Below are 1,153,433 nucleotides of genomic sequence, written 5' to 3' on the forward strand. Positions count from 1 at the left end.
CAGACATAATTTAAGGTTTTCATTACATTCCAAAGCATCGTTAAGTATACATTATTGAATATTGTAATAATCCAAAGTGCTAGTTTTGCTTCTTAGAATTCTTGTTTCTCAGCCAGATGACATTATTATTTCACCTGCTGGTCCCTTCTAATTCACTGCTTCTGATCTACTCCACAGGCTTCCCAGGTGGCTCAGTGGTAGAGAATCCACCTGCCAGTGCAGGAGATATGGGTTTAATCCCTGGGTCAAGGAGATCCCCGGAGGAGGAATGGCAACCCACTCAGTATTCTTGCCCCAGAATCCCATGCACAGAGGAGCCTGGCAGGCTATAGTTCAGAGGGTCGCAAAAGAGTCAGACACAACTAAGTGACCAAATAAGCAATCTACTCCAGACCAGCACACCAGGAAATCAAACTTAGGAGTAAGAAACGTGTTTGTGCACTGCTGGTAGGAATGTAAACTGGTGCAGCTGCTATATAAACTAGTATGGTGGTGGTGGTTTAGTCGCTAAGTTGTGTCCGACTCTTGCAACCTCATGGGCTGTAGCCTGCCAGGCTCCTCTGTCCATGGGATTCTCCAAGCAAGGATACTGGAGTGGGTTGCCATTTTCTTCTCCAGAGGAATTCCCCCAACATAAAAATAAAATTATTGTGTGATTCAGCAATCCCACTTCTGAGTGTACTCCCCCCAAAAATTTGAAGGCAGGGTTTCAAAAAGATTTTTGTATATTCCTGTTCACAGCAGCAGCATCTACAGTAGCCAAAAGGTGGAAGCAACCTAAGGGTCCCTCGACAAATGAGTGGATCAACAAAATGTGGTGTGGAAAACGGAATATTTTCCAGCCTTACAAAGGCTGAATTTCCCCTTGAGAATCCCTATGTTGTCCTGGGCCTAGTGAGTTTACTTCCCTCTCAGGCTTTCCCCGCCAGGCCATGACCTCTGCATGTCATGACTGACAGCTCACCCTGGTCCCTCCCTCTCTCAGTTCCTAGGAGGGTCAAAAGAAGAGAAAGGAAATTGAGTAGGGGGAGATGGGGTACAGGGGAAAACCATCTTGAGGGGACTAGCAGGGGAGACCTAACAGCCCCTCATCCCCTCTTTTGTGCTAGGCAGTGGGCACATGAACAGGTATATATTATGACCCAATCTTACAAATGAGGGAAATTGAGGCCTATTTCCAAAAGGTGAAATTAAGAGAAATAAGGGCACTGCTGTGAGTTCATTATTCTCAGATTAAATCTTCGCTAATTTTTCTCAGGGAGCAGCAGGTGGAGGGGGGGGGGGGGGGCTGTTAAAAAAAGGAAGAAAGGAAATTCTGACATATGCTATATATGAACCAACCTGGACATTGTGCCAAGTGAAATAAGCCAGTCACAAAAAGACACATATTTTAAGATTCCACTTATATATGTGAGGCACCTGGGAAATCAAATCATAGATAAAGTGGAAGCACAGAGTCCTAACCTTAGGACCACCAGGGAATTCACATTATGATTAAAATTTTAATTTTTATCTCTCATCAACATCTGAGTGTATCTGCTTAGTTTTTTTTTTTTTTTTCTGTTACAGATTAAGGAATGGAATGGGAGAGACTGAATGTACAGAAACCCAATGGCCAGACCATCAGAGCAATAGGTTGACCCATGACCTGCAGCCACCTACCCCAGAGACCAACCGCTTATCCATAGTAACCAGCCCAAGAAGCCAGCCTCCTTGAAATCAAACTTAGAGGAAGCAAGATTGCTGTCTCTAGCAACAAGCCAGGAAGCTAAATAGTAACTTCTGTAACAATTGGCCTCAGATGGCTAGGGCTTGATGAATAACGGACACACCTTCCTAATTTTGCCCCTGCTTCCAACTTAAAGCCAGCCAGAGGGAGTCAAATCTGACCCCCAACCAATCACGTAAGATCCCTGGTTCTAGGTTATCCACCCTCAGCTGCCCCCTGCCACCAGCCTCTGGTCAGGCACACCTGAAACCTCCCTTTCTCCATCTTACAAAGTTTTCCCAACTCCTTGCCCACCTTTGAGTCTCCACCGAAACACCAGTGACGGTGGCTGGCCCCCTTACTATTGCAAACTCAGAATAATGGCATTTGCTTTTCTCATTTTGTTCGTTTCTCTTTCTGCAGATGTATAGTTTCTGCTGTGTAATGGCAAAACACTATTCAACTTTCTGCAACACTTAACTACCAAAACATAACTGTTACAACCCCAGTTTCCTAGCAAGTTCTTTATTACAGTGCTGAAATTTTTAACAGTGGGTAGTCATTTGGAAAAATTCTTTTAGAACAATTATTTTGCCACTTAGACTCTTCTATAATACTTCAGCCACTGAGAAACAGAGAACATCTGTTTGTTCTAGTGTTTGTGGATGGCTGGAGTGGCCCCAACAGATGACCTCCAAATAGCAGGGATATTTGTCCATCTCACTTGAAAATGTACATGTGTTAACTGAGTCCAAGCTTGTACTGCTCACTGCATGACAGACCAGTACGTCAAGAGATGAGTTGTTGGGGCGAGGAATAGCAACTTTAAGAGGAAAGCCAGAAGCCTGAAAAAAATAACGGATGTGTTCCAAATAAGCAGCTTGTCTGGAGTTGGCATTCAGGCTTCTTTTATACTAACAAGGGAGAGAGTAAAGTCAGACATTTCCTGTTTCCGGTCAGCCTTTGGAGGGGATGTGTTAATTTCTTTCTCCCTGAAGTCATTCACAGATGGGTCTGGTTAGGATGCTTCCTGGGAGCTAAACAAAGGTATTTTAGCATAATGCTCATTACCTGGGAGGCAGGGTTCCCAGAGATGGGCCATTATGTATGATTTAGGTTTATAGGCAATATCCCTTTAGTGATTAACTTGTAATAAAATTAAAGGTAGGATGTATTTCTGTTTGCTTGGATCTGAATAACTACTGGCTAAACATCAGGTGTTAGAAAGTACTTGATAAAGCTGGCTTCACTGTCATGCTGAAAAATCATAATGGATATTACTTTTTAATTAGGTGATGTCCTTCTCTCCCTGTACCTCCATGTACATGACCTCCCTATGCCCTGTTGGTAGCATCTATTTGTCTCAGGCAGAATTACGATTCTTCTAGAATACAAAGAAAAACATGTTTGTGCAGTCTAGCCTTTGCTATCGAGAATTTTTAAGATCACAAACTTGCAAATCAGGCTTTCAAAAGAGACAGGACTTTCTAAATTCCAAATGCTCTTTGTATTTCCAGGGGCAAACCCAGGCTGGCTGGTACATTATTACAAGAGCTTGATTTTTAACACTAATGATCTTGTGGGAAAATGCAAGGGTAAAACAGAAGTTTACTTTAAACCAGAGTGCCAGGGAGTCCCTTGAAACAGGAAAGGAAAATAGAAAAATCCCATCTCTTCCAGGTCTGGGGAGAGGAAGCAACAGCAAAATGAGTTGGTTCGCCCTCTAGTCAGAGGACTGCCGGGAAGGTAACGTCCCACTGGTGGAGAGAATGGAGCTTGGCGATTTCCTACACTGTTTTCCTGGTATTTGATTCTGATTTGCAGTTTTAGGTTCAGTGCATTACATCGTCAGTCTTAGGGCTTGTTACCTGGGTATTTCCTGTGACTTTGCACCTTCTCCCTTCTCCTCCCCATCTCCATTCAAGGCAAATGGGAAATGTTTAACGCAAAGCATACTCTTGTTGAAAAGCATATGTTGTCTGATACCTTTTTTAGACATTGGATACGTTAATTATGTTATTTTGAGGAAGTTAAAAACCCATCTCTTTCAGAACAGTGATTCTCAAATAGGGTTCATTTTGACATGCCATTGAGACTAAGCGGACCCGGGGATGGGCTGTTATTTCTGTTTAACAATTTGGCTCCATCTAGTGGACTGCAAGGAGATCCAACCAGTCCATTCTAAAGGAGAGCAGTCCTGGGTGTTCTTTGGAAGGACTGATGCTAAAGCTGAAACTCTAGTACTTTGGCCACCTCATGTGAAGAGTTGACTCATTGGAAAAGACTCTGATGCTGGGAGGGATTGGGGGCAGGAGGAGAAGGGGACGACAGAGGATGAGATGGCTGGATGGCATCACCAACTCGATGGACATGAGTTTGGGTGAACTCTGGGAGTTGGTGATGGACAGGGAGGCCTGGTGTGCTGCGATTCATGGGGTCGCAAAGAGTCGGACACGACTAAGCGACTGAACTAAACTGAACTGAGTGGTCAGTTTTGGAATTTTCATAGGCTCTCATCTGTTCTTTAATAATAATATGCAGTAGTGTGTGCTTTCCTGTCTTGACTCTGCAATCCCATGGACTGTAGCCCGCCGGATCCTCTGTCCATGGGATTTCCCAGGCAAGAATACTGGCGTGGGTTGCCATTTCCTCCTCCAGAGGATCATCCCGACCCAGGGATCAAACCCGTCTCTTGTGTCCCCTGCACTGGCAGGCTGATTCTTTACTACTCGTGCCACCTTTAAAACTCCTCTTCAAACATAGTCATTTTTCCTAGGAAGGTTTGGGGGGGTGGATAACTGACTAAGAGAATATATGCATTTTTAGCAAATACGACAGTCATGTTTTGAAGAATGACTAAGGTTTTTTTTCAAGTGGATAAGGAATCTTTTCCATTTTAAACCTTTTGTTTTATATTGAAGTACAGCCACTCAACAATGTTGTGGTGGTTTCGGGTGCACAGCAAAGGGCCTCGGCCACACACACACATGCTATCTATTCTCCCCCAGACTTCCCTTCTATCCAGACTGCCACATAACATTTTTTGAAGAATGACTAAGGTTTGTATATATGGTTGGCAGGTTTAGCAAATAAAAATACAGGGTACTCAATACAATTTAAATTTCAGATTAAAAATAATTTTAGTATAAAATTTAGTAAAATTTTTTTAGTATAAGTATGCTCCAAATACATTAATCTGGCAATTTATGTGTTTCTATCATATTTTGCATCTCATTTGACAAATGAGAATTCTAAGGATCAAAGGCTCAAAAAAATAGTAAGTATTTTTCCCATTTTACTATGGCCTGTCCTTTTTTCTTTAGAAATTTTCCTCTAAGTTTCCAGAAGAAATCAGATCAGAGTCTGATCAGATAACACTTCAGTTTAAGCTCCAAGTATCCTGAGACATCTTTGTTTTAACTTGACCAGGTGAAATGATCACTATGCAAGTTCCCAGGGGACCCTCAACCTCTCCCTGAAGCTTCCCTACCTGGCCCCTGGGGCTCACCTGTGGGTTCCAGTCATTTGTGAGGACACAGCTACTACATGAGGGCAATCTTTATAATGAAACTCAGCCCAACGATAGGCTGCCTCAGGTTCTCTCCTGCAACTCCAGACTGTCATCGTAAAATACATGGGGACTTCCCTGGTGGTCCAATGATTAAAACTCTGTGCTTCCACTTTCCACAGCAAGGGGCATGGGTTTGGTCCCTGGTCAGGGAACTAAGATCCAAGAAAGTGTGTGATGCAGCCAAAAAAAAAAAAAATTATCTCCTGGTTTTGATGAAATCCCAAATTACAAATGATATCTTCAGTTCAGTTCAGTCGCTCAGTCATGTCCAACTCTTTGCGACCCCATGAATCGCAGCACGCCAGGCCTCCCTGTCTATCACCAACTCCCGGAGTTCACCCAGACCCACGTCCATCGAGTCAGTGATGCTATCCAGCCATCTCATCCTCTGTTGTCCCCTTCTCCTCCTGCCCCCAATCCCTCCCAGCATCAGAGTCTTTTCCAATGAGTCAACTCTTCGCATGAGGTGGCCAAAGTACTGGAGTTTCAGCTTCAGGATCATTCCCTCCAAAGAAATCCCAGGGCTGATCTCCTTCAGAATGGACTGGTTAGATCTCCTTGCAGTCCAAGGGACTCTCAAGAGTCTTCTCCAACACCACAGTTCAAAAGCATCAATTCTTTGGTGCTCAGCTTTCTTCACAGTCCACCTCTCACATCCATACATGACCACTGGAAAAACCATAGCCTTGACTAGACAGACCTTTGTTGGCAAAGTAATGTCTCTGCTTTTGAATATGCTATCTAGGTTGGTCATAACTTTCCTTCCAAGGAGTAAGCGTCTTTTAATTTCATGACTGCAGTCACCATCTGCAGTGATTTTGGAGCCCCAAAAAATAAAGTCTGACACTGTTTCCCCATCTATTTCCCATGAAGTGATGGGACCAGATGCCATGATCTTCGTTTTCTGAATGTTGAGCTTTAAGCTGACTTTTTCACTCTCCACTTTCACTTTCATCAAGAGGCTTTTTAGTTCCTCTTCACTTTCTGCCATAAGGGTGGTGTCATCTGCATATCTGAGGTTATTGAGATTTCTCCCGGCAATCTTGATTCCAGTTTGTGCTTCTTCCAGCCCAGCATTTCTCATGATGTACTCTGCATAGAAGTTAAATAAGCAGGGTGACAATATCCAGCCTTGATATACTCCTTTTCCTATTTGGAACCAGTCTGTTGTTCCATGTCCAGTTCTAACTGTTGCTTCCTGACCTGCATATAGGTTTCTCAAGAGGAAGGTCAGATAGTCTGGTATTCCCATCTCTTTCAGAATTTTCCACAGTTTATTGTGATCCACACAGTCAAAGGCTTTGGCACAGTCAATAAAGCAGAAATAGATGTTTTTCTGGAACTCTCTTGCTTTTCGAAGATCCAGCAGATGTTGGCAATTTGATCTCTGGTTCCTCTGCCTTTTCTAAAACCAGCTTGAACATCTGGAATTTCACAGTTCACATATTGCTGAAGCATGGCTTGGAGAATTTTGAGCATTACTTTGCTAGCGTGTGAGATGAGTGCAATTGTGCGGTAGTTTGAGCATTCTTTGGCATTGCCTTTCTTTGGGATTGGAATGAAAATGGACCTTTTCCAGTCCTGTGGCCACTGCTGAGTTTTCCAAATTTGCTGGCATATTGAGTGCAGCACTTTCACAGCATCATCTTTCAGGATTTGAAATAGCTCAACTGGAATTCCATCACCTCCACTAGCTTTCTTCGTAGTGATGCTTTCTAAGGCCTACTTGACTTCACATTCCAGGATGTCTGGCTCTAGGTGAGTGATCACACCATCATGATTATCTGGGTCGTGAAGATCTTTTTTGTACAGTTCTTCTGTGTATTCTTGCCACCTCTTCTTAATATCTTCTGCTTCTGTTAGGTGCATACCATTTCTGTCCTTTATCGAGCCCATCTTTTCATGAAAAGTTTCCTTGGTATCTCTAATTTTCTTGAAGAGATCTCTAGTCTTCCCCATTCTGTTGTTTTCCTCTATTTCTTTGCACTGATCGCTGAGGAAGGCTTTCTTATCTCTTCTTGCTATTCTTTGGAACTCTGTATTCAGATGCTTATATCTTTCCTTTTCTCCTTTACTTTTCGCTTCTCTTCTTCTCACAGCTATTTTTAAGGCCTCCTCAGACAGCCATTTTGATTTTTGGATTTCTTACCATTCTTTATATCACAGGAAGCAAAATAAAAGCAAGTTAGTTCACTATAAATGGGCATGAACCATCTTAGTGGAGTGGTGGCAATGCTCTAACTTCTAGATTGTGGTGATGATTACACAGCTAAAAGTCACTGAACTGTACACTTGAACTAGATGAATTGCAGCATGTGAATTATATCTCAATAAAGTTACTCCCACACGCCAAATTCATTGCAGTACACTATATGACCACAGAGTGTCAGCCAAGACAAACATGAAGGATTTTCCCATAAACCTATCTCCAAAGATCTCCATCAAACCTATCTCCATCACCAACCACGCTGACTGTGGCTGCCTCTCACCACAGAAATTCCTGTGTCCTGGGCCTCAGGGGTTTGAAGTTACCAAGCACCAAAGTCAGGTAGCAGGAATAAGGAAATTTTTTCAAATATTTGCTTATGCACATCTACAGTGATCATAGCTATCAAATCATTTAACTGATGATATTTGCTGAAGCTGAAACTATACCTGATATGAAGAACTGACTCATTGGTAAATACCCTGATGCTGGGAAAGATTAAAGGCAGGAGGAGAAGGGAACAACAGAAGATGAGATGGTTGGATGGCATCACCGACTCAATGGACATGAGTTTGAGCAAGCTCCAGGGGTTGGTGAAGGACAGGGAAGCCTGGTGTGCTGAAATCCATGGGATTGCAAAAAGTCGGACATGACTGAGCAACTGAACTGAACTGATATGCAAGTAAAAAAAAAACAAAAAACCCTCACACCACAATAATCTTCAATAAGAAAACTAGAAATTTAGTCCTATTGGAAATATTCAGTTCAGTTCAGTCGCTCAGTCGTGTCCAACTCTTTGCGACCCCAGCACACCAGGCCTCCATGTCCATCACCAACTCCTGGAGTTCACTCAGACTCATGTCCATCAAGTCAGTGATGCCATCCAGCCATCTCATCCTCTGTCGTCCCCTTCCCCTCCTGCCCCCAATCCCTCCCAGCATCAGAGTCTTTTCCAATGAGTCAACTCTTCGCATGAGGTGGCCAAAGTACTGGAGTTTGAGCTTTAGCATCATTCCTTCCAAATATTAAAGTCCTTTAAAACTGGTTTTGGACTAGTTATATGTTCTGTTATATAAACTTTAATTTGTATAGTTATTATACATTAAAACTGTAAATTTAAAAGAATTTTTAAAATGTCCATCTAATTATATAAAAATAATAAAACTATTAAAATAACAAATTTGATTTAAAAAATCAGATAAAATAATCAATAAAACTTTTCAAATAACTAGTTAACATGGAGAGAAATCTTCTAAAAGGAGTATAGTCTCTCTTATTTATGACTAATTTAGTCCTTTGAAGAAGTAAAATCAATAAGTCGGGTTATGGGAAGGTAAATCTTCTAAGGCATTGAAAACCACAGTGGTTTCTGGGCTGGCAATACTTCCTTTTACTCAGTGCAGCCATGTTAAGATTGAGCAAGGCAGGGACTTGTGAGCTGGAAAATTTTCAGTCACATTTTGAGCATATTCATAAATAACTGTAAGTAAAGTAACATTTGTCTAAATAAAGTCTTCAGGTGTCAAAATCTTAACCTACATGATCCGGATCAAAGTAGACACCCCTTCCTTCATTAAGGCCAGTTTCAGTCTAAGGGCATTTTGCTCATGAATTCTGTACCACGTCAGAGATGGATGGATCCAGCAAGGTCCAGCAGCCTCCCACTGTTTCACGGGTCACAACGGCAAATGGTTTCTCAGAAAACTATGCTTTCACCAAAAGCTGGTAAAAAATCCAGTTTATAAAAAAAGAGAGGCATTGTGGTAATGGAGTTAAGAGTTCTGAGTATTTCTAATCTCACCATTCCCAGTAACTATCAACATTTAAATAAGTCAACCTGAAATCTGGTTTCCTTGTCTATAAAATGAAAGCAGTAAGTTACACCTTTATCACCTCTTTTTAGCTTGGGGATTCTATTCCAATGTGTAAGTCTGCAGCTTTGATATCCCAACATCTAATCCTCAATCTGTAGTACCATTTTCTCCTGACTGGCTTCATGGATTTTAAACACCAGAGAGAAATGGATGCATGCTCTCAGACGGATAACCAGCAAGGGCCTCCTGTCTAGCACAGGGAACTCGGCTCAGTGTTGTATGGCAGCCTGGATGGGAGGGGAGTTTGGGGGAGAGTGGATACATGTCCATGTATGGCTGAGTCCCTTTGCTGTGCACATGAAGCTATCACAACAATGTTAATTGGCTACATTCCAATATAAAAGAAAAGGTTTTAAAAAGAAATGGATGCATGTTCTTGTTCATTACAACAGGAAGGGTTCAGGCGTTCTTAAGTCTACCCAGTGGGGCCACAGAGTGTCTCCAGCCACCACCCACCTGGCCAGCACGCATGCCCTCCGGCCACCTTCTTGCTTTGGGTCCTGGCTCCCTTGCTCGCTGCCAGGTTTGCTCTCGGCCCTGAGCTCTAGCAGTTGTGTGACCTTGGGCAAGTCACTTACCCTCTCCAAGTCTACTTCCTCGTCTGCAAGATGGGGGTGATGGTAAAAGCACCAATACTGATGAGAATTAGGTGCGATAAGCCCGTGTGGCATGCAGTTTGGTGCTGGGCACAGGGACAGCACTCAGTGAATGGCAGCCATTGCTTTGGATAACAGCTGTGTGGTTGGAGCCTCCACAGGACTCGGGATGTAACAGAAGAGTCCATGAAGTGCCAGTGTTGCCACGGGCCCTGACCCTCTCTCCTTCCAGACCCTTTCTCACTTGTAGCGATGAACATCCTGCCTGACCCCGCAGGTCTCTTTCCAGAAACCTCTCATCACAGTCCTGAATACGGCACAGCGACCTAAGGAAACAGGAGGCATCATCCATGAATCTCTTTCCCAAAAAAGAAACTGGTGACGGGAGCCAGGGATGGGAAGCAGACTTTGCACTCTACACCTTTGTATCCTTTGAATTTTCAACCTCAAATATGTCTTACCTATATTAAAAACTAAAGTTGATTTCTGAAAAGTAAAAGGATACAATTTATTTTTTAAAGGTGACACCTTCCCTCCGGACAGTCGGGGAGCTGAAAGTCGAGCCTCACAGGCTTCCTCATCCCCCGCCCCAGACCTCAGGGTTGTGGGCAGAAGCCATGGGGGCACAGAGGGGAGGAGAAAGGGTGTTAAGTTCAGACTCTGACTCTTTCTGCACAAAGATCCAAGGAATTCATAGATTCGGAGCAAGGCTTTATCTCCAAATCTGATCAATGGCCCAGGAAAGGTAAAGATCTGGATTAAAAGCAAGAACATGGACTCCCTGGTGGTTCAGTGGTTAAGACTCCACATTCCCAAAGCAAGGGTCACTGGTTCAATCCCTGGTCGGGGAACTAAGATCCCTCGGCCAAACAATAAAAAAAAAAGTAAAAACAAATGGTAATGAAGTGTGTGCAGTGCAACCCACACTGAGCTTTGGTACTATTTACAAACAAGCAGACATTTTTTTTTTTAATAAGGAAATCTGAAAAAACAAAAACCTCTATCTTCCTGAAAACTAAGACTGGCTTAGAAATAAGAAGGGTTGCATTTTATTTAAGCACATACAACCTACTGTAACAGAATGCAAGGTTACTTTTGTTTTATTAGTTTTCCATCTTTGATGAGCTTCCCTCGTGGCTCAGATGGTGAAAGCATCTGCTTGCAATGCGGGAGACCTGGGTTCAATCCCTGGGTGAGGAAGATCTCCTGGAGAAGGAAATGGCAACCCACTCCAGTACTCTTGCCTGGAAAATTCCATGGATGGAGGAGCCTCATAGGCTACAGTCCATGGGGTCGCAAAGAGTTGGACTGAGCGATTTTACATCTTTGATGGAATTATGTGTGAAGAGACTTATCTTAAATCTCGTCATAAGTCATCACACAGTATCCTGTGGCAAAATAAATCTTTGAAGTACAAACACTGTGTTAACAATGGTTTGTGTTTTAAAAAAATACATTTGTAATTCTTGTAATTCTGAAATGTAGGAATATGAAATGTGCTTAGGAGAAAATGGATTTATAGAGAAGCTTACCCACAAAGCATAAAGATTAAACTGTGCCATGCTTGAGTAGCTGGCATGGGGTTGGGTGTCTCTAGGACCACCTCAGATGCGGCACCTCAGATCTGGCACCTCAGCTGCCGAGAAGCTTGTGAAGTGCTGATAACTCAGCAGGGCTGGCTGAGTCTCAGGGGCAGCCTGTGCCGCACATGTGCCCAAATCACGCCATGATTTTTGGTTGAGGACTAGAGAAGCAGTGTGTTGGTCTCAAGAGTCCTCATACTTTAAAAATGTACTTTAGGCACAAAGGCACAGCCTTACTGGACATAAGAAGAGCTGATGAAGGAAGCAGAGAGGCGAGGCTGCTGATACAAATGGTGCTACTTCGGGTAAGTGCAGAGCTCCTGGCCACACACCCAGCAATGTCCTCCCTCTATGCTTCCATTTTGAGCAATTTCAAGTCACAAGCCACCTAGTTAAATCTGACAAGGTGGTGTAATCCTCCAACCTAGGGTCAATAATTTCTATTTCAAATAGTCCAGGTGCAGAAACTCTTAGGATTAAAAGAATAAAGTCACAGACACAGTGACAGTTCTGGATTCCATGCAGCACTGCTGCATGAGACAAACGATGTTCACACAGCTTCCAACTTACCTCTGGCTCCATCTACCAGGAGGCTGCAGGCAGTATCTGCTAATGCTGGGTGGAGAGCTAGCACATTGTGCTAATCTAGCAGCAAAAGATGAGGTTCCAAGGTACAAATCAGATAAGCCAGAATCTGGGGAAGTCCTGTGCGACTCCAGCCTCAAGTCCCACCAAGGTCCCCAACCCCTGGCCAGCTGCAGCCTCACACATCACCAATACGGGAGACCCCATTAGCTGCCCACACCTGGCTCTTCTGGAATCCAGTTCTATTCAACACCAATTGGCCATATGCTTCACAGAAGCTGGCCGCCCTCCCAGCCCCAGAGGTTGCATCCTCACTAGGAATCCAAAGCTTTTAACTCCACTCTCCAGGCCAGTGAGCAGCTGCGGAAGGGGGTGACGAGCGTCTGGCAGGTGAGACTCAGCTGGTGAGACCTGCAGAAGGTCTTCTGTGCAGGTTTTCTTTGCTCTGAAGACAGGACAACCAGAAGAGGTGCTGCCGGCTGCCCTCTGGTGCTTGTATCCAGGCAACGATACCAGGATTGGGAGGCTAGCCTATACAGGGAGCTGATGAGCGTGAGGCCGTGTTGAGCCACTGAATCTCCCACTGAATCTCTGGGCCTGGTGTCTCATGAGATGATAACATTTCCTCATGTTTAAACTACTGGGGAAAAGGGGGGGGGGCATTGGCTATCTGGGGGTCCCAAGTAGTCAGATGCAATCTCCTTCCCCTGAAATGACAGAGTGGGGTACACATGTATACGCACAGCTGCTGTCGAACCAAATGGACTCCCCCTCCATGAGTCCTAATTTCACCTCCTCCATCTCCTTGACTCTTCTCCTAGGAGGGGGTCTGCTCCGTACCCCATCTAGATACACACATCCTCACCGCTGCATTTCCAGTCACTCCCAAGTCTGCCTCCTTCAGGAAGACCCCGTCTGGCTCCGCCCACATCTGCCTCCCCTTCTGACCTACTGCATCTCCTGCATCCACTTGTTTACGCCCTGTCTGCCAATCCCTGGGTCACCCCCTCAGTGTCCACACTTCTGAACATACATCTCATTTACACAGACTCTGAGCAACTGAATGAAAGGTTGAGTGATGGAGTGAATGGTAACTGCATGAGTACCAAGCACCCTTCTCCTTCACTTGAAACCTGGGGTTTTCCTTTTCTCTTTTCTTTCTTATCTTCCTTCCTCATCTTACTTCTCTGTAGAATGAAAGACAAACATTGAGATAAAAGAGATTCAGAGCTCAGGCTCTGCTGGGTGGATTAAGTATTTCTAGAGAAAGCCGAAAACGGTGCACCTGGCCTCCTGGGAGTTACAGATAAGGGATGATGACGTGGGGTGGCACTAAGATGCCACACAGCGGCCTCCTATCTTGCACCCCACACTGCACACAGAAGCCAGCTCCACTGCTGAAACTGGGGGAGGGGCAGCCTTCACAGGTCGGGAGTTACAGCAGAAACTAAGCTGAGTCCAGCCCACAGGAGGCCTTCAGCAGATGTCCCATGAGTGAGTGAGGTGACAGAGTATCTTGCGGTCAGGGCTTTGGGCTTACACATGTCTTCGAGGTTTTTTATTATAAAAGTAGGATGAGATGTGAATACCAGTAATAACCCATTCGACGTAATGAACTTCATCTGAAAGTGCTGACTCAAAAGTATTTGATCTAACAAGTAGCTATCTCAAAGTGAAAAATAAACTCTTGAGTTGTCTTAGATTTTCCTTTCAAATTCCTATGGTGGGACTTCCCTGGTGGTCCAGTGGTTAAGAATCTGCCTTGCAATGCAAGGGGCTTGGATGGGATCCCTGATTGGGGAACTGAGATCCCACAGTCTGTGGGGCAACTTAGCCCATTTGCTACAACTAGAGAGTCCATGAAGCAGCAAAACATCCGGTGTGTCGCAACTAAGCCCTGACGCAGCCAAACAAAGAAATATTTTAAAAAAACAACAAAAAACCAAACCCTCCCATGGTTGTTAGCCACAACTCACAATAGAGGGTCACCAGCAGGAGATTTCCAGACCATGTGCAGAGAGGCCTAGTCCATCACACCAGCTGAATCTCTCAGAGCTACTCCGCTGTATACAGCTAAGCCCTGGGGCTGGGTTTCTGAGACGATGGCAGAAAGAACACATGGCAGAAAACACGGCCCACTGTGGAAATGGGCAGTGGAGCCCGTGAAGGTCTGCAAATACAATTTGAACTTGTAACTCGGCACAGGTATTAAAATATGTGTCACCTTTCATCACCTTAAGAGCAAACCAACACTAAAAGCTTCTGCAAGATCTTTTATATTACACCGTAGAGTAAAAACTGTAGTCAATGTTCGGATAGTTGAAAGAGCACAAACACTACAAAGTGTAACCAACATGGTTCTATTAAAAACTGTTGTCAACTCTGGCATTCAAGGACAGCAATACAATATTTTCTTTACAAAGCAACCAATATAAAAATCTGCAAATGCCATAAATTCATTTATAGGCTATTATTTTCACATAAGCATGTCACTCGATTCTTTCCATTCCTTCTTTCTTTCCATTCTCTCCCGAGGTATTTTTTTGTGGTTTATTTTTATTGTACTGCTGGATGCATTTATCTTTGATCACCCTTTCCTAAAATGATTTTTAAAGATCTGCAAAAAGTTTTTATTGCATAGGACACTATTCATGACACCGAGATTGGGAACTGCAAATATGTGGCATTGGAACAAGTCTTAGAAATACTGCATTTTAAGAATCTGTTACAGACTTTTTTTTACAGTTTGTCTCTTTTAAAAAAAAATTGAAGTTACAGCTAAGAGTTAACTACGTACAGTGAAGCAGTTTGGGAATGTTAGAGATTAGAAAATACGCTGAATGATACAAAGGAGGAAAAAAAAGCCATAATTCTTGCTGGCTATATATTGTATTGCCTTCAAAAGCAACTGTACAGGTTGTAATCAGTTCATAGTTAAATATTTCTACTAATCTGTTTTGGGAGAGCAAATGTCTTTCAAGGTTTCCAGTTCCTCTATAAGCTTCTTGTTTTGAACTTCCAGCACCGCGACTCGACTCTCCAGACACTTGACATATTCTTTCTTTCGACGTCGACATTCTTTAGCAGCTTCCCTGAAAGAAAATAGAAAGCAAAAGGGCAAACAAAACATTTTTTCGCATGCACGCTACTGACAAGGAGGCTGAAGGAGGCTTGGGAAGTGTGATCATGGTTGCATTCCCCATCCTGGGACAAGAGGTCTCGTTCAATTTCAAACACTAAAGCCAAACTGGGTTCTCAAGGGTCACCGGGGTCCCTTCCACAAGTCATTCCACATGGCAATTAGTAGCATGGCTGCACCTCCTGCCTTGATTAGAGTTCAGAGCAAACAAGGTCCGAGTCAAAGACAGTTACTCTGCTTTATGGCAATAAAGATCTTTGAGGGCCTTGAGTTCCTCAATGAGGGTCTTGTTTTGGTTTTCAAGCACAGCCACGCGGTTTTCAAGACACTTGACATATTCTTTCTTCTTCCTGCGACACTCCCGGGCAGCTTCCCTGGAACCAACACAAGGCAAGTGACAAGGGGAACAATCTCTCAGCGCAGTCCAGAGCGGCCCCCCGGGCTCAACCACCAGGCGGTCCTCGGTCAGGTCTGGAGAGAGCCGCACGACAGCTGTGACCAAGCACGTGCCTGGGCGTGTGGTCACCCTCAGCCAGCAGGAGCGATGGCAGAGCGACAACAACTGGCCCGGCATCTGTGGTACCAGGTGTTTCCTTAGGGCACATGGCCCATGGTCACAGGGACCAGAGAGGTTTTCAGTAACCAAAATGATAGGAACACATCCCCACATGAATTTCTACCAAAAAAAAAAATTACAGATCTGTTCAATTCTCTTAACTATCTTTGTCCACCAAAAGCTACATGTTCCATCACGAGTTAACTTGGATCAAAAATGATTAAAAAAATTAATCCTCAGCAACCTTAAACCTCAGTATGGGAGGTTATTATTCTTCAAGACTAAATCTCAGTTAAGACAAGATCAACTGGGACGGCAAGCAATAATTTATTGGCTGGAAAAACAACACAGATAAGAATAACAGGTCATGCACATTCTCATAAACCAAAATTAAAGGGACTCAGCTTTTGAAAATTAAAGGAGAGAAGACAGGGTACAGAATACAACCCTCAGTAATTCAGACAACTTAAACCTGGACATGTGAGAATGCCATGACAGAAATCATGGAAAGGACATGAGACATACCTCTGCAAACCAGGACTGCAAGCAGTGCAGACACGCCCAGAGGAAGGCCAGACCAGCAGCCAAAGCAACACACACAGATGAACCCACGAGCCGAGTCAGCTACTTTCACGCGTAACCCCACCAAAAAACAATGGACACAGCCAGCATTTTCTCTCCTCCTCTTTTTTTTTCAAGGAGGGAGAAGGTGGCAACCACATCATTTAACTCCTCTGCAGAAGATACCCTTTGATCACAGCTTTATTTTGGAGCATTCCTTTGAGAAGAACTGCCTTTCGGGTACTCATTGTATCAAAAAGCCTACGTTGAAACAGATAATTCAAATATATAAACAAAAGTTGTGTCGAATGTCTAATTACCAACTACGGTAATGCCAGTTACCTCTGCTGCAATCCTGAACTAGGATTGACATATGCAACACACTTGGCCGATTCTGTTTTATGTTTGGGGATAGTTGATGCTCACTAACAACTGGTTATCTGTGTTTTCTCTGTGGGAATTAAGGGTCAGCAGAAGAGAGACCTTGAAATCCCAACGAACTGCAGGAAAAGATCAAGCCTTACTGCCTAGCTGGGAACAATGCCGTCACCCTGTGAATTTAAGATGTTCTCAGACTTCTCAACCAGTTAACAGAAAAATTAAGTGTAAAAGTGAGCCCAATCTGATAAACACAGATTAAGTTAATCTAAATGATTCACATGGCAAAGTCAAGAGTAACTCCAATCACACTTGGCAGTTTGGGAGCATAATTCAACTCTTTCACAAAGAAATGAAAATATATTTCTGAATACCAAGCTTTTCATGATTAAATCATCATATGGAATTCTAGATCTGGAAGGAAGATAGTCATTTTATAAAACAAGTTACCATGAAAGGAAATTTTAAATATTGAAGAGCAGTGTCGTGGGATGTCTAATTTTTCAAATTTTATTTACCAAGGTCAACTATTTCTAGTGAAATGTCCATACTTCGTGTTTCATGTGTCTGCCTGCATGTTACCAGAGTCAAAATGTTCTAGGCACAGGACTATTTCTAGTGAAATATTCATACTTCACGTTTTGTGCGTCTGCATGCATGTTACCAGAGTCAAATGTTCTAGGCACAAAGCTCTGGATGGTCATACCAGTAGGTGGTACATTCCTAAGTTGTCTCAGCTACGGAAAACACCTGTTTCTTCTATTAATAGTTAGCTCAGCTTTCAGGTCTTGCATTTGTCTGAAGATACCCTTGGCGTGGAGAAGAAATACACAGCAAAGAGGAAACGCTGACAAGCTTGTTAAAAAAATAAAAACCGTCGTGGGATTGGTAGAAATACAATTAAGTATCTATTATGAATGCCAGCCAAAGAATTTAGTCTTTTTAGAGAGAGAATGTGTAACAGGTCTTTTACATGAATAAGTCAGTCCTACGTGTCTCTACATGGTGGGGCTATGGGTAATTTTAATTCTTTCTGTAAGGCCATACAACTAAATGTGCAGCTGACACCAAGGTCTCTTGCAGGTGACCTCAGTGTTAGTGCTGTGTGGGCTCTGGGTAAAGACAACCTGAACGCACTTCCAGGTTCTGGGCAGTTTGGGCTGTGTGATTTTAGCCAGCTTGTTACCTGACCTCTCTGAATCTCAGCTGCTCATCTGTAAAGTAAGGAGAATGTGTATGTGTGTATGCTCAGTCATGTCTGACTCTTTGCAACCCCATGGACTGTAGCCCACTAGGCTCCTCTGTCCATGGGATCTCCCAGGCATGAATACTGGAGTGGGTAACCATTCTCTTCTCAGAGTATCTTCCCGACCCAGGGATCGAACCTAGGTCTCCTGCATTGCAGGCAGATTCTTTATGGTCTGAGCCACCAGGGAAGCCCATGAAAAGTAAGGAGAATAACTAGACCTATTCTCATGTGAAAGCTGTGTGCCTGCGAGTTAAAGAAATGGTAAAAACAAGCATTGAAAACTTGCTCAAAGCATTTGTCATCTGCTTTTCTCTTGTCCTGCTCTGAAACTGAAATCTCAAAGCTAAAATAGACCCTTCTCAGAATTCCTCGCACCTAGAGACTGTCTCAGTTATTTCAAGCCCAGAAAATATGCAAGAACATGTGAGAAAATGAGAGAGGGAACTAGAAGTATATGTACTACAGGAGGTATCTCTACGTGGTGGGGCTGTGGGTAATTTTAATTCTTCCTCTTGCTTTGTCCCTGCACTCAGCGAGAATTTTTCAGAATAGACTGTACTTTGGTATAATAGAGAAAAAACGAAGTTACAAAATGGATAGAAAACTACATGTAAAAGACTTAGAAAATTCTGAACTCATACTCAAATTTATTTTGCTCATAAAGAAGCTTTTTTTTTTTTTTTTTTTTTTACAGGATCTTTAACAAGTCAGAGGGGTGGGATGGGGTGGGATGGGGTGGGAGGTGGGAAGAAGGTTCAAGAGGAACGGGACATATGTATGCGTATGGCTGATTCATGCTGATGTATGGCAGAAACCAACACAATCTTGTAAAACAATTATTCTCCAATTAAAAAATAAATAAAAAACAAGTCAGGCAATCATTTTATTTCAGTCTTTTTGTATAAAGTATAGAAGTACTTCATTATCATCATCGAACCATTTTCTAAGGTTTTCATTGTATCTGAATGTCTTATTTCATAATAATGATAATTATATTGACCATACTAATTGACAAATTAAATAATGATAATTTTTTAAAATATTGATTATTTTAATTTTTATTGAGTATAGTTGCTAAGAAGCTTAAAATTACTTATCACCTATTTCACAAAGTAAATACCAAGTATAAAATGAATCTTTATTTGTAATAAAGTCCTTCTGTTGTCATTAAAAAAATTTAATGTTTCATTTAGATATTACCCTACAACACAGGGGGATGTACCTCGGCTGATGAAAGAGTTTCACGGCTGGAACTCTGATTAGAAAACTTACCTATGAGCACAAGCAGAGCAGGAGTCTACACAGAATGCCACAAAACACGTAACATGGGAGAAATAGCTGAGGACTGTAGGAAATGACAGGTCCCCTACATGGCCGCAGTCCCTGATGGGACGCCTTACCTGTTTTTCATTAGCCTCAGCTCCCGTTTGCGTGTCGCTTCCTCTGCTAGCTGCTGGGGACTGTGCAGGCTTCCAGGGGAGGCAGCCATCACCACTCCCTGTGGCAAAGCAGTAGTCGGAGCTCGGATCTGGTAAGTCGGCATGTCGCCAGTGGCAGCTGCAAGGAAACAAAATGGCACAAGTCATAAACAATTTCCCACTTGATATATTTTATATAAAGTTTACCTGGAAATAACCACCTTCTTTTTACAAGTTGTGAGAGGTGATCTTGCTAATGTTTAAGATGACTGTTCAGGGCATTATAGAAATCTTAGGTATGAAAGATCTCATGAGCATTTGGAACAATGATACTCAGGATGGTCTATACATTTAATAGAAAAATGCCCTAACACTTTTTAGAAAGTTTTTTTTTTTTTAAATCAAAGGCTAAAGTAGGGAGACTTTTGAATTAATAGTTCATTTAGCCTAAAATCAGTGGTGTGCTGATACATATTTAACCGCAAGCTCTCCAGGAGGGAAAAAAAGCCCTGGTCTGTAGTGTTTATCGAATCCCAGGATGTGAACACTTTCACCATGGCCAGTTTCAAGCTACCAGTGTGACTTCACTAGATGTAGAGGAGGAAAGACATACTACAGTAAGGGGCACACCATGGAGACAAAACAGATATAAATAACCTCAAGATCATGGATATAATTATTAGAAAGGATGAGTTTTAAGTGTTTATTAATGTAATTTATTTGTTAAGTTTATGTGTATTATCAATACATCTAATTTTTACTGATAACTGTTTTTGCAGTCAGTTCATAAAAATCCTGAAAATGTAATCATCAGTACCAGCAAACCAGTGGGAGCTGCTCCTTGCACATCACTGCAAGAATGTTATTTAAGCAGAACATCTGTATCCTCTGAATAGCCCAGTGAAGAGATTTTCCCATAGCCTACATCACACCTGAAACAGTTCCTGAAAATCTTTAAGTGCAAGTGTTATTAACAGATGATGACTAACTGGGCTGCTGGAAGGAAAATACTCGCTTACTGTATTTTCCGCTTAAAAACAAGAACAAAATAAGAAACAGGAAAGCTCTACTTAAAACTGGTTTCTCTGCAGAATAATAATTTTTGTCTTTCCTAGGTTCCTTGGAATAATAACACATTTCTAAGCAATCATTTTTTAAAAACACATTTTCTAATTATAATATAATCATAGCTAAGTGATAAATTTAAATATTTAGTATTCAGACTGAATACTAAAAGTCCTCAAAGTGTCCTGATTTCAAAGTTTGTCTATCCACTGCCATAAACACAGCTTCCTAGAAAGGACAGATGGATTTAAGTCATGAAACATTTTTTTACCACCAACTTTTCAACTTTGAGAATGAATGATCCATAGTTAATCTGACATTCATTTTGATGAGATATTGCAAAATGCATGCTCTCTCTAAGTTAAATGCAAGAAAGGTTTAAAAAGTTATCAAATTCTATAAAAATTGGTCTGAACCTAGTGCCAATCAAAATATGAAAGGCATCATCACTATGTGTCATTGAAATGTATTATACCCATTGAGTAAGAAACAAAACTTTACCCGAAAGGGAGACAAAGACTTTCTCACTAAAGTGGAATATTATTACTGAAAATAGCCAACCAGTTTAAAAGGTTCATCAAAAATGATCTATGTGCTTCTTTTGGATATATACCAGGGTTTTTTTTCCCTCTAGGGCTTGAGAATTAAGTGAAAGAATAAAAATATGGCTTTGAGTGAAGATAACAAGATCTTTGTAAAATTAACAAAACCACTTATAAATTTCTCCCTTCTGTATATAGTTTAATAAACAATCATGATAAACAGGAACTGTGATAGATATAACAATCAGTAGCAAAATTCAATATTAGTAAACTTGGGAAAAATCCTAAATTTATTTTTGTGACTATTTAAAACACTGTATACACAGATGTCTTATTATATGTCGCAGAAAATTTTGAAATATTTTGAAATTATTTAAGAAGATATTTTAAAAAATCAGTTGTAAACTGTTAACTTCCTTAAGATTTTTAAGAAAAACTTCAAATCATATTGCCAGGGGAACTAGAACGGTGCACAGAACACCACAGTGGTCTCCTTTCTCTGTACTCACATCAGGGGAAGGTGGTTGAGGGTTAATAAAGGTTAAACAATAGAACAGCTGGAGGCGACAGAGGCTTTCTAAAATTGGAACAATGGCCTGTGACGAATGAGAAGTTCTTGTGTCATCCCTGTGCTGACATTTGCAGGCGGCAAGGATGCAGACCTTGGTCTAGGGTTGCTCTGGCCAAACACTGCTCACAAAGAGTGCAATAAAAATTAGCAGCAAGGCCCAGAGGGGTTCAGGATGCTTGCTCTAGTTTTGTATATATCTGCTATTTTTGGTACTGTAAGTTAGAGCAGACTGGTTATGTGATATACAAAAGTTAAAGAGCATCCATTTTTTAAAAAAGGAAAAGGAGTAGGGGGAGGAATATTTTGCAGGTGAAAAAATAAAGTTCATTCACTGGTCTTAAAGCCAGAAATGTTTCTAAACTTGTGCCTGTTTCCAAAAGCTGAAACTACCCTCCAAGGGCCAAACTTGGCACCGTGAAGAAGAGCGGCACTTTTTAAAGAAGTATTCTTAAAACATTTTGAGCAACAGCTCCGGAAAAAATACAGCTATAAAATGATATCTTGGAAAGGAATGTTGTATTTGGATGTATCAGTTGTAGATTATTCGCTAACAAAACTAAGTTTTATTATACTTTTTCAGACCTAGAATATATTCATTCTATCTCCTTCAACAAAAAATCACCCTGCAGTGCATTAGTTCAAGCCACAGATAGGAATTAATGTAAATTAGTAAGAATTAGCATCAATTCCTATAATATCCCCAATAATTTATGTGATGGTGCTATTCTAATGTCTAATGGTTACTGAATAAGGATCAAAGATGAATTCCATATATTGAAAATATGATCTTATTAGTAAGCATGTTAGTAAGATATGGGCAAAGAGAATCTTTTGTTTTAAGGAAATTCAAATGTCAAAAAGTTTTGTTTTTGAAACAAGTTATCAAAAAGTTTTTGTCTTAGCTTTACTTTTCAGCGAAGTGATTCAGTGGTAATAAAGCAGGTCAGATGTTGAGGATCACAGTTCAAAGAAACCTATTAGATTCTTCGGTGTCACACTCTGATCCATGGATTCTTACAAAGGCCAATTCCTATTCCTTCTAACTACTAAAAGTGCCCAAATTATTTTTCATTCCAGAATTTCACTGTACACATTATTTCTGAAAATAAGTAGACCATGTGTGGGGGCTTTAACCTCATGATCAACGAAAAACAAGGAAAAGATATTGATACACTAATTTTATTCTAAGGCTGCAAACTTTAAAGACAAGTCAGGGACATCTTTTTTACCTTGGTATCCCCTAGAATCTAGCTCGGTCTTTGATACTGTAAGTGCCTAGTGAGTTTACATGTGTACCACACGGAGTAAAATGTAAACTTCCTGGGGTTTTGCAAAAGTCCACTGTCATTTAGAATGTCTAACATAAGCAATATTAATTATAAGACCATAATGAGCTATTGTTATTATAGCTAAGTCTTTAACACTAAGCCATGGAAAGCCCGATAAGGTGCCATGTGTTGATTCAGGCTTCTTGATAAAAGGCACTATTTCTTCAGTCTTCCCTTAGGTAGTGGTCATCTAACCTGGCATTTTAGAAGGAGAGAAGTTCTATTTATAGTGCGATTCCAACCATCTAACTCCTGACATGAAAAAAAGAAATGTTTAGGTTTAGTATCAATATTTCATGAGAAAGAAAATTCCTAGAACTCTCACTTCTGGTCAGTAACTTCATACCTCTCTTCGCAAGCTTTAAACACGGTACAGCAGAAAAAGCATGGGGCTTGGAGTTGGGGTTCTAGTCAGCTCTGCCACTTACCAGCCATGTGACTTGGGGCAAGTTCAGTTTCCTCATCTGTAAAATGGGGATACATGGTCTCATTTAATACTCACAATAAACCCTGTAATGTATGTCAAAGTGTCTAGCACAGTGCCTGGCACATGGTAGGTTTTCAGCAAATGTTAGTTCCCTTCCTCTTCCCTTCCTTAAGTTCTGAAAGACAATATTCCAGATTATGCTTATACTGTATATTAGTTCAAAGGCATATAACAACCATAAATATATTTCCCCCTGGAGTTTCCCTTCTAACAAACCTGGGTAATAGAAATGGTTGAAATGTGTGGCTCTTATTCCTTATTGTGCTTTTTAAAAAATATGCCTCTTAAAAAACTTATAAAATTTCTACTATAAAAATTTATACTATATATTCTATCCCCTTAGAGAATAAATTATTAAGCAATAATAGAAAACATCCTTCTTAAGGTGTATAGTCATTTAAAAGAGAACCTCAAAGGTGGAGAATCACAAATAAACAGATGGTACAATCTTATCAGCCTGGTGATGAGAAAACTGTCGAAGGTGCTTGTTTCTTTCTAACAAAGAAAAGAGGAAACCCAGCCAAATGCCTAGCTTGATAACTTCCAGAGTGAAACGATTTACCAACACCCCTATTGATGGTGATATCATTTGCTTATTTATTGAGTTCTCTGAGCACATTAACTGAATAAAGATCTCTTTTTCTACACACAGCTCCTACCTTCATGTGTCACGTTGCTCTATGTGCCCAATCCCAAACACACTGGAGAAATGCAAGCAATGGAGGTGACTTAGCAGTCATACTGGTTAGCACGGGTTGCTTGCCCTGGCTCCAGCAAAGCAACAGCATCCTCATTTTCCTTTTCTGGTCCTCTTCCTCCCTGCCACCACACCAGGACTCAAAATGTCCAGACCAGGCGTGTCCTCGCCTGCTGTCTCACACCACCCAAAACCTCCCCTCCTCCACTGCCCCCCACTTTTCCCAGGTAAATGAAGTCCTATGTAAATGTAACTAAATACTGAACACTTTCAAATTTGTTATAATTCCTGTAACACATAGACCCCATAGAATTGAGCCAGTACTATTTTTCATTAAGTTATCCATAAGGGACCTTCCTGAATTGTTTATTAAGTAAAATTCTTCAAGTGAAAAAAAAAGTCCATGTAAAAGATGAAATTATGAATATTAAAATTTAAAGTTCTATACAATAGCAAATATATACTCTATCATCCTAGGAGAGTAAGAATAAATATTCTAGAAAAAAACAACATGATATGGTGTGAACAGGACCCAACAAGGAGTCTGAAAATCCAAAAGAGTTCATCGCTTGCTAACTCTGTGAGCTAGAAGAGCTTCACCCACTCTCATCCCTGTTCAGTTAGATGCAAATAAGGGTAACATCATCCGCAGTCAGTACCTCAATGACAAAGCATGGAAAGTGCTTCTCCTCTCACCTATCTAAACATGGTTTCCTCAGTGGGGACTTTCCCATTCCCTTAACCCTGTTAGCTGCTTCTTGTGGTCTCTCATGCTCTGCCAGCTTTCTTATAGCACTCGCCACATTTGTATTTATTTGTAACAGTAACTTACAGATTGTTTTTAAGTTTACATAAATGCAAAGTATCATAATTATTTTATTAGGCAACATATTCATATAGGCATATAAAACTGGGCAAAGTGAAACAAGCATCCAAAATTGTATTTCATTAAAATGTTTTTTCAAAAATAGTGGGAAAATAACACAATGGCAATTTCTATATACTTTCCATGCAGTTACAGCCTGATCCAAAACATTTTTTCATGTGAAAATCTCCAAACAAAAACCTTTTCCAGCAGCCCCTTTTCACAAAGGTGAAATATATCCTTATTCTCATGCATCAAATATTAATTAAGATACTATTTTCCAAATTTGAATAAGTTGTAACTTTTTAACAATTCAGAAATCCAGGCTGAATACCATGACAAAAACTATTTCTGATAAAAATTTAAAGTATAACCAACAGAATCAATCATATAATTCTATAAACCATGGATATTCACTCTCACATTCAATTCCATGATCCTCCTAAAACCTTTTCCAGGCCAATCATTATTCTGGAGCCTGATTCTGGTCTAGATAAGCTTTTCAAACTGTAAGTTGTAGACCATAAGTAATTCATTAGTTTCATGGGTCAAGAATGGCATTAAAAAAAAGAATAGAATACACAAGTATATCACAGAGCGTAAGCACTATTTTTGAAACTGTTTTATATAAAGGTACTTGTTTTATATAAACACACACACACACAAAGTCTACTGCAGCATGATGTCAAATGTGCATCATGGTCAAACCGGGTGGGGATGATCCCCTGGAGAAAGGAACAGCAACCCACTCCAGTATTCTTGCCTGGAGAATCCCATGGACAGAGAAGCTTGGTGGGCCATAGTCCATAGGGTCACAAAGAGTCGGACAGGACTGAAGAGACTTAGCACACGTGGTCAAAAAGTTGGCAAGTCAAAGATCCAGTTCCATCCACTCCCTTCAAAATCCTAATGGAGAGGGGGTGAAACTGAGAGTCCAAAGGTGGGGCCCAGAGCTGCACTACTGCCTTCAAAAGGCCCCTTAAACCCTGGGTTTTGGGAGCTCCTCAAAAAAGCAAATAAAATACGCTTTTCATTCTCAAATAGCATTTTAAACAGAACTGATTCTGTGAGAACTGACCAGATTTCCAAAAATAATGATTTCTGAAGACACAATGAGGTCTTGTGAAAAACGTTTGAGATTTTTAAAATTTCAGCATTCTGAAAATTTTAAATTGGAATGGGTAAATCAGGTATAAGCATTGTGGGGAAAACTGTGAGAAAAAAATCTTTTCAAGGATAGTAGTATGTTCACTCTGTAAACATAAATGTTCTCTTATTTACAAGCAATGGTTAAAAATGTATGCACATTTTTACTTTAAAATTTAATGTTTAAATATACTCTAGTTATTCTCCAATCATTTAATTTTATTTTTTGCTATGATTTGTTTCCCATGTTTGGACATGAAAATTGGAATTAAAGGCTTAGTAAAGAAAAATACACACCAACTAATGATTTTTAGAAAATAAATGCATGCACAAAAATGCCTTTGGTCCTAAAATCATAATGACATGCAGTGTTTGAGGTTAAGTCCATCTATCTCTTACAATAAGTCTGTCATCTGAGGGCTTCTGTAATCTATAGCACTTCCAAAACCTCAACCTCACAAAAACTTCTTTGAGAAAAACAATTTAACACAGGCTTTACTTGCTCAAGACAATGGAATGTTCCCTTTGGGAAGAGAGCGAGATCCACCGAGAGAACAGCTAAAAGGTGTTTACAGTAACCCTGTCTTAAGAATTTCGGCTGCAAGTTTAGTATGGGTCTGGCACTCAACTGCAAGTCACTGAATCACAAGCATTACCTGTAACTGAGAGCATCAACCCCGGGAAGAAGTGAAGGCGGGGGTGGGGTAGGTGGGGGGCGGCCAATCAAAGACTTGCACTCCCCGGGCCAAGCACGAGCGGGCGCTCGGTCCCCAGGCACCTGCGCAGGCTGCTTGGCCCCGCCGGGCACACACTTACCTGCGGCGCAACGTGATGGCAAGGCTCACGGGACCTGCTGGGAGCTAAGGGCGCCGTCGGGGAGGGTGGCCGCCCCCACCTGCGCGCGGCCGAGCGGAAAGAACTGAGTCAATTACGGCGTGACACGGACTGACGTCAGCGTGCAGCTCGCCTGCAGTTTAACTTTCCACTCCCCGCTGCACCGATTCCAGGAAATGTAATGACGTAGGCCCTCTGAACCCGGTGAGCTGAGCAGCAGACCGTTTTCCACAGGACGGAAGGAACGGCAGGCTCACCAACACCCTTGACGCACTGGGTTCCTTATTCTGTTTTGCAGCTACATTTGAACACAGCGTGAAAAAAATCGGAAGCTGACTTTGACTTTTTTTTTTTTAACAACTTGAACAGAATGTGTGTTTCACTCGCAGCTGCATTGGATCTGCAACAGGTTGCAGATGAATCAACAGCTTATTTTAGTAGAGCAAATGGAGAGAGAGAGGGGGGCGTGGGGTGGGGGCTGGGGGGCGGCGGATTACCGCTTTGGCTAAGGAAGCAGCTCAGTACTGAGGAAAGAAGCAACTACACTCGGATGCCTTCACAGGGTGCCGAGCAGATACGGTTACAGATTAGAAGAAACATCTTACTTCTCAGCTACTAGAAAGTTGATACTTTGGGAAACACTGAAGAGGTCCCTAAATAATTTTTCTAAACTTTAAAAACAATTCTGCGGAATGTAAACCCCTCTTTAAAATTCTTACCTGTTTCATCCCCAGTTACAGCCATGATGGGCTTCTGCATACAGCACCGCCTGGCTTCCCCTACCGCGGGTCCACATAAAGTGTTCCAAACCAGCAAGCTCGTGCGGTGTGAGTAGGAGTACTGACATCACAATGACATCACTAGCCTATCACTGCCATCAATTTGCTTTGTCACACACGAGCTCACTGAAACCAAACCCTATTAAAACCCTTCCTGTAATAAATCATCTCAGTGTTCTAGTTCCTCATTTTACATAAAAATCGAGTTGGGCTCTGGCAAAAAAAAAAAAAAAAACAACCATTTTATTAGCATTAAAAGTTACCTGGTTGTTTTTTATGGGGCTACTTTTAATTATTGTTATGTCCAATGTTTCTAAGTAAGCAAAGTAGGCATAAACCTTAAATATTTTTCTTAACTCATAGATAAAAAGCACTTAACAGATTAAAAAAAAAATTGACAATCAGCCCAGAAAAATGCTGTGAAATACACAGAAGTGTATTTCATTGACGCTTCTAAACTCACCAGGTAAGGAATACCCAGCCACCTTAGTTGACTTAATAAATTTTTATTTGCTACAATACCATAAAATCCAGCTGTTCCTAGGATGACAGAGAATTTGCTAATTTCACTTGAAGGAAATGCATACTGAAATTTTAAAAATTCACTCTGCCAAAAGTATTATATAAATTCCTCCAGAAAAATTAGATTGAATCATATGAATTAGCTGATAATTAACCTTTTTGGCCCATAAAATAGCAATTTCATGTGGCTCAATCTAATATGCTATTTTGCTCAATTAAAATCCCTTGAAAAGAATTTTGTGGTTTATAAAGCTCATAAATAAATCACAATTACTATTCATACATTTAAAAAAATACATCCAGTTTTATTTGGATCACTTAGTAAAGGTTCAGCATATGAAGAGCTGGATCATTGCTGGAAATTTAACAATTACAAAGTTAGACAAAAGACTGGCACATGTTCAACAGAAAAACAGACTACAGCCCTGGGGAAGAAAATCATCTACATCACTCCTGCACAAAAATAAGTGATCTGTCACTGATCTTCTACCCTTATCAGTGGGCTTACAAAGTCCATTCCCTGTAGGACTAGGATTCAATTCAATGTTACCTCAGTGAAAGGGTATTCATTCCACTACCTCCTTCTTGCTTTATTCAATGAAGTACTTCTAGTAAGGCAGAGACTTCACATTCAGACACTTGGGAGGCAAAACATGATGAAGGATCCATGGTTCTAGTAATTTTCCGAAGCACATAAACTAAAGACATCCTGACGAAGTAAGAGTCTGGAGACCAATGGAGAGTCCATGAGGGACTCTTTTCCATCCCAGCCATGACTGAGGGCTTGGGTTCAGGACTGTTGATCAACTTTTATTTCAAATTTGAGAAAGTTCACATTGATTTTAATCTCAACATATCTTTAAATTGGCACTTGGTTGCTCAAACCTATCTGTGTAAAAAAAAAGTGTGTGTGGGGGGTACATCCCTGGTGGTCCAGTGGCTAAGACTCCCAATACAGGGGGCTTAGGTTTGATCCCTGGTCAGGGAACTAGATCCTGCATGCCGCAGCTAAGACTCAGAGGAGCCAAGTAAATAAATAGAAATATATTTTTTAAAAAGAGTAGAGGAAGGAAAGGAAGAAGAGGGGTTGGTTGCTTGGCTGACTACTGCTATTGGTACAGTTTTAATAAATCCCCTGGACTAGATAAACTTGGTTAATCAGCACATGGAACTAGTTAGTAACATTTTTACAGAGAGAGACTATTTCACTTTCGTTCAATAAATGGTTATCGAACATTACACGTCAGGGGTCCCAGCAGCCAAATGTAGAAGGTTGAGGAAGGCTGCCTAGGAAAGTGTTTCTCAGCATGAAGTGATGGGGGAAGTGCTCCTGCCAGGGTGAACGGCTTGAGGTGAGGCCCCTAGCGGGGAGAGGGCACATGGCACAGGACAGGAAAGGAAAGGAACTCTGCACAGAAGAGGGACAAGTGTAGGGAGAAGTCCAGTGAGGAAGGAAAGCCTGGATCAAGCAGAGGCTTGGGCTTTGTCAGGGACTCTGACTCTAACAAGTAACAGGGTTACTTGTAACACAAGGGTTTTGAGCAGAAGAGGTTGACGTGCTTACACACTTGAAAATTTTACAAACACTACTCTGAACTGCAGAAGGGAGAGCAGAATGGGAAAGAGGAAATGCTGGAGACACAGACTTTTGTTCCTAAGAAACATTAGTAGCTCCCAAAATCACTGGGAAGGATGAGTAAAGGGAGCCTAGCTAAACTTTCAGGAGCAATCCAAAACACCAGGTCAACAAGGGAGCTGCTGCTTCTGGCATGAGGAAGAAAATCAGGGTGCTGCTCCATAGCCGCCAGCTTCAGGGCAGCCACTGGGCAGTGGCCAGGGATCGCCAAGGTCCGGAAAGAGGACTGTGTCAGTGGATGTGGGGAGGAATGAAGAGATGGGCTCTTTAGCAAGGAGGAGGGATGAAGACGGGGCGAGAGAGTGACAGGTGACACCCAGGATTCCGCATGAAGTAACAGGATGGACAGTTACTGAATGAAATAGGGTAACAAGGGGAGGTGGGGTGGGAAAAATTAATGTGGGGTTTTGGACTTTAGGCACAAAGAGATGTGAGCCAGGAGCAGGGATGAGGTAATCCGGAGAGAGCACTCAAGCCAGGCGGAAGAGGGCCCAGGATGCAGCCTGAGCACCACCACAACCACCAGCACCTGGGAGCTGGGCGGAGGGGACCGGAAGAGGGGCAGGGCTACCCAGGAAGTGAAAGAAGCAGAGGTCAGCAGTGCTAAATACTGCAGAGGGAGGGGGTCATTGATATGACGCCAAAGACAATAAAACTAGTACTATTCCTATCTAACTCAAGCAAAGTAAAAAAGTACAGGTAATCAGCATAATTACAGGACCATAGGTGTAGCTTATTCAGATGATCCAGAATGCCTTTGTATTATTATTAAATTTTCATCTAAACGGTTTAGAAATAAAAGTATGAAACACTGCCAGACCCCTGGGATCTAGAAAGCTGTTTAAGAAGTAGTCATTTATAAACTTCTGTTGTATAGGAACACTTTGCATTCAAAAGCATTATGTGGCATACTGTGGGGAAAAAAAAAAAGATGAGGACAGAGACTCACAGGGAAACTGCTGTGACCTTTCAAGGGGCTGACAGGGTGGAAGGTGGACAGAGAGTAAGACAAGAACGCCCACAGACCCTGCTATGTTTAAGGAAGAAGTAGAACCCCTGGCCACCATTATTTTTCAGATGAAGAAGGAGAAGATAAAAGTAAAGGCAAGGAGAAAGAACAAGAGGAAAATTTATTTTTATCTTATTTGTGTTTGATATAAACATTCATGTAGGATCACAGGGAGATTCACCAAGAGTCAGAATATTATTAGCAGTAGAAGTAATTAGAGTTTTAGCAAGGTTCATAGATAAAAGATAAACTTAAAAAAAACACACACAATTATTTCTCTATACCAGCAACCAGAAAATGTAACAAAGAGCTACCACTCTTAATAACAAAAACAAAAACCCAACCCCACCAAGTATTTTAAGAATTGAACACTGTTCAGAGTATGAGAGGACCCCGCCCCCATGGAGAAAATTTTAAACTGTTACAAGAAGTTAAGATCTGAATAAGTTATGCTCTGTTTGGTGGGAATATAAATTGGTGCAGCCACTATGGAGAACACTATGGAGGGTCCTCAAAAAATGAAGAATCAAACTACCCTATGATCCAGCAATCCTACTTCTGGGTATTTATCTGAAGAAAATAAAAATACTATCTCAAAAAGATATCTACACCCTCATGTTCACTGCAGCAATAATTACAATAGCCAAAACATGGAAACAATCTAAGTGTCTATCGACAGATAAATAATTAAATAAGATGTGGTATATGTGTATATATATATTTTTTTTTTTTTCAGTCAACTGTAAAAAAGAAGGAAATTCTGCCATTTGTGATAGCACAGATGGACCCTGAGAAGAGCATTATGCTAAGTAAAATCAGTCAGACAGAGAAAGACAAATGCTGGATGATACCACTTATATGTGAAATTTAAACAAACAAAACTCAGACTCAAAGACAAAGAGAGCAGACTGGTGGATGCCAAAGGTGGGGCATGGGGGAGAGCAAAAAAGGGTGAAGGGGATGTCAAAAGGTACAAATTCTAGTTATAAAATAAGTCCCAGGAATGTAAAGTACAAATTGGTGACTAGAGTTACTAACATTGTGTTGTATGTTTGGAAGGTACTAAGAGTAAGTCTTAAAGGTCCTCAGCACACACACACAAAAAAGTCTGTAACTATACACGGTTAAGTATGTTATAATAAATAGCCTTAACACAGCGATCACTAGCTGTGACTGTACAAATGTAGGATCATTATGTTGTATACCTGAAATTAACAAAAATGTTATGTGTCAGGTATACCTCAATAAAAAAAAAGACTTCAGTTCTCCCTAAGTCAATTGATAAATTAAGTGTAATCTCATCATTGGTTTTCTTAATGTATTATACTATTAATATTTAGAAATTCAACCTTATTCCCAATGCATATGAGAGAACTATAGTTCACAAAAGCAAAAATAGCACTACAAACAGAAAGTTAAAAAGACAAAAAAGGGGTGCTTGTTCTGTGACAACAAAAGCAGTGTAGTGCTGGCATGCAGCAGCGAGAGTGCTGAGACATTTCACGACTGCACAAGGCCTACTTGCTGCACAGTTAAGATGGCGCGTAACTGGCTGCGTATGCGGAGAGAAAAAAATAAAAACAGGTTTTCACCCAACGCTACACACAGAGGTGGATCACAGGTAGATTAACAACGTAATGTGAAAGGTACCATAAAGCTGACAGAATCAATGCAGAAAAATATCCTTTGTGACTTATTGAAGAAAAAGACTTGTTAACACACCCCCCCCTAAATATAAGACTTATGTGTGTATTATTGATGCACAACACAAAACATTTTAAAAAAACTCTCCTTCTTAAAGTAGCAAGTTTTCAGTAGATTTTCCATATTAAAAAAAGATAAAAGGAAAAGAAATGAGAGCATTCTTTATGATTTTTCATTTAGGTATAAAGGATTTATGAGTATCAGATAAATAGAATGGGTGCTTTAATTTTATATTTAAAAGAAAACATTAAAGCACTGGGTAAATACTACTGATTTTTTTAACTCCATAAATATCACCAGTTTAGCTTTTCATACACTTTTATTATACTCCATACAGTGCCCCAAATACTTCAGAGTAAATCTAAATTATCAAAAGACTCATCGATTGTAATCTTCTGTTTTCTATACTTGCAAAACTTTCAAACTAAAAGAACTGATGTTACTCCCCACCCTTAAAATTAGTGCAAATAGACCAAGGGGAGTTTTTTGAAAGTTGCATTGAACACATTATAGTTATTTGAGCACAACTGAATGAAATAAAAAATACTGTATACTCAATTTTCATTGAAATCTTAGGTTACCCTAAAAACTTAAGGGTATATATCACATACCCTTAAGTGAATGAAGAGTGCATTAAGAATACCCTTAATGAAGAGTGCTTCATTTCACTCCTCTTAGCTTTAACGAGAGATAGAATAGGTACCTCAGAATTCAAATGTACTAAAAATGCTCGAAAGAAAGCACAAAATCAGCATTTGTTTTTGAAATAAGATGTCTAGAAAGTAGGCTTGAGTGTAACAACCGGGGAAAAACCCAAATTCAGTGCATTGTGGACTGAATACTTAAGTCTTCCTAAGACTAGGTACTAAAAACATATTCGGTACATTTCTAATACCCAGAGGAAGAATATTTACTTAAAAACTTCATGTTTCCAACTTCTTTTTTTCCACTGTTACTCTGAATTTAACTTTAGAGCCAATAAAATCTGCTAAAAATTGAAAACTGTATAGTTTATTTAACTTTTGGTTTAGTATGCTAAAATACTTCTCCAAGCCTTTTTAAGTCCTCTCTATCCCCACTCCCTCCCCAAATCTACATCCTGTATGTTTCAGAGAACTATGAAATCACCACCAAATGGCGTGCTCTAGTAACCCACAGGTATTCTAAATGTATTAGATGAATGACATATACCTTGAACCACCACCTGGCTGCCTGGGACAAAGAACTGCTGTGTGCCATCTGCTGACTGTGCTGCGTACTGCACAATTGTAGCACCTGGTGGAGGAGCTCCTGAATTTGTCATTGTTAATGCCTGCAGTCCCTGAACACCATCAGATCCTGGGTTAGAAATCTGGATTGTTCCACCTTGGGCTATAGCAACTTAACAGAAAAAGAAAAGAAGTATTAGAGAATTTCAAGATTTGTTCTTAACAACCCCATATTGGAAGAATATATACTCTGGACCTATATATGACCAAAGCTTCTCATTCTTAAGTTACCCTTAATTCTCTATGCTAGATTGATCAAGGGACCCTCCTTCATAGGACTACACACTGGAAAAGCTCAAAACACTTGAAAATGTCTTATATTCAGAATTGCCTGAAATACACAGAACTCAAGGAGTTCTTCCTCCTCCCTGGCACCCATATATATATATATATATATATAGTATTTAAGAGGAAGAATGGAGATGCTGGCAGGGATAAAGTCCAGGTTTTGACTTTCTCCTTTCTTTCTCATATATTATTAGTTATAAACAACATTCTTCTAAGATTTAAGAAATGGTCAGTTAAATTCCATCAAGCATCATAATTACAATAAAGTTGTACCTTCAGCTAACTACTTGTCTAATTTATCATCAAAAGTACCTTTTAATGGAATATATATTTAATATATAGCTTTAAAGCCTATATGTATTTATTAAAATATATGTGTAATTATATATTTAATAAAACATATGTGTGTGTATATACATTTAGACATGAGGTTTTAAAGTGCAAGTCTATAAAACTGTAACTTTTTACCATTTTGATTATGTCAGGAGAATCCTGAGATATAAAATGCTAAGTCGGAAAGAACCTCAAAAGGTAACTGTATGGAAAGAATTTGTGCTACAGTATTTACCTCTACAAAATATCTTAAATAACTGTAGCTATGGCAAAAGATATGAGGTAGACTTCCCTTAAATATAGAGGCTTACCAACCATGTTTAAAAGCTGACATATTAACAGAAAGTTTCAAAAGAATAACTGATCAAATGTTATGTTTTAAAATTTTACTCTAATAGACAAAGAAGTACTATTGAAAATATCTGAGAGCTCTATATACTTTAATATAAAGATGACTCCGTGTTTTAGTTTAGACACTAGAGGTTAAGTGGAACAAGGGCTAGTCTTTAAAAAAAAAAAAAAATCACATATAAACCAGCTAACTAGACTTTACAATGAAGATAGAAGTTAACACATAATCAGAGTAACATGACCCTTATAATTTAATGTAAGTGCCCTTCAGGAATGCTGTGGTAGTGTCTAAGGTAGATTCTGAATATTTCAGAGTCATTTTCTAACTCTGTTATGGCATCTAAGCAAAGGTGACAATCTGATCGGATAAACCTGTCAGAACTATTAGTAACAATAACCACCACCACCACCACCACATCTTCAGTTCTTTGACCTAAAGTTCTAGGGCCAACATAGAAAGATGAGTTAACATTTTTAAAAAAGATTTCAACACAGAGGCACTATCTGGTTTTAGCTCACTGGCAGGCTACCACAAGATTGATAGAAACTGAAGAATCAGTTACCAAAATGTCAATAGTTGAGAAACTCTGAAGCAATCTCACTTTATTTGTCTCGTTCATCTACAGCATTATATTTTGTACACATTTTCAAAACAACATTTCACCATGACTGTCCAAAGATTTCAAGGGTCTCAGGACTCACTCTTAATAATAAAAGGGTTTGAGAGAAATCTAAAAAAGAAGAGATATCGCCTCCTTGGATCTTCATGGCTGGACATGAATGAATGTCATATGTTGTTATATATTTGAGTGCATATTTTCAGTTGATAGTTGGATGTCAAAGAAACAGTGCTTTATAAAGAACAGGCATGGGCAGTGTACCCACCATGTTAAGAAGCACAGAGCCTAGCACACAGCACGCACTCAATAAATATGATTGATGAGTGAATGGCTATCATTTCCTCAAGACAGGACAGATTAAAAACTTAAGCCACATGTGAGTGTCGAAGAGTTAAAGTATGGTTTCAAATTGTAATTATAGAACTTAATTTTCCATATTGACAATATTATCAAGCTTTTCAACTAGTAACAGATCTGAGTTGTTACTTCCAAGGATAAGAACCATGAAATAGGTAGATAAAGATCCTTTCTTTCTTCTTTATACTTCCTTTTTTTTACTCTTTTAGTTTTCAATGTTTTCCCAATAGATCTAACCAAATTTCTTTGCTTTCACGCTGTGAAAAACTGAATCTGTTCTTATCATTTTATTTTTCTGATCATCATATAATTAGACATGAAAAACAAAAAGACAAGGAGGCACACAGAAGCTGGCTCTAGAGAGAAAATGTTTCTACTGATGAGTCTTGTCCTTTAGCCTTTTATTTTTTTATATCAAAGGCACTCTTGAGTTTGGCATAAGCAAATGACAGAGGGCTCTCCCATTTAAAAATATTATCTCTCAACTGACAATATCCCCAATGCTGAAAGATTTCTCAGTGCTTCAGGATACCAGAAATAGGCTTTGTGAGCATGTGTGTTTATATTCAAAAGATGTGAGGAGGAAACTTTTTAGGTTACAGAAATTTTCAAGGATAGCATAAGATGTTTTCAATAAACACATCAATATAAATTAAGTAGTAGGAAAAACAAAAATGAAATTAACTGAGTGAGTTTAGTCATATCTTAGCTAATTATTAACTTTATAAACTTATGGAAATTTTTTAGTGAACATAAAAGGTAAAAGAATTTTGTGTCAGTTATTTGCCCTACCCGCTTATTCCAAACTTTTTTTTGTGGGGGGGTGGGGAGGTCTGGAGTATTTTAAAACCAATCTCAGACATCAGGTCTGGCAAATCATTTTAAAATAAAATCACTGGCCCATATCAAGGCCATTAGGAACCAATGAAAATAAAATAGCTTTGTATTTCCTACTGATTCCTAGGTCCTTGGGGACCTCGGTTTTACTGATGCTCTTTTGGACTGAAAGGGCTGCCCTGGTGGCTCAGACAGTAAAGAATCCACTTGCAATGCAGGAGACTTAGGTTTGATCCCTGGGTCAGGAAGATCCCCTGGAGAAGGGAATGGCTACCCATTAAGTATTCTTGCCTGGAGAATTCCATGAACAGAGCAGCCTGGTGGGCATGCAACTGTGGCATAAAAACTTATACTTATGGCCACTTTATTGTTCGTAATGGAGAGCCTACACGGGCCTGTGTATAGTGGTTAGGATGCAAGCAGAGGTAAAGTAGTGTGTTATTTTAGGCCACTTAACACATGTACACTTATTTTCCTCTTCTAAGTAAGCCTTAATAACATTACGATTTGATGAAATAATCTCAACTGAAGGAAAACCGAATGGTAAGATTCCATGATCAGTTAAATTCTGCGTCACTGTCCTTTCTGAGCTGACTCAAGCCTGATGTATACTACCCACTTATAGTCGTGGCGGCAGAGGTTAAGCTCTGGTGTTCCAGTTGCTCTGGGATACGCCTAACTTTCTGTCCCCTAAAGTCTCAGGTGAACTTCACCCCATAATTAAGTAGGTCACTCTACTCTACACCCACAGACTGAATGTTGAACACACTGACCTTACATTAAAAAAAAAAAGTTTGTCTACAGAGAGTTTAATTCATTAGTTAAGAAGTGTTTTTCCACTAAGTCAGTTTTAGTGGTTACACTGATGTCTTCATATACATTCTGACATAGCCATGATATTTAGTTTCAAATCAGAATTAACAAGTATGGTCTCCCTAACTCCAACTTACCATATCCCATGGTAACCAGGATGATACCATACCAACTAGTCTAGGCAATGAATTCTTTAAAAATTCTTGGTATAAAAAACTGTTTAAAAAAATCTGCTACTTCTACTATTCACTGCCATGGCACACTTCTTTTCTTAGAGGAAGTAGTATCACTGAAGCAAGGAAAACACTACTTATAGGATGAAAATTCAAGAACTTTGGTAAAAAAAATTTAATTAAAAAATAAAATTTTAAAGGCGTATATAATCAATAAAGGAGGAAGAGAAAAATAAGGATGGAAACTGAAAAAAAAATTCATGACCAAATGAGGAAGAAGCAAAATTTAAGATTTCATCTGACCTCTTTTCACATGATACATCTTTTTAAATCTAAATCTGTATATATGAGCTAATTCAAACTACAGGATCTTCCTTATAGCTCAGACTGTAAAGAATCTGCCTGCAATGAAGAAGACCCAGGTTTGATCCCTGGGTCGGAAAGATCCTCTGGAGAAGGGAATGGCAACCCACTCCAGTATTCTTGCCTGGAGAATCCCATGGACAGAGGAGTCTGGCGAGCCAGTCCATGGGGTCGCAAAGAGTCGGACACAACCAAGCAACTAACACTACCACTACTACTATATATGAGCTAATTCAAACACATAAACATGTAAATGTTTAATTACTTACAATTTACAATTTAAAACCATCTTTATTCCAACTGCATTGAAAGGATTCATAAATAAAACCTCATTGAATGAACTTTAAAAAGGAATAGCCAAAAAAAAAGAAAGAACAGGCCTTATTCCAGTGAATTCTCAGAATGAAATTCAAAAAGTGAGCACAACACAGAAACTGTGAGTACCTGAAAGACTAAAACAGCTGGGTGCTACAAGAACAGCAACACCAAAGTTAAAGAACCAGATTTACACTAAGCAGATACCATCCAAAGTCTGCTTTGCAACGTACCTTGGGAGCACAGAAGCAAAGTCATTCCTAACAGTAATAAATGCAACTGCATTTACTTTGGAATGCACAAGCCGATCATGCCAATTCCTCTATGAAGAAATGGAATGGGTGTTTATTCATTCGAGCTTCCTGAGAATTCTGAATTCTTCAAGCAGGCCACAAAGGTCACAGAAACCTTTCTTCATAATGGTGGATTCAGGATGGACTTACTTACCGTTAGCATACAGATGAGTTAATAGAGACTCACTCTAACAAGATTCCTAGGAAAACAAAGTAGGAGCAAGAAAAGAGACAGAGATATTTAGGAAAAAATAATCTGAAGTCTTGGATGATAGCCCTTAACTGGTAAGGGAAGAAGTAGGGTTAGCTCGACAATGGATTAAAAAAAAAAATTGTCTTTAGAGAAAATTTAATGAAGAAACTTCAAACATTTAAATTTCTTTACCTGCAACAGCACAAATAGAATAACCACAACTTCTGTTCATGAATTCATTCCCACTCAATGCATGTCACGCAGCAAGTAACATTCTTTGCTAATTCTAAGACAGTCTGAACCACCATTGTTCAGAAATAGTCTCTTGAGACAAATCACAGTTTCTTTGACCAGAATGACTTAATTGGCATACAGCAAACCTGTGACTAACATCAGTACTTCCAGTAAAGTTTCGAAAGTGTAGCTCACTTTCTTGCTGTTGCAATAATGAATCCCTGCCTATTTTAAGTTATTTTCCCTACTCCTGGAAATAGCCTATTCTACCTTTCACTTCTTGCTTTTGTCATTTAAAAAATAAGGTGAAATAATAAGGCCAACTTCTATAAATATCTCACTTTCAACTACTAAAAATGCAACTGCTTGTATATGAGAAAACTTAAGCACACTTCATTTTTTTATTTTTTATTTTATTTCCTCAACTTTTACACTTCCTTTGTTTTTAACACCAACGAACTCACTGTATCAAATTAAAATAAATAATTAGTATAATAAACAATAATTATAATTTATATATAATAATTTTTGAAGTTTTTTTATCCATGGATAAAAGTTGAAGAAAGAATTAAACTCTTTTTATAATAAAAGTTTATAAAACAATCTCAAAACTAGGTACATATAAATACACAGAAAAATCTCCAGAAATTCTAGTAAAATAAACTCTAATCTAAAAACCAAAGGACACCAGTAACTCTATTTCTAGATATTTAAGAACATTTAATCATTAATTTCTGTTAAGCTACTGCTAGTAAGAAATGGTTGAGGAAAATGGATCTTGTATAAATATACATTTAAAGCAAGGTCTTCTAAAGAAAAACTTAAATATTAGTATTCACTTGTCAAATGAAAGAATTATCAACATAAACAAGTGTCACTAAGTATCTAAGAAATTCGTTTTTAACATAGGCAATATCCCTTTTTTGAGAACCGATAAAATGGCAGTTTTTAACCTGCAGACAACACATATTGGACAAACACAACTTTTTATTAAAATAACTGCCAGGATCATACTGTATGGGTCCAAATTAAGAAAACTAAGTAACAAACTGTCCATGACATCTTATGGAGAAACTATATGGTAAACAGTAAATAAATATGCCTGAACTTCTATGCTAAGGAAAAAAAAAATTGTCCATGACTTCTAATGTGGCAAATAAATATATACCCTAATTTCTAAACATTTGATTTTCTAGTTCTCAACCAGAGCCCTGACTCCACTCCCCCACACCCACATACTCCACACACAAGGTAGTGACAGCAATACTGAAGCCCAGCTCTGAGCGCACGCTAAGAGCTCAAGAAATGCTGCTGGAGAGGACAGTTTAATGACTGAGTGAGACACTGCCACAGCTGGCTTACCTTTCTCTGTTTCATGTCAAAAGCAGTATGTCTCTTCTGACATGCAGAGTCAAAAGATTTTACCCCCACAGGTAAAATCTGTTGTCTCCTTTTGTTCTCACATTAACCCTGAGCTTGGAAATTTAGTGTTAGTCACACTTCAAAGACTAAAAACCTGAGATGTGAAATTATACCAGGCAGTGACTGGCAGGACCATGTACCACCACCTTCCCCATATCATCGCCAGCCTCAACATCCTCTCAACCCAACATGTTCTCACAACTCCAAATTCTCAGCTAATAATCTAGGCAAATTCACCCACAGCACCCTTGCCATGTCACTTAGAAACAGATCAATTACTGAGCAGAGTCAAGATATGCCAGAGAGATTTGTAAGATGCCAGCATCTTAATCACCCTTCAAACTTTAAGATATCTTAGCATAATTTCAGCAGTAATTTCCAACATTTTCCCTGTCAAGACACAAAAGAGACATGATAAGATGGTAACAGCCCACTGCTCAAGGCCAGAGCTGACTAGCTAGGAGGTTTCAGCATCTCCAAGCCCCACCCAGTCACACTGGTTCTAAATTCCCACCATCTACTCCCATGGGTCAGACAGAAAAAGGCACATAAATCAGAGAAGTGATAAAAGAGAAATGAAGGGGAAAACCTCAAGGTCTAATTCTTACAGACCGTGGAGAGTTCTCTTTTCCTGACATTGACTTTGGACATGTCCAATCAGCGCTCTGTACAGGATGTGGACAAATTATATTATAGCCCAGTTCTGCCTAGATTCAGGGTAGGAGTTACCCAAAGAACCAGAATCACCAAAGCAGAATTTGCTTAATACTGCAGATCTACCACCACTAAAAGAAAAAAACTCATGACTGTGTAAGGCTTTCCCACAGATTACAGCAGCCAGGTCTTAAGTTAAGACTTGAGATTTTTTTGTAGGTATTATTACTTTTTAAAGGGAAAACAGAAAATATATCTAAAATATTAACACTGTACTTGGATCAACACAGTCATTAACATCACACATATTTCTGTACCTAACTAGCTTTTTTTAAAAAACTTTTTTCCTGCCCTTTTCTCCCTTTTCCTCCCCACTTTTCTTTCTTTTTTTACTAAAGTATTTTTTATATCAAATGTTCTTGATTTAGGGAAAGACTAGTGCTTTAACTGGAGCACAAAGCACAGAACTAACAGCCCATTAAAATGCACAAGACTAAATTTGAATGTATCTGTTTATTTACAGCTTTTGGTGCTTAAAATTTCAAATAAAATGATCTGTCCAATTGCATTAGTTTAAAAAATAAGTCATTTTTCCATTCTCTTCTAGAAAAAGCTGCAGCACAAATCAACACAGTAGAGAGTAGTGAAAACAGAATTACATTTAAAACATAGTTTAGAAAACATAAGCACCTCTTTTAGATTAGTAAGTATAAGATGTAATTGTTGGTGACAAAGGTCAAGAACGAAATACAGACATTTATATCTTATTGTGTTCACATGCATCATAGAGACAAAAACAGTAAGTTTTAAGTGTTTACTAGATGTGAATACAAACATATAAATTAGAAAAACCTTCCCTTTATTTTGACCCCAAAGTTTTCTTCATTTAGTAAACAAATTTTTTTTGTTATTTTTCAATAGTATACGACAACTGTCAGTACAAATCTCTCACTTCTTTAACATGTACTTTTCACACTGTGATACACAATTTAGGTATTATGATGCAGTTTTTAAATGGAACAGTTTAGTGCCAAAACCCAAGCTGCTTCAGGGAAACAAGAGCCTGAAAACTAGCACTACGTCATATGGAATCGCCGCATACATACTGTATTGCCCCGTGCTAGTCTGATATATGCTAGTCGGCACTGCCATAGCAGCGATGTTAGGTGGTGTTCCCTCTTCCTCTGATTTTTCTTCTTCAATCTTGGGTACACCAGGCACATCAGAGGAAAGTTCATTCAGTATTTTTCTAAAATATAATTCAACAATACAAAGAATTAAGATACATGAGTGAGATTTAAAACAGAAAAGCTATCACAGGAGAATCTGAGCTATCTTTATTTCTCCCTTTTTGGAAAAACTTTTCATGACTGTAGGAAACTTAACTTACCTGTAAGAGGGTCTTCGTGAAAGGATTTCTCTACGTTTATGAGAATCAATTACACCTTCTGATTCTGCAGACTCATCTGTTTCTGCAATGGTTGCTACCTATAACACAAGAATTCCTGAGATGCATCATAAAACCCATGGTATCTCCTTCATTCACAACCCGGTGTCTGAAGGGGCTCTGCGTGCAGCACAAAGCCGGCACTGCCAACAGAGCTCACTGAGCCAGGCTAGCCGTGCTCACAACCTGCCTCAGGACAGGAAGTGCAGACACTGACACTTGGCTGTAAACCAGCCTGTCTGCCAAGGATGACACAGACGACATGTGCTACAGAAACGCACAGTGCCAGACAGGCTTCAGGAAAACACTGAATGTAAGACACACAAGGCCTAAGCCCCAGCCCTGAAAATGTCTCACAAATCCAGCAGAGGGTGAGCTAGCAAGTGACAGAGGAGCAAACACCACTGCTGACTTAGGCTGGGTCTTCAAATTACACATTAGATAGACCCAGAGAAGAAAGAATATTAAGTAGGTAAACACTTGTGTTAACAAGCCTGGTTAAAGTTATGATTTATATTACAACAAGTAGGTTGGGCTTGATGTCAGTAGGTCTTGTCAAAATAAGGAATTACTCCTTAAAAGAAAGAGCAGTTTTAAATACAATTTCATTTTTTGAAGGAATAGTATAATAACATGAGTATTAAAGAAAGGAAACTAAAATAATAAATCTCTCCACAACATGACTGTTCTCAATATATTCAGCCATCTATCACAGGTTCTGAGTTTACAAAACTACCTATTAATATCATCTATCATCTAGTTCTGAGCTTACAAAACTCCTCCAATGAATATGATAAGGACATGGGATTTGATCTGGGTATAATCAAAAAATCATATTAAAATACCAACAATGTAAGCAGGAACATATACTTCCCAAGGTACATGGATGTGCATGTATGTTTGCCCACACGTATGATCATGCATCTTTGGTCACGGATGCCTTATACATAAGCACACTCAGGCATGAAGAGAATCTTTAGAGAAACTATTGTTGCAGTCAGACAACCACACATCATCACCAACTATTTATCACTTTCCATTGGGCTTTCACACATCTCTTGTATAATCATAACCACCCCTTTGTGTAAGGTAGGCTATTACTGTAGAAAGTGAAAACTGAAGTTCATCACTCACCAGGTTGAAATTCTAAGACAAGATCCACAGGCCCCCACCTCTATAAAGATAATTAAGTCACCCATTTAACAAAATCCAAAACAGCCTATTGAAAATGAGATAATACTCTCTCTTCCAGTGCCACCAAGGTTAAAGCTAAGTAGAAATATCTGCATCCTAATAAAAGTCACAAAAAGGAGAGTGGAAAGTCTTGTTTTATAATCAGAGTCAGAAAGAGTCAGAAGCTCCTAGAATTAAGGTCCTCACAAGAAAGGAAAAAAAAAAAAAGACACTACTGAGAATCACTCAAACTTTTGAACAACTCGGAAGAGACATCTGTGCCACAAAAATAAACAGACTTTTATTGCACATGGATTTATTACTTCAAGTATCATGGTGCAACCCTTATCCTTATTTTGCAACAAACTGGATTCAAATACACAGGAAAAGGACAAGACCAATTAAGTATAAGCAACTACATTTTCTTCACAGATCTTTTTGTCATCAGATAGGTTCAAATAATTTCAATATTTAAAGGATAAAGACAAACTGATCTTAAAAAGGAACAGAAATAAATTTAGTAAAAGAGAAAAGTATGCTTTAAAAATGCATACTTAATAATTTATATCTGTTGATGCAAAAAAGAATGTTTTTGCTTAAGAAATGTTAAGAATTTATGACCAACTTTGGTGACAATAAATAACAAAACACATCTCTGGATTACAACCGCAACACTAACCACATCTAAAAAAAACAAGGTTTAATCTGATGTATAAATGCAACAGCAATTAACAATGATATCATGGCACACATACTGAATGAACAATAAATCTAAATTTCTACACTTTACTGTGAGTATTGGTGAAAAGTGTTAGTACTAGAATATTTACATTACGATGTTTATCAGACATCTCCAAAGAAGCCTCAAAGTACTTTTAAGCATTTTTGGAGAGCTTTGCTAAATGAATCTCAGTTTGAGCAAAGAGAAACCTTATTTAAAGGAGACTGACTGGGCCTGCAAATTAGGAGCTGACAACGAAACTGCAGCCCGAGTCAATCTCTGTATCCAACAGGGCACCAAGCACTTCACAAAGAAAAAGGAATCTGCCTGCAATGTGGGAGACCTGGGTTCAAAGCCTGGGGTGGGAAGATCCCCTGGAGAAGGGAACAGCTACCCACTCCAGTATTCTGGCCTGAATTCATGGATAGAGGAGCCTGGTGTGCTACAGTCCATGGGGTAGCAAAGAGTCAGACATGACTGAGGGACTTTCAAAAAAAAAAACTTCTACAGGAATAAAAAGGAAATTCTTACAAATGTTTAATAACAAGAGTTGAGCATCACTCTTTTCCATGCCCACCAGTTCAACCACTTAGAATTTATCCTAAAGAAATTTTTAGGCAAATGCACAAATATAGCTTATGTACATATATTTAGATAAACACAGGATGTGTATAAATAACATTTCTCAAGGTATTAAAAACTTAAAAATACTTTAAAATATGGAAATTGTTACGTTATATTGAATTATATTAAAATAATTTATATTGGGTCATCTATGACTAAAAAAAGACACTACATATAATTGGTAACATTACTACATTATACTTTGGTAATAATATAGTACATATAAATAATAGAATATTAGCATGCCATTAAAATATGTTTATGTATGCACATAGAAAACATATATGGAAGACTTTCAACCAAATGTTAACAGTACTTATATCTGAGTGCTAAGATTATTTTTACTTTCTTCTTTTCTGTATTTTATAATTTTTCTCTCAATGAACATAGGCAAATGTGCAATTTCAAATTAAATAAAGAAGCCAGTGTTGACATAACAAAAAGAAATTACCACCATACTAATAGATTGCTCCTTATGTGGTTAAAAAAAAAAAGAGAGAGAGCATCAAATCTACAGGAAAAAAAAATGATAAATGAATTAGTAAAAAGCTCAAGAAAGTCAAAGAGAAGTCCTTGAGGAAGGAGGCTAACCTGAACAGTTTGTATTTGTGGTGACTGAATAACAGATGGCTGTGGTGTCTGAATTACTCCCTGGACATGGACGGTCTGGCCGGAAGGTAACTGTACTAGAGTTACAGCTGGGGAGCCTCTTCCGGTGCTGGATCCAGCTACAGAAACCTGCAAAAAACAGCATCATTGAGGATTAAGGCTGAACGTTTTTTTTTTCTCCCACTGTTACAATCTGCCTATTTTCCCTGCTTTTAAGAAATGACCAGCAAGCCAAGGTACTCACCATTAGGAGATGGTTACTGTGCTGGAATAGTCATTCTCTGATGTGACAGATATTAAAGAACCCATGCGTCTCACTTTCAGTTCCCATGCTTCAGTGGCTAAGAATGTTCCAAGCACAAAGTTCTAAAGCAGTTAAACTACCTCACTACGACCTCAAGACTAACAGTGAAGCCTTCTTTAGGCCAGAGTATAAACCACTCTCTCTAACTTAAGAGCAATCGGAGACAGAACTTAAATATGGTAAATTATTTTTTCAATAAGTGCAACTTCTGACATGTGATATTAGAGTATTACTCCAGATACAAGCTAATGCCTTGTCTCTATAATGATGAAAATTGCAGTTACTTTTATGCCCCAATAGTCATAAAAAAAGGCATAGGTCAAAGAAATCCCAGGACCTCTCAGGCCCTTAGCATCTCCAAACCAGAGAAAGTTCATTCCCTGGAGACTGTGTGGTCCTTGCACACTCCCCTCCCCACAGCTTGAGCATGCAGAACCATCACTTGGATTGCACAGAAAGGAGATACAGCTGTTTCCCACCACCTTGGGTGCTTGCAACAAAGAGCCCTGCCAGCAAAACACATTAAAACCTGTTTTGTTTTGTTCACTTCTCTGGACTCAAAACCTGCCAAGTTTCTAATTGGTAAACAACTCAGTCCTAAGAGCCAGCATAATCTTACAAACTCTGCCTCACTTTACTAAGTTTCACTATTGATTATGACTTCCTTGGAACAGACAGAGACTTTGGACGTGAAAGAACCTGCTAGTTTCTATCATGAGCGGTGGCAGACCACAGAATCTAAAAAAAATTTTGAAGAAAGCCTCTGTGGGCCCTCAATTGAAGGAAAACCAATCATTTCCAACCAACTTACACAAATACTTTTTAAGAATTACTAAGAACCAGGTTTATAACAAATAATCAGATGTGTTTACATCATTCCCTTGGAAGGCAAACTTCTTTGGCAACCTAGAAGTAAAGTCTTCTATCCATGCAAGAGAACCTACATGGAGAGCACTGAACTAGGTGCACCGGGGTGGAAAGCAGAATTGGTAAAACCAACACCTCAGAAACAACAGCACACACACAGTAGAGGACTAATTGCTCCATTGTCCAGGTCATGAAAACCACAGGAGTACAAAACAGACAGATCAGCAGGAGTCTGAACAAGCGGAGGTGTTGTGTAGAAGCTGCCCCTTGAGCCGGGCCTCATTATGGTCTGCATAACAGCTGGACAGAAAAGTGAGAAACCGGGGCAGAGACCACCGATATGGAGCCCCATGGGCAAATTCAGCCCATCTGCCCTTGGAGTGTTATTGCCAACTTTAGATTTCAGGGGAAAGAAAAAGGGCATCCCATAATGGAGCCCTCAGATTTAACATCCAGAAGTTTAAAAGCCACTAGATTTATTCTACAAATGTTCCCTGCATGAACTATATAAAGGGATCCTTCTCTTTGTGAACCAGTTGCCCTCCCCCCCAAAAAGGTATTCCTCTGCCAAATGACTAAGGCTCAGACTTTTTAGTCTCAGGACACCTTTACTGAAAATGACTGATGACCTCAGTTTTGTTTATGTTATATCCAGCAGGATCCTGTAAATGTACAGCCAGCTCCTGGGAAGGGAAAATGCTATGGGTAACTTTTGCAGATTTCTGTAATGAAAATACTCCTACTATGCAGATTTTAAGTTGCCAATGGGTGACACTGAAGACAAAGCTGGAAAAAGATGTGTGCGACTGGCTATGACAAGCCTCTCAGCTCTTATATATATAAGCTGTTATATGTTTTTATATATATAATATTGATATTTACTAAATAGAAATTAAAACAGAAAATTTTAAAAATACTTAGTAATTAATTTAAAAACAATAATTCTATCATATGCTAACATAAATAGCATTTTCTGAAGACTGTTTTCAAAGACATAATAATTAGTGACAAGAATGTCAATGTTTTACATTTTTACAAATTCTTTTAATGTCTGGTTTAACTTAAAACAAGCTGGATTTTCATACCTATTTCTGCACTGAATCTATTGTAATAAGTTATTTTAATTGGTATATGAATATGCCTTATACAGATATATGATTAGAAAAGGTGGAGTGTATCAATAGCTTTTTCATAAAAATGTGGGTATTCTTCTGGATACTACCCCAAAACTCAGCTAGTGGTTGTTTTTCTCAAAGGTTAGTGGCCATGTGGAATCTGAAAACTTAGTTACGTTAAAATCGATTGATCTGGGACTTCCCTGGGGGTCCAATGGCTAACACAACGCACTCCCAGTGCAGGGAATCCAGGTTCAATCCCTGGTCAGGGAACTGGACCCCACACACTGCAACTAAAGATCCTGCGTGCTACAACTAAGACCTGATGCAGCCGAATAAATAAATGCTAAAAAAAAAAAAAAAATCTATTGCTCTGTCTTATACTTCAGATGGTTCTTTAGCCAGGCATGATTTTGTAATGTCATGTAGTAGCTACTTGGAAAATACTGAGTTATTGAATTAAGTAGATCTCCCAAATGCTGATAAATTTCATGATACTCTATCAGAAAACTACATTCATTAAAATCAAGATCAACATCATCAGAAAACTATAAAATATTGGCATGTTATCAAGCTCAAAATGGCAGATGAAGAATTTCCACAATTTGAAACTTCTGCTAAAAGCCTGAATTTTATCATCAGCAATAAACACTGTTAACTGTTTTCCTTGATGTGACAAGCTTACTTCATTTGCTTTTGAGAAAAGTTTTCAAATACTCAAGTTTGAACAGACATAGATATAATTTAGTTACTTGCCACTGCTTTAAGAAAAATTATATCCTGTGGCAGGGGCGGGTGTGTGTGTGTGTGTGCATGCAGCTAGTTCATCTTGTCCCTCAGACAATAACTTGTGTTTTTTCTCAAAATCACCACTGCTCTTCAGTAAGTGGCAGAAATGCTTTCAATGAATGTTCCACTTCCAGAACACAGAATATTAAAACAACATGTACTTGAGGGTCAAGATTTAATATAATTGGTAATGTTTACTGCTTCATCAGGGACCATCTTAAGTGGAACAGACTTTTTTTAAAAAACTGCAAGTGAATGCAGTGAAGACTGTAATGACCACTAACAAAGTTTGGCACCACTTACGTGACTGGGATGAGGCACCAACACTTTTAAACCCCCACTGTTTTTGTGCCATCAGGGCAAATGCCAATCCAGAGGGAAAAAAAAATACATCTTAGTATTATTATGAAAATAGGTTTGTCCTCCAAAACCTCCAGGCATGATTGTGTAACATCATGTAGTAGTTATTTGGAAAATACTGGGTCCTTGGAGTCTCCTCCAGGGTTCCCTGAATCACACTTTGAAAACTGCTGCTCTGTCCTCATGCAGCCTCTGGGCCCTGCTCACAGCTCAAAGCGCAGAGTGCTGAAACAGGCTGCAATTTTAGCTCCACCACAGCAGGATGGTCAAAATCACCACCCACAGTAATTTTGATAGAACATTCATATGTCAGAGACTGAGCAAAACAGAAGGTACATTATACCCAAGAGCATCACCAGTATTCCTACAGATGAGACCTGTGGCTTGAGATGCAGTTAGTGCTACACACACTTTCATGGAAATGACCTGCTGGAGAAAAATTAGATATTCTGGAGAACAACTCAAGAAAGATTCATGGGGGTTTTGATAAGTATAAATCATGCTTAGAGTCACTCTAAATGTTTTTCAAGTGTAATTTTCAGGACTTTACATTATTAAACAATGCTCCATCAAAATGGCTTAGTGAGAAGAAACTCTGCTATAGAAAACAGAGCTATACCTACTAGAACAAAACTGAATTCCCAGAATTCTGGAGATGAGTTACATGAATCTGTATCTGCAGTGAAAACTCAATGTCCAAACTGTGGGCAGTGAAGGAGGTCATGTGTGCATGTGCTCAGTTGTATCCAACTCTTTGTGACCTCATGGACTGTAATCCACCAGACTCCTCTATCCACGGAATTCTCCAGGCAAGAATACTGGAGTCGGTTGCCATTTCCTCCTCCAGGGGATCTTCCCAAACCAGGGTTCGAACCCAAGTCTCCTGTGTCTCCTGCATTGCAGGTGGAGTCTTTGCCCATTGAGGCACCTGGGAAGCCCCATTTTTCTTATAAACATCATATATTCATTCCAAGAATTTTTAATAAGTCAATCTCACAGAAACAAGTCATACTTAAAAATTAACTCATTCTTTTGTTCCCTCAACAAATGTTGGAAGCCTGCCTTGTGGACCAGTCTAGACAGCAGAGATAAGGCAGTAAACAAGAAAAGTCTGCTCTCCTAAATCAGGAGATAGAAAACAGATGAAGAGACTAAAACATAATTTGGGAGAGGTACCAAATTCTTAAAAGAAAAATAAAGAAGGGGAACTAGTGAGGTGGGCTTCCCTGGTGTCTCAGGGATAAAGAATCCACCTGCCAATGCAGGAGACATGAGTTTGATTCCTGGGTCAGGAAGATCCCCGGGAGAAGGAAATGGCAACCTACTCGGGTATTCTTGCCTGGGAAAATCCCACAGACAGAGGAAACTGGTGGGCTACAGTCCATGGGGAATTGGACACAACTAAGAGACTAATCAACAACAGCTAATGAGGTAGAGGGAGGATGGAAGGAAGCTACGTTAAGGTATACCTTCTGTGGGAAGCTTCTCAGAGGAGGGAACTTCTGTGCAAAAAAAAAAGTCTAAAAGAAAAGTAGGAAAGAAGACCAAGGGAGGATCTATCAATACACTCATCACATTCCATCAATCAAGCAGGCAACTGCCCAAAAAACAAACACATAAAATGGGTGTGTTTTATATTTTATAATTTTACACCTCTATTTATGAGGCTCTAAAAAGTGTAAAAATGAACTCATGCCAGACAGTTTACCTTTTTTTCCAGATCCCCTGAAGAATAATCCTCTTCTATAGGATGCCTGAAACATAGATTATGCTGAGGCCACCACATCCACCAAAAACCCCACTAGAGACAGGAATTAACGTGATGAAATAAATGAAGATGATGCAGTTGACAGCCTAACTTGGCTTTGCAATTAAAAAAAAATCTAATAATGACACTTATAACTGGTAAAACCTCACAATGTTGTCACACAGCATTTGATTAGCACCTAGTGGACTGGCACCAATGCGTAGCTAGGTTCCCTTATGATGGGGTTTATGAGGTCACAGTGCAGCTGAACGTGTCACACAGTCACTGAGCCCACATTCCAGACAGTTAATAAAGGATGAGAAGAGGTGAATGCATGGTCTAGCAGACTTCACTATCAATTCTGCTGCCTGAAAAATCAAATCTATACATTATCTATTTTAATTCCAAGGACTCCAATGAAAACCCAGTAACACCCTATGGGAGAAGCTGGAAAAATATCTTGATTTCTGTGTATTAAGACAAGATTCTCAAAAAGAGTCTGTTGATTCTACAGCGAAAAAAGAAGTGTTTAAAGAATAAGGCTGAAAACAGGCAAATAATATTATAAATACTTTAAAATAGACATAAACTATTTCACTTCACTTTTTAAAAAGTTGTACTTAGGGACTCCCCTGGTGGTGCAGTGGCTAAGACTCCATGCTCCCAATGTAGGGGGCTCAGGTTTGATCTCTGGTCAGGGAACTAAATCTCACATGCCACTACTAAGACCTGGTGCAGCCAAATAAATAAATAAAAAAAAATGTTTTTAAAAGTTGTTTTTAATCACATTAAAGACAAACACAACATGAAAAATACAGAATTGGTATCACTGTAGTGTCTTTACTGTTTTTCTTTCCCATATTGAGGTTCTGGTTTTTTAAAACAATGTGACTAACAAATTGCAAAAATCAATGGAGTTAAATTTTACCTTGTAAATATCAACTGAAAGCACTGATAACAGAGTTGGACACATGAGACTGATATTTTTATATCTATGTTAAAATTATAAGGAGAACTACAACATGATCTTTGAATCCTTTCTGTGTATAGGGAATAAACAAAAACTATCTAAAATTTATAATCTGAATTTAAAAAGGAAGTAATTCGAAATGGACAAATATGTCTCTTTTAAAAAATTCCCCTTTTGAAAGCAAAGCAAATATCAGAATCAAGTCATTCTTAATTATATAGTCTATTCTGATAATACTTCCAATAAGCAGTGGTGATCACTGTGGCGACTGGTGATGACAAAATTAGGGTTTCTTTATGCTTTGAAAAACAACGCTCTAGTGGACTTTTTTCTCTAGCTGATCCTTATCATTTCCTATTAACAGTACTTGGAGCATCATTTTATATTCTAATATGATATGTGTTTTACTTATATAAAGACTGACTATGAACATGATCTTTAGGGAAGTCAAAATTCTTTTAGCTCTAGACTTTTAAAAATCAATCTTATATATTGATTTCAATAAGACTGAAACTAAAACTGATCATAATTTTCTAGCCAACTCCATTATAAAGTAATAAATGCACGTGGTGAAGTAGGTTGCTATGAGATCCTGAGCCCAAAATGACATTTACCCAACAGATGGCTTATATGGGCAAACAGTGGATACTAAAACTACTCTTAACAATGATATAGATTAGATTCATTTTAATACTGAGGAAGAAATGTACATGCCAAAAGCCTGAAGCTACAGAATGAATGCCTAAAACCACTTACCTTTATTTCTGACCAGTATCAACTTATTGGGATCTTCTCTCATAGCTCAGTGGGTAAAGAATCTGCCTGAAAGGCAGGAGACCTGGGTTCGATTCCTGGATCAGGAAGATCCCTTGGAGAAGGAAATGGCAATCCACTCCAGTATTCTTGCCTGGAGAATTCCATGGACAGAGGAGCCTGGCAGGCTATAGTCCATGAGGGTGCAAGAATTGGAAACAACTTAGCAACCAAACCACCACCACAGTCTCAACTCATAGGAACGCCTATGAAGGAAACTTCAATTCACTTGAACTATTCTACATTAATTTTTCTACCAATCATTTGGTATATAAGCCCTAAAGATTACTGACTTAACAAAAACAACTTTAAAAAACAGTAATAATAAACAAAATGTGGTGTGTACATACAGAGAGGAAGGAATTCCTATCACATACAATACAGATAAACCTTCAGGACATTATGTGAAGTGTAATAAGCCAATCACAAAAAGACAAGGAAAAGAAATGCAAAAAGTCAAAATGGTTGTCTGAGGAGGCCTTAGAAACAGCTGTGCAAGAAGAGAAGTGAAAGGTAAGGAGAAAAGGAAAGACAGGCCCATTTGAAGGCAGAGTTCCGAAGAACAGCAAGGAGATAAGAAAGCCTTCCTCAGTGATCAGTGCAAAGAAATAGAGGAAAACAATAGAATGGGAAAGTCTAGAGATCTCGTCAAGAAAATTAGAGATACCAAGGGAACATTTCATGCAAAGATGGGCTCGATAAAGGACAGAAATGGTATGGATCTAACAGAAGCAGAAGATACTAAGAGGTGGCAAGAATACATAGAAGAACTATACAAAAAAGATCTTCATGATCCAGATAATCACGATGGTGTGATCACCAACCTAGAGCCAGACATCCTGGAATGTGAAGTCAAGTGGGCCTTAGGAAGCATCACTATGAACAAAGCTAGTAAAGGTGATGGAATTCCAGTTGAGCTATTTCAAATCCTAAAAGATGATGCTATGAAAGTGCTGCACTCAATATGCCAGCAAATTTGGAAAACTCAGCAGTGGCCACAGGACTGGAAAAGGTCCGTTTTCATTCCAATCCCAAAGAAAGGCAATGCCAAAGAATGCTCAAACTACCTCACAATTGCACTCATCTCGCATGCTAGTAAAGTAATGCTCAAAATTCTCCAAGCCAGGCTTCAACAGAATGTGAATCACGAACTGTTCCAGACGTTCAAGCTGGATTTAGAAAAGGCAGAGGAACCAGAGATCAAATTGCCAACATCCGTTGGATCATCGAAAAAGCAAGAGAGTTCCAGAAAAACATCTATTTCTGCTTTATTGACTATGCCAAAGTGTCCGACTGTGTGGACCACAACAAACTCTGGAAAATTCTTAAAGAGATGGGAATACCAGACTATCTGACCTTCCTCTTGAGAAATCTGTATGCAGGTCAGGAAGCAACAGTTAGAACTGGACATGGAACAATACACCGGTTCCAAATAGGGGAAGGAGTACATCAAGGCTGTATATTGTCACCCTGCTTATTTAACTTATATGCAGAGTACATCATGAGAAATGCTGGGCTGGAGGAAGCACAAGATGGAATCAAGATTGCCAGGAGAAATGTCAATAACCTCAGATGTGCAGATGACACAACCCTTACGGCAGAAAGTGAAGAAGAAGTGAAAGAGGAGAGTGAAAAAGTTGGCGTAAATCTCAACATTCAGAAAACTAAGATTGTGGCATCCAGTCCCACCACTTCATGGCAAATAGATGGGGAAACAGTGGAAGCAGTGACAGACTTTATTTTTGGGGGGGCTCCAGAATCACTGCAGATGATGACTGCAGCCATGAAATTAAAAGATGCTTACTCCTTGGAAGGAAAGTTATGACCAACCTAGACAGCATATTAAAAAGCAGAGACATTACTTTACCAGCAAAGATCTGTCTAGTCAAAGCTATGGTTTTTCGAGTAGTCATGTATGGATGTGAGAGTTGGACTATCAAGAAAGCTGAGTGCTAAAGAATTGATGCTTTTGAACTGTGGTGTTGGAAAAGACTCTTGAGAGTCCCTTGGATTGCAAGGAGATCCAACCAGTCCATCCTAAAGGAGATCAGTCCTGAATATTCACTGGAAGGACTGATGCTGAAGCTGAAACTCCATTACTTTGGCCACCTGATATGAAGAGCTGACTTATTTGAAAATACCCTGATGCTGGGAAAGATTGAGGGCAGGGGGAGAAGGGAATGACAGAGGATGAGATGGTTGGATGGCATCACCAACTCAATGAACATGAGTTTGGTTGAACTCCGGGAGTTGGTGATAGACAGGGAGGCCTGGCGTGCTGCAGTCCACAAGGTTGCAAAGAGTCAGACGACTGAGTGAACTGAACTGAAAAGACAAATGTTGATGATTCCTCTTATATGAGGTATCCAAAAGTAAGCAAATTCATAGAAACCAAACATAGAATGGTAGTTACAGGAGGTTGGGGGGGGGTGTAAAAAGGAGTTGTTGTTTAATAGGTACACAGTGTTAGATCTGCAAGATGAAAAAGATCTGGAGATCTGTGTCACAACAATGCGAGTACATTACAGCAAACACTACTGAACTATAAACTTGAACTTAAGACTGAGGATTTTATGTCTTTTCTTTAACCATATACAAAAATAGCAATAACGAATTGCCCCACATTTGCTGTAGATGATAATTAGCTGGCTCATTGCCAAGAAGATAATCAATCTGTTGATTTTACCAAAGGCAATGAGACTGACTTCCTCATCATTTTATAAAACATAATTCTAAAGCTGTGGGCGCTCTCGTGCTCCTGACCCCAGAGTTACTGCTTAATAGTTAGATTGGTTATTGGTGCCAGGATTTATATGGACCAGTTACTAATACATCAAAATGGATAAAGTTTAAATCTTCTACGCTCTTCATTTACCCAAGATCAGAAGCTGAACTGGGACATAAACATGAAACTATCTTGAAAGTGAAAAGTGTTAGTTGCTCATTCTGTTGTCCAACTCTTCGACCCCATGGACTGTAGCCTGCTAGGCTCTTCTGTCAATAGAATTCTCCAGGAAAGAATACTGGAGTGGGTAGCCATTCCCTTCTCCAGGGGATCTTCTTGACTCAGAGACTGAACTTGGGTTTCCTGCACAGGAGGCAGATTCTTTACCATCTGAGCCACCAGGGAAGCCCCAAAATACTGGAGTGGGTAACCTATCCCTTCTCCAGTGGAACTTCCCAACCCAGGAATCAAACCAGGGTCTCCTGAATTGTAGGCAGGTTCTTTACCAGCTAAGCCACCAGGGAAGCCCCATAGTAACTATATGTAGCATACAATTATGATTACTCTTTGCTGATCATGCATGTTCCCAGGTAATGTCCTCTGAAATAATCTGGTTCAACACTGAGTACCTATGTATTATCACAGAAGTAATAGAAATATTTAATGCTATCTAAAGCCAGGTTTCCTGGGCTCTGCCTTTTACTAGCTATGTGACTTGTGACAAGTTACTCAGCCTCTCTGTACCAAATTTTCCTCAACTGCAAAAGATAATGAAAACAGTACCTTTCTACAGAGTTGTTGTGAGAACTGAGCTATGTGTAAAACACTTAATTCAAACTGAATATTGGTGTAAGTTAGGGCTATTTTTCCTTATACCAAGTACAACGCAGGAAACAAGCCCCTAGAAAAGGTAAAACTAGAAAGTTCTGAGGAACTGGGAGGCCAACTTATACTGGCAGTACCTATCATGGTATATTAACATATCTGATATCAAATAAATTACCATTAGTTTTCAAAAGGTATTTAAAAAGAGGTCTACTGCTGTATAGAACTTACCTACTTAAAGGCAAGTGCTTTTCCTGAACTATTTCTGCTTGCACTATTTTCACCTGATATTGTCTTTACTTAGCATTGGGTTTTGCCGTAAAACCTGAACAAACTTTTTTGGCCAACCCCATATTTTTGACCTCACAAGCAGGCTTTTCTCTCCTACGCCTTTTTGGAGAACCACACGTCGTACCTCTGGGGGTGGGGGAAGGCTCAGAAAGCTCACAATTCTGAAGATCATTACTAAGATGCTGTCATCACAATTAATCAATGAGTGAAAATTTCCCAAAGCCTCTGTGCTTCCCAGTGTAATTCCTTTAATAGTTTGGGGCTTACAGAGGTTGTAGCAGCAAAAATTGAAGTGAGGCAAAGTAAACAAACTGAATCTTACTTAAGGAAGAAACTATAAAAATTAACATTTCTAATATTAAAAAATTTCAGTGTCTAGTCTATTTTTGTTTTTGCTGTTCTTTTATTGTGGTAAAAAAATACATAATATAAAATTAATCATCTTAACCACTTTTAAGTGTACTGTTCGTCATATTCATACTTTTGTAAAAGATCTCCAGAACATTTTTATCCTTCAAATCGGAATCTATAGCCCTTTATCAACAGCACCTCCTGTATTCCCTCCCCACAACCTACTCGTTAACTAGGAAAAATCAGAGAAAGCGTAAAAAAAGTAACTGTTTATACTCAGTTATTTTTCCATTACTGTTAGTGACAAACTACCTGCTACTAAAACTAAGACTTGAGCATCAAAAAGTACCTAAAATCATTACCAATGACAGAATATCTCTAACAATCTCTTAAACACTAAAACAGATTTGTATTTTTTTCCTGATTATAAGAAGTGAAAAAACAAAATCTTATTCTGAAATTTGACTTTGCTTTATACCTGCTGAAATTATCTTTGAAACATCAATTTTCCTATTTTTTAAAAAATACTTATTTGGCTGCATCAGGTCTTAGTTGTGTGGCACATGAGCTAAGTTGCTCCTCAGTCTGTGGGATCTTAGTTCCCTGACCAGGGATCAAATCTGCGTCCCCTAAACTAGAAAGTGGATTCTTAATCACTGGGGCACCAGGGAAGTTCCTGAAACATCAATTTTCATTCAAAGCAAAGTATTATCACATGTAATACACTGGGATGAAAATACAGAGTGCGTTTTAAAGCCAAAAATTAACCTTTAAAGAAGCAGAAGGTGAAGAAGAACTAAAGAGCCTCTTGATGAAAGTGAAATAGGAAAGTGAAAAAGTTGGCTTAAAGCTCAACATTCAGAAAACTAAGATCATGGCATACTGTCCCATCAGTTCATGGCAAATAGATGGGGAAACAATGGAAACAGTGGCAGACTTTATTTTTTGGGGCTCCAAAATCACTGCAGATGATGATTGCAGCCATGAAATTAAAAGACATTTACTCCTTGGAAGGAAAGTTATGACCAACCTAGACAGCATATTAAAAAAGCAGAGACATTACTTTGTTGACAAAGGTCCATCTAGTCAAGGCTATGTTTTTTCCAGTGGTCATGTATGGATGTGAGAGTTGGACTATAAAGAAAGCTGAGTGCCAAAGAACTGATGCTTTTGAACTGTGGTGTTGGAGAAGACTCTTGAGAGTCCCTTGGACTGCAAGGAGCTCCAACCAGTCCATCCTAAAGGAGATCAGTCCTGACTGTTCATTGGAAGGAATGATGTTGAAGCTGAAAGTCCAATACTTTGGCCACCTGATGCAAAGAGCTGACTCATTTGAAAAGACCCTGATGCTGGGAAAGATTGAGGGCAGGAAGAGAAGGGGACAACAGAGGATGAGATGGTTGGTTGGCATCACCGACTCAGTTGACATGAGTTTGGTTGGACTCCAGGAGTTGGTGATGGACAAGGAAGCCTGGTGTGCTGCAGTTCATGGGGTTGCAAAGAGTCAGACATGAACTGAGCAACTGAACTTAACTGAAAGAAATATACTAGCAAAATATACTAGCTATTATTATTAGGAAAGAAGGGGGCGACAGAGGATGAGATGGTTGGATGGCATCACCAACTCAATGGACAAGAATTTGAGCAAACTCTGGGAGATACTGGAGGACAGGGAAGCCTGGCATGCCTCAGTCCCTGGGGTTGCAAAGAGTCAGACCTGACTTAGAGACTGAACAACAATACAACTAGCTATTATATACAAAGTTATCAAAATATGAGTACAGATTATATAAAAAATTATTCAAATCAAACAAAATGGTCACTAATATTAATAGTTCACAAATTATTTTTACTTATGTCCCTTAAACCCTAAATTACCTTCAAGAATGAGTTACATGTCAAAGTAGTATATTTTCTTGAATTAGTTAAGAAACAATGAAGATTTAGCATTTACTGAAAAAAAAAATCAGTGTACTATTTTCTCCTCCTAATTTATGTTAATTTTTAGAGCTAAATGAATACAAGTATTATGATCAAAAAAATTAAATTATGGCACTTAAAAATAACCAGGAGAAAGAATACATAAAATTAAAGAGCAATAGAAAGAAAGTCAACAATAAAATGAAACTTTTTATTTTACAATCTTAAGAGGAATATTTCCTCCAGTAAGAGCCTCTCAAGTCACGGAATCAGCTTCAGTTCAGTTCAGTCGCTCAGTCGTGTCCGACTCTGCGACCCCATGAATTGCAGCACGCCAGGCCTCCCTGTCCATTACCAACTCCTGGAGTTCACCCAGACTCACGTCCATCGAGTCGGTGATGCCATCCAGCTATCTCATCCTCTGTTGTCCCCTTCTCCTCCTGCCCCCAATCCCTCCCAGCATCAGAGTCTTTTCCAATGAGTCAACTCTTCGCATGAGGTGGCCAAAGTACTGGAGTTTCAGCTTTAGCATCATTCCTTCCAAAGAAATCCTAGGGCTGATCTCCTTCAGAATGCACTGGTTGGATCTCCTTGCAAGTCCAAGGGACTCTCAAGAGTCTTCTCCAACACCACAGTTCAAAAGCATCAATTCTTCGGCACTCAGCTTTCTTCACAGTCCAACTCTCACATCCATACATGATCACTGGAAAAACCATAGCCTTGACTAGACGGACCTTTGTTGGCAAAGTAATGTCTCTGCTTTTCAATATGCTATATAGGTTGGTCATAACTTTTCTTCCAAGGAGTAAGCATCTTTTAATTTCATCATACTGAGGTTTAAAAAATAAGATTCAATTAAACACTGAGCTTGAGCTAGATGTACTCAGCCAATAATAAATATAACAAATCAACCTAACATGATGCAAATCATCATATACAAATATGATGTTGCTGGCCAATTAGCAATAACAAACATTGCTTGTTTTGTTTTCTGACAGCTATTCATATTATTCCTGGTCCTACTTAGGACAGAGGAGATAGACTTTAGGCACAGCTGGCAAAACAATGAGAAATGCCATCCCAATTTTCCACCAGTTTGAAAAAGCAAACATGTAAGTCATACACTGAAACCTATCCCTTGTTAAATCAATCGTTCCTACTCCAATCCCTCACTGCAAGCCAGGCCTGCTTTTCTCTAAGGCGCTTCTTTAGCACGCCGTTGGCATCTACAGCAGACAAGATAAGGAAGGAATGAGCAGACTGCAATCCCTGAACACTCCCTAGTGGCTTCCTCTGCTCCACAGAGTCCTCTTGCTCCAAAACTACAGAGGGTGTCAGAAAGGTGGAATTTTATATTAGAACTAAGTCTCTCAAGGCACTATGCTGACCTTGATGCTCTCGAGTTTCCTTCCAGCTCTATGATCCCTGTGGTTCTGCTCCTTGCATCTTTCCTTCCTAATCTTTGCTGAAACTTTGAGAATTGGTCATTTACACAGCAGAGTTATTGAGCCTTCCGAGTCAGGCCTTGGGCTGCACCAGGAGCTGTAAGGCATGAAACCCCAGACAGCACACCCTCTCCCAGGGCTCCATCCGGGTTCCCTCACTCAGCCAAGAGCTTCGTGGCAGCATTATCAATTCCCAAGAGACATGGGATAAAGAAAGGGCAGGGGGCCATCACTGCTGCTTTCAGAGCATATTACACATTGTGAGATAAATGGGAAAACATGAGTATGGTGAGCATATTATGCCAAGGAATTATGCTCAATTTTATTAGGTATGATCATGACATGTGGTTATTTTAGACAATATGTATAAGTGTTGCATACCCAGAAGAAAGGAGGAATGAGATGACGTGATGTCTGAGATCTGTAGAGCTGCTTAAAATTCTTCCACAAAAAGGGAAAAAGAAAAATTTTTTTAATATAAATTTTGTAGCAAGTGCTACAAAATCTTAATTTTAGGTTTCTATAAATGTCAAAGTCTTATTCTACTCTTACATATGTCTAAAATCTTTCATCACAAAAGAAATGATAAGTTCCCATTACCCATTTAAGGATTATATTACTTCCAAAGGCTGTATGTTTAACTTTTAAGACTACCTGTATATACAGTAATTTTGCTTGTCACTATTTTGGCTTTGGGAAAGGGTTTTCTCCTGGCTTGGTGATATAAAATAGACTCTCTTAATTTATCACCAACAGTTTTTCCAGGGGGAGAGGAGAGTAGACTCTAGTCTTATATATGTATCAACATATACACTTAGACAAGACTCCAGCTTCAATTAAAAAAAAAAATCAACATAAAAAGTAATTCAAAGCAAGAAAACACACAAATCACAGTACTCAAACCTCAACGATCTTCCATGCCAGCCGCTAGCCCTTGGGTACTGTTACCACATGACCTCTATTTGCTTTTGGATACAGACAGAGGGGGCAGGCTCCACTGATACCTGGGAAGTTATAAAACAGAAAAACTGCAAATGAGAACTCCAGCCTCCCTCCATCAGTCAGCAGAGCAGAGGTGTGAGGGCCAAGAGCAAGCTCAAGTTTTCACATCTTTATAAATGGGATGATTTGCAGCGTTAACTTGATTAGCAGAAGCCCTGGATAGGCAGAACTACTATCGAATGACCAGAGGCAAAGGATCAGACCCACTGAAACTTTGGGTTATATCTTTTGTTCTCACACTATTTAATGATAAATAGACCATGTGAAAAGGAAAGTATGTGTCATAAATTCCATTTTATACAAGACTGAATTTAAGTCTAAAACGTCTTGGAATTCACAATCCTCTAGTTTAAAATAAGTGGCAAGAATGTACAAAATATCAGGAATTATTCAGAAGAGTCAGTCACATTTAGCATACATTATAGGCTTAATGAATGAAGATTTCAGCTTGATTTCCTAATCCTTCTATCATATAATATTGCATAATAATGAATACTCAAATGAACTGCTTCAGGCATCACAAGAATCTAAATTGATAATAATGTTTAGAAAATTTTGACTCTTAAGAACTGTGTCCTAATTCTACAAAACATCATGATCCATAAAAGATTATGGCCTCACATCCATGGAGGACAACTCTTATTTAATCAAAAGAATCAATGAATCAGCATACAGATTTCTTCTTAATCTCTTAACATTCCTAGTATGTGAAAGATAAACACGGTGATATATTTTTTGATCAAGTATTTTAAATATATGGAAAACAGAATAAGATAGCAGGTCTATGAACTTGCTAGCCAGATGTAATGACTATCAACATTTGATGTACTTGAGATTTTTAAGGAAGTAAACATTATGAATGTAAACCACAGCCTTTTCCTTGCTCTGTGGTTCCGTCTTCTCACAAGTCTCTATCTCTGAGCCCTTCTGTTCTATTTAACTCTTCAAACTTCCCCACACTCCTATTTAACACATCAAACTTACCCCAGCTCACACTCCTTTGTCTCCCAGACCCATCTTTCTCTTTCACAGGAAAATTTCTTGAAGAATCTATACTTCCAATTTCTACTTTCTCTCTTAATTATTCTGTAACCTACAAAAGCCTGGTTTCTGTTAACTGGACTCCTATGAGATTTCAAAACCCTCATTAATCCGAGGTTATTTTTCAGACTCTACATTACTTGACCTCTTCAGCAACTTTTGACCAAGGCTCACAGAGCTGGGTGTCACCCAGGCTGAAGACTGGAGGAAAAGGCACATGTAGAGGACAGGGAAGCAGTACCTACAGGGAGAGAAGCAGGCGCAGGAGGAAGAGTTGCTCTCAACTAGCATTTCAGCAAAAGGTGAACTACAGATCTGGAATCACAGTTATAAAAACTCTAGTTGCCATTTTTGTCTTTTCTGAAATTTTGTCACCAAGGAAGGCAGGACTGGACTTCCCTGGTAGCTCAAACAGTAAAGAATCTGCCTGCAATGCAGGAGACCCAGATTCAATCCCTAGATTGGGAAGATCCCCTGGAGAAGGAAATGGCAACCCACTCCAGTGTTCTCGCCCAGAGAATCCCATAGACAGAAGAGCCTGGCAGGCTACAGTCCATGGGGTCGCATAGTCAGACATGACTAGGTGACTAACAACACACTTGAGACTTTGAAATGGTAAATATTTGTGATGTGTGAAAAAGCATGATACATAACTGTATGACCTTAATTACATAAAAATGGACGCTTGGTTGTGTAAATACACAAATGAGACCTAAAAGGATGCATCAGATGGTAAAGTGCTTATGATTCTGGATGACTTTGGTTTTTGTTTTGGTTTCCTATTATGCACAAGTTAACTTTTAAGAAATAAATGTGATTTTAAAAACCTTAAAAGAAAACTCTAGAAGACCCCAGATTAATCAAAAGATATATGTATACTCTATTAATATTCTTTTTGCAGACAAAAAGACAATAGGATAAACATCAAGATGCTAACTAACAACAATTAAATTTCTGCATGTAAAGACTACAGGTGGCTTTAATTTTCTTCTTCATTTAATAATACACATTTTGCCAATTTTCTACAATGAACCTTTTTTTTTTTAATGAGAAAAAGGCTGCTTTCTTGAAAATAGCATGGTCTGCATGCCTGTTTTCCAGGGTAACAAAGAAGGGTGTTGCCAGGGAGATGCAGCTCCACAGAGCACTTGTTAGGAGGAAACCCCAGGGAGCAAGTGGGTGTTGAGAGCCTGAAAGAGGAAAGAAGGGCAGGCTGAGTGCAGGGCGTTTTGGAAAAGTCCAGACCATGCAGGAACCAGGCTGGCTGGAGACAACCCAGGAATTGCCTGGCACTGCCGAGGGCTTTCCAGGCAGCCATCAGTCCTTCCTAGTCTCTCTTCCAGATACTGCAAAGTCTCTCTACTGCTCAAACTCACGTCACTGTGATGCCACCCACTCCCGGCTTGCTCATGTCCCACCCAACACCACCTGGCCACAGGTATCCTGCTTTGGTTAACACTTAGAACATGGGATGGTCCACTCTCTCAGATGCATACCACCCTCCACTTAACCCTGACCAGCTCCACTTCCCAGCCCAGACACAGCGCCACTTGTCCTCAACATCAGCAGTTCCTGCCCCCATCCTCTGCCTTCTGTATACTTTTCCCTGGCCTAGAGAATAGGATTCTCTCTCCTTATATACCCAGTGACCTCTACTCACCCTTCATAATAAAACCCTCTACAGAGCACTCCGAATATTCAGGAAATCAACCCTGAATATTCACTGGAAGGACTGATGCTCAAGCCGAAGCTCCAATACTTTGGCCCTTGATAGCGAAGAACTGATTCACTGGAAAAGACCTTGATGCTGGGAAAGATAGAAGGCAGGAGGAGAAGGGGACAACAGAAGATGAGATGGTTGGATGGCATCACCGACTCAATGGACATGAGTCTGAACAAGCTCTGGGAGATGGTGAAGGACAGGGAAGCCTGGTGTGTTGCAGTCCATGGTGTCACAAAGAGTCGAACACGACTGAGCGACTGAACAACAGAGTGCTCCTGGTCACCAGGCTGCTTCCCCTCTGCACAGCTCTGTCATTTCTATGTAACATCTTACAGCACTTCTTACGTGGCGAGACTTATCCCTTAAACACCCCTCCCCACTAAACCGTGAGATGGCAAGTCCAGGAAATCCACAGCCTCATGCATCCAAAACACCACCCAGATATGGAAGGGGCTCAGTAAGTGGTTGATGAGCTAAACAAATATATCTGTTTTTACTATATATTTTTATAGATATTTCAGAAATGAGGTTTAAGAGCTGAAAAACAGCTAACTGATATTGGTACTCTCTAAACGAAACCAATTCAAAGTTTAAGGCCTAAGTAAAGATTAAACCAAGTATATACTGGGCAAATGGCAAGATTTCTGTCATCTTTAGAGCTGAGAATATAAAACTACATCAATCTGGAATTACCAACCGTACCAAATAGTAATCTGAGGACTACACACGATGCAGGGGGTTTTGTTTCTCCTTTACATAGTGTCTGTTACAAAAGTAATTCAAACACATATCTTCTCTTTGAAGGCAAATCAGTAAGAATGGCTGATACCCAGGCAACAGGGGAAACTTATGATCAATGGCAAGAAAACAGAATCTGCGTGTAATTCTCATACTGCGTGTAATTCTCACTTCCACACAGGCTGACTTTCATGGGTGCCTGCCTGATGCCTACGTTGAGTTTACCTGAGCTAAAGTGGGGATTGAATTTTGACCAGTCTGCGTCTGCATGTGAGCAGATTCGCTCTCTGCCACAGAATCTGGTAAACTTCCATCCTGCTGAGAGTCAATTGTTTCCATGGTCATTTGTCTGAAAAGACAATAAAAAGGAAGAAGAATTAAGGCCCTATCTGAAATACCTGTTTTCACCTGGCTTTCTGGTTGATATTCATTTCTATCATCCAATTATTCTACCTTGTTTTTCAAGAAATAGATTCAGTGGCAAAGCTCTAACTATCCAAATGTAAAGGCACCTTCTCTGCTCACTGGATATGAACACTATACCAAGGGAGCAATGTCCCATGGGAATTAGTTTATTTGAAAATTTTTAAATCTTACAATAAAGTCTCCTTGATAATTATTTTAAGCTCTCTATCATAAATTAGTGATAAAGTTAGGTTTTGTATTTTACATGAAGTTTAAATATCCTACGACTCTCATGGCCTAATAAACCTGCTTTATACTATGATTTAGTATGAAAGAATTTCCACATTACCTACATTAAATGTGTTAGGATATAAAGATGTGTCTGGCTTTGTCAGCACTAAATAGTTTCTGATTTAAAAAAACCTGTCAAATTGAATCACTGAGTGGACCACTTGTCCTGCAGCTCCTCCTTCACTTAAAGTGGAGAATCTAACTTTTCCAGGAAAAACTTGTAAATTTTTATCTTATAATTTCAACTTAAGTTAATGATTTCTATATAGGCTCTTCCTAGACAGAAGGTAAGCCACATTATAATGTTAGCCTACTACGAGAACATATAAAATGCAAACAAAATCAACAACAAAAAATTTTAAAAACTTATAGGAACTACTCCCTGCAATTGTGTATCTTTTCGATCGTTAATAATATAGTGTGCTTTTTTCACCTCAGTGGCCTAAATATATATATCCCGAAAGTCTGCAGGCAACTTAGAACTTTAAATTGAAATGTCCAGACGTTTTTTCCAGATTGAATTCTTCTGCATTTCAAGAGGCGTCACCTGAATCCAAGCCTTCTGTTCTCAAAGCTGTCTGCTGTAGCCTGCACTACACCTCGAATTACTTCTCTCCATTCAGACAGTTGAATACTTAGAACTGACCGTGACAGTTTAGGGCAATTATGAAAATCTAGAGTCTACTATGAAAAGACGTCTTTCCCTCAACGTTCTCCAATTCTTTTATCTCTTACCATTTCCCAGCATGGACTTTCTAATTCTAGGTAAGCAGAGGCCATCCCCCTGCAAAAACTGCCAATTCCTGAGGTTCCACTTTTGCTTGTAAGCAGTTTCCAAGGAGAATACCTAGAACATTTGATTCTGCAGGATATGAAAAGGTATTATCTGGGCAAAGAGTGTAAGAGGAAAAACGCTTGGTCAAAGTTTAAAATATCTGGGATTAAAAGGGTTTCTTGGCCGCAGAACTTTCTCTGAAGCTTGACTATTCCAGTTTGACTTGGGAAGGATGATGCAGATCCAGTCAATAGCATTTTCCAAAAGAACCATTCCAAACCCTTTTCCCACAAAGCGAGTCCTAGCAGAAATGGTTTGGAAAGAGTGTGAGAAATGTTGTCTTATGCTACTTATACCTTTATTAAAAGCTCTCTAGGTTTTGTCAAGAACTTGAGTTTCCACTCAAAACATTATCCTCTGAAAGGCCTTCCCCCTTTCAGAAACATTCCTTTAGCACCATCTACATGACAGACCCTGAGAATACAAAAGTCACAATCCTTGCTCTCAAGGACACTGTTCTCCACTTGGGCCTTAGTTTCTCCAAGAGTCCTCGGACAACCTGTCTTAGAATTGACACACACACTTGTAAAGGAAAAAAAAGCAGATTCCCAGGCTCGACCCTAAACCTACTGATTCAAACTTTCTAAGGGGTCTAATTTTTATAGCTAAGAGATTCTGATAGCTATTAAAATTTGAGAACAACTTAGCTTATTGGTAAATGCTATTGGTTAGACCCGTAATGAACACAAATTGTGGGAAGGGTGCTATGTATGAAATGCTAGGGGAAACACAGGAAAACTGAAATAGGCCTGAGGATGGGGCCATATGAGTTGTATGCTGAAGGAGAGGGTAGAAAAGATCAGGACAACCAAGAGAGGAAGGAAAATACAGAGCATGTTTGGAAGACAGAGTAGCTGACTGGAGCAGACAATCTGGTGAGGCATGCAGGAGCCTGCTAGTTTTCATCCTTAACAACTTCTAAAGGGCAATATAGTTAGTTCTTCTTATAGAGGTGAGGGAAAGGAGACATAAAGAGGTTTAGAATCTGATTTTCAACAAAGGGATTGAGTGGCAAAGCCAAGTTTTGAACCAAGGTCTTTTCCCAAAGCATATTCTCAATGACCACACCAAACCGCCATTCAATCTCTCTCACAACATGAGCTCACTTTATCTTCACAGCCTAATCTCCAGTCACTCCATTCCTTCCCACATTCTGCAATCCAGCCTCCTTACAAGCCATGTCTTTGGTCAAATACACATCTTAGTTCCCCAATTCTAATTTTCTATACCTGTACTTCTCTCTTCCTCGGATGCCCTTCAGTCTTTCTTTGTCCAAAGGGCACATTTCTACTCATTCTTCAAAGTCTGGATCAAGGACACCATCTTTAAAAAGTCTATTCTGATAGCCTTGGGCAGAATGATTCTGTCCTGAGTTCCCAAAGCATCTTGTGCAATCCCTCCATTTCAGCACTTGTCTAGCATATTCATCTGTCCACAAAGTTCTAGCAATAGTGTGAGGAACAGACACAACATCTTAGATTTCAATGTATTCCCAGTGCCTAGAATAGAATCTACCATAATCATTAAGTGAGGGAATTAATTAACCAACTATTCCAGAAGACTATAGGACTGTTAGGTGTTACTAAGATAATAAGAAGATGGTTCAGAGAGGTTTGGTGTCTTTCTCCAGGGCTCACAGAAGACTGCATGATGGGGGTGAACAGGAGGTCCGGTGTTTGTGACTCCAGGGTTCCTCCCACAGCTGGTACCCTGAGCAGTATTCCCGTCTAGACACGTCTTACAAAAACGGTGTGCTTCTCAGTATGCTGTCACAGTCTTCACTCAGATGGGATGTACAGACTCTAATTTTATCCCATGTTATTCTCCTGGAGTGCCTTGTACAGGGCCCGGTACATGTCATTCAGTCCAAGTTTGTTACTAAATCAATTTATTTGAAAGTAAAAATCTACAGAAGAGCAGGTCAGTACTACCAATTTACACAGCCTGTCATCTTCAAATAAGTTCATTCTGCTGATCTATATCCAACTCCTCTCCAGTACAACCTCCTAAACCCACTAAAAGCCAACCCCAGACCAAGACTCGGGGCAGAAGATTCAACTAACATTGGAGTGCTCAACGTGGATCAGGCACTGTACTGGGCATTTTCAGACACTAACCCAGCAGGAAATAAAGGGCCCAGACCTCAGATGGAAATGACACATATCAACACTAATATCTGTAAATCAGTCTCAGCTAGTTCCAAAGGAATTTGTTTACCAAGTGTAAGAGATAGACCCATTTAAATCTTGCACTGTTCACTTACCTACTTTACAGCAAAAATTAAAGAGGTGAATCATACAATATTTTCCCCCAAATCTCACTTTCTATACCAAATTTTAAACACAGTTGTACTAGTATTAATAATCTGTATATTAATTAATTATATAATATTTCAATCTTAAATACAAATGAGAAAAAGACCAATTAGGAAATAGAAATTACAGAATATTTAAAAATAAACACATACAAAATGATAAAAACAAAAAGTTAAAAGTCCATTAAGCATTATAATCTACAAGTAAGCAAAATACTGGCAAACATTTGGTTCTACGATTCTAAAGAACAGATAAGGATTTGCTAACACAGGCATATTTAAACTTATAAATGATTAATGGTAGTAGCAACATGCTTATGAAAGTTAAATATTTCTTCTGAAATCTTTATTTATTAGCAAACCATTCTCTTCTCCAGTAGAAAAGTAAATGTTATCCCAACATGTTTTGAAAAATTGGGACTCATTTTAATAAATGTTAACATAATCATTGTTTTAAAAGAACAGGATCCACCCAGTTGCACAATTTTCAAAGTCTTCTAGGGTGAACTGCCTTTAGTGGGGGTAGCATTGTATTTGTGGATTACTCTGTTATTTTCTAGGTTTTTAATAGAACATCTATGTCATATTTCAAAAACTCCCAAAAATACTAAACTACAGCAAACAGTACAGTACAGTTTATATATGTTTTATATAACACACTTTGAAGAAATGAATACAAAGCAGTATATTTGTAAAAATTATGTTTTTACAATTATAGAAATATTGAGATAATTAATGACCAAAGTTATCTTGGCACACCTATGTACCAAGCACACACAAGATATTTAAAAAGAAGGAAAAATGAGAAGAAAAAGGAAAAGAAGTTTTGAAAAATTCTATCCTAGGTACCCAAGAAGATATTCTTAAAAGAAAGGATGAAAAAAAAAAGAAACAAAGAAAAGACATACAAGCCAAAAATATCTACATGAAAAACAAAAGTAGTTTCCTAGTTATAATTAAAGTGTACAATTAATAACTTTGAAAATCTTAGTTGTATCCAATTTGCAAAGACAAATTATACAGTGGAGCAACTATATTTATCCATGCAAAAGTTTTTCACCTGCTTAAAAAACAGAATCCAGCAACAAAAGGAAAAATGATTAAAGTTGTTTTTATTATCTCTTTTTAAATAGTTCTATTGAAACTGTCATGAAAAATTCATTTTCTTTTTGCTGCTAGACCCCACTGATGAACCAGAATGTCTCTGAAAATCACTAAAAGAGAATCTGAAAAATAATATTTGGATTTCCAGAAAACATTGGTAGAGATGTGCTGTTTTATAACTTTAGGTACAGGTGTTGAAAATGAAAACTCTTCTCCACTTTCATATATATCATCTCCTTTCTAACTGAAAAGGCCAGCACTTAGAACAAGCTGACCATGAAAGACCACTCAACTCCTACGTTGCCTAGCACAACTCATGGGAGAAGACAAACTCCCTAATTGAACAGCTGAGCAATTTGGGTACATACTATTACAGTTTTATTTTAAAATGTATACATATATATACATACATATATACACACACACCCATATACATATACAAACACATATACATATATACACACACCATTAATTTATCCATTTTAACTTTAAGCTGAGTAGAACTTTCAAAAGAACAGAAAAATAACATATCCACCTACCTTAGATTTGTCTTCATATATTTTTTCCTGCCACATTTGCTCATTATTAAGACATTTATAATCAATGCTTTGCTCCTTCTTGTTTTCTTCTTTATTTATCCTGCAGTCAAATTATAATGTTGAATTGGGGGATCATAAGATTTTATTTAAAAAAAATTAAAATCTCTCACAACTACAGCAAAATACCCTAGTTTCATAAAACTAAAAAAAAAAAAAAAGCATAGAAAGCTGAAAATGATTGTTTTTTTTTTTCAAACTTATTCCTACCCAATTTTCTTATCTTTGGAGAGAAAAAAATTTTCAGAAAAATTAAATTGTATGCTATTTACCAGATGATTTTCTATTGAACAGAGCAGTGCTGATTGAAACATTTAATACACACTGCAACGTGCTTCTATCAGCTCTATTTTACAATGATAATAAACATTTAATAAACTGAATTATTGTTTTCTCAAATTTCATTTCACTGAAACAAATTTGTCAACTGTTTTTCATATACCTTAATTTCAAAACTGGGTTTTGTTAAAAACAATTTTAACTCCAAAAAGAATAGTAATTTTTCCTTTAAAATCTCCTCTGACAGCCTTCAATCTATTTTAAAAAGCTGTCTTAGACACTGTAGAAATTAAACTCCATTTATTTTTTTAACTAATATTTCTTTAAAATGTACATTTGACATGCTGCTGCTGCTGGGCTGTGTGTGCTCAGTTATGTGTCTGACTTTTTGCAACCCCATGGACTGTAGCCTGCCAGGCTCCTCTGTCCATGGAATGCTCCAGGCAAAAATACTAGAGTAGGTTGCCATTTCCTCCTCCAGGGGATCTTCCTCACTCACGGATCGAACCTGCATCTTTTGTGTCTCCTGCACTGGCAGGTGGATTCTCTACCACTGTGCCACCAGGGAAGCCCTCGACATGCTGAATAAAATAAAATCGACAAAGAAAAAGACCAAAGGAGAGCAGTGAGCTCTCAATTTATTTTAGATTTGAAAGGACAAACACTGGCATTCCAAAGTTTCTTCCGGGCGTCTATGCCAGCAATGGGTGCTCTGCCACAAACAGCCTATCTTCAGGGCTCCCTCATAATGGCCCCTTTATAATGATGTTACACCGTCTCACCCAATTTGGAAACTGAGTTGGCAGTCAGGTGTGCTACCCCTCACTAGGGGCACTAGGACGATGATTGTTGTTGCCACCTGCCCCCAATCTACAATAGGGATGAGAAAAGGTAGGGCATTTAAATCAAACCCCCCGCGCCCGCCTCCGCCCTGACCCCAACCAGGCTTCCCTGGTGGCTCAGTTGGTAAAAAATCCACCTGCAGTGCAGGAGATTGCCGGCAATACAGAAAACCAAGGTTCAATCCCTGGGTCAGGAAGATCCTCCTGGAGAAGGAAATGGCAACCCACTTCAGCACTTTTATTTTTTAATTTATTTTTTAATTGAAGGATAATTGCTTTACAGAATTCTGTCGTTTTCTGTCAAACCTCAACATGAATCAGCCATCAGTTCAGTTCAGTTGCTCAGTCATGTCCGACTCTTTGCAACCCCATGAATTGCAGCACACCAGGCCTCCCTGTCCATCACCAACTCCTGGAGTTCACCCAAACTCTTGTCCATCGAGTCGGTGATGCCATCCAGCTATCTCATCTTCTGTCATCCCCTTCTCCTCCTGCCCCCAATCCCTCCCAGCATCAGAGTCTTTTCCAATGAGTCAACTCTTCCCATGAGGTGGCCAAAGTATTGGAGTTTCAGCTTTAGCATCAGTCCTTCCAAAGAACACCCAGGACTGATGTCCTTTAGAATGGACTGGTTGGATCTCCTTGCAGTCCAAGGGACTCTCAAGAGTTCAAAAGCATCAATTCTTCGGTGCTCAGCTTTCTTCACAGTCCAACTCTCACATCCATACATGACCACTGGAAAAACCATAGCCTTGACTAGATGGACCTTTGTTGGCAAAGTAATGTCTCTGCTTTTCAATATGCTATCTAGGTTGGACATAACTTTCCTTCCAAGGAGTAAGCGTCTTTTAATTTCATGGCTGCAATCACCATCTGCAGTGATTTTGGAGCCCCCCCCAAAAAAAGTCTGACACTGTTTCCACTGTTTCCCCATCTATTTCCCATGAAGTGATGGGACCAGATGCCATGATCTTCGTTTTCTGAATGTTGAGCTTTAAGCCAACTTTTTCACTCTCCTCTTTCATCAAAAGGCTCTTTAGTTCTTCGCTTTCTGCCATAAGGGTGGTGTCATCTGCATATCTGAGGCTATTGATATCTTTCCCAGCAATCTTGATTCCAGCTTGTGCTTCTTCCAGCCCAGCGTTTCTCATGATGTCCTCTGCATAGAAGTTAAATAAGCAGGGTGACGATATCCAGCCTTGACGTACTCCTTTTCCTCTTTGCAACCAGTCTGTTGTTCCATGTCCAGTTCTAACTGTTGCTTCCTGACCTGCATATAGGTTTCTCAAGAGGCAGGTCAGGTGGTCTGGTATTCCCATCTCTTTCAGAATTTTCCACAGTTTATTGTGATCCATACAGTCAAAGGCTTTGGCATAGTCAATAAAGCAGAAATAGATTATATAAAACCCATTCTCCTTATTGATCAATTGAAGCAGTGTAGCAAGAAGCAAGCACTGTATGGACTCACCTTGTTTCCCAGGAGTTTGTAGAGGAGCTACCCCATGTCCGAGGTCAGGGGAGGGGGCCGAGAGGAGCTACCCCCTCTCCTCGTCCGACGTCAGGGGCGGCGGCCGAGAGGAGCTGCCCCACACCGGAGGTCAGGGGCGGTGGCCGGGAGGAGCTACCCCACGCCCGAGGTCAGGGGCGGAGGCCGAGAGGAGCAACTCCACGTGCAAGGAGCAGTGGCTGCGTGGGCGCAGGAGGGCTGAGAGGAGCTACTCCATGTTCAAGTTCAGGAGGGGCGGCTGCCAGAGGCGTCAGAGGGCAGACACACAAACCATAATCACAGAAAACTAGTCAGTCTAATCACACGGACCACAGCCTTGTCTAACTCAATGAAACTAAACCCACCCAAGTCGGGCGGGTCATGGTGGAGAGGTCTGACAGAATGTGGTCCACTGGAGAAGAGAATGGCAAACCACTTCAGTATTCTTGCCCTGATAACCCCATGAACAGTATGAATCAGCCATAGATACACATATATCCCCTCCCTTTTGAACCTCCCTCCCATCTCTGTCCCCATCCCACACCTCTAGGTTGATACAGAGCCCCTGTTTGAGTTTCCTGAGCCATAAAGCAAATTCCGGTTGGCTATCTATTTTACATATGGTAATATAAATTTCCATGTTACTCTTTCCCTACATCTCACCCTCTCCTCCCCTCTCCCCACTCCAGCATTCTTGCCTGGAAAATCCCATGGACAGAAAAGCCTGGTGGGCTACAGTCCATAGGGTTGCAAAGAGTCAGATATGACTGAAGTGGCTTAGCACAATAAGTAAATTGGCACCCAAGGTACACCAGCCCTTGTGCTAGGCACCCAGGCACAGATAATAAGATGTCTCTGATCTCCAGGAACTTGGATTCTAATGAGAAAGACAGACATTTAAACAAGGAATAATTATAATATTATCTGAATAATGATGATGGGCATGACACCATCCAGTAGTACTTGGGCCACCTGATGTGAAGAGCCGATTCATTGGAAAATACCCTGATGGTGGGAAAGATTGAGGACTGGAAAAGGGGATGATAGAGGATGAGATGGTTGGATGGCATCACCGACTCAATGGACATGAGTTTGAGCAAACTGTGGGAGATAGTGAAGTAGAGGGAAGCCTGGCGTGCTGCAGTCCATGACGTTGCAAAGAGTCAGACACGACTGAGTGACTGAACAATAACATGACACCATCTAAGAGGGGAGAAGTAACTCCCAATTTCTCTTGGAAATACCATTTTCTTGAGTTTAATTTCTGAGTAAGTAATACATTATCATTTGAATCTCAAGTACAAAAAGGCATTTGATCAAGTCCCAGGACCAGCCACCCATTTCCTCTTCCCAGCTTCCTGCCACCCCTGCCACCAGACATCAAGAGAGAAAATGATTAACCTCACAACAGAACAGTGACCATCAGTTAAACCTGATCCTGACTCAGGCTAATCAAAGAATTATTTCATTCCCAAATACTCTCTAAGAAGTCATCACTGATTGCCTGCTTGCAACATCTAAAGCAACATGGAGAAGGAAATGGCAACCCACTCCAGTGTTCTTGCCTGGAGAATCCCAGGGACGGGGAAGCCTGGTGGGCTGCCGTCTATGGGGTCGCACAGAGTTGGACACGACTGAAGTGACTTAGCAGCAGCAACATCTAAAGCAATGATTTTTAGTCTCTATCTTCCTTAATACACCTACAGCATTTCCTACTCCCTAAACTTTGTCCTCCTTGAACTCTTCAGGGCACCACATTCAAGCTTCCCTTCCAAGTTATCCAGTCCTTTGCCCCAGTCTCCTTTGGCCCACTCTTTAAGGGTTGGTGTTTCCATGCTCCCAGTCACAAAAACCACAACACTCTCCCTCAAGACTGCTTCATCCCTGTTAGATGAGTCTCAAATCTCACCTCCAGCCTGACCCCTCTCTGGTCGAATGCTCAGGAGTATCCGACTCTTTTGCAACACCATGTAAGTTCCTCTGTGCATGGGATTTCCCAGGCAAGAATCCTGGAGAGGGTAGCTATTTCCTCCTCCAGGGGAATCGTTCTGACCCAGGGATCAAACCTTTGTCTCTTGTATTGGCAGTACCACCAGCACCATCTGGGCCTATGTGTATCTGCCTATTTGACGTCTCTCAACAGTTTGTTCACAGATCCTCAAGCCTGAAATATTTAAAACTAACCTCAACTCCTTTGCTCTACATCTCCCTTCCTGCTATATTTTTTATCTCAGTCGGAGACTGACGTCACCATGGCCTCAGGCACCGTATCTGGGTATTCTCTGCCTTTACTCCCGCTTCCTTTGTCTGTCCCCAGTTCCTGAGGAGGCAGTGCGGTCTAATGGTCATACGTAGCAGCACAGTGTGCAATATACACAGCACAGCACTGCAGGCTGATCTGGGTGTCAACTTGAGTTCTAGCCCTTATTGGACTATGGTTTTTGCAAGAAAGACAAAACTGAAGTCCCACTACAATCAACATGGTCAAAATGAAAAGAATGTGGAATAAAGGGCAGTGCACCTCTAACGGAAATTTCTACAATGATTCATTCTAATGAATATATGAATGTATACATTAGAATGTATACACATTCTAATGAATGTGTATAGCCTAGGCTACTGTGCCACTGTCAATGCATGAATCATTATATCTATAAATGAAACAAAATTTCTTTTCATATTATCTTTTCATTTTTGACAGCTACAGTGTTTTATATCATCTAAGATGGTATTGATGTACTGACAAATGATTCATCTTGTCAATTTATAGTACTGATAAATACAGTACAGTCCTATAAATGTTTCTCTTCATTATGGTTTTCTTAATAACATTTTCTTTTCTCTAGCTTCTTTATTGTAAGAATATAGTAGATAATACATATAACATACAAAACACATTTCAATTGACTGTTTATGTTATTGATGAGGTTTCTGGTCAATAATAGGCTATTAGCAGTTAAGTTTTGGAGAAGGCTGTGGCACCCCACTCCAGTACTCTTGCCTGGCAAATCACATGGATGGAGGAGCTTGGCGGGCTGCAGTCCATGGGGTCGCTAAGAGTCGGACACGACTGAGCGACTTCACTTTTCACTTTCATGCATTGGAGAAGGAAATGGCAACCCACTCCAGTGTTCTTGCCTGGAGAATCCCAGGGACGGGGGAGCCTGGTGGGCTGCCATCTATGGGGTCGCACAGAGTCGGACACGACTGAAGCGACTTAGCAGCAGCAGCAGCAGCAGTTAAGTTTTAGGGGAGTCAAAAAGTATATTGGGATATATAGGTGTTGGTGCCTCTAACCCCCATGTTGTTCAAGTCAACTTCAATTACCAAAAGCCATATATGTGAAGTTGACAGGGATGAGCCTATGATTATTATGTATTTTTAGGTAAAGATGAGTATAGGAAAAACAAAACATACAGTAGTAACAGGAAGTCATGCCACTTTCAACTTTTTGTAGTCTTTGTGAAGCAAAACTAGAATAACTTTCAAATAATTTTTACACTTCTCTGTAAAAATACAAGTGGTCAGGAAAAGTTTTTGTAAATAACTATTTGAAACTTGCAAATACTGTCTTTACTATTTTGAACATGAATCACCCAGAAAATCAAGCAGCATTCTAATACAGATTCAAGACCACCCAGTTTAATTGCTTCAGATACCTATTAAGCGTGTATGCATGCTCAGTCACTCAGCTGTGTCAGACTCTGCGATCCCATGGGCTGCAGGCTGCCAGGCTCCCCTTCTCCATGGAATTTCCCAGGCAAGGATACTGGAGTAGGTTGCCATTTCCTCCTCCAGGGGATCTTCTCAACCCAGGGACTGAACCCATGTCTCCTGCATCTCCTGCATCGGCAGGCAGATTCTTTACCACTGAGCCACCTCAGATACCTATTATTATTTAAGAAATATTAACTCTTTACTAAAATCACCAAAGGATTAAAAATTATTCAAGCATCTCACTCTCATTCATTCCCCCCTGGTGCCTGCTTTTGTCTATTTCAGTCAATGAACAGCAGAATCTGCTGCTAAGGAGGAAATGAAAAATGAAATTCAAATAATCATGGCCTATCTCCTCGTCTCCAAGTCCCCCTTCCCTGCCCCAGCCCCAATTCATGAAAGGAAACAAAACTTTCAGTCTTTGGGGGTGTTATTGCTTGACTAACAATCACTGTAGGGTTTTTCAACAGCATGCTCCGTTGCTGCACTTTAGGTGTATTTCAGAAACCCTTACCTACATGTAAAGTACAACTGCACTGATCACTAATTAGTAAATCTGGGAAAGAGTAGGTAAGACACTGGAATTAGCTAAAGTTTATAGAAATGAATTTCAACATTGTGATACTCAGGTTGGTCCTATCTTGCGTATACAAACAAAATTAATGTCCAAGTGCAGACACATGTCTAAATACGTTAAACTTCACTCCTCCGATAATTTTAAGAAATGCAAAAGCATCCCAAGTGTGTATGTGTGATACATAGTTGTCCCAATGCCAGAGCTGGAAACTTTCATGATAATCAATGCTATGCTATAAATTACTAAATTATTAAATAATTTTTGTGCTACCAGTGGAAAAAAATTGAAGCTGTTTGAGACTGTGAACAAAACTCTATGACATTTGACATTCTGAATTAGGATGTTCTAATTTTAAGTCTGCTGAGTTTAAAAACAAAAACAAAAACATTCATTAAGATAACTTTGAAGAAACTGAGTTTACTTTCAGGAATCCTCAAAAGTAAAAATATTAGAATCACATGAACCCCACTGTTAAAATTTAGCAGGATTTCATTTTGACATTTGATTGGTCTGTTCACTGTTCAGAAAGTGTGCATGAAGCTGCTTCTCATTTGGGGAGAGAGACTTCAGGAGAGCCTCACAAAAAGTTGCTAGTAAGGTTTTCTTGGAGGCAAGCCTCCTTCCTCACCAGTGAGACAATTATTTGAAACAGTTCCAAATAACCTTACCAGCCCATGCTTCTTTTCAAAACTGTTTTGCATGCACCTTGCCAGTAATTTCCTGTAATACTCCTGGGATGGTCAGTCAAGAGATTTGCAAAGTAGGTATTTTTAAAATTTGCTATAATTGAATTATACCGTAAGAGACTCAACTTGTCTTCATGAGTAATATTAAGATAAATCCCCAGTAATGTCATCCTTAGGTTATTCTCCTCCTTCTCTCTTACTTTCTACTGGATATCCTATAGCATCATTAAAAGAAAACCCATGAAGGAAAGATTTAAAAACAGGGCACTGTTTATTGTGCAATTCTCATGGTAAAAAGTATTTTACATACTTCGTGTGCTTTAAAAGGGAATTAACAAAATGATTTAAAATGTATATCTCAGTTTCTTCAAAGTTATCTACATGTGTATAATGGATGAGAAACACTTTCCCTGAAATCTATATTTTTACAATGTATATACCTGTACTGATAATATTGAAACTAGATTCAATGTAGGATCCTAACTGTTCTCAAAGTTGACTTTTATATGGGTCAACAGCAATCCCATTAAGTAGAAAATTAACAGGATTCAATGACATTTCAGGTTTCTTTCCTTAATGACCAATACTGATTGCCTGTCAAAACATCAATGGTGCAGTTGTTAAGTGTTTGCATTGTTCAGTTTTATTTTTCAAAGTTTATCTAAATAGGCCAAGACATTTAAGTACATTCCCCAGTTGAACTGGCCCAATATTAACTTGTAGAGAACACAAGGGTGGAGAAAACAGGATCAGGAATATATGTCTGTACTGATAAAAGATTCAGTCAGGATTCCTTTTGTATGTTAACCTGAAACTCTTACCTACTATTCATGAAATGTCCATAATTCTAAACATGATTTCATATTTTAAACATACAATGATTTGCCTCAGTAGGAAACTAGTCTATGGAGTCTGGAATTTGTTAAATTCACCAGATTTCAGGAAAGCTTCTGGGGCAAAAGGGAAACAGAAAGACTAAAGCATTCTTCTTTGTTTACACATTCAATAGAAATTTATTCATACACTCTTACAAAATGTGTACACAAAACATCCATATAATTACAACTTCACACTCACCAAAGGAACTCCAGGTTGAAGAGCAAGTCATTGTGCAAGCATTAGCTTACTCTTAACTATTTCACAGATGCACCAAAAATGTCTGTGTCATTACCATCACTTAACATGACAGTTTTCATTCCAATCCCAAAGAAAGGCAATGCCAAAGAATGCTGAGACTACCGCACAATTGCACTCATCTCACACACTAGTAAAGTAATGCTCAAAATTCTCCAAGCCAGGCTTCAACAATACATGAACTGTTAACTTGAAGATGTTCAAGCTGGTTTTAGAAAAAGCAGAGGAACCAGAGGTCAAATTGCCAACATCCACTGGATCATGGAAAAAGCAAGAGAGTTCCAGAAAAACATCTATTTCTGCTTTATTGACTATGCCAAAGCCTTTGACTGTGTGGATCACAATAAACTATGCAAAATTCTGAAAGAGATGGGAATACCAGACCACCTGACCTGCCTCTTGAGAAACCTATATGCAGGTCAGGAAGCAACAGTTAGAACTGGACATGGAACAACAGACTGGTTGCAAAGAGGAAAAGGAGTACGTCAAGGCTGGATATTGTCACCCTGCTTATTTAACTTCTATGCAGAGGACATCATGAGAAACGCTGGGCTGGAAGAAGCACAAGCTGGAATCAGGATTGCCGGGAGAAATATCAGTAACCTCAGATATGCAGATGACACCACCCTTATGGCAGAAAGTGAAGAGGAACTAAAAAGCCTCTTGATAAAAGTGAAAGAGGAGAATGAAAAAGTTGGCTTAAAGCTCAACATTCAGAAAACGAAGATCATGGCATCTGGTCCCATCACTTCATGGGATATAGATGGGGAAACAGTGGATACAGTGTCAGACTTTTTTGGGGGGGCTCCAAAATCACTGCAGATGGTGATTACAGCCATGAAATTAAAAGACGCTTACTCCTTGGAAGGAAAGTTATGACCAACCTAGATAGCATATTCAAAAGCAGAGACGTTACTTTGCCAACAAAGGTCCGTCTAGTCAAGGCTATGGTTTTTCCTGTGGTCATGTATGGATGTGAGAGTTGGACTGTGAAGAAAGCTGAGCCCCGAAGAATTGATGCTTTTGAACTGTGGTGTTGGAGAAGATTCTTGAGAGTCCCTTGGACTGCAAGGAGATCCAACCAGTCCATCCTAAAGGAGATGAGTCCTGGGTGTTCTTTGGAAGGACTGATGCTAAAGCTGACACTCCAATACTTTGGCCACCTCATGCAAAGAGTTGACTCATTGGAGAAAACGCTGATGCTGGGAGGATTGGGGGCAGGAGGAGAAGGATGACAGAGGATGAGATGGCTGGATGGCATCACCGACTCGATGGATATGAGTTTGGGTGAACTCTGGGAGTTGGTGATGGACAGGGAGGCCTGGTGTGCTGCGATTCATGGGGTTGCAAAGAGTCCGACACGACTGAGCAACTGAACTGAACATGACAGTGGTCTCAATGTTTACTTATCCAGGATCAAACCCATTGAAATATGTTCTCAAAAACTATGTCTGGATCACCAAGTAGCTCTTTAGACATCAGTATTTTTACTGCTGCTGCTGCTAAGTCGCTTCAGTCGTGTCCGACTCTGTGTGACCCCATAGACAGCAGCCCATCAGGCTCCCCCATCCCTGAGATTTTCCAGGCAAGAGAATCCAACCACTGGAGTGGGTTGCCATTTCCTTGTCCAATGCATGAAAGTGAAAAGTGAAAGTGAAGTCGTTCAGTCATGTCGGACTCTTAGCGACCCCATGGACTGCAGCCCACCAGGCTCCTCCGTCCATGGGATTTTCCAGGCAAGAGTACTGGAGTGGGGTGCCATTGCCTTCTCCGAGTTTTTTTTTTTTTTTTTTAACTACTTCTTATAAAAAGGCCAAAACACATTGTTTGCAGATTGCCTTTCTTTAGTGGAAAGCTGAGCACTGAAGAACTGACGCTTTTGAAATGTGGTGTTGGAGAAGACTCTTCAGAGTCCCTTGGACTGCAAGGAGATCCAACCAGTCCATCCTAAAGAAAATCAACCCTGAATATTCATTGGAAGGACTGATGCTGAAACTGAAACTACAATACTTTGACCACCTGATGCGAAGAACTGACTCACTGGAAAAGACCCTAATGCTGGGGAAGATTGAAGGCGGGAGGACAAGGGGACGACAGAGGATGAGATGGTTGGATGGCATCACCGACTCAATGGACATGAGTTTGAGTAGGCTCCAGGAGTTGGTGATGGACAGGGAAGCTTGGCGTGCTGCAGTCCATGGGGTTGCAAAGAGTAGGACACGACTGAGCGACTGAACTGAAGTGAACTGAGTGGGGAAAAGTTCCTTTTAAGTTCAAAGATTCAAAGACTGTGACTTATGAGGGGAAAGCAGCTTGTTATTTAAAAGTAGCATGGCGACTAGGCCAAAGATGTGGTACCCACAGGGGAACAACCAGAGAACACGACCTTCCTGTCTTCTAACACAGTCTTCACCTTGGACCTCCAGCCTTGCGCATCTCGGTTTGTGTTTATTTCCAGGGAGGGTGGCTGCACTCCCAGGAGCCCGGCGAATGAGGCGGGGAAGCCAGAGGTGTTCGGAAGCCGCTTGGTGAGCCGCTCGGTTACGGGGCCTCCGTTGTGGGCCGGGCAGCATCGCTCATCCCGGGCCGGCCGGCCGCCGCTGCCCGAGCCGCGCAGGGAGGGAAGCGGCTTACACTAGGGATCCGGGTCCGGCGGAGGGAGCAGTGAAGACGTCCGAGGACGCTCGTCCCTCTGAGTCCGCGGTCTGGACCGCGGTCGCCTGGCTGGCTGGTCCCGGCGCCAGCGGGGCACGGGAAGGAAGGTGGCGCGCCTTCCAGAAGCACCGCTCGGTCTGTCTAGGGTTGCGAGGATCGGGGACGGCGGCTCCGGAGAGCGAGCGAAGCCGACCGACCCGCGTCGCCCGCCGGCCCTCGCCTCCCAGGAGCCGGAGCGGCGGCCCCTCAGAAAAAGCCCTCGAGGTGCGCTGGGCAAACGGCCCCCGGCTACCCGCTCCGCCCCGCCCCCAGCTCCGGCGCCGCCGCCTCAGGCCCCGCGGGTCCCGCCGGCCGGCGCGCCACTTACCCGCAGCGAAGCGATTTACGTAGCGGACCTCGTCACTGCTTACGGACGCGAGGAGGAGGGACGACGAGCCCCACCGGGACCGCCGCCGGCCCACGTTGCCCCACGTCAGTGCTGATGCGGCCGCGGCCTCCCAGCCGAGCGCGATCCAACGCGGCGTCGCAGCCGCCCGCCCGCTCGCGGCCTGGAGTCCGCGCGTCCACCCGCCCGCCCCGCTCCGCGCCTGTCCCTGCCCAGTGGACGCCGAGGAAATCCACGCTCGAACCCCGCCCCCTGCCGGCCGCCGGTGGGAGTGCGGCGCCGACAATCCAACAATTGAATGGAACGAGGCGGGGGGGGGGGAGGGGGATGAGGGGCGGGGCCTGAGGGCGGGCTGGAAGGAGGGGTCTGAGGTGGGGAGGAGGGGCCAGGGGCGGGGCCTGGAGAAGGAAGTAGGCTGGGCGGGGAAGAGGACCGCGTTGCAGACGGGTTCTGAAGCGGTGCGGAAGAAACCAGAAATGGCCTTGTGGCACCTGCTCTAGGAAGTCAATCCTTAGAAAACTGCTAACCCAGGCCGTCCCGTTGTGTGTGCCGAAGTGGCTTCCCTTTGGATTTCCCCCGCTGCCAGGCAAGGCCCGGGAGCGCATCCTACCGACACCACCCCGCCGCCGCCGGCCACGAGCCCCGGAGACCCCGCCTGCCGCCGATCCTCGGCGACCTTGCCAGGGTACCGGGGTCCCCATTTGGTGATTTCACGGAGGACAGGAAGGCTTTTTGGTAACAAGCAAAACCCTCGCCTGGAAGAGGGGAGAGTTTCGTTTTCGTCTAGCTGGAAACCCGGGGTTTTCTAGTAATAGGGGCGGTCCCGGCCGATAAAACGGTCACCTGGTGTGTACCAGGAACCCTGTTATAACGGTGACCCAACGTCCGACCTTAGGTTCTCAGTAATGGGTCACACCGAAAACTGCCGTCAGGGACACTATTTGAAAAGTTGCTGAGTAAAGAAAATAAGAGCATAAGTCACGTAGTGCAGGTGGAGAAGGGCAGCTTTGAGAAATAGTAGCATCCCAGTGCGGTTCTCCCAGAAGGGGAGAATCCTGAACTGTTAAGTGCTAGATTGTTGCCATTCCGACGTACTGTCAGCAGTAAATGCTTGCTAGCAGAGATGAGAGGGTAATAACCTGGTCGGTTCACGTCCTCCTTTCCACATTAGCAGAGCTTTGAAATTCTTCCGGGACAACAGTCGATGCCTGTTTCCTCCTCCTGTTAAAAATGAGGGACATTACAAAGCTAATAAAAAAGTTAACCAAATCCTTTTCCTGTGTGTTCTGAGGTAAGGCTGGCACAGGATATTTATTCATAAGTAATCAATGAAGCTTATTTTAGTTCAGAAAAAAAGAGAGAGCGAGAGAGCCATTAGAAGGAATGAGAAGGAAAGAAAGACCAGAATGCTAAACCTGAAAAGTCATAACCTTTGTTTTGGTCAAGGTTGACCATGTGCTGGAAGAGTAGATTTTTAGCTTCCAGTGATTTATGGGGAATTGTGATCACTCTCCTTCCCGAAACATTGTTCTCCACCTACTTGTTTATCACTAATTTTTTTTAAACAAAGTGTACATTCTTTGTAGATAGAATCCATCAGACAGAGGACTTCAAATGCAAATATGAGTCAGAGGGGGCCGAAAAGAATTTGCAGCCCGTGCCAGTGACAACTCAAGACAGAGAGCCTGTATCCCTGTTGTTGTTCATTTGCTTAGTCGTGACCAACTCTTTGGGATCTCGTGGACTCTGCAACTGTGGCACTTCAGGCTCTTCTGTCTTCCACTATCTCCCGGAATTTGCTCAAATTCATGTCCATTAAGTAGATAATGCTATCCAGCCATCTAATCCTCTGCTGCTCCTTTCTCCTTTTGCCTTCAGTCTTTCCCGGCATCAGGGTCTTTTCCAGTGAGTTGGCTCTTTGAATCAAGTGGCCAAAGTATAGGAGTTTCAGCTTCTTCAGCCTCAGTCCTTCCAGTGAATATTCAGCGTTGATTTCCTTTGGGATTTACTGGTTTGATCTCCTTCCAGTCCAGAGGACTCCAGCACCTCAGTCCGAAAGCATCTATTCTTGTATCCTTAGGAGCTTTCACAAGCACCACTTAACCATGCCCAAATAGATCCGAGTGACCCAATCCTGCCTTCTGGCTTTTTGTAATTGATCACTTTCCTGACTCTTCTCAGCCCCATTCAGCCCCTCCCTGTTCTTCCATTCTCCTTTAAAACACTCCATTGCCTTTCTAAAGTTGATGTTGAATTCAGTTCATGCTAGACTCTTTTTCTCTATTGCTATAGTAGATAGGGGGCTTCCCTGGTGGCTGAGTGGTAAAGAATCTGCCTGCCAATGTTGGAGACGTAAGAGACACAGTTTCGATCCCTGGATCAGGAAGATCCCCTGGAGGAGAACATGGCAACCCACTCCAGTATTCTTGCCTGGAGAATCCCACGAACACAGGAGCCTGGCAGGCTACAGTCGATAGAGTCACAATGCGTTGGGCACAACTGAAGCAACTTAGCACACAGGTGCATAGTACATAGGTGATTAAAACCACTTTCACTAGTGTTAGCTTTATCTGACAAGTCACAGGAAGCCATTAAATCATTAAATATCCAATATCCTTGCAGTCAAGGATATTTCCCACCCATGAAGGCAGAAAACGGTGATTGCCCTTCCTTTCCTTCTCTGACTTTCTTCAATAGAGAGATTTTTTTTATACCTGCACACTCCCTTTCCCAACAGTTAGGTCCACCGTGGGTACAGTGTTCTCCCTCTGTCATGCTGTGCTTTCCTCATAAATCCCACATGTATGCCTTTTTCTTCCACATCCACACCTGTGCCTTCCTCATACACCCCTACATCTCTGCCTTCCTCTTGCACCCCACACCTATGGCTTCCTGTTATTCCTCCTACCCCCACATCTTTGCCCATACTCTCTTTAGTTTCTCCTTTTTTCCTTTTTGACTACCATTTAGTTGCCACAGGAGAAAATCAAAAGCACCTTTTTTTCCTTACTTTCTCTGATTCTATTTCATTTAGAAAGCCAGAACACATAATCATGTTCATTATGGATTTTTGCATTAAATATTCTTTTTAAGTATTACATTCAAATGTCATTTATTTTGATTACTGAGTTCTTGTGCCATCATAAATTCTGTGCCCAAGATGGGTGGCTCTCTCCTATCATGGTAACCCAGGCTTGATCTGTGACTTATATTCAAATTTTATCAATTTTCCCAGTGTTATTCTCAGTAACTGTCTTCTCCCATCCATGATCCCATTGGAGTCATGCATTGCACTTACCTGTTTATATCTCTTTATTCTGGAACTATTCTTCAACCTTTTTTTTCCCCTTAACCTTGATATTTTAAATAGAATAGTCCAGTTATTTTGTAAAAGGGCAATTAAAAAAAAACTATTTATGGAGAACAGAGTTCAAGGAGAACAGTCAATAGAAATTACCTTATAGGTTAAGTAGGCTTCATGGTACTATTGTTTCTACTATTTTGGGCATGGGAAAGTATTTTTCCTTCTAAACAATTTCTCATCAAACTTTTAGAATATAATTCATCTATAAATTTGATGTTATGTTCAAATTCAGAAATTAATGAATTGGTGATAAAATGTCCCTAACTGACTCTTGACTGATGATAATCAAGATAGGATGGATTTTTTTTCATGCTCTTAATTCCTGGAACAGGCCACTACAGGCCCTTTGCACATGCCCATTCCCTCTGACTGTTAGCTTTTCCCTTTTCTCTTTTCCTGGTTAATGTCTATTCATCCTTCAGAGCTTAGCTCACTGTGTCTTGTTCAATGAAGCTTCCCTTTACTTGGCAGACTGAATTCAGCCCCTTTAACCATTTATGTATCCTCATTTTATTAGATTTTTCTTTTGTAGCACTTATCATAAGTTTAATTAAGTAATTATGTCATCATGTATTTAAAGCCCATCTCCCTTGCCAGAATGTAAACTCCATGATGACATCTGTCTTATCCAATGCAGTTTGCCTGATAACTTCTGAGTTATTCCTTAATTCAATAATAGAGAGAAACTATGACATTATGGGTAACATCAATACAGTTGCATCCTCATATTAGGCTCTTACATAGCTGTTCACCTGCTTTTGTTCTACTTATCCAGTTCAGGGCCATGTGCTAGAGATGATTAATAACTGTTTTCTAAAAAGATGAGGAATGAGATTATGTTATCAAATGAACCATGTGAAAAATGAACTTGAAAGATTAGCCAGTGCCTCTCTGTAAAACACAAGGGAAATGATACCCATATTATTTTGCATATAAAATGCCTTATTTTAAAAAATATATCTATTTAATTGACTGAGTTGGCTCTTAGTTGTGGCACGGGGAAATTTTGGTTTCCCTCAGGGCTCTCTGGCTCAGTAGTTATGGCATGCAGCTTTAGTTACTCTGAGGCATGTGGGATCTTAGTTCCCCAACCAGGGATGGTTGGAAGGCATATTCTTAACCACTGGACCACCAGGGAAGTCTCTAAAATGCCTTATATATATATATGCATTCTCCATCAATAATAAGTATTTTAACTAGAATTTAAAATTAAAAAATGTAAGGCCATGACAAACCTAGACAGTTTATTAAAATACAGAGACATTACTTTGCTGACAAATGTCTGTATAGATCGGAGAAGGCGATGGCACCCCACTCCAGTACTCTTGCCTTGAAAATCCCATAGACGGAGAAGCCTGGTAGGCTGCAGTCCATGGAGTCTCGAAGAGTCGGACATGACTGAGCAACTTCCCTTTCACTTTTCACTTTCATGCACTGGAGAAGGAAATGGCAACCCACTCCAGTATTCTTGCCTGGAGAATCCCAGGGACGGGGGAGCCTGGTGGGCTGCCGACTATGGGGTCGCACAGAGTCGGACACGACTGAAGCGACTTAGCAGCAGCAGCAGCAGCAGTCTGTATAGGCAAAGCTATGGTTTTTCTGGTATTCATGTATGGATGTGAAAGTTGGACGTAAAGAAGGCTGAGCACCAGAGAATTGATGTTTTTGAATTGTTATACTGGAGAAGACTCTTGAGGGTCCCTTGGACTGCAAGGAGATCAGACCACTCAATTTTAAAGGAAATCAATCCTGACTATTCATTGGAAGGACTGATGCTGAAGCTGAAGCTCTAATACTTTGGCCACCTGATGCAAAGAGCCAACTCATTAGAAAAGACCCTGATGTTGGGAAAGATTGAGGGCAGGAAGAGAAGAGGAGACAGAGAATGAGATGGTTGGGTGGCATCACTGATTCAGTGGACATAAATTTGAGCAAACTCCGGGAGATAGTGAGGGATAGGGAAGCCTGCTGTGCTGCAGTCCATGGGGTCACAGAGGTAGGACACGTCTTAGCAACTAAACAACAACAACTAGAATTTACCAGGTCCTCGCTGCTACTGACAAGTACTAAGTTGTGTCTGACACTTTTGCACCCCATGTACTACAACCTGCCAGGCTCCTCTGTCCATGGGATTTTTCCAGGCAAGCAAGCATACTGGAGTGGGTTGCCATTTCCTTCTCTAGGAGATCTTCCTGACCCAGGAATCAAACCCAGGTCTCTTGGTCTGCTGCATTGGCAGGCAGATTCTTTACGACTAATGCCACCTGGGAAGCCCTTAATCTTCATAAACTGACAGCCTCTTATTTTGTAGGTTATAGTGCCATCATGTGGATACTTGATTTTCCTAAGATAAAATGTAACATTTTTGTCATAGAGACTAGAACACTATGACTGAAAACCCGGCCATCCCACACCCAGGCACTACTTATAATCCATACTAGTTACCATGTCTGGCTGAGTGAAGGTTCATTTGGGGACTTCTGAATCTTCATTGTAAGCATGCAGAATTTGGAAACATTCATTTAAATGATAAAAGAAACCTTACAAAATACAATAGCTTGAAGATGCCCGCAATCCCTATGATCATCAGGTTATTTTGTGTGTCTAAGAATCCACCTGCCAATGTAGGAGACGTGGGTTTGATCTCTGATCCGGGAGGATCCCACATGCCTCAGAGCAGCTGGGCTCGGGAGCCACAACTACTGAACCTGTGATCTAGAGCCTGGGAGCTGCAAGTACAGAAGCCTACAAAGCCTAGACCCTGTGCTCCACAGCAAGTGAAGCCACCGTAGTGAGAAGCCGGCACACTACAACTAGCGATAGCCCCCACTCACCGCAACTAGAGGAGAGCCCTCACAGCAGTGAAGACATAGCACAGCCATAACTAAATAAACTTTAAAAATTAAAAAAAACAATAAAGCATACAGATGATTAGCTAGATGAAGAGCCACATAGGTCTGGAAGGGTTCCAGTGCACGAGCTTCTTCTGTCCCTTGGAGTTGGGGTATGCCAGAATGAAGCAGGGCAAAGGCTAATAGAGTTTTGCCAAGAGAACTCACTGGTCATAGCAAACACCCTCTTCCAACAACACAAGAGAAGGCTCTACACATGGACATCACCAGATAGCCAACACCGAAATCAGATTTATTATATTCTTTGCAGCCAAAGATGGAGAAGCTCTAGACAGGTCAGCAAAAACAAGACCGGGAGCTGGCTGTGGCTCAGATCATGAACTTCTTATTGCCAAATTCAGACTTAAATTGAAGAAAGTGGGGAAAACCACTAGACCATTCAGGTATAACTGAAATCAAATCCCTTATGATTATACAGTGGAAGTGAGAAATAGATTTAAGGGACTAGATCTGATAGAATGCCTGAAGAACTATGGATGGAGGTTCGTGACATTGTACAGGAAACAGGGATCAAGACCATCTGCAAGAAAAAAAAAATGCAAAAAGGCAAAACGCCTAAGGAGGCCTTACAAATAGCTGTGAAAAAAAGAGAAATGAAGAGCAAAAGAGAAAAGGAAAGATATACCCATTTGAATACAGAGTTCCAAAGAATAGCAAGGAAAGATAAAGCCTTCCTCAGTGATCAATGCAAAGAAATAGAGGAAAACAATAGAGTGGGAAAGACTAGTGATCTCTTCAAGAAAATTTAGAGATACCAAAGGAACATTTCATGCAAAGATGGGCTCGATAAAGGACAGAAATGGTATGGATCTAACAGAAGCAGAAGATATTAAGAAGAGGTGGCAAGAATACACAGAAGAACTGTACAAAAAAGATCTTCACAACCCAGATAATCACGATGGTTTGTGTGATCAATCACCTAGAGCCAGACACCCTGGAATGTGAAGTCAATTGGGCCTTAGGAAGCATTACTACGAAGAAAGCTAGTGGAGGTGATGGAATTCCAGTTGAGCTATTTCAAATCCTAAAAGAGGATGCTGTGAAAGTGCTACACTCAATATGCCAGCAAATTTGGAAAACTCAGCCGTGGCCACGAGACTGGAAAAGGTCAGTTTTCATTCCAATACCAAAGAAAGACAATTCCAAAGAATGCTCAAACTACTGCACAATTGCAGTCATCTCACACACTAGTAAAGTAATGCTCAAAATTCTCCAAGCCAGGCTTCAGTAATACGTGAACCGTGAACTTGAAGATGTTCAAGCTGGATTTAGAAAAAGCAGAGGAACCAGAGATCAAATTGCCAACATCCGCTGGATCATGGAAAAAGCAAGAGAGTTCCAGAAAAACATCTATTTCTGCTTTATTGACTATGCCAAACCTTTGACTGTGTGGATCACAATAAACTGAAAAATTCTGAAAGAGATGGGAATACCAGACCACCTGACCTGCCTCTTGAGAAACCTATATGCAGGTCAGGAAGCAACAGTTAGAACTGGACATGGAACAACAGACTGGTTGCAAAGAGGAAAAGGAGTACGTCAAGGCTGGATATCGTCACCCTGCTTATTTAACTTCTATGCAGAGGACATCATGAGGAACGCTGGGCTGGAAGAAGCACAAGCTGGAATCAAGATTGCTGGGAAAGATATCAATAGCCTCAGATATGCAGATGACACCACCCTTATGGCAGAAAGCGAAGAAGAAGTGAAAGAGGAGAGTGAAAAAGTTGGCTTAAAGCTCAACATTCAGAAAACGAAGATCATGGCATCTGGTCCCATCACTTCATGAGAAATATATGGGGAAACAGTGGACACAGTGTCAGACTTTATTTTGGGGGGCTCCAAAATCACTGCAGATGGTGATTACAGCCATGAAATTAAAAGTTGCCTACTCCTTGGAAGGAAAGTTATGACCAACCTAGATAGCATATTAGAAAGCAGAGAAATTACTTTGTCAACAAAGGTCCGTCTAGTCACAGCTATGGTTTTTCCAGTAGTCATGTATGGATGTGAGAGTTGGACTATAAAGAAAGCTGAGCGCTGAAGAATTGATGCTTTTTAGCTGTGGTGTTGGAGAAGACTCTTGAGAGTCCTTTGGACTGCAAGGAGATCCAACCAGTCCATTCTAAAGGAGATCAGTCCTGGGTGTTCATTGGAAGGACTGATATTGAAGCTGAAACTTCAGTATTTTGGCCACCTCATGCAAAGAGCTGACTCATTTGAAAAGACCCTGATACTGGGAAAGATTGAGGGCAGGAGAAGGGGACGACAGAGGATGAGATGGCTGGATGGCATCAGTGACTCAATGGACATGAGTTTGAGTACACTCCGGGAATTGGTGATGGACAGGGAAGCCTGGTGTGCTTTAGTTCATGGGGTTGCAAAGAGTCAGATACGACTGGACAACTGAACTGAACCACCCCACCAGGCCCAACCTGGTGTTTACCAACCTGGAAACTCTCAGAATCTCACAGTTTAAAGGTTTTTATGGAGACTGCATCATGCAGGTGAACACCAGCTCCCTTCCCTCACTGTAAGCTTAAAGTTCCAAGCTTCAAATCCTGGCTTGGTCTTCCTGGAGACCAGCCTCCATCCTGAAGCTATCCAGAGGCCACCAAAGATGCTTCTGTCACTCAGGAAATTCCAAGGGACCCATGAACTTTGTGTCAGGAACCAAGGGCAGTGACCAAATGTATATTTCTTCCATTTTTTTTTTTTTTCTTTTTTGACTGTGCCATGCAGCATGAAGTATCTTAGTTTCCCAACTAGGGATGGAACCTATGCCCCTTCCAGTGGAAGCATGGAGTCTTAACCACTGAATTGCCAAGGAAGTCCCTGAATACACATTTCTTATTATGTCACAATTAGCCATTCAGCAGTTGTGCAGAGGTATCTCATCATTTTAATTTGCAACTTCTCTAGTGACTAAGGATGTTAAGTTGAGTAACTTTTCATGTGCTCATTTTCCCTCTCTATATCATAGGTGAAGGGCCTTTGTTTATTTAAAAAAATTTTGTATAACATTGGTCTATGAGAATTACTTACACATTCCAATAAAAGTCCTTATTATGTACATGCTTTGCAAGTATTTCCTCCCTGTCTCAGCTTGTCTCTCTACATTCCTAATAATGGACTTTGAAGAGAAGTTTTAAACTTTGATGAAGAAATCCAGTCAATTAATTTGTTATTTTTTGAATCAAGCCTTCAGTGTCATACCTAGGAAATCTTTGCCTGGAGAACAAAGATTTTTCTCGTGGGTTTTTTTCCAGAAGAATAATAATTTCAGATTTTACCGACCCGGCTGTTAAAATTTTATTTATGGTTAGGAGACTGTGAAAAAGAAATCAAGGTCCAAAGTATTTTTTTGCCATGTTCTAGGTATTCTTGCCTCAAAAATCCCATGGACAGAGGAGCCTGGTCAGTTACTATCTACCCTTTTTAATGTAAATGGAATCACCTCAACCTGGCTCAGGAGAGCGATAGAGTCTAAGGAAAAGAATCTTCTTTATCTCAGCACACTCAGCCTTATTGCTCAGACCAAAAATCTGATAATAATCTCTGAATCTTTTCTTTCTCTCACTTAGAAATGGCAAACTTGGGAATTTCCTGGTATCCATGGATAAGACTCTGCACTTCCACTACGGGTGGGGGAGGGTGCCTGGGTTTGACCTTAGTCTGGGAACTGCAAGCTGTGGTCAAAAAAAAAAAAAAAAAAAAAGTGGCAAATCCATTCATGCTACCTCTAAAATAATTCCCTAATCCATCCACTTCTATCTTCTATACTCAAAACCCTAATCCAAAACACTAGTATCTTCTGCTGAAATGCTGCAGTAATATCCTAACTGGTCTCTATTTCCATTCTTCACCATGTTACAGAACGAACTGGGTCTCCCCACTCAAATTTCCTATGTCCTCATAACATCTGAATGTAATCCTATTTGGAGCTAAGGTCTTCAAAGAGGTGATTAAGTTAAAATGAGGCCATTAGCGTGGGGACCTAATCCCATATGACTGGTGTTCTCATAAGAAGAGAAAGAGATCTCAGCAGTGTGCGCACAGAGGGGTGGACATGTGGAGAGAAAGGAAGTCATCTGCAAGTCAAAGAGAGGGCCCTGGGACAGTTCCTCCTCTTATGGCCCTCAGAGGAAACCAACCCCCTGGCTCCTTGATCTTGGACTTCCGGCCTCTGAAACTGTGAGGAAACAAACTTCTGTTGTTTAAGGGAACCCAGCGCATTGTGTTTTTGTTGTGGCGGCCCTAGAAAACCAATACATCCTCCTATGCTGCTGCTAAGTCGCTTCAGTCATGTCCAACTCTGTGCGACCCCATAGACGGCAGCCCACCAGGCTCCCCCGCCCCTGGGATTCTCCAGGCAAGAACACTGGAGTGGGTCGCCATTTCTTTCTCCAGTGCATGAAAGTGAAAAGTGAAAGGGAAGTCGCTCAGTCGTGTCCGACTCTGTGCCACCCCATGGACTGTAGCCCACCAGGCTCCTCCATCCATGGGATTTTCAAGGCAAGAGTACTGGAGTGGGGTGCCATTGCCTTCTCCGATAGCCCACGAATTTTCATTTGCTTATTGTTACCTATGTGTGTGTGTGCTAAGTCGCTTCACTGTGTCTGTCTCTTTGTGACTCTATGTATCACATCCTCCTAGCTCCTCTGTCCATGGGATTTTCCAGGCAAGAATACTGGAGTTGGTTGCCATGTCCTCCTCCAGGGGATCTTCCTGACTCAGGGATCAAACCTGCATCTCTTAAGTATCCTGCATCGGCAAGCAGGTTCTTTTCCACTAGCGCCACCTGGGAAGCCCTTAGCTTAAAAACCTCCAAGGATTTCCCACATGGTTAGGATGAACTCTAAACTTCTCATCATGGTATACAGAGTCCTGCTGCTGCTGCTGCTGCTGCTAAGTCATTTCAGTCGTGTCCAACTCTTGGCGACCCCATGGACTGCAGCCTACCAGGCTCCTCCATCCATGGGATTTTCCAGGCAAGAGTACTGGAGTGGGGTGCCATTGCCTTCTCCAATACAGAGTCCTACCCACACATTTTTTGATTTAGCCTCCAGTCTTCTAACTATTAATTCTTTGTTTCAGTAATTGTTGAGGATATTTATTTTGTCTCATCTTTCATAACCCTCTTTATATTTTACAAACTAAAATTTTAATTTTTTATAACTTTATATTTCATAACTCTGTCTTTGTATTTTACATATAAAATAGATTGTCACATTTTCTTTGTGTGAAAATTTTTTCTTATAGTGTTTATTGATTTTTTTTTTTAATTTAAGGAGGCTGCTTCTTTCAGGAGCCAGATTCACTGCTTTTCATTAAATGTGTAACTGACATTAACTGTACTCCCTTTATTGTACATAATTATTTAATTTGGGGGGGAACCCAAATCCAGGCCACGACATTTAACCCTTGCTGAATGTCATGCTATTTGTTTCCTTTCTGGACCTTGAATATGTCTTTAAGTATCTTTATTCTGCATTGACCTATAAATTTTTTTCCCCAGAGATTTTGATTTATTTAATCTGAGTTGCGATCTGGGAAGGATCTTTTAAAAGGTTCCCTAAGTGATTCTAGCTAAAACTGAACCACTGCAAGATCAACAAAGTAGACAGGGTTGGTAGAAGAATCTAGGCTCTCAGGTGATACAATTCTGATTACTTTCTTCTGTCCGTTGTGAGTTCCTTTATTTTTTTTTTAATTTGTTTATTTTAATTGGAGGCTAATTACTTTCAATATTGTAGCTGTTTTTGCCTTGACCTATAAAATGAACTGTTGTTGTTTAACCGCTAAGTCATGTCCAGCTCTTCTGGGACCCCATGGACTATAGTCTGCCAGCCGCCTCTGTCCATGGGATTTCCCAGGCAAGGATATTGGAATGGGTTGCCATTTCCTTCTGCAGGGGATCTTCCTGACCCAGGGATCAAACCCATGTCTCTTGCATCAGCAGGCAGATTCTTTACCACTGAGCTACCTGGGAAAGCCCATAAATTGAATTAACTGGACATTAATTGAGCACCTAGTATTTGCACATTACTATGCTTTCCTAAAATTTTATCTATCTTTAACACAACTAAGAACCAGAACAGCGGGCCAGCAGTCCCTTCTTCCCACCACGCCAAGTTTCTAGGCAACCAAGAAAAATGAGAAGTCAAAAAGACTGAGAAGGCAGAGGGCAGGAGAGAAAAGAGAAAAGAGACCAAAAGACAAGATGCTAAGCTCAATGGGAAAAGTAAAGAAATGTCTTGCACCATCTTCTGTATATGTGTGTGTGTATGTTGTTAAGTGTGTATGTGTCTCATAGTAACGTTTTTGTACAGCTAATACACTGTATTTGAACTCTTACAGATGTCAGAGAGAGAAATGATTCACCATAAAGTTAATGCAGCTTTAATTTCCTCTCCAAGGCACTCTGTGGAGTCCTAATATATTTATTTGTTATTTTATATTTTTTTTCTTAAGGACAACCTCTCAAATCCTGGATCTGGTGAGGTTACATTTTATTGCAAAAATTTAGATTAAATATAGAGGGGGAGGGATGAATGGAGGATAGAATATGAGGTCAATATTAGATCCAAGAAGCTTGAATGAACACATTTTGAGTCAAGTAGATTTTGGGTGAGACTACCTAGAAGGCTCATTGGTCTTTGGTTTAGAGGATTTGCAAAAATCCAACTGATTAGACTTCGAATGAAAAAAAATATCAAATTATAGAGCTTTCCCTACTGATTTTATAACTAGCTCTTTCCCTTTAAAGGTAGCATTATTCAGTTTAGGTTTTATGGAATTTCAACAATTTGGAATGGAAATAACATTGAAGATCACCTAGTTCAAGTTTCTTATTTTATCAAGGAGTCACAGATTTTTTTTTTTAATTTTATTAGTTTGCTGCTGCTGCTAAGCCACTTCAGTCATGTCCGATTCTGTGCAACCCCATAGACGGCAGCTCACCAGTCTCCCCCGTCCCTGGGATTCTCCAGGCAAGAACACTGGAGTGGGTTGCCATTTTCTTCTCCAATGCATGAAAGTGAAAAGTGAAAGTGAAGTTGCTCAGTCATGTCCAACTCTTAGCGACCCCATGGACTGCAGCCTACCAGGCTCCTCTCCCCATGGGATTTTCCAGGCAAGAGTACTGGAGTGGGGTGCCATTGCCTTCTGCATTCTATTAGTTTATTTATTTATTTTTGGCTGTGCTGGGTCTTCACTGCTGTGCAGGCTTTTCTCTAGTTGCGGTGAGCAGGGGCTACTCTTCCTTGTGGTGCACTGGCTTCCCATTGCCATGGCTTCTCTTGTAGAGCACAGGCTCTAGGGTGCACAAGGTTCAGTAGTTGTGGCACACGGGCTTAGTTGCCCCACAGCATGTGGGATCGTAGTTCCCCAACCAGGGATTGAACCTGTGACCGCTGCATTGGCAAGCGGATGCTTAACCACTGGACTACCAGGGAAGTCCCGAGGCACAGACATTTAAATGACTTTAAATGTGAGGTTCGGAGAAGGCAATGGCACCCCACTCCAGTACTCTTCCCTGGAAAATCCCATGGATGGAGGAGCCTCGTAGGCTGCAGTCCATGGGGTCGCTAAGAGTTGGACATGACTGAGCAACTTCACTTTCCCTTTTCACTTTCATGCATTGGAGAAGGAAATAGCAACCCACTCCAGTGTTCTTGCTTGGAGAATCCCAGGGACGGGGGAGCCTGGTGGGCTGCCGTCTATGGGGTCCCACAGAGTCGGACACGACTGAAGCGACTTAGCAGCAGCAGCAGCAAATGTGAGGTTACAGCTGCAAAACGTATCTCCTGTTTCTTGTGCTCTATTGTGTCTACTCCCTCTAGTTAGAAACCATTCTGTTTGGTATGCTAGAATTAGAGCAATAAACTGAACACTAGGTCTGCTACTGCTGCTGCTGCTGCTAAGTCGCTTCAGTCGTGTCAGACTCTTCGAGACCCCATGGACTGCAGCCTACCAGGCTCCTCCGTCCATGGGATTTTCCAGGCAAGAGTACTGGAGTGGGGTGCCATCGCCTTCTCCGAGCTCTGCTACTACCAGTGTTAAAAGCAGCAGCTCTATTCAACATCCATTTATGATAGAAACTCTCCAGAGAGTGGGCACAGAGGGAACATATATCAACATAATAAAGGCCATATATGACAGACCCACAGCTAACATTATATTCAATGTTGAAAAGCTGAAAGCATTCCCGTAAGATCAGGAACAAGACAAGGATGCCCACTCTGACCACTTTTATTCAGCACAGCAAGTGTCTTTTAACTTCATGGCTGCAGTCACCATCCACAGTGATTACGGAGCCCAATAAAATAAAATAAAATCTGTCACTTTCCACTTTTTCCTTTTCTATTAGCCATGAAGTGGTGGGACTGGATGCCATAGTCCTAGTTTTTTGAATGTTGAGTTTTAAGCCAGCTTTTTCACTCTCCTCTTTCACCTTTATCAAGAGGCTCTTTAGTTCCTCTTTGCTTTCTGCTGTTAGAGTGGTATCATCTGCAATATCTGAGGCTGTTAGTATTTCTCCTGGCAGTCTTGATTCCAGCATGTGATTCATCCAGCCTGGCATTCCACCTGATGTACTCTGCACATAAAGCAGGGTGACGACATGTAGCCTTGTGCTACTCCTTTCCCAATTTTGATCCAGTCCATTGCTCCATGTCTGGTTCTAACTGTTGCTTCTAGACCTGCATACAGGTTTCTCAGGAGGCAGGTAAGGTGGTCTGGTATTCCCATCTTTTTAATGTATGTGTATATACATTTCAAACACATTTTAAACTGCTTGAAAAATGTCTTATTTTAAGATCAAGTGCTATAGTTTGTCTCTCTTTCCGACTATCAGTCATCACCTTTATAATTTATATATTCTTCCCTAGCACTGATAGGTAAAGCCTATACATAGAATTGTAAAATGTGGAACATGGAAGTAGACTTAGGATTCTGCTAGTCTAGTCTAGTCTTTTTGTGCTGGATTTAAGAATCTGCCTGCAATGAGGGAGACCTGGGTTCGATCCCTGGGTAGGGAAGATCCTCTGGAGAAGGGAAAGGCCACCCAGTCCAGTATTCTGGCCTGGAGAATTCCACGGACTGTATAGTCCATGGGGTCACAAACAGTCGGCCACGACTGAGCGACTTTCACTTCAGCACTAGCTCAGCGGTTAAAAATCCACCTGCAATGCAGGAGATGCAGGAGATGCAGGTTCAGTCCCTGAGTTGGGAAGATCCCCTGGAGAATGAAATAGCAACCCACTCCACTATTCTTGCCTGGAAATCCCATGGACAGAGAAGCCTGGTGGGCTATAGTCCCTGGGGTCACAAAGAGTTGGAACTGACTTAGTGACTGACACCACACACACACCACTAAAGGTGAAAAATAATTATCTTAATTAGTAAAAGGCATTAGGCTAGGGGACCTAGTATTTCAATTTTCTGTTTTTCTTCCCACAAATTTTTAAACAACTTGTGCTTTCAATTTTTAAAAATAGAATTGAGGAGGCAGTTCAACATGGTGGTGTAGGAAGATCCTGAACTCGCCTCCTCCCACAGACACACCAAACCCCCAGCTGCTTGTGGAACCATTCCCTCTGAAAAAGGTCTGGAAACTAGCTGAGCAGTTCCTGCACAACAAAGGATAAAAGGGCCACACTGAGATGGGGAGGAGAAAAGGTCTCGACAAATACTCCACCCACAGCATGGTGACCCACAGTCAGGGGGATCTCACAAATACAGAGCTTCTCCCTAAGAAGCAAGGGGTTCACACCCCACATCAGGCATCGCAGCCACTGGGACCAGTACCAAAGAGATGAGGCCCCAGAACATCTGGCTTTGAAAACCAATGGGGCTTCCCTCCAGGAGACCCAAAAGGCTGGAGGGAGCTGAAAGCCCCTCACTTAAACGGCTCAAGGGCAAACTTATTCACCTCAGGACCCAGTGCAAAAGTAGCAATGTGAAAAGTATCTAGACTCCATGAGAAGGAGATTCATTTGCTTATCATAAATCATCTGCCAGTGGGGCAAAGGCCTGTTGGGAGGTCTCTCGTGGTGGTCATGCTACCACCCCCAGGGCATGGTGCAGCAGCAGACTGAAAAGTGCCCACAGTCTTCTCATGAAAAAGGCCTATTTACTGGTCCTGTCTTTTATTATTTACTTCAGCCTGAGGGGCAGGCTTCAGGTTTACCGCATGTCTAGGGACTCCAGCGATGCTCTCAGGGGACAGAGGTCATCTGTGTGCGCTTCCTTGGCCTCCCTGCATCTCACCAATATCTTCCAGAAAGAAGTACATACATTCCTCTGGAGCCCCAAATTTTGCAACTTTACCATGGGGACACCTCAAGATCAGCTTGTCTGGAGGCCAGCAGGGTTTACATTGCAGTCCCACAAGACTGTATATATTTCTTTAAAAAATTTTTTTGACATGTGTACACAGCTATATTTACTTACCCACTCCAATATTCTTGCCTGGAGAATCCCATGGACAGAGCACCCTGGCAGGCTACAGTGCATAGGGTGGCAAAGCGTTGGACATGACTGAAGCGACTTAGCAAGGGTGTTTGCTCCATGGCATGTGGAATCTTCCTGGACCGGGGAACAAATAAGCATTGGTAGGTGGATTCCTATCCACTGTGCTAACAGGGAAGTCCACGTTGCTTTTGTGTTGGTTTTTGCTGTACATGAAGTGAATCAGCTATATGTGTACCTATGTCCCCTTCTTGAATATCTCTCCCATCCTTCGCCCATCTATCATGAGGTTGAATAGTGGGAAATATTTGTATTTCTTAAGTCAATTGCTTTGCTTCCCTGGTGGCTCAGTGGTGAAGAATTCTCCTGCCAATGCAGGAGATATGGGTTCAATCCCTGGGTTGGGAAGATCCCTCCAGTATTCTTGCCTGGGAAATCCCATGGATGAAGGAGCCTGGCAGGCTACAGTCCATTGGATCACAAAAGAGTCAGACAAGACTTTGAGACTAAGCAACAAAGTCAATAGTAGGTTCTTAGATGCAGTAACTGTAGGATTTTGTCTGGTATCTCAGATTCTAGAATAAGATCTAAGAAAAAATAGACTCTCTTGATACTTGTTTAGTTAAATTAATGAATAAATAACATATTTGTGAATAAAAAAGATGCTGCCTGTAGGTGACTTCCAATCAGCCCAAGGTGCTTCCACTGCAGGGGGTGTTGCTTCTATCCTGGTGGGGAACTAAGATCTCTCAAGCCCCACAGTTCAGTCAATAAAAAAGTGATTATACTTAGCAGTTAATCCATAAGTATTTATGAACTTCCATAATGGGGCTTCCCTGATAGCTCAGTTGGTAAAGAATCCACCTGCAATGCAGGAGACCTGAGTTCGATTCCTGGGTTGGGAAGATCCCCTGGAGAAGGGAAAGGCTACCCACTCCAGTATCCTGGTCTGGAGAATTCCATGCAGTGTATAGTCCATGGGGTCACAAAGAGTTGGACACAACTGAACGACTTTCACTTTCATAATGACCTTAGAATTGTCCTGGCACTATGGCGAGTCTGTGACGATTCACCATCATTCTCCCGAGGATGCTCATCATTCAGATTCAGAAAACTGACCAATACAAACATTTGTGTTGTGTCGTACATCACAATCACAAAAGCTATGAAAGCTCATAGGTGAGGAGCTTCAATAGACCTAGAAGGGGAGACGTCCAAGAGGAGATGAGAATATTGCCGAGTCTCTGAAACCAAGCAGGACCCTGTGGAGTTCCCAAGGATTGGGGCCTTTCTGTCCCCCATTTCTTGTAGGCAAGACTCCTCCCCTGACTTCCAAAGAATGGATTGAAACAGTTGCTAATCAAGGAGGAGCAGCCATGAAATCACCCGAGGCATGATTAAAGGGACCAGAGAAGCTTATCAGGATTAGGAGAGGAACCACCTGAGATGAGATGAAGGGAGTGCAAGGAGACACTTTGGAACTGTGGTGCTGAAAACTCTTGAGAGTCCCTTGGACTGCAAGGAGATCAAACTAGTCAATCCTAAAAGAAGTCAACCCTGAATATTCACTGGAATAGACAGATGCTGAAGCCGAAACTCCAATACTTTGACTACCTGATGTGAAGAGCCGACTCATTGGAAAAGACCCTGATGCTGGGAAAGATTGAAGGAAGGAAGAGAAGGGGATGACAGAGGATGAGACGGTTGGATGGCATCAATGACTCAACGGACATGAATTTGAGCAAACTCTGGGAGATGGTAAAGGACAGGGAAGCCTGGCATGCTACAGTCCATGGGGTTGCAAAAACTGACATCACTGAACAACCAACAATAACAGAGGTCTGCTCACATCCTGATCTTGTCAGACCCCGCCTTTGGCCCACTGTTTTAAAAACCCTCATCAAATTCTTTAGGGTGGATATGCAGTTTTTTGAGGCTGAAGACCAGTGTGTCTTCCTTTGCCTGGCAAAGCTATGAAGTTGTCCTTTTCTACTTCACCCAAAATTCTATCTCTGGAATTTGATTCAGCACCAGTGTACAGAGAGGCTGAGCTTTTGGTAACATTTCCATGAGAAAGAAGGAAATCCTGCCATTCATGACAACTTGGATGAAACAAGTAAAATAATAGAGAAAGAAATACTGTGTATTCTCACTTAACATGTGGAATCTAAAAAGTCTGATAGTCAAGTGGTAGTTCCCAGGGACTATGGGGTGGGGAAATGGGGAGCTGTTGGTCAGAGGGTCATACTTCCAGTTATAAGATGAATATGTTCTGGGGATTGAATGCACAGCATGGTGATTATAGTTAACACAACTGTCCTGTATATCAAAAGTTGCTAAGACAGTATATCTTAAACATTCTCACTACAAAAAGGAAATGGTAATTTTGTGAGTTGATGGAGGTGTTAGCCAAGCTAGGTGATAACCATTTCACAACACTTAAGTGTATCAAAGCGACAGGTTGTACACTTTAAACTCACATAAGGTTATATGTCATTTATCTTGACTTCCAGGTATTGTACCTCTCAAGTTTAACTTCTCCAACTCCTGGTTTTCGTGGATGAGAGACCTGAGACTTCCTTGAAGGTTATGAGAGCTGCTCAGATGGAAACCTGAACACTGTGTTGTAAATACATTCTCTGCTTCCCTACCACCCGGAAGACCTCTCCTCTCATTTTCTCCTCCTCTTCCTTCTGGGTCCTCCAGATACCCATTTACAAGACGGGCATTGTCCTGCTCCCCTGTTCTTTTATGGGATTGATTGGTCAGAAAAGACTAGGTAAATTGGAGGAAAACGTACATGAGAAAGAAACTTGGATGAGAACCCAGGATAACATGGAAAGAAGTAGGGTGATATAAATGAGTAGTGAGAGAGAGCTTGTCAGTGTGATGGAGCTCTTTTGAATCCCGTGGTGGTGGCGGTGCCACAGATCTAAACAGTGTTCAGGGACTTCCCTGGCCATTCAGTGGTTAAGACTTTGGCTTCCAGTGAAGGCTCAATCCCTGGTTGGGGAGCTAAGATCTCACGTGCCTTGGGAAAATCAAAACATAACAAAAAACAAAACATAAACAAAAGAAGCAGTATTGTAATAAATTCTACAAAGACTTTAAAAAATGTTCCACATCAAAAAAGTCTTTAAACAGTGTTCAAATTGGTAAAAAAAAAAAGTATATCTCTCCCCTAATCAATGTTACTGCATGATAATTTAAAATTAAATGAAATTTTAAAAAGAGAGGAAAAAAAAGAAAGAAAAAAAAATTAAATGAAATGAAAAAAAAAAAAAACAGAAGCAATATTGTAATAAATTCTACAAAGACTTTAAAAAATGTTCCACATCAAAAAAGTCTTTAAACAGTGTTCAAATTGGTAAAAAAAAAAAAAAAAAAAGTATATCTCTCCCCTAATCAATGTTACTGCATGATAATTTAAAATTAAATGAAAACAAAGTGTAAAACAGTGCAAAGAGTCAGGCTTCTCATCTTTCCTATCTTCCTAAATAGTCATAAGGGAAATGTGATGTGGATCCAGGTTACAAAGTGGCTCTTTGTTAGAAATACTATAGGCTGCTGCTGCTGCTGCTAAGTCGCTTCAGTAGTGTCCGACAGCCCACCAAGCTCCCCTGTCCCTGGGATTCTCCAGGCAAGAATACTGGAGTGGGTTGCCATTTCCTTCTCCAATGCATGAAAGTGAAAAGTGAAAGTGAAGTCACTCAGTTGTGTCCAACTCTTCGAGACCCCTATGCTAATTTCTAAGACTACTTACATATTGTATGATTATGTGAATGTCACTTTATCTCTCTCTCTTTTTTTTTTACTAGCATAATACATCTTTTGGGATGCAAGCAGTTGCTGACTTTTTTTTACAGGTTGTTGTGATACATGAATATTTTTATTAAACATTAAACCATCGTGCAGTTCTTAGTATATTGGTCTTATTTGCTCATGCATAGAGATCTAGACAAGCAAACTTGAAGTTTAAAAGGGTCAAATTCTTTTTTTTGTTTTCTTACTTGACTTGCATTCTATTTACTGGCTCTTATCCTTGCCATGGGGTTCCCTGGTGGCTCAGACTGTAAAGAATTTGCCTGCAATGTGGGAGACTGGAGTTCAAACCTGGGAGGATTGGGAGGATCCCCTAGAGAAGGGAATGGCTACCCACTCCAGTATTCTTGCCTGGAGAATTCCATAGTCAGAAGACCTGGTGGGCTAGAGTCCATGGAGTCACAAAGAGCTGGACACGACCTTGCCATACCTATCGATATATATGCTACTTTAGAAATCCAGTTGCATAATGGTGCACAGTTCTTATCCTCAACGTTGGTGTTGAGCAGATGAAGCACTTAGGACCCACTCTGCACAATTTGACTTTATTAATTGACCTCCTTCTTTTGCTCAGAGATTGTGTCTTTGCCATTTGTTGTGGTGGTTATTCAGTCGCTAAGTCATATCCGACTCTTTGCGACCCCATGGACTGCAGTGTGCCAGGCTCCTCTGTCCTCCACTATCTCCTGGAGTTTGCTCAAATTCATGTCCATTGAGTTGGTGATGCTTTGCCATTTACTCTTTTACAAAATTAGCTTCCTTCCTTCCTTCCAGTCTTGCCACATTTGATTTGCTCTGCTTCTTTAATCCCTTTCTCCTAGAATGGGATGGACATTTCTTATTTTCACTAAGTTACAAGTTTTCCCATCTTTTCTCATCACACTTCTCTGGGTGGATCATGATTCATTTCCACTCTAGTGACACACATATTTTTAATATGATATACCTGCTGAGAAAAATGTCATCTCTCTTTCTTTCATATATCACATATTATTTATTGTAATCCATTACTCAGAGTCACTCTTGACTCCCAATTCTGGGAAATCACCTTCTAAATGCATTATCTCAGACAGTGAACTTTATGGATATTTGATTTTTCTTTCTTGTTTAAAAATTTTTTATTGAATAGTTGATTTACAGTGCTATGGGTATATTTCTTTGAAATGAGCTCTCTTTTGACACAGCTTTGATTTTGTTAAATTACCTGTCTGAATGTGACTGCAAAGAAATATAAGGGATTCGGAGGTATTTTTTTTTTATTAAAGCAATTTTTTTTCTAATTTAAAAGAGGATACTTTTCCCTTTCTTTTTTAATAACTTTCAACCAGAATTATCTACATGTAAACTTGGTGTCTGGTTCCACTTCTCCATAGGGAAAAATCTTAGGTGCTCTTAGCTTTTCTGATTAGAGACCCTAGACTTTTTCTTTATTTAAGTGTACATTTAGATGAGGTTTTTATTTTTATTTTTAATTAACAGACTGTATTTTTTAGAATAGCTTTAGATTTACACAGAAACTGAGCACATAATAGTGCCCACCTCTTCTCTTCCCCCATCCCCGGTTTTCCCTATTAACATCTTACATTGAGATGGCACATTTGTTACAATTAGTGAATGTATTTTGATATATTATTATTAATATATGGTTGAAATTTTCCTTAGTTTTTACCTCATGTCTTTTTTGTGACCCAGGATCCTGTCCAGAAACCCCATTACATTCAGCAGTCATGTTTCCTCTTGGCTGTGACAGTTTCTCAGACTTATCTTGTTTCTGTTTTTGTTTTCTGTTCAGATTTATGGAGATACAACTTATCTTGTTTTTGATGACCTTGACAGTTTTGAGGTGTACTGGGCAGGTATTTTGTAGAATGTTCCTCCCTGTATTAGAATTTTTCTCGTGATTAGACTGAAATTTGGGGTTTGGGGTAGGATGATCACAGTAAAAGGGCCAGTCCCATCCCATCACATCAAGGAGACATAGGATGAGCAATGAGTTGTCATTATCAATGTTGACCATCATCTGGCTAATGTGACATTTATCATGTTTCTCCACTATAAAGTTTCTCTTTTAAATTCCCTTTTTGCACTGTATTCTTTGGAAGGAAATCACTTTTCCTAGCCTATACTTAAGAAGCAGAGACTTACGGTCCCTTTATTATACCTGCATAATTTATTTGGCATTCTCCTGCCTGAGATTGTTTTTTTCCCTCATATAAGGCTTATTCAGTCATTCCTTTATATTAGTATGGACCCATGGATACTTCAGGCTTCCCTTGTGGCTCAGCTGGTAAAGTATCTGCCTGCAATGCAGGAGACATGGGTTTTATCCCTGAGTTGGGCAGATCTCCTGGAGAAGGGAAAGGCTACCCACTCTAGTATTCTGGCCTTGAGAATTCCATGGACTATATAGTCCATGGGATCGCAAAGAGTAAGACATGACTAAGCAACTTTCACTCTCACTTCTCATGGATATTTACTTTCTACTTTGGGTTATCATCTTTGACTCATTATTTTCTTGCTTACATTGTTCTAGTTCTGACTCATGGGAGCTTTTTCAGTTGGCTTCTGTGTCCTTTGACCTACTCCTATCAACGTGGATGTTTTTATTTTTGAGCACTTCCTTACTTTTTCACACTACAAGATGTTCCAGACTCATGTTGTGTATTTCCTGCCCTGGCCCTGCAGTTAGATGTTTCTCCAAAGAGGAGCCTTGTACTTTTATAAACATAAAACCACTCCTTAATCAGCTACTCCAAACATGAAAACAGTTCTTCAATCTCTGTTTTTCTGTTTTAGTTTCAGATCAGATCAGATCAGTCCCTCAGTCGTGTCCGACTCTTTGCGACCCCATGAATTGCAGCATGCCAGGCCTCCCTGTCCATCAACAACTCCGGAGTTCACTCAGACTCATGTCCATCGAGTCAGTGATGCCATCCAGCCATCTCATCCTCTGTCGTCCCCGTCTCCTCCTGCCCCCATCCCTCCCAGCATCAGAGTCTTTTCCAATGACTCAACTCTTCCCATGAGGTGGCCAAAGTACTGGAGTTTCAGCTTTAGTATCATTCCTTCCAAAGAAATCCCAGGGCTGATCTCCTTTAGAATGGACTGGTTGGATCTCCTTGCAGTCCAAGGGACTCTCAAGAGTCTTCTCCAACACCACAGTTCAAAAGCATCAATTCTTCGGTGCTCAGCCTTCTTCACACTCCAACTCTCACATCCATAAAAGATGGAAAAATGTTTTAATAAATGATGTAACTATGAAATGCAAATTTACAGTAAAGGTTTAAGAAAAGATGATTCAATTTTAGTATATTATAAAAAGGATAAAATTATTTGAAATCATAAGTCTCAGAAAAATCAGGGCTCCTTGGGTTTCACGTCTATAAAGGATGCTTAGAAGCACAGAAAATGGTTCTGGTTGGGCTCCTTGAATGGTGAGTATTATATGTAGATTATGAAATGAAAAGAGAAAACTATGTACACTCTTAAGTGAAAAATGAATGGAAATAGATATACTTGGTTTACTGAGTTATGTAATGACATTTTAATATATTCTATTTAAAATGTTTTTCATTAATTTACTTTAAATATAAATTTATAAATTACTATGCCTGTCTGATAATTACTTAAATATTCTCATAAAGGCCAAAACCAGAAAGATTCAGAAGTAAAAATAGCTGGCTACAAAGTGGCAAATCTATAATATGTTCAGAGTTGTGTAAACGTATTTAATCATATTCATAGAAAAATCTTGAGGAATATTTATCAACCTAAACATGGTTATCTATTTCTGTAATATTGGTCTTTTTAAAAAATGTGTTTGCTTTTTTTTTAAAACAAAAAACATTTATCACTTTTGAAGTTGCAAAAAAATAAAGGAATTCAATAAACATCACACAAAGCCAAAACACATTTTTAAGTAATATATGTAGCTTTTGCTAAGAAGTAAAACAAGAAGTAAAACTTTGGCCACCTTATGCGAAGAGTTGACTCATTGGAAAAGACTCTGATGCTGGGAGGGATTGGGGGCAAGAGGAGAAGGGGACAACAGAGGATGAGATGGCTGGATGGCATCACTGACTCGATGGACATGAGTCTGAGTGAACTCCGGGAGTTGGTGATGGACAGGGAGGCCTGGCGTGCTGCGATTCATGGGGTCGCAAAGAGTCGGACACGACGGAGCGACTGATCTGATCTGATCTGATGTGAAAACAAGAAGAGGACTCAGAGATGAACTAGAGTTTAAGGTTTGGTTTGAAGGTAAAGACCAAATATTGCTTAAAGCAGTGGCTTGAAGGGTTGATTAGAAAGGATAACTTTGTTTTTCTAAAAACTCTATGATAGGGTGAATGATGACCTCTAAGAGGGCTCATGGTGTAGGACACTGCTACTGCCAGAGTCTGTGTCCCCACAGAGAGCTACTGTGGACCCAGGCCTCTGCAAGAGACCCTCCAACACTAGCAGGTAGGCCTGGTTCAGTCTCCTGTGGAGTCACTGCTCCTTTGCCCTGGGTCTTGGTATGTACAAGGTTTTGTCTGTGCCCTCCAAGAGTGGAGTCTCTGTTTGCTCCAGACCTGTGGAAGTCCTGCAGTCCAATCCCACTGGCCTTCAAAGTCAGATTCCCCAGGGATTTCCTGTCCCTTTGCCAGATCCCCAGGCTGGGAAGCCTGATGTGGGGCTCAGAATCTTCCCAACAGTGGGAGAATTTCTCTGATATTACTGTTGTCCAGATTGTGGGTTGTCCACCCCGTAGGTATGGGATTTGATTTTATCGTGATGGCCCCCTCCTACTGTCTTCTCGTGGCTTCTCCTTTGCTTTTGGATATGGAGTATCTTTTTTTGGTAGGTTCCATCTTCCTCCCGTTGATGGTTGTTCAACAGCTAGTTGTGATTTTGGTGCTCTCACAGGAGGAGATGAGTGTACCTCCTTCTACTCTGCCATCTTAAACCAACCTCTCATATTTCCAAAATAAAAAGGTTCTATGAGTTTTCATTTTTTTAGTGAGAAGTAAGGCATTGCTTTCTTTTTTTGTGTATCTCTTTAATATCTGGCTTAATAAAAGACAGCTAGATTCTCTGTGATTGAAGTATAGGAAGAAAATAGAAAGCCTTGGGTGGAGAATTCAATTGCCTTTTGGGGTGATTGTGGATATTCTTATCTGATACAGAAAATTTGACAGGTGGATGTTTCTTGAGGGTTAGTTGCAATGAAAATCTGCAACCATATCAGGTAATCTTTTGTACCCTGTGTTTTATGTGTATGTACACACACACACTCCGACACCTATCTATCCTCTGATCTTTCACTTTGAATTGATATTTTATCCATGGGTGATTTTAAAGTGGCCTGCATCAGTTATTTGGAAAATATTGGTTCACTGTGTCATGTAGATCTTCCATGTATTGAGATAGCTTATCATCCAATATCAAAAAATTACAATCATTAATAGCACTACAGTCTCATCAGAAAAGTCTTTAAGCTGTCAAGCTCATGGTGGTGATGGAAGACATTTTCACATCTGAAGTATGGTGAAGTCATTCTGGCTTGAACTTTAGGCTAACTGGAACAGTTTGTCTCATGGCTTATTGAAGGTACAGTATGTCTACTTTAACCCTTAAAAAAAGAATTATTTAAAAAATGAAAATGGAGAAATTGTGGTTCAGGCATTCAAAAGGGAGCCAGGTTGTCATTATGGATATAGTTTCACACTTGTTACTCCATCACTGAGAACTTGAATTTTCTGAATTCAAGGACAGCAGTTCTCAAACACAATTATCTGTTAGTAGCTGATGGCTGCAACCTTATGGTCTCAAGGTCTTCCCTTTTAACTATGCAACCATTTTGGATCCCAACCAATCCTTACCTAACAAGCATCCTTACTTTTTGCTATTTCTAATCCTAAGTCCTGACAACTTAGGTTAACTTTGTGGTTTTTGCCCATATAAGCCTCCCTCATTTTTGAGCCTGAATCTGTATCTCTCAGGCTATCATTCTCAGTTAGGCTGGAATAAAACTCTTTTCTATTCCTGTTATAGATTGTTCATTGATTATCTCAGTTGACAGTATTGACACAAATTTCCCACATTTTCAAATTTCACTTGCAAGCGAAATTTTATCATTGGCAACAAATACTGTCAGTTATTTTGCTTGAAGTGTTCGGCTCATGTTACTCATTTTGTAGAAATGTCCAAGACAGAGTAATGTTAACATTTCTATCAACTGTTCTTTCAAGGAAAAACGGCACTCCACGAAAAAATGGTTCAGCTGGCAACTCAGACACTCAAGTGTTTTTCTTCAAGACCAGTCCTACTGTGGTATTCAGCAAGAGTAGGCGTGTGCTTCCTGTTTCTTCCCTCACAATGTTAGAAGGCCTGTACTCAGGGTTGAAATTTATAAAATTAGTACTTCTTACTACTTCATCAAGGATATTCGTAATACAAAACAAGAACAAAGTACCAAACTGGGAGTGCATGGCATCAATGCAATGACCTACAGGACAGATTTGTGCCACTCTCTTTTTTTTTTGGCCTTGCCAGGCAGCTTGTGGCATCTTAGTTTCCCCACCAGGAATCAAACCCAGGCCCAGGCAGTAAAAGTGCAGAGGCCTAACCACTGGTTGGCTAGGGAATGTCTCTTGCCACCCTCTTGATTCTGCCTGAGGAGATGTCAGCCGGGTTTTGTGAACCCAGAAAAAATAACAAAGAACGTGCTATTTGCAAAGAAGATTTTTTTGGGGCGGGGGGGGGGGGGGCGTTGATAGAGGATGGTTTATTTTCTGGGTGGATTGGTGGCTCAGGCGCGTGGCCGTCTTCTGTGCTACACTGGGCGCCTGGAGGCCTTCTCAGGAGCGCTTCCGTGGGGGGTGGCTGCGCCCCCTCAGCCCACCTGGGCCCACGTGAGGAAGGCCGGGATGTCCCGCACAGGCACATTCCTGGTCAGCGCCTTCACACGCAGGTTCCTGTCGTCTGTCAACAGCACCACCTCCCTCAGCAGCCGGATGGGCTCCTCTTTGTTGGTGGGCATGAAGTCCTTGGCCTTGTCTTTACAGTAGTGGAGGCAGCAGGAGAGTTCCAGGTGTTGCTGCAGCACAGCCCCTCTCCTATTGGAAGTAAGAAGATTGTTTTTAACATAGGGACCCCTGAAAAGATTTCAGATTTCCAGAGGTCTGAGGGCCATACTTTGAAAATTGCTGGATTAAAAGAAAGAGACCATGTGAGAAAACAGGTCATATAGTGGGATTGATTTTAACATATGATAGCTTTCTTAAAATAAGTACTGCAGACTTCAAGTGCTGTGAGAGGCAGATTAGAAGAGGAGAAAGATCGGTGGGATTTACCAGGTCAGGAGATTTTACGTGGACCTTGAAGGAATGGAACCCACTCCAGTATTCTTGCCTGGAAAATCCCATGGACAGTAGAGCCTGGCGGGCTACAGTCCATGGGGTCCCCAAGAGTCGGACACGATTGAAGGGACTAAGCCTACAGGCGTGCACTGAAGGAATGGTACAGAGTTTTAAGAAAGGGTGTTGGATGGGAAAGGCTCAAAACGCACAGAGAAGACAAGACTGACTTCTGAGATCTTTGGATACCAAAGGCTGATAAGAGAATAAAGCCAGGCTTTTGTTCCCTGGGGCGCTGTGCGTACTAGGGAGGAGATGGGTACTGTATGAACTTTTGTCAACATCACCCTGAGCATTTGTAGGCGAAGGACACCCTTGGATTGACAGGTGCAGGGAGGCGGGGAGTTGGGGTCACAGGCTGTGAAGGGACAGGCCTCTACTGAAAATACATATTTATGTCTCAGAATGTCTACAGATAAAAACCCACTAGAAAAGGAGTATGTCCGAGGAAACTAATTTTGCTAATACCTATCAATCCTTTGAAACGCCCATAGAAGTAAGTAGGTGGAAGGGAGATGGTGGTGTATCAGAATGTTCACGTAGTTCTAAAAGAACTTTAGGGGGAAATCCTGTGTTGAAACCATTTTTCTAACACATTGTTATCAGCAGCCCCCAGACTTAGGGGTCCTCAGTCGCCAGCTCAGCGAACCGCGAGCGCTCGTGGGCAGCTGGGACCGCTCGCAGTGGCTTGGAGCAAGGTTCTCTCGGCCTTCCGCGACCGCACAAGAGTGGCCCTCGGCCCTCGCCGTACTCGGACTCTACCAACGCCGGCGCAGGAGGGGGGTGTTTTGTGGTCGCGGAAGAGGAATCCCGAGGCTGTGCCAGGAAAGCAGGGCCTCGGAGGACGGTTGTTTCATCGCTCGCGTGGCTCGCCCGCCCTTCTCCCCTGTCCGCTCCCCACTGCGCCGTTCCATCCGGGAGCTCTCCCGTGTTCCCGCGACGGCAGGTGAGCGCCCTGGCCCCCGCCCCGGGCCTGCCCCCCCCGCTCCTCGGCCGTGGTGGCGGCCAGCGGGGAGGCGCCTGCGCGCAGTAATGGCAGCGCGGTGAGCAGGGACGGAGCTGACAGCCGCCGCCGCCCACCCTCCTCGCCGGGCACCGTCCTGCGCGCCCTCGGACTGTCTCCCTCCCCTGCTCCCTGCCCCGCGTCCCGCCTCTGCAGCAGGTAACCCGCTGAAGGCCCGGAGCCAGCTGCGGGCTCCGGGAAACTTCCTCTCCCGGTTAGTGGGTGGCGGGGCTGGGGCGGGGAGAGGAGTTGGGGGCGCGGAGGGGGAGGGGAGGCATGGGGGGAGGCCGGGGACCGGGTGTCCCGAGGGTGACCCCGGCTCCAGGAGCGCCGGCCCCGGAGCCTGGCCGCCCCCGGACTGGATCCCGGGCCTCCAGCCGGCCTTGGCCGCCCCTCCCTCGGCCCCATTTTGCTCCTAGGGAGGGAAGGTGCGAGTGCATGTTCTCTTTTATTTACGCGCTCACGCGGTTACACAGCTCTGTGTGTTTGCGGTGTGAGGGGTGGGGGGCGGGGGGCATCAATCTCTTACATCCTTACCACGAGTGTCTTCACTTTTGTTTTCGCAGACAGCGAAGATTGATAGCTCTGGGGAGGAGTGCCCTGCGTGCATGCTAGACCTGTCTCAACCCTTGGGGTCTGGTGAAATAAGATCCTTAGACTCTTAAGAGCACTTAGTTACACACCAGGGAGTCTGGACCATTCCCTACCACCCTGCAAATACGTGCATGTACAGAAAACATTTGTGAGTTGCAGACTGTTTTGTCGTTAAATCCTCTCCTTTCCCCAGGGAGTACTAATACCTAGTTGTAAGGGAGAACCTTGGAAGTTTACATTCTGATAATAAGATTAAAGACTATTAACATTCAAGACAGACTTTGGCTTCACAGTGTAAGCATCTTTGAACTAGACCAGTCCCAGATCTATACAGAGTAAGACAGGGGAAATAATCACTTAGTTCTGACTTACCACCGACTACATAATAGGCATTTAAGAACACTCAAAAGACTGCTCCCTCCTCTTTACTATCTCACGTTTCTTTCCAAGGCAGACAATTGAACAGATTGTTTATATTTTGCCTCTTTTGCCCAAATACGGTGCTGGAAGACCCTTCCGAAAGAGTCGGAGATGAAATAGCAGATGTACACGGTGTTCTCAGTTACTCTTCCCTACCCCAGATACTGTTTATAAGTTGGAAGGACATCTGTACATAGTATGTGAAAAATACCCTTTCTATGTCTGAATGCTCACATGCATCTGAAATACTTTTACTTCACTCTCCAGCCTCTGGTGATTTTTAAGTGTTTTCTGTGGCAAGGTAGTTTATTCATGTTTTTTTATCTTCACCAGTGTGTCACTAAATGGAATGTTGTAGGCCTTCTTCAAAGTCCGTATTGCCTTGCCTTTGTCAGTTCACTATTTGTTAAGCACCTGGTTTGTATGACAAGCATTACCTGAGGCCTTCGGGATACAGCCATAAACAGGACATGTGAAATTTCTGCCCTCCTGGAGCTTCAGTTCTGGGAGGTAAGGGAAAGTCAGAAAGTAAGAAATAGAAAAAGTTTCAGCCAATCCTAAGTGCTATAAAAGAAGTAAAATAGGAAGTCGTGGTAGTGACGAGGAGAGACTGCTTCAGATGCTGTGGTCAGGAAAGACCTGTCTGAGGAGACTTTTGACCTGATATCTGAAAAGTGGGAAGGATATGGCCTCTGGAAGTCTGAGGAAACAGCAGATGGATATGTCCAAAGGTAGTTTCAAGCTTAGGGTCAGCAAACTGAAAGCAACCCACTGAAGTTGGGCTGAGACCCTCATGAGAAAGAAAAGTTTAGGTGGTAGCCATGGGTCAGGTCATGTGAGGTCTGTTATCAGAGGAGTTTGTTTGGCTTTTATTCTTAAGGAACATTGAAAAGCTGTTCCCTTTTTGTGAAGCTGGGAGTGAAGTGGGATATGGTCTGGTTTACAATCTGACTGTGAAGGAGATTGGATAAGAGGAAAGAAGCAGGGCTACTGGTGAGAAGGCTGGGGCAGATCTGAGTAGTGACCAGAGTCAAAGAAAAAAGATGCTGAGTTATATTTTGGAGTTGAAAGTAGTGATCTGGCCTGGTTCGGATGGGAACGCAGTTGGCTGGGTTGGGGGTGACTCCTGGGTTTGAGGCTTCACCTGGAACATGGTGACGCCATGAATTGAGATGGTGAAGATGGGTGTAGGGTTGGATAGGACATTTGAAGTAGGACCTATTCAGTATTCATGTAGAGATGAGAAGCAGGCGGTTGGATACACAAGTCTGGAATTCAGTGGAGAGATTCATTCATTCAACAAGTATTTTTTAAGCCCCAGCTACCCACTCCAGTGTTCTTGCCTGGAGAATCCCAGGGACGGGGGAGCCTGGTGGGCTGCCATCTCAGGGGTCGCACAGAGTCCCTGAGCAACTGAAGTGACTTAGCAGCAGCAGCATGGACTAGGCAGTGGGGATACATCATAGTGAAAAAATAGACAAAAATCTCTGCCTTCATAGGATTTAACTTTTAGTCAGAGAAAGATGTGGGGAGTCATCTGACTTTATATGTTGGTTATTATAATTATGTTAATTTTTATAAAGAATTAAAAAAAAAAAACTCCTGTTTTGCTTCTTGTTATAATTATCTTTAGATACAAACTATATTCATGTGATTCAGAATTTGAAATGTTTGATGGAATATAGAATGAGAGTCTCTATTTCTTGTCCCAACATATTTGAGGCCAAATATTTTGACGGTCTCTCAACACATCTTTCCAAAGATAAATTTTGTGGACATGGAGACAAATGTGTGTAGGTTTCTTCTCCCCACTTGGCAAAAATGGTAGCATACTTGCTTTGATTTGACACCTTGTATTTTTTAGAGTATTAAATAGTATTAAAAAGGTTATGAAGCAGTATGAGGGCATCTGAAATAAGAAAGTACAGAAGAAGATTAGATGGTCCTGGGGCACCGAAGCATTTTCTGATTTGGTCCCTATCTTCTGTGAGTTTAGGACCTGCAGATATGGAGTTTAGTTTAAAGAGCTGTTTTGGTGAGGCTTTTTTTTTTTTTTTTAACAAAAGTGTGCACTGTTTCTTGTGTGTTTCATCTTTCTTATCTGCCTGTTTTCTTTATGTGCTAGAAAAATGTTTGATTATGATCGAAAGCAGCATTTCCGTGAATGTACTGTCAGTTAAATTCAAGTAAGTTGATAAAAAGACCAGCATTGAATCTTAATGTTTTGAGGAAGTTTAGCTAATGTTAAAGCTTGGAAAAACAAGCAGAAATTTGGAATGTTTTCATGAGACAAAAGTTATTGCTACTTGAGATGTATGACTGAATTCTCTCTCAGTAATCAGTTAATAATCAGACTCTCTGTTCAGAGTTATCTGGCCCTTTGCCTGGGTTTGAATCTTAACAGTCAAGTTTCTGTTGCGTTGCAGATGTTAGCATAATTCTTATGTTACCATCTTTAGGAATACAGACCGTCCCCAATTTACAATGATTTGCCTTAACAATTTTTCAGCTTTATGGTGGTACAAAAGCAATATGCATTCAGTAGAACCCTATTTTGAATTTTGATCTTTTCTTGGTCTAGCAGTATGGAGTATGATAGTCTTGTGATGCTGGGCAGTGGCAGCGAGCCTCAGCTCCCAGAAAGCCAAGCGGTCATGAGAGGGAACAACCAGTATACTTAACAGTCATCCTGCACATGGACAACCGTTTTGTTTTTCATCAATGTAGTAGTCACAAAATTACATGAGGCAGTCAACATGTTATTCAAAGTAGGCTTTCTGTTAGATGATTTGCCCAACTATGGGCTCATGTAGGCATCCTGAGCACTTTGAAGGTAGGCTAGGCTAAGGTACGATGTTCGGTAGGTGAGGTGTATTAAATGCATCTTGACGATATTTGTAGCTTTTGATGGATTTGGGGAGACGTAACCTGATCTTAAGTTGAAGAAGATCTATATAAGATTCAGACTATGTTACTACTTTGTATTTGGGAAGGCCTGTTGAAGATACTGGAACAGTGAAGTTCCTTTAAGTCTTAATAAGTTTTGAGACAGTGACTAGAGTTAAGGTCATGATATTAGCATCTGGTACAACTTTTGGAGTGCGGTTAATGTTAGCTTCCCCTGTTGATTGACCCAGAGGAGGGGAGATGAAATATTTTCTGTAAGTTGCTTAAGCTTAATTTTTTTTGAAAAATTAAAAAACTCAGAATCATTGTGTTCCCTACTGAATTTAATACTATTTTTTATATTGGTTGACATTTTGATTTTCACTTAGCTGTCTTTAGCCAGACACTTTCTATGTAAATTGATCTACCTCTTTGGTTTCTTTTTTTTTTCTTGAGATTGTTCTGGATTTATGAACTGTTTTGTTCAGTTTGATTTTATTTATGTTATTGTTACCTCCCTTTTTTCTTTTTCGTCTGAGATAAGTAAGTAGTTTCTAGGTTGGAGAAATATCTTTAAAAATACTTAGTTTTTCTTTTTTGCAGCATTAGTAATAATACTATGAAATATGTATGCTTAGGCAATGGCACCCCACTCCAGTACTCTTGCCTGGAAAATCCCATGGGCGGAGGAGCCTGGTAGGCTGCAGTCCATGGGGTTGCTAAGAGTCGGACACGACTGAGCGACTTCACTTTTCACTTTCATGCATTGGAGAAGGAAATGGCAACCCACTCCAGTGTTCTTGCCTGGAGAATCCCAGGGACAGGCGAGCCTGGTGGGCTGCCGTCTATGGGGTTGCACAGAGTTGGACATGACTGAAGTGACTTAGCAGTAGCAGTGTATTAAGCTTACTTAAACTCTGTAAATGTAGATGTTAATGTTCTATTTGAAGATTTTAGTTATCCAGAGAATTTTCACTTATGTACTTTAACAGTGTAAATGTTACTGTTGTTATTTAATCATTGAATTATAGCCTGACTGATGAAAAATTCTGACACATATACAGTCAGGTTAGTAGTTTATCATCTTTATTTCTCTTATCAGCTGTAAGCTTCTTGAAGGCAACATCTTTAATACCTGGTAGAGGTCTGAGTATTGTGAATACTTAATAAATATCTATTAACTCAATGACTTAAGTCTTGTTCTAATGTAGGTTGCTTTTCAAATAATGAAATATTAGATTTACCGTGTGTAAATATTTCTTGAATTTCTCAGTTTTGCTTTACTTCAGTTGACGGAAAGTACAGGATACTTACATTTTTATTTTATTTTATTTTTGTTTCTTTTTTGTTGATTTGGCTGCACCACGTAGCAAGTGGGATTTTAGTTCCCCAACCAGGGATCAAACGCATGGCCCCTGCAGCGGAAGCGCTGAGTCTCAGGCAAGCACTGGACTGCCAGGGAAGTCCCCTAAATTTAAATGTTGAAATAATTTCAGACTCAACAGAGAAGTTGCACAAATGGTACAGAAAGCTCAGGTATACCTTTCCCTAGATTTCCTTAGTGCCAACAGCTATATAACCAGGGCACAATGATCAAAACGAGGAAAATTAACATTGGTACCATGCTGTTAATTAAACTACAGACCTTTATGTGAATCCCACTTGTTTTTCCTGTAATGTCCTTTACCTTTTCAAGATTCAGTTCAGGATCAGACACAGCATTTAGCATCTGTCTCCCTACTGCTGCTGCTGCTAAGTCACTTCAGTCGTGTCCGACTCTGTGTGACCCCATAGATGGCAGCCTACCAGGCTCCGCCGTCCCTGGGATTCTCCAGGCAAGAACACTGGAGTGGGTTGCCATTTCCTTCTCCAATGCATGAAAGTGAAAGGTGAAAGTGAAGTCGATCAGTCGTGTCCAACTCTTAGCGACCCCATGGACTGCAGCCTACCAGGCTCCTCCGCCCATGGGATTTTCAAGGCAAGAATACTGGAGTGGGGTGCCATTGCCTTCTCCGATCTGTCTCCCAAGTCTCTTCTAATCTGTGATGATCTTTTCTTGTCTTCCATCATCTTCATGCTTGCAATGAATGGTCAGTTTATTTTGTAGAATGACTCAATTTGGGTTTCTCTGATGGTTTCTCATAGTTAGATTGAGGTGGTACATTTTTGGCAGGCATACTAAAGAAGTGATGCTGAGTCTACAGCGTATCATATTGCAGGATACAGGATGTCAGTATATTGTATTAGAGGTGATGTTAGCTCTCATTAAGGTCATGTCTGTTAAATTTCTTTGCTTGTAGAAGTTACTATTTTTTCTCTTTGTAATTGCTGGATATATGGGGGGAGATTCTTTGAAACTATGCAGAAATCCTGTTCTCAAATTTTTGTCCTTTCATTTCAGCGTTCTTTGGTAGTTCTTGCTTATAACAATAATTACAGCAGTGTTCACCTGATGGCAATTTTGTATTTTTCTCATTTCCTTCTACACTTATTAATTGGAATCCTTCTATAAGGGAGAACTGTCTCGTCTCCATATTTGTATCCATGTTGAGTCAGAGATACTTGTTTTACTCTATGGTTTATAATTTAATTTTATCTTTATTTAATCACTCAGATTGTTCTTCTATGGCTTTCAAGTTTGCTCTTTGTCTTTTTAACATCCTCCAGCCTCTTTAAGAACGCACTTTCTGTTTTCTGACATCTTAACATGTCCAGACTCATTATATTGCCCCTGCTGCAGCCCTGGAACCAATCACTTCTCCAGTGAGCTCTGGTTCCTTCTCTTGGAGAATGGTTTTTAGAAACCAAGATCTAGATGTTATGTGTGCTAATTGCCATTGGGTGTCATTGCTCCTAGGCCCTCTCAGTGAACGGAGCTAGAAATACATGTATGAATACTAATCCATGCATACACAACATCTGTTTATTTCTATATCTTTCATCTCTCTCTCTGTGTTAAAAACCATGCTGATAACTCTCATTCCAGTCAAACACTATAGGATTTACACTTGCTGTCCCTTTTTATTTATAACTGCTGTTTTCTGATAGAAATAGAGCATACTTTTCCAATAGTCATAATAATGGTTTGAAGTTACCAAAGTGAGTCCAAGGTTTTTAGATAATGTGACTTAATTTAGCTCTCAGGATAACAAAAATTGCAAGTCATTGGGTTGTTAAAAAGGATAACTAGAGTATAATTCGAGTAATCCTTTTTAATATTTGGATAGATGGTCAGGACTAGAAAGAAAATTCAGTCTTAATGTTTATTTGTGGAAAGGCTTATTGGTCACAGCTTTGTCTTACCTGTGCGCCAGAGTGGGTGGGCTTGCCTACTCATGAGAAACTCAGATTAATTCAAGTTCTCTAACTAATCCTTGAAACATCTGTAAGAATTTTTTTAAGGCTAGTTGGAGTCTTAAATTCCTGCTTGGCTTATTAAAATTGGAAAAAAGTGAGCAAGTAAGTGAAAAAGACATAAAGCTTCATTGAGATAGGAGCCATGGAAAGAAATACTGTTTGTAGACATGTGGGAGAGTCTCAAGTCATGGAGGAGAAAGGTCTTTAATTCTGGTCAAGTTGACTTTAGTTTGGAAGCATATTCTTCTATAATTTTTTTGTTGTATTATAAATATATTCTGTACTTCCTACTGTCCCCCTTCCTAAGGTTTTCTTCCTGCACTATACATTTTGCCAATTGAAGTTACAGACCACTGTGTTTCTCTTGACTTTTTTCACCAGTGTCTGCCTTTTTAAAAAAACACACTACTAGAAATTCTTTTTATTTTTAATTAAAAAAATATTTATTTATTTGGCTGCATCAGATCTTAGTTGCGGCATGTATAATCTCTAGTTGTTGCCTGTGAACTGTTAGTTACAGCATATGGGATCTAGTTCCCTGACCAGGAATTGAGCCTGGATCCCCTGCACTGGGAGCATGGACTCTTAGCCACTGGACCACCAGGGAGGTCCCCTAGAAATTCTTAAGTAAGCAAGTCACATGATGGAAATGACATTTGTGGTGTGGAGCTGTGTGTCAAGCCTTATTGCAACAGTAAACATTTACCCTGAGCCTGCAGTTAACAAAGATACCTCTTGGCTGTAGCTCATGGGCCACACATTCAGTGCAGTAAGATGAAAGAGTTTAGATGCATGCTTGGAGCTTATCTTCATATGAAATCACGATAACTTTTGGTCAGTGTATACCAGAGATAGTCTTAGAAATGGAAAATATTGAAGAATTAATAACGCTCTTTGATTAGGTATTAAGTATTTTCCTTATTTTGTGTATTTAGGCTATAACCTGCTCAATAAGCCCCCTGGATGTCATTTTAAAAATTTACTAGGGTATATTGACTTACCTGAAATTTATTTAGGCCCCAGTGTTCTTTTGATCAATGCAAAGAAATAGAGGAAAACAACAGAATGGGAAAGACTAGAGATCTCAAGAAAATTAGAGATACCAAGGGAACATTTCATGCAAAGATGGGCTCGATAAAGGATAGAAATGGTATGGACCTAACAGAAGCAGAAGATACTAAGAAGAGGTGGCAAGAATATACAGAAGAACTATACAAAAAAGATCTTCATGACCCAGATAATCACGATGGTATGATCACTCATCTAGACCCAGACATCCTGGAATGTGAAGTCAAGTGGGCCTTAGAAAGCATTGCTACGAAAAAAGCTAGTGGAGGTGATGGAATTCCAGTTGAGCTATTTCAAATCCTGAAAGATGATGCTGTGAAAGTGCTACACTCAATATGCCAACAAATTTGGAAAACTCAGCAGTCCTGAGGGAAAACTCAGGACTGGAAAAGGTCCGTTTTCATTCCAATCCCAAAGAAAGGTAATGCCAAAGAATGCTCAAACTACTGCACAGTTGGACTCATCTCACATGCTAGTAAAGTAATGCTCAAAATTCTCCAAGCCGGGCTTCAGCAGTACATGAACCTGAACTTTCAGATGGTTATGCTGGTTTTAGAAAAGGTAGAGGAACCAGAGATCAAATTGCCAACATCCGCTGGATCATTGAAAAAGCAAGAGAGTTCCAGAAAAACATCTATTTCTGCATTATTGACTATGCCAAAGCCTTTGACTGTGTGGATCACAATAAACTGTGGAAAATTCTTCAAGAGATGGGAATACCAGACCACCTGACCTGCCTCTTGAGAAACCTATATGCAGGTCAGGAAACAACAGTTAGAACTGGACATAGAACAACAGATTTTCCAAATAGGAAAAGGAGTACGTCAAGGCTGTACATTGTCACCTTGCTTATTTAACTTCTATGCAGAGTACATCATGAGAAACACTGGGCTGGAAGAAGCACAAGCTGGAATCAAGATTGCCGGGAGAAATATCAATAACCTCAGATGTGCAGATGACACCACCCTTATGGCAGAAAGTGAAGAGGAACTAAAGAGCCTCTTGATGAAAGTGAAAGAGGAGAGTGAAAAAGTTGGCTTAAAGCTCAACATTCAGAAAACGAAGATCATGGCATCTGGTCCCATCACTTCATGGGAAATAGATGGGGAAACAGTGGACACCGTGTCAGACTTTATTTTTTGGGGCTCCAAAACCACTGCAGATGGTGATTGCAGCCATGAAATTAAAAGAAATTACTCCTTGGAAGGAAGGTTATGACCAACCTATGCTATACTAACTCACTTCAGTCGTGTCCAACTCTGTGCGACTCCATAGATGGCAGCCCACCAGGCTCCCCTGTCCCTGGGATTCTCCAAGCAAGAACATTGGAGTGGGTTGCCATTTCCTTCTCCAGTGCATGAAAGTGAAAAGTGAAAGTGAAGTTGCTCAGTAGTGTCCGACTCTTAGCGACCCCATGGACTGCAGCCTACCAGGCTCCTCCATCCATGGGATTTTCCAGGCAAGAGTACTGGAGTGGGTTGCCATTGCCTTCTCCGTGACCAACCTAAATAGCATATTAAAAAGCAGAGACATTACTTTGCCAACACAGGTCCATCTAGTCAAGGCTATGGTTTTTCCAGTGGTCATGTATGGATATGAGAGTCGGACTATGAAGAGAAGTGAAAGTGAAGTCGCTCAGTCATGTCTGACTCTTTCCGACCCCATGGACTGAGCCTACCAGGCTCCTCCCTCCATGGGATTCTCCAGGCAAGAGTACTAGAGTGGGTTGCCATTTCCTTCTCCAGGGGATCTTCCCGACTCAGGGATCGAACCCGGGTCTCCTGAATTCCAGGCAGATGTGTTAAGCTCTGAGCCACCAGGGAAGCCCCACTGTGAAGAAAGGTGAGTGCTAAAGAATTGATGCTTATGAAATGTGGTGTTGGAGAAGACTCTTGAGAGTCCCTTGGACTGCAAGGAGATCCATCCAGTCTATTCTAAAGGAGATCAGTCCTGGGTGTTCATTGGAAGGACTGATGCTAAAGCTGAAACTTCAATACTTTGGCCACCTCATGCAAAGAGTTGACTCGTTGGAAAAGACTCTGATGCTGGGAGGGATTGGGGGCAGGAGGAGAAGGGGACAACAGAGGATGAGATGGCTGGATGGCATCACCGACTTGATGAACATGAGTTTGAGTAAACTCCAGGAGTTGGTGATGGACAGGGAGGCCTGGCGTGCTGCGATTCATGGGGTTGCAGAGTCGGACATGACTGAGTGACTGAACTGAACTGATTCTTTTGATAATTTTTGGAATGCCAGAGTTTTATTGCTGGGAATGATCAGTACTGAAATAAAAAGTTAAATTTGATAGGTTTTTTGTTTTATTTATTTTTAATTTTTTTTTTTTTTACTAAAAAAGACATTAAGTGTTTAGCCATTTACATTGTTGATAATTATACTTTTGGAAGGCAACTGAAATGTTTATCAGTAATTAAGCTGAAGTCATACTGATCATTATGTTGAACATGGTTTTACATTTTGCTAAAATAGTTTGTGCTTCAAATAAAATATTTAATTATGTACCAGCATCAGTTCTGTTCTTAAAATGAATGTTTTGAGATGCTGTTACTGCTTTACCTGCTGAAGTGTAATTATCCAAATCACTTCTTTGTATGAAAAATGTCTGATTGAAAAACAGTATCACTCCATATTAAAATCCATCTGATGTTGGCAAAATTATATCTTTTGTATTTCTGCTATTGCTGGCAACTTTGTTTTCTTTAAAACATTGTTGGAGTGGGAGTTTTGTCAGGCTGTGTTAACATATCATAACACATTGTCAGGCTGTGTTAACACTTTGGGCTGGTACCATGTTGCTTCAGAGCTCTTTCAGCATCTGTACCTCAAAGTTAAGGTTCTCGGGAGAAAGGAAATGTTAGTGTGTTCGTGCATAATCAGTTGCTCAGTCATGTCCAACTCTTCTGTGAGTCCGTGGACCCACCAGGCTTCTCTGTCCATGGGATTCTCCAGGCAAGATTACTGGAGTGGGTTGCTATTCCTCCTCCAGGGGCTCTCTTTTAGTGTTCTGGGGAGTGAGGTAGGTGTGTGAAGAGAAAAACTGAAAAGGAAAAGAGATTTTAGAACATTGCTATCAGAAATCTAGATAATTTATCAATTTGATTTTTGTCTTTAGCTTGGGTTACCTAGCTATTCTCTTAGAACTAGTAACTGATTAGAAAATGTTGTCAGAAAACTAGTCAAGTATCTGTCCTGAGTCTCTGACAATCAGTGATTTGATGTATGTTTTTGTATTTTTGACTTTTTCAGCAACCATTACAATATGTAGCTTAATGAACATGTCTGCTTTCACTTGGCATAATGCTTTTGAGAATCATCTGTTGTTGTCCACATATCAGTGATTTGTCCAACTTTAATACTGAATAGTATACTGTTGTGTGAATTCACCACATTTTGTTTTCCATCCACTAGTTGATGGGATATTTGGTTTGTGCGCTTTGGTAGTTATTAATAAAGGTGCTCTAAAAATTTGTGTTTAGGTTTTCCTGTGAATGTATGTCTTCATTTCTCCTGTGTAAATACCCAGAAATGGAGTTGCTGGATCCCATGGAAAGTATATGCTTAACTTTAATAGAAACTGCCTAAGTGGTTATTAAGCAGCTTGTCACTGTTTAGTATGTTAGCTGTGGGCTTGTCTTATATGACCTTTATTATGTTGAGGTACATTCCCTCTATGCCCACTTTGTTGAGAGCTTTTGTCATAAATGAATGTTGAATTTTGACAGATGCTTTTTCTACATCTGTTGAGATCATCATGTGATTTTTCATTCTTCATTGTATTAATGTCATTGATTGATCTGTGGATGTTGAACCTTGTATCCCTGGAATATATCACAGTTGATCATGGTGTATCAGTCCTTTTAATGTGTTGTTGAATTTGGCTTGCTAAATTTTTTTTTTTTTTTGCAGATGTTTGCATCTGTGTTCATCAGGAATATTGGCCTTTAGCTTTCTTTTCTTTTGGTGTGTGTGTATTTTTTTTATTTTGACACCCATTTTGTTTATTTATTTTAAAAACTTTGTATTTTATATTGAGGTATAGCTGATAACAAATATAAAAGTTTTAGGTGAACAGTGAAGGGACTCAGCCATACATACATATGTATCTAGATTTTCTTTTCTTGTGGTGTCCTTTGGTAATCATGGTAATGCTGGCCTTGTAACATGAGTTTGGAAGTATCCTTCCGTCTTTTTTTTCTTGGAAAGAACCCTCCTGGAGCCCTTTGTTCTGTGTCTGTATAGACGGGTTGTTTTTAAAATCTGTCAAGCTTCTGTGCTGAAAAATTCCTGTTCCTCTCTTCTGTGTTAGATCCCTCTGTTTTGGGATCCCAAGTCTTTCTTAGTTTGTTAATTTCCTCCTTATAGAGGATATCTTCCAATAGATTCCTGAGTAAAATGATTTCATGTACATTATTTGATACCACTCTGGATAGAGAACTCTAGGTGATTAGTCATCTTCCCCTGAGCATTTTGAAAGCATTGCTTTATATTACCTCCAGCATCCAGTGTTGCAATTGTAAATCTATATATAATTTATAGTCTGTTGTGACTTTTTTCTTTTCTGAAAAATTATAAAGTCCTTTCTTTATCCTCAGTGGTTTAGTATGCCAAAAAGTGGTGCCTTGTTATTTTTAAAATCAAATATTCTGGGTATTCAACATGTCCTTCTAAGTTGGAAAACTAATGTTCATTAGTTCTGCAGTATTTTTTCTTTAATAATTACCTCTCATTCTGATTTTCTAGAATGCATATTAATTGAATGTTAGATCTTTTTGGATGAATAATCCTTTTAAAAATAACTTTCTGATTCTGATTTATGTGCTCCCCACTCTTCCTCATATTTATGGAACTGTTAATGATGATGGTAAAGATTTTTTTTAAACCCATTTACTTTGAAAAATTGCAAACATATACAGAGAATGAATAGTTTAATAATGCCTAATGTACTTGTCACTCATTCTCAACAATTATCAATCAGTGCATAAACAAGCTGTTTAATTTTGAGGTAGGTCTCAGACAGCATTTATTACATTCATAAGTATTTTGGGATGTGTCTTTGACAGATAAGAACTCTCATTTTTAAAGCTCTCCTAATTGTTATAAAAAATATTTTTAAGGTCATGAAATAGCTCCTCAAGTGTTTTCAGATTTCCAAGGTTATCATAAATATGAATTTTAAAAAAGAGCATAAATCTAGATCCAAATAGGAACAGTCATACTGTGATAGATTAAATGTGCCTTTTCAGTCTATTTTAGTTTAATTTCTATTCCATAAATGTCTCTCACTCTCATTTTCTTTTCTCTCTCTTACGTGTGTGCATAATTTATTGAAGAAATCTGATTATCCAGTAGTTTCCTGTAGTCTGGATTTTGCAGACTTGCAGGTTGATGGTTAGTAATGTTTGTATATATAATATGTATCACATAGGAGGAATTCAGAAGGTATTTAATGAACAGTAAGGATAATGATAAATTGTAGTTTTCTTATAAGTATTTGTAACAATTGTAACTTAAGTTGTGTTAACAGTATCTTTAGAAGAAAACTTTGTTGATGTCAATGTGAAAAGAACTTACTAATCCATTTAAAAAACTATTTTAACTCAAAAATACTGATATTAAACTAGGTACTTGAATTTTGGAGGACTCATCACATATCATATCAAACATAATAGAATGAATCCAAGTACAGCCAAGCAGTGAAATGCTATTTGCCTAGTCACTCGGTTGTGTCTGACTCTTTGCGACCCCATGGACTGTAGCCTGCGAGGCTCCTCAGTCCATGGGATTCTCCAGGCAAAGAATGCTGGAGTGGGTTGCCATTTCCTTCTCCAAGAAATGCTATTAGGATTAAAGAAATCCTTATGTGTTAATATGGAATGCTTTTCCAAATGTACTGTTAAGTGAATATATTGTTAAGTAAGTGGTGTGATGCCATTTATATAAAACAGGTGAAGAAAGACCATCTCTATATTCAACTATGTAAAAAGGGGAAATAATGACATATATGCATAAAGTACTCCCAGACACACATAATAGATCCCTCTAGTGATGGGACATGGTGACTGTAGCATAGGAGTGAGAAGGAGACTGAGATTTCAGAATTTGCAATCATGTAAATGTACCTGTTCTCCCCTACATTCCCCTCCACATTAAATTGCTCCAAAATTTTTGGTACGGTTATTTCACCTTAAGTGTCTTAACAGCTTTATTGAGTTATCCTTCGCATACCATTCAGTGTACTCATTTGAACTGTACAGTTCAGTGGTTTTTAGCACATGTGAGGGTTGTGCAAACATGATGACAATCAGTTTTAAAACATTTTCATCACCTAATTAGCAGTCACTAACCATTTTTCTCCAGGTCCTGTAACCCTGTGCAAACACTAAAATACTTGCTGTGTCTGCTGATCTGTCTTTTCTGGATATTTCATGTAAACGGAATAGGCAGTAATAGGCAGTCTTTTATGACCAACTTTATTCACAGAATATGTTTTTGAGGTTTATCTATATTGTAGCATCTATCAGTACTCCATTCCTTTGTATTACAGAATAATCATTGGATGTACTACATTTTATTTATCCATTTTTTACTTGATAGACATTTGAGTGATTTCCACTTTTTTGGCCTTTATAAATAAATGCTGCTATGAACATTTGTGTCCAAGTTTTTATGTTTTTTTATTTTATTTATTTTTGGCTGGGCTGGGTCTTTGTTGCTGTGTGGGCTTTTCCCTAGTTGTGGTGCTTGGGCTTCTCTCTGCAGTGGCTTCTTTGTGTTGCAGAGCAAGGCTGTAGGGCACTTGAGCTTCAGGAGTTGTGGCAAGTAAGGTCAGTAGTTGTGGCTCCTGGGCTTTAGTTGCTCTGTGGCATGTGGGATCTTCCTGGATCAGGGATCGAACCGGAGTCTCTTGCATTGCCAGGTGGATTCTTTACCACTGTGCCACAGGAAAGCCCCATGTCCAAGTTTTTGTGTGGACATGTTTTCTATTGCATAGGAGTGAATTACTGAATCACGTGGTAGCTCTGTGATACCATACGATACTTAGAAATGGTGCTCCTAGTGAGAAAATCTAATCTATGAATCATTTTCAAATGTAATGAAAATTTCATAAATGTTATTGCCATAAAATTTCTTTCTTTGCCCTCTCTCTTTTACATCCTTGTATAAATGCTCCATGAGTAAAGATCATTTAAACAATTTAAATAAGATGAAGGAACATACATTTTATTTAAGGAGCTTAAATAAAGGAGCTTTCTATTGGGCAGGCATAGAAGCTAACCAACTCTTTTAGCATACTTCCTGTTACTGGTTTGTTAGTTTTTAGTTTATTTCCCTGGGCTGATGCTTCTCTCACCTTGGTGTTCACATTTTCCATCCATCTAAGAGTGGATTATCACTGTACATAAACCCATTCTCTCTGTTCTCAACAGAGAAATCAATGCCAGTGTGATTCTGCTAAAACTTGAATAAAGCTAAAAGGTAATCGATGCAACCATTAAAATAATGTATAAGTAGGGTGTGTGGTATGATCCCATTCTTATAGGGGGAGGAATGGAATGTGAAGCAAACAGTGATAGCTTTTTGGTACACAGTTACACAGTAGTCTCCCTACCCTGAGGAAGCACTCAGATAATCGTGGCTCAGTTCAGTTCAGTTGCTTAATCGTGTCCGACTCTTTGTGACTCCATGGACTGCAACGTGCCAGGCTTCCCTGTCTATCACTAGCTCCTGGAGCTTGCTCAAATTCATGTCCATCGAGTTGGCTGAGGGTAGTTTAATCCTCTAATAGCAGTTAAAGAGAATTCTCAAGTTACACAGAAGAGGACACCTTACCTAGTTTAAGTGGGCCCAGAAAATTTCCTAAAAGCTAATATTCTGGGCCAAGGCTAAAAGATCAGTAGGAGTTAGGTGAATGGATTGAAAGGAGGAGGCATGGAGAAGAGAAGAATTTTAGGTACAGAAAGCAATCACGGTAACGCTCAGTGCTTGTGAATCAGCCTGTTGTGTTCAGTGACCTCTAAGCAAAGAAGTTTCCAGATTATGATGCCAAGGAAAGGAGTCCCATGAGAAGAGCAAGGTGAGGATGGGCTTTAGTTCAAGGTCACATCATGGAAGCTTGATGATCCTGTTGCCAATGAGCTTAAACCAGATGCTATCCGTAGTGGAAAATCTCAAGCTGCTTTAAGTACCAGAGTGACATGGTCAGCTCTGTGGTTTAGGTTATTTTTGTTGCTGAATGCCAGATCCAAGAGTCTAACTTCCTTGGAAGTCAAGAACTCTGTTGACCACTGTTATCCTCACCTAGTACAATGCCTGGCATGGATGTTCCTAAGTCTGCTGGAGTAGGACATGGCAACCCACTACTAGTATTCTTGCCTGGGAAGTCCCATGGACAGAGAAACCTGGTGGGCTACAGTTCATGGGGTCGCAAGGAGTCAGCCATCACTGAGCACACAGCACATAGTTGTATATGGTAGTTGAGGGCAGGGGTTCCAGCGCAGGTCTGAATCCTGATGCCATCAATAAATAGCTCTGCGACCTTAAGCAAGTTTGTTAATCACCATGTAATTAGTTTTCTTATCCAGAAAATGGAGGGAACAGTGGGCCCTACTTCAGATTGTTGGGAAGATTAAGTGACTTTATATAAAGCACTTAGATGTGTGTTTGGCTCATAGTAAGTATGGGCTTCCCTGATAGCTCAGTTGTTAAAGAATCTGCCTGCAATGCAGGAGACCCTGGTTCGATTCCTTGGTCAGGAAGATCTGCTGGAGAAGGGATAGGCTACCCACTCCAGTATTCTTGGGCTTCCCTTGTGGCTCAGCCGGTAAAGAATCTGTATGCCATGTGGGAGATCCGGGTTTGATCCTTGGGTTGGGAAGATGCCCTGGAGAAGGGAAAGGCTACCTACTCCAGTATTCTGGCCTGCAGAATTAATTCCATGAACTATATATATAGTCCATGGGGTCGAAAAGAGTCAGACACGACTGAGTGACTTTCACTTTCATAGTAAGTACTGTATAAGTATTAACAGTTATTAGTACTTCTTTGATAAATAAAAGATGAATGCAAACTGAAACTGTTGAGGGCCTGACCCCAGAGCTTTTATGGGGTTGCACGAGAATGGAAGGATTTAAGAAATCCCACACAGATAGGATGTGTGAAAAGCATGAGAAGTTAAGGTTAATTTTCTGTTTTAAAACTGGAGCTTTAGGTCCCCCTCTTCCCCCCAATACACACACACACAGGGATTACTGCTAGTTAGAGGAAATTTAAGGCCTGGTCTGTTGATGGAAGAGAGTTGATTCAGTGTGGCACACCCTCTTTGGGCTTTTGTTTAACCTCTCTGATTCCTTTTCTTCTCTTCTCTTGAAGTCTGTTCCCTGGACCCCTCTGCAGTTCTTTTCTTCACCACGTAAGAAGAGCCCAGGGCCTCCTCCAGTTCGTGGACCATGCAACTGGTCTCTTGTCTCGTTTCCTTTTTCTCTATGCATCCTGCCTTCTCCCTGCTGTCTCTTTACCTCCTTTTTTCCCCACAGTGGGACACAAAGAGGAAGAATGTTTCCTCCTTGTTTGGCCCTAGCTACAGGACTAACTTGGTGCTTCACAGTCCCGTAATGAGGGAAAACTTCGGGGAGGGTGTGAAGGCTTGCGCAGGAAAAATGCTCCCTTGTGCAATTAAATGTGGCTTTACAAGGTTTTTCTTTTAATTCTGTTCTTCTGCTGTGTTATGGAGAAGGATTTGGAATCCAGCTAAACTGATGCTTTAAGAAAAGAAACCCTTTAATGATTTTGTGTTTCCTCATATATGCGCTTAGTCTCCAGTTTAAGGAGTGCAAACCACGAGGATTTGGGGCTGAAGCCTTTTTGTCTTGACTGAGTATCTGCTGTGGATTTCTCGTGTTGGAGTTTAACTTTTTGGCTCATTGAGCCCCAGCTTCTTTCTGTCAGCACGTGAAGCTTCTCATTCTTTGGACCACCCTGAATTATAAATAATTTGTGTTAAAAGCTCTCTATTTCTTAGAGTTTGTAGTGAATACAAACATTCTGAAGAATTCCTTGTCTGGACAGGCATGAAAAGATGACAGCCAACGTTGATTGTTCTCACCACGCGCCAGGCTCTGTTCTCACGCCTTCCTGCATCCTGCTGCCTAATGATGTGATTGTTTTAGAGACAAATGACTGACCCCGTGTAATTCATGCTAATGTTAGCATTGTCTTTAATTAACAGATTTCAACACTAAACTTGCACAATGTCTTTGAAACCAAGAGTAGTGGATTTTGATGAAACCTGGAGCAAACTCCTCACGACAATCAAAGCTGTGGTCATGTTGGAGTACGTGGAGAGAGCAACGTGGAACGACCGCTTCTCGTATCCTTTGGTGGCACCTACGCCTGCACCCGTCAGCACTCTGGGTTCATAAGCTTGTTGAAAACAGGTTTAAGCTTTCCTAAGTGGAAGAACTTTCCAGTATAACTATTTTCAAATGTATTATTGTTGACATTTCCAAATTTATTGCCTGTATGTGGCAGTCAACAGTCTTCCATAACCTTTTGTTCAGCAAATACTTTCCTGAGATTTAGCATATGTCAGACACCACTTCAGGCTTTGGGAGTACAGCTGTGAACAAAACAAGCCACTTTCCTTTCATTCTACTGAAGGAGATAGGCATTAAACAGATGTAAAGCAAACCTCATGCCAGTGCTTCTATTAATCGTAACAGGTTAAGTATCGGGGCGGTCCGGTGGGGAGGAGTGAAGCAGGGCAAGTGTCTGAGTGTGGCTGGAGTGTGTGTGGGACTCTGCAGATGGTGGTCAGGGAAGGTCTCTCTGAGGATGGTGATAAAACTTGAGCAAAAAAAAAAAAAGCAAAAAAAAAACCAAAAAAACAAAACTTGAGCAAAGACTAGGACAGAGGGAGGGAGCAGGTCACACAGAGACCTAGGGGCAGCGTTGCAGGCAGAGAGCACATAGCACATTCAGCGCCTGTGAGGCGGGAACGGTTCTTACCTGGGTTGTCTGCATTTGCGAGTTAGTGGTTGTATATGAAAACATAAGTAGGTGGTTTCCCTGTGGCCTAAAACCTGCTGCCCTGCATTCCTACATGAAAGCAATCTTATTTTAAAAACTTTATATACATACACACAGATATACTATACCTAATATGGAGAAGCTCTATACAGTCAGCAAAAACGAGACCAGGAGCTGACTATGGCTCAGATCATAAACTCCTTATTGCCAAATTCAGATTTAAATTGAAGAAAGTAGAGAAAACCATTAGACGATTCCTGTATGACCTAAATCAGATCCCTTACATTATACAGTGGAAGTGACAAATAGATTCAAGGGATTGGGTTCAAGGAATTAGTTGTGATAGAGTGCCTGATGAACTATGTACGGAGGTTTGTGACATTGTACAGGAGGCAGTAATCAAGACCATCCCCAAGGGAAAAAATGCAAAAAGTCAAAATGGTTGTCTGGGGAGGCCTTACAGATGGCTGTAAAAAGAAGAAAAGCGAAAGGCAAAGGAGAAAAGGAAAGATAAACCTATTTGAATGCAAAATTCCAAAGAATAGCAGAATAGCAAGGAGAGATAAGAAAGCCTTCCTCAGTGATCAGTGCAAAGAAATAGAGGAAAACAATAGAACATGAAAAACTAGTGATCTCTTCAAGAAATTTAGAGATATCAAGGGAACATTTCATGCAAAGATGGGCTCAATAAAGGACAGAAATGGTATGGACCTAAAAGAAGCAGAAGATATTAAGAAGAGGTGGCAAGAATACACAGAAGAACTGTACAAAAAAGATCTTCATGGCCCAGATAACCATGATGGTGTGATCACTCACCTAGAACCAGACATCCTGGAATGTGAAGTCAAGTGGGCCTTAGGACGCATCACTATGACCAAAGGCTAGTGGAGGTGATGGAATTCCAGTTGAGCTATTTCAAATCCTAAAAGATGATGCTGTGAAAGTGCTACACTCAGTATGCCAGCAAATTTGAAAAACTCAGCAGTGGCCACAGGACTGGAAAAGGTCAGTTTTCATTCCAATCCCAAAGAAAAGCAATCCCAAAGAATGCTCAAACTACTGCACAATTGCACTCATCTCACATGCGTAATGCTCAAAACTCTCCAAGCCAGGCTTCAACAGTATGTGAACTGTGAACTTCCAGATGTTCAAGCTGGTTTTAGAAAAGGCACAGGAACCAGAGATCAAATTGCCAACATTTGCTGGATCATCTAAAAAGCAAGAGAGTCCCAGAAAAACATCTATTTCTGCTTTATTGACTATGCAAAAGCCTTTGACTGTATGGATGACAACAAACTTTGGAAAATTCTTAGAAATGGGAATACCAGACCACCTGACCTGCCTCTTGAGAAACCTGTATGCAGGTCAGGAGCAACAGTTAGAACTGGACATGGAACAACAGACTGGTTCCAAATTGGGAAAGGAGTACATCAAGGCTGTATATTGTCACTCTGCTTATTTTACTTATATGCAGAGTACATCTTGAGAAATGCTGGACTGGATGAAGCACAAACTGGAATCAAGATTTCTTGGAGAAATATCAATAACCTCAGATATGCAGATGACACCACGCATATGGCAGAGAGTGAGAAAGAACTAAAGAGGCTCTTGATGAAAGGGAAAGAAGAGAGTGAAAAAGTCAACTTAAAACTCAGCATTCAAAAAACTAAGATCATGACATCTGGTCCTGTCACTTCATGGCAAATAGATGGGGAAACAATGGAAACAGTGTCAGACTTTATTTTTTTGGGCTCCAAAATCACTGCAGATGGTGACTGCAGCCATGAAATTAAAATATACTTGCTCCTTGGAAGAAAAGCTATGATCAACCTAGATGGCATATTAAAAAGTGGAGACATTACTTTGCTGACAAAGGTCTGTCTAGTCAAAGCTATGGTTTTTCCAGTGGTCATGTATGGATGTGAGAGTTGAACTATAAAGAAAGCTGGGAGCTGAAGAATTGATACGTTGAACTGTGGTGTTGGAGAAGACTCTTGAGAGTCCCTTGGACTGGATCAAACCAGTCAGTCCTAAGGGAAATCAGTCCTAACTATTCATTGGAACGGAGAAGGCAGTGGCACCCCACTCCAGTACTCTTGCCTGGAAAATCTCATGGACGGAGGAGCCTGGTAGGCTGCAGTCCATGGGGTCTCAAAGAGTCAGACATGCCTGAGCGACTTCACTTTCACTTTTCACTTTCATGCATTGGAGAAGGAAATGGCAACCCACTCCAGTGTTCTTGCCTGGAGAATCCCAGGGATGGGGGAGCCTGGTGGGCTGCCGTCTATGGGGTCGCACAGAGTCAGACACGACTGAAGCGACTTAACAGCGTTCATTGGAAGGACTGATGCTGAAGCCTGAAACTCCAGTACTTGGGCCACCTGATGTGAAGAACTGACTCATTGGAAAAGACCCTGATGCTGGGAAAGATTGAAGGCCGGAGGAGAAGGGGACAACAGAGGATTAGGTGGTTGCATGGCATCACTGACTCGATGGACACGAATTTGAGTAAGCTCTGGGAGTTGGTGATGGACAGGGAGGCCTGGAGTGCTGCAGTCCATGGGATTGCAAAGTCGGACACAACTGAGTGACTGAACTGAACTGAATATAATGTATGTATATGAAAGTGAAAGTTGCTCAGTCATGTCCGACCCTTTGCAACCCCTTGATCTGTACAGTCCATGGAATTCTCCAGGCCAGAATACTGAAGTGGGTAACCTTTCCCTTCTCCAGGGGATCTTCCCAACCCAGGGATTGAACCTAGGTCTCCCACATTGGAAATGGAGTCTTTACCAGCTGAGCCACAAGGGAAGCCCAAGAATACTGGAATGGGTAGCCTATCCCTTCTCCAGCAGATCTTTCCAACCCAGGAATCGAACTGGGGTCTCCTGCGTTGCAGGTGGATTCTTTACCAACTGAGCTATCAGGGAAGCCCTAAAAGAGTGATCTGCCCTTTCTGAGGTTCAAACTCAGGACCTTCAGATTGAGACTGACATGCTGCCTCCTGTGTTAAGAGGGCAGACATGTATATTATATGTATATTATAGCATTAATAATATCATTATATAGGTAAAAACGCAGTGTGACCTCCAGCACCCAGGATATATACTCTGGAAAAAACCCACAGCATTCCAGTACTTTAGTTTCTTAGTATTTGGGAGGTTAAAGCGGTCTCTAGGAACCCTCAGCCACTGGTAGCTGGAGAGAGGGGTGGGTGGCTGTCTCACCAGCTCTGCCCAGTGTTTGCCAGGCACCGTGGCTGGGAGGGCCTGGGGGCAGCCCTGGCAGACTGCTGACCTGCCTTCACCTTCTACCACAGGGATATTCCACATGAAGGAAGGGAGTGGGGTTGAGGCCTGGTCTCTGGGTTGAAGGGCCCTATAAGGAGGCTTTATGGACAGAGTAGACCCTGCAGGAACCAGAGACTCTTTTCGTCTAAAGGGAAGATGAGACGTGAAGGTATTACGTGGGTGAAGGTTCCTGTCGTCTCCTGCTCACTGCCCCCTCCAGCAGTGCCCTGGGGCTGAAGGATGGCTGCCTCACTGAACAAGGTGTGTGTTCTCTAGAAAGGCTGGGATTTCATAAGAGTGATTCAACTTCTTGTCAGTGCCTAACCCAGTTGTTAATATTAAACCAAATGTTGGTGCAGGAACAGTGAAGTTCTTTGAATTCATTACTGTTGCAGCTGTCAGTAAGAAACATTCGATAAGCTATCTGTGTTCTAGTCACTACAGATACAGAAAATGATGGTAACTTTTCTAGAAGACTTCATAGTTTGCAGAGATCTTTTACATTTTTAGTGTTATTTGGTGCCCCAAACATGCCTATCAGACCGGTGGGGCAGATATAATAGATGTGGAAACTGGTATTCAGCGGTAAAGGGACCCACTGACGCTGTGCTGGTAATCATTGATGGAGCACAGACTTTATGCAAGATTTCTAACATCTGATTTCTTGTACTTTCCATTGTATCTAGATGATAATTGATAGTGGATTTTGCCTTTGAAGAGCTTATTATTGAATTAGTCTCTTTTAAGTTTTGTGTGTGTGCGTGTGGAACATCATGAACTGTTTCTGATTGGAATCTTAGTAAAAACTTTAAAAAGTGTTTAAAGTTACTTGTGCATGAATGAGGTTGGGCTAGGCAAGTACTTAGGTACTTTTAAGGCTATTTTAACTAAAATAATGAGTAAAAAGAGAAGAGAAGGAATTGGTCATAGAAGATGACAAAGAGAAAATGAGCATAAGTTAAAATGGAATAATTAAATGTGTTCTTATTCTACAGAATATATAGTTACTTGTTAGTTTGGAAATGGGTTTGAGATAGCTAGCTTCCTAGAAAAGTCCCTTCAGTTATTGATATTTCTAAAATGTTTATTGTTTGATCTAAGATGATCCAATTACTCTTCACCTGATCATGAGTTTTCTGCTCCTCCCCTGAAATAAAAAAAAGTCTGCGCAAACAGCAAACTTGAAATCTCAGTTTTAAAATTTTATTTTGAAAAATAAAGACCTGTGTCCCTAATTGTTCTACAGCCAGTTTCTCTCCTTTTCCTGTTATTTTGCCCAGGAATATAAGGTTGACTTCTGATACTCAGATATTAAGTAGAAATTTTAGCAGTGATAAATCTTTCATATTTTGAAACTGAAAAAAAAAGCCCACCACTCTCCTCTGAAGATTGTGCAGCACCATATGTTAGCACTTAATTTTTTACAAAGCATTTGTAGGGTGTGTGACTTACCTTATGTGGTCCTGTCCTGTCACATGTTGGGTCAGTGTCCTTCATTCTGTGTGTACTATAAGAGTGAAATAAAGGTTTTCCATTTTTTAACTTGAGTTCAAACTTGAGTTAAATCTCATTTGTTTTAAAGTAATGTGAATATGAAAACCTTAACAATTTAACTAGAGATATCTATGCTTTATGTGTGGCCTATCCTGAACCCCTTGGAGAAAGACTTTATACAGAAACTAAGATTTTTTTGGAAAATCATGTACGGCATTTGCACAAGGTAAGGACTGCTGTATACATGATGTAAGTGTATTTGTGGCTAGATAGTTATTTGACTAGTTCACTGTTTTCCAGTGCAGAACTTGTATCAAATTAAGGTTATTTGTTTTGTTTCCTAAATAGCATTTTTCTAAAATGTATTTAAGAGCTATGAGTCCAGCACTGTGTGGTTAGGTTCTCCAAGGGAAATCAGTTTAGTTATTCAAGGTCATGCTACTAGTAAGTGAGGAGAGTTTCAAATCAAGATTTGTTCAACTTGAAATCAAGTCCTCACATGTTCTTCGGATGGTGTTTGTAGAACCAGGTTTTTTTGTTTTTACTGTCTCTTCCCCACCTCTTGGTGAATCTCTGTAATCAACCTTTTAGCTGCCTCTTAAAATCCTATGTAAGGTCTTGAAAATCCTAGGATTAAAAAGGAGAATGGTAAATGAGAAAGTACGACAGGAACTCCCCGTGACCAGTTATTTCGGTCAGTGTGCCATGCACGTGAAGGAAACATTACAGACTTGATGAGCTGTGTATACGCATTGACAAATTTGCAGTATTTGGCTAATGGCAGCATTTCTAACTTATTTCGGATTAGTGACCTTATCAGGAACTGTATGAGATCATTTATTGTTTGAGCTAGAAACTTTTGACCACCTTTTATTAGCCCTGTGACTCTGGGCAACTCACTTAACCTACCTCACTTAACCTGGATTGAACTTTAAGTTCTTTTATCTATAAAATAGAGATAAAGTAACATAAACTGTGTAGTTGTCTAACCCTGCACATGACTAGGATGAGGCCTTTTTCAAAGAGTAATAAGTAGAGCACAATTGATCCTGTGATATTTCCCTTCTAACCTTTGAAGAAAAGCTAATTTTTCAAAGCCTGTTTTATCTGTTTATTATTATTTCTAAATAGGGTAAGTCCCTAGACTTAGAATGACTAGGTCTTAAGTCATGAACAATTTTTATTGTTTTGACTTAACGCGGTTGGTCTTCCATGTCTGTGTCTTCCATACTGGTGGATGTGGAGGCCTGACTGGAGGGGAGTTGAGCCTCTGTGGGTTTTGGTATCCATGGGGCATCCTACAAACAGTCCCTGCTGATACTCAGGAATGACTGTAGTAAGAAATTGTTTCTGGATTTATATTTTATCCCACCAGCCGCAGAAGTTCCTAAGGGGGCCCTATTTCCCTAGCATTGTTAACACTGTGCCATGTCAGTCTCTCAGTCGTGTCCGTCTGTGTGATGCCATGGACCATAGCCTGCCAGGCTGTCCATGGAATTTCCCAGACAAGCATACTGGAGTTGGTTGCCCTTTCCTAATCTTAGGGAGTCTTCCTGACCCAGGAATTGAACCTGTGTCTCCTGCATTGGCAGGTGGATTCTGTACCGCACTATGCCACCTGGGAAGTGTGGCATTATTAATAGTGGTTGGGATATTTAATTTATCTACCACATGGTAGGCAAAAAAAGTACTGTTTGTCGGCTGTTCCTATCATTGTGAGCTTTAATTGTTTAAATCCCAAGTTTAAAAGCATAGCATTTCATCAGAGTTACTAGATGAGCATTGAGGTCAGGACTTGCCCAAGGTCACACGGACAGTTGATGGAAGGATAGTTGAGGTACAAGAAGGGGTGACTTTGGGAATGTCCGTCCTAGCCAGTGAATTTTTGTTGTTATACTGAATTTCAATTAAAAAGTTCAGGCCTCAGATTTCAGCCTGATTTTCATTTTTCAAAAAATAGTAGGCTTTTATTTTTATTTTATTAAGTAAATATACAATACCTTATTTGGAGAATGTGGAAAAATGGTCAATTTTCATAGTCTTATTCAGAAAAGTGAATAATGTGAGGTAATGACGTACAACTAGCAGTCTGATCAAAATTGATGGACATGGGGAAAAAGAGAGATACATGGCAATAGAATTACATTCTGTTTTAATCTGACATAGTATTCTAGCCCAAGAAACAGCATCAAACCATTACATTTTGTTTTTTTTATCTTAGGAAATGAAGCATTTACTCTGTAATGTGGATATTTCATTTTCATCTCTAAGATTCATGTTTTTTTTTTCCTAGCTCTTTCATTGTTACTGAAGGTAGTTAAATTAATTTTTTTTTAATTTAAATTTATTTATTTTAATCGGAGACTAATTACTTTACAATATTGTATTGGTTCTGCCACACATCAACATGAATCCACCACGGGCGTACATGTGTTCCCCATCCTGAACCCCTCTCCCTCTTCCCTCCCCGTACCATCCCTCCAGGTCATCCCAGTGCACCAGCCCCAAGCATCCTGTATCGAACCTGGACTGGTGATCCATTTCTTATATGCTATTATACATGTTTCAATGCCATTCCCCCAAATCATTCCACCCTCTCCCTCTCCCACAGAGTCCAAAGACTGTTCTATACATCTGGGTCTCTTTTGCTGTCTCGCATACAGGGTTATCATTACCATCTTTCTAAATTCCATATATATGCGTTAGTATACTGTATAGGTATTTTTCTTTCTGGCTTCACTCTGTATAATCGGCTCCAGTTTCATCCACCTCATTAGAACTGATTCAAATGTATTCTTTTTAATGGCTGAGTAATACTCCATTGTGTATATGTACCACAGCTTTCTTATCCATTCATCTGTTGATGGACATCTAGGTTGCTTCCATGTCCTGGCTAGAAGGTAGTTAAATTAGAATGTAATCTGTAAATATGATATACAATGCTCAAATTATGTCACTTATGTAAGAACATTAGTTTTTGATACATTTCATCGCTTACAAATGAAAATGACCACTGCTTTGTGAGTAAAAAGCGTTTTTTTCTTTAGAGAGTTCTGGAGTCTGAAGAGCAAGTGCTTGTTATGTACCATAGGTATTGGGAGGAGTACAGCAAGGGTGCAGACTATATGGACTGCCTGTACAGGTAAGTGCGCTGCACTCTCACTCCCCTCACAGACGCTGCCTGTACAGGTAAGTGCGCTTCACTCTCACTCCCCTCACAGACGCCCATGTTTGGCAGTTGAAGGAGTTTTTGCTTTTATGACCTATTAAAATGCACAGAACTGAAGCATTTCATGATGTATGGGCTTTTCTCTGCTAAGGGGAAAGGTCTGTAGTGCGGGTCATGTGGATATCTGGGAGCCAGGCCATGTGTGGACACTTAGTCTGTGAAAACTGAAGCTGTATTTGATGGCATAGCTCTGTTTCTTCAGTTGTCTGGGACTGGGTAGCACGCATTAAATCTTGACAGATCTAAAGTGAAACTTGAGCTTGGATGAAACGTGTAGTGGGTCTAAGCCAGCACCCTCCTCCAGCGTGTTCCTCTTTGACTCCAGGATTCAGTATTTTGTGTCTCATGGAGGTACCCAGCCTCATCTCGTCCTGCCATTCCTCACGCCATTCTGTCCGTCTGTCTGGATTGCCTTTCTTCCTTTCCCTGAGTGACTAATCCCCATTCCCTGCCCTGAACTTCTTGCCTCAGTCTCCTGCTTAGATCTCCTGCCTTAACTGCCCCCTCCTGCATGTTTCCACGGCCCTCTGGCCTGGTGCTCTCTGACTCATTCACACCAACACTGGAAATAGGTACTGGGGTACACAGGCAGAATTGCATTTATTGAAGGATCGTGGATAAATAAAGGAATGATGCTGGCCCCAGAGGCCTGTGATGGCTGCAGTGAGAACTGCAGCCCCTTCTGTGTTGTGGCTTGGGCCACAGATGAACCGCTGCCTCAGTTTCTTACTGAGGAGAAACTGAGAAGCCGAGCTGACTTGCACATTTACATGGTGCTTTGCAGGAAGCCAAACCGGGGCCAAAGTATGGTCACCTCCTCGTGTTTGTCCTTCTTTGCTTTATGGGTTTTTTGGTTCCTTTTGTTTTTATATTACCGTTGGACTTTACTAGATGTAGGTTGCTTATGTTAGAAACTGGAGCTTAATTCTAAATAGCCAGTAGCTCTGTTTCTTCTTAGAAGAGTAAAATGTAATAAAACCAAACCAGAAACCAGCAATGGCTAACAAAGGCATGGCTTACTGTGGCTTTGGCTTTTATAAAATGGTGTCTGCCATCCATTAAACATCCTGACCATTTGATTTTTTTCCCGACCTCATCCACCAAACTTACCTAGTCATAAATAGAACTTTGAGAATCCCTTAGCTGAACTATGAGGGAGAACAGAGGGAGGTTTAAGGATCAGAGTGAGGGTGCATGAGTGCCTTTTCACCTGCTGAGAAGCTGGGGCTGCTTATGTACAGATGACAAAAGAAAGCACTTCACCCGTGTGTGGGCAGTGGGACCCCTCAGTAGCTGAGATGCTTCAGCAAAGATCCAAGTTATTTTTCTGTTCTTTCTTAGTTTTCTGAGACAGCATTCTCTTGGTTCTTCTGCATCTCTCTTGACCAAAATCAGTTTGGTGCTGTTGAAATTAGTACTATTAAAGAACTTTTATTAAGTTTTATAATATATATGATGCACACATATATATGTGTGCGTATGATAAAATCATATGAGGTGATTTTTTACAGTGGAGGAAAACTGTGGGTCATAGAGGTTAAATGTCTTTGCTCAGAGTCCCTGAGCTGGAAAAATGACAAGGGGAGAATTTAAACCAAGATCAGCCTGATCAACGGCTTTATTCTGCCTAGTCTCATTCTAGATAGAGACTGTCGTCATGTAGGTTCTATTTTCATTCCTTAGCCACACTCCTTATTCTTTCTAGGATGATCTCAGTTACTCCTGGTTTTAACTATAACCTGTATATCGATTACCACCAAAATAGACGTTTATTTCAGGTAGCCTCAGCTTCAGAGGAGTATTCTTAGCTGACAGCCTGTACCTCTAAGGTGTTCTGTGGGTACATAGTACTGCTGCACATGTTTATCTTTTATGCATGTTATCTTTTATGTTTATGATAAACGTGTTATCTTTTATGCATACACTGCCTCCAGTAATGCTTATCTCAGTTAATGGTAGTAATAGACACCCAGATGTATGTGCCAGAAGTCGCTTATCCTTCACCTGAGGTTATCTTCTCTGCCTGACGGCTCTTGGTCAAATCCTCCAAATGTCTCTTGAATTTATTATTTCCTTTGCATTGCTATTATAGTATGGTAGTTCGACCTTTTTATCATTTCTCACCTGTATGTTAATGATAATGTAACCAGTTTCCCAGCTTTTGATTTCTAATTTAGTAAATTTCTTAAGTGCAAATTTGATCATTTAGTACCTTTCCACTGTCTGTAGCAAAGGCTTAGAGTCAATGGCTCACAGGATTCACTTGGAGTGTTTTGTTTGACCTCCATGTGGTTGGCTTCATGTGATAATCATCATTGCTTAATTATACGGGTAGACTGAGTCATGAGATCTCACGAAGGTACATTTGGCAGTAATTAGATGAAAAGTGTTTGATACTTGTTGGATAGTAGGTTATCCAGGCTATTTTGTTAGCAATCTCAGTCTATAAGGAAATCTGTATAAAGAAATGTAAAGGAAAAAAAATCAGTTTTGTTTCAAAATTATTTTTCAATGTTACTTTGAAGTAATTTCTAGCCTCTTCTTTACTCTGGTTGATTTATAAGATGGATGTGCCTTAGCATAGGTGACTTAAGGATTCTGATCTTAAAGGAAAATAATAATGTTCCTGTCCCACTTTTCCTGCTACTCCATACCTGTTTAGGCCCTGCTGGCCCTTGATGGAACTGCTGGGACACAAGGTTACTTGTTTAGTCCTAAGTTGTGTCCGACTCTTTTCGACCTCATGGACTGGAGCAGTTAGCTTGAGACCTAACAACTCCTGAAATCTAGCAGGTATTAGCATGAGAACAGTTCTCGTAATGCAATTCTCTTAAGATAGGTTGAAATGCCTGATTTCTTAGAGGCTTCAAATTTACCTTTAGGCTCTTAGTTCTTGTTAGTTAATGCTGTTGGGTTACTGCTAGTACTCCAGAAAAGCAAAGGATAATAATTAACCACTTTGAGCCAGGATGAATTATAAAAATGTGTACTACTGCACAAGTTGCACCTGAGCAGTGAAGGTATTACCTGTGCAAAAGAGTAAAGACTATTTAAAGAATTTATTGGAAGCTATTTTACGATCTCATAGTATATATATGTTTGTTTAAAAACAAATGTGTGGTTAATAAATTCTACTGTAAAACGCTACAGTGACTTAGAAATTAAGAATCATGTCTGAATCAAAATGAACAACTACCCTACTGTTTTCAGTTATATCTATAAATTATTTTAAAAGCTTCTTTATCAAGCTTAAGCTGTCAAGAGTAGAATATCTGGAATGAGAAGGATCTAGATAATAAAAGTTAGTTTAAAATTTATCCCATGAGGGAAAGAGACTAGTGACTGGTCTTCTGAAATAACACAGCGTATGAAGCTCCCCTGACACAGGGTACTGGCTCTGAAATATACACACAGACCTTGGGAAGGGATCAGTGAATCCAGACTTCTGCAGATCTAGCAGCTTCTCTCCCAAGTCAGCAGTGCTAAGAAGTTTACATTTAATATAGGAATAAGGGGGCTGCTGTAGGCTTCTGGATAGGAAGTTGGTATCCTGAAAATAGTTTTCAGATGAATGAGAGATGCCAGAAATGGGAAACAGAGACCAGTCATGAGAATGTTGATGCGCTTGATCCAAACGAAGAGTCAACAAATGTATTGAAAGTGAAAAAAGAAAACAATGGGAGGAGGTGATGAATAGTTTAGAACAGGAGGACCAGCTGATGAAAAGGAGATAAAATGGAGCGTGAGGTGAGTGGTGCTCGCTCAATTCTAGGTAGGATTGCTGATGGCCATGGTATGCTGACCGGAAAAAGAGTGGTTTGGAGCAGAGGCTCTTTCAGAAAGGCACATGTAATGGTGCAGGTATGACAGTTAAGTTCCCCCTGCTCAGAAATGTTACATTTCTTCCTGTTGTTATGTCCTGCCAGATGGGTAAGCTCACCGGGCAGAAACTACATTTTTGTTTTCCTTTTTTCTGTCCCCATTGCCTTGTTGTACCTGGCGCGTAGTATGCATTTGGTCAGTACTCGCTGAATGAGAGAGGGAGCCCTTGTGAATTTTCTGAGTCAGCTCTGCCACTTAGTAGTGGATGGACCTCTGCCGAATTCTTTAAACTCTCTAAGCTGCAGTTTTCTTACACATAAAATGGGGATCCTAATGGTACCACAAATACCTGCCTCCTATTATTCAGCCAGCAGCAATGCTTAGGGCTGTCTCTGACGCGTAATAGGCACTCCATAAATATTAGTGACTGTTTTTATTTCCTGACATTCATGGCTTTTATGATCTGGCTCCAGGCTGCTTTTCCACACTTGTGTTCTACTGTTAGCTTTTGCCATCCATGCTTGCTGGAAAGTTACCCGTTTATTCATTTTGTTAATTCGAAGAAGTATTTTTCAAGGACTGCCTGTCTGCCTGCCACTGTTCTGGATACTGTCTGGCAGCCCTCACATTCTAGAGAGTATGTGTAGACAAAGAAAGAACAGGGTTATTTCACATGGTGGCAAGTACTGTGAAGAAAAGAAAACAGTTGTGTATCAGACACTAACTTCACAGGAGGGTGGGGAGTGAAGGCTGGTTTGGCTTGGGGGTCAGGTCAGGCCTGAGAGGTGTGTGAGCCAAGACCAGAGTGACCTAGGCCAGAGGTGCCTCCCTGCCCCAGAGTCTGGTTTCAGGTGAAGCAGGCATTTTCTCTTGAGCTGAGGCTTCCTCTCTCTCTCCTGGAGTTCCCCTTTGCTCAGCTGGAAGCATGGTTGGAAACCCAGCAGGAAATTACAGGGGTTATAGTGAGAATGGAAGGGAAGGTTCATTGGTACTTGGAAGGAAATGAGTTTGTAAGCAGTGGACAGAAGAGACTAAAATGTTGAATGAAGCTCCACAGTGTAAGCCCTGGAGGCCAGAGCTTGAAGTGAGTGAGCGTGGGAGGGAATGTGTGTAAACGATTGTGGCCTTGTGCTTTATTATTTCCCATCGTTTCCTAGAATTGGCAGAGGAGTTACGCCGTTGAGATTTTTGTTGTCTTTGCTTTCAGTTTCAGTTGTCTGTGAACACTGAGTAGACCTTTGATTTCGATGCAGCAAACGTGTGTGTTTTAATACAGAGATTTCGTGGTTGTTGCCTAAATACTTGTATCGTCAATAGCCGTTTTCACCTTGGCAGAACCTGTCCAACGAATAGTTTTAGGAGGTGAGCACGAAGGGCCTTGTGAAATCTGGGATGGTGGCAAATGGTACTTGAGTATTGCGCACCCTTTGCACACATTTCCTTTAATCTTAGAACTCTGTCATCTCAGAGATTCTAAGAGTTCATCACAGTCAGTCTTTTTTTATAAAGCTGTTTCCCTCTGGTTGACACGGTGGTCTTAATTCTGTCCATTTTTCCTTCTACCTGTCTGTAACAGTCTACTCCATTTTCTTACCTAGTGATTGTGATTTTGTTTTTGGTTCAAAAATGAAAAGTTACATATTTAATGGTGATAAAATATAAATTAGAGAACTTACTTGAATTTGATCTTTTTAAGCATTTTCTGTTTAATTCTTTGCAAAGTGAACTCAGCTTATTTAAGGAGAATCTGAGAATGAGCAAATTAACTTGTAGAGGGTCTGACCCTTGGATAGCAGGTCTAAGAGTATTAGAAATTTTGGGAGCAAAACCCTTGAGTTTTTTTAAGTGGGACTGTGGTAATAGGATTTTTTTTTCCCCTACCCTAGAGGTCTTATTTTTTGTCTTTTAGGGCCTTGCAAAGAGAGTTTGGCTGATAATTTTTATCTTTTTTAAAAATTATATTTCTAATTTCTTTGGGGTGTATTACTGAACTATTCTGTAGTTGATTATAACTCTAAAGTTATTGTTCTAAAATTCCAAGTTATTTCTTTTCCTACTGATTTTGACATAGCATCTTGATAGTACATTTGTTTTTCAGGTATCTCAACACACAGTTTATTAAAAAGAATAAACTGACAGAAGCTGACCTTCAGTATGGTTATGGTGGTGTAGATATGAATGAACCACTGATGGAAATAGGAGAGGTAGGACATTCTTTAAAGACTGGCAAACATAAACCTGTTTTTATATACCGAAGTAACGTGATCCACTGTCTTCCTAAGAACGCTGAGTTAACTGTCTTAAAATTGTCAAGATTTAAAACATCATAAATGTTAAATAAATACTGTTATGATTTACTAAGACTTTCACATAGATGAGAAGAACAGAAAAGATGTGGGAAAAGTATTATTTTAATAATTAAATTAATGGTGGATGAATGACAGAAGGTTAATAGTTTTACTGTATGAAGAAGCTCATAAAATATATTTAGAAAATGTTGAGACTCTTATAGTTTACAATTTAAAAAAAATGTGAAGGACATGGACTTCAAAGAGAACCCAGAAGAGATGAAATAGAAATCTGTGGATGCAGCAAACTTATTTTAACTAAGGTTTTATAAAAATCATTTATTTCTGTAAGATTTCCAGTTAATGATAAAACCTTAATTCTGTTCCTTATTCAGAATGTCCGACATGTGAGCCAGTGTCATTTTAAATTAAGCCATTTATTTTCCTTATGTATATTCAGTTTTTATTTGAGTTTTGAAATAAAGTTATAAATACTTCTTCTGATGGGTATTTACTTTTACAAATGTTTAAAGCAAACACTTTAATTCACTGAGTAATTCAGTGAGTCAAATACTGAGTAATTCAGCCTTAATGATTTTCATTTTTCCTGGCAGCTAGCATTGGACATGTGGAGGAAATTGATGGTTGAACCACTTCAGGCCATCCTTATCCGAATGTTGCTCCGAGAAATCAAAAAGTGAGTGTTGACATCGATCTTCTTAAGTTGGTTCTGATTTGCTGATTGAAATGGTTTAAAATAGTGAACACTGGCCTGGCTGTCCACTGCACATAGGCCCCATTTTACTGTAATGACCCTCTTTTTCCATTTTAATAAAGCCAGTATTTTAAAGTGGTTTTATAATCTTTTGGTTTTGGCGGGGGGCAAAACCACAAGATTTTACTATGACATATGCTTAGTAAATAAGTAAGTCCCCGAAGGAAGTGACTTCTTCTGTAGTCCCGAAACCTCTTGGATCCTGTAGGCAGTGCTGCTGAGTTCTTTGAACATATTCTCAGTTGAAACCCTGATGACGATAACCTGCTCAGGAAACGAGATGCTTCCAGTTAGTTGGTTACCGTTATAACCAGTTAACTCATGAGGCAAATTTATGAGAAAAAGGCTCTAGAATGGTTGATTGTGCTTGTGGCCCAGAGAGGATGGCTTGTCCAAGCTGCTGTGTGAATAGATTGTGGCACAGTGTAAGTTTTCCTGTGGAGTCCAGAGCGGGGCGTCCTTGGCTCAGGTGTGGCCTAGAAGATTCTTACTAGACCCTAGGTGACTGGAACTGCTGTGAAGGGAATTCCCTAGACCAGTGAATTGCCACATGATATTGGCCACTCCCTCTGAAACTGCTTTCTTTAAGAAGACCCAAATAGGGAGTTTTTTTATGTGAGGGAAAAAAGGAAAGCATTTTTCTTACTGTGGGGCTCCTAATAGGAAATAAGGGGTTATAAAAAAAAAGTTCACCAAAAAGGATAAGACACTATTTTAATAGTTAATGTTAATACCAAATAGGAAGTATGTGGTAGGAATTAATAACTTGGTTTTTAAAAATGGTCACTCACACTTTAATAATTCCGCTGTTTCCAAAGAGGATGAGAGAGAAAGAGGCAGTGGAGAGGTAGGGTGGAACTGTCTTCTTCCTTCCTCTTTTCTCTGCTGAACTATGAATGACTGAAAGGGCACTCTCAACAAGGGTTTTAGGCTCTAATATAATTTCCTTTGCTAAAAATACCAACTTTATTCTTGAAATTCAGCTATTTTACAAGTATAATGGAAATATTATAAATTTTCTAAATGCACTTTTAATGAGTGTCTCTTTTGTAACAATTTTGATCCAACCTCGTAAATTTTTAAGTGTGATTGTTAGCTTGTTAAAAGTGAATTTAATGAAAAATTAAGGAAAGCATCACTATGTAAGAAAAACAGTAACAACTGTAGGATACTAATTCTGGAAAAGACATGGAGACCATGGTCAGAGACATTAGGCCAACTCATTTTAGTTTTGTTGTTACAGTCAGTTTCCTTTACAGTATTATTTGACATGCTTTACTAATATCTCATTTATTTTTTTATGTCTGCTTTATTAAGTAGGTATTATCTTACATTTTCTAGTGAGGGGTACTAAGGCTTAGTAATAATAATAAAATATGGAAACTGTGTACCAAGCAGCGATTGAAGTTTTATATGCTAATCCCATTTAATCCTCGCCACCCTAGGATTCTGGTATGATTTACCATTTATAATGTGTTAATCTTCTTTGAAGATTTCAGAAAGTTGAGGGCCATCTCGGCCTTGAGGTAAAGTTATCTGTCAGGCTAATGGAGGATTTTTTCAAAAGCAGAATGTAGATTGCAGAATTTTTTTGTTTGCTTAAGAGAGTCAGTGAAACAATTCTTAGTTTAATTTTTGTTTTTTGTGGTATCATTAAATGTGTACACACAAAATTTAATTGATAATCCAAAAGTAAAGTTGCTCCTTCTATATAAGGAAGAAAGAAACAAGTGATGGAGTCATAGATGGTGCATCATATTTTCATAGTGTCTGCTTTACTAAGGAAAGATAGAAGTAATTCTATTCATACAATAACTTGTCTTTTATAGTAAAATAGTAGAATGCCAGCTGGGACTTTCAATGTAGTAACAGCCTAACATTGATAATTTTAATAAATAAAATGCTGTAATTTCATGGATCTAAATGTTACAGTGTAAGAATGTGAAACTGGAGAGAAGAAAGCAGATCAGTTTTTTAATGCAAGTAAAAGGAATTGTTTAGATACTTAAGGATACTACTGAAAACACAAACTCTTTAATGTTAAATGAATTCAAAATTGCTTTCCTTTTTCCCAGTAGCTCTGTGTTAGCTTTCTAGTGTCAGATAGTCTTTGAGCAAAAATAAAAACTTTAAATAAAATTCTTTGTTCACCTGTGAATTAGGAGCAATTTATAACATAGGCTGCTGTGACTGATTTGTATTTTCTCTGACATGTTCATAGGCTTTTTATTCTATTTCTAAACTGTTAAGATTTCATTGAGGAAAAATATAGATTTCATTGAAGAAAAAATATAATCGTGGATAAAAATAAAATTTAATGTGTGTGTTAGTTGCTCAGTTGTCTCTGACTCTTTGCAACTCCATGGACTATAGCCAGTCAGACTCCTCTGTCTATGGAATTCTCTAGGCAAGAATTCTGGAGTGTGTTGTCATTACTTTCTCCAGGGGATCTTCCTGACCCAGGGATTGAACCCAGGTCTCCTGCGTTACAGGCAGATTCTTTACCATGTAAGCCATTAGGGTCTCATAAAATTTAATGTAATAGGCTTAATTCTTTCATATGTCAGTTTCTAAGAGAGGTTTAAATTTCCCAGCTCATTTTAGATTTATTGATTTTCATCCTTGCAGTGGCTCTTTTTGCTTTATGAATTCTGGGCCTCTGTTGTTAGTTGTATAAATACGAGGATTATTCTCTTCATGTTTTTTACTGTTACGTAGTACCTTTATCTATCTTGTGCTCTTTTTCCATGTTCTGTCACATGTTAATATTATTATAACAGTTTCCTTGGATTTTGGGGGATTTTGTTGTGTGTGTGTGTGTATCATTTAACCTTCTTCGTGTAAAATTAAATATAGACAGAGGAGACCATACAACACAAATGTATAGCTGAATGAATTATTGAAAGGCAAATGCGCTTCTAACTGCCACCCAGGTTAAGAACTGGAGCCATGCCAGCCTCCCCTGAAACCCTGTGTGTCCCAGCCCCTGCCTTTCTCCCAGAGACACAACTGTCCTGACTTCTGCGCAGTCACTTTCCTGTTTCTTCATGGTTTTTTCACCCGTGTGTGCATTCCTAGATGCTATAGTTTAGTCTTGTTCATCCTAAAAAACATTTTAATCAACAGATTTCTCCTCCATCCTTCATTTTTTTTCCCACTTGTAATACATTTGTTCAGGAATCCTGGCCGTTTGATCTTTACACTTTCGCACTGTCTAGATTTCTCTAGTTGAGTGTATGAGGCCCACTTATATGTGTTCCTTTGTCCTCTGTGTTTCCTGTAAATTGGCAGTTAAGTGGCCTACTCAGACTCAGGTCAGTTCTCCCTGGCAAACCAAGATATTTTGTTCTTTCATAATGTATGATTTTTACTCTTTTTTTAAATTTAAGCAGCCACTGATGCTAAATGCTGGCATCTTTTAGTTTATTGAGATTTGTAAAATAGTGCCACTTTAATCCTGTTGTTTGATTTTCATTTTTTAACTTGAAAAATTTTATTGAAATATACTTACCCTTGTCTATTATTTGGTTATCATATACGAAAGATGAAATAACTGCTTTTTTTCCTTTTCTTTACCCATTTGTCAGGATAATGAATTGGTTTGCTGTCATCTTCAGAAAATGGCCAGTTAGCTTTTTCCACCCAATATATCATGATGAAATGTAAAGACTTAAATATATTTGATGTGTTTCTATTGTCTCGATTTTATTAAAGTTTGAATAGCCTCTCTTTGGTTAGTTGGTGCCAGAATCTTTTTGCTATGACCATTGTCATCCTTGATAACTTTCTTGCTATCTCGTGTCAGGATGTTCCAGGCTTATCTTGTACATTTTCTTCCTCAGACCTGGCACCAGCTACTCAGTGAAAAACTTAGTTCAAAATACACAAGTGATATGTAAATGCATTCTTGAAAAACATTGAATGCTCCAGATCTTTTCCTCTCCATGGAGGTAATCCCTGTTTATCATTTGGTTAACTGTCTTTTCAAACATTTTCCTATGAATTTTTATATCTGTGTACAGAAATAAATACGATACAGAATATTTTTTGTTTTTTCAAGTGTATAATTTTTTCATTTTTTTCTAACTTTTAAAAATCGTTTATGACATACTGATTTATCTATCTTGATAATTTTTCTGTGTTTGTACATAAGAGATCTTACCTTCCTCCTTCTTCCTAAACTCTATATCAAGTATGGTTCTACCTCATTTTATTAAACTCTTCTCCTACTGATGTATATTAGGTTGTTTCCAGTCTTTCCATTAGTACAACTCTGAGTTCTGTTACGCACATGTGCAGCTTTTTAGAGCCATAGAGTATATGCATTTAGAATTTTGCCCTCTGTAAAGTAACTGTTCTTCCAAAGGCAGAGTATGGAAACCCATTTCTCTACCACTCATCAAGTCTTGATGCTACCAAATCTTGCTAGTCCGTGATTTCCCAGTATCACCGGAGGTGCCCTCGAGTGGATACCAGAGTCTGGGTACAGACAGTTTACTTCCTCCTGGAACTACGCTCACTGCTCCTGCAGAGATGCACTGAGCAGCTAGTCTGCCAGTGAGCTCACTGGTTTTGTGCCAGCCCGCTTTCAGTAATGCCACTCCTCGCCCATCCTCCTTCACGTCTTCCACCCCCTTCTTGTAGCCGTCCTTTCTCTTGTGCATTTTTGTTTTTCTGTGCTATCTCGTCTTCGTTCCATCTTATTTTCAATTTCTACAGGTCCAAGGCCTACTGCCAACAATGGAATATTAAAAAGTATCCTTCCTATCACTTCTCAGGTTTGGATTGAGGCAGGAGACTGCATTTAATTTAATCTTCTCATCTTAATCTCAGGAGGCAAATGAAGGTTTCACCAAGAGATTAATTTGCCCATTGTCACATAGCAGAATCAGGACTTATGAGAGTTTCAGCCTTTTTTTTTTGCTGCACTGGGTCTTCGTTGCTGCATGAGGGCTTTCTCCAGTTGTGGCAAGCGGGGGCTACTCTCTAGTTGGGGTGCATGGGCTTCTCACTGCGGTGGCTTCTCTTGTTGCGGAGCACAGGCTCTAGAGCACAGGCTCAGTAGTTGTGACTGATGCACAGGCTTAGTTGCCACCTTGGGCATATGGGATCTTCCCAAACCAGGAATTACACCTGTGTCCCCTGCATTGGCAGGCAGACTCTTAACCACTGTTACACCAGGGAAGTCCCTCAGACTAACTTTTTATGACCATCACAAACCTAGTCTGCCCTCTAAATGCCTTGGTTTTAAAATCACACTCAGTGCATTTTTTTTTCTTTTTTTTTTTGGTCTCTTAGCTTTCTTCTCCTGCTTCCATTTTGCTCAGTCAGTACTTAAAATGCTAGCTTAATGATGCTTCACTCATTTACTAGGCACTGTGCTATATACTTTCTTGGATTATGCTTAATCTTTACCATATCCTCTGAGAGTAGGTGCATTTGTTATCCCCACTTTACAGAAGGAAAAATCTCTGAGTACTAAGGTTAAGCACCTGCACAGGGTGACATATTAATGCAACCAGAACTTGAACTTAGGCAGTCTGACTCCAAAATCCGGGTCTTAAGAACTACAATAAACAATTCCTATAAGCTCCCAGCCGAATGATTTCATTATGGTTGTTGTAGGCATTTTCCACTTAGTTCTGTCACGATCAAATAATGAACCACATAATAAAAATTCTTTATATTCTTTTCTCAGAGCTCATCTCTTGGGATCACTGTTCTTAGATAAATCCAGAGCTTATTCACATAACCAGCTTAGTCATTGCTTTTATATAGTACTACCTTATTAGCATCATTTCAGTTTATTTTCATTATCTGTCAACTTAATAGAAATAAACTATAATGATTTTGTTGTACATTTTGTGCAGTTATAAAAGTATGTGGTGATCTTAAAGATTGAATAATTATGCCTAAGGGTTTCTGAGTTCAGATGTTATTCTTACAGTAGAAGACAACTTAGTCATTAAGCACTGGGAATATTGATATACTTTCTAGGCAGTACCTTACCAGATTCCTGCTTCTCTGGGCCTTTTGGTGTCAGAAACAAAGGGCAGGAGTAGGAGTGGGTGTTTTCTGGGTGCTGAGCAGGGACAGTAGAATTTGGTCATGAAAATAACTTTAGGTAACCTGATTTAGATATTTCTCACTTTGTCCCAGAGTTAGAAGGCAAAGAGCTATGTGCTCCAAATTGATAAATCATATCATTTTTTCACCAGATTTAATTTGGGCTTAAGAGGGAAGGTGAGCAGAAGATATGAGCTCACCTAGTGTTACCTTGTATGTATTTATTGCTCTTATTAGTGATAACAAAATGTAGACTTTGTAACCAAGATTTTGTGACTGTCAGAAGACTGTAGCCATATTAATTCAATCACAAAAAACTTTTTCCACAATATCCAGATTATTAAAGGAAGAAGGAAAGAGGCTTAGAGGGAGGTGGAGACAGGGAAGAACACTAACTTAAAGCAAAGGTTATTGCCTCAGTAATTTTCCTAAATGTTCGAAAGTCTTTCTATCCCAGTGTAAAACCCAGATGATTCTACTAGAAATGATGATAGTATACTTTTCTGTTGCTTTTTTTGTAAAATAATTATTCATTCAAAGAAAGAAAATATTTAAAAGTAAGGTGGAAGGTTACCAATAGAAAGGTAAACCTTTGACTGGATAATGGTTTGATTTAGGCATTATTACTGGATTCAGAACCTTCCGGCATAGAGCCAGGCTGTGTTACTGTGGCTTTAGGCAAACCTCTTTTTTTTTTTTCCTATGTCTATAATTAGAAAAATAAAAAAATCACCTACATTTCTTATTGTGATTAAGACTTGCATCCCAGTAGTGCCCTTGACTGAGGAGGAGCTTATCAAAAGTCACATAATTGTGTCACTATCTCAATAACCGAGAAATATTGAGTCACATCTCAATAATTGAGATGATTTTAGATCCCTTTGTAGCTGTAAAAGAATATAGAAATATTAAAGCATATCTCAGTAAATTCTAAGTAGAGAATTACCTTTGTGGTTAGATGAAAGCAACTCAGTGGCTCTAGCAAATATCTTAGAGAACAATAGCTATTAGTCATTTCAATGAGCAAAATACTGTATTGAGTGTACTTTTGAGGAATGAGTCCCGTCAGATTACTGTAGGCATACTTGTGATGGTTTAAAAACTGGATTCTCAGACCAAATCCTCTAGTAACAGAGTTTGTGGTGAGTGAAATTCAAATATTCTTAACCACTGGTATTGCAAGTCTTAAATTGATGGGTTCATAGCTAAAAAACTATGGGTTCATTGGGTTCATTGAATGGGTTCACAATGGGTTCATTTACTCTATTAAAATTGAAGAATTATCTTAGTATCAACATAGTATCTTTTAATTTTACAATTAAGCTTTTCTGTTGTTTATTGAAATGGCATCTAATGGGTACATTAACTGTCATAAATATTAATTCAGCTGCAGTATTAAAAATTGCATTTTAAGTATCGTGCATGCATTGACCTTTAAAATACTTCATAAATAAAGTGATCAGACCAATAGAATAAGCAGCCATATTTTGGCATACTTTGGTATATTTCCATGGATACTTGTATTCTCAAGAATGTTTTTTGTTTTACCTTGTTTTAGTGATCGTGGTGGAGAAGACCCAAACCAGAAAGTAATCCACGGGGTTATTAACTCCTTTGTTCATGTTGAACAGTATAAGAAAAAATTCCCTTTAAAGGTAACAAAGCTTCCTTTAAAACATAAATTATTAGACCTTTAATTTCTTAGGTTGTTTGTTCTTATTTTTAAAATATGATTTAATTGATTTATTTAGTTTTATCAGGAAATCTTTGAGTCTCCCTTTCTGACTGAAACAGGAGAGTATTACAAACAAGAAGCTTCAAATTTATTACAAGAATCAAACTGCTCACAGTATATGGAAAAGGTAGGAAAGCATTATGTTAACTATTGTCATCTATTATATATCAGGTGTGGCTTATTTAATATTAGTTATCTTAGTTAATATTTTCTTTTGGTGGAAAAGGTTCCGTTTTTCTTGATCAGTCATTGTTCTTGCTTGACATTTTCCATGAGAAAAAGTGCTGTTCCAGTTTTCATTGTGGTCAGTGCTTTCTGATAATCCTGATTAATCTAAAATTAATATATATCATATTCTTGACAAAATAATAAGCTATATTTTATGCTTAGTAATAAGAGAATAGGCTAAGTACTCTTTCTTCCTGTAAAATACAAGGAAAAAAAATAGTAAAAATATAATAATTCTAGATACTTGGTCTTTTGGTCTGTTAAGTTTGTGGAGACTAAGAAAAACTTGCATGAGAAATTTTAATCATTAAACCAGCACATTGATAACCATATTTAAAATGGCTATATATATTTTCTTAGTCAAAGAATAATCAGATGATAAATTCAGTCATCAGATATATCAGACATTTTAACTAGTTTTTTTCTTCCACAGTGCTGGATCTCAGGCATTTTATTATCAGATGATTTTTGTTAGTTTGTTCACCTTTAAGAAAAGTTTGAAGTGGAAAAGCTGTAGTGAAGCCTCCATAGGACATAGATCAGGAAATATCAGTACTTACTGATATGATACACTGGTGTCTGTTCCACAAACCCAGGTCCAGGAGTTGAATAATTCTCTTTTGCTTTGTCAGTGATTAGCTCCAGGACCTTGAGTAAGTTATCTGGGACATTTTCCTCCATTAAGTGCAAGTTACACTAAGTCAGTGGGTCTTAGCTTTTAGCCCTTTTTACATCTTAGACTCTTACTCAAGGTTCTAGATCCAGTCTTGAAAGGTACACACAGAGTATCAGTGATGTATAAACTCTCATCATTATATCTGACTCTCAAAAACAGGCTGTTGGCAAACACTGAAAACAGCTCAAATGTCTTTCAAGAGTTGAAAAGACAGGCAAAATGTATGTACATACAATGAACTATTATTCAGACTTAGAAAGCAATAAAGTTCTGACACAAGCTGCAGCATGGATTAACTTTGAAGACATTATGCTGAATTGAAGAAGCCAGACACAAAAGAACAAATATCTTAGGGTTTAACTTATACAAAATGTCTAGAATAGACAAAGTCAGAGAGGCAGAAAGTAGATCAAAAGTTTTTGGGAGGGTAGAACAGGGAGGTATAGCAAAAGTTTTTGGGAGGGTAGAACAGGGAGGTATAGCGTAATGGTTTCTGAGCTTCTGTTGGGTGTAATGAAAAAGTTTTGGGAATAGACAGTTGTGCAACATTGTAAATGCAATTAATGTAAGGCAGTGCTGAAGTGTAGCTTAAATAAGATTTTGAAATGATTTATGGAATGGAACTTTGAATTGTGAATAGAATTATATAAATAATTCTATTTGTTAATTTGCCATGTAAGTTGCTGACTGATATTTCAGGTGTTTTCACATAGTAGTTCATGACTGTAAGAATATATTTCTAAAGGTTCTAGGTAGATTAAAAGATGAAGAAATTCGGTGTCGAAAATACTTACATCCAAGTTCATATACTAAAGTGATTCACGAATGTCAACAACGAATGGTAGCAGACCACTTACAGTTCTTACACGCAGAATGTCATAATATCATCCGACAAGAAAAAAAAAATGGTAAGTGATACCAAACATCAATAGGAATAGGAGTGAAATTATAAACCCACTTTTTATATCATCTTCCAAGCCTCCTTAGGCTTCAAACATATTTAAGTAGTATGTTGATACGTTTTTCAATATGCCTTTTTACAGATTATTATCTATTTTAAAAGACTGTTTGGAAAAATATATTTTCAAACTATTTTCTAAAGTCAAAAGAAAAACTGGGAAAGTGTGTTTGCACATTTTAAAAAACCACAGGGACTAATTTCTTTAATACATTAAGAATTTCTAGAAGGAGAAAAAACAAAGAACATGAAAGGGAAATAAAAGTAGATTTTAAATATTTGAAGATGCTCAGTCAAAATAGAAATACAAAGTAAAGATACGAGATGTTAACAATAAGCAGTGAAAAAATGGAATTTTTTTCGAAAAAAGCAATGAGAATTTTTCAATAATAGGGAATAAATCTAACAAGATGTGTGCCAGACTCACACAGAAAGCTGAACATCGTTGAAAGCAGCATTGATAGATCCAGGGCAAGCTTTGCAAAACCCAAGATTAATTTTAAACTCTGAAAGTTACACTGTTAGCCTGAACGGTCAAGACAGTTTTGAAGAGCACAGTGAGAAACCTTTGCAGGATAGCATGACTTCTAAAAATTACAGTAATTAAGAAAAGGAAGTGGCACAAGGGTAGTCAAAGTGACCAGTGGAATAAAATAAAAAGCCAGGAAATAACTCATGCATACAAAGATACTTACTTCATTTAAGACCAAGGCAGCCTGCAGAGCAGTGGGTGAAAGATAGTTTTTTGAACACACAGTACCAGGTCCATTGGATAACCAGTTGGGAAAGAAGTGAAATTTGATCACTACTTCAAACACTGTATACAGAGTCAGTCAATTCACCTTGGGCTTTTGATCTCAGTATAAAGCAGTAATGCTTCCAGAAGATAGCATAGAATAACTTCAGGACTTGGGGGTAGAGAAAGATAATTTAAATGAGACACAGAAAGCACTAACCACAGGGAAAGATGATCAAGTTTATTACTTTATCATTAAAAGCTTAAACTCAATACAAAACCATAAGACCATTGGATCATCAAAAGAGCATCACAATAACAATCATAGGACAAAGGAACCAAGAATACACAGTGTGGAAAGGACAGTGTCTTTAATAAATGTTTTTGAAAAAACTGGATGACTGACTTAATGCCATACACAAAAATTAACTCAAAATGAATTAAACACTGTAACTTAAGACCTGAAACTATAAAACTCCTAGAAGAAAGCAAAGGTGATAAGCTTCTTGATACTTGTCTTAGTGATGATATTTTGAATCTGACACTAAAGTGAAAGTGAAAGCCGCTCAGTTGTGTTCTACTCTTTGTGACCCCATGGACTATCCATGGATTCTCCAGGCCAGAATACTGGAATGGGGAGCATTTCCCTTCTCCAGGGGATTTTCCCAACCCAGGGATCAAACCCAGGTCTCCCACATTGCAGGCGGATTCTTTACCAGCTGAGCCACAAGGGAAGCAAAAATAAACATGGGGTTCTGCATCAAACTAAAAAGCTGCCCAGCAAAGGGAACCATTAACAAAATGGAAAAGCGACTTACTGAATGGAAAAAATCACATATCTGATAAAGGACTCATACAACTCAATAGCAAAAAAAATTGATTGAAAAATGAGCAGAAGACCTGAATAGGCATTTTTCTAAAGAAGAACTCCAAATGGCCAACAGGTACATGAAAAGGTGCTCACCATTGTTAATCATCAGGGAAATAAAAATCCAAGCACAGTGAGGTACTATCTGGCACCTGTTAGCATGGCCATTATCCAAAAGACTAGAAATAACAGATGTTGGCAAGGATATAAAGAAAAGGGAGCTCTCATGTACTGTTGGTGAGAATGAAAATTGGTGGAGCCACAATGAAGAACAGTACGGAGGTTTCTCAGAAATTAAAAAGTAAAACTTTCATGTGATTTAGCAATTCTGCCTCTGGGTATTTATCCAAAAAGAAAAAGAAAAAAAAAAAAAAAAAAAAAAACGCTAAAAAAGATAGAGGCATCCCAATGTTCATTGCAGCATTATTTACAAGAGCCAAAATAAGGAAACAAGTGTCTGTCAATAGGTGAGTGGATGAAAATAAACACACAAACACATAGATATCATTCAGCTATGTAAACAAAATGAAGTATTGCTAATTTGTAACAACATGGAAGGCTCTCCAGGGCATTGTGCTAAGTGAATTGTCAGACAAAGACAAATACTGGGAGATCTCACTTATATATGAAATCTAAAAAGCAAAACAAGTGAGCTCATTGATACAGAGAACAGATACGGTGGTTGCTGAAGTCAAGGTGGATGGGTGAAGGGAGTCAAGAAGTTTAGTAACTTCCAGTTACTAAAAAAAGAAAATAAGTCATGGGGATATAATAATATGTAGCATGGTGACTGGTTAATAATACTGTGTTACATATTTGAAAGTTGCTAAGAGAATAGATTTTAAAAGTTCTCATCACAGGAAAAAAAAGTTATAAATATGTATGGTGAAAGATGTTAACTCGACTGTAATGATCATTTTGCAGTATATAACAATATTGAAAATCATATTGTTATAATCCTTAAAACTAATATATGTCAGTTATACTTGAAAAAAAGACAGTCATAGGGTTATATATTTGCAATTGTTGAAAAAGGTTTATGTCCAAAATATAAAATAATTAGGACATTTGAACAAGCACTGCAGAATATATATATATATACACACATATATATATATATATATTCAGATGGCCAATAAACATATAAAAAAAAATCTCTCAATCTCACTAAAACAGAAATACAAATTAAAATCACACTAAGGTATCAGTAGTTAATCACATTTTGATATAAAATGAAAAAGACTGAAAACAATAAGTGTTTGGAAGTGTATAGAGTAATAGGAACTTGTTATACATCGGACGTAGAGTATAAATTGATGTAGCCACCTTGAAACTCTTGACAGTGAGTAGCCACTAACACTGAATAAACATATCTCTTAGGATCCAGCCATTGCTCTCCTAGGTGTTAAAGCCCCCACCCAAAATGCATGCATACGTGCACAGAAGAATATGTGCAAGCATGCTCACAACAGCATTGTTTGTAATAGCCCCAGTCTGGAAGCAGTGCAGACGTCCTATAGCTGTAGAATGAATAAAGTGCCACACAGATATACGATGGAATGTTAAAGAAGAGTGGAAAGGAACACCTGAGAGCTGCGTACAACTCAGATGAACCTTTTATATTGAACCAAAGAAACCAAACATGAAAGAATTGGATGATCTCGTTCTTCGTTTCAAACAGGCAGATCGAATCTGTGGTGTAGTTGAATAGTGTTGTCATGACCGTGATTACCGTTGTGGAAGAGCAGGAGGAGTAGGGAAGGCAAGGGGGCTTCCTGGAGGAGGTTGTGTCCATTTCCTACTGTGGGTGGTGAGAACCTGGCTGGGGAGGGGGGTCACTTGTGGTAATTCATTGAGCTATACACTTAGGGATTGTATACTCTTCCATATGTATGTTATACTTCAATAAAAAGTTTAAAATAAAATCCACTACACTGAGATGTAATTTTGCACCTCTCCGTGTGAAGATCAAAGCATTTGTTGACAGAGCTCCCGGCTGCTGGGGGCTCTGTCTACAAGGTCGTTCTGTAAGACAGCTTTTGCACAGCAGCCCCACTTCTGGAAATTTATACTATAGATACTCTTGTCCATATGCAGGATTGTTAATTGTAACAATGTAAATATCAAAAGATTGGAAACAACCAAATTCTCATTCGTTGTTAAATAATTATCGTATGGCTGTCAAATGGAGTGTTGCTGCTGCTAAGTCGCGTCAGTCGTGTCCGACTCTGTGTGACCCCATAGGCGGCAGCCCACCAAGACTCCTCTGTCCCTGGGATTCTCCAGGCAAGAATACTGGAGTGGGTTGCCATTTCCTTCTCCAGTGCATGAAAGTGAAAAGTGAAAGTGAAGTCGCTTAGTCATGTCTGACTCTTAGCGACCCCATGCACTATAGCCTACCAGGCTCCTCCATCCATGGGATTCTCCAGGCAGGAGTACTGGAGTGGGTTGCCATTGCCTTCTCCGGTGTGTTAAGCAGTTGTAAAATATGAGGAAAGGCTTTATGTACTCATACGAAAAGATCTTCAAGTTAAAATGTGTCTGCAGTCGCAAATAGTATATGAAATACGCTACATTGTTTATTGAACAAGGTGGACAGAGGGAAGAATATTGCTTGAATGGGTAGGAAACAGCTCTAAGAAGATATTAAACAGCCACAGCATTGCTTTCCCAAGGGAGGAGTACCGGGGGGATTAGGAGAAGGCGGGGGTGGGGGGCTTGTCTGCATATGCTTCTGTAATTCTGCATTTCGAACCATGTATTACCTATTGTATTAAAAATATTCTTTAAACTGTTTGTAAATTTCGTAATAAATTTCTTTCTCCCCTCAGACATGGCAAATATGTATGTCTTACTCCGTGCTGTGTCCACTGGTTTACCTCATATGATTCAGGAGCTGCAAAATCATATCCATGATGAGGGCCTTAGAGCAACCAGTAATCTTACTCAGGAAAATGTGAGTGACATAAGGAACGGGAAGATTTTTCTCTTAATCAGACTATCATGGAGTTTTTCTTTTGACTTTACTGTTTAAAAGCATGAAAGAAAAGTCCTACCATGCTAATAAACGAGACATCTTTATTAAAATGTTCAAACCTAGAATTTGTTGGACATGTTTTAGAATTATCAGTGATTAGGAAATCAGTTGAGTAAGACTTCTTACACTACTGTGTTCATTTACCAATTCTTCGTTAATTTCTCACAGAAAAGTATGTTTGCTATTTCAAAACAGTTGTGTTTCTATATAACTAGCATCTGTGTTTAGCTAATTGTAGTAGTAATGGTATTAATCAGTGATCATATAAACAACTTACAATTTGGTTTCCTTTTACATGTCCTGGGTATGATAGCCCAGGAAGCAAATTTGGATTAAAACTATCTTCCCTAAATACATGCTTACTACCCAAAATACTCAACAGTGATCCTCATGTCCCCAGTTCTTATCTGTCTTAAGAGTTCCCTGCCATTTAAATGAGTTTACAACAAGGTGTCTTTCCTATCAAAGTATGCTCCTGTTGTCAAGTTTTGTTGGATCACCTTCCTTGGTTTTACTAGTAATGGATGACAACTGAGGTAGAAATGACATCATATGTCACTTGTCTTCCCTAAGTAGAGCTATTTGCTCCCCTATGAGGAGTGATCTGTGTATAGACCTTATTTAAAGAAAAGAGATGTCATTCACTCGTGTCTGACCCTTTGCAACCCCATGGACTATACAGTCCATGGAATTCTCCAGGCCAGAATACTGAAGCGGGTAGCCTTTCCCTTCTCCAGGGGATCTTCCCAACCCAAGGCTTAAACCCAGGTCTCCAGCATTGCAGGTGGATTTTTTACCACCTGAGCCACAAGGGAAGTCCAGGAATACTGGAGTGGATAGCCTATCCCTTCTCCAGCAGATCTTCCCGACCCAGGAATCGAACCTGGGTCTCCTGCATTGCCGAGGAATTCTTTACCAACTGAGCTATCAGGGAAGCCCTATAGACCTTATTGACAGGACCTTAGCCGTAGATTTAGATGCATGTCCTGTCACACTAATGCATAAACTTTTCTGTTTTTGTCAAACTGTTGGTTTATATTGTTTAGATCTAATAGCCTGTATTATTTATTAGTTTTCTTAGTTTGTGTTAGTTTTACAGATTCAGAGTGTGGAGTGACATTGGTCATAGAGGCATAGAGTTTAGTGTCACGGCCTGGGAGATGCAAGTACAAGAGAAGGTGTTCATAGGAAACTCAGAAAATGTTAGCTGACTTAGAGGTCTTAGGTCTAACTCCATAGTCATCTCCATTAATAGTGAAAACTCACTTTTGCACTACTAGGTATCTCTTCTCTGTGAGATGTGGAGAACGCTGCTGCTAAACTCTTGAGAGTCTCAGTTTTCACAGATAATACCTTTTTAACCTCTCCCCTCTCTCAGCCGTTAGTGACTTTGAAGGCCGTTTTTGTTTACGTAATCCCCTATGAAATCGATAGGCCTGGTAGTTCTGGGATTGTATCTTGTTACCCTTATGATACAGAATCCTAGCACCAGAGAGAAGTGTGTTTTCCATGGGTTCTTCTGGAAGAGGAACCACAGTCCTCCATTTCTGGTGTTGAGTGACAGCTCATTTCAACACTGAAGTTTTGGATTTTGACTGTCTCAGCTGAAAACATTTTTTGAGGATGTGTGTTGTTTGTAACATTGTTTGCTGGGGGAAAAGTTTACTCTTAAGCAGTCTTTACTAAGCCTAATTGTTTTATCCCTGAACTTCTTAAAATATGGTTTTGTATTTCTTACTTTTAGATGCCAACACTATTTGTGGAGTCAGTTTTAGAAGTACATGGTAAATTTGTTCAACTTATCAACACTGTTTTGAATGGTGATCAGCACTTTATGAGTGCGTTGGATAAGGTAACTTTTCAATACATGTATCTTTATCTATATATAATTCTCCTAATTTAATCATTATTCTTTAAGTAGTTTCAGAAATAGGGCTACTAATTATGAGATTTCTAATCTGTACATGAAGCTTAACCTTAACCAACTTCATAGTGAAAGTCGGAAGTATGTAACTTATAATTTTTAAGTAAATAACTAAATTATTAAATTGAGTGCTTGGATTATATGGGAATTGAATTTCCCATGATTTTTCTGTAAAAGGAGACTTGTTAATATACTAGTACATTCTGAAAATTACATGTATAATTTTAGTATTATTTAGTGCTCTTTTTTCCTTTGAATATAATACTTAGGCTATATTGAAAAATACTTGAAAGAAAAATAAATATATTTTACAAACTTGAATTTAAATTTGCTTACATGTTGTAAAATTTTTTAAAATATAGTTTTATTTTGTCAGTGTTCAGATATTAGAAATAAGTTTTAAAGAGCATCTTTCAGTAGGAACAGGATACATATAATCATTATATAATTGTCACGAGGGATACAAGGATAGGAGTTTACTCTGTATTATATATGAAAAGAATATTAACAAACTACCACCAAAATGCCATGTGTTGTGTCAGGTAGTAATTTTTGGATGTACCGATTATAGCATATATTAAGCCAACTGTATTTTTACTCTATTCAGTTCAGTTCAGTCACTCAGCCGTGTCCAACTCTTTGTGACCCCATGAACCACAGCACGCCAGGCCTCCCTGTCCATCACCAACTCCCGGAGTTTACCCAAACTCATGTCCATTGAGTCAGTGATACCATCTAACCATCTCATCCTCTGTCGTCACCTTCTCCTCCTGTCCTCAATCTTTCGCAGCATCAGGGTCCTTTTCAATGAGTTAGCTCTTTGCATCAGGTGGCCAAAGTATTGGCGTTTCAGCTTCAACATCAGTCCTTATGATGAACACCCAGGACTTACCTCCTTTAGGATGGACTGGCTGGATCTCCTTGTAGTCCAAGGGACTCTCAAGAGTCTTCTCCAACACCACAGTTCAAAAGCATCAATTCTTCGGCGCTCAGCCTTCTTCACAGTCCAACTCTCACATCCATACATGACTATTGGAAGAACCATAGCCTTGACTAGACGGACCTTTGTTGACAAAATAATGTTTCTGCTTTTTAATATGCTATCTAGGTTGGTCATAACTTTCCTTCCAAGGAGTAAGCGTCTTTTAATTTCATGGCTGCAGTTACCATCTGCAGTGATTTTGGAGCCCAAAAAAGTAAAGTCAGCCACTGTTTCCACCGTTTCCACATTTATTTGTCATGAAGTGATGGGACCAGATGCCATGATCTTCGTTTTCTGAATGTTGAGCTTTAAGCCAACTTTTTCACTCTCCTCTTTCACTTTCATCAAGAGGCTTTTTCGTTCCTCTTCATTTTCTGCCATAAGGGTGGTGTCATCTGCATATCTGAGGTTATTGATATTTCTCCCGGCAATCTTGATTCCAGCTTGTGCTTCTTCCAGCCCAGTGTTTCTCATGATGTACTCTGCATAGAAGTTAAATAAGCAGGGTGACAGTATACAGCCTTGGCGTACTCCTTTTCCTATTTGGAACCAGTCTGTTGTTCCATCTCCAGTTCTAACTGTTGCTTCCTGACCTGCATACAGATTTCTCAGGAGGCAGGTCAGGTGGTTTGGTATTCCCATCTTTTTCAGAATTTTCCACAGTTTATTGTGATCCATAGAGTCAAAGGCTTTGGCATAATCAATAAAGCAGAAATAGATGTTTTTCTAGAGCTCTGTTGCTTTTTTGTTGATCTAGCGGATGTTGGCAATTTGATCTCTGGTTCCTCTGCCTTTTCTAAAACCAGCTTGAACATCTGAAAGTTAACGGTTCACATATTGCTGAAGCCTGGCTTGGAGAATTTTGAGCATTACTTTACTAGCGTGTGAGATGAGTGCAATTGTGCGGTAGTTTGAGCATTCTTTGGCATTATCTTTCTTTGGGATTGGAATGAAAACTGACCTTTTCCAGTCCTGTGGCCACTGCTGAGTTTTCCAAATTTGCTGACACATTGAGTGCAGCACTTTCACAGCATCATCTTTTAGGATTTGAAATAGTTCAACTGGAATTCCATCACCTCCACTAGCTTTGTTCATAGTGATGCTTTCTAAGGCCCACTTGACTTCACATTCCAGGATGTCTGGCTCCAGGTGAGTGATCACACCATCGTGATTATCTGGGTCGTGAAGATCTTTTTTGTACAGTTCTTCTGTGTATTCTTTCTACTTCTTCTTAATATCTTCTGCTTGTGTTAGGTCCATACCATTTCTGTCATTTATTGAGCCCATCTTTGCATGAAATGTTCCCTTGGTATCTCTGATTTTCTTGGATTGATCTATAGGCTTTCCCATTCTATTGTTTTCCTCTGTTTCTTTGCACTGATTTCTGAGGTCGGCTTTCTTATCTCCTTGCTATTCTTTGGAACTCTGCATTCAAATGGGTATACCTTTCCTTTTCTCCTTTTCTTTTCACTTCTCTTCTTCTCACAACTATTTGTAAGGCCTCCTCAGACAGCCATTTTGCTTTTTTTCATTTCTTTTTCTTGAAGATGGTCTTGATCCCTGTCTCCTATACAATGTCACGAACCTCCGTCCATAGTTCATCAGGCACTCTATCAGATCTAGTCCTTTAAATCTATTTCTCACTTCCACTGTATAATCATAAGGGATTTGATTTAGGTCATGCCTGAATTGTCTATTGGTTTTCCCCACTTTTCTTTAATTTTAGTCTGAATTTGGCAATAAGGAGTTCATGATCTGAGCCACAGTCAGCTTCTGGTCTTGTTTTTGCTGACTGTATAGAGCTTCTCCATCTTTGGCTGCAAAGAATATAATCAATCTGATTTCGGTATTGGCCATTTGGTGATATCCATGTGTAGAGTCTTCTCTTGTGTTGTTGGAAGAAGGTGTTTGCTATGACCAGTACGTTCTCTTGGCAAAACTGCATTAGCTTTTGCCCTGCTTCATTCTGTACTCCATGGCCAAATTTGCCTGTTCCCTAGGTGTTTTCTTGACTTCTTACTTTTGCATTCCTGTCCCCTATAATGAAAAGGACATCTTTTTTGGGTGTTAGTTCTAAAAGGTCTTTTACCCTATTGCTGGCGACTAATTCCTGTTCTGTCTTCCATTTAGGCCCTTACATCAGTTGTAAATTACAGAGAACCCAAGTCTGTTTGCAAAGCACCTGAATTGGTAAGTTTGATGGTTGCATAAATGTAATCTTATGAAAAATTGTCATTAGAGAATGCAAGCTGAGATGAATGTCAGATTTTTTTTCGTAGCAGTTTTTTAAAAAATTAATGAAATTATTAAAAATAGAAACTGATCAACATTGTATATAATTTGGCATTTGTATAAGGGATGCAGTAGGTCATCTCTGTAGCCTTTTCTTAAAAAATAATTGAAGGAGAAAATATTCCATCTTACAAACTTTGGGTTGGAAAGGATGACTGCTTTAAAATAATTTGTATCGCATTTCATAGAAGCTTAATTTTATCTTCAACTCTAAAGGGAGAATTTGATGACAAATGAAAGCCTTTAAAGGAAGCTTGCTTATAAGGTTGTTGTACGATTTTTAATAAGTATTTTTTAATGTCAATGACATTGCTGCTCAAAACTCACCTAAGTGTTGCATCAAAACCTAGTTACTTATATCAGTGCTCCATCGGATCATTCAGTGTTGATTAGATTTTACTTGTTTATAGTTTTTTTTAAAAAATTCACCCATTGACATGTATTTTAAGTTTTAGTGCATAATTTGAAAACATAAGCTTGAGGATGACAAAAACCCATGATCCTATTTTGCATTGTTACCATGGTGCCTCCTTTGAGAAGGACCCTTTGTAAGAGTTACTGTTGATTTCTATTTGAGCTCGCTAAGTACTGTGACAACTTGCTGAAGAAATCAGCAAAGGGGATGACAGAGAATGAAGTAGAGGACAAGCTCACGAGCTTTATCACTGTCTTCAAATATATCGATGATAAAGATGTTTTTCAAAAGGTAATTTTTGAGTCTGAAAGTTTTATGTGTCAGCTTTGATTAATCTTTGAACTTTAAATCAGAACGGAAATAATCTTTTAATCTTTTTTAATGTAGTTCTACGCAAGAATGTTGGCGAAGCGTTTAATTCATGGGTTATCTATGTCTATGGATTCCGAAGAAGCCATGATCAATAAATTAAAGGTACTGTAGGACTTTGATATGATGTCTTAGAAGTTATTTCACTAGCACACAGAGATGGTCATTTTCACAGTATGAGTAATAACAGGAAATAATTCATTAGCAGTTGACTGGTTAAATGTAAAGTGTAGTTTCATGTTCGCACATGCAAATGCTGTATTAAAGGACAGAGTCTCTATATGTTGATATAGAATCATCTACAAGGTATGATTTGTATTACTTAGAAACAAGCATACCTAAAATATTCCTTTAAGTACAGGTTTTGTGGAGGGCATTTGAATTTCAGTTCACTTTTATGTGATTTTAGTTTACACAATGATGAGATAAGCAGTTGCTGATTCATATTTATTCTGAGTTATTCAATAGTTGATAGTTTTCCTGTATAGCACACATTGAATATGCAGTCCTTTTCAAAGATACCAAAAATAACTTTTAATTTTTAAAGATAATGTTAACAAAGCTTTTTATATCCCAAGATTAGAGATCCAGATTTTTTGACCTGATGATCACAGAGTTTGGAATAATTTCAAAGAAATAGATTTCTTCATTATTCAGCTGATAGTATTAAAAATCTGCCTCAGTGTCCTCCTTATAACATTAACACTGGCTCAAATATTCCCAGTTACCTTTCATGTGTATTCAGTGCTAGTGTAAACCTTCTAAGGTATCTTACAGTAATGAAGCAGTTTTTAGTGTTGAAATGACATACAGATTTATAGAAAAGTTGCTGTTTTAAATGGAAATTTATTTCATGAATACTTGTTTTCATTCACTCATTTAATCGACGTTAAAAAAAAAAAGAAAGGAATTTTTGAAATATTTAGAATCTCTGTTTTGCGTGATGAATAACGTAGGCCTTCGGTGTGAGTGTACAGGCCAGATCTTTGACCAGACACATAGCAGTAGCACATTCTTAATAATCAGTATGGTTTATTATTTTTGTTTTTAAATCTTTAAAACTTTCTTCTACAGCAAGCCTGTGGTTATGAATTTACCAGCAAGCTACATCGGATGTATACAGATATGAGTGTCAGTGCAGATCTCAACAATAAGTTCAACAATTTTATCAAAAATCAGGACACAGTAATAGATTTGGGAATTAGTTTTCAAATATATGTTCTACAGGTAGGTGTTTTATTGTGGACATTTACTAATCATTTCTGATACAGAGGACTGATTAATAGATGGATGCCTGATTGCCTTTCTTTCAGTCAGAGGGTTATAGCTTCTGAAGTTACATGTTACGTTGATATGGAATGAACTGTGCCCTGATAGTCATGCTGATGGGTTTTATCAGCATTTGAAGGGAGGAGAAAAGGTTGTTGTAGTTGCTTGTGGTGGTGGTGTTAGTTGGTGTGTCGTGACCAGCTCTAAAGATCCCATGGACTGTAGTCTGCCAATGTCCAAGGGGTTTCCCAGGCAGGAATACTGGAGTGAGTTGGCATGTCTTCTCCCGGGGATCTTTCCGACCCAGGGATCAAACTCAAGTCTCTTGCATTGCAGGCAGATTCTTTACTGCTGAGTTACCAGGGATTCCCATTGTAGTTACTTGCATCATTTTATAAACATTCACTTTCAAGTGAGAGGTGTATCTATTTAACAGTTTTACTCTTCTCCTTTTAGGCTGGTGCATGGCCTCTTACTCAGGCTCCTTCATCTACATTTGCAATTCCCCAGGAATTGGAAAAAAGTGTACAGATGGTAAGTGGACAGAAGATATATTGGAAGACCAAAGGAATTTTAATAACTGTCTTCATGTTATATCACTTTAAATATTTCTTCAAAGTCTTAAGGGCTCATGTGATGTAAAAACATAGTCACAAGTTATGATTATTCTGCCTTGTAGGAAGAACGTAAATGATAATAGTTTCTAGTTAACGCTAAACTAAAACAACTTGGTGGTGTCGGTTCTTTGTCAGAACGTGTCTCTCACTCTTAGTAAATCGATTATCTGTCATGAGTAATTCTAAATTACAACAATGTTGATGTTAGAAGAAAGTTTTAGAATCCAGGACTGAAAGCAGTCCTCTTCTAATTTTTCGCTTGAATGTGGAGCCGTTTTTATAATTCATTTATCCTTTATAATGGTTATTTTTGTTTCTGGGCTATAATTTGTGTAAATATATAGCAAATGGGAAATATTCTAGGAAAAAAAATGTATTGAAGATGGAAAATATAAGTAAACATGGTCTTAAAATGTGACTGAATAGAAACCTGAGAATTCTAACCTAGAGCGTTTTCAGAGACTGTGGAGACTCCATTGTCGGCAGCTGTTGAGCTATAATTCATGTACCATATGGCTTAGTCATTCCATAAGGCTGCTGTAACAAAATACTGCAGCTTAGGTGGCTTATAGACAACAGATTGATTTCTCATGGTTCTCGAGGCTGGAAGTTCGAGGCCAGGATGACAGCATGGTGGGGCAAAGGCCCACGAAGGTGACAGACTGTGACCTCACGTGGGAGCAGGAGCTGGGGAGCTCTGTGGGATTTAATGCCTTAGATGAGGGGATCTAAGCACCTCCCAAAGGCCCTACCTTGAAGAACCATCACATTGGGCATCAGGATTTCAACATACAAATTTGGGGAGACACATTCAGGCCACAGCACTATACAATTCATGTAACATGGACACTTTCAGTGGTTTTCAGTATATTCACAGTATGTTCATCAGCACCATTAATTTTAGAACATTTTAATTGTTTAATTACCCTGAAAGAAACCCCCTACCCTTTAGCAGTCACTCTTCACCTTCACCAGCTCCCTGCCCGCTCCCCAGCCCTAGGCAGTCTGCTTTCTTTCTCTGTAGATTTACCCGTTCTGGACATCTGTTGTAGTGCTATGTCATACATGGTCTTTTGTGACTGCCTTCATTCATTTTGCAGAATGTCGCGGTTTATCCATGTTTTAGCCTATGCCAAATACTGCCAAATAATGTTCCATTGTATGGAGTCACCACATTTTATTTACTCATCCAACATCAGTTGATGGGCGTTTGAGCTGTTTTGATCTTTTGGGTGTATAAGTCATGCTACTCTGAACATTCATGTACAAATTTTTGAATGGATGGATGTGTTTCCATTTCTCTTCCAACTGACCCTTTTTGATTCTCTAACTCACCAAACAAGCCTTCTTATTTCTTGATTGGATGGAAGTTTAGGTAGCTTTTTTTTTTTCTAGCAAAATCTTTATTATCCTTTTCATTAACTTTTTATTTTATGTTGGAGTATAGCCAACTAACCAGAGCTTCCCTGGTAACTCAGCTCTTAAAGAATACACCTGCAATGCAGGAGACCCTGGTTCAATTCGTAGGTTGGGAAGATCCACTGGAGAAGGGATCGGCTACTCACTCCAGTATTCTTGGGCTTTCCTTGTGGCTCAGCTGGTAAAGAATCTGATTGCAATGCAGGAGACCTGCATTCGATTCCAGGAAAAGAAAAAGGCTACCCACTCCAGTCTTCCGGCCTGGAGAATAAGTGGACTATATAGACCATGGGGTCACAAAGAGTTGGACATGACCAAGCAACTTTCAGTTTCACTGCCAACTAGCAATCTTGTGATAATTTCACCTTCATAGCCGATTAACAATCTTGTGATAGTTTCAGGTAAACAGTGAAGGTGACTCAGTCATACGTATACATGTATCCAAGAGGCTTTCATTATCTTTCAGTAGTCTTTTATTTGGGGAATAACTTGAGCTTGTGAACCTCAAGGTATGCATATGTTATTTAAAATGAAAACGGAGAGAGTTGCCTGGAAACATACACACTACTATATGTAAAACAGGTAGCCAGTGGGAATTTGCTCTACGACTTAGGGAGCTCAGACCAGTGCCCTGGAGGAGTGGGATGGGTGAGAGGTGGGAGGGGGTTCCAGAGGGAGGGGACATATTTATACTTACAGCTGATTCATGTTGATATATGGCAGAAACCAACACAATATTGTAAAGCAATTATCCTTCAGTTAAAAATGAATAAATAAAAATAAATTGAAAATGATACTTCATTACACTGTTTCCTAGAGAAGTTCACAATGTGCCGTTTGAATCTTTGAATTACGTATGTTTTTGTTTCTTTCAAAATAAGGATTATAAATCAAATAACAGTGTAAGCTTTGGGATCATAAATCCTGGTTTTACATATTCTGTCATTTACTGTGCTCTGTGACTCAGGGCAAATAACTTTCTAATTTTCTGTTAACTGATGATACTAATACTCAGAGTGCTGATATGAAGATCAAGTGAGATGTGTAAAGTAAGTACTCAGTAAAAGATAGCTGATAGTAGTTAATGCTAACACTGATGATAGTGGTAACAGCAGGCTAGCATAATGTGAACAGTCAGGTATATTTTAAGATACCATGCATAAGGTAGACTTAGAAGACTGACCGGCCCCTCACCTTTAACAGTCTTAAAACTTATTTCTTCTTAAGAGCCTACTTTGCCAGTTGAAATTAAAGGAGAAGTTGGGAGCAGAAATAGTAATAGTTTTCTCGTAACTTTGTCATTCTTTTCTTTCTCCTTGAAATAATTATTTTCCAGTACTTATTGGAGTACTGGAATAAACCCCTTAAACTTTGTTTATTAACATATGACCACCCCTAGGTTCCAGTGTCCTTACTTACAAACAAAAAGCGAGTTTCTTTCTGACTGTAAAATCTTGCTTTCAAGAAAATTGTTTTCTCCATTTGAACTTTCTTTCAGTACCAGTAGAGGGAGTTTGTCCTTTTTTTTTTTTTCCTGCTGCTGCTGCTGCTAAGTCGCTTCAGTTGTGTCCGACTCTGTGCGACCTCATAGACTGCAGCCCACCAGGCTTCCCTGTCCCTGGGATTCTCCAGGCAAGAACACTGGAGTGGGTTGCCGTTTCCTTCTCCAATGCATGAAAGTGAAAAGTGAAAGTGAAGTCGCTCAGTCGTGTCCGACTCTAGCGACCCCATGGACTGCAGCCTACCAGGCTCCTCCGTCCATGGGATTTTCTAGGCAAAGTACTGGAGTGGGGTGCCATTGCCTTCTCTGGGCTAGTAAGTCCAATTTCAGTATCATTTTCTCACTGTAGATTATGTACTAGCTCTTTAAAAAGAACTGTCTACTTTTTGGACTGATGTTCCACATTCAGTCAGAGGGAGGAATTTTTTTAATATCAAAGCTATGTTACTAGAATGTTTAATTTTCCACAGTAGTATCAACAAAAGGATACAGAGTCAAGACTGATGCTTTGCTTGTATTAGTGTTTTACTGTATGTGGAAGTTAAATCATGGTGGTCACTTTTGGAGTAACTGTTGACACTAGTCAACCAGTCCCTTCAACAAGGGTATATGTTATAGGAGACTAGAGATGAAGGTATGATTTTATTATTTATATTTTCATATTGAAATGTGCACAGTAATGTTTTTCGCTTAGTGCTTTATTGGCTTCTCTGGTAGCTCAGCTGGTAAAGAATCCACCTGCAATGCAGGAGACCCTGGTTCTATTCCTAGGTCAGGAAGATCTGCTGGAGAAGGGATAGGTTACCCAGTCCAGTATTCTTGGGCTTCCCTTGTGGCTCAGTTGATAAAGAATCTACCTTCAATGTGGGAGACCTGGGTTCGATCCCTGGGTTGGGAAGATCCCCTGGTAAAGGGAGCAGCTACCCACTTCAGTATTCTGGCCTGGAGAACTCTGGACAGAGGGAGGAGCCCGCAGGCTACAGTCCATGGTATCACAAGGAGTCTGACATGACTGAGCAACTTTCACTTGTATTTATAAAGTTCAAATTGATATCATTCAAAACAGTAATTTCTGAATTTATGCAAAAAGTCAGATTTGCAGGACTGCGGTTTGGCCGTGAAAACCACAGACCGAGTTGTAAGTGAAAAGGGCTGGTCTGATATTTGCATAATCTTTATTAGGAGCTTTTATTTTGCGTTTTCTTATCTATAAAATGAGTAAATATACTCTGTGGGCTCTAATGTCTTTTTCTAACATGAATTTTCTTTTTGCTTTTTTATTGTAGTGATAGCCAAGTAAGTTAGGTTGTCGTAGCTGAAAATAATTTGATTCCTTTTTTCTTTTTTACAGTTTGAATTATTTTACAGCCAGCATTTCAGTGGAAGGAAACTTACATGGTTACACTATCTTTGTACAGGTAAAATGCATTTAATTATATCTAGTTTAATGAAATTTACCTGATAATGATTATGTTAAAATTTTGGACAGAGATTTCTTAGAGCCTAATTATAGTTGTCTTTTTTTTTCTTTTCTAATTATAGTTTTTAACCTTTTCTTCTTCATCTACCTTTCTGGTTACCCTTAAAGCAACAATAAAGAAGTCCACATGCAGCACTTTTAATAGTGTGCTGCTGATACAGAATTTCTGAATTTTATAATGGTTTCCTACATTTCTGTAACAAACCACTTTTTATAGATATTTGGAATTTTATTTAGAAACCCAGACTTGATGAGTCAGATACTCTTAAAAAACCTGTTCTTTCTAGATATGCCAGACATCCTCAGAAAGTTCATTAATTATTACAGCACCACAAGGAGACCTAACCATTTGATTTTTATTTGTGGTACTGTAGTGAACTACTGTAGAAAATGCTTTTTCCAGAATGTCCCAATTAACTTCCAGTACTTCCCAGTTTTAGAAAAGTTTAATCAAAATCTAATCATTTCCTTAGCTTCTTCCTGGAACAGTGGGGTCGACTTATTGGAAAGTAGAATTAATATTTTGGGTGGTGAGAGCTTGTATGTAATATTGCTCTGAGCTGCCTGAAGATGTGAGCCAAAGCAAACACTCAGAATTTTGTCTACTTTTGCTAAAGCTATGCTTTGAAAAGTGCATTGAATCAACTTTCAGTTTGTATAAGAAGGAAAGGATATCCATGTATGTTAATGTCTCTTAGAAATAATACAGGAAAATCTGATTAGTTGCCATACCTTTGTCAGGAAATTGACTAGAGAGATTTCTGGTGGCTCAGTGGTAAAAGAATCCACCTGCCAATGCAGAATATGCAGATTGATTCCTGGGTTGGAAAGAGAAACATAAGTACCATTTATTTGATTACTTTATATTTGAAATACGATGTCTCATTATGTTAGTAATGCATATTAGTACGTAATAAATAAGCATAATGCGGGAGACCCAGGTTCGATCCCTGGGTTGGGAAGATCCCCTTGGAGAAGGAAATGGCAACCCACTCCAGTACTCTTGCCTGGAGAATCCCATGGATGGAGGAGCCTGGGGGGCTATAGTCCATGGGGTTGCAGAGAGTCGGACACGACTGAGCAGCCTCACTTTCACCTTTGCTTTCAATACATATTTATACAAGTGTATCTTTAGTGAACAAGCTGAGCATTTTAATTTTTCAGTTGTTTGTGAAATAAAGAGATGTTTGCTGATATTCTTAGTATGTGGTCACTTAGTAGTTGGCTTTTAGTTTTATACCTGTTGTGAGTTTTTATATTCTCATTTAGTAAATTGGTTTTAAGGAACAATACATTGCTGGACCAGTGTTTTAATGTACTTGAATTAAAGTTACTTTTACTTTTCCTAAATATCTTGGGGAGTTTAAACTCTCTTTGCAGTTACCTCAGCAGTAATCAGTCCATCTCTTCAAGTAGTTTTAATGAGGAACTTAACTTTTTGATGTTTGGAAACTAGGTGTATTAAGATATTGGTGAGAATATCTCTTCGGGGGTCCTGATCACTCCTGGCTGGAGCATCCACTGGTGATCATGGCTTGAATCGGGTTCTTACTCCTGGTTGCAGATCGATGACACTCTGTCATGCACTCAGCAGTTTAGCAGCTGACATTGTTCTGTAAGGAAAAACTTTCCGCTAGAGACTAGGTTGCTGATAGGTAACAAGGGAGAAACTCAGATGAAAGTGTTTTGAGAGTTCTGCCTACTGTTTATTCTGGCAGCTGTTAATATCGCTTGAATTATGGTTGGCTAATTTTTCAAGTATGTGTGTATCAGAGTGTTTTATTCTAGTTTGGAGTCTCTCACAGTTTCTCAGCCTATTCTAAAGGTTAAATGACCTCTTTGTCATTCTCCTTTCCTGTTTACCCAGCAGTAATTAAGTGAATCATCCAGATTTCGGGTTTTCTTCCCTGTCCCACATGCTCCTCACCCTTTCCCCAGTCTTTTCAGCTCTGAGAGGAGTAACAAGAGAATGGTGCTGGAAAAAGTGAGAAGTCCATGTACCCCTGATACTAATAATGTGTGGAAAATAGCAAGAAAACTAACAAGTTTTCATTTTTTCTCTAAGAGTTGCAGATTTGATATCAGTGAATACTTTGAGCCCTTAATTGCGTTGTCTCCTGATGCTCTCTGCGTTCTTGTGCCAGAGACTCACTCTGTTTCCAGACCCTTGGCAGTACGTTGCAGCATCTTTGACAGCTGGGTGATGGTCCTAGCTTAATCATCTAGATGCTTGAGGCATTATTTTATACTTTGTTTCTGGGATATGATCGAGCAGTCATTGCACAAATGGTCTAATGCCATTTATGCGGTTTATATTTTTGCCTCTCACCACATTTCCTAAACTTTAATGTTGAGATGAAGCTCTTAAAATGCTCTTTATACTAATTGTTAGTAGGACAATCCTAATGGTAATATTCTTAAACTCTATGTGAATTGGATATTCCCATTAATTATTAAAACCTCCTTTTGTGGAAATTCAGAGATTAGAATTTTTTTTTTTCTCTAGATGTTCAAATAATTTTGAAAAACATTTCTGAGTGTTAGTTTTTTTTTTTTAAAGTTGAGGCAAAGTACAAGTTAGAATAAGCATATCTGTCTGGTGATAGATAGTAAGTTGGAGAATTGACTTATTGCCTGTAAATTCTTTAATTATATAATGAATGAAATATATATTATTAAATAATAAAAGAAGCACAAAATCTTGACCAGAGTTGCTAATTATCACCAACAGAGCCTTTGGGGTAAGTTCATGTAAAATTCAACTTTCTTGAGTTAAAATGTAGAACCCAAAAACCAGATCTCATACTGATTTAGTTTATAAGTCAGTAAAAGTCAAATAATGCAGGATGTGTATGTGGTGTAAGAGAAAGAGAAATGCAGTCACTAAACCCCAACTTTGTGCTCTGGGAAGAGATTCTTTGATTTGTAGTAACCGTTTCTTGTGTTACAAGTGCGTATCTGTTTGACAGCAGTGTTGGCTACAAGCTCTTCGGTGAGCTCACCCACCACCCCCGTGCCCCCAGATGGATAGAACTGTAGTTGACCGAAGCCTGATGTGTTTTTACAGCTCTCAGGGTAGTGTAGGGTCTAGAACATTTTTATTCCATCAACTGTTTCAACAAACTTGTTCAGTTGTGTCTGGCTCTTTGTAACCACATGGCCTGTGGTCCATGAAATTCTCCAGGCCAGAATACTGGAGTAAGTAGCCTTTCCCTTCTCCAGGGGGTCTTCCCAACCCAGGGATCGAACCCAGGTCTCCCACATTGCAGGCGGATTCTTTACCAGCTGAGCCACAAGGGAAGCCATATGGCAGAAAGCAAAGAAGAACTAAAGAGCCTCTTGTTGAAAGTGAAAGAGGAGAGTGAAAAAGTTGGCTTAAAACTCAACATTCAGAAAACTAAGATCATGGCATCTGGTCCCATCACTTCATAGCAAATAGATGGGGAAACAATGGAAATAGTAAGAGACTTTATTTTGGGGGGCTCCAAAATCACTGCAGATGCAGCCATGGAATTAAAAGACGCTTTCTCCTTGGAAGAAAAGCTATGACTAACCTAGACAGCATATTAAAAAGCAGAGACATTACTTTGCCAACAAAGTCCATCTAGTCAAAGCTATGGTTTTTCCAGTAGTCACGTTTGGATGTGAGAGTCAGACTATAAAGAAAGCTGCTTTTGAACTGTGGTGTTGGAGAAGACTCTTGAGAGTCTCTTGGACTGCAAGGAGATCCAACCAGTCCATCCTAAAGGAAATCAGTCCTGAATATTCATTGGAAGGACTGATGCTGAAGCTGAAACTCCAGTACTTTGGCCACCTGATGCGAAGAACTGACTTATTGGAAAAGATCCTGATGCTGGGAAAGATTGAGGGCAGGAGGAGAAGGGGATAACAGAGGATGAGATGGTTGGATGGCATCGCCGACTTAATGGACATGAGTTTGAGTAAGCCCCGGGAGTTGGTGATGGACAAAGAGGCCTGGCGTGCTGTAGTGCATGGGGTCGCAAAGAGTCAGACACCCAGTTCAGAGCAACTGAACGGAACTGATTTCAACAAAATAATGAATCTGCCTGTTTGTCTCTCCTCACATTTGTGTTTGTTTCTAGAAGATTACTGGGGAGAAAAACTTAATTTATGAGACAAAATAACATTGTTATAGTTAAGCAGAAATTATGCTTTAGCCAGAGCTGCAATAGAGGTGTCCTCATAGTCATGAACCTTCCCTGGGGTAGACCAGATAGACACACAGGAGGCAGTTGTGGTAGCAGACTGTCTTCTCTTTTTGTCTGTTTCTCTTCCACCTCCACTTTTTACTGTTTTTTCTGCCCAGGTCTTAGCTTTCCTATTAACTGTTTGATAGCTTAACTGTGATTATATTGGATACCCCAGACTAATATCCTTCCACTCAATTCTCCCTCGTCCCCCATCCCCTCAGCAAACAAATGCTACATTGCTAGCAGGAATAACTTTTCAATAATTAAGTTCTTGGTTCACTCTTTCAAGAGAAAATATTGGAAATAATTATTTATCAGGTAATTTTGGAATGCTTCTTTGAGTGATCAGCTTATTGTCACATTTTGTCTTAATTATAGGTGAAGTTAAAATGAACTATTTGGGCAAACCATACGTAGCTATGGTTACAACATACCAAATGGCAGTTCTTCTTGCCTTCAACAACAGTGAAACCGTCAGCTATAAAGAGCTTCAAGACAGCACTCAGATGAATGAAAAGGAACTGACGAAAACAATCAAATCATTACTCGATGTGAAAATGATTAACCATGATTCAGAAAAGGTATGGGGTAATACTTTAAGAAATTTAAGTATTATAAACATTAAAGCTTCATGGGACCTTTGCAGTCTTAAAAGTAAGGTTATAATCGTTAATGCCCTTTGTACTTTGTAGCGCTTGAAAGCCGCGTTACTTCAGGCTCTTTCAGTGTCTCAGAGAAGGCTCCGTCAGTTGGTACTCAAGTGCCCTTTGTTCAGTTTTATTTGAAAATTATTTAAGAGTTGGCATCAGAAGGATTCTGATTAATTGAGGCTTTAAAACTGTAGTCTGGGTTTCAGGAGCCTGCTCCCGGAAGTGCTGGTGTTTGTAGCGGGCGTGATGGCGTCAAGGTTACTCCGTGGATTTGGAGCTTTGGCCTCCCAATTTAAAAAAAAATAAAAATAAAATAAAACTGTAGTCTGTCATAAACTTTTCTGGGCTCTTCTGTGTGTTTAGTTAATGTTTGATTACATGGTTCTGTGATAGGAAATGACAGCTTATTGATATCTATTCTGTGCGTATTTACAACGTGTAACTCCCGTCTCCTGCTGTCACTCTCACATTTAATTTTAGAGTCCTAAACTCTAGGATTCAGCTCAGCCCCATATAGTTTTAGTGTCTGTCCTGGGACTAGCAAGCTGATAGTACATTTCTTTTTTTCTTTATAACTTTTTTCCCCTAGTAACATGTTTTTGTTTTTATAGTATCTCATAGATATTTGAATAGTTAAAAAAGCAACAGATGTGGGTTCAATCTCCTGTTTGAGATTATCGTGCCTGTAAGGAAAACTTCTTGCAAATGATGTTGTGTTTTTATTCTACTTCATGGCCTACACCAGTTCATCTTGCTAAAGATGACTTTTGTAGCCTCTGAATGGCATGCATGCTGTAATTCAAATCAAGCTTTTCTTAATTTTGAGAAATGATTAGTTTTTCTGACTTCAGAAACTCAGCAGAATATTGAATTAATAAAGTTTTAATTAAAAAGCTTTTAAGCTTAAAATTTAAGTTTAAATTTTTAAGCTTAATTAAAATGCTTAAAAAGGTAAGTATTTTTCTAAACATATTATATATTTTTGCTGCTCAGTAATGTACAAAATAAATATTGATAGATATTATGCACATTAAATGGGAAATACAAAGCTGTCATTTCTTTAATAGACTTTTTGTGGTTATTACTGAGGAAGTGCCATCTGCCAAGTGCTCCATGGTCCTGCTGGTGGAGAAATTCCAGTGTATGACAAAAGTGGCTTTCTTAAGCTCAATAGAGCTTAAGAGCTAAAGATTGGCTTAACAACTTCCACTTGAGAAAAGACCACTGGCTTCTGGCAGAGTGGATAAAATGTGCATTAGGGGGTAATGTCAGAATTACACTCGGTGGTAGGGAAGTGAGCTTGTGTGCCATTGAAACCAATTGGCTTCTATCATTAGGTTATTTTTAATTGGTATTTTGTTATTGTAATAGTATTCAAAAAATTTTGGTTAATTCGGTTTTTCAAAATGTAATGGAAAAATTATGAGCCTTGGTATTTAATAAAAATTAAAATGTTAAAATTCTGCTAAACATTGGGCCAGAAAAAGTTTTGCTGAATCTAAGCTGATTAAAATTCTATCAAGTATAAAATTAGGAAAGAATTGTTTTCTCTTTCATGATTTGACAAAAGACAATTATTTTCTCTTAAATAATATTTGTAATATAAGAAATTATGAGAGTTCAGTGTTTTTTGCTTGGTCATTATTTAACTTCATGGCGTGTTATTTGCAGCAGTTGTTATTTGATGATTTTATTTTTATAAGTGTAAATGAATTATTTTTAATTATAGGAAGACATCGATGTAGAATCTTCATTTTCATTAAATATGAACTTTAGCAGTAAAAGAACAAAATTTAAAATTACTACGTCAATGCAGAAAGACACACCACAGGTAAGTGCTTTCTGATGTCATTTCTTTTGTAAATATTTAAGCATTGGACTTTACAAGCAGTAACATTGAGACCATTGCAGAATTTTGCACATCAAAATTAGGATACATCTTTTCTGGTTTATTCTTTCCATTGACTGGCCTCACAAACAGTATTTAGATTTTAAAAACAGTAGTATAATCTTCGGAGAAGGCAATGGCACCCCACTCCAGTACTCTTGCCTGGAAAATCCCATGGACGGAGGAGCCTGGTAGGCTGCAGTCCTTGGTGTCACTAAGAGTCGGACACGACTGAGCGACTTCACTTTCACTTTTCGCTTTCATGCATTGGAGAAGGAAATGGCAACCCACTCCAGTATTCTTCTTGCCTGGAGAATCCCAGGGACAGAGGAACTTAGTGGGCTGCCGTCTATGGGGTCGCACAGAGTCGGACACGACTGAAGTGACTTAGCAGTATAATCTTAGGAAAAAGGTGTCATAGTTTAGTCATATTTGCCCTTTTGTTTTTTCTCCCAGTTTTATTGAGATATAATTGCCATACATCACAGTATAAGTTTAAGCTGTACAGCATAATGACTTGATTTACATACATCTTGAGATGATGATCACAGTCGGTTTAGTGAATATTGATCATCTCATATAGAGACAAAATTAAAGAAGTAGGAAAAAAACTTCCTTGTGATGAGAACTCAGGATTTACTGTCTTAACCACTTTCATGTATAACACACAGCAGCATTAATTATATTTTTCATGTTGTACATTACATCTCTAATACTCATTTTATAATTGGGAGTCTGTACCTTCTAACTGCCTTCATCCAATTTTCCTCCCCTCTCCCACCAACCCCTGCCTCTGCTAACACCAAATGTGATCTCTTTTTCAATGAGTGTGTTTGTTTTTGAAGTATAATTGATGCTACGTTAGTTCCTGTTACACAACATAGTGATTTAGATCACCATGAGAAGCCTAGTTACAATATATCACCATACAAACTTACAACATAAATTTCCCCACGCTGCACATTTCATTCCCAAGACTCATTTATTTTGCTGCTGGAAGTTTATACCTCTTCCTCTCCCTCACCGATTTTTCTCTTTCCCCCATCCCCCTTCCAACCACCTGTTGATTCTTTGTATCTGTAACTCTGTTTTGCTATGTTTGCTCTTTTTTTTTTTTAGATTTTACATATACATGAAACCATGGAGGCATGTCTTTCTCTAACCTGTTTCACTCAGCATAATACTCTCTAGGTCCATCTGTGTTGTCACAAATGGCAACATTTTATTTATTCCTTTTTTATGACTGAGTAATATACCATTGTGTGTCTATACACCACATCTTTTTATCCATTCTTCTATTGATGGGCACTTGGATTGCTTCCATATCTTTGCTGTTGTAAGTAATGCTGCAATGAACATAGTCATATTTGCTTTTAAGTTTTATTAAAATGTATGGATTCGTTTTGTATTCTTTTCTACCTTGAAGAAATTTCTACCTTGAAGAATAATGTAATCTCTCATATTTTTCATTCATAAAATAAGGGAAAGTTTTGCAACACATTTCTTTCAAAGAAAAACTGTTGAAAATGCCTTCAGACTTCCCTGTGCAAATAAACTGCATGGAGATCATGTTAATACTCAAACTGTGATGAGCTCGTAGGTCTGGAGTAGAGTCCGACCTGGGGTGAGCCAGTGTGCACCGTGAACTTCCGCTGTGGATGTGGTGGTTCTCGGGCAGCCTGTTCGTGTCACTGGGGGTTTCCTTATTGCTTCCCATGTGCCACCCTGACCTTGGGCTTGAGGCAGGTTGTGAAGGTCTCAGATATGTCAGACGCCTCTGGGAACTTAACTCCCCCCCGAGGTCAAATGTTAATCAGTTGCTATTCAGTTTGACACCTAAAATGGTCAAGATCGCATGCCTATAGGCAATGGTGATAACATGTGCTGTTGTATTTTATCTGCTGTGAGATCCCTGTTAATGTGGCACTGCCTGCTTCTGTGCCTTCCCACCATTGTCTTCCCTTGACCTCCACTGAGAGAGGCCCTTCTGGCCCAGCCTTCCTGGCTTCTCTGCTTGAGTCAAATGGAGCCCTTCCCAGCTCTTGCCCTTGAAGCCTGATCCAGTATCCACTTGGAGCCAGTTGCTAAAGTCTGCAAGCTTTGTGGTATAAGTGTTTACTCACTCATAGGTCCATGGTCTTGAGACTTATTACTCTCAGTAAGTAACTTATGAGTTCAGTGTCGTAAGGAAGAAATGCATTACTGAAGTAATGTGTCACTTAAGTTCTACTTTCTTGACTATTTACACTGAGTACAATGTACAGTAGTGTTCATTTTTTAAAAAATAGCCTCCCCACTTTAACTTGAGAAATTATATATAACTTATAGGTATTCTGTTGGTAATGGTTATGTTATATTGGGCACATAATTGTATAGTTTGATTCTCAGTATTGATTGGAGATTTATTTAAACTCACAAATAAAAGGAGTTAAAAACAAGTGCAATGACTGAGGGTCTCCTTTGCTTTTTATGGGCTTCATAAAACAGGAAATGGAGCAGACGAGAAGTGCTGTAGACGAAGACCGGAAAATGTACCTCCAGGCTGCTATAGTTCGTATCATGAAAGCGAGAAAAGTACTGCGGCATAATGCCCTTATTCAAGAGGTAAAAGGGGAACGTCCTGAAGACTTCTTGGCAGAGGGTATTAGAATTAGGCATGTTTCTTTGTGAAGATGATACAGAAACCTGTGACTCCTGTATAGCATAAAGAAATGCTTTTTGTTTCTGAAGGGGAACAGTGCTCATAAATCCAGTATTAAATTCACGTTTAGATTTAGAGGTCTGAGCCTCGTGTCCATTTATTGAAGGAGGTCGACCGTGTCCACCACTCACTCATTCCTTGAATTCGCGCGTCTCCCGTTTGGTGGAGCACTGTGCTAGTCGCCGTGGGGTGCACACCAGCTCAGGACATGGCTTCTGCCCTTTGGGAGTTCAGTGTCGTAAGGAAGAAATGCGTTACTGAAGTAATGTGTCAGTAAATATAAAATTACACTAATGTGCCACAAAGAAAAGGGATATGGTACAATGAGAGTGTACACAGGTCTTGACTCAGGGGGTGTTAGGGAAAGCTTTCTTGAGCAGGTGTTCTTTCAGCTAAGAGCCAGAAGTTGCGGAGGGATTAAATGGAAGCTTGAGGGCGTGTATGAATAAATTAATTAGTTTGTGGTTTGATTTAGTATGTTATTAGGTTTGGCTGTATCTGTACCCTTCACCGTTTAAATTCCTTCATAGCCTCAACGTTAAGACTATTCCCACAGTTTGCATGAAAAGGTATTTTTGTGCATTGCATCAGAGTTGAACGAAGTGCTCCTGGTGAGAAGAGCATTTTTATCATCCGCCTCTCTCCCACAGGTGATTAGCCAGTCAAGAGCTCGGTTTAACCCTAGTATCAGCATGATTAAGAAGTGTATTGAAGTCCTGATAGACAAACAGTACATCGAACGCAGCCAGGCGTCCGCAGATGAGTACAGCTACGTCGCCTGACGCGGCGTCCTCCAGCGTTGGTGTGAGAGGTCGTTGCCGTCAGCGTCCGGTGTGTCCCCGTGGGAGAAGGCAGGCCTGTGCCTCCATAATTTGGTCATTTGGCAGCCCCTGTTTCTCTGCTGTTTACAACATCACCAGTGCCACGTCATGAGCGTCAGAGAAGATGCCTAGAGATATTTCAAGCTCATGTCATTATGACATTTCTTAAAACTTTATTAAAAAAAAGGATGAGTGAAGTATTGCTGAAATGTGGAAATCCGGCTGGGTACCATGCTTTTTCTCCCCTTCACGTTTGCAGTTGATGTGTTTGTTTTTTTTTTTTTAATGTATCTTAAAGGACATAAGATTAAAAAAAAAAAAACCTAAATATTGTAATATGACAGATAACCTAATAATTGTATCTACATTAAAATGACAAACATGATATTGCTGCTTGTCAAATAAAAAAATAAAGAAATAGAATGCCTTTTTTATGTGGATGGAGTATCACAATGCTCAGAAATGTCCGTGAGTCCTCGTGTTCCTGTTTAAATCCTACATGAAAACGTCTCAGTTATTGTTTCTGAATGCCTTCAGCATAAAGGATGCGTTCAGCATAAGTGATGCTTTCTTTTTATGGATTAGAACTACATTGGATGTGAGCCTCGTGAGGAGTGAGGCTGTGATTCTGTTCGAGTTTCTGGTGGTGTCCTGCTGCAGCGCAGAACCGTGAGCGAGGGGACTGCGGGGACCCCGCGTCTGGCTTAGAAAGCGCCGTCATTCCCAGGCTGTGTTACTCCTGTCTCCGAGGTGCATCAGTTCTAATGAGGTCTGACGCCCCTCTGCTCCTTCCCTCCCGCTTCCTCGGGGTCGGAGGTCATCCTGCGGTACCGGTACCGGTGTCTGCCTGTGCGTTCCCCCCGTACCCCTGCCTGCCTGTTACTCTCCACCTCCTTCCACTTTAACACTAGATTCGCTCCTACATCACAGATACTCTTAGCAATGCATAACCTAAATACTTTTTTTTTCTGTATAGTGCAGTACACCAGGTGCCGCTTTTATAGACATGAAAGTGCATTATTTTATGTGTATCAACAGCAGTATTAGAATGCTCTGGTTGATTTCCATATTTATTATCTACCCTTCCTCCACCACTACACACACATTTTTTCTTAAAAGCTGATATTTTAAAGCATGTCCTTCGTGGATCATTTCACTTGCAATACTTCAGTCACAGAAAAGGCCTGTAGGAAAACACAACCATAGTTACTTTACTACACTTAATAAATAATAATTACTTAATATCATCTCATATATGACTCGTATTCCAGTTTCTCTTATTATTGCCAAAGTGGCTTTTTCAGTTTTTTTGTTTGATGGTACTTTTTCTAACTCATGTCTCTTAAGTGTTTTAAAAACAAAATCTGCTGAGCTTTTAATGACTCCTCTACTGCATTTCTCATTTTCCCTTTTATCCCCTAGAGAGGAAATAACGGCAAATCATACAATATTGTACATCCACTGTCAAAAAACAAACCTTTGTTTTGATAACTTGTTGATAAAGTTTTCCAAATTGATTCCTTTTTTCTTAAATACTTATAAATGTTAAGCCTTAACCTGCTATCTGTCAAGAAAATATATTGAAAAATGGAGAAAATACTTGTGCCGAGGTTGACAGAAATGACCGACAGTTTTTGTCCCATCTTTTTTCCGTTTGACCTGAAAGGAGATATACTGAAGTCACGGTTGTCCTCCGTGAGGAAGGAGCCAGGTGCCCTCAACAAAGGTGCCTTCCGAGAGGATGGATTTAGTGCTCCTTCCGTTGAGCAGCAAGGAGCTGGGGAAGAGTGAGGCTGCGGGGTCGGGTGGGATCAGGCGGGTGACGTCGTGGCACCAACCAAACCTTGGCACACGGCCCTGTGTTTGGTGCCCAGAGCCATGGGCAGGAAGGGTCAGAACGACAGAAGGGCAGAACGAGGGGCAACAGGAAAGGCTGTCAGTGCTTTGCCTCAGAAAACAGAAAGAATGTGACCAAAACTCTGAGAAGTTTAAAAATCACGCGTGCTGGGGTGGTTAATGTGAGTCAGAGATCGGGCTTAGAGCCGCACAGCGTATAGCTCTTGTCAGCACTGTCTTTTCCGTTGGAACCCAGATACTTTCATTGCTGCTGTAGGTGCAGGTTTATTCTCGAGTTTGGTCCAGTATGGTATGACAGTCGCTCTAATATGAACAATAGGATAGACATTCTGGAGTTTGTGTTTTACCTTATAACTTATGGTCTTAATAGGATTTTATAACCTGTATATGCCACAATGCTATAACATTTCCGTTGATTTTTTTTTTTTGACCTTTATGGAACGCAGACTGTGGCTGCTGCTTCTACTTGTTATTTGTTTGCAGTCTTCAAATAATCCTGAAAAATCAGCAGCATTCCTCTCTTTTCATAGATGAGGAAACTAGAGTGCTTTCCAGGAGTTGTTGCCAGAAACTGCATAACGTGAACTTAAAACCAAGGCAAAACTGTGCACCTAATGTAGTGTGTCCTGTGAATTAGATAGAAATAACTTCATTTTATATGTGAACAACGATCATCTTTCCTAACTTTTCATAATAAAAGTTTGTGTCCAGTTAATTTGTGAGTAATAAACACTTCCTATTTTAGTTTCTTAAGATACTTATTTAAGCTGTAAATATACATGGTTAAGTGAGTTGGCTCAAAACCTCCTCCATCTACAGGTGGACAGAGTCCTGAACAAAAGCAGTTTTTAACAGTCAGGCAGAGGGATGGGGTTCTCTAAGGCAGGCCATTGTGTATGATTATAATAACAAAAGCAACAGAAAATAAGTCAAAGAAACTGTTCCATCATGACATCAGGAGTCAGATTTGGCTCTTCACAGCAAAAAAAGGATATGGGCTTTTAAAACAGTAGTTGTAAGGGCAGCTCTATGTGGGCCATAGCTAAATGGGTGGGAATGAATATGGAAAGGCTCACTGGTTGAGGATTGGCGTGTTCATGGGGCATATCTAAGGCCGAATCAGTAAAATCCTCAGGTGAGACAGAAGCCCCATTGGTTGGAGTTCATTAAAGGCCGGCTTCCCTGGTGGCCAGGAATGATTTTCACATTTGGTGACTGTGCTGCCTGGGAAAACGTGAGGTTTACCTCCCTGGCCTCCCTCTAGGGCTCAGGCAAGCCCCCTCCTTTGTCGCCTAACAGCCATGCCTTGGGGCCAGGTCTTGTGTGGGTACCATGGCTCTGACCATCAGCAGCCAAGGTATGATCTGTGCCCAAGTGGGGCATTTAGACTTGTGTTGGTCAGACGTGAACACCGCATTCCAAGGGAAAGTGCTGACAAAGGGGCCTCCTGGGCTCTTGCAGGAGGTCGGGTAGGAGAAGTTAAAGGCAGAAAAATGAAGCTGGGAGAGCGCGGGGTAGGCAGCAGCGGCCAGAACACCTGAGCCTCAGCGGTGTTTACACAGTTTACTTGGCCGAGTTATAGTTGTATCGGAAAAAAAATGAATGACGATGTTTTTTAAAACATAGGTGGTGAGTGCATGAATATTTCCTTTGCTGATGCCGTATAGTGTACATATTTATATTTTTTCTTTGGTGTGTATGAACTGTTTCAGAGTATTTGCGATTTCAGTGGAAATGGAGACACTGTGTTTGTGTAGAACGGACTCTGGAGGGAGGGCAGGACACAGGCGGCCCAGGCGGGAGTGGGCCGTTAGGAGAGGGCCAGTGGCGCCCTCCAGTGGGGGCAGTGGGTAAAGCGACACCACTTGCCAGTGGACTGGGTGAGGGCGGAGGTGAGTCAAAGAGGACCCGAGACTCGGCTGTCACAGCAAATACCATCCAGCCAGATGGGGCACCTGGACAGAGACAAAGGTGGAGAAGGAGCGGGGTGAGCCTGGTTCCAGATACCTGTGGTGTGTGTGTGAGATGACCCAGTGGAGCTGGCAGTTGGTCCCAGGGGACTGATGCTCCTGATGTAGGTGCTCTGATCCTGAACCTCAGAAGCCAATTGTAGAGGCTTCTGAATCCATCCTCATTCCCCTGACTCTTCAACCCTTGAATGAATGTCCCAGATAACTGTGACTATGAGTAGTAGGTATTTACTCCCACACAAGTACAGTACATAACATCTTAGATAATAAAACTAAGAACCGACAAGAATGAGAATATTTGATCATTGGTACGTGTCTTGAGAGTCCCTTGGACTGCAAGGAGATCAAACCAGTCCATCCTAAAGGAAATCAACCCTGAATATTTACTGGAAGGACTGATGCTGAAGCTGAGGCTCCAATACTTTGGCTACCTGATGTGAAGAGAGCCGACTCATTGGAAAAGACCCTGATGCTGGTAAAGATTGAAGGCAGGAGGAGAAGGGGATGACAGAGGATGAGATGGTTGGATGGCATCATCGACTCAGTGGACATGAGTTTGAACCAACTCTGGAGATAGCAAAGGACAGGGAAGCCTGGTGTGCTGCAGTCCATGGGGTTGCAAAGAGTCAGATATGACTGAGCGACTGAACACATGTTCTAGGGTCTGTCTTCCTAGAACTCCAGAGAGTAGTCCTTGTCGCCCTACTTGGAGGCAAGGACATGTTTGTAGAAGTAGAGGAATTGAGCCGTAAGTAACTCCGTTGTATGATTATTTCTTCTGTTTACAATCTTTGTTAGTGTTAAGCAGTAACCTTGAGGAAGGAACGTATCAGTGTTTTACATTCTCCTGACAACATTTATGGTACAGTTTTTCAGCAAAAGGAAGAAACATTTGAGAACTAGCTTGTGGAAAAGAACTCAAGGCAGGCAGGGTTTGTTCAGTTTTCGATTCTTTATTGTTTTTTCTCTAGTGCTTCCTATTTATAGTTCCAGTAATTGAAGAATTGCAGCCTGTGTCAGAGGTTCACAGTCCAGGGGAGGGTGGGTAAAGTGGATGGGTTGCTAATTTTATCCCATGTGGTCAGTTCAGTATTTTCCTTGGAAGAACTTTGGGGTTATAGGAAAACGACGGAACTGTTCTGTGATTTTTGTAACCGCCCTGTTGAGGTATCACTTGGTTTGTGGGATTGCCCACCTCAGCACTGCGCTGACAGCCTGACCTCAGAATGGGTGGGCTTTATTAGTTTATTCCTTTGGGGAAGAAAGGACAAGCTTGAAAAGCAAAGATCTACTTTTAGCAGAAATAAGCTGGTTTAGCATCAACTGTTCCTAATTTTGGCCACCTGATGCGAAGAACTGACTTGTTGGAAAAGACCCTGATGCTGGGAAGGATTGAAGGCAGGAGGAGAAGGGGACGACAGAGGTTGGATGGCATCACTAACTCGATGAACATGAGTTTGAGCAAGCTCCGGGAGCTGGTGATGGACAGGGAGGCCTGGCGTGCTGCAGTTCATGGGGTCGCAAAGAATCAGACACAACTGAGCAACTGAACTGAACTGTACCTAACATGGTAAGGAGGTCACCCATGCAGCAAAAGTGCCCTGATAAAGAAAACGTTGAATAGGAAAAAAGAAAGGCTCTTTTAGCTGTTTATATACTGCTGAGGTGACTAAATTCAAATCTATGCTGTGCATCGGAGACACCTTTTTTAGACTGTACATCTTACAATACCCATCTTTAAATGTTGGCAGCCAAGAAAGATAGCAGCCGTCCAGCCCCTGGTGCAATGGTAAACTGGACGTGCAGTGCGGTAGGAAGGGGCCAGGCTGGGTGGGGTGGAGGGACGTGCCGTCCCCGATTGCACAGCACGTGCTTCACCCGGCTTGCCCCCCAACCCCGGCACTGCCCCATGAAGCAGGGTGAGAGGAAGAGGTGTCCGCAGCCTAACCCACTGCCTCTGCCCTCTTCTCTGCTGGCATCGGCTCAGGTCCAATCAGAGAGAGCCTGTTTGCATTCCCGAGGAGGTGGCACCTCCAGGAGGCCAGCCTTGCTCTGGACAAGTCGGTCAGGCTCACTGCTGACCCAGTCACTTAAATCCCAGCTGGCTCCGTCCAAAAGCTCTGACACCAATTGGAATTCCTTGTAGCTGCCGATCCCAGAAGCAGCACTCAAGGACCAAGCCGCTAGCTAATGCATCTATGTCCCTGTCAGATGGTCACTCCTTCCAGGGGTGACTCTCAAGAGGCAAGAATGGGGCCAACCAGGAAGCTCAGGGAACTCAGCGGAGCACTGTGCTGGCGTTTCTGAGTATACACTGGAGGGATGCCAGGTGTGATGTGAACTCAGAGGATTGGGGTCAGTCCTTTTCTGCCTGAAGGACTTACTTCATTAACTGCTTTGTTTTGCAGTGGGTGGGTGTGTATGCTCATTTTCATTAGACTCATCTAATACTGTCTTTGGTTGCATACTGATTGTTATTGAATCGCTCAGTCGTGTCTGACTCCTTTGTGACCTGGTAGACTGTAGCTCTCCAGGCTCCTCTGTCCATGGGATTCCCCAGGCAAGAATACGGGAGTGGGTTGCTATTTCCTTCTCCAGGGGATCTTCCCAACATAGGGATTGAACCTGCATCTCCTGCATTGGCAGGCAGATGCTTTATCACTGAGCCTCCAGGGAAGCCCACGCATTGTTCCTACTTACTGTGTTGGGTAGCATCCTCCCAAACTGCATGTCCACCCAGCACCTCTGAATGTGACCTTGTTTGGAAACAGGGTCTTTGCAGTTGTAATCAAGCCAAGTTGAGGTCATGCCGGGTTAGTGTGAGCCCTGATACAATGATGGAGGTCTTTACAGCGAAAGGGAAGTTTGGACACAGACACACAGGAGAGACAGCCACGTGAAGACAGAGGCGGAGATTGGAGTGATGCAGCCATGAGCATCAGAAACACCAGCAGAGACCTGGGAGAGCCAAGACCTTACACATGGGTAGTAAAATTTCCAGAAAGATACAAGAGCCAGGCAGAGGAGAAGCAATAATAATAAATTCCTCTGTGCTAAAAAAGAGTGCTCAAAGCAAGTACGTTTACCAAATCCCAGGCTGGATTAATAAAACAGCCACTTGAGGAATATCCTGGTAAAAATTCCTGAAATTTAAGGAAAAAAAAAAAATCTCTCATACTCTGGACTGAAAGGGAAAGAATCAGCTTGCACCAGATTTGTCTTCCAAAACATTGGATAACATTTAAATAACATTGGAATAACAGTGGAATAACATTTAAAACTGCTTCGAGGAAAGAAGCCAAGATTACTGTGTAACCATTAAGGTAAAAGGCGAATATTCTTTCTGCAAAGATTCAGAGAATAAATCGCACATCTATTTCCATTTGATAAAAATACTTGAGACCTCTAATCAGACTATAAATAAAGCAGAAAAAAGACCTCAAGGTTGGCGTGATGCGCAAGGAGCTTTGCAGAGTGCGTGTTGTGATACATGTAAAATGATACCATGGTCAGGAATGTGTACCGTGCATGCTAACTAAGGATCTTAGAATAGAAACAATTCTACCAGCAAAACGTAATAGTAGCCGGGAAATGAAAGCACTAAACTCCCTGGTGGAGCAGTGGCCCGCGTGCCCCATCTGGGCCTGGGAGCCTGCAGGGTAGCTGTGATGTCCTCAGGGTTTCTTACTGATGAAGGAGTGGAGTTTGGTGGTGGGAGAGACATCATTTTGCTCTGCGTTTCTGTCGTTACATATACTAGTAGAGAAATAGGTGTCCATTGTACCAGGTATAGAGTGGTATCCACTAGTGAAATGGAAAATTATGGTAAAATTTTCACGTCTGGATAAGAAAAACTAGTCTAAGTGATGCCCTAGACTGGAATGGTTATGGACCCTCTTCCGGCTGAAGTTGCCAGGTCAGAGCAGCAGAGGACACAGAGACCCGTAGTTTCCAGCTCCTCTCCCTTCCCTGTGCCTCCTGGAGAAACCAGGGCCCGAGTCCAACCCATTCCAGGCAAGTACAGGCTCTGGAGGCCCAGTTGCAGGGCTGTTTTTGTTACCATGTGCAAAAAAGAAAATTAAGAAAATCCATTCTTTGTTTAGGATTTGCCCTTTTGGTGGTGTGTGGGGGGGACGGTGTGAAGATTCTTTTTTTTATAATTTCAAGCATGCAGAAACGTTGGAAGCATAACACAAAGAACTCTGTGATCCCCCCTCTCAGATGCGCCAATTATTTACAATTTGCTCAGTTTGGTTTATTATTTATCTATGGAAACATTCTTCTTCCTGAACTGATTGAGAGTAAGGTGCTGATCCTGTACCCGTGTGCCCCTAAATAGCTGAGTGTGTTCTCTTGTATAACCACAGGGTGATCAGAAACAGGAGACAGTGTTTATACAACATCCCTAATGACAACCTCCATTCACGTTTCATATTTTTCTCATCTGGAATGGAAGCCCAGATCAGGCAGTATTGTTTCTCCTCAGTCTGTTTCAACGGGGAAACATTTTTCAGTATTTCTTTGTCCTTCGTGAGCTGATGAAAGGCAGGAGGCAGTTCTGCAGAATGTCCCTGAGAAGGAGAAGTGCCCTGGCACCTAGGCGCTGGCAGCTGCCGCCGGTTGGGCACCAGTGGTGCTCTTGGGAGGCCAGCACCCACAGGAAGGGCTCGGTGTCCTCTTGCTGAGCCCCAGCCATCTCGCAGAACCCCAGGGCCACTCTGTGACCACGCTGGATCATGGCAAAGACAAAACCACCCTATAATCATGTCTGAAGACAGACAAAACATGACCATTGCCAAAGCCACAGTGTACCAGATGCCCCCTCTGGCTAGTGAGTGATGGCTTCTCTAGTCTGCCCTCCCCATAGATAGGACAGAAACCTCCCGGTTTCCTCTCTCCATGGGATTCTCCAGGCAAGAATACTGGAGTGGGTGGCCACGCCTTCCTCCAGAGGATCTTCCCAACCAGGGATCAAACCCGCATCTCTTACATTTCCTGCATTGGCAGGCAGGTTCTTTACCACTAGCGCCACCTGGAAAGCCTGTACCAAGTCCCGTCCTCCGAACATGTTAGGTCCTTCTAAGATGCTGTGCTGTGATGAAGAATAAGGCCAGCTCTTCCAAACACAGGGATGCTCCTGGTCATCTTTTTTATGTTTTTTTTTAATTTATTTTTAATTGGAGGATAATTGCTTTACAATGTTGTGTTGGTTTCTGCTGTACAACAGCGCAAATCAGTCATGAGTATACATAAATCCCCTCCCTCTTGAACCTCTCTCCCACCCTCCCCCACCCCACCCCTCTACCTTGTCATAGGGCAGCAGGTGCTTCTGGTCATCTGTGATTGATCCTCTCAACTGAGGCCCCAAAATAACTTTGGACAGCGTTTTGAAATAAATAAATTCTCTGTGTGTGGACTTTAAAAAATCTGTTGTGTGATCCCAGGCTGACTACTTATTGACATCACATTCACGTCTCATCATGTGCCTCCCGACGTGCTGGAACAGGTTGACCTGAAAAGGAAGCAATCTGTGGAGCAGAGATTCACTCTGCATGAGAGAGGAGGACGGACAGGCATCCGGAGCGAGCCTGGGCACGTTCCTCAGGTCTCCTTTAAGACTCAGTCCTTGAAGAGCAGGTTGAACTCTTGCTCCCAAAGATAAGATCAACTTTGCAGAGGAAATGTCAAAAATTGAAGAAATCAGAACAAAGCTGTTATTAATCATACCTTCACCTCAGGTAGCTGTTTCAAATACCTCCTGCGTGCAACATACCATAGTCAATACTAAGGCTATGAGAAAACAGTTCTTGCCCTCAAGCAACTCACAGTCTAACTGTGTTAAGTTGATAATTAAATATGCCCAGAGTATTGTGGAATGTGAAAGTGCATGTTCAAAGATGACTTCCTGGGGAAATGATGCTACAGGGCAGGATAGGAACTAAGCCTCCAGATGGCCCACAGGACATAATAAAGACTGTTTTCAGTAAAGAATGAATGATGGGGGACTTCCCTGGTGGTCCAGGGAGTAACTCTCCACGCTCCCAATGCAGGGGGCTTGGGTTCAATCCCTGGGTGGAGAACTAGATGCCACTTGCCACAACAAAAGATCTCGCATGCCAAAACTAAGACCTAGCACAGCCAAATAAATAATATTAAAAAAAAAAAAAAAAGGAATAGTGGCTCCTCTCTACTACTAGGTCTGGGCTGAACTACTTAATACCCCAATCACCTGACTAAAGCCAGGAAAAAGTCAGACAATGTGTTTAAAAAACATAGTCTTCCTAAAAGCCTCAAAGAACCAGACAGGGAAGAGTCACGAGGGACAAGGTCTAGAATGCGGTAGGAATCAAGGGAATGAAGTTCCCAGGCAAAAGCAGTCCCGATACTGGACTTCATCCCCAGGCTCCTCCTCTCAGGCGCGCTGCTTACGGTTACCCTCCAGCTAGAGCGCACGCTCCATCAGGGCAGGTACCGGCTGCCTGCACCGCCCACGAGGCTGGGGCTCTGCCGGCCTGGGCCCTCGGAGGGGGGCTCTGTGACCACTGTCTGAGGCTGCACGCACCCACCTCCGCCTCGACTGGCAAGGTCACAGGGTCCTTCCTCCTTTCTAGGGTCCCATCTCTTTGCCTGTGAGTGACTCCTCCAGAGCTCCGTGGCCTCTCTGATCTCGGGACTGGGCCCTGGGCCCTGCGACCCAGAGTTGCTGTGAAGTGGATAGACAGCGGAGCAGCCTCCCTGCCCTCCTTCCTCCGCCACTTTCTCTGCAGAAGGCGGAAGGTGGGGGGCGGGGGGTGGATTGGCTCAATTATACTCTGAGCCAGGGTCTGCTTCCCGCATTTCTCTTTGTATTTAAAAAAATTTTTTATTGATTGATTTTTGGCCTCGCCAAGCAGCTTGTGGGATCTTAGTTCCCTAATCAGGGATCGCATCCGTGCCCCTGCAGTGGAAGCACCAGGGAAGTCCCCCTCTCCAGTATTTTAACAATAATTTAAATCTAGAGTCAACCCCCTGAGGTGGTAATCATGAGACTTTTATATGGGAGAGTGAGCCGAGGTTTAGAACAGGTGAGCTAGGTCTCCTCCCTCCACTCACTCACCTGGCTGCCCTCAAGGGAATACCTGCCAGGACCAGCATCCGCCTCTCTCCCCAGTTTGAAGTTGGCTTCTACTTCCTGAGGCTCAGGTCTTGAGCAGGTGATTGAGCTTCCCTGGAAGTTAGGGAACTGGGTGGGGCCCCACCTCTGTGCCGGCTGCTGTCAACAGGCCCTGGGGAGCCGAAGCTGAGGGCCGTGCTGGCTCAGGGCAGGGTTCAGGGCTGGGAGCTGGGGTGGGTGGCAGCCCCTGCCCTATCCCCTCACCAGGTTTGAGAGGACCCAGACCAGCGGGGGCGTCGGAGACAGGCTAGCTGGCTGAGGGCCCTCACCTACGCTGGGACCTCAGGGAGGATGGGAGTCTGAGACCTGCAGAGGGTTTCATAACCCGAGTCCCCAGTCACAGGATATGTGACTTAAGACCTTCCTAAAGGGTGCTGGACATGCCAGAGTCCCCCTCCTCTGACCCTCAGGCCCTTTTCTACGACCTTTTCTAGTTCTACCTCAGGCCATGCCTAGCTCTTGAGTGTTGCTTCAAGCCTCGGTTCAGAAGAGGCTGCACTCATCCCAAGGTCTCTCTCTTTCTCCTGCTTCTCCTCTCACGGCCTCTCAGCTGTCATCTCTTTACTGACTGTGGCTGTTGCCTCCTTACTGTGCCTCCCTTTTCATCTCTGGGCTGATTCAGATCAAAATCCTGCTCTTTCTTCAGAGCCGACAGGGCCTTAATAGGAACTATTCCTGCCCTCAGGGTCTTCTCACAGGTTTGACCCTATTTGACCCTTTTACCCCGTGAGAGTTAGACCATAAAGAAGGCTGAGTGCTGAAGAATTGCTTTTGAACTGTGTGTTGGAGAAGACTCTTGAGAGTCCCTTGGACTGCAAAGAGATCAAACCAGTCAATCCTAAAGGAAATCAATCCTGAATATACATTGGAAGGACTGATGATGAAGCTGAAGCTCCAATACTTTGGCCACCTGATGCGAAGAGCTGACTCATTGGAAAAGACCCTCATGCTGGGACAGATTGAAGGTAGAAGAAGGGAACAACAGAGAATGAGATGGTTGGATGGCATCACTGACTCGATAGACATGAGTTTAAGCAAGCTTTGGGAGTTGGTAATGGACAGGGAAGGCTGGCGTGTTGCAGTCCATGGGGTTGCAAAGAGTAGGACACAACTGAACAACTGAACTGACCCCACTGAGGGCTTCCCAAGTGGCGCTAGTGGTAAAGAACCCACCTGCCAATGCAGGAGACTTAAGAGATGAGGGTTTGATTCTGGGGTCAGGAAGATCCCCTGGAGGAGGGCATGGTGACCCACCCCAGTATTCTTGCCTGGAGAATTTCATGGACAGAGGAGCCTGGTGGATTACAGTCCATAGGGTCACAAAGAGATGGACACAACTGAAGTGCTTTAGCACGCACACACCCTACTGAACCCCCATGCCTACCTGATTTTCCTTTATTTCACAAACCTTCTTGGCTCTGGTTTCCCCAGCGAGTGCTCATTTCAACTCAACAAACATTCCTTGAGATTCCAGGAGAGTTTTAGTCTCTGCCTTCAAGAAACCTTTAAATTTGTAGTGAAAATAAGACACTTCCACAGGTGATCAAAATATGTGATGTAGTGAATATTTCAGCTGATGAAGAAACAAAGTGCTACTGGAGCCAAGAGGGAGAGATTAGTTCCACATGAGTAGAGGGAAAGGGGTGGGGCAGGTCTAGGAAGGCTTCTTGGAGGAGGTGGCACTGAGCTGGGCTTGAAAGCTTCAGAAAGTCCAGAAGGGTGAAAGAGGACATTGGACAGGAGAGTGTGCTTGGAGAGTCACTAGCTTTCCGCTATGGCTCAAGTACAAGTTGAGCGAGAAAGAGGGAGATAGAGATAGGATATTATCAAAGGAAGGTTGAAATTATGTCATTGATGGTCTTCAGGTCAAGTTCAGAAGCTTAAACTTTTATAGAAAAAGAGGAACCAGAGAAGAATTTTGAGTCAAGAAATGCCCAAGACTCAATCTGGAAGGCATTCTTTTCCCTAGTCACCAAGTCTACATCCTCAACTGCTTTAAGAACCGAGCAAGTCTCTCCATCCGTTAGGTCACCACACCTCCATTCAGCCGCCACTTTCTCTCATCTGGATGGACACGGCACTGCCCTAACTAGTCCTCCAGTCTCCAGATGCCCCTCTGGCATGTCCACTCCTAATGTACTCCTCCCCCAGGAGCCACACTGGGTCGTTGTCAAAGTGCAGATGCAATCGTGTCCATTTTCTGGCCTTGTGACTTGCAGAGGCTTCACATTATTCTCAGGATAAAGCCAACATTCCTTACATATTACACACCTGTCCTTTCCTGTCTCTTGCCATTCCTGCCACCTTACTAACCAGTTTGTAATTCTGCATTCCCTTTCTCCATGGGGATGCCCCCTCCACTCATCAACTGGCTTGATGGGGTCAAAGTTCCGCTCCGGTGTCATTCCCCCCCAGGGACCTGGCCCTGCCTCCCACCTCCCCAGGCTTCCTGTTGTTTTAACACTTATCACACAGTGTTGAAATGGGTGTTGATTTATTATTTTCCCCTGCTCTCTGATTTATGATCGGATCTGCATTCCCACAGAGCAGGTGCTTGGGGCTCAAAAAAAAAAAGTGTTCTCAAATGTGTGAAGAAGTGTTCACTTCCTCCCTAGACTGACTGACCTCTCCTGCCCACACACTCCATGCCCTCTGGACAAATTATTTGCTCCTGTTTCTTCATCTTTTCTGCTTTTCTTTGCCTCTCTGTCTACAGTGATGACTATGGCGCTGTAGGAAGAGAACACACAAAGTCATTTCCAGATAACATCTCTGTGAAAATTCTAGAGTGAAAAGCCAAATGGTTAACAGCGGTGGCCTCTGGGCAGTGGGGCAGGGGATGATAGTGTATTGGTTCCATTTTCTCTAATTTCTTAAATTGACTATATTTTGTAATGGGAAAATACTCTTTTTTTCTTTTCTCTTTTTTGTTAGAAAGACTGAAAAAGCTTAGTTTCAGGCAGAATAGTATGTATATTAAATGGTTATCTGTCTAGAAAAAGAAAATCAGAAAAAAACATATATTTATAAAATTTCTCTTGAAGGACACACATATGGGCAATGTCAATCACTTCCTTGGAGGGGAGCTAGGAGGCCAGGGCCTAGAGAGGCAGGCTTTTCACCAAGTCCCTAAGTATGTTTTGGAGCTTCCCAGATGGCTCAGTGGTAGGGAATCTGCCTGCTAATACAGGAAATGCAGGTTCAATCGCTAGGTTGGAAAGATCCCCTGGAGAAGGAAATGCCTTCAGGGCTTCCCTGATAGCTCAGTTGGTAAAGAATCTGCCTGCAACGCAGGAGACCCCAGTTTGATTACTGGGTCGGGAAGCTCCGCTGGGGGAGGGATAGGCTACCCACTCTGGTATTCTTGGGCTTTGCTTGTGGTTCAGCTGGTGAAGAATCCGCCTGCAATGCAGGAGACCTGGGTTCAATCCCTAGGTTGGGAAGATCTCCTGAAAAAAAAAAGGCTTCTCCAGTATTCTGGCCTGGAGAATTCCATGGACTATAGTTCATGGGGTCGCAAAGGGTCGGACATGACTTAGTGACAGAAACAACAATGAGAAACTACATTTTGGATTTTGAACCATGGGCAAAAGATAAAGTGTGATTGCAAAGAGCTGAGTTTGACTTTCCACCCTCAGATGACCGAGGGAACCTCCCATTGCCCGTCTGTGAAATGGAGGAAGCATATCCCGGGTCACAGAGTGATGGGGCGGCGGGCTCTGGGGCGCCCCCTGGAGGCAGGCCGGGGCCTCTGCTCCCCTAGTGCTCCCTCCCTCTCACTCTTCCTTGTCCTCCAAATGAAGCTGTCAAGGCCGAATTGTGTCTGCCAATACATCTCCCCCGGAGTTGCCCGCCTTGGCTCCCTGCCCGTTGGAACACAGCTAATAGCGTGGAGCAAAAGCCACCCTTGGAGGCGCTGGGCATCTCGGAGCGGCCAGACAGCTCTTTGTGTTTTCTCAGGCTCTCAGCTTGCCAGCTGGTTCCACACATTAGAAATATTTTGGGTCAGCACTGCAGTTTTCAACCACACAGATTCGTTTTGTTTCATGACTACTTCCTTATAATAGCTCTGGGAAAAACTGCACTGGGCCGCATCCCAAACCACGTCCCTGGCGTCGCCAGCTACATTCAAGATGGTGTCTTTGGGTAGAACCGTAAAAGAAGCCGAGATTTCCTGCAACTTACTAGGATTTGGTCTGGAAAAAAAGGAGTGTTTGGGTTGAGTTTCTCAAGGGCTGTCATCACCATGACCTTCAAGCTGTTTGAGGCAGGAAGAGGAGCTTAATTTGCCATGTTCCTGCCTGTTTAGATATTCCTGCTTTTCTCTGCAGCCCCGTGGATTTCTTTCTCCTGTACGTGGATATTTATTGAGTGTTGATGAGAAGTACTTTCTTTGTTGACTGGGATAGAGCTGCCAGATTTGGCAGATAAAAATACAGGGCACTGGTTAAATCATCATTTCAGATAAACAACCTATTTTTTTTTTAAGTATGTCCCGTGCAATAACTGGGGCACGTATACATTAAAGATTATTCATCACTTTAGTCTTAGGATGTCCCATGTAATATTCTCATACTTAAACTAAAAATTATTCATTGTTGATTTGAAATTCAGATTTAACCGAGTGTCCTGTATTCTCTCTGGCAACCTTGCCTATGAAGGGCACGGATGAATCCTCCGTAGCCCTCACGAGTGTAAATGAATTCATCATATTCTTTTCTGAGCATATACATGGGAAAGGTGAGGGGCACGGGCTCGGGGCACTTGAGGTCGGAGATAAGAGCGGACACCTCCTTCTGGGACAGGATGAAGGGAACTCAGCCCCTGGGCACCTGGTGGGTGTTCCTCATGAAGAGTGGACCTCAGACCCTCCCCGTGCTGCCCCAGCAGTGATGCTAACACTCAGAGCAATGCCCTCTCTGCACCACCCTGAGTCCAGCCTCGCAAGTCCCCCTCCTTCTATGGCAATTTCCTCGGGTACCAGAAAAGGATCTTCAAGGGATGCATTGGAGATTTCTATCATCTGTCCATGTTTTGGCTAAGAAAATGTTTGCTGTGACTGCTGGTTACACCTCTTTCCATCTAGTTTCTCGTGGTTTCCAGGACTGTCCTCTCTGCAAGGCCAATCAGAGCTTGGATTTTCAGGAATATTTCTCACCTGCTCGATTCTGCTCCCCTGAGAGCCTCTGCTGAGCAGAGTTCCACAGATAGTGTCCTCGTTTATTTTTCTGTTTATAGAGCAGAGCAAGGTCCACGTCCTTGTTCTAAGGCAACACCGTAGCTAAAATCCACCCCTTAGTTTACCCCCAGTTTTGATTTTCCTGGTTGAGAACCATTACTTTCTTAATTTTTTTTAACGTTGTTCAATTGCTAAGTCATGTCTGACTCTTTACGACCCTATGGACACCAGGCTCCTCTGTCCATGGGCTTCTCCAGGCAAGAATACTGGAGTAGGTTGCTATGTCCTCCTCCAGGGGACCTTCCTGCCCCAGGGATTGAATCTGAATTGCTTATGTCTCCCACATTGGCAGGTGGGGTTCTTTACCACTAGGGCCACCTGGGAAGCCAGTCAACTTTGATCCAGAGCCATTTATTACCTTGATAATTCTTAAGAAGCAATGCAATATTAAAATCAATCAATTAATCCATACAAATAAATATTTGAAGCCTAAGAGAAAATGAAAGAAATGAGGCTCGGCAAAACTGCATTATGCCACGTCATTGACTTTTATAATCTTTTGCGAATAGCTGTAAATCAATAGATGTGGAGAGTCTGTGGTGTTGCCCTGGCCACCATCATCTTGCTGAAATAGAACTCAGCTCTGGATTTCGTCTCCTGTGTATTACTGCTGACCTTATGGCTTTTCCGGGTGTCTTTCATAAATCTGGGTACCCGAGAATGGCAAGCCCCTTCAGAACACAAACTGTGTTCTCATTGCAACTTTTAGCCTTTGTTCTCTGGGGCATCTTGAGCAAGATGTGTAAATATTCTTATCCTGGATCTTTTAAAATATTTGGGAAAAAGAGCAATAGATCTTTTTATTTTGCTTCGAAAAGTTAAACTGGAAAACAGTTAAGACATAAAACTCTCATGAGAAGGGAAACCTACTGCTTAACTCAACAATAAATATTTACATAATTACTATAAAATGGATCGTTAACATATAAATATATTTGGAGCATGAAAGAGGGAAAATAGAAGTAGGTAGTTGTGTGAAAACATTGGAGCTGAAGTTAATATGTACCAGAAGCTAAAACGCTTTCTGTGTTCCCACTTGGAGTGGGGCTTAGGGTGGGGCTGCTGTTTTTCATTATAAACCCATAATCCTTGACTGTCAGTGTTCTTAGTTGAGATAACAATCTACTCTAGCTTTTTTCTTAAGAAGACAGGAGTTTAAGGACTAGCTGGAGCTCCAAGAATCTCAGGGAGATGTGAAGAGGCTGGGTTTGTATGGTGGGTCCCATGCTGGGCTGCAGAAATGGCCACTGCCTGGACACCCACTGCCCTGCTGTCAGCCACAGCCTCCTTGCTACAACCTGGGCCACAAAATGCAGGTCCCCCTGCCAGGCTCCAGGTCAAAGGTGTGGGAGGTCAAGGGATGGGCAGAACCCACCTCCCACAGTCCAGAGCCATGCTGAGAAGCATCAAGGCTTAAACACTGCTGGGAAGGCAGGTTTTCATGATGTGGAACTGTTCAAATGGATTTTATTTTTTGAAGCCAAGCGTACATGTTACTTTGATGAAAATAAAAGGAATAAAAAAAGAAAAGGGCTTTATGAGCTGGAAGTAGAGCCAGCTTCTAGGCTCATCAAGCACTCTTAATAGGATGAGTTGGCATTTTCACGTGGTCGGCGGAAAGTTATTTGAAGATGGGTTTTTAGCTCACTTCCTCTTGAAGGATGGGTGTAGCCCTCTTGCTGGCTGCATTCAAGAGCAACTGCATTCATGAGTCTAGTCCTTACGTAGGAAGGAAAAGCGTTTGCAAAGCCAATGCCTTCTGTTCGGTTTTATTCCAGGCTCCTGACCCTCCTCCTTCCCCAGGCCCCTCAAGATTGACATTTGAGAACTGATTATCCTAAAGCAGTCATCTTAAACCACACTGTGTCAGGGCAGATGGCTGATTGAGGCATGACAGGACAGGTGTCTGTGAAGGAGGGAGCAAGTGGATCCACCAAGGTGTATATTTATAGCAGCTGGAGTTAAAAATACAAGCAGCTTGGTCCCAAAGCCTGGGCCTGTTGAGATGGTGTGGGGACCTCAATCTGTGATGAGCGAGGCCTGAGGTGCTGAGGTCTGAGTGGGGTGAGGAGGAAGGCCTCTTGCCACAGAAAGCTGGAAGAGATGGGCAACGTGGAGGTTGGACCACCGGAGGTGACCAGCCACCTACAGCCTGAGGTCTCTGCCCACATCTCGCCAGGTGGAGCTCAGATCGTGGAACATAGAGGGGAGTTGCAGGACATGTTTATGAAATCTGCAGCACAGGGGAGGACTTTCCAAAGAGTTTCACATGTCATCATGGTGTTTACCCCTGAGCTTCACTGAGAGATAATGAACATATGACGCCATCTTAGTTTTAGGTGTACAGCATAAAGACTTGATATTTGTATAGATACGTATATGAGGAATGATCATGGTGATGTTTCCTTAACACCCATCACTACCCACACTTACTCTTTGTTTTTTTTTTTTTAATTGTGGACCATTTTTAAAGTCTTTATTGAGTTTGTTACAATACTGCTTCTGTTTTATGTTTTGAGTTTTTGGCTGTGAGGCACATGGGATCTTATCTCCCCGAACAGGGATTGAACCTGCACTCCCTGCATTTGAAGGCAAAATCGTAACCACTGGACTGCCATTGAAGTCCCCACTGTTACTCTTTATTCATAATAAGACTTATTGGCAAGTTTGTCACTGATGTACATTGTATTGTATCTATTGAAATGAACTTCCTGAGAGAGAGGGGACATTAGAGAAAACTGCTTTTGTGGTGAAGACACTGTTCTGAAGGAAGAAAAAAGCTGCCAGGAAGACAGGAGGAGGACCTTTGCCCACCTTAGGGGGACCCACTGCAGAACAAGTCCCCATGCAGGATGCAGATGCAGAACAGACCTTGGGAGCCCCGTTGCAGGCCTGGACTCGCTGGCACATATGATGCCAGCTCCAAGGCACCGCCCACCAGGATTAGTCATCCAGGGAATGAAGCCAGGGAGCCCCTGATATGCTGCCCTGGGGAGAGGACAAGGCCAACGAGAGGAAAACACACAGGGAGGAGGAGGCCTGATCAAGGAGTGCCTGGGGGGTACCCACACATGAACTCTAAAAAGAGGTGTGTTTTTCAAGAGAGAGAGAGCTGGGAAGAAGCATACTAATGGGAGACCTGGGAGTGGGCAGACATGAGCCTCGTTCCCTGCATCTCGCACATACCGTGGCAGGGCTGTGGGGTCAGGCTTTGCCCTGGGGAGCTGGGCAGCTACAGTTCTGAGCATTTAGAAAAATAATCATTGTGCCCATGGGTGCCTCTGAGTGCTCAAAGAAAGGAGTCAGCAGGGTCCTCCTTGGGAAGCTGCCCAGAGACCCTGACAAAAGCGGAGAGTTGTATGTATCAAACTCCCTGCATCCTCTCCTTGTTTCTTCCTACTCACCCCTACCCTCCCAGCCCCCAAAGCAGAAAACAACACAGGAGTGACAACAGTGGCCAGCTGACAGAGAGCAGTGGAAAAAACGCAAACTCGATTTTCAAGTCTGCCTGAGCACCCAACCCTGTTTATACGACTTTCCAAGTGGTTAAAGTCAATGAATACCAGCGCCGGGTTTTAGGACACCCCCAGGTGTCTTTATTCCAAGGGCGATTGCGAAATTCTAAAACTAAAACGATTTTAAGTCCCTGCACTTTCAAATAAGCTCACACCTTGCAGTCTTTACAAGCGCACACTTTCAGAGGGAAGGAGATTGTGAAATCCAACAGCAGCCAGATTCTAGCAGGCCGGCCGCGGCAATCAAAACACCACTTGGTATTTGAGTAACGCTCTGCGGCTTTGAGAGCACTTTCCTGGGTTAGTGACTAAACCTGTGAATTAAGACAAAAGATGACTGTTCTAGCCTCCACGTTGCGCTTGAGGTAGATACGGAGACGGGCCCTTCCTCTGGCATGAAGCTACGTAGCTCATCTCTGAAGTTCCAGTCTGTCAATAGCTGGTGGAGGTGCTGTTTGAAAAGAAGCTGGTGGCCCAGGCCTGGGCAGCAGTGACGTTGTTTGGGCCAGGCAGAAAGGGTGATCGATGCAGGGCTTCAGGTCATGGCCAGAGAAGGGGAAGAGAAGGCAGTTCCAGGTTGGCTCTCCCACCGTGCTGCACTTGGCTGGGAGTTCTGGGGAAGCACCCTGAGCAGCTGGCCAAGTTAGCAATGACCCTGTGAGCAGCAAGGCCCAGACTGAAATCTGGGACCATTTCTTCCGGAGCTCACACCCCTGCCAGCCTGGGGAGCTGCCTCTCAGTTGAATTCCTAGAACTGAGCTGTGTTTGAAAGACAAGGGTCTCCTTATGTGGGCCTGCCTGCATCCTAACAGGCTGATGTTTAATTTAAAGCAGCACCATGGAAATTGAAGAATGGAGAACAAACTTGGTTTTAAAGAAAATAAATATGGGAACTTTCCTGGCGGTCCAGTGGTTGAGATTTCACCTTCCAATCCAGAGGGTTTGGTTTTGATCCTGATCAGGGAGCTAAGATCCCACATGCCTCGGGGCCGAGAAACCAAAACATGCAACGGAAGCAATCGGGTAACAAATTCAATGAAGACTTTAAAAATGGCACACATTCAAAAAAAATCTAAGAAGAAAAGAAATACGAGACAAAAACATATGTCTCATGGAAACACAGTCTGAAGAGGTTCAGGAGGCCTTCTGCTGAATCAAGAAATCGTACCCTGCTCAGGGCTGGCCCATCCATCCACTCCACCCAGAAGGGCTCACATGCGGTCTGCTGGTGGTTTTGACGTCTTTTGGGCAGGATGGCTCAGGGTCCCTCACGGGAGAGGGACAGCTCATTGAGAAAATGGCAAAAGGCAGAGAAATGACTCAAAAGGCCAATGAGACCATCCAGAAAGAGTTAATGGGGGTGCAATTAGTGAGATTCGGGTATCTGTCTCCAGAAATCTCATCCAACAGGTACACTGGGTGTTTAAAGAATAAACTAACGTTAAGGACATAAAAATGCACGTCATACCAACAGTTGATTTGTGTCATGAATGATATTCACACACACAATGTACAGCTGAACTGAATACAGTTTTTCAATCTATATGTGAGACTGTGGCAAATCAATAATTTTGGCAATCGTATTAGCTGCAGATATCCAACACATAGACCCACACACTCCTGGAATTTGGCACAGCTTATCTGTATTTTAGGAAGTCATAACTAAAGCTGCAAAAATATGTTCGGGTTCACTTTATCAATCCAGGGACTGATGTATTATTTTATATTTCACTCTGAAAAAATAAAATTAAAAAAAAAACTTTAGGGTAGAAAAATACATTTCAGAAGAATCTTTACTTCATTTTTAAATTGCCCATATCTGGCTCTATGCTATTTAACTTATTTTAGGGTTTTTACCATGGATAGTTAGATCTAAGTGAAAAAAGAATTATACCATTCCCCAGGGTATAATATACATGATAGAAAATGACTGTCCTTCTGTATTCACATCGACACAGACAATTAGGAAAGGGATAATCTGGGATCTAATTTATTTTCTGCAGTTGCCATAAAAAGCAAATGTCTATTTTCACTTGGGAAATGAGATACATGATAAAAATCAGATTAAAAGATGCAGATAGTTAACACTGTTTATACGTACTTTAAACCCTCAGAGAATGTTCTTAATGTTTTATTTTCCATTCATTTGCTAGGTTCTATGATTAGATTTGGGTGCAAGGAAGTTTCTGGAAATTTACCTCACAGAAAAACCATGTACCACATGTCCTTAGTATACACTTTAAAGAGTCAGGTATGGTCTCCAGATTTCAACTTTTCTACTTAAGTTCTGGCAGTTTGCTACACGTCAGTGACATTGGATCATGCTTTACATTCTATTTCATGATGATTCAGGCAGATTCAGTGTCTAAGTGTCTTTTTAGGAGGATTGCATACTTTATTACAATATATAGACAATGCTGCATAAACAATTTCTAGCCTAAATGGATGGCAACTGCACATTTTTACTTGCTGAGGCCAAATCTTCAGAATCATTCTTTATTTTTTAAATATTTATTTATTTATGTATTTGGCTGTGCCAAGTCTTCATTTCGGCATGTGGTATCTAGTTCCCTGACTGGGAATCAAACCCAGGCCCCTGCATTTGAAGCGTGGGGTCCTAATCACAGGACAGCCAGGAAAGTTCCTGGATTCAACTTATTCGTGTACTAAGTCCACTGCTAGATTGATCTACTGTTGGGGTGCCAGATGGATCTTAGTTCTGTTGTCCAGGTTAGCCAAGGCTTGCACAAACAGTACCAAGGAGAGGAGCTGGCTGCCGGACGCAGAGCCAGGGCTTAGGTTAGAAACGGAGTTAACATTTATGACATGTTTATGTAATCTGGACACATGTAACTATAATTTGAAACACACGTTGCTACTCTAAAAAAAAACCTATTTATTATTTTTGGCTGTGCTGGGTCTTCGCTGGTGTTCGAGGTCTTTCTCTAGTTGTGGTGAATGGGGGCTATTCTCTAGTTGTGGTGTGTGGGCTTCTCGTTGCAGTGGCTACTCCTGTTGCAGAGCACAGGCTCTACGCACCCAGGCTTCAGTAACTGTGGTGCACGGGCTTAGTTGCCCTGAGGCACGTGGGATCTTAGTTCCTCAACTAGGGATCAAACCTTCAACATCTACATCGGAAGGAAAATTCTTTTTCTTTTTTAAGAAAGTTATTTATTTAAAAAAAAAAGTTATTTATTTTTAATTGAAGAATAATTGCTTTATAATATTGAGTTGGTTTCTGCCATACATCAAAGTGAATCAGCCACAAGTATACACTTGTCCCCTCCCTCTTGAACCTCTCTCCCACCTCCCACCCCATCCCACCCCTCTAGGTTGTCACAGAGCCCCGGTTTGAATTCCTTCAGTCATACAGCAAATTCCCACTGGCATCTATTTTACAGAAGGCAGATTCTTAACCACTGGACCATCTGGGAAGCCCCCACACTGTTCTTTTGATTTTAAAAGCTAAACGTAAATATGCCCCAACAGTGGGAAAGACCCTTTGCCTCTAGGAAGAGTCAACTGGGGATCAGAGGTCAGGAGGTCAGCGGGCAGGAGAGTTTTTTTGCACAAAATGTCCTTTTATACTGTTAATTTAATATGAGCACATGCTGTCATTAAAAATAAACCAAAAAACCAAAAACAATGGCTGCGCATGGTAAACAGTGGCTTCTACAGACCGAGGGAAATTGGAATTTTCATTGGCTCTGGGAGCCATCCAAGCAGGGTCCAAAGTCAGTGAGAGTTACTTGGTGCACTTACTGTAGATGAGTTTTTTATATATATAGTTTCATTTATTTACTTTTGGCTGTGCTGGGTCTTCACTGTGTGTGGACTTCTCTCTAGTTGTGGCAAGTGGAGACTGCTCTCTAGTCGCGGTGCTCGGGCCTCTCATTTTGGCAGCTTTTCTTGTTGCAGAGCATGGGCTTTCGGGCCCAAAGGCTTCAGTATTTGTGGCTCCTGGGCTCCAGAGCACAGGCATTGTGGCACTCAGGCTTAGTTGTTCCTTGGCAGGTGGAATCTTCCCAGATCAGGGATTGAACCTGTGTCTCCTGCATCAGCAGGTGTATTCTTTACCTCTGAGCCACCAGGAAAGCCCTGTAGATGAGATTTAAAGAGCTCACCATTTTCTGGAGACAATGCCTCCTAGCTATTGTCTGGAGAAGGGCAAAGAGGCTCCCCAGATCCCAGTAAGAAGCAGGCAACCTAAAACGTACCCAACGCCAAACAAGCCGTGAGTTGTGACATGTTTCAGCTGTAGCTGGGCAAGGGAGAGTGAATCACAGGTGAGAAAATGTGGTCACAAGGAGAAGTCGGGTTAAGGGTTTGCCAGGCGACTCCAAGAATGTGTCAGAAGCGGCTGCCCCAGCAGGCTGACCTCGACCTTCAGTTGCAGCAGGACAGCCATGGCCAAAAGGACCTGATAAGGGGATCATTTAAGGATATCGGTTCTCCTTTGATCTGTCTTTATATCCAGTAAGTAACTTTCTTGGCTTCCTTTGCATTTCAATGTGTGTTTTCTTTCTGGGGAGAGACAGGGCTGACGGCTGGTTAAAACACGTCCTGTCACAATGCACCTCTCCGTTGGGAGTGAGTGTGTTAACACTCGGCAGTGCCACGAGCCAGTCCAGAGTGAGTTTGGATTCAGGAGCCAGTGTCATATAGGGAGCCCACACAGACTTGGAATGAGAGGAACCAGCTCCCATTCTCAGCTTCTCCTCTCATTAATGTGGAATCTTGACCTCGTTAACCTAACCTCTGAGCTTCAGCTTCTCCTGTACAAGATGGAAATGAGCTTGGGTGAAAACCAAGAAAATACAGGCAAAACGCTTGAGATGATGTCATGTGATAGACATTTGAGATATGGTTCTCTCTCACTGTCCCATATATAAAGGACCATGTTTTTGTTGTTGAGTCACTAAGTTGTGTCTGACTCTTTGCCATCCCATGGACTGGAGCCCACCAAGTTCCTCTATCCATAGTGTTTTCTACGCAAGAATACTGGAGTGGGTTGCCATTTCCTTCTCCAGGGGATCTTTCCAACTTAGGGACTGAACCTACATCTCCTGCATTGGCAGATGGATTCTTTACCACGGAGCCACCAGGAAGCCCACAAATGACCATGCGTATCATTTCAGTCATGTTCGACTCTCTGCCAGCCTATGGACTGTAGCCTGCCAGGCTCCCCTGTCCATGAAGATTTCCCAGGCACAAATACTGGAATGAGTTGCCATGCCCTCCTCCAGGGGATCTTCCCAACCCAGGGATCGAACCTGTATCTCTTATGTCTCCTGCATTGGCAGGCGGGTTCTTTACCACAAATGCCATCTGGGAGCCCTATACATGACCATACTGAAGATTAAATTAGAGAGGAGCTATAGATCCCGGCCCTTAGGATTCATGAAGGTCAGCATCGTGCAGAAGCAAGCAGTAGAGAAACCAGGTGCAGGATGGGGTGAACCAGATGGCGCCTAAGAGGCCAAGTTCAGTTTTGAACAAGCCCAAACATGGTGGGTGAGGGTAAAACAGCGCCTATGGCTCCATCGGGAAGAGAAGGTTTGGTCAGCAATCACCTAGTGAGAGGAGAGAAACTGTAGTTTTTCCTCATTCCTCCCTTTTCTCAACATGCGAATGTGATGGAGATGACGTTGCCCAGAAAGGGATCCCTCTCTGGCCTGCACGCCCCTTCAGTTACTGCATCCTCTCTCCTCTGTCTGCTCCCAGCTCCCAGCAGGGCCCTCCCTTCCCTCCCACGTCCGCAGCAGGGCTCCAGGTGAGGGCGGCCTCTTGCACCATCCTCCTGTGCTTTGACTTGTTGCCTCTCCTGCCTGCTCCCTTAGCCTTTACTCTGAAGGCTGCCAATGACAGAGTCCCCAGTGACCTTCGTGGGGTTCCATCAACCCGCACATCTCAGTCTTCCTCTTTCTTGACCGGTTTGTGGCTCTGGCCACATTCGACCAATTCCTCCTCGTGACATGACTGTTTTCAGTTGGCTTGGGGAACACCACGCTCCCTTGGTTTTCTCCTGTCCCTCACTGCTGCTTTGGAGTCTCAAGTGCACCCCCAAATGCTGCCCACTGGGGTGCTCAGGCATAGTCAGGAGTCCTCTTCCTTCCAGGGATCTCATCAGTCTCCCAGCCAGCAGCAGTGTGATGTCTTCCACGTTCGTATCTCAGGCCCAGACCTGCCCCCTTATTTCCAAGTTCATGGGCAAAACCCTAGGTGAATAGACATCTCAAGCCTCCAACTCTTCTTCTTTTTTGACTTAGGAACACCAACTTGATTTTGTCCAGGAAGGATGTTAAAAGAAAAAAAAAAAAAGACCTGACTATTTAAAATCACCTTCATTTCACAAAAGGATGTGTTGACATTTTAAAAATAGAAAGGGCATAGTCCCAGAATCATGCCTCCAGGTTTTTCTCCTTCCCTCAAATCTTGCTGCTTCTCATTTTAGTAAATGACAATTTCGTGCTTTCAGCTGCTGCTTTGGACTGAATTGTGTCCCCCAAATCCTCATATTGAAGCCCTAAGCCCCCCGTGTGAGTGTTCTGGAGAGAAAACCTTATGGTAATTTAAATGAGGTCATAAAGGTAGCCTTGATCCCATAGAATTGGCATCCTTTTAAGAAGAGAAGGAGATACAGAGAGACCTGTCAACAAATTTGTCTTCAAACTACAGTCAGCCTTAACCTGCCACTAATCACTGACAGTGTTCAGGCTGTTGGGTGATTGCTATAACCTCTTAGCTCATCTTTCTATGTTGGATTTGTCACATCCGCACCCCAGTCTGTTCACCTATCAAAATAAACAAACAAAAATGAAACAAAATAGCCAGAGTAATGCTTTTATTTTATATACCTATGGATTTATTTTTTATTGAAGTATAGTTGATGTAGGTTTTCCTGATCGCTCAGTGGTAAAGAATTTGCCTGCCAGTTGAGGAGACTGGATTCAATCCCTGGCCTGGGAAGATTCCCTGGAGAAGGAAATTGCAACCCACTCCAATATTCCTTCCTGGAGAATCCCATAGACAGAAGAGCCTGGAGGGCTACAGTTCATGGGGTTGCAAAGAGTTATACATGATTTAGTGACTGGACACGGAGAAGGCAATGGCAACCCACTCCAGTACTCTTGCCTGGAAAATCCCATGGACAGAGGAGCCTGGTAGGCTGCAGTCCATGGGGTCGCTGAGGGTCGGACACGACTGAGCAACTTCACTTTCACTTTTCACTTTCATGCATTGGAGAAGGAAATGGCAACCCACTCCAGTGTTCTTGCCTGGAGAATCCCAGGGACGGGGGAGCCTGGTGGGCTGCCGTCTATGGGGTCGCACAGAGTCGGACAAGACTGAAGTGACTTAGCTTAGCAGCAGTGACTGGACAACAAACAGTTGACTTACAATGTGTTACTTCCTGGTGTACTGCGAAGTGAAACTATTTTTCGGATTCTTTCCTATTATCGATTATTATAAGATATTGGATATGGCTCAGCGTACTGTACGGTTTTGGTCCTTGTTGTTTATGTTTTACATGTAGTGGTGTGTGCCTGCATGCTCAGTCGTGTCCAACTCTTTACAACCCTGTGGACTGGAGTCTGCCATGCTCCTCTGTTCATGGGATTTTCCAGGGAAAATCCTGGAGTGGGTTGCCATTTCCTCCTACAGGGGATCTTCCTGACCCAGGGACTGAACTGGCGTCTCCTGCATTGGCAGGCGGATTCTTTACCACGGAGTCCCGGGAAGCCATGTATAGTATTGTATATGTATTAATTCCAAACTTTTAATTTATCCCCATCTCCCCTCCCCTTTGAGGGCTTCCCTGGTGGCTCAGAGGTTAAAGTGTCTGCCTGCAATACGGGAGACCTGGGTTCGATCCCTGGGTTGGGAAGATCTCCTGGAGAAGGAAATGGCAACCCACTCCAGTATTCTTGCCTGGAGAATCCCATGGACGGAGGAGCCTGGTGGGCTACAGTCCATGGGGTTGCAAAGAGTCAGACACGACTGAGTGACCTCACTTTCACTTTCACTTTCCCCTCCCGTTTAGTAACCATGTTTGCTTTCTATGTCTATGAGTCTGTTTCTGTTTTGTAAATAAGTTCATTTGTATCATGTTTTTAGATTCCACATCTGAATGGTATTATATGTCTTTGTCTTTCTGATTTACTTCACTTAGAATGATCATCTCTAGGTCCATCCATATTTCTGCAAATGGCATTATTGCCAGAGCAATGCTTTTATTGCTGAAACAGAGTGTATCACTTCTGGGCTTGAGCACCTTGCATAGGCTTCTCCTCTTGTTCAGACAAAAGCCTTCATCTTTAAGAATGGCCTCCAAGGGGACTTCCCTGGCAGTCCGGTGGTTAGAACTTCATCCTCTAATGTGAGGGGGGTGTGTTCAACCTCTGAGGGGTAGGGAGCTAGGATCCCACGTGCCTCGGAGCCATAAAACCATAACATAAACAACAGAAGCAATAGTGTAACAAATCCAAGAAAGACTTTAAAAATGGTTGACTTGACTGATTGATATTGATGTATGGCAGAAACCAACACAATATTGTAAAGCAATTATCATTCAGTTAAAAATAAATTTAAAAAACACATTTCGTAAGAAAAAAAACAAACAGAAGAATGGCCTCCAAGCCTTTACATCTATGTCCCCCTCGGCCATGTCCTATCTGAACTCAGCACCCTTCGATCTAGTCACCCTGCTTTCCAGCTGTTCCTCATGCACTGTGTCCTCCTCTCTTGCAGGAGGCCTTCCCTGACCACCCTACTGGGGTTGCACCCTTCCTTCCCCCCACACTCCCCCTCCATTCGCCGGCTCTGATTTATCCACAGCACTGTCAACATCTAACACTGCTACGGTTCACTTGGTTATTGCCCGTCCTCCGCCACTAGGCTGTGTCCCGGGAGAGTAGGAATTGTTTTCTCTGTTGTGCATCACTGTGGCCCCAGACTGAGACCAGGCCTGCTCTAGAGTGGCACCCACTCCATAAAGATTTGTTGAATAGCTGCACTGATGAATGAATATCTGTTTCTTTACCTTTTTTTCCAGAAAACTCAATCTTTTGAAATAAAGCAGTCTTTAACACTGGTTTACATAACCACCTTTAAGAAAGATTTTTGCCCTTTAGAGAGTAATTAACTGCACAGCTCATGAGCTAGGTGAACCCAGGCAGCCGGAGCCACAGGGCCACCTTGCAGCCACATACTCTTCATTGCAGGGAAATCCTGTAAAGAAAAAGAAATGTCTTGAAAGCGGTGTTTGTAAACCTGAAAGAAAAATAACATTCTAGCAGTATTCTTTAAAAAGTAAAGGTTGGGAATTTTTAAGGATGCTTTTAAAGGCAAATTACTCGGGGTGCTTGGTTCATTTAGAAGAGACTCATCCTTTCTACCATCCATCTGGCACCAGAAAAGCCATCATTCTTGGGGACATGGGGAGTTTCCATTCTTCCAGGGTTGGGATGATCCTTGGAGAAACAGTATGTGGACTCCTTGGGACTTACTGGCAGGAAAAAAGGAAAATTATCTGGAACAACAGTGGTTCCAGTGTCCTGCCAGGGTCCACGTGGATCTGCTAATAGCCCCTGCCCAGGATGCAAGTCACAGGCAGCCTGACCTGGGCCTTCATCCTCCACCAAGCCCTCTCTGGCCCCAAGAGGGAGCCTGCCACTTGTGATGCAGCCAAGAACTGCTACTGGCACCCCGTGTTCTGATGGCTTTTGCAGAGACTGCTGACATGTTTTTCAGAATGTCAGAATCTCCTCTTCCAGGGAAAGCCTTCTACAGAACAGATTTAAAATCATATCAAGTCATAAAAAATATTCTTTCTGACAAAGAGGCAGGAGGAGCCAGGGGCTGCCTGACCTTTGGCAAGGGGTCAGCCTGGCCTGCCTGCAACTACTTATGGTAATTAATCCTCAAAGACCAGAAAGCCCAGAGCACTCAGTGTGCTAAGCTCACTGCCTCCCACATTCCTGGTAGGGGTTGATTATGGGGAGGCCAAGGGTCTTGGAGTTAGGCTTCTGCCATCTTGGATTATGAGGGCTGATTGCCTTCTGAGCACTTCTCTGGTTGAATGTCTGTGCTCATTCCTTAAAACTTCCTGAAACTGGCAGTGAAGAACCGGTGACATCAATGTGAAATGAAACGGGGTAAGAGAAAAGCTTCACTGTTGTTACTGTTATTCAGTTGCTCAGTCGTGTCCAGCTCTTTGCGACCCCATGCACTGCAGCACACCAGGCTTCCCTGTCCATCACCAACTCCCAGAGTTTGTTCAAACTCATGTCCACTGAGTCAGTGATGTCATCCAATCATCTCATCCTCTGTTGCCCCTTCTCCTCCTGCCTTCAATCTTATCTCAGCATCTCATTTTCCAGTGAGTTAGTTCTTTGCATCAGATAGCTGAATGTCTGTGCCTATTCCTTAAAACTTCCTGAAACAAGCAGTAAAGAACCGGTGACTTCAACGTGAAATGGAAAGGAATACGAGAAAAGCATCATGGGTATTTGTATATAGCCTCCATCTTCAAGAAACACCAAGTACTTCACATCAGGGATGTCTTGAAATACGGTCCCCAGACTCCGAAGGCCCAGGTTGCCTTTTGTGCCTTGCCGTGGGCTGCTGGCTGGATATAAATGATTTGTTTCTCATCTTTAATAAGCTACTGAACATGGTCACAATGGTACATGCATCTGGTTTAGAAGTTCCAACAGTGCAAAGGCTTCATGAAGGACCCCCTCCCCCTCTCTCTGCTTTTGTCACAGGACTTTTCTTCTTTAAATCTTTTTTTATAATTTCACGTATTTTTGGCTGTCCTGGGTCTGTTGTTGGGGGGATTTTCTCTAGTTGTGACAAGTGGAGGCTGCTCTCTAGCTGCGGTGCTCGGGCCTCTCACTGTGGCGGCTTCTCTGGTTGTGGAGCACGGGCCTTAGGTCTTAGGCTTCAGTAATTGCGGCTCATGGGCTCTAGAGCACAGTCTCAATAGTTGCAGAGCACCGGCTTAGTTGCTCCGTGGCATGCGGAATCTTCCTGGATCAGGGATCGAACCTGTGTCTCTCCTGCATTTGGCAGGCAGATTCTTTACTACTGAGCCACCAGGGAAGCCCTGAACTAAGTCTTAGAGTCAACTCTTAGTAAATTTATTTGGGGAGGGGGAAGCACTTTTCTGATACAGTCGTATAATATAGCATCCTTTGCTGGTTTTACAGTCTGGCCATGAAAAGAACTGTTCTTACAGCACCAGGGAAGTCCTGTTAGGGGACTTTTAGTTTTACGCAATCTCAGTTCACATCCACATTTGCCATTAGAAACACAATGAAATCTGGTGCTCCATCTGTAGATTTATTCCAAATGTTTCAAACACTGGTGTTTGCTATGTAAATGTCAAGGATGTTTAAGATCTTCAGGGTCTAACTCTCTTAGGGCTGGGTCCCCTATGTATGATCACCAAAAAAAACTCTGGCATGGCCCAACCAGTTATCTCCTTATCATCCCCTTGGGGGTGGCAAGAGCCGTGCAGGCAGCAGCAGATCCCGTCATGCAGAGACTTCTCAGCCTGCACGTATCTACATGGCTCCCAACCAGCTTTGCAAGGCACCCGCAGACATTGTACAATCACCTGGGGGGGTAATTACTGCCTAGTCTTGCTGGCTGCCTCGCCATGAAGTCAGGGAGAAGGACTCCGCCACTCAGCCCCCAGGATCTTCTTCTGAGCCTGAGTTTAGAACAGGAGAACTGGTGAAGGTGGAAATACAGTCTTCCGTGCAGCTGTCAGGGCCTTTCGACCTCATCTTGCAAAAGCTGCAAAAATAAAATTAAAGTAAAATGGAAGTGAAAAGATTTCCCAAAGCCTTTGAAAGTCCTTTTTAATCAGATGCAGAAATGCTTCTCAGTAAATGGTGAAGTGCCAGTGAAGCAGGATCTGTTCTCAGTGAACCCAGGTGGACCTGGGTTTGGTTCTTGGCTTCTCAGTGGACCCAGGTGGACCTGGGTTTGGTTCTTGCCTTTGCTTCTTAAGAGCTGTTGGGTTCTGTTAACTTACTTTCTCTCTGCAAGCCTGTTTCCTAAGGTCTATGGGACCCGCCTTACCCTTCTCAGGGAATGGTGAACCTACACGCCCAGCAAGCAGGCTGTGCACTCTGAGGGATTAAGTAGGCAGCAGGGCACCACCCCCCTACCTGCTCCTAGGAGATGTTCATGTCTTCACTCTGGTCCATCCTGTTTTAGGCAAGATTGGGCCAACACCTGCAGACAGATCTTGTATTCAGGTGTGCTTTTAGAGTTTTTGGAAAGAATTCCAGCTCTCTCTCTACTCTATTAGTAATTTTACCAACTGGACTTTTTAACTTTCAAGATATTTTTGCCTTTCTCAGGTGGGCTATAAATAACAGCATACTTTAAAATTTCCTGATGGGCAATACTGTAAGCATTTAAAGTTATATGTCTTCATCTCAGCCAGTGTGAGCGTAAGTGAGTTGGAAAGAGATAGAGTTGATATGAACTCTGATACTTTATGATTGTCTAATAAGATGGAGATCCCAGAATTTGTGTATGGGTTCCACATGAGGAAGTGTAATACCTGCATGGACCTCATTTTAGTGTCGGCATTAATTTCTTGGCCAGGTTTTTAAAAGGTGTTCATAAATAAGAAAACTTTTATAAGATCCTTCTAGTTTCTGTTGAGTGTGTATGAACAGAAATGATACCAGAGAAAATACAGGTATCTCAGCTGCTAAAACCTGTGTGTAATGTGAAAGTAATGGTCGTATTTTGGTAGGAGCACAGTGGAAAAAGAGTTCTCAACATAAATATCGGACAAGCATGGGAGGTGTCCTGTGATTCATTAAGGTTACAATTATCATTATCATTTTCTCCCTGTGCTGCAAATAAGTTATCCTGTTTTAAAAAGAAACAATTCATTCTCTGCAGTAATCAATCAAGAACCTTCTGTGTTCTCCTATATTCAATGTATCTTCTGGCCAAGGACTGCCAAAAACGTACCATATTTCCTTTCTTATCTATGGTGTTGGTGATTGGATTACCTGGCGTGGTCCTGTACTCTCACTCTTTGAAGCCCAGTAGTTTCTGAGAGTGGAGCCAGGTCAGATCAAAGAAGCAACAGGAAGATGTTTGGGAAGTATCTCATGACTGCATCCTGTGTCCATACTGTGCAGTTGTGCTTGAAGCAGAAGGGATTTAGTACAGGATATTGACTGGCTGAAAGGAGCAGGGGGAGGGCAGAAGAAGCCGAGTTGGGCTGAGTGGCCAGCTTCCACATTCCAGCAGCAGGCACAGGAGAGCTGAGGGCCAGGGCACATGCGAAAGCTGCCTGCAGACCTGGGAGACCTCCCCTGCAGCGACTGGCCCCAGATCTACAGGATTCGGCTACAGTGCATACCAGCAAGCTGGGGGCTCTGTGCCCCGCCTCTCCCCATATAATTCCCTTCTAAATTCAAGTCTTGCATGAATGCCTCCAATTAGCAGCAGCTGAACCTCACGTAGAGCCCTAGCTGCTCAGGAGCTCCAGAAGTGCCCTTTCTTACCCTAGGTCCCAGGACAGGAGGCACATTAGAGTGAGGCTTGAGCACAAACAGTAAGCAGATCCCACACACCTCACAGGCCTGCCAGTATTGTTCCTCTGAGGGATAGGGCTGCATGGGCCCTATCCCACTGCAGAATAAGAATAAGACTTCCCAGGGCCAGTGGCAGGCGACACTGGTACATTTCTGAAGTCCAGCCCGGAAGACTCCCATTGAGAAATGGAAGGTCAGAGCTGGCAAATGGAGTGAGTGATGCTGCTGAGACCTCAGGTCCCATCCCAAAGAGTGAAGCGCTGGATGGAGGGCTGAGTGTTTGGGCCCCATGCGGTGAGAATCTAATTCAAGAGAAGGACAGATGATCTGTTTTTGTTCCCACGTTACCTGTGATTAATTCTTAATGGCTTCTTGGAGCACTAAATTAAGATTTTTCAGGTTCAGAGAAGAAAGCTGCGATGTATTAGGAATATCTGCTGTAGGCACAGTTAGGGGCGACTTGAGTGTAAAGAAGGATGTGTGGGAAACTCAAGCTTGTGCTTGTGTCCAAGAAGAGAGAGAGGGGAGGTTGGAGGGCCTGAGAAGTTAGAGGTGCTCTGCTTGGAGAGAGTGAGCAAGAGGGCAACACGAAGTCCCTCCTTGATGGAGGAGGACTGTACATTGAACTTTACATGGAACACCATGAATGCAATACAGAATAACACTCGACTATTCATCTTGAAGTTAGCCATGAAGCCTTTCTTTTTTTTTTTTTGGTCATAGGATAACCAAACAATTTAAGTGCACACAAAAAAGGCTGGTGGTAGTAACTGGATTATTTAAAAAAAAATTTTTTTTAATTGAAGTTGCTTTACAATATCGTGTTAGTTTCTGCTGTGAGCTAAGTGAATCAGCTGTGTGTATACATAGATCCTCTCTTTGTCACTGCAGAGCATTGAGTAGAACTTCCTGTGCTATACAGTAGGTTCTCATTAGTTATCTGTTTATTCATAATAGTGTATATATCAATCCCAATCTTCTTTTCCATCCTACCCTCCTTCCCGGGCTTGGTGTCCATATGTTTGTTCTCTACATCTGTGTCTTTATTTCTGCTTTGAAAATAGGTTCATCTATTTGTAGTAATTGACTTATATAATGGAAATATCCATCCTGAGTTGATTCCTAGTCTCAAGTGATGTCAGCAGATGACAAAGCCATGTGCTCACCATCCTTAAACCCTGAAGGCAGCAGGTGGCTCCACACTGCTCACTCCATACCTTCCTGAACAACCTTAGGCTATGGTGCAGTGAGGCTGGAATTCTGCACACCCCAGTTGGACTTTTCAGTTCCATTAAGAAAAGAACAATATGAATTATAAACTTTTTAGATATCTGTACAAAATGACTGAAACAAAAGTAGCCCAGAAGTGGCTCTGCAGAAATTAACTCTAAATCACTGCTGAGGGCAATTAGTAACCGAATATTTCCAAACTGTTTTAGAATGCTTGAAAGGTTATTCTCTAAAGTTGCTCAAACAAACTGCTATCAACCTTATTTTTACTTTAGATTTTCTTTTTCTCTCACTTGTCTTCACTTTTTCTGTCTTTCACTCCTACATTATGTGACCATGATTGAAAGGGAAATATACAATATTATTGTCAAAATATCATTTTCATTTCAAAATAGAAATGCCATTTTCAAATGCTTGGGACCAAAAAAATCAAACCATAGAAGTATATAAAAAACATAAAAAGAAAAGCATGGAACTTCCTCCCCATATTCATCCCCAAAGGCACCCTTTGTTAATAGAGGCATATTTGAAAAAATCTTATCTACCATGAATAGTTTTATGTTCTTTTCTGTGAATATACAATTTACATTTTCCTATCAAAATTTCCTTAATCCGTTTGTTATAAGCCAACAAACCAGTAAGTGAGAGAATATTTTTTTAAAAACCAGATTTACTTTTATCTCCAAAATCACTGCAGATGGTGACTGCAGCCATGAAATTAAAAGACACTTGCTCCTTGGAAGAAAAGCTATGACCAACCTAGACAGCATATTAAAAAGCAGAGACATTACTTTCCCAACAAAGGTCCATCTAGTCAAAGCTACAGTTTTTCCAGTAGTCATGTATGGATGTGAGAGTTGGACTATAAAGAAAGCTGAGTGCTGAAGAATTGATGCTTTTGAACTGTGGTGGTGGAGAAGACTCTTGAGAGTCCCTTGGACGGCAAGGAGATCAAACCAGTCAATCCTAAAGAATATCAGTCTTGAATATTCATTGGAAAGACTGATGCTGAAGCTGAAACACCAATACTTTGGCCACCTGATGCAAAGAACCGACTCATTGGAAAAGACCCTGATGCTGGGGAAGATTGAAGGTAGGAGGAAAAGGAGATGACAGAGGATGAGATGGTTGGATGGCATCACCAACTCTCTGGACATGAGTTTGCACAAGCTCCGGGAGTTGGTGAAGGACAGGGAGTCCTGGCATGCTGCAGTCCATGGGGTCGCGAAGAATTGGACACAACTGAGGGACTGAACTGACTGATTATGTATCTACTTATCTATCCATCTATCATCTCTCCACATACAATACACATACACACTTACATAGATATGTATTAAATATCATACAACCTTTAGAATGATCTTAATTAAACTTTTTGTGGAGAGAAGCAATGATTAAATCAAAGCATATTATTACAACTATTATTAGCTGTTATACCCAGAGTTCCTCCATCTCTCCCAGGATCCCCATGACTCATGGCCTGAGTAAGCACACATCAACTCAGGCTTCTGAGGAAGGTTGTCTGCATCTCTTGACATTGTTATTGATACCTGCTCTAATGCATGTGTGAATGCTCGGTCACTCAATCATGTCTGACTTTTTGAGACCACGTGGACTGCAGCCCACCAGTCTCCTTTGTCCATGGGATTTCCCAGGCAAGAATACTAGAGTGGCTTGCCATGCCCTTCTCCAGGGAAATCTTCCCAACCCAGAGAACATCTCTTGCATCTCCTGAACTGGCAGATGGATTCTTTACCCCTGACCACCTGGGAAGCCCACATGCTCTAATACCTATCTCTTAACAAAGTGTTTATTACTCAAACAAATATGATTTACATTCAATGGAAAATTACTCTTGACTACATTTTAGTGATGGCTCCAGGGTATGAGTGATGAGAAATGTCAGGCTTCATGTGTTGTCCAGGATGAGCCCTGAAGCTCTGGTGAGGCCATTAGGAGTGCACTCCGTGTGCAGTGTCTCTCATGGCCTGGAGTCTTGTTTGCTTTCTATAAAATTCTAAGGGCATTTCCAAAGCCCTGAAAAATAAATAACAGCACAAGGCAAAATCTTTAAAAGTGTCCCCGTAGATCACAAATCTAATTAGAGTCCAGGCAGCCTTGTGGAGTATTTCTCTCCCCACTGACAGAGGGCCTCAGCATTAAAGATGTTTCTCTGGGGTTTCTAAGTGACTTCTGAGCAGGTGCCATAAAAACACCAATGTGTGGCCAGAGGAGGGTCATAGTAAACACAATCTCTTTGTTAGTGTAAATTCTGGAGATGCAGAGGAGGGAGCAGAAACCGGGAAAGCTTAGGCATTTATGTTCCCACGTGAAGAGTGGCCAGAGGAGACAAATAAGGTGTTGGGGAGAAGACACACAGAAAGACCTCGTGATGGTGACGGGTCTTCCCAGAGATCACACTCTAGCTTCGCGTTGCCTAAGGTCTCTAAACTCTACACCAGGGGCTGGCAGACTCCCAAAAGTTGCTGTTCCTGCAATGCAGTTTACTGCTTAAAAGATCCAATTGAGTCTAGTTCTGTTGAAGTAGGACCCAGCCTCACACATCTACTCGCTGTTAATAGTGTCATCTCTGTCCTAATATTCTTCAGCTTGAAGGAAGTAAATTCTGGGTACTAAATATAGATAAACTGCAATGGTTCACGTACAGTTGTCTTGGCTCAAGTTCAAATGCATTGTGACTCTTGGCCTAATAAAACCCATGGTTTATTCTCAGCTTCTATAAGAAGATGATGGTGGTTTTCCATTTAGTCTCCTATAAGGAAATTAGAAATGAAACACCTTTATTTTCTCCAGAATTTTTATGTAAAGTTTAACTACAAGGTGTTCACCATATTTTCAAAGATGGGTCACCATCCTTTCTAGCTGTTGGATTCCTCCAAGTGTAGAAACAAGTAGTGTCAATGTCATTTGCCATTTGTACATTAGCAAGGTATATGCTCTGCTGCTTCTGCTAAGTCGCTTCAGTTGTGCCCGACTCTATGTGACCCCATAGATGGCAGCCCACCAGGCTCCCCTGTCCACGGGATTCTCCAGGCAAGAACACTGGAATGGATTGCTATTTCCTTCTCCAAGCTATATGCTCAGTGGGGTTAACAGCAAGGAAATAGACACAACTGTTCTTTTGGCCAATTTGACGATATTAATCTTGATCTGCTGATCTGAAACCACACATGTGAAAACAAATAGTCTTGGCTTTGATGCATGGTGCCCAAAGGACAGTGACTGATCAGAAAAATTCCAGCATCCTTTCTTCAAAAATACTTTTAAAAGGAATTTTGCAATGAAAGTTTCCATTTTCCTATGGAGGGTGATGCCCTGGGGCCCACTGAGCTCAGCACTGTCTCCAGTGGCCCTCATCTAGGCTTTCCGGGGCTGGACAGGCCCCTGAGGGCTGGCTCCTGTGGCCTGTTCTCTCTCATCAGCAGGTATGGACACAGGCCTTGTGCCCCAGTGGTGTGTGCCCATGGGCAGGAGCACTGAATTCCCGAGTGGAAGTTTCACTCATTCATGGGACAGTTATCATCCAGTGCCTGCGGGCTGTTGTTGAGGGCCGGGCACTCTCTAGGCACCACAGATAGAACAAGAGAGAATGTTCCTGCCTCTTGAAGCTTATATTTTAGTGAGAAGACAAACAATAAACGAGGGAAGTAAGCAGAAAGGTGTGAGTACTAAGAGGGAAAGAAGGTTTATTGAAGGGATGGGGAGCATGAGTATCATCGAGCACGGCAGCTAGTGGGGGTTATTTGCTTGAATGTAACCATTTGTCCATCCTGGCTTGTGACGAGCAGGTTAGCCCTTCCAGTCTTGGGTCCGCCACTTGACAGAGTGCTCCCAACTTTGAGTAGGAATTAGTGTCTGCGAGTTGCATGTCATTAACATGAAATGGGGTGCCAGCTGTCACTGGCCATAATTAAAATGGAGCGTTATGGCCTTATAATTTTGTTAACGCAAAACCATCTTGCTGGGAGTGGGAACAAATGAAGGATGAATTTTATTAAGTGCAAGTACTTGCTCAGACAATTCCTTAAAACTCCCTCAAATGCCGCACGCAGTGCGCCAGGAGATGTGGGTGGAGATGCACCTCCTTTGATGTGTGGTACAGAGTGGCAGCTGCACAGAGCGGGACAAAGCTTCCACACGTCCATCAGATGTCCAGTGCGGGTGAAACATGCAAGGGACGCATGGAAGACACAGCTGTGCTCCGAGTGGTGGGCATTTAGCGACATCTAAGGGGATGTCTTTGTTAAATTCATTAATCTCTTGATAAGACTGCAAGCTCTGACTTCTCAGGGAAAGGCAATGAGAACAAAGTGCTTGGGTGTGGGAGGTGGCTCTTTCCTGGGGCAGCTGTGAAGTCCTACCAGGGGGTGAACTACTGATTACACAAAAGGAGAGCAGCCGCAGGGGAGCCTCCTGGGTGGGGGTCCCTGTCCCACATAGCGCCACCAACCTGGCAGGCCGGGAAGGCAGGGATCTGGGATTGAGCTGCCAGGTGACAGCTGCGGCCACAGCCCCAGTGGACCCCACAGGGCCATCCTCCAGGCCGGAAGCTGGGGAAGTGAGGACAGCGACCCCGATTCAGCTGTTTGGGATTAATTCCGAACATTTGGCGTCACATCTGGTGTCAGTGATTTGGTTACTGTTTCACATATTTCATTTCACGTTGGTATTAAGGGATGAAGCCAGCCGTCCACAGAGGCAGGGAGAGTGGAAAAAGAGCCCACTTCTGAGCAAGTCCTCGGGTCACGAGGTTAATCCACTCCCGCGGCTCCTGTAAAAACTGCTAATTGAGGCATGGCTCAAGTCCTGGAGCGCAGGCAGCATCCTTGCCCTGATTATCACCACATCCTCATGGATGCTCCTTCAGCTCCTGGCCCAACTGCCTTTCCATGGATGCTATCTGGTACCCGGATCGACATCTCATTTTTTCAGAAACGGCTTTTGGAACATTAAGTTTTTAGTGTCATTTCCCCATAATTATTGGTTCTGTGAAAAGAGAAGAGAAAATCTATAATGCGACAATCGGGCGGCAGTAATAGACCTGTGATCAGAGCGAACAGCTGGGTGAAAAGTCACACATGTGAGGCGCTGTTGTTATTACTGGACCACAGGTTGGAAAGGGCCTGGCCAGGAATGACTTCCTCCTGTGAGCAGCAGGTCTCCGTGCAAAGAACACAGAGCATTTGGGGTTGAACCTGGGTTGTGTAGGTTCTGCCTCTTGCAAACTGTGTGGCCGTGGTCGTGTCCTGGGCTCAGTGTCCCCACCTGCGAATGGGGACAGGACAGGTCTCAGATGGTCATTTGGAGTCGAGTGAGGGGAGTGAGCGAAGTGGACGATCTGCCCACTATAGTGGGCAGTGCCAACTGTAAGGCAGCCCTTGTGCTGGGGACACGGGCCTTCCGGGAATCCCTGCTCCTGCCCAAGCTCTGACCCGCCCTGGCCCTCTCCCTGCCCCCATGTGCCTGCGTGCATGCCCGCACACACACACACACATCGCTCTCCCCAGTCATCTTCCTGCCGCCTCCACACCTTCCCGCTGTTATCTTGGTCTCCCATTTCCTTTTTTCTCCCATCACCGTTCAGATCCAACTCTCCCTGAGTTTTAGCTGTAATTGTCCCCCAGGTGGGGTGTCACTGATTTCCTCCGAATTTCACACTCAGGAGTGACAGTGTGCCTCTAACTGCCTGCCACATCTGTCGGTCTGCCTGAGTAGATTCCTAACCCCAAGGCCAGAAATGCGCCCTCTGTTTGTCTGGTGGAAGTAGCCAGTGGGGAGATCTAAGGAACCCCTGAGCACCTGCTTTTTTGGTCACAAGATAAAAAAGGTGGTGTTGACAGTATATAATAGTTTTGCAGAGTGTCCTGTTAGTCTAACCCAAGTTGGAATTAAAGTGACTGCCTTTGATAAGATGGTGGGACCATCATTCCCCGGACAGAAGTGGAGGAGAACCCCAGACGGAAGATGCAGGGACCAGGGACTGAGGGGAGATTGTCCTTCATGGGCTCAACCAGTCCAGCCCACCATCTGCATCTGGGCATCTCAGAGCCCCCTTGGGGTTGGGGAGGGGAGCTGGCAGAACCCAGAGAGCTTTTGTGTTTCCAGAAACAAAGGACTTACTATGACTTTTCTTCTAATTCTAAAATATCTATTAAGCTTTCAAATGAGCCAAATACTATTTATAGGGTATCTAATAAGATGGTTCTTGCTCTCAGAGTCAGTTTTGAAAGCACAGTAATCACAGTTTTTTAGATAGTAAAGAAAAAATTTCCCCTGATATTCTAATGGCTGAGCCCACCCATGCTGCTGTTTCTGGCTGGGTGGCCCCACAGAGGCTGCCCTTGGCCAAGTGGGAAAGTGGACAGTGCTGGTCTTTCCCACCCAGGTCCAGCTCTCAGGAACCTCCCTCCAGGACTGAGTGCCCACTGCTCCCAGGAACCCCCGAGGCTATCTGGAACAAGCATTTTCTTCCCTGGGGAGCTCGGCACAGCCATCTTTCTCCAGACCCCTCGTGGATCACGTTCTAAATAAAGTAGCTCTTCCCTACTAAGATGATCCATACAAAATTGAGGGCAGCAGTGGTCAAAAATCAGCAGTCTCACAGAGTTCACCTAATAGATGTCAGATTGAAAGAAACAGATAAATTATTTTAACTAATAGCCTAAGGGACCACAGAAGTGATTAGGCATTCAGTTTGAGGAATCAGAAGGGCCTGAGTTGAAACCCTGATGCTACCCCCTGGCTGTCTAATGTGGGTCACTGTCTCCCTCAGTTCTTAAACGGAGGTAATAATACCAAACTCAACCTTAAAATTCATGATCTGGAAGAATGCTCTTACTAATTGATGGGCGTTTACAGGTGAGCTTTGATGATAAGTCGGTAACAGAGCAGATCTTAGGTGGATGTCCTTTGTTTGGAAGGCCTGCTGAATGCCAAGTGCACCCCAAATGCCCAGGGCTGATTAAAGTGATTGACATGTATTAATGTGTGGAACTCTCATAACAACAACCCTCCAAGGTAGATACTATTATTATTATTCCCATTTTAGAGATAAGGAAATGGAGGCTCAGAGAGGTGAGGAACTTGCTCAAAGACACACAGCTAGAAAGGGCCAGATATGAGTTTCAAATCCATACAGTCTTCCTCCAGAGTCTGCGCTTGTAATCTCCCTGCACCTGGCTTCTCTCTGAGGCCTGTAGTCTTCTCTGATTTTATTGTTGTTGTTGTTTTAGTCGCTAAATTGCACCTGACTCTTTCACAGCCTCATAGACTTGTAGCCCTGCCAGGCTCCTCTGTCTGTGAGATTTCCCAGGCAAGAAGACTGGAGTGGGTTGCCATTTCCTCCTCTAGGGAATCTTCATGACCCAGGGATCGAACCCATGACTCCTGCATTAGCAGGCAAATTCTTTACCATTGAGCCACCTGGAAAGCCCAATCTACTCAGTTAAGAACTGGGTTTTCAAAAGACTGTCTTATTAAAAGTTGGGCAAAGGACCTGAATAGACATCTGACAGATACAGACAGATACAGATGGTATCTGTATATCTTCAATATTTGGGGAAAAAAAAAAAAATTCCCTAACATCAACTCAGAGTTCACCAGACCAAAACAGCATTTTGCCAAAGCTGTGCGTGTGTCTGTAAGGGAGAACCCATGTTAACACAGCTCCTCTGAACAAGGAGCTGAGAGGTGAGGGAGTTGTTAGACATTAGACTTACTGGAATAGTTTCCTGGTAGTTTAGGCCCGGGGTTTTCAGGACAAGGCTCTTAGTAAATGAGATCTTCGACATATTTGTGAGCAAATGGTGTGTGGGCTCATGTCAGGCACCACCTGTGCAGGAGTCAGAAGAAGTTTTTTAAAAATTCAAGCTGTTAGTGAAATCACGAAATCCAACACATGCAGAAACATCAACACTATGTCACTCAGAGGCCATTCTCAGACACATGTCACGTGGAACTAATAAATTCAGATGCTGAAATAGTCCTTCTGTCGTTGTTTTCTTTCTTGTGTAACACTATCGAAACTCAGAACATTGTAGGTCTGCGCAACAAATTGATTTTGACTCACTGTTTCAGGGCCTGAACGGAACTGAGCCAAGCCTAAAGGAACTCGGATTGAAAGAAAAATGGAAAATACCATTTTTTATGTAGATAGGGGGATTTCCAGGTGGCATCTCTGCTTGCCATCAGTGACAACTTCTACTTGGACTGCAGAAGGGAAGAAGTAGCTAGAAGGCTTATACGCTGAAGCTTCTAAGTTCCGTCTGTAAGAATCTGAGAGGGGTAAGTCTGCTGAGTTAAAGCTCTTTCGTGGTCTGTGTAGGAATCCTGGTCTTCAGTGAGAGTAGAGGAAACTCATTTTTTTATCCTGTGGACTTCAATTTTCTTTAAAGGGTACATCTTCTGGATCCTTCTTCCCTTGTGAGGCGGCCACACATTTGTAGAAATAAACTTACCATTCGGGACCCACCCTTACTTTTGGCTTAGAGTAGACAAGTGTGTCTGCTCAGTCATGTCCAACTCTGCAACCCTCTGGACAGTAGCCCACCAGTCCATGGGATTCTCCAGACAAGAATACTGGAATGGGTTGCCATTTCCTCCTCCAGGGGATCTTTCCCACCCAGGGATCGAACCTGAGTCTCCTGTGTTGCAGGTGGATTCTTTACTGCTGAGCCACCAGTGAAGCCTCAGACAAAAGAACAGTGCCCCGCCCCTCCCCCCAAATTCTGAGAGCTTTTTCTGGTTTTATAATTACTTGGCTGTAAATTACTTGGGGTTTAACTTTTGCTCCCATTATTATCCATATTATACTGGACGGTTTTCCATGCTGGCAGATTTAGTGCTTCCGAGAGGACCAGTGCAATCCTGTTTCCCTGAATAACTAGTTTTAGAATGGAAAAGAATGGGTAGAAATAACTCACCATCTTTTGACTTCTTCAAAAAGTGCATATTGTCAGTGGGATTGGCCTTCCGGCATAGATTTGCACCTCAAAGGGTTCACAGCAGGCAGGGTTTTAGTTCTAGAAAACGAAAGCAAGTTTTCAGTCTGCCATAAAGAAGCAAGTAAACATCATTAAGATGACTTTTCTGAAGATGAGTCGTATTTCTCTGTGACTACTTCAGAGATGCTCAAGGAAACAGTTACCATTAGAATTGCTTGATCATCTCCTCAAAAATGGGCTTCCCTGGTGGCTCAAATGGTAAAGAATTTGCCTGCAATGCAGGAGACCTGGGTTCAGTCCCTGGGTTGCAAAGATCTCCTGGAGAAGGAAATGGCCACCCACTCCAGTATTCTTGCCTGGAGAAGTCCATGGAGAGAGGAGCCTGGCAGGCTATAGTCCATGGGGTTGCAAAGAGTCAGACAGGACTAAGCGACTAGAACTTTCACTATTTTTCACTACTCAAAATGGTCAACAAAATCGATCATTTAAGGGGCCAGGTGATACTTTCCATGTGCATTTCTCTATTATGCTAGTGTAGTTGGACAGATGGAAGCTACTCTGAAAATACATTAAGATGAAGCTAAGGGATGATCATTTTTAATCAAAATGAGACATGCGCGGCCCTTTCTCTCCTCCCAAGCATCCCCACAAGCCCGTTCCTCACGTATGAGGCCAGGTGCTCAGCCCCTAGAGAGGAAAGGTCTAGATTTCAGCCTGTGATTCATCATGACAATGCCTGTCACTGTTCCTCCAAGTCCACTCGGAGGAGTTAATTAGTTCTCAGCCAAACTGCCTCAGTTGGTGGCTGGAGTGAAGTTGATCCACCTAGATGGTCGTCTCGGTGGTTGCCTTTTCTGAAAGCTCATACTTGTGGTGTCTGTTCACCAGGGTTCATGTATGGATATGACGTGGATCCTACTACTTGGGGACATAGGACAGCGTCCCTGAGTCCCTTCTGGCTGGGACCCGCCTGGAGTGAGGGGCTGGTGGCTGCCGAGCCTGGAGCTCTCGCCCCCCGCCCTGCTAACTCTGGGGAGCAGCTACTCCAGACACACCACACTCCCTCCCTGTCATTCTCCTCTGAACTTCCGCCTTCCCCAGAACATCTTCCTCACATTGCACTGTTTGGTGTTATTTCTGAATTAGGCTCTTGGCACTGAGTCTGCAAATACCGCTCTAGTTTCCTGGTGATGCAGCGGCCCCTCTTTTCCACTCACTCATCTTCACCTCCAGGCATGGTGTGCAGAGTGCAAAGAGCTGGGCAGTTGGCAGATGCTCAGTAAACAGAGCGAGCGATCAATTGATTGAGTGAGTGGGTGACTAATTGGTTGATTGATTGGAGCTCCCTGCTTTTTGCTTAAGTCACGGCAGTGCATCCCCCCAGGGACAGAGTGATGGACAATGTGCTTTTGAGGGATGGGCTGCACCCAGCTTAGCCTTAGAGGCCTCTTCCTCCAAGCCACCCAGCTCCAAGACTCACATTTGCATGATTAAATCCAGAGGGGCATCAAAGTGCTCAAAGCCTCAGGACTAACAAGCCTTGGTGGAGATGGGGTAGGAGGCAGGAGAAGAGATTGTACCTGTGGCAAACCCAGGCTTTGCTGTCTTCTCCGGCTCAGGGCTCTCTGCAGCCAAATAAAAATAAGTGCTAGAGGCCTGCTGGCTTCTGGCAGAATGAACTAATCAGAAATATGGTCAAAATGCCCCCCTCTGAACTTTCTAACTCCTGCTACAAGGGAGCTAGTGACTGTGTACATCCAAACAGCACAGGGAGAGTCTAATTCCCCTGGTAGTTTTGACGCTGCAATGCTTATCTTCGTCTTTAGGTTTAACCTGGAACGCTGAGGACCTGAATTTCGTTATAAGACAGTGACATTTTTAGCTGGCATCTCTTTGCTTGGAGCTGACTCTGTACGTGTATGGGTTTTGATTTTTGGAATAACGGTGCCTGGCAAAAATAATTATACAGAGGAATGTTCGTTATTGTAAACTCTTCTTAGATAGTAAAAGACAATTTGGTCAGATGAATTGCTAAATTGAGCTTGCCCTAATCAAGCTCAGCTGATTAATTTTAAAGATTTTTGACAATGGACATTTTAGGAGTGTTTAACCAGGCTAATGAGTGCTCTTAAAATAGCAATCGTATGATAACCACACTGTAAGCTGGATAAATAAAAATATGTAATGGACACCTCACCCATTAGCCACAAAGGGAAAAATTATAGCCTATGCATGTACATACATATATCTTCTTTTAGCTGAAATCCTGTAATTTATTGTATATGATTATAGAATAGGAACAAATACGGAAATGGTTTAGGCACTGATGAAATTTTATCAATAAAATATGTTGGAATGGTTTGTGGTAGCAGAGCATAAATAAAGTTTAAAAGAACCCCCCCATCCCAATATATAAGCAATGCAGACACACACACTCTATTTTACTCTGTTTTTGAATTAATACAATTTAGATACACAGGGCACCTCTAACAGCCAAGGCCTTCTTTAACTTTGAAAATATGGTCCTTTTCAGGAGATTTCAAAATTCACTCCACATATACCTGAAAAACACAAATGCTCAATTGGCTGGTTTTCTTTGTGTGATAATAAAATGATCTGTTCTCTAACCTCTCATTTTTATCGTTGGCAGAAATGTGACTGTACTGTAACCCAAAAGACATCTGTTAGCAATTTGCAGTCTCCAAGCGGCCCATGGTTTTATAGGAGCTTCATCTGAAACTCTGATTCATTTGGTAAGAAGTCAGCTAACAGCTAACCTAAGCAGAGTAGGGGCAGCCATCCCGCACTGGGATCTGGGGAGGGGCTGGTTAAGAGTCCAGGCTCTGTCTCACAGCATCTGCCTGATCAGTTCAGTTCAGTCGCTCAGTTGTGTCTGCCTTTTTGCGACCCCATGGACTGCTGCATACCAGACTTCCCCGTCCATCACCAACTCTACTTTCTCTCATGTTGCCTCTTCCGGGCAGCTTGGTCCAGTAAGGAGCCCCCCGTTGTACATTCCCTGGGGCAAACACTTTAGTTTCTTGTGGCTGTTTCTTCCAGTCTTTACCTTCATATTTCTCACTTTCTCTGCTGTTTTTCATTTCATCACATCCGGACATTTTCTGTGGACTTGTAACAGCTGAGCATTCTCTGTAACATAGCCTTTTTCCTCCATCCTCCATTCAGTTGTATCTTGAAAGAATTGCACTGATGCAAACTAGTACATACAGGATACGGATAAACAAGGTCCTTTTGCATTGCACAGGGAGCTATGTTCAATATCCTGTGTCAAACCATAATGACAAAGAATATGAAAAATAATATATATATGTGTATAACTGAGTCATTTTGCTGTACAGTCTAAATTAACACAACTGTGTAAGTCAACTATAGATCAATAAAATAAATTCTTAAAAAAGAGAAGGCTGTGTCAATAGTGTCGGCATTGTTAGGCACTTTTAACTACTGCTCACTGGAGAAGGCTATGGCACCCCACTCCAGTACTCTTGCCTGGAAAATCTCATGGACGGAGGAGCCTGGTGCGCTGCAGTCCTTGGGGTCACTAAGAGTTGGACACGACTGAGCAACTTCACTTTCACTTTTCCCTTTCATGCATTGGAGAAGGAAATGGCAACCCACTCCAGTGTTCTTGCTTGGAGAATCCCAGGGACGGGGAGCCTGGTGGGAGTTGGACATGACTGAAGCGACTTAGCAGCAGCAGCAGCAGCAGCAGCTTAGCCATGGAGTGTGCTGTTTCCTTTCTCATACAACATTTCCCTTCTTCCTGGAATAAATAATCAGTGTTTTGTTGTTACGGTTTTTTGTTTATTTGTTTGTTTTGCTTTTTTAATAAACTGTTCCCCTCTGTGCTGGCCTGGACAAAGCTGTCCTCATAGAAAAGACCTGTACTACTTACTGCTGTCTGTATTGAATCCCGCTTCCTGGGTTGCTTTTCTTCTTCATTAATGCTCTTGATTTGCAGGGGGAAACGCTTCATTCTCGTGGAAGAATGTACGGTAGGTAAATTTGAGTCTGTGCAAAACTTGTATTGGAGATTTTTCTCAGGTGCTCTTTGTTCTTTGCCTGTCCATTTGTACTTGAGAGGGAGGTCCTTGGGATGTTCTTTGGAAGCTCGCTATGCAGATGGAGCTTGTCAGCTCAGGAACTTGTGCACTGAATGATTGTGTGGCCTCCTTGTTGGCCCCTAAGTCAGCATTTTCAGGGTGTTAGGAGAAGATTCCTACAATCCCAACTGCTCCCAGCCTCCATTTTCCAAGGGGCCAGAGGGCACCCTCCTGGGATTCTGGAAGCAAATTAGGAATGAAGGGAATCAACTAGAAGAATTTCACTTAAAAACCGTGTGTTCAAGGCCCAGGCTCATCCTGCTTTCTCTATCTATTTTTGGTCTTGGCATTTGGGATGGTAAGGAGGGTGCATGGGTGGGGGTGGGTTGGGGTGGGCAGGCTCCTGATTTCTGGACAGGGGTGGGGGAATGAACTCCACTTCCCACCTCCCTGTCTTCAGTTCTGAGCCTTCCTGAATCCCATGGGAAAAAACTGATGCTTTTTTTAGCATCCCCTCTTCAAACTATATGGGCTTCTCGGTGGCTCAGATGGTGAAGAACCTGCTTCCAGTGTGGGAGACCTGGGTTCTATCCCCGGCTCAGCAAAATCCTGTGGAGAAGGGAATGGCAACCTACTCCAATATTCTTGCCTGGAAAATCCCATGGACAGAGGCGCCTGGAGGGCTACAGTCCATGGGGTTGCAAAAAGCCAGCCATGACTGAGCAACTAACACTTCACTGCAAAGTACTGACCCAGTACTGATCACTATTCCAGTGATCTATGTTCTTTCACTCTGCATGTTAACTGCCTGTAGCTTTCAGAAATGTGTTCAAATCTTTCATCCTCTGATGTCCCCTCTACCAAAATCTTTGTCCTTGTGGCTTTGTATATTTTTTATTTTAAAGGGAAAGGAGATGCATGTATGTGGCTAATTGATCTCATTTAACCAGGAGCCTTCAGTTCAGTTCAGAGTCGCTCAGTCATGTCTGACTCTTTGCGACCCCATGAATCACAGCACACCAGGCCTCCCTGTCCATCACCAACTCTCAGAGTTCACTCAGACTCACATCCATCAAGTCAGTGATGCCACCCAACCATCTCATACTCTGTCGTCCCCTTCTCCTCCTGTCCCCAATCCCTCCCAGCATAGAGTCTTTTCCAGTGAGTCAATTCTGCGCATGGGGTGGCCAAAGTACTGGAGTTTCAGCTTTAGCATCATTCCTTCCAAAGAAATCCCAGGGCTGATCTCCTTCAGAATGGACTGGTTGGATCTCCTTGCAGTCCAAGGGACTCTCAAGAGTCTTCTCCAACACCACAGTTCAAAAGCATCAATTCTTCGGCGCTCAGCCTTCTTCACAGTCCAACTCTCACATCCATACATGACCACTGGAAAAACCATAGCCTTGACTAGACGGACCTTTGTTGGCAAAGTAATGTCTCTGCTTTTCAATATGCTATCTAGGTTGGTCATAGATACCAAAGAACTTCCTTTGAAAGTTCTTCAAAGGAACAACTTTCCTTCCAAGGAGTAAGTGTCTTTTAATTTCACGGCTGCAGTCACCATCGGCAGTGATTTTGCAGCCCCAGAAAATAAAGTCTGACACTGTTTCCACTGTTTCCCCAGGAGGCTTAGACACATCAGTTTTGCTAACGTAATTTGACTGGCGTCGGTGACGAGGGAGAGAGCAGAGGGTTCCTACACTTCTGGGTGGTGACCTGTCCAGTGTCCACTCAGCACCCAGTGGAACTGGATGGGTTATTCTCCCAACCGAGGCAGGATGAAATTCTGTTTCTGGAAACTTCCTTTCATCTTTTAGACCTTCCCTAAATTGGTCAGCCACATTCATGACTTTGGGCAAAAATGATACATCAGAAAGGCAGAGAAAAATCTTTTGACTCACACTTTCTTAACTCGGGATCCATGGAATGGTGGTAGTTGGGGGAGTCTGTGGTTAAAATGTGCATGAAGTTGGATGGGAGAAATATCATATCTTTTTTTTTCATATCTGTATTTTCAATAACTTCTCGTTGAAATTCAATCATGAATGCTGCAACAAACCACAGAGGTAAGTAATGGAAATATTTGTAACTTCATTACCAACAGAAATCACTGATGTTTTCATATCACAAAACAGTGGTTCTGGATACCTCTAATTATGATTTGGAAATTATGATCACTGGAAATTATGGTACTCATCAGACCTGTCGGTCTTATGTTTTTAATAGAAGCATGAGGTAACAACTTAATTTTTTTTTTTTTTTTTGGTCATACCACTTGACTTGCAGGATCTCAGTTCCCTGATCAGGGATTGAACCTGGCCCACAACAATGAAAATGCTGCGTCCTAACCACTAAGTGACTAGAGAACTCCCCTTAAATATTTTAATACATATATTTCCATATATTTGGCTTATTTTGTAGTCCTATGTATCAATATCATGTTTTTGCGATCACAATACTTTTTGAGAACTTTGGGGCTGGTTCATTTAGTCACTGTCAGTGGGGCTCTCCATTCTTTTCTCCCTTGCAGCCTCAGCAAAAACTCTGACTATTCACCCCGTGTTCACAAGATCATGACGGTAGACCCAAGCCTCACATCCAGATATGGCCATGTGGGTGGAAGAAAAATCATCATTTCTTCACTTGTGACACTTTTCATAAACAAGAAAGTGTTTCTTAAAATTCCCTCCTCCTCCAGAAGACCTCCCCTTATGACACGTGCCCAGAAATGGGCACAGGGACATCCCTAGATAAATCACTGTCCAGGGGATGGAACTGGCTTATGCATGAGTCACAGAGAAGCCCAGACACTGTGGCGACAAAAGTAGGCTCTCTTGAGAGTTCCCCAGTGGTCCAGTGGCTAATACTCTGTGCTTCTACTGCAGGGAGCCTGGGTTTGATCCCTGGTCAGGCAACTGAGATCCTACAAGCCTTGTGATCAAGAAAAGAAAAGAAAAAAAAAGCGGGTAGGGTTCTATTTGCAAAGATGAAATGGGGAGTGGTGCTGGTAGCCAGGTAGCTGTGCGTTACACTTAGGGAGCATTTCCGTTCTGTTAGGATGATGTCAATGGGCTTGAATTGCTCCCCTTCCATAGAGAGACTGAACACCTCAGATTCTGTTACTTCCCAAGTCTCCAGAGGCACGTGCTGAGCCTCTGGTTCCATCTCAGGGGTGAGAGAGCTGCCTTGGTGTCCCTCTGGCCCGGGCTGTGCCATGTGGTCAGACATCAGCCTCCTCCTCTTTGCCACACTTTGTGTGCCCTGACCGGCTTGTGGGCTGGAACTCCACTTCACTCCAGTGTCCCGAATGGCTCATATGGTAAAGAATCCGCTTGCAATGCAGGAGATGTGGGTTCGATCCCTAGGTGGGGAAGATCCCCTGGAGGAGGAAATGGAAACCCACTCCAGTATTCTTGCCTGAAAAATCCCATGGACAGTGGAGCCTGGTGGGTTGCAGTCCATGGGGTCGCAAAGAGTTGAACACAACTGAGCGAATAGCATAGCACGCCTGCATCACAGGTCAGGCTCCCATGCCCATGAGAGGGTGGAGCCCCCCGCCCCGCCCCACCAAGATTCGTCATAGATGTGTCTTGTGGTGACCAGGTTTATTCTAAACCACACGGGCCCCCATGTTGGTGAATTGGACTTGGCATCTTCCAGTGGAATAAAACTGTTTTTAGTCCCATTTGTTCTTATGGCTTAAACTCAGGTTTATCTCAAGTCTGCTGATATGATGCAGAGGGCAGGGCTTATCCACCCATCCTAAGGTGTCTTTGGATTTCTTTGTGAAGGCAGTTGGAGCCATCAAAGTACTCAATCAAACAACTCCTGTGGTTTTAAAATGGAATTTCCCTCTTGTCCCACCCTAGGTGTCCTGATGGGATTGTGTCTCCAGCTTAGTATGCCCACAGCCCAGATTTTGAAAGCTGATCTTCTACCACAGTCTCTTGTTTTTCTAATTTGCATGTCTTCCCTCTTCTGCCCACAGTGGCAGAGACTGCTTCAGGGAAGCAGGAAAGCAGGAAAGGCCCTGGGTAGGCTGGTTTTCTCCCCGTGCCCAGCTGATGTGGCCAAAAGTCTGCCTCCTGTTCTAAACTCCTTGTAAAGCTGAGGTCCAAGAGGAGGTGATGGTCTGTTTGGAAGACCATAGAGCTGCAAATGTTGTGTCTATAAACCCGAAATCCATTTTTCCCTGAAAATCCCCTTGTGTCCTTCTTCCCCTCTGTGCTTCTAACACAAGTCACTCTGTGCCTGGGGCTGCACACACAGACCACGGCTCCAGGGCAGAGGAAGGGTGGGCTGAAGAAACCAAAAAGCAAATCAGCAAATATGGTGGTGGGTGCTGGGACAGGCACGGTTGTCCACAGGCAGACCTGGCAGAGGGCTGAAACTCTGGGGTGTCTGCGGGACTTCCCTGAAGCCGGATCCCACCTGGCCAAGCAAGTCCAGCCTGAAACAGAGAACAGCTTGAGGGGGCTTCTTCCAAAGGGTGGGGACCGCTGAGTCTGTCTGCCAGTCCCTTTCCAGCCTGCTGGATGCACTCTATCCAGGTGCAGGACAGGGAAAGGGCTCTGAGTCAACCTGCAAACTGGACCATTGATCCAGTTTGTCTTCCTTTACTCTGCAAATTGGCCAGCCTTCCACCTGTAGCTCTCAGAAATGTGTTCAAATCTTTCATCCTCCGGTATCTCCTCTACCAAAATCTTTGCCCCTGTGGCTTTGTATATTTTTTCTTTTGAAGGGAAAGGAGATGCGTGTATGTGGCTAATTGATTGCATTTAACCAGGAGCTGTAGACTTGTCAATTTTTTTAAAGTTAATTTATTTGTTTTAATTCGAGGATAGTTACTCAACAATGCTATGATGGTTTTTTGCCATACCTCAACATGAATTGGCCATAGGTGTGCACGTGTCCCCCCGCCACCAGGTACCTACAAGCCTCGGGTTCTTTTTCTTAACATGCCGCAGTGTTGCTAGAGCTAAAATCACTTATTCAACCAAAGAGTCAAGGAAATCCACCCATGGTTATCATCGAAACCCTGGTACATGTGTGTGTGCTCAGTCGCTCAGTGGTGTCTGACTCATTGTGATACTCAGGACTGAGCCCGCCAGGCTCTTCTGTCCATGTCCATGGAATTCTCCAGGCAAGAATACTGTTGTGGGTTGCCATTTCCTACTCCAGGGAATCTTCCCAACCCAGGGATCGAACATGTGTCTCCTGTGTCTCCTACATGGGCAGGTAGATTCTTTACCACTGAGTTGGACCGTAAAGATGGCTGAATGCTGAAGAATTGATGTTTTTGAGTTGTGTTGGAGAAGACTCTTGTGAGCCCCTGAACAGCAAGGAAATCAAACCAGTCAATCTGAAAGGAAATCAACCCTGAATATTCACAGGAAGGACTGATGCTGAAGCTCCAATTCTTTGGCCACCTGATGTGAAGAGCCGGCTCATTGAAAAAGATCCTGATGCTGGGAAAGACTGAAGCCAAAATCAGAAGGGGGGTGACAGAGGATGATATGGTTAGATAGTATCACTGACTCAATGGACATGAATTTGAGCAAACTCTGGGAGTTCGTGGAGGACATAGGAGCCTGGCATGCTGTAGTCCCTGGGGTTGCAAAGAGTAGAACATGACTTAGCAAGTGAACAACATCAACCTGATACTCAATAAAAATGCAATCATGCCCCCTCAATAGAAAGAAGATAAGAATACTCTATGTGTAGAGAAGAGAGTTTGATACATGCATTAATCAGAGCTACCATATTTACTATATGCTATACACAAGTTCTATATTATTGATTGCATTTTACTCACTTGACTTATAAACCATAGAGACAAGGGAGGAGGCCAGCATGTTTCTCTTTATTTCTCCTTTCCTCTCCTATAATTTCAAGTTTATGGATGCTATTGCTTGGTTACTTGGTGCTTTATAACTATTTTATCTATTTATATTTATACAGACTAATAGTTATAAATTTATAGCTATTTTATCTTCACTATGAATCATGCCCTTTAGTTTTATAAGGTGCTTTTATTGGTCTTGCTTAATCACTTTTTTGGTCTGAATTCCAAGTTGGCTGAAAAACCAGGACCCCTGCTTCCTTTGGGTGTGTGTGTATGCTTAGTCACTCAGTCATGTCCAAATCTTTGTGACCCCATGGACTGTAACCCACCAGGATCTTCTGTCCGTGGGGATTCTCCAGGCAAGAATACTAGAGTGGGTTGCCATGCCCTCCCCCAGGGGATCTTGCCAACCCAGGGATTGAACCCAGGTTTCCCACATTGCACGGGGAGTCTTTACCACCTGAGCCACTAGGGAAGACTTTGGGGATATTTTCCACTAAACTACCTTTACTTACCCTTTTACTTTCAATATTCTGATTTGCTTTAGTTGTGTCCCAGGTATATAGAATTTAGCTCTGCTTTATAATCAGATCTGGAAATATTCTTTCTCTTTGAGCATTAACCCTATTTGTATTTGTTTATTGATGAAACTAGCATATGTTTAGTCTTAGTTCTGTTATATTATTCTATATTATGATTTGTTTTTAGAGTTTCTTTATAAGTCAGCATAATTCCATTTTATTTGTTGGTCTGTTTGTTTGCCTTTGTTTTTTTTTTTTTTCTTTTCTTTTATTATTTTTTTTTCTAATTTTATTTTATTTTTAAACTTTACATAATTGTATTAGTTTTGCCAAATATCAAAATGAATCCACCACAGATATACATGTGTTCCCCATCCCGAACCCTCCTCCCTCCTCCCTCCCCATACCATCCCTCTGGGTCGTCCCAGTGCACTAGCCCCAAGCATCCAGTATCAGGCATTGAACCTGGACTGGCAACTCGTTTCCTACATGATATTTTACATGTTTCCTTGCCATTCTCCCAAATCTTCCCACCCTGTCCCTCTCCCACAGAGTCCATAAGACTGTTCTATACATCAGTGTCTCTTTTGCTGTCTCATACACCGGGTTATTGTTACCATCTTTCTAAATTCCATATATATGCGTTAGTATACTGTATTTATGTTTTTCCTTCTGGCTTACTTCACTCTGTATAATAGGCTCCAGTTTCATCCACCTCATTAGAACTGATTCAAATGAATTCTTTTTAATGGCTGAGTAATACTCCATTGTGTATATGTACCACAGCTTTCTTATCCATTCATCTGCTGATGGACATCTAGGTTGCTTCCATGTCTTGGCTATTATAAACAGTGCTGCGATGAACACTGGGGTACACGTGTCTCTTTCCCTTCTGGTTTCCTCGGTGTATATGCCCAGCAGTGGGGTTGCTGGATCATAAGGCAGTTCTATTTCCAGTTTTTTAAGGAATCTCCACACTGTTCTCCATAGTGGCTGTACTAGTTTGCATTCCCACCAGCAGTGTAAGAGGGTTCCCTTTTCTCCACACCCTCTCCAGCATTTATTATTTGTAGACTTTTGGATCGCAGCCATTCTGACTGGTGTGAAATGGTACCTCATAGTGGTTTTGATTTGCATTTCTCTGATAATGAGTGATGTTGAGCATCTTTTCATGTGTTTGTTAGCCATCTGTATGTCTTCTTTGGAGAAATGTCTATTTAGTTCTTTGGCCCATTTTTTGATTGGGTCGTTTATTTTTCTGGAGTTGAGCTGTAGGAGTTGCTTGTATATTTTTGAGATTAATTCTTTGTCAGTTGCTTCATTTGCTATTATTTTCTCCCATTCTGAAGGCTGTCTTTTCACCTTGCTAATAGTTTCCTTTGATGTGCAGAAGCTTTTAAGGTTAATTAGGTCCCATTTGTTTATTTTTGCTTTTATTTCCAATATTCTGGGAGGTGGGTCATAGAGGATCCTGCTGTGATGTATGTCGGAGAGTGTTTTGCCTATGTTCTCCTCTAGGAGTTTTATAGTTTCTGGTCTTACGTTTAGATCTTTAATCCATTTTGAGTTTATTTTTGTGTATGGTGTTAGAAAGTGGTCCAGTTTCATTCTTTTACAAGTGGTTTTTTTTAGTGTCATCTTTGTGATATTTAGGAAACTAATATATTTTCTAGTAGATATCTTTACAATAATAATATTAACATTCTACTGGGTTGGCCAAAAAGTTCTTTGGGTTTTTCCATCTGATGTGACAGAAAAACTTGAACAAACAAACCCAATATTTGTATAGAAAGTATCTATTAGTTCCCTAAGCAACTTATCACTGTTACTAATCTCTTCTAGACAGCATATTAAAAAGCGGAGACATCACTTTGGCAACAAAGGTCCATCTAGTCAAGGCTATGGTTTTTCCAATAGTCATGTATGGATGTGAGAGTTGGACTATAAAGAAAGCTGAGGGCTGAAGAATTGATGCTTTTGAACTGTGGTGCTGGAGAAGACTCTTGAGAGTCCCTTGGACTGCAAGGAGATCCAACCAGTCCATCCTAAAGCAAACTAGTCCTGAATATTCATTGGAAGAACTGATGCTGAAGCTGAAGCTTCAATACTTTGGCCACATGATGTGAAGAACTGACTTATTAGAAAAGACCCTGATGCTGAGAAAGATTGAAGGCAGGAGGAGAAGGAGACAATAGAGGATGAGATAGTTGGATGGCATCACTGACTCGATGGACATGAGTTTGTGCAATCTCTGGGAGTTGGTGATGGACAGGGAGTCCTGGCATGCTGCAGTCCATGGGATCACAAAAAGTCGGACACGACTGAGCAACTGAACTGAACTGGTTATTTCCCTACTACAAGCAATGGCAAAATTAGTATATTTCCTCTTTGTTGTCATTCTACTATCAGCTCATTTTCAACAATAATTTAATATTTGTTACAATCCATCTTTGTTCTTTAAACAAGTTTCTAGTTTTTTTACTTGAGTTGTCAGGTCTTATGTCAGTCAGGGCCTAGGAAAACAGAAACCATGATAAACCAAAGTGACTGGATCAGGAAGAACCCCTGAAAGAGGAAATGGCAGCCCACTTCAGTATTCTTGCCTGGAAAATCCTTGCCTGGACAGAGGAGCCTTGTGGGTTACAGTCCATAGAGTTGCAAAGAGTTGAACACAACTGAACAACTGAGCGTGCGTGACTGTAAACCAAGGAAGTGGGTACACAGATGGCAGAAATGCTAAGAAGTCCCAGTAAGACTCTGCAGATTAGTAGAAGTGGTAAGCTGGCACTTCCCCTCGGGGCTGGAGGAGGTGGTGTTACTGAGTCAGGGACCAGAGGTACCTTGAGGTGCTGTCCCTCAGCTGCTGTCGCCCAAGGCTTCCTGCCCCCACCCTCCAGCCTCCCACAGGCTCCTTCTAGCAACCTAGCCATAGACATCAGGCCCAGGATGCAACCATTACAACTTGCTGGGATCAGCCTTCTTGTGATATTAGCCAGAGGAGCCAAAGGGCAAGGATTGTACCTGAGAACAATCAGGCCAAAGACTGAAGGGCTTTAAATGGTGTCCTTTGTCTACTGGTTGCTGTGGATGAACTGAAATATCCAAATACTACTCTTTATTCTTGGTTTTTAACAGTTTGACTTGGATGTAACTCATAAGCTTCTTTATGTTTATCCTGTTTGGTGTTTGCTTATCATTTTGCATCTACAAAGTTCTATAACTTCATTCAATTTGGGGAAATTGTGGCCTTTATTCTTAAAAAAATTTTTTTCTGCCCATTCTCTCTTCTCTCCCTTTAGTGTTCCAATGACTCAAGTATTAGACCACTTGATATCATTTAACTGGTCCTTGAATTTCTGTTCAAACTTTTCAGAATTTTCTCTCCTCTGTATTCTTCATTTTGAATCATTTTAATTGACCTATCTTGCATTTCTTTCATTTATTACTCTAATGTGTCTATTCCAGCATAAGTCTATTCCTGTGAAATTTTTATTTCAGAAATTTGAGGGGTTTCGGTTCTAGAATTTCCATTTAGTATTTTTTAAAAATTGTGTCAGTATCTCTGATGAGATGTCTTGTTTTCCATTTATTTAAAACATATTTCCTTCACTTCACAGACAAGAGCTACAATATTCACTTCAAAGTCTTGCCTGTGGGTTCCATCTTGAATTCATATTGAGATACGGCTTCCTTGCTTCTCTTTCCTCTTGAGAACAAATTCCATTTTCTTGATTTTTCAGATGACAGGTCATTTTGGAGTGATCCTGGACATTATGAATGTTAGGTTGTAGAGATTCTGGATTCTGCTATTGTTCTTCAATGAGTGTGTTTCATATGTTCACAGGAGAGTTTTATGGCAAAATTCAGTTTTTCGATATGAATATGGGTCTCGGTCTAGATCTCGTTTCCTTAGCTGAGCTGACTTAGGCCTGTTTCACACACACATGGCTCAGGGTCTGTCAGAGACCAATGGAGGATCCCACCTCTGAGTTTCTCCCTCCTGGGACACCCCTGTCTCTCTCTTCACCATTCATGGTTTCTTGCCTTCATTTTTCCGGCTTCCTGTCTTTTTTTTTTTTGTTTCCCGGGATAGAAAACCTGTGGGGTTTTCCTTGTTTGCCATAGTGCTGCTGTGCATGCTGCACAGACCAGCCTTAGCCCCTGGCAAAACGCCAGAGTTGGGAACTTACTTGCATGGCCCACCTCACTTTCCCCAATAAATGTGTACCCCTCTTCACACCCCCCAGACTGTCAGCTTCTGTTCCATGTCCAGTGCTTGTTGTTTCATATTCAGATTTCCTACAGGGAGGGCGTTGAGGGCTTGTCTGATTGTGTTTTAGTCCGTTAAATCTAGAGATAGAGTCTTTTTTTTTTTTTTTTTAAGGAAAGAAGATTCTAAGGAGATTTTGCTACAGAAATAGCGACAGACGGCTGGGAGGACTGGAGAGAGCAGCTGCATTTCCTCCACACGGGTCACTGAGGAACTCACGGGAGCCTGGTAATGACCAGAGGGAGAGAGGACCCCTGAATGCCATATGGCTTGAGGGGTCTGATGTGAGACAGTGAGAAAGAAAGAATGAGAGAAAGAAAGGAGGGAAGGAAGGAGGGAGGGGAGGAAGGAAGGAAAGCAGAATTTTAATTGCAGTTTTGCTATCAGAACAGACATGATTAGACCTTTAATATCCAAAAAAGAGACTTCTGGTTATTAACTGAAAGTTACCTGGGAGATCTGTGTGAACTTATTGTCTTGGATAGTGAAAAATAATTCAGCTAGAGTGTATTTGAAAAAAGGGCAGTGGTTTGATAACAATAAAATTTCTCTGTGCTAATTCATTCAATACACTGGCTGCCAGTGGAAGAAAGGATTTATTTTCTACTCCACACACATTATCACTTCCTATTGACACCCTCACCTTATCTGTAGGGTTATATCACACTTTTTATTAAATTCAAATTCATTGTTTATATTTTATGATCATGTGTGATATTATTCACAACAGAGTCGCTGGTCCTACTAGGAATACATTTTCTTTCTTGTACTATTTTCCCCTAGTGACAGTAATTAACTTGGATTTTGTTCCTTGGTTCTTCTGAGTTTTTGTTCACTTTATTTTGCATTTACCTATTGCTGATTCACCTCCTAACTTCCACAATAAATCTCTGATACATTCAGATTCATTAAGTAATCTACTTTTTTTATGTTTGTTTTTTCCCCTTGAGAACATGTCTTCTGAAATCCTCCACCTCAGCCTTCACTCCCTTTCAGCTGTTCTCCCCACAGTTGTCGTCTTGTGATAGCCCTTCTAGAAATTACTTTCTTTCCCTCCCATTCTAGACTTCTTGTGTCCTGAGTCTCATGTCTTCTCTTTTGGTTTATTCCCTCATTTGATGAAGCATATCCCCTAGAATATTACTAAGAAAGTGCAGCCGTTCAGTTGCTCAGTCATGTCTGACTCTTTGCAACTCTATGGACTGCAGCACACCAGGCTTCCCTATCCATCACCAACTCCTGGAGCTTGCTCAAACTCGTGTCCATTGAATCTGTGATGCTATCCAACCATCTCATCCTCTGTCATCCCCTTCTCCTGTCTTCAATCTTTCCCAGCATCAGGGTCTTTTCCAATGAGTCAATTCTTCCCATCTGGTGGCCAAAGTATTGGAGTTTCAGCTTCAGCATCAGTCCTTCCAATGAATATTCAGGACTGATTTCCTTTAGGATTGACTGGTTTGATCTCCTTGCAGTCCAAGGGACTCTCAAGAGTCTTCTCCAACACCACAACAGCATCGAAAGCATCAATTCTTCGGTGCTCAGCTTTCTTTATGGCCCAACTCACATCCATTCATGACTACTGGAAAAACCATAGCTTTGACTAGATGGACCTTTGTCAGCAAAGTAATGTGCATAGAAGGCAAATTTTTTGGAGACTTCACATATCTTAAGTTGTCATGATTCCCCTTTACAAATGATTGACCATTTGTCTGGGTAACTCCCTATTGAGTCCCTGCTTTTGTTATGGAATGATACAATGAACAAGAACAAATATATTTATAAAGAAAGGGATAGAAAGAAGAAAGTTCTAGCAGACTTCTCTATCCATTCAAACAATGGACTTTGCTTTTGTTGAGACTGAGGTTGTGGGTGTGGGTCTGGATGGACCATGTGGTATTTGTTTGAAAGCACTTCTTAGGAGAATCACCTCCCTCTCATTTGTGGGGTTGGTCAGTCATGGTGTCCTTCATCTGACCACAAAGATAGTCATGGGAACTCAAGCAAGGCCAGTGTGGTTAATATTAATAACACATCTGAGGGGGAAAAACCCCACTGTGCTGCCTATCTTGTGTTGCCTGTCCAGACATGTTCTTGTCCTACGCTTGCCTGCTCACTGTGGAGAGGCTCCCTGATCTCACAGCCTCCCACTGGACTGAACCCGTGGGGCACTCCCTGGAAACCAGTGAGAGGACAAGCGAAGGCCAGATAGCCTGGGTTCACTGTGCTCCCCCAGAATGCCACAGCTCCTGCCAGTAAGCCTCTCCACACCTCTCCCCACTCCAGCTGCTCCAAACTGCTTCTTTCTACAGCGTCCTCAGGCCTGGGAATAATATTATATAAATGATAGGTTCTGTGGTTTATAGCACTAAGGACAGCACTCAGTTCAGTTCAGTTCGGTCTCTCAGTTGTGTCCGACTCTTTGTGACCCCATGAATCGCAGCACGCCAGGCTTCCCTGTCCATCACCAACTCCCAGAGTTTACCCAAACTCATGTCCGTCGAGTCAGTGATGCCTTCCAGCCATCTCATCCTCTGTCGTCCCCTTCTTCTCCTGCCCCCAATCCCTCCCAGCATCAGGGTCTTTTCCAATGAGTCAACTCTTTGCATTAGGTGGCCAAAGTACTGGAGTTTCAGCTTTAGCATCATTCCTTCCAAAGAACACCCAGGACTGATCTCCTTCAGAATGGACTGGTTTGATCTCCTTGCAGTCCAAGGGACTCTCAAGAGTCTTCTCCAACACCACAGTTCAAAGGCATCAATTCTTTGGTGCTCAGCTTTCTTCATAGTCCAACTCTCACATCCATACACGACCACTGGAAAAACCATAGTTTTGACTAGACAGACCTTTGTTGGCAAAGTAATATCTCTGCTTTTCAATATGCTATCTAGGTTGGTCATAACTTTCCTTCCAAGGAGTAAGCGTCTTTTAATTTCATGGCTACAATCACCATCTGCAGTGATTTTGGAGCCCCCCAAAATAAAGTCTGACACTGTTTCCACTGTTTCCCCATCTATTTCCCATGAAGTGATGAGACCAGATGCCGTGATCTTAGTTTTCTGAATGTTGAGCTTTAAGCCAACTTTTTCACTATCCTCTTTCATAAACTTGCACTCACCACCATGAATAGCCCCTTCATTAGATAACCCTCACATCACCTAACCATTTATTTCCTGCTAGGACTTCAGTGGAGCTATTCTTTCCCCTTAAAGGATTTAAGGCTGGATTTGTTAGTCACCACTTGCTGAGTGGGGCTTCCCTTGTAGCTCAGCTGTAGAGAATCAGCAGTGTGGGAGACCTGGGTTTGATCCCTGGGTTGGAAAGATCCCCTGGAGAAGGCAAAGACTACCCACCCCAGTATTCTGGCCTGGAGAATCCCATGGACTGTATAGTCCATGAAGTCGCAAAGAGTCGCACAAGACTGAGTGACTTTCACCTGCTGAGCAAGCAGAAACAGAGCCAAGAGGTAGAGATGAGCCTGATAACATCCTCTGAGCATCTGGACTCAGCTTGGTCTGCAGCTAGCTGTATCCCAGTCTTCCCAGAAGTATCAGCTAACAAACTTTCTTTTAAAAAAATTAATTTAATTGGTCCAGGATCCATGAAATTTAATGGGAGCCTGCTGGCTGTTCGTGATGCACAGGAATGTAGTTCTTAGTTTGACTTGGTGTTGCTTGGCCATGAAAAATCACGTCATTCTTGATTTCATTATCTTTATCACAGCTAAATGTTTACTTACCCCTACTGGCCTATCTCATGGTCTATTGAAATAAGATCTTCAGAGCCATATTAATTCATATTTCGTGCCCAAGATATTGGCAATACAGTTCAAGGTTTAAAAAAACATTTTTTGAAGAAATATGTATCATATTCCCTCAAGAGACCTAGAACATTACATAGAAATTGCATATATGCATCCCTATGCTGGTGATCCTGAAGCCTAGGGACAGTGGACTTATTTAAAAAGTAGGAAATGGGTGATATGGTTCATAATACCCTGCCACCTTCTTTTCAGCCTTGCAGAAGCAGTTTTCTCCTCACTTCCTCTTCTGGGGCCTCTTTTGTCAGGCACATCAAATGGCTTCCTGCCTCAGGACCTTTGCACAACCAGTGTTCTTTAACACAAGGCTCTCCCCCCACTGCTGGTTCTTCAGGCTGTGTTGAAACACCACATTTTTAGAGAGGCCCCTCTAAGCCCCTTATCCAATGGTATCTCCCTATTATCCTGTCTCTTTTTCACCTATCTTTTACAACCATGGCACTTATCACAATTTGACATTATTTTCCCTTCCTGTGCATAACTGGTATGACCTGCTTCACCAGCTTGGGGTGAAAATTAAGTCACAGTGCTTAAATCTTCAAGTCAGAACTGGCTCTGGTTCCATGAGCCAGATTTCCAGGAAGCTTACGCCCTTCCTGAGGTTAGGGGAGGTTCTTTTCCCATCAAGTTGTCCAATAACTTCAGGGGTTTACTTGCTTCAAAGGGGCCAGTCCCGACCCCAAACATCTTGTCAAGAGTACTGTGTATAAAGTAGATGACTAAGGAGAACGTGCTGAATAGCACAGGGAACTCTACTCAGTACTTGGTGGTGACCCAAATGGGAAGGAAATCCAAAAAAGAGTGGATATATATAAACATAGTGGATTCAATTTGCTGTACAGTAGAAACTAACACAACATTGTAAAGCAGCTATGCTCTGCTAAAAATTTAAAAAAAAAAAAGAAAAAGAGTCAGTTGGAGCCTCTGAAGAGTTCAGTAATTGGCTCCCTTATTTTACTTTTATAAAGTAGTTGACTTATTTAAAAAAATTTTAAACTATTTACTTATTTAAAAACAAATAATTATTTATTTAATATAAATTATTTCATTGTGGCACGCAGGTTCCAGCAGGTTCAGTAGTTGTGGTGTGCAGGCTTAATTGCTTCTCGGACAGCATGTGGAAAGTTAGTTCCCCAGTCAGGGATTGAACCCGTGTCCCCTGCATTGCAAGGCAGATTCTTAACCCCTGGACCACCAGGGAAGTCCCTGGTTGTTATTTTAAAGGGCTGCGCTCCTTGTTGAGAGCTGACCCCATGCACCTTGAGGGGTCAGTGTCCACTGCTGCTGGTCCACCTCCATTGGCTGAGCTCACACTTTGGGGCACACCGCATGAGGGGGTGTCTAGTGTGACTCCGGGGCTCAATCCTGGTGTCCCACCCCTGCCCAATGGCCATGGGTGTCCTGGTTCTATAACAGGCCCTACAGCCAGCATGGCTGCTTTGAGACATTGGAGAATGGGTTCAGGGGAGATCCCTGAGGACTCCAGCCCCCTGCAGTGTAGACAGCTTACACTCCAATGTCCCTTGTGGGATCCAGCTACTTTCCCTCCCTCTTTGCCTCTTTGTGGTCCTGCCTCCCACACACAAGCCACACCCTGGAAACATGTACTGATAATGCTTTCACCTCAGGGTCCGTGGCTGCAGGAGGGGACTTGAGACCCTCTTCCCCAAGATGAGTTCCCATCAGCACCCTTGTGATTTTCTCTGCTAGCTGATGGCTGAAACCATCTCATCCTCCAGCCGTACAATCTTCACCCACTATCAAGGGCTCCTTCCCCTTCATCCTAGGAAGGCCTGGCCCCTGTCTGAGTTGCCCTCGCCGGCTTGCCTGGAGGAGGTGGAGAGCAGCTGCAGTTAGGCACTCAGACATGGGCCTTCCATCCCCTTGCTCTAGAGTAAAGGTGTCGCTCACCTCCTGTGACCAAGAAGGGCCACTCAAGTGAGCCTTTCCAACACAAAGACAATTTATCCCTGAATAACTGAGGGTTTGTCTAGATAAAGACTGTGAGAAACTTTTAAATGGAAGCTCACTTTAGGTTTTTTAAAAAAAGACTCCATCGTACTGCATGGCTGTCTCCAGTTTAAGCCTCAGAACCTCAGCTTCATCATGGCACATGGTGGGCAGACAGTCAGTTCTTGCTGAATGATTGTATCACCAATTCCTGAAAAAATTCATGCCTATCAGTAAACCAGGGTTTGAGAACCAAAGGATGGGTACAGAATGATCTAATAATCCTGTTAATTGCTGCTGATTGGGGATTTCCCTGGTGACCCAGTGGTAATGACTCTGAGCTCCCAATGGAGGGGGCAGGGGTTTGATCCCCCTGCTCAGGGAACTAAGATACCACATGTGGCACAGCCTAAAGATAAATAAATGAATAAAAATAAAATAACAACAAAATGCCATCAAAAAATTAATAATAAAGAGAGCCAGAAATGCAAGTAGATACATAAGTAAACATTAAAAACGTTAAAAAAAAAAACTGATCATGGGTAGAAATGTCAGTGTCCATATACATGCAATTTTATTCACATTTTCTTCCTTTTAATTTCAAGAAGTGCAATTTTCTTTGGAAACTTTCAAGAAGGATTTCAGACATTCAAAATAGTGTGAAAAAGAATGTTTAACACCAGGGAACCCAACACAGAATTTAAGAAATAAACCCGAACTAAAGTAGTTGCAGACACTTGGGTACCTCTCCTCCCTTCTCCCACCAGAGGTACCACTGTCCTAATTTAAAGAAACTTTCACAGCCCTAGAAGCCACAGACCAACACAGGTATGATCTTGCCCCTCCTCCTCCGGCCACAAGTGATTAAATCAGGTGGACGCCCCACACACCTGGCCCAATCAGCTGCTGCGTCTCAAGAGTTCAGACTTGAAGGCCTGAGCTAGTGTGCTGTGATGAGCTACACGGACAGGTCTTGCTAGTTGCAGGACTTGGACTTACTTTGGGTGTGGCCACAGGAGTCTTGTGAGAGAAGGTAAGTGAATAGTGAACAGTGTGAAGGGATAAAAAGAGCGGATGTAGCGGGAAAGGAGCAGAAGGCTGAGGGGGAAGGGGAGACACAGGGAGGTAAAGAGAGTAAGTGGGGAGAGGGTGTGTCCAAGTAGAAACACTGCTAATTATCTTGTCTGCCGCTGTGCTCTGTCGTGTCTGACTCTCCGCAACCCTATGGACTGTAGCCTGCCAGGCTCCTCTGCCTATGGAATTTTCCAGGCAAGAATACCGGAGTGGGTTGCCATTTTCTTCTTCAGTGGTCTTCCCTACCCAGGGATCGAACATGAGTTTCTTGCATCTCCTGCACTGACAAGCAGATTCTTTAACACTGAGGCGCCTGGGAAGCCCTTTCTGCATCTATCTCTGCTCAAAAGACTCAGTTTACACCTGAATTTATTTTAAACTATTTTAACTTGGGTTTTTAGCAGACCAAATGTACTTTTCTATAATGTTATTCTATATTATATTAAGATATTATAATTCCTTTAGGGAATGATATCTGCTGTGAAAAAAATACCTAGTTTTTCATTATCCTCATTTTTATTGGTGTCATTTCTTTGTCCAGTTTGCTCTGATTATATATATATATATATTGCTTTGGCTCATTTTTACCCCTGTAATCCTCTCCCTATCCCTGCAGCATAATCATGGTATAAGTCTTAGGGATGTTTTCCTCTTACTCACCATTATTTGTTCATTCAGTCAATCATTTATTTATTCCACAAATAAAGTGTCCGCTATGGTAAGAATAACACAGTAATACAGACAGATTTAAAATAGTGAGCTGTGGAAGAAACTAAAGCAGGGAGGAGGATAAAGGATTGAACTGTCTAGGGTTTCAATTTAGCACTGGGGTGGCTGGGCTAGGATTCCTGAGGAGGTGACATTCTGCATAGATTTGAAGGATCCAGGGGACTGGTCTAGTATCGTGCAGAGCCCCAGTCCAGGAAGCAGGGGTGGTAGGTGCAAAGGCCCTGGGGTAGAGAATGAACTGGGGAGCAGGATGAAGGAGAATAAGCAATAAGACGTGGGGCCACAGTCAGTGCAGGGCCTCAGGGCCATTGTCAAGACTCACTGGCAGACATGGAGGCTTCTGGTGAGAGGAACGGCCCAGCCAGACGTCTGCTATAACAGGGTTACCCCAGCTGCTCTGTTGGCAGCTGTCTGAAGCAGAGCTGTTCTTCAGCCAGGAGGCACTGGGGCCTAGCTTGTGTTCTTGGGTATTTTCATAACGCCTTAGTGTGACGGAGGCAAGCATGCATGCAAGGTAACCTGGCAGGGGGCTATGATGACCATTCAGGTGAGAAGAGCAGGTGGCTTGGACCTGGGAGGGGACAGCAGAGGAGGTGAGAAAGGGTCAAATTCTGGAAACAAGTGAAGCATAGCCCTTTGCCAATGTTAAAAAATTGTCAGTGATCTACACGGGAAGTGTCATACGACATTGGTAGTTTAAACAATTCCTTTTATGAGAAGGAGGACCCAGGAAGCTGGCGTAGATCCTTTCCTCTGATGCTTCATCCCAAATTCCACCCCCATATTTCAACCAAGTCATTCTGTCCTCCATGCATCCCATTGGCTCGCCTTCGTAAGTCCATGGACCCATTGCCAGTGAGATGTGTTCTCGTTTTTGAGGCCTGCTTCCAAATGGTCCTCCTTCCTGTGTTCCAGCCTCTGGGATTCAGTTTCGGTTTTCAATACAAACCTATAGAATTTCCAGTATTACTTGGTAATTACCGCATGCTAATTACTGTTGAATTTTTTCTTTTCAGCAAACACCAAATGAACATGCCTTTCTGCTATCATGATCGCATTGCAAATCTAATTTAACAGCCTGTGGAATAAACAAACATGGAGATAAATAGTACATTGTCAAGTGTTTTCAGCAAGTTAGAAATTGGATCAAATCCTTGTAGGTGGCAATATTTAGTTTGGATTTGCTCTGTCTTCATGGCGCTTTAGTTACTATGATCCTGGGGAACTTTCTAGACAAAAAAAAAAGAATGCTCCCTGTTTTCAAATTCGTCGATCCATGTCTTATTAAAGGCTGTATTTATACATTTATCGTTGCTGTTGTTCAGTCACCCAGTTGTGTCCGACTCTGGGACTCCATGGGCTGCAGCACACCAGGCCTCCCTGTCCCTCACCATCTCTGGAGTTTGCCCAAGTTCATGTTCATTGCACCAGTGATGCCATCCAGCCATCTCATCCTCTGATATCCTCTTCTTCTGCCCTCAATTTTTCCCAGCATCAGGGTCTTTTCCAATGAGTCGTCTGTTTGCATCAGATGACCAAAATACTGGAGCTTTAACTTCAGTATTCAGCAACATTTACATGTTTAATTGTCTGTAAATAAAGAATATGGTAAGGGAGAGCATTTGGGACAAGACGTGCTTCTATAAAAAAAGAATCAGCTTGAAGCATTCAACTTAAATGAGGGTTAAGCACACAGATAATTGTGTTAAATGGTAATGAAATGTTTCGTTTTATTTTTAAATGTCATTTTGTTACTGCAAACTCAAAGTCCTCCTGTGAAGTACCTCATTAAGCAGAAAACAAGACCAGACGTGAATTAATGTTTTCCTCTGAGCATCTACACTTTCTCTATTCTGAGCTCTTCAAAATTCAAGGTGCTTCCTTTTTTGTTTTATTGATGTATAGTGGGTTTACAATGTTGTGTTAATTTAGGTGCACAGCCAAGTGATTCAGTCATTTACGTATGCATTCTTTTTCATACGCATATATTCTTTTTCAGATTCTCTTCCATTATAGGTCATTACCAAATATTAAGTATATTTCCCTGTGCTCTACCATAGGTTCCTATTGATTATCTATTATGTTTATATAGTAGTGTATATAAGTTGATTCAAGGTGCTTCTGAAGCATATAACATTTAGATCTTTTTTTTAATGTCCACAAAATCAGTGAATTCTTTGCTATTTAGAATTTAACCTTTTGAAAGCAAGTGCTTCTGCTAGGTTTTACTTAACTGCATGAGACTTTTCTTGTACCATTTTTGACACATTTTCGATTGACTGTCATATATGAACGCACTCATGTTCTCTAGATTTTACCCAGCACCTTTTACCGAAGGTGAACTTTTCATGGTGAAGGACTCGACATAGAATGAGACTCCTGCAAGATACTGTCTGTACATACGGCTTTTGGACTAACAGTTTCTGCTGTTTTATGGATAGTTCCTGACAAGGATTGGATTGACTTCCAGATACAGAGAAGAGAGATGCAGATATACACTCATTAACATTCACGGGTACTTTTTTCAGAGGAGTTATTCATTTAGATGATAATACAAAGACACTTTCTCTTTAATGGCCAAACTACACAGTAAAAGCAAGTGTTTAGAGAAAAGACACCCTAATGAACCATTTCCTGTAGTATCTTGTCGCTCACATGCTCACACGTATTCAGAAGCTCTTTCTTCTACCTACAGACTATCCAGGCTATTTTTATGGTTTCTGAACCCATCTGTTCCAACCTGTACTCGCTGCTATTTAGAATACAGATGTTAATTAACTCCTTAACATCTCCCTGCTCCTTGCTAGAAGCCTCGAATGCCCCCAAGCAGCTATGAGGTTCTCAACACCCAAACCTTGCTTCTGGTTTCTCAGAGCAGCCCAACTCGGACTCCTCTCCCCACCAGCCCCGGTTAGAGGGACATGGATATGCCCTCCAGGCAGAAGTACAGACCTGATACTTCCTCTGTCTTCACTGAAGTCCCGACTAAGGCAGACCTTAGTCTGAGTTGAATAAAATAATCCTAATTCTAAACATCTTAAACATCTCGTTAACAGGATGTGTCCAAACATGTCAGAGGCTCCTTCTCATCCCAGGTCTGTCCAGCTTGTTTGAAAACTAGAGTTTCTCTCCATGCTGTGTAACCCTGGCTGGGCTTGTTCCCACTACTGGGCCATCCATAGGTGAAGGCTGGTGCTTTATTATGGTTTGCTTTCATTCTTGGGCTCTATTATCTTTTCCCTCTGATTTTAAATTCCCTAAGGGGCCTAACGGGAGAAGACAATGGCACCCCACTCCAGTACTCTTGCCTGGAAAATCCCATGGACGGAGGAGCCTGGTAGGCTGCAGTCCATGGAGTCACTGGGAGTCGGACACGACTGAGCGACTTCACTTTCACTTTTCCCTTTCATGCATTGGAGGAGGAAATGGCAACCCACCCCAGTGTTCTTGCCTGGAGAATCCCAGGGACGGCGGGGCCTGGTGGGCTGCTGTCTATGGGGTCGCACAGAGTCGGACACGACTGAAGCGACTTAGCAGCAAGGGGCCTAACATTGATTCTGTGATTCCTATTGGTTTGTCAACTGATTTCCCCCCCTTTGTTTCTGTTGTAAGCTTCAGAAATGAATGAAAAGACTGAAATGCATGCTATAATGAATGAAATGCAGCTTCCAATGGGCCTCTGAGAACACATAGAAACCCCACTTAGAATGAAAACATCCCTTTATTTTTTTATTTTTGGTTACATGTCACAGCATGTGGGACCTTAGTCCCACCAGGGGTTGAACCCATGCCTCCTGTGTTGAAAGGTAGTCTTAACCACTGGACCACTGGGCAAGTCCCCCAAACAACACTTTAAATGGATCATGAAGAATGACTCAGTTTTACCCTTTGAAAGTAACACATTTTAGTAGAAATTAAGTATTTGTCATTTGATGAGTCTTCTAGAACTTTGTGCTAAATATAATGCCTCATTTTATTACCAAAAGCTGTAGAAAGAAGAGTGCCTTACAGTTGCTAAGAGTGGAATTTTTTCACGTGAGTTCTTTAAATTTACGACTCTACTCATTCCTTGGAGTTGATAATTGAACGGGAAAGGAAATAAGTCAGAAAACAGAGGAAAAAGAAGAGAGCACAGTGCCAGGCAAGAATAGATTCTCAACAAATATTTGCTGAATAAATGAATGAAAAGGAGCCCTGAAAATTTAAAAACAGTCATGATGTAAGATCTCAGCTCCTGGGATGAAATTCAATTAAAAACATTCAGACTGTTGTGAGCATGAGTATGATTTTTGTCATGGGGAAAGCATGTGTTTCTTTTTTTTGAATAAAATTTTAGAGAAAGAAAAGGGGTGAAAAAAAGATTAATGCCAGGAGAAGTTGAATGAGGTGAACAGAAAATAAAGGCGAAGAAGAAAAACAGATGAGTTTGGTAAAAGGAAAACAAACAGAAATGTGAGCACATTTCTGTTTTTCTTTTCTTTTTTTCAGAGATAAATCTCCCACCTTTATTCTTCAAACTTGAGATCAGACATCTGATCTCAAGATGTCTGATCAAACAGATACTATTTAGTAGTGATAAATACGGGCTTCCCTCAGATGGTAAAGAATCCACCTGCAATGCAGGAGACCTGGGTTCAGTCTCTGGGTTGGGAAGATCCCCTGGAGGAGGGCAGGGCAACCCACTCCAGTATTCTTGCCTGGATATTTTTAATATTACAATGAGCAAATAATTATGGAGGAGTTACTATAGCTGGGTCACTTTATTTTTTTTATCTGTTTCTTTTTTTTAATTAAACAATTTTTTTACTGGAGTATATTTGCTTGTGTTGTGTTAGTTTCTGCTGTACTACTGTTTTTCTTTCTTCTTACTCCCTTTCCTTCCTTCTAGTATTTATACTCAGAATTCCAAAAGGAGATTTAAGAATAATTTGGAAATACGTTAAGACAACACCAGGTGGCAAGTAGCAATTTAATTCTCCTTGCCAACAGAGCTAAAGACTTAGCGTGCTTTTTATTATTAATAGCAGAGCCAGGTGGGAGGGAAAGGGGAGGGAGGAAGGAAAAAGCCATTTAGTGTGCGGTGATGAAGGCGGCATGGAGTTGATAGGACCCAGATAAGAAATCTCTCAATGCATGCATGAATTCTCCTTTTCATTCTGCCGCCTGCTAGAAAATTGGGTGAACAGGCATTTAAGACTTTTTTTTTTCCTGCAGCAAATATTTGCATGGGAGCCTTGCATTGACACTGTGTGCTTTGGATTTCAGGGAGCAGGCTGATGCCTCTTGGGGCATGTAAGTACAGAAGGCAGGGCCACACCCCTGAGAAGGTAGCTGGTTTCAGAGGCAGTTCCAAGAGTCCTATTTGCCCAAACTGAGTCAAGTGTGGTACTCGTCACTTTGAAAAATAGGATAGGGGTCTCCTTTGAAGTCTTCCACGTGATTATGTCCTATTTGGTTTTTATCTGATAGAACACTGGATTTTCTGGGCCCCTAAACATATACTATTTCAGTTCAGTTCAGTCACTCAGTCATGTCCAACTCTTTGCGACCCCATGAACTGCAGCATGCCAGGCCTCCCTGTCCATCACCAACTCCTCGAGCCCACCCAAACTCATGTCCATTGAGTCGGTGATGCCATCCAACCATCTCATCCTCCGTCGTCCCCTTCTCCTCCTGCCCTCAATCTTTCCCAGCATCAGGATCTTTTCAAATGAGTCAGCTCTTCACATCAGGTGGCCAAAGTATTGGAGTTTCAGCTTCAGCATCAGTCCTTCCAATGAACACCCAGGACTGATCTCCTTTAGGATGGACTGGTTGGATCTCCTTGTACTCCAAGGGACTTTCAAGAGTCTTCTCCAACATCACAGTTCAAAAGCATCAGTTCTTCAGGACTCGGCTTTCTTTATAGTCCGACTCCCACATCCATACATGACTACTGGAAAAATCATAGCCTTGACTAGATGGACCTTTGTTGGCAGAGTAATGTCTCTGCTTTTTACTATGCTGTCTAGGTTGGTCATAACTTTCCTTCCAAGGAGTAAGTGTCTTTTAATTTCATGGCTGAAATCACCATCTGCAGTGATTTTGGAGCCCCCCAAAATAAAGTCAGCCACTGTTTCCACTGTTTCCCCATTTATTTCCCATGAAGTGATGGGGCCAGATGCCATGATCTTAGTTTTCTGAATGTACTATACTACTATATACTATTTAGTAGTGATAAATATGGGCTTCCCTGGTGGCTCAAATGGTAAAGAATCCACCTGCAATGTGGGAGACCTGGGTTCGACCCCTGGGTTGGGAAGATCCCCTGGAGAAGGGCATGGCAACCCACTCCAGTATTCTTGCCTGGAAAATCCCCATGGACAGAGGAGCCTGGCGGGCTACAGTCCATGGAGGTCGCAAAGAGTTGGACACGACTGAGCAACTAAGCACAGCACACAGTGATAAATATATGCCATTTAACATAAATTAGTAGATCCGGCCATTGTTATTGCTGTTATTTCATCTTCTGTACCTGGCAGCATTTTCAGCTCCTCTCGCTGCAGAGGTCGCTGAAGTTCTGTCTTCATTCTGGCTGGGAGAGTGGGAGAAACCCAAATCCAGTCTACTGACCTGAATCAGAAGGAAAGAAGGTTTTCTTTCTCTTTCTCTCATTTTTTTTTCATTTTTGAGTCCCATGCTTCTTCTTTGTGAGGTTCAGTAGGTACGAATGGAAGAAGCAGGTAGTGAGCTCTGTTCTCCAAGGGAGCTGAACAGAAAGAAAACCTCGTGCGGATGCATCGAGGTCCATGTCAAGAGCTTTTTGGATAGCGGGCCCTTGGTGCCCTGTCTGACCAGACTCTCATCATGGAGCAGGAAGTGGTGCTCCAGGGCAGCTGGACACACCCAGAGAGGCTGGCTGTGCTTTCCCTCTGCCCCATGGACAAAAGGGCTGTATGGATATGGTGGTGGGAGGGCACTCTCGAGTGGGGGACTGCCTGTCTTGCCATGGGTTTGTGGGCAGCAGCCTTGTCAGGCTTTAGAATTTGAGTGCAGATCTCACACTATTCGGAGTTTCCTTTTTAAAAAAGCAATGCTGTGAGAGACAACATTAAGACTGTAAATGTAGCTCTCAATAGAGAATTTTTGAGTTCTTTCCCTTTTTGGGGAGTGGGGGAGGTACAGGGTTAAGTTCCAGGGCCCTAACTGGGGGATCAGACTGGGGGTTTGTTCAGTTTACTTGTCTGTAAATGGGGTTGTCATGATGATTGCAAGAGCTGAGTTAATGCATTTTTAAAGCACTTAAAATGCTTCTCTCACAGTCAGCCTCAGATGCACTTTAATGTTAATCTATTATTACCACTTTTGTTCACTTGCCATGAGGTTTAAACCCTCTTTCAACTGCAGGTCTTGCAACACTCTGTGGAGGACAGCCCACAGCTAGAAAGCGCTCCACATTTCCCTAGAGATTTGTTTTCAAGACCCCATATTTATTTCTCTAAAACTCTAAAATAGCAGGAACTTTTGCATTTTATTGAGTTAGCCCAGAGGTCTAGATTCACACTGTAGGACAACCTTCCAAGGTTCTATGTAGCTAGCCCTTCTTGTCAGATGCCCAAGGACCTGCTCCTCCCACACAAAGCCAAGCAGAGAACGAAGGTAGCTTCAGATAGGTCAAGTTAGTGAGATTTATCTGGGAACTTGTTTCAAAGCCCTGGGAACCTGCCTTTTATAAAGAACTATTTTCTACTTTCCCAGAATACAAAGTCTTGGAACTGTGAATTATCCACAAAGAAAAGAAAAGCAAAAACTCCAGCTTCCAGGTTAGATGGCATCACTGACTCAATGGACATGAATTTGAGCAAACTCCCGGAGACAGTAAAGAACAGGGAAGCCTGGTGTGCTGCAGTCCATGGGGTCGCAAAGAGTCAGACATGCCTTAGAGACTGAACAGCAACATGTATTTGTTGAGAAATTATTATGTTCTTTGCTAGGGGTTGTATATCCAAAGATGAACAAGTTCCTTAACTTTGAGGAGCTTAAAGTTAGGGATAGAAGCATGCTCAGTGGCTCAATCGTGTCCAACTCTTTGAGACCCCTGGGACTGTAGCCCACCAGGCTCCTCTGTCCATGGAATTTTCCAGGTAAGAACACTCAAATGGGTTGCCATTTCCTACTCAAGGGGGTCTTCCTGACCCAGAGATCAAATCTTAGTCTTCTGCACTGCAGACACATTTTTTACCACTCTGCCACCTGGGAAACCCCAGGTATGTATGTAAGAACAAGGTGATATGAGCGGGTGATATTATTACTTGGAGGAGAAGTAGGGGTTTGTCAAGATGAAAATGGGAGAAAAGGCCATTCTAGAGAGATGCTGTATAGCATGTGCAAAAGGTTAACAGTCAGCCAAGACCACAGATTACTGATCAGATGAGTGAGAAGGCTGGAGTGACCAGGGCACAGTACCCTTCTCTCTCTGCTGAGCAGGTACCCACACCAGCCACACTGCTCAGAGCTCAGCAAAAGATGAGAGCAGCGATCACCCATAACTCTGATGCTCAGACGGGGAGCAGGGCACTAATTCATTTCCAAGAGGGACCACCAAGCTTATGAGGCTCCAGAAACTTGTGAAATGATTCACCTGAGCAGAGGTCATGGTATAACCCCTGACAGCTGTGGGGGGAGGGTGAGCTTGAGGGGACTGGTTTGCAGAAGCCAGGGCAGCACAGGCACTCCAGCGGCTGAGAGGTGCAAGCTCAGGGCTCATGAAGCGCCTTTGATGACTTTTCTGAGGTGTTGCATTCTGCCTTTCCCTGCAGGTGCGGGTGAGCTGGTAGACTGTCTGCACACCTTTGCAGTGTGGAGAACATTCCGGAAGGAAAGGAGCCAAGACAGGAGTTGATGTTTAGTTAGGAGGCTGGAGCGGTGCTTCTGGGGACCCTAAGGTCTGAAGGAAGATGGTGCTGGTGGTGACAGGAGGGGTCAGTAGAACCTGGAGCTGTCTCTGGACTAGAAATGGCAGGATGTTGAGATGCTGGATGAAGCAAGGAAGGAGGATGATGCTCAGGTTGGAGTCGTCCTGTGGTCGCAGGGGTCTGGGTGTGGAGCAGTGAGCGCTCTCTCAGCAGGGCTGAGCTGACCCTTCACTGGGTTTGTGCCACTGACACTTACAGCAGCCCCTGGAGGGGAGGATCCCCGGGTGAGAGGAGGGCCGGGATGCAGAAGGGTGGGGTGGCTGCCCACATTTACACAGGAGGCTGAGCTGCATATGACACCCACGTCTGCCCATCTCCTCCCTTCGCCACCGTGTATGTTTGCTGCCTTTCCAGAAGTAGGAGGTGTGGCCTCAGTGTGAAAGTCTGAAGTGTTCCAGCATTTTGGAGAACAGGGTGGGCCGATCCCCCCATCTGGGGGACAGAAACGGGCCAGGAAAGGAGGGGATGTGAGCATCCAGCCCACACTGTCCTAGGGGCTGGTACAGGAACACTGAATCAAGCAGATAGTAAAAATGAAAGGTCTATTTCCAGGAGGGCTGCTTAGGGGGCTGTGCAGCAGGGGTTGGGGGGCAGAACGCACTGGCCACCTTGGGAGGACTGGAGGCCCGAGGCTCGGGGAGGATATGTGGGTTGCGCAGCCCTTGTCAGGGTGTTTGGAGATGCAGGATTCATCGGGGATGGCTTCAGGGACCAGGCAGAGGAAAATGAGGTCTCCTTTGTAGCAGCCAAGAGGGTTCAGTTCTCAAACAGACCAATGACACTCCTAGGGCTTCTGTGAACCACTGGGACTTCTGTCCACCAGAGCTGGTTCTTAAATTCTGCCAGTGGACAAGGTCACGGACATACACTTTGTTACCGTGACCCTATTTCCCCCTCGGGCAAGTACACGCAACTCAGTCCATGCAATAAATAATAACAATGACAGCAACACCTGCGCATTTGCCTGCCCCAGGCGTGGCACTAAGCGTTTACATGCACAGTCTTACTTAACCCCAAAATAATACACAGAAGTTAGTGCCAGTGCTTCCCACCTTACACATGACGGAATGGGACAAGAGCTATTCCTGTGTCTGTCCTAAGTTAAAAGCTTAGGAACCAAGGATCCTTCAAGCTTACTGTGAACATCACCCTTTTCTTACTCAATTAAAAAGCCCAGTCTCAGGACTTCCCTGGCAGTCCAGTGGTTAGGACTCTGAGCTTCCAGTGCAGAGAGTGTGGGTTTGATCCCTGGCTGGGGACCTAAGAGCCCACATGCCTTGGGGCCAAAAAACCCCCTAAAACATACAACAGAAGCAATATTGTAATGAATTCAATACAGACTTTTAAAAACGGTCCACATCAAAAGTCCTAAAATGATGAAAATAAAAAACCAAAAAAGTCCAGTCTGTATGCCTCTTACACAAATCCTCAAGCCCAAGTGTTCTCTTTTTCTTCTTCAAGTTTGTTTTCTCAGCTGACTAGATTGTGGGCGAAGTGACATCACCATCTGATCAGCATCTAAAAACATTTCAGCTACGTTAAAAAAAATAGAGATCTCGAACGTGCTCCCTTAATTACATTTGACCATTTGAGCAGCTGCGTGGAAACCCCGGGTAGCCGGCCTGTTCTGCAATTTGTTTTGAAAACAAGCTTTTCAGTCTCTCGGCTGCGAGGATCCTGTGTAAAGGGTGTACACTGTGAATCACAGTTTCAAAGGAAGACGACAAACACAGATCTCAGCCAAGTAATTTGTAAAACTGGACTGCTGACAGAAATTCAGGAAGCAGCAGAAAACAACCAAGCACAAAGACACAGTCAAGAGGCTGGATGTGACCTGAAGGAATCACGGGAAGAAGCTCGGGGTGAAGGAAAGACGAGGAGCAGAGACCCCGAGGGGCTGAGAACACGTGGTCTGAATGCAGGATGCCCTGAATGTTTGGGACCTGAGCTGCCTTCAGCTGTTCCTAACGTGCGTTTAGTTCCCCGAGGGAACAGGGAACGGACTGTTTCTTCAGTTAGATTCACAGCTTTCATTGTCATCATGAACTCAATCAGTCCAAATCTCTTTAATGATTACTTCATGGATTCTGTGGTCTTTTTCTCTAATAATAACAATAACAAAATAAAAATAAGTAACACTTATGGAGCTTTCTACCTTCAACAAGTATCAGAGAGACTTTCCTGGTGGTCCAGTGGTTAGGACTCTGAACTTCCAATGCAGGGGACTCAGGTTCAATCCCTGGTCAGGGAACTGAGATCCCACATGCCATGTGACATGGACAAAAATAAAAAAAATAAAAGGTCATTTGGATTCAGCCAAAAAATAAACAAACAAGAAAACCACAACAAGTGTCAGAGTCCACTGGGGACTGAGTGGGTGGATAAACAAACCCCCGTGCAGGTCGGCAGGTAGTACTCTCGGGACTTCACTGGTTCATTTAAACTTCGTCACTATTCTATTCAGAAGCTATTCGTGAGGCTTTCTATTTTACAGATGAGCTAACTGAGTTCCAGAGAGGTGACTTGAGATTGTCCAAGGTTACACGGCTATAGGGGCAGAGGCAGAATCGGACTCAGGCAATCCCACCCCAGAGTCCCCTTCTCCATACTACTGGTCTTCAAGCTTCATTCACTCACTCTTAGTTTAAACCTCTCCATTTGACTAGACTTCTGAGATAATACAAACATGAAGCCTGAGTCATATGAAATGTGCAGAAAAATGCACCATGAAATTGTCAGATCCCAAAGCCCATTGCTCCCCTACACAGTAAACTAGAAGAATCTCTTCCATGAGAAAGCAATTCATCTCCTACTTTTATTTTTCAAACAAATATCAGTTAACTTGGTTGAATATTTATGTCTCACATTATGACTCTTCAGCAGTTTTTTCTTTTTGTAATTGTAGGAAATTCTTTCTTTGTAAATGTAGACACTTTGGAAAAACACAAACCTTTTTCTTACCAGATAATTTTCATAAGACTAGTTTTCTCAAGTTTCCTTGTTAAAAACATTAGATTTTTATCTTTGATTTATTTTATACTCCTTTGATTGGGTCTGAAAATATTTAAGTGGATATAGACCTCAAAGTTTCTAATCCAGATCTCTATATTTTTAGTTTTTATTGGGAAAACCATGTTCCTTTTCTGCATTTCCCCATTTAATTTAACAGATCATGCCCTCCTCCAAAGACCATTTCCAAATATCTGCTGAGATCTCTTCTCCTCCACATCCTCAGGGTCCTCCCAAGGGCCACCCCACCACTTCCCAAAAGCATATATTTACTGACCTGATTCATTTCCTTCCCTCACCTTTCAGCTTTTCTTAGGGAGCTTTTTGATCATTGAAAAGAAATACCTTCAAAGATGTATTACCTCAATAGAGTTTATATGATAAAACCATAATGTACAAAATTTATATTGAAGTGATACAGTTAAGTTTTAAAAGGAGACCATGGTAATGAGGTGACAAAAATATTGTTCATTTATTTTCCAAAATTCCTTGGAAAAATGAATCTACATGGTTACACTTGAAGGATGTTGTACTTTGTAATCACATAATAAAGCCCTGACTACATCGACATCATTCCGAAAAACTGGTGATGATAAAAGCTAAGGATATGGTTCCACTATATAGGATAAAGCAAGTTTCATTTACCTGTCTGTGTATATTGCTTGTTTTTAATTAATTTAAGGTGTTTTTTTCCTTTGTAGCCTTCAGATAGAGACACCATCTGCCACCATATAGACTCTAAAGAATCTGGATAGGGTAATATTCTCATTCTTCCCTTTTTTCTAACCCTTTAATCCAACAAATCTCAGGGCTTTCTGATTATAACTACGAAGTATTTTTCGTCTTTGTCTGCCACATGAAGAGTAGAAAGGAAGAAATAAACCTCTTATTATTTATTGATGATATGCTTGTCTGCATAGAAAACCCAAAAGAATATATAGAAAAATTATGAAAACCAATAAGAGTTTGGCTAGGCTGTTGAATACAAAATCAACACACTAATGCCAATTGCCTTTTTATGTACCACCGAAAGTAAAAAGTATAATTTTGAAAAAACAAAAACAATGACAGTAGTAGCAAAAGTATGAAGGAGCAAGGGAGAAATCTTGCAAAATGAGTAAGCTTTTTAGGAAAACATTTTAGACCGTTGTGGACTGACAGTAAAGAAGGGCAAAGTAAGTGGAAAGATGTATTATATTCATAGATGGAAAGAGTCAATATCAAGTATTCCTATAATGGTCATTTTAAATCAAGGTCCCAAAGGTTCTGCCCCATCCCTCCCTACTGGAAACTCGACAAAATGATTCAAAAATGAATAAAGAAGAGAAAAGCATGAAGAATGGTTAAGAGACTCCTGAAAATGTGTCTTGACTAGTTACATAAGACCCATCATATGGCAGCAATGACTGTTGGTATTGGCACAAAGCTAGACAGACAAATGGACTGCTGTTGCTGCTGCTAAGTCGCTTCAGTCGTGTCCGACTCTGTGCGACCCCATAGACGGCAGCCCACCAGGCTCCCCCGTCCCTGGGATTCTCCAGGCGAGAACACTGGAGTGGGTTGCCATTTCCTTCTCCAGACAAATGGACAGACTAATGCAAATATGGAAGCTCTATTTATGACTGGAGAGGCATCAAAGATTCGTGAAAAAAAGAGTGGACAATTCAGCAAATGCTATTGATCCAAACAATGGCTATCCATATAGAAAAACATGAAGTTGGATTGCTTCCTCTCACATTAAAAATCCATTCTATGTGAATTTAAAGACAAAATCAAAAGGCAAAACTATGACAAAATTTAAAAGACAATTAGGAGAATATATAAGCTTGAAGTAGGTACAGATTTTTAAAATGAGATGCAAAAAACAAACTATGAAGGAAAATAAAGATAAGTTGAACTATGTTAAAAATAAAAATGTTTGCTCATTATAAGACAACTTATGAGAGTTAAAAAGAAAGTAACAACCTGGGGTAGGACATTTGCAATACATACCACTGACAAAGGATCAATACACAAATTAATAAAACAAGTAGGTACAAAAATAAGACAGACCACCCGATAGGGAAACAGACAGAGGCATGAAAATGTACCTCATAGAAAAGGCAACACGAATGGTCCACAAATAGATGAAAAGGCGCACAGTCTCATATAGCAATCAAGGTAAGGAAAATTAAGGGCACCAATTAGATACAATTTCACACTCACCCCCAAGTTAAAAAGTCTAACAATCCTACATACTGGAGAAGATGTAGAGACATGGAAATTTCCACTTGGGAAACAAATTTGGCCGTGACTAGTGAAGCCAACATGTGCGGGACCTACAGCCAAGACACCCAACTCCTGAGAAATATATCCTAGATAGTGCTCACAAAGAATCTGGACCAAACTGGGCAAATCCAGGGCAGCTGTGCCTGTGGAGGGGAAGGCAGGGGAGGGAGAACTCTGGGTGATTTTCAGGTTTAGGGCTGGAGCTGATGGCAGTACCACTTACTGAGATTTGGAAGCCTAGAAGAGTGGGGTGGGTATCCAGGGTCCTTTTTAGATTGCAGATGCCTTTTCTGCATCCAGGATGTAGTATCTTATGAGCAGATGGAAAAAGGAGTCTGGGAATCAGAGGAGAGCTGGGGGCTGGGTTCCTATGCCCATCCTTCTGTCCTCCCATCTGTTTGTCTCTCCATCAGAATCAAGATCATGAATGCTATTTAAGCCCATGGACTGGATGGGATATCTAGGCAGCCAAGAGAAATGGAGAAGATATTGGGACTGAACCTTGCTGTGCTCCACCATTTAATGATTCTTCAGACTTGAGATATCCAGCCAAGGAGTGGCCAGAACGGCAGGAAAAAAGATCAAAGTGTGTGATATCCTGGAAGCTCCTGAAAGAAGCGCTTCCAGAGGAAGGGACAGTGCCAAGTACAAGGGTCAAGTAAGAAAAGACCGTTGGACGCAGAAACAAGGAAGGTGTGTGCGACCTTGAGGGATCTCAGTGGAATTGTGGAGACAGGAACATGATTCAAGTGGATTTAAGAGAAAATGGGAATGAGAGTGTGGGTGGCTGAACCAAGTCAGTCCTTTACAAACTCATGCTCTGAAGAGCAGCAGAGAAATGGAAGTCCTTTCTGGGAGATGTGGGGACAAAGGAAGGTGTTGGGGTTTTTGTTTTTTGTTCAGGATATGAGTTTCTGGAACTTGTTTGTATGCTAATGGGAATGATTTAACAACAGAGGGAAATTCTGATAAAAAATTTGGGGAACCAACGTTCTCAAGGCAAGAGGATTACATAAGGAACATAGAATTCAGATTATTGTCAACATGCGTGTTACTAAAAATGTATTTTGAAAAAAATCATTCTCCCTAACTCTATACAATAGACTATAAAATACATATTAATGATAACAATAATGACAGTGTAAGGTAAGAACCGTGTTTATCAAGTACCTTCTGTAAGTCAGAGACTCTGCTGCTTTAGTCACTGTATTACTCTGACAACACACAGATGAAAAATTTATTAAGATTTTTTTTCTTGATGTGGACCATTTTTTAAAAGTCTTTATTGAATTTGTTATGATATTGCTTCTGGGTTTCTTTTTTTTTTTTTTGCTTTTGTTTTATGTTTTGGTCGTGAGGCATGTGGGATCTTAGCTTTCCAATCAGGGGTCAAACCCACACCCCCTACATTGGAAGATGAAGTCTTAACCACTGGGCCACCAGGGAAGTCCCCAAATTTATATATTTATTTTTTGAAATGTTTACAAATGAAGAAGTTGAGACTCAGAGCATTTCATGGGCTGGCAGTGAATAAGTGACAGATAGGTGATGAATAGATGGCCGGTCTAGGATCCAAATCCAGACTCTTGGTTAATGCCTAGGTGCTCTGACTGCCCAGTGATGTTCAGATCTGGGTCTGGCAAGCCCCTCCACCTCCCTCCACCCTGTGCTTCTGCAAACCCCATAGGCCCTGGGCTGTTGCTCCCATAGAGCAAGATGTATCACAATTGGGAACCTGTCTCACTGTTTTGTTTAGGACATTTTTTCCCATTTGAAATGGTGACGTTATCTCTCCCATGACTGAAATGGTTACCACCGTTAATGCAAGAGCTATTTTCACATACAAGCTATTGCCTGAAAACAAAAAGTCCCATGAGAATAAATACGACCTGTTCAGGACAAGTTCTAGGAAGTTGTGTTTAAGGTTATTTGTACTTTCCAAAGTCTCCTTATTTCCAGTTCATAGATAAATGTGCATCTTTGTATGGCAATCTTCTGGAGATCAGGACATGTGTTTTTCACTGTTTTTATGTTTCCTTTATCGTTCTCTAAGAGCTTGGTATTCTGGAGAGGTGTTCAATAGTGGAGATGCTGTCTGGTTGATGGCAAGTGTGTGTGGAAATCTCAGACTTAATGAGTTTCCTCCTATCTAGGTCATGAAGAACTCCAGGGAATGAGAACCTTATTGGATTGGATCCATGACTGAACAAGTTTTTAACATCAACCTGGGGAATGATCGATCGATTGCTAAACTTGGAAAAAAAATTTTTTTTTTTGGTGCATGTATGCCATAGAAGAAGCCCTCATTATCTTAGCATAAAAAACCAATACAATGGAATCCACTTCTAACGTGGAACAAAATTTTCATATTAGTTAAATTAAAAAAAATTATTGGGGTTAGTAAATTTACAGTGTAGTATTAGTTTCAGGTGTACAGCAAAATTAATGTGTTATATCTACTCTTATTTATATTCTTTTCACACATAAGCCTCATATTAATTAAATTTTTTAGATTTTTTTTTGATTGGGATTTATCTAGAAAATGAAACTAGATAGCAAAAAACCTAAATTTTAAAAAACGTGTATTAAGAAGGTTTAGATTAGGTCACATTATAATATGAACTATGTCTTTTTAAAAAAATAATGCTATTTATCTATGTATTTTTGCCTGTGTTGGGTTTTCGTTGCTGCTTGCGCTTCCTCTAGTTTTGGTGAGCCAGGGCTACTCTTCGGTTGCAGAGTCTGGGCTTCTCATGGCAGTGGCTTCTCTTGTGGAGCATGGGCTTAGCCTGTAAGGGCTTCAGTAGTTGCGGCTCATGGGCTCTAGAGCACAGGCTCAACAGTCGTGGGGCACGGGCTTAGTTGCTCCGTGGCATGTGGAATCTTCCTGGATCAGGGATCGAACCTGTGTCGCTCCTGCATTGGCAGGCAGATTCTTTACCACTGAGCCACCAGGGAAGCCCTGAACTAAGTCTCAGAATAGACTCAAAGGAAATTAATCTGAGAGAGAGAACCTTTCTGACATAATCGTATAATCCTCTGCTGATTTTACACTCTGACCATGGAAAGAACTGTTTCTACAAAAATGTGCCCCAGTTTCATCAGTTTTCCTAAGGGCCTTTCTTAATCCTTTGATATTCAAATCATTCTTTTTCTGAAGCCTCATCTTCATTACCCTCGTGGACCCTCTTCCGTCTTCAACAGTCCAACCCGGGTGGAACTTCCCTGGTCCACAGCGCTGCCTGTGATGAGGACGGTTGTCCATATTGTTTCCATGAAAACCCAGCTATTTTATGAGATTACAGTTTTGCTCTGTGCCCATCTAAACCAGATGTTTATAACCTCAGACCATCAGATCCTAATGACTTATGACTTGGTGACCTAGATGGCAATGGAGATATGGTCATGGAGCAGAAAGAGACATCATCATGGTTGTGCATGGAGCTCCATTAGTGGCTCATTTTGGTTGTTGTTTCTCTATGTTATGTGAGTTTGGAGTTAAGAGAAAAATATTTGCCCATCCCAACTTGAAGTGGTGGGATGGAGGGAGAGGGGGGAAGACAGAAAAAGACGCTTCCCAGGTGGCACAAGTGGTAAAGAATTCACTTGCCAATGCAGGAGATATAAGAGATGTAGGTTCAATCCCTGGGTTGGGAAGATCCCCTGGAGAAGGAAAAAATGCAGCCCACTCCAGTATTCTTGCTTGGGAAATCCCATGGGCAGAGGAGCCTGGTGGGCTACAATCCATGGGGTCGCAAAGAGCCGGACATGACTGATCGCTCACACATACAGAAGAGAATTCGCTTTTAACTGCCTTTCTCACTTCATCCCATTCAGCTCTCTCAATGTTCTATATTTCTCTGGAATCACATCCTTCCTCCTGTTTCAACCCCAAGTCTGTTAGCCACAGTTACTAATGTTTCCTACCACCCACTCTTTTCCCCAACCCCAAGCACTGAGGGAGAGAGCCTAGAAGGGCCTGGAAGATAAAAGTGCTTCTCCAAGAGACAGGGCCCCTTAAACAATGAGGACATGGATTTAGGCCCTGAGAAAAGGTAGGAGGATTGCACCTTTAGTCCCCATCCCATAATTTAAATTCTCAGCACACCCCAGGGACCAAGGCGTAGCTCCCTGCAGCAGCTGCTCTAATTACAGCCCTTCGGGGAATGTCGTCATGCTCCGTCCAACCTCCCTCTCTACCACCCCACCCTCCGAATCACTGCTGCCCAGCCCAGGCCCAGAGCCACCACTTCCAATGCTCTGCTAAGGTCTAAACCAATGTTAGATGACCATCCTTTCAAGAAGCACTGTCTTAAACCACTGTCTTATGTCTGTAGGTTACATGCTATCCAGAGTACAGCAATCTCCGTTAATGAGATGAATCTACTTGTACTAATGTGAAAAGCTGCCCGAGATATATTAAGTCAACAAAAATGTGCAAAACTGTATCTATAATAAAACATTTTGCTAAATTATTGGTATTGACATATATATTAGTTCATGGAACTGGACATTAAAATGGAAGATTCAATGACATCAACACTGTAGGTAGGATAGATGTCAGATACCATGCAGAGCATGACACAGGTCACCCTGGAGGAATCTTCAAAGTAAATACAGAGAACTAGTTCTGGGCCCATTGAATCCTGGTGCCTATTTTGAGAATATAAGCGAGTGGAGATGGGGGGGCTTTGGGAGAAAGTGAATTTGAAGAGTTCTGCTACCGAGGCCAGGAACAGGGAAGTGCTGGAGCCCCTTGAGGATGGGCTCCTCCAGACCCTTGCAGAGCTGGGTTTGCGTCCCTCAGAGTTGGGGGACCTCACGGATTGGTGCCTGATTCATGCCCGACAAAGCAAAAGCGGCTTGTGGCAGGGCGAAGAGCAGAGGGGTGTTTGTGCAAAGTGACCACGCTCCCATAGATCTGTGTGTATGGAGATGTAACGCATGGCTGTTTCTTGCAGATCCTGGTGAGAGAGCCAGTCTGCTGTCACTTAAAGTCCATTAAAGTCCAAAAGGAGGGGTGGGAAGGGCCAGGGCCTCCATCACAGAGAGTCTGAGCCAGGAGTGGATACTGAGACCTGAACTGGGCAGGATCCAGTCGAAGCAGAGGCATCCTCTAGGCCTGAGGGCCTAGCAGGGGACCCACAAGGTGACCCTGAAACACCCCGGAAAGGAGGTGTTGACTCAAAGCATTTTTTCCGCCCAGTGTAGTAGCCAGCAGCCGAGTGGGGAGGTCCGCGTCTCTCATCACTTGTGTTCCCCACCCTCGACTTGGCCAAGCCAGCAAGTGGGAATGAAAGAAAGAAAGTGAAATTGCTCAGTCGTGTCCGACTCTTTGCAACCCCATGGACTGTAGCCTACCAGCCTCTTCCATCCATGGAATTTTCCAGGCAAGAGTTCTGGAGTGGGTTGCCATTTCCTTCTCCAGGGGATCTTCCTGAACTAGGGATCGACCCCAGGTCTCCTGCATTGCTGGCAGACACTTTACCATCTGAGCCACCATGAGGAGAAAAAAAAAAAAGAGAGAGAGAACCAGATGCACCATTTGCAGGAAAGGAAGTATCTTCTTTGAACGAAGGCTGAATTCATGAACCAAAGCTTGGATATCTAGTTTCTAGATATCTAGTTTCTGATTTGCTACTGTGTTTTGAGATTGCATGACAGTCTAGTTCCTAAAAACTGAGCAAGAAAATTGAGGAGACTGCCCAGTGATTAGCCAGTGGCAGGGGAAAATTTCCCTGCTGGATCAATTTTAAGGGGCCTTGGAAACAAAAATACAGCAGCGTTATTCTCACACCTCTTCGTTGTGCTTCATGGAAAGACTGGTTTCATAAACAAGGTAAGAGGTCCCAGAAGAGAACCACCAGCTCCGGTTATCTCCAGCAGGGTGGGGACAGGAAGTTGTCCTTTTTTTCTCTTATCTGTTTCCACTGTGTTTGAATTATGGAAGCAGAGCATGGGGACTTTTGTAATCAGAAAAGCTGTGATGACAAATATGCCCATCTAAAATAGTAGGGCAAAAAGTCATCTCCGTGAGTGAAAAAAAAATATGGTAGAAAGAGAGCAAGTTGAAAAACAACATAGCAATCATTGTAGCTAACATTTGTAGAGGCCATTCCATTTTCCAGAAGATTTTCATCTTAATGATCTCATTTGATTGTTTCAGCAACCCTGGAGATGTGCATTTGAATTATTCACATTGTGCAGATGTAGAAACAGAAACAGTCATAATTGTTGGTTACTTTGCTTGGCCAACAACACTGCTAGTAATGAGAAGGCTCAGATTTAAGTCTCTGCCTGTGAGTCCCATATTCCTCCTATTGCATAACATCAAGTGCTGCCCTGAAAGAACATTGAGTTGTCAGGAAGCATTCGCCCAGCCCACTCCCTGTGGAGGGTACGTGGTCCCCTGCTGACATGACACAATAAAGCCATGTTGGCATGGCCTGCATTGACAGTATTTTTCTGAATTATATTCCACTTTCCTCTTTAAAGAGGATCTCTATGTGTTCCCTCCCACCTTCAAACTGATATTCTTGCTGGATGCCTTGCCTGTCAATGACTCCATCATTTTTCTAGTATCACAGTCTCAAACTTCAGTTTTCTTTGATTTCTCCACCTCATTTTATTCCAAAGTTGGTCATTTTTAAGTCTTTTAGCTTCTCTTCTAGAGGAACTTAGATCTGTTCATAATCCATTTCCCTGGATTGGACATCCCCCCTTGGTTCAGATGTTTAATTTCCTATGTGGCTCACTGCCAATTGTCCATTTTCAAATTTGCCCTTTTCTGGAAGCTTTGTCTGACCACCAAGGCTTCAGCCTCTGTGTTTCCAGTTATACACTCTGTGTTTTAACAGTCTGTTCACATTGCTCTCTGGCTGTCTCCATACCAAGAGGAAGGCCATCCTTGAGGACATGATTGCATCTTACCTTTTATCACTGTTTAGCACAGTGCTTGACAAAATGCTAATTTCCCAATGAAAGCTGAATGAGTGAATGAGTAAATTTTTTACAAAGGGACATATCTGAAGCACATGAACTCTGGGTGTCACAAGCGGGAAGAAGAGTGCTGGGTGTCAGAGGGAGAGAGACGGCCAAGCTGTACCACCGCATGTAGGGTCTTTCCAGTCCAGGGATTGAACCCGTGTCTCCTGCATTGGCAGGCAGCCTCTTAACCACTGGACTACCAGGGAAGTCCTAAAAGAGAGACTTTGGTATAAAAGGCCCCTAACACACATTTTCACCCTTTACTTCCAGCCACTCACTTCCAAGAGTCTTCCACTTCCTTAAGGCCTGTCTGCTCATCACTGCTTTGCCCAAAGCCTGGATCATCCTGCTTCTTGCTCAGTGGGCCTCCCTTCCTGAAGTTCCTGGGAGTCACCCTCAGGATGCTGGCAGGAATGTCTCCATGCTATCTCTGAGCTGAGCAGAGACCCAGGGCCACAAAGGGCAGCTTGCCTCAGAGAACTTCCCTACCTGGAACAAGCTGGTAGCCTCTGCTGAGATGCTGAGCAGATGACATTCCAAAGCACAGAGAGAGCGAGCTTTTGAAACTGAACTCCTAGCTTAGCAGCGTAGTAAGAGGAGGGAGGGTGACTCAGCCATCTCATGTCAGGGGCAGAGGAGCAGCCGGGCTGGGTGTGTGCTGCTCAGCACACTTGCATTACTGCTTAGAACACCAGCACCCGGGTGCTGGATTTTATCACAGAGCAGCCTCGCTGCCACATGGCTCCTTCTGACATGAGCAGTCTGGCTTTGTGGAAGGAAGACTTCCTGTGGTCAGCTGGGTGAGGTTGGGGGGTGGAGGTGGAGAACTTTGGGTGGAGGTGGAGGTGGGGACTCTGGGTGGGGGTGGAGATGGGGGACTTTGGGTGTGTCTCAGGACAGGTAACCCAGGTTGGCCCACTGCCCAGAAGGTCCTGCATGTAGATTAATTTGTTGTTTTTAAATGTAGATTAATTTGGCCGCATTGGGTCTTAGTTGTGGCATGTGGGCTTAGTTGCCCCCGGACAGGTGGGATCTTAGTTCCCTAACCAGAGATTGAACCCACGTCCCCTGCATTGCAAGGTGGATTCTTAACCACTGGACCACTGGGGAAGTCCTGCCGCATGGTTAATTCCATCACGGTGACTGCAATTAAAGCTTCCCTGTCACCCAGCCTCATTGTTTCAAGATTTGAGAATTTCAGACATTTAATCTTGACAAGCTCAGGAAAAAGTATATTGTTCTAATGATCAACCACAATGCATTTTTCCCCTTCTTTACTGAATGAAGCTGCTCAGCCACATTTGCTAAAAAAACAGTCTTTAAAAGCTGATTCATATCCCCTAACCTGAAGTCCTTTAGAGCTGAGATTTATCCAAGCATTGGTGCGAGGCTTTATGTGAACTCATTTCATCCTTTTCCTTTTAATCATCAAAGGTTAAGTATCCTCTGGGCGAGGAGAATTTCTCTTCTTAAGAAATGATTACAATCATTTCCCTGATCTGTTCCCCTTCCTACCTCATTTTCTCGAAGTCTTGGAGTAAAAATAAAAAACAAACAACGACTTCAGTACTTCGTGCTTCTAGGAGAGCCACGCCCACCTTGGAGAGACGGCAGAGTGGTCCTCCCAGCTGGGAATCCCAACTTAGACTAGGAGTCTCACTTTCTATGCCTCTTGACTCCTCCAGCTTAGAAGGTCAGCACTCTAGGCCTTGCTGGAGAACTTGACCCAGGACTTTGCTCTCAAAGATTCAGCTGAAAGAACCTCAGGTGGAGACACCTCTCCATACTACTGGCTGCTCCCATCTGCCTCAGGTCAAGTGGCCACTGGCAAGTAGGCAGCTCAGACTGCTTTGCTTGACTCTCCTATAGATCTGTCTCCAATAGCTCAGTTGGTAAAGAATCCACCTTCAATGCAGGAGACCTGGTTCGATTCCTGAGTTGGGAAGATCTGCTGGAGAAGGGACAGGCTGTCCACTCCAGTATTCTTGCACTTCCCTTGTGGCTCAGCTGGTAAAGAATCTGCCTGCAATGCAGGAGACTTGGGTTCGATCCCTGGGTTGGGAAGATCCCCTGGAGAAGGGAAAGGCTACCCACTTTAGTATTCTAGCCTGGAGAATTCCATGGACTGTGTAGTCCACGGGGCCACAAAGAGTTGGACATGACTGAGCCACTTTCACTTTCTTACAGATCTGTCTCCAATAGCTGGGTTTTAATATCACCATTGGTGCTACCTTAACTCTGCTCCATGTGTTTCTGGGCTGGCCTTTGAGGACTTGATTGACAAGCTCCCTCATTCTTAGGCTTTAGAGCATGGAAAGCAGAGAGGCATTTGATGAAGGAACCATGGATCTTGAGTGGTGGATCACGATGCTGGATGGATGGATAAAAGGATGCAGGGGATGGCTTTCTGTAAGGAACTTGGGGATCTCTTCCTGCACACTGAGATTGGGTGACATGGGGGCATCTAGAAGTGTTTTCCAAGCAAGGCAGTGGGGCTGACACAGCTTCCAGGCATTTCTGGGGACTGGCATAGGGCAGCAAGAATACAGTAGACACTCTGGTGACTACCGATGGACTGGTTGAGGGCAACCTGGACTATTTTGAACGGAGGACTTGGATGCCCATGGTTGGGTATGAAAGTCAACACCACCCCATTGGAAATCACAAGCTGGTGAGTCAGGTGCCTTTTGGATTACACCAGCCTCTAGAGTAAAGACAGTGTTGGATGCAAGGGAAAAGGAGATGGGCCAACCTCATCCTGTGAGATTTTCTTCTGATCAGAACCAGGTCAATCTGTGTACTTTTCATGTCTGATGATGGGGGATCATTAAGGCTCCTCCTGTCTCTTGTTCTTTTCCTTTTCTTTCATTGACTTATTACTATCACCCAAGCAATTCATATGAGCTCAAGCTTCATTAGAAAAAGCACTGTTTTTAGACTTCTGTTTAATGTTGCACAATAGGAAGATCTGTGGAGTCTAAATGCCATTCTTTTTTTTTTTTTTTCCGGCTGCGACTCAGCCTTGGATCTTAGTTTGCCGACCAGAGATTGAACCCAGGTTACCTGCAGTGGAAGTGTGGAGTCTTAATCAAAGGACCACCAGGGAAGTCCCTTACATGCCATTCTAATTTTCCTCAATCTTTGCATTCTATCCTAAACAGCTGTACTTTTACAATATTTGTACATATGTTAAGAAGCCATCTTTCTCCCATCCCTCTGTATTCATTCACTCTTTCATCACACTTAAAAGCTAGTGTGCAGATAGCCTTGGGAGAACAATTCTGGGAAAGTGCTGTCAGAGAGGGCACTTGTAAATTCCTCAACAGTGCATGTGGCTTCCAGCCATTAGCAGTGCCATCCTGTAGAGCTCTGCTGTCCAATATGGTGGCCACCAGCCACATGCAGCCACTGAGCTCTCACAAGGTCAGACACGTGCTGGTTACTCCGTCTTTGACGGAAGAGTGAATGCATAAGTGAATGAATATGGAGGACTGGTTCAAAGGAAGATGTGCTGCATGTTTAAACTATGCACAGGGTCGTGAAGAATTAGTAGGCCAAAAAATGTATGAAAAATAGTGGTTAGTAGACATTTGGTTCTGTCCAAAACTTTCACAGGACATTTGGTCTACACCAAAAGGTTCTCAATATTTGGTCACTTTTGGCCCTGTCCAAAACATCCATGGCGACATTTGGTCCATGTCAAAAGGTCCTTGATATTTGGTCCTGTCCCAAACCATCTGACATGGAACAAATATGCCCATGATGTTTTGTGTGCGTGCGTGCTACGTCGATTCAGTCCTGTCTGACTCTTTGCAACCCTATCGACTGCAGCCCACCAGGCTCCTGTGTCCATGGGATTCTCCAAGCAAGAATACTGGAGTGGGTTGCCGTGCCCTCCTCCAGGGGATCTTCTTGACCCAGGGATTGAACTTGAGTCTCTTATGTCTCCTGCATTGGCAGGCAGGTTCTTTACCACTAGTGCCACCTGGGAAGCCCTCATGATGTTTCGGACAGGACCAAGTGTCCTGCAAAGAAAATGTTCATTAGTATTTTTTAAAAGTTGATTATATGTTGAAATGATAATAGGATATACTAGGTTGAATAAAATATATCATTGAAATTAATTTCATCTGTGGCTACTAGAAGATTTTTAAGTTAGGAATATAGTTCGCTTGGTGTTTCTCTTGGACAGTTTCACTCTAGATGGCCTGCTTCCACCCCCTTCACTTTCCTCTCTCCCAGGAAGGAGCATTTCCTCTGGGTACCATCATTATCTCCATATGTAGCACCTCTCATACCCTAGTGGCTGCCTATTCACGTCTGAAAACCGTTTCCAGCGTCAGAACCTCTTGAAGGAGGAACTTTCATACCCAGCCCACAGTGCTGTGCTTGTTATAAAATAGACAGACAATAATTAATTGGTGAATACTGATCAATTGCTCCTATTAGACTAAACTTGTATGAGGCAAGGCATTTACAATTGTTAATGTGGTCTTAAGTATAATACTGCATAGGCATTCAGTATGTGTGGGAAACATTTCAGAGATAATTTCTAAAATACATATGAATTTTAAAAATTCCTGGAAATATTTTTTTCCTAATTATTAAAACTTTTAAGGGTATGGTGCTAGGTAATTCAGTACTGTTCCTATACACATGGGGGTGTGTATTTATTTCACAGTGTACATGAATGCTGCTGGATAGAGTTGAATTTATGGTCCATGTGGTCACACCTGCCCATTGACAAAATAGACACAAAACCCAGCTAGATTCTAATCAATTTTCAAAATTCTCTGATGTTTTCAAAACCAATTGAAATCAATCAATTATAAAAGAGAAGTATAAGTTAGGTAAGAGTCATAATTTTTTTTAACCAAAATAAGCAGAATTTAAGACAGTAAACACACTAGAAAATATTTACTTAACGTTTAACCCTTAACTTTGATGAGTTTGCTTCTCAGGGGTCTGGGTTTGCTTTTATGCTCATCTCAGGTCAGAATCAATATGGTCAAACTGAACATTTTGTAGACGTGAACGCAGCCTGGCCCTAATGCATCTTTATGGTTAGACATTAGATAAGTATATTAGTGAAAACAGATTTATTATTTGTAAGAAAATTTTATGAGTTTGACTCAAGACACCAAAGTGTCTGGTATCTAAAATTAACACAGCATTAGTTTTTCATCAGTTATTAATATAGAGGGAATCACTGTATCTAGATAAACTTGGTAGATTTAAATAAAGACTTAAGGTTTTATCTGGTTAGCTAAATCACATTGTAATTATTAATCTTACGATCATATTTTTGAAAAGCTGTCTAAACTTATTAATGATTTAATAGTGGAAGGAATTGATGTACACAAAATGGTACAGGAGTACTTGGATGCTGTCTCTTTTCTGAATTCAGGCCTCCCTCCCAAGTTCGGCTGTAAACACTTTGCTGGCTTGAATCTGTAATGTCTTGAATTACAGTTATTGGAGTAGCTATCTTATTTTAAAATCTAAATTTTTCTTACTCACTTAAAAAAAAATTCTGCTTGTGGGATCAAATTAAGGGAAGTGAGTACAGGTTTGATTGAAGGTCATGAGTCCTGGTCCAGACACTAAACAGCTGTCTGGCCAATTCAGCAATTTCTCTAAGCCTTGGACTCCTCCCCCAGGCTATCCCTCTCCCTCAGCATCCTCCTTTGCTATCTGGTCCTGACTTTGTTACCCTTCACCCACATCATGATATGTGTGTGTGTGCTCAGTCCCTTAGTCATGTCTGACTCTTTGTGATCCCATGAACTGTAGCCTGCCAGGCTCTTCTGTTCATGGAATTTTCTAGGCAAGAATACTGAAGCCAGTTGCCATTCCCTTCTCCAGGGGCTCTTCCAGACACAGGGATCAAACCTGTCTCCAGCACTGGCAGGTGGATTCTTTACCACTGCGCCACCTGGGAAGCCCTACATTAGAGTAACTGGACTCTACTAAACTACACACTCCCACGTGGCAGCATGCACTAAGTATCTTAACACATTATTTTAATCTTAATAATTTATCTCATAATTTATGGAGATCATCAGCCCCACTTTTCAGCGAATAAAACTGAGGCTGGAGAGAGACTGAGTGGCATGTCTAAAGCACAAGTAAATGGTACAATTACTATTTCTACCTACATCCCAGCATTGTCTGATGTCCTCTGGCTATTCCTGAACTTGCCTTTCAACCAGAACTATTTTGAGAAAGCCCCACTCTGAACTAGTATACTCCTCTCTTCCCAAAGCATTAAAACAGAGACAACATCTATAATTATCAGTAATTGTTGTTGTGGATCCAAGTATTAATACAGAAGCAAGGAGACCTCTGCAAGATTTGTTGTCGTCGCTGTTACGAACTTAATTATTGGGTAGAAATGTTGAAGGTTGCCTCTAAACAGAAGAGGAGTAAGAGAGCCTTTCCCATGAATCCATGGCAGGAAACTTGGGCTCTCTTTCTGGGTCATCCTCTAGCTTTCTCTGGGTGGCCTTGGGCTAGTGATTTCAACACTCCTTAGCATCCTGGGGTAAGATGGGATGATGACACATGGTGCCTATTTATTGCACTGCTTTGCCAGGATAATTGATTGTACTGGTCAAGGGCTGCAGAGGAATGGAATTACCTTGTGTATGACAAACCATACTATACCTGGGGCAGTGGAAAGTGCAGGGATCCAAAAAGCAGATTAACCTGTCTTGTTTCCTTAGTTTAAAAAGGGAGGTGGACGGTCACCAACTGTACCTGCTGAAGTTCTCCTCGAGCCGATAGAGCTGTTGATCACTTTCACAAGCCCTCGAGACGCTGGCAAAAATGAATCCACTATCGTTTGGGACAGACCTGGGCCAGCGATGACTCTTTGTTGACACTTGCATTCTTTGAACAGAGAGACACACAGTTGCCAGGAACACTCAGATTCCTGCCATTACAGAGGAGCCTCAGTTACTTTTTTGACGTGGTGTCGGTTCCTCTATTAACTGTCGCGGGTCCCCACGCAGGTGACTCCATGCGGCGCTGCTTTCTTCCCCAGGGCTGCGGTGGCCTTCCTAGTGCATTGTTCCTAACTTTGCGTTCAGATTGCTTGGGTTGCAGAATTCTAAGAAATAAAACGATGCCAATTGCTGATGTCGGAGTTGCATACGACAAAGCGGGTGGGTCGCCATGGGGTCACAGGAACTTCAAGGTAAGTGGTGGCCTGGGGAGAAAGGCCTCCCCGCAGAGCAGCCCCTCATTCTGGGGACGAGGTTGGGGGGGGTTGGGAGTTGGGGGGATCGGGCGGGAGCCGCCCCCTCCCCCGGACCTTTGGGGCAGTGTGGAGTCAGCCGCGATTCCTCTTGGGCCCCTCCAGCGCCAGGAGGGGGATTCACAGCGACAAAGGAAGGGGGTTGCGGGAGGCGGGGGCCGGGGGCTGCGGCGCCCAGGCTTGCTGGGCGGCGGAGGAGGGAGGCCGCCCAGCACCCCGCGCCAGGTCTCCGCGTGTGCAGTGTGTTGTGGGCCGGCCGCGCCCCTCCCCTCCCCTCCCCTCCCCTCCCTCCCGTCTGGTCCCTTCCCCTCCCTCCTCGTCCCTCCCCTCCTCTCCCCTCCCCTCGCCTCCTCCCCGTCCCTCCCCTCGCCGCGTCCCCTCCCCCGCGGCCCGGAGCGAGCGCCGCGCCAGCGCCACACGGCCCGGCCGCCGAGCGCGACGACACACACCGAACAGGTGGCCGGAGGCTGCGGCGCCGCGCGGGCACAGGCGGGCGAGCCCGGGGCCAGGCCGGGCTAGGCGCGGCGAGGGCTGCAGGCCGGGCATGCGAGCCGATCGGGCTCCCGGCCGCGGCCCCTAGCCTCGCGCCGCGCGCCCCGCGCCGCGCGCCCCGCGTGCAGTCGCCTCGGCCCAGGGCGCTCCGGCCCCTCCGGCCGCGGTCACCGAGGGGCGCGGGCCGGCCCGCGGCGGCGGCGGCGGCGGCGGCATGAAAGTGACCGTGTGCTTCGGGAGGACCCGGGTGGTCGTGCCGTGCGGGGACGGCCACATGAAAGTTTTCAGCCTCATCCAGCAAGCGGTGACCCGCTACCGGAAGGCCATCGCCAAGGTGAGGGGCCGGGGGCGCGGGCGGGGGCGGGCGGGCGGCCGAGGGGGCGGAGGAGGGGCGGAGGAGCGGGAGGAGGGAAGGCGCCGGGATCAATATGGCGCTTCCTGGAAGGGGAGGCGGCGGCGGAGGCGGGGAGAGGGAGCGCGCGGCGGCCGGCCCGGCCTGCGCCCCCCGGCCGGGCTGCGGGCCGCAAACTTCCCCGCGCCCGGCCCCCACGCCCCAGCCCCCGCTGTTCCTTCGAGGTCCGGCCGCCGGCGCCCCGAGCCTCCGGGGAGCCGAGCCGGAGCCGCGGCAGGGCGTGCGGAGCCTGCTCCCGGCCGCGGGCTGCGGCCCCGGCTCCCCGCCCTGGGCCGCGGGCGGAGGCCGGGCGAGGGAACTTTTCCTGCTGGAGCGGAGTTCGCCCCGCGCGCGGGGAGAGTGGCTCGCTGGTGCCTCTGCGCCCCCCGCCGGGCGGTGGGGGGAGCCCCTCCTGCGTGCCCTGCCGGGCGGGGGTCCCGGGGCGGGTGGGGGCGCGGCGCCGGGAGCGACCAGCTCCAGCTGGCTCGCGATCGTTGCTGGAACCCTGCACTTCGGAGACCGAGAGGCCCGGGAGCACAGCTGGCTCCTGGGAGGAGCACAGCCTGGAGATGGGTCACCGAATTCCGAGTGTTCCTGCCGGCACCTCGCCGTGGACCCGTCTGCACCGAGCTCCCTGCGGAGCCCGGGCCGCGCCCCGGCCTGGAGTGGAGTGGATTTCCCTTTTCCCCGTGGAGTGATAACATTGTCTCCACTTCCCTGCATTCCTCTACAATGTGTCAGAAGTGAAAAGGCTTTTTGTTAAATTGTTTTATCGTCTGTGTCTGTTTGACAACAGCCCACGCTTCCCAAGTTTCTCTCAAGCACCTGAGGATATTTCCTTTGCGCCAGAGGAACGTTGGTTGGAAAGCACAGTCACTTTCAGAATTCCCGTTTTGTCTCCGATCTTGGAGTGGTTTGAGCCCTGTGGGTCTGGGGGCCACAGAGGAAAAAATTTTTTTACACTCCTGTTTTGAGGAGAGAGGAAAATTAGCCCGCGTTTGGCCTTTTAAAGATAACCTTGGGGACGGTTAAGAACCTGACACAGTGATGGAATATGTTGACTTTATTTCAGGGCTCTAAAATGTTCCTTACAGTTGGTTGAACTTTTATTGAAAATCAAATAAAATTAGTGGAAATTGGGCACCTGCTTATCTTGAACCACTGTCAACCTCTGAACCTACCTTAAATATTTTAAAGGGTTGTTTATGGATGACAGTTTGTGATCTAAATGTTCGGTACCAATAATCAGATTGCACATGTACTCAGGAAACCAACAGAATAAACTGTGAGAGGAAAGAAAATAATATATACTTTGCAGTGTGCCCAGGTTCCGAGTACAGAGGAGTGATGGACGTTTCTTGGCTTACATGCTTAAAATGGACCTGCTTAACATTAGTCATTTACATGCTTAAACATTAACATGCTTAACATTAGTCATATTTCATTATGCACATGATGCATGTGGGTGGAACAGCTTGTTTGGGAGATACAAATGTAGTTGTTTGGGTCATTTGTATGCTCCACAGAAATTCTTAAGCATTTACTGTGACTGAGGCATTGTTCTGGGTGCTGGACATCTGTGAGATCCACTGGCTGCTTGTGGAAATTGGACTGTGAGACTCAAGGAGATATAGGCCACACGGTCCTGCAAGTGAGGGTAACCAGCCTTTGGATTGGCGAGTTACAGTGCAGTGGGGAGAAGACAGGCCTCTGGGGTTTTGAGTAGATGGAGTTGAGAAGCCTTTGTGAGAGAGCTGGACTTTGTCTTTAGGTATCGGTGGTGGTTTTGCAATGACTGGGGAGCATGAAGAAGGAAACATAGGTTTCTGCAGGGCACCTGGGAAAGCGCCCAAGAGAAGCAGCATCAGAGCTGAGTTTTGAAGGGTAGGCGTGAGACTGATTACTGTTCCTGGTGGAGATGGAAGGAAGGAAGGGTCATGCTCAGAAAGTGACGGTGTTGTTGGAGTTGGAAATAAATGACTCAGAGGCTTCCAAAATTGTTTAAGTTCTCTTTAAGTACAATTCACAGTTCAGCAGGTAAATTTTAAAATGGGCTTTGTGGTCTACAAAGTTCAGTCATCAGATCACAAGACTGTTGACTCTCCAGTGTTGTATGAGCTGGAGTTTCTTCCAGGTCCATTTGTATTTTTTTCCTCTTTAATGATTAGGTAATGGCTAAGATGAAACTTTAGTGGTTCTTTCCATTTTGTCCACCTCCTTTAAAATGGTTATGCAGCAAACACTTATTAACACTTGTTTTAACTTTTATCCTCTTATCTCTTCCTTACCCCTTACTGTTGAATAGAACAAGATAAATTTTGTATGAAGAACTGGGTAGCTGTAGAGTGGTGTTTGGTTGCTAGGTGACATGTGCCATGCCGAACTCCCATCTGGTGGGGGAAAATGGGGGAAGATCATGTTTATGGCTTTGTATAAAAACCAGCTAAGCTGGAAAAAGAAAGAAAGAAATTAAAGGAAAAAGGAAAGAGAAAGAATGATCCCAAGCCACTAAGACTTTCTCTGCAGTGAGCATTTTGTGGTGTGGTGGGGCTAATTTTTGGCATTATATTTAAGCTGTTTTCAGGTTAAACAAATACGTTTTTCTGGGCAGTGGAGTGGTGTGACTGAATACCAGAAATGTCCTCAATAAGCAGATATTTGAAGGCTTACAGTTATTCATAGCACTTTTTTCCCCCTCCAGTTAAAAACTTTTTCTGTTTATGATCCCTGATGGGTGAAAATGGGTTGGCTGTTCTTCCCCATCCACCCATGCTCATCCAGACCATCTCTGAGGAGGGTGCCCTGCTAGACGTGGAGGACCGTGTCATGTGGACTGTTCTGCTCCTACCTGTGGCCTGACTCATCCATGGCCCCCGATGGACATACGGTGCAGAGCACCAACTGCCCGGACTCTATAATGTGGTGACTTGGCTTCTCAGGGCTTTGCCTGCTCTTTCTTTATTCTCAGTGGATCAGGGCTGGCCTGACTTCCCATTTTTTCCTGCTGTGCACCTTAACTCTGGTTAGCAGGAAAAAAAAATCTCCATTCTTTTTTAAAAAAAATTGTTTATTTGTTGAAGGGCTACTGTATGCAAAATGTCATGCTCTATGAAGAAATGTAAGGCTGAATTCTTGCTTTCAAGAAGAATGTAATCTGGGAAACAGGGTGAATATATTAAACTAGAAATAACAGTAGGCAATAACATTAATTAGCAATAGAGTGGTACATACAGAGAGTAGCTGCTTCTGGATTTCAGAGATGGAAGTGGTCATTATAGCCTGGGGGTGGCAATCTCCTGGAATCACTGGGGTTTGCGTATACTAGGCTTAGTCAGTGGGAAGGCTGGCCTGGATTTAGGATGGCACTTCCTAACTGGGTAGTGGAGTAACCCCCAAATCCATCTGCCTGGCTTAGGTGTCCTGGTTTGACAGGTGAATCTGGAATGTGTTGGCTGCCATGCTGAGGGGTGAAAGGGAGGGCATTGTCGGTGAGCATCAGGGCTGGTTTGGCTCCTGTGCTGCTGTCCTGTCAGATGGTGGGGCAGGACCAAGCTGAGGAGGGCCGGGAATGCCAGGATGAGACCCTGAGGCTTCGTATAGTCTGATGGTCCGGGGGGACTGAGGTGTTTGGGCAGGACTAGTTCTCTTCCGGGCAGAGGACCAGGATCACCTTCAGTCCACAGAAATACTGCTGGTCCCTGAGGAGTAATGAAGGGAAGAAAAAAGTGAGGGAGGGCTGTGACTGGAACCTCTTAGCTCCCTTCCGTCTCACCCCCAGACCTCTTTTAGGTCTCAACCCCTCTTTTAGGGGTTGAGGGGGAGCTTTGGATTGAATTTGGAGACCTGGGTTTTCTCACCGTTTAACCTTGGGCAGACCAGCCCTACGGAGCCTCATTTCCTCATCTCTTGAACAGGTTCCTCCCCAGCAGGGTTCCTGTGAGTACTGAGGGGTGATGAATGGGCAGCTCCTCAGCTCTGCATCTGGATCCCTAATTGGTTTTACTCACCAAATGGTTTTACTGCCTGTGAGACTTTCCTGAGTAGTCTGCTAGTTCTGTTTGGGTTTTTCCTCTTTGCTCGGGAAGACAGTGTGTAATTTAATTAAAGAATAGGTAGGAATGTTAATATTTGCCTAAGCAACACCACAATGAAGAGCACATTGTGTGTGTGTGTGTGTGTGTGTGTGTGTGTGTGTGTGTGTGTGTGTGTGTAGAGAATGTAAAAATCGCGGATGTTACAGCTTTACTCTGGGTTGACTTCTGGGCCTCCATTTTTATTTGGGGGGAGGGGCACTGCTTCTGTTCTTTGAGCATGGAAACCTTGAGTTATTTAATAGCAATTTATTTGTGGCTCAGCTGGTAAAGAATCCACCTGCAATGTGGGAGACCTGGGTTCCATCCCTGGGTTGGAAAGATCCACTGGAGAAGGGAAAGGCTACCCACTCCAGTATTCTGGCCTGGAGAAAAGAGTTGGACACGACTGAGCAACTTTCACTTTCAGTTTGTTGGTATATAAAAAAAAAAACACAAACATAAATTTATGGGCAGTAACTTTTGAAAATACACTTTCCTTTTTTTGGGGCGGGGAGGACTGTTGATTACCAAAACCATGTAAGTCATGGTTTGTATGAAGAATCTTGTGTTTGGTGTGTGATTTCTTGTGGACAGATGGCTGACTGCATGTTGTTACACATTCGCAAGTTTATTGAAACTTTTAGGAAAATAGGAAACTTCTGGGAAATTGTTGCAGAGTTTGAATGACCCTATTTTTGAATAGTGAAATGAAATACATTTTATTATTTTGTTAACATTTTCTCATCTTCCTCTTCAAAAAGAAAAAAAAGAAGAAACATGTCTGAATGGTTGATCTTTCTAAAATGCACATTTCCATGTACTCTTCTGCTTAAGGACCCCAATATCAGCTTTCCCCAGAGGCCAGGTCCTACCACCTCAGCAGGGCCTGTCCCTTGTAGGACCCCTCCTGCCTCTTCCACCTCAAACCCTCCCACTTCATCCCTACCCATTTGGCCTTGCTTGCACTTTCCTGCCTTTGCTCTGGCATTTTCTGTTTCCCCCACCTAGATCACTTGCTTGCTTCACATCTGCTCCTCTCTTGAGCCTCAGCTCAGCTCCGGCTGGCCCCGCACCCAAGGCTGTTTGAGGTTCTCCCCGCTTCCCACAGCTCCCGTACTGACCTGGAGGAATGTGCCTTGTTGTGGGTGCTTCGGGGTATTTGTTTTGGAACAGAACTATGCCCCTTCTCCTCCAGATGAGGTGCTTGAAGGTGATGGTCCTGCCTCAGTCTTACCGGTATCTGCCATGTAGTCCATCTTACAAGCTGAGTAGGTGCAAAATTGAGGATAAATACGTGGCACGTATTCTCAGACAAAAAATGCACTTTTGCTTGGAAGACTGTATGATTTTGAAGACTTTAAAGTTTTGTATGTTTGGCGTATTGGGACAGAGATTGATTTAGTGTGGTTTCAGGGTACCTGGAAGTTATTCTCTGGTGTCATTTGTTTTCAAGGAGTTTGGTCTGTTTTTCAGCCAGAGCAGAGGAATCATCCTGGGGTTTGCTTTGGGCCTGTTTCAAGGCTGGTGGCCAGGGCAATGCAGGAATCTGGCCCCAAGACACACCTGTGCTGGGTCTGGCGCTTCTAATTCTGTCAGTTGGGATCCGTGGGTAAGTGCCAGGAGTAAACAGAAATGTTTAGGATCTGAGATTCACAGGGAGAATCTGGCGATGCATGGTGCTTCCTGGCTTGTGACGAATGTTGTGAATTGGGCACGGGAGGTAACCTGTGCACGTCAAAGGGCCACGTGCACAGAATCTCCATCTGTGCTGGAAGGTTTGTTCAGGCCTAGAGTTGGATGCAGGTGGGTGGTGGTGAACACTTGAAAGATGACCCGAGCCCTCTGCCCTTTTTCAAGGATGGAAAGAAACACATACGATTGGTCTAGGAAAGTGCTTTCCCCAAGTGGAGGTGCTCTTCCATGGCATAGAGGTGGGCAGCCCACACAGGCGACTTTTCTCCCACTTGGCCACTCACGTAGCAGTCCAAGGTGCCACCAAGGTCAATGGCAGTGGAACAGGGCTCAGAAAATTTATGCCAATTTTTTTTTTTTTTTTTACCAGTTTTTGGCATCTTTTCTGTGGTATCTTTTGTATCTTTTACATGGAAAAGAGAAAAATCTTAATAAAAAGAAATGTAAAGTTCTGTCATCATAGTAGGAAGGTGATTGTTTTTTGTCTTACAGTCATTATTTTATCCAATTGAAAATTTTTTTCCATTTGGAAGGATTATGTAAAAATGCTTTTCCTTCATGGCTCTGTCTTCCTGCATCTGACCTTCCATCTTTAGGTGTTCCTGCCATTAAATATTACTTTTGTTTATTCATTTCTCCTCCTTCAACTAATATTGGAACTTAGAAATACAATTTCCAGCTTCTTTCCAAATGACTTGAAATGTGAATTATTTAGTTTTTTCACTCTCGATACTAGCTTATACACACACATGAGAAATTGAAAACACATCTATAGAAAAAATATATACATGAATGTCTATGACATGATTCATAACAGCCAAAAAATAGAACAAGTCAAATGTTCATCAACTGAAGAAAATGTGGTATATCTATAACATTAGAATATTATTAAGCTGTAAAGATGAATGAAGCTGTGATGCATGCCTCACTAGAGATGCACCTTGCAAACCGTATGCTACATAAAGGAAGCCAGTCATAAAGGCCCACATACTATGAGTCCAAATTTACAAAAGGACCAGAATAGGCAAATCTGTAGACGCAGAAAGTAGAGTAGAGTTGCTGGGGCCGGGGGGTTGAAGAATGGTAGGTGGCTGTTTATGGGGATGGGGTTGATCTTTGGGATGATGAAAGTGTTCTCAATTTAGATAGTGATGATGGTTGTATGCCTCTGTAAGTATACTATAAACATCACTGAATTGTACACTTTAAATGGGTGAATTGTGTAATATATTGTTATGTCTCAATAAAGATGCTTAAAAAAATAGACTGCATAAGCCACTATGGACAGAGCTCCATTTTTTAGGTATTTAATAGTTCTGAGAGTCCCATAAAACATGTTTTTCTGTGTTAGAGATGTTGAAATGAAGACTGGCTATTTTTAGGAGTTTTCCATACAATGTGTGAACCTGCTTTCTCGAGGTTGCCCGCTCTCTCCTGGTGCTGTCTGCTCAGCCCTTGACTGGTGAGAATCCGCGTTCCCTAGTACCCCCTGGAAGGGCTTCACCAACTGACCGTTCACCTGTTCTGCCTTCTTCTCCCTCAGCCCAGTCCACCAGCTGCCCCGGTGGTTGATTCAGATGATCTAAGATGTCCATCATGGAAGAACTTTTCCAGTTTTTGGGTTTGAGCTTTGGCAGATCTCACAAGCTCTGTGCACATCAGTTTTCCCATCTTCATCTCCCTATACTCAGAAGTTCTGGGCTGGCTTCTGCTTTCTGGCCCCCTGGGCAACAGCCACCCTGAGTCTGCGTGGTTGGTGGTTGTGCCTGTGGGACCATCAGGCATGAGAGGCTTTTCAGAGGTGCGAACAGAGTAGATCTCAACTCCTCCGACCCTCCCTGTGAGAATGTTTTGCTTCCTTTACTTTGAAATGATGGGCTTGACCTGCAGGTCAGACATATGCTGTTTGAAAGTTAGGATGTATTTTGCTTGGACTGTCCCTCAGAATTCCTTACTGTCCCAAGATAAATATCTCTTAAAATAAATTACATGCTCAGAAGTAACTTAATAAGACTGTGTCCTTTATGAAGTGTTACTAAAGGTATGATTCTGCATGGTTCTAAATGTATGGCATGTGTATACACATACATGCACAAATGTATTCATGAATTTGGTATTTTTATGGTGATATCAATTTAAGGGGTTTTAGAGATGACTGGTCCCTACTTTTAATGTTCTTTAATATTCAGAAATGATAAGGCAAGTTTTTGGAACTCAGGTTTATTTTTTCCTGGTGTGTAGTTTTTCTTGTTTTTGTACTGCATCCCTGTATGATAGGATTTATGTATCTGAAAAGACCTCTTTGAGATATTCTATTATACAAAGCAATCTTTCCTTCTCTGTTTATTTTAGAAAACAACTCACTATATATAAAAAAAACCTAGGGTTCCTAAATACTAAAACAATGTGGTATTAACAGATGAAAAACACAGAAAGGCTGTTTCTGTGTAAGTGGTTGAGATGAGAATGGGCTATTTTGTTCTAGTTCTTTGCAGTATACAATAAAAACTGGGAAATATTTTTTCATGTTCGTGATTTAATTTTTTCCAAATCTAATATTGAATCCAGAATTAAAAAATAATCCATTTCCCAGGGAACACAGGAAGGCTTTTAAAATACACCATTTGTAATTCTGAAACCTGTTGTGCAAAGTCATATGTGAATACTACTTAGCCAGATTCCTGCCCAACAGGGGTATAGTCTAACCTGAGATTCTCTCATTCCAGCCAGCAGCACCTGCAGAAGAAGGAGGGGAGATGTGCATGTTATTGGTTCCTGGTGAGCCACCATACAGGATATGACTAATCTCTAAATCCATGAAAGCTGAATGTAGGATTTGGTATTTTTATTGTTTTGTTAGAGATCTGGGAAAAAACCTTTCAGATAAATCAAGGGGATTGCTACATGAAAGTGCCTCATTTGGATTGATAACTACTTAAACAACTGCATCTGGAAGGTGGTGGCATTTCTGCATTGGTACTGCCTGAGGAATATGAAATGAGTCATATTTTAAATTATGAAGGCATATACTATTGGGAATTTTTTTTTCAAGGAAACCTGGAAAGCTAATAAAACCCTGAATTTTTTATAGTGGAGTCAGTTTTATCTTTTGTATTTCATGACCCACTTTTTAAAAACACAGATGTTTGGTAAAACACAATTAGCTGGAGGTGGAAAGTTTGGTGGTGGATGTTTTTTTGTTTTTCTCCTTCTAGGAGGCAAGCACATCAGTATGACACAGTCTGGGCCAGGATTCAGAAGAACAGATTACGTCATTTGTGTATCAGAAAGCAAGAACGGTAACCTCTGTCAGCCTAGGATCCATGTCCTTCATGGGATTGTTGTGAACGTTTAAAGAGAGAATGTTATAGAAAGGCCTTGCAGGAAGGAAAACAGAGATTTTGAGAGCTATACTGTTCTTTCGCTCTTGCTAAGAATGGTCACAAGTGATTAAGGCTCACTTGAATAAATGCTTCTAAATTGTTTCTTCTCATCTTCCTTAGAACTGCTCTAGATGTGGAATATTGAATATTTCGGGGGAAAAAAGAGTTCTCCCTTTAAAAGTCTTGAAAGTATTTTGTTGTTTGAGAAATAAAATCCCAGTGACATTGTTATAGATGCTCCAAAGATGTCCATAGAGGAATATCTTTCGTCGTTTTTGGTTTTGGCCATGGCAGTTTTGAACTTCGATAAGTCTCACCAGCTGTCTGAGCCGCAGTTTTCTCATCTGCAATTTGGGAGTATTTTCTTTAGTTAGCAGTCATAGAGATCAAGGGATTTATTATAGATAATTCCCCTGCCATGTTATAGACTCTTAGTCAATTTTATATCTTTTCCTTTCCTTCAAGTTTCACACAGAAATTAGACACACTTTTAATGGCTAATTCATAAAATCAACTTGATTTTTATTTGATTTATAATTCTAGTTGTCATTTTTCAAGATGGTTTGTCAAAGAGTTAGCACTTTCTTCTTAAAAGTACTATAGAAATTCCAGTATTTAGTATTCCAGTTTTGGTACTTTTACTAAATCAGTTGGAAATAGGGGGAAAAAAATGTTCTAATAATCCAGTAGCTGATTCTTTTACAGATCAAGAAGTGTGTTTATCCTAACTGTAGCTTTTTCTGTTATTAGCCTTTTCTTTTCTTTTTTTTTTAACTTTATCTATTTTTGGCTGTGCTGGGTCTTCATTGCTCCCCATGGACTTGCTCAAGTTGAGGCAAGCTGGGGCTACTTGTTGTGGTGCTTGGGCTTCTCATTTCGGTGACTTGTTGCAGAGCTCAGGCTCTAGGGTGAGTGGGTTTCGGCAGCTGCACTCGAGCTTAGTTGCTCTGTGGCATATGGGATCCACCTGGACCAGGATTGAACTCCTGTCCCCTGAAGTGGCATGCAGATTCTTAACCACTGGACCACCAGGGAAGTCCTATTAGCCCTTCTTATTTTCTAAAATAATTGCAGCTGCCATACTGCTAGATGAATGGAGATTATGGGACTTTACTTTGCTATATTTACAATATTTTAAAAGGCACTGGTTACACATTATTCCATTAAAGAAATCTTTTGAAAGTTGGAAAGAGTAAAACTAGAAATTGTAAATACTATTGATACTTAAAAAATCCTAAAGATCTTTAAGACAGCTGTTTTAAAGACCTTTAGCATTTATTAACTAGTAGTTCTGAGAGTACACTGGAGCACAAAGAGATAATCTGAGTTATAAAAAAAAATGGGAAGGTTGACAGTTTTGTGACCCCTCTAATCCTTTATTCAATAGGCCTCTATAATTCACATGCCCGTAACACTTCTTCACTCTTTTCTGTATCTTTAAGATGGTGATTTGGGGCAGCTAAATCAGCAGTAAATGCACACCGAACATCTTTTGCTTGGGTAGATAGTTGTAAGGGTTGACAGATTGATACAACTTTTAATACTTTAGTTCAGCTAAAGGCACCCAATGCCAATCACCTGAAGACTTCGCCCAAGAGTTGACCTATTTATCATTCTGAACCAGGAGTGGTGCCTGAGAGGCTTCCTCAGGGTTCTGGGTGGGGCTGTGCTAAAATGCCAGACTTGCCAACTCATCAAAACTCAACTGAGTTCATGCCCAAGAGGACCACTTCTTACTTACCTTTTCCCTTTCACAGTATTGAGAGTTGTCTTCCTCTCTTTGAGGACTTTAAACACCTTATTAATTCAAGCTTCCTCCCTCTCTGCATATGTCTTTAGGGAAGTTGCTAGGTAGTGATTAAAATAATAAAGCTTATCTAGTTGTGCAGCATTCATATTTTGACTTTGATTGCTTCCATATTTGTTTATACACATTGTGTCAGGTGAGTGCATTTGAAATCCAAAGCTTTTGATTCACACAAGGCCTAAAAAGAGATACAGCAACACTGTTGATTGGAATTTATATATATCATTTCCATTCACAATTTCCTGTGTTTTTGTGCTTTGTAATGAAAGTGATAAATAGTGCTTTCAGAACCTTTCCAGAATACCCCAGCATTTTATAACAAAACTGTAGAGAAATAGCTCTGGGGGAGTTTTTTTCCCCCCAGCTTTATTGAGGTGTAATTGACAAATAAAATTGTAAGATATTTAAAAGTGTGCACCGTTATTTGATACACCTGTACATTGTGCAGACTTCCTCCCATTGAGTTAATTAACGCATTCATCTCATCTTGAGTATTTCTTTATGTTCTCTGGGAACATTTAAATTGTACTCTTTGACTTGGGAGCATTTTAGACAGATCTGTTCTGATGGGTGATTGGAGTGGAGTTTTAGTCTAAAGCAGAAGAGTTTTTGGTCCTGGGCTGTTTTTCCACCTATGAGGAGGGAAGCCGCCTCCTTTATAGATTCAGGGGAGTGGTATTTTCAGGTCAGTCTTTTGGTGTCAGTAACCTTTCTAGGTCAGAATGGATGATAGAAAGCTCTTGCACAAGAGGTGCTGTATCAAGGGCATTATGTATCTGCTTGTCACATTGGGGAGCTGTTGAGAAAGTACTTTTAACAGTGATACCCATCACATCTCAGTCCCAATTTGTTGAGGAGTTTCCGACAGGTAGGAGGGTAAGCAGGACACAGTGGTATCAGGTAAAGAGTAGCAGTGATAACGCCTATTATCAACAGGCATGGTTAGCACTCTGGGGGCATTTTGTAACATCAGGCCCTAAGTCTGGGCTCATGCTCAGTAAACCCATGGAGTGGTAGTGAGGCAACTCTGAGTTTATGGGTGAGGACGCTTGGGCTAAAGAAGATTAAGAAGGTGGCAAACAGTTGTACATCTGATGTGACCCCTCTGGCTGGAGAGCCTGTACTGTTCTACAGGAAAGAATGAACAGCACCCATTGGAGAAGACAAGTTCTTTTCTGATCTAGGTTTCATCTAGTGGCTCATGAGTGAAGGGAAGAAGTGCACATTTGGGATGATGGAGCTGGCTGGTTCAGGGAGGCTAGACGTCGAAGCCCCTTGCTGCTCAGGTGTGGTCTATGGGTCAGCAGTGCTGGCTTTGCTTGGAAGATTGTTAGGAATGGAGAATCATGGACCCCATCCCTGAGAGATGCTCTCAAAATCTGCGTTTTAGTCAGATCCTCAGATGATTCTAAGCTTCCCTGATAGCTCAGCTGGTAAAGAATCCAAATGGGTACCCTCTCCAGTATTGTGACCTGGAAAATTCCATGGACAGGGAGCCTGGCAGGCTACAGTCCATGGGGTCACAGAGTCGGACACGACTGAGAGACTTTCACTCACTCAGGTGATTCCAGGGGCTTCCCTGGTGGTTCAGTGATAAAGAACCTGTCTACCAATGAAGGAGACTCGAGTTTGATCCCTGGGTCAGGTAGATCCCCTGGAGGAGGAAATGGCAACCCACTCTGCTGTTCTTGCCTAGAGAATCCCATGGAAAGAGGAGCCTGGCTGTCTATAATCCACGGGATTGCAAAGAGTTGGCCACAACTTATTGACTAAAACAACAACAGATGATTCAGAGCAGTTGCTCTCAACTCTGGCTGCAGGTAGGAACATCTGAAAGGGTTTTAAGAACTGGATGCTCAGGCTCCCCACGAACCAAGGGAATCAGGTCTCCGGGTGGGAGTGGATACTGGTATTGCTCCTCCAGGATTTCTCTGTGCTTCCAGGGTGAAGAACCACTGGTTTAGAGCAGCTTCCAGGCCCTTAGGGGTTGTTGTGTTATGTGACCTGGGACCTGCCGCCTTGTAGCTATACATGGAAATTTCCAGAACATAAGTTGAGAGGATGAGCCAGGGTGCTCACAGGCTGGTCACTTAAGTGACAATGGCTCCATCTGTACATTTTCATTTCTGACTTTTGAGATCGGTCACTCCCCCCCTTAAAATTTTTCTATTTTATATTGGAGTATAGTTGATTGACCTGATGTGAAGAACTGACTCATTGGAAAAGACCCTGATGCTGGGAAAGGATTGAAGGCAGGAGGAGAAGGGGTTGACAGAGGATGAGATGGTTGGATGGCATCACTGGCTCGATGGGCATGAGTTTGCGCAAGCTCCAGGAGTTGGTGATGGACAGGGAAGCCTGATGTGCTGCAGTCCATGGGGTTGCAAAGAGTCGGACAAGGCTGAGCGACTGAACTCACAGTTGACTGACAGTTTTGTGTTAGTTTCTAGTGTACAGCAAAAGTGATTCAAGGTATAAATATACAAGAATCTTTTCTTTTTCAAAATGAAATCACTCTCTTCTCCTGCCTGTTAATTAATTTTGAGTTGTATTTGTGGATGCAGTTGACAGCATCGGTACTAGGTATTCCTGAGGTTTCAGCTGTTAACTCTTAATGACATCTAGTCTGAGTTTAATGACAGAAATGGCTTAAAAGGTTCAGAGGAGCAGTAAAACTGACAGCCCAAGAGATAGAAATAAGGGGGGAAAGGAAAGGTCATACTGAGTCAAACACATGAGATTTGGTGCAAGTCATGTGCTGTCCTCTTGGTGTTTGTGATGTGTAGTGACAGGACAGCTAAGACTTTTGGTTCTGGGTAAAGCAGGCTTGTGAGCAGTGGACTGAGCACTCCTTTTGCTAGAGCTTCTCTTCAGGCTTGTTTGTGGCTGTGCCTGCCTATGTAGGAGAAGGCACACCCTCACCAGGCCAAAGGGCATTCCTATCACACACATCCACTCTCAGCTTGTTGGAATGTTCCAGTCAGACAGTCCCCACCCCCACACCAGGGAGCAAGGGCAACAGGTGCCTCTGGCCTGAGGCCTCGGGGACCTGAAGCCTGCCACCTGGGTCCATTTTATTAACTTGGGCATGAAATGAAAAGACGTTTGCTCCTTGGAAGGAAAGCTATGACAAATCTAGACAGTGTATTTAAAAAGCAAAGACATCACTTTGCCAACAAAGGTGCGTATAGTCAAAGCTATGGTTTTTCCAGTAGTCATGTATGAATGTGAGAGTTGGACCATTAAGAAGGCTGAGCAATGAAGAATTGATGCCTTCAAATTGTGGTGTTGGAGTAGACTCTTGAGAGTCCCTTGGACTGCAGGGAGATCAAAACAGTTGATCCCATAGAAAGTCAACCCTGAATATTCATTGGAAGGACGGATGCTGAAGCTGAAACTCCAACACTTTGGCCACCCGACGCGAAGAGCCAACTCATTAGAAAAGACCCTGATGTTGGGAAAGATTGAAGGCAAAAGGAGAAGAGAGTGACAGAGAATGAGATAGTTAGATATTCATCACCAACTCAGTGGACATGAATCTTAGCAAACTCCAGGAGATAGTAAAGGGCAGAGGAACATGACATGCTACAGTCCATGGGGTCGCAAAGAGTCGGACATGACTTAGTGGTGCACACAACAAAGACGACAACAACAAATGGCATTGTAGTCTTTGCTTTTCCTGGCATTGTAGCTCCTTATACTATCCGTACATTTTTATACATTTCCTTTGTTACTTGAAGTAGGAAAAAGGACAGATGACCAGCTGTCTTTCTTCACATGGATTTGCCAACCGACCTTCATTTGGAAAGTTTGCACATGGGATGGGGCTTCCTGCCACTCCCTGCCCACCCCCCAACTCCAGTCATAGTGCCAGGAAGACCCAGTACAGGGCTCACCAGCCAGAGATGATAAAGACAGGACATGCTTTCCTCAAGGGAGATTTCAGAGATGCAAAGTGCAATATTTAAAACAGTGTCTTCAAAGGTACTGTAGCTGTAAGAACTTACTTACAGACCTGTTAGAAATTACTTTAGTTAAAGGTGTAACGTGTTTGGGAGCACTCCCCTTGTGAGAATTTTTTCTTATTTGGCAGTTTCAAATAGCACTTAACCATGAGTTGATTAGTGAAAATGTTGTTTGAAAATTTATGTATGTTTAGGTATTGCTGCTTAACAAACTACTCAGAACTTAATGGCTTAAATCAATAACTATATCTTATGATGTAGTGGGTCAGAATTTGTTCAGGGCTCAGCTGGGTGATTCTTCTGCTTCATTTGGAGTTACTTGGGGATATTCAGCTGGCAGGTGACCTGGTCTGGAAGGTCCTAGATGGCTGCATTCATTCACATGTTTGGTGCTGGTGGGGTTGGTAGAAGCTTGGGCTTCACTGGGACTGTTGACCACGGTACCTAGTTTTTGCATCTCCAGCATGGAGGTCTCAGGGCTCCTAGAGAGGGTGTCCTATGAGTCAGAAGAGGAAGCTGTCACTTTATAAAGACCCTAATATGGAAGCCAGCACAGAATCACTAACCTTATATTCTCTGTGCCAAACCAGTCACTAAACAGCAGAGATTCCAAGGCAGGGGATGCTGGCTGCACTTCTCAAAGCCATGAGAGTCCAGGAACTTGTGAGCATCTTTATTTTGCTGTCACTATAGAGGGGTGTGTGTGTGTATATGTGTGTGTGTGTATTGCAGATAATATAAAACATTCAGTCTTTTAATTGTTCTGTGTCATGTTGTAAAGTTCTCCTTTTCTTGGTCTGGGCACAGTAATAAAGTGTATATCCTGAACTGTCAATGCTGACAAATCTAAGAAGTCATTGGAGTTCCTAATTCATGAGTCCAGAGATCTATCAGCTTTCCCAGGCTGTACAGCAGAAAGAGATAAAAATAATAACACTTTGGGTTTACATGGCATCTCCTCTGAGAGGTTCAAAGTGGCTGCGCCGCTCAGGATTCCTTTATTGGAATGTCTCCTGAGGTAAATTAGTCATGTATCTTCATGTACCGATGAGGAAATGAAGTAATTCCATCAGTCTACTAAGCAACAGTGTTCAGAATGCAGCTCTTCCAATGTTCCATGTACTAATTAGAACTGGAGTATGGGTTTACCTTTTTTAGAGGGGATTCTGGAAGATGCTGGAGATGGACTTTTGAACATCTGGTAGTATTTTGAATTATATGTTTCCTGCCAAAACCAGTGTCAAGTTTAAAGAAGAGTCAATTATTTTTCTAATGTGGATTTTTTTGAGGGGGGCGGTAGAAGCTTATGGATATTGCATCACTGGGGTGTTTCACTATAATGAGTTAAATTCTTTGGGTTCAGCAGAGATAGGCAGAAGGCCTGGTGAAGGCAGCTGCTCTCTCATGAGTGTGTGCTGTGGATGGAGGGTGGCTTTGGAAGTGGGAGAACCTTGTCCCCTGTGTGGTGTCCATTCCCAAGCCCTCTCATTGTGGGAGCATCCCCTGGTGCTTATGGGTAATTCAATGGAGTTTTCTGGGAGTAGTTTAACCATATGTTAAGTTCACCATGCTATTTAGTGCCTTACTTTTGGGTAATATCCTGCTCCACTGTAATGCTCTAAATGTGGTGCTGGTTGCATTCATTCAGTTTTACTTAAAATGAAACGCTTTACATGTAATTGATAGGTATCAGGCTTTGGGAATAAAATTCTCTAGTCACTACTTGTTAAGGGCATCTCCTGGTTCATGACCCCCTCACCACCACCACCCCTCCCCCGCCAAGTGTGCAGTAACCCACCCTGCATATTCCCAGCAGGGAAAGTCCCCAAGGACAGCTTCCGTCACAACACTCTCCAGCTCAGAAAAGTCCATGAAGCTTGGCAGGGCTTCCAGGCAAAAACAACCTGTATCAGCCTTTCCCCTTGACTCCCACCACCTCTCTTCACCTGCCCATCTTAATAGAATGGACTCTTATATTTCCCCAAAGCTGTGCTGTTTCCTGGTTCCCTAGCCTGGAATCCTGTTGCCCTCATTTCTCTTCTCACTTGGGTTCTCCCATTCTTTCCTCTGTGTTGTTGACAGAGCTGTGCCTTTATGTTCAGATAGATTCAGGGCTTTCCTGTTGCCCCCAGGACAGTCTTCTTCCCACCCTCCCAGGGAGGATTCAAGGCTCTGCCCCAGTCTCTGTTTCTCCTTGCCTGGCACCATGTGCCATTGCCTAAACCACTCAGGGTCATCTATGCCACAGACCCAGGTGTGGCCCAAAAGGTACCCTCTGCTCCTCCCCACCCACAAACTAGCGAGATCCAAAAATAGACACATCCGGTTATAGGGATATAAAGCATCGCTAACACAAACATTTTATTTTTGAAAGGAAGTTACCCCAATAATTTCGACTGTGTTATCATGTGTTTTATTAGTTGTAAATAATTAGAAGAGGATGAACTTTTAAGGGGCTTCCCAGGTGGCTCAGTGATAAGAATCTGCCTGCCAATGCAGGAGACACAGGAGACGTGGGTTCAATCTCTGGGTTGGGATGATCCCCTGGAAAAGGAAATGGCAACCCACTCCAGTATCCTTACCTGGGAACAGAGGAACCTAGTGGGCTACAGTCCATGAGTTGCAAAGAGACATGGCTAAGTGACTGAGCATGCATGAAGGAATTTTTAGGAGACAGTGTGCTGATATCATCAAGAAGGACCTTTTGAATGTTCCTTCTGCAGCATGGTGCTGGTTCTCCACTGGGAATCCTTGGTACTGTCCAGCTTCCCCTGCTGACAACTGTGGCTTGACATGTTGGATTTACTGCACTCAGATGTCGCTGTAAAGATTGTGGGTGGATACGCACGTTCCAGGGGGTGGATAACTTTTCCATAAAGTGGCTAAAAGAGGGGGAGGTATGTCCTTAGTGGAAAAACAGTGTCCTTGGAAACTGCACCGCAGCTATGACTAATGCTTGGAATTGATTAAGAAATACTCCTCTGGAAGTGAGGAGCCACTTTTTTACGTGTCTGTGTCTTTTATCGGGGCTTCCCTGGTAGCTCAGCTGGTAAAGAATCTGCCTGCAATGCAGGAGACCCCGGTTTGATTCCAGGAAAGATTCCCCTGGAGAAGGGATAGGTTACCTACTCCAGTATTCTTGCCTGGAGAACCTCATGGACAGAGGAGCTTGGCGGGCTACAGTCCATGGGATCGCAAAGAGTGGGACTTGACTGAGCGACTAAGCACAGCACAGCTTTAAACCTGAATGAACATTAAGGGTTTTTTTTGCATTTGCTGTGCTGAGGAGTGGAGTCTGTGAAGCGTCAAGAGACAGGGAACAGGTGCTGCTTGATTAATGACCATTTTTGAATCGAGGGAGGAAAGTGAACTGGTAGCCTTAGCCGGGTATTTGAAATGTTCATCTCTTCTTACCTCAGAGGATTGGCAAGACCCTTTGGACTCTGTTCTATTATCACCCATCTCCTTAGCCCCAGGGTTGGGCAGAGCAGGAAGTCCATGCAGAGTGAGTGGTGCAAACGCACCTTCCAGAATGCTGTGGCTGCATCCCGATGGATCGGAGCAGTTAGACAGTAGGGCAGTTAGATGATGGATCAGGGGCCGTTAGATGATGGTGTAATAGAGCATGGCTGGGCACAGACCTTAGCACTGGCCATTGCTGTGCTGCCATTAACCTGTACCCCATTACTGCATGACTGTTAGTGGTCCTGCTCAGCCATTGATTGGCACAGCTGTGGGCCCCTCCCCCAAGCAACCAACTGTCAATGAGTGACTGGTAGAGGTCCCGCTCAGCCATTGGTTGGTGCTAGACCCCACCCACAAGCAACCAGTTGTCAGTGAGGGACCGTTAGTAGTCTTGCTCAGCCATTGGTTGGTGTTAGGCCCCACCCACAAGCAACCAACGGTCAGTGAGGGCCCATTAGTGAGGCGTTCAGTCAACTTCCTGTAGAGTGGTGGTCATCAGGCAGAGAGAGAAGTAAGAGGCAGATCCTGGCCTTCTCCCCCGGGCTCTCCAGCTTACCAGGCCTCAAACCAACAGGTGAGCTGGGGCCCAGGGAACAGGCTGGGGCCATGTCCTGCAGGCTCCAGAGCCCTCACTAAGGCCACCCACTAGCTGTGCCTAGGCCTTGAGGTGGTGATGACCCTCTCCCCCATCCCCACCTCTGCAACCTCATGGTATGGGTCACCATCTGTGGGACCTGCTCTTCCTCCCACCGTTGTGTGAGTGGCCTGAAGAGCCTGAGGACTGGTTGGATCCTGTGCCCTTGCTCTGTCAGTGATGATGGCTGGAGAGGGTCTGGGGACCTGGCCCTGAGGGAGCCGCCAGCTGAGATCTGCTCATCTCAGCCAGGACTGGACCTCGGAGGTGATGGTTGTGCCTAGGGACCGTGTCCTTTCTTGTTAGAACAGAGAATAACATTCAGTTGGTGGAGGTTTAGAGGAGCATCGTTCCCTTACTTTGTGTGACCTGACCTCAGGAACACAGGCTCTGCCACCAAGACGTTTGCAACAACTCGCTCGCCCTTCCCTTTCCTTCTCTAGGAAAGGGCTTTGCTGAGAGTTCTTGGGGGAGTTTGGGGTTTTTGAAGGCATGAGCCACTCATCTCCTTGCGTGACCCTGAAGTAAACCTTTCTTTGCTCCAAACTCTGACCATTTGGTGGTGTTTGGCCTCGCTGTGCATTGGGCCCATGGACTGGTGTTTTGGTAACAATGGGTCAGGGACAGTGAAATGATGGGTTGGAGCAGTTAGATGATGGAACGTTGTATAGGAGAGTTCAGTTCAGTCGCTCAGTTGTGTCCGACTCTTTGTGACCCCATGGACTGCAGCCCACCAGGCTTCCCTGTCCTTCACCAACTCCCGGAGCTTGCTCAGACTCATGTCTATCGAGTCAGCGATGCCATCCAACCATCTCATCCTCTGTCATCCCCTTCTCTTCCAGCCTTCAATCTTTCTAGGCCTTCAGTTTGGTTTCTTTTTCTCCCAGTGGGGTGATTGTCTATTCTGTGATGCTCTTAAACTATCAACCAGAGTGTGGGTGCATCATGTATGTGTGTCTGTGTGAGAGGCTGGGGTGGAAGGTGGTTACTGCACTGTGTGAGTTCTTTGGCCAGAGACTTGGGATTTATTTCACGGTCATAGACGGGCTTTTTTTTTTTTTTGTCTTCCCGGGAATAAATACCTCTCATGTAATTCCATGGATTAAAGAAATGCAGTCAGTTTTTGTATGGCTCATTAAATCTTTTTAAAATCCATTTATACTGGGGTACATTGCCGAAATATTTAGAAAACAATTCACAAAAAGCTTCATACCCCACCCCTCCCCTCAGTTTGTATTAGCTCAGTTGTAACTTGATTTTCCCTGCTTCATTTGCAAACTTCTCATTTACTTACAAGTGCTGTGTTGCGTGAATGCCAGTTCCACACAGGGCAGAGCCTCCGAGGCCCCCTCTGCCTCTCTGCTCATCTGCGTGGGTGCTCGGTGCACCCGTAAAGTCATTTCAGCATCTTCCCCACCTCGTTTATGCATCAGCATCATTGTTGTGCCTGCCTCTTTGGGGATCTGACTGATTGGTAAATTAGAGCTGGCAGAGGAAGTGGAAGACAATGCACAAGTGTTTTACTTAAACAAACACACTCTACAATTTATTTTATTGGATTTTGTCCTTTGAATGAGAATGCCACGAGTAATCCTATTACAGACTAGAAACTGCTTGCTCACACCAGATTACAAGCCTCAAAATGTGTTGCTTTGCCTTTGGAAGCACATAAGTGTTTAATAAATGAGGCAATTTCCACATTCATCAATAATTAACCAGGAATTTGAGAAGTTTTATCCCAATCCAAAGCTGCAGAGAGTTTGAGACAGTCTGCCTGTGCAGATGAAATCTCTCTGAAGCATCTGTGAACACTGAATCTTCTTCAGAGTTGCTGGTTTGAGAGGTGTGATGAATGCTTTCTTGAAAAATGTTTGTTTGCATTAATTACAAGAACATAAATACTTATTATAGGGAGTTTGCAATGTACAGATGTTTTTGTAGAGCAAATTACCTCACCTACAGTCTTACCACCCAGAATAATCTAAAATTCGAGTATTTTCAGTCTGAATTTCTGTATGTTTGTGTGTATATAAATACAGATGCTTTTTAAAAATAAGTTGAAATCACGATGTATGATTGTTCCGACTTTGTTTACTTGATATGTTTACATCTTCCCATGTCTTTTTCTTTTTTTGTTTTTGGCCTTGTTGTGTGGCATGCAGGATCTTAGTTCCCTGACTAGGGACTGAACATGGTCCCCTCCAGTCCTTCTCATGTCTTTTAAAAATTGTCATAACAAAATTTAAAGGCTATATAGTGTTTCACTGTGTGAATATATACATATTTGCCTATTGTTGGAAATTTGTTGCCCCATTTTTCACCATTTAAAAATATTGTAACAATCCTGGTGCATAAAATTTGGTCAGTGGTTTGGATTATTTATTTAAATTGGGTGTATAATTTTTTTTGGGGTGAGGAAGTCATGAACTTTTTTTAAGGCTCTCAGTTTATACATTTTGCCAGTTTGCTTTCCAGAAGTTGCACCAGTGTTTGCTTGGCTGGCCTGGGAGGTTCTTCCTGCCTCCTCTGGGGAGACCTCGGGCTTAGTAGGTGGTACATCACACTCACAGCTGTGAGCCCCTGGGCCCAGGAATGAAGTCCGCAGCCTCATTTTGATCATCTGTTAGCTGGGTTGTAATACGTCTGTACCTTCTCTTTGAAGATTAAAGAGAGACACTTATGTAAAGGGTGTGACCTTGAGCTTGTCCAGTGCAGGCATCTGGTGCTTGGTTGTTGTGGAGAAGATGGCTGATCTAATGTGCAGCATTTAGATTCTTCCTTGTTACTAGAGCAAGACAGTGACTTCGGAGATGAATGGTAACTGTATCAGCTTGTCTTTCAGGAAGAGGCACAAGTGCTTTTCTGAACTGGGATTCTGTGTAAAACAGTTTGACAACCAAAGTTTAATATTAACAAACAGAAAAAAATAGCTTTTTTTTTTTTCCTGAGGATGCTCTGGGCATAAAATGCAAAGGTGTCCCCGTGTCTAGAGCATCTCCCACCTGTCCACATGGATCCCCTGCATTTTAGGGATGCCGCGGTGCTTCATCAGTGCACTACGGTGCCCCTCTGCCCTGTGCTTTGGGTGTGGAATGACATTTTCCACTACTTTCCTGCTAGTCTGACAGGGTTATGACTGTACAGTGTCTGTTTTCCACTTTAAGACTTAAAACATTTCCTTTGCCATTATGGTTTTCTAGGATTTCTTCCATCTTGCCTGAGATACAGAAACATTCCATATCTTCACCATAGTTTGTCCAGCTTACATGCTCCCAGACCTTAGTGAATTGTAAAGCACATCTGGTCTTAGCATTTCCATGACAGCTCTAAGCCCGCTCACCTCACTGAGGTGTTATGTGATCAACATTCCATCTTTTGTTCAGATTCTGCTGTTGGAATCATACTTGTTTCATTCTTTTAAGTGTGTCCCAGCTCCCCTGATATGGAAAGGGTGTGTCCTTGTTATCTACTGGGTTTGGATCTGTACTACCTTAGTAGTGTTCACATGAACTGGGCTTTATCTTTGTATTCGTGAGGTGCATCATAGATCTATGAGGATTTTTGTTAAATTTCCTAGGACTGAGAAAAGTTGGCAAACACCCGGTAGTTTTTCAGCTACTTGACTCTGAACTGGATGTGGTGCTAGTTTTTAGATTAATTGCTTTGGAGAACTCTTTACAAGCCTTGAAGCTGTGTGTTCCACTTCCGGGTGTTTGATTCTCCTGATATAATGATGCACAGCAGTCACATTTTCACTGAAGTCTGCATGACATCTTTGGACTTCTGAAAGCAAATCTATATGTACATATTGGAAAAAGAAATAGACATAAAATCCTAAAGCCCATTTTTAAGTTTCTAACAAGGCAGTGAGTGTCAGAAATGGGTAGATTTTAAGTGGATCTTTTGGGCTTGTTACTTGAATGGGATAAGAATCTGTGTGTGGCTCTCCTATACCATTAGACACTGGCAGGCACCTCTGTTCCTTTCTAATCCCCAGATATAACAGGATGCCTCTGACTCTAGTTACTTCCAGCTGCCATTCATAAAACTGGTGGCCAGTCCTCCCAGGGGGTGGTGGTTCTAGTGCCTTTCAGACCGTCAGAGCCCACTTGCCCTTCCCTCGTGAGACTCACATCACTCAGACCGTTGGAGTGTTGTGTGTTGACTTGGGCTCTTCCAGCATACAATCAATGCTCTAGCATCACTTGGCTACATTCAGTTCAGTGATTATGGGTCAAAACTTTGGCCAGAATTAAAAAATGGTTGCCAGAAAAAGTCGGTTGGGTTACCCCAAGCTGCTGCGTGCATGCGTGCTAAGTCGCTTTAGTCGTGTCTGACTCTTTGCAACCCTAAGGACTGTAGGCCACTGGGTTCCTCTGTCCATGGGGATTCTCCAGGCAAGAACACTGGAGTGGGTTGCCATTTCCTTCTCCAATGCATGAAAGTGAAAAGTGAAAGTGAAGTTGCTCAGTCGTGTCCGACTCTTAGCGACCCCATGGACTGCAGCCTACCAGGCTCCTCCACCCATGGGATTTTCCAGGCAAGAGTACCGGAGTGGGGTGCCATTGCCTTCTCCGCTGTAATAACCTAAAACCTAGTAAAACCTAGTAAAAAAAAAATTGAAATGTGTATGTATAATTGAGGGCTTCCCTGGTGGCTCAGTGGTAAAGAATCCACCTGTAATGCAGGAGTTGGGGGTTCAGTCCCTGTGTTGGGAAGAACCCCTGGAGGAGGGCATAGCTACCTTCTCTAGTATTCTTGCCTGGAGACTCCAGTGGACAGAGGAGCATGGTGGGCTATAGTCCATAGGGTTGCAAAGAGCACAACTGAAGTGACTGAGCATGCACACATATGTATAACAGAATCACTTTGCTGTACACCTGAAACTAACACATTGTTAGTCATCTATACTCCAATATAAAAAGTTTAAAAAAATACTTACTGTAAGTCCTTCTTGGAATATAGTTGGCATGTAGGAGGAAACCTTTGTGTGTAAGTCATTGGGTAAAAGTGGCAGGACTGAAGTGTTTGGGGCACAATTGCTAGTACTGAAGATCTGAGTATCTGGAAGTGGAGTGGCCAGCTCTTAGGTATGTGGACATCATTGTGAGAATTGCAGTTAGTTATAAAGAACAGATGTAGAGCTCATCTCAACTCTGGAGATTATGGAAGATGGAGCTCCTCAAAGAAGACCTTTCTCTGTGCCGCAGTGTTGGCTGAGTACCTCAGGGGTACTGGGGATTCCAGACTCCATCGCAGCCTTTCTAAATATCTCCAGCACCCAGTGAAGGAGCTGGGTGTTGCCTCTCCTCCCCTAGGCCCTCTCAGGATCTTCAGATGGGCGGGTCTTCTCAAGCTGCTTGATCAGAGTGGGCTTGGGTTACACCCTGACCTTAAATCGGGCCTCTGCAATTTGTAGGAGACTTCTGCTAGGATGCAGTTGGGTCCAGAAGCAAGTTAGGATGATATTTGAAGGACAATTATGTGGTAAATAGTGGAGTTAAAGTGTATTCCCTTACTCTGCGTTTTACAAGTTAAAAATATCTAAAAAGTGTGGCAAGCATTTCACAATTTCTCATAGGTGCCAGATTTAGGTATCACCTTTTAGAGTGCTTAAGCACTGTGAAGAGAGAATTCCATTAATCATAAAGTTCTGTTTTTCTAATAAGTTAAAAATCATCCTTACTGCTGTCTTGCTGGGACCGTGTAGTTCGGTCCTAGGTGTTCAGAGCAGCTCGTGTGCTCCCCTGGGTTCAGGAGCCCTCTTTCCTCCACAGAACCGTGAGCTCCAGGCCAGGGGTGATTCTTTGTGTGTTTTATACACGGAGTATGGACTGTGCTGAGAAATCATTAATTTCTGTCCTACTTTTACTCCCAGAAAGCCTTGTTTATTCAAAGAACTAAAGTTAAATGTCTTATAGGAAAAGGCATGATCAATTTAGAGAATCAGATCTAACTTTGTTTAAACATTCTGTTGTAGGCTCTTGGTTTTAGGGGTCTTCACCTACCAGTTTTCCTTTTGCATCAAGTACTAGCTGTGAAAGAAAGCCAAAATCTGGTGGGCCTCTTTATTTCCCTCCCCCCACTACCCCTCCCCCCCCCCCGCCTCACCCCCGCCCAATGTGGAAACCACCAGAAACCAATAAAAAAGAATGGGAAGTGACTGGAGAGCAGACAGGAAATACCAGTCTCCCCAGCGAAGCACCGCAGCTCATCCTGAGCCCGAGGTCAGAGGGGGAGTGAGTAGCACAGCCGCCCCTGCAGGGGGCGCTCTGCCCCGACCCACAGCGTCTGTAGCTGGGCAGCCTTGCGGTGCCACCCAGATTCCTAGGTTGATGCTCCTGTGGGCCTCTGCAGATGCAGGCACTCAGGGAGCTGGGCGGGGGGTGCCCCCGGTCCCCGAAGGGGCAGAGCTTCACTTGGATGCTGTGCTGGGACTGGGAAGCCTGGGATGGGAGAGGCATCTGCCCCACCAAGTTCAAGAAAAGTACAGAGTAAATGGAAGTACTTCCCTTCAAATACAGGAAATCCCCAGTCGCTTTTATGTTTCCCCTCACAGCTGTGTGAAATATCTTGCAATTTAGCCGTAACATTGAACTTCAGCTCCTTTTACTGTGTGGCATCCTAGGGGTTGATTTTCAGTATTTCCTTATTACAGTGTATTGTATTTCTCACCTGCACGGATGATTGTTCTTTGTTAGTTTAGAAGTCCTGTTTTACCCAGAGAAGGAGAACAGAAAAATAACAGCATTTTGAATTGCAGCTCTCTCCTTTTTCATTTTTAAAAGAAGGATACCACTTCTGTAAAATCTACGGCAGGAGAAAAGAAGGGGTGTTCTGTTTCTGGGGATAAACTAGGCAGGGGACCAAAGGCAACTCCATTTCCACTTAGCAATGGTTTTCTTAATGAATCCCAGGAGAGTTTTAACAGCAGAGCAGGATTTCCTCCTATTATGATTCTTGATGACCTCCAAGATAACAATTCTTTAGGAAAGTACTCATATGACCTCTTTCTGATTATAGGCTTGTAATAATTAGATGTTTATCTCCAGAAAAAAAAATGCCATAAAATTTTCTTAGTAGTGCAAGGGAAATGCTTGTGTACCTTATCATGTAAATTGTTATCTTACAGTCTTCATCATTTCAAAAAATGTACTGAGAAGGCTGTTGACCAAGAGTTCTCCCATAGAGCAGTACTTGGACTTATAGACAGTATCCATCATGTCCACCAAGCACCTAACAAGTTGTACCCACACTCCCATTGTTGAATAGCATCCAACTTTTTGGGAAGAAATGGGAAACCAGGGACTTATTTGGTGATTGGTTTTTGAGTTTAGGTTAGGTCAAGGGCAAAATAAATATGTGTCAGCAACTTTAAAACCATTCATGTAAAAGATGTAGATTCAAAACAAACTTCACAGTGTTTCCAATAGGTATAAGGCATCTCCCGTTCAAAGAGATTGATGGAGAGAAGACACAGAGTGTGACGGCTAGTGTTGATTACATGTGTCACTCGGTGGCATCAGTGTCATCATTCATTCATTTCTAAGCATCTGGATCCTCAGTTACAAGGCATCCAAGAAGACAGGGACCCAGGAAAACCACGGAGGAATTTGCCCCATATAGGGATTTCTCTGAAATAAGCACATCTTCTTGAAAATGCCAAGTGAGAGAGCTGTGTTGGGTTTTTTCAGGTGTGATCTCATCTGGATAGTATTTGCAGTTTTGCATGATGTGATTGAAATGTTACAATGAGCATTTCCTCTTGCTTTCATTGTCTACATGTCACTTCATAGAAGTGAATTCCATGGGTTTTTATAGCAAATTCAGAAGAGAATGATTTACACATAGTTGCTTTATGTTGTATGGGTGGTGACTGTAACTGTATCCATATATTTTTTAATGTTTTGATATTTCAATTTTTATTATTTTTCAAGGACAGAATATCTTATATGTATATTTTATATTGTACTGTTATGTGAATGTGTTGTGTCAAAACAGCTCAATGAGTAGGCTTGGGTAGTGTTAAACCATTAAATTTAATAATGACAGAGACTCAGAAAAGGCAAAAGCCTTGTCCAAAAGTCACAGAGCTATAGTATTCTGGTAAAAAGAACTCTGGACTGGGAAGCAAAAAATTTAAATTTTCAGTCTAGCTCCATATCTTACTTTTATGTTTGTTGTTGTTCAGTCGCTCAGTTGTGTCTGAGTCTTTGCAACCCCATGGACTGTAGCTCACCAGGTTCCTCTGTCCATGGGATTCTCCGGGCAAGAATACTGGAGTGGGTTGCCGTTTCCTTTTCCAAACTTTATCCATATTAATCTTGATTGATTACATATATTGCATATGCTGTAGGACGCGAGGGTATTCTGAGTCAGAGTCTGTCAGTTGTGATCATTAACTATTATTGACGATTAACCATCCCTCGTGAGCAAAAATCCTGGTTTATCTGCCTCATTTTAAGAGAATGGAGATGCATTTTAAGGGATAGGAGATGCATTTTTAAACAGAATGCACTAAGAGGGAAAAAACCACACTAGGTTGTTTAAACAGCAAGTTCTTCATTGAAAATATGATTTGTCATTTACATCAGTTCAGCATACATGCGATTACCTGTGTAACTGATAGAATGTGGGGTAACTGTGGGTCCTAAGAGATGGCTTCTAAGTATGTAGGCCTTCTGAGCACTGCAGAGAGACTTTGTTCACCAGATGTTTGCCCAGGGATCACATCTGTGGTGACACATTCAGCACTGCTCACAGCAGCCAGTTCAAAGGGTTAAAGACTTACTGGAAAAGTTCTGTTGGCCTGATACCTGCTTCATTTTCATCCTTGGCAATTCATGTTGCTTATCATTCAGCAAGACAGACAAGTCTCTTCACCTCCATCCGTGACATCAAGATCTGGAAGCTAAGAACCCAACATGAGAATCAGGCAGCACAGAGAGATTGCTGTTTGCCAGACAAGTGACTCCGAACCAGCTGCTGTCTTACATTTGTCCTTGGCCAAGGGGTGTACAATCAAACAGACTGCGAGTCAGACCTGGAGGTTACCTGGTGCTCCCTCCCTTCCTCTATCCCTCCCTGCCCACTTATGGGGGACACCAGGAGACCCACAAGCTTACATGTACTGTCCAAAGCCACACATGTTGGCTGTGAGCCCGGTGAATTTTGTTTCAGGTTTGGGTTCAATAGTGAAAACGTACTTTGATCTCCATGTTGGAAGTTGCTACCTCTTGTTTCTGAGTGTGGTTTTGATGAGGTTCGACACTCAAGGACATTTACTATTTGTTCACGGTTTCACTGTTTAATGTAATAATAGTAATTTGGGAAATTTTTAAAGTACCTTGTTGACTTTTGATGGCTGTAGTAGGAAAAAACGACGCTAGTTTCATGTACCTGGCCTGAGTGGTCCCAGGGTAGGTCACAGCGTCCCTGCCCCTTTCAGGTGTCCAGAGTTCACTGGAATCTAAGGGAGATGGGAGAAGCTTTAGAGACATGTGGACATGGGGTTTGGAACCATTTCTTAGCTCAGACAAGTCAGCCACTGAGTTGCAGATTTTTCTTTTTTTGAAGGGCAGGGCACTCCCTCCCTTGGAAGATGTTGGAGAATAAAGCTTTAACTCAGAGCCTAACTGGTCTCCATGTCCCTGGGGAGGCAGCACTGCTTATCTTCATTTTCTGATCTTTTTCCTGGTCTCATGACCATTCTTCAGGGATTCAGTCATCAGTTGATTGATTAAGAAATGAACATCTCTTACTGAGTTTATGGTGTTAGTGATATGAAATGTCCACTTAGACCCTCAGTCTGGTGGGAAACAGCATCAGCAAGAGTGGGAAATGGGGTAGAGACCCAGGTCCCATGTGTCATGGGACCCAGGGAAGGTCACCTTTGTTCTTCTTGGTCTGATGGCAAGTAAGAGCCCATCCAGAGAAGATGACGTTGGAGATGGATTTGGGTGAATCCTCTAGGGGAAGAGGGACTGACCTTGGAGGGAAGGGGCTTATTGTCCAGCAGAGGAATTTGTACCTGCCTCCAAGCAGATGAAGGTTCTAATGTGGGGGAAATAGCACAAAATTACTGAAAATGCTTTGGAAATGTTCTTAGTTTATTATTTTTATTATTTTGGAGTGAAAGAGAGGCTACTGATTTTCTTGTTCCTTTTTTAGCTTGAAATTCTTCTGTTATAAAAGACCAATAAGAAATACAATTGGTTAGTAGTAGCCTACACTCTCCACACTGTAGCCTGCCTCTTTCAAGCTCCAAATATAGCTTAGAATCTTACTTTCCTCCTTTAGTTTCTTAAAAAAAAATTGTTCCTGCACTTCAGCTAATTCTGGGGTTTATCTTTCTGACAGAGTTCTTTGTGGTTCATACCACATTTTTGTTTCCTTCTTGGCCATGGGCCTGCCCCTCCAGTTTTTAGATAAACTGTTTTAAAAATGGAACTACCCAGTTAGTCAGATTAATTGCTTTGGATAATGCTGATTCATCTTTCTCCGATTGTCATGCTTTAGTGTCTTGAGTGCTGCAAAAGCGGTGATCTCTTTCAGGTGTGTAATGTGTGTTTTCTTGGACTTTTCAAATTTAAGTCTAGAGATGGTATCTGCTTAGTCCCTTGTGTTGTTATTACTAGTTCCACAACTGCATTCTCACTTCTTCCAGGAGTCTTAAGGGTCTGACTGATGAACTCCTGTTTGGTCCAAATTATGGGTGAATTTGATTTTCTTCATACTTTTCCAACATTTCTTCAATGAGCTACATTAATTTTGTTAAAGAACAAAGTGTTATTAATTACAAAGAGTGAAACTGAGAATGATAACTTTTCTTACTGCTTCTTCAGAGGCAAGTCGAGAGTTCTTATGACATGCTTTTAGAATTCTAGAGTCATACCAGGAGGTTTCCCTTATGTCTTGATTCTGCACAAATTTGTGGTTAAAAATAAGAGAGGTTGATATATGTGTATATATTACTCGAACTCATGTCCATTGAGTCAGTGATGCCATCCAACCATCTCATCCTCTGTTGTCCCCTTCTCCTCCTGCCTTCAATCTTTCCTAGCATCAGGGTCATTTCAAATGAGTCAGCTCTTCGCATCAGGTGGCCAAAGTATTGGAGTTTCAGCTTCAACATCAGTCCTTCCAATGAATATTCAGGACTGATTTCCTTTAGGATGGACTGGTTGGATCTCCTTGCAGTCCAAGGGACTCTCAAGAGTCTTCTCCAACACCATAGTTCAAAAGCATCAATTCTTTGGTGCTCAGCTTTCTTTATAGCCCAACTCTCAAATCCATACATGACTACTGGAAAAACCATAGCTTTGACTAGATGGACATTTGTTGGTAAAGTAATGTCTCTGCTTTTTAATATGCTGTCTAGGTTGGTCATAGCTTTTCTTTCAAGGAGGAAGAGTCTTTAATTTTATTTATTTATTTATTTTTAGCAAGCATCTTTTAATTTCATGGCTGTAGTCACCATCTGCAGTGATTTTGGAGCCCCCCAAAATACAGTCTGTCACTGTTTCCACTGTTTTCCTATCTATTTGCCATAAAGTGAGGGGACCAGATGCCATGATCTTAGTTTTCTGAATGTTGAGTTTTAAGCCAGCTTAAAGTTTTAAGCCAACTTTCACTCTCCTCTTTCATCAAGAGGCTCTTTAGTTCTTCTTTACTTTCTGCCATAAGGGTGGTGTTATCTGCATATGTGAGGTAATTGATGCTTCTCCAGGCAATCTTGATTTCAGCTTGTGCTTCATTTAGCCCAGCATTTGTACTCTGCATACAAGTTAAATAAGCAGGGTGACAATATACAGCCTTGACGTACTCCTTTCCCAATTTGGAACCAGTCTGTTGTTCCATGTCCAGTTCTAACTGTTGCTTCTTGACCTGCATACAGATTTCTCAGGAGGCAGGTAAGGTGGACTGGTATTTCCCATCTCTTGAACAATTTTCCACACAATCAAAGGCTTTGGTATAGTCAATAAAGCAGAAGTAGATGTTTTTCTGGAACTCTCTTGGTTTTTTGATGATCCAACGGATTTTGGCAATTTGATCTCTGGTTCCTCTGCCTTTTATAAATCCAGCTTGAACATCTGGAAGTTCATGGTTCATATACTATTGAAGCCTGGCTTGGAGAATTTTGAGCATTACTTTGCTAGCATGTGAGATAAGTGCAATTGTGTAGTAGTTTGAGCATTCTTTGGCATAGCCTTTCTTTGGGATTGGAATGAAAACTGACCTTTTCCAGTCCTGTGGCCACTGCTGAGTTTTCCAGATTTGCTGGTATATTGAGTGCAACACTTTTCACAGCATCATCTTTTAGGATTTGAAATAGCTCAACTGGAATTCCATCACCTCCACTAGCTTTGTTCATAGTGATGCTTCCTAAGGCCCACTTGACTTCACATTCCAGGATATCTGGCTCTAGGTGAGTAATCACACCATCGTGATTATCTGGGTCATGAAGATCTTTTTTGTATATTTATCTATCTATCTTTGTTTTCTGTGGACAGTAAGTGGCAAATGCTCTTAGCAGGGCTTTGTCTATTTTGTTTCCTTCTTATTTGCACCCAAATTTCTTCATGCTCCCACAAGTACATCCAATATTTCCCCTTATGATACATTTTCTGAACAAAGGGTTACCTTTAACTGGCAACCTTGTGTTCCATTGTCTGTCCAGTCTTGATCCTATGAAGAATTTGTTCTTTTTTTTGCTGATCAGTCTTTATCTAACGGCACATAAAGGTTAGAGTATTGCCGTATTTTGAGCAAGTTCTCTGTCGCATAACCTTGAACATCTGGGTACTATGGTACTTCTTTCTGTGTTGTACCCGTCTCCAGAGGAAAGGGATTTTGGAGTTAAAATTGCTCCACTTTTTCCTCAAAGTATGTTTCCTTTATCTGGTTGGTACTTATCTTCAAAGCATAACTTCTGACAAGCCTGAAATGCTGATACAGAGTATCTCTTGGGTTTTTCCATTTCATATACTTTTATTTTTTTTTTAAACTAAGTAAACATTTGAATTACTGAAATTTGGTATCTTACAGATACATTTCATTTACAATGAAAAATTAGTGCGTGATTTGAGTTCAGTATTTTAATGTCTGGATGTCAGTATTACATTTGGCAGGATTGCAAAACAGTGACAGGTACGTACATGCAGTTGATTTTAATTCAGGTAAAACTGTTTTACCATCATAAGTCAGTGTGGTCTTTGAGTTGGTTGTGGTTTTCAATGGCTGCTTTTAAATGACAAATTAGTTCATTTGACGTCATCATTATCCATTTACAGTGTCATTGGGTCATGTGTATTTAACTTATGCTAACTTAACTGTAAATGTTTGCTTAAAAATAATTAATAGTATATATATATTTTCCATGCAGCATTCTCTTGAACAAGTCAGACTTGTATTTACCACACTTCTTGTATTCAACCAAAGAAAGTGCAGTCTCTGCCAACACCACAGGAAAACCTGGCAGCACTGGCACCACAGGCGAACTGGCCTTTGTGAGAGAGAACGCAGTACTCAAAACACCACGCACGCTGTATTGTGTGGTCTATTCAAGTAATTTTTGGGGATAATTTTGTCTTAAACCTTAGCCTTGGTCTTAGGAGCTCTGCATCAAAGGTTTGCTGTGAATTCTTTGGCCAGATCTACAGGGTGTAGTGGTGTACTTTATTATCAACAGCATTGAAGGATTATAATTTTTTAATATTGAGAATTTAAGCTAGGTATGCTTTACTGTTCAAGTGTGAACCACCCATGACCCTATTTAAATAGCTACATATTTTCACGCTCAATTTGTTCACACAGTGACAGTGCATTTTTGTCATCGAGCTTGTTTTCTGTTGAGAAGTAGTAATGGCTGAGAAATGTGGGCTGTGTTAAGTAAACTGGAGAGCCACTGGTTTAAAGCAAAGAGGGGGGAGTCCTCCCTGGGAGCAGCGATGTGTTGTTTACTTCTGAACATTCATCCAACTGCAGTGGTAGAATTAAGTCCCTATTATTCTTTGTCTAACACGAAAGCTTCTCATTGAAAATGCAAGGCGCTTACGGGGCACTTTGAAGCCATCAAACTAAAGACAAGAATATTAAGAGCCCAGTGGATGGTTGGCCAAAGGACTCAAATGAGCAGTTTAAAAGGAGAGAATCAACTAGTAAAAAACCATGGAAAAACATTGAATAAACCTGCTATTCACAGACTCACAAATTAAATTACCATTTATCTTATTAAATTGGTAAAACAAAACTGCATAACATACTCAATGCTCCAAAGTCACGGTGACCCTGTGTGTTTGGATCATCATGTTATTGCTGGTGCTTTTGTGCAACTGTATATTTCCTTCGAAAAGCAATTTGGCAAGATTATGAAGATCTGCAAAAATGTTCCTACTCTTTCATTCAGTTCCTGGAATATTGTCCTCTGAGATATTGTTTATCCCTAGGAAATTAAAATCATGGGTGAGGATATTCAGCCAGCATTATTTAAATTCTGAAATCCTCAGCATGACTTCAAAGGTCTAACATCAGGAAAATCATTATGTAAGCCACAGTTTATTCATTAGAAGAAATAGTATGTAGCCTTTAAATGAATATAAAGGCTTTATAGTAAAGTGAAAAAAGGTTATACTAGGTTAAGTGAAAAAAGGTACAAAATTAAAGTGTACCCTACAGTTAGAAAAACATTAAACATGCTAAGGTAAAACCCAAATGTTATTTGTTGAGGGTGGAGAGTTAATGGATTTTTTTGTTTGTTTATAATTAAGAGCTTCATCAAAGTAAAGAGAAAATCAAAGAATTAGATAAGGCTATGGTAGGATGAAAATGAGATGCTGGGATGACTATATTTTGAATCCAAGGGAATGTGTTGGCTTCTTTGGTGTGCCGCCTGGTTCTGCCAGCAGTTCATTTGCTGTCTAAGTGGATTTCACTTTCCTATCACCTGGGTATGAAAGAGAAGTAATTTTGGTAGCTAAATGAACATGTCGAGGCCATATTTTAAAGTTCGAATTCCATCTGCTGAATGTTTGTTTTTGCTAAAGGTATTTATTGCATCTTCCTTTGCTCTAATGAGAATACAGACCAGAGAACCATATAGGAATAGATGGTTTTTTTCTTAAGTGTTTTAGAGTAAATCTTTGAATCATCAAACATTTTGACTCTCTTTTACTCCTCATTTTGGATCATTTCTATTATCCTGTTTACAGAAGTTCTGTCCTACCTTTGAGATGTAATTGATATATTAATGATATGCTTTTTAGTGAAGTAATTACTACATTTTTCTTTATACAAATCTCTCAAAGATACTCAATCTTTACTAAGTAATTAAGATCACACATTTTTGGATGAAGGTTGAAATTTGCACAAATGCTTATTCATACAGTGTAAGTGGGTCTTAGCCAAAGTGGCTCATTGGTTAAAAAAAAATCCACTTACCAACTGGAGATGTAATGGCAACCCATTCCATTATTCTTGCCTGGAAAATCTCATGGACAGAAGAGTCCCGGAGGCTACAGTCCAAGAAGTGGGGCATGGCTGAGCATGCATGCACACTGTGTATTGGTGACCTCCCAGTTGTGTTTTTTATTTGTACGTATTTTCCTTACTGTAGTGGATTTATAGAGAAAATGTTACAGGTCAGGAGACAAGTCTGAGCAATGAGGAATCTGCAGGGTATTGTGATCTACATATGACAGGTGGCCCAGTGCACAGAATGGGCAGTTGGTGTCCTGGAAGTTGAGGTGGGAGAGACCTACCTGTGTGGCAGGCTGCATGTGTAGCTTGGCCTTTTCTCCCTTATTCCCTAAGAAATGGGATCTTGTGAAGTTTGGGGCAGATGGGATTCCTGATGCTATCTGAGCAAGACTGTGGGCAGGGCCCTGTAGGGGATCTCAGTTGCAGGGATTAGCCAGAGGACCCAGGGGAAGTATGTTGTTTTAGACAGTGAGTGATGAGCATCTAACTAAGATATCAGTGGGAATAGAAAGGGCTAATGCAAGAGACATGGATGCTTCTTTTGATACAACGTGAGAGGAGGGAGGCAAAGATGCCACTGGAATTTGGACTGAGAGGGATAGAGAATTATTCAATCATAACTCAATTCCAGGTCAGCAATCATTTTTTGTAACCCTGCATATCAATTTTCTTACTTAGAGACTACAAAATTAACCCGAAGGTTCCCTTAAACTTGGAAGTGCAATGATTATCCACTTTTATGTAATCACACTTCCTGTTTTCTGAGGACAGTCCTAGGTTGTGATTGAGGATAATTTCTGACCCCTGATTTTTGGTGTACACATTTTGTCGGTGGGATGTTATAGGAAGACTGTTGGGATTTCATCACTGCCACATGTGGGAGTGATCCTGTTTGATGAGTTATACTGTTTTGCTGCTGGTATTTTATTACATTTTTCCACCGGTGGGTTTAATTTTTTTTTCTTTTAAAGAAAAAGTTTTATTTATTATTGGCTGTGCTGGGTCTTTATTGTCTCTCATGGGCTTTCTTTAGCTGCAGTATGAGGCATTGTCTTTGTGGTGGCTTCTCTTGTTTCGGAGTTTACTGTGTTTTCAAAATGCCATGCTCCTCTAGAGCAGCGCTTCTTCAGCTCACCTGCACACTGGGGATCTTGTGAAAGTGCAGGTTCTGATTCAGCGGGTCCAAGGTGGGCCAAGAGTCTCCACTTCGGACAGGACCCCAGGTGGCGCGGTTGATGCTGGACCTTTGATGGTCAGGCACAGCAAGGCTCTGCAGGGCGCTTCTACTTAAACTGCATGCTTTGAAATTACTTTTTGATGATGGGAAAGAACTCTACTGCTTCAGGCTTTTAGTGTTATTTGAACATTGCTGTGAAGGCGGATTTCATTTGCAACCTGATTTCCATATTACTGAAATATCAAAAAGAATTCCCCCCATCTCCCTTCTAGAACTTACATTATAGAAATGTTAATATTTAGAAGAAGTTTTACCTATTAAAATAAACCTGAGGTTTGAATAGTGATACTTTCTACCATTGAAGTAACCTAAGATGCTTAATAGTAGCTTCGGTATATGTATAGTAGTTTCCAAATGACTTTCTGCAACCTGCAGTTCAGAGTAGACACAAGAAAAATGAGCAGGGTTTATTTTAATAGTTTAAGCAAAATGGCTTCCTTTTATTTTGAATCATGACTTCACAGTGGAATAAAATGATGTCCCATGAAAAATTTTGGAATTAGGTTAGTGAAATTTTCAACATCACTGTACATCTGTCATATTTTGGTAGAAAATGATTTGAAACAAAAGTGATTTTAGCTGTTTAAGAAGGTACTCATGATACAGAATGAAATTTTTCTTTCTTTGGGAGTTTAGCTCTTGATTTTATTATCCTTTTTTAAGAAAAATATCTATAAATAGACATTTTAAATAAAAGGAAATACAGAGAAATCAATTTTAAAAAACAAGTTGGGGGTTCAGGAGGGAGGTGACATATGTATACCTGTGTCTGATTCATGTTGATGTATGGCAGAGGCCAAGAAAAGAAACAGGTTAAGAAAGTATTAAACTTGTCCAATTTATAGCATCCATTTATTAATTACCTGGTATTTTGGAAAATTTTAATCTGTTTATTGTTTAATTGCTAACATTTAGGTACTTAAGACATTTTATATCTATATTTTTTAAGAAATTTTATTTTACTTTTTTGGTCACGCTACTTGTCTTGGGGAATTCTCCAACTGGGAATTGAACGAATTCCCCTTGCAGTGGATGCACAAAGTGCTAACCGTGGGACCGCCAGGGAATTACACACACACCTAAACATATGTATTTTATGTGTTGGTGCTGCTGCTGCTGCTGCGTTGCATCAGTCGTGTCCAACTCTGTGCGACCCCATAGACGGCAGCCCACCAGGCTCCCCCGTCCCTGGGATTCTCCAGGCAAGAACACTGGAGTGGGTTGCCATTTCCTTCTCCAATGCATGAAAGTGAAAAGTGAAAGTGAAGTTGCTCAGTCGGGTCTGACTCTTGGCGATCCCATGGACTGCAGCCTACCAGGCTCCTCCATCCATGGGATTTTCCAGGCAAGAGTACCAGAATAGGGTGCCATGCCTTCTCCATCATGTATAGGTAATCAACCTTAAAAGGGGTCACTTTATTAAACTGATACCTACTTTTTATTGTATTAAGAATTCTTAAGGATGTGTGTATAAAAACTTGAACAACATCCTTGATGTATTGTGTTGTTGATACACTTCTAGATAGGAAATACAACATTATGACAGTCTGGTAATAAAGTCACTTGGATGATTTCCCATTCACATTTTTAATATAATTGAATCTTTCAGGGAACAACTTGATTTTTTGCCAACTTTAGTGTAATTCTGTTTGTTCAAATTCTAGTCTGGTTATATTTGCCCTAGCTATGCCGAAGAGTTACTGGCTCAAGTTCTACGTGTCAGCCACCTATAGTGGCAACTAGGAAACAATGTGTACACACACGTATAATGCAGGGCAGACAGTGCTCCTGCCCCAGTTCTGTTAGCACTGGCTGCTGCCGATGGACCGGCCTGCCTGCCAACTGCTTTAGCCGCTGCTTCCATAGCAAATGTGGGAAATTTTGCTCCAACACAGAGGATTGTTAGAGAGGTTAGCTGCCTTGAGAGGGTGGGCTTCAAACCTGATAATGTGTACTGTGCAAAATCTGTTTTTTATCTTTGAATCCTGTTTATATCCAACTCTGTTCATTTGGTTTATTCATTCAGTTCACATGGGACTGAGTGTCTATTTTAAGCAGGTATTGTAATCCGATGGGTATATTTCTGCTGTAGAGTGGACTGGGGCATTACAGAGTTGTTGGAAAAAGCAGAACCCTTTGCTAGTTGGGATGAGCATAGGCAGTTCTGCCTTCCAGGTTGAAAAACTTCCTTGGTATTTGGATTCATGACTTCTTCCCACTGTCAAGGGCTGACCTGAGCTTGTTTCCAGGCATGACCTGTCCTTGTTGGCTTATCCTGTGAGCTGTTGGGAAATACTGTCATTTTAATTTGCTCTATTTCTGTGAAGCTCCATTAAACAAGGTCTGAGCTCACCCCATGGAAAAACTCCTTTGTTTCTGCCTAAAAGGACAGGGCGTTCATTTCTATCAGATCAGTTCCTTTAAATAAACCAGCCTGGGCATGTGTGTGTCTTTGCTTAAACACCTATTGCTTCATAAGTATACCACAGAATTGGAAGAGGCAGGGAAAACTGTTCCTCAGCTGGCATTAAAAGCAGACACCAAAAAAAAAAAGGTAGCAAGTTGTTGTAAGGCTTACATGGGTGGGACTGGCCGACGTTCCTTTTCTTTCTTAGTTCTGTGCTAAGTATTTTTGGCTTTAGAAAATTGTTTTGCGCTAATAACATGCGGGTTGGTGTGCCCTGCTAATTGCACGGCAGTCATCTTGGCAGTGGTGGGAACAGGAGCAGCAACGTCCATTGCTTATGCCCGTGTGCCAGGCACGGTGCTTCACACAGGGAGACTCCTTCAGCGTCTCCCATCTGGCGGGTGCGATGATTACTGCTGTTCTCAGAAAATGAACCTGGGAGGCTGAGGGATGCTGAGTCTCACAGCTGGGATGGGCAGAGCTGCACCCCTGCCTTTTCAGGGTACCCGTCCTGGTGAATGGCTTCATTACTGCTGTGCTTTCTCCACATTTGCTTTCAGAGGCCAGAACACTTAAAATCAAAGGAGTACAAACTTAAAAACTGCTATGAATTTTGTGTAGTTTCTTGAAGAAAATCGTGAATGCTTGCATATTTTAAAATGACAGATTGTATTTTTTTTTAAGTTTTTTTTTTTGATGTGGACCATTAAAAAAATTTATTGAATTTGTTAAAATATTGCTTGTTTTATGTTTTTTTTTTTTTGCCATGAGGCCTCTGGGATCTTAACTCCCCAACCAGGATCGAACCCATACTCCCTGCAGTGGAAGATGGGAGTCTTAATCACTGGGCCTCCAGGGAAGTTCCTAAAATGACCGATTTTAATACCAGGTCTTCCTCCCTCGCCCCTCCTCCTCATCAGCCGGAAGAGCATTTGCTTGTTGTTTGGTTGTTCATTCCAGAGCAACCTCATACACTTTTAGGGTTTGAGTTCCCAGAGGAACATCGCAAAACCTCCCCAAATCCAGTGATTTTTTAGACCTTGAAGGTCATGGAGTCTGAGGATGGCAAATCCATGGCCTCTTGTTGCTGCCCAACTTTCGAATCTGGTGGTTTTTGAGAACTGGTCTCATGCTCTTTGTCTGGAGTCCCCACGTAACCTCAGTCATCGCAGACGCCACCACTGGGACATTGAAACTGGAACTTGACATGCAGTTTATTCGTCCCCTCTAATTTACTCTCAGAGCAGACATTCTGGGTCAGGTTCCTGTGGTCTGCGGGGTGAGTCATCTGTCCACAGTTACATACCTGGTAAGTGGCAGGCAAGTTTGGACTCCTGGTCTTATGCTTGCCTCTCTAGTAGGCCACCCTGCTGCTCTGCGAGTGAGCTCCAATCCCATGACACACCTGCTCAAAAATGGCTACCCAACATGAAAAGTTGGGTGAAGGATACTTTATCAAATCCAGGTAAGCCATTCTGTTTGGGGTTTTTAGCAGAAGTGATGGGATGATCACAGCTCAAAGCTCTGTCTTCAGGGAGTTTACAGGCAAGCTCAGGGCTAGAGGTATAAGCTGAGTTCAGGAATATTGAGAATACCAGGCAAAAGGAATGATTTTAAACAGAGGGAGGAAATGCTTTTGCAGCTGGAGAGATGATCATTGGCTGAATAACGAGGAAAGATGTTGGAGGGGAGATAGCACTTAGTAGATCTTAATAGAACAGATAAGTGGGCATGTTGGCTGAGACAGTGTTGGTGAGCCACAGAGGTAGCAGAATGGCTCATATCTGAGGTGCAGGGAATATTTGACTGGATAATGTAGCTGCATGTGGCAGACAAGATGGGAAAAGAGCATCTGTAATAGACGGTCTTGCATGTAGGGCCATCAGCTGAAATCTAATTTAGGAAGTTATTGGGAGCCACTGAAGATTTTTGAGCAGGGGAGTTAAGTAATCGGGGCTATATTTTAGTAACACAAAGCTGGCTTTGGTGGAAAGGGCAGATCAGAACAGAGGACCCCTCCCCCTCATTCTGAGTTAATGTCATTTAGGGAAAGAGCCACAGAGACTCAGCAGCTGAGGGTTTAGGCCTTAGAGGCACTTAGGCCTCACACCCAATTTCAGACACAAGTGGATGTTGTCAGTCTAGAAGGAGGATATGCTGCAGCGAGCTTTTTGAATGTAAATGGCAGCAATTGTGTTGCTGAGGCGGGTGTTAATTAGAAGGCACGATGTGGGGAGTTGTCATTCTCGGGAGTGTGGCATGGTTGTGGCGTGTTGTGTGTGATGTGGATGGATGTATAATTGAAGAACACTGGGTATGGTTTTAAACAAAGGAAAAATGGACAGATTTTTGTCTAATGTCATTCTTTAAAAGTCTCAGTAATCAGTCTGTCAGGGTTAATGACTGTGCTGATGTATAACCTAGTTTTTTTTTAAAGACCTTTGAATTATTTGGAGTGTTTTGGTTGTTTTTTCATGGTATGTAAAGTGCTAAAAGTATTGTTTTATTCTTTGAATGAAAGAACCTGAGAAATCTTGAGGCCTTTTCATTTGTATAATCCTTTCCCAGCTGAAGTAGTTTGATGGAGAAGAGGGTGGTTCTATGTTCTGTTGTGATTTTCCTCAGTGACTCTCCATCAGTGTTTGGTTAAGAAGTCTTTTTTGACCAAACCCATCTTCCCTAAATGTACCCCTTCCCGCTACCTCCTTAAACACACTAGTCAGTCCTTTGCTCACCCTGCCTCACCCACGCCTGTTGTTCTCAGTGATCCCTTAGAGCTTCTGGTGTGCTTTCACTGTATGTAATGTGTTTATACGTGCTCTCACCCACTTGTGTTCCTGTCAGACCATGGTCTCCATGAGAGCACAGATCCTGTTCATCTTCCACCCCTCTGTGTACGTGCTGGGTGGATGTCAAATAAACTGAGGAACCAATATGCACTTACAGTGAAACTCGAGTGGGCTTTTGGGAGTAAAATGAGAGCTCTTGTAATTGCTGGAATATATGCAAACGCTTCCGGAGAAGGTAATGGCACCCCACTCCAGTACTCTTGCCTGGAAAATCCCATGGATGGAGGAGCCTGGTGGGCTACAGTCCATGGGGTTGCTAAGAGTTGGACACAACTGAAGCAACTTAGCAGCAGCAGCAGCAGCAGCAGCATGCAAACGCTTCAGTATATGAGGGAGGTAGATACTGTTGAGCATTCCTTCCCTTACTTTATAGATCAGAAGAGTGAGGCTTATAGGTCACCCAGAGAATGTCAGAGGATGCAGAAAAGGCATTGATGGATCTCTTCATTTTCGTATCTTAATGCCTGTGAAAAGCCTTCAGATTGATTATTTTAGGGTACTCATAGGGTTTGCAGTGCACGAAAAAGATTAGTCATGCCTTGATCCTGGAAGGGCTGTCACTGAAATGGTAGTGTAATATACAGATGTAGAACCCATGACATTTATGAGAGTGTGTCTGTGGTCCAGGGACAGTCTAATTGAAGAGTCACTGAAGACATTTTGGACAGTGGGCAAAAGTTGGGCTAGCTCTTGTTCACCAGTTGAAGACTGGCACCTTTTGAATGGGGGTTTAAATGTGAGTATGGTAGAAAGGGGGCTCAGGATGAATTCAGGGCTGGCTGCGTTCTTTGGTGATGCTGAATTTTGTGTTCAGAGACTTTCAATGAAATCCGTTGAAGGCAGTCTTTTAAGGGAGAAAGAACTTGGCTGTAGAGGTGGGTCAGTAGGCAGTGACAGAGTTGGTCAGGGTGGGAGTCTCAGCACTGTGGTTGAGGCTGCAGTGCCGTGTCACCGGCAGAGCCAGTCCTGAGGTTCAGCCACGTCCTCACCCCTGTTGGACAGCTGCAGAGCCTGCCTCAGAGCAGAATGTGGGGCAGTGTGGTTCTCTGGAGAGCCTGGCTTTGTTGACAGCGACATCAGTGTGAGGTTGAGATTGGATGGGATGATGGACATCATTCGGCTTTGACAGGAGGCTGACATCAAAGGAGTTTATTGAATTTACTGATGGAAGCCTAGGGAGGGGAGGTGACATGCATGCCTCTTCTTTGGTTGATGAGCTGTGAGGGCTGAGCACAGAGTTTGACAGTGAACTTGGGCTCAGTGCTAAGAACTGGGTATCTACCTGTTTAGACCTAAGGCAGTGACACCTATTAGAGCTCTGTCTCTGTGCTGGGCTGGAGCCACACCCCGACTGTGCTCACAGGTGGTGGCATGTGTGCAGAGCTGCAGCCAGGGCTGGGAGCCAGCGACCAAGCTGTTTGAGGATAAAGGTGGACAAGGGCCAAGTAAGGGCTCTTTTCCCTTGTCCCTCTGTGGTGACACTCTGAGCGATACTTTCAGGGCTGTATATGGTAAACTTGGACGTCGGAAGATCCTTTGAGCACTGAAGTCCAGTGAAGTAATGGAACAGACAACATAAGGAGACAAAACAGCTGTACGTGTCCTTTTAAAAAACAAACTCATGCTTCTTTCAGATAGAGTGGAATCTTATCACCTAACATTTTGTATTTTGATCTTTTATTTCTCTCAAATTCTTAGAAATTTGGAGGTCACACAAAGATGATTATTTACTACTTTAAAAACATAATTTTTCTTCTATTAATATTATTTTAAACATTCTCAAAGGCTTATATGTTTCTTTGTATGGATATACTATTTACTTTTCTTCTGGGATATTTAAATTGTTTTTATAAATAACCTTGCATTGAGCTTGTTTGTATGTAAATACTTATCTAAATGTCTAATATAGTTTTTAGATTCTAAAAGAGGAATTATTCTAAAGAAACAAACTGCATATATTGCCGTATTCTTTTTAGAAGGGCTGTAACTGTATAGCCTCATCAGCATACCAACATTTATGAAGGTAATGCATTTCACCTTTCTCTACTAGATTGTATTATTTAAAATTTTTTGCTAGATTTATTCAGAAATCATAATTAAAAAGTCTGCTGTCCTGGTGGTCCAGTGGTTAAGACTGGGCTCCCCGTGCAGGGGGCACAGGTTTGTCCCTGGTTGGGAAACTAGACCCACATGCCGCAACTGTAAGATCCGCACGCTCCAACTAAACTTTCCGCACGTGGCAACCAAGGCCGGCCCAGCCTAATAGATATATAAATAAATATTTTTTAGTCTGCTGTTGTCCTAGGTTTCCTGTAACTACCGAGGCAAAGTGTCCCCTACTACACTTGTGTCCAGCAGTGTTTGGATTGCAGCAGTAGCAGGAGTGGACACGTTGGTTAACTAGAACCCCAGAGAGAACGGGAGGCCACTTTTCAAAATGCTTCTGTTTGTAATAGCAATAAGCCATTATTGGTCACCTCGAATTAGTTCAGTTAATTGAGGTTGAATTAAAAAGACATGGAGCCGGTTGACTTTCTTGGGATGCTCAGAGTGCAGGAGCACTTCGCGGGGGCCTGTCCGTCCCTCAGGGCCCCAGAGCTGCATTTGTTTCTTGCTTCCCTGCGCCCAGAGGAGCGAGGTGCCGCATTGATCAGCTGCTGGGCTCCTCCTGCCCCTCTGTCTCCTTTTCCCGTCTAATTTTTAAGTGCCCGTCTTCCAACTAAAATCATTTACGTCTTTGAGTCAGTCTTGTCTCCCTAGAATCCAGGCTCTATTATAACAAGCACTTGGTTTTTCTGGCTTGTGCTATCTCCCCAGAATCTGGCCTGTAAGCGGTGCTGAAGGAGGCTCCCTGTTGCCCGTGGAGACAAGTGTAGACTGCCACCCCATCTTCAGTTTGCCCCAGCGGCTTTCCCAGAGCATGTTCCTGAATGACATTGCCCTGCATCCACATGTGCGCCCTGCCTGTGGTGCCCGGCTGCCCGGGGGCTTCCTGTCTCTGACGCCCCGTTTCACATGGGGCCTGGCAGAGGACTTGTTGAGTGTTTAGCGTTCAACTCAGTGTTTTGCTGATATCCCTGACAAAACCTTCCCTCACATCCTAACTGGCTCTAGTCTTGCTTCTCTGCATCCCGGAAAGTCATCCTGTGTCTTAAGAGTGACTTCTAGCTGTGTGTAGTTATGTCTTTGTGCCTCTAGAGTGGGGACTCTCTGCTCACCCAAGTTCTTGGCCCAGCAGTGCTTGGGGCTCAGGCAGCTAAAGGCTTACTGGACTTTTCATTCAAAAGTCTTTGTTTCTCAAACTGTCTGTCCACGCCCCCCGCCTCCCCGCCCCTTTTCTCAATTTGTTTCTCATTTTACCTCTTCAGTTGTATTTTTTGGTCCGTGAAATAGTTAAAACATTACAGCCGGTGGGGATCTTGGCCTATATCTAGCCTCATTGGAATATGTACCTGTACTGGGGTTTTTCCATTAAGCTTTGCCCCAGGAGTTTCGGATTAGCTTTGGGGCTGGTAGCAAATGTAGATAATTGTTTCCTGATTAGGAGTCAGATTTGACACTTCCTATTGAAATGTTTTGCTGTCTGGGATATGAAGCAGATGGTCGCTTATGACAGAACAGATGTCTGTGTTGAATCAGAGCCTTTTAATCTACTCTGTACCTTGAGGTGTTTCCCTTGGCAAATACTCACTTCTGACCTACTTGTTTCAGTTTTGGGTGTTTTTCCCTGCTGAGGGGCTATATAGATCCTTACAAAGAAGTCTGATAAAGTATGACTAGAACATAAGTAAGTTAGTATTGGTTAATCCACATGCTTATCTGAGTGCAAGTCCAATGTCTTGATTGACTGGGTAAGTGGTAATTTGTTGATTAACACTCTGTTAACATGAACTGCTGATCATAACTCTGAAAAAGTCATTTCACTTAAATATAGTTTGACTCTTCAGATTATCTGTTGAACTCAGGCTGTTGGTGGATTGCATGGTGGAAAGTTAGCTGTGTCATAAGACCAATGTAGATTTAGGCATGACCTTGCAACGCTGTGCTTCAGTTTCCTCATCTGTAAAATGGGAGTGAGCAAGGGTGGTTATAATAGTATTACTTTTCGGACTGAGTAGGGGTTACATGAGTTTATGAATGGAAAGTGCCAAGAATGCTTACTGGCTCGTAGTCACTGCAGAAATATTAGCTCTGTCACTAATATCATCAATGTATCATCATTGCCATCCTCATCTGAGAAGCTGGAGCTCTTGCTGCCCATGTGCACAGTACAAGAGACTGGAATAAGGGCCAGATCTGAATAAGGAGTCTCCAGCTGAGACCTCTGTGTGGTCTGCCCAGCTTGGCGTTGTTTCACTTTCTAAGGTGCTGATTGTGCCAGCTGTTCCCTGGGATGTGTAATGTCTGTGGACAGTTTCTGTTTGAAAGTACAGGTTTTTGAGAGTCACAGACATAGAGAACAGACTTGTGGTCAAGATGAACTTGTTTGTGCCGTTAAAATTATGAGTGTAAACTAGTGCATCAAAATAGCACTGTTAAGTGAAATTGAATTCTCTTTTGTGGGTGTTGTTCATATACATGTATGTGTTATATTGATACATCTCATGGGTTCTCAAGCAGTGTGTATAAAGCTGCCTATGCATGTGGAAGCAGTTTTTCAAGCTCCATCCTTGAGCCCTCTTCCTTCCTAGTTCCTTTATCATGACATCCATCATTTCCTTTGTCATAGCACTTTGTTCCTTTGAGATATCCTATTCTTAAATAGAAAGTAATAGACCTTTTTAGGGAGAGAAGAGAGTAAAGTACTACAAAGATACTAGAGAAGGAAGGCATATGTCTTTGCTTAACGTTGATTCTCCAGGGAAATCTACTCATTTAAGTGTCATGGGAGGAATGCCAGTATCATTTATGTGACTTGGTAGAAGAAATGTGCCATCATTTGCCTCTGAAAATCTAGGAATGCTATAATTTGGCTATACTTCTAAAATATTTCGCTGATCATTTTCTTAGAGTTAAAGAATAAATCCTAATTGCTTAGTTTTAAACTACCTTAGCTAATATAGTATGTGTGTAACCTTTTTTTTAATGTTTGAAGAATAATAAATCCAAATTAGGATTCTTTTTGTTTTCAATAAGGCCAGATACTTGAATGTATTTGTGCCTTTAAACAAACAAAAAGATTGGCTGAACGTTATGGCCAAACAATGTTTTGTCTTCTATGATGGGCTCTATATAAAAAAATCTATTAATTATCTAATTTATATAATTTATCTATTGTCGGATAAAAATTACCCCAAAATATAATGGCTTAAAACCCCAGGTGCTTATTAACTTGTTTCTGGGGGGCAGGACTTGAAGCGTGGCTGGGCTGGGGGCTTTGGCTCATCTCTCAGGGGACTGAAGGTGGGAGTGGGACTGGGGAATCTGCTGAGCTCCACTCATATTGCTGTCAGCTGGAGGCCCTGGTTCCTCACTACAATCAGTGAACACCTAAAACAGAGGCCACCTGCTTTTTATTACCAATTTGGAAGCGACAGTCTGTTCCTTCTTCTATATTCTGTTCATTAGAAGTAGACCAAGGAGAAGGGATCACACAGGGGCATAAACAAGAGATGAAGATCATGGGGGTGTTTTAGAGGCTGTCTCCCTAATTACATTTACTTATATAATGTACAGTTTTCTAGATCTTGGAATTATACTGAACTTGTTGAAAATTGAATACCTCATGGCAACGTGAAAGATTTTGATGGGTAACATTATGTTTCTGAAAATTAATAAAGAAATCTCCAAGGAAAATGAAGGATTTTTAAAATTCATAGTATTCAGAGCTGATCTTGAAAGTAAAGGGGAAACAGAAAATGTAGTGGAAACAGAAAATATATGCAGAGCTTCTCACTATATTAAAACATTACACTGTAAAAGTTGTATTTCATATGTGAACTGACTTATGAATCACCACTGGGGGTGAGCTTTCATTCAGTCATCTTCTTTAATATTAGTTTTTACCTCAGCATTATTATGTGGGCTGAAATCTAAGCGCTTAACATGTTGTTTGCTTCAAAGAATTTTACCTTGATTTTGGGTACAGAGTGATGAATTGGCTGCCCTGAATCAGTTCTCTCAATTCTTTTTTAGATTGATACTTTTTCTTTACCCTCTTTTCACTTGCTTTAATTTGGAATATTTGATTGCTAAGTATGTCATCCTTAAATGAAATGTTTGAGGCAGAAAGTTCTAGAAGCTTATTTTCTCTTTTCGCTGGGGTGCTGAATAGACTACAAATCTCCTGGGAGATAATCTGGAGGATTCTAACCAAGGATGAGATGTTTTCCTTAAGCAGGGCCCCTTGTGAAACAGGTCTCAAGAGTACATTGTATCTACTATGAGGTCTGTTAAGTGCAGATACAGTATTTATGGGTTACATTTACACTTAGTTTTTCTTTGAAGGTGATAGGTCTTAAGTTTAGAAATTTGACATTGTGGCTAAAATCCTCTGTCAGATCTCTTTGTATTCTCTTCTGTGCAGTGTATTTCTGTGATTTCCTATTTCTGCTTAGTACTGAGTGTTGACTACTGGAAGCAGTAGTATTTTCTCCTTGTTTATTTCCGTCCTCACTTACCTTCAGCGCCTGCGCTTCCATAGCTTTTCTTTTCTCTTTCCCCTTTCTGCTCTTCTTGGGCAGCAATATCTAAAAGCATCCCCTGTGAATCCTCTGTTTGCATAACCTATTTTGTCTGACACAGCCTTCTGTCATGACTTGGTTTAGCTGTTTCGGTCACACCCTTTATACAATGGGGGATTTCCAGTGTTGTTAAGCCCTCCCTTGTCCCTGGGGTCCAAGGTGTGCCTTTCAGAGGGCAGGGCCAGAACTCTCCAGGTCTTACATTTTAGGTGGGAGCTCATTTTAGGGGTTGTTTTTTCTGTGAATGAGTAACAGTGAAATTAATCCAAGCTCAGTGCTGAAATGAAAGCACATTTGCATATTACAGTGTTAAGTCGAAGGTCCATAGTACTTACCTGCCCCAGTGAGAAAATAATTCATCATCAGGTGTAGTTATGTAGAGAGCATGATGTGGTAGAGCAAAAAGGAAACTGCCAGTGAAACAGTGACTCTGAAATTCACTTGGCTTCTCTAAAGTCCTTCGTTTTGAAACGTCTCTCCTTCACTTGAATGTCAGATGGACCTCAGTGTGGTGGGGAGGTTTTGGAATTACCTACTACTTTGCAGCCACAGTGCTTGGGAAAATTACTTAATCTCTCTGGACCTGGGTTTCCTCATCTGTAAAACGGGGAGATTGCCAGTTTCCTTGAGAGATTGGCTGGAGGTTCTATAAGAATGTGTGAAATAACATCTAGCACAGTGGATGGTAATTGGTGGGTATTCTACACTCTCTCTGGAGAAGGAAATGGCAACCCATTCCAGTATTCTTGCCTGGAGGATCCTGTGGACGGAGGAGCCTGGTGGGCTGCTGTCCGTGGGATTGCACAGAGTCGGTCACGACTGAAGCAACTTAGCATGCATGCATGCATTGGAGAAGGAAATGGCAACCCACTCCAGTATTCTTGCCTGGAGAATCCCAGGGACAGAGGAGCCTGGTGGGCTGCCATCTATGGGGTCGCACAGAGTCAGATACAACTGAAGCGACTTAGCAGCAGCAGCAGCAGCCACACTCTCTCTTTATTCAGTTGATTCCTTCTGTGTCAATGCTACGACCTGAGTTGTGTGAGGTTTTGTTAAAGTGGCACCTTTCAATGATGGTGGTAGCATGTCCAGCATGGTCTAGGCAGCTAGTGAATAACAGAGAAACACCTAGCAGGTATAGCACGTCAGAAACAGATGTGATTTAGAAGTTAAGAGCAAGGTGGGCTCATAACTGAGTTGACAGTAAGGAGTTAGTTTAGAAGAGTGATTTCATGCCCCCATAGTTTATGTGTAAAAAGGCAGCTTTGCCTTAAAAGAGAGATTTTTAGAACATCTCTGTGAAGCACCAACAGTGAATCCATGCAGGTGTAAGGGCAAAATGAGGCATCACATGTTGGGTATTTTACAACAGTTGTGAGAAAAAATGTGTCCCTTAAAAGGGCAAGAGGGGACCAGAAGCTTGGGCATGGTTTTAGATTGTCCAGGGGAATTTGCAGTGGTTTTCAGGATGCACTCTAAGACAACAGATTGTTTCAGAGTCTCAGTGAGTGGATAAGGAGACAGGAGGTGAGGGGCAGGTAGGTCCCTGAGCTCACAGCTTCTGTGAATTTCCTTCACCAGATACTGTTGTCTAAGAAGGCAAACTTTATTTATTTATTTATTTTTAGTTCATACTGATGTTCAGTTATGAAGTCTCAGAATCCAGGCTGAGAAACTAGCCCTGGAAAGCACATGGGGGCACAGAGGAAGGAGGGTTAAATCATCTTGTTTTTGGTGAATCTTCTACTAAAAGATTCAGCCCAGATCAGTTGAGGATTGTTTAGGTTAGAAACAAAATGCCCACATGCTTTAAATGAAGGCTTTAACCGTATACAGTAGAGCTTGCATTTTGTGGTGTGAAGTCACTGGTGTGTATACTTCATTTGGTGGGTTAGGATTGAAGGGAGGGGGGAGGAGAAGAAAGCATTGCTAAATCAATGACAATTAAAATATTTCTTTTTACCCTTTCAGTCTTAGTAAAAACTTTGCTTCCAGTCCTCTGCTAGAATTTGTGCAGGCTCTAACTGGTGTCCTGTTACAACTGTTGTAAGTAGCTGAATACTTACCTGTATCCCAACTGGCATTTTGATAGATAAGCAGCAACAGACTAATTAAACAGAGCGTCAGTTCCTTTCTGTGTTACTTTCCATGCCACATGGTAAGGTCTCGGGAATATTTGTGCCTTTGGCATTTTGAATGACTGCATTCAGGACTTTACTTACAGTGGTCTGGTCTCATGTGGTGGGAGGACGTGCAGGTAAAATCAGTGGTGTGTCAGGCAGAAGTGGCAGCCCTGGCTCATGATTGGCAGCAGCGCACCTGTTCTTCAGGGTTTGCCTGGAGCGTGACTGCCGGCCTCTCCAAAGGTGCCTGGTGCTCTTGGTTTGTTTTTCTTTTGGTCAGTCCAGGTGCCCTTGGGTTGTGGCTAATGCGACTGCTTCTCAGCATTGTGGGTAGAGAGGAGAGGCTTCCTGGGTGTACACATGTAGCCGGGTTGGATTCTGAGGCCCGTCCTGGGTCCAGGACCACAAGGCCGAGGCCACCGAGTGCATCAGAAGGGGTTCACCTGCTGCTTTGGTTCCTTTCTTCCATTATGACATCTCATGATGGGACATTTGGAAAAATTGGTTGTGGTAGAAGAAGCGTTTCCACTCTAAATTGGAGACCAGTCCCTGTCAGTATTCTGATTAGTAAGTATAGGCTTCCCTGGAATGAAAACTTTTGGCTGAGGTATTCTCAGACAGCCCTTGGCTGTGCACTTGGGGAGAATGACCACCCATCAAAACCCTGTCTTTCGGGGTTGCCAAATACTAGTCTTTTCAGGTTCAGTGGTGTGACAGGTGACAGCATCCTCCTGTTGGTTAGGAACAGGTATCATGAGTTGGATCTGCCTATTGAATTTTGTTTGGATACTTTGTAAAGAGATTCCATTGAATTGAGAGAAGTATTTGAGGTCAGTGACTACACTTGACCCCATAAGATACTCTAAAATGGTCTTCCCATCCATCAGCTCCAACAACCTCAGTGTAAGTACCTATGTATATATTCTCCACCCCCCCACCCCCCCGCCCCCGCCCCCCGCAATACTTTCTTAGCTTTTGCCCTGGTTTCAGGGCATTTAAATGACTTCGTAAAAACTTTATCTCCTTAAATAATACAAAAAGCTGCCTTAAGTTGGTGAAGCTGCCAGGTCGGAAAGGCATAATAATAGGCTGCTGTGAATACGTTATTTTCAGGTTGTCTCACTGAGTTTGAACTGGGGACAAGCAGGAGACGGCCTTTCTTGTACACGTCTGTGATTAGCAGATGGGTTGCTGTCTCCTGGTTAAGCTTGTCCCCACTAGTACTTCTAGTTCACGGTCACCTGAGAAACTGGGTTTTTGTTGTCCCACAGAAAAATATCCCACAAAAATAAATTATTCTCTAAGAAGATAAAACTAAATTTTAGTTTACTGGGATAAACACTAGATTAACAAATTAAGAGAACTACGTATTTCAGATATGTAACCAATTTGACCTCCCTGTCTTACAAGTGTGCTTACTTGTACTTACTTACAAGTACTTACTATGCAGGATTGAGGTGCTCTTGTGGGTTTTTTTTTTAATAAAAATGATTATTATTGTTTTTTTGATGTGCCAGGTCTTAGTCGCAGCATGTAGGATCTTCGATCTTCACTGCAGCATGCGGGATCTTTAGTTGTGGTGTGTGGGATCTGGTTCCCTGACCAGGGATCAAGGCCCGGCCCTGTGCATTGGGGGCTCAGAGTCTTAGTCACTGGACCACCAGGGAAGTTCCCCCGCTCCTGCTGTTTTAACCATAGTCCTCATCAGCACAGCGGCTGTTTCCTTCTATTGGGTAATTATGTGCCAAGGTACTAGGCTGAGTATTTTTGTGTTTAATACTTAGAGCAACTCATGAGGGCTTTGTCTTGTCTTGCCAATGAAGTTGCTTCAGCAACTGCCCCAGGCTCATGTCAGCAGTGCCTGGAAGGGAGGGATTTTGAGCCTGGTTTTGTCTGATGTCAATGCCTGTGCTTCTTTATGTGCCTTCCACTCCGAATTTACAGTACGAAAGAGTTATAAATAAGAAAAGAAAAATGTTTCTTATGTCACCTCCAAGAATAATCCAAATGGACTTAGTGTATAAACATTTAGACAGCTTAATCAGTATAAACAAGAAATAAAGGCTCCTGCTCTAGCTCCTCGCCTCCAAATGTAAACGCATTAATTGTGCCTTCTGCATAGCCTTGCAGCCTTCTAGGCTTTTAGGTAGGGGTGTGTGTGTGAATGTGTGTCAGACAGAGGAGACGGGGAGGATATAATCCCAATTTTGGTAATACTACAAGTGGGTCTGCTGCTTTCTAGAAGTGGAATTGCTGGGCTCTCTTTCTTTTCATAGTCTCTCATTTTTGCCTTTGCTTGAAATGTATCTTCCACAAATTAAGATATGTTTGATTCTTTTTCTGTATTCTGTATCTATTCTGTTTATTTTTTCTCCTTTCCACCCCTCAGTCCCAAACTATTTTTAATTCTGACAAAGCACCTCATGTTACTTTTTGTTTTCATAATTTTTCTCAATTTCTCAATTTTTCATTTTTTCTTTTTAAGACTGTAACTTTAGACTCATTTTGCCAAAGGTGACCCATTGCACAGAAGCAAGACAAATGGAAATCTATTAATATTGTAATTGAGAATGCATTGCAATGATCAGTTACTTCAGGGAAGGAGTTGAGATCTTTATTTTATTTATTTATCTGATCAAACCTCCAAGTTTGCGAGATCTTAGTTCCCCAACCAGTGTTGGAACCTGCTTCTGCTGTAGTGGAATCTTGGAGTCTTAACCATTGCACTGCTAGCGAAGTCCTGACATCTTTAAAATAGTTAACTCTAACCAAAAAAAAAAAAAAGAAAAGAAACAAAAGAAAATTCCAAGAATATGTATAATTTCCCTTTTACTTGTCTTTTTTGGTCACTTAGAATTCTAAATATTGTGTAAATCTAATACATTTATTATTTCCTAGGTACTTAAACCCTTTTGATTGCTATTGTCAACTTTTCTCATAATGTTTTTACTTTTTCCCATCATCATATTTTCATAGTGGCTATAATTTATATATAGGGAAGATGTTATTATATTTAATTTTTATAAAATTTATCATTTAAATGTTATAATAATTCAAGTTATTCTTTTGGGTTTTCCAGGTATGTAATTTTATCATATGCAAATAATGATAATTTTGTTTCCTTTTCTGTATTCTTAGCAAATATTTACTTCTCTGTTTATTGCCTGGCTAGCACTTTCAGGGTAATGTTAAGTGAGAGTGGTGTTAATGAGCATCCAGTCGACTATATGCCAGACACATAATAATGGTTTTGGTATAAAGGATATCAAGGTCTACCATAAAAATACGTAACTGTTAAATTTATAACTGTGAAAATGGATAAAGAGAAAGTAAGTTGAAACCCAAGTACAGGGGGCAGGTAATAGACTAGGACTAGAATTCGAAGAATAAATAATGAGAAAATCTAATGGAAGAAAAGTAAGGTCAATCCAGGCAGAAAGGTTGCACCGGAGGCTGTGTGTCCACCTGCTGAGTCAGTCCGGATTCTGAAACCAGCTGTGCATCAGGCTTCATTTCGGTTGGATGCTCTGAAGATGGCATCCTTTTATGAAGTGCCTGTGACAGAGTGGGGCTCGGTAAATGAAGGGAAAGGAAGGTGGGAGTAGAGGGAGGGGCTGCTGCCCAGAGGTGGAGAGCTGGATGCAGGTGAACTGTTCCAGATGGGGTCTGGACGGGGGTCCTGTTTGCCATGTGGGGCTTTGCAGGGGCAGGTGGGTTGGGGGCAGCTAGAGGGCTCCTGGTGGCTGAGATCGGGTTGGAGCCCTCAGGGGGAGCGTGGAGGGGCTGGCTGTCTTTGGCTCCTGCACCCACATTTTCTCTGTGTTTCATGCTGTGAAGACAGGAAAGCGGATGGTCCAAGGAGCTGCCCAAACCCCGCGCCTATACGCCATCTTCAGACAGCTGCTGTTGGGGCTCCTGGGTCAGAGAGCAGTGGGCACAAGGCTTGAGCTTCTCTGTCCACCTCAGGGAAGCCTGCAAGGGCACAGGGTGTCAGAGTGGACAGAGAGCAAGGCATTTGCAGGTCTACCCACAGAGCCAGGATGTAAGAGCAGATGTGAGCCATCCTCTGACTGTTGGGAACATGTCTCAGCATCTTTCTTTCATGAATGACTTTCAGTCACTGTTAGTCATGAGTCCTTTGATTAAATGAACTGTGAGGAGAGAGAGCCCAGTTGGAAGAACATATGATGAAAAGACTGCTTTGAGTTTGGGGAAGAGGGAAGGGAAGAGATGAGACCATCTGTCTGGGGAGTTTGAGGGTGTTGGGCCAGGTCTTGAGGATGCTGCCGGAAGCTCAGGAAGAATATCAGCAAACTTCTGTAGAGTTGTAACGTGGTAATACTCAATTTTGGATGAGCAGCGGTGAGGGTGCCAGAGAAGTTAGTGCTATATAAAGTCCTCTCCTAGTGTTTGCTTTTATGTTGTTTAAGGATGAAACGTTTGACTTGCATGATTTAAAAATAATGTTTTCAATATTCTAACAACAGTATTAAGAACTGTTTTTTTTTTTTTTTTTAATTTTTTGGCTGTGCTGCAAGGCACTTGCGATTCCAGTGTTCTGGGGGTGACACTGGTGTTCATGGCCGGGATATATCACAGTCTAGTGGTTTTGTGTATGTTATTTGATTAAGTCCTCACACCGATCCTATGATGTGGGTGATATTATCCCCATTTTGATAGGAGACGAAATTGAAGCTTGGTGTGGTTAAGTAATTGGCACCGTCTCTCAGAGCCTGTGGGTGAGACAGGCAGGATTGGAACCTAGGAATGTCTGAGTGGAGTTCCTAGCTGGGGTGGAGGAGGTCAGGTCTCGGGCTGTGAGGTAATGTGACCATTTAACTACAAAGCACACACTGCAGTGGTGGGGGCTCAGCTAGAGAGGGAGAGGGCCCCGGGATTTCTCCCTGACCTGAGAACTCAAGGTTCTGTTGCCTGTTCCCCTAGATAAGATGCTGTACACTCAAACTGACAGCTATGGGAGCTTCTCAGAGGGATTGTGGACCACACATGATCACTCGGCATGCACTATAAAAAGCAACTTCAGGAGACTTTTGTGCTGCAACTTGCAGATCTTTGTAAAATGGGAATATCTGCTAACTGCAAAGTGATTTTAAAAAATAAAACCTAACGATGCATTTCCCATTATTTCTTATGATGGGAAACAAAAGGGAGAAACTTTGGCACTTGAAGAAAAGCGTATTGGTCACCTGACGGTTATATTGGGACAGAGAAAATACCTGTTTCTGTTGATGATAAATATCTGACAGTTGCAAACTGTTGGACGTCTTGCTGGCACTATTACAAAACTGTGATCTGCCTTTTTCAAAGCTGCAAAGCATCAGTTCTTTAGTTTTTTAGCCAAAAGGGTCATATGAAATGGCCATGAAACAGGACTACCTGTTAAAATATTGTTATTTTATTGTTATTGTTATGTTATAAAATATTGTTGTTAAAATATTAGAAATGTTTGAAAGAAGTTAAAAGTTTAAAAGTTGCACGTATGCATTTCCAAGGCTGTTCCTGCTGGAACGAGGCAAATATTCTTTAGAAGTTCTAGTATATTAGAGAGTATTATTTAGTTACTGCTCTAGTTTTGATTTTTGAAGAGTTGTAATTGAAGAGGACAAATGAGGAGAGCTTTTTTGCATAGAAAAATTTCAAGGTTAATTACTGTCATGCAATTACATACAGTAAGTCCCTATGTGCAAATGAGTTTTGTTCTGAGAGCACGTTTCTTAAGCCAACCAAGTTAGCCTAAGTACTCAATTAACGCAATAGGCTATATAGGACTGTATTGTAATAGATGTATAATACTTTTCTTATAAATAATATATTAAAAAACAAAAATTAAAAAATTTTTTAATCTCACAGTACAGTACCTTGAAAAGTATAGTGGTACCAGCTGACCCTCTTCTGATCCCTGGGGGTGGGGGGTCAATGTGGCCTGTGATTATAATGAACATTTGGAGGGAAGTTTTCTAAACTCTCCTCAAATGGTCCTGTTTTTATTTGAGATTTTGACGTTTTATTCATCATGGATTTTGACATTAATTTTGACTCCCCCCCCCCCCCAAATTTTCATTAAAAGTGCTTATCACAACTACTGAGATTCTGCCCCCCACCTCACTTAAGTTTTGTCTCCTAGACAGGTCCCCCTTGTCTCACCCCAGTCCTGGCCCTGCTCCAGTCACAGGCTTGTAAAGACTATAATTCTTTGTTGTTTGTCATAAAGAGTGGTTATCAAAGCCAAGTAATTTGGAGGTGTAGACAAGAGATTTCACTGATATGCTGGTAAACAGATGCCTGTTTATGCTGACTTAGTGGCCAGGCAATAGCAGTTGCAAAACCCTGAAGTGAAGACAGAGCAGTGAGGTGGGCAGTGGGCAGGGCGGCAGTCTCTCCCATTAGTGTGAAAGGGAACCTTTCAGTCTTTCAATCCTGGAAGGTAAACAGCCAAATATTGGACTAACTTAAAAATGTTATTACTTTTGAGATGGGAAATATAATGATCTTGCTACTGAATTCCTCTTCACAGTGAACATTTTTTTTTTTAAACTGGAATTTCTTACAGCAAATATTTCAAGATTTACATGGATAATGCAAATCTTCCTCCAACATGAGTGATGTTAAGAGAAGCATAGCCAACTGGTTTGTTGCCTTTAACTGTAAAATTGAGCTGTTGTGCTATTTATGATCATTTCTGAATGATACCGTGGAGGGTCCGTGGAGCAGAAGGAGATACAGGAGTGGGGCTGTGGTGGCTGTCTGGGCCCTGGGATTGCTGTGCTCCGTCTGTCACCAGGAGGGCCCGGACTGGCTGTTTGCTGCTACTTGCATGGGCTCAATTGTGTCTAGGAATCTCTTCGCCGGGCAGAGGCAGGCTTCTCCTTGGAGCAGTCTTGCAGGCGGTCCTGAGTGCCGATGGTGTCTGTGCCAGGTACCCAGCGCTGCTGTATAAGGCAGGGACGGGCCGCAGTGGGAGGGCCCATCAGGGATGCAGAGCCATGCAGGGGCAGTCATGTGGCTTACCAGTCCTCAGGCCAGCTCTGTTTTCCTCTTCCCTCCTCTGACTGTGGCACTGACTTTTTTTTTTTTTTTTTAAACATGGACCATTTTTAAAGTCTTTACTGAATTGATTACAACACTGCTTCTGGTTTATGCTTTGGTTCTTTTGGCCAGGAGGCGTATGGGATCTCAGCTCCCTGACCAGGAACTGAACCCGAACCCCTTGCATTGGAAGGCAAAGTTGAACCCTGGACTGCCAGGGAAGTCCCCTGATGTGGCATTGACTTTGGGCAGCTGATATGCAGGATCAGTCTTCATGTTACCTGCAGCCATCACTTCAGCTTCCAATAGCCATTGCTAGTCAGTGCTGCATGTAGAAATCCATCGCGGCTGGTGAGGATGGTCTGGTGTTCAGAGGACGCAGGTTTTAGGTCGAGGAGAACTTGGCTGCTTGCCTTCGGCTCTGTGTGCTGCATTAATTGGCAGGAGTTTTAAGGGTCTGAAATTCAGAGTTGATTTCAATTCATTTTGAAAGATGAGTGTGAGGGACAGTTCTCAGTATGTCAGGTACTGATCAAATGGGGTCTTACCGGGGTTGATTTATCCTAAATCCAGCTATTTATCAGATCTATCGCAGAAGCTGGTCTCAGGCTTCTCTCCTGAGCTGAGGAAGCTCTGTTGGGTCTTTGACTCTGAGCTGCGCAGATGAGAGGACTGAAGTTACTGACCAGACCTGTGGCTCTGGTTCCTTTGGAAACTGCTTTGATGGCTCAGTGGGTAAAGAATCTGCCTGCAATGCAGGAGACACAGGAAACTCGGGTTTGATCCCTGGGTTAGGAAGATCCCCTGCGGGAGGAAATGGCAACCCACTCCAGTATTCTTGCCTGGAAAATCCCATGGACAGAGAAGCCTGGTTGGCTACAGTCCAAAGGGTCACAAAGAGTTGGACAGGACTGACTACACACACACACACACACACACACAGGCAGACAAGCGCCGAGGCCTGGGTGTGGGGTTTTGCTTGGCTTCTGGTACACACACACACACACACACACACACACACACACAGGCAGACAAGCGCCGAGGCCTGGGTGTGGGGTTTTGCTTGGCTTCTGGTACACACACACACACACACACACACACACACACACACACACACACACACACACACACAGGCAGACAAGCGCCGAGGCCTGGGTGTGGGGTTTTGCTTGGCTTCTGGTACACACACACACACACACACACACACACACACACACACACACACACACACACACACACACACACACACAGGCAGACAAGCGCCGAGGCCTGGGTGTGGGGTTTTGCTTGGCTTCTGGTACACACACACACACACACACACACACACACACACACACACACACACACACAGGCAGACAAGCGCCGAGGCCTGGGTGTGGGGTTTTGCTTGGCTTCTGGTCCTTTTTGTGTACATGCCCTGGAACCAAGACGTTCCAAGAAGTTTCCTGTTTGGGAGAAGGATGTAGTGGAGAATAATGAGAAGATGATAATACACTTTAATTGAATGTCATCTAAGTCCAGGGCACTCTCCTAGACCTTTGTAACTCAGATTTGTAACCCATGAACTAGGTGCTATCTTCACATCATACAAGGAGGACCCTTGGCAGTAAATGGAGCCTGAGAGTGTTCAAAGTTGAACTCAAGAGTCAGAGATTTGAGGAACTTCCTTGGCGGTCAGTGGTTAAGACTCTGTGCTCCCAATCCATGGGATGCAGGTTGGATCCCTAGTTCAGGAGCTAAGATCTCACAAGTTGGGTGGTGCAGCAAAAAAAAAAAAAAAAAAAGCCAGCGATTTGGGACCCCTCCAGTGTTGTGTGCCCAGTAGATTATTGATGTATTCTTCATATATAGACTTGTAGAGTTGTTTCACATTTTAAACGTTTAAGATTACTGTTGAAGTAAAAAAAAGATACATGCCAATTAATTTTTTTTTTTGGCTCAGAATAAAAATTCGTCACTGAGCCCTCAGGAGGAGAGGGAAGGAAAGAGAGTTTGTTGTTCATAAAATACAGAAGAGGCTGGTAGGGGAGATGTTGTGAAGCTTCGGAATAGATTGACATGAATGAGGAGGACACCCGGGGGTGACAGGTGGGAGGAGTGGGAGTGTGAGATGGGGTGGAGCCAAAAGAGCATTCTTCCTAACGTCCTGCCAAGAACTCATGGTAAACCTCTGTTCTGTTGTAACTGCAAAGGCGATTGACAGAGAATGTTGTCTAGAGCCACTGCCACCGATTCAAAAAACTGGTGACTTTGAGGTCATGAAAGAGGCTGAACCCTAATAGCACATGTATTTCCCAGGAGACAGATCTGCTGATACGCTTTTTCATCATTTTGCATTCAGAGCATCTGTTTCTGCTTGAATTAACTACTGTCTCCGCATCTAGGAGAGCTGTTAGGGACATCTCCTGCCAATCAGCTTGGAGCCTTTTCCATTTTGATGTGTCTGTTTCTCAGCTCTTGCTGCACTGGTGGTCGTCTGGAAAGGACCCCTGCCCACCGCCCTCCCCCGCCCCCAACCGCCGCTTGCACTGGTTTCATATTTCCTTCCCTCCCCCTCTGGGGGTGGCTGGGGGGCCTGGCTCCCACCAGCTGCTCTCTTTGTGTTTCCTCTCTTGAGCTGAAGTCTCTGACATCCTCCCCACTCCGCTTTGCCTCCTGTGAGCCCGTGGGAGGTGAACCCTAGTGGTTGGTTGTCTGTGCCCCGACTTCCACCACTGCTTACCATGGCTTGTGTTACTTAACTCCAGATTTTATTTGGTTTTCACTAGTTTTTCCATTAATGTCCCCTTTCTGTTCCATTTTAGTTAGTTGTTGACTGTATATTAATAAAAACTTATGTTTCAGTGCTTAGTTATTTTATTTAAGGGGATGGTGATACAGAGAGTTAGTTACCTTCTCCTGGGTGTCATCTTTCTCACTTCCTCTGGTCGGTATTTTGTTCAGATACATCATCCATAGCCTTTCACTGAACACCCTCATTTGTGTTTGCTCTGGTTTATGTTTTGTAGTAGTGTGTTCTTTAAACACTTTATATTTACAAGTAAAATTAGCAGTATTTTGTATGAAGCAGCAACATACTTCCCTGCATTTTAATGAGGTTTGAATACACAGTAGTTTTGTGTGCCATGGAGCTGATTAAAAATGGTGTTTTATCAACATTTTGTAATAATTTATAAGGAAGAAAAATCTGAAAAAGAATATATATATATATATATAATAGCTGAATCACTGTGCTATACATCTGAAACTAACACAACATTGTAAATCAACTATACTTAAAAAAAATCTAGGATTCTATTTGTATGATGGATGAGTCTAGTACCAGCTTTTCCAGGACCAGTGGTACTTGTAAAAGTGTGATTGTTCTGTCCAGCTAGCTAATAAAGGTATTTTCCTTAAAATTGTGGATGCAGGATAGTTCATCTGGGAGAGGGAGGGGAGTTTGTTTCTTAGTAGGTTAAAACTGGCACTTAAAAAAAACAAATGAAAAGAAAATAGTTGAGGACATTCGTGTAGTAAGACCCATAGCCTTTAGGGAAAATGCAGTCTTCACTTGTCCAGTGAGAGCCCCACAGCTGGTCTTGCCTCCCTCCTTGCTCTTAGCCCGGGTGTGTCCTCTGGCCCAGGCTTCTGCGCGTGCACCTGGCACGCTCGTGTCCCTGTTTTCTTAAGTGGGCAGCAGACTGCCTTGCTGTGATTTTGCCTCCACAGTGATATAAGCGTGTTGAGGGAGGGGATCTGCCTTTCGTCTCTCCGGCCTTGGGGTAAGTGCTGCTCTGGGCTGTTTGTGGCAGACCTCTTTTCCGTTCCTTGTTTGGGCCAAGATTAAGGGCATGACTTCACCTGTCCTTGAAGGTGAATACAGCCAAGTACCTAGAAGGGCTTTCTGCTTTTGCCTATTGTGACTGCCAAAATAGGAAATCCTCCTTGCCTGACCGCATAATCACAGAATAAACTTTGGCTTCTGTTAAAAAATGAAAGGCAAATTGTACGAATGAGATACCTTTGACCTCACAACTGTTAGCTCAGCCACCTAAATACACAGCGAGTCCCTGGGACCAGATCCGCGCTGCACACTCCCGCTTCTCCCTCTGTCCCTCTGGCTCTGGTCGTTCATGTTTCTGAACTTGGGTTTGGATACTGCAGTTCTCAGTTGAGATCGTGGAGAGTCTCAGCTATAAAAGGGGATGGAGACATGAGACTGGTTGCTTCCCATGTAATGGGATGTCTAAAGCAACCTGTTTCCAACATTTCGAGATCATTCTTCAGGTTTATTCTCTGTAGTTCTCACTTTTTATTGAACATAAACAATAGTGTCTATGTCTGTCAATGTAGGAGTTATAGGAGACTCAGGTTTAACCCCTGGGTCAGGAAGATTCCCTTGGAGGAAGAAATGGCAACCGCCTCCAGTATTCTTGCCTTGAAAATTCCATGGACAGAGGAGCCTGGTGGGATACAGTCCATGGGATCACAAAGAGTCAAACACGCCTGAGCCTGCAATCCAATTATTTAAGCAATCTGCTTCTGTCTAATTTCTTTTATAACACAGTTTGTTAATGAGAAATATCAACTCTAAATTCAGTCTAACCAAACATGGATTATCAATGCATGGGGTACATTGACTGTTCCCTTAGTTTTACATTTTCATTAGGTTGCACATCCTGGTGGTGTTTCCTTTAATAGCTCTTTCATTGACTCTTTTAGGTTAGAGAGAAGGGGGCTTCCCTGCTGTCTGTTTTTCAAAGAATAGTTAATAGCTTTGATTCAGTTCAGTTCAGTTGCTCAGTCGTGTCCGACTCTTTTCGATCCCATGAATTGCAGCACGCCAGGCCTCGCTGTCCATCACCAACTCCCGGAGTCGACCCAAACCCAGGTCCATTGAGTCGGTGATGCCATCCAGCCATCTCATCCTCTGTCGTCCCCTTCTCCTGCCCTTAATCTTTCCCAGCATCAGGGTCTTTTCAAATGAGTCAGCTGTTTGCATCAGGTGGTCAGAGTATTGAAGTTTCAGCTTCAACATCAGTCCTTCCAATGAACACCCAGGACTGATCTCCTTTTGGATGGACTGGTTGGATCTCCTTGCAGTCCAAGGGACTCTCAAGAGTCTTCTCCAACACCACAGTTCAAAAGTATCAATTCTGTAGTAGCCGCCGCTCCTGCGCCAATAGCTGTGATTAATCTTGCAAAAACTATTCTTTTCAACATTTCGCCTTACAAGATTATTCCTTTTCCTTTTGTTTTTACCCTGTCAATTCTGAGAAGCAGGGACCCCTGAACCTGGGGCTTATTTCGTATTATGTCTGTCTCCTTAAATTTAGTTGACTTAATTCTTTGCTCTCCTTTTGTAAATATTTGCAAATTCATTACAGTATTTACTTTCCCTGTGGTTTAAGTTTTGTTTTTTTTTTAAAGATTTTGGCAAAATGTGTAGCATGCTGAAGAATTATTGGAATAGTATTTGGGAGTTGGAGGTTTTTAGATCTTGCTCTCCAGTTAACATTTAATTTTGAGCCTTGACTTTCTCAGTTGTTATTCATGATCTACAAATTCTTTGTGTTTGCTTAAATCTTAGTGGTTTTAATGGCAAATAAAATTTGTTTTATATTGTTTTATGGCCTAAAAAGTGTTATTTTAGGAAGAACCCTAATTTATAGGACATAAAGGGTTTATTTGTGCTGCTTCTGAAAAATCTTGGTACAATAGTTCAGGCAGCAAAGTCAGCAGTTAGTGTAAAGGACTTGTGTAAAAGAACCCCTCATCAAATAAGAGTTGAGTGGAATTTATAGGGGAACTGAAGATCTCATGCTAGAATACATTTTCTTTGCATACAGCCTCAAACTCGGACCTGCTCTATACGAGAGTTCTTGAAAGAAGATGATCAGTTATCATTTCGTATTCTGACAGTTTTCTGAATCAGAGAAAAATGATAGGCACAGAGAAAATAGTTTAAAGAAATAGCTCAAAGCATATTTTACAGATGTTTATAAATGTATGCATTCACACAGATACAAATACCTTTATGATACAGAAACCTTGCCAATGGCAATTTGTAGCTGTAAAATTCTTAACTTTGGGGTACAAAGTTGGGTAACTTACAGTGATAGAGATGTGTAACCAGATCAAATTTCGGACTCCTGTCCCTCCCCCATTACAATAGGTCATTTCCTTTTAATTGGGAGACTGTAAAATAAACACACATGAAACTCATTGTTAGGTTTATTAAAGAATGGTTTTGAGGACATGAGTTTACTGTGTCTCACACCACATTCATCTTGGGAATCTGCAAGGGAAACTTCTTCCTGGTGACACACACCATGGTGGTTTGCCTCTTACATGAATGTACTCGTGAGAGGGATTCATTCCCTCCTGGGCCAGGCTGCTGGCTTTCCTCCTAAGCCAGTCTGGAGACTTCATGGAAGTCATTTTGAATACCTTTGGCTTCATTGTAGTTTTCCAAATTTAATTTCTCTACTCTTGATTTTAGATTATTAAAAACATCCCACTGCATTATGCAACTTTGTAGCTTATAGTACAGTCTACAATGCAGGCTCATTGATTTCCACACATAGTTAATTTGTCCTTTAGAAAACAAAAAAGGTTTGGATTTTGGAGAGGGAAAGAGTTGTGGTTGTGGATGAAATCACTTTGTATCTGACTGCTTTTATATGTTGCTGGCTTTACTTTGCTAATATTTTGTTAAGGATTTTTGTGCCTGTGTTCATGAGGGAGATAACATATATTTTAATGTCTTTGTCTGATGTTGGTATCAGGTTATGCTGACCTTTCAACATGCGTTGAAAAGTTTTCCCTCATATTCACATAGAAAGTTTATGTAAAATTGACATTAATTCTCCCTTAAATGTTAATGAGAGAATTCAGCAGTGAAACCATTCGAATTTGGAGTTTTCTTTGCGGGAAGGTTTAAAATAATGAAGTGATGTTTAACAGGGTTATTCAAATTTTCTATATCTTTTGGTATAAATTTTGGTAATTTGTGTCTTTCAAGGAATTGGTCATTTCTTCCAAGTTGTCAAATTTATCAGCATAAAGTTGCTCATAATATTCTGTTATTAACTGTTTAATATCTAGGATTTGTAGTGATGTCCTTTTTGCATTCACAGATATAATCTGTGATTTCACTTTTTATTTGATTAGTATAGCTAGGGGTTTATCACTTTTATTAATTTTCAAGGACCCAGCCTTTAGTTTATATTCTGTGTTTGTCTACTTTCCATTTTATTGGTTTCTCACTTAACTTTAGTATTTCCTTTCTGCTTACTTTGGTTTAATTTGCTTGTCTGTTTTTCCAGCTTCTTAAGCTAGAACCATAGATAATTGTTTTCAGGCCCTTTTCCTTCCTTTTTAATTGGAGGATGATTGCTTTACAATATTGTGTTGGCCTCTGCCACATATCAACATGAATCAGCCACAGGTGTGTATATATAGCCCCTCTGTCCTGAATCCCCCTCCCATCTCTCACCCCATCCCATCCCTCCAGGTTGTCACAGATCACTGGACTGAGCTCCTGTGTCACACAGCAAATTCCCACTTGCTCTCTATCTTGCCATCTACCTTTTTTTTCTTTTTAAAATAAGCACATAGACCTATAAATTCACCATCAAGCTTTAGCTCCAGTCCACAAATTGTGATATGTTGAATTTTTATTATTATTTGGTTCAAAATCTTTTTAATTTCCCTTAGCCGTGGGTTATTTAGAAGTATGTCCCTTAACCTTCAAATATCCAAACCTTTGGAGATTTTCCAAATATTTTTATCATTGATTTATAATTTAACTCTGAGAGCATATGCAGTATTATTTCAGTCCTTTGAAATTTACTGAGGCTTGTTTTATAATTCAGCCTGTGGTTGAATCTGGGTGAATGTTCCATGTGCACTTGAAGCTGTTTTCGCTTCTTATTTTAGCCAGAAAAGGAAAGACAAGTTGGACTGAGAACAAAACAGCATCTTTGTCCAGGCTGAGGTGTGGGAGTGATGCAGGCAGCTCTGTTCACAATGACTTGGTGTATTTTATGTGGGAGGGGATATGGGGTCCCCTCGCTGTATGACTGACCGCAAAGCTGTAATAACGAAACAGGAGGCAATTCTAGACTATAGAAGGAAGATTGCTTAATTGGTTCCTTCCTCAAATTGCAAATTTGCTCATTTTGTGGGCAACTCAAGAAATGGTAGGAATAATTCATCTTACTGAAATTCCATTTTTTAGCAGGAGGGCTTTCATGTAATAGTATACATACAACAGTCCCTCAGTATCCATCGGGGCTTAGTTCCAGGAGCCCCTTGGACACCAAGATCTGTGGATCCTCAGGTCCCTTATATAAAATGGTGTGGTATTTGTGTGTAACCTAAGCACATCCTCCTGTATACTTTAAATCATCTCTAGATTATTTATTAGGTTATACAATGTAAATGCTATGCAAATATACTGAAACATGACAAATTGAAGTTTTGCTTGTAGACCTTTCTGGAAAAAATTTTTTCCTGAATATTTTTGATCCACATAGTTGCTTGAATCCTTGGATGCAAAACCTGGGGGTACAGACAGCTTAATATTCCTGTGCTAAGGGTGATAATTTCACATAGGTGGATGGCTCAGGCTGTTTTGTTGTGAAATAACAATTTATCCACTATGCATTTCCTATTAAAATAAATACTAAAATTTGATGCCTTGAGCCTTTTCTGTCTTAGAATTTTGTAGCTAGAGTGAGGCAGCTAGAATAAGTTCTCTGGGATAGTCAGGACAGAAATGATCATCACCTCCTCTCATAGAACTTAGATGAACAACGGACTCTGTCAGGTAAATAAAGCTACTTGGCAACGTACATTTTGTTTTCTAGGGATATTGACCTAAGTGAATTTCACTAATCCCTAAACAGTGAATGTTTAAAAAAGCATTTTGCTCATACTGAATTGTGATAATTTTAAATTCATGGCAAATCACAACTGCAACCAAAGTTTCTACCTCAGTACTAATAATGCTAATGTATTGTTCAGCTCCCATTAGGGTGAATACAGGGCAAAGGAGGCACTGGTGTAAAAGTCTGATTTCATCCACTTGTAGATTTATTACCTAATTGAAAGTTTTGAAATATTAACTATATTTTTTGAAAACCTTGGTGACATTAAATTTTCATTGCCTCTTGATGAGTTTTCCAGGCCCAGAGTCTCACTCTCAGTAGTCTGGCATTCCCACATCTGTATGTTAGTCCAGAAGGGCATAATTTCTAAAAGATGAGCCTGGAGATTAGATCGGATACAGGCATCAGAAGTATCTCACATTTCAAAAGCCAAAGCTTGGTATTTCTCTGTGCTATGAGATGCTCCGGGACTGATAACACCTATCTTTGGTCAGGATATAGCCCTGAGAAATTATTTTCTTGAACATTTTAAGAAACACACAAAAATTCTTTATGAAATGCTCTTTAGTTCTGATTTAGATGATAAGACCTATTAAAATTCTGTAATACATATTGGAAAGCCCATGGTTTTGCAAAAGCGAGGCAAAGGGGATGTTGGAAGTGTTTTTTCTAAGAAGGATCCTCCCTTCTTTTCCCATCCTTTTAAATTGAGTCTCTCCCTGGGGATAGATCACAGATGAGTGCACAGCCGCCAGAGTGAGCACCGTGAGCTGTAGGGCTGCTGTCAGATTACTTTCTGGCTCCTGTAGAGGGTTGTTCATTGCATAATGAGTTAATTTGTTGTAACTTCCTTAGTGTACTTTTAATTAAGTGGAGTTTTTGTGAACATGTTCTGGTCAGATTGGTGGTGATTTAGTTGCTAAGTCATGTCCGACTCTTGTGACTCAATGGACAGTAGCCTGCCAGCGTCCTCTGTTGGGTGGAATTCTCTAGGCAAGAGTACTGGAGTGGGTTGCCATTTCCTTCTCCAGTGGATCTTCCCAACCCAAGAAAAGAACCCGGGTCTCCTGCATTGCAGGCAGATTCTTTACCAACTGAGCTACTGGTCAGATTGGCTTATAGTAAACTTTCTATATTAAGTCAAGCCACACTATTTGAAGATGTTTAGCGTATATTTCCGGAGAAGGCAATGGCACCCCACTCCAGTACTTTTGCCTGGAAAATCCCATGGACGGAGGAGCCTGGTAGGCTGCAGTCCATGGGGTCGCTAGAGTCGGACACGACTGAGCGACTTCACTTTCACTTTTCACTTTCATGCGTTGGAGAAGGAAATGGCAACCCACTCCAGTGTTCTTTCCTGGAGAATCCCAGGGATGGGGGAGCCTGGTAGGCTGCTGTCTATGGGGTCGCACAGAGTTGGACACGACTGAAGCGACTTAGCAGCAGCAGCAGCAGTAGTAGCAGCGTATATTTCACATGCAGAATATTTCAAATTCTTACAGGAGATTTTTATTCAGAGCGTTATCTTTTTTAAAAAGGTAGACTACGTTCAGCATTTGAAGGGTTTTACATTTGAGGATAGTTCAATAATTTTGTCTAATGTGAGGATTCGGAATATTGTGCTACATATGGTGGCGCTAGTGGTAAAAAACCTGCCTGCTGATGCAGGAGACAGAGATGTAAGAGATACCGTTTTGATCCCTGGGTTGGGAAGATCCCCTGGAGGAGGGCATGAAAACCCACTCCAATCTTCTTGCCCGGAGAATCCCATGGACAGAGGAGCCTGGTGGGCTACAGCCCATAGGGTCGCATAGAGTCAGACGCGACCAAAGTGATGTAGCACACACACACACGACAAACTATTTTAAACATTATTGGGCTTCCTAAAATGTGGAATCTTTGTTTGCTGCTTCTAGGTAATGAGAAAGAAATAGTTAAGTATCGAATTGGTTGTGTTCTATTGGAAAACAGAAACATTTTACTGCAGCCTGTGATGACATCAGATGATTGGGGAGCATTTAAAAACAAGCAACAATGTGACACATTTACTGTAAACTGGGTAGTGCTTGTGCGTGCTAAGTTGCTCAGTTGTGTCCGACTCTTTGCAGCCCTATGGACTGTCGCCTGCCAGGCTTCTCTGTCCATGGGATTCTCCAGGCAGGAGTACTGGAGTGGGTTGCCATTTCCTTCTCCAAAACTGGGTAGTAGCTTATTGGAAATGAGTCTTTTTAAAGTGAAAAGGCACTTTTAGGTGCGTATGTTCCATTCTCTTATATTCATCTTTTAGGAGAGGTTTCAGGATTGAAGAGAATTTTGCTGCTTCAGTTTCTAAAATGCCCTATTTTGTTGCAGTCAGTGGAAATATTTAAGATTGGGACTCTCTGGCTACTAACCGGGCTTTTTCTAATCTGTGAAGATGTTCACTAATAACACTCAGTATCGGAATCTGTTATACGTTTTATTTGTTGTGTTTCAATCTACAGGTTTCCCAAAGGCTATCTGTATGTATTTGAAGCACTGTATACCTTTATTAAGCATTTGACAGCCAAAATGTGGAAGCGTTTTCTAAAAGCTGTGCTGTATTAATGAGAAATTGAGGAAGACAATGAAGAGGTTTTCCTCTGCATGGTTCTTGCCTATGACCTATCATACACAACACACTGCTGCTGCTCCTAAGTCGCTTCAGTTGTGTCTGACTCTGTGCAACCCCATAGACGGCAGCCTACCAGGCTCCTCCATCCATGGGATTCTCCAGGCAAGAACACTGGAGTGGGTTGCCAATACACTACTGAGCCTCAAATTGGTGAAATCTAATCAAATAGATTGAATAAATGTGGTCTTTAAACCAGAATGCATGCAGGTGTCTGGTGTTAAGGTCCAATGTCAGATGTGCCCAGTACACAGTGGTGATGGAGGGGCATGTGGTGGTGGGGTGGGATTAATATTTCCATCATTTCCAATAGGAAACTCACTTACAGTTGTCAAAGACAGTGTTTAACAAGAAGGCCAGAAGAGTTTTATTCTGGCACCGTTAAAGGATCTGGGATGGAGAAAGAAGTGACCAGAGACAGAAAGAAAATCGAAAAGGCTTTGAGCTGCTCATAAATCATTGATGCAGAGAAAAACTCAATTCTCTCTCTAGTGGCTGTGCTCAGACTTGTTCCAGGGAAATGAATTTTGACCTCTTTCCAAAATACCAGGTGGGAATTCTTTGAGTTTTAAGGCTTAAGCCTCGGAGGACAGGCCTGCTTAGGGTCCAGTGGGACTTGACCTGCCTGCAAGTGAAGCTGGTCTGGACAGCAGGGCTTTGATGGCGTCTGTCACGGCCACTTGAGCAGTTGAGAAGATCCCCCATGGCCCTCACAATGCACAGCTTCTCCTGAGACCCGGGGCATCGAAGCAGGAGCAAGCCCACCCCACACGCCTGATTTTCCTCTCCAGGCTGCTGGAACCCCCATCCCGCCCCCATCATTTGCTTTCTCGGTTCTTGTAGTCATGTGCGCTTGGGATTCTTGTGCCAGAGTGTTTAAGCTTGACTTCTCCCAGTGAGGGACTGGCCCAGCCCACTGTGAAGGGGAATGGGTGGTCCAGCTTTTGTGGCTTACAGGAAGATATATGTTAAGGGTAGTGGGGCCCTTAGATCTTGTACTTCTCCTCTGTGATTACAGATGGGGAAATGCCCAGAGCTTTTAATTGCCTGAGCGCACACAGCTAGTTATTGGCAAAGCAGGGAGTAGAGCTGACTCCAGTCCACAGAATCTCATGGAAAGCTGCCAGCTGTTGGGGCTCAGGGATACTGTGGCTGTAAGAGAGCCCGTTCCAGGGCTGGACTCACGGAAGATGCTGGACAGATGGAATGTTGGCCAGTCCCCTACGTCTAAGAGAAATCAGCTTTTGTTTTAGGAAACCGCCAACTTCTAAGGATAAACGTAGTTATCACTAAGAGCTTTAGGAATGTTATATTACATCTGGCTCAGAGACGGTTGGCTGTTGATGGTTAAATTTAGGCCGAAATCCACGAGGAGCTAATTGATGATCTGTACTGACCCTTAAGCTTGGATCAAATCTCAGTCTAGAGAAATTTATGCTTAGATAGTGCATCTAGCTGTTGCAGGGCTGAGAATAGGAGAATAGGGGATTTCTTTATAAACCAGGAGTGCACTTACCCAGGACAGCAGAGTCAGTCTACACCAAGGAAATCATATTCGGGGTTGCAAAGAACCTTTTTATTCGGTTATCACCCTTATGGGGTGGGGGGAGTTCCCTGTGCTCATTCCTAGACTAGATGGTCTGGATTGGGATGTTGGGTAGCTAATTAATAAAGCTCTGTGGGTGTTTTGGATAGTCAGGAATGAGAACTCCTGTGTACAACCTGCTCCCTTTTGAAGTAGATTGGCCCTAGGTATTTGCACCCCCAAAAGGGTAGGGTTTGCAATGTACAATACCCATCCACAGTTGAGGAAGGAACCTTGGCTATAATAATAGCAACTAAACTTAGCAATGACTCAATCCCATGAGCTATTTTAACTGCTTTAAAGGTTTAGACTCCTGTAATTGTTTTAACCACTGTGTTTGTTGGGGACTCTCTGTTACTCTCATTTCTCAGCCGAGGAGAGTGCTGTGAGAAGAGGTTCAGTAGTTTGCTTAGTGAGGCCCAGAGCCTGGACGCTGACTCCTGGCTCTGTTGCTTGTTTGGAAGCAGCTAACCCTCCCTTCTAGTCTAGTCAAGTCAAGGCTATGGTTTTTCCAGTGGTCATGTATGGATGTGAGAGTTGGACTGTGAAGAAGGCTGAGCGCCGAAGAATTGATGCTTTTGAACTGTGATGTTGGAGAAGACTCTTGAGAGTCCCTTGGACTGCAAGGGGATCCAACCAGTCCATTCTGAAGGAGATCAGTCCTGGGTGTTCTTTGGAAGGAATGATGCTAAAGCTGAAACTCCAGTACTTTGGCCACCTCATGCGAAGAGTTGACTCATTGGAAAAGACTCTGATGCTGGGAGGGGTTGGTGGCAGGAGGAGAAGGGGACGACAGAGGATGAGATGGCGGGATGGCATCACCAACTCAATGGACGTGAGTCTCAGTGAACTCCGGGACTTGGTGATGGACAGGGAGGCCTGGTGTGCTGCGATTCATGGGGTCGCAAAGAGTCGGACACGACTGAGAAACTGAACTGAACTGAACCCTCCCTTCATATTGATGATCCACAGAAGCCCCTTAGCTCATGAGGCTGATTCAAAGTCTTGGCATTTCTACTGCTGTGCGCTTGCTCCACAGCGTGTCTTAGACCATGGAGGCCAAAACTCTCTGTGATGTGCAAGAGTTCTGGAAACACCTGCTGCAGGGCGGGCTTATCCCGGAGTTCTGCACCGTGTGTGTATGTGTACGTATATATGAATATGTATATATTCACCGTAGCGTTTCCTCTGGCTTTCTGTGCTATGTTTACTGTACTTAGAATTGTTATTTTTTAAACAAATGTTTATTGATTTGGCTGTACCCGGTCTTAGTTGTGGCACACGAGGTCTTTTTTTAGTTGCAGCATGTGGGATCTAGTTCCCTGGACAGAAATCAAACCTGGGCCCCCTGCATTGGGAACCTGGAGTCTTAGCCACTGGACCACCAGGGATGTCCCAGTAATCAAGTTATTTAAATAGTTTATTGAGATTAGGAACAGAGAGGTTTATTACATATAATTTAATTTTTTACAAGCAACTTTAGAAAAGTACTAATAAATTTAGGAACATTTTACTAACAAATATAGAAATGTATGAGCTTTTTTTTTTTTTTTTTTTAAATGTAGGGAACTGAAGGGAAATAAAGAGATTTTTCTCTACCATCGTGAGACAGTAGATGATCGTACAAGTCTTTCAACCTGGACATGATTTGGAAGGACATTTTAATTGCATGGAGAAAGCCATAGACCACAATGCAGCTTCCGGATGCACTGCTCTGGGTTTCCCCCACCCTTAAAAAGTGTTTTATATAGAAAAATGTTTTAAACAATATAGGATTTATTTCGTAGCATCCTCAAATTGCGTGTTTATTTTCTCATGAACACGAATTTATTCTAATTTCTTATTAAATTGCTCCCATGCTAAATATGAAGTATCAGTTAAGAATGCATTTTGCCTTGATTGGGGTGAAGAACTGTTTCCCTCCACAGAGGAAAGGAACCTCTGCTCTCAGAGTGCACTCTGCTGGTGGCTTTGTGTTTTAGTAGTAGTCACAAAGCCAGCATCCTCTAAGTAGTAGAAGGAATGTGGACTTGAGAGTCAAAGGCACTTTAGCACCCACTCCCAGCAGCAGCATCCCTCTGCCCTGGGGCCTACAGTGTAAGGCAGCCCCTGAGGAGGGACGAAGCAGCCCCTTCCTGATCCTGCCTCCCCATACCCGTCCTGCCTCCACATCCCGGTCCTTCTTCCCCATCCCCGTCCTGCCTCCCCATCCCAGTCCTGTATCCTCATCCCAGTCTTGCCTCCCCATCCCCGTCCTGCCTCCCCATCCCCGTCCTGCCTCCCCATCCTGGTCCTGCTTTCCCATCCCCATCCTGTATCCCTGTGGAGTTGCCAAGCCCAGGGCAGCGGGTGCTTTCAGTGCCTCTGCTGCATCATTGTGGTCAATACTTGAGTGTATTTTAAAACACAATGTACCAGGATAATGCAAAATTTATGAGGTAATTGGGTTTTCCCTGTCACCTGCAAAGCATTGAACTAGCGAAAGTGAGAAGTTTCAAAGTTTTCTTGACATAATAAAGCCAAGATTAATTACTCTGATCTGATTGATACTTCATACATTTTGTTTTTCAAGAGATTGCTAGAATTACTCAGTGATCTGAGCTGAAAGAAGTTGAAAGAGGATCTCTGACAGAGAAAATCTGGGGAGTTAGTAAGGCACTGTGTTTGTTTAAGGGGGAAAAAACTCCAGAAAGTCACAATAGGCATGATGACTTTGCTGCTGCTGCTGTGTGTGTGTTTCAGCTGTCACTGACTACTTTTGCTCTTATGGTTTTATTGAGAACATGTGAATCAAGGGCAGCCTCTACCCTTCAAGTCAATATATGTATTTGGTAAACAAGACCAGTGAACTAAGAACACCCTGCTCTTGGCTGTGCTTTGTAAAGATGATTCTATTTTGGAAGGGGGTTTTGAACAAGCTCTGCGATATGCCAGATGCAGAAGCAAACAATTTGAAGTTAAAAGTTTTTGAGATGGAGGCCTTGAGCATGTGTCCTGACATGAGGAGGAAGTGTGAGTGGCCCTGCCCACACTGGAGATGGAGCAGCCAGGTCTTTCCCTCTGTCCCTGCCAGTCAAGATGCCTCCATGGATGCTTCTTGTGATTGTGGTTGGCAGGGCCCCCTTGCACTGAACCAATTTATTCTTACAACATGCAGTTGATAAACTATAACTTGTTTTCTCTGGAGGTGACTTCCCCTGGAAGTGCAAGGGTGAAAGAAAGGGTGGCGGTGGGTGAAATCTTACTTATTACTCTTTAGAAAATAACAAAGCCAGTGTTATAGCTTCAGATCAGATCAGATCAGTCACTCAGTCATGTCTGAGTCTTTGCGACCCCATGAATTGCAGCACGCCAGGCCTCCCTGTCCATCACCAACTCCCGGAGTTCACTCAAACTTACTATATGATTGCAGTTTAATATATGCTTCATTAAAGGTATTGGTATAAACCCCAGTACACATTTTTTTTTTTCATCTAATGTAGATTGAAAGTTATACTTAATGCTTTGTTTGTATCTTCCATCAGTTACTGAATCTACCTACTAGTTAGATCTCTCACATTCTTCTTCAGTCTTGTCCTGATGGTGAAAGCGTGGCTTTTCACAGCTCTAGGAGATGATGTTCCAGCAGCCTCTGTGGTTAGAGCAGTGGAACCTCAGTGCCTTGCTGGCCTGTTGACCTTGTGGGGATTGAGTTCCCTGGTCACTTGCTCATCCCTTGTGCACACTGGACACTCCCAGGGAGAGGGATCCTCCTCCCCCCACCTCTCAGCCCCAATCCTGCCCCACCTCATCCAACTCAGCATGCTCACCCTGTCTTTGGAGGAAAGGGGTCAGTTCTTCTGTGTCCTCCTGCTTGCTGTCTTGCTAAATCCAGGGGCCAGTCAAACATCCTTGCAGCATTAGCCTCCATCACTTTCCTTCTTTTCACATGGTTTAATTTACACTGTATTCTTTCCACAGTTGTTTGACTGTTTTCAAAGACAGCATGGAGATACAGGATAGAAAGAATCCTAATTTGAAGGTTAGATTGTTATTTTTAGAATGCAGTCTCCTCAGCCCTGAAATTGATTTCACTTGGTTGTCACTGGTCTTTGTGAAGAGTGGACCTTGCTTAGGATTTATATGTAACCTAGTCAAGTTTGCTTCAATATTGTATTACTTTGAGTAAGCTTTGTCAAGGGGGCTTGAATATTTGCTGTAGATTCAGAATTAATGCATCGCCCTTCTCAAGATACTTCCATTGCCCTTCTGCTGTGATGGGGCTCAAAACTGTGTCAAGTGCCCTCAAATCAGTCTGAAAAATTCTTTCTTCGTTCATAACATTGTGACTTCTCATTAAATGACAGTGACAGTCCTTAAAGGCAAATTATCTTATTTAAATTACGATGGATTTTGCTTTCCTAAATAACGGCACATTTTTAGGACTCTAGTGGCATTTATATGTGTATATATAGGTATTATTTTAGGTGCGTTGAGAAGAATTCTTGACAAGGTACAAAATGGCATCAATTCAAAGGCACTTTTTTCTCCCAAAAAGTAAGGGGAAAAAAAGAAAAACGAGTGTCAGTAGTCTACGCTTGGTTTATCTTTACCCGTGGGAGCAATTGTTTCCCACATATCTTGCATCATAAACTGAAATTGTGGTGCCAGTACCCTGGTGTGGGGTTCCATCCAGAATGGAGGCAGGTTTTTGCAGGAATGTCATGTGACTGTGAGCTGGGCCCCAGAGAGGCTTTGTGTCAAAACAAACACTCACCTGGTCCAAATGGACTTTGCCTGTTGTTTGTCGGAGATTTTTAGTTAAGAATGGGCTCTGGTGTTCAGATGCTTGGATATGTTGATGTTATGCTGCTTGAGTCTCCTGTGTGCTAGTCCAGGCTCTGCTGTGATGTGAACAGAGCCCTGTCATGGTGGTGGGAGGTGGTCAGAGGGCTGGGCTGGACACGCCTGATGCCGCTGGTATGTGGGGCTGGTGACTGAAAGGTGGGGGTGCTTCTCTGGCTCACACAGCACATGTCAGACGGGTTTTCTGTTTTCCTTGTGGAGTTTTGTTGACCTGCTTTTCACGTTAGTCTTTTGATAAACAGGAAGTGCTGCTGCAGGGCTGAGAGGGGGTGTCTGAAGGACTTTTACTGTTAAGCCCATATAGGATTTCATTTTAAAAAGAGGAGAGATGAGGGGTTGGAGAATGTAAGATTACCCAAGATAATCCCACAATCCTTACAGTTTTGGAATTTTAACCAGTGTGATTTGGGGTCTTTCAAAATGCTTGTTGGATCTCGAACTGGGTTCACACGTGCAGCTTCTGTGGATGACAGCTTGCTTAAATAGTTGTTTAGAGCAAACACGAAGCTGGAGATGATGTTTGGGTTGGGGGCTTGAGTGTCAGTGATTCCCACTCAGGTTTAGAGAGCCTCTTCTGCAGCCTGGCCCCCAGAGTTCCTGTGTGTGTGGCTCAGCTCCCCGCATCCCGGGCCTGTGAAGAGAGGAGTCCAATACAAGGTGCTGAGGGGGTGTGTGTGTGTCGTGTCTGGGCTTTACTCCCCACTGTCCAATCATGCCATGCACATCTTGGCCTCCTCGCCTTTGTCTGAAGATGTCCCCCACTTGAGGGGACATAATTCCTTTGTGAAGTGTTCTTTGTTTCTGCTATTTGTTTTTGTAATTCCTGTACCACTTGATTGGCAGTTAATTTTGATACCTAGGAATTGTTAGTGAACTTTCCACAAACCTGTGGTTTGCCTCCCAAAGTTGATTTGACGTCTTGGAGGGCAGGGGCCTCCATAGACCTGGCTGGACCCCTTTATCCTAAAACACAAGCTCGACTTTGAGACTGAGCGTTAAGGTTTTCATTGGCTGGTGGCGTGTCACATGCCATCCTGTCACCTGCAGCTGTTAAACTGGGTAATAAGAGCACAGTGTTTTCAGTCATTAGGAGCCGCTGAATGGATGTTCTTCCATATCCTTGACTGTTCCTGCTGGCAGGAGTCTTCTAGAAACTTGGATGGGCCCGTGGCCTTGCTTCCTGCTTCCTACTCTGGATGGTGCCGAGCGTGGTTCTGCTGCCATCAGGAGGCTCCCTGTGTTTGGAAGGGTGGATGGATCGGCAGCTCAGAAGTCTGCTACTGCCCAGACATATGTCTGTAAACATGTGCTCAGCAGAGGATGTTGTAGGTAGGGGAGGTTAGGTAGTTTTAATTTTGTATGACGAGTTGCTTTCAAGATCAGATTATGGTGGTTGTGAAAATGCTTATCTTCCTTCCACTTTGAAAAGGAGAGCTATTTGGAGTGTGTTCAATTTTTGTGTCTGCTTGAGCAATGTGTGACCCTCAGTGACAACTTACCTCCTTCATTGCTACACACACGGCCTCGAGTGTCTGCAGACAGGAAATGACTGTGCAACATTGGGCCACTGAGTCCATGGGGTCTTTTCACTGCCTTTTCGTTGTTGCTCTTGGTAGACAGGCTATGTGCCCACTGGCTGCCTATGTCATTAAAGCTCTGCCTTTGTGCCTGGTCCACTGTATCTGTGCATCTTCAGTGCTTCACAAACCAGCTTTGCTTCTGTTTTGCTGTCTTCCCGCCCTGTCTGATAAGTTTATAGTGACACATTGTATTGTTGTTTGAGGTAGTCCATTTCATGCTTTAATTACTAGTTGTATAATTAGGTTTTGCCTGAGTTCCCAAACAGCTAATTTGTTTCTTTGCTTCCATGCAGGATTTTTATCGGAGACTTTAGGTATGATGCAGAATATATTGGGTCTGTGCCTGCTATATTTCCTGTTTTAGTGCTTCAATTGCACTGGTTAGCATTTTGTTTTGTTTCTTTGGGAACACTGTGTACCATATTTTCTTAGAAGTAATACATTGAAGGCACAGTTAACTAAATTTCAAATACCTCATAAAGGAAAACTTTACAAGGACAGCAAACTAACCGTGTATCTAAGGGATTAAGAAATGATACGGCGTTAACCTCTATAATCTGCTCACATACTTCATAAGGTATCTTGAAGCCCTTTCAAATTCCCCCATTTCAAATGACTTTGAAATTGACCAGATGAAGCCAGATAAGTTTGTGAGTCACACTAGGGATTTTTAAGGAAAAATTTTAAGTGCCAACACACTTGGAAACAGATGAGTTAGTAAAGGAATACAAATTGACCTTTGGTATGGAATCACCAGTAACACCAATGAGTTCTGGGGTGTGGGGCTGTGTTTACGCGACTTGGGACTAGGGACCATTTGCTGCTGTAGCCCTGTGTCTGTTCAGTGCCTGCCATTGAATAGATGCTCCGTGAGTGTGTGGATCAGGTCCTGAGGCTTGATTAGGGTGATATTGTGAAACATGCACATCTTCAAGACGTTGTCGTGAGTGCCGTGGAGAGACAGGGCGGGAGACAAAATGAGATCGGAGACTGATGCTGTGCTGAGGCAGATGTTAGCAGGAATTGACATTTGGGTGAGCTTTCCATGGAGTTTCCAGGAGGGTACCAACGAGCTACAGCAAGTCTGAGTGACAAGGAGATCCCGTGCATTCACTGGCCTGGGTCTCGGTGTTCGTGGTGACTGTGTGCTTTGTCTGTCTGTCACTCTCTTCTCTGCTGAAAATCATCCTAAAAGCTGATGCGTGTTCCTCGCCTGCAAATATGTCCATGGTAATGAGACTCTGAGGGGACTCTGGTCTCTGGCACATCTTTTGAAGATACCATCATAGCTCCCGCCCTGGACCCATGCTGGGAGTGTCCTGGGAGGAGGAGGGTGCTCCACCTCTGGCCTCAGCGGCCCCAGGAAACACTGGGGCAGGCCCCTCCAGCTCCCGAGTGCCTGCAGTTGGAGCTGCGTTCTGAGCACCAGCACCTGCTGTCCCTTACCTTGGGGCCACCCCTGCGATGTGGTGGTGCTGTAGCCTTCCTCGCCGGACCCTGCGCAGCGAGGGCTATGCCGCATTTGAGTGTAGGGGCCACAGAGTGCGGCTGGATGGCTGCGTGCCCAGGCTTCTAAAAAGGAGACCCCAGGTAGGTGCAAGTTATCTATCAAAACCCACCATTTCCTCAGTCTCCTCTATTAGTTCACGAGTCATTCTTCTGATTCAGTCCGGTTGGGTACTGCCAGATGTAAGGAATTAATTGTGGATTTTTAAGCAACTTGAGATAACATCTTTAAAGAAAAACTGGGAGGTGGTTTTTGGATTAAATCATAGGATGGGGGAGTGGAGAACTGCTTTGGGGTCAAATTTGGTTGGTTTGTTTTAGAATTCTGCACTATTAGAGTTTATCATGTTTCAGAGAGGCTTTCTTTCCGTCGGAGAAATTCCTTTTGGTCTGAGTCAGCCTCTCTTGTTGGCTGGTTGGAGAGTAAATAGGAGAGGGGACATTTTTCTTTTGTGAAGCTGTGTGAGAACCTTGAGGGATCTCTTAGGTTGGTTATTTCTTTATAAACAATAGAAAAACATTCAGCATCTTAGTTCACTTTAGAAGATCTCAGTTGTTGCCTGATCTGCACAGGTGCTGTGGGCTGCTGATGCCCCAGGGTGGGTCTCTGCCCTGAGGGGTCTGAGGCCTGGTTTTAATGGTTGTATGTGTGTGCTAAGTCGCTTCAGTTTGTGTCCGACTCTTTGCAACCTTATGGACTGTAGCCTGTCAGGTTCCTCTGTCCATAGGATTCTCCAGGCAAGAATACTGGAGTGGGTTGCCCTGTCCTCCTCCAGGGGATCTTCCCAACCCAGGGGTCTCTTATGTCTCTTGCATTGGCAGGCTGCGATTCATGGGGTCACATAGAGTTGGACATGACTGAGCGACTGAACTGAACTGAAGCAGGTGTGACCAGCATAAACTCAACTTCTGCCCGGTCTTCCAGGCTAGCGGTGCTGGGGACGCAGCTCTGCGCATTAGCGTGAAGGCGTTTCTGCAGGAAATTGGGTTCCTTTACATTGGAAGGGTAGAGTACCTGGAAGGCTTCTTCCCCCACAGCTCAGGCCATCTGGAGGCACTTTATCACTAGTTCCACCTGGGAAGCCCTTTAATGGTTATGGGTTTTTTGCTTTTTTTCCTGCAGCTTGGAATCCAGCACTTCCAGGTGCATGGCTGGAATGACATACTTCTTAAATCTGTATGTCTTTATAGGTAACACTGGGGGTAAAACATTACTTCCTTAAACTGAAGCTAGTCAAGTCTATATACATGTAGACTTGGGTTATATATTTTTCATTATTATTATTTTTTTCCATTCTAAGTGAAAAAGAAAAGGAAAGAAAGAAAAGAAAGGACTCTATCCTGATCAGATTTTCCCTTCCTCATGTGTCCTCCTGACAAATCCGTTTGGTCCTCGTGCAAGAAGCGGTGCGTCCAAAAGTGCACAGCAGTCACTGAGAAGCCAGAGTGACATCTGAGCTGAAAGGCCCTTTCCTCTTCCATGATCTCAGACAGGTTGGGTTTCCTGCTCCCCTGGCCTCACACCTGCTCATGGAGCCGGAAGCATTTACCACGAATGAATATCCTGAAAACCATTGCTGTGCATGAGCGGCCCCATGGCTGGCCCCTCGTGGAGTCAGGGGAGGGTTAGGGAGGCCCAGGGAGGCCCAGGGAGGCCCAGTGCAGGTGCCCACCTTCAGCTCTCTGGTGGTCCCCAGGCCTGGAAGGAGAGGCTTGGAGTTGGGGAGAACACTCCTGTAGGTCCATGTTGGTTTTTGGGTCTCAGCCTCATTTACTGTCTCACACCCTTTCCCGGTGCCTCTGGCCCATCAGGTGACAGACAGTACTGCACACCCTCTGCCCTGGGCATCCTTACCCTCCCTGGGACGTAATCGTGGAGAACGTGGCTGGCCCCGGTAAGCTGTTGTCTGGCTCTCCTTTTCCTAGGTTGTAAGCAGGTGTGTTGACTCATTGGAAAAGACTCTGATGCTTGGAGGGATTGGGGGCAGGAGGAAAAGGGATGATGGAGGATGAGATGGCTGGATGGCATCACTGACTCGATGGACATGGGTTTGAGTGAATTCCGGGAGATGGTGATGGACAGGGAGGCCTGGCGTACTGCGATTCATGGGGTCGCATAGAGTCAGACGTGACTGAGCGACTGAACTGAACTGAACTGAAGCAGGTGTGACCAGCGTAAACTCAACTTCTGCCCGGTCTTCCAGGCTAGCGGTGCTGGGGACGCAGCTCTGCGCATTAGCGTGAAGGCGTTTCTGCAGGAAATTGGGTTCCTTTACATTGGAAGGGTAGAGTACCTGGAAGGCTTCTTCCCCCACAGCTCAGGCCATCTGGAGTGTCAGCCAGGGTAGTCACACTGAGGTACTTGAGCGAGCTCTGAAGTCAGAGGATACAGGATGAAGGGAGCGTTGATCCCAACAAGGTACCCGTGTCCATGGGGTTTCTTTTGGTGGTTAGGGGAGCATAAACCTCTTTGTGGATTCTAGTTTTCTGAGAAAGTCTTGTTGAAATTTCTTTTTTGTCCAATTGGGTTATTTATTATACATATTTTATACATTATTTGTGCAACAGCGTGGTGTTTTGTTCATTGTTTTGTGCTAAAGAGAAGAAGATGATCCCTGCATTTGGGAACTTATCTAGAGATAAAAAATATCACCATGCATCTGCAAGGAAATAGGTGATTATGTGACACATCTGTGGTCTAGATGAACACCTTGGGGTTGGAGGGCATTTCACAGGGGAGGTGGTTACGATCTTGGTCGGGAGAGGTACGGACAGCCTGGGTCACTGGAATCGTGGGGTGAATGCTCTCAGCTGTGTGGAGGGGAAGGAACCAGTGTTTCCTGAGCACCTGCTCTGTCTCGGGCTTGGCTCTGGGTGCCTGGGGTAGGATCCACAGAGAGCCCGGAAAAGCAGGCTTGGAGAGTGTTGAGGGCTTGGCCGAGGATGTTGGGTTTTAGTGTTTAGGATATAGTGAGTCAGTGGAAGTGACTCATCACAGGGCAGGGACATGATGAAATAGGTGTTTTGTGAAGATGAATGTAGTCTCAGGATGTGGAGAGAATTAAGAGAGGAGCCTGGAAGTAGTGAGATGAGTTAGCAGGTGATTCCACTACTGAGAACAAGAGAGGAAGGAAGGGGAAAGGAAGGGATGTGTTCACTTGTTACTTAAGGTGATAAAATTATAAAATTATACATATATGTTTCTTATGGAAAATCAGAAGGGTGGCCAGTTGTGTTTAGCAGTTCTTTCCCGTTGCCTATGGCTGCTGACTCTACTTCAGACTAAAGATGAGATGCTACCTTTCATGGTGTTCTGTGCACAGCATTTAAATTGCTGTACAGTGTTTCATGGGTTATATGTCATCAATTTCTAATTGTTGGGTGTGTAGCTGGTTTCCTATTTTGTACTACTGTTTATTAAAACATCTGATTTTCTATATACGTCTTGACCTTGTAGACAAACATTTTAAATTCCTGGGTCATGTACTGATCACTTCCAGGAAATTTTCCATTTATCAATTTTGTCACGATATGACAGATTTTTCAATTGTCCCAGCTTTTTATTTAAATAAAATTTCTCTCCAGATGCAGGATCTACTCCAGTATCATACATTGCATCTAGATACTAGATAATGTGCATTTCAAAAAAAGAAGTCAGTGCAGTTGTGTTCTTAAGGTCTCATATTCTGGACTTGTCTGGTGTCATTTGACTTGATTTTCTGTCCCTGTATTTTCTGTGGGGAGGTGAGGTTTATGGCTTGATTAGGTTAAGTCAGAGGAGCATGGTACTGCCAGTAGGAATGAAGACAAAATGTTGATTTTAGGGGCAAGATAAGGGATAAAAGCTTCATAAATTAGAATTAAAATAGGACTTGATAAAAATATTGTTTAGTTATCAGTTATTCCCAAATGGACATCCTTTTATTCATTGCATTAAAATTTCCTGGCAAGCAATTAAAACAAGCTCCTTGGGGAACTCAGACAGCTCCCAAAGTCACGTGCAGTGAGAGGTTGATGTTTGAATGTCGGGAGAGCTTTGAGATGAAATGATTCTGAGAAAGAGTTTGTATCTGACACTGGCTGTGAATACATACATAACCATCTATGTGATCTGTATGTATGTATTCATGATGATGTTTTTTTAAGATGTAGTAACAAACATCTGTTTAAGAAATGTTCATGGGACTTCCCTGGCGGTCCAGTGGTTAGGACAGCGTGCTTCCACTGCAGGGGGCACGGGTTTGACACCTGGTCAGGGGACTAAGATCCTGCATGCCACATGGCGTGGGAAAGAAAAGAGGTGTTCATGGGGGCATTAGCCCATGAATTTATGAGCTAAAACATAATAACAATAGTACCTAGAAGAAATACAAAGCATTTCAGCCTTGAGAAGTTGTGATTCAGTAGAGCTGAAATTTGGAACTTCTGACTAGTAGTCAGGTGATGCTGATCTGGGATGGAATCCTACTTAGAGAACCACTGCTTCAACTAGGACAAGGTTCAGACTGTAATATAATACTTAGGTGAGTGGTTTTGCAACCTTGGTTTTTTTAAGCAATCGAAACTTTTCTATTAAATATTTTACAGACCTACTCACTATGTGAAACATTAAAAAATGATGCTATTGGGAAGAGATTGGGAGGACGGGCTGTAGGAAGACAATAAACTGTGAAGCTGCTGTTGGAAACCGCCCGTCTGGGTCTTAGAAAGGGCCAGGAACCATCGGCAGACCTGTGGCCGTCTTGGCTGACAGCGTTTATTAGTTGTGACTTCTTGGCAGGAGTTTATGCTCTCTGAGTCTTAAGTTTTCTCATCTGAAAATAGGGGTTATAAACCCTCCCATCACGTTAGATAGTGCACACGAATGTAATGCAAATCTCACTCGGGGTTACCACATTCTCATTCTTGCCTTGGCTCTGTCCCAAGCCAACTCTGTGATCTCTGTTAGGTGATTTCCATGGGGTGGAGCAGGAATTGGGGAGCATCCGTGACTCGGGTGATGTCTTTGCTGTTATGAAAGTAATGTCACAGGTACAGACGTTGATCATGGGCTGATTTCCCATATTACTGGGCTAATGTGCGACTGTAGAGTGATTACGTGCTGATTCTAATAAAGCAGAATGCCAGGCAGTTATTTCCTTGAGGTTGGAGTTCACCTTTGGTTTCAGGCTGCCTTTTTCTTTTTTTGATCGACATATTAAATGAAGCCATCCACCCTTCAAGGGAGGCAGCAGGTTTGTGGTTTGCTCTGCTGTGTTGTGGTGGTGAGGTGGTGTCATGAGTGCTGGGTGTGGTTTGGGGTGGAAAAAGGGGGGCAGCAGAGATCGATTAATTGATCTATAGATTTCTATTGAAAATATCTTTAAAAATCTCAGAAAATTCCAAAAGCATAACTTGAATTTGCCATCCACACAGATGACTACACAGTTCTTGCATTGTTTTAGGTATTATACATCATCTAAAGTATACAGGAGGAGGTGGTAGGTTATATACAAATACTACATCATTTTGTACCAGGGATTGAACATCTGTGGATTTTGATGTCCCCATAAGTCTTGGAACCCCATACTGAGGGGGAACTATATCATGTCTATCTTGAACTACCAATGTTCATTTAAAAAAAAAAAAAAAACTTTACAACATACTTAAAGTTTCTTGCTTTTGCTTTAAGTAGATTGGAAGGATACTTAGCAAGATAATCTAGCAAGAGGCATCAATCCTACTGACTTTATATTGCTGTTCTACTGACTTTAAAGAGAATATGCTATTTGTGATGTCATTACCAGTGACTTCATTTGTCTCTGCAACATAACTTTCCTTGGCTCATAGGATGGACACATGCTAACCTTGAAGCCTTGTGTCACCATGCCCATTATTTTAAGGATGTGTTCCAACAATGTCTTTTGGTTTCTGAACATTATAGATGTGCAGAGTCAAGTGGTTCTACCAGGATTCTTATGAAAAAGAGCGGCATCTCCTAGAGAGGTTGTCTTTTCCAACTTTGAGCCTGGTCTGTTCCACATTCTCCTCCATATTTCTGTGTGAACAGTTATGTTACTTCCTCTTTTTGTCTGTCTTTTGACTCAGTGTGGAAGATTTAACCCTGTTTCACTACCCTGTGTGTGCTTTGCCTCCCTCTCTTGCAACCACTTCTTGGATTTCTGTCTCTTTCTCTCTCTCTCTCTCTCACACACACACATACAAATGAGATTGATGTCACATTATTTTCTTTTAAAACTGCTCAGAGCTGAACCATGTAAGATATCTTTATTACTTATTCTTTGACAACTTGTGTGTTTTCTCTGGAATGAACAATTCTGCCCCCCACCCCTCTTTGGTTGGTCTTCTGTGAACTTGCAGCTAATTCCATCCCAGCTTGGCCAGCTGTTAAGTAGCGTCTCATTGCGTTGAGTTGCATGGGGTCCTCTCCCGGCCTCGTCTGACGACAGCTTCCACCATGACCTGCCCTTCCCACCCCTGGTAAGCACCCTGTGCGTTCTCTCATGGGTCTGTCCCCAGCTTCACGTGCCATGATGTCCTCATTCATGGTTAGGTCTCTGTCGGCACACATCTTCTAGGACTCACCTGAGACAGAGAGAGGGTAACTTTTTGGCGACACTTCATCTCTGAAAATGTTGTTTTCTCCCGGCGCTCATGCTTTTCTGATAGTTGGTCGGTGAGGTCTAGAATTCTATGTTGTAGAACATCTCTCTTACGAGTTTTGAAGTCCCTGTGCTGTTATACAGATTTGGGTGTTGCTCTTAAAAAGGTCCAACCCGTTCTGATTTCGGGTTGCTTTTGCCTTTGTTGTGGTGACTTGTATTTTACTTTGTGGAAGTTCCTTCCTTTCTTCATTCCTTCCTTCTATGCCTCCCTCTTCTGGGATCTGATTCTTCTAAAACCTCACCACCAACCTTTCCCAAATCTTCTCACTGAATGTAATCTTTTTCTCTTCAGAACTCACAAAGCATTTTTTAAACTTACTTATTTTTAAGTGGAGGAAAATTGCTTCACAGTATTGTGAAGCCTCTGCCGTACATCAACATGAGTCACCTGGAGGTATACATGTTTCCTTTCCTTCTTTAACCTTCACAAATCATTTATATGTCTCATTTTCTTATGACCCATGGTCTGTCTGTTTCTAACGGTTTGCTTTTTTTTTCTTAGCTGATAAATTTTAATTTCTCACAGTAGGTCATGATTGTCAGTGTGTATACTCAATTTTTTTTGGATCAATGTGAATTTTCTAGTCATACGTTTACAAATCTATTCTCCTTTGAAGATTTCACAGGATATAGACCATTACTATACACCGTGATTGAGGCAAGAGTAGGATACCGTTTCTATTTGCAGATGCTTTTCTTGAAGCTCACGTGGGCGTAAAACATGTAGCACTTGTGTGTCACCACTTGAAAAAGCTCATTACCTTGTTGTATGGTGTGGTGTCTTCAGAGTCCCTTGGACTACAAGGAGATCCAACCAGTCAATCCTAAAGGAAATCAGTCCTGAATATTCATTGGAAGGACTGATGCTGAAGCTGAAACTCCAGTACTTTGGCCACCTGATGCAAAGAACTGACTCATTTGAAAAGACCCTGATGCTGGGAAAGATTGAAGACAGGAGGAGAAGAGGACAACAGAGGATGAGATGGTTGGGTGGCATCAGCGACTCGATGGACATGAGTTTGAGTGGGCTCCAGGAGTTGGTGATGGACAGGGAGGCCTGATGTACTGTAGTCCATGGGGTCGCAAAGAGTTGGACAGGACTGAGCAACTGAACTGAACTGAACAGTGTGGTGATGCTCTTTGTGGAGTGGTGAGAGATTTCTTGAAGTTTGGGTAGGGATCATTCTTTCATTATGATTTTCCCTCCTCTGTTTCTCTTCCTGTGTCCTGGGATAGAGTGACATCAGCATTCTTTGCAGTTTGCACCTTATCAAATCTCTGTTTTCTTTCTAGCCAATCATAGAACTATCCCCTCCATCTTTTCCCCAGTCATCTTGGGCAAGAAGCAGTGATTCTGTGTGCTGGTTTGTCTCCTGGTTTCTTCTCTGGGCTCTGATCCATCTTGGGGAGTGTTGCCTGGTGGAGACATTTGCTTCTTGCTAGTCCTCTATCCCGGAGAAGGCAATGACACCCCACTCCAACACTCTTGCCTGGAAAATCCCATGGACGGAGAGGCCCGGTGGGCTGCGGTCCATGGGGTTGTGAAGAGTTGGACACGACTGAGCGACCTCCCTTTCACTTTTCACTTTCCTGCATTGGAGAAGGAAATGGCAATCCACTCCAGTGTTCTTGCCTGGAGAATCCCAGGGACAGGGGAGCCTGGTGGGCTGCCATCTATGGGGTCGCACAGAGTCAGACACGACTGAAGCGACTTAGCAGCAGGAGCAGCAGTGGTCCTCTATCTAGCCACTTGTTGTGAACCTTGTCTCTCATTTCTGGATTTTTTTCATAATGTAAACTTATTGTTACTGTTCAGATCTTTGGTTATTTTTATGCATATACTGTAAGTGAAACCTTTTAAAAAAATTGAGTATGTGTCACATTTGTTTTTTAATCTAATGACAAGTCTACTGATTGTAGAATTAATGTTTTTGGCATTTTTAAAAGTGGCTTATCACTGCTTTCTGTTCAGTTGTATGTATAAGTTGCTATAGCCAGGACAGCAATGATTTCTGCTATTAATTATTTCAAACTTCTTAGTGAAAACTACTGTGAAGTGGAATCAACGAGTATGTGCCAGCTTGTTTAGAAAACAAGTTTTTCTCCTGGGTACTTGACCATTCCTTGAAAATACAGCCAGTCCTCTGGGTATTTAGAGAGAATTGTGTGGACGAAGGCTGTCAGTTAACATCTCCTGAGAGAGAGCTCTTCCGAGGAGATGTGTTTCTCAGTGGCGAAAAGCATCCTGGTTTTATACTCTTGTGGGAGGAGGTAATTTTCATGTGTGCTGCTCAGATCTGACTTTTTTAGTGTCCTTTGCTCTGTTAGGATTACTGATGATTCCACTCTGTGTCTTCTCTCCAAGTGGTTGTTTCCATTCAGCACATGGTTCAGAGTGACATTTAGTAAGTACCAGCCTGATGAAAGCCTTGACACGTTGTCGTGGCTACTTGGCATAGCTGACCTCTGAATCAGGACTTCTCTGGAGGCAGGAATCAACAACTGAATCTCAGAAGTGGACACACCCTGATCAGACAGTTGAAGGATGATCAGCCAAGTCTGGAGAATATTTCAAGGAGGAGGGAGTGACCAGCAGTGTCAGATTCTGCTGACAGACCAAGGAAGATGGGTCTTGAGAACTCGCTAGCAGCACGGAGGCTGTTGGTGACCTCGATGGGCAGTCTTGGCACTTGTGGTGGGGCTAGAGGAGAAGAAGAATCGGAGGTGACGGACCTTTAAAAAATGTTGCTGTCAAGAGGATCAAAGTGTGGTAGCTCAAGGACAAAAGTAGGGTCCATAGAAGATTTCATACAATTATTTTCGCATCTGCAAAAATACAATATTAACAACTTTTGAAGACTCTGAGTTGACATCTGAGTGCTATTTTCCATGCTGTTATGGTTTTAAAAAATTAGTTTTATTGAAGTATAGTTGATTTACACTGTTGTGTTAATTTCTACTGTATGACTGATTTAGTCATACACATATATACATTCTTTTTTAAAAATACTTTTTTCCATTATGGTTTATCACAGGTACATTGAATATAGTTCAGTGTGCTATATAAGGGGACCTTGTTGTTTATCCATCCGATATATGCTAGTTTGCATCATACTGTTAACAGTTTTCAGGAACTTTAACAGTAAGGCTAGACATAGACTTTTAACCTTTCTTGGGATGTTCCAGTCAGGAGAAGCTCTTGGGGAAGAGGATGGCTGAGGAGTCTTGAGGGATGGAAGTGATCAGCCTGGGGGGTAAGTGGGGCTCCAAACATTGGGCACAGTGGGGAGGGGTGCATTTATACAGGACACAGTGCAGGCTGCGAGAGGCGAAGTGGTGTGAAGAAGGCGGGACTGTGGTAGGTTCTCCAGTATCAGTTTAAGAGATTGGGAAATCTTTAGGAGGGAATTTATTTCCAGGGAGTACCTCCAAATGTTATAGAAAAGCAGTAGATTATGATCTCATGTGCAAAGAGTGAGGAAGGTCAAGAAGCTTTAAGAACGTGTTTTATAAGCTACATTTTAGAGGTCAGTCTGCTTCTGTGTTGGAGTAGGAAATGGCAACCCACTCCAGTATTCTTGCCTGGGAAATTCCATGGACAGGGGAGCCTGGTGGGCTCCATGGGGTTGCAGACGATTAGACTCAACTGAGCATGCACCCATGCTGCTTTTGTGTGCATAAAAGTGTTTCAGAAATGAAAGCGGATATTCAAGCTGGTTAGGTCATCCTGCTTGGGGGAAGTGGAGGACAGGGTGGACCAGTGATAAATGGCTGGATTTGATGATGAAGGACCACCTTCTCTTTATTCAGCCCCCGGGTTATTCATTCTTCCCCATTTCTCTTGCAGAGTGAATGCCACTTGGGAAGGAAGAGTAGAAGTATAGTTTGTTTCAGGACTTTGTTCTTTAACAGCTCAACAAATCTAGAAATGAAAAATTCTGGAGCCTGGCTGGACTAACAGCAGCGGGTTTCCTAAGAACTCTCTAGGTGACGTGATTAATATAACCAGGGAATTAGCCGAATAAGGCCCATGTATGAAGGGGATGCCAAGAGAGGGGGGTGTGTGTGTGTGTGTGTGTGCGCGCGCGCACATGCGCTTGTGTGTTCTACAAGCTTACTGTCTGTGTTCTGGATGAACAGTTGATTTCAGTACTGAATCTCTCTTTTTAAATTTTTTGGCCGTGTGGCATCTTAGTTCCCCGGCTGAAAGTGCTGAGTCTTAACCTCTGCACCTCCAGGGAATTCCCTGAATTTCCTTTTAAAGAAGTCCAGATAAAAGAGGGTGCGTGCAGAGCAACTGTGGAGTGTTGGCATAGTGGTCATGTTTAATAACTTTGAGAACTGGAACCTGAACGGTTTTCTGTGCTGATTAAAAAGTGACAGGGATTGATAATACATGTTCCATTTTAATGATTGCCTTGGAGGGCTTTGGAGTCCCTGGCTTCACCCTTGGAAGGTCTGAGTCAGTAGATATGGGGTAGGGTCCACAGTCTGTGTTTTTATTAATAACTGTCATTAATCTTGTGCCTCCTCCACCCCAGCCTTTCCTCTCAGAAAGAGCTGTACCTGACATCACTGTTTAAGTTGGTAAAATAGAGTGTTAATGTGAATTGAACTTTTTATTAGTAATTCTGTGCTATGGATGATTCAGTAGCTAATGGCAAAGGTTATAGTTTAGTGTATTTTCATTTTTGAATATACAAATGAGAATGATTGTAGAAGTTGAAAAACAGCTATGTTTTTTCCTCATGTCGTTTTAGAACTTGGTTTGATGTTATATTCTGGGGTATATATTTTGTGTGTGTATGTGTGGGTGTGCATGAATATATGTGTACATGTATAAGTGTGCACACACACCCAGGTAGAAGTGTGTAACACTTAAAATGAAGTCCTTTGTCTTCTTTCTTCCCCAGCCCCACCCTTCAGGGATAAATATTAAACTGTTGGTGTGTATATCTGGGGACATTTTTCTATGCACACATACGAGCGTATGTAATTTTGTCTTTATAAAACAGACTCAAGCACACACGCTGTTCTGAGCTTGCTTTGTTCATTTGTGGTCTTAACATTCTTCTGCATCAGTATATTTTAGACCTGTTTGTAGTGATTACTTAGAGCCACCAAGGCAGACAGCCTCCTTTTCTTCAGATAGGCTGCAACAAGAGTTTTTCAGACACACAGTATGTGTTGCTTGCTTATTAGAATATCTCAATAGATTGGATTGGGGAGATTATTAAGTATTTCATATTGGGCCATGGGAAACTCAGCATACTTCAGAGGAATTACTATTTTGTGTGCCGTGAGTTGTGCTGGTTTCTGCAGCTCCTATCACAATAGTATATCAGTGTCTGAGCCAAAGGGGTGTACATGCATGAGTGACTCCATCATAAAAAAAAGCAAAATGGACTCAAACATAGGGAGCCACCTGAATTTTCAATCAAGTGCCGTATTGTTGATGAGGTCAATTCCTTTTCATGGCAGGAGTTTATCCCAGTTTAAATTGTTGCGTTCCCTTTTGGTGGTGCTAACTTGCCGTATACTCTCATACAGGATCCAAGCTACTGGATACAAGTGCATCGACTGGAACACGGAGATGGAGGAATTCTGGATCTCGATGACATCCTCTGTGATGTGGCAGATGACAAAGACAGAGTGAGTTCAAGTCCAGGGAAGCAGCTCTGGTGCATTTTGTGAAGACTGGGGAGGGTGTGGGTGGAGGGGAGCACTTTCCTTTCTGTTTCAGACACTATTTTAAAGAGCATTTGGGCCACTCATACTGGTTTGTTTGTTTTATCGTTAGTGTCATGAATCTTTGCTTTCCTGAACCCTGGGGACTCAATACTAGGTTTTGGAAATTTTAAAATTGCAGCCTTTTAAATGGAAACATGTTAAGACGTTTCCATGCCATTTCCCCCTTATTTTCACCAAACGTAACATCTTTCTTGACAACTCAGGCCTGTCATTATGATCATCGTTTCTGTTTTGATCCTAGTGGCTGGCATTCCCTGGCTACATTCCAGCGTCCTCCCAGTGGGCTTGGCTTCCAGGAAGCCACCCTTTCCTCTGTAGCTCCTCTTTGGGTACTGTCATACTGCAACACCATCTTCACTGTCAGCGCTGAAGCCATGGCCTGGATCCACCTCCTGTCTGTCCTCACTGAGGGAGGGGGCAGAGGAATGACTCAGGGTGTGCTAGGAGTGTGATGGGATGCTGGGCTCTGGCACAGGAATTCACAGATTCCACCCCTCTTAATCCTCCCCTGCCGCCTCCCGCTTTTTTTTTAGGCAGCTGGTTAATATGATTTTATTTCAGTATTTACTGAAGTTTTAAATATAATCACATAAAAACCAAACATTTCAAAAAGTGTGAAGTATTAGAAAGTCAATGAGTGCCATTGATCTTTCCATGCAAACAATCTCTTTTGCTGAGATAAGCAATACCAATTCTGCAGCTGGCAACATGTATAATATGATACTCTACCAGAGTTTAAAAATAGGCTTGATCAAGAGATTGCATGTGATACAACCAAAGTAGTGCAAATTCTTGGTTGGATGAGGTGCTGACTTGAGCAGGCTGTGGCCACGCCCCTCATGTCTGGCAGTGAGATGATGGGGAGGACTGGCCGCCGCATCCTCACCTGGTCATCACGGCCTGTGATAGCTCAGGGTGGGCTCCGCAGTGATGTTACGTCATGGGATCAAGGAAGGTGACTCTCCCAGCGATCACTCCTGTTCCTCCCAGGTGATCATTCCAGCCACCGGCCCCTTGCCTCCTGGGCTGTGGGCTGCTGCGTCTTCTTTACACCTGCATTCCCGACAGTTAGCATGGTACCTGGTTCAGAACCGCTTGATGTCTTATGTGTTTTCTTGAAGTCTTAAGGAAAAGGAAAATTTCCAGGTTCCAGATATTGTGTAACGTCAAGGATATTTGATTCACTAGCACCTGCCATAGTGGGGTTTGTACCCTGCAGCTCCTGTGGGCTGGGAGCACCTTGTGTTGAAAATACAGAACTTTCCTGCCCATATGTGATTTGCTGCTGTTTCTCCAGGTGTCCGTTCTTCTCATGAGGCTCCAGGAGCTAGAGGCTCTCAAATCCTTTTGCTGCAATCCACATGAAGAAGCCCCTCTCGAGACTCCAATTTATAATCATTTTATTGTGCAGCTCAGCTCCAGAGCCTAGACAACTACAGAGATTTATGAAGGATTTAAACAGGTGTCCTTTCCCAGTCATAATGCTGCAAAGAGATGAGCTAATGTTGTATTGATCTTTTAATATTTTTTCTTCTCCCTTCCTCTTCTTTCTTTTCTTTTCTTGGTTGTTTTTCTTCTGTAAGATAATATGGCTTCTTGTGCAGAAAGAGAAAAATACCGGCAAGGACATAGCTACCCATGAGCCCAATGCTGCCTGAACCTCATTACTGATGCTGTTTGAGTGGGCTTTGCTTTTCCTGACACTCTTTTCCTTCAGACACACACACACTTTTTCTCTTAAATAGGAGGGAATGAGTAGTAGCCTGCCTTTTTGGAGTTGCTTATAAACATATTTCCATGTCCACTGATGGTGGCTTTGCTGACAGAACTGCACAGTGTTCTGTTTTAGGGAGTTTTGTGCTGGTTCATTCTTCCTGGTTTGGATTCTTGGATTTCTGTGGAGGAGGCCCTGTGGTCCAGGGTGTGTCCCTGCCCCCAGCAGCAGTGATGAGCATGCCTGTTTCTTCACCTGTTTCCTTTCAATTGAAGCATAGTTAATTTACAATTTTGTGTTAGTTTCAGGTGTACAGCAGAGTGATTCAGTTACACTTGTGCATATATTCTTTTCCATTATCAGTTATTACAGGAAATTGCATACTGTTTCTTTTCTGTGTTGAGCACAGATGTAGGTTTCCCCCAAGTTGGTGCCTTTTCACTCTACATTTTGACTTTATGTCCAAGTAAAGAGAGGGAGTAAGAATTGGCTCTGAGATTGCCTCCGTGCTGTGTCTCGCCCTGGTGTGTTGTTGGAACCGCAGTTGCCATAGGAGCAGGATGGTATAGCACCTGGCAGGTTCACGAAGCACCCCCATCAGCATTCACACTCCAGACACAGTTCACATTCTGAGTCGGTATTGAGACGTAGGTGTTCGGCTATTGGGTTATTGAGACTTATTTTATGGCCCAGTATATGGTCTTTTTGGTGGGTGTTTGGAGAGAGAGGAAGAGAGAGGGAGAGATAAGGAGAGAAAGAGAAGGTGGGGGCAGGGGGAGAGAAAGAAAAAAGAGAGAGGGAGAAAGAGAATAAGGCCAACTGTGATCTAAAACAGTTGCATATTAAAATCATAGGGTACTTAATAAACTGTTTTAGATTTTATATTCTTATGTAAATTTGATGCTGAATCTGGATTTTCTGGAATCTTTTTTTATATATCCTTTATAGGTCAAAAAAAATATTTTTAACCGAGAAAGAAATACTTAAAATATAGTAAGAGAAATAAGTTTTCAGACAACTTTATATCATATAGATTAAATTTAGTTTTCAAAAAGAAAAATACCACTGACTAAAATAATTTTTAAATCATTGTTTTATTTGTTCCAAAATATTTAAATGTGTGTGTGTGTGCATGTGTGTTAGTCACTCAGTTGTGTCCAAATCTTTGTGACCCAATGGACTGTAGCCCACCAGTCTCCTCTGTCCATGGGATTCTCCAGACAAGAATACTGGAGCAGGTAGCTATTGCCTTCTGCAGGGGATCTTCCCAACCCAGGGATTGAACTCAGGTCTTGTGCATTGCAGGAAGATTCTCTACCATCTAAGCCATAAGAGAAGTCCAAATATGTGTATGTGTATAATTAATTTCAGTTTTTGAAGGATCATCTTCATGGACCCACTTTTAAGTTGTAACTAAAAAAATATAACTAATCCAGAATCTCAGCACCACATGAGTGTTGTTGGGTGATTGTTGTATTATTTTGTGTATTATTTTGAGTTCAAAGAAAAGTATTATTTGAAGTGATAAAGTTATTCAAAGTGAGGGATTGTGTGTAGTCAGCTGCATGGCTGTTTTCCATGGTTCTGAAATTTGATTCTGTATAATCACCTTGGAGTGTTTTCAACTTTTTTTGGCAGGTTCTCTGACTAAGAATCTTGCCACTTATTTTGCTTTTAGGTTAGAAAAGCAATCTTCTAAATAATATAATCCTTCTTTAAAAAAAAAAAACAGTCCTGCTTTTTGGAACTCCTCTGGGCTCCTGCCTTTTATACCCTCCACCCCTCAAGTGAGCCAACTCATTGGAAAGACCCTGATGCTGGGAAAGTTTGAGAGCAGGAGGAGAAGAGGGTGACAGAGGATGAGATGGCTGGATGACATCACTGAATCAATGCGCATGAGTTAGAGCGAACTCCGGGAGATAGCAAAGGACAGGGAAGCCTGGTGTGCTGTAGTCCATGGGGTTGCAAAGAGATGGACCCAACTCAGTGACTGAGCAACAACTCCTCAAGTGCCCCAGGTGCTGTTTTTGCTCCCAAACTGTGAAGACAAGACTTCATTGGCTTGTCCTCCTGGCAGTCTCCGTAAAAGGGCAAACTCAGAGATACAGATTTTATACCTGGTCATTGAATTTGTAAAATTATGAAAAAATATTTTGAACAGGGAAATTAGGATTAACAGGAAATAATTCAAATGATCACATAAGAAAATGGAAGTATCTATTTAGCTGTAATTTTGGTCACTATCCTTTAGTTATTAAAGTTCAATGCATAGCACCGAGAAGTTTTCATTCAGTGCCTATACGATTCCAATACCAGGGCTTATCCAGATGTATTCAAAATGGTGTGAGTGTGGGTTGTCTTGGGTTCCTGGAGTAGGTTTGATTTCCAAAGACACAGAATATTCTAGAGTTAGGTTGAGCATGAGGATGTGCTGTGTGTGTTCCTCTCTTCTGGACATTGGTTCTTCCAGACAGGGTACAGAGTCAGCCTGCACGTGCTGTTATGCCGGTCTGTTTACTCTCAGAATCTGATTCTCAGTCTTCTCATTGACATCCTCCCAGATTGTGAAAAACCAAAGTGGCTTTCACGCATTCTCTAGCACGGTTGACAGCAGCGGTAACTCGAGCCTTCCTGAACGGTACACTATGTTTTGTCTGAATTTCTTCCTGATTTGCTCTCCATTATTTATTATTTACTATCTCTGAGCTTCTCCTAGTTCTCTGTCCCTCCTGTCATTCCCTCTGTAAACTCTAGTAAACTGGGTACATAGATGTCTGGGTAGGAATACTGGCATTTACTTCTCCCTGCAAGCTGGCACCTTACACTGACTGAAGGGTGGAAATGGACGTTTCAGGCAGACGTGATCAGCACTTAGAGTTGGGGAAGGATGCTTTGTGGGGGAGCAGTCAGCAGGAAGAGAGTCTTTCTCACTCACAGTATTGTCTTCTCCTAAGTCTTCGGTGTTGAAGGTGATTCAAGATGCGGTATGAAGCATTTCCTCTGTCACACTGGGATGTAGTTTTGTTTTGACCAAGGATGATGTCATGTGGTTCTATCTTGGTGATGACCTTGGGAAATATCTTTCATTTATCCATGTCTAGCTCTTTGTAGGAACGTTGGATGGGATAGCAATTTCAACTCTTTGCAGAGTTTGTTTGTTTAGAATGGGGTCCGGGTTGTCGAAGGGCTGGTTGCTGTGGAGCCAGCTGTCTGCTGCTTGTTGGAAAGAAGCCAGGATTCTCTGGGGGACAGTCTGGCTGGCCAGTGTCCTAACGTAGAAGAATATTGAGAAAAAGAAACTTTTAAAATGTATTGGCATTGTGGACAAGCAACCATTTCCACTTGTCAGTGGAAGCTAGCACCGAGACATTTGTGGAATAGACAAGTTAAAACTGCAGTTTTGAACCAAAGCCAAGTGCCCCTCCTGCTGTTGAAGAAAGCTTAAGTGGAGAAGTTTTCAAACCAGGGTGCTGAATAATAATAGTAATAATATAATAGTAATAATGAAAAGACAACACATGTAATAATCTCCCTTGAAGGATAAGACTTTTGATATATATTTTTAAAAATTATTCTTAGTTAATTTAACCTATTTATTGACTGAGCACCTGTTGTGTGTCAGACATTGTGCTTAGTGCCATGGTACATTGTTGAACACACAAGTAGATGTAGTTTCTGCTTTCTTGGGGCTTAGGGTCTATTATGAGAGTCAGACTTACTGATAGATAATGATTTTGAAGAAAAGGAACGGTCCTGTGAAATACGTGATTAAAGTCCCCTGACCATGCTCAGGGGGAAACAATACTTAAAAAAAATGTGAGTGAGCTGGAATTTGAAGGATAGCCAGGTGAGAACAAGGAAGTGTTAGGTGTTCAGATTTACATTTGAGAAATATCCCCAGTTGAATGTGTCAAGAATGAATGGGCGAATTTCCCTGATAGTCCACTGGTTAAAATTTTGCGCTTACAAAGCAGTGAGTTATAGGTTCCATCCCTGGGTGGGGAGCTAAGATCCTAGAAACTGGGTGGTTTGGCAAAAAGGTAAAAAAGGAATGAATGAACAGGAGTCATAGTGGAAAGGAATGAATGAACAGGAGGCATAGTGGTCCCAGGGGCCAGTTGGTGGGCTTTGTGGGGGATGGGAGATGGATGGAGGCTGGATCTGGTGGTGAAGTGGGAAGTAGGTACATAGGCAGATCTGAGGTAGCTTAATAGGTAAATTTAATGGTGGGATTATTCCCCAAGGTCAGGAGTGTTGGAGGGGACCCAGGTGGGGGATCAGGATTTAGTCCTGACGTTAGCTGGTTGAGGTGCCCTGGAGGATCAGTTTGTCAGGTGAATATTTGGAACCAAAGCACAGATAAATGTGTGAATCTGATATAAAACTGTTAAAAAATCAGAGTAAAACAGCATTGAAAATATAGTCTAATTTTAATGAAAATAATTATACATCTTTGGAAAGGTTTTAAGGGACCAATTGAAATAGTTATCTCTGAGGGTGGAATAGGTGAATAACTGGAGATTTTGTTACTTTCTTTTTTTCACTTTCTCTGTAGTTCTCCTTCTGCCTAATTCCAATATGAAGAGAGCATTAGTCAGTTCTAAATTTAGGTTATAATAGGAACATCCTTTTTTTTTTTCTTAAAAAAAAACAAAAAAAAACCCCAAAAACAAAACTTGTGTGTGAATTGGCATAGCGATGATTTAAAGACTTTGCTAACTTGAAATTGAAATAATTTGTATAAATAGACTTCATTTAACTAGATGACTTGATTAATTTCCTCCTAAATGGATTTATTTGAGTTAGGTTCTAAATAAGAAAATATTTAAATTAAATGCCAACAGAGCACCAAATGTCTAATTAATTAATTCGAAGGGATTATTTCCTAACATTTAATTATTTCGTGAGTACTGGTTCACCCACTGCTCATTAGTTTGTGTGTGGGTGGGTCGGGGAGCACAGGGCCAGGTGTATCCGAGGTGGTGGTGGGTGAGGGGAGTTAGCTGAGGGGGACGGAAGCAGTAGGACCTTTGCTGGTGGGGGCTGCCTGTGGAATCATGGCTGGGCAGCCTTCCTGGGGGAGGCTTTGAGGACTTAGCTTGGCTGGGGCCACTGGTGAGTCAGGGGGAGTGGGGGTAAGTTATCATTGTTAACGGTAGGCTGGGGCTGGCTTCCCTGGTCTGCTGCGTGTTGCTTTTCTATTGCTTCATCAGCAAGGGGCATCTTGGGGGTGGCTGCTGGGGGGTGGCTAAGAGGCTACAGTGCTCCTGTCTGAATCCTGGCCTGACTTCTTAATGACCTGTGGTAAATCTTGACTTCTTTATGACCTTTGGCAAAGTATTTAATCTCTGTAATCTCAGTTTTCCCATCTCTAAATGGTGAATAGTAATTGTATTACCTTGTAAGTTTGTATTAAGTTTAAACCTGAGAATTTGTGTTAAGGTTTCAGCATTGTGCTTGGCAAAAATAAGACCACAGGAAACGGTAATTTGATCATCCTTGATCACTGTTGCTGCTACCATCTTTGGATTAGGGTAACTATTCATTCTTAAATACCACCTTCTAATGATTCAAAAACAAACATATAAGCTGGGCTATCTTAGGTATTTGTTTTATAAAAATAATTTCTATAGATATTCATTTTTATTTACTTACTTTAGTATTTCTATCAATTTGAAGAGAACTTGGTACGAAATAGATGCTCAGGGATAGCTGAGGGGGGAAATAGGTTATTTTCTTACAAACAAACCAAAAGTTTTGACATCAAAAGCAAAGGCAACAAAAAGCAAAATAAATGAGTAGGAATATATCAAATTAAAAAGTTTCTGCTCAGCAAAGGAAACTACCAATATTAGGAAAATGCAACCTACAGAATGGGAAAAAATATTTGGAAACCATTTATCTAATAACTCAAATAACTAAAAAAAGAACACCAAAAACAAAACCCAACTGGGTCAAGTAATGGACTGAGGAAATGAATAGATATTTTCCCAAAGAAGACATGCAGAATTACCATCAGGTATCGAACATGTACTCAACATGACTGATCATTAGGGAAACACAACTCAAAACCACAGCATCAGCTCATGCCTGTCAGAGTGGCTGGTATCAGAAAACAGGAGACAGCAGGTTTTGGTGGGAATGTGGGGTAAAGGGAGACCGAGGCCTTGTTTACTGTTGGTGGGAATGTAAACCGGTGTAGCTGCAGGGAAAAACTGCATGTAAAACTCTCAAAAAATCAAAACTAAAATTACCAAAGTATCCAGCAATCCTTCCTCTGGGTGTTTGTGTAAATCAAATGAAAACACTGTCTTGAAATGATATCCGCCCTCCCATGTTCATTGTACTATATTATTCACAGTTGCCAAGATATAGAAACAACCCCAGTGTCATCCATGGATGAATGGACAAAAGAGCGTTTACACGCACACAAACACTCACAGGAGTACTATTCAGCCGTAAGGAAGAAGAAAATCCCATCGTCTGTGACAACATGGGTGGACCGTAGGGAATTTGTGCTAAGTGAAGTAAGTCAGAGAAAGACAAATATGTATTGTACGATCTCATTTGTATATGGAAACCAAAAAAAGCCAAACCTGCAGAAGCAGAGATTAAAAGAATGGTGGTTACTAGGGGCTGGAAAGTGGGAGAAAAAAAAAGGGGTGATGTTGATTAAAGGGTACACAGTTAAGATGAATAAGAACAACATAATGATTAGAGCTAGTAATATTGTATTACATGCCTGAATGTTGCTACTGACAGTAGATTTTAAATGTTCTCACCCAAGAAAGGTATGGTAATTATGTGCTGTGATACAAATGTTACTAATACTCCAGTGGTAATTGTTTTGCAGTATAATCAGTGCATCAAATCAACACTTTGTACACCTTAAACTTACATAATGTCATATGTCAGTTACATCTCAAGCTGGGGAAGGACAGGAAGGAAGGCCTTGTTTATGGTTTTAAGATATTACTTGGCCAACACTGACAGTTCTCCAGAAAAAACAGCACATCTCAAAACAAGTACTCCTGAATAAATGCTGTGAAAAGGTATTTTATAACAACTTTCATCTTTTAAAATGTTTTGTGTAGGTTTTCCTTTCTCTCATATCTCAAGTGCAATGTATAAAATTCAACTTTTCACATGTACAATAAACTGTTATCATCACAAAAAGGAAAAAAAGGAGGAAGGTTGGTGACTGTTGGCTTCTTCCTCATTGATATTTTCTGAATGATTTTGGAGAAGTAATTATAAATGATAAACATGATCATCCTATTCATTCATGCAACTATTAATAAAGGATAGAAATCATGTAGAAAGTAGCATTTTTTTCCCTTCCTGGATTGTGTAGTAAAAAAGGAGGAAAATAGGAAAAGTGTGGATCATTTGACCCTCTTATAATTCCAAAATAAGTCAACTAATAAAACTGAACCCTCATATGCTACATATCATAGCAGGATAGAGATGTAACTTTGTATCAGCCCTGGGAGTTGGGTATGGTAGTGTCCTTGGTTTGAGCAGTGGGAAAACCAAATATACTTTCTAAACCTGCAGATCTCTTTCACTTCCTTGGGATCCTGCCTGGCCTCAGATAACAAACATTTTAATTGCTGGTTGGGGTTGGAGAAAGAGGCTAGTTTAGCTAGTAAAAATATTGATTTTAACTACTATATTTAATTTTGTCAGACTACTTGTATGTAATCTTATATGAGTATTCAAATGCCAAAAGTTTTGTCATGTGTAATTGTATCACAATGATTATCAAAATGATTGATTATTATCACAATTATTGATGCCCCATGTTCTTATGTAAGACTAAGATTACAGCATCTGTTTGAACAAAGGTTAAGCAGATCTTACAGATTCACTCATTTCTTCATTCATTTCATCCTTCTGATGCCCATTCAACAAATGCTTTTCAGTCTCTAATATACTGGAGAAACAGATGGAGGTACTGAGGGCATATTTGTGGTATGATGTCCTCTTATCTCACAAAGCTCTCCTTGCAGTGAGAAAAAGAGACCCTGAAGACAGTGAGTCTTGGCTGTAGTGGAGCATGGGTGGGAAGGACAGCTCTCAGGACACAGGTGTGCTGATTTCAGTGAATGAGAAGGAGCAGATCTGGGAATAGCCAGAGGCAGAGGGAGCAGCAACCTGAAATGGAAAAAAGGATGTGGGATCTGAAGGGGATGAGTGTGGCTGGGTTGCAGTGAGCGGCTGGGAGAGGGTTGGAGAGGAAGGCGGGTATTGAGGACTACATTAAGCTACTAAATTCAATAGAAAGCCATTAAACTGTGAAACTGAGAGGTGACACAGAGAGATAATTTTAGAAGGTGGATTTGGGAAGAATGCATTCTAGGTGTGAGGAGTGAGGGCAAAGAAGATATATTGAGAATGATTTAAGAGTCTTAACTGGAGCAAGATGGGTATACAGAGGTTCCATTTCATATACATGGAAGATGTCACAAGTGGAATAAGGATTCAGGGTTGGGGACAGTCAAGTCTTCTTCCTGTTGAGACACTGAACTGATTTTGCAATGCCTGTGAGACATCCAAACAGACATTGACATTGACCTACTTGACATCAGTAGGTCATTGGACATATAATTCTGAAGCTCAAGGGGAAGATCGTAGTTGGAGATATGAATTTGGAAATAGCTACTACATAGAATAGATGGTATCTAAAGGCGTGTGACAAATAGTATTTCCATGTGGCAAAGTTTGCAGTCATTCTGGTCACCTTTATTGGTTCCTCCAAGATTGCACACTCTCATCTCATTGCTTGCCTTCACTGTGATGGAAAATACTAGTAACATTTTAATTAGAAATTAGTATTAAAATGTGGAAAAGAAACTCCTTAAATTCTTCTGAGTCAAAACGTTTGAATTAGAATAACTTTAGGTTTAGATATTGAGGAAAACAACTGAGTGTAAAAGGCTATAAAGAGACAGCTCAGGGAGATGACGCCTCAGACACAAGACTGGTAGTATTATTTCTAAGACATGCACAGAAATGTGTGAATGCTGTAACCATTTGATCTTAGATGGTCTGGACATGATTGTCTCCTAGGAAAGAGCTTATTTAATACAATAAAAGCATGTAGTTAAAATCAGAAGCTCACTTGGAATAGCGGGATCCTATAATCTGTATCCTGTATTTCAGAATTTTGATAGTCCCTCCATTGAAATGCCCAATAGATTGCTTAATTTCTTATAAAATATGAAGCAACACTTCTTTTTAAGGGGATAGTCCAATGCTGACTGCTCTCAGGCATTTTGTTATTAGCAGCAGTGTGTAGTGTTGGCAGAGATTTCTCAGTTCTAGGAACTTGAGACTGAAACCTAGCTGTGCTTACATTTTCTTTTTTTAATAACAGCATCATTTTCTTTAATTTAGCTCAGATGTGTTTTTTGAGCACCCCTTCCATTCCAGGCAGAACTTGAGATATAGAAGGGAATAGACAAATGCTTACTTTTCACCATCCATTGTAAAACAAGAAGATGAAAGGTTCTAATCCTGTGTGCCATTTCTGACTTTCCCTCTTACAGAGCGGCAGCCTTAAGTAAAGATAATTCTACCTTCATTTGACATAGCAGATGATTGCTTTGTTTAGTATTGTCCCCATTAAAGTTCTTGTACTTGTATGATTTATCAGCTATATATTCTGGTATAATCTAATGTTTGGTTATGTAGTTTTTACAGTTATGTAGTTTCTTTAATGATTGGTATATGTGTGTTTTTAAAAACAATAATGTTACACCACTTGTTACAAAAATGAACTCTTAGGATTATGAGCTAAGTTTAAAAATATTGCCTTGACTGCACTTCCTTTCAGTCCTTGGGTTAGGCTGTGTGTGTCCCACAGCACTGAGTTTTGTGGGAGACTCTAGTATTAACCATGCCAGGAACATTCATTGTGTTGTGAATATTTGTGATTGAGTCCTCTGAGTTTTCATCGTTCATTTTCCTGACCCCTCCTCCCACTCAAGCTTCATTCAGCTGGACTTGAGACAAGCTGAAGGTATGATGCTGCCTTTGGAAAGGATGTAAAACACCCTCCTCTCCTTTCTGGGACAGAGGACAGGTATTCCAGACTCCTGTTCATTTCTCCTGTGACTCTTTTGTCCTATACTTTTCTGGGTAAAAGTATTTGAGCATTGGATCGCTTCAGTTCTCATTCATTGGAAGAAGAGAATGTTTGAGGAGTTTAGAAAACAGTGTTTGCTAATTAAGAGGGCTCTGCCTTTGAAGTAGGGGTTGGGGCTCCGTCCTGTCCTGGCACCAGCTGTCTGTTTTGGCAAGGAATGAGTTAAAGAGACTTCTCTGAACCTGCTGTGTTTACTCACACCTTGCTGACTCCTAGGTGTGTTGTTACACCCTGTGTCACTCCTGACAAGTACTTCTGGACTGTTTAACTGGTGGAGGGTGTTTTCGTCTGGTGCAGAGGAAGCCGTGTGCTTGGTCTCCCTGCCCTATGCAAAGCTCTCGTCTTCCTGGGGGCTTATGGAAAGGGTTCTTTCCTGTGTTTCCCACCTGTCTCTCATTTGTTGCCCTTTCTAGAGGACTGAGCGAAACACAGGGCTTATATCTGGGTTTGGGGGATCATTTTTGTTTTTTCCTGTAGTTAGTTTTGGAACCTGAGTCACTGTGGATTTTTGCCTTCTGATGGACTGAGATGGCAGACAGATTGACAAGGAAACCTGCAAAGAGATATTACTCCTTTTCTGGAACCTCTCGGAAAGATTCAGTGAAGGCCCTGAGATTTTCAAGGTCATTGAACCTTAAAAGAGCCACTTCAGAAATCAGCAAAAGGCAGGTTGGTACAGAAATTTCTGATCTCTTCAAGTTTCCTTTGGAGTCGAAAGTAGTTGAAACTTTTGAGAAAAGCTTTGAAAATTTGATTTGAAAATTTAATTTGAAAATTCTTTCAAGGTTTCAAAAACATTGCTATTTTCTGCGCCATCCATCAGTTAATGGATGTGTATTATTTGTGTGTGTTCATTTATTACATGGGTTTAAATTATTCACTGTTACAACACAAAGTTGTCATGGTATCAGAAGATTCTGATTCCTAATATGAATTCTTCTCCTAAAAGTTTGTTTCAATGAAGACTCTCATAGTACCAAAACATCTCACTGAAAGGATTAGTTGACTTTTGTGCATAAACAAAATATTACACTGAATGCAAATTAGTGTTTATATACTTTCATAGGAATATTGTTCTATAGGACTATATGGAATTAAACTTAAATTAAAAGAATATTTTTTATATTAAAAAAATAATTGGAGGCTACTCCTTGGGAATATAAAAAATGATAGGAAGCGATTCTGGCTGTGTGCTTTCTTGTTTAGTTTTACTATCTATGTGTTATACTGTAACTTAACAGCTGTTAAAAGAATACATGTGTGCTGTGTGCTGTGCTGTGCTTAGTCGCTCAGTCATGTCCACCTCTTTGTGACCCCATGAACTGTAGTCAGCCAAGCTCCTCTGTCCATGGGGATTCTCCAGGCAAGAATACCGGAGTGGGTTGCCATGACCTCCTATAGGGGATCTTCCCAATCCAGGGATCAAACCCAGGTCTCTTGCATTGTAGGCGGATTCCAGGGAAGCCCAAAATAGTACATAGAATAGTACATAGAATTTTTAAAATAGTATTGTCTATTAGGATTGAAAAGATTCCTCCTCTTAATGTTAATATTTTTGGAGCTCCCTTTCAGTTACCAAAGAACAGTAATAATTGAATAAAAAGTCAACTAACATCTCACATAGAATGTGATTTTCTTTTTACTTCATCATTTATTTTTGGACAAGGGCCCTGGGTTATGTGTGCCCTCCAGTGGTCTTTTGTAGAATGGTTATTTTTGAGCTCCATTAAGAAGCAGTGGTAATATCCACACCACTACTAGGGGAAGAATTGTGCTTCTAACATTACAGAGAAGTTCTTCAGAACAACTTCCTTCATACAGTTCAGACCCAGCTCAAATATGTGATATTTATTTGGATGCTTTCTGAAGGATGTGTGTTTCGGAACATCTCTCAGTGGTTTGTAGGACCGGACAGTGAAAACTCATGTTAGTATGTACCATCACTTTGATCTTTATTTTGCACCTGACTGCTAATATTGAGTAATTTTAATTTCTTCTTTTTTCCCTTCTTTTCCTTTTTACCATGAAGAACGTTGACATTTCAGATACGAATCAAGTCCAAGACATTCCAAATCACTAACCTATTTTCTCCTGCAGAAATCACAGCCATAGTAGATGTTTGTTGATTAGGGATTCTCAACAATCCTGATTTTTTTTTCCTAGTTATTTATGCACAGATCAGTGTAATTTGAATTGCGGACACAGATTAAAACCTGTTTTTAAGAAATTAAACTTTCTACGTAGAGTGTACATAAAAGAAGATGAGAAATTAATGAGGAAATCAAGGGCGCTGATTCAGATGTCAGAATCTTTTCTCTACATCCTCGAGGAAGTACAGAGTTGAAAACTCTGCTTGAACTTGAGGGTGGGACCTGTGTGACAGCATTCTGTGCTTGAGAATTTCAACAGGAGCACCCTGTCTTGTCATTAACGATTCCACGCATTGTTTACAGAAGTAGGGTGTTCACCTCCAGTTCTCCGCCAAAATCCAATTTGTCTAATTAAATTCTGCTGAGCATTTCTAACTTCCTGCCTGAAACGCATTCTAATTGCTTGTGGTTCCAGTGGTGGTAATAATAGTGATGGTGTTCTGCTCTGGTAAACATGTGTTTAAGTGATTACATTCCAACCTGTCGGGGAAGATGAGGTTACTTTTTCACGTTAAAGATGAAAAAGACTTGGTTTTTTGGAGGACGCACGGGGATGTCGGCTGTATTGGTGATGAGTTCAGATTCCTATGCAGAGTTCCTGGGTCATCTTGTATGTACAGTTGGTGACACTCTTGACCAAGAAAGGCACCTACCCTCCCCCCAAGGAAGACACATCGCCTCCTCACAACCTTGTTTCTCTCCTTGAAGCCAGTGTGTGAAATGTCAGCAGCCATATAATTTCAGATTCCTGCATTGTTTTGCTTTAGGAAAGGTTTCCATAGGTTTCAAAATCAGGGTTTTGTATACTTTTGGTTGTGGGTGGGGGGAGGGGGTAGTAATGGTTAGGACAAGAGTGTAAACCTTTGAGACTTGTCAAGGGAATTAAGATCTCATATTAAGTGCAAAAAAACTAAGCAGAAATGTTGTGTAGTGGACAGTTTACTGGGCTCACAAGGCAAAGCAGTTTAGTGTGTGTGGTTGAAAATCTGTCTCAGCAAAAACACAACCAAGGTTTTTGGAGTCAGTGGTCAGAATTTGTGCCTCCAGGATCTGTGTGTGGCCCAGTGTGTGGATGTCCGTCATTTGCTATGACACCATCATTGCTGTCAGTCATCTGTGTGTCTCTGTCTCTATGCTGACTTACTTCTACATCCTGAGTATATAGAAAATCAGCATGTAGACTCAAAAGTCAGCAGAATGACACATTCTGCTTAATGATTAATGATGGAAGAACAAGGAAGCTAACTCAGAAAGTTAGATGGTTTTTTAATTCAACAAAAAGGAACTTTAAGAGCCTTAGGTTATATAGACATGTATTTTATCTGCTAAAGAGCCTTCATTTTTAAGTAGAAGGCAAAGACCTTAGAATAAAGTTGCCTTGGTCTTTTAGGGCCTGAAGGTAGTTATTTTGGATCCGTTTATTGGTTATCTTCAAGTACAAAGCAAAGGAAATTGCGTGGATTTTGTATTCAAACAGAGTAGAAAATTGTTTTATCTATAGTGTGTGTGTGAAGATAACATGCTAAGTCTTTTTCCATGTTCTATTAAGAGTGACTTGTAGAAAGATCACAGTTGGTCAAAGTGTAGCTCTGGTTGAATGAAGTTGTCTTCTTATACCAACCATTCCTTAACAATAGACAGTGCCAGTGCTCATCAGTGAGAGACTGCAGTTATGTCCAGAGTAATTTGACGTATAGCACTGTATTGTAAAACACTAAAACATATGTCCTTGTTCAGTGCTTTTGAGAAAACTACTTGGAAAATATTTAACAAGTTAGGAATATGTAGCGGTTCTCTTATTTCATAAAATGTAGCCACTTTTTTTTTTAAAGAGGGAATGATTTAGAAATAGAATGTATATGTGTGGATAACTTGGAAGAATTTTTTGTTTTTGTTTTTTTGTTACCAGAATAGTTTTTCTAATCATAGCAGAAAAGATAGTGCTGCTGATGTCACCCAGGTGGGAAGAAGTGTGTTCTTGAAGAGTTTTGTGACATAGCTTTGCTGTGTACATAATAAAATGTCATCAAGTTCTATTCTCTTTCACTTTTGGGTTGCAAAAGTTGTATATTCTTGCTTTTCTCACAACCTCAATTAATGAGAAGCTCCTAAACTTAAATGCAATTCATGTTTTCAAGAATAGCTTATATATTTTTTAATATTAGGTTTAGCTTTACCCTGTGTAATTAGATGAACTGTGCAGATGGTATTACACAAAGTATCAGTTTAAAAAATACAAACCTTTAGTATTTAATACCCTCGCATTATTCTAGGGCGAATACATTTTCTTGTGAAAACACGTTGTCCCCAGATTGAGAGAGTTTTGATTTGGATTGAAGTAAGGTGACAACCCGCTCCAGTGTTCTTGCCTGGAGAATCCCAGGGACGGGGGAGCCTGGTGGGCTGCCGTCTATAGGGTTGCACAGAGTTGGACATGACTCAAGCGACTTGCAGCAGCAGCAGCAAGTTCTCTTTAGTTATTTTTCGAGGGATTTGTTCCAGCATTAATTGTACTCCTTAGTTATCCTTTGACATTTCTTGATTAGGTAGTTTGATCTAAAATAGCAGCCAAGTTAAAGTAGGCTGAGATAATTTTGAATTTAGGAATAGATTAATCCAGAGCTTTTAATACATAAAGGGAAGTGAAATAAATGCATGTAGGTGTTAATGATGAATTGTATCATCCTTGAGGTGAGCAAAGGAAGACTGCTGAACAGTGAACTGCTAAAAGAATCAAACAGGCCAGGGTCTTTCAGATCAGATCAGATCAGATCAGTCGCTCAGTCGTGTCCGACTCTTTGCGACCCCATGAATCGCAGCACGCTAGGCCTTCCTGTCCAACACCAACTCCCGGAGTTCACTGAGACTCATGTCCATCGAGTCAGTGATGCCATCCAGCCATCTCATGCTCTGTCGTCCCTTTCTCCTCTTGCCCCCAGTCCCTCCCAGCATCACAGTCTTTTCCAATGAGTCAACTCTTCGCATGAGGTGGCCGAAGTACTGGAGTTTCAGCTTTAGCATCATTCCTTCCAAAGACATCCCAGGGCTGATCTCCTTCAGAATGGACTGGTTGGATCTCCTTGCAGTCCAAGGGACTCTCAAGAGTCTTCTCCAACACCACAATTCATAAGCATCAATTCTTCGGCGCTCAGCCTTCTTCACAGTCCAACTGTCACATCCATACATGACCACAGGAAAAACCATAGCCTTGACTAGACAGACCTTTGTTGGCAAAGTAATGTCTCTGCTTTTGAATATGCTATCTAGGTTGGTCATAACTTTCCTTCCAAGGAGTAAGCATCTTTTAATTTCATGGCTGCATTCACCATCTGCAGTGATTTTGGAGCCCAGAAAAATAAAGTCTGACACAGTTTCCACTGTTTCCCCATCTATTTCCCATGAAGTGATGGGACCAGATGCCATGATCTTCGTTTTCTGAATGTTGAGCTTTAAGCCAACCTTTTCACTCTCCACTTTCACTTTCATCAAGAGGCTTTTGAGTTCCTCTTCACTTTCTGCCATAAGGGTGGTGTCATCTGCATATCTGAGGTTATTGATATTTCTCCTGGCAATCTTGATTCCAGCTTGTGTTTCTTCCAGCCCAGCGTTTCTCATGATGTACTCTGCATAGAAGTTAAATAAGTAGAGTGACAATATACAGCCTTGACGTACTCCTTTTCCTATTTGGAACCAGTCTGTTGTTCCATGTCCAGTTCTAACTGTTGCTTCTTGACCTGCATACAAATTTCTCAAGAGGCAGGTCAGGTGGCCAGGGTCTTTAGCTTCTCTTATTCTACACCCCTTTCTGTAGTTAGCATCTCACCAGGTCACACGTGTTAGTCACTCAGTCCTGTCCCATTCTCTGTGACCCCGTGGACTGTAGCCTGCTAGGCTCCTCTGTCCATGGAATTCTCTAGGCAAGAATCCTGTAGTGGCTTGCCATTCCCTTCTCCAGGGGATTTTCCTGACCCAGGGATCGTACCCAAATCTTCTGCATTACAGGTAGAGTCCTTACCACCTGAGCCCCCAGGGAAGTCCTCACCACATCATAATACCAGCCCTAGCAGGCCTTGGTGACCAAGAAAGAAGGACCAGCATGAAATGTGGCTCATTTTGAGTAAAAAATTAAGGCCATGTAGTTGGAGGTTGTATTTCTTTCGAAAGGCAGCAACTCTTACGTAAGGAGTGTCTTCAAACAGGGTGGAAGCAATGCAGCCCATCCATGTGGTGGATATGATTTATATTTTGTGCTGTTGGTTATACATGTTCCCAAGGAGAAGTCCTCTCTGTCGAATTAAAATGAATGGTTGTTCCTGCCACGTGGGACCTGTGGTTGCCTGGTGAGAGTGACTGGGTGCTTGGCTGGTGGTAAATTCCTTGTTTACCTTTTTGGGCTGTGAACTAAATGTACTGTAATTTATGTTAATTTGTGCTTTTAAAAGTCTTCAATTTTGTACTTGATCATAAGGGCGGGTAACAAAGATGAAGTGCGTATGAATAACAGTGTTCCTGGGGAAAGGGAGAGTGGTTAACCTTTTGAATCAGAGTCATAGGTAAATAAACTCAGCTTTTTTTAAAGTGATATATCGATTTTCAAGCTGTGTCTTTAAAACCACAAAACGAGTTGATTTTGAAATTTGCGACCTGTTTCTCTGTCCCTTAGGGACTCTGCTCCTGAGTTCTTAAGCCTAACAGCTTGTGTGGCTCTTTGTAACAGCTGGAACGACTGACATTCATTTTCAAACAATCAGTTCTCTCTGATTTGGAAACACATATAATCATATTTTGGCAAGCATTTTTCCATTCCAGTTTCTCCTAACCCTGATGTTTTAGTGTCTCTTGCAGCCATGTTAACATTGGCTCTTGGTTTTAAAATTTTTTTGAATTTAATTTTCACATGAAGCTTGAAATACATATTACTATGATGCAAAGAGTAAAACAATTTTTAAATGTTTTTTAGGACTGTGTTCTAACTATCAAGAGCCAAACAAACTTTCAAGGTGTTTTTTTTTTTTTTTTTAAGTTTTTTGAAGTTTATGGAGGAGTTCAGTTCAGTCGCTCAGTCATGTCCAACTTTTTGCAACTCCATGAACCTCAGCACGCCAGGCCTCCCTGTCCATCACCAACTCCCGGAGTCCACCCAAACCCATGTCTATTGAATCGGTGATTCCATCCAACCATCTCATCCTCTGTTGTCCCCTTCTCCTCCTGCCCTCAATCTTTCCCAGCATCAGGGTCTTTTCAAATGAGTCAGCTCTTGGCATCAGGTGGCCAAAGTATTAGAGTTTTGGCTTCAACATCAGTCCTTCCAATGAACACCCAGGACTGATCTCCTTTAGGAAGGACTGGTTGGATCTCCTTGCAGTCCAAGGGACTCTCAAGAGTCTTCTCCAACACCACAGTTCAAAAGCATCAATTCTTTGGCGCTCAGCTTTCTTTATAGTCCAACTCTCACATCCGTACATGACTACTGGAAAAACCATAGCCTTGACTAGACAGACCTTTGTTGGCAAAGTAGTGTCTCTGCTTTTTAATATGCTGTCTAGGTTGGTCATAGCTTTCCTTCCAAGGAGTAAGCGTCTTTTAATTTCATGGCTGTAATCACCATATGCAGTGATTTTGGAGCCCAGAAAAATAAAGTCAGCCACTGTTTCTCCATCTATTTCCCATGAAGTGATGGGACCAGAATGCATGATCTTAGTTTTCTGAATGTTGAGCTTTAAGCCAACTTTTTCACTCTCCTCTTTCACTTTCATCAAGAGGCTCTTTAGTTCTTCTTCACTTTCTGCCATAAGGGTAGTGTCATCTGCATATCTGAGGTTATTGATATTTCTCCCGGCAATCTTGATTCCAGCTTGTGCTTCCTCCAGCCCAGCATTTCTCATGATGTACTCTGCATATAAGTTAAATAAGTAGGGTGGCAATATACAGCCTTGACGTACTCCTTTTCCTATTTGGACCCAGTCTGTTGTTCCATGTCCAGTTCTAACTGTTGCTTCCTGACCTGCATACAGATTTCTCAGGAGGCAGGCCAGGTGGTCTGGTATTCCCATCTCTTTCAGAATTGTCCACAGTTTATTGTGATCCACACAGTCAAAGGCTTTGGCATAGTCAATAAAGCAGAAATAGATGTTTTTCTGAAACTCTTTTGCTTTTTTAATGATCCAACAGATGTTGGCAATTTGATCTCTGGTTCCTCTTCCTTTTCTAAAACCAGCTTGAACATCTGGAAGCTCAAGGTTCACGTATTGCTGAAGCCTGGCTTGGAGAATTTTGAGCATTACTTTACTAGCGTGTGAGATGAGTGCAATTGTGTGGTAGTTTGGGCATTCTTTGGCACTGCCTTCCTTTGGGATTGGACTGAAAACTGACCTTTTCCAGTCCTGTGGCCACTGCTGAGTTTTCCAAATTTGCTGGCATATTGAGTGCAACACTTTCACAGCATCATCTTTGAGGATTTGAAATAGCTCAACTGGAATTCCATCACCTCCACTAGCTTTGTTCATAGTGATGCTTCCTAAGGCCCACTTGACTTCACATTCCAGGATGTCTGGCTCTAGGTCAGTGATCACACCATCATGGTTATCTGGGTCATGAAGATCTTTTTTGTATCTTCCATGTATTCTTTCCACCTCTTCTTAATATCTTCTGCTTCTCTTAGGTCCATATCATTTCTGTTCTTTATTGAGCCCATCTTTGCATAAAATGTTCCCTTGGTATCTCTAATTTTCTTGAAGAGATCTCTAGTCTTTCCTATTCTATTGTTTTCCTCTATTTCTTTATATTGATTGCTGAAGAAGGCTTTCTTATCTCTCCTTGCTATTCTTTGGAACTCTGCATTCAAATGGGTGTATCCTTCCTTTTCTCCTTTGCTTTTCACTTACCTTCTTTTCACAGCTATTTGTAAGGCCTCCTCAGACAGCTATTTTGCTTTTTGCATTTCTTTTTCTCGGGGATGGTCTTGATTCCTGTCTTCTGTACAATGTCACGAACCTCCGTCCATAGTTCATCAGGCATTCTATCAGATCTAGTCCCTTAAGTCTATTTCTCACTTCCACTGTATAATCATAAGGGACTTGATTTAGGTCATATCTGAGTGGTCTAGTGGTTTTCTCCACTTTCTTCAATTTCAGTCTGAATTTGGCAATAAGGAGTTCAGGATCTGAGCCACAGTCAGCTCCCGGTCTTGTTTTTGCTGACTGTATAGAGCTTCTCCATCTTTGGCTGCAAAGAATATAATCAATCTGATTTCGGTGTGCATGGGATTAATGCATTATTTGAGGAAATGGTTTGAAATTCGAATTCACGCTCTTTTAAAGTTTGATTTGTGGGATATCACTTTATTTTTCCTTATTGAAATTGGCATTTCTATACAATTTGAATATCTGCTGATACATTTGGATTTTCCTTGATTCAAAACTATTTCTTAAATGCAAAAGTATTTGTCTGGCCTTATCATGTAACTTACCCTTTCATTGAAGCCATGATTTTAACAGAAATAAAACTCTTAGCTCCTTTAAATTGAAGACCATCTGAGGAGTCTAGACACCTTAGGTAAAATGTGTGTATTATTTTTTTTAATAACATGATGCTGATCTTGCTGCTGCTGCTGCTGCTGCTGCTGCTAAGTCGCTTCAGTCCTGTCCAACTCTGTGCGACCCCATAGACGGCAGCCCACCAGGCTCCCCCGTCCCTGGGATTCTCCAGGCAAGAACACTGGAGTGGGTTGCCATTTCCTTCTCCAATGCATGAAAGTTAAAAGTGAAAGTGAAGTCGCTTAGTCTTGTCCGACTCTTAGCGACCCCATGGACTGCAGCCTACCAGGCCGCTCCATCCATGGGATTTGCCAGGCAAGAGTACTGGAGTACCGGAGACTTCTCCGGATGCTGATCTTGGGAACACTCAAATCACCAAGATGTGGGAAAACTGGTATTTTTGTCAAAGGAGCCTGTTTCTTTTCATTCATTCTAGACTAGCACCTCCTTTTCTTACAATGATAGTTACATCAGTAAATATATTATTTCATAAATAAAACAAATCCTTTAACTTTTCAAGTGTTTAAAAAAAGCAGTTTTATACTTAAGCCATCCTTGAGGAAAAGCACAAGGTTTACTAGCTTACATTTTTTTACTACCAACACCTCAAGCACCTGTTCTGTGCACAAGACTATTCTGGTTGCAGTGAAAGTGATTCTTAACCTTATACACCTGGCTGAACTTTCTGGAATTGTGTTATCTCTCTTTGCAGAGAGTAAAAATAAGTAAAATCACTATTGTTTACTACTGTATATGCGTGCTAAGTCGCTTTAGTTGTGTTTGACTCTTGGCGACCCTATGGACTATAGCCTGCTAGGCTCATCTATTTATGGGATTCTCCAGGCAAGAATACTGGTGTGAGTTGCCATGCCCTCCTCCAGGGAATCTTCCTGACCCAGGGATTGAACCCATATTTCCTGCAGCTCCTGCATTGCAGGTGAATTCTTTACCACTGAGTCATGGGGGATGCCCTTGTTTACTACTTACCTGCCCCAAATCTACTCTGGCTCATGGATATGTGGTTCTGTCACATTTAAGGTATTTCAGTGAACTCAACTCCTAATAATTATCCCAGTATTACGGGAATTCCCCTCCCCCCTTCCCTGTCTCCCATATTTTCATCTCTGTATTCTCAACCTAGAACAATGCCTGACACATAGGAAGTGCTCAAATATTTGTTGAATGAATCAGAATAGAGATATTGCCCAAAGTATCTTTGCTTTGAGAAGGCCTGATTGTGTGAATACATTTTTTTTCTTTTTCTTTTGCTTATCTAATTAAATATTTGCCATTGGCTTCAAATAAAACTACAAAGAAGGCTCTGGAGACATTTATGTTGTGTGCGTTTACAGTAAAGTCAAGTTTTTATGCCGGTGGAAATGGACTTTTTTTTATTACGACCGAGAAACTGACCCGAGTTGTGGTTTGTCTGGGCCTGTCCTGGTCTTTGTTGTTTTCACTTGTCTTTGTAGCTTAGGCTGAGAACAGGTAGTGGTTACTCTTCCACCCACATGTGGAAACTTGTGGTGAAAACCCATGTCCGTCATCAGCTCATCCAGGAAGGTGAAGGACCAAGGAGAGATGTGCCACATGGCTGTGCGGTACCTCCTTCCTCCCTGGGTTTTTGCAAACTCCATCCATTGGATTTTTCTGTTATGACCTTAGAACAGTGAAGCAGCAGGCAGTTTCTCCTTCAGGCCTTAAAAATAAGGATGGAACTTACGATAGTAAAACTTATTATTATTACTTTAAAAAAAGTCATCACAGTATAATAAACATTTCCTGTGGGATTTAAGAATAAACATTAGCTACGGTGGGTACTATTTACATTTGGCTTAATTTACCAAGACCAAGTCTACCTCGGCTGGGCATTCAGCTGTCAGTCATTGGGTGCCTGCATCTGGACTGGGCTCGAAAGGGGAGCACTCTGGCTTTGTCCCACGACACCCACGTGTGAGCACTTTGATGCTTAGAATTCTCTACTGCAAACATTTCTCAAATATGCTAGATACAAAACCATTTAAAATCAGTGTGCATTTTTCAGTGCTAAAGGCTGGCCGATAAAAACATCTCTTTGCATAATGTTCTTTTGACTCTGGTGAATAAGGTGACTGCACTGTGGCCCAGACTGTCGTGCTGCTGCTGTGCAGCCACAGAGAATGCTGTTGTAGGGGCCGGTGGTCTCAGCACCACTGCTTGCTCTGGATGTCTATCAGTATGTCTTGAGGAACTATGGAATGACGCTTGGAATACAATCCATTCTTTCCTTAGACATCAAATTCTAATTTCTGGCATTGTGTAAACAGAAAGTTTGCATCTTCCAGCTGATTGGCCCTTGTTGAGTGGTTCATTTTAGTGTTTTGGATTTTTTTCTTGAATTTCCAAACCAGTTTCTCAACTTGTGTGTCAATAATTATGTTATAATTTACCTTAGCATGTTTCTGAAAGACCTGGAGCAGATATTTTGGTTGTTGGATATGCATATCAAGGTCAGTTATCAAATTAGGTCCAAACAAGGTCTTGTTCAACACATCCGTCTTTAGTTTCTGGAACTCCTAATCCTATATGATGTGTACATGTGCTACTCCCATTCTTCCTGCCTTTAACGATGAGGAGGAGGTAATCAAGCCCAGGGGCAGAACAAGAAATGAGGAGCCCTCACTGGACAGATGGTAGGAGGTGAATAGGACAAACCTGAGTATTTGAAGTTTAGAGTCTTGTTGAGTGATTCCTGTAGCACCATCTAGAGTCTGCTAGTGATACTGTATTAGCTCCTGTCGCCAGCACCAGGCTTTCCCCTGGCTTTGAAAAAACGAGAGGTTGAGATTCTTAGATCCTTTGTGTTGTGTTGTGAACCAAAAGCAGCAAGTCAGCAGCAATTTCTTGCTCCTTGATTAGCCACATAATTAGTCAGTATACATTGCATGAATACACAGGCTATGGTATAAAAAATAATTTATGCCTCAGTAATATATTTCCTATATTTAAACTGGGGTTTTTTGAGGATTGACTTTTATTTAGAAGTAAACTAGGTAATTCATAAGAATCTCTACTAAAGTGTCATTATCCTCTAGCTTATTTGAATTGCTATACCTGTTTTGATAAAGACAATCTAGCAATCTTTATTATTAATAACTTGTACAGATTGTATTAAAACAGAGAACTTCTCCAGACAAGTTTTCTTCTTACTTAAAAGATATGATTTTCCTGGTAGTTGTGGTTTTACTTATGTTGTGTCCCTGTTTAATGGGATGCCTTTGTAGAAAGGTGCTTATTCTATCTTATGGGCTATCTACCCCTCTATCTAAGACACACATGTAAACACGTATGTCCTTTATTAAGCATTTCTGAACTGCCTGCAGATTCTGTGTAAGCTGTTACAGAGAGTGGGACAGAGTGTGCTTGAGAACCCAGAAGTCTTTAGAAAGAGGTATTTAATATTTTGCACAGAAAGACGTGCTTAGGATGAGCCTCTTAATAGCCTTGTCTAGGATGATGGACGGAGAAGGCGATGGCACACCACTCCAGTACTCTTGCCTAGAAAATCCCATGGACGGAGGGGCTTGGTGGGCTGCAATCCATGGGGTCACTAGGAGTCGGACACGACTGAGTGACTTCACTTTCACTTTTCACTTTCATGCATTGGAGAAGGAAATGGCAACCCACTCCAGTGTTCTTGCCTGGAGAATCCCAGGGATGGGGATTCTAGTGGGCTGCCGTCTATGGGGTCGCACAGAGTCGGACACGACTGAAGCAACTTAGCAGCAGCAGCGGCATGATGATGGAAGCAGTGGCCACTAATTTGACTAACAAACAGGTTCTGATTGCATTTGCTGTTGATACTGACATTGACATAAATATATTAAAAGCACTCTTTTTGGAAAAAAAAGTAGAATGTGTAGTGTTCTGTGGATGAATAGGACGACACAGTGTCTTTAAAACATTTGCCATGTGTGGCGCCTCCCAGGCCAGGTGGGTCACACACAGCAGCCCACCTCGTGTTAAGTGTGGCTGCTTGTCACATCAGTATTTGCCTATAACCAAGTGTCTGGAAGTAGAGAGGAGGGGTGTTTTGAGACTGAGGAAAGCTGATCATACTGTTCTTGGGGTTCTCAAGGCAAGAATGCTTAAGTGATTTACCATTCTCTTCTCCAGTGGACCAAGTTTTGACAAAGGTATGACCAACCTATACAGTGTGTTAAAAAGCAGAGACATCACTTTGCTGACAAAGGTCTGAATAGTCAAAGCTATGGTTTTTCCAGTAGTCATGTATGGATGTGAGAGTTGGACCGTAAAGAAGGCTGAGCACTAAAGAATTGATGCTTTTGAACTGTGGTGTTGGAGAAGACTCTTGAGAGTCCCTTGGACTGAAAGGAGATCAAACTAGGCAATCCAAAAGGAAATCAACCTCAAAATATGCATTGGAAGGACTGATCCTGAAGCTCCAACCCTTTGGCCACCTGATGCAAAGAGCTGACTCACTGGAAAAGACCCTGATGCTGGCAAATACTGAGGGCGGGAAGAGAAGGGGGCGACAGGATGAGATGGTTGGATGGCATCACTGACTCAATGAACATGAATTTGAGCAAACTCCGGGAGATAGTGAAGGACAGAAAAGCCTGGTGTGCTGCAGTCCATGGGGTCACAAAGAGTCCGACACGACTGAGTGACCGAACAATAACAAAAGCTGATCTTGGAGAGAGAAAGGGCCACCCTTTCAGCCAACCTCAGATGTCAGCTTAGCCTGCTTTAGAGAAATTGATCACTGGTCCCATGACATGTGTACCTCCAGGAAGGTGGAGAGTGTGGCTCTCTGCCTACAAATTTTAGGGACTGAGATCCGAGGAGCAAGATCTGTCCCTCTTCCTAAGGGTGTGTGATATTTTCAGGAGGTGCACCCCTTTCTGTGCAGCACTCCCTCGGTGAGGGGGAACCTTAGTGCACCACTGACTGTGCCAACCCCTCCCTCCCCTAAAGGGCTTACCTGAAGGTCAAGGGCTCTTGTCCGTGTCTCTCTTTCCACTGCAGCAAAGTTCACTGACCCTGAGCTCTGCAAAGTCATGGTGATAACAACTCTCCTTCTGTGGTTCTTTCCTCTGTGTCACTGAACTTGGATGAAGGCCTGTGGACCACAACCCAGGCCCAGTTTGGGCTACAGATGAATAAATAGATCCCGTCCATTGTTTTTTCTTTCCCCTTTATTTTATGCAAAAATGATGCTTAATTGTTGTCACCTACTTTCCTGACCTCCATAGAAAGGGGTTTGTCTCAGTTTCTCTGCCATGACCCTCAAGCCCTCCTTTGACTAGATGTGAGCAGTTTGGGAAAAACCACAGGTCCTTCATCAGGCCACTTCAGGGAAAAAAGAGTTTGCATGTTTGCTGAACGGATGTCCCAGGTTCCTTTATTCGTTCGTTTTAGGATGTTTGCAAGTAAGTTTTATTTCCTAAGAAGCTGTTGCTTTATTAGTTACAGAAGAACTAGCTTTGTCAGCTTGTTGGGTAAAGGAGATGCATCTTTTCTGTCTCTTGTTTCTCAGGGAGAATAACTGCAGCTTCAATAAATAAGTACTTTTTGACTTGAGGTGTCCAGTGTGACCCGAAGGGCTGTATTATGTGTAAAAATGAAAGCATATTTGTTTGACCAAATTATTTCTGTCAGTCCATTTAGTTATAATCCTAGCCCTTCTACCACACGTAAGAAGGGGCTTTTGGTAGATAATTTAATGTGTGAAAGAACGTCTATTAGTTCCTTGTTGACGGGGTCAGCAGGGTCCGCTCTTATACACCAGCACAGAATACGAGGGCAGATTGGGTTATAGCATCTACCACTGCAAAAGTGGCTTAAAACATTCAGCTAGAGCACCATGCTTCCGTGCCGTGTTTTAAAGTAACTTTCCCATCTGGACAGAACTGAGGCTGGCTGTGTTGCTCGGTTCAGTTCCTAAGTTCTTGCTGCCGGCGGCACTACCCTGGGTGCTAACTGGGGCTCTCGGGAGTCTGGTCAGGCTGGTTCAGCCACAGAAAGCCTGCTGCACCCGCATGTGGAAACATGAGGCTGTCTATCCGTGTGTGCACTGCTGCGTCCTGGGGCCAGTGGGAGAATGGCAGTCTTCATCCCCACATGTGTCTTCACTGTGCCCTTTTCAGCTGTGGCTTTCAGTGGCTCTGCGCTCGGGGCCCGCCCTGCACAGCTCCCCCTCTGCAGGGCTGGGGGGAGCACGCTGTGCACCCCGTGTGCGTGGCAGCCTTGTGCACAGTCATGGACTCCTCAGCGGATGCTCCTCCGAAAACACTGCCACATTTAAAATATCCTTTATGTTCTACAGTTTTAATCTAAGTTTTAAATGGTCTGTCTTTTCAGAAAAAGAAACGTGCAGTGCAGGCATTTATGTGGGTACTGTATGTGATTCAACCAAACTTCTGTTCTATGAGATGCCTTCATTAAAACAAAAGACTTTTAGAAAATTAGTTTCAAATTTGAAATGAAAGAGGATTTTTATAATTATAAAAATTTCAAACACTGGAAGGAAGTTTAGAAATAAATGTTTATTAGGCTTCCTCCTTTGGGGAAAGAACCACAGGCCCAGGTGGTATGTTGGAGGCAGGACTTGCCTCAGGCCAGGGTCTCCTGGGTCCTCACTCCTTAAAACCCACCTCCTTTTTAGAGTTTGCTTCCTAAGGGTGTAGTCCACACCCAGGCTATGTGTGCTTTTGCTTTGCACGAGAGTTTTCTATTAAAGTGGATTTTGTGTGTGAATTTTAACCAATAAAGTCATACACATTAAATAACAAATACTTTGAAAATAAAATAATGTCATGTATAAATTTAACACTTATCCTGTGCCAGGCATAACTATAAGAACTTTTTAACAAACATGATGCACACCATCTGTGAGCAGGTTCTGGTATCTTCTCCATTTCTTCTCCATGGGTGAGGACACCACGGCACGATAGACGTTCTCTCACACAGTAAATTATTGATCAGCCCCGACCAGGGCACTAAGTGCTGCACTGCATGTCTTGCTTGTCTGCTGCTCCCTGCCGTTGGTGCTGGAGGAAGTCTAGAAGGGAGGATGGAGAGGAGGTGCCTGGCTTTTCCTGTTAGCTCTTCCTGTCAGCATTGCCCAGCCAGGGCAATTCAGTGGCAACTGATTCTAGTTTTCAGCTCTTTTTCTGGAAGCCCCAGAAGCATCCCAGGAGGCAGCAGCCAGGTTTCCCTCTCAGATGCCCCAGCACGCGCTCTGCTTTGAGCTTCCTCTGAGCTCCCAGGGGCCAGCCCACCCTGCTGTGTCCTTGTTCCACAAAAGCCCTCCACTAAGTGCCCTACATCCCAGCCCCAGCAGGCAGCACCCTCTGCTGTGGCCTCGGTACCTGCTGCCCAGGACCTTCCTCCAAGGCTCTTGGTTCTGCGAACCCCTGTCTCCCTCCTCCTCTGGTATTCCCAGCTCCAAGCTCACCTGTTTACCCTTCCTTATACTCTCTGTTGTGACTTCTGTTTTCCTTACTGGACCCTGATTGCTCTTTTGGCATATATTAAATAATATTCAGGATTAAGCATATTAGCTCATAAAATAATTTTGGTGAACTTATCCTAAGAAATATTGTAATTTAAACCAGTATCTAATTATGAATTAGTACTAGTATTTATTTTCAAATATTTGCCAAAGGATATAAAACCCAAACCATCTTTTTTTAAAAATGGAATGATTCCTTTACTGAGCTCCAAAAAAGTTAAAATGAGGCTGGAAGAAAGTAGGAGATAGTTCTCAATTATTAATTAGTGAAAATCTGTGGCTTTTGGGAAAGCTGCTGATCCAGTTAGAATAAACAAATATCAGTTGATTTTAATGAACTCCAGTTGGACTTAAAGAAAATTATTTCATCAAATGAATTTCAAATTTCATGATCTTTGATCACAAACCTCTGTGTTTATTCCTTTCTCATCATCCTCAATTTAAGGAAGCATGAAGCGGTGCTTGAAAGTGTGTGTGTGCTTGTTCTGGCTTTTCTTATTTGTGCCTTTGCCAAGACTCTAAAAGACCCAGTCACTGTAGCAAAAGTTTAGGGTCCAAGTTTGCATCTGAACATAATTCCTTGTGGAGTAAAAAGTAGAGCTGTGACAGCTTGGTTCTTCCCCCTCAGGCATAGTTTGGAATGTTTAATAAAAGGATGTTTCTTCACACCGAGTTTCCATCAAGCTTGCATGCATGCCTTAGCTTGGTGCTTTTGCAATTTTTATGTAGCATCTGTTCCCCAATCCGAGGGCGCTAACAAGACCTTAATACAGATAGCAGTCAAGACAGCAGGGAGCTGCCCCTGTCGGCTTCTGACTCCTCCTGTGTCTTGAGTTATTATTCATAATGTAAACTCTCTCCCGGTTCCCAGCATGTACATAATTAATGAAGAGACTATCCCAGGAAGTTTAGCAGCCACAAGTAGGTCACCATTACCAGATGTTTAATTATTGTCATTAGAAAGCATTTGGAAATACCTGGTGAGCTTTCTAAAAGCATAACAATAAGCAAATCCCTTTGGATTTTGACGGATTGGTTCTTCTGTGTTGAACGATGATTAAAGTGATTACAGGCACAATGCTGGAGCCTTCCTCTGAATATCTTCATCAAAAAGAGGTAATAATTATGCTACACTGAATGTGAGATGCACGCCATCTTCCTTTTCATTTGTTTCCTGATTTTCTTCAGCTGTGCCAACTTTTAATTAATGTGCTTCAATAGTATGAAAACGTGAACATCCATAATTATGTATTTAGTAGCAATATTTAAATCTTTACTGACAATATATTTATTAGATAATATTTTCTAGAATTAAGGTCAGTTGTCTGGAAACTCAAGAAAATATTGGAGTGGAATGTGTTCCAGATTCTTTTTTTAATTTTGAAGGTTAAAAATAAAATGAGAGATAGGAGAGGTCGAGAGAAATCTGTTAGAATGAACCATTCTGATAACATTATAATTTTAAAAATTTATGGTGGCATGTGAGGTGGTCCTAGTAATGAAACTTGTCAAAGGAAGGAAATTTTGAAGAAAATGCTCGTTTGACTTTCTTCAATCTCAAGTTTGTATGTCATAAAAATTTTTTATTTTTAACTACTGTGTGAAAGGGCTGTTGTCAAGCCATCCATCTGAAATGTTTGTTTCAGAAACGCTCACACTGAAGATTACTGTAAAAAGTCCTTTTCTTTTTTGAATTCAGTTCTGAGGAGCATAAGGAATTCCTGTATGTTATTCTTTACTGATTTCTTTCACTGCTCCTCTTGTTACTCTTAGTATTTTTTCATTCCCTCTCATGGTTTGTCTTAGTGGAATTTAAAGTTTAGTGTTTAGGTACAGTTTTGGTTTTTAAAGCAAATTTCCTAGTGTGTTACTTTGAAGATGGACCCACTGGCTCCCCCTTGTGGGAAACCTCTGTATTGTCACTCCCAAGGCTCTTGGTAAAAGGCCCAAGTGCAAATAACCATATCCTTCGGAGTTCTCATTTCCTTATTGACTCTTCCCAGCATTCTGCCCTATTTCACACACTTTATAGTAATATCACGCACATGACACCCCTTACCACACCCTGTGATCGGGAGAAACTCAGATTAGGGCCATTCCTGTTGTCTTTTACAGAGAAAACACACAGATAAATCACTGAGAACTAATATGCTGGAAAGATTTATAGACAAACACTGTGCAGTGTGCAAATGCTAACCAGGTGACTCTAGGAGAGACCTTCTCTTTTGAATAGTGTCACACAGGTAAGCACAGAAGAATCACTTGATATCACGTAAGGGGAATGGCTGTTTTCGTAACAGGGGTTTGAAGGGCAAATATTGTCCCAAGCTGTGCTTCGTGGATCTTGGGCAGAGTTTTGGGCTCCGAAAAGCATTTCTATTTTCTATTCTGCTCTTCTATTTTCATCATAGGAAAGACTAGCGATTTTTATCACAAATTTTATGGTTCTGTTATTAGACAGTTGGCAGGTGGAAGGGGATGAGCAATCAGGAATGGACTGTGATTTTAGAAAGGAGAGGCACAGGGTTCACAAGTGTTGTGGGCACCAGCATTCGGGGAGTACAGCTATGGAAATGCTTGTTGTGTGGGCTGTGTTTATAGGAAGCAGCTGAAGAAGAGCCCAAATGGAAGATCTTGAAAGGCAGACGTCAGAGCTGAGTTTAGGAAAAAGTGCCAGGTGCTCATGAGGAAAAGGACGGAGAGACAGAAGGAAACACATTTTGCGATTGGATTTGGTGCTCGGCTTGATCGGATTTAGCAGCGCAGCCAGCATGGTGCTCTGGTTTTGTTTGTCCTCAGCCTTTCTGCTGAGAGTCACAGATATTTTTCCATAGAAAAGCTGGGAGTGCATCTTGGATTCTAGAGCAGAGTCTGGATTTGGATGGCTCGGGTTCACGTTCAGCCCAGGTATCTGGCTTTGTGACTCTGGGCAAGTTACCAAAACTTTCTGCCCATCTGCAAAAAAGGCAGTGATTATAATAGTTCTATTTGCAGGGGGTGGTTGTGAGGGTGGAAACAGTATGTGGTCTGTAGTGTGGCCTTACACACGTTGGTGGTGATTTAGTCGCTCAGTCGTGTCCGACTCTTGTGACCCTGTGGACTGTAGCCCGCCAGGCTCGCTCCTCTGTCCATGGGGTTTTACCAACAAGAATACCGGAGTGGCTTGCCATTTCTTCCTCCAGTAGTCTTTCCGACTCTGGGTTCCAACCTGTATCTGCTGCGTTGCAGTTGGAATCTTTACTGCTGAGCTATTAGGGAAGCCCCTTTATATATGTTAGCTGTTATTATTTCATTCTTTTTGTATTTGCATAGACTTCCCCAGAAACCAACAGTGGCATCGTCTTTGTGACACTTCTGAACTGTTTTTCACAATTTTACTGGCACCAAATATGTTTATTTTCATCCAGTCCCTATTAGAACCATGTAATCATATTCATATTTTTATAAAGGTTTTCAGTTTACTATTAGAGCAATTAATAAAGACAAGGTGTGAATTCTGTTCGCTCATGCCTCTGTGTTTCACAGATTTAAAGATTCTACCATCATTGAATGAGTGTGTGTACAAGGCTAAAAACATGTCTCTTCCAGATTTCTTTCTGCCCTGTAATCGCATCTCTGGGTAACAGGTCACAGAGGACAGACTCATCCTTCACAGCTGGGTGCCCCGTGGCCACCCCAAGAGCTGCGCCAGGGTCCTCTGGGCTTGCCCGGGCCATGGGTTTGATCTCTGTGAGCATCTTGGTAGAGGTGTTCTGTGCATCTGAGTCCTTCATCTCTCCCTTCCAAATGCCCCTCCACACCATGCTACTGTTATGTTTGCTGTGGGAGCATTTTCTTTTCAGAGGAGGCAAAGTTTGTCAAAACAGGGAAAAAGATGAGTAGGTATGATTTTTCAGCCCTTAAACACAGTGAGCAGATCTCTGTGGGGACTGACAATGACATGTATTAGGGGACGTGCGAGGGGCAGGCTGACCGCAGATCACAAGGAAAGACGTCTGACCCCCAGGTTCTGCTTCTCGGGTGGTTCTGCTCCCAAATATCGTCTCCTTTTTAAAGGGTGAGAATAATTTGTTCCCTCCTGAGCAGCGTAGTCCTTGTACTGGCCCCAAATATTATTTTTCTGATTATTATTCATTATGTAAGACCCTCCAGATCTTTCTTTTCCTTAAAAGGGAGGATCTAAGCTACCACATTTCCCCCTCTCAAGCATGTGATTTGTCTTTTTTAATTTATTTATGGCCCCTTAGCAGCCTCAGAGCTCTAGGGCTGGTCATGTACATGAGCACTTTTGGTTTAACAAGCTGTAGCTCCATTCCCTTTGCCTTGGTGACCAGCTTTTTATTTGAAATGCAAATCTCTAAGTAACAAGCCGAAGTCTGACCTACTTACACACTTTGTTGCTTTCCGTATAGACTCCTCGTTACAGCTGAGGAGTTTGCGTATTTGTTGTATATGGTTGCAGCGAGCCTGGATATGAGTGCGCTTCATTATCTAGAATCTGAGTCTGTATTTCCCCTCCGGATCTTCTGGTGACTCTGCAAGCTCAGAGCTGCCCTGCCAGCTGAGACAGGACCCTTCCCACAAACAGCACACACCCCAGTCAGCCCCCAGGTTCCCGCCGCACTGTGCTCGTGTCTTTTACTTGGCGGATGTTGGCCGTTTTGGAGTCTCAGCATTTCTGAGCTGTCCTCAGCATCCATGTGGTTGGTTATTTGTAGAACATCTCAAACCAGGTACCTTCCCTATTGTCTGGGATCTACTGTTCAGATTTGGCAGAAAGTGAAAGGAAATCTCTGTCTCAAATCCCCTAAGGAAACAGGATTAGAAAAAAAAGGCTTATCATCCAAACTGATAATCGATGGAAGGGTGAGCAAGGGGGTTCCAGGCTGCTTGCCTGTTTCCTCAGAGATCATTTCAGGTTGTGAATCATCTTGGTTGAGCTGGTGACTCACTCACAGCCAGATTATCAAAATAATCTGTAGGTCTTTGCATAAAGAGAGGAGTTGTTTTTTTTTTTTTTTTTTTAACTTTCTTTTCTAGAAATTTAGGGAAAATGATGTATTTACTTCTGAAACTCTTCAGGAGTAAAATGTAGATTTTTAACAAAAAAAAAAAAAAAAAAAGGAAAAGGAAAAAAAGGCATGAAAGCTTCTGAGGCCATCACCTTGTTCTTGTCTTCAGCCCAGACCACCCGCGTACACTGACCTGTGTCTCCGCGGCCAACAGTGGACTGTGAAGTGGCCCTGTGTCTTGAAGTTGTGCACAGACTGGGCATGTCTGCATAATCAGAGCCAGCTGGCTGGTGGCTGTGGGAGAATTGGGAGGGAGATGCCGGAGGTGAGGGGCTGTTTGTCCAGCACGAATAAGTGCTGTGTCTTTTCCCTGGGACTTGCTTCTCTTTGGGGGCCAGCTACCAACCACAGGACTGTGTGCTGAGTGTGACATTTGTGAGGAGGGTTGGTAGTGTGTGCTGTGGTCTACAATGTGAGTAGGAGATAGGGGACCGATTGGCTCATTTTGTTCTGAAAAAAAACCCTGAACTCTTGTTATCCAAAACAAAAGAGACCCTAAAGTAATTCATGTGATGAACATTTCCTAAAGCTGTCCATGTCTCTCACACTAGTAAAATTGCTCAGCCTCCTGGGTGGTGTGCCTTTGTGACTCAGCAGCTGAGTTTGTGGTCTTATTCACTGAAGGCAGCTTGGTTCCAGAGGATGCAGTTAGTGGCTCCATCACTTGGCACCTCTGGCCAGAGGGTGGTCTCAGTGCTGTGCGGTCCCAGAGCCTGGGAGGCCTTCCTGAGGCAGCTCTGCGGACCAGCTCCCAGGCTCCCAGGGTCTGAAGGTGCTGCCGCTGGGTCTGGCCACAGAGTGAACGTCAGGCCCGTGGGGACTTCTCTGCAGGGACCCTCTTGGTGAGGGGGAGCCTTCTCTGTATGGGGGCGGGAAGGGGGGGCACTATCCCTCCCTGTGCAGCTGCCTGGGGAGGCTGGTGGGCTGTTCTGTGGGAGGAATTCCTGAGAGAAGTAGGGTGTCACATGCCCCCATAGAAGGCATGTGAGGGCAAGAGTCTTCTGTTCAGAGAGTGTGTCGTTCTCTGCTCAGACCAGTGGAAAAGCACATGGGAAGTCTTTGGCTATGTTGATTTTTGCCTTTTGGAGCAAAAAAAAAAAAAATCTCCTTTTTGTGTTAGTGATGGCGGGAGCAAGTGATCTATGCTTGTGGGTCCCTGAGTTCGGCTGGGGTGTTGGCGATGCCCTTCCTCCCTGTCAGAGCAGGGGCACTGTGGTCAGACCCCTAGAGTGTGATCATGGTCCTGGGTCCAGGCTTCTCAGCTCTCCCTCCCTGTTCCTGTGTTTTCTGACCCCAGTGCTGGTAGCAGCTGCATTGCTGAATGAGCGGATGGTGAAGATAGTTTCTAGGCTAACCGTAAAGGCGCTCAGTTTTCCTAGGCCTTCTACAGTATGTAAGCACCTTAAAAACCACGCCCTTCCATCATCGGGGTTGCGCCACTGCCCAGCCAGCAGCTCCACTGTGCTTGAGTTCATCATTCGAGACACATTTGGTCTCTGGGTGTCATGGTCACTCACAGGAGTGCAAGTACCCGGTGGTGCACTTCTCTGGCCACAATCGTGTGGGGCAAAGGAGGTTACTGGGGGTTCCAGAAGTTCAGGAATCTTCTGACTCAGCCTCTTTAACTTGGAGGATGCATGGCTTCACTGCCATGTATAAAACTGAGGAAACGGCTTCCCATTTCGGAGGTGTCATTGGACAGTGACCGTAATAAGTTCATCCCAGCCGCTCCCCAAGGACAGTGCCCCCGAAAGTGTGAGCTGATGTCCCAGCCCCTATAAAGTGTCATGTGCTGGAGGAAGGTGCTTGCAGTTGGCGTGGGGCTCCTCAGATCTCCATGTGTCATGGGGTCTTATCATGGGCTCCTCAGAGCGTGGCCGACATGAAAAGAGGAGCTTTCCCGCAGCTCTTGGCATTTGTTTTCAGATGAAATGCATCAATATGAAAAATAAAGCATAAAACAGTCATGAAAGTTTTTGGAGTCCTTTTAAGAATTGCTTTGAAGCTGACTTAACATTGTAGCATTTATTACAGTCACTCTGCAGTTCAACTCTGCTTTATAGGTTTTTAATCTTGGGTTCCCATATGCGTTTTAAGATGATATAGCATTATATGCAGTTTCAGTCTGTTTATAAAAACCAAATGCAGTCTTCAAACCCATGTGCGTGCCACATGGCAGTATCGGGCTGAAGAATATGTTTCTATTTATAAACAAATATGCTGGTGAGGATTTTAGGTGTGATTTGCAGATTGCATGTCTATCTAGGAGCAATCTCTACAGAGAATAGTAATAGTAATGATGCCTATCCCCCCCACCCCCTGCCACACACATATACCTTGGACCCTATTCTTGAAGGTTTTAGTAGAAACAATGCTTAAATGCTCTCACTTCCACCTGCAGTTTAAACAGTACAAAACTCAGTTTCCAAATATGTTTATCATTTCTTGATTGAATATTTTCAAAAGCTGACACGTCCTAGAGTTTCTCTCACATAGGTCTTAGCAGCTGGTCATACTGATTAGAAGACAAAGAGTGAAGCTGTGTTATGCTTGCTGGCTTTTTAGCTCAAGCATCACGAGGAAATTAAGGGTGCGTGTCGCCTGGTTCCAACACTAAAAGAGGGCTTTTCAGATTTTTTCTGGATTTTTATGTCTGGTGTAGATCGCCTCCTGGGGGCTTGAAGGGAAGGCTTTAAAGATTCCATTGTCAGCCCCTGGGTACTGGTTATATCTTAGAATACAGAACAGCTATAAGTTGGTGGAGTTGTATTGGTAGGGCTGCTGGTTTTGTGGAAGCTTCACCCAGCAGACATTCTGAAATTGCCTGCTTTATTTAATTCAGCCAGACCGCCATTTGTGAATCTTGTAATGTGCTCTGCAGATGAGGGGCATGGCAGCCAGGGGACAGAGCCCTGCCCTGAGAGCCCACACGCCAGCTGTGTACATGATGATGGAGGGTTTGGGGAGGGAGGTGTTGTGGGTGCAGTTCACAATGAGGTTCCACTCCGTGTAGACAGAACGAATTTTCGCGTGTGAGCAGCTCTCTGGTTATATTTAAAGCAACTTACCCTCCTCTCTTTCCTCTTAATGTGTGTAGTAGCAATCAAGGTGGAAGAGTAATTAGTAAAGCTCTCTTAAATAAGAGCAGATACTCCCACATTTCCCAAAAAAGCAGTCCTAAGTGGAAGGCGTATGGCTGTGATGCTAGAGAGGACCATGAGAGGTGAATGGAAATTTGGAGAGGGAACCAATAATCTCATAAAAGATCCTGCAGTTACTACATTAGCAACATGATGGGGACATGTTCCCATCTAAGTAATGACCAGAATGTGCTTTATGTGAAGAATATTCTGTGAGAGACATAAAGTCCTAGCAGGGCCCCCTCTCAGGTTATTAGTGGATGATGCTCACACTTCGTTTTATTGCCAAATGACTATTATGCTCTCTGAGGTATGAAGTGATATTAATGACCATTTACAATGAGAAATAACACTTTATAGCATTGCTGTCATTTACACATATTAAAATATGTTGTAATGTGGAAGAACACCCTAGGGGGGAGAGATGAAAACTTAGGAATTTAATTTGAAATGCAGTTTGGAAATTATTTGGACAGGAGAGAAAGCTTCAGGGCAAAATTTCAATAAAAGTGTGTTATTTTCTAAACTATTCATGAAAGTCTGTTTTTTTCATGTACCTGGACTTAATTATGGCTACTCACCGTCCCCACCCCCACAAAAAAAAAGTTTGGTTAATTTTAGTCACTCATCTGTACTAATCCAAAAACAAAAAAGAAAAGTTATTAATGTAGTTATTTAGAGAAAACACAATTAATCATTTGACTGTAAGCAGTTAGATATTATAATCATGTCCTTAGTATTTTATCTTGCTTCTTTTCTGAAAAGTCATATTTCTGTACTCTTCTGTGTTGGGGGAGATTATGTCCTACTTACTATCATATATACTTTTATCAAGCTTCAGTCTTGTCCTAGTGATTCTCCAGAGACCTAATCAGTTAAAGAGATTTTCTTTTCCATTTCAGATTTTAGCCTCAAGTTTTACTCTTAGTTGTCAAATATTCTTTAACTATGTAACAGGGAAGAATTAGAACATGTCAAATATAGTAACACACTTTAATAGTTTGCTCTAAAAATCTGTTAATAGGTAATCTCTGCTTACCTGAATTTGGTCTTTTCCCCCCTCATTTCTTAGGCGGGCTTTTATTTGCTCATTGATCTAATATCTAAAGGAGCCAAGAGGGTCTGGCTGTGCTCGCATTGAGGCAGCTGCCCCCCTGCCGGCCTTCTCCTCCCCCCTCACTGGGTCCCCTTCCAACCATGAGGCAGGGGCCAAGCTGGACCCACCCTGGCATCAGGCCCGCTGGGATAATGGGGGGTCGCACTGGCTCCCTCTCTGAGTGCCTTGCAGAGGCCCGGGAAGCTGCGTGGTGCCCCGTCTCTGCTCTCCCCAAGAGGAGGGGGATGGTAACCCTGAGGGTCTGGGCAGAGTCTCCTTGAACCCCCTGGCTCTAGGGACTGAGACCAGGAGCCCCAGGCCGGCTCATTGCCAGATTGCTATTTCTAATTTGAAAAACTTGGTTTCTTTCTTTTTTTAAATTGTTGGTTAACAATGTTGTGCTAATTTCTGCTGTACAGCAAAGTGACTTGGTTATATACATGCACATTCTTTTTTCATATTCTTTTCCATTATGGTTTATCATAGGAGGCTGAGTGTAGTTCCCTGTGCTGTATGATAGTTAGGCCCTTTTATCCATGATAGTTTACATCCGCTAGCCCCTAACTCCAGTCTATTCCCCTCTCCCTGCCATCTCTACCCTTCGCATCTATAAGTCTGTTCTGAATGTCTGTACATATGAAAAACTTGGTTTCTTAGTGTGCTGGTGGAAACACATGTCTGCAAAAAATTCTTGACTGCTTTTAGTGGCAGTGTTGAGTCTGGAACCCCATTATCTTGGTTGGGATTTATCATTATATTTATATCATTATATTTATATTATAAATATTTATATTTATCAGTATATTTATCAGTATCTTTATTGTCATTTTCTTTAAACTGTCTGCTGCTCTGATCATGACAGACATCCCCTCTTCCCTTGGAAAATTTGGTGAGCATCCCAGCACCATGAAGAAACTTTGTGAAATACACAGGTTTTCTTTTACTTGTATAAAATATGTCTTTTTACCCTCACTTATTAAGCAAATACATTTCTTAAAATTCATAAATGGCTTAAGACACTGAATGCCAGTTTCCTTATCACTGAGAATGCTATGGCACCCGCAGAGACCCTCAGGCCAAATGGATGCCCAGTCCTGTTGGTCAGGGGGTATTTAGTGTAAAGACTGCATAGCTGTTGTGTACCCTGTAAACGGCATCCTGGAAATGGGGTGCATGCTTTATCCTTATTCCGTAGAGGGGTGCCTGGAATGGGCTGCCAGGAAGAATCCCAGGGCCTTAGCCGCACAGTGATGCATGCAGCGCCAAGGTGTCTGGGCCCTGGGAACCGGCTCCCCGCTGCAGCCACCCTTGGCCGCGTCCGTCGGCACCAGTTACCCTTGCATCTCAGTGGTCAGATGGTTGTCAGGGCGCTGAGCTGGGCCCTGGGGACCCAGCTACTGCCTCTGTGAAGCAGTTTTAATATATTAAGCTTGGAAAGCTCCTGCTGAGCTGGATAAAGACTTGGTGTCCTTTGGGTCTCGCCTGTTTTATTGGTTTCCAGCTGCAGGGCAGACATTCCCCCTGCCTGCTGACCCCTCCCCTCACCGTGGCCGAGGTTCAGACCCTGGGATGTGGAACTGGCAGGTTTGACTCTGGAAGCCCCCAAAGGCACAGGGAGATGGTTCTAAATTTGGCATGTTTGTCTCAGAGTTCAGTACCCAGCCACTGTGGACAGCTTTGCCAGGTTTTGCAGCCTAAAAATGTCATGCAGGCGGTAAATAAAAAAAAGTCTGACACACAGACACAACATACATATCTCACCACTAAGGGGTCTTTTGTACAGGTTATACTTCTCTTTAGTTTCATTTTATTTTTTTTTTAAATTATCTGTTAGAGTTACATGAGAAAATATATTACAATGTGGAGAAGGAAGTTCAGTGTTGTTGTATTTGTAAGTGTGAAAGCAGAAAGTAACAGAATTAGAAAAGGTCTTTGTGCTCCTTTGACTTATTTATTTTATATTTCTGTCAGTAAAGGACACTTTAATATATTTAGTCAATGTAGAACTAAAATGTACACAGAATCTCCTGTTTACTCACTGCATGGATGTTCCCTGAGCTGTTTCTTTTTCTCCACCTATATTGAGATGTAATTGACATATAACACTGTAAGTTTAAGGTGTGCAGTGTACTTATATGCTGTATAATGATATCATACTAAGGTTGGTTAACACACCTATCACTTCACAGAGTTACTGTGTGTGTGTGTATGTGTGTGTCTGTGAGATGAGATCAAGATTTCCTGTCTGTGCAACCTCCATGTATACAAGATAGTACACTACACCCCCAGAATTGATTTATTCATCCTAAAGCTGGAAGTTTTTGCCTTTTGGCTAACATCTCTTCTCTTCCCCCTCGCCGCTAGTCTCTGGTAACTACCAGTCAACCCTGTGTTTTGATTAGTTCAGTTTTTTTAGTTTCCACTTATGAGTGAGATTATACAGTATTGATCTTTCTCTCTCTGACTTATTTTTCACTTAGCACAACACCCTTAAGTTTCATCCACATTGTCACAAATGGCAGGACTTTCTTCTTTCTCATGGCTGAATAATATTCCATTGCACATACATAGCATATTTTCTTTATCCCTTTATCCATTGACAGGCACGTTGTTTATCCATCTCAGCTACTGTGAATAAAGATGGAATGAACATAGGGATGCAGTCTCTTCAAGATAGTGATTTCATTTCCTCTGGATATATAACCAGCAGTGGGATTGCTGGATCATATAGTAGTTTTATTTTAATTTTTTTGTTTAGGAACCTCCATACTATTTTCCATCTATAGATAGCTTTAGGTAGCATAGGCATTTCAATAACATTAATGCTTCCAATGTATGTGTCTCCTTTTAATTTTTTCACTATTATCTTTCACCTCCTTGGTTAAGTTTATTCCTGAGTGTTCTATTGAAATGCAATGGATATTTGTATATTGGTTTGTATGCTGTAATCTTACTGAATTTGTTTACTAGCTCTCACATTTTTTTTTTTTCTTTTGGTGGAATCTTTAGGGTTTTCTGTGTATAATATCATGTCATCTGCAAATAGAGACAGTTTTCCTTTTCAATTTGGATGCCTTTTAATCTCTTTTTCGTGCTTAATTGCCTTGAACCCTTTCTGTGTATGAGCTGTTAGGGGGCACCAGGCCAACTCCAGGCAAAGGACACCCAGGCCCAGCTGTGTGCAGCCCACGAAGTGCCCCTTGCATAGTAGACACTCACTGTTCAGGAGCTGAGGTTGTGCTGTTAGGGCACTCACATGTTCCCATGACTTCATCCTGGGGGCTTGTCAGGAAAGTGGCCCCTGAGATGCCTACTTTTAAAACAAAGGCTTGGGAAGGAGTCAGCAGGTGACGGAGGGGGAAGGGAAGCTCGGAGGGGGAGGACAGGTCTTTCCTTCTGGTGGGAAGCCAGCAGTGTTGGAGGGCTCCCCAGCAGAGTGGGAGGGCTCAGGCAGACGGTTACGGCAGCAAGGCCACCCTGTCCCTCAGCAGACATCTGAGTGACTGCAGGGGCCAGTGCGATCGGAGGTTCAGGGAAACTGTGATCTTCATGTTTGGGGGGCAGGCACGGGCAGTTACAGAAATGACATGGAGGGTGTCAGGAGGCCTGAGTACTGACAACACCCGTAAACAAGGGAGGCAGAATGACCAGAGGTGGATGCTGGTCTGATAGGCTGCCTGAGTCCATTTTCTCTGATGGGGCCACATGTCAGCGAGGCCCTTGAAGGCGTATTAGAGTTTCTGGATCAGTAATAAGAGCATCGGAAGTGTGGAGCGGGCTCTGGGGAGTGACAAGATGTGTCTTTATAAAGGTGGTCTGGCTCCTCTGCGGACCATAAAGCAGTTAGGAGGCTCTTGCAGAATCTAGGAGGTGGGCGGAGGGCAGCTCTGGCCAAGGAAAGAGGGAAGAGTGGGTGGATCAGAAAGGCTAGTTAGGAGGTGGAGTGACAGGCCACAGTTTCTGGCCAGTACAGCAGAAACCGGGTCAAAGTTAGGGGGTGCTGGTGATCATGAGGGACATTTTGGCATGTGCTGTGTAGTATTGAGGAGAGGTCTAGGCTGGGGTGGTGAACTTGGGTGTGGCTGAGGATTGGCAAGGCGGTCTAGGGAGAGCCTAGGTCAGTGAAAGCGATGAGGTCCCAGGCTGAGCCTTGGGGCCTGCAGCGAGGGTGAGCCCCACACTTCAGTGGGGACCCTGGGGACCGGGGAGGGTGGGTGGAGAGGGATGCCAGCTGAGTAGGCCTGGGTCCACAGGCTGGGGGAACCATAGTGGGGAGGGGATTGAGGGAAGCAGCTGGGCTGTGGCTGAGGGGGCACGGTGAGGAGGCTGGGAGGGAGTGGAAAGCGAAGGGTTCGTGACAACAGCACGTTCACAGGCAGCTGGAGGGACTGGTGGGGGAGCAGAGGAGGCGGGGGCAGAGGGGCAGGGCTAGTGGGTAGTCCAGGGCGCTGAGGAGGCGGGATGGCTGTGCCACGAGACGCAGGAGACCTGGCGTGCGTTTGCAGGGACCCAGGCAGGCATTTGCAGGGACCTGGTGCCCACATGCCACCGAGTCCTCCCAGTCCCATGGGAATTTGCTGGGGAGATGCCTGCCGCCTGGTAGGGAGACCTCGATGCATCTTCTGGTCCCTTGAAGCACATCACCAGTGCCTCTTGCCCACCTTTTGCTCTCAGCGCATCGCATCCTGCACTTAATGACACACAACATGGGATTAAAGATCAGTCAGCAGTTAACTGCCGAGTGCTGCCCTACGACAGCTCCCTCCCAGCCTCCCCACTTTACAGACCAGGGGACCAACTTAGAGATGAGGAGCTGCATCCTGGTGGGCCCAGCACTTCCAGTGGCCCTGGAGCTCTGGGATGTGGCCTTGGGGTGAGTTGTGCTCAAGGCCTCCTGCTCAGTTTTCTCCACACCCCCCTGTCTCTGGGGTGTGTGCTCTGAGGATGGATCACCCTAGGGCCCCGAAACTCTCAGCTGGTGCGAGTTAGAATCGCACAATCTGCCAGCCAAGGCCACTGTCTGGGAGGAGATTGGATGGGAAGGTAGAGCTTGGATGCTCTCAGCTTCTACCTGTGCAGGAGTTGGCCAAGGGAGGATCGAGATTTTGCGCAGAAGGAGCAGAGATGGGCCCGTCCTCCCCCACAGACGGGCTGCTCCAGGTGCCTGCAGGAAGGCAGCTCCATTTAATTGCTTTGCAGTTTTGGCCTCTGTGGTTTCCTTGCCGGCCTTGGATGTGTTTTAGCCCAAGCAAGAATTCAAGATGGGAGTTGTTTTAATTATATAACACAGTGTGCTCATGATAAGAAAGTCATCCATCACAGGAGAGCGTAAGGAAGCAGCTCAAAGCTGCATCATTTCTGCCTCGTGCAGCAGAAGCCCTTCTGCTCGTTAGACCATCTCAGGGAAGGACCTTTGCCTGGGTGGACCTTTGCCCTGAACACGTCGTGGGGAGAGTAGGGGAGCTCTGTCTTCTGTGTGTGTGTGTGTGTGTGCCTGCACAAAAGTCTCCTGTTAAGTGTGGATGTGTGCTGGCGAGGTGCGTGGTTGGATTCTCACAAAAGCTCTGCTCTGTGGCTCATGGTTCCTGGGTTTTAGGGGAGGAAGCGGGGCTCTGGCCACTCACCTGTGAGGTGGTCCCTAACGCTGTGCCCTCCCCCATGCAGATGGGGAGAGCTGCCCCAGTCCTGTTGGTTTAAAAGCATGTGTTGTATTTCTCCCTATGTTTTCCTATGCATTTTATTTATTTTTACTTTTTAAAATTATTTCTATTTTTCTTTTGTTTTGTCCCACTGCAAGGACTTGTGGGATCTTAATTCCACACCCCCCCACACCCCCGGGATCAAACCTGTGTCCCTTGCAGTATAAGTGTGGTGTCTTAAACATTGGACCACTAGGGAAGCCCCTCCTGTGCATTTAAAAAAAAAGTAGTGGTCATAATATATGTTGTGTTTTCCTATGCACACTTTTTCAAAAAGAGGTTTTTTGTCATCTTTATGTATCCACCTTCACGTCTCATCAGATCTTATTTTGTAGATTAGAATAACTCTGAAGCCAGAGAAAATCTTAGATATTATGCCAATGGCACGAGGACCTTAGGCCTAAAAAGAAATATTCTTTGAAATGAACTCTCACAAGTGTATTTCGTATTTTATATATTCTCTTCTAAGAATTGGAAAGGAATTTAATTTTATTTTTCCTGGAAGGAGAACTATAAATCACATAAATACTAACAGAGATGTTTGTGGATGACAGAGCTCAATTCATAACTGATTTTCAAATCAAAGCAAACCCACTTAAAAGCTAGGCTTTTCAAGTGCTTTGTAACACCCGGTTGAAGGGGCTATTATAAGACTAAGTAGTTGTGCTGTTTGGTGATATTTTTATTTCAGAATACCCACAAATGAAAGTCAATAGTCTCTCGGTTTTCAGGGTGTGATTTCTGGACCTTCCAGCAGAGGGCACTGCCAGTTTGTGGTTGAGTTTTACTGCTGGCAGTTCAGTGAGCCTGTCTGTGTATGTGGTGCTTTCCAGAGGAAATGGATCTGAGTGTGATGTGCAAATAGTTAGATTTTATTTTAGGATGTTATCATGAAAATTATTGTAGGTGTCATAATAGCATTTGTAAGGTATCTCAGAAGATGGGACTGTTTCTTATTACCTGAATGTAATGAACATTTTGCAATTAGCTACCTAGTGAGGTTTGACATAAAATTGGTCGGATGGCATCACCGACACAATGGACATGAGTTTGAGCAAACTCCAGGAGATAGTGAAGGACAGGGAAGCCTGGTGTGCTGCAATTCATGGGGTCACAAAGAGTTGGACACGACTTAGCAGCTGAACAACAAAAGGGGTTGTTACTGACTATGGCTTGAATCTCTACTTAGCCCACTCCCTTCCCCACCCCTGCCCCCCAGCTTGATTTGGGTTTTATAAAGGAAATCTTACTAATTTGAATTCAGGGGACGCATACAATTTTGGGGGTAATTTTTATTATGTAGCAAAGAAGAACGCATGACAATTCCTTATTGGTGGCTCTGTGATTTCCTGTTGATTTTTAATTGTTTTTAAATTTCAAGTATTTCTTTACCAGCTCTGGGTCCTGGCGACTGCATCTTCAATGGAGACTGACATGGCTTTGTGACGCCCACTTCTCCGCTCTCTACAGTGTCCACGTTCTCTCTCCTGTACTTTGTCTGCCAGACCCATACAACCCTTATATTCTGTGGACTTGACTTGTCAGTGTTTTCTCAGCACAAGAACGGTGGGCGCAGTAGATGTCTGTGTATATATGTGTGTTTTGTCTATACATACGCATGTGGATGCAGATACATTTTGGCTTAAGTTCTTTAGTGTGAAAATTTTTAAGTGATGTGTTGGCATGTCCATACATGTCTGAGGTTTGAGTATCTTTCATGCCTGTAAGACTTGATTATTTGATGTCCATCAAATGTCGAAGTTTTAGGAGAGACCTCTTTATATTTTCTGGGGTTAGCTTGTGTTTCCGTTTGTTTTTTTTTTTCCCCCTCCTTGATCCAGTTCACAGGCTTTCCCTGCCTGTCTGCCCTTCTCCTTTATAGGCGCTGGGCCGGCATGGTCCGCTGGAGGGCAGCACGACTGCACACTGCCCGGCAAAGTCTCGGGGCTTTCTTTTCAGTTGGCAGGTGCGAGGGGCACTTGTGAGAACAAAGCACATTATTACCGAACACAGAAACCCCCAGCGACAGAGCATTGTCGTGAATTCAAATACATGATCCGGGAAAATTCTCAGGGTCCCCGGGACTGGTCTCTAGGGCGAGCCTGAGACACTGATCACTTGTAATTAAAGCTCACACTTGTGGATGGGGTGAGCGCCGACGTTACCGGGCGGCTCATTGTGGGGCTTTGGAAAGCTGTGGCAAGCCCGCGGAGCCAGTGCCTCTTATCCCTTGAATACTTATGAGGTACAGAAATAAGAGCTAGTTGGGAGGAGGCTTGTTATCTGGATTCATCCGTTTGTGAAAGGAATGGCAGGAAACTACACTCACAGCACCTGATGGAGTCCTTGCTGATGGACTTATTTTACTTGTTGATTTCTGGAAACTGGACCATTTAACTAGTAAATCTTTGCAAAGGGGTATAATTACAGTATCAGATGTGTTTCTCTGTTACTTGTGTAACTCGTGTCTTGGACTATCATCTTGATTTTAAGTTCCTTCTTTAGGTTTCATGTTTTTCTTTTTTTCCCCAACGATCCTGGTGCTTCACATAGAGTTTTGAATGCAAGTTATAGCCAACATTTGTTTGATAGGCTTTTATGTGAACAACTGCACCGTCCCCACCCCCGGCTCAGTTTGCCTGTTAACATACTTTTCCCTCTCTCTGCCCGGATGCGTGCACCTGCATCCGGGTCTTCCTGCCTGTCCATCACGGCCGCGTGCCACGCCCACTGGTTCTTTCCTTGCTGGTCCCACAGGCAAATTAACATGGGGACATAGAGCATCGTGAAGTTAATCAGTTTATCCTACTAACTGGTTGACAACAGGCTGCCGGGAACTGCGGGTTATCTTCAGCATCACTGTTGCTTTGACTCTGGGTGAGATGACTTGAGGTTCAGTGTGGCTTTGTCTGTCTTCCTCCAGCCCTGCAGAAGCGCTTTTGCAGTCACCGGCTCATTTGCGGCTCAGCTGTTTGTCCAAGGTTTTCAAAACCTCCCACCTACCGGTGTGAGATTGTCGACATGCCAGTGGTGAACTGGTGTCAGAGGCCGGTACCGCCCGTAGCCCGACAAGGTGCTTGCCTCGGGCCTGGTGGAGAAGGTGGGCTCCTGCGGCCACATGGATGGCCTGGGTGGCTGAGACCTGGCTGAGAGCGGAGCAGCTGGGCTCGACTTGGGGATGGCAGCTCTTGAATTTGGGTGTCCAGGGACCTGCGGCTGCCTGTTGGTTTGGCTAAAACAAAGCTTGCATATAACCTTTGGGCAGAGTAAGAAAGACGAGTATAGAGTTTTTGGGTTTTGCTTTTTTAAAGAACAATGCATTGAGACAGCATCCTCATCCTCATTAGACCAGACCCCATGGTGCTGTGGTGCTGTTCTGGGGGTGTGTGGGCTTGAGGGTTCGGTTTGCTCTTCACCATCAGCTTGTGGCCAGATCCTTCCCCGATTTTGTCCACTGGTGTGTGTGCTCTGTGCCCACACTGCTTGTGGGACGATGTCACATCGTGTTTGTAAAAACCCAGCACGCTGCCTGGTGCATTCAGGCAGGCGCTCACATGTTCTCTCTCTCCATCATCCTTTGCAACTGAATTAATGGAAAAAACAAGCATCAAAACAAATACATTACTTCCTATGTGCTAGTTGTCTGATCTCAAGGAAGGAACAGTTCAGGAGATTTGAGTGATGTGTGACCTGGTACCAGGTTCTGAGTGCTTTCTTATGTCACTGAGTCCTTTTAGCCACCCCCATCAAGTTATTACCCTCCATTCACCCCTGAGGTCCCTCGGGACAATCAGGAAGCCCAGGAAACTTTTCTTGAGAAGAAAGGGGTGGGGACTCAGATGTCCCCTGTGTGGCCCCAGGGCCAAGCCCCCCACCCACAGAGGTAGCCTGGAGCTGACCTCGCGAAAGCAGGCTGAACTCTAAACCCATCACTCTAAACCTGCACCCGTGGGCCCTTTCCTGAAATATGGTCAGAGCACAGGCCACGTGACCACTTGCAGCTGCCATGCGGGAGGAACCTGTGTGGAGGCCAGAAGGGGACCCTGGGTCCTCCCCCGCTTAGAGCCGTGTGTTTGGTGAAGATTTAGGGTAGAGAACTGGGCAGGTACCCGTGCTGGCCCTTGCCTGCCTCCACCTCCTTCACATCGGGCTGTCTCCCCTGTGTTTCATGATCTTTTTGTTCCAAGCACCACAGCTTCAATCTTAACTAGAAATCACCCAACCAATTGAAAAGACTCCGAATTGTGGGAATGGCATTTTGTGGCTTTCACTCAATACGGGAGTATTCGAAGCACCACCTGTAGGATTTCTGCAAAAAAAACAAAGCCATCCCCCTGTTTCACTGGAGGTGTTTTTGTTGTCTGTTACTCCTGGTGCCTGTGAGGGGACTGTGAGCCATGGTGTTCTTTCTTTTCTTCTTATTCAACAGAACATCTCTTAAAAACCCTACTCTGAGAATCTCTCTGTTCCTTTAAAGTCTGAGGGTTTTTTTTTTTTTTTTCCTTCCCTCTAAATTGTAATACTGATGGAAAAAAAAGTGTATAAAATGGAAAATAAAAAATGCACTGAATACCACACCCCTACCCTCCCTTGGAGAGAAAACACAATCATCTTTTTTTGGCAGCATTCTTCCAGAAATTTCTGCACATATATGAGCATTTTAAACACACCCCCACACACAAATGGTTTCCTGCTCTACATACTGTTCTGCCAGTATATCTTGGATGTGTTTCCACATCAGCAAATATAGATTGACTTCATCTGTTAGCAGCTCCTTAGTAATTAGGGGATAATTTCTTACAACTCTCCTATTTTTTGGTTCCAAAGCAAGATGCTCTGGATCGGTTCCCATGTTCTCCCTGTACCACTTCCTGTGTTCAGTGCTCGTCCAGCCCTGCTTCCTTTAAGGAGAGTTTCATCTGCTAATGTCACCCACTCAACTTTTTGTGGCTTTCAATTACTTAGGTGTGTTACCAATTACATTTCTAATAAGAAAGGTATGGGTCTCAGAACTTAAGTTGGCCACCAGAGGCAAATGCAGTTGGACAGGGAATTGGGGATCAAGATGGAGCAATGACCTGTTATGCACAATGTTAAAAGCTGGAGCCTCCAACTCAGGAGAACTTCTGGAGATGAAAGCTCTCCCGGTTATTTGACCAGCGACCTGGGTCCCCCTTTAGGTCTCACCCTCTTTGTTCTTTCCTGAGTTGTCTTTGGCCACAGGGCTCCATTCACCATTTGAATTCAGTGAGACATAAAAAGGCAGTCAAAGAGTGCATTAGAAAAAAAAATATCACAATTAAAAATATAATTGACTCCTTTTATTTGAACCAGTGTAAATATTATCAATGTTTCTATGGCAGTATAGCTTACTAGGTTCATTTTCTAGAACTGTATGTGACCGAGAATTTGTATTTGTATATAATCAGTATAATTAGCATTCACCTGCTTAAGATTCTTGCTTTCAAAATATGCACTTTTAGTTAATCCATTTTCTAATTTCTCTTTAAAAGCAACATTTCTGAGTGTTAGCTACCTGGTATAAATGCCATAGAACTAGTGTGAGTACCTTTATCTACGATCATCTGTGTCAAACTATTCAGACCTTCTTATTGACTTTTCTTTTCTGTATGTTTTGCGTCAGGCTCTTAAAATCAGCATTAACTCCTTTATTCCAAGTCTGTCTGAAGTGCTTGGGGGAAAGGCAGCCTTTTTTGACTAGGAAGTGACATGGAGGTTGTGGCATCCCCTTGGCATGGGTTTTGAGTTGGGTTCTGGGTTTGGGTGATGGGGCCAGGAGGAGACCCACAAAGTGGAACAGGTAAAGCCTGCGAAGAGCCAGTCACTGTGGTTGTAATAGCTGAGGTTTTTCTTTCTTTCTTTATAACTGACAGCACTGTGAATTTCTAGGTCTCGCCTAGTGATGTTTGAGTGTAGGTGCCCAGTCATTCGGGGGCTTCTCAGGTGATAAAGATACTGCCTCCAGTGCAGGAGATGTAAGAGACACAGATTCGATCCCTGGGTCAGGAAGATCCCCTAGAGGAGGGTGTGGCAACCCACTCCAGTATTCTTGCCTGGAGAATCCCACGGACAGAGGAGCCTGGCAGGCTATGGTTCATAGGGTCATGAAGAGTCGGACACGACTGAAGTGACTCGGCACATGCAAGCACACCCAGTTATTCCGAGCCCACTCCCAGCCCTGTACGTGTTATGTCAGAGTAGCAGGATTTGTTTGCAGTTCCTGTTATGCTGTGGATGCCAGTTACTGGGGCAGCAGCTGGTGGGAAAGCGGAGTCAGGTCCTCACTGGAACAGAAATAGAAAAACGAGGCTCTGGGTTCTCCTGTAGACCCTGACCCTGCTGAGGTGTGTGGGCTGACTGCTTGGCCTGGAGAATATTCTCTCTCCACAGCCCCCTGCTTCTCACATTATCCTCACCGGTCCACTTGCCTTCCTATCTCTACCTTCCTGGGCCACACATGACTGTGGTTTCATACCATAATCAGAAGGAAACAGCTGGCCAGTGCATGGAGGGCAGCAGGGGGACGCCAAGCAGGTGCTTTTGGCAAGTTGACTACATGGGTGCTTTGCCTCTGCGGTCACTCAGCCAGGATGGGAATGTTGGAAAGCAAAGATCTTTGTTCACAGAAGTCACCCTGTGCGTTTGCTCCTTCCAGTGGGTCCTGAAAAGAGAGAGGCTGAGTAAGGGGCCAGCCTGGGATCCTGGTAGTGTCTTTGGAGGTTGGAAACCTGGGCAGGTGGGAGGTGGCTTCTCTGTGTGCCTGCCAGATCTGGGTAGGGGCTGTGGCCATGGATTAAACCTCTGTCAAACCAAATGTGGCCTGGCAGCGGATGCAGAGGGAATCTGTTTTTCCAGTTTTGGTGACCTGGGGACCAGCTCCACGCCCATAGGAAGTTGAAACGTTAATCCCAAAGCCCTGGGTTCCTGTGTCTCCTGGTAGATCTCCTGTCCCACCACTGGCTCGAGTCCTCTTCTCGACTGATGGTCTGTATGGTCAGGTGACTTCTGCAGGGGCTGCTCATTATGGAGGGGATACAGGCCACGTTCACCTAGCACAGTGGGGACAGCTACGTGTATTCCCAGGCGTATTTTATCCCAGGCATTAGATATTTATGTAAACATCTATATCCTGCATGTATTCAGTATCTAAAGATCTGTAATGTTGCTTAGTGAATAACTAAATGCTATGTACTGTTGACCTCAGGAAAATGACAAATTATTAAAAAAATAGTCTTAAAAACTAATGAAAGCTGAGGGTCTTGAGTATTTTGGTGCTTGTTATTTTAATCAGGTCACTAAACAGAAGTTATGACAACTGGATGAGTGTTTTATCTGAAGCATTTGAGCAAACTGGGTGGTCTCTTTTCCTTGGCTTCCAGATAATGTAATGCGATATTAATTTTGATGAATGAAATATGCTTAGCTGAGGCCCTCTCTGAGAGGCTCTCTGCTAGCAGACTGGAGGTTGTTTTCTTTCTGGGGTTGCAGTCAGTAGATGTTCTGAGCAGGAGACCATAGCACCACACTGTCCTTGCTTGGGGGTGTGTGTGTGTGTGTGTGTGTAAGTTAAGAGAATCCCCCACTCCTGTGCTTTGGGATTACTGCTTTCGTGATGGAGACTGGAAGACTTCCTCTTTTTTTGGCAAGGGCTATAAAGAGAGATCATATTAGTGTAACCTTTGCCCCTTAAGGTGTGGATGAGTGCGTTGTGGTTAGAATTTAATTTTAACAGGTTTTATCAAACTGCTGAAAGATATTGAAAATGTTTAATATGGAGTTGAGGCAGTAAGTCACCTGTGGGCTTGTTAAATCAGCATCCTCGGGGGTGGGCGCTCAGGTCCCTCCCGGGACTCTCGCTGCTGCCCCGACCAGCACGCTGCAGTCACCTTGTAACTCTGCGAAATTGAATGGCTGCTGGAGACCGCGGGGATGGGGAATTTAACACCTTGTCTCCCCCTCCTGAGGGAGGGTTTATGGACCTATTCTTAGATCATTTGGCTTTTCACCGGGATTTTAAAAATCATATCTGAAGTATGTAGACACATCATATTACTGTCGCCTGTGACACTGAATGGTGTCTTGTGACCCCCTCCCAGCTGCAGTGCATTTTGCTTCATCTTTTTTTTTTTCCTATCCTTTCTATACTTTTCTTCCCTCTTTTTGTTGACTTCCAATTTTGTTGCCCATATCACACACTTAGAGCACAGGTATGGCCACACTTGTTGGGGACACGTTGCTAGTCTCCATCATCAAGGTCGGGGTGACAGACTACAGCCCACGTGCCAAACCGGCCCCGGGGGTTGGACCCAGCTGCTGTTCCCATGCACTGTCCGTGGCCGCTTTCACTGGGCGGTGCTGGGCGTTGCTGAGAAGCGGCCTCAGAGCCTGCCACACCTGCTGTCAGGTCCTTCTCAAGAACAGGTTGCTGACCCCTGACCTAAATCGTAGTAGGTATTTACTAGCTGCTGAATGAATTGGTGTATGAAGGACTTCCCAGTCAGGTTTTACTTAGTATAGAAACAGACCCGCTGGTCCCGGGTGCTTGGACTCCTGGTGCCCCTGTGGGGAAGATCTGTCAGAGCATGTGCTTGAGTCCACACAGGTGTGTATCATCCTGTCACGCCACTGTTGAGTGTGAATGTTGTGTAAGCTTCTGTGCGGCACCTCTCAGAAGAAAAGGGAAGACTTGGGGAAGGAAGTTTCTGGACTGCAAAATATTCCCAGGTAGCATGGACGGGCATCCCACATGCATTGAGAATTAGTCCCTTAGTCTTGGTGGTGCAGGTCCCTGGAGAGTCAGGCAGGTGAGGTCGGAACCAGGGAGATGCTTGCCGTCTGTCTGCCTTCAGATGGGATGACAGGCCACGCCCACAGAGTGAGCTGGTGAACTTGTGTACCAACAGCTTCAGACATTTAAAAAAATGGACAGGGCAACTTCTGTGTGTACTTCACGTCCTGCTAAAAGCAAACTGTTTTAATCAGAGTGCTTATGGATACTCTGTTGGTTTCGGAGGGATGCTGTAATGGAGGACCCACAGATGGGTGGGTTAAACAGCAGAAATGTGTTGTCTCTCAGTTCCCGAGACGAGATAGCTGGTCAAGGTGTCAGCAGGGCAGCCTTTCCTCTGAAGCCTCGGGAGAAGGAGTGCTGCCTGGCTTGTGGTGCCGCACGTGCTCCTTGGCTTGAGGACACATCATTCCAGTCCTGTGTGTGTTCACACTGTCTTACCTCAATGTGTGTCCGTCTCTGTTCAAATTTCCCTGATTTATAAGGATACCAGTCGTGTTTCCCTAGGGCCTGCTGTAGTGAACTCATTTCAACTTAATTGCCTCTTTGAAGACCCTGTCTCCAAGTAAGGTCACCTTCTGAGGTCCTGGGGCTCAGGACTTTCGCAGATCATTTCAAGGGGACACAATTCAATGCATAATAGATAGATATCTCAGATCAGTATAATTCAAAAGGATGTTTGGCTTCAAAAGTGAAGTCGTACAGAAACATGGCCAAGAAAAGGTAACATGTCATTCTCTGAGCTAAAACAGTGTTGGATATGACTGCTTAGGCTTCATAAATGGGCTCATATGTTGATTGTGTTGGTCTCCACGTCTCTTTCTGGATACGCACATTCATATGTTTGGATATGGTTAGAAAGAAGGGAACTGTTTTTGAAAGTTTGCCCTGAAATCACAGTGTACACAAGTGTTAGATGTCAGGATTGTAACCACGTTCTTCTCATATGTTTTGTCATGTTCTTGGCCAATTTTCAGATAGTTGTATCCAAATGTGAGTTTCACCCCTCAAACCAGTCAGAATTTTCTTCTTGATTTTACACCTTAGCCATAACACATATTCTGAGAGTGCTTTCAGAGACTCTGTACTGCCAAGTGTAGAACTATGAGTTAACCACATAATCATGTCCAACGATATTGTTCTTTTTGCTCGATTTCCTTCCCCTGTCCTCTCTAGAAAGAAAGAGATTAGAAAAGACAAGTTTTATTCTTGGAGAGAGAGAGGATGAGAGTCAGAGAGTGAGAAAGACACAGAATACATTTCCCCACACAGACAGGAGGAGAGAGCAAGGAAGCACACACAGAGGGAGAGTGATTCCAGAAGGATTGCCTGTGGACCTGCCCTTCCAGTTCAGTGGATGGATGGAGAATGGGCATCCAGTGAAGCCTGCTCTTCCCTCCATCCCAGCTCCTCCTGGCCGCCCAGTGCCCACATCTTGTTGCATTGAATGAATTCCACTGTTTACACGGACACCCCCCTCACCAACGCCCCCTCCCCACACTGCGCGCCTTTAGACACTTTTGTTCAGATGATAAAACACTGTTGTCCTAGAGGTTTTCATTTCAAATGCCTTGTTCACGATTAAAGTCGAAGATTGAAGTTATTTAAAACTGAACATAATTATATAGGAGAAGAAAGTTTGATAGCCTATTAAAAGATGCCTAGAAAATCCCCATTTTGGTTTAGTTGCACTGTTAAATAATGCATATTTAGTGTGCGTAAATAATCGTGTGTCTGGAGTCGGCAGGTCTGCTATAAATAGATGCCGTCAGACGGGGTGCGAAGCTGTTCCTTCACATGTGGGAACAGCCTTGGGGGCTGTCCCGTGGCTCCCTGCCCCACATGCTGCAGACACAGCCCTGTGAAGTGTCAGTTTTCACTTCTGGGCTGCTTAAGCCCAACGTATATTCCCATATGCTTTTGTGTGTCTTTGTAGAGCACTTTGGGGTGGAGTTTTGCTATTTCATCACTTTTCTCACTCTGCCTTCAGGAGCCAGAAACACTGACGTTTCACACGTGACCTACAAACTCTCAAGCTTCTGACATGGCACTGAAGGGCCAGGAGAAAGAAAACAGTCTGTTTGTCAGGAAAAAAAGAAATAAGTGAAAAAGCTCCCCGCAAAGCTTCATTCCCACTCTTCTCTAGTGATTTTCTCAGGAGGATTATGAGAAATGCTATTAATATGGACTGTGCATGTCCTGGGCACTAAAAACCAAACGCATCCCAGGCAGTATTGTCCTGTCATGAATTTGGTCTTTGCAGAATCTTCCCCCGGAGCGTCTTGTTTTTATAAAAGACACTAAAAGCAGCTGACTAAAGTTTATCCAATATATTCTCTCAACCCTAATTTATTCAGTGTTTGTATGTAGCCCACTGGGACTAATTGTAATTGTTATCTTGCTTACAGATACAAACTCATCTTTATCTCTGCAGTGGCTCCTCCCTGTCCCCGTAGAAAGGGAAAAAAAACCTCTTCTGACAAATATTATCTGTCATCCTTTTGTAAGAATTGAAATGGCTGACATTTTAGGTGAAAGTTATAATATAGAATTATTTTCAGAAGCTTCAATAAAGGAAACATACTTTTCTTTCTCACATATAACTTTCTTATTTGATATCTCTTTTCTATGTTAATTTAATTAATATCTTGAGACTTTGGGTTTTAATTTAAAGCAGCATTGGCCTGCAAATCCAAAGTTGATATTTCTATGAAATTTATGCAAAATGGGTAAGTCAGAAAAAAATGAAGTTCTTCAGAATAAATGATGATCTTGGATTTCTGTCACTATTTTCCAAATTAAGTTCTGTAAATGTATCTTTCTTTCTATATGTTTCTAATAGATTGGTAATGTTGCCCTGTCTAGAGGAATTCTGTTCTTTGTTTTTAGCAAGCAATGTGGTCCGACATGAGTGTGACTTGGATTAATAAATAAAAATCTCTAATTGAAAACAAATGAATGGCCACCTGTAGAAGTGCCTAGTTCTTCTACTGAATTTTAGGAAAGGTGTAAAAATTGAATAATGATTAAATAAATGATTGGGATTCATGTGTTGCTTGAGAACTCTTTCTCCCTCAGCTGTACAGAATGTTATATAAACATGAGCACCAGGGTTTTGATACTTATTTCATCTACATATATTTAGGTATACAAATTATATTTAGATATACAATCTTTTTTTTTTTTTTTTCAGTTTAGGTACTGCAAAGTAGATTTAAAAAGACAAAAGTCTGACACTGGAAAAAAAAAATCTGTGCATCATATGACTGTATTTGTCCTTATTGGTATAGCCTGCCATGGAAACTTCTAGAGCATAGAAACGTACTATACATGCTTCTTTAAAGGGCTTATATTTACATGAAAAAATTAATGTGATCATTTTAAGGAGGTGAGAAGGCAGAGTTGCTGTTTATTTCAGGTCATGGTGTGAGTCTGGCATCTGGATTCTGTCTTAACAGTTTTCAAGGGTGTTCTTGAGCAGCTAGGAATGTGCAGGTAAGTCATATTCTGTTGTTCAATGTTGGAACTATGAATTCTTTAATGGGCCCTGCCTGATTTGATATTTTTGTGTGTGTGTGCAAACCTAGAATAGAGTGGGATTCTCCTTCCATCTCTATTCAGAGGTTTCTCTTCATTGGATCATGACAAAGGAAGAGGTCATGCCAGCCTGACATGGGTGAAAGGGGACCATCTGTGGGCTTGAGGGCACTTGCAGGCCCTCAGTGAGGTGCCTGGGCATGCATGTGGCCCTGCTATCCTCGTCTAAGATTGAAGTGCTTCTCATCTCCTGTTGCTTTCATAAAGAATGAGAGCTGGTTCATCATTAATGATTTAACTTGGAATCAGAAAATTTCCACTTCTCTTTCAAGCTTTGGAATTAGTTTAATTAAAAAGTGCCCTGAAATTGCAGGGTGAGCTTCTGTCTGTTTATTCGTGAGACTTTTAAGCTGCTGTCTTGGAAGCAGAACAGAAATGCAGAAACAGGATTCTGAGGTAGATGAATGCTCAACCCGTTTTGACTTTTCTGCTGTGTTCATCAAACTGCAGCATTGTTTTCTTCCATTGTCTTTTTAATAAGAAATGATATACATTCCAAATGAAAAGATAAATTTATGTAAGTCTAAATTTTAGCTTGTCTGTGTATGAGGACCCTGTGAAAGGTTTTATTGTACAGTGATTCAGAAAGAGAGGAGTCCGTCCATACCCCCAGACCTCTTGCTCTCCAGTGACAGAGAGTTTGGAGCAAGTGCGTCTGGAAACAAGGCAGGAAAAAGGTGTGGATGAAGTCTGGAGAGCACAGACTTGGTGTGGGTTCAAGTGCTCTGAGCTGTTGATGGTGTGAGTCACCTCTTGGTTGTTAGGGATGCAGGATGCATTTTGTTGCTTTTTTTCTCTTTTTGGTAATAAGTTGGCGGCATTTGAGAAGGAGAAGCCAAAGGGAGGCAAGATGACATCATGCACGAGTGACTGATGACCTGGGGACACCTCTTGTGTGTGGTTGTCTGAACAATGCCTGTTTTTCCACCTGTTTTCACTTCACAAGCGCAGGGCCCATGGGTCTTGCTGCAGAGCTGGTGGGAGTGTTCATTACATCCCCGGTGCCTGGCATAGGGGTAGGAGCTCATAGTAGGTCCTCAGGAAGCTTTTGATGAATAAATAAATGAAGGCATACACCTAGAAGCAGGTTCTGCTATCAGGCAGACGCAGACCCAGGCTTGCTCAGCTCAGTGCCGAGGGGAAGTGCATGGTCCTGTGTTAGGAGAATCTTCTGAGTCAGAGCTCCCCGAGATTGCTGTGAGCTGCCTGGGGAGGGAGGGCCTCTAGGCGGAGGACGTGTGGTAGAAACGGAGCAGAGGGCACTCAAAGAGTTTTAATGGCCAGTTAAGCCAGATGATTCTAAAGTGCTATTTATATTCTGAGACTCCATTAAATATTTGAGCATCTCCTGTTTCCATAACAATGTGTGAGTCACCAGGGAGAGATCCCACAGTGTGTGCAACAAGATGCCTACCTAGGCTTGGGCATTCCCAACTGCATCTTGATAGTAAGATAAAAATTTAAAAGTAAAACTTAGTGAATAACAAATTATAATAGATACGATGAAATTCAAGATATTTAAACCATTCACTCAATAAAAATTTGAATGCCCATAGGCATTGTAGATACAGTGGTTGTGTTTGTAGTTGGAGAGAACAGCAAAATCTTCTGAGAGGGGATGGGGTCAGGCTGACTGTGAAGAAATTACAGAAGAGCATCAGTGGTGGGCAGTGGGAAGTGTGGAAAGCTGGTGCGGGGATGAGGAGGTGCCTCCAACAGTGAGGAAACCTTGCTTAAGAAATAATGCAGGGACACCAGGCAGGGAGCTGGAGTCACTTCATGGTTGACCTTGGGTGTCACCTAGGCACTGAGTTGATCCTGTGATCCAGTGTGGAGGGAGAGGTGTGTGTGGTTCAAGTGCATTTAGAAAAGTTTTTGCCTCCTCCAGAGAGGAAGGAGGACTAGGCGAAAATGACATGGAGATCCAACTGTACAGAGTCCATCAGGGACATATCATAGCTAAAAAGACTTCTTACGTTTTGTTGGTGGCTCATCTGTTTGCCAGTTTAAATGTACATTTAGTGCATTTGGGGCCTATTCTTTTTTTGGGTTCATTTTCCTTTCATGTGGATTCATTGGCATTTATCACTTTCTCATTTCTGCACTAATTGTAACTGACTGTCACCGTTATGGAAGTGTTCTCACATGCTGGCTTCACTGGTGTAAGATGTCACTTCATGTCACCAGGAGCTGAGAAAAGCTATTTTAAGTGGGGTGGCAAAGGAAATGTATTTCAGGTTTTAAAGGAGCCCCTGAGTTTTTGAACAAAGCTGAGTATTTTTAAGGAGCTTGGGCACTTGTGCGTTCTTGGGAGGTCTTGTTAAAAGGCTTTCGATTTTATTCTGGTCCTTTGTTTCTAGGGCATTATTGGTGGGACATCACTGGACGTTTATATAAACAAATAGAATCGAGCGTGAAAGCCCTAATGTTTTAAAGTAAAGATGAGGAAGCCTGAATTTTAGAGAAAGTGATGGAGGAATTGTGCCTTTCCTCCCTTCTTCTCCTTCCTCCTCCTTCCCTCTGCCCATCTAATGCTATGGCTTAAAAAGGCCATGGTTTGGAGGATCCTCTGTTGTTAAACTATAATTTGTACCAGACAATACAGTTGAGTATCAGTATTTTTAGAGAAGCCATAGCTGGTACTTACAGACCTTTTCCTTTAAAAATTTTTTTCAAGCTGAATTGCACTTGGGTTTTACTTCTCACAATTTTTACCAAAACTAAGAAGTTAAAGTGTTTAAAAATAAAAATGTAAAGCTCTAAGTTTGATCTCTTTAAGCTCCGAGTCCTGGAGACTAGCCCCGTACTCTCTGAGGGTGGCTGTCCCTTTGTGAATCTAAGCGTCCAAGACCAGTCCTGTGAAAAAACTGTCCCTACCACGTGAACTCTGCTTCCGTTTGTGTGACAGTAAGCTGATCCAGTTCTGTGGGCCAGATTACCCATTGTAGTGCACTTAAAAATAACTTTATTTTTTGAAAAAGTTAGGTAAAAATGTTAATTAGTATTAACAGTGCTTTAAAAATACATGCTAGACATTTAGAATATGAGTTAAAGAAGTGATCTGGGTACCTTTAGATTATTTGTTAATAAATGTCATTATTCATTAGTTTTTTTATCCTTGAACAGCATACTTTTTTTGGTCTCACTCTAATACTTCTTGAACTTTATATTCCTTTTCTCTCAATTTTCTGTTAGAGAACTTCCTGATATATTCAAATTTGTCGTCTCCAGAGCTTCAGCTCTTATTAACTCTTCTTCATAGGCAGCTCTGAAATAATTTCCCAGAGGATTCTGTCTCTTCCTCGGAGACCTGTGGTCCTTCTGCCGCCCCACGCAGAGGAGCAGAAGGAGGGGGTTTGTGCACTTGAATGACGGATGTTGGCTGACTTCAAATGTCACGAACACTTTTCCCCAGAAGAAACAAAACTTTAAAGGAGAAAAAACGTTTTTTTCCCCTCTCTCCAAATTTAGCTCTTTGCCTTTGAAAGCTGGATCCAGCAAAGCAAACACATCCATAAGAACAAATATGTGTATATGAGTATATCTGTTAACCCATTTCAGTGTTTATAAACTTGGCCTATTAGTATGGCCTTGGAGTATATTCTTAGTGATTGCCTTAATTTTAGTTATTTCTATAAGTTGATTCACGGAAGGGAGGGTCTGCTGATCGATAGAGCATTATACATTTGTAGCTTGTGATGCATCATAATATCAAAAAGCAAATTAAAATAAGAAGTGACAATGGTTTTAGAAAAAGATGGAAAGTGTGTGTGTGTGTGTTTTATTTTAGAACTACATGGGACTTATTTAAAACCTTTTTTCTAATTAAAATTTTTTATATTTATTTATTTTCGTTTGCAAAATATTTTTGGCACTTTGACCCTAAAGGGTTTCCTCCATAAATTTAGAAACTTGGAAGCTGGTCCCTAGAGAATATTGGGCAGAAAACCATTTTTTTAAGCCTTTTTTTATTCTACAGGAAATGAATGTGTTTGCTCTTTTCCTGTGGTGCCATATTGTCTGAATTTCTATTCTGTACTCATAATGGGCAGAAAGAGTAAGAAGGCCACACATTTGCTAATCCTCTTGATGCTGTGCGGTGCTATGCTGTGGGGTTGAATAATTATGATTAATTGTGAGCTAGACCATGTGCATTTCTGAGAGTGGGTTGTAATTAAATAAAACTTAATGATTTTAACATTGGGCTACTGGTACGTATTTATGATGCATAGCTCTCTTGTTCGTATAAGATATACTTTGTAATCGCACAGATGTCGTTGAGCTCAAATTTCAAGCCATAAAAATATTCTGGGACTGCTTTCTAATGAAAATAAGGTTTCATGTATCTTTGTGTTTCACAGGTTAGACCTCAGAAAGGTGAAAACTGAGAGGTGACTGGAAAAGAAAGCAGGTGGCCAGTAGCACACATGTGATGCACTTTAATCAGGATGCGTGTTGGCTTGATTTGTGTGTTGTTTACATATTTTTATAAATGTGCAAAAGTAAGTTTTTGTGAGTGACTAATTTTTTAAGTCATTTTTTACATATCTTTGTATGTTTTTACATATTTTTATAAGAGTGCAAGAGTAAGTTTTTGTGAATGACTTAAAATACTTGGAAGAATTCAGCCATTGTGGATTTGTTCTGAGCTGGGTTTTGAATTCAGAAACAAAGTTATTTTGTGTGATAGACTTTTAAAATATTTATTGGTATTTGTACTACAAGTAGCTTTGGTAGAATTATGGTCACCTATATGGGTTTAGGTTTTATAGCTGCTTGGAAAATTATGTACATTAACTTGAAAGATAAATTACATTTAATTTTCATTTAAGATTAATTATTATTGTTGGCTTGATTGGCTGGCAGAGTACTTTATCATCTCCCCTTCAGCTCGTTTCCAGCCCAAGGATGCCCAGTCTTTTTGCAACTAGCTTATGTCCTGGGTTGTCATTTCTCCCATAAAGAGAATAAGGAGACTCACCTTGCTGTGTTCCTGTAGTGAGTGGCAATATTAGATTCCACTCACCGGGTCCAGTACTGTGCATCAGAATTAAGAGGCTTTCTGCATCTATTCTGTCATTAAACCTTGCTACTGCACTTTTGCGTAGAAACTGTTGCCCTAGTTTTCCCACTAGGGAAGTGAATCATGCGGGTTTCCCACGCTCGCCCAGGGCTGCACACAGTTCCTAAGACGCTGTGTTGGGACAGTGCACGTAGAGCACCCAGCACCATCCTCTCACATTGCTGTGGTTGTTATAGATCCACAGTAACCACTGGAGAAACGTGTGTAAAGAGGTGAAAACTAATTTTTTAAATATGACATTGTCTTGGACTTTTTTTTTTGCCTTTTCAAAAATCATGGTTTTCCTCTTCCTAAGGGATAATTTTTCACTGATAGGGCAAAAGTCTGTATGTTTAAGGATTTGGGGGTATATGGATTTTATATGTTTTTAAATTTTATATTTTTAATGCATTTTAAACATAGCCTTAGAACACTTAGGTGTATGCATACGATTATTTATACGTATTTCTTACTTCTGTCTATGTTTATATCTTACACACTGTGTTTATAGTTGTGTACTATATCTGAAGACTTCCAGGTGGCGCAGTGGTAAAGAATCTGCCTGCCAGTGCAGGACATTCAAGAGATGTGGGTTCGATTCCTGGGCCAGGAAGATCCCCTGGAATAGGAAATGACAACCCACTCCAGTATTCTTACCTGGAGAATTCCAGGGACAGAGGAGCCTGGCGGCTACAGTCTATGGGGTTGCAAAAAGTCGGACACAACTGAGCGACTGAACACACACTATATTTGAACTGCTTTATTCTAAATGTCAGACATTAATTTTATTTCCCACTTTTGTGTACATGGATTAAGATAAATTTAACAGTTTTTAGCTGCCTCCCCCTGATTTCATTATGCACAATTCGGGCCTCGAGGGTGGAATTCTTGTGGTTGGTTGAAGATCTAAATTTTTGCCTGGACCTCTTATACTTTTACTTTAATTTGTCCTATTAGAAGTTTCATAGGAAAAAATGATATTTTTTAATTTGCCAAGTTAATTTTTCTGGCCATATATGAAATTTGTAAAGGCATTAGAAAAATCTAAAATAACTCCCTTATGCTTCTTTTCCTTGCCTTCCTCAATATATGAGTCCTCCTATTTGGTTTTTAATCTCTTCTGTCTTCCAGTTTTGTCCAGATATTGCTTGGTTAGATAATGCATCTCTAAGGGTCTTATTGTCTTGAATTTCTAGAAAAAGTTAAAATTTCACATTTTGGTTAGCTTACCTTCTCTTTATTTTTAGGTTGAGGACCACAGTTGTATAACAGTAAACTGACTTAGTTGTTAGGCAAGGTTATGTTCCTAAAATGGTACAGAATTGGGATGGAAAAACATTCATGTTTGTATGACCCTGTGTTTTGCAAGTAACTAGTAAACACAGAATACCTCTGAAAACTATAATTAAATTTCTTAGCCATCACTGATTTTTACTTTTATGTAAGCACTGAACAATGAATGTAAAAATAAATTGGTCCTTATTCTGCCTAATCGTAGATTCATGGGTTTCTTCCATTTTTAGTGCGGAATTTGGCAGGCATTGTGGCAATAGGCTGATTTATCTCCTAAATTGTTTAGGGACTAGGATGTTTTCTCCAACACTTTACACAGAAAAGAAAACCATCCATTTCCCCCTTCTCCCCCTTTTGTATGAATGTATTTCCCTTGGTGCTGCTTACTTTTTAAAGTCATGGAAGAGTTGAAAATTTTCAAGTTTGCTGTCAGCACACACACACAGCCTTGTCAACTGGATCTGCAAATATAAATAATCTTTGTGTTAAATTTTAAAGAATCAAAATCTATGGCTATTTTCTAGTTGTTCCACTTAGTACCACACTCTATAAAACCTAGAGTTAATCATATACACCATTCAGCAATTTCATTTTATAGTCAATGACGATCATGAAATAAAACAAAACAAAACTCCTCCCTATCATTAAAAAAATCTCCTAACAGCATACTGTAGGAACTCCATAAATGTTCTTTGGAACATGAATCTAGTTCAACCCTGATCCTATTGGTTCCTTTGAATTTTCCTCTTATGACATCTCTGCACAGACCTGCCTCTTTTCCTGTGATTGACACAAGTCTACAGGTAACATTTTGGGGTGTACTTGCTAACCCTCTGAGCTGTCCTGGAAGGCTGATTTCTGCTGAGACTGTCTGCATCAAGATTTCTTGCTTTGGAAAAGAGCATGGATGGCAGAAGGGCCAGTGGTAAAGAACAAGCATGCCTCGACTAAGATGAAAGTGAACTCCATCAGGCAAAAGTTAAAATCATAGATTGGCTAAAAGAACTGATCCATACTCATTTGAAGAAATTTCTCCTCTTTGGGGGCCCTTTGTTATCAGTAATACCTCTAGTAGTTTATACTTCAAGGAGTCTGATTCTTATGTTATGTTACCCGTAGAACACTCTAATTCTTATGGGAACTCCTGCCTTCCCAGAGCTAAATAGTTTAGCTGCTTCAACTGCTACAGACTATTGAAGTATGCAGATCAGCACAAAGTATGACATTCTGACCTTCCAAGTACCCTAGCTAAGATTTACATTGCACTATGACATAAGCCTGAAAAAAATACATATACCTAATATGGAAGTGTGAATTTCTACTTAATAAGTTCCCCCCAAAAAGGATTCCATGCCTACTTCATTAAAAGCTGCTAGGATTACCTGTAGGACAGTTACCACAGAAACAGAAATTGACTTCTATTCTAATATATTTATTAATTTATAAAAGGACAAGTTGAAATACATTCAATGTCCATTGGATAACTGAATATTAAACAGTCCCATTAAAGAATCAAATCTTAGTTACTATAGTATGCTATAATTTCAAATTTTGTGGTAACCCTACAGTTTACACTTGCCGTATCAACGCCATGAGAGTTTTTATTGGTTATTCTAAGCTAGTTACAATCCTATCTTCACCTCTGATGATTGTACCATATATTATTAGTGGCTTTCCAAAGTTTCAGGAATTACTTTTTATGTCGCTGTTGCGTGGGAGGCTTCATCCTATGGCTTTGCTATGGAAATCTTGATATTTTAGCTTTTCATACTAATTTGAAGGTCGTAAGAGGTTCTTTCCCAAAATATATCATAGACTCAAGGTGTTACAGTTTTTGCTGCTGCTTTAACACGATTTCAGAGGGGTTGGTGCACCAGTTATCTGATATTAAAAAAAAAAAAAAAAAGATTTCTTGCTTTGAAGAGTGTCCTGGTTGCCCAGTGCCCACTGGGTTTTGATGAGTGTTACTCTTTTCTGTCATTTTGAGCAGGGACACAGCCTAGCATGTTTCACATGTTCACATGTAGAAGACTCTGAGGAGCAGCCAGAGACTAGTGAGCCCCAGACCCTAACTCGGGACCAGCTGAGTAACTCGCTGGGATGCCCCATGCAGAGTGATTCAAAGTGCCCGGTACTTGATTCAAAAAGTCGCCATTCAAGACATCAGCAACAGTGGAAACACTGTGTGGGGCTCTGTGCTGAGGCCTGGGTGGGTGCACCCCTGAAGCCCGCCCTGCTCTTCCTCTCAAACAAATGAAGCACACCTAAATGTTTCTCACAAAGCTTTCTCAATCCTAATGCTTGAGGCCTGAGCAGAGTTAAGTGTTAGTCGCTCAGTCGTGTCCAACTCTTTGCATCCCCATGGATGCCAGGCTCCTCTGTCCGTGGGATTCTCCAGGCAAGAATACTGGAGAGGGTAGTCATTCCCTCTTCGAGGGCATCTTCCTGACTCAGGGATCGAAACCATATCTCCTGCATTATAGAGAAATTCCTTCCCATCTGAGACATCAGGGAAGCCCTATTCCAGATCTTGGAATCGAGTTTTCCCTGCTGATTCACCCCCAGTCTTCCTCCAGCTACAGAATGAGCTCTGAGAGGTGCCAGGCACACAAGCAGAAATGTCTGAGAGGTGCCAGAAGAGGAATTTACCTTTCCTTCCTTTTCTCAACATGCTTGGAACAGAAAAAGGATCATAAAAACAGACATCACCTCGGATAACTGCCATTCAGAATTTGTATAATTAGTAGAGTTTGTATAAAACATGGAGGATCCCTTTCTTTTAATCTATTCATTTTCTATTCATACTGTTTTCCCTCCCAAGAATCCTAGGAAGTTAATTATTTAACTGTGCTTCTAGCTGTTACACATTAAGAATTCCTATTGTTGGCACAAAACCCATCACTTAAGCCTCCTCTTGGGAATGCACTCATCCTTATTATTTCTGATATGACCATGAAATGTGGATTTTAGCACATTTGTATGTACCCTGGAGGGTTGTTTGCAAACACAGATCACATGTGTTGTGAATTTATCTGTAAAATGATGGAATATTTTTATGGTTTTAATGTACCTGGAGTAATGACTTTGTGGGTGGGATGAGGTGAAGCTCTGACAGTTTTGAAATGTGTAAAATGCAGAAAGCTTGGTCTTGCCTTTTGAGGCACTTAGATTGGCCTCCAAAGATGAAAATTTACGCCAAAGCACATTTCTCAAGTTCTCCTTGCACCACAAAAACAACACATCTATCTGTGGATCTGGGCCACTCCTTCCATGTCCCAGCTGTGTTAGGGCTGTCTCCTGGATACTGTTAACTTCTCTGCCCTGCTAGACCCATGAAGAGCCAAAGAACCACCAAAAACGAGAATCCTGGAAATGCATGCTGCACAGCGTGTGGACTTGATGGAGGGGATTGGGTCAGCTGTGCTTTCCCGCTTCCCGCCCATCTGTCTCCACCTCCCCTTTCTCTTGGCTGCTCTCTTGGTTTGAGGGACCCAGGCTCCCACACGTGTCCCCCTCTCCCCTGTACCTGTGCACATGAACAGATATAATTTCTCCTATGAAAACCAGCAAGACTAACAAGAAATCACTTGCATTTGCTGCTTGGCTGGGCACAGTTTTATATCACTGAGTATATTTGGGTGTGTGTCCTTTGCTTTGGGGGCCCTTTTGTGAAATGAGGGAATCAACTTGTTAAAATTTCAGGGTAGCCATCTTTGGTGGTGGCTGGGGGAAGTGAGGTTTTTTGAATTTCTTGTTCTTGAAAGTATCTGGGACTGAAGGCATCTTCAGTCACCTTATTCCTCCAGGATTTGGCTTTAAAGGGGTTGGTGGCATGTCAGATGAATTTCTACGTGTAATTGTCTTTCTCTGAACCCGGAGCAGTGGTCTACACCAGCTTAGCATCTTCACACCTTTTTCTTTTCCCCATGACTGCTACACGTACGTTTTCTGATATGTTTTTCCTATTTCCATTCCTTCCTCACTTTCTCTTCCCTACTCCTCTACTCCCTGTCTGGTGTGCTGGGTGGATATGATAACCTCCGATCCTGTTACATGTTTCTGGTTATGAAGTCTTTGGCCAAGAAGTGAGTTGTCCAAGTCCACCCTGCTAATGGACGGCTTAGATAACTGAGATTCCTTCTGAGTTTTGAACTCTGATTGACTTAGGAGCCCCATCCTGGACTGCATATCCACTTTTCAGTATGTTGCCTTTCCCTTGCCTTCCTTTTCTGCTTGATTTTGGAGGGAACTAGGCAGAAGGGACAGTCTTTGCAGATTAAACCCAGGCAAGTTAATGTTGTCGTTGGGCAAAGAGTATTAACCCCTGGGGTTCTTGGAATATGTCAGGTCTTTTCTGCCAAGGGAAGGATGCCATCGAGGACAAAGATGAACTTTTCAGGGAAACAAGGATGTAACTTTATTAGCACTGGAACTGCAAAGCACCAGGCAGGGGGTCCCTTCTAATTTAAAAACTTGCAGCCCACCCAGGCGCCATTGCTTCACTCTGGGACACCTTGACAAGCTGCCAGCAAAGCGTAATTTTCAAAGCACAACAAAATTTTTCGGATACACTCTCTCAGGTCCTACATACAGTGCTTAATTTTGACAGCCATTTCCTGCTCTAGTATTCAATGGCACTTTCTTCTTTCCACTCATCTCTTTCTACCAAACAACCACATGAAAAGAAACATTTTGAATTTTAAAACTACAGCATTACTATTTGTCAACTATTTTAAACTATAGGAATTTTAAGTCTTAGTGATGTTGGATACATATTTTACACTGTTCTGTACCTCAGTTTCTCTTTCTGTTCATTGTGGGCATTATAGGGACAGTAGAAAAGGCCTTTAAACATTGAAGTATGTATATATCTTAGTTTCCTGACCAGGGATCAAACTCTAGTTCTGGGAGTGAAAGGGCTGAGTCCTAACCACTGGGCCATCAGGGAATTCCTGATAAGTGTTTTTCTAAACAAATTGTGTGTCCCAGTAAAACAAGCAAGAAATATATACATATATAACATATATTGCATTATAGAATATATAATAATATTATATAAGCAAAACCAACAAATCAGTGACAAATTATAAATATAAGCAAGGAGGTGCAGTCATCCGTCCAGCTTCTCTTAGCAGCCTCTGCAGCCCCTGTTTCTGCCGGACCACAGTGAAGTTGAGAACACCTCAGTCTTCCCAGCTCTCATTCCAGTGTGACCTTGCAAGCCTATCATAAGCTACTAACTCATGCCTTGTTCCAGTTTAGCCCTCCAGGACCATTTCCTTGACCATTCTGTTAGGAACCTAGAGACTTTGGGACTTGTTGGTGTTTCTTTGATTAAGCAGATTCTTGAAATGTCTTTGGCACTGGGAGTGCAAAATCTACCCTCTTCCCATTTAAACTCTACAGCTGGGAGCGATTTCTTATTTACGTGCCTAAAGCTAGTCACATCCCTTCTCTGTTTCGCAGTCTCTCTCTAGATTTATTTAAGGTGGAGATAATGCATTGAAATACTGCTGGGGCACACCTCTGCTGCTCTTTGCGGGACGCCCTCCACGCCACCCTTACCTCCCACCACTTTCTCATCTTCTCCACTCTAGAACTGGGTTAGGCACCTTTGGTGTGTGTTCACATTTCCTACAGAGCTTTGAACAACGTGTGTGTGTGTGTAATAGAAGGAAAGTCTGATGCAGTTATGTTTAAACAAGCACATATTCCAAAAAGAGGTAAAAATTAGAGTTGGATGAATATCGCTTGCAAACTTGAATGCTCCCAAGGTTATCTGCACAGACATGCCAAATCTCACTGAATCTATCTTGACTGTACAGGGTTTAACTGGAATTAGGGCTCAGGAACAAAAGCAGTGACTGGAACACTCACTTTTTTTTCTTTTTCATGGAAAAAAAATTAAGGATAAAATTAAGTTTCTATCCTCATCTATTTGATATTTCAGCAAGAAGAGGAAGAAGAAAACTGCAGTAATTCTAATGCAAAAACCAAGGCAGAATATTTTTTGACCTAAATAATGAGCTCTAGTTGAGGTAACAAAGTGAAAAATAAAATTTTACTTTGTCTTGAATGTTTCAATGGAAGAATTTGAATGTTTCAATGGAAAAACTTATTACACCACACTGCTAAGTCGCTTTAGTTGTGTCCAACTCTGTGCGACCCCATAGATGGCAGCCAACCAGGCTCCCCCGTCCCTGGGACTCTCCAGGCAAGAACACCGGAGTGGGTTGCCATTTCCTTCTCCAATGCATGAAAGTGAAAAGTGACAGTGAAGTTGCTCAGTTGTATCCAACACCTGGCGACCCCATGGACTGCAGCCCACCAGGCTCTTCCGTCCATGGCATTCTCCAGGCAAGAGCACTGGAGTGGGGTGCCATTGCCTTCTTCATGCTATAATACTTAAAACTTATTACACTACACTATAATAAACTTTACTTTTTATTTTAAAAAGTGACTTAGTTATGGTGACACACTCTCCTTCCTTGAAATATTTTAGATGGGTAATTCTGACCACCATCACCACCAACACCATAATTGGTATTTGAAATGCCATTGGGTATGCATGAGGATAAAGGAGAAAATGTCATGAAATCAACTTGAAATTTAACCAACTTGGAGACATCATACCTTGTAGGGTGCTTTATGGAGTATAGCCATGTTTTGTACTACTTTTTAGTAGATTTCAGAAGTTATAGTTGGAAGCGAAAAAATCTTTTATTTCTAAATTTCTGAAGGGTTTCTTTAAGACTCTGAATATTCTGTGAATACTTAAGCCAATATTTCGCAGCAGAAATTTCTATTGTATTATATTTCGTATGTTCAGTTGATTAATCTTTGCTATGCTGAGAGAAAAATCTCTTTCCCTTTCCCCCATTTGACAAGAATGACTTTAAAAAATTTAATCAAGGCTGATTTGACTTTAAAACTAGAATGAGGAGTGGAGAATTTCACCAGTGATAGTCTGAGTCATTTTTAGGGGATATTTTGATTTTGAAGTCTTCAGTAGTTTTCATATATTCCTGGGCCACAGGACTTGGATAAAGAACTGAATAATAATGATGGTGATGACAGTGTCCTTTACTGTTGTCCTTCACTCTGGTCTGCTATTCGCTTGGTTCTGTCCTAGGTGTTTTAAATGTTGCTGTTTATTCAACAGGCAAATAACTCCATGGTGCTGATCTGAAGAAACTAAACTTTCAAGCGCTGCTGGGCCAAGATGCCCTGCATTCAAAAGGCCAGTGTTAAGATAAAAGCCCAAATCTGACTTATTTTAGGGCCATGTCTTTTCACTGTCCCCATCTGCCTTCAGAGGAACTTCATGGCCCTGTCTCTAACTGTTGGCATCACTTACTGCTCGTTCTCGGGTTTTTCTGTTTTCTAGCAAAGTTGTATAAGAGGAGAGTTGAGGAGCTTTTTACCCAGGCTTCAGTGATGTATTTGTGTAAATGAGCCTCAGAATCCACCCAAGTACACTTCCTTATGACAGAGCTGCCTGTGTACTATTCTATTGAAGCTTTCCAGTACAAGTTGGAAATAGGAGTTGAAATGTAGTAGCCATTAAGTATGAATTGTGGGTCATTTCAAAGACATTGTTTTTACAAATTGATGACAACAAGCTAGGTCTTTCATGTAGCCGTCTTGGACGGGACAGTCTTTACCAGCCGCACACGTTCCCAGTGCTTGGCATTGTTCTCAGGACATGCGATCGACTGTTGAAGTAATAAACCTCTTTGCTGTCTGAGAGCTGAAAGGGAGGCTGTAGTCTGTTTGGGCACGACTGAAGTGACTTAGCAGCAGCAGCAGCAGTCTGTTTGGGAAAAGGCGTAAGTCATAATTGTAGGCTGTAATAAATATAAATCCATGAGAAATGGTTCAGCTTCAAACAGCTAGGTAGCAGAAGCTTGTAAAACCATGCCCTAGTCCTCCTTTCTGGGGCCCAGATCACAGAAGAATTATTCATCTTTTTTTTAAGCCATGAAATTTTGAAGGATTCTTACAATCTCCAGTCTCTTGGCTTCCTGCAAGAAAACAAATATCGAGTCTTAAATGACAGAAATGATTCCTAAATAAGTTAAACTTTTTCAAAATTTTTACTAAATTTGAATAATAATAATGCTCCTTACAGATGATAGCTCAGGCCAGCACTTCCTCAGTGGCGCTGAGCTAACATTCTAAATTCGAGATGGCATTCTCTCTGTTCTGCTGTCGGGATAATCACTGATGAAACATTAATCATCTCAAGGTTCTATTCAAGTCCATTGATGGAAATGCTGAAATGTAATTTAGCTCGAGGAATTGAATTAATGTTTTCTAATAGCTCTGAGGTATTCAGTGATTTATAGGTTTCGATGCTGGAAGGTGTGTGTGTTGTGTGCAGTAGTTAATCTAAATAGATGGTTAAAAATGATACACATTCTATACTATAAAAATATGTATTAACTCTATGGTGAATGTTAGTATGGTTTATTTGTGCCTGTCAGTGTAACATTGATTATGTTATACACCTAATACAAAGTAGTGCTCCATTAAGAACTATTTGTTGAATTTTTATAAAACCTTTACCTATGGATGTTCATATGCAGATGTGGACATGAATATCTGTCTGTATCTATATATTTGTCAACATTGATATCTGTGTTTAATGATTTATTTTCAAGAAAGTTCAAGATTTATTCTTATTTGATTATACTATAAACTGCTATTATGCAAACATTAGTTTTCCATAATCCATCATTTCCCTCATTTATAGCTTTTATTTTCCTCCCATGCCTCATACTCTCTAATCTATAACATTTTTGCCTAAAACCACGTTAATAAATACTTGTGTCTTTCTCACTACTTGCTTCTTTCAAAAGGTTACAGTGTGATGCAGTTTCATTTTGTTCACGTTGGCACCTGTAGGATCTGAGCAGTTTCTGGCCCAGTGTAGGTATTCACCGTTGAATGAAGGTATTCAGTGCTGAATGAAGGCGGAATGTGAAGAAACCAGGGCAATGTCCAGGGTCCTGGGGAGGGTTCATTCTATGATTCTGCCCCTTTTGCATCACTTTGGACCAGTTGTTTCCTCTGTTTAGTTCTTTATTTGAAAAATATGCATTATTATATCCATGTCACGGGATTGAGGGTTAATAAGGTTATTTAAGTGAAATTCCTTCTGTGCTGCCTAGAATGTAGGAGGCGTTCATAGTTGGTTCTCTTTGAATGTTCTGTCCTAGGTGTTCCTATGTGTGTGTCCTCCTCCTATAAGGACAGCAGTCATACTGCTTTAGGACCTACCCATAGGACCTATTTTAATTACCTCTTTAAAGACTCTTCAAATACAGTCACATTCTGAGGTACTAGAAGTTAGGGTTTTGACATATGATTTTGGGCAGTGTGGGGTGGGGAATATGGGTAAGTCTTCTAACAGTGCAACACTTTAAAAATGTGATCTGAAGCTCTTGTTAAATGAATTGGCTTTTCTTGGGGCAAAGGGAAGGATAGACCAGCTCTGCTTAATCAAACTTCTTCTATTGGTTTCTGCAAAACAGAATACTTGATTAATCACATTAAGCTCAGAGGAACTGACCCATTTGTCACGTATCCTCTAAAGCACAGGATTTTGAAGGAACTTTGTATGTTCATGTAGAATTACTTCTGCCAGAGCAATACGCCTCAGACTTTAACGTGCACATTACTCCTGGAGGGATCTTGTTCACATGCAGTCAATTCGCCAGGTCTTCCTCGGAGGCTGAGATGCTGCATCTCACCTGTACTGCGGATGGCACTGATGCTGCTGAGACCACACCTTGAGAAGCAGGCAGGACTGGCTCCACAGGTGACAGGTTGCAATGCAGAATCAGAGTGTGGCCCCTCGTTTTCAAAACGGATTAATAAATTTGAAACTGTACCAGCAGAGTGTTGTGACACCATTAAAATGCCCACGAGCCAGCCCTGAGCTGCTTTTGAAGCGCTAGTTGGAAATGATCTCAGGCCACTTACTCACACTGATCTGTGCAGTGATTACCCTTATTGACCCATATAAAATCTTTGTACTGCTAACCACTCATGGTTTTACATAATGTTTGCACAAAACTCTGAAGATGTAGGGAAGCATGAGCACGTGGGAAGCATGAATAGAGTTGCCCTGACACTCTGCATATCCCTGTGTATAAAACAGAACTTTGTCCCCGCCAGCACAGTGACTGTGATACACAACTCATCCTTCATTTGGAAAGGTGCAAAGGCATCTAGGCCATGACATGTGAATTCCTTGGAAAAAATGATGATTCTTCTTTTTTGTCCTTGAGATAGCACTAAGCCTTCTTTTTATAGCTGAGTTTAGGAGCAAAATCCATTGTATTTTTTTTTTTTTGAGATGAAGATCATTATAATAATAAAACATTTTAAGAACTTGGGTGACTCATATACATGGATTTGGCAATTTTCTGTGCAGGGAACAAACAACCACCCATGTACTGAGTTGTACATCTTAGAGTTGTCTCCCCATTTTCCTGCTTCCTTCTCCCCTCCTCTCCTCTTCATTAAGAGAACTGTATAGGTAGATAATTCCAGAAGCTGAGGAAATGGTTTTCATTTAGGATTAGCCCAAGGAGAAACCCGAGGTTTGATGAGAATGGTCTGAGGTCTCTTCCTACTCTTTCATCCTACTAGATTTCTTGGTACTTTTCCAAGTCCTTGGCACTGAGTTCCTGTAATCAAGTAATTATTGCAAAGACAACGGTCAGGTTTCTATGGAGTGATTACTTCTTTTATAGTTGTGTTTTTAAATACTTCTTTTCTATATCTTTATCTTCATGTATTTATTATTTCTATATGAATTATGGAATTTTTGTAAATTAATTTTTTTGGTCATACTGCGTAGCATGTGGGATCTTCCTTGTGACCAAGTACTCCCTGCAGTGGAAGCATGGAGCCTTAACCACTGGACCACCAGTCCCTGAATTATGCAATTTAAGGGAAAATAGTTTCTTAAAAAAATTCTGATAAACATCTTGTGGAGGATTGTGATTGTCTTGGTCTGGAATGGTAACCTGAATTTTTTGAATAAGTGCTATTTCCATTTGTTGTTGTTATTCAGTCACCGAGTCGTGTCTTACTCTTTGCGACCCCATGGGCTGCAGCACCTAGGCTCCCCTGTCCTCCAGTATCTCCTGGAGTTTGCTCAAATTCATGTGTATTGAGTCGGCAACTCTATCCAACCATCTCCTTCTCTGCCATCCTGTTCTCCTTTTGCCTTCAATCTTTCCCAGCATCAGGGTCTTTTGCAGTGAGTCGGCTGTTCGCATCAGGTGGCCAAAGTATTGGAGTTTCAACTTTAGTATCAGTCCTTCCAATGAGCATTCAGGGTTGATTTCCCTTGGAATTGACTGGTTTGATCGCCGTTCTGTCCAAGGACTCTCAGGAGTCTTCTCTAGCACCATAGTTCGAAAGCATCAGTTCTTCAGTGCTCAGCCTTCTTTATGGTCCAACTCTCACATCTGTACATGACTACTGCAAACACTATAGTTTTGACTGTATGGACTTTTGTTGGCAAAGTGATGTCTCTGCTTTTTAATATGCTGTCTGTGTTTGTCCATACAGCTCAAAATTAAAAAGGTATGATTGCCACCACCAGCCTCAAGCCCTTCAGTGCCTTCCTGGAAGGCTCCCCGCTGTGTGTGTGTCCTCTAAAGTTAGTTTAGGCTTACATGAGCAAATGCGCCCACCCTCCCCTCTAGGAAACTATTTTCATGGTTTTGCACATTTTAAAAATTATCTAAACTATAATACAGGATTTTGTGAAAGGTAATAACCTTTAGGACTGTAAGCAATGCAGGTGGGAGATTTGAGGGGTGAGAAGTGTGTGTGCTCAGTAGCCAGAGATCCCACCTGCTGCCACAGTCACCTTTTCTTACTGCTCTTAGAGTTGGTGCTGTTCCTAGGCTTTCAGAGTTTTGCCCCGAAAAAGGAATATTAGAAAAAGTGGTGGGCTTTTGTATTAGAAATAATAAAGAATTACCAGGGGAAATATAGTAGATTGTTTTTAAAAAGAAAAATTATCATCCAGTTAGTTTAATTTCAGTTCCTAATAGACTGATGAAATAACATTAACAAGAATGTGTAAACATCTATAAGATAATGGAAACAGAACCAAAGACTTTAAAGCAGCAATCATCACACAAAAACCTGATTGCTTTCCTTGATAGCTTTATACAATTACTTGATTAAAAAGGCTATATATGTTAAATATCATGATTTTAAGAAAACAGTGTTTTTTGAAATCTTATGTACCGAATTAACTGAATTGGATAAGAAATGGTAAATGTATAATGAATTATCCAAAGAGATAATGATTATTGAAAACATATCAAATTGAAGAGACCCACAGGGTAATGTGTATGTATTTTTTAATGATCTGGAAGAATTAGCTAAGCAGTGTATTAATGACATCTACAGATAATGGTGAATGGGAGGGTGCCTCTTTTTTCTTTTTTTTTGTATTAGTGAGAATGAAGCATAGGAGTCAAAATGCACGTTGAGTGTAACAGCAAAAGGTGAAGCAGACTTATTTTCAAAAACCTATTGTATTTGCGAGAAATCATCAAATCAATGGGAAAAACACAGTGACCAGATGACCATTTCAGGAGCTGGCAGTATAATAGCAGTTCATTATTATGTGAATTTGATAAGATCTTGATGTACAATTAACCTAAAGATTTTTAGTTCATATGATGAACAAATATCAAGTGCTAATCTAGGTATAATATTATACATATTTGTCAGTTTCATTACGATACTGTCATTAGATGGCATCTTGACTGCAAAAGCAAGAGGTTGTACTGCAATAAAGGAAAATTTTCTAAAAAGAAGTGTCTTTCAACAAAGTGCACATACATTGTAGAGACACGTGAAAACTTGTTGAGTCAGATGACATTTGTTTTATTGTGAATTATTGGCATGAGTTGGGTACCATGTTGCTGTCTTCCTGAAGGAGCTGCACACGATCACTTGAGAAAGTATAGTGGGAGCAAGGAGCTGGCCTCTGAATGCCCTTCATCGTAGATGCTGTCCCTTGTTTTACACGGTTGGGCTTTAGCTTAGAGAAGTTGCAGCGTCTTGTGAAGTGTGTTATAGACAGTGGGTGTTTAGGCATATAGTTGTCTCCGGCTTACTAGACTAGAGTCTTTGCACTGGGTTTCCTGAGGTAACATCAGTAGTCATTCTTCATGTTAGCAAGCAGTAGGGGTATTATGTCTGCATGGACAAGGAGGAGGATAAGATTTCAGTCTCTAAGGCAGTCATGATGGGTTGCCCTTTTGACTTACAGTGTCTCACAGCAACAAATTCATGTCTGCTTTGGACCAGGAAGAAATAGTAGTTTGAAATCTCATAGCTTGAAGAGCCAGGAGGACATGCCAGTCAGTTTTGTGTCATCAAATTTGTGGATCAAGCATAGATTTTCTAACCTGAGTGATCCTAAGAATTTATCATAGTGCATGACTCATGTATACCAGAGGCTGTAATAATTAAATACCCCAGAATAGTAGCATTATTGATGTATGTTAAACTGGTGGAGATGCTAGAATTAAAATTAGTTCCTAATTTGCATTGATTTTTTTTAAAGAAGACATCAATTTTATGGAAACTTTTGAAGAATTAAAGTGATAGAAAACTGTAAAGCACACTCTCCTTCTGGTAGAAAATGTCCTTTTTCCCCTCTCCTGATGAGTTTAGCATAGAATCGATGCTAATACTATTTGTATTGTACTTTAGTGTTCACCAAGTGGATTCGCATATATTCTCATATTTCATCTGTGTAATGACCTCTGGAAGACAAGATTTCCTAATTATGTTTTTTACTGTCTATTTCTTAACTCTGTCTAAAAGCAGATTGATTGAACTCCATTTCCTCAATTTCGAAGGCTGGTCGGATTAACTGTATGATGGGATATTCAAGGAGGCAGAGGAAAGGAAGAGCTAGAGATTCTACATGATAGAAACCACCCCTGAAGTGATTTCGCCAACAATCTCACTTCTTTATCCAAAGGCTGAAAACAAAATACAACCCAAAGGAAAGCAGGGAGCACGTGTGTCTTTGAACTTGGCAGTGGAGCAGGGCCTTCCTGCTGTGCCTTGAGGAGGAATTTGCTTTGGCTGTCTGTTCTGCAAAGTCAACTTTGTTTTTTCTCCTCAGTGTCTTGTTTTACTGGCATATGCTTATACTGGGATTTATATTTCATCTCATTAAAACAAAAATTGAGACCTCTGTATCATTCTTTTCATAATTATGACTTCCCTAGTGCTCAGACAGTAAAATGTCTGTCTACAACGCAGGAGACCCGGGTCTGATCCCTGGGTCGGGAAGATCCCCTGGAGAAGGAAATGGAAATCCACTCCAGTACTATTGCCTGGAAAATCCCATGGACAGAGGAGCCTGGTAGGGTCATGGGGTCCATGGGGTCACAAAGAGTTGGACATGACTGAGCGACTTCACTTTCACTTTCTGACTTTGTTAGTTAGGATTAAGCGTGGCACTGTACAACCCCTGATTCCCCAAATAACAGCAGGGTCTTAAACATGCTAAAAGTTTATTTCCCTCTTAGGTAAAGCAGTCAAGCAGTCTGCATCCCAGAACTGATTGTGTGATAGCTCCAGAGGCAGAGAACCAGGTGCCTGACTCACTTCAGTGTTATCTTCAGACTGTCAACCTCGTGGTCCAGAGGGGTTGCTTGAGTGTCAACCATTAGGTCCACATTCTAGGCATCAGGAGGAAAGAAGGGCGCCTGATTTCCCTTTTAGGATGTTTTTTTTTTTGATATACCAAATAGCTTTCCTGTTTTTATTTCTGCTCTAGTTAGAGGGCCGACGAGGAACAACTTGCTGCCAGGTAAGCTCAGCTCAAGACCAGAGTTCCTTACTGAGGGGGAGAGGAGAGTGAGTGCTGGCGCAAGGACCTCTCGTCTTGCACATGTGATGTAGGGCACCATCGGTGAGCAGTGAGGGTGCCTCTGCCGTCTGTCCATTGTCTGGCTGCACTGATTGGTTTATAATGATAGGGTGCTGTGACTTACTGCTCTTCATGTAGAGATGCACATATATTAGAATAGTCACCTGATTCGTTTAAACTCCTGCCTGTAAAAGGAGAGGGTATTTGTTCTCAGAAGTCACTGAGTAAGGTTAGATTTCTGTACTGTTTCTGATTTTTACATTATTTCCTAAGGCTTCAGGGGGAAATGTGAGCAGCTTGATGCTAGAACAGTTTTCTATGTGATTTCCTCTCCTTTTTCTTTAAAGGAACAATAAAGTGCATAGAGAACAATGGGCAAAATGCCAGCCACTGTGTCTTTAAGGTCTGAGATTTGGCTGTGGAGCATAGAAGAAAATTCCAGAAACACTCTTAAGAAAGTTATTATTTTCTCTTAAATGTGATTTGGAGCAGCAAAGGACAATATGTTTTATAGCACAACTTTTAGGACAACTGAATTGGCAATAAATTCACATAATGAAACTTCTAGCAAGTCTTTATATTTCTACTGGGGAATTCCTTGGTGCTTGGTGTAAATTTTTTAATAGTTAATATCAGCTTTCTATTCTTTCGTTTCTGTTTTTGTAGAGCTAGTGGGAAAAAACCTTGCTGTGTTACAAAGAATGCCTTTTAGTAAGACTATGAATCAACTCACGTGTGTTTCTGTGTCAAACATATTAAGTAGTAGTTTTTAGGCACTTGAAGGATTGCCCATAATGTCATAATTGTGTGATTCTCTTTCTCATCCATAACCAAGTGAAATCCTTCCTGTCCACCACTGCTCAGCCAGGCTCCCAGCCTTCTGGTTCTTTCTCACAATCTATTTTCATCAGGTTCAGCTCTAACCCAGCAGAGCAAGTCCTAGCTTCTCAGAGACCTGGATCTTAGTTCTAGATTTGCTGTTGAAGGACAGGGTATAAATTAAGGCAAATTGATGTGTGTTTTGAGGCCTCAGTATTCCCACATTTAAAACAATAACTTGAATTACAGTATTATTCTCTTCCACTTACGAAAATCTGAAACTCAGTGCAATGGTTTCTTTAAAAATTAGCAAAAAAATTTTCTAGAACATGTTTTTCCAATAATCCCAAACATGTTAATTTATTTTAAAGATGCTACATTTAAGTTATTTAAATTACCAGCTTTTTAAAAGGAATTGAAGTAAAAAAAGTTTGAATATTTGTGATTATGAGCTCAAGTAGCTAAGCTTAATTTTTACGATACCTATATTTTGTGGGGAAAAAAAGTTGCAGCGAAAACATTACTTTCAAACCCTAATCATATTCTACATTTTCTGTTAGAAATTTAATGATAAATGTGTTGAATTACTGAAGTCAGATAAGGAGGAACCATCTCCAAAGCTGAATAGTCTGTCAGCCTCCTTGATGACATTCAATTTTATTTGTATTCAAACAGCAAGTCTCCTTGGATTAGCAGCTGCCATTGTTCTGAAGCTTGGTCCCTGTCCTCAGTACAATGTGTCTATTGTCTTTGTAAATCTTTATGTGCTTTATGTATGTGATTACGATTTCAGACTTAAAGAATTTAAATATGGGAGAGTTCAGGTTTTTAGAATATATTTTAAGGATAACAGCCAGAATCAGTAAAAACTATAGGGGAATAGATACAGCCTTTAAAAAAGAAATTTCATTTTGCAATTTTTAGCAAATGGGTTAAATTGCTTTTTGAGATTCTATCTGGAATGTTTAATTGGGAGATTTAAAATTAGTTTTAGTGAAAGTGGTAGGTATTATTTACTTAGTATCTACTGTCTGGCAATGAACTAGCCTCTTCACATTTATTTTTTGCATTTAATATCTCCACAGGGTTCACACCTATTTCACAGGTGGGGAAACTGAGGTCATCCAGAATGAGTGACAGGAAGGCAGAGTTGAGGGGGGCTCACCCTTACCTGAGAGTACTTAGACACTAGTATTTATTGAGAAGGATGTTGCTAAAGTGGTTTATTTAATATTTTGCTTTCCTGATTAAGCAAATCTCTTGAAATTTTATATAACTGGTATATCTTCCTCTTCCCCTACCTTAGAACTTGTAAGTAATAGGAATTCAGCCTGAACTGATTCAGAAAAAAAATAAAAAAAAATTTTTTTGCCCACATAAAATCTGATTAATACATTGACTTGTGCTGTACTGTGCTAAGTCTCTTTAGTTGTGTACGACTCTCTGCGACCCTGTAGCCCTTTGTGGCTGTAGCCCATCAAGCTCCCCGTCCATGGGATTTTCCAGGCAAGAAGACTGGAGTGGGTTGCCTTGCCCTCCTTCAGGGGGTCTTCCTATCCGGGGATTGAACCCTTGTCTCTTATGTCTCCCGCATCAGCAGGCAGGTTCTTTATTACTAGTGCCACTCGGAAAGCCCAGTACATGTACTTGTGTGCATCCTAATACTCTTAGACATGTAAACCATGTACGTTACCTCAGGGACTTAGTGCCTTTGGAGAGTTGCAAATATCAGTGTGAATTAAAGGCACAGGCTGTGTAGACAGAGACCCCGGGTTTGAATCCTAGCTCCACCAAGTATTGACATATGACCTCTTAAGAGCTTCAGTTTCCACATAAGTTAAACTTACTTCAGGGCTGTCAGGTTAAAGTGAAATGATGTTTGAATCATAAGCATAGTGCTTGGCAATATTTGAGTTGCTCTTGCTCTTTTGGGGTAAGTTTATTGTTCATTGGCATGGGAATGCCTTCTCATTTGAGTCAAGAAAAATAACGTGTTAAGAATTTTAAAAATAAAAAATGAAGACTTACTAATTAATATTGGGTGTATTTTTTATGTTAGTTATTTTAAAGACTCTATAGAAAGTCCTCTAAATAGATCCCCCCGACACCTTCAGTGAGCCTCGAATGTGATTCAGTTAAAAATTAGTTTCCTTTAAAATTTTCAAACATTTTCAAAAATTTTTCTATGATATTTTTATTCAGTAGTAGTTGAAGTATTGAGGAAGTGTTACAGTTTTTACTTTATTCTAGTATCAACTGACACATTAAATGAATGATTCATATCCCTGAGCAGTATAAAACTGTTTCATATATATGTATACACACACACACACATACATATATATATATAGTTTTAAACACATATATTTAAAAAAAGTAAAATGTTCTGGGGGTTCTTTTTACTGGAAAAAGTTATCTGTCCTTCACATTTCACAGGCAGGGAAGATGAGTCGTAAAATGGTACTCACAAGAGCAGTGAGAGTGATGGATTTGCAGCGAAGGAGAGGGTGTGAGGAGGCAGGCATCCTTGATTCCCTTTCAAATTGGATTCGTTTCTGCTGTGCTGCGTGGCGTTTCCAGCATGGCCAGCTTTTTGAAATGTTTTAAATTTTGCTTCTGTGTTGTCATATAGTTCAGTGCTTGTGACTGGAATGGTCTCTTGGGCAAAGATACTAATCTAAGAATGTTACCAGTCTAAATTTTCCTAAGAGGATTAAACAAATTCCACAGTAAATAAATGGACATGTTTAGAAGGTTTTCCCCCAAGTTAGTTTCTAGAAAACACACAGGAATCATTTGCTAAGCTAAACATCAGGTACATGAACGAGTCCCACTTATGTGGATGGACAGTCACAGGGAACCTCATCGTTAGGCTTGGGTTCAGTAGTAGGAGCTGCACAATTCACAACTGGAAGCTGCTCCTATGTGTCTCTCCCCAAAGTCGGTGAGGCAGCTCCCCTCTTTGCCTGGTCATTAGTATTCATCAGCCCACAGCTCAGACTCTTTTCCCTTGTTTTTGTCAGGGAAGATGATGGAGCAAGGTTGCCTAGAAACAGTTAGCCACACTCTCCACGGGAATTATCAATCTGTCCTGTGCGTTCACCTCTGCACACAGGGGAGAAAATTGAGTTTTGCTGCTGACAACGTTAATTGATTGCAAGTTGTTTTAGATGTTGTGTGATGTTGAAAACCGCAGTCCCTTTCCTTTTTATGTGTTGGATGTGGAGAAACTACGGTGACTCGTTGCACTGAAACTAAAACGATCGTAGAGGCGTCTGAATTTGGATTTGTACGTGTTAGTATTCAGATCTTGACTCTGGTTAGCTTACAGAATCCTCTTTGGTTTTGGAGACTGTTTCTGTAGTGATTTCTTTGGTTTCCAATAAATTCACACAGCCGTCTCCTTCAATAGAGTTCTGATTAGCACAGTCAGGGAGTGACACGTGAAATTGGGGTAGGGGAGAGGGCTGAGATGAAAACCAGCCACCAGCTGATCACCTCTAATTTTTATGGTCCAAAAATTCTTTTGTCATTTTTTTTCTTTTCTCCACTCCTTCTGGTAAGATTGTCATCTTCAAAAATGTCTTGCCCTAAAAGGTAAAGGCATGAATACAATGTGTTTCTGTGGTTGGTTTTATTGGACTTGAATTCCTCTTTAAAGATTTTTCTGATTTGGCTATTAAGAGCTCTTAAAAGCTGAAAGAGGAACAGAGCAGATGAGAGAAAGTTAGATAAGCTGCCACCTCTCTGAGGTTAGAATGGGTTGACCTGGGATAGGAAGAGGGGCTAGAGGCAAGCCAAGGGGACAACTTTGTTTTGGGTCTGTAGCCCTCTCCTGTGCAGTGCCTAAGCCAGCTTGTGTGCTGAAAGCATAGTGCCTTTGGTCATAAATGTGTTCTACCAAGGACTCCCATTGAAATGAATACATTGAACTTTGGGGAGGCCCTAATATCATATATATATATATGATTATAAAGATGTTTAACACACTGTGTGGCCTCTGGGATCTCAGTTCCCTGACCAGGGATTGAATACAGGCCTAGGCAGCAAAAGCCTGGAATCCTAACCACTAGGCTACCAGGGACCTTCCAAGCACATTTAAAACCAATTCTTCTTTCTTCAAGACAACACATAAGAATCACCTTTGGAGCTTGAAAAATCGGTGCTTATTCCTTGTCTTGCTCTTAACAGATTCTGATTTAGTAGAAAAGCAAATTGTCTAAATTCTTATAGGATATATTATATTAGTCTATAATGTTAACGTATATACGATGGATTATATTATATGATAATTAGTGACTTATCATAATAAGATTGCAAATACAAAGGAAGTTACTTATAATAAAAATATTAATCCCAAATGGAAATATTCAAGTCTTATCTAACCAGAAAACAAATGGCTTCACAGTATCAAAAGACCTCTTGAGGAGCTCCCTGTTAAGGTTACACTTCTTGATAGTGTTTCATGAAAAGGGGATGCACGAAGCAATTCAATCCAGAAACTGCATTGAAGCTGACACTTTGATTTCCTTCTAAACCACAGCTATAATGGATCCTTGAAATTTCTGGTGTACATCAGAGAGACTATTTTATCCAAAAATTGTAATACCAGTATATAATATAATGAGCCCCACAAAATATGTTACATAAGGCAGAAAACATTAGATACTTCCTTTAGTATAGAAATAAATCATCGTTAAAAATTTCTACTACCAAAATGAATTTTATATCACATTGCATCATTAGATTTGACAGCTTCACTATCATTTACTTTTACTGTGACATCTAGTATTTTATTTTTTTTTTCAGAAAAAAATCATTTTATCAGATCTTGTGTTAGAGATGATGAGCAGAACAGAAAAACTATGAACATGATGTTGGATATTCTAAGATTAACTCGGTCACAGCTCAGTTTTACGACCTCATACTGAAGAGGAAGTCTTGTAATCGTGTTACTTATTTATTTATTCATTTTTATGCATTTATTTATTTATTTATTTTGCAAAACGGCATGAGGGATCTTAGTTCCCTGCCCACAGAATGGAACCCCATGCCCCCTGCAATGGAAGCATGGATTCTTAACCACTGGACCACCAGGGAAGTCCCTGTTTATGTTTTATAGTAAGGTGTACAGTGCTTGGTGCTACCTCACAGGGTTATAAAGACCAAATGAATTATATGCATAAAAGGCTGGGAGCAATGCTTAGCCCATATTAAGTGTGTACATTAATGTTAGCTGTTGACATTATCACAGCATCATCATAATTACACTGTTATTATGATTAATCTGTTAATATTAATCCATATTATTCCTTTAACTTCTCCAGAGGAGAAAATTTAGTCTTCTAAGTATGTCTTTGCCAAGCTTATAATCAATTAAACACTTTTAAAAACTTTCCTATTCATAGGACTATAAATGCCTGATGTATTTACTTTTGCTCCTGTGCTGTCTTCTTGGCCGAGGGTGATTTTTCTATGGTTGATGAATCCACAAGACACTTGATTTAGTTCTGTGGGTTCTCAGTGTGATCAGACAATATCTAAATGTTAATTTCTGAAATGGGTAATGTCGATAGGTATATCCCGTGAAGGGCTCCCCCAGTGGCTCAATGGTAAAGAACCTGCCTACAATGCAGGAGATGTGGGTTCAGTCCTTGGGTCGGGAAGATCCCCTGGAGAAGGAAATGGCAACCCACTGCAGTATTCTTGCCTGGAGAATCCCATGGAGAAAGGAACTTGGCAAGCTACATTCCATGGGCTCTCAAAAGAGTTGGACATGACTTAGTGACTAAACGGCATACCCCATAGAAACAAAATCTCTGTGGAGTTTCCACTAACTTCTTAGAGCAGAAATATTCCTGAAGCATCTAACTTTGATCAAAACAGGTGAGGTGTAAGCCAGCAATTCCTCGGTCCCAGGTTGCGGCCAAGCTTTGTAGCTCCATTTACTCCCTGATGCCTGAGGATAAAAAATTAAAAAGTTACACTTCTGTGTAACTTTTCATAGAATCCCAGGATTTAAATTTTTACTATGTGAAGAGGGGTGCTGATTCTATTCACATTCATCTAGCTTTAAGAATAAACGACTGGAACTTCATAACCTTTTGTAGTTTTAAGTGGAGACAAAAACAGTCCATTGCTTCTTAATTTTTCCTGAATAGTCCTTTGTAGCCCACCTTTACCACTGAGAAGGAAAACATTGCTCAGCTGTGTTGTAAACTAACATCAGTTCAGTTCAGTCTCTCAGTTGTGTCCGACTTCATTGCGACCCCATGAATTGCAGCACGCCAGGCCTCCCTGTCCATTACCAACTCCCAGAGTTCACCCAAACTCATGTCCATCGAGTCGGTGATGCCATCCAGCCATCTAATCCTCTGTCGTCCCCTTCTCTACCTGCCCGCAATCCCTCCCAGCATCAGGGTCTTTTCCAATGAGTCGACTCTTCGCATGGGGTAGCCAAATAATTGGAGTTTCAGCTTCAGCATTAGTCCTTCCAATGAACATCCAGGACTGATCTCCTTTAGGATGGACTGGTTGGATCTCCTTGCAGTCCAACAGACTCTCAAGAGTCTTCTCCAACACCACAGTTTCAAAAGCATCAATTCTTTAGTGCTCAGCTTTCTTCACAGTCCAACTCTCACATCCATACATGACCACTGGAAAAACCATAACCTTGTCTAGACGGACCTTTGTTGGCAAAGTAATATCTCTGCTTTTGAACATGCTATCTAGGTTGGTCACAACTTTCCTTCTAAGGAGTAGGTGTCTTTTAATTTCATGGCTGAAAACACCATCTGCAGTGATTTTGAAGCCCCCCAAAATAAAGTCTGACACTGTTTCCACTATTTCCCCATCTATTTCCCATGAAGTGATGGGACCGGATGCCATGATCTTCGTTTCCTGAATGTTGAGCTTTAAGCCAGCTTTTTCACTCTCCTCTTTCACTTTCATCAAGAGGCTTTTTAGTTCCTCTTCACTTTCTGCCATAAGGGTGGTGTCATCTGCACATCTGAGGTTATTGATATTTCTCCCCGCAATCTTGATTCCAACTTCAGCCCAGCGTTTCTCTTGAAGTACTCTGCATATAAGTTAAATAAGCAGGGTGACAATATACAGCCTTGATGTACTCCTTTTCCTATTTGGAACCAGTCTGTTGTTCCATGTCCAGTTCTAACTGTTGCTTCCTGACCTGTAATAGGTTTCTCAAGAGGCAGGTCAGGTGGTCTGGTATTCCCATCTCTTTCAGAATTTCCCACAGTTTATTGTGATCCACACAGTCAAAGGCTTTGGCATAGTCAATAAAGCAGAAATAGATGTTTTTCTGGAACTCTCTTGCTTTTTCAATGATCTAGCGGATGTTGGCAATTTGATCTCTGGTTCCTCTGCCTTTTCTAAAACCAGCTTGAACATCTGGAAGTTCATGGTTCACGTATTGCTGAAGCCTGGCTTGGAGAATTTTGAGCATTACTTTACTAGCGCGTGAGATGAGTGCAATTGTGTGGTAGTTTATGAAACTAACATAGCTTACTGTATTTTCTTTTATGAAGGAACTCAAACAACAGGTAAAACTTTGAAAATATTTTCAAGTGTTTTGGCTAAAACTAAGTGAGGAAGCAGCTTTGGGAGTTTAAGACTGAAAATTTTTATATGATTAGATACATGTGTGTTGTTTAGTTTGTCTACTTTTAGAAAACTTCATCTGAGCCTATTATTTGTCCCTGTTTGAGGAAAGTAAGAATATGTATTGGTGGCATTAGAATCACTTATTCCTGCTTTTATTTTAGCAAGATTTCCATAGGAAATCTTTAGTAGTGGTATGGAAAATATTTACACGTAGTCTATTGTTTCTAGTTGTCTGAGTAGTAAGGAAAGGCTTGGTTAACCAAGGGCCAGCTAATCCTCACTCATTTAGGTGGGGAAGAACTTAGCTTCATCATTTTTTCTGATACCACAACTTTTCTTCATGTTCTGGTAACATTTAGTGATGGTGACTTGTATTAACTTTTTAAAAAATTACTGTCACTTATAATACAGGATTACATAGCATTGCATATTTATTTTGAATCATATTCTACCTCATAATTTAAAAATCAAAACCTTGTCTATCTAAGTTTTCTTGTGGTAGTAAGATCAGCCTGTCCCCTGCCCTCATTCTTCTGTAGGATTATTTTTCCATTTCTCTATAGTTTCCATATGCTGATGTTTAAATATTAATGCAGTAAAACTTTTCTTATTTTGCACTTGGCTAATGTTGTGTTACTGTCTTGTCTTGTTCTGAAGGGCTCTGGCTGTTTATCTGGCATTTTAAAAGTTTTCATACATTTTTAGATGGTATGAAAAGTAGTATGGTGAGTTTAGCTTTGAATATTAATACCTGTTAATTATTAAACATTCTAAGGAATGATTTTTTGTTTTTGGAAGGCTTTATTAACATTTTTATCTGGAGATAATAATACACACTGTAATTGTAATTGCTTGTGTCAGTTGAAGTATTTCATACTCAATACTATTAGAAATAAAAGTTAGGAAGGGCATTGGGCAATTGACATTTGAGTGCATCCTTCCTACAGCTCAGGGAATTGAAGTTCAGAGAGGTTAATTGCCCGAAGTCAAATAGCAAGCAAGTTCTGGAACAGAACTTCAGAGTTTGACTCCAGTGTCTCTCTGTTCTTTAACTTGCAAATTGCTGCATCTGAGAAGAACAGAGTGGGTCATCCCCGCTCTGCCACCTCTTAGCTGCGTGACTCTGTTAGTATATTATTAATTGTCACGTTGTTATTCTTATCCTTAGACCTCAGAGTTGTATCATTTATGAAAATAATCTCCAAGGTTTTTTAAAAATAAAATATTCCCCCTTTTATTATTTCTTTAAAAATTTAAAGATACGATTTATGTTTCCTGGTGTAATTGGCAGGGATATACATTTTCTTTTTCATTGTATACTACTACTACTACTACTACTACTACTACTACTACTAAGTCGCTTCAGTCGTGTCCGACTCTGTGTGACCCCATAGACAGTAGCCCACCAGGCTCCCCTATCCCTGGGATTCTCCAGGCAAGAACACTGGAGTGGGTTGCCATTTCCTTCTCCAATTCATGAAAGTGAAAAGTGAAAGGGAAGTCACTCAGTCGTGTCCGACCCTTAGCGACCCCATGGACTGTAGCCCACCAGACTTCTCAATCCATGGGATTTTCCAGGCAAGAGTACTGGAGTGGGGTGCCATTGCCTTCTCCGTTTTTATTGTGTAGACACTTTCAAATTGAGCAAGGTTTTAGTTCATAACAAAAGTATTTAAAATCATAATGAATTCAAGCTTCTTCATAGGGTGTCTCTTTTGCCAATAATGGCATGATTCCTACAGCACTGGTTGATTGTCAAAGTGTGATTATTGTAGTGGAGGTCATTCACATCTGTAATACTAACTTCAGTTAGTATTTTCAGTTAGGTGAATTTTGATTTCACTCTTCTGTCCAATGATAGTCCCAGCCCAGATAAAATGCAGTTTTTTGGGAAGACTGTTCCTGAAACTCCTCCTCTATTCAGTAGGAAGTGTAGCTAGCAGGATGGAAGGTTGGTCCTGATGGTGACTGGTAGACTCTGGAAGGGAGGGAGAGGTACAATGTCTATTTGATGGCCCCACAGGAAGAGAAATGCATAGTAAATGGAAGATAGTTGGTTTCCTTCTCTTTTAGCCCACCTATCAGTTCTTTGTCAGGCAGAACCTACTATACTTGGGAGTCAACTACTCGTCCTTACTGGCTAGCTCCTCCAACAATGAGACACATCTTAGGATCTGAGGACAGATGGCTGGAGCATAAATCTGTAAATGTCAAGTTAAGTCTGTTGTGCAAGGCTTCTTGCTAAAATATTGATAGCTTAGTGTCCAGCTGTAACTGCTGGTTCTGCTCTTCCCATGTTTATCTTATTATTTAAATGAATAATGCTCTTACTACTTTAAAAGCCATTAGAAATTTTAAAATTAGATTAAATTGTCAAAGCACATAACTGATGTTTGCTTCTCTCTGTATTTGTGTTAATGAATGATTCGAGGTAGTACTCTAAGGGTGAGTTTAGCCTCTGACTGTTTGAAATTCTATCTAGGCCAGTTGTTTAATGTGAAGTCAAATCAGTGTAAAAAGAAAATGTTACCAAAGGACTCAGACTTCTTAAGGTTTAAAACTGTTTTGGAAATGTCTTGGGGATTTAAATTTTTATAATAGATGCTACACCCAAGCAAACACTCATATGTATGGCCACACACATATTTAGTTACTATTTTAATTAAAAATGGTCCCAGTTCTTATCACTATTTTTGACATGAGTGCTTGTCTATATTGACATAGTTTTTTAATTTTTTTTTAGTAGGTTCAGAGTTTGTTTTCAGAACATATACTAAACCAGTTCGTGGTATAATAGGACTATGCTCCAAAGGTTGATATTGACATTCTGTTGAATATCTTTTTTCTCTGTCGCACATTAACTAGCAACCCTGTTTTCAGGGAAGGTTGGCGCGACAAGCTCTCATTAACCTCTTGTTTTCTTTGCGTGGGGCACTGTGCTAGCAGCTATAAATTGCATTTCCTGTTATTAGTTTCCTGTGTAGCGATCTTTCTTAACTAGTCTATAGTGCTCTTTATTTCCAAGTCTTTATAGAGGAAGTAACTATAAATAGAGAAGTTAAATTTTACCCTAAAATACATTAAAAAAAAAAAAAGCATCCGGAAAGTATCTGAACAGTTACAGAATTTTATTTTTAAAAAAGTTTACCCCTTAATATAGTACATTCAGAAAACATTTAAAGACATGTTATTGTCTTAAAGCAATATTGGCTTTATAGCCATCTGATCAGCATCATGTGTGTTGTTTGGCCTGATGTGGGGTGGATATGCCAATTGCAAAAGCTCTTGGATTAATTTGTTTAATTAGATTCCAGATAGAGTACCATAAATGAGCTACCATGGGACTTCTACGTGATATTTTGCATTGGAAAAGCAAAAGCAGTATATGAAGAAGAAAACACACAACTCATGTTCCAAACCCGCTTCTCTTCTTCGTTTTGACATTACACAGGTAAATTTTGCACTGTGATCCATTCTGCACCACTTTACCGCTTTCGGTCAGACGTTCTCACTGAATTTCCTGAATAATGTATTTACCATACATTTTACTCCTCAACCCCTAACTCTCCACCTGGTTTCCCCCAGGATGTTTTTGCACTTGCCTGTCAAAGGGTCAAGTCATGACCTGACTTGGTTTTTAAGGATTTTTAATCTGTATTTGGAATTAGTCACTATCTGTGCTTTTCTGTAAGGTTAAACCTCTTTGCATATGCTTATAATGACCATTAGAGAAATGTCCCTCAAGGGGTGCTTCGTGTTGTTTTCACATCATTTTCAAGAATGCACAGCTCTATCTGTCAATCTCTGGAAAAAAAAAATAGTTCAAAACTTTCTGCAAAGTAGAAATTTTCATACTGTGCCATGGTGTTGACAGGGCTGGCCATTGTGGAACCCTCATGGGTGGAACCCTCACCCACGCTGCAGGGGGCTGTTGACTGAACTTTGGAATCCCCCCACACTATGAAGAGCCCCCTTCCTGCTTTTTCCTTGGGGTGACCCTAGGATCAATGGAATGTGTTCAGTTGGACTTTAAAGGGATTTTGTTTAATCTTTGACTGGTATTTTCCTTTTGATAGAGTGGAACAATAGCTGAATCCTGACTTTCATTTTTGTTTTTTTGCCATCTAGAAAATGGGCCAAATTAGGAAAAGCCAATAATCACGATTATTTGAATTCTACATTTTTTTGAAGGTTGTCTTCCTTGCACCAACTCTGGTGCTCTAATTAGTGTTGTGCACTTACACACACTCTTAAAGGAAAGTACCACTGTCCTTTCCCATTTGAAAAGTGAAGGTCATCATCCATAAAACCCCAAGGCAGAGCTTCCCAGGTGTACTATGCATCAAAATCACTTTGTGAAAATTCAGACTTTAGGAATAAATAATTTGCAGCACAGAGTTGCTGCAAATAACTCTGTGTTTTCTTGAGTTTATTGAGACAGGAAAAATGGTATTAAATCTTTCGACATTATATCTTCTGTCTGGCCATATGGTTTTCAATAGTGACCAGATGAAGAACTCTTTATATAATTAAACTAGCTCTCATAATTGAGTATAATTGGACAATAAGTTATCTTGGGTTTCTGGTCAGCAATTAATATCACTGATGGTCTGAATTTGTTTTAATGCTGTTCCTTCCACAGACAGTATTGGTTAACAATAATGAGTGGACTTGAGAGCCAGTTTCCTGAACTTAATCTTGATTCATCAAGTTAATACTTCTGTGCATCTGGACAAGTTACTTGGCTTTTTTGGGCCTCGGTTGACCTGTCTCTAAAGTGGGGATAAGAGATATACTTACCGCATAACTTTGTAGTAAGAAATACATGAATTACAGTGAACATTTGAGAAGTGTTAGTTGTTTTTATTCTATCAGTAAATGAAAAATTATATATTAATGACATAACTATAGACTGAGATTATTTCATTAATCATGGAATTCAATAATGTTCAATAAGAGGGACCCAATTCTTTCTTTTCTGTCATCCTCAGCATCGAGGCTGGTTCTTCCCAGAATCACAAAAGAACTGTAGTCGCTCCGTCTCGCACATTCCAGCAATATGAGTGTGAAGCCCATCTCCAAAGCCCTAGGAAGGCTTCACCTGCTGACCTGTGGGCTAGAACTGAGTCCCTTATTCTTCTCTGAGCAGACCTTGAAAATGAAAAGAAATTATAAGAAGTCATAGAGCCAATCAGAGACAAATAGATACTGAAAAATTGGGGTTCAGTTAGTGACACAAGAGTTTGGAAAGGATACTGAGTAACGTTGTAGCATTTATTTTTATATTTTACTGATACGTAAATGTGTGTGTCTGCTAAGTTGCTTCAGTCTGTCCAACTCTTTGCAACCCTATAGACTGTAGGCTGCCGGACTCCTCTGTCCATGGGACTCTTCAGCCAAGAATACAGAAGTGGATTGCCATGCCCTCCTCCGGGGAATCAGTCCCAACCAAGGGATCGAGCCTGCATCTCCTATGGGGCCTGCAGTGGCAGTGGGTTCTTTACCACCAGTGCCACCTGGGAAGCCCAGAGAGCACTTGTCCCACGGAACCAGCCAGGAGGCGAGCCTGGGATCTTTTGATCCACAGTCGGGTGCATTATAAAGACATAGATAAGTAGTATTTATTTATATGTGAACAAAAGCTAATATTTGGGTATCTAGAGCCTACCAACCAGAGGATGAATTAATTACTATATAATTTCTCCTCATAAAATCCCCATGAGGTAGAAACTATTAACTCCATTTCATGGATAGACAGGGTTAAGCAGTCCAAGGTGGTGGGGCCAGGATCTGCTGAAAGAAACGTGGTTCTCTGAAGTTGAAGCTCTTTCTATTATAAAATGCGGTTTCTTATTCCTTTTGGACATCAGAATATTAACTGATGCTCTTAATTTTACTTTATGGTAAACTGATTTACCTTAGTTCTTTTTGAAGACAGGTATGAATTTCATGTATGAACAGATTCTATCTCCAAGACATAGTGTTCCATATTCTCATATTAGCAAAAATTTTCTTAATGAATAAACTGTTTTAGTAAATGGAAATTGGATATAGAACTTGTAAAATGCTTCATAATAATCTTACAGAGAATATGTAAGTACGTCTGTTTAGCACTGCCACTCCAGCAACTCATTCTAAAGCACATATTTTAACTTCTAATTTTCAAGATATTAAAACAAAATCCCCTCAAACAGTCAGTTTTGTCTGTCCTCAACATATTAAGTTTATAACCTGGGTAACTAAAAGAATGGCAATACAAAATGTGGTTGCCTTTAGAAGGTTGAATGATTGCAGTGTCATGGTTCAGTTCACTTCAGTCGCGCAGTCATGTCCAACTCTTTGCGACCCCATGAATCGCAGCACGCCAGGCCTCCCTGTCCATCACCAACTCCAGGAGTGTACTCAAACTCATGTCCATTGAGTCAGTGATGCCATCCAACCGTCTCATCCTCTGTCATCCTCTTCTCCTCTTCTCCTCCCCGCTTCAATCTTTCCCAGCATCAGGGTCTTTTCAAGTGAGTCAGCTCTTCGCATCAGGTAGCCAAAGTATTAGAGTTTCAGCTTCAACATCAGTCCTTCCAATGAATATTCAGGACTGATTTCCTTTAGGATGGATTGGTTTGATCTCCTTGCAGTCCAAGGGACTCTCAAGAGTCTTCTCCAACACCACAGTTCAAAAGCATCAATTCTTCGGTGCTCAGCTTTCTTCATAGTCCAACTCTCACATCCATGCACGGCCACTGGAAAAAACCGTAGCCTTGACTAGACGGACCTTTGTTGGCAAAGTAACGTCTCTGCTTTTTAATATGCTATCTAGGTTGGTCATAACGTTCCTTCCAAGGAGTAAGCGTCTTTTAATTTTTTTTTTTTTTTTTTAACCCGCATATTATACTTCTTGGCGGCGGCAGCCCGTTCTTCTGGGGTCTTGGGATAGGGTCCCGGGAGCATGTCCTTGGTAATGTGGGAGGCTGTCCGTGCACCCAGCGGCACCACGTTTCGGGCTGTCTTTTGCAGCCATCGGACTCCCAGGACCCCCGCCCTGGCCGCCGCCATCTTCACCTTCTTTCCGCGTCTTTTAATTTGATGGCTGCAATCACCATCTACAGTGATTTTGGAGCCTAAAAAAATAAAATCAGCCACTGTTTCCACCACTGTTTCCCCATTATTTCCCATGAAGTGATGGGACCATATACCATGATCTTAGTTTTCTGAATGTTGAGCTTTAAGCCAACTTTTTCACTCTCCCCTTTTGCTTTCATCAAGAGGCTCTTTAGTTCTTCTTCACTTTCTGCCATAAGGGTGGTGTCATCTGCATATCTGAGGTTATTGATACTTCTCCAGGCAATCTTGTATTACTTTATTTAAGTTAAACAAATCTCATTACTTTTAGTGAGTTAAAAAGACCATATTTTTCTTTATGCCTCTCATTTTCTTACCAGAAGATGATGATTCATTTGGTTGAAACTATGTTCTGATTGGTTTAAAAAATGGTTTTAATAGTTATATAAATGATAGACTTAAAAAAACTTTAAATGGTGATCCCTCCTGTGAAATTTCCTGTAAGAAACTTGGGAGATGGAAAACTGAAATGGACGAGTAGAGTAACAAGAGCTCTGTGTGCCTGTCCTTGGAGGAGGGTGTGGCGGCTCCACTGATGGTCCTAAGTGTGTGTCCAGTTACTTGGAGGAAGATATTTCAACGTGGCTTCTACCCTGTACTTGGTTTTACTGAATATGATTTTGGACAAGGATAAATGGAAATTGGAAGTGACAAATCAGATACTGGTTTGAAATTAGAGGAAAAAGGCAAAGCAATTGGTCAACTTTTAGCAAGATAAGATTCCCATCATTTCATCTTTGCTGTTGCCATGATGAACACTGGAGGTTGGAATAATTTAATTCCTGTAACACGAAATGTTTGGTAGTGGTAAAGGGGATTTCTTGTATCAATCCTCTTCTTACCTCACTGCTGCCAAGATTAGAGACAGGGTGTAATCTGCATCAGTAATTGGAGTAATCAAGAGTATTTCTGTTCCCTGTACCCTTCTCAGGATCAGAAACTCAGCTGTTGGTGTTCTTAATATTGACTAGCTGAGTCACCTGTTTTACCAATAGTATTGTTTAATTTGTTTGAACAATACTATTTGTTTAATTAATTAATTTTTAATCTTTTTGTTTGTTTTTGCTCTAAAACCTTACCCTAAACAGTGGTTTGAGAGAGCCCTCATCTGAGTACATTCCCAGAAGGAAAGGATAGAGACTAATTTGACCTTAGATCCTGTCATTTTTGCGTAAAAATGCTGAGTTAGTTCCAAATGCTTCAGATCAAAAGGAGAGCTGACACTTTGTTCCCCTTGCTATCCTTTGGAACTCATGAAAATGTGATCAAAATTTAATACTATTGTCTTAAAAAGGCATAAAAGAGCTCCTTGGACCTGCGTGCCTTCTGCTGTTCCCAGTCACTCCCCCAATCCCAAACTAGATGACAAGGTACTGGCCCCATTCTTGCAAGGCTTTGTCTCCCTGGAGTTTTAAGCATAAAGTTCTTGCATCTGTTGACATTAACTTTCAAACATAGGAAATTTTTTTAATACTATAACCGTGTATCAAAAATTAAAAAAAAAAGTCCTTTATCTATGACCAGATATCTAGTGTATTCTGGAAGTTTTTGGTATACCCTTTAGAGAATTGCTTATTGATTTTTTTGCACCTTAACAAACCACGTGGCTATGTTGAGACTGACAGTATAATTTACACACATACAGTGACAAACATTTATATTTGACAGAATAAATTTAAATTTTCATTGATTTTGTTACTTTAAAGCATTTTCTAATTGAAATATATCTTTAGTTAATTCTACTTTGATATACTTCCTGCTGCTGCCGCCGCTAAGTTGCTTCAGTCGTGTCCGACTCTGTGCGACCCCGTAGACAGCAGCCCACCAGGCGCCCCTGTCCCTGGGATTCTCCAGGCAAGAACACTGGAGTGGGTTGCCATTTCCTCCTCCAATGCGTGAAAGTGAAAAGTGAAAGTGAAGTTGCTCAGTCATGTCCGACTCTTTGCAACCCCATGGACTGCAGCCCACCAGGCTCCTCCGTCCATGGGACTTTCCACTCAAGAGTACTGGAGTGGGGTGCCATTGCCTTCTGCGTGATACACTGCCTAGGGCTGCCTTCTCTGGGGTCGCACAGAGTCGGACACGACTGAAGCAACTTAGCAGCAGCAGCAGCAAAGTGCATTTACTGTAGTTAATGATGTTACAGACTTAAGTATACCCTGGTGTACCTCGGAGAGTGTTGCTTTGTACTCATAAATAGTAAAATATTGTCCTCACTGATTCATGGATTAAAAAGATAAATTTAAAAAATGCATTACATGGAGGAAACCAAAAATGAATGTATTTCCATTTAGCAGATTGTTTTAGTTTTCTGTGACATTGTCTGTACTAGGCTTGTATCCTTTTTTCATCCTCAAGCCCTACACATGTAAGAACCTCTTAAACTCTTTCTGCATTAGAGATTAAGAATTAGAATTAACATATATAAAAGTTTTTGCTTTTGATATTTGGTATCATTAACTTTTTCTGCATGGCCTAGTTTTGAAGAACAATTGTTCTGGGTTTGAAAAGTAGTGATATTACATGCCAATGTGCCAGTACAAAACATACTAGAAAAAATACTCAGGGTATGGTAAAGTCAGCCTTCAAAAGGTTAGGAAAAGTACCCTAAAAAATGCTGCTTTGGACTCTGATTCCTTCTTTAGGAATCATGGTTAGTTGCGGTTCCTCATATATAATTCTTATAAATTAAGCACTTTTTTTTTTCTGGAAAGCCAAACATTTACCACTATTTTGAGTTACTCAGTAGAATATACTGGTGTTTATGATACACATGATTAAAGCATATGACCTATGTCAGCTTCTAATTCAAGCTTAAATTTTTTTTACTTTGTAAACAATATTTTGTTAAAAAAGAAAACTGTCTTCACAGACTCATTTTAAATGCCCATTTCTATACAACGTGAAAGATCTTCATTCATCTTCCAGGGTAATATTAAAATAAGTACATCCATTTCTTCTTAAATGCACCCAATCTTCTTCACTTTGACACGTGGTAGAAGCCTCTCAAGTGTGTTTTTGTTGTTATGATCATTTCTGTTCTTACTGAGTAAGTAAGGTCAGATTATATTGCTGTCCTGGGAGTCATCCTTTTCACCAGTTATTGTGTGTCTTTCTTTTCGATGAGTAACTCTTTATTAAACTATGAAATAATGATTTATGGAGGACATTCTGGCATTGACATGTGGGCATTCACTTAAGGAACCTTGACTTGCTGAGATGTTAAAAAGGCAGTAATACTGTTTTTTTCTTTCATTGGTGTGTGTCTATTCTGACTGGTAACTATTGAGACTCAGGTAGAATTTATAGCTCAATGTTTTATTTTTCTTTTAGAAAGTGTTATAAAAGCTCTAGATGCTGGCAGTTCACAATAAAATTGGGCTTAAAAACCATTTCTGTCTAATTCTCTAGATCTCATGAGTGAGTGAATGTTAACATCTTACGTAACTATAGTGCATACAGTGTTACCGCCTGCATTCTGACATTCTTCCATGGAACTTGTCTAGATGTCCTGTGTTTTCTGTGCCTTTGAGTCTATGTGTGTGAATAGTTCTATGCAATATTATCACAGGTGAGTATGCTTATTAAAGTGTGAGTTGCCCAGTCATGTCCGACTCTTTGTGACCCGATGGACTGTTGCCTGCCAGGCTCCCCTATCCATGGAATTCTCCAGGCAAGAATACTGGAGTGGGTTGCCATTTCCTTCTCCACTAGATTTTGTGACCCTTGCCTAAAAATGCACAGGTACTTAGTAGTTACAAATAGGAGAGCAAGACACCTCAACCACGGTTTATAGAAAATCATAACAAATTTGCACCAATTAGCCTACAAGCCTTTTTATCTTAGATCCATGAAAAATACTACTTTGCCAATAAAATCAATTCAGGCAGATCGATCTCTTGTAAGATGTGCACAATGAGCTGGAGTAGAAGGCAGAGCGTGGGGCCAGGATTAACAGGGTGTGTGGACCAAGGACAGAAGAATGACAAGAGGGAGTGTTTGGGGATAGAGGCTCCAGAAAACTTAAGACTTTGGGAAAAAAATCTTTTAATTCTAGATGAGTTGTTTATTTCAGGGAGAAGAAATAGCAAATGTGTGGGTTTGGAAGTGAGCATCTAATTGATCTCTGGTTCCCTGTAATTGGAATAAAAGCTCAGTGTGCACACTTAGCGGGAGGGGACATCATGGAAGCTGAGGCACAGACACTGTGTTTGCAGTAGGCATCTTCACACTCTTGCATATTAGAGAGTCAGGGGGACCGTCAGAAAGGAAATAGGACTTGTTCTCAGGTTACTTAGGACTTAACATGTGGAGAAAAGGAATTAGTAGGAATGGTAAGAATTTTCTCTCTCCTAAAGGTGAAGGCAATGAGATAGTTTACAACGTGCATCTTTTCTATAATTCCATACCCATAGCTGATAAAACGAAGCAGTATTTCTGTTAAGAACTACAACTTTGTAACGGCATCCACTCCAAGTGTTTTTGGAATACTCCAGTCACAAATGCACCTCTGGTGTGGCTGTGCTAGATCATTTGGGCTGTAACAGGGAAGGGTATAATGACTCATTCAATACTTCAGAGCAGAGGCATGTGCAGCCACATGCACGAGTAAGTCAGGGCTGAGAAATATTTGGCATCTTCTACAGAGAAGTGTGTTTTGGAAGATCTTTACCCATAGCTGTTATATATGGACAAGTGGTCCAGCGGTTAAGACTCTGTGTCTTCACTGTAGGTGGTACAGGTTCTATCCATGGTTGGGGAACTATAATCTAGCATGCTGTGTGCCACAGTCACAAAAATTTGGGCTTCCCAGGTGGCTCAGTGGTAAAGAATTTGCCTGCAATGCAGGAGATCTGGGTTCAGTCCCTGGATTGCGAAGATCCCCTGGAGAAGGAAATCGCAACCCACTCCTGTATTCTTGCCTGGGAAATCCCATGGACAGCGGAACCTGGCGGGCTGCAGTCCATGGGGTTGCAAAGAGTCGGACATGACTGAGCTACTAAACAACAGCAACAACAGGAACACCACAGTTGTCTGCATCTTTGATTGAGAAACAATCCTGGCATCATCATGCTTTTTATATTTTCTAGTTATTCTGATTGGTAATTATTTTCTGTGCATGTACTATATTCTACAAGATGTTTTGGGTGCCAAGGATACAAAATTGAATAAAGCAATTTTGAATACATTTGAACTTTCTTAAATAAAGTTGAATTTATTTTTTTGAACAAATATTCAGTAGAGTTCCTACTTTTCAAGTAGCTTAGTAATCCTCATCTATTTTCATGCCCAAACCACTCAGAATAAAAGCACCTTATAGTGGTTACAGTGACTTCCTTTGGTATGGATGTTGTTTGGACACTCCTCTGTCCTGTGTGAACCTCTGGGTCCTTTAAGCATTGCTGTGCTACAGGCTGTGAGAAAAAGCTAAATGGACTATTGTACCTGTTTCTATCACCCGCCCCTGCTGGTGGGTTGGGTCAGATATGTGTATGTGTTCAGAAAGATTTTGAATGAAATATAGACTATCTGTGAATCAGAAATATCCTTGTATAGGTACTTTGGGTGGAACTTAGAAAGGTGAAGGACAGTGGGCTGGGTGGGGAGGGGAACGAGTTGCTGGGGAGGGATAGTTATCACCCTTGAGATTCATGATCGAAACAGACCTGGACATAAAAAACCCAATCGTAATAATGTTGTCCATCTAAAAGATCTTAAGCCGTGGGATTGAAGAGTGGTAGCATGTTGCATATATTAAATCTTTGTTCCACATAGGATGTTAGGGCCTATTCAGTTGAGTTTCTTGATATTCCACATAACAATAGCCAAGTCAGATTAGCATAAGAAAAATGGAACAGTACCAGAGGGGTTCTTCATGACCTCAATAGTGCAAGAAGTTAATGGGAACAGAGACTGTAAAGTCCTTAGGAAAACCAAAAGGTCTCTCTTTATGCTGTGCTTTCTTGCTTGCTTCTGGAATTCTTTTTTATTTTTCCTCCCCAAGAGCAGCTTGCTTCGCTCCTGTTTCCACGTTATTATTTGTCTGTCTCAACATCCACACCTGTGCCTTATATTAGTCTCCGCCCCTTTCAGTCTGTCAGTCGCACATGTAAGTTTCCTTGTAGGTTTTCAGTCGGTCTAATTTAGATCAAAGGTCCACCTCTGATGTCATCAGTGTCACGGGAAGGGGAGGGTGTGGACGCAGTGATGACGACAGTGTGTGTGGAGATGAAGTGGACCCACACACCCCTTTGGCTGGTGGGTGTGCAGTTAAGTGGAGGCGTTTCTCAGAAAATGAGAGATGGCACTGAACTTGGGCAAAGTGGTCCTATGATTATAAAAAGAACCTGAAACATCTTGAGGACATTAGAAAATAATAAGGATAATAAAATAATAATGAAAGGTATGTATTCAGTTGTGAAGGTTTCATGATCCACCTCTTTGGAAAAAAACTTTGTAGTAGTTGAAGCAAAACTTGAAGTATTCATTCTTCTTTGATCTTATAACTTTGTTTTGTTCCTTAGTTATTTTGATTAAAATTTTTTCTAGATCATTTTGCCATACATGCATTAGACAAGATTTTGTTTTCTAATGGAATTTTAAAAATGGAAGTATAACTTCCCAACATGTTCTTCAAGAAGAATAGTGGCAGCATTGTCCTGTTTGAATGGACTGGGACCACAGTCCATGTCTTGAAAGCTAACAGTATAGTTACTCTTTTTAAAAGGCAAAACTATGTGTCCATTTTCAATCAGTTCATCTTCAAATATTTTATTCACTACCCTCAAAATATCTTACTCTTTTCCCCTTGAGTGAATGATTTTGTGATTCATTTTTATTTTTCTCATTGTGAAAGTGTTCAGTTCAGTTCAGTTCAGTTCCATCACTCAGTCGTGTCCGACTCTTTGCCACCCCATGAATCGCAGCACACCAGGCCTCCCTGTCCATCACCAACTCCCGGAGTTCACTGAGACTCACGTTCATCGAGTCAGTGATGCCATCCAGCCATCTCATCCTCTGTCGTCCCCTTCTCCTCCTGCCCCCAATCTCTCCCAGCATCAGAGTCTTTTCCAATGAGTCAACTCTTCACATGAGGTGGCCAAAGTACTGGAGTTTCAGCTTTAGCATCATTCCTTCCAAAGAACACCCAGGGCTGATCTCCTTCAGAATGGACTGGTTGGATCTCCTTGCAGTCCAAGGGACTCTCAAGAGTCTTCTCCAACACCACAGTTCAAAAGCATCAATTCTTCAGCGCTCAGCCTTCTTCACAGTCCAACTCTCACATCCATACATGACCATAGGAAAAATCATAGCCTTGACTAGACGGACCTTTGTTGGCAAAGTAATGTCTCTGCTTTTCAATATGCTATCTAGGTTGGACATAACTTTCCTTCCAAGGAGTAAGCATCTTTTGATTTCATGGCTGCAGTCACCATCTGCAGTGATTTTGGAGCCCCAAAAAATAAAGTCTGACACTGTTTCCACTGTTTCCCCATCTATTTCCCATGAAGTGATGGGACCGGATGCCATGATCTTCGTTTTCTGAATGTTGAGCTTTAAGCCAACTTTTTCACTCTCCTCTTTCACTTTCATCAAGAGGCTTTTGAGTTCCTCTTCACTTTGTGCCATAAGGGTGGTGTCATCTGCACATCTGAGGTTATTGATATTTCTCCTGTCAATCTTGATTCCAGCTTGTGTTTCTTCCAGTCCAGCATTTCTCATGATGTACTCTGCATGTAAGTTAAATAATCAGGGTGACAATATACAGCCTTGATGTACTCCTTTTCCTATTTGGAACCAGTCTGTTGTTCCATGTCCAGTTCTAACTGTTGCTTCCTGACCTGCATATAGGTTTCTCAAGAGGCAGGTCAGGTGGTCTGGTATTCCTATCTCTTTCAGAATTTCCCACAGTTTATTGTGATCCACACAGTCAAAGGCTTAGGCATAGTCAATAAAGCAGAAAAGTGTGGTTTAATAAAACTATATCAGTTCCTACTATTAAAAGTTTTTTTGTCCCAGTCTTAAAGCTCAACACTTAAAAAATGGCCCCCATTCTGTGGTATCCTGATTCCTGATGAAAGGCTATTGAGTTGTCATTGGCCTCGTTCGTAAGTTGGTTAACTTGGCATTTTAAGTTTCTTTCGATTTATATTACATTTCTTTTTTTTTTTTTTTACATAAAATCTACCATGTAACCATTTTTTTTTTTGCACCTCCAAAGGGTTCATTTTATTGTACAAAATTTATATGACATTTATATTTTATATTATTTATAAATTTATATTATTTATATACATTTATATTACATTTCTTTTTTTAACACATGGGAATTACTCTTCTTAGAAAATAAACTCTTTAAATGATGAAGAATTTATCTTCTTTTTAGATTGTATAAGAAGGAAGCTTGACAGTAAGCCATGGGCCAGGCACTCTAGCTTTTTCTATTATTTAAAAAAGGCAAGCATTAAAAGGTTAGTACAAAGAAAGAACCTAAGCTACCTTTCTTCAAAATTTTTCACCTTCTTAGTTCACTGAAAGCATTTGTTAACACTTCATCACTAACATGGAGTATAAGTTAATGATGCACTAAGTTTAAAACCTCTTGTATTCAATTAGAGGACCTGTTAGCTTTGAAAGCAGTAAATAATAATTGGCATTTACTGAATTTTAAATAGGATCTACGCATTGTATTTTTAGTTTAGAGCACATATAGCATTTTGGGTTATGCCATGAAGCTTGATGTTCTGAGAATATAGTTACCTTTTAGCATTTAACCTAAAGTCTCTTCCTGATTTTAATGTGGAATATTTCCTCTCTTTAATTGCTAACATGTTTTTCAAATATTTACACATGATTTTAAAGGTGCTAATTGGCACTAGAATAGCTGATGGATAGTAAACATTAACTTAAGCACATCCATAATAAGTTTTTGTATCCTGCCCTGGAATTGCTGGCATTTGTGCATTAAATGCATCCTGGCCTAGCCGTAAAATGCATGAAACGGCAGTGTGCAGTTTCAGCTTTTACCTTTCCTGGGCCTTGGATGCCAGCTCCAGGGTCTGCCTCGGCAGAATTTGATGGATTATTTTGTAGAATTGTATATGTTATGGTGAAACTCTGTTTTTTTTTTTCTTTCTTAACAGAACATTGCCTGTTTATATGTTACAGCTTATTTGGCCCAATGGACTTTATAAAAACAAAAACCCACCTTTCTTCTAAAACCCAAATATGTGATTAATGTCATCTTTTGTTTCTCACTCTTGCTTTTTGTTTCATGCTTGTTATTCTTCCCACATTTTCTCCCAGTGTCATTCGTATGTTTCATAAAAACATGCATCCTTCAGATGGGTCATGTTCCACTGAGCCAGGCATCTTGTCCGCCTCATCTGTTCATCCCCCTTTACCTCTCTGTAGTTGCCCTGAGAATTTGCAGTTTATCCAATACATCATTTTTGCAATTATTTTGCTATTGTTCAGAGATGTACAAAGGCCTTTTCTCCTCTGAATGTAGAACCTGACTAGGAACCCCCAGCTCCAGGCTGTTTTCTTGTATGTCTCCTGGGGCCTGCCCTGGGGACTCAGGTTCCGGGGACCAGAGAGGAGGCCTGGGGTTCCTCTGTCAACTGTGTCTGCACTGGTTTTGACCTGAGCCCTGTCTGGTGACCACTGTGACTCACAGTGAGTCATTTCCCAGCTCTGAATCTGGCTGCTGATCAATTCCTAGAGCCAAGTTCAACAACAGCAACAAAACTCATCCCATCACGTACTGCATGCATGCATGTGTGCATGCTCAGTCATGTCTGAGTCTTTGTGGCCCCATGGACTGTAGCCTGCCACGATCCTCTGTCCATGGAATTTTCCAGGCAAGAATACTGGAGTGAGTTTGCCATTTCCTTCTCTAGGGGATCTTCCTGACCCAGGGATAGAACTTGGTCTCTTGAGTCTTCTGCATTGGCAGGCAGGTTCTTTACCACTGAGCCAATAAGGAAGCCCATCGTATTTTGGTCTTACTATTGTGGATTCAATACAGACAGGAGATTCTCACCTTTGTAAAGTGAAGGTGTGGGGCTACATTGCATTTTCAACTTTAGATAAAAGGTGCATCATAAAATCTAAGACCTTCAGAGGAGGAAGGTGGTCAAGTGCTCCAAATCCAAGGGAACCATCCAAGTTCTGTTGAGATAAACCCATAGCGTATCCCAGCAGGGCTTGTAATCCAAAGTTTCTCATGGGAGAATCAGCATTATTTGTGAGCAGTTTCCAAGATACTGGATTTTAAAAGATATTACAGTTAATATATGGAAAGACATAGTGGCTTGAAATTTCCATTGTTGAAAGATACCAGCTAAAACCTTTGAAAAGTGTGACTGTTGAGATGAGAGTATCTGATTGTTGCAGTTTGGTTTTCCAGCTCCTGCTCATCTTCTGTATAGATGTTAGGGTAGTTTGGTTGGTCTGATTCAGCAGAAAGAAGATCCAGTGGTGGATATTCCCTGAATCATTTTGCTCCTGGTCAGTTGAAAGCTGACCACTACAGATGACCTAACTTCTGAGAGTGATGAACAGGCAAGAGGATTTGGGATGTGATAGAGGCTGAACAAGAACTTGTAGGGGGCAATCCTGTTCAAAGTGTTTACAAAGTGAAGTCAAGCAAAGGAGACTCTATTACCACTTTTCTTTAGTTCTTCACGTTGGTCTTCAAATAAAAGAGAAGAACAGCACTTCTTGTTCGGAAGGCTGGTGTGTTGAGGAGGATTGTTCATAAACCACTATGCTTAAGGTCAGATTTAATGCTGTTCGGGGAGTGAGCTTCATCCTCTTTTAAACAGTGGAGAAACTTCTGTGGGAAATGATATTTAAAAATGAAAGGAAGAGAGAAAGAGATCATTTTGAATTATAGAAAACTGGGTTTCCAGGGTAAATCAGTGTTACTCCTTTCAAATAAAATTTTAAAGAACAGCCTGGCTAACTGATAAAATCCAAAACATCAAATGGGGAGTTGGTGAGCTTGATCATAGAGACTGAGGCCCCCATTGTATAACTTGTCACCATCTTGTTAGCTTTTAGAGCCCAGAGAACCACAACCACATACATATATGAAGTCATGGGGGATTGTTTATGTTTATGTCAGCTAATTTTTCAGTAGTTACTAGAAGTGATGGTCAGAGTTTGCTGGTTAATTAGCCATTTTAAACATAGTCATTGCCTGAAATATGTTTTTCTGTTACACAGCATATTTTTTCTCTCATCATTAAGCAGTATTTTAATTTGAGTTGCTACTTGAGCAATAGATGTCAGGTTATTTGAGGAGAAGAAGAAAACTCTCAGTAGTAATCCATCCGATTGCAAACTTAGCATTGCCTCGCCAATCTTTTTTCTTTTTTAAAAAAATTTTATTGGAGTATAGTTGATTTACATGTTGTGTTAGTTTCTGCTATACAGCGCAGTGACTTACTTAGACATGTACATATATCCTCTCTTTTTTAGATTTTTTTTCCATTTAGGCCATTACAGAGTATTGAGTAGAGTTCCCTGTGCTAGACAGCAAGTCATCTGTTTTATATAATGTAGTGTGTATCTGTCAATCCCAATCTCCCTGCTACTTTCCCCCCTGGTAGTCTTCCTCAGTCTTGATGAGCACTTCTAGGTATTATTAAGAGCTAAACGTGCAATTTCCTAACAGAGCTTAGAAGCTGTATGTCTCAGTATCATAAATCTCTAGCTGAATTCTGGGCAGTGATGCATATGTTTTATGTGTACTGTGATTATCTCCAGCCATAATTATTTAATACACATGGTATATGTAACATTTATCTTCCCAAGGGGAAAAATGATGTGTAATTCTGGCAGATTATTTATATTATTTATCCTTCAAATGTTTGGTAAAAAATTCTACGTATCTGTCTTGGAAACACCCCCACTGTTCTATTTTTAAACAGTTGTATGAAAATAAACTAAGCAGAGTAATCTTGTTTTTACCTATTTCCTCTTGTCAATTACTATAAATGGTGAACATTCATTGAATTGACTGGCTGGTGGGAATTGGCTGACAGTGGGAGTGTCCCCCTAACTTTTTTATGGATAGTTCAATAATGTCACCCCTTGCATAAATTTGCATGAAGATTTGAAAGTTTCATTTGCCACTGGATACTAGGAAAATTTCTGCAATCTTATCAAATATTGAATAAGTAAATTTTATAAAAATAACTCTTGTAGTAAGTTAAACAATTTAAAAATATTTCTTGCTTTGTGTGTTTGAAAACTAGACAGCAGGCTAATAATTTTTTGCCTTTTCAGATAATTTCATTTGTGTTCTGGCAATAATCAGTTCAGTTCAGTTCAGTTCAATCTCTCAGTTGTGCCCGACTCTTTGCGACCCCATGAATTGCAGCATGTCAGGCCTCCGTGTCCATCACCAACTCCCGGAGTTCACTCAAACTCATGTCCATAGAGTCGGTGATGCTATCCAGCCATCTCATCCTCTGTCGTCCCCTTCTCCTCCTGCCCCCAATCCCTCCCAGCATCCGAGTCTTTTCCAATGAGTCAACTCTTCACATGAGGTGGCCAAAGTACTGGAGTTTCAGCTTTAGCATCAGTCCTTCCAATGAACACCCAGGACTGATCTCCTTCAGGATGGACTGGTTGGATCTCCTTGCAGTCCAAGGGACTCTCAAGAGTCTTCTCCAACACCACAGTTCAAAAGCATCAATTCTTCAGCACTCAGCCTTCTTCACAGTCCAACTCTCACATCCATACATGACCACTGGAAAAACCATAGCCTTGACTAGGCAGACCTAAGTGGCCTTAAATTCTAATGTGCTCATTCATTGTATTGAACCAGGAGAATACATTAAATATTTAAAACAGTATAAAAGGAGAGAAATGCTACTTAGTTAATACAGTGAAAACAAAAGCTATATATTTGTTTTCAGTGGAACCCTGAATCTTGTTAATAAAATGAGTATTGCTAATTGCTGTGATCTGCAAAGTACTATTTTTCTTCTTTGTACAAAAATGTCTTCATCTAGTATATTCAGTGTTTTAGTGAATAATATAAAGTATTAACTTCAGAATTTTAAACAATTTTTTATTATTACATTGACATTCAAATATATGTTGAATATTTACTAGGTTCTAGAACTATAGAACATATAATTTACATATGGTATTTTTTTTCTAATTTTATTTTATTGTAAATATACATTGTACATTAAAACAAACTTGTAAGATTGGCTTTGGTTGTGGCTCAGATCATAAAGAATCCACCTGCAATGCAGGAGTATAAGATGTTGAAAAACAAAGGAGTAAAAGCTGGAAAATAAGTCTCCTGTAATTCTACAACATCAGATGTTGACTACAATATGTTAGTATTTGAGGGACTTCCGTAGCAGTCTAGTGGTTAAGACTGCACTTCCACTGCAGGGGACTCGGGTTCCATCCCTCTTTGGGAATGATGATCCCTCATGCAGCAGGGAGGCAGCCAAAAAATAATAAAAATTATTTTAAAAGCTGTTAATGTTTTGGAGTATATCATTTGTTCTCCTTTCAATGTCTGTGGACATATATTGTAATAGCTATATTGGTTTAAAATACTATGGATGTTCAGTGATTTATTTAAAACATCTCCTCCTGTGTATAGTGAAGGGTGTGGTTATATATTCGTGATAGAATTCTTCTCAGTGTTTTCCCTCTCAACATCCATGTGTCTAGATTCTCACGGACATGTCTTCCACATATCTCTCTCTCTTGACAAGTGCTTTCCAGCAATGTGATATTTGGTGCCTCACATCTCTCATTTCCTAGATCTTTAGGGGCCTCAGGCTACTTTGAAAGCTCTACTCCCAGAGAGTCTGTCCCAGAGGGTCTGTTACTTCTGTCTCTCTCAACTCGCCCCTTAAATTGAAGCAGTTAGGATTTTGGTTAGAGATGAGCAAGTTGTGGAAACCTGGCCTTGATTTAGGAATGGGTGATCACATTGTAAAGATGGCAAGATGGGCTGCACATAAGTTACTCTTTCAAGCAATTAAATAAAAAATTGAATTAATGGAAGAGGACTCCAATGGCTATCTGAAATCCACACCCTGCCTATTTTTTGATGAGGGAGTAGCATCAATGAGTGTGGGACTTTCTGTGTGTTATAGAAACTGGAATTACATCCTCAGGAAAGCTATCCATTTGCACAAAGCGTGTGCAAGTTACCGAGTGGATGAGCCTGGTTCTGTGAAAGCAGGAAGGGAGGGACACTCCCCGTGTGTGGTGGGCAATAGTGGTTAGCAGCAGACTTTGGTTTCATACTACTTCTTAGAGCCTCAGCTTAGTGTTTAATATGACTGAGCCAGAGCTGCTCCAGAGTCATGAGAATACAAGTTCCTACATCATCAAACTATCATGAGGGTGAAATGGGCTGAGTTGTGGATGTTGCTTAGCACAGGAAGTCTTAGCACTTTCTTGCAGGTTAGGATAGTGCTTCTCCAACTTGACTTTGGATTAGAGTTGCTGGAGGGTTCAGAAAAACAGACTTCCAGCCCCCAAGTTTCTTACTCAGTAGGTCTGGCTTGAGGCCTAATCATTTACATTTCTAATGAGTTGCCACATGGTGCTGATGCTCTTGGCCAGAGACCACACTTTGAGAACCTGTAGGGCATTATAAAGGCAGGTATTATCTTGAACCAGTATATGATTGAACTCTTTCTTTTTGGCCACCTGCATAGATAACATTTAAATCACTTCCAACTTACCTTCTAGTCCCATTTTTTGTAAGTGATCAGATCTGAATTGTTTTGGATTACTGTAGAAATTTAAAGCTAGAATTACATAGTTACTTTAAATTTTAGAATTTAAAGTCTAGAATTTTGAGGATTTTGATAGCCTTTAAGTATACACATAATATATGAGTATGTAATATTCTATGAGTATATAATGTGCTCAGTCAGTTGTGTCCGTCTCTTTGTGACCCCATGGATTGTATTCTGCCAGGCTCCTTTGTTCATGGAATTCTCTAGCAAGAATACTGTAATGGTTGGTTGTTCCCTTCTCCAGGGGCTCTTCCCAACCTAGGGATCGAACCCAGGTCTCCCACATTGCAGGTGGATTCTTTACTGTCTGAGCCACCAATATTGGCTTGATTTTTAAAGAAAATGGTTTAATAAAAGTCATTTTCCTTTGATATGGACTCTGTATATATTTCTGTTGGATATAGAACACTTGAACATGAGATATTTTCCAGAATTTTAAAATAGATGCAGAATTTAAAATGATGTTAGACTGTGAGCCTTGACTGTTTTTTTCTTTGCTTCCTTGTGAAAGATCTGCAGGGACTAGGTTCCTCTCATGGCATTGTTTCTGCCAGATGTTTAAAGCAACTGGAATCATCTAGAGTATTGTCATGAGTTGCCAGTGATTGGCTATCATTGTGAGAACAAAGCTTCACTTGTAATTTTCTTGATGAGTGCAAGACAAGGGCAGGCATGAATGTATGGTGTTGACACACTTAATTTAGTACTCCTTCCACAAAGCTATTACATTGACTATTAATTGGCCTTCTGATAAAATTTCTGCTTAATGCAAATGATGAAAAAAATGCACCCTTGGATACTAGCTGCTGCTTCTGAAAAATTCGCATGCCCTGAGATCTCATTACTGACAGAAAACATATCTTCTTTTGAATGTGGTTAGGTTTCTTTTAAATATAATGATTAAAATGTATTAGACCAGACTGTGGTTAAAAAAAGGCTTAACTTGCAACTGTATAGTTTGTGGTTCTGTTGCCTTGTCTCTTTCTCAACAGTTTGAAAAGCAAAGAGGAGCTTGTCTGTGTTCAGTCCTTCATCAGGCTGTGCTTTTCCAAGGTAAAGCCTGTGTCTGCAGGTGTGAAGTTTAGCAGTTTCAAACCAGAAAACCTCCAGCTCACACTGTATTTTGAAAAGTGTGAGTGGTGAATAGGAAGTTGGTTTCTGCTTGTGTTTTCCTGGCTTTTTTTTTTTTTTGTTTTTTTCTGCTTTATTTCTCTCTTTCTGGTCCTCTCTTTCTTATTTACTACCTTCGGTTTTAGGATTTTTTAGTCAACTCTAGTAACTTACTCTGGTGATTTTGATGATGGAAGGACCGTCAAGTCAAAAGATCTGAAACTGTTGGCTTCTTCACAATGTGTAGAGATTTTGTACTTTCTGAGTAAGGATTTACAAATTATGAAACTGTCCTGCCTTGCTCTATCTTTTTGTTAGTTTGTGACAACATCCTTTATTCTCTTTTAGTTTCACACCTCTCTGAAGTGAGCATCGTAATTTTTATTTTTAGGAAAAAAATTGGAACTAAGTTTTAACTGTGTCCATTGAGAAGCTATTGTTACATTCATTTCTTAAGTATTAGCAGACTCTGCTTACAGTGGTGCACATATGTGTCCTATAGGAATGTCCCCCAGATGGTGTGAAATACAACTCAGTTAGTGGCCTTGAAACTTGTGACTGTCTCCAGGGTTGGCAGTGGTGACATTTGCGACTAGATTGTTCTTGGCTGTGTGGTCTGTCCTGTATGTTGTAGGAGGTTTTGTGGTTTTCCCTGACCTGTACCACCTAGATGTCGATAGCACCCTCCTGGAGTTATGACAACCGAAAGTGTCTCCTGTCAATGTCCCCTAAACAAGTCCCCTATAGTAAAAGGTACTCTTGGCTTGGCAGCCAGATGAAGAAAAATGTAAACTTGTAAACAGCCTCCCTGCATAAGATGTATGTTGATATTTTCTATTCTTTCCTATTCCATTTCATTAGTCCCATACCATTTTATTTAAAAATTCTTGTAAGCATATTTTTCTAGTAGGTCCCTAAGGCACTTAGTTTGCACTTAAAACTGTATGTGGGATAATGATTTACTAAGGGTTTTCTTAAAGTGAGGCACCAGGCTGAAGAACATGCTTTTCCGGGGCTATCAGTAGCTGCTACGTGCAGAGATGGTTCTGAAAAGTAGCACCAGGTGAGGCAGCAGAACTGCCCAGGGCCCCTCCAGCCTGTGATCCAATGCATACCACCCAAGATGAATGTTTCTGGTCTAGAATTGTGGCTGCCATGGTGTAGGAGACATAGTTTATGCTGTCAGCAGGAGAAGGTGTGTTGTTTTGGGCTTCAGGGATTTTGCACACAGTTCACAATGGAAGATGCCTGTGAGGCTCGAATTCATCTGTTGTTGTTCAGTCATTCAGTCATGTCTCTTTAAGACTCCATGGACTGCAGCACGCCAGGCTTCCCTGTCCTGCACTCGATTCCATCCAACCATCTCATCCTCTCTCACCTCCTTCTCCTCCTGCCCTCAGTCTTTCCCAGCATCAGGGTTGTTTCCAGTGAGTCAGCTCTTCATCTGTAGAGCATCCATAGAACAAGAGAATGTTGTTATTCCTTTAGGGACATAGATTAGATCTTGGGGTAGAGGGTTTTTTGAGTCTCATCCCACAACATTTAGTTGCATTTCTCTAAAGGAAGCATTTATGTTATGTGTGTGTGCGTTGGAAGCTCTTCCCTTCTCTTTGCATTTGTTTTTCTTATGCAGATACTGTGTGTGAAATATCAGTTATGCACAGTTATGTCCGAGATGATGATCCTTCTAGGCCACAAGTAAGAAACCTTCTGACTGCCTTAAAAATAATGTGTTAAGATTCAAAAAGAAGCATTAACTTTATCTCCTGAAAAATCAGCTCCTGCATTTTCAACATTCTTTTGAATGTATCTTTATGGAACATTTTAGTTATTTAATTTTTTTGGATAATTTTTTTTCCTTTAAAATTTTACCTGTATCTCAGATTAAAGCTATGAGAGCTTGCGAAAAAGTTGCTATGGTGACTATATATTTAGGCTTTCTTCTCTAATTTAGGAATGGATTTGCGGTCTAAAACCTTATTTTAAAATCAGTTATTCGGAACTGTTACTTTTTCCCACAGAAACAGTATTGAAAGTAATAGTTAGGTTTTAGACTCAAGCAGAAAACTTACTTAAACCAGAAAGTAAAGGAAATTTCATATACTCAGTTTTTTCCCTCATGAATTCTCCAATAAGAAGAAGTTTAGCAGATGGTTTGTTTGTTTTGTGCTTTTTCTTACCTTATTGTTATTTAGTCAGTCAGCCATGTCTGACTCTTTATAACTGCATGGACTGTAGCCTGCCAGGCTCTTCTGTCCCTGGGATTTCCCAGGCAAGAATACTGGAGTGGGTTGCCATTTCCTTCTCCAGGTGATCTTCCTGACCCTGGGATTGAACCTGCATCTCCTGCATTGGCAGGAGGATTCTTTGCCTCTGAGCCACCAGGGAAACTCCTTTTCTTACTTTATAGGATTTGAAATATAGGGTGTATTGAACCACAAGGGGCTTTGGAGGATTTATTCATTCCTGTAGTAAATATTTACTGTGTCCCTACTATTTGCAAGGCACTGGTTGAGACCCTAGCATCAAATAAAACGATCTAGTCGCTCCCCCAGTGCCTACTGGCAGTGGGGAGCTGACCTCTAATTTCATGCCCTGGGAATGAGGTAGGAGGCCAGGAAGGAGGCTGCCTTGAGGCCTTGTCCTCCAATGGCTAATAGAACCTTGGAAAAGGGGCTCTGGGGTTCCTGAAGCCTCTGCTCCATCAACCTGGCTCCCAAATTTCCCTTCTAGCTGTCTGTTATGCACGGGAGCCATTCCTGAGCTCTGCCATCCTGACGTCGTCCTCGTTCTTCTTTGTCTTCACAGTGTCAAGAGAGCCTAAAGCACTGATGTGCTTGTTGATGTCTAACATCCAACGTATTTGTAATGTTCATTGGTTTCTGTGGTGTGAATGCTTTAGTGCAGCCAATTTCAAGAACCAGTGTGATGTCAGTGAGTGTGAACTTGGAAACACACCGTACATACCATTTTGTAGTATTTCTGCTCTTTCCCAGGTGGCTCAGTGGTAAAGCATCCACCTGCCAATATAGGAGCCAGAGGAGACACGTGTTCAATTTCTGGGTCAGGAAGATTCCCTGGAGGAGAGGATGGCAACCCACTCCAGTGTTCTTGCCTGGAGACTCCCATGGACAGAGGAGCCTGATGGGCTACAAAGAGTTAGACTCAACTGAGCACAGATGCATGGATGAGGTAGATATATACATATCCTCAGATGACACATAGCAGTGAAATGCAATCATGTAAATAGAAAGGGATATCTTCCATGAAACTGGTCCCTGGTGCCAAAAAGTCTGGGCACCAGTGATCTGCACAGCCTGCTGCTGCTGTTCTGCTCACCCAGTGTTTGCAGTATCCAGCTGAGCACTGACGGTGCAGAAGCCACAGCATCTGGGGTCCAGCCCCCGAGCTCATCCTCCAGGAAGTGGATTGGAGTGGAGAGCTTCCTCTGAAGATCTGATTCCCAGGGGCACTTCATTCCAATTGCTCAGAGTTGTGTCTTAACAAAGCTTCTTTCCTTTCAACTCCTGAGACAGCTTCAGTGAGATTCTCATCAATCAGGCCTGTTTCCTTGCACGCTTGTTTACAAGGAGCATATATCTGAGGGACATTATCTGTGGTGGCACCCACGAAGGCGACCGCATTAGGGAAGAGCAGCCAGTCTTCTGGAGCGCCCGTGCATGGTGGCATTCAGCTGTCTTAACTCTCTTGTGGTTTTTAAGGTTCTGCTGGGAATGTTTGAGAATAGGAACTCTCAATCACTAATTTCAGAGGCTTTCCATTAGTATTTATTTTATTTACTATTTATGGATTGGTAGCACTGCATGGCAGGCATGTGGGTCTTAGTTACCCAACCAGGGACTGAACCCACACCCCTTGCCTTAGAAGCAGAGCCTTAACCACTGGACTGCCAGTGAGTTCCCTTCGTTCATATTATTTTCTTCGGGCAAACTAATAATTGAGTTGAACTTATGTTTTAATCACTTTATGTGGAAGTTTAATTCAACCTTTCTTGGTGAGAATATTATATATCAAGATTTCACAATCTTGCATAATAGTCTATTTTATTCATTTATTACACTTAGCAATGCCACAATTTATGAAGTGACTTTTCTCCCTCGTAATTTACCACTTACCTAAGTGTGTTTCACTGTCTGACAGGATTGAATCAGGCAAGTTTTAAGGTGGCAGCGATTTATAAATAATGTGCTTCTTCCAAAGAAAAAGCAGCAGCCTATTAATGGTTTGTTTACATGAAATTTGTGTTTATTTCTGGCAATTTTGATGCTAATTGTCTCATCAGATTTGTATTTTAGAATAAACACTGATCTGGCCAGTTGAGGAGTTTGTGTTTTCCTATCTTTTAGGCTATTTTGCAAGCATAGACTGTGTTTACACATCCGAGCCGTGGCCTTTTCTGCTTTTGCTCTCACACCTGTGTAGGCAGACCCTGTGCTGTAGAGTCTCTTGTATGGGAGGCGATTTTATTGTCTGAGCAGTTTCCAGCTTCTGGGTCATTAAGATATTTCCAGTATTTTCCATGGCTTCAGAGATAAAACTGTTGATGAGGCACGTGGGCTCCACAGCATCCACTGGTTGGTCTGCTACTGGATCCAAAACACCAAATGCAGATGGTCTCCCATTGTTACTTTCTTTTCCGTTGTCTCTCTCACCTTACCTTTCAGTCCTTGGGTCATTGGGATTGCTGTTTTTAAATTCCTTACATCCGATGTATTGAGTATGTTCACTTCCTCAGAGGAGAGCAGGGTGATGTGCTGGGATGATGTGCCCTTCCAGTTGGGGTGAAGTGTCACCACAAAGGTTCCACCCAGGACCGTCAAATCCAGGGTTCAGGACCCCACGTGGTGGTTGGTTTTCTGGGGTGGGTGCTGTCTTCTAAAAAAATTGTGAGATCCTTCTGAAAGGAACCTTGGGGAGATAATGGTTCTGAGCTATGTCTCCTTGTAATGCCTTGGTATAGGATTCGTATCTTTAGAAAACTGAATGGTTGAAGCTATAAAGAGCTTAGTTCTGGTTCTGATTGTCTCCTTGACATCTTTATGTCATTGGAGACATATTGGTTTTGGGAAGGACCGCAGCCCATTTCTCCTTTTGTAGATGATGGGGGTGATTGTTAATATTGCCTTAGCTCTTCCCTAGGTTTTCTTATGTTTGGTAAATTTATGTCACTTTTTGATTTGAAAGCATAATAACACTCAGTGATTTAAATGTCTTTAATAGACATGCTTATGTTTGAGGCGGGGATAAACAGTTAGAATATTTAAAATGTTATTACACTATACTGAAACCCTACACATGGGTTGTGCTTTGTGGAAACACAGGTAGTAACTGGAGGCTGAGGTGACTGGTATACTAGATCCCAAAGTGGATCAGCGCTAAGCACTTGGGCTGGATTGTGTTTGGAATATTTCTTCATGCTTCTGACAACAGGATACTCTACACTTTTATGCTCACATTTAAAGGAAAAACACTAACAACACTAACTTAATTCCTTTACAAAAACTGGTTTGGGTAATTGTCCTGTAGATTTAGTACCAATACCAACAAAAATGTAAGCATTTTGAGTTCGTTGTACTCAGATTGACTTTTTACAGCCTAAGTGTATTTTCAAAATTATTGCAAATCAGATGCTGGTTTTTTAAAACTGTTTTGCTTTAACATTGTTCTTCTTGAGTATCTGTTGCTGCCCTTAGCAAGGCCCCTCTGCTGTTGGCCATGATGGAGGGTGTGTCCTGGGCAGTATCCTGCAGGGTTTGAGGCCAAACCATTGGTCTGAAATGCGCGTGGGCAGTTCTGCTACATATAAGCAGTGCTGGATCAAAGCCAGTTAATGCAACCCGATCGGTTTCCCTTCCACTGTTTGTTTGTTTTTCTAATGTGGACCATTTTTAAAGTCTTTATTGAATTTGTTACAATATGGCTTCTGTTTTATGTTTTGGTCTTTTGGCTGTAAGATATGTGGGATTTTAATTCCCTGACCAGGGATCAAACCTGCACCCCTTGTGTTGGAAAGTGAAGTCTTAACCACTGGACCACCAGGGATGTCCCTGCCAGTATTGAGTGGATGCTCTTTGTATTTCCAGGCTAAGAAGGGTCAGCTCCTGTCATTTAGTATAACTTGGTTGTTATTGCTGTTACTGTAATCACATTTTTTAAATAGTTAGGAATTTTGTTTATGATTCTCTTGCTGCTGCTGCTGCTGCTAAGTCACTTCAATCATGTCCGACTCTGTGTGAGCCCATAGATGGCAGCCCACCAGGCTCCCCTGTCCCTGGGATTCTCCAGGCAAGAACACGGGAGTGGGTTGCCGATTCTCTTATTCTAATCTGTGTAAAGTAAAACCTTATTTCTAGGTTTTAACATTTAATATCTAGGTTTATAAATAAATTTAATTTAAATTAAATTTATAAATAAATTTAAATTAAAACCTATTTATACTAGGTTTTAACATTTAACATTAAAATATTTATAGAGTAAAATGAGAAGATGAAGCAGAAAAAGTAGCAGGGGTGTGCTTCAAGGAAATAAAAAGAATTTGAGGATATTGAGAAGAGATGTACACTCTGATACTATATAACTGTGGTTATCAGAGTGATGTGATGGAACTTAAGAAATATGAATTGGTATTTAATTGAATGTTAGAAAATGTGTTTTAAATTCTGTCTTCATTGTCTTAGAGGGGAGATCTGTGAACCTACTGAAATTACATCCAGAATGCAATGTGTCTGTGCAGTTTTGTTCTGTGGAGAAGGTTCATTCATTCATTGCTTGCCACATAGTAGGTGTGTGGTGTGAGTACAAGAATAAAGCTAGCTTATGATCTTTAGCCTTATGATCTGGTGTAGCACTGTATAATCAGCAACGCGTTGTGATCCTTCTTAGAGGAAAGGCAGAAATCACAGCTGGAGGGTTAGGGGCTCTAGGAATATGCAAGACCCCTTGTTTTGCATCAGTCTGCTGTTTCCTGGGATTCTAGACTCAGCTAGTTGAAACGTACTTCTGGCTTCTGAGAATAATGAGACCTGGATGTTAGGGTGTTGAGAAGCAGGAAGACGGTAACGGGGGCAGTTGGTCTGATGCCTTGGACTGAGGTGCATGCTGCGCTGCTCACTTCTCTCCTCTCGCAGGCTGTGTTTTTCTGGGTGTGTGAGCAGAGGGGTGAGGTTAGGACATGGGGCCCAGAGGACTTGCAGTGACTCAGCTGCTGGTATTAGCTTGCCTACACTTCTCAAAGGGGTTGCAAAATCATGCAACGTGACATTAATTCATCATGTATTTATTGCAGCATCTTTCAGACAGGAGCAGGGTGGAACACAGAGGTTAAAGAAATAGACCCTTTCACAAAAAAGCCAAGAGCTGTTTACAGAATCCTCATTTGTTGAGACAAGCATATTATGAAGATGAATTACCTACTTAGTGTTATTTGAACAAATATCTGAGTATCTATATTTTGTATATCAGTGGACTAAAAATTTAGCTTTTTCCTATTCTTTTATTATTCATCCCCTATCAGTAAAATTATTTTAGCACGAGTGTTACGGTAACTTTAGGTCCCACTTGTTGAAAATGTATATCGATGTCACCTTCCTTGAGAAAGTGCTAATGTGCCTCCTCGTGGTAGTTCAGTACTACTTATCATGACTCCGTGACACTCTCCTCTTCCTGGCTTCTGCGAAACCATGTTTCCTTGAGTTTACTTCTATTCGCTAGTCAATTCTTAAATTTCTTCCAAAGTGAAATTGGAGGAAGAGAAGAGAAGCCTGCCATCTCAGCTTTGTGCCTGTTTGGTTTGGAGTTCCCTACATGTTCCACATCCAGACTGGGACCTTAACTAAACTCCTGGTTTCACCCACCACCCACTGATGACATCGCCAGTTCCGTATCTTTAACCTTGAACTCCCCTTCCCATCCTGGAACCCCATCTCCAGGTGTCTCCTGGGAGCTTAATCCAGTGGGTACCTCGACTGAAGGCATCATCTTTTGTCTCAAACTTCTTTGTCCTTGTCCTTGCCCCCTGACCAGCCACCCAAGGCAGACAAACCTAGAGATCTCAGGTTCAATCCTCTCCTCCACAGTGGCCCCATCTACCAAGTACCAAAGCCTTTGAACTAAGTCTCAATTCTGTATTTTCATAATTATTTAATTGTCTTTTTACTCCACTGCTTTCCCATGAGTCTAACCTCTCCTGACTTCATTATTGGGCTAACGAGTTGTGTTTACCCTTCCAGTCCTTTCTCCAAACTCCTCCAAACCTTCTGCAGAATAAATGCAGATCACACTGCTGTGCATTCATGGTTTCCTTGTGGCAGCCCTTCATCTCCCTCCCTTGATAGCCTCAATCTCTTGATGCTCTCTCTCTCAAATCATCAGGGTAGCTGACATTTATTAAATACTTGTAACCTGCAGGAACTTCCAAACACGTGGTCAGAATTAAATACACATGAAACAGTCCTGTGCAGAGCAGAGACAAGAGTGAGGCGGAGCTGTCCAGGCCCTCCAGCTGGGGGTCATCTCTATGAGCCTCACCCATCCCGGGAAACCCATCCGGGACAGGCAGTCTCGCCCTATTGAAATGAGTGGAGGACACTGCACATGATGGGTGACCTTGACTCGAACCCCTATTCCAGGTCCACGGTGGGGAAGTTTTCTGTGAGACGTAAATGGAAGTAGAGAGCTTGGCTATCTTTAGAATACATTCTCCTAGAAGTTAAGCTTTCCAAACTCTTTGTGCTTGTCTAAATCCATTAGGTGGCACTGGATTTCAAAAGATTTTTGTGCAGTTTTAGTATTAAAGCAATCTGTGGATTGGGGGATATGTTTAACTTCTAAGGTATTTCTTTTCATCTGTCAAATACAGGGGAGAAAGGATTGACACACAATTAGTATTTATTCTGTGTTCTTTTTTTTTTTTTAAACAGTACTAAGCAAGTTATACTAATGAAGAGTTGTTATAAAGAATTTTATTATTTAGTTACTTTTTGAATAAACCTGCCAGCTGATTAAAATGAACCTAATTTAATCAGCATTGTGTTGCATACTGAAGATAATTTGGGATAATGTCAAGGACACGTTCTCTCTTCTTTGTGGAAGGTGGTGAGATAATGAGTGTAGCAAAAAGGAGTCAGAACATGTTTGAAGTTTTTCATCTCTGCCTCTGGCTGGATATTTAAAAATCACACTTTGTCTTTTTGCATGCAAATTAATCTGAAAGGCATTTTGTAATGTAACATTAGAGTTATATTTTACAAAACAAATTTGTTGAACTCTGATCTTTTGCTAATATTGGCTTGTGGTTGTCAGAATGAAGACTGACTCTGTTACGAATCAGCATAAAGCCAACTTTCATTCCGAGCTTGGAGGGAGCAGAAGTGATGGGTTTGATGCGTTTTCAGTGGGAAAGAAATCACCGAGAAGCGGTGACTCCCAGTTCTTTCACTGTCACCTTTTCTGACTCACCTTTTTTCTCCTGTGTCCCCTGCTGCTCCTCAAAGTCAGTGCTGTAGAATCTTCTGAATTTCTGTCTGTTAAAGCAGTTAAACTTTCTTTTTTTCCGATGATGCCTTTTAGTTGGAAGCTAAGCTATCAGTGGGAGTCTGGTTCAAATTGTGAAGTCAGCAGTTAAGGGATTACTAACCCTGAGTAAGTCCCCTATACAAATGGCAAGTTGCCTTGGAAACAGGCTGGTTCCTTTAGTTGGAAGTGTGATATTGTCTGTAAATGCCGGGGATGATGGTTTTTACCTTTATTGCACCACCTCTAGGACTAGCGTACTGAGAGGCTTTCTGCTTGACTCCTCAGTACTGATGCCTTGATGGAGCCAGAGCCAAGTTTTCATTTCTTGTGCTTTTAATTTTAAACACAACCTGCAAAATTTAGAACTAAGGAAGCAATCCTTTAAATTTCTATTTTAGGATAGGAAATTCTCCTTTGCTGATTGCCAAAAAAAATGAAAGTACTATGGCTCCCTGGATTTGACTGGCAAGGAATTTTAGTGATGAGTCATATATTCAACAGTGGGATCAGCAATGGGTGATTAGGGAGAGGATCCCTGTGAATGCATTGTTCTGTTAGGTGGTTATTTTGATGAATCGGGTGGGTTTCTCCTGGGAGCCTGGAATCACCTGATCTGCAGTCCATCGAGCACAGAGTCAGGGCGTAGGTTGGTGGGAGGCTGTGCTTGTGACTTGAAGCTTAAATGCATCCCTGCTTCCCTCTTATGTAGATGTTTCTCTCATGCTAGATGCAGGGGTGGTGAGGGCATATGGAGACAAGGCTTTCAGGCCAGTGGAAGAGGCACTGGCTGAATTTAACCTGGCTAGCTGAGGAGGTAAAAAGACTAGAGGGTCTTCCTGGTGGAGGTCTCAACTTGGTTTCTGCAGGCTCTCCAAATGGAGGCAGAAGTTCTGAAGTACAGGATGGTAGGATGAGCTCTTACGTCTCATGACCCAGTGGTCCTGCGTGGGTAATTGTGGTGCTGTGTTTCTGGGCTGAGCAGTCACATTGCAGCTGTCATCCCTTAGGTGTGTGTGTTGGGGTTTGGGGAGAGTTGAATCTGGTGCCCCAGAAATGACACATCTTTGTGGGACAAAGAAGGGAGGGTCACTCAGGCATACTTACTCCTCAAAGCTCAGGTGGCATGGTTGGGGCTGTGGGTTTTGGTAGTGAACCTTTAAATCACAGGTATTGACAGAAAGGCTCTCTCTGTGTGTCTTTTCTATGTGTGCGTATGATTTTGGCTTGCCATTGTGTCTGTCTGTTTCCTGTGTGATGTTGGGCTTTTGGTTAATAAAATATACATTTTTAAATTTAGATCCCTAATCCCCAGACCACGGCATTCATGAAGGAGTCACTCTTGGTGGGATCTCTAATTTGTGATTTGTTGATGCAGCTGTTCCTGAGTCAATATGTAACACTTATTGATTGTCAAGCTAAATTGTGTACAGAATAAAACAACTTGTGGTTGAATCCTGTCTCCATACCTTGCTGATTTTTGGAGAGATGTATGTGAGAAGGTTGGAAGAGTGGCAAGGTGGCAGGGGGCTACCCATGGATGAGGACCTGCTGCCTCTCAAATCTTAAGCTCCGGAGCTGGAGGTGAAGACAGATTGAGGTCAAGGCTCCTGGTACTGTACAGGGAAAGGACTCCCACTCTTTGCTGTTCCTAGCTTAGCCAGGAGGAAAAATAGCTAAGCCTTCAGTGTGCTTATGGCATTTAGAGTTCTTTTCTAAGCTTTGGGCTCTTTTGTTTTGATCATTCGTTTTTTGTTGTTGGTGTCTTTTTTTTTTTTTTTTTTTGCATCAGACAAGATACACTTAGTTCTTGAAATGCTGATGAAGCAGAGAATTAATCTTGCATACATAACATTTAAAGTTTTTCTGTGGCAAACTTGAGATTCTCTGTCTGCCATGAGTTAGCTGTTATCAGCATTACTACTATTATAAACCACCATTGGTGCAAATATATTCTTTTACTAACGTTTTGCTTACTCGACCAGTAAAAACAGTAGCTTTGTTTAAATGAGTTTTTAATGAACCAGGAGAGCAAGTAAGGCTCAGAGAATAGCTAAGGATTTAGTGTTGCCCCGTCTTTAAAATGAATTCAGTCATTAGAAAGCTTATGAATTGATTTAATGGGTGTTTTTGTTTTTTTGTCATGTCTACATAATAATTTGTTATTACATCATTACATTTGATTCTGAGGTTCATATGATTCTTTCCCAATTTTACCATCATCTCTTCAAGGGAAACCTGCATGTGTTGTAAAGTTACAACAAATGCCACCTCCTCCAATTTGGAGTCAACCTATATATGTTTGATTAGCCAGTTTCAAGATTACTTTGTTCTGTCTTACTCTGCAGTCTTGCTTTTTATTAACACTTCAACAATAGTTGTAACCTCATGGATGGGTACAAACAGAACAGTGGCTCTTGGGGATGGGCTTGGGATGGGGAGAAGTTTGCATTGTCTGACAAGTGGGTCAGCCAGCTCATGGCTACAGCATTTGCATATGTTCATTGTGGTTTGCGGTTGACACACTCAAGGCTATTAGTTGAGCATAACTCAAATTGAGAATCTAATTAGTCTGAAGGCTCATTGGGTGACAGAGTGTGTCACCCTGAGGGACAGCAGAATTAAATCCCAGGTCTAAAATGTAAGCTGGGGAGTGTCGTAGGTGAATATATATTTCACTGTGACTTCCGATGAAGCATGATATATTTATTAGGCATCCTGGCACCCCACTCCAGTACCCTTGCCTGGAAAATCCCATGGACGGAGGAGCCTGGAAGGCTGCAGTCCATGGGGTTGCTGAGGGTTGGACACGACTGAGTGACTTCACTTTCACTTTTCACTTTCATGCATTGGAGAAGGAAATGGCAACCCACTCCAGCGTTCTTGCCTGGAGAATCCCAGGGACGGGGGAGCCTGGTGGGCTGCCGTCTATGGGGTCCCACAGAGTCGGACACGACTGAAGCGACTTAGCAGTAGCAGCAGCAGTGACCAAGAGATGGTACCTTCTTAAGGGATGCTGTTGGCTCTTGTGGGACAGTGACTTCGATCATAGACAGGTGGGAGCTTCTGATTGTGATGGTCTCCTTGGTTGCTCAGGTAGCAAGGGAATATCTTATCCCCCTATGTGGTATATTGTTTGAAATGGCACTGTTAAATATTTTTCTCGTTAGTTTCCCTTTTTGTGAGTAGATAACATAATCTGCTAGTGTCTCTTAGCTTTCATTTTTTTTTTTTTTGGCCGTGCTACATGGCTTACAGGTTTTAGTTGTTGGATCAGGGATTGAACCTGGGCCCATGCAGTGAGAGCACTGAGTCCTAACCACTGGATCACCAGGGACTTCCGTAGTTTTTCTTTACTTTTATTTGTGTGCCACAGGTTATCAAGTGTGCTTTATGGGAAACAACTGTATGTGGATTTTTTTTTTAAAGGAATGGATAAAGCAAAATCCAGGAACCTAAATACTTGATCTATTTTACCTTGTTTTTAAAAGTGCTGCCTTGAGTCAAAAGACAAAAAAAAAAACAAGTAAAGGTCTTGATGCGTGTGGACCTAGGAGAAGGAAAAGCCGTTTCTGGAATAGTGATAGTTTAGAACAGTGTGTCACAGAACAGCCTCACTTTTGTCGTGAGGTGCACGCATCTCCAACTACTTGGTTTTTATTGTGATTTTTTGGGAATGCTGCACTGTGCTACAGCTCCCACCTTTGTAATGCATTTTCTCTCTGTTGCGTTTTTTCTTTATAGGCACATCTGCCTATGAAACCTCCCTGCCATTGTTCAGAGGTGTTATTTTACATGATGTCATCATTACTTTGGGGTTCAAAAGCATCATCACCATAGTCTCTTGTTAGGAAGAATATTGAAAAATGTGGCAAGCAAAGTTCCCCACCAGAAGCACAGTCACTCTTTTTTGGTGATTGGTGATTTTGTTTTGATACTGTAGACCAAGTGATTCAGTGAAGTCTGGCTTACTCATATTTCTTAGGTGAAGAAAGGGTCTTGAAGGCATCTTCAAGTTCCTTGTCATTTTTAGTATTTTTCCATATGCGTTGGACCTTCTCCAGGGCCAGAAATATGATGCCTTTCTAAAGAGTTATAGGTCTTTATTTCAAAGTCAAACAATTCAATACATTAATGTTGAACATGCTAAAGACATTCATGAGACCCATAATAATTAACTTTTTCTGGATATATGCAGACTGTACATGAAGAAATCAACAGAGACAGTTGGGTTACTTTAAGGCTAGGGCAGTAAAACAGCTTTAGAGGGTGTGTGGAGCCCAGGCCCAGAGTCTTGGTGACTTCACTTGGACAGCTACTTAAGTCCCCTGCCATTTCCTGTATAAAGATAGAATCCACAAGATCTTTTGATTCTTTAAAAAAAAAAAAAAAAAAATCTGGGACTTCCCTGGGACTCCAGTGATTAAGACTCTGTGCTTCCAATGCAGGGGGCATGGGTTTGATCCCTGGGTCAGGGAGCTAGGATCCCACATGCCATCCCCAACTCCCAAATAAATAAAAGGCTTGTCTGATTAAAACTGAGTGACAATATCTTTAGCGCAATTACCTCAAGTATGTTCAGAAACTTTTATGTAGTGGTATCAAAATAATGTGAACTTGGTAAGGTGGGGTATTACCTGTGGTTTATCCTGAATGAACAGAATTCAATTCCAAGACTTGCAGGTGCTCATAGCCTGGAGATTCCGCGCAGGCCGTGCTGTTGATTTTTTAGATGCTCCAGGGCAGCGAGGTGGGAAGTTAGATTTGAACTTCCAATTTCAGATTCATTGTATACTTCCAGCTAAACTCTAGTCATATGAATCTTTTTGAGTCTCAGTTTTCTTTTCCCTGAAACAAAATGTAAAAAGCTGCTCCATGTTTCTGTGAGGGGTTGAGGCAGGTTGCAGGGCATCTGCAGAAGAACTTCACTCTGTGGTTATTACGATGCTGAATTTTTCCAACAAGCCTTCTCCTTTCGTTTTCCTGTTGTTTTTCCCTCTTATTACTGGTGTCAAAGAACTTTGCCTCAGCTTCCAGTTACTCTTGGAACTGATCCTCAAAATCCCAGAAGTCTGTGTTCATCAACCACCACGATATCGCTTTAATTTTAGGTAACAGTGAGGGTGTGCTTATGTTCTGGAAGCTGATGTGCCTTCTTTCTTATGTGTCCCAAGTCCAGGAGGAGAGGCCAGGGCTTCGAGTAGTTTCCTGTTGTTGCCACAGCTAATTCCCACAGACCAGTGGTTTGAAATACCACACATTTATTAATATCTGTCATCATTTTTGAATAGTATTTATTGGGCTGCATTGAGTCTTGGTTGTGGCATGTGGAATCTTCACTGTGGCGCTCAGACTCTCTGGTTGTGGCACACAGGCTCTCCAGCTGCATTGCACATTTTTAAACTTATAATTTTGTAGGGTAGGGGTCTGACATAGGTAAAATCCATTCTTTCCTGGAGGCCCGAGGGGACAATTCATCCCCTTGCCTTCCGGAGACCCCCACCTTCCGTAAAGGCAGCAGTGTACCATGTGTCTAACCATTGTCACGTTTCTTCTCTGACCACAGCTGGGAAACAGTCTCCATTTATCCAGACTTGTGTGATTAGATGGGGCCCACTGGACAGTCTCCCTGTTTGAAGGTCCTTAATCTGAATCACATCTTCAAGTCCCTTTCGCTGTGGAAGGGCAGTACCCACAGATTCTGAGGACGTGGGTGGGCAGTCATGAGCATTATTCTGCCAACCTCACCACCATCCTCTTTTGAGATGAGGAGACGTAAGGCTTAGGGATGGCAGAGAGGCCAGTGGATTGGGCCAACACCCATCCACGAAGTAAGGTTAGAGCTGGTTTTGATTGTAGTTCTCTCTGATTGTGGGTTCTATGTCCTTATCCACTTTGCTCCATGCAGTTTTTTATTCATAAAAGAGGCCACCCTCGATCCTCAAGTGGTTTACATATGCATTTGCATGCAATGTTTATGACATGGGTTTTCTGCTGTAAGGTTCTGGTGTCTCAGGCAGCTGAAATGACTTGTTCCAAGGGAGGTGGAAATATGTGGCCAAGTTCGGAGTTTTATTTATAGGTGGGTCATCTTAGGTGTTTCCAGGGACAGAGAAGCCCGTTGGGCTACAGTCCACAGGGTCGCAGAGTCGGACATGACTGAGCATCCGTCACTTTCACTTTCGTCATGGCTGTTATCCTAAATTCTCTCTTTTCTTGTGGATACTTTTTGGGTGAATGGATCACAAGAGTGATGAAATAATAACTGTCAAAATTAAAAATGAACTTTCAAAAACAGTCTACTTCATGGGCAGCAGTGAAGGTTCCATCTGTTAAAATATGGGTTTGAGTCATGTTTCACAAATTGAAGAGCAAGACGTTTCCTTTATTTTTTGAAGGGCACGATAGAGTTTTTTAATATGTGATGTTTCTGTGAAGGTCTTGTTTTCTTTTGCTGTGCTACTGTGTATTCTTGTAGAGTAGATTTTCTAAAATTATATATCCTTCCCAATTTAACACAAAATTACTTTATATCTGCACCTGGCATTTAAATTTCGGTTTAAAAGAGAGCTGTAGAATTGTATGTTTTTGGCATATTGCAAATCACCAACTGTGATTCTGCCACTGAAATTCAAACAGCATTTGTTCATGACACAGTCCAGATTTTATAATACTTGTGTTTTCTAAAAATGCTGGAGATAATTATTGAAACTAATATACGTGTGTAAGTTCTTCCATCATGTGTGGCATTTAAGGACTTGTTCTCTGTAATTTTCAATCTCCATTTTCCGTTTGCAGAAAGGACTTTATTCTTAGGAGAACACATCATTGTGAAAAGTTAATAACAAAACTTGAATTTCATTTGCTTCCAATTAAGCGCCAAAATGTCAAAACTTAATATCTTCAAAATGCATATGAAGCCACACACCTTGTAAGAAGTCTGATGAAATTAAAATCAAGTACAGAAATTCAAAATCCCGATGAAGAGCTTGAAATGAATATTCGTAGCTTAGCAGGGTTACCAAGGAACCTTGACTTTTAGTTTTATTTCCCACACGGAAATTTTTAAATTGGATGTTATGAGAGGGATGAGCAATCTAGTGCAGAATCATCAAACTATGGCCCATGGGTTAAGTTTGGTTCATTATCTGCTTTGTAAATAAAATTTTATTTAAACACAGTCACTGTCATTTATTTATGTTTTGTGAATGGCTATTTTCATGATAGAATGCAAAGTAGAATGTTGTGACAGAGACTATATGACTTGCACAGCTCCAAAAATATTTAGTCTCTGTACATTTTTAGAAAAATGTTTGCTGACCCTGATCTGTAGAATGTCTATTTTTAATCAGAGGAGATGCTTGTGAGATAAACAGGTTGATAATGTATACATATATATACCGTTTGTGAAAACTAGTGTATACATACAAATACTTTTCCATTTTTTACAATTGCTAAGGATTTCTTTTCCCACTGATGTTGCTTATTATAAGGTTGAGTGGCCCAACTCCTCATCCGACTTTAATTTCTTCTTACACTTAGCCTTCCTTCAGATTGTTTAATCAGCTAATTATATAAGATGCCACAGCAGGATTCTGAGCTTCCTGTTTGTCTACATATCTCGATGACCTTATGGTGGTTTTCTTCTTTGTCTTATCAATTGATGGATGTAAATAGAATTAATTAAAACTGTAATTATAAATACTTTTCACCATCTGTGAATTCTTTCAGTCTGTTAGCTAAAAGGAGTTGAAAAGGCTTGGGTTGGAAGCTGAAGGCTTGGTTCTTTTGGGGTGTGGTCCTGTGTCTTCTTTCCTTGGAACGCTAAGCTGAGTTTTCTAGGCATGAGGTTGGAGGGTGAACGGCCAGGTGTTCTGTGCCATGGAACTTTTGTCTTCTTTGAGATTTTGAAGAAGCGCTGCCACTCTCTAGTTGTAAGAAGAAATAGAGTGAGTTGAATAGAATTTATACAGTACTTGGTAATACTGTATTATGAAATTTTTCAATTTTCAGAAAAGTTACAAAAATAGTACAGAGTGTTTTCATGTACTCTTCACCTATCCCTAACGTTAACATCTGACATAACCACAGTATCGTTATCAAAGTAAGGAAACGAACAGTACTGTACATACCACTGTTAGCTAGTACATACCACTAATCTATAGCTCTCATCTGATTGCCTCTTTTCTACTAATGCCCGTTTTCTAGTCCAGGATCCAGGCAAAGACCTCATACTGCATGCAGTTTGTATTTCTCCCCAGTCTCCTCCAAGGTGCATGATTTGGTCAGCCCTTTACTTTCCTAGTCTTGATATTTTTAAAGAACAGGAGTTATTTTATGGAATGTTCCTTAGTTTGGATTTGTCTGTTGTTTCCTCATGATTAGAGCAAAGTTATGTGTTTTGGGCAGGAGTACCATGGAAGTAACGTCATATACTTCTTGGTGTATTTTTCACAGAGTACATGCTGTCAATATGTCTTATTACTTAGCTAAATGCTGTCTGCCAAGTTTCTGTCCTGCAAGATACTATTTTCTCTTTTTAATTAAAAAGCATCTTATGGGGAGATACTCTGAGATATGCCCACCTCTGATCATATTCTTACAATTAATGTTAGCATCCACTGGTACATCTTGCCTGCAACAGTTCTGACTGTGGAGATTGCCTAGTGATGAGTTCTCTCTATTTTTTCCATGTTTACTAATTTGGATGCTCCAGTAAGGAAGAGCTGTCCATTCTCCATCATTTATTTCTTTGATTATTTGATTATGTCATTATGGACTCAAGGAGGTTTAGTTTTCTCTTGAGTTATAATCTAATGCTATCATTATCTGTTTACAAGTGTCCCAGATGGCTTTGGTGATTCAGAGCTCCTTCAGGTTGGCCCCTGATTCCCTTAAATGTTCTCTCTAGCATCATAAGGTGTTTCAGGCTCATCATGTATTTTTCTTACCCTGCCCCTGGAGTTAACTGTTTTTCTTCGGACTTCTAGTTCCTTTACTGGAAAATGGTATTAGAAACCAAGATTTGGTCACTTGTATCCATTGGTTCTTGAGTCAGTAACTTGACATTGAAGCAATGTCATTGCTTTAAGGATCTCTCAGTGGACAGAACTAGGACATACATGTGTGGTCTGCACACCACACATGGATTCACACCCATCTTGCCTGCCTCCCTACCTACTTATGAAAACCTTGAGTTCATTTCGATGCCTCCAATTCAAATCGAATACTACAGTTAATTTCCTTTTTTTGTCACTTCTGTTTCTGAACTTTGTAAGAACTTTGGCTCTCATTATCCAAAATATTTTTCTTTTTCATTCATTCTTGAGGTGTGTGTGTAGTAGGGGGAGGAGGAGAAGGAATAGTAATAGTAGTAGTAATGGTAGGAGTAACATGAATTTCTAAACCATATGCTTATGGGAAACAAGCTTACTAATTGAATACAATGTTTCTGTTCCTGTCCTTTTTCCTTTAGATGTACTTTAAACAGTGAAAATAATTTTACAGAGTTACTTAGTTCTTTTCTTCCCCACCCTTTTCTGTGTGGTTGTGTTTTTCATTTGTATCAGGTTTATTTGATTGTGTTCCATTTTAGATTATCCGGCCTCCAGACCCTCACCTTGCCTCTTGGTTGATTTCAATTATTTATTTGTTTTAAATATTTTAATTACTATGATGGCTCTAAGAGTCAGAGTTACAGAAAAATATGTTCAGGAAAGTGTCACCACCCCATTATCTTCATTACCTGCTCCCATTCTCTTTCTTTCAGCCTTGTTCCCTCATTAGGCTACCAGCCTCATTAGTTTCTTTTATCCTTCCCGTGTTTCTTATGCACCATGAGCAGATGCTTTATGACAGTTCATATCCCCTTTTCCCACATGAAGGGCCCCTTATTACCCTATGCTGTGTATACTACATGTCGTATATATGTATGTGTATTTATATATAGGTATTTGCACTTTCTTTTCCGCTTGATATACTATCTACGAAAAGATTTAAATCCACTCTATCCCCTTTAGCATTCTGTGACACAAAACCGTTGTATTATTTTCCACCTGTAGAATTTTGGATATGAAATGTACAACTTAGAAACGTAAAAGTTTCAAAACCCAGGGCAAGCCTATTTCTCTAAAGTTCCTCTTCCTAAAATGTAACATTCCCGGGTGTGTAAATCTCACTATTTACACCAAAGATGGTGTAAGTTTGGGGTTGTCCTTTTAAATGCCTTTGTATATAACTGCAAATTCACCTGTCATTTCTAGCTGGTAGCTGTGTTTGATGAGCAAGACCCACATCATGGAGGTGATGGCACCAGTGCCAGCTCCACGGGCACCCAGAGCCCAGAGATGTTCGGCAGTGAGCTTGGCACCAGCAATGTCTCAGCCTTCCAGCCTTACCAAGCAACAAGTGAGATCGAGGTCACCCCTTCAGTCCTCCGTGCGAGTAAGTGCATATTTCATCTTCATTTACAGGGATGCCAACTTTTGTTATTCAGGCATGCTCCTGTGAATGGAATTCATTATCTGTTTAAAATTGATTAAGTTTAGAATCTGGGCAAATGTCTTTTGCAAGAGAGATAAGTAAGATTCTTTACATTTTTGGATTGAGCTTAGATTACTTTGGACTGGTAAACTTTTAATAGCTCACTAAAGATCAATAAGGATAATATAAAGTTATATTACTTGAATTTTTCTTCCTATGTATTTTGTCTGAATGCTAGAACAAATGGAAGTAATCAAAAGCCTTCCATTGAAACAAAGCAGAGCATGTTTGATTGACAGTCAACTTGGTTATAATCGTTTCTTGATCTTTATCTGGAGGGGGTCTGCGTTATCTTCAGGGATCTGGAAGAGCTGCTATGAGATACCATCTCAAAGAAAGAAAATATCGGACTTAGTGAGTTTAGAGTAGAAATCCTAGGATGCAGAGTGCCCAGGTTCCAGGACACTAGCTTGAAGAATTCTGTAGCCACTCCTGCCATTCCTTCACTTCTTTTACTCACAAATGTGAAGAATGTCTGCTGAATATACTATTTAGTGTTTGTAATTGTATAATCTTATCATTGAGCAGTTGGTAAGAGAAAGAAGGCCTATTTCAAGAAATTTATGTTAGAAATCACTTATCTTTTAGGCACATCTAATTTAGAAACATTTAAGTTTTCAAGTAGAAAATTTAATCTTGTGTGATATTATTGGTAGTCTTCAGTGGATCTTCACATAGAGATTTGGAATGATATATAAAAGTAATATATAGAATATAGTTAGATAATTTTGAAAATATGCAGTTTTTTCTTGCAAAATGTATCTTTGTCCCCACTTTCTGTATTGGTAGCAGTCCACAGCATCTTGGTAATTTGCTTCTAGATATTTATAAACTATTTCTGCTCCCACTGTCCCTTGAAGATATATACATACACACACACATATATTAATATGTATACATATGTATTATTATATTACTATATAATATCTCCATATTTCTGTCTATCTATGGAGAATAAGGAAAGAACATCAATTTAATAGTTAACACATCTGATGATCCAAAATGTGACATGATGTGTACCATGTGTACACATGTGAAGTAATATGTAGGGTGTGCATAGGTCATTTTCTTTTATTATATACTGACTTAAAAGTCCATGCTTCAATGATTTTCTGCTTGGAGCAAATGTGTTTAAAAAATGGATTGCCTAGTTTCAATTTAAAGAAAATTTTAATTAAATAATAGTGAAAATATTCATAGGTGCCTGATGTTTGGAAAGCAGTGTCTTTATGTGAGTAATTACACCAATATATATAATGAAGTACAGAGTTTTTTGTTGTGTTATTGTAGTTTTTTTATTCATGTGTTTTATATAGTAGGATACACCTTAAATTTAGATATGTGCTGGAAGAAAGGCCAGTCCTATCTTTAAGTTAGGAAGAATTGGAATGGCTTGCTGCCCATCCGTTTGTATCTTTTGACTTCACTGATTCAACAAAATTTCTATACCACCACTACCCACATTTGGCTGGCTCTGTGTGTTAAAATTTTAATGCTGTTTTCAACCCCAAACATCTCTTTTACCTTGTTTTTATTGAGAAAAGGAAGCTATATTTGAAGCATATATGTTGTCTTGTAGCCACCAGTGGGAAAATACACAAATTTTAAGAACAAAAAGCCCTGACTTTTATTTGCTAAGGTTATTTAGATTTTATGTCCTTGGCAGGCATTGGGTAAATGCATGTTAAACATATACTAAATACAAGGTTTGGTGACTATGTACAAGTTACTCAATACATATGAGTCATTTTCTATAGTATTAATACTATTCATTCAGAAATAAAACAAGGGTCAGTCAGTGCTGGCCAGGCTTTGTGCTAGGCGATCAGAGTCTAGGGTTGAGTTAGTAAGTCTTTGCTATCAAGGAGTTTATGTTCAGTGATCTTCCTCATTTTCAGGTATGAAAGGAAAGAAACTAACAATATGTAGAGATCTGTTCAGTCATGCAATAATCAGCTGGACTTAGAGGCATAGTTAATACAGGATTTCAGATAAATAAGCCTCAATACTTATCTTGAAGAAATAAAGTGATGGTTTTTCTACAAATTAATTCACTCATCTCTTTTTTTCTATAAAGAACTGATGGAAGCTAAGAAAACTCTACAAGTATCATTGTCTTGTGATGTGAGGAAAAAAATGAAAATGTTTTATTTTTCTCCCAAAGTTTACTTTTCCTCTTCTGATTAAAAAATATCAAGACATTTGGGCCTCCAGAAGTGCTGTGAGCCCTGGGCAGTGGATCTCCTCTGCCACAGTGAAGAAATCCGGAGGTTTTCAGGCCAATAGAGCCATTTTAAGGAGTGGTAAATGAGGAAGGTAATGATTTGACAGCAGACACTTCAAACTGTTGTTCTGGCATCTCTTGGCAGGTTTCTGCATCCTTCAGTCATAGATAGGTATACTTTGATTTAATGATAACCAGATGCTGGTAACCTGTTCTTTTTTTTTTTTTAAAAAAAAACAGACTTTTGATAAGTTTGAGAGTCTACTGTACTTTACACTTTTGACATGAGCTTACTCTGCAGACACTCCTTTCTAGAACATGGTTTAGAGTATTCATGGTTCAGAAAAAGTAAGGCAAAACCACATCAAGCGAGTGGCCTCGCTCGGCTTCAGTTCCTTCATCTCGGGATAACTCTCCTGGGACCGTGAAGAGTAAATGAGATGCTTGAACTCTTGATAGTGTCTGACACATGATGAACACTAGAGTAATGGGAAATTGTAGAAAGGGGATGGTGATAATGACATGTCTTGAGTGCAGACCCAGTTCTGGATGTTTTAAAGGTTTGAGGAGTTACAGAGCCCAAGTATAGAGCATGTGTCTTCCTGGATAGAACATATTGCCTTTCTTGGGTGGGGTAGGGTGGAGTACTCTCATATAGAGTGAAATTGGAACTGTGTTCTCCTAGCCTCACAGTTCTGTCATAGATACTTAGCTTCTTCTGTTTTTAATGTTCACAAATCCAGATTTAGAGAGACTTACTGTGCTCAGGGGCACAATTTCTGGAGCAGATCATTGAGACCAATTCTTATTTTTCTCACTCTATGATGTTTTTTTCCTTTAAAAAAAAAAAAAATTTTTTTTTTCTAAAGGCTGTTTATAGGGCCAGGCATTCTGAGGGTAGTCTAGCTTTAGAATGCTGGCACGATTCCTTTTCACCCCAGAATGCTGATTTAGTATTTCCTTTGGAAGAGCCAGACTAAAGATTCAAGATACCTTGGCAGTGGCATTTGCCCTAGTGATGGAAAAAGTCCTAGAAATAAAATTGCTGTAGAAGTTCTGAGAAAGAAAGTATGTGATTAGATTGTCTTTTAACATTTTAACTTTTCTGAGCTATTTTAATTTTATAGTGAATTTTTACCATTTCTGGCAAAATGTTGCTGACATGGTGCTCTGTAACTAGTTGGTAAGATTTTACTAGCTCCCTGGCTTTTAGAACTTATAGAGACATCAACAATTGCTATACAAGCTCGTGTTATGAAGTTAGCGCCCCTGCGTCTTTCTTGAGCTCTAAATTTTTTTCTTACTCAAGAATATACAGATTGGTTTTCTCTTGCTAGGAGATCTAAGATCTTTGGTTTAGAGATATATCCTCTTAACTGGTATTAGAATACTATTTTCCAGATTTAATTTAAATATATATTGAAAATAGAAATAATATTCCTATTGTATTTCCTTTTAACTTGTGAAGTGGAGCATGGCATACAAACGGCATTCTCAGTATTTCAAATAATTACCTTCTTACTGTGCAAGTTCTGTTCAGCCTACAAAACTCATCCAGTTTTGTTGTAGATGCAATCTGATTATTACATGTTGACAAGGTCATATATCTATTAATTGGATTGGAGATGGGATACAAAATTGCTGTAATTATTGTAATTTTCTAGCTAATTGCAGGGTTGGTGGTGAATATTTTACTTCTGCAAAATGGAAAACAGTATTCCATCAGAAGTTGTTCTATGGGGTTTCAGACATTTTGTTTCATATCTTTGGTGCTTTTTGCCCACAAAGTACCTCTTTTGTATCTATTTTTTGTGTATCAGTCCGCCTTTGGATGTCAGAGTGCTCACTGGCAGGCATCAGTGGAAGCAGCAAAGGCGGAGAGCCTGGAGTACGCTCTCTGCCTCTTTGTTCTGGTTGCCACGGTACCTCTATTGTTTATTTGTAAATTCGAGCACTCTCCTTTCAGACTTAAAACCAAGGTGAATGGGTCATGTCCAATTGGAAGAGGGCTCCTCCGCCTGCTCTGCTGTCACCTGTGCACTCAGAAATACTCCCCAAAACGAACGTTCTTCACTCCATTCACATTGTTTATGTTCTTTTTTGGCATGAATAATTAAATTATTGGTCAGCCCATTTCACATTGTAATATATGGCTTATTTTGCATATCATCTCTTTTTTGTGTGTTTTTTGCTTCATTTAAACTAAGCCAGCTTCTAAGAGCTGGAAGCCGAATTGACATTTTAAAAATAATGGTGTGTACCTAAGGTGAGTATGTTTGGAGAGTTCCTGGTTGGTGGGGGCCGCGTTACTGAGGGGGTGTTGGAAACTCACTACCTAGGATGGTGCAGGCAGACTGATGTTTATTCCCTGCTGGAGTATAAACTGGAGGCGCAGGTGAAAATTGCCAGGCCTAATGAGCAATTTGGCAGATAAGACGGGCTGTCAGGCGACAGCAGTTCAGCAGCAGGCGTACTGTCTGCAGACCAAGATGCTTGTTCCAGAGACAGCATTTCAATACCATAAAGAAAGCTTTTTCGGTTGGTATCTGGTGTGGCAAATATGTTTATTTCATCCGTCGATTTTCCAGTGAAGTAACCAGACATCAACATATGGTGATTTTGGTTGCAAAATTATTTTTAAACTTGCCTTTTCATACGGTTCATCCATTTAAAAAAGAAAAAAAGGCCAATATATGTTTCCCCCACACCAGAACACAAGAAATGTTAGGTTTTAAAATGCTGATAAAATGTAAGCCATCCTTGCCTCCTTGGGCTGAAGCATTTTGTCTGTGGTCTTTAAGTTGGAGCTTAACACTTGACAAAGAAACAATGTAGTCTTTTCAGCAAACTGTGTCATTTATATCTGCTTCTTTAACCCAAGAATCCTTTCCTTCCATGCAGCACATGACAGTCTAGGCATATGGATGGCTTCTCCCCACAGAGGCTGTCAGTGTACTGTAAAAAGGACTCTGGGACAGGTTTCCATATCCTTGTAGTGGGGGGCAGTCCCTTGGGAAACCACCAGGTCCTCTCCCCTACTTTACCGTCAGGCATCTGAGGAGTGAACTAACACAGGCTGTGCTGACAGGGCAACCATAGTGCACGTCTTCACGTTCAACACAAGTGGAGTTATTGCTGAAAATGCATGGATACTTACTGTACACCAAGGTCCCTGTGTGACATTTCGAGATACCAGACTTGCAGTCAGAGCACTGTTGCACTTCCTGTCTGACTCCAGTATTTCCCAATTATCTTTCAGCAGAATAACCACTTGTTTACTACATTGCTTAACTGCATTTCTGTGAAGTACTTAATTAAAAAAAAACCCTCCACACATCACATGTGTACAATATTTCACTCTTAATAATGATGACTGTGGACCATGGGGAGGAGGAGTACGTTTTAGAAACTCTTTGCCTCGGGTGGTCAGATGGACTTTGGACTGTAGTTAGCAGGCGATCCTTGGTCAGTGAAAAGGTTTCCTGCAGGGTTCACAGCACCACCTGTGTGTGGTCTCCAAACCCTAAACCTTAGAGAACTGGACACCTGTGCATGGAGTCTCTGTGTCTGTCACACCAGCTGAAATCTAGGGAAGAACAGTTTTACAGATTTCCCACCTCCCCCTAACCCCAAGCCCCAGATTTCCCCATGGTCAGTCACCTCTGTATTCTTCACTTCTTTCCGTCCTTGGCTAGTCTATTTTATTTGACCCTAAAGTCTTGCCTTGTACTCTTGTCTTTGTATGGGAATATACCCTATGTGCCCAGTGTTTATCAGGTACAGAAACAGTTACTGACACTTGAAAATTGGTCAAAGTGATATAGCTATGAATACGTTAAGAAAGTACAATTTAAATCGAAGCAAGAAAGCCCATTTTCACATCGCAATAAGAAGTGCATTACAGAGAGAAAATAATTGTATGAAAATGTTTGAGCAGACACAATTGGATTGTAAACAAGCTTTCTTTTTCATTTTCATCCTCCATTCTAACCAGGTATCTAGATTCTTTTTTCTATTAGCGGATGTCACAGAGAGACCCATATGTGGATTATTTTGTCAGCATGAAAGCCTGGCAGATAACATCTTTTCTTCTCTTCTTGTTGCACTTGATATAGATCTCTTGTATAGCTCTTCTTGAAACTGTGTTTGCTTATTTATCCTTTCATTGCTTTTAATGTCAGAAACGGCCTTGTGTTCCTCATCCTGTTTGCTCTTGTCTGCAGCTAGAGACCGACTTCATCTCTCAGAATCCTTGTGTGAGTCCCAAATGGGGAGGGACCCAGAGGCAGGGTGATTTTTAAAGGCACCCCTGAGGTTGTCATCCCTTCTGTCTTTTCCCTGGAATGGAAAGCTAGTGATCTCTGTGGTGGCCATGTTTTGAAGAAAAACTAACATGTCTAAATCACTGTATGAATTAATTAAATTATTTTGCATTTACAAATTTATTTATATTGACATTTAAGTTAATGTAATAATTATTTACTGCTTCATTGCCTACATTTCAGGAAATGATCCTTCTCCTTAACAAAGAGCCTGGGCGCTGTATTGTGTGGGCATAGTGGCGTGAGTGCTTATGGTCCCAGACACACATAGAGAGGACAGCCCCTTCTCACAACGAGATCATATCTATCCAGCACTCTCTGTGGCTTAAAGTTGATGCTTCTGTTACGTAGTTCCCTCCTGTTGGCATTTGACAGGACTTAAATGAATCCAGAATTTTCATAACAGCAAAAGGGGGACTGTGCATCCATTTACCAAACCCTCCTGTTTCCCTCTCTTCCTCTCAAAAATGATCCAGACCATGGACCTGGCTTATTCTCAGATACTGTCACCCTGCTTGTTCCTTTGTGGAATGCCTTTCCATTTGTGTTCTCTCTAAAATTTGTAGAAAGCTTTCTATCTCTACATTTTTCTACATCACCTATGTTTTCTACCTGTTCTGAAGATTAAGCAATCTCGGTATTTTCTTTTTCAGCTCTCTCTCTTTTTTTTTTTTTTGCTTTGTCTATTTATTTTTGGTGGGGGAGGGAAAAGAAGAGGAGGTTAAAAAAATGCTTGGTGTCTGCTTCAAAGCACTTTCCCGAAGAATGGTGATTCATTCACTATACATCATTATGGGTGCACAGTGTTCTTCTGGCTTTCATGATGGCCTGAATTCAAGGTGATATGTGTTTTTCTGAAATCCAGTGTATTTTTTTGGACATATGTGGGTTGTCCCCTGAGTTCCTGTTCTCATATGAAAGGTATTGGCACTTTGGCTTCACAAATGAATAAAAAATAACATAAAAACAACTTTTGTTTAATTTGGGTCTGGGCTAATTTATTTAAGGAACTATTTAACAATAATGGGCTCACATATTTAAATGCCCTATGATGCTGCCATTAATTAAGGAACTGCTGATCCTAAAACTATACAACCAACAGGGAATGAGGGAAGGATTACAAGTCTGAATGCCAAATTCAAAGCCATATATCAATAACTTCCTTCTTACTTTTGCGCTATCTATAATGTAGAGGGAAAAAGAATAAAAATTATATGAGTAATGATAAATTAAAAAGTGCATACAGAACCAGGAAAATATTTTTGTTAGATTTGTTACTTACTCCAGTTACATAAGATGTTTGTAAAGAAAAGCTTGAGGCAGAAAACTAGTTTCATTGCTCTGAACTTCTTGACAGCAAAAGAAAGAATACCAGTCTGCTTCCCTGGTTTACTTAAGACATGTTATCTTGTAACTTGAACATCTAAGTTATGCCTTGAAAATTCAAAGCAAAAAGTAAAATCATACAGAAAACCAGAAATTTCAATACATCTAAACAGACGTTTGCTTGTAGTTTTTGGTATCCAAAACCTTTTTCCCACACATAGCGCAGATGCCCTTTTTGTAGGCACAGCCCTGGCAATAATGAGAACCCGGCTGGTGTACAGAACTTTTACAAATTGTGCAAGTGGAGAACTTATTCTTTCCATATGGATCAAACCTTGCTTTTTTTGAGGTCAAAGCCTTATTTTCGTTCAGCTTTCTTCCACCACTTTCTGTGGTATTCCTTGCACTTCAGCTCTTTCTTACAGAGTCAAGGGTAAATACAGCAATGACAGCTTGTTGCCTGGGCTGCAGTTCTGTTTTGACAGTGTTATATAAGCGTCGTTTTCTTGTCTTTGTAGTGGTACCTTAGTAATAAGTGTTTGTATGGTTAAGGTTGGCCAAAATGTTCGTTGGGTTTTTCCATACAATCTTTGGAAAAACTCTAATGAACTTTTTGGGCCCATCCAATACATACACACACATATACAGCTGATACTTTGTGAGGTTATATGAGGAAGGAGTATAGGAGTAGCATGTACCTTCAGGAAAATAATCATTTATAGAGATAATTCATGTGTTCAAAGATGGAAGATTGCAGCTGGATCCATCTAGGGCTAATCGTAATATGGAAAGAGCAGGAGCCAAAGGGCATTTCAGACTACTGCTAGATTAGTCAACCCATCATCACATTTGACTAAAATGTCAATTTGTGCCATAGCTGATCTACTGGTTAATTTGTTATTTAGATCAGCTTGAGAAGTATTTATTTCAAATACAGAATTTGTGTTAATGCATTGGAAAAGAATATTCTCTTGCTTGGCAGAGATGTTACAGCCTAAAGATTTATGATTTAGAACAACAAAAACCAGCTGATGATCAGTTTGCATAAGTAGTGTAGGGTTATCTACTAATGCTGGATAATAACTGTTCTTTTTGTAACCAGAGTCAGGAAGTTGGGAATGGGAGGCAGAAGCAAGGTCAGTGATGAGTCACAGGGACGTCCCTGGTGGTCCAGTGGTTAGGAGTCCATGCTTCCACTGCTGAAGGCACAGGTTCAATTCCTGGTTAAGGAACTAAGATCTGCATGGCTGTTAGGATGATTACATAAATTGATGGAACTTGTGAGTATTAGATGTAATTTTCATTCTTGAACCTCCATATCACCTCACCTCCATTCTTGAACCTCCATATCACCTCACCTCCTGAACCTCCAGTTCACATTCTTGAGCTCTCCTGCTACTGCTAAGTCACTTCAGTCGTGTCCGACTCTGTGCGACCCCATAGACGGCAGCCCACCAGGCTCCCCCGTCCCTGGGACTCTCCAGGCAAGAACACTGGAGTGGGTTGCCATTTCCTTCTCCAATGCATGAAAGTGAAAAGTGAAAGGGAAGTCGCTCAGTCATGTCCGACCCTCAGCGACCCCAATGACTGCAGCCTTCCAGGGTCCTCCATCCATGGGATTTTCCAGGCAAGAGTACTGGAGTGGGGTGCCATTGCCTTCTTCGTGGGCTCTCCTAGGAGTTTCTAATAATTCTGCTTTGAACAGAGGTGTTGAAGTGACTGAAGACCACTTCTAATAAGCCTTCATGGGCTCATTCATCTAAAGACCTTTTATTTTGTGTTACCGCATCTTCATTTGTTTGCTTGTAAAGAAGCCGATTGTTAGGCATTTACTAAATTTTTTTAAAAGAAAGAAATGTTTTCTAAAACACAGCGCTCTTTCCTGTTTCTGGGTTTCCTGATATGCTGCTTTATTTTGTAACTGCTTATGTACCTCTCTGGCAGTTCAGTTGCTACATAATGAAATGTGATAAAAGACTCTTCATAACTTTGAACATAAAATTTCAACTGATCCAAGTTCAAATGTGTATTTGATCTCTTAATTTTATTTACAAGGGTGCTAACATTCCTTTAATAGGATTATTTTTTTTTACACTGAAGAAATGTTTGATAACATTTGCAACTGAACACTATTTTATATATATTTCAATATTCCTACATTCTCAAAGACTGTAAATTTATATGAAAACTTTGCAAACAGTCACCAGGGGCTTCACTGGTGGCTCAGTTGGTAAAGAATCTGCCTGCAATGCATGAGACTCGGGTTTGATTCCTGAGTGGGGGAGATCCTCCGGAGAAGGGAATGGCAACTCACTTCAGTATTCTTGCCTGGAGAATTCCATGGACAAGGGAGCCTGGCAGGCTACAGCCCAGGGGTTGCAAAGAGTCAGACGTGACTGAGTGACTAACACTTTCAGTTTTCTGCATTTATATCCTCAATTGGATATGCTTGACGCAATCCTCTGTTAGTGTAGAAAATTGAGACCCTTAATTAGAAAAAAATTCTACTGAAAACGCATCTAAAATGACCCCTCTCTGTTTGGTGGTTACATCATCCATCTTCGTTCGCTTCCTTTGTTATCAAGACATACTGAATCACTGCATTTGTGATACATCTTACTATAAGACTTAATTGTTTAGAGGAGAAGTTTGGTTTAGCTATAGATGGTTTCGTAGTTGTGGTTATTGTACCTTACCAATTTTAAAGACAGAGTATATACTTAGGGGGAAAAACACTTTGAGCTACAAATAGAGTAACTGCTAGTGGCACAGTTTTATTCTCTGGAGCTTGGCTATTGTAGACCTTGGTTCCTATTTACTTATTTACAGCAAATGATGCTTCACTATCATGGGTAACACAAATGTTGGTTGTGGAATCTACTTTCATATGCAAGAGTCAGTACTGTCATGTCCGTGGTGTACTAAACATGTCTGGAGAAGGTGTGTGTGTATGTGTGATTTGCAGTGATTCTTTGTCTTTGTTTTTGTATTTTCACAAGTATTGCCCTTTTTGACGGACAGAAAACTGAATTTTAATATGGGCTTTTTAACTTCAAATGTCCATAGCAATATTAAAGAATATTACATAACGTGAAGATATTTGTCATAAGACTAATGGGACAGTTTTTTTTTTCTGTATGATGAATATGTTACAGTTCTAAATAAATGAAATGTCTGTCTAGATTTTTTTCTTCATTTACTCTCATAAACTCTGCCCTTGAAATAAGTACACATCAGACTTTTGAGGAAGTTATTAATCAGATGAAGATAATAAACAGTGAAGACTCTCTATCTACTTGTGACTGGTTTTTATAATTTGCTTTCAATTTCTATGGGTTCCAAGCTTTAAGTTTTTATGCTACTCATATTTGAAAATTTTGATTTTTTTTTTCCTGTCTACTCATCTGCTAACTATATTGGTAACTATTACATTTTTGAGCATTTTCTCATAATAAACTTTAAGACATCAAAATAATGTAAGAATATTTTTCACTTCTCTACCATTACTTACTGTCACTCCATTGCTGCTTGAAAAGATCTACTAGGTGTGTGATGGGAAAATGCAACTGCTTTATATCTGTACCTTGATTTTGATCAAATGTGCTTCATCTTTCTGAAAAATGGGAGAAATCAGACGACAGTAGCACTTGTTCCTTACCTTTCCAAAACCAAGGCACAGCTGAGCCATGGGGCTCAGGGGCCACACCTGCACCCACTCATCATGTTGTTAGACTTCTTGCTGCTGCTCAGCCCTGTAATTTGTGAGAAGCAGCATTTTAAGAGGCTTGACTTAGCAAATCTTTTTGGGGAAACCGAGCCTCTTCTGAATAAATGCATTAAGTCTGCACAGTCTGTTCGGAGGAGATTCATTCAGTTGTAGTACACAAAATATTAAAGAAAGTGTCATGATGAATAGGCAACTTTGCATAGTTTTTTAAAAATTTTAATCCTAATTAAGAAAAAAAGACTATTACTCAGTATCATTACATTGCTTATTTTCACTTATCTTTATAATTTTCAATATTGCAAGGTCACTTGTCTTCTGTTCAATTTTTCATCATAGAAAATTTCAAGCACATACATGATTAAAGAGAATACTATAAGGAAATGCCATGCTCCACTCTCAGTTCTAACAATTATCAGTTGGTGGCCAGTCTTGTTTCATCTGTACTCCCCCAAATAGCGTTATTTCAAAGTAAGTTCTAGATCTTATATCATTTCTTCTGAAAATATTTCAGTACTGTGTTTATTTCTAAAAAGTAAAACTTTAAATATATAACCTTATATAATACTTTCTTAATGTATGTAATGTAATATTAGTATTAAAATTACTCTATTTTGTAAATTTAGTTTTTCTATTTGGCTTGTTTAAATCGGCATCTTGGGAAAATCCAGACACAACATCTGATTGATATGTTTCTTTTGGTCTGTGAGTTCCTTTTTCTGTTTGGGTGTCTGCATGTATCTATACATGGGTATGAGTATTTGTGTATACACACACACACACACACACACACTGCAATTTATTCCTTGGACTGTTTTTTCCTGTGGTTTTCTTCTGCCAAACCCATCATTAGAAAAGACCCTGGTGCTGGGAAAGATTGAAGGCGGGAGGAGAAGGGGACGACAGAGGATGAGATGGTTGGATGCCATCATGGACTCAATGCACATGAGTTTGACCATGCTCTGGAAGATGGTGATGGACAGGGAAGCCTGCTGTCCTTCAGTCCATGGGGTTGAAAAGATTCGGACCCAACTGCGTGACTGAACAACAATGAACAGCAACATCCCTGTGGCATCTGCTGTATCCTCATGTACCCTGTACTTCTTGTAACCTGGTAGTTATTAGATGCAGTGTCTTGATGTGTTTCTGATTTGATTCTCTGACAACAGTGTCTCTGGGTGCTATTGTATGGTTTACTCTGGAGACACATACAGCCTGGTTCTTGGTTCTCATTTTGTGATATTAGCAGCATTGGTAATTTTTGCCTAGATCCATTACTATTTTTTAATGTTTGCAGCATGTTGACATTCCAATTCTTTCACTTATTGGCCACAGTATTTCTATAAAGTTAATCTTTTTGTCAACTGGTTTGTTACTCTGAGATACCCTATATCTAAGAAGAACAGACCAGATACCTAATTCTGTCTCTGTATTAGTTTTCACAATAACATGGTTTTTTTTTGGCTGGCATTCTTCTGGTTTCATTTTTTCCTCTTTCCCTCTTTAAAAAAGTTGCAGGAACTCATAAGCTCTAGTATAGTTCTTGTTTCTGTCTGTTCTGTTATTGTTCAGATCATCCATGTTTGTAGTGATGTGACCTCTCTAAACTGGGTCCTGAGAGCCCTTCATGGCAGCATCCTCACTTTCTGCCATGAAATGTGTTCCATGTTCATCTTATATATTTTCTGCCCCACATCTGCAATCAGTCACTTCCTGAAGCAGCCTTGTCCTTTTAATAGGGAAAGGTATTCAGAGACTGCTGTGTGGGTACATTGGTTTTATTTCACTAAGCCTAAAAGTGAGTTAAAATTAAGAGCATCCTGGTCTAATTTCAGTTTTCAAAGTGGTGCCTCAAAGTCTGATGATTTGATTATTTGAGAGTGAGTCTTTCTAGTGGTACTAGTCAGCAGAGGTTGTTCATGCCAATTCCAGGTTTCCTTGATTTGGGTGGTGAAGTTTTATGGTAACTGAAAGACTGGTGGTATGAGTTTCCTGGTGGTCCAGTGGTTAGGACTACGTGCTTTCACTGCCAGGACCCAGGTTCAGTCCCTGATTGGGGAACTGAGATCCTGCAAGCTGTGAGGCACAGCTGGGAAAAAAAAGAAAGGACTCTGTCATGTTTCCCTGGGCACTGTGACCATGAGTGTGATGAGGTCATCCTTGGCCGGTGTCAGAAGCATTGGTGGATGTTCTCCTTGGCTGTCAGTAGATGCCAGAACACAGAGCTGCCAGCATGCTGGTGTTTGCAGGGAGTCCCTCAAAAGGAATCCAGGGTGTTTGTATCATGATCGGCAACCAGTGTTTTCGTGGTTTTTTTTTGTTGTTGTTGTTGTTATTGTTCAAGTTGTGAAGAAGAAATGGCCTCTCAGTTAGTGAATTTGGTGCTATCTGTGCCCCTGGTGAAAGCGAGTGCCCAGAGGATGGCTCTAGATCCCTGTGCCGTCTCTGGAGGGCACTCTAGGAGACTGTGGCCTTGGCCAGGGATGCTGGAGTCTGGAGAGGCCTGTTGTAACTGTCACCAAGGGTGGTGCTATCCCCAGCTCTCACAGCCTCACCAGGTCCTGTGACTTCACGACCTGCCTTTGAGTTCCCAAGGATGGTGTTGCTGGTGGTCTCTGCAGTGGGGTCATGACTGGGGACATAGGGAAACAGAATGCTAGAACTTAACGTTAGTTTATTGTTTACTTTATTGTATTCAAGAATTTTCCATTTCTTGCATGTGGTTAATAGTGCCTCTGTTAGTTGAGCATGCATTTAAATAATAAATAAACAAAAACCTGCATGCTCAAGATTTTGCTGTTAGTGCTCTGTTGTCAGGAAAGCAGAGCTCCTGGGCCCGTCTTGGCTGTTCTCTCCTCGTCCTCTGTAGGGCAGCCCTGCAGTCTGTTCTGCAATAGCAGGAGTGATTGTTGTAACCCCCACATCTCATCCTTTCACCCCAGTGCCTGAAAACGTTCCATGGCTTCCCAATGTTTTTAAATACATCAGTAATATCACTTCATGGCAAATAGATGGGGAACAGTGGCTGACTTTATTTTTCTGGGCTCCAAAATCACTGCAGATGGTGACTGTAGCCACGAAATTAAAAGACGGTTACTCCTTGGAAGGAAAGTTATGACCAACGTAGACTGCATATTAAAAAGCAGAGACATCACTTTGTCAACAAAGGTCCCCCTAGTCAAGGCTATGGTTTTTCCAGTGGTCATGTATGGATGTGAGAGTTGGACTATAAAGAAAGCTGAGCACTGAAGAATTTTGAACTGTGGTGTTGGAGAAGACTCTTGAGAGTCCCTTGGACTGCGAGGAGGTGCAACCAGTCCATCCTGAAGGAGATCAGTCCTGGGTGTTCATTGGAAGGACTGATGCTGAAGCTGAAACTCCAGTACTTTGGCCACCTGATGCGAAGAGCTGACTCATTGGAAAAGACCCTGATGCTAGAAAGATTGAGGGCAGGAGGAGAAGGGGACAACAGAGAATGAGATGGCTGGATGGCATCACCAACTCGATGGACATGAGTTTGAGTGAAATCTCGGAGTTGGTGATGGACAGGGAGGCCTGGCGTGCTGCGGTTCATGGGGTCGCAAAGAGTCGGACGCAACTGAACTGAACTGAACTGAACTTAACATCAGTAAGTTTTGGTAAAGTTTGCAAGAACTGTCTGGTGTCTGTCTTTTTTACCCTGTAACAAGTTCCCTTGCTTGAGTTTCTTGGATGGGTCTCAGACCTTCAGGGCCCTAAGCTCCCTGCTTCCCCACAAGTGTGGTGAAGCTTTCTCTGTCCTCGCTGCTCACCTGCCTCACCTCGACTTATCTCTCAGGACTCTGCTCGAAGTCACAGTTTTTCCCATGGTCTTTCCTGATCGCACAGACTCGCAGTGCAGTCCTGTGGTGTCTTGTGCTTTTCTTGACTCCAGGAGAAGAGGATTTGTCTGTTTCATTGGCACTCCACTCCAGTACTCTTGCCTGGAAAATCCCATGGATGGAGGAGCCTGGTGGGTTGCAGTCCATGGGGTTGCGAAAAGTCAGACACGACTGAGCGAATTCACTTTCACTTTTCACTTTCATGCATTGGAGAAGGAAATGGCAACCCACTCCAGTGTTCTTGCCTGGAGAGTCCCAGCAATGGAGGAGCCTGGTGGGCTGCCATCTATGGGGTCGCACAGAGTTGGACACGACTGAAGCGACTTAGCAGCAGATCCACTGGTGCGCTGGTAACCTTTTAACGGCTGTGCCTCTGAAAACCAAAGAAGACCTGGCTTGTGGCATTTGCCCATTTCCGTGGTGTAAACATTCTCACTGGCCAGTTTTATGTTCCCAGGGCCATGTCCCTGAGCACAGAACTGGTGAGAGATGCACTAATATACGCTGTTTCCACCACACAGATGCATTGATGTGCCACGAGCATACATGATAACAACTTGTTGTGAAGGACTTGGAAAGTGATGTGTTTCGAAGTGAAAATGAAAGTCACACGGTCATGTTCCACTCTTTGCGACCCCATGGACTATACAGTCCATGGATTTCTCCAGGCCAGAATACTGGAGTGGGTAGCCCTTCACTTCCCCAGGGGATCTTACCAACCCAGGGATCCAACCCAGGTCTCCCACATTGCAGATGGAATCTTTACCAGTTGAGCCACCAGGAAAGCCCAAGAATACTGGAGTGTTTTAATATAATCTATTTAATTATGCATGCATGTGTGTGTGCTAAGTCACTTTAGTCATGTCCGACTCTTTGTGACCCTCTGGATCAACAACAATTACTGCAAAGGTTTAAAAGAAGAAGGATGCTATCAATTGGAGTATCTTTCTGCTGCTGCTGCTGCTAAGTTGCTTCAGTCGTGTCTGACTCTGTGCGACCCCAGAGACGGCAGCCTACCAGGCTCCTCCATCCTTGGGATTTTCCAGGCAAGAGTACTGGAGTGGGGTGCCATTGCCTTCTCCGGGAGTATCTTTCTACTGGAAAACAAATACAGGGTACTGCAAATTGTTCTCTGTTGGGAAATACAGATAGGCAATTGGAAGTTTGGTGTCTTCAACTTTAATTTACACAGGATTCTAAATCCTAGTCTCTTATGGGCATTTTTTTTTGGTCTCTAAATATTAGGATTATGAAAGAAAATGCAAGCTTTGGACAAGCCAAAAATAAATTCATAAAAATTTTAACATGATTATGATACAGAATAGGTGCTAACCATCAGATAAGTCAGAGCATCAGGACTAGGTGAGGATTCCTCTGTGATCGTATATGCATGCATGCTTAGTCGTTCAACTGTGTCCAGCTCTTTGCAATGCTATGGACTGTAGCCCACCAGGCTCCTCTGTCCATGGGATTCTCCAGGCAAGAATACTGGAGTGGGTTGCCATGTCCTTCCCCCAGGGGATCATTCCCAACTGAGGGATCAAACCCACGTCTCTTAGGTCTCCTGCATTGGCAGGTGGGTTCTTTACCAGTAGCCCCACCTGGGACGCCCCTATTTAATTATAAATTTATATAATTTGAATTTGAATAATAGTTCTGTTCAATGACCAACTCTCAAAAATTTCTTAAATCTTCATTTTTTCTCATAAGATGATTTGCACCAACTTGAGACATCTCCTGTGGAAACACAGACAAGTCATAACATTTTGATTTTGATTAAAAATAGTGGGATAAGGCAAGTATGATAGGTATTTACTGCAGACAGTTCCAGTTGTGAGGGGCCTGGAGCAATTTTGGGACAAGTCTGTGGAGGAGGAAGAGAGAGTGTTTCAGGTAGATCGCTATATAGATTAGCAACATTTGGACACTGCACTGGATCCGGAGAAAGAAGGGAAAGAGAATGTTCAGATTTTTGGCCATGTTTGTACTAAAAATGTGCATAATCTCCTTCCCCCGTGAATGTTTATTTTCCTGTTATCCTTGGCATTTATTTTCATACTGTATTTTTGAACCCTGTGTGATGATTACCCATTCTTGGATATGCACAGCATAGCTGACATGCACTCCTAGTGGTACACGTCAGCCTGCTCCAGTTTATCCTGATGAGAAGCAAAGGTAGGGTTCTCTTTCCTGCTTGCTCTTTTCCAGCGACTTAGCTATCCCAGAAACGTAGTTGATTTTTATTTTTGATATTGTAATTCGGTAGGATTTTGACATGGAATCAGCTCTCTAATAGCCAGTTCATTCTGAATGAATCTTATGATTAATTTGGAATGATACTGAATACTATTTTTTTTTTTTTAATAGGAATTTCTCTTTTTAGAAATGCAAGCACAAAAAGTTTGTGGCCTGTCAAGTCACTGTTTAATCCCTTGTAAAGATCTTACACTTAGGTCATGATCATTTTTTCCCCATAATTTGCTTTAGAGCATATGATGAGTTTTTCAAATTTGAGGATTCAAAGATTTGCTGTTACCTTTTTTTTTTTTCCATAAAGGAAGACCTGTATTCAGTCCCAGGTCTCTTATGAAATGTGTGATGCTTAATTGGAATATTGTTGCTTGGAATAAATGCCAATTAACTAATTTCTTCAACATATACTTTTTAAGCATATTAAGTTCTAGATATGTTAGAATAAATTGGTTGTATATATCCTGTTACTTTTGATACGTTAAAGCTTATCTCCCTTTGTATAATTATAATGTTGATACTATACAGAGTCAATAATGTTAGATATGTTCTCTGATTATCTAGCACAGGTGGATTTATGTTGAATTTCTAAAAATAACACTAAAAACAATAATTAGAAAATAAAAATAGAGAATTGTGAAAAAGGAAAATGTAAGTTGAAAACCAAGACAAAGAAAATTTTATCTGTATATAATCTATATATCTATACCACCTATCACATAGTAGTTAAATCTACAGATCTTTGGGTTGCTTCCTGGCAGCTCACATGAAAAGGAAAAGAAATCTTTTAACATTTCCTTCCTAATCAAGTTCAGGCTTTGTCAGACTCCTCACAGACATACATAGAATTTCAGTCTGTCTACTCATGAGATTCTTCTAGGATTTACTCTTCTCATTTTTCTTTTTAATGGCCAAATTGCTTACATTTTCTTTCAGCTGATCTTATATGTATCCTGTTTTAAAGAGCTTATGTCTACGGACGCTTAATGATGTTCAGTGTTCTGAAGAGTAGACAGTTGAAGAATCTAGATAGTAAGATTAAAAGCAAAAAGTAAGGCAATTATAAGTGAACTGAAATTAATTTATAAGGATGTATTTACCAACATGCTGTGCTGTGCTGTGTTCAGTCACTCAGTCGTGTCCGACTCTTTGTGACACCATGAACTGTAGTCTGCTAGGCTTCTCTGTTCATGGGGATTCTCCAGGGAAGAATACTGGAGTGGGTTGCCATGCCCTCCCCTAGGGGATCTTCCCCACCCAGGAATCGAACCGAGGTCTCCCGCATTGCCGGAGGATTCTTTACCATCTGAGTCACCAGGGAAGCCGAAGAATACTGGAATGGGTAGCCTATCTCTTCTCCCAGGGATCTTCCCAACCCAGGAATTGAACCAGGATCTCCTGCATTGCAGGGAGGTCCTTTACCAGCTGAGCTACCGGGGGCCCCCACTTACCAACATATGTGCTGATATTTCATGGAATGCTTATGTCTCAGCTTTTGAATTATTAACTTTTTCTGTTGTAACTTACATTTCTTTCACTGTAATAACTTTTATATGAGAACAAGTGTGTATATATAAAAAAAGAGGGAGGCATGTCAGTGCACCCAGATACCCAAGTTGATTTCAGGAAAGCACCTGATTCCTGAAGAAATTAAAGGGATCTAATGAAGTTCAATGGTAGGTGATTGGCTTTGGAGAATTAATTATAATGTATTAATCTGACTTTGTTGGGTAGACAAGAGAGAAAAAGAAAAACTGTGAACATATTCTTGTTTAGAAGCACCATTTTGCTATTCATTCCCTTAATTCATCAATCATTGAAAGGTGAATTATCAGAAAAACATTTCAGTGACATTTGCCTGCAGCTACTAAATTGGTAGTGTTGTCTGAATTAGTTGATCAATTCAACCTAAGTTCCTAAATTGACTAAACATTTGGCTGAAAAGACTCTTGGTAAAAATATAGACTATTTCATAAGTTTGTAGTGACACATTGTGTGAAAATATAGATTATGAGCATCCAACATATTTTAGTTAATCCAAGTAAATGTTCCTGACCTAAATATAAGAGCAAATGCCATCACAAAAGCTGATATAAGACGTAGACATTTAAATAGCTGTGTAGTAGAACATTTCCAATAATATTTTCTAAAGGTTAGCTGTCAAAGTTTACATCCTGTGAAGAAAAAGTTTTAAAATGGCTTAGAATCTAGTCTTTGTTTGTTCTCAGTGTTTTTAGACAAAACAGCCCTTCTATACTTTATTTCTAAAAATCAGAAGCTGTTAGAGTCAGGAAGGGTTTTGCAATGGAATCCAAGCCCTTCTTGTTACAGATGAAGAAACAGAAGCCAGGTGAGAATATGGACAGCCTAGTGCTTTTTAATCTGTGCTGTGAAGTGTGTGGTTTACTGTTTGAGTTACGACCTAAGCAGGTATGATGAGCATGTCTTTGTGAAGAAGATGCTCAGACGCATCCTGTATCCTGTGCTACCTCATCTTTCTGGGTGACTCTCTTCTTTTGTCCGTTGAATTAATGTACGGTCCCATTTGTCGAGAAAACTAAGGAGGCATATTAAAAATCTGTACTAATGTAGATAAATTTTGTAGAATCAACCAAGATTGATCACCGTCCCTACTTAATTCAGAGCAAAGGAAGGGAACCTAATTTTTCTATTTTTCCACACCTCGTTTGCTGTAATGAAAATGGCTTTCCGCTTTGAATCATTTTCAGTGAAATGATTTTCAATATTGTTGTCTTTGTGGCATTTTGACAATTAAAATGTATTTCTCAAGCTCACTGGAAATGCTGCAATGCTTTTTCTCCTTTTCATATTTTCCATTGGTCGTATCTGTGCTTGTTGCCTAGGAAACTACTCTTGGGTTGAATTCTGTTTGCTTGCTTGTCAGGCTGTCAGAGTTATGGATAAAGTTCGTGACTTTATAGTTGGAAAAGTGCTTCCTAAATATTAGAAATGTTTTATCTATATTAAAGTGCTTTATCACCTCAATTAAAAAGCAGCCAAGCAGTTGTTTGGTTTTCTTAAAATAATAGAGGATTCCTCCCCACCTCCCATTACTATTGGAATTTTCTATGTTGTGTACAGATTTGCAGTAGGATTTGAATTGTCACATAGGTTCATTCCAAATATATCAATTTAATAAAAAAAATTCTTCTGTAAATATTTGTTTCTTTGGGGAGTCATGGTCATGTATTATGATTCTCCAAATATGCAAATATAAACATGAAAATATTACATAAAAAAGTCCAATGAGATTTTAGAAAATGCACGTTATTTGCCCTATACCTAACAAGTTGAAAGATTGTTTTCTCTTTATAACATTTTCAAATTAAAAAGATGCAGGAGGACTGTTTCACATTTTATCCTTTCTTAGTGATTAGTACTTAATAAAATGGAGAGTATAAAATTACTGATTATTTAATTATATTTTTGTTTAGCTAAATTCAATATCTGACAGAATTGTTTACTATATAAAAACTTGAGATGACATGTTTTCCACACTGTGGCTAGTGGCTACCTACCTCGCAGCACAGATAGGGGTCTTCCCAGTCCAAGGCACCATTTGCAGTCTCTCAGCCCTGCCCAGAACCTACTGAATCAGCACCTGTATTTTTAAAAAGATCTCCCAGGCTAGATGTGCAGTGCTCTCTAGTCGAGAGTAGTGATTCCCCATCTTGGTTGCAAATAGAATTTCCTGGAGAGCTTGTAAAAGTAATGTCTGGACTTTGTCCTAGACCCTAGATCCAAGTTTCCGGATTTCTTTGTGGGGGCCCAGGAACCCACATTTTACAGGATACTCCCAGATCATTTTTAATGACTAGTGATTATTTGCACCCATGGGTGTAACTCAAAGAGTTACCAACAAGAGCACGGTGGGGATGGGAAGGCCTTAGTACTGATGTGCATTTCTGACCTTTTATTAAGGTCAGGTATAGCAAGGCTGCAGATGAGAGAACTGGCCCTTGTTGAGTACTTAGTATATTTCAGGCATTATTGTCCTAAACAGACTACATATTTGACTGAAAAGAGTCTTTTCAGCAAATATATAACCTACATCACAAGGTTATAGAGACATACTGTGTGAACATATAGATTGAACCTATTAATCCCGATCAGTGTTCCCTATATGGATATGAAGCATTTAGTTTTACACACACACACACACACACACACACACACTCACACACTCTCTCTCTCTCTCTCTCTCTCTCTCTCTCTCTCTCTCCATGATGTCACTCCACTTCAGTGTGTGCCACTGCCCATTTCTCCCCACAAATCCCCTAAGAATAAAATAAATTGTGATGAAGTTAAAAGTCTCATTTGTCTGCCAGTCTTAGCGGAAGGGAAATGTCTCATTCTGAAGTTCTTTCATGACCTTTCTTTTTACCCGTGGAAAGGATTGCAAAGATCCCAGCATCAGGGGAGCTGCTAGCTTAGTGGTGTTCTTGCATCCCTGAGCAAACGCATATGCGTTTACTGCTCTTCTTCCAGGTTGGTGGGGAAGTCAGAGCCCTGATCTTTCAGTTCTTGGTGTTGCAGGACTCCATGCTTCCTGGAAAAGGGTATGCTCTCCATGGCTTGACTATCATGGCTTGGATTTGTCTCCACCAGTTAGTGGTAGGTTAGCTTCACCAGTTTCCCTACTTATTAAGTGGGAGTAATAATGTAACCTGTATTTAGCCTTGTTCTGAGGAGATTATCAATTAATGCAGTAAGATTCATAGCACACACATGACCCCATAGTAAATGTTCACTGAGTATTAGTGATTACAGACTTAATTGGCTCGTTACAAATGATCAGGATGTATTTACTTTTACATGATTCTTTCCTCAACAAAAAGGAGGACTGGATTAGATTAGCTCTGAAAGATCTCTGCACTTTGAAGGTAACACAGACAGACATAAGGCCATATGTTTCAGAAATATCCAGTCTTATTGCCGCCTTGCAGCAACTAGGGCCAAATGGCTTTATGAATAGCCAGGATGTATAAGGCTCGTGGCAAGGAATTAATTCGAAACTGGAACACTCAGGACAGGAAAGTGGATAATGAGCTGTTTGAATGCTTTCTTGGTGCTGCTGTCAGACTCCCCCAGATAAACTAGCATTTCTCGACCTTCCCCAGCCCCTGATTCCTTCCTCAGCTTCACTTTACAGCACTGATCACCTCGTGACATTATTTGTTCTTATTTGTTTATCCATGTCCTTCTCATCACTAGTAAGGGAAATGGACAAGGAATCTCCCTGGTGATTTGTATCACCAGAGTGTATAGTCCTCGAGGGATCACTTACTGGCAGCAACTAGAAGTGTGCCTAGCACACAGTAGGTGCTTACCAGATATTTGTATTGAATGAATGACTATCAGATATTTGTATTGAATGAATGACTTTTGATACCTTCTTGTATAGCTTTTAGTACCATGAAGATTCAAATTCAAGATGAAGAATCTATATATGAGCATAATGATGTGTAGCGACTCTGGTGGAGGTTTACCACCTGAGCGCTAAGAAGGGCTTTGCTTCTTAGCTGGCCCTTCCAGCTAAGAAATTCCCTCATGGTCCAGTGGTTAAGACTTTGCCTTCCAATGTAGGGGGTATGGGTTTGATCCCTTGTTGGGCAGCTAAGATCCCATGTGCCTTGTGGCCAAGAAACAAAAACATAAAACAGAAGCAAAATTATAACAAATTCAATAAAGATTTTAAAAATAATCCACATTAAAAAAAAAAAACACTTAAGGAGTTCCTTGTCATTGTGAAGTAGCTGATGATGGTTAATGTGCTCGTGAAATAATTATAAAGTCTACTTACATAGAGGACCTTCCTTATATAACAGAAAGTTGTACTTTCCTTAAATAATAGAAAAGATTACATTCTTAAAGAAGAGAAAGTTGGCTCATGAAATAGGTGAAACGCTGGTCCCTGGTTAGGAGAAAAATATTACACTTTTGTAGAGTATTATGAAATAAAGGTTAAAATAATAAAGGAATGGGAGAATAATTCTAATCAAAAGTTAACTTGACAGTTACTGAGTTACTTGAATCCTTAATAAAATAATAGAAGACAAATGTCAAAGGAGAAAGGGCAGTGCGCATTTAGAGAGTATCTCCGAAACCATCAATAGGTAACATCAATTTTGAAAGACAAATAACTTGTCAGGTGAAGCTGATAATTTCAAAATTTAATTTACATGGTGGTTGAACTAAATTGGTACAGTGGAAGTCATATAAGGGATTTGATAGATATACATATAAAATTATATATGAAGAATTTAGATTTACTCGGGCTCAAATATTCTCAGAGGAGAGCAAACACTGAGTGAAGAACAATAGTACAAAGTTAATAATAAATAGTTAGTAGAATGTTGATGAGATTCTGGACGAGAGAGTTTATCACTAATATATCAGTTCATAATTCTTTGAGCTTCTCCTAGTAGAAACCACCCCCCCCACCCCCCACCTTTTTTTTTTTTTGTCTTCTCTGGCCATCTAATATCTGTAATTGTTTTTTCTTTGCTAAAAAGGTTGCCCTTATAATACTTGAGACAGTCAATGTGAAAGGATGGAGATAGATGGGTAGTCACATTTATTCATACAACAACATTTTAGCAAACATTTGCTGGGCTGGGATCTAAGGGTGGAACCTCTGAGATTAACAAGGGAGAGGGGTAAGAGAGCACTGGTTCTAATCAGTGAAATTAACACAAGGCATGGATTCACTATGCTTTCAGAACCTAGGGACTTCTTAGAGAAGGAGGTGCCCTCCAGGCTCTTAGAGTGGTCAAGACAATGGACAAGAAGGGATGGAGGGGTCTGTGGCCTCTGGTCACTTCAGAGCACTCCAACTGGATCTCAGCATTGGGTGGAGAGGTGCCAGGGCTTAATCTGATGTCTTGTGACCCCACCGGATCAACCTCTCCGAGTTGTGACGTCTGACATGTACTTTAGTAAAGGTGTTGTGAGTGATATGCAGAGGATGCATTCATGCATTCAGAGGTCTGGGCTGGAGGCAAGGAACACATGAGCTGATGAGAGCCTATCAAAATGTTGTAGCACAGCTACAGAAAGTTTTAACATGTGGTATAGTGGTAAAGAATCTGCCTTGCCAATGCAGGAGATGTGAGAGACGAGGGTTGAATCCCTGGGTTGGGAAGATCCCCTGGAGAAGGAAATGGCAACCCACTCTGGTATTCTTGCCTGGAAAATCCCATCAACCCAGAAGCCTGGGTATAGCCAATGGGATTGCAAAGAGTTGGACCTGACTGAGCGACTGAGCACACACACAGCCCTGCGGAGTCTTCAAGTGCAATGGCGGGAGCAGCAGCCTGGATGTCACGGTTACACCAGAAATGCAGAATTTCATCTTCCATGACCCAAGGTCTGTGGAATCATCTTAACAAGATCCCTTGGTGTGTTGTATGCACATTAAGGTTGGAGAATTTCTGACTTAAATCACCCTGGTTGGCTCATCCAGGGCTCCCTCCCTGGTGTTCACTTTCTCCATCACTTCTTTAACGCTACATTTTAGCCGCACAGATGTCTCGCAATCCTTTTAATTGTGTAGAATTAAGCATCTGCCCTCTGTCCCTGCAGTTTTCTCTAGCTATGTGTTTTCTTCCTCTCTCACCATCCCACTGGCCAAACACCACCATCTGCACGATGGAACAAAACCCCAGACAAACCCAAACTTTCAGTTCTGATGACTTATTCACTTCTTTGCTGGTTCAGCAAATGCTTATTCAGGGTGACCCTCTGGGGAGTTGTGACAATAACAAGTGTAGTGTTATTTCCTAGGAGCTGTGTGCTTAGGGGAGGCAGACCCCCAAACTGAGGGTGACAGCATGGCAGATACTCTGGTGGGGTCAGGCCGTTAAAGGAGCACCTTGCTGCTGAAGATGTGGTTAGTGGCTTCGTAAGAGAGGAGACATCAAGAGTGAGAAAGGATAGCAAGGAAAGATTGAGCTGTCCCTTCTGTCTGAAGGCTTCGAGGATGCTCTTAGAAAGTGCCCCACCCCCACCCTCCCGGAGGCTCTCAGTATTTCTCCTTTAGCACTGTGTTACCCTGCACAGGGCTGGGTGATTCATCTGCCCTCTCCATGGCACCACAGCCTGCACAAGGGCAGAGCCATATCTGTGCCACACACTGAGCTCCCCGGGGACTGGTGGTCAAAAGCATCCATTGAGGAAGAGAGGGCGGTTTATGGTTCTGTATTGTGGGCTGGTGGGGAGAAGGCTTTAACCCACACTAGGGTGGGTTAAAGGAAAAGTGAGGATAAAGCAGCCTTCTTTCTCAAAAGTTGCTTATCAAGGAAAGAACACAAGAGAGCAGCATCTGGAGAGGAACTTAGAGGAAGTGGGGTCGGTTCTTAAGATTTCTGAGTTGATTATTCAATCGACAAATATTAGTGGAAGAAGGTACAGTTGGACCTCACTCTTTATGGAGGTTCCCGCAAGTATTGAATCCCAACACATGTATCTCCAGCTGATAGTGAGCAAGGACCCTGCCTCTTTTTCAGCGCTTATACTGTAAACAGGGTCCCTTTCATGGTCTATTGGGTGTCATGTTTTTCACATTTTTGTGCTTTTGGTTGGTGATCTTGCTGTTCAAAATGACCCCCTGAATGTAAAATGCAGTTTTGTGCTCCTAAACCCAGCAAGTCAGATGTACCTCATGGAGAAAATACATGTTATTTCAGCTTCAGCCAGGCATGAGATTCAGTCCTGTTGGCTGTGAGTTTAACATTCACGAATCAACCAAATCAATGTGATGAAGAGTCTTTAAACAGAAACTCGCCGAAAACATGGCTCCGACCTCACTTGTGGCTCCTCCTGGACGAAGGCCTCGGTGTTCTGAGTTCAGGAAGGGTGGGCAGCGGCCTCACAGCGTGGCTGCCACGAGTGGCAGGAATTGGGGACTTTCTCTTCTAGGGGCCGCTCCGGGTCCTGGGATCAGGCAGCGAGGACAGACAGAGCTGGACTTGACCCTCAAGCTCTCCCCACCAGCTGGGCGACTGTCCCTGGAAATAGAGGGCGTGTGCAGGGCCCAGCACTCATCTGTGGGGGGAAGCATTACCACTCACAGTAACACAAGATCCTCCTGGCCGCAGCATACACCTTTTCCTGTCCTTTCCCGTATTGTGTTCATTTTCTCAGGAGAGTAGCTCAGGAGTAGCTCCTGCCTGCTCCTGGCTCCCCATGCATGCTCTCAACTCCTCTCTCTCGGGTACTTTATTCCCCCCACTTCCCCCACACTGCTTTTCCTCAATCCTGCTGTATATTTGTCCTTCCTTTAAATTTCCCTTTAGTTGTCTCTTTCTGAATCTGCTGCTGGATCAGACGGGTTTGAGGAGTTGGTGCTCTTTGAGGAGCAGCGGCGGGGGGCCACTGGGCATTGAGGACTGGGGTGGGTGGACGCCAAAAGCCGCCCAGGAGGGGAGACATGGAGGCATCTGAGCTGGGAGCACATTTCAGGGAGCCATCGGTGTGGACAGTCAGCAAGGCACTTGGCTGTGTGCAGAGGTGAGGAGACTGTTCTAGAAGATGAGGTAAGAAAAATGTCTTCAGTCCTGGTGGCTACAGGCCTAGACCTCAAGACAGCTTACCTGTGGCTTTCTGCTTTTTTTGAGGGGGCTTTTATTTAATATTTAAAATTGAGAGAACTGAGAATCACATGCAGCTGTAAGAAATAATATCTACAGGTCCTTTGTCTATTTCCCTCACTGGTAAGATTTTGAAACACTGAAGTTTTAGATCCTAACAACATTGAGACAACCCATTGATCTTATTCACTTCTCTCCGTTTACTTGTACTCATATGAATATTTGGGAGGTTCCTGATGAGGGTGGATGTATTATTTGTTTTCCAGAATTGGAATCCTAATGATTCCAATTTCATATGCGTCAGAGAAATTCTTAGGTTTTTCTTTGTAAATATTCACATGACATTAGAACACTGAATATTTATTTCCCTCTTGAGTCTCTCTCCCTTCCTCATATGTATCTAAGATTCAGTGGGACCTTTGAACTCATCCTCTTATCTATAGAAATGGGTTTTAAACTCAGTCTTCCCAAGAAATCTCCTGTTATTTCTAGTGAAGGGTAAGCATACTGTGGTGGCTTTGACACGTCTTAATTCCTCCTGGATAGCAGTGTAGTCATATCCAAATGACATGGGATGGGGAGTCCATTGACAAGCACTCCAGGGACAGCTAGGCTCAGAGGGGCAGTGTAACCTTTGACCCAGCCCTACATCTCTTTCTGGACTCAGTGCACTCATCTGTAAATGTGATCTTCCAATTTATCTCTCAGACACCTCCCAACTACAGTATTCTTTATTTATAGCTTGTAAATTCTGTGTGTGTGTGTGTGTGTTTATATATGATAACAGGGTAATAAAATTCATTTTATGTCATTCTCTCTGAGTCATCTGCTGTTTTTTCAAGCTTATTTCCTATCTTGCCTTTCCTCAGATTTCTTCCAAGGATTTTATCTCAGTAAGTGAAATACAGATAAATATCTTTATAAAAAGGGGGACTCTTATATTGGAAAGTGGCAATTCTGAGGTCATGTTTTTCTCCACATGGCTTGTGTTAATAACTTCTCTCCTCACTGTGATATGTGTCTTTAAGAAATGTATAATTGCCAAAGATGGCAGAGATGGTCTTCATTTTGCATGAAGCGTAATTTTGCTGCTTGCATCATAAGTTCTAATGTGTGTGTCAACTGCATATTAGTTTTAGATTTGATTAAATACCTTGATGGCTGGTGTCTGTCTTCTTGGAAAAGGTTTCTTCGTTGCCTTGAGTGGTTAAATGATTTAAAAATCACTGGAAGAATAAAAGAAGAGAAACATTGGAAAAACTGATTAGGAGTAGGGGGTATGATGTATAACTGTTAAAAATGTATATATCTGACCTTTAAGTATTTGCTCTAATTCATTATTAGATGTTCCATTTTTTTCACTTATTTGAAAGGCCCCTTGTCTAGAGAGGCAAATCAATATTTACAGTGCATTGGTGCCACAGAGAATTTGAAGGTTTATCCCCTCTTCAAAGGAAGGCACACATCAAACAGCCTCCACCTCCACCTGGGACCTGGTGACATCGTCCCTGTCTCTGGGTGCTTCATCCAGGAGCTTAATTATTGAAGATCCTCATCTTTGAATTTTCCTGTTAATATTTCAGAGGCCATACTTTGAAAATCTATATATTAAATAAATCAGAAGATTACCAGGAGAGAAAGTTTTATTATTGTGTTTTGAAAAGTATTGATTTTCCTAAAATGGACGGTAAGGAATCATAATAATAATGAGCAAATTACCTTAAATGAGAAGCTCCCATTATTTCTAATTGCTTGCAAGAATGCAAATTGCATTGGATTATTAGTAATGCTGAAAAATTGTGAGCCCTAGAAACATGAAGCAAATTATAGGCAAAAAGGCTGTTTTTGTATTTTATTTCTCTGAGGCCAAGACAAAATTGAGTTCTTTTATGCAGCATTTCAGGACAGTGAGAGGTGGGGAGCTTGTCAAATGAATCAAGCAGTTGTGTTTCATGCTTCATTTTGTTGATAAGGCCAGACATCTGGAGTAGTCTCTTTCCTTAGAATCATGTTCAGGTCATTCAGAGACCTCAAGGCAGTTGTGGCTACTTCTGCATTGTAACCCACAACTCTTGTGCATTTTTCATTCTTCTCAGAGGCAACTGGTAATGATACTACTTTGAGATGCTTTTATATTTTTTTCTAGCACCTCTTCATAAATGGTTTTAAGTTCTGTTTAGGATGAGGTTTGGTGGATGATTATCAGTGTAGGAGTATATGATCCTATATGGAATCATATAGTTTTTAGTTTTAATGGTAAATCTCTGATTTTATAGATGGGGACACTGAGGTCCAGTGAGGTGGACTGACATGTTGGGATTACACATCTAGGCAAGTGGTGGTTCTTCTTCTTTTTTTTTTTTTGGTAGACTAAACAATTTTATTTGTGCCTTATGGTTCTAAAATCTGCTTACTTGATAAACTGTTGTTGGTCAGTCAATAAGTTGGGTCTGACTCTTACGGCCTAGTGGACTGCATCAAGCCAGGCTTCCCTGTCCTTCACCTAGTAGTCCCTAGACTACTAGGGGGGAAAAGGTACAAACCAACACGCACAGTATGAGCCCGTTTTAGTGAAATAAAGCAGAAACACACTAGGAATACAAAAACTAAAGGCAAAGGCTGAAGTGAATGTTAACCAAAATCATAAAAATTACAGCTTTTTATAATTCTTCATCCAAGTACGTGGTCAGGTCAGTTCAGTTCAGTTGCTCAGTTGTGTCTGACTCTTTGCGACCCTGTGGACTATAGCATGCCAGGCTCCCCTGTCCATCACCAACTCCTGGAGCTTATTCAAACTCATGTCCATGGAGTCGGTGATGCCATCCAACCATCTCATTCTCTGTCATCCCTTCTCCTCCTGCCTTCAGTCTCCCAGCATTAGGGTCTTTTCCAATGAATCAGTTCTTTGCATCAGGTGGCCAAAGTATTGGAGTTTCAGCTTCAGCATCAGTCCTTTCAATGAATATTCAGGACTGATTTCCTTTAGGATGGACTGGTTGGATCTTCTTGCAGTCCTAGGAACTCTCAAGAGTCTTCTCCACATCACAGTTCAAAAGCATCAATTCTTCGGCACTCAGCTTTCTTTATATAGTCCAACTCTCACATCCATACATGACCACTGGAAAAACCATAGCTTTGACTAGACGGACCTTTGTTGGAAAAGTAATGTCTCTGCTTTTTAATAAGCTGTCTAGGTTGGTCATAACTTTTCTTCCAAAGAGCAAGTGTCTTTTAATTTCATGGCTGCAGTCACAATCCGCAGTGATTTTGGAACCCCCCAAAATAAAGTCTGCCACTGTTTCCATTGCTTCCCCATCTATTTGCTATGAAGTGATGGGACTGGATGCTGTGATCTTAGTTTTCTGAATGTTGAGCTTTAAGCCAACTTTTTCACTCTCCTCTTTCACTTTCATCAAGAGGCTCTTCAGTTCTTCTTCACTTTCTGCCATAAGGGTGATATCATCTGCGTATCTGAGGTTATTGATATTTCTCCCGGCAATCTTGATTCTGGCTTGTGCTTCCTCTAGCCCAGCATTTCTTATGATGTACTCTGCATATAAGTTAAATAAGCAGGGTGACAATATACAGTCTTTACATACTCCTTTCCTGAATTGGAACCAGTCTGTTGTTCTATGTCCAGTTCTAACTGTTGCTTCCTTACTTGCATACATATATCTCAGGTGGTCTGGTATTCCCATCTCTTGAAGAATTTTCCACAGTTTGTTTTGATACACACAGTAAAAGGCTTTGGCATAGTCAATAAAGTAGAAGTTGATGTTTTTCTGGAACGCTCTTGCTTTTTCAGTGATCCAACGGATGTTGGCAATTTGATCTCTGGTTCCTTTGCCTTTTCTAAATCCAGTTTGAACATATGAAAGTTCGTGTTCAAGTACATGGTCAGTACTATAATACTCCAAGTCATAGCTTCTCCTAATCTGTATTCAATTTTTTATCTTTCTAATGGTATCATTTAATGAACATCTATTAATTTTAATGGAGATTTGGGTCCTTTGCATCACTAAGAACATCTCAGGGAGACTGTTAGGCAAAACTGTATTCATAGTGATCCAGAAACTTATTTTGTGTTGTTCACTGAGTTGATACTGAACCAAAGGTGTCCAGACACTAATGGGTAAGATAGTCCCCTTGGCACAAAATAAGATGGTAGCCCCAAATGTATTCCTCACTCAGCACAGCTGCAGTTTAAGGAAAAAAGCCATTTTATCTGGTATTCTTGATGAGGCAGCAAAATGATAACTTTTAAAAAATCCTGACCGTTGAACATCAATTTAACATTTTGCGTAACAATGTGGGAGGCAGGCATAAAGTGCCTGTACATATTGAAAGTAGTGAAAGTGTCGCTCTCCCAGTCATGTCCAGCTTTTTGTTACCCCATGGACTCTAGCCCTCCAGACACAGCTCATCTATCCAAATGATTTCCCAGGCAAGAGTACTGCAGTGGGTTGCCCTTTTCTTCTCCAAGGGATCTTCCTGGCCCAGGGATCCAACCCTAGTCTCGTGCGTTGCAGGTGAACTCTCTCATCTGAGCCACCAGGGAAACCACGTATTGAGAAAAACTTGCATGTGATGATTTGAGTTGTAAGCTAAGATAACCATTTTTAATGGAGCAGCGCTTTTATTTGAAAGAAGAATGGAAAAGCTGTGTCTATTCAGACTTTGGTTATCTGGCAGGGTTTCTAGAAAATGGATGAACTGAGCCTTGTCATTACATGGAAAACAACTTATAGTGTTCATTGCCAAAGATAACATTCAAGCTTTAAATTCTAGTAGAATTAGATTCTGGAAAACTTATATCCCATTGTGAGCATGATAATGTCCCAATACTTAATGATTTTTCTGATGGAATTGGTAGTGATATTCACATATGTGATTTTCTGCTATATTTGGCAAAACTAATACAATTATGTAAAGTTTAAAAATAAAATAAAATAAAATAAAATCAACTCAAAGTAAAAAAAAAAAAAAAAAGAAAGAAAACAGCAGATAGTAGAATAAATACAAAAAAGGGTTTTTGAATTAAAAAAAAAAAGAAATATATCAACATTTGGAGGGTTGGTTTAACCTAATTACTAATATATTCCAAGTAATTGTTGCAAAATTTTTCATGGGTAGAAGATCCATTTGAAGAGTAAGATGTAACAAGAGAACAAGAAGTTTGCATTCTATATTGCAGCTAACCTTCGAGTCAAGTTTTGGTGTGGTATCAAAGATATATCATTATCTGAGGAGATTAATTTTTATTTTATTTATTTGTCTGCACTGAGTCTTAGTTCTCTAGGCCAGAATCCTGGAGCGGGTAGCCTTTCCCTTCTCTGGGGGATCTTCCCGACCGAGTGATTGAACCCAAGTCTCCCACATTGCAGGCAGAGTCTTTACCAGCTGAGCCACTTAGTTATGGCACATGGGCTTTTAGTTGCTGTGTGTGGTATCTAGTTCCCTGAACAGGGATCAAACCTGGGCCCCTTGCATTGGGAGTGTGGCGTCTTAGCCACTGGACCACCAGGGAAGTCCATCTGAGAAGATTATTAAAATCCTACTTCCTGTCGCAGCTAAGTGTTTGTGGAGTTCTTTTTTTCTTTGTATGCTTGGTCATATTGCAGCAGGTTAATGAAGAAGCAGAAATGAGAATCCAGATGTCTGCTGCTAAGCAACATGTGAGACAATGCCCCTCTCCAGCTTCATATGCTTTGTTTTGTAAAATCATTTTCATAAAATTCTGTTGTTTATGTTAACATGTAATAGGTTTATTATTGTTAACTTAAAAATGAATGAATAAATATTAAAAACCTTTTTTTTTCATTTTCATTTCTAGCGTGGTATATGCCTAGCTATAACCCACATAAACAAAAGTTTTTTGGGTTCTCCAGTAACTTTTAGAGTGAGAAAGGGTCCTGAGGTCAAAGTTGAGAAATACCAGTATAGGTGTCTATCCCCTGGGGCATGCTTCGTCATCTTAGGCATCATACTTCCTTTATTGGACTAGTAGAGATTTTTTATTTTTTTCCTTCATTTTTTTTTTCCTTCTCCTTTTAACATTTTTGAAATTGGGATTGCTCTTGTTTCAGTTTATATGTATAGCTAATGTAATAGTTCTTCAACTCTCCCAAATCTAATGATGCTATTAAAATCCATGTTTGATTTCTCAGTGTATGTAATTTTACTTTGGAAACACTGCAAAATTCTTCCCCTTTACAAAATTGAGACTGACATTTATATCTGCAACTAGCTAGAAGTGGAGTTTATTTTTCAATGAATGGTCGAATAATAGAATTAATTTCATGATTTGGGTGGTGATGAAGTGCTGACCAAGGAGCCTGAAGTTCTGGCCAGAAAACTCTCCCCATGCTCTTCCTGTCACCTCTCAGGCTCCACTTACTGGTCTGTGGAGTGAGTCACATGTTTCTCCACTGGTCCTGCACGTGTGCTAAGTCACTTCAGTTGTGTCCAACTCTGCAACCCTCTGGACTGAAGCCCACCAGGATCCTCTGTCGATGGGATTCTCCAGGCAAGAATACTGACTGGAGTGGGTTGCCATTCCCTCCTCCAGGGGATCTTCCTGTCCCAGGGATCGAACCTGCATCTCCTGCAGCTCCTGCATTGCAGGTGGATTCTTTACCACTAAGCCACCAGGGAAGCCCCCTTCTCCACTAGGATTAATGCTTAATATAAAGATTCAGATCCTTTCAAGTCATTGACTTCTTAATGTTATTTAATATGTGCATGCATGAGTGTAAACTGGATGAAAATGACATAATTTTCATACAGCCATAAAATGAAGAAATTATAAACCAATAAAAATGTAAATTGTCACTATCAGTGTGAGACACTGTCTAAATCGCAGCCAGCGTGAGCTGGACATGTGATGTGTTCTGGTGTCCTCACATTTGCTGCCCGTGTGCTCTTTGCTGACTCTGTTCTCACAGTTCATCAACTGCAAGAAAACCTGACTTCGAGATCATCATGCTGTCACTTGGCATTCCTTTGCTGAGAACATATTGTTTACTTTTCAAAATGAGTTTGATCTCCTGCGGCATCCTTCACCCTGTGGTTTGTGTCTGTGCCCTGGCGTCTCGCCAGAAGGGCCAACTGAAAGGTCTGCAGTCCCGCTGTAACCCCACCTCTCCTTGAATCCACTTTCTTCCCCTGCATCTCGAATGTTGAGGGTTACAGATGCAAAGAGGTGCAAAGTGCTAATTATTTGTGTCTGTTTCAGACTAACAGATTAACACAGTGATTATGACTTTTCAGAAGACGATGATCCCAATTATTTATCTAATCTGAATCAGGTCTGCAGTGTATTTCTCTTGGGCAGAATTTCAGAAACAAGTTGAGTAAGCTGTTTTATTGTGTCCAATCGAATTCATTGAAATTTATTGTCCCTGAATTTATTTGGGGTTGAAACGTACTTTCAGGTACGTTTCTGGACCATTTTTAAGGCCTTTTGTGAACTAATAGTGCTTCTTTTAGACTTAACACACACACACACACACACACACACACACGTACACACACACACACACACACACACACACACACGTATACACAGTTCCTTAACAACCAAGCAATCAGCAACCCTATAACTGGAGGCAACAGAACCCATATCTAAGGAGCAGTATTGTAATTTCCCAGAAGTATTTTATTCTCCCTCCTCCCCATTTTGTTGCTTTTCTGCTTACATTTTTGATTTTTGAATCTGAGAACAATTTTGTTAATTGGGAGAGGACTTTTTTTATGGTAAGAGCATAGTACTATTAACACACTTCGATCCTTAGAGGTATATTTTTGTGAACTTGTTTTTGAGAGTGACTGTAGAGTTCTTTGTTTTGTTTTGTTTCTTTTTTTTTTTTTTTTGGTATAAATTGTAAGCAATAAGGACTGTCACACTTTTTTTACATACACTTAAAAATTGGAAATTATTCTTTCCTGTAATTTTCCTGTATGTGTTTCTCTTAGCAAATTAAGATAAACACCAATAGTATTAAATTAAATGTTCAACATATTTTTTTCTCTGGTTATGTTACTCAGACTCTTTATTGGTTATCAAATCCTCATAATGTGGAAGCAAATGTTAAATGCAACATTTTAGTATGATTCATATGCTTCTCTGATCATTCATATGTTTTCTCTGATCGTTTCTAATTTGCTTTAACATATTTAAGACTATTGAATTGACAGTGGTTTAAATGTAACCGTTAACATATATAAATCATCTTTCCTTAGTTTCACATCCTCAAGGATCTCTATAGCCATACATTGACCAGATGCATCAGTATTCCAAAATTGTTTCTCATAGAATAAATGATGAGTTTATTCCTTCTCCACTAAAGCTGTTTTATTCGAGGCTTTTAATAAATATTTACCCTGCATCCTAGGTTTTGTAAACAAATTGCTCTAAGCATTAATTTAATCTAAAATTTTGCCATATGTTTATTATGCTCTCCACTCAGTTGATGTGTGGGGCTTTTGGTTCTCATTCTCAGAGTTACAAATGCCTGTGCCTGTGTTCTTCTGCCTGGTTTTGTAGTGTTTCTTTTCCGTTGTCACAGTGATCACATCTGCTAGCATGTACCCAGTGCTAACCTGAGTTTGTTACTGATTTTTGTTAGAGTAATTGCAAACAGAGTACAGCTGATAAAACACCACCTTTTATGTAATCGTGTACATGAGTATGTGGCAGGTACTACCTGAGTTTACTGCCAGGTGGCGCAGGGGTCAAGAACCCGCCTGCCAATGCAGGAAATACAAGAGACAAGAGTTCGCTCCTTGGGTTGGGGAGATCCCCTGGAGAAGGCATGGCAACCCACTTCAGTATTCTTGCCTGGAAAATTCCATGCACAGAGGAGCCTGGTGGGCTATAGTCCATGGGATTGCAAAGAGTCTTGGACGTGACTGATTGACTGAGCATGCACACTTGCGTATTGGTGTTCTACTTTTAAGATTTCATTATCTGAAGGATAAGAAATATGTTTGTGCTTTGTACTTTTTGATAATACTTTGTTGAGCAAAAGAAATATTTTATTCAACAGATTTCTTTACTAGAAAAGCCAAACCAATGTCGGGATGATAATAGCAGCAATGGTTATTTTTGTCACTCTCTGTTGAGTGCACACCATGTATCAGGAACTGTTTTAAGCAGTCTATTTCATTTAGTCCTTGCAGTGCCCTTAGGTGAGAAGTGATGTTTTATTGCTATTTGTGTAGGAAGGGACCGGGGAGAGGACAGTGAAGCCACTTGCCTAGAGCCACACAGGTAACAGGTGTGAAATGCAGATACATCTGGCCGTCTTACTCCAGAGCAGGTCATCCTATAGATAAGTATTCTTTCATCCTGTAGACATCCTGTTTCTTTCACAGTGAAGTCTTTTAAAGAAACGACTGGAATTTCTACTTAGGATGCTACCCACTGTCACCTTAAAGTGTTACTCTACTCTAATCTTTGGGATTTAACTACCTTTATTCTCACACACAGTTTTCAGGTGTTAGGTTATCTTTTAAAAACACAATGCTCTTTTGTGTTACAGATATGCCTCTTCACGTCCGACGAAGCAGTGACCCAGCGTTAATTGGCCTTTCCACGTCTGTCAGTGATAATAACTTCTCCGAAGAGCCTTCAAGGAAAAACCCCACACGCTGGTCGACAACCGCTGGCTTCCTCAAGCAGAACACTGCGGGCAGTCCTGCAGCCTGTGACAGGAAGGTGAGTGCCTCCCATTCGTGTCTCCTTCACACCAGTGAGGGCTGGCACCCAAGGGCCACAACTCTGTGTCCACAGCATCCCCACTGTGTCCTCCGTGACCTTCACACCAAAGTTCCAAGCACTTCCTGTATTGTATTGCCCTCGAATTTTCTGATAAAAATCTGTATTATTTTTCCATTTTTTTGAATTGATAACATGTTCATATGATTAAACATGAAAACGTACAACGTGAAGTATATACTTAAAGTCCCTCTCCAAACTTGTCTCCTGGTTACCCTTGTCTCTGTCCTCTTCAGCAACCCTCTTGGGAGCCTTTTCCGTGTCCTTAAAGCAGTACTTTGTCAATGTGTAAGCGTATATTGGCCCCTGAGGTATACTAAGGAAATCACAGCATATGGACTGTTGAGGATGAAAGTGGACGTTATCCGTGGTCATTTGCTCTCACTATTCAATTGATAATTTTATCTTCATACGAAATGAAAGCTCACTGTCTAGTCTTAATAATATTCTCTTCTTTGACCTGATTTAATTTTGTCCATGACCTAATTTATTTAGTCTAAATAAACAAATGTTATTTTAGTCTATGTAGCCTACTTTTTTCTACTTTGTATTAATGGTCTTTGTCATATATTCCTTATCATCCTGTTCTGTTAGGCCTCTAACCTTTTACCCAATGAGCTTTAAGCTATGCTTGTCATTTTCACTGCTGAATTTATAAAATAGATTCTCAGTGAACATCCACTGAATAAATTAATGACCATTTTTCAGTGCAGACTGTAACTGAGCACTGTATGTATTGAGAAGTAAGGAAACATATTCAGTTCAGTTCAGTCACGCAGTCATGTCTGACTCTTCATGACCCCATGAATCGCAACACGCCAGGCCTCCCTGTCCATCACCAACTCCTGGAGTTCACTCAAACTCACGTCCATTGAGTCCATGATGCCTTCCAGCCATTTCATCCTCTGTTGTCCCCTTCTCCTCCTGCCCCCAATCCCTCTCAGCATCAGGGTCTTTTCCAATGAGTCAACTCTTCGCATGAGGTGGCCAAAGTACTGGAGTTTCAGCTTTAGCATCATTCCTTCCAAAGAACACCCAGGGCTGATCTCCTTTAGAATGGACTGGTTGGATCTCCTTGCAGTCCAAGGGACTCTCAAGAGTCTTCTCCAACACCACAGTTCAAAAGCATCAATTCTTCGGTGCTCAGCTTTCTTCACAGTCCAACTCTCTCATCCATACATGACCACTGGAAAAACCATAGCCTTGACTAGATGGACCTTTGTTGGCAAAGTAATGTCTCTGCTTTTCAATATGCTATCTAAATTGGTCATAACTTTCCTTTCAAGGAGTAAGCATCTTTTACTTTCATGGCTGCAGTCACCGTCTGCAGTGATTTTGGAGCCCCCAAAAATAAAGTCTGACACTGTTTCCACTGTTTCCCCATCTATTTGCCATGAAGTGATGGGACCAGATGCTATGATCTTCGTTTTCTGAATGTTGAGCTTTAAGCCAACTTTTTCCCTCTCCACTTTCACTTTCATCAAGAGGCTTTTTAGTTTGTCTTCACTTTCTGCCATAAGGGTGGTGGCATCTGCATATCTGAGGTTATTGATATTTCTCCTGGCAATCTTGATTCCAGCTTGTGTTTCTTCCAGCCCAGCATTTCTTCCAGCCCATCGTTTCTCATGAAGTAGTCTGCATATAAGTTAAATAAGCAGGGTGACAATATACAGCCTTGACGTACTCCTTTTCCTATTTGGAACCTGTCTGTTGTTCCATGTCCAGTTCTAACTGTTGCTTCCTGACCTGCATATAGGTTTCTCAAGAGGCAGGTCAGGTGGTCTGGTATTCCCATGTCTTTCAGAATTTTCCACAGTTTATTGTGATCCACACAGTCAAAGGCTTTGGCATAGTCAATAAAGCATAAGTAGATGTTTTTCTGGAACTCTTGATATTAATCACATATTAATAGTAAAATAAATGTAGTTTGATATTTGCTTGGTTTAGCCTTTGCATCTATGTTAAAATACCTTTTTAATATCTTTTAACACAGTTTCACATTTCAACAAACTCTTTTTTGTACTAGTTTGTGTAAAGAAAAAAGAAGGAATATAAAAGTTTAAACTGAGAAGATTCTTTTAAGAAAAAGCAATGTACTGTAGTCTCTGCTTATTTTGGATGAGAGGTTTAACTGTTAGGCTCATTCTTCTGACCTATTTTATTAGATATGTGATGAGTATCTTATTGAGATTAGCCTGAAAATTTAGAATTTTTTATCACACAACAAACTATTCAAAGAATCTGGTTTCTGAATAGGCCTCACAACCTTTCATTTATGTTTGGAATAGACCTGATTTACTTGGATATTCACAAATATATGGCTTCCCTGGTGACTCAGACGGTAAAGCATCTGCCTGCAATGTGGGAGACCTTGATTTGATCCCTGGGTTGGGCAGATCCTCTGGAGAAGGAGATGGCAACCCACTCCAGTATTCCTGCCTGGAGAATCCCACGGATGGAGGATCCTGGTAGGCTACAGTCCAAGGGGTTGCAAAGAATCGGACACAACTGAGCCACTTCATTTCACAAATATATAACAAGTCAAGTTGGTAGTTTAAAAAATTTTATCCTTTTAAAAAGGTTTTTGCTTAGTTGTAGGATAGTGGGTCAGAACTCATTGAAGAAATGAAGGTTTTCTTTTTAACTCATTCAACATCTTGTCTGTATGAGTCAGCTTCACTTGTAGTGAAGAGAACCACAGGAGCTATTTTAAACATAAAAGGACCTAATATTGAGAATTTGTGTTTCAGAAATTTCACTGGAAGGGCTGGCAGAGCAGGCCATAGTCTGGGCCCCCAGGGCTTTCTGGACGGTGTCTAGCTGGTCTCAGGAGCGGGTACAAGACCTCATGTCCCTGTGCCTCATCTGCTCAGCAGACGTCAGCACCGTCTTCTCATGTGCTCCCCTTGCCCCCTGCCACCTGTGTACCTGACCCGAACCCAGGAATACCCCAGAGAACACTGCCATCTCCACTGCTTGCCACTAATAATAGCCCAAGAAAAACCTCTGTTTCACAGTTATCATTAACATCACAGGCTCTTGAATCCAAATGAGTAGAATGAAGTTTACTCCAGATACTTGTCTACAGGGGGATTTTTTTCCTGGGAAATGAACTTTAGTGTTCCAGCCTCCAGAGCCCACAGAGGCTACCCGGAGCAGATGGGGATCCTTCTGGCCAGTTCTTTTTAAAATAACATGTATCTGTCATTGTAAAAATGTGGGCAACTAGTAGCATGGAACAAAACTATAATAGCCTATTTCGAAACTCATTTTAATACAGATGTTAATGATCACACACACAAAGTTGAAGTCATTCTCTGTCTACATAGTTGCATCCTGATGATTTCTACATTTCTTTCCATTTCCTGGGGATTTCCCCTGGTGTGAATTTTGTTAGAAAATATTTTTGATGAATGCAAGATATTCCAATGTAGAGTATACTTCATCATTCTCTAATTGTTGGACATTTATACTATTTTTTCACATTATAAACATCATTGCTATGAGATAAACTTGAATATAATTTTATTGGTTTTAAAAACGGTTACTTTACCCAACAAACTTTTTTCCTATGGGGAGTGGTATTTAATGTAGCCAGATAGCCACACTATTCCTTAGCAATGTCCTTGATTCATACACATATCTCTAGATGACATCGTATTCACGTATGGCACATGTAAAAGGTAGTGTGCAGGGAATTTGTCTTTTGAATTATCTTTGGCTTTACTTTTCAATACCTATTTACTAAGTTTCCTGGTCTAGATTTTAAGCTGTTTGTAGTTTAATCTGAGGAGTGTTTTTTGTTTTTTTAGCATGTATATGTCTGATAAATGCTGTCTTATTTTCTGTAAATGACTTGCGATGTTTACAGTATTAAGGAAGAATGCTTGAAGGAAAGCATACTTGCTTATTGGTATTAAATTTTATTTGTGTTGCATCCACGAGCACTCACTCATGCTGGGCAATTTCAAGATGTTATAAATTCTTATCAGTGTGTAGAGATTTAGGTTTTCTGTATAAAAACATGGAAATAAATTAGTTAAGGGTTCATGGTTCTGTTCTTGTATAACTCATCTGCCTATGTAAGTAGTTTTTTATTTTTCCAAGTTAGACAAAATGGTTTTGGAGTAACTAATCAGCTAGAGCCTTTTCTTTCTGAACAAGGCAGCCACAGTGAGTTCTGCCTTGTGGCTCAAAACCACAGACGAGAGGTGGAGTCTAACCAGGTTAAGCAGTGATGCTGTGCTTTTGAGTTTAGAGGGCACAACGCACAGACTTACATGCTACTAAGCCAGATGAGAACTTGGAAACCGGGAGTGCTACAAACTTCTGAATTCCTTCAATTATGTCAGTTTTACCTGGCAGTGAGGCATAGAAGGGAAGAGAATCTTGGCTTTTTTTTTTTTTTTTCAGAGTTCTCTGGAACATTGGCTCATTCCTGTTTCTCAACATTCTGTGGCTGACTGCCCTTTCCACCTCTTTGAGACCAATTTGCTCACACTGTGTGTGGAAAGTATCTTGCTAGAAGATGTATTGTCCTTTGAGATTTTGTGTGTGCAAATTAATATTTCATCTTGGGAAAGAGTCAAGGTATTTCAGTCAGCGTGAATATTTAAGTTGTCTTGCCACCTGTTCAGCCATCCTTGTTAGGTCCATGCCCCTATGAATGAAGTGGCAACCTAGGATGTGGACACGGTTTCACTCAATTCAGTGTAATGAGGCGCTTATCACAACCAGCCTCCCATGGGATTTCAGGGACAAGGTCTCTGTTCTGTTCATTGGGCAGTGGTTATAAGCTGTAGTTTCTTTCTGATGAATAGTAAGAGGTGTTGCTTTTTTAAGGTAGAAGTAGATGTTCTTCTGGAATGCTCTTGCTTTTTTGATGATCCAGCAGATGTTGAAAATTTGATCTCTGGTTCCTTTGCCCTTTCTAAAACCAGCTTGAACATCTGGAAGTTCTCGGTTCATGTACTGTTGAAGCCTGGGCTTGGAGAATTTTGAGCATTAGTTTGCTAGCATTTGAGATGAGTGCAATTGTGTGGTAGTTTGAACATTCTTTGGCATTGCCTTTCTTTGGGATTGGAATGAAAACTGACCTTTTCTATTCTTGTGGCCACTGCTGAATTTTCCACATTTGCTGACATATGGAGTGCAGCACTTTAATAGCATCATCTTTTAGGATTTGAAATAGCTCATCTGGAATTTCATCACCTCCACTAACTTTGTTGGTAGTGATGCTTCCTAAGGCCCACTTGACTTTAGGTGAGTGATCACACCATTGTTATCTGGATCATGAAGATCTTTTTTGTATAGTCCTTCTGTGTATTCTGCCACCTCTTCTGAATATCTTCTGCTTCTGTTAGGTCTATGCCATTTCTGTCCTTTATTGTGCTCATCTTTGCATGAAGTGTTCCCTTGGTATCTCTATTCAATAAGTATAGTTTAATTTTCTGCCTTTTTTTTTGCTAATTTGTGTTATATTGAGAGCATTTTTCTGTGTCTTGTAAATATTGATAGCTCGCACAATGTTCTGTTATGTAACAATTTTTCAGACTTGTTTATTAACTTTGGTGTTCGTTGTTGTTATTTAACATATTTATATGTTTGCCTTTTTTTGCTCTTATAAATAATCTTTAGAAGTACCTTTCAGAGGATATCCTAATATACCAGTCAGATGTTGACATCTCTGATTATTTTCTTAGAATAGATTCCTTAAGCAGACTTATTTGACCAAGGAAACAAACGTTTTTAAGGCTATTGATAGTTATTTCCCATAAATTCATAAATGATAAAGTGAAAAGTACTTACGTTATATAAAAAGGTTTGTGATAAGTCCTAGAGGGGTGGGCTGGGAAGTGAAGCAACTGATACTACTTCTGAATTCCAGTACTTACTCTCCTACTGAATAGCTTAATGGTTCCATTTGACTGTGCATCAGAATTACCTATGGACTTCTAAAGATAAAACACATTGATACCAATAGAGTCATGTATCTGTTTCAGGACATTTGTGTGTGTTTATTTAAAGCTCTTCTGTTGATTCCAGGAGAGTCTTTTTTTTAAAGAACTTGGGTCCAGTTCAAAAGGGATGATGTTTTTGCCTGTTAAGAGAAGGCAAATAATAGTATAATTCTGTTTTTGAGATGTTTTCTTTTTAGGCTAGGTTTTCTCTCTTAGAATAGAATCTGGAGCATTTAGCATATTTGATTTTGTGACATTTCACTTCATTTCACACTCAGCTCATAATTATCATTTTTAAATGAAAATCTATTATTGAGTCTTTTTAAAAAGTATAACAACATCCCATTGAGATATTAGATCCTATCTTATTGATACAAAGCTAGAATAGGAGATATTTTTCTAGATAGAAGCTATGATAAAAGCAGTATTTTTGTTTATTGTTAATTTGTGCATCCATCCTGCCCCCTAATCTTAGTTGAAAGTGCATTTGAATACATAAGGTCATTTTCTGGGACATCAGATTCCTAGCATTAGAGTCACCAATGCTGATCAGACACAAGAAACCTCCAGAAAACTCCGACTACCTGTTTTATTGAGAGTGGGAGTAAGAAAACTTTTACAGTTGATATGCAGACAATAAAATAGCAATAATCTTTGAACCCTATTTCATGTGATTGTAAAGTAGCTGCCTTGCCGGCTCAGTCATTCATTCATTTGTTCATTCATTGTAAAACTGTACTCCATATTTAGCTCTTTTTTGCTTCCTTCTGCTCTTCTTGAACCTTTGGCTTCTTAGTCTGCTTCTTCTCATTTTTCTTTCTAGTGTAGAAGACCAGACATATTGGTAAATTTGAAAATACTAGTCCATTTTAGCAGGAGGCTATTAAAAAAAGTTGTTCATGCCATCTAGTTACAATAACCATCTAAAACCGCAAAGGATGGGCTAAGAAGTTTTTTAAAACCATGTTTTCTCTGTGTATAGCTGTCCTTAATTTTCTGCTAGATTGTTGTTAAGTTGCTAAGTTGTGTGAGACTCTTTGTGACTCCATGAACTGCAGCACACCAGGCTTCCCTGTCCTTCACTATCTCCTGGAATTTGCTCAAACTCATGTCCATTGAGTCAGTGATGCCATCTAACCATCTCATCCTCTGTCATCTCCTTCTCCTCTTGCCCTCAATCTTTTCCATCTTCAGGGTCTTTTCCAATGAGTCTGCTCTTTGCATCAGGTGGCCACAATATTGGAGCTTCAGCATCAGTCCTTCTAATGAATATTCAGGGTTGATTTCCTTTAGGATTCACTGGCTTTATCTTCTTGCTATCCAAGGGACTCTTAAGAGACTTATTCAGCACCACAGTTCAAAAGCATCAATTCTTCATTGCTTAGCTTTCTTTATGATATAGCTCTCACATCCATACACGACTAGTGGAAAAACCATAGCTTTGACTATGTGGACCTTTTCTGGCAAAGTGATCTTTCTCTTTTTTAATATACTGTCTCAGTTTGTCATAGCTTTTCTTCCAAGGAGCAAACGTTTTTTATTATTATTTTATTATTATTATTATTTTTTATAGTACTTTTTCCTTTACATTACTTTATTTTTAATTTTTTTAAAATTTAAATTTATTTATTTTAATTGGAGGCTAATTACTTTACAATATTGTATTGGTTTTGCCATACATCATCATGAATCTGCCACGGGTGTACACGGGCTCCCCATCCTGAACCCCCCCTCCCACCTCCCTCCCTGTACCATCCCTCTGGGTCATCCCAGTGCACCAGCCCCAAGCATCCTGTATCCTGCATCGAACCTGGACTGGCGATTCGTTTCTTATATGATATTATACATGTTTCAATGCCATTCTCCCAAATCATTCCACCCTCTCCCTCTCCCACAGAGTCCAAAAGACTGTTCTATACATCAGTGTCTCTTTTGCTGTCTCGCATACAGGGTTATCGTTACCATCGTTCTAAATTCCATATATATGCGTGAGTATACTGTATTGGTGTTTTTCTTTCTGGCTTACTTCACTCTGTATAATAGGCTCCAGTTTCATCCACCTCATTAGAACTGATTCAAATGTATTCTTTTTAATGGCTGACTAATACTCCATTGTGTATATGTACCACAGCTTTCTTATCCATTCACCTGCTGATGGACATTTAGGTTGCTTCCATGTACTGGCTACTATAAACAGTGCTGCAATGAACATTGGGGTACACGTGTCTGTTTCAATTCTGGTTTCCTCGATGTGTATGCCCAGCAGTGGGATTGCTGGGTCATAAGGCAGTTCTATTTCCAGTTTTTTAAGGAATCTCCACACTGTTCTCCATAGTGGCTGTACTAGTTTGCATTCCCACCAACAGTGTAAGAGGGTTCCCTTTTCTCCACACCCTCTCTAGCATGTATTGCTTGTAGACTTTTGGATCGCAGCCATTCTGACTGGTGTGAAATGGTACCTCATAGTGGTTTTGATTTGCATTTCTCTGATAATGAGTGATGTTGAGCATCTTTTCATGTGTTTGTTAGCCATCTGTATGTCTTCTTTGGAGAAATGTCTATTTAGTTCTTTGGTCCATTTTTTGATTGGGTCTTTTATTTTTCTGGAATTGAGCTGCAGTAGTTGCTTGTATATTTTTGAGATTAGTTGTCCGTCCGTTGCTTCATTTGCTATTATTTTCTCCCATTCTGAAGGCTGTCTTTTCACCTTGCTTATAGTTTCCTTTGTTGTGCAGAAGCTATTTTTCACAGAGCTAGAACAAATAATTTCACAATTTGTATGGAAATACAAAAAACCTCGAATAGCCAAAGCGATCTTGAGAAAGAAGAACGGAACTGGAGGAATCAACCTGCCTGACTTCAGGCTCTGCTACAAAGCCACAGTCATCAAGACAGTATGGTACTGGCACAAAGACAGAAATATAGATCAATGGAACAAAATAGAAAGCCCAGAGATAAATCCACGCACCTATAGACACCTTATCTTTGACAAAGGAGGCAAGAATATACAACGGAGAAAAGACAATCTCTTTAACAAGTGGTGCTGGGAAAACTGGTCAACCACTTGTAAAAGAATGAAACTAGAACACTTTCTAACACCATACACAAAAATAAACTCAAAATAGATTAAAGATCTAAACGTAAGACCAGAAACAATAAAACTCCTAGAGGAGAACATAGGCAAAACACTCTCCGACATAAATCACAAGCAGGATCCTCTATGACCCACCTCCCAGAATATTGGAAATAAAAGCAAAAATAAACAAATGGGACCTAATTAAAATTAAAAGTGTTTTTTAATTTTATGGCTATAGTCACTGTCTGCAGTGATTTTGGAGCCCAAGAAAATAAAATATGTCACTGTTTCCACTTTTCCCCTATCTGATTAGCTTTGAGGGAAATCCAGCAGAGACCCAGGTCTATCACTAACCTGGTACAACATTTGTACTTTCTGCAAAAGGCCACTAAAACTATAAATATCACCTTTTTATTTTGCATATTAAAAGATCTTAATTTGAATGCACTGCATTTTTGTGCTTTCAGTACCTAATGAACCTACTCATTTCTGCAATAGGCTAACCTCAAGTGCCAAGCTCTACTAGTCTGAGTTTTTAATAACTCAGATTCATCTTCTACTTCTGTGCCATGTTTAGGAATGTAATCTTCCTTCAGATGCTTTAAATAGTATAATTTGTGTTCATAGTTATGAAATCCTAAGGTGCTACTGAGAAAATGGTTAAGCCTGGATGTGATATTTTTAGAGCTCACAAAGCATTCCAAGAATATAAATCCAAAGCAATGTCAGGATTCTTGTTTAGCACCCTCAAAGTTACACATCCTACAGATGGAAATGAAGATCATAAACCCGTTTTCTTGAGGGAGGAGACCAGGAACTCATTAACTTACATTGAAGAAAAATTCAGGTATTCTTTGGACATATAAAAGTATTTTGGCCTCATTCCGTCTCTCTAAGTGGTTTCTATTTTTAATATTTAATACTTTAGTTCTAAACCTACCAATTCGGGTCATGAAGTCATGGCCTGTCACTAAAGAGCAGAGCCTTGGTGGGCTGCTGGGACTGGTTCCCTGGCGTTTGCCCTCCTGCTCTATTTTACTAATGACTTGCATGTGCTCTAGGGGCCATCATGTGGGCTCCTGTGGGAAGATGTATTCCAGTCAGCATTTCTTACAGAGTGGGGGTAGAAGTGGTTTCCATCTGTGCCATCTCCAAGTGTACTGTTTTTGAAGTTTTGGTGTTTTTGTGTAGTGATAAGCCAAGTTGATCTGAGTACTTGCAGGGTGTATTATGTGCTGTATCTCATCTGTTCACTCTCTGAAGTCTAAGTATTGTTGCAATTCATTGACCAAGAGGTAGAGTCTGAACTCACCTTAGAGTTAAACCAACTGCTAAACAATAAAGTTATTAACTTGGATTATCCAGTTTCCTATTCTGTGCTTTTGATTTTCCTGCCCACTTTCCTACACGCTTACAGACTTTACATATTGCCCCAATGTTCATTTAGTTGTATATTTTAAACTGTAAAATATTTCATAACAACCTCACTTCTGTTGCCTCTAAAATTTTCTGGTAGGCAATTAAAATAGAAATATAAGAATAATCAGCATTTGTTATTAAAAAACTGGCATAATTTTTAAAACCTTACCAAGTCTATATTATATCTTAGCATCTTAGTCTTGAGTAAAAATACACTAGCTTCATTAGTGTCACTAATCCTCTTGGTGAGTACCACTGAGCTGTACAGTTAAATATAGTTAAAATAGTATGTTTTATATTATGTGACTTTTATCACAGTGGTGGTGGTGGTTTAGTTGCTATGTCATGTCGGACTCTTGTGACCCCATGGACTGTAGCCTGCCAGGCTCCTCTGTCCATGGGATTCTCCAGGTAAGAATACCAGAGTGGGTTGCCATTTCCTTCTCCAGGGGATCTTCTCGACCCAGGAATCAAACCCAGGTCTCCTGAACTGCAGACAGATTCTTTACCAACTGAGCTACGAGGGAAGCCCTTTATAATTAATAAACTTTATTACTTATTGTTGATTAGTGCTGACAGTTCTTATATTCCTATTAATTGCTTAAGAGAAAGTTTTAGAGGAGATAAAAATGATGTTCTATATTTTTCAAAAATATATCTGTGGAGATGCTTTACCCAAGGAAACAATTTCACAATTAAGGGGAAAGCTTTACCAGAACTAAATTGTATTAATAGATGGTCCCTGAGAACTTTTCACAAAAATGACTCAGTTGTTCTGCTAATCCACTCAGCCCATTGAACTTATATAAACAGAAAAATGTAAGAAGGAGCTGCAGATATTTACATTGTCACATCAATTGTATATGGTGTATATTTTAGTAAGTTCTTTGGATATACATTGCTTTAAAATTAAGGTAAAATATTTTCAGATTTTAGCACCCTCTTTTACTATCATATATGCTTTAAAATCAAGGTGAAATATTTAGATAGGTAAACCTAAGAGATTCACATTGCACATTTAGGTGATATTAACACAGCAGATATTTTGGATTCAGAGGGCCACTCTAAGTGTTTTTCTCTCTCTCCCTCACCTCCTTGCATCTGTTCCCTTTCTCCCTCGAAGTTTGCTCCTGATGCAAAATGCGATTGTTACTTGCAATTTTAGTTTGAGATATGAACATTTGGAGTTATGTGTTTTTGAAAGAAAATGAAATGTAGATGGGTATTTTGTACCTTCAAAATAAGAAACAAATAGCACTTTCTAAAATGTTTGAAAATTGTTTCAGATTCAAATTTGTTTTGCAGAGTCAAACAAGTGTTGCTTGTCATCTTTATTGTATTAATTGTTTGGAAAATGAGCTAGGCTCCGCAGTGTGCTCTGACTCACAGCATTTGCATCCTGTTTTTTTCTTATACACTTGCTCTTGGTGGAGGGAAGACTGTCAGAAGTGGTCAGCCCGACCTTACTGACTGTGGGCTGCACGTGGCTGTTGGCCAGCTAGGTGACCGTGTTGATTTTATATGAAATACAGTGAAAGAAACGAAATGGGAGCCGCTGCAACTGCTGCTTCCCTGTGAGCTCTTTTCCTTTGTTGCTCAGAATCCAGATGGAGACAGCATCTTTGAAACTTGAGAAAATATGACATTTTCCTCTGCCTCTACCTTCTCCTCACTCCTGATACATATTGTCATAGGATAAAGGAGCTAATCCTAGCTGTATCAGACAAGAGGTCATTGTATTTAAAACAGTTGTAAAGCAAGCATTTTATTGCTCATGATTATTCCCAAGACTATGTAGTATTTATGAATGAACCAACCGTCTCTAAGATAAATATATTTTGTGATTCAAGAACTTGGGTGGTACTTTCCCATGGGAGAGGGTCATTGTGTAAGAATGGCTGGATGTCAGAATTATGTCATTACTCAGGTAAACCACAATTCCTGCGTAGATTGAGAGGGAGAGCCTGGAAATGTCATCATGTAGAACCGGGCACTGAAGTGGGGAGGTAGAACCTTGGGAGCTGGTTAAGCATCTTAATCTTCGTACAGTATTTGGCAGAATTTCCCCGAATCCCTGTTTCTTCTTTTAGACAGTGAGAGGTTCAGTTGGATATTCCCTACCCTTTACCTTCCAGCGTTTAAAACTCTGTTTCTGAAGTTTTTCATGGCATTCAAACTGCTGAGGTGGGTTAGGAACAGCTGGGGACATTGGTTCGAAGAAGGAGCCTGACTGAGACTGAGTTTCACTGATTTTGCTTTTCTTGGATTTCCTGATCTGCTCCACAAGCAAATCCGGCCGCTTCAGAGAACCCTGTGCTCCGATGCTCACCTCTGGAAGCGTTATGGCGAACATAAGTAGATGTACCTCCATGAGAGGTTTGAACACCCCCTTTAAGGTCAGATCCTTTATGTGCATAGCCTGATGCACGTCTGTGTTCCAGGGGTTGTTTTTCTTACCTGATATCAAGACTATTACCAAGCCCAGTTGTAAGTTATGAGATAAAACTACAGCATCAAGCTTCTGGTTTTGCAAATATACCACCCTGAAAGATTTGCTGTGTGATGGGAAACTTAATTGCAAAATTACTTTTAATTCTCACATGTGTTCTTCCATATTGAAGAGTTCCAATGTGATTTTTTTTTTTTTTTTTTGGGCGTATTTAACATTCCTCAGTGTCCCACTGATATAAATATAATTTTACAACCTATAAACTATTGTGCATATATCATAAAGGCTAGAAAAGATATGAGTTATACTTCAGAATTTAAGGCCAGAATGAGTTTTGAGAACTGTTTATAGTACTTTTAACATTTCAAGGAAAAAAAAAGAAAAACTGATGAAATTTGATGTGCCTGCTAGGAGATATTACTTTATACCTTAATTTAAAAATTGGCTTGAATCAATTAATATCTTCAATTTTTTTTTATAACTCCTGTTCAATACTTAAACTTCAGTTTATCAGGAAAATTAAAATAGTTAACAATAAAATAGTTGTGAAATTTGAGCTGAAGACATGCTAATACAGTTTTGGCATTCAAAATCTTTGGATTTTGACTCTTTAAGTTTAAAATTTTAAACAAGTTACAGTGTAAAGTGCAATTAGTGTCTCTTGTTGCAAATTCTACCACATATTAGTAGACTATATCATTTATAAATAGATATATAGTCTACTACTAGACAATTTTGTTTTGACAAAAATAGCATGAATTTTGAATTTCCTTTTTGTCTTGTCATAGTTCTGCTCAGAAGTAGGAACAGATTTTAAACACATATCCTTTTCTTTGTCTCCTCTACCCCTCTTATTAATAATGGTTAAGACTGTGAAAGATGGCAATTATCAAAATGGAAAGGAAGAAAAAAAAAATGGAAAGGAAGATGTATACGTATATGTACCAGTATTTATGCTCATTTAGAGATGGGAATTACTGCTAATATGGAAATGATTGCTTGACCTACCAAAGTTTCAAACAATGCTTTTCAGTTCATTCCACTTGAAAATAGATGTGTCCCTAATACGTGTGTGTGCTAAAAGTCACTTCAGTCATGTCCAGTTCTTTGCAACTCTATGGACTGTAGCCTGCCAGGCTCCTCTGTCCATGGGATTCTCCAAGCAAGAATACTGGAATGGTTTGCCATTCCCTTCTCCAGGGGATCTTCCTGAACCACGGTTTGAACTTGTATCTCCTGTGTCTCCTGCATTGGCAGACAGATTCTTTACCGTTGAGCCACCTGGGAAGCCCTCAAAAAGTGCCTTAATAGGCATGCAGATGGTTTAAACTGATAGGGGCTGCCACACTGTCTGACTGCAGTTACAAGTTGGTTGTTGAACCTATGTTTGTGTGTGTGTGTGCGTCACTTTATTTATCCTCACCCTCTCTCTCCTCCTGACCAACCCCCTCTACTCTTCTTTATATCTGTGAAGTGGTATGAAGGTCAGAACAGTACATTGACAGCAATCCTATTTACAGACCATTTTATGGTTATCTTTGAACTTTAGCTTTGGCGTTGCTTCCAAGGTCATGCTCTGGTGCAGCCATCAAGAGGCACAAAAGATAAACTCTGACCCAGAGGGGACTGGGTCTGCCACATTGACTTGACAATATGACTATTGAAGATTTTAGCAAGCTTGATGCAGTTAAAAAAATGGTCTAAGCTATAACTACTCATTTCACTTCAGCCTCATAATCTGAGGTTAGACATCCTGAAAAGAATTTCCTTTGTTTTCCGTCTGTTTTTTCTTGGAGAGACGATAAAGTGGAAAATTGAATTCTCTTGGACCACAATTGCAGAGTTGAAAAATATTGTAAATTTAAAATCTTAAAACCACACAGGAATATTCAAACCCATAGGATTCATAGAGGGTGTAAAAATGAAATCTATATGCGTTGGGTGTTTAGTGTTTCAAAACATGGCAGAATTCCTAATGATTTTTTAAAAGACGTTTGGAATTTTTGTTTTGAGATAAAGTGGAAATAGAATTGAGTTTCCTGTGCTAACTTAGAAATATCCATGACTTCTATAATGCTCATGAAATTTTCCTTTATTTCTGCAGTAGGGATGTATGTCTGCCAGGAAATCTGACCATCAGCTAAATAGCTGTTTCTGAGAGATAAAGCCTCGAAGCTGCAGCTTATTATGCCAGGAATAAGCCTCAGTCCCAAGGCATTGGGTGGGTTCTGTGTGATTTCTTTTTATTGAATTGTAATTGGCTCAGGAAGAGGGGAGAGAGAACAGCTACTTAGCTTACCCTGGAAGAGATTTACTCCATACCCAGGGTACTGCTACCAGGGAGCAGCAAATTAATATGCATTTCTCAGCCTGGGTGGCTTTTTGACACCTGATGATGTGGCAGTACATTTAGATGATAAGGAAAATCCCTGATCACAGCAGGAACATCTGGGTTTTTCTGGCAAGAGCGCAAGTTTCCTACCTTGTGTAGAAGCTTAAATGGCTGTTTGGTCCAGTGTCTTCTAATTTAAAAGAAGAGTAATTCCTTATGGTATTTTTCTTATATAATCTTTTAGATATAAAGTTGTGGCTTTAATAATTTTTTGCTGTTTGCAAATTTAGTACTTATTAGGGCTTTCTATTGGTCTGTTGGTCTATTTCTACTAATATATTGGTCATACTGCTAGATTTTTATAAGTCTCAAGAAAAAGATTTCATGTTTTGCTTTAAGTTTACCAATATGCAGAATTGAGACATTAACTTGATCATAGAATAAAATAGATTTAAAAGCCCATTCTTCAATTTATTATAAATTCAGTGTGAAACTATCACTGACTAACATTTTGGTTGGTTTATTTTTTTCTTTAGGTTATGGTATATAAGTTTTGCAAATACGTTCAAAAAATATTTTTGACTTTTATGTAGTTAGCTATAGTTTGGTCCATGGAAAATGTGGTCTTGCAAAGACGTAGTTAAGAGTACCGTAATTTTAAAATCATTTACACTGGAAAAAATATTTTCAAATTGAAAATAGAGCACACGGTATACATTTCATTTGAAAATGGTGACTGTCCACGCACATATTGTAGAAAATACAAGTAGAAACACATAGTGTGCTATTAGGTTTAAGCATGTGCTTACATCACTGAATACGAATCACAGCTTAATAGAATTGTAAAGTGTTTGTACTTGATCCAGACTTCAGGCAGGATTTTGAGGAAGAACATTGCTGAAATGCTAGTAGCATGAGATGGTGCAGTCAACAAAATAACAGATACTGTGGGGTAACAACTGGTAACATATTTTAGAAATTCTTCACTTACCTGGTGATGACTAAGGTGACTGACTGTAACTGGACTTTTCGTAAACACATTAATATATGAGTTTATTACTGGCTTTACCATATCAATATTGAATTAGGAAAACTTTTTTTATGAGGGATATAATATTTTATTTTTCTTACCATTTAAATGCTCAAAGTTGATTCTACTGATAGATCTTTTGATTTTTTTTTAAGCCCTTATCTGCCTTAATATGATTACTTTATGGTAGCCTGCTGCATGAATTACGTGTCATAATTGACATAAATGGAGAAATGCCACACTACTTTTTAGTAGCAATTGGAAATAATCATATTTTCCACAGACATTGTATACTGTAGTACTGTAGGTGTGACATAAAATTGAAATAGGCATCTAACAGTAGCATGCTGCAGTCCATGGGGTCGCAAAGTGTCGAACACGACTTAGTGGCTGATGACAGCAATACGTCTTTTAGTATAAATTTAAAAGTACAGTCTTTGTATTTCAGTGAAAGTGCATTTCCACTAAATTTTGTCATGATACCTTTATTAAAGTATCCCATTTCAATTTGATTTTTATTTAAAACATTTTTTCATTTTTATTTCTTGAGTTTCTGTTTTTCAAGATTATTTTATTAGTTTCTTATTATGATTATTTGCCGAGCTGTGGCATGTGGGATCCTAGTTCCCCTACCAGAGATAGAACCTGCGCCTCCTGCCATGGAAGCATGGAGCCCTAACCACTGGGCTTCCAGGGAAGTCCCTCAATTTGATTTTTAAAACAACTGATAGAAATGTTCCTTTAAAATTATGGGATTCTGAAACCTCGTGAAAATAGAGAACATAATAAGTATTCCAGAAAAAGCCATCCACGTAGGTGTAGGCCACTGAGCTAAGTGCTAGGGTTTAAAGGTGACTGGTGATCTTCTGCCCAGGTGTCACTGTGATCATGAAAATAGCCATTTTAAAAATTAACTGAATTATAAGTTAGAATTATAATTAGAACTAAAATTGGAATATAGTGATAACAAGATGCATGACATTATTAGTTCTGGTGAGAATCAGGGAATGCCTCTTACAGAAAGTAGCTTGGGGACTGGGTGTTGAAGAGTGGTGAGTGTTTTTACAGAAGCAGCATTACTGGGAGTCTAGACTCAGGAAGATCCTGATGGAGATGGGAGGCCTGTGGCACTGAAGGTCCCCAGCTCGGCCTCGTGTTTGTTCTAGGTGTGACGTGACCTAGAGGGCATTGTAGAAGAATCCTCTGTGGCAGGTTGTTGGAGAGGATGAGGATTGACCAAGCCTCCAATTTGAGGGCTGCTGATTGTTCAGATGAGAGGCACATTGATTCTGTACGAGGGTGATTGCCCAAATCTAAGATCTTGGCCATGAACTCTGGATTCACAAGACCTAGCAACTGTGGGGATTAGGCAGGATGGAAAGATGTGAAACAGGTGATTCTGTTTTTCAGAAGGGTGCCAGAATTGATATAGGAGTTGGGTTTCATTTTGATCTACTGATTTTAAGATATCTTTGGGACATCCTGTTGGTAATTTAGATCATGAATTCAGAAAAAATATTTAGTGTTGGTGACCTGTGTGTAGATATTTTCATGGGTTAGGTTTTAAATGGCTTCCCAGGTGGCGCCAGTGGTAAAGAACATACCTGCCAATACAGGAGACTTAAGGACCATCCCTGGGTGGAGAAGATCCCCTGGAGGAGGGCGTGGTAACCCACTCCAATCATCTTGCCTGGAGAATCCCATGTACAGGGGAGCCTGGCGGGCTGAGGTCCATGGGTTTGCAAAGAATCAAGATACAACTGAAGTGACTTAGCATGTGTGCAGATTTTGAAACTGTACACTTTTGGGCTTGTTCAGAGAGACGGTGGTGAGTGGTCCATAGTAAGAGCCCACAGGGGCCATTTAAAAGATGAGGAATCTCCATCATTATGGAGATTCAAAAGGAATCAAAAGCACCAGCAGCTTCTTGGATTCTAGACATCAACAAGAGTGTTTTGTAGCATCTTGTCTCATCATTTTAAAGATAGATTTTCCCCTTTGCAAGTGGTATTTCATCATGTCACATACACCGTGTTCATTGTCAACTTTTCACCTAACGGTTTTAGCATCCATTAATTATCTTTGCCTGAATGAATGATTTCATTAGGAGTTGAAAATGGTGATTTTTCTAATTCTATTAATTATTCGATTATTACGTGCATTCAATTCAGGTCAGTTCAGTTCATTCGCTCAGTTGTGTCTGGTTCTTTGTGACCCCATGAATTGCAGCACTCCAGGCCTCCCTGTCCATCACCAACCCCTGGAGTTCACTCAGACTCACATCCATCGAGTTGGTGATACCATCCAGCCATCTCATCCTCTGTCGTCCCCTTTTCCTCCTGCCCCCAATCCCTCCCAGCATCACAGTCTTCCAATGAGTCAACTCTTCGCATGAGGTGGCCAAAGTACTGGAGTTTCAGCTTTAGCATCATTCCTTCCAAAGAACACCCAGGGCTGATCTCCTTTAGAATGGACTGGTTTGATCTCCTTGCAGTCCAAGGGACTCTCAAGAGTCTTCTCCAACACCACAGTTCAAAAGCATCAATTCTTCGGTGCTCAGCTTTCTTCACAGTTCAACTCTCACATCCATACATGACCACTGGAAAAACCATAGCCTTGACTAAATGGACCTTTGTTGGCAAAGTAATGTCTCTGCTTTTCAATATGCTATCTAGGTTGGTCATAACTTTTCTTCCAAGAAGTAAGCATCTTTTAATTTCATGGCTGCAGTCACCATCTGCAGTGATTTTGGAGCCCAAAAAGATAAAGTCTGCCACTGTTTCCACTGTTTCCCCATCTATTTCCCATGAAGTGATGGGACCGGATGCCATAATCTTCATTTTCTGAATGTTGAGCTTTAAGCCAACTTTTTCACTCTCCTCTTTCACTTTCATCAAGAGGTTTTTTAGTTCCTCTTCACTTTCTGCCATAAGGGTGGTGTCATCTGCATATCTGAGGTTATCGATATTTCTCCTGGCAATCTTGATTCCAGCTTGTGCTTCTTCCAACCCAGCATTTCTCATCATGTACTCTGCATATAAGTTACTATGTTTTCTGAAAGGACAAGTTTTCCTCCTTGACTATTGGTTACTTTGAAATACCATTCCTACAGAAAAAGTAGGATGTATTTTTTTAATGCTCTCTGTTTGATTGTTCATTTTCAAAGTAGAGAGTTGGTATAATAATACTTTCTAATGGTGGGAAATGAATAGCAAAACCAGGTCCCTAGTCAATGTTAGGAGCACAAGATCCTTGATGTAAAACTTGTGCTTCTGTTTCTCCACCCTTCCATCTTTCCTGTCTTCATGGATCTTTTAGTTTCTGTCGTTAATAAGTTTATCTGCCTTTTATGACTTATTTGAATGTCTGGTCAGTAAGTTTAGGGACTACCATGTGAAGCATAGATTTGCTTTGTTCTGAAGTTATTATGGTCAAGGAAGGGCTCTTAATATTTTGAGACACAGTGAACTTTAGTTGCTTCATTTGCTTGATTCCTTTCTTTAGACTTTGTCTGTGTCTTCTGCTTTACCCTTTCCACGTTCTTATAAGCAAGGTCCGCACTTCATCGTGGGTGTGGAGCAGCAGCCTAATCTCACCAGCATTTTCCTTGTACTTGTGGTTGTGCCTCATCACAACTTTGACCCACAGTAACCAGAAGGATACAGAGTTTTTCTAGTAAAAAGTAGTTGCCGCTAATGGTAAATTCTACTATTGTGTTTTTAATGTTTACTTTCTGTAGTTTGGTTTTAAAAAGTTAAAAAGTTTCACGCTACAGTTTATACTGTAGCTATTTCACGCTACAGTTTATACTGTAATTATAATTATAGATTAAATTGTTTTTCAAAAGTCACAATATTGGCCTAGGTTCAGGATGACCAGTTCATTTTTAAGTTTTATCCTCTGATGGAACAGAAAACAGTATCCTGGTTTATTCCAAGGTCTATACAATCAATCCTATTATGTTACACTTTTTGTTTCTATGTGTGTGTTTGTTGCTAATGTGGTTTAAGTAATGAAGAATAAGAATCAATCATGTGTATGAAGATTTTTACAGCCAGACTACCCTCAACAAAGTTTTTAAGGAAAATATTTGGGTATTTAATGTGGGGCACTGATGTAAGTTAGCTGAAGTGAGGCTAACATTTTAAATTTGTTCTTTTAGAAGATACTTAGATTTAGCTATTGAACTGAAATGCTCAATTTTCCTACCTTATCCTAGCCTTCTCATATCTTTTCAGAACATTGAGATTAAGCCAAAGCTCTAAAGCCAAAGCAAGTTGTTATAAATTATTATTTGAAAGAAATACCTTGGCTGCTCTGGGGTATATTAAATAAATATTTATCAATCAAAGACATCTCATCTCAAGTATGTTGGGGTGAACAAATAATGTGTCTGCGATTCATGGGGTCGCAAAGAGTCGGACACGACTGAGCGACTGATCTGATCTGATCTGATTATGTACCATGTGTTGGGATAGGCTAATTTTTTTCTTCTCTCACTATTTGAATTAATGTTTACAACTAGCTTGTGAAGGAGGTAACTGAAGAGCCCAGAGTCTTCAATCTCTTACCCAAATTCCTGAAACTATGAGGATCTAAATAAAGAGCAAATTCATTCATCTTCTGTTCTAAATGTTTTTGGTAAATTATAGAAAACATCTTACAACATTATTCTAAGATTGGAAAGAAGAAGAAAAGAGAAATGCCATGATTGAGTGATGATGAAAGTCTAGTATAGAAGTATTTCCCTGCAGAGGTTGACCCCAGAGGAGGGTAGAGTGTGTTGTTCTGTCTACTGTGCTCCTACCTGTGTGGCCACAGCCATCAGACTCCCTTTCCCAGGCAGGTGACTGCATTTCTGAGGTCTAACCTGGAGGAAGTGACCTCAATCAGCTCTTTGATATCGACTAGGGGAAAACATTTTAAATATGTAGAATCATTTTTTTTTTCTGCTACTTTAGAAAAACCAGGTGCATCATTAATTTGCAAAGTCTGGTTTTTTACAAGACACCTTTTTGTTTCTTTTTGAATAGAAAGATGAAAACTACAGAAGCCTCCCACGGGACACTAGTAATTGGTCTAACCAATTTCAGAGAGACAATGCTCGCTCATCTCTAAGTGCCAGTCACCCAATGGTGGACAAGTGGCTGGAGAAGCAAGAACAGGTAACATAAACGCATCCTTCTACATGTGTCGGTGATATAACTTCCTGGCCCACCCCCTAGGCATTTCCCTCCATCACAGTGATGCTTGGAGATAAGTGGTTCTGCCCAACTGTAGTTAAATACCAGGCTCTGTATCTGAGTGTGTCTAACGTAAATGTAGACTGTTTTGATGGTGGTCCCTGATCAAAGATTTCTCCTAAGCAGTTGCTGTAGATTCTCAAAAATTACCACCATAGAGCTTTTTAGGTTGTGAGGCACAGATATTTGGTATGAATAATGCAGTTTATAAGTAGACTTTCAAGGCCACCCATGGGGGACTTCCCTGGCAGTCCAGGGGTTAAGACTTCACCTTCCAATGCAGGGGCTGCAGGTTTGACCCCTGGTTGGGGAGCTGAGATCCCACATGCCTCACAGCCGAAAAACCAAAACATAGAAAAACAGAAGTAATATTGTAACAAATTTAATAAAAACTTTAAAAATGGTCTATATAAAAAAGGGGGACTTAAAAAAAATCACCCATGGGTTCCCCTCTCTCTTGAGAGGCAATAAAGTCGAAAGATCTGAAGGGATGAAATAAAAATTTCTGTTACCCCTGACTTCACTTAATGGGAGAAATAGACATTCTATTATTGTTTCAGCAATTGTCAGGTTAAGACCAGGACCTGTTGTAGGCATCTGTGTTTTCGCAGTTGCTTAGTTCACTCTGCAGGGTAGCCACCTCCAATTCACAAAATCAAAAATTGGTCACCACTCAGCATACATAATGGCTTCCTATCTTAGGAAGGGGACTGTTTGCCGTTTGTATGAAAACTAAGAGGTTTTCTGCTAAGTTTTGATGTATAAAAAAATTCTTGCAGTGTCATTTAAAAAAAAGTGTTAATTGCTTATTGTTAGTCACAGTGTTTTCTCTGTAGTTTTAATAGTATTGATATTAAAAATCTGTGTATTTGGTTCCCGCATCACTTATTTTCTTTAAAAAGTTCATATGGATCACAAACTAGGTGAGTACTCAGTGACAGAATGCTTTGTTGTGTATTTGTTTCAGTAATTTCTAAAATTATTGATAATGTGGTTGCCTAGATACTGGAATAAGCTGTTTTTCAATTTAGATTAATGATATCAGTGGAAGGAAACCCTATTCTACTGAATTCATCTCAGTCTATTTTTTCAGTATAATCTCCTAAAAGAGTTCTATGTATGTGGGATATTTGAACAATAAAAAATGACAGTTTGCCTTTGATACCTGCAATGGTATGATTTTTATCCTATAGTAAGGAGCATAAAACTTTGTGTGATGGAAAATTTTTTAAATAATTAAAAAGCCATTGAAGTTCTAGTAGGAAGAACAAGTGATAAAAACAAGTGAAAAACCAGTGGTAATGAAATAGTAATACCGATTAAAGTCCATGAGATTATCACTTTGAAGTAAAGTTTTTTTATTGTTTACTTTTTATTTGAAAAAAAAAAGTAGTACAATAAATTATAAAGACAGCACGGAGTTCTGATGCACACTTCACTTGGCTTAGTGATAACAGCTAACATAAATAACCACATTATCAAAAAGTTGAAACAACACTATTAACTAAACTATTATTTGGTTTCTACCAGTTTTTACTTGCATTCTTTTGATGTATGTGTGTTAGTCGCTCAGTCATGTCCGACTCTTTGTGATTCCATGGATTATAGCCCACCAGTCTCCTCTGTTGCCGTTTCCTTCTGCAGGGGTTTTGATGTATAAATTTATGAAAAATTTCTTTTTGGAGTGTAGTTGCTTTACAGTGTAAGTTTCTGCAGGATGGCAAAGTGAATCAGCTATACATATACATACATCCCCCTCTTTTGTGGATTTCCTTCCCATTTAGGTCACCGCACTGTGTTGAGTAGAGTTCCCTGTGCTACTTCAGCTCTCACTGAAGTAACTTTTTAAAATGAAGATGGTTTAGCTGGGCCTGGGATCAGACTGGAAGCTACCCTCTGTTCACCTTGTATGGTGTTTGGGCACTTGGTCACCTTGTCTGCCCCTCAGTTTATTCATATAGCAGATGAGTTTATCATTGAACCTGCCTCATCAGTGATGTAATACCTGCTGAGGGTTTACAGTCAGGCCTGGTACCCAGAAAGACTCACTGTGTCTTAGTGTATTTGTTGGAAAAACATTGGGTGTGAATACAGAACATCTGGATTGCGTGATAAGGAAGCACTCCTTGCTCCTGTAACAAGAAGTCTGGGGGAAGGGCAGAGGGGGCTTCATTTTTGGCCCGGTGGCCTCCCTCAAGGCCTGGGGTCCCCAGCTTTTCTGGGAGTCTCCCGAGGTCTCCACTAGTCTTTTCCTGCCTGATTCAGACCATCAAGTCCTTGCAGAGGAAGGAGGCCATGCCCTTCTCTTCACTGTGGCTCACTTGAAAGCAGATAAGCTTTTCCTGCCAGCTTGCCTCTTTCCTTACCCACCAGATGCCTTCCGTATTTTGTTGTTCAGAATCACGTGACTTGCCTGCCCATTTCTAAATCAAAGGCGGTAAAGTACCTGCCTTGGTTTAGACTAATCAAACTTGACCTCCTGGAACTGGGGGTGGAAATGGGGGTTTACCTTTCCTGAAACACAGTTGCTCGTCACTAAACAAAACCACGCGCGCGCGTGCACACACACACATACACACACACACACACACACAATCAGGGCTCTGTTCCAGCAAAAGTTGCTGAATCTGATCTTTTTTTCTGTTTGCAAGATTCAGAAGAAAAAAATATTGGCAGCCCAGAGTTTCTAAAATATGATACATTTAATTATTTCCGAAAATATAACTTTGTCTTACTGTTGCGATTGTAGGCCTGTAAAGAAAGTAAAATAGCTTTTCTTTGTAATTTTGGAATTTCTTTTTAAGCAAAAGGGACTCATTGAGAAGCCACACAAATACCTACCCCAACCCCAAATAAGCCTTGTTTGCTTCTGTCGAAGTTATCTAAAGTATTTGTTCTATGATAAAAAAGTTTTTTTTAAAAAAGTATTTTTTTAGTCTATGTAGCCCACTGTAGATGACATTAGCTAATTGCTAATTGATTCCTGAGCCCACAGCATCTTTTTCCTTAGCTTAAGAAATGATGATTCATTCATTAAATTTAGTGGTTTACCAGGAGCTGGATAATTAACCAACCTGAAAACTACTTAACTGGACAGGAAGAGCAAAAACAAAATTCATATTAAAACTTTGGCTTAAAGTAAACACAGTTGTTTGGATAGAAGAGGACAAATAAGTTATGCTGGATACACTGGAAATCTAGTCCAGCCATTCTCATTTAATTGTGGATTTATTCATTTAATTGTTGCCACGAGTCATCTGACTTTAATGGCCTGATGCCTCCTCTGTGGCTTTTTTTTTTCCCTGCCTTAATTTTTGCCATTAAAAATAAAGTAAAGGAGTGGCATCAGGTAGATAAAAGAATGTTTCATATGTTTTAAAAAAAAAGTCAGCCCTTGCCTTTAGGATTTGAGATCACAAGGGTGGAACTGATATCTTCTCTTAGTTATGCCATCTGTCCTGAAGAGGTCAAGAGAGTTCCAGATTTTATATGCCTGCAGTGGTTTTGTTTTTGCTCTATTTCCTACTAGAGTGCTTCTCATTATCTGTTTTTTGAAGGCAATTATGCCCACATCAGCCGTGCCAATGGGAATAAACAGTAGGGATGAAAAGGACAAAGGAGGGTGTGAATGCTGAGTTAGCAGGCACATCTGGAAGCTGAGGTGCTTTCCCTTTTGTGGATGGACCCTACATAAGAGGGCTACTGAATCTTCCTTCCCTCTGAGTGTTGCTAAGTTACACCTCTGTGACCAGAGGTAGGCAGTATACTGAACTCTGACCCAGGAAGCACTTGGAGTCAAACTTAACATGATTATGGAATCATGACTGACTCACTGCTCAGAATAGCCTGTAGCTGCATCCTACATCAAGATCATCTCAGAAGGTAGGACTGCTGCTGCTGCTGCTGCTGCTAAGTCGCTTCAGTCGTGTCTGACCCTGTGCAACTCCATAGACGGTAGCCCACTAGGCTCCTCTGTCCCTGGGATTCTCCAGGCAAGAACACTGGAGTGGGTTGCCATTTCCTTCTCCAATGCATGAGAGTGAAAAGTGAAAGTGAAGTCACTCAGTCGTGCCCGACTCTTAGTGACCCCATGGACTGCAGCCTACCAGGCTCCTCTGTCCATGGGATTTTCCAGGCAAGAGTACTGGAGTAGGGTGCCATTGCCTTCTCCGGAAGGTAGGACTGAGCATCCTTCAAAAGCAACCTTTTCTTACCTCAGTCAGTTGACTTCCTTCTTCTGAGAGCACTCAGAGGAAGCACAGAGGATGTGAAGACTAAATCAGTGTTTGTTGTGTTGCCTTTAAAAAGTTCTCCTGGGACTTCCCTGGTGGTCCAATAGCTAGGACTCTGAGCTTTCCCTGCAGGGGGCATTAGTTGGAACCCTGGTGGGGGCACTAAAATCCCACATGCCATGCAGCCAACAAGTTTTATAAAAATAATAAAATTAGGTCTTAAATAAATAAAACGTAAAAAAAGAAAAATTCTCCTGCTTTAAAAATTTTGATTCTAAGATCTAAGTAACAAAAAATGCAATGAAGTCCTTAGTTTCGATGTGTGGCTGTGTTTTAAGAAATCTGAATTTCTTTTTATGATTACCACTTCCCTGACTCTGCATGGACTATAATATCGGCAGATAATAGATCATAAGCTGCCTTTGTTCTTATATCCCCACGGTTTATTGCAGCTAATAAATTCCACAAAAGAGGAGGCAGGATCTTTACAATATGTGATTGGGAGAATTTGGGACCAGAACTGTAGAGGGACCTTAAGGGAAATTTAAGCTAATTGGGAGCCTGCCATTTCCACTACCTTGTCTGGGTGAACAGGCCTGAAGCCAATTAACAGAAAGAGTGGTCAGGTGGAAGGCACATTCCAGCCCCCACTTACGCTGTGTTACAGGGGACGACTGCCCTGACCTTTAGAGGAAAGTCCATGCTTTAAGGTTTTTTCCATCAAGCAAAAACTTCATCTAATTGGCAGGTTATACTGAGGGAGGCAGACTCGGGGAAAGCCTTAAATGTGTGGTGATGGCGAGATTCAGGCTTGACATTGAATGTGCTGCCCCCGCCCCGCTGGAGCCTGTGAGGCTGTGAGTTTTAGAAGCGCTGACCTGCCTTTTTCCTTCTGATTTTGTGTACTTCTGTCACTGTCTCCAGACGGGATGCTCTTGCCCCATACTTTTTCATGTTGACAGGACATTTCTGACTTATGAGCACTTCTTCCTTCGAAATGAAGGTGGCTAATCCAGGGAGGGATAGGTTTGTTTTTATGTCAGCTGTGTTTGTTGAGTCCTAGAGATTATAATGAAAAAATAATTGACTGTTAAATAGAAAACAGATGTAATAAAATAATGCCAGAGAATGAATGTTTATCGTTGGTTTTATTTGCAAAAAAAAGAGAGTCCAACATTGTCTGCTTATCCTGATGCTTTTTAAAGTTTTGAAAATATTTACACATTATGACTACTACTCACGTGCTACACAGTGAGTATACTCACAAATCATAGAAAAGGTTTTTATTTTTCGTTATAATTTGTTTAAGGCCAAATTTTTGAAGATCTGGGGCAGGAGTAAATTTTAAAAATTAGAGCCTGGGGACTTCCCTGGTGGTCAGGTGTCTGAAGCCTCCACACTCCCAATGCAGGGGGCCTGGCTTCCATTCTTGATCAGGGAACTAGATCTTACATATTGCATCTAAGAGTTCTAATGCTGCAACTAAGACCCAGTGCAGCCAAATAAATAAATAAGTAAAAATAAGTGTTAAAACATAAAAGTTAGAGTCTGTTTTGGATGTGAATAAGCAGTGTGTGAAGAAACATTTTTAGAATGGATACGTGTATAGGTATGGCTGGGCCCCTTCACTGTTCACCAGAAACTGCCACAACATTGTTAATTGGCTACAAATACAAAATAAAAAGCTTTATTTAGGGGAAAAAAAGAGAAACTTTTAAGCTTATCCAGATTTTTATACAGGGATAATTTAAACAATGAGTAAGTCGGTCAGTAATTCCTCACGGTCCTAGGTCTTGCCTGTTTCGCCCTGGTGTGATGAATGACAGGGGCCAAGAGTCACGCCATGGGCCCTGTCTGCACACCTCTCTTTGAGGCTGAGTTTTCTTTCATCTACATGCACAGGGGCAGATCCTCATTCTTTCCCAAGTGCTTAAAATCCTTTTCTAAACGGGGAAGAAAAAAAATCTCCTTTCAATGACACTTAGAACCATCCAGATGACATAAATAAGTTGTTTTCCAGAATATGAACTGATCATACTTTCTTAATGACAAAATTAGGAGGTGGCTTCCTCAGAAACCTGATAACAACAGCTGCAAACCCGTCACTGAAATGACTGCAGGGTCATCCAGTTAGAACCGGGAATCACGATGGAAATTCTGACCGGGGAACTGGCCGGGCTTTGTGGTCTCTGCCGACATTAACGGAACAGGAGGTTAGGGTCTGGTGCTGCCAGATAGTAATTAGAATGTGTTTTGTTTGTTGTTCCTTTAGCACATAGACACTGAGGAACCAAAAGACTGGATTATCTGGTTAAAAATAATCAAAGGTCCTTGCCTCCCAATTCTCAAATTCTACAGTTTTCTATTAAAAGGTAGGAGATCTATTAATATTATTTCCTAGTTGGCAAAGTTTGGCAGAACTTGTGCAGAAGCAAGTATAATTGCGTTCCCCTCTAGCAGCAGCAAATGTAGAAACAAGAAACATTGATCGTTTTAAAATTAAATTTAGTTTTCATTATAAAATGCCAGAGAGTTTCTTCATAGCAGAAACCTGTCATGTTCACAATAACACCAAAAATAAAACCCAAACAGCCTCTGAAGTGAGGTGTCATGTCTCTTGGATATGCCAAGAGCAGATTGTCTTGGACTTTGATAACGGGGTGCCTACCATAATAAGACATGTCTTTACATTAGTTAAGGTTTAAAACATGATTAAAGTGACTTCTGTGTACATGACACATATTATTTCTCATAAACCCTACACATTTTCTACTTGTATTATCAAAGAACTGTGGACTCATAGCATCAAATACAAAATCAGGACTGGAAGGCAAGGGGCTGGTGGACATTTAAGAAGGGCACACTAGTTTGCCGGGGAGCCTTGCCAAAGCACATGCAGGGCCACTTTCATGAGAGCGATAAGCTGCATTTTACTCTTATCTAAACTCATAATTCACTGGCGGGGCCTTGACTGGGTTGTGTAAACTCTGCAAACTTCATTTTCAGTGCAGACAAAATGGGAAAATAATGCCCACTGTTGGAGTGTGTGCAGATGAAGTGAGCGAACACATACCCAAACTCAGATCCAGCTTTTGGTGCATCATGGGCACTTGCTCAGTGCTGCTTTCCTGTCTCAATTTTAGGGGAGAATGGGCTTAATGGTTACACCTCACTTAACGCTCTCTAGTTTTGAGTCACTGAAATGTTATTTTCTCCGAGCATATTAGGTGTCCCACTTGGTGTGCTGGGCTGGTTCGTTTTCATCCCTGGTGTATTCTAATGCCATCATCATCCTTCCAGAATTGGATTCTTGCTTCCATGGCATCTTATCAGAATTAGAATACAAGTTAATCATTTTAAATCATCTCTGGTTCTTCTCTGAAGAACCTAGTCTGACATAAGAATGACATTAGTGTTAATTTCTGTGTCTGTGTCCGTGTTTTATATTCCCTTCTGTTTTTGGCAAACAAGTGTGGTTTTGATACAATTAGACCAATGGCAGCCCACTCCCGTACTCTTGCCTGGAAAATCCCATGGACGGAGGAGCCTGGTGGGCTGCAGTCCATGGGTTGCGAAGAGTCAGACATGACTGAGCAACTTTACTTTCACTTTTCACTTTCATGCATTGGAGAAGGAAATGGCAACCCACTCCAGTGTTCTTGCCTGGAGAATCCCAGGGACGGGGGAGCCTCATGGGCTGCCGTCTATGGGGTCGCACAGAGTCGGACACGACTGAAGCAACTTAGCAGCAGTAGCAGCAGCAGCAGACCTAAGGATACCGCTTAAGAATGCTAAGTGTCTTAGGAGGGCTTCTGTTCTGCCACTTTCTAAGCATCTGGGTCCCTTTGTGAATGGAGGACGCTCCGGAGGCGTAGTGCTGCTCTTTGGTTTTTAGAGTGTTGGGTTGGGGGTAGTGCGGTTTAATGGGAACTAGTCAATTCTCCTGTTCCTTTATGACTGGCCCTTTTTATTGCTTCTTTGGCCTATGGAGCTAAAAGCCTGGGAGCAGCAGGGAAGTGCGTCTGAAATTCTACTGAGTGAAAAATCTTTGGTGGTGTGTGGATTAACCTTCACGGGGTGTCTGTTAGTAGCTGATGATTTCCTTGCCTGTGAATATAGCTGCTATAACTCGATGTTTAGAGCTTGTGCTGTGGATAAAGGCCCATTTTCTTTTTTAGCTACGACCCTCAGGTGCCTTTTCATATATTCATTGCAGGCAGTCTTCAAGATTTTTGTTGTGAGCTGCACGATTAAATATGACTATGAAAAGAATACAGGTTTTCTCCTCTCTCTTCTACATTCACTGAGCAGTGAACTGCTCTCTTTTAAAGAAATTTGGTGAAGAAGTTGCATTAAAATCTTTAGCTTACAGTATGTTGTCTTCCCTGCCCGTGTCCTGCAGCCTGCCTATAGCAAGTGAATCCCTCATAGGCCATTTTAAATTTGGGGGTTTTGTGATCTAGGTAGGTGTAGTTTTTTCAAAGTCAGTCTCATACAGGCTTTTTCCAGCTACCTTCAACAGGATTCTGGAATGGTCCTGAAAAAAATGGCTATTTTTAAACACTAAAGCGTTTTGCTCAATGGTTGTGTGTTCTTTTCTCCCACTGAGGCCTGGGTATATGTGCCCTGTAGTATTTTCATTGGGTCTGTGTATCTGTGAGCTATTTTTTCCTTCAGTTTTTCCCTCCTTTCTTTCTCTTTCTGCTCTTATGGCTGAAGGAGGTTGTTGATCAGCTTTCTTCAATATCTGAAAAGATTTTAAAGAAGAAAGTACTGAAAATAAACATGTAGTTTCCATAATATAAAGGACTTCCCTGTAGCTCAAATGATAAAGAATCAGCCTGCAATGCAAGAGACCAGGATTCGATCCCTAGGTTGGGAAGATCCTCTGGAGAAGGGAGTGGCAAGTTACTCCAATATTCTTGCCTGGAGAATCCCATGGACAGAGGAGCCTGTGGGCTACAGTCTGTGGGGTTGCAAATTGTCGGACATGACTGAGAGACTAACACACCCATTTCCATAATATAACCTCAATAGCATTGCAAGGGAGATGGGTTTGGAGTGGGCTTTTTGGGTTTTACTTCATGTTTTTATAGAAATACATACTCCTTTGCAATAAGAACGTATTACTTGTAATATTTTTATTTTTAGCAAATCAAGCTTTATAAGATTGAAAGATGGAGTAATGTTTTCTCTCTTTCTCTTTATTAAGCAAATACTGTAATCACCAAGTTATAAGATAAAATGGCAATGTGGATATTTATCAGAATCAAGTTAAAACTTTTGAGAAGCAGAGTGTTTCTTCCTGCCTGCTGTATTCCTTCACTTCTCTGAAGTCATTCTTGTGTTCTCTGGTTCCTCCTGTTCCCAGCAGTGTGTTTACACACCTACCTTGGCGCGTGCTGCCGCCCTCCTCATACCTGGAGGAAATTTCCCTAAGGTCAGCAGCCCTCACCTCTGCTTTGTCCGCTGTGCCTTCTCAGTCAGAGGACTTTGCCTTTGTGTTTATTTCTTCCCTACGCAGCCCTGAGTATGTGTATGTGTGTGTCTCTGCACTCGGTCGTCTAGTCAGCAGCTATAGGCTACCCACTGCCGCATTCTTGGGCTTCCCTGGTGGCTCAGACAGGAAAGAATCCGCCTGCAATGCAAGAGACCTGGGTTTGATTGCTGGGTTGGGAAGATCCCCTGGAGGAAAGCATGGCAACCCACTCTAATGTTCTTGCTTGGAGAATCCCACGAACAGAGGAGCCTGGTGGGCTACAGTCCATGGGGTCACAAACAGTGGGCCACGACTGAGCAACTAAACCCAGCACACTCATTAACACTGGCCCTGTCCCACAAGCTCTTATCTCCTGGCTGCCCTGCCAATTCAGACTCAGTTCCTTCCTTCCTTTTTTTTAAATGTCTTTTTTTTTAAATTGTGGTAAAAATCACAAAATATAAAACATACTATTTTAGCCATATTTAATTGTGCAGTTCAGTGGCACTAAGCCCATTCACGTTGTTGTGCATCTCTGACCATCATCCATCTCCTGAAGTTTTCACCTGAAACTGAAGCTCTGTCCTCATTAAGCAGTAAGTCCCCCTCCCCACAGCCCACCCCCACCACCTGGCCCCTGGCATCTCCTGATGTACTTTCTGACCATGATTTGACTATTCTAGGTACCTTGTATAAGTGGAATCAAACCGTATTCATCTGCCCCTTCTGTATGTTGGAATGCATTTTTAAGGTTAACTTAACATACATCCTACAAACAGATTGCACCATCTGCCCCCTGCACGCCCCACCTCCCGCCCCCGCTCCGGCCATGTTATACAGCGGGCCCTCACCAGCCGTCTGTCTCATATGTAATAGTGTACATGCATCAATCCCAATCTCCCAACCCATCCCACACCACCCTCCTTGGTGTCCACAGGTTTGTTCTTTATGTTCTTTATCTTTCATGTCTCCCCCCGCCCCCCCACCCCTCCCTAATCCTCATGCTTGAAGGAGGGGCACATTCCTGCAGCCTCAGGCTATTGTCTCTTCTTTCCTTAGCCTTTTCTTTATTACACTTATGAATTTGAATTTATCTTTGTTTATGTCTGTTTCCATGCACCAAAATGGCACAGGCATCATCCTGGTTACTATTTGTTTGTAGCTCTGACTCATCCCCCGTGTGTTTTTGAGTGAATAAGTGTTTTGAGAAATTTGAAGGAGAAAGTCCATAATGATTTTACTTTTCCTGATACCATGTATTGCAGGTTGATTCTTTGTTGGGTGGACTAGATTGGCTATTTTTATGCCATATGATATGATCCTGTGATTTTTATTAGTTACCAGCTAAAAACTGCAGGTTATAGGTAAAGCAAAGAAAAACTGTTAAATATTAAGACATGTACATAAGTCAACCTTATGCATGTGGTTATACTTCTGAGTCATCAATGTTTGGCCACATCCTTGCTTGTTTTGCAAGGGGTGCAAGTTTTACACCAAAAACCAGGTCTGATGGAGAGCTTGGTCTTCGTCATTTATAGACTTATTTAATCACTTCTTACCTTTCCCTGAGAGTGTCTTGTAACTGAACATGGTGTTTAAAAGGTGAGCCTGAGCAGTCTGTTACCAGCAGTGTCTCTGCATCCTTATAATTTTTGCTGTATCACAGGTCACAGTTGCCCTGGGAAAGACACCTGAGGCTTTTCAGGCTTTTAAAGCTTTCTAGAGAACATCATGATCGTAGAAGGTGCAAGCTGCTGGGACTTACTTAAGGGAGGCATTAGTGGGACATTAAAAAAAGCCCCCTAAAATGTTGCTCACGTTCCAACATAGTCACCGATTCTATTAGCTCTAAAGTTTTTAATTACTTGAATATTTAAAATATTTAATTATCAGAAAATGTGAAATTACTCTGTGGTTGTAGCTAAAGCGACAGATTAATTTTCCATTTAATTGGAAAACAATATTTGAACAAGTTGTTTGATTATATTTAATATTTTATAAGCAAGTAAGTTGAATGTAATATATTCTCTCCTGAATATATCATATATTTTGTTTGTTTCAGAGCTGTTTTCTTGCTGTTTAAAAATTGTTTTTCAGAGAGTTCTGAGGTTTGTATTGTCATTAGAATGAGTATGAATTATAGTTATTACTCTTGTACCCCAGGCTAGCAAAAATTTTATTTTCTTTTAGGGACAAATTTTCTTATTCTGGGAACATTGGAGTTTCATATTTACATGTTCAGTGTATAACATGTGGATATTATAAATTCTGAGCTACCATTAGCATTTTAGATCTAGTATATAGATTTTTGATATTATTTTCTTCTTCCAATTCTGAGTAACATCTCTTCTTATACACGGATATTTCATATAAAATTGAATTTTAGAAATTATTTTCCAAAAGAGATGTGATGTCCTTTATTTCTTATGGAACTGAACAAAAGGTTTTTTAGTAAAATGAACTGATTCTTATAGAAAGATAACCCACACAGTCTGTAGAGAATTTTTAAAAAGAAATTAATACTAATAGGTGTCCCTGTTTATTTCTATAATCTGGGCTCATTGGATATCTAGTGAGATGAGTGATGAGAATTATGGGGTCTTCTCTGTTATCCTGAAAAATAGTATACTCGTTGGACTATATGGAGATTAATTTGATGATATGATTTCTTTTTTTAAATAAAAATGTTAAGATATGTTATTTAAGTTTGGTAAAGGTGATATATTCATAGTCCACAAATCACACATTACACATGGATATTACAAAATACTGCCTTCCAGTGTCCGGCTCTCCTCCCTTTATGCAATCACTGTTCCTGGATTCTTAGGGATCCTTTCACATAGTACCATTCTTTTCTAAGCTAACGTGAAAATATATTCTTTTTTCACATTTTTGCATGAATACTATCCATCATCTTCTGAGCTTTGACTTCTCTGCTGAGAATGATTGGGCAGTCTTTTTATATTGAAACATAAATAGTGTCTGTTTATGAAACAGTTTAGTAATTTTCCTTTGTACAGATGGGACATTGTCTGCTGATAAGCACTCTGCTGTTCACTGGGCTTTGCACCCTAATGAATAACGTTTGTCCTTAAGCTACTTGGCATTGACTGTCTCGTGGATAGATACCTAAAATTGAAATTGTACATTTGTGGGTTTGTATGAGAGTATATACACATGTAACTTTGATGGATGTTTCCAGACTGACCTCAGTAGATATTGGACTAGCTTATACTCCCATCAACCGGAAAAGGCAATGGCACCCCACTCCAGTACACTTGCCTGGAAAATCCCATGGATGGCAGAGCCTGGTAGGCTGCAGTCCATGGGGTCGCTAAGAGTCAGACATGACTGAGCGACTTTACTTTCACTTTTCACTTTCATGCATTGGAGAAGGAAATGGCAACCCACTCCAGTGTTCTTGCCTGGAGAATCCCAGGTACGGGGGAGCCTGGTGGGCTGCTGTCTCTGGGGTCACACAGAGTCGGACATGACTGGAGTGACTTAGCAGCAGCAGCATACACCCATCAACAATGCCCAGGAGACCCCCTGCACTCTGTCATGTTACCTTACAATATGAGGTTCTGTGAAATCTGTTCAGCTGACAAGATGTGCCTTTAAAATTCCTCCCTTTCCATGCTCTCTAGAACAGAAGCGGTGTTGACTCAGTTGGCAGCATGTGAGCTGAGAATGGGCTTCCTTTCCTCTTCAGGAGAGCGTGTCACTCAATCCCTGTCTTCCTGGAAGGAAAAGGAAGCCTTAGGGGTAGGGGTGGAGGTTCTTGTTATTCCTTCACAGACAAAAGACACAGTAGTAGTAGTTTTTTTCTGTTTTTAATTCTTTCCATTCTATTTGTTTTTTGGCCATGCCGTGTGGCATGTGGGATCTTAGTTCTCCGAGCAGGGATCAAACCAACACCACCTGCTTTGGAAGCATGGGATCTTAACTGCTGGACTGCCAGGGAAGTCAGTGTTTCTGCTGTGGGTGGGTCTTCCTGCTGCTCTTTCACCGACATCCCAGTGCTTTTCCCCTTACTCTGGCACTGCCACCTGCCTGCACCTTCTTTGGTCTCCAGATTCATGTTGCTCTTCCATCGCTGGCTTTTTGAACATGCTGGTTGACTCTCCCTTCCTCTCTTCCTAACTCCTCTCCTTTGATCAGAACTAGGAGAGCTCCACCTCTGGAGAGGTCCTGACACCTGCCTCCCGTGACCCATTATCCTCTCCTCTTCCTTCTGGCCAAACCAAAAGAAGGTGCACACAGCAACTGCTGATTCCCTTTCTTTCCAACATAGCAATTATGTTTAGCATAGCCTAGCATCAGGCTTCATTTTAAATGTGTCTTTTTCTTTTAATGAGAGCATGCCTGTATTTGTTGCTCTGGGTTCTGTTTTTGAGGGAGGCATGCGTTAACTTCTGGTGGCATGAGATCTCTTTCACAACCTTTGCATCTAAACACAACTTTACTTTCATTGAATGCACTTGTAGTTGTAAAGGGCTACCTATTTTTAATTTTTGTATCTAAACAGTTCTTCTCGTGAAACATTTTTGTAGCAAACATTTCGATAAAAAATATACTATTCCTTAGTATATCTTTCCTTACATTGAATGTTTAAGTTTTCAAGAATCTCTTCTAGATTAAGTTGGGGAAAATTTGAAGGGAGGGCAAGGAAAGTTAGATTATATCAGCAGAAATCTAGGCTTTTGGACTTACTCCTATTTTAAGTCCCTGGAGGAACTAATTTTCCTGAGAACTTTGTATTTTAATCATAAACAGACCTGATTCAGTAATACTTTCATAAACCTTTGGCTGAGAGTTTGGCATTAATGTCCTGAACTCATAGAAAGAGAAACATATTTTTGTGGATTGGCCAAGAAAAATAGGTCTCAATTCAAATAAAAATAATGTTTGTTATTTTAAAAAGATTTTTTCCACTGAGTTATGTGTTAAACTTTTGCTAATTTAGTTGTCTAATATTGGACATGACTTAGCCAGCAATTTGATATACTTTCTGTGGCTCAATATAATGACTATTTGAGTTTTTACAATTTTGCTCTTGAGTAGGAGTTAAGTTGAATTAGGGTATACATAATTATTTAATTAACTTTTATTATTTATTTTGTAGATTTATATAAAAAGATACATCCCACGTCTTATTTCCTTCAATATATTGGAAACCGTAAAATATGCGGGGGATTTTATTGATGGTGAACATGTCTTCTTTAAGGTGTGTTGTGCATTTTTCTTTCTGTAAGTGGCTGGACTAGCATTTTGTATCTACTGGATCCCTAGGAAGTCTTTCTCTTGGCTTCTCTGCCATTCTGTCCGTAAGCTCACTCACTGCTTTATTTGCAGAAATCCCTTTCTTTTGCTCTGCCTGAGTGTGTGCAGGTCATTTTTCTAAATGGAATTTTATGTGCTCTTCTTTGGCATGACCTTTTAGTTTCTCTTCCCATCCCTCCAGCCTTATGTTACCCACAAATACTAGCCAACTACTTCTTTCTAGATATCTTTTAGCCATTTTTTACACTTTCTTCCAAGCAGAGGGGAAGTGGTCCCTAGTCTGAAGGGCAGTGTGAGGTAAAGCCCCTAGTTCCGGACCTGACCTGCCGTCCACATCCAGTTGTGTGATCCGTCGCAGCCTCTGGATGCCAGGATGACCTCACCCCCTGTGAAATGGTCTGCAGTTCATTTCCGAATGTTTCCTAGAGCTAGAAAATTCTATGATTGTCGGTGACTTTCTTATTTTTTGTCATTTTGCCATGAGTCTCCCAGGTTTCAAACTAATTTTGCTTTTTCTCTTCCTTCTACTGCTTCTTGTTTTATCTGTTGCCAGGTGCTACATATTATACCTTTAGTCTGGCGTGTATCTGTGCCTTTCTACTTTCTTTGCACCTGTTCGCACTTCAGCCTCACTCCCTTCGACTGGACTCGTGTAGCATTTGTCTCCCTCCACCATCTGTCCCTTCCTTAGTCAATGCTGCATCTTCCTGTTTGCTTCATCTTTCAAACCACCATTTGTATTGCATCACCTCCAAGTGTAAAGGCATTAAAAATCTCTCTCCTGCACTGATTTAAAATTAACCACATTAGCTGGGTGTTCTGAGAATTCTGCAATCCAGAATCCTAGTTAACTTTTTTTAGGCTTTATCTCCTACTGTGGCCTCATGCAGCTCCTATGTCAGACTTCTGTGCCTTCCTTTTTAATGAACATTCTCTTTCTTCTGCCTCCAGTGTCCCCCCACCTTTAGAGTCAGTGTTGTGTCATTATTAGCTTAGTCCAGTCTCTGGTGTGTTTTGTTTTTGGCTGTGCTGCACCATTTGAGAGATCTTAGTTCCCTGGCCAGGGATTGAACCCGGACCCTCAACAGTGAAAGTGCTGAGTCCTAACCCCTGGACTGCCAGGGAAGTCACATATGTTTTGAGTGCTCACTCTGAGACATCAACCTGCTTGAGAACAGAGTGGTTAGAACAAGAAGAGGTCCAGATTAGGTCCTAGTTCATGCTTCTTAACTGGGATCCTAAATAAGCTGCTTAATCTCTAACTTCCTAGAGGGGTGGGCATAACCTGGATGGAAATTGTCACTTACGGAAAAGCAGTATTCCAAAAGCCTCTCTGGAGAACAAGGAGGCTGGTAAAATTTTTAGGAACTCCAAATCATTGATTTCAGTTAATGATCTTTCCACAAAGCACCAGTTTTTGTCTCATGCATCAGGTGCACTCAATATGCCAGCAAATTTGGAAAACTCAGCAGTGGCCACAGAACTGGAAAAGGTCAGTTTTCAGTCCAATCCCAAAGAAAGGCAATGCCAAAGAATGCTCAAGGGAAAGGGAAGTCACTCAGTCGTGTCCGACTCTTTGCGACCCCATGGACTGCAGCCTACTAGGCTCCCCTGTCCATGGGATTTCCCAGGCAAGAGTACTGGAGTGGGGTGCCATTGCATTCTCCAAAGAATGCTCAAACTACTGTACAATTGCACTCATCTCACACGCTAGCAAAGTAACGCTCAAAATTCTCCAACCCAGGCTTTGCAATATGTGAACCGTGAACTTCCAGATGTTCAAGCTGATTTTAGAAAAGGCAGAGGAACCAGAAATCAAATTGCCAACATCCACTGGATCACTGAAAAAGCAAGAGAGTTCCAGAAAAACATCTATTTCTGCCTTATTGACTATGCCAAAGCCTTTGACTGTGTGGATCACAATAAACTGTGGAAAATTCTTCAAGAGATGGGAATACCAGACCACCTGACCTGCCTCTTGAGAAACCTATATGCAGGTCAGGAAGCAACAGTTAGAACTGGACATGGAACAACAGACTGGTTCCAAATAGGAAAAGGAGTACGTCAAGGCTGTATATTGTCACCCTGCTTATTTAACTTATATGCAGAGTGCATCATGAAAAACACTGGGCTGGAAGAAGCACAAGCTGGAATCAAGATTGCCAAGAGAAATCTCAGTAACCTCAGATATGCAGATGACACCACCCTTATGGCAGAAAGTGAAGAGGAACTAAAAAGCCTCTTGATGAAAGTGAAAGAGGAGAGTAGAAAAGCTGACTTAAAGCTCAACATTCAGAAAACTAAGATCATGGCATCTGGTCCCATTACTTCATGGCAAATAGATGGGGAAACAGTGGAAACAGTGGCAGACTTTATATTTCTGGGATCCAAAATCACTGCAGATGGTGATTGCAGCCATGAAATTAAAATACATTTACTCCTTGGAAGGAAAGTTATGACCAATTTAGATAGCGTATTCAAAAGCAAAGACATTACTTTGCCAGCGAAGGTCCATCTAGTCAAGGCTATGGTTTTTCCAGTGGTCATGTATGGATGAGAGAGTTGGACTGTGAAGAAAGCTGAGTGCCGAAGAATTGATGCTTTTGAACTGTGGTGTTGGTGAAGACTCTTGAGAGTCCCTTGGACTGCAAGGAGATTCAACCAGTCCATTCTAAAGGAGATGAGTCCTGGGTGTTCATTGGAAGGACTGATGCTAAAGCTGAAACTCCAATACTTTGGCCACCTCATGTGAAGAGTTGACTCACTGGAAAAAACTCTGATGCTGGGAGGGATTGGGGGCAGGAGGAGAAGGGGACAACAGAGGATGAGATGGCTGGATGGCATCACGGACTCAATGGACATGAGTTTGAGTGAACTCTGGGAGTTTATGATGGACAGGAAGGCCTGGCATGCTGCGGTTCATGAGGTCGCAAAGAGTTGGACACGACTGAGCGACTGAACTGAACTGAACTGAATTGATCAGGTGTTATTTTCATTGCTTTTGAGTCAGAGATGTTCTGGTGTGAGGAGGTGATGTCCTGTGCTCATAACCACATGCTCAGACTTGACTTCCGCTTTGAGGGACTTCCTAGTCTGACCGCTATGAGATGCTCTTTCCTTCTCTGGGCAATTAGGGAAATTATTGATACCCTTTTTTTTCTTTTTTCTTTTTTTACTAACAGTTTTTCAGAAGCTTTAATGACCTCCTCATAGTGGTTAACAGCTTATGCTCCTAAACCCTGAAAAACTATGGTCACTTTGATTTGACTCTTTGGCTCTTAAAAATTTTGTTATCTTAAAAATTATGTTATTTGTAAAATAGTGGATGGTATTCACTTTGGGTCTTGAAAGATGACAGCGGTACCCCTGGTAAAGCCAGGTTATAGAAACATGAAGATAGGGGAAGTTTTGTTGGTAAACGTCTGATATGCTGGGTTTTAGTGACATGTGTGGATAAGATGGATATTAGAAGTTCAGTTGGGTTCAGATTTGCACAGATATTCAAATATATATTATGCAAAGGCAACACTGGTGATGGAGAAAGGGGGTCAAATCTGTCACATTGGTTCAAACAACAAATTTCTTTAACCATTAAAGTCCACCAAAAATGGATTTGAGATGAGAAAGCTCTATTAAGAAGATAAGAAATGTCTTAAATCCATGCTGTTGCAGCAGAGATAAAAAAGAATAAATTTGACAGGTACCAGGAGGAAGAATCTGTTGGTCTTGGTAATAATGTGATTATTCAAGGTGTGATTTTCTCTGGTTGAGATATTAAAAATTGCTGACAATAATTTCAGTAGAACCAAAGGGCCAGGCACCAGATTTCTAGGGGTTGAGGAATAGTGGGTCTCCCCAGGTGGTGCCAGTGGTAAAGAGCCCGCCTGCCAGTGCAGGAGACATAAGAGATACAAGTTTGATCCCTGGGTCGGGAAGATCCCATGGAAGTGAGCACGGCAACCCATTCCAATATTTTTGCTTGGAGAATCCCCATGCACAGAGGAGCCTGGTGGGCGACAGTCCAGAGGGTTGCAAACAGTCAGACACAGCTGAAGTGACGTAGCATGCCTGCACCAGGATTAGTAGGGGGTATAAAATGTGAAAAACTAAGAGAAAAAGAGGAAGGCTTTTTGTCTTTTTTTCAATGATGGGGGGAGTGGTTCCCTAATTGCCTGTTGGTATGAAGAAGTCATTGCTCATTGGGATAGAGCTGTTCACTCAAAATTTAAAAAGAACCTTGATTACCTTGCATTAATAAGCCAGCTTTCATCAGGCTTCATATCTGATTAGTTCCTCCTGGAGTCTTCCAACGGCCCTCTGGTTTCTCCTAACCTGAATGGTTTTGTGTTACTGGAATTTATCTTGTTGTCTATTTCTTCCAACAGATTGCTATGGAAATATTAAATAACACTGGGCTTGACTCTTATCTCAAGGGATTCTGACTATTAAAATTTCTGCTCATGCTAAAGAACTTTTTGTTTGGTAGAAAATGTGATATGGCTGGTGATTTTGTTTTTTCTTTTTTACCCTCTGCATGCTTTGCTCTACGTAATGAGATGATGGAACTGTTTATCATCAAACTTTATAGCTTCTTTCTTCTATTGTTTTTCTACTATTAGGTAAGAAGCTAATGTGTACAAATTAAAATATTGAATTTTTTTTTTTTACTGTAGTTTAGCAAAAATTTTTTAGTAATCAAGTCGTAATAAGGCAGTGGCCCTAAAGGCAAACTTGTGTACTATAGATTGGAATGTAATTGATGAGTGAATCTGGCAGTGCCTGTCTTTGATTTCAGTATTTTACTAATGTGAGTACTGTTTACAGAGAAATGTTTGCTGTTGGATAAGTATGTTAATTGTTACAGTAGTAAAAAGTGCTAGAAACAACCTACTGTTGTCCATTTATGGAGGAGTATCTATGTCAATTATTTTATATTTGTATTGAGGGATACTCTTAGTGCAGCCTTTAAAAGAATTGAGGTAAAATTATTGAAAGATTTCCAAGATGTGTCATTAAATGAAAAGAACAAGTTTCACAGGGTATATATTATATGTTTCACTTCACATAAAAATTATACCTGAGTATATGGGCATCTCATGCATATGTTAAGTATAGAGAGGAAATTGGAGGGATATTTTCCAAATTGCAGGTATGATTCTAAATTGCACTTGTGAATCATTCTAAAGAGGAAACTTGGACTAGGAGCATAGTGATGACATGGGACTTCCATGCTTTATTCTGTATGCTTTAGCACCAGTTAATCTTGTATGAGATGATTTGATGATGGGGAAATACTCCCTATAACATTAAAAGGAATTACTAAGGAGACACACTTCCAACACTGAGGTGGGTTGGTTTCCCCTGCTTCTGATAATGTTTCTTTGTATTACTTCTATTCTATTCTCTCAACATCCAACATCTTCTTTAACATTTACTTTATGATCTGTTTTAAATTAATTTTTATTTTATTAATTTTTATTAATTTTTAAATAAATTATCCTACTGTTTTTTATATTCAATTTTATGAATGCATAGTGTCTTTCATTAAAAAGTTTAATGCAAGATTGGAGTTGCTTGCCCTGTGAAAGGTGGCACATGAACAGACACATGTCCTCATGTTTTGTGCCCTGATGTGAAGGTGGTCACTCAGTAAACACTTAGTTCAGTTCAGTTCAGTTCAGTTGCTCAGCCATGTCCGACTCTTTGCGACCCCATATACTGCAGCACACCAGGCCTCCCTGTCCATCACCAACTCCTGGAGTTTACTCAAATTTGTGTCCACTGAGTTGGTGATGCCGTTCCAGCATCTCATCCTCTGTCGTCCCCTTCTCCTCCCGCCTTCAGTCTTTCCCAGCATCAGGGTCTTTTCCAATGAGTCAGTTCTTGGCATCAGGTGGACAAAGTATTGGAGTTTCAGCTTCAGCATCAGTCCTTCCAATGAATGTTCAGGACTGATCTCCTTTAGAATGGACTGGTTGAATCTCCTTGCAGTCCAAGAGACTGTCAAGAGTCTTCTCCAACACCACAGTTCAAAAGCATCAATTCTTCAGCATTCAGCTTTCTTTATAGTCTGACTCTCACATCCATACATGACCACTGGAAAAACCATAGCTTTGACTAGATGAACCTTTGTTGGCAAAGTAATGTCTCTGTTTTTTAATAAGCTGTCTAGGTTGGTCATAACTTTTATTCCAAGGAGCAAATGTCTTTTAATTTCGTGGCTGCAGTCACCATCTGCAGTGCTTTTGGAGCCCCCCAAAATAAAGTGTGCCACTGTTTCCACTGTTTCCCCATCTATTTGCCATGAAGTGATGGAACTGGATGCCATGGTCTTCGTTTTCTGAATGTTGAGCTTTAAGCCAACTTTTTCACTCTCCACTTTCACTTTCATCAAGAGGCTCTTTTAGTTCCTCTTCACTTTCTGCCATAAGGGTGGTGTCATCTGCATATCTGAGGTTATTGGGATTTCTCCTGGAAATCTTGATTCCAGCTTGTGCTTCTTCTAGCCCAGTGTTTTTCATGATGCACTCTGCATATAAGTTAAATAAGCAGGGTGACAATGTACAGCTTTGACATACTCCTTTTCCTATTTGGAACCAGTTTGTTGTTCCATGTCCAGTTCTAACTGTTGCTTCCTGACCTGCATACAGATTTTTCAAGAGGCAGGTCAGGTGGTCTGGTATTCCCATGTCTTTCACAATTTTCCACAGTTTATTGTGATTCACACAGTCAAAGGCTTTGGCATAGTCAATAAAACAGAAATAGATATTTTTCTGGAACTCTCTTGCTTTTTCAATGATCCAGCAGATGTTGGCAATTTGATCTCTGGTTCCTCTGCCTTTTCTAAAACCAGCTTGAATATCTGGAAGTTCACAGTTCACGTATTGCTGAAACCTGGGTTGGAGAATTTTGAGCATTACTTTGCTAGCGAGTGAGATGAATGCAATTTTTCAGTAGTTTGAGCATTCTTTGGCATTGCCTTTCTTAGGGATTGTAGTGAAAATTGAGCGAAAACTGACCTTTTCCAGTCCTGTGGCCACTGGTGAGTTTTCCACATTTACTGGCATATTGAGTGCAGCACTTTCATAGCATCATCTTTCAGGATTTGAAATAGCTCAGCTGGAATTCCATCACCTCCACTAGCTTTCTTTGTAGTAATGATTCCTAAGGCCCACTTGACTTCACATTCCACAATGTCTGGCTCTAGGTGAGTGATCACACCATCGTGATTATCTGGGTTGTGAAGATCTTTTTGTATAGTTCTTTTTTGTACAGTAAACACTAGTAAATTAAAGATTTCTAATCAGATTAATTTTCTGAAGAACTGTAATCATGGATATTTAAATGGACCATGAATTTATTTGCTCTCATTTTATGAAACACTAGATTAAGTCTGATGGAATAACAGTCACTTCCTATTTCCATCAGGAATGTGGACAGTGTCCAAAATAAAGAATAGATAATCACCAACCATGATTACTTTACTGTCTTGAAGAGTTTCATTATAAACTGCTAAAAATTTACGTTTTAAATATCAAAAATTATCACCCACCATCTAGCATGTAGAATTGTGGTTTTTTGGGAATTAGTACATTTAAATCTTTGAAAGTATACAATTATGAAATGAATTTATTTTATAGGCTTAAGAACAGCCTTTATAAATATACTTTTAGTAAACAGAAATTGGATTTATTCTTTAAAATTTTATTTTAGACTTGCCTAACTACTTTCCAACCACATTCTCTGAAGCCAAACCTTATCCTTCTAGTTTGGTCATTGGTCATTTCCCTCTATGAAAACTTTTATAAAATCACATTATAATCTTTTAAAACAAGGGTATTTTTAGTTGTAATGTATGGGAAAGCACCTGTGAAATCTTTGACTAAATGTCTAATTTTTTGTAACTTAAGGTTAACTTTTCTCTCTTCTACTTTCATTTTTTTTTTTTTTGAGGGAGATAGTTTAAAATATCAGCAAAGGCGAACAGAAGTACATGCATTTGGTACTTGAAAACCATTATGATGTATACTCTTGCCATTTTCTTAGAAAATTTTCTCCAAATTAAAACTAAACCTAGCCAATTGCACTCCATTTTCTATTTTCAAAAACAATTTATTATCCTCAAGTCACCTTCTGGTTTTGAAAATAAAACATATATGAGATAGATAACAAATGTTTGCAATTAGTGAATTTAGGTGAAGAGTCTGTTGAGTGTATTTATTCAATTTTCTGTAGGTTGGACATCCCCCCACCCCGCCACGCCCACGCCCCCACCCTCCCAAATCTGGGGGGAAATCAAGTTGCCTGTAATCCAAATTTTTTGCATTTTCTTTAAAACAACAGTTAACTCATTCCTATCTGAATGTGGTCACTGTGGCTCAGGAAGTAAAAAGTATTTCAGCCTTAGCTTAAGACCTTGATTTAAGAAATATTGGGCCACAGAACTCAGGTTCCATTTCATCTGCAGCCTCCTCTGTTTATAAGTTCCCTGTCCTCACCGTCCTCAACAATGGATGAGGATGTGGATGTTGGCAGACTGGGTCAGGCCGTGTTTTCATTTTCATGGTGCACTTAGTTTTTTACTTTTTTTTTTTTTTTTTTTGAGGACTTTATTGGATTTGTTACAATATGCTGTTTTCTTTCTTTCTTTTTAAAAATGTTTTGTGTTTTTGGCTGCAAGGCATGTGGGATCTTAGCTCCTCAATAAGGGATCAGACCCACACTCCCTGAACTGGAAGGGAAGTCTTAACCACTGGACCAGGGAAGTCCGTAGGTTGTCACTTTATCAATCCAGAGTGGTCCAGGCCTGGCCTCACAAGTAGGACCCTGGAGTCAGGAGCTGAGTTGGATGGTGTGAGTTTGTAAAGATGCCCCTGAGGTCCTCTGACCTGGCTCAGTAGGGGTGATTGTGGGTGTTCCTTCCTTCCCTGCCTGTAGGGTCTCTTTGCAGTTCACCTTGTGGCACTGGGAACGTGTGTTTGGGCCCTGTACAGGTCACCTGCCCTGCTCTGTAGGAGCTTGCCTTTGAGTCTGGTAGATTACCATGTGGACTGACGGCTGTATAACAAAGGACGGGTTACTTAATTACTCTGAGCTGCAATTCTCTGTTTGTAGAACAGAAACAACATATGTATAGGGTCTGGCACATTTGTAGAGATGTTTAATATTATCACAACTCTCAATAAAGTGTTTTCTCTCTTCCTACCCATCTTTATCCTCTGAAGGAAGTACTCTATATATAAAGTTCTTTTCAATGTTTCTCTAAAATATCTATAAAATAAAATAAAAATATCTATAAGAAAACATAAGTGTTTTGTTCAAAATGTGTGCACTTAAGAGGTATAATTATTAAGCACTGAAAGCTGATGCTGGGAAGGATTGGTGGAAGGAGGAGAAGGGGACAACAGAGGATGAGATGGCTGGATGGCATCACCGACTCGATGGACATGAGTTTTGGTGAACTCCCGGAGTTGGTGATGGAAAGGGAGGCCTGGCGTGCTGCGATTCATGGGGTCACAAAGAGTCGGACACGACTGAGCAACTGAACTGAACTGAAATCAATGTTATGCTCAAGGCCACGACCTTTTAGTTGCTTTGCTGAAGGGAAGAATTGGGGGGAATTATAACGTGTTTTACACCCCAAGTCAGACCCTCCAAGGCGATACCTTTCTCTAGGCTCACTTAGGTGCCACAGAGGTACCAGATGTACTTCGGTGTCTAATCTCTAACTGATTTTTAGGACATTAAATTACCATTTCAGATAAGAATTACACTTTGCTGTCAGAGTGGTGGTGGTAGTTGTTAGAAATTCATTGGCTTATCGTCCACATGGTTCCCTACTTAAGAATGTTCAGTTTGCATTCATCAGAAACTTATTTCGAATTTTGAATTTGGATCTAGTCACGTACCGTCGCATTCTCTCTTGTGATGCTGGGTGGTGGCAGTGATTCACAACTCCCAGTCAGTGTGTGATCAGGAGGGTAAACAATCAGTGCACCAACAAACATCTGTTCTTCCCTTTCAATACAGTGTTCAATAAATTACATGAGATAGCCAACACTTTATTATAAAATAGGCTTTGTGTTAGATAATTTTGCCTAACTCTCTGCTAATGTGTTTGGAGCACATGTAAATCAGGCTTGGCTGATGTTGAAGCTGAAACTCCAATACTTTGGCCACCTGATGTGAAGAGCTGACTAATTTGAAAAGACCCTGATGCTGGGAAAGATTGAGGGCAGAAGGAGAAGGGTACAACAGAGGATGAGATGGTTCAATGGCATCACCGACTCGATGGACATGGGTTTGGGTGGACTCCGGGAGTTGATGATGGACAGGGAGGCCTGGCGTGCAAAGTGTTGGACACAACTGAGTGACTGAACTGAACAGAACTGAAGCTGTGATAGTCAGTAGGTTAGGAGTATTAGATGCATTTTGGACTTAACAATATTTTTAACTTCCTGTGGGTTTGTTGGGACCTAACTCCGTCATAGGAGGTCTATAATTCATCCGTTAGTTGGTTCAAATGATAAACATCTGATAGATGAATAGCCCTGTTAGGATATAAAACTAAGCAGTATTCTGGCCACGTATGATTAACTGTCAAAAATGATACTGGTATTTTTATATTATTAATATCTGTTATTAATCTGCTAAGAGCTCTTTTTTTTTCACTCATCCCAGTCCCACCTGGGTAATCATAGATGGCTCCTACCCAAAGGTCATATGTCTTCCACACTGTTCAGTGACGTGATATTGGTGGTTTGCAGTCTGCCATGGGGGGAGTATTTGTATTGGCAGACATTACAAATAAGGTCTTTTTCCTGTTTAACAATTTTTTTCTTTTCTTTTTTTTTTGGAGAGCCAAGTCTAGCACACTCCTAGTTATGTCACACCTTCACGGCATTTTCTAATTTTTTGGTTATCCCTCCAGGTCTCTGCTTTGAGAGCCCGTCATTGTATTGAATTTTTCTCTAACCTGAGTGATCAGACTTCTATTTAGCCCAAATGAGCTTCTGTGTTTCAGTGTCTGCCCGCACCTTCTCCGCTGGAGCCCCCCAAAGAGCTGTGCTTAGGATGGTTCAGGTCCATCTCCTTGTGCTTTCTCAGTGACCTTGCTGTGAGTCTTCTCAGGATCTGACCTGAGGAGAGTGAAAGTCGCTCAGTCACATCCGATTCTTTGCAACCCCGTGGCCTATACAGTCCATGGAATTCTCCAGGCCACAATACTGGAGTGGGTAGCCTTTCCCTCCTCCAGGGGATCTTCGCAACCCAGGTCTCCTGTATTGAGGGTGGATTCTTCACCAGCTGAGCCACAAGGGAAGCCCAAGGATACTGGAGTGCATAGCCTACCCCTTCTCTGGTGGATCTTTCTGACCCAGGAATGAACTGGGGTCTCCTGCATTGTTGGTGGATTCTTTACCAACTGAGCTATCAGGGAAGCACATGAGGATATGATGTGAAACTAACCCTTTCAAACTTGCAGTCCTATCAGAAAAGCCAGGCAGGATGCAAGTATTCTTTGGGGTGTCATGGATTAAGTGCCTTGAGAAGACACCTGCTCCTTAGACGTGTGCAGGACAGTATATGTGTTGCTATTTTTAACATACATTTGTACCTTGATGGTATCTCTTTAGACTGTTAGAAGTAAGTTCTGTGATTGCAGGTCTCTGACTTCCTCAAGCATGTTTGACTCAACTATATAACTTTCATAGCTTCACTAGTAATAGTGTCTTTTTAATGATTCTTTTAAGAAGTTGGAATTTTATTAGTATCTGATTGCTATCCTCAAGAATATGTGCAGGCACAAAAACCACCTGCAGTTCTATTTTGACCAAGAATTCTCATGTGGAGATGATTTTCAAAATGATGGAGAATAGAGACAAAGGCCAGTGTGCCCTAAGGAGGCTGGGTTTCACATTTAATGCCCAAGGGAGAGAGGAAAGGCACTTCAGGAAGAAGGGATCTGGCCACTAGGGCTCACAGAGAGGCAAGAATCAGGATGAAAGGACTGTGAGACTTATTTTAGAAATTGTGGAATGACATTCAGGGTTTTGAATAGGAAATAGTATTTGGTATTCTAGATTTAAAGCTAATCTGGGCTGACTCTACAGGGAAAGTGTGAAAGGTTTCTGAAGGTTTCCCTTGTATTGTCTCCATCTGAAGATACTGCAGGTTGTTCACAAGGGTGAAATAAGTCCGTGCTCTGGGTTGTGATGCTGAAGATAGCTGCTGAGCTTTTTAAAAATACATGGATTGTCTAATACCTTAAATTTTATTTCAGTTTGTTATCAGTTACGAAGTCTGTTTTCTACTGAATCACAGTTCAGTTCAGTTCAGTCACTCAGTTGTGTCTGACTCTTTGTGACCCTGTGAATCACAGCACACCAGGCCCCCCTGTCCATCACCAACTCCAGGAGTTCACCCAAACTCACGTGCATCGAGTCGGTGATGCCATCCAGCCATCTCATCCTCTGTCGTCCCCTTCTCCCCCTGCCCCCAATCCCTCCCAGCATCAGAGTCTTTTCCAATGAGTCAACTTTTCACATGAGGTGGCCAAAGTATTGGAGTTTCAGCCTCAGCATCAGTCCTTTCAATGAACACTCAGGACTGGTCTCCTTTAAGATGGACTGGTTGGATCTCCTTGCAGTCCAAGGGACTCTCAAGAGTCTTCTCCAACACCACAGTTCAAAAGCATCAATTCTTTGGCTCTCAGCTTTCTTCACAGTCCAACTCTCACATCCGTACATGACCAAGCAGCAGACAACTTGATCTTTTATCTCAACATTCAGGAGTAAATATTTCAAGAGTCAAACAGTTTCTATCCCCGTGAATGACCTAAAATCTTAAGTATTTCAAGACTTTTATTTTTGTAACTGAAAGTCACCAGGTATCTGTTACATTTTCTGTTAATATTTTAATTTGTGCTATCACTGCTGCAATCATTTTATACTGAAAATTGTATAAAATGAGCCTCTTGCTCTGAAGACCTCTCTTTCTAGTAAATATTGATAAGACAGTCTTTGATACAAAATGAGCTCAAGTTTTTTAGGCCATGTGCAAATCACAAATTCTGGTTTTAATTATATCTCAAGGGAACAACCTGAGGAAACCAAAAGAACTGACATAATTGGATCAAATTGTGTAATCAAAAGCAAATGATGTGGTTATTAATCCTAATGAAATGATTTCCCAGCATTTAATTCATTTCTCTGATTCCAGAAATTTTAGTGATAAGTGTGTTGAAAGGGATATTCTGAGCAGGTACTCTTCCTAAATAGTCCTTTTCTCCAGACTGTTTTTGGTTGAAATATTTCTGAAGTTTAAACCTTAGAACAGAGAGTCTATTCTATATATGAAGTCACATGCTATACATGAAGTTTTAGTCCTATTTTATTTATGTAGAAGGCAGTATTCCAAGCATTTTATGTTAACTTATCCTCATAGATTAAAAGTGAAAGTGAAGTCATGTCCTACTCTTTGCAACCCCATGCTGCTGCTGCTAAATCGCTTCAGTCGTGTCCATCTCTGTGCGACCCCGTAGACGGCAGCCTACCAGGCTCCTTCATCCTTGAGATTCTCCAGGCAAGAACGCTAGAGTGGGTTGCCAATGCTTTCTCCATTGCGACCCCATAGACTGTAGCTTACCAGGCTCCTCTGTCCATGGGATTTTCCAGGCAATAGTACTGGAGTGGATTGCCATTTCCTTCTCCAGGGGATCTTCCCAACCCAGGGCTCGAACCCGGGTCTCCCGCATTGTAGAGAGATGCTTTACTGTCTGAGCCACCAGATTATCAGTATATAGTATTATATTATTCTTGTCAGTTTATAAAATGAATCAACTAAATCAGAGAAGTGACATCATTTGTCAAAACCATTTTGCATGGAGATTCTGTTTTTAACCACAAGGCCAATGTGCTCAGCTGGTAGCTCAGCTGGTAAAGAATCCGCCTGCAATGCAGGAGACCCTAGTTTGATTCCTGGGTCAAGAAGATCCCCTGGAGAAGGGAAGGCTCCCCACCCTAGTATTCTGGCCTAGAGAATTCCATGGACTGTATAGTCCATGGGGTTGCAAAAAATTGGACACGACTGAGTGACTTTTACTTTCACTAAGGTTCTAAAACAACTGTAACATGTTTATTAGTTTAAATTAACGTATTTGTTTAACATCTTAATTTTTGTTTGGTATTTGCGTCACATTTCAGCATTAGGGCAATGCAACAATGCACCGCTAATTAGCTTTATCAATGTTAACCTCTGCATTTATTATAAACTTTTGATCCATGATCTAAAATTGAGCATTCAGACTAGTCATCATGGCCATGTGCCTTGTTTTAAACACATAATAGGTTTTGTTTTGTTTGAGAATACAATCTCTTGATCCCCAGGAAAGCTACCAACTAGCTTTTGCGTCACTGACTTTAACTAGGAAATTGAGGAATTTTTGGTTTTGGAAAGCTACTTTCTCTAAGCCATTTCAAGTAAGTTAATGACTGTGTTTCTTATGTGAATTAAAAGACTTCATTGGAAAGTAATAAAGTACAAGCTCTAATAGATGTTTACACGAGTGGATTTTGTTATGGGACCCATGTGTTGTTCTTTACTTGTTTCTTAACAATTTAAAATAATGAGGTGTAGAACTTTGAGGACTACAAACATTTTTTAATAAGCCCTTCAAAATTAATAATTGTGAAATATATATTTATCATCAAGGAAAAAGGGTTAAATAAACATATGTTAGTCCCCGTTGGAAGCAACGTGAGGTTTTTATGGACCACAAAGCTCAGTGATGAACTTGCCTTGTAGGGACTCTTCTTCACTCTGTACTCTTTTTTCAATTTTTTTTAATTGAAATTTCTTCTAATTTATTTGTATGGCATCTTACCAATCTTCCTTTTTTAAACTTTTCTACCATTCAGATTCTACACCAAAATGATTAAGAAAAAAACAACAACTCTCTGCTGGAACTGATTCAGTACGATATACATTCAGCATCAATGCCCAGTTCCATCTTATTACTTACCTATAATGTTCTAATTTTCGTTCTAGATCCTTAATTTTTTGTAGAGTCACTTTTCAAAGGAGTTATAAAGTAGCGATATCACATAATAAAAGCAATTTATGAAGGTTTTGTAACATTTTTAAAAAATAAAAATACCCTTTATTCCTAAAAGATTTATGCTCATTGTAAAAGTACTTAATGTTATAAAGACACAGTAAAAATCACTGCCATCCAGATGTGATAACTGGTAAGATTTCCTGATGTTCATTGTTTGTATGTATGTGTGTGTGCTGTTTGCTCAGTCGGGTCTGACTTTTTGTGACCCCATGGACTATATAAGCCCACCAGGCTCATCTGTCCATGGAATTTTCCAGGCAAGAATATTGGAGTGGGTTGCCATTTCCTTCTCCAGGGGATCTTCCCGACCCAGGGATTAAACCTAGGTCTCCTTAATCAGCAGGTAGATTCTTTAATGCTGCACCACCTAGGAGACCATTATTTACATGTTTCTCCTAAAATGATGAGATGGTTGGATGGCATCATTGACTCAATGGACATGAGTTTGAACAAACTCCAGGAGATAGTGAAGAACAGGGAAGCCTGGCATGCTGTAGTTGATGGGGTCAGAGGGAGTCGGGCATAACTGAGCTACTGAACAACAGCCTAAAATGAAAATTCATAGACAAAAATATTTTAACAGTAATTCTCACTCTATATGAAAGTACATTTATTATATGTTCGGAGTTTAATATTTGTTACAACATGATTATTATCATATTTTCTCACAGTCCCTGGCCCTGACTTACTAGTTGGCGAGGGTCACATCCAGTACTGAATTGTGTTTGGTTCCTCTTCTCTGGGTCATAAAGAGCGAAACCAAAGAACAACAGGCCATAAGACCATTCTCAAAATCACAGGGCTGCTGCTGCAGAGAAATCTGCAATCTTTTCTAGGCCTAATTTCTTCATAATAAGAATTCCTGCCTTGTTGTGAGGATTAAATGAGAGATTGTATAGGCAGTTTGTTGTGTGTTATAGATGTTTCATAAAACTAGTTCTTTCTCTTTTTCCTAAAAATTTTGCTTTAATAGGTAGGATGTTTTGCATGTAGGGATAGCCATGAATCTATTCCAGTAAGCTCATGAGATGGAGAATGTTGTATTTCTTTAATTTGGATTAATGTATTGGATGGATCCATTGCATGTCTAGTTAAAATTTCAAGTAGAGCATTCAGTAAACTTTATTAAAGAATACTTTGCATGTCAGCAACACAGCTCTGTTATCCAAGTTACGCTGTGCTCAAAGATTTGTGAACTTACCACATGGTTAGCTCAGTTATCATTGAAAAAAGACTAGCAGAAACTTAATTCACAAAAAAGATCCCATCTGTTTTGTTTACTGAAATATATTTAAGGGTTGTATTGTTGATTAAATTGAGATTGTATTGAGGACTAGAGAAGTGTGTTCTTTAGTAATTGGCACATCAGAAGTCCTCCGTATATACTAGCAATTATCACTTTTTGTTAATTAAAATTTATAAAATTTAAAATTCATAAGTGCCTTGCCTTTCGAAGAAGTGATTTGTCCTTATTGTAGCAAGAAATATTTGTTTAGACTTTTTCTTTCTTACTGATTTAAGTAAAAGTTTATTTAAACTGAAGAGCCTTTTAGTGAATGGAAAGATTGATGATGAATGGAAAAGCCCTGATGCTGGAAAGATTGATGGCAGGAGGAGAAGAGATGGTTGGATGGCATCATCAACTCAATGGACATGAGTTGGAGCAAACTCGAGGAGTTATTGAAGGACAGGAAAGCCTGGTGTGCTACAGTCCATGGGGTCGCAAAGAGTCTGACACGACTGAGCAACTGAACAACAACAAGTTTCTACTTTAACAAATTGATGATTAATTTTGAAATCATTTTTAAGCCAAGGAGAAATTGATTTTTTGAAAGAAAATAGTTATAAATTGTTTTTTAAATATAAATCTAGATATTTACTTACTCATATATTACACTTATTTCACCCTGAAGATAAAGCATTTTAAAATGTCACCTCTGTAAGGATTAAATGTTAGTTAGAACAGCAAAATTGGTCAGATCAGAAAATCAGTACGTTTCTACAATCCGTAAATTAGAGTATTTTTTTGGGGAATGTTCAAAAGAATCCAGTGGGTATTAGTCTGATAAGGAAGCCACACTTGAACCAGATTGATTACGCCGGTTAAAGTCACCTATTGGATACACTTAGCCCTTGGTGTGTGGTAGGGAATCTGAGCAGTGAGAGCTACTTCCTGCAAAAGAAATGACTTCCATATTGTTGAAGTGGTGATAATGGTCAAGTCTTGGGATAAATATGTTAGGAGTCAGGCAGGTGGGATGCTGGAGTTAGTTACTGAACCCAGTGATACTTAGTAAGGCTTCCTGTGTGTGTCTTGGAGCACAGGAATCGTGGAGGAAGATTCCTGCATATGACTGGATGTCAGACTAAGTATGCCCGATAGGATTCCTCCACCCCCAGAAACTCTAATAATCTATAAGAAGCAAGCTTAGATTTTGAAACTTAATTTCAGGATTCCACTGTGCATGTAACAGGTGCAAAGATACATACTATTTGTTGTTCTCTGTGGTTAGATAGCTTCATAAATCAGCACCATCTGTTCTTCTTCTAAAAGACTCTTCTCTTGCCTTGGGTTGTGTGGAGTCATGTTGTGTATGTTTCAAGACAGGAAATGTTTCATTTCTGTGGGAAATGGAAATTTCATGGACTGTGTTCAGGACTGTGTTTGCCATTCCATTTGATCAGTATTAATTTGAGATGAGGGTGTTAGGCATCCTGTTGAGGGTGGGCAACTCACGTATAATATTCAACATCACAGGTACTGAATTATTCTTCATTTAATCCAAAGTTATTTGACATTGAACTCTGGAGTTCTGTGGAGCAAGTTTATATTAAGGTGAACTGTACTGTCTTTAAAGGTATAAGAGCTATTATTTTCCCTCTATAATATAAGAAGACAGTTTTATTTTTAAAAGTCTTGCTTAGTATCTAGTACTGTCTTTTCTAATTCTTTTTTTAATAGTGCTTTTACTCTAGTAGAATACAATGATCTTCAAATAAAATTATATTACACATTTCCTGATTTTATTTCTTTGGAAGTTTGCTTATAGGTTTATCATTTTCAACAGTGAAATCCCCTCCCCCACCAAATGTTTTCAATTGTTTTCCACATATGATGGAAAATTATTTTTCCCTGGGGATTAGGCTAATTAATCAAATAGTGGCAACCTTAACACAAAAGCCTTCTGGAATCCAATTTGTGATACTCAGGGGACTTGGAAACAGATTCCCCTCAGAATTTATTTTCCACCAAATGTGATCCCCCAAAGTGGTTTAATTCATACTGTCAACATTTAAGTAAATACTTTCTCTGGAAGCTACTATGGTTCACTAAGAGTTAATGTATCTCTCATTAAATTTGGAAACTTTTGGAATTCCAAAACTCCAAAAAGGTGAAAAAGATCATTTAGTTGAGCATTTGTGTAGCAGTGTAATTGAACTGGTTAAATTATTTTACATGAAAAATAATAATAACAACATTTGAGGAAGAATATTATAAATTTGTTGAGCAGGATATCATCAGAACTTTCTTTTCCTTTCTTGCTTCCTAAACATAAAAATCAGATTGGTATGATGGAAATTTAAGTAAGCAAGTATAACTTAAGTTTTTAAAAAACATTTAGACAGTAAGTAAATTATTTCTTGAAATTGTAGGCTTTTCTTTAAAGTAATAGCTATTCAAAATATTTATATCCTCAGAACTCAAGAGTATGAATGCAGAGATGCAGGTGATTGCTTTCTGGGTAAATTTTTATTGTGTTCCATAAAACAGACAATTTTCCTTGTTTTGTAAACAAACCGATTACAAAGTTTATCCTCTTGTATGAATGATGGAAGCAGGATTCAGATTTTAAGTGTTCTAACTACCAATTCTGTACTATTTTGCAATAGTATCCACTTTTGTTAATGATATCATTAACAAAAATCTGTGAATATAGAGAAAATATTTAGTGCCCAAGAAGGAAAAAATACAACTAGATAATTTTTGAAATTAAAAAGATAATTAAGGATTTAGCCTAATTTCATTTTTTTCCCTCTCCTCTTACTACTTGACTCTTCGATCTTAAAAACATTGCTTAGATCAGTATTATATTACAGATAAAGGGTTAACAAAAATTATTTCCCCCTCTGCACGAGAGTATAAACTTTGGTGAGGGTTTTGGTTTGGTTTTGTTCCCTGTTCCTGGAAACCTGATAAAGGTTTCTGTGAACAGTCTTTGTATGGTAATTAAATTATTCTGATTGGTAAATTGTATGTGGACTGGAAAAACTGTAAGTATCTGACAAGCAGCTGTCCCTTTGGTGATGTCATGGGACATACTGGCTTCTCTGAGGCAGAAGTCTCCTGAGCCAGGGTAGCACTTTGCATCCAGCCCCTGTAAGTGTCTTCCTGTGCAACTGAACAGTCATCTGGGGGACCCACAGGAGAAGGTCGTGGGCATCTTCCAGGAAGGCACCTGCCAGGGACACGAGCATGATACTGCCTTCCTGGCACCTTGGGTTTCCTATCTTTTATTGTTTGAAGTAAACCTGGTGCCAGATTTAAATGAAAATTAAATACAGCGTACTGGAAGGCATTTAATGAAAAAACTAGCACTCTGTGTTCCCCCAGCCCCTCTCACTAGAGGCAGCAACGCCCAATCTATGCAGATGTTGGTTGGTTCTGGTATTTACTTCCATGTTTCTGAATGAAGTATTTATGTTGTTGCTTTGTGGTTACTAGCTATTGACATCTTTTGATTTGTCATTATGGAAGATGGGGTTTCCCTTTAATGCCACTTTTACCTTCCCAGCTCCCCTCCTCTAAGTCTTGTTACATGAAAACCCCAAGTGGAATCAATACCCAGTGTCACGTTATATGGCGGTGTGAGGGCTGCTCGCGGCTTAGCCGAGTGGGTTCTCTGATTACGTTTCCTTTCCTACACATTTCCCTTCGCTGTTCTTGGAGCTAATTGCTCTGGCATTTTGACAATTTGGTTTGTTTTCTCTGTCTATATCTTTAATCTGTGTCCTGCCCCGTCATTCTCTATCAGGTCTCTGGAAATATCTCCCAAATATTAAAAAATATCAGAGTAATTATTATTATGATTTTTCTCATGGAGATGGACTTCCCAGACCTCTGTGTCCTGCTGCTCTAATCTTCTCTGGACTGTCACCATATTCTGGGTTTACCTTGGGTTCTGTCCATTGTCTCATTGAGTTTTCTGGGTTTTACTGGAAGGCATCCAAAAATAATTTTATAGGAAGGGGACCAGGGGAAGTAAAGACTTTACTTGTCTAATTGTTTGTTTGTTTGTTTTACTTTTCACACTTGATTTTTGTTTTTGTTTGGTTGAGTATATTGTTCTATGTTGAAAAATATGTTTTTCCCTTGATATAGAGGGTTTAACTCTTTCATGTAGTCGAATTTAATGTTTACTATTCAAAAGACGTTCTTATCATAGAGCATGTTCCCAGTATACTTTGCTAGTGATCATACAAATGCTGTGTGTGTGTGTGTGCTCAGTCGCTTCAGTCGTGTCCGACTCTTTGCAACCCCATGGACCGTAGCCCGCCAGGCTCCTCTGTCCATAGAATTCTCCAGGCAAGAATACTGGAGTGGGTTGCCATGCCCTCCCCCAGGGGCCTACAGATGCTACCACTTGGCAATGCTCAGATTAAATTCTGTTATTGGGAGATAATTTTCCATGGTTCTTTTGTATTTCTGTACATCTTGAGAATGAAGACCTTTGTGCTGCACTCTGCTTTCAACGATATGTGTACAGCAAACAACCTTGGAAGACAGACATGGTGTCTCCCTCCAAAGCAGTGAGCAGGCATGCAGACTGTTTGTGTAAAGGGCTCCAGTTCCCTGGGCTCAGTTTCTCCTGAGTAGACCAGTGTCCCCTGGCCCTCTTCATATCACCTTTGAGAATTTTAGCTTAGGAGTCAGTACACAAATGGATGATAGTCTGGCTAATGCCACTGCTGTAATGAACTGTCCTTTGTCTGTGAACCAAGGTGTCCTCTGTGACACGCATGAAGCTATGTGGCAGGCTAACTTAGAGCTTTCAAGCAGGATGAAGTCATAGCCCCATCACAGGTCTTCAAATCTGTTTCCTCTGAAAATTTCCTCAACTAGCAACCCATGGGGTTTTCTTTTTCCTGCCATTTATTGGATTGTAGAATATTCATTGGAAGGACTGTTGTTGAAGCTGAAGCTCTAATACTTTGGCCACCTGATGTGAAGAGCCAAGTCATTAGAAAAGACCCCGATGCTGGGAAAGATTGAAGGCAACAGGAGAATGGGGTAGCAGAGGATGAGATGGTTAGAGAGCATCACTGACTCAATGGGCAAAAATTTGAGCAAACTCCAGGAGATAGTAGAGGACAGAGGAGCCTGGCTTGCTAATGGTCCACGGGGTGACAAAGAGTCGAACACGACTTAGTGGATGAACAACTACAACAATGCAGCATTTAGTCGTTTATACTTTTTGATATGTTTTCTCATTCTGAAACCCTTTTATGATGAAAGTACTTTGTATACAGCAAAGTGCAAGAAATTATGGGTTTTATGCAACTTTCTAAAATGCATATGATACATTCTGTATTTAATTGAGTGGGTAATATGTTTAATATTAAATTTTACTGCAAGGCATAAAGTATGAAAGGGTGAATATATACTCTTAAAATATCTTATAGTTGTGTAACATTACCCTAAAAGAATTACTGAGGTATGTTTTATATGTCATGTATTCATTGTTTCTCTTTTCAATAACAGCTAACATTTATTGTCCATTACCATGTGTCAGGTACTATGTTATGATTTGTGACGTGGGTTATCTTACTTATTCCTCTCAGTAATCTTAAGAAGAATTAGATGGTTTTGTTGTTCCTAGTTTACAGAAAAAGCAATAGAAATACAGAAGGGATATATAACTTGTTTAAGGATGTAAAATTGGCAGATGGCACACTCACTTTTCACATCCAGGTCTGTTTAATTTTTGAAACTGAGCTCTCAATCCCTATTCTCTACTGTAAAATAGACGGGATAGGACAAAAAGTACATTGACTCGCCTGAACATTTTTCTTCACACTGTGTAGTTTAAATTAATACTCTAGGCCTTCCATCTTGATTTGACATAGTTCATAACTGAGCTTCATTTACTATGGTTACAGTGGAATTCAGTGTATAACTCCTGTTAAAAGTGACTGTGTTCAGCCCCTCTTAAAAGTACAAAACAACAAAATACAGCAGTATAGGAGTTGATGGGTACACATTCAGAAACTGTAGTTCCCACAGCAATTGCAGCCCAGCCTCAGGGTAGTGAATTTTGCAAAATAACTGAACACCATATGCAGTGACATGAAATAATATTCTCCATACTCTTGGGGCCCTGATAATGGCCACTGTGGGAACAGTGAATGTGTCAGTTATCAGTTGCTATTTCATCACTGTAGTTTGGGGCATTTCATTTATGTGGCTGTCTCCCAGTGCCGCATAGGTGTTTCTGCCAGTTGTATATTGTGGTGGTGTTTTAGCAGGGCTTAAATTATTAATGAATCCTGAAACTAAATGTCTTTAACCCATAAACTATTTGTATGTTTTCCACCTGATTTAGATACTGCTGTGTTTCTCTTCTGTCTATCCCAACCCCCAATGGAAAAGCTTAATTTTGGGAGTTTGTTGTTTACATTGTAAGTGTGACTCTTAGGCAGGTTCAAGATGCTGGTTCACCTTTAAAATGTATTATGCAATGGTGCTTAAAAGAGATAAATGACTAAGAAGGACATAGCAGGGCCCCTCAAAGCACAGGACCATCAGTCTTCAAGTAGCTTGGCTTCACGCAGTGCTCCGCCATTGAGGATGCATGGGGTCTATGTAAATTCATAGAAGAACTCGGCACATCCAGCTTATTTTGCTGGATTCTCAGAGGAAATGTCAATTGGGCATTACCAGCTACCTTGCCTTCATATTGCCTTAGTGACTTGAAATAAATTTGATGCTCTATCTTGAACTTAGAGCCATTGCTTATCATTTTGTTGATTGATGTCTCTGTTAATGGCTTTTACATTTATACTATGAGTTAAAAATATACAATTTTTCTGTAATGGTAGACTCTCATTAGGTGGTTTAATAAGTTCATATATAAGCTCACTGTTATCAAGTATATATAGTAGAAAAAGATAAACCTAACAAATTATGGGTATGTAAATTATACACGTAAACTTCCAAGATGTAAATTAAATAAATTTTATTGAGTTGTATTTGGAAGCATGTTACCCCAGAGATTCCTGAGGATGATTTTGTTTTCATTAGCAAATACTTGCATACTACCTGCTGGGTATAAGAGCCAAAGTAAAGCCCACGTGAGCCACTGTGTTTGGAGATTCTGAGTCTTTTCTAAGTATTCTAATTTGGATAATAAAACCATTGATGTCATCAGACATGTTTATCCTTATTCAGATGATCCTGCAAAGCCAGCATCACTGTTAGTGAAGTGCTTAGTGAAAAGACAGTGGACAAGATGACAAAGAGAGGTGTATTCTTGGGTGACATTTCATTTACTTTTATGAACCATCACATTTATTCCACATGTACTTTTTGAAGCACTGGCATATTTACTCAATTTCTACAATATATGTTGGAATATAATTTTTTTTTTTTTTTACAAACTAAAATACTCTGCCTTTCTGAAAGGAAGAGTGCAACGCTGGGAGTTGATTAGCTTACTCTTTGTTCCTTTTCGTGCACCTGGTCGTTTGTAACAGAAGTAAACAGAAGTCCTTCTTCATGGCTAAGATCTTACTGCCTTTACCTCTAAATGATCAGTCAGTGGGCTTAGGATAACCTTATGTGACATTTCACAGGATGAAGTGTTTAAGTCTAGGGTTGTACTAACTTCATGTTCATTTTGACAACCTATGTTAATAGGAACTAGGGAACTGACAATTGGACTGAAGATTTTGCTAATCTTTAAGATTTATAATGGTCTCAACTGTTTGGATTACTAAAATGTTAAATATCTGTCCCCAGTGTAATGTACATTTATTTGTATATTATAACATTGTAGTATATTCAGAGCAGTAGTATGCATGCATGCATGTATGCTTAGTCGCTCAGTCATGTCCAACTCTTTGGCAACCCTTTGGACTGTAGCCTGCCAGGCTTCTCTGTCCATGGAATTTTTCAGGCAAGAATACTGGAATGGATTGCCATTTCCTCCTCCAGAGGATCTTCCTGACCCAGAGATCGAATCTGTGTCTCCTGCATTGCAAGCAGATTCCTTACCCACTGAGCCATCAGGGACACCCGGTATATAATATCAATAACCTCAGATATGTAGACAGAGAAGGCAATGGCACCCCACTTCAGTACTCTTGCCTGGAAAATCCCCTGGACGGAGGAGCCTGGTAGGCTGCAGTCCATGGGGTCACTAAGAGTCGGGCACGACTGAGTGACTTCACTTTCACTTTTCACTTTCATGCATTGGAGAAGGAAATGGCAACCCACTCCAGTGCTCTTGCCTGGAGAATCCCAGGGACGGGGAAGCCTAGTAGGCTGCTGTCTATGGGGTCACACAGAGTTGGACACGACTGAAGCGACTTAGCAGCAGCAGCAGCAGCAGCAACAGATTTGCACATGATACCACGTGAATGGCAGAAAGTGAAGAGGAATTAAAGAGCCTCTTGATGAAGGTGAAAGAGGAGAGAGGAAAAGCTGGCTTAAAACTCAACATTCAAAAAACAAAGATCATGGGATCTGGTCCCATCACTTCATGACAAATAGATGAGGGAAAAATGGAAACAGTGATAGACTTTATTTTCTTGGGCTCCAAAAATCACTGGGGACAATGACTGCAGCCATAAAATTAAAAGACGCTTGCTCCTTGGGAAAAAAAGCTATGACAAACCTAGACAGTGTATTAAAAAGCAGGGACATCACTTTGCCGACAAAGGTCCATATAGTCAAAGGTGCGGTTTTTCCAGTAGTCATATACAGGTGTCAGAGAAGTCTGTTGTGAGGTTTCAAACTTTCCCAGCAGTATGAGAATTTCTTTGGTATAGCTGTTCTCCAGTTTGTGACTCACCCGCCTGGCGGCTCTATTGTGTAGCTAATGATCACCTCCTTCAAGAGGACTTAATGCCACACGCTGCGACTCCCAGGACTGCTGTTGTTAGAGCCTCTGTCTCTGCAGCAGGCCACTGCTGACTCAGGCCTCTGCAGGAGACCCTCCAACACTCAAAGGCAGGTCTCCGCAGTCTCTTGTGGGAGTCACTGCTCCTTCCCTTGGTCTTGGTGCACACAGGCTCTGTTTGTGCCCTCCAGCTGTCTCTGGCAGGTATGAGGTTGAGTTTAAATGTGATTGGGTCCCTCTTACCATCTTATTGCAGCTTCTCCTTTGCCCTTGCTTGTGGGGTATCTTTTTTCGGTGGGTTCCGACATTCTCCTGTCGGTAGTTGTTCAGTAGCTAGTTACAATTTTGGTATTCTCACAGGAGAAGATGAGCGTGTGTCCTTCTGCTCCGCCATCTTGGGTTTGATTTTTACATATTAAATATACCAAAAGGTGAAGTAAAAATGATAAGAAGTTAACATAGGTATAAGTCCTAATGTTTTTTTCCTTATTGCAGAGGCATCTTGTTCACCCCCTGAGATATACTAACTCGGGAGACTTACGGCTTTAAAATGCAACTTTTCACATGTTCAAACCCATGTTATCGTTAAAGGTCATCCTCACTAGACGAGAGACGTAGTTAATGTGATCATAGTGCCTGTTAGATTCCAGTTTTATCCAGTTTCTTTTCATGCACTTTCTAAGAGTAAACCTGACCCAGGGTGTGCTTCTCTTTGTTTAGGATGAGGATGTCGCAGAGGAAGACAGCAGTCGTGTGGAACCCGTGGGCCACGCCGACACTGGTGTGGAGAACATCCCCAACTTCTCTCTGGAGTAAGTTACTGACAGTCTCAGCTAAGTTTGTAACATCCGTGTAGCTTCACTGATGGCAGCGAATATTCCGAAAGCGTATGGCATGCGGAATGTCTGTGCTTATTTAAAACATGCTTTGCACTGGTTTGTTTTCCAAGGAGCATCTTTCATCTACTGAGTTAATGGTATAATGTAAGAACGATAGCATGGAAATTCACACGTACCTGCTCTGAGTCTCATGCCTTGGCAAGTACTATTAAATGATAGTCTAAAGCAGTGTTTGATTGAAGACTTTTGGCACGTTCATGGTGCTGTCAACTGTGTTCAGGTTGCTTTTGTATGTCAGCGTTTTGTTTGTTCTTCAACTTTGCCAAGTTAAAAAAGATATTGTAGACATACTTTACTTGAAAAACTAGTTGGATCAGGTAAGCATTAGTCATTTTAGTATATGTTTTGTATTGATTTGAAGAAATAGTATCTCTCAAGATATTTGATGGGGACCTTGTAAGAGGTTAGGGACCTTGAACATGTTTTAAGTATAAAAGGTCAAAGAAAAGCTTTCATATATTGTCACAACTTTGCAATTATCTTAAATAACGTCAGGTTTGAATGGAAGATGTTTTTAAGACTTCGTCTGAGTTACCTTAGAGCAGTCATTCTAAATTTTTTCTTTGACTTTGGGTAAAAGTTGGAGTGGAGATATTAATAATTAGACTCTTAATTTTGTCTTTTCTTGGTTTTCCAAGAAAGGGTTATAAGAATTTTCTCAGTGAAATTGAACAGGCTCCCGAATCAGATTATGTTTGTATATTCAGCACCCAGTGCTCTCTAAATAATTACATTTAAGAAATACTTGTACTGTTGTAGTTCTTTTGAGAAAGACTATGAAATAAATAAATGTATTAAAAATACCATACTATCCTTAGTTGACAAACAGACATTAAATAGATGTTCAAATGCTATTAATGATATCTGAAATAGGATTTTAGGACATTCTATGAAAACATCAAAAAATTAAATATCCATGTAAATAGTATTACTTTAGTAAATATTTTGCAATATGACAAAATTTTAATTTAGCTAATTAGAATATTAACTAATGTCCTAAGTAGTGTATATGATTAAATCTGTATACATATTTTCAATTTTGATTTGTTTGATATTCCTATCTTTAATTTTCTTGAGTCTTTGTATTACATAACCAGGGCACTTACAGTACATAGGATTACCTCAGGTTTTTATTTAAGGCATACAGTTGAAGTATTGGCATTTTCCAGTGCATAAGAACTGTCCTGGGATCCTGATCAAGTCCATTGGTAGTTACTGATGTTTGTCCAGGTTTCCTTAAACTAGATACCTAATATCTAGTTGAAATAGTATTTCCAAATATTGATCATTGGATCAGTACTGTTTAGATTTCTGTGCCATGCTCATACCCACAGAAATATCTACAAAGAAAGTGAAATCTCACTGAAATGGTTTAGAAAATTTACATTCTCCTGATTACACCAATTTGCAGTAAATTTGGGCTTATGATATTAATATTGAAGTACTGTACTTACGTAGTAGAAATCTACAAATGAAGTCGTGTAACTTCATATAAATAGTGTAAAGACTTTAGAGTTCAATCACAAACGCTCTTAAGGTAATTGTTTGATTTTTCATGGGTGTCCAGTGGGGTTGTGTCACCTGCACGTGGACTGAGCTTACAGCAGGTAGGATATTAGGAGTAAGGGTGGTGGCATCCTATGTGGACGGCTACCTGCAGCGGCAGAGCTGTGCCCTTACTGGACTATTGGAAGGATCAATGAGGTGACCTGTGCAGGAGCGCTTTGTAAATTATAAAGTGCTGTGCAATGGAAACCTCTTTAGCCCATTAGTCTTCGTAATCCTTGATTAGATATTAGGATGGGAAACTTTCAGTGCAAGTCTAGAGATCTGATTACAAAATGTGGACTTGGACTATACAGAAGAGCAATGTCCTGGGTGATTTTTAATGTAGTTATTTCTGATGATTGCTCCCCTCCCATGCCATCAGACTAGCGTGCAGGTATGTAGTGTTGAATGTGCTTTCATCACCATGCTTCTCTCCAGAATGTGAATGTATACGTGTGTGTGCCCCTTGGAATTTTCGTTTTGTCCTCTTTTGTTGTTTACTGTGTGTCTGTGCCGTTGCAGTTTTGTGTTTGGTTTGATTTGGTTTGTGACAGTACATGTTCATGCTCCCTCATTCATCATTGTCTCACAGTGATATGGTAAAGCTCGTACAAGTCCCCAACGATGGAGGGCCTCTGGGAATCCATGTAGTGCCTTTCAGTGCTCGAGGCGGCAGGTAACGTATCTTGCAGGTTTTTAATTGAATCATAATGTACAGTGTTTTATCTTCATTTATGCTCAGATGTAGAGTAGTGTTGAGTTAGTGTATGCTTAAAAGAAGCCTTTTCATTTGGGGGCCACTGTGCCTTCCTTCACACGTATGCATCATAATCACAAAAGCACTTAGGCTGATGAAGAAATGGGCATTTAAATTATTCTAATAATTTTATTGTTCATCACATCCATGCAAACATTTTACTACGCTGCAAATTGATGATAGGCTTTATTGCCAGAACTCCAGCTGAATGTGCAAAGGTAAGGAAGTTCTTCAGGCATTTTTCTGGAAAACATGTATCCAGTATAAGTTATCTGGATAACATAGAAAATGATTCATTGAAAATTTGTTTATATGTTTGTTTAGTTCTTTAATTATATATGATTTTTATAATTGTGTTCCTAAAATTTTTAAGTTAGAGAAGCTATAGATTTATTTCCTCCCATGTGATCTGTCTCCTGTTCTATCTGCCCACACAAATGGCACAGTTTTGCACTGTTTGTTAGTATGACTTCATTACTTCATAAAACATGTATCCTTAAAATTGTCAAATGTTACATGAGTTTCTTTTACCCTACAGCTTGTTTTCAATGACAGAATTATTGTTTGTTTTATATATATTCAAATACTAAGAACTGATTTTGCAGCTAATCACATCAACTAATCAAATGTTTGATGAGTCTTTCATCATCCGTGAAATACTGCCTCCTCCTAGGGCTTGGGGAGAGGCATTAACCTTTGAGGTTTAATCTCATCCTCTCTTATTTATCCATCTAGTTATTACCAGCTGAAACATATTTATGATCTATTTGGCTTTTTAGTTTGAACTTCTTTCTTTTATTGTTATCCCTTTATCTATTTATTTATTTATTTTTTATCTATTTATTTTTAAACTTCCTTTATGCTGGGAGAAGAAAACAGGGAGCTGGAAAGTCACCTTAGGCCAGTGAGTGAGAACATAGAACATTCTTTCAACTCTTGCCAAGGAATTATAAGCATCTAGTATGTTGTAAGAGACATTGGAATGTCAATTACAGGCATGTGACTGAATTATCTGTTTAATTTTTTAAAAAAGTGTTTGAACAATTGTACCACCTTCCTAGTATATGTTCCTGACCGTGCTGTGTCCAGACTTCATGTTTCTGATAAAGCACATGCTTTATGGAAGGTCTGGAAGCTGATGCATTGATTTACCTTAGGCTTCCCTGGTGGCTCAGATCGTAAAGCGTCTGCCTACAGTGCGGGAGACCCGGGTTCGATCCCTGGGTCGGGAAGATCCTCTGGAGAAGGAAATGGCAACCCACTCCAGTATTCCTGCCTGGAAAATCCCATGGATGGAGGAGCCTGGTAGGCTACAGTCTATGGGGTCGAAAAGAATCGGACACGACCGAGTGACTTCACTTTCACTTTCACTGTTGGAGTAGGAGGCTTGAAAGTGAGCATTATTTAGCAAGATGTGAAATTCTCCTGGAATTGACAGCGGGGTGTTAAATTCACAGACTTATGACCACTTTTACTTTTTTCCCTTCTCTTCTTTTTTTAAAACTCTAGAGAAACATTAAACTTTCGTCAAAGAACTTTCATTTAAATGAGCTCAGTTGTTTTCAAAATGGCCCTTGCCTTTATCTCCTTTAAAAACTATAATTTTAAGTGATCTCAAAAGTTAAATCCCTTTTCCATTTATTTCATGAGTAGAAAAATAAGCTAAGAGGGTAAAATGCATGAATGATAGCTTCCCAATACTAGTGTGCCTTTAACTGCTTGTGGGATATAACTCATCACAACTGAGACTTAATTGTGTACGGACCAGCTTTGAACCAGTATTTCAAACATATTATTTTCTGTCATTTATTACACATTTTCTACTGCATCGTGAAAGGATATTGGGATAAAATAGGTAGGTAAAAAGCCTAAAGCAAAAAAACTGTAAGATAGAAAAATTAATCTACTGCAGATTAATTCAGTGGAAGGTATTTTTACTGGTTACCATGGCATTTCATTTTGATATACAGAACTCATTCAACTAGACAAGGATCCCTTTGCAGAACTAGAAGGTGTCATTTTTACTCCCTGTTGATTTGGCAATGTAATGAAGAAAATCCTGTACAGCATTCTTGTACAAGGGACAAAGAGATTAAGACAATGAGATTCTTTATAAACCCTTTCTAGGCATCAGCAGTTTTCATACTGGGAAACAGAGCAGAATTCTTTCCCTCTAACACCTGTAATGCGTCTTTGAGCTTCCTCCTTGTCTTGACATTCCTGGTTCTCTGGAGAGAGGCGGAAAATGCAGAGAACAATGGGAGGGCTCCTCCAGAATCCTAGACGCCAATCTTCAGGAGCCAGACACACCCATCTCCCTTGTTCTCAGAAATGCTGACAAGTAAATTCTTGCCAGTCTGTCAGAAACCTTCCCAGGCATTTACTGAGTGACGGTTCCTGTGTTAGGTGTTGGGAAACAAGGATGAATGGGACATGGTCTCTCTCCAGGGATTTGCAGTCAAGATGGAGTGATAGCCAGGAACTCACACTATTATAATTATGTGATAAATGCCGACATTGTGAGTTGATAGAGGAGGGGTTGTCTGAATTAGGTAACTGAAGCTGGCTTGTTGTAGAAGGTGATTTTAATTGAGATGACACCTTATGAAGGAAGCTACCTCAGCTCCATGGTGACTGTGAGGGCAAATTAAGCAATGCAATATAGCATAAAGGGGGAAATTAAGTGGAACTCGTGAAGAAATTGCATATATTATCCAGTGGGAATATAAGAATACATATTTGTGGGATGTAAGTTGAAATTTCTGAGAATAAGTTCCTTTGTGCAAAATTCCAGTCATACTTGGGCCCCTCTCAGTTTTGGAAATGTAATTAATTGAATAACAACTTACTGAATACTTATTTTTCTAAAAGTGACATATACATGTCAGTATTGCTTTCTGATTTCAATTTCAAAGTCAAAAAGTTTTAAGGAACAGTACAGAATGGGAATCACACATCCTAAAGAGAAGAAACTCCATGCAAAACATCTCAAATATCAAACATAATTCAGGGAAATTGGAAAAAAAGTGAAGTCAATGTTAGAGAAATTTTTAAAGCTACTTATGTATTCAGTATTATTTTGGCCTGCAGTTAAAGAAGTTTTTTGAATAAAGATTCTGCTGGATCAATTTTAAAAAGGCCATTTTCTGGAGTGGGTTGAATGTTCTTGTGACAACTGGCTTGTGGCTGCCCTTCCCCTAGCCACTGCTTTGGGCATTAAAAACGGAGACAAATGGCTGCACAGGAGAGACTGTGTTAATATCCCTTGATGCTCTGTTTTTCTATAGTTATCATCCTGTATTTTACTCAAAAATATAAAATTAGCTGATCCCCACCCAGAATTCTTTATTCACAGTTTCGCTACCTTGAAATCAATTTTCACTTCACACGTATAATTTCATTTCCTCTTGATTTAAATGTCAAACATAACCTCCTTATTTAAATCACAAGTGCTACTACTTTCAGGAAGGCTCTGCCAAGTAATTGTCATTTCCTTTGGCAGAAAAACCATGTTTCATGTTAAAGTTTTTTATATTTCTAGGACCTAGCCCAACAGTATTGCTCAGCGAAGCTTACTGTGACTATCCCTACTAACTCTGCATTGCTATTGAAATAAAATACATGTAAAAATAAATATCTGATGTACATTAGAAATAAAACAATAAGGATGTATCCTGGTTTGATGTTAACGAGGTTTGCCGAGCCTTTCCAATTACTTAGGAATATGATTGTGTTGTAATATTAAATATTTAGAAAGCAAGATAAAATGTATATTCTGAAATAGGGGCTGGGCTTTTGAAATAATAAGATTTTGTAGTTTTAAGGGACTTAAAGTCTAACTGAGAAATATGTACTATATAAAGAGGTCTATACTGTGTGTCCAGAGAACGTGATGCATGTGTGTGGGAGGATTTAGAGGAAGTGGAGCCGTGAAGCAGCGGATCTTGATCTGTTCTTTAAAGAAAATATACGACTTAATGCTAGTGATGTCTGAAAAGATCTTCTTTCCAGGAAGAAGATACACGAAAGGAAGATGTTCCATACAAATCTGTGTGATTTGCTGAGAAATAATGATTCGAAACAGAGTGTATTGGAAATGGCTCTTAGAAAGCACTTTATGAACGGCCTGTGAGACTTCATTCTGTAAATAGTAGAGAAATTGTTGAAGGTTTTCGAGAAATATCATTGTATTATTTTTTAGATTAGCTATTATTCTTCTATTCGGTTCCAGTCTAACTTATAGAAGACATTCTTAATCTTTTCCCCTATGGAAACACATATGGCTAAAGCATATTATTCTTTTTTAAATTAAATTTTATTCTTTATTTTATTTTTTAAAGCATATTATTCTTAATAAAGTGCCGCCTGCTTCTCTGTTTCTTTTCTGTAATGGACATAATTGAATAATTTTTGTCTCAAATAAAACTCAAGTGTTTATTAAGTTTTAACTAGTCTGTATAAAAGTTAGTAGACATATTTGGAAGGTCTTAAGAAAAATACTCATCTACTTAATAATTCAGTGAAATTCTATGAACTTGACTCCTCTAATACTTACATGAGTTATAAATAGTGTTAGTTTTAACTCTTAGGTCACTGAACCTTTATTATATTACTTTTTGCTGTAAAAGACATGAAAATCAGAAAGCTCATCTTCTTTCCAGAATTCCCAGTTACCTGTGCCGTCTTCCCACTTTGTGGCAGACAGTGATGGCCTCAACCACACGCTGAGTCTTCATGTTATTGGCCAAGGGCTTGTTAGGAATAGTCCAGGATAAGAGACACATTTTGATGCACCTTTTTTGAGACCACAGATAGTTGGGACAGTTCCTGGCTCTGTCTTTCGAGTAAGTGCGGCCTGAGCAGGTTTCCTTCACTTAGCCTCAGTCTTCATATCTGAAGGCTAGGACACTCCTGTGACTTTATATGGTTTAAATAAGAAAATACAGAAACTTACAAAATGCGTGTAAAATTCCTTTAGTGAGGTATTTGGCAGTGGCAGCTAATATAATAAGAATGGTGTTGACATTTCACCTTCCACTTATCTACCTGTGATGCGCTTTAAGATTACCTTTAAATGCTGTGTGTTCTGGTTGTCTCAGTTCAGTTCAGTCGCTGAGTCATGTCTGACTCTTTGTGACCCCATCAACTGCAGCACGCTAGGCCTCCCTGTCCATCACCAACTCCTGGAGTTTACCCAAACTCATGTGCATCAAGTCAGTGATGCCATCCAACCATATCTCTGTCGTTTCCTTCTCCTCCTGCCCTCAATCCCTCCCAGCATCAGAGTCTTTTCCAGTGAGTCAACTCTTCGCATGAGGTGGCCAAAGTATTGGAGTTTCAGCTTCAGCATCAGTCCTTCCAATGAACACCCAGGACTGATCTCTTTTAGGATAGACTGGTTGGATCTCCTTGCAGTCCAAGGGACTCTCAAGAGACTTCCCCAACACCACAGGTCAAAAGCATCAATTCTTTGGCTCTTGTTGTCTAGGCAAGTGCTAATGAGACTATATAATAGTGGAATATGATCTCAAAATGATCTCTTCTATTATGAATATGAGATGAAAATTTACTGTTACATAATAAATTTGAGAATTTCAGTACACACTTATTTAGGTAGTTGGGTGTATTTTTTAAGAAGAATTACAGCCAATTTGAATTTCATGGAAACAGCTCAGGTGTTAAGAAGAGCTTTATTTGAGGCTTGTATATTTCAGTTCACCTTAGAGTTTTTAAGCTGAATATTCACTTTTAAAAGAATAAATATCCTCTTGCACTTTGAGTACTCTATTTCAATTCATTTCCCAAAAAACACAATTTATTTACTGAATCTGTATCCTTTTGTCTGGAAGATTTCAGTTGTTCATTCTCAGCTGCAGATTCATTTTGTTCAAATCAAGGGGACACACTAAATGCATTTGTTTTAGAGAGAAGAGTTGTATTTTACATTTAGATAAAACTTGCTTTTTTAAAGGTAGTAGTATGATGCCTATAATTTCTGCCCTAATTTTAAGGAATTCTCTATTTTCACTTTGCCATGTTTTGGTCCACTTTATCTCATCCACTAAAGGTTAAAAAAATTTATATTAACTTGGAGTTCTTACTGTGGTTCTGAGGGATTGAATGTAGGTCATTGCCAGCCCAGTGTCCCAGGCTCAGTGAGGGGAGAGAGTCCTGCTGCTGGGAGCTCGTTCTGCTCATGCCTTCTCTGCTTTTGCTGTAGTTGTGGTGTTTACACTGTGTCAGCTTTTATTAAGATGAATTATGATCATTTCCATACAGCTGGGTGGCAGTTGTGGGAGTTTACGTTATCAAAGCAAAACTCAGACTTGCTCAGCCAATTTAGATGTCAATAAAACATTTGTTACTTATTTTCAGTTTTATCATTGGCTGTAATTTATACTTAGGATTGAAAATGTTAACATGTGTGACTGAGTTTGTTTTAATTAAGTGTATAATTAGGCTAATGAACCTTGTAAAACTGTAGTGGTGCAATCCTTAATATAATCTAAGCAGTTAAATTTCTAATTATGCATCCAAAATCATGTACAGAGATGCTGCCTTTCCACGGCTGGCTCTCTGGGGCTGTATTCTCCTTCTTTGCCCCCTTTTGGGGATAAGAAACATTGTACAAAAGCCATGGTGAAAGACTTCAAAGAAATATGTGTGTATTTACATATTTTTTAATGTAGGAAATTCATTCAGAAGTGGGATTTGTACATAGCGGATGTAGTGTGTTTTCCCCTAAATTTTTGATAAGATAGAGGGACCAGGGAAGAGAGGTAGTTTGGGGGATGTTTTCGGTTTACCAGGAGAAATCCACTTGCCCAGAAAGCATCTTGCCAAGTCGGGTTCACATTAAATTCATGCAGGAGGTGAGGAGGTGCTGCCCCATGTAACCGGGAGCCCTGGTGCTGTGGCTTCCCGGAGCTGACCTCCCTCTGTGTGATAATGCCCCGTTCTGTCCTCCTGCACCCTCCAGCACCGCTCTGTCCTCCTGCACCTTCCAGCACAGTCACCGGAGCTGAGCTCCCTCTGTGTGATAATGCCCCGCTCTGTCCTCCTGCACCCTCCAGCACAGTCACCGGAGCTGAGCTCCCTCTGTGTGATAATGCCCCACTCTGTCCTCCTGCACCCTCCAGCACCGCTCTGTCCTCCTGCACCTTCCAGCACCGCTCTGTCCTCCTGCACCCTCCAGCCCAGTCAGGCTGGTGCTTCGCCCCTGGTCCTTTCCCCAGGCGACCCCCCTCCCCACTGCCTGACTCCTCTTCTCCGTCTCCTCGCTCTTGTATCTTTCGCAAAGTGGTTTCTTCTGATGAAAAGTGGTTGCCCTAATAAGGAATTCTGGTACTGACTGCCAAGAAGGAAAACCACTCTACTCTGGCATAGAGTCATGCCAAAACGCTCTGACCTTCACGACCTTTAATTATTCTCTCTAATAAGAGTGTTAAGGGAATCACAACAGCGTCGGCACTCGCTTCTTTATTCCTTTAGAGGGAATTCTTAGTTGCTGGTTGAATTTGCAAAACAGACTCCTAAAATTTGTTTCTAATTATAAATACTGTCTGAACTGCCTTTTCGTGGGCAGTGGGGGCAGGAGGGGTGGAGACGTCTCTGCTGGCAAACACAACTTTCCAGGAAGATGAAAATCTCTGTTATTACTTCCCATTGATTTCCCTTCAGAGGGTCCTCTTCATTCTGTTTGGCTGTCATGTTATCAGTTCAATTTTCTTGTGAAGTTTTTTGATCGTTCGGTTCATTCCCATTCCTTTTGTAATCATTTTCACCTAGTGAAGCAAATAGGATAATTTTGCAGATTGTACCATTTTCCTTTTCAATTAATCCATTCTTTTGAAGAGAATGATTCTAATAGTGTGGTCAAGTACTTGGAAATCAGCAGGCTACTGACATCTCCTTAATTCAGTCTGTTCTGTTGTTTCCCTGATCACTTGCTGTGTCACTCAGGGTGAAATTTTTCCCTTTCTGCTCCTCTACCCCCCCACCCTCAACCACCCCATCAGCTCTCTAGTCTCTAGTGCTGTGAAAGAGGATTCTGAGGTTTCTGCGACTACTTTAATAATATTGGATTCTAAAAACTCATTTAATAAACCTTGGCAATGTTTCATGTAAATATGATAGCATACTTGTTTTTGACTTGTAGCGTTTTTACTGTTTGTGAGGATTACTCAAGCATTTGGTTGTATAAGAGGGCTTGTATAGAAAGACAAGCCATTCCATGAATGAAGCATGTCAGGAATGAAGCATGTCAGGCCTTTTTACTGTATATTATTATCCTGGAATGATTCCCATGGGGGGAAAAGTAGATTTAAGAAAAGAAAAATGATTATCCAGATGAATATAAATCCATGGACCTATTCATCTGAAGAATATTAATGCCACTTGTAGAATTAAATTACAGATTTCCAAGTTAGATTATTTAAACTGTTATAGATACTGAAAGGTTTTATTGGAGATACATTTATAAATTTAAACAAATGACTCATACTAGCTACCTGCTAAGTAATTTCCATTAAACTTGGTCTGACTTTATCCATTTCCCTAAAAATATTCTATTTCAGAATACACAAAGTACTTCAGAATATATAAAAACATAATAATTTTTAGACACTTGAGATCACAGCAATGTTGTAACTGTATTGAGAAATTGCTCGTGATCTCAGTGATTAAAAACTAATTAACTGGAGTGACTCTTGGTAGGGCATGCTTTTACTCAGGGGCTGAACACATGAACTTGAAAGAACTGTTGCTGGTCCTTTGAGGCAGCTTTTAGCAGCAGAAGTGATACCAAGTCGTGGTTCTGTTAGGATTGCCTGTGGGTGGCTGAGTCATCTTTTCTTTCTGCTGTGCTCTCATGTGGATGCTTGGATGGCAAAGTGGCCTCATGTCTTCTTCTGGTTCCACTATTACCAATAACTGTGATTCAATTTGATTTCTCTTGTTATTTTGTCCCACTCAACAGAGACTTGGGTATAACTTAATGATGTGATAGAACACTTTGTTCAGTTGCCCATGTGTGTGTGCGCGCTCAGTCACTCTTTCCCATCTGACTCTGCGGCCTCATGGACTGTATCCTGCCAGTCTCCTCTGTCCATGGGATTTCCCAGGCAAGAATATTGGAGTGGGTTGCCATTTCCTTCTCCAGGGGATCTTCCCAACTCAGGGATCAAACCTGTGTGTCCGCATTGGCAGGTGGATTCTTTACCACTGAGCCACCTGGGAAGCGCATAGACACAGACAAATCACAGGAAAGCTTAGGAAGGTACACTGTGGGCCTGATTACATTTTAGGGGTCACTTTACACTTACTGTGCACTTTGGTGACGCATAGTAAGACATCACTTCCTGCCAAGCAGGGACTCTGACAGCTCCTCTCACGCTGCTGGGTCAGTGTACTTTTTCTTACCTTTGAGCTTAGAGGAGTTTTATATTGATTTAGTTCCAATATATGATGGCAAGTAACTAACAATGACCCACGCCGTATTTCTCACTAGTCACCACGTTTCTTAGACTCTTCCACTAGTGGATGTTAATCCCCAATTATTAACATGACCAAAAGGCAATTTAAATGTCATCTCCTCTTAATTCTTGCAGTAGGTATACTTAACCATAGTAAAACACTGTGCCTCTTCACTATATTTAATAGTAAAAATTAGAATGACATCAATAGTGACTCAGTAAGTATTCGTTAAAGAAACAGGGTTAAACTGTAGAATAACACCCAAAAAACAAAAGGGCCTTCACCTCAATGCATTTCAGCTCAGTCCTGTATTTGGTATAAATGATACCATCATGAAAAGAGGATCTGATTCTGCGTTTTATTTCATTTATTCTATTTTGCAAAAACTTGTTGGGAGACTTGTTTGCCTCAGATAAACCTAAGCACCCATTCATTCAGTTTTCATTTGTCAAGACCTTACTACAAGCTCAGGCCCATGTTCCCCACTTTCCAGGAGCTGACAGGGCGACAATAGAGATAAGATGTGTGTGTAAGTGACAGTGACAGGGCAGTGAGATCAACAGCAACAATTACCTCAAAGGTTTAAAAGCAGGATGCAGTCTCCAATATTGGGGCATCTTTCTATTGGACAGTACATACTGCAGATTGTATTCCGAGGGAAGATACAGATAGGTGATTGGAAATTTGGTGTCTTCAACTTTATGCAGGATTCTAAATGCTAGTTTCCATATGGGTATTTTTTATGTCTTTAAATATTAGGATTATGAAAGAAAATCTAAGCTGGGGACAAACTGAAAGTAAATTCATAAAAATTTTAACATGATCATGATACAGAATAGATGCTAACCGTCAAGTAAATCAGAGCATCAGGACTAGGTGAGGATTCCTGTTACTTATGAAGCTGTAATCATATATAGTGTTTGCTATTTCTGTGGGGTGTATAGAATGTCCATCCTGTCAGCCAAGGAGTTGGTGCTCCAGACCAAGTACATTTGCAATAATCTTTTTCCCCCCTCCATCTTGGTCTCTAAAAGTTCACTCAGGCTTTTCTTTCTACTTGAAGTTTGACTTAACACTGAGAGCTGAATGGTGACTGCCAAGATTGGAACTTGTCCCTGGCTTCCTATTTTCTTCCGAAGGGAATAATGGCAACAAATTACGTACTTCTGGGAGACCTAACAAGTTTTGAAATTCAGAACATGAGGCAATATCAAATTCAGATGCCAGGAATGGAAACTCTTCTATTTTTGAAATCTTCCCAATTCTCCTTCTCAAATGTGCAATGCACCCGGGTTAGCTTCTCCTCCTTACCTTTCCTTTCATGGAAAGTTGGGGTTGCCATCAGCACTGTACCAGCTGGCTTGAAACAGGAAACTGCCAGACTGCTCACAAATCCATGCTCATTGACTCTGCCCGCTGCCTCAGCCACCAAACCATTAGGCCCACTCTGTTGGGAGCATTTGTAAGCATAGAGAGAAGTGTACACTTTATTTCAGAAGCATAACTCTGACACTCCAGAAACAATTGCTCATATTTATTGAAAAGATCCCTTTCTATGCACCATTTATACCATCATGATTTTTGTGTTGGTGTTATTTTAAAATGTCTGAATAGCTATTTAATGCACCCCTTTATTAGGCAGTCTTTGTAAATATAATACCAACATTAAAGCAGTAGGGTATTGTGCACAGTGGCAATATTACACGTGTAACGATTTGCATTCTTAATGTTCCAGAACCCTGGGGTTATTAGTAAAACGATTGGAGAAAGGTGGTAAAGCTGAACAAGAAAACCTTTTTCATGAGAATGATTGCATTGTCAGGATTAATGATGGCGACCTTCGAAATAGAAGATTTGAACAGTAAGTGTGGGCTGCCTCATTGCTGCTCTTTTCTGCATCAGGCATGACGGAGTGCAGGCCATGGGAGTGCCTCGGACCACGTGTCTGTGGTCTTTGCCTTCCTGCCGGAGAGGGGAATTTTCTGCCATTCTCTAGCTTTTAAAAATTTCATCAAACTCCAGGTAATCACTACCATTAGACTATAGTCTTTAACGGCACTTCTTCAGATGTTATGGGCCCAGTTTAGGCTTTACAATTTGGCAACTTCCTCACCTTCTGGAAAATTCACCAGGTTGCTAGTTTTTATTATACTTTTAGCTCATACTACCAACTTTGTCACACATAACATGACAAGCAGGCAGATTTTCCTTATCTTGATTCAAGCCCTTACTCAATTAAAAAGCTACAAATTCTCCAGTTCCTATCAAGTAAGGCAAGAATGAGCAGGAATCATGAGGACCCAGTTTAAGACCTGACTAGGGATCCAGATGAAACGGAGGAGCTTCTTGTACTGGTCTTGGAGTTGCACTGCGACCAACTGCTCTTGGGTCACTGAAGCTGTATTGGCATTCTTGCGGGTTTTTTGCATGTAGAGACTTGGATTAATTTTTCCAATAAATAATAGATCGTCACTTTGTATAGTTTTCTAAGTGTATTTTTAAGTATGTTTCTTTAAAAACTCGATTGGTCTCCTTGCAAGGAAATACTTAATAATGATTTTTAAAAGTCCTATTGGATAATGTTATAGAGAGGTTATATTTAATTTCTCTTAATATTGAAATGATAATACCTCTTATGCTTAAAGCTACAGTATAACCGAATGATTGACAGTGCAGGAACCAGCATTTCAACTGTAGTTGTAGACAGTTTTGTCATTTTTGAGAATGAAAATTTATATTGGGGTTGTTTTTAGTTTCAACAAAGTCTGTCCATCCTTGTTGCTTAATGCATATACTTAATTGAATTTGCCAGTCTTTTTTTGCTAACTTTCCATTCTTCCTCAAACCCAGAGCACAACATATGTTTCGCCAAGCCATGCGGACATCCATCATTTGGTTCCATGTGGTTCCTGCAGCCAATAAAGAGCAGTACGAACAACTGTCCCAAAGCGAGAGGAATAATTACTACTCGAGCCGCTTCAGCCCCGACAGCCAGCATGTGGATCACAGGGGCGTGACCAGCGCAGGGCCGCAGGCTCTGCCCAGGGCGTCCCGGCTGAACCCCCCACCCGAGCACGCGGACCCTCACCCCCGACTCCTACCTCAGAGCGCGCAGCCCTCGGGAAAGCCGCCTGCCGCTCCGGCCCTGGCAGGACACCATGTGTTCAGTCCCAGCAGTGGTTACAACACCAAAAAAATTGGCAAGAAGCTTAACATCCAGCTCAAGAAAGGTACAACCGATCTTCCCGTCAAGTCAGCTTTCTGTCAACTAACCCCAAGCACCTTAAGTCTTATCTCATTATTACAACTGACATGACTTTTAAAGAAAGTATTTCAAGTTGTGTTTTTTTATGCTTTTCAGATTCCCTTTGCTGTATAAAAATTTACATCTACAAGTTCAGAGGATAAGGCTTTAAACCTGATGTTTCTAGGAAAGAGGTAGTGGTTATGACTGCAGTATAATTGTTGACAGCGAAGGAAATAGGATTCCGGATGTTACCATCAAGCCCAAAGCAACAGGGAGGCTTTGACTGTTTTGAGTGCCCCATTTGATGTCCAAGAGAACTAGAGGAAAGGGATTGAGTCCTTTGGAGCTATGGGCGATTCCTGGTGGAATGCTGGAGGCCTTTGGCCCCTTGTCTCCTGCTCTTCTAGAATATCCTGTTGCTTCCCTTTCTTAATGTGCCAAGGAGAATCGGAGTGGCCCTGGCTAATACTTCACCCATGCCTTACATCAGTGTGTTTTGTAAGGATCTCCACCTGCAGATGAGAAAACCCTGCATGCTGGGTGACGTGTGTCTGCCCTGGCCTTCTCCACGACTCAGAGCAAGCAAACTGCTAGGCTCTTTTCTGACTCCCTGTCACTGTCCCCTCAGACACTGCCGTTAATCATCCCTTCTAGCTGAGCATTTTTATGTGTTTTTAAATCATGTCCCTCAAAATGGTGTCATTATAAAGAATGTTTCTCCTTTTATGAGGTCAACCATCTCCCACGGTTAGTTGGAAAGGAACCCAAGAGAGGTTGAGTGATTGCTGCAGGTCACGTGGCCATTGGTGGCAGATTTTTACTAGAAACTTTTCCCTATCCTGACACTGAGACCATTCAATTCTTTTCATCTGGTGTAGGATTTCCAGTGCTGTAAACTCTGAGATTCCTATTTCCTTCCTAAATCATACTCTTTCATTGGACTTTATGTGAACCACAAAAGCCTTCTTTCTGGTGACTGGCTTTTTTAACCTCCAAATACTTGGTTGACCTGATCAGGAATTGACAGTCTCACTCCAGTTTTGAAGCCCCTTGCAAATACAGAATCATATCAGCTTAAACCTGTCTCCTCCTGTTAATACAGGAATATCAGGTAAATGACAGGACTTGGTTTTTAAGCAAAAGCATATCAAGGAGCACAAATAGAGTTGTATACAACATAAAATTCTGCTTGGGGTGTCTCAACAGAGGAAGAATATTTTCCATTGTCACCGAGGTGTTAGTTCATAAGTACCTCTGCCTTTTTACTCTGATATAGGCATATTCATCGTTTAATATACAATTGTTATATTACCACCTTATGCTCTAGTATGAACTTTTTAAATGAAGTGAAATTTTATTTGCCATTAAAGGAATCACTCTTTTGAATACAGAAATGAATAGTTTATTTTGATGGTATTTAAAAATAAATGATTACATGTATTACAGAAGCTAATTACATATGTTACAGAAGCTAATTTAGAAAGATTATGCTCACTCAACATAAAATAGAAATAATGGTTTTCTTTTAAACATTTTTCTGACCTTGAGTTATATAATTGATATGGAGCCTCATAGAATCTGGCTTGATTTTCATTTATTAAATATGAGATTATATGGCAAAAGGCAGAAACTGCCTGTGCATTCTGCCAATACTTACAAATATTTTATATATTAAAAAAAAAACTGTGTTCACTCTAAACAACAGTGACAAAGAATGCTCATTGGATTAAGTACTAAATATAGATGCTTTAATGATTGAAGTTGGACAAGCTTTCATTCTAGTTAACAGATACTATTTTTTCTAATTATTATTGTTGCATTTAACATTTTTAAGGAAGTACATCAAAAACATAGTGTTTGTCAGTGTTAAACTTTAAATTCAGTTCAAAGTTAACTGATACAATTTGAATGACAGAAGCTCTTTATAAACTGAGGTCAATCCTAAGGAAAGGCTTCATTATAATGATTCTTTGGCATAATTTTGGAACTGTGTCATATAACATGTCAAAAGAGAATAGCTCCCATGTACTTCCTTCCATAATTATGATTTCTTAATATTTATTGTCATTTTGGCATTCTCAAGTACCCTGCTCTTTTGTAGAAATTAGCTTTTTAATAAAGTCAGAGGAGAAGGTCAGTGATCTATTTCAGTCAGTGCAAAATGTTTTGTTGGCTTTGCTAAATGAAAATTGATATCTATTTATCTTTCTTTGAAAGGTCATTGTCTGAACTTTTGGCTTACAGATTTAGGGGTTATTGCTGATATTTTAATAGTATTGAGGTTCATATAATAATCAGTCTTTGTAGTTCATAGAAATTAATATTACAGAAGGAGAATCATTTAGATTTTTTTTAATAAATGTTATTGCAAGTCATTAGAGTTTCATGAAAGCACAGAGACATATGGAAAAGTCCCAGCAGAATAATTAGGAAAATTTCATATAGACAATATGCCATTCAACTCTTCACAAAAGGCTTAAGAAATTAACAGCCCAGGCACATTAAAGTGATTTCAGACTTGAAGTAAATGAATGTTTTATTTGAATTTGAGAATATTTGCTGTAGGTTTTAAGTACCATGTTTTTTTTTTCATTTCTACTTTGTTTCTTCTTTAACCCACATTTTTATTCATATTTATTTTCCCATGGATGTTTGTTTACCTAGAGATTCAAACCCTTACTTACCATTTTTTTCTGAGTGCTACATCCAATTAATGAATTCTTCTATAAAGATTTTTCATCCCTTTACACATCTCTTTATTCTTCCTTTATGAACAAGTATTTGTCCTCATGTAATTTAACTGGAATTGAACCCAATACCTTAAAAAATAACTCTTTAAGAAACTCTGGTAGAAATTAATCATCATTGGAAGAGATAAAAATTGTGTGAATCATTAGAAATTTGTCATTATCTCCATACTTTATCCTGAGTTATTCTGACTTGCTGCATTGTTGGTTTCATTGATTTTGAACTTTTTGCATTGAACTTTTCACTGTATTGAACTTACAAGGGTGCCTGTTGAGAAAGCTGCCAAAGAGCCTGGAATTGAAATTATACAAACCAGCACAGTGATGGGTAATTGTGTCATTGGTTTCAGTACTTTTAAACATTAGATGGTGATCCTCAGACTTGGTAGCTGTGATCTCAGATGGGCAATTTGCTTTTGTTGTTTTAAAGGAATATACATGGTAAGATTTAGGTGAATTAGCAAAGAATGAGGCAAAGATAATATGGTTTATCCTGTCAGTTGGGGAGGTCCTGTTATCCATATCTAGAAACATTTCACTGTTTCTTTTCCATCATCCTGGACTTGTTCTCTTCCTTTTCTTTACTGCCTACCCTTCAAATCTGAATACCATTATTGCACAATAACACTTGATATTTGAGATACTAAGAATTTTAAAAGAAGGGTTTGTTTTGTGTGTGTGTGTATGTGTGTAGAGAAATTGTTTATTTTCATAATCAAAGATTTAAAAACATTCAGCAGGCATATTTGTATATTATTTTCACCTGAGTATGTTCCCATTACTTCTTAGACTAATGAATCTTCATATATGTACCATTTAAACCTGCTACAATTTAGTCTATTTTGAAAATCTATTAAAAAATTTTAGAGTATTGAAAGAAACGGATACCTGTGTGAAAATGGATACCTGTGTCAAGATGAAGTAGAGAATAATAGCAAATCCTTTATGTATATTTACCTGTGAAATCTCGCCTTTTTTTTTTTTTTTTTTTTGCCTGTTATACATTCAGGTACAGAAGGTTTGGGATTCAGCATCACTTCCAGGGATGTAACAATAGGTGGCTCAGCACCAATTTATGTGAAAAACATCCTCCCAAGGGGTGCTGCCATCCAAGATGGCCGGCTGAAGGCTGGTGATAGACTCATAGAGGTGAGTAGCTTCCCGCATCCCAAGTTCCATAATTCTTGAAAAGCTCTCTTTTGAAGGGTCAAGGTTTTCCTAACATTTTCATAAAATTTGAAATTAAATTATATATTTTAGAAGTAGTATGCATCCTAAAACAATGTATTTCCGCTTCAGTTTTACATTTCTCCTTGTTATTTGATGAGAAATGTCTTTCATTTAGTTCACTCATAAATTTTTAGTTACTTGGACATTTGGTTTATGAGATAACATAACATTTGTCATTATGTAAGTACAGTGTCTGTTAGGTTATATTTCTGGATGACTTTAAATTTATGTCTGGCAGTATAGAAATGTTATCTCCTCTGGAATCAGAGCAGAGACAAATGAAGTAAATGAAAACAGTGTGTCTTGATGAGAAGAACAAGGAAATTTGGAAATGTCAGCGTGGAGAATGAATTGAGACATAAAAATCAAATGTCAGGGGGAAAAAAAAGATAGTTTTTCAAAGTTTCCTTTCTGTACCTCATGGGTTTCGGTTCATTGGTCTTCGAGGCTCTCTTTGACATATGTAGGATGGCTTATTTCTGTTTGCCTGAGTTTTGTGCATGTAGAAATTAAGGTGAAGATGATTGAGAAAGAGGGCACCTTATTAGTGGTTTTTCTTAGTGTTTTCCTTAGAAAACAGTCTTTTAGTGGTAAGTGCTGTGTTTTGTAATTATTGACTAGCATTCAAAAACTAACTTTAAATATATGGAAGGGGTAAACAGCAAGGTCCTTCTGTCCAACACAGAGAACTATATTCAATATCTTATGATAAACTATAATGAAAAAGAGTATTTATTTTATTATTTGGAGTATAGTTGCTTTACAGTGTTATGTTAATATCTACTGTATATCAAAGTGAATCAACTGTACATATCCATATATGCCCTCTTTGGAAAAGAGTATTTTCTCTTTTTGGCTGTGCTGTGCACATGTAGGATCTTAGTTCCCCAACCAGGGATTGAACCTGTGCCTTCTGCATGGGGAGCATGGAGTTGGAAAAGGTTATTTTAAAAAATAGTGTATATGTATGTGTATAACTAACTCACTTTGCTGTACATCAGAAATTAATGCAACATTGTAAATCAACTATACTTTAAAAAATATACTAATGTTAAGGTAAATGTTTATGATGTTATCCTTTTTTCTTAACTTGTAGTCTCATATGTAGCTTGAATCTCTCCAGCTCTAGCTGTCCTCCTAAAGATTTTTTGAAAAGTAATGAAACCAAGGAATAGCTTCCAGATTTTTTTCCGCATATGCACTTCAGGCCTAGATTCCTTCAATCTTCCTCTTTCCTCTTTGTCTGTTAGCATGACACCACGTTTTAAAGGGATACAGATAGAAGCCCAATGAAAAGAAAGGTTTGAGTACAAATTGTGTTTCTGATATTGTTTGCTGAAAGAGCCTCTTGTCCTCAGGCTATGAGTGAGGGTGGGTATTAGTCCCCATTTGTAGCTGTAGCTTGTTTCATTTAGAAAGTGTCTCATCTGGGACATGAGCCTAGTTATTTTTTGCCCCTAAATAAAAAAACCAGTCTGTCTCCCTGTCCTTTTCCCTGCCTCTCCTTGCACACCCCCCGCCCCTGCCGCCTTCTTCCTCGCAGAAAGTAATCACTTTATTTTTGTGTCTCCCTTTCATCATGTACTCGCTTTACTTGGTGACACATTACAGAGGCTTTGGCTCTACCTTTTATGGAATGGAGGGGCCTGTGACCTATAACTCTTCAGAATTAGGCTTTCTTTTCTCTAGCTGTCAAGGCATATTTTGCCCCAACTTTATAGTATCCATAGTTATATCTACACAATACCAACAGTTCCAGGGGCAAAAAAGTTTTCTGAGTAGGATATTTTCTTTTTTTTTTTTTTGAGTAGGATATTTTCAAGCCTGTACATTTAAAACAAGTATCATGTGATTAATTTTTTAAAATGATCTAGAAAATTTTTGCTTTCTTTAAACCTGTTACTACTGAAAGGTTCCAAAACATATTTTAACTACAGGAAAGTCTTGATGTTACTATTTAAGTGATACACTTAATTGCCTTAACTCAATGTTATTTCTGTCTGGAGAGAGTAGTATTGAATACTTTTTAAAAGAAATTTCCATTCTCATTTCTGTTAGCTATGTCCTGTTGCTGATAATGTTATTATACTTTCTACAACAGTGATGAGATTCCCCAGGATGTGGTTGTTTAAAATCTATCTCTGTCTTTTTTTTTTCCTGGTAGAATTCTCTTAAAACATTGAAAAATCTTGAGATGAAATACTGCTTGCCCTCTTTTTATTTTGTAGAGATTCTTCTGTGTTTGCTATTTAGTGATAAAAAGTTATTGTCATAATTTTCAATAACATTTCAATGAAAGCTAAGATGCTTTTACCAAAATATTTTTAGTGTGTTTTTCTTGCCTGGAGAGTCCCAGGGGCGGGGAAGTCTGGTGGGCTGCCGTCTATGGGGTCGCACAGAGTTGGACACGACTGAAGCGACTTGGTAGCAGCAGCAGTAGCAGCACTACCCTTGTAAGGGCGGCACTTTTTAATTTTGATATAAGAAAATCTGTGATGAATAGGGCATCACAGAATCTCAATTCAAAAATAGAAAGTTTTGTGCCAGTGTGGCATTGTAGATATATTTGTATCTCTGGTTACTTGTTAATGTGCTAGTGGCTATGCTTTTGATTTATTGATGAGATCTGAAAGATTGACTGTTTCCTGCTTTGCTTAAAGATAACTGGTATGCCTTTCATTATTAGCCCCAGCAGCCTGGTGATTACCAGATCAGGGCAGAATATACCATGCAATGAGTCTTGTTCCATGGCAGACATGGTCAGTTCTAGAATGTGTCTCGTCTCCTGTTAATCTGTTTGCGTGGTATCACTGCTGAAAACTTTTTGTTTGTTTTAGGTTAATGGAGTCGATCTAGCTGGCAAATCCCAGGAGGAAGTTGTTTCCTTGTTGAGAAGCACCAAGATGGAAGGGACTGTGAGCCTTCTGGTCTTTCGCCAAGAAGATGCCTTCCACCCGAGGGAACTGGTGTGTAACTTCAGAGCAGATGAATGGTTTCCGACACACATGAGTCAGGGATCTGGGCTAGCTACCTGCTAGCCAATGTTTATTAAAACATTTTCCAAGCCATTTCTACATTTTATATATATTTCAGCCTTAACATAATATAAGCATTCTTTACTCACATTTCCTCCGTTTTGGAAATAAATATCCACAATGTTGCATGCAGGAATATTTGAAAATCAAATTGCAGGAATATTTTCTAGGACAGCAAATGTTTATTACTGAACACTTTTAGATGAACTGATTGAATACAGAGATGTCGATTATTCCATAACTGTCACTTCAAAGGCTGTTATTGAAAGCTTGCCATATTCTCCACTACATATGACAAATTTTCATATTTCAAGTTTTCATGGTACATGTAGCTAAGCCAAATAAACATGCTTGCTTACTGTTGTATGAAAAAGAGGGCCTTCATTAAATAGTCTTACTGAAAGTAAAAAGACCTGAGATGCAGGAAGCCCTGGGGGCATTAATTCCTAATATAGACATTATTTGGGATGACATAAAAGCGGTTTGTTTGCAAACTATTTATTTCACTTTTTATACATATGTCAATGTATCTAAATATTAGATACTGGTATTTGTGCAGTATTGATGTGAGTGAAATATGTATATTAAATTGACATGGTTCTTGGTAATATAAGAAATCACCTTAATTTTTTTGTTTTGATGTAGTAGGAAAATCAATTTACTTCAAAAACAAGTGGTATTTGATATATTTCAAAAGATATTCTAGTTGGGTCATTTTAGGGCATTTAACCTGTCTTTCAGATAGCTTTTAGCTTTAAACAATAATTACTCCATATAGACTAGAGTGGGTAGGTTTTAGGGATGCAGTTTCAAAATTCTTCTGATTACCCTAATTCTCTTAGGCTAATCCTTCAAATATAGATGTGTCATGGTTAGTAAAAATTCCCCTTTATTATAAAACCTTTTAGTCATGGAAATATCTCATCCCTTGGTGACACACAATTTCAGATTGTGATAGGGCTGAAAACTGAACACTTGTGTTTTAAATAGATTTTAAGAAATGACAAAAACTTCTTTATTTCTGTTTAAAAATGTTTAATGCATTATTTCTCAATTTAAATTCAGTTTTCCATTTCCCCCCACTGTTATCCAATTTTGTGCTTAAAATGCCACCTGATCCTAAATCTGGAGTTGTCTCTATTAAATTGTAAATGAGCACTTAAAAAAAAAAAAAAGACTGAACTTTCTATGCAGTGAAGCTTTAGCCCTTCCTCAGTGTGTCTGAGCCTGGGTGATAGTTGGCATTATTAGGTTGCCAAAGCTTAACTGCTGCTTCTACAGCCTTTTCTGAGTTCCTGCCAGCATAGACCAGCTTAAGGTTAATCAGGTTCTCCTGGCCCAAGTTTGATCTTCCAGGCTTCTGTTTTCCCCTTCTGCTGCCTTCTTTTTTTTTTTTCTTGGTTATTTAATTTATTGCTTGTGAGCTTTTCATTAAGGAGTGAGCCAGTAGGCCGTCAGTTTATTATTCACATTGCAGCTGCTATACAAGATTTAAAAAAAGAAAATTCTGAAAACTTAAAGGTGGGGGGTGGTGTTTAAAATGATCTTTCAATCCAGTTAACAGAACGCTTTTCCTTTCTTTGGGGTGTTTGTATTTAAATTCTATGTCTAAAGCAAAATTTATCAATAGGTACCTTTTTAGTAAGTCAACCATATAACTATATTAATTAAAGCAACTCTATAGTACATGAAAACCGTATCACATTTATAACCTGTGTAATATTATAAAGTATAATGCTTGCGGTTCAGACTGTGGTTCAGACTGTTATTATCTGGCCTAGCTATCAAATTACAATATACTTTATAATTTAGACTTAGTTAGGAAAATTAGAAAACAAAATTAGAAACAGTGCCAGGAATAGAGAAGCAGTTTTGTGGGATTTGTTTTCCTCCCAGTAATAAATTCATGATGTACTCCAAATGAGCAACTAAAAATTTACATCTAGAGAAAAATTTTAAAAGAACCACCCCCAACAGCACACACACACACACACACACAAGATAATAACATAACCATATCAATGAAACTTTGCAAGACAGAGTAATATATCAACCATAATTTGATCACCTATAAATTTTGTTGATTTTAAGAAAAAACAATTTTTCCTTGAAAGTAAAGCTGTGTCTCCCTGTGTGTTGAAGATGGCTTTGGTCAGTCTGTATTTATGTTTTTCTTCAATTCTTCTAGAATGCAGAGCCAAGCCAGATGCAGATTCCAAAAGAAACGGTAAGAGCTTCGTCTTTTGCAGGATGCAGAGATGTTGGAAAGATAAATCAAACTAACTTCTTACTAATTATGAAGTTACTTGTCCTCTCTTTTCCTGGCTCATAATAGATCCTACATAGATTCGTTAAATCTTAAACTGGTCTTGCTTTAAGTGACTTATTGCTACTACCCCAAATGAAGAATATTTCATGATTATTTTTGATCAGACAGGGCTAAAAAATGGACGTTAAAGACTCTCCTATTTACCTGCGTAATAAGAGGGACTAAAATTCTTGAGCTTCGTAATTTCATATACACACACCCACACACACTCACACACATATAAGACACACACATACACACACATATATATATGACACATACATACATATATATATGTAAAGTATTTTATGAGTTGTGAAGTGCTATATTACAACTGGCTACAAAAATGAAAAAAAGAAAAAGAAAACTCAATTCAAAAAAAATAGGGAGGACTATAAGGCATAAAAATGTGTCATAAATAGGAAAACTAAAATATGTCAGCAGTTAGACTAAACATATTGTCATAATAACATATTTAATAATTTTTTAATTTATTATCAGTTATTATGACATTTTATATGGGACTAAAAATTCTAACAGAAGTAAGTTTTCACAGCTTTGATTAAAATGCAAAAATAGGTGTTTAGAAGACAAATCTTAATATAGGCTGAAAATAAAAGAATAAGCAGACAGTACTAACATAATGAAGGAGAAAGAATTGCCATATTAGTTTCTAAGCTTATGTTTTTGTGTATGTGGATGCACTACATGGGGAAAAAAAGAGAGAGTATTTTATATTGACACATGATATTATCCAGTAGAAAATCTAACAGACAGGATATTTTATACATTAAACATCACAGCACAAAAACATGTCATTCTCAAACCCTTGTGAAGAAAATGAAAATTTGCAAAACCATATCTACAGTGGGTGATGCTAGTACATATTTTTCCAAATTTGGCATGTTAGACAAATAATATGTCTAACATGAATATTATGAATCTGAATGACATAATTAACACTATTAAAATATAGTATAACATAATTTAATTTTCATTGACACATTCATAGCCAGACAGCTTTGAACCTAATAAACAAGCAAAATATCATTTGAAATATTCCATTGTTACAAAAAATGGATGTATAATCAGACCTCAGAGAAAGGTCAGGAAACAACCTGGAGAATATCACATGTTTATAAGTATAGGTTGTAGGAAATTCACAGCCTCCATTTTTTATCCATTAAATCAATAGGTCTGTGATAATTAATCAAAATCACAATGGGGTGTGTGTGTGTGTGTGTGTGTGTGTGTGGTTATGGGTGGGGTAGGTTGAGGCAAAATCAGACAGATTAATTCTAAAGAATCAAGTGGGCCTTAAGAATGTCTTTTTTATTTCCTATTTTAACAAACAACAATGCTAGCAAAATGTATTATAAAGCTAAGCATTGAAATAGCATGATGTTGTTGTAGGAACAGACAAGTAGATAATTTAAACACATTGATGATGGAAGCGGTCCCAGTGTTTACATGTGTGTGCATGTTTGTTAAAGGAGGCATTTCAAAATAGTGGTAAAGAGTGGTTTATTTAGTATTTAGAACAATTGGCCATTGATTTTAAAAATTTAGATTCATTTTTATTCACCATAAAAAATAAATCTCAATTGATTATGAAATTAAATCTAAAAACATACCAAAAAGTATTGAGGAAATATGTGAAAGATTTCTCTGTTAAATTTGGCTAGTGAATGGTTGTCCTGGCATGACAAAGTCAAAATGTCCTAAGAGAGCAGATTGATGGGTTTGTTTATATGTAGTAAAAAACTTGTATAGCAATAACCGCACCATGAAAGAGTTGCAAGGTAGATACTAAAAGCAGGAAGTATTTTGCACTGTGTTCCTTGGGTGAAGAACCACTGTTTGGTGTTTGGAACCTTAATATCATAGAACTTTTTGGAAAAGTGAATGGCGTCACAAGTAAACTATATCTGTTAATGCCTAAGATGATCTGAGATGGAGAATGATGCCATAAGATAAGCGTGTTCTTTTGGAACATGTAATCCGTCCTGGTGAGGAAATTGAGGACTAGCTCTGAAGTTTTAGATCACCACTGGGAAGAAGCAGCTTTGGCTTTAAAGGTGGTATTCCACTGGGAATGTCCAGGTGCCTTCTATTCTGTGCTTCACCCCAAACCTTTTGTGGTCATGATAGCATGCCAGGCTGCTGCTGCCGCTGCTGCGTTGCTTCAGTCGTGTCTGACTTTGTGCGACCCCATAGAAGGCAGCCCACCAGGCTCCCCTGTCCCTGGGATTCTCCAGGCAAGAACACTGGAGTGAGTTGCCATTTCCTTCTCCAATGCATAAAAGTGAAAAGTGAAAGTGAAGTCTCTCAGTCATGTCTGACTCTCAGCGACCCCATGGACTGCAGCCCACCAGGCTCCTCCGTCCATTGGACTCTCCAGGCAAGAGTTCTGGAGTGGGGTGCCATTGCCTTCTCTGATAGCATGCCAGAGCAAATGCCAATTCAGGCACCTGAACAAAAGAGATGGTATGTGCGTATGTGAATCTGACTTGAGATAGCAAATGGAAATTGTTTCTGATGAGGGTTTTCCAAGCTAGGTAAAAAAAAGTAAAGTTTCTTTTTTTCTTTTGTCTAAATGTTTTCTTTTCAGTTTATTGTTCTTTGGTCATCTCACACCTGGGTCTCTTTTTCTACTTTTGATAGGCAAAATCATTTTGGGCTGTTAGAGGTTGTATTTTAAAATTACAGTTTAAAAATTGGCTTTCAGGGTCTCTCTCTGCCTTTTGGTGGCAGGTCTTAAATTCATTCTCGTAGTGAAGTTCTCTGACATTATATTCGTTAAACTTTCAGATTGTAAGCACCGTGAGAATGGAATGCCCTAAAACCCAATTAGTTGATCATAATGACTCTCAGAACTGATTAAGTCTTAGAAATTGTAAAAAAGGTCATTTAGGTAGACGAGCCAAGCTGTATCAATGGCTGATAGACCTTTTAAATATCTGAGACTTGGATTTCTTGTACATCTTCTAAATTTTGTTTTAATTAGCCAGAGTGGGTAGCTAGACCCTACTGAGTTTTAGGTTATCCATTCAAAATTGGACAAAAAGCTGAATTATTTAGCATAGGCTCAAGGTCACTTATTGCATGACTTGAACAAACTCATTGCCTTTGGAAAGTTTATTCACTTGATAGTTTATTTTTGTGCTCATCCAGATTGGACAAGATAATACATGTATGTATTAGCCAGGGTTCTCCAGAGAAATGGGACCAATGGGATATGTAGATAGTTATAGAGAGACTCGTTAAAAGATATTGGTTTGTGTGATTATGAAGGCTGGGAAGTCTAAGTCTGCAGTGTGGGCCAGCAGACAGAGACCTAGGAGAGTCCACAGCGCAGATGAAGTTCAAAGACAGTCTGCTTGAGAATCCCCCTTGCTCAGGCAGGCCTGTCTTACTGTTCTTCTTTAACTGATTGGATGATATGGAGGGTAATCTGTTTTATTCAGATTCACAAATTTAAACGTTAATCTTATCCCAAAACACCTTCCAAGTGGACACAAAATTAAGCATCACAATGATGTAGTGAATTTACCTACAGGCTATCAGGCCTTAACTTACCAAAGTGCCAGTTTCTTCCTTGGGCTTAAAGGACAGTGCAAAACTGCTTAGGAAGGCCCCCAAGAACTCTTCCTAAGATCCATGTAAGAATATCACTGTATGTAAAACAAATTCAGAGCTACTGGATATAAGTAGGGCTTTAGAAAATAATAGTTTTTAGAGATGATGCTAGAGCATATGGATAAGATATGAAACATGCTTAAAGGTCAAAAATTTAACATGCATGGAATCTCCACTTGGGATCCCTTGCAGAGCCAGGGGAATCTCCCTATAGAAGCTGCAAGGATACACTGAGGAAATTTGGGGATAAGCTAACTGATAGGTTATAATCTTGATCTGGAAAATTAATGAGCTCATCAGTAAGTCTGGCCATAGGCTTATTAATGTAATGGTTGTGGTAGATCAGGTAGAGCCTACCGTGTTGACCCCATTATAAAGTAAGAAAACAATCCCATTTATAATAGGATCAAAAAAAACCCCAAAAACACTTAGGAATAAGTTTAACCAAGGAGATGAAAGACCCGCACACTGACAGAGATAAGAATGGTGGACTGGAGTATCAGGAGCGTGGGGGAGAGGAGACACTGTCAAGGAGAATAAACTTCTACTAGGTATAGGATGAGTGAATTCTGGAGGTCTAATGTAGAGCATGATGATTATAGCTAATAATACTGTGTTGTATACTCAAAAATTGCTAAGACAGTAGATCTTAAATGTTCTCACCACAAAAAAGTGTAGTTTTGTGAGGTGATGGAGGTGTGTTAGCTAAACGATGGTGTTGATGGTTTTGCAATATATAAATGTACCAAATGAACACTTTGTACGTCCTAGACTCACACAGTGTTATATGTCAAATATATCTCAAAAAGCTGGGGGAAAAACAGCCCAAAGTCAGACAAAGCACATAGTGAGCCTAATGGGGGGTTGAATTATGGGTTGGTACTTCTTCATTCATAGCCTTTTATAAATTCTTTGGGATAAACTGTTCATCAAACATTTCTGATCATCACACATTTCTGATCCTCAAACATGGGCTCTCCTGGCTAACACTGATGGAAGAATACAAAATTCTCTAGTTTGAGTTTTTGTTGAAGATTTCTACTATCACACATTAATCACATGTTAACCTAATCAAATATATGTTAACGTAATCATATGTTAACCTAATCATATGTTAAAGTAATCACAATAGTTTGGCTTTGACCATCAAATGTTGCTATTATCACCAAGAATTTTATAAAATATGTGCTATTTCTAGTGCTTTAAGTACTCAAGCTTAAAGTTATGATTCAGTGAAATACTTTTCAATTCAAATGATTCAAACTTACTTTAAAACAATCTTATTCCAAGATTGGGATAGAATAATATTTTCATGATCTTACAAAAATAGTAATGATTTTGTATAATTAATCTGTATCCATGTTTAGGGGATTCATTTGAAATTCCCTACTTTTACTAAAGTAAGTTAAAGTTTTCCTAATGTTTGGTGTATTTTCCCTTGGGAAATTTAGTTATTTTTTATTGTCGTCCTTTAATGGTAGAGTGATAAAAATTATCTTTAAAATTTATTCTATTTTTTTTTTTTTTGCTATTGAGCTCATGTCATTTTAAAGATTATATTGGTAGTAATGTTTGTTTTAAAAATAAGGACTGTTTTAGATATAGCAATACTATTCTGGATTAATTGCTATGTGTAATTTTTATCCTAAAACATCATTCTTTCAGAAAAGTTTCGAGAATAGTCTGAGGAGCTCCAGTATATTTGTCTTTTTGTTAATATTTAACCACATTTGATATGTAATTTTCTTCCATTCTTCCCTCTCCCTCCCTCTAATATCTCCATCTTTCCTTTCCACTGTATAATTTTTTTCAGAGTTGAGATAAATTGTAGACATAATTCCCCTTCACCTGTAAACCTTTCAGTGTGTGTATCCTAAAGAATGACATTTTGCATGTAACCAGGTTATAGTCATCAAAGCCATGAAGCCAACATCGACTTACCAGTGTTGGATTACCTGCTGTCTCAGTTAGTGGCCCTCTTGGTGTGCAGACGTGAACAAACGAATGAATACACGTGCATCGCATTCTGGTCCAGTTTCCACTGTACAGTCAGCCTGGCGTCTCGTTGTCATGTCTCTTTAGTCCTTCTTAATCCAGAGCGTTTCTTCAGTTTATCTTTGGTTTTCATTTTTGAAGAGCAAATTACTTTGAGAATGTCCCTCAATTTGGGTTTGTGGGGTTTCTTTGAGAAATGATTTTTCTGGCTTCACATTACAGATTAACAATGGTACAAAACCTTTTTTTTCCCCCTCCTCAGTATTTGTAGCATCAAGCAAAACATTAAAAATTTTTTAAATATTATTTATTTTAGATCTACTGTTTGAATCAGAAAAGAGCACATAAAACCAGATGTGACATTTTAACTTTGCTAATAAGAGTAATTAACCTTAAAATATCAGCACAAATATCATGCATAAACATTCATCTTGCATATGGGATAAAATAAAATCTATAGCTTAAACTGTAGGGTTATTCCTTTATGCCTAAAATATAAACACAGTACGATCTCTTGGACTTCCCTGGTGGCTCAGACAGTAAAGCGTCTGTCTACAATGCGGGAGACCTGGGTTCGATCCCTGGGTTGGGAAGATCCCCTGGAGAAGGAAATGGCAATCCTCTCCAGTACTATTGCCTGGAAAATCCCATGGACAGAGGAGCCTGGTAGGCTACAGTCCATGGGGTCGCAAAGAGTCGGACACGACTGAGCGACTTCACTTTCCTTTCCTACCATCTCTTACTTTAAAAAATCCTGCTCGATTAAAACTGTAAATGGTTATTATTATTTGTCTGCTACACTTGCATATTATTTAAACTCTAGATGTTGAGTTAGTGTATTCTGTCTTTAACTTGTATGAAAACTCAAGTTAGGCATGAGAATATGACGCCGTACTTATTTTGTAAGATCCATCATAAAATTTTCAGCCCTGTCTTGCCCATCCTAGCGCTAATCCCTGCCCAATGACCATGTTTTGGCCACATAATATAATCAACTTCTACTTTTTGCTACCAAGTTTGCAGATTAACTGCAGGCTCAGAGTGGCCTGTGGTCCACCTGTGTCCCCTCGGCTATTGGGACTGTTGTTTGGGGCAGAAAGGAAAACTAGGCTTTAGTGCAGATCACTTGTGGCTATTTTTCTGTCTCGCTGCACATACGTGTGCATCTTTTCTGCCATCCTGAGGATTATTGGGAAAATAAATAGCCTTCATACTGCCTATGCATTAAGTTTTCTGTTTCTAATATGCTTAGCAAAAATGCTCTTTTTTTTTTTTTTTTCCTGGGCATTAGAAGGCAAAAATGCCTATAGAGTAATGGCTAAGGGAAAACATGCCAGATTGTATTGACAGAAAAAAAAATCACTTGTGCATATGAGGGACATGATGTGTATTTGAGTGACATTCATGTCCAAATGGCTTAAGGGGCAAATTAAAGGGAAACAAAGTATTTATTGTGTTTCTTTACAAAAAATCTTGACTCAAGAAACAGTTGATACAGTACAGAATCTGGATGGAGTAACAGTTGAAGATGATAGAAAATTAGCTTCTCCTTGTATCAGAATGAAGAGATCCCCATACTAGTAAGATTTTTGGAAAAATTCTCTATAAAGTAGACTTTGAAATAGTTTTTGAAGAGCAAATTTTTTAAAAACATTTTGCTGCTGGAGAATTAAGTTGTAAAAACTGGTGTTAATTTCACTCATGTCAGGAGTGAAATGGATTAATAATACAATATCAAATGAAAAGTACAGTCTCTCACTTAAATGTTTTAATGACAATAATGACTTAAGACTCGATAAGAAAGCTGAGAAAGAGTATTACTCCCATCCTGCAGTTTTCATAAGAAATGAAACTTTTCCATGGAGAATACAGTCTCCTTTAAAACAGGTTCGGAGCAGGGCAACATGTCAGGAAATGATTTGAACTTCATTAAAATTTCTGTTCACGTATTCAGTCAGCTCCTTATCTTGATTTTTCGAGTAGAAGAAAAATGAAAATTTTAAGTCTTAGTAGAACATTATGGAAATGTCAATGTAAGTAAACATTAAAAAATCAAACTGAAGCTACAAATCAGTAAGTGACAATTAAGAACCTTCCAGATTTGGGGCAAATAAATGTACTGAATGATCAGACTTAAAAGTGCCCTTGTAAGGGACTGTCTTTGGTTTCTGTGTCTTTTCAAATGCAGTTTTCCCAGGAATATAAGTACTGGTTCTGATTCACAAAGTGAATTTTATCTTTCAGTTTCCTCTGAATTTAAACTAGAAGGGCTGTATTGTGTTCTGAAACTATTTTGTATTTCAAACATCAGAAACATTTTATATTGAGGTAGCTATGTTCATTCATGCAAGGTTTTTATTTATGCTCTCCAATTGTTTTGAACCATATGGATGAAAATAAAATTTATAGAGCAAAACAAATATATAAAGATACTTTTGCATAGTAACTAAGATGTCAGTATTTTAATAGAATATTTAATGTTTATTTTTCCCCAATCCATTGATTTTTATTTGAGCTATAATTATTCTCTTGGAATATTTTAAATGTAAGAAGGCTTTTATAATGCACAGGTATAGGATTTATTTTGATTTGGGTACTTTTTATAGTTAACATACTATCCCTCTGTATGTTTTCAAGTCCTTTTAAAAATATTCTTTAGTATATAATTTTCATATTTTTAACATATTAGAGTTTTTTTTTTTAAACATACCTTGTCCTGATAACTTTGAGGCTATCTTTTCAGATGGCACAGTGAGTGTTAGCATTGAATATTAGTAAGTTAGAAACAACAAATAAATCACATTATTGTGGATTTGGATAATGTACCTCTTGTATTATGATAATCTAAAAAAAGACTCTTACTGATAAACTCTGTATGTCCAAAAATTATTTCATCTGATTGAGATATCTCAGATTGCACGTTAACTTCCCAAAGGCCTTTTAACAATTAGTTTATATTATTATGTTAATTTTGATAATTATTAGAAAATTTTTAAAAATTTGTTGAGGTGCAAAGAAAAACGCTGAAGTCTGCCCACAGTTCCACTGCTCTGCAGTAGGCTTACACATGTGCAACTGAACAGTTCTTAAAAGTGCAGTCTTTAAGCATGCCTTATAATCCAGCCTCATGAAGTACCATTAGATGTTTAACCATTCTTCAAGCGTATTTTGATAATCTCAGTCTGAATGACTAGGTGGATGCAGGAAAAATATTCCGAAAGTCCGAAAAGAGAAGGAGGAAAACTTTGTAAGCTTAGATGAGGCATTTAGTTGTGATTCAAAGAACTTGTGCCACATGTCTAGATGGCCAGCGTACAGTTGGGAACACTACCAAGGTCCTCTTCCGGTGTCCAAATACTTATATGTCATCACACTGCCTTTCATCAGTTATACCTGAGACATTCACTTGCTCCTTGCTTTTGGGGAGGAGCTGGGCAAAGTTTGTGCATCTCAAATGTGTTGGGTTCTGCAGCAATCTTCTTATGCACTTGATGTCTACTATTACAAAATCAAGATTGGCATATACAACTCTTAATTAAATGATATTGCTTGAATAATATCCACCAGCTGCAGTATGTATCATACAGTACTGTGGAAAAAAATTTTGTTCTAAAGTTGTTTATCTCTACTTTGTCTCACAAATGTTGAAGGTTAAAACTCTCTAGCAACTCTCTGAAAATGAACCCCTTTTTCTGCTGACTTTGTATTATCAGGATTTGTTGTTGTTTGAGAATAAGATAATACACCCTTAATGAACATTAAGCTATTAATAACATTGAAAATTTCTAGTGAAAAACAAAGGGACAAATGAATTATATTTATTTTGATTTCCTGCTGTTTCTGTTTTTCTCCTGTGGTTTAGAATATATAAACAGATGAAAACCCCCCACAAAAAAGAAAAACAAACCAAAACTCTAGGAGTCTACATGTCTTTAATCCTTCTGCTACATTTTTTCTCCTATATTTCTCAGAATCTGGTTTAGGTTTGTTTCAATATTGAAACAAGAGTCACATAAAAATATTAGCAGCTGGCTCCAGGAATCATCTGGAGGGGATGCAGAATATGCTGTTATCATGGATCCTGTTGTGGAACTTCCATGGAAATACTGTGCCTGTTATGATTAAAGAACTGCTCATTAGCAGTCCTTCAAAATAACAGAAACATTGGAATATAACTGTGCGATTTTGTTTCCTGTTAGAAAGCAGAAGATGAGGATACTGTTCTCACACCTGATGGCACCCGGGAATTTCTGACGTTTGAAGTTCCGCTGAATGATTCAGGATCTGCTGGTCTTGGCGTCAGTGTCAAAGGTAACCGGTCGAAAGAGAACCACGCAGATTTGGGAATCTTCGTCAAGTCCATTATTAATGGAGGAGCAGCATCGAAAGTAAGCCAATGTCAGTCTTATCAAGTGTGTGCGCACTCACAAAAATGTTTAATTTATAGCCCTATTCCTTGGAAACATTTAAGTGGTTGGGGTGAAATCATTCCTCTTCCCTATGTATGTTCATTTCTGTGGCCTGTGAAGTAAACTGACAAAAAACAGATTAATAGGAGAAAAAGTTTACAAATTTTACTGATGGTAAAATTTCCAATTTTATGTGTATGGGGACTCCCCAGGAAGAAGTGAAAACCTAGGGAAGCAGTTAGATTTAGAAGCTTGTATACCATTTTAGCAAATGGTGATAAGTTGTAGAGTAGGGATTAGACAAAGAAAGAGGGTTTGGGCTTCCAGGGGCAGTCAGTTGTGGGATAGTAAAGCTCTGAAGGGAACCCATGGAAGAAAAGTCTCCTTTTATAAGGTTTGTTTCTGAAGACTCATCTCAGTAAGTCTCTGTCTCTGGTGTGAGGGTCGTTCTCCACTTCCAGGTTAGAGAGAAGAGAACTGGCACCTTCACAAGGAGGACCTTCTCCCCTGGGTTCAGCCAGAGGCACGGAGGACAGAGCCCTCTCTCTGTGTCTGACATTTCTCACTTGCCTTCCGCTGAGAATAATCCCTATGCCAAAGTGGTGTGTTTTGGGATGGCATATTTCTGATCCCCTGTAACACTTAAATGTTTTCTGGCTTTTTGCCTAATAACCCAAACAGGATCAAACAACTGCTGAAATCTCAGTGATGTTCCATTTGGGGATGCAAGTCTTATCTTCAGCTCCTCATTTTTGATCTCTGAGTTCACAGCCCAGGTTCATGCTAGTGAAATGAAGATTATCTTTGCAGAGACTTAGCTCAGGTTCTGGCACAGACCTGCCTGACAGGAAAGGTTAATCCCTCCCTCTTCTTTCCCCTCCCCTCTCGTGGGTCACTTCTGTTTCCCAGAGGAGAGAAAATGTCCTGGCTGTCTGTTGAGGGGGTGCTGCTCTTCTCTGCAATTGTCTAATAGCCTGGAGCTTTTGCACGTCTTGGGTTGTAAATAACCTCTCTGGGTGTCTGTGGAAGCAGGAAAGTAATCACTTTGTGTCCTTTGAATTAGTATGCTATTTTGGTAAACAGATTATGATAATGACTTGATTTACAAATGTATAAATGATTGAAGTAGACACAGGCTGCAAGGGCTGCTTACACATTATTATGCTAGTGTTCAATTGGGCATAATCCATTAGTATTAAAGCCCCCCCCCCCTTTTTTTGCTTTGTTTTCATTTTATTTTTCTAACGAAGGGGAAAGCAGCTTCTTTTATCACAAACTATTTAATGGCACTTATTTTTACCTGCTTCCTTCCCAGGATGGGAGGCTTCGGGTGAATGATCAACTGATAGCAGTGAATGGAGAATCCCTGTTGGGCAAGACAAACCAGGATGCCATGGAAACCCTCCGGAGGTCCATGTCCACTGAAGGGAACAAGCGAGGAATGATCCAGCTCATTGTGGCGAGGAGAATAAGCAAATGCACTGAGGTAAAGATGAGAAAGACAAAAGGCATCTGAAATGGCCCTAGTACCAAGTTCTCTCCTAACATTGGACGAAGGATTACAGGTCCCTGGGCTTTACCGCAGAAGATTCTCAGTTATCTCTGGTGGCTAGAGTTTATTTCATTGTCATTAGATTGTGATTTATTTTCTTAATTCTGTGCTCAAAATATTCCTGAGCATGCAGTAATATTTCTGTTGCCACCTCAAGAGTTAATGCCGGGATCTGGAAGGCACCTTTGTTTAGCTGGGTGCCACACATTCCTGCTCAGAGTCCCGTTTCTTTTCTGTTCATCAGTGTTGAACCAGGAGGGAGAAACACCGAAGCAGCGATTGCTTATCTAGACTGGGTGCCTCTTGCAAAGTCCCTCAAGGGGGAGAGCCCGTTTCTCTTGTGACGTGGTCAGAAGTGGAAGCCTCCCTTCCCACGCCTGGCCTGCTTCGTCCTTTACTGTAGGGCTGGGCATTTTCCTCTGGAGAACCTGCTGTTCAGTGATATCTGCTGCATGAAACCATGGTGGGTTCTGCACCTGTGCTGTGTCTAACCAGCTGTGAGTGGGAAGGTTTTCTTTCTCGAAGAACGTGAGCTTTTGTTTTCCCAGATAGCAAAAACATAGCAAGTAGAAACATACTACTTACGTTTCAATAGCAGAGCATTTGAAAATTTAAAGGGAATTAAATATAGATTTGTTAATGAATATTAGAACCTGAAAAAAAAAAAAAAACGATTTTTTTAAGACATTTTATAAAGTATGTGCCATCTATAGGAAAGAGGTGGGACCTGCTTGCTGAAAGTATTGTTTGTTGTTTTTCTCTATGTTCAACTCCCCATACTTTTAAATCAACTAAGAGAAAATGTTTAGCAAATCACACAAACTGGAAAGTATACCTAACCTGCTTAGGTGTTTTTCTTAATTTTAAAATCTGTGTTTAATATATAAAGAAAACTTTTCAGGTCATGATGATGGCTCATCCAATTGGTTAATACAACTGGATTTTGCAACATACCTTTGAGCTCAGGGGGTAGTTAGTGGAGAGGTGACCAATTTTTGAAAAATTATTGACCATAGACTTACTTTTACATTTTTATTTTCCAAATGAAGAATGACTTAATGTTAATTAACAAGTTAATTTCCATGACAGCAAGAGAAGAGTGTCACCTTAACTAGAAACTTCATAGTGAAAAACTGTGAAAGTAAAACATTTGCATTCTTAAATATAAATTCTAGTCCCTCAGACTAGGCTACTGGATTGATTTTCTTGAATGGTTATTTTTATTGGTTTCCAAATCATTCACTGATATTTTAATCGTTAAGTCCTGTAAAGAGCTATCTCCACAGTTAGTTCACAAGACACATTGTTCTTTATTAGGTCTTTTTAAAAAATGGAAGAATTTGATTTTCCCTAAGACTGTATTCATTAGACTGATGCTCATTGAGAAAATGTGTTAGATCCTGGGGGATAGCGGTGAATAAAAACACTGAGGGGCTTCCCTGGTGGCCCAGTGACTGAGACGCCAATCTCCCAGTGCAGGGGGTCTGGGTTCGATTCCTGGTCAGGGAACTAGATCCCACATGCTGCAACTAAGACCCAGTGCAAATAAAAAACAAACAAAAAGAACTGGTGGGGGTTCCATCCCTGGATGTTCTCCTGGACAGTATATCATATTGTTGTCGCCTTCTCAACGTTTTCCTTCAGAGAAAAGCATTGAAACATTATATGGGCACTTAGACTGTGAGAAACACACCCAAGGTCAGCATCCTGAATCTTGACGTGCTTTCATCTGGTTCAGGGGATTCCCTCTTGTTCCCCAAACAAACCTGTACTAGCCTGAAAATATTTTGATAAAGGCACTGATTTGATCCCCTGTCTCCCTATAAGAAGCATGGAATTGAAATCCCACTGCAATATCTTTTTGTCTCATTCACTTCTGCATATGAATTTATGTGAATGAAAATGATATAAGTAAGGGAACAGCGGCAGTAGGCAGTAATAGACTTTAATATTCAATATTCTTTACGGTATCACTTTCATACATTGCTGGTTATTACTATTTCTTAGGATAGAGTAAGCTTATAAAGCAATTAGATAAAAAAAAAATCTTATCACGAGTGCTGTGTTCTCTTTGTAATACCAGTGAAAAGCCTTTTGTACTGACAGGATTTAACTAAAGAATTATATGAAGACAGAAGAGCTCATTTCAGCTTCCCATAAGTCTTAAGACATGATTTTGCTGCTGTTGTACTTATATTATATATTACCTTTGGAGAAACATCTCCCTGAATTACTGAGAGGGTATGTGTAAATTATGTTACCGTAAATATTGATGTAACCAGAGCATGTCTTGTCCTGCATGAACCTCAAGCCAGAATAATGTGCTAAGTTCCCTCCTTCTGGGTCTATCCATCAGCTGTGTAGTCCGGCCTTGGACAGTATCACAGAACTTTATTTCACTGACTCATCTTTAAATCAAGGGTTTGCATACTTAATTTCAAGCTAGAGAAGATGAAAATTTGCAAAAGGCTCATCTTTTGTGCTTTGTCACATCTTTCCTTGCCCTCTCTTATATGTGGGAAGTGCTGTGTGCTATCTCAATATGTTTTCTTTAAAAATTAGCAACTCTGCGGAATTCCCTGGGAGTCCTGTGATTAAGATTCGGGGCTTCCAAAGCAGGCGGTGCAGGTTTGATCCCTGGTTGGGGAACTAAGACCCCACATTCTGTGTGGTATGGCCAAAGATAAAAAAAAAAAAAAATTGGCAACTCGTTGCACTAGGTACATCTTCCCTTGCACGTCTCTGTTCTTTGTTTCCATACAGCACATTTGAGACATTTTCTAGAAGATGTTTCTCAGTCTCTTCCTCTTGACTTCTCAGGAGTCTGTGAATGCTGCCTCGTTCTTGAATCCTTTCCTGTCAATTCTCTCCATTTTTCTCCTACTTCAGTCTGGCCCTTCTGTCTCCTCTAAGGTTGCTCTCTTCTGCCTATTCCTTTATCGGTTAGTATTCTTCAGGGCATTTCCTAGGCTGTGTCTTCTGCACACGCTCCCTGGGAGACCTTTGTTCCCTGGTGTTCGGGTACTGTGTTCGTTGTGATGAATCCTGCGATCATGTTACCATCTCAGGGACCTATTCTAGTTCCAGACCCGCCTCTTCAGTGGAGACGTGGACTGGTGTGTCTCTGAGGCACCTCTACTTTTTCTTCTTAGAGTTCCTCCTCGAGGTCTTCATCTGCCTTTGTCCTTCCCCGAAGAAATAGCTCCACTGTTTCTGCAATTGAAGCTGGGAATCTGGGGTGACCCTGACCTCTCAGTTGCCTTTCTTGTCTCTGTCACCTCCTCCTCTGGAATCTCTCCTCCCTACTCTCCTCCATCCCCTGCAGCTGCCCAGTCACCTGGCAGGGCTCTGTGCTGCAGCTCCCTGAAGGATCTTCCCCTCAACCCGTTTTGTTTACACTGCAGTAAAGCCTGTCTTCCCACAAAGCAAGCTGATCCTGCTCTATATATCAAAAACTGTAAAATACTTTGGGATGAATTGAACAATGCAGGTAGTCTCTGTACTCATAATTCTATAAAACATTGCTGAAGAATTAAGTTAGATCGAAATCAGTGGAGTGATACATGATTAGCAGATTCAGTATCATTGAAGTATCAGTTCTCTCAAATTGGCCTATAGATATAATAAGCTCTTGTTAATCATCGCAGCAGGCATTTTCATAGCAATGAATAAGGTGATATCAGTTGGGATTATTAATTTTTTATACTGTTACTAATATTATTATTATTAACATTATTTAATTTATATGAAAATCTAGAACTGGGAAAACTAGGATGAAAATATCATTGGTTGCTTTTGAGCAAGTTGGGATTGAGTGGGAAATAATAGGGAGGAATTTAATAAGGTAATGGGAATGCCCTTTATCCAGAGAGAGGTGTATGTTACATGGATTTATCAATTTGTCAAAACTCACTGAACTGACCAAGGACTACTTTAAAATGAATTCTGTCTCTCAGTTTAATCCTCTTAGAATTAGAAAGCTATATTAGAATAGAAAGGAGCCTAAGGTATCATTTATGATTCTCTTTATGTGTGAAGAAATAAACACAGGGAGGTCAAATGATGTGCTTAATGCCAGCAAGTAATTTAAGAAATTGAGAAGCAAGGTGTCCATCCCTCTTAGGCACATGAGAGGGTCTGATGGCATGTGTGTTGTTTGGGCAGTTGATACTCTGGCTGTGTTGGGAAGTGTGGACAGTAACCCTGAGTCAGGTAGGCCATCTGTTCTGCGTCTGCCGCGTCCAGGCTTACTTTACACTCTGGTCCTTGCTCTCAACCACATGGAGTGAAGGTCATTAGCAATGGTTCTTCATAAAAGCAGAACCCAGAACTGTGCCCTGAAACTCTGGTCACTCTTTTCCAAAGTTAAACCCCGTCTTTTTATCCATTGTTTTGTGTTAACTTGTCCTTTGGATATTAGCATTGAGTTGTCCAAGAAGTTCGTTTGGGTTTTTCCTTTAAGTGGTATGGAAAACCTGAACAAACTTTTTGACCAAACCAGTACTTTCTACAGTGTGTGATTTTTCATCTCAATCAACTTTGTTTTACTTCCAGTGTTGTGCTGTGTCCTTCCACATGGCCTATATGTATGGTATCCCTAAACCATTTTAAGGAAACTCTGAGTCATTCACTCAGAAATGAATTTATTCATCCAATTATTCACCCAGTGCCTGCTCTGTGCCAGGAATTGGGGATAAAATAGAATAAGCTTATAAAGACTGAAATATCAGATAATGAGATCGTGCCAATTACTAACTCGGACCCAGTTTTAGGCTTGCTGAAGGGGATTAGGGCAGTATCTGTGCCAGCTTTTCACTGTTTATAGTTGAGATGGTGGGATACATTCTCTTTATGGGAAAGACATGATTTGATCTGCTAATGCACACTTACAACAACATGAGATTTTACAAAGCCCTATAGATACTGTATTCGTTTTTAAAAAGAAACCAATCTTTCACCTTTTCCCAGGAAGAGTAGGCCAAGTGTATAATATAAAGCATATTCATTGGACAGTATCCAGCTTTTTGTTATTAAATAGCACTTATTATTTCCTGATTATAAAAGCCACATATCTTTTTAAGAGAATGCTATATTTCCATCGTTTTTAGGTATGGAATAATTCCCAATGTTTATGGCTTCGTAAATGAAGTTCTGATAAATATTGATTGGCATGAATCTTTGTTATTCACTTAGCTTCTTACTTTGTGAGGCTAGCAACTGGAAAATGAAATAAATGGACTGGTCAAAGAGTGTAGGATATTTCTTGGCCCATGGCGTGCACTTGCACATTCCTTTGGGAAAAGACTGTATCACTTCATGCTGATCTCCAGTATAGGTTATCTTGTTGCAGCCTAGAGCTGAATTCTCTTAAATGGGTGAAAAGGCGTTCCTATTTTCCTAGCACTGGAGTTGATGGGGTCCCAAACTTCTGCTCCTACTTGGGACTGAATTCTGTTGCATGGAAGAACATTTTTTTTGCAGCTGAAAAGACAAAGTGAAAATTGCAGTCCTTTTATTTTGGCGTCCTCTTCAAATTAAGCTTAATTTGATAAGGTTTTCATATAAGGAGAATATATGGTCTGCCTGGGAGCAAACCATATTGCAGGAAGGCCACCCACTCTTCTAGGACCACCTTACTTGGAGTGGCCACTCCCACCTCCAATGTGATACACTCTTCTTTCTTAAACTCTTTGCTTGCAACAACAAAAAGAATCATCAAAAGATTTAAAACAAAACTCAGTACTCCAATCGGTGTTTTTTTTTTTTTTTTTTTTTTAGAAATTAAAAGGCATTGTATCTTCTGTTAAATATTTATGTAGGAGGCCATTGATGTCTTCATTTAAATCTGTCTTTTGAGATGCAAATTAGACACAGTTAGGGAGGTGGGGAGGTGCAGATGCTTTCCCAGGAAAGTGCTCAAGTATGACTTTCCTAATGAACAGGCATCTTATTGTTTTTCTCTGGAAAGCCTGCGTGTACAATTCTCTAAATGGAATTTTTATTTGACTTTATAAAATTCTGAAATAGCCTCTCGGGATATTTAGGGGTTTCACATAAAGATGCTTTATAAAGAGTTTATCATCTAAAAAATTGCAGTTATGTAGTTCAATTAAATGTATTTGTTAAGCAAACTCAAGGATGTGTTGTCTGTCTTATGATGAAATAAATTATTGTGTAGGATGCAGGTTTTGCATGTTGAGACTTGTATAGTGAGTCTCTTTAATATTATGCTCATTAAAAGTACTCATGCATGTCTATTTTTAAAGATATCAGGTATTTGCTGTGTTTATTTTTGTTTTTGCCTCCCCAGAGTCCCCTGGAATTATGGCATCATGTCCTTTCAGAAAATATTCTTTTATTTTTTTATATCCGAGACCTTGAGTATTTAATTTTCTTTTCAGTAAAGCTGTCGTTGTAATCTGCAATTAAAAAAAAAAAACTAATAAAACAAATCCTCATTTCACAATTTAAACCTTATTGAGTCTAATTCACCAGCACTGCACGTTTATTATTCTCCTGCAGTTTGACGTGCCTCCAGTTGTAATTGTGTTGACCCTTCAATGCATTAAATCTCCCCAGTGCTTATCAAACTGGGCGAGATAAGTCTACAATTCGGAACTTCATTAAATATCTCATTTATATTACACAGATGATAGCTTCTAACAGAAATAAGAATTTGTTCCAGTGGAGAAGCCACGGTTGTAGTTTCCTCTGTGTTTGGAACGTGCACTGTTCGCTTTGCTGTGCTGGAACCCCTGCCTCCATGCCGCCCCCACTACCTAAGTCCTCCCTGCCTCTGGCTGTAGGCCTTTGCCAAAGCATCAGGTGTGGTTAACCTTGGAGCCCCCATTGGGAGGATTTGTATTTATATGTTCTGTTCACTATTGTTTCATGGCCTTACTAGCATAGATTTCTCTTTCCTATTATTTTTATGAAATTCATAACTTATAAGGCACAACTGTTATGCCACTCACTGTTTTAATTCTCAGTGATGGGAATCAACCTATATTCTCCACTTATCTAGCAGATTGTATGTTTGTGAAATAGGCATCTTTGCCTGCTTCATTAGAATACTTAATCTTTACTTCTGTATTGTCAATATCCTATATAGCTTTTTTTTTTTTGGTTTTTAAGTCTTTATTGAATTTGTGACAGTTTTACTTCTGTTTTATGTTTTGGCTTTTTTTGGCCATGAGGCACGTGGGATCTTAGTTCCCCAACCAGGGATTGAACCCACACCTCCTGCATTGGAAGGCAAAATCTTAACCACTGGGCCACCAGGAAGGTCCCTATCCTATATGGTTTATTTTCTCTCATACTTAGGATTACAATGAGAGAATAGAATTTGTTTCTAATTTCAGCAGAAAAAACGGAGGCTCAGGGTGTTGTTGAAGACACCTGAGCTAACAAGTGGCCTTTAGGTCTTAGAGTGTAGGTGGTCATTCTCCCCTGCACACACACCATGGTGTGCTAATGGTTAGCTGTATTTACACACTCTAAACGTAAAAAGCAGAGTTAAATTTCAGCTTCCATTTTGGTAATGATAAAGCATGTGTTGCACAGAGCAGCATGTCATAAAAAGTTCTGAATTAAACCATAACTTAAATTGACTTCAACAGATACTTAACCATCAAACTGAAAAAATAAGCAACAAGATAAGTTTGGAAAAAAGCCCTTAATATACATATTTTTCCTCCAGTGCTTGAAATCTGACAGAACTTCATGGGAGGCACAGTGTAAAGTGGCACAGAAAGTTGGTCATTAGGCAGAGCTGTCATCACAAATTATTTTGGTACAGGGTGAAAAGTTCTAGTTCATTTGGTACTCAGTTGGATGCAGGCCTTGGGCAAGTTGTTATAATTCCCCCATGCTGCTCCTGGGCCTCCACTTCTGATTTTGCCTTTCTCCATCTTTCTCTGCAGCTGAAGTCACCTGGGAGCCCCTCTGGACCCGAGCTGCCCATTGAAACAGTGTTGGATGATAGAGAACGAAGGATTTCCCACTCCCTCTACAGCGGGCTCGAGGGTCTTGATGAATCACCCACAAGAAACGCTGCGCTCAGTAGGATAATGGGTGAGTCAGGTACAACCCTGTTGGTCCCATCTTATGTTTATGCTTTTACTGGTTCACAGAGAGGTTATTAATGTAATATTAATGTAAAGGAGTCCCATGTTTTCAAGAGGAAAAGGAGCAGGTTCGTTATAATTATTCAGGAAGTGTTAATGCCAAGAGAGGCAATCGATACATTGATTTTGTTAAGTGAGGTTTAGATCCTATAACACGTGGGAAAGGAGAAAAAGAAGGGGATCACACAGAAGTGCTTTCCAGTGATCAAGATATTCTTAGTGTGTCTGAGATGTTAAATGAAGCTGTGTTTTGGGCTTTTTTTTTTAATCAAAATTTAGAGGTTTATGGCAAGATTTCAAAGTCATATTTTTATAATAGCACCCTTTACAGGGAGAGGAAAAAATACATAGATATGTGTATATGAAATATTCACATTTTGTGGTTGTTATGGACTAAAGTGTTACCCTGTTGTAATTGCATCTCGACTTTTTCAAAGGCTTCATTTGAAAATCCTGAAACCAGTGTTTTGCGTCCTTTGTTTGCATTCAGCACCATTCTGTCTGTGTGGCCCCCAGTGGGTAATGAGGTTATTAGCACTTGCTCTGCAGCCGTTCAGCTCTCTGCTAACAGATCCGGTTAATAAAGACTTGCTCTGCCACCAGAGTGGTTGGATTTACTGAGTTGCTCATCTTGGGATTAGCTTGTGAGAGTTGTCAAATTTAAAATGTAAGAAGCTGTTTTGATTAAAATAGCACGTGACCTAAAATGCTTTGATTGCTGGTGTGTTTTGCAAGCCTCTAATATGAAGTACAAGCCTAAATTTAACTCCATTCTCAGCACATTTACTGGAGATTGAATACAATCCATGTCTCCATTAGGAAGCTTCATTGGGACAGGAATTTGTTTTCTTCATCAGTGTATGTTTATGGAAAGCCTGCTGTTGGCAAGACACTGTATTTACTTTTGCTGTAGATGCAAAGAGGAGAGAGAAACAGTCTGCCTTCAAAGAACTTTCTACCAGGCATGATCGGAAAAATATATGAACATGACTAGTAGAATTTTCTGTTGTTCTTCCTCTAATCCTTCTAGCTTTCTTATTTGGACATACTGCTAAATTCCCCATTTCTTATTTTATTACACGTAGAATAAAGACATGCCAGCGCTCTGGTTTAATTTTGTCAACATTTTTGTTTGATCTTCTTGGTGTGGTGTGAGCAGGGGAAGAATGCTGAAGGTATTGCATACCTGTCAGATGACAGGCATTGCACATGGTGTGTTAGATTAACCTTCATTTATTAATAATCACTCTCCTCACTGCTGTGAGGTTTTCCCTACTTTTCCAGTTTTGGTGTGTCAGTTGATCTTCATTAAACGCTTTTTTTATTGTTGAAAATTCAGACCTCTTAAGAGAGAAAGAGAGTATATGTGTCCCTGGATCTGTATGCATACAAAGTGATTTGCTGTAATTTCCCCTTTATTATAGGAACATAGGACTTGCCATACTGAATCAGACCATTGGTCCACCAGTTCCTGTAACCTGCATCCTGCCTCCAATCCCTGATGCTTCAGAGGAAGGCGAAAAACTAAAACTAAAAAACAAACCAAAAGCCCCCAATTCACCTAGTGACCTTTGGAAATGCTGTATATATGGGTTGAGGATTCCTTCTTTTTCTTTGGTCTTGTGCCCTGCTTTTGTTAGTAATGACCTCATTAGCCCTAAGTTTGCTTTAGAGTTGGCATTGTTTTCCTTTCCCTCTGCTGGAGATGTAATGGACTTTAAAATTCCAGATGCTTCTGCTGGGTAGTAACTTCCCTTTCAGCTCTGTGCTTTGTAATGTATTGTGGGTTCTGTTCTGGGCTGGGGGTGACAGACTCCTTCTCTGGAAGGCCAAACTGATATTGTATGATTTGGATATTTTAAGACATTTTTTTACAAGTTGTGCTAGAAACTAGGAGTCTCATATATTTTACTCTGAGAAATGTATGTGCTGAATTTGAGTTTTTATCTTGAGTTTTAAAAATTTGAGAATTCTTTAGTCTTGTCAGTCCCTATTTCAGCATCATTGACCCTAAGAAACAAACAGTATTCATAATGTCACTTCCCACTTAGAGTTAGAAATCTTGCAAAAAATAGTGTCTTACAAAAAGATACCAAAGCAAGGTACCAAATATAAGAAATTAAAGCACTGAATTTCAGTTAAGCTAAACTCAATAGCACCCTCATTTACTAATGGGCGCCGTATCTGGGTGCATGAAAATTTCTCAGACAGATCTTGTTTGGGTAGTGGTTGTCTTCTATCCGTTTAACCCCTGTTTGGACACCAGTGGAGGTGGTGGTATCTGCTTCATGATCTGCTATGATTCAGATAGAACTTTGTGTTGAAATTCCAGATGACTACATTAAGAAATGATTAATTTCATGTGGACAGGGTAAATTTTCACATAGAATATTCCTCCTGTGCAACTCTAGGTCCAAAAGGAGCTTTGAAGCTGACTCATTTCTATGGGAACATAACTCAGGAGAGAAGCTTCCAAAAAATAGACCAAAAAAAGGAGAGATTCTAGTTGGGAACATGTCAGATGTCACCAGCCACACTTTCGCACTTAAATAAAAGAGCTAAGCCCCAAGATCCCATGATGATTTTAGTTTTATTTTGTTCTTGGCTATTTCCTCTTTCTAAAAATAGCCCTCTCTGGGGATTAGTGGGATCACACAGTAAGTGTTAGTGACATTTAACCTTTATTAACATCCATTTTTAAGTATCCACATTTTCAAGCACCTGGCATTACACAGTCTGCAGAATCTTCCGTTCTGGCCAACACTGTGATTTAAATCAAAGAAGTTGTTTCAGAGGAAACCACCTTACAAACCATTTGCCCCCGCCTGCTTAACATCTGTGCAGGGGAATTTTGGATTAAAGAAATTGACAGGTCTGAAGCCCCAGAATTCCGTGTTTCTGAACCAAAATTATGATGTATATTTTTCTGAGTCATGAATCCCATGTTATTGAAACCTGATTCATCTCCTTAGCTTTTGGTGAGGTCAGCCAGACTTGCAAACAAAGACAAGAGTTCTCCAGGTATCTTCTGTATTGGCTGACTCTCCACTCCCATGGATTTTCAAGGAGTGGTCTTGGACACTCATCAAAGAGAGATCTGTATGGAGTCTACGTAGGATTTCTTCCTTTTAAAAGCCTTGAAAGTATTTTACAGATCCTCAACTGTCTTAGCTGCTACTACTACTACTACTACTACTAACAATAGCAGTAAGAGGTGCAGCTAATTTCACCAACATGTGCACTTCATAGGACACCATCACAAGCTGACCTTTGGGAGCATGGAGCCTTAACATGTTTTCCAACATTTTTTATCTGAAGAATTTTTCTGTTTAAAGCACAACTGAAATCTGTTGACTCCATTTTCAAATGTAATTCAGTAGTTTTTATATTCATATACTTGTGGTGAGTTTAAAAAATAATTTTGTTCAGAGTAGTTTGAACTTGTTAGAAATTAAACATAGAGAAATGGAACATTAATGTTTTTTATTGTGAGTCAAATCACTGGCAAAGTTTTCATTGGTTTCTAGTGTCATGCATGGTGCTGCCTTCTATGTAAATGTACCGATGAATAAATGTTTGGTAAAGTCATCCTGTATCGCATTGTTTCACTCTGCTACAGTTTAAATCTTAGCTTGTTTTTTAACTAGTTGTGGAAAGAGGAAAGTTCATTCACTGAAAACCAGATCAAAGGCTTCTGAAGTCAGCCCTCGAAGGGTTCACATTCAGGATGTGCCACGTACCTGCAGACTAGGTGGAGTTTGGTAGAATATGTAGTTTGACAACTTATTTATTACCCCCAATATGTTCCTGAAGTTGGATCCCAAAACAATATTCCTGACAAGTTTGTTATTGCTGCAAAGTGGAAAATTGATGGAAAAATATGTATTTTCAAGACTTGAAATATTAGCCTCCAGAATCGCGGGTGAGAGAAAAAAAAGCTGAGTCCTTGTTTTGCTGTTAATAGGGACATTTTGTCCTGTTTATTGAAGTATAAAATTTTGGATCACTTAAGGAACAATATTTCTACTCAAAACAACATGGAAAAGGACTGTCACATGCAGAACCATTCTGTATTTCATATTGCTTGCTAGATTGCCTCTCAGAATATATTGCATACAAGTTCTCATTTTTATGTTTAGAAATTAGTTTGCTATTATTACACCATAATAGTTTCTTCCAATAAATTTTGCCTGTGTGAGGACATGACATTTAATGCTGTGACATGTCAGTGGTGTGCTATTAGGGATAACTTGTGTTTTTTCATTGTCTACATGTATTTTGGAGGGGAAGTATGTCTTGAGTAGGAAATATTTCTTTGGGTAATAGTGCTGCCATGTCCAACCTTATTTATGAATGATATTTTATTGAATAGATTTCTGTCTTTCTGTACTAATATCCTAAAACTGGAGTGGGCATAAATGAGTCATTTGAATTCAGGAAAAGGAAACAGTGAAGTATTAAATTTGACTCCCATTTTTATTATGAACATTCATAAAAAGTTGCTAGTTTTTACAGTTTGTCAAAATGGATGTATTTCAAATCAGAATCGAGTATTTTTCTTGATAATTTGCTGAGGAGAGATTTCAGTGAACATATAGTATTTCTGTAATAGAGTAGTTGGTGCTAAGTAATGAATTCATTGGAAATTTCTAGCAATTGTGCTTTGGGTTGTTCTGAAAAACTCTCTATCAACTTCGTGTTTCTCCTTTGTTTAAATGTCTAGAACAATAATATATATTTAAAATCCTTTAAGTCTATATGTATGCCATTCTCTAATTTCCAAAATGGTGTTAAAACAAAAATTATTATGTACACACTCTTATGAATGTTTAAAAATGAGATCTTAAGACAGATATTAAAGTGTCATGAACTGTGGTCACATTGCAGTTGTGCTGTTTTTAAAAGTAATTTATCATAGAGGACAAGGACACCCTTTTAGAACAGTGATAGGATTTGGAGAGGGCAGCAGTCCTGTTTATTTGCATAGGAACCAGGAGAGCTGATTTCACAGATGTGGATGTTGGACTTGCAATGAGCGTGTTTCCATCCTCCTGTAAGGTGAGAGGCAGTGTGTCCATTTTCCTTGCTCTGTTGGAAGAGCCAGACCAGCGTGACCGCATCACACTGTGATGAATGTATCTCTGAGGACAGCCTTTCTCAAGATATTCATGTGAACTGAAGCCTCGCCCATGAGTTTTGCTCAGAGGAAATACAGCACAAGGTTTGGGGAGGAAGCCAGAAGAGCTGTGGGTGTCTTGGGGCAGGAAGATGGCAGCATTTGGACCCCAGCTTTATCTATAAGGATTCAGGCCCTTGAATTATAATTTTATCCTAAGAAAGATAAACACCTCTCATGCGGATCCGTGAACTTGAGCAGATTTTCCTGAAAGAAACTGATCAATGTGGACATTTCTGGGTCTTTTCTTACCAAGAACACCATATCCTAATTGAATAAATCAGAATTCACAAGCTCCTGTGTCTTGGCTTGAAAGACCTCACGGCAATGAGATCCTAGTCTTTTAAGATCACTCCTGCTGTCTCTGAAGTGTCACCTGCGTGCACTGTGGGCTTTTCTCCCTCGTGCATTTAAAGATGCTATTGCTGATGTCTGTAATGAATGTCATCATTTCTTCTAGCAGAATAAATCACAGTCATCATTCAAAACCCCTCTCAGGTGTTGACTTTGCTATGATTTCCAGCATCCTCTGCCTTCAGCTACCAGCACTAGTGAATGCCAGGGCACTTGTGGGACATCAGTCACAGCACCAGTCAATTAACACTGTATCTGGTCTGTCTCCTTCTTCAGGCTGTGAGCCATTGAGAAACAGAGATTGTCTTTCTTACAGATCTTCTAGGTGGTAGGTGCCCAGTAAATGATTGATGTAAGTCTGCAGGGCTTCCCTCCAAATTTCCTGGTAAAAATTTTCAAACAACTTTAACGACTTAGAATCCATGTGGCATTTTCATGTTAGAAGTCTTTCTAGAGATCAACTCTGGCCTTAGGAAGCATAAAACCAGAGACATGGAATACCACACCCAGAGCTGCATAGCATCAGAAGAAGGAATAGACTGGAGGTCTCCAATGGACATTCATTTATGAAAAATAAATTTTCTTAATTCTGTTTTGTTCTACCAGGTTGAGACATTTTGGAAATTCATACTTTTTCTGATGTAGCAAAGTATTAACATTAATGCATCTCACCCTTAGATGGATGTCTAGAATGTCTCTTTTGTTTTTCCATTGGACAGGTAAATACCAGCTGTCCCCCACGGTGAATATGCCCCAGGATGACACTGTCATTATTGAGGATGACAGGTTGCCAGTGCTTCCGCCACATCTCTCTGACCAGTCATCTTCCAGCTCCCATGATGATGTAGGATTTGTGACGACAGACGCTGGCACATGGGCCAAGGTTGGCATCAGCGACTCTGCAGACTGGTAAGAGCACTCCAGGGCTGGAAAACACTGGGTAATTGCAGTCACACTTGATTTTATGTTTAAATATTCTGTCATTGAGCTCAGTGAAATGGGTGTCTTTTATAGCTAAGTTCTGTTCTCATGATTTTAATGCTCATAATTATCACTCTGAACAAAAGATTTCCCTCAACCTCATAAACCTGCCCAATTGTGGTAGCCTTTCCAGGTCTATGGTTAGGAATTGAACAAAACCAACAAGAAAACTCTCACTAACTCCGAAACCCCACACATTTGTTAAGTTTCACTTTTAATTATTTTGTACCAAGTTGTTTCAGTTGTGACCGACTCTGCGCAACCCAATGAACCATAGGCCGCCAGGCTCCTCCATCCGTGGGGTTCTCCAGGCAAGAATACAGGAGTGGGTTGCCATGCCCTCCTCCAGGGGATCTTCTCAATGCAGGGACTGAAGCTGTATCTCTTATGTCTCCTGCATTGGTAGTCACCTTCTATACCACTAGCGCCTCCTGGGAAGCCCTTTAATTATTTTAGATCTGTGTTAATTTGATGAATTGTTTTTCTATTCGAGAAATAAATTCTAAGCAAATCCCTAATGGTGACTGAGAATTTGTAACAGCTAGATGACTTTGGCCAGATGAATAGTTGTTATGTTTTGGGAGTAGAGAAGAGGCTTTTACAGGTTTTCTTTTTAGAGTGTTGTGACTGTTCTAGTCTTTGTACTTACTTCTATCATTATTATTATTATTATTTTGGCTTCATGATGCTGCATGTGGGATCTTAGTTCCTCAGCCAAGGATCAAACCTGCGCCTCCTGTATCCACTGGACCACCAGGGAAATCCCTATACTTGTCTAACATCATGACTTCTGAGGCAGTCGAATCCTATTTTTTCTCCTCTATCCCTTAAAATAGACAAAAGTATTTGATATTATTGAGTCAGTGGGCAGCACAGAAATGAGGATGTGCCTAGTAATTATATACATCAATTACATGCCTAGTAATTATATACATCAATAAGCAAAAGGACCATCCCTCCTAGGGATGACCATGGAAGGCTTTAGTGACAATTAACACAAACCATGTGAAGCATTATAGCCGAATTTTCTTACTGCCCTTTCTCTGGGGTCTTTTATGAATCTGTCAGCAAAATGATATTTCATTGTTGTGGCTTTGAGCTACACTCAAGTCCACGTGATAATAGCTTATCTTTGAATGAGTTTTTTGGTTCAGCATAGAGAAAGAACTGCCATATAAAGGAGAAACCCACCACTTGAAATCCTCAGATGCTGTCACATTTACTGCTGCATTTTATGTCTTTTTCTGAATGTGAAAGTGATGACAAAGTAAGGATTAAATATTTGTAATATTCATCATAGGTACAAAAGCCTTTAAGTCGACACTGTGATGAGGAATTATGAAGGCAGTCATAGGAATAGATCTGTTTGGGGCCTTAAGAAGCTCTGTACTGGTGAAAATAAATGAATAACGAACAGGGCCGGAGTGTGGCATTAATATCCCTAAGGGGATTCATAAAATGGTGAGGACTTGTATGATTTTGCTGTGGGGAATGTGCAGGAGTTGGAAAAGAATATGAATGAAGGGTTATCCAAACAAGAATGGCAGCTGTTCTGAATCACAGCAGAAAATGTAAGCTTTTCCAGTCTGACAATATCTCCCTAATCCTTGATGAAAATGTTATGAAAACAAAAGGGCAATAAGGCAGGATTAATAACTGGAATTTTAATAACGCTGGGGGGGCGACCAGGATATGGTTACATTCTTTAAAGAATCAGCTGTCAGTCCTGCAGACAAAGTTGCGAAGTATGCTAGTGTATTGTTTCCTGAGTCTGAAATTAGTTTACTAGGTATATTGATAGGGCAGAATTAATTATGTTATGGTTTAAGAATATTTAGTTATTTTAAGATGCTTATTAACTCACAGACTTATTTGACATATTCAATTGTGTATGTTTACAGTTCGCTGCACAATTGTGGAAGGTTAAATATGTCAAATGGCTAAACTTTGCATTTCTTCACTGACAGAATATCCTTTTATTCAATCCATGAATTGATTTAGGAAACATAACAGACAATGTTTGTAAGGTGAAAAAGGCAAAAACAGCATATTCTAATATTAGTGACAATGTAATTTCAGAGGACAGAAAATTAGTTTAAAAAATACAGCAATATGTAGTTTTCAGTAACAATAATTTGCACACCTTTGAAAAACCATTAACCAATAATTTCTATTAAAAATATATTGCAGATTTGCTTTGTATGCAAATTTGATGCCTACTTGGAGTTCAGGTTTAGTGTATTTCACATGATATGGAAAAGGGTTAATGAGTATATGCAAAATGGTTAGAGAGACCAACTTCCAGTATTTAAAGGAATTACTCTTTCTTTGCTGTTGCAAAATTAGATCATAGTTTTAATGATATGGGTTTTAAATTTTCACTTCTAGGGCTGTGTTTCTGAATTGGGGTGTATGTACCCTGAAAATTATAAGCATAGTATGGTAAGCTAAGCATAATACACACACACATATATTTATATAAATAATATATGCTAGAGCTGTGCATATGTATGTGTATATATATACACACACATATGTCCAAGCAGAGTAGGATGTGAAGGGGCATCTGAGGCTTCAAGATGAACATGACCCTGCTTCTTCCTGGAACATCATATTTACTCAAAGTTTTATAGGAGAAATATGACACATTAAAAATGAAAAGATTTTCTGTAGGATGCAAAAAAATAACATGAATTAGAATATAACAGAAGTTGTTTTTGCTTTGGACTGAACACCTAGTCACTGTGGGATGCTCTTTGCTCGGTCTCTGGGTTAGAAGAAGGGTGGGCAAGCTAGGTGCCCAGGGTAGTATTTGATGTAAGGTCTCACTCAGATGTGGCCCCTGAACTTGCTGGACCCTGAGATTAGATCTGCCTTATATCCTGAGTTCAGGCACCTGTCTTGCCTCCTCCTTGGACCCTGTTCTCTATGTGGTGGAAAAGATGAAGAAGGATTTTTCAGTTCCTTTTTAAGGCTTGGGTTGGTTTTTAAAGACCCTATTTCTGTTATCATAATTTGCATTACATCGATAATTTGAGTTAGCAAGTATTGTTTGGGTGATAATAACTCATCTTGTATAGCTGTTTGCAGTTGACAGAGGGCTTTCCCCTTGGGTGCTTGAATTATCTTAGTGGCCCTGATTGGCCCTTACTGGTGAGTGGGGCCATTTTTCTCTTCCTGGAGCCAATGAAGACATAGGGACCCAAAGCATTCAAGCCACGTCATCCGATGGGAATCACTACCTTGATGTCTTTCTTGTCATAATTTTTGGTTTAGGTCATTTCATGCACCATGAATTGCAGCTAAATTTCTGCTGTGTATCCAAACCAAATCAGTACCTTTTTATTAATATGCCTGGTCTTTCTCATAGGGCCAATATGGGATTAGAGAAGCTGGTTTCCACGGAGGCATAAGGAGGGCTTGTATAGTGGAAGGTGACATGGTGGAGGGCCACCACATTCTATGGCGCCCAGTGAGCTGTGGAGGGACGTTCTCCTACCTGACCACATATGCAAGGTGCTCCACCCTCAGATGGGAGAGCTCTCTATTTATTCAGTGTGCTCAGCATAGACAAAAACCAGTTCATTCTGGCAGCTTGGCTCACAACCCCTGGTGGTGCTTCTGAAACTGTTCCCAGGGTTCTACAAGGAGGACCGGTTCCCCTGCCACTGACATCACAAAGACACCTGATACTGTATCCTGTCACCACTGATCTGCCCTGTGCTTCATCTTCTCTGCTGGAGCTACTGTGTTGGTGTCACATGAATCCAGTGCCATCCAGCCTTAATCCTGAACTGCAGTTCACTCTCCTACCCATCCCCAATGCCTGCTTCTTGCTTCTGCTTTGGTATTTTTCTTAGGGAATAGAGATCTTTTCTTATTTATTACCTTGACTTTGGTATCCAGCACAATGTCTCCATCTGAATAGGTTCTAATTATGATTTGTTGAGTTGATTTCTTCTCTGTTGCTTAAGTGTTGCAGTGAGACTACATCCTCATAAAACAGCATGCCAAACTGTGCTCTAGAGTCGGACCTGGTGGTTTACCCAGTCTATAAATAATATTTTGCGTCTGCTAATCCCAAACTCCCAGTCTACCCTTCCTCCATCTCTTCTCCCCCTTGCCAACCGCAAATCCACAGAACAAACCCTTTTTAAAACTTCTATTCAATTGCAATACAGGTAGTCACTTATTTGTTGCCAGTATTTGTATTAATATATGAAGGTTTTCCTCAAATATTCAGTCTTTCTCACATGGAGAAAGAATTGCTCTAAGTGTAAATTAATGTCATGTTTTTCTATCGTCTCCTACACAACCACAGTTTTTCTGATGGACTATATTTGTACTCTTTAGTTTAAATATTTCTGAGGAACACACACACACACACACACACACACAGGTGTGGATAAACTTTGCTGAATGGCATGTCTCCTATTTTCAGTAAATGTTTTTGTTTCTCTTTCCTCTTCACGCCAGCTCTTTGAGTCCCGACGTTGATCCAGTTCTTGCTTTTCAACGAGAAGGATTTGGACGTCAGAGTATGTCAGAAAAACGCACAAAGCAATTTTCAGATGCCAGTCAGTTGGATTTCGTTAAAACGCGAAAATCAAAAAGCATGGATTTAGGTAGTGAGTACAATCTCCATGAATCTTTATCTAAATAAGGTTTAGATGCTTTCGGATGAGAACTGATGGTCCCAAACACATGTCTGTTTACTGTGAGCAATAAAGAAAATAAATGTGAAATGAGGCAATTTGGCAAAAATTAGTTTTTCTCGAAGTTTGAGATAACTACATTTCTCCTAAGTGGCATGTTTACATCATGTGCAATATGTTAATATATATGTTTTCTGATGAGAAAAGAAACAAACACATGTGCATATCATGCTCTGTTCATGTATCTTTATTTGAAAAAATGAAATGTTTTAACACGTTAGCTGTTTAAAACCAATTTCATTGGTCTTACGATTTGGTTGGTTGTGGGGATTCTTGAACTAGAAGAAAAAGTTTTGGAGAGAAACCATTATCTCAATCCATGTCTAGAGTTTGGTTACTTCGTGATATTTTCCTTCCATCACTGTCCTTTAAGGTTTATTTAATGAAAACTCTTCTGTGTTAATAATTAAGGCCTTTAATTGGAATCATAATTTGAGAGCATATTTATTGTAGAAAGTGTTTGGAAGCAAATGAGAGAAGGAAAATAATCCTAGTTGTTCAATCACATACCAATCAGGTAGTGTCTCGTTTTAAATCCAAATCCACAGAAAACCAAAACAAACAAAAAAAAGTAATTAATTAATTAATTATATCCATGCACTGATTGAATGATTAGAAAACCCTTTCTTAATCAACTGTAACGTATTTACGCTGTTGTCTGGTGGCTGTTTTTACTTTGAGACTAAAAGCATTAATTTATCCCATGCATAAACGGAAATTGGGCGATGACTTGCCTGGCTAATGATGATATGCTAACATATCAGTAACACACGTGTCATGAAATGAGATGACTGGCATTGCATGGAGACACGGCTTTTCCCCCTTTTTTGATTATGTTTGCTTGATGTTTCATATTATTTGCATGAAATATTATTTAAGAATTATCACCTAACTGGAAAGATCTGGGAATGGTTGAAGCATGTTGGGCTGTGGGACTAACTGGGCTAACCATTATACATTTACCTTTTAACAGTAGCTGACGAGACTAAACTCAATACAGTGGATGACCAGAAAACAGGTAAGAATGGACATTTAGACTGTTGCCATAGAAACTGTGGTCCAAGGAGTTTATCATAATTATAGAGCTGCCAATCATATGGCTGTAAACATAAATATTCCAGGCTGCCATGGATGTTTTCATTGTAGGAAATCAAATTGTACAAGGAAAGGAAAGTTTTCTTCGAGCAGAAATTTATCAATGTAGTATATACTAAGTGGAAATATAATTTAGTGCTTCAGGAATGCTAACACAGCCCAGATTCTCTTAATTATATTTGTGTAGGAATGTTTTGTCACGGTTAAGAAAAAATCAAAATCCTGAAAGCATGATCTCTTAGGGTTGATTCTTTAAGTTTTGAAGTCATCTATCTGATGCTTAGCTTAACATCCAAAAAAATGATTGTCAAAAGGTGATTTTGGTTAGGAGGATAACAGCATATATATAAATATTTTCACTGAAGGACAGTGTTCAATATAGCTCTCATTAGTCGCTCAGAAAACCTTAGTTCTTTTTCTAACGCAGCCTTTAGTTCCTTGTTAACATAGCATTGAATTAGGCTATATATTGCATCTGTATGTTAACTTTGTGAACGTGCTTGAAAAGCTTTTTGTTTTTGTTTTTAACTATTTAGGACTTGCTGCTAAAATGCTACCTAAATCCTTCTGTATAAATAATGGATTATGTTGACCTGGGTTTTACATCATAGATTTTACCTTACATGTTATCTTACGACAGTAATCAGAGGAAAATCTTTATGTGTAATTAAAGTCATGTGCTTTGTACAGCTCAGCATTTTGATTTATTATTATAGGTTTGGAATAGAGTTTTAATTATTGTAGATCCAGTACGATGTAGTTACACCACTTAGTGCTAATTAGCTTCAATTCACCTTTTTCACCTGCAATAGTAATTAGTTTTAGGCTTCTTAGAAAGTGTGTATCCCATATACATATGTAAAGATAACTGTGGACATGCCTAGAGTTTTCACATTCTGTAAAGATAGATTGTAAAAACTGCATCCAGTAAATCACTGGATTAACTGTAGTGCAAGGCAATTAACAATAGCCTCAGCCCTTATTAAGGAGTTATTTCTTTTATCAAACATAAAATTCATTGGAATTCTGGAGCAGGGCTAAAGAAAAACATTATTTGATAGTTTACATATGTAAATTAGTAATTAGTTTTTGGAGTTAATAGTATTCAGTGCTTTTCAAGAAGTAACCCTTGTCCAATTTAATGTTTATAAAAACCAAATTGAGTTGCTCAGGTTAAAGAACATGATTTTATATAATATGCCAATTGGTAGAGTGAAAAAAATTGTTAATTTAACCAAATCACTGTTACTAACAGGAAAAGAACAATTTATTGTGATTAAGAAATAATAATAATATCCAGATGTCAACTGAAAACATTAAATACCTTTTATGGTGAGTAGGCAGATTTTATCATCTAATTGAATCATCTGCTTTTATAGTGTTTAAAATGATAGTTAGAGCCTAGATAAAAAGAGCATTTTAAAAATACTACGTGCAGTCTGTTTTACTGAATTAAACTGGAAAAACTTAGGACCAAAATTATGACATAGAGGTAGAAGTATTTGCTGGTCTATTGATTTTAAATCTACAATGAATAAAATATCTCCACTGGATTCTTCCCACCCTCCAGTATTAGACAGTGAACAGATTTTATTATTTTCCTTTCTTCACTTCACTTGCATTGCTAAGATTATCATGATTTTACAGTTTAGTCCAAAGGTTTTTAGTAGAGTCACAGTGGCATTTTAGTGTAGATTGTCTGTCTAGCCATAAGCCTTTCATAATGAAAATTGAATTCCATTTCCCTTTGCCCTTGCAAAAGACATCCTCTTCTTTTTTTCTGGCAAGAGAGGTATTAGTAGATAAGAGTAGAAAAAGAGACCTAAAGAAAATAGTATGATTATGATTTCCCCTTTTATTCTTGGATTTAGGAATCCTGTATGATAGTTTGAGAGTAAATTTATTTTCTACAGGAAAAGAGAGAATGGGAATAAGAGAATTGGGTTTCTAACAATTTAATCTTTGAATATAAAAATAAATGAAGCATCCTAATGACTTAATGGATTTACATTAAGAGCTTCAAAATATTATTTAAAAATTAAAGGCATTGATATTGTGTGTATGTAAATAAAACTAACCTTTTGCCTATACCTTGTATAGGGAAAGACATTTTCAACTTTTATAAGTTTATGATGTTATAAATCTCAGTGACCATCATTTAGCAATCTTACTAATACATTAACTAACTCTTTTGTTAAAGTGTCTTTGATGAATATACCACCTTACATGAATGAAATCTATGTTTTAGATCAGGAATCAGCAAGCTCTTTCTGTAAAGAACCAGGGAGTAAATATTGTAGATCTTTCAAACCAGACAGCCTTTGGAACAATTGCTTAATTCTGAATGTGAAGGCAGCCATGGAGAATATGGAAACAAATGGACCCATGGCTGTGTTCTAGTAAAAATTTCCAGATTTGACCCATATTTTGCTGATCCCTGTTATAGATACACAAATAATAGATGTTATGAAAAATTTCAACTATGTATAAATAGAGAGACTGTAATTTATTAATCTCTTATACCCAATACTCACCATATTTAATTATCAACATTTTGCCAGAATGTTATACTATGGTGTTAAGAATTAGACAAAAGCGTAGTTAGGTAAGCTTCCAGTGATTCCTACATTATAATCTATTGCTTATTTTGTTACAGTTTCACTATTTTTTTATCCTAGATTTGCTTTGTGTTTATGTTTCTTCATAAATACATATATACAGATATAAATGTATCAATATTTATATGTATGTAGTATGTATATGTACATTTATTTGAATACTCATGCCATTTCTGAAATTAACTGTTAAAGTTTTTAGGGTGCTGAGTATATTAAATCAAATCTCAGCTAACTTTTTATATATAAATTATGTTTTAATGCTAATCTTTACTGGGAGCATATATACATATGTATCTTTATTGGAGATGGAAACATAGATGCTGCTGCTGGTGCTAAGTCGCTTCAGTCGTGTCCAACTCTGTGCGACCCCATAGACGGCAGCCCACCAGGCTCCCCCGTCCCTGGGATTCTCCAGGCAAGAACACTGGAGTGGGTTGCCATTTCCTTCTCCAATGCATGAAAGTGGAAAAATAAAGTGAAGTCGCTCAGTCGTGTCCGACTCCTAGAGACCCCATGGACTGCAGCCCACCAGGCCCCTCCGTCCATGGGATTTTCCAGGCAAGAGTACTGGAGAGGGGTGCCATCGCCTTCTCCGAAACATAGATATATGTGTGTATATATATATAAACACACACATACATACATATGTCCTTTATGAATCCAAGAAAACACCAAATGTTTGCCATATAAATGTTTATAGGACCTAAATGTAGCAAGTAAGTTATGAAAATTAATAGGCATGATTTATTCAGGAAAAGATCTTCCCAATGTTAATTCTTGAAAATGTGAAGGTAAATGTCCCTGCCCAGAAATCATCTTTTCCCATTCTCTTTGATTCTTTAATCTCTTACTTTTTCTTTAGCTTTTTGGAACAAAATCATTTTCCTTCCTGTGACATGACTTTTATGGATATTTAAAACATGAACTTGTCAAACATTATAGTGCTATCAAGAGAAAAAGTAAGATTGATCATCCTGGCAAGAAATATTCCTTGTGAATTTTTGTCATGAAATAATCAAATATAGACAAACCTGCATGGAGAAAGTTAAATAAATCATCTTTTTCTCTCAAGCACTCTAATTTATGGAGTATTTTTTCTTCATTAGAATCATCTGTCTGCCTTTCTGCCTATGTTACATTTTTAACATACTTGTTCTAACTTAAAACTGCTACCCCATTGTGAAGATTATGTGAAAGTTGTCATGTAAATGAATTTTAAAAAGATAATTCTTGTTTTGACTCTCCCAATTTCTATTCTGTTTTGTACTCTGAGCCATGGAACGACCATCTCAGAACTATTTGACTTCTATGCGAAAACATATCAAGGTTACTCCTTAATTATTGATCCACATATGGGCTGATGGCCCCATGTAGAGATAAGATATCCAATCTCACCTCTTCTACCCCCTGCCTTTTTTTTTTTTTTTTTTTCTTCTTTGTACCTGTCTTGTTAACAGTGTAAGTGAAGAACTAGTTCTGTAACCTGGATTGCCCAACTGGTGGTTGCAGGTATTTCAGTCATCTCGAGGCTAAACTCATCTATTTGAGTGCCAGGTCAGGCAATCATTGATGAAGTTGTCTTACCTGGTTAAAGAAATCCATTTAGATTGCCTTCTAAAGCTGGGTTACAATCTTAGTCTTGCTAGATCCTCAAGTCACCAAGCCACGATTTTAGTGCTCTGAATTCTTCTCTACTGAAAATTTCATGGTAATTGTGATGTCTTCTTCCTTCTGTTCATCACCTGTTTCTCTCTGCTGACCTGGAGGCATAAGTCCTCACCTACAGCTCTGGCATCTTTCCTCCTTTACTTCTCTCTCTCTCGATGGTCCTTATGTAGTTTACTTCTATTCACATCTTGTATTGCTCTTCCCAGAGAACCACCATTTTCCAGAAATAGGCTTCTACCTGGTGCTAGGGCGCCCTGTTGGCGACATGTGGTGTCTTGTGCTTTTCTCACTTGCTGAGTTGTCTGAACCTGTGCCATATGAGGACAACTTGCTGAAACTTACTGAGACGAAAGTTTCACTTCCATTGTAAATAACTGTAAACTGCTAAAAAGTGTTTTAAGCTAAGTCACAAAGTGTACTCTTGGTTGCTTCCCTTAGCCATTTCATCATCCTGCTTTGCAGAATGATTTTCTGCGTTATTCTGGTTTTTTAGATTATTAACATAACTTGAAGCAAATGATTTGACAAAGATTTTATCTGTTGAGCTAAAAATGAAAACTATTAGCTTAAAATTGTCTCCTAATGAGAATAGAGAAAATAGACCAAATTTAATGCCCATTTGGGAAAAGTTAAAATTAGTTACTGTCACTTTACTTTTTATATCTTGCTACCCACATTCCAGAAGTAGACACTGAACAAATAATTTGTCCCTGATATTTTCTACAATTCATAGATATTCAGCCATGTAATTTTCACCACTCATTCTAACATTTTGTTTTTGCCAACTTCCAAGGTTCCCCCAGCAGAGATGTGGGGCCTTCCCTGGGTCTGAAGAAGTCGAGCTCTTTAGAGAGTCTGCAGACAGCAGTTGCCGAGGTGACTTTGAATGGGGACATTCCTTTCCATCGCCCTAGGCCACGGATAATCCGAGGAAGGGGATGCAATGAGAGCTTCAGAGCTGCCATTGACAAGTCCTATGACAAACCTGCAGTGGACGATGATGACGAAGGCATGGAGACGTGTAAGTGTACAGCATCCGAAGGAACAGCCATGACAAGCATCTCTATAGTGAAGCAGTTCTTAAAGTGTGCTTCAGGGAACCCTCGGGGACCTCAGCATCCCTTCAGAGGGATCTAGGAGGTCTAAACTATTTTCATAATACAAAGAAGATGTTATTTACCATTTTTACTCTTATTTTCTCACAAATGTACAGTGGTTTGTCTAGAGGCAACATATCATGTGATATTGCAAGAGATTAAATGCAAAGCAGATAGAAGAATCTTTTCAACTAGATATTAAAGAGATTTTCCATTCTTCTCAATAATTGTTTTTGGAAAATACAGATTTCTTTCTTTTTTTTTTTTAAATGTGATTTCAGCTAATATGAAATCTATAATTTTTTAAAAAGTAATTTGTATTTTTAAACTTTCTCAGTGTTAGTTCAGTAAATATTGATAGATAAATTCCACAGAAAAATTTCGAGCCCTTAATAAATTTTAGGAGTATAAAGGTATCCTGAGACCAAAATATTTGAAAACCACTGCTGTCCAGTATATCTGTAATATATCTCAAATGAATATGTGTAATCATCTGTGATTTTGATAACATATTTTTGTTTTGTTTTTATGAATTACTCTTTCCTTGAACTAGGCTAGTAAGATATATTTATGTATATGTATTTCCAAATTGCCAAACATTTTAAGCCAAGATTATTGAAAGTTAAAGGTTACTGTGAATGAGCAATGTGTTTTCCATAGTATTGATATATTGAGAAAAAAGTAACATTTATAAATATATATAAATGTATGCTTCAGGGAGTTGTTGAAGTTAAACATTTATAAATGAATATAAAAATACCCATTCAGTTTAAACATAAGAAGGAAACTCAGCATTGTATTTATTTAGAAGAGAATGGACTTGAGTTCTAATAGAAAACACTGCTGATTCGCTTATATTGTTCGTAACTACTGATTCATATTTTAGTTTTTTAACTTAAAGTAACTCTACCCAGCTAACCATTGTAAGAAACACTGTTGGGAAAAGAAAGAAGAAAGAAAGAAAGGATAAAGAAAAGCAGGAGACACCCACCCCTACCCAAAATTAAAGCAGAGATCATTTAGGTGAATTATAAACGACGACAGTGTACCTTTTGGGGGACCACTTCCATCACACATGCCTAAGGAAGACTGTGGTGGGGAAGGAGAGTTTCAAATGGAAATCAGATTCTGAGGAGATGCAAAGCAAAATTATATCATCTTTGCCTGTCACATATAGTGTGTTTGGAAAGATGAATATTTCTGCTACAATGTAACATGCAAAGCAAAACTTAGTAGAGGAGCGCTGCATCCCCCCAGCCCCCGCCTAATTCTTAGTTTAAATCTGGACAGCTTCTCACTCCAGCCAGCCAGTGATTTCAAATATATGCAGCCCATTCTTGCCAGATGAAGAACATATTTCCTATTTTTGCTGCCAAGCCTGGTCTCCAGGCTCCTGAGTCATATGAGCTTCCAACCCTCTCGGGTTTTTCCTGGCGTCTCAGGGGCTCCTTGCCAGTCTCACCCAGTGTTACTTGCGTTGCCTTTCTAGGGTGGGGACCCTCTATCACTTAGAGATCTTGCCTCTGTCCTGGGTGCACATTTAATAAGAGAGCCAGTGCTCTGGCACCTCAGTATTTGTTTTTTTTTTTTTTAACAAATACAGTTTTGGCTCCTGAGCTTTTTTTCCTGTCCTAGTTCACATGTTATTTAAATTCCTTCATAGAATGCAATTTTCTCACATACACCACGTATTTCAAATGCAGCAGGGGATGGAATAGCGATCAGTACCAGGCATGTTCTTAATTCTGTAGCCTCTAGAGCTTCCCACCGTGTGAATGTCTAAATTTGTCTCTGACATAAACTTAGCTTCCGGTTTTAACTGGAAATAACCAATTTAAGTATTTCATATTAAAACTTTTGTACTCAACTATCATCAAGACAAAACCAAGTGAGTAGATGAACTACAATGTGTGAACCGGAGGGGAAGTTCTAGATAAGAACTGGGAGACACACCCTGACTCGTGCACCTGCAACCACAAAGTGCTGGCTTTCCACAGAGTCCTGACTTGACGATATTTTCTCCCAGAACAGTCTGGTGAACTTGGTATGGCCAGAGAGAGGCCACTGTTGTGTATTTCAAATGTCTGCAGTGCGGGTTGTCACAACTATACGACTAAAGTGATCTGAGCACTGGCCTGGAGTCCCTCCACATTCTTCTCACCCATTTGGAATTTGGGTCAAGTTGCTTAAAATTCTTCTTTAATTCCTTCAGTTGTGAAACCAAAGCTTTGGATGCCGAGGCCATTAATGCTCAGATTGTCTCAGTGTCTAGTGAGGAGGCTCGGCTCGGTGGTTTGCGGGAGTTGGGACATTCGTGGGAGGCTGAGCGGGTGGTCTCTATCAAGGCCACCGGATCCCCCCGCACCCACTGTCACTGCAACAGTCTTGGAGATTTATTTATTCCCATGAGGCTTATGGGATCTTAGTTCCCCAGCAAGGATTGAACCCGGGCCCTTGGCAGTAAAAACACAAAGTCCTAATCACTGGACCACCAGGGAACTCCTTGTTGTGGGGTTTTTAAATCACTCTTCATACTTTATGATTCTTTGTCAATTGTAAGTTTAAAAAAGGGAAGTCCACAGTTTGCCAGAGAAAGTTGGAAAAGCTCTGCTTCCGTTTCTGAGTTGCTTTCCAGTTTTAACTTCCCACGACTCTGTCCTCCTTCACTTACCCACCGACCTCAGTCCTGCATTCCTGCTTCGCTCACCATCTGTAAAATCCACAAGGAAAGATGCTACCATGATTTATTCCTGCGTGACCAGGCTCAGAGCTCGGCCAGGTGTCGGAGTCAGTGACTGTCACATCAGTGAATGGGCTCCTGCTTGACTAGCACCACTGCGTGCGTGAGAGACACACACCCAGATGCAGCGTGCGACGGCAGCAGCGCGTGGGGTGGCACTGACGTTTGACTCCTCCCGCTTGTGTCCCACTCTGGACCTGGGCGTCCGAGACCTCCGCGCCTCAGCAAACTCTTTGGTCTTCTCTAAGAAAAGATCTGTCAAGGCTGGTGTTACTGCTGGTGGTTATGAGACTGTCGACTCTCCTTATGGCTAGGTACAGGTGTGAGAAAGGAGTCTGGCTCCCTCTTCTAGTTGCCTAAACCCCACCCTTTGCAGAGCAGATTCTGGAGGCGCGTTCTGCACACGCTCTTTCTCTGTCTGCATTCGTGTCTATGCTCATGCCCTCACTGTGCAGCCCTACCCTGCATCCTTACTATGTGGACGCTGTCACTGGCCGCATGTCTGAGCTCCGATGGCTTCGTGCTTTGTGGGACCCTGTGGCTGAGGTCCCTTCTTGTACAGAGGTGGGCCTCAGGGGCCAGTTATGGCCGCCACGTCACTGTTGTGCAGTGCTCTGAGAGAGGACCCTGTCCGAGCTGACGGTCTCTGTTAGACGGCCATCCTGTGAGGATGCCGTCTGTACACCCTGGAAGCATGGGTGGAGGGGTGGGGGCGGGCATAACCTGTCCCGCCCAGCCTGTGTCTGTCCCATGCAGTCCTTTCCCTCTTTACAGGCGGAAGTCACACACGTGGAGGGCGAACTTGATTGTTCTTGTCAGCTGGGTCAAGCTCCTCCCCGGTGACGCTCTTTCAGGCTTGGAGCAGGCTTGCCTCCTCTCAGCAGTGCTGCAGTCGTGGCATGCGCACAACAGTGGGGGCCAGGAGACCCGGGCGGGATCCATGTGGTATCTGGTATCTGTCATCTTCTGTAACACTTATGTGCTTCCTGTGGAGATGGCAGAAGTCGGCGTTTTTGTCTCTCATTTAATCCATCTGGCCTCTCCACGTTGTCTGTGTCTGTCTGGATCAAGATGGAGCTTTGTATTCTGGGACCCATTATCTCTGAGGCCCTACCTGTGTTTGACAGGTCAGGGCATCTACAATCTGCTCCCTCTTCTATGCAAATCATACTTCCCGCCTGGCTCTCAGCAAGAGGCTCCTACAGCCCCCGTCATAAATCAGCTTCTGTTGAAACCAAGAACATGGATGCTACATAAAATTGACTTGTTTTACTTTTGAAAATATAGAGTACAACCCCCACCCCCTTTTTACCCTCTATTAAAAGTCGTCAGCCTTGCTATCATTTCAGGAACAGCTTTCTGTCGAGGTCGAGGAGGTGATACACAGCAAAACCAAAGACTGTCCTATTCATTGTACTCTTGATTTTAAGATCTATCCAGTTTACAATTTTAAATGTGAGAACGGTATTCCTTGAAAACACAGAGACAGATTGCATTTAAGGAGCTTGCCTGCTTTCTTATAGTACTCTTAACAGGAGCTAAGGGGAAAAAAAAAAGCATTGCTCTAAAGTATGCATAACTTAGGTTAGCAGTATGAGATTTGAAGAAACTGAATTTATGTTAGGAAGTTAGCTAATCTGAGAGCTTCAAGATTAATTTTCATTTATTTTGTTAGCTTCAAAATAGTAGATTACACGAGTATCTCAGATTTTTCGACTCTTAGCATGCTCTACATTTCTAGCCATCTTTTGTCACTACTTATTTGAGCCAAAATTATGTAAATTAGGTAGTTATCTTAAGAATCTCCAGCAGATTACCATAAATCTATAGTGGAAGAATTCAGTGTATGGTTTTCAGAAGTACTTTATAAAGGATTTACCATTTGGTTAATCTATCTTTTTGGATAATTGGATGTTGATCTATTAAAAATATTTATTCTGAAGTGCTGGGAATAAGGATAACCTGTCTAATCCTCTTATGACAATTTGTATACTTAAGTATCACTTGCAGTTTAAGAAAAGGAGCTTTGGATAATTTTAGGACATTTCTGAATGCAATAGAAGTATAACCATGTGACAAAGCCAAAGCTGTCAATTCCTTATATTTCTTTTTTTAGGTGAAAAGTAAGTTAGGCTAAAAGTATGACGAAAAGTCACATCTGAAGCGTCTGAATTATAGATTCCTCATTTGAAGCATTTTCTGATAAGAAAAAGTATGTAAATATTTGACTAAGATAGTACTTAGGAATTAAATCAGAATGCGTGCCTTGTGATTTGCAGTCCTGCGAGTTTTCTACAATATTAAACAAACTTCCTAATGGGAAAATCCGTTACATTAAAACTGCAATAAAGTATTAATGAGTCATGGGACCTAAAATCTGATATTTAGGCTGTAAGTTTCAGAGAGGCCAAGGGTGCTTCAACCCACTGGGCAAACCAACTCTTGGGAAGCAGTATGGTTAATGGTTAAGGGCCGTTGTAATGCACAGGTTGCCATGGCACCAAAGCGTGGGGCACCCACTCAGCCCGTGTGGAAGAGGGGAGGGAGGGGAAGCTTCTCACAAGAGGTATGAGTTGAGATGAGTAATCCTGCTTGAGTGGTCTTCATTGGGGTTTGTCGGGAGCTTAGGGAGGGGGACCATCTCTGGACCACCATTATCCTATTGAGGTTGATGTGTGCAGATGAGAGCGTGGTGAGGAGTGAGATGTAAGACATGTGCAGAGAACAGCTTGCAGACAGCCTTGTTTAAATAATTTTTGTTCATACTAAGGACCTTAAAGAGCATTTGAAGAATTTCAAGTGAAAGAATATGAGTGTTGGGGCTGTAGAATCGAGGGTGGGTTATTGGGGGTGGGCTGGTAAATAGCAGTGTTGGTGGCAAGATTGGTTCTAGGACAGTAATGCAGTAATCCAGGTCAGTAATGATGCTTGGCAAAGCCAGAAGAAAGGAAGAAACTGCATTTACATGCTTAGCATCCCACACATATAGATGGATGATAGTGATGAGGTTTTTCTCACTAGTACCTCCAGGCACAGAAACTTAGAATTATCATCTCACTGCATAATCCCTCCATTACCAAATTTTCTTAATTCTTCTGCATGAAATCTCATAATTTCACTCCTTCTACCCAATCCAGCCCCAATTCTCATTATTTAATATCTGAAGTTACTATTAGGATCTCATAACTGGTCTGACTGTCTCTCTATTTGCTGAGTAAGCTCTGGAGTCACACTGTCCTCACGGTCCTTCAAGCTCCCGCATGCGTTCTCATCCAGACCACGTGTCGTCCCTGAGGTTTGTCTTCTCCCTGCCCTGACTGTCCCCTACCCTCTCCTGTATATGACTGTTGTCTTCCTTCTTCAAGACACTTTCCCCCAACCTAGCTAGTTTCCTCTTGACTTTCTAGAGCTCTGAGTATGGGCGTTCCCTGACTTAACAGTGGTTCAACTTAGGATTTTTTGACTTTACAGTGGTTTGAAAGTGACGTGGTTTTAGTAGAAATTGTACATCTAACTTTCAACTTGGGTCTTTTCCTGGCTGGTGATAATGCAGATTTTCTCTGGAGATGATGGGCAGTGGCAGCAGCTTCAGCTCCCAGTCAACCATGTGATCACAAAGGAAACAGCAGCTCCCAGCCAGCCATGTGATCATAAAGGAAACAGCCCCAAACCATTCTGGTTTTCACTTTCAGTACTGTAGTCGCTAAATTACATGAGACATTTGACACTTTGTTATAACTTAGGCCCTGTGTTAGATGACTGAGCCCAATTGTGGGCTAATGTCAGTGTTCGGAGCACTTTTAAGGTAGATGAGCCTAAGCTGTGATGTTTGGTAGGTTAGGTATATTCTGTACATTTTTGACTTCGGTATTTTCCATTGATGCTGAAGTTTATCGTGCCATAACCCCACTAGAAGTTAAGAGAAATCTGTATACAGATGTGTATGAGCCTTCTTAGTATTTTTATAACATCGAGGAATTTTTATGGATCTCTCAATAAGGGTTGCATGGCATGGGAGAGAAGAACACTGACTTTTAGGGGACAGTCATTTTGACTTCTCATTAAATAGCAAAGCTCACCTTTCACTGTTCCATCACATTTGCACATTCTTATGTTGTTCTTTATTTTTGCTCTTGTTTTCCCACTTAAGAGAGTCAGAGCAGTGACCTGGACTCCCTTTCCTTGACACCATAAATTTTTTGTATATGTTAAAATATACATTTGACACCAGTTGAATCCATGATAAAAATAAAATTCTTAGTGGCAATTCCAACAGTGGAGTTATAAGTGCTACTGTTTTCATTATGTAGTCGGTCCATTGGGTCTGTTGAAAGGAAAGCCTTCAGCTTCTTTATACGTTGTTCTCTGTGGACAGGAAACAGTACCCATTATAGATCATTATTTGAATGTGAAATTTAATTATACACTGAAAGCAAATTTACAAAGGTTCAGAAACTGGAGGGTCCGACCGCCCTTGTATTTGTTCTGCTACATTCTCTTGGACAGGGAGAGATAGAGGAAGTGACATTCTACCAAGATCTTCAGCAACATTCTGCCTGTTTGTTTGAAGGGAGGCATTAAAGGAAACTTTAGAACATAAAGTAGAAATGAAGAATTGTTTTTGGTAATAAGTCTTAATCTCCAGAAGTGTGATTTTATTGTTTTTGTTCTCTCTACTCCTTACCCCTATGTAAACTAAGTGGTTTTTTTTTTTTTTTTAGTGAAATAATCTAATTTTAGAACACTGGGTTTTAGGAATCAACTATTTGAACATTCCTCCAGTTACAGAAACCCCTTCTCTAAGACCGCTGATAAATGTCAACCACTTCCTTCGTGCCTTTTTCTCCTTTCAGTCATACTCTCTGTTCTTCATAATATCAGTTATTATTCTCACCCCACATTTTAGTGTAAAAGCTGTTTAATTCTTCGTGTGTCTTGCCAGCTTTGTGTGTGTGTGTGTGTTTTTCAAATGTTCTGAAAAAGCTAAGTTTTTCCATTGCCAAGAGCTCATCATTCTAATGTTAAAAGTCAGGGTCCAGAAAAGCAGATCCTATTATTCGACACCATCTGTGTCACTAGCTGTTCATTTCCTACATCTTTTATTCCTTTTCCAAAGTCAATATTCCACTAAAATAAGAAACAAAGATAACATATATTTATTAATAATAAAAATTTCTTAAATACTATACTGGACTTTGCAGTACCTGGGAGTTCAGTCCTCATTTATTTTTATTACACTGTATTTTAACTAACATTAGTCAGTAGAAATTGGTAGTGGTCAGTGGATTTGCTAAATCTAGTGAAATTTTCCAGTTATTAATGCCACATTTTAACTCATTCATTTAAAATTTTAAGCAGGTAGATTCTGAAGACTGCATGCTCTTGTGTCTAATTACTACCTTTAATCCTTTGTCTTGCAAAGTAAATTGTAAATTACTCAAGAGTATGTGTTTCTTTATTCGATATTGCTATTACTAGAGTAGCTCTTTCTAAACAGGGAGCAATAAAGGATGTTTTTCATATAATGGGCTATTTGTTCAATCTATTCAACAAATATTTAATAACACTCTTTTGAGCTATGCCCTCAAAGGAGAGTACTTGTTCACTGATGAATAAGAAGTAATGTTACCATTTTAACTTTGTATTTCTCTGTTTTTTATTTCTCTAAATGTTTGTACCAACTCATTTCACACTAGTAACAAGTCTGAGCAAATCACTTAATTTTAGTAAAATTGTCAAAGCTGCCTAGAGTGATATTAACTGCTAAATCTTACACTTGTGATAAATAGTACAGTGGATATTCCACAGCTGCTCTGAAGTTTGATTTATGTAATGTACCTATTAAGATGCTTTCAGCTGCATTTAGTAGAAAAATCAGTTTAGACCAGTTCAAACCTTGAGGGAATACACTGTCCTACCTGGTTCTATAGTTGGGCAGCTTCGGGGATTACTGATTACACAGCGTAATGGTGTTATCAAAGCACTGCTATCTTTCTGATCCTTCTGCCACACCATCCACAAGTCAGCTTATCCAGAAGGTAACTGCAGTGCTCAAAATCCTAGTACTTTCTTGATCCCATCCAAGTGAAGGGAGTGAGTCATCTCCCCAAGCATAGAGTATGTCCTTTCAGGGTGTCGGGGCCGTTCCTATGCTAATAAGAGTGGACAGGGGCAGGGACCCATAGGCCAGGGTAAATCTAGTAATGGATTCATCCCTCAAAGCTGGACCGCATTCCTGAACACAATCAGAGTTCCATTAGAAAGGAGGAAGGGAGAAATAGATTTGGGATGAGCAGGCAACAGAGATCATTACAGTCCCCCAAACTGTATTGCTTCTCAATGGAAAAAAATGGTGAACTACCATGTGGCTTAGAGTCAACTCTTGACAGTGAATTGTGTGTGATGACCAGATTGAATGAAGTGTTTATTTGTGGCAGAAGTTACAGAACTTTGAGATTCGGTGCACACCTAAGGTCATTTTCCCAATGACTGTTACTATCTAAGGGCTTAATCTTTTCCAAACTTCTTGACCCAGTGCTAATAGGATAACTTGCAGAACTGAGTAGCTGAATTTGTCACATGGAATAGAATTTTAATTGCGCTGTATTTGCATCTGTTGAAAATATGGTAATTAGGTATGTCTTAATTGCAGAATGTGCTGCCTGGAAGAGAAATAAGCAGCTTCATGTTATACCTTCTTTAAAAAGAGAAACTTCAGAATATCTGTCTTTACAGATAATCACATGGGAAAGCAATTGATAGTGTAGTGCATAGAGCAGGTTGAAACAGGCAGAAATGTTCGTCAAAAATAGAAATTTCCATTTGTTTGGAAGGAGGTAATCATCTTTCTTTGGGCAGACTATCTGCAAAAAGAAAGGAAACAATAAAGAGAAAAAAAATGTAAATTTATATAGCATTTAAAATAGTAAATTACCTAAATGTAGGTTTATGATTCATTCTTTCATTGTAATTTACTGTATGAACACAATAGATCAAGTCATTTGTGCATTATATATCACCAGTGCTTTTCTTCCTTGAAAATTGTTTATCTGAATATCTTTTGTGTTTTTTAAGGGAATAAAGTATTTTATTTACCTTATTATAAAGCTGATATGAATTATACAAAGATTGGTTTTAAAACTGAAAATAATTTGAGTAGTCTATCAATGACCTTGAATATATACATTTTTTTAAAAAATTAAGCATGTGTAACCAATTTACATAAGCTTTTAAAAACCAAAGTAATTCTGCCTAGAAATGGGGTAAAGTGAGATTCTTATTTTTCTCTATCAAATAATTTTAGTGTTTGAAGCATATATAATGTAATACTCTAAAAGAACATCTTATGTTTATACATAGGAAGCCACATATTGCTAAATATTTTTAATTAGTTGGCATTTGAAAGGATTAGTTACACCCATACACCCCCAGAAGAGTTTCTGTGATAGTGTATTATCTAAATCAGAATGTTCAGAACAAGCATAAAGAATTCTCAAATGTACAAGTATTATTGTAAAACAGTCCACTTGCTTTGAGCAGGAAACTGAGCTAGGAGTTTTGATTTTACAAAATGAGGTTACAAAACCTGGAGTTAGTAAATGATTTAATACTAATTTTCTCTGCTTCACCCACTTTTGAAGATAAGTCGTATTACATACACCAGGAAATTATTGGGAATATGAAAGGAATTGGCACCAAATGTGCCTTCAGCATATAGTTAGTTATGAAGGCGCTGCCTTTTTTCTGTGTCAGAGCCAAGAGCAGACATATGCCCCGTGTGCTTCTGCCAAAACTATTAGGCAGAAAACTAGCAGAATCGCTTCTGATCTTCCATTCATGATTTATGATAATGGTCGCTGTGGAAGACAAAGTCATTTATGTTTATTGAGCTCGTTTTTTTGTTTATAGTTTCAGACATTGTAGAGGGTCATACAATCCATTAGACAATATGTACAGCATTAACAATAATAGTTAAAACCCTACCAGAAACTGATGAGATAACCAAGAGCAACGACCTCCCTGTGGCTACTGTCACTGGGGTGTGGCTGGTGTTGTCAGGCTTAATGAGAGGAACATAGGCATTATTCTGAAGTCAGAGGATAGTGATATGTGGAGATAAAAGTTTGATATGTGGGTAAAAGTTTGTCTGGTTGGGGTAAAGTCATGAGTCAAGTTTACCACTAATCTTTCTGTGAAACAGTCATTCATAGGCAGCTTCTGTCTGGCCAGTGGTCCTCATTTTAGAAGCTTAGAGAGTGGGAAACAGACCTGTGATTGTATCATATGAGAAGTACAATCATAAAATTTGTACAAAGCGCTTTGGACAGGTAGGTAAAATGAGTTTTGCCTGCAGGACTTGTAGAATATTGACTAGCATCCCTTTATCTGGGTCTTCCCTGGTGGCTAAGAGGTTAAACCATCTGCCTGCAATGTGGGAGACCTGGGTTCGATCCCTGGGTTGGGAAGTTCCCCTGGAGAAGGAAATGGCAACCCACTCCAGAATTCTTGCCTGGAGAATCCCATGAACAGAGGAGCCTGGTGAGCTACAGTCCATGGGGTCACAAAGAGTCGGGCACGACTGAGCGACCTGACTTACTTACCTGTATCTAACTTGAGTATATATATATAGGTTTTGTAGCTCCTGAGAACTTTTGAGAACTGTCTTTTCATGATTTGGTCCATTGCCTCCAAGTCGAGGCCACACTCATTTCCCACAAAATGTGGAAGCAGTAGTTTGTAACCAGATAGAGCACAGTGAAGTTCAAGGATGTTTTCAGACAAGAGGCTGCAACCCTGCTTAAGCTATATTTTACATTCTCTTGGGGAGCACCCACTGGAAAAGGCTATACAGTGAGACCTCCCTGGGCCAGGACCATTATTCTTTCCCTGCTCTGTGTGTACAACACAACAATCACAGCCTTAACTCAGCAGTTATTTGTAAGGCTATGGATTTTCTCTAGCAATGTCCATCTGAAAGTTGGAACTGGCTTTTTCTAACAAACCCTCTCAATTCCTATTTCCATATGAACTGACAGAGACTAAAATGATCAGCTTTTGAAAATGCGTGCTTGTCCCTTGGAGGAGGAGGGTGGCTCCCAGTTAGTTACCCCAGTGCAGAGGGAAGCCAGCCTTGCTTTGGTTGGAAGCCTGTCCTTGAGTCCCTGTGCACACTGGTTCTAACCACGGGAGTGATTTCCTCAGTAGCAGCTACTAGTCACAGGGCTGGACGACCACATGAGACTGGCAGTGGGTTTCTTGAGACACGGTGCTGGCTGCTGGAATGATCTTCTGGGCAGAGAGTGGAGTGACTGGATGATAGATGACCTGCATCCATGCTGAATGAAGCATGGGATTGAGCAATCACAAACAGAGTTGATCAAAGAAACATGTGAAGGTCTGGCTGAGGTACAACTGTGCCAGAATATAGTACAGAGAGCCCCACACTGGCGGTGTGCTGGCCCCAAACTTCTGTTTCCTTAGCAAGAAATGGAAGATGTTGGTCTAAGTGACTTCCAAAGTACCTTTTGGATTTAGACACAGTGGTATTTTTACTCTTTGGCTGTAGACTGGGATGGTATGGAAAATAGGTTGCCTCATATTTTTAATCAAATGTGAAAACAAAAGAATTCTACACTTTCTTTGGTTATTAGCTAAATAATTAGCATTAAAATTTTTTTAAACTTGGTTAAGGTTGTACCTTAACCAAGTTTACATCATTTGTTAGTATCTTCTAAGATCTGTGTACATCATTTGTTAGTATCATCTAAGATCTGTGAGAGTTTAATAGGACACTAAGATACTAAGATGTTGTTTTTTTTAATTTGATTTTTATTTCACAATAGAACATAGTTTATTTGCGATGTTGTGTTAGTTTCCAGTGTACAGCAAAGTGATTCAGTGATATATATACATATATCCATACTTTTTCAGATGTTTTTCCCATATAGGTTATTAAAGAATATTGGACAGAGTTCCCTTTGCTATATAGTGGGTCCTTGTTGGTTATATATTTTATGTATAATAGCATGTATATTTTACAAACTTCTAATTTATCCCTCCCCCCACTCTTCCCCTTTTGTAATCCTAAGGTTGTTTTCCAAGGCTGTGAGTGTTTCTGTCTTGTAAATAAGATGATACTGAGACTGGTCTTCTTATACTCGTAATTTTGTGTATTGCTAACTCAAGTTCTGGTGGAGAGGCAAGACTGAATTTCACTTGAAGGTATATTAACTTGATCTAGAGGTTGGTTCTTTGTGAAAGATTTCTGTCTTATATGGTTCTGTGTTAAAAGAAGCTCAAAAACAGTGATTCCTACTTTTTTTGTTGATGCAGGGGGGTGGAAATGACCTCAGATTTCAAGCGGTACCCTGGAGCCCCAATAATTCTTACTATATTTGGAAAAACCTTAGGCAACTAATCTGGAAAAGGATTTATGAGGATGGCTGTGCGTGTGTACATCTATTGCGTCCTAAAATAGAAATTCCTGAAGCTCTTTTGGAGGTGGAGACTTGTCATTCTTTCAAATGCAAAAGGTTTTGGGGGTACCATTGGACCATGTGCTGACTAAGTGTTGCTTCAAAGGATGGAATATTGTTATCACTAAAGTATAGCTTTTATCTGCAAAGTTCAAAGGACTGTGAGGCTGTGGATTTATGCCTTCATGGCTCCATCCACCTCTCTGTTCACCTATCATTGTGTCAACCAAAACGCAACATTATTTCAGATTAGAACATATAGTAACATTGGCTTGTAATGCTGGCCTCACAATAACAATGTAGTACTATATAAGGAAAAAGTTAGAGAGGCTGTGAACATCCACTCTTCTCTATGCAGAAATCACAAACGGGCATATTTGGGAGGCTGAGGAAAGAAGTCCTGTGTTGACATTGGTGTGCTTACTAGTGAGGGGTGCAACTGAACAAATCCATGAGGGACTGGGGTGGAGCTTCATCCCCCTTACACAGGAGGAAAGGAAACTGTTGGTGAGAGGCTGCTTGTTTTCATTTTGCAAATGTGATACTGAGGATCTTTGGGGTCAGCTGTGTGATGAGGGCTTGCTTATCCCCACAGCAGTACAGGCTCCGTATCAACATGAGGGAATCCATCTGGTCTGGGACTCAGATTACTATCACTATACTAATACTATACCATTACTAATAATACATTGTTGCTATTACTAATGCTATACTGTTACCATTGCTATTACTGTTACTGTGACTATTACTCTCTTACCGTTGGCCCGTCATCTTCATGCAGGAGTACACACATGCATGGTGGTCATCTACATCACGTGTTCCATTCTAATTCTACGCAGGATAAACAGTGTTTGCAAGCCTCATTGGAAATATGGGAAAGAAACCCTCACACTACTTCAACCTCCTTATTTTTATTCCTTTGGTTCCCCATGTTCCTTATCTTTTTTGTGTGTTTGTTTCCTTTTAAGTGGAAGAAGACACGGAAGAAAGTTCGAGATCAGGAAGGGAATCTGTATCCACAGCCAGCGACCAGCCTTCCCACTCTCTGGAGAGACAGATGAATGGAAACCAAGACAGAGGCGAGAAGCCCGATCGGAGGAAAGAGAAAATAGGCAAAGAAAAGAAGAAAGACAGAGACAAGGAGAAGGAGAAGATGAAAGCCAAGAAGGGGAAGCTGAGGGGCTTGGGAGACATGTTCAGGTAGGTGCTACCGGGCGGGGCTGGCCCGTCCCCACTGTGAGTGCCAGGCCAGCGCCAGATGTGAGGACTTTGAGGTCAGCTGAGACTCCTCTCTAACTCCCAGGTTTCATTGCCGTGTTTTTACTTTCTTAAGGATTTCACTGGAGCTATTTCAGACCCTTTTAAAGTGCCTGAAAGATGCTATCTTGCCAACCATGTAAATAACTGTTGAGAGGAAGGAGGGACAGAGACAAAGGGCCCTCACAGCCCCTGTTTATTCTTTTGTGTGTGTGAACAATGGTTCATTGTTGACACTGAACATGGAGCTCAAGTTAGTGGTAGTGCATAAAGGCTCATTAATAACAAGTCTAAAAAAATGTTACAAATAGAGCTTCAATTAAGCTGTGTTGATTAATTTAATACTTATTGCTTCAGTCAGTAAAGATTTCATTAAATGCAGTCTCTGGCTGTTTCCTGACAGTTGTTTTTGTGCCCCTAAATTATACTCTAGGATTACTTAGCATATCATTTTTTTTACAAATCATGGCTACACAATAAAAGTGACAAGTTGTTCAGAAGTTGCTCTGAAACTCTCCCATAAATGTTCATTGGAGGTGATTTATAATATTCAGGTATTTAATGTTAAATATAAAGATTGCTTGATTGTTCCATAAATTAAAACCCTAAACATATCAAGATGATGGTTTAAAATTGAAAACAGATGGTATCACCACTTAACTCTTCAAAAAGTCGTTATCCTGCATTATGAATCCCTTCCTTTTAGCTTTTTTTAATTGTAAAATGTGAACAAGAGTTTTTATTTTCATAGAATTTCCTGATTTATGGTCCTGGGGTTGACCTCAATAACTCAGGGAGTTATAGATAAGTCAAGACCATGAAGTTGAGGACTCAAGCCCAACCTGCAGGCTATACACACACCAGATGTGTCCTGTGGATGGACTCAGCCAGAGCTAAGTCAAGTGCATGGAGGAAGTAAACTATAGGCGTAGATAACACAGAGCTTGGCCCATGAGCAGTATCAGCTTTAAATTAAATACGATCACATTTCCATATTCAGTGCTTCAGAACACTAGAATTAGCATCCTTTTATACGGGAGTTTTTCTTGTTGATATACCACTCCTCCTGAATGCATTTTTAGTCAGATCATCTTTCATCATTATATTTTCATGTCCAGGGGCACTGATGGATGGAATTGCTCTAACTGCCACTTTATTTCCATTTTGGTGTTAGTCAGAAGGCTTCTCAGCTCATAATCAGGCATCTAAATAACACACAGAAATTAGGCTGTTGCCCATCAATTAACATTGAGGGAATTTGCACCCCTGTCTTCTTTGAATCAAAAACTATGAAATTAGAGGAAACCTCCCCTAAAATGTATACATTTGGCCTGGAGACCAATCCTGCTTCTACAACCCGCTCCTGAGTGAAGTCTTCCTGAAGGCTTGTAGGTGTCCTTCATCAGCCAACCATTATCTGATGGATTCAGTGCTCTGGTCACCTCATGGAATACGAAATAAGCAAAATTCTAGTTTGTTTGTAAATTATTTTAGAAATTTATACATTATTTTAATTAGACATTATTTTTTTCTGTAACTTGCAACTCCAGAATAAGAGAGGCTTTATGGTAGAGTTTTCTTTTTGGGGCTAGAGGAATGGTGAGTGTGGGGGCACTTGGCAAATTTATTTTCTTTCAAAGGGACCCTAAATGCAACCCTATGCAATGTTTTCTGAGCTAAAAGTTCTGTAAAACATGTGGGCTTCCTTGATGGCTCAGTGGTAAAGAATCTATCTGCCAGTGCAGGAGACGGGTTCAATTCCTGGGTCAGGAAGCTCCCTGGAGGAGGAAATGGCAACCCACTCCAGTATTTTTGCCTGGGAAATCCCACGCACAGAGGAGCCTGGTGGGCTACAGTCCACAGGGTTGCCAAGAGTTGGACACAACTTAGCGACTGCGAACATGTACACTAGATCAAATGCTATAGGTTATGCCTCTAACCTGTAGTGAAAGCCAGCTCTGTGACAATGACGACTGATTTGTAACTTCAGAGGCCTGAGTGTTCTTGAAAATCACATTTTTTGTTTAAGTGCAGCCTGAAAGTTTTTTCCTAAAAACTAAGTTTATAGCCTCCCAATGCTTAAGAATGGCTACTGAGAAACACATGGACATTCACACTTTTCTGGGACAGATATGCTGGAGTAAGCTCATGCTGACTTGTGAGAGTTGTTCAATTTTGGAAATTTTGCCACTGACTGTTAAACCCAGCCATTATTAAAAATTAGATAACTTCTATGACAAAGATAACGACTACTCAAAACTCATCACTTCCTAATCCTTTTATTATATACTATGATCTCTGCTTTTTAGGTGATTTATGCCCACTGTATCGGCAGAGCGCTGATGCTACATGCAGACAGCTTCAAATTAGCTGTGTCGGGAGTCCTTTTACCCCAGGAAGTGTATGAATTCCACAAAACAATTTATTTTTTCCTCCCAGGAGAGCCACACACCACCACATGGACAATGCAGATATATCCGAACATGTTGCAGTAACTTGTCGAGTTCCCTAGAACGTGGCTCTCTTCCCACTGGTTTTCTTTAGGGAAATGATTGAAGCTTGCCGAATACACCTCCTTGAAAATGAGTTGAGGACCCTTTATTAGAGTAAAATAAACTTTTTCTTTGGTTGTCTATTGGCACTCCTTCATACCATTATGATATGCCCTTAGTATTTGAGAAGACTCTGAAAGCACTGTTAGATTTTTCAAAGCATTTTTTATACTGCCTCCATACCTGCTAAATCTAATTATTTGAGACTAAATAGACTTTTGGGTTGATTCTTTTATGTTTCCTTTTTTTTTGTAACAACAAAGGGGAAGATAGTAAGATTTAAAATGAATCTCTTCCTTTTTTTTTTGTTCTGTTGAGGAAAACAGGATGAGATTCTTTTAGTGCTGTTGCTTTAAAATACCTTAATCAAAAAGTGTATGTGCATTTAATTTCTTAGAACACTTTGTAAGGAGATGCGGGGTGTGTGTGGTGGGGGATGTTATGATTTGTTTCTGTTTTTAGTTAACAGAAAGCAAAGAGGAAGGGTAAGGAGCATTAGATGTTACACGTCTGGCTTTTTAGGCATGTGAACTTCTTCTTTTTAGTCTCTTGAGGGAATGATATACTTTCCTTCAAATTAGGCTCGCAGGCTCTGCTCCCCACCATCCCCCTCCCCTGCTCCCAAAACACACACACACTCTCTTCCTTCCCCTGTAAGTTGTCTGTGAGTTTTGGTTACATTTGATGAGGGCCAAATAGATATACCATATTTGTAAAAAATTTTGTAATTGGAGTATGATTGCTTTTCAGTGTTGTGTTTCCGCTATACAACTGAATCAGCTCTGTATACGTATATCCCCTCCCTCTCGAGCCTCCCTGCCATTCCACCCCTCTCAGTCATCACAGAGCACGGAGCTGAGGTCCCTGTGCGACATAGCAGCTTTCCACTAGCTTCCGTTTTACACATGGTAATATATATATATTTTAAAACTGTACTGCAGGAATCCATGGCACCCTGAATAGGTATTTTTATTCGTTGGTCTATACAGATGACATGGTTTTCTACTTTGAGTATTGAATAGTAGTCATAAAAATGGTTTAATTATTGATAAACAGCTCTAGGAAAGAATATTGGGAGTCATATTTATATGTCTGCTTATAAATTATGGAGTATATGAAATGCAAAAGCTACCTTAATGCAAGTTTTAAATCACAAATTTAAATCTATAAGGAATCAAGTGACAAATGTAAAGTGTTCCTTGTTTGTATGAATTTGTCCTTGTATGACATCTTCTCTTGCCCCAAAGGCACTCCCACAGCCTTAATTAAAATGGCTTTGGATCTGAGAAACCCGAGTTTCTCTACGAAACAGATAAACATGACTTTGTTGATGTGATCATTCTTTGTGAAAGTGCAGGGCAGAAGGAGGGTCTGATTTAGAGCCTTCGTTCTTTTTCGAATATCATGGAATGGTCTGCCCTCTGATATCACAGATTCCTTTGGATATTCTGGTTCTCGAATGCTTGGCTATTCAAATTTAATACCATAAAATGTTTCCTAGAATTCTGCAATTGTCTGAAATTGCCACCAAAGAGGGAACTAAGTCTATCCTTTAGAAGGAGAGAGATCTGTTGTTTAATGTTTTAAATGTGTCTACTTTTCAAAGAAAGCAACAGCATCATTAAGCAATGTGTTTTTTGGTGAGTTTCTATCTCCAGAATGAAATAATCAAAAAGAAAATAAACTCCCTTATTTGGGACAGTATGTTCAGATAGTAAGCACTTAAAATCGATGTATTCCCCACTTTTCACCCTGGAATAAGTGTAATTTGATGCTACTTTGCCTGAAAAATTAGAATCATTCTCAATGTCATAGAATTGTCTGCCATCTAAAATTGAAGCTTCCTGGACGTGACCCCACGCACGCCTCATAAGGGTGCTTCGTTTGCTGTTGTGACACATGACGGCTGAGGGCCCGTCACCCCCTGGACCATGAAAGCAAAAGCCATGGTGCTTTGTCACCATTAAAATTGAATCCTCCAATTACATTGACAATGATTCCCTGGGTCCCTCCAGCATGGTTTTATCCTGTTCTGTACGAGGTAAAGGATAATTTCGTTTGAAACCTTGTTTGGTTGAAATCAGATATATGGCTGTCGTTCCCTTTTCAGTATATAATTGTCTTAAGAACACAATGAACACGATCAGATCTTAAAACGCGATGTTGTAGTCTGGATCACACGTAGGCTTATGAGAGAATAGCAAACACGCGTCGTGGTTGTCTCCCTTACCTGTGCTCACTAACCGTGTGTCTGTACCGTGTTTCTCGTTTAGCCTGGCCAAACTGAAGCCTGAGAAGAGATGAGCAACAAGCCAGAGTCCAAATGTCTTGAGAAGCACATATTGCACAGTTTTGTTTTTTTTTTTAAAAAAAACAATAAATTTACTTTTAATGAATTCTTAGTGGCTGTTGACAAATTTTGTTTACGACATCAGCAGTTTTGATGGTTTCATAATGTTTGTATTGATTGCTTTGGAACTTTTTATTATTATTGTTATTTTGTATTTATTATTTATTTATTTGGCTGAGCCGGGTCTTAGCTGAGACATGTGGGGTCTAATTCCCCAATCAGAGTTTGAACCGGGGTGCCTGGCACTGGGAGCTCAGAGTCTTAGCCACTGGACCGCCAGGGAAGTCCCCTGGAACTTTGTGTTCTTGATGTCAAGCTTTGGGGTTTACTGCTTGGCAGAGAAGTGTTTTTAATCCCCTCTTTTCTTGGCCCCTTTTCATAGTGGAAAACCATCATCCTCACTGCTGGTGTACTCAGAGCTCACCCAACTGTACCCAACGATTGTGAGGATGGGTGCTTTGGGAGGAGATGATATGCTGGTTTGGTTTCATTAAGTGACATGATGGCTGGGGTCACAGGCAGGCAGAGGAACAGCCTGTGGGTGATGAGGTGTGTAGGTTGGGATAGTCACTCATCCATTGATGGACAGACAGGCCAGTTTGAAAGGCAATTTTTGGCAAAGGTTCATCCCTTGATGGATTATACAGTTTAGACCAAAAAAAAAAAAAGCAAAACTGGGGTGGGGGAGCTTCTGAACAAATAAATATCTTTGGTCAGGGATGGCTGAACCAGGACATTCTTCCAGTGTGGAAAAGTAGAGAGATATTGGCAAATAGTGACACTGAGGTTTGCAGAGACCCCAAGGATGAGGGCGCATGTTCCTTTATAAAAACTTTTCTGGACAGAGCTGCCAGCCCAGGTGTTGTCTTCACAGGGGTGAGAGCTCTTGCAAGTGTGTCTCAGACTCTGCTTCCTTTAGAACAGCAATCCCCAACCTTTTTGCACCAAGAACCGGTTTCACGGAAGACAGTTTTTCCACGGAGTAGGGGTGGGGTGGGGATGGTTCGGGATGATTCAAGCGCATTACATTTGTTGTGCACTTTATTTCTATTGTTATTATATGAGCTCCATATCAGATCAGCAGGCAGTAGATCCTGGAGGTTGGGGACCCCTGCTTTAGGGCAAAGCCTTCTTCCACAGCCCCGTCATGCTTCATGGCCCCTTGGGTTTTCAGAAAGACTGCTGAGTTAGCTCTGTTTCCAAGATGTGTAGAACTGCATCCCACTCAAAGAGAAGTGGGATGATGAAGAGGAAAGCCGTGTCCTAAGTGGGCTTAAGGCATTGGGGTGGGTGCCTGTGAGAAGGAGTTGCCTCTGTCTGACCTGGTAGCAGTTTGCAGCCCTCCCTTCATCCCCTCGCCCCCTCCCGAGCTGAGCAAGCCCTCTTTGCTGCAGGATGGAGGCACCTGCAACAATGTCCATTTGCTCCTGTCAGAAACACCTGGACTTGTGGATTTTGCCTCAGGCCCGGTTGCCCTGTGGATTAAAGTTAGCGGTTTCTCATTGGTAAAATTGAATGACATCCCTTGCAGCCTGCTGGTGATTCAGGGGACACAGTTAAAATAAATGTGGAGAAAATTAGGCCCACTTAATGAAACACAGGAGCAGTACTTTGTCATGGGAAAGAAAGAGCTGGAAGAGAGCGATTTTGCATTATTTTTCTGTTTGTCATCTGGGCAGAGAACAGGTCCTTTATATAAGTATACCTGTTGAGAGGTTTCCTTGGAGTAAGTTCTGAATTCCTTAATCCCATACTTAATATAGACTTCTTCTAATTTGAATGGAAACAGAGGTTCCCGTTTTTAACAGAGGAAAGTAAGTGACAGGCTGACCTGTTAGCAAAGATGAGTTTTGGGGCAGCTGATAGCATCCTTCTCGTCCTCGTTAGAAGCTGAAGCACAGAGCCTCTGACATCTCCAGCTCGGAAACTGACTGCAGAGGGAGCCGAGGGGTGCCGAGCGTGACGGCTGGGCCTCGCTAAGACCTTTTCTGACGTTCTTTAATGCTGCTTTTCCAGAGAACAGCGGCCTGAATACAGAATGCACGTGTCAAGGATGACACCTGCTTTATAGTCTGTGTAAAGCAAACCTTTCGTAAAAGAAATTTTTGACAGTTCTGAGATGCTAAGTCAATTTCAATACCAGACTGTGTAGAAAATAGAATCTTTTTGCTGTGATTGATGTGAAAATTGAAAGCCAGTGACTATTCACTCCTTACTAACATGGGGTAAATAAATACCACACACCATCGAAAAATGCACCAGAAGACGAACTTGGCTAATGACATTTACCATCGCCAAGACAGGAAATATTCTTTCTGAATGTTTTTATTTGTTACCATCAGAGAGACTCTCTGAATCTTTTACATTAAATGTACTGGATCAAGTATATGTTATTCCTAAATGGATTTTTGTCAAGCCACAATGTATTATATGAAAGAAACCATTTGATATCCTTTACAACTGTCTTTTAAAGGAGTCACTGGGGAAGTGACCTCTTACCTAATTGAATGTTGGAATTTTTTTTTTTCTGACCTATGTTTAATAATACTCTATTTAGAATCAAAAGAGTAAAATTTGATTAGGTTTCCTATCATACTGAGATAACCTATGGTCTCCTGGTAAACTTTCTACTTACTTTTTTCTAGGACCCACGCTTTAAGCTTGCTTATGTTGGGACGTTGCTCCAGCAATGCTTGCTTCTCTCTCCTTCACCCTGATTCTGGCCCTTCCCTCCTGGAGCATCCACTCTGTATTCTCCTCCACCTTAGAGAAAATCTGTCTTACCCCACCTCCCTTTCCAGCTACTGCCTCATTTTCTCTTTTACCCATTACAGCAAACCGTGGGATCAGTTTCTGTCTGCTGCCTCCATTTTCCTGTTTTCTCTTAAACCCCCTTTAATGAAGCCCTTGCACCCCGTGGCTCCATAAGGCCTGTTCTCATCTGGCCACCAGTGGCCTCCCCTGCTGTACCCTCCTGCCGTATTTGCACGCTCTCCTCGGTCTGCGGGAGCATTCGGCACGTCAGTTCTTGCTCTTCTCTGAGATCACGCTCCTGGGGCCTCCTTCCTCCCTGCTTACCCCATCGTCTTCTCCTTTGCCAGTTCTGGTCCTGCCCCATCCTCCACATATTGTGGTGCCCAAAGGTCAGGCCTCGGTCTCTGTCTGTCTCTTTTCTGTAACACAGAATGTTTGCATTCTTAGGAAACAGAGCCTTAGAACTTAAAGACAGACTGCAGGCAGACGATTCCCAGCTTCACATCCCTCGCTTGGGCAGCTTCTTTTGACCTCTGGATGGGCAGGTGCTACCTCTTCATGCAATTGCTTGGATGCCGAGCAGGCATCTGAAACCTAATGTGTGTTCCCCATGCGGCTCAGGTGTTTCTCCGGACTGTTCTGCCCATCTTCCTTTCTTGTGTAATGGCAGCTCGGTTCTTTCAGTTGCTTAGGTCTGAAAGCTTGGAGTACTCCGATTCCTTTTCCCTCACACTCCACATTTAATCTATAATGTATGAAAGCAAAGGTCTATTTGATCTGTTTTCAGCACGTCTCTGTAATCCTCGTACTTTGCAGCATCCTTGTCCCTCAGATCTGGGCAATAGTCTGCCAGCTACACTCCCTACTCCTGCCCTTGCTGCTCTGCCGCAGTCTGAACCTTGCAGCTAGCAGTCATGGCATGTACCCCCTCTCAAACCCCAGCAGCCTTCCAAGTCTCTAAGAGTAAAAGCTGAAGGTACCAGATGCTGGCTTGCCCGGATGCCCCAGCTCTGCTGTGCAGAACTGCCGGCAGCACCCGCAACAATGCCTGCTCAGGGCAGCCTCAACCAGTGACCCAAGAAAGCCCAGTGACCCAAGAATAGCCTTAGGGTTAGAACGCTGAGGTGTTAAGTCTGTGCCCTTAGCCATGAATATGCACGGCAGGACCTGGGAACCTAGCAGAAACGCAGCACCCTAGGCCCCACCCTGACCTACTGACATCAGAATCGGCGCTCATCTGCCCCGGGGAGCCCGGGGTAGAGAGGCCTTCCTTCCTCTAGCTCCCAGAGTTTGTCTGGGCATCAGCCACCCTGCTTCCAGGCTTGGGAACCATCCTGCCCAGCTGCCTTTCCTTCCTTCTGTCCCATCGCCACTTCCTGACCCAAATTCTTCAGCTTCCAGTAGACCACAGCCCCGAACCCTGACTCAGGATCTGCTACTGGCAAAACCCAGACTAAGATAATGTGTTTGCTGTGTGAACAGATAAATAAGTCCATGAAATTGCTAGAATAAGTGGTGACAGGGCCCGTGAGGAATTTCTGCCTGGAGTGGTTTTGCAGGTGATGAGCAGTGGCTGCGCCAGGGCAGGGCTGTGCTTGTTCCTGCCTTTGGGAGCTGAAGTTACTTCCCGAGTCGGCCTGTGACTCAGGAGATGGTCCCTAGGGAGCAAGCCTTTTCATGCTCAAGGAGCTACATCAAGTTCTTTCGTTTGCTCTGGAAGTGCCCATTTTCTCTGCTCTGAGTAGCCATAAATGATTTAAGAATTTTCTATTACATCAAACTTGCAAAAAAACAAAAGATGATAGGATTTCCAAGTTAGGTTCCTCTCGTTGGGCAGACCCGAAGTTTCAGGCTGGGGATTGTCTGGTTGAGGGGGTCATAGATTCAAACAAGGAGTAAGTGTTAAGATTGCCTTTGACTGTCTTCCTAAGCCTCAAATGTCAGGCTCCAGGAGATGGTGTAAGATCTTGTTCTTACAAGACGTCAGAACCTTGGCTTTACTTTTCACAAGCTGTCCAACCAGCTCTCTGGGTTTTACCCAGAGAGAATGACCTGGTGGCTAGCTTTTTCCCTTCTGGGGCCCACTCCCACTAGGTTAGCTTACAGACAGCCCCACACCTACGTGGCACTCTGGAGCTTTCCCCTTTTCCCTCCCAGCCCCAGGTCTGGCATGGTCCTGACCATTGAGGTGTGGCTTGACCAGGATGGGGAATGATGCTCACCTCCTTCATCTCTCCTGCCACAGCATCTGTAATGTGCTTACCTTCCACCTGTATGGAAAACATCATCTCTCTTTCTCATGATCTATTGCTTTATATAACAATTCCGGTCCCTAAAAAAAGAAACTCAAAGAAGAACTTTACATTCTCTGTCCACACAAAGGAACAGGGACCTTGAACTGAACTGATACAAACTAGAAAACATCCCCACTTTCTGTACTAAGCTCTCTCCATTTCTGCTCTTCCAGTTAATTTAGAGGGCTGTCCATCCTCGACCACTTTTTGGCCCATGTTTCTGATCTTGAGGGTGATGGGCTGGTCATTACGACTCTCTCCAAATTAATTCTTAAGGACTCAAGAATTTAACTGTTAATTAAAAATTAACATCCACATCCACTTGTTCACAATGGACCCTCAAACTTGTCTATTCCATGTCTGGAATGCTAGTGATGATGATTTTATTTTTTTTAATTAATTTTGATTGGAGCATAGTTGCTTTACAATGTTTGTACTAGCTTCACATATAGATTATCAGTGTTGTGTTCGTTTCACATATACACTATTGATACTATGTATTAAATAGATGACTAACGGGAACCCACTCTACAGCACAGGGAACTCTCAGTGCTCTGTTGGTGACCTGAATGGCGGTGATGATGATAAGAAGGCCATCTTTCCTCCTGCTCCCCCGTCTCAGGATGGCCCCAGAGTCCTGGGAAGGCTCTGACTTCTGTTCTCACACCTCATTCGCCTTCTCTTTCTACACACCTTCCTGCTGGCTCCATCACTGCTGTTTTATTTATTATTTTTATTAAAATAATTTCAAGGCAGTTCTTCCTTTCCTGAGAATAAGCTCTCAGCCTCTTCTTCCTCTCCTAATCCTTCCCCCTCTCTTATCCCTGCTGCCCATATCAGCACCTGCCTGGAGCTTGGAAGTGCCCAGCCCTGGGTCCCCACTCTGGGAGGCTGGTCCCACATCCAGCTCCCTGGGAGCCTCACCCCTGGCCTTGGCAGATTCCCACTGCTGCTTGCGGGGAACTCATTGACCTAATTCCTAATTTCCTAGTCCTTAGGGAACCATCTCACCTGTACTTTTGAATTCGGAGAGTTTCAGGTTTTTTTTTCTTTCCTTTTGAATTTTGTCTTCTTTTAGAAGATAAAAACATTTTTAACAGAGAAAATGAGAGCATCTACTTACTTTATCTCAGGATAGGTTGATCCTGAAACAGTTTTAAGAAAGTAAAGCCACTGTCGACAGGCAGTGTCACAGGCGGGCGGCTTTCCTTTGGAGTGTGTCTAGGAGCCTAGCTGCAGCCGCCTGGCAGAGTCAGAGCACTGACAACCATCTGTGTTGGGCACTCTCTATTGCACACCTGAGTTGTCCTCAGCACACAGGGGAAAGGTGATTCCCCTCAAATAAATTTGGTTTCTCCATGTTCAGGTAAGTATAAATGAGCAGGAAACCTCCTGATGGGCCATCATATTGACGAGTAGTTCTATTAAAGATTAACTTTCAGGGCTCCTTTGCAAACTGGCGGCTGAGGGCTGCAGATCTGAAGCCAAAACAGTTCCGTGAAGGGTAGTGTGCTCCCCAGATGGTGCTTTGGGCAGGAAAGGCAGTTACCTGGTGTGGGGTGGCCAGGGGCCTCTGCTCCTGATTGCTTTTTTTTTCTTTTGGTTTCTTTTTTTAAAAATTAAAAAAAATTTTAATTGAAGTATAGTTGTTTTACAGTGTTGTGCCAAACTGCCATACAGTAAAATGACTCAGTTATACACATACAGACATTTTTAAAAAATACTCTTCTCCTGATTACTTCTGAAGGGAACTGCCTCCTTCTCCTGCCGTATCTAGTCCCGTCTCTGCATCCCTCTGTCAGCTGTCACATCACATGATTCAGACGCATGTGCGGTAGGCATGTGCGGCCATGCACCGCCCACAAACGTCACCTGGGCAGTGAAACGAATTCTGAGAATTTTCACCGCTCACCTGGAAAGTTTGTTTCTGAGCATGAGGGGGTGAATGTTTTTCAAGTCTGTTTACGGAGTGTGTATGATTTTCAGTAACTGAGGGATAAAAGCTTTACTCTGCACATTCCACAAATACTGGAGGCTTACTCCAGGGGAGGCTCCACATCAGGTGTGGGGGATGAAGCGGTGGGAGTAAGAAGAGCAGGAGGCAGGGAGCCAGTGGGAGAGGGATTGTGGAGGTGGGGGATCAGAGCAAGTGGGCCAGCCCTGCAGGCAGAGTCGGCCTTCCTCCAGAAGATGACCTCAAAACCGAGGACCTAGAGAGGTTGTGCGTTCTGTATCTGATTGGGCTTCTGGGGGAGAGGAGCCTTTTGCATCAAAGGGATTCAAACTCTTTTGATGTGATCTTTGGCAAGAAACACATTCCACCTGTAACACGTGCGTGCATGCTCGGTCGCTTCAGTTGTGTCTGACTCTTTGTGACCCCATGGACTGTAGCCCACCAGGCTCCTTGGTCCAAGGGATTCTCTAGGCAAGAATTCTGAAGTGGGTTGCCATTTCCTCCTCCAGGGGATGTTTCTGATCCAGGGATCAACCCAAGTCTGCATTGCAGGCAGATTCTTTACCATCTGAGCCACGGTGGGAGCCATATATGCACCAGTAACTCCAGTAAACATTTTAGCAGTGTGATCCTTGCCCTTCCTCCTCATGATGGGCTCTGATGTTGAGAGGCAGCGGGGTATAGAGGTCAAGGGCCTGGACTTTGAAGATCGATGGCTCAGGTCCAAATTCTAGCTGTATCCTCAGCAGCCTGTGTTTGGGGCAAGTTCATGAACACACTTTACTTTTCTCAGCTGTAAAGTATGGATCATAACAGTGCCTGCATCACAGAGGTGCCTGGAAGCTCAAGTGAGTTAATGTGTACTAAGCACTTTAGAACCCTCCTGGCACAAAGAATGCACTTGGTAAATGCTAGCTGTTGTAGCCATTATTATTACTCTGTAATTTGTTAAAAAAAATGGTAGGTGAGTCCCACCAAATCAATTTTATGTCTTTAATGGATTACAACACACAATTTGAAAGATGCTGTTTAGATGGTAGAAGTCCTCTAGGTCTGCAAAGGTGTAGAAGGAGGAGCCTGGAGGCATTTGGGAGGCAGGGTGGCCTGTCGTAAAGGACTTGTGATACAGTTAGGACATTATCCTGAGGACACTGTGAAGCTGTTCAGAAGAATGGCTTGACCATCTCACAAGTGGAAAATATTTAATACACATTTCTCTGTTGAGTGCGATTGGACACTTTCATGTGTTACTCCTTTTTTGTGAACTACTAATTCATATCTTTTGCTCTTTATTCTACTGGTTTGTTTTTGTCATTTAACTTTGCTTAAGGACCTGATCATTGCCCTTTCTCCCCCGATTCCCATTGCCTGTCACAGTTTCTGGCACATGGAAAATGCTCAGGAAATACTTGATACCTAAACAGGGAAACCTTGCTCAGTACCTCATTTTTACTGCAGAGTCAGCACAGAGGATCACATGTCCTTTCTTTTCTTTTTGTAAAATTAATTTTTACCTTATTTACTTTTATACTTTCGTCTTTTAATATGGCTAAACTGGATTTCAGTTGGTTAATATTTAAATTGTTTTTTTCCCCTAATTTTCTATAGATCAAATTTTACATGTGTCTCTTTAAGAAAAAGGAGAATGGCTTGAAAAAAATGTTCAGAAAATTGTAATTTTTAACTTTAAAAACTCTGCTAAGCTGCTGTTGCAAAAAATCATCACCAGAGATGATGGTGGTGGAGGGGACAGAGATGCAATATGTATTTCTCAGGCAGAATCTAGGGGACTTGAATCCTTGGTTAGATATAAAAAATAAGAGAGGAAGAACAGTCAGCAACAATTCTGTGCTTCGGCCCAGTCAGCTGGGTGGATAGTCAGGTGCTGACAGGAGAACTCCAGAGGATCAATTTGGGGAGACATGACGTGTTGAAACTGGTGTTTACTTGTCTGCAGGTAAAAGTAGAGACGCCGGGGCACATGGGGAGGCCTGGTGATGTGGAGGTTTGGGAGCTGAGGATGGAAAGGGTGACTCAGAGTTTGGGGCAGAGTCAACCGAGTGGCTGCCCAGGAAGTATGTGCCGGTCAGAAGGGCAGAGGCCGAGCTCCGAGGACCCTTCAGATGCCCGAGGGCTCAGCATGGGGACTCAGTTGGCAGAAGGAGATGCTGGGGACCTAGGAGAGGCCAGTGCATAGGGACGAGGAGAGCAGAAGTATGGTCGTCAAAGCCAGGGCAGGGCTGCGTTTCTCTTTTAAAATTTTTTTTTTTTTTTTAATTACAGTATATGTGCTGTGTAGTATTCTATAAGTTACAGGATGTCAATATAGTGATTCACAATTTTTAAACATTCTGCTCCATTTATAGTTATTACAAACCATTGGCTATATTCCCTGTGTTGTATAATAGATCCTTGTAGCCTGTCTTAGACCCAATAATCTGTACCTCTTCATCCCCCACCCCTAAACCCTAAATTGCTTCTCCCATCCTTCCCTCTCCCCGCTATTAACCACTAGTTCTCTTTACCTGTGAGTCTGCTTCTTTAAAAAAGTGAAAGTTTGCCATTTGCAACAGTGTGGATGGATTTGGAGGGCATTATTGTGCCAAGTGAAATAAATCACAGAAAGACAAATACTGTGTGATGTCGCTTACATGTGGAATCAAAAACGTACAGCAGGCTAGGAGTGTGTTTCTTATTCACTAGAAGGACTTGCAGAAGTGCTTCCCCTGAGGGGCTACAGGTGCTCGTGGCCTTGGCTGCATGGGAGCTGCTGGCGACAGATGTCCCTGGACGCGTGTTGAGTGGTTGCCATTGTTTCGTCGTTCAGTGTCTCTGTGTGACGCCAGCACAATCTCCTGACACTAAAGCTTGTTCCAAGGATATCATGTATTAACTCCCATTTCAAGAAGCAAAGTTCTTCTCCCCCCTGGCCCCACTCTACACAAGTACAGAAACCTGTGCCAGATGTCTGTGTTTTTGAGCAATAGAATTGATGTTTTAAGTGGTGTGTTAATCCCAACTGCAGACTTTTACAAAAGTTTCCATTCCTGGGTTGGAAAGATCCCCTGGAGAAGGGAAAGGCTACCCACCCCAGTATTCTGGCCTGGAGAATTCCATGGACTATATAGCCCATGGAGTTGCAAAGAGTCAGACATGACTGAGTGACTTTCACTCTTCATAGAAATTAGGACATGAGGAATTAACTTTTTTTAAAAGTAAGTTATTACCAAAATGTAATTGGAGGAAGGAGGAATAGAGTGATGCAATGATTTTGCTGACTGTGGGATCTCTTTTTCCTTCAGAGGTGGGAGAACTTATCATCTCCGTCTCTGCCCTGTCCCCTCCTCTTGGCAGTAGTGGGGCTGCCTTGCACAGGACCAGAGAGGGTGGACCCTGAGGACTCAGATGCTAAGTAACAATAGGACCGCCTCCAGCTTTCTCTCACGCTTGCAAAACAAGGCCTGGGGTTGGAAAAAATCGCTTGCTTCATCAAGACACCAGCTCTAAAATTACCTTGTGTGCAAGGTTTTTTCTTTTTTAAATATTGTGATATTTAACCATTACGACATACTCAGGAGTCCTCACTCTACAATGCATTCATTTTCAGACTGTGTTTTCCCAGGACTGATTTCCCTAATATTTATGAGTTCTGCCTTTCCCGTGGCTTCAAAGAAAATTTAATAAACTGTGATTTGCAGATATCTTTGCTTTTCAAGGCCACACAGCTCATGTTTCATGTTCCATTCAAGAGCGTATGAAGTTTTGGGTATGTTCAAGCTATTAATGGTTTATATAGACCATTGAATTGGTATATAGAATAGTGCCTGTGATTTTATTTAGTTTGTAGACCTTTCCTGAAGGGTTCCTGGCTGTTTTCTGCCTATGCATCCTTTGTTAAGAACCTTTATGTTATTTTTTACATGCATTTTTTAATATCACAAATCAATCTGTGTATTCTGGACTTGATAGCCATTGTTGCATTCAAAAATGCTGCAACTAGATTTCTTTCTGGAAATATATTTCCCAGGAAAGTGTAGAATTATGTGTGTATTTCCTGCTGTGACACAATTTTGCCTTCTTTTATAATTTCAGTAATAAGATAAACTAATTTTTAAGGAGCAGGAAATGTAACCAGTTAGCTACTGTTTGGTCATAGTTAGAAACCATTGTGATGCTTGAAAAGGTTTTTTCAAAGCTTTTAGATCTGTCTTCTCAACTTTAATGAACAGATAGAAAAATATATAACATTTTTCCTATGGAACTCTTTTTTTCTGAAAGGTCCCGTATTTAAATATAATTTTATCCATATGGGTCTTATTATCTTCACTGTCAAAGTTTTATGCTTTTTGTCTTAGAGTCGACCCCTACTTGTCTATTTAGTCTGGCAAAACTCCTTTGAACATTATTATTCTTGTGAGGTAGGAGTTATAGAATTTTCATATTATTTCCTAGTATTCTGGGTCTGTAATGGAAAAGGATATTTTCTTCTAGAAGTATCCTCCACTGTCCTAAATACACACAGCTGAGAGGTAGCCATCTGATTAGAGAGAAATTCTATTAACAGCCAAATAAAAAGAAGTGTGTGAAGGCGTTTTTGCACCCCAACTGGAGAAATGCCCACATAGCCTCAGGAACAATGAAGGGAAATGAAATCATTCTGACTCAGGGAATGTTGTTTTCTTCTTGTTTATCTGCTGAGAAGTCTTTGTCAGCTGGAATGGTGGTGTTGGCCTGAATCGAAGAGGCTCTGATTGGTGGGTTTTGGTTCTCAGTTAGTTCTGCTCATTCTCTTTTGGAAGGCTGTTGTCTCCATCCTGCTGTTCCTTGGCCACTGTGGACTGACTGTGGGGGGAGATGTCTGGAGAAAGTTGGTTGCTGGGAACTGTAGGACCCAACCAGCTGAGGTACTGACATGAAGATGGGATCTTTTACAAAGATCCTCTGTTGGGGAAGCCAAATCCCTGAAAGGAAATTTTCTTTGCTCCTCACCTCCATGATTTTTTCTGGGAGAAATTGTTCTGGTTATAGCACAGACCCAAGTAACTATGGTTGTAACAAGACACTGCTTATTTTTCTCTAAAAGAAGTCTGAAGATTGACCAAGACTTGTATGTGGTCCCAGAGTGTCAGCACTGTCAGTACCTCCTTTTTTATTGAGCCATCCTTAATGTATATTTCTTTATTTCTTAAATTGTGGCAAAGTATAACATTTACCCTCTTAACCATTTAAAAAAATTTCATTGAAGTATATAGTTAATGTACAGTGTTGTATTAGCTTCAAGTGTGCAGCAAAGTGATTCAGTTATAACATACCTCCCAATATACCTCCCCTCTCCTCATCCCCTTTGGTAACCATAAGCTTGTTTTCTATGTCTGTGAGTCTGTTTCTGACCAGTTCATTTGTACATTTGTATCATGTATTTTAGATTGCAGATATAAGTATATCATATGGTATTTGTCTTTGTCTGACTTAATGTGCTAATCGCTAGGTTCATCCATTTTGCTACAGTTGGCAGAGTTTCATCCTTTTTATGGATGAATAATATTCCATTGTGCCTGCACACACGTGTATACACACACACCCTCCCACTTCTTTATTCATGTATCGGCCCATGGACATTTAGTTTGCTTACATGTCTTGGCTCCATCTTAACCATCTTCACCTTGTTGGGCAACCATCAGCACCATCCATTTCCAGAAGTCTTTTGATCTTGTTAAAATGCAAACTGTGTCCTTTTGAAACAGTAATTTCCCATTCTCCATCTCCCATCCCTAGCAACCACTGATCTACCTTTTTGTCTTTCTGAACTTCGCTACTCGAGATATTTCATATAAGTAGAATCATACAGTGTTATCTTTTTGTGACTGGCTGATTTCACTTAGCATAATGTCCTTAAGTTTCAAACATGTTACACATGTCAGAATGTCCATCCTTTTTAAGGTTGAATAATATTCCATTGTGTGTATAGACCCCATTTTCCTCATCCACAGACACTTCACTTGCATCTATCTTTTGGCTGTTGTGTATAGTGCTGCTGTGAACACGAATCTCCCAACATGTATTTCTGTCCTCACTGTCACTTCGTGGTGACAACTCTGGGTGTCGTATGAGAATTCTAAGCAGGAAGAAGCAAGAAGGGGAAGAGGCAGCTGCTAGTGGAGGCAGCCCCCTTTTTAAGGATCTTTCTGGAAGTGCCATCAATTTTTGTAAGCCAGAAATAAAGACTAACAATGATAATAAAATAGTTAATATGTACTGAGTGCTTTATTGTGCCAACACACAGTGAATGTATAATTCACTTCATTCTCAAAATGAAGCTGTGAGGGTGGTTGCTTTTTAGCCAAGAGATTCAGCAACTTGGCCAAGCGTAGGGAGTCACATAGCTAGTGACAGGCAAAGCTGGGATTCTGACCCAGGAATCTGGCTCCAGTGGCATGCTCTTAACTAATGTCTTCTCTTCTTTTTGAAAGAGGCTGGGGAAAATAGTTTTATCTCAACTAGGGGTATTTCCTTTCCCTACCAAATTGGAGCTACCCTTCCAAGGAGGAGTGTGTATGTGTGTTGACCTCAATGAAGTGAGGTTTACTAATGTACCATGATTATACTAGTTTAGACCAGACAGATCAAGCGTCAACCCAGGAAAAGCAACATGATGATATCCTATAACAGCAGCTGTAAATGAGGCAACTTGGGAATTTAAACCGATGTGAGTGGTGTTGGCTTCGATTCCAGAAACGTTGGTTGGACACACACATGTGTTATGACGGAGCCCCACTTTTGCCATGTGTCTGCCAGAGTGTCCTGGATCCTCAGACCACACAGCAGGCAATGCAGACAGACGTGACAGCTCTTAGGAGGTGGGAGTGAGCTGGGATGAGAGAAGTTCCAGGCCAGGGCACAAATCTACAAGTTTTATATCGGAATGCTTATTGAACTCTTCAGCCAAATATGGGGGAAATGGGGTGGTTGACCAATTGTTGGATTTCACGTTGCCCTTCCCAGGAGGAGTATGTTGCCTGGGGTTGAGTCCCTAAACACGCCTCTTCCTCCTAAGTGCCTGCCTTCAGTCCCTGAACCCATCCCTAGGTTGTGGATCCTAGTTACCAGCTGGGTTTTTACCACACTGAGTCATAAACAGTACTCAGCGCTGTGCTTCCTGATAGAACGAAGCCGCAGCACAGAAGGATGGAGAATCTTTTCTAGCCATTTGCCATTTTTTGGTGCCGTGTGACCATCTTCCATGTGTGCAGACTCACCAGAACCCAGTAAGAACACTGATTTTAACCAAATACGTGACCTTGATGCTTTGTTCTTTAAGAGGGTGGTGTGAGTCAGTAGACGGTGAGTGTGGGCACCAAGGCCTAGGGAGCTGCACCCTCTGAGGGCGCCTGCTTGTTTCTCTAGGCCTAAGAATTAGGTGTGGCCTCCAGCTCCTGGTGGGGGTTCCCTCATAGCTCAGTCGCTAAAGAATCTGCCTGTAATGCAGGAGACACTGGGTTGGATTCCAGGATCAGAAAGGTCCCCTGGAGAAGGAAATGGCCACCCACTCCAGTATTCATGCCTGGGAGATCCCATGGACAGAGGAGCCTGGTGGGCTATAGTCCACGGGGTCGCGAGAGTCAGACACAACTTAGCGACTAAACCACCACCACCAGCTCCTGGTTATTTGCCTGCACAGCCCCATTGGGCCTTAAAAGAACATGTCAGCTCCTTAATGTTAAATTTGAATATGCAAATCCACTGAAAGATAAAAAATGAAAAGCTCTGTGTCCTAATTTATTCTGCAGAGAGCATTCTCAGAAATGTGAATCAACAGAAACTGTTTCCTATCATCGACAGAAAAAAGTGCTGACTGACACCTTCACTTTATAGATAATGAGCTCTTTGGGGAAGTTTTCATCTTTCAAAGTTTCCGGGAGCTATCCAAAAATCTGTTTCCTTCCTCTCCCTGCCCTTCCACCCAAACTCCAATGACCACATTATCTCTCTCTCTTTGCATCTCTCATTTACTCAGTAAACATCACGATATAATGGAAGGGGCTTAAGCTGGCCCTTTCATTAGGTATCTCTTATCAAGTGTCAAAGCATTGAATTTGAATCACAATACATATTTAATTGATGGTGAGTATTTCTGACTCAAAAAAGATACCCTGAAGCTGTATGCATGTGTTTGCATTCGCTTCTAAGCATGTATAACCCGGATACCAGGGTGAGTATCAAATAGGCAGAGGGTAACAGAAATTATTGGGATTATCTATCTTTGTTACTAAATACTCCAGATTCTTTGTCCTAATAGAAGAAAAAAAAAAAAAAGTGTGTGCAGTAAAGTATCGTTCTCTCTTACCTTTTCTTCTCTCAAGTGCCTGTTACATAGATGTGTTTTTTGACTTAGGTCTTATTAGCATTTGAGGAATTGCCTTTGGGGCAGTACCACTTACTAAATTGTTCTGATGCTTTAGGAAAAGGAAAACCATGGTAACCAGATGTAGGGTATGATTATTTGCCTCTAACCTGGCAAAGTGTTGGGTTTAACAAAAGAAGCTTAATAGAAATGTTCAAATTGACCCTTCTCATCACTTGGACTGCTTAGTGCTCAATCAGTCTCTCATTATTATCAGAGTTATTCGAGCAAAGGCAGCAGTGATGGTGTTTTTCATAATCACTCCTTGAGCCAAATGTAATTTGCAATTTGTAGTATTGTATTATGAAACAATAATGCATTAAAATGAACCATGCAAGAATTAAGAGCACAGTGGTAAAGAAAGGATTCAGAGAAGTAGTTGGCTGGAAGACTCTCTCAAAAATCATGTAAAGTGGACATGGCTGATTTCAGTGCCAAATTAAGCATTTAGAAAAATCAGAATTGTGTCTTGTTGTTACCTTATTTAAGTGTGCGTATGTGTGTGTGTATGTATATAGATATAATTCATTATAAAGTCAGTGTAGTAGCTAGGAGGGGAAACAAATTACTTTGTATTTGCATTTTTGGTGTTTTGGGTTAATGTGGTTTGATTGCCTGTGTGGGTATGTTTTGAAAAAAAATGAAGTATATCAAACCTTATAAAAACCCTGTATGGAGCAGTCATTACTGATTGACCCCTTTTTACAAAGAGGGAGTTTATTTACTACAGAAAATATATTGTGTGGTCCATGAACTAGCTGATGTCAGGGAAGCTTTAACATCATAATTAAGATACACTTTCACCCATCTCCTGTCATTTGACTTGAATGCCTCCACGTATAGATTATGAATATTATTTCAGGTTATTTATGTAGTCATCTTATGTTTTGAAAGATTACTGTGCTTGCTTTTTTTTTCCCCCCCTTAAGACTTTATATCTGGATCTCACGCTTTCTGGTGTGTGTGTGTGTGTGTGTGTGTGTGTGTTTGGTTTGGTTTTTAAAATCTTTGGAGTTTATGATGATGCTGGTAAAGTCAAAATTGATACTGTGCTAGGCTCAGTTTCTTAATTGCTTTACTATTTCCTGGTCTGTATCCTTCCAGGACTCCTGCAGTGTCGGGTTACTAGGCATATCTGGGCATCCTTGATTTGATAACACAAGCCCCACAGGGGAAACGTGCTTGTAAGGACACTTAGTGGGAGTCCCAAGAAGGGCACGTTGTCCATTAAGGGACCATCTCATTTCTGAAGGCTGTTCTAGCTTGGTTGAGTAAAAGCTATGTTTTCTTTAAAAAAAAAAAAAAAAAGTCACCTATTTTTTTCCTGGATGCCAAGCAACACAAATTTCGTTTATTAAATCTAATCAGACTAGCGCTGATGAAAACCGTACACAATCAAATAATGATCCTCAAGTTTGTGAATTTCCTTTTAAAGAGAACCGCCGCTACACTGCACTGGCTTAAAACAGCATCCTATTTGACAAAAGCACTATCGAGTTGTCATGTACACTTTCCAGGGCTGCTTCTCATCATGGTTGATTACCAAGATGTTTTTTGCCTAAATGGGAGCTTTTTCTGCTTTTCCTAATCAGATCTGTCTTCCCTGATTCATCTAGCATCACCACAAACCACTGCTGAGCAAATCAGTACATGATCATGGTAGCAATTTCTTTAAATGTCACTAAAATATGAAAGATCCTGTATTGGAAAGATACATTGGAAAGTTGGAAAGGATTTTTTTTTCTCATTGATAAAATGGAGGCTGAGGCAAAAAAAAAAAAAAAAATAGGGCCAGACACCATGAACCCATTATTATACAGAGAAGTACACCCAGTGACTTCTTGCTATTTTACCCTCTGATTGGGTTTGGGTGATTTGACCCGCTTCTGCTGTTGCCTGGCAGGATTTGCATGTGTCACGCAGACCGCTTTGACTTCTAGAGTCATTGCACTTAGAAATGTTGGAATGTTCTAGAGATGGGGATGTGGCCGTTGGTGTGATCCTTTCCAATGGTTAGGATCAGACCCACCCCCCTTTTTTTTAAACTTTTTATTTTGTGTTGGAGTATAGCTGATTTACGATGCTGTGATAGTTTCAGGTGGACAGCAAAGGGATTCAGCCTTACATAGAGGTGTATCCATTCTCCCCCAAACTCAAGGAGCAGTTCTTGACCTTGAGTCTGGACTCCTGGCCTCCATAGAAAAGTTCATTTGGGAACAATGTCTCCTGGACCTCCTTGCTGCTGGCAAAGCAAGATTTGTCTCAGTAACTTCAATGAAGATGTTTGAACCAACTACTTTCAGTACAAAGGCATAGAGTGGCTAGCTGTCTTTGGTTCCTAAAGCTTTGGAGGTGGCTGAGTGTGGTTATAAAGAGAGCCTTAGGCTGGAGTCCTGGCTTTGCTGCTTAGTGGCTAGACTGCATGTGCGCTCAGTCGTGTCCAACTCTTTGTGAACCCCATGGACTGTAGTCTGCCAGGCTCCTCTGTCCATGGGGTTTCCCAGGCAAGAATACTAGAGTGGGTTGACATTTCCTTCTCCAGGGCATCTTCCCAACCCAGGGATCAAACCCACATCTCTTACATATCCTGCACTGGCAGGCAGGTTCTTGAGCACTAGCGCTATCTGGCAAGCCCCAGATTTTCTGTATTCTGTGTGTGCTCAGTCACTGAGTCGTGTTCGACTCTTTGTGACCCCATGGATTGTAGCCCGCCAGGCTCCTCTGTCCATGGGATTTCCCAGGCAAGAATACTGGAGCGGCTTGCCGTTTCTTCCTTCTGGGGATCTTCCTGACCCAGGGATCGAACCCAATCTTCTGCGTCTCTTGCGCTGGCAGGTGGAGTCTTTACCACTGAGCCACCAGGGCATGGCTCTTAGTTGCTAGATGACCTGTTAAATCACTAAATCCCCCTTTGCTTCCTGAGGTTTTCCCTAAACAGGAAGGCTAGAATACCTGTCTAATATGCTGGTTGTGGGAATCAATAAGATCAAGTACATAAAGAAGAATTCAATAAATTCTAGTTAAGTGTAATTAAATGAGCAAAAAAGCCTTCAACAGGTGCTCAATTATACATCTCACATAGGATTTACAGAGTGAACTTCACTGGTCTGGGGATTTCATTTTCTCTAGAGGGCCCAAGTTCAGAGCCCCCAGGGTCTCTTAAACTCAGTGAGGCAACTTGAACTCTGCTCCTTCCTTGCACGCTGACTTTGGACAGCTCTGAGTGCATACCTTTTGGGCGTCAGTTTCCTTGACTGTCAGATGAAGACATCAGACAAGGTGGACTCATCTCAGGGCCTCTGTCTTCAGATAGATACGCACATAGAGCTTCAGTGCACTGGGACAGGAATGCACAGAACAGCCTGCAGAGACACATGGCTAGATGTTTATTTTCTTCAGCTAAAGTTTAGAGAAGTTGATTTTTAGGACTTTAAGGCAAGTTAAATTGAGGGAAGTCACTGCTCATACCAAGAATGTGGGGAAAGATTGTACCAGAATCAATCGAAAAAGAGCTTCTAGAGAAACTTGGATCTAAACCCATTTACGAAAAGTATGACTCAAAGGGGGCTTCCCTGGTGTTTCAGACAGTAAAGAATCCACCTACAATGCAGGAGACCCAGGTTCAATCCCTGGGTTGGGAAGATCCCCTGGAGAAGAGAATAGCTACACCCACTCCATGTTCTTGCTTGGAGAATTCCGGGGACAGAGGAGCCTGGCGGGCTACAGTCCAAGGAGTGGCAAAGAGTTGGACTAACTGAGTGACTAACACTTTCAGTTTTTTCACACGACTCAAAGGACTACAGAAGAATGAGGTTAAATGCTGGTGAGGTGATTTTGCTTGTGTGAACATGTGCCTTGCCCAAGGCATGCAGGTTTCTCATGGTGATGCAGGAATGCAGGACAGAGTCTTCAGTTTTGCTTTACAGGTTCTTGAACTTGGCCCACTGGGTAGCTGGCATCTCCCAGGGATCCTTAGGGCCCTGGCACATTGTTATAGCAAGCAGTGTTCAAAGATGGTGTAGCACAATGGCTGTACCGCACAGGTGTCTGCCAGAAACTGGAAATTTCCAGAAAGAGATACCGAGTTCCTGGAGAAAGGAAGTGATTAAAGCACATAATGGTGCAAGTATGCAGAAATGAAGGGCAAAGCATATGCAGAAATGAAGGGCAGGGGATGGAGTCAGATGACATGTTGCCCGCACCAGTGCAGGACTTGCTATTGGCTGGGGACAGGGTCGCTTGGGGTGTGGGTGCACAAGGCTTCTGGTAGCTGGTACTGAATGTCTGCCATTTTCACTTCTCTCCTCAGCCAAGTCGCATCATTTAACCTATACATTTCTCAGGGTAAATAGGAAGACAAATCTTTATAGCAAAGCACTCCTTAGACATGAAGACCTCGGTAATTAGCAGTGAGAAATACCAGATTTCTAGGTGACATTTCAGTGAGGTTTTTGCAAGAAAATCTTCTTTTAAAAATTATTCCTCAAAACTTACAAGTTAATTGGTTCTAGTTAGTCTGTGTGTTGATTTTTAAGTATGGCAGCAGATTTAAGACTTTGTTTTTCCTCTTGTGTTTTCAAGTATGATGTTAGGACAAACCCTTTCATTACAAAACTCATTTTATTTTCTTTATAGCAGCCTGTTGTGTGTTATTGTTCAGTCTAGTCCCTCCTTAAGATCTCTGATTTTGAGGAGGATGAAACTAGAGCCTATTGTACTAAGTGAAGTAATTCAGAAAGATAAAGACAAATATTGTATATTAACACATGCATATGGAGTCTAGAGAGATGGTGCTGATGAACCTATTTGCAGGGGAGCAAAGGAGAAGGCGACGGCACCCACTCCAGTACTCGTGCCTGGAGAATCCCATGGACGGAGGAACCTGGTGGGCTGCAGTCCATGGGGTCGCTAAGAGTTGGACATGACTGAGCGACTTCACTTTCACTTTTCATTTTCATGCATTGGAGAAGGAAGTGGCAACCCACTCCAGTGTTCTTGCCTGGAGAATCCCAGGGACGGGGGAGCCTGAAGGGCTGCCTTCTGTGGGGTTGCACAGAGTCCGAACGACTGAAGCGACTTAGCAGCAATGGAGATGCAGACATAGAAAACAGACTTGGGGACACAATGGGGGAAGGAGGAGGGCGACGAATTGAGAGAATAGTACGGAAACATGTACATTACCATACGTAAAATAGAGAGCAAATGGGAATTTAGCTGTGTGAGGGAACCCAACCCAGTGCTCTGACAACCTAGAGGGGTGGGATGGCGAGGGAGATGGGAGGGGTTTAGAAGGGATGGGATGTATGAAAACTTGTGGCTGATTCATGTTGATGTATGGCAGAAACCAACACAATATTGCAGAGCAGTTATTGTCCAATTAAAAAAATATCTCTGATTTTAGTAGCAGTATAAAATATAGGAAGAGTTCAGTGTTATTCATACCACAGAGAGAATGAGGTTAATTTCCTAAAAACCGAAATGTTGGTTGAAAAGCACAAACGTCTTACAGTAGTTAATTTCCCACGACAGCTCTTTCTGTAAAAAAACAACAGAATTTGGTTGCAAGCCATTATGACTGTTGGTTTGTGGGTTTTGCTTTTTTTTCCTCCATTCATCAACAAGTGCACATCTTGCCCATCACCCTTTGCAGTAATAATATATATGGCTGATCTGGCAGACAGCCGTGATCTCATTTGTAGTGCGTCATGGTGGAACCCATTTAGCAGATTACGTGGAGATTACTTTAGCTGAATGAAAGCATTGCTGTATGCTTTGTGAAGAAAGCCATATGTTTAAGCAATCAATTTCACTCTGATAAGACGGGCTCATCCACCGTATCTTTCTGTGAAGGAGACTTCAGTGGCTTGTTGGCATTTTTTTTTCATTGCACCTTTTGTCTCTATAGGGCAGTACCAATAGAGAAATTTTTCCCTATCAATTTTTTCTCAAGCTCTCTATTTGTCTTTTTGTCCCTATTAAAAACAAATAAAGGTCATTGTACTGTATTAATATATCATAAGATTTACCCAACAAATTCTTCCAGAAGTGGTGGTGATTTCTCTTTGAACATATGTATGGGGTAGTCAGAAGGCAGTTCGTGAGACTGATTCTTTCTTGGGAATGGGTTTACTTCCTGGACATATTATTAACAAAATATTTTTTTCAGTTATTCTGTTCCTTGGAAAATGACCTAGTTGAAATTCATTGGTGGCTTTTCAAAGATAATAAAATAAATGTAATTGATATCCTCCAAGTTTCTAAGCATCTTGCTATTAAATGATTGTCTTCATAGGTTGATTACTGATTTCAACTCTGAAGCTGACTGTGTGAGTATAAGTGTGGCTGGAATTTCTCGATGACCTCTCTGTCCCTCTTTCAGGAAGAATTAAGCAACTGTAAATTAAGATGAACACTAGAATAGATTGGCAATTAGAGTGATGAGGATATAGCTACCTGTTTTTTTTCTTTCTTTTTATACTGTAGAATGGTTGGTGTATTTTTTTTTTCATTTACAGTCTTTATTTCCTTCTGTCAAAAAATTACAGCTGAGGGATCCGTTTTTACTCCAATTATCAAGTAATGTGCTATGCTTTTATAGTATGCCTTAAAGAAATCACATAATTTATTAATTAAAGCAGGCATGAAGGGAAATGTCCAAAAGCTAACCTATACACATTTTATCTATGGTTCATTCACTTTTTTCCTATATTAATTTGAATCTATAATTTTAAAAAGGAAAGTATAGCAGTTTGATAATAAGTTTACAAATAATAAAATAGTATATTCTGATGATTGGCAGCAGCCTGAAAAGTAAAAAGTCTGTCGCTAAGTTGTGTCTGATTATTTGCTACCCCATGGACGCAAATACTGGTAGCCCACTGGTATTCTCTGTCCATGGGATTTTCCAGGCAAGAATACTTGAGTGGGTAGCCATTGCCTTCTCCAGGGGATCTTCCCAACCCAGGGATTGAACCTGTGTCTCCTGACTGAGCCACCTGAGAAGCCCCAGCAGGCAGCCTAGGAAACTAATATTTTGACAACAAATACAGTTAAAGAAAAATGCAGTTCTTAAATATGAGTTTGGATTCACAGGTTTTTTTTCTTTTTAATCGTGTATTTTAGATAAAAAAAACTAAAAGTTGGTAGACTGAGTTAGAAAACAGAAACTTTCTTAACAAAATAGGACAAAGACCTTTTGAAAAAAAATATTTTAACAATAGCTAATTAAACTCAGTGTTAGATTGGGACTGAAAATAGCTAAACTGCTTTAAAACATGGAGAAGTCAAGCACCTCAGTTTTCTCTTGGATTATTAACTCAAAGGGCAGACTCTTGTAAGACTAAGCTGTACCACCCACTCCAGTATTCTTCGACTTCCCTTATGGCTCAGCTGGTAAAGAATTTGCCTGCACTGTGGGAGACGTGGGTTCGATCCCTGGGTTGGGAAGATCCCCTAGAGAAGGGAGAAGCTTCCCACCCCAGTGTTCTGGCCTGGAGAATTGCATGGACTGTATGGGGTTGCAAAGAGTTGGACACAACTGAGCAACTTTCACTTTCACTTTGGTTCAGATAGATGATATTGCTGGTGCCATGGTAGTATTTCTCAAATATGATACAGGATTGAATGTATATAATCCAGAATGAGAACCAGCACCACAAAAGAAACAGGTCAATACGGTGACAATGTAATATTTCAAGGGTATTTATGAACTGAGAAACTAAATGGTTAAATGATTTACCTTAGGAATCCCTGTTATAAGCAAATGTCATGCATTAAGATGTGAACTTGACATTTTTCTTAAAGTTAGAAGTTAATGCCTTTTATATTTCCAGATGCCTCAGTGTTGCAGAATTTTCACAATGGGATTCACATGGGCTTTAAATAACATCTACATGCTGACGACACACAAATTAATTTGTCCAGCCCTGCACTCTTCCCTGAACCCCTTGTAGATGCTCAATAAATTTCTGTCAAATGAATGAACATTATGTTTTAGATGATGGCTCCTCCTGAGATGTGTCAGTTGTTTTGGTTTGCTCTTTTGTTAATTCATTCTATCAAGATGGTCATTACGAAATTAAAAGACGCTTGCTCCTTGGCAGAAAAGCTATGACAAACCTAGCAGCATATTAAAAAGCAGAGACATCACTTTGCTGACAAAGATCGGCACAGTCAAAGCTATGGTTTTTTCCAGTAGTCATGTATGGATGTGAGTTGAACTATAAGGAAGGTTGAGCACCGCAGAATTAATACTTTCAAATTGTGGTGCTGGAGAAGACTCTTGAGAGTCCCTTGGACAGCAAGGAGATCAAACCAGTCAGTCCTAAAGGAAATCAAGCCTGAATATTCATTGGAAGACTGATGTTGAAGCTGAAGCTCCAATATTTTGGCCACCTGATGCAAAGAACTGACTCCTTGGAAAAGACCCTGGTGCTGGGAAAGATTGAGGGCAGGAGGAGAAGGAGACAACAGAGGCTGAGATGGTTGAATCGCTTTACCGATTCAATGGACATGCATTTGAGCAAACTCTGGGAGTTAGTGAAGGACAGGGAAGCCTGGCACGCTGCAGTCCTTGGGTTCACAGTCGGACACGACTTAGAGACTGAACAACAACCACAAAAATACTCATTATGTTTACCTCCTAGGCATTATTGATATATTGACAAAAACAAAGGAAAGAGAAAGTTTTTTTATTTTTAAAGCTTTGTATTTATTAGTTTTAAAAGCATGCTACATATTTTCTGCCTTGTAAGAAGTCATTAGTTTCTGGGCTTAGGTTTCTAGGGAGGTTTTTTTTTTTTTTTTCTTTTTGCTTTTTGCGATGGAAATGATCTTCTAATTTCTAAATAACATTAAAATTTAGGGATATGTTTGCTTTGTGAAAGTTAATTTCACAGGCAGTTTTCAATGCCATTTAATGACACAGATAATTTTAAAGGAATAGTGGTGGTGATGCTTTAACTATTTTCTGTTTTAACCTTTTCAGAATGCTTTCCCTTACTTATTTATAACATAGTGTTACTTTAGTGACACAGGAGGTATTCCCGTGTACTCAATGCTGCATATTTGCAATCACATTTATATATATATATATATATATATATATAAAAAGATGTATGCTCCCAACCATTCTAGTAATTGAGATTTCTGTCTCTTTTTTGTTTGTTTTTAAAGATTTTTTTTTAAGTGAACCAGTTTTTTAAAAGCCTTTATTAAATTTGTTACAATATTGCTTCTGTTTTATGCTTTGGTGTTTTCACCTTGAGGCTTGTGGGGTCTTAGCTCCCTGACTAGGGATTGAAACCATGCCCCCTGCATTGGAAGTCAAAGTCCAACCACTGGACTGCCAGCAAAGTCACATTTTTTTTCTCTCTCTCTTTTATATCAGCTTTGATCCTACCCTTTTACTCTTCTCTTTTTCAGTATGATTATCAGCATAAGCCAAATTCCTACTTTGTGCTCAATTGAGAATTCTCAATATACCTTATATACTTGTGAATGTGTAGTTGAGTAACTGTCTATAAAAGAGTTGTTTTTTGAAACATCTGGTGACCAAATCACTCCAGATGAATGTTATTTCTGGGGATGGAGCACATGCCTTCCAGGCAACATGGTCTGGTCTAGAGAAAAGTAGAAAAAAGCAACAGAGCAGGAAGAAGAATGGAAACCAAGTCTGGGGTTTCTGAGGCATTTCGGATACAGAAGGGAACAACATTAGTGTTTTCTTGGAAAGCCTAGAATTCCGTGCCCATCTGTGGAAATGTGTGTGGACTGTTTTTGAATCACATGTTTGTTCCTCATGTTTGTTTTTGATCGGATACAGATTTCCAAGTCAGAGATGCCACATTCAGCAATAGCGTTTCATCAAGTTTAGGAACAGTATTTGTTGAGACTGCCTTAAAGCTTTCAGTTTAATAAGCCCAAAGTATGGTCAGAATGTAAATTATCCTTTTTTGTTTTGAATCTTGCAAATATGACCTTGTTTGTCAGCGTTTAAAATATGACACATGTTGCCAATAAACCTGACTGTGAAAATAAAGAATAGTTGTTTGTGAAGATATCATTAAAACGATGTTTGTGGATTTTCATTCTGTAGTCCTAAGAGAAACCCACTCTGATGCAGACTTTTATCCTCCAGAAGTCAGTTCTATACATTTATGGATTGTGTGTTTAATAAGGATGAACCATAAGGATTTTGTTATTTTTCTGTTGGCTAAAGAAAAACAGCTATGGAGGCCAATTCCAAAGATGGTTTTTCTCTGGAAAGTTGCAATTAAAGTGGATTAAAGTAATCTGTCTGAAAATATTAATACTGGGCAGAAGGCATTGGGGCCTCATTTTGAGGATGCTCACACTTTGTTGAGTGCATAGGTCTTATCCCAGGAGAATGACAATGCATTTTGTATACATTGACAAGTTAGAATTTTTTGTTATCAACAGGTTTGGCAAACATCGAAAAGATGACAAGATTGAGAAAACGGGTAAAATAAAAATACAGGACTCCCTTACGTCAGAAGAGGAGAGAGTACGGATGAAGCAGGAGCAGGAAAGGTAGATTCCAGTTATTTGGGTGGACCTCATTCAAGGGAGGCACTTCTGTTCCTTTCTACTCTTTCTTTTTTTAATATAAAGACATTTATTTATGAAATTGTATTTTATACATTTATTTTTATCTTTCTATGTCAGTCCAAATACTGATGGTTGGGTGAATACAATGTAGAAACAATTAAAAGAAAAAAACCTTATTTTACTTTGTGGCATTGAAATGAATTTTATTGGTTTTGGTTAAGATCTTTGCATAGAAGATGGTAGGGCATATGAGCATGGATATTAAGAGAAAATAAATCAGCATTAACGATCACTGAAAATGGCAAAAATATGTAATATTCTGTCTCATTCACCTATGAGTATATAGTATATTGTAATAATTTTAAAGAAATGTTCATATGGAAATAAAACTATTTGAGTTTTTACATATCATTTAAAATATTTTGATTTTTAGTAAGAATTGAGGAGGCTATTGATTATTTACTATGTTGTTTTCCTATGAAGGCAGACATCTTTTTCCTCCTCCTCTTTTGCTATCATATTTTGTGTGACATTTTTTACTTAAATGTTTCTCCATCTCTTCCTGAAAGATTGTTATCTACTGTTGAATCATTTCATGGTGGGGACCCACAGACCAATGAAATGGATGAAAGGTTACTCTGATCAAGGTTATAAAGCTAAATATCATCCATAGCTAGGGTTGTAACCCAGCATCTCTAAAGCTAAGTCGGCTATTCTTACTATAATTCTAGAGTTGTGGCACCTTTGATCTCATTCTTAACTAGGACAGAAAGAAAAGACAGGCTTTTCTGTCAGAAGTGACTCGTGTTTGGATATTTTTCATTCATCTTTCTTATACCCCTGAGGGTTATGTTTTTGTGTTTTTCTGGAATGGTGTGATTCTCTATTTGTAGCTTCGCAGTTTATAAAATATGTAAGTGGGGAAAAATATGCACTTTTAATCTATTTTACAAAATTGAGTCTATTCTTCCAGTTCTTCTCCAATTAAAAAAAAAGTCATTCCACCTTTCTTGCTTTTCTGACTCTCTCTAATCCTCACCAATTTAGACATCCCCAAACTTAATAAACTCACTATTTTTAGAACAGGACACGTAGTGTTCTCAGTGTTTGAGTATGGCATTTAAGTGTTCAGTAGTATAAACATCTACCTTAAAAGACTTTCTTATCCCTTAAGGAAGAGTATGTACCAGGTAAATGTATGAATTCAGATTTATCCACAGGCAAATATGTGATTTAGTTAGAGAATAATTTAATGGGTAGGAAGAAACATTATACTTCTCCCTATCTTGATGCCAGCTTAGGGGAAGAGTGTCATTAATCTGCACCATTTTTCATATTCCCTTTTTTGCAGTTTAAGATGAACTGCTCTGTTTCAATGCAGAATTCTATCCACGTCATCCAAAATCCTCTATAATGCATAGTCAAATTTTTACAGCCAAACAATGGTTTTACATAATGGCTTCACTTGTATTATTAATTTGCCTAAGGCACAGTTCACCTCTCCACTTTGCTTTTAATCTGCATCTCTACCTCTAATGATGCAATACTTCTGGGAACTAGGTTGGTCCTAATGAATTTACAACGTACAAGAGGCCTAGAATAAAGAATCTTTTAGGGTCAGGGAACAAGTGAATGGTCCATTAAAAAAATCAATTAGCCTCATAATGTAAGAAAACTGTTTGCGTGTTTCAATAACAGTTTTTACAAGTATGTTTTATTTAAACTCATGGATCCTGTAACTGAGCAGGGAAATATATGAGACTCATTGAATTGCATAAGCAATACTTGTTTAGTGTGTGTTATTTTGATAAAGCAATTCTGCTTTTGTAAAACCTCTTTCCTATTCTGTCTATTGGCATTGGCATTGCTCCTTTTGAGAATGAAAACTGCAGCCTCTTTGGGAAGAAGCTGACTGGAGGTAATAGAGAAAACTAAATAAGCCACTGCCTATATTCTCATGACAGCTTTTCCTTCACTGCTGATGGGCAGTGAAACATCTCCTGTAATATTATTTACTACTGTAGCTATTTGAATTCCAAAAATAATTTCAGCTGATTCTATCTAAAAATAGAAAACCTGATATTCCTTAGTTATTAGTTATGTCAGGTCCACATACCAAAATATTTTTTTTTGTCTGTACAAATCCATGAAGCCTGAATATGACTCGATAGAATATTGAAAAATTGAAAGGACAATAAATATAGCTGAAAATGATTTTTTCTACCATGTTAATATCTATTTAGATAGTGAAAGTAAGTTAGATTCTTCAGAGCAGGGGTCTGAGATGGAATTTGCCTTCATTCTTGCTCCCTTCCCTGCTTTTCCTTCCACTTGCTGCCGTCACTGGGAGCTGGGGTCTCGGATACAAGCTGTCTACCGGGAGAAAAGAGGAGAAGGATCCTGCTGTGGGTCTGTCTTTGGGCTTCACCAGCTGTCCCCTGTCAGAACCAAAGCCTCTGTGCCTGAGGTCTCCTCTTCAGAAGGAAAACAGTAAGGGTGAAGTTTGCTGATCCTGAGATGTGCTATTTTGATTTCTAGCTTTGAGCACTGAGCCTGGTACCCTACCTGTTCAGTGATGCTGTTGACAACATTTGGTAGGCCCTATTAGCTCATTTGGGCTTCCCTGGTAGCTCAGCTGGTAAAGAATCTGCCTGCAATGCAGGAGACCCCAGTTCAATTCCTGGGTTGGGAAGATCCCCTGGAGGAGGGCATGGCAACTCACTCCAGTATTCTAGTCTGGAGAATCCACATGGACAGAGGTGCCTGGCAGGCTACAGTCCATGGGGTTGCAAAGGGTCAGACATGACTGAGTGACTAAGTACATTTAGGGACTTCTTCTGGCCTGGAGAATCCCATGGACAGAGGAGCCTGGTGGGCTACAGTCCATGTGGTCACAAAGAGTCAGACATGACTGAGCAACTGAGCATGCATGCACACACATTAGCTCATTCCACCTCACAAAAGGATGGGGCTCTGATTCCCAAATAACACAGGTTCAATTACATGATCTCTGTAACTTTGGGCCCACTCAGCTTCAAGTATAAAGCACATCAGTGGATTTTTCTGTTAACTCAGTGTCAGAAGTAATCTTTGGCTTTCTACTGTATTCTTGCTCTGTTGATAGCTTCATTTATATTTTAATGGTATATAAATATTGCGGTTTGGGGTTTCCCAAACAGCATTCATCAGCAGAAAAAGGGCTCCACATGCAAATATATTTGAGAAACACTTGGTTAAAAGCAGCTTATGCATATTTCTTTACTCCATTATTTATTTCTCAACAGCCTAATTCTGTTCATGTACATTGTGAGTCACCAAAATGTGTGTGGGCATGTTTGTGCTAAGTTGCTTCAGTCGTGTCCGAGTCTCTTTGGCTCTAGGGACTGTAGCACGCCAGGCTCCTCTGTCCATGGGATTCTCCAGGCAATACTGGAGTGGGTGGCCATGCCCTCCTCCAGGGAATCTTCCTGACCCAGGAGTTGAATCCATGTTTCATACATCTTGTGCATCAGCAGGCAGGTTCTTTACCACTAGCACCACCTGGAAAGCCCACAGCCTAGAGAATCATCACTTCCTAACTTACTTACTCATAGATATATATCCTTCTTCACTATTTCTTCCCACAAAATCCCAGTATCTCTCAGAATTAAGAGTCATTTGGGAAATACTGATGACAAGTAAAGACCATTGGCTCTTAGTTTAGCCATGGCCAGGTCATTCACCTAATTGGCAGAATTGAGTTTTTTTTTTTTTTTTTTTTATATGATGACCACAATAAGTTTAGTGAACATTCATCATCTCATATAGATACAACATTCAGGAAATAAAATTTTCTGGCCTTTTTGCCTCCAGTTTCCAATCACTGGCATTTCTCTTTTCACTTTTACCAAGTGTTTCCAATATCTGCTTTGAGTAAGTTCTTGAAATTTTGATAGGAACTTTTTTGTGGTCTTTCTTAGTTATAAGATCCTTTTCAGAGATGGCATGTGTTTATTTGTTAGTTTTTGCAGGATTATCATTTAAAAAATGTGTATCAGAATATAGTAGTAAGGTTTCTGTAAGTGCATGAGTAAGAATTAGTGAAATTACAGAAGGAATAGACTATATAGCAACAATAGGTACATTTCCTGTGCATCTAAAAGAATAAACAATTTTCACTTCTGTTTTACTTGAACCTTAGGATTCAGATTCCCTGAATTCTGACATCAGAACCCAGATATTCTGGATAATATTTGCATGCACGTCACATATTGTCATTAAAATACAAGTCAACTTTTAAAGCTTATCCTTTTAATGCAAAAATATATTTTTCTATAATTTAGCAGGGTTCTTCATATTTTCTCTGGCCCCTTAAATCCTTCAGAAAAGTCAGTTCTAATCAATGAGATTAGTTCATCAGACATATTTTAAGAACTTATTGTTCAGGTGAACAAATTTTTAAAGAATCTATGAACATCATGGAAGTCCAAAATAGACCAATACTTGGGCAAATTGAAGCAGATTTTATTGACAGTCTGTAACTAGAGTAGGAAAGTCAGTTTTATTTTTGATTAGAGCTTTCTTAGATTTGGCATTATAGCATCTCTTTGAGTTAGAAATAATTGTAGGTGATTTGACATTTGTGAAAGCCAGAACATAATGTGAGTGAATGAGTAAGTATCTATGAGAGAGAATAGTGAGTGTGTGTGTGTGTGTGTGTGTGTGTGTTTTGGTTAGTCAAATATCATTCTAGTGGTTTATTAGCATAAAAGAGAAATTTTTCTTGTTCACAATATATTAAATAAAATGATGGTATAAAATTTTTATTCTTATTATAATTCTTCCTCTGTCAAGAATTTCTTACCTTTGTTAAGATGGAGAAAAGATCTAAACCTCATAACATTAAAAAATCAACATAAGACATTATAATCAGTTGTGAAAGTTGATGACCACAGAGCTTTGGGAAGGGGAGAGGTTGGTAGGGCTGGAGTTAATAAGGAACACTGTACAGAGATGATAATTGGGGTCTAGATCTAGTTCTCAAGAACTCAGCATTTAGCAAAGTGAGTAGTTCTGTACCCATGCTTAGACAAAGGGCTGCTGATGGGTGTACATTCTTGTAACTGCGTAGATTCTGGAAAAATTGTGGTTGTGTTAGTGGATAGTATTGTCTCTGTGAAAGCTTTTCTTTGATCTTTTTTTCAACTTTTAATTATTTTATATAATAAATCTGCTGTTTCCTCATTGTAGCTTTGAGGGATGAAGTTTGACTCCCCCATCCCTAATCTACTATAACCACTGTAGTTTTCAACAGCTGCCTTCTTCCCTTGAATTGGAAATGTATCTTTAAAACAATTGTTCCTATTCAAGAATTTTTTCTAAGAATCCATTCAGAACATTGGAAGGCTTTTCCAGTCAACTTTTGCCCCAATACTATAAGCATATTAAAATCCTACTTAAAATGATAATTCTTCATATTCAGTGGGATATTTTCCTTCTTTTGGGAATTCAGCATAGATACTCCATTGGCAGCTTACATCTAGGTAGGTGGCAGTTGTTTGATTTGCCCAGCAGGGTAAGGTGAAGATTGAAGATTTTTGATGTCTGCCATTTGCTCAACTGTTTTGAGGGGCAAGTCAGCATTCAGTCAGTTGACCACAACCTCTCTTTGGCCAAACTGTTTTTTCCAGTTGCCTTGTTGCTTACATTTCATTCTGCCACGAAAGTAGGATTTTCTTTGATGAATTTCTCTAATACCGATTTTTAGACAGGAAATATTGTTGGGAAAAGATCCAGGAACTTTGTTCCCAGAAACAAGCTTCCATATGGTAGTATAATAAGTTGAGGACAAAATGTTCCCCAAAAGAGTTGATTTCAAGCTCTTGAACATTGTTTTGAAGATAGTTTACACTTATCTAATATATAGCAATCTGAAATTTATTTTAATTTGTATGTTAAAGTAACATGAGTATATCCTATCTTTTGTAGATGTTAAAAGCATTTTTTTTTTAAATTAAAAACATTAGAGGTCAATTTCTGCTTCTTGGAGTTTCTAAAAACTTATTATTCAGAACATTCCATGTATTGAGCATTCATAATGTTGGAGGTAGAAGTATTTTGAATACAGTAGAGTAATTTAAGGAACCATTGATTTTTCTATCTTGAGAAGTTGATTCCTTAATAGTAGTGCTTATTAAGCCTTGTGTCTTTTCTGGATATGTAAGGACTATACTTCATAGTCATAAAAAAGTTATTTTCATTTTACTCTACTGCAATTAGTGTTAAAAGCCATTTATTGTAAAAGCAAAAATTCTAATGAATAGAAATGTTACAAGAACAGAAGTCTTGTGTGTTTTATCTTCATCATGCATCATCCATTTTAATTAGAGAAAAGGGTGGTGAACACTGTGACAAGAGTCTGGAATGAAAATCATTAATTGATGTCAAGCTGAAGAGAGACTGTTAGCATGAATTTAGTGACAGCAGGAAAGAAATTAACCTTATTACTTTATTTAGTATATTACATTATTTTGTGTATTATTTTCTATGCAGGTTCAAGGCAATTTCATTATCATAATGGAAAATACTTTTTTTTTTCTAACAGAAAAGAAAGGTGTGAATATTTATGTTTGAATATACCAAATTGAAATGATAAATTCTTTATTAAAATGTTTAAAGGTCTTAATAAAAAGTTTTAGTAGTTGTTTTCACATTTTTTTCTTAACGTTCCAAGAATCGGGAAATAGTGCCTGAATGTGTTGCCCATCCATGTCAGAACAGCTGTCTGCCATCATTTAAACCTCAGAATGGGTCTCTTGTTTATGGCTCAGAATGACTTTCTGGGCTGCTTAAATCAATAGACATTTATTTCTTTGGCTAAGTTTTGTGCTAATCAGTTACTTTTGTCATTGCTGAGATTTGGCCCAAGATAAATTAGATGGATACTGCTAAACAACAACCTGACTGTTCAGAAAAACGGATGAGTCTTACATCTTAGAGATAATTTGTGACCCCAGGGTCACCGTGAAACAGCAGAGGGGGTGTCCTTTTATGGCATTGACCATCTGGAGCTGTTAAGGGCTACACTGCGAGACACCCTCTTTTTGAAAAGTTTCCTTAAACTATGTGATTTTCCTTAAAAGCATTTTCTCTCCTGAACCAAAAAAAATTTTTTTTTTCTGAAATGAGAAAAATATGACAATGAGTAATAAACATGAAAATATATGACATGAATATATAACTTTTGGTTGTGTTGTAGTCTCTTTTCTCGCTTTATAATAAATAAGACATTCAAATGTAAAAGTATAAAATAAAATCATTGTGTGACTTTTATTGGCTCAATTGTCACTGAAGTGCACCGAAACCACAGTGCATTCCTCGTTCTAAAGCTTTACTTTTAGTGCCACTGATGCAGCAAGCTTTGTTAGCATCTATTTCTAGGATGAACATTAGAATACACGTTGGTTCAGGGTAACCAGATTTGTCTGTTCTTGAGTCCTATCTCACTGTTGGTGGCCACAGGTAAACTGTAGTTTTACATTTTACATCTAAATTTGTGATCCATTTTTAGTTAATTTTTGTATCAGGGATGAAGTTTAAATTCAAAGTGGGTTTTGCTCTGTTTGGTTTTGTTTTCGTTTTTGCCTATGGATGTCTAATTGCTCCAGCACTGTTTGTTGAAAAGACTTACTTCACTGAATTGCTTTCGTATAATTATGAGAAATCAATTGGCCATACTTGTTAGCTCTGAGTTTTTTTATCCTGTTCAACTGATCTAAGTGTCTCTCCCTCCATAGAAACCACACCATCAAGTGTGATTCCTCCCACTTTTTTTGTTCTTATCCCAATTGTTTAGCTATTCTATCCTTTGCCTTTTCATATAAATTTAAAAATAATCTTGTTTGTATCTACTAGAGTCTTGCTGGAGTTTTATAGGAATTACATTAAGCTGTTTATCAACTTGGGGAGAACTGACTTTACTATGTTGAGTCTTTCATTCATGAAAATTATATGTCTCTCCAGTTTTTAGATCTTCCTTGATTTCTTTCATCATCATTGTATAATTTTCAGCATGTAAGTCCTGTACATGTTGTGTTAGGTTTACACCTATGTATTTTATTCATATCTATAAACAAACCTTTCTAGTCAGTGTATTTCATTCTTTTAGTGGTTGTAAATGACATTGTAGTTTAATTTTGGCATCTGTGTTCACTGCCAACATATAGAAATATAATGGATTTTTGCTTATTAATATTGTATTGCTATTCTGTTACCTTACTGAACTTTCCTTTTAGTTATAGGAGATTTTTTGTAGATTCCTTGGGATTTTCTACAAAGACCACTATGCTGTCTACAAATAAGAATGGTTTTATTTTTTCCTTTCCAACCTGTATGCCAGTTATTTCCTTTCTTAAGCTGACTTCATTGTATAGAATTTCACTATGTTGAATTATGGTGGTAGGAGCAGATATCCTTACCTTTTTCCTGATCTTAAGGGAAAGCATTCAGTCTTCCTCCATTATGTTATCAGTGGGTTTTTTATAGATGCTTTTTATCAAGTTTAGGAAGTTAGTTTTGCTCTATTTAGTTTTTTTGAGGAATTCTCTCATGATAACTATTGAATGCATTTTGTCAGATGCATTTTCTGCATCAGTTGATATAATCTTGTAACTTTTCTTCTTTATCTATTAATATGATGTATTACATTGTTTGATTTTTAAAATATTGAACCAGCCTTGCATTCAGGCAATAAACATCACTTTGTCATGGTGTATAATTATTTTTATATATTACCAAATTCTATTTGCTAATATTTTGGTAAGGAATTTTGTTTCTATATTCATGAGAAATACTGACCTGTAGTTTTCTCTTTTATTAATGCCCTATGTTCATCTGATTTTGTATCTTTTCTGTATTCTTTTAAATACATTTATGTATCATTTATTCTAGCAGTGGTCTACTTTGAATATAAAAAAGTCAATAACTTTGCAATAAAATGTTAAACAAAGCCCAAAGTATTGCTTTTATAAATAAGACTTCACTTTTAAGTAAACATTTAAATTTATAAGTATGTAATAGAAAAATTTTTCCCATTAAAAGTTATCAAAGTTCTATCAAGGGTTGTTGAATTATCTTCAGCTAACTAAGACCAGCTTAGCACAATATCAATAGATTGATTTCAGAATTTGGTTGAATGCATGCCTTCTTGTCCTGAAACTCAGGATTTTGTGAGCTTTGTATACATCACAAAAAATCAAAGTCAGTATCATTAAACTGAGATCTTTTGCCACTAATAAAGAATAATAGTGTGGATTCATACTTAAGTTTCAAAGTATGTTGAATGTGTATGGTATCATAATGAGAAGATCGTACATGTATATACATACATAAATGTATGCAACTACAGTATATGTGTGTATAACTTTTTAAAAAGTGACTTTTTGCCTCAAAAAATTTCATGAATAAAATGCAAGTGGATGCCTAAAACTATTCCTTGTGGATTTTTAGAGTTAGTTAATAAGTGATAATTTAAAATAAGATGTAAATTATGAGTATGTCTTATTGACATGAACAAAGCTATCTGAAATGATAATTTTTGAGAATCCATGACATTACCTTGATAATCTAAAATGAATATAACATTGTTTATCCTATCCAGCTTCTTAGAATTGCATGAAAGAATATGTATTTTGCAATGTATTTTGATGAATGTTCTATATCCAGTTCTTAGGAAAGGCATAGTTTTTCTTGCTCCAACTTATTTTAATTTTACAGGATTCAAGCCAAAACTCGAGAATTTAGGGAGCGACAGGCTCGGGAACGTGACTATGCTGAAATCCAAGATTTTCATCGGACATTTGGCTGTGATGATGAGCTGATGTACGGGGGAATTTCTTCCTATGAAGGTTCCATGGCTCTCAGCACCAGACCTCAGAGCCCAAGAGAAGGACATATGATGGATGCTTTGTACGCCCAAGTGAAGAAGCCGCGGAATTCCAAACCTTTACCTGCAGACAGGTAGGCTCCAGGAGCAATCAGAGTATTGCTTCCAAATCAGCTATTATATAGTTTGTGACAAGGGAGTAGATTGTTCATCAATTCTCAAGCAAGAACTGCCTTTTATTAACGGGCTTTAAAAAGCTGTTGAGTCTAAGAGCATCAAGTTTACACAAATCAAAGCCTAATGGAAGGAACAGTAGAGATTTTGATAGCTTGTCTCATGATCCCAGCGTATTTCATCTTGTTCTTAAAATGGGTTCTGATGGGAGAACTAACCTGTAGTTTAAAACTCAGATAAGAAAAAGTTGAAAGTGGTTCTTCAATTTAAGACTTTTTTTTTTTATTGTGAGGTGAGCCTCTAGTTATGATAGACGAGCAATGACATGAGTTGTTTTAATTATGGTTTATTTGGACCTATTTTTTTTTTTTTGGTGACATGATTTTCATGTCATGAAAGAATTACTGAATGAGATGTATAGTATAGCCAGTCTTCAAACTGCTCGTTAACAAGCCACAGGTCTGATTGTATACATTAGTGCAGCACAAAGGAGTGTGATGCTGACCCTGTGTTAATGGATATATATATTTCAAATTTTATCTGAAACAATTTAGGAACATCTTTTTCCATCCCTCCATTTATATATTCATGCACCATATAAAATTTAGTTCATGAAGAAAATAGTACACATTTCTTTTTATTTGAAACACATGCATGCTATTGTCATAAACAATACACTCATTCCATCCCATCTTATAATGGTGTCATAATCATTGCTCTGTAGTGGAGCTGTGCTTTGAATATTAAAAGTAGTAGGTTTCCCTTCAAACTAGTGGTTCTTTAGCATGCATCAGATACCTGGAGGGCTTCTTAAAACACAGATGGTCTAACCCTTTTCCAAAATCAAAATTCTGGAGAAATCACAGAAATTAAAATTTTGTGTTTTGTAATTATTTTTTTCAGAGATAAGCTATCCATTGAACAATGATATTGCTAATCCAAAAAGTTGGGAATTATGGTACCTGTGAAGTATTTCTTCATCAACCTATGAATATGAATTTGGCTTGGAAATAATGGCTTCACCTCCATTGCCTTTTTCTGTCAGAATGAAAGCTGTAAAAAAGTGTTTCTCAGACTAGAGTAGTGTAGAGACTCTTCAAAGAACCATCTCTTGATACTGCAGTATAGAATTAAATTGCTTTGATTATAATGTTATTTAAATATGTATAAAAATAAAATAGGGCTGAACTCCTTCTGTTTATAGCCATTATATAACTATAAAACCAAACATCTTTACAAATTAAATACAAACAAAACAGCAAAACCATTACATGCAAATGAACAACATTACTTTAATGTGGCCAATAATGTTTTTTTTTTTCCAAATCTGAAGTCTCACACAAATCACAAGCATGAACGTGGTGGTGGATGCTCCGTGGCAGGTTTGTTGCAGTTTGGCTGACTCAGTTCAGCCGTCGCTCTTCTCAATTAGATTCTGCGGCTCTTTTGCATGTCTGTAGCCAGCGATCTTTGACCTGTGCACCCTATCGATGTATCCTAAGGCATGAAGTTCAACGTGCTTCTCTATCATTAACTCAAGACATCGGTGAAAGTAGCATTTCTTGATGCCTCTGTATGTATAAGCTTAAATTCAGACAGGGAAATAACATACAAGATGACCTACAATATGGTTCCATTAACTTTCTGAAAAGTTAAATAATGGAAACCTAAAACTTGAAACTCCTCAGAGAGAGTTTATACCCAGTAAGGAATCTCCCAGCAACTAACTAAATTTCACCCAAGTTTGCTGTTGGTGTCAGATGAACTTTACTATTCAAATTTTTGGATTTCATGGGAGCATCTCCAGTCCACTGACAGTGTGAAGTGTAGCCTGAATCTGTTCTGGGATTTTTATTGTTCAGTAAGAAAGCCATATTCTGAATTTCACTGTTTATCATTTTGATTGATCTGATGGAAATGTGGATCTGGTAGCCCCACGTGGAAATAACCAGGGATCATTTATTAAGTGCTGTGAATTTGATGTCAGAATGGGACACTTTCTCCATTTCCGCATATTATTTATAAAATATTTTTTTTTCTAGAATCGCTTCATACTCTGGCAATATATCCATGCCTGTTTAATCGACTTGACATGTGTACTGTTATCTGACTGTACCCTTTGGTCATAGTGTCATTGTTATTACTTTTTATTAATGCTCTTGATAACATTCTGTGTTTTCGTATTGGGTGGATGCCAGAGAAACCAGACATATTCTTCTATTTTCTGTGAATAACAAAGCTCAAACGTACAAAAGTTTTGGCATATTTAACTTTTATCCTGCTTGTAACCAGATTCTATTGTCAATGATTTCTAATCCTATGTCTCCTTGGTGGAGTGTATATCCTATTTGATTGCTGTGTCTTCAGAGTGTGATGCAGCTGATCAAAATCAAATCAGAACTCTAATATCAGTTTGTTTAGTAAGGGCTGTTTACAGTGAAGCTGTGAAATAATATATAATTTCCATATTGGGTATGACTTTATCTGGGCATTCATAAATGCCCATTGTTTACCTATGACCGAATCATCATTTTATTCAAAATGTCAGCCTGCAGGTGTGTTATCATAAACTTTATTCAATGTTTCTTGACACGTAGCAAAAAGTTTCTTTTTGTAAGTTATACAATTTCAATCCAAAAGTTTTGTGTGCTTCGAATTCTTAAAAAAAAATATTGATGGAATGACAGTCAGTATGTTTTTTATTATTTGAGAGCACCAACAATTCGTATTTTTATAGTAAGATCCCAGAATCTGTAGTTAAAAACTCTACAGAAGGATAGTTCTAATGGACATTTGCTGACTGTCACCATGCAATCATTTGCCACCAAGAGAGCACTGTCCTCAAATATAATTGAAATAAAATAGTTACTGTGCTGCTATAAATCTAAATAGCAGGAAAATAGTAGGCTAGACTCCCCCAGCTTGCTGAGGACACCTTAATGGAAACATAAATACCATAATCACAAGCTTTTTGCATGCATTTTATGACTAAAGTGAAAATGCCGATTTTAAAAGAAAAGACCTCTGTGAACTTGTTTTCTCCCCCATTAAAAACCGGAATCCAGTTGTGTCAAAAGGAAGTCTGCCAAACACGGAGAAAACTAATTTTCTTAGTTATGGGCCATTATTAAACATGCGCTCTTCTTAAAAGGTTGGGTCATATAACAAAGTTGTATTTGCTATTCAAAAAGTCAAAGACCGTTTTATTTACTTACATTTACTTAGTATTTTTTTTTTTAAATCTCTGCTTTTCTTGAGATGTGAGAAAGATATTTCAAATGGAGTCCATCTCATTGTAACGTGTGTTTTGCAAGTTGATGCCCTTGCTGATGAATGAGCTCTACACTGACCTCATCTCAGTGTTCCTCCTACCCATCTCTGACCTTGGCCAGCTCCATCCACCTCCTCCATCTGCCTGGACCACCTCTCTGTCCCTACTTACTGAGGATCCACTTTCCTTCTTCTTGGCTAGCCCTGTGAACACTATTCCAGATCCCAGTCCTACCCCTGCAAGGAGCCTGCTCCTTGGTCCCCCTTTTTGTCCCTTTTTAGCCTGTGTGTCTCTGCTGCCACTTCCTCATAGCTGGTGAGCTTGCTGATGTCTTGATCATGTTGCTTAAAAAAAAAAAAAAGTCTTTTTTACCCTCTGGCTATTCTCTGCCCTATTTTCCCTCTTCACTTCTAATCCAAACTTCTTGAAAGACTAATCTAGAATTGATAGAGACTGCTGTTTCTTCTTTCCTGCATCTTGTTCTCTCCATGTGGTAGGGGGAATAATGGCCCCTGCAAAGATGCCCCGCTCTAGTCCCTGCTGCTTCTGCTGCTGCTGCTGCTAAATCCCTGCAGTCATGTCTGACTCTGTGGTCCCTGGAACCTGTAAATAGGCTCCTTCATGCAGCCAAAAGGACGCTGCAGATCTGATTACATTATCTTAAAGTGAGGATGTTTCCCTGGATTCTCCAGCTGGGCCCAGTGGATCATAAGTGAAGAAGGCGAGAGAATCAAGGTCAGAGAAAGACTTGAAGATGCAGACTGCTGCCATAAAGGTAGGAAGGGGCCATCAGCCCAGGAGGTCAGTGGATTCTAGAAGCTGCTAAAAGCCAGGAAGCAGGTTCTCCTTGAAAGCCTCCAGAGGAACCATCTCTGTTAACCCATTGGCTTAAAGTCCAGCAAAACCCACCTCCAGCACTCAAATGTGATAAACTGGAGTTATCTTAAGGCAGTAGGTTTGTGGGCATTGGGTTACAGCAGCCATGGTGTGTTAGTTTCCCAATCCTGGACTCCTGGTTCAGTGAATGCTTCTGTTTCTTCCCTCTGGGTCACTCTGGCCTCCCTGAAGCTCTGTTCTTTTAGTTTTTATGTCCGGTACTGCTATCTCTTGCTTCCTTTCTGACTCTTTCTTCACTGTCTCTTAAGAGATTCTCTTCTATTTGTCTCCTAATTTGGGATTGCCTGAGGAAATAGCTCTGACCACTGATAATTCCTATGTGTTCTTTGGGTTGTAGCTTTAACTGCTCTGAAGCACTGGTGATGTTTATTCTGCACTAACTCAGTCCTCCATAAACCCTAGATTCTTGGAGCTAACTACCAGCATGTGCTTTCTGTGTCTCCCAGGCACCTAAACCCCATCCAAAACCAAGTTCATGGTTTCTCAGTCCAGACCTCCTCTGCTATCATCAGCCTAATCTCAGAGAATGCTGTCACGACCCTCACATTGACTCTAGACAGTGTTTTCTTCTGCAGCCTCCCACACCAGACATCAGTCAGTGACAAAGGCCTAATGATTTTACATTCTGAATAATTCCAAACTCCTTCTCTCCTGTTCTTACTCACAGATGCTGGCAGTCATCTCCTAGCTCTTCTCCCAGCCTCCAGTCTTGTTCTCTTCAAATTCCCACAATACCTGGAGTTTTCTATCTAAAATTAAAATCTGACATCTCATTCTCTTGCTTAAATTTGTTCTCCAGCTGCTCATTGTCTCCAAGATGCAGTCCAAGCCCTCAGCACGATGTCTATGGGCCCCAGTCTCTCGTTTTAGCCTCATCCTTAATTATGTCATATTGGCTCACATCATACTTTTCCTAATAGAGGATCAGCCTCAAAGTATAAATCCAACTTCTACTAATTCATGGATGAATTAAGTGGCTCTTTAGTGTTATATGTTCTGCAAATGTTACATTTTGGTGAGTAAAAACAAGCCATCACCATTCATTAAGCTATCTAATATAGTTAGAGATGCAGCAATTAAATTAAAGGCTGAGGTGACATAAACAACCCAACAAATGAAATCCTGAATGTAATGAAGCCATAAATAAGGTCATGGCTAATTTTAAAGACTTCTTGTTTAATTCTTTTTGTTGATTAACATTGCCTGAAACCATAATTTGTTTGGAGAACTAATGTGTAATGGGGGTTGTTTATTTATATATTTATTTTAGCCTTAGAGAAAGTTTAAATATTCTGCAGAAATATGAGGATAAATGGAAACTATTTTAGACCTGGGTACTTACTTGGCAAACAGTGCCCCAGCAGAGTGCGTTCGTTTTGTTTTAATGTCTTTCCTTTTCAAGGCACTGAACTTTGGGGTCTTTGATGATGAGCTGGCCACACTTTTGGAAATTCCCATTAGCCACTTGGTATTTCATTTGATTTTAGCCTTCACACAGAAACTCTAAAATCCTGCTTTACATGCAACTCATCATGACAACTCATCTTTTTATTTTGACCCAACCACCTGGTTCTTCTGTCCTTTTAGGCAGTCCAGACCTGTGGATTCAAGTACCAATCTTACTGGTATTTAGTGGTCTTAGGTTGGTGGTTCTTTCCTTCTTGCTTCTGCACCAAGATGGAATATCAATCAGTTCTTAATATAAATTCATGAGGATTTATGTGGAGCCCTATTGTGAGATGCATTTTCAACTTCTTGGGAGACTTATCAAGATCTGAATTCAAAATCCATTTTTAAATTAACTTCTCAGATATTCTAGAGCTTTTCCTTGGACACTTCCAGCACTCACTGTGGATAGCTGTTTGATTATTCTCTGTTTGATTCTTTTTCCTTTCTACTTCCTTTAGTGCCCCATTGGTTGATTTTGTGTAACTTAAGTAGTTGATTAGTAATGATGTTTTTTTTTCTTTTCCAATCCTTAGTCCTTAGATTCTTCCACTAAAACAGATGTGGAGATAGGAGCGTGAAAATTCAAAACCTTCTGTATTATCACAGAACAGAAAATGATGAGATAATTCATATATTCTGTGGCTCTGTAGTAATTACTTAATATACACTTAAAATTGCATAAAAGGGAATCAACAAATCTTTGTAGAATGAATGAATGAATATTATTATATACATTTCTGTAAAACTAAAAAAATATTTTAAAAACAATTTTCTTACTTTATACCTTTCATAATTAGTTCTAGTGAATAAACTACACAGGGTTATATTGCTGAATCCTTAGGAATAAAGAGTTTTCAAAATATTTGTCTTTGAAATTAAGTACCTTGGGGCCAGATAAGCATTTCCAGGGTGGGTCCTTTTGGTAGGATGGTGGAGTGGGTGGGTGGCTCTTTCAGCTTAGCTTTTTTCTGATGACACTTAGAATTCTTAAAGAAGGTTGGGAGCAGAGATGGGCAGGATGCAGAAGGAACTGGGGCTTACTGGAGAACATGGGGTATCCATGGAACAAGTTAACAGACAGCATGACTCCTGGGAGTTCCGTGGAACTGCCAGCTGTTGTGGACTCGGACAAGGACAGTGAATTCTGGCACCCCATTTCTTGAGGCATGAGGATTTTCTCTAAATTTCACAGTCTCCATGTGGCCTATGAAGGAAAGGAAGACCTAGAAATGACTTTGATTCTATAAAATTCTAATTCTGATGCAGGAGAGTTCTGATTTCAGTTTTGGTTTTACACGCTGTGTTGGCGTAGCTTAAAAAAAAAAATCACCTGCTTTGTGACAGAAACTAAAGCTGAGGATAAATACTTAATTCAAATTATTCTCTTTTCCTTCTCTTTCTTTTTTTCCTTTCACGTGGATATTCAAGCTTTGCTAAATGGTCAAGGGCTTAAATTCTTTGAACAAGCCCTGGATTCTGGAATGGATTCTTCTTCTAGCCTCCGTCCCTCCCCCTCCCCAACACTTATTTGGCAGCTACAATGTACAAGGATGTGGGAGGGGTCTGGATACAGAAATGAATAAGAGATTCCCCTCCCATTTCCTCTCACTTGGTGCCATGTGACAGACCATGCCCTGTGTTATACACAGAGTGATATGAATTCAGTAGGGAGGGGAAGGCAGGTTGGGTGATACCAGACTGGTTGCCATTCCAAGTGGATTCTGGGGCCTTGCTGGAGTCTCAGGCCTGTGGAGGAATTATGCAGTTTGTGGCCTAAAAAAAACCAAATTATGCAGTTTTCTACTTAAAAAAAAAGTTGTTTTTTCACGAGCATGATATTGGAGAATTCTCTGTATTTTTAAAGCATCTTCTGTGTGTGAAACTTTTAGGTTCCTCGACTTTTAATTCTGATGCTACAGTTGATGCCTGTGGCTTTTTACATTCTATACGGATGCTCAGATGTGCCTGGCTGAGGACATTTGATTGATTTCTGTAATTAAGAAGCAACTAAACCTGCAGAAATTTGGTACAGGACTTAAGCTCGAATAGTCACAGATTCATTTCTAAACCAGGGGACTAGGGTGACAAGGATTATGACCTTTGAGACACAAGCGAAGACGGTGAGGGCCTGGGACTGTGGTCGGACCCTCCCCAGCCTGTGACGTGACGTGTGGACAAGCTCACCTTTGGACTCACTGTTTGGCTCCCCTCTGGAGGTGTGAGTGGAATTTTTTCAAGAGCATTTTCAATAGCTCTGTGATATATTTAAATAAAAATGACCACTTAATTGCATAATATTGGTACTATAAATGCCTTGTATTCATTATATGATAATTAATTAAAATAAGGTTCAGTGTTAATATGTAGTAAGAGTATTATGGATGTTTTATTTATGGTACACAGGAAATGTCCCTGGTGATTTTTTTTTTTTACTCCCAGTTTAGAAATGATAAATCAAATATGAAAAGGAACTAGATGTTTTTCTTTAATGGTGTGTCTTTTCTGGCACACACATCCATGTAACTGGCATCAGCTACATACGCCCCTCACAAAATCAAGTCTGACTGCACCCAAGGATAGCTAAATGCCCATCAAGGAGTCAATGAATGCATTTGAGTTGTTTTAATTAGCTAGGTGTGATTTAAAGGTTGCCAAAATCAAAAAGGCTTATTCATTTTTCATCAATAATCACTTACCTTAATATTTCATTAGAACCTGCTGATTTGCAGACCTCCTTCTGGGCTTTGATTCATTATGACTGCAGACATAATTTAACTTTCCCTCTTTTTCCCATTCTGTATTGTACTCTTTCATCTGTGAGACACTGTTAAGATGTTTCCAACATTCATGGGGCTGCTAATTGACCCAACTTTTTTTTTCTTCTTTAAACTGTACTTAAAGCTGAGGGTTCTAGGCTATGGAAAGCTCTGTGTGTGTGTGTGTGTGTGTGTGTGTGTGCAAAGTCAGTTTTCTTTCATTACTTGAATATCTGGTAATGTGCAAATTTTCTATTTCCTATGTTCTGGGAGTAAGGGCTGATTTCTCGTATACAGAAGTCAGGAAGTAATAGTTTGGGTGCAGTCTTAGACTGTGCCATTAATCTGAAAACATCTTGTATGTGGCACACGCAGCAGATGAGACTATACTCTGTGCATATACCTTGTTTTCAGTACAGTTCTCTGTTGCTTTAGATGCAGACCCGCGCTTCATCTCTGCACACCTTTGTGTCCTCAGGTACTGGCATCATCCCCGACTTCTGTGACGCCCCCTTAGGGGTGCTGCATGGACGCAGGGAGGCTGAGAGATGATCCTCACATTAATATGGTGCATGTGCGGAAGACAGCCATTCCTCTTCTTAAATTGTCCATTGACTATGTGCCTGATCTTAGCCGCAGACAGTCCATGCGAGAGGTGGGGATCTGATTGGAACCTCTTAAAACCCCAGATTTCAATCACTATCCTTAAATGTGTAGAAAGTCCTTAATTTTTTTAGAAGTCATTGATCTAAAACATGGAAACAGGTTAGATCCCTAACACAGACTGAGATTCTGACAAGCTGATGCTAGTAATGAAAAAAAAGACACATTAATAAATAAATATTTTTACTTTTCCAGATTAACTATAAATACTCTATGTCTGTCTCCTATATCCATGTTAAACAATTTGTATAAATTACATATTATTAACATTCACCAACTGTAGCAGTTTTGAGGCTAAGTAAAAATTACTTCATGTAAAGAAATAAAAACTTGTGTGCTTCAAAATTTGGTAAATATATATTGAATTATAAATATTTTCATTGGACAGGAAGCCTTCTTACCTTTTAAATATTTCCTAGAAAAAGTAGTGCTGACTTTCCTTATGTCCAAGATTTCTGTTACAGAAATATGTCTGGAAAAAATGAATGAACCACCAGCAGATATATAGATATCTGCTTATGGAGAATTTAAAGAACACTTATGCATTTGGAGATATTAGCCACCACTAAAAATTAAAAGTCGTTGTTTGCCCGGAGCTACTTTTTACATCTTGCTTCAGAATGTTTGTTGGAAACCCTTTCCATAAAATAGATTTATTGGAGTTAACATGACTTGCTTTGGGAGAGTATGTAGATTTCCGTAATTCTATTCTTGGCATATGATGCTCTTCACAATTCTGGGAGCCAGTGTGGAGGTAGAGTGGACAAGGTCTCTTTGCTAGACTTCTCCTTTACCTCTGTGAGCTTCTCAACCTGCCTGTCCTGCTTAACACTCTTTGTTCCTTCTGCCCTTGAACACAGGTCTGAGGAGGCACAGCAGGTTACATTGTCCACTGCGGTGGTTTTAGATTTAGATCTTGGCTCTGCCGTTTACGTGAATGGCTGGCAAGTTATTTAACCTCCGTGAGCCTCGTTAAACTCATCTGTATTTAAAAGTTTTTGTCCCATTGTTGGACCATATGTCAGCTGTGTCCTGATTTTTATATTTAGAAAATACATTCTTTATAACCGTCCATCATGATCTGTGTTAGCGACTGTTGGGGGTAAAAGAGAAATACAGGTCCAGCCTCTGATAGTAATGCTCTTCTAGTCTTCTGGGAGAACAACAGACGGATTTAAATAACACAACCGGTTTTATGGACCATGCTGTTTATTCTAATAGCTAGACCAGAATGGTTTGATTGACTTTTTAAAAATCTGGTATGTTTTTTACCATATGGCCAAAGCCATATCTAGGGTGCCAAGCTAATAAGCCTTCTTTTCTCTGCCAGTGAACCATGAAAGTTGTTAGCAAAATGTTTTATTGTGAATTGATCCATTTTCCAAGCTCTTGGTGATATAAACACCATCTTAAAAGATAAAGTGTAGATTACCAAACATTAGTCACTGAAAATTTGTTGCACCAAAGGACCATAGACCACCTGTCTATGAGATGACCCAGAGTGGAAGGTACATAATATGGTTAGGGATGCCTGAAAAATGTTATAAAACTACCCTAAATCAGTTGGTTGTGGGTACACAGTGCAGGTTATGTTCTTTTGAATGATGTAACATGAGAAGAATGTACAAACGTGTTTAGTAATACTTTGCAATAACATATTTTTTTGAGATAGGGTTTAAAATAGAATGACTTTGTGCTTCCCTCATTTATGACAACTTTTTATACAAAGGGCTCAATGTGCAAATTCTTCTGAATAATAACCACTAATTCCTGTGTATAGCAATGTAATGATGTAACGGGATTAGTTTGTCCTCTAATCGATCAATTCTTAAAAGAGTTCATGGCATTTCTGGCTTCCTCATACCATCAGACTATTTGTATCTTTCATTTTCTCTCCTCATGTTTGTGTCTTCCTTTACATCCTTCAGCATATATACCATATTTAAATTAGCTTCTAAAAAGTCCTTTTGCCTCTTCCATCCTCACAGCCCTTTCAGGATCTGTCTCTATGGACTGATTTTTTTCCTAGTTCTGGGTCATATTTTCCTGCTTTTTCTCTTTTTGAGTTTATTTCATTTAGACTGTGTAGGTCTTTGTTGCTAACGGGCTTTTCTCTAACTGCGGCGAGCGGGGGCTACTCTCTAGTCGCCGTGTACGGACTTGCCATTGTGGTGGCTTCTCCTGTGGAGCACGGGCTCTGGGGCACCAGGCTTCAGCAGTTGCAGCACAGGGGCTCATAGGTGCAGCTCCCGGGCTCTAGAGCACAAGCTGAGTAACTGTGGCACATGGGCTTGGTTGCTCTGCATCATGTGGGATCTTCCCGGATCAGGGATCAAACCCATGTCTCCTGCTTTAGCAGGTGGATTCTTTGCCACTGAACCACTAGGTAAGACCCCCTCCTTCTTCTTATATCTAATAATTTTTTCATCAGCTGTCAGATATGTTGAAATTTAGGATGTGGAGGATTATATGTTGTTCTGTCCAGTCAGAATTACCTCCCTAAAGTTTAGTTTGGGTGGCATCAGTTCTGCCCAAAAAAACCTGACTGCAGAATCAAGTCCAGACTTCTTGGTGTGGCAGTCTCCTCCCAGAGAACCAGCAAGGTCTTAACCCTCTGTATCGTCCTCTTCAAAACTCTAGTCACTCCAGGCTGTTTACCATCCTAGAATACATCAACTATTTTTCTACCTCAGTTCCCACTGCATGTACTTTTATTTGTTTATTTTTGATCAGTCTGGAATTGATGCATTCAGCTCTCTTTATCTCTGTTGTTAAAATCCCGGTTCTCCAAATGCCATCTTTCTGCAGTATAGTAACAACTATTTGGAATGAGTCTGTCCTTTTCCTTGGATTCAAAATAGTTTGTACGTCTACAAATGACTTCCTTAAGTGCTTGGACAGCATAGTTGGAAACGATCTGTCTCCCCTCTACTTTTTGCATGATTTTTTTTTTCCTCCACATTTTTCTATACATTGTCTTTAGCAATGGTGGGAAATCGTTGTTAAGTCATTCCCGAGAACTGTGGTTAGGACCTGACTGCTGTTAGAAAGTTATCTTAGAAATAGGGTCATGATCACTCTGTTACACATGTACACAGGTTACTTTTCCTGTTAGGAAATGAGGACTTATCTATAAGGAGGTAAAGATAAGGATCATGCTTTATTTAGCCTCATATCTTTGAAATGCTTTTGTTTATGTTTGGAGAATTTTAAAGTAGGTATGTAGGAGGAATAAATGAAAAAAAAAATTTGGCTTCAAGTAGTTTAGTGATTTGATTTATTTGAGAAGAGTCATTTACCTAATATGTGACTTCAACATGTAAGGATAATTCAGTTCATAAATGTTAAGTACCTGTAACTTTCCAGTAACCTATCAATGACATGGAACAGAATAGATTGCTTTACAAATCCATTATTATACTATTTTTGTTTTTGGCTAGGACTTTTCCCCCCACAATAATTGTAATTCAGTGTTAATAAACTTGCATATATATTTTTTATTTGTACATTTCTTAAGCCAGCCATAATGGTAATTCTACCAATAATGCTGGATTCAAGACTGAGAAACAAAGAGCTTAGGTTATTTTGAGACCCTTTGGTATCTCTATCCTGTCTGTTTTCTTCCTGTGCAGCTAGCTACTCAAACCAGTACTGGGCACTGTTGAACTAGGTGCAACATTTTGCTGATTTCCTTCAAGTGTTTCCTGGGTAAGAACCATATAATCCCTTAATCAGCTTCTTTTGAGATGCCTGTTTACACTAAACATAGTCCTATTCCAATTAGTTTCAAATTCTAAGCAAAAGTTCTGGTAATTAAACATTGTCTGAAGGAACATCCCCTTACTGTACTGCAGCATTGAAATTGAGGTACAGTTCAGTTCAGTCGCTCATTCGTGTCCAACTCTTTGTGTTTGCGACCCCATGAATCGCAGCACACCAGGCCTTCCTGTCCATCACCAACTCCAGGAGTTCACTCAAACTCACGTCCATAGAGTCGGTGATGCTATCCAGCCATCTCATCCTCTGTCATCCCCTTCTCCTCCTGCCCCCAATCCCTCCCAGCATCAGTCTTTTCCAATGAGTCAACTCTTTGCATGAGGTGGCCAAAGTACTGGAGTTTCAGCTTTAGCATCAGTAATTCCAAAGAACACCCAGGACTGGTCTCCTTTAGAATGGACTGGTTGGATCTCCTTGCAGTCCAAGGGACTCTCAAGAGTCTTCTCCAACACCACAGTTCAAAAGCATCAATTCTTCGGCACTCAGCTTTCTTCACAATCCAACTCTCACATCCATACATGACCACTGGAAAAACCATAGCCTTGACTAAACGGACCTTTGTTGGCAAAGTAATGTCTCTGCTTTTCAATATGCTATCTATATATTGGTCATAACTTTCCTTCCAAGGAGTAAGCGTCTTTTAAGTTCATGGCTGCAGTCACCATCTGCAGTGATTTTGGAGCCCCAAAATAAAGTCTGACACTGTTTCCACTGTTTCCCCATCTATTTCCCATGAAGTGATGGGACCAGATGCCATAATCTTAGTTTTCTGAATGTTGAGCTTTAAGCCAACTTTTTCCCTCTCCTCTTTCACTTTCATCAAGAGGCTTTTTAGTTCCTCTTCACTTTCTGCCATGAGGGTGGTATCATCTGCATATCTGAGGTTATTGATATTTCTCCCGACAATCTTGATTCCAGCTTGTGCTTCTTCCAGCCCAGCGTTTCTCATGATGTACTCTGCATATAGTAGAAACAACATTAAGCTTGTTAGCACTTTCATCAATTTCATTGATCAACTACACTGAAGGACTATATACTGATGTAAAGGAATTCTTTTCCTCTCAAACTTCAACATTATGTGACTTTGGGAAACAACACTTCTCTCCTCTTTTGTAAGATTGAATAACTATATACAAATAAATAATGATTTTAAATAAGTAAATAATAATCACTCTCTTGTAGGGTTGTGTGGGATAAATGAGATAATGCAAGTAAATTATTTGATATAGTAACTGCTGGCAGTATTATAAATACATATATTTAATGGTGGTGGAGGTCAAATTTCATGTCAAACTCTGTTATGAGATGCAAACTATTATGTATAGGATGGATAAATAACAAGGTCCTACTGTAGAACACAGGGAACTGTATTCAATATCCTGTGATAAACCATAATGGAAAAGAATATGAAAAAGGGTATGTATTTGTATAGCTGAGTCACTTTACCATACAGCAGAGATTAACACAATATTGTAAATCAACTATACTTTCATAAAATTTTTAATGTTATGATTAAAAAGTCTTCTAAGTAGATCTTGAAAATTCAGTGAGAAGCACAGTCACTTGAACAAGCATTCTGTTTTAACATATTATAAAATTTTGGGCAACTTCTTGGACTTATTTTTAAATGGAATTTAATCTGTATAAACTGCTGGCCTAACTATGGAATAAAGTGAGATAATCCTTGAATGTGACATAGTTGGCAGTTTACTTAAAATATGTCACATATGTCAGTTGTGTCCTACTCTTTGTGACCCCATGGACTGTAGCCCACCAGGCTCCTCTGTCTCTGAAGTTCTCCAGGCAAGAATACTGGAAGTGGGCAGCCATTCTCTTCCCCAGGGGATCTTCCTGACCAAGGGATCAAACCCAGGTCTCCTGAATTGCAGGCAGATTCTTTACTGTCTGAGCTACCAGGGAAGCCAATCTATGTCACATGTACATGATAACAATTCTGTATTTCTCTAGTGTGTCCTGCAATAGTGTTAAAACATCAGCATCAGCTGAGATGAGAGTTTTTCAAACCTGGATGGTTGGTAGATGAACCACTGTAATATTAATTGGCAATAGAATTTATTTCATAATGTGTGTGATCCGTTGCAGTGGTAAAATAGATTATTTTTAGATTCCCATGTAAAATTGTTTTCTCACTAGATAATTATAATTGGCTCTGTGTGTAACACAAATTTTAAATATTTTATGTTATTAGTAACACCAGCGTAACAAGATAGAAATGCAAATACATTTTCCTGTTTCTTAAACTGTGGCTGCAAACAGAGAATTGGTTCTGTAAATTATTTTTAATGTGCACACTTTTTAACAAGGTTCTTAAAGTGGTAATCATGTTTCGGTTTCCAGCGTCGAGGGGTAGTGATGGTTTGACAGCCATACTGTCGCTTTCATGGGTAATGAAATACTGGTTTTCATTAAATTTTATGTTAAAAGCCCTTATTTGGAGTCATAGATTTCTACCATTTTAGAGCGTGAAGAAACTTGATTTAAAAGCCTCCTGTTTTACAAAAGTGGGGACAGAGGGGTGGAGGTGTGGAAGAAGGTGACTGTTTCTTATCCCCATCTTTTCAGTTAAGAAAGTCTTGGTACCATGGCAGGCATACCTGATGGGGATCAGGAGACCTGCAGGCTGAGGTGAGGTGGGGGCGCTGTCCTTAAGTAGCGGTGCTGCCTTGGGTGAAATCCTGATCACAAGCAGCCTTTTTACAGATTTATAAAACAGGGATAATCACTCCTGGTTGGCCACTTACAGAAGAAATATATATTCATCAAATAAAGTATATTTGTGAAAGCGTACTTACAAACACAAATATCTACCTGTGATGTATCATGCTGTTATAATTTTGCCTGCCTCTTGACCTCTTCTGCAACCTACAGAATTATGTTGAGTGGGTGAGTTAATTCAAAGACAGATATGAAGGCAGCTTTGAGAAGTTGAGTACATCTCACCATGCCAGCGGTTCATTGGACTACTCCTAGACTTAGATATAAATACATTTTTATAAGTAATAAGTAAGAGTCTAATTGGACTTCACATGAGATTTTTTTTAAAGAGAACTCAAAATGCACCATCTTGAGAATCATAACCATATTTCCTTCAAAGTTAAATGCAGCAGACACAGATGTGTGTCTCTGAGTAAACAGTGCGTGTGTGATGTGCATGTTTATCATCCCTTTTATTGAGAACCTGGGAAGATGCTCTGGCCTGCGACATCCAAGTCCATTTCCACTAAATCCCACCTTGTCATCCTTGCTGCTCCCACTGGCCAGGGAGGTCATGGTGCCTTTGACTGTGTCTGGGGTCGTTTACAGTCTGTTACAGGTTCCCACCTAGCATCTGGGTGTCCCTTCACTGCATGTGGGCCGAGGCACATAAACCATTCTGTATCACGTGTTCCCTTGCCCCCTGCTCCATCCATCCTTTACTTGCCTCAGGGTGCTTCCTCCTCTTCAGTTTGGTTCTTTTATTCCTTTCTCCCTGCCCAGGCCCCCTCCCCACAGGCCCTCTCTGGCTGGTCCCTCTTCTGTAATTCCTTGCATACGTGTATTCCTCTCTCCCAAATGCTGCCTTTATCCACGTGTCTTATTACTCCTAATTCTGCAGGAGCAGACCCCACCTGTTGCATCCACCTGTGTGTCTGTAAGTTCTCACACGGTGGCTCGCAAGCAGCAGGTGCTGTCTGCTATTTGTTTAATGGCTGCACTCGTGGAAAATTCTAAAAGAGATGGGAATACCAGACCACCTGACCTGCCTCTTGAGAAACCTATATGCAGGTCAGGAAGCAACAGTTAGAACTGGACATGGAACAACAGACTGGTTCCAAATAGGAAAAGGAGTACATCAAGGCTGTATATTGTCACCCTGCTTATTTAACTTATATGCAGAGTACATCGTGAGAAACGCTGGGCTGGAAGAAGCACAAGCTGGAATCAAGATTGCCGGGAGAAATATCAATAACCTCAGATATGCAGATGACACCACCCTTATGGCAGAAAGTGAAGAGGAACTGAAAAGCCTCTTGATGAAAGTGAAAGAGGAGAGTGAAAAAGTTGGCTTAAAGCTCAACATTCAGAAAACAAAGATCATGGCATCTGGTCCCATCACTTCATGGGAAATAGATGGGGAAACAGTGGAAACAGTGTCAGACTTAATTTTTTGGGCTCTAAAATCACTGCAGATGGTGACTGCAGCCATGAACTTAAAAGACGCTTACTCCTTGGAAGGAAAGTTATGACCAACCTAGATAGCATATTGAAAAGCAGAGACATTACTTTGCCAACAAAGGTCCGTCTAGTCAAGGCTATGGTTTTTCCAGTGGTCATGTATGGATGTGAGAGTTGGACTGTGAAGAAAGCTGAACGCCAAAGAATTGATGCTTTGAACTGTGGTGTTGGAGAAGACTCTTGAGAGTTCCTTGGACTGCAAGGAGATCCAACCAGTCCATTCTAAAGGAGATCAGTCCTGGGTGTTCTTTGGAAGGACTGATGCTGAAGCTGAAACTCCAGTACTTTGGCCACCTCATGCGAATAATTGACTCAGTGGAAAAGCCTCTGATGCTGGGAGGGATTGGGGGCAGGAGGAGAAGGGGATGACAGAGGATGAGATGGCTGGATGGCATCACCGACTTGATGGACGCGAGTCTGAGTGAACTCCGGGAGTTGGTGATGGACAGGGAGGCCTGGCGTGCTGCGATTCATGGGATCGCAAAGAGTCGGACACTACTGAGCGACTGAACTGACTCATGTGCGTGTGTTTCATGTATGTGTGCATGTACATGGTAAGTTTTATGCATGTTTATAATGTGTTTTTATGGGTTTCTGTGTGTGTGCTTGCAAGTGTGTTTATTGATGTATTGTGTGTATTGTGAATGTGTTTGCATGTATGTCTATTTGTATGTATGTTTATATGTTTGTCTGTTTGTGGGGTGTGGGCTCCCTGTCTCTTGCCTGGTAAGCACTCTCACCTATTTGCAGAAAATCCTGCTGGATGGGAGTGGGGGTTGACTGACTACTGGCTGTGCCTCTGAGAAGACCATCCCCACCAGGAACAGAGCAACCTTCTCTTTAAAAAAATTATTTTATTCTATTTTCTGGCCATGCAGCATGTGGGATCTTAGTTCCCTGACCAGGTATTGAACCTGTGCCTGCAGCATTGGGAGTGTGGAGTCTTAACCACTGGACCAGCAGGGAAGTCCCTTAAGCCCTCTCTCTCTTTATGATGCTTCCTGTTTCTGGTTTTCACAGCATCTTCTTTTCACCAAATCTAAAAATCCTATGTTGTCTCCAGGCAGCTATATGTAAAAGGCTATTTATCAAAGATTTTGCTTTTAAGCCTTCTTGCATGCCTTCTAAAAATTCCTCTTCAATAATATGTCATGGAGAGCTTGTAGAAGCTGTTAACATGAAATAACACACAGTAAGGGTTTAATTCTTTTCACTAAACCTAAAAGTTATCTTACTATTAAGAAGTAGAACTTTTTTGTATAAAACTTAGAAAATACAGAAAAATTAATGATCTCACCCGAAGCCAATAATAACTTTTTAAGTATATTCTTTAAACACATAGACTGATATCTGCATATATGTACTTATACAAAACTAAAACTAGAGTTATATACATACCTCTCTAGGAATCTGCCTTTTACTTACTATGTCACAAACATCCTTCCATGCCAGGAAATAGTCTCTTAGAAAACATTTTATAAAATTCCAGCTATATTTCATTTCATGGATTTTTCTTGCTCAAATTGATGAACTGCCCAAGCTTCAGTCTTCTCATGTGTAAAAAGGAACAATAATATTGCCTTAAACAGTCTCAGGGAATTAAACGAGATAACACACAGGAAGTACTGAGAATAATGCCTGTCACAGAAAGTACTCAATTGATTATTCAGTTCAGTTCAGTTCAGTTGCTCAGTCGTGTCCAATTCTTTGTGACCCCATGGACTGCAGCATGCCAGGCTTCCCTGTCCATCACCAATTCCCAGAGCCTGCTCAAACTCATGTCAATTGATTTTAGTTTCAGTTTATATTTATCCATTTCCTACTGTCTTTCAACAACTTAACATGTCTTATGGTCTGTCGTCTGTAATTTCTTGCAAATATAAATATGTACTTGCATTTCATCCATCAAACATTTTTAAACTCCATAAATATATGTGTTCTTCATTTTCAAATAGCATTATCAAAAGATGGTAGGATATTTCTACTGAAGGCAAAGCCTGAATTTAAAACACTTTGGGATTTGCCTTACAGATTTCCTTCTGAAAGTAGAAGTTCTTCTCGCTTCCCTCAGGCAGTTTCATCCTTGGCCTTTGGGCCTCTGTGGCCTCTTTCATCGGACCTTGTGCCACAGGTCAATGATCCCCTAGGCTGTTCCAGAAAGACATGCTGGAGCACCCCTGCGTTGGGTCTGGACAGCTCCCCTCCTGGTCTTTATTTCTTCTCTCTCAGGGCTCATTGGGCTGCTAGCCTCAGAGTGATATTAGGTCAAAGAAATTGTCTATCAGAGTTGAGGAACTCACCAGTAATCTTTCAGAGTACACGTGACCTTAAATAAAAAGTTTTTTGATTTAATTTAGATGTTCTTTTCTCTCATTAGTTGAAGCATGAAAGTAAAAAATTTATTAAGGTTGGACTATTTTTACAATTTTGGATTTAAAAAAAATACTAATTTTTAATTCTAGGGAAGATCTAGTCCCCTTTTAAAATATGTCAAAAATAAATTTCTATTCTGAAGTTTTGTATATTAAAAAATCTGTATTCATGGTTGTATAATGCAGTCTTTAGAGTTGGAAAGAAAATCCTGTTTAGGCTTTATTTAGGTTAACACAGTATATCTGTTATTTTTTTTCCTCCATTTCATGAATTAATCTTTTTTACAGGGGGTAGAGAGTGAACATCTCTTGCTTGGACTCCTGTATCCCAAATAGAGAAAATTTAAAGTGTTTGCTACAGCATCATCTTTTAAAAGCCCTTTTTTTCTGATTTTGAAAGTTAGTTTGGGTTTTTCATGGAAACCGAAATGAACTTTTTGGCCAACCCATTATTTTTCTTATGTTTTCTCTAGAAATTACACATCTTCTCCCCCCATCCCCCGCAAAACCCATATTTCTCTTTCTTAGTCTAAACCAAATGTTGGCTGCCAGCTCCTTTGTTCTGGGCCCATATGTGTGGGAGATATTTGAGACTGAGAGAGTTTGTCACTCTCCTGACATCTGTATTGTGGAAGTGGGACCCGCCATTGAGAAATGCTAACACAAAGCCTCCGCCATTCCTTTACCGGCGCATTCGAGAGATCCTGACCACATTTCAAAACCGGGAGAGCCTTGTTGAGCCTGAATCTGTTAGACTCTGAAATGCACCCTGGGTTTTGAGGAAGAAGTGAGCCCATTTATAGCTTTAATTACTCATTTGGGATACTACAGGCTGTTGCCAAAGCCAGTTATCATCAGCTTTGATTAGAAATCAGGAAAGGCAGCTGCTGAAATGCGGAGTGAAAAGAATTGTATTGGATTAGAAAGGCGTTCTTTTGAATCTGAAAGAGAAGGCATGCGTCTTTGGGAAACATCTGAATATGCATTTATTTTAATAATTGAATAGCTGGAGGTATAGTACAGTACACTGTAGCTTGGAGTGGTTTTCATTATTAAATTAAGTGCCTTTGTTCAGTTCATCTAGATTTCCTATTGGCTGCTCTAGTCTTTTTCCTTTTAGCTCCAATTTAATGCAGTGTTACATCCCAATTTGTGGGTTGAAATGTGTCAATATTCATAAAGTAAATTCATGAACCATCTTCCCAATCATTTGGGCTTGATGAAACACCATTTACCAGTGTGAAGCCAAGCCAGGAGGGGCATGTAAAAAAGTGCATTCAGATACTAAGCTTAAAAAGACAGTGTTCTTTATTCTCAACTCTGTGTGCCTGAAATACTACTCTGAGTCCTATTATTTTCACAATGCAATTTCAGATCAGAACATATATCAGAATAATGTCATAAAAAATTTCTGATCAGAACATATATCAGAATAATGTCATAATCAAATGCTCATAAGTAAATCAAAACTTTAGAGTTAAATTCACATGTATGTATCCATAGCTTGTAAAATCAAAAGAAGTGTCAGGAAGATAGACTTTTGAGAGCTGTTTGAGGCTTTATCCTCCTTTCTTTAGTTGAACTTTGTTCAATGCCAGCATTTCCCCTGTTTCTACAAAAGATGATTACAGTTGCTTAAGGAAATAGATAAACAATACATATAGAAGTATGCCTATCCCTTAAATAAATGTGTAATCGCTAAGAATAGTTGTATTTATATTCATATTTGCAGGAGAGTAAACATTTATGCAAATACACTAAGAGAAATTATCAAACATTTCCCTGTGCTCTGGCTTCAAAGTAAAGCTGAGAATTTTCACCCAATTATTTAACTCTAGGCAGTGTAATGCTTAAACAAAACAAAGATAACATTCTGTACCTACACAATGGATCAAAACAGCTTCCTTCATCCTCACTTTGGACCATCTGTTTAAAAGAAACTAAAAACCCTCAGGAAGCAAGCCTCTAATCTGTGGTTAAGAGTTTAAAGACACAGGCTCTTTCTGACAACCCGGCGCTCTGTACAGAGTGCTGTAATAGGTCTCATATTAGCTGTAAAAGGCTGCCTGGTTTGACCTCAGCATCTGTCACTTACAGCTTCTCTGCTCTTAGTAGGAATTCTACACTTCTCTTTGTAGAGCATCTCAGTCTACGTTATTTTAACATCCACTATTATAAAGATTGGCAATAATATTTTTCCAGGAGTTCAGTTATTCTTAAAGTTTCCAAACGTGTAATTTTCAGCCATCCCTCCCCCCTTGCCAATAACATATTTGCATAATGTTACAAGTCACTCAGACTGACTGGAGAACAGGCTTGATTGGTGCCAAGAGCACTGTGAAAACTGTGATCCCACATTATTCTTTCTTGAATCCCAATAAAACTTTTGAAAGTTTTACCTTGGCTCAAAAATTTGGGCATCTGTTCACATTTTCTGAACTTCAGCATCACAATGGGTTTAAGGCCCTTCCCTCCCATGAGCTAGGGTTGCAAGACAGTCAAGTTACAAGATGATTTGTATGTACTATAAATGGGAAAACAACAGTGGAAAGGCTTCTGCTTTACTAGGGTGGAAGAACATTTTTCATAAATTAAAGCTTTTAATGGCTATTATATACTCATTATAGGAAAATGCTATTATTTTTAATTCTTTCATTTGACACAATTAAATAAATTACCCCTTGTTTATTAGAATTGTGGGAAAACTTGAGCAAGTGTGGTATTAGAACTGTACTGGCACTCCCCTGGCAGTCCAGTGGTTGGACTTCATCTTCCGATGCAGGGGGTGTGGGTTCCATCCCTGGTTGGGGAGCTAAGACCCTACATGGTTCTTGGCCAACAAACCAAAACATAAAACGGAAGCAATGCTTTAACAACAAGTTCAATAAAGACTTTAAAAATGGTTCACATTAAAAAAAATAATAATAACAACTATACCTATAAGGCAAGCCTACAAACAGAGGTGGCTGGGGATGGGGAATAAGAGTACATTTCAGCATCTGAGAGCTGGCATATACTGTCTGTTACTTCATATGGTTTTCTTTGTTTGACATTGTGTCACTGGACGACAGGCTGTGCAGACTGTGGACTCTCTCCCTGTCCTCCAGCATCCTAAACTGTAGATGACTCCTGTCATAGCTGATCACAGACCTCAACATTGGCCTTGTACTCTAGTAAGACTGGGTCAGGTATAATGGTCGAGGTCTTTTGTGACTCCAATTCTGTGTGTGGGCACGCGCTCAGTCACATCCAACTCTTTGCGGTCCTATGGACTGTAGCCCGCCAGACTCCTTTATCCATGGGATTTTCCAGGCAAGAATACTGGAGTGGGTGCCGTTTCCTACTTAAAGAACTCTGTTTCTAGCATTTAGGATTTCACCAACTCTGGAACAGATGACGCTATCCTACTGGAACCTGGTGGTTGTATAGGATTTTCTTGATAACTTCTGTCTCCATTAATATAAAGACATTTAAAAATGTATGAATGTTTTTATACGGTTGGATTCTTTTAGAGGGGAAAGGTTTCAGCTGGAAAATGCATTGACATGGATATCGTCAGACATTTTCTCAGTACAAATAAAAATCATTTAATACTATGTCAGATATAAAAGACATGCAAATGCCAAATCAGTGATGATGACCTTCACTCTTGTAAACCTGCACTGTATTTAGGTCAATGAAACCACCAGTGAATATCGTCAGTCAGAACTTGGTGAGATCTGGTTTCATGCAGTCACATGCACGCACGCACAGGTTTGTTTGCTTATGTCAGTCATGGGACAGCAGCAGCTGAATGGCAGTGGTAGTTAATGTGGCATTTTATAAACACATAAATGAATCAGAAAAAAGTAAATTATTCTCAAAGAGTGACCATCTGTAAATAATGTCACGTCCATTGCATGACATTATTCAATACCTATGAATAGGAAAAAATAGGACAAAGGCCACTGATTGAATGAGACTAGACAAAAAAAGTCCAAATGGGAGACTGGAAGAGGGCCTAGAACCTTCCCAGCCCTTGACTTCATCTTCAGCCTTGGGACTGAATTTGCAAATCTCTTCTCTGCCTCTTCCCTGTTTCAGTATTATATTTTCAGGATAACTTTTTGTGACATTCCAACCTTTGGAATTAAAAGGATATTTATACTTCTATAACAAAATAATCTTACTTTGAAAAAAAAATGGATGCAGAAAGCACAGCAAAACTTAATAAATTCACATTGAGTAGGAGAAAGACCTAACCAAATTAGTGGCCTGAATTATAGAATCTTTAAAAAATTTAATAGTAATTTAATTACTTTCAGATTCATGGAGTTCCTTGGAGAAATCGCTTTGGTAAGTAGCTAAGAAAAATTTACAAATAGCACATCAGTGGGTAAATAAAGCAATATTTCTAAAGAATCCACCGTGGACTAGGATTTTTAAGTGGTTTTGCTCCCTGAAGTATATGCAGGTTATGAATTTGCCTTGCAAAAAAATGATTCTCTATGAGACATAGGAGAGATATTCCTGATTTTTAAATTATTTGTGGTATTTGGAAGTCCTTCATTTACTCATTCGTTCTTGCATTCACTCACTAAGCAAACGGGAGGTCATTGTGCTGGGGACCCAGTGGCAAGTTCAACGTAGCCCCCGCTGTCTACATCCTGTGGGCTGGAGTTAAGGAAGTACATTTTAATGAATAAATATGTAGTTACCAATTATGCTAAGGATGTAATCACAGTGCAGAAATACTTTAGGAAGAAAGAGATTTCTTTGACATGATGCCATTTGGGCCGAATCCCGAAGGATAGAGAGAGGTCAGATGTGGAGAACAGAACAATCTGGGCAGAGGGAGCTGCATGAGCTGGTGAGAGGCAGGGAAATGGTCAGTGTGTTCCAGAAACTAGAAGGAAGCCAAGGTGATCTGGGATGAAATTGGAAAGGTGTGTGGAAATTGAATCTATCCAGGCAAGGCTTATGAGATGAGCTTTGTTCAGTGTCATGAGGGAGTTATTATAGAGTTTTTAATTATTTTAACTTACTTATGTATTTATTGGTCATGCCACACAATTTGTGGGATCTTAGTTCCCAGACCAGGGATTGAACTGAGACCCTCAACAATAAGAGTGCCAAGTCCTAATGGCTGGAACTCCAAGGAATTGCCTAGTGTTTTTACCTCGTGAGCACAATCGGGTTTATAATTTTTAAATACACCAATGGCTGCTCTGTGCAAAGTAGATTATAGGGTGGGTATATCAGGTGTCGTCAGGAAAACAGAAACCACACTAGACTTTTCAAACAGTAAGGGGCCTGATGACACAGGGGGTACAGAGGAAAAAGACAACACAGAAGTTTCTAGCGATAACAAGTGCAGGAATAACCCTCACAGCACAGAGTAGAGTATAAGGTGGCTTTGGAGCAGAGGAAGATAAATACGCAGCAGCGGATGCAGGAGAACTGCCTGGTCCTGAAGGCGAAGCAGTGGGGTTTGGACTAGTTTGTGGGATGGGAATGGAGTTGATTTGAGAGAGATATTGGAGCTGGAACCAGTAGGACCTGTTTTGATGGTGTGATTTCACTGAGAAGGAAGTTAAGAGCAAATCCCAAGCTTCAGACTGATGGGTGGAGGTTGGGAAACCAAGAGGGGCAGGTGTGCCGAGTGATATAAGGATTGATTTTGAACATATCAAGTTGTTCAGTCACTCAGTCATGTCCGACTCCTTGTAACCCCATAGGCCGCAGCACGCCAGGCTTCCCTGTCCTTCAACATCTCCCAGAGCTTGCTCAAATTCATGTCCATTGAGTCGGTGATGCCATCCAACCATCTCATCCTCTGCCATCGCCTTCTCCTCCTGCCTTCAGTCTTGCCCAGCATCAGGGTCTTTTCCAATGAGTCGGCTCTTCGCATCAGGTGGCCAAAGTATTGGAGCTTCAGCAACAGTCCTTTCAATGAATATTCAGGGTTGATTTCCTTGTCAAGTTGGGATGTCAGGTAAACTGTTGGGTTCATGTGTGAGGTGGTCAGAAGTGAGACAAATATGGGAATCATTGATTTTCAGATAATATTTAAAAACTAGAAATGCACTATGTCACCTAGAGCAGCAGTCTCCAACCATTCTGGCACCAGGGACCAGTTTTTTGGAAGACAGTTTTTCCATGGGATGGGAGGTGGAGAATGGTTTCGGGATGATTCAAGCACATTGCATCTATTGTGCACTTTATTTCTATTCTGATGATGATGATGATGATGATGATGATGTCAGTTTCTCCTCAGATAATCAGGCATTAAATCCCAGAAGTTGTGGATCCCTGATCTAGGGAAAGGATGGAGAGAGGGAAGGGCGAGTTCCGAGCCCTGCAGTTCTCCTGTTGTGAGAGGTCAGCACAGGAGTGGGAGAGAGTGAAGAATGAGGATGGCAAGAACAGTGGGAGGGAAATCAAGACAGGGTGTTTCTATAGAAACCAAAAGCAGAGGGAGGCAGCGGTCCCGTTTGTAATGGTGCTGAGTGTGTGGAATGAGATGCAGACAGAAAGATGGCCATGGATGTAGCCTCATGAAGACAGTTGATGACGTGCTTGATAGGGTGAGCGATGGAAGACGTCATAGAAGGCTAGGACACTCACTCCATGCTGACACAAAGTGTCCTGAGGGTTCGGAGAGGCCACACTTTCTCTAGCTCAGGGGCCCATGCAGGGCTAGGCACATACACACAAAGGTTATTCCTGGTTGGCACTGATGAATGGGGGTCCTGATAGTCTCCTCGCCTTTATTCTCTACCTGCCATGAGATGAAGACCCCACCTAGGCTTCTAGGTTGCTTTCTCCGCTGTATAATTTGACTGAGTCTCCAGTGTGTACATTTCACAGATCCATTACTTGATCCTTTTTATGACCAACTTCATTCAGTCATGCTGTTCAATAAATGAGGAAAACTCCATTCACAGGTGAAAAATCCTCGTCTGGAAAAATCAGAAAAGATGTTGTTGGGACTTAAGAGCTATTTAAAGACTTGCCTATCCCAAGTGCCAGAGTGAAGCTGCATTTTAGCAGGTTTTCTAAACTTGTAGGTCTGCTCTGGGATGCCAGAGAGCAGTGTCACCGTAACCTTTTCAAGCTTTGCTGCCTGCCGGTTGCAGCCAGGGGAAGCCAGCTTCACTGAATGATCAGAGGGATAAAACTGCCATTGATGGGGTCTTTGGAAACTGACATTTTGTCAGCTTTCTCAGGTCCTAAATATCCCATCTGGACCAAAAGCATAATTTAGATGTTCCTCTGGGTTTCCCAGGTGGCTCAGTGGTAAAGAATCTGCCTGCCAATGAAGAAGATGAAAGAGATGTGGGTTCAATCCCTGGGTTGGGAAGATCCCCTGGAGGAGGAAATGACAACCCACTCCTGTATTCTTGCCTGGGAAATCCCACGGATAAAGGAGCCTCACGGGCTAGTCCATGGGGTTACAAAGAGTCGGACATGACTGAGTACACACATTAATGCACTTGTGTACATATAAGATGTTTCTCTAGTAACACCTGCCTCTTCTCTTGGACCTGGATTGGGAAGGGGATTGTTCGCTAAGTGATCAGTTAATATGGATGTCTTTAAAATGCCTGACCTAACCTTGAGAGTTTAGACTCTTATCTCATCTTACAGAAGTTATCTTTCAGTTTGCTTTGCTGTAACTAGGGGGATAAAAGCAGAAATCCTACGTGTTGGTCAAAGTGCTACTTTTATAGGAGGACAAAACATGCATTGTTTTACTTCACTTACCAGCAGGCCACACTGCTGTTCACTCAGGTGGTGTTTCGTAAGTGTGTTCTCTTGGGCCAAATGTCAAATATAACCCTAATGAGTTCAGTGACATCACTGAGCCTGCTTGTGTTCCCTGCCAGTCGTCGGCATTGTTGGAGCAGATCACATTAGCTGGTGTTCAAGCACAGATGCCAAGGTCAGGGCATTGACAGGCGAAAAAAGATGAAGATTTAAAGCAGAAGTCTGTCTCTGTTGGAGAACGGCAGGTGGCTGTTTGTGGAGAGTGCTGGAGACTGTCCCGAGGCCACCCTTCCCTCAGACAAGTTTACCACGTGTCTCCGCCTTGGGAAAACCGTGTTTAAGCAGTGGTGGACGTGAAAGTCGATCACCGTTAAGTCACAGCTGCCACGTTGAATGTTGACTTTCAGACCATGCCACAGACAGCCCTGACATTCTAGAACTGATCAAAATGTTATGACCTTCAGAGGTAACTCATATATTTCCAGCTAGTGTGACTTCTGGAAATAATGAAGTTCAGTAACCAAACAGTTCATGAGTAAGTTCTGTATTTGTCTTTTAAGATTTTAGCACTAAAACTTGTGGCAGATAAAGCAGAGCAAAATCTCATGTTACATACCCTTTTTCCTGTTAAGGGTGGAGATGATAATTTCATGTGTACATACGGATGTGGGGATGTGTAAATCGAACTTGACAAACTGGCAGGTGTCCGTGGCTAGGAGGAGCCTCTCCTTTGCATGCAGGTGGAGGAACCTAAGAAAGGAAACCAGTGTTAGAGGAGACTTATGTCTTTTAAAGTTATTACTTATACATTTTCTCCTCTGCTTTCTCAACCTGATGTCATTTTAGGGAGACCAGGAAAAGGAGTTCTTGTTTTGCAGGTGGCTGGCTTGAACAGTTAAAGTTCAAAAAAGGGCAAGACAGCCTGGTGCCAAGTGGATTAAAAGAAACATAACTTCCAGTGTACAGCAAAGTGAATCATTTAAACATATTCATACATACATTCTTTTTCAGATTCTTTCCTCATAGAGGTTATTGCAGAATCTCTGTCTTCCCTAAGCAAACATAGATATTGGCTATATCCAAGTGTCTTTTTACTATTACTTTTTGACACATATAAACAAAATGCTTAGCTTTGACCAGTGTGAGTCTAGAAGGAAGTCTGTCTTCGTAGAGTAGGCTGGGTAGAGCTTGGGTGAGAATGGAATGGGGATGGAGTGCTTCTGGTACCAGCTGGTGCTGTGGCCTGGACTGGGCTAAGCCGGGGGTATTTGGCTCCATCCAGGGAATCGGCAGGTTGAAGTTCTCCTGGTTTCTGTGGCCAGGGTGGCTTATGTTCTCTTGTGTATGTTTTTTTATTGGTTGCCGTCTTTGATTAGTAGTTGTTCCATGTACTAAACAGAGCCCAAGTGCCAAGTTGTTTTCTGTGCCCAGGGTCTTCTGAAGCTGGGCGAAGAAAGGTAATCCATATTTGACATGAATGTATTTCACTTTTCTCTCTCACCTCATAGCTGACCAAATGCGTAATTATGAACCAAAGCTATGGTGTTTTCAAATCACCCAAATGTAAATAGGAATTAATATGAGAGCCACATGATAAGTATTAGTGGATAAAGAGTTCGCACTTAGGACTTTCCTTATGTGACCCAAAGTATTCAGATGGGCAAATCAAATGAATCATTTAGAATGAAAGCAATGTTTTCTTTAGTGCATCTGCCTTCATCCATTCATTCCTTTGGCCTTTTGCTCTTGGATTACCCAACAACAAAAATAGTAAAGATGGATTAGGCATGTTTAAAGCATCAGAAACAGGATAGAACAGGGTTTGTGATCTTGAGCTTTCAATCCGGTTACACATGCATACATTCCTCCAACTACAGAAGAATGACAAAACGACATATGAATAATAACAAAATAATACCATTAAAGAGACTTATGTAAGCTTAATAGTCATGGGATATGTTTAGAAAGAAAAGTGCTAAGCCACCTTTGGAGGAGCAGACGTGAACGGCCCCAGGAGAGAAGGGGAGACAGCCCACACGGGAAGAGTCCTGGACTGACACTGAGAAGCTGGGCTCGGGAGGGGCAGCCCAGGGCTGTGACACGGAGCTGACTGCGTGGCTGAGGCTTAGACCAAAAGGAGCAGGGTGCCAGTTGCTGGAGGTTTTGAGGCTGAGGAAGATGATACAGAGACACTGTTGGTAACTCTGAGACTTGGGTAATTGGGATATAAAAGGAAGACAGCACACTCACAGGCAAAGTAAGGTGACTGCAGAAGTGAAAGCAGAGGAGAGACTTCAGAGTAGTCCCAGAGTTACCCTCCAGTCACAAAAGTACATGTTTTCCACAAAGGAGAAGGTGAAGGAGTTTCCACATGATGGGGGCTGTTTATCAACATTATGCTGGGGACATGATGTTCATTCTTTTATTTTTCTGTTCATTTGTGTAAACATTTTTATCACACTCCAGGCTAATCAACGGTCATGCTGCCCCCAAATCTTTGCTTCCCTATTTTTCACCCTAACCAATAATTTTAATAACTTTATTGAGGTATAATCTACAAACCATAAAATTTACCTGTTTTAGGTATAGAATTCATTTATTTAAAATAAATTTATAGAATTGTGCAACCATCATTATAATCCAGTTTTACAACATTTTCCATCATCCCCAAAAGTCCTCCGTGCCTGTTGGCAAGTAATCTCTCTGCTCATCCCCAACCCTAGGCAACCATTTACCTGCTTTCTGTCTTTATAGATTTGCCTTTTCTGGACATTTCACATTTCGTCTAAGTGGAATGATACATTATATTTTTTTTACATTTGGTGTCTTTAGCTTTGCTTATTGTTTTCATGTTCATCTATATGGATCTGTATGGCCTACGTGATTCTTTACCATCTGAGCCACCAAGGAAGCCCCATCTATATGGTAGCATATATTAATAGTTCCTCCCTTTTTATTGCCTCATAATATTCTAGTGTGTGCATATTCTACATTTTGTTTGTTCGTTCACCAGTAGATGGATTTTTTTTTCAGTGTGAGGGTATTATGAATAATGCTGCTATGAACTTTTGCATACAGACTTTTCTGTGAACACACATTTTATTTCTCTTTAATCCCATCCAGGAGAGGGATTAAGGGGTGGGGTTGCTGGGTTATATCATTGGTTTATGTTTAATTTTTTAGAAAACCTGCCACACTGTTTTCTCAAAGTGGGTGTACTATTTTACATTCCTACCAGCAAGGTATGAGAGTTTCAGTTATTTACATCCCTGTCAACCCTTGTTATTATTTGGTTTTTTGATTATGGCCATCCTCATGGGTGTGAAACAGTATTATGATTTTAATTTGCATTTTCCTAATGACTAATGACATGGAACATATTTTCGTCTGTTTATTAACCATTTGTATGTCTTTTTTTCTGGTAAACTATATCTTTTGCCTATGTTTTAATAAGGCTTGTTGTCTCATTATTGGGTTATAAGAACCCTTTGTATGCTTTGGATATAAGTACTTGAACAGAAATATGATTTACCAATATTTCTCACAGTTTGTAGCTTGTCAGTTTTCTTAATGATGTCTTTTGAAGTCTTTAGTTTTGACTAATCCAATTTATCACTTTTTTCCTTTTCTTGATTATACTTTTGGGGTCATAGCTAAGAACTCTTTCACTAACCCAAGACCTGAAAGAGCTTCTCTTATGTTTTCTTCCAGAATTTTACAAATTAACTCCTACATTCAAGTTTGTGGTCCAGATGACTTTTGTGTGTAACGTGACATTAAGAACTAAAGTAATTTTATTTACATGTGGATATCCTAACCAACAATTAACTCAAGATAGACAAGAGTCTGCCTGGCAAACCCATTCATTCATTCGTTTATTCATCCTTGAGAACACAGTTGGATAATTAAGTTCTTTCTGATGTATTCAGTGTCCTCTCTTCTCCACTTGGATAGGAACTTGCTTCTTCTCTGAGTCTTTGTACATTTGCTGCTGTTAAATGTGAACTCCGTGTGATCAGAATGTGTTTATGTTGTCTCCCCCACTCTTCATCTCCAGAGCCTCAGTGCTGGAAACCTAGTAAGACCTAAAGTATTTGGGGTTGAATTTGATTAAATATCAGCCTCCGTGAGACTTGAACATCTCTTTCCCTCTTTTTCTCTTTTAAAATTTGAAACGTGCTAGCGTTTGAACCACCGGCAACAATGAACATAGTCCAGGGAGCCGGCTTGTTCAGGAAAAGGAATAAATCATCCTAGCTGACAGGACCCAGGTTTCTGCGGAGCTGCATTGTAGCTTTGTGCGACAGACGTATAAAAAGGGACGGGGGTTTGATGGGACTTGAATAGGGTGATGGATAACTGCTACAGACCTAATGAAAGAGTATATCTGAGAGCGCCTGGAAACCTAGGACGACAGCAGTCGTGTGACCAGCTCCACCTCTGTTATTATTCACTCGTGGGCCTCCTGTGCTGAGTTCCACTGAGGGCCCTCCTCATCCCTGATGATCCAGAGATGCACATTTTTCCATCTCCCTGTCCTGTGCGCTTCCCACTGTGGCCCCTGACACATCGTTTCTCTACTCCACAAGGAGGGACAACATGTGCCTTAGGGATTTATTTTAAATTTGCTGCAATAAAGGTTTGTTTGTATTTCTTTGTGATCAGGTGAGACAGAATCTAGCTCATTTTCTCTACAGACACTTACTGAGGATTTAGCATGTATTAAGCTCCATGCCCTATGGCAGATACACATGCATACACACGCACGCATATGTGCTTGAGACCTGGACCTTCCCCCATGGGGGGTTTTCAGTATGTTTGAACGTTGATGAAAAAAGAAGAAGTAAGGCTGCAATTCCCCTATGTGCCCCTGCAAAATCTGGTGAGATTTTCCCAAATCCGACTGAGAAATAATCTTTCCATATTGTCAGTGTAAGCAGGATTCGGTGAGCAGTGTATTCTGGATATTGATCTTCTTAACTATGTCTTAGGAAAAGCTTTTAGGTCAATCTCTTAAGGTTTGTTATTTTGAGACGGGAAGGTAAGGGCAGCTATGATCCTAGAATTCTCCCTCCAGAGGCTGACCCGCTCTGGTAGCTGAACATATCAAACAGTAGGGATCAAATACATTCTCATGGTTTAAGAATGAGCTTTTGAAGATCCACCTTTATGTCCTCACCTTCACTTAAGTTTAAAATATGCCATGTGGAATAATGATCAGGCTGGGGTTTGGAGCCACGGAGATCTGGGTTGGAATCTTGAGTCTGTGTGTCCTTGAGTACGTGACCCAAGGAAGGTCTCTGTTTCTTGTTCTGTAGCAATGGTGTTCAGACCTAGAGAGGCTGTAAAGATTGACTGAGGAATACGAGAAGGCGTGTGGACCTAAGCCTGGCACATAATAAGCTCTTATTAAATGAGCATCATTATTAATATTTTTGACAATTTCTGTGCTGACTCGAGCTTGATTGTTACACCCGTATGATCTCAACATAGCATTCAGTGCCTCACATAGTGTCCCTTGCTCTGATTCTCTTTTTTAATGCTCTAGATTTCTTGTGAAAGAAATCATGGATTACAGATATGGTCCAATGCACCTGCCATTCTGTTCGCCTCCCCTCACAAACACATGAGCAATGTTCTGAAACTGACATTTGTGCTCTAGCCCATTCTTTAAAACTCATGCCCATCTATTAATATTGACTCCATAGTACCTAATGTGTAATCCACATCCAGGTTCCCCCCATTGGTATAGTTGTTTTGATCCAGAATCAGCTCAGTTCCGTGTAGTACATTTGCTTGTACTCTTTCTCAGATTCTTCCCATCTAGAACGGTCTCCCCCATGCACCCCCTTTTCATGTCTGTTTTGACGGTGACATTTATGAGTCCAGCTGGTGGTCTTGTATAACATCCTGGGTTGCCCTGAGCCCGTGCTTTCCTCGAGGCCCAGGAGCCCTGAGCGCTGATGGGAAGTGCGGCTGCAAACTCAGCTGGATCTCCCTGCTCTCTCTGTGACGTCACATGTACCACTCCATCTCTCAGAGCCTGCTTCGCATCTCAAATGTAGGATTGGGATCTATTGTGCTGGGATTTGGCATCCAGAAGGAGCTGGACAGCTGGAGCGTTAGAGCAAGAGAGTCGGGCAACAATTCTAAAGGGCTGCGAGGGCAGAAAAGCGCCCTTTAAGGGTGGAAGTTAGAGAAGGCATTGCTGGTGGCTTCTGTTCCCAGAGCCAAACTTCTGGTCCAGTCCTGGTTCTCTAGCAGGCCCTTTCTTACCCCAGGGATGCTTGCGGACACAGCGTAGCCTGCAGGTAAGAAGTGCACCCTCTCCCTTCACCACCACCAGGTGGATCCCTCCTTCTCTCCGTGAGTTATTATCTGGTTGTGCCAGGACGCTGCTGCTCTTCTGCTGCTTCTGTTATTGCATTTATTGCCAGAGCAGTAGGGTCTATGAAGCATTCCTGAATCTTTACAGTGTCTCTCCACTTGCAGTCCGGTGCTGGCAGTCCCTCTTGGGAGGGGCTCTGCAATCTGTTTTCTGTGGGCAGGCAGCTCCCCATCCTTGGGGCAAGCCTCAGTTTTTTCCAGGTCACACTGAGGACAAAGACTTGTGCTTAGACACCTGGCTAGAGTTCAGGGTCAGCTGTGTGCATGGTAAGGCCTAATGCAAAATGGGGCCCCTTATCTGAAATGCAAGGGAAAAAAAAACGCTGCAAAAGGCACGAAAATTCAAAGCTCCTTTCTTCTATTTTCTCTTTTCTGACTTGTCATGATGTTTTTAATTTGTTATTGGATGTTGTTCCAAATAAAGAAACATTGACATTTTAGCTTCTTAGCATGACTTTTACCGTTCATCTTTATCTTGCACAATGCCAGTCTTTTTTTAGTGGTCAAAACCACATAACAAAAAATTTACCATCTTAACTATTTTTAAGTGTTCAGCTCAGCAGTGCTAAGTACATTCACATTGTAGTGATCAATGCCAGTGTTAAATGCAAATAGAAGAGCATTTAACTCATGCACAGAATCACTGAAATTATATAATTTTTCATAAAGCATGCATGCACGTGGATTGCATTGTCAATAGAGCAATGAAATACTGCACGAAACTAACTCGGCTGTTTGTGTGTTCCTTTTTTTTTTTCAAGATTTTTATAAAATATGGACCATTTTAAAAGTCTTTATGGAATTTGTTACAATATTGCTTCTGGTTTATATTTCGGTTTTTGGCTGCAAGGCATGTGAGATCTTAGCTCCCTGCCCAGGGATGGAACCGACACCCACTCAGTAGGAAGGCAACGTCCTAACCACTGGATGAATGTGTATTGTACCCACACTCCCTGCCTTTGACTTACTGAGGGAGTAAGGAAGAATTAAAGGAAAAGGAGCTATGGTTGCCCTGTCTTTTCCTTCCCTTGCCTCTGTACCTCTTATACTGTGTTTCCTCGGTTCAGGAATTAACAGAAGAAGGGATACAGGGCTTCCCAGGTGGTGCTCGTGGTAAAGAATCTGTCTGACAATGCAGGAGACATAAGGGGCACGGGTTCGATCCTTGAGTCGGGAAGATCCCCTGGAGGAGGGCAAGGTGACCCACTCCTGGACAGAATCCCACAGACAGAGAAGTCTGGTGGGCTACAGTCCTTAGGGTTGCAAAGCAGCGAACACGACTGAAGCAACTTAGCATACACACGAGAAAGGATATAGCAGGGCTCCCTGAACATTCCTATTTCTTAGAACACTGTTACCTCCTTTCTGCATTTGAAATAAGTTCTAGTTTGAATGGCAAGCGTGGTTTCTCCAGATCATCAGCTCCTGTGCTCTGGGAGCGTCCAGAACAGGACATGGACATGGGGTGAGGAGGACCCTCAGTGGATCTGGTATTGCTAGGATCTCCTATCCTCACACACACTCTCCATTGTCCCAGGAGACTTCACTTCCACAACACAAGTTCAAGAGGTCCAGTGGTTAAGACTTTGCCTTCCAATGCAGGGGGTGAGGGTTCAATCCCTAGTCGGGAAACTAAGATCCCACATGCCTTGGGGCCAAAAAAAACAAAAGATAAGCCAGAAGCAAAATTGTAACAAATTCAATAAAGACTTAAAAAAACAATAACAACAAAGATAAATGACCAAGACAGTTGAAGCAGAGCCCTTTCGAAACACAGGCCCAAGTGTCCACCAGGTCACACACCCATGGAGCTGACCCTGTCCCTGGTAGATATCTTACACATCGTTGCAGGAGGGGAAGATTCTGGGAATCACACTACTCTTGGAATTTTCTTAATTAAATCAGACCATGCAGAGTCTTGAAATCAGTCTCCTGAGGTCTCACCCTGCCCCCACTTTATCCCCTTCCTCACTTCAATGGCTCTTGCCCTGGAATTCCAGATGTCAGGTGGCAGCTCTAAGAGATGGGTCTGGATGTGCTTCATTAATCAGAATACATTTAAGTAATTCAAACTATCTGTGAATCCCAGAACCACAGTTTTCTAAGATGTGTGCAGCACAGGTTTTCCAATGAATATTTTATTAAATGTATGCTGGGAAGTGCATACTCGCAACTATGACCTAAGAAGAAAATATCATCAGCCCGTCTTACAGACGAGGAAATTGAGGCCCCAGGCAGGTAACATGGCTTTGATTTTCCTCATTTACAGTACAGATCCCCATATTCTGATTTCAGAGCTTTGTCGATAACCCCCTAATGTGAGGCCTGAAAAAAAGCTTCCTTCTTAGCCCTGGCTAAGTCCCCAGTCCCCTTTAAGCAGTGTTTGAGCATAAAAACATATATGTAAAATGCACTCTAGGTGTGAGGCACTAGGTGGGACCCAAGTGGGAAAAGCACTCATTAGTTTGAAGGTTGCAAATGGATTCAAAAGTGGGAGTGCCCCTTTCACTTCCTCCTGAGATGAAAGTGGACAGTTTTCACAACATATTTTTTTCAATGGCTATATGAAAAGCTTCATTGAAAAAAAAAATTGCAACGTGCCACTCCCCATCATCTCTGTAGTTCCCCTGTGGTTGAACATTTTAATCAGCTGTTTTTGTGCTTTAAAGATTTTTCATTTGATTTACAACTTGTAGGAGTGGAGTTGCAGTGAGTAATCAGGAAGAATGCCACACAGAGGACAAAAAGAAGGGGAAACACAGCGTTAATAATTTAGTTCCAATAACCTTAAAAGGTTTACTGTTCACATTTAACCTTGTATCCCAAAAAGCAAGCTACTGCAGTGAATCAGAGAAATGTTTCTTTTAATTTGCAAGTCATTTATTTAAGTCTGCTTACAGGGACTGATGTATTCTTTAAACAAAAAGGTGGAGAAGTGACCACAGCTGCTTGTTTCAGTGCTGACTGTTTGAGGATGCTTCACCTTTGATAGGAAAGATCTGAGGGTTTAAAGCTTGCAGCAATTTGCTTTCAAAATGTATGGATTATTAGAGTGTCAAATTATTCATTTAATAACGTTTTAGTTAGTACCGGGTAAATCAAAAGAGACTCACAGTGGTAGAGAGGCAGGAAGGGAGCAGAAGTGATGGTTGCTGAGGGCAGATTGCCGTTTACAGGTGATATTTAGAATCTATTGTCAAGACTTGGGGTGGGCTGGGGCCGGGATTGGCAAGGAGGTTTAAAACACTTGCCAACTAGAACTTTAACATCTCAGGAGGACTGCTAAATTAACAGAGAGATTTTTCACCCAGATCTCATTACCAGGCCTATTAAAATGATCCCCACTGCACACTGTACCACGCGTTACCTAGAAAATCGCCAGGTGCATAAAGGTGTACCTTGTTTCATAATTAGGGGGCGATGCATAGTCCAGCTACCATGAAAGAGCTAATGGCCTGTTTCTTTGGGGCTTTTCCTCGTCCTTAATTAAAAATACTTACCATAATAAATGGGACCAGTTCTTCCTAGGATTCTTCTTTTCTCTCTGGTTTTTCAGTACTTTGTTTCCCAGTTTCCTAAGAAGCATCGTGTTTGTATGATTCACCTTGAAGAAAAAGAGAGGTTGAGATTATTTAGAAACCCAAAAGAAAGGTTACTAGACTTTCATTTTGATTTTAGTGTGTTAAATGGACAGACCCAACTGAGAGGGGGAATGAACAATTCCCAATTATTAATTGATTAAAATCCAATTCCTACCATGGATTTTGATTTTTAATGCGGATGTGTGAAGCAATCTATTCCTTCTTCTCTAGGCCTGTGAATGCTGTATCTGCAGCTCCGCCTCTGCCTTTGGCCCTCAGTTTGCATTGCGGAAGCTCTCCACATTTCCCATCATTACTTTTTCCTGGGCTCTTAGTCCTGGGCACCGGCCTTGACATGGTCTCTTCCAGTTGAACTCTCAGCCCTTTCACGTGGATCTTTCTTAAACGCTTCAGCTCTTATGTGAGCTTCCCTTCCAGCCAGCACTTGGCAGGGCTTCCTCGCTGTCTTGCCATAGAAAGTATTGGGCTGGTTTAAGTGACGTAGAGGAGCCCTTACTCAGTTTTTAAACACAGACCTGATCTTAAAATATTCTCACACTCTGCTGTCCTCAGATACCACTGATCACAGAATGAACAGTTTTTTTGCCCTTCTCTCTTCTTCTGCATCCGTAATCCTCCTTGCCCCCATCTTCCGATCCTCATGACCCCTCTTCCCCATCCTCCAGGCATCTTGTTCCTCATCCTCCATGCCCTCTCCACCCACAAGATGGTATCTCATCACCTGTTTTACTTCCATTGAAGGTCATTTTAAGGGTAATTGTGATAATGAATTGTCATCTCCAGAGGCTTATAAAAAAGTATGGAGACTTGTACAAATGGGACCTTTTTACACACGTGAGAAGTGGTCTGTGCCCTTCCTGTTTGACAGTTGAAGGACAGCTGGCACCAGCACCGTGAGTGGTGTCAGGTCCTTGGCACTCGCCACCATCTCCCAAGTGATGATGTGGAGAGTGGAAAGCGCTCAGTGGCAGGAGGGCAGTCAGGTGGCCCAGCCCATCCTGAGAGGGTGAGGTCTCAGGCGGGGCTGGAATTCATGATTTCAGGCTCTCAGCCTCCTTGCCAAGAATGCTCCCTTCTCCCAACGTGCCAACTCTCTATCTTGCACACTCTTCTGAGGAAGAAGAATGATGCTTTGATGGGTAATCACTGGAGGTTTCATAACTAAAGAAGTCATTTGTCCAAAATAGAGTTAGAGAAGAAACAAATCTATATTTAAAATGAAGAGTTTTCTCGGAAAAATGTCATTGGCTGGGATGTGGGGATAGAGTTTAAACATGACAAGAGCTCAGAACATGTGAACCAGAGCAATTTCCTCTAAAGTGTGACTGGCTGTGGTATTAATTCCAATGTCCGTGATCAAGGAAGTCACCATTATAGTTTTCACGGGAGAGGGAAGTCAGACATGCCTTGTTTACATTATTGCCATTTATAAAACATTTAAAACAGCCATTCTGCTGAATAAACATTCAAGAGCCTGAAGGATAAGCATATCACTTAAACTTCTTAAGACTAAACTTTCTAAACCATTTCCTGCCAGAGGGACCCAATAGCAAAATTGCAAACTCTGTGCCCTGAGATGAGATAGGCTGAATTAGATTAAGCTGCTTACTGTTGACAAGTCTATTGATCTGGGTTCAGCGCAGTTTCCTGTCCCTGCCAGCAGTCAGATTGCTGTATACAATAACACAGTGGCCTGGTTTATGTGAAATTGGGGACTCCAAGCATCAATTACTCCAGGAAGGCAGTGGCACTGGGAGATAAGAGTAAGCTGCTTGCAGTATTTAAGACTGCTAAAATCCAAGCCGCATATTTGCTGTCTAAAACGTTGCTTATAAATTTGACAGTGTTCCATTTATAACATTTCCAAAGAGGTGATCCAGTGTTATTCTCTGTAGGTAGTAGTACAAATAGCATTATGAATGGTTATTGTTAGAGCAGTGTAACTCACTTACTCAATTTCATGCATGTTTCTTATATATTTGCATAAAGAGGTTGAATTGGGTGGCAGGGCAAGGACATGGTGGCACCATCTTGGACCATGGCTATGCCCACGTGAGAGAATGCAGGTAGTGCCAAAAATAAGTGTCAGCAATTTGATGTGCATTTCCCCCCTCTTTTTAAGGGGCCAATTGAGTAGATTGAATCAACTACCTTCTTTGTATTTCTACTACCTCCTCATGTATTTTCAGAGCGCACTTATTTTCCTAAACACTATATCTTTAAGGCCAGAAGCATGGAGAATACAGAAAAGCACAGTGAAAAACACAAATGTCACCTTCAGTGATAATTATTTTGTGGCTGTGGATAGAGTATTTCAGGTATTATTTTTGGATACATCTGTCTCCCACGTCCCCCTGACTCCTGCTCATGTATACACACACATGCAGACGTTTCTTTTCTTCACTAAACACTCATTTAATTGTGCATATAATTTGTTTTCATTTTCTTTCTTTTTTTCTTTCTGGATAAAGGAAATGTGGCTTTTCTTGCTTCAAATATAACGGGAAGGAGAGTTGTCAAACGTATGTTTATATACTTCTTAGAAAGTGACAGAAAGGCATTTTTATAATCCATGAGGTTGGGACTCTTCAAAAATTCTCTATGGGTCAGCTCTTTGAGTCTGTTCGCACAAGTTGTTACATTTCATACTTAAAATGCAACTCCTTGTTCCTGTAAGGGATGCTCACAGAGCAAATTCCATGCTTTCTGGTAAGACATATGTGCTATGATTTGGATAAAAGGATAAATTTTTTGTAAGTGACATTTCAGTTTGCTTATTGTGACAGTTTCTGTATTTTTCAATATACATTTATCTCAGAAATAGCTCCCTTACTTTATTACAGGTAGCAACATTTTCATATAAAACTTAGGAAATACCTTAAATATGGTACTGACGAAAACCAGACCTGGAAATCTAACAAGTCTGGACACATTTTACTAACTTAATTGCATTCTCTGTTTTGATCTCCTGAGTCTGGCACTGTCCGCAAGAAGGCTTTGCAGCATTCACGCTATTCTTTTCCATTTTATGCCCTCTAAGAATGATGCAAATGAATGTACTTCAAGTGTGTTTAGCATTTATTGGCATAGTTTTAGGTTTTATCTTTTAATGAGTTTTTAATTGGTTTTATTGCAGGATTTATGCAAGGTGCCTGGAATGCCGATAGGCAAGGGGGACCCAATAAGTCAACGGGCCATTAATGCTAATATGATGTCCCTCAGCAAAGCTCATGTGTTAACTTCCTGACAGGGCTGGTCGCTAAGGGAACCCACGCCTGATGACTTTAGGTTTTTCAAAAAGGAGCATAGACTCTTTGACTTGCTGAAAGTTCATCTTGTAGTTTTCCCTTCCTGCAAAGTCCTGACTTTGTCAAGTTTTTAATTATCTTCAGAATGTCATTTTCTGATATTAGATTTCTCCTGAGGAAGAATTATTCAAGGCCCTTCATATATTCTATTTGCAGGCATTGATTATGTGAAACACAATGAAGAGAACCACAGTTTCTTTTTGTTTTTTTAATTTATTTATTTTAATTGGAGGCTAGTTACTTTACAATATTGTAGTGGCCTTTGCCATGAGAACCAGTTTCTTCCTGTTTGTGTAATGGTGGTGGCAATGAGAAGGAGGGCTGGTGGGAGACCCTTGGGCTGGTCTCCCGTGTGTACAGACCAGGCACCCCCACCCCGCCCCACTTTGCTTGACACCACAGAGTCCTTTGTGGTCAGTTTAACTTGTCACTGACCATGGGGAGGGGAGAATTGCTGAATTCTTTCATTCAAATTGCACGTGTGGCCATATTAATAACACCAGTGGCTTCACTATGGCTTCTGAAATCACAAACACCCACCCTGCTCCCAATTTGCAGACCCTGAAGAGCTATAAATGAAAGCACTCTACTTAATCAAAAGACTCCACGTATAGAAACCATCATGAGAAGTTACTGCATAAGAAATCTCAAAAAGTTGACAAATGTGTCACAGAAAAAGTCAGCGGTTAGTCATCATCGAATCAAAGGTTCTAGGACACGGAGCAGCAGTGACTGCTTCCCCTCCCAGCCTCTGAGCTGCTAGGTTGTACTTTGCCCTCCTCCGTGTTGTTTACATCCAGTCTCCGCCTCTGGACGTGAGCCTCTCCTGACATCCCCCGACAACCAGATGAGCAGCTGGTCTGCACTTAGCATCCTCAGTAAACACTTACTTGGTCATTGACTTGAATTAAGTTAGGCCAATTGGTTTTCTCGGTCTGAATGGAGCACAAGAAGTGGGGGTGAAATTATGATTGGCTTCATCTGATAAAAGACCTGGGGGCGGGGAGGTTTCTAAAGGCCTGAGGTCATGTGAAGAACAAGGAGAAGCCAGGAAAATTTTAGGTTGATTTAAGATGATTTTAGGAGCAGGATAGAAGAGGAACACTGGAGATGAAAGGGCTTTCAAAAAGAATGTCCCAATGGGTCTGATGAGCCTGAGGGCTGGAACAAGTGTTGATGGGGATATATCTCTTTCCTGGACTCTTGCAAGTGCTTCCTATCTGATTTATTCATGAGTTTCTGGTCTCTCCAAATCCATCCTCAATATAGGGTTTGCTGATTCTTGAATAGCCTTTCTCGCTGCTCCTCCCTCCCCACTCCTGCCCCATGCCCTGCATTAGCTAAAGGGTCATATCCAGGCGTCTCAGCATCTTACAGTGAACTGAGGCCCATCCATGGTCCTCTTCTCCCACGGTCGTACCCTGCACCCCCTGTGAATCTTCCACCCACCTTGCCATCGTTCCCTTCTCCACGAGGGCTGAAGACATACAAGATATGTCTTGGTCTTATTTCCTTTATATATGTATGTGTGTATATATATTTTTTTTTTCTCCCAGATTTACAGAGATATGAATGACATACAGCACTGTATGAGTTTAAGATGTACAGCATAATAATATGACTTACATACATCGTGAGATGATTATTACAAAAAGTTCAGTGAACATCCCTCATCTCATATGGATATAAAATAAAACAAATAGAAAAAAAAATTTCATTGCAATGAGAACTCTTAGGATTTCCTCTCTTGACAACTTTCATACATAACATGCTGCAGCGTTTAATTGTATTTATCTAATGTTGGACGGCAAGGAGATCCAACCAGTCCGTTCTGAAGGAGATCAGCCCTGGGAATTCTTTGGAAGGAATGATGCTAAAGCTGAAACTCCAGTACTTTGGCCACCTCATGTGAAGAGTTGACTCATCGGAAAAGACTCTGATGCTGGGAGGGATTGGGGGCAGGAGGAAAAGGGGACGACAGAGGATGAGATGGCTGGATGGCATCACTGACTCAATGGACGTGAGTCTGAGTGAACTCCAGGAGTTGGTGATGGACAGGGAGGCCTGGCGTTCTGCGATTCATGGGCTCACAAAGAGTCGAACACAACTGAGTGACCGATCTGATCTGATCTGAGTGTTGCATCATCACTGCAGATGGTGACTGCAGCCATGAAATTAAAAAACACTTACTCCTTGGAAGGAAAGTTATGACCAATCTAGATAGCATATTCAAAAGCAGAGACACCACTTTGCCGACAAAGGTCCGTCTAGTCAAGGCTGTGGTTTTTCCTGTGGTCATGTATGGATGTGAGAGTTGGACTGTGAAGAAAGCTGAGCACCGAAGAATTGATGCTTTTCAACTGTGGTGTTGGAGAAGACTCTTGAGAGTCCCTTGGACTGCAAGGAGATCCAACCAGTCCATTCTGAAGGAGATCAGCCCTGGGAATTCTTTGGAAGGAATGATGCTAAAGCTGAAACTCCAGTACCTTTGGCCACCTGATGCGAAGAGTTGACTCATCGGAAAAGACTCTGATGCTGGGAGGGATTGGGGGCAGGAGGAGAAGGGGACGACAGAGGATGAGATGGCTGCATGGCATCACTGATTCGATGGACTTGAGTCTGAGTGAACTCCGGGAGTTGGTGATGGACAGGGAGGCCTGGCGTGCTGCGATTCATGAGGTCGCAAAGAGTTGGACACAACTGAGCGACTAAACTGAACTGAACTGAATGTTGCATCCCTGAGGCTCCCCAGTGGCTCACTGGTAAAGAACCTGCCTGCCAAAGCAGGAGACGTGGGTTTGATCCCTGGGTTGGGAAGATCCCCTGGAGAAGGAAATGGCAACACACTCCAATATTCATGGCTGGAAAATCCCATGGAAACAGGAGCCTGGCAGGCTATAGTCCACAGGGTCACAAAAGAGTCCAATACGACTGAGCAGCTAGGCACACACACACATTGCATCCCTAATGCTTATTTATAACTAGAAGTTTTTACCTTTTGACTAGCGCATCCAGTTTCCCTGCCCTCAACCCCTGCCTCTGGTAACCATAATTATTACCTCTTTTTCTATGAGTTTGTTTATTTTGGAAGTATAATTGACCTGAAACACTGGTAGTTCCTGTTTCACAACACAGTGATTCAAAATTTCTATACATTTCAAAATGATCACCACAGTAAGTCTAGTTACCATCTGTTACCATACAAAGATACCGCATAGTTATTGACTGTATTCCCCACACCATACATTCTGTACCTGTGACTCCTTTATTTTGCAACTGGGAGTTTTTACCTCTTAATCTCCCTCACCTATTTCTTGTCTCCCTTGTCTTCAACATTTTATGGTTTCACCTTGGGAGTTATTTCCCTGCCTAATTGAGGTCCTTTTCTGAATAACTTTCTAGATCTCACTGCCTAGAAGAATATTCTGACTTTTAATGATGGAAACAAAAAGCTTGGAAAACAGAAGGCGGAGGACAAAATAATGAAGCTAAGTTGGGCTAGAAGAGATTGCTGTTAGGTGTCAGGCTAGAACAATGTGGAAGATGCAGGATCTCATGGGAAAGCAGCCACGAGGTCCAGAGGAACCGTCCTAGATAGCAGAACTTCACATTCTGACATGAGTTCATTAAAGAAGTTTTAAAAGTATATATTGGCCAAATTGTGGGGATGTAGGGAAATAAAAACGTGGGGGGAGAATAATAATTATGAGCATTGGATTCCCCAACATGGCTCATCTAATAGTGTCCTAAATTCAGCTGGGACCAGGGTGATTTGAGCACATTGCAATAAGGAGACCTGAAAACGGGAGGAGTGGGCAGAAATCTACATTGAAGCCCTCCCCGCTCCCCCCCCCCCCCCAAAAAAAAGTGGTCTAGGGCAACTGTCCCCAAGCTTTTTGGTACCAAGAACTGGTTTCATGGAAGACAATTTTTCCACAAAGTGTGGGGGATGGTTTTCAGAACATTCAAGGGCATTACAATTATTGTGCATTTTATTTCACTTGATTATGACATCAGCTCCACCTCAGATCATCAGGCATGAGATCCCGGAGGTTGGGGATCCCTGGTCTAGGGCACTGACAGATTCTAAAGAAATAACATCTTACGTGGAACACCAAAAAGTCACCTTTTGTAATGATAGAAAGGAGGAAACATGGTCTTCCAGATTCCTGACAGCAGGTGTGGGGAAGGGGCGTTAGGGTAAGTGGTGGTGGGGTGCTATTTGATCGGGGGGACTCGTGGGAAAGGAACCCACATCTCTACTCAGTTTTCCAGCTGGAACTTTGTTTCCTGCTCTTTATCCTTCTTTCTGCCTCCACCTCCTTTTGCTTTGTCTTTTTCTTCACTCCCCTGCCCCCACCAGATTCTAAGCATTTCTAAGTGTGGAGTCATTTCCCAATATCAGGGCTCTGATCTTAAAGAGGAAGCATATACTTGAGGAGGTGACTTGGCAGAGAGGAAAGGGTCTGCCCAGACTTTGGGGTCAGATGGGCCAAAACTGGGCATAAATCCTTACTCAGTGACTTCCTGTCTTGAGGACTCGAGACATGTTTCTGAATCTATGGGTTGGGGGGTGATTACACAGGCGTTACAGAAGGGTAAGCATTAAGGGTAAAGGGCAGAGAAGGAATGTTTACTAGTGCTTATAATGTGCTAGGCGGAGGCCAAAGGGCTATACATATGTTCTCTGTCTCTTTTTATTAGTTGATGTACAGTTGATTTACAATGCTGTGTTAATTTCTGCCATAGAGCAAAGTGATTCATTAATGTGTATGATTCACATACATTCTTTTTTAAAATATTCTTTTCCATTATGGCTTATCATAGAATATTAAATAGAGTTCCCTGTGCTACACTGTAGGACCTTGCTGTTTATCCATTCCATATACAGTAATTTACATTTGCTAACCCCAACCTTCATGGCACCCCACTCCAGTACTCTTGCCTGGAAAATCCCATGGACGGAGGAGCCTGGTAGGCTGCAGTCCATGGGGTCGCTAGGAGTCGGACACGACTGAGTGACTTCACTTTCACTTTTCACTTTCATGCATTGGAGAAGGAAATGGCAGCCCACTCCGGTGTTCTTGCCTGGAGAATCCCAGGGACGGGGGAGCCTGGTGGGCTGCCGTCTCTGGGGTCGCACAGAATCGGACACGACTGAAGTGACTTAGCAGCAGCAACCCCAACCTTCTACTCCATCCCTTCCCCAACTCCCTCCCCCTTGGCAACCACAGGTTTGTTTTCTTTGTCCATGAATTTGTTCTGTTTCATAGAGGGTTCATTTGTATCACATTTTAGATTCCACATATAAGTGATATCATATGGTGTTTGTCTTCCTCTTCCTCTTTCTTATATCACTTAGTATGATAATCTCTACTTGTATTTATATTGCTATAGATGGCATTGTTTCATCCTTTTTATGGCTGAGTAATATTCTGTTTTCTGTGTGTGTGTTTACACACCACATCTTGTTTATTCATTCACCTGTTGATGGACATTTAGATTGTTTCCATGTCTTGGCCACTGTGAATAGTGCTAGAATGAACATAGGGATGTGTGTGCATGCGTTCTCAATCCTCCTGACAGCCCTATGGAGCAGGCGTTCAGCGAGATAACACATGTGACCACCATGACACAGCAAGTAGGAAGCAGGACACGGTCACCTTCTCCTGGTGTTGGGGGAAGGGGATCACAGCAGGTCTGGCACGACCCCTCACTCCCTTCCTGTGTTGCAAATCTAAGTCAAGAGGAAATTGTCAGTTTGTGAATGGCCATTGTGCACTGAATTCTAGTTTTCTTGGGAATCAGCGGGTAGGGGTCCTCCCAGACCATCGCAGGCCCTGGGAAAGGAGGCCAAGCTGTGGCTGCTGTGGTGCAGAGGTGAGTCACTCCTGCTTCCGAGTCATGATGTCATCTCAGGTCGCAAGTTTGTGATAATTAATACTTATTCCTTCAGTCACGAGACAGGGATAGACTATTCCCATGTTGTACCACTGGCTAGATCTTTCCTTTTTTGTATGGAGGAGTCATAACAAGTTGAGCTGTTTCAGATGCTGCTGATCCCTGGGCTCCCTTTCTGGTAGGTGGTACCTACCTGAAATACTTTCTGTCTCCTCTGGTCTCATCAAACGCCTCCTCCTACATTCACAAGCAAGACACGTGGGGGCAATCCATCCATGGAAGAGCAGTTTAGATTTATATTAAGTCACTGAGGCATTAAACAACCCTCCTAACAGAGAAAAGAAGGAAAAACCAAATAAATACACTTATTATTGTTCCCATTTCTCTCCTTTCCACCACCTCCAAACACATACCACATGTGCGCACAACACATATGCACTCACACACACAACCCATCTTTACATTTATCATGGTAACAGAAGTGATGTGTGAGATATTTTCTTATGTTACATGAAAGAAATCTTATGTTACATGGGAAATCCTTAGTTCTGGTCTTGTATTGACAACATCATAGACAAAGTATCATGCAAAGGTTCACAATTTGGTGTGAACCTATAAAATCTTTCTATCCTTGCAGTATGTGCATAATTTTAAAAAGCAACATATTAAAACTTCAGTGAATCTCATTGCCACTAGGGAGGATTTTTGGTAACTGAGGATGAAGGTTACATGTGCATGATAATCAAACCCGGTACCTATTTTGGATTTCTGTCCATGAATATCTCACCTAATATAGTTTTATTATTACCACAACTTTGGGATAAAAATAAGGATGTTAATGATAACTAATAATAGCTAACATTTATTAAGTGCTTTCTCATGCAAGAATTTGCATGCATTTTCTCATTTTGTTTTCAGCACCATCTCTGTGAGGTGGGCATTTTTTAAAGCCATTTAACAGTACACAGAAGACTTAGCAGGGTGACCCAGCCAAGCTCCAGCCGCCACTAAAGAGTTGAGGCAGCATTTGAACCTGGGTCTCTCTGACTCAGGTTTCTTTGCTCTTGGTTAAGAAAACTAAGTTAAGAACTCTTTTTCCTATTTATAAAAGATTCTAGATGTTTACTCCTATGGTGATTCTTCCCCAGTACATTAATGTTAAACATTAATATCAGTTATCTCACAAAGAACAGAATCAGCCAAGCTTTGCTTCTCAAAACACTTCTCTCCCAGGTCCAGACTCTACTCTTGGCACCAGCAACATCTCCATGTAAATTCCACCCCTCCTTCACCTCTAGACTACTTAATAGCATCATGTTAAAAGAAGTAAGTAAGATTGAATCCTTTGGGCTCCCGATAACCAAATAATCCTCCAACTAAATATTCTGCTAGACTTTTGATGAGAAGACATTTCCTGCAAAATGAAGTTTTTTTCTCATTAAAACAATATATATGAATAAATGCATTCATATATTCTTCCTCTCTTGACCCAAGAAATAGAATTTAAAAGAATCAGAGATTCTTAGGTTACCGAAGTAGAAAGAAAATCTGAAGCCATTTTCCCCCCTTCTAGTTAATTTTAAATGACAGGATGAGTTTGCTTTGTTTTACCTCTCTTTCTCTGGGGGTGGGGAGTGTCAAAATATCATATGTGAACATCTAGTTTGCATTGAAATGGTTGTCCTCAAATATTACTTTTCTCCTTTAGTAAAAATATTCAAATATGTCAGACAAATTTATTTCTGGAATACAACTGGTAAAGGACTGATCGCTGAGTACACAGCTCCTGTTCACTACCAGACTGTCCTGAGAGGGGTACCTGGGAACCACCACATCCTGCCGTCTTTGCTGGATCTTTTCTACTTTGTCTGTTACCTGTTGTTGTTGTTCAGTCACTAAGTCATGTCTGACTGTAATTCCATGGGCTGCAGCACACCAGTCTCCTCTGTCTTCCACCATCTCCCAGAGTTTACTCAAATTCATGTCCATGGAGTCAGTGATGGTATCTAACCATCTCATCCTCTGTGGCTCCCTTCTCCTTTTGCCTTCAGTCTTTCCCAGCATCAGGGTCTTTTCCAGGAGTGGGCTCTTCAAAGCAGGTGGCCCAAGTACCGGAGCTTCAGCTTCAGCATCAGTCCTTCCAATGAATATTCAGGGTTGATTTCCTTTAGGATTGACTGGTTTGATCTCCTTGATGTCCAAGGGATTCTAAGAGTCTTCTTCAGCACCACAGTTTGAAAGCATCAATTCTTCGGCACTCAGCCTTCTTTATGGACTGACTCATATCTGTACATGACTACTGGAAAAACCATAGGTTTGACTATACAGACCTTTGTCAGCAAAGTAATGTCTCTACTTTTTAATATGCTGTCTAGGTTTGTCATAGCTTTCCTTTCAAGGGGTAACTTGGTATAAAATGAGTCACAAGAAATCAGCCATAGGTGAACCTATGCCATGAGGTATGATATATTAGTAAAAAGCCTTGTTAAAGATGTATTAAAAGGCCTGGCATCCCCTGGTGGTGTTGGCAAGGATTCTGAAGATGGAAGACAAAAGGAATATTGTTAGTAATGTTAGAAGAGAACTCAGGAATATTACTCTTCTCATCTTGAACAATTGAATAAAGAGTCATGTAAAACCTCTGTAATTCGGTGCAGCATCCCACATTCGGGCCACCTGCAGGCAATCTTCACTTACACGTCATCCTTATTGTCAGTTACTTTTTGCTAAAATACTTCTTCTTTAATGAATACTATTATTTGCATTTTAGAGAATGGCTCATTAGTCCTGATTTGACTTGTGTCCGTGACAAAGATCGAATTTTTTAAAAATGACATATACAGAGACGGGAAAAAAAAAGAAAATCTTACATTCATGGCTATGTGTTTCTAAAAAAAAAAAAAAAAAAAAAACAATTCTGCTGATTTACAGCTAAAAGCAGCTCATTAATTAGCAAAGGTACTTACAATTGTTTTACACCATAGAGAATATTCAAGCTTTGAAAAATTGGATCTGTACATTCTTTGCATGAGAATCCCAGGCATAATTTGTCCAGAGAGAGCTCATTACTTTTTTTCTTTTTTAAAAAGTTAGATCACTGCCTCTTTTGACATCAAATATCTATTTTCTGGAAAAAAGGAGTTTTTAAAAAAAAATCAGATATTTGAACTTTTCTACTAAATCCTCAGTGTCCACTCCGAAGGGAATTGATATCATCTTAAAAACTAAGATCATACTGGTTATTTTTATTTAAAGTTGGAATTGAGAAATCTGAAATGAAACCCTTTTGATAAATATCAATTGGGAATTCCCATAAGGTTTAGTGTGTATCTCTAATAGAGTGTGCTTTGGGGGATTTGTAAAAAAAGGGGGAAGAATCATCTTTTCTTGGTAAAAGAAAAGGTGGAACATGCATTTAACCCTTCGGTGCCTCTAGCCTTATTTATATAACCAGCTTTGTCCTGAGAGTGAAACTCAATCCATGGTGTCCCAGCCTGCCATGACCTCTAACACTCTCTCCCTCTGAGGATAGGGGTGGGGGTGGGGAGTTGTTCTCCACCCACTCAGTAAATGCTCTTACCAGGAATTCCATGGCTGGGGTTTCACTTTTTCTATGTCCTGACTTGTTTACATTAAATTAGCTTGCAGAAAATGGGCTCCACTGCCCAGCAGTTAGTGTGAGGATTACTTATTGAAAACACTCACCACCCTGCTTATTTTTATTTATTTTATTACTTTTTTTTTCTTTTTTGCCCAAGAGTTGCAAAACAAACAACCATCTGAATGAGAAATAATCAGAAGACTGAATCTTAATGAAGTATAAATCCCTCTATAAGATAAAGGGGGAGTCTATAGGAGCAAATTGCTGATGTGAGCTTCATCAGTCTTGTTCCTCCAGTTAAACTGTAAACAGAGAGAACTTACCTGCCCGAACTCTGTGACACTCAGACCAACAAGCACACCTGCGGGCACTCATACACCACAGCAGATGGTGGCTTCAAACTCGGTGCAGGGCGAGGGAGGGCTAGATGCCTGTTGGTGGATGAATCTGCGTAGCCTCCTGCATTGCTCCGCCTGAATTACACAGAGATTTTGCAAGTTTTCTCTGATCTCGGGGAAACTTCCTCCAGTAAGGTCCCTGATCTCCGGGGAACTTCCTACAGTATCATACAAATGGGATAGGCCTGGACCTCAACAGGTTCCCAGTAGCAGAGGGAGAGGCATAACCAGGGCATTAGGGGCTCACTCAAGGAAAATGTCACCTGTCTTCTGCTTTCTGACACTGCTGGATCTGCTAATCTGTCAGGATCTTGCCAACTGCAAGCGCTAGACTAGTTTCACGCCCCAGGTACTAAGGGCTTCTCTTGTGGCTCAGCTGGTAAAGAATCCTCCTGCAATGCAGGAGACCTGGGTTCGATCCCTGGCTTGGCAAAATCCCCTGGAGAAGGGAATAGCTACCTACTCCAGTATTCTGGCCTGGAGAATTCCACGGACCAGTCCGTGGGGTCGCAAAGAGGCGGACACGACTGAGAGACTTTCACTTCACTTCCATATACTAAAGGTCTGCGAGTTACAGCCAGGGGGCGCTAGAGCGCTTGACCAGCCAGCCTGCAATTCCCTCGCTGTCTCTGGGCCGTCAGGTAGGCACACCTCGGTCCTTCTCAGGTACAGCCACCTCTCACACTTGCTTCTGGACCACCCCCCTACTTCTGTCTCCCATGAGACTGAAGTGAGTGTCTAGTGAGATGCTGTGTGGGGTTGAAGGTCAAGTTGTGGATCCGTGCACGCGTCTCTCCATCATTTTGCCCTCCCTCTCAGGCCACCCTCCACCAGGGCTGCCCTTCCTCCCACACTCAGCATCAGTCCTCAGCCACCGCCCCCTGGGGTTTGATGACAGCAGCTCACCCAGCCCAAGGGGTGGGAAACTATCCAGAGCAAGTGTCCCAGGGTGCTGCCTGCTTCCAGTGCAGGTAGCCACAGCAGAAACCAGGCAGAGAGTCCTCGCAATCTGCTGCTTTTCCTGGACCCCAGATGAAGTTTAAAAAGTGGGGAGCCCTGAAGAGCAGTATCAGGAGGTGAGTCCTTGCATTTCTCCAGGACCCAGTCTCTGCTCCCTTCATGGCTTTACCCTGACTTTGCCTTCTCGGTCTGGTACCCTCTCTCCCTGTCTGTCCCCTCGCTTCCTTAGGACTTGGCATCCTTCTCCAAAATCCAGGCCCTTGCATGTGACACTTCACCAGAGGCCTACATGATGAATGTTCGTGGACTTCCTTCTGAAAACTGATCAAGGGAATAGACCTGGAAGAGTTTTTTTTCTTAACAACAACAAAAAAAGTTTAAAAAAAAACTACAGAAAGATTTGAATGCACTATTAACTGTTTTCTAATACACTGAAAAGTTATTTCTCATTTACACCCAGCCTATGAAGCATTTCAAGAGAATTTAGGCCAGCATAGGAATATTTTAAACTTGAGTTCAGATATCAATATAACAGAATAAATATAGTCAGATTAGGCAAGTTCAACACAAAGGTTTCTCGGCTCCTGCTGATATTCACCTGAAAGTTCCAGTGGCTTCAGCATCAGATGTCTCTTAGTTGAGAAGTACAAAGATGAAAGTCTTTTTCCATTGTTAAATATGTAACACACCTAATTGATTTCACTGGAGCCCTGAGGCTGCTGTTGACGAAATGTGCTTATGATGCAAAGGTTTACAGTATGTTGTTTTCCAATTTTTTTGAAGATGATTGTCCCCAGACTCAAATTATGCCTTACATTTGCCTTAATAAAGCTGGTACAATCATTATGCTTAATTATGGTTGACTGTCTAAAACTGCCTTTCCCTCCTGAGAGAGTCTCCCCTCCTGAGAGAGTCACTGTCATCACTCTGAAGAGATGAGCCAGCAGCTGGAATTTCTCTCTCCAAAATATGTCAGCCTTCTTAATATCTGTGGCTTTTCATTTCTTTCTAATTTTAAGTTTATATTTCTCTTTGGTTTTCTAATAATTTATTTAAAGTTTTACTTATGCTGAGATAAAGATCTTCCTTTGTTATATAAAATATTGTTTTTAAACAATGAGAGACTACCTGTTTTCTACCCAGAAGTTTCTCACAGTGGAAATACAATGTGATTTATCAGCATTTCCTGCACAGTGGCTCCTAACAATAGCTTTAGTAAGTCGCGTTCACTGAGTATACTGTGTGCATTGTGACGTGGCTTCATCCTCAGAGCTCCTTGCAAGTAGGTGAGTGCCTCCTTCATTGACAGGTGGGAGATGTAAAGCGTGATCATCTCTGGGGACAGAGAGTGGACTGGAACCCAGTTCTCCCTCTGTCTCCAAGCCCACACCTTTCCTGTTCCAGGCTGCCTCCTCATGAGCAGACACAGGGATTAGATAACTTGGATGGTGCATGTGTCTGTTGCACACACAAGCACTTACACATCTATTGGAGGGAGAAAAGTGGGGGTTTGCCAAGAAGCTGCCAGAGAGTTTGTTTGACATCTGCCCTGTTCATGAAATGGTGAAGACTGATGCCAAGTCGGCCACACTGGTCCAGGTGCCTGGGTGGGCCTCACAGCCGCTGAAAATCACTTGCTGTGGTAGCCCTGCTGGTGAGCTGGGGCCGTGGTTCTATAAGGCAGCAGGAGCCCTGGGGCGGAGAGAGGCTAATAGCTAATGCTTTGTCTCTGCCTTCCTGTTGTCACTGCTCGGGGTCTATTGATGCTCAGTCCCCTAGCAAGCCCGTTCTTTATCGCATATCTAGCTGAGCGGTTGGACCAACCCCAATGAGCTATTGATGCCTTATTGGAATTCGGTAGGTAGCAAGTCATATGATGGATGGATGGAAGGCAGCTAACAGTTTCCTTTTTCTAAGACAGGCTGAGACTCCTCCACTAGAGATGAGCAAATAGCAGCTAGGCCCCATGTATTGACACAAATTCCTTTCCTGATGTGTTTCTTTTCTAAAGTGAGGTTTTTAACTCCCTCCATTTTGGGCAAATGTCCACAGAGCTGCAGCTATTTTTTTCTAATTTATCTTATCGAAGTGTAGTTGATTTACAATGATGTGTAAACTTCTACTCTACAGCATAGTAATTCAGTTATATATATATTATATATATATATATAATATATATATATATACACTCTTTTTCATACTCTTTTCCATTATGGTTTATCACAGAATATTGAATATAGTTCCCTGTACTGTATAGTAGGAACTTATCCACTCTGTATATAGTAGTTTGCATCTGCTAATCTCAAACTCCCAGTCCATCCCTCCCCAACCTTCCTCCCCCTAGCAACTACAAGTCTGTCCTTTATGTCTGTGAGTCTGTTTCTATTTCGTAGATGAGCCCTTTTGTGTCATATTTTAGATTCCACATATAAGAAATATCATATGGTATTTGTCTTTCTCTTTCTTACTTCATTTAGTGTGGTAATCTCTGAGTCCATCCTTGTTCAGCAGACATGTTCTTTTAACCTCCCCTCCCAACCAGTGAAAATATCACACATCCCTCAGTAAGTTAACTGTCCACAGGAAATCTATGGTTTCCTTTTCCTGTTGTTAAGAGGTTTGAAAGTCAATACTCTTGGGAGCTCACTCTTCCTGACCCTAACGTTGATAGGTGACATGAGACCAGTGACTCAGCCTGTCTAAGCTGTACTCCACGAAAGAAGAATCATGGTTCTCCCGTCTCCTGGGGTTGATTTGGAGATTAAGTGAGACAATGCATAAACTGCTTAACAGCCAGAGGTCAGTAAATTTTCACTGTTTTTGCTATTTGCGACAAAGATCCACATGATCATAGTCTCAAAGATAGCTCTTTTATAAAATTGCACTTTTTTGAGCAGGTCTTTACTTCCAAATCCCATTTCATGGCTATCTTGATGATTTCCTTACCTCAGTGAAATGCAGGATATATGCATGATGTTCAGGAATCACTAGCCCATTTTTCATGGGTGTAATATTCAGCTTTTTGTTGGGCTACAGTGTTGCTACTCATATTTGAAGGTTGGTCTTTGTGGTTAAAGAACCTAGGAGAATGCCAGGGAAAAAGAACTGGGCTGTAACTAAGAACTCACACCTTCCTTTTGACCATCTACTGAGTTTCCTGTTTTGTAATAGGGAGAATGTGCTCAAAATAGAAAGGTTGTATCCTCTGTTCTCAACAGTAGGAGGGGGCTGCTATTGAGAACCTCTTAGGAAGGTGAACTTTTAGTACTCTGAGTGCTTTATTCTCATGTCCTTATTTGAGCTTCCTCAACACAACAGGCACCTTTGCTAACAGGTAACTGGAGTTGGGGGCATCCTCGGTGGCTGGAGACAAAGATTAGATCCCTGGGTCAGGAAGATCCCCTGGAGGAGGAAATGACAACCCACTCAAGTATTCTTGCCTGGAAAATTCCATGGACAGACAAGCCTGGCGGGCCACAGTCTATGGGGTTGCAAAGAGTTGGACATGACTGAGCACACATGTGCACAACAACAGCTGTCAGCCGAGCAGGCTCCTTGGTCATCAGCTTGAAGCTGTGACTGTGGCCTGGTTAACTCTGGGCTCTGACTGTGTTAACCAGCCACCGGGGATGGATGTCAGCTTACAGCACTCATGGGTATCTCGTGGTCCTCACATCCCTGCTTCTGGGAAGGTCCTCCCTCAAGGCTACGTGTGGTATGTCTACAGCTCCATGGAGCCAGCCTCCATGTCTGTGGCTTCTCCAGGCTGGGGCCAGTACTGCCTTTAAACAGCCCCCACCTGGGGAGCAGGGCATCACTCATGTTAGTCTGAACCCACGGCCTCAAGTATTGCCCCAGTACATTGAAGGTCTGGGGTTCAACCCAGCAATTTGTCTTTTCCTTTGTGTTTGCATATTTTGTGACACCTTTTGGAGAAATTAACTGCTTGTAACAATTTTGTCAGCTGTAAAGGGATATCGGGGAGCATCTGGGGCTCAGTGGACAATCATAAAACAAAATGACAGTGAAAACTTCCCACCAAATGGAATAATTTTTAAGAATAAAAAATATTGTTCTTTATAAAAATTTTAAAATGCAGAAAAGCATAAAGAAAAAAATTAAGGTGATCCCATATCCTATCAACATCCATCTAGGATTAGCCTTCCAGAAGTCTCTTTATGTGTGTACACATGCCAACCCGTGATTTCAAATGGGCATTCTTCTAGATTCTAAATTAATATTAGTTAGAATCGATGCCCAGGTGGAATGTATTGAAATATGATAAGTCTTCATTGTGTCACTAGTTGGATGTCGACTGTAGGCATTCCTTGGAGAAAGTGTCGATTGGGTTCTGGACCACTGCAGTACAGTGAATATTGCAGTAAAGCAACACACCAGAATTTTTTGGTTCCCCAGTGTCTATGAAAGTTATGTTTACACTATATTGTAGTCTATTAAGTGTGCAGTAGCACTGTGTCTAAAAAATGTACATACCTTGATTAAAAATATTAGTCAGATCAGATCAGATCAGTCGCTCAGTCGTGTCCGACTCTTTGCGACCCCATGAATCGCAGTTCACCCAGACTCACGTCCATCGAGTCAGTGATGCCATCCAGCCATCTCATCCTCTGTCGTCCCCTTCTCCTCCTGCCCCCAATCCCTCCCAGCATCAGGGTCTTTTCCAATGAGTCAACTCTTCACATGAGGTGACCAAAGTACTGGAGTTTCAGCTTTAGCATCATTCCTTCCAAAGAAATCCCAGGGCTGATCTCCTTCAGAATGGACTGGTTGGATCTCTTTGCAGTCCAAGGGACTCTCAAGAGTCTTCTCCAACACCACAGTTCAAAAGCATACTGTTGCTAAAAATTGCTAACCATGATTGGAACCTTCAGCAATGGTAGCAGTAACATCAGAGATCCCTGATCACAGATCATCAAACAAATAAAATTATAATGTAAAAGTTTGACAGAGTATGAAAATTACCAAAATGTGACACAGAGACATAAAGTGAGCAAATGCTACTGGAAAATGGGTGCCAATACACTTGCTCCACGAAGGGTTGCCACACACCTTCAGTTTGTAAAAAAAGGGAAAAAGCTACAGTTACTTGTAAGCACAATAAAATGAGGTCTGTCTGTAGAAGGAAAAAAGACCAAAACATTAAACTCATAATTGCTGAGATAACAAATGATTTCTTTTCTTCTTTTTTATATAGCTGTGTTATCAGAATTTATTATAGTTCTTTGATAATCAAAACATAATTTTAAATGTAAGTTGTCTAGAAATTTTGCTTGTACTTGGCTTATAGATTTATCCCCCCACAATTTTAATTACTGCACCATCTTCTAAAATCTTGCTGCTATCGCTGATGTTAAAAATTATATTGTGAACTTCAAGGTCTAAGAATTTCTCATTCTTTTCATAAAATAATAACAGATTTACATTGTTCTGTAGTAGGAACTAAGGTTTGTACAGTAAACAATAATGGAGAATTCAAGCTAATAACTAGTTAATTTATGTATAAGAAAAAAAAAATCTCTTATGTGTTAACCTGGAGTCCTGAATTTGCTAGTTCTGTATGCACCTGGTCTAAGGAGGAGAGTAGAACTGAGCAATTTTTTTTTTTGTCCCAAAGGAATTAAACAAAAACTAACTATATTTACATTGTTGAAGGAATCCACGCCAGGAACTTGGCAGTTGGTGGTGGGGTGTTTTTTATGTTTGTTTTTTTGTTTTAAATTTGTTAGAGTTGGGCAGGTGATCTGCATTTTTTCTTAGAGGAAAACAATATATCGTCCTAAGAGTTGTCTGAACAGAGTGCCGATGGGACACAAAACAGGAGGTTGAAGGTTTCCTTCCAGTTCTGGTCCAATCAATTCCTCAGACTGAATAATTAAAACATGAAGACCATCTGTGTGTACTCAGAAGCCAACTGAATCCTAAAAGCAAGTGTTTTCCTAAGAATACATACGTGGTGTTTGGTCACTGCAAGGAGTTGTTCAAGATGGTGTGCTAGATGTTTGTGCATCTGTGTGTGTGTGTGTGTGTGTGTGTGTGTACACACACTTCTCATCTATTGAGTACAGGTGGGAAAGGACAAGGTGGGAAAGAAGGATGACTACCCGTGTCCAGGCACAACCAGCCATTTCCTGAGAGGGACACACAAAGCTTGCACTGCAAATTTACATCAGGAACAAAAGAAGGAGCTGAGGAGGGCCCCTCATGGGATGCCCCACAAATACTGGTTTTAGTTCTGGTCTTCCCCTTAAAGCCTTTAGTAATCGGGACAGAAAGTGTACAAAGTATTTGTAACTTAAAAGGTAATACAGGTCAAAAATAAGTAACACAAAATGCCACTGTCATGAAAATCTATATGACAGAATGAGTTCCAGGCTTCCCTTGTTTCTTTTTTAAAAATTATTTGTTTATGGTGGTTTTTGGCTGCACTGGGCCTTCGTTGCTTCCAGAGGTCTTTCTCCTTGCAGTGGCGGGTCCGCTCTTCCTCACAGTGTGGGCTTCTCAGTGTGCTGGTTTCTCTTGCTGTGGCTCCGCGGCTGGAGAGCGCGGGCTCAGTAGTTCTGCTGCATGGGCTTTGTTGCTTCTCGGCATGTGGGATCTTTCCAGACCAGCGATCAAACCCCTGTCCTCTGCATTGGCAGGTGAATTTTTCACCACTGGACCACCAGGGAAATCTGCTCTCCCTGTTTATTTCACACATTGTTCCACTTATAATGGGAGGTAGGATCATCCCTGTAGTGTGTCAAAAATAATCACAAACAACAGGAACCAGTCCACGATGCAAAGACACTCAGAGACCTTAAGAGTAACAGTGATTAAAAAAAAAAGTGACTCTTGCCTTAGGGTGCTGTTTCATGAGATTTGATCGCGTACGGGTGGGTGTGATTGCATCCATGCCTTCTGTCTACAAGCTGTGTGTCACTCAGCTCAGTCATCCTGTGTAACCAACACCAAACTCTGCCTGGGTCACTTGGTTCTAGAAAGTATAGAAAAGAGGCTCCCAGGCCAGCTGCGAGGCTGATGAAGAGAGCAGATCAAATGACATGAGAATGAATAATTGGGCTAAGAGGGGTGAGGTAAGTTTAACGTCAATCAGTCCCATTAAAGCTAGTATTTCTTGAAAGCGTGGTCCGTGTACCAGGCACCAGGTAAGTGCTTTACATGGACTCAGGTGGCATTTGTACATTTTGCTTTCACAACAGCTCTGTGCGTGACTGCTATGATCCACGGTGACTGGATCAGGAAACTAAGATTTAGAGAGATGGCTATGAGCTTGCCCAAGTTTTCATAGCCAGAGAGTGGCAGGCTTCTCTGTGTGTGAGGGTGTGAGGATGTGTTTGTGTATACACAGAGAGCCTGTCCTGTTCTGCTTGCTGACATCACACACCTCTTCCTAAGATTCTGTTTGGGATATTTGTGCCCATATATATGACTCTAAATACATTTCTAAGTGTTGCTTCTTCTGGCACCTTCTGTCCCTTCTCTTTCACATGTAACATATGATGCCTTATATTGTTAGTTGTATAAATAGAGCTTGTCTTCCAAACTGGAACTGGTTTCTTGAGGATGGTAAATGTGTCTCCTGCCCCAGTACATAAACACTCCATAAATGTTTGTTTATGATGTGTAAACTTATGATCTGTCTCTTTTAAAGACATTTCCTCTGACAGGCACCTAGTGTGTCTCATCAGTTAATAGTAGTACTTTGAACTCTGTGTGTGTGTGTATTCATAGCAGGCTTTCTGCGAACATGCATATTATACATTATATTCACAGAATGCCTGTTCTAAGTGCCAGACATTGCTAGAACAGCTCAGAAAAGAGCAGACACCTTGCTTGGCGTGGTGAAGAAAGTCCACTGTCAGCACTAAGAATCCTATTATTTGTTTAAGTCTGAAAATGACATAAAAAATAAATTTTATTTTAAGGTTGGGATTAGATAAGATGAAAATTGAAGGAAGAAGCCACAAACATTATGTTAATTGTGTTCAATTATTTTGTAGCTTATTCTGTTTGATTGATTATCAATATGCTTTTCCTTAAGAGACATCATTTGGCATTATTTATTTGTAAGATAAAACAACTTGGATTCTCCCATTTACTGAGCATGGAGAAATCACTTTTGGAGCATCTTGAAGTATTTGAAGACAATTCAGGAAGTTGCAAAATCAGTACTAGGAATTATTCTGCTAGTCCAAAAGTAGCAAATCTGTTTTATAAACAAGCATATGCTGACATTTTAACTTAATAGATTAAGTTCATCAGATTTTACTTTCTCTAATGTATGTAATGACACCTGCTGTACAATTTAAGTTTACAAAGTTTTCTTAAAGCCCTAAGATAAAAACGGTGTTTCTTTTTCCGTGGTACCCTTCAGGGGCTAGGGTGAGACCTTAGATCTTTCATTCACAATCTGTCTCCCATCATCCACCTAACGTCCCGTTCTCCTTGAAAATGAAGGGAGAGAAGCATTAAAAAAAAAGAACAACAACAACAACATGGCTTTGGCATGTTGCAGGATATTAACAGTGATTTCTTGAATTATTTTAGGAAACTCAGTTCTCGCTCATTTCCAGAGACCACAGCTGATGTATAAATTCCCTAATTTGTTTACTTTAGAGAGATCATCTCAAGTGCAGCATCTGTTTTTGCTTTCTCTGCGAGATCTTGGTTTTACATTAGGGGGACTGAGGCAGTGGAATCACATGACCCTCGGAGCCCACACAGGAAGCTGCTGGGGCCTCCTCCAGCCCCTGGGGGCCCCAGCCTCCCCAACTGCTCTGTGAAGGCAGCTTCCACCCTGCCTTTTCCACTGTCTTTCACAGATAAACTCCATCTGCCGGTTAACATTATTTTACACCCAGAAGATTGTCAGAACTCTCATTCTGCTTAGGCACGTCTTCTTTAGGACAGGCAGCTTTCTTTCCCGAAGCTCAGACCAGTAATCCAGAATTATTCCCAATATGGAGAGGGGAGCGCCTTCTGGAAGTGCAGTGGTTATTTATGAAGCTTGGGTGGGAGCACTCCCTGCCATGTTCCAGTGAAATTAGAGAGATAAAATTTTAATGTGGAAGGCACTTATATTTTAAGTGTGTGCTACCATTTTGCTCTCTCTGCAGCCTTGCAGAAATGGCTGCCTGAGGAAATCTCATCCCAGCGCCCCATCAGACCCCATGCTCAAGGTCACAGGGAGAGGGCCACCCCATATTTATAATGTTAGTGGAAATGCAAGGCATTGAAAGCCAGGGAAGTATCAACAGCTTCCATCTCTGCAAAATAACCAACTTGAATTTTCTTGTGTATAGAGTGGCCAGAACTGTTCCCCCAGCTTCTCATAAGGATGGTGGAGTTATTGTGAAGATAAATTTAAGCTCAGGAAGAGAGAGGGATGTGGAGAAAAATCCAATTAACTGGAGTGAAAGTCATATAGAATAAATACCCTGAGCTAGTAGAAATAGTTTTTAAATTGGATGAATCTTTAGAGGAGAATTGATAAACTATGTCCTTATTGTCTGAGAGGATGCACTTGGCAAATAATATTTTTGAGGAGACATTATCTGCTTGAGGATGTTTCACGTTCTTATTAAGAAGGCGATTAGAAGTTTGGAGACTTTTTCATCGTTCTGATTAACTTGCAGGGGAAAATCTTCCTCCTGCAGTAGTCATTAAATGGATCTCTTTGTGTGTACAAATATTAAAAGTAGTCTTGAAAGTACTATAGACAAGCAAGGAAGAAATGCACTGTTTGTTTCCTCATAGAGTTGACATTTTTATTTAGGGGAAAAAAAATCCAGGAATTTACAATCTCTCCCTTTCTAGGTTTTTCAACATTTCTTGCAAATTGTATGTAAATGAATGCAAATAAGCAATCCTCACTAGCAAGCTGCTTAGAAGTGTAAAATGCATAAAATTAAGATGCTGAGAGAAACGTGCATCTAATTAAGGTAGCATGTAAAGAAATGTTTAAATTCAAATTAGATACTTCAGTGGGAAGAATTACTTGTTAATTCAAAGAATGTTTTGTATAATTCAGGGAAGACTTCTTCTTAGCAGTCTTCCCATTTCCTTCAAAAATCAGTTTTAGGAGATGTCTCTGGCTCAGCCAAACTTTTAGATTGAGTTTAACCTAATAGTAAGAATGCCATCAAAATGCATTCTGCTTTTAATGCCTTTCCCCCTAACAGACAGGAGAGTGAGGGTGGAGGTTTGGATATCACTGTTTCTACCCATTTCACATGAAGCTCCCATGATACTTTTGTGCACTGAGTTCATGGAAAGCCTTGAAACACAGACCACAGCCAGCCAGCTACCCCTAGATCCTAAGAAGGTTTTTTTTAAGCAAGACAGGAAGGATGGTAGCCCAAGCCATCCATTCACAGGCATCTTCCAGCCTTGCCAGGGCGAGAAGAAAAGGAGAAGAAATTGATCTCCATTTGGAAGCTTTTAAATAAGTGGAAGACTTATTTATAACACATGAAACAAGCAAATAATTGAAAAATATAAGATGTGTGTTGAGAAGATATGAACTGTCCTCTAAGATTGATACTGCTTCCTCCTCAGACACGTCCATCCAAGAAGTAGGCAGGAAAGTGGTTGATGCTTGATTTTGAAGCATTCCACAAAGTTCCACTTCCCATGGTGAAGTTCTGCCTTCCTGCTGGATTGTGTATTCAGACCAAGTCCTCTGATTGAAATGCAGCCCATGTGTTAGCCCAGAGAATCTATTTCCTGGCTTCAGAGATAAAAATAGTTCCTTGTTATGAAACAGTTTTGATCACATGTCATGTACAAAAGTCTCTTGGACTTGGGTTCCCTCCTCTGGAATAACTCCGTGTCTGCCATGAGGAATTAAAGGGTGATGGTGATGCTGTCGTTGTCCATCTGGGGCGTCGACTCTGTTCCCTCTTTTCAGCAGTCACAGAAACCCTTCTGACTCAATGCCAGCCTCCTTGAGCCTTCCTCCCTCTTCTTCCCCTGACCCATCCTCACCCCCACCCAGCCCCGGGGCTGAAGCTCCTACTATACTGAGCCTTTGGGATTGTGAGTTGGAGAACATCTGATTGGTGATGTCCACTTTTGATCCAACAAGTCAATTTAGGTTTGATCAGAAGGGTCCTGGTTGTTGATGTTCCTCCTTGGACCAGGGGATGTTTGTGATATGGAGCTTAGAGTGTGCCTTCCTGTCTGTTTACCTTCCTCTTTCTTTCGCTCTGATTCCTTAGTGCTTTCAGTGACTGCCTCTCTGTCAGTTAGTTGGTTTTAGTGATTGCTACAGTCACAGCCTAGAGTCCATCCAGCTGCCCACCTGGAGTCCCTTTCCTGCAGGTCCCGCATTCAACACAATCAACCTATCCCAATTCAACTTGGTAACTTTGTTCCAAACTGGCCTCTTCCCTACCCGTCCCTCTGGCTAATGATGCTCCGTTTGCTCTCCTCTCCCTCCAAATTGTCGATGCCACTACCTAGGCTGCTTTATTTCTTACCTAAATTTACTGCTATAGCATCCTAACTGCTCTCTCCCACTCTCATCCTATGCCCCTCTGTTCTTTTCATGCTGCTGACCAAACAGATTTATCTTAAAACACAAATCATCTCTCACATCCCCGATGAAAGACTTTCTGGTACCCGTTCTCACCTTTTGGGCATGGAATTCAACCTGTCCTCTCTCTCTATTCTTCCCCACATTCTGTGCTCCACCTCGTTGTCGCAAATTGGGACTTGTAAAATGCCATGTCATTCATATTTTTAAGCCTTTGCATATGCTGTGTTCTCTGCCTGAAATGCTCCTTCCCCAGCAGCATCTTCCATAATCTGCCTGGAAACCTGCTACTCCTCTTCGTGGGCCTTCTGTCACCTGCCTGGGCTGGGCATGTTGTGCTTTCTTTTCTTTTTCTTTTTTTTTTACTATTTTAAATAAAAATATTTTTATTGAAGTACAGTTGATTTACAATGTTGTGTTAGTTTCAGATATACAGCAAAAAGAATCAGTTGTATATATGTGTATGTAAATGTGTAGTGTACTACATATATATGTAGTATCTATTTTTTTTCAGGTTCTTTTCCATTACAGGTTATTACAAGATATTGAGTGTAGTTCCCTGTGCTATACAGTAGGTCCTTGTCGATCATCTCCTTCATGTGTAGCAGTGTGTATATTTTAATCCTAACTTCCTAGTCTATCCCCCTTTCCCCCTTGGTAACCAGGTTTGCTTTCTACGTTTGTGAGTCTGTTTTGCAAATAAGTTCATTTGTATCTTTTTTTTTTAGATTTCGTGTATAAGTGGTCTCATATGATGTTTGTCTTTGTCTGCCTCAGTTCAGTTAAGATGATAGTCTCCAGGTCCATCCGTGTCGCTGTGCGCGGCGTTCTTTCTTTCTTTTTTGTGTTCTCTTCTGTTGTATGCTGGGCCCTGGTCACACGCTCATTGCATAGTGCTGCACTGAGGCCTTCAAAGGACCTTTGGTTTATTGTGTGGTAAACAGATATTGATACTTGCCATGTTTGAAATTTAAACTGAGACATTTATTTATTCATTCCTTTAAAATCAACAATAATTCATTATGCGGTAGTACAAAGTACATTTTTATTTAAGACAACTATTCTTCAAAATGTACTAAGATGGACATTGTTTTATATTTTTTCAAAGCTCTTCATGTTTTTAGAATGTCTGGCTTATTAAGAGAAGACAGCTGGATTCTCTTAACTGCCTCTACATTCAACCTGGTTCACTGGGTGGTTTTGTTTAAAGTTTATGAAGACAGTTCACCTGATTGTGGGTGGTTTTCTACACCAAAGCTGACATGAGGTAATTTCTTTCATTCAATTCTAATGTGAAACCTGGCATCACAGGGATGAACTTTTCTCTGTTACCTTGAAACTATTGACCTCTCCTGCTCTCCAAACCTGTTTTTTTTGTTTTTTGTTTTTTAGCCCTGAATGATTTACTTACACCAGGCATTGGTCACTTGGAAAATATGGGTCGACTAAGTTCTAAAGATCTTCCAAATGGTGATAATTTTATTATACAGTAAGAGAAAACAGAACAGAAAGCTGAAAGTGTTAGGGGGTTTATCAAACTCATGGTGAATTTTCCACAGTTTGAATTATTACTAAAAAGCCCAGATTTTATCATTGGCACAAATATTGTCAGTTAATTTTCCTCAAAATGACAAATACACACTTTGTTTATTTTCAAGAAAGTTCCTTTTAAATAGTTACGTCGGAATAGCAGATTTTTGTTACTTGTTCTTTTTAATTAAAAGTGGTGTTTTGTGGGGGAGAGGGGCAAGGCTAGTTCAGCTTGCAACTCAATCCCACAAGTGCTTTTTCTTGAGACAAACATCATACTACAGTCTGTAGGTATCACAGTGGCTTTATACATGCGTGCTTTCTCGGGAGAGAAAATTAAAAAGAGGTATATTTGGAGTCAGGTTTGCTAACATTAATATTTACCGCTTCATCAAGTTTGTGCCTGAGTGAAAATGGCACTCATTTTCCTTCAAGTGCTCGGAGCTGAAGAGCACAACCACTACTATCGTTTGGCGCTGAATACTGATCATTGGTTTGTGCCAAATCGCCAGCGGTTTCACCAGCTCCCTGGTGCACTTTTTTGCACCATCACTGCAAATGTTAATCCAGTACAGAAGGCAAACAATGCCTTAGTATTATTATAAAATAGTTCTGGACCCTTGGAAAGGGTCTTGGAGACCCAGGACTGCACAGACTACACTTTGAGTACTACCGGACCAGAGGGTCAGGATGAGGTCCTTGGCAGGGGTGCAGAGTTAGTCAGTGCTGTGCCAGGAAGGACAGGACGGAGGAGCCACATGGTCAGATTTGTACTTTAGAGGGACTGTGGTGGCTGCAGGTGGAACATCTTCTGGGGACTTGGGAAATTGGCGCTGGGCATCACTGCCAAAATTAGCCATGTTTTTTTGAGTGGCCAAGTGGATATATAAGCTTGAGTATGGTCTTCATTTTTCAAAACTTTGGAGTGGTGTCTACTCAAGTCATATTTAGCTGCACAAATAAATTAGATTGGAGGTACTTCTGGGTGTTCTCGTATCTACAATGTGGGTGTTACTTGGTGGATGAATCCTAGGCATATACACATATATCCATGTGTGTAAGCTTGGATGTTTGGGCACCGTTGACTGGTTGGCCTCCCAGCCTGTTACTTTATGTTTTATCACCAGCAGTACATTCCTTGGATGATACACATTTATCCTGTATCATATGTAGAAAATATTTGTTTACCATGGAGACCTGCCACTCTGGGGAAGTGTGGGAGACTGGTTCCTCAGTTAAAAGCTCCAGGTCAATGTATGTGCAGAAGTGATCATGTCATCTGCCTGGCCAGCAGTGCTTGTCTAGGATTCCATTCTGAAGCACAGCCTCTCTGTGGATCTCTTTAAAAATACTAAGCAGAAGACAATGAATCTTCAAACTCGTCTGATTCCATTGTGATTGATCTGAGACAATTTTTAAGGTAATTGATGATATTGCCATAGTTGAGTCTGTTAGTGCAAATAATTATTAATCAATATGCTCTCAGCTCTTACTTCAGAAGATAATTTGAACACATGATTTATTCTGAACATTTCAATTGAGCTACCTTTACAAGAGGAAAATCAATGGGCAAGTGGTCCTGAGCACTTTAATTATCTGCTGCTCCATCCTCCCTTCTCAGCCATACCCACCTGGTGGTTTGCTGTCCCACCCTGGCAAGGGTGACAGGAAGGTTTTCATTGCCATGAGAGAAAGAGAATATATAGCTCATCTTTGATTGACTAGGTTGATTAAAGTGATTTACTTAAATGCCTTAGAAACAAAGCCTGGTGGCTTCACTTTTGAAAGCATAGTTAACACTGCCCTAGAAAAAGAAGGAACATATTGTTAATTTCCTTCCAGTTGGAAAGCACTTTACTATGGTGGGTATATTAATAAATGTCATGTTAGTTTATCCTGAAAACACGGGGAGACTGGGGTCACAGAAGGAGATTCAGGTGGAAAGCATTTGGGGCTGGGTTTGTATAACCCGCCACATGACTGCTGTCACTGAAGATGCTTTGTGACTTCCTTATGCTAAGACTTTCCAATCTGGAATTGATTGCTTTGCCTTTTCAGGCAATGTCCTGATGAATATTGTGGTTTGCTACTTTTTTTCCCTGAGGTGACATGCAGAAGAGAATGATCTGTACCAAGGTCGAGCCCACCTTCAGCCCCAGGAAGAGTTTCCAAGCACCTGTTGGGGTTGTTCTCATGGAGTGTCCAGGAGTGAATGGGTCTTGGCCAGGAGCTTTCAGACGTGATTCTAACAGATGGGAATTTTCAGCCACAATTCCCTCATTATCCTTATATTAATAGAAGCATCGAGATGTTCTGTTACAGTTCTTGCTCAGTACCATGCCGCTTGCTGCTGCTATGGTATCTCTAAATGGCCAGCTGTGAAGGTGTCCAGCAGCCTTCAGGGCCAATCCTTGAAGTCTCCACTCCTGCCCCCCATGACCTCCTGGGACCAAGACTCCACACACCAATAAACTGAAATCCAACCTATTGGTAGCAGCTGGCACAGGGTCCTATCTCCAGAAGGAAATGTTCTTACACATTGAATAGAGTCCATGCTATCAACTGAACAGTGGGAGAGAGCAAAGATGGGTTCTGCAGGGACTTGGGATTTTTCCAGAGCTAATTCGGTAGACAGTTTTGGAATGTCTGGCTTGGAGTTAGTATTATATGGAATACCAAGAAAAATGAAGTTCTGTTTCTGGCCGCAGGAAGTCACAATCCTGTTGGGAAGAGTTGGAGCAAAGAGGGGGAGACATCAAATGTGAGGGACACAGGAGAAAGGAGCTGACCCCAGAAGGGCAAGGCTGGTGGGGAGACAGATGGCTGAACCCTCAATATCGAGCGAAGAAGAGGCAGGGGGTCACATGGGCCTTTGAAGTGGGCGTTGCTTATGTGTTTCCCCTTCCCCACTTCCTGCCCAGCGGTCCCACTCAGTGTTCCCTGGGGATAGTAACTCACTCTAGGCTGATCAGAGGGAAACTGAGGCATAAAATCTGGGGCCAGCCACAGTCTCTGGGATGCCTTCTTCCAGAAAGCCTCTCAGACTCGCCAGTGGAGGCCAGGGGACCACACTGAGCTGTGACTGAGGGTCAGACCTCATATTCCAACTTGTATAAGCAGATCCATGTGGGAAAGTCTGACGGAAGTGCGTATAAGCAGATCCATGTGGGAAAGTCTGACAGAAGTGCTGGTGAGAAGCCGGTGTCTGGGAAAGCTGTAACCCATCTCCTTGAACATCCCTGGCCCGCTCCTCCTGCATTTCCTCTCTCCTGTGTTCTCTTCCTCCATATCATCAGTTGAGTTAGAGTGCGAGAGGCTGACCCCTTTCCACTGCTCCCTGGAGAACAAGCTCCCGGGTCCAAGTCTGGGACATGCACCTTGACCAGCTCTGTGATTAGGCTTGTCACCCACTCCTTGGAGGCAGAGTTTCCCTATCTGTTGAGTGGGTGTAGTACTTGTGGGTTTGTTGTGAGAGTTAAATGAGCTCACCGTAAAGCACTTTCAAAACTGTGGAAGTCTACCATGGAATATACGATATGTACACACGTGTGTATGTAATATGATAGGTAAAGAGTTATTTTACTTTTTCAATCTTAACTGTTCCTCTTTACCTACTCTGGAGCCCGTCAACGTTCCCATTAACTGTTCTGGTTCTGAGATGAAGCCCTGAGTGGGAGTTGTGGCCACTGCTTGCCCTTGTCACCTTCTTCCAAGGCTGAGTTCCATAGGAGAGTTCAATAAATATCCTGCAAATGAAGCATTCCTTACAGAGATCCTTTTCTTTCCCTTTGCTCCTGTTTCTGTTTTTAACATACAAAAAGACTCATGTAAATCCTTTTCCCCTTCCTCTAGCATCTTTGGAGACCTCTGCGGCAGCATGCCCTAAAGTTGTGTTGGAATGACATGATAGGAAAGAGTGTTTTTCAGTGCTAAGCAATGGAGTTCTCAGAGACCAATAAAAGTTGCCAAAGGTATTTGAGGATCGAGACCCAGGGTAATGCTTACATAACCTCCCAACTGTTTTCCTAGGTCTAAAGTGAAAATAACAGAGATAAGGCAGAGAGTACATGTGTAAACACAATATATGAACGGCTCCTCCAATCTACATAGCAAAATAAACCAGGGGTCTAGGCCCTAAAAGCGATGCCGTGGTAGTGGTGGCCTGCTCCCCTTATTCCGGAGGAGGGGCTGCAGCAGGTACAAGCAGCGCGTGTTTAAACAGAACCTAGAGAGACTGCAAAACATTTCAAGGGCAGAAAGTGGCAATAAATACTTCTCGCGGTTGGAGTGGCTGGAGACCTTGAGGTGAGCAGAATGTAATCACTCATAGTGGAATTCGGCCAGGGCCTCCTGTGTCTACCAGGGGACACTGCGAACTTTCCAAAAAACCAAGACCTCCGTCTTATCTCCTCCCAATGAAGAGAAGAGGAGAGCTGAAATTCCTTTCTGGAGGTGGGATTTGCTCTCCATGATGAGTTCTGATCTTTTTTGCAGGCTTCGAGCCTAAGAACCAAAATAGGAACCTGAGTTCCAAAATAGGTCCCCTAGGAAAAAAAAAATTAAAAATCCACAAAGGCCTGCTCAGGGTGATGTGCAGAAGTTGGTGATCTGGGTTGTAAATCCACAACCCACTTCACAGAGGAAGACCTAGATAGGGAGACTTGGTTTTCTTCTAAGGCATGAATGAGTGCTCTGGGCAATCTGCCCCTATGGAAAACAGAATAATGCTAGTAATTTGCATTTATATAATACCCCTCGGCTTGTGGATCTACAAGCGCTTCACAAACGTTAATTAATTCTCTAAACCCCCTATGAGCCAGAGGGTGCCTTCAGTAACCAATCACAAAGGAGGGCCAGAGATTCGCGCCAGAGTGAGTATACAAGTCAGTCCAGCTCTGCGGGCGTGGGAGCCAGGAAGGTTGTGTGGAATTTTTAGGAGAAAGAACCACAGATATAGAATGTGGATCAGCCTGAGTGGGGAATAAACCTGGATTTTATGACTGCTTTGAGTGAAGGCCTGTCCACTAACAATTCAACTTCTCTCCTGCGATTCCAGGCACTTGTCAGGAAGTGTGCTGTGTGATTGTTTCACCTCTTGCTGTTCCTTCTTCATTATCCAAGCTCTGCTTGTACTTGGTTTAAAACCTAAGAGTAGGGATCTGGGCTCAGCTCACCTTGGCTCAGTATAGGAGGATGGGCAGCAGCTGGGCCATACAGGAAGTCGCTATTTTCCTAGATGTTTTATTTATTTATTTATTGCCACACTGCGTGGCTTGTGGGATTTTCATTTCCTGACCAGGGATTGAGCCTGGGCCCTTGTATCACCTAGATGGATGGGTAATTTTGAAGTGCTTGAGAGCTGGTTTTAGCAGTTGTTTGCTATGATAGATTCCCTCATTGTGTTAGATTTTTTAAAAATACAAGTAATTACACAACAACCCTTCATAGACTGGTGCACAAGCCAACTTCAATCTGGCTTTTCCGAAGTTATAAGAATAAACGGAATATGACTTGCTGAGATTTATCCTGTGTTCATGCACATGTATGTCTGTACTATGGCAAAACCAGATTATTGGAGGGGGGCGTTAAATAATTTTTATGTTACTTTCAGGTTAACTAGTATATAAGGAGAGATCTACTTCTGGGGAGATGTGTATATTTTTTTAAGTACTTTTGAGCTCTAGAACAACAACAAAAAAAATGAGGTGATGCTATTGCTTCCAAAGTCCTTGCTGAGCCGGCTGCCAGGACAGTGACACAGGCATGGACTTCGGGAAGAGGGGAGCTCTGTTTGATGCGTGTAAAAGATCAAACACGCCGGGACTGGGACTCCTCCCAGCAAGACACACGCTTTCTTTCAGGCTGTTGCCAGCTGGTTTTGCTGTGTGGTGGTGTTAAGCTTTGCAGATTGAAAACATCTGGCTTTTCACCAGCCGTGTGTACTCAGAAGGAGAGCTGCACTGGCCAAAGTAAATTCACCGAATTCTTATCTGACACATTTAGTTGACCCTGATATGACAAGTTGGGGCAGTTTCTGAGGCTGAATCCTGTTTCCAGCTGTGCGACTTTTCTATCCCTCCCTTTGCCTTTGGAAGAATCTGGATTTTAACATTTTCAAATGCAACACCAGCAGCCATGTATGAAAGTACCCATATGATTTGCATAGAGGTCAAACACAATGTTTCCTGTAGGGACCTCCTGAATTATGAAGCTGCAGAGCAATCCCATGTAAGCAGATGTCAGCAGGTTCCAGAAAGATGGCTTGTTACCTATGGCCGTTAAGACTTCTGGTGTGAACTGATTTGCGAGGGAAAAAAGAAATTTGTAAACTGGAGAGGTTTGTATGTATCTACTAGACACAAACGGATAAACAACTACAAATTATGGTGACGGGACTCTTGGTTGTATTTACCTTCTGAAAGCATGCTTTCTGGTTTGGTGGCTCTTTTCTTCTTCAGCACTTTACAGAAGTGGTCCGGAGATGTTGAAACTGAAGCTTCCTGTAAATCTGTCTCTGAATTTTGGCCTGTGACTGTTTTAACTTGCAAAATGGACATTGTACAGATTCGTATTTTTGAACAGCAATCCACAAACCAAACGTTGCTTAATTGGATCATGGCTTCCCACCGTGTTAAGGCTTCAGAGCTGACTGATCCATGTTTATAATTGGTCTGCTCTTGTCATTGGCCTTGGTGTATTAGCTTGAAGTGTCTCGAGAAGTTAATGACTTGTTAAAAGAAAATCCACGAGAGAACCTTCTTAAAAGAGACTGGTCAAGCCAGGAGTATTTGTATCATGTCAATAGTAATTTAGCACGGCTATTGTGTGCCAGGCATGTATCTTCATGACAATCACATCAAGATGGTAATAATTATCCTCATTTTACACTGAGGCTCAGAGAGGTGAAGCAGCTGGCCCCAGGTCACCCAGCTAGTAAGTTCCTGTGTTAGTTGCCTCCCTGGTGACCAAAACTATGTTGCAGCTTAGGTAATCATCTTGGATTACTTAACCTAGCCCCTTCTCCAATTTGAAAGAGCTCAGAGGATGAAAAGGAACTTAAGGTTCTTGAGTATGCATGGTGAGTACTACACACTGAGCTGAGCACTCGTACCCCTGCTAATGAGGCTTTTCTTGTTCAAAAGTACATTTTTTTTGATGCCCCAGGGCCTTTTCACTTGCTGTTTCTTCTGTCTGCAATCCTGTTTGCCCAGATCACCGTGTACCATAGATGTGGTTTTCTCCTTCTTGGGGAGTCCATCAAACCTCACTGCCTCAACAAAACCACAACTCAGACCCCTCTAGAGATTGTTCTCCTGGTGGATGCTAAGAACTGGCCTCTCCTATTTCTCTGCCTGCCTGGGTTACTGGCGTTCTGTCCTAGTAAGGGGTTGTAGCCACAGGCTGGCCTAAGTATACCTGTCCCCTGTATACATGCTCATTCTTCTTTTTTTCACATGTTCCCAAAGGAAGCAGTTGAGAATCTGGCTTTATTAAAAATATAGCATGGTTCTCTTTGATGGATCTTTTGATTATTTTTGTTGATTTTTTTTTTTTTTTAACCCTGGACTTCGTTTTTCCTGTTCATAAACCTGAATATGTGCTTTGTGTATGTTTGCTGGATGAGAATCAGATAGTAACTGGAAGGTAATTTCATTTAGGACAGATGTAGTCAGACATGTGGTATTTGGCATGAGTTATGTGAAGAAAGTCAAGTCACGTTATGAACAAATGAGTTCTGAATTTCTTTCGAGTCTGGGGACATTTATTTATCTTGGATTGTCCCGGAGATTTTCTGCACTATTTTTCTGTAATCACCTTGATTAATCTTTAAGTGGTATGTTTACATTTTGAGTTGATTTATGTGAAGCTTTGCTTTCCCTTCACGGAAACACCCAGGTTTCTCGTGTTACCAGATGATAGAAACCACCTCTCGGTTCCACGCCCGCCACACTCACAGGCTGTCGCCAGCTGAAGGATGCCACGTGTCCTCGAGGACTGCTCCAGCAGCAGCAGTAACACGGCTGAAATGTCCCACCAGAGGGCTATCCCCATGCTATTTATAGATGCCTCCACTCAGGGCCTCTGTGACCTGCAGTAAATTTAAAAATACACTCACTAACTTGGTGTGTGATGTGGGGATGCTCTAAATGAATCACCTGTGTGTTATGTCTGTGTTAGAAGGGCAGGGAGAAATATTGGTATCTTTTTTCCCCCCACCCTAGTGTATTCCTGGCTTTCCTCTCCCTCGGTTCCCACGGGAGGGGGGCCTAGGGGCGGCGGCAGTGTTCTTGCCTGGCTGGCTGGGTGACCTGGCAGAGGCCACCAGTCACTGACAGCTCCAGGACCCTGGTATCCAGTCCTCATTCCAGAGCTTCTTTCATATCACAGTCTAACCAAATCATGTATCTTCTTTGAACCTCAACTGCATCATTAGTGAAACAGTTATAATCATCTAAAAATTATGAAAGCACTGAGTTAGCTAACCACCATGTAGACTCAGTTCAGTTCAGTTGTTCAGTCACGTCTGACTCTTTGCGACCCCGTGGACTGCAGCATGCCATGCAGACTATGGGAAGTGAAAATGATCATATATATCCTTGATCACCAAATTGTTTTTTCCATTCCTTCTATCCCAAAGCGTTCTTCTTTGGAGTTGTGTTCATCCCTCTATAAACGCCAACCCCTATGCATCAAGCATTTAATGACGAGTTTAGACGGAGGCAGCTCTGTCCATTTCTACATGGTGATTGCAGATAATTCCATAGAAGCCACTCAGTAAGGAGGATCTCTTATCCCTGATTTTCCTTAGGAGAAATTGTTACACTAAAAGTCAGTGTTTGTGAAGCATTCTCGCTCCTGGGTTTCTTTTTTTCACAGAAACATGAAAACTCACTGTCTTGTCTTAAGAAGAAAAAAATTATGTTTGCACCCACGTCTCTGTGGGGCTTTCCAGGCGGCACTAGTGGTAAAGAACCTGCCTGCCAATGCAGGAGACGTGAGACGTGGGTTCAATCCCTGGGTGAGGAAGATCCCCTGGAGGAGGAAATGGGCAACCCACTCCACTATTCTTGCCTGGAGAATCCTGTGGACAGAGGAACCTGGTGGGCTCCAGTCTATAGGGTCGCAAAGAGTCGGACAAGACTGAATCGACTTAGCGCACGTGCATTTGTGTCTCTGTGGTCTGGTGGAAAGTGGGCTGTGGGTTAAGCCATCCCCAGGATGCCTTGACTGTCATAATCTTCCCTTTTGCTGCTGAAATCTTAGGTTTTTCCATTTTCTGTACTTGGATATATGAATAAAAGAAACCAACTTTCCTACAGGTGATTATGTTAGAGGAAAGTTGATTGGTTGTTTTGTTAGAAAAATCTCAATCTATTCACGATACATCTTTTATCCTCCTTGTCTCTATAAATGTAGAGTTTACCGAGATCTGCAATCCAAAATATATTGTTCTAATGAAATCATTTTGATCAAATGTAAAAATTTTATATATGTTAGTTTTTATAGCAAAGACAATAGAAGATACTTCTGCAGAAGTATTTTTCTGTATCCTTAAGGTCAGGGGTTCCCAACCTCTGAGATCTGATGCCTGGTGATCTGAAGTGGAGCTGATGTAATAATAATAGAAAGAAATAAAGTGCGCAATAAATGTGATGTGGTTGAATCATCCCAAAACCTCTGGTCCATGGAAAAATTGTCTTCCACGAAACTGGTCCCTGGTGCCGAGAAGGTTGGGGAACCACTGCTTTAGGTTATGTGTTATTGCAGTACATTCTCAGCCCCAGTGATAGTAATTTGCGTAAACAGCTTTATAAGGTCGGAAACACTTGAAGAAATCAGAGTGGCCAAGGGCTGTGGTCCCCATCAGGGCAGAGCTACCGCAGCAGATGAAGAGGCGAGGGCCGGGGAAGCAAGGACTCCCTCTCCCTGGTGTCGCTCTGTTAACTGTGAGGGCGGACGTCGCAGCATCTTGAAAGCGGCTGTGATGTTCCCCAGCCTGGCGCAGGCTTCCTGCCCTTTCAAGGGAACTCCTTGATCAGGCATTCGACTAAACTGCGGCGGCTGCTGAGCAGTTCTTGTGTTCTAATTGCCCAGTGGGTTGAGGTTTGGGGACAATAAGTGGATATCAAGGAAGGGTCAGGCTTGAAAGCTGGCAGCTCAGTGAGCAGACCAAATTGGAGAGAAGAAAGGATGACTTTTTTTAAACTTTATTTTGTCTAAGATAGAGATTTTCTTTCTTAAACATTTTGAAATCTTGCTTGATGAATACTTGTCAAATTGATTTGGGAGGTCTTTGTCTTATCTTTTATCTTCTTCCATCAACTCAGGAATGCAAATCTCAGCTCTAAAAGAGGTATAGACCAAGACGTGTCCACAAGAAGAATAGCAGCCCAGGAGCTGTGCAGAGGGCGGGGAGGGCAGTGGGCAGAGCGCTGGTCACAGCAGTGCCCAGCACTTGGTTATTTCCTGCCCCCGTTTTTAGCATTTGCTGTGCCTGAGTGCAGTGTTCAATATTTGGTATATTTTTAGGAGACTGCATGTCCTTTCACTACTTTCTTGCCTTCCATATGCATGTATATAATGTCTATATATATGTTGTATCTTTTTATACATATGAATACACATAATGTCTCTGCGTATATATATCCATACTAGCACTAGCCTTAGATTCGAAGATCAAGACATTTATAAAAGAAACAAATAATGGCACAGATTCCTCCAACTGCACTCCTCTTAGGAAGGATTTTTTAATGTTATTTTATTTTTTAAATCTTATCTTTTCATCCATGCTGCATGGCATGCGGGATCTTAGTTCCCTGACTAGGGATCAAACCCGTGCCCACTGCAGTGGAAATGCAGGTTTTAACCACTGGATCCCCAGGGAAGATCCTAGGAAGGATTTGTAAAGGAAAAAACCTTCATTGTGCATAACTGCAAATCACTTCCCACTGACAATCTTGTACCAATGGAAGCACTGAGACTTCAGGCGCTTTTGTTATTTAAGGTTTTATCCTTGGCTCTCTTTCATCCCTATGGTGGGGCTTACCCCTTGCAAACTTTTTTTTTTTTAATTGTAGTCATTTTCGGATCTGATTGCACCAGCCTTGGCAACACCTAAGTCCCTTAACCCAAGAAATCCAGGCCTCTTCCAAGGTGTGTGATGGTGTAGAGAGTGATTGGCAAGCCTAGGGTGGAGGTGGGGATGGGGACCAAGGCGGCTGGTACAGGTGGCAGGAGCTGCCCCAGAGACAAAACACAGCACCACTGGGGCCATTATTTTGGTTGGAAATACGTAAGAAAACCTTTCCTCAAAGGGGAAACAATAAACAAATTATCCACTTCCACCATCAGCTAATTGAGGCTGTCTCTCAATAAACAAGTGGATTTTCTGCTAACAAGCAGTTTTACGAATTTAATCGCCAGCGCTCTGTTGCCTTTCCCCCCATTTAATTGATGCTTGCTGAAATTTTTCTTAATAACGTTACACATTAGTGAGACTCGCTGTCCCTATTTTTGCATCCTCATGGCTTAAAAGTCTGTGACTGTCATTTAATTGCCAGACACATTTTTTTAATTGGAATTAAAATTAAATTGATTCAATTCTTTTTTTTTTATTTTCTTGAATCTAATAAATCAAGTGCCAGCAGTCCACATGCAGACAAGTGCCAGTCATTGTAGGAGCATGGTGACACCCTCCAGTTTTATAACAACCTCTTATTTTAAAAATCATGTCAAAGAGATAACTTTTAATCCAAAAATCTGAAATAAAATTTTAGAGGGGTGTGTTTGTTGGATATTTGAATAAGAGAATGACCTCTTTCTCTACTGATGGGTTGTTTTCAGTCATCCTTGTATGAAGGATGCTCAGTAACTAAAGTCACTATTTGAAAATTATCTTGATACAGCTAGAGGAGAACAGTGGTGAAGTATGAAAAATGTAGTGTAAGAACTTAAACACCTGTTTTCTCTTTAGCAATATAAGTGGGTTGGAATGAGCTGACACATGGGGATTTAACACTTATATTGTTAATACAATTTTACTTTAAAACTCTCAATCATCCCATAAATTTGATTGTTTTAAATTCCCTTTCTTATATCTCCTATATTCGTCACTCTATATTACCTTCTAACACAAGTCAAAGTAGTAGCTTTATTAGGCTTTTTAAAATCCAGAATGTTCATTTATTATAAATTGTCTGATACTTGAATGTCTAAATAAAATATCCCATTGCTTGCCCGAGGAATATTTTTCCCCAAGTGGAAATATATTTTGTTTTATGTGATTGTGATGATGAAATTGCTCGGTACACTTTTTGAATCAAAAATTCATGGAGACAATTTAAATGTGCAAGTTTATGATCGAGTCTCTGGGGCCCCTGCACTGGCATATGGAAGCATATTTAAGTTTATTTTTAATTTCCTTTACGGCTGGCATGGTTTCTTTGGGTTCAGACACATGCACATTTACTCACATGTGTTTGCACATACACACACACACACACACACACACACACAGGCAGAAAGCATAAACAGGGCTTTTCCAAGTTATCAAGGCAATTTTCTGAATGAGTTGCAAAACTGAAATTAATATCTTTCTGTAGTCATCAAGGACAAAAGCCCATATCGGCCAGCCCTGCCTGATGCTTAACTCGCCGTGAAGTTAATGTGGATGTTGTATATTTAAGGAAGCAGAAGGCAGTTCTTTTTTGACCATGTGCAGTTAAATCCCATAACAGTACATGTTCTGACTTAATTAGTTCTCATCATATCATGTGAATATAATTAATAATATGATGCTGTAATAACTTTGCCATCATAGGTACTAGGACCTCCAAGTGTCAAATGAAGCATTTGTATTATTTTAAAGTACAATGAATTTTAAATTAATCTTGAAGCAAATTTGTATTGTAAAGAAAAGAAAAATACTTGAAATTAACTAATGTTGTTCTTCCCTGTAATAACTAAAAAAGATAGCTCTCCCTTATCATTTATTCTTTTCTTTTCATTGAAGCTATATAGAAACTCAGTACATAGAACTAATCAAAACAGCCTTATTTTATTAGTATGAACTTATTTTTAAGGTTAAATGTATTACATTCATATACTTTTAATACAAGTCCTTGAGAATTCTGAGTCATCTCTGTAGCATCTTAGAATTCTGAGGCATTATTTGGAAAGCGTCCACTCTGGCTGGCAGCCAGACTTTGATTTGATGGTTCTCTTAACTTCACCACATCCTACATTCCTACCTTATTTGCCCTTGTTGCACCAGTCAGACAGGTGAGCCTCAGGGTTTCAGGACTGCATACCTGCAATCTGGGGTGCTTTACCTTTATCTTTCTTTCCTCGTTTTTCCTGACTTTCAAGACATAGCTCAGGACCCTCTTTCTTTCTTGTAGTTCTTACCATTTCATGACATGAACATCCTTGGCTCTGTAACACAGCTTAACTGCTTACATGTATGTCTCTTGTCTTCCCACCTAGACTGCAACCCTCTGCAGTTAAAAGAAGGAAAATCAGCACTGTTCAAAAACTCAGTCTAGCATCATGCTGTGCATATTGTTGCTGTTCAACTAACACTTGAAGGGTGAATTTGACATCGCATCTTTGAGAAGTTCAGTTTGAACAGTCCTACTCAAATAGATAGCACTATTATTTCTGTTTGGCCCTGTGTATATTGGGGTACCTTTTCCTGGAGACCGTCATCAGGTTTCGTGACTCATGCTTGGGTCAGCTAGCCAACCAGCACATAGGACGTCACATCTGTGACCAAGTGGCCAACCATGTAACATGCTGCAAGGTGGAAATGGTTCCTATCCCTGCTTGAGGGTGGTCAGCAGACTGTGCGGCTCCCTTGGTGATAGGGGTTGTGGCTTTAGGGTCTCAGCTGCAGAAAAACTCAGAGTAGGGATGGGAACCCACAGCTAGGATTCTGGGGCCACACTGGCTGGTTGCCCTTCTTCAGCTCCTGGGAGGACCTTCTGTGTTAGTGCAGCCCAGGTGCTGTTCTGTGGAAAAGGAAGGGCAGTGACCAGTGGTTCCTTCAGTGGCAGGTCTGCGAGTGGGTTTTTCAGAAGCTGGGATCACTTTGCTCTTGGAGATGCAGTCAGAGGTCATGGTTTGGAAGTTGAGGGGCTTGCTCTTCTCTTTGCTCATGTTGCCATTGTGGTGGGATGCTAGGGATGCTGCTTCTCTGCTTTCCTTTACCCAGCAGGAGAAAGGTAGCATTCTTCATCTTAACAAGGTTCCTCTAAAGCTGCATGTATGAAAAATGGGCCCATTCAACCCCGGAGGGAAGAAAGAAGGCACACATTTTTCAACAAGCCTTGTGGGTAAAGAGTGAATGTTTTCTCAGAGCTTGCATGTTTCCTTATCCAGCTCCAACTTCAGCCCCTGCCCGCATCCCCTCCCTCCAGGTGACAAATAGAACCTGCTTTATTGCGTGCTGAGCGGCATGAATTCTGACATTGTAGAAACGGCTATGGCTATTGGACAGCCATGAAGAATCGCCATCTGCAGTTTACCAGGACCCTGTATGGTTACACAGGCCCTGCGGGTGGTTTCATAGTCAACTGAGAAAGCACACTGAGGGTTCTGGGGAATTCAGGAAGGAAGAAGGCAGTCCCCACCCTCGCAGAGGTTAAAATCTAGTTGTGAAAATAAGACATCTGTATGTACAAAACCCATGCGTGCACAAGACCAGCGGATGTCTTCCTAATTAGTCACGTGATAAACACGAAGTGCTTGAATTCAAACGGGCCGTCTCTCTGATGTCCAGAATGATTTGGAAGATTTTGTGAGAGAATTCCCCGTTGGATTAGGGTGTAAGTGGTAGCAGAGCTGCTAATGATGAATATTTACTGTTTCTTATTTGTTTTCTCATTGTTCCTGTGTCGTAATGAATACATTACTCATTACTGCTAATCAGTGAATATTGTCATGTAAATTTCAGAGCAATTATCTATACCTTTTTAGCAGGATATTTTAATTTTCATTTATGTAATTTTGCTTGGATTTTTTTTTTTTTGTCATCAAACAAATAGGAATCTCAGGCATCCCAGAGATCTATAAACATGGTATTAAATGACTTACATGACGATCAGCATGGGGACTTGCTGCCCTGGTGGGCTCCATGGACCATCAACATCATCGTTACCTGGGAGCTTGCTGTCAGTACAGCATTTTAGGTCCCACCCGAGACCTGCCAAATCAGAGTGAATTTTCACAATTCTCAGACAATACACATGCACCTTTCTTGGTTTCATTCTCATCTGATTATGTGGGAGGTCTTTACAAAATTTTGAAGATGGGTGCTTCTCTATATATCAGTATATATAATCACTATATATGTAGCTTTCCCTGAGCATGACGCATTATTGAAGAGAAAGAAGTTGTGGAGTTTTATGGATGACTGATTTCTGGCCATAGTTAAAAGTCAAAGTGAATACCTAAACCATTTTCCCAGCACTTGAAGTTTTTCAAAACTCAAACCATTCTTTGGAAAACACTGTTTTCCCTTTCATATCTGAGTCCATATGAATTCAATTTTTGTGGGAAATTTAAGCCACATGTTTCTGATTCATTTACACTTAACCCTTGAGAAGGTTGTGTTACAACAGCAATTGCCTGTCCAAAAAAATCTCAGTCTTTGAGTAAATCCTTCGTAAGGGCAAAGAGATGGGGAGAAGGAAATGGGGGGAAATCATTGGAAAGACCCCAGAGAAGTTGGGGTTCGGGTTCCTGCTTCTGAACCTGGAGGCCGATTTGAGCAGCCTCCCCGTGTGGACAGTTTCTGGTTTACACACCTTTGATGGGGGTGGGGTTGGAGAATGGTACAGGTTTCCGTGCTGAAAAGAAACAGGACGTGTGTAGGCCAGGCAGCCTAGCCCAAACCCATATTTCTACTAATCATACATGGACATTCCTCTCCCTTTCTTGTACAAATTGAATTTATATCCCTTCGTGAGATTTCTATGATTTGACCCCTGGCAGAGACCTTATCCATAGTTCCTATTAGCGACCTCTTAGCCATGCTGATGAAGTGGACAAAGGCTGTGAAGAAGGCCCAGTGGGTGATGAACCTACAAACACAACTTTGGTTATCTTTACTCTGAGTTTTATAGTTTGAGCTGATATATAACCGGAAAAACTTAAAAATATTCATTGACGCTTCTTTTTGCCTCTTGGTAAAGCTTGAGTTCTAGCTTGCCAAATCATATATTCCACGTGACACCCTTTTTTCCCCCTCGATTGATGGATATTATGCATAAACACATGTGTCCACATATGAGAATATATGTCACGAATGAAGAGTGAATGTTTACGGGGGGAGAAATCAGTGATCAGTAAATCATGTTTTCTGTTTAGACATCTACCCTTACATTTAGTGAGTTTTGTTTAGATAAGAGGACTTGGCTTGATTACAGTTCTTAGTGGCCGTTGATAAACAAAAGGGCATTCGAATTCCATGTCTAACACATTCTTCTTAGGAGCCAGCAAATACATATTCATATGACAGACGCTCTAATCAAGGCTGAAGGTCTTACTTAAATATTGTAAAAAGCACCCTCATCTCTGGAAGGCAGAGAGAATGCCAGTTGAGATTGTAATGGTGATTTTGCCAGATTTCCCTGTGCCATAGGCTTTCTCATCATCCTCTTTTGTGATGGCACCTAATGCCTTCCAACATGCCTTGCCCTTTATCTGGGAAGAACCCTTTTCTGCCCTGCAGTCAACTGCCTGACTCTTTCTCCCAGGATCACTCTGTGTCTGCCTGTGTCCCTGTACCCTCTGTCTAGGGTCACTGTCTGCCATATGTGCTTCCCCACATTCTAAGCTTCCCTCTGTCCTAACATGGGTCGCTCTGGTGCATAATTAACTCTTTACATGCCTGTCTTTCCCAGGATGGTGGTGACTCTGTTACTCTGTGTCTACCACCTATACACAGTAAGCATCTGAGTTGTTGGATGGATAAACCTGTGATTTCAGTAGTATCTTAAACCAAAGGCTAAACATCTTCTGAAGATGCCAGATTTAAAATCTGAATGGGTGAACTGAGTTTGTGAAGGATTCTGCAAACGAATCTAATGCTGTGGGTTCATGTCATACAGAAGCTGAATCTTGATTCCCTGCATCTGATCCGGGCTCCCCTGTGCTGGTTACCTTGCAGACACTCTCTCTGGGTCAGGGGTTGTTATGTGAAGGACCATGGGGATTCACTCTGACCATCAAGCCTGGAGGAGGAATCCAAGCGGAGAGAGACAAGGAGCCTTTGTTAATCCTTGGAGGTTAATGGTTGTGGTTGCGACTCAGTACACTCCATGCCTCACTGCCCCATTCTGTTGTTGTTGAGTCATTCAGTCATGTCTGACTCTTTGTGACCCCATGGACTGTAGCCCATCAGGCTTCTCTGTCCATGGGATTTCCTAAGCAAGAACACTGGAGTGAGTTTCCATTTCCTTTTCCAGGGGATCTTACCGACCCAGGGATCGAACCCACATCTCCTGCATTGGCAGGCAGATTCTTTCCCACTGAGGTACCTGGGAAGCCTGCTCCATTCTTTAGGTTGTTGAAAATATATCCCAATTTTAAAGACGTGCACAGATGAAATTTTCACAGTTTCCTTCTCTAACCTCTTCCATTATTTGTTTAATAAAGTCTCACTGTTGGAAATGTATTCTTTTGCTGTAATCTAAATCCCTCAATGCCCGTTTTCCGCCATTCGGTCTCCAGGAGAGATGGGGAGACAGCTGGCCACCTCCAAGGGGTCTTCCTTGGCCACCTCTTGGATCACGTTATCATCTCCTTAGGGTTTCCAAAAGTTTCTCATTATATTTATAAAAACAAACTTGAACTTTCAGCTTCAAGTTTATCACCAGAATATCCAGCTTGCTTTGTCAACTCCAGCTCCCCTACGTGTCTTCCTCCCAGACTGTTTTCCTGTCTCCTTTTGTCACCATCATGGGACACCAGACTTACTCCTGTGCTCTGTTCTGCATCTGATCTGCCCCTACAATTGTAAGCTTCTAGAAAGATTGCACTCCTCTTTGTATTTTCCTGCAATGGGTAGTAAGTCAAAGTTGGGTTTTCAGCAGCTGTTTCTTTCTTTGATGTGCATAGCATCAGTCTGTCTGAAATTAATTAGGAAGTGTAGCTGGTGAACTTAATTCCTACTCACAGGGAAAACTCTGTGTAGGGAAGAGGCATTTTAGAAAAAGAAGTTGAACGCCAAAATGTAATGTGGAAAGCACACTGTGAAACAGGGAAGAGTCTGTGGTGTGCATTTCAGAATTCTTTGTCAACAAGACAACAGCCGTTTCTAGGTAACATTAAAGCATATTTCATGAAGGTATATCTATGATGCAAGCCAATATAGAAAGTGGATTTGTTGGTATTATGGATAATTAGGATAACAGTAACACCAGTAATTACTCTGGGAGGATTTTGTATGGCATAATTAATGCCCTTAAAGTAGTAGAAAGCTTTGGATGAAAGAAAATGCAAAAGTGGGAGTTTTGGTGTTGAAAAGACAAAAGCAAATCATGTTTAAAATATGTTACCGATGTCATATTTTATGAGCTCAGATTGGCAAAACATCAGGACACAGCTGTTGATTATAGATGCTCTCTTTAGTATCTACCTCAGAGCCAGTAAACCCTGTGTAGGGAGATCCCGTCAGGACAATCAAAGCAAACCACATCATCCTCTTGACGACTTACCAAATCCTGTGCCTGTCCAGGAGATTTCCCTCGATGTCTCAGGAAAGTTCTTGGCTAAATGGAACCACATAGCAATGTGTGGGCTTTGAATATTTAACATCCAAACCAGGCTTTGGCAAAACATGTTGGCATAGCCCCAAAACACGTTTTGGGTGTTCTCTGTCGGTTCTCTGGATTAAAGAAAAAAAAATAAAAAATTAGAAACTCATTTTAAAATGAGTATTCACTCATACACCTTTTTATGCTAACATAGTTTAGCAGAAAAAAACTCACCATTTCAGATAAAAGTGTACATCAAAAGAATTATCTACTAAGCTTTCCTACCAAATACAAACCTATTACTAAATAAGTACTTCTGAATCGCAGAGTATAGCCCATCATGTAGTAAATTATTAACATTTCTGTCGGAGGAGGCATTTTTCATAAAATATTTAAGCTAAGGGTCTCAGAACTCTATTTCAGTAACTGATACTAAAGCTATAAAGTGAGGATAGCTCACAAGTTACAGTTCTGTCAAATATTCAGCCTTTTGATTGAGGAGAAAAGAAGAACTGAACCTGAAACCATTACTAGTGACATGACCTTTGCTCCAAAAGATCCATGTTTCAACATAGTACGCTTGCACCCCTGGGATCAGTGAAGGCCAGAGGGCAGCCCTTTCTGTTGATGGTGGTACAGGATTTTAGGACAGGGTCAGTGGGTGTTTCAATTAGCACCAAGAGTCTATTATTGTTCCCAAGGACACACGTGCGTAGCTATGAAAATAATTAGAAAACAAATGAGAAATTCACGTCTTATAAAACTATCTTCCATTACTAGAGTAGAGACAGGTTCAAGCATAAACATGTTATTCTGTTTGAAATTGGTAGAATAAGTTTAGACTATATCACAGATAAATTACCCTTAAGGAAGACATTTTTCTATTTTCCTCAGTTCTGGTCCTTTATGTGCCTTCTACTTTTTTTCATTTCAGAAGATGTTCTTTTTTCCATTTACCTGAATATTGCTTTTTTTCCATTTTCTCCTGCTAACCAGAGGAGTAATTTCTTGACTTGAGAGGTTTTTTTTGTTTTTTTTTTTTTGTTTTTAATTTTTTTCTTTTTCTTTAGAGAATGAAGAACTCTTGTCACTTATGGAGCACCCTTTCTTGAAACACACTCAGTACTGTTCGTAGTGTAGAAAGTGTAATGAAAAGGCTTTCCTGGGAGCCTAACTGTGTGCGGGAAGGCACGCCTTCAGGCGCTGCAGCCCGTCACTGCTGCTGCTGCTGCTAAGTCGCTTCAGTCGTGTCCGATTCTGAGCGACCCCAGAGACGACAGCCCACCAGGCTCCCCCGTCCCTGGGATTCTCCAGGCAAGAACACTGCAGTGGGTTGCCATTTCCTTCTCCATGCAGCCCATCACACCAACATGCAAATGCTGGCGGAAGCCGACAATGATGGCGGACCTTCTTAGTGACCCTCAGGTGCTCAGTATAATTGGGGCTAAGGATACTCAATCGTAGTTTGTCTTTGGGGAAGTAAGATCTGGATGAACAATTGTTAGTCAACAATATTTAATATGCTTCTGTGGAGAAGTGGGAGATTTCGGTAGCCAAACTCAGCTACTCCCTTCCCTGAGGTTACTGCCTCAGACAGACACACAGACGCAGCGTGCCAGCAGCCGAGGGGAAAGCAGCAGAGAGCTTGAGCTGACGCCACAGCAGGTGTAAATCTTCCGTGGTGCGCCCGGTTTTAGGCCGTGCATTATCTGTTCTCACAAATCACTCTCTTAGTTGGCGCCATAGTTTTATTTTTTGATTTTTCTCAAATAGTGGCCCCAACACAGTGCATTGTTTCAGATGGAGTATTCAGAATGTGGGTACTGAATGATAGCAGCTGCCCATCCTGAACTAGAAATGGAGGAAAGCATAGGTCACAAAGAGCAGGGAGGTAATGTACAATATGATCTGTAGAGAAGTTCTTTAGGGAGTAAATCCTAAGAATTCTCATCACAAGGAAAAATCCTTTTTTGTTCTTTCTTTTCATTATGTCTCTAAGAGGAGATGGATGTTTGCCGAATCTACTGTGGTAATCATTTCTTAATAAATATAAATCAAACCAACATGCTGTGTGCCTTAAACTTATACAGTGACATATGTCAATCGTTTCTCAATAAATCTGGGGGGAAAATTAAAAGAAGTGTTTCAGAATTATAGGTTAGGTATTGCGTGTGTGAGTTGTGGAGGGTGTGTGCCCACTGGTTTGTGACTGTCCTCTCTTCTAGGGGGGTGAAAGGGCCTCAGACAGCCGTACAGGGGTTCAGAGTCTTTGAGATTTTTCTGAGCTCTTTTTAATGCAAGTGAAATTTCTGGTGTTTCCATTTGTCAAGGTCAAAATAGAATTTTCTGTGAGACTCAGGAGAAGAATTGACATCCACCAGTACTTCTTAAGAAAGAGTATCATCCATACTTTGGAACACACCATGCTTTATTACTAAATTCAATTTTAGTAATAAAATTATTACTAAATTATAGAAGAGAACTATTTTCCATAGTTTATTGTTTTATCAACATTAAAGTAAAATCCCTTATTCCTTCTTTATATCTTTGAGTCCAGCTCATTGAGTTTGAGGGAAGAATTAGGGAGAAAGAAGTGGCTGATTTTAAAGACAAAATGGTGGTCATATTAACCAATATAAGGATGAGAGAAATAGGGGAAGTTCTAGGTAGAAAAACTTCATTTTTGTTTGGTTGTCCCTCTGTATCCATGGGGGATTGGTTCCAGGACCCCCCCATTTACAGATACCAAAATCCACTGCTGTAAAATGGCATAATGTTTGCATAGAACCTGCATACACCCTCTGTGTACTTTAGATCATCTCTAGATGACTGGGTTCGATCCCTGGGTGGGGAAGATCCCCTAGAGAAGGGCATGACAACCCTTTTCAATATTCTTACTTGGAGAATCCCATGGACAGAGGAGCCTGGCGGGTTACAGTGCATGGGGTCGCAAAGAGCCAGACATGATTGAGCGACTAAGCACAGCACAGCACAGATGACTTATAATACCTAAGACAACACTAATACTGTGTAAATAGTTGCCTGCACATGACAAATTTAAGTTTTGTTTTTTGGACCTTTCTTGAATTTTTTTTCCAATTTTTTTTGTTTATCCTCAGTTTGTTGAGTTCAAAGATGGAGAACTCGCAGATGCAGAGGGCCAACTGTGTATACCAGGTTAGAGATGTCATCAGTGTATGCAGGTGAGATACAGGCAGGCAGGCAGGCCATTAGAATGATGGATGTGGGTTTTAGGAGAGAAGTCAGAGCTGCAGGAAAGGAATGTGCCAGTCTAGGGCTGCAGCAAAGATAAGAGATGTGTCAGTCTGGGGTACTCCTTAACAAATATGGGGGATTCATATTTTTGCCAAGGGAAGAGAGGCAGCAGCATCAATTAGCGCTGGAAATGAGCCCCTAAAGAGGTCATTCACTTATGTAGCTATCAGAATGTCCTGTGAGGGTGTAGTGGGTGGAGTTGATGCCCACCTGCTGCTGGGTGCTGAGAAGGCAGTGTGAAGCGGGCATGGGGGATATAGTGGTTCTCGGGCAGCAGTGGACATGGAAGGTAGAGATGGAACTGAGCATCTATAACTCAGCAGAAGAGGAAGAAAGGTCAAGGAAATGTTATGAAGCTGAATTAAATCAGCCAGCGATGAAGGAGGCACTGATGATGTAAGAGAAAAATAACTCAGGTAGGGCTGTCCTAGTTGTTCGTCCAGAATGAGCAGGAGTAGAGAGGGCAGTGTGCTGGCAGGTGGGTGGAGGAGAGTGTAAAATAAAGACACAAAAGCTCGAGCTGGCCTTGGGAAAAATAACATGGACCATTTTTCCTTTGGAGCCGTGATGAAGTTTGTCCCCAAGACAGAGCCTCAGAACATGTTAGATACTCAGTACAGTTTCAGGAAACACAGACTCTGGCTTCTTACATTTCTTATTTTCCTGATTTTTAATAGAAGGTTCTGGTGTGCTGGAGATGTGATAGAAGGCCAGAGTGAAATTTGATGTCTGCTTATGGCGGGCTTCACAAACGGGACTGAAGGGATGGAGGGGAGGCTTTGTGTCAAAGCTAGAGAACTGAGATTTACTCAGCTTATGAAAGAGAAAACTGGATGGAGACCTAGTTCTTATTCTCAGAAACACAATGGGTTTTATGAGGCTGAGTCTGACAAGTATTTTCCTACTCTTCTGAAAGCTAAAATAAGGGTGAAATGAGTTTAAAGATTTTCTTTTTGTCTGTGTCTTAGAATTTAAGGAAATGGTAGGGTTAGATTCTGTCAGGGGCTGAAGAGAAAAGCCCCCTCTTTTGTAAGGAAAAAGAAAGACTTATCTGTTTTAAATAACTGATACTCAATTGACTGAAGTCAAGGGTCAAGGCCAGGTGATTTCTTGAAAACTTTCCATTTAATGACTTGATAACGTCTATGGATGTTTTCAGTCAGTTTGTTTCAGAAATGCTACCATGTGCCTTTAAAAAGCAAACAAAAAGGACTATGATATTGCAGTACTGTGTGTGTGTATATGTGTGTGTCTCTATCCATTGAGGAGAGAAACCAGAAGTATTACTTTGTAAATTTTGAAAAAGAACAATTTCTTTTTTGAAAAACCTCTTTATTATTCTATATTGGAGTATAGCTGATTAACAGTGCTGTGATAGTTTCTGGTAGGCAGTAAAGAAACTCAGTTATACGTATTCTCCCCTAAACTCCCCTCCTTCCAGGTGGGAGAAGAACAATTTCTATATATGGAAGTCAGCTTTTGATTGTTTGCCCATAGCAAAGCTACAAGACGTGCTCAGCAGTAATTGTAAAATGTCTGCAAAACTTGTTGCTGAAATTTACTTAAATGTTTGTCAAAGTTTAAAAAAAAAAAGGACTGGTCTCCTGTTCTGTCTGCTGCAGACTGGGATTCTTTGCCTTGCATTGTCCTGTATCTTGGCGAGAAGAATTCAACAGCTGCTATTCCTCATTGAAAGCTTTGGCATGTTCCTGTTTAGAACATTCTGATATATTATAGAATATATTTATGATAAGTGTAGTCCATGACTTTTCCAGTAATCGTGTACGTATGTGAGAGTTGGTCCATGAAGAAGGTTGAGTGCTGAAGAATTGATGCTTTCGAATTGTGGTGCTATATAAGATTGTTGAGAGTCCCTTGGACAGCCAGGAGATCAAACCAGTCAATCCTAGAGGAAAGCAACCCTGAATATTCATTGAAAGGACTGATGCTGAAGCTCCAATACTTTGACAACCTGATGCAAAGAGCCAACTCATTGGAAAAGACCCTGATGCTGGGAAAGGCAAAAGGAAAAGGCGGTGGCAGAGGATGAGTGGTTAGGTAACCTCACTGACTCTATGAACATGAATTTGAGCAAACTCCAGGAGATAGTGGAGAACAGAGGAGTCTGGCATGCTGCAGTCCATGGGGTCGCAAAGAGTTGGACATGACTTAGGGACTGCAGGACAACAGTCTTAAGGCATTGAATGACCTGAAGGTATCTCTTTTGGGCTAATTCTTGGAAATTGCAAGCATTATGACAGTTCACACAGAAGCTGTTTGCACTCGCCAATGGCAGCAGTAAACCGTGATTGTGCTTCAGCGTGCTCCCCAATCTGAACGGCTCACTGGAAAAACTGCCCATCTGAAATAAACAGATACCTTTCCGCTCATCTCTCACAAGTTAGTCAAAAAGAGAAGAAATGGTTTTTATGGCTGTCTCATCATTTTCTTCATTGTTTGGTAGCCCTTTGTTGGAAATACAAAGCCTTTTACAAGCTTCTTCTCTGCTTTAGGGAAAGTCTGTCTCAGTGATTTTTGTTCCCTGCTTTCCACAAGTCAGCTAAGGTGCGTGGTATTTCATGTAACCATTTTTGGGTCTGTGTTTACTCTTTATATATTAAGACTATAAAAACTAGGGAAAGCAACAACAGGGAGTAATACCCCCGTTGGGTTCCTTCGCTCCTTGTTACCTCTTTCTGTCTGGTATGTATCGCTTGGGGAACTGTATGGTGTGAATAGCAAGAACCCTTACTCCTGAGTGTTGGCACTATCACTGGACCCCCTCTCATCTGGGTCCTCCTGCAGGACACCCCTGATTTGACCTCTGCTGTCCCAGTGGCCACCCCCCGCCCCCACACAGCTGTTCTTGAGCAGATCTTCTCTTTCTGGAGTCTTCTAACACAGGATCAGACCAAGTGTCCCACGAGACATCTCGGGAGATGCTGTTTGTCTATGGTACTTTGTCTCCTGCAAGGGCAGAGCTGAGTGGTTAAAACAAACTGTTTGGCAAAAAATATTTGCTATATGGCCCTTTATAGAAAAACTTTGCTAGGAATTCTCAATCCCACTGTAAACGATTTGTCCCCTGTATCTTCCCACTTCTGTCTTTCACTTTCCTCTCTCACCAGTTGAGTATCATGTGTCTCAGCCTATTTTTGACTAACATTCCTTTTTTTAAAAAAATCCAACCACATCATCAAGGTTACATTATCTTTTCCTAGTCTTTTCAAATTCTAAGATCCAACATACATGCTACCTCCCCTAAGAAGTCTTCTTTGATTCTACCAGCAAGGATTACTCCACTTTTAATCTGTCTGTGCTGCACCTTATGGTATGTTCTAACCTGGCCCATAGAGTGTCCAGGAGCTCAGGTGTCTCCCCCAGACTTAACTTCTAAGGGCTCAGCCCTTCCCAGGTGTGGCTGCTCTGAGTCCCAGCCTGAGTGCTGGGCTTACATCCCCATCATCCATAGTCTAGTGGGTGACAGTCACTTGTTTCTAAAGTCAAAAGTAGCAGATTTGATCACCTGACAAACACAGGAGCATTTAAATTAGTCTATAGTGATGTGAAAAGCTACCCTTCAGGGGCATCAGTAGGAACCTGGGCTTGTTTCTGCTCTGCTGGAGTCTTAGCTGGCTTTTAGCTATATGTGCCCTTATCCCCTTACAACTCAACTTGTCAGTTTGAGGAAGCATTTCCAGCTCTGAAATTACGGGGTTTCAGATTCCCACAAGGGGGTGACCTCTATCCGAGCAGCTCACCCCAGGGCTAAGGGGACGCGTCTGAATTCTCACAGTCCTGTCTGGAGTGTGTGGCTGGGCTTTAGATGCCCATCCGAAGGCACTTTCATCACTGTGGGTCCTTCTAGCCTATCAGGTCAACATTTACTGGAGTATTTGTAATAATCATTTCAACCCATTTCATCAAGTCAGAATTCGGGGTGGATTCGGTCCAGGTGCGCCTTTCTTTTCCCCTGGCTGGCATGTAACACAATTCTAGTTAAAACTTTTTATGGGCGCACTTACTCGAAAAGGACAGGACACTCTCCTGTTCTAGGCATCACTGTGCCCAGCACGTGGCACAGCAGACTCTGCCAAGAGGCATGGAATGACGTGAATAGTTCCACACACCCTGTGTGTACCCTCCCTGCTCTTGAGACTGCGTCTTATTCATCGTTTTATTCTCTGGGTATAACACTGTGCCTTTCACTCACCATACACCATAGAGATGTGGGAAAGAATCCATTCGTTAGCCTCTCGGCATTGAATTTCAGGTGAGCACCACCCCCAATTCATACTGCCTTTATTTTCTTTTATGATGCTTCTCCCTAGTTTGCACGGGCCTAGAATGTCACGTGGGGTGATAAACCTTCTCTATGTGCTCACTTAGCTGGGCCTACATCCTAGAAACAGGTCCCAAAGGCATAGCATTTCTTTACCCATGAGCACTGCAGTCCTTCTGTCCAGCTGACCAGTCACTGCACACTGAAAGGAGCTTCCATGTCTGCAATCTGGGGAATACACACCATTGTTCTCTTGCTTTCTTCCTCCACTGGAAAACAAGGGTGTGGAACACTGAAGTACGATGACGGAGATGATGCCTTTGAAAGGCAATCTCTGCACCTCACTCTGTGAGAACACAGCTGGCAAGATGGAGTGTGACTAGCACAGCAGTTACTCCCCTTGTTAGATCTAATTTCAGAATGCCTCCTTGGCTCATTATTTTAGCACATTTTTTCAATGTACCCAACAGCAGTGTTGACACTGCAAGTCTCTTGAAGGCTGTTGTGTAGATGCTTACTGACTGCACTGGACTACAGACTCTTTTTTGAATGTAAGCACTTCAGTTCAGTTCAGTTCAGTTGCTCAGTCGTGTCCAACTCTTTGCGACCCCATGAATCGCAGCACGCCAGGCCTCCCTGTCCATCACCATCGAGTTGGCAATACCATCCAGCCATCTCATCCTCTGTCGTCCCCTTCTCCTCCTGCCCCCAATCCCTCCCAGCATCAGGGTCTTTTCCAATGAGTCAACTCTTCGCATGAGGTGGCCTAAGTACTGGAGTTTCAGCTTTAGCATCATTCCTTCCAAAGAAATCCCGGGGCTGATCTCCTTCAGAATGGACTGGTTGGATCTCCTTGCAGTCCAAGGGACTCTCAAGAGTCTTCTCCAACACCACAGTTCAAAAGCATCAATTCTTTGGCGCTCAGCCTTCACAGTCCAATCCTCACATCCATACATGACCACAGGAAAAACCATAGCTTTGACTAGACGAACCTTTGTTGGCAAAGTAATGTCTCTCTTTTTCAATATGCTATCTAGGTTGGTCATAACTTTCCTTCCAAGGAGTAAGCATCTTTTAATTTCATGTCTGCAGTCACCATCTGCAGTGATTTTGGAGCCCAGAAAAATAAAGTCTGACACTGTTTCCACTGTTTCCCCATCTATTTCCCATGAAGTGATGGGACCAGATGCCATGATCTTCGTTTTCTGAATGTTGAGCTTTAAGCCAACTTTTTCACTCTCTTCTTTCACTTTCATCAAGAGGCTTTTGAGTTCCTCTTCACTTTCTGCCATAAGGGTGGTGTCATCTGCATATCTGAGGTTATTGATATTTCTCCCGGCAATCTTGATTCCAGCTTGTGTTTCTTCTAGTCCAGCATTTCTCATGATGTACTCTGCATATAAGTTAAATAAGCAGGGTGACAATATACAGCCTTGACGTACTCCTTTTCCTATTTGGAACCAGTCTGTTGTTCCATGTCCAGTTCGAACTGTTGTTGCTTCCTGACCTGCATAGAGGTTTCTCAGAGGCAGATCAGGTGGTCTGGTATTCTCATCTCTTTCAGAATTTTCCACAGTTTATTGTGATCCACACAGTCAAAGGCTTTGGCATAGTCAATAAAGCAGAAATAGATGTTTTTCTGGAACTCTCTTGCTTTTTCTATGATGCAGCGGATGTTGGCAATTTGATCTCTGGTTCCTCTGCCTTTTCTAAAACAGCTTGAACATCAGGAAGTTCATGGTTCACATATTGCTGAAGCCTGGCTTGGAGAATTTTGAGCATTACTTTACTAGCATGTGAGATGAGTGCAATTGTGCGATAGTTTGAGCATTCTTTGGCGTTGCCTTTCTTTGGGATTGGAATGAAAACTGACCTTTTCCAGTCCTGTGGCCACTGCTGAGTTTTCCAAATTTCCTGGCATATTGAGTGTAGCACTTTCACAGCATCATCTTTAGGATTTGAAATAGCTCAACTGGAATTCTATCATCTCCACTAGCTTTGTTCGTAATGATGCTTTCTAAGGCCCACTTGACTTCACATTCCAGGATGTCTGGCTCTAGGTCAGTGATCACACCATCATGATTATCTGGGTCGTGAAGATCTTTTTTGTACAGTTCTTTTGAGTACTCTTGCCATCTCTTCTTAATATCTTCTGCTTCTGTTAGGTCCATACCATTTCTATCCTTTATCGAGCCCATCTTTGCATGAAATGTTCCTTTGGTATCTCTGATTTTCTTGAAGAAATCTCTAGTCTTTCCCATTCTGTTGGATAAAACAGTTCCCTGTATTATCTGCAGTACTGAATGGGAATTGTCCTTTAGTAAATATGGTGACTCCCTGACTTGCCCCAGCAGTTATTCGAATGATAATTGAACCTTACTTAATGATTTTTAGGTTATCTATTTGCATTAATTATTGGGTTCCTAAGATAGAAAGAACTGATGGCTCCTATATTAAGTCACTTCAGATTGTTGAAATATTTTAGTCTGCTTTTATAACACTTCTTCCAGAGTCATCTACCGTTTCTCACTTCTGCTATTGTGCCCTTGATGCTCTTCAGTTACTATCTTATTTTAAATACGAGTTCCTGAGTAAATACGTTAAGATGCCTATACTCTGTTGAAAAAAAAAAAAAACCCTCCTCATATAAAGCGAGTTTTGTATAATGATTAAAAGTGTGCATCCTACATTTTAATCCCTGTTCTGCTATCAGAGAGCTGTTGATCTTGGACAAGTTACCTAAGTTTTCCACTTCTTTCCTTGGTGTCTCATCTGTTGAATGTGCATAATTGTTCTCACTTCCTAGAACTTTGGAAATTAGATGCCTAGGACAGGCCTCCTATGTGGAAGGAGTTGCATGGCTGTGTTAGCTGCTTTTGCCATGGATACACTCATGGATGACAGAGCACGGAGCCCGGTGGGCTATAGTCCATGGGGTCGCAAAGAGTCAGACACAGCTGAGCAACTGAGCACACGCATAGCACAGAGAACTGATTTTGGCCAGCTGTACTCTAGCTTTGGGCATTGGCTAATAGGGTGGATTGTAAACTGGGAAATTTTTATTCAGATTACCCTATGTCCTTTGAATCATATCAGAACTTCTTTCTTGAGATGAAATGGGAGATGGAAAACTCTTAGATTTTAAGCCATGGGTCACTTCCCATTGTCAGTTGATAAAATCATTTTAGTAGGTCAGCATCAAGGGTTTTTAAAGAGAAAGAGCAGGAATAGAGTAGAAAACATTTTGTTTTGTTTCATAATTTCTATTTCAGTTATAGATTTATATATACACATTGTACCAGTTGCTATGTAAAATGTGCTTTTTATTGTGGGTTGTGGTCAAAGTCTGAATAACCCTGAGTTAGAATTGTAGCTAATGCAATAGATAGGATTCTTTTTCTCATTTTCCAATGCCCATGTCTATAATAGTGTTAGACTTGCTTTGTCAAAGTTTATGTCATCTTTTTATGGCTATCACAACCATGAAAAATGAGTGCCTCATTCTGGGGGTGTGTGGTTGGAGTAGGGGATCCTGTCCAGGAAGCACATGATGGTCTGAGATCTCAAAACACATAAGTCACGAGTTTGGAAATCTTGGAAATATAGGATGGAAAGAGTTTTGTTGTGAAATTTGCAGATTTGAGTAGAGGGAATGCTTTCTGTTTGTTTTCATGGGGAAACACTGTGTAATGTACTCGTGATATTCTATATTGGGAGGTACAGGCATGAAATATAACTCCTTATCAAAGGAAATGGGAGAGAAGGGAGCATATCCCCGGAAAGCATAGATCACAAGTTCTCATTCATTCAGCAAATTCAGGGAGCATGCATTTCCCTGGCATAGGGATCAGGGCTATGGGAACAAACAGGAAAAGGGCAAGGTCCCTCCACTCAGAAAGCTTGCTGCCTGTTTCCAGGGAGAGCCAAAACACTAAGACAGCTGGGCGTGGGGGCTGGAGGCGCGGAAGGGTGTTATCATCATCCCTGGGCCTTCCCTGGTCCAAGTAGGATCTCCTGCCCTACGTCACCCTCATCATCCTGAGTTTGAGAATATCCGTCCTTCGCTAGAGTGTGAAGTTCACTGGGTTCCATGCACAGCCATTCCAAGGATTTATAAGTAGCTATAAAAGGAGATTTTAAAATTCAGCTTTAATCTTTTCATATCATAATCACACTTGTGATTCAGCAGAGGGTTTTTTTATGTTGCATTCATACTCAAGGGCTGGGTTTCTTCCCCCCTCCTTTTTTCCACTGAAAGAATGCTAACAAGAATAAATTGAGTGGATGAGCCTTCATTGTCGCCGTTTTTCTTCACCGAGGTATTTATAGTAAGAAGATTAAATGTGCCGAAGCTGTTCTTCCCATTCATGTAAACCAAAGAGATGAGGAGTTTCATGAGTGCCTGGGCGGTGGTTTGGTCTAATGAGAAGTGCATCCCCCGGCAGCCTGGAGACTTGGAGCAGCTGAGCTCAACCCCTGAAGCTCCAGGGGGGCTGCGCTCCCTCCAGAAGTGGAATTGAGCAGCTATGCTCAATTCCTGGCTTCGAGGAAGCAAGACCTCCTCATGCAGAACCTTGACTGCAACTTACCTGTCCCTCCTGAGTTCTCTTGAGGGAGCACTTTCCTTACGCCAGGCTGACCAGCTAGGACCAACTGAAAAATCAGGGCATGCAGTTTGACCCTGAGCACTCTGTTCATGGACAGAGTATTTGAAATTGTGGCTTTCCAACAATATCTAGGACTTGTAGCTACCCTATAAAAATAGGAATTTGAACTCTGCAGTGTAATACTGACCCCCTGCCTGCGGACCATGTGGCTTGTGTCTCCTTCCCCTCTTCTTCCTCAAGGACCATCATCAGAGGGAGGCAGCTTCCTGGGTCACAGGGGTGACCTTTGGACTGTGCTGAGCAGCTGAGTGTCGCCCTGCTTGGGCAGAGCATCAAGTTGTACACAGGTGGTGTTGCTTCCACTTCCTACCTGTGAGCAAGATGGTCCGTGCAGATGATCCCCGCACAGATGCCCCATTCCCGGAAGACCTGTCTGTCCACCAGTGGCCACACTTCTCCACTGAGCTTCCTTTCACCGGCACCACTGCTGCTGCCATGGGAACTGAAAATATTAGTATAAATATACACGTTCGTATACATACCATGTATACACATGTGTACTCACACACATGTCTTTAAAGTGCTTGTGGTTTCTGAGGATGGAGAAAGGGGAAAACTGTACAAATAAAAAATGTCCAAAGGGTCATCTTCCTCCCTGGCTGATCTTCAGAGGTTCCTGGGCTTTAATTCTCGAGTCCCTCTGGGGTCCTGCAGAGCGGACACTTTGCCTCTTGCTTTTTCTTCCATGAAGGCTCGCTTTTCACCTTCTCAGATGTGCTAAGTCCTGTCCCTTAGTCTTCCAGCTTCTAAAATCTTATCTTTTATTTATTTATTTCAGTATCCTCTATTGTCAGGCTTCCCTGGTGGTGCAGACAGTAAAGAATTTGCCTGCAGTGTGGGAGAAGATCCTCTGGAGAAGGGAACGGCTACCCACTCCAGTATTCTGGCCGGGAGAATTCCATGGACAGGAGCCTGGTGGGCTACACTCCATGCGATCACAAAGAGTTGGACACGGCTGAGCGACTTCCACTTTCACTTTCCTCTATCGTCAGTTTTTTTATTCTTTTGGTGTTAAGACGTTGTATTCCTCTGTTGTTATTCTAGAGGAGTTTTGGAAGAGAGCCGAGCTGCCTGCCTGTCCAGTTGGCGTCTCAGCAGCCTCTCCATAGGAACTTTCAGCATCCAGTCAGGCACTCCTGAGCCACTTGCTTTTCAATCCCGCAACACCTGTGGTCCATCTCCAGCTGTTCCTTACTCCAAGCCCATCCCAAATCCAGGGAGCCCATGAAAATGCACCTGGCTGGGTCTGCCTTCCCTGAAGAGTTGGTTGCCTTCTCTTCTTAGCATCATAAAAAAAGTATACATTTATTTTCTGACTTAAGACCTTGTTTTTTTGTTATGTTACTTGACTGTTGAGTATGCTGTGCTGTGCTTAGTCACTCAGTCATATACAACTCTTCAAGGTCCCATGGAATGTAGCCCAGCAGGCTCCTCTGCCCGTGGAAATTTCCAGGCAAAAATACTGGAGCAAGTTGTCGTTTTCTACTCCAGGGGATCTTCCTGATGCACGGATTGAACCTGTGTCTCCTGCATTGGCAGTTGGATTCTTTACTACCATTTTTCACACTTTGGTATTCTCCACAATTGGCAGGATACCTGGCATCTAATAGATGATTAGTAAATTACAATGGTGATTATTGCCATGGATTACAAATTACAGAAATATGTTATAGCAGTTTTATGTCTCAGCCAATCTTCCCATAGGAACTGGGAAAAACGTTTTCCACCAAAAGCAACGAGGCAGCTACAACCCTGTAGGCATGGTGTTTGGGGGAGGGACAGGGGTGCAAAGAAATTAAACACATGTTCCTGCCACTTCTCTCTCTTGTATTAAAAAGGAGGCCCCTCCTACACTGTTGGTGGGAATGTAAATTGGTACAGCCACCGTACCAACTGGAACAGTATGGAGGTTCCTTAAAAAACTAAAAACAGAGCTACCATATGGTTCCATAGTCCCACTCCTCTCTGGACACACATCCAGAGAAAAACATGATCTGAAAGGATACATGCACCCCAATGTTCATTGCAGCACTGTCTACAACAGCCAAGACATACAAACCACCTATGTCCATTGACAGAGGAACAACAGTGGAATATTTCTCAGCCATAAAAAGAATGAAATAATGCCATTTACTGCAACATGAATGAACCTAGAGATTGTCACACTGAGTGAAGTGAGTCAGTCTGAGAAAGAGAAATATTGTATGATAGTGCTTATATGTTGAATCTAAAAACAATTATACAAATGAACTTATTTACAAAACAGAAACAGACCCACACACAAGGAATGAACTTACAGGTACCAGGGGGTAAGGGTGAGGAAAGGGGATGGTTAGGGAGGTTGGGATCAACATGTACATACTGCTATGTTTAAAATACATAACCAACAAGATCCTACTGTGTATTATCTGCTCAGTATTATATAACAACCTAAATGGGAAAAGAATTTGAAAAAGAATAGATACATGTGTATGTATAACTGAATCACTCTGCTGTACATCTGAAACTATAATGTCATTCATCAACTGTACTCCAATATAAAATAAAAAATTAAAAAAAATTTTTTTTTTTTTTTAAAAAGGAGGGGTGGTGTGTGAAAGACAGGGACAGTGTAGAGAGAGGCACACTCTTGGGGAAATGTGCCTTAGTTTTCCTGCCCAGTGAGCGCGGCCCAGGCATTCAGCGATTGGAAATCTTTGCGGCTGCTCTTCTGTCTGCGGTCGTTCCTTATTGATGGGGAGAATCAGGTGATGGCTGTCTGGGACTGTCTGTGTCGTCCTTTGCTCAGAATCCAGGCGGGCTCAGTTCCAGGCATTCTGAAGTCGGTCCATTGCCAGGAAAGCTGTGGGTGCTGAAAGGATTCCCCCACAGCTGTAAAATGTGCAGTATTTCTTTTCATTCACACTCACTGAAGAGAGAGCTTCACTTGTATTTGCCCAACACATATTATTATCAGTTTATGTTTCCTCGGAGAGTTTCCCGCTGAAGCCTCATGTTCTGTGTCCTGTCCCTCCACCATCCCCACCTCCATACACACTGCCATGTCAGTGGCAAGTCTGTTTGTCAGAAAACTCTAATTGCTTTATGTGTGAGAACATTAAACTACGATAAATTTATGTACGCAGCTGCTCCATTACTGCAGAACAAGTTTTATCTCCTAATAAATTGATGTTTCTTTTTAGTGTCAACTAAAACCAAAATTTACACCCGAGGAAGTGAACCTTAACATTAAATAATTACTTCAATGCCACTCGTGGTAAGAAAGGGCCCGCACTACCCAGCTCTAAAAAGGCTGGAGCCAGGGAAATGGTTTTTTCCTCTGTTAATTGTTTCTTGAAAGCATAATTGCACAATGGCTTTAATTGAAATAGGAATGGAAGCTATGCCCTTTTAAAGCAGATACTGTAAATAGTGTCATCATTTGGTATGAGTTACACCATCAGGGAAAAGACTAAAAGGCTTATTTATGTTGAAGGGTTAGGGGGAAGGAAAGAGATTTGCTTTGGTGGTTTGTCTGCAGTTGCATTTAAGATAATGGGATAGATGCTTAAAATTCACTGGACTTTGATTAATATTTAATTCATCTTTTCTACCAGACTTTGAATTCAACCAACTACTAATAAAAGACAGAGCTTGGACAAAGGGCTCCTATAAATTTGACTGATTTTAGAGGATCCACGTTAAAATGGCAGAGGCTGCTGTTCTTCTTATTTTTGTGTTGGTCATACCTCAAATAAGGTGCTCTTTTAGGAATAATATACATTAAAGACTTTACTTGGTTGATCCCATGTGGAGTAAATAAGGAGTAGTTTTATGTTTATTTATTTATTTTGAATTCAACTCTTTACGGTGGCTTTTCTTAAATTGAAATATAGTTGACTTACAATATATTAGTTTCATGTGTACAGCAAACCGATTCAGTTATATTTATATATATATATATATATATATATATGCTTTTTCAGATTCCTTTTCCTTACAGGAAAAGAATATTATTTTTTTATTATTTTATTATTACAGAATATTGAATAGAGTTCCCTGATACACAGTAGGTCCTGGTTGTTTAATTTATATATAGCAGTGTGTATTTGCTAATCCCAACCTCTTAAGGATGAATTTCTGTAGAGGGAAGAAACCCTGTTAAGGCAGGGTTTACGAAGGTCGGGCTGTTCTATTTTTCTTATTTAATCCCCACAGTGAGCCTGCAAGGAAACTCCCACTTCGCAGAAGAGGTTTAAACAGTTTGTCATCTGACTCAATTTACACAACTGATCAGAGATGGAGGAGCCCTGATAGAACCCTGCTCTCTGCTTTCAAACCCTAGGCTACACTCACCTCTAAAAAGCCCCCTTTTCCCTGGATCTGACAGATTGTTTCCAGATCACACTGAGGGCTGCTTCTGCCACAGTTGATGGTGGGTGGTGTGTGGAGGTCTCAATGCCTAACGGGTGGGAGCCCTGCAGATACATATGCTTGCTTTAAATTCATATTATGATCTGAAAGTTTATTATATATACGTGTGTGTGTGAGAGAGAGAGATCCTGTTTGAGTCTGGCACAGATGAGAAAGCTTTTTCTCCAATTTCTATTCATCAGGAAGACAACAGCAACAACAGAATGTTACGACATGAGCCAACCTGGCATAGCCCTGGGCTAAGAATCTGTATATTTGCATCATCTTGAATCCGCCGTCTCCTAGTTTGTTAATAACCTTGGCAGGCCATTTTATCTCTGGGCCTCAATTTCTTTTTTGATAAAGAGAAGGGTCTCAAAGCTCCCTTATGATTTGAGTGTTCTTCAGTTCTTCTTTTAAAGTGGTCCTGTGATGGTAAACTAGAGTCTGCAGTATAAAATTTATTTGAGTGTCGGCTGTTCATTCCACACTGTGTAAGAAGCACTTAGCGTTTCCTTTTCTTTGCCTTAACCTTCCCAGCCAGTGTCTGAACTAGAAGACAGGAAAGCCAGACAGTCCAAGGACAGCCTGAATGTTGTTCTATGCCAGTTCTACCAATTATCTAGGAAATGATTGAATATTCCTTTTTTTAAAGCTGGGTTTGTTTTTTAAATGGCATTTGAATAAAATGTTAAATGCCATGATGGAGATCAACACACACCCAAACACTTAATTGGACAATCTGTGTTGTCCTGGCTCTAGCATTTTGGAAGAGTTCTGAAGTTGATGACTTTATTTTATTCGAAAGTCTCTGTTAGCTACAGGGAAATTTTTTCAAAGTAACTGAAAGATCCGGTGAAAAATCACATAAAAAGCATGTTGGGTCTACAGGGTAAAATTAAAGGATTTAACTAGATATCTTTTTTCATCTTCCAAAACAAAATCTAATCTTGATCCTCTGTAAAGCCATTTTAGGTTAAAAAAAAAAAAACTATTACGATATTTAGTTGGCACATTCATTTGGTGCCAAATTTCTAAAAATTTCTTAGTACTATAGATAGATAGCTATAGCTATATATATATATATTCTCTAGAATCTTGTGTTTTCTTGTATAAGTAATACATAGATCACAGTTAAACTCATTTTACAGTGTTTTCAGTCTACTTTTACTATTAAGCTAACTATAAAGATTTAGAATTATTATATCTTTGCTTATATGAGCCATTGTTACTGTATCATGGCCTTGTCTGGCGCCAACTCCTTGGTCAGAAACGTAACCTCCAATTATAAGATTGCTTCTATGGGAAAATGTGATTCACTTTATGATGTGGTTTTTAGGAACACACTGTGGCAAAAAGTTGAGAATGCCTGCCTTTTTAAAAATATAAGCTTTTCAACCCTTTATACCATCAGTTACAACTTGGCAAGATGTGATATGACTAGGGTTGGAGGTTATTCATGGATTGAATTTGACTAAAGTCTCAGAGCCTGCCCCCCACAAGTGGATACAAAAGGGGTAACAAATGCATATGTCAAACTTAAGCTTTAGTTGGAAAGTTTGGTTTTCCCAGGTGGCTCAGTGGTAAAGAATCCACCTGTCAATGCAGGAGACTCAAGAGATGCGGGTTTAATCCCTGGGTCAGGAAGATCTCCTGGAAGAGGAAATGGCAACCCACTCCAGTATTCTTGCCTGAAAAATCACATGGACAGAGGAGCCTAGGGGGCTATAGTCCATATACACCCATGTTTTGAATGAAAGTTTTACTTAAAATGTTATCAAATAAAAGATTTCTGTAATGCTAAACAGCTTGATCTTCCAAACACAGATTATGGTCATCGTTACTGATAAATCCTGGCTTTTCTCTTAAAAATTCAAAACCTCGTTTTCCTTTTGTGCTCCTTTTGTTCATTAATTAGACTTACATTATTGGTAAAAAATCTTTAAAATGATATTTTAATTGCTTCTAAAATCCTGAGATCTTAGTTACAAGATTAAAAGGACAAAAAATAAAGCTTATTAAGTTTGGGGGGTCTTTTTTTTTTTTTTGGAAAGTGCTTAAATTAATTGAACTTGTCCAATCAACTTTTTTTTTTTTAAGTCTCCTTCATAGTAATATCCATTGGGACTTAGAAGTTACACAAATTGAGTAACTGATCTGTAAAGAAATACTGAGAATATAGTGAATGGTAGCCTTTATCAGGAGAGGGCACATACTAGAATCTTTCTTGTACTCTTTTCTTGAGAAGCGTTAACGAAACTCTTGGTGGAACATACTTGATAACAGATATTCATCTAACATCAGGGAAATGAGAAGGTTAGACATTTGGACCTAGGATACTCAAGACAACAGTATATCAGAGCTGTCGTGTTTAGTTCACTCAAACAGAATTTTAAGTTACTCTAAAATTTCTTTCAATTAGTGAAACCTTAGCTCTCATGAAAGGTACTAGATTGACAACCCCTGAGGACACTCTACTTTGTCACCAGCACAGCAGCAGATGCCACCTGCCAGCAGTCCAGGTATCACAAGCCCGAGGCCCAGCCTGAAGGGAGCAGAGAGGCTAGTGTCTGCACCTGTGGGGATTCCCTGAAATGAGCCTTTAGCAGCAGAGCCTGCCAGGTTACTTAAGGTGCTGCTCAAACTGGGCACATTTTTATATCATGAGATCCTCCCCTTCATAAGCACAATCCAGCCTTCCTTTTTGCTTCTCTATTGCTGCAAAAAGTAAACCCACTCCTTTCCTAACAACATTTGTTGGATTTATCGTATATATTCATCCCTCTTCTCTTTCAACATGTTCTTTCTGTATCTAATCCACTGTCATGGCTTAAATATGCATGGCACGTGTTGATGGCAGCTGATATTCCCTTCGAAATCACTTCTTTCCTGAGCTACAGGACCAGATGTATAGTCTACTCCATGCCTCTCTCAGAAGTCATAGTTTTCAGCGTTTATCAAGTGCCTGGGTTACATGCTTTCTTAGACATCATCTCACATTATTTGTATACACTTACTATTAGCCAAATGTTATTTCTATTAGAAGAGTCAGAATAAATAACTATTCAAACTAGGGAAAGAAAGTCTAGGCTTTATAGTCCACACTCAATCAAGTGGTCATTGTGGACCTCTACGCACTGTCGTTAGTGAAACAAAATTTATTCTTGTGGGAGAATTGACCATAAGATTTCTAAAAATTATTGGAAGCAGTTCTTCAAAATAGTTATTAAGATGAAGTTTAAAAGAACTCGCAAAAGTAAAAAGTATATTAGAAAGTTGAACGAGTAATTTTAATTGGACATTAAGTATATCTCAGAGTTTATTGGTAGCTAAGGCAAAAAGGACAGCATGAAAACCATCCTCTATGACAAAAGGAATTGTATGAGTTTATCTGGAGAAATGCTCTCATTAGCACTAAGTTCCAGGAGTCATTTTTAACATACATACTTGTAAAAGGGAAATTGTATAACAAAATGACCATTTTCAATGGAAGGGTTGTATGAGATTTATTACTGTTTTTATTATGATCAATTGTGCAATAAATGGAAAGATATGAGGTCATATATAGGAATACCTTCTCTAGTGTTATATATTAGAAGTAATTTCTCACACATATATTTTCTAAAATTAAAATTGTATGATGAATTGGATTATGTTTGTATAGGGTTTGTAAATATAGGCAGGTGGAGTCTCTACCACTGAGCCACCTGGGAAGCCCATACATATGTATACATATTCTTTTTCATTGTGGTTTTTATAGGAAATTGAATACATTTCCCTGTGCTGTACAGTAGGGCCTTGTTGTTTATCTATATTATAAATACTAGTTTGTATCTACTAATTCCAAACTCTTAATTTATCCCTCCCCCACCTCCTTTCCCCTTTAGTAACCATAAATTTGTTTTGTGTATCTCTGAGTCTGTTTCTGTCTTCTAAATAAGTTCGTTTGTGTCATATTTTAGATTCCACGTATAAGTGATATCATATAATATTTGTCTTTCTGACTTGCTTTGCTTCAGTGTGATAATCTCTAGGTCCATTCATGTTGCTACAAATGGCAATTTAATGATGTCTTAAATTCAGCAAAACATAGTTATAATTGTATACTCCATGCATACTTCTTATATTTTAGTACAGTTTGCAACACACACAAAAAACAGACTATATTGATTAAAAGAAAACAACAACAACAGCTAGATTCTGGCAACAGAAGAGCAGTGGATTACTTCTCCAAGTTTTTGACATGTTATTGGAAAGATTGAAAATCAACTCCTTAACTGAATCCCTGTTGTAATAAACCCTAGTGATTTGATGGAAACAATTTTGCAAAATTTGCAGTAAGTTTCATATATATTTGTGTTTATCAAAAACACCTTCAAATTTATTAAATGTTCTGCAATTTACCTATCTATTCCATGGACTCCATACATCTTCACAAAGTTCTGTAGATAATGTCGTGCCAAGACCATGGAGATGACATTTTGATGTCAAAACAAAATAATGTAACAGAAACCTCTAGAAACAGTGTCGCAGTGGCAAAGTGAAATGTCAGTAGAGGTCTATTGTAGCATGATGTCAAAACAAAATGTCAGCCAAAATCCATGGAGACACTATTGTGATATCAAAATGAAACAATATCAGTGCCAGTCTGTAGAGACATTACAATATGAGAAAAGACAAAACAGTATCGTTGAGATCCGTGACTCCTGAGACTCAGTGAAGCTTCATGTCAGGTTAAGTGGTTTGTAACAAACATGGGAAATATTTTGGTGTATATTTTCTAAATCCTTCTTTTGCCACTCAAGAAAATATCCCAAACTAGTTCTTTAGTGTAAATGACTGTGTTAGAAAATTGCTAATGTTTACATCTAAACCTCTGTCAAAGTCTCTGTCTACATTCATTCTGGCCTTCTTTCTACTATACACATAATTAGTTCTGTTTGGTCTTGGCTTAGCTTCTCTGCACACCAGTACTTGGACATCAGTTGAACATAAAAATATGGGACAGGCGGTGTTACAATCTGCTTGTAAGGGACCATACTGGGCTTTAGCAGCTGCTTTGTCCCATTTCTTTCTCCTCTGTCCTCAGGTGTAGCTGGCACTACTGTTGCCTTGAGGAGCCTTCAAGCATCAAGGCTGGTTTTGAAATGTACACCTGAATTCTCATGACCTTTACCCCTCCCACTCATGGTTCAATAGCACCTTGGCTGGGTAGTTATTCTGTTTTCCAGCTCTTCAACATTAATTGAAAGATAAAAAAATATTCTGTGTTTATGGCAGAAAAACAAATCTTTATTAAAATCTGTAATCATGTTCAATTAGGGTTTTTTCCCCTAAAGAAAGTTATTTAAATGAATTCAGTGTCAGGTTAGAGTCTTTGAATACCACATTAGACATAGAGAAGTGAAAATTTCACCATATAAATCACCTTATAAAGGTTGACATCTTAGGAATCAGCGAACTAAAATGGACTGGAATGGATGAATTTAACTCAGATGACTATTATATCTACTACTTGGGCAAGAATCCCTTAGAAGAAATGGAGTGGCCATCATAGTCAATGAGAGAGTCCAAAATGCAGTACTTAGATGCACTCTCAAAAATGACAGAATGATCTCTGTTCGTTTCCAAGGCAAACCATTCACAATATCACAGTAATCCAAGTCTGTGCCCCAACCAGTAATGCTGAAGAGGTTAAACAATTCTATGAAGACCTATAAGACCTTCTAGAACTAACACCCAAAAAAGATGTCCTTTTCATTATAGGGGACTGGAATGCAAAAGTAGGAAGTCAAGAAACACCGGGAGTAACAGGCAAATTTGGCCTTGGAGTACAGAATGAAGCAGGGCAAGGGCTAATAGAGTTTTGCCAACAGAATGCACTGATCATAGCAAACACCCCCTTCCAACAACACAAGAGAAGACTCTACACATGGACATCACCAGATGGTCAACACTGAAATCAGATTGCTTATATTCTTTGCAGCCAAAGATGGAGAAGCTCTATATAGTTAGCAAAAACAAGACTGGGAGCTGACTGTGGCTCAGATCATGAACTCCTTATTGTCAAATTTAGACTTAAACTGAAGAAAGTAAGAAAAACCACTGGACAATTCAGGTATGACCTAAATCAAATCCCTTACAATTATACAGTGGAAGTGAGAAATAGATTTAAGAGACTAGATCTGATAGAGTGCCTTATGAGCTATGGACAAAAGTTCATGACAGTGTACAGGAGACAGGGATCAAGACCATTCCCAAGAAAAAAAAATACAAAAAGGCAAAATGGCTGTCTGAGGAGGCCTTACAAATAGCTGAGAAAAGAAGAGAAGTGAAAAGCAAAGGAGAAAAGGAAAGATACACCCATTTGAATGCAGAGTTCCAAAGAATAGCAAGGAGAGATAAGAAAGCCTTCCTCAGTGATCAATGCAAAGAAATAGAGGAAAACAATGGAATGGGAAAGACTAGAGATCTCTTCAAGAAAATTAGAGATACCAAAGGAACATTTCATGCAAAGATGGGCTCAGTAAAGGACAGAAATGGTATGGACCTAACAGAAGCAGAAGATATTAAGAAGAGGTGGCAAGACTACACAGAAGAACTGTACAAAAAAGATCTTCATGACCCAGATAATCACGATGGTGTGATCACTCACCTAGAGCCAGATATCCTGGAATGTGAAGTCCAGTGGGCCTTAGGAAGCATCACTATGAACAAAGCTAGTGGAGGTGGTGGAATTCCAGTTGAGCTATTTCAAATCCTAAAAGATGATGCTGTGAAAGTGCTGCACTCAATATGCCAGGAAATTTGGAAAACTCAGCAGTGGCCACAGGACTGGAAAAGGTCAGTTTTCATTCCAATTCCAAAAAGGCAATGCCAAAGAATGTTCAAACTAATTGCACTCATCTCACACACTAGTAAAGTAACTCTCAAAATTCTCCAAGCCAGGCTTCAGCAATACATGAACCATGAACTTCCAGATGTTCAAGCTGTTTTAGAAAAGGCAGAGGAACCAGAGATCAAATTGCCAACATCCGCTGGATCATTGAAAAACCAAGAGAGTTCCAGAGTTCTGGAACAAAAAAGCACCTATTTCTGCTTTATTGACTATGCCAAGCCTTTGACTGTGTGGATCACAATAAACTGTGGAAAATTCTGAAAGAGATGGGAATACCAGACCACCTGACCTGCCTCTTGAGAAACCTCTATGCAGGTCAGGAAGCAACAACAGTTCGAACTGGACATGGAACAACAGACTGGGTCCAAATAGGAAAAGGAGTACGTCAAGGCTGTATATTGTCACCCTGCTTATTTAACTTCTATGCAGAGTACATCATGAGAAATGCTGGGCTGGATGCAGTACAAGCTGGAATCAAGATTGCTGGGAGAAATATCAGTAACCTCAGATATGCAGATGACACCACCCTTATGGCTGAAAGTGAAGAAGACTTAAAGGCCTCTTGATGAAAGTGAAAGAGGAGAGTGAAAAATTTGGCTTAAAGCTCAACATTCAGAAAACAAAGATCATGGCATCCGGTCCCATTACTTAATGGCAAATAGATGGGGAAACAATGGAAACAGTGGCAGACTTTATTCTTCTGGGCTCCAAAATCACTGTAGATGGTGATTGCAGCCATGAAATTAAAAGACGCTTACTCCTTGGAAGGAAAGTTATGACCAACCTAGACAGCATTTTGAAAAGCAGAGATATTACTTTGCCAACAAAGGTCCATCTAATAAAGGCTATGGTTTTTCCAGTAGTCATGTATAGATGTGAGAGTTGGACTGAGAAGAAAGCTGAGTGCCGAAGAATTGATGCTTTTGAATTGTGGTATTGGAGAAGACTCTTGAGAGTTCCTTGGACTGCAAGGATATCCAACCAGTCCGTTCCTAAAGGAAATCAGTTCTGAATATTCATTGGAAGGACTGATTTTGAAGCTGAAACTCCAATACTTTGGCTACCTGATGGGAAGAGCTGATTCATTTGAAAAAACCCTGATGCTGGGAAAGATTGAAGGCGGGAGGAGAAGGGGATGACAGAGGATGAGATAGTTGGATGGCATCACCGACTCAATAGACATGAGTTTGAGTAAACTCCGGCAGTTGGTGATGGACAGGGAGGCCTGGCATGTTGCAGTCCATGGGGTCACAATTGTCGGACACGATTGAGCAACTGAACTGAACTGAACTGATATAGGTCAAAACGTTCTTTTCCACATTTTAAATGATTTGTCTGGAATTCAATATTATTGATTATTTTTTTTTTTTTTGGTAATTTGAAAAATCCCTGAAGTTGAGAAAGAAAAAGTCAAATGAAAGAAAAGAAGCTCTTCTATGAATACTATGGCAACAAAAGAAATATTCTTTTCTCATTCAGCTACAGTATAATTCTAAAATGTATAAATATTTAAGCAAAATGATACAATGGAGTTTCCATTAACTAAAAGTCAATTAAGCAGATCCACAATTAGCCAGTGAGCATGCAAATTGCCCTTTTTAGGAGAAAGAAGTAGGTGCATAAGGAGTGCCATTATGGGGAATTTGTTTAAAAAAGAAGAAAAAAGTTAGAAAGGTGAAAGAGCTTTGGGAGTAATACCTATAGTCAATAGAGTGTGATTCAGCTCAATTTCTTCCCTTTTTTCTACTCAGAGTACTCAGTAATCAGAACTAAAGGCCATGAGAATCTTAAAACTTTTTAAAAAGTTAAATGATACTCATTTTTCCTTCTTTCAAAGATGATAGAGACTTTAGTGCTTTCTGTAAGGATTTTTGAACATAAGGATTGAAACATACAAAAAAAGATTTTGATAAACTTTTAGTTAATCAGAGTATTGACTGGTTCTTCTAAGACAATGATTATTTGGGATCTCATGATAGGTTTTTTGGGGGGCTTCCCTGGTTGACTTAGTGATAAAGAACCCACCTGCCAATGCACGGTTCGATCCTAGGGTTGGGAAGATGCCCTGGAGAAGGAAATGGCAACCCACTGCACTATTCTTACCCAGGAAATATGGACAGAGAAGCCTGGTGGGCTATAGTCCATGGGATCGCAAAAGAGACACTACTTAGTGACTAAACAACAACGTTGCACATTTGATTTGCTTATATTAATTCACATGTAGTAGCCATAAAGCTATGCTCTTACCTGAACCATGATATCAGCTTCGCGGTGACGTCTGTGAAGTCTGGAGCTGTATTCTAATAAAAGTATGCTCTGTAGCTGGGGCACGATTGCACAACAGGAAAGTCATGATGCATTCTTTGTCATGAGTACCAGTGGAATGCTTTTAAGAGATCCAAATGGGAGCTGGTTACTCTTGGGCAGGACGATTAAGAGTGGATCCCAGAAAATACTGAAGTAGAGGATTAAAAATGATAAATCATAACCATCAGTGGGAGTAAACCTGTATAATAAACATAAAGCCCAACTGTGAATTTCATCACATGTCAAAGAAAGGAAAACTGTTTTGAATGTTAATGTTAGAACATGTGTTTAGGGGAGAAAGTTTGAGGATTTGGGTAAATCATTAAAGTAGGATTTACTTATATTTGGAGCCTTGCAGATTACAAGGGCAATGCTTTAGAAACTGAGTCTCCAAGTTTATATATATGTGTATACACATGTGTTATACATATGTATAACACAAATAAAAATATAAGCATAAAACAAAAAGCATCATTAATGATGTCCACCATTAATTCCAAATCAATATGGTCACACATTTTGTGCTTTCTTGTAATAATTCAGCTAAACATGGAATGAGAAGTTCAGTGGATTGACATTTTTGTCTCATTTATTTCCAGATAAATAATTTGTAAATTAGGTCATGGTCAAATCATGAATAGAAGAAGAGTAAATTGTTAACTAATAATTATGAATTTAACTCAGAGCACAAATAGAAGTTAAAAAAAAAAAAAAAAAATTACCAGTCAAAAAAATTCTAATGCTCTTTAAAATGTTTGAAAATAATAGATGAAGACTCTCTATTTGGGCCCATCCAGTGTTCTGTTTTGTAGAAAATGAATAAATTTATGTTTCTACTTTTATTTTAGGTATCAAAACCTTCTAGAGTTAGGCACTCATGAAGCCTACAGGCATTATATCTTCCATTACATTATTTTCCACTTTAAGTCATTTCAGAAAAGCCATATAGAATTTAACCATTATTTAGAATTATGAGCATAAAGCATTGCATTGCATTAGAATTTCTATCTTAAAAAAAAATCTAAGTTTTATATAGTATTTTGCATTTATGCTGTCATTAAAGACAGAGAATGCAAAAACAAAGACATGTTAGTCTTAAATTCTATGTAATCATTTCATGATTAAAGAATTAAAATAATGGTTCTATAATTAGTTTCTATGCTTGTATGATAAAACCTCTGTAATGTGAAAAAGAACATGATAATCGTTTTATTTTGTCATCAAAACTCATCAGGTTTTGTAATTTAATTTCCATTGCTTTTTTATTTCAAATTTCCATAATGTATTCCTGATTTTCACTCTACTTTTAGTTCTTCAAGGTTTTCACCTGCAATATTAAAAATCCATTCACTCTTTATTCAAACACCCAAATGTATATTTTAGTTTGAAGCATAGACTTTAACTGTAGGTCACAACTCACTAACCTTTGTATTCTCAGTGGTTTTATTGAATGAAGAGTATAATCCATAAACTTTCCTCAACTCTGTAACCCATTAGAATAACCTTACATGTCCTTGCCATTTAATAGACAGTTCAAGAAAATCACACGATTTATGAAAAGTAAATGCACTTTGGGCATTAACCCCAAATTATAACTGGTTCTTGCATTGTGCAAAGAAAAATGACATATGTGGTTTCTTATAGGCAGTAACATTTTATTTTCAAGAGTGCATTTAAATTCAAAGGTATACCTGGAAAACGTTTTCTCTCCCATCATTTATTCGTAAAGCCACACAGAGTTGCCTGCTAGAAGACTCACGCCTGCAGGACTCTGCTTCTGTCCACAGCTCAGCACTCTTCTCTCACACGGGCTTATGTAGGTTCAGTATGAATTTCTCCACCATCCTGGGGTTTTAGATCCTAACATTCACCCTCACAATATTCAAAGACTATTTAGCAAGATTTATTAGAATATGATCTCTTTGATAATTTTACATTGATGATTTTTTAAAGCTTGTTAAACAATATTACTTTTGATATGGAGTTTTACCATTTGCCTCCCTGGAGGTGTGACTGGAAGACTGAGCAACCTTTTTGGGTAGCAACCAACTTGGATTATTTCTGTGAAATTTACTAGTCAGGAGGAGCCACCTCAGGCTCACAATGGAACGTCTTTTTTCGTGTATTTATTGTTGGGTCCTGAAATTATGTATGTTTATGCGTGTGTGTATTCTTTGCAGCTGGAGGAATTCCCCTCGAAAAAAGTAAAGCTAAATTTTTCTCACTCCTGCCTGAACCCAGTGACAGGCTAATAAGGAAGAATGATGATAGTAATAAAAGGGGGCGAGGGGTACATTCCTGAGATTCTGCTGCTGATAAAATGATAGCCCTTTTACCAAATGACCACAGAGGGACTCGGGCTAGAGCCTTAGTCCCAGGTCTTTCGGATGGAGAGAGGTGACCCTCCCTCTGACGCATCACATCAGAAGCAGATGCAGTATTAACAGCTTTGGTGACCACCTTTTCAACCCAGAGAACAGAGCTGTGTGTTTTTAATTTGTTATGATTTATTACACTGAAATTGGTGTGAAATGGACAACAAATCATAGCTGTCAGAATCTGAAAATGAATTTTATCAGCTGAGGAAAGTAAGTGCCTTTGGGATTTGCATAAGTTTCTCATAATTCTTTTCATATTACAGATGATGAGTAAAACTGTGAAAATAAACCGAAAATGACACGATATTTCCCAGGTAGCTAATTTCACATGTACACATAGACATATATAAATATAGCCATTTAGTCTCACTGTAGACTTTCCCTGTAATTCAAGGTGATTTGTACCTGCTCATAGAAATATTTGTCTAAAATCCTTAGAGTAAACGTTAAGACTGTTTGTTACATCTCATAAATATCTGGGATTATCTACAGAAAAATGAGAAAATTATATTATAACAAGGTATTCACCAAATTTATTTTTCACTGTACAAACTTGGAAGAGAGAATTTATGCCAGTAGGAAAATACTAAGACTGAAGAAAGATCTATCTTCAAATTTCAGATGTTATAAATACCTTTCAGCATCACACAAAAAAACTGCCCTTGTTAGAAACTAACTTTGCATGCATAATTAATTTGAGCACCACATTCCTACTTCACAACCAGAAGAGAAATTGAATTCAGGTGTTTGGTGAACATATGGAGAATTTACTGTGAATTTATGACCTGTGGTTTGAGTGTAAAACCCCAAGATACTTGCTGATAAAACTTAATGAAGCTTGTGCAGAGGAGCTATTTTTATTTGTAGTTTGGTAATTGATACATTTCTTGGTTTAACCCTCCCACCCTTTCCCCCATTCCTCATAAATCTTCCAGTCTGAGAGGTAAAGCCATAGCAGAAAGCCAGTTCTCTCAGCCAGGTTGCGCTAAGGCGTGTAGCTAAGCTGAAGTTCAGAGTTGGCTTTGTCGTGGCATTTTAGCCTGTTCCTTCCTTCCCTTTTAATTTAGCAATCTATGCTTCTTTGCCTACACAGGGGACAGAAGACAGGGCCTTGGGAGGAAGTATCTCCAGGTTCCTCTAAGACAGGGTCCCCAATCTCTGGGATCTAATGCCTGATGATCTGAGGTGCAGCTGAAGTAATAATAATAGAAATAAACATGTACATTACCATATGTAAAATAGATAGCTAATGGGAAGTTTCTATATAACGCTGGGAGCTTAACCTGGTGCTTTGTGACAACCTAGAGGGGTAGGATGGAATGGGAGGGAGTTCAAGAGGGAGAGGATGTATGATTACTTATGGTTGATTCATGTTGTTGTATGGAAGAAGCCAACACAATATTGTAAAGCAATTATCCTCCAACTGAAAATAAATTTTAAAAAGAAAGAAAGGAAGTATACAATAAATGTGATGTGCTTGAATCATCCCCAAACCATACCCTATCTGGGTCTGTGGAAAAACTGTCTTCATAAAATTGATCCCTGGTGCCAAAAAGGTTGGGGTGGGGACCACTGTTCTGAAAGAAGCAGAAGTTTTCAGAGGGGTGACACCACTTTGCCTTAAAGAAGCAAAGATGGGATGCAATGTAGCTCATTGTTAAAATATAGGCAACACATTCATTGCCATTTAGAGGTTGTTTTTTTTCCCCCTAGAATAAACATAGCTTCAGGGACAGGAACCTGCCACATGTACCCTACCATCTCTGTCTGCTGCTCTGTCTGCCCCTAGGATTTCACAAAGGATGCCAGGAAAGAGAACGCGTGACACGCGCTCCGTTTTACCATACGGGGTGTAATGGGTTTAATGAGAAACCTGTGTTTGCTCACTAATTTACAGCAATTAAGAACTCAGATCTGACATCTGTAGATTATAACTACTTGTCTGGCGATTACAAGATCAGGAATATTTGATGGAATTGCTAATCAGTATGGAAAAATATCTGAGAATAGTGCTGTTTACCTGCAGCCTCTGAACAGCATTGGTTCCTGGTCCCTGAGCCAGCATCCCTTGTTAGTTCAGTAACATTCCCACCCCCAACACTTTAGTCATCCCTGTTCAAGAACTTGTTTATATCCACTTTATCATGCTGACAATCTGTCTGTTTTGAAAGGATTACAACTCTGTATATCCACGCGTGACATCATAGTCAGACATTGCTTAATGATCTGAGACGCTCGTGGTCATCACTGGCTGCCTGTTTCCAAGCTATGTGACAGGTCTGCCCTACATGTTTTTCCCAGTGTCACTGCTGGCCTGCTCCAGTCCTGGTGCCTGATTTAAGTGACATCCTAGAAATAGTTGGATTTTAGACTTGCCGTTGGTATGAATAAAGGGACTAAAAGATTTTCCTTTCCTAGAATGTTAGAAGAATTAATGGAACAAGGGAGGGAAATAGCCTTTAATTTTTCTCCAATGAAAATGTTTCCAAAAATAACAAGTAATCTTGCAGGATGGGTTGTTCCCATAAGGTTCTGGATCCTTAGTCTTTCCATCTGTGTAAATACTGAGGAAATCAATAAAAAGATACACTTCCCTTATAAAGTCGACTAGAACCCAGGAACCTCACAAGAAGGCTGAGTTGTTACCTGAAGACATCGCCAAGTCTTGGAGAAGACAGATGTCAGCAGAACATTATCTGAGTGTAAATGAATGGAGTTCTGGAAGCTTTAATTTACTCTCTCCTTTCTAAATGTGCTGTGATGCAGACCATAATGAGGGTTCAGCATCTTAACTGCGGAATCCTAGGATCTGGAGAGGGTAGATCTTTGAAGTCCCTGCAGGTGGAGGAGAAAGAGTACCTTCAGCAGAAAAGTTGGCAGTGTTCCCCTCTGGTGTGCCCATGGAATACCTGCGGGGAGGTGATAGATATGCACCAGGAAAATGCTTTCAGTGTGAAGCGGTATTGTTTCCACCATCTCAGATATAGTTTGGAAATCGGCTTTTGCATTTTTTTAATTGAGAAAAAGAATAATATCCTCTTGCATCCCTAGTAATTGGATGCCAAGTACAGGTGTGAAATTCACTAGCATTTAGAATAGAATTTTGTACTTAGGCCAAAAAAGTAAATTGGTAGAGCTGAGAAGTATATAACAAAAATGAAGGGGCTGAAGGTATGAGCTGATATGGTTAACCAAAATTTTTACTATGTATCTATTCTTTTGTAAATTGGGGATTTGAAGGAAATCTGTTACGTAGTGTGTGCATGCTCGGTTGCTCAGTCGTGTCCATCTCTTTGTGACCCTATGGACTGTAGCCTGCCAGGCTCCTCTGTCCATGGGATTTCCCAGGCATGAATAATGGAGTGGGTTGCCATTCCTTTCTCCAGGGATCTTCCCAACTCAGGGATCAAACCCACATCTCCTGCATTGGCAGGTGGATTCTTTACTACTGCACCACCTGTTATGAACTGAGTCCTTGGCAAACTAAGTAAAACCCATTTTAACCAGGAATATCTCCTTGGGGGTTGTGTGTGACCCACATCCTAGCTGGTTACCAGTCTCTGCCAGAAAGAGAAAACTAGAATGAGTCCTTGAGTTTAGTTTTACCAAACAACCTGGTTGAGGGGTCTGTTCTCACTACACTCTGGGAAAACCCCTGCAATGCTGCTTTGACCTTATGAGGGCTGATTACAGAGAGCACAGAGTCAGAGTGGGTGTTTTGGTAAAGTGATGAGGAGTTTGACCAGAGGAGTCATCCTAAGCCATTGGATAGACTTCCATGGGGCGTTTTTGGCTGTAACTGGTGTCGAGAGGAAAGCATGCTCTGTTGGTTGTGTGCATTAAGATCTGGCAGTTACCATCTTTCACTGACATCTTGTGCAATTATATTTACTTCGGGCAATTTTTCTCAAAGACCAAAACTTTGGAGTGACTAACTGTATAAATGGTAGTGGTGAAACTCATTCCTAAGTAAGTTTCCTCTCTCTTCCTCTTTTATCCAACAGGCTTTGCAACAGGCAGTATTTATTAAGTTGCAAGTGACAGCAAGGCATAGTTCTGTGGGCCCTTCTAGGCCACTTGATGTTTAGTTAGTGTGTACAACCCCTTTGCATTGTCAAAGGGTGGTGTGGTGGTGATGGTGGTGGGGGATACATATGTGTGTGGAAGAGAGAAAGGTTTAGGGAATTTATGTGTTATCTTTTGTGGTCACCAGGGGGAGACCCACCATGCAATCACATTGCAAATCCCTGTTTGCATCACATCCACTAACATCCTACTGACCAGATCAAGTCACATGGCCAAGGCCATCATCAATGGTATCTGTTTCCTTGCTGGAGAGCAAGTTAACACAGACTCAGCAGCTTCAAACAACACATGCTTATTGTATCAGTTTTCATGGGTCTGGAGTGTGACAACAGCTTAGCAGAATCCCCTGCTCAGGGTCTCATCCTGCTGCAGCCAAGATGTCAGCCAGGCTGTGTTCTCACCTAGAGGCTCCTCTTCTAGGGAAGCACCACTTCCCGCTTTTGGAGTTGTTGGCAGCATTCAGTTCTTAGAAGCTGTAGGATTCATGGTGGCTTTCTTCTTCAGTGCCAGAAAGGAGAGAGGTGGACTAGCAAGATGGACCCTGCATTCTTACGTAACCACATACATATAATCATATCTATTTCGTGACCTTTGCCACGCTTCTGTGGATAGCAGCAAGTCACGGGCCCCTGCCCACACTCACTTGTTTGAGTGTGACTTACTCACAAAGGTGTGAAGCCCAGAGACAGGGATTGTGGGACACCTGAAAAGTCTATCCATTACAAATATTTGCTAACAATTTACCCGCCATGGGGATGTGACGTACAAAATATATACGTGCCAGAGGACAAGGATTATTGAGGAGTTAAAGAAATAAATGAACAGGGGCTGCAGTATAAGGAAAGGCTTCAAGGAAGTGGAATTTGACTTCTTCTACTTCTTAGTAGAAATGGAAAGATGGGAAGAAAAGGAGAGGTTATCTCAGAAAGAAAGATATGAGCAAATTTATCTCCTCTCTTCCTTGGGAGCCTCTCTTCTCTTAGAAACTAGAATCTTCTCCCCTTCCTGAGCCCCTGCATCCATCCCCTCCCTCTGTCTAGCTCCTCTCTTTCCTTTCACGTTCTCCTTCCTTCCATAGGAAGGGAAATGTGTCCCAAGGAGATACCTCCTTGTCCAGAACCACGAGTGGTTTTTCTCCCTTGCCCTCTATTCCAGCTTTCTGGATTTCCTCTGCATAATTAAACATGAAAATGGTAAAGTATTTTCAGTCCATAAAGAATTCATCAGTTACGTCACAAACGCTTCTATCTCAGCAAATGCTGATCTGAAAAGATAGGTCAGAACTCAAGCTTGCAGGCCAGTGTGCCATGTGTTAGAGAACTCAGGAGCAGAAGCAAGGCTCCATGGACAATGCTAAATGGTTTTTTTTTTTTTTTTTTTGATATTTGTTTCTTGGGCCTCTTACTAGGGATCCAGTAGCCTTATCTCAGTGCAGTGAAAGTAAATAGACTAGAAAGGCAACATACAAGATAAGCAACATCTACAGAATATAAAGTAGAGATTACAAGCTAGCAGGCAACAAACATTTTTTGTCTCACCTAGGACTGAAAAAATAAAACAAGCCAATATTTAAAATTAGAAGATGGGAAGACTGTATTTCTGACTTCTCTCTCAAAAAAGCTTAGAAGGCAACATCAGACCTGTACTCTTTCAGGACAATAATCTACTGGAGCCAAGTAAGGGCCTCCCTTTGTAGACCAAGCATATTTCCCCCAATTGTCACAGCACAGTGGGTCTCCTTCACTTCTTAGTTAATTGCCCTGCAGGCATTAGAATTTGTCCCAACTATGAAGCCTGCCTTTTCATACTGTTCATGGGCTTCTCGAGACAACAGTACTGGAGTGGGTAGCCATTTCCTCCTCTAGCATATTAAAAAGCAAAGACATCACTTTGCTGACAAAGATCCGTATAGTCAAAGCTATGATTTTTCTAGTAGTCATATACAGATGTGAGAGTTGGACCAAAAGGCTGAGTGCTAAAGAATTGATGCTTTCGAACTGTGGTGCTAGAGAAGACTCTTGAGAGTCCCTTGGACAGCAAGGAGATCAAACCAGTCAATCCTAAAGGAAATCAACCCTGAATATTCATTGGAAGGACTGACGCTGAAGCTGAAGCTCCAAAACTTTGGTCATCTGACATGAAGAGCCAGCTCATTGGAAAAGACCCTGGTGCAGGGAAAGATTGAAGTCAAAAGGAGAAGAGAGTGGTAGAGGGTGACATGGTTGGATAACATCATCGACTCAACAGACTTGAGTTTAAGCAAACTCCGGGAGATAGTGAAGGGCAGGAAAGCCTGGCATGCTGCTGTTCATGGGGGTCACAGAGTCAGACACGACTTAATAACTGGACAACAACAAATGAAGCCTGCAGGCATAGTTTTCAGAGCACTTCCAGTGCTTTCAAATGCATGCAGGTTCCTGGGCCTGCAGTGGATGGGCTGACTGGCTCAGAATATCTCAAGGTAAGTCTTAATCAGCATTTTTAAACAAGCGTTCTGGATGATGAGATTCATATGCAAGACGTGTGTAGTGGTGAGAACCATGGTTATGAAGTTTTTTCCTCATTCAGGGCACCTAAGAAGATGGCTGGAGTACACATGCCTGCGCAGCTTGGGTGGAGGATGGGCTCTGATACTTATCTACAAATAGGATTGTGGCTGCATTTGGCATGGATTAGTGTTTTCAGCTACTTTCATTTGTGAAGCACATCACTGGAGTCCAATCGGAAGGTTTTAAGGCTTAGCACTCTGTGTGATCTACCTCTGATAGGAAAGGGTACATCCCCATGGTAATTGAATGGGAAAGATCTGAGTTCCGTCTAAGTCAAGGGTAGGTTGTACATGTGGTTTAGGGATCTGTATAGTGTCTGATCCAATGTACACTTTCTTGATTCTGTTAAAATCTTCATTTAGTTTAAAATACACACACCCATTCCCTCACACACACACACATGTGTGTGTGCACGTGTATAAACACCAACATGCTAAATGCTAGTGTTGAATGTAAACTGTGTGGATTTTTTTGCATAAAAAGCATCTCTGATTCCTCTCCATATGAGGAGAGTCAATGATAATTGATTGACTGACTGACTCCTCATAAAGAGTTTTATTGTTTTACTCACCCATCTGATAACTTAGGTGATATCTTTATTATATTCCTCACCAAAAAGTAATAATAATGAGCAACTTTAAGTTGGCGATGAACCCAAATGTAAGTTGATTGGGGTCTTTAGGAACTCATCACTAATGCTAATAAGCATTTCAAATTTCCTTTGGCCTTCTTGGCAGAAGAGGTAACCAAAAACTTTAGAAATCCAGATGTGTTATTGACGCTTAGGACCTGCCCCAAGAGGCAGAGCTGAGCAGTTGCAGTGTTACATCTCTGGAAGCCAGAGTCTCACCTGCAGGCTGCCGGCTGCTATCACCCAAGGCTGCTTAATGGGCTCCCAGTCTTCGGGAACCTCCATCCATCAGGAAACCGCTGCAGCCTTCAACCCCCAGGTGCTTTACTAGTCTCGGGCAGGTCAGTCCACTTCTAGAGCATAGGAAGAAAGGAAGCAAGGAAAAGAGAGTGAAACTGGTCTCACCAGCAGCTCAGATTTGGAAATAAGGTCAGAAATGACTTCCAGGACTTGTCTTATCCTATGAGAAACAAGAAGGTCACTAGAATTGAACATTAAGGACCCTGGGTCCACTTCCCTTGTTGGGAGACTGTATGTTCAAGTAATCACAAATAGTAAAAAGAGGTCTGTTTTCACCAATGGCTTGGACTTCATGGACCTAATAATTATGAGGTTCAAACTGTGCTACATGAAAATAAATAATAGGAAAATATTTCTACTTGGACTTGTAAAATACTTCATCAGGCAAGCCTCCTAAATCCCTCTACTAAAAACTGTGAAGTAGGACTTCTCTGACAGTACAGTGGATGGGGGTCCACCACCAATAAAGGGGACATGGGTTCAATCCCTAATCCAGGAAGATTCCACATCCTGCAGGCAACTTAAGCCCATGTGCCTGAACTTCTGAGCCCGCACTCTAGGGACTGCGAACCGCAACTACTGAGGCCTGTGCTGCAATGACTGAAGCCCACGTGCCTAGAGCCTGTGCTCCACACACAGCAAGAGAAGCCGCTACAATGAAAGCCTGCACACCCACAGCAAAGAGTAGCCCCCACTAATCCAACTAGAGAGAGCCCGCGCACAGCATTGAAGACCCAGCACAGTCAAAAAGAAAGAACGAAAGAACGCTAGAGGAACACTTAGGGAATTCTCTGATAGTCCAGTGGTTAGGACTCCCCCTTTACACGGCAAGGGACCTGTATTTGATCCCTGTTTGGGGAACTAAGATTCTACAAACTGAGCTATCTGGTCAAAAAAAAAAAAAAAAAAAAATGCTATAAAGTTAGCCAGGAACAAGAGTCACAGCTGGAAAGAGGAGTGAGATGAATGAATGCTTGCTCTCCAACTCTTTGTCTGAGGAGTGTACATGCATGCCTATACCCTCACAGTTTTCCCGTGGAGAGTGAGGAGTTCTGTGGATTGGGCATTACACTGGGAAAATGTGTGGGCTGGGACAAGATAAGATGCTGTATATGTGACTTAAAAGCCAGTAGGAATAACAGCCTGCCAGGCTCAGGAGTGTGGAAGGGAAGTCTGAAGCAGTGGAAGGATGCCTCATGTGTCAAGTTGCACATCTTACAGACGCATTAACTTTCCATGTCCTCCAGCTGATGAATCCCAAAGATTTGTCAGAAGAGAAACAAAGGGAAGATGAGTTTTTATTGATGGGAAAACCATCAAATTGAATGTGTCAACCGGCTATTGCAAAACCTCTCATGAAATTAACAGAAATGTGAAGGGGATAGGAACCCACCCAGGAGATGAAGTGATGAGAGCAATCCTGTCTTCTTAGAAGGTATTCATGTTATGGTCCTCAATGCTATCATTTCAATTTGAGATTTTTAAACCTATAGAATCCCTCAAAATTTGTGAAATAATACAAAGACCTATGTTAGTTTGAGAATTTTATATTCTCTTCTCTGACACATTCTCTTTCTAGGCCACCCCTCACAAATGCCATTACCCCAGAAGCTGTGTGGCCAAGAGAAGTCAGATCCGCTCTATGTAACCAGGGCAATGTGTGTTCCATGAAGAGACTCATCCTTGTGTTGGCTGACAGCTTCCCATTCTACCAGCAGCTTGGAGGGTATATGTGATAAATACGAGACTTGGTTCTTGTCCTCAAGAAGTCTAAAGTTTCATTGGAAAACTGTATACCAAATGTACTTGAGTAGATGTCTGGATTGGATGTGATTTTGTGCTAGGGAATGGAATCGACCAAAAGCACCAGGAGATTTAAGATTGATTTGTGCATACTCAGTCGCTTCAGTCATGTCCAATTTTTTGTGACCCTGAACTCCAATATTTTGGCCACCTGATGCGAAGAGCTGACTCATTGGAAAAGACCCTGATGCTGGGAAAGATTGAGGGCAGGAGGAGAAGGGGACAACAGAGGATAAAATGGTTGGATGGCATTACCAACTCAATGGACATGGGTTTAAGTGGACTCCGGGAGATGGTGATGGATAGGGAAGCCTGGCGTGCTGCAGTTCATGGGGTCGCAAAGAGTCGGACACGACTGAGCAACTGAATTGAATGGACTGTAGGGTCCTTGATAGGCTCCTCTGTCCAAGGGATTCTCCAGGCAAGAATGCTGGACTGGGTTGTCATGCTCCATTCCAGGGGATCTTCCTGACCTAGGGATCGAACCTGGTTCTCCTGCGTTGCAGGCAGATTCTTTACTGTCTGAGAGTGGCCAGAAAATTCTGAATTCTAGTCTCACATTTCCCTACTGACCAGGGAAAGACTGGAAACCAGTTACTTATCTTCTCTGAATGGCAGTTTATATCTGTGTGTGTGTGTGTATGTGAGAAATACTACCTTCTGCACCTATCTTATAAGCTTTCTGTGAGGATAAAACAGAATTCAAAGTTATCAAAATGAAGGCAACAATATTATTAACTTATTGATTCAACTACCACCTGAAGTTGTTTTTAAACTGTTTTTTGTTTATGCTGTGTGAGCTTTTTTCTTTAGACCTCTGATAACTCATAAATAGGAATGTCATATAATGGCATTATGTAAATAATACTGCACGTTTGTGAGGCTATAATGTATGGGGTTATCTCACTTGATTGTTACAACTGTGATATTTAGAGCAGAAGGGATTCTTATGTGCACTTTCTGTATGCAAAGAAGCCACAGCCCAGAGGCACTGTGTCTTATTCCAAGAAGGTAGAAGACCTTGGTATTTATGATTTTTCATGCAATGTCCTTTCTAAACCATTGTTGTTGCCAACACCTTACCAGATTACAGAGAGGAAATGAGGCTTTTAAAGAGCTGTGTAAAAAAGGAATGTCTAAAAAAACTGCTCACCGTCTTGAATATCTGCCTGAAATCCCCTCCATAAGTCTTAATCATAAGAACAAAATGAACACATATTTGAAATGCCTAGATATGGTCTTAAAATTTCACTTCCTCCCAAACAGCACCATTTCACAGCAAGCTGCCATTTTTTCCCTAGTAACTGCCATCCACAGATTGTATTTCTGAAGAGTGTTCATTGTTGCCCATTTTGTCTTTCAGCAACAGATCAACTCCTAGCAACCATGATCGGATACAGCGTCTCCGGCAAGAATTTCAGCAAGCAAAACAGGATGAAGACGTGGAGGATCGGCGACGTACCTATAGCTTTGAACAACCCTGGGTGAGTGTCTGGTGCCTCCACACAGTTGTAGGAAGTCCTACAACTTCCCTGCAGTAAAAGCCATTAATAGCTGTGACCTCAGACCTTTACAAAACGAGACGAGATGGAGCCAAATTCCTTTGACCTTTAGCATACTGACCTTTTTCCTCATTTCCTTCTGGGTTTCATCATTGCTAATTTCATTTTATATCTTGTTGCACCATCTGTCCATTGCATAATAGGTTTCATTTGCCTGATGACAAGACACAGCAGGAATATTCTGACTCGCAACCATGCCTTTTTTAAAGTGTACTAAACATTTTCTATATATATTTTTCTGAGAATCAGAGCCTAAATAAATTAGTTCTATATATCTATGGTGTATCTACTCTGCACGAAGTACAGTATATAGAGATTCTTGATTCTCCCCCATCCCCTATGTGTGTTCATTGAACCCCGCCATGTATCTTCCTGTAGATCAATTCCATTTCTTCCTCCCAAAGCCTCCAGAGTGGTCTTTCTACAGCAAAGCTTTGAATGGGCTTCTCAATGCCCCCAAGATAAGTCCAGATTCCACAGTGTGGCAGGCTAATTAATCCTCCCCAATCCAGCCCCAGACTTGAGCTCTGATCTTGTGTTTTGTCTTAGAGATGATAGCCCATGTGCGGATGGGAGGTGTTGAAGCAGATTTGGGGGTTCAAGATGATGGGAATTGTGAAGACTCTTTGAAAACTTGAGGGAGAGAGTCAATTAGAAATGAGTAAATAGGCTGCTGGAGGCAGGAACATCTAGCTGAAGTAGTGTATTAGTTAAGTGTAGTCCACATGGTGGTGGGATCATAGCCAACAACACTTTAAGGGCTGGGAATAGAAAAATAATTATTTTTAATTTATTTTATTGAAGTAGAGTCGATTTACAGTGTTGTGTTCATTTCTGCTGTACAGCAAATGATTCAGTTTTACTCATAGATTCTTTTCACATTCTTTTCCATTATGGTTTATCACAGGATATTGAATAGAGTTCAATATAGTAGGACCTTGTCATTTAGCAAAATAATTTTTTAGATTAATTCCATGATGAGGAATGGCAAGATAGACATGGCAGAAAGTCAAGGAAGGCGAGCCTGGGGAGGATGCTGGTGAAGCACTGCCCTGTCTGGGCAGGTGGTCAGTGCAGCTCAGGGAGGTGTTGCCCTGATAGCCCGAGAGGATGCTGGAGTGGGGTTGGGGTATCAGCAGTCTAGGATTATGAAGCCTAGGAGTCTGTGGTCAAAAGAGTGAGTTTTCGGAGTCTTGGAACATCTGGATGGTGTTGGGATCAAAGGTGTCCCATCCATGCATGTAAATTCCTAAAGCGGAGGAGTGATTAGGGTCCCAAAAATGAATGAGTTCAGTTCACTGTGTTGGGAATATGATTACATTCAATATTTGGGAGAATGAGAAGGGAGAATGAGAAAAGGCTGACATAGAACTGAGTGTGATCATATTGTAGGGAAGGAGAGACGAACATGGGAAGATGGTAGGAGCTTTCCATGCTAGTTGGAAAGTCTGAACACAGATGGTATCAGAACAGAATGCTGGCCCACTAGCCAGGTCAGAAAATAATTTTTTTTCTCTGGGCATCAGTTTTCTTATTTGTAAACCAAGGGGATTAGTGTAGCTGATGAGTGTCAGTTACTAAACTTTTTGTTAGAATAAACATTTAAAAGGAAGCTGGGTATGTAAAGCAGAAATCAGTAGAGCTCCTCGGTTGCATACAGAGGTCTCCGTGGACCCAGGTGACTGCAGCCATGGTCCAGAGCTTCTCCAAGTGTGGTCCATGGACCACCTATGAGAAGCCCTGCTCCAGAGTTTAGATCACTGCTGAGGTCCTCTTTGGACCTAAAATCCAGCATGGTTAGTACATTCCACACAAAGCCAGAAACCCATAGACATTATTATCTGGAATTTGGTGATCAAGTTGGAGTTTGTGGAAAGTTCATTTTGTAAATGAAAGAAGGGAAAATTGGAGAAGTCATCCCAGTTTGAAGGACTTCACCTTGGCTCAGGTGAGAAAGACAGGGGCCTTAGAAGAGACAATATGAGAACTGCATCCTGGAAGAAATCAATGGTAGCCGACTTTGAGAGGTTATAAAACACATAAATACCTATGAAAATCTAATTGTCCTCTGCAACATCACTATTAATAATATGTAGTTTATTTTCCTAAATGGTAAGTAAAATGAGTCATTCCCATGTAGCAACAGGATGGAGTTATGTTCATTTACTTCTATTGTTTGGGTTAATGACTCAACCTAGTCCTGTTAGGCTTCTTAAAGCAGACCTCTTTGTGTTGTGGGATAAACATCCTTAACTATGTATATTTTCACAAAGGTGCTGAAAGGAAGAATGAGGCCAGTGCAACCTGAAGGGATAGGCATATGAAAATGGTTCTCACCCCCAGCTCTATAGAGCTCCAGCCCAGCAGGGGCAGCGTTGTGCCATTTTACTTTACCTGGGTCTGTGAATTTCCAAGCAGCATGTTTCATTCTAAAATTAATTATTTAACTCATCAAATTTCTTGAGTGTTCATTATGTTTCTGTTTATTATTGTGTTTGGCTAGGGAAAACAAAGAAAGCAAGCCCTTAGAATCCTAGAATCAAGCTGATACGAAAGAAGGAATGCTGCGTGCAATCTTGATAGGGAAAAGCAGGGACGTTTGAAGACAAAGGAACCACACCCAAATTGGTTGTGGGTGTGCACAAAAAGCTTGAGAGAACACATCTTTTAAGTTGAAAGATATTTCAAGTATATAACTTTGAGAAACAGAGGAAACCATCTTTGGGACGTAAGATTAATTGGAATTATTTCCGGATAGTAACATCATGTCCACATGCAAGCTCTACAGGTTTGTTGGAAGCAAAACGAGCACTTCCTACTCCTCAGCTCTAAAAGTTGTGTACTGAGAGATGTGGCAACAATTTGGTATCCATTTGATGTCTTTCTAAGTTTTCTTTTTAATGTAGGACATGAACATTTTGGCATATATTTCTATGTTATCTATTGAATATGAGCAATCATGTTGGAAATCTGAGACTATCTTATACATTAGGAAACTCAACTACTGAAGTTCACAGGCCAAATTATTGTGTGTCAAAATAATTTGTGTATCAAAACACCATAGCAACTTCAGATGGACCACTTGACTTGTAGGATCTTTTCCTATTGAGCAGGGAGTTATTTGGAGGACAGGCTGATTACCTTGGGAATGGAATAATTTCCTAAATTGTGGGTCAAAAGTTGACTTTTTATCTATTTATTTTTTCATTTTCAAACAGCTAAGATCTTGCTGGGTACTCCCCATTCTACAGATCATGTAAATGAGCTTCAAGTGACTGTAATTCTATGTAGTGTGTTAATTTTCATACCAATTCTCACTCTTGCCTTAGGAAGAGCTGCTCAGTTGTTCAGAATGTAGCGTGGTCTATGGTTTTTATTATCTGTTTTACAAAAAGAGTTTTGAGTATCTTGGACTGTTTATTCTCTTCTCATATATATTCTGACCTTGAAAGATCACTGTATTTGGAAAAGATGAGACCATGATCTCACCTACTGGAACAGTTTGAAATCATTTTAGTGTTAAGGAACCACAAGCATATCTTCAAGCTGTGGGTACAACTTAGACCATGTTAGCTGAAGTTGTCCTGCTTGTTGGAAATGCCCACATGTGCAGTGCAGTCAGATGTATCATACAGAAAAATACCCAAGCCAATGACTTCACACACAGAGAGAGTTGCTACAGAAAATTCCCCCAAGTGGTCCTTTTTAACTCTTCCATTTTTCAGAATGTTCTCTTGACTCTGGCAACACAGAATGCACCTGTTCCCGGGCTTTTGTTCAAAATAACATTTGGGCTGGAGGAAGCTGATTTTTGGCACAAAAGGTCTTTAGATGAGCAGAGGCCTAGAAAATTTCCTTAGCTCCATAATTGAAGTGAGTTATCTCCCAAGTTGAGTAAAAGAAGAAGAAGCAGGAAAAGCAACTTCTTCCCCACCAAGTGCCAGGTGCAGCATAAATAAAGCAGCAAGTTGCTTTAAATCTTTGTTAAGAGAATGGCACAATAGCTGAGGTTAGGGTTATTATCCCAGAGCTCAGATATGGACAGGACTTAGTGTGTTGCTTTTAAAAGAATTGAATTGCAGACTGCAGACCTAAGTACAGTATGCTGTTAAAACTTTGCAGATACCTGACTGTTGCCCACAGCAGACTCACTGACTGAGACGGCTGATGGATGGGATAATGGAGCCTTTAATAGCTCTATTGCTAAATCCCTTCCATCCTGGGTGGGTAGGGACTGAAAGTAGTTTAGTCCTTCAGATAGAAAATTGATCCTCCACAATGTGAAAATCCTCTTCTCCCCCAAGCTTGCTTCCTAGCTGTCTGTCCTTAAACAAAACCAAACCTGCTCCTTTCTCCATTTTCCCACTTTGGACTTTTGTTTTTAAAGAACAAAATTTTTTATTTTACATGTTTATTTATTTACTTGGCCATGCCGGGTCTTAGTTGCAGCACTTGGGATCTTCGATCTTTGTTGCAGCATGCAGGGTCTTTAGTTAAGGCATGTGGGGTCTAGTTCCCTGACCGGAGATTGAATCCAGGACCTGTGTATTGGGTGCACAGAGTCTTAGTCACTGGACCATCAGGGCCGCCCCTACCGTGGGCTTTTATTGGCTCCTCTTACCACTTAGTGTCTCACCTGCTTTAATTAGAGGGTTGGTCAGACTGCACAGCCATCCTACACCCCTAGACTGCCTTCCCTGGACCAGGGGAGTTTGAGGAAATGATGGTTCTCTTTTTGTCTTCCTCTTTCTTAAGACTTAAAGGCATCTGCTGTGATCCCCTCCTAGCAGGCCTCCACGCCTGGACTCAGGAAATGCCTTCTTAGTTGATAGCCTTACTGTGTGGAGTTTGACTCCAGTTCACATTGGGTGGCCATCACCTCCCTTGGAAATCCACCTGGAGGGAGCCATTCTAGCAGCAAAGGGGTGCCCTGGAGTCGTGTAAGGGTGTCCCTGTGCTGCTGTAGAGCAGCCCTGTTTCTTGGAGTCCCATGACCTGAGGGCTGTTATACCCAAGGAGCCCTCTGGTGGTGAAGTGCATGAGGCTGCCTGCCTCTCATCAGCGACGCTGGAGGGCTGCTCCTTTATTTTCAACCTATCTGCTGATTCCGACAGGAAACCAGATCCTAGCCCTGGTTGGGAAAGATGAGAAGAAGACAAATAGTGTGTTAAGACCAAAACACATATTTATAAAATCTTGATGAGGGAAATTGGTATGCACTGCCATTTTTCAACCATTACTCACATCATTAGTAGCAATTAAGCTTTTCAACATTCAGAGCCCACAGAGTTCAATCGATAGCTGTGTCAGTACAGTGTGTGATGGGTAGAGGGGAGGAGGGCTGGGAGGACAGGATCCAGAGACAGAAGTTAACTTTGTTTGGATTAGAAGTTGGCAATTAAGTCCACAATAGAAAATCATTTACCAGTGTTAGCAATGGCCACTTTTAAACAGAGTCAAAAACTTACACCCTTAACATGATTCAGTGACCTTTTGTTATCAGAACATGGAATTCATACTAGGTTCACAGTATATTTGAATCACTAAAATGAGAACTTTAAATCTCAAGGGATATCATTGTTCTTTGTGTTATTATTGTCATCTTCATTGTCAGCGTCTTCATCACAGGTTTTCATCTAAAGCACACAGACTTTTTGTATTTTATTTTTGCTTTCTCTACATGCCCTGGACATATGTGAAAATTTGAAAAAAAAATTTTAATTGAAGTATAATTGCTTTACAATGTTGTGTTAGTATCTGCTGTACAATAACATGAATCAGCTATATGTATACACATATTCCCTCCCACCTCCCCACATCTATCCCTCTAGGTCATTACAGAGCTGAAAATTTTGTTATTCATAGTTTAAGTAGAAAACCCACCCCAAATAATCACTTATAAGACTATTACATATATGTGTGAATACATACAAAAGAACACACACATATTCTTACATGCTTTTTCTTATCTATAAGAAGAAAAATTAGTGTATTTAAAATTATTAAATGCTTTATGTAAATGTTAATAGAACTAATGAATTTTATTCATGAGGCACATTTTTACATGAAGCTCTAAAAGTCTTATAATATCACCTAGTTCTAATCAGTTCTGAAACTTGTAGGGTGTATATTTGTTTTTTCTTTAGTATATTAACAGTTTGGGCTTTGTATTTTTATTTTTATGTATTGTCTTTTTTAATTTGGAAAAATAAGGATGATTTTACTTAATGCTGAAGCATTTCTTGATTTACTGAAATAGTACACAGAAGAGATTTTCACATTTTGTTCTACACTAGTGAGTAATACCAAAATTGTGGAACTTTCAAAGTTTTATGTAATTTTTAAATGTAATATAAATAGTAAAATCTCTTCGTAATCATGATAAACACTAGTACTTTGCAGCTCATTTACAAAAGCAACCTGCATAGCCTTGACTGGTGGTTTTTAAACATAAGCCGTGAAGAGAGTCACGTATCTGTGGTTTTCCAGCATATTGTGTAAGAGATAATCATGTATTTACTTCTGTCTTACAACCCCTGTCATTATTATGGCCGTGGCAACCTTGGCTATTTTTTTTCCTTAAAAGGTCATTTCTTGTCACCAGTTTCATCACAAACAAGGCCAGGGTTATTTATAATTTGCTCTCTTAAAACAGAGCTGCCGTCTTGTTATCTGGTGAATCTCTAGAATCATTACCATTGTGCTTTGCCTGTATGTTTCCCCATATAGATGCTACTTGGTCACTGTAGTTGCTGTTACTGTTTTATCTGAAAACATGCCCTTCTCTCTGGGGTTACACATGATCTCTTTCTTCATTTCTGTCTTTATTTTTGTGATTTTGGACTCTAGATGTTTCTCTTTCTGCCGTTTCGTTCTACTTCTGCCATTGGGATGGAAACCACAAAACCCCAGTGTCTTAAAGTCAGGGTTCCTGGTGGTAATACTGTTTCCACAATTCACATTTTTATGAGCTCTTCATTGAAATCATGAATCCGATTATTTTTGATGCAGCCCAAGTAGAGAACAGGCCAGGACAAACTTCTTTCGCTGTTGCTCTGGGTCCATCATGCACACAATCTCCCTGGATATCTGTGGCCCAGTCAAGTTTCATCCTAAAGATAAGGGGGATTCTTTCTAATAACCTATTCTTTCGCACACTCTGAAAAGAGAGAGTAAAATATTAATAGCAAGGCTGGGGTGTGTATTTCATCAGAATGAAGCAAACAATGAAATCTGTCAGTTTGCTGATTCCAGACTCCTTCCCTCATTCTAAGTTTTCAGATACCACTCGATGATAATTTCATTACTGGGATTCATCCAGATGCACTGAGATATGCCACTGATAAGGCTGGAGGTGAACAGTCCCAGAAAACACACAGTGGAGGAAACAAAAGCCCTTCAACTTTTTTTCTTCCCTCCATCAATATCAAATTTTCAGGCCTCTGGGAGAAGCAACTTAAAAATACACCTGAAATTTCTACAAGACCTTGCATTTTCTTTTCACAACTCCACAAGCAGCATGTCATAGAACAGCATGAGCTTGAAAAGCTGGTTAGTAAATCTTGCAGCAGAATGCCAGGTCTTTCAAGACTGTTTGACACATGTGTGTAGCTTAGACTGAGTGTAAAGGAAATGAAAATGGGGTTCTTTTTGAAGGCATTTTTTCTTGCTTCGCTTTTCCTGTCCACTGGCCCTTCCCCGGGCTCCCCACCAACAACAGATCACCCCAGCGCTGTTCTGGGCCAGCCTCATCCAGGGTCACGGAAGAAACTGTTTGTCTCCTTAATGTTGTTGACGAACAATTGCTTCATGCTTTGTTTGCATAAGCAGAACTCATTCGGCAACATGTTTTCTTTACTGAAGGCACCACGGATGTTATTTGAACCGTGTTGTGGAGTGGGTCTCCGAACACACATTTGTTCCAATGTGTGTGGTCATAAACAACCACTAGTAGAGACTGGGGTATCATAAAGTCTAATCTCTTCACATATTATTTTTGTATCGGGATATTTTTAATATGTTCGCTGACGACGCCCATATGCTTTGAAATTTTATCCTGCATATTGCTTCATTATTGCTTACCAACAAATGGGATATGCTGGCCAGGCAGAAAGGGGACAATAGAGGTTACTGCCTTTCTCTTTGCACAAAAGCCACCAGAGGAACCACTCTTTAAGGAACAAGCCTACGTGTTATCTTTCCAGGTTCCAAATGAGTGCTGAGACTCATATTATTTTAGAAAGTGATTATTGAGTCCAAGTCTGCTATTGGCTTTCAGCTCTAAAAAAAAAAATCAATAACTTGTTTGTCACAGACATTCTTTGTTTGGAATAAATCTGTTGCACAGTGTTGCATAACACAAAGGGGACAGAGGCTGGCGAGTGCCAAAAAGGGTCACTTAAGAGTGCGTGCCATTGATGGTTATGATCAACCTTTGTCGGGTGTTGGTAAAGTTACAGGCATCGTTGCCTGTTTTGAGTGGAGCTGCTTTCAAAACGCACCATCGTAAAGGTGAGCTCCAAGCCATTGGTAGAAGCTAAAGCACGCACGGTGGCCCAGCACCACACACTCCCCCAGTATCTGGATTCGGTCAGCGGCAGCTGTCAGCAGACGACCTGCTGCATGAAGCGTCTAGCCAGAAGGATTGACTGTTTCTCTGTAGCGATAATTAACCTGGGTAAAAATGCCGTTTCTTAATAACTAAGGCAAAGTGTATTATTTCACAACCAGTTCCAGGAGCTATTAGCTTGCAGGTTTATTCTTTGGATAAGCTGTTCTGTTTGCATGTGGCTGCCACGGTGGATAAGAAGACCTGTATATGGTGAACTGTGGCCAGTTTCAGCTAATCTCAGTTCAAAATGTAACTGTCATTCTTTAACAAAAGGAAGGTCAGCTACATTGCATCCTACTGCTATACTAAGATGCATAATTACTGAAAGCTTCACCAGCATGGCCAACCTTCCAGTGTACAGCCTGGGACTTTCCCACTGTTGTGAATTATTGAAGCAAATTTTTATGTTTTTGGCACTTTTGAAACTGGGCTATAGTTGCTTTACAATGTTGTATTAGTGTCTGCGGTACAAGGAAGTGAATCAGCTATGTGTATACTTGCATCCCCTCCCTCTTGGCTCCCTTCCCCACCTCATCCTACCCCTCCAGGTCATCACAGAGCATCAAGCTGTGCTCCCTGTACTGTGCAGAAGCTTCCCACAAACTATCCTAGTCTTCCAAGCAGGGTTGTTCCCCTATATTTGCTGTCTATACAAGGGATGTAAACTAGTGTCTAATGTCTGTATTTACCAAGCCTCACTAGGCAGACTAGAAAGGTGGATCTCTCAATTTTAAACCATTCTAAGGCTGTAATTAAAATTTAGGGTGATGGGGTGCTTGTGGCTCACAAGACCAAAAAGGTGCCTCTTGAGAAAGCTGCACTTGATTTTTAAAAAACTCATGGAAGTCACATATTGTTTCTATGTCAGTCTCAGAACTGAAATAGTCACCGAGTCCTGTGCTATTCAGAGTTCCTTTCCCGTGACCTGTGTTGCCTTCTCTCCTGCAGCCCAACTCCAGGCCGTCAGCGCAGAGCGGGCGACACTCGGTGTCGGTGGAGGTGCAGATGCAACGGCAGCGGCAGGAGGAGCGCGAGAGCTTCCAGCAGGCCCAGCGCCAGTACAGCTCGCTGCCCCGGTACGCGCCACACACCCCCAGCCCCCACGCCCTGTCCCTGTCCCTTGGGAAATCCCTCCTTCCCAATGCACTGGCTTTTCCGCCTCCGAGGAACCGCTCATAGACGGTGGTAACCGTGGCTTACTTGGCCAGACCATTGCCTGGCAGGGGGACCAGGCAGGAAGGTGTTTCAGGAGATGCCAGCATCCCTAGCTGGCAGCTCCCTCCTGGAAAGTGAAGTGACCTGTTCCCCGCAAGGACGGGGCTTAGGGGTCAGACCTGGGATCTGGTGTTTGTTCTGCGACCTCCCGTGGGGCCGGAGACAGATTCCTCCGTTGAGAAATGGAAACAGAACTTTTGCTTTGCACGGCTCAGTGGTAACTAGCATAAATGGACCTTGTAAATCTAGAGTTCTCCAGAAGGACAGGTGTAACTAGTATAAAAGCTCAAGGGGCTGTGGTCTTCTTGGCCAAATGTTTGGCTTCCTGTATTTTAGTTGCGTTTGAGGTTATTTTTTAAGGGATGGGGAAGAGCTCTCATAAAGTGTGTGAGAAGTGAGAAGAGAAATGCCTAGGACTCGGAAAGGGGAGGGACGGGGGTGGGAGGGCCTGGCGGGAAGTTGGGAGGAGACCTGGGGCTCCATCCTTGGGAAGAGGACAAGAGAGAAGCAAGTACATCCACCGGGTTTCTCCTGCTCACCTTCCAAAGGATCGGTCCTCCAAACCAATCCTTTCGTCCTGGCGTACCCCTCTCCATGTCCACTGCTAACCCTCTCCTGCACCCCACCCCATACCTCCCTCCCACGTCTCCTCTGAAGCACCTGTGACTCCATAGACCTGAGGCTTGCTGCTGTGGGACCACTGCTGTCAGTCAATGATTCCCTAAAGAACCAGAACTTGCCCTTTGATCAACTGTAGCCCCCTTCTGGTCAGCCATTTTATTCTGTGTGGATAGGAGAAAAGTAGAAACCCTATAAAAGAGTGCCGTGAGCTTAGGCGTGCGGGCTGGTTGACCTCTATACCGTCTTCACTCCTTTTACAGAGTACAGGTGTGTGTGTGTGGGGGGGGGGTGGTAATTTGCATGTAACTTTTACAGTAAGTCCCCTACATACAAATCTTCAAGTTGTGAGCCTTCAAAGATGCAAACATGCGTTCCATCAACGATAGGCTTGAGTGAAACTGAAGCTTGCCCACCGTCCTTTTCAAGGTACTGTACTGTAAGATTTAAAATGATTTCTTTATTTTGTGTGTTTGTTTTTTATATATTACTTATGTGAAAAGTATTATAAGCCTATTCCAGTACAGCACTATAGGGTCAATTGTGTTAGTTGGGTACCTAGGCTAACTTTGTTGGACTTACGAACAAATTGGACTCGAACATGCTCTCAGAACGGAACCCGTTTGTATGTAGGGGACTTACTGTAGTCTGCCCTCCATATCCGTGATTCCATCCATGGCTTCTCTGTATCCTCAGATTCAACCAAGCACAGACATGTTGTCCTGAGGTATTCATTATTGGAAAATATCCATGTATAAGTGGATTCATGCAGTCGAACACACACAGTTCAAGGATCAACCGTAACTCCTCAGTGTGCACCTCTGATTGAGGAAATCAGAAACTCGGGGTCTTGCACACAGCTTGGTTCCTTGCAGAGCCACCTTACTCAGCTAGAGGCTGGAGGGAGGTTGAGGGGGGCTGTGACCCACATGAACTGGAAGCAAATCCCAGTTTCTGACATATGATATTTTTCAAAGACACTTGACCTCTGCTCTTTTGGATATGGACAATTGACAGAGTTTGGTCTAAACAAGTCACTGTGGCATTTGATACCAAAAAGACTTCACACACACAGAGAGAGTTCAGTTGCAAAGTGGAGCATAAAAGAAAACAAATGGGACTTGGGATCAGGCACGCTAGATGAGGTGGTTTGAATTAGAGGGCTATATACTCGCCAGAGGGGTTTGTAAAGGCTTGCCATGATTAGGGAAACCTATAGGCTGAATTCAGGTTCCACTGTGAAATGTCAATGAGAAACACTAGCCAGATGGTAATGTGAGATCAGTGGGGAAAGGAGACCTGAGCAGCCCAACACTCAGTTCTTAACTGGAGGTGGATTTTTTTTTTTTTAATTCCTAAATTAGTTTTCTTTTTTCTGTTTTACTCTCTTTTTTAAAAAATCCTTTTTAAAATTTCTAGCTTTATTCCTTAGTATCCAAAGTGTTAAAGTGTTGGTCGCTCAGTCACGTCCGACTCTATGCAACCCCATGTACTGTAGCCCACCAGGCTCCTCTGTCCATAAAATTCTCCAGGTTAAGAAAATTGGAGTGGATTGCCATTTCCTTCTTCAGGGGATCTTCCTAACCCAAGGATCGAACCCAGGTCTCCTGCATTGCAGGCAGGTTCTTTATAGTCTGAGCTACCACAGAAGTTCTAGTATCCAAAAGGCAGCTCTAAATCTGAGCAGTAGAAGTAGGTTGGGTCATAGTCACTGATAAAAAAGTGTATTCAAGACCCTTTGGGGATGTTTTGCTTTCTTCCCTTTTCCCGACATCTGTTTCCTCTCCAGCTCTCCTCCTGCCGCCAGTGGTTTCTTGCTCACCCTCCTTGTTTCCTGGCTGTGTCTCCATGCCCTGACTCAGTCTCCCCACCATGCCCATGTATTATGTGTCTCCACTGTTTGTCACCTTGTCAGCCCAGGTCTGTCTGTCTTCATCCCCCTGTGCCCTCCTCAGTGTGATGCCTGACAGCTTTCCTCAGGTGTGGGGGCTTTTCTGGGTGTCCTCTATGTGAGGGTGGTCTTCACACATAATCACTAAGAGGCAATTATTGCCAAACCAGGGTGTGGGCTTTGGGTGGCCTCAGGCATCTCCAGTGAGCTCATTCCAGGACCCAACAAACCTGTGTGTTGGTCGTAAAGAGAATCACTGGAAGGAATGATGCTTTGTTGCTCCCGAGGTTATTGGTGGCCTTTGAGCCACCCTGGGACAATGGAAGGCTTGCTTCTGATTCTCACTCTAGGACGTGTTTGTGAGTTGCTTCTCTGAGTGAAGATTCTCCAGTTTGTCTTTGGTGCCTTTCTTTGCTCCTTGATCTCTACCAACCCTTCCATCCCAAAAGACAAAATGCTAATCTTTTTGTTTATTTTCTTCTTTGGTCAGAAAGATGCTCCCCCAAAACTCAGAGGCTAATCATTGGAGGCAAAGTCACTGATTGGTCACCCATGAACTTTGTGTGCTACACTTTTGTGAGCATTTTACAGATGTGATTTCTTTTATTGCTCCCCATAATCCTATGATGTTAGAGATTCTGCCTGTTGCATTAATGAAGCCACCTGAGCCCAGAATAGAGAACCTTCCCAGGCTCCCAGCTGCACGTGCAGACCCAGGGCTGGATCCATGTCCCTGGGACGCCCAGCTGGTCTCCCACTGTTCCCTGTGCCTGCATGCCTCATCTTCCAGTAAGTGCAGGAAGCTTACTGTCTGCTGCTTTCTCGTGTTTCTCCACAGCCTGCTCGTTTCTTGTCCTGTTCTTTAATCAAGAGCTTGCTGATACACTAGCTTCCTTTCCAAGGTAGTGTGTGTATGTATGTACATGTGTCCACGTGTACACATCTGTGTGTATGAACTTTCCCCACATGTCTTACTTCAAACCTCAGGGAGGTTTTCTTCCTTCTCTCTAAACTGCTTAATCTGAAGAAAATTTTAGCTACAAGAAATTCTTTTTCCCACATTGTCATAATTTCCATCCATAAACAAACTGTTAATGAATTTTCAATGTGTCCTAATACAAAAAGACTCTATCTTCCTGGAATGATTCTGGTCCATGACCATGTGGAGCAAAGCCTCAGGCTTCGTGCAGCTGGGGACCAGGATGGGCAGGACTAGTGGATCCCCGTGGACCAAGGCTGAAGAAGCTTATCTCCAGTTATCCTTAAATTGATAGCTAACCCATGAAAGAATCCCATGTTGTTGCTATAACATCAGTAACAAGTTTGTTGTTTTAATTAAAGTTTCATGATTAATATCAAATCCCTTGGTTTCATGCTGGCACTTTCCATCATTCACAGCTCTGAGCAGATTAATTTATGACTCTTTAAGTGGAGATAATCAGTGCTTTAGGCAAATAAACTATTCCGTCAAATCTAAGGATTCTTGCCTGAGCTGATTGTACCCAGGGCCTGATTCCCATTACAAGGATGAATATACTTTAGACTGTTTAATTCATTATAAAACAGTCATTTCCAAAGATGATTCTGAACAGTAGTTCATCTTCCTTATTGAGAATACCCTTGACTACATTTTAGGTCATATGGAAAATGGGCTGATTTCATCCCAAACCATATTGATGGCACGTCTGAGTGTTCAGAAATGCAAATGGCTTCATTCCTATGGGAGACCCAATGCTGCATAGACCTTACTTTTCCCCTACCCGAGCCTTTTTGAACACTCCGTCATGTGTGCGTTGATGTGAAAGGCTGAACAATACATACTGTCACCGAATCATTTTTTTATTGATAAATGAAGCAATATATTTTGTTTTATGACTCAATTCTCGCTCCCTCTCTTCCATTTTCAAGGCGAAAAAATTAGGGCATGTCTGTCTTTCTAGCACAAAATTGTTTTACTTTATCATAGCCAATCTTATTGTAAATTCATAAAAGCATCTAGAGACTTGATAGTAAATTAAAGATGTTTCAAAACAATAATGTTTCCTGAAAATGATGTGCAACTTTATTGCAGAAAGGATGAGAAGTTGAAATTTCTAGAGGACTCTGACTTATTTCCCCATCTCGGGGTGACAGAATATGAGTAAGTTACCCTGGCCTTGGATGAGGATACTGTGGGCAGAGAATGGTACTTACTCCTCACACACCCAGGTTCTGCAATCTTGATGTGCATGTATTCCAGAGGTTGTCAGTTGCTGACATATGTAACTTGAAAGCCGTGGCTTTAAGGGACTGCCTGTTGCATTTTTAATCATAGAGGAGTCTAGACTTAAATCTTTCATAACTGAAGTCATATTGTAATCCATTCCATGTACTTCATATTAGCTAGCATCTCTGGCATGAGGGTGGCAGCTGTGTAAAATATTTGTTTGGCTTGTTTAGAATTGAATCGTAATGTTGTAAAGCGAGCAATTATTGCTGGTACGGAAGCTGCCAAATCTCTAATACCCCTATAGAGCATCCTGCCAATGAGTCTCAATTGCAGGATATATTGTTACCCTAAGCGGAACAGATCACACCCGCCCAGACGCAGAAGGAAGACCCTGTTTCTGAGTAGCTGTGGAGTCTATTTGCTGTCTCTCCTGTGTAGCCATTGTTCATGCAGACTTGTCTCAGATTGAGCTTGCCGGAGTCAGTCACGTTTTCATCCTTCAGCTCCTATCACAATGTCTGAGAATCAGCTGAAGCCCAATATAGTAAGTCCCCTTACTGGGAACATATGAATGAGTTCCATTCTGAGTGTGCGTTTGAAAGTCCCATTTGTTCATAAGTCCAACAAAGTTAGCCCAGGTACCTGACTAACACAATCGGCTATACAGTACTGTACTGGAATAGGTTTATAATACTTTTCACACAAATAATACATAAACAACAAACGCGGAAAATAAAGAAAACATTTTTACTCTTAGAGTACAGTACCTTGAAAACTATATAGTCCAGTACAACAGCTGGCATACAGGGGCTGGCGTGGAATGAACAGGCAAGAAGAGTTACTGACTGGAGCAGGGAGAGGAGGTGGGAGATGGTAGAGCTGAAGGGTCATCAGCAACAGGAGACGGAGGGCAAGCTGGAGTTTCACTCATGCCTGACAATGATGGCACAGGTTCTGGTTCCTTGCTTGATTCAGTTCAATCTACCCTCTTGACAAAACGATCCAGTGATGTCTGTGTACCTCCAGTGATGCTGGGCTTGGAGTAAAGATACTGTACTACCATACTCTACAGTACTGCACAGTAAAGTACAGAAAAGCACAGCCATTTACAGAGCATGCATGCACGTGACAATGTACGCCAGACACGGGAACTAACTTACGTGATTGGACACATGAATGCGCACTTGCTTGTCTGAAAGTTCATGACTTAAGGTTCATATAGAGAGGACTTACTGTGATGTTTGTTGAGATATAGAAATGCTATTCTGGCTCCCCCCCTACCACCCCCGACTCTTCCCCTTCATCTCCCTCCCTCCCCTTTTCCCAACACTCACACTCACCTTGGGCTTTGCTTCCTAGGCAAAGCAGGAAGAATGCCAGCTCTGTCTCCCAGGATTCTTGGGAGCAGAACTACCCTCCCGGGGAAGGCTTCCAGAGTGCCAAGGAGAACCCCAGGTACTCGAGCTACCAAGGTTCCCGGAATGGCTATCTGGGTGGGCACGGCTTCAACGCCAGGGTCATGCTGGAGACCCAGGAGCTGCTCCGCCAGGAGCAGAGGCGGAAAGAGCAGCAGATGAAGAAGCAACCTCCGGCCCCCGAGGGGCTCAACAACTATGATTCATATAAGAAAGTCCAGGACCCCAGTCATATCTCCGCCAAGGGGCCCTTCCGGCAGGACGTGCCCCCCTCACCTTCTCAGGTCGCCAGGCTGAACAGACTCCAGACTCCTGAGAAAGGGAGGCCCTTCTATTCCTGAGCAGGAGGAGAGCGGACACTTCGTGTCATGCAATAAAGGACACTTTCCTACGAAGACTTGTATTCGGGAGTTTTTTTTTTAACACCCTGGTGGTACTACAGAGTATTTCTGTTGCTGGTATCAGTGCCTTTAAGCAGTGTGGGCAGTTTGATGGAAGGCCTTAATGTCTTTGCCACTGTGTTTCACATGTCTATTTCATGGAAGAATTTCCCGCCATGTGACAATCACCTGTTCAAAGCATCCTACGCTCCTCATCTCTTGGGTACTGGGAACCTGGCCCAGCCTGGGAGAGCCCGTGGCTTTGTGTTACCGCCCCGTGCAGCTTGTGGCAACAGATCATCCTGAAGTCACAGGTGATGTTGATCCCTCTTTTTTATCCCCTTTGAGTGTCTCAGACGAAGTGACATCTCCATCTCTGGTGGATGAAAGTGGGTGGCATACACCAGAAATTGGGGCTCTGTGGTACTTCCCAGCACAGTCATTTTTAACCCCTTGTGACCAGTATGGTTTCCCTTTTCTTTCTCAGCTCCTTGTAACGGGAATTTCCTTCGTCTAAAAGAAGCTAAGCCATATTCCAACACTGTCTGGTTATCAGGGGGGTCCTTTTGTAACTGCCTTATAACTCAGTGTTACCAGTGATGTGATCATTCTGTCTGCATTTATAAACACCCTCGTTTAGTCCTGTTCCCTCACGCGTGTGTTGAGCCGTCACAGCTCTGCGTGGAGAACATAGGAGACGGGCTTCAGCCCCGGTGGGGCAGGGGGCTGCTCGCCCACCGGCCCGGTGCGTGTCATGACATGGAGGGGGCGATAGCTAGAGAAAGAGTTCTCCCAGGATGAGCGTCTGGCCCAGTCCCTTCCAGTTGCCCTCTTCATTAGTTTTTATTTGATGAGTTGGCAAGAAGGGCATAGTGTGGGACAAAGATCAGCCAGACACTCATTTTGGGATTCCAAAATCTCACCTGCTGTCTCCGGCTTTTAAAGTCAATTGGAATCGATGTTTGTCTATTCCTCCACCTGCTATCTCCCTGCCTGGTGATGCCATCAGGCTTCTTGTAGAGAATTCTGCCATGAAACATAAAAGGTAAATAAGAGGACAGACATTCCACATCCCACAGAACATTCTGGTGTCCCCAGACAGCGGTGACAAAAGATTGCCCTTGTGTCGCTATGTTAACGTATGTGTGGGTCGTGAGGACCCGGGTTGCTCCCGTGTTTCCATCTTCTGCTCTGTTGGTCTGAACATCCTGTTGTAAACCATGGCTGGATTGCTAAAGTGCCTGCGAATCCCGACGTGAAAAGAGCTTGAGATGAAAGCTCAGCATATTGTGTGTTAACAAAAAGAAAAAAAAAAAAAAAAAGACATGTACGGATATGCCTATTTTTTTTTTTACTGGCACATTGTATTTTTTGTGTCCATTTGTTTTTAGAAAATATGTGAGGGGTCCTTCCCCATCCCCGCGTCTCTTTTGCATCTCTGTGTAATGGTTCTGTTTGTTCACGGAGCGTGGCGGTGTTGAAATGATGTGACCGGTGCAAGCGTGGTGACCTCTGACGACAGCGGCTCTTCCTCACGGCCTCCCCTGTGCTGTGAGGAACAGCTTTCTGTACATACGAGACTTCTAATAAAAGGCATATTTCTTCCTGTTCTCTGTGTCTCTCTAGTATTCCTGTGAAAACTCTCCTAGCTGGGTTTTTCAAAAGTCTATTAGCAGATGTGATCTTTCTTCCCCTTATATTTAGAGAAAGTTGAAAATTTCCACGTCTTTATCTGTGCAAACATGGAAATGGATGATTGATTGTTTATTTGAACACCTGAGGAGAGAGGGGACCGGGAAGAGAGAAGGACCTAATTAATGAGTCCACTGGAAGGCCCGGGCTGCCCAGAGTAGCTGGGAAATTCTGAATGGAAGGAGCTGATGATACACTAGAATAAATAAAAGAATAATTGGACAGAGAGCAATGTGTTAGTAAGACTTCCACCATTGCCCTTTGCTCTATGGACCATTTAGACAGGCCAAATGTTCTGACTGAGTCCTAGCCATGTGTACCAGGAGCTCAGACAGCAGTCCAAATTCAAGCCCACTTTCAACTAGTCCAGTGCTTATTTCCCAAATTACACAATGAGACTTCGCTCTTTCTTCCAGAAGGACACTAGTTAATATTTGTATGGTGCTTTGAAGGCACAAAGGGTACTAGATCCCCGGGTGGGTCCCTGTCCAAAAGGCAGGCTTTGCAAAGACCTGTTCAAAATACCCTCCCATGGAGGGCCAAGCATCAGCTAGTTGTCACAGCTACCCTCATCTTGACACTAAATCCAAATTCTCTCACCTCAGGATTAGTGATGAGAGGTGTATAGCAAGCCAAGGTGATAGATAACACGTCTTTGGTTCTCATATGCCTACAAGGTGTGGGAAAGGAGGAGAGAGAAAGATGGATAGATTTGTTAATTTTCTCACTGACCAGGAGGCCCGCTGCAAATGCCAAAACTCGCAGATTATTTATCTCAACTGACAGTGAGAAGCAGAGCAGGAGAGGCAGTAGTGAATGTTACAGGGGCCCAAATCACAGGAGATTTGTAGATCAGAACTGACAATTGGAGCTGCACGGAGAAGAAGGGGAGGAATGGTTATGGGTCAGCACAGAAATGAGAATATGCCTGTGATGCCGCCTTGTCTAAAAATGGACTGGCCTCTACTCCAGGGCATCCCACAAGGACTTGCTGGGACCAGTGGAAGAACATGTTCGCACGGAGAAGTCCTGAGTCTTGAATGGGGGTGAGTGTCAACCTCAAGGCACCCACAAAGCTGAGGATCAAAGTGCAGTCACTCAACAGTTCTTCAAAAAGGATGGTCTCACTGTTACCACCCTTCTTAGCCAACTGAGACTGTAGAAAGTCTATAAATATGTATGTGTAATTATCCATTATAAAAACAACATTAAGTAATGTATGGATAGTCTGTATAACCCAGTCATCATACCCACCTCCTCTTCCTGGGTTCAGGTAGACCAACAACAGCTCACGGGTGCATGCACCCCACCACTGTCAGGCTGCCTCACTAAAAGGAAAGAGATATAAACCCAGGCTTCTCAGGTTTTCTGTCAAGGAAGTCAGATCTATCAATTCTTTTTTTATTTTTAATCTATCAACTCTGAGTCAGTAAGCCAAATGAATTTTGTTTGTTGAGTGAGAGCCTTTGGTTCTACTGCAAACCCTTTCTGAAAATGAGCAGAAAATAAGCAAAGCTTGCTGACCACCACTTGTCTGAACCATGAGTCACCAGCATAAGTCTGAACAAGAGGCCAGAGGGAAGAAGAGGCCAGGCCCCAGAGGCTGTCTCCACGTGACTTATCCCAAAGGGCTCGCATCTCCTGGACTGCTTCCGTCCTCCCAGAGCTGCCATTAGGAAGTAGAGTGTTCACGTATACACACGAGAGGTACGTGCAGCAAGTGTGAAATGCATACGGAATTCTATATTTAGCTGCTTATTTTCATGTGTCGCTTATTTCATCCTTAAAACCCAAGTCTTAATCAACTATACTTTAATATAAAATAAAAAGTTAAAAGGAATAAAACTACCATACGATCCAGAAATCCCATTTTTAGCTATTTAGGTTAGGTCAGGTTAGGTTAGGTTAGCTTTAGTCGCTCAATCATGTCCGACTCTTGCGACCCCATGGCCTATAGGCTCCTCTGTCCATGGGATTGTCCAAGACAAGAATACTGGAGTGGTTTGCCATTTCCATCTCCAGGGGATCTTCCCAACCCAGGGATCGAACCTGGGTCTCCTGCCCTGCAGGCAGTGTGTGCGTGCTAAGTCACTTCAGTCGTGTCCAACTCTTTGTGACCCCATGGACTGTAGCCCACCAGGCTCCTCTGTCCATGGGATTCTCCAGGCAAGAATACTGGAGTGGGTTACCATGCCCTTCTCCAGGGGATCTTCCCGACCCAGGGATTGAACCTGCGTCTCCTGTAGCTCCTGCATTGCAAGCAGATTCTTTACCATCTGAGCCACCATGGAATAGCCACTAGCTATTTAGCCAACAGAATTGAAATAAGCTGCTATTTGTAAGAAAAAAAAAAAAAAGCCTCAGTAAGTTAAAGTCCCTAACAAATGAAGACAGCTGTTCCTCTGGTATAATAACAAGAATGCCAGAGTTTTGTTTTAACACAATGATTGCTGACTCACAACACAGTATATATTTTGTTTTACTAAATTTTAAAGCATAAAGGGGTAGCTATAAAAGCAATGGAACACTAATTTAAAAACATACTAAAGTTGTTGAATCAGGATTAAAAAAAAAGTCTTGACGCCAGTTAACACCAACCTAAGCTTAAGCAGACAGCAATTTGTTTCTGGCTGGCTTTGCTGGTCCTAGTGGAGGAAGTGACTGAGGTTCCATCACGTTTGTCCCATCATAAATGTCCTTCTATGACACCAAGGGCTATACATTTAAATGTCTATTTAACAGTTCTCTCTCTCTCTCTTTTTTTTTTTTAACAAAGATTACTTCGACAATGACATGTCAGGTAAAGAGATAATCTTCTTTTCTTACTTCAGAGACAGGATATCATCTTAATAAGGCAGCTAATAAGAACGTTCGCAGGTCAGAAAGTGAGAGTGATGGAGACACTTTAATGGAAAACCACCTTCATCTCTGACTAGTGATTAGATCACGAAGCTGGCTGAATTAAATTGACTTTTATTTTTTTTAATGCGTGGAGGATGAGGGTTGTAATTCTGAGCATAAGCTTTTTTTTTTTTTTTTTTTTAACAAGAAACTGATATTTTACTTCAGATTTCATGGAGAAAAGGTGGGGTTATCATTGCACTCTCCACAGAAGGAACTTATTTTCTCGTTAGAAGGTTGTTATTCCCTCCAAAAATTCATCATCTCCCCAGTCAACATATATCTTCCTCTGCCTCTTTTTTCTCTTCCCTCAGCTTTCATATTCAGCAAAGGAAAAATCAATAGGTGTCCTTTGTCCATAAATTTAGTTTTAGAGGAAACCCTATAGTGGAGAATTTCATTTTTATAAAAGATTTCACTATGAGCCGGATAAGATCAAATGTTTTTGCTAAAGAGGATAATCATATTCCTTCATAAGTTTTATTTTCCTTTCTGAGTTTAAATCCCACCAATCAATTTTTATTTCCTCATTTTTAATTTTTTAAAGCGAGTTACCTTTGCATCAGCCTGTCACTCCCCAGGTGAGTCAATTTAAGTCTGGACTTGGGAGAAAAGTGCAAGAAACAGGGAGGAAGGTTTCCCACAGTGAGTTTGAACAGTTACTCATCTTTCATCCTTAACACTTATTTCCTCACAGGATCAATTAAATGTGTGAAAAACACACTTTTTTGAATTGCTCAGCTAACTGCCGAGTCGCCGTGCGCCGTTGCTGGCTTAGGAGAGCCACGTGGAGTTTCTTCTATCTCTCCTGTGTCTCCTGTGGAGCTGAGTCTCCTCCTGGGGTGCCGTCAGTTCTGGAAGGCGGTGCCCGGGAGGAATCCTTCTCCCCTCTCTGAAGGCGAGTCGTACTTGCTAGGAGACTCCTCCTGAAGCTCAAGTTTGGCTTCCATGTGGGATTTTATGATGCAAATATTTTAAGTACAACTTTGAAGATTTTGCCATTAAAAACAGTCTCACGTGGCTCAGGGCCCAGCCGACTGCAAACTAGAAGGGGCGACGTGCCATAAATTGCTGGCAAGTGACAGGAAGGAAACGGCCCCACATGTCTAAATCAGTCGTGACCTTGGTGAACGATCTGGCTTCGGGGTTCACTCAGTTCCTATCTCCTGCTGTCAGCGGCAACAAACTCACCACGGTTGTTTACCTTGGGATGAAATGGGACCAAACATCAGCCTGACAGCCCCAGAGAGGGCTGGAATGAGGACTCACCCCGCAAGCCAGGTATCTTGGAATAATGTAAACCTATGAACTTGGCTTGCAGGGCTTCCACGTAAGCTTGTTCTGCACATGCCCTTGACTTGCAACTCCATTTCCTAGCCTCCTTTAATGTTTCCTGTGTGACTGGCCTCCCATCGGAGCCTAAGGAGCTCACCCTCTGGTCCAAGCAACCAAAGTGTTAACACAAAATCTGAAGCGGCCGTCAGAGTGCAGAGAGGCCCCTGGCTCCCACATTTCTTGGTGGACTTAAGCGTGCAGGGCTTTACAATTTGTACAGTGTTCGCTTCTTTTGCATCCCCAAACCCTGTGAAGCACGCTAGAGCAACGAGAGTCCAATTTTACGCATGAGGAAACCGGGAGAGTTTGTGACTTGCCGGTTGGAGAACTGCCCGATTGGAAGGTGGAATCCATTGTCCTGAACCTGTGGGGTTATGAGGGTTTTAGTAAAAGGAAGGTTTTTGTTTTGAACCAATTTAAAATTCCTTACTTGATGGTAATTCATCAATTGGCAAAACAAACACAATAGTATGCAGTAAGAGAGAATTAACAACACTCTCAAAATAAATTTTATTAATCATAATAGTATTTGCATACACTTGAAAATTACATATGTACATATATTATACACATAGTGTGAGATAAATATAATGGTTCTATAACAGTTTACTTTAGTCCCCAGGTGCCTTTGAAATAGACAACCAGCCAAGCCTCCGTGTGGACCTGCAGACCCCACTGGGTCCCTTGTTGGAAACCACTGTTCCATGCTTTGGATCCATCACTTCACTATTTAAACCTCTTAGACCTGAAAGTATGCATTTCTCAGCCAGGTTTTAATGCTGAGAAAAGAGAAAGAGTCCTATGAGATTAAAGACAGTGAAAAAAAAAAAAAATGAGTAGGGTCTGCACCATGGGGAAGGCAGTGTGCATTTGAAGAGAGTGGCCTCAACAGAAAGCCAACCCTAGCAGGCAAGTTTCTGAAGCAGATGCAAAGGAGACCCCCAAATGCTAGTACAAAATAGAAAAGATCGCCGGGAGATTGTGCAAAAACACAATAACAATTTGCATTAAATCATCAGCTGTTTTCAGCACAGATGGGTAAAGCCTGTAACAAAATGTTGTAAGACATTTGCAGCGGGTTTCAAGCTGGACAGGCATTAAAAACATTCTTAAACGTTTCACGTTGGAAGAAAAATGTAAATCATTTTTAGCGAGGCGTTCTTCTTTACCTATCATTTTTCTTTGTGTTTTATTGTATTTTTGGTAAAGAGACGACATACTAATAGCCAAGGGGAAACGATCCATTTACAGAGTTGGATAGATAAAATTTATCTCCAAAGAGGTGGAATATTAATTATGCATAGAAAGGAACTTTTAGCTCTGAAGACATTCCCAGCTTATTTCACTCAAGATCCTAATCAAACACAGTCACAGAGTCTGGAGAGAAACACAAGTGGTTACTGGGTGTCTTTCCAGGCAATGAGCAGGGTTGGGTGGCTCAGGAGGATGGGACACCTCTTCCAGGAGGCTCTCTGGGGTTTGTCTGTTGCTTCACCGCACAGCTGTGTCCATCCTCTGCTCCTTTAAATGGACTGTGGAATTGTGAGGCGGAAGCCAGCAGCAGATGCTACAGGGCCCACTCCGTTCCCCTGATCTGTGCCCCTGAAGGAGAGACACAGACAGCCACAGACTCAGCGTCTGGAAGGACTGGCTGGCCCAAGGAAACGAGTTTCCAATAACTAATCCAGCTGTATGAGGCACTTCCCCGGGCTCTGCTCTCCTTCCCGTAAGCCAGGAAATGCTCTCTCTCTGTTCGTTAGGGGATGGCTCACCAGGGACTTCTAATTTCTGATTGGCTACTTCATACACCCTGTGAGTATCTTCTGCTGCTCATCTTAAGTCCTTTTAGGGTTCCCTCTGGGTTAATTGAAAGTCACGGATATCCTGTATGTGTGATCTATTCAAGGTAATTGTAAGCCCATGAAGAGGCCAATATTGATTTTTAAAGAAGGTGCCACTGTATAGGGCCTGAAATGCACCATGTGTAATGTGGAGTCAGTTTAGGAAAAATCATTTATTCCTTCCTTCACTCACTCACTCACTCACTCGTTTGTAGTTCCTGCTGTGCAGTGAGTGTTGGGTTAGATGCTAGAAACACTCCAGTGAGTAACACAGGTCTTATTCTAAGGAGGAATCTCTGATAATTGTCAGAGGGTGATGCTGGCATGAGGGAAATGAAGGAAGATTAGGAAACAGAGAAGCAAAGGAAGCCAGGGGTCTGCTCTTTCAGGGGGAGCAGATGGGGATCGCAACTGAGCAGAGGTGCAATAATATCTCAAAAGTCCAACAGTGAAAGTCGGTCAGTCGTGTCTGACTCTTTGTGACCCCATGGACTATATAGTCATTCTCCAGGCCAGAATACTGGAGTGGGTAGTCTTTCCCTTCTCCAGGGGATCTTCCCAACCCAGGGATCGAACCCAGGTCTCCCGCATTGCAGGTGGATTCTCTACCAGCTGAGCCACAAAGGAAGCCCAAGAACACTGGAGTGGGTGGTCTATCAGTTCATCAGAAGACCTTCCAGACCCAGGAATCCAACTGGGGTCTCCTGCATTGCAGGCGGATTCTTTACCAACTGAGCTATCAGGGAAGCCCTCAAAAGTTCAATAAATGAGCTTTAAATGTAGCATGTATGTGTAGGAGGTTAACTTTTACTCAGGAAGTCACTCCATGCAGATCATGAAAGCTTTAACATGTGAATATTGCTGATATATTTTACTACATCACTTAGTATGAAGCGTAATAACCAAAATCAGAAATATTGTTGATGTGTAATGAGTTGGACTGTGAAGAAAGCTGAGTGCCGAAGAATTGATGCTTTTGAACTGTGGTGTTGGAGAAGACTCCTGAGAGTCCCTTGGACTGCAAGGAGATCCAACCAGTCCATTCTAAAGGAGATCAGTCCTGGGTGTTCTTTGGAAGGAATGATGCTAAAGCTGAAACTCCAGTACTTTGGCCACCACATGCGAAGAGTTGACTCATTGGAAAAGACTCTGATGCTGAGAGGGATTGGGGGCAGGAGGAGAAGGGGACGACAGAGGATGAGATAGCTGGATGGCATCACCGACTCGATGGACGTGAGTTTGAGTGAACTCCGGGAATTGGTGATGGACGGGGAGGCCTGGCGAGCTGCAATTCGTGGGGTCGAAAAGAGTCAGACACGACTGAGCAACTGAACTGAATAATATAAATATGCCACAGTTTAATCAGTTCCTTTTCTTTCCCTAAGGTTCTTACTGTTCCATAATATGTTACAAGAAGCCCACAAAGAGAAGAGGTCTTGAATTGGGTGACTTTTGACAAAACTTTGAGTTTTCTTACTTATGGACTGAGAATAGTGGAGTCTTACAGCCACTGTACCCGAAACAGCTGCCCTCACAGGTCCTCAAGTTACTGCCAGTTTAAAGTCCTTGAAATGTTCCAATTTCTCTTGCCTCAACTTCCTAACTAGTAACCATCCCATGTTCTCTGGGTAAATGACATTGATCAAAATTATTTTGCTGCTACTGCTGCTGCTAAGTCGCTTCAGTCGTGTCTGACTCTGTGCGACCCCAGAGATGGCAGCCCACCAGGCTCCCCCGTCCCTGGGATTCTCCAGGCAAGAACACTGGAGTGGGTTGCCATAGCCTTCTCCAAAATTATGTTGACTTCTCTTCAAATCTGCTTGCTCTGTGGGAATTCATTGGTATTAACCAGTGACTTCAGCTAAAAAAATTAAGAGAGACTATTTTCCATTGAGCACATATGAGAGAGGTTTGTTGTTGTTGTTCACTCACTAAGCCATTCAACTCTTTGAGACCCAAAGAACTGCAGCATGCCAGGCTTCCCAGTCCTTCACCGTCTCCCAGAGTTTGCTCAAACCCCTGTCCATTGAGTTGGTGATGCCATCTGATCACCTCATCCTCTGTTGTCCCCTTCTCCTCCTGCCCTCAATCTATCCCAGCATCAGGGTCTTTTCCGATGAGTTGGTTCAGGGGATTAGAAGAGTTTTATTTTTTCCTTAAAAAAAAAAAAAGCTGGGTGCAGTAAAGAGGAGCCTGAGAAGTTTTCTAAACCCTCAGTTTGGTTCAGCAGCAAAAGCCTTACATACCATTTGCCTGTTTTAATCATCGATTCAGTACCTGGAACAAGTTTACATCTCTTACCATGATGAACGCTTGGCCTGGTCTTTTCTGACTGGCCTTTATCAAAAGATTTTAAAGTTTAGTAAGAAAAAAGCATTGTTTAAAAGCTTTGCTTTTGCAAATGCTAGAAGTAAGAGCTGTCACTTAGCCACAGGTTGATCTTCAGGATGGAGAGTCCAGTTCTAGTGGGGGAAGAGCATTGGCCATTCTCTACAGGGTGAGGACCTCCCTAGGATCTCCCTCCTCTCATTTATGACCCAAATCACAGCTTCTCCAGAATGAGTTCAAACAATGACAATTTTTTTTTTCTTTTTTACTAGAACTCAAACTGAGGGCGAGCCAGAGACACAGAGAAGTCAGGTAACATACTGAAAGTTGAGGTACAAGTTTTCCACCTCATCCTTGCGGGGGGATGAAGGAGCTGGGATGAGGAGCAGGTGCTTGGCACATAGGCAGGCCTTCAAATCCTGAGATGACAAGATGCAGAGGAGTCTAGAGCCGTCTGATTACTATTTAATAATGTTGGCCATTAGGAGACTGTCAAAGATTCATGCTCTGCTCAGAAGTGCCAACTTTCCTTTTGAAACTTGGAGAGACTGGCAAAAATGCTGGCTTTGGCAGATGGGCTCTTGGCATGAGTGGGAGTATTGATCACCCTCGCAGGGCAGGAAATGCTACTCTCTCTCTCTGATTAAAAGTTTCTTACCAAGGCAAGCACATGCCTAAGGTGGTCAGCATGGTTAATAGCCTACATTAAAGAAACCTCTACATTAAGGAGTGTCTGCTGCCAGAGCGTCCATCCCGATTGTTGCCACCATGTAACTTTAATAGGTCTGACAGTCTTCCTTTTCCCTTTCAGATGCTGTGTTGTTCTGACTCAATCATCGTGCATCTTCTCTTTACCCATATTCTTTTAAAATTTTTAATTTAATTTATGTATTTTCTTTTTGGCTGCTCTGGGTCCTTGTTGCTCTTATACAGGCTTTCTCTAGTTGCAGCAAGAGGGGGTTGTTCTCTAGCTGCAGTACACGGTCTTCTTGTTTAGCTGGCTTCTCTTGTTGCAGAGCACAGACTCTTGGGCCTGCAGGCTTCAGTAGTCGTGCTTCCCAGGCTCTAGAGCATAGGCTCAACAGTTGTGCTGCGCAGACTTAGTTGCTCCATGGCCTGTGGGATTTTCCTGGATCAGGGATTGAACCCATGTCTCCTGCATTGGCAGATGCATTCTTTACCACTGGGCCACCAGGCAAGCTCTATCCATTTTCTTTATAAACCTTTCTTTGCAAAGATCTATGGCTTTTCCTATGCAAATAGGACCATCGGTTGGATTTTAAAAAAAAGCACAAATACTAAGATTTTTAAGGACATGCATGTTTAATCCCATTCTGATGAATCTGAAGGTAAGATATCGCAACACCATGCAAAGTGATCCATCTGCAGGCTGCAGGCCTCGGGTCCATTCAAATCCAGATGAGACTTCAGCTCATTGTTTTAGAAACAGCTGAAGCCCTTGGAGACCCCAGAGGTACACCTGAATCCTGGATTTCAGGTAAGCTCTGAGGCCCCGGTGCATGCGTGCGTGCTAAGTCGCTTCAGTTGTATCCAACTCTATGCAATTCTATGGACTGTAGCCCGCCAGGTTCCTCTGTCTATGGGTTTCTCCAGACAAGAACACTGGAGAGGGTTGCCATGCCCTCCTCCAGGGGATCTTCCTGACCCAGGGACAGAACCTGAGTCTCCTGCACTGCAGGCAGATTCTTTACCAACTGAGCCACCAGGGAAGTCCCTGAGAGCCGATACTGATGCTTAAATTGCCAAATGATCTTTTCACCCCATAACCTCAGGGACTTGTTTAATCCCAGCGCTCTATTTCAGGCTTATTTCTGGCTTTGGTTCACATCTCCCCTATGCAAGTCCTTCTTTCCGTGCTCATCCTCCACTGTCCTTTCGTTTGACCAAGCTGCTCAGCTGCATCTCTTCAAACATGCTCCAGCCTTGGACCACATTTGCTGTCCCCAGATGGCACCCAGGACACTGCATCCATCACCTCTGATAGCTTAACTTGGCGAAATTAATTGACCATAAAATTAACCTGGCTTCTTTTTTGTAGTAGACACTCAATAAATATTTGTTGAGTGAATGCTTCGCCTGAAACTTTATTTAAAGGACTTTAAGGTTTGGTGGTGGCAGCCTTCTGATTTCCTTCTTTGCACTTACGCCAAGTGCGTAGTGTTTCTGTAAACAGTGAGAGAGAGAGAGACAGAAAGAGGCAGAGCACGGTACGAGAAAAGAGATGTAGGGACTTCCCTGGTGGTCCAGTGGTTAAGACATCGCCTTCCAATACAGGGGGTGCAGGTTTGATTGCTGGTTGGGGAACTGAGATCCCACAGGCTTCACGGCCTGCAGACCAGAACATAAACAACAGAAGCAATATTATAACAAAGTCAATAAAGACTTTAAAAATGCTCCACATAAAAAATACTTTATTAAAAAAAAAAGGAAAGAGATGTAAATACAGTTGAAGTAGAAAAACCTGAAGAAGGCAAATACCCCTAGACTCTTGAGTGACTGTTAGGGAGTTATTCCTACGGAGGGGCTCACTGGTCACTCAGTGGTAAAGAGTCCGCCTGCCAGTGCCAGAGACTCGGGTTTGATCCCTGGGTTGGGAAGATTCCATATGCAGTTGGAATATTGACCCCCCTCTTCATCCCTGAAATGTTGCTCTTCCTCTGGGCTTTGTGCTGGGCCCTTTTCTTGTCTCTTCTTTGTCCCCTTCTTGCTCACCCCTTCCACTGCCATAAACACACAGAGGACACCCAGCCACTGTGTCCCTGGAACCCCCATCTTGCCCATGGTCTTCACTCTGCTCCTGTCTGCAGCCCCAAGGAGCCACTCCCTCTGGTGGTGGTGCCCTGTATGGACTCAGCAGTGCCTGTGCCTGAGGCCCTGGTCTCTGGGAACCCTCCACCTGTCACTGGGGCTCATTGTTCCCCCCATTGCCTCCTGTTCTGCATAGTATTGTCCCCAGCCTTGCTTGTGACACAATTTTGTGCAATATTAAATGGCAGGGGCTTGAGTCAACTGGCCTGAGTTTGGATTCTAGCTTTGCCACTTACTGGATAATCTTCCATTTTAACCTCTGGAAGCCTCAGTGTTCCCATCTGTGAAATGGGGACAGTTCCCCATTTCAGTACCTACCTCACAGAGCTGTTAAGAGGATTCATCAATAATGCAACTGCTTAGTCCTGTGATTAAAACCTGTGTCCCTCACCCCCACCAAATGCTGTTTTTCTTCACAGATTCCTTTGTAAGGGTGTCTCCTTCAGTTTTTCCTGGCAGTCCCCTTCTATCCACGCAGCTCAGAAGGGAGTTTTCAGGGACGTTCAGAAAACTGGACCTTAGACAGTCACTGAGTTCTTCATCCTCCACCCACTGATCCCTCTCCTGTTTCTTCCTCCCCTCCAGCAGATGTGTTTTATAGAAATTGACTGTTAGAAACTTTGGGCTCCGATTCATCACATGCTCAGAGCTTGTGCATCCAGGCTGGAACCCTCAACAATCTGCCCAGCTTTAAGGATTCAATGGTAACCCCAGGAGCAGAGGCCACCCCACTCCTGTTCCCAAAAGAGCCAGCTCACTTGCCCAGCCTGCTGGCAAGTGACAGACCCTTGCTTCCTGAAGACTGAGGGGATCATCAGGATATTTAAGTCCTTTTTGGGGTCTGTTATGCTTCAGAGGGAATTTCCTAACATGTCGATAGGGTAGTCATTTAAATAACTCCATAATTTGTTTTTGAAGCTTATTATTCTGCTTAAGTTCCTTAAATGATTATGATGATCTGGTTTCTTGGGAGGTAGTTGTGTTTTAGAGTCATTTTCTACTGCAGGGAACACTTGGATATTGTCTTGGGAAGGGACCCACTAAAAAAACCTATTAAGTCTATTCTTTTTCCTAATTCTCCTGCTCAGTCTCAGGTAAGAGAATATTTGTCCATTACTCAGCCTGCACAGCTGTTGCAATAATTCTCGAACAGTTCCCTCTTGCTTTTGTTTTTGTTTTGTTCCTCCTGCAGTAGGAATGGCCCCTCTGAGAACATAGAAGCCTGTAGAAGGAACATTCAACAGTGAGTGAGGAGCGTGCAGTGCAGGCGGACATGCCAGGGCGAGGAGCGCAGGGATAGGCCCTGGTGGTCAGGACCAGGCTGTCCCATGGCCAGAGGGTGACTTGCTAGATTATTCGGTGCCATCTGCACTGGGAGCATATGGTTGGGGCTATATCCTGAGGCTAGACCAACCTTCCTTAATCAACATTAAGTCACTCTGCTGCTTAAGGGACCCATGGAGCCTCATGGTCTGTGACAATACGTCCAACTTTCTTAGCTTGACTTCAAGGCTTTCTGTGGCCCAGATGCACCTTTCTGAATCTTTCTCCTCTAGGTTGCATCTCTAACTTTCCCTTCTGTCAAACTGCATCCCACCTTCCTGTCTGATTTGGGTCCATGACATTCCCTGGACTGAAAGGTCTCCCTCAGCCCTGCCCTAGCCACCAACTTTTCTGCCCACCTGGATCCTGCTCACCTTTCAATATCCAACTCGATTCCTGTCTCTTTCCTTTAAAACTCTGCCCAGCTGCTCCTCGATTCCCCTCCACACACAGCTCTTAGATTGCAGACACCACCCACCGAGCTCTCCTCCTGCTTGGCTTCTCATTGTTGGTTATGCTTCTCTGTGCTCACGTCTTACTGGGCTCCCTGGTCTGTCAACCTCCCTGGGGCAAAACCCATATTCTGCATTTCTGTGTCTTCTCAGTGGGCCTTCTCTCCTGGAAGCATCCCTGCCACGTTTCAGATTCATTGATTAACTTAAAGCAAGTCCAGACTCTTTGGGAAACTGTCAGCTCGGCAATCCTGTAATTCCCTGCCTGAGAGCGGTGCAGAAAGGCAGTATGATGGAATCCATTTCACTCTGATTGAGGGAGGACAACTAGCTCAAATCAGTCCAGCGGGTGCTGTCGGCTGCACCCTGTGCCAGATATTTTTTTCTTTGTTTTGGCTGTGCCACACGGCATGCAAAATCGTCTGCAACCAGGGATAAAACCTGTGCCCACTGCAGTGGGAGGGAGGATCTTAGCCACTGGACCATGAGGGAAGCCACAGATATTTTTTAAAAACGAATATACATTGGCTGAGTATATGTGTGTGTGTGTGTGTGTGTAAAATAAAGGATGAAATGTCATTTGCAGCAACATGAATGGACCTAGAGATTATCATGCTAAGTGGAATAAGCCAGAAAGAGAAAGGCAACTATCACGTAATATCATTTATATGTGGAATCTAAAAAAAATTATACAAAGGGACTTATTTACAGAATAGAAATCAACTTCAGACACAGAAAACAAACTTATGGTTACTAAAGGGGAAAAGAGGAGAAGGAATAAATTAAGAGTTTGGGATTAACATATAGACACTACAATATGTAAACTAGATAACCAGCAAGAACCTACTGTATAGCACAGGAAACTCCACTCGATTTCTTGTAATAACCTAAAAGAATCTGAAAAAGAATATACAAGATGATATATTGGGCACAGCTTCTCCCTCCAAACAGCTCGCTGTTTACGAGACATCATTTCCAATATGAAATTAGGAAATGCTTGCCCCAAAGTAAGAGGTCATATGCATTCAAGTTTTGAATTGATCAAATTCCCAAGTCCATATGTGGTAGAATATGTAGTAACAGGTGTGGGTTCCGAGATGTGGGGGAGCAGAGAAGGGACCTTAGGGGGCTCCAGAGAAGAGTCAGAAGTTTCAGGGGAGAAGACAAGATGGGGGATGCTTTTGGTCAGAGGGACAACAAATAGCTCAAAATACGGAGTGAGGAAAAGAAAGTGACTGAGTGCTCCTTACGCATCAGGCATTATGTAGATGCCAACTCATTCGTTCCATAAGTCCCTGCAAGGCTCTTCTTATATTCTGATCACAGAGGAAGAATCACTGCAGGAGACTGAGTAACTTGCCCAACACACAGGCAGTACATTCTGCTCAATGACCAGCACAGCTCCGAGCACCACTCCGTCGTTGAGGGAGGGGCGGAGTTTAGGGAGGAAACGCCATCGCTGGAGCAGCACCCCCTGTTTAGGACCCGCTCTCTCTTCTCAGATGCAGTTCAGAAGGGAGGAATTGTTCAACTTAGGGAAGAGACCCATTCTCAGCCGCCTCTACAATGGCTCCCCATGATCCCTACCTCCTGCTATTCTCCCCCTGCATGAAGCGTGCCCCCCAACCCCACACATATGCGGGCTGCCCCTGTGACATGTTTCTAGTGCGTCAATTACAGCAAAAGTGGTGGGCTTTTCCATGACCAGGTTATAACAGACGGTGACCTCAGTCCTGCTGGCACTTTCTCTCTCTGACTTTCCTCTTATGTTCCCTGTGATAAGACAAGTTGCGGTCCGGAGGGGCCCATGTAGCCAGGGACCGAGGGCCCCCCAAGTCCAGCATGCGAGGAAGGGATGCTGCCAGCATCTGCTCACCCTCAGCCTGCCTCTCGGGGGCTCAGTGACCAGCTCCTAAGTCCGGTTCTCTCTGCCTTGGTCTCTCCCGCTTACCAGGACAGCGTGTTCTGTCCTGGCTTCCAAGTTTCCTGGGTTTAGAGCAAGAGCTAGGTATCAGATTTCCTTTTTCTTCTGGCCTAGAACGACAGGTGCCTCACCCTGGTTCCTAGAACACAGCCAGGTCCATTTCCTGGAACAAAGAACCAGACACCAGATTTCACCTCCCTCCCCGGGGACGCCCTCCCCCTCTCAATAGTTCCCATCTCCAGCCTTCCAGGGACCATGTTCTTAGGATGCAGCCGCTATCACGTGTATTAGCGTGCAGGAGACGCAGTAATTACCTAACCTTGCAGCTGATTTAAGCTTTCAGGTTACGCACAAAATGCTGGGAATTGGAGGAAGGGACTCCACTATCGTTATCTAGAATACTCATTGTGGTGGACTCTTGTGATAAAGGTATAAAGAAAATCATTTTTTCTGCCCTGGACTTTGGCCAGGAGAAATGTGGAGAAATTCTTTTGTGAATAACCATTCACAAATTTCAACAATTGTTCGTTCTTGAGTCTAAAGTCTCTTTGCATGAATGATTTTCTCATCTTTATGCAGAATTTCCCCACATTTTTGTTGACTAAAATATTACTCATCTAATTTCCTATTAAAAAACTCATTTCCAGCATCGCAGAGCTGAAAGGTGCTACCAACCATTTAGTCTTCAATTTACATACAACAAATCCTGTAATCTGATGGGGGCTTTTACACAAGGGTGGCTGCAAGCAATTACATAGGCAAAGAAATATTTCAGTCCGGAGCTGTGTGCTGTGTTAATTTCATCTGTTGAACTCCCATTGCGATTTCGCCTTTTGTTAAATTACCTATTGATGTGGATTTAGAGAGGAAACTCCACCGAACACAGCAATTCAAAATTATAATGCTGTTTGTGCTCTAATATTTTTCTTTTAATTATAATTTGGGAAATTGGGGTTTATTAGAAAAAAAGAAGGTATTGGACTGGAACAATTTATTCCGTTTTTCTCCACTCAATGCCATGACAAAATAGAACATTTTCAGGTAAAGTTTGATTTGGAAAGGCCTGAAAAAATTCTTGACATCACAACAGGGCTCTGGGTTGGACTGAACCTCGTGATGCCTGACATGGAGGGAGCATGGGGTCTGAGCTGCTGGCCTGGGGGCACTGTGGCTATTGGGAAAGTTTCAAGGGGAGAGTTCAGAAGCTTACTCCAGGTCGTGAGGAATTATAACCTCAAATGCTGCAGGGTCAGGTGTGATGAGGCCATTTTGTGTGTAACTTGGAAGCTTACATCAGCTGCAAGGGTAGGTTATTACTGTGCCTCCTGCATGCTAATACATGGGATGTGGGCTGCATCCATCCATCCATCCAATCACCCATTCATCCATCTACCCATCCATCCATCCATCTACCTGTCTGTCCATCAGTCCACCTGTCCATCCATCCATCCGTCTATCCATTCATCCACCTGTCCGTCCATCCATCTAGCCTTCCCTCCATCTTTTGTTGAATATTAAGCATATATTATCTTCATTCTTTGGTATCTAGTGTTTTAGAAGATGCAAAGTAAATATTTAAAATTCTTTCATTTAGTCATTCATTCAACAAATATTCACTGAACATGACATTCCTGGTGCCACGGTAGGTGCCAAAGATGCAAAAATGAAAGCTGGAGCCCAACTCTCAGTATCACACAAGATGATCAGTCCTTACAAAATACCCTAAAGAGTGTTATCATAGAGGGATGGAAGGGGGGCAAGGTGTGGGCCTAAACAGAGTGTGGGGGGGAAAAGAGGAGGGGTGGTGGCCAAGAAACCTTCCCAGAGAAGGTGCTCAGTGCTCAAAGGATAAGGAAGAGGCAGAAGACTAAAAGACAGGGGTGTTTTTAAAACAGCTTTAATGGGGCCTAATTACCATACAATAAACTACACACGTTAAAAGGATGTAATTGATAAACTCTGTTCTGTGTTTACACCTGCAAAATCACCATCACAGTAAAGATAAGGAATATACTCATTAGCCCCAAATTTTCTCATGCCCTTCTGTAACCTCTTCCTGCTGTCCACTTCATCCATAGGAAACCACTGATGCTGTCAATACAGATTAGTATGAATTTCCTAGACTTCTAAATAAGTGAAATTATGTAGTAATTTGACAGTGTTTGTACCATTTTACACCCCCACCAACAGTGTGGGGAATGTAGTTCTTTTGCATCCTCATAAAAGACATATATGGGCTTCCCTGGTGGCTCAGTGGTAAAGAATCTGCCTGCCAATGCTGGAGATGCAAGAGATGCAGGTTTGATCCCTGGGTCGGGAAGATCCCCTGGAGAAGGAAATGGCAACCCACTCCAGTATCCGTGCCTGGTGAATTCCATAGACATAGGGGCCTGGTGGGCTACAGTCAGGGTGTTGCAAAGAGTCGGACATGACTGAGCACGAACGCACGCAAAAAGTGTGCTGTCTGTCACTGAGTGCAAAGGGTCTTGAGGCTTCCAGGCCTGAGTGCTGGGGCTGTCAGTCACAGACGGCCCCGCCCATCCTTGTCCGCTGGCCCATCAGGGCACTATCTGACTTTCCCCTCGGCTCAGTCTAGAATAAGAGCAGCCTTGGTGGCTGTGCTGGACGCCTGGCGGAGGTACTGGCGGCAATGCAGTCACACAACATGAAGTTCAGGCTGGTGCTTTTGTTAAACAGCCCTTCTTAGCAAAGCTGGTGAACTCCAGACACTGGTCCATTGTGGTTTTTTCCTCATGAGAGGTTTCAATGCTATCTACCTCTCCGGACCCAAATCCTTCCCAAATGGATGCAAGGAGGATTAGGGAAAACAGCTCCATGACTTCCCAAAGCGTCATTCTTGGGGCGGGTGCTGCTCAGCCACCCACCTTGCTTTGTCCTGAAGTTGCTGCATTATCTCGCTCCAGGCCCCGCAGGGTGGACAGGCACATAAAGGACTCCTGCTAGGTCCCTTTGACCAGCCTTTACTTCAGAAACCCTTTTAAGCTAATTTTTCCTGACATTTCCAACAGGCCTTTGAAAATGCAGTGACTGAGAGAGCAACCATGTGCTCCATAACATGCTCCCGAGTAGGGGGCGTTACTACATCTAATCTCCACCTTCTGCCTTGGACCTGAATCTTCCGGGCAGCAAACAGCTAAGAAGATTAAGAAGCAAATGCTGGAAGGCCGGATGTGTATGTGTCCAGAAAATGAGGCAGTCTGATCTGCCAAATGCGTGGGCATGAGTTTTCCGAGCCCAGAGCCGGGAGCAGTATCCTTTCTCTTTTCACAACTGCCTGAGGCAGTGCGCAGCACTGTCTGGCCTCCTCCCCACAGTCCCCTGGCCTCCTTCTTCCTGGGAACTTGGACTCAATGTGTGTTTCTGTGCTTGTATCCCAGGGTCTCCGGGGATTAGGTTTATGGGATTGTGCTAACAGAGGAAATCAGAAAATTGAAAGTCGATGTTTGCAATCACATGTTCCCTTGGTGACATAGCCTTTGGAAATTGTATGTAGGTCCTGCAGCTGAGATGCAGGAGATGTTGGTAAAAGTGACTCCAACCATCCCCTGCCTGGAAGCGAGCCTGGGACATGAGAGAAGGGAGATCTGTGATCCTGGCTCAAGAGCAGACAGGGGTGGCACAGGGAAGCCAAGTGACCAAATAGGCTGATGTTGCCTGCAGCAGCTGTGTGTTTCTAAATTTTGTGGATTTTGGGGGGTCAAATGGCACCAAGTCTGCCTATTTAAGGGATCCTCCCCCTCCTTGATAACGTACTGGTATTTTTTCATGTCTAGGTGCAGTGAGGAGAAGGCATTGGTGAAAATCATGGTGACAAAACATTAGCTGTGCTGAAAACATTAGCACTGGAAAAGACGTTGGTGACCCTCACCAAAATTCCTCATCAACTGAAGCCCAGGGAGAGGCTCAGGGATTCTCTCAAGCTGGTTGATTGTCAAACGACGTATATAAGATGTGGCCACAATGCATTCTGAGGTAAGAGCAAATCCACCATCAAAAAAAATCATGACACACTGAGGGCTTCCCAACAGAATACACAGCCCTAAAGTGGAGCCCTGAAGATTCAACAGCGTCTTCATAAAAGTATGATGTTCTGAGCTGACTTTGAAAGGCAGCCGCTGTGTTGTTCACCACTTCTACACCTTTCAGTGTCTGCTTCTTCGGCACTTGGCTTGCTGTGACCCCAGCTCCACCTTCCAACTCCTTTTATCTCATCAGTAAACATGTGGAGCTCCCGCTGTTCTGGGAACGTTCTCTTTGCATCTTTTCAGGTACTGTTCTTGCTGTTGGCTTGATTTGGTTTCACAGTTCAGATTTCTGATAAGCATGTCCCATATTTTTTGAGGAGGATGTCATTGACCAACAGAAACACTGGCTTACCTATGGATCACTGTCAGTGATCCAGTATGACCTGATTGTGAAGAGGGGCTGTGTTGTCTTCAATGAGGTTGTTAAAGGTGCTGTGGAGGTTTCCCAAGTGGTACTGGTGGTAAAGAACCCACCAGCCAACGCAGGAGACGTAAGAGACATGGGTTAGATCCCTGGGTCAGGAAGATCTCCTGGAGGAGAGCATAACAACCCACTCCAGTATTCTTGCCTGGAAAATTGCATGGAAAAAGGAGCCTGGTGGGCTATGTAGGGTCCATAGTGTCACAAAAAGTTGGACTTGACCGAAGTGACTTAGCGTGCATGCACAAGGTGCTGTGGATGGGCCAGGCTTTGGAACAGTAATTCCAGCCCCATCCTGTGTGGGGATGGCAGGACAGTACAGCCAATGTCTTCTCCAGATTTACAAATGCCCAACGTGTTTGCGAAGAAATGATCTAGTCACTTCTGGGCAGGGGGACCAATCAGAGATTGGATGTATCCATTGCTGGCTGGTAAAATCTAATGTTTTAATTTGTTGGCTAGCTTCTTTTTGGTTCCTAAACATTGCTCAAATTTTCACTCGATTCTTCCTTTTTTCTCAGAAACAGTCTTTGCGGTCTTTGGCCACGCCCAGAACCCTCGTCTGCTCTGTCTCTCCTCCCAGACAGACACTCCCGAGTTCATGTCGGGAGAAGGATGGCTCCCAGCTCCCCAGGGGAGGGATTCAAGCCGTGGGAAGAGCCGAGCTCCAAGGACATCGTGTTACACCCACTAAAATGGTGTCAGGAGGCTCGGGAGGGAGGCGGCTCCAGGAACAAAGTACGACGAGGCCTGGGACTGTGTGGGAACAATCTGGGCCTCACAGCTGCTCTGTGACAGCCCGTGTCCTCAGGTCCTTCCGGGCGGGGCCTCCTGAGCCTCCCACAGCACCTCTGCCACCCTTTTCCAGCACTTGGGCTGCTGTTCCACCTGGCCTCCAGCCCCTGAGGGGTGCCAGCCACACCATGGATGGGGAGGAGAGCCCCATTTGGGGTAGTCACCTTGGATACCTCTTTGCATCCAGGGCGGTGGACCCTGTGTTTGGGGAGAAGTCCCGATTCAGAATTTGGAATTGGGGTTTTGTGCTAATTGGATGCTTTTCTTCTGGCTTCAAAATAATCTTGTTTTGGTTGCTAAGAAACGCTCTTAATTGAACATGGGGCTGAATGGTTCAGTACAATGATGCGCCGCCCAGAAGTCGGGAGAACAGCACAGTGCTCAGGTGACGGCGGACCGTTTCTTGGGACAGGCACATCATACCACACAAGTGTTTTCCCAGGTTTTCCTCACCAGGTGCCAAGGTGCTCATTTGTGATTGCAAACACAGGAGTCCCTGCCTAGTTCTGAGGCATGGTCCATCACTGAGCAATCTGCGGCTAGAACCCAACTCAGCTTGGTTTTATAGGCTGACGATATCTTGCAGGCTTGAAGAAGGAAATGGTAACCCACTCCAGTATTCTGGCCTGGGAAGTCCCATGGATGGAGGAGCCTGGTGGGCTGCAGTCTGTGGGGCTGCAGTCTGTGGGACTGCAAAGAGCTGGACATGATTTAGTCACCAAGCAACAAACAACATCTTGCAGGCTATTGGTCTGAGTGAACCACTCTCCTAATGACCAGATCATTCTAATGGTGCACTCATTTGATGCAGGGCAGTGAAATACCGTTACTTGCATTGGACTGGCTGGCTCTTGTGGACCTGATCTCATAATCCTTGCTTCATGGAGGTCTCGATTTCTTCCGTAGTAAAGGACAGGAACCTGAGAGAAGATCCCTTTGGCAAAAGGTCTTTAGTGTCACCGAAAAAAACAAAGATCAAAGTTTAATATTCCTAATAGTAATTGCTTTCTGTTTCGTTTTTCACAGCTGAGAGACTGCGTTTGGCTGAATCTCTAGGGGGAGGTGAGAGAAGCAGGCGAATAACCCTAGCTCTGAAAGCCCTGATAAAATTAATGTGTTCTTTGACTTTAGAGCCAGAGGACGGTCATACACTGTTTTCCAGGCACTTTCCTAGCACACAGATACCGTAGGCCACAAGGTGGGTTCATGTCTGTTTGCTAAGAAGTCAGATACGAGCACTGGTGGGTTGAGGGTGCTGATGAGAACGAGGACTTGAGTAGATGCTCTGCTTCTCACCGTAATGGGCTGAGAGTTGTTTTAGTGTTTAAAACGTGGCCTAAATAACATCAAAGTAGTTCAAAAGTTGGTTTTTAAACATCTCTTAGTGGATAGAATTAGAGGGCTTTTTTTTTTTTAAAGTCATCCCCCCTCCCTGTTCCCCCACTAACAGGTGGTACTCCATCTGTGACAGCCAGGGTTCTTTAAGTGAAGGCAACAGCAATACTGCTGACCATCATTTGAACAGGAGTTTATTAAAATGATATCGAGTGGCAAATATATCTTAAAAAACCATTTGAACAGCCAGGGATCCACAAGAGGGTGCCTAAAGGACCCTGAAATCAGAACACAGTGGCTTCTACCATTTCCTGTATTTTTATTACTTTGAGATTCAAATGTCAGGAGAAAGTAATTTGTTCAATTGGTCTACGGGACAGCTCCAGAATTCCAGTGTAGGAGGGATTCCAACTCTTGGCGAGGAAGTGGAAGTTACCCTGGGTCTTAGAAGAGAGAGAGGAAAAGGTGTCAGGAGAAAAGAGTGGTGTGAACAAATCCATGGGGGCAGGAACCAGCAAAGTGAACATGGGAGCCAGAGATGGGTGCCTGTTGTAACGCAGGTGTGCAAGGGAGGCGCCAGGGAGGGACAGACCGGTGTGTAAGGGGCCGGGAGAGCCCTGGCATTGTGGTGCAGTGGAAACAGAGGGAAGGAGGAAGGGTTCTAAATAGGGAAATGACCTGAGGGAAGCAACGTTATTAGAAGTCAGGGAATAGGCCTTAAAAAACCCAGTTCCTAAGTCTGAGCCTGGGGAACGAGATGGTAGAGTGGGACCTGGTGAGGCATCCACTATGTCATGATGGTGCCACTGTGGGTGCTGGTACAGAGACCTCATAAAGGGTGGCATTTAGGGGTGGGTGTTAGGAGAAGGAATTTGACCATCACCATGAAATTGGCCCCCCTGACAAAGGCTGAGGCTCCCATTACTGAGAGTATTTGAGTCAACCTGGACATCCAGCCCCTTGTCCTGGGAATGACCTTGGGAGGAAGGATGAATTAGACTTCAAAGGTCAATGTAACTTCTGTGAATCTATGAGTCAATGAAATAAGAAGCCATCCAGATTGTTAAAGAATATAAGACAACACTATCTGCATGTATTTGCATATAATGAAGATACCCATGCGATAAACTATGCATTTTAGAATATTTATTTTGTAAGATTACATACACATTAAACACAATTGAATCACATTTAGTGGGGAGCAGAAGTGGTGATGAGGGCAAGAGGAGAAGGGGATGACAGAGGACGAGATGGTTGGATGGCATCACCAAGTCAATGGACATGAGTCTGAGCAAACTCCGGGAGATAGTGAAGGACAGGGAAGCCTGGTGTGCTGTAGTCCATAGGGTCGCAAAGAGTTGGACACAATTTAATGACTGAACTACAAAGAAGTGGTATGTGAAGACAAAGGGAATTAATTAATTAATTAGTTGAGATGGGGAAAGATAAAGATGAGATCCGAATACATATTTTGGGTGCTCATATAAAAGACATACAATAGTGGAATGCCAGTTTCTGATTTAGTTGGTAGGATAAACTCCTCAGTAGTCAACAATCGGAATCTTATTGTTAATTGTTAATTTTGAAGAATACTAGACTTGGGTTGTAAATGTTTCTTTTAGGCCGTGACATTATTATTTATTAAACCAATCAAAAGAGAAACACTTCTGATACTGCCGGGTCCCAACCGGCGCTCTACTTGAGAACTCCGTAACTTAAATCACCCAGCCACAGTTTGTTTTAGCTTGTTATTTGTGATGATATGAGAGAGAAAATATAGTTGATTTTAAAGTTTGTTTTAGTAGATTTTTCTGGGGCAATTTTCTCAAGTGGTTTTTCACAATTACCTGTATCATCAGGGAGAGGCGATAATCGTGAAAAGACTGTGTAGCATACAATGTACGTGATTTTGTAAAGAGGAGGAAAAGTCTCTCTCTCTGTCTGCAGTGAGATTCACTCTTTCCTGCCACGTATCAAAAGCTGGGTTGCAAAACTGCTTTAATGAGCCACCACAGAGAACTCAGCTTCACTTAATTTAAAAAGAAATGTGAAATTGCTCCCATGTAAAACTTGACATTCAGATTCCTTACCAATGTGTCCTCAACAAGATCAGTCACTTTCTTGGCTCTGTCTTCTTTCTTGTATCTCAGACAACCCATATGGGATCACTTTCCTTCTGCCTAAAGTGCATGCTTCAAAGCTGTGCTACTGAAAGTGTGGTCCCCAGAAAGACTGCCAGCCTTCAAACCATCAGTTACCACCACAGAGTACAGAAAAGTGAGAATCTAAAACTTGTATAGTGATCTAGTCTTGCTGCATATCCAAGGGAGGACCAATGTGCTTGATTGTTGAGCAAGGAATAAATCAAAGGTCTTCAAAAAAGATCTGCTCAGATGGGGAGGAAGGCTGTCAGTCAGTGTATACTAATGAACAAAGTTCCCAAAGTAAGACCCTAAATGGTAAAGCTAAATCATCAGTGGAATTCTCCATTTTCCAGTAGCATAAGATTTGAGCATCCCTGGATGGGTGTGTGGAAAAACATTGAAAGTATCTTGCTGGGCATTAGGTGGTTTGTTATTGAGGAACATCTCTCATGAAAGGCTGGACTGGGATATACATGGGTTATCAGGGATCCTGGACCCCCAGGCTGTGGACCCAGTACTTTTTGCATGGCCTGTTAGGAACCAGGCTGCACAGCAGGAGGTAAGTGGTGGGCGAGCTAGTGAAGCTTCATCTGCTCCCCAATGCTGTCTATCACTGGCGTTACCACTTGAACCATCCCCTCCCTGGACTCTTTGTAGAAAAATTGCCTTCCACAAAATGGGTACCTGGCGCCAAAAATATTAAGGATCGCTGGGTTAAGTGGTCCAGGAACCAGTGAACATTTCTCCTCTGCTCTGCTCTCCAGCACCACATCCCTCCTCCAACTTGATGGGAGTCACTTCTGCATAAGGTGGCACCAAGTTCTCACGCGTGGTCATCACCTAGAACCTTGCCCCTCAAAGTTGTGATCCAGGGACCAGCAGCGTCAGCATTTTAAGGGGGCTTCTGAGGAATGTGGGTTTTCAGGTCTCACCCCAGACCTCCTGGATCAAAACCTGATTTTTAATAAGATCCCCTGGTAGTTTCACATACCTATTAATGATTGAGAAATGTCCTCCTAGAAAACAGATACATTGTTTTAACTGAAAATGCCCTTCCTTAACCAAGTTTGGGGAACTGACCCTGCGGGCTGGCCAGGAAAGGAGATGGGGCCTCTCGGTAAACTTTCTGAAATAGAAGGACCTCTCAACTGAACCCAAGGTTCTGGATCATCAGTGTTTATATGGACTCATTTTCATGCTCCAACTTGTGAGTTTGCAGTTGCCTGAGGTTTTTGCTTTGATATAATGAGATAAATATATGGTGTTGGATTATCTTACTCTCTCTTCTCTAGACTGTTCCAGAAATAATCATCTGTAAGCCTTCGGGGAGTTGAGATGAAAACTTTTGGTACATGAAATTTTGGTCCAAATGGGATTTTTTTTGCTGGTGTTACTAATTAAGATTCTTGTCAAAACTAGGCCAGCTCCATGCCGTCCAGTTGGCAGTATGTTTAGAATCCCTCTGCAAACATGCAGCGGCTTGTACAAATAGGGAGGCTTTTCTTTCCCATCATAAGGAGGGCCTGAAATAAACCCCAGACAACTCGAGGAGTTTGTGTTTGCCATAAAAATAGTGGAATTCATTGAAAGCTATCTCGCAGCACCCAGACAGGATACGGGCTGGCTGGTTAATTGTCCCTGGGAACGCACTGGTGGTGCGTTTCGCTCTGATCAGACTGCAGAGGGGAGGCCCCTCTTTTAGCTTTGCCTTCTGGAGTATTGAAAGCTTTGCTGTTAGATGACGCTAGTGTCCAGGTAGAGTACGAAGTGCCTGATTTTCATTAATGACTCTGTAGTTGCCCTTCATAAAAAAAAAATTTACTCAGTTGATAGCTGGTATCACTGTGCTCATCTTTGAGATAGAAATCTCGATTTTGTCTGGGATTTCCCTGGTGGCTCTGTGGCTAAGACTCCACACTCCCAGTGCAGGGGGCCTGGATTTGATCCCTCCTCAAAGAACTAGACCCCACACGCTGCAACTAAGACCTTATGTAGCCAAAGAAGTAAATATTTAAAAAAAAAAAATCACGATTGTCAACTCCTGACTTCTGTATGGTTAGTTGAAAGAAAGGAAGAGTTCCATATTCTTTTCTTCATAGACTGGATGGGGAGGATCATGGGTGGCCAACACAGCCATCAAGCTAAGTAGTTGGATGAAGCTGGGGCTGGAAGAGCCAGAAAGTCACCAGCCACGCCAGCCCAGGGCTTTGAATATTGTATGAGCAAATAAGCAGGTGTAGAGTGAATGACTGAGCAATTGATTCTCCACAGGGACAGAGATTTTATTTGTTGTGTTCATCTCTGTATTCTGAGGCAAGAACAGTGCCTGATAAGCGGCAGACTTTCGATAAATCTTTGTTGAATGTGTGAACGGATTCAGCCATTCGCCTCTGGAAGGTAATTCTTGCAACTGAGTCCATTTTTGTATCATTTAATCATTTGCGTTCCTGCCCATTTCTCACTGCCTTCAGGGTCCCCATACTTATTTCCCCTGCTTCCTTGTTGGGGGTCCTCCAATACCTGAGCTGATCCCAAAACTATGGCTGGGGCTAATGCAAACTGCCTGTTTATCAACGTGGGACATGAAGATAGGGCCTGAAATGCAGTATCCGGTTTACAGACTTCTTAAAGACAACATCTGTAGGTATTTCCCTTTGGAAGTTTGCAAGAGATGACGTGAGGTTTGAGTGGATCTTAATGTCAGATCTAAGTACGTCTGACAAAATTGCCATTTCCCTAGCTAGTGGGCCCTGCTCAGGCATTACATAAAGAGTTGGTGTGTTTAGGCTTTAGAATGGCTTGGATAGAGAAGCCATGTGAGAGCCAGGCCTTCAGATTCTGTCCCATAACGTTTTCTTTGAAGCTGAGGCAGTGAGAGGGTTGACTTGGAGAGTCAGAGAGGCGGTAGCACCGTCCAGCATGGGCAGTAGGGACAAGCCTGTCTCCTCCAGGGGCAGTAGGCTGGCAGGCGGGGAGGACTCAGGCTCCCACGGGGTGCTGCACTGTGATTTCATCAGAGGGGAAGGGAGAGCTGCACCCTCAGTCTCCTCCCCAGGTTAGATGTGACGATGTGTCTTGACAGCAGAGTGACTTTGCTCAATTCCAAGGTGCTCTAACAGGAGAAAGTGTTGTTTTTCCAAAGTCTCTTCATATTTTTCTTCTAGGCTCATCCAACTGAGTGAAGGGTACTTTGGAGGCTGGGCTATCTGGCCTCCACCCAGGGTCAGGAAGAGAAAGTACTAATGACATTTCGAGCTGTGTGACCTTGAGCAAGAACTTGAGTCTCTCTGAGCCTCAGGTAGACAGGTTATCACCACTTGCATGTGCTAGTCACTCAGTTGTGTCTGACTCTTTGCGACCCCATGGACTGTAGCCCCCCAGGCTCCTCTGTCCATGGGGATTCTCCAGGCAAGAATACTGGGTTGCCTTTCCCTTCTCCAGGGGATCTTCCTGATCCGGGGATCGAACCCAGATCTCCTGCACTGAAGGCAGATCCTTTACCATCTGAGCCACCAGAGAAGCCACTTACCACTTAGGGGGTAATTATATTTCCCTTGATAAATGCCTTGCTGGCATACAGTAATGATATTCACTGCCATTTATTGAGTACCTGCTATTATTCTGACCTAAACTTTGAGAATTAATCATATAGATTATAGAAGGAGTTATCAGTCTTGTGTGATAATCTGGGTACCCTATCATTAAGAGGAGAGATAGCAAATGCTTCCTTGCACTAACTCACTTTTCTTTTGAACCTTCACTTGTGTTATATTAATAGGTGCACATAACCACAGGCCAATTCTGTGGTTTAGTAACAGTGTCTCCTTTCTAAAGCTCACTCTGCTTGGATTAGCAGCTAAATTCAGACACTTCTCTATATGTGTGTGTGTTTTGAAAATTTTTGAAACATTTCTGTTATGCTTGTTGGCTTAGAATCACTATTCAGGAAGCTGCACTGCCATATTAACTTATGCAAAAATCCTTGCAGAATTTACCTGTCTTACAAGATTTTTTAAAAACATTTTTTTGAAAGAATCTATTTTCAAGTTACAAATACAGCAATTCATTTTAACAGAAGTGTTTGAGATCGAGTGGCAACCTAATAGTGCACCTTTCTGTACTTCAGTGTATATTTCTTGTAAACAAGAACGTTTTTCTGTCTAAGCACAGTGTAACCCTCAAAATTAGGATATTGAAAAGGGTACATTTTTATAATCCAATCCTCTGACTTTATTCCAGTTTTACCCATTGTCCCAATCCTGTATTGCAAAGGGATCCAGTCCAATAACATGCCCTGAATGTAGTAATCATGCCATTTTAGTCTCTGTCTGGAAATTTTCTCAGTTTCTGCTTGATGATCAGGATGTTGACATTTTAAAAGATTACAGCCTAGTAGCAATGTAGCCAGAGAAGGCAATGGCACCCCACTCCAGTACTCTTGCCTGGAAAATCCCATGGAAGGAGGAGCCTGGTAGGCTGCAGTCCATGGGGTCACTAAGAGTAGAACACGACTGAGCGACTTCACTTTCACTTTTCACTTACATGCATTGGAGAAAGAAATGGCAACCCACTCCAGTGTTCTTGCCTGGAGAATCCCAAGGACAGGGGAGCCTGGTGGGCTGCTGTCTGTGGGGTCGCACAGAGTTGGACATGACTGAAGCGACTTAGCAGCAGCAGCAGCAGCAATGTAGAGCATCACTCAGTCTAGGTTGGGCTGTGAGTCCAGTCCCCAGTGAAGCCAACTCTGCATAGATACCCCGTCACCCAGCTAGGGTTCCTATCCTTAGTCGCTGACCCTTCTATGCGAGTATCCTCCTTATCCTCTGTGGCATCTTCAGCCCACTCTGGGCCACTGTGGCCCCCTCCGTCCAGCCCTTGCTCTGCCTCACCTAACAGCTCTAGGACTGGGCATTTCAGAAAATGGTCGGAATAGAAAGAACCACACCGGGTTTTTTGGATTTGGAATATAAGTCTTTCCTTAGTTTGAAAGACCGTCCTAGTTAGATTGAATCACCCTGAAACTTGAGCTGGTGTGAGACCCCTTCCTGGGCTGGGACAGAAGCCCCGCAGCTAAGGTAGGATGTTCTCGTCTAGTACTTGCAGGTGATCCCCTCTCCGTGTTCTCTGATAAGATCACGGGGAGCAAAGGTCTCCGTCCCCAGCCTCACATGTTCGCCAGCTGCGTTTCTACTCCTCTTGTTACTGTTCTCAGTTCTTGGCTTATGCTTCCCAAATCCAGCAAACGAACACAACGTTCCTGACCACTGATGCCTACCACTGATGCCTTCCACTGATGCAGCGGGAAAAGTTTACAAGATTATGGTCTTAGGTGAGAAAATGAAAAAAAAAAAAAAAAAAATACAGAGCAAAACAGAAGTCCTTTGCAATCCAAGTGTTACCCCAAAGACTGGGAATTCACTCAACCTCACTTTCCTCTCTGGTGCTTTTGGGGTCTTGCTACAACCATTCCACCGGGAGGGGACTTCTAGCACCTATTGCCATTCAGATCTTCATCGCTTGGGGATGGATTTCACCCAGGCTAGCCCCACGTCACACACGACTAGAGCGAGGGCGGCTTACGAGGGCCGCCACCGTCCCAGGTCACGCCTGCGTTTTGCTGTTCGCCAGCTTCTTGTTTCACAGCAGCGCCACTCATCCATTTCAGGACGGGCTTCCACTTAAAAGGACGGCTTGGCTACTCGTGTTCGGAAGTATGAAATCAAAGTAGGTGTTTTGGGAAAAGCTTCCTGAAATAATAGGAACTTTTGACTGCCGTTTTCACATAATTCCTTTCAAAAGCATTCCTGATGTATGGCTAAGTGTTGATGTAGGCAATGGCACTTGAAGTGGGAGGGATGGTATTTAAAAAAAAAAAAATCCTCTAAGCTGTTGACATTAGCTTCCTGGAATTATTTTTCTTCTTTTAAACAAACCTTAATGGAACAAATGACATGACAAAATACTCTGAAAGCATCTGCAACACGAGCTCCACCTACACACGCCTCCAGATGATCATCTCGACAAATCTGAATGCCTGATTTCAGTGGGTGTCTCCGGGGCTGACTCACGGCTCCATGCTCCCAGCTGCCAGGGTCTCCAAGCTCATCCCCTCTGTACCGGCCTCTCTTTCTTTGATGTAATCGGGCCACGCAGAGCAAGTGCCCTCTCAACTGTTCTGAACCCCTGCACCTTCTTTCAAATGAGTTTGGCTTTTGAATGATGCCTGGAGGGAAGAATTTCCTAGCACTAGATTTACATTATTTTCCTGCTGTGCTTTAGATATCATTTTTAAAATTCCATTCACATGATCAGAGGAAATATTTTCGAGAAAATGAAGGGGTTGAAAATCCATCTCTTCTGCGCACCTGTAATTCCCACTCTGCCCCACTGTCAACGAATCAAAGAATCAGGCCAGCGGATGCTGGCGAGGACAACCTTCTCTAGAGGTGTCAAAGATGATTTTTTAAAAACACAGTAGGAAGGGGCTGTGGCTCCTTTAAATTGCCTTATTTTTCTACGTGGGCAGGAAAGTTGCTTCTTGGAGTGGAGTGGAATGTTGAGAGTGGTGTGGTCTTGGGAGAGAGACTGCTCTGAAAGCCATTGCTCATCAGAGAGAGAAATCTGGGGGACAAGAAGGCATGGTGAGATGAAGCAGGTGACGATAGCTCAGAGTTCATGTGGAAAAGAGGAGCAGATGTACCCAAATCCTTCCTCAAGCTGGGGAAGCAGAAGACATTGAGAACATTGGGACTCAACGCTCCCTTAGAGAAGCTGGGACCTTCATGTCATAATTTCCACAAAGCTAACCTGATAGGATCTATAGATAGCCAAGTGTTTAAATTAAATCCAGCTCAGTCAAGTGTATCTAGAGAATCCCTCAAAGAGATGCTGAGAGAAGTGATTGATAAGGTCTGATGGAGATTAACAGAGCTGATTTTCAGACTGGTGTGGAGAGCAGACCCCGACAGTTGTGAAGTTGGACAGCTCATGATCAAGTGTTTGTTATGTGTGTGAACCAGCTCTCCACAGATGGACAGGGTCAGTCAGTGGGCACAGGTGCCCGAGTGAGCTGATCCAGCAGGAAGGACTTGCCCTGGGCCATGGCACATGCCCCACATTGCCAGACTTATAGACTGGAAAATCCGGGGATATTTTCTTGTCGCTATGGTCTGAATATTTGATACACTACCTGGAGACTTATCCATGATGGAAAGATCATGTAATGGGAAGACTGGAAAACCAACTTCATATGTTTTGTTCTATTGCTCAAGAATAAACACAGGAACCCACCAAACAGCTGATGGTCATCTACCATCACTAATTTGGGTTCTGAAATATTTCTTCCATGGGCCAGCTCTCAAAACTCTACCTTTCTGTCATTAGACAATACTTTCAGTGTTAAGATATCAAAGGTACTACCTAGGTCATGGAACCAAATCTTGATACTGCACTGATCCTGTAAAGTCAGCCAAAAGTAAAAGTGTCAGTTGCTCAGTCATGTGCGACGCTTTGGGACCCCATGGACTGTATGTAGCCTGCCAGGCTCCTGTGTCTGTGGGATTTCCCAGGCAAGAATACTGGAGTGGGTGGCCAGTCCCTTCTCCAGATCCGGGGATGGAACCTGGGTCTCTTGCATTGCAGGCAGACTCTTTACTGTCTGAGCCACAAGGGAAGCCCAAAGCCAGTCAAGGCAGGCCCCAGAACAACAGTACAAGAGACGGTTTTTGGTCTGGGGGAAGGAAGGGAAGGCATATAACTGGGTCACAGGAAACCAGCCTCCAAGACAGATGTTACAAAATATCGTCATCTCTGGAACAGTTGGCTTCCTGCTGGCCTGCCGTGGGCTGGACAGCTCCCTAGGTCACCCTGTGGCACAGACTGAAGAAAGCTCTGTGGAGTTGACCTGCCCCCCTCCCCTGCCTCCTGCTCCACCCGTCTCCCTGAGTGTTTCTTGGCTTGGGGTACACACTGCGCATTAGTGATGGGTAGGTTTTGCCATGAGAGTGCTTTAGAAATATACATGAACTCGAGGCATTGAATCCTGAGCAGGAAATGAAAACTGAGGTGAGGGATGAAAGCTCTTTTGGAAGGAGAGAGCGTTCCCGCAGCCGTCTTAGACCTGCCAAGCCCAGTGTTGTTCTCCGAGCGGATGACAGGACCCATCACATGTGACTCTGCTTAGACCCGACGCCCCCACAGGAAAATCTGCTATGGCTCTAAGTGTTAGAGTTTGGTAACATTTTGCCCTTGGGGTTTGTGTGAAGCGGAAAATCACATAAAATCTTTTTTAGCCTTGGCTTCTGTGACTCTATGGAGTCTAGGCAGCAGTGCTGAGAATCCAGGGAAAGAAAGAAGAGCTGAGGCAGCGAAGCCTGGGGTGGGGGCGAGGGGAGGGTGGGACGAGGCACAATAGAATTTATTGGGGACTCTGCTCAGCTGTTCACTTTTGTCTCTGAGATCTGAAGTAAGGAACTTTCTCAATGCGCTGATGACTTGGATCTGAGAGAGAGAGAGTTATTGGTGGTATTTCAAGAACAGCTTTGAATGAGACAGGAGGGGGTATGGATGTACCATTGTCTGAGCGTTTTCAACCTTGTCTTGTTAATAACGCTTTGGCGTTTTCCCGCCCCGTTAGGAACAGTGGAATAATAGGGCAACATTTCATTTGAATTGTCCTCTCTATTTTTCGTAATCATAGGATGGGAAAATCTCAAAGGCTGAGAACTGCAGCCCTGGGATGGTCTGCATGCTTGAGACCGGAGCAGCAATGCCCAGTGGGTATCCCAACTCCATCTGTGACACTGCTGTATGGATGAGACATACACTGAATTTGTGGCAGATGGCCAGACTGCTCTCAGGGTTCAGAGGGAGTATATGGATATTTACATATACACAAACATGCCTGGAGCAGCTGTCTGTCCCTGTGTCTCTGGTGAAACCAGAGACAGGGTCCCCAGGTCAGCAGCCCCGGGCCATTGTCGCTGCCCCCCCGCAGTTCCTTCTGACAGCACGTTCAAGGTACAAGTCCCACAAGGACCGTCCCCTGAGGGTCCGGGGAGCTGTCCTTCACTCCGTGATCACACAATATGGTGCAGTTGGAGAGACAGATAGGAGATAAGGCGAGTTAGTGAGCAAGTATAGCTATTGATCTCGGTGAATTTGAGACTCCAAAGAATGTAACCAGTTGCTCTGCCCAGCACCTTGATTTATACCTAAGAAGATCAGTCAAAATGACCCGGTGTCCCTTCCATTCTTCTGCTTTCTTCCACACCAGTGTAGTTTGATGTTAAATTATCTGATTAAAAAATAATAGACAGGAAACCATGGAGAAAAGGGACTTTTATCTAGGATTGAATATAAATGAGGCAAATTGACAAGGCTTGTACTCATGAATTTAATATAATCTACATGTAACCTGCTACAGGAAAGATTTTTAAGATGTTTAACAAGTACTTGCTCATCAATGTCCTCATCAAAAATCATTCTGTGGTCTGGGTGGCTCCCCTCTCTGGGAGGAACCTGCATATTACACAGCCACAGTCTCAGCTAGGAATTCACTGCGTGGAAGAGATGGCGTGGATACTGGTGTGCATGTCAATATCGGCATACACTGAAATCCATGTTGAACAGTGAACAAAACAGTGTGGAAATGGCGGGAGTTTTCTGGCCAGCTGGGACTAATGCGATAAACACGCTTCTCTTTCTCCAAGTTGCCCAGCACAGCTGCTTCTATGCTGAGAGTGAGGTAGTTGTTACCTGGAGGAGGGGTCCTGCGCTGTCTGGTGGGTGCTTCTCTGTTGGGAAGGGATGGGGGGAAAAGGGGGCTCCCCAGCTTGGATTGTAGATTATGCTCAATGGTTGATCCCCTAATGATTGTTGTTGTTGTTGCTTAGTCACTAAGTCAGTCTGACTCTTTGCGACCCCATGACTACTGTAGCCCACCAGGATCCTCTGTCCATGGGATTTCCCAGGCAGCAATACTGGAGTGGGTTGCCATTTCCTTCTCCAGGGCATCTTCCTGACCCAGGGATTGAACCCACCTCTCCTGCATTGGGAGGTGAGTTCTTTATCACTGAGCCACCAGGGAAGCCCCACAACCCATACTGATTAGGCTCCAATATTATGGTCTCTTTAGTTCCTGTTCACATCCCCAGGTATGTGTTCCAGAACACTGCACTGCACTAGCCTTGTGGATCTGGAGGGGCCTGGACTAGTCCATCCTATGACCTTCACCCTTGGCTGAGCTCAGGTCATCAGCACAGACCCCCTTCCCTCATGAACTTCCTATTCAGGCTCCTTGGCTTTTCTGCCACAGTCCACAGCCAGAGTCCCTAGCCATATTGGCTGGCCTTACCGATTTTCAGATTCCAGGAGCCATTCTGGCCATGGCCACGCCCTCTCTGCAGAACCCTCCACCAAGGGTTCCGGGATGGGGGATGCATTCCTCCAGCCTTGAGTGTCTCTCTAGGTCTCCCTTATGCTTGTGGCACTTGCTGGTTCTGCAATTCTTTAACTAAGAAAAGCAACCCAAGTGACTCCTCTCGCGAGAGTGAAGATTAGCTCCAAAGGGACTAGTCGGCTTCTCTTTCTCGGGCGGAAGCAGTGCTGGGCCTTGGTTTAAACACTCTGCCCTTCTCCGTACCTTGTACTGACCCTAAAGGCGCAAGCAGAGCCTCCTGGTTGAGGAACAGCGTTTGCATTTGGAGTGAGTGGATGTAAGCGTGTCCACTGAGCGCCACCCATGGCGGGCTTCCGGCCCTTATGTGAGCAGGTCCCAGCTGTTCCCGCCCCTCTGCCATCTGTCACAGCCCTTCCCATCTCCAGGGCCCGTGTAAATCACGGCCCTCTTTGGGGAACCTCGCTGAAGCCTTCCATCTGTCTCTGAACTGGCTGTGGTGCCTCGCTCCGCATCCCGCCCGGCTCCTTAGCTCTCCACTTGCTCCACACCATGAGTATCTTTCTGTTCTCATCCAGACGCCCTGGAATAGAACTTCCTTGAGGAAGTTCTCAACCACGTGTATCTCTCCAGCGTGTGGTATAAGCCAGTATTTGATCTAGTGGTTCTCAGACTTAAAGCTTTTTGTTTTTTCCTCTCTTTGGGGTAATGAGAAAAATGCTTTCTCCTCCTCTGCCTAATCTGAGACATAACTCAGCTATCAAATTAATTTCAGCTAATTTATTTTCTTTTTAAAATTGAAGTATGGTTGTTTTACAGTATTATACTAGTTTCAGGTGTAAACATAATTCAATATTTTTATATACAATACTATGAAGTAGTATTATAAAATAATGGCTATATGTCCCTGTGCTGTGCACTGTATGCTTGTAGCTTACTTATTTTACTCATAGTAGTTTGTGTCTCTTAATCCCCTACCCCTGTCTTGCCCTCTGCCCTTCCCTCTCCCCACTGGTAACCTCTAGTTTGTTTTCTATACCTGTGAGTTTGTTTCTGCTTTGTTATAATTGTTCATTTGTTTTGTTTTTTTTCTATTCCACATATAAGGGTTAAAATACAGTAATTGTCTTTCTCTATCTGACTTCTTTCAGTAAGTATAATCATAATACCCTGTAAGTCCATCCATGTTTTTTCAAATGGCAGAATTTCATTCTTTTTTGTGCCTGAGTAATATTCCATTGTGTGTGTGTGTGTGTGTGTGTGTGTGCACATAGATACACATACCACATTTTTCTTACTTATTCATCTGTTGATGGATATTTAGTTTGCTTCCATATCTTGGCTGTTGTAAATAATGCTGCTTTGAACATATATTTTCAAATTAGTGTTTTTGTTTTACTTAGATATTTAGCAAGGAGTGGAATTGCTGGATCAGAGTGCTGAAGGATTGGTGGTTTCAAATTATGGTGCTGAAGAAGGCTCTTGAGAGTCCCTTGGACAGCAAGGAGATCAAACCAGTCAATCCAAAAGGAAATCATCCCTGAATATTCATTGGAAGGACTGATGTTGAAGCTGAAACTCCAATACTCTGGCCACCTGATGTGAAGAGCCAGCTCATTGGAAAAGACCCTGATGCTGAAAAAGATTGAGGGCAGGAGGAGAAGGGGATGATGGAGGATGAAATGGTTGGATGGCATCACTGACTCGATGGACATGAGTTTGACCAGACTCAGGGAGATGGTGAAGGACAGGGAAGCCTGGCGTGCCTGTGGAGTCTGTGGAGTCACAAAGAGCTGGACATGACTTAGCAACTGAATGACAACAACCACAATGATAGTTCTCTTTAATTTTTTGAAGAACTTCCATACTGTTTTCTGTAGTGGCTGTACCCATTCCCACTAACAGTGTGCAAGCGGTCCCTTTTCTCTGCATCCTCCTCAAGTTTGTTATTTGTAGATGTTTTGATGATAGTCTTTTTGACAGGTGTGAGATAATATCTCCTTGTAGTTTGATTTGCATTTCTCTGATGATTAGTGATGTTGAACATCTTTTCAAGTGCCTGTTAGCCATCTGTATATTTTCTTTGGAAAAACACCTATTCCGGTCTTCTGCCCATTTCTCAATTGGGTTTTTTGAAATTAAGTTGAATGAGCATTTATATATTTTGTATATTAACCCCTTACTTGTCATTTCATTTGCAAATATTTCTTGTTCAGTAGATTTTCCTTTCATTTTGTTGATGGTTCCAGACTTTCTGTTCCTTAAGAAACTCTTAGGAGGACTTCCCTGGTGTTCCAGTGGCTAAGACTCCACTCTTCCAACCCCGGGGGCCTGAATGAAACCCCTGGTCAGGGAACTGGACCAACATGCTGCAACTAAGAGTTTGCATGCCAGAACTAAATGCCAGAATCCAGCAGGTTGCAACAGAAACAAAAACCAAAAAAACAAAAGTCATGTCCATTAGGTCAGTGATGCCATCCAACCATCTCATCCTCTGTCCTTCTCCTCCTGCCCTCCGTCCTTCCCAACATCAGGGTCTTTTCAAATGAGTCAGCCCTTTGCATCAGGTGGCCAGAGTATTGGAGTTTCAGCTTCAGTATGTGGCAATGAAGATCCCATGTGCTGAAATTGAGTACAGCCAAAAAAATGAATTAAAATGTATTAAAAAGCAGAGATATTACTTTGCCAACAAAGGTCCATCTAGTCAAAGCGATGGTTTTTCCAGTAGTCATGTATGGATGTGAGAGCTGAACTATAAAGAAAGGTGAATGCTGAAGAATTGGTGCTTTTGAACTGTGGTGTTGGAGAAGACTCTTGAGAATCCCTTGGACTCTGAGGAGATCAAACCAGTCAATCCTAAAGGAAATCAGTCCTAAATATTTATTGAAAGGACTGATGCTGAAGCTGAAACTCCATTACTTTGGCCACCTGATGCAAAGAACTGACTCCTTAGAAAAGCCCCTGATTCTGGGAAAAAGTAAAGTCAGGAGGAGAAGGGGATGACAGAGGATGAGATGGTTGGATGGCATCACCAACTCGATGGACATGAGTCTGAGCAAGTTCTGAAAGTCGGTGATGGACGGGGAAGCCTGGTGTGCTGCAATCCATGGGATTGCAAAGAGTCGGACACAACTGAGCGACCAAAAAAAATGAATAAATATAATTTTTTTAAAAAGCTCATATAACATTAAAAGCACAGATCCTTAGCCTCTCCTACCAAAGATCCTGACTTCATAGGAGTAGGACCTAGAAAGTTGTAGCTTCAAAGGACATTCCTGTGGACTTTGATACTTGAAGAAATAATGACTTAATAAGTTAGGCCTGTTAGAGATATACTTCAAAAATTCCTTTGTGGTCAAGCATATACATTTTTAAATTCCAAGTTAGTGATTCCCTAATGATGGGCTTCTAGGCAAAAAATTGCTCTCACATACACACATGCACAGGGACTCACTTACTGGTGCAAAGATAATGTTTTGAAGTGATGAAGGGCTTTCCTACCTGTCACCACACCATGTGACTAGTGATTCCACTTACATATAATTTTGGAAAGAGCAATGTCAGACGAAAATCAAGCACCCTAAAAGTAATCAGAACGATTTAATTTCAGGTAATGTAAAGCAGAATATAAAGAACCCAAGTCAAGAGCATCTTTCCAGACCATGCTCTCCTGGCCATCAGAAAAATATCTGGATTGGATGACCAGACAGAATAAAGACTTTTCAAAACTATCTGCATTAGGTCCAGAAAAAATAAAGCCGGGGCAAGAATCTTCAATAGACTGCATCAGTGGCTCCCACTTACTCTTGGAAGAACTTCCTCTAGGCTTAACAGAGATTCAGGATCTATCTAACATGACCTATCTAAGGATCTTGGGTGTGGGTGGATCTTGAAATACAACAGCCTTGGGGTCATTGGGACATTCCTGGGTGGACCACATTGAGGATGATCTCGCTCAAACTCTTTGGGCCATGTCATCTATCAGAACAGAAAGAAAACCTTCTGGCGCTTTTCCAAAGGGTGAAATATGACATGAGAACAGTATTACAGTGCCCAGAGATTTTACCAAGAGTTGGGACCTCAGAGGTAGAGTCGCCAGAGCTGGTTGGAGTCCAGGGCAGACTTCAGGGAGCCAGGTAAGAGACATTTTTCAGAACTGAGCAATTTTTGGAAAGAGACTCAAAGGCTTAAGGAGTCTAAGGAGACTATTTGAGAGATATGAATATACTTAGACTGGATTAGGATTTACAGATGAGGGATGGAACGAATTATCTCTGAATTCCTTTTTCATAGAGAAAGTGATTTGCTGAGATATTTCTTATGCACAATCACTCAGAGTAGTATGTCGTCGGGGAGGAACCAGCCAGCTGGTTGAATGATTGTAATAAGCATTCAAGTTTTATCTTTGTGGAAGTATAACTGTATTAATTAGCATCCAGATGGATTTACTAGTATTTGCTGGTCTGTGAATACCTGTGCTCTGGTGACTTGAATATGTTTAAATGCCTATAGGAAAGTATTTGATCAATTTCAAGAATTTTGCATTTTATGTATATAATACATATATTAATAAAGCCCAGTAAACTTAAAAGAATCTCTTTGCTGTAGGATATTTTTGAGATATGAATCAGCTGTCCTCCAATCTCTCTTTCCTTTTTGTGGGAAAAATATCAGAATTTTTTAAATTAAAGTATAGTTGATGTACAATATTATATAAGTTACAGGTGTACAATATAGTGATTCACAATTTTTTAAGTTTACACTCCACTACCACTACTACTACTACTACTACTACGACGTCGCTGCAGTCGTGTCTGACTCTGTGCGACCCCAGAGACGGCAGCCCACCAGGCTCCCCCGCCCCTGGGATTCTCCAGGCAAGAACACTGGAGTGGGTTGCCATTTCCTTCTCCAATGCATGAAAGTGAAAAGTGAAAGGGAAGTCGCTCAGTCGTGTCTGACTCTTAGCAACCCCATGGACTGCAGCCCACCAGGCTCCTCCATCCATGGGATTTTCCAGGCGAGAGTACTGGAGTGGGTTGCCGTTGCCTTCTCCAACACTCCACTAATAGCTATTATAAAATATTGGCAATATTTCCTGTGCCTCAATGTTTCCTTTTTTATTTTTTTCCTGTTTCCCATTCAAGATCTGGACTGGTCTGTAACTCTTGACTCTTAAAGGGGAAATGAGAATAGCAAACAGAAAAAAAGAAAGGTCTTCCTAGATCATTTTTCCTTTTAATGGAAAAGGCAAGGACTCAACCTCGACAAAATTAGGGAGAAGAAAACCTCATGAGTGAAAACAAGGTTCCCACTTGATCCTCCTCCCTCGGCCCCTGCACCAGGATGGAAGTGGAGTAGGGGAAGATGGAGCCAGAGGATGGAGACCATGCAAAGAGATCGGAGAGAACCAGGGTGCAGGTCGCCCTCCCTCCCTGGGGGGAGGCTGAGCCAGCATCCCGCCCAGCTGCTCAGCTGGTGAGGACTGTCTGGGTCCTCACCAACACCTTCCGGTCTGATTAACTGTGGGTGGGGAGCTCCCCTGAAAATATCCTTGAAAATGTTCAAGAGAAAGCTATGGAGGGGACCTCCCTGGTGGCCCAGTGTTTAAGACCTCACCTTCCGATGCAGGGGGTGCAGGTTCTATCCCTGGTTGGGGAGATAAGATCCCATGTACCTCGAGGCCAAAAAACCGAAACATCAAACAGAAGCCATACTGTAACAGATTCCATAAAGACTTAAAAAATGGTCCACATAAAAATATTTAAAATAAAAAAAGATGTGGGACTCTGAACACCCAGCAGTATAGTGGAGAGGAAAAGGACACGCCTCTCTTGGTATGCAGGTGGACGCAGGAACCACCTGGAGCCAGGACAATGTGATATACACCCCTTTACGTAGCACACCAGTGGCTCTTTAATTCTCCTTGTCAGGGTGCCATTTTTCTATCAATACATTGGTAACGGAGGTGAGGGAGGGTCTTGTGGTTCCTTAACAGGTGAAAGTAATCCATTTTATAAAATGCAGATGTAATCAAGTGCTTTCCTGGAGAAGATTGTATGGGGGCCTCCAGGATGTCTCCCAAGCACAGAGGGCAATGGCGTTTACAGTCAGACCCCCTGCGTCCCTCCAGCCCTCTGGCTCTCCGCATCTCTATACACCCTCCACTGAAGGCACATTGGATCAGCCAGGCTCCCCAAGAACTCATGTGTCTTCACTCTTCCATGCCTTTGCTTGTGACTTTCCTTTTCCAGGAACGCTGGTCCATCCTCACTCTCAGCCCCACCCAAGTACATCATGCAACACCCGATATCAATATTTACGAAACTCAGCCCTTCTTCAGAGCCCAGCGAAACCTTGCTTTGTAAATCAACCTCTCCTTGCCTCCATCCACCAGTCCCACCTCAAGGAAGACTCATGCCAGGGAGTGTCACCATACCTGGGTCTCAACACATCTTTATGAATTGCGAACCCTTCCTTCTCCCGGTACAGTTGTGCTGCCTGAAAGCAGACACTGTGTCCTTCTCATTCTGGCCTGGAATGTGGCACAGAGGTTTGCATAGACTAGTCACTTCACGTTTGCTGAGTTTAACAGAAATGATAGGGAAATAATTCTCTGTTGATTACCCACTGATGTGGAGGTCTTCCCAGTGGTAAAGAACCCGCCTGCCAATGCAGGAGACATAAGAGACCTGGGTTCCATCCCTGGACCAGAAAGATCCTCTGGAGGAGGAAATGGCAACCCACTCCAGCATCCTTGCCTGGAGAATCCCATGGACAGAGGAGCCTGGCAGGCTACGGTCCATAGGGTCACAAAGAGTCAGACACAACTGAAGCGACTAAGCATGCACGCACACACACATGCAGGGATGTGGACACACTCTACATACCAGATACTGTATTCTTTCCCATGGTTCAGGAGTCCTTTAATTAACAATTCCAGGATGAATCCTATAAGGATCAGTCTTTTTAGTGATGCTTGAGAATCTATCACAGTTTGTGTTTGGAGACCAAATATTTCAACACCATTTATAGAGTGTCTTCTATGTGCTGTTCACGATTACCCCCTTTCTCTATTTCCACTGAGACAAGGGAAGGCTGGAGTAGAGAAGGGAATGGGGAAAGTTCAGCTCCTTTCAGTCCCTCACGCTGCCATTCCCACCCGGCTCCCAGTGCCCCACGTATTCCAAGGTGAGAGGAGGTTTGGGATGCTCTCCAGGGAAAGAGGGGAGACACCACAGCGCAGAAATCTGTGACTGCTGGCAAAGCTGTGCCCAGAGTGAGCTGGTGCCTTTGTACTCCCAAAAGGAAGGTCACCTGAGGCTGGAGGGGAGATTGATGCTGTGCAGAGTGGGACGTGGGCAGAGAGAAAGACGTGAGCTCTTCCATCCCGTGCTTGGCACACGGCCCCGGCAAGTGACAGGCCTTCCAGGTCTTTCGCTTAAAACCCGGATGAGTCATCTTTGGCGGGAGAAAAGCTTGGCGGCGGGGAGAATTTTGGCAAACTCCCACGCTCCTTTGCCACAGATGGAAGTCATATTTCCATATGTAGAGGACAGTCAGGACGGGGAACAAGGCTGAAGCGCCCAGTCCCGACGTCTACGTGTCCACCTTCAAACGCTCTGTTCCAGGACATAGTTGGCCCCCAGCTCCACACTGTGTGGGAAGTCATTCCCCCTGGATACCGTCCTCATCCTTAAAGAGCCTATGTAACCGATGCAGCGGAAACAGCTGACGTATGCCAAGCCATTAATCAGCCATGACAGTGAATCAAGTCAAGTGCCAAAATAAATAGCTTTCCCTTTGGCTTGCAGGATACAGGTATCCCCCACTTTTTGAAAGTTCCCTTTCCACCACTTTGCTTTGATGAAAAACTTACATGAGCCTCTGTTTTCACCAGTCAAAAGAAATCTAAAGAGGATTTTCACTTTTATGGTAAAAAAGGTCATTTCTTCTTCACTGTATGCCATCTCCACTTACGAAAGGCTTTGCAAGGAGCTCTCTTTGCGGACAGTAGGGGAAGCCTGTACCCTGAACTGCAGGGCTGGCCCGAAGATGTGCAGAGCCCTGGGGAGTCCTTGATTCCTTAGTGACAGCTAATGTCCTACCTGCCCTGCAGCCATGCCTGCCCTCTAGGGCCACATGGCTGGACACGATCCTGGAGCAATGCCCAGTGGATAGAAGCCATGAGAGAGGGAAGTGGGGAGAAGGTGTCCATGGCCAAGCCTGCAGCTTAGCAATCACGTGCCTCATGGGGGCGGAACCTGTCTGGGGACACTGCTTGTGCTTATACCACTGATGTGACAGGATGGACTGCAAAGGGGAAATGGTTGTGAAATATTTTGGTGATGTTTCTCACTCTGCCATGATGCACTCAAACTCCAAGTTCAATCACCTGTGTCTCTTGGAGGTCCGCAGGTGGATGGGTTCCTGCAGTCATAAGACAGGCAGAGCGTCCTTGGCTCGTGTGTTCCTGGTTATGTAACCCCACTGACTGATTATTTAGGATTCATTCTCACCTCTCTTCCATCTGTCTTGATCTTCACACTCTTTTCATCAAATTGCCTCCTTCTTCTCCTTTGTTACTCTAGCTTTCCTAACACCATTTTCCTTCCTACTGCTTTCTAAATTTTTCCAGAACCTGATACTTACACTTGAGAATAGAGAATGAGAAGAAAAGAGATGTATTTTCAGCCTATGTAGATGGGTCCCCTAAGCAAGTTTGAGACGATCAGTGGAGCAAAGCCATGTGGACATTGTTCTTGATTCTAAACCCTAGGGTCGTACTCAGGGGTGATGCTCTGGGATGACAGAGGGAACCTTAGTTCATGGACCAGGTATTTGTAAGCCGAATAGGGAAGTTTTCCCTTTCTGACCTTTTTTTACTCTTCTTTCTATCAGAGGCCAGTGCAGTTCCCAGGGCAGGAGCAGCTGCTCCCAGGTACCGTGCCAGCGCCTGAGAATTCATTCCCAGTGGGAAGCTCTGGGTGGCATTCACAGCCTTGTTACCTCCCTTGATCCCTGATGACTAACCCCCACAGTGGGGCAGTCCCACTGCAGGAGTCAGAGCACAGATTGCGTTGACTGACTCATGTCTACACGGAGGCCACCAGAGTGTTAGAGTTGAGTAAATCCCAGGAACTCAGAACCAAGTTGGAGAAGGAAATGGCAACCCACTCCAGTATTCTTGCCTGGGGAATCCCAGGGACAGAGGAGCCTGGTAGGCTGCCGTCTATGGGGTCACACAGAGTCGGACACGACTGAAGCGACTTAGCAGCAGCAGCAGAACCAAGTATGAACTGCCTTCATGCTAGTTCTGTCCCTGTAAGTCCTAGGACGTGAAGGCGTGATGTGTCAAGTGGCTCCCTTCTGACAGTGACATTGAAGGACAGAGGATGGATCCCGTGGGGGAAGGCCACCGTGCTCATCGACACAGCAACTGAACAGGTTTTTGCTTCGAGTAGATTACTGGTATTTAGAGAACAGTAGATGTTGGCACCAGATTTAATTCCTGAGCTCATTTACTCACTGATTCTGTAAATACCTCCTGAGGGTCTACCACCAAGGAGGTGTCATGCTTTGTGTGGAACTGAGCACACTCAGCAGTGAGTCAGAAACACTGGCAGGTAAACAGAGACAGAAGCCAGGACTGGATGGAGGGGGAGAATGTCTGAGCCATGGAGGCTGATGCTAATGGCCTCAGAGCGATGGCCAAGTGGGTAGGAAGCTCAGGTTTAATGGCACAGATCAGCTACACTTTATCTACTGCTTATTATGTACCATCCAACTCTTATAACTAGACCACGAGGTAGATATTATCCTCTTTATTTTGAAGATTAAGCCGCTGAAGCTTAGAAAGGATAACCTGGCCAAGACTTTGATGGAAGTAGGGTTTGCATCCAGGTGTCCTGAATCCAGAGCTTCAAACTACAATCCTCACAACACTCCTGAGAGTGGTTAGGTAGGTGTCAGTGATATATGACATCTATCTATCTATTTATGGATTGATCGATCGACCATGTGATGGGCTCTGCATGGCCAGAGAAGGAAGGCTGGAAAATGGCATTAAGAGTCTCTTCCCCTCATGGCAGGACCCAGCCAGCCCCAGAAAGGAAGGAAATTTGCAAGAAGTTGACAGGGTGCTAGGATACTGGCTTGAAGACCAGTGGTCACTGGTGGCTCTCAGTTTCTCCACAGAGCACAGGGAGCCATCCTCTCTTAGTTAACGGTCAGAAATGCCCAGGACAGCTCAGGTCTCATTCAGTGAGCACCCCGATCCACATCCCCATTAGAAGAAGCGCTTGATGTCTGGGAGGAAGAGCATCTCCCAGAAGAAACGGTGGAGGAGGAAGTGGGCAACCACCTTGGAGGTGCCTTTATGGACCTGGGGTGGCCCCGGAGGACTGGATTCGAGTTTTCTGATTCGTCATCCAGGGCACTGCCCAAGTTTCTCCTTTGCTTCTGTTGTCTGGCTCTGTTGATTGTTATTTCCGTGTTGGGAACACAGCTGATGTTGGCTGCTTTTGAACCGTCACATTCCACATTAGCAAGGACACACAAGCGTCAGGTCATGATCCGTCTCAGTCTTGCGAACCAGTTAGCGCTGTAAACAGGCAGAACCATTAACACGGCGACTTACTTTTCTAACATAATCGTCCTCCAGCGGCCTGAGCTTTACTGATTGATATTCGACCTAATAAAGCTGACCTGGATAAGCTTCCTGGTCTCCAAGGACATGCTTCTCCCTGTGAAGAGTAAAACAAAAAAAAATTTTTTTTGTTAAAGTCAGTTTAACGTCTTTACGGGAATACACTTTACAACCTCCTTGCTGGGTCTGAAGCATCTGAGCACCTTCTGTGGAAACAGCCCACAGCCTAAGGACCCGCTCCATCCATCCACTGGATACAGTCACGGCCAAGGGCTGTCCGCCCTGCTTCTGTCTCCCCCAGCCGATCCCCGTCTATGGAATGGAAAGATTCAGTGGGTTGATTCAAGCGTCCAGGAGGCGAACAAGGAAAGCAAACAATAAAACGGCAGAAGAAAGGAAGCTAGCAAACAATAAAAAACGGCAGGAAGGGTCCCAGCCCATCTGTAAGCCATTAGAAGGCTGCTTACCATTTTCCAGGATATTTTTTTCCGGGGTTGTTTGCAGCTTCTGTGCTTGTTAGGAAGAGCCCTTTTGGGAACAAGGACAGTAGGACTGAGTAAAGGAACCCCTTAGAGGCATGACAGTCCTAGGAAGTTTCTTTGAAGGGGCTTGCTGGTGTTGTTAGTAAAATGACAGATAAGAACAACCCACTCTTAATGTCTACGTGCCCTTAAACCGACTTCCATAAAACTGATTTTCTAAAGACACAGTGTGTTTAAAATTAAAAACAGAGCTTGCTGATGAATGAGTGAAATACATTTATTTTTCTCCCGTGAAGCTCTCTCATTCTTGTCCTGTTGATAGGCCCAAAGTGCTAAATACACATTTTAGTGAATGGTATGGGAAAAATGTCTTTTAAAATGGTTTCTCATGTGGAGGGTACTTATATTTTGACTTGTAGATCCCATAATTCCTGGTCTGGAAGAAGGGAATTTAATAGGCTAGCTGGGAATAGTTCTGAGAATTTTATCCAAGTCCCTTAACTATTATCGAATTCAACTGGAATAATTAAGAAATATTGGATGAAAGAAATTGGATCTAGGAAGTTAAAATAATGTTTTCTAATTTTTTAAAATGGACATATATGATTTCCATTCTGAAAAAAGTTAAATTTGGGGAAAAGATTAACAAGCAAATTGCTCTTAAGAGGGATGTGAAGAAAGGATTTTATATTCCTGTTTAAAATGTATGTTTCCATTTAAATATATTTTAAGATATGTCTTCTGGGAGAAAAAGGGATGTGTATGGTAATTTCAGAAATCAAAAGATTTGGGATTACTTTTGAATCCTGCCAAATGTGATTCAGGGAGCGTGTGTGTGTATCTGTGTGTTTGTGTGCCTATGTGTGTCTTCCAGTGTCTCTGTGTACATGTGTGTCTGAATGTTTGTGTCCCTGTGTACATGTCTGTGTAGCTGTGTCTATGTATGTTTGAATGTTTGTGTGTCTGTGTGTCTGTATGTGTCTGTTTCAGTGTGTGTGTGGGTGTATGTTTCTTCCCAGTGAATTCCAGGCTGAGCTGCTTGCTGGGGGAAGAACGCGTCCATGGGCTGCAGCAGGAGGGCTGCAGGCTCTGGGCTCTGACATCCTTTCCAGACGGTGGCACATTCTTCTACAGCAGCGTGTGTTTCTCCTCGCCGGGGGCGAGTCCCTCAGCCACTGGGGACCACCGGCTCCTTGCCCGTGAAATGGGAAACCCCAGGATGGTTGGAGTGATAACACAGGGAAAGGCGTGCACATGTTAGGTCATAAAGAGTTTTCAGTGAGCGCTGCTGTTACTCAGATCACGACTGTTCCCATGAGTCAGGACCTCATCTGGGTGGGGGTCTCTGCTGACCCTCATCTGGGTGGTAGTTCTCAGCTAGGAGGCTTCCTCCTCCCCCACCAGGGTCCAGCCAGCAGCCACTTCCCTGGGCATGTGGAGATTCTGGAGGGATGGCATCGCGTTTGGTTTTCATCTTCACTTTTTCCATCCAACTCCGTGTGAGTGGGAACAGCTTCTCCTCCCGCCACCTGTCAGGGAACCGCATTTGCCAGAGAAGAGGGTCTGCTTCCCGTTCCCCGGCGCGCTGCCCGGCAGCTGCTTCTCATTCTCCTCACCTGTGGGGCTTGAGGCCAGACTCTCTGAGGACCCACAGGGCCGGGCCAGCAGAGACAGAAGAAGAACATCTGGTCGCGGGGGTGTCCGCTGCCTGAGCATCAGGCTCTGTCTCCCCGTGTACTGGTGCTCGGGTCCCAGAGCATCTCGGGGCCTGCTCCCAACATGTGGACCCTTGGTCTGTTTCTCTAGCACCATCCCTGCCCTGTGCTGCCATCGAGGATGCTCTTTGCTTGGACTCTGGGTTTCTTGCCTTGCCCTGACTTTCTGAGCTGCCCTCTTGAACACTGTTGGCTCATGGGGCCTCAGAGCATATCACTGTCTAGTCCCCCTTTCTCCTTTCTGTGCTCTTTTCCCAGCCCTTTCCCCCATCAGAGACATCAAGTTTAAGCGAATCAGTGAGAGATGACAAGGATCATGTGAAGAGAGAGCTTTGCAACCGTGCAGACCCGAGTTTGAATTCTAGCTTAGCCGCTTTCTTGTCCTGGGCACTGGGGGAGCTCCTCAACCTCCATGAGCCCTATTTCTTTCACAGGTAAAGTCACAACAACTGTAGCATTGTCACCAGGGTCACAGGTATCCTTTGCATGTGGTGAGCACTACAACCGTGCCTCTCCATCAGGGGACTGGCTCAATCATTGATGAAATCTCATTTGTTGTTTTTCAGTCGCTAAGTTGTGTCTGACTCTTTGTGACCCCATGGACTGAAGCACATCAGGCTTCCCTGTCCTTCACCATCTCTTGGAGTTTGCTCACATTCATGTCCGTTGAGTCGGTGATGCCATCCAACCATCTCATCTTCTGTTGTCACCTTTAATGCAGACCCGAATCTGCAATGAAAAGAGCACTGTGATTTGTCCATATTAAGTCAAAATTTGTACCATAGCCATTTGCTGTCTGGATGGAAATGCCACGATTCCCTATGTGTCCCATTCGGTGAAAGATTCTGTGTCCTGTGTCTACAAAGCCAGCCTGAGGCTATGACCCAGGAGTCTGGGTTGCGTGGCATGGTGGCATCTGTGTGGTGACCACAGGCAAGCATGGACAGGCCTCGTGGGTGTTTGCCACGAGCCACGGAGCCCAGCAGAAGCAGATGGATGGTGAGGCCAAGCCTCAGGAAGGGGTTGGCCAAGCTTGGCCTCTCCTTTTCTCCTGAGTTCTTTCTTTAAAGTTGTATCTTGTTTCCTATAACTTCCTTACGGGTTGTAAATAGGCCAATGGATCTCGAGTGAACACTTTATACATTTAGATTGCTTCTATAAGAGAGGTTGAGTGAATATGGATGTTTATAAAAATCTCCATTACTTTAGGAGGCATTCAGAAAGAAGACCAAAAACTTCAACTTTCTTTCTTTCTTTTTCTTTTTATTGGGTTATAATTACTTTACAATATTGTGTTAGTTTCTGTTGTACAAGTGAAGCAGCTATATGCATACATATATCCCCTCCCTTCTGAGCTTCCCTCCCTCTCCCCCATCCCACGCCTCTGTCATCACAGAACACCCAGCAGAGTTCCCTGTGCTGTATAGCAGCTTCCTACTCGTTACCTACTAATACTTACAAATCATAGTATGTATATATCAACGCTACTGTCTCAATTCGTCTCACCCTCTCCTTCTTCCTCTGTGTCTACAAGTCCATTCTCTGTATCTGTGTCTCTATTCCTACCCTGCAAATAGGCTCATCAGCACTATTTTTCTAGATCAGAATTTCCAGCTTCTGGAACTAATAGTCTCCCATCACCTGCTAGCCATTTCCACAAATCACAACAGAGTTTCATTAGAGTCACAGGATCCCAGGTTCGTGCTGAGCTATTCCAACTCCCTCATTCACAGCAGACCTCGCATCCTTCTTTATGCAGTATATGGATAGTTTGCAGCCCCTTTTCTCTGCCTCTGTGTGCCCAGAAAGTGGGCTTAGATGATCTCCTCTAGCTGATTAGAAGGAACCCCATTCAGTCAAGCATTTAATATTGAGTTATCACCCAAGCCTGACTCTCAGAAACAGATATTGATCCTACCCCTGAACGTGGCCCAGGAAGAAATAGTAGTATTTTCTGTTCGGAGAAGAGTGGGCAGTGCTCTCCAGTCCCTTGTGCTGCGGTGGCATAGAAGTGGCCTCGTCATTAAGCTCCAGGCTGTACCCCTGACGAGCCTACCACCCAGTCCTAAGAAATGAAAGATGACATCTCGGAACATACTTTTCATGATAATCTCTTTCAAAATTAACACAGATAAAGGTCTCCAAAAGCTATCAGGGCAACTTATGACAGAGATGAATGTAAGCAATACCCTGTTAAGTATATCCATTAATCACTATTTTTGGAATTTTTCAACAAGCAAATTTTTTTCTTTTATTTTTCAGTTTTAGTTTGCCTTCCGACAGAGCTATTCAGTCAACTATTTGAGTGAGACTTGATGCTTTTAAGATTTTCTTCCCCATGGAATTGGCCTAGAGTGTTCAAGGAATTCAACCTACTGTAGCTATACAGTCTAAAATGGGGGGTCCCCATCTCCAGGATCTAACGCCTGATGATCTGAGGTGCAGCTGATGTAATAATAATAGAAATACGTGTAATGCACTTGAATCATCCTGAAACCATCCCTCTTCAACCTCGATCTATGGACAGATTATCGTCCATGAAATGGGTCCATGGGGCCAAAAAGGTTGGGGACTGCTGTTATAGAAAACTCTGTGTTGGTGTGAGTTTGGTGTCCTACCAGAATCATGAAAAGGCATTCACTTGGCAGCCAGCTGTGTGCAGTGGTGTCTAGGACACAGCCACATAGGAAGCAGAGGAATATCTGCTCTCTGGGAATGTGCGCTTGGTTTTACCACTTTTGAAAATCCAGCAGAAGGTGAGGCTTGTCCCCCACTGGGGAGTAGACTGCAGTAAGATTAGTGTTGCCAGATCATGAAATGCTGGAATACTCTGTTTCTATTTCGATCCACTTGTGTTCTTGTCAAGCTATGTAGATGCGCTATATTTTGGCTCAGAACATGAGGAAGTAAAATGTGTGTATGTAAAAATGTGTGTGTGTGTGTGTGTGTGCATGCGTGCACATGCATGCTTGTACAGGGACCTGCAGGAACATATAAACATATACTAGCTGTGATGTGCTTACTGATTCTGGGCTCTGGAAAGGTAGAAGGTAATGGCCATTCTTCTACACTACTTCTGGAGATCTTAGTCAACGCGTGGCAGGATGAGGAATCTGGAAAGCAGGTCCGAGTCTGAGAGGTTCCCTCGTTGCAATGGGCTCGAATTGTCCTCGAGCTCTCACATTCTGTCCTCTCTTGGCAGCATAATCCCTCACTGCCCCTTTACACTTTGGGCTATAGTTGCCCTGGGTTCAGCTCCTGACCTTGGGGAAGCCTCCCTGAAGCTCGTAGCTGGCCCAGAGCTCTGCGTCCACAGGCCGAACCACTCACCATCCTCTGGGTGTTGGTGCCTGAGAGTGATCGTCAGGGCTGTCTAGTGGCCAACCTCACGGTTGTGTCCTTTTAAAAAATGTTCAATTGGAGGATAATTGCTTTACAACGTCGTGTTGCTTCTGCCATACAACCACATGCTTTAGCTACAGGTATACATACGTCCCCTCCCTCTCGAGTCCCACCCCTCCAGGCTGTCACAGAGCCCCAGGCTGAGCTCCCTGTGTTATCCGCAATTTCCCATTAGCCATCTATTTTCCATATGGTAAAGTACATGTTTCAGTGCTACTCCCTCAATTTGTTCCCTCCCCCTGCTGTGTCCACAAATCTGTTCTTTATGTCTGTGTCTCTACTCCTGCCCTGCAAATAGGCTCATCAGTACCATTTTTCTAGACTATATATATATATGTATACATTCATATACAGTATTCGTTTTCTCTTTCTGACTTACTTCACTGACGAATGGCCATGTCTTAAACTCAGAAAACTCTAGGCTCTGGACCATGTCCTCACTTCATCCTGACATTCACAGAAAGGCTGTAATACATAGTGTTGCCTATTTGACTACCGTGATGCGATGAGACATCTTTCTCTCCTGCCCTGGTTGTGCTCCCTTTTGTACTACAGTTAAGCTTGTTTTTATGGAGTATCTTTTGCTATGAAAACTTCCTGAGTGGCATGTCCCATTATTTAGGGTCTTGATTTCTTGGAGTATCACTCCAGGCTGAGTGATAGTCCATCTTTCAGGTCCCCTGAGCCTCCCAAATCCCTAGTTTCATCATTTACATCCCATCATGTAAATACCTTGGCTATGAGGAAGGACTAAGCAATACAAGGAGAGTGATGGACTGCCAGGGGCAACTCAAATGACTTACCATATCCCTGATGGACACATACGCAAAAATCCTCAGCAAAATATTAGCAAACGGAATTCAATAATATGTTACAAGGATTATACACCATGATCAAGTGGGATTTATTTAAGGGATACAAGGGTGTTGTTCAAATCAAGGTGATGTACCACATTAACAATATGAAGGATAAAATCATACATTTATCTCAAGAGATGCAGAAAAACCACTCAACAAAATTCAACAGTCTTTCATGATAAAAATGCTCAACAAACAGTATTGAAGTAACATACCTCAATGCAATAATGGCCATATATAACAAGTTCCACAGCTAATATCATATTAAAAAAATCTTTTCTTCTAGGATCAGGACAATACAAGGTTGCCCAATATCATCATTTTTCTTCAGCATAGTCCTGGAAGTTGTAGCCAGAACAATCAGGCAAGAAAAAGAAAGGAAAAAAACATCTAAATTGGAAAGGAAAGAAAAAAATAAAATTTCTGTATTTGCAGATGACATTATATTATATAGCTGCTGCTGCTGCTGCTAAGTCGCTTCAGTCGTGTCCCACTCTGTGCAACCCCATGGACGGCAGCCCACGAGGCTCCCCTACACCTGGGATTCTCCAGGAAAGAACACTGGAGTGGGTTGCCATTTCCTTCTCCAATGCATGAAAGTGAAAAGTGAAAGTGAAGACGCTCAGTCGTGTCCGACTCTTAGTGACCCCATGGACTGCAGCCTACCAGGCTCCTCCTTCCATGGGATTTTCCAGGCAAGAGTACTGGAGTGGGGTGCCGTTGCCTTCTCTGATATTATATAGATAAACCCCCAAATATTCCATCAAAAACTGTTAGAACTAATGAACAAATTCAGTCACATTTCAGGATACAAGATAACATACAAGATAGGATTTTTTGTTGTTGAGTTGATAAGTTGTGTCTGATTCTTTGCGACTCCATGGACTGGGGTCCATGGGATTTCCCAGGCAAGAACACTTCTCCAGGGGATCTTCCTGACCCAGGGATCAAACCTGTGTCTCCTGCAGAGACATACAGAAACTGTGTGTCTCTAGTGCATTGTGTTGTATGGATGGATCATGTTATCTAAGGCATCGATCTCCTCTGTTAAAATGCAAATATACTATCTGAAAGAAAGCCTGCCAGAGAGGGCATCAGCAAAGTTGGACTTCCACCCTTTCTAGCTAAGTGACCTTTGTGTGGAAGCACAGAATACTAATCACGGAAGGTGTCTTGAAGACATGAAGTGATTCTCCACCCCCAGTGTGTGAAAAAATCCTCCTAAAGCCTCCTCCATGTTTCCAGTGACATGGGTGGGTCCCAAAGTGAGCAACATTATGCACTGGCATCTCCTCTTTCTCGAGTCCAGGGCAGTTTTCTGGTGTGGTGCATGTAATCGCCACCTCCTCCCTCTTCCAGCTGAGTCACCCTTTGTCCTTATGCTGGACTGTCCATCCCCAGTGAGTTTATTTCTGTTAAATGGAAGCCACTGGGGCATTCAGGAGCTCAGCAGAGGTACAAGTGCCCTAGGAAACCTGGAGCGGAGAGCGCCTGTGTTCACATTAACTGTGGGCGAGCCACGTCATATTTTCATTTCTTTTCATTTAAAATCAACCAGAGCTTCTAAATCTTTTCCTGTTGAATAGTTAAGTCACTCCTCCCCTCCTTCCTATAGGGGAGTGGATTTGTGACCCTGAGGGCAGGATTTAAAATTTATCTCAGATACCTTTATCTTCCTTAATATGGAACAAGTGGCAGACTTTGTTTGGAATCAGTTTTCTCACCAAAATGATAATAATGTTGCCTGTTCTGTCCACCCACCTCCCTGCTGTGTGAATAAAGAGGTGATGTACCTGATGGATGTGGGGTGCCTGCCTCAGTGCCAGCTCCAAGCCATTGGTGGCGGCTCCCTGAAGGGCTGTAGAGAGATGATTTCTGAGGATCTACCTGGAAAGAGACCTGTGGTTGATTTGTGATGTCAGCCATGGTGTCTACGTGTGTTCGTGTGCATGCGTGTGTTACATTGTTCTTGACACAGACTTGCTATACTTATACTACACCCATGCGGGAAATATTATCATTATTAATTCGTTAACATTGAACACATACTAATCGTCTAACTTGCATTAGAAGGCAGGTGCATTTTGATGAGAAAAGAGTGTAGCTCAGTACTCGGAGAACTTTTGGCACTGCAGGGGAGATGTTGTGGAGGGCACGAGGCAAAGGAACACCATGGTCCAATTCATGTACCCCTCAAATTTGATTTGAAGACAGTCCTGGGCCAGTAACATCGGTCAATGGAGGTTCTATGGATTGCCCTTGCAAGGACTTGAGAGCAGGGGTTGCCAGCTCTACTGCCCGCAGGGGAGGCATTGTTACATCAGTGAGGCAGCGGACCAGCGAGGGCTGGGCTGTGGGGTGAAGTGAGGTGTGCATGCTCCATCCAAAGGGGGCAGGTTGGCTCCCACTTTAGTTGTTTTCTCTCGGAAGTGAATATGGGCTCGCTGTTGCCAGAATACTCTACTTTTAGAGAAGCTGAAAATCTGGCATTTTACCTAAAATGTTCCATTGAAAAATGTTGACTCAATTAAAAAAATAACTGTGGATTCAACAAAGCACATCTGTGGGCCAGATTCAGCTTCTAACTGCCAATTTGGGACCTCTGTTCTAGATGCCACTAGAAAAGAAAAAAAATTAACTCTTATTAACAAATGCTTACACATGTGCAATGGAATCTCATTAATTCGGGCCAACAGACAATTACTACCCACCCAAAGCTCCTGGGTTAACAGACATGGATTTGGCCTAGAGGAATCTTGGATTGCAGCAGAGGCTGATAATTCCAAGACACAAATGATTATAATTAAGAAAAAAAAAAAAAAAAAAAAACAGTGAGTGTCACAACAGAAGTACAGTAGAAATGCTATGAGGAATTTTTGAGCGGCTAGGAAGGGACATGCTGATGGAGAGGAATTGATGGTGGACATGACATTGGAGACGATCCTCATGGAATGGAAGGATTTCCAGAGAGGAAACAAGGTGAGAAATGTGGGTTTAATTTGTTGGAAGGTAGCCTGGAGCCGGTGAAAGGTGAACAGTGTCATTTGCTTAGGATTTAGAGGGCAGGCAGAGAAACAGTAAACCAGAAAGGTGGGCTATGAAGTGTCAAGTTTTGGAGGGCTCTGAAGGCCTATAGGAGAGCCTTGTACTTAATTCAGCAGACAGCAGGGAAACATGAAAACTTCTAAGCAGCAGAAATTTGAGTGGAGCTGGACCTTCCACCAAAATGTACAGCCTGCTGAAGAGACAGAATGTTAAGATGGCCAATGAAAGATCTGTTGGTAAAGAGGAAGAGTGGCCTAAACCAGAATGGTGGGTGTGTAATGGAAGGCAGGGAAGGAGTGAGCAAAACTTTAGGCATGAGTCATCCTTGACTTCTCCATCTGCTCATCCCAAATTCAACCAATCACTGACTCCTCTAGATGTTACCTCAATGTCTGAAAAGACCAACCACGTCTCTCTGTCTCCAAAGCAACTGCCCTGGTCTAGGTCATTCCACCTTCTCCTAACTGCTCTCCTTGGGCACGTCTTGACCATCTTTCATTAATTATCTACACTACAGTTTCATATCATTGTATCATTTTATTCCTCTATCTTGCATGTGTGTGTGCTCAGTAGCTTCAGTTGGGTCTGACTGTTTGTGACCTAATGGACTGTAGCCCACGAGGCTCCTCTCTCCATGGGCTTCTCCAGGCAAAGACACTGCAGTGGGTTGCTGTGTCCTCCTCCAGGGGATCTTCCCAATACAGGGATGGAACCCGTATCCCCTGTGTCTCCTCTTTTGCAGGTGGATTCTTTACCACTGAGCCACCTGGGAAGTCCCTATTCCTGTATCTTAGGCCACTTCAGTGGGCTTTGCCATCACCCAGAAGATAAAGTCCAAACTTCTGAATACGGCTCACAAATCCTGGCTGATCTTAGCACTGCTCACACTTGTTTTTCTGGTTTCCCCTTCCCTCCCTCCCTCCCTCCCTTCCTTCCTTCCACCTCTACACCCTTGAACTCCAGTCCAGCTTAAAATTGCTCCCCTAACAACATGCTCTTTCTCACCTCCTCTCTTTCATATGACCAGTTCCTCCTGACTAGAGAATTTGTTGTTGTTGTTTTTCAGTTGCTAAGTCATGTCCGACTCTTTGTGACCCCAAGGACTGCAGCACTCCAGGCCTCCTCCCTGTCCCGCACCATCTCCTGGAGTTTGCCCAAGTTCATGCCCATAGACTCAGTGATGCTATCCAACCACCTCATCCTCTGCTGTCCTCTTCTCCTTTTGCGTTCAAACTTTCCCAGCATCAGGGTCTTTTCCATTGAGTCAGCTCTTCACATCAGATGACCAAAGTATTGGAGCATCAGTCCTTCCAAAGAGTATTCATGACTACAGAGTATCCCTTGACAGAACTATCACATCTCGCCAGATGCTACTAAGCCCTCAGATTTCAGCCGGGATCTCTTCCTTTGGGGAGATGCTCTTCCTTTGGGAACCACTCCTGAAGCCAGGAGAGTCTGCAGCTCTTCTCTGTCATGTGACTGCCGAGTCATGACTGCTTGTATAATTCTGCCTGCCTCTCCTGAATTGTAACCTAGTTTATATGTTTTTCTTGACTCTAGTGGGGAGTACATTGCCTGAAATATAATAGCCCCTTAGTAAATATTTATTGAATTGGCTGTGAATGAGCTGTTATTAATAGATGTGGCAGAGAAAGGATAGATGGTGACTTGAATAGCCAATTAATAAGATGATTTGGATATTTTCCACTTTGCAAGATTTTCAAAAGATTGTGGGTCTTGGGGAAATAGATCAGTGACTGAAGCCTGAGTTTGCCACTAATTAGCTGGAGTGAAATCCATTTCAGTGATCCAGGCACAGCATCACAGATTATACATATATATTTATTATAATTTGATTTAGAGCACCAAATGAAACTTATCAAAATGAATAAGGATGTATAATTAAATAATCAATTTGAATCAAATAGATGTACTTGAAGTGCAGGGGGGAAAAAGAGAGAGAGAGAAAAAAGGAAGTTTTTGCTCATTTTCCCTGAGTCTTATATGTCAGACTCTATTAGTTTTTCAACAAACATCTTTTTTTTCTTATACTGTTATACCATGCAAAGATAAACCTTACTATAACATTTGATTGCAAATTAATGAATAAGAACCACAGACTATTAAAGCTCAGAAGGAATTTAAAGATCATCTAAGTTAAATGCCTGACTGGGTTGTTGAATAATGAAGTTTTGGCTCTCCAACAAAATACTTTACCTACATACGTTTAATTAACAGATTTATTGATTATTTACTATATAAGCTATTGTGTTAAATGAAGTTGGGGAGAGTTATAAAAATATATGACCTTATCACATTATCTCATTTCCAATGGCTTCTGTGTCAATTAGTTCACCTTCTACTCTGACAGCATGATAAGTTTGCATAAACAGACAACTAACTCTACCAGTTAGGGCAAGTACCCAGTGAATGTTCAAGATAAGAGCTTGTGGAGAGGAAGAGAGATACAGGAACTTTGGGCTGGGCTGGTCAGGAAAAGGCCTGAAAATACGAGACATCATTGTAAGGATGTCAATCCCAGTATTGACCCTTCTTATTTTTTTTAATTAATTTTTATTGGAGTATAGTTGCTTTAGAATATTGTGTTAGTTTCTGCTACACAGCAAAGTGAATTAGCTGTGCATATACATGTATCCCCTCTCTTTTGGATTTCCTTCCCATTTAGGTCACCACTGAGCACAGTCCATTCTTCTTTTCCTTGTCTGTTTTCCCTGAACATCAATGAGACAATCCCATGTTCCCAGGAGGGGCTGGAGTCACGCTGAGGGAGAATTCAGATGTGACATTGTGAGTCCAGGGGAAGGGCTTGACGAACGAGATGGTTCAATGTGAACAGTGAAATTCCCCAGGCTGAATCCTTTGTGGAAAGCTTCACTCTGTGAAGGTGTGTGAGCAGCAATCATTAGGATGCTGAGACAGTAAATCATTCTTCTGTTTATAATAGAACTGGGAAAGCTTAATTACATTTCTCATTTTCCTTATTACCCAGGTTTTTGCTTTTTTTAAAGTTGATTATTTGGATCATCTGACATGTCAGCATCATCTCTTTGGCTGTTGACCTTTTCTCTCCCACTTTCTCCTCTTCAAAGAGAGCTAGAAATATGTTCTCAAGGAAAATGGTTTGCAGCATATCCATCAAATCATAGTTTCCATTTATAAGTGTATGTGTCTGTTACAGACATAGAAAACAAACTTAGGGAGAAAGTAACCAAAAAAGAGAGGCAGAGAGAGGAGGGATAAATTAGGCATATTAATAAGGCAGGAGGAGAAGGGGACGGCAGAGAATGAGATGGTTGGATGGCATCACCGACTCAATGGACATGAGTCTGAGCAAGCGCTGGGAGTTGGTGGTGGACAGGGAAATGTGGCGTGCTGCAGTCCATGGGGTCTCAAAGAGTTGGACTGACTTAGCAACTGAACTGAAACTGATGGGATTAACAGATACAAACTAGTATATATAAACAACAAGGACCTACTGCATGGCATGGAACATTATGTTCAACATCTTGTAATGACTTATTGTGGAAAACAGTCTGCAAAAGGTACACAACTAAATCACTTTGCTGTACACCTGAAACTAACACAATATTCTAAACCAACTATACTTCAATAATAATATAAAAATGATAGAGGTGTCCGTATCTAGACTTTTCTGTCAGTGTGGATCTCTGAGACTTTGTCCTAAGGGCCTGTGGAGAGACACAGATGGACCTAGACACTGTTATCCAGAGTGAAGTCAATCAGAAAGAGAAAAACAAACACTGTATATTAACATATATATGTGGACTCTAGAAAACTGGTATAGAAGATCTTATCTGCAATACAGAAATAGCTACACAGATGTAGGACAAGCATATGGATACTGAGGGGGAACAGGGATGGGAAGATCAAATTCATCTTACTCCTTACAGACTGATATTGAGATTGACACATATATACTCTTGATGCTATATATAAAAGAGATATCTAATAAGAACCTTTGTATAGCACAGTGCTCTGTGGTGACCTAAATGAAAAGGAAATCCAAAAAAGAGGGGATATATGTAAACAGATAGATGATTCATTTTTCTGTATGGCAGAGACTAACACACCATTGTAAAGCAACTCTGCTCTAATATAAATTAATAGTAGAAAAACGAAGGTCTGTGGAATTTGGAAGCCCAGCCTGAGAGTGGTAATATTAAATGGCCCAGAATTACGAGATGTAATTGTGTTGGTTGCGATCTTCATTGTAGAAGCTATGAAAAACATCAGGGAGTTTATTTGTAGGGCTGAAGAGGGGGTGATCCTTCAGAGAAACTGAGATTTGAAATACTGACTTTCTCAAAGACATAATTGACACCTCTCTCATGCTCAGCTGTCAAATCTCAATCCTGAGTCCTTACAGCCTCTACTTGTTTTCTAACCTTGCCATTGGTGAGTTGTCCCTTACATTTTTAAGAATGGCCTTCTTCCTGTAAGTGTTTATTGCGGAAATGCTTAGCATCAGGATCCAGTCCAACTTTCTGAATGATTGGTCGGCCAATCATTAAAAAAGATGGTCCCTTTCTATCTTATCTTCTCACTTTTCAAACAGAGTTGAGGCTTATGTTTGGCACACACAACAGCCTGGCTAGAAGGCAGGATCTAAACATATTTATACAACAGGGCTGAATTCTGAACTGGTGGTGATGCTTACCTATCAGCTCTTTGATGCTGAAGCTGTTGAAATAATTTGTTTTCCAGGAGCTGAGTCACCAAATTCCTATTTAGAGGTGGTAGTTTATCTTTAATTCATAATGGTGCAAAACTTAAACTGGGAAAAATCTTAGTTACTTGAGAATGTGGTGTTTATTCACAAGTATCCACTGACATGTTGAATAGCAATTTTACTTCCCACTGAGAACACAGATCAGAAAAGAAAGAGCCATGTGTCTTAAGTCTGTTTTACCCTGCAAAGCAGCAGTGCAGTTCATTGATGGAGCAGGGAGGCTGTGTTAGGTTTTGGGGTTGGGGAGGGACCCCCTGAGGTGAGAGTTTTGTTGACTGTTAAGAATAGCCATAAGAGAGTCTTTCTTTGGGGCTCCTCGGACCTTTTAAGATTATTCATTTTGTTCTCCCCTTTAGGGTTGTTTATGATTGTCCTATTAGATTTTATTTGGGAGATACCACGCTCTATTCTTAAAACCGTCATACTTCCGGCCCTGATTTCCCAGTTTTCTTTCCTCTGATCTCCTTGACAACATCCAATGAAATAGGATCATTGCCTTGTCCAGGATTCTTGGCTGACACGATGCTATCATAACCTCATGTCTTCCTTGCACAGGGTCACACATAGTGGGTAAAATTAGCTAGAGAGTTTGCCCTTTGGATTGCTTTTCCAAAAGTACTGATGGGGTTTGGTGAAGTCTTGGTACTGGGTCCCCATGTGACCTGAGATGTTTGCTCGTGAAGCCTCCCTGACCGTGTTTATCATTTCTCCCTCTCCAAAGACAATGAGCCCATATGGGGTTTGACCCTGCCACCCTGACAACATTAGCATTGTTTTTGAAGCAAGTCAGCTAACCCCGTCACAGCTTTCGTGACTTTGTTATGCCAGCTCAACCGCCCCAGAGAGGAAATCATTTCCGCTCAATTGCTTGTGAATTGCAACTTCTCTGTCCAGTAAAAGGGCCCCGGTGTCTACTGGGGTCACTGACCTGCCTCCTAGGTCATCCGTAAATGACAACTTTCAGTCTTGGCTTTGCACCTGGTGTCCAGGGGCTGGACTGATAAGAGTTAGGAAGTTTTCTGAAAGGTATCACTTCATCTACTTTTTGATCGAACAATATATTTGTTATTAGGATCAAATTCCTCTTTTCTTACAGATCGAGTTTATGCCTTTTTATTTGATTCATCCGAGAATGCTTCTGGGTCTTCATATCAAGATCCAGTATGTGTGTGTCTTGTTATATTTGGTGGAATTTAATTCCTTGGTGTAATCATCTTTCTTAACCAGGCCATTCATACAAGCTCGTTAAGAAAATCATATTTTACAGTTCTCTTGGGAAGGAGTAAAGCATTTTGAATGCTTGTTTTGAGAGAGCAAGCTGTATGTTTACCCATCCTATCCTCTGGAAAGTTTTCTACACAAGACACTAACGATCTATTTCAGAATGGAAGCCAAGGAGATGGGGGAGAACAAGGGCAGACAACAGGGGCGTGGGAGGGGACTTGGTCCTTTCAGAATTTCCTGTGTGATTTACAAACTGCTAAGGAGAGGGAACAGTCTCTGGTTCAATGTCACGGTGAGAAGGGCCTGCCTGATCCTTAAGAGGACTGCACACGTAGTTCAGCTCATTTAAAATGCTCTGCTCTGGCACCCATAAAATACGGCTTGAGGAGAGGACAGTTTTAATGCAGAGACTTGCTTGCCTCTCAAGGACACTAAGTGGCTTCTACTTGGCTGCAGTTAGAAGCCACTTCTGCAGGAAACCCCGGGCCACTCCGAACTTGGGTCTCTCGGTCCCCTGCCTTTTCGAAAGGGTCCCTGGGCTCAGCGATGCATCACTCCTGCCACATTATAGATGATCCTGGCACTTCAGCCGAGCCCAGCTGATCTTTCCAGCTGGCCACTTTCTCTTGATCTCTCCCACCGATCAGAATGGCAGCAGTGTTCCATTTATCATACACTGTTCTCTGCTGTCCCTTAGAAATACTCACGCACTCGCCCCGTGAATATTGATAAGATACATTTGGAATGAGATAAGAACGTGGTAAAGGAAGCTTTCCCATGTGATAAGGAACTTCAGAATTTGTGGTAAAATGTGATAAAAAGTCCAACACTGTTCTTGGGAAGAGCTGTCTGGGGTGTGCCCTGAGCTCGGGGTGTGGGGAACCCCCAGGGGGAGGCTTACTCTTTGAATCTGCTCTTTCAAATATCTGGGGGCCTTTCATTTGTGTTTCTAAGGGAAAAGCTCTTTGAAGGTCATGTTTGAATTAAAAGCTGTGTTTATTATCTGTTTTTCCATGTTATCTATGTGACAATTGCATATCAAGTTCGGAAGCTCAGGATCTCCTGAAGGTAGCTATTTTCTAATTCCACTTTTATCCTACCCTCTGGTATAGTATTTGTCTGCGCGTGTTTGCATCTGCTGGGGCTGATAAGGTAGAAGTGGCTACCTGACTAACATTATTATAGTTCTCTCCTCCTTCCTCTCCTAGCTGGTTGGAAATGATGGTCACCTCTGGACGCTGGTCACCTGCTCAGAGATAACGGGGCAGCCGACTGCAGGACCCCCCATCACCTTGCGGTATTGGTGGCTCTGCCTATACCGGCCAGGGGGACACGCTAGTCACTGAGCAAGGAAGGGGAAGGTCCGCATAGGACTGAAACGGATGGGGTGAGTGCTGGTTTTATAACCCAAAGCCAAGAGCTCTCTGCCTGTTCAGATTCCAGAGCAGGCATTTCATCTGTCATTTGAGAACATTGCCACGTGGACCTTAGTGCTGCAGTGGTCGCTCCCGGGGTTGAGGGCAGCATGCTCGAACTGACCTTGTTATAGACATATCTTCTCAGTCTACCTCACCTTTTTAATTTAGGAGAGAATCCTATTAATAAACAACAGCCAGTCTTTATTTTAAGCCTACCACTTGCCAAGCATTTGAGCTTACTTGACTCTTGAAAACCACCAATGGAGGAGATTCTGGTAAATCCACCATTTTTCAGACGTGCAGACGCTTGCTTAAAAAGATGAAGTGACCTGCCCAAGGTTGCATAGATGTGAGAGGAGAGAGGAGCTGAAGGCATGAAATCCTTGCACTTTTCTCAGTAGAGTATCTCGCTTGGTGCCCACCACACCTGAAAGATACAACGTCACTTCCAAGTGCAGCCTTCCACTGGACCAACGATACCTAGGTTTCCCCACCGCCCCACTACGTTTATGTAACACTGTAAATTTAAGTTGTACAAGTTGATTTGATACACTTTTATATTACAAAATGGTTACCACTCTAGCTTAGCTAACACCCACATCGCATCTCATGATTATCATTTCTTTTTGTGGTGGGAACATTTAAGATCTACTGTCTTAGACTTCACTTTCACTTTTCACTTTCATGCGTTGGAGAAGGAAATGGGAACCCCCTCCAGTGTTCTTGCCTGGAGAATCCCAGGGATGGGGGAGCCTGGTGGGCTGCTGTCTATGGGGTAGCACAGAGTTGGACACGACTGAAGCGACTTAGCAGCAGCAGCAGCCTCTTTCAAGTGAATAATACAGTTTTATCAACTGTAATCGCCATAGTCTACATTACAGTCCCAGAACTTACTCATTTTCTAACTGGAACTTTGTACCTTTGACTACTGTCTTCTTAATTCCCCTCCCTCCTATCTCCAGCCCCTGGTTAACTACCATTCTACTCTGTTTCTATAAATTTGGCTTTTTCAGATTCCATATATCATACACATTTGTTTTTTTCTGCCCAACTTCTTTCACTTAACACAGTGCTCTTAAGGCCCATCTATGTTATCTCAAATGACAGTATTTCCCTCTTTCTAATGACTGAATAATATTCCATTGTATAAAAATACCACATCTTTTTATCCATCTATCTATTGACAGATATTTAGGCTGTTTCCATATTTTGGTTATTGTGAATAATGCTGCAATGAACATGGGAATACAATATCTCTTTGACATCCTGTTTTCATTTTCTTTGGATATGTACCCAAAAGTGAGATTGCTGGGTCATACAGTAGTTCTATTTGTAATTTTTTGAGGCATATCCAAGTTCTTCCACAGTGGCTATACCATTTACATTCTCACCAATAGTGCACAAGGGTTCCCTTTTCTCCACATCCTCATCAACTCTTATTATCTCATGTCTTTTTGACAACAGACATTCTAACAGCTGTGAGCTGTTATCTCACTGTGGTTTTGATTTGCATTTCTCTGATGATTAATGATATTGAGCATCTTTTCATGTACCTGTTGGCCATTTGTGTGTCTTCTTTAGAAAAATATTTGCTGCCCATATCTTAGTTGGATTGTTTGTTTGCTATTGAGCTGTAAGTTCTTTACGTGTTTTTGGTATTAACCCCTTATCAGATATGTGATTTGTAAGTATGTTTTTCCCATTCCACAGGTTGTCTTTTCATTTGTTGGCTGCTTCTCTTGCTGTGCAGAAGACTTACAGGTTTTTGAGAACGTAGGGAAAATTCACAGTGAGTTCAAGTCCTGATCTGTCTCTATTCTCAAGTCACCTCCTACAGGATTCTGCAGTAGAATGGTTATGTTTAGTTCCCTTTTGAGCTCAGGGATATCAACTACTCATTTAAATGTGTGAGGAACTAAAAAAAATATTTCTAAAACACACTTATAATGATCACTGTCTAGAATTAATAAGAAATATGGAATAGCTGCTGAGCACTAGCAATGCCAGGTCACACTGAAGTGAAAGTCGCTTAGTCGTGTCCAGCTCTTTGTGACCCCATGGACTATATAGTTCATGGACTTCTCCAGGCCAGAATACTAAGTGGGGAGCCGTTCCCTTCTCCAAGGGATCTTCTCAATTCAGGGATCGAACCCAGGTCTCCCGCATTGCAGGCGGATTCTTTACCAGCTGAGCCACAAGGGAAGCCCCCCACCCCCCATCTAATATAATTTCCATCTTATAGATGAAAGAATTTAAGCTCAAAGAAATTAAGTGACTTACCCAAACCTGGATGTGAGAAATCCGACTCATGTTGGACACACTGCCTGTCACAGGGCCTCTGAGTACTGTGTCTGTCACTGTGGGGGCAGGGGGGCCAGGGGAACAAAACCAGATGGAGTGTGTGCTTTGTGGTGGCCGCTGGGTGGGTGTAATAGGTGATAGAGTGCTCCAAAACAGCATTGCTTTTTGTCCTGAGAGCTGTTTCTTTTAACATATTTTTCTTTCCCTTGACTACACCTGGAAGAATGGATAACATTTCAAATAATCTTGATGAGAATTTTGAGATTTAAAAAAATAAATAAAACAGATGCCTGTTTTTTCTTTTCTTAATTAAGCTGGGATTAAGATCTTTCCAGAGTTTCTAGTTGGTGGAGAAATGTATAGCCCCAGTTTATTCTAATAATAACAGTATGGCTTTGCATGGCAGAGAAAATACCACCAAAGACTGAGGTATTAGGGCTGCCACTTGGTACAACCAGTAAATGCTGTAGTTTCCAGATCTTGTGTCCATTTTCTGATGAGCTTGGCATGGGTTTACATTACCTGCAGGAGGTTTCCAGAAGCCTCAGAGCTGGAGTGGAGGGATTTTTAGTTCCCGCCTTTCCATTCTGTCTTTGCCCTCCACTCAGAAACACCAAAGAGAAAAAATGAGGTAAGGCAAGAAAGGAGTGTATTCCTTCCAAAATACACACACATTACCATCTTGGCCCTGCACACCAAGACTATCTCACTCTACGATCCAGTGGAATTATGGAGTATAGAAAACCCATGGAGAGACAAATATCTTCAAAGAAAATTCATTTCTCAGAAGAATGCTAAAAGGTGAAGAGTGAGGCAGAAAAAAAAATTCCTTAAATCTTTGTTTTTCTTTTGACTTCTATTTCTTTCTGCTAAAGATGAAAGAGAATCCTGTCTTCTTTCACCTTTCTTCCTGCAAAGAAAGGTGGAAGTTGTTTGCAGGAGTTTCCTCATTTGCCTTACATTTTTAGATATAAGGTATTGTGGAAATGCAAGGTATTTGCTGTTAATGTTTATCATTACTTGCATTTTAATTTTCAAACATAATTCATATTTGAATATCTTGTTTATGTGTTTTCTTCCATTAGCTCATTTCTGCTTTCATGGCAATTTTATTTCATCATTTAAATTTTCTCTAATCTTTACTACTGAATGGGTTACTTTAATGAAAAATGGAAATAATTACTGCTTCTACTCAAGAAAATATCTTTATTTCACTCAGAGCTGTCACTTTTACTTGTAAGATAAGATGATTTTAAATTGAATGAAATTCTGTAAAGCTGGCTTCACTAAGAAATACTGACAAGCAGCGACGAAAGGAAACTTCTGTTTCTGATTGAAATCAAAACATTGGACATGTATTTTACTAGCCTTGTAAATAATTTAAAAAGAATAACAACACAAAACTTCCCATAAAATTCTCATTCTCTCTTCTCCACCCTGGAATTTATGGCATCAAATAAACTGATAACATTTATGATACTGAAATAGGTAATACTGAGAATATTTATAGAATGTATTTTATACTCCCACTAATATAAAGAATAAAAAGTATCATTCCAGAGATCTGGAGGATCTGGATCCAGAAGTAACCTACGTTAACAGGTGTTGCTGTGATGATCCTGAAACAGTCACTTTCCTAGAATTTGATTTATTAGAAGCCTATCACTCAGGCTTTCTAGGTGGCTCAGCGGTAAAGAATCTGCCTGCCAATGAAGGTGATGTGGGTGAAACCTCTGGGTCAGGAAGATCCCCTGGAGAAGGAAATGGCAACCCACTCCAGGATTCTTGCCTGGAACATCCCATTGGCAGAGAAGCCTGGCCGGCTACAGTCCATGGGGTCTCAAAAAGAGTCAGACGTGACTTAGCAAATAAACAACAACAATTGTTGCTCACACTCTTTACAGCAAGCTTCCAGGCTAGTAGAGTAAGGGAAGGACCTGTAAAATATAATGTACAGAGTTTCCAGCTGCACAGAAACGTCATTTAAAATGTTCGTAATGATTTGCAGTGCAACTCAGGAAATACATTAGAGTGTGCTAATTGTCAAGTGTGTCCATTCAAACACATTTTTGGGGGGCTGTGACTCTGCTCAAATTATTGTAAGGCAAGATGGGATGGAAATTACACCCATGTGATTAAATGCTAACCTCAAAACCTTTAAAAGATCCAGTTGATGAGTATAGTAATGATGTTTATTTTAAAGGGAAAAATAAAGGTTCGTTGATGATTTCAGCATTGGGTGGGGAGATAGACCAATGATTTCCTAGATCTTTTGGACATTTAATGGTTAAGTTTGGGATGTTTTATACCTTTAATTATAATGATAATTAAAGAAGATAACCTTTACTTGCACAAACGTGTTTCCTTTGGACTTCTCTCCTTCACATATCCTGAAGGATATGTGACTGTTTTCTCCCACATTAGTGCTCACTGTCCCAAGCATTTGTGTTCACGATGGGGGAGGATAGTAGCCCATTTAGGGGGCAGTACTCCTAGCTTCAGTCCTGGGTGCTCTGCTAGTCTTTGCCTCCATCCATCTGTGTCACTTATCTCCTTGGCCTGTCCTGCAAGTCAGTGAACTTTGAGCGTAGGAGAGATTCTCATTCCCAGGAAAAAATTTTGTCTTCTAGAAGCATTATGCAGACAATTTCTTTTTCAATTTCCACTAAGATGAGATGACCTGGAGACTTTTTAAAATTAATTAATTAATCTGGCTGCACCAGGTTCTTAGTTGTGACACATGGGATCTAGCTCCCTGACCAGGGACTGAATCCAGGCCCTCTGCCTTGGGAGTGCGAAGTTTTAGCCACCGGACCACCAGGGAAGTACCGACCTGAGCATTTTTAAGAGTGTATTTGTGCTTGCTGTTATTTGTAAACCTATGGACACCTCCCTTTACTTAAACACACTGAAATGACTCCATTTTCCTTTGGAGAATACAATGAGAAAAAGAGAAAGAAAACAACCTTTTGTTTGATACATACCCTTAAGTCAGAGTATTATAAATCTCACCTGCACTTTAGTATAACCATTCAAGCTTTTACAAGTGATTATTTAAAGTTATTCTTTCCCTAGAGAAAGCGGCTGATAGAAAGATTAAATAACTGGTAAAAATGATAGGAAACAAAATGTAATAACCAGTTATTATAATGAAAAATTATTATTGATTGTAAATCTTCCATTACGGAGTTTATTAATTTATTCCTTTGATAAACATTTATAAAACACTATTTATAGTGGGGCACTGGGTAGCAAAACAAAGAATCACGTAGTATAACTCAGGGCTTGGAGTTTGCAGAAATGACGGTCTATTAGGCACAATGTGATCAAGTGATATTGGAAAGGTAGACACGGGGAATTCCCTGGTGGTCCAGTGGTTAGGACTCCATGCTTTCACTCCTGAGGGTCCAGGTTCAATTCCTGGTCTGGGAATTACGATCCCGCAAGTTTTGCAGCACAGCCAAAAACAAAACCATAGAGAGAGAAAGGTAAGCACAAACCCTAATTGGAGTTTACAGGAGAGATGAATTACTGTCAATGGAGATGACTTGAATTTACATTAAAGAAGCAAAATTTGAACTGGGTCATTTTTACTGACATACATATCAATTATACTGATAATAGTTTTAGGTTACGGCCTAATGATTCGATATTTGCATATATTGCAAAATCACCACCACACTAAGTCTGGTTAATATCTAACATCATATGTGGTTACAATTACTTTTTTCTGGACAAGTAATCTGGTGGATAGTTATTGCTTTTCTTCCCAGTACCCATTTCCCTTCCTTCCTGTGGCATCTGGGGGAAATCCAGCCTTTTCCACCCTGCAGGGGAAAAGATTGAGTGCAATTCGGATTCAAACACCAAATCCCACATCAAAGTGGGATTTAAATCTAGTGCTCCATGGTTAGGGACTACCGAAACAAGGCCAGCTGCGAAGGGTTAGTTTTATGGGATGAGTATGGAGGTGAGCTCAACAGGTTGAGCATGGTTGGAGGAATGTGTAGTTAATGAATACCCACCCAAGGTCCAAATGGAAGAGACAGGGGTCTTGTTTTGCACCACCAAATTCTAAATAGATACCCTAAGTCAGTGGGAATGAGGGTGGGCCATGGGAGAGACATTGGGGCAGACCAGGGAGCACAGACCTCTGAAAACTCTTTTCCAAAGTTCCCTCCATCAATAGTTATTGAGTATCTACTTACTATGTAGTGACGATAATAGTAATATGACAGCTACCATCAGGCTTCCCCGATGGCTCAGCGGGTAAGAATCTGCCTGCAATGCAGGACACACAGGAGACACAGGCTCGATCCCTGGGTCAGGAAGATCCCCTGGAGCAGGAAATGACAACTCACTCCAGTAATCTTGCCTGGAAAACCCCCTGGACAGAGGAGCCTGGTGGGCTACAGTCCAAAGGGTCACAAAGCTTTGGACACAACTAAGCACATAGTCACCATCTGTGATGTTACCTCCCATAGACCTGTTACAAACGGTTCACATTATTTAATCCTCCTTGCAGTCCTTGGGGGAAGGACTATTATGATTCCCTTTGATAGATAAGGCACGAAATCTTAGACGCGCAAAGCCATGTGCTTAAGGCCCCATAGCTGGGACCAACCCCGGTCCATGTGACTCCACGGCATGCTCTGAGTCATCCGATGATGTTGCTCTGCATGAATTAAACAGCCAGGAACAAAGACGCATATGACAATTTCTCTTTTATAGAAAGTGGTTGAGGATGGACTCTCCACATTAACGACTCATTTCAGAACATTTAGGGATATTTTGAGCAATATTGGCCTTGATGTGCTTAGCCCTTTTAAAGCTGTATTCCTTAAGTAATGGCATTCTAAAATATCCTTTTGTCTCTGGTGTTTGAAAATCCAATTCGCTCTCTAGACTGACTATAAACACACATAGGAGCATTGATTTCCTCATTTCATCACCTCCAAAGAACAATTCATAAAGCACGGAAGTTCTAACCAGCCAATCAATAGTCACTACTTAAATCAGAGACTCAAAGAGTAGTTTATTATTATTTAAAAGTGTTCCTCTGAAGATGATGTTAAATGAAAATAAAGGGACCGATCTGAGCTCTGATCTGTATTCAGCTTCAGGAAATAGTCTGGAGGAAAGGGTCCCGTTAACTGTATTTAGAGCTTTTCCTGTTTCTGGTTCCTGCCTGAGGAAAAGTGGGGAAATCCAATTTCTCAAAAGCCACTTAAGTGATATTAAGCAATTCACGGAAAGGAGCAGGGCAACGGGCAAGGCTTTCCCCCACTATGATGTACAAGTCAAATGCTATCTGTCTCATTTTGGCCTATATTTGACTACAGAATAAATACAGATCTGCATGAAATGTTCACTGCGTCTACCAAGACAACCAGACTCATTAATTATTGGAAATGCTATTATCCTACCCATTCTGTAATCCTATTTCTGGAGTTAGTTATGTAATTTCACCCGACATAGAAAAGGAAACTTTGACCTGAATTACATTTAAAATGAGCTTTTCACTAAATCAGGAAGAAAGGTTTTTTTTTTTCCTTAATGAATCATAAATTGGAAGGCTATAAGAGGTGCGAATGTGAACTTGGGAAAGGATTCCATTCATTATTCCAAGTAGCTCAAAGATTTAAAGCCATACTTTGTCATTCCACGTTGGGGTTTTTTTATTGGGCTGTTATTCATTTTTGTCTAATATTGTGCTCTAAAATTCAAGGGGCTTTATTGCTGGTGGGGATTTTTGAAATCAAGCTCTCCATCTGGGTGAGAATTTTAGATCCTAGCCCAGGAAGAGGAGAAGGCAATAGCACCTCACTCCAGTACTCTTGCCTGGAAAATCCCATGGACGGAGGAGCCTGGTGGGCTGCAGTCCATGGGGTTACTAAGAGTCGGACATGACTGAGTGTCTTCATTTTCACTTTTCACCTTCACGCACTGGAGAAGGAAATGGCAACCCTCTCCAATACTCTTGCCTGGAAAAATCCCAGGGACAGGGGAGCCTGGTGAGCTGCCGTCTATGGGGTCGCACAGAGTTGGACATGACTGAAGCGACTTAGCAGCAGCAGCAGCAGCCCAGGAAGACGTGATTTGTTCAAGATCTCACAGCAGGAAGTCCATGATTTGAACTTATAGCTTTGGTTCTTAGTCCAAAATTAATTTCATTCTACTCACTCTTTCTCTGGGAGAGACTAAAAATGAAGAGTTGATTTGGCTATCAGGTCAACGGAAATTCTGTTGTTCTTTCTCATGTATAAGATATCTGTAGATAAGGAGACCACTGATGTTGTCTGTATTCTACAATTTCAATTTCTCCTCTTCCTCAGTTCAGGGAAATTTCCTTCAGATAAACAAAGAAAATGTGTTGAGTGTCTTGCCTTCTGTATTTTGAAAAAGCATGGAGAATAGGAATGCTACATGTATAATCAGATTGTGCAACATTTTGCAAAGTGCTATTCTGTAATGTCAAATTGAAATACCTCATCTAATACATACTTATGAGTAATAGCAAGATTTATGCTTAAAATGGAACCATTTGCTGTTTTTCTTTTTTTCTTTCTCTCTTTCTTTCTTTCTTTTTTTTTTTTTTTTATAAGAGTTAAGCTCGACAAAGACAGAGAAGCATGGACGACCATGAAGGGCACTCCTTGGAGCAATCTGAACCAAATAGTTCTTCTCTGGCTGCCCATAAGGACCTGAAATCTCAAATTAAGTGTTACCTTTTTCTGGAATGTTAACAATTCCTTGTTAGTGCACAAATATCCCTGGAAGAGGTAATTTGAATGTTTTGCTGCATTTGCTATAAACACCTTAGTAAATATAGGTCTAGATTTCCCCACCAGGGGAAATTTCTACCAAAGGGGACAGCACCAGCGATAAGTTTTGCCTATTTAACAATTTTGCCTAGAGCTGAACCTGAGTCTAACTATGAATAATAAGTGAAAATAGCTTAGATTCCATTAGTAATATGATTCTAGCCAATAGATTCTACCCTAGGAGGGGATGCTATTATAAATCATTATTATTTTATGTTCAGAAAATGAATACACTGATGTTTCCAGCAAGGGAAAAATGCAAGCCAGCCTTCACCCTTCCTCCTGAGGAAAGTGATGAACTAGTATGCATTTAGAAAATGCTGAACGTCTTCTTGTATCTAACCAACTCTATCCCTCCTAAAACGTCCATATGTGAATTAGGCACTTTGCAGATTTTTTTTTTTTTTTAACTCAGCATTTACTGATCTTAAAAAGAATTGCTAGTGTAAAAATATACCTTACCTTTGAAAGAAACCTGTTATAAGAAAAGGTGTGAACAAAATGCATCATGTTTGTCTGACATATTCCAAGTAGCTTACTTCATTCAAAGGTATGCTTTTTCTCCTTTTTCTAAAGTTCAAGTGCAGTGTAGTTTAACAGATAGATGACCAATAGCCTTCAGGGGCCCATTTTCTATGACTTGTCTCTCAACATTTCCTTTGCTAAAATGACCCAGTATTACCTAACCAGATAATGGTTCATTTTCAGCCATTTGTAGTATGGGAATTTTGTGGAACAAAGACCATAGCTTTTCTTCTTACTTTTTTGGTGTCTAGTAGGTGGTAGGTCCTTAATATTTTCTAAATGAATAATTAATCTGATAATTGAATTCTTAAAAATCCAATATGTGGTAAATTCCCAAGGTTTTTTTTTTTAAGGTACATTTATTAAAATAGGAAGGAAAAATTTAGTATTTTGCTACTCAATGTAGGTTACAAAACAACACACCAATCTTCACTGCATATAAAAAACCTATGAGAGAGCTGTGAAATGAGATGAGTAAGGTTCGTCTCTGATCAATTTGCCAAAATATACAAAACTTGAAAACCACAGAACAACTGTCTCTAGGCTAGTGTACCATGTCAGGGGGAGGGAAGTGGCAGCCTACTCTGTCCTTTATTCAGTAAATCAACTTTACCTGGAAAAATCAGGACAGACATCATAACACAAAGGAATATTCTGTGAAGTACTTTTTGTGTCCTAAACATTTAGGTAGCATATCACTTGTTTTTTCTTCCAAATAATGCTAACAGTTTGTCTTTATTTTCTACATGTCTTTGTCATGCAGACCCTTCCCAAGTTTTGGGTAATAGATGATTCATATACGGTGTTGTGTCTCAGTGATTCAACATAGAAACTCAGGTAAATATTGTATGCAAATATTTGATTTTTTTTTTTAACTTAATAGTATGTAAGTGGGAAATAGATTCTTTAGATGGACCTTTCAGGAGACATTTTCAGCAAAGACGTAAGTGCACAGATTGCCTTAGAGCAGTGAGAATTAGACGAGGCCACCTTGTCTCATTTCGTGTGTTGAAGGCAAGATGTTAGCAAGGGGATGCTGAGAGTGTAAATCAACAGGCCAGATAGTCAAACCTGGGAGGCACCAACCAGGAGAGCTATTGATTCTAGATGCAAATAGCTGATGAAGTCAACTAATTTTGTATGTGTCATTTGCACCCAAGAGCCAGCTTCTGTTGTCCCTGTGAATCATCATCATAATCTATCAGATATCAGAACATTTTGTACTTAAGGGGCCTAAAAACATGAGTGGAGAAGGATAACATACTCTTTCTTTGCTTTTACTTTTTATTTTATATGGGAGTAGAGTTGATTAAGAATGCGGTGTTAGTTTCAGGTGTAGAGCAGAGTGATTCAGTCATACATACACACGTAGCTATTCTTTTCCAAATCCTTTCCCCATTTAGGTTGTTAAACAATATTAAGCAGAGTTCCCTGCACTAAATACTTGGGTATAGCATAGTTTTTCCTGTGCTATACAATGGGTCCTTGCTGGTTACCCATTTTAAATATTTATTAACATTTCTCTATTATGTGGGAATGATTGAAGGTGGGAGGAGAAGGGGATGACAGAGGATGAGATGGTTGGATGGCATCACCAACTCAATGGGCTTGAGTTTGAGTAAGCTCCGGGAGTTGGTGATGGACAGGGAAGCCTGGTGTACTGTAGTCCATGGGGTTGCAAAGAGTCGGAGATGACTGAGCGACTGAACTGAACCGAACTGAAATGAAGCCAAGAAGAGACAGGGTCCTCCTTAAAAGAGATAACATTCTAAATGGAACACGACTCCTGGTCTGGAGTGGGAAGGCACAAGTCTCTTATCAGAGAAAGAGTTACTCATCTCATGTGAGCTGAGATGGTTGTAACCTGTCTGCCGCTTTAAGCCAGTTTGTAGGAAATGGGCGTGGTTGGTTTTCCAAAAAGCTCAGCCAAGAGACTGGAGGAGTAAAACCCTGGTAGCCTGAGGGCAGTTTTGAAAACAAAGATCAGCTATTGACCCAGTTGAAATGGGTGATGTGGCTCTCCTTCCCTCTGCAGGCTCTCTGTCTGTTGGAGGCAGCCACGGACTGTCGCCTCGGGGTTGGTCATCTGTCACTGTCCGGGATAACTCTATTTCAGAGGGAGGGAGGCAGCAGGACCGCCAGCCCCCTGTGGACTGATGTCTGGGTCTGACAAGACCCCTCCCTCTCAGCCAGGCATTGACCTGAAGTCTTGGGCTTACAGCCATGACCCAGAGCCAGGATGATCTGCATCTTGTTCTGTTCTATTTCCTGTTGAAGTTGTGCTCTGCTAAGCAGACAGAGATCATGTGAGAAGCAGAGAAAGAAGAGAACCCGGTCATCGTGCAGTTCGAGTGGTACTTAATGTTGAAAAGTATCAGTTCAGTCGCTCAGTCGTATCTGACTCTTTGCGACCCCGTGGACTGCAGCACACCAGGCTTCCCTGTCCATCACCAACTCCTGGAGTTTGCTCAAACTCATGTCCACCGAGTCGGTGATACCATCCAACTATCTCATCCTCTGTCATCCCCCTATCCTCCTGCCTTCAATCTTTCCCAGCATCCCGGTCTTTTCCAATGAGTCAGTTCTTTGCATCAGGTGGCCGAAGTATTGGAACTTCAGCTTGAGCATTAGTCCTTCCAGTGATTATTCAGGACTGATTTCCTATAGGATTGACTGGTTTGACCTCCTTGCAGTCCAAGGCAAAAGACAAAAATCTGTGTACATTGTCTAGTCCAGTAATTCCCGATTTTTGTTTGTTTCTAATATTGTTGGCTTCACCTTGCTTTTCAAGTCCCTGTTTTTTTCTGCACGTGCTTTGTGAAACCCATAGTTGTATGTGTGTGCTCACACACATGTGGGTACATGCATGCTAGATTGCTTTAGTCATGTCTGACTCTTTGTGGCTCCAAGGACTGTAGCCCACCAGGCTTCTCCATCTGTGGGATCCTCCAGGCAAGAGTACTGGAGTGGGTGGCCATGCCCTCCTCCAGGAATCTTCTCAACTCAGGGATCAAACCCACGTCTCTTATGTCTCCTGCATTGGCAGGTGGGTTCTTACCACTAGCGCCACCTGGGAAGCCTGCTCACATACATACCTAAACTAAAATTAATTTTGTCCCGAATAATTAGAGATAATTACAGAATTAGAGTAGAGCTGATGATGTTTTAGTTCATGCATCTCCAAGAAGTTTCCTTGTTGTTTTTGACTGATTGAAGGAATATTTTCTGCCACAAAGTAAATATCAAAGATAGGTTTTACTTCTCAATGGGGATTTTAAGGCCAAATTAACTTTGACTGGTTTCCTTTAGTTCAAGTACTTGCATTCTATAGCAAATGAAATTTTAATCTATGGGATCTCCCTGGTGTCCCTGAGTTTTGTTGACAATGAGCTGTTTGGAAAGAGGGGGCAGTGGGTCACTTGAGATTCTGACAACCATTGTAAGTAGACTTGATCACTTGCTGGGACACAGGACACAAAAATTTGGGTTAAGAAATAAAAGTGTCTACATCAGCTTTTACATAAGAATACCATTGTCCAGTGAAGCAAAGGAAAGGAGATAGTTTTTCAGAGTGGAATCAAATTAAAGGGGTTGGAGGAGAGAGTCTCTTTGGCTTTAAAAGACAAAACGACATTTGTTTTATTGTAGAAACACAAATTTCATTCCTTCACAATAGGCTCTATCTACCCTTTATCAAAATGCTTTAAACTGCAACATTATTGCAAAGCAAGCCATCACTGGGGCGGTAAAGATGGGCCAGATAATAAATTGCAGACTAGCAGAGGGCTCAACACTACTTAGTACAATTTAAGACGGGTTGATTTCATTGCTTTTAATCCAATATCAGGAACCAGAAATAAACATAAAAAATAAAATTTCCAGGAAAAAGAAAACTGCCGATTAAACTCCGGGAGATGAAAATGGTCATCATGAAAAACCATCTTCATTCAGGCACCTATTGCATTTCCCAAATGGTCCATGAATTATCACTCCAGACTACTCTGAACCATATTTTAATCACTGGTTCTGACCCCCAGTCTTCCTCATTTGCTTAAACTGTCTTCTGGAACTAGTTAAGCGATTACATGTTTACTTGTTCTGACCTCCACTAGATCCTAGATACCAGCTCCAAAAACTGCTTGCCTTCTATATTTCATACATGTCTTTCCCAGCTGTTCTCATATGCACTCAGCTAGCCAGTGCATTTAACTAAAGTGTCTTTAGGACAGTCTTGTGAGTTCAAGAAATGGAATAGGAGTGTGCCCTTTAGCTGTGTCTGTCTGTGCCCTTTAGCTGTGTCTAACAACCTCCATGGTTGGTGAGTGGAGATGCATTGCTGAAGAAGCAAGGGTTAAGGGGTGGAGAGAAAGTTCTAGAACCATCAGCAACAGTATTGGGATTCCTGGATGTAGGAGGAGGGGCGAAGGAGGTTGAGTGTCAAGAGAAAATGGATGGGCTAGTACCAATTTAACTAGGCATTTTCTACCTTAAGCAACACTCACTCAAGATAGATGTGGGCTAGTATGGAAGCCCGGAGAAGGCAGTGGCACCCCACTCCAGTACTCTTGCCTGGAAAATCCCATGAATGGAGGAACCTGGTGGGCTGCAGTCCATGGGGTCGCTGAGGGTCAGACATGACTGAGAGATTTCACTTTCACTTTTCACTTTCATGCATTGGAGAAGGAAATGGCAACCCACTCCAGTGTTCTTGCCTGGAGAATTCCAGGGACAGGAGAGCCTGGTGGGCTGCCCTCTATGGGGTCACACAGAGTCGGACATGACTGAAGCGACTTAGCAGCAGCAGCAGCAGTATGGAAGCCATGGAAATAGAGATAGGTCAGGTGCTGTCTTGGGCTTCCCCGGTAGTCAGACGGTAAAGAATCCGCCTGCCATGTGGGAGACCTGGGTTCGACCCCTGGGTTGAGAAGATCTACTGGAGGAGGGCATGGCAACCTACTTCAGTTTTTGCCTGGAGAATCCCCATGAACTACAGTCCTTGGGGTCGCAAAGTTGGACACAACTGAGAGACTAAGCACAGCACAGGTGCTCCCTTAAGATTAGCACAATCTTTTGTCATGATGTATCTTTCTTTTTGTTCCATTCTTATGATACCAACTGACCATTTCTTGCATGTCTAGCCCAAATCCCCATTCTGGTTGGTTCTCTACCTTGGATGCTGTTGGAGAGGGCTATTCATGTCACAAAGCTGCACTCTGGTGCTGTGGGAGATCTCTGCAGGGCAGTCTCGGAGGGCAGGGACTGCTGGTGGAGCATGGCTGTGACTGGCTCCATGAACATCTCAACGCTATCCAATTCAGCTTGGATGTGCCACGTTTTACACCAAACAAAGAATGGAGAGGACACGGGCGCTATGGTACTTTTGTCAAAGGAGCAAATGGAAAATCTTGGCAATGAAAGAGGTGAAGGATCCTCTAGAGGCTTATTTTGGAAGAAGTAAAGAAGACTGGACGGAGCAGTTGAATCACATTCTAGATTAAAGAAAGTGTAGTCGCTCAGTCATGTCGGACTTGTTGCGACCCTGTGGACTGTAGCCCGCCAGGCTCCTCTGTCCATGGAATTCTCCAGGTTAAGAATACTGGAGTGGATTGCCATTTCCTTCTCCAAGATTAAAGAAAGGGGAGTTTAGACCACACTGGGGAAAGGTATTTGAGGTGTGTGTTAGAGGTTAAAAAAAAAAAAAAGAGAGGCACTTAGAGCAGAAAGAGGATTGGAGACAAGGAACAGAGAAAGATGAACAATTTTTCCTCCTCCTCTTTGGAGAAGCCTGTCTACACTCAATTCTCTGCCAGGAGTTCCTACAAGGGCAAGTGGTTTGTGGCCCTATAACAATCTTCCACAGAAATATTGGAGAGAAGGTATTTTCCCTTCCAAGCATCTCAAGGGTATGGGCTGCATTCTACAAAGGAGATTGGGAAAGGGTTAAGGAGAAATATTACTGCGTGGACCATTTTGACCATTTTCCTTTGTGTTGCAATTGAGTCATTCCCATGACCTTTTACCTGTGGGGCTCTTCTCTGGTCTGGGGACTTGATTCATACCAACTGCCCTGACTTGCTCTCAAATGAGGAAAAAAAATCTGAATGAAGAAACACAAGCGCTTTTACAACCCATCAGGTAACTAGAGCCATCACTGCACACAGAGTCATTTTATTAATATAATACATTATGATCTTAATATAAAAATGCAAGCTGAACTGAAAAAAAATGGATGAGTCTAAATGACTATATGCTTTTTTGCCTCTTAAGAATATTCTGGGAATGATATTTTGGTGGAGAAACATAAAAAGACCATCATTAAAAATTTAGTCTGTACATGAAAACTGAATTCTGAGGACAAAATAAGATGTTTCATGGTATGTGATTTACAGGAAGGTACTTGGCTTCCTCAGACACATGTGAGCTCTATTGAACACTCACTACAGCCATACCTGCAAGTGAATCCTTAATAGATGTTCCCTGGTAGGAAAGTGAAAGTGAAGTTGTTCAGTCACGTCCGACTCTGCGATCCCATGGACTGTAGCCTATCAGGCTCCTCAGTTCATGGAATTTTCCAGGCAAGAGTACTGGAGTGGGTCACCATTTCCTTCTCCATGGGATCTTCCCAACCCAGGGATCGAACCTGGGTCTCCCGCATTACGGGCAGATGCTTTACCGTATGAGCCACCAGGGAAGCTCACCAGGGAAGTTCCCTCATAGGAACTCTTGCTAAATGTGCAACTACATGTATTGGCTTTCCTTACATTAAAGTGGAGAAGAGGGATAAATTCGAAGTTAAGGATAAACGTATACACAGTACTATATGCAAAATAGATAACCATCAAGGACCTCCTCTAAAGCACAGGGAACTATTTCAGTATCTTGTAATAACTTATAAAGAAAGAGAATGTAAAAAAGAACATATATACGTATAACTGCATTACTTTGCTGTACATCTGAGACTTAACACAACATTGTAAATCAACTATATTTCAATAAAAATTAAAAAAATAAAATGCAGAACTGTAATGTAGGTAAAATTGCTCCCTCCAAGCCAAATGATAAATTGCTTAATATGGTTACACATGTAATCATTTTCTGGGCATCTTAAAAGGAAAGCTATACCATCTGGATGGAACTGCACATGTGTGGGATATAACGTGGGCTGGAACTGGCATCCTTGAATCAGTGTGCTCGCATCATTTAATTTTTCTATTTTACATTTTAAAAATTCAGTACAACTGTTAGGAGACCTATTTTTGTCTTCTCTGAAGCCAATTACATTTTAAGCTGGACCAGTTCAATAAAAATGAATTTGAGAAATATAGTTAACACAGAAAGAGGAAGCTAAATGTGCATTCAGTCCCCAAAATCACACATTTCCTTGCTCTGTGGAGAGAGGCTATTGGGTGGGATATTCTCGGCATTTGTTCATTTAAAGATGAGGATAACTCCCTTCCGCTACCTCCACGAGTGGGATGCAATGAGAATTTCATCAGAGGCTGTGTAATTCTGTAAATACGTTCTTGGGAGTTATAGAAATTCTTAGCCCTCCTCACATCAGCGATGAGTCTCCTCATTTGTCTTGGATGAATGAAGTCTTTTTCTAATTAAGCTGATAGTTACATTTTAGAGGAGGACCAGAAGACAATAAATTGAATTTTTTTTTTTTTTTGGTTTTTGTTTTAGACAGTGCTAGAATTAGCCCTGGCTAATTCTAATGATTGACTCGTGTCTTCATTAAAGCCAAGTTTGATTGATTCTGCTTGTGCCTTTCTGTAGGGAGCCCAGAACAACTTTGTACATTGACAACATGTTGGATTTGCTGATGGCTTCTGATTCCCTGATATGTTCCGATGTCCACAACCCCCCACCAGAAGTCCAGGTTGCTGTGAATGTGTCTCTCAGCTCCCACACTGACAGAGCATCCCATCTTACTTTTCCTTATTTCCTTTGCTGTAATATATTACTATATTCAAATGCAACTACAAAACAAGATCTTATGGAGTAAATATAATGATGTCAGTTTCCATCATCTTAATAGTTTACATAAGAGAGAAAAATCACTTCCAGAATCCCAGCAAGTCTATGCTGGTTTCCCCTCTTCTTTGCCTTTAGCTTCAAAGACTTGGAAAATCCTAAAAATTAAATTGGTTTCTTCTAATGCCTACAACGGAGAAGGCAATGGCACCCCACTCCAGTACTCTTGCCTGGAAAATCCCATGGACGGAGGAGCCTGGTGGGCTGCTGTCTATGGGGTCGCACAGAGTCGGACACGACTGAGCGACTTCACTTTCACTTTTCACTTTCATGCATTGGAGAAGGAAATGGCAACCCACTCCAGTGTTCTTGCCTGGAGAATCCCAGGGACGGGGGAGCCTGGTAGGCTGCCTTCTATGGGGTCGCACAGAGTCGGACACGACTGAAGTGACTTAGCAGCAGCAGCAATGCCTACAGATGGCAATGTCTTGTGCCCGGTCTGGCTATCATTTTCTTCCTTTAAAGAGTAGAGGGGAAATTAGGTATCATCAGCTTACGTGCAGCACCAAACTTCCAACAGGAAAGATATCGCTCAGGAGAGTAAGAAAGGCTGTAAAATGTCCTACATCTGCACAAAAGAAGATAGCCTTTTCTTTTTTGGAAAACAAAACAAAACAAGAGTTTTCATTGTCACTGGGATTCTTCCAAACACACTTTCAATTCTAGGGGAAAAAAACAACAGATTTGTGTCTCTGTTAAGGAGATCATCATTTGAAGGCTTTCATGTTTGCACAAGGAAGGAAGGATGTTTATAGGGTCACCAGGGTAGATTATCTCCCCAAATTTTACATTAAATATACAAAGAGTCCAGCCATTCTCCAGCCCAAGATAGAATCAACCTGTCTCCAGAGGGGCATCCATTTCTCTCAGACTGTGTCACGTCCAGCCAGCCCTCCAACCTACCCCAAGTTTATCTCTTTCTACCAAAGGGTAAGATTCTTACCTTGTCTTCTTGGTGTTTGTTAAATGTTTATTAAATAAATGCATGAAACTTTTACAGATAAAGCATGTCACCCACATCATCATAAAATGTGTCTGCTGTCCTGTATCATTGAACAGGCATTCAGAGAAGTCCTCCATACTGGGTTTGACTTCTCATTGTCAAGTTCTAGTAAATTCATGGCTTCAAATATGGTCCAAGGTTGTGCATTTTTCACTAGATAATGCAAATGAGGTGAACAGAGAAATGATCACGCTTTGGCTGGCGGAGGGGAGAGCTGCTCACTTAGCAAGCACCTCCGCCAGCAGATTGCTGAGCATTCTCTGAGTTTATTTTGCAGTGTGCGTAGGCCCACTTTGCTGGAGCAAGGCAACGGAGATGCGCTCTGCCAGAAATCTGGAGTAAGGCTTATGTTGGTGCCATAGAGGGAAACTTTCTTGTAGGGCATCATGTAAATCTGTCTTGGCTATTTTTCAAGCCTGCATTTATGCCTGGGTCAATAACAGGAAGAAAATCTGTTATTAATTACAATAATTTGAAAGGAAGTTACGACTGACCTCCAGCAGTCTGGCTTGGCAGCGTAAAGACTTTTACCACTCAGACTTTTGGAACTTGCCTGAGCACAGACATTATCTGCTGACCGCAGCGGAAGGTTTCTGTAGAGATACGCCCAGCTCTGGGTAGGCACAGTGCTCTAGGAAAGGTAGCGAGAGAGGACTTTTGTCAGTGGAGTCCAGTTTTAGCGTGTTTAAGAAATGTTCCTTCTATAAAAGAGTCAGTTTTATGATATAGTAACAATTCACCTGAGTGTAAACTTGAATTTTCAAATAACAGTTTTACCTGACATGACATGCTTCTGTACTTGAAGATAAATCACCATTTGGTTACAGACACTAGAATTAAGTAATTTCTGGAAATGAATTACCATATTGACCTTGTATAGACCTGGGAGGATGGCAGTCCAGGATGGGCCCGTTGCCAAGTTTCTGTTTCATGTATGTGATTCGGAATGTACCTCTTCTTCTGATTTATGATCAATCTGCTTTGATAAAACAGATTGTCTGAGTTATATATTTAATTGAATGCTCATTTCTTCAACTTTTTCTTTAACAATGGGTACCATCAAAAAAATCCAAGGGTCTCCTGAAAGGTGGGGTCGAAAGACATTCATCCTTGAGTGAGGTCATAGACTCAGAGATATAAAAAACAATTAATGAAGCGCAGAGTGGGAGATTGGATTAGATGGTCCCCAGCTTCCCGTCCTGCCCACTTACTTGTTCTGGAAGAAATGGAAAGCCCACTACACTCGGGGCTCATCCAGTACGTTCACAGGAGCCCAGTGTTCAGTGATGACTCCTGCAGAAGCCATCTTTCCATCAGTGTGGGCAGGGAGATGACTGCACAGATGCCCCAATCTCTTTGTAAAGCTAGCCCTCTTAAGTGGCCCAACAGGTAGGCATGAGCAGAAACGTGCCTAAGATAACATGATGTTCTCCTTGTCATCCTGCCCTGCCCTGAACGGTCTCGGCATTTTGTTCAAGCCTCCCTTCCAGCATGCCTCAGAGCCTACCCTTCTACCCTTCTCTCCACTGGTCTTTGCACCTTTTATGCAGGAGGCAAGTCTCAGATATCCCCTTATTCCTCACAGATTCTAGGGCAATTTACCCAGAATAGGTACTCCGGAAATGCCTGAGAGGTTTTGGTTTTGCTAGTATTGCCTTAGGTTTTCTTCACCTTTCTTTCTTTAAATTAATTAGCAAACCTTTATCTTTGGCTGCACTGAGTCCTCCTTGCTGCTCATTGTCTTTCTCTGGTTGCGGCGAGCGAGGGCTACACTCTTGTTGTGGTGCATGGGCTTCTCACTGCTGTGGCTTCTCTTGTCACAGAGCACGGGCTCTAGAGCACAGGCATCATAGTTGTGGCACATGGGGTTCGTTGCTCTGTGGCAGATGGAAACTCCCCGGACCAGGGATCAAACCTGTGTCCCCTGCATTGGCAGGTGGATTCTCAACCACTGGACTACCAGGGAGGTCCCACTTCCTTAAAAATCATTTGAAATATGTTGCATGGTCATCATCATTGAGATTATGAAAGGACAGCATGTCAAGAACACCAGCAGATTTAATTTTGTTCATATAAACCTATTCGCTGTTTCAACTGCACAGTAGGTCACGATGGCAGATGTTTATAGTCTCCAGAACAATGCATAGTCTGGCACGTGGTACCTACTCAAGACATATTAATTGAATAAGCAAAAGAATTTGGATTGCTCTTTGCCAGACACGGTGCGAGGTGCAGGAGAGCCACATGAAATGGGTCTTTCCCTAAAGGAATTCAGACTTTACTGGATGATGACAAGGGCATAAACATCTGAGGCTTGTTTAGAGCTTTACCTTGTGTTTGTAGAGAGCTACAAATAAAAGTTGCTTTCAATTACATGGTTTCATTTGATCTCACAACCACATGAGGTTGTCAGCATAATAAGTTATTTTTCCTGTTTGTCAGAATTTTAGCTCTTCTCCCTCTTCTCCTTAAATACAGATGTTTTCCTGTTATTTCCATATTTCTTTACTATAAAAAATACAAGAAAAAAGACAAGATCTATATCTCTCTGTGTGTATGCACACACACATAAAACACACAAACATATGAATTCTATATTTTACTTTGAAACCTTTTTCCTGACGTCATCTTTGTTTTTTCACATAAACATGGATTAATACCCACAGAGTTCCAGGCTTCATCAGAGGTTTTGGTGAATAGAAAGTCAAATATGGAGGTTTCTGTTCACAAACTTGCAGTCAAGAAAGGGAGTCTAAAATTAAATCAACAATGACAATAGAGACCTGTAGAAAAGAAAACAACACTTTTTATAAAACTAGAATGAAAGTGAAGTGAGATGGGGTGAAAATTGGAGGGAAGCCAGATTGAAGGTCAAGAAGAGAGAGAATTTCAAGTATTGAGGCCGTCAAGATCGACTCCCATCTCACACCATATATAAAAATTAGCTCAAAATGGATCAAAGCCATGAACCTTAGGATAGTGGAACACTGGAATTCCAGATATGAAGAGCCATACACCAGGTTCATGGATGTATATTATATCAGATAACCACGCCATCAGGAGGGTTGAATAGAACTAGGGTGGAGAGCAACATTGTGAAGTAGGTGCCAAAATGCTCCACAAATGTGTGGGAGAAACTGAAAAATCAGCAGCTAACAGTGACGAAGACGGATAGAATGGCCTTGTTGTGTATGCCATCTGTGTAGTTCATCTTCCTAATACTACAAATGTTTTCCTTGTTGCGATCTACTTTATATACAGTTATACTTTTGTAACTGAGGATTATATCTATGCTTGTAACATATTTATGAATCTCTTGCTACATTTCAGTTGTTTCTAATTTTTCAATATTAAACCTATTTAGTAAATGTAGTTTAGTCTCTTTGATTCTGTGTATGTTTGCAACCAAAATTGAAGACAACTTTCAGTTCAAACAATGGTTTTGCCTTTTAATTGAACAACTGTGATCACATTTCATAATGTCACTCTGTTGACTGGTTAAACTAATTTTATTCCCACCATTCAAGGCGTTGGCCCTGCCCTGGTTATCATTTCGGGTTCCCAGCCCACTAAGAGAATGTAGAAGATAGGTAGGTAGGGCATGCTCAGCACTTTAGATGAACAGTTAGCTATTTTTCTGGTTTCCAAATTGAGAATAAAGTATTCTGAGTTTCTTCTGACCAGGGAATTTGTCAGATCTGATCTGTGAGGTGATCTAAACCATCAATTAGAACTTCAGGCACAAATATGTCTGAGTGTGTGATAGCTGTTTGAAGCTATTTGGAGTGGTTTATGACTATGTCTTGATGAGAAATAGAAAGTAAATTTCTGGATTAATTGTTGGAAAATCAGGAATGGTTCTGAATGCCTAAGAGAGGCATATAAGTCCAGAAATCCCAGTAAATCAATGGAAACCTAGGCTTCAAGGAGGGAAGCAGAAAATGGTGAAAAATGGAAAAATTTGTGTCAGCAGGTAGACTGCTAAGATTATCAGGAAGAAAGTCTCCACTGGAAGTTGGAGGAGTAGGTCTTTTTTGTGGTTTCATATTGGGAGGGAAAAGGGTAAGGGGGAGAGGGTCAGGAGGAGGTTAGCATGTGCTGGGAATAAAAACTGGATACAATTAGAACAGCAAAGGACTAAACCTTCACGGAGAGCCAGCTCTATGCCAGGCATATTAATAAATTACTCTGTTTAATCCTCACAATGATTATGTAATAGAGGTATTCTCATCAACTAGAATTAGGTTTGGCTGCTGATAAGAGAAAATTCTAAACAAGGCTGGCTTAAACAATGTTTCTTGGCACAGTTATAAGAAAGTGAATGAATCAGTCCAGGGCAAATGTGACAGCTCCATGGTATCCCAAGGGACTTGGACACTAGCTTTTCTTTTCTAATATTCTTAAAGAATTGCTTCATTAAGATCACAAGATGACTGCCAGAGCTCCAGTCATCACATCTGAGTTCCAAGCATCAGGAAGGAGGGAATGTGAAAGAGTTTCTTCCTCAAATAGTCTTGCTTTTAAGAAGTCTTCCCCAAATGTAAATTGGGCCAGCCACCAAGGAAAACAGTATGGAGATTTTTAAAAAAATAAACTTAGAACTACCATGATCGAACAATCCCACTTCTGGATAATATCTGAAGGAAATAAATCATTATCTCAAACAGCTATCTAGGGATGGGGAGGGGGCAAAACGTGTGAAGGGAGTCAAAATGTACAAGCTTCCAGTTATGAAATAAACAAGTCTTGGAAATATAATTTCCAGCATGCAACTATAATTAATAATACTGTATTGCATACTTTAAAGTTGCTGGGAGAGTAAGTCTTATAAGTTCTTACTTCAAGAAAAGAATGCTATATATTGTGACAGATGTTAACTAGGCTTATTGTGCTCATCACTTCATAGTGTGTATGAATATTGAATCATTATGCTGTATACCTGAAACTGACATAATCAGATCAAATCAGTCACTCACTCGTGTCTGACTGTTTGCAACCCCATGAATCGCAGCACGCCAGGCCTCCCTGTCCATCACCAACTCCCTGAGTTCACTCAGACTCACGTCCATCGAGTCAGTGATGCCATCCAGCCATCTCATCCTCTGTCGTCCCCTTCTCCTCCTGCCCCAATCCCTCCCAGCATCAGAGTCTTTTCCAATGAGTCAACTCTTCGCATCAGGTGGCCAAAGTACTAGAGTTTCAGCTTTAGCATCCTTCCTTCCAAAGAAATCCCAGGGCTGATCTCCTTCAGAAGGGACGGGTTGGATCTCCTTGCAATCCAAGGGACTCTCAAGAGTCTTCTCCAACACCACAGTTCAAAAGCATCAATTCTTCGACACTCCGCCTTCTTCACAGTCCAACTCTCACGTGCATACATGACCACAGGAAAAACCATAGCCTTGACTAGACAAACCTTTGTTGGCAAAGTAATGTCTCTGCTTTTGAATATGCTATCTAGTTTTGTCATAACTTTCCTTCCAAGGAGTAAGCGTCTTTTAATTTCATGGCTGCAGTCACCATCTGTAGTGATTTTGGAGCCCAGAAAAATAAAGTCTGACACTGTTTCCGCTGTTTCCCCATCTATTTCCCATGAAGTGGTGGGACCGGATGCCATGATCTTTGTTTTCTGAATGTTGAGCTTTAAGCCAACTTTTTCACTCTCCTCTTTCACTTTCATCAAGAGGCTTTTGAGTTCCTCTTCACTTTCTGCCATAAGGGTGGTGTCATCTGCATATCTGAGGTTATTGATATTTTTCCCGGCAATCTTGATTCCAGTTTGTGTTTCTTCCAGTCCAGCGTTTCTCATGATGTACTCTGCATATAAGTTAAATAAACAGGGTGACAACATACAGCCTTGACGAACTCCTTTTCCTATTTGGAACCAGTCTGTTGTTCTACGTCCAGTTCGAACTGTTGCTTCCTGACCTGCATATAGATTTCTCAAGAGGCAGGTCAGGTGGTCTGGTATTCCCATCTCTTTCAGAATTTTCCACAGTTTATTGTGATCCACACAGTCAAAGCCTTTGGCATAGTCAATAAAGCAGAAATAGATGCTTTTCTGGAACTCTCTTGCTTTTTCCATGATCCAGCGGATGTTGGCAATTTGATCTCTGGTTCCTCTGCCTTTTCTAAAACCGACTTGAACATCAGGAAGTTCACGGTTCACATATTGCTGAAACCTGGCTTGGAGAATTTTGAGCATTACTTTACTAGTGTGTGAGATGAGTGCAATTGTGCGGTAGTTTGAGCATTCTTTGGCATTGCCTTTCTTTGGGATTGGAATGAAAAAATATAATAATATAATAATAACTGACATAATATTGTATGTCAATTATGCCTTAATAAAAAAAGAAAGAAGTAAAAAAGAGATAGCTGTTCTCCCAAGTTCATTGCAGCATTACAACATCTGAGACACAAAAACAGATCAAGTGTACATCCACAGATGAATGGATGAAGAAAATGACGCTTATATTATATTTTTATATGGCACATTATACAAACGTTACAAATGCCATATACACATACATGCAGAAGTATTGTTTAGTCATTAAAAAGAAGGAAATCCTGCTGTTTGCAACAACTTGAATGGACCTTAAGAGTCTTATGCTAAGTGAAATAAGTCAGACAGAGGATGATGAATACTGTAGGATCTCACTTATATGTGGAATCTGAACAAAAAAAACTCCTAGAAATAAGGAACAGATTGGTGGTTTCCAGGGTTGAGGGGGAAATGGATATTGGTCAAAAGTACAAACTTGAGTTAGAGGATGAATGAGCCCTGGAAAAACATGTAAGGCATGGTGACTATAGTTAATAAGATTGTATCTTATGCTTGAAAGTTTCTAAGAGGGTAGATCTTAAATGTTCTCACCACACACACAAAACAAGATAAGTACATGAGGTGGTAGGTGTGTTAACTAATCTCAATGAGGTGATCATTTTGCAATACATATGTGTATTACATCATCATGTTGTACATCTTAAACTTGCATAATGTTGTATGACAGTTATGTCTGTGTAATATATAGATGGGCTACCCTGGTGGCTCAGATGGTAAAGAAACCGCCTCCAATGTGGGAGACCTGGGTTTGATCCCTGGGTTGGGAAGATCCCCTGGGTATGGCAACCCACTCCAGTATTCTTGCCTGGAGAATTTCCATAGACAGGCGAGCCTGGCAGACTATAGTCTATGGGGTCACAGAGAGTCAGACACAACTGAGCGACTAAGCACAGCACAGCACAGTACATATAAACACACAATGGAATATTACTCAGCCGTAAAAAGGAACAAAACTGATTCATTTGTGTAAAGTGTATGACCCAAGAGTTTGTCATACAGAGTGAAGTAAGTCAGAAAGAGAAAAACAAATATATTAACACATGCCCCAACCAGTAATGCTGAGGAAGCTGAAGTTGAATAGTTCTATGAAGACCTACAAGACCTTCTAGAACTAACATCCCCAAAAGATGTCCTTTTCATAATAGGGGCTGGAATGCAAAAGTAGGAAGTCAAGAAACACCTGGAGTAACAGGCAAATTTGGCCTTGGAATACAGAATGAAGGGGGCAAAGGCTAATAGAATTTTGCCAAGAGAATGCACTGGTCATAGCAAACACCCTCTTCCAACAACACAAGAGAAGACTCTACACATGGACATCACCAGATGGTCAACACCAAAGTTAGATTGATTATATTCTTTGCAGCCAAAAATGGAGAAGCTGTATACAGTTAGCAAAAACAAGACTGGGAGCTGACTATGGCTCAGATCATGAACTCCTTATTGCCAAATTCAGACTTAAATTGAAGAATGTAGGGAAAACCACTAAACCATTCAGGTATGACCTAAATCAAATCCCTTACAATTACATAGTGGAAGTTAGAAATAGATTTAACGGACTAAATCTGATAGACAGAGTGCCTGATGAGCTATGGATGGAGGTTTGTGACATTGTACAGGAGATAGGGATCAAGACCATCCCCAAGAAAAAGAAATGCAAAAAAACAAAATGGCTGTCTGAGGAAGCCTTACAAATAGGTGTGAAAAGAAGAGAAGTGAAAAGCAAAGGAGAAAAGGAAAGACATACCTATCTGAATGCAGAGTTCCAAAGAATAGCAAGGAGAGATAAGAAAGCCATTCTCAGTGATCAGTGCAAAGAAATAGAGGAAAACAACAGAATGAGAAAGACTAGAGATCTCTTCAAGAAAATTAGAGATACCAAGGGAACATTTCATGCAAAGATGGGCTCAATAAAGGACAGAAATGGTATGGACCTAACAGAAGCAGAAGATATGAAGAAGAGGTGGCAAGAATACACAGAACTGTACAAAAAAGATCTTCATGACCCAGATAATCACAACGGTGTGATCACTCACCTAGAGCCAGACATCCAGGAATGTGAAGTCAAGTGGGCCTTAGGAAGCATCACTACGAACAAAGCTAGTGGAGGTGATGAAATTCCAGTTGAGCTATTTCAAATCCTGAAAGATGATGCTGTGAAAGTGCTGCAGTCAATATGCCAGCAAATTTGGAAAACTCAGCAGTGGCCACAGGACTGGAAAAGGTCAGTTTTCATTCCAATCCCAAAGAAAGGCAATGCCAGAGAATGCTCAAACTACCACACAATTACACTCATCTCACACACTAGTAAAGTAATGCTCAAAATTCTCCAAGCCAGGCTTCAGCAATATGTGAACTGTGAATTTCCAGATGTTCAAGCTGGTTTTAGAAAAGGTGGAGGAACCAGAGATCAAATTGCCAACATCAGCTGGATCATGGAAAAAGCAAGAGAGTTCCAGAAAAGCATCTATTTCTGCTTTATTGACTATGCCAAAGGCTTTGACTGTGTGGATCACAGTCAACTGTGGGAAATTCTTCAAGAGATGGGAATACCAGACCACCTGATCTGCCTCTTGAGAAATCTATATGCAGGTCAGGAAGCAACAGTTAGAACTCGACATGGAACAGCAGACTGGTTCCAAATAGGAAAAGGAGTACGTCAAGGCTGTATATTGTCACCCTGTTTATTTAACTTATATGCAGAGTACATCATGAGAAATGCTGGACTGGAAGAAACACAAGCTGGAATCAAGATTGCCGGGAGAAATATCAATAACCTCAGATAGGCAGATGACACCACCCTTATGGCAGAAAGTGAAGAGGAACTCAAAAGCCTCTTGATGAAAGTGAAAGTGGAGAGGGAAAAAGTTGGCTTAAAGCTCAACATTCAGAAAACTAAGATCATGGCATCTGGTCTCATCACTTCATTGCAAATAGATGGGGAAACAGTGGCTGACTTTATATTTTGTGGCTCCAAAATCACTGCAGATGGTGACTGCAGCCATGAAATTAAAAGACGTTTGCTCCTTGGAAGGAAGGTTTTGACCAACCTAGACAGCATATTAAAAAGCAGAGACATTACTTTGCCAACAAAATTCTGTTTCGTCAAGGCTATGGTTTTTCCAGTAGTCATTTATGGATGTGAGAGTTGGACTATCAAGAAAGCTGAGCACCGAAGAATTGATGCTTTAGAATATTGGTGTTGGAGAAGACTCTTGAGAGCCCCTTGGAGTGCAAGGAGATTCAACCAGTCCATCCTAAAGGAGATCAGTTCTGAGTGTTCATTGGAAGGTCTGATGCTGAAGCTGAAACTTCAATACTTTGGCCACCTGATGTAAAGAACTGACTCATTTGCAAAGACCCTGGTGGTGGGAAAGATTGAAGGCAGGAGGAGAAGGAAACAACACAGGATGAGATAGTGGGATGGCATCACTGACTCAATGACTTTGAGTGAACTCCGGGAGTTGGTGATGGACAGGGAAGCCTGGCGTGCTGTAGTCCATGGGGTCGCAAAGAGTCGGACGCGACTGAGCACCTGAACTGAACTGAACTGAACACATATATATGGAGTCTAGAAAAATGGTACTGATGAACCTATTTGCAGGGCGGGAATATAGACACAGATGCAGAGAATGGACTTGTGGACACAGAGGGGACGGAGGAGGAGGGACAGTTGAGAGAGTGGCACTGACATCTATACACTGCCATGTGTAAAATAGATGGCTGGTGGGAAGCTGTTGTATGGCACAGGGAGCTCAGCTCTGGGCCCTGCGATGACCTGGGAGGTGGGGACGCTGGTGTTATGGAAGGTGGGAGGGAAGCTCAAAAAGGAGGGGATATATATATATATATATATGATTCTCATTGTTGTATAGCAGAAACTAACACAACACTGTAAAGCAATTATATTCCAATCTTAAAAAAAGCTAGGAAAAAAGTCTGTCTAGGAGTTCCACAATTTCCCCCTACATCTTAGGATTAAGTATTAATACTTAAGGTCACCTCTAGCCACATTTAACTGCCCAGGGAACCTGACTTTGTCATAACTTCACTCGGTACAATGTTTCCTCAAATGAGAAACAGGGTCCTGCTAGTAAGAAAGAGAGGAGAACAAGCTCGCAATTTTAGACGCTTCTTTCTCTTATCTTCACTGTGTCTTTGGAGAAAGTAGGGCTCAGGGCATCACCTAAGGTCACATGGCTGACAAGTGGAGGTGTCAGGATTAGAACACAGGTCTGTCTGGCTCCACAGCTTCCTTTTGTTAAGTGGCATCAACGCTCAACAGAATAGTCTACTCATAGAGTGGAAGATGAACCAAAAACGTCAGGGTTGTGCTTTGAGCCCGAGAGATGGTTCCTTCATCCTCACCGCCCTAAATGGATGAAGTTAGACTCTGGCCTGCGTATCATTTTTCATCTTCAATATACTCTTGCTTTTTAGTCCTTGAGCCATTCCACTTCTACGAACTTCACATATGGAAATAATTAAAATGGGTGCAAAGATTTATGTGCTAGGATGTTCACTGAAACTTTATTTATAATAGTGGGAAATTAAAAACAACCAAAATACCCAACAAAGGAAATTGGTTAAATTACAGAATGCTGAAGCATCCATATGGTAGAACACATTGCAACCATTAGAAATCATGTTCTTCAAGAATATTTAAGGACATGCATGATAGAGCTCATAAGTTATGTTAAAAAGATTAAAAATAGTAATCGCTGTGATCTCAGTTTTATAATATATGTGAATAGAGGCATAGGAAGAAACCTGGAAGAATAAGCATGTTCACAGTGGTTCTTTTGTAAATGATGGGAGTATTAATTATTTTACTTTTTATTTATGCTTTTCTGAATTTTCCAAATTTCTACCATGAATATGTATTACTTTTGTAATCAGAAAAAGCTTACACGTGTCATTTGGAAATATGCTTCCTCCTTTAGAAAAACAGTTTTGTTATTCTCAAGTTGACTGGCTAAGATGTTTAGCATCGTCAAAGTGCTAGTATGAAGAAGGTTACAGCAGACTGACTCCAATAAATATTTATTGAGCGCTGGTGGTATGGAAGCTGCTGTTCTGGGAATTGCGGGAATACAGCACACAGGGTACAAGCCACAGAGATGAGCAAGCCAAGCTCCCTGCCCTCCAGAGAAGTCTCTCTCTCAGGACCCTTCTTGGGAGGTGATGGTCACAGTGTAGGGCCTCAGGCCATTGTGGGGTGACAACTGAGGCAGAAAGACATGATCTGAGACTGTGTTTTAAGAATGCAGTAAACATGTCATGTCATTATTTTTAATTAATTATTTTAAAAAAATTTTTGGCTACACCGCACAACATGTGGGATCTTAGTTCCCTGACCAGGGATCAGACCTGTGCCCTCTGCCCTGGAAGTGCAGACTCTTAAACTATTGAACCATCTCATCTCATTATTCTATGCCTAGTTCCCCTTTCTCTATGTCAGGCGTAGTCCATGCAGACTGAAGTCAGCTTGGGCTACTCATCAACACAGCTTACTCACCTGGTCTCCCCACAGGGACCCAAGACCCTTGAAGGAGAGAGTCACCCACCCAGTCAGCCCTCCTAAGGAAGAGTCCATCTCGCTCCAGACAACAGTAATGCAGCAACAATAATCAACAAACAAGTGAACCCAGGAGTGGGATGAGGTTTCTGTGTGGTTTCTATGTAGTTAATAAAGCATCACTATGCAACAAATTACCTGGTCTGTGCTTGAATCCTGGCCCCACTGTTTATCAGGATTTGAGGGGGGAAAAATCCATTTTCTTCCTAGTTTCAACTGGTGAGAATGCTGAGCCTCATTTGGGGATGAGAAAGCTTTTAGAATCAGGCAGTATTTCTCTTGCTTTGAACCCATCAGATTTGTTTCTCAGTGGGCCTCTCTGAACTCTGCCTTTGGTCCTAGTAAGAGAACTTCTTGTAGCAGGGTCCCCAGAACCAGCTGGAAGAGAACCTCACCCTCTGCTTGTGTTCCAGGTTCACCAAGAGGACGAAAATTTACCAGACATGTGCTAGGGGGCTTTGCTTCTCCCCTGTACTCGCCAAGCCTGTGTCACAGTGCTGTCTGCGAATGGCCTTTTCTCTGTCTGCATGGTCCTGCAGGTTTCTCCTTCCGAGTGTATTCTAGGTTTTTGCCCATAGCTGTGGTGTTTTGTGTTGTGCTTTGGGTAACAGGAGGAATTGGAAATATCATTCTTTTGGATGGATAATTAAGTCCCTGACTAGGTCAGAGCGGAAAGGGTTCTACTCGTGTGGAGAGACGGTCACTTTGTAGACCTTTGTCCTCCATCCTGCCTGGTTGTGTAGCTAGGAATTGAGGCTGCTGGTGGCAAGAAGGTGGTGGCATGGGTGTTTAACCTTATCACCTCCAATGTCCAGGGAGTGAAACATTGACCTGCACTTCCTTTTTAGCTTTTTTTTTAAGGTGATCTGGTTTCAGGAAACATCACACCTGGTCCAGCACGTCTGTTTTTCAAAATTATTCTTGAAAACAATCTAGCCAATGCACTACCCTGTTCAATACCTTTTCCCTCTAAAAATAGAACTCTTTTAGAATCCTTTCCTTCCATTCTTTCTTCCAGGAAATTAGACCATATGTTTTCTTGGCTCAGAGGAGCTCTCCCCACATTCTCTTTTACAACAAATGAGTGGCTTCTAACTTTCCTTGAAGTGCAGGCAAGGTCCAGGCATTTATAGGAGGCCAAGGGACAGGGAGGCAGGGTGGTGACAGTGTATGTGTAAATGCTGAGTGTGCTCCTGAGAGTGCGCAGAGGATGTGCTGACTTAGTGCACCTGTGCAGCTGCGATGCTTTGGAATCTGCCCTCATGAGCTGCAGGGCAGGGTACCATGTTTACAGAACGCCCATCTGCATCAAGTGCTGGCAAGACACAGGGCATTCAACTGGATGTTGTGCTTATCCTGAGACACTTCTTCCATCCATTATGTGGGGAACATACCCTACAGTGCTGTTGTGATAGTCCACATAGTGGCACTTAGGAGACCCTGCAGTAAAGAAACAGATTCGGATGCTTTGCTCTAGTCAAGGCAAAAGAAAAGTTTTTTTTTTTTTTTTAAAGTAAAACTCTGCTTTTCAATAGTCCTAAATATAGCAAATTGCATATTCAATGAAATAAATGTCTATTTCATGATTAAAATATGCTATTTTCTTAGGCTGAGGCTTCCCTGGTGGCTCAGTGGGTAAAGAATCCGCCTGCAATGCAGGAGATGCCAGTCCACAGGTTCGATCCTTGGGTCCGGAATATCCCGTGGAGAAGGAAATGGCAACCCACTCCAGTATTCTTGTCTGGGAAATCCCACGGACAAGGGAGCCTGGCGGGCTACAGTTGGACACGACTTAGTGACTAAACCATCAACCACTATTGTTTTCTTAGGCAAAAGGGAAACCTTGCTGCAAGCTGACCTCAGGAGTCCAAACCACAGGGCAGACACATCTGGGGCTTCGGTGTCAGTTACCCTCAATCTCTGTCCTTCTGCCATCTGTTAGGAGTTTGGGGATCTTGGATAAGGGAAAGAAACTTCACATCTCTGTTTCTTCCTCAGTAAAAGATGCTTTCATCATCTCCTCTTTTCTCCCCCAGGGGCCTGGGCTGTGCTATAAGCAGTGTCTCCATTGAGAACGCAGCCGGGGACATTCACACCATGGGCTACACCTCAGATGGGCCAAGAGTCCTCCTGAAAATGAGCTGCATCCTGATTATGGCTGGTAGTTGGGTGAGTCCTTCTTGAAACACGTAACATGTAGTCTCGGTGGCTCACGGATCGAAATAAACAGGTCTCTCTATTTGATCATAATCAATTTGCGTTGTCCTCTCTCCTCGGGTAAAAGATAAAGAGCATTCAATTTTCATGCAGTGTGCTCTAAACCAGGGAGTGGGGAGGCAATGGGAGAGAGGGGCCTCAGGAGGGAAAGTTCCCAGTGAATTCGGGTGGAAAAAGCAACACATGGCAGCCCCGAGTCCCATGTGGCTCCAATCAGAGCACGGTGGCTGTTAGCACTTTGTTTTTTTAAGCTGAGTTGCCTTTCTGTTTGTGTGGGTAGTTTGGCATGATGCTGTTCCACAGCATTTGTTTGAGACATTTCAAACATAGCAATTTAATGAGTGGCAATAAAAATATCTTTATTCAAGCGGCGTCTTTGGTTATGTGTATAGTATAGCTACACATTCATATTTTGGGGCTTTCTGGGTGTGAAACAATTTGAGTTCTGAGTGTGACTGTGGGTACATGCGCTGTGGGGGAGTTGCTGGGCAAAGAGAACCGCCAGTGCTATAACAGTGCTGCAGATGGTTAACGTGTTTGTGTAGAAAGGTTGCATCTTTGAGGCACTGTGGTGCCAGTCCAGACAACTCACCTGTTAGGTTCCCTCATCAGGCAGCAACGGAGGTGACTTTTTTCTTCTAACGCATCCATTCAACTTGTGTTACAGTTTGTACTATATATGGATTGCTTTGATATGAAATTTTAAAAAAAGAGAGCAATGTTAAGTGAAGGGCGATAGAGTGTTTTTGCTTAATTCTAAAATAAAACGTTGGGACTTATGTGGTGGTCCAATGGCTAAGACTTCACCTTCCAGAGCAGAGGATGTGAGTTCAATCCCTGGTCGGGGACCTAAGACCCAGGGGCATTGCGCTCCAAAACCAAAACATTTAACAGAAGCAATATTGCAACAAACTCAGTAAAGACGAAAAATGGTACATATAATAATTTTTTTTTTAAGTTGGTTGAATTTTGGGAAGCTGTCATGTGGACAAGGATCACCCTGGAATTGTGCCATCGCTAAAAAGACTAAGATTTATTATTCCCACTTATGCAGTCTTCACACTTTCACAGACAGGTATCAAGTAGTTAGATGATGCTAGAATCACAGATCACTGAATAAAATGGACGGAGGGTAAATGACTCAGTCCTTCATTTTTAAGTGAGTCTAGTGGTTTGGTGCCAACCGGGGATGCATCAGGAAATCCACAGGGGATTTTTCTTGAGTAATCCTCCTGTATCCACACTGGGAGGACACAGATGATTTTCCTGATAGCCTGACTTCACAGAACTTGGAGAATTGAGAATTGTCCCTTCTCAGTCTTGGACTGGCCCCAGGGGACATGGGTGCAGGACTTGTCCCAGGCCTGGAGGTGAAGTGCTTCCCTGGCTGTAGCTGGGGATCAACAAAGTCCCCATCCCAGGAGTTTGGGACTGAAAGCTAGTTACTTCGAGTAGCCCTTGCCTACAACTGAGGTGATATAGAGAAAAACAGTGGTGAAATAGGCAGCATTTCCCAAATTTGTGTTTCATGAAGCCTAAGAGATACTGAAGAGGAGAGAAAAGGAAAGGGGTATGTATGTGTATGTAAATTTGGGAAATACTCTATTGCCAGATTCTTTTTTTAATGTTCAAAATGAATGCTAACCAAAAAAAAAAAGAACATTAACATTTACGTTTTCTGAGAATCAAATGCAATCAAGAAATCAGTTTTGCTTTGCTCAAGATGGTGTTTTCCAAGCTTATTTGACCCAGCAATCTCTTATTTGTATAACCATGTATCAAAATCCTATGGAATGTTCTTTAGAAAATACTGTACCTTGTATCTCCCATAAAGTTAGGAGCAAGACAAGAATATGTGATATCATCTCTAGAACTTTTGGCAATGTAGTAAGTTGGAGAAGGGGTTTGGCAGAGAAGTATAGCCATTGAAAGGAGAGATTAAGTAGTTGTTATCTACAGAAACCCCAAGATAATCAATTGGGAAAAAAATTAGATGTTATATGCTGATGTGCTCAGTCATGGCTGACTCTTTGCGACCCCGTGGACTGTAGCCTGCCAGGTTCCTCTGTCCATGGGATTCTCCAGGCAAGAGTACTGGAGTGGGTTGCCATTTCCTTCTCCAATTAGATGTAATTGTGAATAGTATTGCAAAGTAATGAGTCACAAAATCATTACCAAAGCTGGAAGCTTTCTTGTATATCAGACAATGTGGTAATCAGGTGAAAAATACATTTGGAAAAAGGATTCTAATTCATAACAAGAAAACACAACTCCTTAAAGTGGGCCTTGCAAGAAGTACATGTGATTTATATGAAGAAGAGAAGGAAATATTGCCAAAGAGGGATAAAGGAGGATGTGAATAAACGGAAAGGCAAACTATGTTCCTGGTTAGAGGATAAATATGGCACAAAACCATCCACTGTTCACAAAGCTATTCATAGATTGAATTTAATCTTAATTAAATCACATTGGGCTTTGGATTCTGAATTGATCTGAGAAAATCTCATAGACTATCAAATCCCCTAAATATTTTCCATTCCTCCACATCATGTCAGCTCTCCTACCATCCAGGCAGCTATCATTTCTTGGATTGCCTTCTAAGTAGTCTCCCTTTTCAATCATTGCCCTTGGCAACCTCCATTCTTTATTTTTTCTTAAACAGTAATAATAAGGAACATCTTTGATCTTATAACTCCACTGCTTCAAATCCTTCCATAGCTTCTTACTGTGCTGTGCTTAGTTACTGGTTGTATTGGACTCTTTGCAACTCCATGGACTATAACCCACCAGGCTCCTCTGTCCATGGGGATTCTCCAGGCAAGAATACTGGAGTAGGTTCCCATGCCCTCCTCCAGGGGATCTTCCCAACTCCAGGGATCAAACCCAGGTCTCCCACATTGCTGTAGGATTCTTTACCATCTGAGCCACCAGGGAAGCCCAAGAATACTGGAGTGGGTAGTCTATCCCTTCTCCAGGGGATCTCCCTGACCCAGGAATCAAACTGGGGTCTTCTGCATTCACAGCTTCTTATTGCTGTTCAAACACAAGCTCTGTCCCACTGTAGTCCACAGAGTCCTGCATCACACAGCCCCCTCTGACCTCATGCACTGCATCTTGGCTTTCTGGTCTGACACATGGATGCTCTGGGCATGTAACTTTAGTCTACAAATTGCTAGTGTATTTGCACCCCAAGGTCTTTACTATTCCTTCTGTTTGACTCTTTCTCTTCCCCTGGTTATGTCTTCCTTGTCCTCTAAGAACCAGTTCAACATCAAGGCAGACTTCAGTTCATCCCCTCTTGTTTCCCTGTAGCCTCATACTTCTTCATGTGCATAAAAATTCTAAAGAATAGTTTGTATAATTAACTGCTTAATGGTTGCATATCCTGCAAGAATATAAGTCTCGTGTCTGCAGACCCTCTTGTGTATTATTCACCTGTGTATTCTTTTGCTGGTCACAATTCCTGCCATTAACAGTTTTGTGGAATACTGAATGGAAACCAGGAAGAAAAATATAAAAAGATAAACAGAGGACCTGTAGTAATGGATAACAGCAAAGCCATATTGTTTAAAACAAGTATTGCTCGTATCAGAACTAAAAGAAAGATCATTGAAACAGGAAACAATCACCTCTAGGTATCTATGGGGGGTTGGTTCTAGGACCCCCAGTGGATACCAAAGTCCACAGAATTACTGCATAAACTAAAATCTATTTAACATATGGTGCTAGAACAATTCACTAACTCTTTGGATTACAGATATAGAACTCTACCTCCAGAATAACAGCATAAATCCCAAGTAAGAGAGAAAATAGCAATTCCTAAACGTGTTCAAAGGAACATTAACTTGTAGGCTGTTAATAGAATTAACATGAAAACTAATTCTATGGATACATAAGTTTGCGAAGTGCCAAATTAAACTAAATTAAGCTGGGTTCTTCACAGCAAAAAAACTCTAAAAATGAAGTTAATGTGCATTGTGAATTCAGGAGCTGCATTAGACTGCAGCATTTGGCATAATTATGTAGAACTATTTTTATTTTCAAAGTATAATACCAACTTGGGAAATTTGGATTTAAAATCTACAAAATAAAAAAAAAAAAAACTAGAGGTCAGTTCCAAGAAACATTTTTATAATTTTGGTGTTTGGAAGGACTTTCTAGATATAGTATTGAAGGTAGATCTCCAAAAGGAAAACTGTATTATAAAAGATTTTTGGTTCTAAACAGCAGGAAACCTCTCTGATGAATTAAGCATAGTCAATATTATACTGATATTGGTTCCAAATACTCACATTTGCTCAATGGGTAAAAGTTATACCTTTCTGCCTCTGTAATATCTGGCTTGGTCACATGACCTTCTCTGATCAAGGAAGAGTAAGCAGAAACAATGGTATGCTACTTCCGGGCAGGAAATTTCAGAGATGTTTAACTTACTCTCTCCTTTGCCCCTATCGCCATGGACATATGTATTCATATGAAAGTTCTGCCAGTGTGGGTCCTGATTGGCTTTCAAGAGCAGAACTTTCTCGACAGCACAGAACTTGAGTGAGAGATGAACTTGGGCAAGGTTTGTCAGGTTCTTTGTTCAATTACCACAGCATTGCTCTTACCCAGGCTAATTCATTAAGGAAAAGGACAGTTGTTGGATTAATATCCGGAGCTCACAGAGTGGATGCCTGGAAATAGGCAGGCTTGGGAAATGGCAGTTATCCTAAGGGGCTTCCCAGGTGGCCCAGTGGTAAAGAATCTGCCTGCCAATTCAGGAGACGTAGGTTCAATCCCTGGGTCGGGAAGATCCCCTGTAGAAGGAAATGGCAACCCACTGCAGTATTCTTGCCTGGGAAATCCCATGGACAGAGGAGCCTGATGGGCTACAGTCCATGGAGTCGCAAAAGTGTCAGACATGACTTAGTGACTGAGCACTCAGGGAGTTATCCTAAGAGCTTTGGAGACTAGGAAATTAAAATCCTAAGAGTGATTTTGAGCAGCAAACAGGGCACTTCAACTGGAGTTGGAGGAACTCAAATCTTTTTCAGTATCTTTTGTTCCCCAGCTCAAACTTTAAATTTCAAAGACAGCATGCACTAAAGGACTAATTTTATCATGTATCCATGCTCTGGCTAAGAGAGGTGAAGCTTCTAATTATAGTCGCCCTAGAGCAGGAGTCCTCAACCTCCAGGATCTAATACCTGACAATCTGAGATGGAGCTAATGTAATAATAATGGAAATAAAGTACACAATAAAAGTAATACTCTTGAATCATCCTGAAACAATTCCTCCCACCCTGCTCCGTGAAAATATTGTCTTCAATGAAACCAGTCTCTGGGGCCAAAAAGGTTGGGGACCACTGCTCTCGAGGATATCCACAGGGAGTGCTGTTAAGGAGGGTATCCTTGGTGGCTCAGAAGGTAAAGAATCTGCCTGCAGTGCAGGAGAGCTAAGTTCAATCCCTGGGTTGAGCAGATGCCCTGGAGAAGGCAATGGCTACCCACTCCAACATTCTTGCCTGGAGAATTCCATGGACAGAGGAGCCTGGCAGGCTACAGTCCATGAGATTGCAAATAATCAGATGTGACTGAGCGACTAACACCTTCACTTTGACTAAGGAGGATATGGATACTGGGAAGCCAACACACAAACATTTAGTACTAAAAACCAGTAGATTTCCCCACTAAAAAGTTCAGTACATTGAAAACACCTTTTGATACAATTAAAGAAAAAATGAACAAAAAATATTTGTAACATGTGAGCAAAAGGCTAATATCTTAAACATATAAATGCACAAATGAAAAGTAAAAGAAGATGACATCAGTAGAAGATTATCCCAATGCAAAAGACGTAAGCAGAAATTTCCAAAATATGAACAGTAAACAGCCAGGAAATTTATAAAAAATGTCAGGTCACCAGCGTTCAACAAAATGAAAAATTTTAAAAATGAGATATTTTCCATGTCAGAATGTTCAAAATGCACACTACCCTCTCGTAAAGAATGGAGAAATTACCCCAAACTAATATCATGTTACAGAGAAAACAGTATTTTTCTCTTACTTTGTGGTGAGTGTAAATTGCTCAGTCTCTCTATAGGGTCATTTGGCAGTATATATTTAGTCTCAGTAATACTTACAACTTTTACCTAAGTAATTCCACTCTGATGAATTTGACCTAAGGAAATAGCCTCAGATTTTGGAAATTCATTAATAGAAATATTTATTTTAGCTTCTCTTATAATAATGAAAAATTAGGAAAAAACATCAATGAACAATGACAGAAAATTTGTTACATAAATTTAACAGCCAGTAGAAATGGTATTCTAGAAAACTACTAATGACATGGAAGATCATTTATGTTATATTGATATTATTAATTATGATGAAGAAACCCATGTTATAAATAGGTATCATAAAATGCCAACTAGCTAGAAAAATATTTACTGGGAAGATACATTAGTGAATTGGGGACACGGTTTTGGAATGATAATATAAAATTACTTCTTTGTGCTTTCCTTGTTTATTTCCATATTTCCTAATTGTTCTATAATGAATTATAGCAATTCATTATAGAACAATGAATTTTCTTTTTTTTAAATTTAATTTTATTTTAAAACTTTACATAATTGTATTAGTTTTGCCAAATATCAAAATGAATCCGCCACAGGTATACATGTGTTCCCCATCCTGAACTCTCCTCCCTCCTCCCTCCCCATACCATCCCTCTGGGTCGTCCCAGTGCACTAGCCCCAAGCATCCAGTATCATGCATCGAACCTGGACTGGCAACTCGTTTCTTACATGATATTTTACATGTTTAAATGTCATTCTCCCAAATCTTCCCACCCTCTCCCTCTCCCACAGAGTCCATAAGACTGTTCTATACATCAGTGTCTCTTTTGCTGTCTCGTACACCGGGTTATTGTTACCATCTTTCTAAATTCCATATATATGCGTTAGTATACTGTATTGGTGTTTTTCCTTCTGGCTTACTTCAGTCTGTATAATAGGCTCAAGTTTCATCCACCTCATTAGAACTGATTCAAATGTATTCTTTTTAATGGCTGAGTAATACTCCATTGTGTATATGTACCACAGCTTCCTTATCCATTCATCTGCTGATGGAAATCTAGGCTGCTTCCATGTCCTGGCTGTTACAAACAGTGCTGCGATGAACATTGGGGTACACGTGTCTCTTTCCCTTCTGGTTTCCTCAGTGTGTATGCCCAGCAGTGGGATTGCTGGATCATAAGGCAGTAGAACAATGAATTTTCTAACAAAGCCTAATTAATAAATGTTAACAATATATATCACTTTAATCACATTTTAGGAAACTATTGATTAACAGAGTAATTTGCACTTTATAGTTTATAAATACAAATAATAAGCACCAGAATTTTGCTTTGACATGTTCAGTTCAGTTGCTCAGTCATAGACTGAACCCCTGGGCTGCAGCACCCCAGGTTCCCTGTCCATCACAAACTCCTGGAGCTTGCTCAAACTCATGTCCATTGAGTCAGTGATGCCATCTCACCCTCTGTCATCCCCTTCTCCTCCTGCCTTCAATCTTTCCCAACATCAAGGGCTTTTCCAATGAGTCTGTTCTTCGCATCAGGTGGCTAAAGTATTGGAGCTTCAGCTTCAGCATGAGTCCTTCCAATGAATATTCAGGACTAACTTCCTTTAGGATTGACTGGTTGACTCTCCTTACAGTCCAAGGCACTCTCAAGAGTCTTCTCCAACACCACAGTTCAAAAGCATCAATTCTTCAGTGCTCAGCTTTCTTTATGGTCCAACTCTCACATCCATACATGACTACTGGAAAACCACAGCTTTGACTAGATGACCTTTCTCAGAAAAGTAATGTCTCTGCTTTGTAATATGCTGTCTAGGTTGGTCAAAACCTTCCTTCCAAAGAGCAAGCATCTTTTAATTTCATGGCTGCAGTCAACACCTGCAGTGGTTTTGGAGCCCAAGAGAATAAAGTCTGTCACTGTTTCCATTGTTTCCCCATCTATTTGCCATGAAGTGATGGGAACAGATGCCATGATCTTTTTAAGCAAGCTTTTTCACGCTCCTCTTTCACATTTATCAAAAGGCTTTTTAGTACCTCTTCACTTTCTGCCATAAGAGTGGTGTCGTCTGCATATCTGAAGTTATCGACATTTTCCCCTGAAATCTTGATTTCAGCTTGTGCTTCATCCAGCCTGCCATTTTGTATGATGTACTCTGCAAATAAGTTAAATAAGCAAGGTGACAATAGACAGCCTTGACATACTCTTTTCCCAATTTGGAACTAGTCTGTTGTTCCATGTCGTTCTAACAGTTGCTTCTTGACCTGCATACAGATTTCTCAGGAGACAGGTAAGGTGGTCTGGTGTTCCCATTTCTTGAAGAATTTTCCACAGTTTCTTGTGATCCACACAGTCAAAGGCTTTGGTGTAGTCAATAAAGCAGAAGTAGATGTTCTTCTGGAATTCTCTTGCTTTTTCTATGATCCAACAGATAAATGTTGGCAATTTGATCTCTGGTTCCTCTGCCTTTTTAAAATCCAGCTTGAACATCTGGAGGTTCTTGGTCCATGTACTGTTGTAGCCTGGCTTGGAGAATTTTGAGCATTCCTTTACTAGCATGTGAGATGAGTGCAATTGTGAGGTAGTTTGAGCATTCTTTGGCATGGCGTTTCTTTGGGATTGGAATGAAAACTGACCTTTTCCAGTCCTGTGGCCACTGCTAAGTTTTCCAAATTTGCTGACATATTGACTGCAGCACTTTCACAGTATCATCTTTAAGGATTTTAAATAGCTCAACTGGAATTCCATCACCTCCACTAGCTTTGTTTGTAGTGATGCTTCCTAAGGCCCACTTGACTTCACATTCTAGGATATCCAGCTCTAGGTGAGTGATCACACCATCATGATTATCTGGGTCATGAAGATTTTTTTTGTATAGTTCTTCTGTGTATTCTTGCCACCTCTTCTTAATATCTTCTGCTTCTGTTTGGTCCATACCATTTCTGTTCTTTATTGGCCCATCTTTGCCTGAAAATTTCCCTTGGTATCTCTAATTTTCTTGACGAGGCCACTAGTCTTTTCCATTCTATTGTTTTCCTCTATTTCTTTGCATGATCAACTTAGGAAGGCTTTCTTATCTTCCTTGCTATTCTTTGGAACTCTGCAGTCAGATGGAACTATCTTTCCTTTTCTCCTTTGCCTTTTGCTTCTCTTTTCTCAGCTATCTGTAAGGCCTCCTCAGACAACCATTTTGCCTTTTTGCATTTCTTTCTCCTGCAGTTGGTTTTGTTCACCACCTCCTGTACAATGTTATGAACCTCTGTTCATAGTTCTTCAGACATTCTGTCTATCAGATCTAATCCCTTGAATCTATTTGTCATTTCTACCATATAATTTTAGCAGATTTGATTTAGGTCATACCTGAATGGGCTAGTGGTTTTCCCTACATTCTTCAATTTAAGTCTGAATGTTGCTTTGACACGTACTCTCCAGTAATTAGAAACTGTGGTCTACAGAAATATTTGTCATCCCTGGAAGATTTCTCTGTGAAAATTAAATTTAACAGGTATAGGTCAAGTGTACTTGAGACCATGGCATAGGATGGTATAAGATATTCCCTTGAGAAGCCCACAGCAGGTAGATATGGTCTACCACGCAGAAGAAGCTCAACCTCAGACAGGAAAGAAGAAGCATACAAGTTTCACTTGCTGGTGTACCAATGGAGACCTTTAGAATGCCAACTCCCAACGTGGGATTGTATTTTACCTTTCATTATCTGTATAGATGAGCAGCCAACTTCTCTGTATGAGGTTTATATGAAAGATCTTTAATTCTAGCATTCTATTTTCAGGCACTCTCTCAGGAAACTTTTCCTCCAATTTTTAAAAGAAAGATACTGTTTTTAAACATGATTGGATGTTCATTTTGGTAAGTTGCCTTCTTCTTTGAAGAATACATATAAGCTTGCCATTTATTTCTGGTAGTCCAGAATAATTTTTCCGTGGACTCATAGCTAAATTTATTTTCTACCTCTGTTTTTTATGGCTATATGACAATGGAATGTGTCTCCAGAGATTTCCTGGTTTTGCTTGTTTTTAGGTCACCACTTCAGTCATCATCAGTAATGCAGAAATACAAGAAAATGTGGCCCATATTCTCCAATTAGTTATAATATTATGTTTATTGACATGTGTGCACACACATGTATCACACATCCATGAAATAAAGTGCACAACGTTCCAACTGATAAACTGTGAAATAAATGACATATCTGATAAGGACTATGAGCATTCTGAGCAGATGGAGAGTAATCAAAAAGAACTTTAAAGACTATTGCTTCATAATATAGAATGATAATTCAGATACGAAGTATTATTACAGATTGCTGTTGTACTGAGATAATAAGCTATATTATATAGTAAATCTAAATTTAAACGTCTATTCTAAAAAAAAGCACTGTTCCATGGCTGGTTCCAGAAGTGAGCTATATTGTCGGGTGGTAGTTTGCTTCAGGCAATAGGTGCATTCCTGAAAAGCCAGGTGAAACAGTTATTTGCTGAATTAAAATTATTTCCATAACATCTGCAATTTGGAATAATAACTTCAGGGCTGTTCTAGTCATCACATGTGAATTTAAGAAAGAAGCCAATCTTTTTTCATCATTAGAACAGAATGAATACAAAGAACCACATGATTAAACGTGCTTACTTCTCCTTCACCTTCACTGCTGAGGATTGCCAAGGAACCATACTTGATCTTTAGCTAAAGCCACCTGCTCCCTTGGTCCACTAGATCTTATCCCATCCTAAACTAGGACATTGTTCTAACAATTCTTTTTTCTCCTACACCATCATTCTCCATTTCCAGTGGATTATTCCCATCAGCACATGGATATGCAATTATTTCTCATTTTAGAAAAAACGCAACAAACTAAAAATCTTTCTAGAGAGCACTTCCCCTGTTGCTACTACTCTGTTTATCTTTTTATAAAAACTGAAAGTTTCTTACATACGTTCTCTGTAATTTCCCTCTAGTCATTCTCTCTTGCATCCTCTTGATTGCTTCACCACCTCTCCAAACCTCCATCTTCAAGGTCATAGATGACTTTCATGTTGCTAATCCCAGTGGTCAGTTCTTGGTCATTATTTTACCTGACCTACAAGCACACTCATACATACATACATATATATTTATATATAATATATGCCTTTATACTCTCTCTCTCTCTATATATATATAAACACCATATCTTCTCTATCCATTCATCTGTCAATGGACATTTAGATTGCTTCCATGTCTTGGCTACTTTAAATAGAGCTGCTATGAACATGGGCGTGCATGTGTGTTTTTAAATTCATTTTCATAGTTTCTGGATATATGCCCAGGAGTGGGATTGCTGGATCATATGGTAGTTCTATTTTTAGATTTTTAAGGGACCTCCATACTGTTCTCCATAGGGGCTGCACCAATTCATACTCCCACCAACAGAGTAGGATGGCTCCTTTTCTTCCACACGCTCTTCAGTATTTACTATTTGTAGACTTTTTGATGATGACCATTGTGACCAGTGTGAGGCGATACCCCACTGTAGTTTTGACTTGCATTTCTCTAATAATTAGCAATGTTGTGCATACTTTTTTTTAACGTGTCTATCACTTGACTGTATTCTTCACAAAATCAGAGATATTAGGTTGCTTGTTTCCATCATTAAATGATTCATTCATTTATATTGGGATCCCAAAGGTAAATAAGACATAATCCCTGCCTCAAAAAGTTTATAGTCTATTGGGAAAGATAAACAAATACAGAGAAACACAGTCTCAATTCCCTCACACTATCATTTATCTCAGATCTTTACCTCATATAAGATTTCTATAATAAAATAGCGTTCATATTTCTGTGAATGACTTGACTTGCTATTTTTGTCATTCAAATTGTTTTGTGAAGAATTCTTTTGTAAAGTGTAATCATCGTCCAATTCAATCAGAGACTCTTGCAACTGGATGAACCCTCAGATATGAACATTTGCGTTATTGTTGTTGTTTAGTCGCTAATCATGTTATAGGGCTGAAGAATTTGTTGCCTATAAATAATGTCTTAGGAGTAATAATGATACACATTATTTCTTGTATGTTATTATGTACCAGATGCTGTGCTAAATGCTTCATATGCTTTATTGCATGCAATGTTTACAACAACCTCATGAGTTGGTTACTATTATTGTGTCCCTTTTATAGCAAAAAACTGAGGCTCAGGCAGTAATTTGCTGAAGGTCACACAGATATATGTGGTAGAGTTTCAATTTAAACCAAGGTCTGTCTCATTTATCAGTTCCAGACTCTTGTTAAATGAATGTGCTTAAATGATCATCTGAATGGGCATCTGAAATCCTTTTTCTGATTCCCAGTCCAGTGCTTTCTCTACATAAAATTACTATTTTTGCTTCCAAAGTGTTCTCTATGATGGTTTTGTCTTTTGCGGGGAGAGGAATTGACATGCACAGATACACTAAATCTTAAGCAAACAACTAGGCTAGAAGTTCTACGACTATTGCATCTCATTCATTTTCCAATGATGTAGGGATAAAAGAGAAAATTGAGATTGAGTCACATCTTTATAACACATCTTTATAATGTGCCATTAACCCAACATTCTGCAGAAGAGCCCAAGATCTCCAACAGTTCAACAATCTAAGGGCAATGAAGTAATTCTATCGCCTCGATGTATGTTGCCCACAACTGTTTACACACAAACACACACTTGTGATCGTAGAATAGTTTGCTAGAGTCAGAGAAGGTGATCATATAAGTTTTTCCTTCTTTTGCATCACTCAAAAAAAATTGTTTACTCTGCTTAACGACAGAACAATCTGTGTATTTTTGCCATCGTTGTAAGTAGCTGTAAAAAGCATTGTGATAAACATCAATAGAAGCACAGTATGGTAATGTAAAATTAATGAGTGAGATGGCAATCTCCTTTCCAGGCAAATTGTACTTTACAGCACAATGCACCCTCTCAACCAGTCTGTTCTCAAGAACCCAAGAATATGGGCATGGTGATGAAGTTATTATCTGAAGATGTGGAAGGGGCCAAGCAAGAGGGTTTCAAGTGATGGATACTATACTTCCTCGCAGTGGCTGCTTACAAGGTGTGAAGAAACTATGTCCAATGTGTCTGCATTTACTTTTTAAAAATAATTTATTTATTTTAATTGGAGGCTAATTACTTTACAATATTGTAGTGGTTGACATGAATCAGCCATGGGTATACATGTGTTTCCCATCCTGAATTCCTCACCCACCTGCATTTACTCTTTTTGATTTTTTGATTCTCTCTTGCTGGCCAACAACATGATTGAAACTTAACTGACTTGTATTTAGTATAATAAATAGTGAAATAAAGTAAGTATACAAATAAGTGCCACTCCAAGTTTTCTGCTTTCCAAAATGGTGTAGAGATCCATGGGGTTGCAAAGAGTCGGACACGACTGAGCAACTGAACTAAACTGAACTGAAAATGGTGTAAGTTTGATGAGTACCAGCAAAATGCAGAGAGATCTAGCCTTGCTTATCACAGTAATTAACCAATTTCATCATCAAGGCTGAGATGCAGATTTCCCTGCCTTGTGTTGAGATCCAAATCTCTTAATAAACCCTGAACTGGAGTTTGAAAGAGAAGGTCTGTAGTGTGCTTTCCGACTCAGTGTTGGGAGGAGTTGAACTGCAGAAAATAAAAAAGATCAAGAGGATTGTTTAGAAAGTGTTAGATGAACACTATGAATTGTGTCTCCTCAAAATGATTCAGGAGGTCCGATCTGACTGAGGCATACAGAGGAGTGAGATATGATATTTCATTCAGATATGATATAGTTTCAAACAATGAAAACACAGGCTCTGTAGGACTTGTTTTAATTATCATCTAGTTTTCTTCTCTAAATTATGATCTTTTAATATGCCTGTGGGTTCACAGAGAAAGATGTTGAAAATTATGAATGTAGTCAGCTAACTTTAAAGTGTTTTTTGTTTAAAAATTCTTTATATGCCAATTGTAGGAAATAGAAAAAATATTTATGTAAATACAATAGAACATTATATTTTTTGTTACTGCCCAGAGAAAAGCTTGTAAGTTTGGTATGCAGTCAGCCCCCTGTGTCTGCAGGTCTACATCCATGGGTTCAACCAATAGTAAATTGAAAAGTATTCAGGAAAAAGAGTCCAAAAAGTTCCAAAATGCTATTAAACTTGAATTTGCCACACAGCAGCAGCTATTTGCATAGCATTTACATTGTATTAGTTATTATAAGAATCTCTCTCTCTTTATTTCCCTAGCAGATTTGGGGGCTCCTTCTTTTGTGTCTTTCCATCACATGGAACATGCCTCTGTTAAGCTCCTGTGCTGTGCTGTGCTCAGTCGCTTCAGTCGTGTCCAGACTGAAGCCCGCCAGGCTCCTCTATCCATGGGATTCTCCAGGCAAGAATACTGGATGGGTTACCATGATCTGCTCCAGGGCATCTTCCCAACCCAGGGATCAAACCCACATCTCTTACATCTCCTGCATTGGCAGATGGGTTCTTTACCACTAGCGCCACCTGGGAAGCCCCTGTAAAGCTGTCACCTCATGCTAAATGCTAGTTACATGTCAGTTTCTCAGCCTGGGCTGAGAGTTCCTTGAGAGTCATATCTTGTCCATCTTTTTATCCCTGAAACTTAACACAGCACCTGACAATTGTCAACTGCTTGGAGGAATAACTAGTGTCAAAGCTATAGATACTAGAAGTGTGCGGACTTTGTTGAACACTGCCGGAGGGGCATAATCCACATGGTGGTTTTAAAAACTCAAATCATGTTATTGGTCTCCACATCCTTTTGGGTTTTAAACGCATAGAAACATTGGTAATTTGAACATAGCAACTCTGATGCCAGACAGATGGTTCTTCACCCATACAGCACAAGCAGCATCTCATAAAATCTCCTTTCAAATGGGTATTATCACAATGGATAGACTTCCATGCTTTTGAGACAGGAAACTAGTCATTTCTGAGCTAGCAATGACCTCCCTTTATCAGTATGCTAGAGCAAAAAGAGGAAATATTTTGAGAGTGCTGTATATCTTATAAGAGCGTTTATTAGAATTGACTGTGGAGGTCTTGTCTCATTTATATTTTATGAGTTTTTGTATCTATTATTTTACCTGGACTTAAGTTGGCATTTTAAACTTAGTGGTCATATACTAATTTTGTTCCAGGGAAGTTGGCCAATTGCATCTAGCTATGATGGAATAGGAGTACCCACATGTAGCTACCCCTAGTGATGCTTGATAACTGTGGATTAATTTACCTGAGAAAAACCCTTCTTTCACCCATGCTAAGTACTGTACTTAGAAAAACAAAAACTTGTGCATGCATCATTGATAGTAACTAATTAATTATAGCCTCGTTCACCTCTCAACTCTATTTTTTTTTTTTGTATAGACATCTTTTGAAGCCAAACTACTTGCCTCCCACAAAAAATATTGAGAGAGCAAAATTTTTAACTGTTTAAAAATAGTCTATTATTAGCAAAGGTGTTGCCAAGGATGGCTTATTCATTCATTCATTTAGTTGGCTGATGAAAACTTTTCAAATTCCTACTGCATGTAAGACACTATATTTAATATTGTGATATTTACACAGAAGTATTAGACATCCAAGAGGTGAACTATGTGGAAAATCTGGGCTATGTGAAAAAATTAAACACAAATATGGTAATTATAATACTCTGGACATGAGACACCATCACCTACTTGATATATAATCTTAGAGAATAAATACGTGAAAAGGAAGAGACTACATATTTCTGACTGAAACTGGGGGAGAAGCTTAGGCAATAAAGATATAGTTGCTTGGGTCTTTAAGAATGCATAGAATTTTAATAGCTAGAAGTAGCAGGAGGTCTTCAACCCTAGAGAGAAGTGGATGGTGGAGAGTTAGAATGAGTGAAATATCCTGGTCATCAGGGACCATGACAAGATGGGGACGTGTAGTTGAAGACATTTGGGAGGGATTTAACCATGAGGCTTAAGATTGGACTCTGTTCAACAGGTAAGGAGAAATCATTCACTGAGCACCTCTGAGTAGGAAATTAAGACAAATTGATATTCTGTGACGATTCATTTGGTACCAGGGTATGAAATGGGTAAGGATTTCAGGAGACTGGAAGGTGGTTGCAGATCTTAAAATGAGATAAACAATCTGGTGAGATGGTGAGTGAAAATGAACCTAAGGGGGACTATGAGACTCCCAAGTACACTAGGAGATGTTCTTCTTTTTTTAATGAGAATGGAAATTGAGTCTGGTTAAATATGCAAGAGGGCTTCCCTAGTGGTTCAGTGGTAAAGAATCCACCTGCCAATGCAGGAGATGCAGGTTTAGTCTCTGGGTTGGGAAGGTCCCCTGGAAAAGGGAATGGCAACCCACTCCAGTATTCTTGCCTGGAGAACCCCATGGGAGTCTGGCGGGCTACAGTCCATGAATTCACAAAGTGGTCTCTTGGAGGCTGAACAACAATGACAGTAATATGTAAGAAGTTTAGGGTAGTAAGTGAAAGATGGAGATTGGGGGCTTTTTGGGAGAGTGGAAGTGAATTTGTGCAATCAGAGCTGGGAGGAAGGCTCTATAGACCCAGGGGCAGTGTGGAGCCCAGCACCCTCTCTGAATACAAAGGAGCTGTGTGGGAACCAAGGAGAGCCTGCAGGCCTTGAGTTGTGTGTTTTTCTAGTGTGTTGTATTGGAACACATAGTATAGCTTCTTTTTTTGTCAAAAATGGACTTTTGACTATTGAACTCAGGACATCCTGAGATAGCACAGTGTATCAGTAAGAATAATATGGTGCATTTGAGTGTTTTATGTTATGTTTTTATACGGACACTTCCCCATATACCTAATACTGTTTTAGTGGACTCCATGGTGAAGTGGGGTGAGTTATGAACACACTTTTGGGAGACATGGTTCAAGTCTGTCATAGGTTGTCAGTGTGGGGCCATTGATGATTTCATTTTAATTCATACTGGCCATTTCTCCATATCATAGAATCACTGACCATGAAATCTGGCAGAAATGGCAATTTTGTTCACTGCAGGGCTAGCGCTCCCAGGGTACAGGATATTACAGATCAGATGTAAAGTGTTTTATCGCTTTTCCCTAGGAAAGTTTGCTGGTACTTAAGGCTATTTTCTGCAATCTCTAACTGATCTGTAAACCTGATAACCATGGCTAAATCATTTATTTTGTTTTATATGGATAAAGATGCTGTTAAACTACAGACTGAATTTGACTAGGAGGTATAATTTAAGGGGTTCAGAAAAGGAAAAAGTTTACCTAAATGACCTCATTATAGAACCTTGAGATTCACACATTATTTACATTTTTGTGGGGTTAAGTTAAGGTATTGGTTTATGAATAAGTTGATCTGATTAGCTATTTTGGCAGAGAACTCCCACCTCGGGGCTGGGGTGAAAGGATATAGATTGGGGACATTTGATGAAAAGAAAGTTTGGGAAAGATCTAGGGTTTGGGATGTTGTGTGGAAGGCATGCTGTAAGCATCAAGGTGACAGTCGTGGGCCAGAGGACAGTGAGCGCACGGGGCTCCTGGAAAGAGGGTGAACCCCAGAGAGAGGAGGGCGCAGATGGGGTTATTAGGGAAGCACCAAGTGTGTTATTTCCACCAACGTACTCATCTACTCCAGTTTTCCTCTTTCACTCAACTGAATAGGCTTGTCTCCAGTATTAAAAATGCATTCCAATATATTAATACATTAGATACCAATACTGATTCCACTTATAGGGGGTACAGTACTCCTGCCTGGAAAATCCCATGGACGGAGGAGCCTGGTGGGCTGCAGTCCATGGGGTCGCTGAGGGTCGGACACGACTGAGCGACTTCACTTTCACTTTTCACTTTTATGCATTGGAGAAGGAAATGGCAGCCCACTCCAGTGTTCTTGCCTGGAGAACCCCAGGGATGGGTGGGCTGCCGTCTCTGGGGTCGCACAGAGTCGGACACAACTGAAGCGATTTAGCAGCAGCAGAATAGTCAAATTCATAGAGTCAGAAAATATACTGGTAGATGGGGGGAGGTTGGGGGATGTGAGGGGAAGTGGGCAGAGGGGGAGAAAGGGGAGAGGGAGAGTTCATGTTTAATGGGAAGAGAATTTCAGTTTAGAAAGGTGAAAAATTCAGGAAATGATGAAAGCTGCAAAACAATGTGAATGTACTTAGTGCCACTGAGCTGCACAGTTAAATATGGTAACAGTAGTATGTTTTATGGAGAAGGCAATGGCACCCCACTCCAGGACTCTTGCCTGGAGAATCCCATGGAGAGAGGAGGCTGGTAGGCTGCAGTCCATGGAGTCTCGAAGAGTCGGACACGACTGAGCGTCTTCACTTTCACTTTTCACTTTGATGCATTGGAGAAGGAAATGGCAACCCACTCCAGTGTTCTTGCCTGGAGAATCCCAGGGACGGGGTAGCCTGGTGGGCTGCCGTCAGTGGGGTCGCACAGAGTCAGACACGACTGAAGCGACTTAGCAGCAGCAGCAGCAGCAGCAATATGTTTTATATTATGCTCTTTTTACCACAATGGAAAAAAAATCGAACAGAAAAGAAGGGTCACTAAGAATAGGCTTTTCTGAACCTACAGAACACAACAGTGGGGGCAAGTTTTGGGAGAAGCCAGATCGGGAATAAAAATACAATCTCCAACACTTAAGTTGTAAAAGCTGAGAAGGGTGCTCCATTCTACGAGTTTCTTTCACCGGTTAAACTGACATACCTTCTTCAGAACGTTGTTACTGGTGTTTGCTGCAAAAGCAGATATTAAATACAACTGTCCGGTGTCATGCGTGACTGATGGATGCTCTTCTTGTCCTCTGGACCCAAACTACTTTCCTACTAACCCAGCAGGATGTGAGATGAAGGGAGAACAGCGGCCTCACTCTTCTGTCTCCTGTTCCCTCTGAGACCTCTCCTGGGCACTTGTTCTAGCCCCGTTTGAGAGGGCTTCCTCTCCGAGAGACAAGGTGGGCTTCTGGTGTGGGACCAGAGCCAAGAGAGAGGCTGGACTTGATGTCATGGTCCACTATGGCCACTTGGAAATCCTTAATCATGTTTGAAACAGAGGTTGATGTTTCATTTGGGTTCGGATCTCATCCTTTACCAGGACATTGCTGCTGCTGCTGCTAAGTCACTTCAGTTGTGTCCGACTCTGTGCAGCCCCATAGACGGCAGCCCACCAGGCTCCTCTGTCCCTGGGATTCTCCAGGCAAGAATACTGGAGTGGGTTGCCATTTCTTTCTCCAATGCATGCATGCATGCTAAGTCGCTTCAGTCGTGTCCGACTCTGTGCGAACCTATGGACAGCAGCCTACCAGGCTCCTCTGTCCACGGGATTCTCAAGGCAAGAATACTGGAATGGGTTGCCATTTCCTTCTCCAATGTTCAGTTCAGTTCAGTTGAGTTCAGTCACTCAGTCGTGTCCGACTCTTTGCAGCCCCATGAATTGCAGCACGCCAGGCCTCCCTGTCCATCACCAACTCCTGGAGTTCACTCAGACTCACGTCCATCGAGTCAGTGATGCCATCCGGCCATCTCATCCTCTGTCATCCCCTTCTCCTCCTGCCCCCAATCCCTCCCAGCATCAAGGTCTTTTCCAATGAATCAGCTCTTCGCATGAGGTGGCCAAAGAATTGGAATTTCAGCTTCAGCACCAGTCCTTCCAATGAACACCCAGGACTGATCTCCAATGTTACGTCCTGGTAAAGGATGCTTTCTCGGTGCTTGGCCTGGTTCCGCAGGCACGCATGCGCATTGTTACTCCCCGTTCTAAGGAGATGAGCCTCTTTGAGGCGAAGACTAGATCAGCTGCCGGATGTGGGGAAATGACGGAGGAGGATGAGAAAGACTCTCCGGAGATCCTCTTTCTGGTATGAAAGAATTAAGAAAAAAAAAAAGGAATGAAAGAGACATAATTTCTCCTAAGGTTTACTTGGTCAGTGAAAGCATTGTGGGATGTCAGGGTGAATATTTAAGTATATTTTCTCTCTTTTTTTTAAACGTTACATATTTGGAGCCTTAAAATATACATATTCACATACACTAAAACACAAACCAAATAATACAGCTGCCAAAGGATTTTGATATTTTAGGACACGTTTGTTTCTCTTACATTTTGTTGATGTCTAAACACAAGCCTTCGAAGTGAAAATTCCCTCATCTAGTTTAATTTATTCACATCTTTACATTGACTCCCTGAGCGGTTTTGAGACTGGTTGTGCTAAAGCTTTGTTTCCAACCTCTGAAAGCACAGACCAAAACTTCTCGGAGTATTTTCACTGAACAGAGGAGACATGGGTGGTTTTCATAAATTTGTCTATTCATTGTGCTGAACCTGGGCCCAGCCATCCCGGAAACTGCTCCCTGACTGAATGAATGAAGTCTAGGAATCACTGTGCTTTGTAGCTCCTTACACTATCCCAGGATTTGGGAGTCAAGTGGAAGCCCACTTGAAGCGAACTGCCAAGAAGGACCAGAGTCAAAACGAAAACTCATGAACCACTTAACACGGCTAATGTGGTTCACAGTGGCACTGACGGCAAATGTGCTATAAGCTATAAGGAGATGCTTTGTCAGAGTGTCTCTTTACTTTCTGTCTGGAGCATATTTCAAAGGCCTTGAATAGTCAGAAAAAGGCATCAAGATAAGGATGAGCCTGGGAGCCTCCTCAGTTTAGCCATTGTCCTGGGTGCTCAGAGACATTGCTTTCCATCACAGACCCAGAGGGGCTGGAATGGAAGAAGCAAGAAAAATGGGGCTTTTCACCACCTATAAAATCAAGCTTCATGTGGGAGAAAGAAAAAAAGGAGCAGAGGAAAGATTCTGATTTTCCTCTGGATTTCTGACCAGGCTGAGGATGGTAATCCCAACATTACCATGCAAAAGCCTAGCCTCTCGACAGCGTCTCCTTAGAGCAAAATCACCAAAAACAGTACCACCAACCTCTTTACCAAAGTTCAGAAATGTTTCAGCATGGTGTCATAAACCAAGGAAGAAGCTTGGATGAGTTTCTAAAAGTTGAATTCAATGAATGAGTGGACATGAAAGGATTTTGCAAAGTATAAATTGCCATTTAATTGCCTGGTGTTATTATTATTAATTAAAATCTATTCAACTTCTATTTGAGGCTGGTGTCCTTTTCTGAGAAATATGCAAATTGTTCTTAGATGTAGTACTTAATTGGAGGATAAGAGCAGTTTTTATCAGGGAAGGAAAACAAACTGGGGCCTAGTGAGAATGAGGGAATCAAGATGACTTTGAAATTCGGGGGAAAAAAAAAGTGGTGACAGTTTAAGTCAATTCTCTGAAACTAAAGTACCAAACATTCATTCCTAATTTTAAAAAGGTGGTGGTGGGGTGGGGGAGTTTTGCATTGGAATGCTGACAAACCAACAGGAGGCTATCAACTGGTTTGGGAAATGGAGAGAAAAGTTATTGCCATGTTGCTAGGCAACAGATTCCCAAGCTGAGTTCTCTTCCTTTCTTAAAGGACGGGTGCAATGTTTTAGTTCTGTAAATACTAGCCATTTATTTACTTCTTCACTGTGAATTAGAGGGGCTAGTCTCAGAACAAGACTGGCTAAGCCAGAAAGAGTCCAAATGCAGGCAATTAGAATACGATTAGGAAGGCAACACTGTGTATGGAAATAAATAAAGCATTTGCTCTGTGGAGTGAAAGAGTGGCTACCTAATGCTATTCTGACCAAAAAACCCCCAAAGTTTTACATGACTAAGATGATTCCTAATTAGAGCTTCAAGTCTAAGAGAATTATAGTTGCCCAATAAAAATTTATTGCAAAAGATAAAATGACTCACGGAAGACAAATGGCTGAGTGGCTGACAGCAAAGAAAGTGAGAAATTGTCATTTGGAAAAGGATCCCGGATGTGTGTTCAAGGGTCAAGTCCCCCCTGGGGAGGGGGGAGCTGTCCCTTGGAGGTCATTGCTTCACAAACATGCCAGATTGGTCGCTGCTAGTTCTCAGGTGTGGACTCTGACCCCGCAATGGAGGGGCTCCGAGGGGACAGATAAGGCACAGCCTGATGAGTTTGCTAACCCGGAGATGGAGTCTGTGGTCTTGGAGATGAAAGCCCCTCGGGATCTCCCTCACAACAGAACCACTCCATCAACTTTCCTAATATGGACTCGGACTTCAGGCTAGAGGGAGGGAAAGAAAACACTCCTGGAGCTTGAGAAAAAGGGGAGGATTTGATGAATGTACAGATAGGGAGGGAACCCGTTCTCAGGGAAAAGAATCTTTGATCAATGGCATGGAGAAGCATCTTTCAAAGCCCCCTCAGATTCCAGCCACTTTAGAAGGAACAAAAAGAAGCTGATTCAGAGCCCAGCTGTTGTTATGAAAACCCAAATCAAAACAAGAAAAGGAAAAGAGAGACTTGGCAAAATATAATCTCAAATGGATTACCTGAAATACTCACAAACGATATTTCTCATCAGAATTCACCTCTAAACCAGAGGGGGAATGTTTGGGCCACTGTGTTGGAATAAATACAGGTCTTCTGGGAGTGCATAGGGGGATTTTGTTATTGGTCTTTTCCCTGTGTAGGTGGATATCCTCTAAAATAGCACGTTAACCTATCAAAGAAGCCCGAGAGCCCAAGAATTGATGCTTTCCAACTGTGGTGTTGGAGAGCACTCTGGAGAGTCCCTTGGACAGCAAGGAGATCAAAGCAGTCAATTCTAAAGGAAAGCAACCCTGAATGTTCATTCGAAGGACTGATGCTGAAGCTAAAGCTCCAAAACTTGGCCACCTGACGCGAAGAGACTCATTGGAAAAGACTCTGATGCTGGGAAAGACTGAAGGCAGGAGAATAAGGGGACAACAGGAGGAGAGATAGTTGGATGGCATCACTGACTTAATGGACATGAGTTTGAGCAAACTCTGGGAGATGGTGAAGGGCAGGGAAGCCTGGTGTGCTGCAGTCCATGGGGTCACAAAGAGTCGAACACAACTTAGCGACTGAACAACAATAACTTATCAAGTCATAGGAAGGAGCCTAGCCTCCATCAGTTGTCTGCTGTGTGCAGGACCCCTCACGTGGGTTATCTGATTTAAACAATGATTTTCCTCAGAGCATTCATACTGTATGAAATTGCTGACAGAAAATATGGATCCTCTGTGCTTGTATTCGGAGAAGGCAATGGCACCCCACTCCAGTACTCTTGCCTGGAAAATCCCATGGATGGAAGAATCTGGAGGGCTGCAGTCCACGGGGTCATGAAGAGTCAGACACAACTGAGCGACTTCACTTTCACTTTTCACTTTCATGCATTGGAGAAGGAAATGGCAACCCACTCCAGCGTTCTTGCCTAGAGAATCCCAGGGATGGGGGAGCCTGGTGGGCTGCTGTCTCTGGGGTCGCACAGAGTTGGACACGACTGAAGTGACTTAGCAGCAGCAGTGCTTGTATTAATAGCTGATGGGCAGATGCCTTAAAGGAAGTTGAGTAATCATTTCATCTCCTGTGCTCGATGTATGAGTTTGTCCAAATGGATCCTTTTGAACTCCAATGTCAGTTTTTGATGTCAGTTTTTTCGAGGAACCTGTTTTACCCCTTTATTATTTTCTTTCTGTTTAACAGCCAAGCATGAATTTAAAGGTTTTGGATGTTTGACTCTTTGGTTCCAGTCATCTCTATGGAGTATTACACATACATGTAGATTAAACAACAGCAGCAAAAAGCTATTTGTGGTTTGTCTTACAGGCTTCCCAGGTGGATTAGTGGTAAAGAACCTGCCTGTCTATGCAGGAGACATAACAGATGTAGTTTCAATCCTTCGGTGGGTAATATCCCCTGGAGCAGGGCATGGCAATCCACTCCAGTGTTCGTGCCTGGAGAATCCCACGGACAGAAGAGCCTAGTGGGCTACAGTCCATGGGATCACAAAGAGTTGGACACAACTGAGCGACTAACACTTACTTTTACCAGAGAAGATATAAAAGCATAAATCCAGGAACATGTATACCTTCTCTCTGTGGACCTAGGTGGGTCATCCGTGCTTGGCTGCTAGAATGTTCCTGATGGCTACTTTTCTTTTACTCTTTGGTCTTTACTAAAGCCTGTTGATCTAGCACAGCTACCCTCAAAACGTTCAACAAATTTCAGAGTTCTCCAGCAAAACTGCATGATAATTGCAAAGTTTTCTTTTTTATACCTTTTTACAGACCTGTCCTGTGAAATAAATCTAAGTCTTAAGCAGGCCTTCACCAGGACTGGAAAACTGATAAAGAACTGGAGAAGGAGATGCTGAATGGGCAGAAACTGCAAGGACCTCAGACTCTGACCAAGGTGAACGGCATCCTCAAAGAGAAGGGGCTGCTCAACACTGGGGGGCTGCCTGTGACCAGGACTCTGCTATCGAGAATTCTCCGTTACCACTTGTGCTGCGAGGTGTTCGATCTGCGGGGTGTCTTAGGCTGAGCCCCAACACCTTGGGGGCTGTAGCTGCAATGATGCTTCAATCCTAGCGGTTGGTCAAAGCAAGCTGTAAGGAGTGAGCACAGAGGGGCAGGAGCAGCGCCCCGCTGATGAGTGCCCCATGAGCCCACCTCGGGGACAGGCCCTCAGCTGCTTCAGGAGAGCCCTGTGGCTCACAGACCTGCTTCAGCCAGAAGTAGAGTCCAGGTTTCCCACGGGGCAGGATGTGCTGCAACAGGGCTGTGTCCTGCTGGTTTTGAAGTGTGATCCCGGGTCCCTGCTGGTCAGCATTTCCCCAAGGACCCTCTGGCCGTCCTCATCTGGTTTTCCACGCTGCTTCCTGGGGCCTGGCCTGTCAGTGTGCTGCTGAGAGGGCATAAATCAGGAATGCTCTCCCGTCTTTATCTCCAGTGAGCATCTCCACTGCGGGAAGGACTGATGCTTCATAACCAAATGTATTGATCGGGGTCTGAGCAAGTCTGGGTCTAATGCTACGCTGAAATGGAGTTTGCCATTATGTGTGGAGCTAAATAGTTCATTTTCTGCCATGAGACGGAAGGAAATCACTCAGGGAAGCCTTTGAGATGGACGATCCCAATAGCTGCAAAGCTACGGAGAAAAAAAAAATTAAGTTTTTCGGAATTGATTGCAATATTTCGAAAGATATTCTTTACCTCTTCACAAAAATCAAACTTTCCATTTGGACTTGTCAGAGTCAGCTTTTAGTGAGACCTATTTTTTTTTGGTTCTTTTGATTAATGGCAAGGAGCCGTTTTTCTTTTTCTTCACTGTAATAAAAATCAAGCTGTCAGAGGGTGCCCTTCAAAATAGAAATCAGGAGATGATTTGAACAGAATATTAATATTGCTCTTTTAAACCCCAGTGTTCGTATTCTGGTTTAATAAACTAAATTTGCAGCCGATTTCTTCTCTAGAAGGCAAGCGACATTTTGTGGAAATATGAGAGTTTCCGACAGAACTTGATCACAATCTTTCATACATTCTTTCCTATTTACAGATAGCAGTGAGAAGAAAGGCTGGGTCTCATTCTTTTGTGCTTGAATAGGCCAGACAGAATGTGTGATTAGATGAATTTTGGCATCTCAATCATTTTATTGTAGCTATTGTTATCGTTCAGAATTCATGGGGCATAATTTTTAATTCAAGAATAGAGTGGATTTTTCTCTTGGAAAAAAAAAATGATTTCTCAGTTTCCAGCGATAAGGCTCTTTAGAATCCGGCTCGGAGCTAACTGACAACACAATGGAGTGTGCGTTACGATGCGTTGCTTTAATTTCACCCCATCATGGCCCGTCTTAAAACTTTTGCCAATGACAATGTCTTCCAGAAACTGTGCGGCCCCCCTCAGAATCTTCAGCAGGCATCGGGTTTATTTTAGCGGTTCTTTTTATCTGAGCATCCTGAGTTTTTTCTGCCACCAAATTTGCATCAGCCTTGTTCACTGAAACAGTATTTCAAGATTAATGAATTAATCTTCTCCTACACCACCCTGCCAAGATTTTTAGACATCTTTTTTCTCAATTGGGTTTCCCTGGTGGTTTAGAGGGTAAAGTGTCCGCCTGCAATGCAGGAGACCCAGGTTCAGTCCCTGAGTTGGGAAGATCCCCTGGAGAAGGAAATGGCAACCCACTCCAGTACTCTTGCCTGGAAAATCCCATGGACAGAGGAGCCTGGAAGGCTGCAGTCCATGGGGTCGCAAAGAGTCGGACATGACTAAGCGACTTCACATTCACTTTTTTCTCAATTGCTCCTTTTCCCTGTGAGATTTTAATGCTTCAGATGTACTGTATACCTGTCAATGTGCTGTGGCCCTCTGGATGACCATTGTTGTTTAGGTGCTAAGTTGTGTCTGACTGTTTTGCGATCCCGTGGACTGTATAGCCTGCCAGTCTCTTCTGTCCATGGGGTTTCCCAGGCAAGAATTCTGGAGTGGGTTGCTCTTTCCTCCTCCAGGGGATCTTCCTTACACTGGGGTTGAACTTGGGTCTCCCGCATTGCAAGTAGATTCTTTACCCCTGAGCCACCAGGGGAGCCCCCAGATGACCATAAACTATTGTATAATGCTGAGATTCTTTTGCCTCCAAAGAATGGATGTTATCACCTTGGGGCAGTATTCCCACTCCCTACATATACTGAAATATACACACAACACTTCTATCAAGTCACTCTTACATTTTGTTTCCTTAAGGCACTGTATGTGCCAAAAACCTATTGAAATGATTGCTAATGATTGAAAAGTACTTATTATTTATCTGGCTATGCTGGGTTTCAGTTTGCTGCTTGTGGGATCTTTGGTTGTACCTCAAGAACTCTTAGTTTTGACATGTGGGCTCTAGTTCCTTAACCAGCGATCGAACCGCCTTTCCCCTGCTTTGGGAGTGCAGAGTCTTAGCAACTGGATCACCAGGGAAGTCCTTTGGAAAATACTTATTACACTTAATGTGTACTTGTAGTAAAAGATGATACTCATTGAGTGTACACATCCTCTGGGTTAATGTCGACACTGCTGCTGCTGGGCCATAAGGGGCAGTGAGGACTCAGCTGGACTCAAGCTGGACATCCAAAAACTGGTCTTGGTCTACAGGTGTGTCATCAGAATTCAGCCCAGTCCATTAAGGAAGCCAAAGTGCCTTCAGCCACACCTGGTCAGGACACTACGTATTATATCGTGGGGTTTTCACCTTAGTGTGGCTTCAAGGTAACACAGTTTATCTCCCTCCAAGCCTCCTCCTAATCTCTTCAATCTGACCCTGACATCTTCAACCAGGATCAGCTTTGCTTTCTCCACTTTGGTTCTATAATGCCATGTTTTTATTTCCAAGACGGTAAAATAGCAGACTAGGAGAGGAAAAGAAAGAGAAACAACAGGAGGAGACATTGGAAAAGGCATTAGAACGTGTCTGATTGGACAGGGAAGGATTCTGGAAGTGGGAATTATTCTAAAAGCTTATAGGCACTCACAGAATCTTCCCAATGTTTGCGTATCAACATCCTCCTTCTACAATGGGTGATATCAACTAGAATGAAGGTACTTACCGAGAGGTTAAGTGACTTGCCCAAGGTTACCCAGTTAGTAACCTGCAGAGCCAAGATTTGAACGCAGACAAATGAGTCTTGGGGCTGATCTCATCATCATGTACGCCAAGAACATTCCCCATTTCCCAGGTGGCTCCGTCTCTCTCGGCTCATTTTCTCCAAATTCTTCAGTAATTGGTGTTATAACCTGGAATTATGTTTTTCCAATTATCCTTAGCAGAGCTCTTTGGGTGATGTTATTCAACTTTTACTGTTTCAAAGAGTTGTCTAAGGATCTCATTTAAAACGCAGATGACCATTCTCCATGCCTGAAAGAAGATGATCCAGAGGTTCTAAGTGAAGTCCGAAAAACTGTCATTCTATTAAGCACTCCCAGTGACTGTCCGTAAGGTGACTCCTATACCCTCTTTCCCTGGGCCTGTGGTTCCACTTCACTTGAATCAATTCCTTGTCATGTTGGATGCATTATTGGGCTTCTATCTAACATTTCCTTCAAGAAGGAAGTTCATCTGCCATTTCTACAGCTTTCTTTGTGTATTAATAGTTTGATGGAACTGCAGCAAAGCCAATTCAGTGGGTGTAATCTAGTCAAGGACCAGAATCAGAGTCAGGCACTCTGTTGCCCAGTGATCAAGGATGCATTTGAAAGCAGCTAGACCTTAGGGTAAGTCAGTAAATTATGGCCTGTGGGTCAAATGTGTTTTATTTTTTGTTTTTTGTTTTGTTTTGTTTTTGTATTTATAAGTGGTTGAAAAAAGATTTTATGGCATGAAAATTATATAAAATTCCAATTTCAGTATTAATAATTAAAACCTTATCAGAACACATAATTCTCATTTAGTCACGTATTTTCTATGCCTGCGTTTGTACTATAAGAGCAGTTACATAGTTGGAACAGAACATGCTGCTCACAAGGTCTGAAATATTTACTAGCTGGCCTTTACAGAGAAAGCTTGAAGGGGACGGACCGACCGAATCGCCTTCCATCTTGTTTTTCTTACCGAGAAAGTCCCTGATGAGTAGGTAGCGGGGGTGTGTGCGTGTTCTTTTCCTCCTATTAAAGTAGGATAGACTTTTAAAAAATTTTTTTTATTATTTTTCTTGGCTGCACCATGCAGCATGTGGGATCTTCATTCCCCAACTGGGGACCAAGTCTGCACCCCCTGCAGTGGCAGCGTGGAATCTTAACCACTGGACCACCAGGGAAGTCCCAAGACAGGTATTTTTAAACAGTCGGTTGAGCTGGGGGTAGAGACACTGCCCCTCCTCTGACACCTGAAAAACTGAACACAGGTGTGTGACATGTTAGTGATATAAACCACCACCATGAGCACACACCTACAGGGGAAGAGAAACAAGCTGTTGAATCAGCAGGGTCCTCTGTTACTGAGTTTCCTTGACTATTTGCTATTTGTTCACCCACGTTGTCATCTGCCAGTGTATTCTAATGGCCTTGTGGGGAAGCAGCATCAAGGATTTAAGAAAGATATATGTGAGGAAACCCACTTGACAATCATAACTCCATCTTTTTCCTCGCAGTTGTCTCTGCCTGGTGTTGTTGGACACTACTTATGGAATATTTTGGCCTGGCTTCTGGAGCCCTGTTATTTTAAGAAAACAGTTTGAGAATGAATAGTCTAAAACACAAGTGAACTCTTCAGTCCTTTATTGCAAGACTGGTGCCTGAAATTTTCCAGGGAGAGAATCTCAAAGTGACTCCATCATCAACCAACAACTATATAATTATACCATGACAACGATTTTTATACAGTCTGGGTGCCTGGATATGTATGTTCCTACAAGTGCATAATGTGAACATCTCTGACAAGTTTGTTTGGGGTTCATTAGTGTAAGCACATGCCAGTCCCCTGAGCATGAGTCCGTGAGGTGACAGAATTCCTAGGATGCACTTTTTTTTTCTATTGTAAATTTAAAAAGTTGGCTAGGGTACGTGCTCCCTAATCATGTTCCGAAGGTGAGGAGAAGGCTGTCCTGGCTCCTGTTGTCAATCTGTGTCTAGAAATTTCACCAATAATTTCTAGCCTGGGAGTGCTTGACTTGGGGACCCCTGGAGCTAATTGGATTCACTGATTTTCTGTAAAATCCCCGCCTGTCATCAGCTCAGCAGTAGGTATGATACTGAAGCTCTAATGAACCCAGGGATAGCTTTGAGTCGGTCTGATTTCTTTGGAGTGAATTATCAGGCCATAAATTTGGATTTTTAGGGAGGAAACTTCTTGTATTGTCTCTTACAACCTTTCATTAGGATCCAAGCTATTTAAGAAGGTGATCAGGTTTCATCCTGGAAGACACGCCATTCTTGCAGAAAGGTTGTTAGAATCTAAGAACTCGTCAGTCAGGTGGAGCTTGGTTAGAACCTGCAAGGAAAATGAATCTGGAATTCTTGTTAACTGGGAACTGACCTGCTCCACAACAGCAACAGAAAAACCCATCCCAGGGAGTGGGGAGCCAGTGACCTGGGCTCTGGGTTGCTGCCTGAGTTGTTTTGCTTCGGTAGCTAGTTTCTTTGGTGCTTCCATGTCAGAGCAGAATTCACTTGCAAACCTGTTTTATCTCGCTCTGGGAGTTCCCCATCTCTAAAAACAGAGACTGTCCTGTCACGGAGTACCGTCCTCTGGGAGGAACAGGAATACATTTGGATGGGCTCCAGCACGCCTGGCTGTTCTTTGATATCACAGATGAGGCCACCAGTCTTTTCTTAGCAGGGCACTCACAGGAGCTGTCTGTGGCGAAGGGGACATGGGCTACACTGTCTGCAGATAGTCACCACTTCCATTTGGGCTGAAGTGCTGTGGTCTTTGTCAGAATCTTCTCCTGATGTTATTTTTATCTAGGTCAGAAAAATATGTTTACATCCTTATGTTTAGTTAGATGTAAATGTAAAATGCCTCCCTTCCCCAAACATACCCCATCAGCCACCTGAAAATCCCTCAAGGACCCAAATGTTCTTAAGAAATGTGGGTGTTTATTGTCAAGAAGCAGTTTGCTTTTATGGCGATGGAGAACTTGAGAACCCGCAGAGAAAACACACTTGTATATTGCTATACCCTTGGCTCAGACTAGCAATTTAATACCCTGCCCCATCAACCAAGGTCCAATTGATTACACCGATTTTATTCTTGTTCGAGAAGCCCTCGGGCCCTTGCTGCGGCTCCCACCCAGGGACCAGCATAGACACGCGAGGAAAGACTTGTTAAGTCACGTAGCCCTATCATCTGATCCCTCTGGTGTGTCTCTCTGATGCCTGGACTTGCTTGGATTTGAGTGATGCCAGGAGTGGGTCGTCAGTGTGTTCACTTGGGAGTGGATAATATATTCTCTTTTGGATTCAATTTTTTTTCCCCATTTCTTGAGTTTTTTTCAATCATTCCTGGGAAGCTGACTCTCTTTAGGGCTTCCTCCCTCCTCCTCCTCCTCTGGGTATTTTCTGATATTTACCCACCAAGGGGGATGAGGCTTGTCTCAGACCTCCAATTCGTAGTCATCCATTTGCTCCTCTCTGTTCACTGTGGATTCCTTTGCGACGCAAGCTTTCCTCCCGCCTTCACTGTGTCATTGTCCTTGCTGCGTGTCTGCACATCCCCTTCATTTTTTCTCAGCCCCTTCACTCTGTGTACTGTTGATGAGTCCGTGTGAGACAAAGGGAGCGTGGGAAGAGAGACACGCGGGGACCAGGAGCAGCCCTCGCTAGGGACGTCGGGAGCCAATGGTTGGGCTCAGGGCTGACTTGGAGTCAGAGATGCCAATGTGGAGAAAAGACTGGAGATGCTGGCATTCCGAGATCTGAGATGGAAACTGTGAAACTGAAAAACAGGCTCTTGCAATTCCACCACCTGCCATTTTTTTGGCTTACATTGCTGGCCTGGATTTTCAGCTTGAACTAGTTTTCTTCCAGACCACTGTCTCTTACCTTTGTTCTCTGTTCTCTCCGTGACTGTTCTTTTCCATAACCGGAGATGATGATCTGAGGGGTAGAGGGGGATCCTTGAGATTATCCCGTGCAGCCCGCTTTCAATCTGACATGAAGACTCAGGCCCCAGAGTGGTGATGGCATCTTCAAGGTCATGTGGAAGCTGGTGGAGGAGCCAGGACCAGCAGCCCAGCTCCTGAATCCCATGCCAAAGCTGTCTTCTCTAATGGGTCCCTGGTTCAATCTGTGGAATTCAGAAAAGGGGACTTCTGCTGAAGCCGCTGCCTCGGAGCATGCTCAGAAAGTAATAGTGTACATCTATTTGTCAGAGAGATGTGGCAAAGAAAAGAGCCCACAGCCCTGAGAGAGGAAATACCAGATCAACCTTCAGTGAGCCTTCCTCTTCTGCAGGAAAACTGACATGAACATAGCACGTGACACCAAATAAAGTGATTCGACTTGAATGCTACCATTATTAACATCTTCTGGGTTTTCTCCCCTTCAAAAAATAAGGTGTTTCCTCTCTTTTTAAACAACAAAGAGTCAAATTTTAAGACAAGTGTTATGAGGCACTATTTAATCATCCAAAGTCTCTTTACCTATAATTCTCGAACCAGGTGATACATAATTGGATAATTATAATTTGGAATCTGGAATAAAGTCTTTTAAGTAGATACTACGGTAGGCAGCAACATGTATGACTAATAATAAAGCGACATGCCCTTGTGTAAATTCCTTTGTCTCCGATACTGTTTATGATTTGCCCTTGAGCTGTCCCGTGGTCTGTTACCTAGTCATTGCTTTTTTTTCATTGACATGTGCATGTGAAAATGGAGCTGTTGAGAATGTGCTGTAACCTACATGGAAACTCCTCTCAACCATAAATGAGCTTTTCTAGGGTGTTAATTATATAATTTCCTGATTCTTAACCTTAAAATATTATTCACAAATGGCAACATCTCAAAATAAAGGTGAGAAGAGGTACTTATCTTCTATTTTGGTTTGCAATACTTGAAACTAAGAACCTGATTTATTTCTCATGTTACAAGATGTAAAAAAGAAAGGAAATATCATCTAAAAATTTCTCCAAAGATCTTTGTGACTTCACACTCTAGCTTTGTTCACTATAATAGGCAGATTTCAGGTTGAATGTTGTCTCTAAGGTATCAGAGAACCATAAAGCTGATTGAATGAGGCATCCGGACAAGAAATCATCTTGAGGTTTGGAGGGTGGTGGTGGAGAAATGACAGGTAAGCATGGAGATTTTACCCAAGATGAGGACGTTCTTTCTAGAGACCTGGAAGGATCAGATGTCAGTAGATACACATGTCACTTCCACGTTTTGTGTGTCTCAAGGCCTGAATTGTGTACTTGTGTACATTTGGTATTTACACCCTTCCTTTTAGAGCATCTTTGGTTAGAATCATGTCCTTGTCTCTGATCATAGCCTCTGTTAGTACCTTAGGTGTGTGGACAGTGTCGGTCATCCCCCTCCAGGGCACAAACCTTGTACATCCTCCTCCCTACAGCGGAACAGAGTTTTATAAAACAAAGATGTGCAGCATGATGAATCTGGGAGTTGGGTATGGGAACTAAGAGCCTTGGCAAGTGGTCGGTCTTTTAAAACTTTATCTCCCTCAGGTTCTCTGTTCTTTGGGTGTGTTCCTATTTTGGGTCTTTCTATTTTACCAGGTATTTCTGGTTTTCAGAAATTTCTGGTTTCTGTGTTTCTGGTTTTCAGGTACCCACACTGGGAGGAGAGCAGCTCAACCCTTGCAAGGCTGCCCTAGAGTAGGCACTCAGATTCCCAACCCTCACAAGGTACATCTTACACCGTCTCACTCTTTTCCCTGAGCAACTCTGATAACACCCCCACTTCACCCCTCTTCATCGGAAGCACCAAGCCACCACTTTCCTGCCTTGACCAACCCCATTTACTAAGAGTTAATCTGAGTCCCATCCTAGGTGACTCCATGGACAGTCATTTGAGGAATGCCTCCTGACTCACAGTGGTAGAACCACCCTGCCTGGGACTGCCCTCGTGTGCAGCCCAGAGACTCAGGCCAGACCCCACTCATGGGCTACAGTCCATGAGGTCACAAAGCGTCAGACATGACTTAGCAACTGAACAGCAACAGGCTGGTCACGGCGCTGGCCCAGGCACGTCCTTATTGGAAAGGCAGACTCGACAGATTCCTTGAAGTTAGCCTCCAACTATTTTCTTTTTGTTTTCAGTTTTACTTATTAATTTAAATTTTTTAAATTTAGATTTTGTTTTATACTAGAGTATAGTTGATTTACAATGTTGTGTTAGTTTCAGGTGTATGGTAGTAATTCAGTTATACATATACATATATCCGTTCTTTTTTAGCTTCTTTTCCCATATACATTGTTTCATAAATTTCCCTGCACTGTACAGTATTGTCCTTGTTGAGTATTTTTTATATAGTAGTGCATACATGCTAATTCCAAAATCCTAATTTATCCCTCCCCCCATCTTTCACCTTTGGTAACCATGAGTTTGTTTCTGAAATCTATGGGTCTGTTTTGTAAAGAAGTTCATTTGTATCATTTGTTTAGATTCCATATGTATGTGGTGTATGATACTTGTCTTTGACTTACTCCATTCAGTATGATAGAGCCTCCAGGGATTTTCATTCTTTGATGACGATGACAGACCCTCCCCTTCCCCAAGGTGTTAGGATTATATCAAGGATATGGCTGTACTTTGTACCAACCCACACAGTCTGCTTCTCATCCTTCTGAACTTCCTTACAGAAACGTTCCATCAAAGAAGGATGTACCAGCAGAGATATGCTCAAAGGATGTTTCCAGGTACTCACATGTGCTCTTGGGGACTGAGGCAGGATGGGCAGACACATAGCATTTCACTCTTGGGAAAAACGATGATGAATGTTTCCAAGTCTGTTTCTGGGGATAATTCTTCACTGCTTTGTGCTACCCGAAGTGTGTGTGCCATGTCCGACTCTTTGCAACCTCAGGAATTGTAGCCCTCCAGGCTTCTCTATGGAACATTCCAGGCAAGAGTACTGGAGCGGGTTGCTATTTCCTACTCCAGGGGATTTTCCTGACCCAGGGATTGAGCCGATGTCTCTTGCATCTCCTGCATTGGCAGGCAGATTTTCTACCACTGTGCCACCTGGGAAACCCACCTATAGAATAAACTGCAAACTCCTTTCCAGGAGGCATATATCTCTTTATGACTGTATTACTCCTAAAACCTTGTTCTTTAACATTCCTCCCCACCGCACCCCCACCTCCACATTATGTTACAGATTAGTCATCAACATTTATTCACTCAACAAGCATCCATTGCTGGCACGTGGTAAAGCAGGTCTGTGTTAGAACTGGGGCAAGGACTTCCCTGGCCGTCCAGTGGTTAAGAACCTGGGCTTCACTGCAGGAAGCGCAGGTTCCACCCCTGGTTGTGGATCTAAGATCCATGCATTCCATGCATGCTGTAGAGTGTGGCAAAAAAAAAAAAAAAAACTGGAGAAAATCAGTGGACAAATGGGTCCCACTGGTGAGTTCTCTCCAGAGCAGGCTCATCCCTTCTGGATGCTCTGTTACTTGCTCACCCTTCTCTGATAGACAGCATTTACAACTTAGTGATTTCTCTCACAACCCACTTGTTCCCAGAGATCTTCTCTGACCCCGGGCTTTAAGTTTCCTTCCTTTGTGCTATTCTACCATGGAAGGTGTATTTCTGCCATAGCAAGGATCACCCTTATTTTAGCCAATTGTTTATTTCTGTGACCTGCTTTCTCCAGCCCTTCCTTCAGCTCAACACTCATGTTCAATGTCTTGCAATTTTAAAGCAAGATCTATGTCTTGTTCACATTTTTTATCCTAGGGGCCTTGTATAGCATCGGGCACATACTGAACATTCAATAAATATGTTATAGAATCAGTGAACGACTAATTTACTGAGGCTACTCTGATTTTGTGTTATCCCATGTACAGAATCATAGATTGATAAAACTGGAGGCATGAGGGAATATATACGACCATTTCTAACCCTCCATGTTATAGATGACACATGTTTTAGCTGAATCACAGGAAGTGATGCAAATACCAAATACGTAGTGTTTGGAGCTGCAGAAAATCTGTGAACAGAAATAATAATAACCAAAGTGCGAGAAGATACTTCCGTTCAGCCGTTAGCCTAAGTTCTAGTCACTACAACAGGTAGGACCTTTGTGTCACGATAGATTATGTTGAAGTCTGTTCTGCTTTGTTGAGTTCAAGCTTCAGAGTCAAGGGCCATCAAACACTTACTCAGCTGTGAGCTTGATGATGAATCATGAGTTACTCATCTGCCATCTTGCAGCCCCACGCGTGCAGAGACGTTCAGAGAACGATTTCAAGGGAGAGGGAGAGGAACCATTCAAGTTTAGGGTAGAACGCCTGAGACAGATTCAAGTGGAGAGGAGGGGGTGGAAATGGTTTTTATTAGGTGAATGGAGGTGAGACTTGAGTCTGGTGTCTGGAGGAGCTATGAGGCAGGAAGGAAGGGGAGGAGATGGCTTCTCTAGAGGAAATTAACTTTTTTTTATCCTCTGATGTATCCTCTTTTCATTATCTCTTGCTTTTCGTTTTCTTCTCTCCTTGTGTTTCTCCCATAGAAATTGCTGTCTGTCTCTGGCAACAGTTCAGTTCTTTAAAATGCAGCCACCTGTGTGTGCTGGGGAGCATATGCTTTTCATCTTCTGCTAAGTTGCCTTTAGAGTCGGTTAAGTTCTACCAGCATGGACTATGCCCAAGAAAACGTCCAGCAACTTGTGGAATGTGATTAAACTTTGATAAAGACAGTTCTTTTATTTCTAGATTGAAGTATAGCTGATGTATATTATGATATAAATTATAGGGGTACGATACAGTGATTCAGAATTTTTAAAAGTTGTACTCCATTTATAGCTATTATAAAATATTGGTTGTGTTTCCTGTATTGTACAATATATCCTTGTAGCTTATTTTAAACCTAATAGTCTGTACCTCTTAATCCCCTACCTCTATAAAATTGCCCCTCCCTTCTTCCCTTGCCCCATTGGTAACTAGTTTGCTCTCTGTATCTGTGAGTCGGCTGCTTTTTTGTTATATTCACTAGTTCCTTGTATTTTTTTAGATTCCACATGTAAGTGATGTCATGCAGTCTTTTTCTTTGACTTCTTTCACTTAGCATAATGCCCTCCACGTCCATCCAGGCAAATGGCAAGTTTTGTTCTTTATGGCTGAGTAGTATTCCATTGTATATTTACACTATATCTTCTTTATCCATCCATCTACTGATGGATACTTAGGTTGCTTCTAAATCTTGTCAACTGTAAATAATACTGCTATGAACACTGCAGTGCATGTGTCTTTTTGAATTAGTGTTGTTTTTTTTAAAGATATAAACACAGGAGAGAAACTGCTGGGTCATATGATAGTTTTGTTTTTAGTTTTTTGAGAAACCTCTGGACCATTTTCTACAGTGACTGCACCAATTCACATTCCTACCAACAGTGTATGAGGGTTCCCTTTTCTCCACATCCTCATCAACATTTGTTATTTGTGTTCTTTTTTGATGACAGCAGTTCTGACAGGTGTGGGGTGATAACTCATTGCTGTTTTGATTTGCATTTCCCTGAGGATTAGCAATGTTGCGCATCTCTCATGAGTGATCAGGGCAATTCTTAAGCTAAAAAGTGACTTTTCTCACTGACAGTTCATGACCAGGCCAATTGGATTTTTGAAGCATGTCCTCCACCTGGTGACACGCTTCTCTAACTGGTGGCTACTGTCCTTATTCAGCCTTTTAGTCCATCAGCTTATAATTGTTCAAACTGGCCAAAAAGAGAAAACAAAACACCTTTTTTAAAAATGTCTGACTAAAACTAAAACTCCCTTAATGCAGTAAGGTCTTGAACCATGTCCATTAAAAGAAAATTCTTTTCAATATGAAAAGGAGTTAACAAAGCTTCTAATATTTATAAATGCAAAATAATGACTTTAAGTTTAGAGTTTATGTCTTCAAGCAAAATTTGCCAAGAAGTACTCACCACTCCAGTATTCTTGGACTCTACTGGTGGCTCAGTTGGTAAAGAATCTGCCTGCAATGCAGGAGGCCCTGGTTTGATTCCTGGGTTGGGAAGGATAGGCTATTCACTCCAGTAATCTTTGATTTCCCTTGCGGCTCAGCTGGTAAAGCATCCACCTGAAATCAGGAGACCTGGGTTTGATCCCTGGGTTGGGAAGGTCCCCCTGGAGAAGGGAAAGGCTACCCACTCCAGTATTCTGGCCTGGAGAAGTCCATGGACTGTATAGTCCATAGTCTCAAAGAGTCAGACACGACTGATCGACTTTCGCTTTCACTCGCTATCACCTGGATGTTCTTTCTCTGGGCCATCAGGCTGCTCAGGAGCTAACTACTCCCTTATCCTGTTTTATCACGTGCATTTGTTTATGGCCTGTGTTCTTCTACAAACTTGGAGGTCAAGTCATGCAAACGAAGGTCATTTCGATAGTTACTGTTCATTACCTAGAAATTTGATAAATATTTTTATCCTCGCATTTTTATTCCAGTACAATGTTTTATCCCAGTAACATGCTCTTTCATGTGTGTACAATTTCAAATGTTTTCTTTTCTCACTTTCCTGATTCCCTTGTTGGTCAGGCAAACCTATATATTAATAAAAGCCTAACGAATGCTATGCAACTCCTGGGTCTGAGCTTCTGAGAGGAAGAGGAGGGATGGTGAGGAACTAAGGATCTTCGGTTCAGAAAGACTGTCATGATTTTTTTTTTTCCCCTCAGCATGTGACGCTAATGTGCCCAGCAAGGAAAACACCGGAACTCCTTTGTTTCTATATTTCCGACCGTGTTAATCATCATCTGTTTTATCAGAAACTTCTCATTTCCTTGAAATATGCAATTTTAAGAGGATTTGGTACATTCTTAAGTATCTCTACTCCATCTTTTAGCAAGTATTTTTTCATGAAGCCATGTCAAAATTCATAATGGAGTTTGATATAATTTTAAATATTTGATGGATTTTTAATTTTTAATATTTGAATAGCTTATATATGACATAGTAAAATATTCAAAGCCTATAAAGGTTATATATGAAAAGTAAACCTTTCCACATTCCCTGCCTGCATTTCCCTATTTTCCAGAAACAAGCAAGATTACTCATTTCTTATGTATCTTCCAAACATATACTTATATATGCAGAGTATTTATACTTGCCCCTCCTTCTTTGTACAAATAGGAGTATGTTACACACTGTTCTGAATTTTGTTTTCCTCACATATCTACATATCTCAGAAAATGTTCCAAATTGGTATTTATTGAAATACCATCTCATTATTTTTGTTGTTGTTGCTTAGTCACTAAGTTGTGTCCAGCTATTTTGTAACCCCATGGACTGCAACCCGCCAGATTCCTCTGTCCACGAGATTTCCCAGGCAAGAATACTGGAGTGGGTTGCCATTTCCTTCTCCAGGGGATCTTCCCAGCCAAGAGATTGAACCCGTGTCTCCTTCATTGGCAGGCCGATCCTTAACCACTGAACCACCTCGTTGCACTTTATTCTCGCGTATGGAAATACCATAATTTATTTAACCAGTTCCATACTGATGAACACCTAAGTTTTTTCCAATAGTTTGCTATATTACCCTTCACTCTGCAATAACCACCCTTGTCCATATGTCTTTGTGCACAACTGTGAAACTACCTGCAGGGTGGAGTATTAGACCCACACTGCTCAGTTGAAGGCAATAGAAACATATTCAGTTTCCATAGGTGTTGTCAAATTGCTCTCCAAAGACGTTCCCCCAATTTAGACTCACAATAATGTGGCTTGAGAATATGGGTTTCTTTTTAAAATGTGCACCATCTATAACCTGCTCAATATTTGCCTCTACATCTTGCAATCAGCAACTAAATGAATCTACCAGACACTACATGTAATTAAGAGCCCATTACAGTTACTCCTGAAATTAGTCAGTGTGATGCTCCATCTCACCTTCTGCAGCTGATTAAATGCACGCTTAACATCCATGCCTCAACGTGCAATCCCGCCAGCATTCGTGGCTACACCCAGAGCATTTGACAGCGATGCTCACTGACAGGAGAGAGAGTGTTCTGTGTGTTTTAGACAAATAAAGATCAATGTCTTCAGCCAGATGCTGTTTTGTTAGACAAGTATTTAAACTCTGATCTTATATCTCAAAATTCAGCACAGTATTAACCATGATGGGAAGTTCAGCAGGTGTTTGCTTTCCTTGCCGAAAACTGTCTGCACTTTTGATGTTGGCTCATAATCAGATCGTTCAGAGTCAGCCTGAAACAATTCTGATTTTCACATGTCAATAAAAATAGAAATGGTTTCCACCTCCAATTTTAGAATTAGGACTGTTAGTTTTATTATTATTATTACTGGAATAAATATTTTATAATGAAGATTTCTTGTAAGTAATTACTTTTTCATTTTGGAAATTCTTAGTTGACGGCAGGAGGTTCCCTTTTTTCTCTGTGATGTGTTACAACCAAACCCATTACCTTGTCTGAATCCTGAGGTGAATCCTCATACCTTGCTTTGTCAATTTGGCTCAATGCCCTGACAGCTCTGGACATCAGCCTGCCATCTACATTTGGGATCAGTGTTTTCTTAATAGGATGTAAGCTTATAACAGCCTGATGGTACAAATCATGACTTTTCACTCTTGTAAAAGTAAAGCAACTAGCAGGGAATTCGTTATGAAAGACCTATTCCATTAATACGAAGCTTTAACTTTGCTAATTCTAAAGTCAGAAGTCGAAGCCAACTTTACTTTTTATTGATGTGTTCAAAGTGGTCAGTGAAATGTCTGTTTCTAAGTGCTAAATAAATGCTTCTCACAAAGGAGAGTAGCAGTGATCCATAAAATACTACAAAAAGGCGTGATTGCAATTCTTTTTTTTTTTTTTTAGACCATATCATGCAGAATGCAGGATCTAAGTTTCCCACCCAGGGATTGAACCCACATCCCACACAGTGGAAGGGTAAGGTCTTAATCACTGGAACACCAGGGAAGTCCCATGGTCACAATTCTCATCTTCTATTCTTCTATTTCTATTCTTTATAATCTACTTTCTTTCTGACTATTTCATTCTCTAGCCTTACCTTTTAATGAGTTTTCACCCCTCACTCCATAAACATCCTGCTTATCCAAGTCAAATTGGATGTATTCCAAACCAAACATATGTCACTCCAAACCAGCTCCTCCTCTAGAGTTCCCTGTGTCAGTGAGCAGTGTCACCGTGCATCCATGCCATGCTAACATCTTCTCCTCCTTCCTCTGCCCATCAGTCACCAAATACTGTTGAGTCCTCCTCAGTTCAGTTCAGTTCAGTCTCTCAGTCATGTCTGACTCTTTGCGACCCCATGAATCGCAGCACGCCGGGCCTCCCTGTCCATCACCAACTCCCGGAGTTCACTCAGACTCACGTCCATCGAGTCAGTGATGCCATCCAGCCATCTCATCCTCTGTCGTCCCCTTCTCCTTCTGCCCTCAATCCCTCCCAGCATCAGAGTCTTTTCCAATGAGTCAACTCTTTACATGAGGTGGCCAAAGTACTGGAGTTTCAGCTTTAGCATCATTCCTTCCAAAGAAATCCCAGGGCTGATCTCCTTCAGAATGGACTGGTTGGATCTCCTTGCAGTCCAAGGGACTCTCAAGAGTCTACTCCAATACCACAGTTCAAAAGCATCAGTTCTTAGGCACTCAACCTTCTTCACAGTCCAACTCTCACATCCATACATGACTACTGGAAAAACCATAGCCTTGACTAGACAGACATTTGTTGGCAAAGTAATGTCTCTGCTTTTCAATATGCTATCTAGGTTGATCATAACTTTTCTTCCAAGGAGTAAGCGTCTTTTAATTTCATGGCTGCAGTCACCATCTGCAGTGATTTTGGAGCCCCCCAAAATAAAGTCTGACATTGTTTCCACTGTTTCCCCATCTATTTTCCATGAAGTGATGGGACCAGATGCCATGGTCTTCATTTTCTGAATGTTGAGCTTTAAGCCAACTTTATCACTCTCCACTTTCATTTTCATCAAGAGGCTTTTTTGTTCCTCTTCACTTTCTGCCATAAGGGTGGTGTCATCTGCATATCTGAGGTTATTGATAATTCTCCCGGCAATCTTGAGTCCTCCTAATACCTCTCAAATCCATCCACTTCTCTCCCTGTTTAGGCTTACTTGGACACAGCCTCCTAAATGAAATCCCACATTGACTCGTTAATTCTAAGTCACTTTTCTACATAGAAGGGCATAAGGGTAACATTTGTATTGTAAGCCAAGACAAATTAAAATGGACCAGATTTACCCTTTCACTTGAAAAGCTAGAAGACTAGGAAAAATAGGTGAAACAAAAGTCCTCAGGACATTGGACATCAGGCCCACCAGGCAATAAAAGACAGAGATACGAGACAAGGAAACAAGCCAGGCTGAGTCCCATGAATGACCCAGGGTATGATGTGGAGAACATTTCCAGGTCATGATGCCAGCTAGAGAAGCTGAACCTCCCCTCAATTGAATGAGAGTTTTGCCAGCCACACAAGAAGCTCAGGGGCACCAGCAGGGGGACTGACTGGGAGCCCTGTAATGATGAACGACCAGGAGAAGAACTCTCGCTCCTCACCGGGAGGCACTCTCAAGGGGAATCCTACTGCAAAACAGCAAATGGCCAGGGAAGTGCTCTAATTCCCTCCAGGCCTGAGATTGGCATCCTCCACACAGCATGGTTGGGTGGCACAAATAAAAGGAACCCAACCACAATGAGAACCTGGTCCAGGTTGACTCTTGGTCCTCTTGGACAGAGAACCCCTTCCCCCACCTAAAGGCACTTGATACTTTGAGAAAACTACATCCCATCACCCCAAGAAGTACCATCAGGGACCAGCGGGAGCCCCAGTGGCACCAAAGAAAACAAGCAGCAAAGTAATATCACATGGCCCTGAAAACTAACTTGTGCTGAAACCACGGTCTCACAATTAGGCCAGGACCTGTGGGCTAAACCCAAATGTGGTGACTGCCTAGTATCATAAAAGAGCCTTTAATAAATAGGACCTAGAGTCTGCTAAGGAAAAAAAAAAAAAAGTCCAGGAAATAATTTTAAAAAGCCAGACTTTTAAAGCAGTGATCAGGAGTTCCCTGGTGGTACAGTGGATAAGAATCTGCCTGCCTATGCAAGGGACATGGGTTCAATCCCTGGTTTAGGAAGATTCCACTTGCTGTGGAGAACTAAGCCAGTATGCCACAACTGCTGAGTTGCAGCTACTGAAGCCTGTGCGCCCAGAGGCCTGTGCTCCTCTGCAACAAGAGAAGTCCCTGAAATGAGAAGCACGTGCACCCAATGAAAAGTGGCCCCTTCTTGCAATTAGAGAAAGCCTGCATGCAGCAATGAAGACCCATCACAACCAAAAATAAATTTTAAAAAATTAAAAAAAAAACAATGATCATAAAAATGCCTCACCAAGGTATTACAAATTCTCTTGAAACAAATGAAAAAAAAAAAAGGAAAATCTCAGCAAAGAAATTAAAGTGATTTAAGAAAGAGCCAAATGGAAATTATACAACTAAATAAAGAAATAAGAGAAACAAAATCTAGGTTGAGTATAGCAGAGAATAGCAGAGAATAGAATCAGTGAAATTGAAGACAGATTGATAGAATTTATCCAATCTGAACAACAGAAGGAAATAGAAAAAATAAAAAGAATGACAGGAACCTGAGGGACAATATCAGGAGATCTAACATTTGTATCAGTGGAGTCTCAGAAGAAGAAGAGAAAGAAAGTGGGACTGAAAGAGTATTCAAGTAAATACTGGCTGCTGCTGCTGCTAAGTCGCTTCAGTCGTGTCCGACTCTGTGCGACCCCATAGACGGCAGCCCACTGGGCTCCCCCGTCCCTGGGATTCTCCAGGCAAGAACACTGGAGTGGGTAATACTGGCTGCACCATTTGGCAAAAGACTACACTTTAATAGCAAGGATTTCTTTCAATCTCTTTCTCTAACAGATGAGGGATAGGTGGTCCTTCTGGCTTTTTAGAGCATCGCAATGACTATGGAGGACTTAGCACCAATGGACCTGAGTTTCATTCATAGCATTTCCTCAAACTCTTATCACAGAGGTCTCTAAGCTGGCCCTTCATGCTGCCCTTCCTGTGTCATGGTTTCCAATATTCCTTCAATTCTGTGACTGTATTGGAAAATGCCTTTTAGCTAATTCCTCCCCCTTTTTTTTTTTTTTGGCTTTAGTTATCCAGAGTCAGCTTCTGTTGTATGTGATCGAAAGAACCTACACTAACACACTAAGTATAGGCTGTGCATTGGACTTGGAGTGCAAAGAAACGCAGCATATATGCTTCACAAGAAAATAAGGGCTTCTCCTCCTGGGATGCACCAATGGAAATATTTTCTTAAAAGTTTACACAGCCCCCTGGTGACTCTGAATTATTCTGCTACAACATGACCTTTCCCCTCATCTTTGAGGCTCCTGTCCGTCATTCTAATTGACTTCTCCGTTTGAATATCTAATAAACACGTCAAGTTTCATATATCCAAAGCAAAACCTAATCTTCCTCAGCAAATGGCACTAGCTTTCATGTAGCTGCTCAGAAAAAAGCCTGGGAATCATCCCTGATTTCTCTTTTTTCTCCCCCAAATCTGACCTATTAGTAGGTTCTGTCCATTATGTCTTAAAAATATAGCTAGAATCCAGCCATTTAACATCTGAACTGCTTCATTCTACTCTACACCACCACTTTCTCTCCCTTGGAAAAATGCAACAGCCTCCTAATTGCACTTTCTGCTTTTCCTCTAGGTTTGCCAGCCGGTAACCAGAGGTAACCAGAGAATAACCAGAGTCATTCTTTTAAAATGTAAACCAGATTATGTGTCTTTCATGCTCAAAACCTGTCAGTAGCTTCTCATGACACCGAGAATAAAAGGCAAACACCCTAACATGATCTACAAGATCTTATGTGATCTGAGTCCTGGCTGAACCTCTTACTTCAGCTTCCTCCCATCTTCTCCTGGCACACCCTGCTCCAGTCATCCTGGTCACCTTTCTCTCCCCAGCTAGAGGTTACATCTCTAGGGAGTAACAGAGATTTTGTCTGCTTTACTCACTATTGTATTTCCAGTGTCTGGACTAATGCCTGTCATCAAGTAGATGAAAATGAATAGCTCTGAAATAAATATGCAATTTAAAAAATTTGCTGTGCTTAGTCACTCAGTTGTGTCCAACTCTTTGTGACACCATGTGATGTAGCCCACCAGACTCCTCTGTCCATGGTATTTTCCAAGCCAAGAATACTGGAGTGGGTTGCCATGCCCTCCTCCAAGGGATCTTCCCAACCCAGGGATTGAACCCAGGTTTCCCATACTGCAGGTGGATTCTTTACTGTCTGAGCCAGCAGGGATACTGTATCTTAAAGTCACTTTCCAAGTGGCACAGTGATAAAGAATCAGCCTGCCAATGCAAGAGACACAGGTTGGATCCCTGGGTCAGGAAGATCCCCTGGAGAAGGAAATGGCAACCCACTCCAGTTTTCTTGCCTGGAAAATACCATAGACAGAGGAGGCTAGAAGGCTACAGTCCATGGAGTTGCATAGAGTTGGACAGGACTGAGTGACTGAGCCCACACACATAACAACAATGTATCCAAAGGAAAGCAGAGAAAGAAGAAAAAAGAGAGGGAGAAACAGACAGGACATATACAAATAAATAGTGAAAAGATAGATATAATTCAACCATTTAACAAGAAATAGATGCGACAAAAAAAATAAACACGATGGTGGATATAACCCTATCATACCTATAATTACATTAAATCACAATGGCCTAACACTCCAATTAAAAGGCAGAAACTGTCAGCCACTGATGGGAACAAAATATTTGCAAATCACATGTCAGCTAAGGAACTTAGAATTCAAAATACAGAAAGAAGTTTTAAGACTCAGTAATAAGGCCTGGCAAGGCCAGGCATGCTGCAGTCCATGGGGTTGCAAAGAGTTGGACACAACTGAGCAACTGAATAACAACAAATAAGATAAACAGCCAAAACCAAAACGAGCAAATTATTTGAAAAGATATTTCATCAAAGAAGACATATGGGTGGCAAATAAACTCATGGAAATATGCTGAACATGCTGTGCTGTGCTCAGTCGCTCAGTCATGCCTGACTCTTTGCAACCCCATGGAGTGTGGCTCACCAGGCTCCTCTGTCCATGGGGATTCTTTGGGCAAGAAAACTGGAGTGGGTTGCCATTCCCTTCTCCAGGGGACCTTCCCAACCCAGGGATCAAACCCAGGTCTCCCACATTGCAGGTGGATTCTTTACCAACTGAGCCATCAGGGAAGCCCACGCTGATCATAGGAAAATGCAAATTAAAGCCTCAATTACATTTTGATGCACACTGATTAGAATGTGTAAAATTAGAAACACTGATGATACCAAAGTTGGCAAGGATGTGGAGAAACTGGAATTCTCATATTCTGCAGGTGGGAATGTATATGCACATAATCCTTTGGAAACAGTGTGTCCGCTTCTTAAGAAGTTGAAGATACACTTACTATATGATCTAGCCACTCTGTTCTTAGAAATAAAAATATATGTCCAAAGATTTATACATAAATGTTCTTAGAAGCTTTATGTGTAGTAATCCCAAACTGGAAACAACTGTGATGTCCATTAACAGGTTAATGGATAAACAAATTCTGGTATCTCCATACAATCGAATAATGCTAAACAATAAAGAGGAATAGATTATCAATATTTGCAAGAATAGGAATGAATCTCAAAATAATTATGCTGAGTGAAAGAAGTCAAGTCAAAAAATAATTCCTACTGTGTATTTTTAAATGTAAAAATTTTATATAAAATTAAAAAAAACACACCCTAATCTGTAGTGAATAAAGCAGATCTGTGGTTGCCTAGGGATTGGAATGGGGTTGAGGGGAAGGGAGGGACAGGGGAACAGGAAAGGGGGATTACAGAGGAACATAAGGAATTTGTCTGGGTGATGGAGATGATCATTATCCTGATTGTGGTGATGATGGGTATATGCATGAATCAAAACTTATCAAATTGCATACTTTAATTATGTACAGTTTATTATATGTCATTTATAGCTCAATATATGTTTTTCAAAAAGGAAATAGAAGCTGACATATTTGAATGTCTCATGCTGCCATTTGACCTATGAAAAGCCAGCTTTTTAAAAAAGGCTGTATCTCTTTGACTACAATGCAATTGTGAATTTCTGAAGGTTATGGATCAAATTTATAATCTTATAAAATATACAATCAAGAGACTTTAGGGTTTCAGCACTGGTGTTTTTTAGGTGAAGAAGCTAGCCTGGATGGGGTAAATTGATGTGCCTTGAATCACATAACAATGCAGTGTGTCTAAACTAGCTCACAGAAATCAAAGTTTTGGTTTCCTGCCACCTGTAAAGCTAAGTCACTGTGACATTTTAACAAATGGCTAGAATGTCATACTCATGTGGTCTCAAACCTGACTTCCTGATGGTGAAATCTACTGGCTGAAACATTCAAGCAATCTTTTGAATCATTGTTGAATGTAGCACAAAATATCCACGAGTTTCATCTAACCATAAATCCCAATCGAAATATTTTGGTGTATTCTATAGACCATATCAGTGGCTTTAAATGGAATGCATTTAATATATTTAGTATTTGCTTCTGTGCAAATTCGAAAAAGGTTTACTTTCCTCAGGGTAATTTTGCTTTCTGCTCTCAGAAAATTGTCACAATATGCTCTTTTCAGTTTGTTTAAGATCAAAGGAGTTTAATCTCATTTGCTGGAGAATTGTAATAAATACCTAAATCTATGACTTTTTTCAATGTTAGTGGTACTCTATAGAGTTTGGCAACAATGGAGGCCCTAGATGTATTTTTATCAGAAAAAGGGAATACAAGGATTTCCCCGGTGGTCCAGCAGTTAAGACTGCATGCTCCCAATGCAGGAGGTGCAAGTTCAATCCTTGGTTGGGAAAACTAAGCTTGCACAAGCCATGTGGCATGGTGCAAAAAAGAATATGCATAAAGTAAAAATAAAGTAAATTTTTAAAAAAGAGAATGTACAGCTAATTTATTAGAAGTATAACTGCTATAATTTCAACCAATACATTTAAGTATTATTAACTCTGAAATTTTAATCTTTCTCAACTAGTAAACAGAAGTATATTCTCATACCAGTATTTGTAAGTAACGTTTAAACTAATATTGTTTCTCTTGAAGTTTTCAGTATGTTTGGGAATTAGACAAGATCTTTCTCCATCTTTAGGAAGAAGTGCTTTAAACCCTATGAGTTGAATATATGTAAATAAACAAGATCGATTATATTTTAGAAACCATTTTTTTTTTTTTTTTGCAGTAATAGTCCTAGTTTAAGATGACTAAGGATGAAGTAATCATGGCTCAGTAACGTGTTTTAGTTAAGACTGAACTCAAGAGAATTTGATTTGCTTCCCAGCTCTCCAGTTTGGCCAAGAAAAGTAATTACAGTGATTAATAATAATATTTGATTTTCTGGTCCCCAAGCCCACTCCTCAGAGCTGGTATTATCTGGAGGCAGAGAAACAAATTGCAGGAAGGAAATGAGAAGAATGTTCTACCATTTGAATTTATAAGCATTACATGGTCCCAAAGCTGCCTTTGCAAACCCTGCCTGTGTCACCCAGGAATTTCTACAGATTTTCAGTACCTTGATTTCCTGGTCACCCCAGAACTGAGGGCAGAGCAGAGGTGATGATTTTACTCTCTAGGGACAAATTCTAAGGACTACCTATCACTTAAGTAGTACCTCCTCATGTTGGTTAAGTGCTGTTAAGGAGTTTGTAAATAGTGATGGAGAGTTCAGATTTAAATGAGTCAGGACCTCTGCTTGGAAACCCCCAAATGAAACAAAACAAAAATGATACATCTTTTTGTCCTTAAAAGGATCTCATGCTCTCACGTTCTCAACTCTGGCAGGATTTTGAAGGCAAATACAAGGGAGTTCTAAAACACCCAAGATTTAATATAAACAAGTAAATGTAGAAAGAGAGAGAGAGAGAGAAACCTGCCCAGGGCAGGCTGAGTTTCAAGATTCCAGTAGCCTTCAGCTCTGCCACTACCAGGAGGAGTTGCTATGGGAACCATTGCAAAAGATTAAATATATCAAGAGTATACATGATTGTGAGAAATGGGTGGGAAAAGGAATTATATTAATGTTGAAATGATGGTTCTTCTATTTGTGGGGTTTTCACTTTTTTTTCCCTTAAATCACAAAAACTCCTTCCCAAATACAGAACTCATTAACAAGTCTTTGCAGTATGATAAACACAGAGAAAATAAAATGTTCACATTTCACAGAAGAATTAAAGGGTTATAATTTTTTTGTAGTGCTTACTTGTTTTCTGACCCCAGCATCACTTTTGGAGTGGACTTTGCCATCTCCCCATAACTGGCAAAATGACTCCATAGGGTTGTTGGCACAGTCTCCTGGAGCAACTCATGAAGTTACTCACCTTCCCTCTCATCCTTCCATGGATAACATGCACCATCTTTATCTTGTAGTAGAAAAAAGACCCAAAAAACTCTATTTCTCATGGTAACGCTCTTTAGAAAAAAATCTTCCAGGAGAGTCAAAGCTAGAAGGTGAGTCTTTTAAGAGAATGTCTTGAATAATGTAAATACTGTGATTTGATTCATGAAGTTCAGAATTTTTCAAAAGAAGCTTTCTTCTCCTCCATCTTATTTATGAATTATTATTATTATTATTAGAACAGCTTTTTCAATCTATGAGAAGTCAATTATTGAATCTCACCTCGCAAGTGGGGAAAGCTGGATCAGTTTCAGTAACTGACTCCTGGGGTCCTCATCACCCAGAGGCAGAGCTGAGACTCGGCATTGCCAGGCCATTGCTTTGTCTGTCACCACATTGTCTCTTTGCCCTTTTGAAGAACTTACTTTAGGAAATGAGATTAAAGTGAGCAAAGTCCTTTGTTCCTTCATTTTAGATCAACTTGTTCAGATGAGGTGGGTTTCTAAAAAATGACAGGACAGTGTTTCTCTCTTTTGCAATTATTATGGGTCACATTTCCAAGTAAATCCCTGTAAGGCAAATATTGCACTTTTTGGTTTATTCTGCTTTTTCCTACCCTTTATTATTGCCATCTATACAAAAGCTATACAAGAACTATACAAAAAAGATCTTCATGATCCAGATAATCACAATGGTGTGATCACTCTCCTACAGCTAGATATCCTAGAATGTGAAGTGAAGTGGGCCTTAGGAAGCATCACTATGAACAAAGCTAGTGGAGGTGATGGAATTCCAGCTGACCTATTTCAAATCCTAAAAGATGATGCTGTAAAAGTGCTGCACTCAATATGCCAGCAAATTTGGAAAACTCAGCAGTGGCCACAGGACTGGAAAAGGTCAGTTTCATTCCAATCCCAAAGAAAGGCAATGCCAAAGAATGCTCAAACTACTGCACAATTGCACTCATCTCATATGCTAGTAAAGGAATGCTCAAAATTCTCTAAGCCAGGCTTCAGCAATACGTGAAGTGTGAACATCCAGATGTTTGAGCTGAGTTTAGAAAAGGTAGAGGAACCAGAGATCAAATTGCCAGCATCTGTTGGATCATTGAAAAAGCAGGAGAGTTCCAGAAAATCATCTATTTCTGCTTTATTGACTATGCCAAAGCCTTTGACTGTGTGGATCACAACAAACTATGGAAAGTTCTTCAAGAGATGGGAACACCAGACCACCTGACCTGCCTCCTGAGAAATCTGTACGCAGGTCAGGAAGCAACTGTTAGAACTGGACATGGAACAACAGACTGGTTCCAAATTGGGAAAGGAGTATGTCAAGGCTGTATATTGTCACCTTGCTTATTTAACTTATATGCAGAGTACATCACGTGAAATGCTGGGCTGAATGAAGCACAAACTGGAATCAAAATTGCTGGGAGAAATATCAATAACCTCAGATATGCAGATGACACCACCCTTATGGCAGAAAGTGAAGAGGAACTAAAAAGCCTCTTGATAAAAGTGAAAGAGGAGAGTGAAAAAACGGGCTTAAAGCTCAACATTCAGAAAACTAAGATCATGGCATCTGGTCCCATCACTTCATGGGAAACAGTGTCAGACTATTTTTGGGGGCTCCAAAATCACTGCAGATGGTGATTGCAGCCATGAAATTAAAAGACACTTGCTCCTTGAAAGAAAAGTTATGATCAACCTGGACAGCATATTAAAAAGCAGAGACATTAGTTTGCCAACAAAGGTCCCTCTAGTCAAACTATGGTTTTTCCAGTAGTCGTGTATGGATGTGAAAGTCTGACTATAAAGAAAACTGAGTGCCGAAGAATTGATGCTTTTGAACGATGGTGTTGGAGAAGACTCTTGAGAGTCCCTTAGGCTGCAAGGAGATCCAACCAGTCCATCCTAAAGGAAATCAGTCCTGAATATTCATTGGAAAGACTGATGCTGAAGCTGAAACTCCAATACTTTGACCACCTGATGCGAAGAACTGACTCATTGAAAAAGACCCTGATGCTGGGAAAGATTGAAGGCAGGAGGAAAAGGGGACGACAGAGGATGAGATGGCTGGATGGCATCACTGACTCGATGGACATGAGTTTGAGTAAACTCCAGGAGTTGGTGATGGACAGGGAGATCTGGCGTGCTGCAGTCCATGGGGTTACAAAGAGTCGGACATGACTAGCGACTGAACAGAGCTGACTGATTATTGCCATCACAGCTGGCTGAAAAGAGTCATGTGTCCAGTAAGATGATGATCTCTGCAGATTTACTCTCTGCAAACATTCTGTTCTAGAGAAATAGTCTAACACAAGACATTTATTCTTTAAAACTGTAACATTGATCACATATAAGTGCATTTCAATTGAAGTGTTTAAAATTAAGAAGTAGGCTATGGGGATTTCCCTAGTAGTCCAGTGGTTAAGAATCCACCTTCCAATACAGGGGTCTTGGGTTTGATCCCTGGTCAGGGAACTAAGATTCCACACATGCCTCAGGGCAAACTAAGCCCCTGGGACCAAAACAACTGAGCCCATGGACCACATCTAGAGAGAAGCCTGTGTACTTCAGCTAAGACCTGATGCAGCCCAAAATCAATAAACAAACATAAAAAGAAGCAGACTATGTTAAGTGTCCATACTTTGTAAAATATGGCTTCACATTATTTCAAAAATAATAATTTTTTTCACTTGGAAAAGAATAAACAGAAGGAAGAAGAGGGGTCTTAGCCAGGAGGCAGCAGTGGAATCTACCCATTCCTTGAGCCGCCCTTGAGGTTGGGTTTCTAAAAGACGTTTGACTCCTCTTTCTTTTGCCTGCTGCTGCTCTTTGTCTGTATTGGAAATGTGCTCAGGATGGGAGGGACATCAAAGGCTGGGGATAAAAGGTTGGACGTGATCCCCTTGTGGGCTTCTCTGGTTCTCAGTGGTAAAGGGTCTGCCTGCAATGTAGGAGACCCCAGTTTGATCCCTGGGTTGGGAAGATCCTCTGGAGGAGGGCATGGCAGCCCACTCCAATATTCTTGCCTGAGAATCCCATGGACATAGGAGCCTGATGGGCTACCGTCCGTGAGGTTGCACAGAGTCAGACACAACTGAATGACCAAGCAGCAGCAGCAGCATGGTCTCCTTGGTGGGAGGGAAGCGGTTGTATCTTGGGAGAATTTGTATGAAAATCATGCATAAAAATATTTTTGTTGGAAAAAGAAAGGATCACCAGGTTTTCTTCTATTAATAATAAATAACACTAAACAACAACAATATCATCAAGGTGGATACCAAGGCTGCCACTAGTCGTCACTTTTTTTCAGATAGACGCTTGACGACCACCTTCCATTCCAGTGAATCAAGGCTGTATATACATAGAGACTGTATGGCTCACAAGCTAAGGGCGCTATAGACAAATGCCTCCATGCCACCTACAAATTTTGGGAGGTGGCTGGAAACAAGATCAGGTAACTGACATGGCCTTTATCTTATGGTGAAGGGTCTTTTGAGGGCGGTGGCCAATGACAGCGGTGCCCTCCCAATCAAGCATCACCAAACAAAACCAGTTCTTCTCTGTCACCTTTTCCTGAGCACTTTTGGTCTTTCCAGCATGAGAAACAAGCCCACACTTATTTTAGGATTATGAGAGTTGGGTAATTAAATTAACCCTCCCACCACCCTCTGCCGGAGGGCTTTGTGGAGTGTACACACCTTGTTCCTTTTTCAGATTTGCTCTGAATGATCTCACTGTGGAAGGAAACCAAACACAAAGTCATATTTTAATGCAGTTAGGACTCGAGGTTTACATTCAGTGTGCTACTGTTTCATTTGTGGGTATTTTCTTCCTCAAGAGCTGTCAATTGCACTTGGTTTGATTCTTCTCAAATGCAGCTTGGCAATAATGCTGACCACATCAATTTCATATTCTCTTTTGTCTGACTCGAGGATGTCAGACACTGTTTCATCTTAATGAGGTTCTATTCCTATTACCAGGCAATTTTCCTTTGCTAAATCACAGTGTCCTGTAGTGTCACAAAACCTGTAACAGCAGGCAGGTGAAGAGCAACCTCGTTTCCTAACTAACTGAGCTATTGCTCAGCAGCAGAGGTGCCCGGTTTCAAGGTCTTGAGCAAATTCCTGTCCTGTGGGTTTCCCTGTGCCATGCCTGGACTCGCCCCTCACAGATGCTCTGATTCGTAGTGTGACACAAGGTCTCCTTAAGAGGGTACGACACGTGGCTCGCTTGAAGGATCCTTGAAGGGAACACATATGAAAGCTTTTCTCTTTGGTTTTTAAGAAATGCCAAAACAGGGCCAAATGACTATTTTCTCACAAAAGGATTGTGTTAAATAAAGTAAAAAGAGTGGGAGAATTCTGACTTTTCTGCCTAACACAGCCAAGAGAAACTTCTGAGATGAACATTCATGCATTCACTTATTCATTCAATATTAACTGGACACCAAACTTGGGAAAGACATTGTTCTATTCGATCTGTGGGATACACAGCTAACTGACTTTGAGTGCTAGATGGGTATGGGGTTTCATTTCTGTTGGTATCAGAGAGGTATTTCCCCTGGAGGAAACAGTGTGAGCACTGGCAAAGAGATGCAAGGGCAGAATCTGTATGGGATAAAAATGCTTGGAAAGACAGGATGAGATCCAAAGATGATATAGCTAATTTTGTAAGTAAAAGAAAATAAGTAAGTCAGAAGTGTACTTTAGAAATCTAAAACTTATTAATAATTCCATCTGAACTATTCTAACTCTTCCCAAAGTGTTGAGACTGAAGGATCTTGGAGTTGTAATTCCAGGGGAGGTGCAGTGACCCGATCTAGGACAGGAGCAGAGAGCAAGCAGAGAAGGTTGAGATCAAGGGTTGAGATTTCAGGAAGACCATGAAGATGACTGCATTTGTAAAGCTCCGCAAGTGAAATGCACGAGGTGGATTATGAGTCAGTGCTTTACATTGTCCAAAGGCTTGTTTTCAAGATAATTGAAAGGGACAATTGCCTTAAAGATGTGCAATCCATCCATTTTTTTCTAAATAGACCACATTGTCTTGGATTAAGCCACACCAGGGTACAGTGGATTCTCTGGAATGTTCTGGAATTCTCTGGACCACATCATGGCATTCTCTGATTGAACTCTCCTCTGGGGTTGAACCACTGGCATGCATTCAGGGATGTATAGAATCCAAGTCTTTTAAAAATCATTATTCTATCAAGTAGGAAAGCTGTTGAGAATACAGAGAATTCTTTCAAAACTGACCCAGGTTAAACTCTTCACTCGGGTCTTGGAACCAAAACCAATTATACTTCTCTTGAGCAATTGCTTTCTTTCCTAATAGTTTCAAAAAGAGTGTTTCCTTCTTTGGGCTGGCTGCTAGAAATTGTAGATCCCAATATACAGCAGAATTTTAGTGAAGTGTACTTATAGCGATTATTGTTTCTTTTTCCCCTCATTTTCTTGGCTTGCTTTTAAAAGTATTGTATATGCTTACGTAAGTCACAGCAAATCATTTTAAGAGTTAGAAGTGACATAAATAATAACTAAAATATGTTACAGAAAATGTTTAATCTTTCAAATATATTCTAGGCTAAGACTTGAACTTTCTCCTCTTTTTCCCCAAGGGTTGAAGCTATGAGTCATAGCATCATTCATTTACTGGAATCTACAGTAGAAAAACAATATCAGAGAAAACTTCTAGACTTGTGGACGGCCAGACATGTTCCCAATTCATATTGTCTTTTGGCGCTGTCTTATGTGACCAGTTCCCAAATAGTTATTTAAAGAAAGTTTTCAAACATAAATATGAATTAGGAAAGAAAGGATTTGGCAACTCTGGGACTCAGGAGTTCCAAACAAAAATGAGGCTAGGACATGAAGTCCTTAAATTTTCTGATGTAGAATTTCTGGTATCAAGAGCTATAAAACAAGATGAATTTGAAAAAAGATGCTTCTCGTTTCTCATGCACAAAGAGACATAGACCATAGTCAGGAGAATCGTTCCACCTTACATATATTTAGACCAATTTTCTTTCAGGCCAATTTGGTCAAAATTTTGCCTACACCATTTCTCTAGGAAAAATATAAGCATTAATCCCAGAGTCAGATACATCTGTAAATAGTTGAAAATCAAACAGTTGTGCCACTTACACTGCCAAAGTGACACCCCATTTAAATTTTTCATAAATGTTTTCCAGATTGGCGAATCCTCTTTGATGTTTTAAATTTAATGAACAAGTGCTGAAATGGTTTTACAGTGGAAGTGAGGCTTTTGAACCAATAGCTAAAGTGACTGTCTCACTCTGATCACCTGGGGACACAATTTCTGGATGGCCAAATGGAATATATCTGTCTGGGAGTCACTGACTCTTTCAGTTAAAAGGATGGTGTGTATTACCGTAATTTCCCGTGGAGAGCGACTCAACACCAAACAGCCAAGGTGTTGATCCATATTAGCTTTCTCCAGAGCTAATGTGATTCTCGGTTTTCTGAACAGGTGTTCAGATATCTCCAAGGACTTTAAATAGGCCTGGATACAAACCATTGCTTCTGAAGAAGGAGAGGAAAAAAAAAAAAATCCTGGCCTAAAATATAGGGATTTCTTGTGTTATCTTGAAATGGAGAACACAAAGAAGTGGAACCACGGAATAGCGACACCTTCCATTAGTTTAGAGAAGGGCTCGAAAAGCTGTGTATATATTTGAACCAAACTTTTCCCCAAGGCAGAGAAATGACACTTAGCGATGAGCCCTGTCTCTGGTTCCTGAGACCGTGGGCCCCACTGGACACTCTGTGCCTCTCAGCGATGAGCTAGAATAGACTGTTGCACTGCCCATGAAAGGCACGTGGACACCTCGTTTCCTGTCATAGTCCTGCATAGTAACCAAGCTCCCTTGCAGAAATATATCTATCAACAGTGTCAGCAGTCTTGGCACCACCTGGGAATTTGTAGGACATGCAAATGTACTGGCCCCATCCCAGACCTGCCAAACCAGAACCTCTGGGGCTGGAGGCCTTACCCCCCCTTCCCCTCCCTCCCGGCATGATGACAGGTGATTCTGTGGATGCTGAACCCTGATTAGAGGTACTTTCTGCTCTCTGGGCTCTTTAAGCCTTGGTGTTGGCCTTGCTCTCATCCACCCTCAACATGGGACCTTCATTCACAGACTCCACGGCACGCTCTGTGACTGCTTCCTCCCAGGTGGTGTATCCCGCACCCCCACTGGCCCACCAGCAGGACAGTGTATCCTCCATTGTTTCTTCCTAACCCTGTGGCCACTTTATGCTTGCTTTCTCCCTATTGTGTGGAGAGAACCCTTGTCTATTCCTGGAAGCAGAGAATAAAATCCCCCTGCAAGAAAATAAATTTTTCCTTTTTATATCTTTCTCTCCAATCACTTCAGTTCAGTCGCTCAGTTGTGTCCGACTCTTTGTGATCCCATGAATCGCAGCATGCCAGGCCTCCCTGTCAATCACCAATTCATGAGTCTACTCAAACTCATGTCCATCAAATCGGTGATGCCATTGAGCCATCTCATCCTCTGTCATCCCCTTTTCCTCCTGCCCCCGATCCCTCCCAGCATCAGGGGCTTTTCCAATGGGTCAACTCTTTGCATGAGGTGGCCAGAGTATTGGAGCTTCAGCTTTAGCATCAGTCCTTCCAATGAACACCCAGGACTGATCTCCTTTAGGATGGACTGGTTGGATCTCCTTGCAGTCCAAGGGACTCTCAAGAGTCTTCTCCAACACCACAGTTCAAAACATCAATTCTTCGGCACTCAGCTTTCTTCACAGTACAACTCTCACATCCATACATGACCACTGGAAAAACCATAGCCTTGACTAGACGGACCTTTGTTGGCAAAGTAATGTCTCTGCTTTTCAATATGCTATCTAGGTTGGACATAACTTCCCTTCCAAGGAGTAAGTGTCTTAATTTCATGGCTGCAGTCACCATCTGCAGTGATTTTGGAGCCCCAAAAATAAAGTCTGACACTGTTTCCCCATCTATTTGCCATGAAGTGATGGGACCAGATGCCATGATCTTCGTTTTCTGAATGTTGAGCTTTAAGCCAACTTTTTCAGTCTCCACTTTCACTTTCATCAAGAGGCTTTTTAGTTCCTCTTCACTTTCTGCCATAAGAGTGGTGTCATCTGCATATCTGAGGTTATTAATATAACCTCCCAGCAATTTTGATTCCAGCTTGTGCTTCTTCCAGCCCAGCGTTTCTCATGATGTACTCTGCATAGAAGTTAAATAAGCAGGGTGACAATATACAGCCTTGACATACTCCTTTTCCTATTTGGAACCAGTCTGTTGTTCCATGTCCAGTTCTAACTGTTGCTTCCTGATCTGCATATAGGTTTCTCAAGAGGCAAGTCACGTGGTCCGGTGTTCCCATTTCTTTCAGAATTTTCCACAGTTGATTGTGATCCACACAGTCAAAGGCTTTGGCATAGTCAATAAAGCAGACATAGATGTTTTTCTGGAACTCTCTTGCTTTTTCCATGATCCAGCGGATGTTGGCAGTTTGATCTCTGGTTCCTCTGCCTTTTCTAAAACTAGCTTGAACATCTGGAAGTTCATAGTTCACATATTGCTGAAGCCTGGCTTGGAGAATTTTGAGCATTTACTAGAGTGTGAGATGAGTGCAATTGTGCAGTAGTTTGAGCATTCTTTGGCATTGCTTTTCTTTAGGATTGGAATGAAACTGACCTTTTCCAGTCCTGTGGCCACTGAGGAGTTTTCCAAATTTGCTGGCATATTGACTGCAGCACTTTCACAGCATCATCTTCCAGGATTTGAAATAGCTCAATTGGAATTCCTTCACCTCCTCTACCTTTGTTCGTAGTGATGCTTTCTAAGGCCCACTTGACTTCACATTTCAGGATGTCTGCCTCTAGTGAGTGATCACACCATCGTGATTATCTGGGTCATGAAGATCTTTTTTGTACAGTTCTTCTATGTATTCTTGCCACCTCTTCTTAATATCTTCTGCTTCTGTTAGGTCCATACCATTTCTGTTCCTTATCGAGCCCATCTTTGCATGAATTGTTCCCTTGGTATCTGTAATTTTCTTGAAGAGATCTCTAGTCTTTCCCATTCTGTTGTTTTCCTCTATTTCTTTGCATTAATAGCAGAGGAAGGCTTTCTTATCTCTCCTTGCTATTCTTTGGAACTCTGCATTTTGATGCTTATATCTTTCCTTTTCTCCTTTGCTTTTCGCTTCTCTTCTTTTCACAGCTATTTGTAAGGCCTCCTCAGACAGCCATTTTGCTTTTTTGCATTTCTTTTCCATGGGGATGGTCTTGATCCCTGTCTCCTGTACGATGCCACAAACCTCCGTCCATAGTTCTTCAGGCACTATGTCTATCTGGTCTAGTCCCTTAAATCTATTTCTCACTTCTACTGTATAATCATAAGGGATTTGATTTAGGTCATACCTGAATGGTCTAGTGGTTTTCCCTCCTTTCTTCAATTTAAGTCTGAATTTGGCAATAAGGAGTTCATGATCTGAGCCACAGTTAGCTCCCGGTCTTGTTTTTTGCTGACTGTATAGAGCTTCTCCATCTTTGGCTGCAAAGAATATAATTAATCTGATTTTAGTGTTGACCATCTGGTGATGTCCATGTGTAGAGTCTTCTCTTGTGTTGTTGGAAGAGGGTGTTTGCTATGACCAGTGCGTTCTCTTGGCAAAACTCTATTAGCCTTTGCCCTGCTTCATTTCGTACTCCAAGGCCAAATTTGCCTGTTACTCCAGGTGTTTCTTGACTTCCTACTTTTGCATTCCAGTCCTCTATAATGAAAAGGACATCTTTTTTGGGTGTTAGTTCTGAAAGGTCTTGTAGGTCTTTATACTGCTACTGCTGCTGCTAAGTCACTTCAGTTGTGTCTGACTCTGTGCGACCCCATAGACAGCAGCCCACCAGGCTCCCCTGTCCCTGGGATTCTCCAGTCAAGAACACTGGAGTGGGGTGCCATTTCCTTCTCCAATGCATGAAGGTGAAAAGTGAAAGTAAGTTGCTCAGTCCTGTCCGACTCTGAGCGACCCCATGGACTGCAGCCTACCGGGCTCCTCTGTCCATGGGATTTTCCAGGCAAGAGTACTGGAGTGGGGTGCCATTGCCTTCTCCGGTAGGTCTTCATAGAACTGTTCAACTTCAGTTTCTTCAGCGTTACTGGTTGGAGCATAGGCTTGGATTACCGTGATGTTGAATGGTTTGCCTTGGAAACAAACAGAGATCATTCTGTCATTTTTGAGATTGCATCCAAGTACTGCATTACATGGCTTTTTCTTGCTTATCATGATCTAGGTCATAAAGCTTGTATAACTCACCTTCCCAGAGTTGGAGGAGGAGGAGGAGCCTTATCCAGTTTGAAAACAGCATAAGATGATCAAGAATTCTTCCACACTCAGCTTAACTGTGCTAGTGACTTGTTTGACAGAGATCAGGAACACCATTCCTCTGGTACCCATGGCTCTCCCCAAGCCAGGGCTGATATGATTCTGTTTGTGGCCATAGGCTCCTGGTGGCTTTAGTGAATGGATATGGGTACCCGGGGCTTCCCAGATGGCACTAGTGGTAAAGAACCCGCCTGCCAATGCAGGAGATGCAGGGACACAGATTTGATCTATGGGTCATGGAAGATTCCCTGGAGGAGGGCATGGCAATCCACTCCAGTATTCTTGTTTGGAGAATCCCATGGACAGAGAAGCCTGGCGGACTGCAATCCATAAGGTTGCATAGAGTTAGACCGAACTTAGCACACATTGGGTATGGTGAGTATGTGCGTCAGCTAACAAGATGGAGGAAGAAATAGAAAAGCTAGTGACATCATTGTCAGTAAGATCCCTTTAAGTTCATGAAGGTTAGCAGTTGAGTCATCAAAGGCAGACTTTGGGGTTTTGGGTAGGATGTGGTTGGCTGCACATTAGGAAGTGAAGGCTGTTTCCTGGTTCTTTCATTAGGACCTCAAGTTCGTCATGGTTACATAGAATGCTTCCACACATTTTTTTTTTTAAGGATCTTGAAGAATTTACCTTCCCAAAAGAAAGTTTGGACTGAGGTCAGAGAGCTAACTGCATTGCCCTTTTTGAATATACAAATTAAAGAATGCATTTCCCCAGAGCTGGCTTTAATTACTAATCATATGGAAGACTCGGGCTCCTAGCTTGGAATCAGGATATTACGTCGTCTCTATCAGACTGTTTTGAGCCTTAACAGACTGATTCAATTAATTGTTCCTTCCCACATATCGCTGTCTTTTGTGAGCCATTATTCTATCTCTTTTGAACTTCTCTTCCTGCTCACCACTCAACCTTCACAATCACACACAGATATTCTTTTCTGCCCCCTTCCCCTTTATCTTGAACTCTTTTGGTTTAAATATCTTTCCAAACCCTTGAGGAAACACTTGAATTGCATAAGGATGTCACCTGTGTGCTGTGTTTCCTAGGGGAAAAAAAAAATGTGTCAGTTCATTGCAAGCCCCAGCACTTTCTCTGACCACAATTAGCTCATCCACCAAATACAATGAAAACTGTGGTCTTGGTGGCGTCACAGAGCAGCTTAGAAGCCAGTTTTACTTCCCTTTCCTTATAAGCTTTGAAACAGGCTCAGCCCTGTTTATCTATTTCAATGCAGTCTTCTCATCCAGCCTGAAGACAAAAAAGTAACTTGGGTTACTCCCAACCAATTGGCTTTGTCCCGACACCTCTCCCTGAAAGCCTGAGATCTTAAGGCTGGCATTTCTTCTTCAACCACTGACCTCAGACCCTTTCCTGAGAGACAGGAGGGAGGTGGGAGCTGGAGGCTGGTGTTTCTGAGACAGCTGGTGAGGGAGACAGGACGCAGCATGGTGACAGAGGAAAGAGTGGGGGCCAAGACAAAGGAAGCAATTCACACTTTTGCCCTCTCCATTCCCTGGGCTGAGAAGAGGCGGTAGTGGGAGGGATACACACAGCCCAAGGGGGCCCTCGAGCAAAGGTCCGTCCCTGGGCCCAGCCATCTCCAACAGTGACAGCAAGTGGGGAGCATCATAGTTTCCCCGTTGATATATTTTTTAAGGGCAAGTGTGTGCCCACATGCATGCTCAGTCGCTTCAGTCGTGTCCGACTCTTTGCTACCCCATGGACTGTAGCCTGTCAAGCTCCTTTGTTCATGGGATTCTCCAGGCAAGAATCCTGGAGTAGATTACCATGCCCTCCTCCAGGGGATCTTCCCGACCCAGGGATTGAACCCTCATCTCTTAAGCCTCATGCGTTGGCAGCCATGTTCTCTACCACAAGTGCCGCCTGGGAAGCCCCAAGGGCAGGAGTTGGAATCCCTCCAAGACCAGCTCTCCAGGAGTGTCAGTGGACTCAGTGCAAGGGTGTCTGGGCTGGGCTTCTCCACCTTTGCTAATTCTCTCATAACTGGAACAGATCATTCCTTTGCTCCCCTCTGTCCTCAGGGAAACCACCTGATGGACCAGGAAGGCAGAATCGTGGGGACCTCATCCTCTGCGCCTTTGAGGGTTCATGGCTGTGGGGGGAGGATGGTGGCTGAGCGTGATTTTAGATCCCTTAGCTGCCAACTTGCTTGAGAACCACACAAAAGGATGTGGAAATTGAAAGATGCCTGGACTTTGTACAAATTATTTATGAATTCCAATAGCTGGAATACATTTTACTTTATCTTTGGCAGCTGGGTTGAGAAAATGTGGAGACAGATGTTCCTGGACTTCACTAACAGAGTTGGAATGTCCATCTGTCTGTTTATTTATTTACATATTGATGGAAGTTAAATTTTGCATACGGTGGCTTCCCTATACAACTCCCATCTCCCAGCAAAAGCCCTCCTTTCTACCTCTATCCCCCACCATCACTCCTGTAGCAAACTTATTTTCTTTTGAAATGGAAGGCTATGATTCCTCCAATTATTATTTCTTCTTAGTCCTGGAGCCAGGGGAACTTTAGTGCGGGTTATTTCAGATGAGATATTAACCGTGAAGGTTTAGAAAGGACTGACCGTTGATTCAAAGAGGACTCAGATCTAAGAATTGACATCTTAATAATACTCTATTGGTGGAGTACCGCAAGGGCCTCCCCTATGTCTCAGTGGTAAAAAATCTGCCTGCAATGCAGGAGATGCTGGAGATGTGGGTTCGAGCCCTGGGTTGAGAAGATCCCCTGGAGGAGAAAATGGCAACCCACTCCAGTATTCTTGCCTGGGAAATTCCAAGGACAGAGAAGCCTGATGGGCTACAGTCCATGGGGTCGCAAAGAGTCGAACATGACTCGGTGACTGATCACACACAGAGTACAGAAAATTTTATTGACCAAGCTCAAAAATCACTAGCATGAATGAAAACCATCACATTTTCTATCTACACTGGTGTTACAAAATAGCTCTAAAACCACCCTCAACTCTTTGAAGTGAGGATGCTTTGGGAATACAAATTGTTAATATTATCACATGTCCCCATTTCTTCTCTGCCCCTGACAATTTTTTGGACAAGTACACTCAGATTTTCCACTAACAACCAACCTCTCAAGAAGTGAGAAAACAATCGTTTAAAGGGATAACTATTGTCTGTAACTTCACTGCTATGACCTGTTACTAGTTTCAGGAGGCAATAAACAAACAAACCAAATTATTTACAACAGCTGATGACCTGAAACATTGTTCTCAATGAGAGATTCCAAAGATTGGACATCCCATGTAATAAGCCACTTCTGGCAAGCAGGATGCTCGGATTCTCAAATTCAGAAATACCTACTATTTTGAAAGAATGTCATAGGTCTATTTGATTACGTGATTTATTGAACAGAGCAGTACTCTTGGTACTTTAAAAAATAGTCTTGAATTTTGCTAGTGGTTGTTGTCGTTCATTAGGGCAAGTTATGCTCTGTGATATAATTACATCACGTTATGCCTATTTTATTAAGTAATTTCTAGATGGCAGGAATGGTTTCAATTTAACTAAATTTTTTCAGAGCACTTGCTTCCTTGGGTCTCTTGTACTTTCCAGCTTTTATTTGTCTCTGAATTTCATTGATTCCATTTTTGCTGTAAGTTGGGGGGGTGCTAATGAATATATATTCATATTTTTCTCCCTTTCTCATCCATTTTAGAAACTGATACTTAGGAAGTGAATAGCACCTTGCCAGTCACCCTGGGATCTTACCTTATGCAGACCCCATCCCTGCCCCCCACACCACACACTCATCCCCATTTCTGGCTCTTAGCTCATTTCTCTCCTACAGGCCCATGTCTTCAAGGCTGGACTTGGACATCTGATTGTTCCCTCACTGAAACATCTAGGATAAGTTCCTCGGTCCCTGTTTGGTGACACAGCCTTCCTGGTCATTTGGGCTGTGAACCTCAGAGTAATTGCAGTTCCTTCCTCACTCCTCAGGTCCAACTCATATCCAAGTCTTTGATGCATCCTCTGTCCCCTACTTCCAGCCCCACTTTCACCAGTGACTCAGACCTTCATCTCCCTTGAAGATGAGTGCCCCAGCTTCCCAGGTACTGTCTGCTCTGCTCTTCTGCCTCCAACCCACTTGCATGGTCAGATTCATCTTCCTTGAGAATACTACTCTGATTATGACAATCTTCTGCTCAGAAGCCATCAAGGGCTCCCCTCTGCTGCAGAAGAGTTTACCTACTTCCACACGGAAATCAGACCAGCCAACTAGAGACCTTCCAGCTGCCTTCCTGGGGTCTCGCCTCCCCCCTCCCCTGCTGCCCTCTCACCTTTGCTGCTACTATTTCTTCTTCTTATAAAAAGACAGGGACCACACAAGTCAGGTGCCTCTGCATGATGAGTCCTTATTCTGCCTCTTCTTCAAAATCTTGCTCAAGGCTTGCCTCTTTGTACAGCTCTTCTCAACTTTCTTGTAATCCAGCATATGGAATAAGCTGAATCTATTTGAAACATTATTATTTGCTGGAGATCTAGTAACATGGTATTGTTTTCAAACCAACGTGCCCTAGCTTTGTCTAAAATACAAACTTCACTTCTCAGTTCCCTCCCATCTCTCTCAACAGGCTGATTTTGACCAGGACAGGTGTCATCCTTGAGTTTCCTCCACTGGGTCACAGGGATGATGTTCGCTTTGTTGTGATTACCCATGACATCACGGCAATGTGCTTTCACTGTGATTATGAAGCAGGGATGAGGCGACCATTGCCTGGCACACTGCCGGGAGCCTCATGTGCAGAGCAGACCTTGGGGCTAGGCAGGGAAGGAGGGGGTTGGAGTGAGCCAGAGGAGGCAGAATCAGGAGGAAGTTGTGCCTGTGAGACTTTAAGTAGACGTTAAAAGAGAGAGCCACAAGTCAGGTGCCACTGGATAGATGTCTTCTGGGCAGATGAGCTTTGTGGTTGAGTTGACTGAAACAAGTCCCCATCTTAATGGGATGACTCAGATCTTCCCTTCCAGTTCCATCCAGGGGCTTAGAGACCACATGGAGAAAAAGGAGACTCTCGGCTCTTTAACAAGGAGTGTAATTGCTTTGTGTATGTTTCCGCCTATCAGTTAATCATGAGTATGAAGTAAAATACATCTTGAAGGGACTGATTCAGGTGCTCTGAAAGATGCTCTGGTCATCAGGAGCAGTGATCATCTTCTGTAAGTGAGCTGCGTGAGGAAACGTACAGAGTGTCTTGGTCACCCAGTGATTCACACAAATCAAGAAAAATACCCGAGAATTATGGATTTAATCCTAGCAACAATAGGTAAATATAAAATAGTGAATGTCTTCTTTTGTTTTTGAATAGTAACTTGAACTAAGCAAATTGGCCAAAGAAAGTCACAGTTGCTGTGCTTGTGAAAGGGCCACCAGGATTTCCTTAAGGATTGTTTATTTCTATAAAACTATTCTTTCAATTTCTCTCAGCCCTTCTTAAATGAAATACTTTAGTAACTTCTACAAATGTTAAGATTATGTTTTTCAGCTGTCTTCCAAGTGGCAGCATTCTCTTCCTGGCTTCTTAGCATCCCAGGGGCAACTCATTTGCTATAAAAATTTCTCGGTACATTTAGATACTGGCTCTAAAAAAAACTTATTTAAAAATGGTAGCTTTCTGGTGAGGAAGCTAAGTGGTCCACTTTTATTTGAGTGTAATTGGACTAAGTTCTCTTTAAAAAAAAATGGAGTAAGCTTTGGGGCACTTCAAACTTCATCAAGTGCATTTGATCTCAGATATTATCTAGCCTTAGCTAGCATAGGAGAATGCCGAAGGCTCAAGTACTAAGACTCCAAAAGCATTTTCCCTCATCAGGAAGTTGATGAAGCTTGTTATTTGCTGTCCAAAAAAAAAAAAAAAAAAAAAAGCTTCAGGTGCTTACTGACCTGGACCAAACTTGAAAACAGACAAAAGAGAAAAGGAATGTTTTCGTAATTGAAAGCCTCAAGGAAACTGCAAAGTAGAGATGGTCCACAAAGCATAGATGGTCATTTCTTGGTGCAGGTTGGGGAGCTGAGGTTTTTTTTGCCAAGAGTCTGCAGCCCGAGAAGGCGCATTTCCCATCACCTCCTGAGACCGGTGACATCCGACACCACGTTTACAGAAGCTCAGCCGTGTTTTCACACCTGGTTAAGTGTCCGTATTTCCTGGCATCCCAACAAGTGAGTTTTATACATATCTTTTCACTCAAGTGTTTGAACTCTCAGGAGAACCATGCAGCAGCCTCGTTCTAGAGTTGGATTTATTCAGTACCCACAAAGGGTCCGGGTGCCTGCCAAGAAAAACAGGCCAGCAGCTGCATCCTTGCTTTCACAGGGCAGGCTTTAAAATATTAATCTCAAAGTCCCTGCTTTGGGGAAGATAAAGAAACTTTAGCCATATTGGTATTTTTAAGGGTTGGTTAGTGAAATACTTCCCCCCCCTCCCAAATTATCACTTTTATCTTCCACTTTGTTCCACTGGCTATGGTTCTCTCAATTGATTAAAAAGCACCCAAACTTTCTTTTACATAAATTACTTCAATTTTCCTACGGAAATTACAAAGATCCCTTATTTACCAGGAAAAATATCAATGAAAGAATTATTTGAAAGTCACTTTTGGGATAAATTACACTGTTATTTTTATTATTTTATTCACAATTGGATATTGACGGTGAAAACTGATTACCTCACTGTTGTGATTGGGCAAAATTTTTAAATTTGGGCTTTATTATAAAAAGGCAGGGAGTATATCCTGAATGGTCTGAGGCTGGTATAAAGTCCCCCTTTTCAGCCTTACTAATGTCCGTCTGCAGGGAGTATGGTCCGGGGAGGCAACAGAGGGTGGGGGGACATTTAAAGAACATGCATGACTTAATCTTCCTATGAAGTATTCGAGGAATCAAAATGTATTTTCTTTATTTTATTCTGAAGGGCGAGGTTTCTTATCTCTTCTGCGAATTCAGTATTTTTCAACCCAAGAAAAGGTCGGAGATGACATGTGAAATTTTAGCAGCCAAGATAAACAATCTTCTATTCTAAACCAAAATATTTTGTGGGACTGGCAAACCTCCTGAACTCACTGGGAGGTTTACTGAGGGAGGGTGGGAGTGGAGAGTTAACCAGGGGTTTCTAACTTGAGGTATTGCCAGCATTTCTTTGTATTAAACAGTTAACAATTCAGGAGCTTACGGCCAGACAACAGTATTGTTGTTAAACCATACTCACATGCTTGCAAGATTCACTGTGTATCTTTTCCTAGGTTGCTCTTGCACTGTGGTCTCATGCAGAAAGTTGCCAAACAATTACCCTTCGCTCGTGTCCCCTGCAGGTGCTGTTACTTTTGCTGTTGTGCCTCTGATATTTCCTCGCATTCTTTTTCTCCTCTGCCCTTTCACTCCAGAATTGAAAGCTCTAGCAAAAACCAAGAAGTTTCAGCACACGAAGGTCTTCTTTGGGGCACTTCCATCTCTGTTATATATAAATAAATAAGTAAGCTGGAGAATCCCAAGGGCATGAGAAATATTCAAAAGAGCAGAGATCTCATTTGCAACCACAGTTCCAGTTCTCTGCAGGAAGACGATGCGGTACTTAGGGAGAATGACGGAAAGACCCAGGAATGGAAATGGACACTTGCTTCAGAAATCTGAGTCTCTGCATTCAAAGGTCAATGGGGAAGGGTTGCCAGTAATTCATATTCCAGGCAAAGAAAGGATTTTGGCTTGTCTCAGTGAACAACTCCAGGTTAAGAAGGGGGAAAGATACCCCAATATTTCTCCATCTGTGTCATCCAGGGCAGAGGTGAGGTCTTTGCAGACTTCAGAGCAGCCTCCCTCCTGTGTTTTCTCTATGAGCTCAGGTCAGAGAATAAGCCCCTCTGACTTGGATATGCGCAGTTTCCCTTCACTGTTTGTGTGTGGAATCGTGGGATGTGTTCTGAGAAGCCATTGTTTGTTCTTATTTCCTTGATTATTTTCCGCTCCACACGAAGCCTTTTCTCTGAGGAGCTCAGGGCCACATGCTGCAATTAAAGGACTTAATTTGAAGCTCAATTATGCCTTGCTGGGTCAGTGATCTGTGAGCCAAATTATCAAGATCCTGCTGATGACCTGACAAGGAGAAAGCCAACCAGGGCGATTGGAACCAGGAAGAGGTGAAGAAAATGTGGAAACACGAAGATGGGTTTGCGAGAGAAAGACTTGCCAGGAGCCAGAGGGTTCACAGCGAGGTCATGGTGTAGTCAGGGGCTGATTAGAAAGTGACTGGAGGAAAGGAGCCCAGAAAGTTTGGGGAAAGCCAATGAAAAGGTGCCATCAAGTTGAAAGGGATAAGAAAGAGCTATTCAGAGTCAGGCAAAAAACATGTGAAATATTCCAGGTTCTGAGTTCTCACCAATAACACTTCTTTTTTAAACTACCTCTTATTCACAGTGGCCAGGGGACATGAGCAACGGTTATTAATAGAAATACTAATGGATAAACTTATTATCATTGATAATAATGACAATAGTAAAATTGTCCTTATTCAACATCAAGGTGGACTGAGCATGTGTAGTTCAATAAGAACAATATGCAATGGGAAAACTAGAAGGAGCTTTTAGAAATTAATAATAGTAAAAAAATATTTAATAGAGAGGGGAAAAATTAAAAATTATTCAAAAAGTAGAAGAATGAAGATGACTTTTATCCTCATCAAAAGAAAAAAAGAAGAAAAGTACAGTAAGTAATACGTAAGTATTTTACTTACAATCCAGTAAGTAAAATATCTAATTAATAGGAATTCCAGAAAGATAAACAGGAAAAAGAAGGGAGAAAATTATCGAAGATATAATCCAAGAAAAAATTGCAAAACTGAAGGACCTGAGTTTCTACACTGATTCCAAAATACTAAAAACAGAAAAATACAAAGAAAAGCACCCAAGATTCATTAATATGGAATTCCAGAGCAACAGAAATAAAGAAAAAAACCCGAGAAGCTTCTACAGATTAAAAAAAAACAAAAAACAGACACACACACAGGCACACACAAAGGATTGAGTTAGTGGAAACTGGAAAAACAGATCACAATGCCCTTAAAATTGTAAATCAATTGTTTTCTAACCTGAAATTATTGAGAGAATAAAATTAGCAAATGAAAGTGAAGATTTTTCAAAGGCTTATTAAAATCTCAAAACAGTGAGCATCCCTAGGTCTTGTCTATGGAAGCCACTAGAACATTGCTCTAGAAAGACAAAGGAGTAAAGAGAAAGATAGGAGACCAGGAAACTGGATTTGGTATGAAAAGGAGGAGAAAAAAAATGTTCCTGGGTTGATGGTGAAGAGAAGGCACAGAACTGCAGCCATTCATTGAAAACAGAACAGATTAGAGCAAGCGACAGGAGGCTCCAGAAACACGAATCAAAAAAAGGGTCAGGATTTATGACGCATGTGGACATACTAGCAGGCCTCATCTCTATCAAAGAATGATTGAGTGATGGGGCATCAAAACAAATCAAATCAGCCAACCAAACTGAGGCAATTGTGAACTGAAAAAAAATTTATATGAAAAAGGAAACGTTGTCACAGTTCACTCTGTGATTCAGCTGGAAACAATAATTGCACAGGGTAGCAAATTTGTTACATAATGTTATGGGAGGATAATGGGTAACAGAACTGTGTGTGTGTGTGTGTGTGTGTGTGTGTGTGTGTATTTATTGGTATAAGAGAGTTAAATCCTCCCCTATTTTAAAAGAGAATTGATATATCCGGTCTGAATTTAATTATAATATTTCGCAACATGAAAGCAAGCATTGAAAGAATCAGCTAAAAAGCTGAAGCTCTTGCCACTGGGCAGCAGGACTTTGGTGGAAAGAGGTGTGGGGAAGGGAATGCCTCTCGTTATCCATGATAAACTTTGTAGTACATTTTACTCTGTAAATTATGCACGAATATTGATTTCATAAAAACAGACCATCTAACACTCTGCTATGCATTAGTCGTTCTTTTTCATTAACTTTATGTGAGTCACTATGGTATCTCCTTCCAGGCTGTATTTATGCAATGGTTAGGTAGCTTGAAATTGTATTCTTTAGCATATCAATGTTTCATAAAAGCATAATTCTAGTGAGCATAGTAAAAATGTTTGATGGCAAGGCTGAAGAATTTCAGAAGGGAGGGAAACAATGGGAATATGGTTCCCCCTTCTCTTTCCCCCTTTATTTTCTTTCTCTTTTTAAATTGGAGGATAACTGCTTTACAATATTGTGCTGATTTCTGTGTATAATAACGTGGATCAGCTGTAAGTGTATGTATATCCCTTTCCTCTTGAACCTCCCTCTCACCCCACCCCCATCCCACCCCTCTAGACCATCACAGAGCACCAAGCTGAGCTCCCTATGTTATGCAGCAGCTTCCCATGAGCTATTTTACACATGGTAGAGTATATATGTCAGTGCTCTATGGTTTTAAAGGAAACAAAAATAAAGCAAGGCCTCACTGAAGACTCATCTGACACCACCGGGCCAGGAGGGGTCTGGAGCTGGGGCCCCGAACCAGGTCCCAGGACCCGAAATGAAGTGTTTGCCCACGTCACACCATCACTCATCTGGGTCACTGCCAAGCAGAGAGCTAGAAATAAGCACTTCTCTGATTTTGTCATTCAGACTGTTGGGTGAATCTCAGAAAATAATGTGACTTCTTTGAAGTCAGGACCATGAAATTGCCATAGAAATCATTCTATGCCTCAGTGGATGATTTTGAATAATTATGAATAAAATAAGTGAAAAGCAGAGTGCTAATGCTGAGCATGTCTTAAGTGCAGAGTCAGAAGGAATACCTGATTTATTAATATCAGCATACATCTAGAGGGGGGCTGTGCAGGGTCAGAATTAATGCCTTGTTTACTTGCTTATATCACAGATCTTTTTTGAGGCGGGGGATGGTCATTAGTGAGGCTAAATTTTTAAATTTCAGTCGCATGTACTTAATCTGGTTTTTGAGCCAAAAAGGAAGACAATTGCCTTGATATTGCACATATTGATATTTGCTGTCAGGACAGCACGAAGGGGCTGCACATAGAAATCTGCCCTGCCTTTGATTTCATAAGAAAACTTAGCAAGATCCCACAGCTCCAAAGTGTTGGAGGCCAGGCAGTTGCCACATGCCTGCTGCCTCTGTGTCCACCCTCCTAGCACCCAGGGTTATCTCTGTCAAACCAGCCCTGATTTCGATATTGAATTTTTCAGGCTTACCGCCTAAGTAATTACCGGTATCAACTTGTTAACCCCTGGGCTTTGAGCAGGTCTAGACTTGCCCCTCACAACCCATGTCTTCCATTCTGCCTTCTCAGCAGGATGAGAATTTACACAGCAAGGATCGTGTTGTAGAAATCAGATTATAAAACTTTATATACTGTCGGTGCCTTGGACTCTATAAAAATCGGTTTTCATGCCCCTCTTGGGTTTGGCATCAGACTAAGAAAAGCTGAACTCCGGGTCCTGAAGAATCCTCTGTGCCATCTTGACCACAAAGTCCTGTCTGCTGGAAGCTTAGAAGTAGCCACAAGCAGTCTGATTGTGATACCTACCAACATTTGCCTTGAGCAAACCCCTGACTGCTTTCATAATTCACTTTTAAAAGCTACATAGTCCGTGTTAAGTCGATGAAACTAAACGCTGTCAGCTGCTGGCTTTCAAGTCGTTTCTCTGATGGTGACCTAATATTTCTGTGCTCTCACCTCCTTCTCCTGGAGGCATGAGCTTGCAGAATTAAGCTATTAGTTCCACCCAAGACTGTAGTCTAAGGCACACCAAAGACAAATGATGGATGCAGGAGACAGATGTTTCTGAAACTACAGTCAAAAGTTTTACTAGACTATGTCAAACACCCCCTAAAAGGGTTATTATTCTTACTTAAACATTCAGCATTTGGGTTCAGGTGGGGTGTCAGATGGCCTTCCTTGGTGGCTCAACAGTAAAGAATTTGCCTGTAATGCTGGAGCCATAGGAGATGTGGGTTCAGTCCCTGGGCTGGGAGCATCCCCCGGAGGGAATGGCAACCCACTCCAGAATTCTTGCCTGAAGAATCTCATGGATGGAGGATCCTGGTGGGCTACAGCCCATAGAGTTACAGAGTCGGTCATGACTGAAGTGACTTAGCAGGCATGCACACATGGGATATGAGACATAGACAAGTTACCTGCCCACAGAAAACAGAATATTCTGGCTTACCTCTCCCCCTTGTGTCTTTCTGTTTCTGCTTATTACTTCATTTCTCTTTTCTTCTCCTGGGAAGAGAGAATAGCTCAAAACTGGGATGCTTCTGTTGTGAAAGATTTTCTCTTTTTTTTCAAGAGTTCACTTATGAGCTCATCTTTTAAATTTGTATTTTAAATTGCTTTTCTTTTAATCTGGATCTTGGCTTCATTCAACAAATGAATTAAACCGTAGCATTTGAATAGTAATTCAATTCATATTTAGGTTTTTTTTTTTCCCCAAACAAGAATTTAATGCAAAGACACTTCTCCCTACTCCATAAAATCATGTGTTGGTTAAGGCTTCCTTTCACCCAAATTAATTTCTAGATCTTCATAATGGCTTTTACTAGTTTCAACCTCTGAATATTCTTTCCAATGTACTAACAGAGCTTTAAGAGAAAAATTTTCTGAGTAGGGGAGATGGAGATTTCTGAGTTTTCTTTTGAATAAGGGTTCAAATTGTTTGTTCGGGTCAGACAATGTAGAAGACAAAGTTTTGGGTCAGTCATTCTGTGATAAATCCTCTTAATCTCGGCCCCTTGCTTTCCCCACAGCAATGTATGAAGGCGTAGTAAAGTTGAGAACATCGAAACCCAGCCATGGGCAGCTGTGGGGAGAAGGTAGTGGCCTGTTAGAAAATGTCTGCAATTACGTTCGGAGAAGGCAATGGCACCCCACTCCAGTACTCTTGCCTGGAAAATCCCATGGATGGAGGAGCCTGGCGGGCTGCAGTCCATGAAGTCGCTAAGAGTTGGACACAACTGAGTGCCTTCACTTTCACTTTTCACTTTCATGCATTGGAGAAGAAAATGGCAACCCACTCCAGTGTTCTTGCCTGGAGAATCCCAGGGATGGGGGAGCCTTGTGGGCTGCCGTCTACGGGGTCACACAGAGTCAGACACGACTGAAGCGACTTAGCAGCAGCAGTTACGTTAAACCGAGATTCTCCACAAGGGTTGATGCTTTCAACAACAGCGCTGTTTACAGACCTTCTGGATGAAGGAGGGTTGCTTTCATTTTTTAAAAAACGTTTTTATTCTGTATTGGAGTATTGCGTATTAGCAAACAATGTTGTGATAGTTTCAGGTGAATAGCGAAGGGACTAGCCATACATACACATGTATCCATTTCTCCCCCAAAGTCCCCCTCCCATCCAGGCTGCCACCTAAATTGAGCAGAGTTCCGTCTGATATACAGTAGGTCCTTGTTGATTATCCATTTAAAATATAGCAGTGTGTGATGGCTTTAAATCCTCCCCAATACAGTTTGTTTTCTATGTGGCTACTGCCAAAGATAAAAAACCTCTGTTATCTAGGGGTGCTTTTCCTCTCACTTATCTCTCACTTCCTCCACGTATGGAAACCTCACTTATTAGTACAAGTATATTTACTTAAACAGAAGAGAAATGTGTGGTTTTCAAAGATCCACCTTCTTGACCTGTTACCATGAGATGTTTTCATTAAATCTTCCCACCAGTGTCTGTCCCCATTTTCCAGTTTTGCTGGTTGAGCTGCATCAATACTCCTGAAGACAAAGCTCAGCCTTTCCTCTGTGATAGAGCCGCTCCTCCCTGCTGTGTGCACTCAGATGCTTAGGACATCAAGACTTTCTAATGAAGCCAGAGAGGAGAGTCACACTCCGAGGCCATGGTCATGTGACCAGGACGACAGGATGCGTGTCATCCTATGGCGGGTGAGCACCAGTGTCAGAGAGAGACTGAAACCAACAATTTATTTTCGAGTGAGATCAGCTAAAATGAGCATCTAAAGTAGCCTTAGGTGGAGCAAGAAGGCACACCAGGCAGCCTGGAGAGTTTGGTGCAAAGCATGGAGGGCTGTGTCTTTTCTCCCTGGGTGAAGCTGTGTGCATTTCTGTTACTTTATGTGAGAAAGGGGAGCTGGACCAGCCCATCCTAAACAACGTGGATGTTTCCACCTCATCTTTTTTCCCTGAAGGTGAATTGTGTAGAGTGTAGACAGAAGGGTAAAGGTGGAGGGATAAACAATGCTCTAAACCCCGAGTGGGAGGAGTGTGGATCTGGAATGGCTCCTGACACCTCTCAGCTTTATTCCCATAGCTCCCAGCACTTCTGCTGCCCCTGGTAACTTGTCACCTTCCATTCATCCAACTGTATTGTCCCGGGGTGAAGTCCAACCATCTTGACAGTACACACAAAGCCCTTTCTCATCTGTCCACTTCAGTTCTCCAGTTTGATCATGCAGCTAAGCTTGAGCTGCTCCCAAGAGCCAAGCACTCCCATCCAGTTCTCAGCTCTCCCTCCAATGAGCTTGTCTCACCTCCAGCCTCCTAGACATCCTTTATCATTTTCCTCCTCCCAGAACCCGGGGTCGGACCACTGCTTCCACTTCTCCAGGGGAAATTTGAACAGACTATCCTCTCCTTGATATTCTGATTCCAAAAATCCAGAGAGAGACATCCAGGCTTGAGCAGTCTCAAAGGCTCCCCTGGAAATTCTGGAAGTTTGGGAGCCAAGTGTGGATACACTTCTCTGGGAATCTTCCTTTCCAAGCTGAACTACAATGTCTTTGATTGTGTGTCTCTGTTAAACATCCACTTCATGAGGGCAGAGACTCAGGCTTAGAAGTGTTCGAAAATAACCACTGAACTGAATCAAAACTGAGGTGGGTTTCTTTATTCCTCTCTGCTCTTGCTAAAACAAAAGCAAACTTCTTTTTGGCTAGTTTTTGTTGTTTTTTTAGAAAAGCATGACTTAAAAAAGAAGACGGTAGGCACATTACAAATCTGCAACAAAAACAAAGGTCTTACTGGTCCTTGGTTGGTGTTTAAATGTGAATGATGCTGGGCTCACACTTACTTAAACTTTTTTTTTTTTCAAGATTGACTCCAGTGAAATCCCTTTTCTAATTTTTTCAGTCTTTCATAACATGATGTGGAAGATGTCATATTTTCTCAGGAAGAAAACTTACGTACTTTGTTTCCATCCTCCTCCGATGTATCCCTTTTCTCTCTCTCTCTCAGGCACACGCACCTACACAATTCTCCATAGAGTCTGCCAGGATTGAAACACACAAATTGAATCGTGTGGGATTCTCAAATGTGCAGAATTCCATCATCTTCCCCTACTCTCCCACTGTGCAGTTTTCAGCCCACCCTCGCATCTACAAGTCTCCTAAAACTGTTAGTCCCTCAGTCGGGTCTGTTGCAACCCCATGAATGGTAGTCCACCAGACTGCACTGTCCATGGGATTCTCCAGGCAAGAATACTGGAGTGGGTTGCCACGCCTCCTCCAGGGGAACTTCCCAAATCAGGGATCAAACCCCGGTCTCCTGCATTGCAGGCGTATTCTTTACAGTCTGAGCCACCAAGGAAGTCCACAACTCTCCTGAGGTAAATTTATTTCATGGAGGCTGAGAAGAGCAATGCCTGATCCCGACTCTTGATTCTCTGCAGGTCTATAAGACCTGATTTTGTGCTATTAACTGTTATTTTTGTTGATGCGGATGCTGTTATCTGATTTAAACATCGAAGGGATTATTTTATTTTGTTTGTGCCCTGGAGACTTTAGGGGGAAAAAAAGGAAAGAAAAAAGCCAGCACCATTTTGAAAAGGAAAGCATCCAATAATTTAATATACTTTCCCACAGAGCTGAGGAACAGATGTTCCGTCTCCTCCTGGAGTGGGAGGGTGTGGACTCAGAGAGGCTTGGACCCAGAGCATGTTTCATAATCTTAAAAAGTCAAGGGGTTTGAGGAAGGTCCCTAAACATGGGAGGTCTGGTTGGGGTAAATTTTTATTTATGCAGCAACACAAAAGGGAATTTACCACAGCTTTTGGCAGTCACGTATTTTTTGAATTTTTTCACTGAACTCTCAAGATGAGAAAGATTTTTATCACCACAAATTAATAGAATTTTTGAAATTGAGAAAAAAAAAAAGAGAGAGAGAGAACCTTTTAGACTTGGCTAAGACAGTTTTACTGAATAAATTGTTATAGTCATTTCCTTAACAGCCTACCCAGAAGAAGGAAAGTCAGGCCATGTGAGAAGTGAAGCCAACTTTGGAGGAAAAATGGTTAACAAAATAGATGGAAAGGAAGGAAAATTCTTTTTATTCTATTTTCTGTGAAATGATTCTGAAGCAGAGAATCACCTGAGGAACCTTTCAAACATACTCTTGCCTTATCACCCCTCCCCCACCCACTCTCTCAGCCTCTCCATAAGGACATATTTATTTCTTAATTTTTATTTTATTTTTTTCCAGGTTTCTCCATTTATTTGGGATATGGAGTATATAATTATCATCATTACAAGTAATGATAAGTTGAATAGCTAAACCAGGGTGCATAGTTCAAACTATTTTGTTGGGACAAACTCCATGAAATGGAATCATTTGGTTAAAGAAAGTTTCAAAGTTCTTGATCTATTGCCAAACTGGAGTCCAAAATAGTATGCATCGATTTATATTGCATGTATTCTTTTTTCAACAATCCTTGAAAATTTTGAGAAGGAAGAGAATATTTCCCCGTAGTCTAATTATTTTATTTTCTTTGACTACTAAATGAAAGTAAACATTTTTTAGTCGGTTGTATGAAAGCACATGTAATTTAGAAAGACTCCTGGGTTAATTCTAATATGGTTATTAGAACCCTGCTCTACCCTCTCCCTCAATTTTAGAACCAGTGCTACAAAAAGAAATTCTTGAAGGGTGTCCGACTGTTTGTGACTCCAGGGACTGTAGCCCGCCAGGCTCCTCTGTCCATGGGATTCTCCAGGCAAGAATACTAGAGTGGGTTGTCATGCCCTCCTCCAGGGGATCTTCCCAACCCAGAAACTGAACCTGGGTCTCCTGCATTGCAGGCAGATTCTTTACCATCAGAGCCACCAGGAAAGCCCTAAATTCTTGAAGAAAGAATATCTACTTAAGACTGTTTTAGATGGAGGATGACTTGATTTTTCTGATCACCTGTCCTATGGCCACCCTCTGAAATGGCTCCATGGCCCTGGTCCTTCCTGTTTGGACAAATCAGCCTCTGAAGATGAAACCACCATTGGTGATTTTCTGAGACACTTGCTTCAAAGTGGAGTCTCGGCTGCTCTTTTTGTGTGTGGCCATGATTAAATTCCTTCTGTATCATTTATAAAGTTATTCTTTTCTGATCTCTCTTTCACTGAACTAGAAATATCTGCGTATCTGAAATCTTCTGCAAGTGAAATAAATCTCCAAAGTTATACAATTTTTAGGGTTGGAAGGAGCACTAGACAGTGTCTCCCACAATCTTGTAGAAATTCATTTTATAGTATTCTAAGTGGTTGCTGCTTGTATATTTGCAAAAATTAGGCACCTGTGACTTCATGTGGAAATGTATTTTATTTTGGGAGAGTGCGGTGTTGAGCCAAAGAAATGCACTTCTCTTAAGCTTTTCCTGTTGTATGAATCATGCATGGAAAGAGATGGCACATCCTTCTTCAGTAACCTCTGAGTCCAAATCAAGCTGTCAGTCGGCTTAGGAGTGGAATACACTCCCATTTGGTAATCACAGACGTCATGCCGTCTGCTGAATTTGATTTCTCAGCAGATCCACAATGCTCCTGGTAACTGAGCCGTCCTCTTGGTGAGGACAGCTCCTTGGAGTCTCCTGGGAAGACAGCTTGTAAGGGGACCCCAGCTCTCCCTTGACTGCCATCCTGGTAGCAGGAGAGTCTGGGATACTCAAAAGTGGCATCATTGAAAGTCCTCAACATTCAGTATTTATCAAGTGTCTGCTCTGTGCCAGGCATGTTGCTCACTGCCAAGGATGCAGCAATGAAGTCAGATGTGGTCCCTCCCTGGAGGAATGCAGTCAGATAAGGATGCTAGGCTCCCATCAGCGTGAACAGCACACACAAGCAGGGTGCCAGGGCTACTGGGGCAACACAGAGAAGGGGCACCCAACCCAAAGAGAGGCCTCACTTTCCAGAAACAGAAATGTCTTCAGAACAACGTGGCATAATTGAATCCACTTTACAGATAGTCTCAGCAGAGAGGATTTTGACGTGAGATAAAAAGCTCAGTTATGCAGATTGGAAAGAAAGACCAGTAATCCAGGGTGTAGTCAGGAGTCTCTTGCTGTCTTTGTTTTGGAAATGAGCAAAAGATGTCCATCAATCTTTTGAACTTCCAGGTTTAATCTAGCGATCTGCTTTTGCTGTGCCAAGGGAGCTGTGATCATTTGCAGGTAGGATGGTGCGGAATGGAATCTATTCCTCCATTATCATGTAAATCCCATATTTGAATATTCCAGCATCACTGTGCTTTTTCCACCTAAGTTTCTTTCCTTTCAGATCTATGGGAGTGAGTAGGTTCTGATATTATCAATTGATTTTTTTAAAATGCAGGCTAATGAATCTAGAGTTTGCTGAGAGCCGCATGCGGAGAGTCTGTGATTATTTGTGAGCTGACGGAAGGTGAGAATCTTAGAGCAGCAACTAATCTTAGAGGCTGCTGACAGGGCAACGCCAGCAGAGGGGCTCCTGGAGGAGACCGAGGCAGAAACACACGTGCTCAGAGACAGACCGCTTCCCCGAGTTGGTTTGTGTTTCAAATTGCCCTATTATGGGTTGAGAGATGGCCGAGCCAAGGAAGACTGGGGACTGGAGAATGAATAACTGCTGTTCTCGACAGAAATAATTCCTGGAAGTGGGGGCAGATGAATAGTTAGGTGGAGAAATGGATGACTCAGTGTGTATTTCCCAAAATGGATTGGCGGCCCTATGTCTTTATTAATGTCTAATGGGCTAGTTGTCTTTGTTAGAATTTTATGAGAGAGTGAGTTCAGGTAGGAAAGGGATAAAGACCAAGAGCTCGTTTCAACAACTAAGGGCTCAGACTCTTAAAGTGACCCTTTCTTCTTTGAAGAGGTGCACAGCCTAAATCTGATGTCAAGAGCTTTGGGGAGGTTTTATGAAGCACTTGGCTGATATGGAAACCAGCAGGCGTCTGTGCTGGCCTTGGCGGGACGGACTTCCATCGGGGTTCAAAGAAAGCACACAGAGAAAGTGTTGGTCTCTGAGACTCTGCTCTAAGACAGGCCGTGTAAACACAAGAATTTCTCAGAAGTCCGGGAAATTTTTGAGGTTAAACTGGGGTGACAGGCAACTTCTAAATCTCAGCAGTGTGAAAAAACAGGATACACGTTCTGTCTGTGCACTTGTCCATTTTCTGCCTTGTCCCGTGTCTGGGACCTAGTCTGATAGAACATCAGCTAAAAAATTGCCAGTCAACTCAACAGAGAGGAAAAAGAATGTGAGTCATACGCAGGCTTTTCAAGCTTGCCCTGGAAGGGAGCATGTCACTCCTATTTCTTTTCTTGCCAGAGCTGATCACAGGTCCATACTTGTCTAGGAGGGCAAGGAATTGCAATCCTACTATGTGCTCAGAAGAAAATCCAGGAAGATGTTCTGGACAGCTCTGATGATGTTCACAGCTACAAACACTGCACACTGCATGCAAGCCAACCCCAGATAGCCGGGTGGGGGATGCAAAACTCCAGAAAGCCCTTCCTAACTTCCAGTGAGTGTGTGTGTGCATGCAGAAGTGAAGAACTAAGACTGACTATAAACAACCTTATAGAAATATGAATAATACCCACCCCAGCCCCCGTAAATCTCTTATGCATCCAGGTGTTTAACTACAGTAGAACTGCTTCATGGTGTTGGAAAAGACTCTTGAGAGTCCCTTGGACTGCAAGGAGATCCAACCAGTCCATTCTGAAGGAGATCAGCCCTGGTATTTCTTTGGAAGGAATGATGCTAAAGCTGAAACTCCAGTACTTTGGCCACCTCATGCGAAGAATTGACTCATTGGAAAAGACTCTGATGCTGGGAGAGACTGGGGGCAGGAGGAGACGGGGACGACAGAGGATGAGATGGCTGGATGGCATCACCAACTCAATGGACGTGAGTTTGAGTGAACTCCGGGAGTTGGTGAAGGACAGGGAGGCCTGGCGTGCTGCGATTCATGGGGTCGCAAAGAGTCGGACACGACTGAGCGACTGAACTGAACTGAACTGAGAGACATGGGTGGACCTAGAGACTGTATACAGGGTGAAGTAAGTAAGAAAGAGAAAAACATTGTATACAAATGCATATGTGTGGAATCTAGAAAAATGGTATAGATGATTTTATTTGCAAAGCAGAGATAGAGACACAGATGTAAAGAACAAACATATGGACACCAAGGGGGAAAGGGAGGAGGTGGGAGGAAATGGAAGATTGTGATCAATATGTATACACTATTGATACTATGTATAAAATAGATAACTAATGAGAACCTACTGTATAGCTAAGGGAACTCCACTCAGTGCTCCGTGGTGACCTAAAAGGGGAGGAAATCCAAAAAAGAGAGAATATATGTTTATGGACAGCTAATTCACTTTGCTGTACAGTAGAAAATAACACAACATTTAAGCAATTATATTCCAATAAAAATTAATAATAATAATAATAAAGAACCCCTGTCTGCTGAGCTAGAAACAAGCTGGGACAGCTGAGTATGGTTGAACAGCTTCTCTGCCCCAAAGAGGAGAGAGGAATCGAACTGTCTCAAACAGGAGGCCAAAAGCTGGCCATCCGCTCAGGACACCAGCAGGAAGCCTGGTGGTTTGGAGAAGAAAAGAAAGGCTTTTCTGGTAGGGAAGCAGTTCCCACCCTCTGGGTTTCTAATCTTGTGTAATGATTTTATCTGTCACAGAAGAAATTGGGGGTCATGCACATCTTTCTTCCCTTTTCACCCGAAAGATAATCCTTAAAAAGAGGGTGATCTTTTTTGATCATCTTCCCAGCTCTAACCTATCTTTTGCATGATTAGTGCTTTATGGATGTGGCAAACTCTTCTGGAATCCAGGTCAACATGGGAGCTTCTGCCTCCCAGCTTGCGAATCCTCGGGTTCATGTTAATTACAGCTTCCCACCACTCTGTCCTCTTTCTTTTGTTACTCACATGGGTTTTTGGGAATTATGCTGTTTGCAAATCAGGCTAAATCCAAATGCCACACTCACATCTGAATATCCAGATCCAGGCCCATTCTGAATTGCTGGGTGCAATGAGCGGGTAATCAGTGGACAAAGATGGCAGGTCTCCTGGGATGGGAGAGCCACACAATTCAGCTTCCTGTAAAATAATTTCAAGAGCTATATAAACTTCCCTTTGTGCACTGAAATTTCTGGAAGCCAAACGTCTGAGATGTACGAACTGTAAGTTTACGAAGGTTCATAGCCGTTTCCTCAAATTTAAGATTTCACTTCCAGGATGTCAACGTAAGCAGCTTATTTTGTGTAAAATCTGAGATTCATTACGTGGGTGTATGAACAGGGAGAAAAAGAAAGAAAGCACCTAAAAATATAAAAGTATTTTTTGACACATGAGCCTTACACATCTTTTGAATCTGCTGGTCAGATAGTGTTATGTGCAGAGAGCAAAGCTCTACTATGCTTCATTTTATCCACATAATTCCTCTGTTATAAATGGAATAATTTGTGAAGTCTACTTATATCAAATTTTAATGATTATTCATTAAACATGTTTGAATGAGATTAATGTCAATTTTCAAATATACATGAATCAACCTCACCTGATTCCCCCACTAATTAGAAAAATGTTTCAGAGTTCCTGACTCTAACTTAAGTTGTCCAGACTGATGAAACCTTCAAGACAGTTTTATATGTTCACAAATTTATCAGCAAATTCAGCATTTTTTCTTGATAGTGGACATGCTGAGCTGGGTAGAAGGCACTGCTGTAAGGAGGTCTTTAGGGCTGTGATGGTGAGGTTGGGTGGTGGTTGGTGGGGAGTATGCTGGGGTCCTAGGAAGAGGTCTCGGTCTTGATGAGCCTGTGACTCTGGACCATGAACTTCAAACATGCTTCTTGGCTCCATAGTCTGTCCCTTAGATGGCACAGGATAGTGGGCTGCAGTTGGGTATTACCCCTCCTGGTGGTCAGTGGGGTCTGATGAAACCCCAGTAGGTGAGGCTGAGGTTAACTAGTCTCTCCTGAGGGCAGCCCTGGTTAATGGAACAAAATGTCTGGAATATTTCGTGATGGTTGCTTTTCCCTCCCCAACTGAAGCACTCAGAGAGTTTGCTCTGCTCTTCCTTATGAGAACCAGGTAGATCTCCAGGAGGCAAAAACTCACCCAAGACTAGGAATGTCCTCCTTCGTCCCCTCCACCGTGACTGGGCCTCCCTGGAGTTTTTAACTCTCAGACTTGTCCACACTGAGGCTCCAGGAATTCAGTTCAAGTTCAGTCCTTGACAGTTGAAGTTTCCCTGCCCCAGCACTGTTTCCCAGGAGGGTTGTGGCTTGTGGGTTTCTGCTCCAGTAAGTCATGATTTTCTGTATTTGCCTCTCAGTGTCTCCAATTTGGGAAGCAGCAGTTTGTCCTGTGACCTCACCTCTGCTGCTGCTGCTGCTGCTGCTGCTGCTGCTAAGTCACTTCAGTCGCCGTGTCTGACCCTGTGTGACCCCATAGACGGCAGCCTACAAGGCTCCCCTGTCCCTGGGACTCCAGGCAAAAACACAGGAGTGGGTTGCCATTTCCTTCTCCAATACATGAAAGTGAAAAGTGAAAGTGAAGTCGCCCAGTCGTGTCTGACTCTTAGTGACCCCATGGACTGCAGCCTACCAGGTTCCTCTGTCTATGGGAGTTTCCAGGCAAGAGTACTGGAGTGGGTTGCCATTGCCTTCTCCGGACCTCGCCTCTAGGCTGGCTCAAATGACCGTTGTTGATTTTCAGTTTGTTAAGGTTTTACTTGCTGTTAGGATGGGGCGATGACTTCTAAGCTCTTTATCAGCTAGACTGGAAACCTCAAGTTTGTCTACGAATTTGAAATCATGTTTATATGCCTGTCTTGCATGGTATGTATGTGCATGCTCAGTCTATTCAGTCATGTCCAACCCTTTGGGACCTCATGGACTGTAGCCTGCCAGTCTCCTCTGTTCATGGGATTTCTCAGGCAAGAATACTGGAGTGGGATGCCATGCCCTCCTCCACGGGATCTTCCTGACTTAGAGACTGAACCTGTGTCTCCTGCATTCCAGGCAGATTCTTTACCGCTGAGCCACCAGGGAAGCCAGTCCTGCAAGGTCGACCCATGTTAAAATCCACATCTATAAACAATCACAGCTCTTGATGACTTTTCCCCCATGAGATCCATAGTACTTAGCACTCTGCCCAGCGTCAAACGGTTGTCGAGTCAACGTTTGTTGACAGACCAGCTGGCAGATCGGAAAGGATGGCTTCCCAACAAGAGATTCTGGCCAGAGGAGCAGGTGATGTTGGGAATAGCCATCCAGCAACTGGTGAGTCTGGAGAAGGAAATGGCAACACACTCCATTTTTGCCTGGAAAATCCTATGGACAGAGGAGCCTGGAGGACTACAGTCCATGGGGTCACAAGAGTCAGATACAACTTAGTGACTAAACCAACCAAACCAACTGGTGACTCTAGGAGGGAAGGAAAAGCAGAGAATGGGAAAATGACAGAGAACAATGGACAAAAGGAAAAAAAGAGGAAAAGGAGAGGCAAGATCGAAAAGAATCTAATATCACAGCAAGGTTCCCATCTCCACTGCCGCAGGTGGCCGGGGGGCAACACTGTGCCCCCACCCTCCAGCCTCAGGCCCTCAGGCTCTGAACCCCCAACTGGCACATCATTGTCCTCCACATCCCACTATTCTATTCTCATTTATTCACTTCCCACAACTAAGATTTTGACATCAGCATTGCTAACAGTGCGGGCGTGGAGTCTTATCAGCTTAACTGAGTTACCTTTGAGAGTGTAAGGGGCACTCTTAATAATTACTTAATTATTGCATCAGGGCAACTGGGACTTCCTGGAAATCCCGGGAGGTAAGGTGACCCTGCTAACAGCCCATGCTTCTTGTTGTTCAGTTGCTAAGTCCTGTCCTGCTCTTTGTGTCCTCGTGGACTGCAGCATGCCAGGTTCCTCTGTTCTCCACTATCTCCCGGAGTTTGCTCAGACTCATGTCCATTCGGTCAGTGATGCCATCCAACTATCTCATCCTCTGCTGCCCCTTTCTCCTCCTGCCCACAATCTTTCCCAGCATCAGGGTCTTTTCCAATGAGTCGGCTCTTCACATCAGGTGGCCAAAGTACTGGAGCTTCAGCTTCAGCATCAGTCTTTCCAATGAATTGTCAGGGTTGATTTCCTTTAGGATTGACTGGTTTGATCTCCTTGCAGTCCAGGGGGCTCTCAAGAGTCTTCTCCAGCACCACAATTTGAAAGCATCAACTCGTCAGCACTCAGCCTTCTTTATGGTCCAACTCTCCTATTTATACATGACTACTGGAAAAACCACAGCTTTGAATATATGAACCTTTGTTGGCAAAGTGATGTCTCTACTTTTTAATATGCTGTCTAGGTTTGTCATAGCTTTCCTTCCCATTGTGCCTACCGGTAATTTCCCTTTTTTGGCTGGGAATATAGGTATACCTATTGGTATTCTATTAGGATTGATAAATGTGTGCATCATATGAAATGAAAAATTTGGATGGTTAAGTCTTTGATTTTTTCCTTCTAGTACTTGAGAACCCATATAAATACTCCACACACATCTTTCTTAACATTCCAGAGTTTGAAACACCCTGTCCCTTCTTCGTTTGCTTTCTTTTTCCCTCCCTCTTTGTGCTAGAGTTATACCTGCACCCATCTCTCTACCCCTCTAGATATTAGTGCTATTTGAGGGCAAAATCCACATTTCTTTAAAAAAAAATCTTTAAAGCCATTGGAAGTACTAATGAAAATTGGATTTAGATAAACATAAAAAGTAAAAAGACATATCTAAGGAAATCATGGTTTGGGAATAAGAAATCTTATTTACATTGAACTTAAGGGGTGGAGGGGAGGCATTTTGAAATGCCTTCTTTTCTGATGAACCTTTGAAAGTCAATTTTTGTTAAATGAGTTTACATCTAAATTTTCGTTCTGTTGACAGTTAACGCCAGGATCTTTTATCTATGCTTAATGTCACTAGCTATATCCTGCCATCGATCTAGGGGAAAAACTCCCTATTGCAATCAATGGGGAGTTCTATGTAAAAATCAATGGCAGGATATGGCTTGTAAGAATGGCGGTGGCTATAAGCTTTCGGCTGGGAGGCCTCCATCAATGGTGCTACAGGGTAGCCCTTCTGATCATGTTCAAAAACACCAGTGAAAAACACTGCTATTCTTTGGAAGGGGGAGAAAATGGCAGGAAGGAAGTGGCACATATTTGTCCTGGATGATCTACATGTTCCCACAGTTTAACAGCAGCTTTGTATTGTCTTTTCAAGATTCTCAAAGAAAAATCCATAGAGAAAGACAAATGCTTGAAAAAAAATCTTTGCTCCTAGAATGGGAAGCAGGCAACATCACCATATGTAATAGCACGCATGAGCCCATATGAGTGGAACCAACTGCCCAGCCCCCTCGTTCGTAGCAGCCCCTGGCTCACCTCTTACCCTCAGCTTCAAAGGCTGGGCTGGCTGATCGAAGACAAGAGAAAGAAGGAATCCAATTTATTTATTTGTTTGGTTGTGCCAGGTCTCAGCTGCAGTGCTCTAGGATCCCCAATCTTCCCTGTGCCATGTGGACTCTTAGTTGCTGCACGTGGGATCCATCTCCCTGACTAGGGATCGAACACTGGTCCCCAGCCCTGGGAGTGAGGCGTCCTGGCCATTGGACCACCAGGGAAGTGTGTGTCTTAGCTATTTAAACCAGCTTTTTCATAACAAAACCATGAAACCATGTCAATTTCTCTCCACCATCTACAGTTAGTCTCCCTCCCCCGATTCGTATCTTTGAGATGAATAGTATTTCAATGGTCAGGGAGGGGTTGGCTGAAACGGGGCCAAATATTGGCCATTTATCCTTTTTACATGAGAACAGGCACTAAGAACCCAAAACTTAGACAGCCGTGGACAGAAAGAAGGACCAAATAGCCCATTTCATTCTAATTTTTCTCCTAATTCTACCATACTCATCCATTCTGCAACAATTTGAGTATTTGCTATGTCCTGGCCATCATAGTAGCCACTGAGATTACAGAGAAGCAAGGTCACCATTAACCCCAAGGGGCCCATCACCCACATAGAAGCAAGAAAACCAGGCCAGAAAACGAGGCCAGATTATCCCTTGTGAAACAAGGATGGGAAGAAGCACCTGAGGCAGCCTTTGGAGGAAAGGTCCCAGGGAAGAGTTCCTGGAGGAGCAGGAGCAATTTTCCGTCAAACAAGACTTAGTCGGATATAGAAATGCCATGTTAAACAGCCATTGAAGAGATAGAAGTAGCTAGACAGAGTGACCATGGGGACATGACAGTGAAGGAAAAGAAGGGGTCTAGGGTAATTCAGACGCAAACTTTAAGAAAACCTCAAGGATGTGAAAAAGCATGGCATGTCCAAGGAAGTAGTTTCCGGGTTTCTGGAACTTAGCATTTGGTGAGAAAGAAGTCTGGATCACATGACGAAAAAGCTGTGAATGAAAGTGGTCCGCCTTGGAATACTTGAATCCTGGGAAGTAAATAGGAGGGAAATGATGAAAGGCCTTGAATGCCCATGGAAAAGCAAAAGGAGTCATGTGACCCAACTTCCATTGCTCACCTTATTATTGCTTTGGAGATGAATGGGCATTTTTGAGAGGTAATTCAGGAGAAATCTTTTGAAAGAGACTTATGTAGCCAAACACTGTAATTGATTCAATGGGAGGCTGTGCAAGTGAGGATCTTGACGGGCTGGTTTCTGGCTGGGGAAACTGGATGAGGTGTTGTTAAGGCAACCAGTGCCCTGAGGAGGCAGGAGAGGGTGCCAGCCCAAAGCTCCATGCAGGCACCCAGGAAGAGAGTATGCACTGTGATAAATGCATTTCCAGGATGTGAGATGTTCAGGGATTTGTGTCTGGTGGCTAGCCTCTGTCATTGACAGGGCTGAGCCAAGAGCTAAGGGTGAGGGGGCAGACGGGAATGCAGATGCTCTAAGTGTGGGGGCCCTTCTCCCCTTGGTTTTGCTAAGAACATGCAGGATGGAAAGGGGAGGAGAAGGATGCTTGGCCCGACTCAGCTTGACCAGGTAGAGGACTGGGGAGGGTCCACACTGACTTTTTCAGGAAGGCACCCCCTCACAGTGGCCCTTAGGCACCTCTCCAAACCTCATTGGATCGCAATGGATGTTTTTCTCACCTTTTCTCCACTGGATGGTGTGATCCCTGAAGGTGGGCACAGTCATCTTTCATCTCTCTTTCCTCCTGCCCCGAATTAGATCCTTAAGGTTTTGCTGAATGATTGACTAGATTAATACGGAGGAATTTAGAGAGACAACAGTAAGATTAGGAGGTGGTTTAGCACTGAGCTGTTCTTTGTGGTTATTAAAAAGGCTGGGTTTTCAGTGATGACTGTGAGCTTCCAAAGTGTCATGGAGGTTAAGTTCAAGTACCCGTGAGGCTTATATCTGTTGTCATCTGCTCAGCATTTTCTGAGGGCTGGAGCAGCACGGGGTGGAGAGGCAGGCTGGGAACCCGAACTCACCATCTTGATGCAAGCAAGTTATATTTACTGAACACATCAGATAAAAATATACACTCACTATATCAAAGCACAGGACTATGCTGCATGTTTTAACCTCCATGAGGAGAATTACTGTGTAAGGTTCTGTCCTAGTTCTCAACCAACTGACAGTCTCTCTGGGCAGCTAACTGAGCCCCATGCTGTGAGTGAGAAAGAAGTTTGTACTTTGGTCACCAAGAGTCAGCATGGCGGTCATCAGATTATCCTCCTTTGTCGTTGACTGTATTGACCTTCAGGTGTGGCCATACCCCAGGGTCTATGTGCCAGGGCCTTGAACTGTAAGCCCATAATTTTATTTTTTTAATTTATTAAAAGGATTTTTTAATGTGGACCATTTTTAAAGTCTTTATTTAATTTATTACAATATTGCTTCTGTTTTATGTTTTGGTTTGTTGGCCATGAGGCATGTGAGATCTTTGCTCCCCAGCCAGGGATCAAACCCACACTCCCTGCCTTGGAAGGCAAAGTCTTAGCCACTGGACCACCGGAAAAGTCCCCAAACCCATAATTTTAGTGTTTTGATTTTACTCACAGACAATTAAAGAAAATGATAGAAATCTGACAGTGAGCTTCATTTCACTAATACTCTTGGTACTGGGGATGAGAAGTCATGTGAAATAAGAGTAAGAATTAAACATGAGATAAGAATGTGGGGACGGGCTTCCTTGAGGCATGGTGGTAAAGAATCCTCCTGCCAACGCAGGGGACGTGAATTCGTCCCTGGGTTGAGAAGATCCTGTGGAGAAGGAAATGGCAACCCACTCCAGTATTCTTGCCTGGGAAATCCCATGGACAGAGGAGCCTGGCAGGCTACAGTCCATGGGGTTGCAAAAGAGTTGGACACAGCTAAGTGACTAAACAATAACAATACCAACAAGAGTCTGGGGACAGGGTAGACAGTGTGGAGGTTCTAGGCAGGGCCTTTGGGACCCAGCAGATAAGACTCTGTTGTCCTACTTGTGGTCTGAGGTCTCTGGGCTCCTGTTCCTTCCACTGTAAGGCAAGCACACTAACTTTCTCATGGACTTATGGTGAAGCCGAAGGAGGTCATCTTGTGTCTGGCGAGTAGAGAGATGTGTGCTCTGAAGACAGCTACAAATACGTGAGCCTGGATGGAGCCTGATGGAATCTTGGTGAGGCAGCCATGGGTGCAGTTTCACACTTGGGGGAATGTTTCTATCTACTGGGCTGAGAAAATGCATCCTTTGCCGAGTGCTGCTGGACTACTACAGGCTGGAACTGAATGCTTGCACCATTTATAAACTAACCCCTTTCCTTATTTTTAATTTGTTATTAATAAAATATAATGATGACCATGAAGATCTAGTGATGCGAAGTACCCAACCCAAACTAGGGGCAGGCTTTCGTTCAGTACCAGTATATTTTGTGTGTTTAAAGCAATGGTGGCTGTCACTCTTGTGGTCACTATTTATTATTTGATGAGTTCCTTTTTTGGCTGTATTATGTGATTGATGTGAAGAAATGAAGCCTTTATCCTGGTGTGATATTATGTGTGTTCTTTCTTTCTTTTTTTTTTTGGCTGCACCACTCAGCTTATGAGATCTCAGGTCTCCTACCAGGGATTGAACCCGGGCCTCAGCCCTGAAAGCACTGAGTCTCAACCACTGGGCCACCAGGGAATTCCCTAATATGTTCTTTCTTTTTTCATTTACGGACCCACTGAATTTTCACTCTGGTCACATTTGACCAGAGTGGTGTGGGAATAACATTAGCTTTAGGAAGTTTGCTTTTTAAATTGTGTCTTAGTGTCAGATATGAAGAAAAATACAAGTGGGTTTGCAGATTAATTTTATAATAATGATGAGTGTTCTCATCTGGTTAAAATGATTGCGTACATGCTGGCATTTTAAGATACATTTGTGGATTTGATTTTATGCCTAATACGTTGTTTATTAATTTCATTTACTACCGAAATTAGTGGTGTTATGTTTATGTAGGCCGAGAACTCCTCTTCAAACACTGTTTTTGTAAGGCGTGTGTTGGAGGGTTTTTAGAGCAAATTATAACCTAAGGCTGTCTTTGTGATGTTGCCATCTCAAACCCTCGGGGGTGGTACGTAGGGCATACATAAGTACATAAATACATGCTGTCAAACATCCAAATAAAAATATGAAATATTCAACTTAAAAATGAGTATTTTATCTACACGGCCAGATTTTTTGGCTGTCTTTGAATATGGGTGGGAGTGGAGAGTCAAAGAGACAGAGCCTGAGTTGGCTCGATATCTCTCTCTTTTATCTGGATTTGGAAAATTGTCCACAGCTGCGTCCTGCAAGCAAGTAGCACCCTTGACTATGGAAGTAACTGCACTCTGATGTGTTCTTCTGCCTGGTAATTTTTCTCTGCTCCAGGGCTCCCAGGAAATTCTCTGTCCTGGAAATTGACTCTTTTGCCTCCAAAGACCAGGAGAACTTCCTGGAGGCACAGACATTCTCACTTGGCTTTTGTGACAGCTAAGCCTCTGCTGACGTTTCTCTGACAGTGGATACAGGCAAATGTCACTTGCATTTCACACTAAAACTTTTAAATACACACAAATAGATTCTGGATCTCTGATTTCTTTAAGAAAAGGGAAGAGTTTGAGTAACAGTTATGAAATCAAAAGATGGTCTAAATTTAAATTTAAATAATCTAGTGAGGGTTTTCTGCAACTTGCTTTTTGTGTGCATTATTTTTTCATACGCTTTTTCCTAAGAGATCATGAGTAGTAAGTAACCCCAATTTATGATGATAAAACTGAGGCTCAGAGAGGTTAAATAATTTGTTCAAGATCACAGAGCTAGAAGATGGTAGAGCCAAGGGTCCGTCTGATTGCAAGTCTGCTTTTATTGCTATTTTCTGGTAGAATCTCAACACATTTGCACATATGACCTCTAGTCGGACTAGAGGTTAATCTACGCATGGCAGTTTGTGGAGTGTTCTTTTATAATCCATGCTCCATGTTGTTTAGCAAAATGAAACCACTGTCCCCTTACTCCCCCTCCCGTAAGGGTCCCAATATGTTCCCTGAAGGAGAACATCCCACCTGCCTGAAAGTCACCTGACTATCAGCCCAGGGAAGATCTTGTCAATCTTTGCTTTCTTCAGATTATGTTGCTAAGAATTGTTTCTCCCTAATATAAAAGGCTATTTTATAGCTCTTTGCAATGACACATAATTCCCCATCCTGCAAAGAATTCTGATCATCCTCTCGAGAACTCAGAGACCTCATCCTTATCTACTTATAATTCATAACTCTCGAGACACATTGGCTTAAAACTGATGTATGAAGTGTATCATTGAAACTATGAGAAAAAATTAATATAACATAAAAGTCTCTTCTCCTTCACATGAGCACTGCAGACAGAAGTTGTTGACTGAGCCAGCCAGCCAAATTTCACAGTGACAAAGGGAATGGCGATGAGTGAGTTGGCATCTAATGAAACGACTTAGCAGCAGCAGCAGCCCTGCTAAGAAAGCAAAATGTGCGTTCCTTTTATGGTGAGTCTAAGGCTAAATGGAAACATCTATACCATGTCACTTGAAGGATGACAGGATATCCATACAGCTCCAGGGAACACCACTCAATTGGTTGTGCAGTGCGGAACATGTACAACTGTACACAGCAACCCTGCTTACACCAATATTAACTCCAGCTTAGTTCTCTGAGAGGACCTGAGCTTCTGTTTTTCATGATGAAGATATTGTGCCTTATCATAGAAAATATATTTTTTAGTTTGGCTTCAGCCCCGATTCCTGGGACAGAGGTTTTAAAACCCTTGTAATTTCCTAAGTGATAAGAGCACCAGGATCACCCTTTGTTCTAACGTTTGGTCCTTGACACCAGTTCCTGACACTGAACTCCTAAATCCCTGGGGATTTCCTGGGTGATAGGAATGTTTTTTGTTCCACTGAAGCTATTCAGAGAAGGCAATGGCACCCTACTCCAGTACTCTTCGGAGAAGGCAATGGCATCCCACTCCAGTACTCTTGCCTGGAAAATCCCATGGATGGAGGAGTCTGGTAGGCTGCAGTCCATGGGGTCGCTAAGAGTCAGACATGACTGAGCGACTTCCCTTTCACTTTTCACTTTCATGCATTGGAGAAGGAAATGGCAACCCACTCCAGTGTTCTTGCCTGGAGAGTCCCAGGGACGGGGGAGCCTGGTGGGCTGCCGTCTTTGGGGTCGCACAGAGTCGGGCATGACTGAAGTGACTTAGCCAGTACTCTTGCCTGGAAAATCCCATGGATGGAGGAGCCTGGTGGGCTACAGTCCATGGGGTCACTAAGAGTCGGACACGACTGAGCAACTTCACTTTCACTTTTCACTTTCATGCATGGGAGAAGGAAATGGCAACCCACTCCAGTGTTCTTGCCTGGAGAATCCCAGGGACAGGGGAGCCTGGTGGGCTGCCGTCTATGGGGTCGCACAGAGTCAGACACGACTGAAGCGACTTAGCAGCAGCAAAGGCTATTCTAGGTAGACTCCTGACTCAGGGGGCAATCATCAAAAAGATCAAATCATGATGAGAGGCTTGGAATTTTTAGCCCTACCCATGTCCTCCAGAGGGGAGAGAGGCTGGAGAGAGAGAGCATATTAATCTGTATGTGATGGAACCTCCACAAAATCCCAAAGGTGTGGAGTTCTGGGAGTATCTAGGCTGATGAACACATCCACGGACCAGGAGGTAATGCAGCCCAAGTCCACGGGTCTGAGGAGTCTGCCCTCAGGGCCCTCCCAGAACTGCCCTGTGAATCCGCTCATCTGGCTATTCTTCTGCATCCTTTACTCTATCCTTTGGTTGTTGTTTAGTTGCTCAGTCGTGTCCGACTCTGTGATCCCTTTCCTGTCCATGGGATTTCCCAGGCAAGAATACTGGAGTGGGTTGCCATTTCCTTCTCCAGGGGATTTTCCCGCCCCAGGGATCGAACTCGCATCTCCTGCATTGGCAGGAGCATTCTTTACTACTGAGCCACCAGGGAAGCCCACTTTATCCTTTAGAGTGTATATATAAGTTCTGTGAATATAAGTTCTGTTTCCCTGAGTTCTGTGACCTACTCTGGCAATTTAATAGAACCTGAGGAGGACATTGTGGGAACCTCTGAATTGTAGCCAAGTCAGATGGAAGTTGCAGCTAATTTGGGGACCTACTCTTTGTGACTGGCATCCCAAGTGGGACTGAGCCCTTAACCTGTGAGATGTGGTGCTACCTGCAGGTAAATAGTGTCAGAATTGAGTTAAATTGTAAAGACCCACCTGCCAATGCAGGAGACACAAGAGATGTGGGTTTGATCCCTGGGTCGGGAAGATCTCCTGGAGGAGGAAATGGCAGTCCACTCCAGTATTCTTGCCTGGAGAACCCCACAGACAGAGGAGCCTGGCAGGCTGTAGTCCATGGGGTGCAAAGAGTCGGACACAAATAAGCCTGGAGCACATATTGAATCAAATTCTAGGACATGCTGCTGGTGTCGCAGAGTTGCCTGGTGTGGGGGAAGCACCCACACACGGTGTCTGGAGTAGTCCTTTCCATGGACTGTATAGTCCATTGAATTCTCCAGGTCAGAATACTGGAGAGAGTAGCCTTTCTCTTCTCCAGGGGATCTTCCCAACCCAGGGATCGAACCCAGGTCACCTGCATTGCAAGTAGATTCTTTACCAGCTGAGCCATGAGGGAAGGCCAAGAATACTGGAGTGGGTAGCTTATCCCTTCTCTAGCAGATCTTCCTGCCCCAGGAATCAAACTGGGGTCGCCTGCTTTGCAAGTGGATTCTTTACCAACTGAGCTACCAGGGAAGCCATGACTACAGCAGAGTTTATTAAACAGTTAGCCATAGCTCACCAGACCACTTCGCTGGCTCCTGAGATGCTAATACAGTAGCAGATGACAGAGGCAGCCCACACATATTTAGGGGATCCTGCCCTGTCCTCTTCCAAGGGACTCAAGGGATTTTAGCAAAACGTAAAGAGCAAGCCTGAGGAAGAGATGGGCATCTTGGTTTCCTGGAAACTAGTTACAAGGCAGTTTAACCTTCTTCAGTTCCATGACAATAATTTGTAGAACATTTTTCTGTTTTTTTAGATTAAGTTAAAATGACAGTACAAATTCAGTTCTTTCCTGTAATAATAAGACTGTTATTTCAAAGTGCAGCCAAGATGGTTAGACTAGTTCCAGAGTCATTGATTGCTATTTCCATTAAAGAAATAGTACAACTAAAATAATTATTATTTTTCCATTAAAATGAAAATTGGTTATCTATAAGAAAAGAGACTGATCTTTCAACTCTGAAGCCTATTACAAGGGGTTGGTACAAAACACATGTAAAGAACTTGGTCACTGATAGTCTTAAACTGAGCAGAAAGGTATTAGGTAGATAACAAAATTGATCAAAAGAATTTAATTCGTAAGAAAAATATAAAAAATTATTATGAGGTGTTGGAATGGTGTGATTGCAGTATCATTTGGAAGAGGCAAGCCAGCTCCACCAGGCATGCTAAAATTATTTTACCAAAATGATTTTAAAATCTTCCATGTATTTTAAATGGCCTAAGTTTTATTAACTTCATTCACAGATATAATAAAGGCAATACAAACAATGTTAAGAGATGTTATGTGGCAAGAAATGATATAATACAGATAAGGAAAATGAAATTATGGTCTTGTAAGATTCGATCCCTGGTACCTCAGAGAATTGGCACTCGGACTGGTTATCAGGCCTAAGAAAGGATGAAATTGCTCTTAAGGGGTTGTACTGCATGGAAACCAAAATGACATCAAGCTTCCATAATTCAATTCTAGGGAAGGCTGAGTGGGATGGCTTTGTTTCCAATCGGGCGCAAGAGAGTTCTGGTCAGTGTCTTAATTGCTGTTTTAGAGTAATGAAGAGAACTAAAACATTTCTCCTTCTATTTGTCCAAAAAAAGCAAAGTCGAATATAAGTATTTGACAGCTGACACAAGGATGCTTTGTTTGGGAAAAACATCAGAATGTAGGCTATTAAGAGCTGGAATAATACCAAAGGGCTTCAGAGAAAAAGAAAGCACAGGAAATAAATAGGCAGAACTGAGCTGAGACCAGGTAGTGCCAAGGTGTGCCAGATACAATGGTCCTTTTCTTCTTCTGGGACGTTTGAGATTCTAATGAGGAGAACAAGTCCATCCGGCTCACAGCACATCTCGGTCTGGAACATGACTGCCAGGGAGAATGTGCAATGGCAGGAAATCTTCCACAAAGAAGTTGCATGGGCAGTGCCTTCCATGTTGCTGAGATTCCCAAGATCCACAGGAAGGTCTGCTTCTGAGCAGGAAAACCTCAGCTCCTATTTGCAACCTCTAATGCTCCCTCGCCCAACGACTCCAGTAGGCTGAAGGGAAGACAGTAAGTCTTGAAGCATGTTTCCCAACGCCTCAGGCATTCTCTCCCCAGTTAAAGACACCTGGAGTGGTTCGATTTTTAGACTGAATTTGACTACACTGTTAAAATGTCAAGCAGATACAGCTCCATTGTGACCTTGGAAACACGGTATCTTCTGAGCCCAGGCTCTAACCCTCTGTCTGGGACTAGAGGGGTTGTGGGGTGAGGGAGGCATGGAGTGGGGAGACTACTGATCAGCAGCTGTTTCTTGAGCTCAGGCCATGCAGTCGGTTCCGTGGCACAGACAACGTAGAAGTATGATACTTCTTTTCAAGAAGTTTGTCACCGGGTAGAATTAGCCTTGCTTTATTGTTCCGGGAAGCATGTTGCCGGCCAAACGGTTGGAATGTTCATGCCAGAAATGTAACCACAAGATCCACCACCCCTTCAATGGAAAGTATAAATGGATGGTTGATGTCCTAACATTCTTTGAATCCTTAGTCTGAAAACCCTCACCTCACTCTTTTTCATTCATCTGGACTGCTGTACTGTAATCCTAACTCAATTTGAATCAGGGCTCAGCTTTTGAAAAACTTCCCTTTGAACTACACTTCAAATCCTCAGTAGGATGCAATCTTCTCTTTTTCTTCCCAAGATGCTTCCAGAACAGTTTGGAGGTGGTACTGTCCATCAAGGCAGTAAGTACTAAACTCATCTTTGTCTCATAAGATGTGTTGGCAACTGGATAGACTCACAAATAAATGGCAGCTAGGCAGTAGGACCAGAATCTCACCCCTGTGAACACTGGTGTGTCTGATTTGAACACTCATTCCCTTAACAGCGACACATAGTGCTTCTTCTGAGTGGGGTTGGGACTCAGATTTCTCTGGGATGGATTTGAACAGAAAGGAAACTTTGGGACCAAAAAGCAAACGGAAACCCCCAAGAGTCAAACCAACACCTGAAAGTTATTCCACCCGGGCAATTTTCTGTTGCATTAGACACAAGTCTGTGTGATTATATAACAGAAAATTGACTCTGCAAAATAACTGTAATTGTACCATCTGACAAGTAAACTACATGAGAGAATAGCGAATTCCTTTTAAATGAATACCTTGTCAAGGAATGGAGGGAAAAACTATGTCCATATAGCCCCACTTCTGCCTTTTTTTTTTGCTGACAAATACCCTTTGTCAATATTCTCTGACCAGCTATTCATCTCACAAGGCGTTGCTGTTCTCTTTGTCTGAGTCCTGTTTGCCGTCTGGTACAATTACAGAGTAAATTAAGTTGGTACCACAATATGCATTATGCTCTTCACTCTAGTGGAAGCTGTAGTTAGGTTTGTAAGAAATTTCTATTGTAACCCCAAGTTTCAGTCCATTGAAACTTTCCAAAACATTATCCTTTGGGGTTAAGTTCTTCCTTGCTTCTTTTTTTAGGCCAGTTTTTTTTTTTTTTTCTTTTCTTTTTGGAACATAAGAGAAAGATTGCCTGCAGCTGCTTCTGAGTTATTGGTGAATTAAATCAAAATGGCTATTTCCATTGTAAAATACTTTGTTTTATAATCTCTGCAAAACTCAACAAAGAAAGTTATCTGAACAGAAATCCTCATAACATTCTAAGAGTTATGTAAAAGGCAGATTTATTACTATTTGTTGGTCAGTCTGATTTCCAGGTTAAAAAAAAAAATAATCCTTCCTCAGTAAGATAATAAAGCAAATGACTAATTCAGTGAATTCGAACACTTGGCTTATGTTAAAAAGGCAGCATTCTTCTCTTACTGACAAATATTAACTAAGTGCTTACTTTGCACTAAATGCATCTAATTTTTCCAACAATCCCTAGGGGCCAGATACTGTTTTGCAGCTGAAAATACAGAAGCATAGAGTGATATAAATTAGAAAAACAAGATAAAATGAACATTTAGTAGATTAATGGAAATTAATTAATGTTATTCATTCAATGAGTATTTATTGAGCACCTGCTCCGTGCCATTGGCACTGCAAAGGTGAGGAAGACAGACATGGTTCCTGCCCTCGTAGACCTTGTCCTGCGTAGTGTTTTTAATTCTTGGGCTTGTTAAGAGAATTCCATAAAGCAACAGACATTTAAAAAAAAAATTTGATCTGTAGGGGGCCAAATATCTATAAACTGAAAAACATATAATGTATCTCATTCTATGCTTGGTTCTATGGAAGATACAGTTTTACTAGGGCAACTCAGGAAATGGACACCTCATATGACACAGTGAAAGAGCAACTAACATTGTGACGGGAGCAGTAATTATAATCTGCACCAAAATTCAGATTCCAAAGATCTTGAAACAGTCATGTTGGAGAGACATGATCGTGATAAGGCTGAGACTGACCTTGGAATCAATGATGTTAATTTTAGAGCTAGCCTGATTGCCGACATAGATAATCTAGTCTTATCATTTTCAAACTCTACTTCTAGAGGTTCACATAGACCCTTCCCAAAGTCCCACATGATGGGAAAGAGTGTAGACAGGAAAGGAAAGCAGGGGCAAGATGGAAGAAGGTTCTGTACTCTGTTTCAATAAGAACAATTCTATGATCTTTTTATATATGAATATATAATACTGTTGGAAGAAAGGACACTACTGCAAAAAAACAAAAAGAAAAAAAAAAAGAGGATGTGATTTTAAAATCACTTATCTGATCTAAATACCTCCCAGACAAATCCTTCTAACTACTCTATCATTTCCTTCTGTTTTAGGTTGACGACAAAAATGAGAATAATTAGATTAGTGAACGGTCAAGACAAGAATTTCAGATGTGATCATAATTAATGCAAACTGTCCTCCTACAGATCTTACTCAAGAATTCATTTCAATATTGAAGAAGCCAAGAGGATCATACAGTTCAAGAGCCAAAGGTTTATTCACGTCATTCACAAGGAATTTCAAATTAGAGATGGATCTGTAAGATAAAACTTCATTTAGGGAAGGCCTGGGAAGAAAGAAACTCCCTACTACAAAGGAGGGTCTCCCACACATGCGAATCACTGGACCCAGGATAATCATCTGTCTTGTTCAAAAACATCAAAGGAAACCAACCAGATCACCTTTCTCCATTTTCCAGAGAAAATCATCCACCCATTCTGGTTCAGAAGCCCCTCTGCTGCCAGATAAAAAGATGTTATCAAACCTGCGTATAAAATAACAAAGACCAAGGGACAATTTATCAAGATTAGGGATGTTCTTTAATCATCCAAACCCAGATGCTTAGAAGAATCCACACTCTTCAAGAGACACCAGCCCTTCTGGCAACAGAGGAAGTAGTACTTTCTGTAGCAGTCTTTGCTGCTCTGGAAATGAGCACTAACTCTCTATCAACTTCATCCATGCTTGCTTACTGTTACCTAGTCCAAGCCCATAGTGCTTGCTACACAACAGGCTGATAAATTGGGAGATGAGGAGTTTGGGCAAGGAATACTGACTTTATTTGAAAATCCAGCAGACAGAGAAAATGGTGGACTAGCGCCACGAATTACTATTTTACCTGAGTTAGAATGTGGGCTTCTTTTATAGTCAAAGATGAGGGGCTGTGAACTTCTTGCAAACTTCTCAGTGCTAGAATCCTTTGTTCTTGCACCTGTCCAGATAGATCTGGTCACATGTTTCTGTAAACCTCCAAGAAGGCAATAGTTATTCTCTGTTCTGCAATTTTTTAATTTCTATATGAATGGAAAAGTGTTGTACCAGAACCTCAAGGATGTGCTTTCCTGGTTGTAGGCAACATTCTTTTAGGAAAGGTGCAGAGCCAGCATGGCTAAGCTCAGGCAACAGAGCACAGAGTTAGAGCTGAAGGAATACATCCAATATGGAGTCAGGTTTGTTCTTCTCTCTTGGACTATGACTAGCAGAGACCTATTGAGCTAGTTCTGGGCAACGTGCTCTATGTCTGATCTCTACCAACCAAGGCAATCAGGAGTAAGAGATAAGAACCCTTGAGAAGTCTATGTCTTCCTCACTGTCCGTGTTCATGATGCTGAACACATGGTAGAAAATAAATATTTATTAATGAATCAGTGAACACATAGGAGTATTACAGACCCAGGAAGTTTGAGACACAAGATGAAGGCTGTGGTGGGGAAGGACAGAACAGATAGGGGAACAGAGGCTCGTACAGTGCACTGAAAGCAAGAAACTGGAAGATGAGACAAAGTTCATCTCCTTTGGGCAGTTACACTATACAGTGTGGGGCAGGGATGGGAGGAGCCTTAACAGGCTTCCCTGGTCTTAGCCAATCCAGGCCAGAGGATTCAGAGGCTGTCTTGATGCAGCAGTTCCCTGCATTACCAAATTGTCCCCAAGATGAAATAAATCCCGTTTGGGGCCACTCAATTAACCTAAACTCTCACTCTAATCTAGTGATGATTTATAAAGTTTTTATCTGGGATACTGTCTAAGTCATGTAGTTAAGAGTTATGGGTTAAGAGACTGTACTTGGATTTGGTAAAGCAATATATAAAAAAAAAGACTGAGTAACCCTTAGAAGAAATATGGTCTTGAAGTCAGCCAGGTGGAAAGGTGATGGGAATAAAGGTGGACAAGAAGGACACCTTTATAAAACAATCTCTCCCCTATCTTTTGTCACATATTCTGAAAGTTCATACCTAAGTAGTGTGGTGAAGTGGCATGACCACTGGATTTGGCATTCAACCTACCTGATTCCAAATCCTGGATTTGCCACTGATGAGAGGTTGCCATTGGACAAATTCCTTACCTCTCCAAGCCTTCATTTGGAACATCTGAGAATAATTCCTCTTCGGTAGGGTTATTATGAAGTTTAAGCAACAGCATGTGTGAAGCCCCTGACCCATGATAGAAACTCCAGACATATTGATACTGTTGTTATTAATTCATTGCCTTGAATTATGATGAAAATTTGGTCCATAAAGACCAAAATTAAAGAGAGATCAGTGCTTGAACCTTGGTTGGCACCATGGCCAGGATTCATCTTTAGTAACTAGGAAGAAGATGCATCATGGAACCAGGAGTGGGAATGGTGAGCTAAGAAAGACATTGCTCTTTGCTGTTTATGGGTTTCCTCTATTATTTTCCTCCACTTTGCAGGAGCCAGCCCCTTCTCTAGGCAAATTTGCATCCTTCAAGGCAGCAAGTAATTGCACAGATTACATGAGAAGGCACTGCCTCTGGCTCTCAAGCTGCCCTTCCTTCTGCTTGGTGTGTTCCTGTGAAAATATGGCCACCAGGGTTTGTGCACATCTCAGGGGCTGCAGTTCTATTCATGGGAATCTCTGAAACATGACGATCCCCTAGACCCGAATGAACTTCACTTCCATTTCAGCATTTACAAAACTTAATAGAAATTCTTAACAATCTCCTCGTTTTTCTAGGGGAATTAGAGTGTACAAAAGCTCTGCTAATAACATGGGATAAATAAAAATAGAATGGTCATATGTTTCCATTGTGCTAATCACAGGAAAAGCCTGTTTTGCTTTTTATTCCCCTAATGTCAATATCTTATCAAGACTTCCTCTTCTGTAAGTTTGGGATACGAACTCTGTAAACCACCTCAGGAGTCATGCCAGCTCTTTAAGACTGTAAACATGTTCTGAGAGCACGTTTCCCAACAGTGTTACTCTGTAGAAACTCCACTAGATAGGACTCCTGAAATGCTGGTCAGAAAGCTTCTAGAGTTTTCATGTGAGGTGGCTGCCATATCAGATGCGAACTCAGGAATCTTCTATGACTAATTAAATACAGAATGAGTCACGGACTACAGTGATCGAGCTTACACGTTCTACATCAGAAAAAAAATTCTGTAATGAAATAAATATTACTTTTCTTGCATGGACTCTGTCCAAAGAATTTTGACTCTGGAGAAATGTTTGAAGTACGATCAGATCATTATGCTTAAGGAGAAGCTGAAATCTTATCTCAGGGCCCTAAATGTAATTTATAGCCTTAGCTTATGTAAAAATAATGTAAAATAGGATAATCTTAGAGTACAAATTTTCTGAATAGCTATTAGACGATGGAATTGGACGGACAATATCTAAGTAATATCTAAGATAAGCCATATCTTTTCTGAGTTTTTGAATTTATAAAAGTAAATGACATTTACAAAATTCCATAGGAATGATATATCACAAACAGATAGCTTATCCTTTAATTAAACTATGGAAATGTTAGAAATGAAGATTACTTTAATTAGGCGGATCTCTGGACATTTTTCAGCTGCTGGTTCGATATTTGCATGTGTACCTTTATCATGCATTGTGTGCCATGCGAGACTATGAATAAATTTATGAATATCTTCATTTTAATAGCTTTTATATCTGTTTATATTTTCACCTGAGAATTGTTTTACCAAGAATGATTGTGATTAACTGAGACTGGAAGTGAAAAATAGACTATGTGGTTGTCTATATACTTGTATTGTATAAATGTTCATTATTTCATTGTAGGCTTACCAAGAGTAACGATGTATCATTTTATAGTGTGGCTTTTTTAAATTTATATTTGTTTGATTTCAGAAATGATCTTTTCCACAAGGCTATTCTTTGAGCAGGTGTTCATTTAAGTGGGCTTCATTGTTTTTTGTTTTTTGTTTTTTTGCATAAAATTAAACTGCCAAAGCAATAGACTCTAAAAATGTTTGGCCTCAACATCCTATTTTTAATTATACCTTTTAAATGGGTTTAGATGCAGTTAGCTCACAATTGACCAAAACAAATATTTAAAGAATAAACATTAACTCAAATTCTGAAAGTCCCCATACCAATTTCTACTGGAAAATAAAATCCTCCCAAAGCACAAATAAGATGTTTGTTTGCTTAGTCACTCAGTCGTTCGTGACTCTTTGCAACCCCATGGACTGTAGCCAACCAGGCTCCTCTGTCCATGGAATGTTTCAGGCAAGAATATTGGAGTGGGTTGCCATTTCCTCCTCCAAGGGATTTTCCTGACCCAGGGATCGAACCCACATTCATTGCATCTCCTGCATTGGCAGTAGGATTATTTACCCACTGAGCCATTGGGGAAGAGCCCTTGTGTGTGAATAAAGAAATAACATTTCCTACTATTTGTGGAGAGAAAGAGATTTCTTTTAAAAGTAGTGCCTATTGTCTTCTTATCTGAAGAGCTTACTGATTTGATGTTTTCCTAAATTTATTTTAAAAGGACTTTGAAAAGGATTCTTTGTTTGGTCTTTGAATCAAAATTTTATATTCACAGAGTCTAACTGCAGTGTATCTACAACCATATCACAATGATATCTTTATAACATTTACAGTAAAATAAGAAGTTCAGAGTGTTTGATTAATCCTTGAGGACTATCATAATCCATTTTCTGTATGTGCTTCTTGAGCCTGCAAATCCTTTAATCCACTCATCAGACTTGCCTATAAATGTGAAAGTTGGGTCTCAGTGAGGTCTGATTATTCTAGAAGGTAATTGGGTATTTGCCTCTTGACCTGAGAAATACACTTGCTTTTTGTGTTGGGTGACCTGTAGCTCCTTCATCTCAGGCTAGAATGCCTTCCAGGAATTTGATTGACCTGTTTCTGAGAAATGATCCAACTTAAGAGTTGATCTCTATCTCATACTGGTAAGAGACTCTGAGGGTTTATTGCAATGGTGTTTGTCACATTGTAAACATTTCTTTGAACTTCTATGATGAACATGAAGAACAAGCAGGCAGGTGATAGGACTTTGCCAGAATATCTGAAGGAGTGTTCTACTATCATTAGATAGAGCGATGAGGGGATTAGCACCAGACCCTTGCTAAATCACAATGTCACCAAAGTTGCAAAAGCAAGTCAGTCTCATCTGCGCTGAGAAAGAAATGATCATGATGCACTTGGTATGTATTTAGTCTAGAAATCTGTGGTTCACATGAAAAAAAAAGAATATGGAAGGGGCTATTCTTAGCTTTTAGGAAGGAAGTTTCCAGACTATCTCAGTGGTTGCCGCTTATTTTGATTCTCAATTTTTTTTTTAGGCAGGTGTCTGGCCCCTTCTTGCCAGGCAGCTTGGCATTTTGTCTTTTTTTCCCCTTTTTATTAGGAAACACATTTTAACATCTGCAAGTCATTTGTAACCAAGCGATCAGCATCAGGTTTTCATGTATCTTCTGCCATTCTTTAACCCATGACAAATACATTGATTTACCGTGACAAACTTCCAAAAAAGTTTCTCCCTTTGGCAATGATTTATAATAAGTTCAACTAACAAAATGCATTCTTGCTGCTCTCAGCTTGAGAGGGAAAACAAAAAGTTCTTCTCCATCTTTCTGTCCCATGGAATACGGTCCAAGTAGGGACCTAAACTTTGTTAACAGGAATAAATACTAAACAATTTGCCAAATTAGAAAGATCCCTTTTCAATGGTCTTCAGTTAATGGTTTATTATGTTCTTACTTATATCTTTCACTACTTTGTTTAAAAAAAAAACACAAAAAATTGTGGGGTTTTTTTTCATTCTAATAACTTAAAATTTTCCCTTAAGTGTCTAACCAACTTTGTGGTTTGGGACTGAGAATAAACTAATCAAATCAGGGAAAATGGTAGAAACCAGACACTTTTCCAAACAATCCTTTGGGAAGAGCAAGCCAGGAGGTTGAAGCTTTTGCCACACATTTGGGCAATTTTCTTTGAAGTAATGCTCTTCACACAACCTGTATCCAAGTGCATCACGGTTTTCAATGTAGTTCTAGAGTTAAAGACCCCAGCAGATGAGAAAAAACATGGAAAATATACACTACTATATATATGCAGTCCAGTTCAGTCGCTTAGTCGTTTCCAACTCTACGACCCCATGGACTGCAGCACTCCAGGCCTCCCTGTCCATCACCAACTCCTGGAGTTTACTCAAACCGTGTCCATTGAGTCGGTGATGCCATCCAGCCATCTCAAGCTCTGTCATCCCCTTCTCCTCCTGCCTTCAATCTTGCCCAGCATTAAGGTCTTTTCCAATGAGTCAGTCCTTCACATCAGGTAGCCAAAGTACTGGAGTTTCAGCTTCAGCATCAGTCCTTCCAATGAATATTCAGGATAGATTTCCTTTAGGATGGATTGGTTGGATCTCCTTGCAGTCCGAGGGACTCTCAAGAGTCTTCTCCAACAGCACAGTTCAAAAGCATCAATTCTTCGGTGCTCAGCTTTCTTTACAGTCAAACTCTCACATCTATACACGACTACTGGAAAAACCATCACTTTGACTAGATGGACCTTTGTTGCAAAATAATGTCTCTGCTTTTTAATATGCGGTCTAGGTTGGTCATAACTTTTCTTCCAAGGAGCAAGTGTCTTAATTTTATGGCTGCAGTCACCATCTGCAGTGATTTTGGAGCCCCCCAAAATGAAGTTTGTCACTATTTTCACTGTTTCCCCATCTATTTGCCATGAAGTGATGGGACCAGATGCCATGATCTTTGTTTTCTGAATGTTGAGCTTTAAGCTAATTTTTTCACTCTCCTCTTTCACTTTCATCAAGAGGCTTTTTAGTTCCTCTTCACTTTCTGCTGTAAAGGTCATGTCATCTGCGTATCTGAGGTTATTGATATTTCTCCCGGCAATCTTGATTTCAGCTTGTGCTTCATCCAGCCCAGCATTTCTCATGATGGTCTCTGCATATAAGTTATATAAGCAGGGTGACAATATACAGCCTTGATGTATTCCTTTCCTGATTTGGAACCAGTCTGTTGTTCCATGTCCAGTTCTAACTGTTGCTTGCTGACCTGCATACAGATTTCTCAAGAGGGAGGTCAGGTGGTCTGGTATTCCCATCTCTTGAAAAATTTTCCACAGTTTGTGGTGATCCACACAATCAAAAGCTTTAGCATTTTAGGAATCAGCAAACTAAGATGGACTGGAATGGGTGAATTTAACTCAGATGACCATTATATCTAGTACTGTGGGCAAGAATCCCTTAGAAGAAATGGAGTAGCCATCACAGTCAACAAAAGAGTCCAAAATGCAGTACTTGAATGCAATCTCAAAAATGACAGAATTATCTCTGTTTGTTTCCAAGGCAAACCATTCAATATCACAGTAATCCAAGTCTATGCCCTGACCAGTAATGCTGAAGAAGCTGAAGTTGAACAGTTCTATGAAGACTTACAAGACCTTCTAGAACTAACACCCAAAAAAGATGTCATTTTTACTATAGGGGACTGGAATGCAAAAGTGGGAAGTCAATAAATACCTGGAGTAATAGGGAAATTTGGCCTTGGAGTACAGAATGAAGCAGGGCAAAGGCTAATAGAGTTTTGCCAAGAGAATACACTGATCATAGTAAACACCCTCTTCCAACAATGCAAGAGAAGACTCTACACATGGGCATCACCAGATGGTCAATAACAAAATCAGATTGATTATATTCTTTGCAGCCAAAGATGGAGAAGCTCTATACTATATGTACAGAATAGATAACTAATAAAGACCCACTTATAGCACAAGGAACCCTATTCAGTACTCTGTATTCACCTATATGGGAAAGAATCTGAAAAAGAATGGATATATGTATGTGAAAGTGAAAGTGTTAGTTTCTCAGTCATGTCCAACACTTTGCGACCCCATGGACTGTAGCCGTGGCCCGCAAGGCTCCTCTGTCCATGGAATTTTTCAGGCAAGAATGCTGGAGTGAATAGCCATTCCCTTCTCCAGGGGTCTTCCAGACCCATGGGTTAAACTCAGGTCTCCTGCATTTCAGACAGATTCTTAACTATCTGAGCCACCGTATGTATGACTGATTTGCTCTGCTGTACATCTAAAATTTACTCAACACTGGAAATCAACTATACTCCAGTAAAAAAAAAAATTTTAATGGAAAATAGGTAACAGAGAAGGAAAACACCGACAAGTAAATAATTATAGCTGAAGCTGAGCAAAAAAGGCAACAAAAGAACTGTGAAGTTAGTTGCAGGGGAGCAAACTAAGAAAGTTCAAGTATCAGAGGTGATACGTCTTTTTATACAGGGTTTTGAAAAGGCCAAGCATTAATTGGTGAGAAAAACAAAAAAGGGAGACACTTAAATCAGAGATGAAGTTTGGTCAAAATAAATCAATGGTTAACGTCCAGAATAATGAGAAGGATTCATCAAACTTTGAATGTGAGGAGGGAGGGGACCTCGTGTTGGGTGGGATGGTGAGACGTCTAAGCTGTCACATGGGAACCAGGTGGTCCAAACCTGGAGGCAACAGGAAGCTGGGGATCTACATGGGGGTTGTGATGGGAATGTAAAACAGAGGCCCCAGTTCTTAGTCATATTATATACCTAAGTTGCACCTCTGATGTGCCCCCAAAGACTTTGCTTTTTGCTGAACAATTTCATCCATTGCTCTCAGGACCTCTAAAGTGGATTAATGTTCTTAACTTCCTTCATCTCCCTTTTCCATTTGGCTTCAGACAGAGGAAAATTAAGCCAGGGCAGTAAAAGGCAGGGATTCCAAGTGCAGATTATGAGTATCTTTTGAAGCTGCCCATGATAAAGAACATATTTAGGCCTACAACTAGCCAGTTTCATCTCTTGAATGTTTGCATACATTATAAGTGAATTTTCCCTGTGATTAATATCTCACCTCAATTTTCTTGGTCATCCCAACTACAAATAAACAGAGTCCCACTGCTGATAGTAACTTTAGAGGTCTTTACTGGAGGATTGTAAATACACTATTTTTCAAGTGCCCTGAACTAAACTGGAATTTTGCAAATATTTACATTGAGAAACTGTCGTTTTTAACTACCTAAGAATATGATGGCTAAAAGCATAATCTTGTGCATGAAAAGCCCCAAACTCATGAATTAAATTATAAAAATGTTTTCTCCCCTCTCTCTCACTATGTCAATACATATATAAATATCTATATATATGTAAACCAAGTTTTTTCTCCAGTTGATTGGACCACACCAGTAGTACAAAAAATTCCAGCCAAGAAATAGTCACAGCATTTTTGTTAATAATTCCAAATGTTCTTGCCCAGGGGAGGGAAGAATGCGTTCCAGCCGTAAATCTTTCTACTGTACAGTGAAGCTGAAATTGTTCCTTTTGTCATGATAGTACCAAATGCAAGGAGTCTGATTTCATCCAACTTGACAAAATAAAGGTGCTACATCTACTTCTTTTATGTTTTTTGAAGTAATCTATTTCAGTGGGTCAGTGCTATCTATAGGGGTGTGAAAAAAGCCATGCAGTGGTGCCATGATTTCTAATGGTTTCACATACTGTTGAAAAATGTGTGGACCACCCCCCACCCCCAAGCTCTTAGAATGAACAAGGGCTCTGTGGATATGTCACTGACATTTATTGCTTCTCTGTGGTCTCTAAAAGAGAGGAAGTGTGAGGATTAGAGAGGATTTGTAAACTATATATTACAGGAATCCACTTGGAATCTCCTATCTAAACTGGATAGAACTAATGCAACATTTTTCTATGGGTCAGATTTTTGTACATTAAACCTTATACATCAAGAATTATTCTGACCGTCTCTGGTATCTCGGTTCATTTCCAGTGTCTCTGTTTAGGTACAAAGAAAGATAGCAGGTGGTGTTCACACGTAGTGTGTGAAAATTTCTGCAACCAAAACAGTCAAGACTCACCTTATGTCCATTCCATCAAATGATCGTTAATCGAATTTCCCTCTTATCTGTGCCAGAATTTGCTGATCTTTGCTTATGGTTCTGGCCAAACCGAAACCTGGATTGTTGTGCCACCCAGACTCATCAGAGGTCAAAGCTAAATTCCAGTTCTTGCCACTGGTTGTTGATTGAATAAGTAGGCATGAATTCACCCCAGCCAAGACACTAGGAGATGAAGAGGGGAGGAGAGCATAGGAGGAAAAGTAGAAGTGGAAATGATTATGAAACTTCCTTTCAGTGTTAATCATCCACACCTTGCCATTTTTGGAAAGTACAGGTTTATTTTGTTAGCCGCTCTCAGTGTGTGTTTATGTGATGTTTCCTTGTGAATAGATTCAAGTTGTGAATTTTTGGTAATAATACTACAAAAATGAAGCCATCTCCTTCTTAGTGCATCACATAGGGAGACGTGCAGCTGTGGTGCCATGCCTGGCGATGTTAACTTGGGTTACTTGGCCATGGAGATGGCTGCCAGGTCTCTACTTGTTGTTTCCTAGGGGTCTTAATTACCGAATGTAAAATTTAAAGATATAACCAAGGAAATTGACACCAAACATGATTGAAACTTCACATGAAAATAATAAAATTGTTGCATATTGGTTCCATTTCTCTCTAATTCTTTAGTGCAAATACTGATCTAAGGTTATAATAAAAACATTCTGATCTTCCATGGTTACTTTATAATGACTTTTCAAACATTTGCTTAAACAAAATGTACAGTTGGTATTGCCATTTTATTTGAGAAAAATGATGAGTTGGAAGGAATTGTTCCAAGGAGTGATGTTTAAGTTTATTCAACTGTGGTTTCCTTTGGCCAGATTGTACTCACGCATGCTTAGGTAATACTGTGTGTCCCACCACCTGAGGGAGTTTCCCAGTGGAGGAACGAAGCAGGTATTTTAAATCATTCCAAGATTTCTAGGGATGGAAAGCACTCAAGAGGTCTGAAGCCTGTTGCCATATTTTAGGTAAGGATTATATGGCACCCCACTCCAGTACTCTTGTCTGGAAAATCCCACGGACGGAGGAGCCTGGTAGGCTGCAGTCCATGGGGTCGCAAAGAGTCGGACACGACCGCGCAACTTCACTTTCACTTTTCACTTTCATGCATTGGAGAAAGAAATGGCAACCCACTCCAGTGTTCTTGCCTGGAGAATCCCAGGGACGGGGGAGCCTGGTGGGCTGCCGTCTATGGGGTTGCACAGAGTCGGACACGACTGAAGTGACTTAGCAGCAGCATACTCAAATTATCTGAGCAAGATCCCAGCTTATCCTTAAAATAAAAAGTGTAGAGCAATATAGAATTACTCACCATCCCTTTGCTGCTCAGCTCTTGTTGCTGACCAGATAAATGAGAACTAGATTCCTTCTTCAAACTTCTCTCTGGCCAAGGGCAGCCTCGGGCAGGGACACAGAGCTGGACATGGCCTTGGCAACTTACTGATGGGGGAAAGATTCTCTGAAACACATCTTTTCTCTAGGGAGGCATTTGCTGAGACCATCCAGGGGATTCTAGAGCTCAGGCAATATAGAGAAGTATTTGATTTTATAATCTGAGTTCTACCTCTCCTCATGGGCATATTGGCCCTTGCCTGTTGATCTGGGTATTCTTGGTGGACTGGTCAAGTGAAGACCTGAATGTCCTTGACCTGCTATTTGTGAATACTGACTGGTGGTCTGAAATAGATTTCTCTATTTTGTGGGGGAAGGAAAAGAGAAAGTATTGAATATCTACTCTGTACCAGGAACAGTCATCTCATTGAATTCTTAACCCAAGCCTGTAAAGTAGATTTCTTAAATTCCTCCATTCATCCATTAATTGAAGTGTTTAGTGAGTGCTTACTATGTGCCGGGCATTGTGAAAAGTGCTGGAACTCAGTGTTCCTTGCCTTCTAGGACCTTTGAATACTGTGTATATCTTCATTTATATGACATGAATCAATTTTTAATTTAACTTGGTGATTAAAAATGGCAACCCACTCCAGTATTCTTGCCTGAAGAATCCCATGAATGGAAAAGCCTGGTGGGCTATAGTCCACGGGGTCGCAAAGAATCAGACATGACTGAGCGACTTCACTTTCACTTACTTTAAAATATTTTTGTAATAATTAATATATAGGAAGATAATAAAAATGTGTAGCAAGTAGGGTGGAACAAGAAGAGCGAATGATCTGTTTTCTCCACATTTTTATATGATGAAGGAAGGGAATGTGAACAAAAGAACAAAAATTCACTTCCCTGATTTATTTTTAAAATTTTACTCATTTTCTGAAACAAAATACATTTCACATATATAGCAACTTAACTGCTCACAGTAGGCCTGGCAGTCACCTCTGTTACCTGATAATCCTTGGCTTCTGAGATTTTCCCTTAATCATACTCCAATGAACTTTATTTCAAGAGCAGCCTATCTGTTTCACAGGACTGATCTCCTTCCAGACTTCAGATGGGAAATGTCAGCCCTCCTGTCAACATCCCTAAGGTTTAAATTCCTGGGATACCAGAGATACTCAGAGAGAGCAGTCCGGAGTCGACTGTGGGCACACACCACTCTCCCCAACACCACTCTCCCCAACGCCACTGGTAAGAGCCGAGGAGAGGTCTTTTCAATTGTTTTTTTAATAGCAAAATAGGCCAATAAAAAGATTCTACAAACCTGGAACCACTGATCAGGGGAGATTCTTTGGAACACATCATTTCTATATAGGGAGGCATTTGCTGAGACCATCCAGGGGTAAGGGGGCGGTTCTAGAGCTGAGGCAATGGTGGGCAGTATCTGGTTTTATAATCTGAGTTCCACCTTTCCTCATGGGCATATTGGGCCTTGTCTACTGACCTGGATATTCTTGGTGGACCAGTTGAGTAATGATCTGAATGTCCTTGACCTGCTATTTGTGAAACTGAATGATGGTTTCCTTGCTGAAAAGTTTAGTGGGCATATATAAAACAGAAAGAAGTAAGGTTGATAATTCATTTGATAATTTTTTATTGATAACTTATCAACATTGTAAAATATTTATAGAAACAGTCATTTGACTGTTTTTCAATCCAAAAGCTTAAGGAAGACCTCTCTGTGGTCACAGATGGGAGGGACTGGCTGGGCATCCTGGGCTTCTTTATCAAAAGGACATCAAATTTACTCCTAGGACACAGTTACCTGAGTGGGGGTGTTTTGAGATGGACTAAGCTCCAAAGAACATTTCCAAAGAAGCGCGTCCTTCAGCCTGGCCTACGGGGCAGCTAGCATACAAGCCTGACTTTCATATCAAATGAACTTCCCCGTCATTAGGTTTGAACGTGTGAACTTGCCCTGTGATTTCGCATGCCTGAGCACCCCACAGCTGACTCAGAAGAAATTCTCGAGTTTGTTTGCTGTGTCTGAAGAATTATCCCCATTCTGGCCAGCAAGCAGATGCTTTGATCTGATGACAAGACTTACTGTAATTGGTGGAGCGCTAAAATTAAGCCTGGCAGCCACGTACAGGGGCAGCAGGATATGTCTCGTGGACCAAGGAGCTGCCCAGAGACACACTGACAGGCAGGAAGCAGGTGAAGCGGAACATGGACAAAGATGCCATCTCAGAATAGATATGAAAAATGGGCAAGATGAGCTTGTGAAGGATTCGGAGGCAGGAGAATGGCGGTGATCTGAGGGTGTGGTATTATGAGAAGGCTCAGAGAGGAGGGAATTGTTTTCCCAGGAGACCGAGATCTGAAGAGACTGCTGAAGAGAGTGTATTTGTCACAGCGAGAATAATCAGGACGTTGGCATTTGGACTCTGGTGACAGGGATGAAAATGAGATTGTGTGAAAAATGCATCAGAGTCAACAGGCAGGGGCTTGGCTGTGGCAGGAGGGATGAAACAGAGTGGAGACAATTTGCTGCAGAAAGTGAGATGGCCGTAATTGTCTCGATCAGAGTAGACACCCGTTGTGGGAGCATGGGGTGCTCAGCACAAAGCAGGGTGAGCTCTGAGCACCTGGCCAGGCTCCTGGGGGGAACAGTGGGGCACGGTGTGGAGATCACCGCCCAAAGGGAGACAGTGATGCTGGGGTGTGTATGGCCATTGACCCCCACACCAGGCTCAGTTTTTCTTGTATACCTTAACATGGCTCAGCGTGACCTCCTTACTCTATTCAGCTATTACGTGTGACCCAGACGAACCACGGGTGAGGAGGCTTGTACTCAGCGCCATATTTCAGCACAGCTCTATTAACTAAAAATAGAGCGTGAGCTGTGGTTTACCCGAGGCCAGCCCATGTGAGAGTCCTGGATTCCTATTTATCAACAGGCTGTGCCTCGGTGCATAGCAAACAATTCAGATCCAGTTCTGATGGCGTGTCAGCCAAAAAATGCCCATCTCACATGGGACCATTGGTAAGTGTAGTACCCATCATTCTTCCAGCCCCCAGGCAAGGACACCGAAGAACTCCGAAAGCATCATGTCACTGCCCCCAGGAGGCTCTCACAAGGTGGGGAGGGGAACTAGTTTGGTTCCCTCTACTCTCTGCAGGGGTGAAGACACAGGCTCAGTGCATCGCCCAGGATCAAGCAAGAATGACGGCTTGCCTCCCTCCCACCTATCACAAAACTGGGCTTTCTCAGCCCTAATTTTATTTTCTGTATGAATAACGTGCTTTGAAACCTGTACCCTGAGACCGCCTGCTCAACCCAGGAGCTTCTAACAGGCACTAAATGGGAATAGAACCTTTTGCAAGGGGGCAGGAACATCACTTCTTAGCAGAAAATAAATCCTTAATGGGAAATGCAGCCTGAGGCCACTGGGGTCTGGGGAAGAAAGGGTCCCTGGGGGCTGCTAGGATTAGTACACACAGACACCTTTCTTCAAAAATGTTTAAAAGATCACACAGAGCTCTCAGAGCTGGCAGCCATGAGGAGAGCCTGGGGTTCTGATTTTATGAGCTACCTTCAAGATCATTTGAGAGTCAATTAAAAAAAACCCTGCCATAGGACAGGGCACGTTCGTGGAGTAAGGAGAGAAAAGTGGAAAGCCTATCACCAGACAGCCATGTGAAGGTGGAATGTGTGAGAGAAAAGATGGCCGAGTGCCAGTGCTTAAAAGAACAAATGATGCCTTAAGCCACAGAAGCCTAGGGCAGAGCTGATGGGTTATGGAAAAGCCAAGTTGCTAGTAAGGGCTGTGGTCAAAATTGGGTTCAGTTTTGCAGTAAAACAGTAACTAAATGCTGTGGTCCTTTCTGAGCATAAACTTTACCTACATTCAAAGACCAGATCATTATCCCCAAATCTTGTTGGAAAAAAGTGCTGCCTGATGAGAAAGGAAGATAGCATTTCCAGCATTCTAAATTAGCTTTCAAGTATTGTTTAGGCTTCTCTCTGTAAATAGCTTCCTTTCAGCCTTCCTAGCTTCTGCCCTGCCTACAATTCTAGACGAACAACAGATGCCGAGACCTGTCTAAAGGGACTACATGTTTGACTTATCTCAGAAGGCCTGTCAATGACACTCAGGGGCAAAGCTACTTGTTTGAGGTGACAGTAGCTCATTTTTTCTAGAAAAATAGATCCATAGGTTAAAAAACTTTTAAAAAAAAAAAGAAAGAAAACAACATCGTCTAATACAGCTGGTATTTCCAGTCCTCATTTTCTCCCTGGGGAGAAAATCTCTTGTTGATTATTGCAAAAATATGCCAGAGATAACAGAAATCCTGCATGTATTTAGTTCCCAGAGAGAAACCTTGAAGCGGTTCCTAAGTTTTTGTGTGTTTTTGGTCCCTTTTGTTGCTGTTGTTTTAGTCTGTTTATGACAAACAGAGATTCTATCACCTCGAAATGCCAAGAGTGGAAGAAAAGTGAAAACTTGGAGTTTTCCAAGAAAGTGAAAAACTTCCAGTTTTCCGCACTTTGACTTGGCATATGATACTGCACGGATGTGGGTCATTCGCATTAACTTCTGATTTTACACCTCTGTCCCCGCCCCCCTGGGATAAATGCTCTTCTGCAGAAAGGCAGGGCTATAAGAACTCCAGGCTGACTTGGTCCAAGTGTGTTTACTCAGATCTCAAGAAGGTAAGGACACAGCTGCCTGGGTTTATATCTCGATGACCCTGGACAACTTAGTCTTCCTGTACCTGGGTGTCTCCATCCATAAAACAGGGGTAATATGAGTACCCACCTCCTGTGGCTGTTGTTGGGAGAGTTCATGGGTTGCTGCTGCTAAGTCGCTTCAGTCGTGTCTGACTCTGTGCGACCCCATAGACGGCAGCCCACCAGTCTCCCCGGTCCCTGGGATTCTCCAGGCAAGAACACTGGAGTGGGTTGCCATTTCCTTCTCCAATGCATGAAAGTGAAAAGTGAAAGTGAAGTCGCTCAGTCGTGTCCGACTCTTAGCGACCCCGTGGACTGCAGCTACCAGGCTCCTCTGTCCATGGGATTTTCCAGGCAAGAGTACTGGAGTGGGGTGCCATTGCCTTCTCCGGTTCATGAGTTAACAATGCACTAATGTCGAGGTCAGAGATGGCTGCTATCACTGCCATCATTTTAAGTAAATTAGTGTCTTACTTAACTTTCCTATTTATGGCATCTCTTCCTGTAGCTTTCTGGAGCTCTGAGCACCTTTTTGGGCTACGGCTCTTTTTATTTTCCTTGGGAGTGAGTACAGAATGTAAGTGCTGCTGTGGAAATAAAAGAGAACTTCAGAGCCTAAAAACAGCTGCTTGTTTAATATGTAGCATCAACTGTTTCAACAAATAATCACAGTTCCCCCATCCAGGCCAAACTTTGCTCTTCACTACTGTGAATGAGGATTTCACAGATAAACCCTGGCTAAATCGGAACGTGGCTATTTCCATAAACACACTTGGCCCCACTCGTATGTAAAGATGGCCTCTGAGTGCTGCAAGCGCGTCTACGTAAACTTTCTAGAGCAAGTGGATCACAGCCACTGTGAGAGCATCTGTGTCCTCCCATCTCCGGCCTCATGCAGGCGTTGTGGGAACCACAGTTCATTCTTTCTTGGCCTCGAAACAGCTTTATGTAGAGTGGATTATAACGGCCCAGGTCCTGAAAGTCAACACAGTCAAGTCAGAGTGCTGGGGACCGGAGCATCCTTGGAGGCAGTTCTGGGAGTGTCTGGAAAGTAGAGGGCTTGCTCTGGCCTCTCAGGGCCCTGGATCAGCTTCTTCGGCTCTCCTTCTGTGCTGCTTGGTGCCCCACCTGACGGCCACCCAGCAAGGGCCCAGGCTCTGCATCTGCTCTGATCTCATTTTCCGTCTAAACAGATTTCCTTTCTTGCCCACCTTCTTCGGACTCTGCACTTGGCAAAGAATAACCTGATAGACTCAGTCTAGTTGCCATGAACTGCCTGAGCACGTGTGTGTGTGTGTCTTTTACTCTGTGTCCGTATGCGTGTGGGTGTGTCCATGTATGCGTGTGGGTGTGTCCATGTATGCGTGTGTGTGTGTGTGTGTGTATGCATAGAAGCACAAGCGCAGGCTTGCAGAAGATGTTAGTGGCTGAGCTTGTTAAACTCCCAGATTCAGTTTAAATTTTAGCAAACGTTGGTGATGTGCTAATGCCAAAAGCAGAGCCCTGGGAAGGAGCACGGAGTCCAGACCAGTAGGGAAAGTTGTCCAGGAAAGTCGTTTCCTCTCTCAGGTCCTGCTATGAGTAGCCTGAATATTATGTTGGCTTTGAAAATAATATTAGAGATAAAATGATACAGAGGCCAAATCCAAAGGTCCTGATGCTTCACGACTAGCGATTTAAAATGTTTAATGTTTATTGTTGGAAGAGGACTTTAAAATGGCAGGGAGACACATAATGACAGAGTTTTGAAAGCTTTCCGTCTTGCTTTGTATGTTAACATTACTGAAGAAGATCCTGGTGGCCACAGTGACTGAGCTGTCTCGCCACTCAGACTCCCGGGGCATCCTGCTAGGGGGGTAGCTTGAAAGATACTAGGTCTTCTGCCAGCGTCTCCATCTCTGGTTAAGAACCGACCCACACCAAAACCAGAGGGTGTTGAGTCCTAGTTCTGCCACTCACCAGCCGAGGGGCTTTGGATAGGTTAGTGAACTTTTCTTAGTTTCCTAAATTTATAAGACAGGGACAACACTGCCTAATTCACAGTGTCACTGAGATGGGTTGACATAGCACAGGTAAATGGCCAGATGCATTGCAGGCTTACCTACAATGTTAATGTCACTTTCCAAATGGTCAATTTCCTCGTGGCAGAAATGAGGCTTTGATTTAATCCAGTTTTACTCCAGATCAGCACTGACAGAATATTATCAATGATGGCTGATTGACAAAGTTAATCCTCAACAAACTCCATTTATCATCCCTGCTTTTCCTGGAAAGTCAGAGAGGGCAGGATTCACAGTATCAGGGTAGATGTGAGCTTTCAGGCCATCAAGTTGTAACAAATTATGTCCAACACAAGTATGGTAATTTTGTGACAACTGTTACTCTGCAGGAAGTTGAGATGAGATGACCAAATATATAATTTTCGTGTTTCAACTTTTCTGTACCACCTTATTATCTTTAAATAGAAAATAATGTACAAACAAAACGATTAGGTGCTCTTTTTTTGTTTCCTCTCTTTATCTGTGAGGTCTCTTCAAAATCTTTCAGTCTTCAAGCTGTCTACAAGGTGCTGCTTTCAAATATTAAGGGCCAAAGTTTCAATTGGACTTCTTTCTCTTGACTCCTGTTATTTACAGGTGCTGATTCTAAATGCAAAAGTTCCAATTTACTAGTATAATTACTTAATTTATATGCATAAAGGTGGGTGCCACTCACAAAAATTAATGCAGCCCAAAATACCACAGGTAAGGCCGATTCAACTGTGATTCTCACTTAACGTATTTAGATTGGATGGGGAACTCCGCTGGCTAGATTATTTTAGTTTTGCCACATCTCCTACTGGGCTTCCCCAGTGTCTCAGAGGTAAAAAATCTGCCTGCCAATGCAGGAGACTCAGGTTCAATCCCTGGATCAGAAAGATCCCTTGGAGGAGGAAATGGCAACCCACTCCAGTATTCTTGCCTAGAGAATCCCATGGACAGAGAAGCCTGCTGCGATACAGTCCATAGGGTTGCAAAGAGTCAGACATGACTGAGTAGCTTAGCACATCTCCTAATTTTGCATCGGTGCCATAACGGGGTTCCATCCGAGTGCCCAGGAAGGAATCCAGATTGGATCTTGGTGGGGAGCTTCAGCGGGTTCTTCAGGAAGGTGATATAATGGAACTGGAATTTTTGTAAGATAAATCCGTTCACCTGTGCAGGTTGATTGGCGGATCTATGGAGACATAGGAGAAGACCATCACCAGTGAGGCCAGGTGGGCTGGGAACCATGACCTGGGGTGTGGGAAACACATCTGATGGGTGCAGGGTGGATAAAGAAGGTTGGTGATGGCTTAATATTCTCACCGACCGAGATGACTCAGAGTCTCAAGTTGCTCAAGGAAATAATAAATGTCTTTGACTGGAAGGGGAGGTGATTTGGGAATTCCTGCTAGGAAACAGATAGCAAGCTTGCTACGGACATGGTCTTTGATGGCAGGGACCTCATCTCCATTCCCATGATCTCTGTAGTATTTATACAGTGTTATGACCTAAGTACATAGATGCTCAATTAAAAACTCTGATGGATAATTGACTGAGTGACTTGTGAACATTTGAATAATATGACACATTATTACGACATATTGTCATAAGACAAAGCAGGCCCAGGATGGCTGTTCTACTGAAGTTTACACAACTGACAGTTTTTCACTGGATAAGATGTCCAGTTAATAGAAGATATGCTAAAACAGCTTGTTCCAGAAATCTGGTAAATTTTTACCTCTCTGGCTTCCTCGATCTGCCATCTGCATGTGTTAGGTTGCAGGCTTTCCCTCACCATGCTGTTAGGCAAACAGCAAAAGTAGAACTCAGGGTCCCTAAACCTGGTTTGGTACAACTGTGTTAGGAGGCAGGGGGGAATCCGTGTCATCTGGAAGCCACGTGGATTGAAAGTTGTAAAGTCACACTCATGAAGCCCCATTAAAGCAGAAGCGTTGTGTCCCCTGAACGCCATTCAGCATCTGGACTGTAGATGTTGGTGCCCAGTGATGACAGGAGCCCTGGCAGCTCACCAGATGACAAGCAAGTGGACGCCATAAGCCCCAAAGTTATGCAACACTCGTATCTGCGCTGAGTTCACATCTATTAAAAGCTGCCTGATACTAGAGTAAGCTCTATCTTTGGACCTGGGAAGCTTTTTCAAACTTTTAAAACAACTTGCCATTTAGGAAGGCAAGAGTCCAAAGACTGGGGCTTGAAATGACCATGAAGTTTGGGTTTACTTTTTCATTTGCCTGCAAAGAGGAATTTTTTATTTCTTCCCTCTCCTTTCTCTCGTCTCCCTCTTTCTTTTTTTTTTCCTTTTGGTTCACCACCATGTGGGCCTACTGCCGCTCATTTATTCAACAATCTGTATAATTTTAACATTGAATGATTAATGATTTCCCTGCCAAATTTAAGGAGACAATTGCACTCCAACCCCTCTGATATCAATGGCGTATTTAAAAGTCTAATTTAACAGTAACATACTTGGCATTTTGATTCCTTTTGATTTGCCTTATCTTTTTTCATCAACTTAGGAGATTTTCAGCTACCGTCTTTTTGGATCCTTTTTGACTCTCAGGGTATTTGAGTGCCCTGGGCTCCTTCATTCTTTTTTTTTTTTTTTTAAGATTTTATAAAACTGAAGTATATCGGATTTACAATGTTATGTTAGTTTCAGGTGTACAGAAAAGTGATTCAGTTATATATGTGTGTGTGTGTGTGTGTATGTATAAAATTCTTCATTTATACATACACACATAAATTTATTTTTTCAGAATCTTTTCCCTTATAGGTCATTATAAAATATTAAGCATAGTTCCCTGTGCTATTCAGTAGGTCCCTGTTGCTTATCTATTTTATATAAAACAGTGTGTATCTGTTAACTCCCCAGTGGCTTCCAGGTGGTGCTGGTCGAAAAGAACCCGCCTTCCAATTCAGGAGATGCAGGTTCAGTCCCTGGGTCAGGAAGATCCCCTGGAGCAGGACATGGCAACTCACTCCAGTATTCTCGCCTGGAGAATCCCCACGGACGTAGGAGCCTGGAGGGCTGCAGTCCAGTGGGTCGCAAGGAGTTGGACATGACTGAAGCGACTTAGCATGCACGCACACATGTTACTCCCCAAATCCCAGCTTATCCCTCTGACCCCCTTTCCACTTTGGTAGCTATAAGTTTCTTGTCTCTGTTTGTGAGTCTATTTCTGTTTTGTAAGTTCACTTGCATCGTTTTTTTTATTTCACATATAAGTGACATCATATGATATTTGTCTTTCTCTGTCTGCCTTACTTCAGTTAGTGAGATAATCTCTAGGTCCATCCATCTTGCTGCAAAAGGAATTATTTCATTCTTTTTCACAGCTGAGTCCCTGGGCTCCTTCAGAAGGGAACATGGTAGGGAGAAGGTCAGAACATGCCCTTTCTGCTCTGGCAAGACAAAGATGTTCGCATGACTGGCGTTGCTGAAAGCAGGCTCCTCAACTGGCCTGTTTATCTTCACGGGTCACGTTTGAGGAATTCTTTCTATCCTAGTCTCCTGATAGGGAAAGTGAATTCCAAACCCGAGGCCAATACTTTGAAAGGTTATGGGAAAAATAAATACTTTAGTGTCTGCAAATAATCCCTTCTTGCTACAAGAAAAATATATCTATTAATAAAAAAAATTGTTGGGCAAATATTTCTTCAAAGAAAGGCAATAAAAATGACAAGGTGCTTTACACAAAGGCCTCCAGCCCATGGTAAATGTCCTGGGTTGCTACAAATGCTGTGTTAACCCCAGAGTAAAGTGCTTGTCGGACATGAGACCATCAGTTGTGGCTCTGGGATGCAGGGCTTGAGTGGAGGGGTTTCCAGAGAATCAAGCCAAACCAGAAATGAGTTTTTCTCAGTGCGTTTGCCTGATGCCTAACTCCTTTACTTCTGGAAGGTCCGAATGAGGATGGAATGGAATAAAACCATTGGAGGATCCTGGTTGCACCTAATGCTATGCTATGCTAAGTCACTTCAGTCATGTCCGACTCTGTGCGACCCGATAGACCGCAGCCCACCAGGCTCCCCCGTCCCTGGGATTCTCCAGGCAAGAGCACTGGAGTGGGTTGCCATTTCCTTCTCCAATGCATGAAAGTGAAAAGTGAAAGTGAAGTCGCTCAGTTGTGTCCAACTCTTAGCGACCCCATGGACTGTAGCCTACCAGGCTCCTCTGTCCATGGGATTTTCCAGGCAAGAGTACTGGAGTGGGATGCCATTGCCTTCTAGTAGGTAAACAAAATGCAGGGTTGTCAGTACCTCTGGCATCTTTTTAGGTTCCAACAACCAGAAAGCTTATTTAAAGATCTATAAGTGAGAAAATATAAGATGTTAAACATCTTCTCTCTCTCTTTTTTTTTTGTATTTGGACCATTTTTAGTCTTTATTGAATTTCTTATAGTATCGCTTCTGTTTCATGTTTTGATTTTTTGGCCCCAAGGCATGTGGGATCTTAGTTCCCCAGCCAGGATTGAACCTGCACCCCATGCACTAGAAGAAAGTCTTAATCACTGGACAGCCAGGGAAATCCCTTAAATATCTACTCTTCATTTAAAAAAATTTTTTTCCTTTTAACCCCCACCCATCTCCTGCTAAATATTTCAAAGACAGTATCAAGGGATTAATAGACTGGAATTTCAAAGTCCATAGGTCTAGAAGTATCTAGAAAGACTTAGGGTAGTTTGAGACAACTGGGTTAGCACTTCTTAAAAAATAATACAGTTAGGAATCCAGTAAATGTCTTCAGGAGATTCTGAATGATAAAGACAAATTTCAACTGTAAACCTAAGAATTTTAAATACATATTTATTTTCTAATATAATATGTTTATGGTAGAAATGGGAAATACAGAAGAATATAAAGCACCTTTCAATAGAACTATTCATAATCCTACCACCTTTAAATACTTTGGGAGTCTGGCAGGGAAACACACACCTATACACACAAAGGAACGATACATTCATACATACTCACTAGAGGAACAATGTTGGCCGTGGGATCAGTGGAGACATCTCTTCCCAAGTTTTATCCCTAGAATGAATCTGAATGCCATGAGAAGTATCTGTTATGTTAAGGCCCTTTTCCTGCCACGGTGTGGGCTCAGTCAAGTGCTGGGCTCTGAAAATGGATATGGAGGATACTGTGGCCATCTCTCCTTGCAAAGAATGCACATCCAGAATCCATCAGCTTCCAGTTCAAACCACAGAGAGACTGACTTGCTGAGGCAAAGCCGAGCTACCTGCACAGTGCAGATGCCTCCCGTGAGTGATCCAAGGTTGATCATAATTATCAAACACCCGCACATTCGTTATACAGATGTGTCAACTGCTTCATTCCCAAACACATCCTTTCCCTTGTCCATGTGTTGCCATGCACTGGCTGCCATTTCAGAGCTGCTATTTGAGGGCAGCCTGGGGAACCCACAGTGGCTGGACAGGGACTCCCTGAAGCCCTGAGAATGATGCAATAATTGAAAACAGGGAGGCTACGTGCCTTTGTGACCCAGAGGAAAACAGATGTTTGCACAAAGTGACCGATGACCCTGGGTCATTGCCCTCCTTTAAACTTTAAGCTAACCTAAGGTAAGATAACCATGTTTTTAACTTTGAAAATCCAAAGAAAACCAACTCCTCTTTGTTGTAAGGATACATTACAGGCACCAACTTTATAAGTGAGCATATTACTTAAATCGGTACTTAGGTACTGACTCAATTAAATTCACAGGTGGTAAAATCTGAATGTGCTGTAGACAGAGCAATTTATCTATAGATGCTCACGTTTTGCCGAAAATAGAATGCAGCGTCTTCTACAGATGCTCTTCCCACGTTAGTTCTTATTTTTTCTAAAGATTAATTGCTTCATGTAGTAGACATTCGTTATCCTTCTCCCTCATACAGAGAGGAAGGACATTTGATGGGGGAGCAGTTCACTTAGCTCTCCAGAGGCGGCTGGTGAACTGAAGGGGAGAGGCAGCTGTCTTCACAAAGCTGACATCTCCTGCCAGCACCTCAATGGCCACCATTGTTCTCTCTGCCCATGAGGAGCTCATTGTGGATGGATGGGCCTTCCTCCAGGGTCCATAATGAACTCTGGGCAGGTGGAGGTAACAATCAGCCTTGGATGGAACCCATTGCTGCCAAGCTCACAGAGGCTTGAGTCTGCCAACTGGTATGATACCCATGATAAATTAAAACTGTCCATTAGGATGGTCCACCCCTCGCCAAAGGAAACTGGCCCCAAATCAGCAGCTCCTGGCACAGATGACTCTGAAAAGCTGACCTGGGATCCATATTTGGATTGCAAAAATGCTCATCATCTTTGACCTAGTCAGTCTTCTAGTAGGCCTTATTCTAAGAAAATGATCTATTTATCCAGCTATCTACACACAAACACATATGCAATTGTCCACTGAGGTAACCCTTTATAATAACTAAAAATTAGAAACTCTAAGTGGCATACAATGAAGTAATATTAATTTGGGGTACTGTTGCTGCTGCTAAGTTGCTTCAGTCATGTCCGACTCTGTGTGACCCCATAGACGGCAGCCCACCAGTCTCCCCCATCCTTGGGATTCTCCAGGCAAGAACACTGGAGTGGGTTGCCATTTCCTTCTCCAATGCATGAAAGTGAAAAGTGAAAGTGAAGTCGCTCAGTTGTGTCTGACTTTTAGTGACCCCATGGTCTGCAGCCTACCAGGCTCCTCCGTCCATGGGATTTTCCAGGCAAGAGTACTGGAGTGGGGTGCCATTGCCTTCTCTGAATTTGGGGTACACACACACACACAAACCTTTAAAAAATATGCCATTCCAGGTAATCTTCCTGTAGAACATCACGCAGAATCCTTTTACTCATCATCATTGAATCAAAGAGTTGCTGTGGACCTTGAGGGATCTTCTGACTTTCTGTCTTTCAGTAAGTGAATGACCAAGTCACCCAGGAGAGATCAGGCTTACACTTTCTTTTTAAAGGACCCAATAATGATACCAAGTGTTGGCAAGTGTGGAAGGAAATGTGTTCTCTATACATTGCTGCCTGTAAGTTGATACTTTCACCATTGTCTGCAAAAAAAATTAAGAATAGCTTAAATATCTATAATAAGGGAATAAACTCTTTAGATCCATATCATGGAATACTTTGCAAAAGGTGGCTCAGTATATACTGACATGGGAAGATAAGCAAAACGAATATTTTTGAAATGAAAAATATAGAATAACATGTGTAGTAAGATAGTATCTATCATCATGTGTGAATAGAATACTCCCTACAAGAATATGTACTGGGTATGTGCATGTGTGCGCATGTAAGAAAAAGATCTGGAAAAGGACAGAGAAGATTACCTATTTGCATAACACATATTTTGAAACAGAAATCAGGTCTGGGGAAGAGCATTGATGGGAGAAGCTCAGCTTTATTTGCAATGTTTATAATTTGTATAACTAGTGTTTATTACTTATGTATTTTATTCATGTATTTATTACTTTACTCTTGATATTACACTATTGCTTCATTGTAGGATTTACATATTATATACATTTATTAAATATTATTTTTATTTATTTTTAATATTTATTTATTTATTTTTAATTGATTGATGATTGCTTTACAATATTGGTTTGATTTCTGTCATATGTTAAAATGAATTAACCACAGATGGACACAAATCCCCTCTTTCTTAAATCTCTTTCCCACTTCCCACCCATTCCTACCCCTTATTTTTAAAGAAGTAGAAGAAAATCTCCTGAGAGCAAGATAGTTGGTGGTCATGCGTGCATGCATCATGTATGCTAAGTCACTTGAGTTGTGTATGACTCTTTGCTACCCTATGGACTAGCCAGTGTAGCCTGTTAGGCTTCTCTCTCTGTGGGGATTCTTTAGGCAAGAATACTGGTTGGGTTGCCACACTCTTTTCCAGGGGATCTTCCTGACCCAGGGATTGAAACTGCATCTCTAAAGTTTCCTGCATTGGCAGGTGGATTCTTTACCACTAGCATCACCTGGGAAGCCCCGTGTTGTCCTAGAGATCGCCAAATGTGGTATGCCATTTAAGCATCTCATGTCCTGGAGCACAGATCTTCTTCCTTCTGCTAAGTTGAGATCTTCCCCTTTTTGATAGAGCTGATGCTTATTTTTCTGGGTTTCCCTTCCTGTTGGGCATTTTTGAAAATTCAGAGAATGCAGTCAGTGCTTTCTGCCTGTTGCAAGGCCTCCAGCTGGCTTGCCTTCAACCAAGCCAGCTTCCCCTTCCCCCTGGAGGGGCACAGTTCTCAGCTCCACTCTCAGGGCTGCTGGACAGTCGCTCTTCTTGCTGACTGCTTGCTTGAACACCAGCACAGACACCTGTGCGGTCTTAGCCTCAGGACTCTGGACCAGGTCTGTCCACGTCTTGTCAACGGCACACAGGAAAGGTCCCTGTTGGTTGAGAGGAAAACATTAAGATTTATTTTTCTTTTAGAAGGTGATTGACCCCAGGAAAGAGTGCTCCTTTGGAACATGAGCTGTCAGACTATGCTGTGGACGATTAGTTCTCTGCGGCTCATTGCATATCAATACATAAGTGCAAATTCAGAGATTCAACAACTCAAGCCAAACATAGTTATCTACACACGGTGGGGAAAAATGTTCACAGAAGATTATGTGAACTGTCGATTCAAGTTCTTCTTAACACATGAAAACAGCTGTCTTACTTTCCTCACAAGTCAGCAGCCTGTAGAATTCTATTACCTGAGTCAAATTTAACACAATTTTCTTTTTTTAAAGTGATGAGCTTTATGATGAGAGACAAATAGAAAATTCCATCTTTGGTTGGTGGTAAGAGGTCAAGGGCAGCAGATTGAATCTATGGGAAATGGTACAACCATTCACAGAGAAGGTGGGGTGCCCCAGTCTTTAATTTCACTCCTTGGGCCTATTAGATTTCTCACATCAAATAATGATGTTGGTCTCACCCCATCCTTGCCAACTGAACCCCAGCGTGATGTGAAAGTGAAAGCCAGCACTGACAAGTTCTAGAAGCTTTCCCTTCTTCAGTAGTTTCTGAATATTTTTTAAAATGTCTTTCATAGGTGGTTTCCATCTACACAAATTGATGAAAAGCATATGTTGAACAGAACACAGCATCAGAGAATGCAGATCTTGTGAATAAAGCATCAATCATTTGGTCCTCCTGCCTCTGAAATTCTGGATGGACTTCTAGCCCATCGGCCCATCTACCAGCCTCTTGAGTCCCCACAGGAGCTCTACCCCCTGAGTGGGTGGCTGGGTGTAGTGAGCAGGGCCACTTGCAGCCTGGGATCTGCCATCATCCCTTCTCTTTCAGGTCCCGACAGAGGGATTCCTAAATGGAATTGGCTCCTTCTCTCTCATGCCTGGTGGCTCAGCTGGTAAAGAATCTGCCTGCAATGCAGGAGACTTGGGTTCCATCCCTGGGTTGGGAAGATCCCCTGGAGAAGCAAACAGCTATTCACTTCAGTATTTTGGACTGGAGAATTCCACAGACTGTGAAGTCCATGGGTCACAAAGAGTCGGACACGACTGAGTGACTTTCACTTTCAGTCGCATGCCTTCCTCCATCCCAAGGGAGTCTTGAGAAGACACACGGCCACCTCTTCCCAAGTCAGGGTCATCTGAACACTGAAGGATTCCTTCTGCCTGTGAGTTTTTCAGGGTCGTAGAGTTACTTACAAGTAAATTCCTCCCCCTATCAGTTGGAAATATCCTGCTGTCTATGTCTTTCAAGATACTGCACTATAAACATGCAGCCAATTGTAGATTTGATGTGGCAGGAACAGTCTGTTAGGTCCAAGCTCTGGACCTTGGCTGTGTGTGGGCTGTCCTGTTCACAGAGCAGGCAAACAGAAGGGGTTTGTGGCTTCTCCTCCCCTCTTCAAGCTGGGCCACTGCTCCTGCCACACCTCCACTGTCTGAGCTGCCGCAATGGCCTCTGTCTAGGTCTCTAGGATTCTCCTCTCGTTATGTCTCCCATGTCTTTCCTCCATTCCCTTGTGCTGCCTACTGAATAATATTAAAACTATATGTAAATATCCAGTTCATTTTATCCCCCACCCTTGCCACATCCACATTTCTGCTCTCTATGTCTGCATCTCTATTCCTGCCCTGCAAATAGGTTCCCTGCTCATTTTCCTAGATTCTACCTATTTATATTAATATATGATATTTGTTTTTCTCTTTCTGACATTTCATTCTGTATGACAGTCTCTAGGTCCATCCATGTCTCTACAAATGACCCAATTCCATTCCTTTTAATACCTGAGTAATACATATAGCTGATTCACTTAACTGTACAGCAGAAATCAACACAATATTGTAAACCAACTATACTCTAATGAAAAAGCATTATACTTTATTTTAGTATACAGAGGCCCTTGAGTATGACATGACTTGCCATCTATTGTGGGCTGAACTGTGTGCCACAGTAAGATTCAAATCGTATTTTTGATACCTGTGAATGTGACCCTTTTTGGAAACAGGATCTTTGCAGATAAAATTAGTTCAAATGAAGCCACCGACAAAGGTCCATCTAGTCAAAGCTATGTTTTTTCTAGTAGTCATGTATGGATGTGAGAGGTGGAGCATAAAGAAAGCTGACTGCTAAAGAATTGATGCTTTTGAACTGTGATGTTGGAGAAGACTCTTGAGAGTCCCTTGGACTGCAAGGAGATCCAACAAGTCCATTCTAAAGGAAATCGGTCCTGAATATTCATTGGAAGGACTGATGCTGAAGCTGAAGCTCCATTACTTTGGCCACCTGATGCGAAGATCTGACTCACTGGAAAAGACCCTGATGCTGGGAAAGATTGAAGGCAGGAGGAGAAGGGGACGACAGAGGATGAGATGGCTGGATGGCATCACTGATTCGGTACATGTGAATTTGATTAAGTTCTGGGAGTTGGTGATGGACAGAAAAGCCTGGCGTGCTGCAGTCCATGGGGTTACAAAGAGTCAGACATGATGGAGAAACTGAACTGAACTGAACTGAGGTCATCCTGAATAGTAGGGTAGGTCACTAATCGAACACGACTCATATGAAGATGGAAAAAAAGACAGGGACATTCATGCAGACAGAGGAATGCCGTGTGACTACAGAAACATGTGATACAACCACAAGGCCAGGGAGCTAGCAGAGCTCAGAGAGGAGCATGGAACAGACTCTTCCTCAGAGCCTCCAGAAGAGTCAGCACCTTGATTTGGACTTCTGATTTCCAGAACCACGAAACAATACATTCCTGATGTTTTACATCACCCAGTGTGTGGTAGTTTCTACAAGCAGCCCTAGGAAACTAACATATCACCTCACCTCCCTCCCTGTCAGTGAATGCAGGGGAATTAGCGGGTATGCGCGTCATAAGACCGGGAGCCCCAGAGGAAAGACGTCCTCAGAGGAAGCCTATCCCTGGTCAGGTTACCTAGGAGTGGACTCACTGCCACCGCAGCTGGAGGAAACCCTCACAATAGATAAACTGCTCGTGGCTCTACTGTGGGCACTAGACCAAGCCCATGGTCAAACATGGCTTTAATCTTGGAGGTCAGACTCTAGCTGCAAGGGAACTATAAAAGATGTGAATACATTTCCTTTAGTTTCTTCATTTTGCTCTCTTTATCCATTGCTACTTTCTCTGACTTCAGTTCAAGGACATGCTGTGAAGTTTAAGTCTTTTCAAGTGGCACTGAGGATGTAACAGAGAAGAACAAATCTGAGAGAAGAACAGACTTCCATATTGAGTGTATTCCTTTAGCTCTAACGCTGTGCTGTGTTGTCTGAGCTTAGCCATGCTGACTGTGTACCTTTTGTAAAAGAATGGTGCCTGTACCCTGAAATACATAGTAGAGCCCATTCTCAAGGCTCTGCCCTTTAAAGGTATAACATTTTCCCATTCGCATAGACATAAAAATTTGCAGAACAGAGAATAGCAATTGTCTTGTTGCAGGTTTACAGAAACATTGTGACCAGACCTACTTGGACAGCTGTAAGAACAAAGGATTCCAGCATCAAGAGGTTTGCAATAACCAGCCACAAGCCCTCCCTTTTAGTATAAAAGCAGTCTGAATTCTAACTCTGGTAAGATTGTTCTCGGGGGCACTAGTCCACCATCTTCTCTGTCTGCTGACTTTCCAAATAGCAGTACTACTTCTTTCCTCAACACCCTAGCTCTTGATTTATCAGCCTGTCGTGAGATCAGCGGTATGAGCTTGAACTTGGCAGCAAGGAGGCATCCATAGACTTACATAGATGGAAAGAGCTAATGTACAATTGAATGAATGAATAAGTGAAGACAAGTCTTTCAAACCCTAAATTACCATGCTGAAGCTTCTCAACCTGGTTTCTTTTGCAGGGTGAAAGAGCAGGAGAGGAGATACTCGGGTGGGTGGTGCTTCCCTAGAGAGCAGGCATGCCCTCTGGGATCTGAGAGAAACAGCATTGCTCCCTCACTCAGCAAGAACAGCTGGTCCATCTTCCCTTGCTTGGTTAGGCAGAAATTCTTTTCAGAAATCATGAAGGGTTTGTCTTTATTAAATTATGGATATTCTTCACATTTGCATTTTTTTAACTCAAGGCTATATCCATGGGATTTGTGAGACTAATTGGAAACAAAATTTCTGATATTTAATCCAGTCAGCCTTTCCCCACATGTTTGCTTCTTCAGAGGGACTAGAGCTTTCTCCAGCTTGTGGACAGTGCAAACTGCAACTTCACTTTAAAATCAGAACTAAATATGGGGTTCCAATTGGCTCGGTCAGCCCCAGACAAAACTGAGTACCCTGCCTTTGCATCCACCTCTTTAAGACTGTTCCTTAGCTATTTCTGAACAATGTGGAAACAACTGCCAGCATGTATACACGCAGGCACGTATGCCACATGCACAGACACACACACAGAGGTGTGCACAAGCCACCGTGCTGGTTTTCTATAAGGAAATCATTTACTCCCCTTCACGGAATGAGGCTTAATCCAGACGTGAACAAGCTGAACCCCATTTCAGCACCAGGCAGCAGGCGAGGCCGCACAACTGAGCAGCCCGAATGTTCACTGTTGCATTTGTTGTTGATTTAGAAAACAAACAAATGTGTATTGACGTAAAGCGATCTAAAAATTCAATTCAGGCATACTGATTTTTTCACACTTAGGCATCAGAGAGTAGCTGAGAAATGAGAGATTCAACCAATGATGGATGTGTGCCAGCCCCTGGTTGTAAAGCGCATTTGAAGGCTTCTCGTCTTAAGCATCTATCACAGTATTTAGCACAAAATGAGTGCTCTGGTGGGTGCTTTGATGTCTTAAGGGGAGTGGATGAGCACAAATGCTTGTTTTTTTTTTTTTTTTTTTTCCTTCTTCAACCCCTTCACTCTATCAGGATATACACAGAGGGATCTCTACAAGAAATCCATCCTCTCTACCTCTGTGCTTCACCAGACCCCCTCAGAGACAAAAGTATAGCCCATAATTCAGGGTAAATTGGAAATGGTGAGAAATCTGAGAAGCCTCTGTTTGGTGCAGATTTCCCAAATACAGATGATGCTCCTTATTTAAAAAAATTTTTTTTATGTGTACCATTTTAAAAGTCTTTATTGAATTTGTTACAATATTGCTTTTGTTTTAGGTTTTGGTTTACTGGCTGTTGAGGCATGTGGGATTTTAGTTCCCCAACCAGGGATCCACCCCACGGCCCCTGCTTTGGAAGGCAAAATCTTAACCACTGGACTGCGAGGGAAGTCTTGATGATCCTTTCTGATAGACGAATTATCCGGGGAATTCCCAACCTTTGGGTAACTACCACACTTTGTCGCTGGTGTTCTGCAGTCCTTGTCTTCTAAAAGCATATATTTTAGACCCGTGAGCTAGGGTGTCAGGAAAATTAAAATTATTGTTGTCTCTTGAGGTAGTTTATAAAAGGGTGTGAGTTTCTGTCGCATTCACTGTAATCGTCCCCTCCCAGGACCACGTCCAGGTAGCCAAGTGCTGTTGTCTTTTAGTGCAGGGAGACCTTTGTTGTCTCTGTCTTGTCGCTCAGCGATGTTCGACTCTTTATGATCCCATGGACTCTAGCCCGCCAGGCTCCTCCGTCCATGTGATTCTCCAGGCAAGAATGCTGGAGTGGTTTGCCATTTCCTTCTCCAGGGGATCTTCCTGACCCAGGACTCGAACCCATGTCTCCTATGTTTCCTGCATGGCAGGCAGATTCTTTACCACTGAGCCACCAAGAGCTGCCATTCTGTAAAATGCGGTATCATTTGACACAAGTGTTTCTTTACACATTGAAGAGAAAGCATGGTCCCCAAATTATAAGCAAACCTTATTTTGTGCACTGAGTACACGGAGTAATTACAGGTTCTGAAGAGACAGGGATTGTGGATTGAAGCTGTCTCAGGCTGGGCTTTCTTTTTGTGGAAGTGTTTTAATTATGTCTTTGATGGCTTTGAATTCACAAGAAACTGAAAAGGCAATACACTGATACTCTTCTTGGGGTGTATTGGCTGACTGTATTTGTTTTGTTAAGTGATACAAGGAAATGGGGAAAAGGCTAAAATTCTTGAAGGAGATGCTTATCTCCCTCTGAAACTGGCAGGTTTCTAACCTCAGGATGAACCCTGATGGGTAGCATTTTATGTTGTTTATGGAGAGGGGCACAGTCCCCTTTTTCAGTTTTCAGGGTCTAAAAGATGGACTTCTCACTTTGGTCTTCTCACAAATATCGATTGCAGTCATCTTGCGTAGCTTCAGTAAGTCTAAGCAATAAAATAAAACAAGGAGGTTGGTACTGTTGGCATTTTCATAATGAGAAATAGTTGAAAAGCATAATCTTTTACCCAGACTTGAACTTTTAGAAAGAAGCTTAGAAGAAGTTTTTTAAAAGTTTAGAAGGATATCATATTCCTTTAAAGGTTATAAACATGTTCCTTATTTCTTGAGCCATATGGATTGCATGATTAAACGAACTGAGAAAACATATAACATTGCCTACAAAATTATTTTTATTGTATTTGATGCATTAAAAAAGAAAGGATGTTTTTAAATGGAGGCTGGTGATGACTTCCTTCTGGAGTCTCCCGTTAGTGTGTTTATCAAATGCCAGCCAACCAAGGCAATCTATGAATCAGTCATGTTGGTGGGAAAAAGTGAATCAAACCAATTACTTGGCCCTATATAGCTAAAAGGATTGGTTAAATGCCTAATTTTTTTTTTTTTGCTGGCCAATAGGTTAGTATGATATCTTGTAGTTATCATCTAAATTAGTTTTGCCAGCAGAGTAGACAAAAGATTGAAAAGACTATCTGATTAGCTCCTTTGCTTTTTTGATGTTTAGTATTACTATATTTTACTTGCTCTTCTCTTTGTTGTAAACAATGTGATTCTCCCAAACTTCGGAGGGATGGACTACCTCCTGACACTCTCCAGTAGTCTCATCCATGACAAGAGAACAGAGGAAAAAGTGAAATTATTCCTCTTTACAGATTCATGGAATCTGTTTTTACTTGCAGTAGAATCATCTAACACCTGCTAGACTTTCTCACGAGATTTGGTATTAGTTTACATAAAAGTGAAATTCAAGGGTGTGTAGAAATACTGCTCTGTTCCATTCTTAGCACTGTGACATGGGGCCCAGTTTGGTGACAGTGTCCTGAGGGTGCTGATGTCACCCTGCTGGGTGTCTAGTTGCGTGACGACGGGGAATCCTCCTGGGGAAGGTCTCGGCCTGAGTATGTATTGAGGCACGTGGAAGAACATGATTAAGGGCACTGTAGCAACTGTCTCTCTAATATCTTTCACCCAAACCCCCAAGGACTCAGACAGCAGCCCTAGGAAGAGGAAGTAATGACAAAGACCTCAATGTCACAGACAAGCGCTGTTTCCCTGAGAGCCCTGTGTCACATGCGAGGAGCCACGGCATCCTGGCTGGCATGAGAGCACAGCACCAGTGCAGATGGAGGGAGTGCTCTCCCTTCCAGCTTGTTGCCGGGACATGACATAGCTCCAGCAAGGGCCTTTGCCCCAGTAGCCACACAGGTATTTCTGGGTTGGTGCATTTCCATAAGCATTGCAGGCTCTGGTGCCACCTTGGAAGTATCATGGTGGCCCTGGACACTGAAGGAGTTAGTGGAAGGATCAGGCTGCTGGCATCACTGTGACAAGTTGAGTGTCAGTAGCAACTAGAGGCATCTCAGCAAGAAGCCAGATCAAAGGGCCATGGAAGGGGCCACCGACGACCTAAGAGGCCTCAGGCACAAAGGAGTAACCTCCAGGGTCCCCTGGGATGGAGCGTGCGGATTAGAGGGGCAGGCCGTTCTGCCCGTGTGTGGCCAGAGGTGAGTGAGACAGAGAAGTACCATTTTGTCACAATGCAAAGGACCTTACTGCTGTTCTTAGGCTGGAGTGGTCTCACCAAACACTGGCCATATTTCAACAGCTCAGACTAAGTTGCTTGGAAAGGCTATGGATTTCTCATATCCCAACCTCTGGGAGAGAACCTCTTGAAAATCGGAAGAGAAATGCTTTTAGTGCAGAGTTGCTGTCAAAACTGTGTTATCTTGTCAATCAGGATGTCAATTAAACTGGGCTTGAAGAAGCATGTTTGAAGCCCCTCATCAAGTATGGGCTCTCGGAATTTCAGGCGGCAATCCTCCACATAGAGTGCACGCAGCGTTTTCTGTCATAATGTGAGAATGGGAATCCTATGCTCTGCCTTCCTGAGGGGGAGAAAAATATTCTCTAATGTTTTCCAGAAATGACACTGTTTCTCATTATCTGGTGCGTTTTGTGTCTGTCGTTCAGCTCGGAACGTTGGATTCGCATCACAGTGGTTGCTTCCAGGGGCTGCGCAGGGGTACAAGCGTTTTCCTCGTCTACGAGTTAGTCAAGTATATATCCATTCCTCTTGAGAAAACAAGACTGAATTCCTCTTCCCTGTCTCTCCCCCTTACCCTCTGCCACCTCATTTATGCTACAACAAGTGTGTTAGCTCTATCTTGAAAACATATCCCCAGAAATACAAAATCGACATCAAAATAATGGACACGGCTAAGGCATCACGAGAATTTTCTTTGCCATGATTTTCTGTTTAGACACAGTTCTTGAAGGGATTTTCACAAAATATAATTCTGTATGTTTCAAGGCAGAAGGGGGCCATATGGTCTATACAAACCCATCCACCTGTCTGTCTAATGTTTATACCATGGAACTTTCTTCATCCTTGTCCGGCTCTTCTTCGAATACACTCACAATGCATGTTGCATTGTTGCCGTAGGTGGACAGCTCTGCACGATAATTATTCTCTGTGTAAAGAAGGTGGGTACCTTTTTTTATTCTTCCTAAAAGCTGAAGGGGAAAAGGTTGACCACGCCAAACCAGAATCGTATACTAGCAGGTAGGCATTTAATTGGGAAATGAAAGCAACCTAACACTAATTTGCAGGCTTGTTCAGATTTCATGAGTAATTGCCATGGAGAAGGTAACTTGGGGGCAGGCTCGGAGGAGCTGAACAACAGACACATCTAAATATGGCTGTGGCATTTGTAACATACGCTCTTCGCCTAGAGGTGTGAGCAAAAGAGAAGGGTTGTTCCCGGAGGTAAACTCTGAATCAGGAGATAAAGGATATCTTTCAAAGGGAAGTAGAAGCAAAGGGGGCTGCAGGTCATTGCTAGAGTCAGACGTCCTCTCTGAGGGGCTGGGTGCTGTATCACAGTGGTGTTGGATTGATGGAGGTGCTGTTGCCTGAGGCTGAATCTCTCCTGCCAAAGCCACGAGAAAGCTTGTGCCTGCAATCTTGAGGGGAGAGTCTGCATCTTACCATCAAATAGCCTATGCAAGACCTATGAACATGGCTTACACCTAACACATGCTCAACAAACAGGTTTGGTGGAAATATGGAAGTTGCGGGGGCTTGCCTGATAGCTCAGTTGGTAAAGAATCCACCTGCAATGCAGAAGACCCCGGTTCAATTCCTGAGTCGGGAAGATCCACTGGAGAAGGGAAAGGCTACCCACTCCAGTATTCAGCCCTGGAAAATTCCATGGACTCTGTAGTCCATGGGGTCACAAAGAGTTGGACGCAACTGAGCGACTTTCACTTTCGTAGAAGTTGTGGGCTTTCAAGGTTGTCTTGAAGGCGATGTCCAGATGGAAACTTTTGAGGGACCTGGTGTTCTAATCCAGCGCTGGATGCCTTGATGAATGGTAAACAATGCCTTCACTTTTGAATTCGCTTCCCCCTACGTCTCTATCCTCTTTACTATTGACCTTTCACCCCAGTTTGTGTTTCTTTTAAATTGAAGTATAGTTGATTTACAGTATCGTGTTAGTTTCAAGGTGTACACCAAAGCGATTCAGTCATATATATATATATATGAATATATATATTCTTTTTCAGATTCTTTTCCCTTATAGGTTATTACTAAATTTGAGTATAATTCTTTGTGCTATACATTAGGTACTTGATATTTATTTTATACTTCGTAGTGTGTATGTTAATCCCCCTAATTTATACCCCACTCCACTTTTCTCCTTTGCTAACCATGAGTTTGCTTTCTATGTCTGTGTGTCTATTTCTGATTTATAAATAAGCTAATTTGTATCTTTTTTTTCAGATTCCACATATAAGCAATATCATATGATATTTGTCTTTTTCAGTCTTACTTCAGAGAAGGCGATGACACCCTACTCCAGTACTCTTGCCTGGAAAATCCCATGGGTGGAGGAGCCTGGTGGGCTGCAGTCCATGGGGTCGCACAGAGTCGGACACGACTGAAGCGACTTTGCTGCAGCAGCAGCAGCAGCAGTCTTACTTACTTCACTTAGTATGATAATCTCTAGGTCCATCCAAGTTGCTGCAAATGGTATTATTTCATTCTTTTTTGATGGCTGGGTAATATTCCATTGTATATGTTTAACCACATCTTCTTTATCTATTCATCTGTCAATGAACACTTAGGTTGCTTCCATGTCTTGGCTATTGTAAACAGTGCTGCTCTGAACATTGGGATGCATGTATCTTTTTGAATTAGCTTTTTCTCTGGATATATGCCTAGAGTGGGATTACTGGATCACATGACAGTCCATGGGCTCACAAAGAGTTGGACACGACTGAACAACCGAACAACAACACGCGGTAACTCTATGGAGAACAGTGTGGAGGCTCCTTCCACACCAGTTTGAATCCTGGATATTTGAGTGCTCTCACCCAAAATGAAACTTCATCTTTGACTTGTTCTTGCGGTAACCATGAACCAGAAAGAGTTTTACTGAATTCTTGGCCAAAAGCTGCCTCCTGTATAAAACAACTTAAAAAATAAGCTCGAAGATCTGGGATGATAGCCCTGGGATGGGACTCCTTTAGAAAAAATATCTACTTGAACACAGTTTGGACCAGAAGCCCACAACTTAGGGGCTCACATGTTCAGATGGCCTAGAGGCCTGTCTTACATCCACAGACATGTCCCTGGGGATGGAGAGATGGAGTTTGTAACTGACTGAGCCCTAAACACAACTGCTGTGTTTGGATGGTGTTACAACCTCGAATTCTGTCATATAGGGTCAGAGGCTCCTGACTAAGTCACAGACGAGAGAGGGGACATAGCAGCCTCAAGGAGAGTTTCTCTTTCATGAGTCAGGAAGTTGGTCACTAAGACCCACAGAATGTGTGTAGACTGAGGAAATTCACTTTAATGGGAGTATATAAGTCATATGGGGAAGCATTTGGAAGAATCACAATTTTACTCCTGGCTCCCCAAGTCCCTAAAGAAAAGAAATTAAGGAAAGGTTTCTTTACCATTTGTGAATTGTGAAATAAACGCATCTCCATGGGGGTGGTGGGTGTGTGTACATATTAATATTCCAAGGGTGTGGGCAGTATTGACACTGATGATTTTCTGAGTTATTTGCGATTCCTCTCCAACGCATTTATCTGAAATCGGTGCGCTGCAGATCTTTAAGGCTGCCAGATTCCTTTGGAAAGGAACTGTTTCTTCCCATTACCTTTCAAATCAGCTCTCCTGGGTTTAGCCAAGTGCTGTATTCCAGCGTGGAAAGGAGAGGAAGAGGAAGTCTGTCTCTTGGAGAGGAGGAGCGGGGAGGCCAGGAGAGTAACTGCAGCCACATTAGAGAGGAAATGTGCCTGATGACTTCGCTGGGGCCCTTGTATCCCCACCATTTACCAACAATTTGCTAAATGCCTTCATTAAACTGCATCTTCTTCTGCTCCCATTGTTCTACGGAACTGAAACAAGCCAGCATAGCATTGTCATCTGTGTCAATAACGGTCACAAAATGGCTTTTCCTCCTTCTGCAGCAGACTGCCTGCAAAACATAAAAGAGTGTAGTGATGCACCCGAGCAAATTACCCTCCCAAGCTCATTTAAATAACGTTTTCCCCTCATATATGCAAAATTCAGATGAATATTTACAACATCCAGGAATAGGTACCACAGGAAGAAAAAAAAGAACGACGACACACTACCAACCCACCCCAACCCGCAAGTGCAATCATTCTCAAAATGCTCCCCAAACAAATTGTTCTGGCTGCTGTTGCCCGGCAACAATCCCACGGCGGTGTTCAGCCCAAGCACATGTAAAGCGGGCGTGCTCTCTGCTCAGAGCGTGTACAGTCAGGATAGCAGCAGAGATGGAAAGTGAGATGTGAGGGGGGTCAAAGTCAGGGTCAGAAGTGCAGATGGCCGTGACCCTAAAATCAATTTGAAGCACTATTTGTGGCATTTTCCCCCCTGTGTTCCAGTGCTTGATGTTCGTCTTGCAATGAACCAGCTAATCAGACTTCGGGAACCATGGGACCTTGGGGTTTTCGTAGTGTCAGGTCAATTTCTACCCATCAGTGTATTGCCCCTCAGTGAGGCAGACCATTACCTTGACTTTGGAGAATCTCAAAGCTGTAAAGATCTGAGTGGAGAGAGGAGGACCCAGCAGAGCTCATCCAGGGCTTTGGCTGGAACCAGAGCAACCCGCTCATGGAGGGCAGCCCCTTTAGACAAAGTCTGCCCTGTGTGCAAGGCATTTTCCCTAAGGCATTCTTCCAAAGGTACAAGAATATGCTTTTATTCTTCTTTCTAACAGATGCACATGTACAGGAGAAAAAGGGAGGGATCTTGTAAAATAAGCTATCACCATATGGCACTAATCATTAGTCTTAGGAGAGATATGGATGTATGTAGGGGTGGGCTATAGAGGACTCAGGCCAAATCAGGCTTCTACCTAAAGATTGGGGTGATTCCAAATATCGTTGGACCTTTCGTTTTATTTCTAGATATTTCTTAGGTGGTATGATAGAGTTAAATAATAGATGACTTTAGAGTTGAGATTTTCCCTTTCTTATCATTATTAATTTCTGATAAAATTAAGGCATTTTATTCAGTATAAATCATTTGGGGAAGCAATTAATTCATAACTCTTCAATCTAAGACTGATCTGAGCAAAATATTGACAGTTCATCTGAAAACTACCACATAAATATTTCCCCAATACCTCTTTGGCTAGGAAGACTCTCCTGCTCAAAGTTCTTTAGTGAATCTTCATTCCTTAGAATAACATTTAAAACCCCTACTTTAGTATCTTTTCAGCATCACCTGGACTTATCTTGCTAAACCTGATCTCCTACATTTTTCCTTTGGTGAAACTGGGTTCCATTAACCCAAGGTGCAGGCTGACAGAGCAGAGACAGCATAGCAAGAAGTCCAGGATCTAAGTTCTGGTCTTGGCTCCCTCCTAACTGGCTGTATGAGTAACAAGTGCTTTAATTTTCCTTGGTCTTTGTTTCCTTAACAGCTGCTGCTGCTGCTGCTGCTAAGTCACTTCAGTCGTGTCCGACTCTGTGCAACCCCATAGATGGCAGCCCACCAGGCTCCCCTGTCCCTGGGATTCTCCAGGCAAGAATACTGGAGCAGGTTGCCATTTCCTTCTCCAATGAATGAAAGTGAAAATGAAGTCTCTCAGTTGTGTCCGAGTCCTAGCGACCCCATGGACTGCAGCCTACCAGGCTCCTCCTTCCATGGGATTTTCCAGGCAAGAGTTCTGGAGTGGGGTGCCATTGTCTTCTCCACCTTATAAGAGCACTGCAGGCATAAGGTCACAGGGTCTGAAGACCCCACACACTCAGACCCTTACTCCCCCAGAACATTTGTCACTGCTGTCTACACTCTCATTGTACATAGGTCCTTTTTTTGTCTTTCATGATACCACTCCCTCTTTGTTTTTCTTCCTTCTTTTCTTTGTATTTCTCATGAAATGCTTCCCCTGTTCCACTCTGGAATATTGCAGGTACCTGTCTTTAGCAAGCCCCTCCTTCAGTTTCCTGAATTGGCTAAACTCTGACCACGACTTCCTTTAATGCTCCCACCCTGACATCTGCTGCCTCCATCTCCAGCCCAGAAGGCCCCTGAGTTCCAGTTCCATGTTTCTACCTTTATCAGACTCCACATGGGGGGGGGAGAGTCTGCAGCCCTCCCAACATTTCCATTCCCAAGGAACTTATCTTCCTCCTTAAGTCAGTTTCTCCTTGACTTTGCACATAATACTCAAATTTGAAGACTTTCTTCTTTCCTTCCCTTTTTCAATCATCCTAACCTCAAAAATCAAGTCCATTTTCAGAAAGAACTTATTATACCTTATTTCTTTTATAAAGTGCCTCATATTCTCATCTCTTACTCTGCAGGTAAGTTATTAGAAGGACTTACTTTAAAATTTTTATTCTATATTGGAGTCTAGTTGATTAACAATGTTGCGTTACTTTCAGGTGTACAGCAATGCATTTCAGTTATGCATATACATGCACGTATTTTGTATTGTTTGCGATTATTTGCAAATGAATATGATAAGGCTGTATATTGTCACCCTGTTTATTTAACTTAAATGCAGAGTACATCATGCAAAATGCTGGGCTGGATAAGTCACATGCTGGAGTCTCAGATATGCTGATGATACCACTCTTATGGCAGAAAGTGAAGAGGAACTAAAGAGTCTCTTGATGAGGGTGAAAGAGGAGAGTGAAAAAGCTAGCATAAATCTCAACATTAAAAAAAGCTAAGATCATGGCATCAGGTCCCATCACTTCATAGCAAATAGAAGGGGAAAAAGTAGAAGCAGTGACAGATTTCCTTTTCTTGGGCTCCAAAATCACTGCAGGTGGTGACTGCAGCCATGAAGTTAGATGATGCTTGCTTCTTGGAAGGAGAGCTATGACAAACCTAGATAGCATATTAAAAAGCAAAGACATCACTTTGCCAACAAAGATAATTATAGACAAAGCTATGGTTTTTCCAGTAGTCATGTATGGATGTGAGAGTTGGACCATAAAAAGGCTGAGGGCTGAGGAACTGATGCTTTCAAATTGTGGTGCTGGAGAAGACTCTTGAGAGTCCCTTGGATAGCAAGGAGATCAAACCAGTCAATCCTAAAGGAAATCAACCCTGAATATTCATTGGAAAGACTGATGCTATAGCTGAAGCTCCAATACTTTGGCCACCTGATGTGAAGTGCTGATTCACTGAAAAAGACCCTGATGCTGGGAAAGATAGAAGGCAAAAGGGGAAGAGGGCAGCAGAGGATGAAATGTTTAGATAGCATTACCAACTCAATCGGCATGAGTTTGAGCAAACTCCAGGATATAGTGAAGGACAGGGAAGTCTGGCGTGATGCAGACCATGGGGTTGCAAAGCGTCAGATAAGACTTAACAACTGAAAAACAACAAATTTGCCAGACACTAGTCTTCAGAAAGCATTTCTCTCTGTATTGATTATTGCTAATAATCTTCTTATTAATGCCAAATTTGTCTCTTTGTTTTTCCTAGTGCAACTTTTATCCAGCTGGAGAGAAGAGAGAACTTTTAACCCTTATTCCTTTATGTTTGTGATAAGAAATGGGATTGACATAATTTTTTTCTTTTACTGCAAGTCTTCCTCCCTTATTTGTTTTTTCATATTTAAAGAAATAAAGCAAGATGTCAACTGACATTATAGCAAATGTTGTCATGACAAGCATTTATAGTGAACAAATTCTAGTTTTGTTTGTGCTTCCACAACATGTCCGTTTTAATTAATCTTGCAAGAGAAACTCATTTTGTTCTCAAAGCAACAATATGAAAAGACAGGTTCCAAATGCCTTGGAATGGTTTTGGAAAGTTTGTGGGGGAGATTTGTTATTAAGATGAACTGGTTACTTAAGAGCTGTTATAATTCAAGATTCTGCTTCAGATGTCTAATATTTTCTGCAGAGACTCAAGCAAAGATTATTGCTGCATTTCTGTGGTCAGTGGAAAAGCCCAGTGTGAAACCCAAAACTAGGAATAAATGAATCTTTTTAAAAAACAAGATTTGGGTTGGGATAAATATCCTACAGTAGGCAGGAAACGTCATAGAACTTCCCTAACCTGCTCTCAGAAGACTTTCAGAACTTCCTCATGTTGCAAATACCAAGAGGACGGATTTTCTGGGGATATTTCTGTGCTTCACTTAGGACTCTGACAAAAAGAAAAAGTGCAAAAGAAAAATTGTTCATCAGTTTCCTTTGGGCCAGGACAGAGTCTGGACTGAAGTTTAGGGTATGCTGTTTATTTAGCATTTAAATTTATAGAACTAAATCATAGTCCTCAATGAAAATTATAATTAGAGGAACCTACTGAAATGAAGATAGTTGCTTATCATTTTAAGAATTAACCATTTCTCTAAATGCTTTTAGCATGGTGAGAAATTATTTTTTAAGGAAAGTATTTACTTACTGGGTCAGTGAGCCCTGAAGCAAATTACTAATACTATTAGATTTTGATAGCCAATGTCATTTTCTGGAGGCATAATTTGTTCTCATATGGTAAAATTTGGGAAGTCATGGGTTTTATAAAACAATTTTCATTGGACTATAGTTGCTTTACAATGTTATGTTAGTTTCTGCTGTACAGCAAATTGAATCAGCTATATGTATACATATATCCCTCTGTTTTGGATTTTCTTCCCATTTAGGTCACCACAGAACACCGAGTAGAGTTCTCTGTGCAATACACAGTCGGTTCTCATTAGTTATCTGTTTTATATATATAGTGTTAGATATATGTCAATCCCTATCTCCCAATTCATCCCATGCTCCTTACCCCCTTGGTATTCATACATTTGTTCTCTACATCTGTGTTTCTCTCTCTGCTTTGCAAGTAAATTCATTTGTACCATTTTCTAAATTCCACATCTAAGCAATTTTATATGATACTAATATCTGTTTTTCTCTTTCTGACTTATTTCACTCTGTGTGACAGTCTCTAGGTCTATCCACATCTCTGTTAATGGCATGATTTCATTCCTTTTTATGACTAATACTTCATCGTATGTATGTACCACATCTTTATCCATTCCTCTGTTGATGAACACTTAGGTTGTTTCTATGCCCTGGCTACTATAAATAAAGCTACCAGGAGTACTGGGGTGCATGTGTCTTTTCGAATTATGCTTTCTCTGGATATATAGCCAGGAGTGATGTTGCTGGGTCATATGGTAGCTCCATTCTTAGTTTTTTAAGTAACCTCCATACTTCCTCTACACTGTTCTCCACAGTAAACTGTACCGATTTACTACATCAGCCTTAACTTTTAATTGAAGAAGATCCAATTGGTCAAATACATTCAGTCATCACTCTCAAAATTACCTTTTAGTCTCTGACACCTCATGCTAAGAAAATTTACTGGAAGGATTCAAAGGACATATTGGAAGACATTGAATAGAAGATGTGATGGAAACAGATTTAGCCAAAAAAACACACTGCATTCTGATTCCTTGGGCTTTTGATATGTATGAACTTGGTTCAGGAAAACCAGACCTCGGAACTAAATTTTTTAAGCAAAATATATGTAACTTTGCTTTCACTGTGTTAAATAAGTAAAACTGATAAATGCCTCACACGCTTCTCTGGGCTGACAGGGCTAGGGAACTGAATCCAAAGCTGCGGCAGGGGATGAGGGTCTGAGGAAACCAGACCCATGGTGGGCTGTGAAGTCACAAGTGCTGTTCCTGCGTGGACCACTTCCTCATACTGACACTGAGATGGGCTGGACCCACCCACCCCCAAGGGCCAACAGAGAGCTTGGTCTGCATCTTCCAAAATAAAAAACTCAAATCAAGTAATCTTCCCCGATTTTGTCAGTGTATGGCTCCAGGAGATCTCTCCTGCCAACGAGATGTTGCATTTGATCATGACTGCCTCAACCAGTCCTTGGGCAGGTCTAGCCACCATGGCGTGGAAGGCCTTGGCCAAGCCCCAGGTAATCCCATGTTGCAGGTGGGGTTTAACTGTCCTGTGACAGCCATCAGGGTCACTCATCCCTCAAAATGCATCAGATATGAAGTTCTATATAAGATGTTCCTTGTTAAATGTCCTTTCATATAGCAAAGCCATCAGTGCTATGATATGCCAAGCCACCGCACAAAGTTACTGTGACATGCACCTGTAAAATGGAATGCTACTTCATAAAGTCCCAGCCCAAAGGAATAACAAAAAAAGAAACCCTTAAATTTTACCTAGGTATCTGGCCAACCGCCTCCATCACAATTATCTTCTCTTGACTGTTGGCATAGAGCCCATGGTTCCCCTGGCAACAGAGCTCTCCTCCTCACTCCCAGTCTCCCAGTCGACTCCATGCTATGTTTTCCATGTCATTTAGTCCCCTCCTTCACTTTGAGTCACTTTGTTTCACTCTGTTGTACTACAAAAAATGTTTCTTTCTATATTCAGCTTTGCATATTTGCTTTCTTTCCAGTTTCAGCTCACTTAGTTCTGGCTATGCTGATTCTTAGAGTCATCTAGTCGCACTTCTGAAATGCTGAAATTTCGTTTGGTTGCACTTAGTAGAAACCACCTCTGAGGAAATCAAGAGAAGGAATTCATTGAAAGGATAGAATAGAATTCCAGGAAAAAATGAAGAAATAAAACTTCAGAAGGGAAGAAAGAAGGGCAGCTCTAGTGACTTCAGGGACCAAACAGCATAAACTTCCTCTCTTGAGTATCAAAGCCAACAGTATTCAGCTGCAAGGACTCCTACCCAGGAGACTCTTGATGGGAAATTCTGACTTCCCACAGAGAAGATCTGATAGAGCCAGTTTAGCTTTGGTTACCCAACGGTCCAGTCCTGCATGAAGGGCTTAGAGCCAAGAGGATGGGTGTTTTGTAGAGACATATCTGCCTTCTCTGGAGAAAGATCTGGACATTGGAAAGAAGAATCCTTGTGAACTAAGAAGATGTCCCAAGCATAATAAGTTCTCTGTAGAGTGAGATCTCAGTCACACTTTTTTGGTATCTCCTTTTTTGGTATCACAGTGTAGTATCACTGTGTATGTGAGTGCTCACTCTTGTCTGACTCTTTACGACCCTGTGGACTGTAGCCTGCCAGGCTCTTCTATCCATGGGATTTTCCAGGCAAAAATACTGGAGTCGGTTGCCATTTCCTTCTCCAGGAAATCTTCCTGACCCAGGGATCGAACCTGTATCTCCTGCATTGGCAGGCAGATTCTTTACCCCTGAGCCACTGGGGAAGCCCCTTCTGTGTAGTATACACGTTAAAAAAATATGTTATTTTCCCTGAGCCAGACTGTTAAGCCCTTGGTTGGGGAAATGGGCTGTGTCCTTGCTGTAGTCCCAATTAACTGGCAAGCTTCCAGTGAAGGCTTGACTGGCCGAGTCAGCTAACATGATGCCAGTTCTTGAAGGGTAGGTTTCACATGGCTGATGTTCCTTTCTAAACCTGACACTTAATAAACAGCCACCACAACAAGATACCTTTGGAGGTGGGGGGTAGCGGGGGAGTGGAGGGAGGGGGAGGGAGGAGGAATGGGGACTTAGTGTTTAATGGGCACAGAGTTCCCTTTTAGGAAAGTGAAGAATTCAGGAGATGGATGATGGTGAGAGTTTCACAACAATGTGAATGTACTTAGTGACACTGAAATATACAGTTAAAAATGGTTCAAGGAGTATATTTTATATTATGTGACTTTTCCCTCAAATTTTTTTAAAGTAAATAAAAAATAAAGATAAATTAGACATGACCTCTGTTGTTAAGACAGATAATCTAATAGATCTTTCTGTATGATTAATTTTTAGGAGGGAATTGAATCAACAAATACTTTTTAAAAAATCATGACCGAACCCATTTGGAGGGTTCTCAGGTGCTGGGCAGGTCTCCCCAGGTAGCTCAGTGGTAAAGAAGCCAGCCTTCCAATGCGGGATACACAGGAGATGTGGGTTCAATTCTTGAATCAGGAAAATGTCCTGGAGAAGGCAATGGCAACCCACTCCAGTATACCTGCCTGGGAAAATCTGGTGGGCAGAGGAGCCTGGTGGGCTACAGCCCATGGGGTCAAAAAGAGTCGGACACGACTGAGCACCCACATGCACATACACAGAAGCTGGGCAGTTTCTACTTGGGTTATCATGCGGGTTCCACTTCAGGCAAATGTTCAGGGCATTGCCACCAGGGACAGGGTTCCAATGGACTGTTTTTTCCAGTTTCCACCCTTAACATAGTATTTTTGTTATCATTCACCAAACCTGCCATTTGGAGCCTATATCTATATCTATAGATATGTATATCTCTATCTATCTGTCTATGGGCTTCCCTAATGGCTCAGATGGTAAAGGATCTGCCTGCAATTCAGGAGACCCAGGTTTGATTTCTGGGTTAGGAAGATCCCCTGGAGAAGGAAATGGCAACCCATTCCAGTATTCTTGCCTGGAGAATCCCATGGACTAAGAAGTCTGGCGGGCTACAGTCCACAGGATTGCAAAGGGTCAGACATGATGGGATTCTCCAGGCAAGAATACTGAAGCAGGTTGCCATGCCTTCCTCCTGGGATCTTCCCTACCCAGGGATCAAATCCATGTCTCTTTCATCTAACCTGCATTGGCAGGTGGGTTCTTTACCACTAGTTCCACCTAGGAAGCCTATAGATAAAATAGTCAAAAAGGGGTTTTCTCCCCCCTCTAACCATCTAAGATAATGGTTGGAAGACTATGTGTATTTCTCCACTTTGTTATTTGTATTTTCACACTGTACTTATTCGGGCTATTTTAGAGTTGTTATGCTGCTTCTGTATTATGTGTATAAGTACACTTTTATGACTCAGAGATCTTACTGAGTTTACATGAAAACTGTTGAAGTAGAAAGAGACTCCAGAGTAAGCCAGATTTGGGTTGAAAGCCTGGTTTCATAGCTTAATAGCTCTCTGAACTTGGGTCAAGCTACTGTCGGATCCTTGGTTGTTTCATCTACACAGTGAGATAATACCTAGTTCACACGCTTGTGGGAAATAAATGAGATAATTTGTGTGAAAGTGAAAGTTACTTAGTCATGTCTGACTCTTTGCGACCCCATGGACTATACAGTCCATGGAATTCTCCAGGCCAGAATACTGGAGTGGGTAGCTGTTCCCTTCTCCAGGGGATCTTCCCAACCCAGGGATTGAACCCAGGTCTCTAGCATTGCAGGCAGATTCTTTACCACCTGAACCACAAGGGAAGCCCAATTTGTGTGGAGGGGCCTGACAAATAGAGGAAAATCAGTGTGCATTTTCTCACCTCCCACAAAGTGAAACCACGAGCTTTCTTCCTGGGGCCTGCTTCCTACCACAATAGCTGCCTTCTGTGATTCCTAGCCTGCAACGACCAGCAGCCCAAGGTGGGGTTGCCAGGTGGGCTTCTGTTACTCCCAGGACAGCCCAGCTTGATTTCTGAGGGTGTATTGCCACAGGCAGCCAAACTCTGACCATCCCAAACAAAAGGCTAAAACTGCAGAACAATCTCCGTCACTGCTGGCACAGTTTTGCATGTTCTATAGAGGCTTACTGTTACTAAACTCAGGTCCGGCTTTTTGCTGCTCAAAAATCAACACAAAGAGAGGCAAGTGTTTGTAGCAAGGGAAGTTGCTTTTGATCAGAAAGCTGGCAATATCAGGAGGAGGAAGACTCATGTCCCCCAAAACCAGCTCTGAAGACTCTGCTCAGCCATGACAGTTGTTAAGGAGAAACAGGGATGTACGCACAGTTACTCGTTGAGATAGGGGGTCAGCATCGTCAGCATCCCCCTACTGCGTGCAAGCTTGTCGGCTTCTCGTGATCTATCTTCAGATGTGATCTTGTTCACACAGTTCACACAGTTTGTTCATGAGATAACTGAAGAGGAAGCAGGGAAGAGATCTGGGCCTTTGTTAAACACTTATTCTTCATTTCTACTTCTTTGATCTCTGGATATAGCTAACAGGTTAGGCAAGGAATTGTGCTATCAAAGATTAGAAAAATGTGCTAGGGCCAGAGCTTGGGGGTGCCTTATTTAAAAGTTAGTTACAATGTACCTTGGCTAAATTGACAAGAAAAGAGGTTTCTGGCTGAGGGCAGTTTCCTGCAACAAAAAAAAAGCAACAGTATTCATTATTGTGTATTTTGTTTCAATATGGAGATAAAGATGCTAATATAAAAAACTGGCACAGGCTTCCCAGGTGGAGCTAGCGGTGAAGAACCCACCTGTCAATGCAGGAGATGTAAGAGATGAGGGTTCCCCTGGGTTGGGAAGATCCCCTGGAGGAGGGCATGGCAACCCACTCCAGTACTCTTGCCTGGAGAATCCCCATGGAAACAGGAGCCTGGTGGGCCACAGTCAATGGGTTCACAAAGAGTCGGACACGACTCTAACGACTTAGCATGCAATCAGTTGATGGCTCACCTAGTGGGTTTTGCTTCTTGAAACAAGTGGAAGAATGAACATATTGGCCTTGGGATGCCATTCAGCTCAAAGTTGGTGGGGATCATAAATGGCTTTAATAAATGAAAGAGCTATTTTGGCAGCACCCATTGAGGCAAATAAAGATTAAGGTCCTTGCCAACATCACAGAGTATATTAGATCCTCTACTTTAATTGCATCTTATGAATGGAAAGGATGCAGGAAATGGAATTTTAATTTGTACATCTAAGTTATGTTATTGAAGGAGAAGGTCTTTGTGACCTTACGGATTTGAGGGAAAAAAAAAAAAAAACTTTATAGGGCATAGCCGAAACTAGCATAAAAGTTATGTCTCATGGCTGACATTGCTGCTGTTTGATGCTTGCTGCTAAATTGTAGAAAAGCAGGACATGAATCCCTGATTGATTTTTCTGGATGTGTATTTGCAACAAACGAGGCTGAGTCTGGCTGGAACCATGTGATGTTCAGAAACAGGAGAAACACAGTTTGTGTCCCGTCCCCCCATCGAGTTCTAGGGCTGGTAGTGGCTTTAATTGTTTTTATATCTCTTGCTTGATAATCAGACACAAGCTACACATTTCTGTGGACAGACTAATATATTCTATGTCAAGACCTGCAACATGAATGAAGAAAGCCCTGGAATGGCACTGGCATTCATTTTCAGAAAAGCAGGGAGAAGGCACGAAGAGCAAGGCTGGGATGCAGGCTGGGGCAACTGCTTCACTTTGGCCCTGTTATCATTTCCACAGCCCCTTGTTTCTTGCCACGCCCTCAAATGCTTTCTTTGATGACAGAGACTCATCTTCATTTGACTCTGGGTGTTCATGACTTACTCTGTGAATGGCCTCAGCTCATCAGTCCCCCTGAACCACAGCTGTGGTGCAGTCACATCTCTGCCTTTGCTCACATAATTCTCAGACCATCTTGGCTACCCGAAGATAAGCAGCTTGATTTGAGTTATCAGGCAATCTAATCTTCTCTGCTTGCATCCCTAATTTCCCAAAATGAGTTCATTCCTCACAGTATATAAATAGATATTTGATATATATCTGACATGTGCCTGAAAAATCCGATACACACAGCCACATGAGAAGCCACATGGCACAATGAAAAAAAAAAAAGCATTAAGCGAAAGAGAAAGACAAAGGACAGAGGACTTGGCTTCTAACTAATTATGTGATCTTGAATAAATAAATAAGGTATTCTCGTCGAACTTCTCGTTTCTCATCATTGGAATTCACTAACAAGATATTATAAAAATCAAATGAGATAATCTATCAAAGTGTTTGGAAACGATTAAGATTTGTATAAATGGGAGGCAATATTTTACTACATACTTTAACCCCAGCATATTGATAGTCATTAGGAAAGATCAAGAAATGAAAAGAGGTGGATGAACCTAGAGCCTGTTACACAGAGTGAAGTAAATCAGAAAGAGAAAAACGAATATCATACATTAATGGATATATATGGACTCTAGAGATTGGTATCGATGAACCTAGTTGCAGGAAGGGACAGAGACACAGATACACAGAACGGACTAATCTCCTCCCCCACAGTGGGGGAAGGAAAGAGTGGGATGAACGGAGAAAGCAGCATCAACATATAAACACTACCATGTGTAAAATAGATAGTTGGGGAAAAGTTACTACATAAAACAGGGGGCCCAGCTTGATGCTCTGTGATGACCTAGAGGGCTGGGTTGGGAGATGGGAGGGAGGTGATATACAGATAATTACGGCTGATTTGCATTGCTGTAAGGCAGAGGCCAACACAACATTGTAAAGCAATTTTCCTCCAATTAAAAAATAAATTCAAAAACTCAGCTAATAAATAAATGAAATGCACATGACCTGCCTTTGTGGAATTTACAACCTACTCAGGAAGATCACACACATACACGTGTAAAATAATTAGTCTCATAAGTCATTATAAACTGTATATATACATATATATATATATAATATAATGTAGACAGATGGCATACCACATGATAATAGTTTTAAACAATTGAAATACTATGCATATAAAATTAGTGCACAAGCATCATGCTATTATTAATAATGAGTATAATCATCTTTACCACTTTCTCATCATGCAGATTACTTTAGGGATGGTCTCTGTCCTTCTTTACATCCTAGTTTAGGTTTGAGATGAGTTTACATTTACATATGCTATTTATTTAGTGCCTTTCTACGTCTCATTTACCAATATATCCCAACACCTAAGACAATATCTCAATAAATGCCATTGAATGAATGGATGAATCAGTTAATCAAGGCAGGAGAAAAGAAGCCACTTTCCATTTGGATCCACACATGGTATTTTCTAATTCTGGACAAAGAATAAAAACAGTGGAAAAAAGACTGACCTGTGAACACATGTGCGCACACATGCACACACACTCACATACACTGCTTAATCTTATGGAAACACATCAGAATTGAAGACAGCAAGCGTGAGGTTGGTGGACAGACTGAAAAAGTCACCCAGACAGCTCTGTCCATCTCTCCCATCCACTAAGAACTGCGATCTAACATTTTTAGGGCTCTATCTCTCTAACATGGGGTTCCAACTAAATGGGAACCTTTCTTGGACAGTCTACTGCCTTTTTTTCTAATCCTTTCAGCTGTTTAGAACCTCATGCTATTAAAACATTTCCTTAATGTTAGTGTGTGAATTCAAGTCTGATTGGATAATCAATTCTTGGATAATACTCTGAGCATAGTTGGAGGTACATAAAGCAAGCTCTTAACCCATTGATGTTTACCTATTGCGGGTAATGATCTGTTCAGATGGAGCTGTTTTCCATGAAGATAAACTACTCTAATCAGTTTCAGTGTAATAGTTAACCCCTCAGGCCAGAGCATATGGTTGTCATTGTGCAGCTGTGCTGATAGAATAGCTTGGCCCTTCCGAGTGTTTGTTCCATTTTTATATAATTGCTGACCACCCATTATCTGTAGAGGATAATCATTTTTCTTCTTTCCTTCTCAGTTTCTAAGGAACAAAAGCTTCCCTCCCTTTCTTATTGTAAACAGTTTGAGAAAAAGCAAAAGGTGAAGTAAATAAGAATGCCTCATTGTCCCATGCCTACCCCAGAGCTGAGCTCCCTACCCTGGACTGTTTTCAAGTATTTCTGCAAAAAAAACAAAAGGCATTTTCCTAAACCAAGATGTTTCACATGGAAGCCAAACAAATCCTAGCCTTCATGGATAAGGCGCTGTAAAATGGCTCACATCGCCAAATGAGAAGAGACATGGTTGGAAATTACAATACTCTTCTTATTTTAACTGGAAATACCAGCAGATGTCACAAGAAACGTATAGAACTAGGCACAGGCAAATACAGAATGCTTTGGGGGTGTGTAATAGAGAAGAGGGAGCGTCCACCTTGGACTGTGGAGGAGGGCAACAGTGGACCAGGAGTTCAGCAAGGAGTTTGGCCGAGTCTGAACAGTATTAATCATCTTGGAAATTTAAACATTTCCGGTCAGGCACTTTTAGCATACTATCCATAATTATATTTATTTCACAACAGGTTGATCCCAGACATCTTTTCAAATGTGCTCACCAATGAATCTGCACGTTGTTGTAGGTTCCCTCTTTGAGTTTCGGAGGGAAACAAGAGACAGGCAGCAAAATTGGGACAGGGAGACGGTGTCCATCGGCAGTTCCCCCTGCAGAGTTCTCCTAACCCTGTGCCGGCTTCTTAATTTCTTGCTCTTGCCTGTCTGTCAAAAGAATGGAGACGGTATTTGACAGCCCACACATTTTTTTAAGCTGAATTTTTATACATTTCCCTGATTTCCAAAAATATGACCACTGTTATTCTGGCAGAGGTGTTTTTCTCCCCGAGAATGGGAGTAACAGAGTAAATGTTCTCTCACTCGTGTGCTACACTGAATCGTGCTATCATGAGATATCGAGAAGAAAATCACAAACTGTCTTTCCTTAAGTGATATTTATCCTTCCCAAATAGAGGTCGTCCCCGGTGGCTCAGGTGGTAAAGCATCTGCCTGCAATGTGGGAGACCTGGGTTTGATCCCTGGGTTGGGTAGATCTCCTGGAGAAGAGAATGGCAACTCACTCCAGTATTCTGGCCTGGAGAATCCCATGGACAGAGGAGCTTGGAGGGCTATAGTCCATAGGGTCGCAAAGAGTCAGACACAACTGAGCAACTACCACACACACACACACACACACACACACACACACACACACACATCTTTCCCAAATAGTTGACTGGTGGGGCTGCGATAGGAATAAAAGAGTTTCTAAACTCACGAGTTTTGTTTCTAAGGATGAAAGAGCCCTGAAACCCTGGCTGACATTCAAGTTGGAGGTACTGTGAATCTGTGGAAAAATAAGATTTTACACACTGACACCACCAATAAGAGTTCTGAAAGGCGTGTTTGTCATGAAAGAGTTCCATTTGGAACAGCCCAGACTGTGGACTAAAACGGTCTCCATGTGGCAGAGAATGTTTGTGAATGAAGTGCCTTTCAATGAGGAGAAATCAATTTTAACAGCTCATTTATTGATGAAACCAAGTCTAGTCTCAGCAGTTAGAGAGCTTTCTTGGAACAAGGACTCGAGGATTCATCTGTCTCACCTGAACGGATCAAAGATAAAGCTTCTCATAAAAGATGTTTATGGTCCCTCTGCTCCTGGAGTTTGGATGAGCTAGCATTTGATAATGAGTTACTAGGGAATTGGGGCGACTAGAATGCCTACTAACATTTCCCATTCCTGTTGGACTCTGTGGAGTTAAGATTATTCAAATACACTTAAAGATGAACCCTCCAATGGCCGAATCGTGGATTCATTTAATGTCTTAATTCCACTAAGCTTCCTTAGCACTACCCTTTGCTTTGGGCTATGCTGGCTCATTTCCTGTTCCAACACGGTGCCTGTCATTTCTCCACCTCTAAGTCTGAACTTACACACAGCCAGGTGGGGTCAGAATCCTTTCTTTCTTCAGCTGTCCACTGCAGGTCAGGTCATGATGTTCCTGTAAGACACATGCAAACCAGAAGATCTAAGGTAGATCTCTTGAAAATATGGGCACAACCACTTTGGTGACATTATGGTGACTGCTAACTTCTAGGCGGTCCTGAAAAAACCGTACTTGGACTTCATATCACTAAGTGGGAGCCTCTTTGGGTTTGAGAGGTAATATATACAATGTCTGCATGCCCCACTCTAATCCATTTATTAATACAAGGTGAATTACAAGACTGGGGAGAAGCTACAGAAAAATGTTCATTTCTGGTCAGTGCAAGCTGAGGATGAGCCATTTGTTCAGTTCTCCTGGCCTAGCAGCATTCTGGTGCTTTCAGTTCAGTTCAGTTGCTCAGTTGTGTCCGTCTCTTTGCGACCCCATGAATTGCAGCACGCCAGGCCTCCCTGTCCATCACCAACTCCCGGAATTCACTCAAACTCACGTCCATCAAGTCAGTGATGCCATCCAGCCATCTCATCCTCTGTTGTCCCCTCCTCCTCCTGCCCCCAATCCCTCCCAGCATCAGAGTCTTTTCCAATGCGTCAACTCATCACATGAGGTGGCCAAAATATTGGAGTTTCTGCTTTAGCATCAGTCCTTCCAAAGAACACTCAGACTGATCTCCTTTAGAATGGACTGGTTGGATCTCCTTGCAGTCCAAGGGACTCTCAAGAGTCTTCTCCAATACCACAGTTCAAAAGCATCAATTCTTCAGTGCTCAGCTTTCTTCACAGTCCAACTCTCACATCCATACATGACCACTGGAAAAACCATAGCCTTGACTAGACGGACCTTTGTTGACAAAGTAAGGTCTCTGTTTTTTAATATGCTATCTAAGTTGGTCATAACTTTCCTTCCAAGGAGTAAGCGTCTTTTAATTTCATGGCTGCAATCACCATCTGCAGTGATTTTGGAGCCCAAAAAAGTAGTCTGACACTGTTTCCACTGTTTCCCCATCTATTTCCCATGAAGTGATGAGACCAGATGCCATGATCTTCGTTTTCTGAATGTTGAGCTTTAAGCCAACTTTTTCCCTCTCCTCTTTCACTTTCATCAAGAGGCTTTTTAGTTCCTCTTCACTTTCTGCCATAAGGGTGGTGTCATCTGCATATCTGAGGTGATTGATATTTCTCCCAGCAATCTTGATTCCAGCTTGTGCTTCTTCCAGCCCAGCGTTTCTCATGATGTACTCTGCATAGAAGTTAAATAAGCAGGATGACAGTATACAGCCTTGACATACTCCTTTTCCTATTTGGAACCATCTGTTGTTCCATGTCCAGTTCTAATTGTTGCTTCCTGACCTGCATACAGGTTTCTCAAGAGGCAGGTCAGGTGGTGTGGTATTCCCATCTCTTTCAGAATTTCCCACAGTTTATTGTGATCCACACAGTCAAAGGCTTTGGCATAGTCAATAAAGCAGAAATAGATGTTTTTCTGGAACTCTCTTGCTTTTTCGATGATGCAGCAGATGTTGGCAATTTGATCTCTGGTTCCTCTGCCTTTTCTAAAACCAGCTTGAACATCAGGAAGTTCACAGTTCACATATTGCTGGTGCTTTAAACGTCTTAAAAAATAAAAATGCCCACATGAGACACCAAATGAAACACGAAAGCATCTAATGGGATATCACCAGAATTGGGGAGCAAAACATATTTTGGAGAACATATTCTTCTTTTGAAAGAAAGCTTTTCTATACCCGGCTTTGGTATCACAAACTCCAAGCCACCATGTGACTCACATTGCCCATGATGGAGTAAGGATTATCTGATTGCTGTTGCCAGAAAATCAGACATCCCCAGCAGGCCTTCATCACATGGAAGCAATGTCCGTGAGGCAGGAATCAGCAGGTTGTGAGGGTACAAGTCAGTTATGTAAGCACACGGCTCACATTCCCAGGGTAACTGCCCCCCTCATCTGCCACACCCTCCTTAATCTGCCCTGCAAACCCCTAGGAGGTCCCATGAAAAGATGGCTACAGAGGCATCATTTTTAAGCCTGGTTTCCAGATGGCTCTGCTAAGTGCAAGTGTGCTGGGCCCACTGGGAAGGGACTGCTGTGTTATTACAGCTGCATTTATCACAGGTGGTCCTGAGGGGAGGGGAGAAAGGACATTTTTCCAGCACAAATAACTGAATAGAAATATCTCAAAGCCACACTGTCAGAAAGGAGAGAGAGCCTGAGATCAGAATCTGTACCAGCTTATGCTCTGGGGATAGTTAATGATGTGGCTCTATAGTTGGATACATGGAGGAAGGATACTGAAGGACTCGCCAGACGATGAGGGAGGGAGGGCGTCATGTGGATGGACCTACTGGAATGGGTCCAGACTGAGATATTCTTGATGCACACAAATGCTCACCAAAAGGATTCTGTGACAGAAATATGTCTTGGCTGTTAGATTTTCAAGATGAGTTATCTCTATGGATGAGGGCTTCCCAGGTGGTTCAAAGGTAGGGAATCTGCCTGCCAAGGCAGGAGATGTGTCTTCGATCTCTGGGTCGGAAAGATTCCCTGGAGAAGAAAATGGCAACCAACTCCAGTATTCTTGTCTGGCAAGTCCCATAAGCAGAGGAGCCTGACGGGCTACAGGCCCTGGGTTCACGAAGAGTCAGACTCAACTGAGCAACTAAACAACAATCCTTGTGGATATTAGGCAACCTCATTGTCCAGCTGTTTTAGACTCTTCCATGGGTGTATGACCGAAGTGACCATGGTGTCAGAGGTGAGACTCAGCATAGCTTCAACAGCTTGGATGTTTTGTCAGTAGAGTTTATCTGATACTGCCCTCCCTAAGAGACTTATTAGCATCAGTAAGTAGCCTTGAAACCCTGATAGAGTATATTCCTAGGGTGAGGGTATGGGTAGACAGTAGCAATCCAGTGGCAGCCTTTCCATCTTGGCAAGAAAATATCATTAAGGTCTAATGCACAGTGTTGCTTCTGATCCAGGAATTCACCTATATACAAAATAAAAGCCTGGTGTTCCTTGCAGTCTCTAATATGTACCCTTATTGCTGTAGGCACCTGGGTTTGTAGGATGAAATGTCATCTCCTTGGAGAGATTTCACTGACTACCCAAGTAACTGACTACCCAATAAGATACCCAAGTATCTTATTCCTTTGTTTTATCTTCATCCGCCTATGTATTTCTCTCCAGTTTTAAACATCAGTTTCCCATTAGAAATTAAACTAGATGCAATTGAACTAGTTCATTTGTTCGTTACCATGTCTGTAGCACCTAGAACAGTCCTAGGAGCAAAGCCAAGGTTTAATAAATATTTGTTTAACGAGTATACGAATAAATTATTTATTAGAATGCATAGTTAAGACCCAAGACATATTGGATTAACCATTAAGAACTTAAGGCCCAAATTACTTAATAAACAGGTAAGGATACAATTTTCATTTTAATTGGCTGATTTGGTTCCTGGTCAGGAATCTTATAGAAATTTTAATGCTTGGGAAGAAATTCAAGGATAAATCAAATCTACATTCATTCTCTGAGAGTCCATTACTTGCAAGCCATTATGCTAGATCGTAGGGAACATACTATGGATGTAACATGACCCTATACTCAAGGAGTTTAAAATTGGGAAACACAGAAAATAATAAATAACAGACAGAAGTAGGACACTTGAGGAACTCCGTGTTTTTATATATGTGTGTGTGTGTTTGTTTGTGTGTGTGTGTGTTTGAGTGTGTGTGTGCACACATGCATGCATGCACATGAAGAGGAAGTAGCCATTTATTCAGCTGTGCTGGGGAAATCAGAAAGGTTTTGCGGCAGTAGTAACCTAAGAGCTGGGCTTCCCCAGTGGGCCAGCGGTAAAGAATCCATCCGCCTGCTAATGCAGGAGATGCAGGTTCAATCCCTGGTTCTGGAAGATCCCTTGGACAAGGAAATGGCAACCCACTCCAGTATTCTTGCCTGGGAAATCCATGGACAGAGGAGTCTGGTACGCTATAATCCATGGGGTTGCAAAAGAGTCGGATACAACTTAGTGACTAAAAAACAAGAACAACCTATGAGCTGCTGCTGCTAAGTCACTTCAGTAGTGTCCGACTCTGTGCGACCCCATAGACGGAAGCCCACCAGGCTCCCCCATCCCTGGGATTCTCCAGGCAAGAACCCTGGAGTGGGTTGCCATTTCTTTCTCCAATGCATGAAAGTGAAAAGTGAAAGTGAAATCGCTCAGTCGTGTCCGACTCTTCCCGACCCCATGGAATGAGCTAGGACTTGAAAAATCAGCAGGAGTTCAACAGGCAAATCTGGAGGAAAAGGTCCAGGCTTGGAGAACAAGGGATCCAGAAATCACAGAGGGCTTAATGGAGGTTTGGGTGGATCCTTCCAAGATGCTGGATGTCATATTCAGGTGGTGGCCTTAACTGTGTAGCAGTGTGGAGAGATCAACAAAGGTTTGTGAGAAAAAGTCTAACACCTTCTGATCTGTGATTTTGGCCACACGTTGAAGGACAGATTAGCGAGGGAAGAGACTGGAGACAAGGACACCAATCAGGAGCTTCATCTGCTTGTCCAGGGGTGATAAGAAGCTAGTGGGCTTGAAACAGGCCCACAGCAGAGGGGATTAAGTGAATGGGGTGGATGCAGAGATATTAAGAGAGGATTTGTAACAGGATTTGACCAGGTGTTTTATGTTGATGGGTTGAGAGGAAGCATAACCTAAAATAACTTCTGTAGTTCCTGTCTGGGTGATTTGGAGGATGGAGGTGATGTCAAGTGATGGGAAGACCGAATAAATCAGGGAGATTTTGGAAGAGAAATTTGGCTCTGTCCAGTCTGAAGATCAATTGCATATATCTATCTTCATATGCCAAACTTGCATTTGAAGATCAATGGCGTATCTATCTTCATATGCCAAGTTGGCATTTGAACATTTGGGACAAAAGCTCAGGATGGAAGTCCAGTACAGTGATGTAGTTTTGAAGTGATATTTAAATATTGCAAAGAAGTTAAAGAGAGTAGACTGTCAACACTTAAACAACAAATAGGAAATGCCAAGGTAGATAAAGAAAATGTTTTCCCCAAACAGCATGCCAAAGTAGAAATATGTATCACTGAGGCTCCCAGTCCTGTTTTCCACCTTTTCCCCCATGATTCTTCATCCTTTTTTTTTTTTTAATCAATTTTCTTTCTTTTTTCAAATTTATTTTATCTTATTTTACGGGCTGTGCTGGGTCTTCATCACAGTGTCCAAGCATCTCTGATTGCAGTGTGTGGCCTTCTCTCTAGCTGTGCTGTGCAGGTTCTGGAGCGTAAGGGCTTAGTAGTTGTGGCACACAGGCTCTCTGGTTGGGGGGTGTGCACTTCTTTGGTTGTGGCACTCGGGCTTAGCTGCCCTGAGGTATATGGAATCTTAGTTCCCCGATCAGGGATTGAACCCTGCACTGAAAGGTGGATTCTTTACCACTGGACTACCAAGGAAGTCTCCCTCTTTTTTCCTTTCCCTTTCAATTATAGCTGTCTCATCTTTCCTATGCGGAGAAAAGAAACTCACCATGAAAACTTGAAATTACAGCTTTGATTAATGTAGTTTTCTACTCAAAAACCATTCATGACTCACGGTTTCTCCTACATCAGTGTCCTGACTCTGTAGCGTTTGGACTTTCCCCTGTTGTGGCCACCCTCTTACCTTACACCCAGGACGGTCAGATACGCCTAAGCTGCTTGTCCATTTTCCTACCTCGGGATCTCTGCTCCAGCTGTTCCCTGAAACCAGCATTTCCTTCTTTTCCTTCTCCACATACACGTCAAGGCTTGAAACCTGCCCAGGTTTTTCCCACTCAAAATTCTCTCACTTTATGGACTCTTTCAGAAGTCTCCCTCCACTCCGCTCGTCACCTTTGCCTCAGTGTGCTTTGCTGTTTCCACGCTTTAGTCCCTCAGTAGCCTGCAGCTGTAGAAGATTGCAACTTATTCCCTTTGTGCTTTCTACTGGCTTTTTTGAGACTCTGAGCACAGCAGTGATTAGATGGATGTTTTGAAATGAGAGAGGAGAGAAAAATAATTGCAGCAAAGCCCATTCCTGCTCTGTGCGTTCCCTTTCTTAGCCTGACTGATTTGATGCGATGATAGGAGACATCATTGAACTCTCATAAACAGGTGTAAAGGTCTCTGGTATTGCCTCATTCTCTGGGCTGATTACTTTCAGAGAGAGAAAGAAAGAAAGAAACCCACAAAACGTATGAGGTCTGGGACTGGAGGGGACTTCATTATTTTTAATGTCTCAGTAAAACATCTTTTTTCTCTCTCTCTACATTTACCAGACTAATCCCAATAATGTCTTTTAAACAATTAATTCTAGTTTCAAAAGCATTCTACTCTGCAGTTTGTCCAGAATTAAGTGACCATTAGAAGGCATTAGCTTAGAAATGAGTGCCCTAATTACTTCTGAAAGTTAGCCATAAAAGACAGGAAAAAAAGTCCAGATTTCAGAGACATCAGCATCCTTGCAGTGCTGGTTGCTTCCTGTGGACCTTTCTGTCCTCCCACCACGCAAAGTGTCGGGCAGAGGAAAGCACCAGAGTGTTTTGGCACCTGCTGATTTAATTCTGTATTAGCAAACATTTATCTTTCCCTGATTCTGGAAAATAAAATGTATGGAAAGACATTAAGATGTGGACCGTTTTTCTCTAGATGAACTTTCGGGAATGCCAGGAAGCGTGATGGTATCCATGTATACAGATGATGCGTGTCCAATTCTGCAGCCATGGAGTTTGTTACCACTTAAGAGCAACGCATATATATGGAATCTAGAAAAACGGTACCGATGAACCTATTTGCAGGGCAGGAAGAGAGACACTGACATAGAGAATGGACTTGTGGGCACAATGGGGGAAGAAGAGGGGCAGCGAATTGAGAGAGTAGCTTTGACTTATATACACTTCTGTGTGTAAAATTAGATAGTGAGTGGGAAGCTGTTGCATAACACAGGGAGCTCAGCTCGGTGCTCTGTGATGACCAAGACGGGTGGGGAGTTCTAGAGGGAGGGGATATATGTATACATATGGCTGATTCACAATGTTGTACAGCAGAAACTAACACAACGTGCAAAGCAATTATATTATAATTTTAAACAGCTTAAAAAGAGAATGTCATAGGCACAGTAGTTCCCTGTGGTAAGTGTGCTTGTTTCAGCAGCAACATCAGTTTACTGTATGGGTTTAGACTTCACAGCTGTTTGCAGAGGCGTGGTGGATATTCTGTCTTACATCTTGGTGTAGGAGAGGTGCTAAGTTTCTAGCACAGTCTCTTTTAAAAGTGGGGGTGGTTTTCACCGTGAAGCCTGGTCAAGAATCCACCTGCCAATGCAGGAGACTCGAGTTCCATCCCTGGGTCAGGAAGGTCCCCTGGAGAAGAAATGGGAACCCACTCCAGTGTTCTTGCCTGGAAAATCCCATGGACAGAGGAGCCTGGGCAGCTACAATCCATGGCATTGCAAAGAGCTGGACATGACTGAGCGACTAAATACACACACACACACACACACACACACACACACACACACACACACTCAGGGGAGCTGTGGCAGCTGTACTTGCATGGCTCAGGAGTTCTCCCGCTGGGTAGGTCCATGCATCGTATGTGTGACCAGTCAGCTCACGTTGGCCGGGAGTGTTGGCAGTGCTCACAGCCTTGACATCCACTTTATAGGTGATTACTTTCAGCTTGCATGTCTGCCCATGGAAAGCAGGTGTTCTCAAAGAGGGTTCTTGTGCTGTGGGAGTGGAAGCTTCTTGTATTTACTGCTTCTCCCTTTCCCTCTGCTGGAGTGTAAGGTCTTCACTGCTGTAACCCTTGCGTGCTGAGTTGCTAAGTCACGTCTGACTCTCTTGTGACCCCATGGCCCACCAGGCTTCTCTGTTCATGGGATTTCTCAGGCGAGAATACTGGAGTGGGTTGCCATTTCTTCCTCCAGGGGATCTCTTCAACCCAGGGGTCAAAACTGCATCTACTGCATTGGCAGACAGATTTCTTTACCACTGAGCCACCAGGGAAGCCCATAGTAATACTTAGGGGACCAGGATAGGATTATGAGGGCTTCCCCGGTGGCTCAGTGGGTAAAAAATCCTCCAGCAATGCAGGAGACCCAGGTTCGAGCCCCGAATCAGGGAGATCCACTGGAGGAGGGCATGACTACCCACTCCAGTATTCTTGCCTGGAGAATCCCATGGACAGAGGAGCCTTGTGGGCTACAGTCCATAGGGTTGCAAAGAGTTGTACATGACTGAAGCGACTGAGCAGAGCACAGCACAGCACAAGAGATTATGAATGCTTTAGGAAGGCAGAGTAGTTCTTGAGCTCATTTAGTTTTCTTTGTAGAGGTTATAAGGTTTAGGAACAGAAAGAATCAAATGGGTGATTTTTTTCCCTTAGCTTTGGCTCCAAAATAGAGCAGCCTCAGTCAGGTTCATCTGCCTTTTCCATGACTCCTCACTGATTAGGGGCCCTTAGAAAGAACCCTTGAATGAATTCACAGGCCAGTCTGCTCTGGGTTTTTCCTTTACCCTCCCTGAGTGGAAAGTAGGAAGTTGAAATGAGGAAGCAGTCTAGGTAAGTGGGGCCCCCTGGGGGCTCTGGCAGTGCACCTTCCTTGCTGTGAGAGGTTAGACACCTTCCTTACCTGTAAAACCCATCTCACACTCTCAGTGGGAAGATGGCGTGAGCTAGCATGGCTGGGGTATTTGACACAGTGCCGAGTGTGTAAGTCAACAAATGTTGGCTGTCATCAAACTGACACCAACAACAGCTATGGGAAGTTTGTGGTCCAGCTACCCAGAGCTTCACCAAGGACAGATGTCCGTCCAAAGAAAGGAGTACAGAGGGGCAGCATCGCTGTCTCCATATCGCTGTTTCGTCAGGAATCTGGACTTTTATCAAACAAAAGCATATTAGCTTCAGAGCCTCACTGTAGTCAGATGCTAGGGACTGTACCTGCTGGCCTAATGAAGGCTTTGATGTGGCTTGTCCAGGTTGTGTAGGTACCCTACCTTTAATCATACGAAACCAATGACAGCAACTCACAAGGCTTCCTTTCATCTCAGAGTATTCTTCCAGCATGATTTCAGAAGTAAATATCTAGGCATATTATTTCTGCCTTTATCCCAAATTAGAATCAGGTGAGAGGATGCTATTTTGTGGCCTTTGCCACAAGAAGATGAGCTTCCCTGGGTTGGGGAGTGGGTGGGAGGGGGGCGGAATATGTGTTCTTCTTCAAAATTTATGTATTTCTCTGAACCCCAGTGTTTTATGAAGGAACTCAGGGCTACGAAATCTGAAAGTTGTGGAAACTACATATGGGCTTTGCATCCTGGAAACTGGTTCCCACTCATTCCAGAAAGGTCGTCAAAGGCAAGCAGGCTATGAATTCATCATGCATTCATCATTTAGCTGCACCAGGGGGTTTTCTATTCCTTGCCTTATCTGTCATTGAAAAAAAAAATTCACAAGACCTACATTATTCCATTTATTTCATGGTTATAAATAATCAAGTACAATTTGCAACTCTGTGGTTTGTAATGCATTCAGATGGGCTGAGGATGTGATGGAAAAGAACAGGCTTGGTTTGTGCAGGAGGTTTGCTGAGGTCTGACTTCCCTGGGGAGTTTCCTGTCTTTGCAGAGAAGGGCTCAGTTATGTTGGAGGGACTTCTCCGGAAGCCAGGGCAAGGAAGGCCTCTGCTCCCAAAGCATGTCTCAGGGAGCACCCCTGGGTGATACTCTGCAGAGCTGCAGGCTGGGAGAAGAAGGATCATGATTTCCAACATGGAAATCTTTTGAGTCATCTTGGCTGGAGATTTCTTTGGATCTCCAAATCCTTCCATGCAAAAAAGAAAAAGAGGGTGAGAATTCGAAACTGAAGATTGTTGCTGTGAATTGCTAGTGACAACAATATGGTCACGGTCTGTTTTTCACAGTTCGGTTCACACTTATTTCAGGGCTGGGGGGAGGGGGGAAATGTGTTCTTGAAATAAATCGGAACTCATTCAGAGATTGTGAGCAGGAGATCTTAATGGAGATTTTTTTTTTCTTCCTTTCGAAATCATGAGCTTTATTCAGAGTCCAGCCTCCCTGCCTGCCTGCTGAAGATCCTCCAGTGAACTAGAGGCGGATGCTTATTCTCTCTGGCTTTTCCAAGATCAACTTCCAAACAGCGTCCCACCTGCCCTGTTGGCTGGAGCGCCCAATTCTGATAGAGTCATCGCACACTCCGGCTGTCTCCTCTGGTGACAGAGCCATGCCTAGGGAGATTTCTGAGCCTGTGGCAGTGTGTTCCTGAGGCCCCATCCCTGGCATCAGGCTGCTCTGCTCTTGGCATCCTGCCCCTGCTGTGATCCCATGGGCTTTTTCAGATGGTGTTCACATAAGCAGGTGAGCCATCCAAGGGAACTGCTCCCCTTGTTAAAGCATCAGTAAAGTTTAAGGTCCCCACACCTGACCTCTATCGGGGTGTAGATACAGCTGCTAAATCTTTCCTTTGATAGGTACTGGCTACCCTCTCTGGTCAGACAAACAAGGTCAAGATAAGAGCTGGTCTTCTGAGTCCCGCTGACCTTGCTCCAGAGGAGAAGAGAGCCTTGGCTGCTGTATCCTTTATTCGGCCACAATCCTTGAACTGGTTAATCTCCTTATCCATTATGCTTTGATTAGACACCATGAGTGTCCTGTCCCAAGAGACGTGGGGCCAGTAGAGTCCACCTCAAACCTCTCTGCACCAATATCTGAAGGACTGATCTCCACCTATACTGGGAAGATAAGGCTCAGTCATCTTCAGAAATTCCTCCTCTCTGCTTCTTTTTGTCCCTTGCCTCAATCTGGGTTTTGAAATCCAGCACTGTCATCATCTAACCCAAATGCCCCAGGGCTCACCAGCTTGTGGAGACAAAGAAGTAATGGAAATATGGTATTGAAATATTCTTGCCCTCCTCCTTGTGAAGCCAATCTCTCTTCCACCTCCCTCTGCAGCTGTCCATCCAGCCCTGCTGGCAGGAGCCTGACTGAAGAGGTGTGATGTCCTAGACTGCCACTTTTCAGATCTACCTCGTACCAGGAATGGTGGGCTCTAAGCTCCCTTCAGCTTCCGTCACTAACTTCCCTGCAGAGGACTCCAAGCCCTGCGCCACCCCTCTTCCCCAGCCCCGGGAAGTGTGCCTTGGGGTGGAATTAACCGCCCTGTTCTCAGGTTCTTGTTTAGTCACTCAGTCATGACCAGCTCTCTGTGGCCCCGTGGACTGTAGCCTGCCAGGCTCCTCTGTCCATGGAATTCTCCAGGCAAGAATCCTGGAGTGGGTTGCCATTTCCTACTCCATGTTCTCAGGTGGTTCTATTCAAATTAATAAAACAGCAACGACATTAACAAAAACATCTCTCCTTCCATTTAAAAGTACAGCACCCTCCTGCAGGTTGACTTATATTCATGGATACTGACTGGTCAGCAGTCCTCCTGTTCTGGAATCCGTCAAAATAGAAGCCCCATGGGCTTGGCTAGGACTCTGTAACAGACAACGCCCACAGCACAGGGCAGAGATCACCTGACTCCTTAAAAATACTCAATCAGCCCGGTCCTTTCTCTGGGCGTCTGTTATGAACTGAACTGAAAGCATTAGTGTTAGTGGCTCAGTCATGTCCGGCTCTTTGTGATGCCATGAACTGTAGCCCTCCAGGCTCCTCTGTCCATGGGATTCTCCAGGCATAAATACTGGAGTGGGTTACCATTCCTTTCTCTAGGGGATCTCCCCTACCCAGGGATCGAACCCGGCTCTCCTGCATTACAGGCAGATTCTTTACTGTCTGAGCCACCAGGGAAGCCCCTAAAATCCAGGTTTGAAGACCTAACCCCTAAAGTGACTGTCCTCAGAGATGGGCCCATTGAGGGGATAATTAAGGCTCGGTGAGGTCGTAAGGGTGGGGCCCTGATCGAATAGGACTGGTGTCCTCATGAGGAGAGGAAGAGATGCCAGAGATCGCTCTCCTATTTGCACACAAGCTATGTGGATGGAGAGGGCAGCTATCATCAAGCCAGGAGGAGAGGCCTCATCAGACCCCAACCCTGCCAACACCTTGACCTTGAACTCCAAGTGTCCAGAGCCATGAGAAAGTAGGTCTGTGCTGTGTAAGCCTCCGTGCTATGGTGTCTTGAGAGGGACCCTCAAGCCTTGCTGCTCATATGGTGACGGACGGGTGGGGGGTGGCGGCAGGCTGGGCCCCCTGGCAAGGGTGAGCACCTCCTCATGACAGGCTTGTGGCTCCAGGACTCCAGAACCATAATCCCGTGCTCACCTTGTTGTCCTCTGACTCGTCCCTCTCAGATGGCTTTCATGCATGACGTTTCGTTTGAGTCTCATAATACCTTTATGATCCTTTGCAGGCGTCAGAGTGTTTTATTGCTATTTTACAGCTGGTGAAACTGAGGTATTAAACAGGCTGTGCAATTTACGTAATGTGTCTGAAATTGCTCTGAGAGCTGGTGCTCCAGGCTTGCCTCAGCCTGATTCAGTATTCTCACTATGCAGAGCATCTCCAAGTGGGCGAGGCCGAGGGACCTCTGCTAGGCTGGGGACAATTTCAGTTCTTTTGTTTCGTAGTTTTCAGCGTCTGTAGGATGGCCAAGGGCCCCGGTTCCCAGCCGTGGAGTAGCTGGGGAGAAGCTGTGAGGGAACCCAGTGGGGGCCTTTTTATGAGACAGACGACAAGCTGGGAACTACAAAAACTGACAACCACGATGCTGAAAGACAAGCTTGGGGCCACCAAGGGGAGGCTGGTCTGAGAAGCAAGAGCAAGCTAAGCATCGGGCATGAGCTGGGGATGTCTTGCTTAAGTGTATGTTAAATATACTTAATATATTTAGTATACACTTGATGAAACTAAAACCCACCCACTGAGAGAGAGATGCCTCATGTTCTTCACTTCTTGAGGCTGGTAACTCTACAGCTAAGGCCCCCTCTTCTTCTAAGTTGGCCACTAGCATCCTCACCCCTCAACTAGAAGGCAAGCTTCTTGACACTAGAATCTCCTGGGGCTTGTGTGCTAATGGGTCTCCTGTACTAAGAATAAAGGAGCAGCTATTTTTAATTGACTGGGCTTCCCAAGTGACTCAATGGTAAAGAATCCACCTGCCAATTCAGGAAATGTGAGTTCAATCCCTGGGTGAGGAAGATCCCCTGGATATGGAAAGGCAACCCACTACAGTATCCTTGCCTGGAGAATCCCATGAACCGAGGAGCATGGTAGACTACAGTACTTGGGGTCACAAAAGGGTCGGGCAGAACTTGGCAACTAAACAACATTGTTAATTGATTATCTATCAGCCACTACACTTTCTTCCTTGCCAACACAATCCTTAATTTTCACTGCTTCAGAAAAGCCAGTCCTCAGCCTGGCCCAGAGGGTGCACTTTAATCATTTTAAGTCAATCGTAGGTTTTCCTATTCTTGTTGCTAGTGGTTGGTTTAGAAATGGACCCATCTAGGCTTTTGTGACTGTTATCCTTGCCCTTGAAAAGGGCAACCATCTGGATCTGTGGCAACCATCTTGGCATCATGAGGGGACCCAACTCGAGAACACAAGCTAAGATCCACTCCTTTAGCTCCCAGGCAGAATGGGAAGGAGAGACACTCTGGGACTTGAACAACATTGTCAAGCTACTGCCAATTAACCAAAACTTGGAACCAGCCCACCTTCAGACTTCTTATGTGAGATAAGGTGTATCTGTGGTTGCTTAAGCCACTCCTAACTAGGTCTTGATCTTCCTTAACTGAAAACATCCAGACCCAAGAGGCATGCCATAAAGGTTTGTTCACTTGCTGACAGATGAAACCTGCTTTAATTCACGTTATATTGGTGAACTAAAGCTCTAAATGTTGACCAGTAGAGGAAGTAAATTCTGATATAAAAAATATTATTTAAGCAATCAGGAACGCATTTTTTCTGTTGTTTCAGGTCTTGACTTTGGTGGTGAGGCTGATGGATGAGGAGATTCTAAACCTTGGGAAAATCATATCAAGAGAAAATTTCAAAAAAACTTTTTATTTTCACTTTTTAGTTGAATTATAGATTTAAATTGGCCAGTGTGCAAAACCCTGCACTTACTAAGGTGACTCTGGAAGGTGAGTTTACCCTGGCTGGTCTTGAGGCAGGGTATGGACTCGAGTGCCATTTTGTGACGGGGGGGCTGCTCCCCTGGTCGCCTCCAGGGTCGCCACCCATGGAACTCCGTGGCAGGTACCACTCATGTGGACACTTTCCATCAGGTACCTTTGGGACCACGTGCAGCCTAGAGAATCAGCCCATTTTTATTCTCTTTCCATACCGCCAGAGAGTCCTTTCCTGCCTGCATAATCTGTGGGAACTTAGAGGATCACAGCACTGCTCCGAGAAGGGAAGCAGGACCAGATAGAAGGCAGAGCCTTTGCTTCAGTCTGTTCCGCTCAACAGGAGGACTTCCGGTGACTGGTCAGCTGGATGTTCCTCTTCCTCCCCTGGAGCACTGCAGGGACCTCATGTCTACTGGACTATCTTTTTATTGTTGTTGTGTAGTTGTTAAGTCAGGTCTGACTCTTTTGTGACCCTATGGACTGTAGTCCACCAGGCTCCTCTTTCCATGGGATTTCCCGGGCAAGAATACTGGAATGGGTTGCCATTTCATTCTCCAAGGGGATCTTCCCCACCCAGGAATCAAACCCTTGTCTCCTACATTGGCATGGACAGAGGAGCCTGGCAGGCTATGGGTTCACAAAAGAGTCTAACACAACCTAGTGACTAAATTGACAACACCCAAACTCTCTAGTTTTGCCAGATTTCAGCTCATACCTTACACTGGGCCCCAGAGCTGATGGTGTCACTTCTCTGCTTACAGTCCTTTAGCGGCACTGCATCCTCTACAGACCACTGTGAGCTCCTTGGTCTGTCATGTGAGGAGAGGCTCTGGACTCTGCCCTCCTCTCCAGCCTCTTCTCTCCCTTTCATCCGCCACAGACAAAAATCTACCCGCATCCAACTCCTGGTAGCTTCTAAAGCCTGCACGTTCCTGGCACCTCCTTAGCACCCTTCCCCACACTCTCATCTCTGGATGCCTCTTCACCTTGCCTCTCTGCACCTTGTACCTCCCTTTTTGAGACATGTCTCTGATGTCCTCTGGGAAGCCTTCCCAGATCCCCTAGTAAAGAGTCAGAGTCATCTTTTCCTCTGTACTTCCTCCTCCTCATCACTGCTTCACACCCAGCACCCAGTCACTGGCTGGTTTCTTCATCTGCCCCTCCCACTACATTCTGAGCATCCTGTGGTCAGGACTTGGTCCTGCCCATCTTTGTATCCCTGTGTCCAGCACAGAACTTAGCACACACTAAGTGCATACCAGTCACTTTCTGGTTCAAACTGAAAAAATCAAACTGAAAAAAAAAAAAGAGAGAGAGTAGGAAGAAACACCTGCAGCAGTTTCTGAGGCAAACAGGTTTGTTGTAGGCGTCTTCTTTTTGTCAGGATCCTGGGAACTCAGAAAATGCACCAAACATTAACTCCTTTGCCGGTTAGTGCCTAGGAGTAGATATCGAGCAGAGAGAAAATTGGAGAGGTTGAGGAAGCAGGTACAGAGAAACACCACGGATAGACCCTAAAATAACCCCCTGCCCTGTCACCCTCTCATCCTTTGTCCTCACTCTTTAAAATAGTTCCTCTAATTTACAGTTACTCATGGGGTCTTAGACGGGTTAATTCTTTTCATTTCATCCTCAGAAATTAGTGGCAGATCTACGGGGCAATGAAATTGCACAAGCTCCTGAAAATTCTGAATCCTCGACTCATTGGAAGACCAGAATATTTGTTATTCTTTACATAGGGTTTCCTCCATCCCCAACTTGGAAATTACCATCTGCTTCCGTGAGCTCTCTCCAGCTTCCTCTGTGAACAAAAGGGCAAAGTTTTGACTCAATAATTTTAGCAATATCTACCTCCCTTGTTGATGAGTAAATCTTTTTCTGCTTTCTTCAGGGAATTCTATATCTCCTTTGGTCACCTATTACTCAATACACGTTCCTGGCCTTTCAGGAACTTTCTCAGGACTGTTGTTCAGATTTATCTTGGACAGAAAGATGGACCTAGAGTCTGGAAAGGTGGTCTCTGAGGGATGCTCTGGATCAGATCCTTCCCTGGTATTTTTCCCAGTGGATCAACAGAATCCTCCTCAATCCTCCATTACTACTGTAAGCAGAAAACTGGTCATTCCTTTGTGGGGAATGGGAAACACCCAGTGACTGAGAAATTTGAATGAGATGTATTTGTTTTCATTCCTTTCTTCATGGCAACCGATTCTGTTCACTTCTGCAGTTTTTGTAAGCTGGAAGAATACAGGTACCTGATAGTAATTTTATTTTCCTAACCTATAGGTTTTGAGAAAAGTCTACATTTCCTTTTTCTGGGTTACTATGGCTAAAAGTATAATTAGAAAGACAATAAGATGATATTTTATATAGAAACATTTGTATTAGTGCCTAATAAAAGAGTGTACAGATAATAGAGGCCATGACAGATAATTATGCTTTTGCTTTAATTGCATGAAAGAAAGTAGAAGTGTTAGTTGCTCAGTCATGTCCGACTCTTTGCGACCCCATGGACTGTAGCCCACCAGGTTCCTCTATCCATGGAATTCTCCAGGCAAGAATACTGGAGTGGGTGGCCATTCCCTTTTCCAGGGGATCTTCCTGACCAGGGGATCAAACCTAGGTCTTCTTCACTGCAGGCAAATTCTTTACAGTCTGAACCACCAGGAGCTACATGGGATATAGTTTATCTCTGAAAGGACGAGGCACATATACAGCTGCCTGGCATGGATACAATTAGAAAGCTCTATGGAATGTCCAGGATCTCTGAGCCCTTCAGCATCTTTAGGAAAGCTACACCCACACGCTTCAGTTTCTTTAATGTTTTACAAGAGACTTTTTACTAGTTTCCTTTGGTGAATTGGTTTCCAAATAGTAGGGGAAAAAATAAAAGAAAGAAATGGGGATGACGAACGGTTGTCATGTGCTTTAGCTCCCAGGCATGAAATTGGGGCTCAAGCCAGCAGGGTGAGTTTTCTTTGGGTCCAGTCCAGCAAAATGAAACCCCAAGAACCCAGGCTTTGGATATGTCATTATCTAACAAGCCAAAGGAAATGGATGACATGATGCTGACTGAAAGAGATGATGAATTCTGGTCTGTAATTTATGTGAACATCCACTCACAGTTAAAAATACTGATTAGTATCAGTACCAAATTGTCCAATCTCAGTATCAAATGAGAACAGAGACGCAAAGCACACAGACCCTGCGCGGTAATAAGGAGTTTGGTCTAGGTATCCAGGCAATGATCATTAATTTCGCTATGTTTTGATTTAGTGTTTGTGCTAATGTATTCTAGTATGTCTGAGAATATGAAAGTAACACCTGGTGTGCTCTGTGCAAATGCTTCTCTGCTTTAGGAGGAAAGCCAGAGGGGACACGCAGCTGAACCTGGAGCATCGTTATAAATAGGCTCCAGGGAATCAACTCCTCAGATTTCCAAGAATAAAACAAAGTCAGAGAAAATATACAAATATGGGAGCCTTCCTTGTATGCAAGATATACCTTTAAGGAAATACTATGCTCAGAAGTTTGTTTTGGGGCAGTTCGTAAGCCAAGCTATGTTTTCACAGCATAGCTTTGCATGCAAAAGCCATCACACAACCACCCACCCACCCACATCCACACCCACTCTTCACAAGCAGAGGCAATGAGGCCAATTTAAAGAATGCTCATGTCCAGAGGTTTAATTTTGCTGATATGTCAACACTGTTAAAAGGTGGTTGTTCCTTCTAGACTATTTCTCCAGCGTTGGGCACACTGTTGACTTCATCTTCCTTGAGGCAATTACTCCAGTTCTCTGCCTCTGAGATCAGCGTTCCTTTCTCTTGTGTAATTGAGAGCTGGCGACTCACACGTTCAGCTTATTATATAAAGAGTCTCCAAGAAGAACTGACAAGGCAAGAAGCAGTTCTTGCCCAGGGAAGACCTAGAAGCACAGCATCTTTGCAGAGAGAAAAGCTGCTATTATTACTTGAAATGTATGATATTTCCTAGATCTGCACAAATCTAATAAAGGAAGATAAATTGACTTTTTGGATTTTCTTGTACTAAAATATCAAAAATCCATTTCATCCTTTTATTCCATTTTTACTTAAAACCTAACAGCTGAGTTTCATTCAAGTCTAGCTTGCTCCTGCCACCCCTGTTCAAATTCATCACGAAGGAGAGGATAAACTAATCACACTGTCCCATTTTCATGGCTATGTTCATCTTACACCCTTATTGGCAATTCGTCTGAACACTAAGGTGTAATATGAGTAAGAGCCAAGCCACCATTTTTCTCCCGGCATCTAGAGGAGCGAATGGTTCCCATTTGCCACAATCCCAGGGCTAGGAGGTCCCACTAGCAATCTCTGCCTTCACCTGGAAGGGAAAGGTGAGAATAGGCAATCCATGAATTCAATACACCCTGAAAAGATATTTTTGGCTCAACAAGAGTGCTGAGTATTCAGCTGGAGTTCTCAGGTGCAGTAGGGAAAATGCAGTGGTCTGTTGAGCTCCCATTCTGGCTGATTGATACACTGCTAAATGCTCTTTGGAGCCCTGCCAGGAGAAATATAAACAGCAAAAGAACTTACTCTATAAGTATCTGCCTTTTTGCCAAATCGTATGAGGAAAATGTGTTTAAGGAAAAAAAAAAAAAGAGGAGGATGTATTTTTATTACATGTATGCTCATCAGACCCCAGCTCTGTAAAACCCATTAAAAACAACATGAAGTATTTAAAATCAGCAATGGTCACCTTCACTGGTTACTAATTTACAAGATTAAGAACATTTGGAACAGAAGATGAAGGTACATTAATAAACACAGATTTCTGAAAGAATCCTTGCTGATCTATTTAGAGAGAGGGCTCAACATCTCAAGGAAAAATGTCAGCACGTAAGTGAGGAGAAGGCATTGATACTTGATGACACTGGGAAATGGAGAGGTTTATTTAACAGTCACTTGTAGAGCCCTGAAAACTATCAGTATTTTTTTTTAATTTACTTATTTTTAATTGGAGGATAACTTATTTGCAATATTGTGTTGGCTTCTGCCATACATCAACATGAATCAGCCACAGGTACACATTATGTCCCCTCTCTCTTGGACCTTCCTAGAGGGGACCATTCCACCCCTCTAGGTTGTCACAGAGCACCAGGTTTGAGTTCCCTGAGTCATACAGCAAATGCTCACTGGCTATCTATTGTACATATGGTAATATACATGTTTCAATGTTAGTCTCTCAGTTCACCCCACCGTCTCCTTCCCCAACTATGTCCACAAGCCTCTTCTCTATGTCCGCATGCATTACTGCAGGGGCATACGTTTTCAAGCTAAATATGCGTGACAGGGCTTTCCCAGTGTTAGGGAAAAGGTTCCCTTTATTCCAGGCCTGTTTGGTTTTGTAACTCAGCTCCTGGAACCCGGGAAAGTTCCCACACCAATGCAGGGTGCAGTCACCACCAACACCCGTACCCACACCCAGTGCTTAGTCTGAGGCCCACTCCATTCTGCACGTTTACAGATGCAAACACATTTAACCTTCCCAACAATCTCAGCTAGACCCTCTCATTATCCCCAGTGGCTAGAGGAGGAAGCTGAGGCTAGGAAAGGTCTAATAGCTCGTGGAAGATGTTCTCACAGCCAGTCCATGGTGGAGACAAGTCACAAACCCAGTTGGCTGGCTTTCAAACCCAGCATCTGAGAGAGGGGAGCAGGCACCTAAGGCTGTTTTAACATATCAGAGTCTTGTCCCTTGAGGAGCTCAACTCGACAGTTTCTCCTGTCATTTGTCCTCTCCCCAGATCAATAATTTTGGAGGGGAAAAAAGCTCAAACCCACCAGACCTTTTAAATCTATGTTTTAAATGAGATAATACGGTGGCTGCATAGTAAATACACATAAACAAGGAAAGTGGAAAAATAGCAGATGGCAGGTTGTGGTCAGCACTGGGGACTGGCTGCCTGATTATAGCCATGTTTACGTGTGTGAGGCTCACCAGGGTCTTGGCATCAGCAGATGTTTAAATGCTTCATTTGTGGATGGGACTAGAGGGTAGATAAAGACAAGGGAGTCGTGAAGGCAGGAATGAAACCAACAACAGCTGCACTTTCATCCATTCTTATGCCCCAGAGTCCCTTCAGGGGGAGGTCCTTTCCTCAGGGAGGCTCCCTGTGGTATGTGGTGGCAGGAATGTCTATTTGATGAAACTTCCATAGGCATCTATGCTTCTTGCACTGAAGGGTCCTCAGACCATGTGAACTCTTTCTAATGCTGCAAAACCACTGCACCCAGGTGGGCCTGCCCTGACCCAGGCGGAGAAGATCATGGAATCTTCCACAAGGCTGAGCTGAACAGCACAGGCTGGGGCACATCCCCAGCGTATGTTCCACTCCTGCCTTTCAGATGCCACCCAGACATTTGCAAACCAATATATAAGAAATCGTTAGACTTTCCTTTTGTGCCTTAGTTTCTCTTAGTTTGGCTTTCTAAGTAGGCCCATTTTCAAATACATGTTGTCAGACAAAGAAAAACTGCTTTGCAAAGCGAGGCCCTCTGTCTCTGGGGCAGCGAGGCATCCCAAAAGCCCCTCTGAGGTCCTGGTAAAGCATCCTGGTTTCTGTGCTCCAGTGACTCAGGTGTTTTATCCAGATGCCGCTCTGTCCCCATGACAACCGCTTTCACTCCTGCCTTGGGTACTGCAGCTTTGCACCTGGACTTGCCTTGAACAGCCACTGCAGAGCCCTTCTGGGCAGTCCGGTGAGCCTTCAGGCACAGCTTCCTCCTGGATGCTGTCTTTGGCTCAACCCTGACATCTACCCACTGACTCCCCCAGGCCTTGGGACCCCAGTCCAGCAGCTGCTGCTCTGAGAGGGAAGTTGGAAAAATGCACAGGGGCCTCCAGACCCTTCAACTGGGTCCCCTCCTGGCTTTTCTTCTTAAGAGTCACTTTTTCTGTTGCAGAATGTAGAGTCGGTCTTTTTGTCCATGCGGTACTGTGTCTTCCAGGTCACCAGAGACAAGACACAGCCCAGAAGGAAATCTCACTCCCTGATTCTTGGGGTTTGGGCCCCCAGAGTTTGGGCTTAGCCAAAGTGATGGGTTTCGAAGAACAATATTTCTTCATAGATGCCATCTGGCTTTTTACACTTGATTTTGTCCAAACAAGAAAATTATATCAAAATGGAAAATGTTCGCTTTTGGCATTCTCAAGTGACAAAATGAAACTTCCAATTCCTAAAAATCGCCCCAAATAAAATTTGAATAAAAAGTCAAAGTACTTATGACAAGCCTTTAGTGAATCCAATCCTCCCTATTTTGCCTATATTTCAATATTCTGGCATTGCCTGAAGTTCCTTTTTACCTTCAGATAGCAGGTTTAAGAAATGACTCTTCTTAATTTTTTTGTAAGTTAACTCACATCAAGAAAATGTGATTTGATGGGTAATTTTTCTATCCAGTATCCAACTTGTTCCTCGTGGTTTGGAAAAGCCTGTCACGATTCCCCAGTGTGAATGCTAACCCAGCCATAAAGAGAGGCACACGCCTAGGGCTACAGCAAGCTAAACTAATGACAGCCAGGATCAGGCTGAAAAGGAAATATACACACAGGTTAGCACACAGGCACATACACACATGTGGGCATGCACATACCTTCACACACATTTGTGCTAATAGAATAGATATATCTGAAAAAAATCTTTTTATCCCCATGCTTTGTTTTTTTCTTTTTGATGAGGTTTAGTGGAACTCTAAATTGAAAGCAAGTTGGTACAGTTTCTGTATTAAGCAAATGAAATGCCTTAAATGTTTAAAAACCTCTGATGGAAGACTGGCTTCTTAAATTTTCAGGAGTAGCTGTCTTCTTCTAGAAGTTACTGGACTGGAAATTAAAGAAACTGGGTCCCTGACCAGGTTCTGTGAAACATCTAGGCTCAATGGCTTGGTAGGACTGGGTTTATTTCTTTACATGGGAAATGAAAGGTGGGGGTCTTAACGAAATTTCTAGCTCTAAAAATTTTATGTGTATGTGTGCCAAGTCGCTTCAGTTGTGTCCGACTCTTTGCGACGCTATGGACTGTAGCCCACTAAGCTCCTCTGTCCACGGGATTCTCCAAGCAAGAATACTGGAGTGGGTTGCCAGGCCCTCCTCCAGGGGATCTTCCTGACCTAGGGATTGAACCCAAGTCTCTTTTCCTGCATTGGCAGGCGGGCTCTTTACTACTAAAAATTGAGTCTGTAATTAATAAAAAATACACTGACTGTGAATTTTCCTACTGCTGGTCTTCATGGCTGTGACTGGTCCTTTTGGATATTGGAGGGGCTGTGTGTACTGGTGAGACATTCATTTCCTGTGTCCCGGCAGCTGTGGCTCAGGGCATGAGGCTGTGGGTGGCGATTTTGGCTGGTGGATGATGCCATCAGGGTCTGAGCCCGGGAATCCAGCATCCCTGCCTCCCACGCCATTGAAGTATTTCTGCCGTGAGGTCATTTGCTCACTACTTAACATGTTAACATTCCATACATCTACGTGGAAAATTGCAAACACTAAGACCCGAAACAAAGTGCATCATTCAAGACAGCAACAAGGAACAGATGGCTCACTGGAATTAGGACATTTCAAAGGTTGGTTCACAAAGAGGCCCTTTATGAAAATGTGGAGAAGCACAAAGGAATATGGTAGTAACCTGGGGTTAATAGCAGCAGAGAAGTCACCACGACTAGGACTGGGGAGACAACGGGAGGGAGGGGGCCAGTGGTGTCTGGAATTCTTAAGCCACTAATAGAGGAGACCTTCCGGAGAGGGGCAGGGACGTTTGCTGGAGCAATGCAAATAGGCCACGGCAATATCTCAGAAAGGGGCCAAGGGTAGTAAATAACCCGAGCTCCTCCCTGCCCTCCCTGCCTTCCGCCAAGCCTGGAGTCAGGGAGTCCATTGATGGAATCCATATCCACCAGCTTTCTGGGGCAGGAAGCAGGGTGGAGAAGACAGAGTGTAGATCTGGAAGATCAAAGAGAAAGCACTGGCACACAAAGAAAACAAATAAACACACCCTAGGGACAAAATGGCTTCAGACGCTTTCAGGATGAAACTATAACCTTTAACCACTAGCTGCGTTGAAACAATCACATACTGTTTTAGCCTTTTGGTTATAGGCACTTGGGAGGCAGTCCCTGAGAAGCAGAAGGAAAAAGATTACCCTGTGAGCATCAATCGATGATATCTACGTCTAAAGGTAAAAAGAGACCAGATGACTTCCTGGTCAGCAGGACCAGGAAATAACCAGCGAGCCTGTGTGCCTCTAGGAAGCAACGTGCTGGTCAGCAACTCGTGTGAGTGGGTCTAGGGGGCAAGATTTTGGCAATGCTTATTTCAGCACTGGGAGAGAGTGCTCAGGCTGAGGAAGGAACCAGTCTGACCCGGAGTGGACCCTCAGCCTGTTGCAGAGAGGGATGTACCTGGGGTCACCTCCTCCACCCAGGAAATGCCTTTTCTGGAGCGCACGATGGCGTGGCTGTGGTCAGTAGCCCCCTCTGCCCTGCTGCTGCGGGATGTGTCTGCCTCTCATGCTGCCCATCAGATTTCCAGTCTGCAAAGCGGACTTGGATGTGGATGTGGACACTCCCGAGGCTCTGGGGGAGTCCAGCTGCCATTACCCTTGAACCTTTGAGAACGTCCACCAGCTTCCTATCTAATGTCACTTCCACAAGCACCCTCTCCTGCGTTCTTCATGACAGTCCTCTTAGCGTGAGTGGATTGTTCTTTTTTAATGAAGACAAACAGAAGGTCCTAGAAGGGAAGCACACAGACAAAGTTTCGATAACCAGTGGGCTGCAGAGCGAAAATTTCATGTCACTAACTGTGACTGCTTAAATGCAGTTAAGAAATGAGTCGAAAAAGAGAGTCAGACACGACTTAGAGAGTAAACAATAGCAAATGCACTAGACCTTCTAAGCGTTTTAGGAACATTAACTCATCTATTTCTTAACTCTGTGAATGAGGCTGTTATCATCCCCATTTAGCATGTAAAGAGAATATGGCTAGAGTATTAAGTAGCTGGCCCAAGGTCACCCAGATACTCAGGTGAATTTTCAACTCCAGGCAGTCTGAGTCCAAAGACCAGCTCTTAAACATTTGTGCATGGAGCTCAAGGGGCCAGACACAGGGAAGGGAGAGGGTGGGAGAGGCAACTTAATTCAGGTTGAGACAACTGTTAAGGGTGTGAGGAAAGTGAAAATGTTAGTCGCTCAGTCATGTCTACGCCCATGGACCTTGGGCTGGAGAGGCTGGGGTAAATGCACAGGCTGTGCTATCCCATCTCCTGCCTCCATGCAGCGGCCCCTTCTTGTGAAGGTCTGGATTGCTTCCGAGGCGCTGGCCTACTCTCTCTTCCCTCTTCCATTTCTCAATGCTCTGCAATCTGAATTCTCCAGGCAAGAATATTGGAGTGGGTTCCTATGCCCTCCTCCAAGGGATCTTCCTGACCCAGGGAACAAACCCGGGTCTCCTGCATTGCAGGCAGATTCTTTACGGTCTGAACCACCAAAGGTTTAAAAAGCTCAGTTGTTAATTAGAGATTTTAACTAATCGTTTACTTTCTAACTCTCAGAATTAAGTGTTGCTTTCTTGCTTTTCAGATTATCTGGGGATCTAAGTCCCGCCCTTGTTACCCATTGGAATGAACAACAAGGAGGTTCAAAAGGTTAAGTTACTAAAAACAAAAACCTTGGTGCCTTGCTTTGTTTGGTTTGGGGATCCCAAAATGTCCATGTCCAGTATTTATGGAACCAGGAAGTGCTAATGTCACAGGAATGTGACAAGCAGTCATTTGATACCAAAGAAATCAGGAAGTGCTGGAAACTTGAAAAAAGGTGGCTGTTGCAACATTTCAACTTGACTTTTCCCCCCAGTGCAAATCAAGTGTTGGTGTGTTAGAGGTTTTTGTCAATGATGAAGCTAGTGGTTCATTTAATTTTTATCCAGGCTGTGGCTCAGCCGAATGGCAGAGTTTTCTAGCTCATGTTGAGGTCATGGACTATATTTCACTGCCCTTCTTTCTGAAGCAACTCCACAAAAGGGCCCTATCTATTTTATTTTGTTTTTCATTTCAGAACTAAGAACTCATTTTTACTTGAGTGAGGCTGAAAGATATTGCAGAATTTTGCTGGTTTTCAGTCAGTCATGCCCCACTCTTTGCGACCCTAGGGACTGCAGCACGTCAGGCTTCTCTGTCTTTCACTATCTCCCAGAGTTTGCTCAGACTCATGCCCATTGAGTCAATGATGCCATACAACCATCTCATCCTCTGCCGCCCTCTTCTTCTCTTTCCCCCAATCTTTCCAGACGTCAGGGTCTTTTTCAATGAGTCAGTTCTTCACATCAGGTGGCCAAATTATTGGAGCTTCAGTTTCAGCATCAGCCCTTGCAATGAATATTCAGGGTTCATTAGGATTGACAGGTTTGATCTCCTTGCAGTCTAAGCGACTCTCAAGAGTTTTCTCCAGTACCACAATCCGAAGGCATCAATTCTTCGGCACTCAGCCTTCTTTAAGGTCCAACTCTTATGCAGAATGGAATACGCCTTAAATGGCATTATTGTGTAGTACCACTGACCACATATGACAATTTAAACTTAAAGTGATTAAAATTAAATACAGCAAGAATTCATTTCGTCGGTTGCACAAGCCACCTTTGGAATGCTCAGTGGCTCGTTGGCTGTTGACTGGTGCCTACTGAATTGGACAGGGCTGTGCAGAACAACATTCTTCTTGTCACAGAAGCCACTGCTGGAGAGCCACGCAGGACCTGATCTCAATTGGGAAAAAGAGGCCAAGCATTAAAAGGGGGCTGTGAGGAGTCTTCCCTGAAAGGGGCCCTCTTTACTGGACTTATGACTGGAATGGGAAGGCATCTATAAGTTTCAGGGGGCTAGCTGGCTCAGGTGGACTCCAGAAGCTGTGCTTTGGAAAGCAGCCTGTGTCTATCCCATGCCCTGTTTCTGCTTCTCTCCTCTTGCTCTCGGCAAAGTGACTGATGTTAGAGCCTTTATCATCTGCATAACAGGAGCCAAGGAAAAGGCTGAGGGGAACAGCTGATCCAACATTTAGAGGTGATGCTGATGGTGATAGGGCTTCCCAGGTGGCTCAGTGGTAAAGAATCTGCCTGCCAAGCAGGAAACCTGGTTCTCCAGGGAAGATCCCCCAGAGAAGGGAATGGCAACCCACTCCAGTATTCTTGCCTGGAGAATTTCATGGACAGAGGAGTCTAGCGGGCTACGGTCCATGGTATCACAAAGAGTCAGACACGACTTAACAACAAAATGACAACAATGACAAGCTGATGGTTATGGTGATGGTGGTGGTGATGTTAGTAAAAGAGATCCCTAAAGGGAAATGACACTTGGGGGAAGGGCATGGAGGGCCCTCAGTCCATGTTTTTACCAAAGAATCACGACCTAATGTACCAAGCCTCACCTGTGGGCACTGTAATCTGGAGGTGTCAGACTGGAAGAGTTCTAACCCACCTCACATTGCACACTTTGTGCTAAAGATGGTACTATGCACGAATGTGCAGATGATGGACCTTTGATGATACAGCTGTGGACCCAGTAAGCACTTAAGGATAAGGAAACCTTTCTCCTTTCGTACTTTCAGGTGTCGAGCAATGCTTCCCTGTGTGTTGCAGGCTCTTATTAGTGCCATATGGGTGACTGTACACTTTAGTCTTATTCAGGGTATCGATGAGTCTATTTCACACGTGGAATGAGAGGTCTTGTCATAGGGCAGTGTGATGCAAGGCTTCCTTCGGACGCCCAACCCGCTCACTGTCTGCCTTCCCTGCCCTGTATGACTGGAAGAGTCTGAGAGGCCATGCAACATACAGGACAGGGCTTGGAAATAGAACCCAGGATGCTGCACATGGGTTGAACTTGGCCACGATGCACCCTGGGGCTCCCAATAGGTGTCTTCCATCATCAGATGGGCTCAAGTTCTAAGTATAGTTGAGCCTGCAGTTGAAAGCAGCAGAACTCGAAACTGCTTTAGGAATGACCCGGGAGACCAAGACCTCACCTCCATCTGCTGCATGAACCTGGGTGCCAAAAGTGTCTTTGTACATCAGTTTTCTTATCTTTAGAATAAGTTGCTGGAGCCGTGTGATTTTAAGGTCTTTTCCAAATATAAAACCATGTGAAAGAACGCTTTCTTTGGAAAGCAATTCTTGTTATTACTCATTGCCCTGTTCTTTTCAAGGTGCTTGACAGATAGATTTTGTGATTATTTTTTTCTGTCCTTTTTTCTAACTTCCTATGTAGAGAAGTTAGAAGTCCAGGCTTTTTGGGGGTCATTTTCCTTCTCCATTTTGAAGAGGAATCTGAATTGTTCCATCCTTGCTTTGGTCAAAAGAAAAAAATCTTTAAAAGGATAGCTAATGATGCTGAAATTACTCTGGGCATGTCCTTAAGTGTTTGTAGTTCAAGCTGTCAGGGACTGCAATGGATTTTAACTGTTTCTCTTATTTTGCCATATTTTTCTTTCTTCTATCCCCAGGTTTCTCTGTGTCCAGACTAAAACAGAATAGCTTGACTTTGTGGAAATTTGCCAGCAATTTTCCCTTGTCCTTTCATCCAGAGATTCTTAGTGCATGGTCCTCTGACCAACAGCATCTGCATTATGTGGGCACTTGGAAGAAATGCAAAGTATCAGGCAATCTGACCACAGAATAGTAAGTACATGTTTTAGTCTTTTTTTGGCTGCACCATGTAGCAAGCATGTGGAATCATAGTTCCCAGTGGTGGTGGTTTAATTGCTAAATTGTGTTAAACTCTTTGCAATCCCATGGACTATATCCCACCAGACTCCTCTGTCCATGGGATTCTCCAGGTAAGAATACCAGAGTGGGTTCCCATTTTCTTCCCCAGGGATCTTCCTGACCCAGGGATCAAACCCATGCCCCTGCATTAAAAGCTTGGAGTCTTAACACCAGACCACCAGACAAGCCCAATCCAAATTTTAAACAGCCTTAAGGTGATACTGATGTGTGCTAAATCTGAGAATTTAAGAACTCTTGCTAGTAAAAGACAACATTTTCTCTTACCCTTCTCATTCTTAATGCATTTCTCTACTTTCTTATATAATACATTAAAAGACTATGAGACTGTTTTTCTAAATCTTTCAAAAATAGAATTCTATTTTCTACATGGACTTTTCTTATTTTGGCTGTAAAGGACCTATTAATTTCTCTTCTTTATTGAATGGCTTAGCTTCCTCTTTATTGGGCTTTGGCAAAGAATAAGTTTATCATCTGGCATGAATTAAATGAAATGCAACCAAATTGGTGGTTAATGAATTTTTTTTATGTAAAACTCTAGAGTCTTGTTACTCCAGGCTATTGATTCTGCAAAATCTGTCTCTGCCCCAGCTCCACTGAATCAGATTCTGTCTTCTACTAAGATCTCCAGGTCATTTGTCTATAAATTAAAGTTTGTGATGCACAGCTCTAAAAGACTATATTAGAACTTCAATGGGATGATTGTTTCAGAAGTTGGAATAAAGTCACTTGAAAATTTTAACCAAGCAGTCAGATTTTATCTCCAAGGTAATTCAATTGGTCCTCCATATCTCTGGGTTCTGAATTTGGATATTCAAGCCACCACAGATAGAAAATACTGATAAAATATATTCTGAAAATATTCAGAAAAATTAATTCCAGAAAGTTCCAAAAAGCAAAACTTGAATTTGCCACATGCTGGCAACTATTTACATAGCACTTACATTTTATTAGGTATTATGAGCCATCTAGAGATGGTTTAAAGTATATTATAGTATCTACATTGGTTTTTGGAAATACTATGCCATTTTATGGGCTTCCTAGGTGGTGCTAGTGGTAAGTATCTCGCCTGCCAATGCAGGAGATGTAAGAGATGTGATTCAATCCCTGGGTCGAGAAGATCCCCTGGAAGAGGACATGGAAACCCACTCTAGTATTCTTGCCTGGAGAATCACATGGCCAGAGTAACCTGGAAGGCTAGGGACTCCACAGGGTCTCAAGAGTCAGATGTGACTGAAGTGACAGCATGCATGCACATATACACACACACATGCCACTTTATATGAGGTTTGAGCATCCCTGGATTTTGGTATCCACGAATCTCCCATGAATACCGAAGGATAGTTGACAACATGAGCTTTATCATGACGAAAGAGAAAAGGTATAGTTAATCTGCAATGAGTGGATTACACACATAATAATAAAAAAGGTTTTCATTATTCTATGTAAGATTGCACTAACCTAAGGATGGAATCACAGAGAAAAACATGTGTGTATATGCAAGGGAAGGCTAATTAGAAAAAAAATGTGCTGGTATTATGATATACCAGACAACACAGCCAAGGAAATGACAAAGATAAAGTCTCTGTAAAGAGATCACACGGTAGATTTAGAGGCAGATATGGCTCCATGGAAGTGCAACATAGTGATAACATTAGTCCTGCCGTGTATTTGCTGTGGTGGTGGTTTAGTTGCTAAGTCGCATCAGACTTTTTGCTGAGCAGATCCTAAATGTTGGGCATACTGCTCATTGCAAAGCACTTGACCAGTGTTATCTCACACAGCTCCCATAGCAAGCACTGAGATAGTACGTTTACCATCACGCTTTTATAAGGGAGAAACTTGAAGATGGAAGGTTAAAATTAAGTATAGACTTTCGTTCCAGGTACCTTTAATTGCTCTGCTGTTTTAATGAGGGTAGCATTGGTGGCAAGAGTGGGTAAAATCTCAACTCTCAATGGTTTATGAAAAATTCATTCTTACTTAATGTTCAGAAAGGTGTTCCTGATTAATGGGAGACTTTTCTCAAACACAGCTTCAGTAACTCAGCTTCCTTTATCTTTTTAGCTCTGCCACATTCCACATTTGGCTTCCAGGACCTGCCTGCATCTGCGTCACACCAGTAGATGAAGAAAGTGCGTGGGTTGGGTAAATGGGATTTTTTTTTTAACGGGTTGGACTAGAATGGAGTGAATTGCTTCCACTCACATTCCACTGGCTTGAACTTCAAGGGAAGCTGGGAAGCGTGTTCAGTCCCAGAAAGAAGCCACCTGCCCAAGTTCATATGAGGAGCTTATCCTTGCCAACTTCCATGTCCCCATTAGTAAAGGAGAATAATTATATGAGCATCCTCTGGTGGTTGCTTCAATAAAATTACATAACCACTGTGATTACTGCAATGCAGGGGCTCATAAAGCTTTGCTTTTCCTAGCTGATAACTCTCTGGTCCAGAAGATACAGTCTACTTTAGACTCGTCCTGATCTTACTGAGGATGAAGATAGAATGGAGATGTTGGAATGAAGTGAAAGTCTCACCCAGGAGTCCAGATGAGCAAGGAAATTAAATATGCAGCAGTTAGGCATAAACATGGAATTTTAGGAAAGCAGATTTCAAAGACTTCAAAGGAAATATGTTATAGCCTCATGGTTATAGACCATAAATGCGAATGTGGTTCATTAAAGAGGGAAGGATCTAAGGGAAAAGCAAACTCTGACAGCACAATCATTCACGATTACATTGAGGAAGAAAAAGGGAGGCAGAGGCCAGAGGAAACTTTACTGCTGTTCACAATGTTCTCTTATAAAAGGGTAAGTCCAAGATATGGCATACACTTCATGAAATTATCAAGCGTCATGTGTCAGGAAAAGCTGGAACCTGAGGCAACAGAAACAACTTCTCCTTCTGTTGAGAGGAGAGGCAGAAAGGAACCAGATCCTGACCAGAACAATAGTGTGAAGCTCATGGCTATCAGAGGGAAGACAGCCTCCCAGCCCTGCTTTGCTTTTTCGCTCTTCTTCAAGAATTGGAAAGGATGACATCTAGCTGGGCAAGGAGATCACCTAACCTTTAAAATGGGTCCAGACCTCTAGGCTTCAGTGAAGTTTACCCTCTAGGCTTCTGAGAATTTATAGATTGAGAATCAGGATCCTAGAGATGGGCAAACATTCAGATTTTCAAAAAGCTGAGAAAAGGAGGTGATGGCAACCCCAGTTTGATAAGCTTAATAGAGACCCACAGGAACCCCTGAAATAGATTATTTGTGTGAGGGCTTGCATGTACTTTGAAAATGAGAGGAGTGTCTGGGAAATAGTGGGCTTCCCTGCTGGCAACGTGCAATGCAGGAGACATGGGCTCGAGAAGATCCCCTGGAGAAGGAAATGGCAACCCACTGCAGTATTTTTGCCTAGGAAATCTCATGGATAGAGGAGCCTGGTAGATTACAGTCCAGGGGGTCACAAAGAATTGGACAAGACAGAGAGACTAAACAACAACAGCTGGGAAACAGCATGGTTTCACCACATCAAACCCATCTCCCTCCCCCTTGGAGAAGGAAATGTGAAATAGTCTTAATTTTAACATAAATCGATTTCAGCCAAGAATTTAACAATGTTAGTATGGCACTTAGCACAGAATAGGTGCTCAATTAATCTTGGTGAATTAACACATGAGCAAGATCCTCAGGAAGAGAAAGAAACCGTGATCTGGATTCCGAGGTTAGGTGGACTTGTGAAGTTTGAGCAACGGATCTATATTTACATGGAGGAAGGTCTTTATCAGGGTTTCTGTCCGAGCTCTGTATGGCCTTGGAATGGGCATGAAATGAAGACACAGAATATAAAGATGTCAAATCCAGGAAAGATGTGCCAATTTAAGGAAGTGGTAGCTGCATGGTTCCCTGGACAGGTTAATTCAGCTGCAGTATTGAATCAAAGTCTGGAAACCATATGACAAGGAGTAAACTAGAAAGTGTCCAAGTAGGTCACAGTGAAGATGAGAAGATGGAAATCAGGCCATAGAAGAAATGATAAGAGGCATGAGGGTTGTTCTGGATGGAGAAGATTGGAGGTTGGGCATGGACATATGCTACTTCCTACATGTTCTAAAAATGGAGGAGGGCAGGACCATGAGGGCCACATCAACTATCATGGGGATTCCAGTCTTATTTTAATACAGAGAGAACTTGTAAAAGGATGGGGAGGGACTTCCCTGGTGATCCAGGGGTTAAGACTTCGCCTTCCAATGCAGAGGGTGCAGGTTCAATCCCTGGTTGGGGAGTTAAGATCCCACATGCCTCGTGGCTGAAAAATCAAAATATAAACAACAAAATCAATATTTTGACATATTCAATAAAAGACTTTGAAGATGGAAAGAATGAGTAATCACCCCAAGGTAGCCATCTCCCTCTACTCAGAACAGCCATCTTTCAATGGTGTTTAATAGATGATGTTGTTGTTTAGTCAGTCGTGTCCAACTCTTTGTGACCACATGGACCACAGCACATCAGGCTTCCCTGTCCTTCACTGTTTCCCAGAGCTTGCTCAAACTCGTCCATTGAATCGGTGATGCCATCCAACCATCTCATCCTCTGTCGTCCCCTTCTCCTCCTGCCATCAATCTTTCCCGGCATCAGGGTCTTTTCCAGTGAGTCAGCTCTTCTCATCAGGTGGCCAAAGTATTGGAGCTTCAGCTTCAGCATCAGTCCTTCCAATGACTATTTAGGGTTGATTTCCTTTAGGATTGACCCTAAACCTTCTCAAACCCAAAGCTGTAGGCCTGGTTTGGGTTTAAGAAGTTTTAAGATGGCTGTAGGACCCTCTCTGGCTCTTTGTCCTCCCTCCTGATGGAGAGCTGAGGTGCTCCGTGTGCAGCAACAGGAGGCACTAGGAAGCCAGGACTGCATGCTTGAGGGTCTGCCTGCCTTGGCTGCCAGGCTAGGAGGAGCAGCACGCATGTGCCGCTTCTGTAAGGCACGCCGCCTGTTGGGGAGAGACACCCCTGACAGCTGGCCAATGAAGAGCCCTGATGTCAACTGTCAAAGCACCCAGTAGTCTCTGCTTGCGAGCAGGGGGAGGGAATGAGATTTCACTGCAGCAATAAGAGAGCAGACAATATGTTCGACACTAAACCAACCTTAAGTGAGTCCCTTGAATTTATTTGATACTGAGAGTTCTCCTGGGCAAGCTGATATAATTATCGTTAAGGTGATACTTACAACGAATGGCACATCATTAGCATAGTGATGAATATTGTAACCTTTGTGTTTGGTTTGAACACCCAGGGGATATCCTACTCTTTCTCTTTAACCACACACACACACACACAAATAACCTTCCTCGTTTATCACTATCTCCTATTGCTAAAGCTTTTTTTTTAAGGGACCAAAATCAGAAAATTTGGGAACTGGGGAGCTCTGAATGAGTGTTTCTAGAACAAAATGTCAATATTGATTTCATAGATTTCTCACACAGAGGCCCAACATTGAGCCTGAAGTTGATGCAAATAAGGTAGTGATGTGAGATTCTTACTGTACCGTGGGTCAGGGTCTATTTCAGCATACCACTAAAAGGCAACAGTGAAACACTTCAGGACCATTGCACTGCACTCTCCATGTAATTAAGAGACAGTTGGGAGTTTGGGATGGACATGTACACACTGCTGTTTAAAATGGATAACCAACAAGGTCCTACTGTTTAGCACAGGGAACTCTGCTCAGTGTTATGTGACAGCCTGGATGGGAGGGCAGTTTGGGCAGAATGGATACATATGTATGTATGGCTAGTTCCTTCTCTGTTCACCTGAAACTATCACTAATCCACTATAAAATAAAAAAAGTTTCTTAAAAAAAGCATTTTGACTTTCTTTACAGGTTTTTCTTTTATACTTTTAACTCTGTTATTCACCTCAAGCCATTTACCATATCGAGAGATCCTAGAGAGTAAGGATGAAGTTTTAGTCATTCTTCTGTCCCCTACATGGCCTGGCACCGTACCTAGCTCATAGGCACTTAATTATTTGTTGAATACATGGACAAATAAGTGGATAAAAGACATTTTATTCATTCAAACAAACTGAACTAGAAGCGATCTCCAAAAGAATTAGAGAAACTCAGTGGCTAAATGTTAAAGACTTTGTTTTTCCAATCCCCTCTGGGTCATTTCTACCAAACACTTTTCTTTTGAGATACTCACTGCCCCTGTCAGCGCTTAGTTCCAGCTTTGGTTGGAATGGATGCCTTTGTGTTAAACTGTTCTTTCTATTGGTTCCATGTGGTTCCCTGGGGTTTCTCCAGTGGTAAAGAATCCACCTGCTATGCAGGAGCCACAGGAGATGCGGGTTTGATCCTTGGGTTGGAAAGATCCCCTGGAGGAGGGTGAGGCAACCCACTCCAATGTTCTTGGCTGGAGAATCCCCATGGACAGAGGAACCTGGTGGGCTACAGTCCATGGGGTCACAAAGAGTCTCACACAACTGAAGCCACTTAGCACGCATGCACGTCTGTGGCTCCCCTGAGTTTTCACTCAGAGTGTTCATGGCCCCATCCTTGGATCTGTGCTTGAGGATTCTCATCCACTGTAACTTTACTTCCTTCCATATAATTGAAAGCAGTTTTTGTGAAACCCATATGCTTCCATTTTCCGAGTAAATATCCCAGGTTCTCCATCCATTCCCCATAAGAGGTCTTTCACAAATACCCTCTAGGCCAGGGATTCCCCAACCTTCAAGATCTTTTAACTAATGCCTGATCTAATGCCTGATGATCTGAGGTGCAGCTGATGTAATAATAACAGAAATAAAATGCACAAATACATTTTAATCATCCCCCAAAAATCCCCTGCCCTGATTCATGAAAAAATTGTCTTCCACAAAACTGGCCCCTGGTGCCAAAAAGGTTGGGGACCACTGGTCTAGACCATGTGGGATGCTTCAGTTGGTCTTGAAGAGAAATGGCCAGAATGAACTCCCAGATACCAGAGAGCAGAGGGGGACCTCCAACACGCCATCTCATTTTTATTCTGGCTACATCCTTTCTCTTAGGCAACCTCAGACCACGTTCTTTCTCAAGACACCTCCATGGGCTCTTGGTTTATGCGAAGCTCACTCTCAACATCTAAGCCTTTTATGCTGTTCCTGGTTAGTTAAGTCACATCTTCTTCATACCATATTGTTCAGGGTTATTCATTTCTTAACACAGATGGGACATTTGCATGTATCGCTGTTATATTTCATCTTGTTTCATCTTGTGAGATTTGGTTTATTGTATCATTCTGACAAGCACTTATTGAGCTGGTTTCATAATCCCACCTTTTTCCTATCCCTCTAAACCTTGTGTGAGCTGCAGAGCAAATAAAGCCACCTTCCGTGTCTTCATCTAAGTCTACCGCAAAGGATATGCCAGTGGCTTTTGAGTCTCTTTTCCCCTTTAAAAGCATTTGGCTGGAATATATGAAGGCATCTTTATTTTTATTCTGTACTTACCTTCCTTGACAGCTGTTACTTTGTATGTCCCAGTTATTTGTAGATGTAGTGACCTGAAACAATCATCGCTTTATTGATGCTTGCGGATGATGTCTCAGGAATTTGGACAGGGCACAGCAGGGTGGCTTATCTCCGCTCTGTGATGTTTGGAGTCTCAGCTGGGAAGATGTGAATGGCCGCTGGTGACTCAAAAAGCTGGGAGCCAGAATCATCTGGAGGCTTCTTCACTCACACGCCAGGCACATGGGCTAAGCTGGGGCTGTCCCCTGAGCACTGACATGTGGCCTCTCCACATGGCTCAGGCTTCTCACAGCATGGGACTGGGTCCAAGTTCTGAGAGAACCAGAGGAGAAGCTGCCTAGTCTTCACTGACCTAGTCTCACATGTCACAAAGCATCTTTCATTGTGTTGGTTGAAGCAGTTACCAGCCTGTCCAGATGTAAGGAAAGAGGCCCCTGCACCCCATCTATCAGTGGAATAATGTCAAAGAAGTTGAAGTCATATTTTAAAAAACCACATCTAACTGGCATCTGATTAACAGCTTGCCAAATCTATCCAGTCTCATAAAATGAGAATACATTTTTGTTAAGGCTTTCTTCAGAGAGAGAAAGGATGAACTCGCAAAAAGGCTACGCCTTTGTAATGCTCGACTCACATGGAGCTTCTGTTTGTTTTTACGTGTCAGCTTTGGAGACATGTCCAAAGATCAGTAGAATACTTAAAAGCATTGCATTTGCTGGTGGTTCAGAAGGTAACAAAATCTGCCTGCAATGCCAGAGACCTGGGTTCTATCCCTGGGCCAGGAAGATCCCCTGGAGAAGAGAAGGGCAACCCACTCAAGTATTCTTGTCTGAAGAACTCCATGGACAGAGGAGCCTGACAGGCTATGATCCATGGGGTTGCAAAGAGTCAGACACGACTGAATGACTAACACACACTTGGCGGATTGAGTACATTACAGTGACGTGTGATGGTCAAGGTTCTAATGAACTATGCATATAATTTCTGCAGTTCATCAATGCCGTCTTCATAAGTGGTCTGATGCTCGATCCTAAACATGGCCACTGGGGCCAAGCTGCTGTTGAAGCCAGGAACTCCAGCTCACCACAGGTGGGGGTGTCCTGTCTGTCCCAGGAGAGCTGACGGCTCATGGCACCAGCCCTTTCTGAAACTCTCACAACCCTCAGAATTAAATTCTGTGGGAAGGAAACCCTCAAGAGCAACAGGTGTTGTTGTTTTTGTTTTTGTTTTTTTTCCACTTCACAAGTAGGTCTTGATAAGTCAACCAGAAAAGGAGAATACAAGGGAAAAAGATGAAGAGTGAAGGGGATGGTTTCCATACAATTCTTAGAGGGAACAGTAACATTGGTAAAGACATTGGAAACAAATTTAAACTAAATTTTAACTAAATGGTCTAAGCCAGGTTTCATGTTTTTTTTTTTTTTTTAATCATTACATGAGGGCTTCCCTGGTAGCTCAGATGGTAAAAAATATGCTTACAATGCAGCAGGCACAGGTTCAACCCCTGGATCTGTAAGATCCCCTGGAAAAGGATATGACAACCCACTCCAGTATTCTTGCCTGGAAAAATCCTAGAGGAAGCTGATGGGCTACAGTCCGTGGGGGCCCAAGAGTCAGGCATTTAGCTGACTTGGCTCCTAAACCACCACCACCACCACCACCAGATTTCATGTTTTTAATCATTACATGAAAGAACCATTCAGGAACCTCCTCAAGTCGGTCTGTGCACATCGGCGACAGCTGGACAGTTTCAGAAGACAACTTCCAAGAGGCCACAGGATCTGCCTGCTGCGACAGTGAACAGGCAGCCTCATCTTCTACTGACCTCTTCTTTGAGATTGAACGAGGATCATGATGAACTGTGCGTTGGCCAGCTCGACCAGCCAGACCTCACAAATGTGCCTGCTTGAATGCCTGGATGTAAAGATCATTGTTATTTCCCCCTACAGTTTGTTATATGCTGATCCTCAGTGCCACCTAGTCGCTTCTAGACAAACATTCCCCTTGGAGCATATGTTTGAGGGGGAAGGCATATTTCCTGAAAACTTCTGTGATGAAAACGTCATTTAAGATTCCAAGTGCTCCCTTTAAGAGATTCAAGCTTTAGCAGATCATTTTAATTAAAGTTCTCTAGACAGGAGGCAGAAAAACAAGATTGACTGAAATGAATATAACCTGCATGGAGCAGTGGGAAAAAAAAAAGCCCATGTAGAGAGGTAGAGTTCTACTACGTATTTTCAGAAGGAAATCAATATGGAGTCCACAAACAAAGCATGGATGTCCAAAGATAAAGATAAAAATATCACATCAGGTGGCTGGAGGCATAGGTTTGTTTGAAGAAATACATCTTTATTACCTTACAAATTCACTTTAAACCAGAGATTCGTTTTTTATTTCCCCACTGAAGGACATGCTGATTATTATCCTGTGGTTTTTCAATTAATAAGTTCATAGTTAACAGTTTTTAAGTACACTGAATCATGTAAATTTCCGTATCTCAGCAGCTAATTTATTTGTTTATTGTGGTATAGCAGGCACCACATGAATCTGATTTTGAAATCAATTCCAAGTAAAGTGGATGATTTTTGCAGTACAGATGATATGAAATGAAGACCCTTAAACCTCACGGCCCAAGCCACTGCATCTTGGAGTGGGATTCAAGCTGCCATTGTGAGCTGAACAGGGAAAGAATCCTGTGTTCATAACCCCACTGATAGAGTGGGAGGGTTGAGACCTGTTTCTATGTGACTACCTGTGATTCACTTCTATCTTATTTATGACTACACAATTTTTGCTTTGAGAGCTCTTAATGTATTCACAGACACACAAACACAAGGATCATTAAGTTACAAGCTGGGTTTATTTACCATTTACAGCGAGCTCAGATAGCATGGCTCCACTGAGCAGAATTTGAAATGTAAGATTGTATTAATATGCCAGCATTTCCACGTCTCCTGTACCCTGTCCCAGACCCAGGCATGCAGAGGGAATCCTCTTTCTGACTTTGGGAAGCTGATTCTTCATAGAATGCTTTAGGATTAATGAAGGATCCTTTTTAAAGACCAGGTGTTGCGAAAGTTTCTCAGAGAAGAAATAAATGACTTAGCAGGGAAGTGATGGAAATAAAGAGAGGGCAGGGTTAGAAAGAGGGAAAGTAAATGGAGAGAAAAGACTCTGATACTGGGAAAGATTGAAGGCAAAAGGAGAAAAGGGCATCAGAAGATGAGATGGTTAGATAGCATCACCAATTCAATAGACGTGAATTTGAGCAAACTCCAGGAGATACTGGAGGACAGAGGAACTTGGCGTGCTGCAGTTCATGGGGTTGCAAAGAGTCAGACAGGACTGTTCTGACACTCTTCTTTAAAAAAAAAAAATCTCATAATGATGATCTGTTCCTTTTCAAGGAATCAACGTATGAGCACTTCAATCAGTAGAATGCACAGACCTTGAAGAAAAAGTGACACAAAAGCACTGAGAGATAAAATTGAGTAAAATGTCCTCAGTTAATTTGAAAAATTCCAATACACCCTTGAAACTGCTGGCAACTGAAAGAAACCTCACAGCCACGCAAACTGGAATTTTCTTTTCCTGTGAGTTCATGAAGCTGGTGGAATTGCATATCTGAATGTATATGCTGGTGTTTATACTGGCCTTGAATGTGTTGATCTTGGAGACTATTCTTACATAACTTGTTAATGTTAACATTTTCTCCCAATGCAATATGAGCTACCATAAGCGTTTGAGTCCTAAAGCAGCTTGATTCCTTTGTATTTAGTGTTCCATAAACATAATGAGGAGAGCCCATTTCTGTCCCTCCCCAGAGCTGTCATGTAAAACAGCCCCACCTTACACATGTTTGCCCCATCTGTCTCCCTTCAAGTCTGCCTTTGTTTTGCAGCAGAAAAAAAAAAAAAATGGGCAAAATGGAGATGAAAAACACAGAAACCACCATAGATTGAAAAATATTTGAATCATGCCCTTAAAAGTGGTTTAATTTGGGATTCTTGGAAAAATAAAATTCAGATGCAATTAACCAAAGCACGAGTGGATCTGGTTTCAAGACAGGGACTAGTTTTTTCCAGAAAGCTGGACACGCTCCGTGTTGCTCCCAGCCCTTGGGGATGTGATGCAGTAGAGTTAATGCCTCCTAGTAAATCAGGCCCGGGGAGTTGGCCATTCTTCCTGCAGGCCATAGGGTGCCAGGACTCAAAGTTAGCCATCACTGTTTGCATATTAGGGCACCCCATTCTGATTTTGAAGCAGAGATGATAAGATCTGCAGTGGAACTAAGTATTTCTTCAATTAAAATATACCTGAGCCAACATGAAACCAGTCACAGCACTCCAGTTGTCTTCATCCCAAGTCCCTGCTATCTTTGTAGAAAAAAGACTGAACAGAAAGATTTGGCTCAATGGACCTATGTTGGCAGGGAATTTGGGAGATAAAAGAAATGCCTCAGATTCTTTTGAACTCTACTGTTCTAGAAGTGGAAATTCACTGAGACTGTGGGTATTGGCTGTTCTTGATCCCCTCGGCACAGGTGCACCGCTAACATGTGAATCACGACACAGCAGCCCCCTTGTGTTGACCGGCGAGGGAGGCCGCTTAACTCATGCTGCTGTCGACTTGCTCTGTGCATTCCATCTTGAGAATTCCTACAACGGTGTCCACTGTGGAGGTGGGGGGTTCTCATGCCACCTGCCAACTAGATCCTCCACACAGGTTACCAACTCACATTACAGCAGCCAAGACCCAGCTGCCTATAGGCAAGGTGTTGGTGGATCAAAGTCTATCTGGATGACGTCAAATTCAAATCTAGGACAGCCCACTCCATGTGTGTTAAGAGACTCACCAATCTGTTCTAAGCAAACATTTGTGATGTGAAATTTCAAACTCTTTTGTCTTATATGACTTAATAGATGACTTAACCATCTAGAGGAGATTCTTTTTTAAAAACATTTATTGATCTATTTCATTTGGCTGGGCCAGGTCCTAGTTGTGGCACACGGGCTCCAGAGCTCACGGCTTCAGCAGCTGCAGTGTGTGGACTTAGTTGCTCCATAGCCTGTGGCAGGTGGATTCTTAACCACTGAACTATCAGGGTAGTCCCTAGAGGAGACTCTGAATCGAGATTTGGTGTATTTTCATGGGTATACTTTAAAAAAATAATAATAATTTTCTGCACAATTTTTTATTAAATATATATGTTTTTAATTGTATTTATTTATTTTTGGCTGTCCCGGGTCCTCACTGCTGCTTGGGCTTTTCCCCAGCTGTGGCGAGCGGCGGCTACTCTCCAGTTGTAGTTCATGAGCTTCTCATTGCAGCGGTTTTTCTTGTTGGGGAACGTAGGCTCTGGGAATGCAGGCCTCGTGAGTTGTGGCCCACGGGCTTAGTTGCTCTGTGGCATATGGGATCTTCCCAGACCAGGGATGGTAGTCATGACCTCTGCACTGGCAGGCTGATTCTTATGCAGTACGTCACCAGGGAAGTCCCGGGGCATACTTTTCAATGCCATCATTTGCTTTTGGTGAGTGGCTAGATTGTTAGTGACTTTGTTAAGGTAGAGATTGATGGCGTTGAATAAGCACTTCCCAATAACTCAATTTGCCCACATCAAATTGCCAACATCTTTTGTATCATAGAAAAAGCTAGAGAATTTCAGGCAAACATTCACTTCTATATCATGACTATGCTAAAGCCTTTGACTGTGTAGATCACAACAAACTGTGGAAAATTCTTCAGGAGATGGGAATACAATCTTATCTGTCTACTGAGAAACCTGTATGCAGAACAAGAAGCAACAGTTAGAACTGGACATGGAACAACAGACTGGTTCCAAATTGGGAAAGGAGTACATCAAGGCTGTGTATTGTCACCCTGCTTATTTAACTTATATGCAGAGTACAGCATGTAAAATGCCAGGCTGGATGAAACACAAGCTGGAATCAAGATTGTCAGGAGAGATATCAATAACCTCAGATATGCAGATGATACCACCCTTATTGCAGAAAGCAAAGAGAAACTAAAGAGCCTCTTGATGAAAGTGAAAGAGAAGAGTGAAAAACCTGATGTAAATCTCAATATTCAATCATGGAATCTAGTGTCATTGCTTCATGGCAAATAGATGGGGAAGCAATGGAAACAGTGACTGACTTTATTTTCTTGGGCTCCAAAATCACTATGGATGGTGACTGCAGCCATGAAATTAAAAGACGCTTTCTCCTTAGAAGGAAAGAAATGACAAATCCAGACAGCATATTAAAAAGCAGAGATATTACTTTGCCTACAAAGGTCCTTATAGTTAAAGATGTGGTTTTCTAGTAGTCATGTACGGATGTGAGAGCTGGACAATAAAAAAGGCTAAGACCTGAAGAAATGATGTCTTCAAGCTGTGGTGTTGGAGAAGACTCTCAAGAGTTCTTTGGACTGTTCCTTTTACAGAAAGGAGATCAAACCAGTCAATCCTAAAATTAATCAACCCTGAATATTCATTGGAAGGATTATTGCTGAAACTGAAGCTCCAATACTTTGTCCACCTGATGCGAAGAGCCAACTCATTGGAAAAGACCTGATGCTGGGAAAGAGTGAAGGCAGGAGAAGAAAGGTACAACAGAGGATGAGATAGTTTAATGGCATCACTGACTTAATGGACATGAGTTTCAGCAAACTCTGGGAGATGGTGAAGGACTGCGAAGCCTGGAGTGCTGCAGTCCGTGGGGTTGCAAAGAGTCGGACACGACTGAGCAACTGAACAACAAATAACTCAATATTGATGTGCAGGTAGGGTAGAAAAGGGTGTTCATATGAGTATACAAGAAAGTGAAGTCTCTCAGTTGTGTCTGACTCTTTGCAACCCCATGGACTGTAGCCTACCAGGCTCCTCTGCCCATGGGATTTTCCAGGCAAGAACACTGGAATGGGTTGCCATTTCTTTCTCCAGGAGATCTTCCTGACCCAGGGATTGAACCTGGGTCTCCCACATTGTAGGCAGACACTTTACCGTCTAAGCCACCAGGGAAGTCCTTTGGCAGGTTGGTATAAACCCCTGACAGGGTTTCTGCCATAAGCCATATAAGGTCACTGCAAAACTGTAGAGCAGGGCTCCTCACTTGCTTTGCACAGGGCACGTCATTCATTCACAAATGCTTCCTATAACTTCAGAATAAAGAAGTGGTTTCTGCCACATACTGGGTGAGATTAATGGGAGTAAATGAATTTAGTATTTTTACATGGACAAAAGAACCTCTCAGAGTCTTGTGGGCTTAAGGGATCAGGATTAGGTGTCCATTGGTAGTCAGGGGGATGAACATTGAGGCAAACACTCCAAGAGATATAGAATCCAAGACATAACTGGTAGGTTGGTTCAAGAAGCCTAGAAACAATGGGAATCAGATAGGCTTACTCTTAGATAACAGGCACTGCCAAGTTCATGACTCAGTCTAGCCTGCATGGTCTTGAAAAAGCTCTTCCTTCTGAGAGTCTAGGATTACAAAATAGGTAACAAATTAGGGGTTAAAAATTACTTAACCAAAAAAATTTTACAAAATTGCTGTGAGGATTAAATTTGATGACTGTGAAGTGCATCACACAGTACTTGACACAAAATAAGTGTAAACTATTGCTATTGTTAGATGATTATTAATAAGATAAAGTGAAAGTGAGCCACTCAGTCGTGTCCGACTCTTTGTGACCCTACGGACTGTAGCCCACTAGGCTTCTCTGTCCATGACATTCTCCAGGCAAGAATACTGGAGTGGATTGCCATTTCTTTCTCCAGAGACTCTTCCCAACCCAGAGATTGAATCCAGGTCTCCTGTATTGCAGGCAGACTCTTTACCGACTGAGCCACCAGGAAAATCAAATAAGATAAATCCATTCTATTAATATAGTCTAAAGACTGCAGCCATGAAATTAAAAGACACCTGCTGCATGGAAGGAAACCTATGGCAAACCTAGACAGCATATTGAAAAGCAGAGACATCACTTTGTTAACAAAGGTTTGTATAGTCAAAGCTATGATTTTTCCAGTAGTCATGTAGAGATATGATGGTTGGACCATAAAGAAGGCTGAGCACTGAAGAATTGATGCTTTTGAACTGTGGTGCTGGAGAAGACTCTTGAGAGTCCCTTGTTCTGCAAGTAAATCAACCAGTCAGTTCTACAGGAAATCAACCCCTGAATATTCATTGAAAGGACTGATGCTGAAGCTCCAATATTTTGGCCACCTGATGTGAAGAGCCGACCTATTGGAAAAGACCCTGAGGCTGGAAAAGATTGAGGGCAGGAGGAGAAGGGGGCAACAGAGGATGAGATGGTTACACAGTATCACCAACTCAATGAACATGAATTTGAGCAAACTCCGGGAGATAGTGAAGGACTGAGAAGCCTGGCATGTTGCAGTCCATGGGGTTGCAAAGAGTCAGACACGACTGAGTGACTAAACGACTACAACAAATATATTATATATGCTATAATTGTATATTATGTATATTATATATTACAATATAAATGTTAATTATATTAATATACATGATATGTTGAAGTGAAGTAAAAGTTGTTCAGTCATGTCTGACTCTTTGCAATCTCATGGACTATACAGTCCATGGAATTCTCCAGGCTAGAATACTGGAGTGGGTAGCCTTTCCCTTCTCCAGGGGATCTTCCCAACCCAGGGATCGAACCCAGGTCTCCCACATTGCAGGTAAATTCTTTACCAGCTGAGCCACAAGGGAAGCCCAAGAATATTGGAGTGGGTAGCCTATCCCTTCTCCAGCAGATCTTCCCAACACAGGAATCAAACCAGGGTCTCCTGCATTGCAGGCTGATTCTTTACCAACTGAGCTAATATTATCTAATACATAATACATATTATAATTTATAGATATAATTATTTTATTATTAAAATAGTTTTTTACAAGGAGAAAGAATAGTAGTTTGGGGGGTCCTGGGAGCATTTCTGACTAAGCAATTTTTTTTTTTAAACAAATGATGGTCACGAGGAAGACTTCCTAGTTACCCTCTGGCTGGACGCTTCTACTCAGCCCTTGCTGTTCACCACTATGGTGAGATTTGCTCTGAGTCTTGAGTGTCTCAGAGAGGAGAAGAAGCCAAATGAGGCTTTTGGACATGTCTGAGCGCCTCAGGGAACCTGACTCATACCGTCTATGGCAAGATGCCTGGTCCGCGGACATTTCCAGGTCGTTTGGAGGCTCCATGTGGGAAAGGAGTCAGTTCTCCTTCCCACAGTATTTAAAACTCTTTCCGTTTTCCAGCTGTGCTTAAAGTGATAGGCCCTGGGATACCCACCAAATACATCAGCTGGCTGCATCCTCCTCTCCTAGGATTTCTTTTCTCCACAGGTGGGGAAGGGAAAAGCCTATAGGTGGCCCTATAGAAATACTCAGTATCTAAACTGAGGAGGGAAACATCCTCCCCAGAATAAAGACCACCTTCCTGAAAGCCGGTAGTGCTTCTCTTGTGCTGAGAACAAAGGCATCCCAGTATATATCCTTTACTCCATCAAGTAACCAAAGCTTGTTCATAGCCCATGACATGATGTTATAGAAGAATCTAGGGTGCTGAGAATGGAGTTGGCATTGTGGCTGGATGGTAGAGGGGATGTGTTACAGGGGATGCAAATAGTAAATAGTCATAATCTCTGCCCCCAATAAAATTTCAATCTAGTATCCTCTGTAGCAGCAGTGCTCCCTGAAAATCCTAAAGTTTTGTTTTATCCTAATTGATCCTGCAATGTTAGGTGCTAATTGGCATCTTCTGTTGAACTTACTTGAACTTTAAAGTCCCCATGTTCAAGTTTAAAGGCATCTCATGTTGTAATCAGTTATCTCCCTAAGATGGGAACCCCTGTCTGTTCATCATGAAGGAAAACCCAGAAACATCTTTAATTCCTCTTCCTCTCTCCACCTAAGTTCAGGCATCTGCCAAGTCTGCAGGTGTCTAGTTTAAATATCTCTTTGTCTATTTCCAGTTCCCTTATCCTACTTATTACTTTTATTCAAACTGCTCGCTCCATCTTCCTCTTTGATTTGATCCAGTTCTATCTACTTCCAAGTGCTAGATTAATCTTTATAAGGAATTGACTAAATATGCTCAAAAAGGAAAAGTCACTCTGCTAAAAGTGAACAATTTACTGGTATGAAAAACACACTTTTATAAAGTTGGCTTTGTTTGTTGTTGTTGAGTAAGTAAGTTGTCTCTTTGCTACCCCATGCACTGCAGCACACCATGCTTCCCTGTCCTTCATTATCTCCTAGAGTTTGCTCAAATTCATGTTCATTAAGTCAATGATGCTATCTAACCACTTCATCCTCTGCCACCCCTTCTCCTTTTGCCTTCAGTCCAATCAATTCATCAATGTTTTGCCACCATTGGATGGATGCATAGAGCTGAATTTCTGAACCCTTAATGTTTGACGTATGTGGTAATCCCACTGAGGTGCAATGGCCTCAGTCTGAGGCACCAGTCCCTGATATTGTCAATTTTAGAGAAATACATATTTTGATCGCAGCACTAAACACGTAAACATTTAGCAAAGATTGTGATCTGGGGACCCAAATAGAATTAATTCCAAACTCTATTTACGCTATTTACAAACTTCAGGCCTTGGGAAAATCATTTTGCCTTGATGAGCTTGAGCAATTGTTTCTGTTTTTCTGTTTTAATTTATAAAATAGGAATAGTCATGCCTACTTAATGAGTTGTGTGCATATACACGTGCATATCCACAGACAGATAGATATGCTGGTGTGCCTAGTACATAGTGGCTACTTTAATAACAATCATCCTTACAAATATCGCAGTTATCTTTGGGATCATCTTGTTGTTTGCCTCTTAACCCTGAAATTGTAATATTCACGGGGCTTCTCCCCATATATTATTCTTCCCATGTCAGTTTTAAACGTCAGTTTCCTTTTCTGCCTCTGATCCAAAACCAAGTAGAATTGCTGCAAAAATCTCTTTCAAAGTAGAGGAGAAGAGCTGTCCGTTGCTGACCTTGGAGTCACCTTTGGCGTTTTCTTTCCACTAGAGCAAATCAAGGGAAATACTGAGCCACTTTCCTGCAGAACTTGTTGGGACTTGCTCCTCAGTCACCTCTTTCTTCCTACTAATAATCACCCTTTTGCTCTCTAGAGAAATAGTTCTAAGTGCTTGAAAATGCACTAGGAAAAAAGAAAAACCCAGCTCCCTTCTCTTGAGCAAAGGACACCAGCCGCAGTGAACACCCAGATCAGTACCTGGGCAAGAGGAGAGCGTCGTTTTTCCTGAGGGTACCTCCCCTCTGAAGTCATCTTGCATTCTGGTGAGCCCTCCTCCTGATGAGCTCCAATAGGCTGAAAGAAGAGGAGACGCAGGGGTGATGCAGGAGAAGCTTCTAGGCTAGTAGTATGTGGAGACCTGGAGCTCAAGGCTCTAGTCCCTGAGCTCTCTAGGCTGGAGGAGACCGGGGCTGGGAGCTGTGCCCACGCAGTGAAAGATGTGCGTTCAGTCAGCAAGGACCTTCACCAGAGTCCTCATCGTCTTCTGGGCAATCAGGACATGTCCTTGACTTGGCTTCTTTTCATTTCACTGACGTCAGCGCCGCCTTGTCTTCTGTCCAAACCCCATCCTGCCACCCCACTGAGTCACTATAATTTAAGAGGATGTGGGGGTGGACAGAGCGTTGAGCCAAGGAAGCAGGAGGCCAATGTTCTGTTTTATGCTCCCCCGCCGACCTTCCATGGGACCTTGGACCCAATAATTAGCCCCAAACCCTTCTTGTCTCTTTATCGGCTGCAACAGAGGTCATAGCAAGTAACTCACCCAGCCAGGAGGGTCTCTCTGAAAAGCAGATGAGCTCATGCAAGCAAAGGTATAGCCTGATGTGCAAGGAAGAAGCATTTTTATAATGTGCTTTTACTGAAACTGTTTCCTTTGCTCTCAGATGGGACTAATAACATGAGCACTCTTCAGGGGGGTGTGCTTCAACTAGTAAACACATGATTCACCCGTTAATGAATAGAAGAGGAAGTGTGTGTAGCAATCAGAACCCAGCAAGCACAGTTGCTAGTAGCCACTGTTTAGAAAACAACAACTGGAATCCAGACACTGCAGACCTCTTTAATAAATATCGTCTTAATTTTCTGAACAATTGAAAATCTTAAGCAGAGGAAGAAGCCTGTGGACCAAAGTTCGAAGGGGAGGATGGTCAGACAGCTGAGTTTCTGAAGACACATCTTTATTTAGCATCTTGTTTCCACAGCCAAGTTATAGACACCCAGCGCTCATGCGAAGAATTGTGAGAGCTGGTACAAGAAGCAGGGGTGGAACCCTAGCTTTATCATGTGCAGGCCACCTCAATAGGAAGGGAGATGATTGAAAAACTGAAAATCGAAATAAAATAATACCATTATTAGTATCTGAAACATGTAATACTTAGAGACAAATTTAACAAAACATACTTAATACCTGTAGACTAAAAAGCATATTGACAAACCTGAGAGAAAGGAAGCAAACTGTAAAAAACAGATGGAGAAATATATTATTTTCATGAATTGGCAGATTTAATATTATTAAAATGACAGTTCTCCCTATGTTGGTCGATAGAATCAGTGCTTTCATAATACAAATCCCAGTAAGCAAGTGGGTTCTGTTGATATTATAAAAGCAAGGGGCTTAAAAAAAAAAAAAGCAGTTTTCAGAAAAAGAGAAGAGAACTAGAATACAGCTGAAAAACCTACGTTACAAGATTTCAAACATTACGATAAAGCTACAGTAATCAGGAAAGTTGAATACTGGCATAAAAATAATATGTACACCCATGGAAAATAGAGAATCCAGAAACACTCTTGCTCTTATATGGCTCACTGATTTTGAAAGAGGTGCCAAGGTAATTCAATGTGGAAAGGAGTCTCTGTTTAAAAATGTATGTGTGTGTGTTGCTGTTCAGTCACTAAATCATGTCCAACTCTTCTGCAACCCCATGGACTGTATCCCACCAGGGCTCCTCTGTCCATAGGGTTTCCCAGGCAAGAACGCTGGAGTGGGAAGCCATTTCCTTCTCCAGGAGATTTCCCTGACCCAGTGATTGAACCTGTGTCTCCTGTATTGTAGATTCTTTACCAACGAACCACCAGGGAAGCCCTTTTGTATGTATTTATTTGTTCATTTGTGTAAGCAGATATCTATTTATTTATCAACTTTACTGAGGTAACATTCACAAATACAATTGTGTATATTTAAAGTGTACCTTGATTGACATAAGTGTACCGTGTGAAATGTTGCCACAATCAAATTAATGAACGTATCTATCACTTCACGTTGTTACTATTTCTGTGATATATTCCGAGGGTTTTAGGAATTCAGAGAACTGGAAAAACATCCTCAGTTGGGTAGTCAGATAAATTTTTATGAAGGAGATGAAATTTAAGTAAGCTTGGAGCAACCTTCATCCCCGTTAAACATTCTTTCTGGGACCATTAGCCTATCCCTCGGGTCATTTCAGGCTCTTTCCTCCAGAACCCACAGGAAAAATGGGGTTATTTCCTAACAAAGCTGGTGGCGTGAGGGTACACCTGAGAGAGTTTAGTGGAGAAATATGCAAAATGGGCATCTCTCCGGATCGCAGCTGCAAGATTTTGCAGGGATCTAGAGAACTGAGCTTTGAACTTTGCAGCTTGTTTCTGTCATCTTACATTCTTCTTGCTTGCTCTGCAGGAGCAAGTATGCCACAGGAATATCAAGATCCTGGAAGTTACAAAAACAAACTCTCAGGAAGCAAGTTTTCTTGCTAAATCTGGTAGAAAGGAAAGGAGTCACATGTACCAGGAAAGATGGCAAAATCTATAAGGAGGCATCACTCATAGAGAATATGCTAGAAACAGCATACTCCATCATCTTCTACCCATCAGTTTCATTAGGCTTTTGTCTGTAACAGTCAGGGGAAATAACTCTAAATTGAAACTGGGCAAATATATTTTGCCCATTAACATCTACTTTGTGAGTGTATCAAAGCTTTCCAAAACTAATATTTCTCTTTCTACTAATCATTATTAAATCTGTTATTGGTTGCTCTAACTTAAAAGAGGTATTGATAGCAAAATGGGTGTGTCTTCCATTAATATATGATAGGCATAAACACACCTCATCTTCACTCACTCAGGACCATTTAGAGTAGCTGAAAATAATTACTGTTGTTCTTGGGAAGGCTTGCCTTCGACAATAAGATAATTCCAAATTTGCACAAAATATAGAAGATCACATTTCCCAAATGACCTACTCTAGTATTCTTATGAAGCCTCAAAATCTCATTAGTAAATTAAAGAGATGTTTATAGGACCTGAAATTAGTTCTAAATACACTACATAGAAGAAAATAACATATTAGTCTTCACTTAAATTCATCAGAACAGCTAATTTGTCTGATGGAGAAACGGGGCCTGAGAGAAAAGATGAGGGATGCTGACTCCAACCCTGTGTGTTTACACCAACCATACCCACCAATGGACCAGATTACCGGGAGCTGGAACACTGAGCTCACGTACCATAATCCAATTTGAGAAAATTGCTTAAGGCCCTTACTCCATGGTGAAGGTGATGGTAGTGGTGATGATTGTTCTTTTGCGTCTCTTCTTCCCCCGCCCTTCTCTCCCTTGCTTGCTTCTCCTCCTCTTCCTCCTCCTCCTCTTCTCTTTCTCTTCCTTCTTCTTTTTGTTCCTCTTTGCTATTCTTATTCTTCTGTATTTTTTACTCTTTGTCTCTGATCCTAGTACCATGTTTATCTCTTGAGATTAACTACTGTTGTTCATTTCCTTGAGTTTCTTCCTTTTAACTTTGTAAAGGACAAGATTAGATTCATTTTGGACTCTCTGTACCTTGGATTTTGGGGACATGAATTTTAAGCTATTATAGCTCTGGTTCTAAGCACCAAAGCTTGGGGTCAGTTACTTTCCTGGCTTCTTTCTAGACTAGAGGGTAAGGAACTGAAGACACAAAAGAGAACGATTCTGAAGTTTTAGAAGGCACTGGAGAGATCAAGCAGAAACCTCGCTGTGGAAGCAAGAACATCAGGCCCAAGAGAAGATAGGAGACAGCTGTGATCTGGGATGCCGTGTGAGTTAGGGTTCTGTTTTGGAATCTGAGCTTTATCACTCAGAAAAGAAAGAGCTGAGTTTTGTCTTTCATATTTCCCCAGTGGTGCAATAAGTAGCTTTCAGAAATGAAAACATAAGCAGAAGGACATATGACAAAAAAAACTATAAAAACAATACCATGCAAAGAGTAAGGTATATCTTAGATGTAGGAGATAAGCATGATTAACCCTACTCTCTATTTCCTCATCTGTGAATTGTGTGTCATAATAACTACGCAAGCTACTTTATGGGGCAACAGAGATAATCTCATGAAAGAAAGGATATAAATGTGTTTCACAATATATTTGAAGCAGGCTTTAATTTTTTAGTTGGAGAAAAACACTGCAGACTTGCTTTTCTCACATCAAATCCATCATAACCATGGAAATGAATGTATATGCATTGTCTTACTTGGAAAAAAGAGAGAACAGGAACTATGAGAAATCTTAAAAGAATGTAAATGAAAATCTTCAGAGGGGCCATCAGCCAAGGAACAAGGCTGGAGACCAGGACAGGCCTAGGAGGAAGCCATAACATACAGATGGGAGAAGCACTAACGAACTTCCTGCCTGGGGGTGGTGGGAGCTGGAGGCAAGAGAACAACCAGGAGGGTGATTCGTTGTGATACCTCAGAGGGAGGGGTCAGGTTAACCCCTTTATTCAGGGTTTACCCCTGAGCTTTGCTCTCCCCACCCTACAAGCAACAGCAGTAGACGCATCTGACTCATAAAAGAAGAGTGACTGTCAGATCTTATGAAAGAACTGGCAGAATCTGGGCTGGCTTGCAGCTCCCAGAAAGTACGGAGTTGCACCATTTGGAGGATTAGATGCTGAGATATCGTGTGCTACAGTTGTCCCCCACATCGTTACCCCAAATTACCCTGGAAGGTCAAGTCAAGCAGCAGTGCCATAAAGGCAGCCAGTGGACTAACCTAGAATCTCAACTTCAGAAACAGGCGCCTGGGGATCCTCTAATATTTGATGAAATTCAACAAAATGAAAGAGAAGCAATGCCATCAACAAATGGAAGAACTTACACAAGGACTACAGGAACAATGGAATAAGTAGAAGAGGACTTAAAAAACAGACGAGCATCAGGTTTCCCACCAACTAGATTAAAACAAATATTGGGTAATTTCTTGTATGGAAAAGAAATAATTATACATCTGTGTGGCCAACACTGTTGGTTTCCTATATAGTATCTATTTTATTCTCATCTCTTGCTGACTAATAAAATTCTAGCATTACTTGGAACAGCAATGTTTGCACTTAAAAATACTAACTTCCCCAAACTCCCTCAGGATGAGGATTGGCCATGTGACACAGAAATAAAAGCAGAAAGTTATTTGAGCAGTGGTTCCTGGAAATAAGTTATTTTCCCAAAAAAAGGACAAAATTGCCTTGTACATGTTTTCCTTATCCGTTTCCTTTTTTCTGCCTGGAACATAGACTTAATGATTATTGATATGTGAACCGTTTATGACACTGAGAACTAAAACTGCATGGTGAGGGGTGCAGATTTGTAAAGCAGAAGCTTTTGATGACTTCTCTGAGCCATTGCAATAGCATAAGACTTCCAATATCCAACTTCTTACTACATTAAAAAGATCTCTATTTTGACAAGTTTCCCAAACCAGCCTTATTGATCACATGGCATGCAGCCAGATGCAATTCCTAATTTATAGAAGCTAGTCTTCTCTACCTAGCTAAACTATCATTTAAAGACAGACTATAATTTTAAAAAAAAAAAATTTTCAGGGAAATAATGAGAAGCAATGGAGAAAGCAGTTGCATTACTTGCATAATGTTAAAAATGTTATAATAATACAAAATGATATTAAATGCAAGGTGATTCATAGTTTTACTTGTCAAACTTGATCACTAAACCTTTAAATGATTTTTCAACTATATATACCATGAGAGTGAAATTTTATAGTTAAAAAATCATGTGATCTCATACAGTCTTATATCGGTTCAAAATATTTAAGACATTCTATCTTCCCAGGAAACAAGTTAAAGAGAGATACTCATGGAAAAAGAGAGAGAGAATGGAAGATAAAAAGAGGGAGGGAGAGAGAAGAAAACTCTGTATTTGCTAAACCCTGAGCTACTCCCCCAACTCTGTATACTTACTCATCAAAGACCCTAGAGATATTTGAAAGGCTATAATAAAATTTAACATTCATTCATCCTTGATAGGAAACTCAGAAAAACAAAATGTGACCTATCAGTCAGACCACGGCTTAGAGATGATAATAAAGATGATGAGGAGAAGGAGGAGCAAGAGAGGAGGAGGCAGAGACAGAAAGTATGACGAGAGTGGCTGCAACACGCTTATGCACGCCAGGCTCTTTGTGCTTTACAAGCATCGTCTTCTTTACCTGTCCAGAACCTCTCTGTGCTTTGCAGTTAAGGATTTGAATCATTCGCATGTCAGAAAAGAGGCAGGTGAATTCAACAATTCAGCAACAGATTTAAGCAAGGATGAGAAACTCTGCAACAATTTCTGTGTTGGGAAAAGTTGCAAGACACGGAGACTCCCAGTTGCTGGGGTCATGTATTGGAGCCCTTTTACTCCTCTGCTTCCCATTTGCTTTTATGCTGGATGATAAATGGGTCTCTTTAAAACTCTGCCTCATGGAGATCATTAACATCTAGATTCTGTTGATTTTGGCTGACTGGGGAAGAAGAACATGAACAAACAAGAACAATAGAACAAAGATGAGTAAAGGTGAGTTCTAACGTCTAGCTAGAGGAATATTTCTCTCTGGACTTTTGCCCCCCAAAAATGCCTACCAAATTAACTTGCTATATATATCCTTCTATATAAAACCCAGATGGAAAAAAGGCATGAAATACAGCAGAGGAAAAGGCAGAGAGCGGAGTAAAGGTACAAGAAAACATTTGTTCATTCTCCTTAGCTATTTCTATAGCATGATACTCCCTTGCCGTTCCTCCTGGAAGATTAATTAAAACTTTATCGAGCTTTGCTTCCCTTTCTTCCCCTACACTGTTATCACCCACCTTTGGCCGGGGTGTGGGGACGTACCTATGCTGTGTTCTCTAACTTGCCTTGACTTTACCTGGGTTGCCAGTCATCAACAATGTTGGCAATTTCACATCTGCATGTTAAGGAACTCCTTGACGGATGGGTAAGTGATC

General features: G+C 41.5%; 3 protein-coding genes, 2 long non-coding RNA genes and 2 other non-coding genes across 50 annotated transcripts; 4 read left to right on the forward strand and 3 right to left on the reverse strand.

Moving 5' to 3' along the window:
* Window positions 1-14,467: 14,467 nt before the first annotated feature.
* On the reverse strand, window positions 14,468-82,222 carry CREM (cAMP responsive element modulator). Of its 23 annotated transcripts, XM_070802014.1 has the most exons (11): window positions 82,012-82,213; window positions 72,858-73,134; window positions 70,212-70,311; window positions 64,949-65,072; window positions 45,680-45,826; window positions 42,514-42,611; window positions 42,230-42,372; window positions 33,801-33,989; window positions 23,359-23,394; window positions 19,407-19,563; window positions 14,468-15,636 (listed from the first exon to the last, which is right to left on the reverse strand). In XM_070802014.1, the coding sequence occupies exons 3-11, from the start codon at window positions 70,253-70,255 to the stop codon at window positions 15,492-15,494; spliced, it is 1,083 nt and encodes a 360-aa protein (XP_070658115.1). In that variant the 5' UTR covers window positions 70,256-70,311; window positions 72,858-73,134; window positions 82,012-82,213; the 3' UTR covers window positions 14,468-15,491. The 23 variants fall into 23 exon arrangements, with proteins under 23 accessions (XP_070658115.1, XP_070658117.1, XP_070658114.1 ...); XM_070802016.1 differs by lacking the exon at window positions 72,858-73,134 and having other exon boundaries at window positions 14,468-15,215; window positions 82,012-82,222; XM_070802013.1 differs by lacking the exon at window positions 72,858-73,134.
* A 28,582-nt stretch (window positions 82,223-110,804) lies between these two features.
* CUL2 (cullin 2) lies at window positions 110,805-182,553 on the forward strand. Of its 5 annotated transcripts, XM_070800770.1 has the most exons (22): window positions 111,012-111,162; window positions 111,570-111,745; window positions 129,573-129,713; window positions 135,280-135,382; window positions 138,204-138,298; window positions 144,306-144,411; window positions 145,110-145,192; window positions 152,895-152,991; window positions 153,088-153,198; window positions 154,721-154,883; window positions 159,369-159,493; window positions 161,319-161,426; window positions 164,611-164,670; window positions 165,350-165,478; window positions 165,575-165,661; window positions 166,631-166,783; window positions 167,282-167,359; window positions 171,714-171,780; window positions 176,432-176,634; window positions 178,433-178,534; window positions 181,079-181,195; window positions 181,943-182,553. In XM_070800770.1, exons 3-22 carry the CDS (start codon window positions 129,595-129,597, stop codon window positions 182,072-182,074), a joined length of 2,238 nt encoding a protein of 745 aa, XP_070656871.1. In that variant the 5' UTR covers window positions 111,012-111,162; window positions 111,570-111,745; window positions 129,573-129,594; the 3' UTR covers window positions 182,075-182,553. The 5 variants fall into 5 exon arrangements, with proteins under 5 accessions (XP_019828551.1, XP_019828549.1, XP_070656871.1 ...); XM_019972992.2 differs by lacking the exons at window positions 111,012-111,162; window positions 111,570-111,745 and adding an exon at window positions 110,805-110,946; XM_019972990.2 differs by lacking the exon at window positions 111,570-111,745 and having other exon boundaries at window positions 111,005-111,162.
* Window positions 182,554-259,019: 76,466 nt separating this feature from the next.
* Window positions 259,020-259,092, forward strand: TRNAG-UCC (transfer RNA glycine (anticodon UCC)). The gene has a single exon. It is a non-coding gene; the product is annotated as a tRNA-Gly (tRNA).
* Window positions 259,093-276,161: 17,069 nt separating this feature from the next.
* On the forward strand, window positions 276,162-853,988 carry PARD3 (par-3 family cell polarity regulator). 17 transcript variants are annotated; one of them, XM_070802034.1, is made up of 25 exons: window positions 276,164-276,303; window positions 367,346-367,447; window positions 496,574-496,754; window positions 533,713-533,888; window positions 555,248-555,379; window positions 596,405-596,496; window positions 598,724-598,807; window positions 610,098-610,223; window positions 611,213-611,592; window positions 615,366-615,505; window positions 618,424-618,552; window positions 620,810-620,848; window positions 630,763-630,951; window positions 632,288-632,458; window positions 640,447-640,597; window positions 646,900-647,089; window positions 651,638-651,786; window positions 652,850-652,894; window positions 658,051-658,278; window positions 672,538-672,769; window positions 703,572-703,682; window positions 713,454-713,696; window positions 835,841-835,961; window positions 845,599-845,726; window positions 851,943-853,988. In XM_070802034.1, the coding sequence occupies exons 1-25, from the start codon at window positions 276,232-276,234 to the stop codon at window positions 852,337-852,339; spliced, it is 4,008 nt and encodes a 1,335-aa protein (XP_070658135.1). In that variant the 5' UTR covers window positions 276,164-276,231; the 3' UTR covers window positions 852,340-853,988. The 17 variants fall into 17 exon arrangements, with proteins under 17 accessions (XP_070658141.1, XP_070658142.1, XP_070658136.1 ...); XM_070802033.1 differs by having other exon boundaries at window positions 276,165-276,303; window positions 651,638-651,789; XM_070802038.1 differs by having other exon boundaries at window positions 276,165-276,303; window positions 651,638-651,699.
* Window positions 571,504-571,576, reverse strand: TRNAE-UUC (transfer RNA glutamic acid (anticodon UUC)). The gene has a single exon. It is a non-coding gene; the product is annotated as a tRNA-Glu (tRNA).
* Window positions 785,891-797,438, reverse strand: LOC109567919 (uncharacterized). 2 transcript variants are annotated; one of them, XR_011570326.1, is made up of 4 exons: window positions 797,143-797,438; window positions 796,870-797,039; window positions 793,244-793,352; window positions 785,891-786,239 (listed from the first exon to the last, which is right to left on the reverse strand). It is a non-coding gene; the product is annotated as an uncharacterized lncRNA (long non-coding RNA). The 2 variants fall into 2 exon arrangements; XR_002182137.2 differs by having other exon boundaries at window positions 796,870-797,436.
* A 58,173-nt stretch (window positions 853,989-912,161) lies between the features above and the next one.
* LOC139186444 (uncharacterized) lies at window positions 912,162-947,012 on the forward strand. Its single transcript, XR_011569996.1, has 5 exons — window positions 912,162-915,671; window positions 917,413-917,491; window positions 924,609-924,785; window positions 926,116-926,189; window positions 946,263-947,012. It is a non-coding gene; the product is annotated as an uncharacterized lncRNA (long non-coding RNA).
* The last annotated feature ends 206,421 nt before the right edge of the window (window positions 947,013-1,153,433 follow it).

Source organism: Bos indicus, chromosome 13 (assembly GCF_029378745.1).
Source record: "Bos indicus isolate NIAB-ARS_2022 breed Sahiwal x Tharparkar chromosome 13, NIAB-ARS_B.indTharparkar_mat_pri_1.0, whole genome shotgun sequence".
NCBI classification, from domain to species: domain Eukaryota; kingdom Metazoa; phylum Chordata; class Mammalia; order Artiodactyla; family Bovidae; genus Bos; species Bos indicus.

Bases quoted from the DNA above. Each gene is read 5' to 3' on its own strand.
- CREM (XM_070802016.1), bottom strand. From the start codon at position 70,255: ATGAGCAAATGTGGCAGGAAAAAATATATGAAGACAAATCTAAG. The intron at 65,073-70,211 runs GTAGGTGGATAT...TTGTCTTTTCAG, and splicing joins TATATGAAGACAAATCTAAG to ACAAATGACCATGGAAACAA. The intron at 42,373-42,513 runs GTAAGTTAAGTT...ATTATATTTTAG, and splicing joins TCACGAAGACCCTCTTACAG to AAAAATACTGAATGAACTTT.
- CUL2 (XM_019972992.2), top strand. From the start codon at position 129,595: ATGTCTTTGAAACCAAGAGTAGTGGATTTTGATGAAACCTGGAGCAAA. The intron at 138,299-144,305 runs GTAAGTGCGCTG...TTTGTTTTTCAG, and splicing joins TATATGGACTGCCTGTACAG to GTATCTCAACACACAGTTTA. The intron at 152,992-153,087 runs GTAACAAAGCTT...TGATTTATTTAG, and splicing joins AGAAAAAATTCCCTTTAAAG to TTTTATCAGGAAATCTTTGA.
- PARD3 (XM_070802036.1), top strand. From the start codon at position 277,070: ATGAAAGTGACCGTGTGCTTCGGGAGGACCCGGGTGGTCGTGCCGTGC. The intron at 630,952-632,287 runs GTAAGCCAATGT...CTTCCTTCCCAG, and splicing joins ATGGAGGAGCAGCATCGAAA to GATGGGAGGCTTCGGGTGAA. The intron at 835,962-845,598 runs GTGAGTGTCTGG...TCTCTCCTGCAG, and splicing joins ATAGCTTTGAACAACCCTGG to CCCAACTCCAGGCCGTCAGC.